The sequence below is a fragment of the Trichosurus vulpecula genome, chromosome 4 (genome assembly GCF_011100635.1).
Source record: "Trichosurus vulpecula isolate mTriVul1 chromosome 4, mTriVul1.pri, whole genome shotgun sequence".
Lineage (NCBI taxonomy): Eukaryota > Metazoa > Chordata > Mammalia > Diprotodontia > Phalangeridae > Trichosurus > Trichosurus vulpecula.
Window position 1 is genome coordinate 167,006,453 of NC_050576.1, and position 1,153,433 is coordinate 168,159,885.

Genomic DNA, 1,153,433 nt, shown 5'->3' on the forward strand with positions numbered 1-1,153,433 from the left:
ATTAAACCATCATTTTTAACTTGGGTGAGAGCAATTTCAGTTGAAGGTTCAGGTGGGAAGCCAGACTAGAGCTATGAAGTGAAAGGCAGAGTACAGACAGCTTTGTCAAGGGGTTTGGCTGAGGAAGGGAGAAAAGATATCGCAGACTTTTTAAGGTTTTACAATTCACACTGAAGGATCAGTGATGTTAAAGTGGTATCCTTTTCAATAGTATTTGTTTTTTAGAGGAGGGAAAAAAACCTTCCTTCAAAGCCAATAGATTTCCAATGGCTGGCTCTGCTAATATTTCATAACTACAACTTTTCCAGTAAACACCTCTCCCCAAGCTATTCCGAGTAAAACCCATCCTATTTTCATTTTTTTTAAATTGGGGGAGGAGCGTCTTTTCATGGCCCTACCCACAAGAAAAACAGCCAGCCCCAGTTCTTTAACGCAGCATCAGTTCTAAATGTGATTGTACTAGCTTTTAAGAAGTTGCAATCATTTCGTTTGTGTGGGTTCACAGACATGCCCTTGTTTTAAATGAAAAGGGTACTGTGGAACTGAAGAGGGAAAACCCCAAGAACTAGATTAAATTTGACCAAATTTAGCAATCTTTTCCGTTAAGGACATCGGTAGTCTAAAAACCGCAGGGTGGATTTAGGATTCTAATAGGAGAAACCCATCCAAGGGGCATCCGAGAGAAAACTGTGAGGGACAGGGAAAGAAAAGAGGGAAATAGAGCACCCATTCCAGGCCGGGGTTGGGGCCGAGAGCCTAACGGGTGGGGAGGGAGGGGGGGGTCGGTCCGCGGGGGAGCACGGACAGGGCGACTTCCTTCAGCACCTCCCCACAATTTTCTCTCAGACCCGAGGGAGATTTCTTTCCTTCTCTCTCCCAAGGCCAATTAGCTGTCTTCCTCCCATAGTTGGCCCTGCCTCCCCCGCCCACGCTTTCCCTAGAGTACCGAGAATCAGAAAAATTAATACCGCCTCCAAGCTCCGAGCCCGAGGTCTGACGCAGCGAAGAGCAGTACGGTGGAGGAAAAGGACGGCGAACGCTCTCGCGAGATCTTCTGTAGCCAACGGGAAGAAGCTGGTGGGGGAGGGGGGAAAAGTGGAACGAATACTGGGGCTGACAGGGGGGAGGGGGTGTGGGTGAGTGGCTCTGCCTTGGTTTGGGATTGGCCCGAAGTCGAGGAAGAGACCTAGAGTGGAGAGTGACGACAGCAGAGGGGAATGACGGATATGAGTAAGTAGGGTGGAGAGGGCGGGGCGAGGTGGCCAGAGGGGCGTTGCGCAGGCGCAGACCCGGAGCCGCGCCGGGGGATCGTTGTTACCTCAGCTAAACGTTCAGCTGGCGCGGACAAGTCCCGACCCCGCGCCCTATCCCCCTCCCCTTCCTCCCCAGCCCTGCTCGGGGCCCGCCCCCTCCCCCGCCTCCTCCTCTCCGCTCTTTCCCCTCCCCCCGCTCTCCGTCGTCGAAGATAAACAATAGTTGGCTGCCGGCGAGCGCGCAACCTGGACCTCGCGCGGCCGGGCTCGGCGGGCGGGCTGTGTGAGGTCTGGAGGGTCCTGGCCATCCGGCCATGGCGGGACTCTACACGCTCGGGGTGAGCGTCTTCTCCGACCAAGGCGGGAGGAAGTACATGGAGGACGTGACCCAGATCGTGGTGGAGCCAGAGCCGCCGGCAGAGGACGAGCTCTCGCTGGGGTCGTCGCCCCCGCTCCCCGGGGACGAGACGGGCCCCGGGGGCGAGGGCCCCTCGGCGGCGCCCCGGGAAGGAACTCGCGAGCCTGCGGGCGGCGCCAGGGCCTCGTCGCCGGCCTCGGGCCGCGGCTACCCGCGGCGCCGCCGCCGCTCCTCAGTGGCCTTCTTCGCAGTGTGCGACGGTCACGGCGGGCGAGAGGCCGCACAGTTCGCCCGGGAGCACCTGTGGGGCTTCATCAAGAAGCAGAAAGGATTCGGCTCGGCAGAGCCGGCCGAAGTGTGCGCCGCCATCCGTAAGGGCTTCCTTGCCTGTCACCTGGCCATGTGGAAGAAACTGGGTGAGTGACCGTGACCGTGGCCGCCACCTCCACTCCCCCATCCCGCGCGGGTTGCCTTCCCGCCTTCCCCGCTGCAGCCTGATTCCTCTCGCTTGCACCCCCCACCCATTCTCAGAGGGTCCCGAGCACCGCGCCTTCCCCGCCCCCCCGAGCATCCCCCGCTTCCCCCAGCGGCAACAGACCGTTTAAAACCGGGCGCCAAGTTCTGGTCGAAAGATGAAACGACCGGATCATCCCGCCTTCTCTTCCCGCCTCCCCGAGTCCCTGATGCGGACATGTTTCAATTGAATGTGTCCCCATCCCTCCCTTTGCTTGCTGCTCTCAGCAGGGCTGGGTGCGCCGCGGTCTTCGCCCCTCGTCCACACTCGGTGTGCGTTCTGTAAAACAGTTCTTGACATTCGGGAATGGGGGTGGATATGCAGGGTAGGATTCAGAATTGTAGAATGGGGTGCTCGCACATCACAGACTTGGAACCTCAGAGGCCATCTAGACCCAGTACGTCTACGAAAAAGAATTCTCCCCGCGGCTTGCCCGACGAGCGGCCCAGCAGGTCTTTTCTCGAAGACCTCCAGAGGCAGCACTCTCGGTTTTTGAATAGTAGCTCCAAGTGTTAGGAAGCTTTTCCGTTCCTGGAATCTAAATTTGCCTGTTTGCAGCTTAGAGTCTTTTTATTTAGCTCCTAGTTCTTCCCCTTGGGACCCAGGCAAAACAAAGTCTGACTCCATTGATTTGACATTACTTCAGCCCTCTGTAAGACAGCTATTATAACACTCTCTAATCCCCTTCCAGGTTAAACATCCCTAATTCTTAAAGAACTAAGAGAATGTGAGGAAATTCTGTCATAAAGGACTACAGAATGTTTTGAATACCATTACCAGTTGCTGCCTAGTGTTCCTTTAGGAATTCTTAGTTTTAAGAATTACAGTCCAGATAAATTGAGTAATAACAATATAACTGAAATAGATCCGATTAGGTCTTTTAAGAAAATGCTTGCAAAAATTTTGGTTTTGGAATATAAGCGACAGCAGCTGGCAAAAGGAGCATATAATTGAGGTTACTTTGGTGAGTAATTTTTAGCGCCTGTTCCATAATGCAAGAAAGGCCAGGAGGCTTAGTGAATAGAAATTTGGACTTGGTTTGGAAGACCTACGTTCAGATCCTGCCTCTTGATACCAGCTGTAAGACAATAGACTCACCCAATGAACCTTTGGCATCTCTCTAATAGGCCGTGACCTAGGATGGGGGTGGAGAGGAGGGAGGGAGTTTCCACATAGTGGAAAGCTTCTGCAAAACAAACTCAAACTGTAAGGTCAGGGGAACTTAACTGCTTAATAATTTCTGCACATATGTCTTAAATCAGTGTAAGATTAAAAAAAATCCCTATTAGGTTTGTGCTTTTCAGAGCTTTTTAATGTTTCTGTAGTAGCATACTTAATTAGCCAAATATGAGATATTTTTAAAAACGCTGGTATAGCAAGTTGTGCCTGTGAACGAGACTCCTCCCAAAGTCAGTCTTCTAACTGCCTGGCTTTCTGCCCAGAGTTGTTTGATTGAGGTATATACCAGCCAGTCAGCTGTTGAAAGAGCTATTTCCTCACCAATCCCAGAGGCTCCATTATACATGTGTTTTGTTTTTGAGTATGAAGAAAGGAGCTGAAAGCCGTACAGTAGATTCTAGAAGTATGACACAAGAGTTGTGTCTTTTGTACGCAGTTATAACAAAGTGCAGGGGGCTGAGACATAAGGCATTATTTAGTATTAATGTATACACTTAAAACACTTTGTTATAAGTGGAATTATGGCAAATTTAGTATTTATTTATTTACTTACTTTTTTTTTTTGGAGGGGGGAAGGCAGGGCAATTAGGGTTAAACGACTTGTCCAAGGTCACACAGCTAGTAACCGTCAAGTGCCTGAGGCTGGATTTGAACTCAGGTCCTCCTGACTCTAGGGCCAGTGCTCTACTCACTGCACCACCTACCTGCCCCCAAATTAGTATTTAAATAAAAACATATCCCCCCAGCAATCTTCTAGTTATTGACTCAACCAATTTGCTTAGAAACATGATTTCTATTATTTTTATAAATTGTGGAGTAGGCCTTTCTTTTTAAATTTGTGTTTCTAGAAGAGAGATTTTCTTCCTTACAGTTTTTAAGTTATTCATAAATGCTTCTAGGCTCTTTTGGGATGAATAAGGCAAAGTATTGTTTTGTACCACAAACTACAGGCTTCTATCCCCAACCTTGGTTAAAGTAAGCCTCATTCACCTAAATGGTTGTGTTCTTTAAATTTCTTTTAGAGCAAAGTACACAAGAAAGTATCAAAGACTTGACACTAAAAGAGGTGTATTTAACACATAATACTAGAAGACTCCTACTTAGTTTCTTGAGAGAGAACATTTAATAAATAAAATGGTTTCCAGCAATCATATAAATTCCAGATACAGTAGAATCCTTCACAGCATAAGGTTGTGAGAATAGTTTAGTAAAATAGCACATGTGATTTGGATGGAGGGTACATGCAATCTTATTCTTTATTAGGTTTCTTTTTGTTAGAAGAGAGGACTGGTGTATGTTTTCTGAGTTAGTGTCAGTGTTGCCTAGTGTTTTTGGCTAGAGTTTTGTTGCCATTTAAATTTTATCATTTACATAATTGTAGCCTTTTTAATTTTTTGCTTCTACTTTGATCTTTCATATTATGTCAGTATATCCTTGGGTTTGCTTTTGCTCTGCAAGGTCCAGTGATACTTTTGTTATATTTATATCTTAAAGTTTGTTTAGCCACTGGGCATACAGTTTGTTCCCAATTTTAAAATTACAAAATAGTGTTGCTACAGATAAGTTTTATCGACACCTTTCTTGATGTATAAACCCATTGTATCACATGTTCCTTAAGAGATTTGTCTAGTTGTACTTCTGAGAACTTAACTTCATGGTTTAGTGTGACTAATGGCAAAATTTTTCTCCCAGGCTCCCCTATCATTCCTCCTGTGGGTGAAAGGAGAAATTAAGTTTATCCAAAAGAAAGGGAAAATGACTTTGTTTACAGGTTGAGGGAACGGGATATTATGGAATTTACAATGGATGTATTATGACTAAATACCAACATATCTTTTTCTTTCTATTGCTTATTAATAAGCCTTTTCCTTTTAATCCCCTCCCTTCTTGTCCATATGTTAGAAATCTGTTATTGCTTAATTAATTTCGGCTTCTACTTATATGAGCAGCATTTCATAATTCTTTGCTTTCTTGGAAAGCATGTTTTATCTGCAATTGATATAATTTTGAAAGATCCAGGGATGGCTAGATCATGCAGTGAATAGAGGACCAGCCCTGAATTCTGGAGGAACTGACTTCAAATGGAGCCTCAGACACATAGTACCTCTGTGACCATGGACAAGTCACTTAACTCCAATTGCCTCTCTTTGAGGCCCTCCCATCCCCCCAAGAAAGAAAAGATGCACTGCTTTTTTTTTCCCTGTCCAGTATACTTTCAAAGAAGATGGAGTGGGGAATCTAGGAGAATAATATCCAACTTCTGTCGTTTATATGACTTTTATTTCAGATAGGCTTTGTGTTATATAACTATATCATGATAAACCTTTAGAGGAAAATGAATATTATATTATTTAGTTTAGAGAAGTTTTATTAATAATTAATGCTGTAGTATCTATTGGTGGACCTAATTTAGGAGCATGATAAAAGTGATAAGGAGAGGAAATCTTTTTTGACCTCAGACTCAGAGCTGGAAAGAACCTTAGTCTTAATCTAATTCAGTCCTTCTCCTTCTCGTCAATTCATTTTATAGTGGAGGGAACTGAGACTCAGAGAAGTTAAAATGATTTGTTGAAGGTCACAAAGCTAGTTAGTGACAGAGCACGTACTCAAGTTAACAGGTTGTGTACTGTTAAGACTTAGGCTTTAGTGTGAAAGAGAAGTTGGCAAACACTGGTGTGGTTTATATATCTGCTGCCTAATCTGTAATTTTTCCCTTGATTTATACTCTCCTTTGATGATGTTTTAAGTTTGTGAGAATGTATCTATACATTAATTTTATGTGATTATATTTTTAAAATTGTAAATAAGTTGGATCAAGTGAACAAGCTCCTTCTAATGTCTTTTTGTAAAAGGCAAAGCATGTTAGAATCCTTAACTTTAAATCTTTTAAAGTCTTTTAAGTTTATTTGTTTTATAAGTGTCTCTGTAATTTAGTTGAACATCTGTAGCTCCTGGTGATTAGATAAATAAATTCTGGGCAAGAGAAAGGAGGAGACAAATGGAAAGACAAATATGAAAGGTAGACTTGTCTCTGTTGGGCAGTGTATGTAAAAATGTAGGGTTTATCAGTATTTCTCAGGGTTTTTATTACCTTGTTAGATTTAACATTCTAGGGAACCTTCTTAGGTATCTTGTGTCTTTTTTCAGAATGTTTGGAGGAATATGATTTTTAAAGACAACTGTCATGTTTTTTCTTTCTACATATTCTCTAATCACCTAATAAACTCCATCAAAGTTGTTGGTTGAAATTCTTTTTACTTACATTATTAATGGGTCCAACTTTATGCAGTCAAGACATTGTGAACATTTAGGTTCCTTTAATTCCCTGTGGAATTTTAAAATAGTCAAGCCTTTGTATTTGGGATTGTAGTGTGGCATCCTATGGCATCATTTCTTCACTTCTCTGATTTTTCCTTTGTATTTAAGTTTGTGGCTCATCTTATAGGTGGTAGATGTTTAATAAATCAGCTTTCTCTAGAGTTAACATTGAATAGGAAACAATAAATGATCTGTTCAGCTGTCAGAAGTAGTTTAACATACAGTTTAAAATACACTAGCCTCTAAATATAAAAATATAATCTAAAACCAAAAGAATTATGCACAAGTAGTAGAAATAAAATTGAGTAGTTTTATTTTGAGATAGGATTGAGGATTGAACTAATAAACATTTTTGATAAATACTTAACGAATATGATCAGTATTAACATGTGTCATTTGAATACATTTGACATTTCCTTAAATTTCTTTGCTTTGTGGAAGTTATATCTGTTGTGATTAAATTTTAACATGGTGGTAGTACTGTATCTGCTAATATTTTTGGTTAAGTTTGTTTTGAAATATACAAGAATAAAACCTACATTTTTATTTCTCATTACAGCAGAATGGCCTAAGACTATGACCGGCCTCCCCAGCACATCGGGCACAACTGCAAGCGTAGTTATCATCCGAGGCACAAAGATGTATGTAGCTCATGTGGGAGACTCGGGAGTGGTCCTCGGAGTTCAGGATGACCCAAAGGATGATTTTGTCAGAGCTGTGGAAGTGACACAGGACCACAAACCTGAACTTCCTAAAGAAAGAGAAAGGATTGAAGGACTTGGTGGGAGGTAGTGTATTGTTAAGTTTTTTTTTTCTTTTTCTGTCTTACCTTATAGTAAGGAAACAATTTCTATTGCCTTAGTTATATTAAGGATGTGTGTGCATATCAAAATCCTTAGCACATTTTTCTTTTACTAAAGTTAGAGGCGTACTATAGATATTATAAAATATTTGGGAATCTACCTGCCAAAACAAACCCAGAAACTATATGAACAAAATTACAAAACACTTCACACAAATAAAGTCAGATCTAAATAATTGGAAAAACATCAGTTGCTCGTGGGTGGGCTGAGCTAATATAATAAAAATGACAATTCAACCTAAATTAATTTGCTTATTCAGTGCTATACCAATCAAACTACCAAAAAAATTATTTTATAGAGCTAGAAAAAATAATATCAAAATTCATCTGCAATGACAAAAGGCCCAAAATATCAAGGGAGTTAATGAAAAAGATATGCTAGGGAAGGTGGCCTAGCCACACCAGATCTTAAATTGTATTATAAAGCAGCAATCATAAAGTTAGAGGCATTCCTCACTTTCTTCCCCACATTGTGGTGCAGTGGAAATAGTGCCAGGCCCAGAGTCAGGAAGACCTCCATTCAAATCTGACTTCAGACACACTAGCTGTGTAATCCTGGGCATTTAATCACTTAACCTTTGTTTTACTTCAGTTTCCTCATTTGTAAAATGAGGAAACTTCCCAGGGTTGTTGTAAGAATCAAATGAGGTAACAATTGTAAACACTTAGCACAGTTCTGGGCACCCAGTAAGTGCTATATAAATGTTAGCTATAACAATATCATTATCATATCAGAGGAATTCTCTGGTTGTCTGTGATTCCCTCATGCCACATGACCACCATCTTTTCCTGTCATCCCTTGAGATATCTTTTATTCTTGTTCTTTGTGGTTCCTACTTATATATTGCATCCTAGTTACACCTACCATATGCTTCTCCATTGCCCTCTGTGTGGTATTTATACTTAGTTTTTCATAGGTCATGGTTTTCTGTATCTTGCTGCCACTTGGAAAAAGTTAGTGTTGGAAAAATGGGCTTTTACTTTCATGGGAAGTTTAGGCTCTGAAATCTCCTGAAAACAATCCAGGCTGCTCTGCTTTTCAACTTTTAGCCCAGCTTGTTGGCTACCTTTATTTCCTGTTTCAGATATACTACTGGAAAAGCTCTTTAGGGTATCCAGATGCATGATGAAATCTGGGCTTTTGACTTTTCTTGTTCACTTAACCCTGTCCCGTGTAGAGGGACAGGCCAAACTCCTTTGAGTGATTATGGTGCTCTGTTCCAGGAGCCTTTAAAGTGTCTTGGCTCAAGATACAATCAGCACAATGTTATCTACAGACCTCAGCATCTGACAGAGCTCATCATCCACAGGGAGGCCTTCTTCAAATTGGACTCTGCTATTTCTCTTCCATCACAGTGGCAAATAACCTTCAGTGAAAGAAAAATACCTCCCTGTTTTATGTCTTTTACTTGATGTTTATTATCAGGAGATCACTGAATGTTATTTCTGTTACATTTTCTAAGGAATCCTGAATGATGTTGATATATGAAGGGAAACGTTTTGTTAAAAAAGAACACATAAGGTGGCATTTGTTCTAACGTACACACGTACACATATATATGTACGTACGTGTGTGTGTGTGTAAGTGTATAACCAACAACAATATATGCATAGTGGTTATGTTCTCAACACCTTTCAGTCAATTGCAAAATGGGGAAATTTGGTTCCTTGTTGAATGGAAAGCCTGCCTTGCTCCTTACTAATAGCTTAATTGAGTGTGCCCTTGATTTGTGTATTGATGGATCACTCATAAAGATATAGTTGGAAAAATAGCTAGATAAGTCTGTAGTTTTTGATGTTCACTTGGACTTTTTTTTTTTTTGGTATTAACAAGGTCCAAGAATTTTTTTAAACTTTTGCTGTCTTCATCATCTTTGGAGACCTTGCGTATTTTTTTTCCTCAGTGGTCTTATATTTGTTTTGCCTCTGGCATGGATTTTTTTCTGTATATACACTTAGTCTATTCCACCTTGTTTTTCCATCTGTATTTTCTTTTAAGTGTCATTTTTTCTGTGATATTAGAGTCCAAACATGGTGGTTCCATTATTTTTGGACATTTTTTTTTTCATTTTTTTCTTGTGTTGTCTTCATTTTTAGCCTTTCATCACGTCTCTCTGGTTTAAGATTATAATGCTTATATTTGTCCATTTTCCTTTTTTATTTGCCCTAGAAATTGAATATTTCTTTTCCTTTCTACCATTGGCATTTCAGTAGACTAGCAAATAATAATACCAGCCTGAAAGTCTTTCAGTTAAGAATCATTACTCCCACTCCCTCAAGTCATTGTTAAAGGCCGCATGATAGTCTTTGTGATTGGGGTTCCAGAATTACAGCAGGGTTCAGTTGAAGTTGGAGGGGAGGGTTGAGCTAAAACTAACCTTCAGATACTTTTTCTCTTGCTTGCTGAAGCCAGATTATGTTGTTATTGCTTTCTTTTCTTCTGTCCCTGCCAACTGCATTTCTAAAAGTAGATATTTTTGAGACTTGAAACAAATTAATTTTATTACGATAGTTTCATAGTTTAAACTAAGGGTTTTTAACTTTTCTATGTCACATATCCCTTTGGCATTTTGGTAAAGCCCAAGGATACCTCAAAATAATACTGTTTTAAAATGCATAAAGGATTATAAAGGAAATCAGTTATATATCATCATATATATGTTGACTGTATTTGATATCAATATATTTTTAAAAAAGTTTACAGAGCCCAGTTTTCTAAGCTGAAATGTAAGATCAGCTAGAAGCAGGGAGTATAAGTAATAACATGAGAATATATTTAAATATATTTCATTGAGATTGTTTTAAATCTTTGTTTCAAAAATTTTGATATTTTAAAAAATAATGCTGTAAAGCCTTTTGGTTATTTTATATTCCTTGTGAGGATCTCATGTTGGTATTCTCCTATGTCTTTTTTGCAGCCCAAAAGATCCAAGTTTTTGATGCAATTAAATATATTGGTAGGTTACCTGAGTTTCATACTTTTATACTTTCTTGATGGATAGCTTCTTCCTTCCCCCTTTTCTTTTTGAGTTTGGATGGACAAAGTTCCTGATGATAAGTCTTAAGAATTGTCATCTAGTTGTAGAGAAATGTTTTTGAAAGGACTTACTAATAGGATCTCAGGTCCTCCTGACTCCAGGTCTGGTGCTCTACTCACTGCACCACCTAGCTTCCCAGGAATGTACTTCTAATTGCTTTGCTCACATAACTTGATAAATATTTCAGGGGCTATTTCCAAGCTGACAGACTCAAATGTCTTTTGGATTCTAGGAGGGAGATAATATTTTAGCAATGATTGTTTGGTTGTATTTAGAACCAAGAGTGGCTGTTGATTTAGCTAATGTGGGAGTGGTGAATTAATTTAGTATCTTTATCTTTGGAGTATACCTAACTTGTTTTGGAGAGTGTATGCACAAAACTCAAGTATGTATAAGAGTCTTGTCTCTACCACTACTATATTTCTTGCATTTGTTCTCTATTAATCCCTCAGGCCTTCCTCCATACCTAAAACATACTTCTGTTTCTTCTCTGCCTTTCAGAATTCTTTTTTTTTTTTTTCTTCAAGACTCAGCTCTGGTGCCTTTTCTTTCTTATAGCTTTTCTTGATCTCCTGCTTCACCAATCTGAAAGTGATCTCTTCCTTTTCAAATTGTTCTAGAGCACTTTGCTTGAACGTTCTCCTTTGGTCCCATAATTGCATGCCTTGTGTAATTTGTTGTGTGTTTGTCTTATCCTTCTGTCCCTGTAGAATGTAAGCTTCTTAAGTGCTAGAACTGAGATTTATAACTCAAATATTTGTTAAATTTAGTCAAATTACTGGTAGATCCAAAGTCTAATTTGCTGATAAGGAAACTGACATGGAAGTAACAATGGCAGAGAGATGACTCTGCCTTTGAGATCATGACATCTTTAAAGCATTCTGTGCTCCAACCTTATAAGCAGAGTCATTTGTTAAAATTGAGTATTAGACAAGTTAATGCAATACCTATAGATCTCAATCTTGTATTTCTGTTCTATAAGAATGCTTACAAAACCTTCCAAATCTCAGAAAACCCATAGACTCCCTGGTCTCTGCCCTTCTTTACTCCTAGATTTATAGCAGACCACCTTTATAGATAGATTAAAGCCATTCAGCATGCCATCTTTATTCTTATTTTACTCTCTCTTTTTCCTTCCATAGGATCATATAATTGGACTGCTTACAGATTTAGACCTAGTACAGACTTTTAGGGATAATTTAGTCCCACTCTCATTTTAAACATGAGAAAATTGAGCCCCAAAGAAATGAAGTAACAAGGACACAGAGGCAATGTGTAGCAAAGCCAGATTTTTTTTTTATCCAGTTCTTAAACTAAACCAGTGTTATTTCCTCCCTCTTCAAAAAAAAAAGACATTTTTCTTGTCAGGATTAACTCTTGAACCTTTTTGTCTAACTTTTATGGAACTTTGATTCATTGCTTGTCTCCATGTTCTTTGCCTTCAAAAAATTCATAGTAATCATTAAAACTGTTTGATACTAGTTAGAAAATAGAGAGGTTGATCATTGGAATAGGTCAGGTACACAACATACAGAAGGAAATGCTGTACCATATGTTTTGATAAATCTAAAGATACCCCGATTGCTGTGGTTGGTAAGGATTTACTATTTAACAAAAACTTTGGGGAAAACTAGAAAGCAGTTTGGCAAAAATCAGGTAAATACCAATATCTCACACTGTATATCAAGATAAACTCCAAATGGAGGAACAAAGATAAAGCATGTTGCCTCTTTCCTAGTAGAGGGTTAATGGATTCAAGATGCTGAACGAGTTGTACATTTATGGATATAACCAATGTGGGAAATTTTTTTTTGCTTGGCTACCCATATTTGTTACATAATTTTTCTCCCCCACCCCCATGGGTTGAGGGAAGCTAGGAGGAGGGTGTAGTGTTGGGGTTGCTCCCTCTCCCCACAAAATAAAAGGAAAGAACAGACAGTCATTGATACTTTAAAAAAAATGAATAGAAGAGAAAAGGCAGACCAGAAAGAAACAGATAGGACAACCTTGAAAATTACATGTTGAAATTATTTTATACTTATAAAAGCAAGCTGTACATAATAGATTTGCAATTTCCTGTCAACAGATCTCTTTTTCTAAGTTCAGAATAAAATTAAAAATAGGTATTTTTCATATTGGAAAAAGATTTAATCTGTTGTTCTATATTGTCCTGTGTCTCCTCTTCCTTCCATTCTTTTAGAATGAATTGTCCACATCTGTTGCTGCATTCTTTACTTCTCTCTCCCAGTAACTCATTGAAATCTGGATTCTACTCTTAACTTTGTACTGCAGTTGTAGAACTATACTCTTGAAGGATGCATCTTATAATTGTCACATTTAGTTGCCATTTTTAGTCCTCAGTCTCTTTGAACTGCTTCAGTTTTCATAATGTGCTACTCCTTCCTTTTTGAAATACTGTTTACTTGGCCTTCATGATACTAACATTCACCTGGTTATGCCTCTGTTTCTTAGATTTTATTCCTTTCCTTTCTAAATCTGGACAATGGTTAAGTTCAGTCTTTGGTCACTGGATTCTCATGCACTCAGTCCCTTGCCTTCATTTAACACCTTTATGTTTTTCACCTCCGTGTGTGTGTGTGTGTGTGTGTGTGTGTGTACACACATATATACGTATACATATATGTGTATGTCTATAGATTATTTTCAGTGCTGATTTGTCCATGAAGAAAGTACAGTTTTCCATTTCTAATTGCCTGCTAGACATCTAAGTGAAAAAAATGTCCCATTATTACTTCAAACTCAATATAATTAAAATGGAAATCCCTCTATCCTAGAAATAACTTTTTTTTGCTAATGGAACCATACATCTTCTTATCACATAGGATCAAAATATTGGAGTTATAAACTTTGACATCTCTTCCTCGTATGTATTCCTGATATCTCATTATGTCCCTTTCTCTTTTCCTGTTGTCAGGTTCTTCATTCAGGTTCTTTTCACCTTATTCTTGGACTACTTATATAACTTTCTGTATTCAGCTCTTGTGCCTCTTTAATTCATTCACACATCATCACCAGGTTAATCTTAAAGTAATGTTTGATTATATTACTGTCATGTTTGCATGGAGTTAGTAGCTCCTGGCTGTATGCATAATGGAGTCTAAATGTCTTAGTCTTGGCCTACTACTCCTTAATTTTTATATTGTTTAATTGTTCTTGTAGCCTTCTTTAGAATATGGATTAGATCCTTTTTCTGTCCCCTATGATGTCTCGATTTTTACTTGGAATGGGTACTCAAATATTTATTTTGGTGAAGGCATTTTCAGTCTTAAGTTTATATTAACTGTCCTAGTAAAACTAGTGAAAGAGGAAAAAAAAGTTAAACTAGCTTATTTATATTACTTTAGTCACCTTTGCTTTACTATTTTGTTTATTTAGTGTGATCAACAAATCTGGGGTTAACCGTGTTGTTTGGAAACGACCTCGACTTACTCACAATGGTCCTGTTCGGAGGAGTACAGTTATTGACCAGATCCCCTTCCTGGCAGTTGCAAGAGCACTTGGTAAGCAGGACTCATAAATTGGGTGGGATCTTATAAGCTTCACTACCAGTTAGTAGACTGTGAAGGAGGGTCACCTTCAACTGGAAAGTTTTGGAAAGAATAACTTGTCATTTTGAACTCTTTATTAAAAATGCATTGTTAAATGAAGAGGAAGACCACTGTGTTGACCTTGTACTGCGTATAATCTCATCAGAATTGTTATTGTCTCTGAGAACTTTGCCATCCCAGTCTTTTAGATCATAAAATTGTTGATGTATTTTATTTTAGTAGACATTGTCTCATTGGCAGGTATTTGGCCTCATATAGCCTTTAAAGCTACTTAGGAATGCCTTCCCTATTTTATCCTCTCATTTAATTAAGAGATTTCCTCTGATAGGTTCCTTCCTACAAAGGTCTTTTTGTCTTTAGCCAGCGATGAATTGCCTTAAATAGAAGAAAGAGGCAATTTTTTAATCATCTTAATGAATGCAAATTTGTTTCTGTGTTGGTAGTAAAGAGGCATGCCTAATACTTGACTGGTTAAGGAGAGGGGTGGTGTAGCTCTGCTAAATATATTTTCTTCCTCTTTTTAAAGAAAATACTTCTTATAAGTCTTGCCCTGACTTTTTTCTTTTTGAGTGATTTTTCCTCCTCCCCTCCTCCAGATTAAATCTTTTTTTTTTTTTTTTGACAAAAAACAATTAAGCAAAAGCTGATTAAAGCATCTGGCAACATATACATAATTCTGCTTTGGTAGTGTTCCCCATGGTTCTGTCATGGGGGATAGTTGTGTGTGTTGGGGAGGAGTCGTATGGATGAACATTGTTTATTTGTTAAATACATTTTCTCATTGGAAATACTTACATTAAAATAAGTTACTTCTTGAAACTTGCCAGTTTTGGTCACTTTTGGTGAAACCTTTTGAGATTTTGAGTATTGTTAGTCCTCTCTCTGGCTTTTAGAACATGATATCTAGACTTTTATATAGGAAGGTTATTTGTCAAAAGCAAAACTTGCTTTCTGGGGAGGTTGCAGTTTTTTTCAGAGTAGAAGTAAAAGTACAGATCACTATGTTCTTCTGGTTTTATTTCTGGGCAGGGTTCCTTTGAAAGATGATGAGATCTGATCTGTGGACTAGATCTGTTGGTTTCTGGTGCTGTGAGGTGCTATTTTGTTTCTGTTATGGGAGATAGACATGTAATTGATTTGTTTCCTGGCAGAGTAACAACTGCTGCAAGGACCTCTCTTTAGCATGTAGTTCTCTATCCATGGTTCTAGCAAACCCAAACATTTACTAGACTGCATCACAGAGTGGTAATTAAAACATAACCAGTCTCTTTCATGCTTTTTTGAATAGACGTAAAGTATATACAGTCTTCTTCCAGAGATCTTAAATGTTTGCAAGGGATTAATTATATAAGCCTCGGTAGCCCTGTTTTAAAAATTGATAAACTGAAGCAGTAGTAAGCTTAAAATGCTCATTGACATACAGTGAATCAGTGACCTTGGGGAGGATAAAGCCTAGTGTCCAATAAGTAGTTTTTATTCTCCTCTTCTCTGAATTATTTTTGTTCTTAACACTGTACGGATAAAGAGCTTTACAATTGGTGGATTTTTATACTTTTAACTTCTCTTCCTTTGTGTCTCTTGGTTTTAAAAAATGTTTAAAAGGCTCAGTTAAATTTTAGTCCAATTTCTCTCACTAAGTTATTGAGAATTTTTGGCTCCTGCTGCCTGTGCACAGAAAGGGATTCTTGGAAACTCCCATCTGTTCAGCACCTATCATGGCCCTGATATCTCCTTCTTGTATTAAGATTATTTCTAAGGCTTGCTAAGTCCAGGAAGGAGAAAATGAGAATACCAGTCACTTGGCAGTACCAGTATTCTTAGCTGGTTCCACTGTTCGAAAATCTAAGATCTTGTATTCACAATACCATTTCTTTTTGGAGGGGGGAAGACAAGGCAATTGGGGTTAAGTGACTTGCCCAAGGTCACACAGCTAGTAAGTGTGTCAAGTGTATGAGGCCGGATTTGAACTCAGGTCCTCCTGACTCCAGAGCCGGTGCTGTACTCACTGTGCCACCTAGCTGACCCTCACAATACCTTTTTCTTCAAATGACCTATAACAATTAAATTTGTGTGGGACTGGTGGAATATGGTTTTTGGAAGGGTTATATACTTGGAAACACTCTTTAACCATAGGATATGCTTCTTTCTTTTGTGGAGACTGGGTTTTACTTTATATATCTGGGCTAACCAAAGCCCTGCTCTGTGCAAGTACAGGTGAAGGAGAGAGCAAGGACTGTCTTTTCTCTTTGTATCCCTTACGCCTTAGCACATTGTAAGTTCTTAAAAAATACTTTTTCATTCATTCCTTTATGGAGAAGCCTTATGAGTAATAGACTTTCCAATATGACTGAATGGATTGTTGCCTGTTTTTCTGTTTAAAACTAACCTATATGATTTTCTCTGGCACAGTGTCAGTTCTGGCATGCTTGTTTATAGAATAAAGATTGTTAAAGCAATTACTTGTAGAAATAAATGGCTTGGGTGTGACTTTTTAGGGATATGAAGATATACTGGTGTCCATATGCTAACTGAACAGAGCTGTTGAGCTGGTTTTACAGATGGTGTGTGAAGGTGGGGTAGGAAGGGAAAGGAGGAACCATTTCATCCTGTGATCTCAAAGATATGAAGCCTGCTCTGTTCATTCATTGTAGATGAGAAATAGGTCCAGGGAGGCCTGTTTCATTGTCAGATCAATACACATGCACAGATATATAGACTGAATTCTAGATCATTCTATTGCATAAAATATTTTTTTTTGAACAGCTAGTCATTAAATCCATAGAATTTTCATGAAAGCTTACTGCTTTATTTTTTATTTTTATATTTTTTCCTAATTACATGTAATAACAATTTTTTGCATTTTTAATTCCATATTTTATTATTTGCAAAAATAGCATTGGTTTATGAAGCAGACTCAGTGTTTCTCAAGCTTTAAAATTTTTTTTTTAAAATAAGTTTTTATTTACGCATTTTTTACATTTTACATAATTTTCCCCAGTCTTTTCCTCACAATGATCCATCCTGTATGACATACAATATATTTTTTTAATTTAAATTTATTTATTTAACATATTTAGTTTTCAGCATTGATTTCCACAAGATTTTGAGTTACAAATTTTCTCTCCATTTCTACCCTCCCCCACTCCAAGATGGCATATATTCTGATTGCCCCATTCTCCAGTCTTCTGTCACCCCACTCTCCTCCCAGTCCCCTTTCCCCTTACTTTCTTGTGGGGCAGGATAGATTTCTATGCCCCACTGCCTGTATATCTTATTTCTTAGTTGCATGCAAAAACAGCTTTTTTTTTTGAGCATCTGCTTTTAAAATTTTGAGTTCCAAATTATCTCCCCTCTTCCCTCCCCACCCACCCTCCCTAAGAAGGCAAGCAATTCAGCATAGGGCACGTATGTGTCATTATGTAAAACACTTCCACAGTACTCATGTTGTCCCTCTTGACCCTGTCCCTTTTCAAAAGTGTATGCTTTTGATTACCTCCTCCCCCCCACCTACCCTCCCTTTTATCATCCCCTTTTTTATCCCCTTCCCCCTACTTTCCTGTGGGGTAAGATACCCACTTGAGTGTGTATGTTATTCCTTCCTCAAGTCAAATCTGATGAGAGCAAGATTCACTCATTCCCCCTCACCTGCCCCCTCTGCCCCCAGAACTGCTTTTTCTTGCCACTTTTATGTGAGATAATTTACCTCATTCTATCTTTCCCTTTCTCCCTCTTTCAATATATTGTCCTCTTTCACCCCTTAATTTTGTTTTATTTTTTTAGATACCATCCCTTCATATTCAACTTACCCTGTGCCCTTTGTCTATATATACGTATATTCCCTTCAACTACCCTAATACTGAGAAAGGTCTCATGAATTACACACATCATCTTTCCATGTAGGAATGTAAACAAAACAGTTCAACTTTAGTAAGTCCCCTGTGATTTCTCTTTCTTGTTTACCTTTTCATACTTCTCTTGATTCTTGTATTTGAAAGTCAGATTTTCTATTCAGCTGTGGTCTTTTCATTGAGAAAGCTTGAAAGTCCTCTATTGAAAGTCTATATTTTGCCTTGGAATATTATACTCAGTTTTGCTGGGTAGGGGATTCTTGGCTTTATCCCCAGCTCCTTTGACCTCTGGATTATCATATTCCAAGACCTTTAATTCCTCAACTTAGAAGCTGCTAGATCTTGTGTTATCCTGATTGTTCCACAATACTCAAATTGTTTCTTTCTGGCTGCTTGCAATACTTTCTTCTTGATCTGGGAACTCTGGAATTTGGAGACAATATTCCTAGGAGTTTTCTTTTTGGGATCTTTTTCAAGAGGTGATTGGTGGATTCTTTCAATTTCTATTTTACCCTCTGGTTCTAGAATATCAGGGCAGTTTTCCTTGAAAATTTCCTGAAAGATGATGTCCAGGCTCTTTTTTGATCATGGCTTTCAGGTAGTCCAATAATTTTTAAATTATCTCTCCTGGATCTATTCTCCAGGTCAATGGTTTTTCCAATGAGATATTTCACATTGTCTTCCATTTTTTTATTCCTTTGGTTCTGTTTTATAATCTCTTGATTTCTCATAAAGTCACTAGCTTCCACTTGCTCCATTCTAATTTTTAAGGTGCTATTTTCTTCAGTGGTCTTTTGGAGCTCCTTTTACATTTGGCTAATTCTGCCTTTCAAAGCATTCTTCTCCCCATTGGCCTTTTGGAGCTCTTTTGCCATTTGAATTAGTCTATTTTTTAAGGTGTTGTTTTCTTCAGTATTTTTTTGGGTCTCCTTTAGCAAGTCATCAACTTGTTTTTCATGATTTTCTCGCATCCTTCTCATTTCTCTTCCCAATTTTTCCTCTAATTCTCTTACTTGCTTTTCCAAATCCTTTTTGAGCTCTTCCATGGCCTGAGGCTAATTCGTATTTTTCTCGGAGGCTTTTGATATAGGTTCTTTGCCTTTATTGACTTTTTCTGGCTGTATGTTTTGATCTTCTCTGTCACCAAAAAAAGATTCTTGAGCCTGAGTCCGAGTCCTTTTTCATTGCCTGGCCATGTTCCCAGCCAACTACTTGACCTTAGAGCTTTTTGTCAGGGTATGACTGCTTGTGGAGTAGAGAGTGCTTTGTCCCAAGCTTTAGGGGCTGCACTGCTGTTTTCAGAACTACTACACAGCAAGCTCTGCCACAGCAGCTCTCCTCCTCCCCCAAGAACTGCCAACCAGGATTGCAACCTAGTTCCAAGCAGGGCAAAGATGCCTTTGCTCCAGCAAAGCTCTCCTTACACTCCCACTCTGATCCACTGCTTGATTCCTCCCACTGTGTGAACCAGGGACTCAGGAAGCAGCTGACTCTAGAGCTGAGGAAGTAGCCGCAGGAGCTTTCTGCTGCTGCTGCCACCACCACCACACCACCTCTGCCACCCCCAGCGCTGCAGCCTGACCGCTTTCACTGCTCTGTGGCCTTTGGCGTTTGTGGGTTGAAAAATCTGGTAACTGTCACAGCTCAATGATGGCCCTCAGGCCTGCTCTGGCCGACTCCTGGTCTGGTCTGTCCTGGTGCGGCCCACGCTGGGCTGCGCTCTGCTCCCAGCACAGTGCGATAGTCTCTCCCTAGCAACCATCCAGGCTCTCCTGGGCTGGAGATCTTCTTCCCTCTGCTATTTCGTGGGTTCCGTAGCTCTAGAATTTGTTCAGAGCCATTTTTTACAGGTGTTTGGAGGGATTTGGGGGAGAGCGTAAACGAGTCCCTGCTTTCCAGCTGCCATCTTGGTTCCGTCATGTGGCTACTTCCAAGATAGACTTTTCAGGATAATTTCAAATCTCAAGTCTGTTGACTGTACTAATCCATTTAGCTTTGTGTCTTATGCACATTTGTTAAGAATGCTTTCTATGTGTTTATCCTTATCCTTAGCATTTTCAGAAATGCTAGCTAGGACCAAAGGCTTGTGGGTCTCTAATAGAACATTTTAATACAGCTCATTCCTTCAACCAACTCATTATTTAGGTGACTGTTGAATACTACAAGGTCAGGGTAGTCTTTTGTGTCCTATGGAGGACACAGAGGTGAAGTCTTTGTTCTCAAGAAGCTTATTGACACTAAAAAGTACCATCAATTTTCTGCTTCTTTTTTCATATATGTATAGTGGTACAGGTATAAGACACAAAGATATGCAAATGTTTGATTACTTTAGGAGACCAGTGTAGGTACATTTGTTGCCAAATAAATACAATTGAAAAAACCAGGCCCTAGGGGTCTTACTTTCTTCTCTATCTGTATTCTCTACAGTCAAATGGAATTACTTGCTGTTCTCTAAGGTCAAATCTTTCCTTTTTCTGCTTGTGTCTCTTTCCTTGTCCTGGTCTCTTCTCCCATTTCAACCTAGACAAATTTCAAAGCTTAGCTCAGTTGCCAAATCTTCCATGAAGTCTTCAGTATGAAGACAGTCAGAATTTTATCTTTTCTTCTGCATACCTATTAGACATTATAAAACTTACATTGCCTAGTTCATTTCCTCCCTCATAGATTACTAAGCCTTTAAGAGGTAGGAAACAGTCTCGTTTTTTATTTGTCCTCCGTAACAGTAAGCAAAATCCCTTATGGGTACACAAAAATCACCAAGTACACAATAAATATTGATTAAATGGTTAGTAACCTATTTTGTGTAGTTTTGAAGCAGTCAGAATTTCAGTTCTCTTGAGAATCAAATCCAAATTACTGAGTGACCTAGTCACATGAATTCTACTGAAAATTGGTTTTGTATCTCATCTCTTGTTTTTATGCTTAGTTCAGGAGAGGCAGTGGTAGTATATAGTGGCTCTAATTGTAGTTGACTTTCAAGGTAACTTATTGTTTTATCTTATATGAAGATCTCTTCCTCAATTTTTCTTGACATGGAAAAGATGCCAGTGGAGCTCTTGGGTTGTCCACATGTTATCCCAATTTTCACTCATACCTTACTGACATATGTTAACCTGAAAGTTTGGTTAAAGGAGGCAAACAGAGATAGGTGATAGAAAAATTCATATTATCTATTTATTTCCTTAAGCATAGCAGACATGAATGCATGGAGTCAGACAAAAGTCTGCCTGAACAAAGAAGTGAGAAAGCTTATATACATTTTTAGAACAGTCACAATTCAGCGTGTCTGTATTACTTCACTTTTGTGATCCCCATGTATGTTTAACTATAATTCAAGACAAGGATTTTTCTTAATGGAATAGGTTGTAAATACAGTAAGTCAGGATAGTTGACAAAGTGTCAATTGGAATTACAACCTAGGATCTCTGTGTTTAATTTACCATTAACATTCCATAACATAGTATATGCCCATAAAATATTAAAATAAGAAAAAGTCACATAATTCAAGATAGTGTCAGGAGTCAAGGTTTTCACCCTTAACAGCCATGGACAGAGGCTTAAATCAGCTCCATCTTGGCTTGTTGACAGAAGAAGGGGCATTTTCTGGGTAAACTCAGAGAACAAAGAAGCTGTTAGGTCCAGACTCTTCCTCTGTTTGATTAGTTCAGGCTCTGGGTCTTATTGAAATTACAAAAAATGATATAAAATGGTATAAAATGACCCTGTCATATTTTTTTCCAGTTCTTTGAAGTTCATTATTTGTTATTTGTTGCTTAACCCACCTGTGTTCCACACCCACCATTTGCCTCTCCACTGACCTCTTGGGTGTTATACTAATTTATTGACCAAAAAGTGGTAATGATATTTATTTATATAGCCACTTTTAGTTTCCTGCTTAAAAAAAAAAGTTTGACACCAATTTTAGTTTCATCTAATGTATCATGTTACCTTTTTTTTTTTTTTGGCTTTTGAAAAATTTCAGGTGTCCGTTGCCAAGTTTCTGCTTCTTAGCCATTTTCTACCCTTTTCATTTTGGGGGAATTTAGCAGATTATAATTTTGTAGGAATAGATCAATAATACTACCATGGATTTTGACTGATAAAATTATAGCAGAGCTGCCCTCTTGTGGTTTCCAAATGAAAGTTCAGTTAAATTTTCAGTATTATGTTTTTGGGTCATAGGGTCAAAGATTTATAGTTGAAAAGAATCTCAGAGTCCATGCCTCTTCATTTTGTTTTATTTTTGCAATTTCCTCTGTGATAGATGACTTTTTATTTTGAACCTGAAAAAGCAGATTTTACATGAAACTACATATCTCCTGTACAGTTTGCTTTTCTTAAATAATAAATTCAGTATGTAATTTTCTAAATTCTTTTTGTCTGTGATTCTTTCTGGCTTTCCTTCTGTTCCTTTCTGTGTATTTAAAAAATGCCTCAGTGACCCTCCTTTTCTGTGTGTGATGGTGATGGGGGAAGGAATCTATCCTATCCCTAGCCCTTCTTCCTTCTTTTTCTCGACTAACATTCCCCCCCCCCCCCACCTTGGAAAACAAAAAGAAAAACAAAATACTTTAGCAAGTATGTATAGTTAAGCAAAAAACATGGGTTATATTCAAAAGTTTGTCTTATTCTGCACCTTGAGTTTATCACCTCTATCTGTAGTTGGTAGCACCTGGAGTCTTATCAGCTCCCTTGTTTTACAAGTGAGAAAACTAAATCCCAGAATGGTTAAGTGATTTGCCAAGGGCACCCCAAGAAATAATTGATTGAGGCTGGATGTGAATGTAGATCCTGACTCCAAGGCCAGTGATCTTTGCACTTGACCACAGTGCTCCCTTCATAGAGTAAAATCCAGGAATCATAGAATCTTAGAAATAGAAGAGACCCAAGGACCATCTTGTTTAAATCCCTTATTTTACTGATGTGATCACTCAAGCTAAAGATGATATATGATTTGGTGTCAAGGTCACATATTGAGTACAGTGAGCATGATTGATTTACTGGTGGCCAATTATGTCTGGAGAAAGGAAAATGTTCTGGTATTTTATTTGAGAAGAAGCAAGCATTTTCAAATTCAAAGCCAATGAGTTTGGTTTCTAATTTCTGGAAACTTTCTAGAATGTATTATTAGAGGTAAGATTTGTGAGACCTTAGGTGTCAGTCATTTTAGTGACCACTATACTTCATCATGTGTTCAGGTCTCCTTTGTCGATTCCCATCCCCATCTCTTCCTCCCCCTCCTCCCCAGCCAGTATTGGTTAGGGCTCCTTAGGCCATATCTTCTTTTGATAGGGTTACTGGACTGGTAGATGCTGAAAGTGTTTTAGACTTAGACTTGTATTTCAGTAAGGCATTTCTCATGATTATATCTTTGTGGATTAGATGGAGAGCTATGGGCTGGATAACATTTTAGATAGTTTGAACTCTGAACTGGTTGAACTATTGGATCCAAAAAGTGTGACTTAGGTCAGCACGAAGGTAGCTGCCTAGTGGAGTAAATCAAACCTCTAGTGCTTAGCCCTGTTCTGTTCAACATTATTGGATGAAGGCATAGATGTAATGCTTACAGAATTTGCATGAGTCTCAAAGAAACTCAGTAGACTACAGAATAGGGAACCACAAAAATATCAGGCCAGAGTGAACAAGAAGTTGAAATTTATAAGGGTAGATACTATTTTGGCTTAAAAGAAATGGTTTCCCAAGTACAAGGTGGAAGGAGGCAAAGGTTAGTCAGCAATTTTTTCTGAAAAAAGATTTAGACTCAGTAATGGGTGCTTATAACAAACATTTAGGTTAAAATGAATAGCATGAATGATTGTACATGTATAACCTATATGAAATTACCCTCTTAGGGAAAGAGGAGATGAGGGAGGGAGGAAGAAAATTTGGAACTCAAAAGTTTAAAAAAAGGTTAAAAATTATTTTTACATGTAATTGGGAAAATAAAATATTTTTTAAAAATGGAGCTTAAAAGCATTACATAATAGGGGAGATTCTTGTTGAAAACCCTTTCACAATATAAATAAGTGTAAACAAAAGACCTCATCCGGATTCCTGAATCTTCACAGTGACGCTGTGAGATAGACATTATCCCTGCTTTGTAGATGAGGACACTGAGGCACTGAGAAAGTAAGTGGATTGCCCAACAGCAACATAGCATAGCAAAAATTTTAATCAGCAAAACCACCTTGAAACCTCACAATAAGCTCTGCAAATTCTAAGCTTTCCCTCACCTTTCCTTAGTACTTGATGTTCTCTACATTAGATCATCAGATTGTGAACTACAATTTATTTAATGAGAAACTCTGTATTTTTCTTTGAGCATTGATCTGTGTTAGTTGGGGTGGAAAGATGGCTTTAAGTTGTCTTACTTTTTTTTTTTTTGGAAGGGGGAAGGCAGGGCAATTGGGGTTAAGTGACTTGCCCAAAGGTCATGCAGCAAGTAAGTGTGTCAAGTGTCTGAGTCTGGATTTGAACTCAGGTCCCCCTGACTCCAAGGCCAGTGCTCTATTCACTGTGCCACCTAGCAGTCCCAAGTTGTCTTACTTCTTACTTTGCATAAATGATTTTTGCTTTTCTATGAATTCCAGGTATTAGTATATTTCTTCCTAACAATCCTAAAATAAATTACTACCTGATTATTTGTTGACAGTGCTTTCTTAGTGGTAAAAATTTGAACATAAAAAGGATTGTGCTAACTTTTAAGCAAATTAACCTGTTTAGTATTTTAAAAATTTCTACAGTGTTTTGTCATTTGTTTATAGAAAGCTAAATTTATCAAAATCATGGTACTTTGTATATGAATGTATACGGTATTATGTTTGATTGGCAGACCTATTTGGAGAATCCTCATCCAAACTTCCTGTACCAATGTTAAAGGCATCTTTTGTATGTGTTATTATGGTGATTAATTCTTTGAACATTTACTGCTTATGACTTTGGCTGCTCTTAAAATCTCCCAAGGGAGTTTTCATTAGAGCTCAGTGGCATTTGGCAGCACTTTGCTTTGAATTATTGTAATAAAACATTCTTAACTTTGTTATGATGTTTTGTAGTCATTTGAATCCAATAATATATATATTCAGGGGGTACTAAAAGTCTTAGTGCTGCTTTCAGTTTTAATAACTTCAGAAATGTAAATAATACAAACTGTCAAAGAACATAATTTGAAAGTTTATTGAAATTTCTTTTATACTTATTTAGTTTTGTGGATTTTGTTTAATAAAATTTTAGTTTTAACAAGATGAGGCATCCTGGCATTACCTACTGTGTGGGACAGTTGCTGGATGACACTTTCTCAGTAGAGGCATACTCCTGCTTGTCCACTTCCTCTCTTCAGTTACCTATCTACCTCCAGTAGACATTTTTTTATAGGGTCATCTCACAGCTATCAATGTATGAATCAAACCCTAGTTCTTTGGATGGTTTTAAGACTAGGATTACAGATGCAGTGAGCATCACTGAGCATCAGCTGGTGAGAGTTTTTATAAAGTCTGAAAATCGGCTACAGCAATGAATATAGCACAAGATGATTGTTAAATTTAATAAGAAAATCAAAATATAAGAAATATAACCTTGAAATGTAGCATTTATAGTTCTGAAATGATTAAAACCTCAAACTGCACTAATGCTTTTGGGACGTTCTGCATATATAAATAAAAACTGATAAAGGATTTAAAATTTTTGTTTTAATTTAGGTTGATTTCACTTTATGTACAATAGGTTTATGCTATTATTGGTGAATGTTTTAAAAATCAGTAACGTGGAATATTCAAAAAAAATCTAGGATCTCTTTGATTTGGGGATTAGAGAAGTGGTATGTTGAAAGGAGTGTTGTAGAAATGGAATTTAATATAGGTCCACAGGCTGGATTAGAGGAAAGAGAAACTAGAGTCTTGAAGACCATATAGAAAGCAGTAAGATTATATAGCTAGAAAAGGCCTGAGAGATCATCTAATCCAGCCCCTTCATTTTCCAGAAGAGGAAACTGAGGCCCGAAAAGAGACATATTAAGTGGCAGATTTTTTTCCCCTCCATTGTGCCACATTCTGGGAAAGGATGTTGATACTAAGAATGAAGGAGCAAATTTGAGACATTTTAAAGAAAGAATTTTTAAGACTTTGATGATAAAATACACATTTAGGTGGTGAAAGAGGAGGCATCAAAGATGACTGGGTTTTTGAGACTTTTGTATCATAAACAAGTTAGAAATTTGGAGAAGTTTAGAATGGAAGAAGGAGGTAGATTTTAATTTTAGACATTTTTAGTTTGAGTTGATGAGGGGAAGGAAATAAGTGAAATTAGCTTTTGAATTGTTGGAAATGAGAGATTGCAGCTTGAATATGGAGTGTTGGAACGAGAGATGTAGCTGGGAGAATTGGCATTAAAGAGGTTATAACGGAGGTCTTGAGAAGATTTCTCTGTGTGATTAGAGGAGGGGAGTGCAAGAAAGTTGGAAGAGAAGTAAAGGGAAGAAAAACCAAGAATTTGAGCTTTGGGGGCTTTTTCAGAGAGGTTTGAAAGAAGAGCCATCAGAAAGATAGGAAGAGATAGTAAGGAAAGGGAGTGGTTAGCTGTGTCAGCAGTTTGAGAGGTTGATGAAGAATGAGAAAAAGGTTAGAAATGAAATTTGGGTTTGAATATGGCTTGAAGGACTGACCTTGGAGAAGAGGGGAAAGGGAAAGGTGCTAGGCATTGTTCTAAGTATTTAACAAATATGATTTCATTTGATATCCGGATGATTGAGAGAGGGATGAAAGTGTATGGTACTAGACTGAAACAGGAGCAGATATTGACCTCTTGCTCAAGAAGTTTGTTAGGGAATATAGAAAAATGGACATTAGTTAAATCAGTCCATGAGATACAGGGGACAAGTAAGTCCTTCTGGAACCAGTTTGAATTTGAGGTAGAATGTTGTCAGGGACTTTCAACTTCTAAAAGTTAGTTTTTTGTTTTGTTTTGTTTTGTTTTTTGCAGTGAACTGGCTCTGTAAAATTTTAAGCATAGGTATTGCTGTCCTTTAGTGTAGAAGACTTTCTGTTGCCTCCTTTAAGGGAATCATATTGAAACCCTAAGCAAAGGGCAAGGGTGTGGGAGGTGGGGGTGGGGTGGGGGTGGGACTGATAAACAAAGGTAGGCAAAGACGTTATTATTAACCCAAAGAGGAAAGGACTAGAGATCTAAGTGGAAAATTAATTAGAAAATGAAGAAGCAAAACATTCATAATTGATTTTTATGTGTTTCAGATTTGCTTATGTAGTTTTAGAAACTGCAAGAAATGCGGAGAACTTTAGAGAAGGAAAACATTTTGAATATGCATCCATGATTGATTAACATTTTTAAACACTGAAAATTAACATAATCAAAACTCAGTTTATTAATTTCCTTGAAAACCTCCTCCTGCTCTTTCATGTTCTTACTAGCAGTATTATATGTCAAGTTCAAAAGATAAATGTGTATCTTTTACTCTGCCCTCTCCCCTGCCTCTCATATTCCATTATTACCAAGTTATGTGAAATATCATAGAGGGAGAATATTCCCTTCTCTATTCCTGCGCTCTCCCCCTAATATAGGATCTCTCTACCATCTGATTGAACTGTTCATAGAATCCTCCACACAAGTTTTTCTAGATTTCTATTCCTTTAAAAACCAGCTTTCTTTTAGCACTTAGTTCTCCAGATCTGGTCATATCAGTATCATGTCAGCCTTTGAGGGTCTTCTCCTCCCCCTCTTCTGTCTCTTTTTCTCCCTTCTCCCTCTATCTCCCCTCTCCATTCTCTCTCCTGGGTCATACTCCCTTAATATCATGTCTTTTTTTTTTTATTTTTCCCCAGAACAGAACCTACCACAAACTAAAGCAAGGTCCTCAAGTGTAGCCCTTTGACTGAATCCTAACTTTGGACCTAGAGGGCCACATGTGGCCTCAAGGCTGCAGGTTCCTCACCCCTGGTTTAAAGCATGCAGGTGCTTAGCCAGTGTTTGAAGTGAGCAGCAGCAGTAGCTTAAAATTCATACGGAAAATAAGTTGTGTGGTATTAAGTTCTTAGTTTTTTTATTAAAGGTAAAAAATATTATCCTGTATTCAAGGATGTGTACCAAACCTGAACCTAAATGTAATTTGACAGTTCTTGTTTCCTTAGACCTTGAGTTTAGACTTGTGGGTCACAATTCTTCCATAAATTAAATTCTTACTGGGTGTGGCAGTGTTGAATCCAATTAATAGTCAAAATGTGGTTTTTGCAGGTTTTTTAGCATCAATTATATATTCTGTAATTGCTTTCTTAACATTTATCTTAACTACATTCCATGCTCATTTGATCTTGACATCAGTCATGATCTTTGTTGTGCTGGTATAAAAGGGGGAAATGCAATTATGTAAGCAAGCTTGGGTTATAATTAGCATTTAGCGGCAGCTTGTGTTCTTTTCTGTTGGGAAGGTGAATTGGCTCTCTGGCTAATAAGGCTGGCTCCGCAGTGGGTTTTACTGCAGGGCAGGAGGGTAATTTATTTGAAGTATTCTTTGGGCTCTAAGCACATTTTAATTGGTCAGTATCACTTATGGGAGTTAATGGAGAAGTTCAAACTCAGGAAGGGGAAGAGACAAAGTTTTTATTATTTAGCAAAAGGTCAGAACTATTGAAAGAAAAAACTACTCATACTTATTGAAACCTCATGTCTAGAAACCACTTATTTTAAAGTTCATTTTGGTCTTTTGATTCCCAAAGCATTGCTGAACAAAAGAAGTAGAAATTAACTTTGTTTTTCTTTCTTTGGGCCTAAAAGAGTATTTTTATCTTGTAATACGTGGTCTTACATTTCAGAGAATAGCATAATGATTCTTGTTTTCCTCGTCACTGTAATTTTCAGACTTGATAATAGCTGACTTAAAGTGTTTTAAGGTTTTATGAAGTGCTTAATAAACGTTTTTCCAATTTGACACTCAGCAACTGTATGAAATACCTGTCACTGTTGTGGCACTGAGGCTCAGAGAAATTATGGTCATACAGCTAGTGGGGGGGGGCGCGATTTGACTCCCTTCTACATCATTCTAAGATTCTAAACCTGAAGGCTGCGTTGTTCAAATTTTGGATGGTCCCATGAAACTGGAAAGACTTTGATCACAGGTCCTGGGTCAGACTGTATACATATCTTTTTTTTGAGAACTAACCTTTGCTAAATTTGGAGAGATCGGTTACTAGGTTAGTAGCCTTGTGCTGAATTTTAGGGGAAAGGCAACTAGGAATGGCCCATTTATTCAGACATAATTCTGATCAGACTTGATGAGGAGAGTATATATACTGACAGACTCATGGATTCTTAAAATACATCTAAGAGTTGTTTTGATTTGCATTTCTCTAATCAGCAGCGATCCAGAGCATTTTTCCATATGCCTGTAGATAGCTTTAATTTCTTCCTCTGAAAACTGCCTGTTCATATCCTTTGACCATTTCTCAATTGGGGAATGGCTTGTATTCCTATATATTTGGCTTAGCTCCAAAATACATGGAGTCTCAAAAGTCTTCGTGTTTAAAAAAATTTTGAAACTGTACTAAGACTTTTGGGACACTTTGTATAGAGATATCATCAAAGAAATGTCTCTAAATTCTTTTGTTACCCAGAAAAATAAAATTTGTCTAGATCTTGAGACTTAAACTCAATTTAAGTGGGTAAGTGCTTTCCTTACTTGGCTTTGGATATGGATCCTTATGGTAGATTTGCTTTTCTCTTTGCAGTTTTTAGATTATTCTACTTGACAAGAGAAATTGGAAAGAAAGTAGAGATTAGTTTGGCTTTCATTTTTTTGGAGGCTGTTAACGTTACACCATCTTCCTCTAAGTACCCAGCTGTTTTTTGTCCTTGGGTGAAGCAAGGCCCTTTTGTTGGCTTTGGTAATTTTCATAAGCTTCAGCTTATTCTTAGGCTTAGACTTAAAGAATCATGCTGTTGTTTTCCTGGTTTAATGTCCCTCCCTTTTTGTAGTATGCTTCTTTTTGAAGTCTTAATTTCAGCATTAAACTCTTAGTTTTATCACACTGATTTAGGTATTTTCCTCTTTTTTTCTGAAATAGGATTATTCATATCTTGTATAGACAGATATATTGTGTAGCCAGTAGATGAGGTATTTAGGGTCTCCCATGCCTTTAGAGCTACATTTCCCCTTAAAGTCTTTGGAATGCAAAATTATTTCTTTCCTCTGAACTTTTTGAAATCTACTTTCCTAAAATCCATGACACATGCATGTCCAGAATTCTCTTCCTTTGCTATTGTAAACTCCAAGATATCACTCTCTCTTAAACTTTTTGTCACTTTCACGTCACTAACCATTCTTTATTGTTCCTCAGAAGTCTAGAGTAGCATTGCTTCCTTTTGGTATATGAAGTGAAATTGTCAGGCAGGATGGGAATTATAAATTGATTTGCTTTTAAAATATGGAATAAATCTGTATCCAAATAATTGCAGTCTGTGCCCCCTGTCCACTCCCATTTCCCTCCCATCACTACCATATCTTGTTTCTGTGCTAGTTTTGTGGTCTGTATTAGGGAAGCTATTAACAATGTTTTCCTTCTGTAATTTGCTCTTTCACATTCATCACTTTTGTTTTTCTTTTCACCTATGTGAAGCATCCTTCTTTACTTAGGTTTGTAGATTTTTATAGTGGTAAGTACAGAACCATTTCCCTCTCTATTTCTCTTAGGTTTTTTTTGAATAAGAGATCCTTCTGTTGCAATATTCTAGTAATTAGTTTTATTCTCATCAGTTCTCAGTGATACTAACAAAAGCATATTCTTAATCTTGTATTGAAAATTTAAAGGTAACTTTGCTTAGTTCTTTGTGCCATGCTATCTTGATCATAAAATTTTGTTTCTTATATACTACTTTGCTTGCAGTTGAGAATTATTAATTGCTTTAGCATTAGAAGTTACCAATGAAAATGACCACCTTCTATAACAATACTTCTTTGTTTTCCTCTCAACCAGGTGACTTGTGGAGTTATGATTTTTACACTGGAGAATTTGTGGTGTCCCCAGAACCAGACACAAGTGTACATACTCTTGATCCCCGGAAACACAAGTATATAATCTTGGGCAGTGATGGACTATGGAACATGATCCCTCCTCAAGATGCCATCGCAATGTGTCAGGACCAGGAAGAGAAAAAGTACTTGATGGTGAGGAGAGAGACTTCGATAATTTGATGTTGCTGTCCTCATTTTAGTCTTTAACACTTTTGTCAGAGGCCTTGCATAGAAATTAACTATGCCTTCTAATTTAGATTGTGCAATAGCAATCCATACAGAGAGATTCCACATGTATTAAGTCTTTATAATGTCCATTGACAGAACCCATTATATAAAAAACAGATATTCCCACCCAAATTCACCCATCTTCCAGACTTACTTTTTCTCTCTCCCAGGTTTGTAACTTTAGCATAATCTTCATCCCTTATCTCCTCCTCATCCTGCATGCTATCTCCCCCTCATCTTGCATGCTCCTTCAGTTGCCAAATCTTGCCTTTTTTTTTTTTAAACTTCAAAGCATCTCATGTCCAACTCTCTTTCTTTGTTTATTCAGCTTCTGCCTGAGTTCCGGGATTTAACACGTAACTCTTAGATTTTTTCAGTAGCTTACTAATAGCTATTCCTGTCTCAAGTCTCTCCCCTATCCAGTCCATCCTATGCAGGTCTGACCATGTCAAAGCAAAACAAAAACTAATTTATCTTTTTTTAAAGCCATTCCCAACTTGTTCCCAACCTGTTTTTCCAGCCTCATTTGGCATTATACAATCCCTTCTTGTTTAGCACAGGTGCTGGCACATAGTAGGCACTTAATAAGTGCTTTTTCCCTCTCTCTTTCCCACCTCACACTTTGTGATCCAGCAAAAGTAGCTCTGTTCTTTACACACATTACTCCTCCCATTTGTATGTCTTTTTATTGGCCATTCCTCTTACTTGGAATGTTCTCTTTCCTTACCTCTGCCTCATGGAGTCCCTCTGCTCCTTCAAGAAGTTTAAGTACTACCTTCTATATGAAACTTTTCTTGATCCCCACAACTGCTAGTACTCCCCAAATTATGTTAGTAGTATGTTTCCCTTATTAACATGTAAGTTCTTTGAGGGCAGGGGTTGTTTTATTTTTTGTATTTGTATCTTCCTCATCTGGCGTACTGCCTGGCACACAGTAGGTGCTTAATAGGTGTGGATTTGTAAGGGAGATTGGTCTGTGTGAAATACTGACTTTGGAGAATAGCTAGTATTTCAGATTGGCTGGAATACTGAGTCAGAAGGGGAAGTAATGAGATAAGACTTTTAGTGCCAGAAATTGGAGGGCCTTGAATTCCATACTGAAGAATTTACATGTTTCCCCAAATCATTGGAGGCTGTTGAGCATAGGGATAACAGTGAGAAGTGTGCCCCGGAACTTATGTGAAGGGCAAATTGAAGACAGGGAGGGAAAAGAAGCAAGGAGACTCTGGAAGGAGGTGATTGAAGTAGGCTGGGGGTAAGGTCCTAAAAGATTAGTGGCCATTTTGGTGGAGGCGGGGTGCATGGGAGAGAGTGTGGCTCTAGAACTGACTTTGATATATAGAGTGAAACATTCCCCGCCCCGCCCCCCCCCCCCTTGCGTTTTAAGAGCCACCATGATTTTTGGAGGTAACTTAAAAACCAAAGTCCTAGGGTTCTTTAGGGTAGGAATTGTATGTTTTTTAGGAGGGAGCTTTTATGATTAAGTGCATTCTTAGTAAAAGTCTCTTTAAAAAAATAATAAAAGATTGTCAAATCATTCAATCTTTCCGAATCTCAATTCTTTCACCTTTAAAGTACGGATAATAATATCCCAGGTCTTACAAAACTCAAAGGTATTTTATATAAAGTGCTTTGCAAACTTTTAAAGCTCTGAATAAATTCTGGTTATCTGTTTTGGTGTATTTTTTTATGGTACTCAGTCATTTTAATTAAAACAGCAGTTAATTGGAATTCTGGATAAATGAGGTATTCTGACTAATTTTAATTGGTTAGCTAGAGTTTAAAAACTTAAAAATATTCTTAAAACTCTTTTTCATGTCTTGGTAAATATTTAGAATATAAACTGATATCTAGTATCTATCCATATTCTACTTATTTTATGTTACCTAATTAACACTGATACTTCTGTTTTTACTCTCTCTCTGTTCATTCAGAGGTTTATCTGAAAGCATAAACATATGTGAGCTATAGGAATGTATTATTGCTGTCTTAGAATTCTGTGAAATTTGTTGATGCTAATGAGTTAGTTCTTGTTTCAATGCCTTTCTATTTTCAGTATTAGAAGTATCAAATAGGAGGGCTTGCCAATTAGTCTTGTGGTGGCTTTTATTTGGTCTGATACTGAGGAACTTCAAATAAATTGAGGAAGCAGAAGTAACTAAGTGAAAGTAAAAAGTATTGGGCCAATCCTTTTAATTTAGACAAATATTTTTATGGAAGTAATACTTATAATTGTCACTTTAGCATATTGTGTACCCACTATAGTAATGGAATGTTGAATACTTTTGTCATAGGGTAATTAGGAGAAAAATAAAGGCAACTCACTATTCTGTGTTTCTCATAACAATAGGAATTATTACAGGATATTGAATAGGATCTTGAAGACAGCAGTACATAGAATAAAACTTGGATTAATGAGAATCCATCTAATTGACTTTAGTTGCCTGGGATTTTCTTCTTGTGAACTAAATTTTTTGACAAAAGTGAATGATAAGAAATAGATTACAGATTTGCCATTCAGACTTTATTCTAAAACAGACCCTAGGCTGGTCAGTAAAAGCTATCAACAGCTTAACAGCTTTTTACAGAGATCTTTTCTCGTAGTCTCTTAAAAAAAAGAGGATTGTGCTTTTAAAAAAAGCCACTAAAAGGTTGTATTCCATGTTCTAAGAAGGTAATATAATTGTTACTAAGTATTTGGTATGGCAGATTAGCTTGTTGTTAAACTTAGGATAAAGTCCTTCTGTGTTGTATGTCCACATCATGCATGGTAGATTGTTCCTCCTCAGAATAATCACTGTGTAGCATGCGTTATATCTGATTTTTATGACCTGGAGAATAACTTTACTCTTTTTTTATGATCTGTAGGTTTTCTTTTATGATAGTTGATCATGACTTAGAACTGATTTGATTTCGTATTCTTTTTAGAGAACAGAGAAACTCCCCTTTCCAAGTTACAGCATCATTCTTATAGAACAATATAGGCATATTAGTGTAGTTTTAAGGCATGTATTGTGGTGAGAAATGGGGACTGTGCTTGAGTTTGAGATAATAAAAATTTAAGGATTATTGGGATGAATATTTACTCAGTTCATGCTTGTTTTCTTGTCATTTGAATCATTGCTATATATTTGAATCAGTATAGTCATATTACAAGGGATTGATTTGGGATGAGCAGTGTACTCGGTTTATATTTATTTTTGTCTCATTTGACTCTGCTATATATGTTCTAATCACAGTAAAAAAATTCTAGGTAATTAAGTGGCCCTGGTAAATAAAGATTTATTGTACAGCACACAGAAGGATAAAATTTCAAGAGTTGGAAGATAATTCTGAATTAATTTAGTCCCAATCTGTAATTGATAATTCAAATTGAATCTTTTTCATGAAGGAGAAGAAAAGGAAGATTACTTAAAGGATAGTTGAGATCTGAAAATTAATGTTACACCTTCATATCATCCCCAGTCTCTGTACTTCTGTATTGAAAAATATGTCTTCCCTGAAGAGAATTGTGTTGTCAATTATTGGCACAGCATCTCCCAATTCCTAGAGGAACCATTAGTGAATGTATTAAGATACAATATTTTGAATTGCTTCCATGGAGCTTTTAGGTTTGAAGATTAATCAAATGTACTTGTGTAATACCTTGCCAGCCACTTTTGAAGTTCATTATATTATGAAAACCTGTCTGAAATAGGTCCTCATCATTTGAGGTAATCTGAGAATTTTAAAAAAATCTGGGTATTTCACTCATGTATAATGTTCATTCATACTACAAAATCTAATTCTCCAAACCTGCTCCTTTTAGAATATGCTTTTCTTAATTTGTAATTTGACTCTCCCTAATTAAAACAGTGAAGTAGAGGTAAAATTTCTTGCAAATCAAATAGATAAAAATAGATGAAAAATAATTATGATGTGACCTTGTTTTCTAAAGAAGAGTAAGCTAAAACAGATTTTTAAAAATTTTGGTGTATATGGGTAATTTTTATTTCTGGCATTATGAACACTGAATTCTAAGTTGTAAACAGGCAAAATAGTGACTAAATCTAAACTTTTTTTTAAAACAATAATTAGGTGAAGTATTTTCTTGCTTACGTTAGCAAATATGATCATTGAGATTTATAAAGCAGATAATTTTGGGAAAGGATTTCCTAAAAGATTATTTGAAGTATGTTTGTATGCTCCCACTGTACATTTAGAGAGTGATTGTTTTTTGAAATACAGTTTATATTTTTTTCAGGAACACATTTATTGCATTTCATAGAATTTATCTTCTGTGATTCTTTTTGAAACTATTATGTTGTAATTTATAGAACTTTTTGTGAGGACTTGATTTTTTCTGCTAAATTCCTCTCAGAAGCAAATTTTGGGAGCAAATAGGTGGCACAGTGGAGTACTGGCCCTGATGTCAGGAGGACCTGAGGTCAAATCTGGCATCAGATACTTACTAGCTGTGTGACCCTGGGCAAGTCGCTTTAACCCTCCCCCCCACCAAAAGCAAAAATCTTGGCTTTTAACATTAATATATATATTTTTTAATACAGGGGGAACATGGACAATCTTGTGCCAAAATGCTTGTTAATAGAGCACTAGGTCGCTGGCGACAGCGCATGCTCCGTGCAGATAACACTAGTGCCATAGTCATCTGCATCTCACCCGGAGTGGACAATCAAGGCAACTTCACACGTGAAGATGAACTTTATTTAAATCTGGCAGACAGTCCCTCATACAATAGTCAGGAAGCTTATACGATGTCTCCTTCTACCTGTTCCACACCACCAGTCAAGGTAAAATTTTTCTATTTTCTGTTTTTATTGTTATAACTCAATATTATATTAAGTTCCAATTCCAACAGAATTTCTGTAACTTGGAATTTTTTCCATTGTTTGTAGTTTTTAGGAAATTAAAGATTTTGGTGGATATTTTGATGGTCTGAGAAACTGCATGACATGGTGGCTGGTGAGCTAGCCTTGAAGTCAGGAAGACCCAGGTTTAAATTCCACCTCTTTACACATACTGACTCTGCCCCTGGGCAAGTCACTTAATCTCCCAGTGCTTAATGCCAGAGGTGTCAAACAGGAGGCCCTCTGATGATCTAGATTAAAATGTAATTGAGAAATATCTAGCCAAATAAATGAAAATGTTGTACAAGCTAGACAATGTTAATCTGTGGTTTTCTAAGTCAGTACATGGCCTTCAGGGATTGGTTTCTTTTTGAGTTTGACAACACCGCTTTAGACAGGTCTCTGAGACTATTATTTGCAGAGAAGGTGCTGACCTGCATTGAGAAACAAAGTGTCCTCACCTGAGAGTTCCCTTTAACCACTGACATCTTAAGTCCAGTATCCAGCCTATCTCTTTGGTGGTTTATCAACCTCCTGTTAAGTTTAATTCACTACCTTTAAATATTTGAGCGCCATGTGTGTACTGGGCATTTAGTTTAATACTGGGCACAAGTTTAGCTTTGTAATCTTGTTAATGCCCTCTTATAAGTTATTATATGATTGCTCCCTTCAGCAAAAGACATTATAGGATCATTCTTTCCCAACTATATAGCCTGCCAAAGTAATTAAAGCAACTGAAAGTCACATCACTAAAATATGACTTATGAAAGAGCCCTCATGAAAGAGTCAGAAAACTAGGGTTTATAATGATATTTAATATAGATATGGGATATAGCACAGTATTTGTCAGTGTCAAATTGTGGACAATTCTTGGGACTTGATTAATACTACTATATCCTGCTTCTTCACATGCTCAGTAATTTCATCTTCCATTTAATAGGTATTTTTTTATTTTCAGATATAATTTGTAAGCTTCTTATCACTGTTCACATTTTTTAAGGGCCTTTGTTGTCAAAGTTTTCTGAAACTTTGTCAAACCCTTTTTGAGGGTTCTTTATCTGATCCACTTATTAATACATGATTGTTTTCAGTAATTTCCAGTTTTAGGGTATTCGGATGCATCTAGAGCTTTACTACTTATTTTTTTAATACAAAGTGAATTCAGGAGGTATGGTAGGAAAGCTGTAGTGACAAGAATATTTAATTTTAATACAGATTGCAAATGTATCCCATTGTCTGTATTCTAATGCAGTGTAAGAAAATGATGAAATAGGCCATCTGAAAGTATTTTCCCTAAAAGCTAATTTGAGATGCAGCAGAACTTTAGATAGTTTTTGATCCCTGGCTTATAAATATCACAACCCATATACAGGTGTGCAAAAAGATCAATTGGCCCTGCCAACAAATAAAAATACAAAGAAGTAATCAGAACAATGCCAACGACTAATTTCTGATAAGCATATAAAGGACAAAATTTTGCTCCCGTGAAAAATTTGTTTTCTTTTCTTTTTCTTGTCTATGAAACTTGAAGTCAAGTTTTCTAAGCCTGATTCTCAAAAATGCTTCTTGTTGTTTCGTGTTTATGACAAGCTTCAATAATTCTTCATTTGTTTGGCTAACAGCCCCCATTAAAAGTATTATTTTAGTTTATTATGAATAACTCTTGAGACTTAAAATATTTGGACAGGACATGTGACCTTAAAGCGTTATATAACACTTCAACATCATGAAGTAGGCTTTACTGACAATATCTCATCAGATTATAACCATTCAAATTTAAGACTTGTCTGTATTATAGCTTAATAAATAGAAATATTGGATGTCAGTAAAGCCTAATTTGTGATGTTAAAGTGTTACATAAATGTAAGTTGCTATGAAAGCTGGGGAACTTTCCTTTCCCTCTCTCCCCTTTCTATCTTAGTTGGTTCCTTTTGTTCAGGCAAAAATTTAGTAATTATGATCTAGGAATGAGGGGAATTTATTGTGTGACATGGTTTACAGGGGCAGGATAGGGACAAAAAGATATGTCTTGATTCCTACAATATTGGGACCTTTTGAAAATTGATAATATTGCTACCATAGAACCCTTCTCTGTAACAAAAGTTAATCCTCCCTTGTAATGAAGGAAGACTGTAACCTTTCTTTGTAACAGAGGAAAACAGCTGAGCCAAACCTACTGACATGGCAACCTCATTTGACAGTACATACAGCGTTCTGTACCCATTGTTCCCAAACACTCTGCACAGTTTCGTTATTTGTCCTGTGGGACAGATATTGGTCATTCAAGCATGACTTTTTGGTGAAGCTGTTTTAGTCCAAATAGTTTATAGAGTATTCAGTTCACACTCAAATTACAAAATACTTCTTCTATTGATAGGATGTTACTTAAATTTTTTTTGAAGTTTAAAAATGTGCAACTTAGGCACCTTATGTTTTATGTGTTTTATGAATCTAGAAAAAGGGGGTAAGGTAATTCAAATAACATAATGTGGAGTGGATCTATAAAAGCAGTTGACTGTGCTAACAGTTGCAATGTATTCCCACAGAACGCCAATAAAAAGAAAAGGAAAAGGAAAAATGCAAGGAGGAAATGGGGGAAGAGAAGCCTTCGCACCCGTAGTATCAGAATAATAGTCTGTGAATTTACAAAGAAATGGCACAACAGAAATTATAATAAATTGTGTTAACTCTGAACTTGTCCCATTGTCTCTCTCTTTTGTAAAGGATTCCATCAATTTTTATCCATACTAGTTTAGGTATTGTTCCTTTGAGGCTTATTGTCCCTATTCTTGGATTTCATCATGGGTATCCATGAGTAGTGTGTGTAGCTGCTGCATTTAGTTGGCTAGTTATCTTGTTGTAGCAGATGTTATTCTCACTATTCCCACAAAATCTTGTTGTTTTTTTTTTTAATTAAGTTGCTCTGCTAAATCCTTTAAAAATTGAATGAAAATTTACCTGAGCTATCCCAGTTAGAATTTACTTTTACAGGGTAAATGTGAGCTTAGAGTACCCAATTCAGTATAGGAAAAAGGACATACTCCATATATAGTTCCTGTTATTGTAAAGGAAAGCAGGTCTTCATTGCCCTGTCATCCTTATCTAAAACATAGCTATAGCTACCTTGAGGTGTGAGAAGTATTCATAATCATCTGCTCATTATCACAAACAAATTAAAGATATTATGCTTTTGAAATGAGGCATTTGGGTGTAAAATAAGTGAACCAGTGACCCAGAGAGGAAAGTTATTATGTTAAAGCTGTATTTTCTGGATAGAACACCAAAATTAGGACTGTGTACTTTCGTGCTCAGTCCTTTTACTTGACTACATAGAATCCTGAGCCAGTGGCTTTATTTTCTAAAGCACTTTGATGTCTATAATGTGAAACTGAATTTATTTTAGAAACAAAATTTTCTACTGTTAAGTTTTCTAGCCTTTTCCCTCTAGCCTCAAAAAAGACCTGCTCTGATTTAGGCTAGGAGAGAGGGAGTATAGTTATTTCTAGGTTAGGTTCTGTTGAGTCCACTTTGCTGTAGACCTGTATCACAGATTAGAAATGATCATGGGTAGAACTGACTCTTCAAATCTACTCTTCACTTTCAGAGGTGTTTAACTTGCTTTTTTTTGGATATTTCTCATGACACATTAGATTAAATATAAGAGACTTGACTATTTTCCTTCCTGCTAAGTTTCCAGAAATTTGTTGAGTTCATCTAAGTTTTCTAATACATGCCCAGAGTCTAACTTTCTGATACCCCATCATTTCTATACCTTCTTTGTATAATTTAGAGGGTAAAAGGTAGATAGTTACAGGAACTTATTTAGTGAACTTCAGTTGCTTAAAGTTCACTAAATATTCAAAAGCCAAAAAAAAAACCAAAAAATCAACTCCCCCCCAATCACTTAACCATAATTTTTTTTCCTTAAAGTAGATCTTACCAGATCTTTTAAGTTCTCTTCAATTCTAAAATCTTCCTTCTCTTCTTCTAAATAGTAACTTAAAATTGCCAACCTTCTTGAATGCTAATCTTTTGCTGTAACAGAGAATTTGATACCTATAATATTGGCAAGCAAATCTATTTTGACTATCAGAAAATTATTCAGTTGTTGACTTTAACCTCCCCTAAGACTTTTCATGATCCCTAGTAAGGGTCTTTTGAAGATACTTTAAAAAATAGGTTTTTATTGCTTTTTGTTTCTTACATCATCTTATGTACCCCAAGTATCCCTTCCCTTCTCCCTCCCAGAGAGCCAGCCCATATGACAAATATTATTTTTTAGAGAGGGAAAAAAAATCAGCCGAGCTAATTGGTACATTGAAAAAGTCCAAAAATGTACAATGCATAATACCTGTGTAGCTTCCCCCTGCAAGAAGGAGGGATCTGGGTTGTGAGTATTTTCTCATTTTCTCTCTTTGAGTCCCGATTGTTCTTCATAATTTTGTTACATTTACTTTTGATTTTTTGGCATGTAGTTCTTTCCTTTTGCATTGTTGTAGCTATTTTGTGTATGTTAGTTTTTTTTAGCTTTGCTTTACTTCACTATGCATCATTTCATAAAGATCATTTCCATGATCTTCTGTATTCATTACACACATAATTTCTTACCACACATTAGTATTCCATTACATTCATGTACCATAATTTGTTTAGCCAATCCCCAACTGAAAAACATCTTTGTTTCCAATTTTTTGCTATCTCAAAAAGTGCCACTATAAATATTTTGATGTATATGGGGATATTCTTATTGATGGTTTCCTTGGGGTCCGGTAATGGAGTCTCTGATTCAAAGGATGTGGACATTTTAGTCACTTTATTTACATAATTCCAAACTGATTTCCAACGTGGTTTACCATTTCACTGCTTCACCAACAATGTGTCAGTGTGCGTATCTTGAGATTTTAAAATTAGAATGGATTCATTGTGGAAGCTTATCAGCCTCTGTTTTTGGCATGAATAAGAGTAAAAAGTTAAGCAATTTAATGCTCTTTATTTTCTTGATTTTTCAGAAACAGTGACTGAGACTCAGGTTAACAGAATAGTTTGCTTGCATGTAGGATTTCTATTTAGTCTGTTTGAAGTCTTGTTCTTTAAAAGTCTTTACTTCATTTTTATAGGATAACAGAAAATAGCTGTGACCATCTGACATGTGCTTTAGATAGATTGTTAATTGTGCTTTCCCTTCCAAGAAATATTATTAGACTATCTTCATCAGTGAAACTGTATAAACTCCCAGAGTTGGAGGACAACTATACTACAATAAGACTATCTTAAACTTGTCTGAAGAAATGTGTACCTTCAGGATCTCCAAAGAGAGTCTAGGAGGACTTAAATCACCAGCCATAGCATCTGTTTGACAAGTTAAACTTGGTTTGTTGTGAAAGTGTTTTAAATAGTTTTGTGTATCCTTATTTTCCTTATTGTAATAGATACAGGACTTTCACAAACCAGGAATTCATTAAACTGCAGCATGAATAATTTCTGATATGGTTCTTCTTTTTCAGTTTTTGGAAGAGGATGCATGGCCACGACTGAGCTCTAAGGACCATATCCCTGCCCTTGTCCGCAGCAATGCCTTCTCTGAGAAATATTTAGAGTTGCCAACTGAGAGAGCTCGGGGTAGTGTCCAGTCTGTAGCAGTATCTTCAAAGGACCCAGAGGCATTAGAGGAAAACTACTCAAAAGGCCTGACTTTGAGGATACATGACTCTTTGAACAACAGCAACAGCCTGACAATTGGCCTTTCCTCTTCTAATTCAGCAAACCCCAGCATGGACCAAAAAAACTTAAAGAAATCAACTCCTGGACAACTGAAAGCCCAAGAAGTTGAGAGGACCCCTCCAGCTAACTTTAAAAGGACATTGGAAGAATCTAACTCTGGACCGGCTATGAAAAAGCCCAGACGAAGTGGCCTAAACCGGAACAGTGGTTCTTCATCAGAGGGTCTATCCTCAACGCCTCAACGTAAAAACTCAGTGAAGCTTGCTATGCGCCGCAGTCTTAGGGGCCAGAAGAAACTTGGAAATCCTTTGTTACACCAGCACCGGAAAACTGTTTGTGTTTGTTGAAGGGTTTGCTGCCCATCTTAAAATCAGAGAAAGATTTTTTTTTTACATTGGTACAGAAGTCAAACATTCAAAAAAAAAAAAAGTAGAAAGCCTTTTGTTTCTTGGTATTCAAACAGCTTTATATCTCAGCCTTGTACTCACTTGTATTATAATTGTGAATTTTGTAGATGTTAGGGTATAAGTTGCTGTAAAATGTGTGTAAATTTGTATCCTTCATACAAACTTAGTCCTTGAATAAAGTAATTGTGACAACAGGGCTAAATGTCTTTAAAAAATGAAAATAAAAATAATTAGATTTTAGAAATCTGTTTAATCTTTTTAAAAAGCTTATTAATGAACTGAATTTGTATAAATTACTTGTGATGAGTTTCACGGCTTTTTAACTAAATTATTCAGCAGACTGGAAAAGTGATGTATTTTCATAGTGACTTAAGTTCTACTCAATCAATCTCTTAGAGAATTCCTCTTTAAAATTTATTTTTTGATTTTAGATTTCATAAGTGAAAACTGAAACTTAGTGGAAGCAGTTGAGCCATGCAATAGCTTGATGTTAGGTTGTTCATCCTAATTAAAATACTATGCAGTATCTCTTCTCATTGTTTAATTTTTCTGACACGAGTTATCAAATCATCAAAAGGTCTGTGTGTGGGGATGAAATTACCTTCTCCATTACCCCAAATTTTCAATGCCATGATTATCAGGTCTGAAATAGTTATTCTTATTTCCTTATACCTTAAAAAGGATATGACATTTTTAAGTCTTTTTCCAAATAAATGATGCTGCTGCTAACTTTCAAGATATTCATTGGCTATATGGACACTGAATGTTCATCTAATAAACCAGTGTACTGTTTCTGGTGCTGTTGTTAATTTTCTTTTAAAAGAATATATTATTTTTGTACTATTGATTATAACTTGGGACACTAATTCAGAATGCACATATCTTAAATCCATCTCATCCCCAAAATACTAATAAAGATAATTTATGAGTTTTTAATATTCCTTAATTCCAAAAAAGTTACTTAAGATATAACTTCTCTTTGATTAATTTTTAAATTATGCTTCATTAATTTATTTTTGAAGTAGCATTTGTTACTTAGGACCTATTTTCCACTTATAGGCTTGGTAGAACATCTTTTCATTGCAGGGAGAAAAATAAAGACTACCATCCCCTAAATGCAATGTTATAAGGTCTCCCATCTGTCCATCTTTGATACCTATATTTCTCTACAGGGAGTAGATTTTGATACAGTTGTTGAGTCATTTTGTGTCCTACACTTCATGATCCCTCTTGAGGTTTGGTTGGCAAAGATACTAAAGTGGTCTGCCATTTCCTTCTCCAGCTCGTTTTTATAGATGAGGAAAATGAGGCTAAGGGACTTGACAAGGGTCACACCGCTAGTAAGAGGCCGAGGCTGGATTTGAACTCAGGAAGAGTATTCCTGTCTTCAGGCCCAAGACTCTATCCACTGCTACACCCTTTTAATATATTAGATCTTTTAATATCTTTCGAATCTGTTTTAGTAGGATCATATTTATTCTCAGGTTCACAAAACTGGAAGAGGGACTTAGAAGTTGAGCCTGACTTTCTCATGTTTAGGGATAAGGAAATAGGCTTTGAGAGGTAGGAGTAATAAATGTACCTTTCTCAAGAAGCTCTGGTAGTGTTTAGCCATGATCTATTGCTTTAAAAGGTAGCTGGATGCAATTTCATACAATTTGAACCAGAGCCATCTTATTTTTGGAGCTGCTTTTTCAGTCAAAGAACAATAAAGTGCTAAAATTAGATCTCGCTATGTGTTACCATGGCTACAGTCACACCCAGCCTCTTAAGGGAGAAGGATTTATGCAATAGCAGCCAATTCTTCCTCTGAAAGATAACTAAGGTAATTAGTATGTCTTGCAGAATACAGAATGTATTGATTATGTGTGGGTTACCATATTAAAGTTACGGCAACAAGAAACAGTTAAGGCGTTAGCTTGTATAATTTTTATCATCTTAGTAAGATTCATGTCCATAGTGATCACTTAATTTTTTTTTTCTATTAGACGTTCTAAGCTAATCAAAGTTAATAGTTTGGAGCCTCTGACAGAATGGTTTAGCTCCCTCTTAGAATCTGAGCAACTCTCAAGATCCTTTATAAAATTAAGTTGTTCACGTGCTTTAGTTTGGCATTCATTTTCTACTATCTTAAATAGAACTTTATTTTTTGGAGGTAGCGAAGCTTTAGAACAAATTTTTTTTTCATTAATAACTGAACCAGACCAATAATAGCCTTGCTGGAAAATGTAATAGCATTAACTTGAATAATGATCAACTTAGTCTTTAATTTTTTTGGGGGGGGGAGGAAAGTGGGGGCATATAAACATAAATTTATACCCTCACTACCAGTTTCACCAGGTGGCACAATGGATAGAATGGTGTTAGGAGGACTCCTTGAGTTCAAATCTGGCCTCAGACACTTATTACCTATGTGACCCTGGGCAAGTCACTCAACCCTGTTTGCCTCAGTTTCCTCATCTGTAAAGTGAACTGCAGAAGAAAATGGCAAAGTACTCTTATCATCTTTGCAAGAAAACCCCAAAAGGGCTCATAAAGAGTTGGACAAGACTGGCAACTGGCAACAACAACAAATCAGTTTCTCAGGATAACTTGTTTTTACAATTGTCAAAAGAAAAAAAATGTTGATACCAATACTGTACTCCATGTTTAGGCACCAATCTGCCAGAAACAGTTTAATTTATCCAAGTACAAGCTATTTCTAGCTTGCAAAGAATTGTCCAAATTAGCCCCAAGATGGTTTCAGGTAATATTTATGGGAATCTTGAACAAGGAAAAGACAACCTTAAAATATGGTCTGCATTAATATTCCTACTTGGACCACTCCCCACACTCTTTGGACTTAAATGTGGGGACACCTCCTTCCTGTTGACTTTAGCCTTTTTACCGGGAGACTGTCCTTAGATAAGTTAATGACCAAATTGCTTCTGGGGTGGAGATCAATATGACGTAAGCAAGCCAAGATTTGATTTTTAGTTAAAAGATTTGGCACCTTAATCCATTTTCCTAAAAACCTTTTTGCCCAAGACATCACCCACCTTGGGGGTTTTTCCAAAGATTTTTTGAAAAGGATAATGTTTTTAATAGTTTTACTAAAAGTGCCTGTTTTCACGGAGGCACATGTATTGGTGATTTCTATAGTTTGTCAAGTTTGTCTAAGATCTAGTTATGTTTATTTGGCAGAAGTAAAAAAAAATGGTGTCAAACTAATACTCAACAGTTGCTAAAAAGCTTCATTATTCTTTTTATTCAAAAAAATTTTTGGAGTCTACAAAATGTAGGTAGATTGCATTATCTCCAGTTTATATATTAAGTTTTGACAGATGGCCCAAGGTCCCACGAATAAGCATCAGAGGAGCCAAAATTTGAATCCAAGTCTTCTCAAGTCTAGTGCTAGTTAGACTATACCACTTGGGTCCAGATAGGATGATTTTCTAAGCAGGAAACATTGTCACCAATACATCAATTAATATTTATGAAGCACTTACCTACTGCTTATGCCAGGCACTGAGCTAAGTAATGTATTTAGTTATGCTTAATTTTATCTTACCTTGGGATTGCTAAATCTGTTGGGTGTGGGGGAGGTGGAAGGAGTGGGAATGGGAGGGGTGGGTGTTTCCTAACTGGAAAGTGGATCAATGTATGTTTTAGGAACATATATAGCTGTTCATAGCTGGAACTTTAAAATACTTCTGAATAGTCCTGGTGGAAAGAAGATAAATTAGAAAAAGAAATTCAAAGGTGTGTTTTTTTTTTCCCTTGGGATTTTACAGTATCCTATCAGGATTTGATTGTGCCTAACAATTGTTCTTGCTCAGTTAAACAAAATTTAAATAAGGCATTGTACTGGAGGCTGTGGATATAAACGTGAAGGAAGAGTACTTACTCTCTAGGAGTTCACATTCTACTGGAATGTACTTTCAGTTGAGTTGAATTTTTACTTGTGGATGGTTCCATATTCAGTTCTAGAGCATAGATAGGATTTTGTAGGCTTTTTTTGTGTGTCACGGACCCCTTAGACAATCTAGTAAGGAACATATTTAAATATATAAAATGAAATACACAATTACAAAGGAAACCAATTATATTGAAATAACAGTACTAAAATGTTAACAAAAAAATTCAAGGATACTTGTGGCTGAGTGGCCTTTTTAAAAGTTATGAAAGAGGAGGTAACTCATCTACAGCATTTGATCTCATATCTTAAACTAAACATGTCCCAAACTGAATCTTCCCTGCCCTCCCCCGTCAAACTCTTCTCCCTAACTCTCCTATAGCTGTTGAAGGTACTGCTATCCTCCCAGTCACCCAGGCTTGAAACCTAGGTATGATTTTCAACTCCTTCCTTGAATTCTGACTATTCTACCTTTGTTAGCATCTCTGGAATATGCCCCCTTCTCTCTGGCACTGCCACCACTCAGGTGCAGACCTGTATCAGCTCAGGACTAGACTACTGCACGAGTGACTACTCATTAGTTTCCCTGACACTAATCCACTACTTTCTCCAAAGAATTAAAATTAAATATCCAGAGATAGGTGATTGAAAGACAAATGGAGGGGTGAGCAAGCAGGTTGCAACATTTAACAAAGAACTCTCCTTTTTTGGGTATCTCCAATTTATCCTGCCTACAGCTTGTTTATACAGTTATTTGCAAGTTGTCTCCTCTAATCTATGAGTTACTTTTCAAAAAGGGTCTGTCTTTAGTCTTTCTTTATATGTCCAGCACTTAGCATAGTGTCTGGCACACAATAGCTGCTTGATAAATGCTAGTGACTAAGGTAGATTAACAAATTAAAAGCTGTGCTTTTAAGTTTGGGGATAATTATTCACATTATGACTGATCATCATCTTTGTTAATATTACCATGACTTCCCAAATCCTTAGTACCCTAATTAGAATAGGAATTTCCTACTCATTGGTCTCCTGGGATGAACTATATGAGCAGTAGTCAAATCTCAAATCAGCTCTGGACATATGGTCACATGACTCTGGGAAGTTATACAATCTTTATATGCCCCTATTTTCTCATTTTTAAAATGAGTATAATACTTGCCTTATTTACCACCCCTATCCCCCACCCCTCACTGTTGAGGAATGTAGTACTTGGTCAACAAAGTAATCTTTAACTTTCTCTTATGCTATGCTGGTTTTAAGGAGTTCCTTAAACTTTTGAAATTGCATGTAATCCATTCCACTGACATGAATTCAAGTTTGGCTTCCAAGGCCCATTATTTTCCCTTTTTATCCTCAGATTTTATTACCAACCAGATTGATTTAGTTTCAGCAAACACCTCTTGTGTGAAAGGTCCCTTCAAAAGCCAAAAAAGATAGCTTTTCTCTTTCTAAACAAAGTTTTTTCATTCCTCTTAATTTGGTGGATTCATCAAGGGTACTGTTTTGGCTGGAGAGAGAATAGCTGAGAAGGCAATGAGATTGGGGACACTGGGTAGTTACTTAACTTCTCCAGGCCTCCTTTTATTTTTATATGACATTGACGGGTTGGACTTGACCTCCAAGATCCTTTCTAGCTCTAAATGTATGAGCTGAAGAATAATTTCTACCTATCCTAAAAATTCACCAGTGCTGAATGAGGGTAAGGAAATGTTTACTTCACTATGAGGGTAAGACTTCATGGACAGGTAGGATTAGGTAGGGTTTGGAGAAGAAAAGGAGGGAAACAATAGAAACATAGAGTTGGTTAGTTTAGGAGACTGGCCTTATAGGAGATAAGGGTGTTGGAGAAAATATTAAGAGGCTAGGGACCTTGTGAATAGGCAGAATGGTATAATGAAAAAGGTTGCTGAATTTGGAGTGAGAGGATCTAGGTTCAAATCCTGGCTCTACTATTTACTATCTGTGTTACTCCGGGTAAGTCACTTCTTTTGACTCAACATGATATCTGGCATATACTAGGTGCTTAATGTTTATTGAATGACTGCTCTAGGTCTCAAATTCCTTAGAATTTTAGAAAGTTCCTTAGAAAGGCGGACTAGATGATTTCTAAGTTTTCTTCCAGTTTGAAATATGTGATCCTATGAATAACTAGATGTTCATTAATAGGATGCAAATGATCTTGTAGAAAGATTCATACGATCATGCAGAAGGAATGAGCAGGGAAGAGGCACCCTCCCCTTTAGCTACGACTCTCTAGTTATATGGGGTGAGGCATCAGGACTCTTGACATCTGGATACTGCTACCACCCTGGTGCTGGCCCTCATTACCTTAGTCTGGAGTACTGCAATAGCCTTTTGCTATTGATGCTTATATCAATTGAGAGTTCATGAAGCAGAAGTCTAGAGCTAGAGGGACAGGGACGTTTCAGACCCTAGTCCAGGAGGGTTTAATGTAAAGTCTGTTAACTTGTTTTAAAACAAAATTTGATGACTACTTCAATATAATTGGTTTCCTTTGCAATTCTACATATTATAATTTTATGCCTTTAAAAACTTTGTGACTCAGGGTCCAAAGTCTTCACCAGACTGCCAAAACAATCTATGACACAAAAAAGGTTAAGAATCCTTAATCTTGCCCCCACCCCCATTCCCATGTTGTAGAAGAGGAACAGCAGTTCTTTTCTGTGATGACACATGGTATTTCATAAGAGCTGTAATCACCTGATGTCGTGATTGTCTAGTGCTTTTAGAGCCAGGGGTAAGTGATGAAATAACCAGTCCAAACCCACCAAAACAAAAACAAAAACACACAGCCAAGAACTGACTGGCCTTGAAATTTACGGGACATAAAGAATTGCCTGAATGTATCTTCAAGGATTCCCAAAAGAGTTTTTATCTGTTACTTCTCTAGGTTTGTTTCTGTTCCCACAGGAAAAGCAATCTGAGTCACTATTAAACATAATGATGGGGTGTGGGGGTAACTGCAAGAACAAAGAACTATGGCCATGAAATCACATGTTCCACTGAAAATGAATTTCCCAGCTGGAAGAGCTCATATGCTAGAACTAATTCCTTTTTTGAACCAGCATCTCAAAACTGGGCTGGGACACTGCAAAGACTTGTAAACTGATGATATTTACTGAGCACCCAGGGTCTCAAAAGACAGAAAACATGTCCCATGAGTAGTTTCCATTGTAAGATGTAGACAACAATTTTTCTTTTATGGGCTGCCAGGAGTTTTGGTGGGTTGGGTTGCTTTTAATTTCAGGATTCGTGAAGCAACCAGAAAAAAGATATTTTAGAACTTCTAGCCTCTACAAACATTGATGATCTACATCTTTCCCATACCCTAGGACACAAAGAATGCCTGAAAGGGGTTAATAACTAAGTGGATGGGAGGAGAGATAACTATACCCCTCCTCTTAAAAAGCTAATCTACAATTCCCAGTGTTAGTTAATAGGATCTGAGATTAAGAGCTGGAAGGGACCTTATCCCTCTCCCCTTAGAGGCAATTGTAGACCTCCTCTTCTTTTCACTCAAATTTCCCACACCGGTGTTATACAGAAAACTGAAGTCTTCATCTGAAAACCCCTGGTTATCTTCCCCCAACTGCTACCTCCTTTATTTCAGTGTCTGATGGGGTCCTTTTTTGTCACCCACACCAACATGCCTTCATCTCATTTCCTCCTATTCTTTCCAGCCAATTGTCACCTTGGAACATCCCAGTGTCTCTCAAAACTTTAGTTTCACCCTATCTATTGTACTCTAAGCTTGGAATACAGGCCCTCTTTAACCTTCTCTCCTTAGACTCCCTATCTTTCTTCTCCTAAAGCTCTACCTCCCATATACAGCTTGAGTGGTTAGTAACCTCCCCACCTATTATCTTATATTTACTTTGTCTTTATGGGGCACCTAGGTGTTGCAGTGGATAGAGTGACCCATCTGAAGTCATCTTGTTGTTCAGTCCTGTCTGACCCTGTGACCCCGTCTGGGGTTTTGTTGGCAAAGATACTGGAGTGCTATGCCATTTCCTTCTCCAGCTCCTTTTACAGATGAAGAAACTGAGGCAAACAGGGTTTAGTGACTTGTCAAGGATCACAAAGCTAAAAAGTGTCTGAGGCCAGATTTGAACTCAGGAAGATAAGTCTTGACTCCACTGTGCCACCTACCTGCCCTGAAGTTGGAGAAGGAATGGCAAACCACTCCAGTATCTTTGCCAACAAAACCCCAAATGGGGACATGACTGAACAACAGCAACAACAACAAAGTAATGACTCATCTGAGTACATGTTGTCTCTCCCTCTGCCCAAACAGACTGCGAGCTCTTTTAAGGGCAAGGGACTGGCCCATCTTTGGCTTGGTACCCCTCCTCCCTCTCTCCCCCTCAGAACACACTGGCACAGAGTAAGTGCTTCCTAAATGTTGACTTGATTCATCTAATGCCTTCAAGTATGCCCAAGTCTTCTTTATCTTTAAAAAATCTTCCCTAGATCCCAACAAACCCTGAAGTATTCTTTCCTAGCTCTTTCTCAAAAAAAAAAATCTGACTATACTTAGTATTCACTTGCTTTCCTCTGGATCAGTCTCAACTCATGGCAATCTGGCTCCAGACTTCATCATTCAACTGAAACTCTGTGATTTTGAATGAACTCTTAATTGTCAAATTTAATGACTCTGTTCAGTCCTTATCCTTCTCGATCCATTTGAAGCATTTGACTATTTGCAGTCCCTTCCTTCTGGATACTCCCTCTTTGGGTTCTTGCTATCTAAGTTCTTCTCAATCTGCAAATCATCTTAACAGGTCCTCTAATTACGAAAATTATCTGTATCATGACCTCTCAGTAAGAGTCTGGCCTGGGCCCTCCTCTTTCTTTACATCCTCTCATTGACGACTTCATCAATTTCCATCTCTCCACAGATGACTCCCAGATTTATACAGTGTCCCAAAGTCTTAGGGCAGTGGTAGGTTATTAAAGGTTAACAACTTTAAAACTTTGATGGTTTAGCTTCACTAGGATTCTTGGGGATACCCTGTATATTTTTTCCACAGTTCCAGTCCTCCATCACTAACTGCCTATCATTTCACACTGGATGTCCCTTAGACATTTCAAAATCAACATGTCCAAAATAGAACTAATTATCTCCCCCCTAAAACTTTATTCATTTTTTACACTCCCTTTTTCTGTCTAGGGATCATCATCCTTTCAGTCTGGAAGGTTAGTAAGTTCTACTTCTTAACTCTCCCTAAACTCTTATATCTAGTTAGTTTCCAAATCTTGTCATTTCTACCCCTATTACATCCCACGCATATGAATGCTCATTAGTCATTCAGCTTACTTTAGGCCCTCTTCACCTCTTCTCCCTGTTTTAATCCATATTCAATGTTACTAAAGTGATTTCCTTATGTGCAGGTCTGCCCCTGTCACTCCTCTACTTATACTCCAGTGGCTTCTATTCTTATGACAATAAACTATATTCTGTTTGGCTTTTAAAACCCTTCATAACTTGGATCCTGCCTACATTTCTAGCCTCATTATATGCTACTTCTCTTTCCTTACTCTATGGTCTAATCAAACTAACCTTCGGTCATTAGACAAAGGTAAACAAGCCTGTGAAACAAAGATGTAAATCTATTAAGTTGTGAGGTTAAAGTCAGGAACCTCTTGTTTTTGTTTAAAGAAAACAGAATTTCAGTGTAGTCAGTTATCTTAGTGAGTAGGAACTTATGAGCTATCTTGTGTCACCTTAATGGGAAAATCCCATTTTACTTTTTTTTGTTATTTATTTTGGGATTAGAACACGTGTAGAAATGCATGCAACTGCTTATGAGTCACCTTCAAGATGTTTCCATTGTTTAAAGGGATTCTGAAAGCAATAGTTGGTGTTTATGTCCGTTTGAACATCCTTAGTAATTGAACCAGTTTTATTATAGATAATATTTCACAAATATGTTCTCTGTATACAATTTGGGATTACAGTCACACATCCCAAGTCTTTTGTTGTTTATTACTAAGCATTTTAAAGCAAAATCATTTGTATAATGTTGAACTTAGGAATGAAAAAATCTACTTAGCTTGAGTACTTAACATCTACTTAACATGAGTTATCTCAAGTTGTGGTTTTTCTGTGATGAATCTTTTACTGTCATCAACGTGAGATTATAATCAATATTTATTATCTAGGATATGTGATCCTTGAGATCTGAACCCACCTGAAGCTCTAATTATTGGAACTTGCTACTTAAGACTTTATGGGACTGTCAAGTGATATTATTCTGAGAAGTGATATTATTCTGAGCCTAACTCCAGGTATGATCATCAAGAAATGCTACTGAGCCATTGATCCATGATGCCAGCGGGGTGATCTCCAGTCATCCTGATCTACATTTTGTCACTGCACCCAGATGGCTGCAGAGGAAAAAATGAGACTAGTGACTTTGCACAGTCCTCCCTCACTTAAATCCAATTCACTTGCATGTCATGGCATTACCTCCTTGCTGTCAAGAATGAAGGACCAACAACACCATCTCCAATTTTGTTCTATATGGATTATAGTCATTCACATCACACTTCTACCCTGATCGGTAGTTGGTTGTTTTTTTAAAACTTTCTTCAAGAGTCAGTTTGATCAAATATCTTCTTCTATGAAGCTTGTCCTCATTTCCAGCGCAGGCTTTCCCTCAACCACCTTATATTTATTTAGTATTTACTTGTACGTGTGTGTATTGTCTTCCTCCATTAGAATGGAAGCTATTTCAGAGTAGAGACTGTTTCGTTTTTATCTTAGTATCCTCAGCCAGTCAATCATTTATTAAGCACTTAAGGCACTGTACTAAGCACTAAGGATACAAAGAAAAGCAGAACAGTTCCTGCTTTCAAGCTCAATCTAATGGTGGAGGCAACATGAAAACAATTCCATACAAACAAGATATAAAAAAAATTGGAAACAATCATTAAAGGGAAGGCACTAGAATTAAGCTTATCTCAGTACTTGGAACACAGCAGGTTTTTAACAATGTCTGATGATTAAATGATTGGTGAGAATATCTCCTTGAGGCAGTGTAGTGGGCTGAAATTTGGAGCTGGAGGATTGAGTCGGAATTCTGGATGCTACTTAAGTCCTGTGTGATACTGGGCAAGTCGATTCCCCTTTCTGGGCCTCCCCGTTCTCTATAAAATGGAAGGGGGGAGGCTGAAACACATGATCTCTAAGGTGCCTTCTATCTGTACATGTGATGAATTAGGTAGGGTTCACTGAGGAAGGTAGGTTTTCATCCGGTTTTTGAAGCAGAGAATTTGACATTAGACATTTTAAGAACTAGGGAAACTCCTACATAGTCACAACTTCCATTGACTGACCCACATCTACAGTGCAATTATTGTCTCTGTATCTGATAGTCCTCATCTTGGTTTCAGTGCCTTTGTACAGATTTTACCTCAAGTTTGGAATGCAGCCCTCCTCACCCTCTTCTCTTAGATTATATATGCTCAAGGCTTCCTCTCCTCAAATTCCCTCTCCCATGTCAAGTCTTGGTGGCTAGGACCATCTCCACCAAGTGCCTAATATTTATTTTGTCTCTGTGGTTCCAAGAAACTGTAACTCGAACATCCATCACATTCTGGTAAAACCATCTGGCAGAGGGGCTGAACCAGCTGAGGATAACTGACAGGCCTCAAACCTCTCCTTGAGTTAGGGGGAATGTCTACTCCAAGCATGTGAAGACTTCTTACATCTGAAATAGGTGGAAGAGAACAATTTATTCCCATGGCCATGAAGGCAGCTGAAGCAGGTGCTGTGGAGTGCTTGGAGCTTAGTCAGACATCAAAGATGTCAAGGTAATCAACTGCATCCTGGACCATCACTAGACTTTTGTCCTGCCACTGGACTTCGATGACTCTGAAAGAGAGTGAGGCTGATGACTTTGTGCAACTCTGCCTCACTTAAATCTAATTCACCGAAAGTCAAGACATCACTCTGGAATACTATTGTTCCTCTTTGAAAAATGACCAGTAATTCTGTCTCTATCTTAATACGATTCCTCCCACTGCCCCAATAGAAGAATACGAGCTCTCTAAGGGCAAGGAACCAGTCCAGTTTTGTTTTTGTACCTCCACAGTCTAACGCAAAGCCTGGCATATAGATGCACGGTCTGCAGTCAGGAAGCCTTTAGTTCAAATCCAGCCTCAACACTTATTAAGGGTATCCCTGGGCAAAATCACCAGAGTTCGGGCAGCTTCAGTTTCCTTAACTTTAAAATGGGATAATAATAGCACCTAACTCCCAGGTTAGAATAAAATGAGATAATGTTTGTAAAACACTTTGCAAACCTTAAAGTGCGGTATAAATGCTACTTAATAACAGGCACTTAAAATAAACGCTTACTGAATGAATGAATGCTTGGTTCTGCGGCTTCTCAGGTGTTTCACAGTCACTGTCTCAGGCTACACAAGGGTTACTTTGTAACAGTACTTGCAAAACAACCAAAAAAGGCCTCATTATTAAAGAAGGAGGGGGAGTGGGAGCAGATTTAGACTCCCATCCCCCCCACCCCAAACTGGGGTGATGGAACCTGAGGCTCTGACGGGGCCCCGCTGCCTAGCCCATGTGCTGGTCCCGCTCCCACCTCCTGGAGCTCTCGAGGCTCCGCTTGTCCCCAGGAGGTCCTCAGCGCGCCGTACGAAAGCTCAGCTCATTCCCGCCAGCACCTCTGTAATCTCTCCTCACCGAGGCTGGCACCCAGGAGCCGGAAGGTAAACAAGGCAAAAGGAGGCGGGGCATAAGGGCGGATTTGGCGCTGATGAATGGTCACTGTCCATGATTGGCAGCTGCCACGTCCACGTGCTCTGAGTTTCGAATCAGCTGTCGCGATAATTCGAAGTAAACACACACACAGACACACACACACCCGTCCTCCTGACAGACTCAGGTAGGGAGAAGGGACGCCAAAGGGACCTTACCGCAGGTGGGTTTCTTTCCAAGGCTACTTAGCCAGGGTCTTCAGGGAAAACGAGCTTATTCACTGTTGCCTTGTCCTGGTTGTCTTCACTACCGAATCTGAGCCGAACTTACCCCCTGTGGTGTTTTCCTCCGAGCCGCTTCCGATTGGCTAAGACTTTGCTCATTGCCGATTGGCTGTGCCGGCCCCCGGGGGCGGTGCCCGCTTGTGGCCGAAACGCCCCTGGGATTGGCCAGTAGGCGAGTTCCGCCGTGGCGTAGGTAGGAGGCGCAGCCTGTCACTCATCGAAGGGGGACTCTAAACAGTGAGCAAGGCTGCTGGAGAGCCCGGTAACCGGCGGGGCAGCCGGTGAGGGGGCAGCGGGATCTGAAGGGCTGCGGAGACTGAAGGGCTGGTGGCGGGTGGGCTTCCGGGGCGGGACGCGGGGCGCGGGGCGGGGAGGGTGGCCGGGCGCGGGCTTTGCTGTGGGTGTCAGGTTAGTGGTGGGAGGTTATGCCCGGGGGCAGGGAGGGGTAGCCGTGGCCGCGGGCGCTATGGTCTAGTCGGGAGAGGGCCCCCGGAACTAGCGAGTCGGAGGCCGAGGACCCGCCCCACCCCAAGGTAGCATTGGGGTACCCCCAAGCTGGTGCCCGGGAGGGAGGACTCCGGGGCCCGAAGGGACCACAGCCCTTCTAGGAAAGTGGAGGCCCCCACCCCCCTCCTCCCGCCTGTAATCGCTGACAGGGGTGGAGTGCGGTGGAGTGAGAAAGGGGTTGCTTTTGTTGCAGGAGGAAGGGGTGTTTCACCCCCTCATCCTCCCCCGCGAATGACCCCACTTTATTGTTCTCTCCAAGCTTAGGTGACAGATTCCCTCCCCCATTGCTCCGAACGCAGTCTTGGGGGCTCCCTCTTTCAGCTCCAGATTTAGGGTTCTTGTAAAGAGACCTCCTACTAGGTGTTGTGCTGTCCTCCCTCTGGGCAGCTTTCTTCACCGCCGGCCCTCCTCCCCTCCCCCATCCCCTTCATTCCCTCCCTTCAGCCCGGTGTTCTCATGCTCTCCTGATTCATTTGAGGCATTCCCAAGTTTCCATTTGGTTCCGAAGTTAAGAAATGGCCTGGAGGGGTCAGAGTTTAGAGTTGTCACCTGGAAGCATGGGGAGAGAGGTTCTTCTCTATGTCTTCTCCCTTCTGCCTGGCTCAGATGGGACCGCTGGGAGAAAAGAAGTTTGCTTGAATGAAATTGTATTTACTTGTCTTAGGATTCATTCTTTGCTTTGTGAGGAGTTGATCAGAGGACTTCCCTGATTAACTTAGTGGAGAAAAGATTGTATTTGAATCTGTATCTTCCTTTGAAGAGGGAACCCTCTGAAAGGCTCCAGCCTGATGGTATTATTGTGAATGTTTGTACTTCTGAAGGGAAACTAATTTGGGTTTGCAAGAGAGCTAACTCCTTCCCTTCTTATCGGATCTCCAGCCTTATGATTTTACTTTCAAAGCTTGGATTCCCCTCCAAAGGGAATGAACTTGGTTTTATTATAGAAGCAGTCCCCTTTTCCATGAACCTCTACGATCCCAATAACTCGTTTTATCAGTGGAAGGCAAAGTTGAGGTTTCTTTCCCCTTCCTTCTACCTTATCATGCCTCAGTCTCTTGCTGTTTCTACAGCCCTAGGGCCACATGATAGATCCTCAGTCCTACGAATTTTTCCTACTCCACCAGAATTGTAGGGTTCAGAGACTTCTACCCTCCAGTCCAGGGGTGGGGAACCTGCTGGTTGAGGCCACATTTGGCTTTCTAGGTCCTTAGAAGTGACCTTTTGACTGAGTCCAAATTTTACAGAACAAATCCTTTTATTAAGGAGATTTAATCAAAGGTCTGAACTGGAGGACCCAGAAGTCCACCTGTGGTCTTGAGGCTCCAGGTCCCCCCCCTTGAGAGAGAAGTCACATGGTTCCTTTCTCTGAGGCTTGAGCTTAAGGCTGAAAAGTTCCTACATGGGTGGGGCCAGAAACTCTTAAAGTCTAAGAATTTTGAATTTGTATTGTATTATAACCATCACACACAAACGTGTGTGGTGGTTACAATACAGGCCTAGCACAGAGGGTGGCTCAGTTCCAAAATAACACCAACCATATCATCTCCAAATGCTGAGTATGCCTCATTAGATAACTGAGAGTATTCCCTACTAGTATGCCTCCCACTTCTGAATATGTCCACATTGTCCACAAGATGATAAATTCCTAAATAAATGCTCAATATTCTTTTTAAAAAAATTTTTTTGGAGGCAATTGGGGGTTAAGTGACTTGTCCAGAGTCACATCACTAATAAGTGTCTGAAGTCAGAGTTGAACTCGAGTCCTCCTGACTCCAGGGCCAGAGCTCTATTCACTGCACCACCTAGCTGCCCCAGACACCCTTTAATACCCGAATTCTTAACTTTTTTTTTGTGTCAGAGACCCCTTTGTCAGTTTTTTGAAGTTTAGGAACCCCTTCTCAAAATAATGTTTTTAAATGCATTAAATAAAATGCTTAGAATTACAAAGGAAACCAGTTACATTAAAATACAGTTATTAAACTATCATTAATGATATCTAACATTGGTAAGCACCTTAAGGTTTATAAAGTGCTGTATATTTTTTATCCTCACAGCAACCCTGTTTGTTGGCAGGTGCTGTTATTCCCATTTTACAGATGAAGAAAATAAGGCTGAGAGGTTAAGTGATTTGCCCAGGGTCACACAGCTAACATGAACTAGTTCTAGGACCTTACATCAACTTTTCCTGCTTTAGTTTCATAAAATTGATCCAGTCCAACCCTTTGCATGTAGATTAACGATATGGTTGTTGGGAACTAACAGTTGCCATTCCTTGGCAGCGCAATACGTACTAAATCATTTAACCTGTGGGAAAACTGTTCATAGTTCACTTGTTATGGACAAAAACAGCACCACATCCAATTTATAATACAGACCTCCAATATAAAACAAAACAAAACACTTAGGATAAGTTTCAAACAATTGGTAATAAATTCGTCTTGATTTGAAAATAGTGTAGAAAATTTTTGAACTTGGGTTCATAGAGATGATTTGGATTGTTGCATTGTTGCATATTTCACTATAGACCTCGCTACATTCCATTTTTTCCCCTTTCTTCTGGGAATGAATAAATAAATTTGAAGTTGACTTATTGTTTTTGAAATGAAGGCTTACATGAAACACAAGGAAGGGAATGTTGGATAGTGGAAAGAGTGCTGAATGACTTAGTCTTGGGCTGGATTCTAACTGTTGACACTGGCTAAGTGATCATTGACAAGTCATTTAATTTTTCTTTTCCTCCTTTTATTCATATGTAAATTGGTGATAATAATACCTAGCTATCTATATTATAAGGTTTTTTTTTTAGGAAAGCACTTTATAAACCCCAAAGCTGTATCTGAATGTAGCTATTATAATTATAATGAAATAAAAATTAGATACTTTTTTCTCCTAGTCTCCTTCTATACAATAATCACTAAAGAAATATCACAAATAGGCAAGCAGTCCTGAAAAGTATCACGAATCAAGTGAGTAAGCATAAATTTTCTCACATAATGATTCTGTTTTTTTTTCCCCCTCTATTCTGGAAATAGGTATTGTGAAAGCAGCTATGGCTACAGAATCTCCACGAAGGCCAAGCCGATGTACTGGGGGAGTTGTGGTTCGTCCTCAGGCTGTAACGTAAGGAAATTTCAGAATAAGCCCATTGGCTAATGAAAACTTAAACTCATTTATATCTCTAGCCATGATCAGTATGAAAGTGGTTTCCATTGCTTAGTTTTGGAAGGTCTTTTTTATTTTGGCCTTATCAGATAAGTAGATCACTTGAAAGAGAGATATGGAGGACTATTTATTCTACTTCAGTCATAGATTGGGTTCACTACAAATTTATGTTCTCTTCTCTCATCTGGAGCACTACAATAAGGCAGTCCTTTTATTCTTCCCTAATCAACTCTTTATCCTATTTGGAACTTTCTCTTCTTCAAGCCTCTCACATCACTTCCTTCCCCACCATTTTAGTTGGGGACCTCACCTCATACTTTACTGAGAAAACTGAGGCCATTTACTGAGAGCTCCTCTTTACTTTCTTGACTGATATATCTTCCTTCAAGGCTCTGATGAAGTTACGAGGCTCATCCCTCTGCATATATCCTTGAACTCACTATAATCCACGCTTTTTCTAATCATCAGTATCTCGCTATCTTTTGACTCTTTCCCTGTTGCCTATTAATATGCCTGTGTCTCCCCTGTCCTTAAAAACCCTAACTTTTACTTTGCTTGCTGGCTAGATATCATCTTATATCTCTTTACCCCTTCTCCCTCAAGCTCTTTAAGAAAGCCATCTTTATTAGGTCCCTTTTCTTTCCTCTCACTAACTTCCAAGCATTCTGCAATCTGCTTTCCAACCTCATCATTTAAGTGAAAGTGCTCTCTTCAAAGTTACCAGTGATCTCTTATTTGCCAAATTTAATGGCTTTTTTTTTTCTGCAGCATTTGACACTATTGACTACTTTCTTCTATTGAATATTCTCTCTCTGGGTTTTCATGACACTGTTCTCTTTTGTTTCCCTTCCTTTTGGGTCGACTAATACTTCTCATTCTCTTTTGCTGGATCTTTATCTCTGTCATGTCTATATCCTCCAAGTCTCTGTCCAGGGTTCCTATTTTCTTTTTTTTTCTATACTTGGTGATCTCTTGATCTCACATGGGTTCAATTATCATCTTTTGGCAAATGATTCCTAGATTTACATATCCATCCCTATTCTTTTCTAAGCTCTAGTCTTGTACTACCAACTGCTTGTTGGACATTTTGAACTTTATCCTATAGGCTTCTCAAACTCAAAATGTCTGAAAGAAAATCATTATCTTTCACCCAAACCTTTCCCTCATTTCAACTTTCCTATACTCTTTTTTAAGAAGAAATTTATCATTAATTTTGAACATTCATTTAAAAACAATTGAGTTTGAAATTCTTTCCTTCCCTCCCTCCTACCTGTTGAGAAGGCAAGAAATGTGATATCCATTATACATGTGAAATCATGTAAAACATATTTCTATATTAGCCATGTTGCAAAAAAAAATTGAGAAAAATAAAGAAAGTGCAAAAAAAATTATGCTTCACTTTGCATTCAGACTCCATCATTTCTTTCTTTGGAGGTAGATAGCATTTTTCATCATAAGTCCTTCAAAATTGTCTTGGATCGTTGTATTGATCAGAGTAGCTAAGTCTTTCACAGTTGATCATCCTTACAATGTTGCTGTTACTGTGTACAATGTTCTTCTGATTCTGTTCATTTCACTTTGCATCAGTTCATATAAGTCTTCCCAGATTTTTCTGAAACTGTCCTGCTCATCATGTCTTATATCAGGGCTGTCCAAAATGTGGCCTGCAGTGTGATTTATGCTGCCTGCCTACAAGCATAGAAATTTACATAAATGTTTTAGTAAATGAAGCCAAGCTACTGCAGAGCTGTCACTAAAATGGCAAATTAAAATATGTTGTCTATTTTTTCAATAAAAACCTAAGGTTGGACAGTCCTGTCTTATATCATAACAGTATTCCATCATGATCATATACCACTTTCCTGTTACTCTTAAGAACAGCACCATCCTTTTAGTTATCCAGGCTCAAAACCTTTGTGTCATCTTTCATTCCTCACTCTTATGCTTATCTAGTCATTTGCCTGATCTTGTCATTTCTACCTTTGAAATATTTCTTGAATATATCCCCTTCTTTCCATTCAAACAAATACCACCCTAGTACCTGGACTGTTGCAATAGCTTTTTTATTGGTCTTTCTGTTCTTCTTATTCGAATCTACCTTCTGCACAACTGCAAAGTGAATTTTTAAAAGCGTAGGTCTGACCACATCATTTTCCTACTCAATGAATTCCAATGGTTACCGATTATCTTAGGGATCCAGTGTAAAATCCTTGTGTAGCATTTGAAAACTTCATGTCCTGGGCCCTTCCTACTTTTTAAGCTTCCTGTACATTACTTCCTTCCTTACTCTCTATGACTCTGCTATACTTGCATACTTGGCTATTTCTCGCTCATAGCCTGTCTCCTTGAGAAAGCCATCTTGGGGCCATGATCTAGATATCTGAATGTCCTCTAAATATAAACTTCCCATCCTTCCAGCTTTTCCTGTACTTCAGTCATCCCAAATCTCTTCTTTGTCCTCAAGGTTACCTCCGAATCCATCATACCCCAGTATTTTCCCAGATTGTTTGTTACATTGTCTCAGACTTCACTTTTTTCTTTATCCAATCTTAACTCAGTTTAACTTACCAGTTGAACTATATATGCTGTCCTCTACCCCTGAATGCCCCTGCCTATCATTTCTCATGCCTTGCCAATTCTTAATCATCATGTTTAGGTGTAGCCTAGTCTTCTGTTCTTGGATCTTTTCTCTCCATATTCTCTTTATTGAGGATCCCATCATGCTTCCCAAGGGGTTCAAATATCATTCATGCCATTAACTATTAGTTCTCTATATTCAGCTTTAGTCTTTCTCCAAAGGCCCAGTTTTTCATCACTAACTGGCTATTGGACATTTCCACCTGGATGGCCTGTAGGCCTCTTAAGCTCATGGCCAAAATAGATCTCATTACTTCCCTGCATCCCACCTATATCCTCCTTTCTTTTTATGTTCCCTGCCTCTGTTAAGAAAACTGCATATCATCTTTCACAATCTGGGTAATCTCCTTGACTCTTGCCTCTCACTACCCATATATCATTAGTCATCAAATCATTCTGATTCTTCCTCCACAATATATCTCACCCTCACAATGTATCTATACCCTTCTATCCACTCACATGGCCATCACTTTAGTTTAGATCTTCCTTAACTCTTCTCTAGATTATTGAAACTCTACCCTAACTGGTCTCTGTGCCTCCAGTCTCCCCTGTCCAATCTGTCTTCCAAATAGCTGCCAAATTGGTAATCTTATAACTTTTATCCCAGGTCTAACTGAAGAAACTTTGGTGACTCTCAGTTGCTTCTAGGAAAAAATACCATCTTTGCATTTTATTATTTCCAGCCTTTATAGTCTAGCTCTAATCTATCGTTCCTGGCCTATTACCCTTCCTTAGGCTACAGCCCGACCAAATTCTCCTATTTATTCTTCCCATATGTGACGTTCTGTGTCTTGTCTCCTTTCCTTTTCATAGACTGAAGTGTATTTCCTCCTCCCATTCACCTCATGGAATCCCTGCTTCTTTAAAGGCTCAGCCTTTAAAGTACTATCTTCTCCACAAGTTCTGTCCTGATTCTTCCTTTCCCTCCATCCCTCCCCCAGGTGTCATTGCTCTGTCCCCAAAAATTACTTCGTATTATATTGTATACATTTGTGTTTATTTGTCTGTATTCAAACTATTTTTCCCCAATTAATGTAAACTTGAGGGCAGGACCATTTTTTTTGTATTCCCAGTGCTCCATACTGTGCTTGGCACACAGTGGGCATTTAGTAAATGCTTATGGAATGAATTAACTACTGACACTGCTTTAAAACATGGGTAGCTTTTATTCTCTCCATACCTCATTAGATCCATTGAATCTCTGCTACCTACTGTGGCTTTGGACAAGTTTCCCTCTCTAGGCCTCAGTTTCTTCCTCTGTAAAAGGATTGAAGTTGGACTATACCTGTTCACTCTCTTTCAGCTCTAAAAAAATGTGTAAGACCACTATCTTATAAACTTACCCAAAATCATTCATCATTTAAAATAAAAACATTATCTTATTTAGAAAACATAGAGTCCCCTTTTTTCTTATTCAAGAAAATGTCAACCTCTGTTGATTTTTACCATAGCTGAGTCTTTCTATTCTTACTACTTCAGTCTATGCTTTCCAGTCTATGCATGCCTTCTTCCTTCATGCTTGTGATAGATATTAATGAAATACTGTTTTGCTACTTAATGTTGGTAAATTATTTGGATAATTTTAGTTCTTATAATTTCTATTCATTGTTGAACAAAGAGAAGCAAGTAAGTTTAAGGAAATCAGTTGATGTGTATCATATTACTGGCAAAAAATAAAGCATCTTGCTTTATGTACAACTAATAATAGCTTTGGTCATATTCTTTGATTATTTTTGCCCATAGCCAGCACTTGTTGGTCTTTGGGTGATTTTTTAAGATTTAAGATTACTCATCTTTTTGTAACAAATTTGTGTTGTCTGTGCGTTCTCTGACTGCTTATAGTCATGTCCTTCTCATTTTAAGTGTCATTGCCAAGTTCCTTGTGTTACTTTGTGACTCTGATTAGACAAATCTTTTTCACCTTTTAACCTTGCCACATTAATGACTGTCGTTTTACATCTTACACTCTGCACCTGCAACAAAATACTGTTTCAAATTTGGAGACAGAATACTTAGTTGTGGAGTCATCAGCATCATTTGTCTTAGGCCTAACTAGGGCATTGTTTTGCCTTGACTCAGAGGTAAACTCATTGCTTAAGGAAATCATTAGAGCTACCCTCAATACTGAGTTCCTTTTCCATCGTCCTTTTAAACAGGATCTGTAGGTATGAGAAAAATGACCCTATCAGGAGGAGGCTATAAATATGCCAGGAAAGAATTCTGAATATATGCTTATATTGTTTTTTCCTTTGTTCCTAATTTTATTACTAATAAAAACATTTTTTAAAGTTCTAGGCTCAGTTACATTCAAGCTTTTTAGATTATCAGAGAGGCTTTTGATACTAGAAAAATGAGACTGCCCCAACTGAGTAAGTTGAAGAAAACTGTGTTGGAAGTTAGACTATTCTTATGTTGGCTCACTCAGAGGGGAGGTTCGCTGAGAACTTATAAATTGATCTTTTCCTGTTATTTATACTGTTCCCTATTATCTTAAGCTTCCATGGTAATTTTTCTCCATTTTATTGTTTTTTCCTCCCCAGGGAACAGTCTTATATGGAGAGCGTTGTGACTTTCCTTCAGGATGTTGTGCCACAGGTAAGTGACTCTCTGTGGCTCTGGAAATGTTTTTATTTTGCCTCATGTAGATGGGAAACATTTTGCTTCAGTTACTTTAGCTCCTGTTCCAATAGGCTTTTGCTCTTTTCCCCACCTGAGTTTCAGTTGAAAGACTGTAGTTATGACTGTGCAGAGTTTGGCCTGTCTTGAGAGGGCAGTTTTGTTCTTTGGCTTTGGTGTGGAAAGCCCAGTGGAGTAATATAAGGGCTCAGTGCCTCCTGGGACAACTCTGCTTTAGGGGTTAGTTGGGCTGGGGGAACAAGAGTCCCTGGCATTGGATCTTTTTTCCCATTTCCACTCCCATAGTTTTTTCCTTCCCTTCCTCTATGTTCTGTGTTTGTAGAATGTGATGGGTAGCTTGTTGATAATTTGGTGAACTGGAAATCAGACTTAAATACAAAGCTGCATCTATTTTCTTGTTGAATAGTGTTTTAAAGCTATACATGCAAAAGCCTAATTACCTCAACTGTTTTTTTTTCTTCTAATTAGGTAGGTTTCTTTATACACTTGTTCTTTCCCAGTAGAAGTAATGGAGGTTGGAATGCTTTTGAGTATTCTTTGCAAAATATGAGTCCTCATCAGTAGTAAAATGGTTAGGATTTCCTGGATACATGAGGTCTGTTTCCACTTTGTTTTTACACTTCCTGTAATCTGTTCTACCTGACAGTCCCTTGGAGAGCTAGTACTAAAAAAGAAAGAGAATAAAAGCAATCAAATCACTAATGCTAGCTAACATTTATATGGTTTTTACTGTGTACCAGGCACTATGCTGAACACTTTATAATTGTTATCTTATTTGAGCCTCATCATAACCCTGAGAGGTAGGTGTTATTATTAACCCCAATTTTACAGATGGGAAAATGAGGCAAACACTGGTTAAGTGACTTGCCCAGGGTCACATAGCTAGTAAGCGTCTGAGAACAGATTTAAACTCCAGGCCTGACTCTCTATCCACTGTGCAATTTGATCCTAGAATAATCTAGACTATATACTAGAATTATCTGTGTAGTGGAACTACTGAATTTAGGGAGGAGGCTTCATGAGAGTGCCTTTTCCCCCCTCTGCTCATGCTATCATGAACCTTGTTGAAAAAGACCTTTGGTGCCACACCAACTTTGAGGGACTTTTAAATAGTCTTAAAACATGGTTTATGATTGCTTTAAATAAACCACAGTCATCATACAAGGGAAAGTACCAGTGGATGATAACAAGAAGAGTAAAAAGTGAAAAAAGAACTTATGTATCAGGAAATGTATCTCATTCCTTTTTCATTGTCAGTAACCTTAAGTATTTGTAGGTAACAGACACTATGTGAAAAGTAGTTCTATGTTAGAATATAAAAAGCTAACAGTCTAGTAAAATAACTGGAGAATATTAGCAAGCTGTAAGTGAATACTTGCAAAATATCATAGAATAAACTGCATACTGGCTGTGTGAGTAAGGGTAAGTCACTTAACCTCCCTCCACGACAAGTTATATATGAATTGTTGATTTGAATTAGAAGAGGGATTTTCTGAAATGAGAGGGCCCCACACTGATGAATTCATGGTTTGGACAAAAAACAAGCATATAATTACATAATGCCTTAATCAAGCTCCAATAAGTGCCATATAATTATAGATTGCTAAAACGGTATCAGGGAAATTTCTCTACCCTGATGAAATGACAAGGAGAATAAAAATTACTCTTTACTTTATCTTATTGTCTTCCTCTTCTCCCTTATTAGACTCTGTGTAAGTTGAGGGCAGGAACTGAAAGAGACTGGAGATAGGAAGAAGTATTAGGAGGTTATAAAAATAGTCTAGGCATGATGTGATATGGGCTTGAACTATGATGTTTGTAGTAGGAATGGAAAGTGGGAGTCATACCATAGGAGAGAGATTGTAGAGGTAGAATCAGTGGGAATTTATTGTCCATAGTGTGAGGTGAGGCAGACAGAAGAGATAAAGTTGAATACAAGGTTTTGGTCCTGAGTGATGGTGATAATAACAGAAAAGGGGATGCTGAGAGAGGAGAGGTAGATTCTGGTGGAAAGATAAATTTTTTTTGAAGGAGAAATGAGACACAAATTGGGACAAAGGTATATAACAAAGGAAAATTAGTTTGACATTAGAAGCAGAAATTACCAAATTGTATATTTGGGATAACAAGGAGATTCATTTGGTTAGAGCAGAGGAATTATGTGGGTAATCTTAACTAATAAGGGAGGTGGAGAAGAGGACAAACAATTTCTAGAGAAACTTGAATCAAGTAGAGTTTAGAGTTGATGTGCTAGGTGTCCTCAGTAAGAATCTTGACCAGTAAGAAGTGATAGGCTTTGCAATATGTCCAGAAAAGAAGTGGATGAAAAATATATATATATTATCTAGATTTTGGTATGTAGTTTGATGACCAACTCATTAAATGTTATGCTATCAATTCATATATCTTGGGTAGGCCCTGGAGGTGTATGTAAAATGAGAGGGCACTGGATTGTATTTTTGGGAAATTTGGGAAATTGTGCAGTGCTTTTGTTATTCCTATTTGTCTTTTTCCACAAAGAAAACCTACCTTTTAAATACAAATCTTCTCAAGGTCATGTAAATGTGGCTACAAATCATGAACTATCATGATCTGAGAAACTCAGAATTTGAGGTAATCCAAATGGCAGTGGAGCAATTTTTGGTGGGTGTAATTAGGTTGTAACATACGATATACTGTTACCTTAGTTGGAAATATAAAGGTAAAAGAGACTAAATTCTTTTCAGGTCAATAAACATTAAGTTCCTACTATGTGCTAGTTACTGTGTTATAGGCTGTAGCTACAAAGTGAAAAAAAAGGAACAGTTTCTGCCCTCAAAGAGCCTATGTTCTATTGGGAGAAAACCACAAGGACACAGATAAATAGACACAATTTATACAGAGTGAAGGCAAAATAATTTCTTGGAGTTTCAGGGGCAGAACACTAACAACTGGGGATGTTGAAAAATGTCTCAGATAAGCCCTACAAGAAAGGAAGGGAAAGGGGGATGGGAGAGGAGTGGGGTGACAGAAGGGAGGGCTGACTGGGGAAAAGGGCAACCAGAATATATGCCATCTTGGAGTAGGGGAGAGGGTAGAAATGGGGAGCAAATTTGTAATTCAAACTCTTGTGAAAATCAATGCTGAAAACTAAATATATTAAATAAATAAATTTAAAAGAAAAAAAAAAGTCTCAGGAGGTAGCATTTGAACTGATGAGCTGAGCTTTTAAGGTAACTATTCCTAGAAGCAAAAGAAAGCAAATATTGTCTTATAGCATTTTATTACTTTTTAAAAGCATTTTCAAAAATTGTTTTTCACATTCTTTTTTAAAAAAATTTGATTTCTAAATTCTCTCCCTCCCTTCTTCCCCTGCTCATTGAGAAGGCAAGTAATATCATATATTATACATATGAAATCATGTAAAACATATTTCCACATTAGCCATGTTACAAAAAAAAGAAAAACGTCAAGAAAAATAAAGTGAAAAAATTATGCTTGCATTTACACTCAATTCATCAGTTTTCTCTCTGGAGGTGGATAGCATTTTTCATCATGGATCCTTTGCAATTGTCTTGGGTCATTGTCTTGATTGGAGTAGCTAAGTCTTTCACAGTTGGTCATCCTTAGAATATTGCTGTGACTGTGTACAATGTTCTGATGGTTCTGCTCACTTTACTTTGCATCAGTCCATATAAGTCTTCTCAGTTTTTTTTGGAACCATCCTGCTCATCGTTTCTTATAGCATAATGGTATTCCATCACAATCATATACTACAACTTGTTCAGTCATTCTCCAAATGATGGGCATCCTCTGAGTTTTCAGTTCTTTACCACCACAGAAAGAGCTGTTAAAAATATTTCTATACATACATGTCCTTTTCCTTTTCCTTTGATCTCTTTGGGATACAGACCAAGTAGTGGTATTGCTGAGTGAAAGGGTATATACAGTTTTATATCCCTTTGGGCAAAGTACCAGATTATCCAGGATGGTTGGATCAGTTTTCAACTCCAACAACAATGCATTAGTATCCTGTTTTTCCGCATTTGTCTCCAGCATTTGTCATTTTCCTTTTTCATCATGTTAGCCAATCTGACAGGTGTGAGATAATATCTCAGAGTTGTTTTAACTTGTATTTCTCTAATTAATAGTGCATTTATTTTAGAGCATTTTTTAATATAAGTATAGATGACTTTGATTTTTTTTCTACTGAAAACTGCCTGTTGCTTTCCTTTGACCATTATGGATCTCATTTTAAGCACAGAGGCAGGAGATGAAATGTTATATAAGAGGATCAAACAGCAAGTAGGCCGGTGTGTCTGGAATGTAGAATGAGTGAGTCAGATAGGACATGTCTGACCAGAAAAGGAGGGGAGCCAGCTATAGTTACAATGAGGGAAAACATATGGATAGCCTGAATGTTACACTGGTATCACAAAATCTGAAAGAACTGGAGGAAGCCACAGAGCACATTGTAAAGAACACTTATGGACAGACATAGAGAAAGAATTGCTGGGAACAAGGAGATACAGATGAGTTGCATACCACAAAGATTATTGATCATTGAAAGTATTCTAGGCTATAGTGAGCCATTGTTGAAAATAGTAATATGAGGAAAATTACTGTAGCTTTTGTATGTAAATGCATTAGAATGGGGATGGAGGACTGTGGAGGTAAGCTAGGATTCTATTGGGGTGGTGATATGGAGGTAGAAATGAAAGTACAGATTCAGTATATATAGAATCAGTAGGGAGAAATGATTTCAAGTTAGCAAATTCAAGCAACTGGTTCATGTGATTTAAGGACCCTGAGGTGAAGAGGAGTCTTATCTGACAGTAGCTGATGAATTCACTTTTGGCATCTTAAATTCTTAATAATCACCAAATAAAATGGGTATTTGCTTATGCATAGTAGAGCACAAAAAGAGTTTGTACAGGAAACTTCAGTTCTCTCAAGCATAACTTGCTTTTCTTTTAAAGAATATATAAAAAGACCCACCTATAGCTTTCAAAGCTGTCCTGCTTGTCTGTCCTTTTAGGCCCTCTGTTTTTTTCTTTCTCCACTTAAAAACAAGGTGCCTCAATGACTTTCTTTTCTTGTTTTTCCCTTTCCTATTCCCTTACTTCCCTCCTCATTGGAAATAAAAATAAAGGAAAACAAAGTCATTGTAACAAATATGCGTAGTAAAGCAAAACAGATTCCCAGATTAGCCATGTCTGAAAATGTATCTTACTCTGAGTCTTGAGCCCATCCCTTCTCTGTCAAGCTTCCTCATCAGTGTTAGTGGCATATTTCAATTAAAGCTTGTCACCTGTAGGGAGGGTAAGGGATCAAGCCTAGAATTGAACATTTGGGAGTGATACCCCTAAAATCCCTAGTTGAAACCATGAAAGTGAATGAGCTTCAGAGGGAATAATTTTGGGAGTTACAAGCTCTGCCTTGGAGTACACCTATAGTTAAAGAGCATAAAGTACCCAGTAAGTGAGAAAAACTGTTAGATTTGTATCTTGTGTTCAGGAGATAAAGATTTAGGTTGTGGAGGTATGCTTTGGAAAACCACAGTGAGAATGATTGTTTTTTACATTTGTCATATAATTTTTAGAAGTTTAAAGAAAATATTTAATCCATAATCCTGAACAGTACCGTACAGTCAGTCATTTGGTAATGCTTAGTCCTCACGTTTCAGTTTTTGTGCTCTTTGAACTATTAGTTTTGTGGATCCTACAGACCTACCAGAACTTGAGTTCCTAGGTTGTTACTTTGGTAAACCCTAAGGATAAAGGGATACGTTTTGGTGTGTGAACAGATGCACTTCCATGACCTGTCACAATTCACTATAGGTAGGCTTTATTCCACCCCCCCCCAAAAAAAAAATTTCCAAAGAGATATATTAAATGTACTAGAGCAAATTCTGATGGAGAAATCCAGAAAAGTCATAGTCATTTGTCTGGACCAGGTTGTCATATGGGGGTCAGATGGAGAGGTCACTAGGGATGGGGGTCAGGCCAGGAGCACAGTGCTCATGGAGCACTTCAGTGCCCATAGAGAGGCTGTGAAGTAGGGCACAAAGAGGTCTCAGACCATATTGGGGCACTTTTAGACCCATACCAAGGTAATACAAAGGTGCTAGTTGGAAGCTTTGGTACCCATTGTCCAGTTCTGAGTCATAATTCCAAGACAGCCTGGGAAGAGGACCAGCACTCTTGGGTAGGAAGACCCTACCTGGTGTACCAAGGAAAGAAGAAGTTGAGAAGCAAGCATTAGTGGTAACATTTATACACTAAGAGGAGAGTCTCAGGTCCAGTTTTTAGCCCTGCCTGAAGAGGATTAACCAGGGTAGGAATCCTAGTCTAAAGCGGAGCCTATAATTTTATGACTCTGAACAAACAGAGCTTTCTAGCTGATTAATAGGAGCAGTGTCCATTAGCATTCTTTTGTTGTTCAGACCTAAACCTAGGTCAGGAACTTGTAGGGTTTAGACCAGTGGGGGAGCAATCTAACTTTGCTTTGGATCAGGGCACTTTAGGAGCACTAAATGTTTGTAGGTCCCCAAGATCCTGGAATAACACAACACTTAATTCTCCAAGAAAGCAAGACTAGTTCAGATCTTCCTTTCAGAAGTAGAACAAAGCCTAGCCCTAATATCAAGGTTGAAGTAAAAAAGTAGGCTGAAAGAATGAGCTAGCAAAAAAAAAATTCCCACCATGAAGAGCTGTTTTTAAGAAAACATTATTTTAAACTTAAATATTAAAATTAAATAGTAAATAAAAGAAAAAAAAGCATTGCCATGTGTACAGCAGAATGTAAGAGGATTCAAAATATATAGCAGTAGATTTCCATTTCAAGAAAGCCTATGTAATAACTACACGTTGTATTCAGAACTTTCCACTTTTCTTTGCTTCCTTGTGAGTTTTCTTTTGTTCTTTGCTGTCGACTTTTTACTTTGTTTTTTTTCCCCTTTCCGCCCCCCCCCCCCCGCCCCCAAGAAGGCTACAATTAAGTGTATGTGTGTGTGTGTGTGTGTGTGATATATACACACACATACACATACACACATAGATGTCCATTATTACCACTGTTATTCAATATTGTAGTAGAAATGTTAGCTTTAGCAATAAAAGAAGAAAAAGAAATTAAAGGAATTAGAAGAGGCAAAGAAGAAAGAAAGCCATGACTCTTTGTAGATGATATGATGTCTACTTAGAGAATCCTAAAGAATCAAGTAAAAAATAACTTGAAATAATAAACAGATTTAGCAAAGTTGCAGTATATAAAATAAACCCACATAACTCATTGGCGTTTCTATATATTACTAACAAAGCCTAACAACAAGAGAGAAATTGCATTTAAAGTTACTGTAGACATTATGAAATATTTGGCAGTCTACCTGCCAAGACAAACCTAGGAACTATATGAACCCAATTACAAAACATTTTTTCACACACAGTTATATCTAAATAATTGGAAAAATATTAATTGCTCATGGGTAGGCTAATACAATAAAAATGACAATTCTGCCTAAATTAAATTACTTAATCAGTGCCATGCCAATCAAACTATCAAAAGATTTTTTTATAGAGCTAGAAAAAACAATAACAATTCATTTGGAAGAACAAAAGGTCCAAAATATCAAGGGAATTAATGAAAAGAAATGCAAAGGAAGGTAAGCTAGCTATACTAGACTTTAAATTGTATTATAAAGCAACAGTCATCAAAACTACTTGGTACTGGCTAAGAGATAAAGTGGTGGATCAGTGGAATAGCTTAGGTATGTAAGACACAGTAGTCACTGACTGTAGTAATCTACTATTTGATAAATCCAAAGACTCCAGCTTCTAGGGTAAGAACTCACTATTTAACAAAAATTTCATGGAAAATTAGAAAATAGTATTGCAGACACTAGGCATAGACCAACATCTTACACTGTATACAAAAATAAAGTCAAAACGGGTGCATGATTTAGATATAAAGGCTGATACTATAAGCAACTAGGAGAGCAAGGAATAGTTTGCCTGTCAGGTCTATGGAGAGGGGAAGAATTTATGGCCAAACAAGAGATAGAGAATATTATGAAATGCAAAATGGATGATTTCAATTACATTAAATTGAAAAGTTTTTGCACAAATAAAGCCAATGCAGCCAAGATTAGAAGGGAAGCTGAAACCTGGGAAACAATTTTAACAGCCAGTGTCTCTGATAAAGGCCTCATTTCTAAAATATATAGAGAACTGAGTTGAATTTACAAGAATACAAATCATTCTCCAATTGATAAATGGTCAAAGGATATGAACAGTTTTCAGATGAAGAAATTAAAGCTATCTCTAGTCACATGAAGAACTATTATGGTGTCAGAGAAGTGCAAGACACAAATATAGAAGAAAATTACTACAAAATATCCACGAAGTCTCAAAGACAAACAGAGCTTGAGCACAAACTCAGCTATTTCTGGAAGAGATGAAATGAGTCTAAAAAAAGTTTCAAAAAGTTATAAACGAAATGAGGGCATTTTAGTAAAAAATTGGAAAAGAATTGAGAGCTATGGAAGAAAGAATCAGAGAGGGAATTAATATCTTTTTTCTAACAACAGAGGTACAAAACCTCACTCAAGCAACAAACTCCCAGAACATTAGAATAGAGCAAAGAGAAACAAATTAGACAACAAGAAATATTAAAACAAAGTCAAATTTCTAAGGAAAAAAAAGTAAGCTATCTCCTAGAAAAAAATAAAAACAAAAACCGTATTAATGTGGAAAACAGAATAAAGAGAAAGTTTTAAGAATCTTTGGAATACCTTAAAGACATGATGGTAGGATTTCAGGTGACCAAAACCAAGCCTTGACATCACATTTCAAGAAATTTTAAAAGAACACTCCCCAGATCTCTTAGAATCTTAAGGCAAAGTAGAAAAAGAATTCATTGGTCACCTCTCTTGAAAGAAACCCTAAAATAAACTTACAGTCAGACATCATAGCCAAAAAAACCCACAAAAAACAAAAAAACAGAGTTTCCAGGCCAAATGAAAGGATAACTGCAAGTAACCATGAAGAAAGAATTTAAGTACCCATACCCCACTGTCAGGATCACACATGATTTAGCAGCCACCACTATCAAGAAACAGAAAGTTTCGATGTGGTATCCTTGGCTTATAACCAAGAGCAACTTCTCCAGCATAACTGGGTATAATGCTACAGGGAAAAAATATAGATCATTAATGAAATAGAGGACTTTGAAGTATTTCTGATGACAAGACCAGAACTGTGTAGAAACTTGAAAGTTCAAATAAAGGAATTAAGAGAGACATAAAAAGGTAAAAAAGAAAGAACAAATAAAAGATTGAAGGACAAAATACTTGCTTTCAAATATAGGGAGATGATATATGTGTTCGCTTTGAACCTTGTCATCATCAGAATACATAGAGGGAGTCAAGGAAATAAGGCTTGAGAGTGGTTGGTTCTGTTAGATCTTGATAATCTTTTTTAAAATTTTAAATTTATTTATTTTTAGTTTATAGCATTCAGTTCCAGAAGCTTTTGTGTTTGAGATTTTCTCCTCCTCATTCTCCTTCCCCCTCTCCCTAAGACAACATGCAATCTGATATAGGCTCTACATACATAATCACATTAAACATATTTTCATTTTAGTCATGTTGCAAAGAAGAATTATAACCAATGGAATGAACCACGAGAAAGAAGAAACAAAACAAAAAAGAGAGAGCAAATAGTTTTCTTTAATCTGCATTCAGACGCCATACTCTGGATATGGATAGCATTTTCCATCATGAGTCTTTTGGAGTTGTCTTAGAACCTTGCATTGCTGAGAAGAGCCATAGATCTTCATAATCTTAAGAGAAGAATGTCAAGAGGAGAGGGATACATGGGGAAAAGGGAGAAGGAGAAGAGAAAGGAGAGTAAGGGAGAATTATCTTACATGATCAGAGTTTGCAAGTAGACATCTATGCTAATGAGGAGAGGTAGGAAAGAACAGCTGACACTTCAACCTCACTCTTATCTGAATTGGTCAAAGGAGGGAAAACTATGTGAGCACACAAACATACACACAGAGATGGGTACTGAAATACATTTCACTCAATAGAGAAATAGAAGGGGAAGGGGGAAAATAGGGTGATGGGGACTTAGAGAGGGTAGATTAAGGGAGGGATTAATTCTAGGCAAAACAAGCTAAGGATGTCTAAAAATATTTATAATTCTTTTGAATGTGACAAAGAATGGGAATCTGAAAGAGTTGCCCATAAATTGGGGAATGGTTGAAGAAGTTATGGTATATAAGGCCAAAGTAATATTGTAGTTATAAGAAATGATGGAGATAATTTCAGAGAAACCTGAGAAGACTTTTGTGAACTGAGGCAGAGTAAACAGAACTAGGACAATTTATGCAATAACAACAAATATGATAAAGACAACTTTGAAATAGTTAGGAACTCATCAGCGCAATAACCAATCACAATCCCAGAGGACTAATGATAAAATATGTTAACCATCTTTTAATAGAGAGGTGAAGGACTCATGTGTGCAGAATGAGACATATTTTTTCCCCTACACAACCAATATGGAAATTTATTTTGCTTGCTGTATGTATTTATGACAGATTTTGTTTTTCTTTGGTTCTCAGTTGGGGATGGTTGGAATGGGAGAGTGAGAAGGATTTTTGATGGTTAAAAAATTAAATAATTCAAAAAGATTACATTATATGCATATTTAATTTCTGTGGTGATTTTTGTCCGAGTTGTTCCTAGATAATGGAAATTTCTTTTATGCAGTCCAATAACTTGTATCTTGATCAAGGCCACCCAAAATTAGATCAGACCTCAAGATAATTTTCTGTAGAGAGAAAACTGCTCCAAATTCCTGTATTGTTTTTCAAACAGCTATTTTTATAGAGCTGGTTACCTAAATCTAGGGGTGATGAAGTTAGAGAGGGAAACAGCTAGTTTTTTTTTAGTACTTGCTGTACAGTAAGCTCCCTAAAGTTTGAATGTAAGAGGACTGTTGCAAGGAATGTAATATTAGTTATAAAATTTCTTATTGGGATTTTTGGTTATTAAAAGTTGTAGAATGTGATTTTAATATAAATATTTTTATTTTTCATCTAGGCTTACAGTGGTACACCTCTCACAGAAGAAAAGGAGAAAATAGTATGGGTCAGATTTGAAAATGCAGATTTAAATGGTATGGTTTTATTCTTAAGCATGCTGTTGAAATATTTGTTCAAGGTTGAGCTGATTCCATGAGAACTCTTGCATTTGCTCTAGACTGTCTTCTTTTAAGCTGGTCAGTTTTAAACCACGATATGAAACCTTAGACCACAAATTACTTACAGAGCTGTTGGAGTCAAATTTTGGTGAAAAATTTATAATTCCAAAATAGTCTTCAGTGATAAAAATTTGATCTTTTTTCTTTAGATTTTAAAAATTTGATACACTGAAACAACAAAAAATGTCTCTCTTCCAAATATGTAAAAAATGAGGACCTGCATTCTATATGAAGCTCTTCATGTGAGGATTGGCAGTATTCATTGCCCACAGTGGCCGCATTGGGCAGTGGAATGAATACTGGGCTTGGACTAAACAGAGACTGCTTCACTTCATATTGCCTGAGACTCTAGTTATTTGACCATAGGCACATCACTTAATATTTGTGAGCATCATTCTCATCTGTAAAATGGGAACAATACTCTCAGGGCTTCTGTGAGGATTAGATGAAATAATGTAGGTAAAGGACTTTGCCAACCTTAAAGTCTGATATAAACACATTCCATGCTTGTGATGGTAGTTGAGTAGTTGCTTCAGTTGTAACTGACAGCTGTAGTTGATTGTCTCAATGATAATAGCTCTTATTTAGTTAGTTTTTACCATTTGATAAACAGAGGCATCCTTAAAACAATCCCATGAGTGGTTAGCGAAGTATTTATTGTTAATCCTATTTTGTAGATAATAAATATTCAGAGAAGCTAATTAGAGGTAGAACTGAGGTTTGATCCCAGATGTGAGTCTCAGTCCATGGTTTCATCGCAGCCTATTGGCCCTGTAGCCCGTAATAATTGTGTTTCTTAGCCTCTTATTAGGTAGGTATAGGAAAGACTTCCTCTGTCTTTGAATAGAATAAAGATTCCTCTAGGTATTGGAAGTAGTTAAGATCCTTGGATGGTAAATAGCTTCTGTCTTCTGAGTTTTTTCCTGCCAAATTTTCCTTGTATAATTGATAGTTTGTTTTGAAAATGTTTATATCTTCCCTTTGTGAAAGGCAGGCTGGCAAAATGAAAATAAAGGACTACACTTAGAGAGACCTGGATTTGAATCCTAGCTGTGACACATTTTTTGTTTTACCTTAGGCAGAACACATAACGTGCCTGATCTGCAATTTCCACTTCTTAAAATGGGGGTAACAGTACCGGCCCTCAGTGCCTCGCAGTTGTGGGGGAAGTACTTTTTAAACCTTAAGGTATTATGTAAATGTAAAATTGATGCTGCATTTTTTTCAATATGCTCCATTGGTAGTATCTTTAACCTCTTAATGGTTATTAGTAAGTTCAGCTCTTCCCTTCTGGATTTCCCCCATTATTTACTCTTCTTCATGTATCTTCTTTTATCCCTCTCTATTTATGATTGTTTTTTGATCCTGTGGATTCCAGTGTAAGTGACTGAAATGTTGTTATTGCAATTAGGGTGGGACTTTTTTGCTGTTTTCTCTTTTAGTGTGCTAAAGTAATCAAGTGCCTTTGATTAAGCCTTGCTAGGTGCTAAGCCCCAGGTCCACACCCTTTTGCTGATTAGGTATGAAGCCTTCTGGCCCTACAAAGGGTATAAAACTCAAGAGGTTAGCATTTTGTTTGGGGCTTCTCACTCACTAGAAGAGTGTTGATATGGAGACTCTGGGTAGCCGCTGGAGCCCTTGGCTTTGAAGAAAACCCAGATGTTGGTGCTTCTCTTTTTGCTAACTATGTATGTGATGTCTTGATTAAACAAAGCCTATCTGTTGAATTGTGTTATTTGGTCTGTTGATATTTTCTGTTTGTAATTTCTATTTGTGTTTGCTCTGAAGTTCAAGGTTCTGGCTTTTCCTCCTGAACTAAGTGAATGATATATGTGTGTTTGATTAAAGTGAGATTGTTAACCCCTTAAAGTTGCTTTCCTTAGAAAAGCAGATCAAAGAACCTGTGCTGGCAGCTCTTGTTGCTGGTCTTGTTGGGTCTTACACCCCTACAGTAGCTGCTAGCCACATTGTTGTTACAAATATGGGGTAGGAAAGCCCTTTGTACAGTGGTTTTTTAAGGTCCTCTCACTTTTCCTGCCAAATTTCCACTATATTAGCTAGGTAAATTTGTAGTTTCTCCCCCCAAGGTTCCTTTCAGTTTTATTGTAATAAGCCACCATAAACCATTATAATAACTGTCAATAAAAGCAGGTAATCAAATAAATATGCAAAACAAGGAGTAAGTTCTTATCTAAAGCCCTTAGCAGTTAGGAAGGTCAAGCCAAATGAATAAAAAGTTAAAAAAAAGGACTTTTTTCCTGTGTCCCCTTCCAAATTCATTTAAAGTTTTGCTGCCTCTGCTTTCCTTTTGAGTACACTTGTTAGAGTATATATACTTCTGCTTCTGTTGATTTTGCTTTGTATAATTTCATTTAGGTCTTTCTATATTCATATTTGTGGTACCATAATATTCCACTTCATTAACATGCCATCTTTTATTCATCCATTCTCCAGTTGCACATAGGGTTTTTTTTCAGATATTTGCTGTCACATATAGAATACCTATTAATATTTCTGTACAGATAGGTCTCTTTTCCTTTTTGTGATATTTTTCAGATAATATCTGAACATTTGAAGTGAAAAAGTTATGGTTGATTTCTCTTATTATATATTGTTCTAACTTTTTTCACCAATCTACAATCCCAGTGACATTGCTTTAGAGTTCCTATCTGCCCATTGCCCCAACCTATTGAATTTTATCATTGTTTATATAGATTCCTTTTTGAAATACAATCCTACTTCCATAGAAGGACATTAGTTTTCTAAGTGTGGGATGAGAACTGCTGGTAGACCTTGAGGGTCTTCTGGGTAAGCTACAAGCTGAGTTTATTTTATAAGTATATATTTTGGTAGTGGCAATACTAATGATGTAACCACTTACACTACTTGGGAGTCACAGGCCTTGCCTTGACCACAGGAGAGAAGCATTCCCTTTTGCTGAATCACATGGTTCAGATCCTGGCTCTGATAGGAACACCTGGAGCCTCTTAGTTATAGTCTCGATCTGAGATCATAGGTCTAAGAGGAAAATGAGTTCACTGTTGCTGAAGCATGAGGTTGAGACCTCTAGTCCTTGCTTTCAAATTCAGAATCACAGCTCCATGTTCATCAGGGTAATGGTATGGCTGCAAGTGTCCTAATCCCAGCCTTGGTCAGCAATTTATGGATCTAGTGGGATGAACCTCTAGTTTCTCAACCAAGCCCTTGGTTTCAAGTCTGGAATCATAGCAACATGCTTATTAGGATATTGGTGCAGCTCCCTGGCTGACCTCTACTTGGAACACTGGTTCATGAGCTGAGGCTAGAGGGAGTAAGGGTCCCTACCACTAGAGCCTGTGATTCAATGTAGGCTGGATAGGAGGTAGCAGTGAAGCTTCCTGTCCATCTCTGGCTGTGGAGATAAAATTGTCACAGCAGTTAGTCATAGTGCTTGTGTGGTCAGTGGCTCATGGACTGAAGGAAGGTATCAATGGCACCTGTTTGACCTGTTGCTCAGATGAGCAGTTCGTTTGGATTCAGGTATGAAGGAGTGACTCCATGAGTCACTGCAGGAGTCTTTATTAGTGGCCCGTTGACACTCACTGGCACTAGCAGTTGGTAGGTAGACAGCAGTGGTTCCAGAGGCAGTTGGAGCAGCAACAGTGAAAGCTAGTTGGAGATAAAGGAGAGGAAGAAGGCCAGAGCCCCACAGAGTTCTGTTAAGGGGTTTAAGTTATTACTGAGGGAGAGGAAGGGAGATCTCTAGACATCAGCTGAGCGGGAGACAATTAAGCAGTCCAAGAACTGTCAGGGATTGCTCTGCTCTGCTTCCTGGAAGTTTCAATGTGATTCATATAGGGTTTTTTGGTGGTGTTCCTCCCTTTGACTTTTTGGATGAGAGTGGGGCATTCCTCCTCACCGCCAAGCAAGGAGGGATGCCTTTCTCCTTGACCTGAGGTGACAGTGGGGTGTTTCCCCCTCAGTATCTGAGCCACTCTAGGTTTTATCTCCAGATGCAGGGTGCTGGATATCCACCCACTGTCCTAGCTTCCTAGCCACCTTGGCAGTGCTGGCTTTATGCCTGGGATGGTAGCATATCGGAGTACACTGTCAGGGGAGGCCAAGGCAGCTAATAATTTTCCACAGAAAATTAAAGTTGTGTCACAAGCCAAAGTTTTGTTAGGTCAAAATAATGAGAAAACATTTAAAAGAGACATTAGAAAATTACTTTGTTTAAGGAGCATCAAAGGACCATATAGAAACATTTTCTCTATAGTATGCCACCCGTATTTGTTTTAAAAGTATGGGTTTTAATTTTCTAATTTTTCAATTGGAAATAATATTTTAAAAGTACCAAAATTAGTATTTTGAAAAATACAGTGATGACAAAAGATCCTTTCTTCCTTCCCCCATTTATGACTTAGGCTAGTTCATCACTAAGCCTGATGGTCCTCAAGAGTTTGCTTGATTGACTTTAGCCCTACTGCTGCTCAAAATTCCCAGATTCAAGTGATCCGTGGGACTCAACCTCCCCAGTAGAAGGGATTACAAGCATGTGCATGACAAAAGTTTTTCTAGGTTTTTGGAGTCTTATCCCTGTCTCTCCCTCTCTGTTTCCCCTCATGGCAGAAATATGGTCTACAAAACCTTCTCTTTATGAAAAAGGTTTGTGGATCGAAAAGTTTCAAGGATTCTTCCTTAAGGCTATTGTAGCATTGTGCTTAAATTGTATAAAAAATGGCAATGACTCATGCTATTTTTAAATGGAAAAGGAAGCTCTTTATTTGCACATTTAGTTATATTTCAGCCTTCATAATTACTTTTTATGCAGTTTTGTTAGACAGGAATAAGCCTGAAAAAATCATGAGTTCTAGTTTGGGAAGCTTCTTTGGCTTGCATTATCTTTGATGCTCATGTTTGTTTGGCAAAAAGATGTTCATTGTGGTTGATAAAAGTTATTATCAGTGGTATCATTATAAGTCAGTAAACTCTGATGTTATGAATTCTACTAGGATCAAAATTATTTCCTTGACTACATTTCATTTGTTTTTGGAGGATGGCTGATGCTAGACTTCTTTGGTCACAAAATCTGAGGATCTCAGAATCTCCGAGAGACTATTTCATTCAAACTTCTCTTGAATAAGAATCCTGCTTACAAAGTACCTGACAAGCAGTCACCTTTGCTTGAAGGTCTCTTAATAGGGGCGGGGAGAAGGGAAAGAGGATGGGGACACTAACTATATTCAAAGCAGCCCCTTCCACCTTTGAGAAGCTCCAATTATCAGGAAGTTTCTTCTTGTACTAGTCTTAATCTGCTTCCTTGTAACTTTCCTAAATCACTTCCAGGTCTGCCCTCTTGAGCAAAGCAGAATAAATCTGTTATCTCTTCCCCAGTACAGCCCATCAAGTACTTAAAGACAACTATCATTTCCCCACTAAGTTTTCTCTTCTCCAGGTTATTGTAAGCTCTAAATTAAACAAACTCCAACAGCTAAAGCTGATCTTCAGCTGATCCTCATGTGGTATGATCTTGTGGTCCTTCAGTCTCCTGGTAGCCTTTCTTTGGGTGCTCTTCTCTTTATTAACACACTTCCTAAAACATAAATCCCAGAACTGAATGCAGTGCTCTAGATTTGACATGACCAGAGCATTGTATAATTAGTATAATTATAGTAGTATATAATATACTTATATATAGTATATGTATATATATATTATAATTATAATTAGACCATCCTTAAACAATTACATGAAAAAATTCCACTCATCCTATTTTGGAGATTTCTCCTAGTCACCTTAGCGTGATACTTTTTTATGATGATTGTAAAGCAGAAGGTTTTTCTTCCATTCAAAGAAACTTTGAAAACTATTCTTAGTATTTCTTTAACTATTCCTTGGAAGTTTAGAGGATAATAGTTCTTTCTTCTTGTCCTTTGCTTCCTAAATTGTCTCCCTTGTAGTTGTTATCCATTCCCCCAGTAATTTCAATGTTCTGTGATTATCAAAAAATCCTACTCATCCTTTCAGGCTCAATTCAGATCCCAACTCTTTCTTGACCACCACATCCCACAGTGATTTTTCTCTGTCCTTTGAATTCTAGTAGCATTTGTTCTTTTGGCATTTATTTAATCTTACGTTATTATTTTTTTCATTTCACTTAACATTTAACAAATATTTATCATGTTCTTACTATGTGATAGATACTTTGGGAGGATGAATGAAATATGGTTTTTGCTCTCAAGGAACTTACGTTCTAATAGGGGATATAAGTCATATTTACTTAGTGAGAGTAATGCAATGTAGAATGTGATAAGTGCAGTAAGGAAGGTAGAGAAGTGCTGCTGAATTTTGGAGGAAGGAGAGGTCCCTTTCAGTGAGGGAATCTTGAATGAAATGTATGTGTTTTCTCTTCCCAACTAGGTTGATATCTCTCCTTTTAGACAGGGAGCATGTTACCTGCTTCTGGTATTATTTACTGCATATTTTGTCTAGTAGGTGATGAAAAAACATTGATTCCTATAAACTCATGCACTCTCCTTGTAGATTATATATCCAGTTTTCTAGGAGCATATCAAAATTCATATACATGTACTGATTTTAAATACACATTTTTATATACACATATTTTAATTCCTTTTATTGCCACTATCTGCTAAAAAATTCCATAAACCCCATATATTGTGGAAATTATAAACTGAAAAAATTTTCACGTTTTTGTTAGATTCTTAAACATACTTATTTTGATCAGAGGGGTCTTTTTCTTTTTGGGTTACTGTTACTTGCACTTGGTCGTGCTCCCTGTTTTTGCGCTTTGTTTGCTTTTCAAGGTCGCATGTAAGCTGGCATCTGTCAATATATGAAAATTTTATATTTCTCATTATACTATCTCTGCTTTAGAAGATAATCAAATTTAAAATTTTGGCTTCCTGCTACTGTTTGTTTTCAGAATTTTTATCTTCCAGTTATGTTCTTAATTGAGTTTTCTTTCCTTTAATTTTCCTCCTCAATATTTTAATTCCAATATAGATACAACAAGGAATATGGAATTTCATGAAATACATGGCACTGGAAATGAACCGCCTTTGCTTGTAATGATTGGGTACAGTGATGGAATGCAGATCTGGAGCATACCTGTGAGTATATGAAATTTGTTTCGTCTTAAAACGTTCTAGGAAGTTGATTTCTATAGCATATCTAAACCTGTCCGTACTGTTTTGAAGATTCATCCTGTTTGGAGTGTGCATGTTAGTATGCTGGGTCCACTGATTGGATTGGATATAAAGGAAGCTGGTGGAGTTTGTTTAATTTAGAACTTAATAATAAAGATTTTATGTTAATATTGTACCATCATAGATTTGTTTAAGATAAGTAGTATCAGGGATAGGTAACATGATATTTTTCTGTCTGTGTATATATACATTTATGTATATGTTAATGAAGGTAATATAGTTGCTTCATTTAGTTTGAAAAAGTCATTTTCCTGAATCTCAGTTTTGAGGTAACCTCTGTCAGCTTTATTATTTCATAGTTGTAGAGCACCCATGATATGGTTTATGCTGAAAAGTAGGACTTTATGTGTTACTGCCTTTCTGGCATTTCTTTTGTTTTATTGAGTTATAACTGGGCCCCACTGGGCTTTAGGGAAGGTTAGTCATTTATGAGTATAGCTGACAAGGGTGGGGAACCTGTGGCCTCGAGGCCACATGTGGTCCTCTAGGCCCTCAAGTGCAGCCTTCTGACTGAATCCAAACTTCACAGAAATAAAAGGATTTGTTCTGTGAAGTTTGGATCCAGTCAAAGGGCCGCATTTGAGAACCTAGGGGGCCACATGTGGCCTCGAGGCCACAGGTTCCCTACACCTGGATAGCATAGAGATTTGCTGTGTGGGCAGGAAATAAGTTGAGGAGAAGGTTACTTCTGTACTGCCAGTGAAGACAGGAGACATGGCAAGAAATGATCTCATCTTAGGTTCCATGTAGTGCTAAGAGCAGTGTAAATTTAAATTCTGATTACCTAAGCCAAAATTTCATAAAGAGCACCTAAACTTTTTACTAATTGCCAAATAATCATAAAGCAGAGAGGAACTGTCTGTTTTGGATGCCCTTTTTAAGTCAAGATATGTGTGGGCAGTATGTGTAGATATAATTGCCATTTAGATTTTTTTAGGGTGGGACTTTGGCAGGCCTTTTGAGAATTTTGCACTATATCACCCTAGAAGCTGATGCAAGTTAATTAGGAAATTCCTTACCACAGAATTTGACCTCAAGAACATACTGTATATTGATTTGATTTCCTTCTATTTTCCTTCTGTAATTTTTGTTTCAGAGCATAGGACTGGCTCATGAGCAGTCTAGATTTTCCTTTATGCTTTTAAAAAACTTTTTATTCAGAGTTTTTAACTTGAATTTATGGATGACAAAACAATACTTTACTATGTGCAAAGCATTATACTAAGGACTAGATACAAATAGAAAAAGAAAGACAGTCCCTTCTCAGTGAGCTCACATTCTAATGGGGGAAAATATAAGAAGTTTCAGCTGTATGTTAGATGGAAAGGACCCATAACTCTTAGGGTGCTGGAGCCAGGCAAATGGTAATACATTTTCTTTAATGTTGTTTTCACTGACAAAATCATATCTGTTTTCTGATAGCAAACCATTTAACATTAGTAAGAACTTTGGTGGTCAGACTTTTCTTTTCTAGGTCTTCAATAACTGTGGTTCCTGAGGAGGAGGGAGGTTTAGCACCTTCAGAAGTAGTTACCATGTTGCATTTCCATAGGTGTTGCTTTCCTGGATGACAGCTGCAAATAGACTGGTATGGAAGAGGGACTGGTGATCTGGGGGGTGCTGTTATTCTAGGGCTCACTAGCCCATCAGTGTTAATTAGTTGGTATTGCTGGAGATAAGGATGGTGGACCCTTTGTTCAGGAGGATTGCTTCCCTCAGAGACAACTGTATAGGGCTGGTGATATGGTGGACTCTTGGGTTCAGGATCTTAGCTCTGTTAGGTATGAGTAGAAGATGAATGTGACAAATAGCCTGATTAACTCTTGTTTTCATTTCATATGGACATATTCTAGACAATTAGTGTGGGTGAAGTTGGAGTTTCTTTAGATTTCCAAAATGGTCTTGTTTTATATAGCTGAAAGAATCTTGATTTTTGTATTGCTGACTTAGACATTTTCTATATTTTTGCATATACCTTTCATGTTGTTGCTGTTTGGATGTTTGGTCAGTCAACACACACGTGTTTATTTTGTGCCAGGTACTGTGACAAAGGTTATGGAGTACAAAGGCAAAAACATATTCATTATAGCCCAAAATTCATGCTTTGGGACTCAGGGGTGGGGAACCTGCAGCCTCGAGGCCACATATGACCCTCTTGGTAGGGGCTGCATGTGAGGACCTAGAGGGCCACATGTAGCCTCGAGGCCGCAGGTTCCCCACTCCCGCTTTAGGTGGTGTTCAGGGCACATAATGGAAAGAACACTGAATTGGAGGTTAGGAGACCTTAGTCCTTGTCTTGACTCAGACACTTATTTGCTTGCTTGAATATAATGATCTAATCTTTGTGGTTCAGTTTTCTCCTGTGTAAAATTGGAATAATGTCTATGTCAGCTGCTTTACTTCCTAGAAGGGTTTGTTGATCCTGTGATACAGGTGATGACTTTGAAAAAATGTAGAGAGCTCTATAAATCCATGGTGGAATCCTTATTATTGGTCATTACCTGGTGAAGTTGTATAAATTGATAGAAATGAGAAAAGTCGACTCTTCTACCATGAGGAAGCAGTGGCTTGTGGTTCTGATCAGACCCAGTACCAAGTTTCTTGAACACTGGATCTCTTTGTTGTTCTTTGAGTACACATACTACTCTTTTGTGCCTTGTGAGGGTTGGGTCTCAAAGGCCAGCTGGGAGCTTTTATTTTCCCAGAGGGCCATGTGACTTATTTGACTGGGGTGTTGGCTGGATTGAGCACATTCCACCTGCCCTCCTCAGCTTGTCTTGGCTGCCTTCTTGTTTCTGGTTGTAATTATAGTTGTTGTTTGTAGTTCATTAAAATTCATTTTGGGTAGACCCTAATTATTTTCAGGGATATATCTTTTTCTAGATTCCTAGATTTAGTTTTGAGGGACTGAGGCAGGAACTTTTTCATGAATTTTCTTTACTTTTAATTTCTGTCATAACCTTATGTTATTGACAGTACTGTTGTGAGATTTAATGAGGTAGTCTACAAGTGCGAAACACTGTAGTATGGTAGATAAAAAGGTCACTTTGGAATTAGGAAGTAAACAAGTATTTAATAAGTGTTTACTTTGTGCCAGATACTGTGCCAAGTGCTGGGGATATCAAGGAAGACCTGGGCTCCTGTAACAGCAAGGCAATAAACACAATGTAGATGATAATTATCAAAATGCCTATCTGTGTCTGTATTCTGTATCGCAAAGTATACGAAACTCTCCACATAGAAGGTAGAAGAAATAAACCATTTATTCAGACACCAGAGAACCATATCCCACAAGCCATTTATCCAATCTGTCAAGGCAGTAAATCATTCAATATACAATATCACAACATGGAGCCTCACCATTCCAAAACCTCTCTGACCCCTCTGTTGTGGACTTCCCCCAAACAAACTCACAGCACAGCTAAGTCAGCCTGTTCAGCTCTAACAATCACAAGGGCAGCCATTAGCAGCCATAACATCTTTCTCTCTCTCTCAGCATTTCCTGTGACATAACTTCCTTTTCCCGTCAGGAAGCTCTTCCCACCACATATGTCTTAGGCTTCCTGTGACGTAAGCAGGTCACATGGCCTATTAACGGGTGGGAAAGATCTTCAAATCCAAATCGCTACCACACCTCCTTTATTAAAACCCCGTGACACATCCTGGTTGTGGGACCCTGGGTAAGACACTTAAGTTCTCGGTGCCACAGGAGACTTTCTAAAACTAGAAATTGCAGGAAAAGTATACATCTGCAAGTTCTTTACCAGGAGCTTCCACACTAATGAAATTATAAGTGTGACTTTAAAAAGGAGGTGTATGAGAAATAAGACTAAATAAGACTCATAGGGGGGCCACATTTGGTTAAATGCAGAGTCTGTCCAGCATGTTATGTCCCTAATTAAGGAATGTTACAGTGAGGAAGAGCACGATTTACTGTCATCATCCTTAAAAATTGTGGTATCCTCTCCTCCTCACCCCCTAATATTTCTTAATTTCTCAGTTATGGTTCTCTTATTCCTGAATTTATCTAGAACCCTTCTTGAATCTGCTTTCAGCGTGAAGCTTCTGCAGGTTGAAAAAGATACATTACATATAATATCTCTATAATAGATATATGCATGTGAATGTTTTTGCTTGCTTAGTCCTTTGTAAACCCTGAACTAGGTAGGTCCAACAGGTACTGGGGGTTTTAGAAAGGAAAATCCAAGAACTGTGTAGGATGAGAACAGAAGCAGATCTATTCTGTGGGGTTTTGCTTTTTGTTCTGCGCAGCAGAAACAGATGTAATGAATGTAAGGAAAGTAAGATGTCAGCCATACGGAAATTCTCTCCATAGGCAGTTCCTTTGATGTGTAGTATGAGATGTGATACTACAAATTATGATATTGGCATTTTAAATTTAGGATAAACCTGATCCTTCTAGGTTTTCTGTATTCTAACAGCAATTATTCCTGCTTGGCAAGTTATTTATGGACTCTCCCTCTCTGGAGGTTTTGTTTAAAAATTTTTTTTACATATACATCCAGGTAACAACAAAATCTCATTGCCTCTTGAATTTGGAGGTCAGTTTGCAAAAAACAAAAACAAAAACAAAACTCTTTTCTTTATATATTTTATTTGCAACTATTCATCTTCCCAAAGGAGACTTAGATATTGATAGCATTTGAGAGCTTTCCTGAATGTACAATAGGAATATTCAGGAAAGACTGTTAATTGGGAAATCTGTATAAATGGAATCTTTTGAGAGGAACTGAAAACCTTGTATTTTCTTGTGGTTTTTGTGGTTAATTTTTCACTTTCTTGCAGTAAATTTGTTCTTTTGGGTTTAGGAATTAGGAACCATGAGTTAAAATTGTACAAATGCAGATTTTGGCTCATAATGAGGAAAAACCTCCTAAAAACTAAACCTGTCCAAAAGTGAGCTTCTTGGGGAGAGAGGGAATTCCCTATCATTGGACCAATTAATCAACAAGCATTTTAAGTGTTTACTACATACCAGCCACTGTACTTGTGGTGGGGATAAAAAGATAAAAATAAAACTATCCCATGTGGAATATAGATGACTTCTTTGATACAGAGTACTTCTCAGTTAACATTCTCAGGACCCTGAGGAAGTTTATATGTGGCTATTCTTATTCCCATTTTACAGGGAGGAAACTGAGGGACCATAACATTAAATCACTTGTTTAAGTCACCCTGCATGACCTTTCCCCACTGACCTGCAGCTGCCAAATGTTGCAGAGGATTCCTGACTAAGTATGTTTTGTACTGAACCATAATTTATGAACCAGTGATGTCTGAGGCTCCTTCTGACTTAGGTTTTAGGATAGTTCCAGAGTTAATTACCTAGTTTCAAGATTGTTCTGGCCTTTTACTACTTTTTTTTTAATGGTTGATTTCTTTGTGTGGCCATTTATGCTTTTCATTAGCACTTCTGTCTACAGGTGAAGAAAGATGAAGTACACGATACCTGTCTTTGGAAGCAGCCTGAGGAGAGGCATATTTAGGAAGAGGTTAAAGTTCTTGATTAAAATGAGGTTTCAGAGTTTGCTATTCATCAGTCTTTGTGTGCAATCTTTTATCCTTACTATTTAAGTATTCTAGTGTTGTCATTTTTTGCTTGTTTTACAATTTTATTAGCTTGCTTTTCAGGGCTGATTATCATGTGGATATATACAGAGAAAGGAATAGCACCCTAGAAGCAGTCATTGATGGGTCTTCTTATCCTTGTATTTATAGAGGACCTGTGCTTTCAGAAGCGTCATGAACATCTTCCACCAGCTCGGATCAATGTGTATCTAAGATGTCTTAGCAAGTTGCCTGAGGCCCAGAGAAATGTTACTGTACTTATTTTTCTTCTTGTTTCTTTTTTTTAAAATTTCTTTAAAAAAATTTTTATTGGTGTCTTTTTTGCCCCAGGATCTTTACTCCTCTCTGACCCAGAAAGCCACCCGATATAACAAATAATATTTTAAATACCACACTTTTTAGTCATTTCCTGATTGATGGCTATTTATTTTGTTTCTAGTTCTTTGGTGTTACAAAAAGTGATGCAATAAATAGTTTGTCCCCATGGACTTTCTTCTTCTTATTGTTTCTTTGGGGTATAAGCCAGGTAATAGAATCCCTAGACCAAAGGTTGTGGATATATTAGTCACTTTATTTGCATGACTCCAGAAAAAAATCAAGAAAATAAGGAGAGAGATGGGCAGTAGATGCTGTGACCCTTTGAGGCCTCTTCATTACCTATGTCTACATCTCACCTATACTTCCAGGAAATTTTATCAAGGTTGGCACACATTTCCCACTTGTGATCTTGCAGAGTCTCTGGCATGTTCTCCCTTGTGACAGTTAAGGTAGTCCCTGCAGAGACAAGAGCACTTCTTGCCCCACCAGTTAGTAACCACAGTGTCATAACTAGACTGTCACTGTACATCTGTGCTAGGAACTCAATGGAGTCTCAGTAAGTGTCTGATGCGTCCCACCTCCATCATTCCATATCAATTCAGGATTCTTGTACCTGTTCACAAGATCATACAGGTCTGGCATGATCTTGGCACCTATAAAATTCTGGATTGTGAAGTTGTTTTTCTGGTCAAGCATAGAATGAAATCACTCTGAACAATTTATAGAACAATTTAAGTACAATTTATAGCAATTATTCTTCTCTCAGAGGAGCATTCTCAGGTTATCAGCTAGGTCCGTATGACGCTCTACATCCTGAGAATTCCAGCAGAGGCCACAGCAGAAGCTGGGTTGTAGAGGTTACCACCCCGGAACTGCAGTACTCTTCTGCTCCTTGTCCAGGTTTCTTAATTTTTTTTTTTTATCAGATAGGGAGCTTTTCCCTAAGTCATTTATATTTTTTGATTTCTCACATACAGGGTTATTGTAGTCAGTTGATTGATTCTGATTCTCTTTTGTCCAGTTTGTTGTATTGATCTACCTCTTTATCTATTTTTTAACCAGTAATAGATAGTTTTAATAACTGCTGCTCTGTGATATAGGTTGAGGTCTGTAAATGTTATTTCCCCCTTTACCCTGATCTCTTTCCTCTTTTCATTATTTTCTTTGATATTCTCTCTCTCCCCCTCCCTCTACATATGTATACATATATTATATATACACACACAAATGAATGTGGTTATCATTTTATTAAATTATGTTAAGTATCCCTTTTGATAATCTGCATTATCAAATAGTATTTGCAATATCAAATGATACTATGAAATAGAATTAGGACTATAAATTAATTTTTGTAGTAGACATTTCATATTTTCCCCTTCTCACACTCAGTTTTCTAGCCGAACTGAGCTGTTACCTGTTTTTAATTTCAGCATTTCATCTTTCATCTCTGGGCTTTTCTCATAGGCTATTATCTGTTCATAGAATACTCTTCTTCTTTACCTCTCCTCTTAGAATCCTTGTCTTTTCCCCTTAAGGCTCATCTTATGAGATATCTTCTCTATGGACCTTTTCCTGATCACCCAATTGTTAGTGTTCTCTCCCTTCTCACATTAACTTGTATACATTTATATGTGTAAATGCTGTATCTTCCCCACAAGAATGTAAACTCATTGAGGGCTAGGGCTGTTTAATTTTTGTCTCTATCCCAGCATCTAGCAGAATGTCTTGTACTTAGTAGATACTTTATAAATATTTGTTAAGTTGAGCTATGAGGTGAATAAAGTCTGTAGGAACAGAAAGGAGGAAGGGGACAAATAAGATGTCAGATAGGAAGAATCAAGGAGCCGTGGTGACTAATTACATGTATGGAAAGAAAGAGAAAATTGATTTAAAAAAAAATTGTTGCACTTTTTCGAGCCTTGGTCCCTGAGAGTGCTGAATTCATTAGTAGGTGCTGAGTAACCAGTACTGTTGGGAAGAAGTTTGCTTGTAGCCCTGTTGAGTTTAAGGGACAGCTTAAAGTACCATTATCAGTTGGGTGACTTATCAGTGTAATCCTTCAGAGACAATCATGTATTTTATTTGGTTAGCCACATACCATCACTGGAGAAATCTTGGTATTAAGAAAGTTGAGTTTTTATTTCAGGGAAAAGTTTGGAGTCATTAAAAATATTTTACCGATTTCCAAATACAATCCTGCTTGTTTTTTTATGCTCTTCTGTTTATTGTGCATCCTTATTGCCTGTCTGAGGCATATATACTAATGGAAAGGCTCTGTGTGCTTTCCATGAGTATTTAAGGATTAAACTTGATAGTTTTTGGCATTGTCGTGATATTCAAAAGGCACAATCTGGAGAAATCAAGTAAAATATTTGATACCTGAGTATTTGATATTGTGCATAATAGTTATTTATTGTATAAAGTTTCACATATTGTATGGAAGTTTCACATTTTTAGAGCTATTCCTTAAGATTTAAGGGGCGTAAGACAGAGGAGTTTAATTCTGGGAATTTAATAAAAATATTATTTTAATCACAGATTTAATTATATTTATCATTAATATTGATTAAAATAAAATATCTTTTGCTTTCCCAATTTATTGAATAAAGATAAATGTGTGAAAGGTTATTGTCTTGATGCTTTGTTGACTGTAGTATAGAGAATTGACACTAGGTGTCAGTAGCTCATCGAGTTAAACAATTGCACAGAGCAATAGAAATATACGTAAAAGGTTTTGAGTTTGTTTTATAAGACAAGGCTATATTTAAGGGAAATATTATTTTTTCTATGACTGGAAAATATTCTACTTAAGGTATTTTCCAAATATTCTACATAAAATTTGTATTTAGTCTTTGTAGTATACCTGTTATCTTAAGCAGCAGGTTTTCTAGGAATCTGCTTAATCATTTGATTGGATTAATATTCAGGGAAAACTGGACTTCTGGGAAAGTTTCTTCCTAAAGAAGCTGGGAGATGGTACCTTATTTTGTATGCAGCATTTCCTATTATAAAGAGTACTAGTGTATTCTTAAAGCAGTATATGGCAGCAATTTTGAATGGGGAATTTTGGTATCAGGAAGAACACCAAAAAGCAACAATAATGAAGCAAATGGGAAGTGCATTCTTGCAGAGGAAAAGACTTGATCCCAGTATAATAGGTACCTGGGGTTTTCTTTGGCATTATATCTTTGCATATCTATCTGTCTGTCTATCTGTCTGCTTATCTATGTATCTGAAAGCAGACTCATTGATTTGCCTTGTGTAGATCCCTAGTAACTAAGTCACTTTTCATCCTGCCTAGTTAAGAATGAGGTTATATCTTAGGAAATGGGGTCTAATGCTCTTAGGTTTAGAGCTGGAAGTATCCTTAGAGATCATTTAGTCAAACCCCCTCATTTTACAGATGAGGAAACTCAGACTTAGAGAAAAGAAGGAATTTTTCCATAGTCATTTGAAAAAATAAGTAGCATTGCCAGTTTTCAAACTTGTCTTCCAATTCCAAATCTACCACGCATTCAGTTGTACTATTCTGCCTCCCCAAATCTCGTTTGAAATTTTTTTCCACTTATATGAGTTATTCTGTTTTAAAATTGAGAAAATATTCTAGACACAAGATGACATACAAGACAACGGAGGATAGTTTTAAAGCCTTAGGTTTGCATTTGTCTTATGCTAAATTGAGGAGAGAAAAGAGGAGAATTTACTATGAGGCAAGTGATCTGCCTCATACTCCAATTCAGATTTGCAGCTGTGTACAAGGACCAGATGTTGAAGTTGAATTCCAATGTTATTCAGATAGTTCTTATTTAACGCTTTCAGAATTGTGGCCTGAAGTCCACATTAGTTACTAGACAGAGATTTTTGCTCACCCACATCTTTCTCACCTCACCCTTAACTTGGCTTTCTACCTTTTGTCCCCTGTTCAGGACAGTTTTAGTTTTGAGGTTCTGGGTCAATAAAGTACATAGGTGAAGAACAGTGATAAATAAAAGAAATCAAGACATTGAGAGAGTCAGTAAAAACATTTAAACTTCCAAATGGCCTGAAACTGCTATCTCTTTGACCACATAAGGTACGGGACAGGCATGGACTACATGGACAAGCTTGGATTCATACTGCATTCCTCACTCTCTCTTCATCCCTACATTTCCAATTTGTGATCAACACCTGTTGATTTTATCTCTGTAACACCTCTAATATATGCCATCTTAGTTCCTCTGACGCTGCTACCAGCCTGGTTCAGGCCTTTATAACCTCATGCCTGTTGGCATCCTGTGGCATCCTGGCAATGAGTCTTTCCAAATCTAGCCACTCCAGTCCTTGGACAGTAGACTTGTATGTAGTCTGTTTCTGCCTCTTATTTGAAGCCTTTACGTCTTGGTCTAGGACCTTTCAGAGCTTGTCCTTTGCTGTTGCTAAAACTCAGGTGTTCCTTTCTCGTAAATTATGCTCATTTTAAGACTCTCAGAATTAATTTTGGATATAGAAAGGAAGGAATCATTTTAAAGAGTTTCTGATTTTCCTAACATTCCTAACACTAATCACAGTGTTATTTCCCCACTGTTTTCCTTAAGGTTTCCTCATAGTAAAGATAAAGAGGCTATGTTTCTATATTTATACTGTAGAGGCAGTATATTTCACTTTTGCTAAAAAGATGATGTGTGTGCATTCTTGCAACCCCTTCAGTAACTGGATTTGCTTCCTTGTCAGTCAAATTCAGTTAGTCAAGGTTACTTTGAGTACCTTGAGGGCCATTCTTACTGTTCATTCCATTAGATTGTGAGCTCTTTGACAGTGGGGGCTGTCTTTTACCTTTCTTTGTATCTCTAGTACTTAGCACAGTGCACAGGCCCTTGTAGGCACTTCAGAAATGCTTATTGACTGACTTTCTCAATGGAAGAAGAATTATATACTCTTTGAACTAAGGACCTTTTGTAGTATCTTTTGTGTCTGTCTTTATTATTTAAGTCTTAACCTGGCCTGACCCTTTAATGAATTGTAATCGATTCTCTCTCTCTTTTTTTAAAGTTGTAATCATTTTAAATATGCTTGCTATATCACCCCAAAAGTCATAGATTAGAACAATCATAAAGAGGAAGTCCAAATGCAGGAGGTAACTGTTTCCTCCCTTGACATTCCTCAATGTAGGAATTATATGCAAACATTCCTAAACAGAACTTTTAATAGATGCTTATCCCTGTTTTTGTTGTTTAGTCATTTTTCAGTTATGACTAACTCTTAGTGACCACTTTTGGCATTATGTTGGTAAAGATATTGGAGTGGTTTGCCATTTCCTTCTCCAGCTCATTTGACAGATGAGGAAATTGAGACAAACAGGGTTAAGTGATTTGCCCAGGGTCACACAGATAATAAATGTCTGATCCCAGGTTTGAACTCATGAAGAGGAGTCTTCCTTACTCCAGACCTGGCACTCTATCCACTGTGACTCCTAGCTGCCATCCCTAAACATTTATAGAGTACATACTGATTTTATAGCTAATCGACAAGATACATTCAGGTTCCTCCCCTCAAAAACCCTAAAATTCTTGCATTTGTTCTACTGATGTCCAGACATCTTCCCATCTTTTCTGCATTTCTTTGCTTTTTACAATTCTCCTGCTAGTGTGTTTTTAACTATTTGATATTTTTAATAGCTTTTGAAAATAAGTTACAGTAACTATTTTAATAAATTAATCAAGATGAAAGAATGGGAATAAGTTTTTGGGAAAAAACAAACTTTGACTCCAAATTTAATGGGGAGAAAGAAGCCAGACCATTTTGGGCTGATGATGTGAGGATAGCTCAAGATTTGATGGATACTCTACCAAGTTGACACTGAAGTTTCTATTTAGATATGGTAATATGGAGATCACTTCTTTTTCAACTTTACCTGAAACAAGAACCAGAACGTAAGATCCATATTCTCTCTCTCTCTCTCCCCCTCCTCCCTCCCTCCTTCCTATGACACTTCAATTGCCTCCTAAAAAGACAAAGTTGTATGTCCTCATCTCTTCTCCCTAACCAAGACCAATCAAAATAAGAAGAAGTTGTGCTTTAAAGTGCCTTCTGGTTCTAAATCTTATGATCCTTCTATGGTAGGATTTGGCTGTAGGTCATAGGATCATAGAACTAGAGTTAGAAGGGATTTCAAAGGTCATCTAGACCAGTCCCTTTATTTTAGAAAGAAGAAACTGAAGCCCGGTGATTTGCCCATGGTCACATTCATCATAAGCATAAGAAGTAGGATTTGAACGTAGGTCCTCCAACTCCAGTGCCATGCTGTTTTTACTATGCAGTATTAGACTTTGGGTGATTTTACTTTGTTTTTCTTTGTTATAAGGGAGAGCAAATTCAGTGAGTGTGTGTGTGTGTGTGTGTGTGTGTGTGTGTGTGTCTGTCTGTCTGTCTGTCTGTCTGTCTTGGTTGTAGAATGACCATGATGGAAAAACAGGAAGAAAAGTCACGCATAACCAAGTACTGATGTAAAAGTCACTCCTCAGTCTCACTGTGGTGAAATATCTGTCGCAAGACTGAGCCTCAGAGACTCCTGGAGGATTAAAACTTCATAGGACTATTATGAAAATAAAATTATAAACCATACTTTAAAGGGGAACAAGTCAAAGCTGTTTTATCTGTGTTATGGTACTTTCTCTCTATTCAGTTGGACACCTATTCAGCACTTATTCAGCTAAAGGCAGTCCAGTTTTTGTGTCTGAGTGATTATGAAGTGTTTATGACAGCTGCTAAGCTAACACTCTCCGTAATGGCGTTACATTGACTTCTAAACACCTTTCCAGTCTGCCTCTAGGAGTGTGTGTCTCTGTAGTCTGAGTGGTTTTACATTAACATCTTCTCCAAGTCAGATCTTTGACTACAGACGTGTTACTTGTAAATGGAAGATACCATTAGATTGGCTTCAAAGGACTGGAATGCTGTTTGCTCTGGTGGGGGCTGAAGTCAGGACTGGGTTTTTGAAGTATAATGTCTAAATCTGTGTTGCATAACAAAAGGAACGTGTCATTTCTAACTGCTTTTCTTTGATCTTCCTCCTGAAAATCAGGGAGAAGGGGAAAGGTTAAAGTAGCTTTAAAATACTCCTCTGTAAGTGGTCAGAAATCTGGAAGTATGAAAATATGATTACAAGTTCCATTCAGTAATTGCGTTCTGTGGTTTTCATATTGTTCTTGAAACTCACTTCCCCTTTGCCTCAGGTCTTGCATTTATTTTTGTTTAGTGTCAAGACGAAAAAATTGTCTGGCCTGGTATCTCCTTTATGTGGTTAGCAAGTATCTGTTCTATAAGTTGTTAGTCTTTTTAAAAATGCATTTTAGGTGGTTTTTGTGGGCTTAATTTTTTTCCCCTTGCCTGGCATATGGGGTAGTCTGGAGAAATATTGATACTAAACAAATAATTTCTATGTGGGATAGAAAAAAAAAACTTCTTGTCCCTTGTGGATATTCCCCACACCCCCACTCCCCACCCTACCATAACTCTTATTTTAATTTTGAAATTACGTTGTCCTAAAGGTCCCTATTCACTAATTCATTTATCCAGAAAATATTTATTGGGCATCTACTCTGTGCTAAGTGGGATGGTGAATACAAAGATGAATGACAGATTTCCCACTTTGGGCAAACTACTTTCTGTGGACCTCAGTTTTTTTTAAAGGAAGAAGTGTTCTAAGATGATCTCTAGCTCCAGATCTTACGATTCTATATAAACAAAAGCTATGGGAGTTTTGATGGAGACGTTACATCATTTTGGGGAAATCCTGGAAGGCTTCGTGAAGCAAGTGATGTTTGATTGGACCCTCAAAAATTGGATAGGTTTTTGATAGGCAGAGATAGCAGGGAGAACATATACTAGGTGAAAGGACGGAGTAGTTATAAAGCAAAGACATAGGAGAATGTATTTAGGCATTATTGTATAATTCTGCTTGGCTAGAACAGTACTCTTCAAAGTTTTTTGAGTAGTCTTACACGTTTGTGTTAATTTCTTATACCCTGGATATCAGAATTTTTTTCAGAGGTATTTGATGCAGTATTTTTGAGTATACATTCTAAAATGTGTGCGTTTACTTATTTATAAATTCTATGCAAGTACTGCTGCAGTAATTATATACTCCATAAAACATATACAAAATAGAAATTACAAAGGGTGCAGATAAAGATGAAATATTTTATCCTAGAATCAGTAAAATCAATAGGGAGCCCCTGGAGTTTATTGAGTAGGGATATGATTAGATCTGTGCTTACGGAAAATCTCTTGGACATCTCTGTAGAGTATTAGAGTAGGGAAAAAACAGACAGGGAGACCAAAGAGGAAGAGCTGTGACAACAGTCAAAGGAGATGAGGGCTTGAACGAGGATGGTGGCCTTGTGAATGGAATTTTTTTAAAGGGCATTAAATTTATAGTAGTTTCAATACTGCCTTGTTTAACTTTGTCCCTTCTAAACTCCCTTCAATTCCCCTTGTGTGTTTTTTGTGTGTTGACGTTCTCGTCTTCTTTTATTTGTAGCACTATTACTAGGCTCCCCACTTTTTAAACTTCCCTTGTCATTATTAAGCATAGTTAAGGGAAACAAATCCACACATTCATCATGTCTATAAATATATGTTGCATTCTATAGCCCTAGTTTATCATATAGGGAAATAGGATTCATGCATTAATAATAGTTCTTCTTATGTCTTTCACAATTTTTGAAGTCCTATAAATTATTCTATTCACTTTGCATCAGTTTGTAATTCCTATGGTGTAATGATGTTCCATTACATTAATATATCTTGTTTTTTTAAGCATTCCCCAATTGATGAGGGTACCTGCTCTTTATTTACAGTTCTTTACTGTTTGCAGAAATCAAAATGCTGCCATAAATATTTTTGTATATATGGATCTTTTGGCATATAAGGATAGTAGTAGTATCCATGAGTCAGAGTATGAACAGTTTTAGTGATTTTTTTTCAGGTGTTGTTCCAAATTGCTTACTCAGACAGTTGGATCAAGTTACAGAGCCACCAGTGTACCTGACTTCCTATTGCCCCTTCAATAAATTGTCATATTTGCCAATCTGAATAGATGTGAGTTGGAACCTCAGAGTTATTTTAAGTTGTATTTCTCTTTTATTGGTGATTTTTCATATGGCTATTGATTGCCTTTCCTCTTTTGAGAATGTTTTGTTCATATTCTTTGACTATTTGTCAATTGAGAAATGGCTTTTGTTCTTACATAGTTATGTTAATTCCTTACATATCCTGGATAGTAGAACTTTCTCTGTAAAGATTTTTTTTAAGTTATCTGCTTTCTAATTCTAAGTGCATTGACTTTGTATAAAACCTTTTATGTAATCAAAATTTATTTTATCTCCTAATCTGTTCTGTCCCTTGTTTGTATATATAGTTGCAAAAGGTTACTCATTTCTTGTTAACAATTCTTTTCTGAACTTAAAAACTAAAAAAAATTACATTTCCATAAATATAGCAGAACACAAAAAGAGGATATGACATATATGACATGGTATATTTGTTTTTTTTAGGAGCTATATTTTATTTCTTTTTTGAGAATTTTTATTTTTAGTTTACAACACTAAGTTCTACATAATTTTGAGTTCCAGGTTTTCTCTCCCCCGCACCTCCCTCCCTAAGATGGCATAGAATCCTATATGTGTGTGTGTGCGTGTATATATGTGTGTGTGTGTGTGTGTGTGTATAAAATTCATGGAATTCTAGGTATAACACACTAGTCAAGTGGTGAAAAACAATTATGACCAATGGAATGAATCATGAGAAAGAGGAAACAGAACCAAAAAAACCCCGCAAAAACAAAAACAAAAGAGAAAAAAAAAGGGAAAAAAAAAGGCAAGCATGAAGTGTGCCTCAGTCTACATTCAGACTCCATAGGCTTTCTCTGGATGTAGATAGCATTCTCATTCGTGAGTCCTTTGGAGTTGTCTTTGCACCTTGTGTTGCTGAGAAGAGCAAAATCTATCAGGGTTAGTCGTCACAGAATCCATGTATCTGTGGTTGTGTATAATGTTCTCCTGGCTTTGCTCCGCTCACTCAGCATTATATTGTGTAGGTTTTTCAAGGTTGTTGTGAAGTCCATATCAATTCTATTTCTTATAGCACAATAGTATTCCAATACCTTCAAATACCACAACTTGTTCAGCCATTCCCCAATTGATGGGCATCCCCTTGATTTCCAATTCTTTGCTACTACAAAAAGAGCCGCTATGAATATTTTTGTACACATGGGTCCTTTTCCCACTTACGTGATCTCTTTGGTATACAACCCTAGAAGTGGTATTTCTGGGTCAAAGGGTATGAACATTTTTTAGCCCTTTGGGCATAGTTCCAAATTCCTCCCCAGAATGATTGGATCAGTTCACAACTCCACCAGCAGTGTAACAGTGTTCCAATTTTCCCACATCCTCTCCAGCATTTATCATTTTCCTGTTTTGTCATTTTAACCAATCTGACAGGAGAGATGTGGTAGACATGGTATATTTCTATGACACAGTATATCGCTTTCATATCACTTGCCTTTCAAAAACAGTATTTTATCTAATGCCCACTGCTCCCACTTCTTTCATGTTTCTATACTATACTCTAATTATGGAAAATCTCAAATACCATTCCCTTTTTCTTTCTTTCAACATTAGCGAATTACTTTTACCCTCCCTCTCTTTCCCCTCTTTAAAACCCTCAGAACACAAACAATCCACTCCCACGATTTCTGTTTTTATTATTTAACTCCCTCAATATCCTTTGAAGACATCAAACTTCCGAAGGGACATTTTTTCTTTTTCCTGTCAAATTGTCAAAATGTTTCCTATTAAAAAAACCTTTATTTCACCTATTAACTATCATGTTAGTACTACCTCATCATATAGTAAGTCTGCATCCTAGTAGTTTGAGTCTTGGGCTGTATTGAATATTAATATATTCTCTATGTAGAGGCAGTTAGGCGGCACAGTGGATAGAACTCTGAACCTAGAGTTAGGAAGACCTTGGTTCAAGCATGGCCTCTGACACTTACTACATGTGTGACCCTGGGCAAGTCACTTAACCTCTATTTGTCACAGTTTCCTCAACTATAAAATAGGGATAATAAGGGCAACTACTTTGTAGGGTTGTTGTGAGGATCAAATGAGATAGTTTGTAAAGTGCATAACACAGTGCTTGGCACATAAGTGATATATAAATGCTTATTTCCTTCCTCTTCCTTCCTCTCATATTTGATTGATTCTGCTTCTTGAATACTTAATCTTTTCTATTGTTCAATTTTTATATTTTTTAATCAATACCAAATAATTGAAAAAATTTTTATTCTGAACTTAAACACCAAAAAATAGAATTTCAGTACCTAGAGAACATGAAGAAAAGATTATACAAAACCATGAATCTTTATTTCATGCTGCTTCCTTTAAATATATATGTATACGTACATATATATAAACACGCACATATATAAAATAAATTCTAATGTTTACTTTCAAAACTATCCTGATTGTGCTTCCTTCTTAACTTCATTATATTCTATTCCTTATATTTTTAAAAAAATGCTGTAATGGCCTTCCTTTTTGGGTTTTACTATTGTTAAGATCCCTTCTGTGAGATAAGGAAAAAACTGTTATACCAAAACTGTTGTTTTCAAATCAAGCAGTACAAATCCATATGGTGGTCACATCCAAAAGTATAAATATATGTCTCTATACCTTGTGTCTATCTTTTGTCAGTAGGTGGGTAATGCTTCATGTTTCATCATTGGTCCTCTGGAGACATGCTTGACATGTTCTTAAGTCTTTCAAAGTAATTTTACGTTGTCTTTGTCCTTGTGTAAATTGTTCTGGTTCTGCTTACTTCATACTACCCAGGATTTTCATTTCTTATAGTGTAATAGTGTTCCATTACATCCATATGCCACATTTTGTTCAGCTGCTCCCTTGTTGTCTAAGGTGTTAGCATTAGATTCTAGTTTTCTGCTTTTCTTTCCCTCCTCCTCACAATGCCTTTAGTCTTCCCTTAAGGATTAGTAAGTTTGTTTTGCCTGCAGATGTTCCCTTCCCTGGATTATCCTATTTTTTAATCCCTCTCAATCTCTGTTTAATTCCCAATTGAGTTTGATTTAGTTCTGTATCAATGTAGCTGTGTTCCATACTCCTTTGGCCATTTCAGACAAGAGTGAGGGTCATAAGAAGTTTCTGTTCCCTTCACCCCTTCTTCCATGTTTGTATATTCTTCTCATCCCTCCTGATTATGAGAAATTAGAAGTTAAAACTTCTTCCTTCTTTTTATTCCCTTAGAGTTTGCTTAAAACCTTCAGAATAGAACCATTCTGACCTTAGCTCCCCCTTTTTTTTATTTGACTCCCTTAGCATCCTTTGATAACATTAAGGTTCTGAAGGGTTACTTGTGTTCTTCACCCACTCTTGGAATGTTAGCACTATATCATCCTTCAGCCCCTCCTTGTTATTAAAGTCAATTTGCCTTTCTTGGTTTCTCTAGACACTTATGCTTGTATTCAAAATTCCTTCTCAGTTCAGGAGGTCTTTTCATCAGAAATGCTTTAGGGTAAATTATTTTTGGTTGTAAGCTAATTTCTTTTTCCTTTTAGAATATTGACTTCCCAGATTTCTTATAGGATTATGGGATTCTGATTGTAGTTTCTTGGTGCTTGAACTGCTTCTTTCTTGATGCTTGCAGTATTTTTTTTTTCTTTGATGTGGGGGCTCTGGATTTTGACTTTAGAGTCTTGCTGGAGTATAGGTATGTGGAGCTGGGTGGTCTGCCTTCCATTCAGGCAGCCACCTTGGCCAGAAACCTCTTTAACATAAAAAGTATTTCTATAAATGTATTTAGACTGGGTATTAGATGAAACTTCAAAGTTATTTTGATTTGTATTGCATTTATTATTAGTGATTAAGAGCATTCCTCTATATAGTTAATAAAGGCATTTCTTTTGAGAAATCTTTGTTCCTATCATTTGACTCACCTAAAAGAACTCGTTTGACTATATACTGCATCACTAAGTAACTCATCCTATAAGATAACTTCAGTCTTGGTACTCATACCTCATCAGTACCCTCTGCCCCAAGGTGGAGTGAAGAGCTCCTCCCCAAACCTCCATTTAAGAAGGGTACCCAGGCCAGCCATCTCTCTCTCTCTCTTTTTAAATTCAATTCAATTTTATTTTATTTTTCCTGCACATTTTCTCCCTGTCCTCCTCTCTGACATTGACAAGGCAAGAAAAACAAAACACATTATGAATATGAAAAACATTACAAATATGTATGGACATGCAAAGCAAATTTCCATGTTAGCCATGTTTCTCTACTTCTCTCCACCCAACCCTCCTCCCCTCCCCAAAAAGAAAAGTAATGAAAGAAAAAAAGTATGCTTAAGTCTGCATTTTGATTCTATTAGTTTTCTGTTGGAAGGTGCATAGCCTCATGAGCCCTTTGGAATTGTGATGGGTCATTGTGTTGATCATAGTTACTAAGTATCTTAAAAAGTTGATTATCTTTATGATATTGCTATTATTGAATATACTATTCTCTTGATTCTGCTCACTTCACTTTGCATCAGTTCATACAAATCTTCTCAAGTGTTCCATAGCATTCGTATGCTATAACTTGTTCATCCATTCCCTAATTCATGGGCATCCCTTCAGTTTCCAATTCTTTGCCACCACAAAAAAGAGCTACTGTAAATATTTTTGTATATATGAGTCTTTTTCCTCTTTCTTTGATGTCTTTGGTGCATAGCCAAAGTAATGGTATTGCTGAGTCAAAGGGTATGCATAGCTCAATAGCTTTTTGTGCATAGCTCCAAATTGCTTTCCAGAAAAGTTGGACTAGTTCTTAACTCCACCGATAGTATATTAGTATAGTTATTTTCCCACAGTTCCCCAGCATTTGTCATTTTCCTTTGTCGTCTTAGCCTGTTTGATGGTGCCTCAAAATTGCTTTAATTTGTATTTAATTATTAGTGATTTAGAGCATTTTTTTCATATGGCTATTGATAACTTAGATCAGGGTTCTGAAACTTTTTCCACTAATGATCCCTTCAGTGCTATTTAAACTGTGGATCACGGCCTCATAGGGCTCTCCACCCACAGTTTAAGAAACACTGATTAGATTTCTTCCTTTGAAAACTACCTGTTCCTATCTTTTGACCATTTATCAATTGGGGAATAGCTTTTGTTATTCTAAGTTTTATTCAGTTCCCTATATATTTTAGAAATGAGACCTATATCAGAGAAATTTGCTATAAAGATTTTTTCCCAGTTTTGAGGTACCATCAGATAGGTGTTATTTATCATTTTTAAGGAAATCTCTGTTTATTCCTGTGCTTTCAAGTTTGTTTTTTTAAATTGAATGTGGTATTTTGTTGAGAGGTTTTTCTGGATTTATTGAAATAATTTGATTTTTGTTGTTTTTATTATTAACTACTATGGGCAATTATGCTTATAGTTTTCCTAATATTGAAACAGCTTTGTATTCCTGGTATAAATCCAGCCTGGTGAGTGTATGATCTTTGTGATATATAGCTGTAATATTGCTAGTATTTTATTCAAAATGTTTGCATCAATACTCGTTAGGGAAATTGGTCTGCAATTTTCTGCAGCTATGTCTCTTTCACTGGTATGGCGGGCATATAAGTGTGCATTCCATTTTGTCTTATTGTACATTTCATCAATTAGCAAGCGTGTATGAAGTGCCTACTATATGCCAGGCATAGAGGTAGCTGCTACAGGTGTAAATAGAAAAGTACAATAGTTCCCGATGTCAAGGAGTTTATATTCTTCTGGGGCGGATATAGCACATATGAGGGAATGGAGTCCAGGGAATAAAGCCTTCATTTAGGGTGTCCCAGGGATTTTTAAAAAAATGTCTTTTGACTATGCTATATTTTAATTTAGCAAACACTTCCAGATTATCTCTACCCTGTGAGAGCTTTCTTGAAATGAAGTAAAATTAAGAATACAGTGACTTCATCTGAAAGTGCATGCAACATTTCACACCTATAGCCCCCTCCAACCTCTCTATTTTATAAAATTAAAAAAATTTCCCTTCCATCCTATCATATTAAAAAAAAAGAAAATAAAATCATTCTACATAACATATGTATAGTTAAGTAAAACAGATTTCCTCATTGGCTGTTTAAAAAAGTCTAATTCTGTACTCTAAATCCATCACCTGTCAGCAAGTAGCATGTTAGCCTCTGGAATCATGGAGGATTGTTTCATTGATTGTTCTCACAGTTTTCAGTGTTGGTTGTCTTCGGAGTGTTGTTAATGAATAAATTATTCTCCTGGTTTTGCTCATTTTGTTCTTATTGAAGCCTTCAAAACAGTGTGTGCGCTTCATTCCATTTAACGGCACTCCTACTCCTATACTCATACCCAAAAAGGTTAAAAAATATAGGAATAAGCCCTATATGTGCAAAAATATTTTTAGCATCTCTTTTTGTGGTGGCAAAAGTGGGAAACTAACAAACTGCAAACTAAAGGGCCCATGAAATGAGTAATGGTAGAACAAATTGTGGTATATGAAAATGATGGCATACTATGATGCGGTCAGAAAAGAGGAAATAGATGACTTCAAAGAAATATGGAAAGATTTGTATGGACTGATACAGAGTAAAGTGAGCAGAACCTGAAGAAAATTTTTTTACAATAACATCAGTTTTATAAAAGCAATTACAGGGATTGTGAGTGGATCCATGTGACTGTAGATTATCTTACCCTTTCCAGTATTAATGACAGCATTGATTTGATCATTGTTCCCTGAACAAAAGGTGGAAAACTTAAAGGTGAACCAGAAATTGTATAGCTGGCACCAGGGCAGAAGGAAAGTTTCCTGTACTGGATGGGCTCTGGAAGGGATAAAGCATGGTCTGTTCTCTAGGGTCAGGTAGGTATAGAGATCTGAAGTAAAAATGTACTCTCATTATGGTCTGGGAAACTCCTAGGAGTCTCCAAATTGAATGAATTAGCTAGGGATGCGAAGGAGGAAATGTCACAGTAGACTTTGACAATATGCAGTGTGTATGCATGTGCATGTGTATGTTTCTTTAGCTTTTTTCTTTTTTTTTTTTGTTAAATTTATTACTGTCTTTTGGCTCTGCATCACTTGTGTTTTCAGTATATAGAAATGCCTATATCTTTTTTTTTTTTTTGGAGGCAACTGGGTTTAAATGACTTGCCCAACTTCACATGACAAGTAAGTGTCTGAGGCAGTATTTGAACTCTGGTCCTCCTGACTCTAAGGCTGGTTCTATGTGTCTTTGCATGAGATAATTTTTTCTGTTTCTGTCTCCATCCCAAGATAAAAGCCTGGTAGGTTAAGCCTACTTTATTTCATCTACCTTTGTTGTCAATTCAGAGATGACTTAGGTAGGTGTCCTTATTGCTGTGTGAGGATTTCAGGTGTAATCCTAGTGAAGGACAAAGCATCACCCTCCTTCCTTTTGTCTTTGGTGTTCCATAGCTCCTGGACTGGGCTTTTGAGTCCCATTTATGAATCACATCTGCTGCTCTTGAAATGAGGGAGCCTTTAGACAGAGTGGCTGACATCACCTGCCATGAGCCAGGGCCACTAATAAAGGATGTTAAAAGTGGTTATATATTTAGTTTGAGTCAGCATTGCTTTCCCAGAGGTGACTATGATTTATGCCTTTCATTCAATCTGTATAGTGGATTTAAACACCACCATACCAAGCTCTTGGAAATCTATTGCAGACCACAGCTCTCCTTTGGTCAGCGTCAGTACTAGTAGGAGGGGTGTGGAGATATTTTCTTGGGTTAACTCTGCAGCCTGGTGGTATGTAATTTTAATTTGTCATTGGTACATTAATCTGTGAGCACTAATCAAAAACATTAATGTGGAAGTTTGAAAAAAGTTCTTTTGGTATCATAAGGTTCTATTGGGGGGAAAAAAGACTAACAGAGACAAAATAGGAAGAGCAAAGTTACTTAGAACCATTGTGTGCCTTTTATTCCCTTTCCCCTTTTGCAAAAATATCCTTTACTTCTTTAAACCTCGATCTCTTTAATATTTTGCACACTGTGATATTATAATATCTTTATGCTGAAGTTTACGATGTGAATTTATATAGCCTTCTTTCCACCCCCCACCTTTTTTCTTGTTTTGGTATGTAATTTGCATATTTCCACCATGCGAAAGCCATTTTCTATGGTTGGAAAAGACTTTTTTCCTACAGTGTGAACAAATCGTTCTTTGTTCTTCTTATTGTGCCTTCAAACTGGTACATCCGGTTTATGCTCCAAACAACAAAAGTCTGTCAACAGAAATTAAAACAACAGCATGAACAAAGGCAGAGAATCATGTGAGCCTCTTAGGGAGGTTTCCTCCCCCTTTCCTCCTTTCTTTCAAGTACATTGAGGCTCCAGCAGGGAACTTGGAATGTGGTTTAGGATTTTTGTTCCTCATGATGTTACATTGGTGCTGTTGGTTAGGAGTGATCTTCAAGCTCTTGGTGGGGCTTTGTATATAACCCATGAAATCCTAACAGCTTGGATTTTCTGTTATTTGAACAAGTGCTTATGAAGTAATTAGAAGTTTATTTTTGATTTGGAAAGGCTTTTTGCATCTGGCTAGTTATCCAATTGATTTCTGGACTTGAGAAGGACATTTCTACAATTTGCTAATGATCAGAAAGGACACATTTCTCAACTGGATCCTACCAAAAATGGTGACAGCAATAGAATCTTCCTGGACATTCAGAATGTCTGCAGCTTTCCTTCTGGCTCTCCTATAGCTGAGCTAAGCACTGCTTTTGTTTTAAGATGTCTTTCTAATGCAAAATATTAATATGCATATACAAAGACACTCAGTTTTAGAGCAAGAGACTGTAGCCAAAGCTCATCTAGTCCAAGTCTTCCAATGAAAGAGAGAACCTCTGGGAGGACAAGTGATTTGCCCAGTTTCAGGTTGTCTTATGGAAAAGTTAGGCTTTGAATGGGTGTATGGTGCCTCCAAATCCCATACTTTTTCTGTTATACTTTATTCTTTTTAAGCTGTCTGCGTTATCTCCTCTCCTGAAAGCTAAGACAGGAATTGAGAATTTGGAACTCACCTAGGATGCCTCAGATTTCAGTTTCTAATTTTGGTAGGTTGAGGACCTTTAGGTTCATATCCTGTAACATCCATAAATTATGATGGGTTCATTTATTCTTCTTAAGTAAGAGAGAAACTGATAGACAGACAGACTATCTATAGATTGAATAAGAAAAGACTTCCAAAGGTTTAACTAAAGTGTTCATGAAGGTAGGAGGGAGCGTTTTATGATCTTTCTGTTTTTCTCTTGTTTCTTCTTCTAAGTATGAAGAGAGAGGCCAAGGAAAGGAGGGACTACATGGCATGGCAGATTTGTTTGATAGCTGTTACATTGAAAAGATGTTAAATTCAGATTTCAAAATGTTTTTTCTGCATCAAAGAACACTCTTGTATGTATTAGATACAATGAACATAAGCCTTTATCATATCATGGGCATGCCAAGACAAATTTGTGCTTTTCTCTATTCAATATAATTGAGAGCAGCAGCTGAGTTTAAAAAGTTTTGGCCCCTTTTGGATTGTATTCTTAGCGTTAGGGCCTTATTTCCTTTGAAATTGAAGCTCAACTTCTGCCACACTTGAAGAGTAATGAATTTGTGAAATATTAGAATATTGTATGAATTATACCTTTCATTCTTTCTTTTAACTTTCCTGTTTCTCCTCAATTAAAATGTTAAGTGGTTATTCACTCAGGTGAAAGACAAGCAACTTTAACTACTACAAATTCATAGACTTAGAATGTACCTTATATTTGAATGAGACTTCATAGTCCAATCCTGTAACTTAAAACTTTTTCTTTCTTACTATGAACTTTAACAATCATAAGAATACACATTTTGAAATGCGAAGAAGATAAAAAAGAAGACTGCAGACTTCTGTATATACAATTTGATTTTTAAAAGTTTATTTTAAATTTAATGAGGCAGTAACACATTTCCCTGTTTGTATACCACTCTTACATTGTTTTAAAAGTCTTTTAAATATATTTCTATTACTAAAATTTATTTTCATATCTTCTAAATATCTCCATGTCCCTCTCCCTCCTAGAGAGCCATCCCTTATAAGAAAGTGTTTTTTTAAAACAAAAAGAAAAAATGGAAGAAAAAAAATTTGCAAAAATGACAGTTTTTAAAAGAAATCTGACATTTTATGAAAGCTTCCATTCCCTTGGCCCTCCCTTCCTCCCACTTGTGTAAAAGAATAGGGAGAAGTTTCTCCTTGTAGGGCTAAGCTTTAGGGCTAAGCCAAACCTTAGACTTGTAATATTGCAACATTCTTTATCTTTTTTTTTAAATAAAATTTCCTTGATATGTTTTGATTTTACATTGCCTAAATTGCTTCCTTTTTCTATTTCCATTTAACTTCCAGAAAGTCATCCTATACAACAAAAAATATTTAAAAAAAAGGAAGAAGACAAATCAAAACCTATCATTACAGTGAAAAATCTGATAATATATTCAGTCTTCCACATCTGTGTGCCTCCTTCCTGTGCACAGTAATATTGCATTACATTCATGTACCACAGTGTGTTTAGACATTCCCCAGTCAAAGGGTATCTACTGTTTCTAGTTTTTTCACATCACAAAAACTGCACTATTTATGTTTTGGTTTTCTTTGTGACTTCCTTGGGGCGTTGCCCAAGCTATTCCATGCCTAGCATTAGACTCTCTAAGTCAAAGTGTATGGGCATTTTAATCACTTCATTTGCATAAATCAGAATTATTATGTCAAGATCTTTAATATGCAGGTTGTGTATCCATTTATTGTGGAATATAGTATAAAATGTCACTAAGCCTAATTTCTGCCAGACTGTTTTCCAATTTAAATATCTATTTTAATCTTCATAACAACCCCATTATTATCTTCATTTTACATATTAAGAAACTGAGGCAGAGAGGTTAAGTGATTTTCCCAGTGCCACACAGTAAATTTCTCAAAGAAAATCAGAACTGGGGTCTTCCTGACTTGAGTCCAACACTCTTCATTTTTGTAGCAATAGAGAGTTCTTTCCTGAGTAATTTGTGTTTTTACGTTTATATGGATTATTAAGTGCCATTATTTCTGATTCTCCCTTGTCAAGGCTCTTCCATTTATCTACTTTTCTATTTTTTTTAACCAATAGTAAATTTTTTTGATTATTGTTGCTTTATAATATAGCTTAATGTCTGAAAGTGCTATTCCACTTTCATTCCTACTTTTTAAAAAAACTTGCTTTCCTTGATATTCTAGATCTTCTGTTTGTTCAAATGAAGTTTGTCATTGTTTTATTTAACTCTCTCATTTTACAAATGAAGGAACTGAGGTCCAGATAGGGGAAATGACTAGCACAACATCACACAGCCAGCTAGTGGCTCGGTCAGGACCTGAACTTGTGTCACATAACTCCTTGTAGTTTCAGTGAATATTGCAAAATATTATTTTATAGTTTTTCTTTCATTTCTTTTTAAATGGAAACTTGTTCTTTAGGGGAAAGATGTTCTATGTCTTGGCATAACAAATAATTTCTTTTTAAAAATCAAATGTCCTATCTTTTTATTCAGTGCACTATTATTAAAATTTGATGACTCTGTTTGGCAGAGAAAGTAGTAAATGAATTAATATTGTACCTCTTACAGAATATGTATTTAAATTCAAATGGCAAATGCAATTCAGTTTTTGAGGAACATCTATGATTCCTGAGCTCTGGGTAGTTGGATTAGATAGCCTTTAAGCTGCTTCTGCTAGGATTCAAAAATTTTATTCTGTTAATAGGTTAAGGAAATGGTCTAATATAGACATAATTTTATCTGAATGCAATTCCAGGTTTATAAAGGAGAAATAGAACAGTTTTATGTTTAATTTTTCTGGAATACCTAAGTTCTTGTCCTGCCTCTCACGTATAATAGCCATCTGACCAATGATAAGTTACTTGATCTCTCTGCTCTTGCTTTTATGTTCCAGAGGAGTTGCCAGTCTTCATTGATGGAGGGAATTTCCACAAAACCCATGAAATCACATACATATTTGTCACATTTAGCACATATACTGGGTTATAAAGGATTCTGTTTTGGAATAGTAATACTATACACTTCATTGTCACCATTCAGTATTATAAGGGAAAGTGTGTTGTAAATTATCCATCAAATTTAACATGATAGTACCGATGCCACCCTTCTTGTCTATGTCCCTTTCTGAACTTTCTTATGCTGTCTTATGAATTTTAAAAAATGTTTCATTGGCAGTGCCCCTCTTTTTTTGCATCATTATCACTGTCTATTAAATATTGATAGAAATATGTGCTATCTGTGGTATTCTAAGATGTTTAAATTTGCAGTATTCAAAGTATAATTATGTGAAATAAGATAATTGGTTCCAACATAGTGGAAATATGCAGTGTGAATTTGAATAAAGAAACCACTTCAGGTTACTTATTATTCATTCTAATTGGTATCTAGCTTTATAACTTTGCTTCTTATTGCTTTTATTTTTCAAGTAGCAGTGTTTTAAAAATTAATCTGCTCTTCCTACTAACTCCTTCCCCATTCCCAATGAACAAAACAAAAAACACCCCTCAAAATTTCTCAATAATTGATATATCTACATAGTCCAACAACAAAATTCTTATATTGTTCATGGCCTAGTACTTGTATTTTAAGTTCACCATTTTTTTTCAGGTGGTGAGTGGTGCTTGAAGTTATGATGTTTGTTGTTCTTTTTGGAGATCTCGATTTTCAGTCATTTTTTGATACCGATTGGTGTTTTCTTTAATTTTTCATCTTTCTCTTCTGATTTCTCTAGCTGTACCTCCTGAATTGGGGTTTGTTCCAGGGCAAGTCTCTGTCCCTTGCTACACTTTTAGATAGGGTGGTTGACTCTATTTGGTCTCATTCTAGGTCTTTTGGGTTCCTGTGCTGACCTTCATTTGGGGGAGTGGGAGGCCCCTCCTGGATCTTTGAGGTTCAGGGCATTGGGTCTTAATGGCTTTCTGTGACAGCTCAGTACAGACTGCTAGGCATCTCAGAATCCTTGGGTCTGGGTTATCCAAGTCTGACTTCTGTGGGTTGCTCAGGTTATGACCTCTCCCTGGTGCTTTCTCAGTTGGCCTTGCCCTCTTCACATAACCCTGTACTCTAAATCAGTTTTTTAGTAGCTTTGGTTGTGTTTTGGCCTCAGAACTTTCTCTGCTTCTTTTTGTTTTTTTTTTTTTTTTGTACAATTGCCAGCTAGGACTTGACATGGTTCCTTGCTGTGGCTCTGACAGGCCCCCAATCAATCTCACTGATTGCATATAACATCTGTCCCCTGCTGTGGCTTCCACACAGGCTGCCTGGTTGCTATACTGGTATTGTGTAGTACCAGTGCTGTGTCCTGCTGGGGTTCCAGAGCGTGTCTCCTTTGCTTATCCCTTGTCAGAGGGTGTATCGACTTCTAAACATCTTTGTGCAGTACTGTATCATGTAGAGGAAAGCCTTGGCATTTAATTTTGGTTTTTAAAAAAATCACTTTTCCTTCTGGTATATTTTTAGCACTTTATTGTAGCATTTTTGGAGAGCTGGCTTCTCTAGGACTTCTCACGTAGCCATCTTAACCAGAAGTCAGTAGACTGTGAATTGAAGTCTTTTTAATAAACTACATGATTTTGATAGTTAACCAGGCACTGCTTATATTCTACCTCTATAAGAATGAAAGATAATGAAGATTTCGAATTCCTTTTTATGTTGCAGAAAGAAGAGAGATTGAAGAACTGAAAACAAGTAGTCTACAAGGCAGTTCAGATTTATGGTTTAATATTCATAGATTTATAAGGTTTTCATTTCTAAATTATGCATTTCTGATATTGTAAACTGCTCATTTGGCAGACTGTTTCAAAAGACAGATTGCCAATGTCTTGCTTGTTGAATTTTTAGCCTCATTACATCTGTTTTAAGTTCTTGGTTATTTGAAAGTAGTTCTGTAATGCTTATCATTTTTCCTGGCTTGACATTACGTAACTCATCTAATACCAGGCAATTAAGAATATGTATTGAGTCACAGTACCATTTACAGTAGGTCTGAAAAGAATTTCTTAACTATTTCCAATTTAATTTGCTTAAGACTTCCATCACTTGCAAACTAACCATTGGCTTGATGTGTGAAAGGTAGTTATTTTCATACTTGTTACATTAGCATAGTTCCTTTAGCCAGAGACCTTCAAGATCACCTAGTCCCAACTCCACATTTCACAGATGACGATACTGAGGCTTAGATAGTTAAAGTGACCTGCCACAGGTTGAAAAGGCAGGCATTGGCATTATCAGTACTAGAACATAGCCCTACTTGTTCCCAGTACAGTGTGTTTTTCACCATACCAGGCTCTGCCTTTTATTTCTAAAACTAGAATTATATACTATTACTTCTCTAAACAATAAGTACAGATACTTACTTTGCAGATCACAACCTCTCCACATTTTAAATGTTTTAATCTTCCATTGGTAGGCCTTTTTTATTTTTTATTTTTCCTAGTGAGGCTTGCCATTTGCTGACAGAAACAAAGGTCCTTATCCCAAACTATCTTAGTAGTACTCACTCTGCTGGGCTCATATTTACATAGGTTGTTAATGTTTGAGAGCGACTTTACATATGCAATTTCACAACAATCCTGTGAGATAGGTACTTATGTAATCTTTATTTTATAGATGAAGACGTTAATTGATTTGGCAGAGACATATTGCTGATAAGTATGAGGCAGGATTGGAAACTAGGTCCTCCTGATTCTTACTCCTGAACTACCAGAGCTTCTGTTCTTCTTGCATAACATTCAGGAATTCATGATCACTTTTCTGCTAGGTATCAGAGTAAGATTTTACTGCAAAACCGTTTATTCATTTTTTCATTCATTTTAATTTTTTAAATTTACAATTTTAAAAAGATCTTTTGTTTTTGTTATCTTCATTTTCAGTTATATTCTTCCCTCATCTGCTATCCAGAGAACCTATTCCTTGTAACAAAGAATAAAAATGAATGAGAAAACAAAGCAGTCAGGTTAAACTAACCAATGTATTGGTTAATTCTGAGCGTATATTTGATGTTCCACACTCATAGGCCCCCACTTTAGCAAAGATCGGTTGGGGGTGCATTTTCTCACTCCTTTGGAGCCAACTGGGATGGTTTGAAAATTAAATGTATTTTTTTCAATTAACAAATAAATATCTTTAATTTTATTTCCCTCTTACCTCCCCCCACTTATCATTGAAAAAGAGAAAACAAAACCCTTGTAACAAATATACATGGTCAATTAAAACAAATTCCTTCATTGGACACATCTAAAACACACACACACAAACACACGCACACACACGCACTCATGTTTGGTAATTCTGTTGATCAGAATTCTTCTGTCTTTCAAAGTAAAATGTCTTTATGATGGTGTTACTGTAGAAATTGTTCTCATGGTTCTGTTCATTTCACTCTTTATCAGTTCATACGTGTCCTACCAGGTTTTTCAGAATTTGTTCCCTTTGTCATTTCTTACAGCATAATATCATTCCATCATATTCATACATCATAACTGTTTCAGCCATTAGCAATTGATGGATACCCTCTTAGTTTCCAGTTGTTTGCCACTACAAGAAAAGCTTCTATATTTTTGTATATATGGGGAACATATATTTTAAAGAGTGAAATTCTTCTTAAAGCCTGAACTTTTCAGTACCATATAACACTTCACCTCTTTCTCAGACTGAGCATCTTCTTAAATGATAGTTACTCTGAGTTGGAAGAAAGCTTAAAAATAAACATAATCTTTGGGGCAGGTGACATAAACTGGTTTGGCATTTTTTGAATGAAGGTAAAAGGAAAAGAGAACATTTAAAAGTAAAGTACAAGTTGTATACAGTAACAGCAGTAGTGCTTGAATAATTGTGAACAAGCGTGTTCCTGAGTACTAAAAACAGTCATATCAACTATGAAGGAAGATGCTGTCCACCTTCAGAGGAAGAACTGATAAATAGAAGTACACATAGTATAGTTTTACATATATTTATAAATGTGTGTTAAAAGGTGGTCTTCTCCAGTGTGAGGTGGGGAGGAAGGGAGACGGTTCAGAACTTAAAATGTAAGAAAAAAATTTAAAGTAGAAAAGAAAGAAGTTCATCATACAGAAACTGGCTAGACTATCTCAGCTCTTTTGTTTACATCAGATTTATGAACCCTATATTTGTTTTCCTGTTTATGGTCAGTGAGTGAGGTTTCTGAAGATTATACCTACTCTAGTTTTCAAAAATATTTATGGGAATTTGAGTTGTGGGCATATATGTATGGTTCCTGTAGTTTCAAAGTTGTGTGACCTTGGGAAAATCCTTCATCTTCCTGAGCCTTGGTTTCCCAATCTACAAAATGGGCAAGGTAATGCACTACTTCTTTCACAGGTTTGTTAGGGGTAAATACTGAACTTTGTAATTCTTAAAACATTAAATTGGAGTCATTTTTATATCCATTACTATGTGCGCAGTTTCTATAATGTACATTAGACAGAAAATGCTTCGGTATGTCATGATGTGGCAGAAGTTTTGATCTATGAAATGCATGATGTAGTTTTGTTTTTTGTTCTCTATCACATAGATCAGTGGGGAAGCCCAGGAACTCTTCTCTGTCCGACATGGTCCAGTTCGAGCTGCTCGGATCTTGCCAGCTCCACAGTTTGGTGAGTACTAGTTGTTAGAGAAGAAATAATTTAAAAGGTGCTTCTTCTTGTTTTTGCCTTTTGACTTATGACTAAGTCATAGCCAAATTCTTCTGCTTCATGGTCATTGGACTCCATTAACTGGCCTTGGTTTTGTTGCATAGTGTACTCCAACTGCCTCTGCTTCCTCTTAGTCTCCCACATCTTCTACTTTGTGTACTTCGCCCTGTACTTATGCAACTTTGTCATCTGAGTACACTCACTTCCTTTTTCTGCTTGTCAAATTCCAGCTCATCTTTTAACACCTTGTTCATGTCACATGTTCTCCATCAAACCTTTCTAGCCTAGTCTGGTTTTGTCCTTCTCAGAATGACTTATTTTTACAATTTCTTTCTGATAGTTTAGCTCTTAATTATTTCATGTTCATCTGTTTTCCTTTCCTTACAGCTGGATAGAAACTGTCTGGGGTCAAGGAGATCTTATATTGTTTTTGTTTTTTTAGATCTTGCATGGTATTGAATATAGTAGCTTGTTGATTAGTTCATTCTCCATCTTGGATATCTTTCAGTTTGTATATAAGCTGAGTTCCTTCTCTTAAGGTCGTAATTATAGAAAAATGAGGCTTACCTTGTGACATAAGTTAGTTGTGTTAGGAGTGGAACTCAGGGCTTGTGATCTGTTTTCTCTGCTCTGATCTAAAATTTGTGTATTTTAAGATTTATATCTGTATCAGTCTAGTTAGATTTATGTTGATTTTTGAAGATTAACTCTAGATTTAATTACCCTAATCTGTTGTTTGCATTTACAGACCTATAGAGCTTATAATCCTATAATGCTTAAGATAAATTATGATTACCGTTTTTCTCATTACTTTTTCATTATATTTCCTAGTATTTTAAATATTCTCTGGTGATATAGAAAACAATCTTATTAATCTGAATTGGATGGTTTGCAATATTTCTCTGGGAAATCTTACACATTTTTTATTCTTCTGTGTCTTTTCATATATGGTAAATACATTTAATAGATTCTAATAATGTCCCTTTCAGACCTTAATTCTTCTCTTAAATTTCAAGTATGATACTGTTCAAAACTACTAACATGTATTTGTGTTTTGTTAGTTAATAAGTTTTAAATTTAAGGGATTTTAGGTTACAGATTAAATCTGTTTTTAATGAAACATGAAGAGAAAGGCCACCCATGAAAATTATTGTAGAAGTTTGTTATGATTTTTCTTAGCTACTGAGCATTTAGTATTTGGAGAGCCTGTGACTGAAAGTGGGTTTTTTGTAAAATATGTTTACAAATTAGATTCTAGAACATCTCTCTCTGCAGTGTTTGAGGCATGGTATAGCCGTATTTCTCTTTAGAATGGTTTAAATACTTCATCTTAAAAACAGGAAGAGGGTCTTTATGAATTCTCCAAGGCAAGTTGCTCTTGGAGTTTTGGAATCTCTGGTGTAGGATTCAGACAGGCAGACTTGTCCCTCAGGCACATTCTGAAAATTGGTATGAAATTTAGAGTGGAGCTCTGCAAAGGTTGTTTTAATTACCTCAAGTTTAGTGCTCTTTATTTTGTTTGGCTTATATTTTGCACATGCAAACTAACTTTTCTTTGGAGAAAATCAAAGCAAAATGAGAGGATTACTGACAATTAAGTGTTTGACTTAGAGTAAATTGTATTTACAGGGTATTTTAGTATATACGTTGTGTCTTTTGGGAACATTGTACCTTTTTTCTTGATGTAAGTGTAGTCGTATTTTAAATATGTTGAGTACTGTATGAAATAAGGAAAAAAGATATAACTTCATAAGAAAGTCTGAATGTTGTTCAGGGGTATTGTATCGATCCCACCCTAATGGTTTTATTATACTACTTGTCACAAGCCTGAGTTTAAACTTGCATAGTCCAAAACTGTGGAAGATAGAATAATAAAATTGTGTTTAAATGATCACAGTTGAGATTAAGTTGATTGTTATGAAAAGCTTCCTCCTATAGGGGTATATAATAAGTATATATAAGTATAATAAGTATTTATAGTAGCAATTATAGACCTCTCTATCCTGGAAATCTTTTAGAATAAGAATAAAAATGATCATTCTTGTTTCCTTGGAGGCAAGTATTTGTCCAGTTGACAATTTTAGGTCCTATTTAAAATCTTTTATGATTCCATTGTTTAAAAATGCAATCATAAGGGATCACAGCAATATGTTTCTGTATATTAATGAGTTATTTCACCCTAATTGTTCCTCTTTTATGTCATTGCTCAGCAATTCCTATATATTGATGGGAGAAGTTGAATCTGCTCCCTGTTTAGCTGTCTGATCTTATCCTAAAGTTGTGAACTAAGAGGCAAGCTGCCTCCCCAAATATGGGAATTGTATTGTCTTCCCTCTCTGGAAATTCTGCCCTTTTCCTGTAAGGTATGTTGTAGCTGAGGCCTTGGCTAGAATGACTCTCCTGTATTTCATAGAAAGATGCTGTCCCTCGTGCCATCCAGAGGTATGACTTTTCCTGAGGGGGCGGCTCTGACACTAACATCATTTGAAACTGGTACCCTCAACACTGTTCTGATCTCTTGATTCAGCATCTTTTTTCCTTAGCTACTCCTTGTATTTCCAAAATTCATTAAAATACCTACTTCCACATTTAACTTAGAGTCCATCATGCTTCTATTCTTGAAGACTTAAACTTTATTTTTAGTACATTGTCCAATTGTTTCATAATAAAGAAATAAAAGCTTTAGGTGTTATGTAATTAAGCTTCTTATTCTTGTTGTCAGCTTGTGCATAAAATCAGGTTGAGGTGGTATATTTGAAGAACTGACTTGATGGTCTAAAAACATCAACATAACCAACTTAAAGCTTTTCTAAGCTTTGAAAACTTAGAATTCCATTTGGAGTCACTGGAACTTTGTTATTGGGGAGAGATGGAAAAAGACCAGAATTTTGTCCTCTGGCTTGCAATGTGCAGGTTTCTTGGAATTGCAGTTACAATCTCAAAATCTCTCTCTCTCTCTCTCTCTCTCTCTCTCGTGACTCAGATGCACTGTTTCAGATGAGTCTTACAAATCCAAGGTCTTTTTTGTTCTGGGTGGAAGGGCAGTTTTCAGATGGATGTGGTCTGTCAAGGATTCCTTGTGCCAGATTTCTGGCATCCAGCTGAAAACCTTGGGCAACAGCAAACTTGGCTCATCCTTCTATCATGTTAAGATATTATTCCTTGCATCAATGTTAAATTTACTTTAGGTTCTATCCAAGCAGGACATTCACACCATTACTTCTGAAAATGATCAAGATTTGTGAGAACCTTAAAAGCTTACTTTTTTGGGGGAGAAAAATGTCAAGTATTTTCTGAGGCTTTTAATACTGTAAACAGACCACCCATGAACCAACTCACAAATATCAATTGTTGCTGCTTTTTCTTATATAAAAGCCTGACATTTGTTTTCCCAGAAATAAGCACAAGTAGAACAACTTTAAAGTTGTTAGTCAATGTTAAACTTTTTCCCCTTTTGCTTATTTTTCAGTAACTTTTTAAACAAAATGACCTTTCCAGTTGTTGGGTTTTCAGCATTTTTCATAATGTACAAATAGCCCTCTCCTCCTTTGCAGATGACTTAAATGTGGTTTTATCAAGTCCTGAAAACAGCTGTCTGATTTACTCAACTATATTGTTGTAGAAATTCTGAGTAACCCCCCAGAAGGGTTTTCTGTAAAATTTAAGCAACTATGTATAAACAAGTGGATCCTTTAAAAAACCAACACTGCTCAAACCAAACACAAGCAATCCCCTAAAAGAACACCAGTTTAAATTTGCTTACAGTCATCTCTAGTACATTTGAAAATGGGGCTCTTCTATTTCCAGAAGCAAAAAAAAAATGATCACTGACATTTTGTCTTGCTGTTTGAGGGGGGGTTATGATTTTGTTATAGTACTAGCCCTTCTTTTCTTCCTCTGTCAGTTTTAATTATTTTGGGGGATGCTAAGCTATCAATTCCATCATACCCTCTCTTTAATATCAAGGCCCTATGTTTCCTTCCCTATGTTTTATACAAATTGCCATTTGGGAGTACTTTTTTTGCTTACCTTCAGTTCCCTTGAAGTTTTTGACAAGAAGTGCTACTGGGGAAGTATGCCTGCATCATTGCATCATTCCATTTTAGAGGTGGCTGCCAATCTTTTCAGTGTTGGGTAAAGTTGTTATGGGTAAAGTCCCAGAGTGAGAAATTGATCTGAAGGGAATCTCCCTAGCTTCAACATATTACTGTTACCCTGCATGAAGGTACTGCCTAATGAGAGCTGAAGTAGTTTTTTATTGAGAGTAAAATGTAATTCCATTCAATTCAAAACATTTTTAAAGTACCTACTGTGCATGGATAAAATAAAAACAGCCTGTGCTTTCAAGAAGCTTATTATGGGGGTAGAACAACAGTGTACACAGACACATACACGTACACATAAAAACATAATAAAAAGTAATTTCTCTTGGTTGGAGGTGGAGCTCAGACAATTGGAAGAGTGGGTCAGGAAAGAGCCTTGTTTTGAAGGAGGGAATTAAACTGTGCCTTGAATTTATTGACTAAATGATTTACCCAGTAGCTTTGAATGAGACATTGATGTCACTATTACCAAAATCCAGGAGCCTAGATTCTCAGTTCTACCCCTATGACCAAATGAGACAACACACCAGTAATTTATTTAACAATTCAATATGCTAGATTCCTTGGGATTTTTCACAATCTGTCATAAATTGTTTTAGTATCTTAGTTTTAGTGTTTTCACTACATGCTTTTTGATTGATTCAGTAGTCTTCAATAATCAGTTGATTCAATAATCTTCAATAGAGTCAATAGTCTTTTACAAGAAATAGTAATGTGAGAACACATGAATTGATGAGCATTGAAAACAAACATAACCAACATCAGGACTCCCAGGTAGAAAAGATTTTTGCCTTGGGTAGGTTGGCTAGCTGGGTATGTCTCAATTGCATGTATTTTCTCTAAGGTGCTTGATTTAGCCATTTCAAAAAAGGTAGTTAGTATGTCACATACTTGTTAAAAAACTAAATGCATTTAAAATTAAGCCCTTAAAAACATATTTGTGTTTCTTGCATGAGGTCGTGTTAGTTAAATCTTTGATTAAAAGTACATAAAAAGCATTACTCATCAGTATCAGGAATCAGATAAAAGCAATGTTGTAATATGAAGCGAGTAACTAGCACATGAGCTTTAATGGTTCAGCACCAAATAAAAGGACTTGTAATGGAGCTGCTGATTACCATCAGCATGGCTCAAATACTGTTGTAACTGTAAAATTCATTCTAAAGAGGAGATTTTTGTATGTGAGAGTTTTGCTGTTTGGACTTGCATAATTCTAGAAATAGATGCTCACCTGTGATGCAGATGTGAAAGGAAAGTTCAGATTTCACAAAGAAGTGCTTTCCAAGTTTGAAAATCAGGAATTTGGTAACTTTGTCTCTAAATATGGTGAGATACGTATTTGCCTCTCAGTATTGGTGACATGGTATATTATAGTACTGTTGACAGAGGGTTTTCATATACCCAGTGAATGCTTATTTATATTAAAATATTTTTTGTTTTTTCATTCCTTCTGTTTTTATAACACATTCATTTACACATATATCCCTTACTCAGTAAACCACTACTTGTAACAAAGATTAAACATACACACACACACACACACACACAGAGCAGTTCAGCAAAACCAGTCAACTCATTGATCATGTCTGACAGTATATGTACTATTACCATCCATAGTTTACCACCTTTGTTATGAAAGTAAGGAGGTTCATTTTCCATATCTTTCCTGGTCTTGTTTCTAGTTTTGTTTCATTCTTTCCTTTAGGATTGTTGTAGTCATTGTGTATGTACATTGTTTTCCCACTTCTGCTTATCTCATTCTTCATTGGTTCATATGATTCTTTCAGTTTTTCTTGGAATTCTTCATATTTGTAATTCCTGTGGATATCTTATTATATTCATATTTGTATAATAGAGGGGTATGTGCTTTGTCTTTGTTTGCTACCACAAATAATATTGCTGTGAATTTTTTGGTATGTATGGGACCATAATAACTTTGATCTCCTTGGGAGTAGGAGGCAATATAAGCTTAGTGGTGTGATCTACTTCATGTTCTCTGTATACAATTTCATCACTTGACTGAGTAATTTCTAGAGTTAGCAAATTTTTACCTACCCATTAATTTATAGCATCACTACTATTTTAAAAAATATCCATTTGATTTTCCATTTTGAAATGGGGAACACACAGCTTGTTCCTTAGTTTCCCCACTCCTGTACCCTCACCACAACCTCTCTGGCCAACTTTCTGTGTATTATCTCATTAGGTCCAAGTAAAAGGAAGAACGAGTTGGCAGCCTCTTGAATTTTTCTTTCTTCTTGTATCTAGCAGCTATCAGTAGGACTGGTACTAAGAGCACATTTTATGTACATGATGAGAATCCATTAATGGGTGAGGATCCAGGAACATGGGCCACAGAATATGATTTTGATATCACAGTTATCAGATATCACAGTTGGGTCATATCCACCTGACAGATCAGACAATACTCATTATTCTAGACCTTTAGACAGAATATACTCTGACTCAGGCCACTGTCCCTACTTTCATTATATGCACAGAAGTGTGATTACCCTAGAAGTGAATGCCCAGGACATCTAGCCAGGTTCAATATATTAATTGTCCAGCCCACCTCTATTTTGTTACAGTCATTGTACTCTAAGCAGAGATAAGATAAGGCTTAGGCTGACTTTGAAAATTATACCTCTCCAATAGCCTCAACCTTTATTGTAATAAATGCAGCTTGACTTACCACAAAATTTGTAGTTCTGTTCCATGGAGAGTGATGTTTTCTGGCACTAATAATATGTGCATTGTATAATATGTCATACTTTCAATGGTTATCTTCTTTGTTTTCCCTTTGTCTTGGCTCTGGCTTTGAGTATTAAGACCAATCCACATTTGCTTACCTCTGCACTGAGGTATGTTTACATGAGCTTCCCCCTCTATGTGCCTAAGATTTGGAGATTCAGGTTCATATTATTTCCCTGACACAATATGATCCTGTACACAATTAGTGGAATTAATTTCTGCTTTCGTTTTCAGACTCATCACTGTACTTTATCCCCTTCCCAGATCAATTTCTTGATGAAAGGATGAGGCCTTTTATTTCCATCTCCAGATGGGAGTTCAAGGATTTCTGTGAGTTTCCTAAGATCACAAAGATGGCCCTAGCAATCTAAGCCTCCTACCTACAAATTCAGGAGTCAGTAACTTCTTTTCCTCTTTTACATTTCTTGTTAGCATGTAGTTATCTGAAACTACAATGTCTGACTTGTGAAGATTTAAGGTGGTTTGAAGCCTAGTTCCCTGTTTGCATAAATTATATGGTCTCTTGTTCATAAGATCAGATCATGGACCTCAACAAAAGCTATTATTCCTCCTGTTATTCTGGGAAATAGGGGATCTAGGGCTTTTTCTTTCCTCTTGTGCTAGATGCAACAACCAAAGGAAAAGATAAAGATATCAAAGGATTCCTTCATTTCTTCTTGTCTCATGAATAGGGAAAGGTGTCTGAGATTGTCCCTTGTGAGCATCATTCAAGGGGCTGTTTAGGTGCTTTCTTTTCAGGGTATGGCAACATTATTCTTTTTCTCTTTCTTAATGCTTCTTGTCTTAAAAACAAAAAGTATAGAACTTCAGCTATTACAATTTGAGCTATCTGCTTGGCACAACTACTTAAGCAATTTTGCATATCATTCTTTAAGTGCTTCTGCTGGGACATTGCTTTGCACTTTAATGCCTGAATGTTCAATTATCTTTGGGAAGCTTATCGAATTTTCTCTGTCTTTTAACATTTATGGAGCAAGATTTATGAGGAGTAAATTTGTCTAGCTTCAGAGTTGTAAAAAGTTGAACTTTCAGTGCTAAATGTGAAAATTAAAGCCAGAAAAAGGAGGGGAGCTTCCAGTTATTGCAACATGAAGTGAAAATGTCTCAGGAAAAGCATTATGATTAAAGAGATCAGGAACAAAATGTATATGTGTGTGTGTGTGTGTGTGTGTGTGTGTGTGTGTGTAAGAGAGAGAGAGAGAGAGAGAGAGAGAGAGAGAGAGAGAGAGAGAGTCTCCTTGTCTGTATAAGGTGTGTGAATGCCTTAATTCCTGGGCAAAGCTATTCCTGATGGCTGATGACTTAGATGGCTTCACTTAGAAAATCCTAGGGAATCAGTAAGGATATTGTTGGCAACATTAGTTGAGACAATTAATAGTTTCATTTATCTTTGAATATATTTTTAGTTATTTTTACTAAATAGAGATTAGTGTGGTAGTTGCTTGATGACTCTTCATAACTAATTTCTAGTGCATTTAAATTCAGCAAATATCCATTTTCTTCCTTGCCTTTCAGACCATTGTGCCAGGTAAGGGTGGGAGGTAAAAATAGGAATAACACAGTACCCTCATGGTCTTGTGGAGAGAAATCGATCATACACAGAGAACTTTAAAAATTAATATTTCAAGTTTGTTAGTCAATGGAACTGTCAATTTCAGAAGGGGTGATGGTAGAAATGTTTTATCTTAATACTGCATTTATCACAAAATAGTACACTTCTGTATCCATATTTTTGGCATACACACACACATACACACACATCAACCAATCAATCTGTAAACATTTATTAAGTGCCTGCTACATATCAGATACTGTGCTAAGCACTGGGGATACAAAGAAAGGCAAAAGACATGCCCTGCCCTCAAGGAGCTTACAATCTAAAGGGGGAGACAACATGAAAATAAATATATACAAAGTAGGATAATAGGAAATAATTGGATAGGATAAATGGGAAGCAATTAAAAGAGGGAAGGCACTAAAATTAAGATGGTTTTGGGAAGGCTTTCAGTAAAAGATGGGATTTTGTTGTTGTTCGTCCTTTATCCTCAAAGAGGACCATGACATTAGGAAGATGATGCCATGACTTGCAAGTGAATTGGATTTAAGTGAGAGAGGGCTGTGCAAGGTCACCAGCCTCACTTTCTCTTGTGGAGCCATCTGGGTCCAGTGGCAAGATATACATCAGGACAAGTTGAGATGGACCTCAGATGGGGATTTTAGTTGGGACTTAAAGGAAGTTAGGGAGGTCAGTAGCTGGAGTAGAGGAGAAAGAGCATTCCAGGCCTGTGTAACAGCCAGATGTAATGCCAATCATGGCAGTGAATAATTTTAAGGGTCTGATTGCACAGTATAATGAAATCTCTATTCAGAACTAAACATTGTTCAATAAACTAAATCATAACATTCATAGCAACATCCTTAAGCAAGACATAACATTCAATATATGTGTGTGTGTGTGTGTGTGTGTGTGTGTGTGTGTATAAAATCTCATAACACTCAGTATGTCATATGACACATGGCATATATCATTGCATTCAGTAGCATTCCCCAAAATGCTTGTTTACGCAAGCAGGGGGTCCCAGGCCAGGGTCTTCCTTAGGACAGTACATCATCCTTAAGGGGTAGCAGAAAATACAAACTCCATCCACCCCTAGGTCACAGTAAGTTACAATCTCCTTGATCAATATAGAGGGTCCAAGTAAAGTTCTCTTTCATCTTGACTCTGGGCTGACTTCCAAACCCCATGGTTCCTTCCCTGCAGGTTGACTGCTCCCAGCTCTTGCCTGGGTTCACACACAGGCAGCTCTCTTCTCCAGCTCCTTTTCTCAGCTCATGGGGACTGCTTTACTTCAAGCTCCTTCCTGCTCCTGCCTGACAGCAGGCTCTAGGGGCTCCTGCCCACAGCATCTATTTCTAGGAAAACAAAGCTTAACAGGACTACAACAATATTAACATACATTACCGGAACCATCATTAACATAGATCAACACATTAACACATTAACAGGTTAACATATTAACACAGAGAAATCAACACAGATCAACAGACAGGGCTTATGTCTGAGAAATCAATACAGATTAACAGATAGGACTTCTGTCTGAGAAATTAACACAGATCAACAGAGGCAGTGCTGATATCACATATTCTTTCTGTTAGTCCTCCCCACAAGCAAGTTCCCCTAGCCTGCCCAGGCTTGCTTCTCTCTCTCAGCTCTGCTTCTCTTTCTTTCTACCTACACCTCTCCCTCCAAGCAATATACACTGTTTCCAATCAAAGACTCTTGATTCAATTAAAGACTCTTGATTCAATCAAAGGCAAAAACTCAGTCAAAAGCACTTGATTGGCTTAGTGTGGAGAAGAACTCCAAAAGCAAAAAAACAGCAAAAAATTCCACTTTACTTGCCATTACACCAGAGAATATTCCAAGAGCAGAGCAATGGAGTGTGTTGTTTGTAGGTTGGACAGGTAGCTAGTGTCATTGGATGGAAAAATACATGTTGGAGGGAAAGGTGTAAGAAGAATGGAAGGGTAGAGGGAGACTAGGTTATGAAGGGCTTTGAATGCCAAATAGAACATTTTGTATTTGGTCCTGGAGGCAATAGGGAGGTACTGGAGTTTGCTGAGTAGGGAGGTGACATGGTTGCACCGGCACTCTAGGAAAATCCTTTTAGTGTTTGATTGGAGGATGGTTTTCAGTGAGAAGAGTCAGGCTGATCCACCAGCAGGCCATCACAGGCATGTGGACCTGTAACAGAGTGGTGGCAGTGTCAGTGGAGCAAAGGGGGTATATTCAAGAGATGATACGAAGGTGAAATTGAAAGGTTTTGGCAGCAGATTGGATATGGGACAAGGGGTGAAGGATAGTTAGGAGTCCAGGATGACTAGGTTGGGAATCTGAGGGACTGGAAGGATAGTATTGTCCTCAATAGTAATAGGGAAGATAGGAGGCAAGGGATGGATTTTGGGGAAAAGATAATTAATTCTATTTTGCACATTATCGAGTTTAAGATGTCTACCGGATATCTAGTTAGAGGTGTCTGAAAGGCAGTTAGAGAAGTGAGATTGGAGATCAGCAGAGAGACTGGGACAGGATATGTAAATTTGAGAATCATCGGCATTGAGATGACAATTAAATCCATGGGAGCTGATGAGAGTGAAGCAGAAGAGAAGAGAAGAGGGCCTAGAACAGAACCCTGAGGGACATCTACAGTTAGAGGGCATGATCTGGAAGAGACTCCAGCAAAGGAGAGAGAGAAGGAGCAGTCAGATAGGTAGGAGGAGAACCGGGTGAAAGTAATGTCCCTAAAATCTAGATTGAAGAGAATATCAAGGAGAGAGTGATGAACAGTGTCACAGACTGCAGAGAGGTCAAGGATGATGAGGATAGAGAAAAGAGGCTTGGATTTCGCAACTAAGAGATCATTAGTAACCTTGGAGACAGTAGTTTCCATGGAATGGTAAGGTTGGAAGCTGGATTAAGAAAAGTTAACAAGAGAGTGAAAGGAGAGAAAGTGAAGGCAACTCTTGTAGATGACCTTTTTGAGGAGTATAGCTACAAAAGGCAGGAGAGATATAGGCCAACAGTGAGTATGTAAGGATCAAGTGAGGTTTTTTTCAGAATGGGGGAGAGAGACTTGGTCATATTTATAGGCAGAAGGGAATAAACTATTTGACACGATAAGATTGAAAATAAGTGATAGTGTGTGGATGACAGAGTGGGCAATCTTGGAGGAAACAGAATGGAATGGGATTGCTTGAACAAGTGGAAGGGTTAGCTTTAGTAAAGAGTAAGGCTACTTCATCATGTGACACAGGAGTGAAAGAAGAGATAGTAGCAGAAGGCATATGAGTGATAAGAGGGGAGAAGAGGGAGCATAAGTAAATGGCCTCAGTTTTTTCTGTAACATATGAGGAAAGGTTATCACTTGAGAGACCCGTGGGAAGGGGAGCCAGAGGAAGTTCGAGGAGGTAGGAAAAGTTGTGGTAGAATGGGATAGTGAGTTGATAAGGGCAGTATACTAGGATTGCCTAACAGTTGTGAGGGCCCAGTCACAATGGTTGTGTGGTTTTCTCCTTTTTTATTCAGTGCCACTGTGGGAACAATTGTAGGAGCAAATGAGGCAGTGGTGGAAGTGACCCAAGTCTGAGGCTTGGCCGAGTGTGTTTGATGATATAAGGAAGCTAGAGATTCAAGAGAGGAGAACAGAGTAGGATTGAACTGGTTCACTAAGGAGTCTGTAACAACAATGTTGCCTAGCAGCTGTTGTGGGGGTGAAAGGCCAAATACAAGAGCACAGAAGAGGGCTGCTAGCACAGTTTCTTTGATCTGCTTTTCTAAGGAAAGTAACTTTAAAGGGTTTACAGTCTTACTTTAATCAAACATACATACATCGTTCACTTAGTTCAGGGGGAAGAGCCAGCACCCTGGACTTCAGAGAGTATACAGAAATAGCAAGCAGGAATTATATAAACAGAGCAAACACACAGAGAAATCAATAGACAGGCCTCTAGCTGTCTGACCAGGACATTACCTACACAGTTACCGGAGAGAGGCACCAACATCTGGGTTTTCAAAGCCGGGGGGCTCCAACAGCTACCCAGAGTCTTGTCTGGCCAAATCACCAACACTCTTCCAATGAGTGTGAAATGCTAACCTCTGAGTATATATGCACACACTTCTTCAGGGTCAAAGGGCATCACAACCATGCCACTCAAATCCACATGACCTAGGCTTTCTTGTGACTTAAATGCTTGCTCAGGGTCAGAGGGCTACAACCTTGGGACTCAAACCCATGTGTAAGCTGGTCATCAAAGAGTTCCAATTCAATCAACGATTCCTTAGTGCTGAGAAGCACTCTAGAACAAAGACAACAAAAAGTTCACTTTGCTTGCCATTACATTTGAAAGGCAAGACTCATTAAAGGTACTTGATTACCTCAGTGCTGAGGAGCACTCCAAAACAAAAAACAAAAGGTCCCACTTTACCTGCCCCATTCAAACAAAGGCAAGACTCATTAAAGGCACTTGATGGCCATAGCATTCCAAAAGTGAAGAATAGCAAAAAAGTCCCACCCTAATTACCATAAAAGAATCCAGAAAGGGAAAAGAGGAAAGAGTGATTATTGCAGGGGAGATAGCCTAGGAAAGAATTGAGAGGTTCTGGGGTGGAAGAAAGAGTAGAATTTTGTAAGGGAAAGCAGAGGGAAAGGTGAAAAGACAATAGATTAGTCAGATAGAAGGATTTCAGAATTCTTGAACATAGAGGTAGTGCTGGAAAGATCAAGAGCATGACCATCTCAGGAGTAGTTCATGGCAAATGAATAGACTGAGAAATTGAATGGTAGGGTATTTAAAGGAGTGTCAGTATGTGGAAGTCCTCTAGTATGAGGGCAGAAGTTGAGGGGGAGAGAAAAACTGTGACCCAGATATCAAACTCATTAAATAAGGAAGAGGGATGACTTGGGGGTTTGTAGACAACATCTATCAGGATTTTGATTGGGTAGTAGATATGAATAGCATGAACCTCAAAAAAAGAGAAGTTACTGAATGATGGAGTCAGGCAGAGAACCTGGACCATAGCAGTGGGGTAGTGGGGTATTCCAGCTCCCCCCTGCCCCAACAGTGAGCAAAGGGGAATGAGTGAAGGTACAGTCAGTTCAGGAAAGGGTGGCCAGGGAGGTTCATGAAGGAGGCAGGTTTCAGTAAGACCTAGTGGATGGAAGGAGTGGGAGAGGAGTAGATTTACGATGAAGGGAAATTTGTTGCCTATCGGGCCAGGCATTCTGTAGAGCACAGTGGAAAGACTGGGTAGTGTTTCTTTGAAACTTTGAGGTGGGAGGATTGAGGGGGATGGGAATGAGGAATTGAGTGATCAAAGATGGGGAATTTATATTGTTGTACCAGAAGCGAGCGAGACACACCACAGAGTATAAGTTTTAAGTGGAGAATTTATTAGCCGGCGGCCATTGGGGTACGGCACCACAAATCAATGGCAAATGTGTTGGGGTGATGGCTTGGCTTATGGGGGTACAGAGTGGGGGAGGAAACAGGAACAAAGGTCCTAGATGATCAAGAGATTCAGTCAGGTTATCTTACTCGTGGGATAATCTCATTTATATTCCTTGGTGGAGTCACGGAGCCCCAGGGATATCTGCTAGAAAGGGTCTGCCAGGTTATACTTCAGTGGGATGGTCCTATCTACTGACATACCTTGGTGGAGTCATGGAGTCCCAGGGGGTTTGCTAAATGCCAAAGATATCTGAGTCCATTCTTTCTGGGGGTGCTTGTCAGTAGCTAGGGGTTTCTCAGGGGTTCCTAATTTTCCTTGTATTACAGTATCTACATATCTATTTATCTATGTATAGATATAGAGACATAGTTATAGATATGTGTATACTCATATCTCTCTATACACATACACATACATACATATATTTTCCAACTATCTATTTTTTTATTGTGCATCTTTGATGATGTCTGTTTCCTCAATGAGGCAATATTCAATGGCTGTTTAAGCCATTTACATTGTAAAATTTTTAGTTTGCACTCTATGAATTTATAAAGCTTAATAGTATACCTAGCCAACCACCTTGGTGGCATTAAGTGATTTCAAGTCTTTTTATGTGTAATTCCCCAGTATATAGGAAAACTCACCCTAGGATTTGACCTGATACTGTCATAGATAGATTTTCACAGGAGTTTAGTGCTTTATGTAGGTGTCTTGGGTATATGCTATAAGGAGCATCTGGTTGTGTGGGAAGATAAAGGCTGTGGCATATATGTATTAACAGATTTTGTTCTATAATTTCCATATGTCATATGTAGATTTTTAGCTGATATTGAAAAAAACATTTGAGTGATCTTTTTTGGATTACAGCTATTTTGTTAATTGTAGTATTAGTGTTCTAAACTGGTCAGATGCAGCTTTTGTCTTGACCACATCACATGACCACTTTATGCCAATTTGTCTAAAGTACTGACTATGGAGGGATGATTTGATTCTAATTTCAGCTGAATCTGACCTTTTAAAGGACAAAATTCAAGGTTTCCTTGTGGTTATTTAATATCACCCCTCCTAAAAATGAACTCTGGGGTTATGCTCTTACATAGTAGACAGATTGCATAGTAAATGATGTATGTACTTTCAAAAAATTTGAATGAATTTTCTAAGATGAGATTTCCTGTTGTTGAGATATGAGCAGCCAGAAGAGTTTTTATGTGGAGATGTGTTAAAAAAACTGGCCATGATCTCCGCTATTCATGGCAGGAAGGACATTTTGGGCTCATTCAGAAAATTCCTATTTGTTAGAGTTTTGGCTCACTACTTCTTAGATTCATTTTTGTATATGGAAAAATCAAAGGATAATTTCTATAGTAAGAAGGAAACTTGCTATAAGCCAACTTTGTTTGCAGTCAGTAGGCTGTGATATTCATACTTACTCGATGTTTCCATAGTTTTCTCTAGCTCAAATACCATGATTATTGGTATAGAGCTGAAAGGAATTGTAGAAATTATCTCGTACCAAACCCCCATCTTTTATAGGTGAGGAAACTCAGAACCAGAGTGATGAAGTGATTTGCTCAAGGCAAATAGCTGAGGAATCTAGGTCTTAAAATTTTAAAGCTACTACTTTTTCCACCATATACTTTTATGAGCTACTTGATAAGATGCTCTGACAGGAACTTTATTGTGTATTTTGTTATGTCCAGAATCTATATGACATTTGCATTTTTGGCAATTTTGCCACTATCACTATATATGCTTTAAGCAGTCCTTTAATACTTAAGGCAGTGCATATCACCTTGTGTAGAGAACACTGGGTCTGGAGTCAGGAACACTTGAGTTCAAATACAGCCATAAACACTTATAAGCCTTGTGATTCTGGATAAATCACTAATTTCTCTTTGACTCAGTTTCCTCAGCTGTAAAATGGGGATAATAACAGCACCTACCTTGCATGATTTTTGTGAGGTTCAAAGCACTTAGCATAGTTCCTGGTACATAGTAAGCACTACATAAATGCTTATTCCCTTTCCCTTTACCCAGCCTTTCTTCTAGCTTAAAGGGAAGAGTTTTTTCTCTTGTGCTATAAACTCATTAACCCATGTACTTACTAGAAAAAGCAGCATGGTTTAGTAAAAAGAGCACTGGACTAGGAATCAGGAAACCTGGGTTGGAACTACTGGGTCTGTGACTTTGCAAGTCAGATTTTTAAACTTCTGAGAATCAGTTTCCTTATTTGTGGAATGGGATACGATATTTGCACTTTATTTGGTGTCTCTTTTTCTCCTTCCTTTTAAAACAGACATATACAGGTCTTAACCCTGTTCAGCAAAAAACCCTTCAGTTGATTGTGCCACCTCTTTTGACTTATATCCACACTCTTTCCCTTCCCTTCTTCAAGTAAAGGCAGGATTACTGCCTCCATGAAGTGACTTTTCATTTTCCTTACAACTTTATCCTTTCTATAGACTTTACAACTTTACGCTTTCTATAGACCAACATATCTCACAGCATAGTTGCCAAATGGATACATGGCATACATGTCACCACAAACAAATTAGAAGAGCAAGAAAGAAATAACCTTTTAGATCTATGAATAAGGTAGTAGTTCCTGATGAAACAAGAGTTAGAGAGGATCACAGAAGATAAAATCAAGAATTTTGATTACTCAAGTTGGCAGTTAAATTTAGAAAGGAAGCCTATAACTTGGAAAAAACTTTACAACAAATTTCCCTGATATGAATCTCATTTCCAATGTGCTGATCTAAATTTATAAGAACCAGCCCTTAGTTGATAAATGGCTAAAGGATATGAACAGATAGTGCCTTAAGGGAAGAAATCCAAACTATCAATAGCCATATGAAAAAAATGTTCCAAATCACTAACAGAGAAATATAAATTAGAGGTTTCATATCATAACCATCAGATTGTCAAAGTTGACCCTGCCCCCCTAAAAAGACCAATATCTCACACTGTATACTAAAATAGACTCTAGATGGCTACGTGACTTAGATATAAAGTGTGACTTCATGAATGAATTAGAGAAGCAAGGTAGAAAATACTTTTAGATCTATGGAGAAGGTAAGAGTTCATGACCAAACAAGAGGTAGAAAGAATCATAGAAGATAAAATGGACAATTTTGATTACATGAAGTGTTTTTCCATTTTCAGAGTGTTGTGATGTATTCTTTTTAGGAAGTTTTATTGATTTTTTTAAAACAAGATCGCTGTACTTTCCTCTAGTATCTTTCCTCTGTCCCCTCCCAGAAAGCCATCTAGTATAAGCAGAAGAGGGAAGGGAAAAAGCATTAAGTACCTTGTATCTCCCAGTCACTGTTTAGTGATACGCAGATTTTTATCTCAATTGTTAAAAATGAAGAGGAGGAAAAATCAGTGTAACTCATCAATACATTGAGAAAGTCTGAAAAGATGTACGAAGTGTGAAGTATAACACTTGTGGGCCTTCCACCTCTGCAAAATGATAGAGTGAGAGTATCTTCTCTTAACTCTTCTTTTATATAATTAATTAACTTATTTTTAGTTTTCAATATTCACTTCTAGAAGATTTTGAGTTTCAAATTTTCTCCCTCTTCCTTTCCTCCCCTCTCCTCAAGACGGTGTATAATCTAATATAGGCTCTATGTATAAATTAATATTAAAGCTTTTTTCACATTAGTCATGATGTAAAGAAAAGTTAGAACTAATGGGAGGAACCACAAGAAAGAAGAAACAAAAGAAAAGAAAAAAGGAGAGAAATAGTACGCTTCCATCTGCATTCAGACTCCAAAGTTCTTTCTCTGGATGTAGATAGCATTTTCCATTTTGAATCTTTTGGAGTTGTCTTAGATCCTTGTACTGCTGAGAAGAGCTAAGTCTATCAAGGTCAGTCATCACACATTGTGGCTGTTACTAGGTACAATGTTCTCCTGGTTCTGCAGAGGTGAGAGTATCTTCTCTTAATTCTTCTTTTAATACATGCTTATTTTTAAAATTCACTTTTGATTTTTTTGTTTATATTCCTGTAGTCATTGTATATGTTGTATTTTTGGCTCTACTTAGTTCACTCAGCATCAGTCATGTAGATCTCTCTATGCTTGTCTGTATTTAGCACAGTCATCATTTCTTAATTGCACAGTAATATTCCTTTACATTTATATACCACAGTTTATCTTGCCATTCCAAGTTGTATGCTGTGAAGTGTTTTAACATCTGATTCTCTGGAAAAAAAATGTGTACCCAACACATTTTAAAGTTTTTTCTGCAGTATTAAAACTTTTTGCATCACAGTTCTTAAGTGTAGACAATCTACAAAAGGATAATCATTCCCTGATTTATAGTGTTTGATGATTTCCTAAGTGTAAACCCTCACACTGAAAATTCCAGGACACCCATAGCCATTTCCTATTTGACAGGTATCTGTTTTTTCCAGTTATTTGCTACTCCTAAAATGAATACTACGAATATTTTGATGTATGCTGACACTTTAAAAAAAAAAACCATTAATGTTGTCCTTGGGGTAAAAGCCTTGTAATGGAATATTTTGGTCTAAGGGTATGAACATTTCAGTCACTTTATTTGCATGATTCCACATTGTTTTCCAAAATGACTATACTGATTCATCACTCTACTAACAATGTACTAGTGTGCCTATCTTCCCACAACCCTCCAATGTTGACTATTCCCATCTTTTGTGAGATGAAACTCAAAGTTGTTTATGTTACACTTATTAGTGGTTTGGAACATTCTTTCATGTGTTTGTTAATAATTTGTAAGTTTTTTTGAGCACTATTTGTTCATATCACTTGACCACTTATCTGTTAGAGGATGGTTTTTCCCCTCCAAATCCAAATGTTTATATAGCTTGGATGCCAAACCCTTATCAGCAAAATTCTGATACAAATTTTTTCCCATTCAATTCCTTCCCTTCTTATCCTAGATAGGTTAATGTCTGTGTATTTTATATTTTATGATTGCCTTGTTTGGTTTAGAATACATCTCCTACCCATATCTGTGAGAGTTTTATGATCTGATTCTCTTTTAATTTTTATAATCTTTAATATTAAGTTCATATATTCACTTAGAACATATTATGAAATATGGTGTATGATATTCATGTAGGCCTAATTTTTGCCAAATTGCTTTGCAGTTTTCCCAGAATTTTTTTTTATCAAATCGAAAGTTCTTTCCCAAGTCATTTATGTTTTCTAATAAAATTAGATTATTAAGTTCCATTGTTTCTGATTCTCTCGACTCATCTGTTCTGTTGGTCTACCTCTGTGTTTTTTTAACCAAGAGTAAGCTCTTTGAAAATAAGGGATTAGTCTTCTCTTATGATGGTTTGATTGAATTTTTTTCCTTGCTTGGGTTCTTTGTGTCCAAAGACTATGGAGACAGCACAGATTGCTCTATATCTGGTGCATAATTCCTTTTTTTGGAGAGTTTTGATATATGAGGAATGGAGAAAATATGTAGTCCCCATCTTGTTGGTCATGTGACCCAGAGGTATCAGTTTTAAAATGTTAAATTAAAAAATTTTTTTCACAAGGAAATCAAATGCAGCAAGAATTTGAAGAGAAACAGGCGTACGTTTCTAAAATGTATAAGTTATTATTTCCAATTTATAAATATTAGAGCCATTCCTCAATTGACAAAAGGTCAAAGCTTAGGAAGAATAATTTTTCAGAGGCAGAAAAGAAATCCATGGTATCAATAGCCATATTTTGAAAAATGCTCTAAATCATTAATAATTAAATAATGCAAATTTAAGCAACTTTAAATTTCTATGTCACCTCCCACCTCACCAGTGTTAGAGGGGTTGCAGGAAGATAGACATATTAATGTATTTTTGGTGGAAGAGTGTATTGGTCTAGTGATTTTTGGGAAGCAATTTGGAAATAGGGCTCAAAGGTTACTAAACTGAGCAAACCTTTTGGCCCAGTAATAATATCACTACTAGGCCCACACCCCAAAGAGATCAAAGAACTAAGAAAAGGATCCATATATACAAAAATATTTATGGTAGCTTTTTTCTGGTGGTAAAGAACTTGAAACTAATCAGTTGGAGAATGGCTGAACAAATTATATGTAAAGGAAATAGAATATTATTGTGCCTTAAATAATATGCCTTAAGTGATGATGGTTTCAAAGAAAATCTGGGAACTGTTGCAGCATGAGGTGAGCAGAACCAGGATAACAATTTACATATTAATAACATTATGAAAACAAATCATATTGAAAGTTTTAAGAACTCTTATCAACTCTGTGGTCATTGAGAGGATTGATGATAAAGCATGCCAAACTTCCCTCCACAGGTGATGGACTCAGGATATAGATTGAGACATTATTTGTTTTGTACATGTCCGATGTTTGAATTTGTTTTATTTGACTATGCAATTTTGGTACATTTTTTTCCTCCCCAATTAGAGGAGGTAGGAGGGAGAGAAAATGGATTTCTGTTAATTAAATGATAAAATTAAGTTAAAAAAGCTTTACCCGTTGTTTTCTTTTTTGAAATAAATTTTTATCAATATCTTTCATTTTTAACATAACCTAAATTCCTCCTGAGTATCTCTTCCTTCTCTGAAAAAGCTTTTAAATATTGCAATTAATTCTTAAAAAAACAAAAAAAAGAAGAGAAAAATTTAGTGAAACTTGGTAAACACATTTAAAAAAAAAAACAAACCTTGCTCATCATATGCTGTGTTTCCCATCCATTCCTACTTTTTCAGAGTCTATGGAAGTTTCTTCTGTATTTCTTCTTTGGGATCAAATGAAAAAACTCATAATTTTTCAACATTCATTTTCAATTATTTTGGTGGTTGTTTCATTTACATTGTTGTAGTCATTGTGTATATTGTTTTCCTGGTTTACTTCACTTTGAATCAATATGTTTAAGTATTTCCATGCCTCTCTGTATTCATCATATTTGTTTTTTCTTTCTGTCTATAATATATACTATTCCATTACATTTATTTACAACAATGTGTTTAGGCATTCTGCAGTAGATGGACATCTACTTTGTTTCCAGTTCATTGCTACCATAAGAAAAGGAAAAAGGCCTACTATAAATATTTTTGTGTATGTGGAGGCTTTCTTTTTTTTTCCACTGGTCTGCCAGGGGTATATATCTAATAGTGAACTTTCTAGGTCAAAGTGTATTGGAATTTTAGCAACTTTTATTTGCATAATTCCAAATTGCTTTCCAGTATGGTTATGCACAACTCCACCAGCAATGCATTACTATGCCTGTATTTCCATAGTTCCTCCAACAGAGGCCATTCACAAGTCTAGTTATTTCTTCCTTCAAAATATGTCTTGGATTCAGTTCCTTTCCTGAATTGCAGTGCCAGTACCATTGTAGTAGGTCATGCAGGTCCTTATCATTTCATGCCTGTATTGAGTACTCTGTTGACCTCTTTACATTTTCTCCTTTCTGTTCAATTCAATTCAATTTAGTAAACATTTTTTAAGTGCTTATTTTGTGTCAGGCATGTCATAAGTGCTGAAGGATACATTTACAAGTAAAAGAAAGTCCCTGTCCTCAAGGAGCTTACAGTATAATAGGGAGAACTCAGCATACAAAAAGAAACTGAAAAGCATGGGGAGGCGATCTAGGGGGTATCTGACACAAGGGCATGAATGTTCTGTGGAGTCAGAACTAAGTAGAGAAAATGAAGTTGATGGAAAATTAGGGAAGCTGATGGACAATTATGGAAGTTGATGGACAATGAAGTTATCTCTAAAGTTCTATAAAGGAAGGTATAGGGAGGAGTTTATTGGTCTACCTTCTTGCCCTCCAGGCTGGAGAGGAGAAGCAACTGAAGGAGTGAAATATTCAGGATCAAAAACTGAGTGGTAATGAGATTTTAAGTGATGGGTTTATTTTGGAGGAGCCATGAAGATAATGCTGATGGAAAGTGGTTCATCTTATATATTGCTACCAGACTGATGTTTCATAAGCATTGCTTTCAATTTTGACTCTTCTTCTCAAACTCCATTGTCATTCTCTATTTCATATCACTTGCCTGATTAGTTTTTAGGGCCCTCTGTAATCTGGCTTCACCCTTTCTACTGAGTTTTACTTCTCTCTACTCTTTAATATAAATCCTTTACTTCATTCTGCTTGACTCTTTATCATCCTATGAACATTACCCATTTTTTTTCTTCCTCCATACCCTTATTCATACTATTTTCCTTACTTAGAAATGGTCTTTCTGCTTCCTAATTTCAAAATCTACCCAATCTTCAAAGCTCAGGTACAATTCCAGCTACTTCAACTGACATGCATCTCTTCTTTTGAATGCTTTCTTATTATATATATCATTTGAAGTTATAGTTAATATTTTGGATATTTCATAATTTATAATATAATTTTAATAAAGCTTATTCATGCTATATCAGGTCAAATAAATCTTAAGAACAGAAAAGTAACATAGTATCACAGATCTGTGCCTAGAAGGGAACTCATTGGTTGGCTAGTCCACCCTTTTCTCCCACTTTACAGAATAGGAAGCTGAGGCCCAGGCAGTTAAGTGAATATCTGATCATTTACACAGGCAGCAAGTAGTAGAGCTGATATATCAGCACATTTTTTCCCCTCCAAATCCAATGCTTTTTTCTATTATATTTGTCCTTCTTCCATAATTTCCCTTCGTGTACTGGGAAATTTTGAAGTTAAAAGGTTTAAAATTCCATGCATTAAAATTAAGAGGCCTCTAAAATATGTAGTTGTTAAAAAGAGTATAATATACTACATAATAATGCTATAATAAAAGGAATATGATCATGACAAATATCTAGCAATTATATAATATCTTTAAGGTCTGTCAATACTACAAATATTATCTCATTTTATTCCCACGATAACCCTGAAAGTTAAGTGCTAAGTTTCAGGACAAGACTATAAATAAGTGCTAATTCTTTGATTTTTTGAACCTGACATTCCTGTGTGCTTTTAGTGGAAGCAACTAGTGAGTACCGAATTATGTCAGTTAAACAAACATGAATACCCATGGCCAAAGAAAAAAATGAACTGTAATTTTTTTTAGAAAGCAAGATTTATAAGGTGATCTCAAAAAGTATTTATTATTAACTATATTTTAGGAAAAATAAGTCTTTTATGGATTTTGTGAACTCAAAGTTCTGGGTCATCCTTATGTCTTTGTTTTACTTGCAAAATATGCCATACTTCATAAAGGAGTTTGTAAACTACAGAAAATGCTCTGAAAATTTTTACCATATGTCCTGTTTCTGTTCCTATGTAATTAGATTCTGGAATAAGGTAAAAACAACCTTTGGTTAGTATTTCAAACTAACATAACTTGTACCTCAAAATTGTGTTTACTGTACCTGGACAGGGATCTCCATCTGAATTGCTCTGGGGAATTGTTCTTTAACCTCCCTTCTTAGGTCAAGCAAGCCATTTCAAGAGTGCATTGGAGATAAAACTCATTAGTTCAACCAGGGGATTGTGCTTCAAATGTCTAACATCCAATGAAGTTTCAGGGCAAGACTATAAATAAGTGCTAGTTTTTTGATTTTTCAAAACTGACATTCCTATGTGCTTTCATCTGATTAGATTTTTTTGGCAATTTTTATGTGATACTCATGCACTTTGGTACATGAGTGCGTGTACCAAAGGAGAAGGAGGGGGTCTAAGTGAGGAAGGAAAATGACATAAATTATGCTATGTGGAAGTGGAGGTGCCAGAGACGGAGTTTAGGTGTTGCTACAGATAAACTGCTTCCCAGTTTCACTTTGTCTTGAGTGATAGCTATATTACTTGGTCTTCTGTCTCAAGTTTCTCCCCTCTTCAGTCTGTCTTCCACTCCATAGCTGTCAGTGACTTTCCTTAAGCTGGAGATAGCCTATGTCATTACTGTGCCCAGTAAACTCCAGTGGTTCTCTCTGGGATAAAGTTTAAAGGGGTCTGGCATTGAAAGCCCTTCACACCCTGGATCTAACTTAACTTTTTCAGTCTTAATATACATTCTTCCCTTTACATGCTCTTCTGTCCAATCAAAGAAGCTTTCATGCTGTTCTACACGTGTCATTCTATCTCCTGTCTGTGCCTTTCCCCCAAACTTGGCATGAACTTCCTTCTCATTTCTGTTTCTTAGAAGCCCTAAGAGGAAAGACCTTATCAGGAAGGCCTCAAGTACCACTTTATGCATGAAATCTTTCTTGATTATCCATTCTCCCTTTTCCTACAGCCTGCCCCCCCCCCCCCTCCAAATTACCTTGGGTCTACTGTTTTGTGCTCATTTTGTATAAATTTATATGTGTACATTTTGCTTCCCTCCATACAATATGAGCTCCTTGGGGACAGTGACTGTATAATTTCCATTTTTGTAGCTTAAGCAACCAGCACAGTGCCTGGCACTTAGAACTTCATAAATGCTTGTTGATTGATTTTTAGGAATGTGTACTTGTGTATAATGGAAGGAGGAACATTTGCAAAGGAAAATCAAGATTGATCTCATGTAGGGATTTAAAAGCATTCTTCAATTTTTAGAGGAATAGGAATAGTCAGAGACACAGTCAAAATTCTTCTGGCTTTTATCATTACTTGATACCTTTTGGTTTTTTTCCTTTACATTTTTTTTGTGGGGGGAAGGCAGGGCAATTGGGGTTAAGTGACTTGCTCAAGGTCACATAGCTAGTAAACATGTCAAGTGTCTGAGGCCAGATTTTGAACTCAGATTCTCCTGACTCCAGGGCAAGTGCTGTACTTACTGCACCACCTAGCCGCCCCACTTGATACCTTTGTGATTATATTGTGTGACAATTCTGTTTTCCAGTTACAATACTTCTGTACAGATTCTGACCTGGAGAAAAATTCTGTTCTTTTACAGTCCTTTAACACTCTGTTGTATTGCTGCAATAAAATACATATCTAGCAGAAGTATCATTTAAATATCAATCAAATGGAAATGAATATCACAAGAAAAGATTGCTAAAAACACATTTTTAAGTGAAATAAAATTGTCGTTGGAACTCCTTCCTTCATCTTCATATCCCATTGTATCTGTGTGCAGTGTAGGGTAATAAACCTTAGCTAATCTGCTCAACTGTTTGTTTCGTCTTGTGGTTTGAAAAGCTCAAAAATTTTTGTTGAAGAACAACAGTACTGAAGATGTTTCATATTAATTCCTTTTAGATATTTGAAAAGTAAATTCTCCTTTCCGTTTTGGAGGTCAAGTTCCAGTGTTGGAGAGTCTAAAATAAACTAATTTTCTTATTTTACAGATGAGGAGTCTGGGACTCTTTTCCCTCATTTGTAAAAAAAAATGGAGTTGTTGAATTAGGTGTCCTCTAAGATCTCTGTCCAATGAAGCTCTGTCATTTCTAGAATATGGATAGTTGATCTTGCAAATAATGGGCCTGAAGTACATTTAAAATTATATGTGATGAAGAGATTCCTAATAGTTTTCTTATCCTTTCCAAAGATGAGAAACAGAAGATGAAGTCTATGAGATATCACATCTACTATGTGTGTGTATGTATGTATACATGCATCTATTAGAAAGGAATCACACACTGTCTGAATTAGTTACATTGCATAGTTACACATAGCACCTTGGGCAAGAGAACATGTTTAAAATTTAGAGTGCCACTCCCTAAAGCAGGATTTCAAATATTAGAATTATAAGGCAAGATTGTTTATTTGAGACCGATGACAGCATTTGTGGTGGCCCAATTTAGAAGCTATAAGATAGTGGAATCTATTTTTCTATTTCTTTTCTGAGTAGCTTTGGTCTTTTATTTCCTCAACTGTCTTGATTCCACAGAAAATTTATTAATCATTATGTGCAAGGGACTCAAGGGACTGTGCTGTTAAACCTGTCTGAAGGTTTAACAAGTGGTTAGAGGTATATGAATGGGTAAAGCTGATTTCTGAGGCAGATTCCATTTGTTTCAGGGCAATGTGAAAGTTCATTTAAGCAAGTGCAAGTTGGTGGGGCTGGGGTGGTATTTAACATTTTCTCCTCTGCACGTGGTTTTGAATTTTTTTAAAAAAACCATTTAGCTAAGTGAAATGCTAGGAGGTGGCATCTTATTGGTAGGCAGGTCCATTTTCATTACTTTAATTGTGTGATTTATCAGGATTTTCAGCTTTTTGTAAATGTTATAGTGTTATAGGACAGAATTAAAAGGATTTAGAATAAAAGGAGTTTAAGAAAAGGACTTTGTGACAGGATTGCTATACTTTTTACATTTGGTGGATTTAGCTAGCAGTTTTTCATTTTCATCATCATACTTCATTCAGTTAAACACTGTGTAGAGCAGGTGTGTGTAACGTCATTCTATCCCATATGTGAATAAACACACCATTTTATATATAAAAAAATTAATCCTCCACAACTTGGAGGATTACATTTTCCGTGGAATTACACATGGGGTAGTGACTCCATTAGGCATTGTGGAGAGCACATGTTGCTGTTTGTACTGCATGAAAAATCAGGTTAATAGCTACCATGTTCATGAGATTTTCAAAGACCCTATAGTAATGATTTTTCTAATGTATTAATATTCAAATTGTCAGAAAATTAACTTATTTCATGCAGATCAAGGTTTTCATGCATTGTCTTCCAATTTCTGAGTTAATCATAAAATAGTATGAGGCGTGCCATGAATACATTTTTCTTATATCTTATATGGGTAGTTTGTTATTTTATGAAGGTTTTATTATTCACATGTATTTGTGTCATATCCCTGCTCATTAATCTTCCTGCTTTTATGAGTTTTCACATTTATTTTCCATTGCGTTTAAGTATGGTCTTTACTTTGAAAAATATAAAACTTTTAACTACATTGATCTGTGGACTGATATGCCATTACTCTATGTTTGTTCACTAAGGTGAATGTAGTTTTCCTACTTAGAGAGAAAAGTTCACTGGGCCAATATACCCTAACGAATGAGGTTCATATTATAAAAAAATCTAACCCCTAACTTAGCAATTATTACTTTTACAGACCAGAGATGTTTCATTTATCAAAATTTCTGATCAGTGTATATAGTATAGGTGGAAACCATAGAGATCTGGTAAAACCCAGAAGGAGAGGAATAAGGAAAATGCACTTATTACTTTAAAGTTATACATAAACTTCTTGTTGAATATAAAGTTATTGATGTGAACCATTTTAATATTACAGTTACCCAAATATGTAGGAGTGAAGTTAGACTTGTATGGATAAAGTTTAGTCACAATTAATATGTAACTTAAATATGTTATTAGATCTGTTAATTATTAATAGTTGGGTTAAAACTGATATTGTTAATTATAGGATCTGATAAATTTGTTTTGAAAAGGGTACCAGTATACAATCCATTGTAAATTAAGTTTTGAAGATGCTTTCCTAGGCAAAAATAGCATTGGTTTATGAAGCAGACTCAGTGTTTCTCAAGCTTTAAAATTTTTTTTTAAAAATAAGTTTTTATTTAGGCATTTTTTACATTTTACATAATTTCCCCAGTTTTTTCCTCACAATGATTCATCCTGTATGACATACAATATTTTTTTTAAATTTAAATTTATTTATTTAACATATTTAGTTTTCAGCATTGATTTTCACAAGAGTTTGAACTACAAATTTTCTCCCCATTTCTACCCTCCCCCCCACTCCAAGATGGCATATATTCTGGTTGCCCTGTTCCCCAGTCAGCCCTCCCCTCTATTATCCCACTTCCCTCCCATCCCCTTTTCCCTTCCTTTCTTGTAGGGCAAGATAAATTTCTATGCCCCATTGCCTGTGTATCTTATTTTCTAGTTGCATGCAAAAACTTTTTTTTTTGTTTTTGAACATCTGTTTTTAAACCTTTGAGTTCCAAATTCTCTCCCCTCTTCTCTTCTCACCCACCCTCCCTAAGAAGTCAAGCAATTCAACATAGGCCACATGTGTTACATTATGTATAACCCTTCCACAAAACTCATGTTGTGAAAGACTAACTATATTTTGCTCCTTCCCAACCCATCCCCCTTTATTGAATTTTCTCCCTTGACCCTGTCCCTTTTCGAAAGTGTTTGTTTTGTATTACCTCCACCCCCATCTGCCCTCCCCTCCATCATCCCCCCCCCCTTTTTATCTTCCTCCCTTTTCTTTCCTGTGGGGTAAGATACCCAATTGGGTATGTATGGTATTCCCTCCTCAGGCCAAATCTGGTGAGAGCAAGGTTCACTCATTCCCCCCTCACCTGCCCTCTCCCCTCCTCCCACAGAACTGCTTCCTCTTGCCACCTTTATGTGAGATAATCCACCCCATTCTATCTCTCCCTGTCTCCCTCTCTCAGTATGTTCCTCTCTCATCCCTTAATTTGATTTTATTTCTTTTAGATATCTTCCTTTCATCTTCAACTCACCGTGTCTGCTCTCTCTCTCTCTTTCATATATATATATATGCATATTCCCTTCAGCTACCCTAATACTGAGGTCTCATGAATCATATATGTCATCTTTCCATGTAGGAATGTAAACAAAACAGTTCAACTTTAGTAAGTCCCTTGCAATTTCTGTTTCTTGATTACCTTTTCATGCTTCTCTTGATTCTTGTGTTTGAAAGTCAAATTTTCTATTCAGTTCTGGTCTTTTCACTGAGAAAGCTTGAAAGTCCTCTATTTTATTGAAAGTCTATATTTTGACTTGGAGCATGATACTCAGTTTTGCTGGGTAGGTGATTCTAGGTTTTAATCCTAGCTCCATTGACCTCCAGAATATTGTATTCCAAGCCCTTTGATCTCTTAATGTAGAAGCTGCCAGATCTTGGGTTATTCTGATTGTGTTTCCACAATGCTCAAATTGTTTCTTTCTGGCTGCTTGTAGTATTTTCCCCTTCATCTGGGAGCTCTGGAATTTGGCAACGATATTCCTAGGAGATTTCTTTTTGGGATCTATTTGAAGAGGCAATCTATGGATTCTTTCAATTTCTATTTTGCCCTGTGGCTCTAGAGTATCAGGGCAGTTCTCCTTGATAATTTCTTGAAAGATGATATCTAGGCTCTTTTTTTGATCATGGCTTTCAGGTAGTCCAATAATTTTTAAATTATCTCTCCTGGATCCATTTTCCAGGTCAGTGGTTTTTCCAGTGAGATATTTCACATTGTCTTCCATGTTTTCATTCCTTTGGTTTTGTTTTATAATATCTTGATTTCTCATAAAGTCACTAGCTTCCACTTGCTCCAATCTAATTTTTAAAGTAGTATTTTCTTCAGTGGTCTTTAGGACCTCTTTTTCCATTTGGCTAATTCTGCCTTTCAAGGCATTCTTCTCATTGGCTTTTTGCAGCTCTTTTGCCATTTGAGTTAGTCTATTTTTTAAGGTGTCATTTTCTTCAGTGTATTTTTCAGTATTTTTTTGGGTCTCCTTTAGCAAGTCATTGACTTGTTTTTCATGGTTTTCTTGCATCCTTCTCATTTCTCTTCCCAATTTTTCCTCTACTTCTCTAACTTGCTTTTCCAAATCCTTTTTGAGATCTTCCATGGCCTGGGACCAGTTCATGTTTTTCTTGGAGATTTCTGTTGTAGGCTCTTTTAACTTTGTTAAACTTTGTTAACTTCTTCTGTCTATATATTTTGGTCTTCTTTGTCACCAAAGAAAGAATGCAAAGTCTGGGACTGAATCTGGGCGCGTTTTTGCTTCCTGGCCATATTCCCAACCAACTAACTTGACCCTTGAGTTTTTCAGTGGGGTATGACTGCTTGTAGACTAAAGAGTTCTATGTTCCACGTTTGGGGGGGGAGGTGCCAGCTCTGCCACACCAGCACTACTCCTTCCCCAAGAACCCCCAGCCCGGACTGGGCTTAGATCTTCAGCAGGCTGTGCACTCCTGCTCTGATCTGCCACTTAATTCCTCCCACCAGGTGGGCCTGGGGCCAGAAGCAGCAGCAGCTGTAGCTGCCCCACCTCCGCTGCCCCCGGGGCTGGAAGTCGAACCACGAACTCCTTCCACTCCTGCAGCTTTTCCCACTAACCTTCTCTGTAGTCTTTGGTGTTTGTGGGTTGAGAAGTGTGGTAACTGCCGCAGCTCACTGATTCAGGGCGCTAGGGCCCGCTCCGCCCGCCTCCTGGTCTGGTTGGTCCACGCCGCTCAGGCTGGGCACTGCTCCACTCCGTTCCCATCTCCCAGCTCTCAGCTCCGTGTGGGATAGACCTCACTCAGTGACCATCCTGGGCTGGAGCTCTGCTTCCCTCTGCTGTTTTGTGGGTTCTGCAGTTCTAGAATTGGTTCATAGCCATTTTTTATAGGTTTTTGGAGGGGCTCAGCAGGGAGCTCACCTGGTCCCTGCTTTCCAGCCGCCATCTTGGCTCCGCCCCCCCCCCATACAATATTTTTAAATACAAAAATTGAAAAAGAGAAAGAAGAGGAAAAGTCAGCAACAGTGCTGACTACATCAAAAAAGCATGACTATATAGTACCACACTATTACTTACTACTATTACCTCTGCAGAGGCATAGGTTGGAGGGGTGTCTTTCCATATCTCTTCTTTTTAACCATGTTTTTCTTTGTAATTTTGCAATATTCAGTTTTAATTTTTTTTCCAACTGCATTGCTGCATCAAGAAGTATTAATTTAATGATTTTTGTCAACAATAGAACTCTTCATGCAAGGAGATCCAATGGCTCTACTCATTTTGAAAAACTATGTGGCCTTCATCATATCATACAGTATAGTAAGGTATACAGAGTGGTGCTCATTGGATGCAAATTTTTTCTTCCTCAATTCCCACCTTTTTTATTATCTCTTCCTTTGGAAGTTGGAAGCTGTGTTACCTCATAAGGAGCCAGCATGGCATAAGGGAAAGAGCCCTGGCTCCCTGAGTCGGAGGATCTGATTTCAAATCCTTCTGGGATAGATAGCCATCTAGCTCTCATTCTGTGTTACTTTGTTTCTGTCAAATATAGCATTGCAGCCTGAATGTCAGACTTCTCAGTGGGTCTTCCAGACAAAACCCTTGTTCTTACCCTGAGGATGGTGCTAGAGAAGAACTTTCTAGTACTTGAGTACATTCAGTAGAATTGACTACGTGGCTCAGGTTAAGACCAGGCTGCTTTTTTTTTTTTTTTTTTTTTTTTTTTTTTTTTTACCTTTTCTCCTTTCTCTTTTTAAAAAGCTCAGGGCCTAACAGTATAAATGAGTCATTTCACTGTGTAGTTAATTAAAAAGCAACTTGGATTAGAACTCAAGAGGCCCTAGGTGAAAGTCACAATTCTTTCTATAACTCCCCACTCTATAACTTTTAAGCTTGTTGTTTATCCTATTTTCCTGTCTATTAAATGGGGGAAGTCATCTGTCCTACTGGGGATACAGGGATTTTGTTTTAGGATGAGAAGATAAAATGTCCTAGTCCATTTCAGCCGCTTTCTATAGGATTCCTCAGAAGGGGCATTGATTCTCAACATTACTTTTATTTAGCCTTTATTTGGCTTATTTTAACTCACACAAAGGAAGGAATAAGACTTGACTTAAGACATCTGGGGAAATAAGGAGAGAAGAAGGAACTGGGAAACGTATGGATCATACTCACTAGAAAGACAAGCGTACAATCGAGACCCTGGAGGAGATATGGTACACACATGTGTGACTCAGTCAGATGAAAGATGCTTGGACCTTGAGTCAGCTGATCTTCAGATTTTATTAAGTAAACCAAAAGGGTTAGTGATCCTATGAGAAGCCACTTGCTGACTCAGGTGATGCCAGGCTCTCTTCACTCTTCCTACTTTGGTACTGGCATACCTAGGCACTTTCTCTACTTGTTTGTGCCTTAATCAGCCTCCCTCATGTGGATGAAAGCCACATATTTAAAGTATTATTTCTGCCAACAAATATACAAAGTACAATTTGTATAAAAATTATGCCTTCCCTTTGTTGATTATTTACACATTGTCCAGTATCTAACTTGTTTTTACGTACTTGCCTCTCCTATTAGAGTGTGAATTCCTTCATAGAAGGGACTGCCTTTTTCCTTTGTATCCTCAGTGCTTAGTGCAGTGCCTGGGACATAACACTTTCTTAATAAATATTTATTGGTTTATTGATTTTCTGATTGTTTGATGGATGAGAGAGCAATAATTCTTGTTATGGTCATTATGGTGATGATAAAGGTGGGTATCATTTTCTTTTCATGAAAAAGAATATTTCAGAGCCTCCTTCATTTAAGGTCTTTTATTTCTTGGTGAGAAATAAAATTCTAATGAAGAGTGCAATGTGTAGTATATTGTGCAGGTATTTGAATTTTATGTCTAACCACCTATTGGAACAGCTCATGTTTTATTCTCTTAAGAAATTTTTGTTGTTTATGCTACCTAGTGATTAGCTACTTATCTGGGAAGGCCAGATGAGGGGATGCCATTTACTTTCTTTGGAAAAGATTTGATCTTTCTAGATTTTACTCCAAAAGCATAAATTCATAATTAATATGTCTTACCATCATATGCAGTTGTAAACCTTTAGAGATGATTTTTTTAAAAAAGAAAATAAACAAGAATACTTCTAACTTCAGCCTTTTTTATGCTTTCTAACAGATTCACAGAAGTGTGACAATTTTGCTGAGAAGAGGCCTCTGCTTGGTGTTTGTAAGAGCATTGGATCTTCTGGGTAAGGAAAGATCTTTCTAAAAAATGTTTTTTCAATCACTCTTAAGAGTGATTCATTGCTAAAACTGCAGAAAAACATTGATTTCATAAACTCTTTTTTTTCAAAACCATAAGATTATATTGTGACATAACTATAGAATTTTTCATTCATGGAAGCATAAAACAAATGCATTTAATGCAATATCTTGTTTGTACATCACTTCAGTTTCCACTACTGTTGCTGCTTCCGGCCCCTCCGAGAGAGACATCACTTAGAATAAATACTTAAAAAAAGAGGAAAAAAATTACATAAAATCAATAAATATATCAAAACTTCTGATATTGCATGCAACCCATGGACTCTCCACTTCTTCTGATGAGTCAGGGAGAAGTATTTTTTCACGTCTCTTCCTGTTTAATTCTTTCTTTCCCTGATCAATGGCACCTAATTTCTAATTTTTTGCCACCACAAAAATCCTCTGTAATTTAAAGTAAATGAGGCCTTTTCCCTCCTTTTACTGAGCAAGTGTACAGTGGCTTTATGGCTCTGAATTTTTATATTGTATTGGCAGCAGTGTTAATTAAATCACAGCTCTGTAGAATAGGAATGGTAATATTGACTCTCAATACAGGCTAAATATGATGTAGATTCATAACATTGTATAACAGTTAAACAATTCCAGCTATTTTCATTTCTTCCCTGCCATGTTTCTTTAAATTGGGAAGAGCATTTACTGAAATTGGTGATATTATATATAAAATCATCTGGGGCTTGGAAGGGGAGGGAGAAGAGCAGAGAATGGATGAACCAGTGGTGTAACATGTTAGCCTAGCCATTGCAGTTCTTCCAGACAGTATTTGCAATTGCTTCTTGTTTCAAGGGGCTTACTAGGCCATAGTGATTTCCTAGGCCACTAGACTATTGTTCCTAAGTACCCAGAATTACTGGGTAGTTGTCAGTAAATATTTGTTGTGGGTGTTTGGTACTGTGGCTAAGATTTTAAAAAGTAATTATTTATTGCTATCTTTTGTTTTTACACACCTGAATTTCCTCTGTGTCCCTATTCTTCTTCATGGACCAGTCTTTATAATAAAGAATTTTTTTTTTAAAAAGGAAAAATGTTAAAGAGGAAGAAGAGAAAAAAAAAATCAACAAAACCAATAAATTGACCAAATATGACATTATATGCAATGTTTCACAACAGTGTATAGCCTCCCACCTCCCCAAAGTTTGGGGAGAGGTGTCTCTTCATATGTCTTCTTTAGGATCAAGCTTGTTCTTTGTAATTTTGAAGCATTCATTTTCACTTGTATTCTGGTAATGGTTCTTTCCATTTACATTGTTGTAGTCATGGTCTATATAGTTTTCTTAGCTCACATTAATTGTTTGTATCTTTTCATGTAAATCTTTCTATGCTTTTTTTGTCTTAACCATATTATTTCTTACAGAACAGTAATATCTCATTACATTCATGTGCCACAATTTGTTTATGCATTCACAAATTTATAGGCATCTACTTTATTACTAGTTCTTTTCCACTACAAAAAGATTTGTTATAAATGTTTTGATGTATGTGGAGCCTTTCTCTTTGTCCGTAATCTGAGGGTCCTGGGTATATGTGGAACCTCTGGGTCAAAGGCTATGACATTTTAGATACTTTATTTGTGTAATTTCAAATTGCTTATTTTGGAATACTAATTCATAGCTCCACCAACAGTGGATTAGTTTGCTTGTTTTTTTACAACCCCTCCAACATTGACCATTCCCATGCTTTTATGATCTTTGCCCATTTTCTAGGTAGGGGGCGAAACCTCTGGGTGATTTTGATTTGCAAATTTCTCTTATTATTACGGTTGTTAATAGTTTATGCTTCTTTTTGAGAACTGCTTCATTTGTTTATTTATTGTGAATGTAATATTTCTCAGTAAATATCACCAATTAATTTAACAACTAAGAGCAAAAAATACAAATAAGGCCTTAAACAGAAACCTTCTTAAACATTTCTTAAAAAGACACCTACATTTTAACAGTGACATTTTTTGTCTCTTTTAGATCTCTGTTTTGCCTCCTTTAACAATTTTTAAAGTCTTTTTTTTGGTAGTGTTTCTTCATCAGTATGCTTGTTGTTCATCTAATCTCACTTTTTTACTTTAAATTCTATTGTATAAATTATAAACTTACATAATCTCAGAGTAGCAAGCAACTTCAGAGGACATCTGAGCCAACTTTCACCTGGACAGGATAATGTCATGATATATGACAAGTAGTCATCCAACTTTTCCTTAAAGATTTCAAGTGAGGAGTATTCTGCTCTTTCCTGAGAAAGGCCACTTTTGGAGCACTTTAATAATTAGAATAATTTGCTTTTATCTAAACTGTTTGCCTCTTTCTATCCTCATGTCCACTGCTCCCAGTTTTGCTCTCCAGCATCAAGAAGAATAAGTCCAATTTTCCTTCCTTATGATAGTCCTTCAGATACTTGATGACTGCTGTCGTTTCCTTGTAGGTCTTCTTTTCTTCAGACCACACTCCCCCAGTTCCTTCACTGACTTATCATACAGCATGACCATACACACCTTCTGGTGACTTCCTGTATATATACAGGGGCTTGGAAGGGGAGTGAGACTACAGACACTCTCCAGTTTATCATTTGCTTCTTCATTTGTCACACCAAAACTGAAAATGCTATGCAAAATATGTTAATGACCAGGGCACAGTATGGAGAAATTATGACTTCCCCTATTCCTATATCCTAAATTTCCATTAATGCATACTGTAATTGCTTTAGCACTCTTCTTGATTCCTATTGAACCTAGAATTATCTAAAATCCCTGTAAGTGCTATGACTCCATACCTTTTCATGTTTTCATTTATGAAGTTCTTTTTTGAGCCTTTACCTATTTCTTTGAATTCACATTTTCTTTTTCTTTTATATTTTAGTAATCTCTCATTTCATTAATTTAGCAAAATTTATTCAGCTACTTCCTAATTGTTGTATATGTTGGTAGGTCTCAGAGTTTTTTTTTTTTGCCATTTCATAGGAAATAACTTTGAATGTTTTTGAATAGGTACATTCATTTTCCTTTTCATGGCATATTTTGACCTTAGTCTGTGACGTCTTAAAAAAGTGAGAGACCAAGTTTCTGGGTAAATTAAAATCAATTTTATTGACTACATCTAGAAAGCAGGCAACAAAAACAGGCTCATTGTTCCCTTAGTAGCCAAAGGAATAACACCTGTTGAACCTTTGATATTTATTGTCTTTTGAAAGAAGGGTGCAATTCTGGTCAATAAGTAATAAGAGAGAATGAATATTATAATGGGAGGTGGACTATATTTAATTGATGGTCTTTGGGGTACATGACTTGGATCACCCAAGTTTTGATAAAAGAGCCTTTTAAATTTCAATATTATCTGTCTGACAAAAGGGAGGATCCAAATTTTCTCAGACCTATCTGAGTGAACACAATGAGTAGGAATGCACCCATTAGCCTAAACTTAGAATTTCCTTTACTGTCTTTGATTAGATCTCAGCCATCCTGGCTGGCTCTGTCTTTTAGAAAGATTTCCCACATAAATTGATATCTGGATGAAAAAGCAGAAAAGGGGAAAAACCATGTTCCTAATAAAATAATTAGCTATTAATACCAAAGAGAAATAATTTCTCATGAGTCCTCATAGTATGATTCAAGTGAAGACTTTTTAAATGTATAGGAATATACCTGAACATATTGAAAGGAAAAGGATTTTGAGTCAGAGCATTTGGTAGATGCTGATACATCTGGCAGATGCTGCACATCTGTCGGGAAAATGGGAAGTAGGTGCCATGGAGTCTCCTTCCTCCCTGCCCTCAATATTCCCACCCTAGGTATACTGTCTTTTGTGCCCTGATCCCATTGGGCAACCTGGAAGGAAGTACCATGCAAAGTGGTCTTCATTCCAACCTTCCCATCAGTGATCCTTTTTCCTCTTCTGACTGACTGCTGAACTCATATACCTGCTTCTGTGGGGATAATCCCCAAGGAAAATCTCAGCATTCTCAATTCACTCTTACACTCCATGCCCTATTATTCCTTCCCAACAGTGGTGAGCTAGAGCCATCTAGTTTCCTCCCCTTATACTTTTACAACATTTATTTCTGCTTTGTTCTAGGGATTGGGGCCACCCATTTTTTTCTTGGGATTTCTAACACTCTCTCCTTTGTCCTCTCTTCTGGTGCTTTTTGCCTTTATCATGTTTACACTAAACCCAGAAGGTGCAGTTAAGTGAGATAAAACCATGTTTACTATTATTATTGGTACCTTTCTATACCTCATAGAAAATACTTAATTCTGGAAACTTAATCCTTAATTCCAGCAGATGGATTTCTTTATTTTTATTGTCATACTCAGAGTTGGCTTTTGTATTTTTTTCACCTTCAACTTAAATGCTTAATGATTTTTCTCCTTAGTAAAGGTAAAAATTAAACCTTGACCTTTATTTCCAAGTCATTGTTCATTGTATATTCTTACTTTAATGTACTGCTATTTTCTTTTTTTACCTTTTATAAAAAAAATGGTCATGGCTGACCAGAAGTAAGTATGTTTGTTTTGACTTCTTGCTGTGTTATCTGCTTACAATTTTCTAAACTGTTTATAGTGTGTGATGTGTTTGTCAGAGTGTTTATAATCTCATGAACATTTTGAGATAGGACTATGTGTTCTGTTTGTTGCAATTGTTGCATTACAGTTCTTGGTTAACTGGTATAATTCTATAATCCTAGCAATTGATTCTTGTAGAAAGCTTTCTTAAGTTTTTGTTGCAAGAATTTGTATTACATTTCTTGGGCATACGCAAAGGCAGCAAATTACAGAAGGAAAGGTCTCATAGATAGGAAAATAGTAGTAGCTGAACTTTTTGTGGTAGCAAAAAACTGGAAACAAGTAGGTGCCCATAAACTGGGGAATAACTGGACACCTTACTGTAATGGATTATTATTTTGCCATTAGAAATGACGAATGTGAAGAATTCTGAGAAAAAGACTTATATGAACCCTTGCTGAGTAAAGAAAGAAGAATCCAAACATCCACAATGACTATGATATTGTACATGAAAACAACATTAATGGGCATATAAAATCACCTTGGATACATTTACTAGTCTTGTTTCCAAAAGACATATATAATGTAAAGGTGTACAACCCTGACTAGATGTAGTTGCTGTGTTGATTGGCTTTGCTTCTTGTTTTCATTTTTTTAATAAGAAGGTTTTATGTGAAATAGGATATATTGGGAAGAGATTACGTGGTTAAAATGTATCATTTAACATTTTTTTAAAAGAAAGAACAAAATGAATGCTTAAGTATTTATTTCTAAAGAAGGTTGACCACAATAAAACAGCAATTATGTGCTTTAGTGTTTATATTTTGAAGTTTAAATTTTAATTTAAACAAAAACAAAATTTGCAATAAGTAAGTAGAAAATTATGAGGTTTATGCCATATTGTTTTAATGGGATTTACGTAGGTACTTTCAAAGACATGTGAAAATTATTTGTTTTGGTAATCCTTCTGCTAAGGTAGGTAATAACTCTTCTATACCTACTCTTCCTATGTTTGTCCAAAATTTTTCCATTAATAATCAATATAGTGGTAGATTTCCTCTTGCTCCTTTAGTATGTCAGGAGTACCAATATACTAGTCAAGATGTCCATATCAATTTTAACAGTGCTTCTTGCTATGAGTTGTATCCCAGTCAGACATATCCTTGATAATGACCTAGGTGTCACCCTGAATTCCTCACTGTCTCTCACCCCTCACATTCAGTCTGTTGCTAGATTGGATATGGGTGTTTTTTTCACCTTTCCAACATCTCTTGAATATGCCCCTTTTTCTGCTCTGACGCTGCCACCACTCTGGTGAAGGCCCTCATACCTCCTGCCTGGACTTTTGCAATAGCTTGCTAGTGAGTTTGCGTACATTCAGTCTTTCCCCACTCTAATCCATCCTCCATTCAGCCACTAAAGTGATTTTCCTAAAGTACAGAAGCTATCATTTTGCAGATTGAGTAAACTGAGATTGATAGATGTTAAGTGAGTTGCTCAGGTTCACATAGCAAGTGTGAGATAGGACTTGAACCTTGGTCTTCTTGACTCCAAGTCCAGGGCTATTATATCTGATACATTTAACTACACAATATCTAACAAAAGTCTCTTGACTCCAAATCCGATGTTCTTCCTACTATAACATATCCTTTATACAGTCCATCATAGCTGATATTTTGTGATATATATGTTTATACATATATTTCTCACATTATGATATGTGATTTTATACGTATATGAGGAAACTCAATGTAGAGGAGAACCAATTTGTTTTCGATAATATTCACACACATATAAGTCTTAGAAGGGGCAAGAACAATCTATTGATTAGAAATCTGTGAATCCTAATAATAATATGTTGTCATTATTGAAAACTAGGAACCAAAAATGTGTGTCTTATATGAGGTGGGTTTTTTTTAGGGAATGGGTATAGAGGACCAGAAGTTATTAAGCAGGAATTTTTGATAGGAAGTGACAAATAATTATCTAAAAAACTGATTATATGAACAAGATAACTTTATAAGTAGAGACTTATTAAGAGAATTTTTATGGAAGTTCCTAGCATCATAGACTTAGAGTTGGAAGAGCTTTAGAAGCCAATTAACCCAATGCCTTTATTGTAGAGATGAGGAAACTAAGGCCAGATTAGATTAGATGACTTACTCAAGATCACAAGGTACTAAGTAGCAAAATAAAGATGTGAACCCAGGACCTTTTATTCCAAAATGACTTCTATTTCTACTTTACTACACTGCTTTTTTTGCCTCTTATAAATGCTGAAAATAGTTTTGTTGTGATCTTGCCAATACAACCTCTTAATTTATTTGGAACTTTGTCAGGGTGGAGAGAACCTTCCTGATGAGTTATTTCTTTGTTTGAATATTGTATCTAGCAAGTCAAAAGGGAATTTCCTTTATAAGATAGCAGTAATATACAATAGATAGGGATATGAAAAAAATAGGAGCTGCTAATTTTGGAATTATTATTTCATAAAACATATACACAGTGTCCCAAAAGTTTTAGGACAGTTTAAAGCTTCTTAAAATTGCCCTAACACTCTTGGGACACCTTCTATATTGCAACTGACCTTGAACATGTCAGTATGGATAAAGCACCCAGAGAGGCTGGGAGAAGTAGAAAGGGATTGAGATGAAAGGTGGATAGGAAGATTATGAGGAAAGAGAGTTAGGCCTCAACCCATCAATGCCAAAACTAATTGCAAGAGAAAGAAAAGGGCCTCCCTCCTGCCAACCATTTCTTTTTGAAAATAATTTTTCTTGTTAACTTTTGTTTTTCTGTTACTTTCATTTCACAGTAGATTCCTTTCCCTGACAGGGTAGCTTCCTTTATAACAAAGAAAAAAAGAGAATAAAATAATTGAGCAAAAGTAAGAAGCACATTGAAAAAGCCTAGTATTATATTCATTGTTCCACATCCAAAGAAGAGAAAAGATGTCTTCTTTTATTGATGTGTAAAGTAACATAAACTGAGAGGCATTTGAAGAGGTAAACATGCAATTAAAAAGCTGATGAGATGAAAGGACTCAAGTTTATGAGGAATACAGAGTTAGCCAAGATGAGGAGCTATGGATGGAGTAGCTAGAGAGGTTGGGTGGAGCAGAAAGATTTATGGGGAATGGAGTGAGTCAGGTCTCCACCCTAAACTCCTTTCAGAGAATTAGCCTATCTTTGTATGCTTCAATACAAAGATTCTTATTTGTCACGGGTGGCAGGTAGGTGGCATGTAGGTGGCACAATAGAGAGGGCCTTGGGCCTTAAGTCAGGAAGACCTAAATTCAAATCAGGCCTCAGATACTTACTAGGTATATGACCTTGGGAAAGCCACTTAACCTCTATCTGCCTCAATTTCCTCAACTGTAATACAGAGATATTAATGGTATCTACCTCCAAAGATTGAGGATCAAGTGGGATAATATTGGTGAAGTGCTTAGCACAGTTCCTGGCACATAATAGGTTCTTTAAAAATGTTTTATTCTTTTTCTCTCTTCCTCCTCAGTATGTATTTCACTGTGTAATATATTTCAAATATTGGGTCTTTAGTATATATATTTTTACCCATTTCAAACGATGTGCTTTACTTTTGAAGTTGAGATTCTACACTGGCATAATATATGCTCTCATTTTTTTTCTCCCTTAGAATAGTATACTTTCCTCTAAATAAGCAATGAAATGGCTATGTTTCAGTCTGTAAAAGTGCCCTGTCATTCTTGTGGTGAAGGATTAATGCACTTTCCACTAGAATAACTGGGTCATTCCATACTTGGAATGATATACATAGTGTTGATTACTCCACATATACCTATGGGAATGCTTGAATGCCTTCTAGTAGAGCTGGATTCTTCCAGAAGCCTATTTACAGACTGCAAGTAGCCCCCAACAAACTACTTTTAGGCAAAGTCCAAGAAAAGAATTTTCCTTGTTTTTATTTTTATTTTTTGGTAACTTTGTTAGTTTTCATTTTTAATATAATTTAAAAATGGAGTCGTGTCATATCCCCTGAGGCCAGTCTTTCCAGTCTCCAGACTTTCAGTCACTCCTTTCAAAAGACATGTGAGATATGCATAAGCATATATGCAAAAATATACGCTCATGTTAAAAAATAATCTCCAGAAGAAATGTCATATATCAGCAGAACCCCATGAAATAAATGTTCCTAGAAGTTCTCATTGAGAGGATAGACCATAATAATGGTTCCAAAAAAGCCGTTAAGGTCTTGGAAAATTGTTACCGTTTACTGTGCTAGCAATCCAGGGATTAGACAAATACATTGTATATTCCACCCTTGCAGATTTCTGCTGCTGTTAAAAACCTGACAAAGCAACTTACAGAGATAAAAATAGAAATATCATTTAAATACATTAAATTTTTGTTTTTTTCTCAATCTCCCATTTCCTTTCTAATCAGTTGCTAAGTCTTGCTGATTCTTCTTCCCCAACATCTCTTAAATTTGCCCCTTTCTCTCTTTCCTCTTCTATTTATCCCACTTACCATCTTGTCTTCACTATTGCTATAGTCTCCCAGTTGGTTTAATGAGTTCTAGTTTCTTTCCCATCGATACTCCTCACAGCTTACTTTGGTGGACATGTAGCAGGTATTTAACTGCCGTGTGTCGATTTAGCATCTATCAGGTGTCTCTTTTGTGCCAGGCGCTGTGTTAGTTGCTGGGAATTCAAAGACAAAAACAGAGTTGTCATTGTTGTCGTCAAGGTACTCATGCTCCATTCGGTAGGGGGAGTGCAGAGAATGACGTACTGCATCAGTGCCATAGGACCGCCTTCCTGGAATCCATAGTTATCTTGTTATCTGTATTCCGAGTCAGCTACTCTCTTCCCAAATCTCCAGATTATAGATGTTTTCAGATTGGATCTTTGAGACTATTGACCCAAGAACCCAACAGCATTCTTTAGTAGTCAAGGACTCTTTGAAAAGAATGTTACTTCAGTTAAACTGACAATATACCCAGCGACTAAAACACTGTAAGTGAAAAGAACAACCACCGCAAAATAGTTTAAAGTGAATATTGCAGAGTTATAAAGAACAAGCTCATCCCACAGAAGAGCTAGCTGCTAGGAGAATATATCTCTCAAATCTTTTGTAGACGTCCATGGGGTAAGGGTTTGTCATATAGTCTCTGGATGTGGAACATTGTATATGTTATGATTTTTTTGATGTACTGCCAGGTTTTATTGAGTTTTTAAAATCCTTGTTTTCTTCTCTTAAAAAATTCCTCATTATATAGGATTGCTGGGGAGTGGAGTGGAGATGATTTGCATGATGATATAGGGGGAAATGAGATGATTTAAAACCGAAAGTCTCAAAAAGGTTTATTTTAAAAAGAAATTACAAGAATAGTTTCTAGTAAAAGGGTGGAATATAGTCTTCGCTACTTGTATATAAAGATGATAGAATGGTAGACTTAGAAGGGAGCTTAGAAATCATGGAGTAAAGACCTCCACTGTACAGAGGAGTAAACTGAGGTTTGTAAAATCTGAGTGACTTGCCTTGGTCTTATAGTGAGTGAATATGTCTAGGCATAGGTTTGTCATGACATCATTGGCCAGTAATCAGAAGGATTGATTCTCTTTGTGTATGGGTCAAATTAGATGGCTGCTGAGTTTCCTTCTAATTCTCAGATTTTTGTGATTCTATGATTCTGGATTACTCTTGACCTCATGTTGGTTGCCAACCAACATGAGGTCAAGAGTAATCCAGAATCACAGATCCTTGGCTTTCTTTTTATTCCAGAAAATGACACCTTTGTTTGCACAAGTTTTACCAAAGGATCAGCTTAATGCTGTCTCAAGTAGAGCTGCTTCATGTGGAAACCAGTTACCAATATCACTTTCTGCAGTGAACTGTCCCTGAGGCTTTTGTTCTGATACCAAGCATGTCCAATTCTGACTGGGCTTCATCCTGCTGATCTTGTGAGGTCTGATAGAATCATGATCTCAACTGGTATTATTGCTTTAGGCACTGGAATAGATTTATGCCATTCTTCCAGACCCCTCTGATCAAAGTCCTGGGCTTTAACAGCTGTTGTCTGGCCTTTCTTCAGGCGCTGAGTTGCTCTCCTGCCAATCTTTCTGGTGTTCCCTAGGCCTTTTGTGGGTGTTCTGGCTTCTTTCCTGGCTCTCTACCACAACCCTTTGGCTCTCCAGCTTCCTAGAAAATGGGCTTGGCATCTACTATGCTGTCTTTAGTAATGAGGATGGTGCCATTGGTTCCTGCAGCTGGGGAATTGCTTTTTTGGCATAAGCATTTATGTGAAAAAGGAGCCAAACTCTAGAGAGCATCGTATCAGGTTGGATTCTTGGATCTCTTATAGGTTGGTTTTGTTTTGGAGCCACCAGATTCTTGGATTATGTTGAATATCATCCCTGTTTATCTCATTGTGGATGTAGTCACATCTTAAGGAAATAAGATGACATTGTGTTGTGATGGAATTCTTTTTCAGGAAGCCCATATCAGGAAACTTAATTTTCTAATGCCTTAATTCTCTTTCTGGCCTAGACCACTTTTCCTTCCTGAGATATGGCATAGGAATATATACTAGGTCTTCTGAAATGTTGGAATATCTCCTCTAGTCACAGGGATCTATCATGTGAATTTTAATTGTGCAACATTCAGTCTGATTCCAGTTTCACTTATTAGCTTCAATCCAGTTTTAAACTTTTTTTGTGTGGGTGTAAGGCAAGAAGCCAGTACATTTTACACTTGACTCAGTTTAAAAAACAGATACACAACACACTTCAGTATGTTATTTATGTACTGAAGTTTGAGTTTGAGGGCTAAGGGGCAGTGGGTTATGTAAACCAATACACATAGTATCATGAAAAATGGTCACCATAGCTGTGCAAGTCTGCTTCCTGTCCATCCGTCCCCCTCCCCAACAATATCTGAGCTCACATGAATTCTTAAGTGGTGTGTGAGGTCTTATTTACAAACAATGTTCTACATTCCCCTGTGATTCCAGAGCTTTGTATTTCCAACGGCCAATAAAATGGTTATATATGAGCTATCTTTTCAAAGCTGCAGCATAGTGAAGTGGAAAGAGTTTATTAGGATTTGGGAAGGCCAGTGACCAAGTCTGTATGCTCACATGTATAGGCTCTGTGACTGTTGGCAACTCACTTAGCATTTTAGTGCCCTCGGTAACTAACTCTCATTATAAGGTTCAGATCAATATCAGCATTATGATAATAACCCCTTTATTTTGTGTCTTTGTATCCTCCTTACCTGACGTCCTTCTGAGCCTATAGTATGAGGTTAATATATTTGCTTATTGAATGAATCAACTACTGGAAGTTCTCTGTATTGATTTGGACCTAAAGAAAGAAGCAAAGAATCCAAGGATTATAAATTTGTGGGAAAATCAGTTAAAAGGAATTTGGTTGCGTTTTGAAAATGCTTTTCTTTTAAAATGAATTTGTAGTATTTAGTAATTTGTCTATAAGTTCTCACTCTGCTAAGCATTTTATGATAATGCTTAGTTTCTGAATGGAAGATGCAGAATATACAATGTAAAATTTACAGTTGGAATTTCATGTTGCTTCTTCCACTCCATGTTGCTGGTTAACTCCAGAAAATTGATTCCTAATACGTCTAGTTTTTAAAGTGACAAAGATCTTGTCTTGTTCTTGTCTTGTTGAATGCAGTAGATTTTCTGTTCTTGGAACTTAAGAACCGATTTAAGTGCATCATTCCCTCACTGTCAGTCATGTGAGTTTGAAGTTGGTTCTGGAGGGGTGGATCTTTGGAACTGTAGGAAAGACTTTTATTGTCAAGTGAGATTATTGTTAATAAAGTTTAATTGTCAAGTACATTCTCAGTTGATGGCAGAATGGCTTGAAGTGATTGTCAAGGATTGTCAATGTTTTTCCTCTTACTGAAAAAGAGAGAGAGAAGGAGTTATTCCCCTATTTAACTCTACTCACCGCTTTCCCCATGCAGTTGGAATTATACAGGATTTCAATTCCAGATCCCAGCATCACTAATGCTTAATTGTGGATATTTGAAGTTTATTAATTTCTGGACTAGTCTATTAATATTCTGGATAGTCTGGGATTTAGTATATTGGGTCAGGAGTGAGGGAATTTGTTGTGTTTTAGAGGCAGAATTGTGTAGTAAATAGAGTTCTGTCCTTGGAGTCAGAAGATCTGAGTTAGAATCCTACCCCAGACACTTATGGACTGTGTGACTCTGGTACCTTTATGAGTTCCAGTTTACTCATCTGTAAAAAGAAATTGTAATAGTAATTCTCAGGTTGGCTGAACAAAATGAGATAACGTATATGTAAAGTCCTTTGCAAACCTCAAAATCATATATAAATATCAGTTATTTTAGCACTTTGAATTGGTAATTTGGAGACTAATTCTTTTTTTGTGTCTGAGATTTCCTTTTCTATATGTAGGACACAGTATCTTGCCCCAAATTTTAGTTTTTGAAGTTGTTTCGTTCTACAGCATTTATTATGGTGCCATGTACAGAATAGGCATTGAAGTATTAATTGCTTGAACAAACCCATTCTTGCTCCAGGACAGTGCCTGGCATACAGAAAACATTTATTAAATGCATATTGATTGATTGTGAAAGAAAGATTGCTACGAATTTGCTACAGTTAATAGTTACCTGGCATAGGGGGAATATAGCACCCTTTAATCTTGGCTTTCTGTTGAAGATTTGCAGACAATTAGCTAAAAAAGAAGTTTAGATTTTGAGAAGTGTTAAAATTATCATATCAGGTCCTTATTTATATTTTTAAAGCTACTCATTTTTTTAAATAGCTTGTTTTACCTTAATAGTCCTTTAATCAAGGTATAATATAGTTAAGTCTTACTGTCTTCCATGATGTTGATCCCAAAAGCTTGGGGCAGTGCATCCGACATCCTAATTTCCCTTAATAATCCTGTATGAAAGAAGTGAAAATAGAACCATCATTCACGGATGTAATCATTTTTCTCTGCAGATTTTAATTGACTAGTCATTATTTGACATATATCTTTATGTGTGTTTGTATGTATGTATTTATGTGTGTGTGTATAATATGTAAAACTAACTGAGTCTAGAGAGGAGCATGCTTGGAGATTATGGGACATCATGTTCTTTATTTGGTGTAGTAATAACACAGCAAGAGCATTTACTTAGCACAGGTGCAGTTACAGAAGGTAGCTATACCTTAGAGGCAGATTCAGGAGGATATTTCCATTTTTGAATTCCCTTATTGAAAACTGGAGTACCTGGGCTTGATTTCTGCAACAGGAGGTACTTAGGTGAAGGAAGAAGCTCAGCTATATTTGTATACAAGGTATAGATCTGGTAACCTTGTTTTTACAGTGACACACATAGAGGGTAACAGCTCAGTCAGTTGTTTGGACTTGGCTTTTTTTTGCAGCCCTATTCCAGTGTCAGCAGTTGAAAGCAAGGAAGGCCCTGTGAGACATTGGCAGAACTTCTCTTGACAGTGGTGATGTGAGACCAGCCAATCTTATTGGTTCTAGAGAAGTCAAATTAAGTGTGAAACACACCATTGAGGTAAAGTATTTATTGCACACAGTGCTGAGCAACTTGTTTGTCACCTCTGTCCATGGAAGGAAGCATGTATATGACCCATTCTTTTCAGATCACAGCAAGAATTAGCCTTTGATGAGATCTGTCTGACAAGGTGTGTGAGAAAGGATCAAGTTCAGCCTTGATCTTTCTTTTTAGAAGAGCATATTATTGAGAAAAAGAGGTATTTCTTGACAGAAGGAGCATGAGATTAGGAATTGAACTGCCTGGTTTCTTACCCTACTACCACTGTTTACAAGCCATGTGATTCAGAAGCAAGTCTCTTAACCTTGCTGAGTTACTTCTTTCCTTATCTAAACATAACAATACCTCACCCTTGGGTGAATCACTTTTTTTTTTTTAATTGGACAGCATTGAAGAATCGTATGGCATATAAAAGAAGGGAGGGAAGGAAGGAAATAGAGACAAATATGTGTTGTACCCCAAATAAGTCAAAGGCTGAAAATGAAGGGAAAATAACTCCTGTAGTCTCTCAAGAAGAAGAGCCTATAGGAAAATGGGCAAGAAGGTAAAGGGTGAAAGAAAAGGGGATGCTTGTTTCAGCGGCAGAAGAAGGTGCCACTGATAAATCTTCCTATAGGAGAAGAAAGTTATTTTTAAAAGGGAGATGGGGACCTTGCAGTAGTTACCATTTTCAGTGATTTGGTGTTTAAAGAGAGACACATCCTGGTTTAGGAGAATGGGAATCAGCTCCTGGGGCAGTTGATAGAAGAGTGGGAGATCATGGATCCAAAGAAGAGATGTCAAGGGAGATGGGGCAAAAATGACTAAGGGAAAGGCAAAGGTCGATAATGAACCGCACAGTCAGTGACATAGGAAGAGTCCTGTCATAGGGCAATAACCACTGTCACATGCAGGAATTGATATTCTGTTGTGAGGCACAACAAACAAAGACATCAGGGATTGATATCTGCAAGACAATACTGACACTCTTTGGAGGGAGTATTTAAATTGGGCTCTCTAACCCAAAAGTTTTTTACTTTTTTTTTTATTTTTTGGATTTGAAAATTGTTTTTTAGATTTTTTATTTTTAGTTTATAATACTCGGTTCCACTAGTTTTTGAATTCCAAATTTTCTTCCCTTCCATCCCCTCCTCCCTCCCCCCCAAGATGGCAGGGAATCCAATATAGGTTCTACATATACCTTCGCAGTAAACTTATTTATACAGTAGTCAAGTTGTAAAGAAGAATTATGTGTGTATGATTGTTCTGATACTGTTGTAACCGTTGTATATGTTTTATGTTGTACTTATACTATTATATATACTATACATACATATATATGTTGTACTTATACTGTTGTAACTTATAGTGTTGTAACCATTGTATATGTTATATTCTTGGCTCTTATTCACTCTGCCTTAGTTCATGTAGATCTTTCCATGCTTCTCTATATTCATCACATTCATCATTTCTTAAAGCACAGCAATTTTCTGTTACTTGATTGTGCCACTATTTGGCCATTCCCCAATTTATAGGCATCTGATTTGTTCCTATGATCTTTTAATCACCAAATCTAATAGCCTTTTGTCAATTCACATCCTTTGTTTATAATTCTTTGCTATCCCAAAGAGTGCTGATATAAATATTTTGGTGTATATAGGGACTTCTTACCAATGTTCTCCTGGGGGTATAAACCATGAAGAATTTAGAGAATAAAAAGAAACTAAGTAAGTTTAAGAGACACATATTAAAGCTAGAATTGATGGAAAAGAAAGAACAGAATAAGAAGAAGAAACTTCAGAAAAAGATTCAGAAAATTTCAAAAAGTAAGGAATAGGACAAGTTGAAGTGAGGAGAGGAAGGAAATTTCTTGACTACATAACTGAGAGGGAAAAAAAGAGAAGAAAAATTGTAGACCTCCTAGGTAAAAGTAAGCAAGAAAACTAATGAGCAAAACTCTCAAACAAGGGAAAGGGAAAGGCATACCAAACAGTAGGAGGGTGCCTTGAGGGTATGTGGAAGAGATCTATTGGATATAAGATTGCCTTGAAGTTAATTATTAAACTAAAATAACTGAAGAGACATGGTATTGTGTGTTTATAGAAGGAGAGGGAAAAAAATATCCAAACTTGGGAAATCCCACAATATTGGATGTGAATTGAGGAAAATATAAACCTAACTCTCAGAACTTCAAATATGAAGGGACTGAACAATCCAAGAAACATCTGGGTGGCATAGTGGAGAAAGTGCTGAGCCTGGAGTCAGGAAGAGCTGAGTTCAAATTCAGCCTTAGATATTTATGAGCTCTATGACCTTGAGCAAATTACTTAATTCCTGATTGTCCCAGTTTCCTATGTTGTAAAATGGGGATAATAATAGCTATTATTGTGAGGATCAAATGAGACAATGTGGATAAAGCCCATACCACAGTGGGTGGCACTTACTGCTTAATAATGCTTATTTTCTACCTTCCCAAGCAGATTTTAAAAATTACAGATTGGATGAGAAAACAAAATGACTTAATCTGTTGCTTACAAGGAACACATTTAAAAAACAAAGACATACACAGAATAAAAATGTGGGGCTAGAAAAGATTTACTATTCTTCAAATGAATCCAAAAAAACCAGAAGAAGCAATTAACATTATCAGACAAAAAACATTCAAAGCATAAAAAGGGATACTGAGAGGAGCTATAGATGATGAACCAATATCAATATTAAACCTGTATGTTTCAAATGCCTTAGTTTCTAAATTCATAAGGAAGATATCTATAGTTATTTTAAATGGAATTTATTTTTTCTGTTTGTTAGATTTTGATGATAATTCATAGAAATATTGATGATATATGTGGATTTTTTGGTGTATCCTGCACTTTTTCTGAAGTGATATTTTCAATTAACAGTTTTGTTGACTCTAGGCTTCTCTACATAAACTATTATATTATTTTCAGAAAGCAATAATTTTGTTTCCTCTTTGCCTATGCTTATTTTCCTTTTCTTCTCATACTATAGCTAGCATTTGTATCTTTATGTACATAAGTAGTGGTGACAGTGGGCATCCTTGCTTTACCCTTGTTCTGTTTGGAAAAGCCTCTAGGTAATCTCCATTATAGATAATGCTCACTGTTTGTTTTAAATATATAGTATTTACCACATTATATTTGATACTATGTTTTGTAGTGTTTTTTAATAGGAATTGTTGGTATACCTTGTCAGAGGCTCTTGTTGCATCTATAGATATAATCATGGTTTTTGTTATTCTTGAAAGTAATATAATCCATACTTTGCTTATGATTTCCTTTTTTAAAAGGAATATTTTTAGTTACTTGGATCAGTGGAAATATGTTTACATCATGGCAGCATTTTACCTCACACTCTCTTCATGGCAAAAACCATAAATATGCTAGTGGTAGTCATGTGTGGTCCTATACAATAGTACAAGTGTGGTGATAAGAAGTTGTTGGTTTAAAAATTTTTTTTAAAGTTTAATATTTTATTTTTTCCTGATTAAATATTGAAACAATTTTTAGCATTTGTTTTTAAAATTTTTAATAATAATTAAAATTTTAATAATCCCTCCCTCTCTCCTCTCATTAAGAAGGCAAGAAATTTGACATAGATTATATATGTGCAGTCATTCAAAACATTTACATACTTGTCATGTGATAAGAGGTTGTAAAGGCTTCATATTGCTGTAAGTTTAGTTTGCAGTTCTTTCCATCACCTGTTTGCCTTTCTTCTGACCATTTCTCCTCAATCCTGCACCCAAGAAAAAGAAAAAAAATTAATGACTCTAGGAATAGAGATAAAGAGGAAGAAATAGAGGGAGGAGAGAAGGTTGGAGTTGTCAGTGATATCTTAATTTAATTTTTAGGGATACTATATTATTTTCAGTACTCTGTAAAGAAATTGAATGCTTTTTACAGCAAAATATAGATTACTTTTCATCAAGTAATCATAAATAAACATGTTCGCTGTACTTTTGTTTAAAGTGCAGTTTTTCATACCTTCATCTTGGGAATTTCCTGAGCATTAGGCTCCATCAGGTTCTTTCTTTAACTGCTTAGTCTGACAGTGATGCTTAAGTAGTTTGGCATGGATTTATCCATTTTTAGAAAGAAAACTTACATGGGTTTGAGTTTTCTTGTAGGTTTGCCTCTTTTTTTTGATCATATTCTTAAAATGATAAATTGTAGATTCGGTTTAAAAAAATAGAGGATGAATTTTTTTTGAAAAGGAGAAAAGTCCTTCTCCACTTAAAAAGGGATAGAATGAAGAAGGGTGTTGTTCTCCATTAGTATTTAAGTTTCTTGAAGATAAGGACTGTTTTGTTTTCCTTTGTTTTTCTAGAGCTTAGTACAATTCCCAGCACATAGAAAGAAGGATAGAGACTGCAGTTTCCTTGATATAAGAAACTCTTGGGTGAAGGTCATTGAGGGTCAGCACCTTCTCTTCAACTTATAACCTTTAAAAAATAACATTTTATTTTCCCTCAATTACATGCAAAGATAATTTTGAAAAATTTTGAGTTCCAAATTATCTTCCTGTCTCTCACCTCCCCCTTCCATGAGGTGGTAAGCAGTTTGATATGGATTATGCACATGCAATACAAAACATATTTCCATATAGTCATATTGTGAAAGAGGACACAGACCAAAAGAAAAAAAAATAAAGTGAAAAATAGTATGCATCGATCTACATTTAGAATTCATCAGTTCTTTCTCATGTGGATAGCATTTTTCATCATGAGCCCTTTGGAATTGTCATTTTTCATTGTATTGCTGAGAATAGCTAAGTCATTGACAGTTATTCACCATACAATATGGTTGTTACAGTGTAACAACTGTTTCTGCTCACTTCACTTTGCATCAGTTCATGTAAGTCTTTCTAGGTTTTTCTGAAATGAGCCTCCTTGTCATTTCTTATAGCACAATATCAATTTAGAGTGTTAAAGAATTGTGTTCAGCACTGAGAGGTTATTTGACTTTCCCAATGTCACATAACCAGAGGTAGAACTTGAACCCAGGTCTTCTGGTTTTGAGGCTGGCTTTATATCCACGATTCTAACCTGCCTCTTAAATGACCGGATTTGTGGGATCATGGGTGGAGAATTGGACGGGATCTTACAGAGCCTGTCTAGTGTAATAGCTTCATCTTAGAAATGAGGAAACAGAAGCCCAGAGAGAGGAAGTACCTTGCCTAGTTATACAGTAGTATGATGGCTGAAGGGTAGACTTTGAACCAGGTCCTCTTGTGCTTATGAATGCTTGTTCATTGATTTTGGAGTAAAACCATTCCACTCCATTTTACTACTTTGTTTTGTGTTGTTTTGCCTAAGAAGACAGTGACAGTCTGGTAGAACAATTCTACTTTCTCTTTCTAGTTGAAATCATACAGAAACCATGCCTACTTCTTTTGTTCTTTTTGTTCCAGTATTACTTTGATTTTGTTTTGGTGATAGTTCTATGAATTGAAATAACAGAAGCTATTTTTTCTTTGCATTCTGCTCTCATTTTTGATGCTACAAAATGTTCACCTCAAGCCTGATAATATTATATCCATCTATAGGATGAAAGTCGTCAGCACAAAATTTGCATTTTCACTGAAATTACATGCGTTTCCCTAGTAGAATATAAGCTCTTCGAGTTCAGTGACTTTAATTTTTGTTTTTGTATCTCCACTACCTAGCACGGTGCGTGGGGGATTATAGGCACTTAATAAAAACCCATTGAGTTTAATCTAGTTTAGTGGTTAAAATAGGTTATATGTTTTTTGTAAGAAAATTTTTGACCTGATTTTTTTTGTCCTTTTTTTGATTTTGAGTACTTTTTTTTAATATCACTGTCACTTTCAAATACTTCTACTCTTTCCACTCTCACCCTCCTAGAACTATAACCTAGATACACAGTTCATCAAAATGAACCAACATGCTGACATCTGACGATGTATAATTCCTTCCATGTCTGTAGTCTGCCACCTTTCTGCTGAGTCCGGAAATCATGGTTGGTCATTGTATTATTCTGAATTCAGTATTCTTTCATTGTTTTTTTCCTTTATGTTATTATGATCAGCATGTAAACTCTTTCGTTGTCTCTGTTTGCTTTGCTTTATATCAGTTCATATAAATCTTCCTAATTTTTTCTGAATTCGTATGCTTTGTTTTGTATGGTTAAATAATATCATCACACATCATTATTCCACAGTTTGTTCAGCTACTCTCCAATTAGTGGACACTATCCTTCTAGTTTTTTGCTATTCCAAAAGATATTGCTCTATGCATTTTCATATGTGTTGACTGTTTCCTACTGGCTTTCACTTCATTGTATGCTTAATAGTTTGAGTCAAGGGGTATTTATGATTTGGTAACATTTCCTATATTATTCCAACTTTTCCTCACAGTTATTAGACCAATTTTCAGTTCTCCTAACAGTGACTTAGTGTTCCTAAACAGCCATCTAGCATTTTCCATCATTTATGTTTTGTCTACTCTGCCAGTATTATGTGTATTATGGGAAATGTGAATTGTTCTCCTGTTGCCTTAGATTGTTTCTTAGTGGTTCTATTCAGTGCTCTGATTTTCCATTTTCATATGAGGTAATATGCTTATTTGTAATGCTTTTGAACATTAAATTAGATGTGTTATTAAAGGACAGATTTTTTTCTTTTACATATTTATTTGTAAGTGGAAACAACTTTTCTCTGAAACATAGCTTTAAAGATGTCTTTTGCATTGAGAGCTTTCATCTGATCATGTTCAGTTTGGTGATTTTTGCATGTGTGGTGCTTAGGTGCAAAAAGGTTGGGCCTGTGTGTGCAGGGTTCAGTACTGAAATGTCTTATCCCCAACTTGTTACCAATAGGAAAGTTTTGACCACAAGTTTATTAAAATGGTACAAACTCTGCAGCTGTTTTCCTAATTGATAGGTTGTATGTTTCATGTAGAAACTCTTTGCGGGGGTGAGTTGTTCCAAAAGCTGCATGTCTTTTTGACCACATGATGCTGTCTGACTTTAATAGAAGTCATGTGGGGGGAGCAGTTACCCCAGTCTTTGAACACTCACCCTTGAGTATAGGTATCGAAAACTCTTCGATAAAAGGAAATCAAGAGACTGTTGGAACACTTACCATATGTTTTCTTGCTGAAACTTTTCTTCCGTCTAATAGTTTTGACAGCTATTCACTTTGTATCTGGGGAATATTTCTAAATAATTATCAGAGTAAGCTGGCTGGACACACTGCATTTGTGCCTAGACACAGTTTATAGTGACCTCCAGAGTTTCGGTGTAGAGGCTCAACTGGCTTTGCTTATAGGCTTGCCTGTGAGGCTCCCTTCTGTTGCTATTTAGGGCATATCATATGTTCACTGCATCAGGAAAATGGAGACGCTTTTTGCTATCTCTTGCTATACAAACTCCGAATGCCTACCACAAGCTGATCAGACTGAGAAAGCTTTAGATAATTTATATTGAAGTTTTACAGAATCATTCTATTAATCAGAAGAATGATATGTTGTGTTTTTGAAAAAAATCTTGACATTTTCCTATATTGGATGACAGTCAGCCACTACTATGGCTTCTAGTATTTCAACCTTGACACTCCACTTTATAGCATTATTTAGGTTTAATAAATTAGTTTGTGATTATGTCTCTCATGCATTCAGTTTAGTCCTTCACCCACTGAGGCTACTAAGTATCCATTGTTCCTGTTGATTATTTGGGTGCAGAATGAGTGGTGCATAGAAGCCTTTTTACTTCTCCCAATGGGGCTTCTGTGGACCATTCTTTCTATCTGCAAGGGAAATCTGTTTGTGACCCTCCTAAGTTTCTGGGCTACAGGTCAACCAAGACTCTTGGCCTCTTACTGTGCCAAATCTGGTAGATCATTGCAGGTGAATAGGAATCCTCTGCTCTCATAGGAAAGTGGTAATTTGTTTATATCCCCCGAAGAAGCTCATGTTACATTGGGCAGAGGAATAAAAATGATTAAGAAAAATGGTGGCAAATACCCAATAGAATAAATACATCTTTGGGTAATGTTCCCCTTTGAACTGGACTGATAGTTTTCCTCCTAATACACTACACTGGAGGACAGTTTCACTTCTCTTCAAATACTTTTACCAGAGCCATAGTTTAAGGTGACATCAGTTGTACAAAGTCTAGCTTTACTGACCCCTGCAGAAACCTCCTCTAACTATAGTTTGATGAAACTGGAGACGTTGTAAGTTTTCAAGTTGTTAAGTATTCTTCCTTCTACACTACAATTTAGGTTTCAAACCATTTACTCAAAACTAAAGATGCTTTTTCCCCCTTATAAAGTCAAGTTTTCCATCTAGAACTAAGTTCATAAAACAACTAAAAAGGCTTGCATGGTTTTTCTACATAATCATTTCAAAATAACAGTTTTTTTCAACCACCAAAAAGGATGCAGTCTTGACACATAAATGGAAAACAGATTGCGTTTCTTGGCTGCTGCCGCTTTGCTGGTTTCGATGTCGGTTCAGTCAACTTCAGGCTTAGATTACAAGATTTGCAAATTAAAGGAAAACCCAAAAGGGAAGAACATCTGCGTGAATTCTGTTTTTGTGGAATTCCACCAAGGCACGCTTGCTCTGCTTCTGATGGGAGAGGGTGTGGGGAACTACGTTGGACCATAAAGACTTGCAATGTTGAGTTTGTGAGCATCTTAAAAGACAGATTAAGTGTTGAAAGAGTGAATTTAGAAATCCATTACAGAAACCCCTTGTAAGTTTCCAAACTGTTTTTTTTTTTCCCTGCCAGTAATTCTTTAAAGAAAGCTTCATTGATTATATGGCTCGCTGTGTTACTTAGCCAGAATAAAGCCTTGCTAAATCTTGTTAATTATGTAACCCGACAGTTTATTTGGCCAAAGGGAGTAGAGGTGTGGGGGTGTGGATTGGCTTGTAGTCAGGTTGATTTCTATTTTGTCAAAGGATACATGGCTCTATGTGACACTGTACCCCGGATAATAGAAAATTTCCTTGAGACCTTAGGAATGTGTAATGGCCATGTGACTGACATGTTCAAAGGATCATTAAGCTACCCTCCTATTTGTTGGGAACTGCTTTGCTCACAGGTTGCTTGGTGTTGTTGAGAATTGTTTGATTTTAATGGTCTTCTTGCATAGGGCTTTAAAGAAACTTAGCAGTAAATGTGACGTTGTCTTAGGTCTGTGATCAATTCACTTACTCTTTCTGTCCATTATTGGTAAGCAAGGAAACCTTAGTAATTTTTATTTTTACAAATTTTGAGGTTATTACCGAGGAGGAAATAGATCCAGTGAAGTTCATTTACTTGTTTTAAGTTGCACAGGTAGCAAATAGAAGATTTGGGATTTGATCCACATCTTCTTACTCCAAATCCTTTTTTCTTTTCACTATACCATGCTGAGACTCAGTTTTTTAAAGGACATTACTTAACACATTATTTATAGGGAAAGAAATACTGGTAATTTGCATATCTTTATAGGTCAGTGTAATCCTCATAAATAATTGCATTGTGAATTTTATCAGAGAACTAGCATTGTCACTTGTCTTTTTAGACCTGCTCATTCCCTGCAAGTAATCATTACCTAGTGAAACCTTGACTTGGGGACTGTAGTAACTGTGATCCAAGTCTCTTGAAAGCACTGGAATTAGCAGATCCCTGGAGTGTTCTTGGAGATTGTTATCATAATCGAAATTAAACTCCCAAGCAGCTACAGATTATTGTTTTTATGAAGAACATGTCTTCCTGAAAAGTGTTTACAGTGGAGTTTTGGAAACTAGAAGGTGAAAACACATTGTTGTAAAGTTGGTAGATATTTTACAGATCATCTAGTCTTAATCTCTTCATTTTACAGAAAGGAAAACTGAGTCCTAGAGAGGTTAAATGAAATAAATGCCCAAAGTAACAAAAGTAGTAAGCAGAAGAGGTTACGAAAGAAGCTATGGAAAGAGCTGTCAGTTTAACATGCTGAAGAAAGCTTGATATTTAAAGGATTTTAAGATAATTTTTATAAAACAACTCTTTTGTTAAGGAAAGAAGCAAGTATTCATTAAGCACCTACTATGTGCCAGGCACTATGCTAAGTACTTTACAGTTATCTCCTCACAGCACCCCTGGGAGGTGGATTCTTTTATTGTAACCATTTTACAATTGAGGAACCTGAAGCATGACCAAAGCTAGCAAGTATCTGAGGCTGTATTTGAACTCAGGTCTTCCTGCCTCTAGCCCAGTATCTCTTACTATGCCATCTAGTTGAGTAATCACTCAGTAATTCATTTAAATTCATTTTATTAAATAAATTTAGACTTTTATAGGTGTCATAGGATTATAGATTTAGAGTCTTAAGGGACCTCAGAGGTCATTTAATTGAACCTTCTAATTTTAGAGGTGGAAACTGCGGCATAGTGAAGTTTATTAAATTGCTCATAGTTAACCAAGTATTGTCTGAGTGAAATTTGAAATGATGTCCTCTGACTCCAGAGCTTGAATGCTTTCCTTTATATTTAATTTGCTTGTCTCATTGACACCCTTTTTAATTGATATTCTGAGTCATTCTCGTGTGTAGGAGACTGAATAAATTTTTTAAAAATCCATTTAACCATTAAAAAGGCCAAACCAGAATCCTTACCAATGTGCAACATTTTTTTCCCCAGCCTATTCTTTCGAATGATGTAAGAGTTACGTATTTGTTGGTACTTAGTTGATGTAGTCTGAAGAATACAATGATATTGGTATAGTAAATCATGTTTTAAATTTTTTATTGATTCAGTTACTTCTCTGTTATGGATTCCAGGTACAACTGCATTAAAGCAATGCCTACAACTTGCACTATATTATCATAACATTAAGTTATATTATTTATATAAATAGGCTAAAACACTTTTTACGGTGTTACCTATTTTTAATACTTGGTTTTTCTGACTTCAGATGAAATCTGCTCGTGAACTCAGGTTTGAGCAAGCACTGAAACAGCAGCCACAATGGGCACTATTTTTTAGTCATCCGGCCTCAATTGTAACAATAGACAAGTGGCTGTTTACAAGGTTTTAGTTTTATACAGTAACCGGGGAAGTAAGACATATAATACTATATTTGTTTTTCCTCTTTTGTAGTGATTTCTTCTTCTGATGACTATGCCTATAAATGAAGAACTGGTAGAACTATCTTAGTATTGTAAATGGATTAAGACTGAATTTCTAGTAGAGAAGCCACACAATTCTTATCTTACTTCCTCTTTATTCCCTTTTGACCATTCTCTTTTGGGAATTTGGATGGTTCCGATTTATTGTGAATTCTGCAGTTTTGTCTGGTATTCAAATTATTGAGCATATTTAAATATCTTTCCATATGTCCACATGTCAACAGGCCTTGAAACCCAGTGCTGTTGCCCAGTTACTTCTTAGAAATGGTAGTGTTCTTTGCTATTGTGATCCTAGGGTGGAAGACAGATTTCCACTACAAGAAATTCAGTTTGACAAGCACATATTAAGAAACTTCTGTGTATAGATCATTGTGCTAATTGTTGGGGATGCAAAAATGAAAGACAGTCTTTACCCCTAAGGGACTTAAGTTCTTGTTTGGGTGGAAGAGTATAAATACACATCTGCCATGAGATATGATAGGAGGGTGGGAACATGTCTAGCTGACAAAATTAGGGAAGGCATCATGGAGGAGGTTGCACCTAGAAGCAAGACACAGAGTATAGCAGTCTATTTCTGGAAAGAATCCATTCTAGAAATGGGTAATTATTTGAATGCGTAGATTAATGTAAGACCCCTTTTTTTGCCCACTGTGTATCACCTCCCAAAAGCGATTGTTACAGGGTATATTGCAAGGACCTTCCCATGCATCCAATTATTAACCATTTTTCAGTATACAGAGTAGCATTAAACTTGATAAGATCTCTTTGTTCTTGTAGTTTGTAAAGAAACCAGAGAAAATTCTGTACTGGTAAGGAATATTGTTTTATGGCCTAGCTTTTAAGTCTTTCATAATTTCAGTATATAAGAACTTTCAGGTATTATTATTTATAGGAAGAAAACTGAGGAAGGCAAAATGATCTTTCTGGTTCTATAGGGACAGCAGTCACAGTTTCACAAGCTAAAGTTTAAACATGTCATTGCTACTTTTTGAACCAATTTTTCTTAAGTTTCTAAATATTTTGAAGCTACTTTGCTAAATATTTTAAATGTAATGTTCTCTAATTTTGTAGTTGAGAAAAATAATGATCATGACAAAGATTTATTTATTTATTTTCATTTTATTATAATTGCTTGTATATGGCATTTTTAATGTTTTGATAAGCATGGGTGTACATATGAAGCCAGAGTAGTTGTTTATCAGAGAAATGCCGTGTCTAATTAGGTCTTCAAGATTTTGTGTGAAAATTACCCCAAGTCTTATTTGACTTTCTTAGTCCACAAGAGCCCACATGATGCTGGTAAAACTGGAGAGAGACAACTATATGTTTTAGGGCTAAAATAAAGGTGATAAATGCACTTTCTGTTAAAAAGTTGTCTAATTTTGTATTACTTTCAGTTAGTCATTTTCTAATTTCTCTTTTGCTTTGCCTAGAAACTTTTGAGTTTTTGAACAGTTCAGCCTGTTTGCCACTTTCATCCATACTTTCAGAGAGAAAGAAATAAAGCCCAGGTTTATGTTGACTGGCGATCTAGATGAAAACAGCTGTGGTGCATACCTTCCTTGAGTGACTTGTCAAATGCAGTGGCAGCACAGGACAAATGGGGATGCAGCTCAACTGTTACAGGCAAAACTGCTGCCATTGGAGCCGTTTTAAATTATTAAATACTGTAAACGCCATAAAGTTAATTAGAAGAGGAACAAACTTTACAAAGATAAATGTGTTTTCAATATGGTTCTCAGGGAGGGTACAGTAGAAACCAGTGAATGGGAGAGGAAATTTATTTCTGGCAGTACTCTAGACATGGAACTGTGGCTGAACTTTTTACCCTAATTACGTCCCCGCTAATGCCCGCAGCGGTCTGGAATCAAAGTGGCGCTTCAGGCCCTGGAAATTCTCTGATGTGGCAAGCGTTTGTTGTGTGATGAGGGTTACTTAAGAAAAAGCAGAATATTGTGACAGGATTTTTCAAAATTTCTCAGTTACCACCCACCTCACTTGTTGCCTACAAAAATAGAGTAATTGTTTGCATCTGTGTGTTTTTTTTTTGTCTTCCTTAGAAATAACTGTTATAAATCAATGTGACATAGATCCAGTGAGCCTGCTGGGGTAGGGTTCCCACCCCCACCTCCCCACTGCTCTCCTATTTTGCATTTTAGTTATGATAAAGTATGATAAGGAAATTATTTTTTATTTCTTAAAGAAGCATTCTTTTTTTCTTTTTAAGACAATTAGATGTTTAACTATGCCTTTCACAAAATAGGGGGATGTAAACTTGTTTGCTTTTCAGCTGTAAAATTGCTTAAGCTGAGAAATAGGAATGGGAAATTCCAAGTCCCATTCCTAGCTGCCCAACTCAGGCTCAAAGGCAAAATTCTTTTTAGAATCCTGGGATTCAATTTCCTCCCATTTGTTAAGTGTCATAATCTTGGGTTGCTTGAATATGCACTTTAAAACCAAGAAGTTGTTTTTTTTTTTTTTAAGTCTTGAAACTAAGAACAACTCCACCCCTTTAGTCTTAGCCATTCTCCTCTTTCTGGTACATTTTTCCTAAAGTGGAACTTTTTCATTACTGAATCTCTCTTCTACCCAATCCTTTCTTTGGAATAAGTTGTTTAATAGGTATGGAACAGCTTTTCTCTAAGTTAGTATTTTCCTCCAGGGATAAAAGCCATTTCAGTCTTCAGTTTCATTTATTCGTTTGTTTGTTTTTACTTGTGTCTTTGTGAAAGAAAGTCATAGCTTCAGCTTTGTAGAAGAAATTTGACCTCTTTAATCAGATGTTACTGTCTTATGGGAGTAGGTTTATTACTGTGTGGTGAATGCCCTAAGATTTCTCTATAGCGGAATAGGTAGCTGGGATAATGTGGAAGAGATTTAAAACAAAGACTTACTGGAAAAATAAGTTTTCCCGACATCGCTGTGTTAAAGCTTTGGTTATAAATTGTGAGATTTTACCTCAGTTAAGCATGTAGTTCTTCTGTATGCTACACTAGTAATTTGTATCTTTCCAAAGTTAGCAGAAACTTTTTTTTTTTAAAAGCTAATCCTTAAGTGTGAACAAGGATTAATTCTTCCTAGTGATGGTTTTCAAAATTGTTTTTGAAAAAAGGTTATTTTTGTAATGTTCTGCAGAAATCAGTTTGAATATACTTTTTTCTTTTTCCTTCTATTTGTTGAAGCAATAGGTCAGTTTCAGTTTTGGTGGCTTGTTTCAAAATTGTAATTATTCACTCTGTACTCAACTTCCCCAACTTCTTGTTAGACCGTCATGTCATTCAAATATTTTAATCTTGGTATTTTCACTGGATGCTTCTCCTTCGTGATCATTTCTTCCTGCAATAAATGTGAAGTCACACCCATATTATCTACCAGTCAAGGTGAGAAAATCTTTACCTCTATCCTCATCTTTTCACTTTGGGTTTATGGATTGATTGCAGTAGAAAAGAATTTTTGATAGAATGAAAAAATTAGGTATTTGTATAAGAAAAGAAAAACTGTTAGTCCTTAAAACTAAGTTTCAAAGGTATATTGGAAATCATTTTAAGGTCTGCAAGTATAAACCAAAACAAAGCAAAACTAAATAAAACCAGAAATCTAAAGGTGAAAGGAAGTAAAATGATTTGACTTTAAAAATAGGATCTTGTAGCTAGGTGCTTGCAATTTCATTATAATTCACTATGATCTTATTTTTCTAAATGATCCCCTCAGTATTTAAGATAGCTCAGATTCTGATGCATTTAAATGTGCTTTTTGCAAAAATGCTATTAACATAAATTAATCTGATCAATCTTGGATCAAAATGAATGTAAATCTTCCTGACAGGCTTTTGGATAATAAAGGTGCCTTAGACTTTGATAATGTAAGGCAATAATTATGTAATGTGAGGAGAGCAAATTATAATTCATTTCAATTCAACAAGAATCTGTTACAGAGCCATCAGGGAGAGCCAAGATAGTGAAATAGTAGCCCCCAAATTCTGCCAAACATATCTAGAAAATGCACGTGACCAAATATTGATTGAGAAATTAAAAAAAATTACAGGTTTTTTTTTTGTTTGTTTTTGGCCCAGATTTGCATAGAGTGACAGATTATTCTAGGTACCCTAGGAATGGGGTCTGACCAGGACCTCTCCATGCAGAGAGAGGTTATATACCTGGGCAAGTAGAGGGCCCAGATTTGGCATAGAGGGACCTGAACTTGTACACAGTTCATTAACAGGTGCCACCTAGTAGGACCTACTACTACTGCTCAGTCTCAGATCATTCACAGATCCAGAGTAGACTGCAGAATACACCTTGTGAGTAGAGTTGACTTGGGTTGACATACCAAGGGGAAGAATGGTTGAGGTCCTTAGATTGTGTGAGTAGTAGGGACCAAGTTCAGAAGTAAGAAGCAGTTGGGTAACTCTGACTCGAGGAGTGAACTGGGGTCCCAGTTCCAGCCTCCAGCTGACCGAAGCCTGCAGTGGAATATAATCAGGGCAGGAATCCCAGACCAAAGGGGAGCTTTGTTTCTCTAAAGTTGTTGTTCCTCTTTCATTTTTGAAGATCAGTGACATCTCAGGGTGTTATCTTGACTTGCCTATGAATTAGATATAAGTGAGGTAGAGTTGCACAAAGTTTTTGGCCTCATTTTCTCTTCCTGAAGCATCCAAATTCAGTGGCAGACAAAATCAAGACACCTGGTGATGGTGCAGGATGGAGTGGATGACCTGGGCATCTTCGATGTCTGACCAAGCTCTAAGTGCACCACAGTGCCTGCTTTAGCTGCCTTCTTGGCCATTGGAACAAATTGTTTTCATCTACCCATTCTGCCAGGGTAAACCATCACATGCTTAGGGGGTCTTCATATCCTCCTAACTCAATGATGGATTTCAGGCCTCCCAGTTATCCTCAACCTGTTTTAACCTGCTGAGGTGGCTTTACTGGGATTTTGCTGCTGCTGCTAACAGTAAAGTAAGGAGGACCAAGAAAATAATATATAGTTATCTGTCCACATCATGACATTCCTCATCATGGTTTTGATACATTGTGGGTTGGCATAAGAAATTAAATGGAAAGTTATTGGGAGTGTTGCAGAAGCCACAGATGACTCATGAAGTCCAGCAGATGACACAGAGCCTATGACCAAATACTTAACACAAATTTTACAGTAAAGTACTGTAAACACTTATAAAAGAAAAAGAGAAAAAATTCAGACTTCTGGTATGAAAGGAGAGCTAAAAATTTTACATGAAGTGTTCATGTCACAAGGGTACTGCATCTCTAACCCCAATATGGAAAGGATAACTGTATACAATATATGCAATGACTACAACAATGCAAAGGAATGACCACACACAAAAAAATGAAAAGTGAATGTAAAAAAATTATAATGATTAACATGACTATAATGAAGAGATATGAGAGGACATGCCCAATCCACTCTTTCATGGAGAAGGGAGAGTTGTAGGTGTTACAAATTGCACATATTTTCAGACTTTTCCCAGTGTATTGGTCCATTATACTAACTGAAGAATGAGTAGACAGAAAAAGAATCCCATTATAAAAAGCTCTATGTAATGCTCTAATAACCTGGAGAAAAGGTGTCACCCTGAACTGGTAGAGGGGGTCTCTTCGTTTAGGCATTCTGAAACCAGTGAAATCATAGATCCAGGCTATATTCCTGTCTTTATCACTTTAAAATTTGATAGATAATAACCACTGAAAAGAAATATATTTTTATGTCCATTTTCCAAACATGGGATGATCTTCATTGGTAATAATTTCAGATGGTTACTTCCTGGTTTTCTGGCATATTAGAAGATGAATATAGTTAATTCCCAGAGCTGTTTGTTCTAGTATTCTCTCTCTTCTCAATGCAATGCACATGGTGTGATTGATGGTTTACTTCTTTAAGGATGTTTAATAATAATATTTGCATTGATTTCATATCTTTGTGCAAAGTTTTAATGTACATTGACAGATTGTAAAGTAGTGAGACCAGCTGTTGCCATTAAAGACTTAAGTGACTCCATACAACATGAGTTAAGCACTACAACTTTCCTCATAAAATAGCTTGCAGGCGTTGAGATCTTTCAGTGTGTTTGTCATCTTAACTGTGTTGACCTAGACTTCATTGCTTTTGGTCATATCAAGAGAGACCATATTTTTGTATTAAATGGTGGCATGTGGTTATCTGTCGATTTGCAAAGTGTTAGTCTTTTGTTTATGGTTTACCATAACCACTGTTTAGTTTTCTACATGTCATTTTATTTTGATGAGAAGTAGGAAAAGGGAGTCAGTATTTTTGCATATATTTAAACTGCCTATCCTACAAGCAGCCTAAGCATTATCTTTAATATTTAATCTCTGCTATTCAACAGTATTGCTTTTATAACCTCACTATTCAAAATCTATATATGTTTAAATTCATGATAACTTAAAATTTTGGATCTATAATATAATAAGAAATCTTCCACATCTTAGATAGTAAATAAAATCCTTGCTTCCCTTCCTCTTTTAATTTTTTAATTTAAGGACCAGAAATATAATGTCTGAGAATTGGAAAGTTTCGGTTTCATACTTGAGGTAAAGATTCTTCCGTTTGCCAATTGTTCACTTGATTGATCTGTCTTGTAGAATTACAGTGAACCATTGACAGGCTTCTCTGGCTTTGTAGAATTTCACTTATTCTCATGTTCTTTTATTTTATAATTCTGCTTAATTTTTCTTTATAGATTAGGCTCATTTTGTTTGTTTGTTTAGTTTTTAAATTATTTTTTATTCCATACTTTATTATTTAATATTTTTTAGTTTTCAGCATTGATTTCCACAAGATTTTTTTACAAATTTTCTCCCCATTTCTACCCTCCCCCAACTCCAAGATGGCATATATTCTGATTGCCCCATTCCCCAGTCAGCCCTACCTTCTGTCACCCCGCCCCTTCCCCTCATCCCTTTTTCCCCTTACTTTCTTGTAGGACAAGATAGATTTCTATGCCCCATTGCCTGTATATGCCCAGTTACATGCAAAACAACTTTTTTTTTGAGCATCTTCTTTTAAAACTTTGAATTCCAAATTCTCTCTCCCCTCTTCCCTCCCCACCCACCCTCCCTAAGAAGGCAAGCAATTCAACATAGGCCACATGTGTATCATTATGCAAAACACTCCCATAAATAGTCATGTTGTGAAAGACTAACTATATTTCCCTCCATCCTATCCTGTCCCCCTTTATTCAGTTTTCTCCCTTGGCCCTGTCCCTTTTCAAAAGTGTTTGCTTTTGATTACTTCTTCCCCCATCTTGCATCCCTTCTATTGTCCCCCCTTTCTTATCCCCTTCTCCCTACTTTCATGTGGGGTAAGATACCCAATTGAGTGTATGTTATTTCCTCCTCAGGTCAAATCCCATGAGAGCAAGATTCACTCATTTCCCTTCCCCTGACCCCTCTTCCCTTCCAATGAACTGCTTTTTCTTGCCACTTTTATGTGAGATAATTTACCCCATTCTATCTCTCCCTTTCTCCCTCTCTCAATATATTCCTCTCTCATCCCTTAATTTGATTTTATTTCTTTTAGATATCATCCCTTCATATTGAATTCACCCTGTGCCCTCTGTCTATATATATGTATATTCCCTTCAACTACCCTAATACTGAGAAAGGTCTCATGAGTTACACACATCATCTTTCCATGTAGGAATGTAAGCAAAACAGTTCCACTTTAGTAAGTCCCTTATGATTTCTCTTTCTTGTTTACCTTTTCATGCTTCTCTTGATTCTTGTGTTTGAAAGTCAGATTTTCTATTCAGCACTGGTCTTTTCACTGAGAAAGCTTGAAAATTTCCTGTTTTATTGAAAGTCCGTATTTTGCCTTGGAGCATGATACTTATGGTTGCCTTTCCCTTTTTCGTATTGGAGATAGTGGGATAGGTTGGGTATTTTGGTGGTTATCTTCCCAAGAATGAAAAAAGGAAAACCAAATTGCTATTTGATGATTTAAGGGTTTGGGGATTAGGTAAGAAGAGGATGATATGAAGTGCCCTGAAATAGGATTATTTTTACCATCTTAGAAACACATGATATGGGATCTGGAGGCAAAAGACGTGGGTTCAGTTTAATAAAATTCGATTCAGTAAACATTTATTAAGTGTCTACTCTGTGCCAGGCACATTATTGCTGGTGATACAAATAAGAAAAAGAAAGATAACTCCTGCCCTCAAGGAGTTTAGAGTCTAATGGAGGAAATTACAATCTAGTGGAGTAGTTTACAATCTAATGGCTTTATGCTTCAGTTCTTCTACTTAGCATCTTTGGGTAATCTCCTTCAAGGCACTTTCTGGAACTTGACTCCCTCAACTATTAAATGAGAGTGATGGAGTAGGTGGTCTCTAAGGCCACTTTCAGCTCTATGTGGTATCTACAGTACTGCATAAATGAAATAGCATAGGTACTCTGTGTTGTAAGATAGTCACTGAGACCTGTGTGTTTTCAGTCTAGTAAAGTATATTGCTAATGATTGTAATAAAAAGGTTTGAAGGTTAGTCATTCAATCAACAAGAATTTGATTTCACTCCCTTCAGTATCCACAAACGGTCTGTCCAGCCAATATTGGGGCAAAAATATCACCCACCCCAATTAATGATTTACTTTGTTAATTAATTTAAATTCAGAATAATGATAAATAAAATTTTGAAGATAGAATGCTATTGCACAGCTCCCTGGCCTTTTCTACCCTGAAATGATTTCTAAAAATTATTTTGTGTAATAAAAATATTTTTACATTACCTTCATCTAAATCAGACAGTATCCTTTTACCATGTATTCTTTACCAGATGACTTAGATAAAATTAACTATTTTTTGAGCATACAAGTGTATTTGTGGTTAAAATACAGAAGAAAATTAAAGTGTAAGGCTGTTTTAAATATTAAAAAACAAGAAGAATTTACTTGTCGGCCAGCATCTACTGTTGCTAAACTCTTAGCAGCCAAGATTTAAAAGTTAGAAATATGTAATGATAATCCTGCTGCTGCATTTGATGCGATTATAAATCAAGTAGCATCCACACAAGAATTGGTACTAGAAATCCAATGGCAAATATACGAGAGACAGGGGTAGAAGAACCATCTCTTACCTTCTCTAGCTGTATGACCTTTGGCCAGGTCACTTATTTTCTCAGTCACGGTTTCCTCATCTGAAAAATGGGAATAATGATACAGGATTCATAGGCTCAAGATTTAGAGTTCGAAGATAAGAATGAAAGATCATCTTGTTCTGAAAGATCATTTAGACTTTAAAAATTATGTTGTTCTGAACAAAATACATTTGTCAACCACTATGCGCTATATAAATATGGGTTGACTTAAATATTTTTTTTCCTTGGATTATCTGGAATTCTGCCAGGTATGTTTCTATTGAAGCATTGAACCAGTACATGCATACGTATATCCACCAACTTCATAAAGTAAGAGAATTTGTCTCTGTAATCTCTAAGGATACTTCCCAGCTCCAACAGTCTTACGATCTATGATTCCTCCTTTTTTTCTTTCCTACTTCAGATTCCTTTTCTTTTAGGATGTGAAAGAAAATAGTTTCTTATGGATTATTTAAAACCAATTGTCAAATGCATTTGCCTGCACAAAGATAAATGAGTCTTAATTCAATCCAAACAAACATTCATGATGACAGAAATCATAAGAAGCCAAAATTTTGGAGAGTGATGATTCAGAAAATACATCTTGATTAGATAGAATTCTGTAGGCAAAACATTGTATTCATTGACTTTCCTTTCATTTTCTCTGCTTTCTTTCTTAAAGTGTTTCTTTCATCTGCTCAGCACTGTGGACAACCTAGAAAAATATCCTTTCTTTTGTTTTAGTGTAATAACAATGGCTTATTCTACTTCCAGGTTTTTGCATGATTCTCTTAAATCAGTGAAAACCAGGATAGGTAATGCTGGTTTTATTAAAGATCAGCAGCAGATAGTTTCATTTGGAAAACGAAAATCACTTAAGAACAAACCATGAGTAAACAGTCAAAACTATTGTTTTAATACCTCAAAATGGTACTTTTGTGAGAGCAGCCAGTGATAAACACTACACTGAATTTTAAAAAATCATTTTAAAAATCAGCAAAAATCTGATTTCAGCTATCTTCCACCTACCTCAAATTGAGAATGAATGAAAATCAAAACAAAACCCATGTTACAAACATTTATAGACAAGCAAAACAAATTTCCGCAGTATGTCCAAAAAAAATGTCTCATTCTGTACTCTGAATCCTTTTCATCTTTATCTGAAGGTGGATAGCATGTACTCTGGAATTGTGAGTGATAATCACAATGATTAGAGTTCCTAACTCTTTCAGAGTTGTTTATTTTTTGGCAGGGCAGTTGGGGTTAAATGACTTGTCCAAGGTCACACAGCTAGTACATGTGTCAAGTGTCTGAGGCCAGATTTGAACTCAGGTCCTCCTGAGTCCAGGGCTGGTGCTCTACTCACTGCACTAGCTAGCTGCCCAAGAGTTGTTTATTTTTATCATATTATCATTTATAAATTGTTCTGGTTCTCTTCCCTTCACTCCACTTTGGTTCATACAGATCTTCCCAGGTTTTTCCTGAAACTATCTCTCTCTCTCTTTTTTCTTTTGGAGGGCAGTTGGGGTTAAGTGATTTGTCCAAGGTCACACAGCTAGTACATGTGTCAAGTGTCTGAGGCCAGATTTGAACTCAGGTCCTCCTGACTCCAGGGCTGGTGCTCTACTCACTGCTCTACCTAGCTGCCCCGAAACTATCTCTTTCAGCATTTCTTTAAGCACAATAAAATTCCATCATATTTATATGTCACACCTTGTTTAACCATCCCTCACTTGATGAACACTCTCTCAGATTCCTATTTTTGCCACCTCAAAAAAGAGCTATAAATATTTCTGCATATCCTTAGAGTTTTACCCTCATTATTATGCTCATAAATTTGCAAAGGGACTTTAGATCTCTTAATTGTAATCTAACAAAATATTGTATAAGCGCAACACTAATAATAACAATCATCATTCCTAAATTTTTTTCTATCTCTTTAACTGCCTGAAGCATTGACCTGAATATTGTGGGCATACAGAATAGAAATGAACAAAACCAAGTCTTTTGAAGTTTATTACCTTATTAGGGCGAGTTGTATACATATTAAAACACTGACCAACAGGAATATGGTATATGTATGTATATTGCAGTATATGATATATACTAAATGGATGTTAGTACTGTGAATAAGTTCTATAAGACATCGTAGATTTAGAATTTGAAAGGGAATCATCTAGTCATCTAGGTAAGGTAACTGAAGTTGAGAGAGAATGAAGTGTTTGGCCCAAGGTCATACAAGTGGTAAGTAGCAGAAATTAGTGCTCTTTTAGTACAATATGAGCAGTCATTATGGGTTAGTATAATCTATTATGAATTGGTGTAGTCTGAAAAGGCTTCGTGAAGAAAGACAAATAATCTTGCAGATAGGTAGATAGATCAATCGATCGATCGATCGATCGATAGATAGATAGAACATAGGTAGGCAGGATTCAGTTAGGGAGTAAAGCATTTAAGTGTGGGAGAACCCTATTTATTCACACAGGACAGTTTGTTTTGGGTTGAGTTAGATTGTGGATGACTTATTGAATCCAATAGTTTTTAGATTTTATCTGGCAGGCAGTAAGAGCCATTGAAGGTATTTTAGAATTTGAAGGTCAGAGTTCAAAGGAATCTCTCATTAAAAATTTCTTGTTACCTTTTACATTGCCTTGATTTCCAACCCTCCTACCTCATAAGTGCCATTATCTTTGACAGTCTGAGAGATGTGAGGTGGAAACTCAGTATTCTTTTAATATGTATACATATAAAATTATAAATTACCAATCCAAATAAAATTATTATACGTTGTTATTAATCCAAATAAAATTATTTGGATGCTTTATCATACAGTTTTTGATAGCTTGATTTTCTTTCCATTATTAATGTTTGTATCTTTCACCCACTTACCTATTGTGGAATGATTCTTCTTAAATATTTGTGTTACTCTCCTATGATCTTAGATATAACACCTGCATTGAACTTGTTTGTGCAAAACCTTTTCAGTTTTATATAATCCAAATTGTTGATTTTATCTTCCGTGATTATCCCAGTTTTTTTTTATTTAGTCAAGAATTCTTCCCCTATCTGTAGTAGTAAAAGGCATTTCCTCCATTTTCCCCTGTAATTTAATATGACCTTTTATATCAAGGTCAAGTATCCACTTGAATTTTATTCTGCCATATGGTGTAAAATGTCGATCAGAACATCATTTCTCTCAAACTGCATTTTATCAAATACTATATGTTATTATGTATAATTGCTTCTGGAAGTTAGGTATATAATCTGTTCTCTTGATTACATTTGTGATATTTAGATAGTACTAAATAATTTTAATGATTACTGTTTTGTATTACAGTTTGATGTCTGGTACTGCTAGACATTCTTTCTCACTTTTTTTGTTGTTTCCCTTGAGACTCTTAACCTTTTGTTCCATTAATTGAACAGTTATTATTTTCTCCAATTTTGTGCAGAAATCCTTTGGTTGTTCAATTGCTATGATATGGAAACCGTAAATTAATTTAGGTAAAATGTAATTTTTGTTTTATTAGCTAGACTCATTCAGTATAAATTAACTGGTCTCCAATTTATTTCAATCTATATCACTTACTATTTATTTATTACTGTTTATTTCTTCAAAGGATGCTTTGTAGGCATATTCATATAATTCATTTGTGTGTCTTGGCAAATGGACTCCCTGTATTTTGAATGGAATTTCTTTTTCTATTTTTTCCTACTGGGTTTTGTTGGTAGTATATCATAACACTGATTTTTATGGGTTTATTTTATATTCTGTGCTACTTTACTGAAGTTAGTGTTTCTATTTTTTGTTGAATCTCTGGAGTTCTGTAGATAGATTGTCATGTCATTTTCTTTTTATTAATTTATTTTTAATATTCATTTTTAACATTTATTTTGAGTTCCAAATTCTCCCCCTCCCTTCTTCTGTCTCCGCCCCATCTCATTGAGATGGCAAGCAATATGATCGTTTATACATGTGAAATTATGCAAAACATTTTCCCATGTTAGACTTCCCCGCCCCCCCCCCAAAAGAAAGTGAAAAGAGTATATTTAAATATGCACTCAGTTCATTTCTCTGGAGGTAGAGAGCATTTTTCATTATGGGTCCTTTGGAAATGTCTTGCATTTTCTTGATCAGAGGAATAGTCTTTCACTACTGATCATTGTTATAGTATTACTGTTACTGTGTATAATTTTCTTCTGATTTTGTTAACTTCATTTTATATTAATTTGTGTAAGTCTTCCCGGGTTTTTTTGAATCCATCATGCTTTTCATTTCTTATAGCACAGTAATATTCCATCACAGTTAAATCATATCTTGCTTAGCCATCCCTCAATTAATGGGCATCCCCTAGTAGTGGTATTGCTGGGTCAAAGTGTATACAGAATTTTATAACCCTTTGGGCATAGTTCCAGATTGTTCTTCAAATAGACTGTCATGTCATTTTCAACCAAAAATAAGTTTGCTTCTTTGCCTATGCTTATTTTTAAAATTTCCTTTTCTTGACTTATTACTATGGCTAGTTTTTCTTCTTTTTTTTTCAAATTTATTATTTGCTTTTAGCATTCTTTTAAAATTTTTTTTGAGTTCCAAATTCTCTCCTTTCCTCAAACCTTTCCTTACCCATTGAACCACGCAACCAACATATCATAATACATGCAAAATGTATTTCCATATTAGCCTCATTGCAAAAAAGGGAAGAAAAATAAAGTGAAAAAAATTATATTTCAACTGATACTCAGTTCATCTGTTCTCTCTCTGGTGGTGGATAGAATGTTTTTATCATGAGTCATTCAGAATTATTTTGGATCATTGTATTGATCAAAGTAACTAAATCCTTAACATTTGATAATTGTTATAGTATTGCTGTTACTTGGTACAATCATCTCTTGCTTCTGCTCACTTCATTCTGCGTCAATTCATATAGATCTTCCCAGGTTTTCCTGAAACCATCTTCTCTGTCATTTCTTATAGTACGGTGGTATTCCACCATAATTATATACCCCAACTTGTTCAGCCACTCCCCAATTGAGAGGCCTTCCCTCAATTTCTAATTCTTTGTGTGCCTAGTATTTCTTTTTTTGCAGGGGGGAAGGCAGGGCAATTGGGGTTAAGTGACTTGCCTAAGGTCACACAGCTAGTAAGTGTGTCAAGTGTCTGAGGCCGGATTTGAATTCAGGGCCGGTACTCTACTCACTGTGCCACCTAGGTGCCCCATGCCTAGTATTTCTAAACTATATCGAATAATTGTGATGACAATGGTCATCTTTGTTTTACCCCTGATCTTATTGGAGAGACCTCTAGCATTTTTCTATTACAAGTAATACTAGCACTTGTCTTCTGATAAATACTGTTTACTATACTAAGTAAAGTTCCCTCTAATCCTTTGCTTTTTAACCGAAAACTGTATTATATTTTGTAAGCCTTTTCTGTATCTCTTGATATTATGATTTTTATTTTTTTTATTGATATGGCCTTTTGTGTTTATAGTTTTTCTAATATTAAAATTCTAGTAAGTTCCTGGCATAAATCTAACCTGATCATAGTCTATAATCTTTTTTTAGATTTTTATAGATTTTAGACAGCTATGTGGCTCAGTGGATAGAGAGCTAAACCTAGAGTGAGGAAGACGTGAGTTCAAATATGAGCTCAGACACTTATTAGCTGAGTGACACCTGAACAAATCACCTAACCTCTGTTTGCCTCAGCTCCTCATTACAGATTGATTCATTACAATTTCATTTTCCCTCAGTACAATTCCACATTGTAAAATGTAGATATTAACAGCACTTATCTTGCAGAGTTCTTGTGACCATCAAATGAGTTAATATTTATAAAGCGCTTAGGATAATGCTTATATAAATGCTTGGCTTATTCCTTCCTTGCTTTTGAATATATTGCTGTAGTATTTTTGCTAATTTTTTATTAACATTTTTGCATCAAAATTCTTTGGAAATACTTTGGAAGAATATATGGTTTTCTTTCCCTTCTTTATCTCTCCTTGTTTTAAGTATCAGTAATATTTGTCTCATTTACAGATGCCTGTATAATAGCTTTAAGAATGCAAATAAAAAGTATTGAATGTATTCTCTGCATATGTTTGCTAAAAAGCAATGTTATCTTTCCATTGAAGCTCCATTCCAATACTAAAATTCTTGGATTTTGTTGCTAAGTAGATTTGGATTCAGTTTGCTCAGGGATGAAAAGTTTTCCCTCCTTAAGGTGAATTTTCTTCCTTCTTACACATTTTTACTACAAGACTAATTTTATCTTTCTTCTTCATTCCAATAAATTTCTTACATAGACTCAGCTGATAATAGTATAAGTTAATATTTTAATTATAATGAAGCACAGCACATTGATCATATTAGATCAAGCTGTGTAGAAATGGAACCATTGACAATGCTTTCTGTATGCACCTGATTATCTGAATTAAAAGCTGGCAGGGGATTTGTAAATGAGCTTGTGTTTATTTTAGGGCTAATTCCTTTTGATATTAGCAGATTTTTTTTTCTTGTATGTAGTGTGTATTCTTATTTTTATTTTTTGGGGGAAATGGTAAGATGAAATAATAAGAAATATTTGTTCTTCTGAGTAACTACAAGACCTGGTAATTCCCTGGAGTACTGACTGATTTTAATGTGTTGCCAAATGATTGCACTTTGACCCTGTTTTCCTTCTTCCACGTGGACTCCTTGCTATTCTTGCTCAGGAGGCATTTAAAAAAAACTGAACTACTTCCAGCTGGGTAGGTCAACAGATGATATATATTTTTAGAAAATCTTAGTGAGATTTTGGAACTGGAGCATTTTTTTTCTTAAAATTTATATTTATATGATTTATTTTTCCACCACCTTTTTCAATATGCCCTTTCCTTGTCCCTACTTAAAAACTCATCCGTCTAACAAAGAATTAAAAAAAGAACATTTTTGTAAAGTTAATCAAATTATCAACATTTTATAAAATGTTCTGAATCGATAGTTCCCTCCCTACGCATGGGAGTAAGGAAGCTACATTTTCTCATCTTATCTTCTGGGCTCAGGTTGGTCTTTACAATTATGTAGTGTTCAGCTTTGTTTTATTATTATTTCCCTTTACATTATTGTGGTCATTTAATATACTATTTTCCTGGTTCTCCTTAATATATTCTCCATTAGTTCATAGATGGATAGATATAGATCTATAGAAATTGATACATTTATAGATATAGCTAGATCAATTGATAGATCTACCCATGGATATACACAGAAGAAAAGAAGCTGAAGTATTTTAGGGTTGCCAGGAACCATGAAATATTAAGGTACAGGGCAGCATCTGCTTGGAATGGATTCACACACTCAAACTGTCTTCTGGTCAAGTGGCAAAGTTTATTGTAACTCCAATAAAGGGGGCAAGTTTCTTAGGGAACCTACAAACTAATGAGGATGAGGCTGATGATTTCATACAAAAAGGACAGTGAAAAGGATGTGGGTGGGATTAAGGAGTGGTAAGTAGTCTGGGGTGGGCCAGGTGCAGGTAAGCTAATTAAGTGATTTAGGTGGAATTAAGGAGTGGTGGACTGTAGTAGTCTGTGGTGGACCACATGCCTTGTATGAAGGTGCCAGTGATCTGGGATTTCATCTATCCTATCACTGTTTCCTCTCCACAAAGGATCAAATTTATTCACTTTGGGAAGGAGAAGAAAGCCTGTAGAATATTCAGTGGCCAGTAGCAGCAAAAAAGCCAGCTAATCCTGAATCTTTTTTGCATTTGTATCATGCTTTCCAAATCATCAAATTCTTTTTTCTTTTTAGAAGGGGACATAATGTGGGAATTACACTATTTCATGAATTTGGATTAAAACCTGTCTTTGGCTGTTAACAGTCCTCTTCTTCCTTAAGGTAGTTTGTGCCTTTTCAACCTTTGCATTCTTGTATAGCAATGGCACTTTAAGGAGGAAAACAGAAAAAGATTGTTGATTTGCCATGCTTTTTTGCTGGTGATGGCCACTAAATATCCTACAGGTTTTCTTCTTCTTCCCAAAGTGGATAAATTTAATCCTTTGTAAAGAGAGTATTAAAATTACCATTTTAAACCTAGAAAGACTTAAGTGAACTGATGCTGAGTGAAGTGAGCAGAACCAAGAGAACATTGTACACAGTAACAGCAACATTGTGCGATGATCATCTATCATAGACTTAGCTCTTCTCAGCAATACAATGATCCAAGACAATTCCAAAAGACTCCTGATGGAATATGCTGACCACATCTTGAGAAAAAACTATGGAGTCTTAAATGCAGATCGAAGCATACTTGTTTTTTCTTTCTTGCGGTTTTCCCCTTTTGTTCTGATTCTTCTTTCACAACATGGCTAATGTGGAAATATGTTTAACATGATTGTACATGTATGACCTTAAAAGAAAAACTTACCACTTACCATTTTAAGGAGTCACATGACAACTGATTTATGACTGGCACCGGTCATACTTGTTGTCCATACTTGCCTTCCTATAAGTTGGATCTGATAACTACTAATAGCTACTAGATTGAGAGGAAACTGTGATAGGGTAGGTAAAATCTCAGGAAGCCTCCTTTAGCAAGGTAAAAAAAGATAATAGCAAGAGAAACCACTTTTATGCAGTGAAGTATGTAAGGGATGAGCTTAATTAAGCGTTTCTAGATTGTTGTGTTTATTTTGTTGTTAGCCAATCAGCCAACATTGATTTAGATAGATACTTTTTTTTTTTTTTTTTAAAAATCACTTTATGCCTATGCTTGGTAGGGGCTTTTAGCATAAACCAGTGTTGCACTTTGGCAAACTTTTATCCTTATTTATTGAGACAATCATGTGGTTTAGAATTTTTTAGTAGAATTAATTATGTTGATACTTTCTAATGGTAAATGATCCTTGCATCCCTGTTATAAAATCTGTGTACATTATAATGTATGATTACTTGCATGAATTGCTCTTGTTTATTTGAAAGTATGTAATTTAAAATTTTTGAATTTATATTCATTGATGTTATTGGTCTATTGTTTTTATCTTTCCCCCATTTCAGTAGTAGGACTATAATAAAAGAGTACTGTCTTTCTTAATTTTTGAGAATAATATCCATTTTGTTTGTACTAATTCTTTTTCAAACATTTGATAGAACTCTCCTCTAATTCCACATGGATCCAAATTTTTTTATTTGGTTGTTCCTTTATGGCTATTTCTGTTTCTTTTTTCTGAAATTTGTAATAGTTAAGATCTGTATTTGGGATTGAGTGCCAGGAAATGGCAGAGTAGAGGAACCTCTTAGAACTCCTCCACAAAGACTTGGAGACTATATCAGATTTAATTCTGATCAGGAAACCAAGAAGTCACAGTGAGTCTCTCTTTCCCCTAGGGAGATAGACAGAGAGGTCTGCAGGTGCTAAGGATTGGAACTGGAAGGAGCATTCTGGGTCTGTGGTGGGGAGTAATCCAGCATCCTGGAACTGAGAGACAGCTGAGACAGGGCACCAAAAGAGATCCCAGGACATCCTTGAGCAAGAACTTTATATGAGGAACAAGTGCAAAGAACTAGTGGAACATGGAAGAAATTACCTTTCATTACCTATGGATGATATATGACCAAACAAAACATAAAGAGGTTTACAGGGAATAATATGGATTTTTTGATTATACAAAATCAATGTTTTTGCACAAATAAAACATGCAGCTAAAATTAGAAGAAACTTATATAAACATCCTTGCAGCAAATTTCTCTGATAAAGGTCTCTTTTTGGGGGGGGGGCAGGGCAGTTGGGGTTAAGTGACTTGCCCAAGGTCACACAGCTAGTACATGTGTCAAGATGTACTTGAGGTCAGATTTGAACTCAGGTTCTCCTGACTCCAGGGCTGGTGCTCTACTCACTGCGCCACCTAGCTGCCCCTAAAGGTCTCATTTTTAAGATATATAAAGAACCTTTAGTCAAATTTACAAGAGAAAAGACCCATTCCTCAATTAATAAATGGTCAAAGGATATGGATAGGCGGTTTTCAGTGGAATAAATTTAAGCTATCAGTAGCCAAGTGAAAAAATCACTAATTAGGGAAATTCAAATTAAAACAACTCTGAGGTACCACTTCATTCCGGATTGTGTAAGAGAATGCTGTGAAAAAAGCCAGAATTTTTTCATGTGTCTGCCTTCTTTTATTACTATACTTACAAAATATGTATAGGAGTGAATAAATCATTCATTAAATCTTTGTGTAAAAAGTTCCATTAAGTGACTTTTGGTTTTTTAGGAAATGTTGGGTTTGCTGTATTAGAAGACCATAGCTCTAGAACTAGAAAGGGACCCCAAAGGCCATATAGTTGAATCCTCTCATTTTATACATTAGTTAAACTAAGGTCCTAGGGAGGTAAGTGACTTCGCTAAAGTCATATAGGTAGTAATTCACACAGAGGCAGGATTTGAACCCAAGGCCTTTGATTCTGTTCGTTGGGCTATGCTCACTGTACCATATTGTCCCCACCATGTGTTCACTCATTACAACTTCTGTTGTCTTTCAAAGAAACAAATAATTATTTAGGTTCTGTGTAGTTATTTCTTATGCTAGGAGTTAGTGCTTGTGAGCTGCTAGATTCATGTGATTTGGAGTTAATTAGATGAATGGTTTATCATGTTAAAAATGTATGGATTATGAGTCGGACATGTAGGTTATGGTCCCAGCTGTGCCACTGATCTTTTTTTTTTTGACTTGGGGGCATCATGTTTCTTTTCTGTGCCTCAGTTTGCCCATCTATAAAATTGAAATTATGATACCGTACCTGTCCTTTCTTATCCCACAATAGTTTTTATTAGGTTATTTGAGTATTTTATCTGCTATTATGAAAACTTTTTGTGATCAAATCTTTAAAGCTTCTGAGAGTCAGTGTTATATTATGTGGGCAGTATTGTATTATGTGGGCAGTGCTAGATTTGGAGATGGAAGACTATTTGAAGTCCCACTAGCTCAGGTGACAGTGGTCAATTCACTGGTCTCCCTCAGGCTCAATTTATTTGTCTGTGAAACAAATATAATAAAACTTTCACTATCAATGATAGAGTTGTGGAACAAATGCTTTATAAGTTAAGATGTGGAACAAGTGCTTTACAAATCATAAAAAGCTATAAATTTTGAATTGTTGCTATTACTATCAATATTATTTATATTAATTATGTACTGTGAAGTTTTTTGTGGAGTGAAGTGATAAAGGATTTAAGTCCCAGGTAATGACAGTTTCTTGAATTAGGATGTGGACCCTTGCTTGACACATGCTTAGAAAAGTGGGCATGAAGAACATCTGGTTTCTGACATTGCCGCCTTCTTTTTTCCCTTGAACAATTTGCTTAGGTTCCTGTTCTTCCTTTCCCCATGTGTAAGGGAATATGCTTAATAACACTAACTCAAGTAGTGTGAGTTTTAATTAACTAGTGTTTGGTCAAGGCTTTGAAGGAAAAAAAATATTGTATGTTAATATTAATAAGGCTAATCACAAGCTTAGCTCTTAATATGTAATTTTCCATTTTTCTCTGAAGTTTACTTTTAATTACTTTATAAAGAATGAAGCCAACAGGCTTTTGTTCTCCTGGAGCTGAATACAAATAGAAATAATATAACACTATATCAAAAGTTTTCCTCTTATATTTAAAGGATTAGATTTAGTAACACATGTCTAAGTTGGGTACAGCTTTTTCCTATTTAAAAATAAATGTTTCCATGCTTCTTGCAATTTGTGGTAGGTTTAAAATGTCTTTGCTGTTTTGTGTTTTACTTATACGTGCACATTTTTGGAAAATGTCACTTTCTCAAATACTTTGTTCCGCTTTTCCTAATTTTGGTTGAATCTGTTAAATATCATGAATGAAAATAATAAAATTCTATGTAAAGAAAAATGGCATTGTGTTTAGGAACTCATAGTCATAAAAAACACATTTTACATTGCTTTAAGGTGATACGTGCTATACTTTATTTTCAAAAAACTTATGGAAACATTTCTCTGATTATGTTATAGGATGATTTTAATCAAGAACCTGTATAAGGATATGTAAGAACTAAAAGCTTATTATCAAAAATTATAAGTAGACCTTGAGAGTCTTTTATTTTCCGTTGTGTTGAAATTGACACAAGTTGGATTCAGAATTGTTTTTCAGAGCTCATTCAATTTGTGCCCTGTTTCTTATCAGTCATTCAACATAAAAGAATATGAGATTATTGTGTATTCACTCACAGAGTTCATTTCTTTTTGCAGAGGTTTTTTGTTCTAGTGTTGTTCTAGATTTTATGATCCTTGGTCAGCATCTATGTTCCTGTACATCATAGGTTCCCAAACTTATTTGGCCTACTGCCCCCTTTAAAAAAAATTACTTAGCACCCCTCTGGAAATCTACTTTCTTTAACATTTTTATGGTTTTTTTGAAATTTGAAATTTTCAAAAATATTAAATATATTTTTAAAAAATAGCACATGTTAAATTTAATAACTTATTGAATTTTTTTCCTGCATTGAAATTTTGATGATGAAATTTTGTGTCATGTATGCCTGGGACATTTATATCCCTTTATTAAGGGGATTTGTTCTGTATAGTTTGGATTCAGTCAACGTGGCCTTTGAGGCTGTAGGTTCCCCCATGCCTGCTCTAATCCATTGGTCTGCCCAGTTGCTCATGGGATATCTTGTGTAGACACCTTCAGATTTTGACAGACACCTGTTTCAATGATGGATTGTATGTTGTCCTTTTATTTTATTCTTGCCCTTAGATCTATTTCAGGTTTTTGCTTTTTGCTCTATATTGAATCATGAATTCTGATTAGCAAGACTGTTGTTGTTTGTTCTCATTGTATTTTTTTTTTTTACATTTTTTTCTTCTTTTGATTTAGAGCTTTTAAACCTTTCTGATAATGGTAGGTAAGAAGGGAGGAAACAAACATTTGTTAAGCTCCTACTGTGTGCCAGGCATTTTGCTAAACACTTTAAACATATTATCTTGTAATATGTTTATTATCTTCACAACAGTTTTCCGAGGTAGGTGCTGTTATCTTTGTTTTAGAGTGGGGTAAATTAAGACAGACAGTGGTTAAGTGACTTCCCCTGGGTCACAGAGGTAGTAAGTGTCTGAGGCTTGATTTGAACTCTATTCTTTCTGATTCCAGGCCCAGGAACCTTTTGAATGCCTACTATTTGAGGAGCACAGTTGTGGGCCTTGGAAAATACAAAGTTGACTAAAACATAGTTCTTCCTTTCAGGAAACTTACAGACTAGCAGAGAGGATTATAGAATCAGAGATTTTGAGCTAGAATGTAGTTTAGCGAATTAGCTGAACACTTGAATCATTGAATCAGAGATCGAGAGCTGGAAGGTAGCTCAGAGGCCATCTAGTCAAATCCTGTATAATGAGGTTAAATAACCAGCTCTTGCAGAGTCCTGAGTTGAATCCCTGTCTTTTAACTCCATATCTAAAGGTGTTTCCACGTGTCATTCATAAGACTGATTAAAAAGTCAATGTTGAGTCATTTTATTTTTGTCTGACTCTTTGTAACTCCATTTGGGATTTTCTTGGCAAAGATACTAGAGTGGTTTGCCATTATCTTTTCCAGTTCATTTTACAAATGAGGAGCTGAGGCCAAAAGGGTTAAGTGATTTGTCCAGGGTCACACAGCTAGGAAGTATCTGAGGCCAGATTTGAACTCTTTGAAGATGAGTCTTTTCTGATTCCAAGCCCAGTGTTCTATCTACTGTGCCACCTCACTGCCCATAGAGTAAAGGATAGAGTATGTATACACAAGAATGGTGCATGTAGCATGCAATAAGAGTTCATTGGATAACACATCATTTCCAAACTTAGTGACTTGAATAGTCAGATGAACAGTGGCTTTTGGTCCTCATTCTCCCAGCTAATATGCAATTGAAGAAATGTTCCCAACTCTCTGTAACTCAGCTATCATCTTGTGAAAAATATGCACTGTTACTTTTGATTTTGAAGAGCAGGAAAAAAGAATGCTGAAAGAACTCTAGAATATACATTTACTTATTAAATTCCCCAATTCCATGTGAATTTTAAATTCTCAGTTTTTGGTTAATACAGCAATATCCAAAATTGGGAGTATAGAATGGCAAAGACATCAACCTGTTGTGAAAGAACTGTATCACTTGGTGATCAATTGAATTCAAATAGAATCTTTTCAAGGAATTAAGACTGTGCTGTAGAAAATTATCTGGTGCTTCAAAATGTTATAATTATCTAAGGCAATCTGAGATCATTTTGAAGCGGTTCAATAGGAAGAATTTTTAAAAAATCATTATATAATAAAATATTCACAGCTGCCAAATATTAATAATGATTTCCAGTTTTTTTTATACTCTTCCATTTCTGATTAAACTTTTTAGTAACAATCTTTGAAAGTGGCATGTATTTATTTAAATATAGGCAGAACATGTCATGGTGCTGCCTTAATCATGGATACTTGGGTAGTGAGCTTTCAGATAGTCCTAGTTTTACTTGGTGATGGAGAGACATTTTTCCTCTCCTGTCCTCTGATTTCATTCATGTAGGGAACTCCCAGTGTAGTTGCTCCTTTCTTGAATGCAGATGGGCATCTACTTTGTAATTCATTGCCTTAGAGAATTGCCTGAAGACACTGGGTCTTGCCCATACTTGCAGCTGGTGTGTTTTGGAGTTAGGACTTGAACCTGCATTGTCTTAACTCAAAGGCTGGTCCAGTATACTTTGTTGCCTTTGGGTGGAGAGACATATGTAATGTATGAACTCATAGTCACTGACATATGAGAATGATGTTTAACAGCTACAGTGAATATTATTAATAATGGTTAGGAGTATGTAATCTATAAAAGACTGCAGCTAAATCATTTTACAATTTTCTACTAGGTTGTATCTTCTGAGTAATCCGTTATTAAATTTTGAACAAATACTTCAGGTCATAAAATTCAGGCTCTTTGTTATGATTATTCCTTCACATCCCAGTTGGTGTGTCCTAAACAATCCTGTTTACTGAACTTTCTTCAGCCCGTTCTGGTCCTGGAGTACCCATGTGTTGAATTGCTTGTTTCTTAGCAGCACCAGCTATATACTAGTGGGAAGTGAAAATGTTCACTCCTTCTGCTAGATTTTTCTTAAATTTGTAATTAGATCCTGAAATTCTGAGCTACCTATGCCTATGTAATTTATTTCTTCTCTATGAGTAGTATGCACTGATAATAAGTTCTTCCACTTGAAAAGGCTAAAAGCCAAGACCAAAGTGGAGGGAGTGTTGGTGCATGATTTTCTTTTTGCAGATGATTGTGTCCTCAGTGCAGTCTCTGAAGCTGAGATGAAGCAAAGTATGGATCAATTCTCTGCTGCTTGTGCTAATTTTGGCCTAACAATTAACACCAAGGACACACAGGTGCTCCATCAGCCACCACCACACCATCCCTATGTGGAACCATCAGTTACAGCAAATGAGTTTTGAATGCCGTGCATCAGTTCACTTACCTTGGTAGTGTACTTTCCAGAGATGTACACATTGATATTGAGGTTGACGCACTCATTGCTAGAGCTAGCTCATTGTTTGGGAGACTGAAGGAAAGTATGGGAGAGAAGAGGTATTAGACTGATTACGAAACTGAAGGTCTACAGAGCCACGAATGCCAACCTCATTGTTGTATGCCTGTGAAACTTGGACAGTCTGCTAGAGCCATGCCAGTGTATGGGATAAATTAAATTTTAAATAATAGGAGAGTCGTCTCAAGGTGAAACAAAGTGGATTTATTATAAATGGCGGGTGTCACGTCCCAGTACTGCACTAGAGAGTGAGGCGAGGTAGAAAGAAAATACCAGGGCAGTTATACCTAACGCAAAGACCCCCCACCCCCTTCTATCCCTCCTCACCATCAGTTGGGAGGAGGGCTTACAATCTAGGCGCGAAAAGAACTAGACAGAGAACTAGGAAAACTAGATGGGTTCAGTCCGTTTGTGTCTTCCTCAGGTGGCGTCCAAAAGTCTAGGGGGAGACATGAAGAGAAAAGAGAAGAAGAAGGGGCTCATCCTCTCATCCCTGTCAAATGCAAATCACAGCAACCCTTTCCTTAAGTTATCATGCTAATTCTGAGGAGGCTGCAGGAAGGGAGACTGATTGCAACTTGGCTCTTACATCTCGAACAGATCTCAATATCTTATCTGTAATCTTTTGGCCTTTACAAATTCTTCTTGGGAAGGGAAGAAATACACAGTCATTTATATTTCTTCCTTTCTGCCAAGTCTTCACACACCATCCCTCATCCGCCCCATTCACCAGGAAACTGAATCACTTCCATTTGAATTGTTTTAGAAAGATTCTGAAGATCACCTGGCAGGATGAGGTACCAGATACTGAGGTCCTTACTTGAACTACACTGCCAAGCATTCAAAGTCTGCTCCAGAGGGTGCAACGACAATGGCCTGGCCATGTTGTTCGAATGCAAAACATATGTTTGGCAAAAAGACTATTTTATGGAGAACTCACACAGGGCAAGCATTCACAAGGTGGTCAGAAGAAGCAATACAAGGACACTCTCAAGGTCTCTCTCAAGAACTTTGCAATTAGTTGTATAACGTGGTAGACATTGGCATAAGACCTCTTAGTATGGCGTGCCCACATCAGAGGAGGTGCTGTGCTCTATGAGCAAAGCAGAATTGAAACAGCTCAAAGGAAACACAGGATGTGCTATTCGGAATATCCACCCCAATTGTTCACATGGACTATTTGTGCTGGGCCTGTGGTAGAGCATTCCGAACTTGTATTGGCCTGATCAGCCACAGTTGGACACATTGAATCTTGACTCAAGCGTAGTGATGTCATTTTCGTCCTCTTTGAGAACAAAGGACTACAACCAACCAACCAACCAACCAATCCAGTTGGGTTACATTACATCTGTCACCAAGTCCCTCTGATTAAACACTGAGTAATAATAATGTTTTTCGCCACTTTTGCACCCTGGATGTAAAAATAAATACTCTCTGTGAAGGTCTTTGTATTTGGTTCATCCAGTATGATGCTAGTATTTGGGGCTATGTAAGGAACTTATTTTTTGGTAGCCTCACTTAATAGAAATTCTTTGGATTAACAAAGCTTGTGTCTTCTGCATCTGATAGGATGGTAGTGGCAGAATGCCTTGTACTAGGAATTACATTGTGTGTTGGGAAAACAACTGTATGTCCTCAGTCACTTTTATGCACTAGATATTATGTTGGTAGAAACCTGTATTGGGCTGTTTCCTATTCAGCATTTTTATCAATGACACTAATAACAAGCTTTTCTAATTTGTAGACGACATGAAGATGAAAGGGACCAGTAACATAGTGAATGATTGAATTGAGATCTCAACAGATCATGACTAAGGCTGAACAATGGAACCAATGCAACTAGATGATATTTAATTTTTTTATTCAGTCATGTCTGACACTTCATGACTCTATTTGTTTTTGTTTTTGTTTTTTTTTTTGCCCAAAATACTAGAGCAGTTTGCCATTTCCTTCTCTAGCTCATTTTACGTGTGAGAAATAGAGGCAAATAGAAGTTAAGTAACTTGCCCAGGGTAATACAGCTAGGAAGTATCTGAGGCTGGATTTGAACTCAGGAAGGTTAATCTTCCTGACTCCAGGCCTGGAGTTTTATCTACTACACCATGTAATGCTATTTAATAGGTGGTAAATATAAAGTTTTATGCTTAGGTTTTTAAAAAAATACATTTTTATTGATTTTTAAAAATACAATCAAAATTTATTGCATTATCTCCCTCCCAGAGAGGTATGCCATATAAAAAAATAATATTTTTTAGAGAAAAAAAGAAAAATAAGAAAAAACTGATGAACATATTTTTAAAAATCTGAAAATATGTGCAATGTAACATACGTGGGGACTTTATACCTCTGCCAAGGATTTGAAGTGAGGGTATCTTCTCATATGTCTTCTTTGGAGCCATGCTCCAGTCATTTTTTTTAAAAATTGTTTTGTGGTTCTTTCCCTTTACCTTATTGTATTCAATCTTTCCTTGTTTTCCTGGCTCATCTTATTTCACTCTGAATCATTTCTTGTAGAGCTTGGTTGGGCTGTGCCCATATAATAAAAATCACAATGCTACTAAAGTTAATTTATAGTTTTGATGGTATATCAATTAAAGTAACAAGAGGATTATTTTATAAAACTCAATAGAATAATACCAAAATTCAGTTGTAGATATAAAATTTCTAGAATGTTCAGGGAAATAATGAAAATAATAAGAATGAAGGGAGAACAATAGTTCCGGACCTCAAACTATATTTTAAAGTAGTAGTTGTCAATGACATTTGGTCTTAGTTAAAAAAAAAAGGAAAGGTAAGTCAATGCAATAACAACAACAATAAAAGTCATAGCTTGCATTTATACAGTACCTACTGTATGCCAGGCACTATGCTATGTGCTTTTCTATTTGATCTTTACAGCATCCCTGAGAGGTAGGTGCTATTATTACCACCCTTTTACATTTGAGGAGACTGAGGCAAACAGAGGTTAAATGACTTATCCAAGAGTCACCTAGATTGTGAGCGTCTGAAGTCAGATTTGAAATGAGGTCATCCTTACTTCAAGTCCAGTGCTTTATTCACAAAAGAATTCAGAAATGAAGTGTTTGATAACCTAGAAAAGGAAAGAGCCCCCTAATTGATCAGAATTTCTGGGAAAACTATGAAGTAGTCTGGCAGAAATTAGTCTTAGAGCAATACCTTATACCATATTTCTGAATACATTAATGGATACTTGACCATAATATTGAAGATCTTATTTAAAACAATTAGAGGAGAAACAGATCATGTGCTGTTTGCAATTACAGGCAGGATGTCTTATATTCTTTTATGTCATCATAGGGTTTTCTAGTTTCCGTCGTCCTCCTCTTCCTGGAGATCCTTCCTATATAACAAATAGTATTTTTCAAAGATGAGAAAGGAAGAAACCCCACACTTATTGAAAAAAGTACAAAAATATGTGCAGCTTGCAACAAATGTAGACTGCATGCCTCTACAAAGTTGTGGGCTGGAAGTATCCTCTCATTTCTTTCTTCCAAACGTGCTTGATCTTTATAATTTTGTTACATTCACTTTCAATTTTGGGGTGTGCGTGTGTGTGTGTGTGTGTGTGTGTGTGTGTGTGTGTGTGTCTTTCCATTTACGTTGTTGTAGGTACTGTGTATATTTGTGTTTGCTTATTTCACTCTATCAGTTCATGTAGATCTTTCCTTTCTTCTCTTTATGCATCATATACATAATTTCTTACATTACAGTAATATTCCATTACATTCATGCACCACAGTGTGCTTAGTCGTTCCTCAATTGATGGGCTTCTACTTTGTTCCTAATTTCCAAAAAGACAGTTTCTTCTCCCTAAGGAGCTTATAATCTACAAGACATCACACAAAAGGAAGCTGAAAAGTGGTGGAGAGGACATGATGAAGTACAAAGTGCAGTCTGGTGAGAAATGAAGAGATCTGTGGGAACCGTGACCCAGAGGGTTTATGTAACTTGCCTAATGTCCCTCTTTGAGGACAGAACCTGGAATGTAACTATGTCTTTTGACTCTCAAATGCAGTACTATTTCAATTCTCCCAGTATATCTCTCCTCCTGGTTGGGTCATGAAGAGGATCTGCTTCTGATTTCAGAAGGAGAACTCTAGGACTAATGGGGGGAAGTTACCCCCATAAGAAAGAGATTCCTAATTGTTATAGCTGTTTGGAGATGAATTAGATTAGAGATGGACATTTCCTTTAATTGGAGGTTTTCCTGCAGATATTTGATGAACACTTGATGAGCTTGTTAGAGATGTTAGTCTAGGGGACAAAGAGTTGGACTAAATGGTCTCATAGGTCCCATCTAACTCATATTCTAAGGCTATAAGTACATGCCATGGCTTGTCAAAATGAAGGGATTGCCCTAAGCAATAAATGGTATCTGGATGTATAATTCAAAGGAATCCAGACCCTGGACAAAGATTCAACATGATTGATCTGTCTAGAAATGAATCCAATGCTGGCCATGAATAGATGAACAGGGATAAGAGTTGGAACTAGTTGCAACTTTGAATTATAAATGTCTGATACTTTTGAATTTATCTCTCTACTCTCTTTATCTTTAATTTTTTTTAGTTGTGGTTTCGAGAGCTCCATTGAAGTTTTGTGTATAGTCTCTTGTCTTTGTGCCTTTGCATTGGCTATCTGCCAGGCCTGGAAAATTTTTCTTTCATTTCTGCCACATATAATTACTCTCTTCCTTCAATATGTATCTCAGGCATCACTTTCTACTTGAAGCTCCTCTAGTGTTCTTTCTCCCTAAATAATATTGTATTTATATTTATCTTTTTTATAATGAGCAGTAGCATGAAATAGTAGAGATTGTGGCCTCACAACCAGGAAGACATGTACTGTCTGGGTAAGTCTACTTTGAGTGCTCTAGGCCAGTGGTGTCAAATTCAAATAAAAATGGGCCCAGTTAACTGTCCCTAAACCATACATAAAAGTTCCTTCACACCACATATTGACTTGGAAAACTGCATATTAATATCATTTGTGTTCTTTTATATTTTCATTTATATGTCAGATATTTCCCACTTTCATTTTCATGTTGTTCCTGCTGCATTCTGTCATGTTGAGTGCCTCTATTTGATACCGCTGCCTCAGCAACTCTCTGAGTCTAAAACTCTTAATTTAGAAGAAGTGGGTTTTCATTGGTAGAGGGAATTTCCTTACCTGGGAATTCTCTGTACTAATTAAATAAAAAATCTGGACTCTATCCTTATCCTTTTTTGGGGGGAAAGGAAGAGAGTTCTTATTTAAAATACATTTTAGGATTATCTTATTTTTCATCATGTAAATGTTCTTCTCCTCTGTCACCCAGCCATTCCTCATAGCAAAGATTGGAGAAGGCAGGGCAATTGGGGTTAAGTGACTTGCCCAAGGTCACGCTGCTAGTAAGTGTCTAAGTGTTTAAGCGTGTCTAAGACCAGATTTGAACTCAGGTCCTCCTGACTCCAGGGCCGGTGTTCTACTCACTGCGCCACCTAGCGCCCCCCCCCCCCCCCCGAGATTTTTTTTTTAAAGAGAACACATCAACAAAACTGATGGGTACCTTGAAAAAATTTGAACATTGCTAAATTCAGTGTTCTTCACCCAGGACCCCCTGGGTGAAGTGTCCCTGTACTTATTTATGTACTTGTTACATCTCCCAGTTAGATTATAAGTTCCTTAAGAATAGATACTGTTTAATTCTTTGTAGTCTCAGTCTTTTGAGATCAGGGAATACTTTCTGCCTTTTTTTTTGTATTTGTAGTACTTGGCAGAATGCCTGGCACATAATATGCTTTTAATTGGCTTGCTAATTGATATAATCAATTACTTATTACTTGCTTATTATATGGAAGGCACTGTGCACTTTTTGTTATAAATTAAAAAGCAAAAATATTATCTAGTCCTAGCTTCCAACATATACACAGATAATTAAATTCAAGATTATTTGAAGAGGAAGAGAGTAGTGGCATCCTAGGATCCTAGGTAAGGAGAAGGAACAGACTTTAGAGACTCATCCAACTCCCTCATCCACAGATGAGGAACCTTAGGAAAAGTTCATTGCTTAGCCTCAGGTCCCACAGGTCATAAGTGGCAGCGCTGTCAAGTCTTGCAGTCACAACTGTCTCACAGACATTTGAGGAGGAAAAAGCAGTATGGTTTGTTGGTGTTCAGTCGTGCAGTTGTGTCTGATTCTTTGCCACCCTATGGATCATAGCATGCCAGGACCATCTGCTTTTATTTTCTTTTTAGAGTGGTACCAAGTAGTTTTGGTGATTATAGCTTTATGGTATAATTTGAAGTCTGGAAGGAATATTCACCTATCGTTCCAAGTTTTTTTCATTATTTCCCTTGAGATTCTAGATTGTTGTACCTCCCAATAATTTTTCTTTTTCTTCTGGATATATGAAGTGCTCCTTTGATTGTGATGTCACTAAATTTGTGATAGAATTGTCATTTTTATGACTTGAATGTGACCCAGTCATAAGTACTGAATATTCCTCAGTCATTTAAATCCTTCTTTAGTTTTTGTTTAGGATTGTTTTATAATTTGAAGTACCAGATCTTAAACTACATTATAAGGCAGTAATTGTCAAAAGTATGTGGTACTACTGGCTAAGAAACAGAATGGTAGATCAATGGAACAGAGTAGACATACAATTTATAGCAGCAAATAAATATGATAACCATGTATTTGATAAATGGTAAAGACTTAAGATTTGGGGATAAGAATTCATAATTTGGTAAAAAATTGTTGGGAAACTGGAAAGCAGTATGACAGAAACTGGGCATAGACCAATATCTTATACTATTTACCAAAATAAGTTCAGAATGGGTACATGAACTGGATGTGAAGAAAGATGTTACAAGAAAATTAGAAGAAAATAGAACATATTACTTAACACGCTTATGGATAGGTGAACAGATTATTAATAAACAATAGATAGAGGGCAAGATTAGGTGTAAAACGGATAATTTTGATTACATTAAATTTAAAAGTTTTTGAACAAATAAAACAAATGTCACCAAGATCAGAAGGAAAGCTGAAAATTGGGGAAAACATTTATAGGTAATTTTTTCAGGTAAAAGGCTTATATCTCAGATATATAAAGAACTTTGCCAAATCTATAAGACTAAGAATTATTCCTTAATTGAGAAATGGTCAAAGGATATAAACAGGCAGTTTTCCAATGAAGAAATCAAAATAATTTAATTATATGAAAAAATGCTCTTAATTATTGGAGAAATGCAAATTAAAACTATTTTAAGATATCATTTTAGACCTACCAGATTGTCTAAAATGATTGAAGGGGAAAGCGACAGATGTTGGAGAGGAAAAATTGGGACACTAATTCATTGTTGGTGGAATTGTGAACTGATCCAGCCATTTTGGAGAGCAATCTGGAATTATGCCCAAAGAGTTATTAGACTGCTTATAACCATTGACCCAGCAATTCCACTACTAGATCTATTTTCAAAGATGATTAGGGGAAAACAATGTTTATAGCAGCTCTCTTTGTGGTGGCAAAGAACTGGAAATTGCGGGGATGACCATCAACTGGGAAGTGACTGAGCAAATTGTGGTGTGAGATTGTGATGGAATACTACTGTGCAATAAGAAATGAAGATCTTGGTGATCTTAGAAAAACGTGGGTACACTTGCATGAAAGAATGAAGAGCAAAATGAGCAGAACCAAAAGAACATCATATATAGTAACAAATATTATTTTAAGAATGACATTGAATGAATAAGTCATTTTGACTATTTGACTATCATAAATATCTAATTTAACTATGAAGGAAAAAAGATGCTATCTGTATCCAGAGAAAGAACTGCTAAATAGAAGTCTGTATAGAATATATATTATATATGTTATGTATAGACTCCTATTTGTGTCTAATGGTAGCCATCTCTGGGTGGGGGGAGGGCAGAGGGATAACTTTATATATTTGAAAGGAATAGCAAGTTGTACATAATAGTTTTTCAGTTGTGTGTGCAACCACATTTATTATTATACAGTGTTATAGAAACTTTTGTTTTATTCCATAAATTAAAAATAAAATAAATGTGGAAAAAAAAGAAATCTGCACCATAAATGAGTTTATAGATCCTTCTCAGTATTGAAGTATTAGTGTTATTTGCAATTAGTAACCTTTATAATTTCTCCTTTGACAGTTTTGATTTTCTAAACTTCATGGGAGAATTATTATTTTAATTTGATAGTTGGTGAAGTTTTGAAAAATATCATGACATTGAAGGCTTTTAAAATGCTTATTTTTGGAGGGATATTTATCTTTTAAATTTGTAAAAATCTCATTTTTTTTTCTTAAGGTGTTTTAACACAGAATCTAACAAAATAAAATTTGTTTTTGCATTTCCTAATTGCTCAATTAAACTTTTTCATTTCAGTAATGAAAGCTTTTTTTTTTTTTGGTGGGAGGGGGAATTAGCTCTTTAAAGGGGCCAATCAGCTTTCTTGCTTAACTGCAAAATTATGTAGATTTGGCTGTTGTAATAGTTCAAAATGAAGACTTTTTCTCCCTAGTAAAGACTTAATGACATCCCTACCAGATTTCAGGGTGTAGCTCAGATGCAAAGCAAGTCACAGATTGTTCTGATAGGAATCATTGCATGTACTCATTCTACAATATACTATAAAGTAAGTTATATAGGTAAAGGAACGGTCAACACAAGAGATATTCATTCAGAACCAGGATAAATTTGATTTTATATTTGAAGTGAAAAATCCTGGATCACCTTACCATGTTTGTTAGTACCCACATATTGGTAAATTCCTGTAATTAATTTTAATTAATAAACCTTGCTGGCCAATTATAGACCCCCAAATAGTTTTTCCCTAGTAAAAAGACCATCGCTCCACCTAATCCCTGTCATGACTTGACAGATTTAGAACTGATCTAATGTTCCATCTTAAAGGGGGGAGGAATGTACCTGGTTCCCATTTTTTAAAAAAAATTGTCAGACTTAGTTTTAATGTGAATTGACAAGTTTATGTGTAAATGTCAAACCCAAACCTTTTGAAATGTTAACCCATTTAGTCCAAGTTACTCTCTCAAAAGTAGATTTAGATTTCATTGTATTAAAGTGTGTATTATTTCACTGACTCTTGGTCAGTACAAGGGGTGCAAGGGGCAACTTGTGGTAGTGCCTTCTATATCATGAACACTGTGATGGAAGAGGAAAAAAAACAAAGGTTCTGCAGATTTTGCAGTACATCTATGATAGGCCTTTCTGGTTTGGCAGCCTTTCATTTAAAGGAACATTACTCAAAGTTTTCCCATTGTCCTGCTTGGAAACAAATTGGTATTGTCTTGTTCAGGACTAGAGAGTGTGATAAGGCATCTAAAAAGCACAGAGGACCTGAGAACAAAGGGCCAATCTCAGACGTGCATGTGACTGCGTTCTGGCAGGGAGTATGTTGCCTCCACTCTGAATGTGTGACTTTGTGAAGTCTCTTATTTTAAAAGATTATCTTTCCTTATTAGGCCAGCAAATGAGAAATTTTTCCACATATAAAAATAGTTCTTGGTTCTGCCAAGCATTTTCTGTCAGCCTCTAAATTGCGCCCTCCCAGCAATTGTTTTGTCTACTTTTACCAAGTGCTTTCTGGCGGGGAGAGAATCTCAGTTGTGACATTGTATGGTTGCCAGTAGAATGATCAGAGTTTTAGTTTCCAGTATGTGGCATGATGAGCTGCTAATTGAAGGTGACAGTCTGTTGTTTCCCACCCCATTGGCTTGGTAAAATGTTAGCCTTCACTTGAACAGTTAACTCATTCCTTCTCAGCATGGGAACTTGAGGTATTGCCAAGATACCATTTTAATCTTGTAGTGATTTTGTAGGTTGAATTTGGGTTTGAGATTATAACACTTATTAAGTAATATGTGTGACATGATCCATCAGTAGTGTTAGGAAGGAGACAGATTACCTCTTGGGATGCTGCTTTTGAAGTATTCTTATAAACCCAAGTGTGAGTTCCACTCCTCGAAGGCTCCAAGATGACCTTTGTTTTAGTACCAGCCATCACAATACAGCCGGTGATTTCTAGCAGCATATTGGAACATTTGGAGGGAGTTTCTCCATGAAATAAGAGCTTGTGGCATGTGTTCTGTTTCTGGTAGTGGGGGCAGAGAGGCACATGAAGATGGCAGAGTTATAGGCATAGCTGGGAGAAAGGTATGTTGGTGTGCCAGTTTAGAATGGGTAGGCTCTAGGCCTTCTTTCACAGTCCATATCTATAACACACAGCTATTTGTAATGTGCCGATTTTTAGGGATTTCTCTTCACCCTGAAATGTGATAACATAGACATATAGTACGGATTTGTCTTCTTTTTTCTTTAGCTTATAGTTTTCACCCCTTAATATTTAATATTTAGTGACGTGTGAATAACCAATATTTTAATACACTTTGGAGAGGAATAAAGACTTTCCTGAGAATTACCATTCATTGATAAGTCTACTGGCTTCTAAAATTGCATCTTCCATTTTACCCTTCGAGGCCTTTTTTCTCTATCCTTGAGGACCAGAAAGTTTGGTATTTAATAAAAAGTTGGCATCGTTTTCCTTCAGGCAAACCAACAGAATTAATTTTCATGAATGACAGAGTAAATATGGGTGGGAAGAGCATGTGTATTTTTTTGTGTCACTCCTACAACCATTCTGAAGAAATGATCCCTTTGAAGTTGAATTTTGAAGAACAAAGCTTCTTGCAGAATTACCTGTGAATCTCTCACCCATCCTCTCTGACACATAGCTTAAGGGCTATAAACTGGTCAAATGACTCAATCAGATTGGTCTGCTATTGAGAAGCATGTTTTGGTTGGACCTAAGGGAGAGGAATCAGTGGGGATATAGCATTGGTTCAGGTACTGCATAAAGCTGATTCTTGGTTTTGGGGAAAATCTCACACCCTCCCTTTTAAAAAAAATTTTATTTTAGACTCAAGGGCCAGAACACAAATATAGAATAGAGAAAAGAAACAAAAGCATATCATAAACTTAAATATTGAAACTTAAATACAAATTAAGAAAGAAAAAAGTATGTCATGTGCATAGCAGAACATAAGAGAGGATTCAAAATATGTAACAATAAATTTTCATTTCAAGAAAGCCTTATGATAAATAATACACCTTGTATTGTCCATCTTTTCTTTGCTTCCTTGTGTTTTCTTTTGTTCTCTATTGTGTACTTTTTAAATTGTTCTTTTTTCCCCTCCCCACACCTCCCCAGAAGGCTACAATATAGTTTAGATATGTTTCTTGATGGCTATAGATATATACACACATATATAGACATATACTTTCCCAACCATACTCCTGATCTTTGTTTTTATGTTTGTGCATATTTCTTGTTTCCTATCCCTCCTGCCTCCTCTACTTTACTTCTACCTGCTACCTTACTCTCCTGTTACTTGCCTACCCCCTCCTCTACCAACCGCCTTGCCCCTCCTATTACCTGCCTTCCCTCCTCCCCTATCCTCCCATCCCCATTAATCTAAACACTCTTCTCTACCCCTCTTTTACCTATTCCCTTATTCTCCCCTCTAAAGATCCCTCCCTTGTCCTTTCCCCCCCTCTCTATGCCCCTACCATTTTATTTCTTGTAAATTTAGAAGACTTTTATATTTTTCTAAATATGTTTGTATTATTCCCTCTTAAACCCTTTTCTGATGAAAGTAGGTTGCCAGAACTACCACCCTTCCTCCCCATCTAATTCCTCTGTATCCTTTCTTCCTCTTGCACCTCATTTGTATAAAATGGTTACTCTTTTTAGCTGTTGCTAAATGGTTTTACTTTTTAAAATTCACATCATAGTCAGGTATACCCCCAGCTTGCCAGTTATTAATAAAAATCTTAGACATACATTTTACATTATTTAAAAGGTAAACAGTATTTTTTTTTGTGTCTCTTTACCAAGCTGTTGGCTTGTTTTTCATGATTTTCTTTCATCACTCTCATTTCTTTTCCCAAATTTCCTCTACTTCTCTTACTTGATTTTCAAAATCCTTATTGAGCTCTTCCATTTCCTGAGACCAATTCATATTTTTCTTGGAGGCTTTGGATGAAGGAGCTTTGACTTTGTTGCCTTCTTTTGATTGTGTGTTTTGATCTTCCTTGTCACCAAAGTAAGTTTCTATAGTCAGTTCCCTCCCCTGTACCCCCTGCCCCACCATTTTTTGATCATTTTCCCAGCCCATTACTTGACTTTTTGTTAACTCTTTGTTAAGGTAGGGCTCTGCTTCTAGTGTGGAAGGAGAACTGTCCCAAGCTTCATGGTTTTTATGTAGCTGTTTTCAGAGATAATTCTAGGGACCTGTAAGTTTTCATTTTCCAAGGTGGTATGATCTAAGGAGAGATTTTTACTCCTCTCCTGACTTGTGCTCTCTGGTCTGTGTGCAACAGCAAGAACTTTTTTTTTGCCCTGGAACTGTGAGGAGAGTCCCCTCTCCACTGTGGCTGCAAGCTCTGCTATGCTAGTGCTCCTCCTTGCCTTGGGACTGCCACCCAGGACTGGGACCCAGATCCAAGTATGGGCAAAGCAGAAGAGCCCTGCAGAGCAAAGAGACCCCTGTAATCTCCTTCTGATGAGTTGTTCTATCCCTTTACCATCTGTGGTCTGAAAGCTCCAGAAGTAGCCGCTGCTAATTCAATTACTCCAAAGGCCTGCCCCTAGTTTCATGGGACTAGGGCTGTGTTGGCATGGCCTGTGCTGAACTGAGCTTCTCTTTCAGGTCTGACAGACCTTTCCTGCTGACCTTCTAAGTTGTCTTTGGCATCTATGTGCTGCTAAGTCTGGAAATCACCGCTGCTGCCAGTGATTCAGTCGCCTGAGTCCCCCTCTTGGTTTGCTGGGCTTTGGGGCCTGGTCTGGTCTGGTACAGCCTGTGCTGGACTATACTCCTCTCTCACCCTGATGCAACAGACCTGTTGCATCTTTCCTGTTAACCTTCCAGCTTGTCTTGGGCTGGAAATTTGTTTCACTCTGTCTTTTTGTGGGTTCTGATGCTCTAGAATTTGTTTAGAGTCTTTTTTTCAAGGTATTTGGAGGAGTTTAGGGGAGACCTTGGGCAAGACCCAGCAGGTCTTTTTCAAGACACGAAAAATAGGTGCTTTGATTCCCAGGTCTGCCCTGGCCCTTGCTCCTTCTGTGTGTGTCACATGTGGGCTGCCCGGGTACAAATTGCTTGGGCTTAGGTGCTACAATTCCTGGGGGCCGGCCTGGTTCTGTGTCTTGCTGTGCTTGACTTGTTGAGCTGACCGTGCCTGTCACAGCAGTGGTTTGGAGAGGGCTACCTGAATTCTGTTGACTCTTGTTATGGTCTCTCACACTGGTGCAACAGACCTTTCCTGTCTGCCTTCCAGGTTGTCTTGGGCTGGAAATTTGTGGGTTCTACTGCCCTAGAATCAGTTTAGAGTCATTTTTAAGAGGTTTTTGGAAGAGTTTGGGGGAGAACTCAGGTGATTCCCTGCCTTTACTCTTGCCGTCTTGGCTCAGCTTTCCATATCTCTTTTTTAAGCCTCTTTTAACTCCTCAGGTGTTTTGAATTGAGAAACAAAGGGTGTATGTTTCCATAAAAGTTTTGTAGGGGCTCTGAATTCAAACACCTTTGACTGATGTCTGTCTATCATGTTGCTTGCAGTTCATTGAGAAATTGAGTGTTTGTCAGTTGGGAACTGCTGGTATATGATGGAAAACACCTGTTTCCCCTACCAGTATTTCCAATAGCAATTAATGTTGATACTTTACATGATAATATCCTTGGTAGGTTTAATGAGAGGGATGGTCTGCAAAGTCATTTCAGAAATCTATTTGAAACTTCTGTAAATTTTGTAATTTCTGTAATCTCAATTCTGTAAACTTATATGGTGCATATATAGGTGGATGGTATGAGGCAGCTTCTTGTCTAGATTGTGACCAGAAATAAATTCAGTTTTCAACTAGGGATTTTATTATTAATGTAGAACAAATGCTTCTCTAAGTCCGAACATCAGGAATAAACTCCATTCTCTACCTGCCTATCCTTTCAATTTTTTTTCCTGAAATTAATGCAGTTTTGGTTGGAGAATGTTTATGGTTTAGGATTTTTTTTAATGGCTTAATTTTGGGCATGGTAAAAGCTTCAGTGTTTCCAATGTATGCCTCCTTCCTCCCTCCACCTTTCTGTCCTCATTTTACAGTAATGAATTTTGCTTCCTTTTAGCACAAGTCCCCCATATTGTTGTGTGGATTTGCATTCCCTTCGTACTGGGGAGATGGTGAAGTCCATTCAGTTCAAGACTCCTATCTATGACCTCCACTGCAACAAACGGTAAGTATTTTTCCTGCATAACTTAACATATTTTTTAGGCCATGGATAGATCTAGTAATGTTCTTAGACTTTACATAGCATATACAAGTTTCATCATGAGGCCGGTTCAGAAATAATAAATTAATTAATTTAGGCAAATTCTTTCTGAATTCTGCCAGATGCATAACTTATATTTTTCCAGATTGTTAGAAATGGTCCAAGTTTGGCCAAAAATTTTCTTACATTCTTCACCTTAAAGGAAGAACAGGAACTAAATAGATTTTTCCCCCTTACAAACGACAAAAAAGATATCCCTCCTTGATAATGTTTAAATTTAATTGTTAATAATTTTGACCTCATTATTTTTACATGGGTAGAGATAGCACAAAATTAATCTCAACTTCTTTTTCAATAACTCCCCCCTCAGCCGCAGTATTTTAGACTTTAGCATTTGATGAAAGACAAACCCCAATCACATATAGCTTAAGATCTTCTGTTTTCCATGTTATAGTCACGTGAGAGTAATAACAACTTTGAAAATGGAAACAAGTCCTTTGGCAGCTAGGTGGCATAGTAGTTAAGTGCTGGGCCTGGACTTAGGAAGACCTGAGTTCAAATTTTCCCTCCGACAATTATTTGTTGTTTGACTCTGGGCAAGTCCTATGCCCCAGCTTCCTTAACCATAATATAAGGATAATAATAGCACCTACCTCCCAGGGTTGTTGTGAGGATCAAATGTGATAATATTTTTAAAAGGAATTAGCATGGTACTTGGCACATAGTAAGCTCTTAAAAAATATTCCCTCCCTCCCTTCCTTCTTCCCTTCACTTCTTCCTCCCACTTTTCAGGGACCAATACCTCGCAGAGTTCATTTTCTCTTTGTGTAAGTGTTTATCCTTCACTGGGGTTGATGGGCCCTGTGGGCATATCCTGAGGCCGTACCTCTCTTTAGTAACCAGCGTTCCTTCCAGGATATTGAACAATATCATGGTTCTTCTTATCCACAAATAATGAAGACAAACGCTTTTAAAGCTGAAGTTAAACTTAGATATTAGCATACATTTCTATACTCGGAGGGATTGTTAATAGCTTAAGGTGATACCCATAACCAGTGCACCAGACATTCCTAGTACTCCATTGATCAGAGTATTTTCTTCATCATATTTGATTTATCCGAGCTTCGTATCTCTTTTGAAAATTTTACCAGTTTAGATTTTATCCATTTACCCATTTTAACCAGGGAAAGCATCAGTAAGAATAAGAAAGAGAAACAATGCTTTCCATTTGGAAAGTACAAATTATGAGAGATAATGTGACAATAAATTCTAGAGAATAGCCTTCAAATAGAAATTGGGTTTAAGCCACTCATCAGATAGAGCCTAAAAATTTCTCAGTGCTCTAGGTAATTCTTCTGTCGTGGAGGAATTGTTAGTCTGCATGAATGAAATCGTACTTCCTAACACTGCTGCCTCCCCCCCCCCCCAAATGTTAATTAAAATTCCATAAAATTAAATTCTATTTCTGGAATAGAAAACTTTTAAAGGAGCATAACACTTTCTTGTAGTGCTAATGGTACCCCTTACTAATTGTTGAAAAAGGAACAGCCACCTCTTGGAAGTCTCTAGCTGTGGTTTTCTTTCCCCTAGATTGCTTCACATTCTAATATTTGCTAAAGCAAGTTAAATTCTCGAAGTGAATATTCTTTGTATTAAATAAGAACAATTACAGTGTTCATAAGATTTCATCTGTACCCTTCGCTATTTCCCTCAGATTGAAAAGTCTCAAATTCTATAGTAGAAAATGTTTTCTGCCTCCTTCCATAGTAAATGAGTCAGTATTGGCCTTTTCCTTAGTATCAATAATTTGTTTCCTTCTACATACTAATTACACACTGCTTGCTTTCAAACCATTTTGATGCCAGATTTTGTATACTTTTAGTTAGACTTTAAGTTGGAAAAAGTAAGCTTTTCAAGTGGAAGTTTTTATTCATTTATGGAACTGTTTACCAGTGATGGAAAATAATGTCATAGTTCCCCTTTTGGGCTGCCTTAACACTCAGGTATCTTTTCTTTCTGGTTAACTTTCTGGTTAAGTTACACACTGATTTACTACCCTTTATTACCATTGATTTTCCATTCAGGCAAAGGCTCAACACACTTTCTGCTAATTACATGCATATGCCTTATACACTTAATATAATTTCAAAATACTAGGAAAAATTAAATCACAGCTATAACATCTGGATTTTTGACTATTTAACTTTTTTGTGTATAATCTGCATTGTTTGCATAGTACCTAGTGCATAATGGATGCATATTGATAAATGTTTATTGATTGATACAATTTACAAATAGCATAAAGGAAATACTGTCTTTGAGTTTTGTATCTTCTGACCTTTTTAAACTATGAGACATTTCTCTCACCAGTTCAGTACGTTCTGTTAAAATTTTAAGCATTTCTAAGTGCATTATAAATGTAAACTAATTTTGGATAGAATATAAGAAATACTAAGACGATAAGACCAAATTCAAAGGTTTTTCCTTACTTTCTATTTGTCCCAGCTGTTTTCCTTTCTTGATGACTCATCTGAAAATTAAAAATATAGTCTAAGATCTTCATTTAAAGACAGGTTTGCTATTTTTCTTTCTGTTTTAGAAAATGAGAACATTGGTCATGATCAAAGTTTTTTAAAAGGTACAGATTATGGGGCAAAAACAAACCGAGAATATTATGTTAAAGGGATATGCATTATGCTGATTGTATTCACCTTATTTATTTCCACAAGTTATTAATGATCATATAACTCATAAGTGGCAGGTGGAGGCAGAGCTATGAGTGAGTTATGAAAGGTCATCAGCAAAAAAGAAAAATAAATGATATATTTGTGGCCAGACCTTTGAATATTTTGTTGATGCCACACTGTCATTTCATATTACATAAAAAGTTAAAAAAAGCCCCAAAACCTCTATTAGATTTTACTCACTTTGCTAGTTGAATCAATTCTCAAAAACTGAATGTTGGCAAAGACAAGATGGTGTTTTGCGTGAATAGAATCTAACTTGCAAGTACAGTGTCAGTTTTTTATCTCCATAGTTCATGTTTGCATTGTCCTTTCCAAGTGAACAACAAAGCAGAAGTTGCACTCCTTAACATCGAACTAATCTCACCTTAAAAATAGTAATTTTGGAAATATCTTTTTTGGCCTCTGAGTATCTTGGTTTTGGCTTCTCACCATTGTTCTTTTTAGTTTTACCTTCATTCTCTCAAAGACTTGAGTCCTTGTATTTATTGAGCTCACCATTCGGTGCTGTTGAAAGAAGGATCTGTCATTTTAACATGTTTTCGGCTGAACCAAACCTAAGCTCCATCTGTGCCTGCCTACTGATTTTCAGAGCATGATACCACTTAACACAGTTCATAACTAAAATTGTTGCGAGGATTTTTTTTCTTATATTAAAGACTCGAGTCCTAATATTCTTGAATGAAAAACAAACATTTCTAAAATTGTCTGTATCATATCACATTTTGTCAAACCACCTGAGAGTTCGGTCAAGTTTAGGTAATGAGGTGACTTTATGATTGTCATTACTTTATTTTCCTTAATATTGTTCTCTGAATCATATAAATTGTGGTGAATAGTCTGCCACTCTTTAGCTTCTTTGTGGGTATCATCATTAGGTGGCTAGACAAAATGCCCAACTATTTGTAGATATGTAGCCCTGGAGGAAAATGGTGCCCTAAGTTCCCTGAAATGCACAAAGAATTTTATAAGAAAATATTGAGATTAATGTAACTATTTAATGTAAAGAGTTGATTCATTTGTGCTGGTTAGCCACTGTCCTCTTGTTTTGTTTTGTTTTTCTGTTGTCCTTGCTCTTGGAAATCCAGCAATCGTTTTAATGACAGTTTTCATAAATCCATTTGATCTTTAATTCCCTGACTCTGAGCTGTCACAGGAAAAAACACTTTTAGAAAATGATGAACAATTGATTGTTAAACTTAGCCATTTGTAATGAAGATGGATTTCACAGAATTATCTTCACTGTAAATTTCATTTGGATAAATAGAATTGAGGGGAGGGCAAAATACGTTTCAGTAAATAGTTGCTATAATTTTTCTTCTGTGATAGATTTTTTTCCTTTAACCCACTCTTTTTTTTCCCCTTATGATCTAAGCTGCTTTCTTATGTATTTTTCATCTTTCTTTCAATAGGTTTTTTTGGCTATGAAAGGGACTATAGCTGTAGATTCAGCATTCTTTTGAATTATGTCATTAACAGTTGGATTGGTGACTGTTGATTTCTTGAGAATTTTTTCAGCATGCATGATATAACTGTGAAATTAATTTGTAGAATTGCACTATCATAATTATTTTCACTTATGGTTTTTTCATTCTTGTTTTCTTTTCCTATTTTAGAATTCTCGTCGTCGTCTTGCAAGAGAAAATTGCTGCCTTTGATAGCTGCACTTTCACAAAAAAGTTCTTTGTTACAAGTATGTACATATCTGTTTTAATTTACTGTCCGTAACATCTATTTGCATTTATGCTGCACACCTGCTATAGTCAAAATAATAGTTTACATCCAGTTAACTAACCTTTTGTATGTATTGTTAATCATGTTTGATAAGTCTCTACTCTCATTTTCCTATGAATCCCATTAGAAGTCCTTAGGTTTAATACAGAAACTTAGGAGACAAATATTTAGCTGTATTCTATATATTCTGTTGGGCAAGTTTCCTCTTTTGGTGCTCTAATTTCCCTCTGTGTAAAATGGAAACAGGAGTACCTAATTATTCATTAATTATGGCTTCATAATGCTTTTTTTGGTTTTAAAGCATTTCCAGTTAGTTAGCATTTGCTCAGTTAATATGGCATTCTTAAAAAGGAGATAGATTAAATGTACAATTCAGAAGCAAGGGAGTGGAGTCTTATAGACATGAAGCCCTTTGCATGAGGTGACTGACTGAGGTGGGGGTGCTTAAGGACCTGCCACTCAGTTCCTCTAAGAATGCCACTTATGAGGCCACATAATTTGTGGTAGAAAATGCAGTCTGTAAAAGGGGTTTGTTCTCTACAATAAATTACATAAATTTAAAAACAAAAATAATTTCCCACCCTATCCTACTTCTTGTTTTTTTTTTTTTGGCTTCTTGGCTTAAATTCTTATGGACCCTCCCATTGCTTCTGTTGCATTTAATATCAAATGGATCGTAGCTGGACTAAGTGAAGTTTTTGGCCTTTTTCTGATGTATGTACCTGCACGTGGGTGCTTTGCAATAGACACATTTGTGCATTTTTTTGTAATACTTTTTGGTGTGATGCCAGAATAGGTTTTCCCCTAAGTACTTGCATGCTTTGGTAGGGCAAAAATGAGGATGAATTCAGTCTTGAACTGTCATTCTGTTCCTTGCCCCATCATGTCACTAATAGAAGCAGAAGGACTGAAATGTAATTAAAATTTTTCTATTTTATGTCTTTTTTTTTTTTTTGGTTAATATGACAATAGACTTCCTTTAGAGTTTGGGAGAGTGAATGCTGTCAGGAATCCAAAGAAAATGGAGGCCTTTAGCCTGTTGTAATATAAGGTACTCAATAGAGTGCTGAATTTAGAGTCAAGAAGTGAGTTCAGATCCTGGTGACTCTTTCTAGATGTATGACCATGGGACATGTCACTTAACCTTTCCAGCTAATGGTTTTCTGTCTGTTGTGATATAGAAAGGAAAAAATTTAAAGCCTGTGGCAATCTTTGAAGTACAATTTCAGTATCAGCTATTTATTGTTTTTTGTCCCCTCCCAAATTTTTCCCCCCAGAGGTGGACCAGTACTGGGTGGATCAATAGCAGTGTTATCTTTAGGGAGGTCAGATATTAAGAGTATGGATAGTTAGGTGTGTCTTTTCACCACTTTATGAAAAACAGCTTGAGTGTCTGAGGCACACTTAAGGGTTAAAATGGAGTTGAATCAATTTCAGAAATGTTGATCAAGTATTTACTGTGGACAATATCATGAACTCTACCTAGGAATACAGCAGAGGATCTCTTTCATCCAGGATTGTATAATCTTGTTGAGTTCTTATACTTTCTTTGCTAGCACCATCTTTGCACAAGGACCAATGTATTCCATGAGTAGCTTTATATGCTTTATGACTTGATAAAATTGAGCTCTCTCTCTCAATATCTCAGGTTTTTGCCCCAGTGATGATATGTTAATATATTTTCATATTTATATGACCATGTATTAATTTTTCTGGAAACTGTTGGGTGAATTTCTTTTATTCCTCATTTTATCCCCCACATTAAGGCAGAAGAGCATATCAGGGCAGCATGAGATTGTTCTTCTTGCCCCACTTCCCTCCTTTGCCTTCTTATTAAGTTGCAGGGTAAAGGCCAATGGCTCAAAAAACAGGGAGATCCAACTACTAGGATTTTCTGTGCTTTTGCTCTGAGACCCTATCAGCACTCAGCTATCCATGGCTTCAGTAATCAAATGTGTGTCTCTTCTGAGAAAGAGACAGGTTACCTCATTCCTACTATGTCTCCACCATAAATTTGTACTTACATCCCACACTTCCTCGTAGTGGTATTTTTTTCTTTTCTCTGAGCTTTTCCAAAAACAAACAAATGTGGAGCTGCTACTTTTGAAAGATTTTATGGTATGGACTTTGAGAACAAAATTAAAATTTCTAAGTTACCATCATTCATTTTCTAATGTGAATAGCTATGGTTTTGGATTTTTGTGTATGTGTGTATGTGTGTGGTGTGGTAGGGGAAGGGGTGGCAGGCACATCCAGAAAATATCCAGGTTTTAGAAACCATGTGCCTGTGTACTGGTCAAGATGAGCTCTGGAGAAGTAATATTAAACTTACCAATAGGTGTCAGTTTCTCCCTTTGTTAGGAATATTCTACAGGAACATTCACCAGACAGAAGACACAGTGAATTACACGTTTGAAGGAAGGAATTGGTTTTAGAATTATTACATAATTTACTTTTGGACTTTTTTAGGGCTAGGTCATAGTCATGAGTAATAGTACCAGATTAAAATAGAATGAACTTAATTGTACATGTATGGTCTAAAGTGAAATAGCTTTAGATCTAATTTGAAAGAAAAGCCATGGAAATATGCAGTAAGACCTAATTTGTATTAAAACTTTGGAATAAGAATGAAACTATCACATTACTCTTTTTTGGTGAAGAAAAACACAAATTATGTATGCTGATGATTTAAAAATTTTGGAGAATCTAAGAACATGATGAGCATAAATTTGGGGGTCTTTTTATCTCTTTTATCCATCTGCACTTTTAGAGTGCTACAATTGGTATATTTAACACAATTTATGTATTTTGCTTTCTCATAAAACTCTTAAGGAATGAAGCCAAATTCTAGTTTAAAAAACCTGAGGTTATACCAAAATAATTTTTAAAAAGTTGTCAATATAATAAGGTAGTCAAATTGTTGATTTTGGATTTTTTCCCTAGTGTAAGCTTTTAGGAAGTTTCCTGTTTTGTAGTTAGATTTTTTCCTCCTCCCCATAAAATAGTTTTGTTCCCATTCTTCTGTGACAGTCTGAGGTCTGAGGAGCAGCAGATACAGTTTGTACTGTCACCAGGACTTTAATTACCTTTATCTTCCAAATTCTGAGAAGGAAAGATAGAAGAAAGGATGTATTTGAAAAAATTTGATAGAATGAAGCACCGAACAAAGCCTGCTTCTCAAAGAAAATAATGATAAATCATTTACACTGTCCAAGGATTCCAACCTCATTTCTCACATTTGTTAACTTTAAATACTTGTTGTGCTGGGGATCAGTGTGAAAGCCTTTAAGCTTTAAGTTATGAAGTGGCTATTTGTGTTTTTAAATGACTTTTTCATTGTAGTATTTTCTCTTGCTTTTTTTTTCTTCACCTCAAAATGGTTAACTGCACACTGGACCCTAGAAATTCTTTCTATTTACACAAGCCTTTGTTTATCTGGTAAATGTGTAATTGTGTTTTTGCAGCACAGGTCCAGCATATTTATTTTTTTTTTTGTTTAGCACAGCAATGTCATTCCAGGTATAGGCCTCACCTATGGTGGCAAGGCATATAGAATTATTGTAGACAAGTAGTCTCTGAATGTGAAGATAAAACTTTTTCTCTTATTATTTTTTTGTTTATCCATCAGTTCAAATGGACGGCAATTCTTCTTCAACACCTGTCAGCAGAGACAAGGCAGACTATCAGATTGTATAGTGTTCATAACTGTCTGTTTCCACTAGCATTCCAACCTTCTCCCTCCTAACAGCCTGGGTACTGTAACCAAGGGAGAGCTTGCATCATGGAAGAAGAGAGCTGGTCCAAAAACGGCTGAGACTTGGCTGTTTGGAACAGTTTTCTTCAAAAGTCTACCTTTCCAGAACTCCTTGAATTCATACTAAAAAAGGGTTTCATTGTAAGCAGTAGGTCTAGGTGGGAAGGTGAATCCTTACACATAGATCTCACTACCTTTCAGATTTGCTTTGGTGCCCTTGACCTCCAGTTAGTCAGGAAAAGAAGTGGCTGGATTTGTCTCCAGATTCTTTAGCCCGAGGAATGTTCATGTTCTGAAGCAGTTCAGTGTGCTTAGTTTGTTCTTTCCATAGACATAAGTGGCATAACTTTTTTTTTCTTCAAATTTAAGAGTACTGAGCATTTCCCCAAAATACTTAAGAGAATTGAGGTTCCCAGTTGTGAAGTTGGTGTGTTTTCTTCCATACAGTAACATATGTGTTTTTGTGGCAAGTAAGAACCAAGTTTGTTTTTGACCCTCTTCTCTCCAAAGTTACAAATTCCTCGTGTAAATCATTCCCAAAATGGCTGTAGGACAAAAGGAATCATGGGGACCATGGTGCCTTGTCTTGGATCAGGTCCCACAGAGATGAGCCTCCTTCTTTTTAGCCCCTCCCTAGGAAGTCTCATAGCAACATCGATTCTGTTCTGGCTGCCTCTTTTGGGCTGTCTAGCCTGAAGCTGCTGTCTTTCAGAGATGAATACATTTGTTTCAACCTTCTGGCAGTGGTGGATGTTCTGTCAGAAGAGGAAGAAAGCATTTTATGACAAGGACAACAACAAAAACATCAAAACAACAGCGAGAACAATAGTGCACTTTCATAGGAAGCTTTATATAGTAACCACTGGCAGAAATATTATCCATCTGGCCCCAAATAGACTCTCATTAAGATGAGGAGGAAGATGATTTCTCTTAAAAGTCACTTTAGAGTGACTCAAGGGCATCAAATTGTTTTAAAATAGTCAGTTTGTGTGTGCCAGTTTGGTTAGCAAATCTCTCTTGGGTTCTTTGGTTGTCTGATAAAAACTTCCCTAGTCAGGTCTCTTTTTCAAACTAGTACTTTTCGACATAGGGCCTTCTATTTCCAGAGAAATCAGAAACCACAAAGTTTGTGAAAATAAAATATCGGGTTGATTTGTTGGCAGTCTTCTTGAATGCCCTCCATCCCTCTTTTTAGCCCCCTTAAGACCCCGGTGCTGTGTATCCTTAAATGTTTCCGTCTTGCTTTCCTTTGCTTGTCTTGCTGCATTGGGTTTTTTTTTTTTTTAAGCCTTTGCTGTGTTCTGTCAGTGGTTCATGGTAGGAAGGAGAGATCTGGAGTTACCAGTCCCTCTAAGAATGAAGTAAGGGACTTTATAAGTGGCAAGTAGCTTATAAAAATCATTTGGACCAAGTGGCTTGAAGCCTATTGTTGGGACTTTTGCGTAATCTTTGCCCGATTAGGATTGTCACATACCTTCAGAATAGGGGTTTTACAGCAGTTTTCATTTGGTCAGATAGAATTAAAGTCCTTCTAGGCTCCCAAACTATCTGATTGAATAGAGAATGTAGATCCTTTTTTTCAACCTCAAATTTTTGTAGATGTGTTTTATTTTTTAAATCAACAAAATTTGCCGCATTATCCCTCCCCCTCTCCCTTCCAGAGAGCCATCCCATGTAACAATGCCCTTTTTTTTTTTTTTAAGAGAACAGAAGAAAAAAGAAGAAAAATGTTTTAGGACCAAGAAGACAATGAAATTTGTGTGTATGAATTTTTAATGCTGACACATTCACAAATGTAAATAGTGCTCTGGCACTACTAATTTCTTGAAATATTTGCAGAGCAGAGTTAAATCATCTATTTAAACTCAGAGTTCAAAAATACCATTAAAACATTATTAATAGTATTTTTTCCCTTTATAATCATGCTCTGTCAGTAATTATGAGGAACTCCTTTTTCAGCCATTGATTTAATGGATTTCATTATGCCGAAATTGAAGACAGCATGGTATGATGAAAAGAGCACTGGCTTAGGAGTCAGAAGAACTGGATTCTAATCCCAGCTCAGACAATTACTGCCTGTATTATCTTGGACAACTTCTTCCTGGAAATCAGTTTGCTCATCTTTAAAATGAGACCTCTGATTCTCTTTAGCTCTAAATCTATGATCTTAGGATCCTTTGTATATATCCTCTTTCCAGGTACCCTAGAATAATGATGGACAAGACTGAGCTTTCATCCTCTGTGGGTTTACAGAGAAGACACATCAAAAATAGTCAGTGAAAAGCAAAATAAAACCAATACTGCAAGGGTAGTGCCAATTCCCAGCAGTAGTTCAAGAGAGGGAGAGCTCACTTTTGGCTGAGGTCAGTAGCAAAGCCTTTTTCCAATATAGACAGAGAGAGTTGGGAGAGCATAGAGACGATGTGTGTGAGCATAAAGATGATTCATAAGAGCATACATCTGTATGACACCCTGTGGAATAGGGCAGGGTAATCACAAATTCAGTGTCTTTGTGAAATGATGATTTTACCCATTTGGCTAGCTATTTAAATGAATTATCAAGTGTAAGAGGTGAATTGGTACCAGACTTAGGGTGATCAGTATGAAGATAAAGCATCTAGACTTATTCTGGTAGACAGGAGGAAGCCTTTAAATGTTTTAGAGGAGGGAGTGATATGATCAGAGTAATTTAGGAATATTAATCTGATAACACGTTAGAGGTTGGATTGGAGGCAGAAGAGACTACAAGATATGAGGGGAGCCCAAAAAAGGTTTAATCAGATTAGTGGGGACATAAGGAGGAAATGCAACAGAAATATCTCTAAGGTCTTTTCTTGTCCCCAAAGTTCTGTTCTGAATTTTTGAAGTGGAATTAATAGGACAACCACCACTTTGCCAGGAGGGAGATTGGAGATATTAGCACGAGATTTTGTGCTGGAGTGATATGAAGAATAGTTGTCATCAGCAGACATAGGGAAATCTAAAAACCAACTTTGGGAGAAATTTGGTGAGTTTTATTTTGATTCTGTTGAGTTTGATGAACTGGTGGGTTGTACGGGAGTAGATGTCTTAGTAGATATTTGGAAATGGTAGGCCTCATGAATGAAGTCAAGACTAGAAATGCAGATTTTGGAGCCAGCTATATGTAGGTAATAATGGAAGTCTTAGCAGAGAGAGCAGCAGTGGGAAGTGACCGTGCATTAGTATGTCCACTCATGCTGGAGGCTTTGAGCAACCAGTTGATTTAGACAGTGAGAAGTCACACAATCAGTCCTGGTATCTTTGAGACTCATTTTGTTAATATGCAGGTACAGAGTTATCAAGTACAGAAAAAAATGGATGAGTTAGGTAGGATTATGGTTGTGTTAAGATTGCTTAATTGCAATATTTTGTGTACCTCAGTGTTTTCTCTTCTGTGATTGTGCATATGTTCTGCTGAGAAAGCACCTATTCCAGGAGGGATTTGCTGTCCTAATTGTTGCTCATGCATATTTAGTACTATTGCTTGTGATGAATTTGTGCTTCCCTGGTTCAGATGAAGGTACAAATGTGATTGGTGCCTTTTGAGGGGAGCTCCATCCTTTGAAAGGTCCCTTAATTGCTAGTCCCTTATAGCTAGCCCCAGCTATAGGAGTAGATAGGATCTTGTATTGGGGATCCTTGAAGAGTTTGGCTTTTGTTTCCTTCAATTAATTCAGTGTATTTCATTGAGTCTTACTAGGTGCTAAGCCCCAGGCCCAAACCCCTATTAGGCGCTAAACCTATGTGGGTGTGGATTGGTAACTAAGGTTGGGCCCAAGGTGGGGCTAACTAAGGGAGGCCTGATTAGATCTTTGCTCCTAAGTTTGCCCCAAACCCCTGATTACTAGGTGCTAAGCCTTTGTGGGTGTGAAGCTCCCATGGTCCTATGGGGAAGTGCTAACTCCAGAGCCAATCCTAGGAGCCTAAGTTCTGGTCGCTCAGATGACGTTTGATGTCTTCTGAAACTGTATAAAAAAAGGGAAGACAGAGTCATTTGCTCAGGGCTCTCACTCTTGGTGGTGTGCTGATGTAGTTAAGAGCCCTCCAGCTTGCCCGGTTGTCCGGACTTGGTTTTCTTAGTAACTACGAATTGTGTTTAGTCTGTTTGTGATTTGTTTGCTCTGAAGTTCAGGGTGCTGGCTTTTTCCCCTGAACTAAGTGAGTGATATTTGCATGCTGGATTAAAGTAAGCTTGTTAACCCCTTAACGTTGCTTTCCTTAGTAAAACAGATCAAAAGAACCTATGTTTGCAGCGTTCTTGTTGTTGGGCTTGTGTTGGTTTTTCACCCCCACAGCAGCTGCTAGCCAGATTGTTGAAACAGATCTCCAGAGGAGACGGAGCATAGAAAGTAGAGATAGATAAGAATAGAATCTGAGGTTGCAACTTCAGTTCAGGGATGGAAAGATGGAGCTGTTTTCCCTTGAATTTTTAGTGGCAATGAATCTCATTTATAGTGCCCTAATCAGTCTTGTCTCTTTGTCATGGCATTAAACATAAACTGTCTTAGATTTTTCTCTTTTGTCAAAAAACAGGTTTGCCTATGTGATATTATGTTGATGCTATTGATGATTCTCAGTGAACAACGACCTTTATAAAGAGATCTATCTTCTCTGAATTCTGTTGTGGTTTCAGTAGAATTATAATCAACAGCTCTGTAGCACTCATTCTCAAGGCCACAGAATAATGCTGATCCTATTTAATTTGGAAAATGTATTGTGTTTCTCTACCCTTCCTCAAACCTCACCCTCGACCTCTGCTCTTGGTGGGGGGAGGGGTGGTGTTTATGTTTAACCCACTATTTGGCCAAAATTCCAGGTTAATCCCAAGCATTCTTACCTAGTTGCAAGTTGCACACGCCCATGGTAGTATGTACCATAATAGCACTGGGTGACAGACAGATAATTGACCCTAGTATCTTGCAGGACATTGGCATGTTGATTGGATAACCAAAAGGGGAATATTGCCACACATTTCATACTTCTACAAACAGGTATTGGTGGTCTGCCAGTGAGGTTGTAACAAGACCCAATCTTTTTTGAGAAGCCCTTATAGAATGACAAAAAATAGCCTAATTACACAGCTTAATGGGAATCATTAGATCATCAGACTGTATAAAATAGTTTGAAAAGCTGCTGTTCAACACAATTCTAAGCTCCTGAGGTGTGTGTATGCAAATACAATGCTTGGACTGTAAGAGAAGTAGGGACAGCTCTGCTCATCAGTGTAGCTATCTTGGCATTTTGTGCCAGGTAAGGGAGGGAAAAAGCAGAGAGATCCGATAGGGACTTGGGAAAGGAAGACAGACAATATGATCCGAAAGGAGACACTTTTGTCAGTGATGACATAGAAAAGGTGGACAGGAGCAGCTTACTGATGTTGCCGTTTTACTGGGAACTGAAAACCCAAGCAAGATGATGGAAACAAAAGGCAAAGGCTGATAGCTGCCATTAGCTCAAATTTTCAGAACCTCTAGATACGTAGCCCCAAATGAGCACGTGCACAATTGTGGAGCCTCCTGGGTTATCCTGTGTACTTACCTTGAAGAAATGTGTGTTTCTTGTATGGCATTTCCTTTTCAAAATTTTGATTTTGATGAAACTGTTAAAGAAACTGTTAAATAGCACTTAGATTTAAATTATTCATCAATGATTCACATCCTTTTAATAGGATTCATTTTTCCATTTGATTTATACCAGGAAGATGTATGTATAGGCACACACATATACTTGTGTATGTTGATTGGTACATAGACATATATTATATGTGTATACTCATGCTGTAAATAATCACTTCATATTAATTACCTTTAAGTTACAGGTCTCATATATTTTAGCTCTTTTCTCTTATTGTTGGTAGTTTCGTTCCTGTCTGATGCTAAATCAGAAGGAAATCTTAATTATAAGGTTCGGTTTGGATAATTGAAGGTTTTGTTTGTCCACTTCCAAGGTAAGAAAGAATCCCTTTGCTTTTTGAGTGCAGGCAGAAGAATTTTGCAGCCTTAATGAGAAGATTTTGGTCTATTCACTGTCAGAAGTACACCCAGGTTATCTTATTGAGATTCCTATACCCATATACAGGAATGTGGCGGCTTTTAGGCATGTAAGTCAATTTATCAGTTCTCTTTAGATTTAGTCTAAGTCAATAGGCATTTAATAAGTGCCTACTATGTGAAAGGCACCATGCTTAGTCCAAAGTTATAATTAAAATGGACCAAGAACAGTTGAAAATGGAGTGATAGCCCTTTGGAATATATGCACACTTTCCTAAGCCAAGAAGGTGTCACTTTATCATCAACAATGCCAAAGTCTGTTAAAATTTGATGTTAGGATTTTGCTCATTATTTAATATTATAGTTTAATCTGTAGTTAATCCTGACGTGACAAGGATTTTGGTTTGCTATTATTTCCAAGATTTCGGGGAAGTTAGCCAAGATATACCAGGCTACAGTGTCTAAAATAATGACAGGAAAATAAGATACGTTTTACATAATGTGCAAGTCAGGGTAATAAGTTTTGGCTAGCTTTCTCTGTAGTACTACAACACTAAAAGATTGTAACATTTGTTTATGATAGATAATATTTTATGGAGTTTTGAGATGCCTCTTCCCTAGATCCACAGGTTAGATCAAAATTGAGCCTATCCCTTTACTTCTGCATTCCTCATTCAGAGACTCCAGTTAGCTTTCCTTAGATGACCAGACACAGGTATAGAACTATTTTCCTGCTGAGGCTCTTTGCCCACTCTACTTTGTTTCTTCCTCTTCACAATTTTCACCAGTTTGCTTTTTTGTTTTTTTTTTTTTTTTCCTCAGAAGTTTTGTTTTGTTTTTTGGTCTGGGCTATTGGTTCTACTAAAATTTTTTTTAATTTAAATTTAAATTTATTTATTTATTTAACATATTTAGTTTTCAGCATTGATTTTCATAACAGTTTGAATTACAAATTTTCTCCCCATTTCTACCCTCCCCCCCACTCCAAGATGGCATATATTCTGGTTGCCCTGTTCCCCAGTCAGCCCTCCCCTCTATCACCCCACTCCCCTCCCATCCCCTTTTCCCTTCCTTTCTTGTAGGGCAAGATAAATTTCTATGCCCCATTACCTGTGTATCTTATTTTCTAGTTGCATGCAAAAACTTTTTTTTTTGTTTTTTGAACATCTGTTTTTAAAACTTTGAGTTCCAAATTCTCTCCCCTCTTCCCTTCTCACCCACCCTCCCTAAGAAGTCAAGCGATTCAACATAGGTCACATGTGTATCATTATGTATAACCCTTCCACAATACTCATGTTGTAAAAGACTAACTACATTTTGCTCCTTCCCAACCCATCCCACTTTATTGAATTTTCTCCCTTGACCCTGTCCCCTTTCAAAAGTGTTTGTTTTTGATTACCTCCACCCCCATCTGCCCTCCCCTCCATCATCCCCCCCCTTTTTTTAATCTTCCTCCCTCTTCTTTCCTGTGGGGTAAGATACCCAATTGGGTATGTATGGTATTCCCTCCTCAAGCCAAATCTGATGAGAGCAAGGTTCACTCATTCCCCCCTCACCTGCCCTCTTCCCTCCTCCCACAGAACTGCTTCCTCTTGCCACCTTTATGCGAGATAATCCACCCCATTCTATCTCTCCCTATCTCCCTCTCTCAGCATGTTCCTCTCTCATCCCTTAATTTGATTTTATTTCTTTTAGATATCTTCCCTTCATCTTCAACTCACCCTGTGTCTGCTCTCTCTCTCTTTTATACACACACACACACACACACACACACACACAGATATATACATACATACACATTCACTTATATATATACATAAACATAGATGTGTGTGTGTGTGTGTGTGTGTGTGTGTGTGTGTATATGTATATATATATATATATATATATATTCCCTTCAGCTACCCTAATACTGAGGTCTCATGAATCATACATGTCATCTTTCCATGTAGGAATGTAAACAAAACAGTTCAACTTTAGTAAGTCCCTTGCAGTTTCTGTTTCTTGATTACCTTTTCATGCTTCTCTTGATTCTTGTGTTTGAAAGTCAAATTTTCTATTCAGTTCTGGTCTTTTCACTGAGAAAGCTTGAAAGTCCTCTATTTTATTGAAAATTCATATTTTGCCTTGGAACATGATACTCAGTTTTGCTGGGTAGGTGATTCTAGGTTTTAATCCTAGCTCCATTGACCTCCGGAATATCGTATTCCAAGCCCTTCGATCTCTTAATGTAGAAGCTGCCAGATCTTGGGTTATTCTGATTGGGTTTCCACAATACTCAAATTGTTTTTTTCTGGCTGCTTGCTGTATTTTCTCCTTGATCTGGGAGCTCTGGAATTTGGCGACAATATTCCTAGGAGATTTCTTTTGGGGATCTATTTGAGGAGGCAATCTATGGATTTTTTCAATTTCTATTTTGCCCTGTGGCTCTAGAATATCAGGGCAGTTCTCCTTGATAATTTCTTGAAAGATGATATCTAGGCTCTTTTTTTGATCATGGCTTTCAGGTAGTCCAACAATTTTTAAATGATCTCTCCTGGATCTATTTTCCAGGTCAGTGGTTTTTCCAGTGAGATATTTCACATTGTCTTCCATGTTTTCATTCCTTTGGTTTTGTTTTATAATATCTTGATTTCTCATAAAGTCACTAGCTTCCACTTGCTCCAATCTAATTTTTAAGGTAGTGTTTTCTTCAGTGGTCTTTTGGACCTCCTTTTCCATTTGGCTAATTCTGCCTTTCAAGGCATTCTTCTCCTCATTGGCTTTTTGGAGCTCTTTTGCCATTTGAGTTAGTCTGTTTTTTAAGGTGTTGTTTTCTTCAGTGTATTTTTCATTATTTTTTTGGGTCTCCTTTAGCAAGTCATTGACTTGTTTTTCATGGTTTTCTTGCATCCTTCTCATTTCTCTTCCCAATTTTTCCTCTACTTCTCTAACTTGCTTTTCCAGATCCTTTTTGAGCTCTTCCATGGCCTGGGACCAGTTCATGTTTTTCTTGGAGGTTTCTGTTGTAGGCTCTTTGACTTTTGTTAACTTCTTCTGTCTGTATGTTTTGGTCTTCTTTGTCACCAAAGAAAGAATGCAAAGTCTGAGACTGAATCTGGGCGCGTTTTTGCTTCCTGGCCATATTCCCAACCAACTAACTTGACCCTTGAGTTTTTCAGTGGGGTATGACTGCTTGTAGACTAAAGAGTTCTATGTCCCACGTTTGGGGGGAGGTGCCAGCTCTGCCACACCAGCACTACTCCTTCCCCAAGAACCCCCAACCCGGACTGGGCTTAGATCTTTAGCAGGCTGTGCACTCCTGCTCTGATCTGCCACTTAATTCCTCCCACCAGGTGGGCCTGGGGCCAGAAGCAACAACAGCTGTAGCTGCCCCACCTCCGGTGCCCCCGGAGCTGGAAGCCGAACCGCGAACTCCTTCCACTCCCGCAGCTTTTCCCGCTAACCTTCTCCGCTGTCTTTGGTGTTTGTGGGTTGAGAAGTCCGGTAACTGCTGCAGCTCACTGATTCAGGGCGCTAGGGCCCGCTCCGCCCGCCTCCTGGTCTGGTTGGTCCTTGCCGCTCATGCTGGGCTCTGCTCTGCTCCTCTCCCAGCTCCCAGCTCCGTGTGGGATAGACCTCACCCAGAGATTATCCAGGCTGTCCTGGGCTGGAGCCCTGCTTCCCTCTGCTGTTTTGTGGGTTCTGCAGTTCTAGAATTTGTTCAGAGCCATTTTTTATAGGTTTTTGGAGGGACTCAGCTGGGAGCTCATGCTTTCTTTTCTATAGGATTACAGATGCCCATTGTGAAGGTGGCCACATTGAAAACAAGGAACAAAAATAACATCTTAATATTTTGTTTACTATTTTCAGAATTTATGAGCTTGGCTGGTGATATTGTTTAGTCATTTGAAGTTTTTTATTTGCAGATCTGTAGCTCTTGTCACAAGAGATTTTTAGTCTTAGGGAATAATTTTTAAAATTTAATAGAAAGATCATTTTTATTTTAGTTAAATATAAAGAAGACAAAGTGTAAGATGACCATCGCATCTATTAATTTTTTTTTTGTTGGGGGGAAGGCAGGGGGGTTGGGGTTGAGTGACTTGCCCAAGGTCTCACAGCTAGTAAGTGTGTCAAGTGTCTGAGGCTGGATTTGAATTCAGGTCCTCCTGACTCATGGGCCAGTGCTCTACTCACAGTGCTACCTAGCTGCCCCACATCTATTAAATTTTTAAAAAACTCAAACCAAATATAAATCTAAAAAATGCATATGAAAGTAAAAAATCTGTCCATAATCAGATAGTCTTTTGAAATAATCGTATTGTTGAATTTTCTGGTATCTGATTACCCTTCATTCTTTAAATATATTTTCCAAGTTTTAGAAAAATGCATAAAGGCTTAAATTCCTTTTAAGAAATAAATTTTGAAAATTTAGAGAATAAATAGACTGTTCTATGAGATGCAATGAGCATGCACAGCCTTCTCAGAAGTAAAATTTATCCTTAAATAAACTTTTATATGACACTCTTTGTATGACACAAATGGGTTATTTGGTAGGTGGAGTATCCTTTTTGAAATATTCTCCCCAGAACCTACTCGGGATACATTGTACAGGGGGAAAACATTGATTCTGGGGTCAACAGACCTGAATTCAAATCCTGACTCTGGTTTTTATTACCAGAATTACCTTGGGCAAGTCAGTTGATTTTCCTGGGTCTCAATGTCCTCATCTGTAAAATGAAAATATTCTACTTTGGCTTCTGAGGTCCTTTCTAGGTCTCTAACTATGCCTCTATGGTCTATTTTTTATAAAGCATGCTTAGCAAACAGCTGCCTCCATAAATAACTAATTAAAAATACTACGTTCACCATTTACTGCAGATGTAAAATGCAAATTCTTTTTGGCATCCCCTTTTTAAAAAGTGATCTGGCCCATTTGCATAGACTGCCAGTGAGTGCCCCTAGAGGATATAGTAAGACCAAGTGCTACCAAGAGGCATTTAAATCAGTTTTTGTCAGATGTGCTCATGTTCTGTGTTTTACCTCTTGATAAGGGCCAACTTTCCAAAAGGCCTCCATCTGTAATTGGAATGTGTTCTAGTGGCTTGTTAAGTACTTGCATGATTGCCTATGCTTTTGGAAGGACTTTCACTTAGTGCTCTTCTCTTGGATGACCTCTGTATAGCTCCATTTAAACTTGGAAACTTTGGTCCTTCAGACAGCTAGCCCTACCTTCTCACTCTGCTAGTGTTCATTGTAAACACATTAGAATTATGCCCGAGATTGCAGAAGATCTGTTTTTTTCTTTGGTTGTTTTCAAAGTTTAGTAGAGGTAAAAGTTAATCTTTTGCAGGGTCACGCTTGTAAGGATTGGATAATGAAGTGAGCACAGGTCACATTGTCAGCCCTTTCTTTTGCTGAGTGGCTGCTGTTCTGCTGACTCCAGTGCTAAGTGGGGTTTTTTGGAGAGAAAGAAAACAATTTGCTTTTCATTCCAACATTGTACAGCCCTGAGGTGCACTGTGTTTCCAGTTAAGCAGCCCCAAAAGTGGAAATGGAAAATGGTAAATTGTACTTGGCTTTTCAGGGATTTTTTGCAGTAGAACAGAATTTATGAAACATTTTTGACATTTAAGACAGTTAAGGTCATTATTGGACTATATTGAATGTAGGAGATATATTAACTACTTAAATATAGGTGGTTCCTTCTAAGGTAATGATAGAATCCTCTGAAAACAATATTTATAATAAATGCCATCTCCTCACAAATTATGTATAAAGCTCATCCTGACCACTAGAAAGTACTGTATTTTATGTTAGAATAGAATGGGACATGGATTGATCATATGATTTCACTGGTTAAGTGAACCCTACGGTGAGGAAGCACCTTCTACCAATGTAGATTAGCATCTTTTTTGCCTAGAGAATTGAGATGTTAAATGACTTGCCCAGGGTCACACAACCAGTGTATATCTGAGGTGGGACTTGAACCCAGGTCTTCCTAACTTTGATGCAACTCTCTTTGTATTGTCATGCAGCCTCTCAAATTTTTCATGCTAGAAATAGAAATATATTTACGTCAACCCCAATTTTTGTAACTCAAAAAATTGTTGATGAAAGAATTTTGTATATCAAAAGCACACTGGATTCTAGCTGTCAAGAGACTAGAATTCTTGTCCTGACTAATGTACTAACTAGATCTGAGTTTCAGTTGTCTAGGCTTGTTTCCTCATTTAAAAAATGAGATTGTTGGATTAAATTAGATCCCTTTTATCTTTTTTTTCGTCTTAAAGTCCAGCTCCTCTGCCTCTACACATGATCCATCCCTATTGTTTCTGCTGCTCAATTGTCCCCACAATTCTCTCCTTCCCTCCCTCCCTCATTTCTTTCCATCCTCTCTTTCTTTCTTGCTTTCTCTTTTTTCCTTTCCTTCCTCTTTTCTTTATTCTTTAATTATCCTCTTTTTCTTTCCTTCGTTCCTCTTCTCTCCTTCTTCCTTGGGGCTAAAATTAAGGTTGCATGTAGAGGAGTGTGGCAAGTAGAAAGTTTGTCACTTCGTTGGAAACTTCTCCAGTGAAGAAAGGAATGGGGGATAGTGTCAAGGGATTTTTAGGTGTTGAGATATGGAGAAGAGAAATCTGGTTTATAATAGTCTTTTATTTTTTGGTAAAATAATGAGTTTAGTTTCCTTTTCCTAAACTGCAGATCTGACCGTGTCACTTCCCTAAATAATAAATTCCACCAGCTTCTAATTGGCATCAAATATAATTTCCTGCTGGACTGCTTATGCTTAGCCAAGAAGTTTTGGGAAGGAAATAGTGTGGGAGGCTTGAGAAGCAAAGAGAAGAGGTGTTCATTCAAGTAAGAAAATGTTTGTTTCTTGCTTGAGTGAGGCATACAAAATATATTGTGTGCATTTATAAGTAATTTAAATTACTTCACTGTTAATTAAAAATTAATCTATGTTATCCATAGTATGGATAGCATATAATAAAAGACTTTAGTTATTCCAAGAGAGATATTTTATGTTTGTTTTTATATGAGTATCATGTCTATTACTATAAACATTAATGCTAATTTTATCAGGAGGTCTATCTGGCAACCTTACTGATCTGTAACAAATGCCTAAACTTTGAAGTGAGTGAAGCAAATTCAGTGAGGAAAATTGCTATCACAAAGCTTAAACAGTTTACTTGGTAGGAGGATTGTAGAGCTGCTTTTAGGTCCATTACTATAAGAATAGCATGTGATAAGAAATTTAACATGGCACTTTGGAAAATATATTGACTTTTCAGTCAAAGAATTTGGGTTTTAATACCATTTCTGCCACTTACCACCAGTTTGACCTTGGTCAAATCACGTGACCTCTGTAGTTCTCAGTTTCTGCATTTCTATAGTTAGGGAATTGGGTTAGAGCAGGTGTGGGGAACCTATGACTCAAGGCCACATGTGGACCTCTAGGTCCTCAAGTGCAGCCCTTTGAATGAATCCAAACTTCACAGAACAAATCCCCTTAATGAAAAGATTTGTTCTGTAAAACTTGGACTCAGTCAAAAGGCAGAATCCGAGGACCTAGAGGTTTAAGGCCGCAGGTTCCCCACCCCTGAATACAGGGTCTCTAAGGTGATTCTATAGAAAACTATTATTGAAGGCAAATTAAAATTATAAAATACAGATAGAATTATTAAAATACCTGTATTCTGTGGTCTTCCTGGACCAAATAACCCTGTGCATCTCAGTAGTTTCTGCAGCTGGCATTTGGTTACAGTGCTGTACAGTTATTTAACATCTGTAATCTGATAACTGGAGTCAACTTAGAAAGGTTTAATTAGGGTTAGGAAAGTATGAAATAAAAAATTTTATGAAAATTTATTATTTTTATTTAAAATTTTTTTTTGGCATTGTTTCAATTTCCCCCTTTATTCCTCTTCCAGAGACCAATTTTACATAACTTTTTTTTTTTTAAAGAAAAAGAGGAAGAAGAGAAAAACTATCAAAATGAATCAATATGTGGAGGAAAGAACCATGAGAATATGTGCAGTTTTGCTCCTTGTAGACCCCCTACCTCTAGAATGAACTGACCAGAGGTCTCTTCTCATATCTCTTTTTTGGGACCAAGCTTGTTCTTTGTAATTTTCAACAAATATCTAATTTTTGTGTTCATCTTTTCATTTCCAGTGTTTTATTCATTGTGGACATTGTTTTCTTGGCTCTGCTTACTTCCCTTTTCATCATGTCATATAAGTCTCTTCATACTTCTGTTACCATCACATATGGTAGTTAAGAGATAATTGGTGACTCTGGAGAGAGCAGTTTGAGTTGAGTGAGGACAGTTGCCAGATCACAAAGGGGATTGGGGTGATTGAGAGGAAATTAATTTTAGGTAGTAAGTGTAGACAGCTTTTTCGTGGACTTTGCATGAGGAAGGGAGAAGAGCTAAAACACTATAGCTCTAAGGGAATGTAGGCTTGTTGTAAAAGTTTTTGAAGGTTGAAGGAAATTTGGGCATGTTTGAAAGCTGAAGATTAGAGAGAGAGAGGATGAGAGAAAATTATTGAGGATGCTGCTTAATTTGCTGGAGAACATAGAAGGGGATGGCTTCAAGTGTACATTTATAAGGGTTGGCCTTCACAAGGAGAAAGGCTGCCTCAGTGTCACAGACTATGGGAAAGAACAGAATGAGGGATGATGTTAATGGGTATTTTAAGGAAGAGAAAAGGGAAAGAAAGAATTCATGTTGAATGACCTCAGTTTTCTCATTTAATTAAGAGAAAATATCTTCAGTTGAGAAAGAGATGGGAGGGGGAGATGTGAATAGACAACTTGAGGAAGAAAGAGAAGGTAAGGATTAGGTAGCTGCAGGGGATCCCTCACTGTGGAGATTGCCTTCACCAGTGGAGATGAGCAATTCATGTGTACCTTGTTTTAGAGCGCTGCCCGAGTTGCTGAAATCTGGCATGACTTGTTTACTTGTGTGTCACATGCAGGATTTGAACCCAAGTTTTCCTGATTCTTAGGCCATTTCTCTAGTCCCTCTGCTCCACTACCTCTCATCTCTCTTGTACAACTGAGGAAGTTAAGGTACTTCACCTGAATTTTTTTCTCATGTTCTTTAAGCCTACAGGAAGAGGAACTCCCACAATTCTTTTGGTTTGCCCATAGAGTTATGATCTGGTGGGCTGATGGGAGGTGCAGGGGCTTGGTTTCAGATGAATAATTCACTTCTGGACCCCTGCAGATATTTCTTTGGCCCTGCTTTGTAAATGGCTAAAGTCAGTTATTCATTAGCAAGGTAAAAAAAACGCCTAAATAACATCACCTAAGTTAAACTGATTCAGATTTCTTGAGAGAGGACGATAGTTTAACTCATAGCCAAGAGACTTTGAAATAGAAGAACCCATTTATATTTACAAGCTAAAAGAGCACTGTATTTTTCTCCTTCTTAATAGCCTCCTGCTACCCCCATATCACACAAAGCTCAGGAAGGTGACAGCATTTTTAACATCTGTCTTAATTTTGGGCTGAATTTTATGTCCTTGACTTGATGTCCCTACATTCCGCCCCCCCCCCCCCCCATTTATTCCTTCCAACAGCTGTGGTTCTGTTATAAGGGAAAATTTAAATGTGTGTAGTTTGGATATTGGTATATTCCCTTTGTTCTCAAATGAATAATTGTATTTATTGTTACAAAAGTATTTTCACTTCATGAAAGGCCATACTTGATTAAAAAGAAAACTGTGATTTGACTGGCATGTATCTTCAGGATTTGCTTGTGCAAAAACACATAGGCTTCTGCTAGAAAACAAAACCTTTAAAGCTGGTTTCTGCCCTTCCAGCCTCACATTTGTATTATCTTGTGATAAATATGGGTTTCCTGTTCCTTTCATAATCAGGACTTCAGACTATATTCTGCGGGCTCATTAGATTTTTATTCCCAAATTCCAGCAACACTGTAACCAGTATTTCTTGAACATCAGTATCTCCTCATTTTATGTCCACAGAATTGTTAATAGCTGCTTTTTGTTCCTTTAAATCATAGATCAGTTTTTGCTACCAATGATAAAGATACTCGCTTCTTTGGAGGAAAAAAAAATAATGACCCCATTGCTGTGACCTCTTAGAGAATCCCTCTTGGCTAGTCTTCTACTAATGATGGGTTGAAAGTTTGCTTAATGATTGACTTATTTACTCTGTAGTCAACTAGTAAGGAAGATAGACATTGATTAGGCACTTCCTCTCAGGATCAATAAGAGATTGGAAAATCCTGCTCAGTAGGGTACTGTAAGATATATATTGTCTGCAATGCCTATTACAGCATTTCCATGCTTTTCCTTGGCTTTCTTTCTTTTGTCTTTATCTCTTTCCTTCCCTCTCTTCCCTTCTTTGCTTTCAGTTGCCATTTAAAAATGAGTCCTTGTCAATAATTAATTTCTCTTGATTATGTAGTGGTATGAAAAAAAACAGTAAAGAAATTCAATCTCCAAACTGAAGCACAAATATTTAGCTTTATCATCCTTGTGCACATTGGAGACAATTGTTTAAGGGACCAGCCTGTGCTCATGAGAAGCATCCTACACAATCAATAAATCAGCATTTACAGTACTGTTTTTATTCTTTGTGAATACTTTACATTGTCTTATGTGCTTCTCCATACTACTTCAGTCGTTTTATAGATGAGGACATCAAGGCTGAGAAGGAGGAGCATTGTCTAGACCAACAAGGGAAGTTAGTGGTAAAGCTGGGAGTTTTCAGTCTCTCTGATTGTAAACCCTTGTGCATTTGTTGACTGATCTAATGTTTCATTGTTGGTGGAACTGGGTAAGGGTATGTAGGTTTTTCCAGGACTCTTAGTTCTGTGCTGCCAAGAATATTGAATTAAATCTTGCTGATTGGAGGGAAACAAACCTAGATTTGGTGTTGCTATTAATAGTCAGGACAGGAAGCACAGGAGATGAAATTGAATGCTAAGTGTAAATGCACAGGCTAGATGAATGATTCTCCACCATCCCTCTACCAAGAAAGCTCTTTCTATGTTTCTGCCTCAGTTTCCTTTTTGCTTCTGTTCCATAGCCATTCTACAATAGATTCAGCACCCTCTTTTTTCTTCTTTTCTCCCACAGAATAATTTCTGAGAAACATATGGATTATAGAATTAGAATTGCATGATCTTCTTTCCACTAAATTTCCTGATTTCATTCTGACCTTGTTTTTCCCTAATTCTCTTCCTGTTCTGCATATTTGGGTCTTGAAGATCCCTATACTTCCCAGTATTTTTAAGTTACTGTTGCATCTCACTGTAGAAGGCATGGACAAAAAGATGTGTAGGTTACCCAATTTCTGCTAAAAAGTAATTTATACTTCCACCTAAATTTTATGTGATAATGCAAAAAAGCTGCAACATGTTCCTCTTCTCCAAATGAGTCAGAATCAGGAAGAAAGGTCAGGCAGAAGGAAAAACGAACATTCACACTCACTTAACTCTTAAAATGATGGCTTGTGTCAGTGGAATTTTATCTTCCACTTAAAAAATGTAAGCATTTGTTGATTGTTTGTCATTTAAAAATTTTTTTGTTTAGAGTTTTTGGGGGTCTCTTTTCCTGGCTCTAATACATAAAATTCCTACTAAATAGCAATTAAGAAATTTCTTAATGTTGCCATTTGAAATTTTTCAGGCTGCTATCCTTGTCCAGGGCCAAACATGAATCCCATTGCTCTTGGAAGCCGCTGGCTTGCATATGCAGAAAACAAGGTAAGACAATATATGCTTTGACAATTACCTTTCCTGCAAGAGCCAAGAAATATTTTCCATACTAGTCAAAGCACTATACAACTATGGTCTTTTCATCTTTGAGTGGTAATCATTCCAGCGCAGAGCCCTTTCTCCCTAATTCTGTGCTGCTTGTAATTTTGTAGGGTTTTGAATTAGATAAAGAATTTTAATTTTATATTTCTTAACAGAGAATTGGAATTGAGATTAGGTGATGAAATGTTAAAGTTTTGGTAATAAAAGGCCATCTAAAGTGCTTCTCTTCCAGTTACTCAAAAGCATAACAAAGATAACAATATTTAAATATACTTTTAACATTAATTACTTTTATAAGATTTGAGGGTGGCAGTTCACCCCATTGTCTCTATCATTAAATTGGGGAAACTGAAGCAGTTGTTTCAATCAGTACTTGAATCTTTCTCCAAAGTCAATACTTTAATCTCTTGTCAAAGCCATATCAAACAGGGGGTCAGGTCTTAATTATTTAGATATCTAAAGTCATAGTACTCCAACTAAACTACCTAGGGTTCTGGCTATTCCTAGGATGCTGTTTCTGAGAGTGGATCTCACATCTCTTGTCTCCCCGTCAAGGAGTTTGGCTGCTGGACAAAGTTTCTTTCTTATAGAAACTGTGTGTTTATTTTTCTTCTTCCCTGCTTGGCATCTTTCCATAAATAGTAAAAGAAAGTTCTTCTCCAAAAAATCATCATTTTCCATGGCATCTAGGAATTTGAATACTAATAAATTTAGCTTACAGCCAATTGTTCCATATCTCAAAGATGACCAGCAATCCAATTTCATTTTTGCTAAATTTGGAATGGTTACTATTAGTTAGTCCCAAGCAGAAGTAAAGAGCTTTTGACAAAATAAGGATGTGGTAAGGAAAATAATTATTTGGTGAACCCACAAAGCTAGTAAATCCTCAGCCTCTGAAAATGCATCACGTTTTTTAAAAAGCCCATGATTATGTAAGTTTTTTCCTAGATACGTTCAGTGATATGTCCAAAATTTCCTTTATGCCACATGGGCTTTTGGCATTTGACCCAGTGCCCTAGTTAGGCTGTTCTTGGCCATTTTCCAGTTAAATTTTCCTGACGATACTCCTTTCTGAATTATTTTTTTCTGACTTTGTTGACAAATGGTTTGCAATGCTGTATGGTGACATAATGATATCTTCTGATGTTCACATCTGTAATACATTTCTGTTGAGGGCTAGAGACATATAAATGGAAGGCTATACATTGTCTTTTGGCGATTATAAATGGATCCTTATATGTGCCATATTTTGCATATACATTTTGAGGTATTGTGGAAATAATTAAATTTTGTGAGTATGGGGAAAGGCTTGTGATCACATAGTTGAAATGTGGATCCGCTGTTGTAGACACAATCATTCCTCACTATACACCTTGGGTGATTTTGTGAGAGCTCAAGCTGGGGCAGACCACAGGCCCAGAATTTGTGTACACTGCTGACACTGCAGCATGATCAACTAAGAAAGAAGTTGCTACTCTAACACTGGTTCTGCTTTCCAGAAGCTATTTTCTTCCTGCTGAGATGAATGGTCCTGGAATTCTATGGGCCCACAATAGCCAGTCCTATTTCTTCTTATAATTGTTTCTGAGCAATTACTTTAGAATGCCATTTTTACTAGGGTTTCCAGGTTGAAGCAAATTGCCAGTCAATCAATCAGTGAGAAGTTATTAAGCAGTTGCTAAGGGTCAGCTCGCGTGTTCAGTGCTGGTGTAATTATCATTAGTTGATTTTACGTTTTCAAAGAAACTTTTATTGATATATTTTTTAAACTACCAAAATTTTCCCCTAGTATCCCTCCTAGAGAGCCTTCCCATATATCAAATAATATTTTTAGAGACAAAAAAGAGAATTGAAATAGAAAAAAATCAGCCAAACGGATCCAAACATTAAAAAGGCTGAAAATCCGTGCAACATACCAATCTTGTATTTCCTTTCTGCAATGGTAGTTGCCCTTAAACTAATGCCAGTAAAGTTAGTCTGAGAATTTCAACAATTTCCAAAGCAACTCCTTGATCTTGATTGACTTTTTGAATAACATGGAGATTGGCTTGCTTCAGTTGATGGCCTGTCATGTCACCCTATGTGTGCTTTTTATAAAATCATGGTAGGAAACTTCAACTTGGTTAGCTTGAAAGAAAAGGAACTTTGTCCTCTTTTTTTTTTAACCCAGAAGCTTTTTATTTTTGTTTTCTAAGTCCCTGAACCTGGGGGTGGGGTGGAAAGATGCTAACATTTCCAAAGCCATGTTTCTCTCTGGATAGCCAGCAGGAGGCAGCAAAGAGATACAGTTGCTCTCATATTTCTCACCTCACCAGCTCAGTGATTTCTTTTCAACTTCTGTGGTAATTTCTTATCAGTCCTTCTCTGGTTCTAGTCAGCAGCTGTTTCTATTGAAAAATTTCAGAATAGCACGTTGTTAAAGATTGGTGTAACTTGTTAATTTCTGTTCATTGATAAAAGGATGTTTATGCCAAATTCTGTATTTTATTCAAAATTGGCATTGCTTTTAAAAAAATTCCTTTTCATAGTAATTATCACATGGTAGACCATGTTTTTTGTTTGGTATCCATGATCAGGACTGACACCCTACAGGTTCACTGTTATTTAATGCTTTCATTGGCTCTTAGGATCATAAGTTTAGAGCTGGAAGAAAGCTTAGAGCTCCTGTCATCCACCCCCATCATTTACAGAATAAGAAACTGAGAAGGCAAGCAACTTGCCAGAGGTCACGGAAGGCTTCAGGTCCTCCTAGGTTGCAAGCCCAGGTCCTCTGATTCAAAGTCCTCCAGTATTTCCGTTGTGTCTCCTGGATAAATTTTCTTTTCAGGACAAAATAATGAAGGATTCATAATATAACCAAATACATGTAATAATAAGCTCAGTTCTTATGAGATGATTTTGGACAATGAAAATTTTCATATGTTAAATAGATTATCCAAGGGTTTTTTTTGTTATGCTTTTTACCCTATTGGGGAAGTTGGTTTGTTTTTGTTTTGTTTTTGTTTGCTTCTTTCTTCCTCCCTGTAAAATAGGAAGAATGGAATGAAACTGTGGCTTTTTTTTTTTTTTTATACTTCTCATGACAGTTTTCTGTGAAGGAAATCTGTGATTTATCTTCAGGAATTGACAGCAATTTTGAGTTATTTGCACCAAGAGAGCTCTATGACAATTTTAAACCACCTCCACTGTTTCAAAGCAAGAAGTACTTTGTACTGACTGAGAAAATCACTAAGAGAGTTGTATACATAGGGCATGAATAAGCAGAGGAAAGCATGTTGCAGGTATCTGTCTTTACTTCTTTATCTTTACTTCTGTTCCTTTCCTGTTCTCAGTCAGCACCAAAGCACAATTGGAAATGGGTATATGGCAAATTCTTTGCCAAAAAAAAAAAAAAACAACTAAGTTGGGGTAGTTAAAAGGAAAAGAAAACTAGCGTTATCCAAATTCCTAGAATGTCAAATATTTAATGTTACAAAGACATGGCTAAGGCCTTTGATTATATTTATTTAAATTTATTTGTGGTAAAGCTGCCAGACCCCAAATCCTACCATTTCAAAGTTTATGGATTCTTAGGGAGTAGGCATCTTGTAATTGAAAACCAGAGTTGAGAATGCAGCTGTCTGAGTGGCACCCAGGAGATGATTTTTAAAAAGCTGTGAAGTATCTCAGCAGGGCTTTTTTTGCTTTTTGTCTGAAAAAATGCCTCCCACAACTGCACACATACTAACACATGTATAGTAAGTAGGCCACATGTTAATAGATCGTGGAGTTGTAGATTTTAATAGTGCTAACTTTCTGGCTGTGTTCTTCTAGCTGATCCGGTGCCATCAGTCCCGTGGTGGAGCCTGTGGAGACAACATTCAGTCTTACACCGCCACAGTCATTAGTGCTGCCAAAGTGAGTATCTCTACCGCCCCTGGGAGAGGTGATCATGTTGGAGAGACGCTCGGGTTTCTCTGCTGGACTCTGTTGAAGCTGCTTTTTTTTTCTTCTCTTTCTCAAATGAAAGAAAAACTGAAGAAGTCAGGCAGAATTGTTTGGCCCCTCATAAGAATTGCTGATTAAATGATGTGTTACTTGATCCCTCTATGTTCTCAAGTGCACTTCGTTTTCTTCAGCGCCAATTGCATTATTTGTGTTTATCATCTTATTTTATAGTTCTTTCCAAGGTCCTCTGTTTATTTTAATTGATACAACTTTTGAAGGAAGCCTTATATTTCGAAAGGAGTGATGCTTTTTCATTTCTTTTGTCCATGGTTTCCACGAGTCTTCTAGCTGCAGGACAATATCCCTTTGCGTCTTTGAAAATTTCTGGGTTTTCTTTATGTGAAAGAAAGAACATCCTTTGGGAAAACTTTCGCCAAGCCACTAGAGTATCCAAAGGTTCTTTCATATCAAATAGCCTTTTTACCCTAGCATTTATCAAATGAGTTCTTTCTATTTGGGGGAAAAAAGCAAAGGAAGGAAAAAGAAAGTGAATTTGTATATCAGCTGGCCAAATTCATGCTCATTTCAATCTTTTCTTATAACTGCCATCCTTTTGATTTGTGAAGTATACAATCAAACCCTTCTAATAATAGAGACTGAAATGTGAATCTGCGTGACAGCACGTAATGGAAAGCACAAATATACAGAAGAAAACAGCAATTTAAAAGAGTCCACAGAAAAGAAATCAAAAGTAACGCAGTGTCACATAAAGCAAATTCCAACTTGAAATAAAAACACTTTTAAGACTGATCAGAAATACTTAACTGAGGCATTTTTGAGTTTGTCCTCTGGGTGATTGAGAAAAACACTTCCCATTTTTAGGTCACTGAAGTCCATTCTTAGCACTCTACAATCAAGACTTTCAAGCTTGTTTTCAAGATGAATCCTTCCAATCCTCCCCTCTCTGAACCCTTCCCCAGCCCCCATGTGAAAATAAGGCAGTTTGCTGATTCTGATGACACATCACATTCACAGGGTCACAGATTTAGAAGGAAACCTAAAGATCACCTAGTTGAGCCCACCTCTCTTTCCAATTCTGCAGCAAGGAAATTGGGCCCAGTGAGGCTGTGAATTTCATGAGATCCAGGTCCTCTGACTCCAGTCCCTGTGCTCTTTACACTATACCACCTTCATCACAAGCATTAGACTTTTCTTTTTCCAGCTGCCTTGCATATGTTTTTCAGGAATGCCCTTTATGATATGAGTCTGAATGCTGTCACCTGTAGCATGGAAGATAGTTTTTCCTCTTTTTCTTGACAGAAATATTTAGATTTTTTTTGTAAATGGAGAGTGGGATTGAATAGTTGACCAGCTCCTGTAAATCTGTTTTCTGTGGACATGCTTGAGTGAAGACAGACACAATATATTTCTGAAAAGAGCAAGCTGAAATGTGTGTGTGTATGTGCGTGTGCATGTGTGTGCATGTGTGTGTGCATGTGTGTACATGTGCGTGTGTTTGTGTGTGTGTGTGTGTGTGTGTGTGTGTGTGTGTGTGTAACTTTGCAAACTGTGAGGCAGCAGGAAGAAAGATGCTCCATGTAGGGTCTGAGATCTAACTCAGAGCCACACATTAACATTTCAGGTCCACTTTGGATATCCTTAGACCAGACTTGCCAGCAGTTGGATCACAATTAACCCCCTGACCTGGTTAGTCTCTGTACAGCAGCACTAGCATGGGAGAGGCTGGGAGCAATATAACCTTAGCTCATACCTTTTAAATAACTTTAAAAGTTTCTTGTGTTTGTTTGGCCAGTTGGTGCTCAAACTTATGGAGTTCTTTCTTGGCACATTATCCAGTCCAGTGTGAACTCCTTGGAAAATCCCCTACAGGAGAATATGATTTCATTTTAACTAAGTGGACCTAACCAGTTGTTTCCCTAAGATTAATTTGCCCTTATGCTATTGATATGTCACCATTATCTCTGGATTTGGGGACATAAAAGTTGCCCTTTAGTAATAAGACTTCTTTCCCTAGCATTATATCCTCTTAGATTATTAGAGGTGTTAAATATCCTCAAAGTCTATGCTTTAAAAAAAATTCTGTACTCTATTAATCAAGATCTCTTTTATGTTTTTCCTTTCAGAAGTAGACCTCTTTCTAGTTCCTGTCCTCTCATCAGATGTGGGAGGTCAACTGCTATGTTAGTTGCGCTTTCATTTTGCATCTTGGTTATGTTTTCTAGCTAAAAGACAGTGCAGACCTCTCTACTGTATCATCAGAAGGATAGGTATTTTTTCACAGCTCTTTTTACTTTGCTTCAGGTAGGTTTGATTTGATGGAATTTCTTTTATACAAAATCTAATAATAACTTACCTATTATAGCCAGTAGAGTGTAGGGGCTGTCTATTAAGGGCGAACTTATTTATTTTTATTTTTTTTTAAAGCCTTATTTTTTTTATTGTCAAACTTAGATAGGTAGGGATGAGTAAGGGACCATAGAGAACATTGCATAGAAGATCTCGATTTGAGAGAGAAGGAAAGGGAGGCCCCCACCCCCAAGTGGGAGTGACTTATCCAAGGTGGTAGACCTGGCAAGGGAGAGCCAACAAGGGATTAGATCCTTCTTTGGGGTTGGGAGTAAAGTGGAAGGGTCAGGTGAGTGCATGGTAGAAGATCAGAGGTATGTCTTTGCCTGACCTTGGGGTGGATCCTGGCTGAATGCTTCAGAGGACAGGAGGCAGATCTTTTGATTTGGGGTTGCTGGACTGTAGGTTTGGATGTCTTCTGGATCTGTCTGGTTGCCAAGGAAAGCAGAAGCTGACCCGTGGTCCAGCTGAATTCTTCGTCAGCTGCTGTCCTTGGTCCTGTCTCCCAGGGCCTAAACCACTGCACAAGGTCAGCCTGGGCTGGCCCTGCAGGAACATAATTCCAGATGGACACTTCAAATCTCTGGTAGGTGTCCAGCTTCTTATACTCAGATTCTTTAGTCACCTGGACATAATAGGAGCGCCTCTGGGTTGGGAAGTGCTTGCTGGGAAGTGCTTGGGAGAATGTAGGTATTTCCTGAGGGAAGCAGTGAGGACTGAAAACGATACACTGATTTAGAACAGAAAGAGAAGGCTTCCATCCCTGGCTCTTTCTGAGACTTCAAGCTTCTGGGCTCTTCCTTGGATTCCATTTTAGTTGTGGGACAAAAATGGTGAACAACGACTCAAATCTATACAGGCTTCAACGAGTTGTGAGTGCTAGGCTGCCCCTGCGGCTTCCAGATCTTCAGGGATCTTCAAGTGCTTTATCAGAGCTCAATTCTGAGCTCTCAGATGCTTGGTGTAGCCTTCAGCATGTAGGCTTTGGAGCAAATTATCAAAGTAGACTCTTTAAAATCTTTAGTATTCATTATTACCCTTGATATTTTTTCTTAGCATGGTCTGCACTCCTTCTGTTAAATGTTTAATGCTATATGTGAAAGCATAGGTACATTAGGAAATGCTTAGTTTCATGTTCCAATGGTGTAATTTATTCTTGATTTTATGGAAGTTCAAGGTGAAATTTGGATCTTTATTAATCTTATATTTGTCTTTCTATACCAGAGAAATGTCATCTTATATAATACATTGTCAATTGCTCTTAAGTAGGAAGCAGGGGGTAGTTGCTAAAGTCCTTAGAAACCTTTCTAGTAACCCAAGTTCAAGAACTCAGAATTATGTTTGATTCCTTTTTTTTTAAGCTTTGTCTTACACTTGGGATTGTTCATCTAGTCTCATCAATTCTTTCTTTCTAATGTTTCTAAAGACCATTTCTTCATTTTCGGTCTCATTGCCACTACTCTTTATCAGGCCTTTCTTCATTCTGAAACCATATGAGAAGTATGGAATAATGGGAAAAGGACTGAACATGGAGTTAGGAGACATTGGCTCTTCATTTTCTTCCTTCTCTCCTCTTAAACCTTGTCCCCATCAAATCATTTGCCAAATCCTATTGATTTTACTTTAGTATCTATCCTCCATTTTGTTGTTATACTCCTTGAGAAGGCTATATACAATAGGTGCCTCCCACTTCCTTTCCTTTCTCTCTGCTTAACTCTTTACACTCTGGCCTCTGAACTCATCATTCAAACTTCTCTCTTTAATGTCATCTCTTAAATGCCAAATCTGCAGGTCTTTTCTCAGTCTTCATCCATCTTGACCTCTCTGTAGCCTTTGACTGTGCCAGTTGGTCACTGTCTTCCCCTTGATATTCTCTTCCCTCTAGGCTTTCATGACATTACTCTCTACTGGATCTCTTTCTACCTATCTTACTGCTCCTTTTCAGTTCCTTTTGATGGATCTTCATCCTGATCACATCTGCTAACCCTTGATGTCAGACAGGACTCTGTCTGGGGACGTATTTCTTCTCCCTCTAAACTACTTCAGTTGTTAATCTTATTGCCTCCCATGGATTTAGTTATCATCCCTGTCCAGATGATTTTCAGATTTTCTTATCCAGCTCTCTACTTTCTGCTGAGCTCCAGTCTCATATTTCCACTTTTGAACATCTCAAACTGAATATCCTGTAGACACCTTAAACTCAACATGTTCAAAATTGATATCTTTCAATCAATATCTTTCCCAAAAAACCTTCCTATCTTCTTAAATTCCCTGTTGCTATTGAGGGTGTTAACATCCTTCTATTCAAAAAGGTTCATAACCTAGCTGTCATCCTCAACTTTTCACTCTCTCCTATCCCCCATTTTCAATATATAGCTCTGTCATTTGCCCTCTCTTTCCTATGACATGTCACACATGATGCTGTCATCATATCACACCTGGACTATTGCAAGAATCTACTGGTTTGTCTCCCTGTCTCGAGTCTCTCCCCCCTCTAGGCTTTCCTCTACTCAACTGTCAAAGTGATCTTCCTAAAGTGCGGGTCTGACCATGTTGGTCTCTTTCTCCTCTACCTCATTCTCCCATTTAGTAAATTTCAGTAGCTCCTTATCCCTTCCAGGATCAATTATAAAGTCCTCTGGCTTTTAAAGCCCTTCATAACTTTGCTCTCTGCTATTCACCTTTGTAGTGTTTTTATACATTAAATCTCTCGCTCCCCACCCCCACACCAGACTGTGTGATTCAGTGACATATACCTTCTCGCTGTTCCTTGGATGAGACGCTCCATTTCCTGACCCCAGATATTTTCACTGTCTTTCTCCATGTTTGGAATGTTCTTCCTCCTCAGTTCCTTCCACCTGGCTTTCCTTGCTTCCTTCAAGTCCTAACTAGAACCTCATCTTCTACATGAGGCCTTTTTCTATCCCCTTTGATTCTTGTACCTTCTCTGTGTTGATTATTTCCAATTTATTCTGTACACATGTTGTTTGTATGTTGCCTGTGAGCAACTTGATAGGAGAAACTTTTTTTTTTTGCCTCTCTCTAGAAGAGGGACCAAGAATTCCTCTGCCTTTATGCCTTGTGCCTTCTTTCTTTTGCTGGTGCAGTGAGTAACCTGAGGGAAGGTGATCAGGGGCAACTCTGCGCGTTTTCCATTTGTCATAAAGGACTTGCTACTGCACCAAAGCAACAATTGCCATCTGTGTCAACAAAACGCAACTTCTGCCTCCTGCTGCCAACCTTATATCCTAACTGGAATGTGGAGAACCTCAAGTGAAAAGAGGAGCAACTTACCCTTTGACCTCAGACTTTCCATCTCCTGCTGCACTTGCCCTTTGAGGGAAGAGGAAGAGGAAAATTGGTTGGGAATGGGACTTTTTTCTCCTGCTGTGCAGGTTTAACCTCCATCTACTGCTGTGCTCCTTTCCTTCCTAATCTCCATCCTTCAGAGGGAAGAGGAGTAGTAAAGCAGGGCTTCTCATCTGACCATCTGACCTTGTGCCTTCCATTTCATGCTGTACTTGCCTTCAGCCTGATCTATAACTCTCCATTGGGAAGAGTGGCACCTTCCACTCAGTGATGAACATTCTTATACCTGATCATGTTTTTCATGTCCTAGTGATTCTAAACCCCTGTTGATCATTCCCCAAACACTATTCCTCACCCCCACTACACTGTTCTTTATTTTCTTTGCTCCCTTCCCCACCAAAGTTTCAACAAGATACCTCCCATCCCTTCCACTGTGCTGTGTAGAATGCCTGTTCCATAGACAACACATTTCCCTTTATCTTAAATTTTTTCCTCTCCCACTCCTTTTATCTTTTTGTTATTACTGAAACCTTTCTCTCCCTTGATGACACAGCCTTCCTGGTCACCCTTTCCCGTACTGGCTATACTTTCACTCGTTCCCCTGGGCTAACTGGGGAGTTGGAATACTTCCTGCTCCCCATTGCTACTTTGGTGTTCTCTCCCTACCTCCATCACTCAGTAACCCCTCCTCCTCTGAAATTCATGCTATTCATCTTGGCTACCCAGTCAGAATCCTGATAGCTGTTGTCTATAAGTCCCCAGGTGGTTTCCTTTCCTACTTTAATGAGTTTGAGATCTAGCTCACAATTTTTCTTTCTCCTGCAACTCCTACTCTCTCTCTCTAGGAGACTTCAGTATACATATTGACTCTCCTTTAAGCACCCTAACCACTCAGTTCCTCAACCTACTAACTTCTCACGACCTACTTCTCCACTCCACCTCAGATACACACAAAGATGGTCATACTCTTGATCTTGCCATCATTCACAAATCTATGACCTTTGTTTAAGAATTCTAAAATCTTCTTATTTGAACAGATGTTTCTCACCTCTCCCTCTGCTTTCCCTTACAAAACCAGACTCCTCTTCCGTACCAGGACCTTTAATCCCTTGAGCTCTCAGTTCTCTCCTAGGTTGACTCTCCTGCACTAATCACTCTTTCCTCCTTTCCCCATCTTGACTCTTGACTCTGAACCAGTTGAATCCTACATTGTCCTACTTTCTTGACTCTGTAGCCCCCTTTCTATATCACTAATTATGTCCAGCCAAGGCTCTTCTTGCTCCAGTTCATCCTCCATTCAGTCAGAAATTTTCTTGAAGTACAGGTATGATCACATCACCCCCCTACTCAGTAAACTCTAGAGGATGGACCTCTTGTGGATGGCCTAACCTGACTATCACTGTGTCTGGGTGGCATAGGTATCCTTTGTTTCTCAACTGTCACTTCATATGGAACATTAAACAACAAAGGGCCTATGCCTGGAATTATTGTTCATGTATTCCTTGAGATGTCAGAGACTTAACTTCTTCTCTGACCCTTTGTTGGGAACCCTTACTCAGTTTTTTCCTCATCTGAATCATCCGAGTTAATAACTAGCACAGGCAGTCTGTCTGCAACTGATGAAATGTCTTAGATTCTGTTTGGTTGACTCCTTAAATCTTCCTTCATTGTATCTTAATAGTTCCCTAATATGCAGCATGAGATTGTGATGATTACTGACCACTCTTTATAGCTATTTTCTTTGTCTCATCTTTCAACTACTTTCCATGGGATGATTTTCCAATGGTCCTCTCTCCCTGAATACCAGCCTTATTTAGTTGAGCTTATACCTTGCTGACGATATGGACACTGATCACTGTATCTTCTCTTATCCAAAGTTGTAAGTCTCGAGGTCTCCATTTTTTGAGACCCCTAAAGCACATTTCACTGTGTTAATTTGGCCCTTGCTTCTAAATCAGAAGATTTGGAAGGTGGGAAACCTTTCATATCATTCTTGGTACATATACATACAGACACACATTATGTTGCTTTAATTGAACTTTCTGCTCAAACCCCAGTGTCCTCAGCATGCTCAGGAGGGGCCTCCTCAAATTTGTGAGGTATGCATTGAGACTTATTTATCTGTGACAAGGGCAAGTCTTCTTTAAGTAGTTTGCTTTCAAAATCTCTTCCTTGGCAGGGATGTCAGGAAAAGACTTCACCTGCCACCTCTTAACCCCTGACAGCAGTTTCTGATTCCTGGTTGGGTATTCCTGTGCATCTTGTGTCAGATGTTCTTTCACCACAATGGACTGTATATGATTTTCTTTCACCTTTCAGAGATACAAATTCTATCCACACAGGCTAATATTTCTTGTTGATACTTATGGACATAAATTATTTCCAGAACTGGGACTTTGTGCTGTGGCAGGCTTTCCTTCTTGATACACTTGACTATGGTGATTAGTCCTTGCTTGATCTGGGTTTTTGTACGTACCTCTACCTCTTGGGGTTAGATTTTTCCTCCTTCCCTTCTGCTCTCTAATCTTTGAAGTTGTAAGGACCTTGACAGCCCTCTCTGCAATCTCAGGACAGCATGCTAGGCAACTTTAGAACTCCCAGACCTGGGATGTGAATACAGGCATTCTGTACTGGTCATTGCTGCACATCACATTTATGGTCTCTGCCAGGGGTGGGCAACCTGCAGCCTAGAGGGCCATATGTGGCCTCCAGGCCCAGGTTCCCCACCCCTGGTCTATGCTAGGCATTTCTGACCCACCTGAAGCCTTCATAACAGGACTCTCTGTTCTTTCTGATTTTGCGCTCAAAGCATTGAAGGCTCTGGTGCTCTGCAAAGATACTGACTTGTTTTCCTGAGCTCAGGTATGGTTTTGCTGGCAGCCCATTTCTATTGCCTTTGGGCTTCTTGCTTTTTTTTTGTTTATTTCTAGAGTGTAAGAAGTTACACTAGTTGCTCATTGGATTTCTCAATCATTATAAGATCTGCCATTTTTGCTGCTATCTAGGTGTTGGAATTGTACCACCTGTCCCAGCTTACTAGCCATTGTGGACAGAAATCACTTCTTTTTATCCTTATGGGGATTTTAAAAATTATAAGCTTTGCTGCTTCTTGTTCTAAATCTGTATCTGAATCTTCAAAATAAATTGAAACTAACTTATACAAAAATAATTTTATGTTTTTTATCTTTTTAAAAATAAAACCCCTACCTAATTGGGCTGAAAATGTTAAAGGGGACAACGTAGATGGGGGTTCATTTAACCCGATCATGTTTTCCCTTTCTTCTTTATCAATAGGAAACAAATTGTGATTTGTTTGCATGAGTTTTGTTCCTCTCTTGTTTACATCTTCATTTTTTTCTTGTTTCCAAGATTTTAAATGGATGGAATTTTACTCTTTCCTTCTTCCCTGCCTTTCCTTTCGAGTACCTACTGAAAAATTCAATTCCACAAACCTCAGTTGGGGCTTCTTATCTGTGCTGTACCATATTAGACATTGGGCTTTCAAAGATAACTGATACAGACGTTACTTTTAGCAAGAATGAGAATGATTGGTGGCAGAACAGGGAATGGAATAAATATAAACATGATGTCTAACAAAAGTGTAAGACATCTGATGAGTGAAAGCTTGAGGGATTTGGAGATTCATGAAGAAAGGTCCTTTTGATTTGAGTCTTAAATGAAAGAAGGACTTTACCAGATGGAAACAGGGCTACTTAATTCTAGTTTTGGAGAATGCATTGAACAACTACATGGGTATAGGCAACGGCAGGTTGAGAATGGGGGGTAGTGGATGAAAATATTTCATTTTGGCTCAAATATAATAAATATGAACTGGATTATTATGAAATAAGATTGGGTGGTTAAATTAGAGGGCTTTGAATGTTAGTATCAGTTTATATTTTATCTAGAAGTTATTGGGGAAATCCCTTAACTATTTTGAGTAGAGCAGTGATAGTGGTGCAGTATGATGATTTGGGCTGTGGTTTATAGAATGAATTGAGTAGAGAGAAACTGGTACCTGAAGACCAGTTAAGAGGCTAATATAATAGTGAAGGCCAGAGGTGACGAACATCTGAATTAAGATGCTTCCGTTAGGATTTAAGAAATGATACCACATGTGAGAGAGATTGCAGAGCTACCAATTACAATCTGGGCAACTCATTGTATGTTAGAAGATGCACTTGTGTTACTGAGACCCAAATCAGTGCCGGGAACAACTGTTTGCATGTGGAGAGGTGCATTAGTGTTGCTGAAACCCAAACCAGGCTTGAGTGCCTGCTATTTGGCTAGTGTATAGAATATTAGGAAGGTGAGCAATGTATAATGAAGCTGGAAATGGGGCCACATGTGAAAAGCTTTAGAATCTGAACAGAGTCAATTGGGAGTCACTGGAGTTAACTGAGTAGGGCAATAACAAAATCAGTTCTGTCCCTTAGGAGAGTTACTTTGGCAGCTGTGTTAGGGATGAACTGGGTGGGGCGGGGGGCGGAAGTGTGAAGGAGATCAGTTAGGAGGTCTTCATGATACCCCAGGTGAGGGGTGATAGTGTCTTGTACTAAAGCTATCAGTAGAGAAAAGATGTACAAGTAAGAAAGGACAAAATTTAGTTATCAATTGTATGTGTGCAGTGACTGATAGAAGGGAGCAAAGATCACACTGAGATTATGAACCTGGGAGACTGAAAGGATATTGATGCTTTTTCCAAAACTAGAGAAGTTTTGGAAGAGGTGAGAGTTTGGGGCCAGGGTGGGGTGGGATATAGATATATGGAAATATATTTGGAACTCTTTGGGAAAAAGTTCCGGCTTAAGAAGTGTACACTGATTTGGGAGATTGTCAATTTAGGAGGTAGGTTTTTTCCCTCTTCATGTTCTAAATAATATATAAAATTACTTTCCTTTATAATTTTCAGATAATTTCTTGAATTTTTGTTATTAGTTGGCTCATATTAAAAGAAACAACAAAATTTGGCCTCTTAATTTTCCTACTCTGAATAAAAGATACATTTTTGCTTTTTCTTTGACCTGGGTAGTCTTTCCCATAAAACTTTGATCTAGGTCTTCTGCTCACTTTTTAACTGCCATAGTTGATTCTTCTTTTATTGTCTTTAACGCCAAGGTGATAAATTGGTTTGGCAAAAATGCATCTGTTTTCTCTTCTTACTTGATAACTTCCTTTTTTTTTACCTGATAACCTCTTAACGACAACTAACAGCTTATGTGAGACGAAGGCTATTAATACTAATGGATAGAAGGATAACTGATATAGCATGGGAAAAAGGTTAAGGATGATCAGGTGTAGCCAGAATGGACTTTGTTTTCTTTGAATGACTCAGCTCGCTTCGTTGAGCTTCCCTGGACGCTGGGGCTTGCTCTTCCGGGGCAGGACCAGAGCTTCCTGTGTGATGAGTCGTGCTGCTGGCTGAGGGGAGGTGTGTTAATGTGGTCTACGCTGGGGAAGGGGCCAAGTCAAGAACCAATCGGCCCTGGTCGTTCAGGCGGCGCTTGATGATGTCAAAAACTCTATAAGAGGGGAGAGGACAGCTTGAAGATTCTCCTTTCCTTTTCCGGTTGGAGCCAGAGACACCTACAGCCGAAGCTGAGCTGCCGGTAGCAGAGCTGACTAGAGTCTAGTGGGTAATCTTCTTACCGTAGAGGGGAAGCATGTATACGATTTTGCCTTATACCATCTCGCTTCTCTGTGGCCTTTTGATTACCCTTGTAAGGCGGACTTATTGGGCCTGGAAGCTTTTGATGAAAATATCAAAATGGGGACGCTGGTTTGTGGGCTTGTTATTGTGGAGTGTAAATACATGCTTTAGTTCTCCTGCCTTCTGCCTAGAGAATTCCTTATATCCTGCGGTTCCGGACCTTTTAGGCACATATGAGATTCTCTTTGAAATCATAAATTCTGCCTTCCTAATATATCAGGAAAGTTTTGACAAGTGTGCTTGTGACAGGAGGGTCTAAGGACCACGAGAGTGTTTCACTATTGTCATAATGGATTGAAATGCCTTCTTTGCCTTTCTTACTGTCCTTCTTTCTTATAGAGTTTATTCTAGGCTTTCACAGTCATGTCAAAGATGTTGGAGAGGTGTCTCTAATATTTCTATTTAAGTTCCTCAGTTTGTGAGCTGCCCTCAATTTAATTTAATTTATCCTGATCAAACTAGGTTTTTTTTTTTCTGTAAATGCTTGTGAAAACCACCTTCCTTGTTTTTATCTCATTGTCTCTCTTGTACAGACTTGAGAGAGAGGGTGAGGGTTTTTTTTCTGACTGCTAGGCCTTCCCATGTTTTCCATTCTGCTTTGAAAATGCACCGCTCATTAGCTTTACAAGCCAAGGAGAAGTAAATGCCATCAGTTTGCTCTCTGGGGGCCTGAGACATCCTGGCATAATATGTGGAAGCTGTTAAATATTTTGAGATTGTGTATTTCTTAAAAGTAGCACCCAGAGGTCCCTGAATACCCACATAATATTGGAAATATACCCACATGATACTGGAAATATACTTTGCTTGATTCTGAAACATAGCTACTAACTTTCTATAGAGTAAGCAAGAAGACTCCTTATGGAAGAAGGCAGCTTGAAATAGGAGAGGGAAGAGCCTTAGCCCTGGCATTTGAGGAGCCAACTTTGGATCCTGCTTGGTCAGTTCAGCATGTGGCTGCCCTCAGGCAAATCACTTCCCATTTCTCTATCTCAGTTTCTGTCACCATAGAAAAAGGAGTTTGGACTAGATAATCTTAAAGGTTTCTTGCAGGTCCAAATCCTATGACTAATGACAAGTAAGTTTCTCTCATAGCTACATCCTTTCCTAAATTATGTTTTTATATTGTCCTTTCTCAGTTGACGAGTTGAGGAAGAGTGCATCAGGCTTCTTGTTCTGCCTGGTAGGTCCTTGGAGACTATTCACTGAGGACAAGGGACTGGTCCCTTTTGACCTCGTAACTTTTTAATGATAGCAGCTTGTGAAAAGAAGGCTTATTGCCACTTATTGATAGAGCAATACTTTAAATCAACGATGGTATTTCTTTTCTTTGAAGCTACAAATGCCCCTCAAGTAATACAAACCTTGGGCTTGTGAGATGCCCTGCTCAGCCCTATTTCTCCTCCAAAGGAGGCCTGTCCATCATGCGTATTAACCTCTCTTAGCATCTGGCGCTTTGCATTGGTGCATGACTTTGCCTCTCGTGTGCTTCACTTGTTTAATTATATTCCCATTCGTTGGCATGAGAGCATGAAACAAGAAGCTCAGGGGCAAATGGGGAGGTTATACAACTAAAGACTTTAAAACCAAGAGGCATTCCTTTGATAAAGGAATGGCTCCTCCGTGTAAGTGGGAGCACCTCCATTAGCATTAATGGAGTAAGTACATCAGCCAAGGCATCTCAGAGGTTAATCACGCTTCCTGGCTGGCCTTTGCTGTCAATACTGTGTGGCGCCTAATTCTGTTGCTCCTTCAGAGGCTTTCCTGACAGCACACTAACAGACTCTGTGTAAGTCATTTCTTATGAATTATTGAAACAAACGTTTGGCTGCTAATTGATGAACACTAATGTGTTTTCTAATCACTGCAGTTTGAGTTTTTAGCACTAAACAAAACAGTTACAATTGATTTGTGGCTTTTCCTGGGTTTGTCTGCAGCAAACTCTGCCTTTGTATTTGAATTCAGCAGACAGCTTTGCTGGTCATTTTAGTTAAGTATTTATTAGGACGCAGTATTATGATTCTTTAGTTGTCCCCTTCCCCCCCTGTATAAATCTAAAAGGCAGTTGAAGAGTGACTATCTAGCTTCCTATCCATTCTTATAAGGTATGACTGATATTGGATCCATCCTAGGACAAGTGGCCTGCTTGCATATCCAACCAATTGTGAATCACAAGTAGTAATAAAAATGGAGTACCTTTATAAAAGAAACTTGTTTTGTTGGGTTGATGACAGAGATGAGTCCTAGCCTATATTCCAGTTCCTAAACACTTCTGAGGCTCTTCATAATAATTTATAAGTTTTTTACCCTTCTACATATTGTAGCTTGTTTATAAAGCATCCTGTATCCCTCTAATGAGTGTTCCATATGAACAAAAAGGATTCTAATTTAACGTCTAAGATATTGCGTACATCAAGCTTCAGTTGGTCATATGTTTGCTTTAAGTGGAAAAGGACCATTTCATAATCTTTGAAAATATTCCATGATATCTAACCATAATGGTATTTTTGAAACAAATTGAAGTGTTTTCTTCTTCCATGTAGGGTAGGACTTCAAGGCTAATTTTTTGTAATACTCCATTTACCAGTTATTAGCATTTTAGTGGGAGATGGCATTTTCATCATGCCAGATCTTCATGGTTAAGATACAATATTACAAAACACAGTAAATTTTAGCTATGTTGAAAAGAGCAGTCCCAACTGCTTGGCAGAATTACCAATGTAATTTGATCTGATTTAACTAAAGGACAGAATTATGAGTAGAATATTTCAACAAGAGAGTGGCATATCATGATGTCCATGTTTTTTTAAAAGAATTATGTGTGTATCTCTTTGTGTGTGTGTGTATACATAAATGTATACTAATATATTTATAACATTTTACATTCATGCTAAGATAACATTGTGTAGTGGAAGGTAGTATGATGTTATGACAGAGTTGAAAAATTGGTAGATTTGATGTCCCTGGATCTGCATTTTACTACTAATGTCAGTTCTCCCTGGGCCTCAGTTTACAGAATTATGGCTGAATACTAAGGTATCTTTAAGGTACCTTGCCAACTCTGAATCTTGTGTGTGTAAAATAATTTCCTGATTTTTAAAATTTCCTCTCCATCCCTCCCCCCACACCTCTATGTCAACTGAGCGAACATCTACCAACCTTTGCTTTCATACTCCTCCAATTTAGTACCATCTGAAAATCATGTTAAAAGGCACTGAATCAGCCTTAATGAGATTTCTTTTTTATTAAAGTCATGAAAAAAGTAGCTTGTGGGTTTTTAGAGGCTACTTCAGATCTGTGAGAAGAAATGGTTTAGAGTCTGAATGTAGTGGCCATTTGCATGGGAAATCCAAGTGTCATCCTTTTTACTTTTCATTGCTATAGACCCTGAAAACTGGACTAACAATGGTTGGGAAAGTGGTTACCCAGCTGACTGGTACGCTGCCTTCGGGTGTAACTGAGGAGGATGTTGCCATCCACAGCAATACTCGCCGAAGTCCTCTTGTCCCAGGAATTATCACAGTTATTGACACGGAGACGGTTGGAGAAGGGCAGGTAAGAAGAGGCTCTGTTGCATGTGGCAAAACAGAGATGAATTTTTTTTTTTTTCTGAATTTCTACTTCTTACAGGCATTGCCTTGTTTTTATCTTGCCTCATTGCAATGGGGAGTGTCTTTGTGTCTGCCAGGTCAGCAGCATCTGCATGTTTGCTCTGCTGCCTGCGTGGTGAAGCGTCATTGAGGATCCAGCTGAGCCAACATGTATACAGCCCTTAATGCTCATTTACATGACATTTTGACAACATCGAGTGTGAACTGTCAGTTGTGCTTTCCTCACACTTGCTCAGCATTGACACTGATTTATGCTGACCAGTGGTGGTGTTGCTCTGATTACAGTTATTAATGCAGAGTGTAGCAACAAACTCTGACTGGGATTTAGAATCTTGGTGAACTGTTCGATATGGTGTAATGAAGGAGTAATTAGGAGTCCATTGTAACTTGAGTGAGCTGGAATATTTGTGAAATAAATTTGAGTGGACAAGGGTGGTGCTTGGCATGTTGAAAACAGCTATAAATCCTGTTTCTCGTAATCCATTTGCTTTAGGAAGAAAAAGGAAACCTAAATGAATTTAGAAACCTTCTATCTCAACTTCACATTTAGAATTCTCTGTAAGAAAGATGAGTAAAAAGATTCAGTGATTCAAATATTATAACTTTAACTATTTTCTGTTGTTTGCTGTTTACTTATTTAAAAAAATTGGATAGCAAACTTCTGCAAAAAATAGTACTGGAAGCTGAGATTCCTTATTTAAATATAATGTAAATGTAGGAGCAGAAAAAGAGTTTTATTTTAGAAATGATAGCAGTATAAATACATTTTTTTTCAAATTGCACTAGTGTCAAGTTAGATGAGTTTAGGGATCTGAAATATTTTCTTCCCTTCCACAATTTATGAGGACATGTTTTATTTTCTTACCTGAAGACAAAAATGAACAATTACAACATTTTTAGGATTTCATGAAACCTTGCTTGTATTTGTCTTTTGTAATATTTAACTGGAAACTGGTTTTTTAGCACAGATTTGAAACGTGAGAAATAATTTAATTTCTATGGCAGAGATTTACAAATCACCAGGAGTAAACAGACCTTAATGTGGGATTTTTTTTTTGTTCTGTGTTAGAGAATAACATTGGCTTTGCCCATGTGATATGTCCATATGATGAATAATCCCAACCATTGTTAGAAAGTTAAAATGTTTATTTCCCTTCTGTTCTTAAAATATCTTAGCCTAAACACTGGAATCCAGGATAGTCATTATTTAAAAATAATATTGCCCCAGAAATAAATATATGGGTATAATTTTTGTGACCTCAATTTGCAATATGCTTTCTAAGCCATGGCAATTGAAAATCTTCAAGGCCTAAGTCTGATGTTATTTCAGTCTTCCTTTTGCAAGTAAGAGACTGAATAAATGTGAGCATAATAAATGAGATTTTTCAGTACAATGAAGAATTGATGCAATAATTTCAGTTGAATGTTTCTAAAGTAATTCTGCAGGTAAAGAAAAAATTCATTTTTTCTTCCTATCAGTTTGTGAATGTTTTTATTAAAATACAATATAAAATTAAGTCCTTGTGTGAGATAAGAGCTCAATATTGATGGAATTAAAATTGTTTTAGCTTTATGCCATGCATATGTTCATTTTCTTCTTCAGAAAATACCATTTCGAAAGTATCGGGGGCATTAAAGTATTAGCCCAAAATATCAAATGTTCCTTGAGAAAATATGCTTTTAGTATATTGTGGTAGACATCTTGGTGAAATATGGCATATGGCAGCTGCTTAGGAGTGAGATCCTGCATTAACAAACAGTGACACTTTGAGAAAGTTTGAACTATAGCGTAGTGAAAAGAGAAAGGCTTCAGAATTCTGAGCCAGTGGATCTGGCTGTCATATTTTATTTTCAAACAGAATAAAAATAATTTTCCTGAACCCCAAGTAACTTTGTGGTAAACCAAAATATGTTAACAAGGCTCATGTGCTTGTTTAAACTTCCTTTTAATGAAGTGTTAGCAAACTTTTCAGTTGGCCTTAATGGCTATTTATTTAGACCTGTTAATTAGCTGAAATGGATAGAAATAAACCTATACAGATGTTCCCCTTTTAAAATTTAGAATTAAATACATAAACTTTAAGTGGTTTGTGAGTTTTAAAGAAAAAATATTTGCTTTTGACCTTTGATTCTTGATTCTTAATTAATTCATCACTAGGCCACCCACATTTAGTTTCTAGTAATGACTCCTCAACACTAGGCAGTTTTGTGACTACAAATAAGTCTGTTAAACATCTAACATTTGTTGACAGAGAGATAGGTGGTCATTTAAAAGTAGAAAATTTGATCTTTAATGTTTTTGATGAAATAGGTGAAAAATGGCATATTAATTAAGTGCTCTCATATATTATCTGAAGTATAGAAAAATGTAGGAAGAAAATGGAAAAAGAGTTACTGTGTCAAAGCATAGGATTTTGGCCTTTTTGTGTTTTCAAATGTGATTGGATTTTTCCCTGTTCCTTATTAACTTTTTATTACATTAAAAAGGAATTCTCTGTGACTTGGTAGAGGAGGTAGAGTTTTGAGGAGAAAGGAGAGAAGGAAGAACTATAGACCTCTGCCATTTGAAAGGTTCATTTCCATTTAATCAGGAATTGATAGCAATTGAACCAAATAAAGATGCTTATCAAGAAGAAGGAATCATAGCAATGTTAGCTCTTCAAATGCCAAAAGCTGAATGATGTTCAACACCAACAAATTGTCCCATGTATAATTCTCATGTAGAAAAAGGTAGTACCTTTTCACCCGTGGTTAATGATAGATGTTCTAAAATATTGTGTTATTTTCATTCTATTGCCATACATTTTTTGAAAGTATTTGGGTAAAATTAGGCTTATTTCTACGTGTATTACAGAATAATTCTTTGTTTTTTTTTAAAGGAACAGGATTCCCTCAGAGCATAATTTTGTCTGCCTTTCTTTTATTGAAGGGAATCTGTTTTTTGTCAAGAAGACATTTTTGTCTCAGATAAATAGTTCAGTCTGAGCACAAGGCTGTTTTGAGTTTATGCTGGATTCTATTAAAAGGAGTGCAGTAGTTAATGTTGTAGATTTATCACTTTTAGCCCCTTTCTACTGATGTTTGACCTTAGCTATAATGTTTTTTTCTTCCTCATACATCTTGGGAACTGAAGCTGACAATGCATTGGTTTTTGCTGTTTAAATCCATCAAGCCTTTAATAAAGATATTTTCATGTTTACAGTAGAGCGGTATAAAATCTGATTCGTCATCTTTGTGATGCTAATCTGACTTGTTTGGTTTTATGATGACGTGATCCTTCTTTAGTAACTGCATTAAGGACAAAAACAATTTGATTGAATTTCTACACATTTTTATTCATGTTACTTTCATGTTTTATATAAAAGCATTTCCATACATGGGTAAGTTAAGTGGTGTAATTTGCCGTTAAGGATTGTTATAATTGCTCCCATAATTGCTTTTGACTACTGGTCAGCAGTTGTGATCTCTCTCAAAATGAAGAAAAATATATTTTGGGAGGATAAAAAATGTACGCTACCCCTTACCCGGAAAACAAATGCTGGTTTTGGTGATCCCCTAGGTGTTTTGTCAGGCTCTCTATTCAGATGACAGAGACTGGCTTATCCATCTTGTATCAATTATGGTGTTCTGTTGAACTTTAATACAGTCAAGTTGATAATGCTTGCTCATTGACTCAGTGCGCTCAGTTAAGTGGTGAGTAGAGACTGGTCTTTTGGAAAATTATATTTTGCTGTCTGGTGGTGCTGACGTCCTGGCAGTTTAGACAGGATGAGAAGTGATTCTGTGGACCCTCCCCAAAAGAGCTTGTTGTTGTTATATGGAATTACCTCTCTTTTAGTGGTCGTGAAACCTATTGAGAGGATATTGAAAAAACATCTCCTTCCTGTGTGACGACACACTGGCCTGCAGGAAACCCAAGCTCATCTGTATTTTCACCATCTGGCTTCATGGTTCATATTCATACTGACATGAAATATAGCATCAAGATTACTGTGTTAGAAAGAGAAGAAAGTAAAGGTCCAGCACAAGGGCTACCAGTTCACCAGCTTTCTGTATGTCTGTAGCAGTTTGCTCAGTAACATAACGGAAATCAACAGTATTGCATACTTGACCAACTCTGGCAGATGTAACATTTTTCTCCATGCATTGAACTACCATCAGAGTTTGGGAGGCCTAGTAGGAAAGTGGGTCCCTAAATTCTTATGTGGCTTCTGCCTCACTTGTTCGGTGATTTTGGCCAAGCCCTCCTCTTTCATTGTGCCTCAGTTCTGAGGCAGTCAGTAAGAAGTGGCTAACGATCCCTGTCTGTTTCTACAGCAGTGTAGAATTGTTGTGGTACAACTGTGGTGAACGGGTGACCATGTCCAGAGAGCAGTTTTATTTAGAGCTCACTTCTTCCTCCAGAATTTTGAAAAATACACCTAGCTGTGGGAGATGTAGAAAAGAAAATGTACAAAACAAGAGGGAAAAGGATGTTTGATTAGGAGGTCTGATAAGGCAAGATACATATAGTCAAAAATGCTTCAGTAAACATTGAATACCAGCACAGAGAGAGAAGAGAGAAGAGTTAAAGAAGAGAAGGGAGAATCAACTTGGGTATGTCAGCATGGCTGTCTGTAGTTAATTCCTGAATAAAGCCGGCTAAGAAGAGTAATAATGGCATTCTTATGGCCTTTATTCCTGTAAGTTAGGTCTTCTCTTGTATTTTTGTTTAAATTTTTAAAAATAGGCCATTTGAGGACAGTTGCATGACTTGTTCCTCACCACACACTAAACTTCTACTTGTTCCCAAGGTTAAGAGAAGGCGTCATTTTCATAATTTTCTGGTAACGTTTGTTTACTTTCTTCCATTGACCTCTGCCACTATAGTATCATAGCTTCTTAATCTGAACAGTAGATATGACCAGATCAAAGCTAGAAGTCCTTTAATTTTGTGCACTGTTGCACATCTCCATAGGGTCTTGACACTAAAGGCAAAGTTTTATGTTGTAGGAGGGTAGAATGTTGGTTCCATCTTCCTGTAATTTGAGTCTTTTATAATTAACCTTCAGCGAACTTCAATGCTTTTAAAACTTAATTCCTGTTAAAAAGATATTGTCAATCAACAAGTATTTTATTAAGCACTTACTATGTGTCAGGCATTGTGCAAAGCACTGGGGATAGAAGAAAGGCAAAAACATGATTCCTACCTCAAGGAGATCATATTCTGATGGGGGAGACAACCTATATAAACCACTATGTACGTACAGATGTATACAGAATAGAAAATAGTCTCAGAAGGAAGGCACTAACACAGTCATGGAGTCTGAAAGTGGAGTATAGAAAGAGATTGAGATCAGTGTCTTGACAAAGATGGCATTTAAGTTGATTCTTGAAGTCAGAGAAGCTAGCAGGCAGAGGTGAAGCTAGAGAAAATTCTAGGCATGGCAGACAGCAGATGAAAAGACAGAGATTCAGAAGAGGGCAATAGCAAGAGGGCAAGTATTGCTGGATTGCCAAGTACATTCAAGAAATTAAAAGTGTAAGAAGAGATAGAAATACAGGTTGTCAAGTGCTTTGAATGCCAAGTAGAGCATTTTATGTTTGATCTTGGAACAACTGAAGTTTCCTTAGCAGGGGGAGACATGACCTGCCCTGTACTTTGGGAAAATCACTTTGGCAGAAGATTGGGAGATTAATTGAAGTGAAGGGAGACTAGATACAGTGATACCAACCAGAAAGCTATTGCAGTGGCCTAGGTGTGAGGTGAAAAGGCCTGTATCAGAGTAGGTCAATAGAAAGAAGGGGCCATAAGAGCCATTCCCTAATTGATAAATGGTCAAAGGATACGAATATACACTGCTCAGAGGAAGAAATCCAAGTGTCAGTAGCTATCTAAAAATGTTTTAAATCACTAATAATTAGAGAAATGCAAATTAAAACAATTTTGAGATACCACCTCATACCCATCAGATTTGTTAAATTGACAAAGATGGAAAATGACAAATGGAGAAGGGGTTGTGGGAAAACAAGTACTTTATTGCACTGTTGGTGGAACGGTGGCCTGGTCTAGAAAACAATTTGAACTGTGCCCCAAAAGCTATTAAACTTTGTATACCCTCTGATCCAGTGATACTGTTACTTGGTCCATGTCCCAAGAAGATCAGAAAAAGAAGAAAAAGACTTACTTAGCACCTTTATGGTAGGCACTTAATAAATGCTTATTGAATAACTGATTTGTACAAAACTATATAGCACCTCTTTTTCTGGGGGCAAAGAATTGGAAACAGAGGGAATGGCCTTCCACTGGGACATGGCTAAACAAGTTATGGTATGTGAAGGTGATGAAATAATGTTGCGATATAAGAAATGCTATAGGAGATGGTTTCAAAAGACTTGGGAAAACTTAAATGAACTGATGCAGAGTGAAGGGAGGAGACCTAAGCAATTTTTACAATAACAACAATATTTTAAAGATATGAAAAACTTAGCAACTCTGATGTATTCATTATTAGCAACTCGGATGTATTCATAGAATAGATTGAAGAATCTTTTCTTTCTTTCTTTCTTCGTTCCTTCCTTTCTCTTTCTTTCTTTCTTTCTTTCTTTCTTTCTTTTTTCTCTTTCTTCCTTCCTTTCCTCCTTCCTTCCTTCCTTCCTTCCTTCCTTCCTTCCTTCCTTCCTTCCTTCTTTTCTTTTTTCTTTTTCTTGACATGAAAATTTGCTTTGCATGATCTTACACATTTGTAATGGGTTTTGTTTTTCCTTCTTTATCATTGGGTAGGAGTAGGCAACAAGGGAGAAAGAGTGAGACAATTCAGAACTGAAAATAAAATAAAATTAAATGAAAAAATGAAAAAAGAAGAAAGAGATGTATATGGGAGGTGGTGCGAAGTGACAAGACTTGGTACTAGATTGGTTATCAATAATGAGTTCAAGAAAAGAGTTGAGTGAATGTGACAGGAGACCTCAGAAGTTAATGTTGAAATCAAGCATGCTGAAGTGGTTTGCCATTTCCTTCTCCATCTCATTTTACAGATGAGGAAACTGAGGCAAACAGGGTTTAGTGACTTGTTCAGGGTCACACAAGTGTCTGAGGCTAGATTTGAACTCAGGTCCTCTTGACTCTAGGGTTGCCACTCTATCTACTGCGCCTCCTAGCTGCCCATTAGATTAAATTTAGCTGCACATAATTTGTTATCACATCACAGCATGTTAGAGCTACACTGGCTTTTAAGCAATGATTGTCTTCCTACATTTTGTAGATGAGAAAAATGAGACCCTGCAAAAGGAAACGGCTTTTCCAAGGTAATATATCTACTTAGTAATATAGCTGGGACTAGGACCTAGGTTTCCCGGATGCTAAGTTCTTTCTACTTCAGCATGAAAGGCATGCCTGCTTTTCAGCTTATATTTTTGAAGACATGATTTGGGCACTGTTTTTATTTTTAAAATTTTTATATATGCACACACACACATATATGCACATACATACATGCATGCATATATGTATATATGTTTATATATAGTGACATTACCATTTCCAAATATAGCTTTACTCCCTCCTTTCCCTAGAAAGCCCTGCCTTGTAATAATAATAATAACAATAACAACAACAACAATAATAATAATAATACAAAAGGCAGTTCAAAAAAACTAACACATCAACTGAGTCTGATTCAGTCTTCCTCACCCATAGTCATCATAATGAGAAAATGTACTTCCATCCTGTTTTTTAACTGCGTAGTAACAAGCCAAACCAAAACACATGTAGGATCTGTGATTTCAGCGGGTCTGTAGCTTAGTATAGAAGTCCTAGGCAGTTAGTTGCCTGATGCATATAGAAATTTGGCAACTTGCAAAATCCGAGTCGTTCTCTGTCTACCACAATACTATATACTAATAATTCAACTTTTGGAATTGGATTGTATATATGTTTGTGTGTGTATGTAAAGATGTGAGAGAAAGAGTTTGTCTTCAAATTCGGATTTTTGAAAACCTTTTTTGTTGTCACATACGTTAGTTTTAGATTCCCTCCTCATCTCTTCTATTTTTCAGAGTATAGAGCTATTTTTCATTGTTGCAGAAGTTGGGTTTCAGTGAAAGTTTCTCTGAAAAATCACTAGAGAATAAATATATTCCAAGCAATTATAAGTAGAAGGAGGAAGCTTATTTCCAGTTTTAGACTTACTAACTCCATTAAAGGAGAATGCCGTAATGATCCCTACTTTGGATTTTAAAAGACTTAAATTTTCTAGAATAACTGGTTCATAACCCAATTGTCTTTTGACTCTATTCTCTGTCTTTTGGAGGTGGACAAATGGAATCTTAAATAGTTAAAGGTTGAGTTTGTTATAGATGTTTTTTTCACATGATAGGCAGATACTAGATTTTCACTTGCCTTCATAAGAATCAAGCGATTACTTCTCTTGGCTTCATTTCTGAGAACTGTCTAATTCATTTTTATAGATATTCAATTTATTTGCTATTTATATTTGTAATAATAAATCATGCATATTCTTGTCAGAAAATATTTTTATTTAAAAATGTTTTATTAATACATTTTTAATATAGTATCTCTCCCTTCCCAGAAATCTCATATAACAAATATTATTTAAAAAAAAAACAGAAAAAAGGGGGAAATTAGCATAACTCATCACTACATTTTAAAATAGAATAAATTCTTCCTTTGCCTTTCTTGTTCTACCTCCATCTTCAATCCAGCTTATGATGGTAGGACACAAATCTTTAAGAAGCCTGTGGTTGGACAGAGGTTTGAAAAGTAGAAAGTAGGAAAAAGCATTGTATTGTAGTTCTTGACTACGACTTTTTCCAGTTGAGGTGTGAGAATGCATTTTCTTTGAAATGCATTTAGGAGCATCTCCAGACATTTGGTGAGAGGTTCTAGAATCCATATGTAATGCAGACAACAGAAAGAAAAGTATTTATCATACTGATACAATTGTGCCAAGTAACCTGAATGTTTAGCATTAGTGAGGCCCATGCCCTTCACCTTACTCGTGACTTATTTAAATACTTGAAAATTTCTTTTTTTTTTTTTTTTGAAGTGGCAATTAAACAGTTTCAAGTTGGCTCAGTGAGTTTTAAGACAGGCAAATTTATGTAGGCCCAAATGATTTTGTAACTGAGTACAAAAATGAGTAGCAAATTCTTAATGGAAGCATTCTATAGAATGAGAAAATGATCAGCTTAAAGGCATTCTTAATATGAGAGCTGTTGTTTTTTGTGTGTTGTGTTCTTCCTCTATACCAATTTTTAGTGGATTATATTCTAAAGTGATGATTTTTGCATTAATCTAAAAAGATTGAGTAGTGCTTGGCTTCTTGTGTAACGAAGGGTTTGCTGCGAATATTAAGTCCAGGTGGTATCATTGCTACTGTTTTCAAAGTTGCAGAAAGCTTTTGTCTTTTCAGGGTATACTCAGATGTTGGTAATATTTTCAGTCAATCCAGAATATGCTTTTCACTTGAAGTTTATGGTTGAAGTACCAGACTGTCCATATTTCTCTCAGTGAATAGAAATTTATGCCTCAAGTGGAGCAGATTCTCTTACTGCATTGTTTTTCTAATGGAATAAAATGGACTTAAGTCATAGTTCCTCCACTGCATAAAATTTCTGGATACCTTCAGCATCTTTAAAGAAACTAATTAAATCTTCATATGGTTAATTTCTTTTATAGGATATATTTCAGTATAACCACTTTACATTAAGCAAATGGCTTTGCTTCCATCGTATGTTCGTGTGGGCAAGTGTAATGGTGGTATACTTGAATGAAAATTATGTCTTTTTTCATATAGTTATCCCCCCATCTCGATTATAACTTTCTTGATGAAAAAGACTTTTACCCTTAGAGCACATAGTGTAGTGTTTTACATATACCAGTCATTTAATCAGTAAGCATTTATTAAGCACTTAGTCCGTGTTAGTATTCTCTATGTATGCAAAGATAAAATTGAAGCAGTCCTTCATACACAGATATATGATGGTAACTACTCTTGATTTGTAGCATCCTTACAAAATGGTACATGTTCTTGAAAAATTTTTCATCCAAACGAAGGTAATTGACAATGTTAGGGTAGGTGTGCACACAAAATATGAATTAATATTGTGCCATAAAGATGACTTCTTTCTATTTTAAAGGAATTAACCACTAAAACTGCCTTATTCTTTAATTCATAATGTAAATTTTGTGAGTTACTGTTCAAGGAATTATAATTAATAACTAACAGTTAATAATTAGCCTCCTTAAGTGCCTATCTGAATTGACATAAAATTGGCTGAATTTTTCAAATATTTTGTTTGTCCACTTTTTTAAAACCACCATATATAGGTTTGTTAATAAAAGTACTTATTCTATGAAAAGAAACAGAACTATTTGCTTTGAGGAATTGCAAAAGAAATATAGTACCATTTGAAAACTATTTAAATCTATTAGAAGCAGAGGGCAAAGTGAAAAGAAAGAACTCTTTGATTGCCTCCTCAAAATAAATTCAAATGGAAAATTCTCAGGAATGTCATAGTAAAAATACAAAGCTTCCAGGTAAAAGAAAAGATGCTGCAGAAAGAGAATAAGCATAGACAGAAAAAAAATCCCCCTTTACAGATGATATGTTGATTTACTTGGGCCACTTACAGCCTGTGGGCCACTTGTACCACACCAGAGGCTTTCCTCTACATACAAAGGATGTTTTCCTCTACATTTTTCCACTTGCTGCTGGGAATTTTTTGGCATGCCACAAGTGGCAGGTTGTGTAGGCCTGACTTAGAGGATCTAGAGATTCAATTTAAAATTTAATTGAAACAATACTAACTTTAGCAAAGTTGCAGGATATAAAATAAACCCAGGCTTTTTGCATATCATCAATGAAACCAAGCAGGAAAAGGTAGAAAGAAAAACTATTTAAAAATTCAACTGCATGTGTAAAATATTTGGGATTACACCGAAGAAGAGACAAAAAAGAATTATATGGATATGTTTATCAAACACATCTATCTTCTGCTGTTGCTCCTTCTGCTGCTTCTCCTATTTCTCCTACATCCAGATCTACGGAGTGAGTTGAGGACAGCTACATATCTTTTGTGAAGTTGGTTGCTATACCTGAATGATTTTATAGATATGTTTTCTATAATGCCACATATGCAGCGGTAGAATCTAAGAAGGAAGAATTAGCATTTATATTTGGGTTGCAGAAAGTAGACTTTTAAAAAAGCATGATGATATCTGCTATTTCCAGTGATGCAATTAAAAAGAAATTTACACTTATTGAACACAAGTGGCTAGTAATATTGAGGATTATTCAACACTCCCAGAGAAATCAAGAAGCAATGTAGCAGTTTCACTTGAAGGAAGACCTTTATAAGATGACAGTGAAGTGCCATTTTGGAATTAGTTTCCATTTTTGCATCTCAATTAGTTGAAATAATATTAGGTTTTTATTTTCTATCATATTCTCCCTGGAAACATAAAGGAGATGTTAATTTAAGCAACCTAACAGTGAGTGCCATTAGACTCTTTCTTGCTGGTAATTTTAATGGAACCCAAGGAATGCTCTCACATTATATTTTCACCAAAACAAATTGTATCATATGCATCCCTTGGAGAGCTAAGGTGAATGTGATGGTTATTGTTTAGAGAACTGCAGAGGATAAGCTGATTCTTGAAAGTGTATCCAAAGGTCAGATCATAAGCTTAATTCATTATTATAGTTTGATTATGTTCTCATTGAGAGCAGAAACTGTTTGCCTTTGTATCCCTTGAACTAAGCCCAGTACCTGCAATATAGTAGGCACTTAGTCAATACTTGTTGACTTTACTTGCACTTGATTGCAGTTCCCTTGAAGTTCTTACGCATTCATACATATAATAAACCTATTGTTTTGACAGAGCATCATATATGTATATGTGTGTTTAACTATGAATTCAAAACATTGATTTGACCTCCTTATATTGAAATGCCAATCAAGGTGTAATAATGGTTATAAAACCATTATAGTACTTGAGTGTTTATTGTACATCTTTTACTAAATGAAATAGCTGGTAATTAATGCCTAATTTTGTTTTCCATTGAATGTACTTTGTTGAAGAATAGTAGGAATTAACTGTTCAACCATATGTGTTTTGCACTGCTATGGACATTTTCAATAACATAGTCATAAGGGCAGTTGCTATATAAAAAGGGAAAGGAGATTGTTGATCATGAAGACACTTAAAGAAAACATTGTTTTTGAGATCGAACTCCTGACACACACAGAATTGGCCATGTTGTAGTAAAAGTTTTGGATGATTTTTTTAAACAGAAAAAGAAAAAAAGAAATAGACTTAAAGTTGGGATAGTTATTGCTCAGGGTTAGACGGTGCTAATATTGTTAAAATGACGGTACTACCCAAATTAAATTTAACTACTAAGTTCCGCCCCAATCAAAGTACTTAATCATTTATAGTATATAGAGCTTGATAAAAATAATAACATCCATGTCAAACAAGAAAAATTCAAGAATCTCAAGGAAAATAATGAATTTAAAAAGTTGGAAGGAAGAGTATCTAGCAATGCAAAATCTCAAATTTTATTACAAATTAATAATCCTCAAAAATGTTGTATACTGATTAAAAAATAGAAAAGTCAAGTAGTCAAAATGACTATATATGTATACAAGGCCAGAATCAATTCTATATATTAATATAGTGTGTTTGACAAACCAAAGATTCAAAGATCTGATGGGAAAACTGGAAAGCAATCTGATAACAATTCAGATTAACAGAGTATTTCATAAGTGGATATATGACTTAGATATAAAAATCACGTTATAAAGAAATTAGAAGAGCAGTTAAGGAGATATCTTTTTCAGCTGTGGAGAGAGGAAAAGTTCTTTTTTACATAGTATATTTTTCCCAATCACATGTAAAGAATTTTTAATATTCATTTATTCAATTTAATATTCATTTTTAAAACTTCTGACAAGTTCCATTGTTTTTCTCCCACCTCCCTCCCCTACTGCCTTCCTAAAGTGGTAAGCAATTCGATATGTTATATATGTGCAATCATGTAAAACATATTTTTATATTAGTCATGTTGTGAAAGAAACATACCAAAAGGGAAAAAAAAACATGAAGAAATAAAGAAAAGGAAAATAGTATGCTTCTATCCGAATTCAGACTCCATCAATTCTTTCTCTGGATATGGATAGCATTTTCCATCATGAGTCTTTTGGAATTGTCTTGGGTCATTATATAGCTGAGAAGAGCTAAGTCATTCACAGTTGATCATCTCACAATGTTGATGTTACTGTTTATAGTGTTCTCTTGGTTCTGTTCATTTTGCTTTGCATCAGTCCATGCAGATCTTTCCAGGTTTTTCTGAAACTATCTTGCTCATCATTTCTTATTGCACAGTAGTATTCTATTACATTCATATACCACAACTTGTTCAGGCATTCCCCAATTGATGGGTAGTATCCCCTCAATTTCCAATTTTTTTTTACCACCACAAAAAGAGCTACTTTAAGTATTTTTGTACATGTGGGTCCTTACCCCTTTTTTATGATCTCTTTTGGATATAGACTTGGTAGTGGTATTGCTAGATCAAAGGGTATTATGCACAGTTTGATTGCCCTTTTGGCATAGTTCCAAATTGCTCTCCAGAATGGTTGGATCAGTTCATAACTCCACCAACAGTGCATTAGTGTTCCAGTTTTCCCACACCTGAGAGAGGAAGAGTTCTTCATCAAAAATAGAATACTGAGTATCACAGGAGATAAAGCAGATTTTTTAAAAAAATTATTTAATATTTTAGTTTTCAACATAGATTTTTACAAGATTTTGAGTTACAAATTTTTTCCCCATTTCTACCCCCCCCCCTTTCCAAGATGGTATATATTCTGATTTCCCTTTTCCTCAGTCAGCCCTCCCTTCTGTCACTGCACTCCCCCACCCCATCCCCTTTCCCCTTACTTTCTTGTAGGGCAGGATAGATTTCTATGCCCCATTCCCTATATATCTTATTTCTCAGTTGCATGCAAAAATAACTTTTTCTTTTGAGCATCTGATTTTGAAACTTTGAGTTCCAAATTCTCTCCTATCTTCCCTTCCCACCCACCCTCCCTAAGAAGGCAAGCAATTCAATATAAGCCACACATGTACCTTTCTGTAAAACACTTCTACAATACTCATGTTGTGAAAGACTATTTCCCTTCATCCTATCCTGTCCCCCTTTATTCAGTTTTCTTCCTTGACCCTGTCCCTTTTCAAAAGTGTTTGCTTTTGATTACCTCCTCCCCCTGTGTGCCCTCCCTTCTATCATCCCTTCTTTTATATCCCCTTCCCCCTACTTTCCTATGGGGTAAGATACCCAATTGAGTGTGTATGTTATTCCCTCCTCAAGTCAAATCCGATGAGAGCGAGATTCACTCATTACCCCTCACCTGCCCCCTCTTCCCTTCTAACAGAACTGCTTTTTCTTTCACTTTTATGTGAGATAATTTACCCCATTTTATCTCTCCCTTTCTCCCTCTCTCAATATATTCCTCTCTCACCCCTTAAATTTATTTCATTTTTTTAGATATCATCCCTTCTTATTCAACTCATCCTGTACCCTCTGTCTATATTCCCTTCAACTCCCCTAAAACTGTGAAAGGTCTCATGAATTACTCACATCATCTCTGGTCTGCTGCTTGATTCCTCCTATCGTGTGAGCGAGGGACTCCGGAAGCAGCTGATGCTGGAGCTCTGGAAGCAGCCGCAGGAGCTTCCTGCTGCTGCTGTCACCACCGCACCACCTCCACCACCCCCAGAGCTGAATACGGACCACTTTCTAACCTGATCTAGCAGTTTTCCCATTAACCTGCTCTGTGGTCTTTGGCATTTGTGGATTGAGAAGTCTGGTAGCTGCCACAGCTCAATGATTCATGGCCCTGAGGCCTGCTCTGCCCGGCTCCCAGTCTGGTCTGTCCCAGGGTGCAGATGCTAGGCTGTGCTCTACTCCCAGCACTATGTGATAGACCCTTCCCAGCGACCATCCAGGCAGTCCTGGGCTGGAGACCTGCTTCCCTCTGCTATTTTGTTGCTTCCCCAGCTGTAGAATTTGTTCACAGCCATTTTTTCAGGTGTTTGGAGGAGGAGAGCTTAAGGAAGTCCCTGTTTTCCACCCACCATCTTGGCTCTGCCCCCCAAAGCAGAAAATTTTTGATGTAAAACTGAAAAAGTTTGCACGAACAAAACCAATACAACTAAGATTAGAAGAGAAACTGATAAATGGGGGAAAAAATCTTTGCATCAAGTATCTTTTATAAAAGTTTCATTTCTATATCAACTTTGAATTAGTTTTACATAGAACTGATTCACATATACAAGAATAGGTCCATTAAATAGTGAATAAATGGTGAAAATATGAAGTCAGTTCCCAAGAGACAAAAAGCAAACTATCAACAACCACATAAAAGTGATCCAAATCACTAATAATAAGAGAAATGTAATAGCAATTCTGAGGTTCTACTTTACACCCATCAGATTGGCAGATAACAAAAAAAAAAAGCAAAATAGCAAATGCTGGATGGGATGTAGGAGAATAAAAACAATAATGAAATTTTGATAAAGTTGAGAATTGAAAAATTGGAAAGCAATTTGGAAATACAACAGATGTTACTAGATTGTGCTAGCCCTTTAACCCAGAAACAACAATAACAATAACAGCATACTCAATAATAGACTCAATATACTCAATGTGATAATATAACAATATACTCAAAGTGATCAAAGAATGAAGGCAAGCATTCACATGTACCAAAATAGTAATAGCACCACTTTTTGTGACAGCAAATCATGTAATATAAATGTACTATCTTTTATCTTTTGTAATTTCCTCTGTCCCTTGTTAAGAATAAATCTCCCATGTGGAAATGTGTTTTGCAAATTTATACATGTTTGCAACAGAGGTTTTGTTTTTCTTTCATTCTCAATTAGGAGGAGTGATGTCAGAAAGAGAAGACAGATTTCTGCCAATAGAAAAAAAATTTGTTTAAAAAAAAAAGACTAAATTTCCTACCTATAGTAGTGAAGAGATCTCCTTCTCTCCTGATTTTTTTTAGTAATATGATTAGAAATGGCAAAACTCCTTAAAATCATCTAGTCCACTCTTGCCTTCCCCCTCCCCCTTTTACAGATGAGGAAACTGAACCCTGAGAGGTCAAATTCATTGATCAAGATCATAATGCTAAGACAGTGAGAAAACTTAGATTGCATACCTGACTCCTGCCTTCAAGGTGCTTTTCACTGTATCGTGCTGTCCCTACTTATAATGTGCTTGGGAAGCTCACTATAAATAATTACATTATTGGTAATCCTTTTGTAAAGAGATGAATCACTCCTTAACATACTCATTCTATACAAATCAGGATTCTTCATATACAGGGGACAGTCATAGATCATATGTTCGTGGAATCATAGGAAAATAGACAGATTCAGGACTTCCTAGAATAGTCAATAGAGATAAAAAATAAAAATATTATGAATGCCCCTAGTTATTCTGAATCAATTAGGGGTGGTTTCAATTGAAAAGGATAACTCCCACAGGACTTAATTTCTCAAAATACTATTAGCCATTAGAGCAGTGAGTTTAAGAGTGCAATAGAACATCTCCTAGAGGGTTGTGCATGAAACCATAGAGTAGTGGCACTATCAGTACTTGAGTCCTTATTAATGAGGAAGATGTACAAAGCTAGATGTATAAAAAGCAGTTTGGTAAGAGCTGGGTGGGAGGTGTCCAAAGTGAATAGAAGTGTCAAGTGACTGAACTATGTTTAGTGTAGAGAAAGAAGACTATTCTGTGTAGTAGATATCAATATTCTGAGCTCTACCATACTGTTTGTTCATTGGTGATGACTACAGAACTGAGGAAAAAACTTTTAACAATTCAGGAGCTTGTATGAAGGGCCTGTCAGGAATGATTCCAAGAAACAGATGGCTCCCTTCATTTGTTCTGTGAGCTGCAGCATGACTATGCCCATCTATTATGCTTGGAAGTTTGAAGCACTGAAGAAGATTTGAACCCCATTCTCTATGGGTTCAGATAATGCTTTACCAGTTGATTCACTTCTTATAGTGGTTAATATTTTAGTAGTGGAAAAGAAGATGAATATAGGAGAGCTATTTTTGGTTTTTCAGTGACTGCCTCTATCTATCCATGTCTGTCTGCAAATAGTTTATCTGCTCCAAAGATGACCAAAACAGAATTCATTACATTTTCCCTAAACCCTCCCATATTCATTTCCTTTTACTGTTGTGGGGCACTGCAATCCCCCCAGTCAACTAGACTCCTCGACTCCTCTGTCACACTCATCTCACACATCTAATTTGTTGCCGAGTCTTGTTTCTGTCTTCACAATGTCTTTACTATGTGACTCCTTTTGAATCACATAGCCTTCACCCTAAGGCAGGTACTCAAGACCTCACACCTAAGACTACTGCAGTAGTCATCTCGTTGTTCTCAAGGCTCTTTCTTCTCAATTTCTTTCTCCATTCAGCTGCTGAAATGATTTTCCTAAAACACAGATTTGACCAAGTCATCTCCCCCCTCTTCTTGTAGTCTGCAGTTGCTCCATATTACCTCTAGGATCTATTATATAATTTTATGCAGAGCATTTAAAACCATGCATAACCAAGCCCCTTCATACATTTTAAATTTTCTTATAAATGACAAACTGCCTTCTTGATGTTCTTGCGTATGATACTCTATGCCATTTCACTGGTGCCTAGACTGTTTTCCCTTTTTACTTCTGCTTCTTAGAATCTCTGGTTTCTTTTATGACTCAGCTGAATCATTTTCTTCTACATGAAGGGTTGACTGGTCTGATGTGCTTTAAAAATGCTCATCGATGTGGTTGATATAGTCCAGCTCCATTTTTTAAAAGTAAGGAAAATGCGGCTAATAGAAGGGATGTGACTTGCCCAAAGTGACAGTTCTCTTCCACTGCTGACAAGGAGAAATATGGATATAGGGAGTAGTTGATGATGGTCACCATGAGAGCTGATGAGTTCATTAGGGAATTAAAAAGGAGAGAAAAGACTTTCTAAGGACAGGATCTAGAAAGATATACACCATTAAGAAATGAATGTAAATCATCAAAGTTCCATGTTACACAAACCAAAGGAGGAGGTGTTTTCAGACATCATGTGCTACTGAGAAATAGATGATTTGGATTCAAAAAAGACTGATGAATCTACCACAGAGAACATCGTTAGTAACATTTGAGAGAGAAATTTCAATAAGTGGTAGGTAAGTGGGGGATGTCAGGATCATAAATGTACTGCCACAAGGACTTCAGCCATGGTGAACCACTCTTTCATTTTACAGTTGAGGACCTGAGACCTTAAATGACTAGCCTTAGGTCACACAGAAAGTAAATAATAAAGGTGAGATTTGTACTCAGTTTTTCTGACTCCAAAGCTGGTATGTTTCTTATCATTCCATGCTGTTTCTCCTCTAGGCAAGGCAGAACAACATGGATCGAGATTCTCTGTACTTTATAGTTTGCTCAACTTTAAAATGGTAATAACAGTAACATCTGTTTTATAGAACTGTTATAGAATAATGTGTATTAAATGCTTTGTGAGCCTTAATGCACTATGTAAATGTGAATTATCATCATCACCATTATTATTTTAGATTTAGAGCTGAAATGGATGTCAAAGAGGAAGATAAGGTTTTTTTTTCTTCCTAACATCATAAAAATATATTTAAAGCCAAAAGCTAGCATCCTATACAATGGCAATACAATAGACACTTTCCCAGTAAATACAAGACAAAAGCAAAATGCCCCATTCTCACTATTTGTCATAGTTTAGAAATGCTAGGCATAGTGGATAGAGCACTGACCCTGGTTTCAGGAGGTCAATTGAGTTCAACTCTGACCTCAGAGAGTTGACTCTTACTGGCTGTGTGCCTCTGAGCAAGTCACTTAACCCTGACTGCATCATCCTCCCCTCCCCCCAAAAAAGAAAAGAAATGCTAGAAAAGCATGAAACATAAAGATGAAATTTAAAGACATAAAGATAGTCAAAGAGGAGATAAGCTATCCTGGTTTGCTAATGACAAGATGGTTTACTTAAAACAATGCTGGGAAATCAACAGAAAAAATTATTGAGATAAAAGCTTCAACAAAATTGTGAGCTACAAAATAAATGTACAGAAAACAATCACCACCACCACAACAGCATTTCTATATCATAACAAGTACAGTCATCCTGATCTATATCTTGCCACAGGACTCAGATAGCACTGGAGGAGAGAATGAGGTTGGTGACTTCGCACATCTCTGCCTCACTTAAATCTAGTTCACTTGCAAGTCATGACATCGCCTTCCTGATATCATGGTTTTCTTTGAGAATGAGGGACAAACAACAACGATAAACAATAATAACAAATCCAAGAGATAATAATACAAAGGGATGTCTTATTCAAAATAGATACAACATGCATAAAGTATTTGGGAATCATTTTACCAAAGTACCCTCAATATTTATATATATTCAACTACAAAATGCTCCTTAAAGAAATAAATTTAATTTAAGTAGTTGAAGGAATATTTAGTGCATTTGGCTGCGCCATTTCAGTATAATAAACATCCCAATACTAGCAAAGGTAATTGACAGATTTAATGTAGGACCAAATTAAGTACCAATCAGATATATTACAGGACTCAGTAAAATAACAAATCATTTGGAGGTACAAGAGATCTGAAATATTAAGGGAAATAATGGAAAATATTAGGAATGAATTTTGAGACCTCAAAATATATTACAAAGCAGTAGTCATTAAAAATATTTGGCATCGGTTAAAACCCCCCATAAAATTAGGTCAGTGAAACAGTTTCCATGAGAGAGAATCTGAAATAATGGAACTTGATAATCCAATGGTTTTTTTTTTTAAATGAAAGCATGAATTACTCAGGAAAGAACTTCCTATTTGATAGGAAATTTTAAGAAAGCTGTTGTACAGGCCATCAGAAATTATATCAACATATTGCGTGATATTCTCACCAAATTCAAACATGTATGTGTGTATCCCAAATATTAAAGAATACTGAGTATTTTCTGAGCTTTTATGAACCAGAGGTGGAGAATGAGATATATTTTTGGATATGGCCAAAGTGTGGATTGCTTTTTTTTTTTTTTTTTTTGCTATCTTTGTTACAAAAGAAGACCTTTTGGGGGGGGCAGAGAGAGGGTATTTAGGAGAATTGGTAACGTGAGTACTCTTTTTTAAAATATTTTTTCAATTATATTTTTTAGTTGAATTTTTTTTATTTAATATTTTTAGTTTTCAGCATTGATTTTCACAAGAGTTTGAATTACAAATTTTCTCCCCATTTCTACCCCCCCCCCCCCACTCCAAGTTGGCATATATTCTGATTGCTCTGTTCCCCAGTCAGCCCTCCCTTCTGTCACCCCACTCCCCACATCCCCTTTTCCCTTACTTTCTTGTAGGGCAAGATAGATTTCTATGCCCCATTGCCTGTATATCTTATTTCCTACTAGCAGGCAAAAACTTTTTTTTTTGAACATCTGCTTTTAAAAGTTTGAGTTCCAAATTCTCTCCCCTCTTCCCTCCCCACCCACCCTCCCTAAGAAGGCAAGCAATTCAACATAGGTCACATTTGTATCATTATGTAAAACCCTTCCACAATACTCATGTTGTGAAAGAGTAACTATATTTGCTCTTTTCTATCCTATCCCCCGTTGTTCAATTTTCTTTCTTGACCCTGTCCCTTTTTCAAAAGTGTTTGCTTTTGATTACCTCCTCCTCCCATCTGCCCTCCCTTCTATTGTCCCCCCCTTTTTATCTCCTTCCTCCTTCTTTCCTGTGGGGTAAGATACCCAATTGAGTGTGTATGTTATTCCCTCCTCAAGTCAAATCTGATGACAGCAAGATTCACTCATTCCCCCTCACCTGCCCCCTCTTCCCTTCCTACAGAACTGCTTTTTCTTGCCACTTTTACGTGAGATAATTTACTCCATGCTATCTCTCCCTTTCTCCCTGTCTCAATATATTCCTCTCTCATCCCTTAATTTGATTTTTTCTTAGATATCATCCCTTCTTATTCAACTCACCCTGTGCCCTCTGTCTATATATATACATATGTGTATATATATATATGTGTATATGTATGTATATATATGTGTGTATGTGTGTGTGTGTATATTCCCTTCAGCTACCCTAATACTGGGGTCTCATGAATTATACACATCATCTTTCCATGTAGGAATGTAAACAAAACAGTTTAACTTTATTAAGTCCCTTGTGATTTCTCTTTCTTGTTTACCTTTTTGAACTCTTCTATATCCTGAGACCAGTTCATATTTTTCTTGGAGGTTTTTGATGTAGGATCTTTGCCCTTGTAGTATTCTTTGGAGTGTATGTTTTGATCTTCCTTCTCACCAAAGTAAATTTCTATAGTCTGAGTTTTTTTAGGTTGTTTGCTCATTTTCCTAGTCTGTTACTTGATTTTTTAACTCTTTGATAAGGTAGGGCTCTGCTTCCAGTGTGGAGGGAGAACTGTCCCAAGCTTTATGGGTTTTGTACAGCTGTTTTCAGAGATACTTCTAGGGACCTGTAAGTTTTCAGTTCTTCCAAGGTAGAATGACCTAAGGAGAGGTGTTACCCCTCTGCTGGCTTGTGCTCTGGTCTGTGAGTGACCACAAACATGCTTTTCTGCCCTGGAACTGTGAGGAGTATCCCCTCTCCACTGCTACTGCAAGCTCTGCTATGCTAGTGCCCTTCCTTATCTCAGGACTGCCACCCAGAACTGGGACCTAGATCCAAGTATGGACAAAACAACCGAGTCCTGCCTCAGTGCCAGCAAAGAGACCCCAGTAATCTCCTTCTGACCAAATGTTTAGATCCTCTTAACAGCTGTGGGCTGAGAGCTCTGGAAGCAGCTGCTGATGCTGCCAGTTCACTCAATCCCAAGGCCTGCTTCTGGTTTACTGGGGCCAGGGCTGTGCTAGTGCAGCCTGTGCTGGACTATGCTCCTCTCACCCAAGTCCAATAGACCTTTCCTCCTGACCTTTAAGTTGTCTTTGGCATTTGTGGGCTGAAAAGTCTGGAAACTATCATAGCTGCCAGTGATTCAGTCTCCTTAGGCCTTCTCTGGGTTGGCTGGGACCTGGACTGTGCTTCTCTCTCAGCCCAGGGTAACAGACCTTTCCTGTCGACCGTCCAGGTTGTCTTGGGCAGGAAATTTGCTTCACTCTGTCTTTTTGTGGGTTCTGCTGCCCTAGAATTTGTTTAGAGTCATTTTTAAAGGTATTTGGAGGGGATTGGGGGAGAACTTAGCTGAGTCCCTGCCTTTACTATGCCATCTTAGCTCTTACTCCCGCCCCCTTCCCCGGTCAAGTAATTCTTTCAGACATATTCTTAAATCGAAACAAAATATATTGCTTATGATTCATGCTTATTATATGATTTAATCATTTAAAGGATAAAAGAACTGCTTACATATCTTTTCTCAACTTAAAGAGTTTTCCTCTTATTCTTTGCTCATTATTTTGGGCACACTCCTTTCCTGACTTCTGCTATATCCGTTTTATGGCTAATGACAAAATCATTAGTGCCAATATTAGTTTTCTTGGAAACCGTGTATGTTATTAATGTAATTTGCTTAATTTCTTCTATTTGTGAGACCAGGAATCATAAGATAACTACTTAAAACACTGATTGGGGTCTTTCAAACAGTAGTGGAGTAGTTTCCTAGTACTGGATTCTGGTCTAAGCATGTAAGTATGGATACTTCAGCTGTTTTCTAAGTGGTGGTATTTTGTTAAAAACTTTAAAAAATCATCAAAGTTATAAATCCAAGAGAAAAGAAAGGAAAAAGAACACAATTAAGTGCTCTATTTATATAAACGAAACTAATTTTTTTTTCCCTTATGACTCAAAGACTGAAAACTCTACCCCTTTTCTGTAGTGATCAGGTTAAGCTGCACTGTGTGTGATGATGTTTTCCCATTTCTCCATTCTAAGAGTCCCTTAAACAGAGACCAAACGTTTTTATTATGTGCTAGGATGTGGCCCTCCACAAAATGAAATAATTCTTTCCCCTATATTGTTATCCAAGAAGTATTTCACTTGTCTTCTATGTTTTGTGTAGGTGCTTGTAAGTGAAGACTCTGATGGCAACGGCATCGTGGCCCATTTCCCTGCCCATGAAAAACCTGTTTGCTGTATGGCTTTTAACACAAGTGGTGAGTAGTTTTTCTGGCATTGCTTTGTTAATTTCTGAAGTTGAATTAGTTAGAGTGAATGTTCTTTAATGGACTCTTGTTTTACTACAGAACTCTGATTTAGACATAGTCAGTAAATTGTTCTCACCCAATCCAACTTTTCTTGCCACTGTTTTTACATATTGTTATCCATGGCTAGGGTAAACCAATAATTTATTATCATTAGTACATTAAATTTTTTCTAATTAGGAAGCATTTATTTTCTCTATGTACTCCACTTCTCCATTGAGAGGTGGAGTGAAACAAAGCAAAGTAAAACCCTTGTAAGAAATATGCATCAATATAACACTTATACAACAGTCAACAAAACCATGCCTAGAAATATTTGTCTCATTGTACATATCTATATTTGAAGATGGTAGCATTTTTTATTCACGACCCTCTGGCATCATGGTTGGATATTTCATCAATCAGCATTCTTCAGTCTTTCAAAGTTGTCTATTTTTACGATGTTTCTTATTCTAGTATAAATTGTTCTAGCTCTGTTCTTTTTACTTTGCATTAATTCATGCTTGTTTACCCAGCTTTCTCTGAAACTATGCCGTTCATCTTTTCTTATAGAACATTAGTATTCCTTCCACGTATAGCCCATATTTTGTTCAGCCATTCCTCCATTGAAAGTTACCCCCTTAGTTCTTTGCCACCACAGAAAAAGAGACTGTAAATATTTTTGTTTATATTGGTCTTCTCTCTTTTGAGGTGTAGTTCTAGTAGAATCAAAAGGGTATGCAGCATTTCGTAACTTCTTGGGAACTTATTTAGTAACTTTTAGCATTTAGTATTTATCAATTTATTCCTCAGAATTGTTGTATTTATTTACAGTTCCACCAACAGTGCATTAATTAGTGTGCCTGTTTTCCTACATCCCAGCCATCATTTGTCACTGCTTTGTTTGTTTATTGTTTAAAAAAAATCTTATGCCAATCATGGGTGCGTGGTAGAACTTCAGAATTGCTTCATTTTCATTTCTCTGATTAGTAGTGATTTAGAGCATTTTTTAAAATGTGACCTTATATAGCTTGTATTTCTTTCCTTGAGAACTGACTTTTTATATCCTCTGACCATTTATGAACTGGACAATACAACTCGTAGAGGAGCCAATTAAAATAAATTAATTCTTCTAACTCAGAATGTTTGAGAGGGGGATGTAAGTTTTTAAACCTTTTAATCTCCTGTCTTTCATTAATATTAATAGTATTGTATATTTATCTAGTTAATTGTGAACTGCTTTGCAATCAGATATAACAGGAAAATATTAATTTATTTTTAAAATAAGTTTTTATTGATATTTTCTGTTTCTGACACCATCATAATATGTACATCTCCCCCTCCAAGGCTTAATGACTAACAGTATTTTTTAAGAATGGAAAAAATGTCATTAGACCTGATTGAAACATCGAAAAAATTCTAAAACATGTGTAATGTGTAATGACTGTGAAACTTCCGTCTCCATGATGTTTTCTCATACCTTTTCATTTGAGTCCTACTTGATATTTATAATTTTCTTACATATGTTTTTGACTTTTTGGTGTGTTCTTTACATTTACATTGTTGTAGTTACTATGAATATTGTTTTTTCACTCTAGTAGCTTAACTCTGCATTAATTCATAAAGATCTTTCCATTCTTCTCTGTATTAATCACACGTCATTTCGTGCTGCACAGTAATATTCCATAACATTCATGTACCACAGCTTGTTAGCCATTTCCCAAATGATGGACATCTACTTAGTTTCCAGTTATTAGCTATTATAAAAAAAGTGCTGCTATAAATATTTTTGGAGTATATTGGGACTTTTATCTTATTGATGATTTCTTTGAGTACAAGCCCAGGATTGGTTCAAAGAATATGAGCATTTTAGTTACTGTATTTGCATAATTCGAAATTGCTTTCCATGATGCTTGTGCCTTTTTACAGCTTCCACCAACAATGCATGAGTTTACCTATCTTTCCACAACCCCGCCAACATTTTCTGTCACTATTTTTTGTTACTTTTGCCAATTTGCAAAGTGTGAGGTGAAATCTCAGGGTTGTTTTGACTTGTATTTTGCTTATTAGTGATTTGGAGCTGGTTGTGGCTGTGAATACTTTGCAATTCTTTTGAGAAGTATTTGATCATATCCTTTTACCATTTATCTATTGGTAAATGGCTATCAGTCATATATATTTTTAATTGTTTATATATTTTGGATACCAAACCCTCATCAAAGGAATTTGATACAAAGATTCTTTTTCCCATTTGACCACTTCCCTTCTTATTCTAGGTGCATTAATGTTGTTTGGTAGAAGCTTTTCAGTTTCAAGTATTCAAATTTATCTATTTTATCCTTAGTAATTTCCTCTGTCTCTTGTTTGGTTAAGAATACATTTCTTTCCCCTAGCAATAAGAGGTATATGATCTATTTTTCTTCTAATTTTTAAAAATAGTATAACATTTGATATTAAAGTCACGTATCCATTGTCCACGTATTCATGGATCTATAACATATCCATCCACTGTCCAGACTATTATTGTAATAGATTATTATTAAACAAATAAAATATTTTCTTCCATATGAGACTTAAAATTATTTCATGTTACCCATTTCATTTATGTATCTAAGGAATATGACATTTTCTATACATTTACTACTTGAATCTTCAGTTGTGATCAGATCCTTTAAAACTAATAAAAAACAAAATCCATATTTATCTCCCCATCTTTCTAGTTGAGCAGTGGTAGCAAAGCGTTATAATATTTTGATTAATAGAGTCTGCTCGACAGTAACATCTTCATTAGTCATTTTTAGAGAGAGAAATATGTTGGACTGACTGACTGATGATCACCAGAATGACCGATGAGTGAGTAGAACAGGCTTGGCTTAATTAATGATATCAAACATGAATTGAAATTTGATTCTGGGAAAGAAGTTACATTTCAAAGAAGTTAAATGGACCTTATGTCACAGCTCTGAGAGTGACCAATGAGGCTCTTTGAAATTTGAAAGTTTATTGTAGTCTGAATTACTGAGTATTTCTTTTATTCAAAGTTGTGTTTTCTCCTGCTCAGGACTCTAAGCATTATAATGAGAACATACTCTATAACTCTGGAAATAATATTACTATCCCTTCCATATCATGTACAATTTTTTTCTGTCAGAAAAGAAATCTTAAAATCATATTATCCTTCTTTCATCTCGTTCCCATCAGCCATCTGTTGATTACACTTTTGACTGAAACTTAGAATAAATAACACTTGAATCTGGCACGTGATTTTGTCCTCTTTTTTCCTAAACCTCTTTTCCTCATCAAAATACTCTATTGCTGTATTCCTCACTGCCACTGCAAGAAAGTCATCGTATGGGCATCATGTTTCTAGCTTTTGATTTACTAAATGAGGATGCTAATAGACAGGCCATTATTTGTCTGATATATGGCATACTAAAATCAATTTTACCCTTTTTTGGAGTTGTCTACTCTTTGGAGTAAGGCTTTCTAGGTCCCATGACTTTTTCTTTCTTTTTTTTCCCCAGAAGTAGAATTCATTTTAGGAAACTACATTTACACATAATGTATCTGAATTTTGTTCAGTCATTTTTATTATATAGATCCATTCCTGTTTATCAGCGTGTGTGTTTGAGCCAGATAATTCTTTGCATGGTAGTTTCAGTCCATCAGAAAACATTTATTAAGCACCTACTATGTGTCTGACATTGAGCTAGTCTCTGGAAATACCAGGAAAGGCCAAAATCTGTCCCTTCTGTCAAGGAAGTCACGGTGTATTGAGGGGAGACAAAGTGTATTTGTTTTGCAATGCTATAGACAGGACAAACTGGAAGTAATCAACAGAAGGAAGGAATTATGATTACCTGTGTTCAGGAAAGGCTTCATGAAGAATGTAGGATTTTAGTTGGGATTTGAAGGAAGTTAGGGAAGGTAGGAGATGGAGAAAAGCCTGGAAGCATTTTAAGCTTGGAAGAAAGACAGTAAAAATGTATGTATGTAGATAAAAGAGTACGTAGATAAAATCAACCAATCAGCATTTATTAAGTACCAGGCATTGTGCTAAGCTTGGGATACAGAAGGAGGCCAAAGACAGTCTTACAGTCTCTTCGGGAAGACAACATGTAAAGAAATATATACAAAGCAAGCTATATACAGGATAAATAGGAAACAGTTAACATAGTGAAGCATATTAGAAATAAAGGAGATTATAGAAGCCTTCCAGTAAAAGATGGGATTTTAGTTTGAACTTAAAGGTAGCTTGGGATTTTAGTTGCTAGAGCTGAGGAAGGAGAGTATTGCAGGCATAGGGAAGTCGCAGAGAAATTTTCCAGAGCTGAGAGATGCCTTGTTTTATTCATAGACTAGTCAGGAGATAAGTTTTACTAGATCAAAGCAAGATCAGGTAATTAGGTATAAGAAAACTGGAAAGGTAGGAGGGGTATTTGAGGGCCAAAAGAGCATTTTTCTATTTGCTTCTGGAGGCAGTAGTGAGCCCCTGGTCTTTCTTTATTGAGTGTGTGTGTGTGTGTGTGTGTGTGTGTGTGTGTGTGTGTGTGTGAGACATGATTACATCTGCAGTTTAGGAAAATCACTTTACTAGATGAATGGAAGGTGTTTTGGTGTGGGGAAAGACTTGAGGCAGGCAGACCCTGCCTGATGTAGTGTTTTGTTTGAGGAACAGCGAGGAGGCCAGTGTTACTGGTTTATGTGGGGTGGTGCAAGATGTAAGAAGACTGGAAAGGTAAAGAGGGTGGAAAGTTATGAAGGGCTTTCAGTGCCAAACAGGATTTTTATATTTGATCGTGGAGATGATAATAATAATAATTGCTAACATTTATATAGCACTTTCTATATGCTGGACCCTGTGATAAACATAGCTAGGCAGTCTCTGAGACTGCATTTGAACTCAGGTCTTCATGACTTGAGGCCAGGCACTCTATCTGCTGTGCCACCTAGCTAGATGATAGGCAGCCACTGGAGTTTATAGAGTTGGGTGGGTTGATGTGGTTTGACCTGTATTTTAAGAAGATCACTTTATCAGTTGGAAAGAGAATGAACTGAAGTTAAGAGAGGTTTGTGACAGGTAGATCAGCCATCAGTCTTTTCCAGTAGTCCTGGTGTGAAGTAATGAGGGCATATACAAAATTAGTAGCAGTGTCAAAAGTTAGAAAGGGGCATATGAGACAGATACTATGAAGAAAAAAGTTAGAGGCTCTTGTAACAGCTTTTATTTGGTCATTGAGAGAGAGTGAGGAATAGAGGATGACACTCTAGGTTGTGAGGCTGAGTGCATAGGAGACTAGTGGTACCCTCAAGAGTAATAGGAACATTAGGAAGAAAGGAAAGTTTGGGGCAGAAAGATAATGTTCAATTTTGAATATTTTGATCTTTAAATGTCTATGGGACATCTAATTTGAGAAGTCTAACAGACAGTTGGAGATTCAAGATTGAAGGTAGGTCAGATGTTAGAAGTGGATAAGTAAATTTGAGATGATAATTGAAACCATGGGAGCTGCTGAGATCACCAAGCAAAATAGTAATGAAGGTGGCCCAGGACAGGACCCTTATGGAAACCCTCTATTTGTGTGTGACCTGAATGCAGATCTTGCAAAGGAGACTGAGAAAGAGCAATCAGATAGATTTGAGGAGAACTAGAAGAGAATAATGTCATCAAACTCTAGTGAAGAGAGAATCAAGAAGGGAGCAATTGGTGGCATCAGAGGCTTCAGTGAGATCAGAGAATGATGAAGATTGCAAAAAGACCACTATATTTGACATTTAAGAGATGAATGGTAACTTTAGAGAGAACAGTTTTGGTTAAATAATGATCTCAGCAGCCATATTCTAAAGTTAAGAAGAGAGTGAGAAGAAAGGAAGTGAGACATACTAGTTATAGATTGGCTTCTCAAGGGATCTACAAAAGGCTAGCTGGTGGGGATGCTAGATCAAGTGAGGGTTTTCTGAGAATTGGGGAGATGTGTGCATCTTTGTAGGCACTAGACAAACACCCAGTAGACAGTAGTAGATTGCTGATAAGTGAGAGGGGGGATGATAATGCAGTCTACTGGAGAATATGTGAATTTAGAGGGATTTGCTTTGGTAAAGAGAAGGCCTACCATTTCATGTGACATAGAGATAAAGGTGATGATTCTTGAAGAAGGCATCTTGGAGATGTGAGATGAGGAGGAGGGGAGAACAGAAAGCTACCAGTGAGTGGTCTCCAGTTTTCAGTGAAATGAGTCAGTTTTCTGTGGAGAGGGTAGAGGGATTGGAACCTATGGGAAGGCGAAGGAAAGATAAACAGTATTGGTAAAGCTACTGTCAAAAGTAGGATATGTCAAAGAATTACCTTGTATTAGTACAGACACAGTTAATATGGTCACATTAATTTGTAGTAGATTCAATTAAAATGGTTTCATGATTTTCTGCTACTTTGGTCAGCAGCATCTGTGTAGGAGGGGAGCCTGTGGAGGATGAGTGATCAAGGGCTAAGGCTTGCAAGGCCTAAGATGGTTGATAGGATAAAAGATTTAAGAGAAAGGGACAATATAGAATTGAAGTACTTCACCAAGGAGAATAGGGAAGGGTTGTAGCTATGTCAGAGATGATAGCCTGAGAAAGAACTAAGGTATTGTGGGATTGGAGGTCACAGTGAAGATAAAGAACAGGGTTTGGATTTGTAAGGTGGAGGAACAGGTGGAGTGAGATAGTGATCAGATAAAGAAAAATTTCAGAGTTCATAAACATGAAAGTGGTGCATTGGTGAGTGATGGCAAGATAAAGGCTATGACCACTTCTGTGGTTGAGTTGCCTTGGAGGTGTTGATCATGGAAAATGAGTAAGTTGAGGAAGTGTGAAGTAAGGATGTTTGAGAGAATTTCAACAGGTATGTTGAAGTCCCGTAGGATGAGGAGCAAGTTGAGGAGGAGAGAAAAACTGTGAGCCAGGCACTAGACTCACTGAGAAAAGAAGGGAATTGTCCTGGAGGTTAGTAGACAAAAACTGACAGAATTTTGATTGGGTGGTAGGTATGGATTGAATGAGGTACTTGCTAATGGTTGTAGAAGGTGAACTCAGAAGTAGCGATGGTAATAATAGTGATACACTAATACACTGATATTAGTGTAGGAATCTTCACTTCTCACCTTTGGCTCCAAGAAGCTGTAGCATGCACAACAGCCACACCCCTGTAAACTGCCTGGGCAGGCAGGCTAAACCAGGTTGAGGGTAACTGACAGGTCACATACCTGTTGTGGAGTTAGGGGGTTGTCTATCACAAGCATGCAAAGACTTTCCCCAGCATAATGGATGGATGAGAACAGTTTGTTCCAGTGACCATGAAGGCAGCTGAAGCAGGCACCATGGAGTACTTAAGAGTTTAGTTAGACAAGGTCATCCATTGCATCCTGAGCTGTTGCCAGTCGTCTTGACTTTTGTTTTGCTACTAAACTTTGGATAACTGAGCAGGAAAGAGTGCATACTTGTGATGTCATTGGCCTCCTCAAAAAGGAAGGATGAACAACTAGAGCAAGGGTGAGGAACCTGCAGCCTCAAGGCCACATGTGGCCTTCTAGGTCCTTGGGTTCGGCCTTTTGACTGAGTCCAAGTTTTACAGAACAAATCCTTTTATTAAGGGAATTTGTTATGTGAAGTTCTGTGCTGGAAAGGGTGACCAGAAATATTATGATGTAGTCCCTGTACCGCTTCACACTATCCTGCCAGTATGTTGGAATTGAACATTTAAAAGTGAATCAAAGACTAGGATAGCAAAATAAATACCGACCTGCTAATAAAAGAGAACATCATCTAGGCTATTCTGCTAGTTCTCTCAGCTTGCCCAATCTTAAGCTCTTCTAGAAGGTGACTTCATCGGCAGCTACTGATCAAGACTTTCTTCTGAAAAATCAAGACCTCTACAATCGATTTTCAGGTTTCTTCCAAATCTAAAGCCTATGACTCAATGGCATGACTAAAAACCAAATATTTTTTAACATATAATCTGTTTTCCATTAATCAAATAGTAACATACAGTGTTCTAAGTGACTCATTATTAAATGCTGATTGGGAGATAATGAAAATGTAAGAGGAAGGGAAGTATTTCCATGAAATTTTATCCCAGTAGTAGTTTTTATTGATATTGTGCAATCTCATTATGTGAACTATGGTTAAATATACTTTTTAAAGCGTTTAAGCAGATACAGTTTACAAAAAGCTGATGTGATGACAATGAACGGGAGAAACATGACTGCTATGTGATGTAAACTGGCACAGGTTCAGTATGTAAACTGTGTCTAGAGTGACCTTGGCTAAGAAACTTGGGGAGGTTGCATACAGAAAGTACACGTTAAGGAATAGAGAGGTGTTATTTAATTGAGGATGTTTATGGAAAAGCCTGTAAGACCTTTATGCTAAATGGTAGACTGCCCAGAATTATATGCATAAGGTTTAAAAAGAGCAGGAATGGAAAAAGGTAGCTCAGTTAAGCATCAAGAAGAATGAGTAGCTTCAGAATTCTCCAGAATACATCTATGCTGGAGGCAACAGGAGACACACAAATATCCTTTTCTGCTCATGAATCAAAATAATAGCACTGCACTGCTATTCTTAGGAATAGAAAGATTATTAAATTTAACAAATGTACCTTTTCTGATCTTCTACAGAAAAATGAATGACAAGTCACAATCTGATTGCTAAATGCTTTGGATAAAGATATTGACTATAGTTAGGGGTACTGATTATATGTTTTTTGAAAAGACTTCTTCACTTAAAACAACATGATAACTGTATCAGTTCTTTCTCTGGAAGTGGATGGCATTTTTTATCACAAGTAATTTGGTATTGTCTTGGATACACTGTATTGCTGAGGATAGTTCATTCACAGTTGGTCACCATACAGTATTGCTGTTACTGTGTAAAATGTTCTCCTGGTTCTGCTCACTTCACTTTACATCAATTTATATGTATTCCCAGGTTTTTATGAAAGCATCCTGCTTGTCTTTTCTTAGAACACCATAGGAGTCCATCACAATCACATATGTCACTTTGTTCAGCCATTCCCCAATTGGTAGACATCTCTTCAATTTCCAGTTCTTTGCTGCCACAAAAATTGCTGCTGAGTATAAGAGCCTCTTGAAGTTCAGGTAGAAAGTGTAGACATTCCGGGTGACCTTAGGAAAATGACTTTTCTCTGTACCTTTTCCACATTTAGTGTACTGCAATTAGGAGCAGGTGCAGTTGAGACGTCCCCTCAGAATTAGGAAGAAATGAGTAGTAGTCCTACCCAGGATTTAGGATAGTATGCAGTCCTACCTATGATTTAGGATTATATGTAGTCCTACCCATGATTTAGGATTGTATGTCCCTTGGAAAGTCATTTACTTTTCAGTAACACAGACAACTTTCCAAGTTGATAAACAGTTGTCAGTTTGTGTTGGTAGAGGAAGTCTCCTCAACTGGAGATCAAGTATTGTGCCCAAACCTGTCTGCTGACCTCCAGACATGCATTTCAAACTGCCTATTGGACATCTCAGATTGGATGTCCTTTAAACATCTCAAACTAAACATGTCTGAAGTTGAACTCATTATCTTTCCCTCTAAACCTTCCCCTCCTCCTAACTCCCCAATTATTGTTGAGAACTCTACCATCATTTCTGTCCCCCAGGCTCTCAACTTAATTGTTATGCTCAACTCCTAACTCTCTCACTGCACCTCCCTGCCTGCCCCCATATCCAATCCATTGCCCTTCATAAAACTGCCATCTCCCTACTTTTCCAGTGTTCTTATACCTTCGCTTCTATATAGTCTGTGATTCAATGACATTGGCCTATTTCATATTCCTTGCAAAAGACATTCTGTCTCCCAATTTTTGTCATCTGTGTTCCCTGGCTTTCTTCAAGTCTTTTCTAAAATCTTATTTTCTACAAAAAGCTTTTCTTGGTCCCCCTTAATGCTAGCATCTTCCATATTTTGACTTTCTCCCACTTATCCCATATGTATGTTTGGTGCATATTTCTTTGCATGTTGTCTGTCCTTTAGAATGTGAGCTTCTTAAGGTCAGAGATTGTCTTTTGCTTTTCTTTTCCCCAGCTCTTAGCACAATACCATGCACATAGTAGGTGCTTAGTAAATATTTATTGACTGACTCTCCACTGAACCATTTTTCTGTTATGTATTCTTTATTCTTTACTATTTTTTGAAACTTTCCCTTTTGACAAAGAGTGTTTTCCTCCCTACCATTCTTACCCCATGTCACTTCTTCTCTCTCAAAACACAAATTTATAAAAAAATTCCTTAGTATGTATGTGGTTAGAAATGAAATAATTTGGTTGACTTTATTAAAATAGACCAAGTTTTTCTTAATTGTTTTGGAGGTATAGTAGCATTAACCAAGCAAAGAGTTGTGAAGATAACATTCACAATTTTTCTCTTAGATACTGATTATCTTAAAAATATAAGCCCTGGGTTAACGATCTCCTTCCTCTGACTTTTCCCCACATAGTATTTTGAAATTGCTTTCTTCTGGATTGCTTAGACTCCGAATGGTCTAACTCATTTAGCTCCCTAGTTATCCTGTATGTTTGGTCAAGGTATTTTCATAGGTTATATAGTGAGGCCACTAACAACAATAATACCTATTATAATACTTTTAACAAGTTTTGGGAAGTTCATAAAAAGCTCAATGGCCACTTTACTAGGTTTCAACTTAAGTCTACTGTGTGATTTTTAAAAATCCCATCTGTGTCAAATAATAGTAACTCAAGTTGGTTTTTGTATATCATTTTTGCACTGCTGCTTACTGAGAAATTCTTTATTTTTTGAGAGTGATTTTGGATGTGATAATTATGTTCCAAAAATGTCATTAGCTCTATGATAGAAGTTTTGAGGAGCACAAAGCAGCATGCCTCTTAACAATGAGCTGCAGACCAGAGCAATCTCCTGGGCAGTGTTAAAGAATACTGTAAAATTTACGTGACGGAATAATGGTACAAAATGAGTTGAAGACAAAATGCTGGTTGGTGGACTGGCTGGCATGCATTCTGTGGTGTATGGGCTCTATTCATAGAGGAGAAATTAAAGGACACAGTTAAACAGAGTTGTGAAACATCTAGTCCCACAGCTGTATTTAGTTTGTTTTTCAGTTACTCATTCCCTTTCTTGTTTATTAGCTGTGACTCTGACTTCAGAATTAAAACAAATATTTTAACGGGAGCAATTATGATTTTGGCAAGGAGGGGGAGGGGCTCAGGGCTCAGATCTGGGCAGGATAATATGGGTGGTGCTAGGTAGTCTGCAGTCATGGTGGGTGAGCCTTTTCAGAAAATAATGCCCATAAGTCATGTAGCTGATAAGCTGTGTAAAGTGTGCCCTTCTGATAATATGAGCAAAATGTAGAAGAATTTTAATTGATTAGTCTATAATGGGGGCATTCCTCTGTGGTATGTATTTTAAAGTCAGTATTTGACGGTTAAGTTCTGATAGCAAAGTAAAAATACCTTATCAACCTTAGTATTTAGTCTGCACAACTGTATATTACGTGCACATGGTGGTGACACTTTACCTTTGCAGTAGGCAAAGTTCAGAGTAATAGCAAACCAATTTCCTGCTACATTAACAAGTGAACTGTACTACTGAGGTTTTTAGCTAGAAAATCTTAGAGGGGAAGATATATTTTTTTCAGCTGTAGGGGAAACGAGAAGGTTTTATAGAGGTAATTTTCTGAGTTATGTCTTGATTTAAGAAACCAATCCAGAGACATGGAACTGCAGAAGGAAATAAGAAAAGAAGAAATAAAAATAAAAATTAAGCACCTATTATGTGCCAGGCACTGTGCCAAGTGCTTAACAAATATATCTCTTTTGATCCTCACAACAGCCCTGCAAGGTGGGTGCTATTATCATCCCAGTTGTAGAGTTGAACAAATGGAGGCAAATGTCATTTGCCTAAGGTCACACAACTAAGTGTCTGAGGCTAGATTTGAACTCAGTTCTCCCTAGTTCTAAGCCCAGTGCTTTTTCTCTTGCATCAGTTCACTGCCAATTCATTTCAGACATGGGGATGAGATCAAGGTGGTAAATGGCATGTTACATTCAGAGATCAGCTAGTAGTACAGTTTGGCTGGAGTGAAGGTTTCATGAAAGGGTTTTAAGTATACCATAATTCTGGAAATGAAATTGAAGCCAGATTGTAGAGACCTGTAAATACCAGAGTTAGGAATTTGTATTTTTTCCTCAAGTCAGCTAGTTGAGAGCCACTGAAGTTTCTTGAGCAGAGTCTTGACATGGTCAGATAGACTTGTTTGTTTGAAATACTATTTTGTAACTTTTTGATGTGTTGAAGAGGAGAGAGACTACTAGTAGGGATGTCAGTTAAGAGATATTGTAACATTTTAGGAACAATTTTGAATTAGGGTGGCAAACATGTAAGTACATAGGAAAGTAGGAATGCAAATCATATTGCTTTAGTAGAATCCATAGAACTTTACTACTGATTGTGTTGGTGGTTTAGAGGAGAATGAGTTGAAGAACGGCTCAATGTTATAGGCTTGGATGATTTTAGATAGGAAATGGCTAACAGCTTTCATAGAATCTATCATAGATCTGGTTGTATTTTTCATAATTTAATGTAGAAATTATTGAATTTTTTCCCTATAAACTGCATGTTGAAATGCTTTTGCATTTGATAAAGTTGTTGTACTTCATACTTTGGTGTAAAGTAAACTCCTAAAATGATTTCTAGCTGAAGTTTATTTTGTATGCTGTTCTGTGTGTTATGCTTGCTCCTAAATATGTGATTTAAAGGAGGAATTTTCTTCCATTGAAAGTGAAATTCCTGAATTCAAATGGGAATCTGATGAATGACGGGAGATCTCTATATAGGCAAAGGGCACCAGTGGTGTGGGGAGGGGAGGGGGGAGATCCATTCCCAACACTTTCTGTACTTAAAGTTGTTAATAGAATCTTTTGCTTTTTTTTTTGAACATCACTATATTTTACCCCATATCCCTCCTTTAAAGAAGTTAGTATGCATTTTACAGAAATTATTCTCAAAAATTGAAAAACAAAGCACCCTACCAGATTCCTCTTATAGAACAAATATAGGTCCAGTACCTAAACCAGGTTTGGATAAGGGGCAGAAGGCGAACAGCTCAATATCATTAATGAATATCAGTTCAGAAATTTTGAATAAAGTCTTGTCAAACAGTCTGTAGTTACCTATTTATCGAAGCATTCATTCAGTATGACGAGGTTGAATTTATGCTAAGGCTGCGAAGACATTAGAAAAGCAATCAACATAATTTATCATATTTAAAACAAAATATTCCAAACCACATTATTTCAATAGATATGAAAAACACGTTTGACAAGTATAACACTCATATCAGCATGAAGGGATCTTTTTGTATCATAAAAAGTATCTATCTAAAACCAAAAGGAAACATCATGTTCCAAGAAGATACATGAAATTTTTTGAGTAACTACAGGAGTAAAACAAAAATTCTTGTAATTATTTGATACAGTTCTGGAAATGCTGGCAATAGCAACAAAGTGAGAAAGAAATAAAAGGCATAAATATTGTTAAATGGGAGTTAAAGGTTTTCCTATTTATTGATGATACAGTCATTTATAATGGAAATACCTAAGGAATCAGCAAAGACACTAATTGAAACCAATAACTTCTTTTTAAATTATTTATTTAATATTTTTAGTTTTCAGCATTGACTTCCACAAGATTTTGAATTATAAATTTTCTCCCCATTTCTACCCTCCCCCCACTCCAAGATACCAAATGTTCTGATTTCCCCATTCCCCAGTCAGCCCTCCCTTCTGTCACCCTACTCCCTCCGTACTCCCCCTGTCCCCTTTTCCCTTACTTTCTTGTAGGGCAAGATAGATTTCTCTGCCCCATTGCCTGATTTTCCAGTTGCATGCAAAAACTTATTTTTATTTTGAACACATGCTTTTAAAAGTTTGAGTTACAAATTCTCTCCCCTCTTCGCTCCCCACCCACCCTCCCTAAGAAGGCAAGCAATTCAACGTAGGTCACATGTGTATCATTATGTAAAACCCTTCCACAATACTCATGTTGTGAAAGACTAACTATATTTTGATCCTTCCTATCCAGTCCTCCTTTATTCAGTTTTCTACCCTGACCCTGTCCCTTTTTGAAAGTGTTTGCTTTTGATTACCTCCTCCCCCTCTCGTCCCTCCCTTCTGTCATCCCCCCCTTTTTTATCCCCTTCCTCCTTTCCTGTGGGGTAAGATACCCAATAGAGTGTGTATGTTATTCTCTCCTCAATTCATATCTGATGACAGCAAGATTCACTCATTCCCCCTCACCTGCCCCCTCTTCCCTTCCAACAGAACTGCTTTTTCTTGCCACTTTTATATGAGATAATTTACCCCATTCTATCTCTCCCTTTCTCCCTCTCTCAATATATTCCTCTCTCATCCCTTAATTTGATTTTATTTTTTTAAATATCATCCCTTCTTATTCAACTCACCATGTGCTCTCTGTCTACACACACACACACATACAGACACGCACACACACAAATATACACATATATTCCCTTTAGCTTCTCTAATACTGAGAAAGGTCTCATGAATTATGTTGAATTACATAATCTTTCCATGTAGGAATGTAAACAAAACAATTCCACTTTAGTAAGTCCCTTATGATTTTTCTTTCTAGTTTACCTTTTCATGCTTCTCTTGATTCTTGTGTTTGAAAGTCAGATTTTCTGTTCAGCTCTTGTCTTTTCACTGAGAAAGCTTGAAAGTCCTCTATTTTATTGAAAATCCATGTTTTGCCTTGGAGCATTATACTCAGTTTTGCTGGGTAAGTGGTTCTTGGTTTTAATCCTAGCTCCACTGACCTCTGGAATATCATATTCCAAGCCCTTTTATCCCTTATTGTAGAAGCTGCTAGATCTTGTGTTATCCTGATTGTGTTTCCACAGTACTCAAATTGTTTCTTTCTGGCTGCTTGCAATATTTTCTCCTTGATCTGGGAGCTCTGGAATTTGGCAACAATGTTCTAGGAGTTTTCTTTTTGGGATCTTTTTCAGGAGGCAGTTGGTGGATTCTTTCAATTTCTATTTTACCCTCTGGCTCTAGAATATCAGGGCAGTTCTCCTTGATAATTTCTGGAAAGATGATGTCTAGGCTCTTTTTTTGATCATGGCTTTCAGGTAGTCCAATAATTTTTAAATTATCTCTCCTGGATCTATTTTCCAGGTAAGTGGTTTTTCCAGTGAGATATTTCACATTGTCTTCCACCTTTTCATTCCTTTGGTTCTGTTTTATAATCTCTTGATTTCTCATAAAGTCACTAGCTTCCATTTGCTCCAATCTAATTTTTAAGGTAGTATTTTCTTCAGTGGTCTTTTGGACCTCCTTTTCCATTTGGCCCAGATCCAGGCAGGGCAAAGCAGGTTTTGCACTCCCTCTCTAACCCGCTGCTTAATTCCTCCCACCAGGTGGGCCTGGGGCCTGAAGCACCTGCATCTGTAGCTCTGGAAGCAGCCTCAGACCTGCATCACTTCTGCTGCCTCCAGGGCAGTGGTGGACTGTGAACTCCTTCCACTCTGTCCCAGCAGCTTTTCCCACTAACTTTCTCTGTTGTCTTTGGCATTTGTGGGTTGAGAAGTCTGGTAACTGCCACAGCTCACTGATTCAGGGCGCTACACCTGTTCCACCCGGCTCCCGGTCTGGTTGGTCCTGGCATGGCCCATGCTGGGCTCTGCTCCGCTCCTAGCTCTGTGCTATAGACCCTTCCCAGTGACCATCCAGTCTGTCCTGGGCAGGAGCTTTGTTTCCTGTTGCTATTTCGTGGGTTCTGCAGCTCTAGAATTTGTTCAGAGCCATTTTTTATAGGTGTTTGGAGGGACCTAGGGGGAGCTTAAGCAAGTCCCTGCTTTCCAGCTGCCATATTGGCTCAGCCCCCCCCAAAACCAATAACTTTTGCAAAGATTTGAACTTCAAAATAAACTCTTAAAAATCTACATTTCTAAATAACAATAACAGTAATAATACAGGTACAATAATAGAAATATATCATTCTAAATAATTGCAAAATGCATCAAGCATCTGGGGATCAATCTTCCAAAGCACACGAAACACTTGTATAGATTCAGTTGCAAAGTTCTTCTTGAAATAAGGAACAGTTTATCTATTGGAGGTTTTTTCAGTGCTTGTAGCTGGAGTGCTGGATTTATTACATTGCTACATCAATGTAATGAAAATGACAATACTACCAAAGTTCATTATATACTTTTAAGCTACATCAAAGGAATTCTTTATGGAATTTGGTAAAATGATGATAAAATTAATCTGGAAAAACAAAAGATCTTAGAATATAAAGAGGAAAATTATGAAAAGAGATGCAAATGAACACTTTCTGACCTCAAACTATAAAAAAGCAGAAATTATCAAAACTCTCTTGTATTGGTTAATAAATATAAAGATTAGTGGAATAGATTAGACAAGGGAGAATCAGAAACAATAGTACTCAATAATCCTGTGTTTGATAAATTGGAAAACAAATTATTTTGGAAAAAATTCTCCATTTGATTAAAATTTCTGGGAAATCTGGAAGAAAATGTATTTAGATCAACATCTTGTACCACATTCAACAATACATTCTACTTTGATACATGATCATAATATTAAAGATCATATTATAAAAAAATTAGAAGCAGTGAAGATCATATGATTCTCAGAGTTATAAATAGGGGATAGATTTTTAATCAAGTAAGGGATCATAGCAATTACAAAAAGATAATGTTATCAGATTCTAAATGGATACCTGATATTAATATTAAAGTGCATACTACAACATATCCTATCACAGGTATGGGTAGAGAAATGGATACTTAACTAAACAAGGGATAGAAGCAATTACAAAACATAAAATATATAACTTTGATTACATGAAACTGAAAAGTTTTGGCATGGACAAAATTAATGCACCTAGTATGAGAAGGGAAACTGTTAAGTGACAGAAAGTCTTTGTATGAAATTTCTACGATAAGAGTTTGGTATCTAAGATATAAAAACAATACTTACACCTATATATATAATGTATATATGTGGTTATACATGCATGCATATGTACTTATAAGTATGTACACATATATATTATATATGTGCATGTATGTGTGTGTCTTTGTAATCTAAAGCCAATCCTCACTAGATAATTGATCACAGGGTATAAGCATTCAGTCCTTCAAAGAAAAATCGCAACTGGTTCTATTTTGATCTGGGGACAGGCTAGAACAAACTATAAAATGTGTCACAAGGAGGGAACAGGCAGTAATGAGTTTCTTTTTGCTTCAGTTTTAGGTGATCTTTTACCTATAATGACTTAGGTTAGATTTCATTTATATGAAATATATATATATCTGTATATCTATATCTATCTATCTATCTATATATATATATATAGATAGATAGATAGATAGATAGTACCATCTCTCTTATTCTAGTAATGTTACTGTTAATGTTACAGTAATGTTACTAGTAATGTTAGTCTTGTTACATGACTATCTGTGAAGCTATAAAGATAACTGATGAGAGCATATTGTCTTTATGGAGTTGACCTGTTCCTTAGCCAGAAACAGTTATGCAAATTCAAACCTGCACTAGATGCTCAGGAGAAACACTGTGGTTTTAGTTAGATCAGTAGGTCTTTCTGTCAGGATTTAAATGCTAAATAGGCTTTCCCATCTGGAAGAGTGAGCATTCTTTGGCAGAAATACCTGTTGGAGTTTCCTGAGTATGTTACCCCTGATTTTGTAGATATGTCTTTGAGATTATGTACTTAACTATTGTGTTTCAGTATCTTCCCAATATGCCAGAAAGAGGATGTATTTTAAGACTTAGTTCAGGCAGAGGCTACATAACTATTTATCAGGAGTGTTTTTAAGGGAATAGATGATTTAGGTTTACAGACCATTGCAGTCTCGTCCAGTTCTACTATTGTATTAATTCATACAAGCTCAGTGTTCCTTGTGCAAAGTCTGCTGTCGAAGTTACTGTGGTGACTGCTGATGATACATCATATGCATGTCTTGCAATGGTCAACAACTGCCGATGAGGATAGGAGTAAGGATAGTGGTCTCTACACAAATGATTCTTGAATCATATATTACTTCATGTTAATGAGATACAACAGTATTTTTTATGATAGCAACAGGAAAGAATATACAGACTGTGAAATAGAAACATTATAAATGAGAGAGGACCTATTAGTTCATCTGATAAAGGAACAGTAAAGATAGAGAATTTAGAAGGTGATTTGTCAACTTTGGTTGATGATCTAGGATCAGGATTCATTTTCTTATTTTGCATTGTGAAAGTGGATTAATTTATTTGTTCTGAATGGCTCTAGAATGCATTTTGGGAACTTAGCAAAGGTTTAACAGGGATATTATTGTTACTCATTTTGGTTCAGACAGTATTTCACAGCTCTCATTTCATTGAAGGAATTTGTCAAACTAGAAACAGAGGGACCTCCCAAATGAGGGCTTTGCTTGATTAGTGTCTCATGAGGTGAGAAGGCTATAAATGTCTATTGTCTTGGGATCTTCTCACTTGTCTAGGAAATTCTTTAATGGACCAGGGGCAGGATGTGCTGTTACTTGAATAAAAAGTTCATAGTTGATATTCATATAGATCATTACCAAGTACTTAATTTTGGGGGGGGGTATACTTTTCTTTACACTTGCCTTCAGTGATAGGCCTATTCCGGTTGACTTCTAAAGCTGTAATTATTATGATTTGCATTTTGACTTACATTTTGAGGTTTCAATGTATTTTAATCTAGTAACCCTCTTGATGAAGAGGTATATGCTACTATCTTCATTTTGCACATGTTATAGTTGTTATGAGAGGACAGTTGAACCATTTGTTTTCTGATAGTCATATGGTGAATTAGTCATTGGAGGGTCAGAACTGAACCCCAGATGATTTGTGGTTAGTATGAGCAACACCCCTTTGCTATATTGTGAGTATGAGGCACTATCTCTCTGATTATGTTTAATGCAAGCTGATCCTAGAGATGTTGAAGAGTTTTGAGTATAATAGATTTAAATTGGCTGTGATATTAATGTGAGTATAGAAATGTGATTGTGTGGGAATCAAATCCAGTTGCCCTCAGGAATAGGAGGTGGAATTCTACCATTGAATCAAAAATACTTGAAGTTTCTTGAAGTAAAGGTACATTTTGTATGTGTGACTGAGAGAGACTAAGTTGAGCATGTTATTAGTTATACAGCCTTTGACGTTAAAGAAGATGAGTGTTGGTTTTTATCAGCCAGGAAATGGGAAACAGAAGTTGAAAACTTTCAACTTGATGAAACAGGCTAATGTTTCTGAAAAAATGTTTTCTAGTTTTAATTTGGTAAATAATTGATCTGCTTTCCAGAGGCGTTACTTCTGCCACCTGAGCAACTGAGAACTGTGAAGTGTAACACATCTACATTTTAAATAATTACCCCTCCTTGGCATGGAAACAGCTTTTCCATCCATTAATAACAGGAAAATGAATGTTAGGCCTGCAGTAAAACAGATTAAACTGTGTACCCCTTTGGATGCTTGACTGCATTTTTAACAGAGCTGAAATTCCTTTGGTTATTTAAATGCTGTATATTGAAATGTGATGGTGGTCTTGGGTTAATAGTTAAAGAGGTTTAAATTGGAATTTTTGCACAGAAATATTTCCCCTTGATCACAGCAAGTGGGCAGAATAGTACTGAGTCTTGATTACTAGATTGTTGGAAGTGTCTATAATGCTTCACAGGTGAACTAGATGGACACCTGGCCTTTTTCTTGTCTTCTCTGTGAACCTCTGACTTGTCACTGCCAGGCACATACATTCATGGTCTATTGTTGGTAATGTAGTCTCAAGGATTGGCTGCCAGGTGTTTTTGTTTTTGTTTTCTAAGTTGAGGGTGGTTTTATTGCAGTTTTGCTCTAGTTTACTCCACAGTCTTGTAAAGTGGTTCTTTTAACTCTTGGCATATTAAATGGATCACTCCCTGGAGTTTTAATTATCCGTTGTTCAATCTCTCCCTCTTATTATACTTTGACTTTGTCTTTCAAGGAGCACCTATTAAAATTAATGCTAACATGATGATATGAAGTATATTTTCAGGGTCTTATTTAATTTTCGTGCCTGAGTCCAAGAACTAGAAATAAAATTCCCAGAAAATTTGCCATCAAGTTGAAGTATATGACCGGCTCTTTGCAAGGCAAGTCAACAAACTATTAAGTGCCTACCATGTGCCTGGCACAGTGGTAACCTGTCAGGATAAAAAGAAAGGCAAAAATACAGACTCTGCTCTCAAGGAGCTTACAGTCTAATGGGGGAGACAACATGCAAACAACAAGGTACAAACAAGATACATACAGCGGAAATAGTCAACAGAGGGAGTGAATGGCATTAAGGGGAGATGGGAAAGAGTTCTTTTAGATTGTGGGATTTTAGTTAGGGAAGCTCAGAGAGAGTTGGGAAGGGAGAGACTTCCAGGTATGGGAGATAGGCAGTTAAATGAAACAGAGTCTGGAGATTGAGTGTTGTGTGAGAGTAACATTCAGGAGACCAATGTCACAAGATTGCAAAGTACACTGAAAGGATCGTTGGAAGAAGATAGAAGAAGTAGGAAGCTTATGGACCTCTTTAAAAGTGACAGGACTTGTCATTCTGTTGGATGTGGAGTATAGAAGAGAGTGAGGAATAAGGCAGGAAAACAAAATTGGCAAGATTTGGCAACAGATTAAGTAGGGACATGAGAGACATTGAGAATTTGTGGATGACACTAATTTTGAGCCTGGGTGCCTGGGAGGATGGTGGTACTGAAATCCCACCTTTCACTGCAAACTTTTTCCAACCCTTCTTAAATTCTAGTGCCTTCCCTCAATTAATTCCCACCCCCTTTTATCTTATATATATATATATAGCTTGTTTGGGCATTTTTGGATTTTTGGTTTGTTTGTTTTCTCCCTTTAGATTCTGATCTCCTTGGGGACAAGGACTGTCTTTTGCCATTCTTTGTATCCTTTGGGCTTTCCACTATTCTGTTCTCTAGCTTGTTTATCCACCAGACTCCCTGACCATGCCTCACTCCCCTTTCCTTGTTTATCACCTGAATCTTGTCCGCTAATATTCTCCCTACCCCCAAATCTTGCCCTCTTCCTAATTTCCCTGTTCCTTATTACCATTGAGTCAATCAGTTAGTCAATAAGCATGTATTAAATGGGGAGTGAAGTGAAATCAGGAAGTTAATCAAGATAGAGAACAGAATAGTGTCTCTATCTCTCTTTCTCGTGTGTGTGTGTGTGTGTGTGTGTGAGAGAGAGCGAGAGAGAGAGAGAGAGAGAGAGAGAGAGGGAAAGAGAATGAATGAATATACGGGAGAAGGGGGCAGTAAACAGTGCCAAATGCTCCAGTGAAGTCAGAGGATGGAGACTGTGAAAATTGACAACTAAGAGATCATGGGTAACTTTGGAGAAAGCAGTTTCACTTGCGTGATGAAGTCAGAAGCCAAATTGGAAAGGGTTGAGAAATGACTTGAGTGAAGGCAGTATGAATTACCAGCAATGGTCAGAGTCACTATGTGACCTTGAAGAAGTGATATCACCCTATTTTCTCTAGGCCTAGGATAGAACTTTGGGAGACTTGCAAAATTTGTGGGTGTGACCAAGCTGAAGATCCAACAGAGATAGAGAAGAAACCATCAGATAGTTACAAGGAGAGCTAGGAGAGAAGAGACACAAAAACCTAGAGAGAAGAGAGTATCTAGGAGAAAAAGGTTATTGTGAGTGCTGCTGGGAGTTGAGAAGCATGAGGATAGTGGGAGGGCAATTAGATTTGGTAATTATAACATCTTTGAAATAAAGTGCAGGTGTGGGTGTGGAGTTGCTTTTTTCTGGTGTATGCTTGTATTTTTTTTAAGATTTCATTCTGATTTTTTTTTAGCCTGATTAGTTTATTTTTGTTTTCATTTCCCCCCAATTATTTATTTATTTATTCATTTTTAGTTTTTAGCATTTAGAACTCAAAATCTTATATAAGTGAATTCGGGACTCAAAATCTTTCATTCTGATTCTTTAAAGGAGCTGGTGCATTTTGAAGCCATGACTGCAAGTGTTGCCACGATATGAAGAGTCACATAATGTAATGATTCAGCTCTGAATTATTGAATGCTCAACATAGTGACTATTGTAACATTGCTTGGTCACTTGCTTGGTTCTATCTTTGCCATTTGGCAGACAGACATGTTGGAGATTGGGCAGAAAAAAAGAGGAAATGAATGCCTTTTCCTGTGGAGATTTGTCTCCTTGATTAGGTAATAGACATTTTATTAGATTTTTATAAGTAGAATTTCCTCATTAGTTGTAAATTTAGATTATATTATAATGAGATACCTGCAGAAGTCCAGAAGCTTTTGAGAAGTGTTCACAAAAGCCAATAATATGGTTAGCTTTTTATTTAATTGGTGAATATACATCCTTTCCAGTGAAACTTTAGGTTTATAATTAACATTTCTACAATTACAGTTTTACAAATAAATGAAATAGTGCATATTGGCTTCAAAAGATATAATAAAAAGAACAAAAATATAGAACAACAATTGTTATTTGCCCTTTTGATTGAATATCATCTTAACAAGGTGTTTATGAAATTTTCATTTTTAAAAAAAATTAGAAGGAACCTCAAAGTCCATTTAGTTCAACCAAAAGTTGAAAAAAAAAGTGAATAATGTTCATCCAGCCTTTATGTGAATGTCACTTCTGTAAATCATGGTAATATTAAAATTGTCCAGCTGGTGGCAAGTGATAAATTGTTCCCATTTATTTTTTCCTTGCTAAGATTATTGTGTTGTTTTAGGGGTTTGGGAAAGGATGCATCCTTTTGATATGTTACAAAATCATCATCGTTTCAAGAAAGTAGCATCAAGAAAAGCACAACATGATAATTTGTTCATTATTCTCAGATATTGACTAGTTCCCAATGTTAGCATGTATCCAATATATCAGAAGTTATACATTAAAAAACCTGCCTATTTCTCAGAGACATTCATAAAGAATAGCTAACAGAAATTATTTTAAAATTATTTTCAAGAATCACCAGATCATTTATTCTAGTAGACTGAGAATTATTCACAATACTGGTGGATGTTTTTTGAAGAAAGGACTAGAGTCATGGTATGGGACAAGAGCACTGAAAGTCAGACTCAGAATTTTGGAAATTTATTCACCCTTTCTTACTCTCAGCTCTCTCATGTGCATGTAAAATTAGGGGTTTAGATTAGATTCTCTCTAAGCTTCATCCACTTCTGTCCTGAGATATGATTTAAATTTTGTATGTTGTGCCTTGCACATGCAGTATATAAAAATCTGCTTTACATATCACACATATTTAATACATGCTTGTCGAAGGTTTTGATGTTTTATTCTATCTCAGCTAATCAGTCACTAAATAACTAAACCCTCTTTTATAATAATTTTGCATCTAACCATTTATTTGCCATCATCACTGGCAAGACTCTAGTCCAAATCTTTATCATTAATGTTACCCGGACACTAGTTTGATCCTCCTACATTATCTCCTGATTAACTTTCTCTGTACTCTAATTCCTACTTTACATTTATGTCCTCTTAAATGACTTAAAACATGCTGTCATCATAGCTATCTTGCTAAAATATGTAATGATTTCATCATTACTTATAACATTTCCAGATCCTTAAATTTGCATTTACAGTTCCGTAGTTTTTAAAACAATATGAAGCCAATACTTTTAAACATTTCATCTCCTATAACTTCCCATTATGACTCTTCTGCTTCAAGTAGATGTTCAGTTTACTATCTTCTGAATAGGCCTTGACCATTACTGCTTCTATGTTTTTTGCCTATACTGTTTTTCTTTCTGGATTGTCCTCCTCATCCTTTCTACTTACCTAATGCCTATATATCCTTCAAGGCCCACCTAAAATCCTACCTTCACCATGATATCTAAGTCAACCATATTTTTTCCTTTTTTTACTGTCTATCATGGGAGGAACCTTATAGAGCATCTGGTCATTCCCCTACCTGTAGCTTGAATCCCCTCTGCAACTTGCTAATACTACTGATCATCTAGCATCTTCTTGAATATCTTCAGTAACAGGGATTTAGTTAGCTCCTCCTAGTTTATCTTAGAACTCTAAATTGTTAGGAATTTCTTCCTGATGTTGCTTTCAATATTTTGTCTCCCTCTGTTGTGTTCTTTTATTTTTAGTTTTGTCTCCTAGATCTAAGTAGAATAATTCTAAACTCTCCATCTTTTCAAATGATAGATGAAACAACCATGTCTCTACTCTCTTCTTTTGTGTGCATTAATCATCCTGAAGCCTTCCACTGATTCTTCTATGCCATTTGTCTGAATTTCCTGGTCTGTGTCCTAGTTTATATACCAATTTGTTCATGTACTTTCTAATACCATTAGTCTAACCAAATTGTATATAAATTTTGTCCCCTCTTTATGTCTCTGTCCCTTATAGTCTCAATGATGTTATAAACTCCCTGAAAATAGAGACCATGCCTTGTATTTTTTGTTTGCATCGTACTCCACAATGTCTTGCACAAAGTAGATACTCAATGAATTTTTGTTTATAGTAGAAGAATACAGGGTTAAAAGGCCTGTTGTGTGATCTTATGTGAGACATTTAATCTCTCTTGTCTAAACTGATATAAAGGGATTCCTTTTAACTAATGAGATGTTAGGTTTCTTCTAACTTTTAATATATGAATCTATAATGGATTGATTATGAAATTTCTCCATCTTAAAGTTTCACTGCTTTCCTATTTTTTTCTCTGCTCACAAGATTATTGATTTAGAGCGAGAAAGACCCATAGGTGCTATGTAGGCCAAGCCTTTTATTTCACAAATGAGGAAACTGAGGCCCAAGGAGGTTAAATGACTAGCTCAAAGTCATGCAGATGGCTGGTGTTGTTTAAACTTGGGTCCTCTGATTACAAATCTATTGTTTTTTTTCCACCATACCATACTTTCCAAATTTTATGTTATTTCTACCTGTCTGTACTTTCCTGTGGTTTATTAGAAAGTCACCCTTCCCTAAGTAGTGTTTATGAGACTAAGCCTCACTAGAGTCGACAAGTATCTTTTGTTGCTATTACCCCATGTCATGTTTTATTATTAACTACAGTTACTTATAGTTGACTTTAAGCCTCCTATCTAAGAACAAATAATGAAGGAGGTGGGCATAGATGTGGCCCACATACCATGGGTTTAGTCAGTTTTCAGATGAGATAGAAGAACAGATAAATTTTATCCTTTGTCCCTTTAGCCATATTTATTCTGCTTTCAGGGTGTTTGTCAGGGTTTGACCTTGATTAAGATTAAATGGCCCCTGTCCATTAGGGAGTTATCAAAATATCCCATAAGGTTTTGCTGCATGAAGCCCAAGTGATGATATTAACTGATGGTAGTCCTTTGTCCTATGTCTGTTTTTAAATATTCAAATTTGTTTTGACAGCTATATTAATTTTTTGTCACAGAACTCTGTGATGACTTTATTGTCTCAGGGATTTAAGTCTTTTCTCAAAGTCCTAGTTTCATTTCTGTGATTTGTCTATAAACAAAAAAAGGTATTCTTTTAATAGATCATTTAAAAATTATCCTTTATGTAATTATATTGTTGGAAATATTTGGCTAGACTGTATTTTTATAAATGTGTATATGTATGTATATATTCATGTATATACATACATACTTTATCTGAGTCATTTTGGAGGAAGCGTGGTAGGAGAACAGACTTGTAATACATTCAGAATCTTATTTTTGAAAGGAAATTTTCTGTTGCCACCTTAAACCAGAGATTACATGACTTGCATCTCACTTCTGTGTGTGTAATGAACAAATGCACAATTAGGTAGGTGTTATAAATAGGATGTGGTGGAAAGGCTTAACCTACTCAAGTTCCCTAAATTTTATAGCAAATGCCCAACAGAGATTTGCTACTCTTTAATTTTGACTTTGGGGCTAACCAGCTGACGCCTGGTTGTAAAGACTTATGTTCCTACAAGGTTGAAAAAGCCTTTGTATTTCATCTCCACTTCCCTTGTATTTTGGAGAACACTGTGTACCATGAGAAATTTTAGTCCCACCCTTTTGTTCTATTCTAATCTATCAAACTGAGGCAGAAAGAGAGAGAGAGAGGGAGGGAGGGGGGAGGGAGGAAAGGGGGGGGGAAGAGAGAGAGAGAGAGAGAGAGAGAGAGAGAGAGAGAGAGAGAGAGAGAGAGAGAGAGGAAGCTCCTAGATAAACATACAGCAGTGCCTAAACTCCTAATCACTCAAGGTTTCCGCTTCCAGGCCCTATAATTAGAAGTCCTTCTTTTCCTTGTATTCCCAGTTGACGCAAATGCTTTTTGTGGCTTGGCACCTCATTTGGGGCGTGGGTTTAGTTTATGGCCAGGCCAGAGTCTGGTTTAGTCTTCTGATACTGCAGAAATAGCTCTCAAGCCGCAGTTTACATCCGTACTACTTTTTCCTTTTATGTATATGTTCTGTGTATTTTTTAAGTCCTTTTCCTGAAAGAAGCTTATTGTTTCCCCCAGCAGAGTGCGTGAAAAAGAGGAAGTTATAAATTAAAAGAAAGCATATGTATTCTCAGGCCTACATGAAGCTTAAACCATTTCTTTTTGGAACTATTCTGGGAAAGGTTTAACTAACCTCCTCTGTGGATAAGCACTATCCATAATTAAGCCTTGATATACCTTTCATTTAATGGAAATGCAAATCAAAACTTGAAATCAGATTCATGGAAGATAATAGCTATGTTATCCCGCAAGTTCTTGCCGGACTATGCATTTGTAAGAATTTGAATTGGTTTATTAATGCCAGATTGAAAAACAAGCAGGAGAAACCTGAAGTTATTTTCATCTGTGCTTATACACATGTAAAACATACAACAAGGGAATATTATTTTAGGCTTGATAAGGGACTAGTGAGAATCTTCTCAGTTGATTGCTGTGAGGGAGACTGATACAGCTTGAAAAGAGTCCCAGTCAAGGTCATCTGTAGCTGATGAATTTTTGCAAAGGAATTAGACATGATTCACGTTTAGTTGATTCTCTTGTTGGTAATATATTTGCATTGTAGTCCTTTAAAACTACAGAAAATACTTTTGCGGAGAGACAATAAGAAACTCAATAGTTGAGTTGTAGCCATTAAAACCTGTTAGCTAGAAGTAGAAGAAGAAGTTGAAACATCGCTTTCAAAAAGTGAAGAGGCTGATATGGCAAACTTCACACACATGAAGGACAGTAAAGACAGGGAAGGGTGTTCTTTAGCATGGAATTCTATTGGAGCACATTTGGAGCATTTAGATAAGCATGGGCTTTTAGATAAAAAATGCAAAGAGAGGCATGCAGGGAAAGTTTTCTTTCCCTAAAATACAATCTCCTGGGCCCAGGCTGGAGTGATAGAGTTCATCTAATGAGATGCCTTGGCTTCAGAACAGTGACACAAAGCAGGATCCTGGATTAGCCATGCAAACAGCCAGATCAGATAGAGCTCATCTTTCTATTTTAATGCCAACTCCTGTCTTCCCGCAAATGCTGTATAATCTTTCACCCCTTTTCTTTTCAACAAGGAAGTTATTTTAAAAATTAAAGGGTGAGCAAAGGAGGAAAACATGATCAATGTGGAACAGAAAAGCATGTGGATCAGATTAAAGTCCCAGATATGTGGGCCCATATCAATGCATATTTTAACAAGGCAGATACTGTGTACATCTGACCTAATAACTGCACACCTCAGAGTCATGGTGTTTTAAAATGGTTAATTTGGAGTTCTGGCTTGCAGGTTTTCAAATCCAAGTGACTATTATGGTTTGAAAACTGCACAGTGGAGATGCCTTTAAACCATATTTCCCTGTGATGCTGTGTGGTTGGGTCTGAGGTACAAAACATGAATCAAGGGTTTCAGACAGTACAGAAGTACCTGGGCTTTCTGTGTTCACACTGGGGCCTTGAAACTTTGAGCATTCACCTTCAAGAGTGAGGTCTGTAAATCTCATTTTCATTGATTTTGCTTATGCTTTCACCTGCTCTCCAGGATGTCCATTTTAGGATCTCTTTTCTATCTCTTTAACCAATTATCTAGTTTTTACACCTACTCCACTTACTGTGGTATGAAGGCTGCCTTTACTTTGGATGTTGCTAGAATTGACATTTCACTAAGGGCGGCTAATGCTGCTAACTTTGTTATCATTGATTTGTTACCTGTTGACCAACTAAGACAAGGCAAAGAATAGTTTGCCTTTTGTAGTAGAAAGAGAGATGGATTGGGAGTCTGAATTCAGCTCAGATGATGCTACTCTAGATTTAGAACTGGAATGGACCCTAGAAGTCACTTGTGTCCTGGCCCTAATCCTTATTACCTGTGTGACTGTTTGTAAGTCACTTAACCTCTCTGGATCTCAGTTTTCTCATCAGTAAAATAAGTGGGTTTTGCTAATTGAAGTACTAGGTTGAATTCCCTTCCAGTTTTAAATCCTGTGATCCTTAGTATGATTTTTGAAGAGGAATATAGACCCATTAAGAAGGGAAAGGAGAATTTACAATTGAACAGGAAATGAAGGAAATTACCAAAAGCTATTTTCCCCTATTTTAGCCTAGCCAAACTGATAACACAGAGAAGTGAATGAATACTACAAAAATATAAAATACATAGATCAACAAAAGGAGATTCATTTTCATATGAATAATTTGACTTTTTTAAGTCTTTAAAATCAGGTTAATAGTTTATTGTGTTGTTGGATTTCCTCCTCCCACCCTGCCCTTCTTTTCCCCCAAGAATTATACAGAGCAAGGATTCTCACCAAGTAGCAACCTCACAGGCTAATGGCTTTTTTGTTGTTGTTTTAATAATGTTTTATTTTTTCCCCTGTTACTTATCAATAAATTTTTTAGCATTTTTATAAGATTTACAAAATTTTTCTCCCTCCCTCTTTTCCCTCCTCTCTTGTGAAAGTGGTAGGCAGTTTCATATAGTTTATACATGTGCTATCATGTAAAGAATATTTCTATATTAGTCACATTTGGGAAAGAGGAAACAGATTTAAAAAACACGAGGAAGAATAAAGTAAGTGAAAAAATATGCTCCAGTCTACATTCAGAGTCCTTCAGTTCTTTTTCTGGATATGGATAGCATTTTCCTTTGTGAGTTCTTTGTACTTGTCATGGATCATTGTGTTGCTGAGAAGAGCTCAGTCATTCATGATTGATTGTCACACAATGTTGCTGATACTCTGTTCAATGTTTTCCTGGTTCTTCTCATTTCACTTTGCATCTGTCTGTACAAGTCTTTTCAGGATTTTCTGAAATCTGCCTGTTCATCATTTCTTATTGCACAATAGCATTCCATTACATTCATATGCCACAGCTTGTTCAGCCATTCCTCAATTGATGGGCATTTCCTCAGTTTCCAATATTTTGCCACCATGAAAAGGGCTGTTATGGGTATTTTTGCACATGTAGGTCCTTTTCTCTTTTTTATGATCTCTTTGGGATACAGCCCTAGTAGTGGTATTACTATATCAAAAGGTATGCCCAGTTTCATTGCCCTTTGGGCACAATTCAAATTATTCTCCAGAATGGTTGGCTCAGTTTACAACTCCACCAACCACACATCGGTGTCCCAATTTTCCCACATCCTCGCCAACATTTATCATTTTCCTTTTTTGTCATATTAGCCAATCTGATAGGTGTGAGATGATATCTCAGAGTTGTTTTAATTTACATTTCTCTAATCAAAGGTGATTAAGAGCACTTCTTCATATGCTTATAGATAGCTTTGATTTCTTCATCTGAAAACTGACTGTTCATATCCTTTGACCATTTCTCAATTGGGGAATGGCTTGTATTCCTATAAATTTGACTCAGTTCTCTATTTATTTGAAAAATAAGGCCTTTGTCAGAGACACTTGCTGTAAAGATTGTTTCCCATCTTTCTGCTTCCCTTCTAATCTTGGTTGTATTGGTTTTGTTTGTACAAAAGGTTTTTAATTTAATATAATCAAAATTATCTATTTTACATTTTGTTTGGTCATGAATTCTTCCCCTTCCTGTAGATCTGACAAGTATACTATTCCTTGCTCTTCTAATTTGCTTATGGTATTGCCCTTTATTTCCAAATCATGCACCCATTTTGACCTTATCTTGGTGTATGGTGTGAGATGTTGGTCTATACCTACTTTGTGTCTTATTGTTTTCCAGTTTTCCCAATTGTTTTTGTCAGATAGTGAGTTCTTATCCCAAAAGCTGGGGTCTTTGGGTTTATCAAACACTAGGTTACTAAGGTCGTTGACTACTGTGTCTTGTGTAACTGATGTATTCCACTGATCCACCACTCTATTTCTTAGCCAGTACCAAATAGTTTTGATGATTACTGCTTCATAATATAGTTTGAGATCTGGTATTGCTAAGCCACCTTCCTTTGTATTTTTCTTCCATTAATTCCCTTGATATTTTTGACCTTTTTATCTTCTGGATGAATTTTGTTATTGTTTTTTCTAGCTCTATAAAATTTTTTTTGTTTGATTGATATGGCACTGAAAAGTAATTTAATTTAGGTAGAATTGTTATTTTTTATTTTATTAGCTCGGCCTACTCATGAGCAATTGATATTTTTCCAGTTGTTTAGATCTGAATTTGTGTCAAAAGTGTTTTATAATTGTGTTCTTATAGTTCCTGGGTTTGTCTTGGCAGGTATCATGTATAGTTCATAGTTACTTTAAATGGACTTTCTCTTTCTGTCTCTTTTGGCTGGGCTTTATTGGTCATATAAAGAAATGCTGATGATTTACGTGTGCTTATTTTATATCCTGCGATTTTGTTAACGTTGTTAATTATTTTAAGTAATTTTTAAGTTAAGTAATTTTTTGGTTGTAGCTCTAGGGTTCTTTAAGTATACCATCATAGCATCGGAAAATGATTCCTCATTGCCTGTTCTGATTCCTTCAATTTCTTTTTCTTATCATTGCTATAGCTAACATTTCTAGTTCTATATTGAATAATGGTGATGATAATGGACATCCTTGCTTCATCCCTGATCTTATTGGGAAGCCATTACAGATAAAGCTTGCCTGATGGTTTTAGATAATTACTGCTTCTTATTTTAAGGAATGCTCCCATTATTCCTATGCCCTCTAGTGCTTCTAATAGGATTGGGTGCTGTATTTTGTCAGGAGATTTTTCAACATCTATTGAGACAATTACATGATTTCTGTTGGTTTTGTTATTGATATGGTCAGTTATATTGATAGTTTTCCTCATGTTGAACCAACTTGCATTCCTGGCATAAATCCCACCTCGTCATAGTATATAATCCTTGTGATATAGTGCTGTATTTTGTTCAGAATTTTTGCATTGATATTCATTAGGGAGATTGGTCTGTAATTTTTTTTTCTCTATTTTAGCTCCTCCTGATTTAGGTATTAGCACCATATTTGTGTCATAAAAGGAGTTTGGTAGGACTGGAAAGGCTTTTTCATGTTAAATTTGGTAGTTTCCCACATCTAAGAAGTAATCTATATTAAAGTCTTGTGCTTTTTATATATTTTGTAAACAGGATTGGTTACCAACCAGTTGAAACCCTAGATAAATGATAAGAGAGTATAGCACCTAGCTGCCCTCAGTGGGTTCAGATCATTAGGCACAGGGAAAATCCATTCCAGGGTAGATGTGATTATTGAGTTTAGTTATCAGTATTGTTATCAAAAAGCAAAATGGGGTGTTTCAAAACCTAATGGATTGCCACTCACTAGAGTTCTTCAAGTAAGGTATCTTGACCCTTGTCAGGGAGGTTGGAGAGGTTGTTTTTAGGCTTTCATTTTCTTTACTTTCTTTTTTTAAAAGGTCAGCTGTGTCTCTGGTCTGAATGATTTGGATTAAGTGGCTGTCAAGGTATTCTGTTCTGAGATTCCATGATTCAATGCACTTTTCACTTCCCTCATCCCTACTTCCCACCCCCATCCAACTGAAGTTCTTAAGTCATTTAAAAGAAACCCCCAAGCTCTGACTTCGAAAATTGCAGCAATGTCCATGCCTTCTAATGTACCTTTTAACAACTGCTCAAATAGCCTGGTTTCCCCTTCAAGCTTATTTAAACATCCTAGTGTTCTAGAAGTGAGGTAATTTATAACATTACTTTGATAAGCAAGGTAATACTGATTTGCTGTAAATAAGAATGACTGTCAAGTCAAGAATGACTGTATTTTCTACAATCTTCTCAAGTTCAGCCGTAAAGGCAGACTTTATAGAAGCAAAGTGCTCCCTTCTTGTATAAACAGTTGGAGAACTGACCTGAAGAGACCTTCTCATAAATGCCCTGAAACCTGATTATAGGTTGATATAGAAAAGGGGAGGGATGGGGAGAGAAGCAAAAATTTTTTCTAGCATTTCTACATATTTTTGAGCTCTATGCCCCATTTTGGCTTCATACACTATAAGCTACCTTCTTTTAAGTTCACACTCTGAATTGGCTAATCTCTGGGGTTACACATGATTTATGATAGCAGGTCTTGCCTTCATTAAAAGCAGGCCTTCTGAGTTCCAGTAAGAAGATGTTACTGAGATAATTTTAGATAAGTTGATTGTCTTAGTTCTATCATCCAGCCATAACCACTTTCTGTACTGTGCATTCATGGGACCTGACTATATCCCTATGGAATTGGGAATGAGTTTAAGATGGTATTTCAGAAAGCAAAATAACACCTTTACCAGCACTGGTCTATGCTATAAGGATTTTTGCCCACATCATTTTACTGCACCTAAAATTCTTTTGCCACTTGAAATAAATATAATAACCCTTTTGCCAATCCATTTTCATCCTTTTGATTTCCTTCCAGTTCTTTTTACCTTTATTCATTACTACTATTTTCATGTTCCTCTCCTGTCACTTCAGAAGAAATACTTTCCCTCAGACAGCTTTTTAAGGTTCATATCCCTCTAGGGAAGATATTTCTTCTCCACAAGGTTGTATTGCTGATCTTTGTTAAGTATTTGCCATAGTTTCTGCCAGTTATTATTGATGGACGTAGCATGTAGACTTTGAGCTCCCATAAGGAATGTCATATAGTTTTCAGTGTATGTCCTGGAAAATTTCTAACCCTGACAAGAGTAAATTCTTCATAATGAAAGATTATTTGTTAAAAAAGGAAATATCTCTATGGACAAGACCTTATGTTTTCCCCTGTGACTTTTGTCTTCCAGGTATGCTTCTTGTCACAACAGACACCCTTGGTCACGATTTTCATGTCTTCCAAATCCTGACCCATCCGTGGTCTTCATCACAAAGTGCTGTCCATCATTTATACACCCTTCATAGGGGAGAGACTGAAGCCAAAGTAAGTCATGTCTTTGTTCTTAATGTGGTCTTCCTGGTTTGCCTCCATGCTGTCAATCATATCATAGTGGAATTAAATGTGGATTTCAGTAAGGAAATGCCGTCTTTTGTGATGGAACTGTAAGATGTTTTTTGGAGAAAAGTTTTGTTCCTATATTACATTCCTACCAGAGGGCTCCAAAGCTATGGTTTTACTAAACCTTTTTCCTTCAAGTTTCTTCACTTAGAAGAGTATCAGAGCCTTATCTAAAACCCAGTCCTTTTTGTTTCATACTAGTATCTAAGACAAAATGTGGCTAAGAAAAAAAAGAAAAAACTATACCTGAGAATATGTTACCCCCTTTTGGAGAACATTCTCAAATGTAAAAGGGAACTCTAACATTATGAAATTATTAAAGACATTTAGAATTACCATGAAGAAAGATTGTCTTTATATTATTAGTAGTAAAGTTAGAAGTCTTCCCCTTCACTAAGTACAGCTCTCTGATCCCAACATTATAGTGAACCCTAACTCAAGCTTTCTGAATTGCCAATAAAGTGTGTTACATGGGAATCTTTATGGAATTCTCCTCATATTTTCCCCCCTGCTTTTCCTTTCCTACTATCATAGTTCAGAAAGATCTATTGATACAATAGCTACAGATGTGTACTGTGGCTTGGAGGTTTTCCCTCAGTTCTTTTTTTTTTGATTCTGTCAGATGAATTGGGAAATCTGTTTTCGCATTTACCATGTTTCCCAAACTATCACCATTGAGCATTTTATCCAAACCAGCTTCCCTGGGGAGAGTGAGAAACTGGATAGTGGAATTCCAACCACTACAAACATTACTTTTTATTTAATTTCTCCTAATGCTCTATCAAGTGAATTAATAACTATATTCATAGTTTATATCCACTAGAATTAAGCTCAGTAAATATTCATGGGCTCATGTACATGGCTTTTCCTTTGTCTCACCAGCTCATCTTTTTTCCTCTCATGTAGGAAGTAGATAAATAGCAATTGTATCAAAACATGTCATTAAAACTTATAAAGGTAGAGATCATATCCTAAATTTCTTTTGCACTTGTAACATAGCTGGTCAAAAATCAAGTTGCAGTACTGTTTCCGTGCCTTCTGTTTTGAACTCAAGTTCAATATGTCACTTGGACAGTGATTGCTACTATTTTTAGTGGAGCCAAAACATATAATGTTATTAAGACTTCCCTCTCTAATTGCAGAGGAGTTCATAATTCACTACAGGTTTTTATAGAGGACTTTCCTTTGCTTCAGTGTGTCCAGAGATGGGTGACAGGGTCATAAAGGACTTTGACTCCATTTCATATGAGTCTCAGTTGAAGTTCTTGAGGATTTTTAGCCTGTAGATGAAAGGAATTTTGGCAAATGTGACAGCTTTCAACAAGGATGAGAATGACAGACCTAGACTTGCCCTTTTCGGCTTCCTTGGACAGAACCAGGCGCACTGGTCAAAGTTTCAAGGAGGCAAATTTAGGCTTGATTTTAGGAAAACCTTATCAATTAGAACTGTTGACAAGTATATTGGGCTACCTTGGAAAGAGTGGTTTACCTCTCCATGGAGGTTTTTAAGCAAAGGCTGAAATCTGCTAAGGAGGATTCCTCTTATCATCAGTTGTATTCAATGGCCACTGCCTTTCCTTCCATGTCTGACAATATGTGATGCCATGCATCAGTGAAACATTTCCTAATGACTACTTATTTTTTTTTATGGACATTGAAGGGTTGGAAATTATATTAATTTCCAAGTAGGTGAATGGACACTTAGTTACTAAGAGGTAGTTCTTTTGTAATAAGGAACATGTTTTAAATTAAGTTTGAAATGATAGGAACTAGAATTGTGATTTTGTTGATATGGACAATTCTAGCTAGCACCATCTTTCTGAGAACCTTAGAACATTGCCCAAAGCACCGAGAGATTAGGTGACTTCCTTGAATCACAAACCATCCTATGTCAGAGGCAGGGCTTGAAACAGGAGCCTTTCTGACTCAGCAGCGATGGCAATGCCATCATTGCCTCTCTCTATATAAAATGAGGTAGAAAAAAATTACACTTTCAGCAGTAATATTTTGGAATGGAATGAAAGGAATAATTAAGGTAAGTGCAAGATGCTTGACTTGACTTATTTACAAAACTTAAAAGAATGAGTAAATCCTCCTACTATTTGGTAGTCTTTGATGAGCTCTCTTTTTTCTGAATTCTTGTAGCTTGTTTGTCCTTCATTTTTTTTATTAGATTTTTTATTTTTAGTTTACAACACTCAGTTCCACAAGTTTTTAAGTTCCAAATTTTCTTCCCCCTCCCCCCCCAGACGGTATGGAATCCGATATATGTTCTACATATACCTTTGCAGTAAACTTACTTACACAGTAGTCAAGTTGTAAAGAAGAATTATGACCAATGGAGTGAATCATGAGAGAGAAGAAACAAAACCAAAAAAGAAGAGAAAAAAAGAGAGCAAATAGTTTGCTTCAATCTGTATTCAGACTCCATAGTTCTTTCTCTGGATATAGTTAGTTCTTTCCATCATGAGTCCTTTGGAGTTGTCTTTGAACCTTTTATTGCTGAGAAGAGCCAAGTCTATCAAAGTTAGTCATCACAGAAGCAATGTGGCTGTGGTTGTATACAATGTTATCCTGGTTCTGCTCCCCTCACTTAGCATCAGATCATGTAGGTCTTTCCAGGTTATTATGAAATCTGTGTGTTCCTCATTTCTTATAGCACAGTACTTTCCATTACATTCATATACCACAACTTACTTAGCCATTCCCCAATTGATGGTCATCCCCTTGATTTCCAATTCTTTGCTACCACAAAAAGAGCTGCTATAAATATTTTTGTACATATGGGTCCCTTTCCCACTTGTGTGATCTCTTTGGGAAACAGCCCTAGAAGTGGTATTGCTGGGTCAAAGGGTATGCACATTTTTATAGCCCTTTGGGCATAGTTCCAAATTGCTCTCCAGAATGGCCGAATCCATTCACAACTCCACCAACAATGTAACAGTGTTCCAATTTTCCCACATCCTCTCCAGCATTTATCATTTTCCTGTTTTGTCATGTTAGCCAATCTGATAGGAGAGATATGGTACCTAAGAGTTGTTTTGATTTGCATTTCTCTAATCAATAGTGATTTAGAGCATTTTTTCATATGCCTATAGATAGCTTTAATTTCTTCCTCTGAAAATTGCCTGTTCATATCCTTTGACCATTTCTCAATTGGGGAGTTTGTCCTTCATTTTCAAAGAGAACCAATAACATGACAGGTGATGTCTTGACTGGAGTGTGAATTAGATTTAAGTGAGGCAGAGTTGCATAAAATCTTCAGCCTTACTCTTCCTGAGTCATCTGAAGTCCAATGGCAGGACAAAAGTCAAGATGATTGGCAGTGGCCCAGGTTGCAGTGGATGACGCTGGCATCTTCGATGTGTGACCAAGCTCTGAGTGCTCCACAGCTCCTGCTTCAGCCACCTTCAAGATCTTTGGAACAAATTGTTCTCATCTGCCCATTCTGCCAAGAGACATCTTCACATGCTTGGGGTAGATATCACCTAACTCACTGACATGTTTGAGGCCTTTTAGTTTCTCTCACTTGGGTTAGCTCCTCTGCTGAGATGGTTTGCCAGACTGTGGCCGCTGCACATCCTATAGCTTCTTGGAGCCATAGATGAGAGTTGTGTGAATGAGGTGGATGAACAGCCCTGAAAAGGATTCAGCAAGCCCTCACACCAGTGGTGCTAGTCCCTCTGAACATGCCAATTCCTATAGCATACATTATCTGTACCACACATTACACATTCTTTTACACTGTTATTTGTCTTTCTGTATGTATACCTTATCTCTCTAACTTGTTTGTAATGCTTTTGAATCCTGGCTAGTTGTTTGGATCCCCTGTTCCTATGCTTTACATATCTTCCGTGTATCAGCGAGTGTAAAATGGGAATACCAACTATATTCCCATTTTATAGCTCAAAAAACTAAGGGTTTGATCAGCTATGTAATTTGGCCACTGAGTTAAGACTTTGTTACAGTCTCCTAACCACAAAACCTCAAAATGCAAGCACCCGGACTTGGCCATCATGAAAATTAATTTTTCACAACTTTCCTCCTGAAAATCCTTTTAGACTCAGATAGGAAATTAACAAGTGATATGTATCATATATTTAGAAATACTTGCAGCACATGATCTACTTGCTTTCTTATTTCTTTACAATCAAGTTATTCTAGATTTAGCTGAAACTTTTGAGGGTGCTTTAATCAGGCTGCAAAAATCAAATATGTGGATCTAATTATGTTGAATTAAGTTGTTTTGTGGTCTGTGACTTGGGATATCATCTGCATCTGACAACAATTTCCCTTATAAAGCACATATGTAGTAAAAAAAATATTCCTTGTTTTCAGCAGTTAAGTCATATGTGGTAGAAACCTTATGGGTACTCTTAACATTATTGTAGTATTATTCAACTTCAATAAAGTGTCTCATTGAAAGCAAGGTTCTCTTTGAACATAAGATGCCTAGCAGAATTACTCTTGAAAGAAATATAAATCAGATAAATGTCTAACAGTTAAACAGTATTTCTCTGAAAGTATCAGAACAGTCCAGCCAAATGAAACACAATTAGTACCTTTAATTGCCAGAAGAGAAAAGAAAGAAGTCCTGCTGGTTTGTAGGGTTGCTAAATTGAAACCATTTGATAGTCACATGATTTCTTTCAGCTTTAAGGAAGTACCCTGTAGTATGTTCACAGCTTTGTGGTGAGAAGTATACATGTATATTTTAAAAAGCATGTTTTCAAGTCTCTCTCTCAAGTCACTCTTGAGTTCTGGAAACTGAATTCATTCAAGCCCAGTTTTGCTGGATTGGTGATGTGAAGGGAATGAATGACCTTAGGATACTAGAGTCACTAATGGAGGGAAGAAGGGAAAGGAGGAGAGAGAGATGGAGAGGGAGAGGAGAGGAGAGAAGAGAAACATGCATTCTGAAGGTAGGGAACATGTTATCTTTTGTCTTTGCGTAGTTAGTCTCTAGCACAGGACATTGGTCCAACAAGAAAATAGAGGTCTTAGGACAGGATGCATTTATTTGAAAGATCAGGATCTAATGAGGTTGTTCAGTTTAAGAGAGCCATCATTGTGTATGAGAGTTTTAAGAAATGGAGCAGCAAACTGATAGGCCCCACTAGCACCAGCGAGAGGTAGCTAAATGGCAAAGTGAATAGAGTGCTGGAGGTGGAGTTAGGAAAACATGAGTTCAAATCTGGTGTCAGACACCTAAACTACGTTTGCCTCAGTTTGCTAATGAGAATAATAATAGCACCTGTCTCCCAAGGTAGTTTGGAGGATTAAATTAAGTATTTGTAAAGTGCACAGTACAGTGCCTGGTACATAGTAAGCCCTTAATAAATGCTGATTTCCCTCCTTCCTTACATTGAGCAGCAGTTGCATTCTTTAAACAGAGTTCTAAAATGTGACTTGCCACAATATGTTAGAGGTTGATTATCTTTAGTGAAAAGATTTACTGCCAGATTTCTCTAGATATTGAATGAATGAATGAATGAAGCATTTAAAGCACTTGTTATGTCCAAAGTACTGTGCTAAGGGATGGGAATGCAAAGAGAAAAATAAGGTAGTCTCTGCTGTCAAAGACCTCACATTTTAATGGGAGAGATAACATGTGGAAAGTTTCAGCTGCAAGTTAGAAGGAAGAGTCCCATGGAGAAATTTTAAATGCCTTTTTCAATGTCATTTCCATAGTTAGAATCATATTTTTCTCTTACCTTCCTTCTCACTTTTGATATATGTAAGTTATGCATACATATAGCACATGCAAGGGCAATACAAACAACAAAGTAAATGGTGGAGTTTTTATTTTTGTTCTTGGATACCTAATTTCATGTGCAACATCTTCAATTTGACTCCAGTGGCTCAGTGACAGCTCACCTTTATATATGATTTTAGGGTTTAGGCACCATGGACAGAGTATTAATCTTGACATCATGCAACCTGAGTTCAGTTCTCTTCTCTGCCACCTACTCTCAGTGTGACCTTGGTAAAATTGCTGAACTTTTCTAGTCCTCATATGTAAATGGGGGATTGTATTTGATAATGTCTTAAGATCCTCTCCAGCTCTATATTTTTCTAGAACACTTTTAAAAAAACAATAACTCAATGAAAAACCTTGGTATTTGTGATACATACATGCATATATACAGAGTATGCCAAAAGTCTTAATGCAGATTTAAACTATTAAGTCTTAAATCTGCATTGAGACTTTTGAGATCTCCTGTATAAGTTGGTTTAACTTATAGGTCAGATTCACATAAGAATTGTAGAATTCACATTTCTAATAGCTAAGAATATGATATTTCATACATAGATTGTTTTGCTTTATAAACTATAAGAATACGTGTGTTTTTTTTTGTGTGTGTGTACATACAGAGAGAGAAGAAAGGGAGAGAAGAGGAGACGGGAACAGGAGGGAAGTGAAGGAGAGAAATAGAGACCTGACAGAGAGGAAAAAAAAGAACAGTTAGGGACAGAGAGATTGAGTGAGAAATACCGAGAGAATTCCACTTGTTGATTCATTGACAATGCTGGTTTAATTGAGCTTGAATTTTTAAATATAAATATCATTTTCTTAACTTTTTCTTCCCCTTCCTTATTTATGTAAACTAGCCACTGCTGTGGTTCCTATTAATTATTGACCAACCAGGTGAACTTGCTTGAGGTGGCCCACACACTGAAATGTTTCCTTACCTTTATCTTTATGCCACTCCAGATCTGGAGATTTGGAGATCTGCATTAAAGGGCATGTGTAAATTGTGTTATGTCTAAAAAGCCTGAATATACTTAGTGAACTTTCATTGAATGTCATTATTCTCTGAACTGGTCTATCTGATATTTTAAATTTTGGAACAAATAATAATCATAATTCATCACAGAAAATATAAAAGGAAAAAACCCAACATACATTTTTAAGACGTGAACTTCCTAAGTGACATGAAACATCTCGTGCACTTCTCTTGTGTAGTGCTTCAAGTGAGAGGGTATATTGTCTATTCCCCAAAATTTTTGAAACTTAGATAACATAATACAATTTCTGTTATTGTTTTTTCTAGCTCTGTAAAATAATTTTTGGTAGTTTAGTTGGTATGGCACTGAATAAGTAAATTAATTTAGGTAGAAGTGTCATTTTTATTATATTTATTATATTTTTATTATATTAGTTCAGCCTACCCATGAGCGACTGATATTTTCCCAATTATTTAGATCTGACTTTGTGTGAAAAGTGTTTTGTAATTGTGTTCATATAGTTCTTGGGTTTGTTTTGCCAGATGGATTCCCAAATATTTTATAATGTCTACAGTAACTTTAAATGAAATTTCCCTTTCTATCTCTTGCTGTTGGGCTTTGTTAGTTATATGTAGAAATGTTGATGATTTGTGTGGGTTTAACATAGTACAATTCCTATTAACTTTTGCAGCCAACAGGAGCCTTCAACGAACTATTTATTAAAAATAACTCTTAGTAGAAGCAAATCCTAACAAAAACATGGTAGATTTTCGACAAATTCAAATCACCAAATATTTATTATTTATTGTGTGCTAAGCCATTGTGCTTGGTCCTAGCATACAAAGAAAATAAGGAAACAGTCCCTAATCTTAAGGAGTTTACAGGACTGGGGGGAATAGAACATCTACATAACTCCATAAGTCCATAGGCTAGACAGGATAATTTCTAGAGGAGAAGAGATGGTTAATAACCAATGAACTCAGGAAAGGCTTCTTGTAAGAGGTGGTCCCTGAGATTTGCTTTGAATGAAGCTGAGGATTCTTTGAAGCAGAGGTATGGAGGAAGTGCCTTCCAGACATAGGGAACATGTACTATTGCAAAGGTACATGGGCAGAAATGTCATGTGCAGGGAAAAGATGGCTGGCAAGTTTGCCTGGAATGTGGTGTGTGAAAAGGATGATACATATGAATTAGACTGGAAAGGTAAAGCCAGAGTGAATTGTAGAGGTCTTTAAATGCTAGACTCAGGAATTTCCTTCTTTTCCTTGTAGTATTGGGAAGTCATTGAATATTTTTTAATAGGAGGGTGACACAATAAATCATTCAGTATGCATTTATTAATCACTATATGCCAGGCAACTCTGCTTAGTATTGGGGATACAAATACAAAAAGAACTAGTCTTCCTCTCAGGTAGCTTATATTTTAATGAGGGAAGATGGCACTTATAGTGGAGTGGTGACCAGAAAAGGGAATCATGGACTTGGTGAATTGATATATAGGATATTCAATTGGCAACCACTTTCTAGAAACATTAACAGTGTTGGTTTGATTATTGTTCCAAGAACAAGAACAAGAGATGGAAAGGTGGGAGAGAATGACAACATGATGGCCTGTGACTTAGATGGGATGAGAAGTGGAAACATGGTCTGAGCCCTAAAGTTAAGTGCACTAGTTTGCTTCATTCAATCATAAATCAATAAGGCTGGCTACTTAGAGTGAAAATTCCCTGGATTAGCTTCTCCAAGAACTAGGGCGGCATAGATTCTTGGTGTTCATAATACAGAGATTCAGGTCTAGGTTGATATAGGTGGTGAGAAGCAGCACAATATCACTAGTCAGTTGTACTTCATGGAAACACAACCTGGAGGTGGGAAGTGAGCTCCCTGTCCCTGTTTGAGAAGAGTTTTTTTTTTTGTTGTTGTTATTTAGACATCCTCAAAGGGTTCTTCTGAAACTGCTTGATCATATTCTTTGACTATTTTTCAATTGAAGAGTGAATTTTATTTTTGTAAATTTGCCTCAGTTCCCTTTATACTTGAGAAATGAGGCTTTTATTACAGAAATTTGCTGTGAATTTTCCTATTTCACCATTTTCTTTGTAATTTTGGCTGCATTATTTTTATTGCTTAAACCTTTTAAAATTTCATTTAATCAAAACTATTTACCATACTTCTCATGATTCTCCCTGTCTCTTGTTTGTTCATAACCCCTTTCCTCATCTATATATCTGACAGGTTCATTTTTCCATGCTTCCCTAATTTGCTCAAGATATCATGCTTTATGTCTAAATCTTTCATCCATTTTGACCTTATCTTGGTTCTGCAGTATGAGGTTTGGCCTATGCCTAACTTTGTTCTTAATATTTAAGTTTTGTAATTAATGTCATGAAACTTATTTCCCAATTCCTCCTTCTCTTATTGCTTCTCCCTCCTCCTTGGCCCTTTTTTGATCGTGACTTTGAGGTAATCAATCTAATACTTCTTAAACTATCTCTCCTCAATCTGTTTTCCAGGTCAGTTGTTTTTCTGGTGAAATATTTCACATTTTTTTTCAGTCTTTTTATTTTGTTTTATTGTTTCTTGATGTCTCATGAAATCATTAGCTTTCATTTGATCAATTCTAATTTTTTTTTAATTTAAATTTATTTATTTGACATATTTAGTTTTCAGCATTGATTTTCACAATAGTTTGAATTACAAATTTTCTCCCCATTTCTACCCTCCCCCCCCACTCCAAGATGGTGTATATTCTGGTTGCCCTGTTCCCCAGTCAGCCCTCCCCTCTATCACCCCCCTCCCCTCTCATCTCCTTTTCCCTTCCTTTCTTGTAGGGCAAGATAAATTTCTATGCCCCATTGCCTGTGTATCTTATTTTTTAATTGCATGCAAAAACTTTTTTTTGTTTGTTTTTGAACATCTGATTTTAAAACTTTGAGTTCCAAATTCTCTCCCCTCTTCCCTTCCCACCCACCCTCCCTAAGAAGTGGAGCAATTCAACCTAGGCCACATGTGTATTATTATGTATAACCCTTCCATAATACTCATGTTGTGAAAGACTAGCTACATTTTGCTCCTTCCCAACCCATCCTGCTTTATTGAATTTTCTCCCTTGACCCTGTCCCCTTTCCAAAGTGTTTGTTTTTGATTACCTTCACCCCCATCTGCCCTCCCCTCCATCATCCCCCCCCCTTTTATTTTTTTTCTTCCTCCCTCTTCTTTCCTGTGGGGTAAGATACACAACTGAGTATGTATGGTATTCCCTCCTCAGGCCAAATCCGATGACCTCAAGGTTCACTCATTCCCCCCTCACCTGCCCTCTCCCCTCCTCCCACAGAACTGCTTCCTCTTGCCACCTTTATGTGAGATAATCCACCCCATTCTATCTCTCCCTATCTCCCTCTCTCAGTATGATGCTCTCTCATCCCTTAATTTGATTTTATTTCTTTTAGATATCTTCCCTTCATCTTCAACTCACCCTGTGTCACACATATATATATACACATAGATATATACATACATACACATTCACTTATATATATATACATAAACATATATATATATATATATATATATATATGCATATTCCCTTCAGCTACCCTAATACTGAGGTCTCATGAATCATCCATGTCCTCTTTCCATGTAGGAATGTAAACAAAACAGTTCAACTTTAGTAAGTCCCTTGCAATTTCTGTTTCTTGATTACCTTTTCATGCTTCTCTTGATTCTTATGTTTGAAAGTCAAATTTTCTATTCAGTTCTGGTCTTTTCACTGAGAAAGCTTGAAAGTCCTCTGTTTTATTGAAAATCCATATTTTGCCTTGGAGCATGATACTCAGTTTTGCTGGGTAGGTGATTCGAGGTTTTAATCCTAGCTCCATTGACCTCCGGAATATCGCATTCCAAGCCCTTCGATCTCTTAATGTAGAAGCTTCCAGATCCTGGGTTATTCTGATTGGGTTTCCACAATACTCAAATTGTTTCTTTCTGGCTGCTTGCAGTATTTTCTCCTTGATCTGGGAGTTCTGGAATTTGGCGACAATATTCCTAGGAGATTTCTTTTTGGGATCTATTTGAGGAGGCGATCGATGGATTCTTTCAATTTCTATTTTGCCCCGTGGCTCTAGAATATCAGGGCAGTTCTCCTTCATAATTTCTTGAAAGATGATATCTAGGCTCTTTTTTTGATCATGGCTTTCAGGTAGTCCAATTATTTTTAAATTATCTCTCCTGGATCTATTTTCCAGGTCAGTGGTTTTTCCAAGGAGATATTTCACATTGTCTTCCATTTTTTCATTCCTTTGGTTCTGTTTTATAATATCCTGATTTCTCATAAAGTCACTAGCTTCCACTTGCTCCAATCTAATTTTTAAAGTAGTATTTTCTTCAGTGGTCTTTTGGACCTCCTTTTCCATTTGGCTAATTCTGCCTTTCAAGGCATTCTTCTCCTCATTGGCTTTTTGGAGCTCTTTTGCCATTTGAGTTAATCTGTTTTTTAAGGTGTTGTTTTCTTCAGTGTATTTTTCAGTATTTTTTGGGGTCTCCTTTAGCAAGCCATTGACTTGTTTTTCATGGTTTTCTCGCATCCTTCTCATTTCTCTTCCCAATTTTTCCTCTACTTCTCTAACTTGCTTTTCCAAATCCTTTTTGAGCTCTTCCATGGCCTGGGACCAGTTCATGTTTTTCTTGGAGGTTTCTGTTGTAGGCTCTTTGACTTTATTAATTTCTTCTGTCTGTATGTTTTGGTCTTCTTTGTCAGCAAAGAAAGAATGCAGAGTCTGAGACTGAATCTCGGCGCGTTTTCGCTGCCTGGCCATAATCCCAGCCAACTAACTTGACCTTTGAGTTTTTCAGTGGGGTATGACTGCTTGTAGACTACAGAGTTCTATGTTCCACGTTCGGGGGGGAGGTGCCAGCTCTGCCGCACCAGCACTGCTCCTTCCCCAAGGACCCCCAACCCGAACTGGGCTCAGATCTTCGGCAGGCTGTGCACCCCTGCTCTGATCCGCCACTTAATTCCTCCCACCAGGTGGGCCTGGAGCCAGAAGCAGCAGCAGCCCTAGCTGCCCCACCTCCGCTGCCCCCGGGGCTGGAAGCCGAACCGCGAACTCCTTCCACTCCCGCAGCTTTTCCCACTAACCTTCTCAGCAGTCTTTGGTGTTTGTGGGTTGAGAAGTCTCGTAACTGCCGCAGCTCACTGAATCAGGGCGCTAGGGCCCCCTCCGCCCGGCTTCTGGTCTGGATGGTCCAAGTCGCTCAGGCTGGGCTCTGCTCCACTCCGTTCCCAGCTCCCAGCTCCCAGCTCCGTGCGGGATAGACCTCACCCAGAGACCATCCAGGCTGTCCTGGGCTGGAGCCCTGCTTCCCTCTGCTGTTCTGTGGGTTCTGCCGTTCTAGAATTGGTTCAGAGCCATTTTTTATAGGTTTTTGGAGGGGCTCGGCAGGGAGCTCAGGCTGGTCCCTGCTTTCCAGCCGCCATCTTGGCTCCACCCCTCGATCAATTCTAATTTTTAAGGAGTTCTTTTCTTTTTTGAGACTTTGCTCCTCTTTTATGAAGCTTGTTACTTCTCTTCTCATAATTTTCTCATGTTACTCTAATTTCTTACCCCAATTTATTCTCTACAACTCTTATTTGATTTTTAAAATCATAATTTCCTCTTTTGAAAAATTTTCTTTTTTCAGCTCTTCTAGAAATTCTTGTTGGACTTGTGTGTAATTTGCATATTTTTCTTTGAGGCTTTGTTTATAGATATTTGCAAATCACGGTCTTCTTCTGAGTTTGTGTCTTGAGCTTTCCTGTCATCCTGGTAGCTTTTTATGGTCAAGTTTTTCTTTTTCATTTTTTTTCTTGTTTGCTCATTTCCCCAGGTTATTTCTATTTCTTGATTTTGTTCTTTATATTTCAGCTAGAGTATTCTCACCTCTGAAGTTGGCTGGGGGATGGTAACCTGAGTTTCTGTGGCTAGATCTGGGGACAAGTAGGTTTTCTGTGTTTCCAATGTGGTGTGATTGGGATAGAGTTCCATTCATTATCCTACTGCCTGCACTCTGCTCCTTACCCAGGTAGGGCCTCTGTTCCCTTGCCCACCATTGACTATAAGTACTCCTCTACTCCTTGGAACTGAAAACTGGAACTGGATGATGGGCAAAAGAACTCCCAAATGGTCTCTCATCTTGTGTTCAGTGCTAACACCAGGGTCCCATGTAATATCTCTCTGACCAAATGTTTGGTCCCCTTATTTTACTTAGGCTCCAGGTATTCCTGGTGTTATTGCTGCTACTACTGTTGCTACTGTCCCTCCAGGCCCCATAACTGGTGCCATTTCTGCCACATGGACCAACTCCTACCCAATTGTCTGTAGACCTCCCTTTCTATCCTCTTAAGTTTTCCTGGGGCAGAAAAATGAATCCCTGTGACTTTTTCTGGTTATCCTCCTTCAAATTTGATTGGAAGCACTTAAAAAAATTATTTAAAGGATTGGGTTCGGAAAGCTAAACAGAAATGCTTAATTCACTCTACCATCTTGGATCCACATCACACTACTGCAGTTGTCGAATGCTGAACAAAATGCAAGACCTGTTTTCACAGATGTTTATCAGTGATATTCATTATAGGAGTTGTGTTATCCACCCTCATTCTTCAGATTTTTGCCCAGTCTCTGTATCCTTTAGTAAACTAGCATTTATTAAGCACCTACTATTTGCCAGGCACTATGCTAAGCGCTGAGGAGGTGAAGAAAAGCAACAAAATAGTCTATGTTCTCAAGAATCTCACTTCTCCCAGAATTTCTTCCCATTTCCAGGCCTCAGCAGCTTGCCCATTGTTCAGTGTTTCTGCTGTGCTCTGGATAATGTTTATGCATGGTAATCAGTTTGGGTTTCTCGTATAGCACAGATATTTACTTTACATATATACATATTTATTTTACAATATTTTAAGGAACTTTTATTTTTATTTCCTTTTAAAATAATTTTATGTAGGATAGTATAGCAGGCAAAAAGTAGTTCAGCTCCCTTTTCTCCCAAACAGTAGGTTTAACATCTTCAAACAATTAGTGTGACATAAATGTTTTACTAGACACTGGGGAAACAAAGATTTTAGTACAGCTTGTGATTCATTTGGTTTCAGGGTGATGCACAGAATGTGGTATGTACTATTGGGCTTGTGAATTAGAGGTTGAATTTTGCTCACTAGTTTTGGTGAAGCTACTTATACCTTTGATATGCTGAGATATACTTCCAGGCTAATTAGTTATAATGGAATGACCACTTGGACTCAGAGTCAAAGACTTGGGTGCCAGGCTGGCTCCTGCCACTGATTTACTCTGTAACCATGTGCAAGATACTTCCTCTCCTTGGGTCTCAGTTTCCTCATCTGTAAAATGAGAGGATGATCTTCAAGTCTGCCTTTAGTTTCAAAATTTTCTGCTTCTCCTCTAAGTTAAGCCCCTCTGAGAAAACTCATTTTTGTAATTATAGAGTAGTAATTGGTACTTGAGGCAGCTAGGTGGCACAGTAGATAGAGTGCCAGATTGGAGTCAAGAAGACTGATCTTCCTAAGTTCAAATCTGGAGTCAGACACTTAGTAGCTGTGTGACCTGGGCAAGTCCTGTTTGTTTCAGTTTCTCATCTGTAAAATGAGCTTGAGAAAGAAATGGTAAACCACTGCAGTATTTTTGCTCAGAAAACCCCAAATGGGGTCATGCAGAATGAGACACTACTGAGCAGCAACAAACTAATACTTATGGATATCTTTTGTTTTTACATTAACTACGTTTTCTAATCTGTCTCTTCCTTCTTCCCCTCCCAGAGAGCTATCCATTATGAAAAAGAGGAAAAATAATCAAATCAGAGAAAGTGACTAACATATCCAAAAATTCTGATGTAAAAAAGTTTACATTCATACTCCCCTACCTTTTTTAAAGAAGGGGAAGGGGAGGGAGAATGCTTCTTTTATTTCTTTTTGAGGTCCAAGCTTGGTCATTATAATTCTAGTTTTATTTGTTTTGGTGGTATTCTTTCCATTTACTTTGTTCTAGTCATTATGTTCTTTATTTTCTTGGATTTGCTTACTTCACTTTGCATTAATTCATATCAATCTTCTCTTGTTTCTCCATATTCATCATATTCATTCCTATACGATAATAGTCTGTAACATTCAAGTACCACATTCTGTTAAGCCATTCTCCAACTGGTGATTCTAACCTTGGCTGCTTAAAAAAGTGATACTGTAAATATTTCATTATATATGTATATAATCTTTTTTTCCCACTGACCTTGTATAGCAGTAGAATCTCTTGAGTCCATAGTTTAGATCAGGGCTGTCCAAAATGCGGCCCGCGGGTCGCATGTTGTCCCTTAGTGCGATTTATGTGGCTAGCCTACAAGCATGGAAATTTACATAAATGATTTAGTAAACGAAGCCCAGCTACTGCAGAGCTCTCACTAAAATAGCAAATCAAAATATATTGTCTATTGTTTAAATAAAAAACTAAGGTTGGGCAGCCCTGGTTGAGATATCTTAATAACTTGTGTCATATAATTCCAAATTATTTCCTGAATGGTTCAACCAATTCACAGTTCCACTAACAGTAAATTCATGTACCTGTCTTCTTGCATATTTGTTATATCCATCTTTTCCAAACTTTCTGAGTGGGAGATGGAACATCAGAATTGCTTTGATTAGCATTTCTCTTATTGTTAGTGATTTATGGTATCCTTTCATGGTTGTCAGTAGCTTACAATTCTTCTTTTGAGAACTTTTATTTATTGAAAAATGTGTTGTAGTCATACTGATTTCTGTTAGTAGTCTACGTGTTTTAGATACACTCATATCAGAGATATTTGATGTGAATATTTTTCCTTTTCAAATAGTTCCATTCTTATCCTAACTGTATTAATTTTGTTAATTGAGCAAATAATTCCCTCTTATATTAATAATCAATTATTGAATAAGGACCCTTTTCTTCTTCCTTATTCAGGAACTAGCCCATGTAGGTTATTCAGGCAGTCTTTGAAGTACAGGGTTTATAATGTGAGGGAAAACTCAGATCTGTTCAAAAGATAAAGAAATTTTAGTTTAAGTGAACTAAAGGATTCTGGCCCATTGTATTTTACTTGGACAGGTCTGGGAAAAAGTGGATTCTCCCTTTTGTCTGTTACCCTAGATGGGGTGATATGGGTATAGATAAGTCTCTGACCAAGAATGAATGATCAGAGACATACCTCAGAACCTCATTAGAATAAGCGTACCTCTCATTATAATATTCATTCTTTCATTACTTTTTAATCAATCAGTGTTGATTGCCACCCTCAGGAACACCCCCTTTTCCAAGGATATATAAGTGTTGAGTAGGTTCCATGAGGGGTTTTTTGCATTCAGGAGTTCCACTGATCCTTTTTATTAATTATTGCTAGCATGGTTAATAAAATAATTAATTACCCAGAAATTATATCTCTCACACTTTTTATACATCCCAAATACAAAAGCCTTTTTTGATTTCATATAATCAAAATTGTCAATTTTTTGTAATTGCCTATTTTTTTTTCTTAAGAATTTCCCTTATAATCCCGTAGTTGTGAAAGCTACATTATCTGCTTCTTTTCTAATTGTTTTATGCTATGATCTTTGATATGTAGGTAAAGTATCCATTTTGAGTTATGTAATATTGGTCTAAATCTAAATTCTGCCAAGTTGATTTCAGTTTTCCCGAGGATTCTTGGCAAATAGTGAGTTCTTTCCTAGGCAAACTTTTTTTTTTTTTTAGTTTTTTTTGAACACTGGATCCTTGTATTCAGGTGTTTCTGATTCTTTTTTCTCTTTTCTGTTCTGTTTATTTGTTTGTCAGTTTTTCAATCAGTAGCAAATAGTTTTGATTTTTACTCTTTTATAATGTAGTTTTAAAAAATTATCTCTCTTGGTGTGCTAGATTTTTTGTTCCTCCAAATAAATTTCTTACATTAAAATTTCTAGTTAAAAATAGAACAGTCCACCAAGTCTACAGTATTTTTACACAGCTACAACAGACTTGGGGAGCAGGGATAAATTGAAAGGGAAGTCCCATGCAAAATACCTTTAAAGTATATGAAGTATTTGGGAGTCAAACTATCAAGAAACATTCAGTATTTGTATAGATATGATTATAAAAAGCTCCTTGAATAAATACAGAATAGAGGATCAGAGCGAATATGGTAGAGCAAAGTCTGGGGGCTTGCCTGCCTAAAATCCTTTTCCTAAATTCTACTCCAGACAAATTTAAAATAACTCTTCAAAATGAGTTGAACAGGGTGAACAAAACAAAAGGACAGAGTGAAACAATTATCTAGCCCAAGACAACTTAGAAGTTGTTAGGAAAGATCTGTCTCACTTAGGTGAGAGTGTAGTTGAGCATAGGCCGCACCCTGTTGGCAACAGCAGGCCTCGAGGGTGACTGAATTGGCAGCAGTGGCAGCTTCTGGATCTCTCAGCTCTCACCCCATAGATGGTAAGGGGATTGAACAGAAGGAGATTATAAGGAGCCCTTTGATGGCATGGGGTGTAGAACTCTGTTGCATTGCCCATATGTGTTTCCAGTCACAGACTCAGTGTGAGCAGGAGGAAGAGGAGGAGGACTACCTAGGGCATGCAATATCAGGTGTACAGGGGCCTTGCTTATAGTTTCAGGGTGGAGAAGAGTTCTTGTGCTTGCTTACAGACCAGAGCACAGGCCAGGAGAGTAGCAAACACACTTCTCTTTATATCATACCCCCTTTGAAGAAATCAAAACTTACAGACCTCCAGAACTAGCTCTGAAAACACTAGCACAAAAAATTTGAAGCTTGGAACAGTGCCCCCTCCACACCAGGAGCAGAGCCCAGTTTTAACATAAAGTTGAAAGTCAAGAAGTAGGCTGGAAAATGAGCAAAAACAGCGAAAACAAATAATCAGACCATAGAAAGTTATTATGGTGACAGGGAAAATCAAAACACAAACTCAGAAGGTGACAGAATCAACACTGCTACATCCAAAGTGTCAAAGAAAAATGTGAATTGGTCTCAGACCCCAAAAGAATTATGTTACTACTGAACTTAATTTACAAATTTAGTTATATACTACTAATCAAAATACTAGAAGTATACTACAAAAGGAATAAGATATCTAAGGAATTAATGATAGAGAGGTCCTAAATTATTTACCTTAGTGTTTGGTAATAGTTAATACGCTACCCTTTAGGCAGTTACTCATATCCCAGAAGCAGTTCATACACTAGTGTCATTGTGTGAAAAGAGTGCGAAGATAATTACCTTCTGGGGGTAGCAGAGGTGGTCAAGTTGGCTTAAATCCAGAATAAGCTTTCATAGACCAAAAGATGGCCATTTGATTGCCTAGTTCAGTAAATTTGGCAAGGTCAGTGTCATATGTTCTTGTATTCATAGATATGATTAATGATTTACCTTTTATTTGATAACCAGACTCTAAGTATTGAAGATTAAATTGGGAATTTTTCCTTGAACACTGAGGAACAACAAATTGATTAGAATGAGATAATAACTGAACTATCTCCTCAGTCTTAATTCTTTTGCCTACCAAATTTTGATGAGGCCAGTAGATTCAGTAACCTCTTTGGAGATGTATCCTTTTTCTCCTATTCTATACTTTTTGAATTGTTTTTCCCCCCAACTTGGTTATTTGTAATTAAATGGCAGGTTCAGTGTACTAATGTTTATGAAACCTTCTTCTCTTTATATTGGACTACAAGAAAGTTGATTGAAAACAAAAGTATAGGGGTTTCCTGGGAAGAGTGAGGAGAAAGGGAAACTTCTGGGTCTTCTCTGACTCTCAGAAGCTTCAAGATTTGGAGGAAGCTCTAGGGAGCATCAAGCTGACCTTCAAACAGAATATTGGCTTATTTAAAATGGTTTTTAGTCCAGTCAACTTTAGAGTTCAGGCAAGCTACGGGATGTTCCAAGACCAACAGTTCTGTTTGCTCCATGATGAAAGTTAAGCTGTTGCTTGCTTATATTTTCTCTTTGATCTCCAAATATAAACACAAGGGAGGGGGAAAAGGCCTGAAAACAGTATTATCTCATTGTAAAACAAATAAGCTTGATGATAACACAGGTGGACTGATGGCCAGTACTGGCCTTATCTTTTAGGCTGCCAGAATTTTACTTGTCCTTACTGACAAAATTTTGTTATAATTGACCTTACTTCACATTGTTAATGCTCCATGCTCTCTACTCCATGCTCTACTCATAAGCCAGGAAGAGATCTATACTTTTGCAAAAGATGTAACTTTCTGTGCTGGTAACTCTTAGATGTATAAAATTGGGGTTTTTGCCATAAACATATAATTATCTATCAACATAAAAATGCCCACTTTCTGAACCCAAAGAGTAGTAGCAATCTTTCTGTTTGTCCTGGATAATTCTACTGAACAGTGATAATTTCTGGAATTAAAAAAATAATCAAACCCCCATTCTCTGCACCATGCCAGTGTGTTCTGCAATCAGCTACAATTTTTAAAAATTATTTTATTTTCAGTTTTGAATTTCTCTTCCTCTCACCTCCCTTTACTCCCCAATTAAGAAAGCAAGAAAAATAAAACCACTATAAATATGTATAGTGAGGCAAACCAATTCCTTCATTAGCCATGTCCAAACAAAAAGTTTCCTTGATCTGAATTCTAAGTCTATCTCTCTGTATCTGGAGATAGATAATATGTTTCACCATGAACTTTCTGGAATTGTCAGTGGTCATAAAGTTTTGTCCTTAGAATATCTTGTTATTGTATAAATTGTTCCCCTGGTTCTTCTCACTTTACTTTGTATCACTTCATATAAGTATTCCCATGTTTTTCTTAAACCATCCTCTTCATCATTTCTTACAGCACAGTAATATTCCACAGTATTAATATACTGTAAGTTGTTCAGCCATTCCCCAATTGACGGAAATACCCTCAGGTTCCAATTCTTTGTTACCTTTAAAAGAACTGCTATAAATATTTTTTTACATAGGAGTACGTTTCCTCTTTCTTTGATTTTTTTGGGGGTATAGACCTAATAAAAGTCAACGAATCAAAGGGTATGTATATATAGTACCCCTTTAGCTTTGGGACCATTATTCCAGATTTCCATCTAGAATGGCTTGACAAGTTCACATTTCTACTAATAGTGCATTAATATACATGTTTTAATTGTCTTAATTTGCATTTCTTTAATTATTGGTGATTTCAAACATTTTTTCATAAGACTATTGATAGTTTTAATTTCATCCTCTGAAAATTGCATTTTCCTGTCCTTTTACCATTTATCAATTGAGGAATGACTCTTATTCTTATAAATGTCACTCAAGTCCCTATTTATTTTAGAAATGAGACCTATATCATAGAAACTTGTGGCAAAGACTTTCCCCCCAATTTCCTGGGTCTCTTCTGATTTGAGCTGCATTGATTTTATTTGAACAAAACCTTTTTAATTTCATGTAATAAAAATTGCCCATTTTACTTCCTGTGAACCTCTCTTGCTTGATCATGAACTCTTGCTCTATCCATAGATCTGTCAGCTAATTTCATCCATGATCCTAAATCATGAGCTACTTTGATTTTGGCTGGTTAATCAATCACTGCAGAAGCATCCAGTGCCCAAGTTTACACTAGAGGTGGATGGAATTGTGCAGACCTTCTGAAATAGGTTAAATAAATAGACCTTTGACTTATAGAAACCTTTGCCTTCACATTGGGGTACAGTAGAAAAAGTCCTGGATTTGTAATCAGAGGACTTAGGGTAAAATCCTGCCTCTTCTTCCAAGTATGGCCTTGGTTATGTGTCATATCATCTATTAACTTCTTCCTTTGTAAGATGAGAAGACTAGACCAGATTACCTCTAAGGATTCGTCCAGCTCTAAATTTATGATCCTATGTTCTTCCACCCCAAAATGCAAAAAAAAATCAACTTAGATCATTTAGTAACCATTTGTTAAGTACCTGCTATATATTACAATCTCACATATTTTGTCTTCACTTTTAGCAAAGAAAAACATTTAAGCAAAAATCCCTTAAAAGGACTCCATCTGAAAAAATATATAAAATTCGTTTCATTTGTTTCTATACTGTGAAACTGACGTTTTTCTTGTGATTTGTTCTTTGAATCATTCATATTTTTTCATTTTCTTCAGCAACTGAAGAGTTTGGCTTCTTTTTACTGCCTTTTTTATATGCACTATTGTAGTCATTATTCTGTTGGTTCTGCTTGTTTTACCTTACATCAGTTTATAGAAATCTTCTCATTGTTCTCTGAATTCATCATATTTCTGATTTCCTGCTTCACAATACTATTGCATCAAATGTCTCTACCCTTGAACCATTCTCTGATGTTCACTCATTTTTATTCCAGCTACTTACTACCACAAAAATTTCTTCTCAGAATATTTCAGTAAATATGGTATCTTTGTTTCTGTTTTTGATCTCCTTGGGCTACATTCCTTGTGATATAATTTTTGAGTCATAGGATCCTAGCTTCAGAATCCATGTGAACCTTTTAGGTCATTTGACCTGGTTCCTCTTCCAAAGAGGAAGTGGAAGCGTGTATTAAATGACTTTCTAAGGGTCACCTGAGTAGTTAGTGAGGGTATTGAGCAATATGCAAAAATTTGAACTGAGGTCTTCTATCTCCAAATCCATTATTCTTTCTACTATACCATGGGTCAGAGGGTATGAAACATTTTAAATTACTTTTATTGCATAATGCCAAGTTGTTATGCAGAATGTTTGGATTACCAACAGTTATCTATGTCTGTTTTCTCATGGATGGCTGAGTGGCACAATGGATAGAGTGCCAGGCCTGAGGTCAGGATGACTCATCTTCCTGAGCTTAAATCCAGCCTCAGACACTTGCTAGCTGTGTGACCCTGGGCAAGTTACTTAACCCTGTTTACCTCAGTTTTCTCATCTGTAAAATGAGCTGGAGAAAGAAATAGCAAATCACTCCAGTATCTTTGCCAAGAATATCCCAAATGGAATCAAAAAGAGGTGGACATAACTAAAGCACTTAACAACAACATCTTCTCATGCCTTCTTTTCCATTAACTGTTTTCCTTTTTTGTTCTCTTTGCCAAATTTCAGGGTATCGAGTGAAACCTCCAATTTCTTTTAAATTTGCCTTGAAAATTAATGAGTTGGATCATGTTTTCATGTAGTAATTTATCTGATACATTTTAGCATTGTTGCCCAAAATCTTACTCGTGAGGGAAGAACGATGGCTTTACATCTCTGTTTTTAATCTCAGAAAACAGATGAACATGGCAGGAAATGTTGGTTTAGATCATCTGTAAGGGATGTTTTAAATTCTTTGAGATTTCTCGGATAAGCATTGTTTTATAAGTGCTACGAATAATGAAGTTCAGTATTAATTTCTACAGACTGTTTCCTGAATTAGTCACCACAGTAGGAAGTGTGCTTAGCTTTTTAGAAACATCATCACGTAATATTTATTAAGTACCCTTTCCTTAGCCAACATTCCCTTGCATTCCTTGTTCGTTAGCTTCTCTCAATTTAGAGCATTCCATAAACAGAGGCTTAAAATCTTTTCAGATCGTATTGAATCTACAGTAAGGTTTCCAAGTTAGTCTCAACCAAGATAAAGTGAGTCTGCCTTGGTTTTCTGGGGAAAATTTCTCCAACTTGGAAGTTTCTTACTATTCCTCCATCCCAATCTGCCTCTTGTTTTCTGTTCCTGCCCACTTTGTCTCATTTCTCTCTTTATTAGTACCCGGGAAAGCAAAAGTTAATTTATAAGACTTGCTCAGTTTATGGATTAAAGGAAAACAAGTGATGGATGGACTGAACACAAGATAATAAAAATTCATAAAAGAAAAGTAAGCAGAGCCAAGAAAACTATATTCCTAGTAACTACAACAGTGTAAATGGGAAAAATCAACTACATACCAAAAATATAATCAAAATTATAAAGATTGAGCAGGTCTTGAATGAAGAGATATGAAAAGATGCTTCCCCCTGCACACACCCACTATCCTTTCATGAAAGTGGGAGGTCCACAGGTGTTATGTATTGCATATATTCTTATTCATTGTGGTAGTCAGTTGTGGTGATTTCATTTTATTCTCTAAAAGATACTATTTCTCATTTGGGATGACTCTATGAGAGGGGAAGAGGGAAAGGGAGCTATTCCCTATGGATAGCTGTGGTGATATAAGAAAATATCAATAAAGACTTAACTTTGGATCATTTTTTACATCAGTCCAAGGGAGTGGATACCTTCCTTTAGAGGAATGCATCTTCCTTTAAGTCTTTCAGTATATCATCTATCTGATCTATCTATCTGTCTATCCATATACACACATATGTGTGTGCATGTGTGTATGTGCAACCCTCAAGTTAGCCATCTCTCATCCTGTGCTTTTGCTTTGTGACCAGTCTCCTCCCTTTTTAAGTCATCGTAATGCCTTGCATATCAATTTATGCATAAATATTGTCTTTAGTGAAAGGCCCCATTTATTAAAATGAAAATTTGTAATTTTTTGGAGATGGTGATATTCCATAATTCAAATTCCGGTAGTACCAACTGTAATTTGTGTGTGTTTTTTTTAACTGATGAAAAAGCATGTAACTTGGATTGTTTCTTTCCTGTTATTGTGAAGTAGAATTTGAATGGCATAGAATTCTAAGCGTTAGATTTGGAATATATTTTTGGTTATTTGATGTACATTGGGCTCTTATGTGGCTAATAGGAAGACTACTGGAATCATAAAGTAGTTAGTAGAATGTTAACTTTAAGCAACAGAAGAGGTAGTGAGAGAAGATTGGAGTAGTCAGTTATTTCTAGTTGCCAAAGAAAACAAGGTATCTCCATGAACACTTATGTAATAAGGTGTACCAAATGGACCAAACACAATATTCTGGGACAAATTTGGGGTTTATGAGTAAAATGATGAATTTTGTTTTGTGCACTCAGGCCAATTGAGACATCATTTGTGTTTCAGAAACAGCATGGAAAAGCACTAGGGTGATTGCAGAACCATTTTGTCCATTATTAGAGTCAAACTAGATGGGAGGGATGTGACATTAAGTCTATGAATTCCAGGCATTCCTCTTAGATTTTCAGGGATCATGTCCATGAAACTTTACCCTCTGATTCTTTTCCATGTACAAAAGCTGTGCTGAGCTTTTCATGACTACTGGAAAAAATTGGATAATGTGATAAAATTTCTGACTTTGTCAATTTCATGCTACTCAGCTGATGTTCTTATTGTAGAAATGGATTGTCCTGAAGCAGCTCTTGAGCCTTCAAGTAGGCTAATTCTCTTTTAGAAATGTTGTCATAGGAGAAACAACAAAGGAGATAAAAAGAAAAGGGTCAAACCAAGTATGAAAGTTTGGGAAGGGGAACAGGAAAACCTTTTGGTGAGATGAAGTATTTGGATAAGAATTCAAAATGAACTTTGTGAAACTTATTGGTGTACTCATGAAGGTCTTTAAATTTTCTATTGCATGTAATCACAACCAATTATTTAATTATCCTTGATTTTTATTTATATTTATTTCATTGTATTTATTTAATTATTATTATAGTTAATCATTTTGGTGAAGTTTGGCTTCCTTTCCTTGTGAAGTAGAACAGAAATCTTTGATGAATTCATCAGATCTTTGTTTTTTTTTAAAATGTATTAGAAAAAAACACATAGTCGTCCAGACCTGTATGCTGAGGCCCTGTAAAAGCAGTGAAATGTGAGTGAAATGTATTAACTAGGTATTATGATCTGTTGATCTTTTCATTTTGAATCCCAGCTTCATTTCTTGTTAGGTGGGTGATCTTGTGAGCAAGTCATAGAACTTATCTGAATTTCCGTATCTGTAAAATTAAAGGGGTGAACTAGATGACTTCTAAGGTCCCTTTTGCTTCTCCAATTATTATCCCATGCCACTGCAAACCTGCCTTCAGAGTGAAAGAATAATGTGGCAGGCAACTTCAGGGTCTTCAATTTTCATTTCTCAAAGAAGATAGGGAGAAATTCAGCCTCTTGGAAATATGATCCTTAAGATGTATTACATAAGGTATGTTATCAACCACTGGATCACTTGGTCATCAATCAACATTTATTAAGCACAGCCTAATTGTAGGAGATACAAAGACAAAAATGCCCTAAAGAAGTTCGTCTTCATAGTTGGAGACAATATGTATCCAAAGAAGTAAGTACAAAGTCAATTCAATGTCATTTGGCGGGGGGGAAGACGCTAAAACTTGGGGTGAATGTCAAAAAGTCCTCATAAAGGAGGTGGCCTTTGAACTCAGCTTTGAAGGATGGTAAATACTATCAGAAGTGGCAGTGAGAAGTGAGTACATTGCTGGCATGGAATACAGGCTATCTATGGAATAGTGTCTTCTGTGAAGCATAGCACAAAAGCCAGTTTAGGTAGACAGAAGATTGTGTGAAATGGAGGAGCATTTAAGGGTGGGAAGGTAAGTTGGAGTGGGTTTTAAAGGACTTAGAAAGTCAAACAGAAGAGTTTATATTTGATCCTGGAGGCAATAGGAAATCATTAGAATTTTTTTTTGGGGGGGGGGAGGCAAATGGCATATTCAAACCTGGGCTTTAGGAATATCACTTTAGAAGTGATGTAAAGGATGGATTTGAGCAAGAGAGAATTCAGCTAATGGGCAATGGTAAGGGTTTCATCATTGTGGATACTTCCTCCCCTGATGCACATTGTCTCCAGGATGAAATATAGCTTCCTCTGTTTACCTTTTAAAGCTGTACCCAACTTTTTCCCCAACATGTATTTCTAACCTCATTGGGCATTACTCCCTTTTTTCACACTCTGTGCTAGCACAACTGGCCTTTAGTCTGCCCTTATACATGACACTTCATTTCCTGTCTTTCTGCCTTTGCATTGACCATCCCACATGTCTGGAATGTACTCCCTACTTAACTCTACCTAATAGAAGCCTTCTCTTCCATTATAATGCTCTTCAGATACCTTTTCTGTATGAATCCTGACCTGATCCACCTAGCTACTAGTGTCCTCCCTCCCAAACTACCCTTGTTTTTTCCACCGTATATATATTTGTAGTGTATTCATATTTTGTTTAGGTTCTATACATGTTCACACATGTACTTGTTGTCTGCCTCATTAGAATGTATACTTTTTGTGAATAGGAATTGTTTCTTTATGTTTTTTCTCTAGGGCCTGATACATAGTAGATACTTAATACATACTTGCTGGTTGATTTTTTTCAAAACATTTTGTTTGAATTGTTCTTTCACATTTCAGTATTTCCATGTGTTCATAGTATACCTATCTCCAGGGTCCTTGTCAGGAGGGATGATGCCTGCTTCTCTTCTCTCCTCTGCAACCCCCCTCTCCCCATCTAAAGAACAGCAGTAAATGTCCGCATTAAGCAAGTATAACAATTAATGGAGCATCTCATAGTTTATTTATCATTCAAGCAGTTAAGCATCATAACTTCTAAGCATCATAACCTCCTAATAGCAGGTTCACATATAATAACACTCTCTTAATGGGAAACAGTGACTGATTTGGGATATGGATTTTGTTGACATTTCATTTTTTTCTAGTATCCTTCTGACCATTCCTGTTTTCACTTCTTTAAAGAAGGCTGGATGGAGGAGAATTTAAAATGAACATTTGATTGTTCCTGGTACTCATATTACCTTGAAATCACTCATTTTACCCACTGGCAGATGAAAAATTAGCTATTATATGCATAGACATAGAATATTCCTTCAGGTTGTGTGAGCAACTGCTTATTTTTCCTTTTACAAAATTCAGGAGAAGTCTCCATAAAACACAATAGAAACGAAGGAGCTGTTGTTTTGAAGTAGTACAAGTAATTCCGTAATGGGCCTAAAGACATACAGTTTCAGCAGACAATCTGGACACTATTATTTTTACTTTCATAGGCAAAGAAATAATTACCAGAAGGTTTGCTGCTGACCCACTGCTATAAGTCACTTGAAGGTATGTTGCTGGTAGTAGCAGTGGTCATCTGCATAAATCCAGGACATCACCAATTCCTTTGAAGTCTTACTTCACCATTTCTCTTACATCTGTCCCTTCTTTTGCATTTATTTTTACTGTCATTAAACAAACCTAAATCTTTATCCCTTCATGCTTCAACATTTGATTTTTTTGAGGGCATTCTTAAAGTTTTTGCTTTGAATTTTTCTAGAATTTCACCATGCATCTGTACTCACCATATGGTTCCTATTCTCTAGGGACTTGTATTCTAAGGCAGACTAACACATACATTGTGTATATACTACACATTGAAACAACACATAGAAATGCATTGTAAACCCATACCTGACCTTGCAAATATTTTTAAAAAAACAATAAAAGGAAAATAAAAGTAATGTGGCAGAGGACTGCACTGACTTTTTGAGGCTTTGGACGCTATCTTGATAGAAGCACAATTTTTTCTCTGCCCTATAAGACTGAAACTTTAGTATTCAGTTTATCCTAGAATGTTCAGGATTAATTAGATTGCACTGCCTAAGCTCACTTGAGACTGATTGCTACTATAAAGCTAATGTAGCAATTCATAATGATGATATTTATGTCCACTACGTAGGGTTCTCTTTTTCTTTGTACCTGGGAAACCAAATTAGTTAACAGAAGCTTACTTGTTGAGTTTGGATGTGCAGCTAAAGGACTTGTATGATCTTAAATAATATTTCCTCTAGGTTGTGGTATAGTCTAATGAAGTATTTGTATTTTCTACAGAATAACATCCATATCAGTTGGATATGAATGGCTCTGTGTCTTGTTCATTGCCTGGTAAGCAATGTCAAATTGACTTGTCCCTGGTTACACTCCAGTAGGCACAATAGTATCTTTTATTCTCCGTGTATTGTATGACCATGAAGATGTGTTCTGCTATAGAAGATTATCTGTGAAAGCCTTCCAATTTCCATATTCTTTTTTCATCAGGCATATATCAACTTCCTCTCTCATAAAGATGAAAAGTGAACATTTTGGTCATTAGTTGCCTGGGTCTTCTTAGTTGCCAGTTTTTTTTTTTTTACATGCAATCCATGATTATTTCCAGTAATTTGTTACCTTTCAGTCTTTGATACACACATCATATTTACATCCCAAATCTGTGACATATAATACATAATTATTAATATTTTTTGCCTTTATTTCCAAATATATCCTTTTTACATTCTGATCCTAGAGAATTGTTCTTTGTTACAAAGAATGAAAAAGATGTGACAAAAAAAGCTAATATGTCAAATGAATCTTATAATATCTGCAGTGTACATCTATACTTCTTTTCCTTTGTAAAGAAGGGAGAGAGATATATATTTTCTTCTCTCCTTTAAGGTCAGGCTTGATTAATATAATTTTATATCATTTAGATTCTTTTTGTTGTTGCTGTCTTGTTGTTTTTTCGTTATAATTTACTTTCCTTTTCATCAGTTTACATGAGCCTTTCCAAGCTTCCTTAATATGTTAACAATGTAATTGAATACTATTTTGCTCTAAGAAATGGTTAAAGGTATGAGTGCAGAGAAATTTGGGAAGACTTGTATGAACTGATGCAGAGAGAACATAAGCAGAACTAGGAGATAGTTTATGCAATAACAACATAATAAAGATAAATAAATTTGAAAAGATTAAGAATTGTGTTCAATGCAATGACTAACTGCAATTCCAGGAGTCTTATGATGAAAAAAAATGCATTGGACATGTCCAATGCAGGATTTGTTTAATTTTTCTTTGTTTTTGAATTTGAAAAGAAAGAAGGAGGTAGAAAAGAGAGAAAATAGTGTTTTGTTTATTGAAAAAAATTAATTTAAAAAGAATTTATAACTTCCTTCAAAGCTCAGCTCAAATACAGTCTCATACTAGTGCCTCCCCTTGCCAAATTTACCTTATATTTACTTTGCATATAATCTCTATGTATATTTTGTTTTCCTTAAATGAATATAATTTTCTTGAATGCATGGGTTGAATATATAGGATAGCTTGGGGGTGTAGTGAATAGAGGATGAGACTTTGAATTAGGAAGACCTTAGTTCAAATCTTTTTGTTCAAATTTGTTCAAAAGTTCAAATCAAAGATCGTAGAAACTTACCAGATCTGTGATCCTAAACAAGTCATTTAACCTCTCTGAGCCTCAGTTTCCTCCAATATAAAATGAGGATAATATTAACACCTACCTCCAGGGTTCTCTGGGGATCAAATGAGATAACATTTAAAGTACTTTGTAAACTTTAAAGTGCTTTATAATTGCTAGCCATTATTATTATTTTAGTCTTTATATAATCACTCTTTAATATGGTGCCTGGTATAGTGACTCAAAAATGATGGATGAACAACAATTTCTACTTTTAAACTTAATGTAATCAAAATTATCAATTTTATATTTTTTTAATGTTCTCTATTTCTTGTTTCATAATGAATTCTTAGTGGCTCAAAAATGAAGGACGAACCACAATTTCTGCTTTTAAACTTAATGTAATCAAAATTATCCATTTTATATTTTTGTAATGTTCTCTATTTCTTGTTTCATAATAAATTCTTCCCTTACACATATATCTGACAGGTAAACTATTGCAGGCTCCCCTCATTTATTTATTGTGTCACCCTTTATGTCTAACTCAAGTACCCATTTTGACCTTATCTTGGTATATAGTGTGAATTATTGGTCTATACCTAGTTTCTGCCAAACTGCTTTCCAATTTTCCCAGAAGTTTTTGTCAGATAGTGAGTTCTTTTCCCAAAAATATACCCAATATATTCCCCAGAACCACTATTCTATTTCTTAGCCAGTATCAGGTTTTGATTGTTTTGATGATTTTCACTTTGTAATACAGAGATCTAATAAGAAAGACCACATCCTTCACATTTTTTTTTCCTTAATTAACTTCATATTCTTGACTTTTTGTTGAATTTTGTTATTACTTTTTTTAACTTTATAAAATAATTTTTTGGTAATTTGACTGGTATGGCACTGAATAAATATATTAATTTAGGTAGAATTGTCATTTTTATTACATTGGTTCAGCCTACCCATGAGCAATTGATATTTTTCCAATTCTTTAGATCTGATTTTATGTGTGTGAAGATTTTTTTTTGTAATTGTAATTAGTTCCTGGGTTTGTCATGGCAGGTAGGCCCCCAAATATCGTATATTATCTACAGTTACTTTAAATGGAATTTCCCTATTGCTTCTGGACTTTGTTGGTAATATATAGAAATGCTGATGATTTATGTGGGTTTATTTTACATCCTATGACTTGGCTAATGTTGCTAATTATTTCAACTGGTTTTTGAGTTGATTCTCTGGGATTCTTCAAGTACATTATCATATTCTTTGCAAAGAGCAATAGTTTTGTTTCCTCATTGCCTGTTTTTTAATTCCTTCGATTTCTTTTTCTTCTCTTATTGCTATAGCCAATGTTTCTAGTACAATATTGAATGATAGTGGTAGTATTGGGCATCTTTAACTCACCCATAATCTTACTGGGATTATTTTTTAAAATCAATTTTATTATTCTTTTCAACAAATCATCTTTTAGTTTTATGTATAATGCCTTTGCTTTTTCTTTTTTTCCCTTTTAATTTTAATTTTACTATCTATTCTTTAGTACTTATTTTAGATTTATTTGTTTTCTAATTTTAAAAATGCATATTTGTTTATTAATTCTCTTTTTAAAAATTTTATTAATGTGTATATGTAAGGATGTGATTTTTCCCCTGAGGACTGCTTAGCTTATGTCTCAAAAATTTTGTCATATTGTTTCATCATACCATTTCTTTTACATAGTTATTTTTTCTATGACTTCTTCTTTGATGTAATGATTAGAATTTCATTATTGTCTACATTTGGGTATGTATCTTTTCTTGGTGCTCCCTTAATCAATGACTATTGTTATTATGTTATGACTTATAAAGAATATATTTCAATATTTCTACTTTTTTTAAACTTATGTTTCCAATAAATTTGTGCCCTGGTACATTGCCAAGATTGATAAATGTTCCCTTTGGTTCTGAGAAACAAATGCACACACACATATACCATGCACACACGCTTTTGCAATTCCATATAGAAGACTCAATAAGCCTTTTAATGAGTTTCTTTAGCAATTTGTTCAGTTCCATATATTCCCTTTTGTTTATCTTTCTGGTAAACTTATCCAAAATTTAGGAGATACTGAACTCTCCTGTTACTATTTTGTTACTGTCTGTATCTTCTTGTAGCTCAGATAATGTTTCCTTTATGAATTTGTATGCTAAAGCATTTAGAATGTATCAGTTTATTACTGATATTGGCTTGTGTTCTATGATTCATTTCAGCATAATGTAGTTTTCTTGTTTATCTCTTTTATTTTTTGAATTTTGTTTTTGCTTTTTCAGATTAGCATGGTTGCAACTCTGGTTTCAAGTATGATTGTCCCCTCATTTCTGCTTAAACACAGCACTACATTCTTTCAGTTATTTTACCTTAATCTTTTTTTTGAAGTGGCCCTATTCCTACTGACTCTCTTGCCCTCAATCTAGATCCTCTTCTCTCATTTGTTACTCCTTTCCATTTGGGACTTTACTTATTAGTAAAGTATTTTTCCTGTCCTGCTTTTATTTGGTTATATAACTGGCCTCCCCACACATACCTTTTCCCTCTTAGTTAAGTAGATTTCCCTTTCCTCTCTTCCCCTACAACTAATTTCTTCATTAGTTTTTTTAAATTTCAATTTTTGTGTCCTTTTCAAAAAACGATTTTTCTCTCTCTCTGTTATCTATCTTTTCTTTCTCTTTACTCTGGATCCTCATTCTCTGATTTATAAAAACCCCTATAATTATCTGGCCTCTCTCTGTTCTCTCTTCCTCATGCAGTCAAAAATTCCAAGGTATACATTTTAGTCTGTCTACTCTTGGCAGTTTCTGTCTCTGTCTTGTGGAGCTTGCCCTGTGGATTCCCCTTTTCCACTGTGCCTTCCTCCCAGCATAATGCCAATTATTGTAGATGATAGAGACAACACTGCTATATGGTAGGGTCCTTTCTTGACCATATCCCTGATCGTACAGCCCAGTAATGATTTATACCTTCACCTTTTTAGCTTTTTTCCTCATTTGTCTCAAAATATCCAGTTGCCCTTAAGAGTGCTAATTCTGGTACTGCAGCCCCTGGGCTACATTCTGAGCTCCATTGCTCTTCAGAACACATTATTCCATTCCCTTCTGTTTTTTCTGGTGGTTACAGAGTAGTTTTGTGGTATTTGAATTTCCTTTCCTTCATATTTTCAGACTATCTCCTCATCTCTTGTAGAACTTGTTTCTGATTTGAATTGTTAAATTTAATCAAAATCTGTCTTGGAGTTTGCATCGCAGGCTTAGTATTTTTTTTCTCAAGGTAATCTGTGTCCTTCAATTGGCATTTCATTTTCTGGGTTCATAAGTTCTACGCACTTGTCTGCTATTACTTTATTATAGAGTTCATGTTTTTTTGTCCTTTCATGTTCTTTGTTAGACCTATGACTTTTTATTTATCTTCAAGATCAAAATGTTTTTCTTGTATAGTGATTGTATTTTCTTTTAATGTTATTTTTTCCCTTATCTTCTTCTAGATTGTCCTTCACTTCTTTATATTCGCATGACCAATTTATTGTTCTCTTTTGTTTCTTCAATGAGACTTGCCATCCCAGATTCCATTTTAGTTATTCTGGCCATTATTTTTGCTGTGCAGGCCATAAATTCTGCCCTCATGATTATCGTTTCTCTTTTGAACCACTCGGGAATAGCATGTTGTCATTTCATGCTTTCCTCACATTGCACAGGGTTCTCTGTCTCATTAAGCATTGGATTATTCTCCTTTGTTTTCCAGTATTATCTAGATGCCTAAACCAGGGGTGGGGAACCAGCAGTTTTAAGGCCACATGTGGCCTGGAGGTCACAGACTTCTTATCCCTGGCTAAACTCATTTACTAAACTCATTTACCAAGCCCTTCGATCTCTTAATGTAGAAGCTGCCAGATCCTGGGTTATTCTGATTGGGTTTCCACAATACTCAAATTGTTTCTTTCTGGCTGCTTGCAGTATTTTCTCCTTGATCTGGGAGTTCTGGAATTTGGCGACAATATTCCTAGGAGATTTCTTTTTGGGATCTATTTGAGGAGGCAATCGATGGATTCTTTCAATTTCCATTTTGCCCTGTGGCTCTAGAATATCAGGGCAGTTCTCCTTGATAATTTCTCGAAAGATGGCATCTAGGCTCTTTTTTTGATCATGGCTTTCAGGTAGTCCAATAATTTTTAAATGATCTCTCCTGGATCTATTTTCCAGGTCAGTGGTTTTTCCAAGGAGATATTTCACATTGTCTTCCATGTTTTCATTCCTTTGGTTTTGTTTTATAATATCCTGATTTCTCATAAAGTCACTAGCTTCCACTTGCTCCAATCTAATTTTTAAAGTAGTGTTTTCTTCAGTGGTCTTTTGGACCTCCTTTTCCATTTGGCTAATTCTGCCTTTCAAGGCATTCTTCTCCTCATTGGCTTTTTGGAGCTCTTTTGCCATTTGAGTTAGTCTGTTTATTAAGGTGTTGTTTTCTTCAGTGTATTTTTCAGTATTTTTTTTGGGTCTCCTTTAGCAAGTCATTGATTTGTTTTTCATGGTTTTCTCGCATCCTTCTCATTTCTCTTCCCAATTTTTCAATTTTTGAGTTCTTCTATGGCCTGGGGCCAGTTCATGTTTTTCTTGGAGGCTTTTGTTGTAGGCTCTATGACTTTGTTGTCTTCTTTAGGCTGTATGTTTTGGTCTTCTTTGTCACCAAAGAAAGAATCCAAAGTCTGAGACTGAATCTGGGTGTGCTTTCGCTGCCTGGCCATATTCCCAACCAACTAACTTGACCCTTGAGTTTTTCAGTGGGGTATGACTGCTTGTAGACTAAGGAGTTCTATGTTCCACGTTTGGGGTTGAGGTGCCAACTCTGTCTCACCCGCACTACTCCTTCCCCAAGAACCCCCAGCCCGGGCAGGGCATAGATCTTCAGCAGGCTGTGCACTCCTGCTCTGATCCGCAACTTAATTCCTCCCACCAGGTCGGCCTGGGGCCAGAAGCAGCAGCAACTGTAGCTGCCCCACCTCTGCTGCCCCCGGGGCTGGAAGCCGAACAGCGAACTCCTTCCACTCCCGCAGCTTTTCCCACTAACCTTCTCCACAGTCTTTGGTGTTTGTGGGTCGAGGGGTCTGGTAACTGCCGCAGCTCACATATTCAGGGCGCTAGGGGCCCCATCCGCCCGACTCCAAGTTTGGTTGTTCCATGCTGCTCAGGCTGGGCTCTGCTCCACTCCGTTCCCAGCTCCCAGCTCTGTGTGGAATAGACCTCACCCAAAGACCATCCAGGCTGTCCTGGTCTGCAGCCCTGCTTCCCTCTCCTGTTCTGTGGGTTCTGCTGTTCTAGAATTGGTTCAGAGCCATTTTTTATAGGTTTTTGGAGGGACTCGGTACAGAGTTCATTCTAGTCCCTGCTTACCTGCCGCCATCTTGGCTCCGCCCCCCTATGGTCTAAATTATTCTATCATTTGTTATTTGGAAATTTATTATGTCCATAGTCATACTTTCATTATTTTTAAATGTCTTATCAGTTATTGTTTAAAAAAAAGACCCATATCCAAGAGAATACAGTGATTATTAAAACAGTCCTTGAGCAACAGCTTCATAATTTTTTGATTAAAGAAAATTATACTTTACTCTCTCATATTGAAGAAGTAATATGCTCCAAATAATTTTAGCTTTGGCTTTTCTTTTATTATTAAGTGTAATTTATTAAACATTCTTGTTAAGATGATGGAATGTTAAGTGATATATGAAGCAAATTTAAGGTATATACTCTTGCCACTTAGGAGTTAATCTTAGTAAAGCACTTTAATACTTTTACCTGAATGCTGGACTGGAGATACATGGAATTCAATTGTAGTTGTCTTCAGAATATCCAGATACTACTCTAAAAACTCCGGATGCTCCATCTTTTAGGTCCTAAGAAAGACATTCTTCAGAAAATGAATATCGCTGTAATATTGACAAATGTGAACATTTCCATTTATAAAAATAAGAAAAGTAAGACATATATGAAACCATGGATCATTACTCCATATAGCTTGGCTTTATTTTTAAAAAATATATATTTAAAAACATTTTCAAATTTATATTTTAATTTCAACACATTGGCACCACCACTTCTCTGCTTATTTGTCTACTCATTGGATCTTCCTCTCCTCTCTTCTATTTTTAATAATATTTTATTGATATACTTTTCTTTTATCCTTGTTTCATTTTCTTCACTCTCTCCAACTCTTCCTCTCAAAATAAAAGTCTTCCTTTGTAACAAATTAGTATAGTCAAGCAAAACCAATTTCCATATCTTCCATGTCTGAAATTGTATGTGTTCCTCTGCATTTCCATTATATTGCTTCATAGCTAAAAGGCAGGAGGTGTGCTTCATTATCAATATTCTGGAGGGATTGGGAGGACAAATGCATATTTAATGGTCATTGCATTGACTAGAATACCTAAATCTTTCAAAGTTATTTTCCTTTCTTCACACTATCATTTTATACAAATTCTCCCAGATTTCCTTGCATTCATCATATTCCTCATTTCTTACTGCACAATAATATTGCATTGCATTCATATATTATCACCCAATCACTTGCTTTTATTTTTTCCACAACAAGTATGCTTCTATAACTATTTTTGCAAATATGTGATAATTTCTAATGCCCTTGATCTCATTGGTGGTACAATCTATCCAGTGGTGTCACTGGGTCAAAGAATATATTCACATTTAGTGATTTTTTCCAGAGCAATTGTACTTCCTTCTGGCTCCACTAATGCTGCATGAGCTTGTCTTCCCATTCCCTCCAACATTTACCATTTTCATTGAATAGTTAGGGAAAAGACCAAATTCTTTAAAAAATAATATTCTATTGGCATATTTTGCTTAGTTTCTTCCTGGCTCAATTAGTTACTAAAACATTCTTTTCTCAGTTGAAAAGAATAATAATATTCTTTGTATCAATTGAATAAGAATAATACCACCAACAACAGTAAGCAACAACAACAGTAATAACGGCCTCTATCATGGTGCAGCATTTGGTATGAAGAACACTGAAGTTGTATTTATAGTCACTCCTGCCTTGGGGGCTGCTATGGATAAAAACAAAGTCAAGTCTTCACTCTGTTGCTCATTGCCTATGTGACTTTAAACAAGCCACTTCATCTCTCTGATCTTCAGTTTTATTATCTTTAAAATGATGATAATAATAACCTTTCTTTGTAGCTCATAGGATTGTCTTGAGTTATTGTATATGAAAAATGTTTTTCAATTGTTCTGTCCCAGAAGTCATTAGAAGCCCAACTGAGGCTGTAGTGGAGATGGTGGCAATTGCTTGTGTCCAGATTCTGAAAGGTGCCCTTCCCTTTCTTTCCTCCTCCTTCTTCCCCAATAGCTGGATCTGATGTGTGTTCCAACCCTTAGAGTCTCTGTACAAGGGCCTCTCTAACTTCAAAGAGACCCTAGGTAAAAAGAAAAAGGAGAACAAGAGAGATTTAGTACCCACAGGAGTCATGACTATAGGCCCAGCCTTGTATCCTCATTCTCTTTCTAAAGGTAAAAAAAAAAAGTGCTTCTGAAGTGTAAGGAAGAGAGAACCACTCTGACATCCCTGAGGGTTCTGTTGGTCATGTACCTCATCCAGAAGTTTCTGCCCCGGGTTCCAGTGTTTTCTTGCTACTAAAGGGCAAAAAGAGAACTATGTAGAAATGGTAGAGTTTCATAGCTGAATCACAAGACAAGTAAATTGGAACCACCTCTTAATGAGGGAAGAGAGGGGACAATCAGTGCCCTTGAGAAGGATGTATGTGTGCAGCAGTTTAATTTGGATAAGTCTCCTTGGTAAGGACTTCACTGTGAGACCATTGGTTATGGGAAAGGGAAGTAATGGATTTGGGAATGGGCATGCGCTTCCATGCTAGATGGTGAGCTCCAAAAAACAATTGCCTGAATTATAATGTTTTGCACAACCAGACTGAAGGGGGAAAATTCAGCCGAGGGAACGAATAGTCCCAGTTACAGATTTTCTGAGAAAAAAAAAGAGGCAATATCTGGAGCACAACCAGAAGTTCAATAAGCAAAATTTAGCTTTTGTTAAAAGAACAACAAGTTGGAAAATGAGACATTGATTCCTACTAGTGTGGATATCAATAAAATATATATTAATATCAAGTGCCTTCTTATATCTCTTCTCCAAGGTCAAATTTGTTAATTAAAATTTCTCACCATTCTGTTTAGATTGTGGTGTTGTTCCATTTACATTTTTGTAGTATTGTTATTTTTTTCCTGGTTCTGATTCACCCAACATCAGTTTAAATGTGTGTGTGTGTGTGATTGTATTAATCATTCCCTATTATGCAGTGATATTCTATTATAGTTCTGTACCACAGTTTGTTTAGCCTAGAGAGGAATTGGAATTTCTTTCCAGTTCTTTTCTACTTCCAAAAAATGTTTCTATAAATAATTTGATACATGCGTATGTACTAGGTGTTGGAGGGAATAGAGACTTGGACTTGGAGTCAGGAAAACTGGAGTTCAAGTACAGTCTTTGACCTGCAATAGTTGTGTGACTTTGGGTAAGTCACTTAACCTTTGCCTTCCTCATCTGTAAAATGGGAATAAGAATAGAACCTACATTGCAAGGTTGTTGTGAGGATCTATATTAGGAAGGCAGAATTTATGATTTCAAAGAGATTCTCATATGTGTCTAAAAGGTCCGGAACCACAGGATATAAGGAATTCTCTAGGCAGAAGGCAGGAGAACTAAAGCATGTATTTACACTCCACAGTAACAAGCCCACAAACCAGCGTCCCCATTTTGATATTTTCATCAAAAGCTTCCAGGCCCAATAAGTCCACCTCACAAGGGTAACCAGGAGGCCACAGAGAAGCGAGATGGTATAAGGCAAAATTGTATACATGCTTCCCCTCTATGGTAAGAAGATTACCCACTGGCCTCCAGTCAGCTCTGCTACTGGCAGCTCAGCTTCGGCTGTAGGCGTCTCTGGCTCCAACCGGAAAAGGAAGAGAGGATCTTCAAGCTGTCCTCTCCCCTCTTATAGAGTTTTTGACATCATCAAGCGCTGCCTGAATGACCAGGGCCAATTTGTTCTTGACTTGGCCCCTCCCCCTAGCGTATATTTCTTTTTCTTTTACTTTTATTATTTATTTAATATTCTTAGTTTTCAGCATTGATTTTCACAAGAGTTCGAATTACAAATTTTCTCCCCATTTCTACCCTCCCCAACTCCAAGATGGCATATATTCTGATTGCCCCATTCTTCAGTTAGCCCACCCTTCTGTCACCCCACCCCCCCATCCCTTTTTCCCTTGCTTTCTTGTAGAGCAAGATAGATTTCTATGCCCCTTTGCCTGTATATCTTATTTCCTAGTTGCATGCAGAAACTTTTTTTTTTGAACATCTGCTTTTAAAACTTCCAAATTCTCTCCCCTCTTCCCTCCCCACCCACCCTCCGTAAGAAGGCAAGCAATTCAACACAGGCCACATATGTATCATTATGCAAAACCCTTCCACAATACTCATATTGTGAAAGACCACCTATATTTTGCTCCTTCCTATCCTATTCCCCCTTTATTCAATTTTCTCCCTTGACCCTGTCCCTTTTTTGAATGTGTTTGCTTTTGATTACCTCCTCCCCCTATCTGCCCTCCCTTCTATCATCCCCCCTTTTTTATCTCCTTCTTCCTTCTTTCCTGTGGGGTAAGATACCCAATTGAGTGTGTATGTTATTCCCTCTGATGAGAGCAAGATTCACTCATTCTCCCTCACTTGCCTCCTCTTCCCTTCCTACAGAACTGCTTTTTCTTGCCATTTTTATGTGAGATAATTTACCCCGTGCTGTCTCTCCCTTTCTCCCTCTCTCAATATATTCCCCTCTCATCCCTTAATTTGATTTTATTATTTTAGATATCATCCCTTCATATTCAACTCACTCTGTGCCCCCTGTGTGTGTATGTGTATATATATGTGTGTGTATATCTATCTATCTATCTATCTATCTATCTATATATATATATATATATATATATATATATATATATATATATATATATTTTCCCTTCAGCTACCCTAATACTGAGATTTCATGAATTCTACACATCATCAGTCACTAGCTTCCACTTGCTCCAATCTAATTTTTAAGGTAGTATTTTCTTCAGTGGTCTTTTGCACCTCCTTTTCCATTTGGCTAATTCTGCCTTTCAAGGCATTCTTCTCCTCATTGGCTTTTTGGTGCTATTTTGCCATTTGAGTTAGTCTATTTTTTAAGGTGTTGTTTTCTTCAGTATTTTTTTGGGTCCCCTTTAGCAAGTCATTGACTTGTTTTTCGTGAGTTTCTTTCATCACTCTCATTTCTCTTCCCAATTTTTCCTCTATTTCTCTAACTTGCTTTTCCAAATCTTTTTGAGCTCTTCCATGGCCTGAAACCAATTCATGTTTTTCTTGGAGGCTTTTGATGTAGGCTCTTTGACTTTGTTGACTTCATCTGGCTGTATGTTTTGGTCTTCTTTGTCACCAAAGAAAAATTCCAAAGTCTGAGTCTGAATGTGAGTCCGTTTTCACTACCTGGCCATGTTCCCAACCAGCTACTTGACCCTTGAGTTTTTCGTTGGTGTATGACTGCTTGTAGAGTACAGAGTACTTTGTCCCAAGCTTGAGGGGCTGTGCTGTTGTTTTCAGAGCTATTTCTGCACAGCCAGCTCTGCCACACCAGCACTCCTTCTCCCCCAAGAACCACCAACCTGGACCAGACACAGATCTAAGCAGGTTCTGCACTCCAGCTAGCATCAGCCACTTAATTCCTCCCACCAGGTGGGCCTGTGGCAGGAAACAACTGCAGCTGTAGTTCTGTAGCTGCACCTCCTCCACTGCCCCCAGGGTGGTGGCCAAACCCTGAACTCCTTTCACTCTGTCCCCTGCAGTTTTTCCCACTAACCTTCTCTATTGTCTTTGGTGTTTGTGGGTTGAGAAGTCTGGTAACTGCCGCAGCTCACTGATTCAGGGCGCTAGGGCCTGTCCCGCCTGGTTCCTAGTCAGGTTGTCCCAGGTGCAGCCCAAGCTGGTCTCTGTTCCCCTCTGCTACCAGCTTCATGTGATAGACCCTACCCAGCAACCATCCAGGCTGTCCTGGGCTGGATCCCTGCTTCCCTCTGCTATTTCGTGGATTCTGCGGTTCTAGAATTTTTTCAGAGCCATTTTTTATCGGTATTTGAAAGGTCCTGGGGGAGAGCTCTAGGCAAGTCCCTGCTTTCCCGCCGCCATCTTGCCTCTGCCCCCCAAAACTTTTCAATTTCATGTAATCATAATTATATATTTTATTTTATGTAGATACCTCTAGCCCCTGGGATAAGAATGTGTTTTCTGCCTAAAGCTGTGAAAGGCAAAGGATTTTGCTTCTTGTCTAATGTTTTAAAAATTGTTTGCTCTTTAATATTCAAGTTGTGCATCAATTTTGGATTCATTATGCTGTAAGATGTTGGTGTAAGCTTAATTTTTGATACACTGCTTTTCAATTATCCTACCAGGAGATTCTTTCTTAAGTAACTTTTTGTTTGTGTGTGTTTATAGAACATTTGGTTTCAGAGTTCCATTACTTCTGATTCTCTCTTGTCTAGACTTTTCAATTTTTCACTAATACCAAATGTTTTTGATGATTGCAGCTTTGTAATGTTGTCTGTGGTCTGGAAGTGCTATTCCCTTTTAATTCCTACCTTTAAAAATATTTCCTTTCATATTTTAGATCTTTGATTCCTCTAAATGATTTTTGTTATTATGTTATAATGTTTTCTAAAATAACCTTCTGGTAGTTTACTTGGTATGTAACATTTAAACTGTAAATTAATTTTGTTAATATTGTCATTTTTATTATATAGGCACGTGCCCTGCATATTCTTATAGCTATTCAAGTTCTTTATTTCTTTACAGCATTTTGTGATTGAATCTTTAGAAATATTGAGTATGCTTTGTTAAATTGACCACCAAGTATTTTATGCATTTTATAGTTATTTTGAATGGGATTATTTCTGTTATCATCTCTTAGATTTATTAATATTCTGAAGTGCTACAGTTTTGTGGATTTATTTTGTAGCCCACAAGATTGCTGAAGCTATTGATTTTCTCAATTAGTTTTTTATTTGAGATTCTCTGGGATTTTCTGAGTAGCTTATGTTAACAAATAAGTATAGTTTGCCATCTGTTTGTCTATCTTTAATTTCTTTCCCTTGCCTTGCTGCTATTGCTAGCATTTCTTGAACTGTATAAGATAATCATAGGAAGGGTGGACATCTTTGTTTTACTCCTGAATTTATTGGAAAACCTTTGAATATTTCCCTATAATAAGTGATGGTTGCTTTTAATTTAAGATATGTATGGTTTATGACATTTTAAAAAAAATTCCTCTATGCCTGTACTTTGTAGAGTCTTTCACAGTTGGGATGTGCTTCATTCTTTCTGAAGTGGGAAGCAGAGTGGAAAGGGTTTAGCTGGAATGCCTGAGCTTGAATGCCCTTACTTCTCAATCACAGGAAGTAATAGTCTCATTGTAACAAATCTTCACAGGTCAGGCCACAACACAAGAATTATGTTCAATTTGGTGGAACCAAATTTTAAGTTTGACCTGGAGAGACCAGAGTGTATCTTGAAGAGGAATGATTGAAACAGTTACAGATGTAAACAAATGTCAGTCACAACTTGTTTGGCCTCCAGTTGTCTCATCTGTAAATTAGTGAAGTTGACAAGATATCTTCTTCTATGATGTCTTCTAGCACTCAAGTTTAATCCTAATGAAAATTTGGTATTTGGATCTAATCAGAAAGGGAGATATCCTATTCCATTCCTTTCTTTTGGAAATGGGTCTAGGGGAGAGGGTCTGCTGATGGTGATCTCATTATTTTCAGTCATTGTTATCATTTGGGAGTGGTGTTTGAAACATCTAGAAATTGTGGTAGGCCAGCAAATGTGTCTTCTTTTTTTTTTTTTAAATGAGCTAAATAAATTTTTTTCTTCATTAGAATACTTTGAAAAGTGTGATGCTGCTCGTATTTGGTTACTTTTATTTTAATTTTTTGTTTTCTGCTTTCCACTTTTGGTCTCTCTTGTGATCACAAAAGAGAAGTAACTATTAGATACTTCATCATTATCATCCATTTCCTTCTCCTCTTCATCTTGATTTGTAAGACTGCTTTTTGTCCTATTCTGTTCTACTTGGCCCCATGATAAGCTCTCTGTATTCTTTCTTGACAGCTAGTCTCATTTGTTGGCAGCAAACTGTCTGCTCATTTATTAGTACTGATGGGCTTTCTAGGTGTTGGAGCAGAATCCTGTCTGTTGGCAGTTTTCTAAGTAAACAGAGTGAGATGGGGGTCTGCCGGATACCAATTATGTTAACACTGTGTTTCTAGGTGCCCTGCTACAGACCAGCAAAGAGCTTGCCTCAGGCTTTCTGCTTCAGCAGAGAGATTCTAAAAATCAAAAAAGGAAACTTCTTGTCATCAGTGGACCCTGATGTACAGTAAAGCTCTGCTTTACTGTAACTGTTCTAGAAAAATGATTGTGTAGGTAGCATGGATCTGTTCGTAGTACGAATAGAGCCTAAATTACTTTTAATGGCACTGACTGGTTTCGTAATAGAGAGTCGTGCTTTAAATTTGATTCTGACATGTGGAAAATGTATCCGGTTGTGTGGTATGAAATGTTCTATAATCTTCCTTTCTTATTTCTGCTTTTCAGAGTTTTTTACCCCCCCAGGGCCCCATCCTCTCCTCCCTGCCCTTTCTCTTGCTATCCTGCCCCTCTCAGGGTTTCTTTGTACTGAGGCTCTCTAATTCATTCTGAACAGCCTGTAAAGAAGAAACTCTTTGTAGGCAAACTGGAGGGTTTAAGTGCTTGGGGAATGACTTTATATCAGTAATACCAGCTACTCTGAAAGTGCTAAACCTGTTAGCTTTGAGGAGATTGTTTAACTATGTCGTTAGCAAGTCATTTTGATATGTCACTATAATTGAAAAGGGGCAGGTGTGTCATTTGGTTTGGGGGTTTATCCATGTACCAGTGATGAGACATTTGTCTAGAGACAGTCTGAGAGGGAAGTATCTTGTCACAAGTCACAAGACTTAAATCCTTTTTATCTCCTAGGCTTCAAGCACTATGGGAAACTCCTACTTTGATGACTGCTAGCTGCTTTTGTTGATAGTGCATTTCTGGAATATTTGTCAAGATTTCCATCAGTGCTTAGGCCTCTTTGAGGATCTGGTGTATTGTAACCAAGAGTTCTTTGAAAGCTTGAGTAGTTTTATTTAGCTTATGTTGTTTAATGTCATAATAAATCCTAATCCTCTTATAAATTTGTGTGCAGTGTTAGAGCCCATTCATATACATGCATCTTTAATTCTGCTTTTATCTCTTAAAGAGTTTGTTTTTTTGTCTTTTTTTCTCATTGGTACAGTTTTAATACATTTTTCCCAGAAGCTATCATTTTTACCTAATCTTGTTTCCTTTTATTCTGTCTGACTGTATGGTTTCAAAGTATATTCTTTTTAGAAAATGTTCCATAAGACCCCAGATCTTATTTTCCATCAAGGTGTTATGTAGGTATGCAGGAAAAATTCACTCTTTTTAAAACACCATTTCTGGTTTTGAGGAGAAAAAAAGTTTGATTTTTAAATGGAACTATTATTGTTCAGTTGTCAACTTTAGGCTGTTATCAAAACAAAAGCAGAAAGTACTTAATATTTCTTCTCTAATTATTAACTTTACAACTCCTATTTAAATTCAAGGCTACCAGGTAGTTGCTATTAAACTTTTGGCCAGCTTTCCCTGCCCAGCTGTTCAGTTTCCCTTCTCTGAGAACCTTCAACTGAAATGCCTTAAATAATTGGTAGATTATATTAAGCACTCACTTAATTTGATTAAATTATTTCCCATATTCAGGTCATGAAAAATAAATAATTTACGCAGTGGGAAAAAAACCTTCAGATCTGTAATAATTTTTAAAATTTGAAGTAAACTTTTTAACCTTTCACCTTCTTTACTTGTTTATATTTACAGTAATGAAAACTAGAAGTAACGAAGTTGCCTTTTCTTATGCTAAATAAAGTACCCTTTGATTTTTGGCTAATCTTTGCTTATAAAAGATAAATTCTATTAATGAAAATATACCTGGAACTTACAACTAGATTTATTATCTAGTAAGGGGGATCTAGTTAGGACTTCTTTTATGAATTTTAGCTTTCTCTAGCAGAGGATATCCCAAATATTACATGGAATCAGGAAACATAGAAAGTGGTATTGTTAGATCCTTGGTCATCATGCCTATGAAGATCTTTTGCATAGTTAATTTCAAATTCATTATACTAGCTATATCAAATTTTGTCACTAAACTGACTTTTTTTTTCCTAAGAGATTTGTGTTTCATCTGAGGCAACCTATGCAATGATATTATCCGCGTCTTCCTCTTCTCTTGTCTTTTCCTAGGTGCAGGACATCTGTTTCAGCCATGACTGTCGCTGGGTTGTTGTCAGCACACTTCGTGGGACCTCTCATGTTTTTCCCATCAACCCTTATGGTGGCCAGCCCTGTGTGCGTACACACATGTCACCCCGGGTTGTGAACCGCATGAGCCGCTTCCAGAAGAGTGCTGGCCTGGAAGAGATTGAGCAGGAACTCACATCTAAGCAAGGAGGTCGCTGTAGCCCTGTTCCAGGCCTGTCAAGCAGCCCATCTGGCTCGCCTCTTCATGGTAAACATATTTCCCCTTATCCTTATGTTCCCTCTTCCTGCCACCAATTTTGACCTTACCATGGTAAAAAACCAAGCTAATTCTTCTGTGTTTTAAATTCAAATACTGCATATTTGTGAGATGAAGCAAAAAAATATAATTTAACCTTTTAATCAATTAACCTTTAAGTGACAAGATCTTCTGCACATTTTTTAAGCTCTTAAATATGTTGTTAAAACAGGAAAATTTTAGGAGTCATTATTTTAGATGAGAAGATTTTAGGAAATTCAAAATTGAGTCTCATAGCTTCAGAGATTGTAACTAAATTTCTCTGCAGTTTTTACCATCTCCTTGTCTTGTTGCTCTTCGTTGAGGACCACTGTTGTGGTAGCACATCTGGTCTACAAATATTCATTGTTGGTGAGGAAGAGATATTTATCACATGTGAGGTTGATGTCACTTGAATAGCATTAGCACTCATTAAAAATATGTACAAACTACTGTATAGTGCACTGTAAAACTAGAGTACTTTATTTCATCTTTTGTGAAGCCAAAAAACATACTTTTCAAAAAATATATGAAAACAAAAGCAATTTTAGTGGCCTATATGTATTTTGACATATAGTATTATAGTTAGGAAAGAGACTTTGACTCTTGGTTAAGGATAGGTGTAAAATAAAGTATGTTGAAAAATTTTCTAGAATGGTCTTATGTAGCTTTGTTTTATTTTACAGGAGTAGGAATGTGAGGAGACAGGTAGCAGCATTCTTGTGGGTGGTTGTGGGAGTTTGAGAGCTCCTTGCCTCTCATATTTTTTTGTAACTTATTTTTCTCACCTTTTCTTCCTTTCCACAATAGTGTTAAGCTCTGCACCAAGTATGTGTTTGGTAAATACTGGCTAATCTACTTTTATGCCTTCAGTTTGAGCTCTTCTTGGACCATATAAATTTATGTTGAAAAAATGCAGTTTTGATGTGTATCATTTAAAAAGCACTATTGTACAATAGAAAGAGCTCAGGATTTACATTTAGAGGACTTTTGCCATTGACTCCCTGAGTAATCCTGGACAAGTCATTTAAGATTTATGGACATTGGATGGCAACTTAACTAGGAGCGATAGAGTCACCTTTCCACTGTCTGGTTCAGACTTTGAAAAATGGGGAATACCTCTAGAGGCCATATTTGCATAAACAAAAATTCTTCATTATTGCTTCTTGGATTTTCCCCCTTCTAAAATGAACTAAAACCAAATAAACACAATGGGACCAAATAGTTATAACAGGAAGGTAATTTACAGATCTTGTTAAAGTTAAATGACTTGTCCAAGATTACTCAGGGAGTCAATGGCAAGTCCTTTAAATGCGAATCCTGAGCTCTTTTTTTTTTTGGAGGGGGGAAGGCAAGGCAGTTGGGGTTAAGTGACTTGCCTAAGGTCACACAGCTAGTAAGTATTAGTGTCTGAGGCTGGTTTTGAACTCAGGTCCTCCTGACTCCAGGGCCAGTGCTCTAGTCATTGCTTCACCTAGCTTCTCCATCTGAACTCTTTCTACTGTACAATACCGCTTTTAAAATATAATGTTAACCTATCAGAGTCAGGCATTTTCCCACTCAGATTTTATTTTATTTTATTTTGTGGGGTGGTCTTGGAAAATACAAATGGTAAGTACTTCAAACTTAGGGACTTACGAACATTGGATGACGACTTAACTAGGAACAGTATAGAGTCACCTTTCCACTATCCAGTTCAGGCTTTGAAAAATGGGGAATAGCTCTAGAGGCCATATTAGCGTGAACAAAAATTCTTCATTATTGCTTTTGGACCATCTGTCTCAGAATCATATGTATTGCCATGGAAGCACTAGTACTTGGTACACTCCAAGAGTGAATAGTTCTTTAGAGAGGCTGTATCTACTATGGGAGAACCAATGAAGCTTCTGTTCTGATCTAAAAGGATTGCTCAGGTATGTGAATTAGGTGGTGGAAATGAGGAGGTATAAGAGGACTGGAAAGGTAGGAGAGGGTTAGGTTATGAAGGGTTTTGGATGCCAAACAGAACATTTTATAGTTGTTCCTAGAGGCAATAGGAAGCCACTGAGATTTATTAAGTGTGTGTGTGTGTGTGTATATATGTGTGTGTGTATGTATGTATGTGTGTGTGTATGTGACATGATCTGACCTGTGTTTTAGGAAAATCACTTTAGTGGCTGAATGGAGGATGGATTAGAGTGGGGAGAGATTTGAGGCAGGTAGACTCACCAGCAGGCTATAGCAGTAGTCCAGAAGTGAAGTGATGAAAGCCTGCACTAGATTATTGACAGTGTCAGAGAAGAGAAGGGAGTGTATTTGAGAGACGTTACAAAGGTGAAGTCAATAGACGTTGGCAACAGATTGGATATGGAGACTGAAGAGTTGAAGATGACACATAAATTTTGAGCGTGGTAGACTGGGAGGATTGTGTTGACCTCAAAAGTAATAGGGAAATTAGAAGAGGAAGAGGATTTGGGGAAAAGAGAATGAGTTTTGATTTGGATGTGTTGAATTTGAACTGTCTACTGAAATCTAGTTTGAGATGTCCAAAGGACAGGTGGAAATACAAAATTAAAGTTCAGAAGAAAGGTTAGGGACTCAAGAGAAGAGTGCAGTGTAGAGTTGAAATGGTTCACTAAGGGACCAAGTTGAGGAAAGAGTGGTGATGATGTGGTGAGACAACTGAGGAATTTGACGCATTGAAAGTCATTATTTGGTTGAAAAACAAGGTTTGATAAGGAGAGTTGGAGGGAGAGGTGGAAAACCAATAGATCATGGTCAGATAAAGAGATTTCAGAATTCTTGAACTTGGAGATGGTAATTTGTAGGTGATATCAAGATCAAAGGCCCATCTTTGTGTGCCTTTGAGGTAGGATGAAGGAGTAACTCATGGAAAGTGAGTAGGTTGAAAAACCTAGTCATTAGGGTGCTTGAAGGAGAGTCAGTATGTATCTTGAAGTCCCTTAGTAGGAGGGCAGGAATTGGGAAGAAGAGAAAAATTGTGAGCCTCCAGCCAGACTCATTGAGGAAGGAAGAGGAGGGCCCTGGGATTTTGTAGACAACAGCTATAAGGATTTTGATTGGGCAGTAGAGAAGAAAGAGAGCTTGAACTTCAAAGGAGAGGAGGTTACCAAGTGACAGAGGTAGGCAATAGAAGTGTCACTAAGGAAGAACATTCCAGTTCCCCTGCCTTGACCAGTGAATGAGCTGAGGAAAATGAGTGAAAGTGTAGCTAGCTAGTCCAGGAAAAAGTGTCTAGTGAGGCCGTGTCATCAGCATGCAGCCAGGTTTGAATGATAGCTGGAGCTGAAAAGATTTAGGACAAAGAAAAATTTGTTGCCTATGGAACGGGTAAGAGGGCGTAGTGGAAGAAGTTAGTGGCATTTAGTTATAACTTTGGGGTTGGAGGTTTCAGGGAGATGGAAATAAAGAATTGGGTGTTGGGTGATAGGGAATGAAGTTGATATGATGACCTACAGGGGTTCAGTACCATTGAGAACTATAGGGTATGACCAATTGAGTAGAGGACTCCATTCCTTTTCCCAGAGATGGCTAGAGTTTGGGTGGGAAATAAGCACGGTGTGAAATGGAAGTCATGTAGTTAGATAGGAGGCCCCAATTCACTGATCCTCTTCCTTCCAAAGGCTGGAGATTAGGAGCAAGAGAGTGCAGCAAAAGATGATAGAAGTCCTCTTCAGCTGGGCCATCTCCAGTTGTCCTGATTTGTATCCAGCCACTGCACCTGGATAGCTCTGGAGGAAAAAGTGAGGCTGGTGACTTTGCACAGCCCTCCCTCACTTAAATCCAATTCACTTGCAAGTCATGAAATCATCTTCCTGATGTCATGGTCCTCTTCAAGAGTAAAGGACAAACCATAAGTTCCACTTCATTGCCAACTTTCCTCTTCCCTCAAGGAACAGGTACAGCAAGAGAAAAAAGTCCTGAGGTCAGTGGGAAAGCTGTTCCTTTTTGACCTGAGGTTCTCCAAGCAGGCTGGCCCAGGAGGTGGAAGTTGCCTTGTGCTGATGATTGGAATTGCTCCTCTGGCCTCTAGCAGCCTTCCCTTAGGGGATATGCCCAGTAGAAGATGGGTGAGAGGCTTGGGATTAGAGGAAGGTGTGCTTAGCATAGTGCCCTGGCACCGAATAGGTGCTTAATAAATACTTATTTCCTTTCTTTTCTTTATCAAATTTTGGTAATATGTGGGCTCTGGATCAGAGCTACAGAGCCTGAACTGTTAAGCAACCTTTAAAAAGTTTTTATTTGAACAAAATCCAATGGGAATAAGAGGAGCCATAGGATCCATTTGTGTTTTCCTTCTGCTTGCAAATGACTTTATTTTTGAAACAGCAGTTTAAAATATTTTTTCATATGGCTTTGTGGTGTTTACTGAGATGCTTGACGACTCTTGCTGCAATTTTTTTTTTCCTTTTTAAGTGTAGAATAATTTTGTTCAACCAAAATTTTACTGAGACTTTTAATCACGGAGATTTAGTATGCATGTGAGGTACCTAGATCAACAGGGAAAACCACGGAAGTTATAGCCCTGAGAAGGATTTGCTTCTTATATGCTTGTGAAGGATTCTGTAGAAGGCCACAACAGCCCCTTTGGTCAGTACTAATACATAAGTAGATTTTCTTTTTCATTCCTGTTCCAGTTTGTTTTCTGTAAGTGGAAGCCTTGCTCAGAAAATGGGGCTTGGGATTACTTTGCCAACATAGTGCACCAATGGAGATTACAGTCAAGATTTGAATCCTAGCCCTCATCCTTTCTAGTTTTGTGCCTCTCTTCCCTCACTTTTTCTGTGTTTCAGCTCTCAAAGTCTGAGTCACTGAGTTCCTGAATTCTGTAATCAATGGGTATCTGGTGCAGCTGGGATGTCAGTCTTTCATTCACCTTCCAAAGGAATCCCAGCCAGCATGAATAGGAAAGTCAGTAGACAGGTAGGAACAGGGAAAGACAACTGAAGGGATTTCTGTACAAGATTCTGACTTTCAGAGATACTGTTTTGGGGGCTGCCTTGTCATTTCACTGCGTGGAGAAGGCATACAATATTGTCATGTTCCAGCATAGCAGTCCAAACACTGTAATTTGGAAGAGGGCCCTTTTTAAAATCAAAAAGAATCCAGGGAAGCTTTGTCTGTTCACGTTTGCTCAAACTTCTTCATTACTTCAAAAGTCAGCTCCATTACCCCTCGTGTTTCTTCCTTTCTGTTCTTTTTTAAGGCACAAACATTACAGTGCTGGTCATTTTTCTTTAGTGTCATGTCAAAACAAAATTGGCGTGCCCGTAAGTTCATTCTAGAAACAATGTATTTACAGTTGATACTTCCATGGCATCAGCTTGTTTACTCACACAATGTAAACCTTTGATCAGGGTGGGATTCATTTTGAAAATGAATCACTCTTTGGCCTCCCTGTTGTTTGTCTGTGCTCCTTTTAGTGAAGTGAGGTAAAGGAAATCGCTATCCTTTACACCCTCCAAAATCAGTACAGATTGAATTCTGATTATTTTCTCTGTGAATATCTTCATGATGATTTAGGACTGCCCAGGTATCTTTCTGGTGAAATGAGGCAACTTAATATTCTTTATTTTTTCCCCTCAGAATTAATTTGGAAAATTCGGTTTACTTGGAAATATTGTGTTTCTTATACGTGTGTTAATACTCACCACAATAAAATGAAGGTTACGTTTATCTATTTTATATTTCCTGCATTTCTGTTTATTCAAAAACAATTTTAGTTATTAAATTGGTTCAACTTTACCCTGTACTAAAGCCTTCCTTGCAGCTGTCCTATTTCTTTTCCAAATTAGGCTCTGGATCCCCCTAGTTTTTAGTGTAATCTCCCTCCTAAAATAATCATGTTTCTCTCTCTCTCTCTCTCTCTCCCTCCCTCTCTCTCTCTCTCTCTCTCTCTTTCTCTCTTTCTCTCTCTCCCTCCCTCCCTCCCTCTCTCTCTCTCTCTCTCTCTCTCTGCTTACATGTTGTATTCCCCTCACAATAGATTACTAGCTCCATGTATGCAAGAACTCTTTCCATTGGGGGTTTTGTATCCACAGTGCCTAGTCGGTATTTAGGAAATGCTTGTTAGATTGGACTGGATTAGATTGGTTTCTATTTCAGGTTTAATAAAAATTCATCCTGAAGCCCCTGCCTCCCTTCTCTTGCTTCTTCCTCCCACCACTCCCAATCTCATCAAGTTTTGTTGGGGGGGAGGGGGATTTTACAACAAATTGTGAGAGAAGTATTATATTTCTTGTCTTACCTGGGGAGCAATGTCATTGACCCCCAGGGAGGAGCTATGCTTCAGAATCTCTCTGAAGACATTTAGATTTTATGTCTCACTTAATGTAGCAATGAGACCCGAAGATTCTGAGACCAAGGCTTTGCAGAAATGGTCTCATCTGTTACAAAAGTACTTTAGACTTTGAGCCCTCCATGTTTGGAACATCATTTTTTCTTCTAGTATATGTGTTGGGTTACTTTCACCCCTCAGGACCTGTGTTTAGCCTATATATTGCATTACATGGTCACAGATACTGTTCTTCCATAGTTATGAGATAGACCACATAACAAATATAAATAAAAAGCAATCACACATTTCAACCTGACATAGTCTCTACTTAGAACAGTCAGTAATAATCTGATGCTTCTCAAATTCTTCCTTCCACATCAATTTTAATCATGGATTGAAGTTTTGTTAATATTTTTTTTTACCAAATAATCATATTCTGAGTTAGCTCTGCTTTAATTTGTTTAACCTCAGATGACATATAACATATAAATTTAAAATGGAGAAAATTCTATCCTTTCAGGCTCTCTCAGTTTCTGGGTTTTATTAGTTCAAAGATGAACCTAAAGTTCTAGATATATTTTAGTCACATGCATACACCCCCTTTTCTTTTGGAAGACTCTTCCAGTTTTTCTAGTGGTTTTATCTTTATACAGATACTTTTTCTTTCCTATGTTCTTATAACATTATGACAGTCCCAAGTTTACTAAAAACCACCCAGATCATGCAAGCTTTACATATTTTCACGTCACTTTCCAGTTTCCCAGTGCTTCACTCCTCCTTACCAGATGAGTTCTTATGGGAAAGTTGGGTTGAAAGGAGTTACATCATCACAACTTTCTGAATAACAGATGGGTTTCCTTTAAGTAACACTTATTTATGAAACCACCCATTTAGAGAAATAGGAACAAAAATAGTTTCAAAGAAAATTAGGTGCAGGACATCTTTAAGAGCAACAGAAAAATTCTTTTCTAAGTTTTACTGCAAAAGACAGACTATAAAAATGAATCAGAAACAGAATATTTGGGCCTTTTTTTCATTTTAGTGTTGTTCAGGGGACATGCCGCAGAATTATTATTTTTTGTACATTCACCAATATTTGTTTTTAATTCTAGAGGATGCAGTTATCAATTAACACTGACCTGCATCTGCTCTTTGTTATGGCTTTTAAGTGCCCATCAGATAGTTCCCTCTTCTTTTATGTCTTTATATCCTCTGAGATTTCAGCATCGAAAATGCTTTCTTATCCAGCTCTTGAAGCTTTTTCCTTCTTTTTTTCTTGTTTGTATTTTATTATTAATGTGAGCCTCCTCTAGAGGGCGGTATTTTCTCAGCTTTCTTGTGTCTTCACTATTCTTGTCCTCAGTGTGGCAATGGCTAATTCTAGGGCACACTCAGATCATCTAGCTTTTCAGGTTCCCTTCAGTCAGGATTTCTTGACCTGTGTTCTGTTATGTCACTGGACAGATTTATATTTTGGAGAAAAAGACACACCCAACACTTTAATGCAATTAGCCTTGAGATTTTGTGTATAAAAGAAGCATTACTAGGGAATGTTTTGCTCATTATGCAAGAATAAATTACTTAGTAGGAGCACTTTAGAAAGCTGCCTTTGCATGTCCGATCCCTTCCATGGGAAACTCTGTGAACAGAGCTTTCAGATTTGAGTTTTTGCACCAGAAATTTATTTCTTGAAATCTCCGATTCTCAAGTTGTACCCTTAAAACTCAGCATGGGGGAAAAAAAACAAACTCATCATGAGTCAGTGACTTCTCATCTGGGTTCCCGAATTGAATGCAGTTAAGATTGTGCTAAATGATTCAGTTATAGGTAACTTTCTGGTTGGTCACTTGAATGGCAAGTGGTGTAGTTATTTTCTGGAAGGCTTCTTAGCTTGTTGGTTTATACGTGTGTGTGTGTGTATGTGTGTGTATATCTTGAGGCTAATGGTTACATTTTATCTGGGACCAAAAACTAGTTTAAACAGGAAAGTGAATGTACAGTGTGTGTGTGTGTGTGTGTGTGTGTGTGTGTGTGTGTGTGTGTGTGTATCTTGAAGCTAATGGTTACATTTTATCTGGGACCAAAAACTAGTTTAAACAGGAAAGTGAATGTACATTTTGTGTGTGTGTGTGTGTGTATAAAGTCAACACTTATTTATTAAGTGCCTACCATGTGCTGGGCATATTGTTAGGTCCTGAGAATATTCACAGTAACTACTAACCAGCACTTTAAGGTTTTCTATGGCTATATGCATATTAATTCAGTTCAGCTGATACTGATTAAGTAATTATAGCATGAAAGCCCTGAACTACATACTTGTTGGGGAGCTAAAAAGTTTGAATGAGACTTGGACCCTTTGCTCTTGAAACTTGTGGTCTGATTGGATGATGTGACACCTACACATGTAACTCTATGATACACAATAATGCATGATAAATATATTAAGAAGAGTTATGTGCAAAGTGGAAAGGGTGAAAACTCATCATTGACTGAAGAGGTTAGAATCAGGGAAGTTATTTCCAACCTGGTAATGTGATTAGTTACCAAGGAGAAATAAGACTAGGCCTAAAGGAAATCAGAGAGTTGGAATAATATTTAGTCATCTCTTTCTAGTTTTTTTGTTAGTGTTTGTTAGATTTTAATTGGAGTTTGTTCAACCCCCTATTCTCTTGTTTCTCCTGTGTTTGTGTTCTTTTGATCTAGTGTCAGAATGAACACTAGGATGACATGATATAGTTGGTAAAGCTGTTGGACTTAATGGATTTGAATTGCTGTTTGGCTTTAAGAAGGTTCTTTATATAGCTTCTAGTTATCAGCTAGAAATGGGAATGACAACCTAATGTGGAACAGAAAAATCAATTGAAGGAGTATAGTGAAGACATTGCAGTGAGATGGCAATTATGGATTTTTGGAGGCCAGATTTCCAAATAGAGAAGTCTATGCAAGATTCAGTGGAAGTTCTAAATGCCAGAATAGTAAATGGGTGAGTTTCATGAACCTTTTTTCAGTGTTTAATGTGTATGTAACACAGGTGACTATTTATCCTGTCTCTTCCTTTTTGCTTGCTGTATCCTTTCCAGACCTATTCTGTTTTCTACCCTACAGGCACAGTATGTATGATTGCTACCTGCTTCTCTACCCAGTTTCTTTCTGAGATTGAGCCCCCTACCCTGTTACAAAAGTTAGCTTATTTTTTAGTCTTGGGATAATATAATGGTCCTCAAGTCCATTTGTTTCTCCTCTGAATTTTTATGGGGTTTATATCAGATGAAAAGTTAGTGGTACAATAAAATAGTTCAGAGCCCCAATGTAGAAAAATTCATTTTAGACAAAGATTTGACTCTCTGTAGACATATATAACTTGTATATAGTTTTTTTGTACTTATTTGTTTGTCTGTTAGATTTCGAGCTCCTTGAAGGCAGGGACTTTCTTTTGCCTCTTTTTGTATCTTTTTCATGTAGCACAGTATTGGGTACGTAATAGGCACTTAATAAATGCTTATCAACTGACTGGCCTAATTTAAGTAAATTTTCTAACAGATCTTCAAGTGTGGAGTTGGAGTTTTTCAGTCTCTGTGTAAAGGGTGCCCCCTCCAACATATTAATTGTGTCCAAGGGTGAAACTGTATTGTAGAGGGAAGCTAATTCCAAGAGACCAGAGCTGAATAGAATGAAGTGTTTGAGCTGATCGGGAGCACATCAGGACAAAGCCATGTGGGTTTCAGCCATATTCAAACAGAAGGCCTGCAATAGACCTGACTCAACTAGGTGAAATGATAAAGGAATGGCTACACAGAATGAATTTGGAGCTATGGAACAAACAGGTTATTAGCAAGACAGGCAGGCTGAGGCTTCAGGGGTCTAAAAGGGACTGCATTGGCCAAAGCATTTTTAGAGCTTACCAGAGAAGCTGAGATATGGATAAATGTTCAATAATGCACTAGAAAAAAATCCTCTTTCCTTCAAATGAGCAAATATTGAAACTCAAGTTATGTCTTTGACCTCTTCTATGCATTTCATCATTTTTTTCCCTAAAACTTAAAATGCTACATGTAAACATCACTTATTTTTATTGTTGGATGCTTCATTTCCTTACTAAATTAAAATGAAATAAAGAAATAAAGCTTCTTAAAGGCCAAAAATGTATAATTTTTTATCTTTTTCATATGTCTCTACCCCCTTGTACAGTGCCTTGTACATAGTAGGTGCTTAATGTTTATTGAGTTGAATTTAAAAATTTCAGTAGTAGGAGGAAGTGTTTGAAGTGATGGGGGAAGTGGCACATTGAACTGGAGTAGAGATGAGAAGAGGAAAGGGATTTAAGGTTCATTGCAAGAATGTTAACACTGCATGATGAGGTGTGAGAATAATGCCAAGGAGCCTTTAAAAAAGTAAAATGGTAGAATTAAAAGAGTCCATTGTTACTGACTAGGCTACAGAATTTGGGGAATAGGGTCTGTGTCTTTAAAATGTGATTACTTCCTTAATTAGGGCACAGTAATGTAATGTGACAGCTATAATTTTGGAGTGGGTGAATGGGTGTAGGTGTCTGTTTGATCCTGATGAACGAGCTTTGGTTTCTGCCTGTGACTAAGTTGACAAAAGTGTGTTATATAGTAGCTGAAGAAGGAGAAGCAGGGGAGCAGAGTATTTTTTCTTGGGTTTAGATTGTGCAGGAGCTCCTTATTTAGGTGTCCTAATATTCTTTCTTCTGGCATTCTTTATCTCATCCATTTCCAGCACTTATGAACGTGTTGCCATAACAGGAGCAGGCAGCTTTCTGTTTTTATGAGAGTAACTTGTTCAGCTGAGTGCTGTGCTTTGACTCTTTATTCATTCTCACTATATGTTGATTTTCTATGATTGATTCTATAATGAACTGGTGAGCTTTTGCTTTCTTGTTTCTAATATTAGAAGACTCCACTCAAATTGAGTATATTTCCTGTGGGGCTATTTTTCCATGGGTGAAAAAAATACAAGAATATTTTGAGTAAAGATACTGAAATGTTAACCTGGAAATAAAACAAAGGGCAACTAAAAGATTTTATCTTGCTTGTTCTGCAGAATGCTTGTTTTTGCTCTCTCCTCTCACCCCTACCCCCACCCCTTTCCCCTAGCGTTTTGTGGGGCTGTTAAAATCAGTGGCTCTTTCCCATCTGAAGGAAATGCATCTTTGACACTTCTCATGACCTGAGTCATGGTGCTGACACAGAGCCAGAAAATATCCTTAACAGTTCTGGGTAGAAGCAGGAATTCTGGGGGTGGGAAGAAGAAATAATACTTTGCCATTTCAGTTTATAGTTATAGGTTTGAGGTACAAGTCACTTCAAAGATATTATTATTGTTGTTCTGAGATTTACCCCTTTCTTTTTGTGTCATCATTTTTGGGGGTATGCAGTGTTTAAAATGGAGTAAAAATATGAAATTGGTAAACTGAGAACATTCTGAACTTTCCAAGTCTTTGGAAATGTACTTTGAGTGTCCTACGTTAGAATAGAACAGTTGTATGATTTCCATGCTATTTGGGGCATGTAACACCCTCCAACATGTACACATTGCCTTATATTGCTATAAACTTAGATAATCAAAATTGATATAGCCAAGGGTTCCTCCTTAACTCTCTTGGATGAATCAAAGTCACGTTTCTTCTTTTGATTTTTCTTTGCTTTAGTGAGGTATTAACTACTTTTCTTTGTTCTTCTTAACTTCATCTTACCTGGTACTTTTTTTGTTTTTGTCAGCAGTGTAGTGGGGGTTCAAGGATAGAGATCAGTGAAGAGCAGTCATTTATAGTGTGGGTGGAGAGTTTCCCTTGTTTTAATGTCTAATGTTTCATTCTAGATAAAGGGTTTGGATTTTGGGAACTTTTTAAGTATGGATTGAAAACCTTTGGTTCTTCTCTTTCTGGATGTTGTATTTGTACTTTATTTAGAGAAACTAAAAATTTTGTGGGTGCTTGTAGATACAGTGGTAGAAAGACTCAGAGGCAAGTGCTTCTTTTCTTTTTTGTGTGTCTTTGCCTTTAGCAGCATTCTGGTAAGTCCTACTGTCCCCTTCCCAGAATGATGTTTTTAAATGAATAAAATAAATATGTAGGATTTCAAAGGAAGCCAGTTATATTGAAAGAAGATTAATATTTTTTCCATTCAAGTTTATGTATCCCCTGAAATCTTTCAATGGACACCTGGGGGGCCTATGGACCTTTAGACCAAGAATCCTTGGTCATACATGGGAAAGGGTGCCTTTCTGTTCCTGTAATTTTTAACTGACCGGCATCTTGGATTTTTTTCCCTTCTTGTTTTAATGCTAATTTTTCAAAAAAATCCACATTTGACAAACAGAAATTTGCATCTTTGAAATGAATAATAAACTACTGAGCACACACAAATGCACGCATACATATATAGCACCCAGATGTACAGCCTTTCGTCCCAGGATCCTTGAGTACTATAAAAACAATTTACTAGACTTGAAACTCCCCTCTATAGGATAGAGATCTTGTTAACCCTATTTAGAGATGGGGGAACTAAAGTATAGTGAGATTAAGCATCCTATTCAGAGACAGGCCACATAAGTACTTAGAGAGGAAAGTCAGCCTTCTCTTCTAACTAGTAGACTTCAGTGCCTGTCCTCACACATATTCCGTCCTGAAACTCTTCAGATAAATCTTTCATATTTCATTAAGGCTCCTCATGGTAACTTTCAGCGTTCTCAGTTTTTCCTTTTACTTTCCCTTGTCTATTTTCCTTTACTTTGGAAACTTTGCCAACTGGTCTTTCTCACCTTTTTTCCTGGCCTCTTTGCTGGTTGTTATTACTTCCTGTATCTTGAGTTCCTCAGCTTGGCCTCAGTCAATCTATCTCCTAGAATTTTGGAGCTCTGTGAATTACATCCCACTCTGTCCTTATCTGCAATAGACAGTAAATGCCTTTGTTACAGCAATCAGAATTTTTACATAATAAGGTTTGTGAAATTTCTGACAGCCTTTTCTGTGTGTGGTGTGTGTGTGTGTGTGTGTGTGTGTGTTTGCGCGCGCGCAAAACCTTAAAAACATTAAGCTTCATTTCAGGATCAGATTGTGGATTTATTTTCTAAATGTCTCTCATAAGTGATCTTTCTGAGCCTCCTCCTATCCTCTGCAATATGGCCACTCAACTTTTCCTGGAAACATCTTCAGTGCCAGGTGGTACCTGTTGTTTATTTGGATAAGGTGCTTTAAAAACAATACAAAGTGAAGCTTCTCTGTTGAAATATTGCACACTTCAACATGTGGTTGCTACCCCCAGTCCTTCCAACTTCTCAAATACTGAAAAATAAAGGGATGATAGCAAGTAGTAATGGGACTAAACTTCCTGTATCTTCAATCTCCCCCTCTTTAAACATTGTACTTGGCAGCAGGGAGCAAGTTGTGTGCTGTGTTTTTGGTGTTTTCATGATTTTTATTGAATTGTCTGTTCCACTCTCTCAGACTACTTCTGTGAGCCAGTCTTGCTTCCGCCAAGTTCAGTATGTGGGTCAGAAGGCACTGTTTCTCACTAGGGCGCTGCTGTTTCCTCTTCCGACTCAAGTAGATTACAGATTATACTGGAGCATGTCTGAGAAAAGGTCAAAAAGGAGGGTGAAAGTCCTGGATCTGCAGCTGGGAAGCTTTTCATTCTCATCTAGTGAACTTAAAAAAAAATCAAATGGAAAAAGAAAAACACACCCAAAAAAACATTAACTAACAATAACCCACACGCAAGCAATTCACGTTTGCCTATTATCCTTTATTGTGTATTTTGAAGGGATTTTATTTGGCTTTCATTAAATGATTATCTAGTGTTTGGTTGAAAAAGCTTTAATGTGAAATTTGACAGCCAGCAATAACTAAGCACACTTTAACTTCCCTGAGCCCGAATTGCCTGTGATAGTCTCAAAACAAGTTACCATTGTGCTTGTATTAAGACAGAGTCAAGAAGCCTGGGACTTTTCTACCACAGAGTTAACTCAGTTAAAATATTTGGTTCATATAGGATTTTTAGCTCTGTCAGCTCTATGACAGGATATTAGAAGCAGGCTGATTGCTTTGGCCTTCTGGGGAAGAGAAAAAAACTCAAGCGTGCACACATATATACGTTAATAAATTTTTGTTGTCTGAAAGACATATACAGCACAACAAAGGTATATGTCTGCTAATGTGATAGATAAATATGTTATTTAGGGATAGAGTGTCTGTTCATGGTGGTACTTAGAAAATACAGTCATCCTCAGTGGCATAGAGCAAAAAGGTACTGCAGGTGTTTTGAAGAAGTCAAAATGTTAAACTAAGGATATAATGAGATGGGGAGGCCTATGCCTCAGCTGAAAAGTGAGGATTGTTCTATGGTGTAAGCATGTGTAGAGATGGAGCGAAATGAGCTTATCACATCACAAAAAAAGACATTGAATTTTATATAGGCTTTCAAGGCATAAGTTCTCAACCACCTTGGTATTTATTTGTAGGATAAAATTTTTAAAAATGAGATGGTATCACAAGATGGTATCACAACATCAAAATGCTTTCCGTAGGATAGTTGTTATAAAAAACTTCTTTTGTACTTCTTTTATTTTCTTTTAAATGAATTTTCTCCCTTTTTATTCTTCCTTTCACCCCAACAACCAATGCTTTCTATTTTTAAAATCATCAAAGCACCTCTAATATTCCCATTATTTTTTGTTCTTGCTACCAAATAATTGCTTTCTCCTTCATTAAGCTCACTATGCCTTATTTGTTAAAAAAAATAATTATTACATACCTTGTTTTTATATCATCTTTATTTCTTAATATATAATTTTCTCTCCTTTACAACCAAGAGCCATCTCTCATGAGAATAAAAAAAGAGGAAAAAAATGTTTCAGGAAAATTAATCGACATCAATCAAGTCCCCGCTATATACAATATTCCATATCCATAGTACTCACCCTCTGTAAAAAATGAAGGGTGGTACATTTCAATATCCTCTACACTTGATCCACTAGTGTCTTCTGCCTCCAAGCAATATCCTTAAAAATGTACCTACACAAATATACCTATCTATCGTGAAGTTCTTAGACCCCATTTGGTAAAGCATTTCTCTAGCTACATAAAAGCCCCAAAATAAGGACAAATCTGGTCCACTTGTACCATTAAAAAACAATGGTAACAGCTCACAACTTTTGTAAGCAATGATAGAAAATGAAGATTTTAAATTTGATTTTAAAAACCGTTACTTAAATGGTCTACTGGTTTGTTTTCTTTAATTCTTCTTGTTTATCAATCCTGCTTGATAGAATGCTATATTTGGAAAACTCTCTGCCCAACCATGACAAAACTATGGATCTTTTCCTGTATTTTGGTATTAATCAATCTGAGAAGCAAGTGATTTAGTGGAAAAACCTTCAGCTTCAAGTCAGTAATATTGGGTTCAAGTCTTTATGCTGCTCTGTACTAGACATGTGAATCTGAGGAAGTCACTTACCATCTCCAAGTCTCTGTTTCTTCTTCTGTAAAATCTGTTTAATGATGTCTTCAGTATTTTATCTTATATGTCTTTCATCAGGAAAGGATTTTTAAAATCATAAGTCACTATAGGAAGTATTGTTTATTAACAATATCATTTTAAAAAAACCAATATCATTTTAGCTTCATTGCTGTATGTAGAAAAAAATGTTGATTTTTTTTAAAAGGCAGAGCAATCCTCTGTCTTAAATCTTTATAAAACATTTTTTTCTTTATTTGGTTTGGAGTAAAAAAATAGAAAGAGACTTTGTACGTTAAACTTGGTCTGGAATGGTGAACAAGTCCCAGGACCTAGCTTTAGAAGCAGCTGGCAGCAGGCCATGTTCACATGTTCTCGGATCATTGCATTCAGAAGCTAAGAATACCAACCAAGCTTCTGCAAAAAGGGTAAAGATAAAACAAGAAAGGAGGTTAGCTTTGCAGCAGAATTACCTGGGAGTTGATGCTGATGTCTTTTCCACAAATGTCCAACTTTGTCAAAGCCCAGTAAATCTTGGGAAGTTTATTTTCCTTGTAGCATCTGTGTTTTATAATGGGGCCTTTAATTTGTTTTTACTTTGTCTGCAGGGATTTCTTTTGTCCGGAGCTTTCAGCCTCCTTTTTTTTCCTCTGTGCAAGTGAGTCTGTTAATGATGGCCAGTTTGGGAATATACCTCTGCAAAACTGACATGACAGGCTGTTCCCTGAGTGCAGCAACAAAGCCCATTGTTATTTTCTCTCTTCACTTTTATCCTCAACTTAATCCATTTTTCCTCTGTGTATTTGTGGTGTAGCATGTCTGGAAAATCATGGCTTGGAATAATGCCTACATGATATGGTGGCAATTGCAAATAGCATATTTTAGCTCTGGCCAGCTCATGTTCAAGAGGAAGGATGAGTGACCTAGTCATAGGTTCTCTAAATTCCTTCTATCGGGCAGCTCTTCCATATCCCAGAGGGCAGGCCTTTGCCTACTCACTAGCCCCTACATGGAGGAGCAGATGCAATCCACAGCTTTACCATTTTCCAGGTCACTTCCGTGAGAAGGCAGTTAGGGAAAATCAGAACAAGAGGCCTGGAGGAGTGAGAATCAGGAAGAGAACAGACATCCCATATGAAACTGGCATTCCTGTGCTTTCCCAGAATTCCAAGGTGCCCTGCAAACATTGTCCTCTTTGTGCTAACTGCTCTAAAAGAGAAAGCATTAAAAATAATTGCCCATACTAAAAAAGAGCTTTCCTCACAACAACCCTGTGAAGTAGGTAGTGAAATCTTATTACTCCTCCTTTACAGATGAGACTACAGTAAAAACAGGTTAAATAATTTGCCCCTAGACACACAGCCTCTATCAGTGCTAGGAATCCAATCCTGAATCCAAGTCCATCGCTCCAACTTACCACTACACTATGGTGTATTTTTTCATTATCTAATACTAACTAGCTGTCTCACTGTTGGCATGTCGAATAACGTCTTATTATGACTCATTTCCTTCTTCTGTAAGGCCTCAATCTCTATTCTATGATCTGATTTTATGAATCTGAGTCTCACTTTCTTCTTTTGAGGTTACCGATACTTAGACTGCTTTCTATATACTACAGGGTTATTGTGAATAAAATCTCAGTGTCACTTATTATTTCTGTTTTCATATGGAAACATTGAAGCACATTGGCATAGAGCACCCAGAGTTACACAGCAGTCAGTGACAAACGGTGACCCCTGGTTCTCTTCTTGGTTTATTGCTTTCTATTGAAAACTTTTTAAAAAGTCATTCATATATTGATATCCCCTGTAAGCAATCTGAAAGATCATTATTACTGAACTATTTTAACAATTAGAAAAATGTTTTATTCCTGATTCTGGGATCCTCTCCCCTCCATTTCCCTCCCCTGCCATCTCAGTCTCTATCTCCATTTCCTCCACTGTTAAATATATATAATAACAGAACCTACTTCTCAGGTTTGTTTTGAAGATCACATGATATAATATTAGTAGAGCATTTAGCACAGTGCCTGGTATATATTAGGTACTACATAAATGCTTATCCTCTCCTTTTCCCTTCTTCCCTTTCCAGAAGAAATTCTTTCTTTCACCTCTTGGCAAACAGTATTATTACTAGTGGTTGGTTTTTTTCCTAATTCATTCATTCTTTAATTACTGACTACTCATTTTAGAGGACTGGTGAACCTCTAAAAGTTCAGAATTACAACAGATTTGTATAAGGACTTGAAAGCCAATAAGCTTAGATAGTTTATCTGTATAGATTTGAGCTTAAAAAATGGGACTAGGAGTCTTCAAAGAACTCACTTTCTCATGAAGTTTTTGGGACTTCCTGTATCTCGTGCCAGAAATACTATGGGAACAGCCTTTCTTGTGACATTTTGTCACTTATAGGTCTTGTCCCAGCTGGAGCTTGAAAGTGCAGAGGCGTTGGAAATTTATATTCATTCTGATGTTTTGAAATGTCTGTGTTCAGAATGTTCATTTTCATTTCATTTGGCTATAATATTGGCATCTTACTCTTTGCTCTTTAGGAGTTAAAAAGCATCAAGAAGAAAGGTGGGTAAGAAGGGTTAATGCAGGTGATGCCTTAGTTTTGCCTAGTCATTTTCTTCAAGTTTCTCAGAAAGCTTCTCATTATTTATCTTGTGTATTCCAGGCATGTAGAATGAGAAGGGATATTTTGACCCTTTAATGAAAAAAAAATGCAGAGACTTGATAAGGTCAAAGCATTCAGTCTGTATATGCATTCAGTCTGTGCATTTGCCTTTTTGATCATTGAATGCTACTACCTCTTCAAGAAGAGCCCTCCAATGTTACTTACTAAATAAGGCTGAGACTTGGGCCTTGACAAAAGTAACCCCAGGACTATCTTTACAGGTTCCAATGAAAAGAGGATTCTGTTGACTATGATTTTGTTGTTGTTGACCCAGCTGTTCTGGGTGCCAGAGAAGAGGAGAGGAATGGAATGGAATGAGAAAACACTCCTTCTAGCCACCTAGTACTGGAGGAGGCCTGGTGACTTAATCTTAACTTGTTATAGTCTCTATCAGAACAAATTTTGATGATTATAAAAGGCAGTCTTTTGCATGGTGCCCAGCTCCTGTGTACAGGAGCAAATACATCTATCTGCAACTTTGCTCAGAAGAGCTATCAGTGAAAGTTAGGCCCAAGGGTCTGTGAGAGTGAGAACCAAGAAAAAAAGCATCATCCTTTTATTTTTATGTGCTTGATTTGCAGCCTGAATTTGAATGTCCTTCGCTTCCCCAAACCTCCAGAAAATAATTTTAAAGATTTTTTTCTTTGACTATTGTAGAAATTTACATTTAAAATTTATTTTAAAAAATATCATCTCTTATTTTAAAAACATCTTTATCCATATTTTTTGCTTTTACTTTGCCGGAATTTGAGAAAATAACCCTCCCTCCAACCCCTCCCAGAAAGCCATGCCTTATCAAAAAGAATAGACTAGATCAGTAATTTCCTTGAAGGGAACAGCCCTGTGAGGAAATTCCTCTACCATTGAATATTGACATTTTCCCTGCCACTGTGTTAGCTTCCTAGTACATTGAGAGGTTGTGACATGCCCAGTCATTCAGCCAGTATGCCTAAGAATTAGGATTTGAATCCAGGTCTTCCTGGTTCTGAGAATAGCTTTTTTAATTCACTACTCCCGTGCTACTTTTCATAATGAAGAATAAAAAAAAGAGAGGGGTGAAAAGCAGTTTAGTAAAACTAACCAATATATCAACCAATTGTATCCATATATACAGTCCTTTGTTTCCATAGTCCCTCCCACCCTCATTTCTGCAAAGAAAGGATTGAGATACCCTCTCACATCTCTTCTTTGACTCTAAGCTTGGTCGTTATAACTTCACAGCATTCAGTTTTGACCTTTTGAACATGTGTGTTTTAACTTTTAGCACCACATTTTTACCTGGGACCCAAGATATTGATTGTTCATTTTTACCTCCTACTTTACAGGGAAGCTAGAGGCCTTGGAACATTAGCTTTATCTCTGCATAGCACCGTCCCTGTATCTGCCTAGATTCACCATCCGTACTCTGGTCCCCATCACTTCTCCCCCACTTTCTGTGTCTCACAATTTTCTCTTTCCTCTATACTATCTTGAGTTTCTTCCACTCCATGAGTTCTTTTTATCCACAGGTTCCTTCTATTTCTGCTTTAACACATGCTCAAGTCTTGCTAAAGTCCTTGAATATTTATTTTGCTGCCTCTCTTTTTTATCTCCTGTTCTCTTCACATCCTTGAAAGTGGAATCTGGTTTTTTCCTCTGTCACTTTTCTGAGACTATTCACTTGAGAGCTACCAGTATGGAATAGTGAACAAAGTGCTTTACAAACCATATGAATGTGAGTGTTTTATTATTACTTGTTAAATTTGCTAAGCTCAATTGCTTTGTTTTTAGCCTTTTGCCAAGGAGACTCAACTATAATAAAGACTAATGATAATAATGAAAGCCGATGTTTATATATCGTGCTGCTATGTTTTATGAAGCATTTAACATATCTAATTTGACCCTGTGATATGGTATTTCAGGTCACATCCCCATTTTACAGATAGGGAAATATTGACTCTTTGGGGTTGAATTAATTTACCCATGATCACACAGCCACCAAATATTGGAGATGGGATTAAAACATAGTATGCTGTCTTCATATCCTTCTTTATGAAACTTTTCTTTTTCTTTATGTGCCATTATACTTTCTTGATCTTCTTACTACTTCATTGACTGCGCTTTTGCCTCATCTTGCTGGTTCCCCTTCCTACCTCTTAATTGTGGTCTTTCTCCAAGGCCTATTTCAACTCCCAGCTTTTCTTTCTCTGTGTCCACTTAGCAAATTTATATACTCTGGCTTCAACAGGAATCCCTTTCCTTATGACTCTCAAATCTGTATTTCTAGCCCTTACCTGCTAACCTGGGTGGCAGTCTTAGATTTCTAACTGGCTACAAGATAGTGCCATTTAGTAACTAGTAATTAATATGTTTAAAATATGCCATTCATAAGCATCGCTTCAGCATTTTTTTTGGTAGTGTTAACACTATTCTTCCAATCTCTTAGTCTATAAAGCTTGGAGTCCTCTTTAACTCTTCCCTTTCCTTCTTACTCTGTAGTCAGTTTGTCCCCAAGCCCTATTGTTCTTTCTTTAAAATGATTCTTACCTTCCTTGGTGTACGTTCGATGTTCAATAAATATTTGTTGACCAGTTGGGAAATGATTACAATATAGCTGAGATTTTCTGAGCTAATCATATGCCCAATGCTACAGTCCAGTCATAGAACCAAATAGATAAAAATCAACAGTTAATTATGGCAAATCTGCAATAGTGACATTTATGTCTACTTGCCCACCATGATATTAAATTATTTTTAATGATTTAATTTGTTTTAAATGATTTGGTTTGTGTATTTTTGTTGTTGTTCTGTCATTTCAGTCATGTCCAACTATTTGTGACCCTATTTGGGGTTTTTTTTGGCAAAGGTACTGGAGTGGTTTGCCATTTCCTACTCCAGATCCTTTTACCAATATTGAAACTGAGACAGGGTTAAGTGAGTTGCCCAGGTCACAAAGTAAGGAAGTATTTGAGCTCCCATTTGAACTCATGTCTTTCCGACTCTAGTGCTGGCATTCTATTCAATGCATCACCTAGGTGCTCTGCTTGGTCTGTGTAGTCATTCATTCATTTATTTGTGAGTCATTCAGGGTTAAGTGACTTGCCCAGGGTTACACAGCTCTAAGTGTCAAGTGTATGAGATGGGATTTGAACTCAGGTCCTCCTGACTCCAGGACCAGTGCTTATCCACTGCACAACCTAGCTGCCCTCACCACCCCATTTTTCCGGTTTGTGTATTATCATTTGTCCTGTATATATTGTGAATGCTGCCCTTAATTATCCCCTTGACATGTGTAGACAACTGCCATTAACTTTAATAGGAATTCTGAAAGAGAAATGAGGGGGAAATGAACCTTTATTTTCTGTGCCTGAGATTCTTGTTCTTCTGCTTGTTTTGCTAAGGTGGCATTTATTGAAGTTTCAGTTAAAATCTCCTATGGGTATTGTAAAAAACATCCACTTGCTGTTCTGGGGATGTGGAGCATTTGGTTAAATCATTACCTAAATTCTGGAGGCTACCTTCATACTTTGATGGTAAAACGAAAGAAGAAAGTTCATTGTCCCTTTACATTTCTGACACTTCTGTAGCTAACTTTATACGTACTTATTGCCTGAGTCATTCTTTGAGATAAATGCTGTATTATCTTGAGCGTGGAAAGGTCTGTCTCCACTTTTTCTGGAAATAAGATGTTGCTGAAGAACGTTCCTTTGTATTTCTATTCTGTCCTTCTCACCTTGCATCCTACCAACTCACAGCTAGCCAAACCATTTAAAATAAGATTTTTTGTTAGAAGTCAGTCACGATTTGGAACAATTAAAACTATGGTTTTCATAATGTTTCTCTTTATGATAAAAGAACTGTAGGATAATAAATCTATGTCTTAGTAATTTAGAACATGAGACATTCTTTAGTTGTCATCTGTAATGGTAGCATGAATTCTTTGAGTTAATTTACTTCGGCTATACTGATATTGCTCCGTTACTGCAGAGTAGAATATTGACGACAAAGATCTGAAAGCTTCAGATTAGAATTGCCTCAACTCTAGAGAGCTCAATTTTTAACCTGAAGCCACTTCTGATTGTTCCTTAATCTATCAGAGGTAGGTAAAATAAATTTCATTTTCATTACAATAAGTGAATTTGTCAGATAAGATTTCCTAAACTCCTTTGCAGGAAAGAATAGCCGTAGAGCAATTTTGGCTGGAGGTTACCTGCCTGCATCTAAGCACTAACTTCATTCAAGTGAATGAGTTCTGTGTGGTTATAGCAATGTCTGTCTTGTTTTAAAAAATATTGATACCTAATCCAAAATATGAGCAAGTTAGCTCTTATTAGCTTTCCTAACATGTGCCTTTTTTATATTTTTCATTTTGTTTTGTTTTTCTCGTTCTCCTTTTATGTAAAAATCTTATTGTATGTCACTTGTCTCCTGGATCAGTTGTGATAGACAATAGATTGTTACCACTCAGGTCTGTCTTGAATTGGGGAAATGGTAAGCAAAAGCAAAATCTCCAACTAACTTTTGCAATCTTGAGATATTTTGGGGGGGCAGGGCATTAGTTTTTCTGAATGTGTAATGTCATGTGCAGGGGTTAAAAGATGGAAAGAAAGAGAGGAAAAAGCCAGTAAGCTGCCAGTTCTGTTGAATTAAATGACCCTGAGGAGAGGGCAAAGAAAGCATTGAGTGTCTTTAGAAAGATGAGAAATTCATTAAAGTTATTTTTCCCTTCTATCTTCAACCCACTTAAAGTGTCATTATGGCTTTTCAGTCTCCTTCCTGTGAGCGAAACTCTTTCATACTGTTATTCTTCCTTAGAAAAAGGTGGTTGCTCTGGGGGTGTAGTGGGTTTGAAATCTAAAGCACCCTCTTCAGTCCAGCCTGTATGGATTTGACCTGGGGTTTGTGTAATGTCTATTTAGAATGCCCCAGTTGTTTAGGAACCTAATTCCCAATATGGCCTCCCTTTGACTGGAGACAAAGCCGACATTTCACAGCATTATGGAAGCAGAGAAAAACAAGTTAATGATCTAAACCTTCTAATTCACCATGGCTTGTCTCTTTAAAGCCCCTTGATTCTATTATAAGCTGGCTGGCTCCTGCATTGTTTCCTTTCTTTCTTTCTCTGCTTTCTTTACATTTCTTTTCCTCTTGTCTGCGTAATTTGTAGTCTATTGCTTTTGTGGTTGAAGGCTGAAAAGTGGTAGCTACACTGTGATACAGAAAGCAATCAAAACTGGGAATATGGTTAAATGGAAACTTACTCCCAAGAATATTATAAAACTTGTAGCTATTTCCCTTTGGTAGCCATCTCGTAACTTAACTGTTCTTTAAGAGTGAGTGAACTTGGCTTCCAGTTTCAATAAGCCAATATCACAATTTCACCTGGAACCTGATGGCAGTTGGGTTGGAACTCTAGACCAGGGTGGGGAACCTGTGGCCTTGAGGCCACATGGGGCCCCCTAGGTCCTTAACTGTGACCCTTTGACTGAATCAAACTTCAGACAACAAATCCCCTTAATAAAAGGATTTGTTGTGTGAAGTTTGGGTTTAGTCAAAGGGCCACACTTGGGGACCTAGAGGGCCACATGTAGCCTTGGATTTGTTCTGGGAAGTTTGGATTCAGTCAGAGGCCCACACTTGAGGACCTAGAGGGCCACATGTGGCCTCAAGGCTGCAGGTTCCCCACCCCTGCTCTAGACAATCAACTTTTTTAATCAGTAGCAGAATTGAGAGATGCCTAGTGCCAGGCTCACCAGTAAGGAAATGTTAGGACCATCTTACCAGTTGATGTTTGAACTCCTGTCTTTCTGACTCTAGGTCTTCCACCCAGCGATATGGTGACCCAGGAGCCAAAAAATTTCATATAAAATTTTTTTTTTAGTTCCCCCCACCCCAACTCCAGACATTTCAAGTTCAATAACCCCCTGCCCCCGTCTTCATATCTGCCAGTAAATGAAACATAATTTTATGAACAAATGAAGTTATACATGGTACAGTTATATTCCTTAGCTAGTACAATGATTTTAGATCTTTAAAACTGACATGTCACACTTCAAGGTTTGCCAAGTACTGTACATATATTATCTTATGTAATATTTAGTTATAGATGAGGAAACTGAGACCCAGAAGAGTTAAGTGACTTGCCCATGGTCACATAATTGCCACATTATTAAATGCCAGAACTGAAATTTAAATCCTTACTTTTCTTTTTTTTTTTTAACTATACTGTACTGCAGCTCTATAATCATTTAATCTGTGTTTTTAGGGACATGATTTTTCCTTTGTGTTCTGCTTTAGCTGTAATCTGAGAAATTTTGATATTTTGTCCCATTATTATCTCTTTCGCATAATCACTGATAGTGTAATTTATTCTTTGGTCTGCTTGCTGTTCAGGAATCCTTAAGTAGTCTCCACTTAGATATGTTTTTTGTTTGTGCTCCCTGAATTAATTATTTTTATTTTATTATGATTTATAAAGAATATAATGAGTATTTTGGGATTTTTACATTTATTTGAAATTTCTTTGTGTCCTAACATGGTCAATTTAAAAATGCAGAGAAAAAATTGGTGGTAAGAAATATCTATATTCTTCAGAGGTTTCCTTTAGAAGTCACCATAAGTCTTTAACTCTAAATTCCTCAACAATCTCATTAATTCTGTGTTATTTATCTTTCTGTTAGATTTGTCCATCTTTGAGAGAGAAATATTAAAGTCTCCTGTTATTGTTGTGTTGCTATTTATATCATTTAGCAATTTAGTTAGTTTTTCCTTTATGAATTTAGATGCTATGGCATTTGGAATATGTTAATTTAATATCAATATTAGTTTTTGTTTGTGGTTCCTTTTAGCATAATGTAATTTCCTTGTTTCTCTTGGTATATTGTATGAATTTTTGTGTTTGCTTTGTCTGATAGCATAAATCCAACTTGTTCTTTTTTGGACTTATGTGCATAGTAAATGTTTGAGCCTCTCTTTTTTATTCTGTGTATATCTTTGCTTTTTATATGTCTCATAAGCAACATATTATGCGTTTTTTATTTTGTATTCAATCTATTACTTTTTAAAATTTTAATTTGTTTAATCCATCCACATTTAAAGTTATGAGAGTTTGCAGGGTCATTTCAGAAAATATTACTTGAATTTCAACCCAATTTAAAAAAATTGCATTCTTACCTTGGCTTCAGAATTTCTGGACATTTTATATCTCTGCCCATATCCTGAAAATGTATTAGTGGCCTACCAGAGTGTTTAGTCTGCATCTTATCCAAAGTGATGATGATGCAGTTATTCCTTGGAGCTGGAAAAACACTATAACAGGAAGCAGAAGATCTCATCGTCTACCAGTCCTTGGTCTATTAATTAGTAGCCTTGTAACTTTAAAGAAGTCACTTTATTTCTTTAGACCTTATCTTTCCATTTCTATAATGACAGGATTAGAATAGATAAGGCCTGTTCTTGCTCTTATTCTTTGAGTCTAACACATTATTTGGGGCTCAAATTTGAGCTAAAATACTTCTTGCTTCTGATCAGCAGATTTAGAGTCAGTATCTTCGGAGATGGAAGAACATCCTTTGCTAATGTTGTCATTTCTTTGTCTCATTGAAGGAAAACTAAACAGTCAAGACTCGTACAACAATTTCACCAACAACAACCCTGGCAACCCTAGGCTTTCCCCACTCCCTAGTTTGATGGTAGTGGGACCTCTTGCACAAATCAAGCAGCCAATGACATTGGGGACCATCACCAAACGTACAGGGTAAGCAAACCACTCACACTTGATGCTTTTTATCATGCTGTTTTTCAGTAGCTAAGGCATAAGAACAAGAAATGCTTTTCATTAATGTGTGGTTTTGATTTTTCTTCTTTTTTTCTAGCAGCATGAAACTTAATGGCAGCTGATTAAGTACAAATTTTAAAACACAATTTCTTTCTCCTCCCTCCTTCCTCCCTTGCTTCTTCCCTCTCTCCCTCCCTTCCTTCCTTCCTTCTTTCCTTGCTTCCTTCCTTCCTTCCTTACTTCACTGCCTCCTCCGACCTTGCAAAAACAGTAACAATGAAAATTCACTTTGGCTAATAAAATTGGATCTGTTAGCCTAGACTTTAGTATTTTTAAATAGCCTTTGCCTCAATTTGCATATTCTTGCCATAACAGTAGAACATTCTCTATGCATATTCTTTAACCAGTTTTGACCAGTACCAGCACTAGAGAGAGAAATCTTTGTGTTAACTCTGCCTTTAATGTTCTTCATATGAACTGGGGCAGTGTGATATTGTAGACAATAGAGACACTTCTCTGAGAGTTTTGTTCACTGTAAAATACAGTCTTTGGCCTAGCTCAAGGGTTCTCAGTGTTGGGTCAGTGAACTTCTTTTTAAATATATTGACAACTGTATTTCTTTATAGTTATCTTCCTTTATAATCCTAGGTATTAATAAAAAGTTGGTTGGTTGTTGTCCTGCATTCTCAAAGATGACCAAAATGACATCACTATGCCAGAGTCAAGTTTCATTGCTTCTAATTGTGGCTGATCAGGCCAATACGAGCTTGGAATGCTGTACCACAGGTTGGACACAAATAGTCCATGTGAACATTTGCAGTGGATACTCTAAATTTGCACATCTTGTGTTTCCTTTGAACTGTTTCAATTCTACTTTGCTCATAGAGCATAGCACCTTCTCTGATGTGGGCATGCCATACTGAGCAGTCCTATGCCAGTGTCTCCCATGTCACACAATCAATTCCAAAGTTCTTAAGGGAGACCTTGAGAGTGTCCTTGTATTGCTTCTTCTGACCACCATGTGAATGCTTGCCCTGTGTGAGTTCTCTATAAAACAGCCATTTTGAACAGTGTGGCCAGCCCATCGGAGTTGCACTGTCTGAAGCAGACTTTGAATGCTTGGCAGTTTAGTTCAAGAAAGGACCTCAGTTTCTGGTACCTTATCCTGCCAGGTGATCTTCAGAATCTTCCTAAGACAATTCAAATGTAAATGATTGTTTCCTGGCAAGGTACTGGTAGACTGTCCATACAACAATGGCATACAACAGGCATACAACAATGAGGTCAGCACCATGGCTCTGTAGACTTTCAGTTAGGTAGTCAGTCTAATACCCTTTCTTTGGCAGCACCCTAGGTGTCTGAGAAGCCTTTTAAAGATCGCACTGCTTATCTCCTGGTGTGAGGAAAGGGCTGGAAAAGGTGCCCTAAAAATTGTCTGCTTACCCAACCCTGGCCTGATTACCACTGTAGGCAAAAACGTCTGCAAAGATGATTCCACTCACCATCAGCACATGGAATGTGTGCACGTTTATAGACAACACAAAATCCAGACCTGAAAGACAAACAGCTCTTGTTGCAAGAGAGCTCAGCAGGTATCACATCCATTAATAAAAAGTAATTCTTAATGAAATAAAAATTACATCTTTATTTGAATATAATTGATTTTCTTTATAATCCTGTCATCTTATTTTATATATTTAAAGACATTATTCTGGGAAGGGGTCTATAGGCTTCCCCATACTGACAGAGAGGTTCAGGACATGAAAAAGGTTAGTTATCCCTGGCACAGATGATATCTTAGGTCTCTTCCAGTTCTAATTTTCTATGAATCTGTAAATCCTAGTAAATAGGATCTACTCAAGTTTCTTGACCTGCCAAGTTACTTTGGATAATTTATTTGAAATCTCTTTGCTCTAGTTTTGGTGCTGTAGCACCACTATATGATATAGTAGAGAAAGCAGTGGACTAAGTAGGGCTAGGAACCTCAGTTATCTTATTCCTGCTCTGTTACTAATTGTCCATATATTATCAGTCACATACCGTCACAATCCCTCTAGCCCTTGGTTTCTTTATCTGTAAAATGAGAGGGCTAAGTAATCTCCGGTCTCCCTTCTAATTCAGCTATTTTATGATTTATGATTATAGTGCCACAGAGCCATCTCTGGGAGGCAGTGTGGCATAATGGCTAGAGAGCTGGTTTCAGAGTTAGGAAGACATGGATTCCAGTCTTGCCTCTGGCACTTACTGGCCATTACTTAACTAACTCAAGAAAAGCCACTTAATCCATCAGAGACTGCACATTGCAGTTTCTAAGACCTGCCTTTACAAAAATAATTTCCTCATTGGTTATGAGTCAGAAAGCATTTATTAAGCACTTATTATGTGCCAGGCATAGTACTTAGCCCTGGCAAAACAAATACCAACAAGCAAGTCTCTGTCTTCAAAGTGCACAAATTATTTTTTTAAAGTAAGTTTTAAATCTTGTCTTTTGTTTTTTACAGTGTGATAGCTTTCCTCAGTATTTGTCCTCTTGTTCTCCTATAAAGTCATCTTATATAACAGAATTTTTTTTCAGACAAAAAAATAAAAATACAAATAAGAGGTAAAAATCAGTACAAGGGAATTATACATTTAAATGTCTAAAAACATGTGCAGTGTACAGCACTTATGAAGATCTCCCACATCTGCAATGGGATGGATTAGGAGCATCGTTGTGTATCTCTTCTTTCAAGTCATGCTTCTTCTTTATAATTTTGCAGCATCCACTTTTGATTGTGTGTGTGTGTTCTTTACATTTGCATTGTTGTAGTCATTGTGTATATTGTTTTCTTGGCTGTGCTTACTACATTCTGCATCAGTTCATGTATATCTTTCCATGCTTCTCTGTATTCATCACATCCATCATTTTTCATAGCACAGTAACATCCCTTTGCATTCATGTACTGTACTTTATTTAGCCATTCCTAAATCAATGGGTACTTTGTTTCTAATTCTTAGCTGTTAAGAAAAGTGCTGATATAGATATAGATATATAATATGTGTGTATGTATATATGTATAAGTATATATGTATAAATATATATGGAGACTCTTTTTTTTGGAGGGGGGAAGGCAGGGCAATTGGGGTTAAGTGACTTGCCCAAGGTCACACACCTAATAAGTGTGTCAAATGTCTGAGGCCAAATTTGCACTCAGGGTTTCCTGACTCCAGGGCCAGTGCTCTACTCACTGTACCATCTAGCTGCCCTAGGAGACTCTTATCAATGGCTCCCTTGGGGTATAAACCCAGGAATGGAGTCTGTGGGTCAAAGGGTATAAACATTTTAGTCACTTTTTTTTTTAATAATTTCAATTTGCTTTCCAAAGTGGTTGTACCAATTTACAGGCCACCTTACAATGTACCAATGTGCCTTGCATTTTAATAGGGTAATACGTGAATATGTATGGGAATGTAGTCAAAGAAAGAGTGTTTAGGAGAAAGAACTGAGAGTTGTGAATGGAGTAAATAGAGTAATAAGGAGATTGATTAAGATACCCTTGTTAAGAAGAGTGGTTTAGATTTGGTTATTATTCTCAGACTTAGAGGTTGAAAATGGGGCATGGAGCATGGCATAGAATTCTCTAGGAAATGTTGTGTTGGGCCTGAGGAATGGGAAAGAGATGGTGAAGTCCTTTACAATCAAATCTTGGGGTCCAAGGGAGCATTTCTTTGGTTTCATATCGAGGTGGAAACTGGAGAGCAGGTGGCATTGTATGATTTTGGCTGGGATATGCCAGTGCAGTCTTAATCTGATCCAGAAAAAAATTCTAGAGCTTTATAATTTACAGTATATTTTCACATGATTCAACAATTCTGTAAATGTGTATTGAGCCCCTGATATATGTAAGACAAAACTTTCCCTGCCTTCAAGAAGCTTACATATTTCTGGAGAGATTAAAACATCAATACAGAAAAGGTAAATACAAGGTCGATTTCATGGAGAGAGCCCCATATGAGCTGAGACTTGAAGAAAGACAAGCATTGTTTTGTGACTATGATTTGTAGAGAAAGCGACAAAGAGAGATGACATATTCCAGGCATGGGATGACTTGGTAAAAAAAAGATAGCAGGAGATGGAATGTTGAGTTTCAGGCAACAACTATTTCTCCTTTTTTAGTGTATGAAAAGTGGTTAAATAGGGCTACATTTTGTATGCTATTTTCTATAGATTATCTCACTTATTCTCATAGTGCTCCTGTGAGCCTGGGTGTATAGGCATCGCCAAATAGTGTCAGAATGTGTCATGGTATAGCGGAGACAGTTTTAAACTCAGAGTTAAAAGGTTTGAGTTCAGATTCTGTTTCTGCACTTACTAGCCGTATCATGGTGATGAATTTTGAATTTTAGATTCTTGCTTTGTAAAATGTTAACAGTAGTTCTTACACTACCTGACAGGGCTCATGTAGAAAGTGTAAAGTGCTGTTAATAATGAACATGATATAATGGAGGGAGTGTTGGACTTGGAGTCACAAGACCTGGGTTCAGATCCCACTTCAGACACTTAATAGTTCTATGCTACTTCAGATAGCTTCCTCATATCTAAACTGTAGATAATATTTATGCTCCCTATCTCATAGTGGGTTGTTGTGAGCAAAACTCTGTATAAATGGGAATTAGAATTATCCACGTTTCAGAGGAAAAGAAACTGAGGGTATCAGAAGGAAATTGATTTACCAAGAGTCTGACTTGACTAAGGGTGGAAAAAATACTTTCTTCATGTTCCATCTCCAGTTTCTATTGTGCTAGCCAGGAAGGAGAGATGCATATTAACCAGCCTTTTAGTCAGTATGCTTTAATAGTTTTATGATCAGATGGTAGCATATTTCACATGACCTTCCCGTACTCTGAAGCACAGATCCTGGTAGTTTCTGCCTTTGCTTTAAGCTCCATATCTCAGTCAGAGAAAGACAGAAATTTCAACCTAGCCTACTTCTCTTGGATCAAGTAGAGTCTAAGTACAAGAGGTGGTTGACCTGCCATCCCCAAATCTACGTAGCAATCATAAGTAGAAATAAAATGAAATTTGTCACATGTTTCAGAGAAAAATCTAGTCAACAGAACTTCAGTGAGATGTATTATCAATAAATCATTTGGACTTTACATTTCTTAATTCATTTTACATTTGTGATTTTGTAGAGAGGAGAAATACAGTTTTCAGTATGAATAGCCATTTGAACCCTTCCTCAGTTTCTTTCTCATTTATAATAAGAATAGTTACCTCATACATTTAAGGTTTGTAAAACGAGAAGAATTTTATCTATCTACTTATAGGAAGGTTGGGTCCTTCCCTATAAGACATTCAATCGCTGGATTATGGACCTGGAGGAGAAAAATGGAGCAGAATCCAGAATTGTAAAAATAAACAAAAGCCACAAATACCTTTACATATTTAGTGATCAAAGAACACAGAAATGTATCCATTTTACCAAGTTGCAGTGCCAGTGCACCATCTCACCATACATAGATTCATAGATTTAGCTAGGAAAGGAGTATCAATTTACAAGTGAGGAAATCGAGACTTAGAAATGCTGACTTTTTCTCAGTGATCTGAGAGACTTCCAAGAATAACTTGCGCAAAATCACATCTTTAGTTAGTGGCAGAGCTTATATTCAGAACCAGGACACTGATGCCAAAGCCATCATCCTTTCCACTGCCCTTTTGCTAAAGGATGGCACCTTAGACCCCCTTACTTCTCAGCCTCAACCCAAGTTCCCTTCCACCTGACTTCTCTCTTGCCTTTCCCATGCTCATCCAGTCTGCTGTAAATTCATGCTTTTTAATTCAGCTGGACCCTCATTCCTGCTTGCAGAACAGAATGGTTGTTCTTGGGAGTCAGACAGTCCCATGGTCCCATCACTTGTGTGACCTGGGCAAGCCATTTCACTCCCCCAAGCGTTAGTTTCTTGGTTGGTTGTTCATTAATCTTCCTTAGAAACTTCACGAATGCTGGAGACCTTTCTCTCTTGGTTACCAGTGTGCCACTTCAGCTGTTTGATCTTGCTTATAGCAAGCAGCGCATATATGTAAATTGAATTGTACTGAATTGAATTGCTAGGGGGACTAGCCCATCTCTTTTTCTAGTAATACATGTCCTTAGTAACATTAAATATCTAATATGTGAGCTGTCCTGCTCTCACAAGTTTCTCTCTAGAATATATGAAAAGGAGGGTAGGATACTGATGAGAACCTTGGGTCCTCACCTGCCCATGTCATTTAAATATGATGGTAAACCCTGGGCATCTTTTTTCCTTTATCTGAGGTAATAACATGTTGAGCCTTATGAGACCCTGGTGAAATTCATTGACCAAAATATGCTATGTTGCTGCTTCATGATTCCTTAAATATTAACTGTAATAGTTTATTAATGAAATGCAAGCCACATATTTAGAATGCTTAATGTGGTTTAAACAGTTACTTTGGAGCAGGCCATTTCTAATCTCTGCTGCTGCTAAAAACTTCTTTTAGTCAGGACAAATTATGACTATGTAGCTAGCCCTGATTTGGGCCAAAATCATTTATTTAAATATTAGATTATTTAATATGTATGTAACATGACTATAACATCACATTAATTAATTTAAATTAATTTGCATATTGTATTTTTATTGATTTCCCTTGTTTTTATATCATTTCCATTTTCCAACATATACATCCCTTATCTTGTTCCCAGACAGCAGCCTCTTAAAAAACAAAGTTCAGCTAGTCAGTCAACAAGCCATTTTAAAGTGCTTACTATTGGATAATAATGCTATGAGCCAGGCTCTTTCCTAAATTATAGGGATAGTAGAAAGGCAGAGAAAAGGTTCTTGCCCTCAAGGAGCTCACATTCTAATGGAGGAGATCAAATGAAAACAACCATATACATACATGACATATACAGTGTAAATGGCAGATAAGCCCAGAGGGAAAGCAGTAGCAGTTGGGGTTAATTAGCCAACATATTTGAAAAAGACATACTAGATTTCTGTTCTTCACCTGAAGCCCTCCTTCTCTGAAGTCTTATAAGTCTTCTCATGTTTGCATTAATTTGACTTTTTCTTTTACAGGAAGGGTTCTTAACCTTTCTGTGTATGTTATAGATCCCTTCAGCCGTCTGGTGCCACCTATGGACCTATTTTCAGAATAATTTTATATTATTTTATGCGCTTTTAAATACATAAAATAAAAGAATAGAATTATAACAAAACTAATAAATGTTAATTTTTTTCACATACAAGTTCATAGAGATCCTGAAATCTATCCCCAGACCAGATCCCAACTTAAAGGAGCCATGTTTAGAGGTGAATTTGGTGAATTTGGAAAACAAAAACACTCATTTTCCTGTGAATTACCATTTGATGATTTTTTGAAAGGCAAAGTTTAAAAAAAAAAACACTTAAGTGAATTTTCTACCCATAGCTCCACAGCTAAGGATTAGAGCAGTGTGGGTTACTCTACCTTCTATTATTTGTCCCTTATTCTCATTCTTTCTCTCTCTCTCTCTCTCTTTCCCTGCCTCCCTCCCTCTCCTCTCGCTTTCCCTCCACCCTCTGTCTTTTCTCTTCTTTCTCCCTCTCACTTCACCTCACACACGCATTTCAGAATAAGAACTCTTTGATGATGATAATACCTTAGTGCCCCTTCCAGGACTATCAAACTTAATTCATTTAAGGTACTATCAATATTGTTCATTAGAAACAAAATTTCAGTGTTTTGGGACTAAGAAAGAACCTAGTTGATTATAAGTAGTTATTACATCCTTTCTTTTATTGCCATTTTACTGAAGCAGCTCTCTACAGTTTTCTGTACTTAGTTTGTAGAATTCTACATAACCATTCATCACCAGAGAGAGTGTTTTGTTTTCACGATTCTTTTTATTTTTGGAGAACTTCTTGTACAATATAATAGGCCCCATTTCATGCTCTGGAATCTTGGCAATAATTGGTTCCTCATACTCTCCCAAAACTCCGTTTTTAGAGAAGTTGTGGGTTCTGCTGGGTTTCTCTACCTTTGAAGACGAATTCTATATCTCTCAGTTTTCCTCTTTTGACCAACTTTTTTTTTCCCCAGTAGTATGTATAGATTTGGACCAAACCCACAGTCAACTTAAGTTTCAGAGTTTTTTATGGCATTATGGTCTTGAAAGCCTCAAACTGATTGTTCTAGATATTAAAGACAAATCACTTATATTTAAATCACTGTCTTGTGATGTGAAACAGGAACATTTGATTCTGCCCTTTCTACCTCATGGTTAGGTCTTTTCAGGTTGATCAAAATGCTTTGTGTATTAATATTCCTTGGCAAAATAGGTATATATCAAGTATGTTTGTAAAAATTGAGGGACCAATCAAAATTTCAGATTATAATCTTATTCTGCTTATTCTTTCCTAACATCTTGATTTCTAAAACCTTTATCTCTATTTTACTTTTAAAATTCCCATTATGGTCAGGTCTACAAGGCCGCTGTCAATTTGCTCTTATAACTTTTGCTTAGCTGACATATTTGTTATGAAATGTGATGTCCATACCAGAGTCATTTGGTGATGTAGTTGGATGATAGGCTCAAATTGTATTCTGGGAGTCTGTGAATGAATATAGAAGACTTTCTCCACTGTCGCCCTTTTGTCTGTGAATTCTCATTTGCTGTATTTAAGTGTGTTTCCATGCAAGTTTCCTTTGTAGTTGATTCTTGTATATTAAGCAAGGAGAACTTAACCCAGCACTTCTAGCAAAAGAATCCACAGATAACCCACCTGTAGACTTATGAAATTCATGAATAGGGCTTCTGGTCAGCTGACAATTCCACCCTAGGGAAATACAGACCATTGAACTCATGACAGATTTGGTTAACTTGAAGAGCTATAATACCAAAGCTGTGATTTCCAAGAATTGCCTGGAATCCTAGAAGCTGGGCACATCTAAAACGGCCAAAATGAGACAAAAGCCTTAACATAAACCTCCAAGGGGCAAAGCATGTGCTTAACATATTTAACATCTGCCCTCTCATTTCTGGAAATGCATATCCCTAAAAGGAGTTGCAGTATATAACATTTAGATGGGACAAGCACCATCTGTCTCACTCTAAATTGTACAAGAGGCTAGTAGTTCTATGAATGGCAAAAGACAGATGTATTTACACCTTCTTGGTCAGTACCTCCAAGTAGTGCTCTAAGGAAACAGGGCTGGCTTTGGTAGCAGCTGCACCTAGACTGTATACGGTGAAGGCAGGAGGAGGTGTTCAACATCACCTGGCTCTAACAGTCACTGTACACTGGTCCCCTGACTGATTCTGCTTTCTCTGGGGCTGGCCATTTGGAGAAACCTAGATCTGCTCTTCTGTGAGTCACTAATGTGAATGCTTCCCCTAATCGATAAATACTAAGAATAGGATTAAGAAGTACCTGATCTCCATTTTAATCTTTTTTTTTCATTTTCCTATGAAATAAATCTGCAGTTGAGAATTGTTAAGTAGAAATTCACAGATGCTTGCCCTAAATATATGTATAAAACGACTGATAAGGAAGCAGTGGATTAATTACTTTGGTAGTTTTTTAGAAGGAAGAGAATTTTTATGGTATTACCTTCATCAAAATTCCCAGTTTTCTCTCAGAGAATCTAAATACCCTGGAATCTGAGTCCCCCCACTCCAATCATCAGAGAGCTCTAGGCTTTAGAAGGTGATCAGTAACAGCCTCATAGGAATTGAAATATGCAAAAATTGGGAGTTAGGAGACATTTCTGTAACTCTGCACGTATTATAGTAGATAGAGAGATATTATAGTAGATAGATAACTTCAGTCAGGAAGACCTGAGTTTGAGTCTTACCACTGCCACTTACTGGCTTTGGACCCTGGACAATTTTGCCTCCAAATACTCTTGGCAGTTCTAAAATACTCAGTTGCAGAACTTGCATGTATAGAAGGAGTTCCTTAATCTGGGGGTTCACTGTATCAGTGAAATCACAGGTCAAGACCTTATTCCTATCACTTTCCTTACTGGTTTTTAATTGTTAGAAGCAAACATGAAAGGTTTTCCTTTTTTCTTCAATCATGAATTGTGTTTTGTTTGAATACAACAAATAGTACTTTATTTGCTTTACAGAGAAAGTCAAATCTCATCCTTGGCTTGGAGGATGTAAAGGGGGAGCCCATTAAGAGCCCTGGTCTTTTCTCTTCCACCTCTCCACAGGTCTTTAATTCCATTTCTCTTTGCTACATTCTTGGGCTATTTAAGTCACACTTCTCACTTATCTATCGGTCCCATTGAAAATGATGGAAATAATGAAATCTAGACAAATGCTGAGGAAGATTTCTTGTTCTAAAAAAGCAAGGATAACTGATGTCATTTGGAGGTGGAACTTAGATCTGCCTTTGCTTACCTGGAAGTTGTGTCTTGGCCTGAGGCCAAACTCTTTAGAATCAGTGTAATGATAGTTAGTGGTTAGATTTCTGAAGTGATCTGCCTTGCATAATAGAAGAAGAAAATCGCATCTTCCCCCCACTTCCTCATCCCCTTGCCACCAACTCAAGAAACTCTTACGGGTTTTGATAGCTGAATTTCGAATGTTTTAAGTCAATGTCAAATCATAGTCAATATATTTATTTTATTAGAATGACTGCATATCAGCATGCTTGAATGTATAGCATACACTAGGGTTTGACTTTGTAACTTTGTACTAAACTAGTGTAATATACATTAAACCTCATCATAATATATTGCAGCCTGTTGCCATCTTTGGGACCTTCTTGGATGAAGTCCACTATATTCTGTACTACATGTCAGCAGGTATAACTTTCTATCACAGAAGTTAGGTATAATCTTTTTATGTTATTCTAGTCTGCTTTAAGTGACATCTCTGGTATATTACTCAATACCAATTATAACACAGTACTGTATGAGATTTTAAAACTTCTGGTACTGTTCTAGCTGCTGCCAGAAGCACCTGTGTTTTTGTTCCTGTCTAGATTTGAGACATGCAGTGATGTTCTTCAGTTAGTGGCATTCCCCTAGAGAATTCTGGGTTCTTATACTAGGAGTCAGTGAAACTTAGTTTTAGCCCAATCTTAATCCCTCATCAAGGTCTTGCTTTTTACTCTGTATAAGACATTTTATCTTATTAGACCTCTTTTTAATACCAGCAAGTGCTTTTTTTGTATTTTTTTAAAAATTGGTTTGTGTTTTATTTTTACCCCGTTTAATAGAATTTTATTTTTTCCCAATTACATTCAAAGATAGTTTTCAGCATTCACTTTTACAAGATTTTGAGTTCCAGATTTTTTTTCTCCTTCCCTTCCCTCTCCCTTCCCCAAGACAGCACGCAATCTGATATAGGCTATACCTGTACCATCCTATTAAACATATTTCCACATTAGTCATGTTGTGAAAGAAGAATCAGAGCAAAAGGGGAAAATCATGAGAAAGAAAAAATAACAACAACAAAAAGAGAAAATAGTCTGCTTCAATCTGCATTCAGACTCCATAGTTCTTTCTCTGGGTGTGGACAGCATTTTCCATCATGAATCCCTTAGAATTGTCTAGGTCATTGCATTGCTGAGAAGATCTAAGTCTATCAAAGTTGGTCATCACACAATGTTGCTGTTACTGTGTACAGTGTTCTCCTAGTTCTGTTCACTTCAGTCAGCATCAGTTCATCTAAGTCCTTCCAGGTTTTTCTGAAATCAGCTTGCTCATCATTTCTTATAGAACAATAGCATTCCATTTCATTCATATATCACAACCTGTTCAGCCATTCCCCAATCGATGGACATCCCTGCAATTTCCAATTTTTTGCCACCACACAAAGAGCTGCTATAAATATTTTTGTACATGTGAGTCCTTTTCCCTTTTTTATGATCTCTTTGGGATTTAGATCTAGTAGTGGTATTGCTTCATCAAAGGCTATGCATAGTTTTATAGCTCTTTGGGTATAGTTCCAAATCAGCAAGTGCTTTTTGAAGGAGCTTCCAACACCTCTGATTTCTAGGTGGGGTGTATGGGCAAAGGTTAGTATTAACTGGACAGAAGGAAAGGTATGTAAACTGAGGATGAGTGGAAAGACTTTTGAAATAGTCATGGAAAGAGTTAGGACCTTACAATTTGTCTGCTTTCATATATTATCAGTGAATTTCAGAATCTGTGTTGCCTTTAAATTAGAACAAGATAGATATGCTCAAGTTGGGAGGAAATCACTGACAAAGGAATCATAGGAAAGGAAATTAAAGGTAAATGTTTTCTTCTTTGGAAGCAGTATTTTTTCCTTAATTTTGTCAATGAGCCTTTACATTTGTCACCAATACTGCCATAAAACTGCTTCTTGGGCACCTCATCACAAGTGGTCTCTTGGCAATGTAGTGAGCCACAGGGCTTTTAGTAGAAAAAGAACAAATCTGCCTTTCGCTCCTGAAAAGTTTTATAAGTGAGACATTTCTTTGTTTGAAATTCAGCCCATCTCTACTTGCTTGCTTTTTCTTTTTTTTTTCTTTTCTTTTTCCTCCCTTCCTCTCTCATTTCTTCCTCCCTTCCTTCCTTCTCTCTCTCTCTCTCTCTCTCTCTCTCTCTCTCTCTCTCTCTCATAAAGAGAAGGGAGTGCAGATAAAAATCTGTGGTGGTGATTTTTGCTTAGAGTTTGACATTTAAATTTTTCCATCTTATGGACTTTGGTTCTAAAGAAAATCCTCCACATGTTGAATGTATTCTGAGATCAGAAAACTTATTAGTCTCTTCTAACCACCATTTGTCCTACAATCCAAGAGAGTGAGCGCTGACAATGCCACAAGCCTCCTAAACAGGGGACAACAAAATCAAATTAGCAGTAAATCAGAATTAAAGCTTGGGAAAGACATGAAGAATCATTCGCTTGTATATGTGTGGAAAATGAGTCTGTTGCAGTTGCTATTCATCAGAGATTGGCACGCAGAATCCATCATAGGCATTATGGTTCTGGAATTCATCCGTAAAGAAACATGAGCAACTTCAGTTCTTTATTATTTTGAACAAAATAGCCTAGAGCTTTTCTCTAGAGACTCAACTCCCCATAATATTTACACATGGTCATTTGCTGTTCCATCAAGTGGCTAGGCCTGATTTCTAAGACACAACATTATCAACTGGATTAATGATGGGAATATTTTAAGTATTCTATATTTCTCACCAAAATTTGAGTCTTAGCCTGCACATTAGACAATTTTCTTTCAGCAAAAATAACTGTTATTCTTCTTATAATCACTTGGCAATGGACATGGTGCCATAGAGCACCGATCTCTTTTCCAGCATTCAGAATTTTTTTGCCTATAGTGTTTGTTTTATTCTTTCATAGTATGCCCATGTGGTGCTATTGCTATTATGCATATTCATAAATGCAGCCCATACTTAAAAAGCATCAGGATTTGGTGCAGAAGACTGTTTCTTGCTATTAGCCAGGATAGCTGAAAAGTTTGCAAAGCAGTCTTCAAGCCATTTTTTCAGGTCCTATAAATGGCCCTAAAACAAAGGGCTAAGTCTTAAATTTTGGATCTCTTGATCTCATTCTGCACAGTATGCCCCTTTCCTTCTAATCTTAGAATCCAGTTAGATCAGATATATACTTTTTAAAGTGTTTAATCCTTATTGGGTAGGACTCTTAAACCTCTGACCATTTAAGAACAAATTCCTATTTGATGCTGACATGCTAGTCCTCAAGATCCAGGAATACTTTGGTTTGAGTTGCCTGTACTATATCCTATTGACCTACCCTAAATCTAAAATGCAGCTGGTTTGCTATTAGAAAAACTAAACAAGACAGCTGGATCTTGGGCTTGTCCTTTGTGACTTTAGATTTTCATTCTTTTGCCCCTGATGAAAGAAGATGAAGCAGCCACATTTCAAAAGAACAGCTGACAGTCCCTACAAAAAGTCAGTTAAATAAGTCAGTTACCACAGCTCTTTGGAGTTCAACAGGTCTCCTTTTACATGCATATGGCAGTGGTCCAGATTAATGGGGAGGGAGGAAAAGGGAAGACATATCACGCTCAATGAACGTGTGCCCTCTAAGTCTCCCCCTTTTTAGGACCATGTGATCCCTTAGGTCTTTTATCACTCTGGGCTGATATTAAAGAGATGAAGAGCTCTAGGCCTCTGTGAGTTTCATTTCTTACATTTTATATAAACATGGCCATCCTTGGTAGATCTCTGGTACTGTATCAGTCCTCTGCTTATTCCAGTTTATTATCCACTACTATATCAGGATATCCACATTATGCTTTTGGAGTATTATAGGAAAGAGAAAACAGAGGAACTGCAACGTTGATAACATATTGCTACCTAACAAGAAACCAAGAATGCATGCATGCGTGTGTATGTGTGTGTGTGTGTGTATACAGTTCAAGTATTTATTTTGTGAATGTACTGCATGCATATTTTCCATAGAAAAGAGACTTATTGGATTTTAAGGAATTTTGGTACTAACTTTATGTATGACTGTTACCTGTTCTTTTAAAATATCTTGGCTTCATCTTCTTTCATTGGTGCCAAAAGATCAAAACTCTGAAGTCACAAAGGATAAGTCAAAGATCCAGCTGTCTCCATCTCATTGTAAATGAGCTTTAATTTGGTATTAGTTGGAGGTGTTTGAGTTGGGGGTAGGGCAGTGAGATGGATATTGTGGATATGGTGAGCTATAACCAAAAATGGTCTTTGCCAGCCTAGGCAACGCAAGCCAGAGAGGCTCCTGGATTTAAAAAAAATGGCACATTTGCATTGCTTTGATCAGCGAACCCAACAAGAGATGACCACCCTAGTGATTAGGAAGTAATGCAATTAAGTAAGCAAGACTAGCGAGGAGAGCAAGAAATTAAGACTTTGTTTTGGAATTAGTGGTGGAATAGGGGAGAAATGGCTTAGGCACTGGTTTTCATGATAGCTATGCCTACTGTACACTTGAACTGTTTAGTTCAGGACAGATATTTAGGTAATTATGTCCTGTTTTATTTTCACACTCTCGCTTGCATTATATGTTTCATCTATCAGTCTGTGGACTCCTTTAGACCAGGGACCCCATAATGTTAACTGACCTTTGTATTTTTTTATTGTTTACACAATAGTTAAAATAGTTTACAAGGCATTCTTACTGAATGACTGCACTAATGTATTATGAAGTAACATCTTTCATTGGGAATTGTCTTCTGATTATCTAAATATTAACTGTTATATGCTTGTATCAAGAAAATCTCTGGATTTTCTGTTTTTAATTGCTTGTAGCTACTGTTTTTTTCCCCTTAGTCTCTAATTTGCTTTTTATGCTTTATTATCTCTGCCCTTTTTTTGGTGTTCTCTGTGCCAAAATCTGATCTACTTGTCATCAGGATTGTTACTCCATGTTGTGGTAATATTTTGCTGTATTTTCACTTTCTGTCTATTTGTTCACAAAGCACCAGGAGACCAACAGTAACTAACAGAAATATTGAAAAATAAATTAGTTAGAAGTTTAGTGAGACTTATCACTTATGTTTTATATTTGCCCCCACCTCTCATACTTTTCTAATGCCAGCAAGGTTATTGATCTTTGGAGTTTTGATGTAATTGAAATTCTTACTTTTTATGTGTAAGAACTGCATAGTATTTTGCTGTGATTAGGATATTTTGTAATAGAAATGCAAGTTAGATTTAATGCTGGCATTTGATTTTGCATCCTAAGTTGTATTTAAAACAATTGACTGTGGTTTTATTTTGCTGCTTTCCAAGTTAGTCCATAGAGGATTAGTGGTAGGAAGTGAATCTCTTGCAACACTATTAAGCTGCATGCTAATTTCCTGGAATGCAATCAAAAAACAGGGACAGAAAATCATACTAAAAGCTTGTTACTGTACCTTATATTTGTCCCTTCTGCCCAGCAATGTACTTTTTTATCTGTTATCAACATGAGGCATTTTATGGAAAGTTTTGTGATTTCCTGGCAGTCTAAGATTGCCACTAGGAAATAACAGCAACAAGATACAGGTCATTTACTATTGTGGCAAATCTGATATTCAGCTATCTTATTCAGTTTTAAACATTTCATGACGCATATCCACACATCTGTTGCTATTGACACTGCTACTGTTTTCTCCATCTGATTATTGTATTTGACTTGAATATTGTTTGAAGGGCCCTTAGCTATGAATTTCACTTGACTTTATCTTGGGAATCCTACATGGGTGCTAGAGAAAAGGGAGAAAAATAGAAAATTCTTAGACTTCTTGACTGCATGAAACCCATGGATATTGTTGGAATATTGGCTGGGGCTTTGCAAACAATGAACTTATTTGGATATTTTTATACTTAATTCTTAACAGCATGATGTACACTGTACTTGTTAATGTTAATGAGTTCTCATCTAATTTTTTGTGCATTTTTCCCCCCTTTTACATGAAGGCCTTATCTGTTTGGAGCGGGGTGTTTTTCCATAAAAGCTCCATGGTGAGTCCCAGTTCTATCCCCGCATGCCTAATTCATTTGCTGTACTCACAGAAAGTAACCCTGTTTTGTAGTTTTGTTTTCATCTGCATGGGCTGATTCACAGCTGGAGGCACTGAAAACTTTGTAGTTTTTAGGTGGGGTGATGACTGTTGACATTCAAACTTTTGAAAAACAACTTTTCTGGGTCCTATTTATGTCATAGAACAAATAAAAACTTTATACTCTTGTTTTAAAAAGAAAAAATCATAGTAGAACCCCCTTATTATTCTCAGGAATAATAAGGGGAAAACTTTTATCACCGTGGTGAAAGTTGTCTTATACATCATAATGAATGCAGAGAAGAGATGCTGGATTTGTTGTGTAACTAAATGTGTGGTATGGTGCAATGCAATAGAGAGGTTTTGCCAAATTTTCCTTAGTTCAGCCCAGAAAACTATTTCTATTCAAATGTATTTTAGGTATAAGTAAAAGAGAATTAAAATGAAGGCTCCAAGGGGAAAACAGCAAAGAAAATATTGAAAAATTAAAAATAATACATGTTTATAATACTTCAAAAAAGTACATATGCTTTTGTGTGATGATCTGAAATAAAAATTATGAGAATTTATGTTTGCTATTATTGCATAAAGGAAAAATGAGGTCATTTTTAAAAGTCCATACAGTTTTTCATTACATTATTAATTTTTTTTAAACAATTGGAGTCACATGAGAGCTATGTACTAATGAAGTGGACTCTAGGATAGTAGTATTAAAAAAAATTAGTCATTTGCTGTTGCAGATGTATGGGGGAGATTTACATGTATAGTTTGCTTAACTGCTAATAGGAATTTTCCCATCACCCTGTTATTATGGGACCAGAATTTACTCCTAAAAGTGTCTCCTTAGGAAAGGAACAGTTTAAGTGTTTTTCTGAGGTAGCTTGTAATTGGATAAGAACACATTTAAGAGTTTAGATGGTGCAGATCTTTGAACCAATGTCAAAGTAGGCTTGGAATATATAGGAATGAAAATAGAATTTTCCTTCTCAGCTAAGTAGTGCAAGTAGGATATGTTGAACAAAAGCAATTTTAATCACTTCCCAAGGCATAGGGATACTTGTGAAATCACAGCTCTTGGGCTAAGATGGACTAAGGATAACAAGAATGGTATGAGTGGAATAAAATCCCTTGAATCACTTAAATTGTTATATTAATATTTTTAACTGACATCATTCAGTTTCTCTAGAACATAATAAACATATGCCTGCCCAGTGCAACTTGTAATGAGACTGGGCCCTAAAAAACCAAACTGAACCAAACCAAACAAAAAACACCCTCAATCTGCACAGGAATGAACTTCCTCACAAGCTTTTAGAAAAGAACTTGAAATTTAAATTCATCTTAGAATGAATATCTTCTACTAAGTACAAAGGGAAGAACAAATTAACATAGTTATATGGATGGAGAAGCAAATGTTGTGTGAAATAAGAAAGAACCGTTCGACCCAAAACTTGTGGGCTCTTCGTACTTAAACAAAGGCACTTGTCAACCAGAAATGATTTTGGGTTGAAACAAGATTAAAAGAGCCAGATTAAAGAAAGGGATATATGAAATATAGGAGTCTTTTAAATCATTGCCTGTCTTTCAGAAGACTGCTTTGTGGTTTGTTTGATGCCATCGTTAGCACACGAGAAACTCGTTTTTACTCACTTATGCAGACTTGGAGAGAACAAAAAAAGCCCTTTTTAAAAAGTTTCTTTGCCTTGCAGTGCATGTTTTTTCCATTAAGCTTTTAATGAAACCTCAAATTATGGCAGCCAAATGAATATAGATTTGACAGCTTCTTACATGTTGTTTATAAGAGTTTCTTTGTTTTAATAGTTTTTTTTTTTTTGCTATTTTCTCTATTATTGATCACTCAGCTTGGAGAGTATGTTTTTATTTACTAATCTGAAATGAAAATTACACTAAACAAATGAATGCAAGGTACTTATATAAGAAAAGTATTCTATGTAATGTGACTGAAGGGCAGGTTTTTGAGATTCTCACAAACCAAAATTTAAACCTCATATGCTACTTTCTAAGGAGTTACGGAGCAGAGAACATGAAGTTGTCTAAGGAAGTTTTGGCTTTTGGTAAATCACACTTTTCATGTCCTTCTTTCTGGCACTATTCAAATGAGCCAGTTTTAGCATAGTTCCTTTTTCTGATGGTAGATACAGGGGAAAAAAACCAAACTGCTTTCTGGTAAGAACACTATTAAGTCCTCTTTGATTCATCAGTGCTGCTTTCAGAACAGCGTATCTTTAACTAAGCTTAGCTGACCACTTTGCATGAGTTTAATGTGACCATATGTAGAAGTGTAAAAAGGTAAATAGGGAAAAAAAATTGTTTTTTTTTTAAATATAGATTTAAAAAAATGACTACGGTTATTTTTAATGATTACTTAAAATATGTTGTTTAAAGAGTGCCTACAGTGAGACCAGTGCTGTTTAAATGATTACTGTGAGTTAATTTTTAAAGCCCTAAGAAATATGTAAAATTTATTTTATGAAAATGTTTTTGTATTCATATGTTCACTCTTATACACATGCAGATACATTTACCCATTTGATGAGACACTTGAACCAAAATGACTATATTAAATTCAGCTCATTTGAAGGGCATGATATCCATTTAAACAATATGTTCATAGTGGTTAGATATACTGCTTAGCAGCACATAAGAAATTATATCCAATTTTGTTAATTTATTCTAAAACAGCTTCGAAATAGTATTTCCTATATTAATAATGTTTTTGCAAAATGTTAAAATACCAGGAAGAATAAACATTTTATTTTAGTTTTGTGTCTCTTGATTTGGTTAGTTCTATTTTATTAAATGGTATGGGTTTTTTAAAATATTTGTTTCCTTATTTTATATGCTTTGTTTTTTATTGGTGACAACAAAAATTTTAAAGTAAAAACAATGCTGTAGGATGTCTTAAGCCCTCTTTCTAGAAGAGAGAAACATTTCCCTTCTTGGATAGTGGAATTAATGAACTTAGTTTGAGTATATATATATTTTTTACTTTAGTCATACTTAACAAATAAAACTTTAGTTTTCAAGAATAATCTCTATGTCTGGTTGGAGGAATTATGCTCTTATTATCCTATTGTTTTATTAACAAATATTTTCAGTTTTCCTGCTTAGGTCATATTCAGTAAAGCCAGGTAGGAAGGAACAGAACAGTGAGAGAACCCACAAATTAATGTTAAAACTTTTTAGATGAGGAAAAATGGAAGGAAAATGGGCTTGGCTATTTAACTAGGAGATATTATACCACTGGGGGCATTTTAATCAGTATTTTTCCTTGGTTTTCAAAAGAAATATTAAATATATTGACTCATTTATTTTGGTGTTTTTAGAAAGGGGCAGAAACAGTGTCTCCATCTTCTCTTTTGGTTCTGTCCTTGTTTGTGTTCATCTCGGCAGGGCACAAGGGCTCCCGTTTGCTTCTTGTGTCATGCATAAACTTATTGGGCACATTTCATCCAATGGTACACATTCTTCCAGAGAAGAGGAAATATTTCTCCTATAATGTTAAAGCTGTTCTTGTTACAGACTTGAAAATTTCCCCCAAATATTTGCAGTTGAGTGTGGAGAGAGAGAGAGGAAAAAAAAAAACCAGGAGAAACTTAGTATCTGAGTTTGCCTGATCACCTTCAAACAGTATGAACCAATATGGAAAAAAACCACGGCTTCAGTAATTTCTGTAAATGACCCGTCCCGTAATGCTAACATCTCCACAACTCCTTTTTCAATACGAATAATTCGCATAGCTGTATGGTCAGATAGATATTCAGAAAAATCCGAAGTCTTTTACTTCAAACCTTGTTTTCCTCTTTTCTTTTCTTTCTTGAGAATGGTGTTCTGCCACCATTGATTTAATAAATTGGTGATCTAGATTCATGACTTTGCTTGAAGTGGTAAAAGTTGTTTTTGTGCACATGTTGCTTTGGGTTTGGTTAAAAAATTAAGCTAAACCCGCCTTTTAATTTTTGCACATGAGGTAATTTATGAGGTACTGACAGGTTAAGGGGCAGCAAAGAGCAGTAGTTTATAGTAAAAACAAGTCCGTCACCACCTATGTTCATCATGATGTTTTGATCTCATTTATAAATTCAAAAAAGATGGGATATATCCAGTAATCAGTAGAATTAGTTTCTAATAACCTTTCCCCAAATCCCGTTCAGACACAAATGATATTTTCCTCGTGTTTAATTTATCCATTATTTTAACAGAGCAGGGGACAGGAGATTTGCACAAAAAACAAAGCCTCCAGATCCAGATACCTCTAGTTTAGAAATTATTTTCTAATGGAAAGTGTTTTTTATCGGAATTTGTCAGATTCTCCTTACAGGAAGAATGAGACATGGAAAATTAAGAAAAGTGTTAGAATTGAAATAATTTTCCAAAGGAGTGGTTGAAAGGACTATAGAATTTTCTGAAATAAGCCATGCTAAGTGGTTTAACTGCCGGTCATTGTTTTACAGGGTTTCATCTTTCTGTGTATGAAAGATTATTTGAAATAGAAACATTTGGCACTGTGGAAACAAACACTTGCCCATGCTAATAATGCCCATGTCAGATCTTGGTTTAAAAATCCTTTGGCCTCCTGAACCATGCAGCTTCAACTTGAGAGTTTTCTGGACTTTGTCATTTCCAGACTGCCTTTAAGCTGACTCAGAAAAGGAGGAATTATGTCAACCTTTCTTTTTCTTTCTTTTGGATGTTGTGGTTTAGGAAAGATTTTGACAATAATAAAAGAAATCTCTCCTTTACACACTGTGGCTCTTTTCCTGGTTCCCACTTTCCTGGGATATTTCTGGGACGATCCTGTTTTGTTGAAGTAAATTCCCCATGTAGTCATGATGATGGGAAGACCTTAATTAAATCAGCCCTTTCTACAAGTATTCCACACACCCATTCCCCAGCTGTGTCATGGGGCAGGCAGCAAGCAATTTTCAGGGTAGCCAACACTTTTGATCATCTATTGAACACTGATTGTGGGATCTGTCAATATAAAGAAATACCGAAATAAATACTAAGAGCTATTGATGTACCTTTAAGTTTCCCCTTTAATCTCTGCAGGAGCCAGTGAGCATCTGTAAGTGATAATTGTATTGATGGGGGTGGGGGGTGGGTAGGGATTGTTGGATGTGAGAGAACTAGTAATGTGCAAGACTTTGGAAACATTGTAGAGTTCAGTTCTTGGCATCACTTGATTAAGCTGGCTGCGAGACACTCTAGTAAACTCATAGAATTTTTTTTTTAACATCTTGGGAGTAGAATGATACTCTTTTAATACTCCCCTCCTCCATTTCTGCTCTTGATTTTAATGGTTCTCTGTAGAAAAGTGGCCTCTTTTCCCCCCAAATCTATACTTCAGGTTAGTTTATTATACAGATTTTTGATAAGCCATGTTTTTCTGAAGAAGCAGGTGCGTTCTTGTTTATCTGTGCTGCTTTAGCTACTTGGCATGTGACCTGCAACCATGGTGAGAAAATGAATAGTCAAGTTGTTAACTAGCCGCCACATGATGCTTAAACCATCCTCTCTCAACTCCCTCCCCCACCCTCCACCCCTCTATGTGATTCTTGGAACCCCTTTTTGTGAAGCAGTTCAGTTTGATTGTTGTCCAGAGACTGAGGTGTTTCTAATACAGGAAGCTGCCCTCCTCCAAGTTCACCCAGAACAAATATGCATTTGCAAATACTTAGCTGAAAATGACTGAGTTCTCACTATCTTTTCTCCCATAATGATAAATAATATTTAGGCTTCTTTCCCCATCTCACAAAAAATGGAAATTTAAGAACTCTTGTTGCTCTTTATGCAGACATAAGTTTAACAGCTTTATTTTAGTTCACTCTGCATTAATAATAATAACAATAACTCACATTTCCATAATACTCTAAAGCTCTCTAAGTACAACTACCTTGTTTAATAGTTACTTTGTTTAGTTGTTTTAGTTGTGTCTGACTCTTGGTGACCCCATTTGGGGTTTTCTTGGCAAAGATTACTGAACTGGTTTGCCATTTCCTTCTCTAGCTCTTTTTACAGATGAGGAAACTTAGGCATGCAGGCTTAAGTGACTTGCCCAGGGCCACACAGCTAGTGCCTGAGGCTGGATTTGAACTCAGATCTTCTTGACTGTAGGCCTGGTGCTCTATCCACTGTGCCTTGTAGCTGCCCTGTGAAATAGTTATAGACATTGTTATTATCTATATTTATTCATGGGAAAATGAAAGCTAGGATAAATATAGCACTTTGCTCAGGGTTACCTAAGAAGTGCTGAAGCCAGGATTTGACCCCTTTATCACAAATGTTTAGAGTGAAAAAGTGATGATCAAAACTAATGGAACAGATAGGTTCTAGTCAGGTTAGTATGTGGAGTTGGTACCAAAGATCTACCTCTCTGGAATATGTGGTTTGCTGCTGCTGTTGACATTGCCTACTGCAGTAAAGCATTGGAACAGGACTTTCTGAAGACACAATGTAGAATTTAGAAAATTTAAGGTGATAGCTGAAATGTAAAGGATTTGAACAAAAATAGGGTGAGGATCCTTACTCAAGTGACTGATATATTTCTAAAGAGTGTTTGTCCCTTTCCTGTAGGGAGGAAAGGTTAGGTAGAAAGTTCCCCCTCACTTGAGTTCTCCTTTACAGATCCATGGAAGGAAGTATCCAGGTTCCAAAGTAGCTGATAACATGCATGTTGTACCTCTCTCTCCCCCCACCTCATAGGATGTGAAATCCTTAATAGTAAATCCTTCATATAATAGAACTTTAAATCCTTAATGGTTTTATTTTAATATCTGTACCTCTTCCCCACTCGCCTATCCCTCTTAGCTGTGTGTGTGTGTGTGTGTGTGTGTGTGTGATTTAATTTGAATTTAATTTGTTTGGTTTGAATTAAATGAAGAATTTTCTATCACTCTCCTTCTTTGTCGTATGAAGTCACAAAATCCCGGAGTGTGAACTCAGAATACCTGTGTGCTAGCATCATGAATCTCCTTGATAACATTCCCAATAAGTAATCCTCCAATCCATGGGAAAACCTCTAGTGATGTAGAACTCATTAATATTAATAATGACTCAGCTTGAGATGTTGCTTTAAGGTTTAGAAAGCCCTCTTCTGTTATCCTTGAGAGGGATATTGTATAATATGGTTATCCCTGTCTTACAGTTGAGAAGATAAGAGTGACTTGGCTTGCATTTCTAAACAAATGTCTGTAAATTGGGATTCAGCACTAATCCCACTAGATCATACTCCCTCCCTGATAAAATTTACCCCTTTCCATATGTAAGAATCTTGCCAGTGTGCTGTAGTAGAAATTGTACTATATAGAGAGTCACAGGTTGTAGGGTTCCAATCTCAGTCTTACCTACTACGTTGTTACCTTGGGCAAATATCTCAGCATTGCTTTCATTATCCACAAAACGAGGGTTTTGATGAATGTGGTCTCCAAGCCCTTCTTTTAGCTTTAAATCTATGTGCCATTTCTTTCTAGTCCCACCACATATTCTCCTACTGGTAATCTATCTGTCTTAGCTTAGGTGTATCAGAGACTAAAACTGGCTTTCCAAGCAGAGACTTCGTTTTAGTTTTAGAGTGACTTGAGCCAATTTGAGACAACTAGCAATTGGGAAATGGAAAGAATTGTCTCTCCCTGATGGAGCTCAGTGAACACTCAAGAACATGTTTCTCATATAGGTTTGGATTCAAAAAGGGAAGTGTCCAGCAAGGTGTGAAAGCTAGCCTCGTGCTTAACATCCAAATGTTTTCTCCCATTTTATCTATACAAGATTGTCATTGTCCTCAGAACAAGACTTTAAAAAATCTATTAGTACTTCCTAGGGTAGAAGTGAGTTTGAAATGGGGGTGGGATAACAGAAGCATTTGATTTATCTAAGTGGAGAATATGGTAGCAAAAGAAGCCTGACACCATGGTGTAGTGGACTTGAGACCTATATTCTAGTTTCACCTCGGATAATTTACCACCTGAGAAACCTTGGGCAAAACCTCTTTATCTGACCTCTATTTCCTTACTTATAAAAGGAGTGTTGGATTAGATGATATCTGAGAGCTCTCCCAGCTCAGATACTTTGTAATGCTTAATCTATGAACATTAGAGCATTTCAGGTAGAGAGAGTGGAGAACCGAGAAGTGGGAATTACTTCAAAGATGGTCAGATTCATAGGAAATGGATAAAATGCCATAAGCTATACAAAAAGGAAAGAAGTAAGGAAGTGAGGAGGAAGGGAGGGGTGTGTGTGTGTGTGTGTGAGAGAGAGAGAGAGAGAGAGAGAGGAGAAAGATAAGTTCTATTAGTATTTCTATTTTACAGATAAGGGAACTGAGACTGAAAGAGGTTAAATGACTTGACCAAAGGTTCTACATGAATCCCATCTGTGGCAGGATTTGCAATCAGGTCTTCCTGACTCAGAATCCAGTCACCTATACCACTTGCATCCAAATAAGATAATGATATAGGTGTAAAGCCATAGATGAATATAATCAGAATTAGTGCTAAAGAATGTAAAAGATGTGTAAGAGTTTTAGGAAAGAGAAGAGAATCTGCTGCTAGGACAGCTAGCCAGGTAAAAAGGTGAGCCCTTATTTGGGAAAATTTTGGATAATGGAAAAGAAACCAATGTACTTTCTTGGGTTAGTTAGAATAAAGTATAGCATTGTTCAGCATTTATTCATATAGGAAACAGAGATTCTGTTTGGGTGCCTTAGTCAGCCAGAGGCCTTCAGCTTTTACTTCAGTCTTAAACCACTCTGTTCTCTGACCAGCAACAGACACATCATTTTCAAGGAACAAGGAGGGAAAAATAAATACCAAATGGGAAGACCAGCAAATGTAATTGCATATCATTAGATCTACTACATGCACATTGTCTGTGGCATTTTGAATGAGAGCATTTTTGGGGTTTCATTCTGTGCAATCTGGTTATTTTGGTACTCAGTATTATGGGTGTATGTGTTGTCTTCATTCTCTTCTATCTCCCACATATTGCCAACCCCACATCCTGTATTTCCAGCTTGAAAACTGAAATTGAATGATGAATGATTTTGTTTTTATTGTGAGAGGTTTGTGCTGGCTCCACTTTTCCATCTTAAAATCCACAGGGAAGGTGGCATTGAACTGAAAAGAACTGACTTGGATTTCTCCCAGCATATATCACAAAGTCAGTTTTCTTTTACCTTTGATATTAACTTGATAACTCACTGGAGTTTTAACATAATTTCTGCCTTAGTATATGTTGAACACAGTTTCCCCATTAACAGATAGAATCCCTTATGGCAAGTGCATGGCCATAGGCAGGGGAAGTAGTAAGGGGCAAAATCAGAAAAGACTTCTAAAATTTTTTAATGGGGTCTTATTTCACCATATTCATTTTTTGTTGTTTTCTTGTGTGTGTGTTTTTTTTTAAAGCAAAGTTAAACCACCCCCCCAGATTTCACCCAGCAAATCAATGGGAGGAGAATTCTGTGTGGCTGCCATCTTTGGAATGTCCAGATCCTGGTTTGCTAATAATCCTGGTCTAAAACGAGAAAAAGGTTTGTATCTTTATTGAAATTGCATATTTGGCCCTTTTGAGAATTTTTTCTTTTGCTAAATTGCCTTCTAGTTATTTCAGTAAATTTGGAATACCCTCATAATTGGCATATATCACCTCAGTTCTTTATGCCCTGCTTTTACAGGATTAAGAAGGAAAGGATGATGTCTCTCTATATGTATAAAATGAGGGCCCACAGGGACTTTTTTCCAAATTGGCGTTTCTGAGAGCTATGCAGATGGGGAAAGTATTGGTAGGGGCACCAGTGATAGTTTATATCTGTACTGCAACAAATAAGCTGATTACTCAGTAGGGATCTAGATTTCGTGTAGATCCTGCCCCACCTCCCCCAATGCATGCATATCCAAAAATTTGCATCTTAGAAACTGATCCAGAAATAGGACTTTTTAAACATAAGTCTTTATATGACTGACTCCAATTGTATATCAGGCACTTCTCTCCCACACTTCTGGCTTCTTTTTCATTATTTAGAAACATAATCAATTTATCAAAAAGCTTTTATTAGGTACCTATTATATGCCTGACTCTTAGCTGGGCATCAGGGTCAGAAAGACAAAGAATGAATCAATTCCTACTCTCAAGGTGCTTATATTCTTTTTATTCTTAAACATGGCAAGGATAGCATCCCCTGAAACTATCTTACTTTGTGTTTCCCCTATATGACTAAATTTCTAGAAAGATCAAGTCACTGACTTGACATCTTCCTTATCACTCAGTTCTCACTGCCTTCAGACTTCACTACTGTATTTCTCCAGGTTGACCAACAACCTCTTTAATTTCCTAGCCCAACGTCCTTTTATCAGTTCTCATCCTCCTTGACCTTTCTGCAGCATCTTCTGTTAACTCTCTATTCTGGATATTCTTTCCTTCTTTTGCTGTCTTGAAATTCTACATTTCGTCATCCTTCCTGTTGAAGTCTCATAGGATCATATAGAGCCAAAAGAGAACTTGGCTGACTATTGAATCCAGGCCCCACATTTTATAGGTGATAAAACTGAGGGCTATACTGGTTAATCGCCTGCTTACACAAGGGCACATAAATAGTGCCAGAGGTAGGATTTAAACCCAGTTCCTCTGACTTCTCTCCCAATGCTCTTTGCACTATACAGCTGTTCTGTGTTTGTGTCTTTCATTATTTTTTTCTTCAATGTTCTTTGATGCTTTGCTCTTTTCCCTCATATGTTACACTTCTTTGATGAATTCATTGAACTATGTTTTCCGTTGTTTTTATTTTCATTTTTTAAAATGACATCTTTCAATATGTGTTTGTCCTTCATTTTCGAAGAGGACCATGACATCAGGGAAATGATGACATGACTTGTAGTTGACTTAGATTCGAGTGAGGGAGGTTCTATGCTAGGCCAGCCTCACCTCCTCCATCTGGATCCAGTGACCCAGTATTCATCAGGATGACTGGAGATGACCCAGGATACAATGGGAGACCCTGGCCCTTTTGGGCTAAGTCATTTTCATGTTTCAATATATAAAGAACACAAAAGAGGATATCACATGAAACTATGAAATTAGACTTATTTTTACTAATGTATATTAAATTTGACTCAATAGTAACAAAACATTCCCTGTCTCTTTCCTCCTTTGAACTTCCTTCTCTTCTATATATATTTTTTAAAATGTATTAGTTAACATGCATTTATTAAATGCTTGCTATGTGTCCACCACTCTGCTCAGCACTGGGAACACATAGAAAGGCAAAAACACCATCCCTGCCTTTAGGGAGCTCACATTCTTATTTAGTCAGTCAACAAGCATTTATTAAGCCCCTACTATGTGCCAGGCATTATGCTAAGCACTGAGAATAGAAACACAAAAGACAGTCTGAAGCCCTGAAAGAACTAGTTGTGGAGGCATTGTCCGTGATCTCTGAAAGATAGCAAATGACCTCTGACCTAGAAAGGACCACAGAGGACCAAACTGTACTTGAATCTTCATATCTACAACACTATAATGTGATCATTCAGCATTGGCTAGAAGATCTGCAGCAGAGAGAAACTAAACATCCATCTTCTAAGCATGTGTATCCCTCCTGTCTCATTTACCAGCTCTCACTGGTAAGTTTCTCTTGATATTAGATAACAAGTCAACATGTATCATGTGCCTACTATGTACCTGTGCTAAATGTCAGGGATACAAAGAAAAGAAGGAAGGAAGGAGAGAGCAGTCACATGCAAACAACTATATACAAACAAGATTTATAGGAGATAAATTGGTGATAATAGCAGAGGAAATATCTAGCATTAAGGGGAAACTAAAAAGGATTTTTGTAGAAGGTAGGATTTTAGCTGTGACTTAAACCAGGGAAGCCAAGAGATGGAAATGAGCAGGGAGAGAATATATGGGGAATAGCCAATGAAAATGACTGGAGTCAGGAGAGTCCTTATTTTGGGGGAAGACCTTCAAGGAGGCCACTGTCAATGGATCACAGAAAGAAAAGTCTAAGATGACTGGAGATGTAGAACAGTGACAGTTTATGAAGGGGTTACAATGATAAACAGATGATTTCACATTTGACCCTGGAGGCAGTAGGAGTCACTGGATTTTTTAAAATGGAGATGTGATGTATGCTTTAGGAAGAACATTTTGAGTGGAAGATGACCTGGTGAAGAGAGAGACTTAATTAAGGAAGAATAAACAATCAGAGGGCTTTTGCAGTAGTAAGGTGTGGGTGAAACAACATACAAAAAAATTAATTATACATTTAAAATATCTGCAATATCAGTGGAAAGTTATTTGGGGGAAAGGTGCTAGCTATGAAGGGGACCAGAAAAAAAAATAGACCTCTAGAAGAATGATCCATTGATCTCCTCTGTGCAAATGATAATCAGTCATCTTCTTCCCTGAACTTCAGTCCCACTCTCACTTTCCTGCTATGTATTCCCATCTGGGTATCTGCTAGCAACTTGAACTTACATATCCAAAACAGAGCTCACTGTCTTCCTCTTTTACTGGACTTTCTTCCAGCTTCTCCACTTCCTTTGATATTATCCCTATCTCCCAGCCATGTAGTTTTGACACTTTGTATCACCTTACATTCAGTGAGTCACCATGCTTTATTGATCATACCTCTATAATACTTCTCTAACACAGCCCCTCTTCTCCATTCATACTGCTTCACTTCAGGAACTTTGACCTAGACTGTAATTGGATATGAACTGGTCTTCTTGCCTTCATTTTACCCTCATTCCAATCCATATTTCATTCTAAAAACATTTATTAATTATTTTATGCTAAGTGATATGGGTAAAAAAACAAAAATGAAGTATTCTACTAAGGGAGACGACATTTTCACATATAATATGCAAAGAACAAATACTTGGTAGTTCAGGGAGGGAGGACGCTAACAGTTAGAAGGATCAAAAAAAGCTTCATGTAGAATCTGGTACTTAAGTTGGTAGAAGGAAGTATGGGATTCTTCAGGCCAAAGATGAAGAGTAAGTACATTCCAGTAAGGGGGACAACCAGCGAAAAGCACTGAGGCAATAGGAAATGAAGTGCAGTGTATCAGGAAGAGAATGATGACCTGATTAGCCTGATTATTGAGAGGTCATGTGAGGTTGGAAGGGTATGTTGGGGCCAGATTGTGAAGGACTTTAAATACTAGCAAAGAATTTTATATTTGAACTTGGAGGTATTGGGAAGTTACTGGGGTTTATTGAACTGGGGAGCCAAGGGAAGGGAAATTAGCTAAGTGCCTATTCAGATCTATATGTTAGATCTATGTGTTAGGAAAATCACTTTGGCAACTGTGTAGATTATGGATTGGGTTGATCAGAGACTTCAACTAGGAAAAACCAATAAAAGAAGCTCTTGTAGTAGTCCAAGTGAGAAGTCCTGAGGGCCTAAAATAGAGCAGTGCACATGTGACTTAAGAGAACAATACGGATGTAAGAAGTGTGATGAAGCAAGGAGGCCAGTGTCGATGGATCCCGGAATATGGGGTGGGGGGGGGGTGTTACATATAGAAGGGTTGGCCTTTTTAAGGTTAAGATCTAGCTCATTGTCAGAGACTGAGAGACTAGGGAATGATAAAAAACAGTTGACTTGAAGGGAAGGGAAGAAGAGGTAGCTCATGGTGAATGGCTTTAATTTCTTAGTAAAGTAAGCAGCAAGAGGGTAGGATGGAAAAGACTGTGTGAGAAGTTTGAGCAGAGAAGTTTTGAAACATCCTTTGAGGAGAGTGGGGTAGAGACTCAGTAAGGGAGAAGTACCAAGTTTGTTGTGCTGAGGAGCTATTGAGGTTAGATAATAAAAATTCATAGTGGATTCAGTCAAGTTTGTGGCATGACTTCTTCTAGCCCTATTCAGAGCAAGTAAATAGGAATGGAGGAGTCAAATGGTGGAAGTAGTCTAGCATTGGAGTCTGAAGAGGCATGAATGGCAATTGGATAAAAAGGCAAGAGATTTGGGAGTAGATGGCAGTGTAGAATTGAACTAATAAACTATAAAATAAGTGAAGATTTGGAAGTTAGGGAAGTAAATTTGGATTATGGGTGATGGTTAGATCAAGTATTAATGGGTAGAGAGATTGGAAGTCATGACAAGAAAGACAAATTTAAGAGAGATAAGGGATAGGAAGAGATTGGAATACTAGGAGATTTTGATCAGATGGAGCAATATCAGATTTTTTTGATTGTTGAAGCAAAGCAGTTGTGGGTGATGGTGAGGCCTTGGGTATGACCATCTTTTTTTGAACTTGAGGTATAATATAGCAATAAATCATGAGATCTGAAGAAATTAAAGAAAATTGGATATTAGAATGTTTGTGAAATCATGCAACATATATGTTGAAATTTCTAATGTAAGGACAGATTTTGAGGAGTAGTAGAAGACAATTTACCAGGTACTGAACTCTCAGAGACATGTGGGAGAATATCTTTTATTGGGATAATAGCCATCATGATTTGGATGGGATAATAAATTTTCACAGAATATATGTCAGAGGAGTAGAGGTTGCTGAATGATGGCAAAAGGAGAGTTTGGAAATGGCAGTGAGGAACGAGAAGCATTCTGATTCTCTCTCTATGAACTTTATGATGTTGGGGTATGACAAAGGGTATACAGTGCTAGAGAAGATGGCCAGGGATGCTGTGAATCTGCCTCCAACTCTGGCACAAAGTTGCCGGAGCAATTGAAACAATATTCAGGGTCTCCCTATATATTGTATATGGAACCTCTATTTTGTGTCTGTAGTAAAGTGTGAACTTCTTAGTACGGCTTTCCACAATCTGGCTCCAACCTACTTTTCCACTCATATTTCACATTAGCATGTTCATGCTCTGCAGTCAATAAGTAAGCATTTGTTAAGTGCCTTTTATGTGGCAGGTACTATGGTACGAGGATACAGAAAGAAGCAAAAGATAGCTCCTGCCCTCAAGAGGCTTACAATCTAATAGGGAAGACAACGTACAGAGAGTTACATACAAAACAAGCTATATACAGGATAAATAGGAAAAGTAGAGGGCAAGCACTAGAATTCAGAGGGGTTGGGAAAGGCTTCTTATAAAAAATGGAATTTTAGTTGGGACTTAAAGGAAGCTCAGGAGTCACTAGGCAGAAATGAGGAAGTAGAACATTCCAAGCATGGGGGACAGCCAGAGAGAGTACCTGAAGCCTTCGATGGAGTGTCTTATTCATGGTACTGTCACTGTATCAAAGAGTATGTGGTAGGGAGCAGAGTGTAAGAAGACTGGAAAAGTAGGGGCTAGGTTATGAAAGGCTTTGAATAGCAAATAGAATTTTTGATCTGATCCTGGAGATTATATGGAGCCTGTTGGACCTGTGCTTTAGGAAATTCACTTTAGTGGCTGAAAGGATGGATTAGAGTGAGGAGAGACTTGAGGCAGGCAGACCCACCAGCAGGCTATTGCGGTAATCCAGAAGTGAAGTGATGAGAGCCTGTACTAGAGTATTGGCAGTGTCAGAGAAGAGAAAGGGATGTATTCTTAGATATGTTGCAAAGATAAAATTGACAGGCCTTGGCAACTGTTTGAATATGGAGGGATAGTGAGGAGTTGAGAAAACACCTAGTTTGTGAGCCTTAGGGACTGGGAGGATTGTGTTGTCCTCAATAGTAATAGGGAAGGAGGTACAGGGAGCAGGGAAGGTAAAGGAGGAAGAGGGTCATGAGGAAAGATAATGAATTCTGTTTTGGACCTGTTTAGTTTAAGATGTTTACTGGCCATCCACTTTGAGATGTCTGAAAGGCAGTTGGAGTGGTAAGATTGGAGGTCAGCATAGAGGCTGGACAAGGATAGGTAGATTTGAGAATCATCAACATAGGGATGGTAATTAAATCCATGGGAGCTGATGAGATCACTAAGTGAAGAAGTACAGAGGGACAAAAGAAGAGGGCCCAGGAAGGAGCCTTGAGGGACAGCTATTATTAGAGGACATGGTCTGAAAGAGGATGCAGCAAAGGAGACAGAAAAGGGGTGGCCAGATAGGTAGGAAGAGAACCAGGATAGAGTGTTGTCCCAAAATCCTAGGTACAAGAAAATATTGAGGAGGGGAGAGTGATCAACAATGTCAGAGGCTACGTAGAGGTCAAGGAGAATGAGGTTAGAGAAAAGAGCAGGGTGGGGAACCTATAGCCCTGAGGCCATATGTGGCCTTCTAGGTCCTTGAGTACAGCCCTTTGACTGAGGATTGCACATATGGCCTTGAAGCCCCAGGTTCCCCACCCCTGGAAAAGACTTTTAGATTTGGCAACTAAGAGATCATTAGTAACTTTGGACAGAGCAGTTTTGGTAGAATAATAAGGCTGGAAATGACATATATTAGACTATTCACTATTCTGCCTAGACTTTTCCTGCACCCTCTTGTCTTTGCATTTATACATGCTTTCCCCTATTCTTTTTGTTTAATATTTTATTTTTTCCCAATTACATGTAAAAAACAATTTTTAACATTCATTTTAAAAAAAATGTTGAGTTCCAAATTCTCTTCCTCTTCTAATACCCCCTTGTTAAGAAGGAAAGCAATTTAATATAGGTTATATTTATGGAGTCATGCAAAACACATTTCCATAATTGTTGTGTTGTGAAAGAAAACACAGACAAAAAAAATAAGAAAAATTTAAAAAAATTATTAAAAAGTATGCTTAAATCTGCATTCAGACTCCACTAGTTCTTTCTCTGGAGATGGTAGCACTTTTTTTAATCACAGGTCCTTTGGAATTGTCTTGGATCATTCTGTTGCTGAGAATAGCAAAGTCGTTTCATCATACAAAATTGCTGTTATTATGTACAATGTTCTCTTGGTTCTACTCACTTCTTTTTTGCATCAGTTCATATAAATCCAGCTTTTTCTGAACGCATCCTCCTCATCGTTTCTTTTTTTCCCTTTTCTTTTAATATCTAATTATGTATTTATTTTTAAAAACATTTTCCCCAGTTACATGTAAAACAATTTTAACATTTATTTTAAAAACTTTGGGTTCCAAATTCTCTCCCTCCCTCGCCCCATTCATTGAGAAATCAAGCAGTTTGATATAGGTTATACATGTGTAGTCATGTAAACATTGCCATAATAGACATGTGAAAGAAAACATAGACCTAAAAACTCAAGAAAAATAAAGTGAAAAAAAAAGTATGGTTCAGTCTGCATTCAAATACCACCAGCTCTTTCTCTGGGGATGGATAGCACTTTCCATCCTGAGTCCTTCTGAGTTGCCTTGGATTGTTGTATTGCTGAGACTAGCTAAGTCATTCACAGCTGATCATCTTACAGTAACGCTGTTACTTTGTACACAGTACATTTCACTTTGCATCAGCTCATGCAAGTCTTTCCAGGTTTTTCTGAGAGCATCCTGCTCATCTTTTTTTTTTTTTAATAGAGCAGTAGTATTCCATCATAATCCCATACCATAACTTGTTTAGCCATTCCTCAGTTCATGGGCATCCCCTCAATTTCTGATTCTTTGACCCCAGAAATGAGCTGTCATAAATATTTTTGTACATATTCCCTCTTTTTTTAAAATCTCTTTTGGGATACAGGCTAAATCAAAGGGTATGCATGGTTTTATAGTCCTTTGAGCATAGTTCCAAATTGTGCTATAGAATGGTTGAATCAGTTCACAGTTCCACCAACAATGCATTAATGTCCTTTTGAAGTTCTTCAAGAATTTTTTGGGGGGGTGGGAGAGTCTGAGACCAATTTACATTTTTCCTTGAGATTTTGGATGTAGCAGTTTTGACTTTGTTGTCTTCTTCTGAGTTTTCATTTTGATCTTCCCTGACACCATAGTAACTTGATTTTTTGTTGTTGTTTGCTCATTTTCCAGCTTATTCCTTGGCTTTTAACTTTGTATTAAAGTTGGGCTCTGCTTCTAGGGTGTAGCGGGTACTGTCCCAAGCTTCAGGTTTTTTGTGCAGCTGTTTTCAGAGCTAGTTCGGAGGGGCGGCAGGGGAGGGATGTGCAAGTTTTCAGTTCTTCCAAGGTGGTATGAACTAAGGAGTGGTGTGTTTACTGTTCTCCTGGCATGTGCTTTGATCTGTGAGTGACTACAAGCACTCTTTTCTACCCCAGAACTATGACCAGGGTCTCTCCTTCCTTGCTGCCATAAGCTCTGGAGTGCTAGTGCTCCTCCTCACCCTGGGACTTTGATCTGGACTGTGACCCAGATCCATGTAAGGGCCATGTAACAGAGTCCTGCCCCCAGTGCTAGCAAAGGGGCTCCTGACCAGTTGTCTGACCTTTGCTCTTCCCACCGCCCCCCAGTGTGTGAGCTGAGAACTCCAGAAGATGCCAGTTCATTGGCCCTCAAGGCCTGCTACTGGGTTGCCAGGGCATTACCTTTGCTGAACTGCACTCTACTCTCATCCCAGTGTGACAGACCTTTCCTGCTGACTGATTCCTTCTTCCTTCCTTCCTTCCTTCCTTCCTTCCTTCCTTCCTTCCTTTCTTTCTTTCTTGCCCACTTTTTAAGTTGTCTTGGGCTGGAAAATTACTTCACCTCATCCTTTTGTGTGTTCTGCTGCTCTAGAATTCATTTTGAGATATTATCTAAAGTTGTTTGAAAGGGAATTTAGGAGAGTACAAGCAAGTCACTGCCTTTTTTCAGCCATCTTTCTTCCTCCTTTCCTTCCTCCTATTCTTGAAGTGCACTCTGTATCTGTTAAGATCTTTCTATTAGTTCTAGGTCCTGCTCAGGTGGTGTCTCCTCCATACAGTGTTTTGAGATTTCTCCAGCCGTTTTTCAGCCCACCAGCCTCAGGTATTACCAGGATAGTTTGTCTGAATATATCTTTTGGCGTAGCTATCTTCAAGATTATTTACTATTTATTTTTGTGCAGGTCATATGCTCTGCATTGAATTGTAGGCCTGTTTTTTTCATCTTTTTATTCTGTCTTCTACATAGTACCTTACTTGGAATAGGTACTTCGTAAGTGCTTGTTCAGTTTTATTCAGCAAGTTTTCTTAAAACATCTGCAGAGTAAAACAGTTTTATTTGTAAACACAATTTGTTTTACATTCCTTTTTTCCCCTCTTGTCTTTGTTTCATTAGTATTAAAGTAGGTCACAAACAGGTTTGTTTTGAAACACCTCTCTGGTCAGGCTTACCCTTGGCACATCTCTTCATTCCCCCTAAGCTTAAAACTGGCCATCAGACCTCCACCCTTTCTCTTGTTATCTCTGTTCACTGACTCTTTCCTGGGAAACATGATATTGAGCACAGCAGGTTCCCTGCACAAATGGAAGAGAATACAGTCAAGTCGGCAAGCCTTCCATTTCCTTATCCCATCTTTAATTTTTGTTCCCTCCTTAGCTTCAGTGATGGTATCTGAGGGACCTTTTGTTACAAGTTAAAACATTCTGTGAAGCTCATTTTTCAGTGTTTCTCCCTGCTGTTCTAATTACCCTTTTAACTTGCCTTTCCTTTATATCCTACTGACTAGTTATCAGCCATTTTCTCCAAATTGGCACTGTAATTGATTCGTCTGGCTTAGAGATAGGGTGACCCGCCCAGCATTCATAGGAGATTTTATATTTGCTGCTAGGTTTACTGTAAAACCTGAGATGCAGGACTGGACCTGTTGTGGTTGTGGGGACATGTGTACTCACCTGAAAGCCATTTGTTTAGCAACATATTTAGCTGTTGATCTCCCTGAGTTTGGCTGACCTACTTTTAAGGTTGGGGCAAATGATGCCATTAAGGGTAGTGACGTTTGAGGGATTAGCAGAGGGTGATGTGTAGTTTCTTCATTTCTAGGGACTTGAGATTTTTTTAGTGTGGGTGAAGAATATTCATAGGCTAGGTACAGGTGAGCACAAATTCTGCATAGTTCAGTCTGAAAAACTTCTTCCATGAAAACTTAGTTTACTTCAGTTCTGATTCATCATGTTTAATCCTTCCTGACAGTGTTTAATTTTTATAATGCAGTCAGAATTTCATCACAACAAAATCTGAGGAACTGTGCATTATTTTGTTGTAGCAGAGTTTGAGTGTATTACATATTGCTTGGAAATAAATGGGCAATTAGCTGGGCTTTTGAAATGTTGATTATATGGAGATATTTATTATAATTTTCCTCTTTTACTGGATATTTGACTTAAATGGAAAAGTCTGTAGGAGTAGGTCAAGTGATTGCTTTCTTTGCCTTGACTATTCAGGGGTGATGTGAAGTACCCTTGGAACATTCTGAACAGGTAGAACACTTAAAGAAATGATTGTCATCTACCTTGGCACGGTGGATTTGTCCTCTCCCCTTTTGTGTTCTTTTCCTTAATCCAGATTATACTTTTCTCTCTGCATAGATCAGTCCAAACAGTTTGTGGTTGAGTCCTTGTATATCATCAGCTGTTATGGGACTCTGGTGGAGCATGTGATGGAACCTCGGCCACTCAGCACTGCCCCCAAGATCAGTGATGACACTCCCCTGGAAATGGTGACATCTCCCCGGGCCAGCTGGACTCTAGTGAGGTAGTACCTCCTGCCTTTCTCCATAATACCTTAGCATTCCTCTTCCCTGGAGGTTTTGTTCCCTTCCACGTATAAAAGCTTATTGCTGCCCTTTTCTCCAGTCTCATGCTCACTGAAAGTACCCAGTGGCACAGAGCCAGCCTTTAAGTGAGCTGCAAACCAGTAGAAGAGGACTGGAAGCTCTCCTTTAAAGGCATTCCCAAAGAATGTGAATTAGCAATAGTCATAGCCATTGTAGTACTATTTTGTAAAGAATCAGTGTCCCATTCTAAAGTGTGTCCCAGTGGGGATCAGGATAGCTTCTCATAAAGAAAGAGGGAAAATATCTTAGAAATGGCTCAGAGCTGAGCTAAGGGAAATTGCATGGAGAGAAAGAAACAAAATTGGGTATGAAAACTATGCCTAAGCTTTTGACATTTTAAAAAATCATTCTGTTGATCTTGGTAGGCTGAGACATTCTTTACTGCTACTCATTTCTGGATTGGACTGATCAATACTGGATTTATCAAGCTATTTAGGGGCAGGCAATTCCAATTAAGATTATTCCACCATCCCCAAAATGATTGTGTCATCTTGAAACTGCATGTGCTAATTGGATTGAGAAACAAGTCGCAAGTTTACACAACTGTTTCTCACCATGGTTTTTATTTTTCATTGAGTTGATTTTCTTTTTAAATGTAAAGAATTCCCAACAAGTTACTGACTTGGGTGTTAAAGTTTAAAAAGAAGTTTCCTCAAACAAAAAACATACTCCTGCATGCCTATCCCCACATGGCAAAGAATGAGTTCCAACTCTCTATTGGAATAGAATGAAATCAGATGTTGTAGGAATGGCTTCCTCCATTGTATAGCTGCCCTCTATTCTTTAAATCCCATGATCCTCTTCTTGTAGTTTATGCTAATGTTCAGCTAATGTTGGCTTGATGTAGAGAGTGTGTGTGTGTGTGTAACCCTCTCCTTTTTTGTTCCTTTTTAGACCTAGGGCTGTGTGTTCCAGCACACTGAAGAAATTCTGTTTCTTGATTCTTAACCTTTTGTGAACTTCCACCAGCTATTGTACTCAATGAAAACTGCAGTGATTTACCTCATCCTTGTTAAGCTCAAAGATTAATATTCTTATATTATTCTCCTAGAACCCCTCAGTGGAATGAGCTGCAGCCACCCTTTAATGCCAACCACCCTCTGCTCCTTGCTGCAGATGCTGTGCAACACTCTCAGTTCCTGCTCGCTGGCTGTAAGTAGCTTGAGTGGTTTGCACTCTTTTTATTGTTTTCACATCAAATGTTAGAATGCTGGCTCTCTAAAGAAGACATGCCTATTAGCACTGACCCACAGGCCCAGGGTATAGAGGAGCTCAGGGTACTGGCAAGTTAGATACTGTATAAAAATATAAACTGCAACCCAATGCACTTTCTGGTAAGTGTGTGCAAGGCAAGGCTGGGGAATATATTGTGGGGTTTAATAAAATGCTATGGGAAGATGGGGAAAAAAATCTCTGCCTGGACATCTTTGAAGAATTTTGGCACTTTTTTCCCCACAGCATTAACCCATAGAGCTTGAAGAATAAAGGGTGATAGAGTTTACCAAAAGTTAATAGCCTAATCCATGTTTAAATGTCATATTTGTTGATTCTGAAAGCTTTTAATAGGTACTGTAATATAGTTAAATAGATATGGCATGATAGGTACTACAATGTAGTTACTAATGTAGTTGAAACTGTGAAAGAAACCTGACCTCTCCTACTAGACATTTTAGTCAAAATAGCTCTTTTGGGATACTAAGATTCATATCAAACTGAGCTGTAGTTTAAAAAAAGAAATGGTAGAAATTTATTTTGAGAATGTTATATAGACATTTTTCACAAGAGGCATGAAAAGACAATTTAATTTTTTAAAATTTTGTTTGTGGTCATAAAATTTAAAATATCTTATAATTACAATTCAGTTTTATACAATGGACTAGACCCCTAATTTCACTAGATAGCTTAGCACACTGCATATTTTTAGGAAATATCTTGAAATTAATGTTGACATTTTTTTTGGTGAGGTTTTACTGTATTTGGCCCTTTATCCTGCCTGCCCGTAATGTAAACCATGATTTAAAATGTTTCCATAACCAATCTTTTTTAGGGTTAAAATGTGTTATGTGTTAAATAGCAAAAGCACATTGGGAACTACAAATAATTTGCAGTTTTTGAAGTCACTTCAAGAAATTTTGCAATGTACTGATCAACCAGTAACCTAACAAGTTGGCTACAGAACCCATCACAACATCAAGTACATAGATGCTCATACCAATTTGTGATGCAGTCAAAGTAGTTATTTTCTCCAGATATGCAGATTGCAACTCATCCATGGCTGTCCATTCCGATTTCGTCCGATCAAGTTCCCCATTCAAATTAGCTACCTTCAGTTATAAGAGTCTACTATGCTAGACTAAAGTCCTATTGCCGACATGATGAAGGGTGTCCCTAGTTTTATTGACTACTTCTTATGGCTAGGCCCATGGATATTTAAATTTCTTCTGCTTTTCTTGAAATAATACCTTTTGGAAAATGGGGTTCACATGACTATTTTTTTCAATTGAATAATGATCAGAACTCGTTTTGTTGGTTCTGTAGTTTCCTCTTTGTTTCCTGTCTCAGAAATATTGATCCTTAAAAAAACCTCAAGAAAAATGATAAAACCATAATCTTGTCTTTTCCTCAGACTTCCAGCTGTACTATTCATTCAGCATTTACTAAGTATCTTTAATTAAGCTTAATTTATTAAGGTAGGTAGACACTAAATATGCTGGGGTTTTTATGCTCAGTTTGACACTTTTTTTTCAAGAATTATATCTGGAAGTTTAAAGGGACAAACTGGAGTTTAATAAGCCTCCTCTGATACCTTTGAAATTTATGTTACTTTCACAGATTTACAGGTGAAGTGACTAAGGTGAAGGGAAATAAATTCCTCCTGTAAGATTGTCTTAATAATCCATGGTAAAACTGTGATTTAAATTCAGAATAATTCGAAAGAATCATGAATGGCACTTGTATGAAGACCCCACAGTTATAAAACATAATTACTTTCAATTTTAAAAAAATCATCCACATATGAAAAGATAAAACTTAGGGAAAAGCAGTCTGTTTACTTGACATTGCTGAAAATGCTAATATGTGACTGAAACAAATAAATATGCACAATATGGTTATCTGTCAGAGCAATAATAGCCTGACATACAATTCCTGAAAGTAGTCCAGGCATCAGGGGAAGGGCCTTTACCTGTCCATCTGCCACACCCTCTCTGAAACTCAGTGTTTAAGAGGTCATGGGTCAGCATCTCTTACTATCAAATTCCCTTCTAGAGACTATACTGAGGCCTTATTAAAACACAAGTGTCCTCTTGTTCCTGGCGCTTGGAAACTTTTCACTCGTGCTTAACCACAGCATTCTTCCTCTTGATGTTTTCCATTGTTATTTTTCTTCTAGTAGTTCCAAAGACAGATCTTCAAATATTCTCAGTTTTAGATATTTAAAGATGGGTCAGAAGGGTCCCCCTCTGTCTCCCATTAATTCAGTTACTGCAAATGCTTTTTAGAATCTTCCTTTGGTTTTACTTAGGTCTATGAATCAGATGAAGTAGATGGTATACAGATTTCAGAGATGACAATTATGGCAGGAAAATAAAATGGAAGGAAATGGAAAAGTAAATAGAGAGATGATGCAAGGATAGAATAGGAGAATAAGATTTACATCTAGGTATGCCATGATCTGGCTATCATAATATTATGTTGGCTGATAGAATTTGGGATATGTGGCTGAAAAAAAACAAACAAACACACAAACCCTGAACAAGAAAAAAAATGCAAGACTTAACCCTAAGTCTCCTGGGTTCCAAGCCTTGCTCTCTGTCTGTTACTCCACACTGTCTCCTACAACACTGCCAATAATTAGCGCTTCCAAGTTTCACTTATTTTTAACCATCGTCTTTTTTCTTACCAATTATAATTTAATTAAATGACCTACATTGAAGATTCCACTAAGAACACCACTTGCACAGAGGTCACTATAGCAGTGTAGAGTGTTTTGGGAATATGTTGACTTTCTCATAAAGTAGAGACTTTGAGCCCCATGTCAGGCAATTCTTGGTGAAAAGTTTTGCTTTGGTATAGAACACAAGTATCTGTGATATAAAACTGTGATAGAGGGTGCTCGGCAGAACTTTAGGTCTCTGTAGGATCTATGGACTTAGAGTGGTATTCTTCATGCCGCAGGAGTATGGCCTTGGCAAGGTCTTAGAAGCATTGCCTCACTTTACTTTCTAGGTGGGGTCAGGGAATCAAGTGACTCTGGGATTTATGGAGAGAAAAAACTGGAAGAATCATCTCCTGATGAAATCAGTGCCCACAGAATCAACTATCTGAAGTGCCATACCCTCTCTCCTGAGGGTATGCCTCTCCTTCATTGTTCCTGTTTAATGACAAAACAGATAAAGTTATCTCCTTAAATTTGAAGACAGTTTTTTTTTCTGAATTTTCACAGAAAGAAGAATGCTATCCTCTGCTGAATCTGCTTATTACTAGAGGAACCAGCATTTCCCATATATGCATCTTTGGAAATTATTGTTTAAAACTTGTTACCCAAATTATTACTTTTTAAAAAATGACCAAGTCATTATAGAAATGACTATAGACCATTATGGAAAATTTGTTTTTTTCCAATGTAAAAGAACAGAATTCTTGGTGTAACTGTTATCTTGCTTCACTAAAGGGTTCACAAACAGGTTATCTCCTTCATGTTTCCAGGGCAAAAATTTGCCAGGAAATTTTTTTCTAATGTATTTAGATCTGTTACTAATGATGTGTCCAAGTCCTTTCTATCAGGAAAGGAAGGAAGAACAGACAAATGTCCATACATTATTCAGATACCCCGATGCCTGTAGGAGACAGAGTAGTTAGAGGGCAAAATAAGGAAAATAAGGCATTGGACTTTCCTTCCTTTTTGAACAAAACAATAAGCTAGACTTCAGTAATGATTCAACTTCTGGTTATGAATGTGTTCAGCTTAAAAAGTGAGGACTGTGTCTTGTTTTGTAGGTTTTTTTTTTAAACGGGATTTAATGTGCTGTGTTTAGTGGATTCGATTTATATTATCAATTCCCTTCTTTTTATACTCACTGCCACCAACCTACTCTAGGACTTTGTTACTTCTTGCCTGGACTATTGCAACAATTCCTGATGGTCTTTTTGTCTCCTCTCCCTCTTCCAGTCCATTCTTTACACTGCTACCAATTAGTTTTCCTAATTACATTACTCCATTCCTCTGCAGTCTCCTACCACCTATCGAAGAAATTCCCAACTCATAGAATCACAAAATCTAAGAGATGTGAGGGACTTCCAAAGCCCTCTAATACAACCCATATTTAATAACGAGGAATTTTTTTTTCTACAGTGTCTCCAAAAAAATAGGTCTATAGCCTTTGTTTGAGGACTTCTAGAAAGAGTAAATCCATGAAAACCTGAAGGTTTCTACTGTCAGTTAATTCGTGGAAGTTCTTCCTTATGCCAAATCTAAATCTTTCTCTCTGTAACTCCCACTACTTGCTTCTACTTCAACTGATTTGGGCCTAGTAGGAAAACAAAGTTAATCTCTCTTTATATGATTGCTCTTAAGATACTTGGAGATAACTCTAATGCAACACTATTCTCCCAACCCCGTCCCAAACTAAGCTTTCATTTCTCCAGGCTAAACAGCCCTACCCATTCCTGCTGATCTTGGTATATCATATTCTCCATTTCTTTCACTATCCTGATCACCCCCTCCAGCATACACTCCAGATGTGGTATGATTTGGGCAGAAAATAGTGGGGCTCCCTTTATATGGATATGCATAGCAGCCTAGAATAGCAAATTGACTGCCATTTATACTGATTAGTCATTAAGACCACAGATTTTTTTCACACATTTATTCACATTAATTCAAAGAGCACAGGAACTTTTGGGTAGTCAAGTCCATTCCTCCTGTCTCCTTGAAAGTCCCCGCCCCCCATCATACTGTTGAAGTTATTTTTTTGGAACCCAAGTATAGAACTTTTCATTTATTCCACTTAAGTTTCCTTGTATTCATTTTGTACCCAGTATTATAGCCTGTCAAAATTATCCAATCAATTAACTGTCTCTTTGTCATCTGCCAAGTTGGCAAATATGCCTTCTATGTCTTTATGCCTTTTATGTCTTTATTAATAAAAGCATTGGTTAGTTTAAGTTCAAAAAGAGATCCTTGGGTACTCCACTAGATGCCTACTTCCAAGTTAATATTCCAGTTCAATTAATATTAATATTTATGACTGATCTTTCAAGCAATTCCAAGTCCATATACCATGAGAGATTTTCTTAGAAGCTTTGCTACAATCTAAGTATACAATATCCATAGCATTCCCTTAATTTATGAATCCACCTTGGGAAGAAAAAAATGCCCATTTTCTGAATATTCTATGTTGTGGGCAAAGCATCTACTTTAGTGTTCTGTGAATGTATCCCACAGATTCCAGCCTCTGTGCCACAATTTTTTATTCCCTTATCCTGAAATGCCACTTTCCTTATTCTTTCCATCTACTTCACTTCTACCCAGTTCAAATACCAGTTCTTTACTGAAGCCTTCCCTGCTTCCCCTCAGCTGTAAATGGTCTTTCCCTTCCAACAAATCATATATGATTTTGTGGGAAAGGCAACATTGTGCATGGATGGAGGTGGGGGATGGGAGAGGGGGAGGAAGGCCTGAACTTGGACTTAGAAGAAATCAGAGTTTCAGTATTGCTTCTGACCCTTACACGTTGTGTGACACCATAACCCCTTTGAACCCAGCTTGTAAAACGGGGATAAGAATGCCAACACCACCTACTTCAAAGGGTGAATGTCGGGAGGATTCTTTGTAAATCTGAAAGCGCCCTTAGACATGTGAATTATTATGCCTTTTTCTACCTCTGCTAAACATGTGTGACCTTGGGCAAATCATTTCATGTCTCTGTTCCTTAGTACTCAGACTAGACAGTGAGTTAGATAAATAATCTGTAAGTTTCCCTTTTCCTTTGTTTTCATCATATCTCCAACACTTCACAAAATGTTTGATACATAGTAGATACTTTAATGATTTTTGATTGATTTCTTCCACCTCTACCATTTTAAAATTCTGTTATTTGTTGTGTTCTTTTGTGTTGGTATTGATATTTTATTATAGTTTATTTTATTATTTATTATTATTTTATTCATTATAGTTCTAACATAAATTTTAAGTATCTTGAAGACAGGTTACCTTATGATCCATATATTCATCTTTATATCTCTCTCAGCACCTACCACAACCCTAATAATAATATTTGCTTTTTGGGTTGAGCTTGTGGATCTGTAATTTCATTGGTCTTGAGAACTTCTAATGAGGAAACTCCCTCTACCAATGCAGGTTGGTACTTTGAGTCTTAGAGTGTTACTCAGAGCACTTTGCAGTTGGGTGATTTGCCCATGGTCCCAAACGAGTGTGTATCAGAGGTGGACCTTGAAGCTGCATCTTCCTACCTTCGAGACTAGCTCTTTATCTTCTGTGTCATAGCTGCCTCAAGATAGAGTAATAAATGTTAGTTAAGTGAATATTGAATAATTAATTGAAGAAACAAATGGGTAGTATCTACTTTTATTGAAATTTTTAAATGAAATTTAAATATCCATCCCTCCCTCTCTCCCATCCAGGGAGCCTTATAAAGGAAATGAAAAGAGGAAAAGAAAAACAGGTCAGCAAAATGAACTAATTCATCAAAAATATCTAACATTTTATGAAGTGTTCCATGCCCATAGTTCCCCATCTCTACTTTCAAAGAAAGAAATTGACAAAAAAGCCAGTAGGGCTTTATTTCTGCTATTTGAAGATAGACATTGTGCCATTGTAGATAAAAGGGTAGGGCTGTTTTTCATGAAGTCTTTCAATAATCAATCCTGAATCATCTCTTTTGCAGGAAAGGCCTAAAAAATGGAGGGGAGGGGGAACTGACTTTATCTTTCTCAACCTTGGGGTAATTCTATAAATACAGTTTACCAGAAAGAAGAAGTTAATGCTAGCAAATCCTGAAAGCCTTTTGGTGCATAGCTTGAACTCACCTCTTAAATGAACATTGGTGAAACATATTCATGGGGTTCTGGATACTGTTTTTGAAAAAAATGTTCTTGTCTTTTCTTTTAGAACCACAAACCTTCAGAAATACTAAGTGCTTTCAGTGCATATTATTCAGAAACAGTTATTTCCAAATTCCACAGACTTGCATCTGGCCAGGACCTGGATAACCATTTTTTATGGATTCTGAGTGACACAGCTTCAGGTGTTTTTGATGAAATGAATGAACACTACCATTTTTAACGCTGCTTATTTGATACATGTGCCAGTGATTGGCTCTGAGATATTCTCTAGCCTTTCCTCCTTGCTAATCCGTAAAGAAGGTTGAAGGTAATCATGTAAATGTTGCCCAGGAAACCAAAGAAAGTCTTCTTGGTAATTAGACTGCTTTCAAGTGTACTAGTTAGAACTGAGCATCAGTTGGGGTTTAATAATAACAATATTTCAAATTTTACCTAAATTTTATAGAATATGTACCTTTAAAAAATACTTTCATTTTATCCTGACAGTGCTGTGAGAAACATGGGACAGGTATTACTTTCCCCATTTTGTAAGTGAGAAAACTGACGGACAGAAATTTAAGTACTTTATTTCATCTAGATGATTGTGGATGCAAGGTACAAACCAGTTATGTCAACCAATTTCTATCTCCACTATGGTTAATTTTTAAATATAATTTTTATTGATGTGTATGTCACCATAGTATCACATATATCCTTCTCCCCTCACCAACCTCAAGAGCTGTCCCATATGACAAAGTATTTTAATTTTGGGGGGAGGAAAAAAAAGTCAGTAAAACTGATGAGCACGTTGAGAAAGTCCAAAACCACGTGCAGTGTAACACCTGTGAATCTCCCACCTCCACAAAAGGGTAGGTAGGGGTGTCTTCTCATGTCTCTTCATTCGAGTCCTATTTGATCTTTACAATTTTGTTACATTTACATTTGATTCTTTTGGTGTGTCATTACATAGTTTATTGTTAATATTTTAATTGGTTATTTGGATTGTGCTACTAGACCAGACCAATTAAAAATTCATTCAAATTATAAAACTAGTAATAATGATACTTTGGATTTCAAGAACACATTCATTTCAGAGTTTAGAATTCCTTCACCACATAGTTGTGAATAGAATGATGGAACCCCAGAAGCAAAATAGCTAGTCAAGTCTCACAAGTAACTGGAAGAACTGGAATGAGAACCCAAGAAGTCTGACTTCAACTGTGGACACTAGCTAGTAGTGCTTGTGAGTATACCTGAGAAAAAATGTCTATCACAGAGGGAAAGGGATCTGCATCTTCCTCTTTGCCCAGAATAGCCACAACATGGCTATTTTTGATTATTTGACAAGTGGTCCTCCTGTTGTAGGTTTGGATTTGTAGATCTTGCTATATATACTGGGCTTCCTGCTAGGGCCAGTGCATGTATACTCTTGGCAAAAAGATAAATTTCATCTTCATCACAAGGTCAATGATTGTGTCCTGGACAAGCAGTTACATTTAGAGAAGGACTGTGGGACCGACCACATTTTTCAGTAGTTCCTGAATTTAGGAGGAAGATGTCTACTTTCAGTGTTACCATCAATTTAACCTAACATCCTGGATTGCATCGCTGTTATGGCATATACCAAGTATGACAGAGGAACTCGTCAATATTTCCCTACATTGTCGCCAGTAAATATTTGTCCAGGAGTGAGGAGGGTGGGGAGGAAGGAGATGTGGATCTCTTGTGGAGGAAGCTTGGCATGCAGAATTTGTTTGAAGAGTATTTATAGTTTATTGTTGGCCATAGATTGTGCTATACTGCTTTGACATCTGGGTGTGTGCTAATTTCCAGTAACTACTTCAGCTTGTACATTTGAGTTTTACTGAAGATTCTCATAACTTTGCCCTGTCTGATCCTCTTGTGGATTTCTTGGGGGAATTTGGAACCCCGTGGATAGAGTCCTTCATCACGAAATAAGAAAGCTTCATCTTTTGCTTCTTCCTCTTCCATATGTTCTTTTGTGTGATCTTGACCACCTTATTGAGTCTTTCTCACCTTTAGCTTCTTCTTTTTTTTTTGGCTAATTTAATGGTTCCTGCTGCCTTAGGAAGTATTTTGAGGAATAGTAGCAGCAGCACGATCCTCCAAGCTTTACAAGGGTTGGATTTAGAACTCTACCTTGTCCGTATTTTAAACCCCATTGTGTTACGTTCTGTACTCCTTAATCATGACCAACTCCTTTAATGCAATAAAATATAGAGAAATGTTATACAAAGAATTTTTATTTTGATAGAGATAAATTTATTTGCTTTTTCCATGGATGACACCGTCATCCCCAATGGCAATGGGAAATGCTTTTGGTAGGCCTTAATAGCTAGTGGATTCTTGAACAAAATTATCTCTTGTGTTATTTTCCAAGGAATGTTAGCAGTTTTTGGAGGACAGCCTTAAAATCAGCCTTTTGCACTACCAAATCAAATGCATTTTTTTTTTAAGACCAAGGCTTTTATTTATTTGTTTCTTGCATTTAAAATATTCTTCGATGACATCTTTGGCCTGAGATTCCTTGCCATTGTCCTTAACAACAATGCAACTGCAGCCAACCACTTTATGGGGCTTTCCCTCTCTGTCAGTTTTACAGAGGCCTGCCTATTCACCCAGCTTCTTGTTGTCATCAACCTTGATCGAGTTGATCTGGTGCTCAGCACACAGGGCATCAACCAACTTTACATACATAAGTTCATCACAGTTGGAAGCAAGAACACAAAGATGGGCTTGGTGTTTGTCCAAGGCTTTGGCAGCTTCATGAACTCCAAGAGCTAGGCCATCGTGGATGAGTGTGGTCTTCAGCACTTCTTGTAGAGCGGTATTAACATCCATTACAGCTCCAGCAGCAATGCCTTCCTCAGCCATGGCAGCGGTTCACGAGTGAAGCTAAATCTTGAAAACACCGGGGAGCCTCTGCCTCCCACTGGACTCAGCAGCAACAGGGAAAGAGCAGACCAGATGCTTTTTAAAAATATAACCTACAAACAGTAAGCATTATGGAACTTTTTTGTCCTTTTCCATTTAATTTGTGGTCTGTCATTAGAGGCAGCGAAATTAATTTTCACTATAGGTATTCAGTTAAATGGTGTATGAACGCTTGTTTGTTATATAGTAAAGAGGATCCTTCAGTATGGGTTTGTCCAGCTCAGGGGTGGGGAACCTGTGGCCTCGAGGCCACATGTGGCCCTCTAGGGCCTCAAGTGTCCTCAGCCCTTTGACTGAATCCAAACTTCACAGAATAAATCCCTTTAATAAAAAGATTTGTTCTGTAAAACTTGACTCAGTCAGAAGGCTGCACTCAATCTAGACTCTAGATGGCCAGTGAGGTACCTTCCAACTCTCAGCTTCTGTTGTTTTGAGATATAGTATTTGAATAGCATTATCTCATTTGATCCTTACATGAGCCTTGTGAGTTAAGTATTGTAACTGTAGTTAATGCCTCTTTCCAGGGGAGGTAACTGAGACTCAAGAAATCTTGGCATTTAGTATTAGAAGGAAGTGAAGAGGAAATAGATTCCAACCATAAGTAGGAATCCTTTGTCACCCATAAGTTGAAATTGGACAACTTGAAGACTTCTAGTAACTGAGCATTCATACTGAGGTAGCCCATTCCATTGCTGGACAGCTCAGATTGTGAGATTATGTTGAAGTAAATCCATCTCTCTACTGCTTCCATTTTTTGATCCTAGCTCTACACTACAGGAACAATTATCCAAGTCTAATCTCCCTTGTGCATTCCAACCTTTCAAGTCTTTGAAGGAAAAACAACCCCAAAGATTATGTTTTCTTTGTTTTCTCCTCTCTAAGCTAAGCATCTCCCCAGGTTCTCCTTTAATTAAGCTTCATGTGGCAGTCTTGAGTCTCTTCTGCATCCTATTGTGGATTTCTTGGGGGAATTTGGAATTGGTTGCCCCGCTCTGGACTTAAGTTTCGGCTTGTCAATGCCCTTCATAAAACATTGCTTTCAAACCTTTACATAGTCCTCCAAATATGGTTTGACCATGAGAAAAGTAGACTTTCTAAATTCTGAACACTATAATTCTGTTATTTCAGACCTTAATCGGACTAGCTTTTGCCAGCTGCCATATCACACTGTTGACTCTCTGAGCTTTCAGTCTCCTGAAGGTCTTTTACATAAAAATTACTTTCTCAGCGTGTCTTTCCTATGCTATACTTAGGTTCAAAACTACTGTACAACAGTGAGCTTTTACATGTACTCCCTATTAAAAGTTCTATTAGTATATTTGGTCTTGTCTAGCAAGAGCACTTTATAGCCTATTCCTGTCTTTCAAAATAACAACTGTTCCTTCCACTTGGTGTCATTCACTAATTTGATAAGCCTGCTGTGCTTTCATTTGAATCTTCCTTCCATATGTGACACCATGAACACAGTACTAGAGATCAATTTAGTAACTACATTCTTTATTAGAAAACAGACTGTAAGATATATCTTTGGAGGAAATAATTTTCGTCTGTCCATATTTCCTCATATTGTGTGGGCAAACATGACCTCAGAGGAATTGCTGCGGACAAGAAGACACAGTGTAACTCCATCATAAGAATCAGTGGTGACATCTACATTATAAGGTTTCTTTTTACAATAAAAAAGGGCATATGATGGATGGAAGGAATGAAGGAAATAAACATTTATTAAGTACCTACTGCGTGCTAGGCACTGTGTTAAACACTTTACAAATATTGTTTCATTTGATCTTACAACAACCTTAGGAGGTGGGTGCTGTTATGATCCCCATTTTACTGCTGAGGAGACTGAGGCAGACAGATATTAAGTAACTTGACCTGGGTCAAACAACTAGTAAGTATCTGAAGCTGGTTTTTCATTCAGGTCTTCTTAACTCCAGGCCCAGCACTCTCTTTAGAGCCAGCTAGGTACAAGGTGCCATAAAAATCAAAGGAACTTATACTTGGCTCTAACTTCAAGAAATAATCAAGTTCAGTGCCCTCACTGTACAGAAAAAAAATAAAACAAAATTTGTGGCCCAGAAAATGTCACACAATAAGTGATAAATAATCACAGGGCCACTGAATCCATGGTATAGGCAAGGCATCTTATATTATTTATAAATAGAGCAGTAGATCATAGTCCCCTGTGAATCAAGGAGATAGCCATTTAGATGGAGTACTCAAGATTATTTCACCTGCACAAAATTAACGGAGGTGTGACACAATTTAGGTATTCTTTAAACACTTTTCGAGTTGAAATTTGTTTATTCTTCTCTGCGTATTGAGGTCTTTTGTATCCTTCAAAGCCCAGGGCAAGTCCTATCTCTTTCATGAAGCCTGTCCACCCTGACAATTATCCTGAGCTCTCCCTTAGTTGGTATAGCATATGTATTCATTTATTTAGTTAGTTGAGTGTTTGATTTCATTGGTATAGGGAACTTCCAATGAGGAAATCCCATGTGCAAATGCTCTTCAATTTAGAAACTTCGAAAGTGGCCTGGCAGTCTATTTTTCAAATAGCCCCAGTTATTTTTATGAGTATGTGTCTTACTTTGCAAACTATTCTCATACCCAGTTCAGGCAAAATTAGAGCCAAAAGGGATCTGCAAGATCGTCCAGCCCAGTTCATTTGTTTTACAGATGAGGAAATAGACCCAAAGAGGTTATGTGATTCTCCCAACGGTCACACAATAAGCTAATGAAAAGCTGGGATAGGAACTCACTTTTTCTGATTTTAAAACTATACCTTGATAACTATAATGTAGTTCTGAACAAAGATCGTGTTTTTTCCTTCTCTGGATTCTCCCCATGATGCTTGTTAACATGCTGAAGGAGAAATAGTATGGTCATAGAATCTTAAACTTGGGAACCTCGAGGTTCTGAGAAATGACCCTCTAATCTGGAGCCACAGACCTTTGTTCTCATTTCTGCCCTGTCACCACCTGTGTGACCCTGAGCAAGTTAATTAATTTCTCTGGGCCTCAGTTTTCTCCTACTTAAAATAAGAATGTTGGACCAAATCACCTTTACTATTCCTTTGTGCTCCAAACCAAAGATCTGATACCTGAAAAAATCATCTCATTTTACTTTTAAAATGGTTGACAGTCTTCATGAAATCCTTTTTGTGCAGAGCAAGGTGCTCAGCCTTAGGCAGAGAACAGCAACTTTAAAACTTTTCACTCCCTGCTCTTCATTGTGTCTTTGACATTTTCTTTAGGTATTTAATAGTTGTCTAAAATAACCCTGTGTGTCAAACTACCTTCCTCTGCAGCCACAAAGAGAGAAGACCAATAAAAGGGAAGAACACAACATGTTGTTTCTATCACTTGTCCATTGTGTTCCTGCTTTGGGGATACTGGTGTCCTGTGATTTTTATCAGTTTTTTACAATGTCATTTCTTTTGTCTATAAACTTTTAGTCAAATGGAGAGAAGTCATTCTTTCTCATTTTTATTAGCAGCTTTAGCTTCCATCTGACTTGTCAAGATGATAGCAGACTAGATGATACTGATTCTAATGTAGATTTTCCATTAGGTTTTTTTGGAGGGGGTGCTCGGGAGTGTGGAAGTAATTTTTTTCCTGATTTTTATTGACATCTTTTGTTTTTATATCAACTACATTTCCCAGTGTATTTCTCCCCCTTGCCTTCCCAGAGAGTCGTTCCATATTAACAAAGAAAAAAAGGAAAAAAAAAAACCCAGTCCAATAAAACTAACGAACACATCATGAAGTCCAACGTCATATGGAGTATTCCACACCCATAGTCCACTACCTCTGTAAAAAAGAGAGGGAATTACATCCTTATGTTAATTGGAGAAATAGTTTGCAATTCTTCTGAGAGCTCTTTTTTTCATGTCTTATTCATTTGGTTGGCTTTTAGCCTTATGTATTTGTGTTAGTTCTCTTTGTATCTTGGATATCAGTATCTAAGTCAGAGCTTTTTGATGCAAAGATTTTTTCCCTCAATCCATTTCTTCCCTTCTTGTCCTAGCTGCATGAAGTTTTCTCCCAAGAATTTGGTAAACAGAGTCACAAATATTTTAGTGTGTTGTGTCTTCATTGTCATTCTCTCTGCCATAATTATTAATTGGTTTAAGGAACTTCTGTTTAAGGAACGCTCTCTACCAATATAGACTGGCAACTACTTTGCAGTTCAGTTTTAGAAGGTTCCTTGGGGTTATGATTCGTGGTCTTCATTGATATGAGCAACTTGATCATTAGTGTTCTCTCCCGTGTGATAGCTAGATTTTTAAAAAATTTTGTCTCTGTATCTCCAGCATCTGGCACAATGTCTTAAAGGTAGGTGCTTACCACATACTTGTGTGATAAGATAAGACAGCTTCAGATTAGGCAGTTTGCAGATTATTCCTCCATTAACGTTTCTCAAACTTACAATTTATTATTCAATTACTCTTTAGTGGCTGTTAGCGGATCAAAGTATTTGAACACCCTCAAGTGCAAAATTATTTTGCTCCCTTAGCCTTACGAAAGTCATCCAACCTCTCAGTACTCTAGGCTCTCCCCTCTAAAATGAGGTGGGGAGGGTTGACTAAATAATTTCCAAGGTCCCTTCCACTTAATATTTATCATCATAAGGTATAGAACTGGAAGGAGCCTTGGAGGCCCTCTAGATTTTTGAAGATGGAATTAGAGTATATGTGCATGATTGAACACTTTGTAATTCTTCTCCTTATCCCCACCTCCTCCCCGAAAAGAGTACTTGTTCTGGCTTTCCCTGCTGATTCTGTTTATTCTTGCCCCTTCCTAATTGAGTTTAATGTTTATGTAAAAATTGTGATGTCCCAGAGGGAGCATATTACCTTCCAGGGAAGAGTGGACATTTGTAGAGATAGGAAAGGGTAAGGAGAGAGGGGAGAAGGTAGGAGATGAGGACACCTGTTTGCATTTTTCCCTAGGAAATAAGGGCTGAAATGGAATGATCTGGCTCTGCTTACTTACCTGCAGTAATGTAATGGGTTGACAAAGCAGTGACTTGTGGTTCAGTGTGCTATCACTTCCATCAGTAAGGTTAATTGCCAGCAAATGGTTAGATGGGAGTTTAGGGTGAATGCTGCAGCTGTCTGCCATGTTCGTGGTAAGAGGAATTCTGGCGCCATTTCAGGGTCACTATTTGTATCTGTCTATCAGAGTTAGAATACAGCCGCTTCTCTCTGTTTCAGTCTTCTGTATAGCATTTCTGTCAATTGTTTGGCTCCATTAAGTGTGCAGGGGAAATAAAAGCCTGAATGACCAAGCCACCAGGGGCTAAGGAGAGACCCTTTCTTTGTCCACACTCAGAACACTGCATTAGGTCTCATTATCCATTTATAATAAGTGACCTTTGCCCTCCAGGTCATTGAAAAATACTCAGTGTGCTTTTCTGACACACAGGGCACCTCTCTCAGCAGATTGATGAAACAATGGGACGTCTGGTAGTCTGGGGGAATGGTATACTTTGCAGGTTTTTCATAAATACAGAGTCCCGTGCCAAATCCTTGCTGTAATTTTTTTATTCTTTGCGCTTTGCTGCCTAGACCAAAAAGAACTTGTCTAATGGGAAATGATTGCAGTTCCACCATTGTTTTTTCATTTACACTTTTGAATCTTATTTAATAATGACTTGCTCTCTAATCTCTTTGGCTATTTTCCTGGTTAAGAAATAAATGTCAAGGGAAAGTTTTGGGGGTCAGAGAACATGGAGGGAGAGAGACATTGTCTGAGGAAATATTCCCAAACAAATTTCCATGTTATTGTCTCAAATGTAAAAAGCAGATTTGTATGTGTGCTTCTCTGCAAATCATGACCCCAGAAGCCTAACAATGAGATTCTTAAGGAAAGCAGTGGTTCTAGGCCTAGTTTCTTTCTCAAGTCCAAGGTTCTTTTACAACACACACACAGGATCAACACACAGGAAACTCAGTATGCCTGATGATTTTGCCCCGGCTTCTACAGGATGAGGAGAAATGTGACAGTAGAAAGGAGGAGGAGATGACAGAGCTGAGACGTGTACAGGAAGAGGATGAGGCCAGTGTGCTCATTAATGGTAAATAAATTTTGTCATCTTTAAGTGTATCACTTGGAGGAATGTTTCCTATGGGATCTCAAACTAGTGCTGCCAATGTATGTGACTTCAGTCAGGTCAATACCTTGGGAGAGCACAATGATAACTGTCTTCAGGCATTTGTAGGGCTTTCTGTAGGAAAGAGACTAAATTTGTTTTGTTTACAATTTCTTTAGGGGACTAAGACATGTGGCCATGGCTTGGAAGTTATTTAATGAGGAGATAGATTTTAACCCTAAACAATGAAAAGGTTCCCAACAATGAGTGCTTTCACAAAGTAGAATAGACAGTTAAGTAATGAGTTCTCTGTTTCTGGAGGGCTTCAAGTAGGAGGCTAGGTGGCCCCCTTGTCCATGATGATGTTGAGGTGATTAAGCTTGTCCATAGGGCTTGGTTTAGCTCAGTGGTGTCAAACTCTAGAAGTGGGAGTCACTAAACCACTTATAAAGATTGCTTGGGGCCTCATACTGACTCAAAAATCACATATTAACATCATATATGTTCTATTGTATTTTTTATTTATTTTGTTAAATATTTCCCAATTACATTTTAATCTGGTTCAAGCAGGACTTGGGAGTATCCATATGTAGCCTGGGCCATGTTTTTGACACCTTTGGTTTAGATGATTTCTTCAGCCTCTTCTGACTTTGAGAGTATGTGATTCTATGGCTTAAACTCTGTGAGCATTTTGAAAATAAGGGGGAAAGAGAGAAGAGCTTACGTGGATAGATTCCTCTTCCTTCCTAAACTCTAGGTATTTTACATTTGGTATCACATTTATCATTACTAGATCCCTGTGAGTTCGTGAGTTGTTATGTTGGTATTCCCACTGCAGAGATGGGAAAATAGAAGTTTGGGAATTAAGGAAGCATAAGATCTTGCACTGAACTGTCATCAGATTTTAGGGATTCTCAACTCCAGTTAAACCATCTTCTAGTTACATGACGCTACTTGCTGGGGTATACTGTGATATAGTTCCTGTTTCTACAAGAGGCACTACTGAATCCCAGTTCATATTTTTCCTTCTCTTGACCAGTTAGGGAAAGCTTTGCTGTTGTCAGAAGTCACTCTATGATAAGAATTAATGTATTAACTGGGATATGGCACTGTTTGACAAATTGCTTACTAAATACATCAAAATTGATTGGACATTCTGTATTTGAATTGACAAATGACTGCATTAGGGGAAGGAGGGAAATCCATTAATTATAGCTGCCCTCAACCATAGGAAATGTAATCATATAAATATGGATTTTGTTAAAACAAAAATCTCTACTTTATTGTAGTGTTGCTGGTAAGTATACACGCACCTCTTTACCATTAAGCTTTTAATAGGCAAGCTTTGGAGGTTGCTGTAAGCCAGTATTCTCTAACATTTTGGTTGTGTTAAAAAGACTGTCCTAGACTTCCTGGATAGGGTGATATTTTATTTAAAACAAACAAACAATGTTAGAAAAGATAAAAACAACAAAGAAAAAACTTAAGGAAAGCCCTTGGGTTTGGCTCTTCTGTTCAATTCTGCCACATTCTTCCTTGATGCATCAGTACCCTTCCCCAAGGCCATCAGGGATATTGCACCTATCCTAGAGGAAGGCTAGATAACAGAACCTTATTTGGAACACAAAATCTGGATGCGAATATGGGAATTCTAGCATGTGCCCTTCTATTAATTATCAGTGTTAACCTGAACAAGTTATTTACCTTGCTTGAGCCTCACTTTCCTCATCCTTTAAATGAGTGGATTGGACTACCTAATTCCCAAAGCCTTTCTTTTTTAAAAAAAAATTAAATTTTATTTATTTTGGGATTTACATTCTCTCCTTTCCACATTCTCCTTCTCCCTATTTCCCCACTGAGAAAGCATGGAAAAGAAAACCTGTTACAAACTTGTATAATAAGGCAAAACAAATTCCTGCATTTGCCATGTTTAAAAAAAAGTGCCTCAATTTGTACTCTGAGTCTATCACCTTTCATTTTGGAGGTGAGTAGCATGTTTTAACTTGAATCTTATATAATTGTGATTTGGTCATTATGTTCATTCATGTTTCTAAGTTTTTAAAAGTTGTTAGTCCTTACCATATTGTTATCATATAAATTGTTCTCCTGGTTCTTCTCACTTTGCATGACTTCATAAAATCTTCCTGGGTTTCTCTGAAACCACCCCCTTCATCTTTTACAGTACAGTAGTATTCATTTATATTCGTATACCATAACTTGCTCAACCATTCTTCAGCTGATGGTACCTCCTCAGTTTCTAGTTGTTTGCTACCACAAAAAGAACTATTGTAAATATTTTTGCATACCTAAGTCTTTTTCCTCTTTCTTTGATTTCTTTGGAGTATAGACCTAGTAGCAGTATTTCTTGGTCAAGTGGTATGCAGTTTAATAGCTTTTTGGGCATGGTGCCAAATTGTTTTCCAGAATAGTGGAACTAATTCAAGTCTACCAACAGTACATTAATGTACCTATTTTCCCACAGCCCCTTCAATATTTGTCATTTTCCTTTTTTGTCATTTTCACTAATCTGATGATTATGAAGTGGTATCTCTGAGTTGTTTTAATTTTCATTTCTCTAATTAGTGATTTCAAGCATTTTTTCAATTGCCTACTGATAGCTTGGATTTCTTCCTCTATAGACTACTTATTCATATCCTTTGACTATTTATCAATTGAAGAATAGATCTTATTCTTATAAAACTGGGTCAGTTACATATGTGTGTGCATGTGTGTGTATGTTAAAAATGATACCTTTATCAGAGAAACTTGCTGCACAAATTTTCCCAATTTCCTCTTTATTTCTAATTTTAACTTAGTTTTGCTTCTATACAAACTTTTTAACCTTCTGTAATAAAAATGGGCCATTTTGCTTCCTGTGAACCCCTCTCTTCCTCCATCCATAGATCTGATAGGTATTTTCTTCCATGCTCCCTTAATGTGTTTGTGGTATTGTCCTTTATGTGTAAATTGGGTACCCATTTGGAACTTGTCTTGGTATTTACTCTGAGATGTTTGTTTATACCTAGTTTGTGCTTTCCAGTTTTCCCGGCAGTTTTTGTCAAATAGTAGGTTCTTCCACGATAGCTAGGACCTTTGGGTTTATCAAACACTGGGTTAGTGTGCTCATTTGTTTTTGTATATTATGTACCTTATGCATTGCACTGATCCAACCTTCTATTTCTTTCCTATCACCAAATTGTTTTGCTGACTCTAACTTTGTAATATTGTTTGATATCTGGAACTTGTATGCTCCTTTCTTTCCCACTTTTTTTAAAAAAATAATTTTCTTGATTTTCTTATCCTTTTTTTTCTCTAGAAGAATTCTTCCATTTTTTTCTAGTTTGGTAGCTTAATTGGTATAGTACTGAATAAGTAAATTAATTTAGGTCGTATTGCCATTTTTATTATATGGCTTGATTTACCTATGAGCAATTAATGTTTCCCCAGTTATTTAGATCTGTCTTTATTTGTGTAGTGTTTTCGGTTGTGTACATATAGTTCCTGTGTGTTTTAGCAGGTAGACTTCCAAGTATTTTATACTATCCATTGTTATTGTTTTATTTATTTTCCAATTACCTGTAAAGATAATTTTTAACACTCATTTTTAAAAAATTTTGAGTTGTAGTTATTTTAGTTTCTCTCTTCCTGCCTTATTTTATATTACATGTTGCAACTTTGCTAAAGTTTTTAATTCTTTCAATTTTTTAGATTACTCTAGACTTTGATTTTCCATAGGCATCTCAGACTCAACATATCCAAACATATCCATTATCTTGCCCTTTGACTCATACCTTTCCTGAACTTCTTTGCTAGCACCAATCTTCTAGTAACCCAGTTTTGCAATCTCAGAATCATACTCAGCATCTTCTTTTGTTATTGTTGTTGTTCATTTGTGTCAAATCGTGTCTGATTCTGTGTGACCCCATGTGGGCTTTTCTTGGCATATACTGGAGTGGTTTGCCATTTCCTTCTCTGGCTTGTTTTACAGATGAGGGAACTGAGTCAGACAGGGTTAAGTGACTCTTCCAGGATCACACAGCTCCTAAATGTCAACATCCTCCCTTATCTCTAAAGTAAGTTCTGTTTTGGACACATTAAATCTGAGTTGCCTGTGAGACATCCAGTTGGATATTTCCAAAAGGCAGTTGGAATTGCAAGACTATCTCTGGAGAAAGACTAGGGCTGAATGAATGCATAGATCAGGAAGTTATCTGGGTAGAAATGAAAACTGAACCCATGGAAGCTGATGAGATCAATCAAAAGACCACTGAAGAAGAAGAAAAGAGCTCCTAGGACAGATCCTTTGGGTGTATGTGTCATGGATGTATAATTCATCTTTCCTCTCAAATTGTTGCCCCTTTCAAACATCCCTTTCACTGTCAAGGGCACAATCATCTTATTCACCCAAGCCCACAACCTCAATGTTGTCTTTTACTCCTTACTATCACTCAGTGCACATATATAAGGAAGATGTGTGCCATGATTTCTTTCTCTGTGTCTTGCAAAACTGTCTTTCACTGTCAAATGGCATGTTGCGCTTGAAATTGTGGTTAGGTTCCCTTGTGGAAGGGAGTCTATTAAAATAGACTAAGAAATGGAATCCCATCTCTAGGTCTTTTTTTCTAGTTTTGTGCCATAAGTTACTTTTTCCTTCTAAAAGTTTTCCCTTTACTGTCTTCTATGTTCTATGTTGTCAGCTCCTTGAGGGCCAGGACTGTCTTTCACCTTTTTCTAAAAAAAAAAAATGCTTAGGACATAGTAGGTTCCTATGTTTAAAGTTAAGATCATTATTAGGAATCCTGATGCCTTGTTTGAATGCCTTATAAGTATTAAGGTATCTGAAGTCATGCTGAGGGTTTCTTTTACTCAGTCAAGGAATTGTTTTTCTGTTTTTAGGTGTTTTGTTGTACTCCACGTTTTGTTCCAGGTACTTATATTTCATTGATGTGTATGTATACCCAACTTTTAAAAGCAATCGTAAACTAATTATAATACAGTGTTTATATTTGTAGAATGTAAGCTTCCTTAGCAGAATGTAGGCTCTTTGATTTCAGGGATTGTGATTTGTTGTTCTTTCTCCACCATAGTTGTTGAATTGGATTATATTAGATATTCCTTTAATATTAGTTGAATCTAAAGTTTAAGTTCAAATGACTTTACACATGTGTTGTTTGTTTGTCCTGTTTACCTCCACATTTTAAAACTTCTGGGTTGTAATTTTCTTTTGGTGGTGAGAAAGGATTGCCAGTGTGATATTTTTCTCCCTTATTTTCAGGCTGATTTTTTCAGTCTGTTTTTTACTTTGTATCTATGATGAAGATACAGGTGTTTACACAGTATATGGGATGAGTAGAAACAGATTATATTAACTCAGAGTGACATGGGATACAAAGGCCGATGGAGCCTCTAAATGGACAGAATTGGTAATATGTTTATCTGTTATCAACATTGATAGAGTAATTTGGGGATGAATTGATGAGAAACATATTCTAAATGGAAAATGTAATTTGAAAAACCCAACTTCTGGAGCAGGTAGGTGATGATGCCAGAATTTCTCTCCTTTGGTGTTTCTTTTTTTCTACTCCCATCTGAGATGCTTCATGACTGTGGTAATGCCTAGTGGCAGAGCTATAGATACTTGTTGATATACACGGATAAGAGTGATGAGTAAAGATTGAGGCTGAAATATATATCCTCAGCTTAAGTAGGTATCTCAACAGCCACACAAATAGGCCAGCTTTTGAAACTAAAATTTCAAATTGTGCCTTGTGATTACTTGTGATATTAATGGAAGTCACACAGATTAATATGTCACTTTCAGAATTTCTAAGTCTTTTGTTCTCCATTAGCATCCTCCTTGTGAATACTACAATCCCCATTGCCACTTCCCATATACCCTCTACATCAGCTCACTGTGGAAATGCATTTTCATGTCCACCAGCCCTTTTCTGTTTTTGATAAATGGACTCTGGAGAAAAAGAGTCTTCCTCTAGGAGGAAGGTGCTTACATCATGCTTATTGTTTACTACTGGAGACACCATGGATCAACTGGGGCCAATCTCCCCCAAGGGAATGCAGACAGACTTCATGGTTCGTATATACATTGGCTCCTTGGCTTCCATGGATTTTCTTGAATCTTTATAATAGCAATTTAACATAGTATTCAATACAAAATGACACAGGGAAAAAGCAGCAATGCCTAATTGACAGTTCTTTACATTGGCACCTGCTCATCCCTTCGGTGAGTGTGAAGAAATAGCTTTACTTTGATCTGGGGAGAAAAATTTATGCAGGGGGCATATTGATTAAAGTTCTTGTAGCAATATCTTTGATGACATGGCTATCACGCTTTGTTATAAAGAGTGCTAGACTCAGTCAGAAAACCTGGAACCAAGTTTCATTCGGCCCTCTCAGCTATGAGCTGTGTGACCTTTGGCAAGTGATTGAACCTCTGTGACCTTCACAGGATCATGAAAGCCACAAGGGAACTTTGGGATCATCTAGACTGGGGATCCTTAAACTTTTGCAAATCATGGACCCTTTGTCAGCCAATACACATTTATTAGGAACCTACTGTGTCCTAAGCACTGGGAATATATATTTTTAAAAAAAGGTAAAAGACAGTCCTGGCCCTCAAGGAGCTCACATTCTAATATACAACACATAAAAGGAATCTGAAAAGTTATGTAAGGTATGGAGGCATGATGAAGTCCAGAGGAATGCAACAGTGTGGGAAATGGAAGAGATTACTCACCTAGGCAGCCTCCTTCGGTGGAGGATATGGGAAGAGTTCTCTACTCCAGATCCTCCACCCTCTCCAGTTAAGAGGGAGAGAGGTACCCCAGTGGTTGGGGATACTGATGAGGTATGAGATAGCCTAGTGCAGGTTGTATACTCCTTCTTAAAATAATGTTACAGTTAGAGGTCAGTGAAAATAAAAATATAATTTTTTCGCACTTCAGAAACCTCATAAAATCTATCCATTGCCCCCCGAGGTTAAGAATATTTGATTTAGACCAATCTGTCCAACAAGCAACCTAGGGTTCAGAGTGTCTAAGTGGCCTGACCTTGTCAATTCCAGTGGCTTTCTTTTTCTCTCTGCAGATATCCCAAGTCTGCATATATCCAGATAAAGTCTCTCTCTTGACTTCTAGTCACACATTTCCAAATGCCTTTTGGACTTTTACAGCTGGGTATCCCATACATAGACATCTGAAACTCAATATATCCAGAATAGAACTCATTCTTTTCCCTCCAGCCCTATTATTCATCTCAGCTTTCCTATTTTTGTTGAGGTCCCCTCCTCATCCCCTAGGCTCCCAACTTCAACATTGTCCTCCATTTCTCCCTCTGCCTCACTTTGTATGTTCAGTTAGTCGATAAATCTTATCACTTCTTCCTCCAGTCTGTCACCTTCTTTCTACTCCACAGTTACCATCCTATATCAGAGCCTCATTACCTCTTAATTGTTCTCCCTCTTCTCCTTAAGTCTCTTCCCATTCTAATCCTTCTTCTGCACAGTTGCTAAAGTGATTTCCTAAAGTGCATTTCTAACCATGTCACTCCTATCCAATAAACTCTAATGGCTCCCTATCGCTTCTAGAATCAAATATAATTAATCTCCTTTTTGGCTATTAAAGGCTTTTTCATCTAGCCCCATCCCCCTACCTCTCCAGCCTTATTATACATTGTTTCTGCTCCACTACTCTATGGTCCAGGTAGTCTGTCCTTCTTAGTTTTCCTCACATATGACACTTTCCCTATCTTTGTGCCTTTGCAGTAGCTTTCCTCCAATTACTAGAATACACTTCCTCCTCACTGCTGCTTTCTGTTAAAATTCTGCTTAAGCACCATCTTCTACTTGATGCTTTTCCTGATCCACACTGGCCCCCTAGAAGCTAGCCCTCTTCCATACAAAATTACCTTGTATGTTTTTGGTATGTATTTTATATACACTTACATACATGTTATATGCCCCTTAAAATGTGCCTTCCTTAAGGACAGAAACTTACATTTGTGTTTTTGTATCCCCAGAACCTAACATAGTGCCCGGCACACCCATAGGCACTTAATAAATTCTTGTTGACTGATTTTGTGGATATAGTAACTCACCATCCAAAAAAGTATGATGTTCTTCATTAGATGACATAGTATTGTATTCCTGTGGTAACATTTTCTCAGTCCTTCCACTGATCTCTTTTTAAATCCAAGTTCTTCTGATAACAAAATGGGATGGTGCCTGATTTGGGCACAAATTAAGGGAAATGTACTTTGCTCTCAAACTGTCAGGCTACATAGCCCAAAGGCAATGAATTGTCTGTGTTGTGGTAGCAGTTCTCTTCGTGGTAACATTGAGTCATTAAAACCAAAATATATCACTGCCTTATCTGGCATCTAGATGACTGTAATGAATTAAAAATTATGTTCCATAATTTTGCAAATGTTTCATTTATTCTAGGGACCAAATTCTACTTTGTGGAGTCTAAATGAGCTCAGAAAAGTGTCTCTTCCCCAGCACTAGACCATTCATCGAACTCTACTGCCTTGCTTGTCCTCTGTAGGCAGGAGAAATATCAGAGCTGCTGATGCTATATTGGAACCCTAGAGTGATTGTGGGATCATATTCTGCACCATCCTCTCCTTGACTCTCTTTCCCTTTTTCCCTTTTCTTCACTTCTCCAGCATGTCACCCTTTCTTTCCTCTTCTTCCTCACTTCTCTGCAGTGTGCTGTTCCTTTATTCTTCTGCTCCTTTTTTCTTTTCTCCTAGACTTCTGTGCTTTTACCATGAGTTTTATGTAGAAGTGATATTTCTAAGCTATGTGGATCAGTGCAGCTGCTTAATATTTTAAAACATGTATAATTATTTTTATAATTCTCTAAATAAATTCCTGTTCTCTACGATGAAGACCCTGCTTCCTACAAGGATGAGTGAAAGTTTACAGATAATTGTCTCTGTTCTGTGACAGTTTTACTCCATGCACAATCTCTGGGAATAAATGAAGTACAGAGGCAGCTGAATTAATTTTTTCCAGACATTAAGGTACCATTTTATATATGGAGAGCCACTTTTTTTTTTGGTTGCCAAGCCTGTAGTTCAGGGCTTCAAAATATCATACTTCCAAACTATGCCATCATCAAAGGACCAAAGTGTGATGATGGTGAAAGTAGGACCAAGAATGGTCATGGAGACTCACTGGAGGGCATCATAGACAACAGTGTCCAAAGGCTGGCAGGTAAATAAGTGTCATTTTAGGCCCCTAGGTTTTAATGAAAAGAACAAGTGATTAATCACTGCTCTTCATATTTCCCTACCAATTAGGAGTAAATGCCTGTCTAAATGAGTGTTTTTTGGTCATAAATCATCTTACATATTAGGATAGAAAAGACTACCCACATACAAAACTTTAATATCTGTATGAGTTTTCACTGAAGATTGTTTACAGCTCATTGAGCCCTTAGCAGCTAGAAGATGCTAAAAGTTAGGGGGTTCGCATTCTTGAATTGAAACTCCACTAGCTGATAGTGTGCTGCCTTTGGTGTTCGACAGGATAGCTTCCTAGCCTTTCCTTTTCATGAAGGAAAGATCCTAACCCAGATGGATATCAGTCTTTATTACTCATGTTCTTTACTACCAGCACTGCTAATCTAGTGATTGGTGGTGAGGCAAGGAATTATCTCTTCTTTCTGTTTCCAGACCTTTGGGATCTTTGCATGTTATAATTAATTGAAGGGGCAAAAGAGATTGAAGAATAAGGGAAGGAGAGTCTGTCACCCCAGGGCTAACTGTAAATTTATTGTACCTGTTTACTAAGAGATAAGTAAAGGTTTGCTCTCATTGCTTTGGCTGGACTGTAAATTTCCTAGATCCCAGAGGCTCATTCCTACACAGTGCTAGGGAGCCAGGTGGTACAGTAGATAGAGTGCTGAAACTGTTCAAGAAAATCTGAGTTGAGGGGCAGCTAGGTGGTGCAGTGAGTGGCCCTGGAGTCAGGAGGACCTGAGTTCAAATCCAGCCTCAGACACTTGACACACTTACTAGCTGTGTGACCTTGGGTAAGTCACCTAACCCCAATTGCCCTGCCTTCCCCCCTGCAAAAAAAAAAAATCTGAGTTAAATCTGAATTCAAATACTTAATAGCTGTGTGACCCTGGGTAACCTCTATCTCAATTTCACAAACTCAAAAATGAGAATAATTATAGCACATACTTTCCAGGGTTGTTGTGAGGATCAAATGAGGTGATAGTTGTAAAAAGCACTTAGTACAGTGCCTGGTACACAGTAGGCACTTAATAAATGCTTATTCCCTTCTTTTCCTTTACTGATGACGATCAACTTTCTTCATGACAAAACATAACTTTAATTTTATTCATGACCTGAATTCCCAACATAATTCTTAAATCTTCTAAGCCACACTGTCTGCTCTAACAAATCCAACAAGTGAACATGTTAGTATTCACTCAAGGCTTTTTGTTCACTACTTCATGTATTAAGTTGTCTTTTGTCTAAGAAATGTACCAGCAGGACTCTAATAGGGGCTAAAATAGATTTCCATAAGAGGAAGTCTGGCATGAACCTCTTTAAAACTAGTTCTCAAGTAAATAGTTGCTTTCAGCTTTACTATTTTATCCAGTAGACTAATTAGCTGGCTACTCAGAGCTTTCAGGGTCCACAGGGATCCCGGGGTTTATCTGAATCCTATGCGTTGCCCCATTCTCTAAAGCCAAAGTCTGAGAACCTTCATGGCAATGTTGTTCTTCCCCCTCACTGGAGGAGTAAGGAAAACCCACTAAGAACCTATAGATCAGAACTGGGGGAAACACAGACCTTCTGAAACATTGACAATAGCCAGGACTAGGAGGAAAATAGTGGGGAAGTGCAGCTAGGAATACTCCATTTCCGTGTTCCCCATAGGAGGCATCTCTTTTTTCTAGAAAACAAGGAGGATTCCTTGGTCATCTTGGTGGTTCAGTGGTAGTAAGGAGAGGAGGGTAATGTAAGGAGTCACCAAGGTCTTAATACCTGGGGTTTCCAGGTATGCCTTAATCTACCTTGTCCATGCCTTTAATTGGTCTTTCCATGACCTAAAAGAATAGCTTTCCAGATTTCCTCAGTGAATGAATTGACACTCAGAGGCCCTAACACAATAGCTGTTATTTCCATGTACTTAATCCCCCTTTCTGTTCAAATAAATTAATTTTATTTGCAGAGGTGAGAGACTAAGGATGTGGAATATTGCATGTAACCTCAAAATTTTTCAGTATATTGAAAAAATATGTTAGCTTTGCTGATCTTTTCCTTCTCATTTTTATTCTTTATAAATAATGGACAGGGAGGGGAGAGTATACACACTTAAGGCTCTTTAAGCAGTGTAACTAGATGAGGGGTGAAGGAAGGTAGAAAATAAGAAGTGGTTCTGGAAGGGAGAGCTGATATAAAAATAAAAGATGACAATAAAAACTTGTGAAATGCATCTTCTTCACCTCTTTGAGCTTTAGTTGGTCATCTGTAAACCAGGCATAACTATACCTGTAATACTTACCTTTTAAAGGGTTATTGTAAGACTCAAGATACTTGTAAGATGCTTTGTAAATGTTAAAGTGATATTTTCATATCATTTCTTCTAATTATTTTGAAGAAATACATAAAATAAATGCATGTAGTATTTAGCAGCCCAAGTGCAGTATTTCTTTAGGTCCCAACAGTTACTGCAGTTGGAGGATTAAAAATTCTAAGACTTCATAAAATGAAGGTTAGTGTCAGTACTTGACTTCTAGCAGGTGGTAGGTCCTCTGAACAAAAGGCCTGCACTGAATTGTGGCTTTGGCTGCTTTGTGAATTGCAATATTTCTCTAAATTCTGCCTATGTGTCAGACATCTCTTTGTTTGACCTCTTTATTTCTGATCCATTTTGGAAATCTCCTGATACTACAATGAAAGAAAAAACAGCATATTCAAACACTTAATATCCCTGAGTGTCAGTCTCAGTGTCTGTAAAATGGGACTAACAAATGTTGTACTAACTTACAATGTTGTTGTAAGAAGAAAAACTGTCAACTGAGGAAAAAAAGTCTTTGTATCAGATATCTTTTATAGAAGTCATATATCTTAAGATATATAGGGAATTAACACAAACATTCAAGACTAAGAGCCATTCTTCAATAGTCAAGGATGATTGCAATGAAAATGCTTTATAAACTATTAAACCCTATATATTATGTAGTATTATAATTGTATTTCAGGGAGTTATAATTTCATCAGTGTGAGCTCCTTTTCCACTAATTCAGATTGCCGCTTTGCTAAAACATAAACTCCTCTCTTTAGCTTTTAAAGCATAACACAACTTGGCCCCAACCTATCTTTCCAATTTCATTCTTCCTCCTGCATTTTTTGATCCAGACAAATTGGCCTCCTCTCTGTTCCTTACACAAGACATACCATCTCCAATCTGTACTTCTTTGCATTGGCCATCCTTCATCCTGAAATGCACTTCCTCCTTCCTTCTGCCTCTTAGAGCCCTGTCTTCGTTTCAGGAAAGGTTGAATTTTCTGTATGAAAATTTTCCTCATCTGCTCATCCCCTCATCTGTTAGTGTCCCCACCTTCCCCAACTAAATTTAACTACTTTGTATATATTTGTTTTTACTTTATATTTATGCTGTGCATATACTTACTATCTCCCACATTAGAATATAAGCTCATTTTGAATAGAGATCGTTCTTTTTTTTTGTACATGTGCTGAGCACTTAATAAGTACTTGTTGATTGATCCCAACTCTTCTTAATTTAGTCAGTTGTCTTTGAGAGTTGCTGTGGCCTAAATATTCATCATCTTGCAGTCACCTGGGGTATTAACTTCTGCAGACTTAGCTAAGCTGGTCCTTGGACCACAGATGTTCAGTCTGTCACCAGACCTTTACAGATGTGTAGAACTTAGCAGAGTTTTTACTCCACTGGTATTGATTAGGAGAACCTAGAGCTACCTGTGTACCTTGATGAGGCTTGGGAAGACTCTGGAGGAGGATCATTAATCTAGAGCTGAAAGGAACCTCCAAATCATCTGACCCAACTTGTTCATTGTATAAATGACTAAGCCACAGGTAGTAAGGGACTGACCCAAGGGCCATACCTTAGGCTCTCTGATGTCAGAACCAGCTCTATATAAAAAATCAGAAACTATTATAACCATTATGCTAGGTTGTTATGATAACTTCTGCTTTTGATATATAATACAATAGATTTGTTCCAGCTAATAGTTTTACCTTCAGAAACATGAAGTCCTCCACAGGTATTGGATTAGCTCCTTACACATAAATAAATTCCACCTAGTAGAAATTGTAAGTGCTTTTTGGAAAGGTCTCTCACAACCCACATAAGTCCTAGTTAATGTACTGGATCAGTAATTTTCTGTATGAGTCCATTATTAACCAAAATGACTTCACATTCTTCAGCAAAATATATGCTTGATTTTTTTTAAGGGAAGAAACTTCTTTACCCAATATAATCTGGCTGATTGCATGCATAAAGCCAACAAGGTTTGTTCTCCCCAACTTATGAGTCACAAGTGACTTCAGGTCACCTTGTGAGCCATATCCAATCTCAGTGCTCTTAGCTGCTCCAAAAGCTAAATGCCACCCACTCTCCCTTAGAGGGCAATTGGTGTAACCCAAAGATGATTCTGCCTGGGATTCAATGTATTTGCCATGACAATACTATAGACTTCTTCCAGTCGTTGGAGATTAGATTGGGGGAGGGGGTTGGAGGTGCATCCAGACTTGTCAGTCACTGACCGAAAGCTATTATCTTGCAGGCATTGAGGAGACGTCCCTTTTCTAATTATATATTGTCTGTGACTGTTCTTCTGGGAATGAGGAATAAGAGCAAAGTGAAACTAGATATGTGCAATGATTGACTGTTAGAAAACTTTAATAATTAATTAGAGACCATCTATTGTACCCCAGGGTCAGGGTGCAAGGAAGACCATTGATCAGTCAAATATAGAACTGTAGGCAGGTTGCTCACCCTTTCTGTTCACTAACACCCTAAATGTTGTTGGGCAGTGATAGGCATGGATCCACAGACTCACCTAGCAGTGTTAGTAAGGTAACACCCCTGGAATTTCACTATTTCTGAAACCCAGACATTTATAAATGACAAATTCCATCCAGACTTCAGTAGGAAAGTGCAGCCCCATTCACCTAATATGCAGCGTTAGGTTTTGTTTTTGTGTTTTTTTAATGTAAGGGAACTCTCCAGACTTATTCAAATTGTAAGGTATATTGTTATTATTATTAATCTTTTCCCTCCCCACCTCCTCCTTTTTCTCTTTTAAAGGTAAGCTTTTGTCTGCCTTCTCTAGTGAGAGACTAAATTCCAAAGCAGGATTTCTTAGATCCAAAGTGCATTCTGATCAGAAACAGAGTTTGGTTAGATCCCTTTCTTATATGGCTGGTATATAAATTCTGTTTTTAATAAATACCAAAAATATATTGAAGTTTGGCTTCAGCTGAGGGTTTATCACTGTTGGCCTTTGGGTGAACTTTGAGCCCAAGCTGTTTCATTCAAGGCAGCATGATGTCATCCAGCTCACAAATTTCTCTTTTGCTGGAAAAAGGAATGTTGTTCCCCTAAATAACCTAGAGGACTGAGTAATGCTGCACTAGCGTTGTTTGTTTGAGACTTTCCCCTAAGAACTTTAGCTCTTATTAGAGAGATCTCTGCTGTGTCCTTATCCCACAGAGCTTTTACTGTATTCCTCTACTTAAGAAAAGCCCATTTTTCAGTGAGGATTGAACCCTCTCCCCAAATCATGGGCCATTCAAATATTCCTATTTGTTGCCTACTACCAAAAAAACTGAATCCTGTTCTATTCAAAAAATGGAAAACATTTGAGTTTTTTTTTAAAGTAGGTATTAGTTTGTTTGATGGCCTCATCTCTTATAGCTCATGTCAGTCTTGTTGCCTTAATTTTTCAGAAGCAAATTATTTTGCTAATGTTGGCCTTTAAATTTTTTTTCCTGGAGAAGCAGCAGTGACTAGGTTGGGATGGGCTTTTTTATGTAGTCGTGGGAGAATAGTAGGGACTAGATCGGGATGAGGTGCAGAACAGCCCCTGAACATCTGCCATAGTCAAGCAGTGAGTTAACAGAGTTCAAGTGTCAGGGGAGTCTGCAGTCCATCAGCTGTGCCCTCAATGGTGTCCACTGTTGGAAGAAACAGAATTTATGACAGAGAGTTCAAGAGATATGGGGAAGGAAAAGGCAAGAACAAACCATGTCCAAAGAGATTTTCCCAATTGCTGTTTTTAGAATAAAGAAGCATTTCTAGATGTGGGTTAGCAAGCACTGGATTCTTTTGTGTAAGAGGTATATATCAAGCCTATATATGTTATTGGCCTCTTAGCTGTTATTTTCATTTACATGTCCTATCAGCTCTTCATTTTATTTGAAAAGCTGGTTTATTTGGAAGTGAGTTACAATATCCTGTGTCGTTTCATCACTGGCACATAGTAGGCACTTGATAAGTGCTTGCCTAATAAATTATTTTTAGAGCAACACCTAAATCTCTTGTCTAGTAAGGATGTTGCAACCCTGATTAGTAGGGAGTTTAATTGATTCTGAGTATTGGGAACACCTCCCAGTCCTGAATGGAATTTCTAAATACTACGTAAATGACATGTCGTCTATAGAAAGAGAGGTCATAGAATCACAGATTAAGGATCATTAACTTAGAGGTAAAAGGGACCTTAGAACTCATCAAGTCACATGCTTTCATACCTGAGGCCCTGGGAGATTAAGAGAGCTTCGCCAAGGTCAGCAGCTACTCTCACACCTTTTGGCCAATGAGTATGTCCCAGTCAAAGCATATTTGCCACTATTTTATAGTATGTTAGGCATCCCCTTCAGTACATCTTCCAGTACTATTTCTCTTAAAGGAGTCCTAGAAGGAATAACACCATTGTAGTTAATTTCTGAGATGTGAGGCCATGCCCTCATTCCTTCAGGAGAAAAATATCCATGACACCGAGAGGTTTAAATTTCCCCATGTCTGGTAGTAAATCAGTGGAGCCATGATTCAAATCCATATGTCCAGACATCTCAACATTAATCCATATATTCTCTGTTATGTTAAAGAAGATGAGTACTCCAGGGGTGCCTTATGGTTACTCATGAAATAATTTGCCAAATTAGCAGGTTGTTAACACTGTATTATCACTTCCACCAGCATCTGAAGTTATGTAGTTAGGTATTCCTTACTCTTAAATGCAACACCGTATAGTCTTCCATGCCATGAAAAAGAAAATCTATATTCAGTGATTAATGGGCAATATGCAGAAGGATTTTAAAAATAGAAAATCCAGTAGAAAGCATAATGGGCAATTTTACCTATAATTTTAACAAATCATATAGTGAGTTGACTTTATTACAAAGTATTAGAAATTCATTTATATTGGATCCAGGTAAATCCCTGGTTGGCATTATCAAAGTGCCAATCTGATTGTAGTCAAACCTCCATTGCTCTAATATAAGGCAGAAATGATTTGGAATCAAGAGCAAGGCTGTAATAATTTACTAACATGTGGAGGTCAGCTCCGAAGTTCATTTATTGTTTCGTTTCCAGTGTTTAAAAAAAAAAACAACAAAAACATAATGTTCATTTGGTCATTTTTAGCTCTTGCTTGCATGGTCTGCTTTCACAAGAATGCTGAGATTCAGAAAACAAAATCTGGCTCCAGATTGCTTCATAATGAACTGCCCACCCTGACTTTTTTCATTGATCTATACTTATCTAATGCCTGTGTGTTGGAACAACACTTTTGAAGCTCTAGGCCTCTGAATTAGAGTAGTAGCATATGGTTTTTGGTTAGATGGAAAAGGAATGTTTGGAAATCATTGGGTTTACTAGAATAGTGTGAGCACATGTCAGGGCTTATTATCTGAGAAACCTTGGACATTTTTCTGTGCTCAGATTACTCTTCCTACTTCTAATTCTAATATTCTTTTTTTTTTTTTTTGCAGGGGGGAAGGCAGGCCAATTGGGGTTAAGTGACTTGCCCAAGGTCACGTAAGTGTGTCAAGTGTCTGAGGCCGGATTTGAGCTCAGGTCATCCTGACTCCAGGGCCAATGCTCTACTCACTGAGCCACCTAGCTGCCCCTAATTCTAATATCCTTAATCCATAAGAAGGTAGAAATGTGACCAGTTTTCCAATTTTATTGAAAACAAAAATACCAGTCACAGCAAATTGTATTTAAAGTACTTTTATCTGATGCCATCAAAACGCTTCTATATGTATCTGTAAATACAGCCAAAGTGTCTTCTTCATTGTAGGGATATTAAGAATTACTAGACACTTGTTCCTTGATGTTTTGGCTCTGTTTACTTTTCAGTGGGAAAAAGATAAAGTATGACCTTACTTTTGGTTGGAGGCCCAGAATTTGATGTGGTGACATTGTTCTCATATTATTTTTGGTATGCATGGAAGCAAAATGACTATTCCCTGGTTTTTATTGGATTGACCAGCACTTGAAGGCTGATGAAAATAAGGCATAGAGAGCAAGCCTATTTCAGTAGATTAGAAATAATTCTATAGTTGTTTCCTTACCAGCAGTCTATGCTCTTTTTCCTTGTCCATTTGCACATTCCTAAGCTAGTTGTCCTTCACAGTGGAAAGTGATAACCAGTATAGCGATGGACGCTGATGCACTCAGAAAGTGGTGCCTCTTTCAGGTCTCTGCCCTTAACACTGTATCGGTATGAGTTAAGGTTCAAATAACCCTCAGGAAGACTGATAATGGTATTCTGACTCCTCCTCAGGTGAAACATGCTGTTCCTGACTAGTTTGAGTCATGTCTAGAGAATCAGGCCTTGGCTTACTTGGTAACTCGATTCTGCCTAGGCCTGTATTCTCTACTCCATCACACTGAAAAGTTTAGGATCACTTGAAAGGATGTCACAGGCCTTCAAGTCCTGTCTTCTCACTAGATAGATGAGGAAACTGACAGCCAATATGTGTTGGAGGCAAAATCTGAACCCAAGTCTTCATGACTCTACATCTGGTACCCTATTCACTATAGCATAGTATCTCTCAAAACAAAACCACCTAGCAAGTCTGAGGACTTGGAGTGTCTCTCTAGGTTTCAATTCACTTGTTGAAAGTTGTGGCTATTGGAGTTCCTTGTAGTCCTGGCAATTTAGCCTTGGAGCATGGTGATTGCCATGTTAGTCAACATCTTCGCCTTTGTATAGCTTACACTCTTTAAAAATAAATTTTTGATTTTCACATAACCCATATTTTCTACTATATCCCTCTCCTATCCCATCACAGAGAAACACCGCCCCCCCATAATAAAAAATTAAGGAGAAAGAAAAAAATTCAGCAAAATAAAGCAAATTCATTGAAAGAAACTATTGTTGTAAGCAGTCATCTACACCGTTGGTCCCATATCTATGCAAAGATGTGGTGAAAGATGTCTTCTCTAATTCTTTCTTTGGGGCCAACCAGGTAGTCACTATAAAGTCTTTCTGTGCTTCTCTGTATAGAGCATATAGGGAAAGCTAGGTGGCATAGTAGCTAGAGCACTGGTCAGGAAGATGTGAGTTTAAATCTGGTCTCAAACACTAGCTTTGTGAACTTGGCCAAGTCACTTAATCTCTGCCTCCGTTTCTTCAACTATAAAATGGGGATTGTTGAAGAAAATATTTGTAAAGTGCTTAGCACTAAATAAATAGATAAGCTATTATTAAGTTCCTACTTATTTATTTCCTTCCTTAGTTCTTCTCTTCCTCTTTTCTTCCTCCTTCCTTCCCTCTCTTCTTATTTCCTTCCCTCCCATATATGCTAAGGGGTTCAGTAGAAAGAATGCTGTATTTGAACTCAGGAAGATCTAAGTTCGAATCTTGCCTTAGACACTAATTCTTTGGCCCTGTGAGCCTAGGCAAGCTTCAGTTTCCTCTTATGTAGGAGCTTATGAGGATAATAATAACCCTTGTTCTTGAGGTTTAGGGGTGCTGGGACCCCAAAATAGTGACACATAGTTCCTGCCTGAATGACTTTGTCCCAAGTCTTCTTTTAGCCAAAGAAAAACAAGGTTTATTAAAACACCGTCCACAGTGGGTGTGATTCTAAAAATTTGCCGTATTGGCCATACTCTTAAGAAATCTAGACTTTTAAGGAGTTTGAGCATTTGTATCGCTAGTGCAAGTGGACCGCATTGAATCTGAGCACTTTCAGGGAAACAAGATGGATTTTATTTACAGAAGACTGTGGAAGGGATCTAGGAGTGGTCAAGTAGTTGGGGTGATTGGAGGAAGGGTCTAGGAAGAATCATGATGGGAGTGACCAGTAGGATGGAGGGACTGGAGGTTGAATGCCTGGACAAAAAAAATGGGGTTTAGATAGGATCAAGGGTGGGAAGTAGCTAGAGGGAATCTGGAGGTACCTGGGCTAGGTTAAGGGGAACAGAGAATTGGGCATAGTGATAGTAAAGGGCCATTTGAGAGTATTATATAGCCTCAGGCTTATACTAGCTCAAGTGGGGAAATTCAAGGAGAGTCCAAGGGGGTTTCTGGAGCCTGTACCCTGTCACTGTCTTGGCATTATTCTAAGGATCAAATTGGATAAAATACATGTAAAAGTGCTTGTAAACATTAAAGCACTATATAAATTCTAATTATTATTTGTACTCATCATTTCTTATACCATAGTAATATTCCATTATATTCATATATCACAGTTGTTTAGCATTTCTCAATCAATAGGTATCTCTTTGATCCTAGAGGGTCAAATCAGGAGCAATGGGTAGAAGTTGCAAAGAAGCAAATTTAAGCTTGATGTCAGTTAGAATTGACCAAAACTAGAATGGCCTGCCTTAAGAGGCACTGATTTCCTCCCTCTTGCAGGTCTCAGAGGATGAATGTTTGATGAGAATGTTATACTGGGAATAGCCTTTATATATTGATTGGAACAAATAGTGTCTGAGGTCCCCCTCTAATTCCCAAATTCTATGATTCTATTACATGACTTTGAGATAGGGACATTTTCTTCATTTTCTTTGCTCAGTTCAGGAGATCAGCTAGCAATTCATTATCTTTCCACAACCCCTCCAACATTGACTGTTTCCATGTTTTGTCATCTTTGCCAATTCACTGGGTGTGAAATGAAATCTCAGGGTTATTTTAATTCACTTTTCTAGTATTCTTTCAGATGTAGGCACTTAAATACTTATTGACTTGCTGACTTCTTTGGAGTCCTGTTTGTTTATTTTCTTTGACTGCTTATCTCAGGGTACGGAACTTGCAGCCCTCAAGGGCACATGTGGCCTTCTAATGGTCCTTGGGTGCAGCCTTTTGACTGAGTCCAAGTTGTACAGAACAAATCCTTTTACTAAGGGGATTTGTTCTGTGAAGTTTAGATTCAATCAAAGGGCCACTTTAGGACCTAGATGGCCATATGTGGCCTCTTGAAGCCACAGGGTTCCCCATCCCTGCCCGACATATCTAATTGGGAAGGTCTTTTGGTCTTATTTAAAGATATTTTTTCCAGTCTGCTGCTACCCATTATACTATTTGCATTAGTTTTGTTCATAGAAAAGCTATTTAATCTTATGTATTCAAAATTATATGTTTCTTCTCTTACAAATGCCTCTATCTTCCAGTTAATTAAGAATTTATCCTCTGTCCTTGTATCTGCTCCTCTTCTAGTTTTTTTTAATAGTATGTTCTATAATATTTAGGCCACATATTCTTTTTGAATTTGCAATGAAATGTCATATAAAATGTTGTCCAGCAGATTGCTTTCCAATTATTCTACAGTTTTTGTGAAATATGCCATTCTTCCCTCACAGAGTTGCTGTGAGGATCAAATCAGGTAACATATATATAGGGTGCACCATGTAAATATTGGTTTTTGTCATATTTTCCTAGGTAATTTATGTTTTAGATTTATTAAACACTGAATTCTTGAGTTCATTTGGAATTCTTCTTTGTTTATGGCATTCAGTTGAACTTCTTTCCTCTTTTTTAACCATTACCAAATTGTTTTAATGATTACAGCTTTATAATATAACTTGTAGCATTAAGTGGTATTCCCTCCTTATTTCAACCTTTTTATTATTTCCTTTGATAAGTTAAATCTTTTGTTTGCTAGATTATTTGTTCCACCAGATGCACTTGTTATTTCGTATATCTCTGTAAATTACCCCTTTGATAGTTTGATTGGTATAGCATAAATCTGTATGTTAACTTCAATAATACTGTCATTTTTATTATATCAGTATAGCTCAGCCAGGAGTGTGGAATGTGCTTCAATTAAGTTTTTTTAAAATTTCTTTTAAAAGAGTTGTATAATTGTTTCAATGCAGCTATAAAGTGAACATTTTACATTGTTTACATTTATTTTGAATGGGACTTCCCTTTCTAATGATTGACTCCAGGATTTTTTTATCACTTAAATCTTACATTTTGATAATTAGTTTCCCCAATATTGGGTAGCCTGAATTGTTTAGAGGTTAGTTTTCATTTTTTTTTTCAGAAAAAAATCATTCTGAGCCTAAATACCAAAAAAACCATTTTCATATATGCAGTATGGTATATGAAAACTTGAATCTCTATTCCATAATGAAATTTTTTAAAAAGTATGTAATAAGGCTAAGATGGCAGAGTGAGGAAGGAACCCTTTCAAGCTCTCCCAAATTCCCTTCCAAACAACTTGAAAACTGCCTCAGAATTGATGTAGGAAGCCAGGAAGCACCTTATCAGCATGCAGGAAAGAAAGTCAGTTGTTAAATATTTACTAGAATAACCCTGTCACTAATAATTATCTGCAGAAGAATTAAACATAGGAAGAGAAGTAAATGAATGCATCCTTTGAAACCAAAATTAATGAACTGCATTGTCCAGAAAGAAAGGCACTAAAACAACATTATCTTGATCACTTATTAAAGGCCGATCCTCCAGAGATCACTTGAGCCCTTGCCTGCCATTCACTTTGTTATATTATTCCCAGAAACGTTTAAGAGTTAAAAATACTGTTGATCTTTTCCAAGCTCCCTGTCATGGCAACAGATGCTGGAAATCAAAATTTCTACTTCCCTAAAGATAATCAAACTTGGATACCTACTTTGTACTAACAGTAGAAATATCCTAGCCCTAGAGCCAAGTCAACTTGCTCAAAACAACATGTACTACACCATAACCCATAATACACCTGAGCAAAGAGGGAAACCCAGGGTGAAACAAGTTGCATAGAACAATTTTTATTGTTGAATAAAATTATGAAATAAAATTTAAAAAAATGCATATAATAAATTCCATATGTTATTTTTAAAGCTGTCTTGCTGAACTTCTGTTCCCATCTACTTATTGAAAAAAAAGTTTCAATGGCCCCCTCTTTTTGGCATCACTATTTCTAATTCCTCCTCTCCCCTCAAATCTCCCTCACTATTAAAAAACAAGAGGAGGAAAATCCTTTGTAACAAATAAGCATAGTGAAGCAAATTAAATCTACAAAGGGTCCGTGTCAAAAAATGCATGTGTCCTTTTGCACCTTGAGAATGTCTGCTCTCTGTCAGGAAGTGAGTAACGTGTTCCCTCTTAGGTTCTCTGAAGATATGGTTGACCAGTGCACTGACCATAGTTTTTAAGTCTTTTAAGTTGTTTTTCTTTATAATGTTGTAGCCCTTGAATAAGTTCATACTACCCAGGATTCTCTGAAATCATCTTATTGTTTCTTATTGAGATAATAATGCATTATAGTCATATATTATGGTTTTTACAGATGTTCTTTAATTGATGGGAACTCCCTTAGATCTTTGTTAGTTCTTTGTTTATTTGGTTTTTTTCTTTTCTCCTTTCAATTTTCCCTTCAGGATCAGGAAGTTTTTTTGACTTGCAACTATTCCCTCCAATTCCTTCCCAGTATTATCTTTCTTAACATCTCCTTCCCCTTACCTGCATGTTTTTCTATTGCATCTAATATATTTCTTCACCAAAATGTATGTGCATGCTTACTCATCCTTCATCTATTTCAGATAAGAGTGAGCTTTCTCTCATTCCTGGCACTCACTCTTTTCTCCAAGTTTGTATATTCTTCTTTTCACATACCCTAATTATGAGAAATAGCGAATCCCAACACTTTCTTCCTCCTTTCTATATCATTGTATTCCTCCTTTTGCCCTTTCTTTTCTCTCATAAAACCCTAACAACAGACCTAGTCCAGCCCCATGGCGTCTGTGTTTTTTGTTTTTTAATTTAACTCTCTCTTCACCCTTTGAAGACATTAAAATTCTCATGGGATACTTGTTTCTTTCCTCCATTAGAAAATTAGTTCTACATTAGTATATGGCTTCTTCCAAATGTTCAAATAGATTTACCTTTCTAGGGGCAGCTAGGTGGTGCAGTGAGTAGAGCACCAGCCCTGAAGTCAGGAGGACCTGAGCTCAAATGCAGCCTCAGACACTTGACACAATTACTAGCTGTAGGAACTTGGGCAAGTCACTTAACGCCAATTGTCCTGCCTTCCCCCCTCCAAAAAAAAAGGAAAAAAAAATACCCTTCTAAATTTCTCTGGAATTTTGTGTTTGTATTTCAAAGTTCCTACTCATCTTTTCATCCCTAATGCTTGAAAACTCTCTTTTATTAAAAATTCACTTTTTTCCCCTTACAGGATTATACTACGATTTTTAGAGGAAATTATTCATGGTTTTAAGCCTATATCTTTTAACTTTTTGTACATTGTATTCTCAGATCTCTTTACATTTATAGGAGAAGTTGATAGGTCTTGTGTGATCCTGACTGTGGTTCCTTGCTACTTGAACTGCTTCTTTCTAGAAAGTTAATATGGAAGCTCTGGATTTGACTATGGCATTCTATGGCTTTTTCTTTGTGGTATGCTTTCAGGAGTAGATCAGTTCTTTCTATCTTAACTTTGCCCTCTTGTTTTCATAGATATGGAAAGTTTTCATTTATGATACCTTAAATATATCATCCAGACTAAAAAAACACAGTTTTTATTGATACATTTTATTTTTTTTATATTATAGTTTTCCTCAGTGTATTCTTCCTCTCTGCGTCTCAGAGTTATCCCATTTAACAAATAGCCTTTTTTAAAGACAAAAAGTAAAAGAAGAGGAAAAAAAATAATCAGTACAGGAACATGATAAAGGGAAATATGTGCTGTACTCTAATCATATGAAAGGCTCACAATGAAAGGAAAATAGCCCCTTCTTCAGGAAGAGATAAACCTATAGGAGAATGTGTGAGGAGGCAAAGAGAAGAATTAAAAAGAGGAATAAAAGGTGAGTATTGTTTCAGTGGTCAGGGTTTTTATCAAGAAAAGGAAGTATTTCTTCAGCAGAAGGTGCATGGGATTAGCACAGTGGATAGAGTGCTAGGCTTGGAGTCAGGAAGACATGAGTTCAAATCCAACCTCAGACACTTAATAGCTATGTAACCTTAGGCAAGTCACTTAACCTCTGCTACTGTTTCCTTCACTGTAAATGTGTTTAAAAGTAGCATTTACCTTGCAGGATGTGCAGATTTATGGTATAAGGTACTAATAATCAAAGCTCCAAAAAAAGGGAAAAGCTTAACAGAATTTATGGGGGTAGAGGTGTTGCTTGAGGGAGATGGGCAAGAAAACAGGTGGCAATAGGGGTTGTCTCGGAATATGTTAAGCTAAAATTACTGAGGAGACATAGTATTGTATTTACTGAGGAGGATGAGGTGAGAAATCTCAATTTGGGGGGAAAAAACAATATTAGAGAAAAATGGAGGAAAATATAAACCTACCTCTCCTTACTTTAAATGTGAATAAAAATACATTATCTCTCCTTGACCTACTTTTCACATCATTTGTTTTTGATATCTGATATCTTACACTTTCTTCCCTTTTCAGCTTTAAAGTTTTTTTTTCCCTACTCTTTCATGGAATCCTTGATTTGTTTTGTGTATTCTAACTTTCATGAAGTCTGTTTTACTGCTTAAAGTTTGCTGCTTTCTCTAGTAAACTATTCCATTTTTTTCTCCTGAGCTTTTATTTCCTTCTTTCTTTTTTTAAAATAATCTTGCTTTATTATTATTATTATTTCTTTTACATGTCAGACACATAGTAGTACATGTGGAAAATCCATAATTTGTTTTGAGTCACTTCTTATAATTTTGGCGAGTTAATTTCTTCTTCAGGAGGATCTCTAGGTCTATAATGATTTTTTAAAATACTGGTTGTTGTTTTCTTCGGTTTATTCTCTTTCCAGCTTTACTTCTTTTTTTTTTAATTTTAATTTTTTTTACTTGCCTCCCTGTTTTTTTCTTTTTATTTTTTTATTTAATTTTAAAAATATTTTTAGTTTTCAGCATTGATTTTCATAAGAGTTTGAATTACAAATTTGTGGCTGATAGTGAACTCCCTTCACTCCGCCTCAGCAGCTTTTCCCACTAACCTCTGTTGTCTTTGGTGTTTGTGGATTGAGAAGTCTGGTAACTGCCACAGCTCACTGATTCAGGGCGCTAGGGCCTGTTCCACCCGGCTCCCTGTCTGGTTGGTCCACGCACTGCTCACACTGGGCTCTGATCCGCTCTGCTCTGCTCTCAGTTCTGTGCGATAGACCTTACCCCGCGACCATCTGGGCTGTCCTGGGCTGGAGCCCTGCTTCCCTCTGCTATTTCGTGGGTTCTGCAGTTCTAGAATTTGTTCAGGACCTGGGTGGGGAGCTCATGTATGTCCCTGCTTTCTAGCTGCCACCTTGGCTCCTGTTGGACCAGCTTTACTTCTTTAATTGTGGCTTTATGCTTAGTCCAGATTTTGTCTCCTGCTATGCTTTTAGGGGGAATGTTCAGCACTGCTTTGTTTTGTCCTCTTGTGGCCTCCACTAAGGGATCTTTGAAGATCAGCATGCTAGATCTTCAGGGCTTTCTCCTGCATCTTGTACAAAGTGTTAGGTGCCTCAGAGATCCTGGAAATCTGTTCCTGTCTGAGTATTTCCTGTCACTTGGATCCCTGGGACTCCCAATATCACCACCCTGGGACTTTCTGTCCTGCCTTGGGCTTTCTTAGAGGTCTTCTGACTTTGATGTCTCTGGACACAAAGCATTGTACTCTATGGATACTTCTGACCCATTGATGGTTTCACTGTGAAGCTGGGTTTTTTGTTTTTGCCTTCTCTATTGCTGGCTTTGCTATTAGTCTTCTTTCCTATTGCCCGTAGATTTTTGGTTGACTTTTTGTGTAGTCATGGGGTAGATGAAGTCATTTACTATAGTTTCTCATTGAATTTCTTGATCATTATTTGAAATGGTCTGGGGGACCCTGAATTTCAGATTTTTGCTGAAGTAGGTACATGGAATCTGGATATTCTACCTCCATTCTGTCTTGACTAGAAGTCCAGGTTCATTTCCCCTTGTAAACCAGGATAAACATTTTTTCAGAGGGCCAGTAAACCATACATAAGGATCCGTGTGGGCTGCATTTTGTCTTAGAAAACCACAGATAAGCATTATCTATGTTCTGTTCTATTTTTATTTTGTTTAATATTTCCCAATTATATTTTAATTTGATTCAGGTGTGTTGCGAAAGGCATGTTTGATACTTCTGCTTTAGAAGACTTGTTTTGTGAACATTTAGTGGGACTGGGTTATATGAGGTTTTTTTTTCCCACTTCACTGCACTCTAATTCTTCCCACTCTAGATGAATTGAATATCTTGCCTTTTTGCTTCTATCCCATATCCCTTTTTCCCCTCTTCCCCCCTTCCCATTTCTTCTGGCAGAACAAACACTAAGTGTTTGTTGTGTGACCTACAGAAGAATATCTGTTACTGACACAAGTAGATTCCTACCTGACAGGAAGGGAGATTCTGCTGATTGGGTGTCCCTGAAGAGCACCGGAAGAGGACAAAATAAAATGAATATACCCCTCCAGAAAGTCAGGAAATAATTAGTCCCCAAATCCAGTTTTGCACTTCATTTGTTGTATCTACAGAATGATTGAGGAGGTTGATTTCAGGCTTCTCCACATCTGGCATTGATTTCAAAAGCCCAGCCTAAATGAGGAGGCCAGTGTCATATTAACTGGGCTCTTGGTAAGGAGAGGTGGTTCGAGCCACTCTGCTCTAAAAGCCTGGGAAATACATCACTCTGAGTCTTGTGTTCTGCTATTATCCAAGAATAGGTTTTGTAATTGACCTTCCTAGAGCTCTTCTGTTGCATAGGATGTGCCAAAGATCTTGAGCAAGGTGTTCGAAACTCCTATTAGTGACAGTGGCATTGTTCTGTGATAGATAAATTGGTCTTAGGAAACAGATTGTGGAGAGATGGGCAAAATTGTGATGATGCAAAAAGGAAACATTTTATCTTTAAAAACATATATAAAAATTAAGGAAATGTACCTGTGTCTATTTTTTCATCATCTTAATTTCCCAATTTACTTCTTTTCTACCAAGAATCATACCTTAATATAGCAAAGAATAATGAAAAGAGGGAAAAGTGCAATTAAGTAAAACTAACCAGCACTCTAAGAATCATATTTTATGAAATATTACACATCCATAGTGTTCAGACTCTGCAAAGAAGGGAGAAATGTATATTTCCATCTTTTTTTCAGCAAAACTATGTTGTACTAATTATATAGTTTTTATTTTTAATTTTGTTGTTCTTTCCATTTACTTTCTTTTTTATGTTGGATTCCATTATTTATTATTTAATATTTTTTAGTTTTCAGCATTAATTTCCACAAGATGTCGAGTTACAGATTTTCTCCCCATTTCTACCCTCCCCCCCCACTCCAAGATGGCATATATTCTCATTGCCCTGTTCTCCAGTCAGCCCTCCCTTCTGTCACTCCCTCCTCCTCCCCCCATCCCTTTTCCCCTTACTTTGTTGTAGGGCAAGATAGATTTCTATGCCCCATTACCTGTGTATCTTATTTCCCAGTTGCATATAAAAATAACTTTTTTTTTGAGCATCTGCTTTTAAAATTTGAATTCCAAATTCTCTCCCCTCTTCCCTCCCCACTGACTCTCCCTAAGAAGGCAAGCAATTCAACAAAGGCAACATGTGTATCATTATGTAAAACCCTTCCACAATACTCATGTTGTAAAAGACTAACTATATTTCCCTCCATCCTATCCTGTCCCCCTTTATTCAATTTTCTCCCTTGGTCCTGTCCCTTTTCAAAAGTGTTTGCTTTTGATTACTTCTTCCCCCTGTCTGCCATCCCTTCTATCGTACACCCTTCCTTATCCCCTTCACCCTACTTTCATGTGGGGTAAGATACCCAATTGAGCGTGTATGTTATTCCCTCCTCAAGTCAAATCCAATGACAGCAGGATTCAGTCATTCACCCTCACCTGCCCCCTCTTCCCTTCCTACAGCACTGCTTTTTCTTGCCACTTTTATGTGAGATAATTTACCCCATTCTGTCTTTCCCTTTCTCCCTCTCTCAATATATTCCTCTCTCATCCCTTAATTTGATTTTTTTAGCTATCCTCCCTTCACATTGAACTCACTCTGTGCCCTCTGTCTATATCTATCTATCTATCTATCTATATATGTATATATATGTATATGTATGTATGTATATATGTATATGTGTGTGTGTGTGTATATGTGTGTGTGTGTGTGTGTGTGTGTGTGTGTGTGTGTGTGTGTATTCCCTTCAGCTACCCTAATACTGAGGTCTCATGAATTACACACATCATCTTTCCATGTAGGAATGTAAACAAAACAGTTCAACTTTAGTAAGTCCCTTTTGATTTTTCTTTCCTGTTTACCTTTTCATGCTTCTCTTGATTCTTGTGTTTGAAAGTCAAATTTTCTATTCAGCTCTGGTCTTTTCACTGAGAAAGCTTGAAAGTCCTCTGTTTTATTGAAAGTCTATATTTTGCCTTGGAGCATTATACTCAGTTTTGCTGGGTAGGTGATTCTTGGTTTTAATCCTAACTCCTTTGACCTCTGAAATATCATATTCCATGCCCTTTGATCCCTTAATGTGGAAGCTGCTAGATCTCGTGTTATCCTGATTGTGTTTCCACAATACTCAAATTGTTTCTTTCTGGCTACTTGCAGTATTTTCTCCTTGACCTGGGGATTCTGGAATTTGGCAACAACATCCCTAGGAGTTTTCTTTTTGGGATCTTTTTCAAGAGGCAATCAGTGGATTCTTTCAATTTCTATTTTACTCTCTGGCTGTAGAATATCAGGGCAATTTTCCTTGATAATTTCTTGAAAGATGATGTCTAGGCTCTTTTTTTGATCATGGCTTTCAGGTAGTCCAGTAATTTTTAAGTTATCTCTCCTGGATCTATTTTTCAGGTCAGTGGTTTTCCCAATGAGATATTTCACATTGTCTTCCATTTTTTCATTTCTTTGGTTCTGTTTTATAATATCTTGATTTCTCATAAAGTCACTAGCTTCCACTTGCTCCAATCTAATTTTTAAGGTAGTATTTTCTTCAGTGGTCTTTTGGACCTTCTTTTCCGTTTGGCTAATTCTGCCTTTCAAAGCATTCTTCCCTCATTGGCTTTTTGGAGTTCTTTTGCCACTTGGGTTAGTCTATTTTTTAAGGTGTTATTCAGTATTTTTTGGGTCTCCTTTAGCAAGTCATTGACTTGTTTTTCATGATTTTCTTTCATCACTCTCATTTCTCTTCCCAACTTTTCCTCTACTTCTCTTACTTGCTTTTCCAAATCTTTTTGAGCTCTTCCATGGCCTGAGACCAATTCATATTTTTTTGGAGGCTTTTGATGTAGGCTCTTTGGCTTTGTTGACTTCTTCTGGCCGTATGTTTTGGTCTTCTTTGTCACCAAAAACAAGATTCCAAAGTCTGAGTCTGAATCTGAGTCTGTTTTTGCTGCCTGGCCATGTTTCCATCCAATTACTTGACCCTTGAGCTGTTTGTCAGCATATGACTGCTTGTAGAGTAGAGAGTATTTTGTCCCAAGCTTTAGGGGCTGTGCTGCTGTTTTCAGAGCTACCTTTACTCAGCAAACTCTGTCACACCAGCGTTCCTCCTCCCCCAAGAACTGCCAACCCAAACGGTGACCCAGATCCAAGCAGGCTCTACATTCCCACTCTGATCTGCCGCTTCATTCCTCCCATAGGGTGAGCCTGGGGCTGGAAGCAACCACAGTTGGAGCTCTGGAAGCAGCCCCAGAGCCGTACCACTTCTGCACCCTCAGGGCTAGGGCTTACCACGTACTCCTTTCACTCCATTCTAGCAGTTCTACCCACTAACCTTCTATGTTGTTTTTGGCGTTTGTGGGTTGAGAAGTCTGGTAACTGCCACAGTTCAATGATTCAGGGCCCTACTGCCTGTTCTGCTCAGCTCCCTGTCTGGTTGGTCCTGGCGCAGCCCACACTGGGCTGTGCTTCGCTCCGCTCACAGTTCCATGCAACAGACCCTTCCCAGTGACCATCCAGGCTGTCCTGGGCTGGAGCCCTGCTTCCCTCTGCTATTTCATGGGTTCTGCCGCTTTAGAATTTGTTCAGAGCCATTTCTTACAGGTGTTTGGAGGGACCTGGTGGAGAGCTTAAGCAAGTCCCTGCTTTCCAGCTGCCATCTTGGCTCCGCCCCTCCATTTACTTTCTGTTGTAGACATTGTATACATTATTTTCCTGGTTCTGCTTATTTCAGTTTGTATCATATTCAGTTCATATTTGTCTTCTCAGGCTTCTTTGTAAATTCTTTATTTTCCTTTTTTTGTGGTCTAGTAATATTCCATCACATTCATAATTTGTTTAGTCATTTCCCAATTCATGAGGACAAACCTATTTTTTTTTTTTTTTACGATTAAGTGTTTCAAGCTAGAGGCAGCATGATAATCTGAATAATTGTAATGACTTTACACAAGTTCTACTAAAGTTTCAAGGCTTCCTTTGTCTTGGGACCTTATGTTTTTACATCCTTTCTCTTGAAGAATATCACTTTAGTCAGAACTTTGGTGACTCAAAGCCAAGTTCCCCATTTTTAGTCTAAATGACTTGTGCTTTTTTTCTTATGCAGTAGTTCCTCCTGGAAGTCCTGGACCCATTACACGCCATGAATCCTATGACAGTTTAGCCTCAGACCACAGCGGACAAGAGGATGAAGAATGGCTTTCCCAGGTGGGAACCCAGGGAAGGAGGTATAAGTGTTGGGGAGTTAATGGAAGGGAAAATGGAAACCCATTATCCTCTTTGGTTTGTTTTGAGGATTCACGTTATATCAAGGACAGGAGGAATCATTAAATCTATTTAAGATTTTCATATGTTAACAAAATGTCTCTCAAATTTAAGGTATCTCACTGTTATTTAGCAGCTTGCATTAGTTTCCACACAATGGAGGATAAAATATGCATATCTTCTAAGCAATCCAGCATTTATACCCCCTGACCTTGGATTTCAGATGGGCTCTTTAAAATGCCCTTTCATTAGGGTTAAAATAAATGAGAAAGAGTTGACCTTAAAAGAAAACAGTGAAGCTATTATTCAATGTCTTTGGGATTTATTCTGTTAGGCAAAATTTCCTACAGATTGGGCTGTACTTTCATTATGTAAGTAAGTGCAACATCTTCTTCTTCAAAATGCCTAATCTTGCAAAGCTCTCTTGCCTTTCCCATGCTCGTATTAATGCAGTTTCCAGTGGCCAATGAACCTAATCTATCACAACCTCATTTGACTCCTCTTTTCCTGCCAGGTGAAGTTGTCTTCATTGCTTGAAGCTTTGAAGTCAAATGTTCTTGGGTGGGTTTTCAAAGTTATGTGATTACAAATGACTGTTACAACAAATGCCATTGTTTTGTCTGCCTGGGATCTGACATCATCAGGGAGATTAGTAGTTGAGCTCAGATTACCAATCTGGCAGATTTCTCATCAGGCAGGTGCACCCCTCCTCCCAGCCTCTTACACCCCACCCCCATACATAGTGGCTAGGCACAGTGGGTAAAGTGAATGATGTATCAGCGAGCTTGGCCTGGAGAAGGTGGGAAACTTGGGAAGAGTTGCCTAGGTAGTGACTGTGGCCCAGGGATTAAAGGCTAGGATAAGTGGTTTATCCTCTGGAATCTAGTGGTAGTTCCACTTTCACCCAGCACCACATTGGGTTAAAGCCACAATGTCTAGGTGGCTTTTAAATTGAAAATTTTATACCCACTTACAGAATACTGTGAAAAAATGCTGCCCTTCACTTCAACTTTTCAATTAGAACAGGGGGTAATGTGTGCTGTCAGTGTGAAGTCTGTACAATATGTTTGTCCTGCACACAACAGGAGAATGAATAGGAACATCTGGCCATTGCCTCTGTGAAATTGCACAGGCATCTGTTTACCTCTTGGCTCTGTGACACTGACAGTTTCCAGCTTCAGATGCACAGAATGCTGTATCTGTGCCCTAATTTACCTCATTGCCTCTAAGCCACTAGAATCTGAAATGTCCATAGCCAGCCTTAGTTTCACCTTAAGATCAATAGGTATATAGATGTTCCCCTTCACACTTTTTTCCCTTGAGGGCTCACAATCCTAGAGCTACCTTCTCCTTTGCAATTACTTTTTGCCAAAAATTGAATCACCTTAAGCACAGAAATATGACCTCAGTAAAGGAAACAAAGGCAAAATTTTGGCACATCTATTTTTATCAAGTGTAGAAAGTAAAAGTCACATTTGATGTGCTCAGAGGTAGATTTAGCAATTACAGGACATTAAGAAATGTTGCCTCTTCATCTCTGGTTTCCATATAGCTCACTTGGGGTCTAGGCACTCTGTTTGTGAAATCCGGGAACACCATCTATCAGGGCTGCCCAACCTTCGGTTTTTGTTGAAACAATAGAAAATGTATTTTGATTTGCCATTTTAGTGAGAACTCTGGGGTGGCTCAGCTTCATTTACTAAGCATTTATGTAAATTTCCATGCTTGTAGGCTGGCCGCATAAATCACACTGCAGGGCCGCATTTTGGACAGCCCTGCCATGTATCTATTTTTTGGATTTTGTTCTTTAAAAATAATTTTCAATTTTTCGTATGCTTTGAATTTTTTTTAAAGCACTCAATACGATAACAACTATTTTGATTTTGCAGTGCTGAGAAGGGAGGCAGTTTTGGTCCTCCAATTTCATTTTCATATTAAATTGTGTGTAAACTCATTTTACTGATGCAGATCAGCAATGTTTCTGCAACTCAGAGTTTTTGAGAATTGGATGTACCAAGTAGTTGAGTGACCTGTCCAAGGTCAAACAGCTAGTATTTGGCAGAAGCAGGACCAGATTCCAAGCGTGGCTCTCCATCCATTCTGCCTTGCTGCCTCTTAACAGTTGTTAAGGGTGTGTTTTTCTTTCTTCATTTTAAGTATATAATTCATGAAACACATTGGCATTTCCTGTCTCTATAGCAAGAATAGTGACAGAATAATGATACATGTTATGGATGAAAACTTTTTTATCTCTTCACTATGTTTCAGAAACTTTGAGTTATTAAAGAAAAATCCAGTTTTTCATAAAAACAGCTAACTTCTCATTTAAAAAGTAGTTCTTGGAGGTGGGGGAAGTGGGGCATGATAGCAATAGAATAAGCTTAGTAACATTTGTTGATGGGAAGATACTGGTTTCAGGTGTTCAGAATTATTTCAGACCTTTTCTTTTCCTTGGATAGTTCAAGAACAGCATCAAGTTTGTCATGAGCTTGGTCCTCAGGGAAGGAATTACTTTTAATCTGTGGATTGATAGGTGTAGGATTCATTGTATGTCTGCATAGTGGTAAGTACTGTATGGAATGTGGGAAAGATATAGCCCTTAGGGAGAACAAAAGGTAGGCTGCAACTTTTCCTTTTTGGCATTTTTTGTGGGTGGGGTTTATTATTTGTATGTCTGTTTGTTTATGTGAAAGCCAGAGGAGGGTTGTGGTATGGCTGCCTCTTCAAACTGTAATCAGGATCACCATTCAGTGGCAGGAGCCTCCTTGCGCTCCTATTTGATTAAGATGGGCTTCCTGGAGGAAATGGGCTTGGAGCAAAGGGTGGGGAGTGGTTTGATGAAAGGCAAACAGAGGTACATGCCTGGATATATTTTAATTATGCTAGACCTGTTCTGTTCCAGGTTGAAATTGTGACACACACTGGACCCCATAGACGTCTGTGGATGGGTCCCCAGTTCCAATTCAAAACCATTCACCCTTCCGGCCAAACCACAGTTATATCATCAAGTTCCTCTGTGCTGCAGTCTCATGGCCCAAGTGACACTCCCCAGCCCCTTTTGGATTTTGATACTGATGACCTGGATCTGAATAGCCTCAGGTAAGAAGAACTTGGGGAGTATCATGAAGACCAAGGTAAATATTGTGGACTCAGTTCCTAAATATAATATAGACATACACACACACACACACACACACACACACACACACACACACACATACACACATATATCATATATATCATATACACACACACGCACACACACATATACATACACACATACACACATATATCATATATATCATACACACACACACATATCTGTATGTATATATATATATATATATATACACACATACATACATACATATACACATACATATTTATTTAGCCAGGGCAATTGGGGTTAAGTGACTTGCTCAAGGGCACTCAGCTAGGAAGGGTGGCAAGTGTCTGAGGCTGGATTTGAACTCAGGTCCTCCTTACTCCAGGGCCAGTGCTCCACTCACTGCGCCACCTAGCTGCCCCTTTATGTTTCCTTTGGAATAAGAATGTAAAACTTTAAAGGTTATTTTGGCTTACCTGATTTTGTGCACACTGGATTTGGAGTCAGAAGACCTTGGTTCAAATACTAGCTCTTTCACAATGACCTGTAAGGTTTTGAACAAGATCATTTGGCCAGACCTTCTCATTTTATAGAAGAGGGGCCTGAAGCCTGAGAAGAACATCCTTATTGAAGGCTCCTCAGGTAGTAAGTAATAGAATTGGGATTTGGACCAAGGCTCTCTGATTCCAAATTCAACAATATTTCCCCAGCACCTCTGTTTACATGTTATATTCATAACATATTGGGTAGCTATAAAGGACTCTATTATATGTCATCTAGTGTTATTTTCATGTAAACATTACCATATTGAAAGACCAAATCTGTCTTTTCCACAGTCATTCCTGAATCAAGGCAACCTTCTTATTAATCACAATTGTTTCTTTACTGATAGTTTTCATCTTTCTACCAATGCTATTCCCTCTGAGCCATATTCTCCTAATTACCAAATATAGTGAGTGGCCTGTCCTTAGTTTTCATTCTACTTAGCCTTTCTGTAAATTTTGACACTATTGAGCATCCCTTCCTCTTTCTCCTCCTTTGACTTCTGTAACATAACTGTCTTGGTTTTCCTTCTGCCTCCCCAACTGTTGCTTCTCAATCACTCTTGATTTTTCTTAATCTTCCTGCCTCTAGAATCAATATAGTAAAATTTGTGAGATGCAGCCAAAGAAGTACATAAGAGAAAATTTATATCGCTAAACACTTAAATCAGTATGAAAGAGATCAATGAAATGGGCATGCAGTTTAAAAAAAATAGCAAACAAATTAAGAATCCCCTATTAAACACCAAAATGGAAATAATGAAAATCAAAGGAGAGATTAATAAAATTCAAAGTTTAAAAAAACCCAAACATTGAACTAATTAAACTAGGAGCTGGTTTGATAAACCAGTAAAATAGATAAACCATTGGTTAATTGATATTAAAAAAAGGAACAAGAAAACCAAATTACCAGTCTCAAAAATGAAAAGGATAAATGCATCACCAATGAAAATAAAATTAAAGCAATTGTTGGGAGTTATTTTGCCTAGTTATATGCCAATAAAACTGACAGTCTAAATGAAGTGGATGAATATTTTTAAAAATATAAATTGCCCAGATTAAAGAAGAGGAAATGGAATACTTAAATAGCCCTGTCTTAGAAAAAGAAATTAAGCGAGTCGTAAATGAACTCCCTAACAAAAAAATCCTCAGGACCAGATGGATTTAACAGTGAATTCTATCTTAACATTTAAAGAAGGGCATTTCGGTGGTGCAGTGAATAGAGCACTGGCCCTGGAGTCAGGAGGGCCTGAGTTCAAATCCAGCCTCAGACACTTTACACATTTCCTAGCTGTGTGACCTTGGGCAAGTCACTTAACCCCAATTCCCCTGCCTTCCCCCCTCCAAAAAAAAATTTAAAGAATAATTAATTCCAATAGTATTCAAAGAACTAGGTAAAGGAGTCCTACCAAATTCCTTCTATGATGCAAATGGTTTCGTTACCTAAACCAGAGAGAGCAAAAGAAGAGAACAAAAACTACAGATAATTTCCCTCATAAATATTGAAACAAAATTCTTAGCAGTAGCAAGCAGATTACAGCAATATATCACAAAGATCATACACTATGACTAGGTAGGATTTATACCAGGACTGCAAAGCTGGTTCAGTATTAGGAAAGCTATAAGCATAATTGATCAAATCAATAACAAGAACAAAAAAATATTATCTCAGTAGATGGAGAAAAACCTTTTGACAAAATACAACACCAATTCCTATTAAAAACACTACAAAGAATAGGAATCAAGCTTTTCTTTAAATAATAAAACCAAAAGCAAGTATTAACTGTAATGGGCATAAACTAGAAGCCTTCTCAGTAAGACTGGGGTGAAACAAGGACATCCATTATCACCACTGTTATTAATATATTGTATTAGAAATGGTAGCTATAGTATTAAGATAGGAAAAAGTAATTGAAAGAATTAGAATAGGCAAGGAGGAAACATCTTTTTGCACACAATATGATAGTATACTTAGAAAACCCTAGAGAAGTCACTAAAAAAAGGTGATACAATTAAGAACTTTAGCAAAGTTATAGGATATAAAATAAACCCACATAAAACATCAGCAATTCTATATATTACCAACAAAACCTTGCAGGAAGAGATAGTAAGAGAAATTCTATTTGAATTAACTGCAGACAATATAAAATGCTTCAGAGTCCACTTTCCAAGGTACCACCTAACACCTGTCAGATTGGGTAACATGACAGAAAAAGCAAAGGGCAAATGTTGGAGGTGATATGGAAAAGTTGGGGCACTAATGCACTGTATATGAGCACAATTACAAAATACTTCTCACACAAATAAAGACAAATCTAAGCTATTGGAGAAATATTAATTCCTCATCAGTAGGCCAGGCCAATGTAATAAAAATGAGAATTCTATCTAAATTAATTCTCTTATTCAGTGCCATATCAATCAAACTACCAAAGAATTATTTTATAGAGGTAGAAAAAATAATAACAAAATTAATCTGGAAGAAAAATGGTCAAGAATATCAAGGAAATCAATGAAAAATTTGTGAGGAGAGGCAGACTAGCAGTTCCAGATTTCAAACTGTGTTGCAAAGTGATAATCATCAGAAGTATCTGGTACTCACTATGAAATAGAATGGTTGATCAGTGGAATAGATGACGTACACATACACAGTAGGAAATGAACATTGTAATTTAGTTTTTAATAAACCCAAAAACCCAAGCTTTGGGGAAAACAACTCTCTATTTGACAAAAATTGCTGGGAAAACTGGAAAGTGATTTGGTAAAAACAAAGCATAGTCTAGTATTTTATAAGGTCAAAATGGGTACGTAATTTAGACATAAAGGGTGGTATCATATTAGCCATGTTACCAAAAAAAGCAAGAAAAATAAAGTGAGAAAATTATACTTTAATTCATACTAGGGGTTCATCAGTACTCTCTGAAGGTTGCATCCTTTGGAATTATCTTGAATCATTGTATTGATTAGAGTTGCTAAGCCTTTTACAGTTGATCATCATTACAGTGTTTTTGTTACTATGTACAGTAATCTCCTGGCTCTGTTCACTTCACTCTGCATCAATTCATTTTGTCTTTCCAGATTTTTTTAAAACCATTCCCCTTGTCATTTCTTATGTTATATTCTTATGTAATGGTATTCTATCACAATCATATACCACAACTTTTTCAGCAATTACCTAACTGATGAGCATCCTTTCAATTTCCAATTCTTTTCCACCACGAGAGGAGCTGCTATAAACATGTATGTGTGTGTATTCATATGTGCATATGTGTGTATACACATATACATATATACACATAAATATCTATCTATATCCTTTTCTTTCTCTTTGATCTCTTGAGACCAAGCAATGGTACTGCTGAATCAAAGATTATGGAGTTTTAAAGCCCTTTGGGCATAGTTCCAAATTATTCTGAAGAATGGTTGGACCAGTTCACAACTCTACCAGCAGTACGTTAGTGTCCCAATTTTTCCATATCCTCTCCAACACTTGTCCTTTTCTTTTTCTGTCATGTTAGCCAATCTGATAGATGTGAGGTAATGCTTCAGAGTTGTTTTAATTTTCATTTCTCTAATCAATAGTGATTTAGACTATTTTTTCATATGACTATTGATAGCTTTGATTCCTTCTTCTGAAAATGCCTGTTCATATCCTTTGACCATTTATCAATTGGGGAATGGCTCTTATTTTTATAAATTTGGTTCAGTTTTATCCTGCCTTATCCCATTTCTTTGCATTTCCACAAAAGCCATCCACATTGTCTGGAATGAACTTATTTCATATTTCCACCTGTTAGAATTCTTCTCTTCCTTTAGCTCATTAAAACTTCTTTTATCAACACTTTCTCCCCACCCCAAAGCAGTGATCCTTCATTTCTCAAACTTCTCATGCTCTTGACTGCTCCTGTACTCTGAAACAAATTCTGGTTTGTATCATGTTTATTTGTATATATGTCTCATCAACCCTGATAGAATATAAGCTCTTTGAGATCTAGGGCTGTGGCCTTTTATCTTTACCTGATTGCCAAAATGCCTGGCATAAAGTTGGTACATTAGAATTTTTCAAAAATTACTCACCCAGTTCCTCCTATTATTGCTACCAGCAAGTAATTTTAAAAAATTTAAATATTTTCAATTTCAAAATCTCCCTCCCTGTAACCCTCTCCCACTCTTTAAAAGGCAAGAAATACACTATTCATTACACATGTGAAATCATGCAAAACATTTCTACATTAGCCATGTTCTGAAAAAAAGAGAAAAAGAGAAAAAATTATGCTACAGTCTGTACTCTGAAACTATTTAGAGGTTTAGAGGTGGACCACATTTTTCATCTTGAGTCCTTTGGAATTGTAGTGGGTCATTGAATTGACCAAAGTTACCACAGTTGATTATCTTTACACTATTGTTACTGTGGAAATTGTCCTTCTGGTTCTTCTCTCTTCACTTTTCATCAGTTCATATAATTCTTTCCAAGTTTTTCAGAAATAATCCTCTTCATTGTTTTTTACAGCACAGTAGTATTCCATCATATTCATATACCATAATTTGTTTAGTCATTCCCCAATTGATGGACATTCCCTCAGTTTTCAATTCTTTGCCATTACAGAAAGAGTTGCTATAAATATTTTTGTATGTATGGGTCTTTTTCCTTTTTCTTTGCTCTTTTCCCCAGGTCACTTTTAAAGTTCCCTTGCTTTAGGGACACTATACCAAGAACTGTTGAGTAAGTATTGAGGCATCTGTCTCTTCTATTCTGAAGCTTTCATTCTATTAACAATACCTTTCAAGCTCTGATTATTCAAATGTTTTCAGATCCTTACAATTGCAGGGCCCCAAAATGCTGTGCTCCTTTGTACTTTTCTCTTTCTCTCTCTCTCTCTCTCTCTCTCTCTCTCTCTCTCTCTCTCTCTCTCTCTCTCTCTGAGTCTTGGCATGGAGTAACATAGACTCTTTTAGTGAGTGGTTTTTTTTTTAAATTTAATTCATGTTTAATTGCTATCGTATCCTATTGTAGGCTTATTTTCACTGAAATTCATGATTCCCTATCATCCCTTGGGATCTCTCTTGCCCCCAGTGAATATTTGTGTTTCTGATCATATTTCTCTAAATGTAGATTGTAAGATCTTTTCCAAAACGATTTTGTTTTATGATGTCCTTCTTGGATTTCTAATTGCTTGAAGCCTGATTATATCCTGTTTTCTGACCTTGTTGGTGTTGGCATCACCTTCCAATTAAATATCATCTGAAATTTGTATCTGAATATTGTTTACTCTTTCAAGTCACTGAAATAATACATTAAAGATAAAATATTTTGGAAGAAAAAGCAAAGGAGAAACTCCCTATTAAATTTTGTCTGTCTTTGTTTCCTATGGATTTTCTGACCTGTTTGTTGTGACAATAGATATTTAGTAATTTTTCCTATCATCTTTTTCTGAAGTTGGGTGCATCCTTAGATTTTATGATTTCAGTCTTCCTTAGCAAATTAACTTGCTATCCCACAGCTTAGTATATTAGTCTCTTTTGACCAGTAAACTAAAAGGTCATTCCAATGCTAAACAAAATTCCTGAATGCCCCTTTTTATGAATATATCTTTACCAATGAAAATACTGGGGAAAATTCTCATCTTGATTTGAAACTAAGAAATGGATTCAGTTAATCTTTTTCCTTGTGTTCCTTCTGCCAAATAATCCATCATATGATAAAAGTTTTTACCTGCCACATTGCCATCAGCAATAATATCTCTTTAGAACAAAGCAGAGCCACTAGTAAAAAGCCACTGTTTCTTATGAAAGAATGACTCATGCCAAATAGAGAAGTGTTCTTTACCATTTCCCTGCCTTTAAAAAATGAACCAAACATCTATGGATTGTTTCATTTTTTCTTGCTCTATCTTTGATCTTTCTTTTTCATACCCCTTCATACTGCCATCTTGAAGTATAAGAATGGCTCTCCTTTCTCTCTTTCCTTTGTAGGATACAAGCAAGCCAACAGTTCCAGAACAGAATTAGTGCCAAGAGTTTTTAGTGGTTTGGAATACTGTAAAATTTGCTTGTGGTGAGATAGCTGAGCTCTTTCCTTCCAAGTAGGGGAAACCCGCTCCTTTTAGTCATTGATCTTTCCAGCAATATTCCACTTCCACCCATGTTACTCCATCTAGCACTTATTCAAGCACTGCACGTTGTAAAGTTCAGTCAATCTGTGGGTTGGGTCAGAGCTTTTGCTCCAGGCTTTAGAAATTCTTTCTGGCCCTTCACAGCATCTCTTAAATAAATAAAATAAAATGGTATGTGGGTTGGTTACTGTAAGGCCCTGTTTAATTGATCTATATACACTTTGGGAAACTTTATACTATACATTCATCAAATATAGCAATTATATTTGATTATGGTGTTTTTGTTCATTTCTTAGAAAAAGAAAATTGTGCTTCTGTCACTTCTGAAGAACAACCCTTCCCCCTTCTTCCACCCTCAACTCATATAGTTCCTTCCCATGAAACATTACGAAACAAATTTCAGTCAATTCTTTGAGAATTTATTGAGTATCTATTATGGGCAAGGCACCAAGTGCAGCAATATCATTTCAATATAGCCTCTCTCCCGTCTAAGTTACTATATCATCTCATTAAAAAAGTAGACTAAATCAAGCCAAAAATAATTTTCCCTTTGGTCTAGACATGTGCTTTCATCATTATAATGAACACCCCACTGATCCAGATCATCAATTCATATCTAACCTGGTATCTTATAGCCACTTGTTGCCTTTGTATATTGATTACCTTTGTCATTAATGAAGTTGTCTCGTGGCCCTCATGAAGTTCTTTGATTTGGACTTCTCTAATAGATTTATCATTTAATCCTAGGTGTGCATAGAGTATGGAACTGGGTTCCCAGTGTATGCCCAGATCACGTTTTATGTCCCCACACATATGTCCCCATTATTGTATCATAGATCCACGTGTTTGTGTCTTATTCCCATTACTAGATTTTATGCCATGGTATTTTCGCTCCTTGAAGGTAGGAATTGTTTTGTTCTTCTTTTTATCTGGTACTTACCAGGCACTTAAATGTTTGTTGAATGAATAAGATTAGGCATCACATTGGACTAACACATTTGATCTTCCCTGTTGACTAGAAGAGTGCTCTACACATAATAGCCATGTAATGTTTGTTGAATGAATGAGTGGAGGTATGTGTATAAGGCATTCCTTATAGAAAGAAGAGTATCCAAAAAATGCAGAAAAGTATGGCCATTTTCATGAGAATAGGAGTCTAGTTTGTGTGTTTGTCTGTGTATACAGTAGATCAGAGGTATAGTGAGTAAAGAGCTGGCCTCATCAGAATGATGTGGGTTCAAGCCTCACTCCTGAAACATAAAAGTTGCATAACAATTACTGATTTACATTAGCAGAGCAAGTTTCCACACAAGGGGTTTATAAATAAAATTGTTGTTCTGAACCAAGAAAAAATGCAGTACATATAGGAAATTAGTCAGAGATGAAGCTGTTATTATGATCATATGGAGACCGGAATACCATGCCTTCTGAATTAACTTTTGACTCTGACCATTGGTGCATTATGGAAAGTTCATTTTATTTTAGCCTGCATCTTCTTTTCTGGCAATATAACCTGTAGTTAGTTTAAAAAATTATTTAAAAGACTATTTGAATGTTAGTTGTCCCTCCTCTCTGACACAGTGCTGAATATTTAATAGGATCATTCCTTTTCCTTTTGCCCTAATCTTATTTGATTGTGGTTGGACAACATTACCTCACCTTTGGAGACTGCATTAATTCAGTTTTATTTAACACACATTTAAGTGCCTGCTATGTTCAGTGCTCTGTATTAGACCCTGGGGATACAAAGACAAAACCAGCCAATAATCCCTGCCCTCTGAGGAGCTTATAGTCTACTGGGATTTGCATTTTATAAACCTCAATATGGCATGACCTTTGACTTCCCATCTATTTGAATCACTACCCTCCTTTTTTTACTGTGAATTGTGAGCTCCTACAGAACAGCTATACCTGTGGTTTTTCTTCTAACCACTATTCTCAGCCTCTAGTATAAAGCTATGTTTCATATAGGTACTCACCTACTGCTCGTAGTCTGATACCCTGACTGCCAGGATCTTTATTGAAATGAGGAAAGACCAGAACCCTAATTGAGCAGTGATCCACAATGGATTCAGGATTATTGAACTGACGACAGGGCAGCTGGGAAATAAATGTATAAATGGTTAACACCTGGAGAAGGGAGACAGTTGAGCAGCTAGGAAAACTTCTAAGCTAACAGTAGGCTAAATATGTGGAAACTTGATTTGTCATGGATAGTTCCTGATACAGTAGTAGTTGAATATTCTGTGTCTTTCAACATACATGCTTTAACAGTCCAGAAACACTAGTTTCTTTAAATTATCTCCCTATAAAACAATATCAAATAGTTCACCATTGCCTGTAGTCCAGACACCTTAACAACATTCAAGGCTTTCACTGTACCCCACTATTATTCTTTGACCATACTTTCCTCCTCTCTCTTCTCTTCACCGTCTATACAAAACTCACTCGATCTTCAAAGTCAAGCTCTAGTACTATATTTTCCATGAATCCTTCCCTCACTGCCCCAGATCACTTTGATCTCTCACATCTCTGAATTTCTTTATCACTAAAGTCATTATCTAATGCTTCAGTGTAAGTGACCATGGTTTCTTGAAGATTGTGTCTCTGGAGCTCAAGCTTTGACACTTTCCTACCAAGCTGCAAAATATAGGCATGATGATGAGCTCTCTAACTATTGTCCTTGTATCAGCTTAGCTAATCTTATGCCTAGAAGAGACATAAATAGAAGGTTGGCTGCCAGGGCATAGCCAAGATGGTATAGTCGCAGGAAGAAGTAGTGAACTCCACACCCAAACTCCTCCAAACAGATCTAGAAGAAGCTCTAGGCTGAATGCTGATAGGGAAATCTAAGAAGTAACACTCATTTTTTCCAGCCCAGGTCAGCACAGGAAGACAGAGATGTATATGGATTCTAGGTAGGTGCTCTAGTCAGGAACACACCACCTGAAGCATCCCTGTTAATAGAAAGGCTGTGCAAGCAAGAAAGACAGGGCCCTATATCTGCCCTTCTTCTGTGGAGTAGGTATGATAGGGTTTTTCAGAAGAATAATAGTTGGCACTGAGACCCCAGGTTAGATGTTAGGTGCCAGCCTGTAGCTTTGTTACTCACTACCCTGTCTCATGTCACAGATCCAAGGCAGATGAAGAGACCTGTGCCTAGAGGTGTCTATGTAGGGTGAAAGGCAGGAGTGAGCCATAGTTTGTATACTGCAAATGGAGCTGCTTCAGAAGCAAGCAGCAGTAGCAGTATGGCTCAGATACCAGGTGCAGAGCAGAAACTTAACTCCAACTTCTAGCCTAGTTTGAAGCAAGTAGAGGAATAAGCTGAAGGAATAAGCAAGAATCCCAGAACAAAGGGAACCCTGCGTTTCTATCACTTTGAACCAGCAGAGCTTTCCAGCTAGCTGATAGGAGCTGAATCTAGTATCCCAGGTCACAAACATGCACAGTTTAGACTAGGGATGCAGGGATCAGACTTACCCTGGATCATACAATACCCCAAGAAAGCTGCAACAGGACTGGCCCAGAACTTCTCTCTAGAAATGTGCATATATCTGGCCCTAACATAAATCAAAGTCAGAAAGTGAGTTGGAAGCATGAGCAATCAAAGAAAGAATCTCACTATAACAGGTTATTATGGCAACAGGAACGCTCTGGACACACATGCAGAAGAGAATGACTCTAATGCATCTACAAGAAAAGCCTAAAAGAAGAACATACCTTGGACATAAATTCAGCTAGAATTGCTGGAAGAGATGAAGCTAGAATTTAAAAGAAACAGTTAAAATCTTTTTTTAATAAATGAGGGCACTAGAGGAGAAAATAAAATAAGAAATGAGAGCTTTGGAAGAAAGAACTGGAAGGAGACAACAGCTTAGCCCAAAAGGTACAAAATCTTGCCCAAGCAAAAAACTCCCTGAAAATTAGAATGTGCCAAAGAAAAGCCCACAACTCTGTGAAACAACAAGAAATATTCAAACAAGCTGTAACAAAATAGATGAAAGTATAAGGTGTCTCATAGCAAAAACAACATATCTAGAGGATTCTGGGAAGATGGTGGAGTAGGTCAGAAAACTCCAAGTTCTCAAGATTTTCCCCCACAGAAGAGGTAAAATAGTGTCTTAGGATGAACATAAAGCAGTAAAAATAAATAAGAGTAGGGGCAGAACAGGGGTCCTTCTGGGACAATTGGAGAAGATCTGAAGGAAACTCCCAGGAGGAGGTTTGGTCCCTGTGAAGAGTAAACACCTCCAGGCTAGGTTCACTTAAACAAGTGGCAAGCCTTGGGGTTAGCTCGGTTGGGGAGGCTGCCTCCACCCTAGCCACAGGAACTTTTACCCCCAGGACAGTGAGGGACGTTGAGCATCTGAGCTGGGACAATTGAGGGAACCTCTGCTGATAAGGAACACCAGACCCAGCTGGGCTGCAAAAACACAGCTGGGACAAGAAGGAACCATCACATGCCTGGTGAGTGCAGAAGCAGTAGGGCAGAGACACTGCTGTCTGTGGGTACTCAGAGGAGGCTGGAGGTCTTGGTTTCTGTTCCAAGCCAGAAGGGAGAACTGAAGGAGAATCTTAGGCTAGAGGCACCATTCCTCATACCCCAGGACTAGAGATGATTAGAAAAACTGAGCTACTACAAATTAAAAAAAAAATGTACAGGCAAAGGAGAAAGAATATGCCCCTAGAGAGTTACTATGGGAATAGAGAAGACTTGGGTTCATCTTCAGAGGAGGATACTGAAGTAAACTCTCTTCTTCCCCAAAGAGTATGTCAAATGCTCATCTGCCCAAAAAGAATTCATACAAGAAATTAAAAAAGACTTTAAAAATCAAATGAGAGAGATTGAGGAAAAACTAAAAAAAAAAAAAGAATAATCCAAGAAAAACAAGAAGAGTATGAAAAGAAAGTCAGCCAATTAGAATAGCAGATAATCTTAAGGAAGAAAATGATTCATTGAAAATCAAAATTGAACAAGGGGAAGCCAGCAAAGTTATAAGAGATCAAGAAATAATAAAACAAAACATAAAGAATGAAAAAATAGAAGAGAATGTGAAACATCTCATAAGAAAACCAACTGATCTAGAGAACAGATCAAGAAGAGAAAACAAGAATAATCGGACTACCTGAAGGCTATGATCAAAAAAAAATCCTGATACAATAATACAAGAAATGATTAAAGAAAATTGTCCTGAAGCATTAGTATAAGAGGGGAAAGAAGAAATAGAAAAAAAAATCCTCTGATCACCACCTGAAAGAGATCTTATGAGGAAAACCTACAGGAATAGTTTAGTCAAATTCCAAAACTCTAGCTCAAGAATAAAATATTATGAGTAACAAGAAAATAATAATTTAAATATGGCAGTGCCACAATTAGAATCACACAAGATCTAGCAGTGGTGACACTAAAAGACCACAGGTCTTGGAACACTATATCTCTAAGAGCAAAAGAACTGGGGTTCTGGCCAAAAATATCATACCCAGGGAAGCTAAGCATAATCCTGAATGAAGGGGGCAACTAGGTGACTCAGTGAATAGAGCACCGGTCCTGCAGTCAGGAGGAGCTGAGTTCAAATCTGTGTGACCTTGGGCAAGTCACTCAACCTCAATTGCCTCTTCTGCCCTCCTCCTTCCAAAAGAGAAAACAAAAGATCCCAAGAGAAAAAAAAAATCCTAAATGAAAAAAAATGGATATTTAATGAATTGTCAGACTTTCAGGACTTTGTTTAAAAAAAAACCTGAACTTAATAGAAGATTTGACATAGAAGAGCCAAGAGAAATATAAGGTACATACCAAAGATTAATTACAATGACTCAGTAAAGACAGACTGTTTACCTTTTATGTATGTAAAATGTATGTCTAAAATTATTATTAATAATTGGGTAGTTCATAAGAAAGATTGGGGTAGACCTGAGTATGATATGACTTTAAAAAAGTAAAACCATTTAGGAACAGTTAAAAAGAGTAGTTATTGTATACAAATGAGGGCTGTTAGTTCTGGAAACCTACTTTCATTGGGAATGGTTCCAAGAGGGAACAATACATATATATCTGGAAGAGTATAAAAGTCTTCCAAGGAGGGGGCGGAGCCAAGATGGCGGCTGGTAAGCACGGACTAGAGTGAGCTCCATACCCCAGTCCCTCCAAAAACCTATAAAAATGGCTCTGAACCAATTCTAGAACGGCAGAACCCACAGAACAGCAGAGGGAAGCAGGGCTCCAGCCCAGGACAGCCGGGATGGTCTCTGGGTGAGGTCTATACCACACGGAGCTGGGAGCTGGGAACAGAGTGGAGCAGAGCCCAGCCTGAGCGGCGTGGACGATCCAGACCAGAAGCCGGGCGGAGGGGGCCCTAGCGCCCTGAATATGTGAGCTGTGGCAGTTACCAGACCCTTCGACCCACAAACACCAAAGACTGCGGAGAAGGTTAGTGGGAAAAGCTGCGGGAGTGGAAGGAGTTCTCGGTTCCGCTTCTAGCCCCGGGGGCAGCGGAGGTGGGGCAGCTACAGCTGTTGTTGCTTCCAGCTCCAGGCCCACCTGGTGGGAGGAATTAAGTGGCGGATCAGAGCAGGAGTGCAACAGCCTGCTGAAGATCTAAGTCCAGTCTGGACTGGGGGTCCTTGGGGAAGGAGGAGTGCGGCTCTGACAGAGCTGGCACCTCTCCCCCAAACGTAGAACATAGAACTCGTTAGTCTACAAGCAGTCATACCCCACTGAAAAACTCAAGGGTCAAGTTAGTTGGTTGGGAATATGGCCAGGCAGCGAAAACGCGCCCAGATTCAGTCTCAGACTTTGCATTCTTTCTTTGGTGACAAAGAAGACCAAAACATACAGCCTAAAGAAGACAACAAAGTCATAGAGCCTACAACCAAAGCCTCCAAGAAAAACATGAACTGGCCACAGGCCATAGAAGAACTCAAAAAGGATTTGGAAAAGCAAGTTATAGAAGTAGAGGAAAAATTGGGAAGAGAAATGAGAAGGATGCGAGAAAACCATGAAAAACAAGTCAATGACTTGCTAAAGGAAACCCAAAAAAATACTGAAAAATACACTGAAGAAAACAACACCTTAAAAAACAGACTAACTCAAATGGCAAAAGAGCTCCAAAAAGCCAATGAGGAGAAGAATGCCTTGAAAGGCAGAATTAGCCAAATGGAAAAGGAGGTCCAAAAGACCACTGAAGAAAATACTATCTTAAAAATTAGATTGGAGCAAGTGGAAGCTAGTGACTTTATGAGAAATCAGGATATTATAAAACAGAACCAGAGGAATGAAAAAATGGAAGACAATGTGAAATATCTCCTTGGAAAAACTACTGACCTGGAAAATAGATCCAGGAGAGAGAATTTAAAAATTATTGGACTGCCTGAAAGCCATGATCAAAAAAAGAGCCTAGATGCCATCTTTCAGGAAATTATCAAGGAGAACTGCCCTGATATTCTAGAGCCACGGGGCAAAATAGAAATTGAAAGAATCCATCGATCGCCTCCTCAAATAGATCCCAAAAAGAAATCTCCTAGGAATATTGTTGCCAAATTCCAGAGCTCCCAGATCAAGGAGAAAATACAGCAAGCAGCCAGAAAGAAACAATTTGAGTATTGTGGAAACCCAATCAGAATAACCCAAGATCTGGCAGCTTCTACATTAAGAGATCGAAGGGCTTGGAATGCGATATTCCGGAGGTCAATGGAGCTAGGATTAAAACCTAGAATCACCTACCCAGCAAAACTGAGTATCATGTTCCAAGGCAAAATATGGAGTTTCAATAAAATAGAGGACTTTCAAGCTTTCTCAGTGAAAAGACCAGAACTGAATAGAAAATTTGACTTTCAAACACAAGAATCAAGAGAAGCATGAAAAGGTAATCAAGAAACGGAAATTGCAAGGGACTTACTAAAGTTGAACTGTTTTGTTTACATTCCTACATGGAAAGATGATGTGTATGATTCATGAGACCTCAGTATTAGGGTAGTTGAAGGGAATATGCATATATATATATATATATATATATGTATATATATATATATATATATGTTTATGTATATATATAAGTGAATGTGTATGTATGTATCTATCTATGTGTATATGTATGTATGTGTATGTATGTGTGTATATATATATATATATATATGTAAAAGAGAGAGAGCAGACACAGGGTGAGTTGAAGATGAAGGGAAGATATCTAAAAGAAATAAAATGAAATTAAGGGATGAGAGAGTAACATACTGAGAGAGGGAGATAGGGAGAGATAGAATGGCATGGATTATCTCCCATAAAGGTGGCAAGAGGAAGCAGTTCTATGGGAGGAGGGGAGAGGGCAGGTGAGGGGGGAATGAGTGAACCTTGCTCTCATCAGATTTGGCCTGAGGGGGAATACCATACATACTCAGTTGGGTATCTTACCCCACAGGAAAGAAGAGGGAGGAAGATAAAAAAAAATAAATAAAAGGCGGGGGGATGATGGAGGGGAGGGCAGATGGGGGTGGAGGTAATCAAAACAAACACTTTGGAAAGGGGACAGGGTCAAGGGAGAAAATTCAATAAAGCGGGATGGGTTGGGAAGGAGCAAAATGTAGTTAGCCTTTCACAACATGAGTATTGTGGAAGGATTATACATAATAATACATGTGTGGCCTAGGTTGAATTGCTCAACTTCTTAGGGAGGGTGGGTGGGAAGGGAAGAGGGAAGAGAATTTAGAACTCAAAGTTTTAAAATCAGATGTTCAAAAACAAAAAATGTTTTTGTATGCAACTAAAAAATAAGATACACAGGCAATGGGGCGTAGAAATTTATCTTGCCCTACAATAAAGGAAGGGAAAAGGGGATGAGAGGGGAGGGGTGTGATAGAGGGGAGGGCTGACTGGGGAACAGGGCAACCAGAATATATGCCATCTTGGAATGGGGGGGAGGGTAGAAATGGGGAGAAAATTTGTAATTCAAAATGTTGTGAAAATCAATGCTGAAAACCAAATATGTTAAATAAATAAATTACATTTAAAAAAAAAATAAAAGTCTTCCAAATTCAGAAAGAAATGAAATTCTAAGGGGATAGGGAGAGGGGAAAGCATAAATGAGGGATCTTTACAGGGGAGGGTGAGGGAATAGGTCAAAGGATGGGATAGAAGGGTGTTTAGATTTATGGGAATGGGAGGATAAGGGAGGGATCCTGTGGGGGAGGGGGGTAGGTTAATAATAGGAAGGCAAGGTAGTAGGTAGAAATAAAGTAGAGGAGTCAGGAGGGATAGAAAATAAGAGATATGCACAAATATAAAAACAAAGCAAGAGTAGAATTTGTTAAGGAAAGTATATGTTTATGTATGTGTATATATGTATCTATGTGTACATATGCATGTATATGTGTATGTATATATATATATATATATATATATATATATATGTAAATATATCTATGCTTAATTATAGCCTTCTGCGGGGGGAGGTAGGTGGAAAAATAACCAAGTAAAAAGTGCACAGCAAAAAACAAAGGAAAACTTACAAGGAAGCAAAGAAAAGATGGACAGCTCTCAACACAACATGTAGTATTTATTACATAGACTTTCCTGAAATTGAAATTGATTGCTATACATTTTGAATCCTCTCTTATGTTCTGCTGTACATATGACATGTTTTTTTTCTTTTCTTATTTTGTATTTAAGTTTTAATATTTAACTTTATATTTCTTTTTTTTTATTGTGTATTTGTTTCAGTATTTAAGTAAAACGTTAAAAATTTTTTATGAAATTATGATAAGAAAATTTTTTTAAATATAACATGTCTAGAAAACAGATCAAGGAAAACAAAATTAAGGATCATTGGACTACCTGAAAACCATGACCAAAAAAAAGAGCCTGGACATTATATTTCAAGAAATCTTAAAGAAAAACTGCACCTGAAAGAAACACCAAAATAAAAACTCCTAGGAACATTATAGCTAAAATCAAAGTTTCCAGGTCAAAGAAAAAATATTGTATGCAGCCAGAAGGAAAGAGTTTAGTTACTAAGGAGCTGTAGTCAGGTTCACACACTATTTAACAGCCACTACTAGAAAAGAACAAAGAACTAGGAAGAATGTAAGAAGGAAAATGTAGGCTTACAAACAAGAATAGCTTGCCCAGCAAAACTGAGTATATTGTACTACAAGGGGGAAAAAATGAATCCTTAATGCAATAGAGGACTTCAAAACATTCCTGATGAAAAGGAAACTTCCAAGTAGAAACTTGGAAGTTCAAACACAAGAGTTAAAAGAAACATATAGTAGAAAAGAATGGACAAAATAAGGGACTAAAGAAAGAGAAACTACTTGTATTCTAATGTGAGGAAGTGATACATATATTCCTTCTGAACCCTGTCATCATCAGGAGTGATAGAAGGAATCTATTTCAACAGAAGGTAACCAATAACAAACAAGGATTAACTACTTACATACTCATATGGAGAGATAATAAGTATCCCCTCTGAACCCTGTCATGTTTAAGTGTCATAGAGAGTGTTTAATTAGGCAAAATGCCTGTAAATGTTTATTATATCTTGGTGATTTTAAAAGAAGAATAGAAAGAGAAGAAAAGGAGTAAACTAGGATTTTATTTTTTTTTATTCTGAATTGTGGGGTGGAAGGGGGGAAGGGATGCTTTTGCTGATTGAAAAAATAAAATTTAAAATAATAAAAGAAGGTTGGCCACTACAAGATGATTTGGGGGGGAAAGGGGACTAGGCTGCCATGACTTTGAAAACTATATAGTAAGGCATAAAAGATTTATGATTTACTGTTAGTGAAAAGTGTACCCCCATCGATGAAATCATGGATCTTTAGCATTAATATACACACTTATTTTGGCACTTAACCATATACTTGTTTATATTGATACTTTCCTGTGCCTGTATCTTGTCATCCCAATTTGACTATAAGCTTCTAGAGGGGAAGAACCAGCTTTTACTTCTTCCACACAGTGCCTTACTTAGTGAGGGTGCATAATAAGTGTATAATAAACATTTACTGCGTGAGAGAATTGGAATTTTATACCAGGTTTTGCTTCTAGTGGCCTGTTTAGCGATACATATTTTATATAGGGAATTTTGTTATAAATTTCCTTTTTTCTTTTTTTTAATTTAATATATTTAGTTTTCAGCATTGATTTTCTTTTTTTAAAAAATTTATTTATTAAACATATTTAGTTTTCAGCATTGATTTTCACAAGAGTTTGAATTACAAATTTTCTCCCCATTTCTACCCTCCCCCCCACTCCAAGATGGCATATATTCTGGTTGCCTTGTTCCCCAGTCAGCCCTCCCTTCTGTCACCCCACTCCCCTCCCATCCCCTTTTCCCTTCCTTTCTTGTAGGGCAAGATAAATTTCTACGCTCCATTGCCTGTGTATCTTATTTTCTAGTTGCATGCAAAAACTTTTTTTTTTGTTTTTGAACATCTGTTTTTAAAACTTTGAGTTCCAAATTCTCTCCCCTCTTCGCTAACCACCCTCCCTAAGAAGTCAAGCAATTCAACATAGGCCACATGTGTTACATTATGTATAACCCTTCCACAATACTCATGTTGTGAAAGACTAACTATTTTTTGCTCCTTCCCAACCCATCCCCCTTTATTGAATTTTCTCCCTTGACCCTGTCCCCTTTCAAAAGTGTTTGTTTTTGATTACCTCCACCCCCATCTTCCCTCCCCTCCATCATCCCCCCCTTTTTTTTATCTTCTTCCCTCTTCTTTCTTGTGGGGTAACATACCCAATTGAGTATGTATGGTATTCCCTCCTCAGGCCAAATATGATGACAGCAAGATTCACTCATTTCCCCCTCACCTGCCCTCTTCCCTCCTCCCACAGAACTGCTTCCTCTTGCCACCTTTATTCAAGATAATCCACCCCATTCTATCTCTCCCAATCTCCCTCTCTCATCCCTTAATTTGATTTTATTTCTTTTAGATATCTTCCCTTCATCTTCAACTCACCCTGTGTCCTCTCTCTCTCTCTCTCTCTCTCTCTCTCTCTCTCTCTCTCTATATATATATATATATATATATATATATATATATATATATATATACACACACACACACATACATATATACATACATGCACATTCACATATATATATGTATACACACACACATACATCAACATATATATGCATATTCCTTTCAGCTACTATGATATATACTATGATATATATATATATACACACATACATACACATACATACACATACACATAGATAGATACATACATACACATTCACTTATATATATACATAAACATATATATATATATATATATATATATATATATATATATATATATATATATATATATATATATACACATATATATATATATATGCATATTCCCTTCAACTACCCTAATACTGAGGTCTCATGAATCATACACATCATCTTTCCATGTAGGAATGTAAACAAAACAGTTCAACTTTAGTAAGTCCCTTGCAATTTCCGTTTCTTGATTACCTTTTCATGCTTCTCTTGATTCTTGTGTTTGAAAGTCAAATTTTCTATTCAGTTCTGGTCTTTTCACTGAGAAAGCTTGAAAGTCCTCTATTTTATTGAAACTCCATATTTTGCCTTGGAACATGATACTCAGTTTTGCTGGGTAGGTGATTCTAGGTTTTAATCCTAGCTCCATTGACCTCCGGAATATCGCATTCCAAGCCCTTCGATCTCTTAATGTAGAAGCTGCCAGATCTTGGGTTATTCTGATTGGGTTTCCACAATACTCAAATTGTTTCTTTCTGGCTGCTTGCAGTATTTTCTCCTTGATCTGGGAGCTCTGGAATTTGGCAACAATATTCCTAGGAGATTTCTTTTTGGGATCTATTTGAGGAGGCGATTGGTGGATTCTTTCAATTTCTATTTTGCCCTGTGGCTTTACAATATCAGGGCAGTTCTCTTTGATAATTTCTTGAAAGATGATATCTAGACTCTTTTTTTGATCATGGCTTTCAGGTAGTCCGATAATTTTTAAATTATCTCTCCTGGATCTATTTTCCAGGTCAATGGTTTTTCCAATGAGATATTTCACATTGTCTTCCATTTTTTCATTCCTTTGGTTCTGTTTCATAATATCTTGATTTCTCATAAAGTCACTAGCTTCCACTTGCTCCAATCTAATTTTTAAGATAGTATTTTCTTCAGTGGTCTTTTGGACCTTCTTTTCCATTTGGCTAATTCTGCCTTTCAAGGCATTCTTCTCCTCATTGGCTTTTTGGAGCTCTTTTGCCATTTGAGTTAGTCTATTTTTTAAGGTGTTGTTTTCTTCAGTGTATTTTTCAGTATTTTTTGGGGTCTCCTTTAGCAAGTCATTGACTTGTTTTTCATGGTTTTCTCGCATCCTTCTCATTTCTCTTCCCAATTTTTCCTCTACTTCTCTAACTTGCTTTTCCAAATCCTTTTTGAGCTCTTCCATGGCCTGGGACCAGTTCATGTTTTTCTCGGAGGTTTCTGTTGTAGGCTCTTTGACTTTGTTAACTTCTTCTGTCTGTATATTTTGGTCTTCTTTGTCACCAAAGAAAGAATGCAAAGTCTGAGACTGAATCTGGGTGCGTTTTCGCTGCCTGGCCATATTCCCAACCAACTAACTTGACCCTTGAGTTTTTCAGTGGGGTATGACTGCTTGTAGACTAAAGAGTTCTATGTTCCCCGTTTGGGGAGTAGGTGCCAGCTCTGTCACACCAGCACTACTCCTTCCCCAAGAACCCCTAACCCCTGGACTGGGCTTAGATCTTCAGCAGGCTGTGCACTCCTGCTCTGCTCTGCCACTTAATTCCTCCCACCAGGTGGGCCTGGAGCTGGAAGCAACAACAGCTGTAGCTGCCCCACCTCCGGTGCCCCCAGAGCTGGAAGCCGAACCGCGAACTCCTTCCACTCCCGCAGCTTTTCCCACTAACCTTCTCCACTGTCTTTGGTGTTTGTGGGTTGAGAAGTCTGGTAACTGCCGCAGCTCACTGATTCAGGGCACTAGGGCCCGCTCCGCCTGGCTCCTGGTCTGGTTGGTCCGAGCCGCTCATGCTGGGCTCTGCTCTGCTCCGCTCCCAGCTCCCAGCTCCGTGTGGGATAGACCTCACCCAGATACCATCCAGGCTGTCCTGGGCTGGAGCCCTGCTTCCCTCTCCTGTTTTGTGGGTTCTGCAGTTCTAGAATTGGTTCAGAGCCATTTTTTATAGGTTTTTGGAGGGACTTGGCAGGGAGCTCATGCTAGTCCCTGTTTTCCAGCCGCCATCTTGGCTCCGCCCCCGGAAGTCCTCAGCATTGATTTTCACAAGAGTTTGAATTACAAATTTTCTCCCCATTTCTACCCTCCCCCCCACTCCAAGATGGCATATATTCTGGTTGCCCTGTTCCCCAGTCAGCCCTCCCTTCTGTCACCCCACTCCCCTCCCATCCCCTTTTCCCTTTCTTTCTTGTAGGGCAAGGTAAATTTCTACGCCCCATTGCCTGTGTATCTTATTTTCTAGTTGCATGCAAAAACTTTTTTTTTTGTTTTTGAACATCTGTTTTTAAAACTTTGAGTTCCAAATTCTCTCCCCTCTTCCCTTCCCACCCTCCCTCCCTAAGAAGTCAATCAATTCAACATAGGCCACATGCATATCATTATGTGTAACCCTTCCACAATACTCATGTTGTGAAAGACTCACTATATTTTGCTCCTTCCTAACCTATCCCCCTTTATTGAATTTTCTCCCTTGACCCTGTCCACTTTCGAAAGTGTTTGTTTTTGATTACCTCCACCCCCATCTGCCCTCCGTTCTATCATCCCCCCCTTTTTTTTATCTTCTTCTTCCTCCTTTTTTCCTGTGGGTTAAGTTACCCAATTGAGTGTGTACGGTATTCCATCCTCAGGTCAAATCTGATGAGAGCAAGATTCACTCATTCCCCCTCACCTGACTTCTCTTCCCTTCTACAGAACTGCTTTTTCTTGCCACTTTTATTCGAGATAATTTACCCCATTCTATCTCTCCCTATCTCCCTCTCTCAATATATTCCTCTCTCATCCCTTAATTTTATTTTATTTCTTTTAGATATCTTCCCTTCATCTTCAACTCACCCTGTGCCCACTCTCTCTATATATATACACATATATATACATACATACACACTCACATATACCTATATATATATACATAAACATATATATACATAAACATATATATAAACATGTACAGAAACATATATACACACACACACACACACACACACGTATGCATATTCCCTTCAGCTACCCTAATACTGAGGTCTCATGAATCATACACATCATCTTTCCATGTAGGGATGTAAACAAAACAGTTCAACTTTAGTAAGTACCTTGCAATTTCTTTTTCTTGTTCTTTTTCTTGATTACCTTTTCATGCTTCTCTTGATTCTTGTGTTTGAAAGTCAGATTTTCTATTCAGCTCTGGTCTTTTCACTGTGAAAGCTTGAAAGTCCTCTATTTTATTGAAAGTCAATATTTTGCCTTGGAACATGATACTCAGTTTTGCTGGGTAGGTGATTCTAGGTTTTAATCCTAGCTCCACTGACCTCTGGAATATCGTATTCCAAGCCCTTCGATCTCTTAATGTAGAAGCTGCTAGATCTTGTGTTATTCTGATTGTGTTTCCACAATACACAAATTGTTTCTTTCTGGCTGTTTGCAGTATTTTCTCCATAAATTTCCTTATAATATGAAATTGCATTATTTTATTTCTCCATTTCCTCCAAGTTCTCCCTTACATATTCTACTCTACCAAGGCTATAGCTTAAAAAAAATCTATTGACACACAGGGAGACAAGCAAAAGAGAGATGTATGCTGTGCTTCAGCCCTGTACAAAAATCAGGAAGAATGCTGCTCCCTTGCTTGGCTGATTTCAGAATAAATAGTTCTTTAATGGATTGGGCTGTCCCAGCATTCTTGATTTAGGATCTGTTGCAGCAGGCGGCAGTTCTGACACCAGTAACATATGTGAAGTAAATTAAATTAAATTGCATTGCAGGATCCAGCCAGTCCGCTCTGACCCAGTCAGCATGCCAGGGTCATCTCGTCCAGTCTCTGATCGAAGGGGAGTTTCTACAGTGATCGATGCTGCCTCAGGTAGAAAACCATTCCCTATATTTGAGTTGATGCCTCATTAGTTCTGTCCAGTTTTAGTTGTTTTCTGATATGGTTTGATAATGTTTACTTTTCCCTTTTTTGTATTTTTAAGCAATACTCTATCCTTCTTGTGTTGCTAAACATTGCCATACATTTAAACATTCTTAAAGTTGGTGAGTGGTACAGTGGAGTTGGCACTTGATTAAATATAATGAACACAATATTGAAGGCTATAATGTTGATGACTTATTTTGCCTTTGATCACTTGAATGAGGATCAGCAGTCTTGACATATAACATAAATAAGATATATGGGTTCAATTTACTCAACCTGTTGAGTATCAAAGTGCCTGATCTGTGGAACCAGAGAGCCCAAATGCTCTAGCTTAAATGCCTTTATTATTGAAAGCATAAAGTTTAGAAATTCATTATCTTAACCATATTCTCTCTATGAGAGTTATTAACTCCCTACAATATACATCATTAGTGCTTGGGAGCAAGGCTTTAGGCCTTTGTAGGTGACATCAATTATCTTTCTTTTAGGTGGAACTTTTCAGGCATCGCTGCTGAAAAAAATGGAATTGTATGTTGATTTCAGTAATAGATTTCTACTCTCTCCAAATTGAGAGACAGTGTTTGTACAAAAAACAGAGACCTCAGTACTTTATATTCTAATGCAGATGTGAAGCATCTGAACATTTCCCACAGCAGGATTTTGTCAAATAAAATCTCTCACAAGTAGAATTATTAAACATACAGCATTAGTCAAACAGTTGAGTCAGAGGGGTTTTAATCTGTAGTGATTTTAGAATCCCTAGCAACTACTGATTGGATTGAAGCTTAAATTGTAAACAGAAATGATAACAGAACCAGGTTTCTGAAGATCAATTTTAAAAGAGTGATGGATGTTGGGCTCCTGTTTCAAACTATTTCTATCCTTAAGTTTCTGAAATTTGAGGGCTGCCAGTTTTCCTAGGTTTGTTTAGGTTACTTAAACAGTCAGGTCTCATAATTGCCTTATTTAAGTACCCATAACTGGAGCTTTCTCCTCACTTCCTTTATAAATCTTTATTTTGAAGGGCTTCAAACTTGTCTCCTTAGTTTGAACTTGGCAACCAGGACTGCCTCCTGGGAACAAGACAATTTATATACATCTGCCTTTCCACTGTGGAGTAGGTGTGATATGATTTTGTTTTTTAAAGATAATTTCTTAGGTCATTTCTTGGTGTGAGTATACTAATGGAAGGCTGCTAGTCCAAGGTTCTCCTTTACTACTATGCATCTTAGAAATTATGTATTTTAATCTAAAATATTTATTTTGTCCCATGCCTACAGGTTTAATTTGTTGGCATTTTTTTACATTTTAAAACAACCAGGTTATTAGTATTTTTAGAGGAAAGTAGCTACTGTGAATGAACAAGAACATGTCCCTGATGTATTTACCATGTGTATTCATAATGAAGGTAGCTACATGTTGAGGAGATACTTCTTCCTCATTTACCATTGTAGCACCAACTCCATTTTAGCTCCTAATCAATTTTAGGCAGTGTGCAAAGACTGTAACGAACAATTATTGTAAGCACCTTCTGGCTTAACTTTAAGAGAAAGTTTAGTTTTAGATTGATTTTTTTCCTGCCTCCTACCACTGTTGTGAAGATCAAATGAGATATTTGTAAAGAGCTTAACACAGTCTTTGGCACATAGGTACTTAATAAACGCATATTTTCTTCCTTTCTTCCTTCCTACTCTTCCACCAAATTGTGGTCACAAGCATGTTTAGGATATTTCTTTAGATTGCCAATCCTCAACCTGAATGGGCCAGCCCTGATGTTCACTAGGGAAAGATCACTTCAGTAGTTGGGCTTTTCCAACTTTTCCAAATCCCTTCAGTTAAACAGGCAGTCACAGCAGTAGGACTGACTTATTTACTTATTTCAAGACAGTAAGGCACATGTGTATTGAAGCAACCTTGGAAAAGGATTAGCCAGAAATGAGGGCCTGGACTTTGAACAAAAAGCCACTCCCTATGTCACCCTAGAGAAGGTCTTCTTGATGCTGTGTGGCTGTGGAGCAAATCACATTACACCTGGTTTTTAAGTGGATGATTTTGTTTTATTGTTGCCTTTTTAGGCAAAGCTTCATCTATTTGATCTAAGGAGAGCACCATGGCTATAACTAGCTTGATTTTCTCCTGATGTTTGTAAGATAGGATAGTTTAGTTTCTTTATGAAAACAAGTTTATTGGAAAATACCTTTTTAGGTTTTTCCTTTAAAAGGAGGCAATAAATTTTTATCACCGCTCCTGAACTAGGAAGTCCTTCGCTGGGTCTGACCCGTGTGTGCATTGGAGGCTGCTGTGCTTTATGAAGATTCTTATCTCACTGTTTGATGGCTGATTGCTTAGAGGTTGGGCTGCTGTGGCGCCTCCTCTTATCAGGCAATATCACTTTGTCTTACCTTCAGACAATTTATGAGACCACGTTTATCATCTTTTTAATTGTTCTTGTGGCACATTTTATAGCTCTCCACCATTGTGGTGACAGCTCTTTCTGTGTGTGTCCAACCTGGTGGTGGTATAAACCTATTTAATATGATTACTTTTCAGTCATAGGGACTAAAACCTAGTGTCAAGTAGCTCTAAAGTTTTTGTTCCAGGAATTCACAAAATAATTCTTACTTTAGTCGTTGTACTAATAAGTCCTTAACTCTGAGGGTTTTTTGGGGAAAGATTTAGGAAAACTCTAATGTTATGTTTTTCCTGAAAGAAAAAAGAGACATACAATGTGGTGATTTTCACTAAAAAATTCCTGAAAATTAAGTTCACAATTTACTGTCTCTCTTGAGTTATGGTTCATTCTTTTCCAAATACATTCTTTTAGAAACTTAAAAAAAAAATCAACTCTAGTAATCCTGGCAAAGGATAAATTCTGTAACTTGAGTCCTAGCCTTATACCTCTGTAGGTTATCGAAACCTCTCTATGTGTTTTGTGGGATGTATATAATTTAGATCCAACAAGAAAGCAATATTTGATCATTGTTGAAATTTAAAGATTGAGTTATATGCAGAGAATCACAGAATTGCAGAGTTAGAAAGGACCATATATGCCAACTAAGACCAATCTGTATGTTCACAACAGTCTCTTCTATAACATCCCCATAAAATGGACTTCTAACTTCCTCTTGAGAATTTCCAGTGATGGAGAATATAAAGGTTTTTTCCTTATATACAAATTATCTCTGCTTCCCTGCTACTATTAAAACCCATCGATTTTAATGGATACGATTAGTTCTCTTTCCTATAAGTAGAACCAGCCATGAATGCTGAAAAAATAGTGACGTGTCAGTTTTTAGTACTAGAACAAACAAGGTAAGTCTAATGTCTCTTCCACTTGAAATTGTTTCAGATATTTGAAGACTACTATCATGGTTCCCCCTAAGTCTTCTCTGGGCTAAAGATACCTGGTTTCTGTAATTGATCCTCATATGCCACAATCTTGAATCTCCTTGATTCCTTGGTAGCTCTCCTAGATAGTCTCCATTTTGTCAATGGCCATCATAAATTCTGGTACTTAGAACTGAATGCAATGCTCCAAATGAGGTCTAACTATTCTGTAGCAGCTATTTGATCTTCTTCCTAAATGTGTTGAAAACTACTGTCTGAAAAGGTTTGGGTTTTTGATAATTGTAAAATTCCTTCTTCCTCCCTATGCTCCAAAGTAGAATCATTTTGAGTTTTATTATCTCATAAGAGTCCATTTAATATGTCCAGATATAGGTTACCAAAAAGAGTTTGGGCTTGAGAGAATTTGTAAATGTCCCCATATTTCACTATTTACTCTCTTTGGTCATGGGGAATATTAATAAAAGAAGCAGTTTATGCCTCTACCTTGACTAAATACCATGACTGTCTTCTGTCTATCCCAAATGCAAAGTCACTTGAAAATTTATTCTCATGGTTTATACTTGATAGCCTGCCATTCAAAATGCATTCCTTTTAAAGAGCAGACTGCTGTGTGGTTAACAGATGTACTCAGAGGCTTCTTTCAATTCTGTTTCCCACCTTACTGACTGAGCATACTACCTCTCAGAGCTGGTAGACCAACACTGCTAGTGTACTTGAAGCCCCTGCTTTTGTATAACCAATGATGAGTCTGAAAAAAATCTAGTTGACATCTACCTGAGGATACTTCTCTTGGTTTGGGCCTTCACTATCAATATGTCTTCCAGGACAGCATTGAAAACCAAAGTTGGAAGGGACATTTAGTACAGCTTCTGACACCACATAGTAATCTCCTCTCTCACATCCTTAGCAAATGGCTATCCACCCTTTACTTGGACATTTCCAGACCTTCCAATGATGCCACAACCATTTTACTTAAAGCAAGGGACCTTGTAACTGACTGGTATACCAAAGCAACATTCTTGAGTCTTTGGGAAAAATACCCACAAAAAGAAAGATATCATGTAGATAAAACAAACTGTTGATGATGGTATAAGATGGAAGTGGAAACGAATACAGCTGTGTCAGACAAATAAAATATGTCTCTAACTGTCAGACAGATTCTGGCATGATTATAGTGCAAACCTCAGGTATGGAAATGATTTTCTGATACTTGCTAGAAGGAGAAGTTTTGGGACCTCTTTTATGTGTTAAATTTGACCCCAAAGAAAAGTAGTGATTTCTGAATGAACAAAAATTAATTTTTCTTTTTTTTAAAAAAAATTATGGGCTTAATAAACATTGACAAATAGGAATGTTTTCATTCACAAGGAAGGATTATATATGAAATCATAAATCCCTATTCCATATAATTTATTTTTTAAGTGTATGTTAAATTGAATACTATGGTGCTAATGCTGTCCCTGCTTGTGTTCCACCCCAACTTCCTTTTGCTCTAGTCTCTATTTTTTTGATGTTTCAATGACACTGTTTTCTTTCTTTTCTTCTTTGGTATTATAAACACTACCCATCCTCTTGCTCTTTTCACAATTACCTTCTCCCCACTATAAAAAGCCCTGCTTTGTAATAAATTAGTATGGTCAAGTAAGTTAAATTCAGACATTTTCCATGTCTGAGAATGTGTCTTATTTTGAAGTTGTTTTCCTTTGCCTTATTGTAATCATTTTATTTGTTCATAGAACTCTTTCCAATTTTCTCAGATTCCATCCCTTTTGTTATTCCTTACTGCAAAATATTATTCCATTACATTGATATACCATAATTTCTTCAGCTATTCCACAATTCAAGGAAACCTAATTTATTTCTAGTCCTTTTCTAGTCTAAAAGTGCTGATAGGAATATTTCTGTACTCATGATTCCTGTCTTTTCTCTCTTTCATCTCTTTGGATATATGTACTTTACAGTGTCACTAGATAGATATACATGACTTTATGGTGTAGTAGTTCCAAATTACTTTCCATAATAGTTGGTTGGTTTAGTTCACACCTCCGCCAATAACGTATTGCCTAGGCACCAAGTTTGAATGAGTTAAGATTTTCAACTCAAGCATTAAGCTGTAGTTTTCATGTTGTTGTTTGTCCTTCATTCTTGAAGAGGACCATGACATCAGGGAGGTGATGCCATGACATGCAAGTAAATTGTATTTAAGTGAGGGAGGGCAGTGCAAGTTACCAGTCTCACTTTCTCCTCTAGAGCCATCTGGGGCCAGTGGCAAGATATAGATCAGGACAACCAGAGATGGCCCTGAATGCAGTGGGAGACTTTGGCTAAGGTCTTTAACAGGTCTCAGTTTGACTGAGGGTACACCTCATTCAGTGATTAAGGCTAGGTAAGAAATAAGGTAGAGAATGGCCTCTTTTACCTAGTCAAAAAAAAAATCTATCTGGGAGGGGAAGACCCTCAGGGTTTCTGGCCAAAATAGAAACATTCACTCTGAGCCAATCAGGGCCCAAACAGTGATCAAGTGGGGCTTGGCCTGGGACCTGTTGTTGGCCAGTCAGTGAAAGCCAGTGTGATTTGTGTTTAAGGCACAATCCTTAAGAAACAAAAACAACTAGCCTATAAACCCTAAGATATTTTGCTAGATTTCAGTCATCAAAATTTACATTCCCTTGGCAGAGCACCTGCAGGTCCAAATTATAACCAGTTTTCTTATTAGTATGTACATGGCAGAGTAAAAAAGATCTTTTCCAATATTTTTCTCCATATAACTTTAAAATTATGCCCCAAATTGAATTCTGGAGTGGCAAAGCCGACAAAATGTCAAAGTGAGACAGTCTTCCAGCCTAAGACAACATAGGAGGTCAGAAGGAGATCTGTGATAGAAAGAGAAGGCTGACCCAGAACCCATAAGGATGAAATACCAGTAGTGGGACTCTAGTGAGGAAACAGAAACAGCAGCTGCTTCAGGAGCACTGAAGCCAAAGATGCTAGGGAGATTTGGCAGCTGGTCAGAAAGAGATTGTAGGGTACCCCTAGTTAGTACTGGATGCAGAATCAGATGCTGTTTGGCAACTTCATTACCTATACGCACTTCTGGGTCATAGTTTAAGGCAAAGAGGAGCACTTTTGGTCAAGAGGGAGTTAAAACCCTGAGGGACAGTATCTCTTTGTCTCCTAAGGGATCAGGGATCCGGAAGAACAGTATTGTTTCCTGCCTCAAGGGAATAGGAGCTGTAAGGAACAGTATTGATTTCAATACCAAGGAATCAGGCAGGGGTCCTTGTTGGGTAAGGACAAATATGCAGGCAGACCAGGAGAGCAGTGACCACACCTCTCCCTCGATCACACCACCTTGGAAGCACCAAAAACCTCCAGTGCCCCAAGGACCAGCTCTGAAAAGAGCAGTACAGAAAAAGTCTGAAATTTGAGACAGTGCCTCACCCTCCTGCCCCCCATGCTGGTAATAGAGCCCAATATTAACATAAAATTCCAAATCAAGAAATAGAATGGGAAAATGAGCAAATAACAAACAAACAAAAAAAAGAACCTGACCATAAAAAGTTACTATGGTGATAGGGAAGATAAAGACACAAATTCAGAAGACAATGAAGTCAAAATAGCTATATGCAAAGCGTTAAAGAAAAATGTGAATTGGACACAAGCTCAACAAGATTTCCTGGAAGAGCTCAAAAAGGATTTTCAAAATCAAATAAGAGTTGTAGAGGAAAAATTAGGTAAAGAAATGAAGGCAAAAGAAGAAAATCATAAAAAGACAACTAATAGCTTAAAAGAGACAAAAATACTGAAGAAAATGACACCTTTAAAAAGAGATTTGGCAAAATGGAGAAAGAGGTACAAAAGCTCACTGAAAAAAATAATTCCTTAAAAATTAGAATTGGACAAGCAGAAGCTAATGACTATGAGACAGTAAGAAACAATAAAACAAAGTCAGATGAATGAAAAATAGAATAAAATGTGAATTATCTCCTTAGAAAAATAGATTGAGGAGAAATAATCTAAGAGGTATTGAATTACTTGAAAGCCATGATCAAAGAAAAAGCCTAGATATAATATTCCAAGAAATTGTTGAAGAAAACTGCCCTGCTATCCTTGAACTAGAAGGTTAAAAATGATGAATTCACCACCAATGAAGATGAAATTTAAGCAATTACTAGTAGTTATTTTGTCCAGTTATATGTCAGTAAAACTGACAATCTAAGTGAAATGGGTAAATATAAAAATACAAACTTCCCAGATTAATGGGGATGGGGGGCTGGCGGAGGGTGGGGGGGGGGGAATGGACAGAATACTTAAATGACCCTATCTTAGAAAAAGAAATTAAACAAGCCATCAATAAGCTGCCTTTAAAAAAAAATCCCCAAGACAAGTGACATTGGATGGATTGACAAGTGAATTCTTCCAAACACTTAAGGAACAATTAATTCCAATGCATATAAACTATTTGAAAAAGTAAGTAGAGAGGAAGTCTTACCAAATTCTTCCTATGACACAAATATGGTATTGATGCCTAAACTAGAGAAAATGAAAACAGAGAATGAAAAATATAGACCAATTTCCTTAATGAATATCAATGCAAAAAAATTTAATTAAAATGCTAGCAAGAAGATTATAGCAACATATCACAAAGATCCTACACTCTGATCAGGTAGGATTTATACTAGGAATGCTGAATTGGTTCAATATTAGGAAAATGTATCAATATAATTGACCATATCAATAATAAAAACAAAAAACCCCCATATGATTCTGTCACTAGATGCAAAAAAAAAAGCATTTGACAAAATTCAACACTCATTCCTATTAAAAACACTAGAAACCATTGGCATCAATTGAATCTTTCTTAAAATGATCAGTAGCATCTATCTAAAACCATGAGCAAGTGTTTCTGTAACAAGAATAAACTTGAAACCTTCCCAATAAGATTAGGGGTGAAGCAAAAATATCCACTATCACCATTATTATTCAGTATTGTGCTAGAAATGATAGTTAATGATTCAACCATTCTGGAGAGCAATTTGGAACTATGCCCAAAGGGCTATAAAAATGTGCATACCTTTTGACTCAGTAATACCACTTCTAGGGCTATATCCCAAAGAGATCATACAAATGGGAAAAGGACCCAAAAATATTTATAGCAGCTCTTTTTGTGGTGGCAAAGAATTGGAAATCAAGGGGATTCCCATCAATTGGGCAATGGCTGAACAAGTTGCGGTATATGAATGTAATGGAATACTGTTGTGCTATAAGAAATGAAGAGCAGATAGACTTCATAATAACCTGACGCTGAGTGAGGGGAGCAGAACCAGGAGAACATTGTACGCAATTACAGACACATTATATCTGTAATGACTAACTGATAATCTTGGCTCTTCTCAACAATGCAAGGTTCTAAGATAACTCCAAAAGACTCATGATGGAGAAAGCTATCCACATCCAGAAAAAAGAATAATGGAGTCTGAATGTAGATTGAAGCAAACTATTTGGTGTCTCTCTCTTTTTTGTTTTGTTTTGTTTTGTTCTTTCTCTTGGTTCATTCCATTGGTTATAATTCTTCTTTACAACTTCACTATTGTGAAAATATGTTTAATGTGAAGGTATATGTCGAACCTATATCAGATTACATGCTGTCTTGGGTGGGGAGGAGAGGGAGAAGGAGAAAATTTGGAACTCAAAAACTTGTGGAACTGAATGTTGTGTACTACAAATAAAAGTAAAAGGGAAAAAAAGCCCACAAAAACTAAAAAAAAAAACAAACTATAGTTAAGAAAAAGCAATTGAAGGAATAAAAATAAGCAATGGGAAAACAAAACTATCAATCTTTGCAGTTGATATGATGATATATTTAGAGAACCCTTGAGAATCAAATAAAAACCTTATGAAACAATAAACGATTTCAGCATAGTTGCAAGTTTTAAAATAAATCCACGTAAATCATCAACATTTCTATATATTACCAACAAAGTTCAGTAGCAAAAGATAGAAAGAAAAATTCCACTTAAAATAATGAAAGACAGTATAAAATACTTGGGGGTCTTCCTGCCATGACAAACCCAAGAGCTATTTGAACACAATTACAAAATGTTTTCACAGAAATAAAGGCAGATCTAAACAATTGGAGAAGTATTAAGTTCATGGATAGGCTAAGCCTATATGATGAAAATTAAAATTCTACCTAAATTAATTAATTTATGTAATGCCATACCAATCAGACTACCAAAGAATTATTTTATAGACCTAGAAAAAGTAGTTACAGAATTCATCTGAAGAAGAAAAGGTCAAGAATGTCAAGGGGATCAGTGGAAAAAAAAGTAAAGGAAGGCAGGTTAGCAATTTCAGATTTCAGACTATATTGCAAAACAATAATCATTAAAACAGGTAGGTACTGGCTAAAAAACGTAGTGGTGAATCAATGGAATAGTTAGGTACACCTTACACAATAGGAAGTGACAATAGTGACCCAGTATTTTATAAATGCAAAGATCTAATCTTTTTTTGGGGAGGGGGTGCGTTAAATCTCAATATTTGATAAAAATTGCTGAGAAAACTAGAAAAGTAGTTTGGCAGAAACTAGGCATAGACCAACATCTCGACTGTATACTCAGATAAGGTCAAAATGGATAGATGACTTAGCCATAAAGGGTGGATCAGGGAAGAGTTCATGACCAAACAAGATATAGAGAGTATCACAGGATAATTTTAATGACATGAAATTAAAAAGTTTTTGCACAAATAAAATTAATGAAGCCAAAATTAGGAGGAAAATAGAAACTGAGAGAAAATGTTTTATAGCAAGTTTCTTTGAGAAAAGGCCTTATTTCTCAAGTATATGGGGGAACTGAGCCAAATTTGTAAAAATAAGAGCCATTCCCCAGATGATAAATGGTCAATGGACATGAACAGGAAGTTTCAGAAGAAAAATCAACGCTATCTGTAGTCCCGAGAAAAAAATGATTTAAATCACTACTGATTAGAGAAATGCAAATTAAAACAACTCTTGAGATAACACCTCACACCTATCAGATTGACCAACATAATAAAAAAGGAAAATGTTAATGCTGGAGGTATTGTGGAAAAATTGGGACACTAATGCACTGTTGGAGTTGTAAAAAATCCAACCATTCTGGAGAACAATTTGGAATTAAGCCCAAAAGGCTATAAAATTGTATGTGCCTTTTGACCCAACAATACCACTATTATTTCTGTATCCCAAAGAGATCAAAGAAAAGGGAAAAGGACCTATTTGAACAAAAATATTTATAGCAGCTTTTTTTGTGGTGGCAAAGAATTGGAGATTGAGGAGATGCTCATCAATTGAGGAATGGCTGGACAAATTGTGGTATATGATTATGATGGAATTCTATTGTGCTATAAGATATAACAAGCATGATGGTTTCAGAAAAACCTGGGAAGACGTATATGAATTGATGCAAAGTGAAATGAGCATACCATTGTCCACCGTCACAGCAATACTATAAGGATGATCAATTGTGAAAGACTTAGCTACTCTGATCAAGATAATGAATGACCCAAGACAATTCCAAAGGACTCATGATAAAAAATACTATTTATCTCTAGAGAGACAATTGATGAACTCTGAATACAGATTAAAGCATAGTTTTTTGAACTGTATTTTTATTGTTTTATTTTATTTGTGTTTTCTTTTGCAACATGGCTAGTATGGAAATATTTTTTTGCATGACTTCATGTGTGTAATCAATATCAAATTGCCTGCTTTCTCAAGGAGGGAAGGCAAGAATTTGGAACCCAAAATTTTAAAAAGTGATTGCTAATTTTTTTTACATGTGATCAAGAAATATTTAGTGACATAAAATACTTTTTCAAAAAATATTGTTTAGAGGGAGTGGGGGGGGGGGGCATATGTAGTGGAGGCCATTCCAGAGATCAGGAACATGAGAAACAGGCCTGCTTTTGCCCATAATGAAAGTGATCTGTTTCCTGAAATTTATGCAGAGTAAGCAACATGGCTTTACTTCTTTGTCACCTGAACAGCATCTGTTGACAGACTCCCTTGACTCTATTCAAAGTCACTGTGCTTGCCTCTGGACTAAACTCAACCTTCTCTATTTTCCTTGGGCCTCTCTCTTTCTCTCCCCTCCCCTCCTTTTCCTTCCAGAGGGATGTTAATTTTTAGACTGCTGGAAGAAGATCAAAGGCAAGACAACAGAAAGCCAAATTTTACCCTAGCACAGTTACAAGAGAAAATCATTATTACTTTTTTTGAGGGAACGGGGGTGTCGGGGAGGCAGAGAATGTTTCCCAATTGGGAAACCTTTGTTCTAATTGCACATTATTTCTTTGGTCCCTGTCTCAACTGAAAACATATCTATGATTTCTACATTGCAAGAGTGAAGTTTTCACTTTGTGTCCTCTTCTGCTTCCAGCTTTTTCTGAGCATCTCTGGGAAAATAGTGAGAGCTCTCCAAGTGGCACTCTTGAGCCTGAGAGCTACCCAGCAATGACAGGTGAGAGTCCAGGACTAGCATCTTTCTCTTTCTGGACTCTAGTTTATAGACCTCCAGTCAAGGCAGATCTGTTTATATAGCTTGAGTCAGGGGGAGACCAGAGGAGGCAGTTATTAGAGTTTGTTTTAGTCTGAGCCGGGAAATCCATTTGTCTTAGTGACTTGTGTGTCAAATTGTTAGCACCATAATGTTTTAAATTGTGTCCCAGAGCCCCAGTGGCCTGTAGCTATAGGTGCAATCTGTAAGCTGAGAAATAAATAGCTTCTCTCCATTGAATGTGCAGTCTTTGTGTATTTCCCCTGAGCATGACAAAAGTGAGCCCCACCACTTCACCCAGGGAGAGAGTCAGTCTTGTTATTCCCCTGGATATTGTTGAGAGCTGTCTGACCAGATTCAGCGCAGAACTGGTTCTCTCTATTCAGGGACTTTGGCAATGGTCTTGTAGTGGGAAGAACAGGCATCACGTATCATAGCCCAGAGACTTGGGTTCCAATCCCAATTTTGCCACTAACTTATTGTGTGATCTGAGCAAGTTCTTCATACCTTTGGGCTTCCATCTCCTGATCAGTAAAATGGAAGGTTAGTCTAGATCAGTATTAAATTCTGTCATACCACAATGTATAACATATAATAGCCACTTAATAAATAGTTGTTGATTCATTGATTGTTTTGTTCTTTACTTTAAATGTTCCCTTTCATTTGTCTTTGCAAGGCTGTGTAGGATTGCCCAGTCCTACATGATCCTGGGTTCTTGAAGGCTAAGCTAGCAGAACTCAAATTATCTCAGGATTTACCAATACAGAAAGGCTTTGAGCATTTGTCATTTCTATCATTTTTTCATTCAAAAAGTATTTTCTAAGCACCTGCTATGTGTAGAGTACTGTGTTTGTTATATGCTGGGGTTACAAAGACAAAAATGAGACAGTACCTATGCCAGGAGCTAAAAGTCTGTTGTGTTACACTGACCAGCCTAGCTAAGTTCATCAAGACTTCTGGCCAGAAGGCTAGCCATCAAGGCACCAGGCTCTCTACTAAGGCATGGGAAGTTTGAGATCTGAATCAATGTATGGATTGTCCATGCCGAGATAACTACAGACCTTTGAAATGTTAAAGTCAAATTTCTTCATTCTGTCATGTTCAGATTTAGCGTAGGTCAAAGTTTTTATCATCTTAAAATCTGATAAAATCTATACATCAGGCAGATGAACCCCTGTTGGGGGACTACCATGATATTAGGAGATCTTTTCCAAGTAGTTCATGGAGGGAATCTTTGGACCTCCCTGGAAAGAAAAGACACATTTCATGTCCATGTCACAAATGGTTAAGTAATATTAGCAAAAGCCAAACCCAGTGTCCCTTGTACAATGGTATGTTCTTAATAAATATTCATTTGGTAATTCAACGAGCATTTAGTAAACACTTCCTATGCATCAGGTTATTTGTTGGACTGGAGATACCAGAGGGGGAAAAACAGTAATCCCTGCCCTCAAGGAGCTTACGTTCTATTGGGAGAAATAGCATGTGCTTAGATAAGAAATTATGTACAAAATACATATGAAATGATTTCTTGGGGCAGGACATTGTCAATGGGGGATTATCAGTATAGGCTTCCAGAGGAAGTGGTACTTGAATTGAGCTTTGAAGGAAGCAAAGAATTCTCTGAAGTTGAAGGAAGTAGAGGCTTCCACACATTGGGAGCCACCTCTGCAAAGGCAAGGGCACTGAAGATGGAATTTTGTGTACAGCAAACAATAATCAGGTTAGTTTGGTCTGAGTGGCAAGTGGATAGGGGAATGTCATAAGAAATAAGCCTAGAAAGGGAGGCTGGAGCCAGATTATAAAGAGAGGGTTTTAAATGCCAAGTGGAAGAGTTTATGCCTAGGGGTAAGAGAGAGTCACAGGGCAAGCAGGTGACATGGTCAGATCTGTGCTTTAGGAATATTATTTTGGCGTTTGTGGAGGATGAATTGGAGAGGGAAAGGACTATAAAGTTAAGTCTCAGGTTCACATTAGCTGAGAGCAGAAACTGGGACACCTGGCTCCTGGCTCTTCGTATTTCTTAAAATACATTATTATAGTGACACCTCAGAAAGCCCAAACCTCTTTCTACCCCATGCGATCAAATATTCATTCTGAAACTGTCTACTAAAAAGATCTGCGTGGGAGTAGCTGAGATAGATCAGCTATTCAGGTAGTAAAGATGTGTGAATGCGGCTGACATATGAAGTCTCCTGCTTGGCAAATTCCCAGCCTGTCTTTATTGCTGTAGGCAACAACTGACAGGTCTGAACGGTCATTGGTTTCCTGTTTCTGGCGTTGATAGGACACAAGAACTCTTGGCGTCACAGATACTTAAAAGCTGTCTCAGCTTGAGTGGAGCCCGGCAGTGCTGCAGGGTCCTTGTTGTGCAGAGATGTAATCAATATGGTCTGGAGCCCTTGACCTAAGTCTGTAATTACCTGGGCAGTATAAAGGTAGTTTGTTGTTACAGAGAGTGCTCACATTCAGGATTTCTGGTGCTAAGCTGTGAACGTGGCTAGGGGAGGCTTTGGCCCTCCATCTCTTTTTCAAAGTAATCCAGAAAGTATCATAATAGTCATATAAAAGGCAGTGCTTATTGGACTACAACAATGTATCGTTAGAGGTTGTGGTGCTAGGGTTTTAGTCTCAGCTGTGAGGTGAGAATAATACCTGAGCTTGAAAAAGAAACTTTTTATGCCCTGTAGTTTCTGGTAGTAATTTTTTTATTCCAAAACAGGACCTCATCCACATGTAAAATTTGTTTCGCTTTTCCGTTTTTTGGACTCAGTACCTGGACTTGAAGCGAGTCTATAAAACTCTAATATGTTTGACTTTGTGACTTTCCTGGAGCTGACACTCTTAGATTTTCCCATTCTTCTAGGGTGAACCTAAGATTGTGTGATGAACTGAAAAAGGAATTTGGTAAACAGATCTTTTTTATTCCACTGGGGGAAAGATCAACGGGAGATATTTCTCTCTGTTTTCTTGCATATTTATTTAAACAACAACAGCATGCCCTGAGTTACAAGTTGTGGCAGTGTGGTTTAAGTACATTGATGGCGTAATGTCCAGGTTGCCTTACCTTCTGGCTCTGGAGTTTAAGAAAACCATAAATGTCCTGAAGCTCTTAGTGGAACTCTACTATTCCATCATTGCTTGGAAGTGGAAAATCTTTGTGCTGTTGTGGGTAATGGCATTGCCATTGAGCTACCTGGTGAAGGAATACAAAATGGTACAGGGAGGAAAGAGTGTGAATAACTAACTTACTAACTATATAAATAATATCTGAAGTAATAATATATAGAATAAACAAAATCTGCTTCCAAAAGCATTGTAAAATGACTCCTGTATTCAGAAATGACAATGCTCTTTCTATCCATGTCTTTAGATAAACCTGAGAAACCTAGGTGATGGTTTACAATCCTTCCTGGGCTTCAGATTTGTGAGTGCTGCTTCTCCTTGCAGTAATGTTAATCTACAGTGGCAATTTAAATATTTGTTACTCTGGAAAAGTTAGCTTCCCCCAAACACTTTCCAATGCCATTTTTTTTTCATGTAGCATGACCCTTAAAGCACAACTGTTAGCATCAGTGGCTTGTGATTCCTTTATGTGTGGAATAGAAAGCATGAATGAAGAGATTGCTGCTTTTAACCAAAATTCTATTTTGCTTTTCTGGAGCTAGCCTGGGACATAGCTTGTTTCCTATTGAATAATTTTGTGAAATAGAAAGAACATAGCACTTTGATTCCCAGAAACCCAATCATCTATGATCCATTGTCAAGGGTTGGCTGGTCGGGCTTTTGCCATTTTAGGTAGTTTGCCCATTGTATCAGGCCCCAAGGAAAATGCCAGCTTGGGACATGCCATGGTTGTTTATTTGTTTTAATAATGAAGTTGTCTTTTGCATGAGACCAAGCTGTTGGAATAGTTTGAGACTGGAATGAATTTTCTTACTTTAAGCCAAAAATTCTCATTGGGGGACTGCCAAGAAGTTGGTAATGTCAGTCCAGCTTAGTGGCCTCTCTTTCTTACACACTGGGTAGCCTTGTGGGACATGGTAGGGCTGGTTTCTATTGTATTGAATGTCAGGCTAAACCTTAAAGGTAGCACATTTGCCTTTGCTGGACTAAGCAAATCAGAAAGACCACAGCTATTTTGTAAAGGCTCAGTGTTAAAATTGTAGAGTTCAAATTGTAGAGATTTCTGAGGGCTGTACTTAGGACTGGAATTGGGCTTCTCTGGTTAGTAATCTTTTCACAAGACTAGATTATAAGGTTTTGAAATAAGAATGGTTTGCTAGTTGGGAGAGGAAGAGGCCCTGCCTCTTTTATCTTCTGTTTCCCTTGGGCTAAGGAGGACAATAAGCTTTCCCATCCAGCCCTCTGGCAGGGCTTCAAGCCATCCCACACAGCCAAGGGCCATGTCTGAAAGAGACTCCCTACCCTGGCCTCTGCAGCTATAGGAATGGCTTACACCTAGCCTCAAAGGACCTACCCAAAGGACTCCTGGTTTCAGTCCCCTGAACAGCCAGATTCCCCAGCAGAACAAAGCCAAATCCATTCTCTCAACTTGGCAGCTGACTGCTACCTTGGGGCAAGAAGAGGACTGTATGAACCTAAAGGGAACATGACTAGGTGAAACGTGAATAGGTGAATAGTGAAAAGAGCTAAGAAAAAGGCTCATATAGACTCTTGTGGAGGCCCGTGTTTTCCCGTTACAGGAATTGTGACCTCACCTGGCCATGTGGAACACAGCCTGGGGGAATTAAGGGAAGAAGGGATTGAGGGAACACAGATTGAAATAGATGCAACCAACTATCCCGCCATGAAACTCACACCACGCAAATATTATGAAGCGATCCTCTTGTTGAACTTCTTAACTCCCCCAAGGGTATCTCCTCTTCAGCCTTAGATAAAAAGAGGCAGGATTGAGCATCTGTCCTGGTCTCAGCAGCTGTGACCGACATGACAAGCAGAAGGAAACATCCCAGGTCAAGATGAAATGGACCATATGTCTCCCAGTACCCAGAGAAACCGGAGCCATATCCTGGTGGCTGTTGGTGGTTCAGCATCAGAGAACACATAGGGTTTGTTCCCATTCTAGCTGATCATTCCCTTTTCACACTTTGAGGCAGTATTGACTTTTTAATGTGCTTTCAGTGTACACATTTGCTTTTTAATTCAGGGAATAAGTTGAAGAAAAACAACACAGAGCTTTCTAAGAAAGAACCCAACATGATAGCTACATTGGGCTGTGATCAGCAGCCCCATTTGGGAAAGCCCAATCCGCTATGGATCTTACAAGGAGTTATAAGATCTCCTTCTTGGGAGCTGATCCAGTTACATTGGGAGTCCACCAGATGGGAATCTTAATATACCATGGTCCATCCATTCGGATTAGATTGGCTCCAGGAGCCAAGCCTGATTGAACTGGATCCCATGGGAAATGGAGATGAACTAAAGGTATTTACAGTATTCTTATGAGATCTAAACGATGGTGCGAAGTGTGAGGAGGGAACAAGAGAGAAAACCCTTCCTCTGCTTCCATTTTGATATGTCCTTCTCTGTTGTATGACCCAAATGGAAAAATAGAATAAGGCCCAATTTGACAGGGTTTTCTTAAAAGTAAGTAAAGCTGAACCATCTAAAACTGCTTGTTCCCTGGCCACATTGCAGCAAAATTTCTGAATGTATCTCCTCCTACCCTCATCTTCCAAGTAGGCTGATTTCAAATTAGCATCTACCAAATTTAGCTTTTTAATAACTCAGAGCCCAGTCAAAATAGGGGAAATTGAGTTTTACTGCAACAAATTGCCACAAAAGGTGATCAGAATTTAGGCCTGGCTGGCTCTGTATCCACCAGATGAGTGGTTAGAAAACTGCAGTGTGGAGTTTATGCAACCTAGGGTTAGAGGGACTTTGGAACTCTTCTGCCCTGTTAGTTCCCAAAAGGTTCTTCTTTGACTTTGTCTTATTTTTTTTCTGTATTGATCATTCTTGCAGGTGAATAGAGCAGTTAAGCTCTCCGAGCCTCAGTTTCTTAATCTTAAGAAACTTCTTAAATTTTTTAAATTTAGGGGTCTAAAATTTTTTTTCTTACTTGTAATGTAAGGTGGGCATAATAAATATTGTAATACCCACTTCACATGGCTGTTGTGAGGATAGCACTTTGTAAACTCAAAAGTGCTATACAAATGTATTAATATTTTTATTGTAAATATGTATTGATATTTTTATGGTCCTTTCTTTAGCTTACTTCAGCTTTTTAGTCTTCATTCAGCACAGGCAGAATCTTGTGCCTGGGATGTCTTCCCTGCTTTAGCTGGCCAAACTCTCTCTTTTTATTTTACAAAATTTTATTATTTTAATAATAATTTTCATGTAATAACAGTAACTTTGATTTGTTATTTTTAGAGACTAGTTCATACTATCTCACACAGACTAGAGTAGTGCAGTAGACTACTGCAGTAGTCCAGTCTCATTCTGATTTGCTTTGGAGAATGACTTGCTCTGTTTTCAGCGTGGGCCAGTTCACCTGGGCCAGTTCCTTAGGCAACCTACTGCCTCTTCCACCCACCCCACCCCCAGTTCTCCAAGGGACTTACCATATTAATGCATAACTTTGACACATGATCAGTTTATAAGATCTGCAAGCCTCAGCCTTCACAGTAGCAAGGATTGCAGATGTGTGACACCATGCCCAGCTCTCTTTTAAATTTTTTTCAAGAAACTTTCTCTATTTGGAAGAGAGAGCTAACCATCTGGGCCTCTCCCCATCTAAACATTCAGTTCCTGGTATTTCCCTTTCCCCTTCACCATACATATTAACCATTTTTATTAACTAAGGTTGCTGACCCCTAAATGGCCTTCACATGGGTGACCAGAAGCAGTCTAGCTGTCTGAACTTGATAACCATTCTCATTATTTACTGTCTCTATCACATAATACCACAAAAGGTAGAAAATGCTTGTTTCCCGACCTTCTATTTAAAGGGACATTGACAAACATGCTTATGGTCAAAGGCTGTTGAATTCACGGCTCACCTGGGCATCATTGCAGCTCTGCTGCTGTTGCAAACTCTGAAAGTCCTTACCTCTTAAGCATCACACATTTATTTTCAGCTGGGAAAGCCACTATCAATTCAGATAATGGTTTCTACATCTGAAAAAGGCTTTGCTGTAACGGATGGTGATTGCCCAAGGTCACACATATTTTCCATCTACTTGTGGGAAAAATGTAAACAGTAGGAGATTGGTACATCAGTGGTTGAAACCCACACTTTAAGTACAGTTTTTGTGATTTGTGTGCAGAGTGATTGTATTTCCTTTAGACATTTTAGTAATTGCTTTTTCAAAGCGTGAATTAAAGCTTAAAACTAAGCTGGAAACATGCTGATTCTAATTGGACTTGACACCTTGATCTTCTATCATGGAGCAGCATATGAGTTGGGATTCCCAATGGGCCCTTGTACAATACAATATTTATTACTGTAAAGATCTAAGACCTCTCAGCCACTGTGCAACTTACAAGAGATCCCCAAATCCCATCCTTTTGACTCCTGTTTTCACATGTTAAGGAGATTATGCTTTGTTTTGTACAATATATTCAAAAGTTGATTTTTCAGATTTCAGAGTAATTATTTCCAGGATATTTACTTGATTTTTTTCAATTAATGTTCTGGCCCCAAAGAGGCTATTTCTGATGGTTAGAATGGAAGAATAAGAGAAGTCCTAGGCTCAGATAATGGTTCTTCCTCTGCTACAGTCCAACAACAGTCAGTATAATTTTGGACAAATAGCTAACCTTTTATGTGCCTCAGGTTTTTCACAGATGTTATGAAGTCATTAGTAAACGTGTTCTCTAAGTGTTTTTGAAAGTAGCAAAATAGAATTGAGATTGATTTCTTTTTTTGATTCTACCATAGAATCATAGCTTTAGAGCTAAAAGTGGCCTTAGAGTTCATCTAGTCCAGTCCCTTCAGATGAGGAAACTGAGACTCAGAGAGAACTTTTGCTTCAAATAAAAGGACCATTTTGGAGCCCATGTTAGCATAAAACCTTACTTTGTTCAAAAGGGGTATCCTCTATATCATAAACTTTTTAAAAAAATCAAAAACTTTATTAGAGACAAATGTGATCAGAAAAAGGGATAGAACAAATATATATATGTACGTGTATATGCATGTATGTGTGTGTGTATATATATGTGCATGTACGTATGTGTGTGCATCTATCTATATATATGAGACAACAAATGGGCAACATTATATTAAGGTCAGATTGAGATATTGGGGGTGGGGGTGGGGGAAGTAACAAAAGAAGAATGTCCCCGGCATGTAATGTAGATCCTCTGTGGATAATTTTAGGGGAAACATGAATAAGAATTATACAGTATAAGTAAATCATGGTTTTTCAATCTTCATGGAGGCAAATATAGTTAAAATTATAGAACCATATTATGGAATTATAGAACCATAGATGAGAAAGTTGAACCCCAATATTTAGAACATAACTTTTTCTTTATCCAGCTCTGCCAGTAATTCCCCATCCATGCCACAGTTTTCTTCCCAGGAAAATGGGAATGCTAACATTTTTAGACAAGTTTTTTTGGATGAGGGTATTTAGCTTGAGAAAAGACTATAGAAACTGAACCATGAATCTTATGTCTTCAACATTGTCCAGGGTTTTTTAGTGTTTTTGTAAAAGACTTCCTCTTAGGAGAGGAAACATGCCTGGGGAGCGCTCCATAGACCTGATTGACTGAACACTGAAAAAAGCAGTGAGAGTGGCAAGAAGGATTGCCTTCATCCTCAGTGCATCTGATAACTACCAGACGACAAGGCACGAGACTCTAGAATGTTCTCTCTGTTGAAGCTGTTTCTCCAGAGATTTTAAGAAAGGAGGACTTTGATTCTCAGTTCAGAATGGATGAACTCCTGATAGAATAGATGATTTTTCAAATTTCTTTGAAGTATAAGAAACTCACAGTCCTGAGTGCAGTGCGCATATTGACCCTAAAAGAATGGCGAACACTTTGGGGAGTCCTGAAATTGAGAACTACAGGTTTGGGTTTTCAGAGATAGCAGTACTTGACTGAAAGTCAGGAAGTCTTGGTTCTAGTCTTGGCTTTTCTACTTAAGTGACTATGCATGGACAGGGCCCTTCTCCTGTGGCCTCCTCTCTCTGTTAAAGGAGGAAATTGGACCAGTTGATCTCTAAAGCCACTTCTGGCTCTGATTCCATAGTTCTAGGACTTGGTGTCATTAAGGTGGAATCATAGTAAATGGAGGTGACCTTGCCATTCCATCCTTATAAGGGAATGTGTGGAACACTATAGCTGATAAAAATTGCTCTAAATTCAGTGGTCTTTAAAAAGTACTCCAAAGTGCCTCGAATGGCCTGAGTAGCCTTTTAAAGAGATTTTAATCTGAGGACTAAGAAAAGAAAATGTTTCCCAACTAAATCTTACTTCATTTTTGATACAGAAAAGTGACCTTCTTTGTGATGATTATATGTTGTTTAGCTTCGTTTCTTTTTTTTTTTTTGGCTTACTTTCTTCTCCAAAAAGGGCAGATCTTCCTCTTTCCTCTGCCATATTTGTTTTTCATTTTCTTATAACCACTATTTTCTTCAGACTAAAAAAAAGAGAGTGGAGCCATTTGCTTTGGCAAAGAAACAGATAGCACCAATGATGACTGGAGTGTCTCGAAGCTTGCTGCTTTTACTTGTTTTCTGTCAGTCTCTCTGCTGTATCTGACGCTTTCATTCTCTCTAGTCATCTTGTTTTGGTAAGCTTGTATAGATACAGTAAAGGAATGGCCCTCCCTGTGCTGTTGGGAGTTGTAGATGTGTCAGCATTTCCATAATAGCCCCTTTTTGCACTAGGGGGTGGAGGGCGGTAAACTTGGCTGTAAAAATGTGTTCTTGGCAGAAGTTGGGCAGAAAGGACTCAGCCTGGGTGAGACGATTTCTTAGGTCTTAGGAATGGCAGAGCTTCCCTACAGGAGGCCCTCATCTCCCCAAGTACTATGGTTAGTGGTTTTAGCTCTTACTGACCCTTTTTCAACCTAAGTTTTATAGCCTATTAGTGCAATGTGGGGACTTTTTGGGGTTTTTGTTGTTGTTTTCCTGATTCTTTAGGTGGGGTTAAAAAGCATTCTGAAAATTTAAGCTGGTTCATTTAGAAAGGTTTTCATTTATTTCACTTGGGCAGTTGGGTCTTCACAAAAATTCCAAAAGCTTGGGTGGGCTTGGTGTTCACCCATTGCTACTTCACCAAGATGTAATGGATTTGGAGTACCATTCCAGGCTGTCTGGAGGCAAACAATTTAAGCAAGAGTGCCCATTTATTATTTTAAAGAAACCCAGAAAAGTGTTAACATCAATGAGAACCAAACACAGGGTGAAAGTCCTCTGACTTTCTGCGCAGAGCCTCACTTTTAGGGACGGTTAGAAGTCTCTTGAGTATTAGTACTCCTTTGTGGGAGAAAACCTAGGGTGCTGAGATCTATACTTTTATTGGAAGCACGACACCGGGAATAAAAAGTAGATCTTTCAACTCAGAGAGGTTAGGGACTGCAGCTCTAGTAGCCCTCCCCACCCCTGGATCAAGGGCTTAGTATCCTTGCCAAGTGCAGTGGGTCTGTCGTTGCTGACCACACTAGAAGGAAGTGGTGTATCACAGGCAGCCACCCCAGCAAACTATGTGAACTCTTTGGGGGCAGAATGAGTAGTGCCCTGCCATAGAAACCAAGCTGTGGCAACAACCTAGGAGAAGACAGAAGTCAGGGAAAGTTGTGAAGTTTTCATTATAAAAGACCACATAATACATACTTGAGGTAGCCTTCCAGGGCCCCCTCCCTTGTCTTGGCTGGCTGTGGCTTTTAAGAGAGCTGTATCTGCACCTCCACCACTTTCATCTCTTTATTTTTATGAGAACAAAAAGTAAATTGGGTGCTATTTAAATACTCCCCACTTATGTTTATTGAAAACAGCACTGCCGTAGGCAGAGCACTTCAGAAGGCTGCCTTGTGCCAGCCCCAATTTCAACCCAGGTGGTTTTTCCCCTGGCTCCTGCCCTTTCATCCCCCTGACTTTGCTACCTCAGACTCTTGCCTCCTTCTAGCCAAATGATCAAATGAGAGCATATAGGAGTAGGCCCGTTTCACTTGTGAGGTTTTCAGTAAAAGTTGTTAGTGTAATGGAGCTAAGGAACTGCATCTGAAAAAAGCCACAGCCATGCTGACAGGATTGGAAAATCTAGCAGATGACAGCTCACTCCATGCCACCCCCTTCCCTCTACCCTTTCCTGGTTCCCAGAGAGCAGAGAACCAGAGGATGACTAAATAGGAGAAGAAAAGCTTCAGCATTGCTGTGCATTTGGGCAAGAGAGTAGGGGGTATGTTGGGCAAGATTCTGTGAGAGTCTCAGCAACTTGACTGAAGCTCTTTGTTGTCCCATACTGCCATTGTGAAAGAGTATTCTAAAATAAAATTTAAAAAAGCACCAGTGTTCATGGAATATACTTCAAGGTAGTTTTTTAAGGTCCCTGTCCTCCCCCATAATGCTTCACTAATATTATTGAGTAATTGTTCAACCTCATAAATGAATAACTTGTGTTGGTCCTGTGGGGGGGGGGTATACAAAAAGAGCAAACAGCAGCTTTTGAGACTCTACTTTAGTGTCATGTAGCATATTAGAGAGGCTACAAATAGCTGCTTGGGAGACCTCTAATCCTGCCTTATCATCAGCACTTTATAAACCTTCTCTACCCCTTCGAGGCTTGTAAGCAAAACTATCCCCATATCCCACAGAAAGGGAGGAAACTGACAAGTTAAGTGACTTGCCCAAGGCCAGGAAGCAAAATGGGAGCTGAGCTGGGATTAGAAGTCAGAAGTTTCTGACTCCCAGCCAGGTGCTTAGCAACTCCCTGGGTCAGCCCTATCCAGATGGCTGCTGAAAAAGTCAATGAGAGAGACCCCTTTGGAGCCCAGGACTTGTATTTGAGCCTAGCTCCTTCATTTCCTAAAAATAACTTCACTTTAGTTTTAGAATTCTTTATTCTTGTGAACTTGGACACGGAAGTGCATTTTTGCCATCAAAAACCTATGAAAAATTCACCATCATGTAAGTGAACAACTTCCCTCTGATTTGTGTCTAAAGCACAGGAAAAGCATCTGAGATGTATTATGTATTTTATAACAGAATATGTGTGTGTATATTTAAATTTTTTATATGTCTTGCTTGCTTTCTCTTTACTTTCAGACAGTATTTGAGGGCACCAATTTCAGGAAAACACCAATTAAAAACAGGGCTTAAAATTTCATGCACAATAAACTAAACTAAATTGCAACAAATTTTTCATTGGATATGAGTTTCACCCCCAATCCTAACCATCTTAATGGATTTGGCTTACGAGAAACAGGAAAGGTAAACCATTGAAGGCACTGTTGACTACAGGACCTTCTTACACTGCAAATGTGATTTGTTACATCATAGGAATCCTTAAGCTTCAAATATATTTAATCTAGCCAGGACGGGTACAAGTGTATGTCCCTACCTAGTTTTTAGGGTTTTCTTTGTTCATTAACTGTTGCATAGCAAGGTTCCTAGGTCAGTCTCATCTCTACTAAAACTTGGTGAATCAGCCTCACTAGAGAGGGAATTGTACTCTCTGTCAAGTGTTAATTTTTCAGGTTTATTAAATTATTTCAGATAACCAGCTATTCTCCAATAATATGCTTTGATGGATCTGTTATCTCAGTAACATAGACCAACCTGTCACAAGTGGATAATGGAACTCATCAATTCCTTTTCATCCTGTATGATTTTTCTCTGTTCTTCCATCGCCTTCCATAAAAGATTTACTTGTCAGGTTGAAGATTGTGATGTAATGTCAGTCAGTGGGCAGTTGGCTGCTCAGCATAGCCCCAGTATCAGCAGGATGGGAAGTGGCAAAAGCAGACCCAATGTAGTTCTTTGCTTACTGTAATCTAAAACTGATTGGCCCCTCCACATTGCTACCCATTCAACACCCAGTGGTCATCATAAAATTCCTCTCCAGGGAGGGCTTGGAGGACTACTTAAGGTGACTGGCTTACTTTCTGACAAAAAAGAGAGGTGAAAGTGCCTACCCAGCTCCCATAGAAAAAAAGGGAGACATTCTCTCTGATGCCTCCAGTGGAGTAAAAATTGGAAATTCCTGTGTCTCTGATGGGACTCTCAAAGGGGGAGAAGTCTTATCTGATGGGCCACTGATCTGATGGGTACTAAGTAGATGTTGATACAGGGCATTTTCCCCTGACCTGTGAGGAAGATTAGTGACTATGAAGGAAGCATGTATCATGATCTTTCCTATAGCCTTGATGTTTCCGGTGTTGCTTCTGCTCATGATGACTGTTTCACATTGAACTACCCATTTTGAACTTCAAAGATTTGGCATTATCTGCCACATACACATGATCATTAAGATCAGAGATTTGGTCTTTCCATGGGGAAGTGGGGGAAGCCCAGGGTTTCTGTTCTTCATTCTCTCATTCAATCACTCTTTTAAGAAGCTGTTACTTTGTTTTGTTTTAATTTTTAAGTTTTTAAATGATTTTACTTTGAAATAAGTTTTTATAGATATTTCTTTTGTGTATTACATCACCATTGTTTTCCCCAGTAATCCCCCTCCTCCCAGAGAGCCATCCCCTATGACAAATAGTATTTTTAAAAAATTTGAAAATACGTACATTGTGCAATACTTGTAAACCTTCTACCTCTACAAAGGGATGAAAATGAGGGGGTGTGTTTGCTATGTTTCTGTTTTAGTTTTTCTTTTCCTCCTTTGTTGTTGCTTAGTCACTTTTTAAGTCATGTCCAACTCATTATGACCCCATTTGGGGTTTTCTTGGTAAAGATACTAGAGTGGTTTGCCATTTCCTTCTCCAGCTCAATTTACAGATGAGGAAACTGAGGCAAACAGGGTTAAGTGACTTGCCCAAGGTCACACAGCTAATATATGTCTGAGGCCAGATTTGAACTCAGGAAGATGAGTCTTCCCAACTGTAGGCACAGTATCTCCTACCTGTCCCTTTTTTCCTTTGGTCCTGCCTATATCAGGCTTCTTGAATCTCTGAAGTTAAAGTTGACCAATAAGTGCTCTAAAGTCATTTAAGTGTTCGAAGGTCTTTTAGAAGACCTTAAGGACCTTACCACCAAAGGGTGGACTGGGGTAGGAGCAATATCCTGATCTCTCCTTTCTCTGCTCTTCTACAAGTTAAGTTATTTTTTTCCTTGAAAAAGTATTGAAACCATCCTTAATTCCCCTTGGCTTGGGGAATTAAAAGCTAGTGATATCACTTTTATGATCACCTCATTCCAGATAGCCATGAAAAGCTCCAGATGCTCCCTGATGGTTGGCTGGCAGACCAGAAGGAGCAACTCAAGAGGCAGGGGAGCTTTACTCAGCTAAGTTAACTCAATGTGTTCAATGCTTTTGCTTAATAATAAGTACCTCGTTTCATTCCAATATTGAATATAAACTACCAAGAGACTGGCCTGTGTCATGCTTAGCCAAGAACAGAGGCCTTGCTCTTGTTCTGTTAATATTTCATGGATGGCCAGGTGATACTCAGCTGTTCATCCCTTGTCCCTCATTCTTGATACATAGCTGACCTATCTCCTCTTCCAATCATACACATACTTGATAAGGTAGCATTATTTGGAGAAAATTACTATTAAAAAGATGGGTGGGTTTTTGTTTTTGCTGTTATTGTTTGCTTGTTTGGGGGTTTTTTGGGGTTGGTTTTGGTTTTTATAGGATCTCTACATAGGTAACATTTTTTAATGTATGTCTGGCAAAAGAAAATGAGTTAAAAATGAATAAAAAATATTCTTTAAGCATTTTCTATGTGCAAGGCCCTATGCTATGTGTTGGAGATGCAAGTAGAAAAGTGGAGCCAGTCCCTGCTCTTAGGTAGCTCACATCCTAATGGAAGAGATAACATAGATGGAAGGTTTTAGCTGTAAGTCATATGGAAAAGTCCCATGGGTCCTTAAGGACCATTTCTGATGTTAAGCCATTTGATAATGCCAAGGACTTTGATGGTGAGAATTTGCTTTCCCTGGTCTTCAGTAACTGTGATTCCTGAGGAGGTAGGGACTGCAGCACCCACCAAAGCAGTTGCCATTTCGCATCTCTGCACAGGTTGCTCCCTGGACAGATGGTTACTAGACCTGGGCTGGAGGCAGCATTAGTAGTCTGGGGAGAAGGGGTTGACAGTGCTGCTACTTCTGGAATTTTAAGCATACTGCTTATTAGTGGCAGTTTGTCAGCAGTTTGTGTTGGTGGTGGCAAGGCAGGCAGTACTTTCTCCGCAGGGTTTGCATTCCCTACGTGATTGGTGTTAGCCTCTGTGGAATCTGTCCTGGAAGCAGGAATGATGGTCTCAGTATCACCACTGTTCCCAAAGTATTTGGATTTGAGTTACTGGGCTGTCTTCAGGGGGTGATAGGAGGCCATGTTTGAGGTTGTGGATTTAATTTGACTTTTCTGGCCCATGCCACCTCCTGTGTCTCCCTCCAGGCTCTGCACTGCATCAGCTCTGCATACAATCTCTCTTATGTTTGTTTCTTCTCTCCGCTGTCCACTCACACTGTCACTACCCTAGTTCAGTCAGGATAATGGTAGTGTGACTGTAAATGATGGTTACCTCCACTCCCTAGCCATGCCCACTATGCCTTTTAAAAACTTTCTAGTGATGAGAGTCACTCACCGGAACGTTTAACAATCTTGGTGCCTGGGCCAGGTATCAAGAATTGGGCCTAGTGTTGGCATCACGAATCATACCTGTCTCAAGCATCCAGATCCACTCCCAGATCAGCTTTCTAACTCATGATGTGAAATAATAGAATAACAACAATAAGCATACCATGTATATAGCGCTTTACAGATCTTTTCTCATTTCATCTTCATAACAGTTGAGAGGGAGAGAGCAAGTGCTATTATCATCTCTGTGTTACCAGTGAGGAAACAGGCAGAACCTGTCCAGGTTCATAGGTCTTTCTGACCCCAGATCCAGGATTCCATCCACGGTATCACCTGACTTCCTCGTTAAACAGTAATTAAGACAAATTCAGTGGATCAGGGAATTAGTTAAGAGGAGACTAGCTACTTGGGCTGTGAAAGGAGTCTAATTTTTGTGCCCTAGTTAAAGTGCTACACATCACTCAGGGATATTGCATTGAGGCACATGACCCTTAGGCAGGAATTCACAGTCTGGGGTCTGCAAATTTTTTTCATGAAAAAATATTTCAATAACCATATTTTAATATGGTTTCCTTGGTAATGCTATGTATTTTATTTTATGCCTTTAAAAATCTTATCCTGAGAAGGGTTCCATAGGCTTGACCATAGGCTGCAAAAGGGGTCCATAGCTCAAAAAAAAGATTAAGAAGTCTTACCTCTAGGATATCGGCTGGTCCTATTTTGCTGATGAGTGTGCATCTCCTATTTTGGTCATGACTATTAATTGTGAATGTTGCTGCCAGTGGAGAACTTTAAAGTTCCGTATTCTGCCTTTAGACAGGCCTCTTTGAATGTCCCTGAAGGGTTACTAGGGGATTAGGGGTTACACCTGTGGGCCGTAAATAAAGAGTGATAGCAAATAACCTTATTAATATATTCCTTTTTCTGGGGGAAAATTCCAAAATGCTTTATAAATGTTATCTCACATGTACTCCAAATACCAAGAGGAAAGTAGAAGCCAGAATATAGCTTTTAAAGAGGGAAAAACTGTGTCTTGAAAAAAATTGATGAGTCTATAATAGGGCTAGCCCTGAAGCCCAGATTCTCTTATCTTTATTTTTTCACTGGTTTAAGCAGAAAAGAAGTCTGATAAAACCTAACAGAGAGAACTGAACCTATTTTAAAGGAGAGGAACATTCCTTAATATGCTGACTCCTCTCTGGCATGCACATGCACATGTACGCACACGCACACACTAAGAATGTACATTATTTTTCTCATTGGATCCAGTGTGTCTTGTCTTGCAGGGATGTTGCAAAATGTTTGGGTTTTTAAATTTTTAAAAATTGGCCTCCAAATAGATGGAGTTTATACTCAGTCTGTCATTTACTCAGCACATACCTCTCTCTTTCTATTTTTTTTAAATGGTTGCATGGTTGGTTGGGAGTCTCCCGATACAACACTTCATGCTAAGCAAGGTTGACGGTTTAGTGATGTGGAAGCCATTATCTCACCTTTGTGCCTTCATAGCTGAGGCCTCTTGCCTTTTCCTATTTCATAATAAATAACATTAGCTTAAAGAACTTTTTAACACCTATTGGAAGCATTAAATAACCAGGATTTCTTCAGACCTTTTATGCAAGACATTTTAAAAATGAAAGCAATCACATTTGTATTCCCTTAATTTTTTTGAGGTTTATTATTTGCTCCAGCCTGGCTAGATAAAAACACTCATTCATTCCCAATAATGTTTTTGAGATGGGAAAATGTGTTTGCTGGAAACCATTCCATACTAGAGAGTGAAGGCTCCAGTGCCTTTTTCACCCCAGGGAGGCTTCTGAAGAACCTTCCTCATCTCATACTTTGTCTTTCCATGGTTCTAAAGCTAGACAGCAAGCCCCTGAGTTAAATTTTTCTGTCCAGACACCAGCTTTTAAATAGAGGTGAGACTTAACTTAAAAATATGCTTTCTGCCTTTGGCTGGAATAACTGATGAAGATGGAGGAGCTTCTTCAGATGTGGTACCACAAGGGAGATGTCTGGGTACAGGCATTTTCACACATCTGCTAAGGCACAAGGCCCAGGGCAGGCATTAGTGCTCAGGAATGTGATGTGGATTTGGGATGAACTCTACTGGATTTTGGCGGGTTAGGACAAATATTATCATGCTCCCATATGTTTTTTCAGGATCCTGAAAAGAAAGTATACACATTTCCTTCAAATAACATGCTGAAAAATCTCTCTCTCTCTCTCTCTCTCTCTTTCTCTCTCTCTCTCCCCCCCTCTCTCCCCCCTCCCCCTCCCTCCCCCCCCCCCACTTACTCACAAGCATACATTTATACACACACACACACACACACACACGCACACACACACACACACACACACATCTTCTTAGCAGGACACTTTAATTCAGGATAGGCTGCTTTTCCAAATGGGAGGTAGCTGCTAGATGTGCAACTATAGCTTTTCTTTTTCAGATTCACATGTAGTAAAATCTGGCTGGACAGGTGGGGATTGTGAGAGTCCACAAGACTTGAGCATGCCCCTGCCTTAAGCTATCCTTTCTCAGGCTTTGCCATTTTTATAACTTTTTGCCATAAAAAGGATCATCTGTTGAGCTCAAATCAAGATTTCAGGGAACCTCCCATATACTGCCTTCCACCCTGCCCCACTCCCTTTGTTAGTGCCTCTCTCTGTTTGGACATACTTGTGATAGGTGGTTTATGGATTTGATGTTTGTGTCTCTGATAATTAGGTTTTGGGGAAAACACCCTTATCATGCTTAAATTTTATGTCTTCTCCAAGTTAGGAAGGTACCCAAAGGAAGCCTTTTTTCCCTTTGGTTGTCAACTTCAGGCTTAAATGAGAACTATTAATTAAATGAGCACTATGCTGTTTCTCTCATCCCCATAAAGGGCTCCAAACAGGGATGGGACCTGATCTAGGCTCAAAATGACTGGACTCTATAACAAGGTGAAACCTATACAAGTGAAGAGGAAAGGGAAATGACAGCCAGGAATTTACCTCATGTTAAAAACCTGAAGTACCCTGCTATAACCTGGGTTTGTCCACCAAGATATTAATTGCTGTGAGGGACCAGTGGGGGAAGGCACTAAGTGGAGTGAAAGGCAGGTCAATAATAGGTAGATGTTTGGGCATTCAGTTGCCATTAGTAATAAGGACCTCATAGTATTATAGTGGAAGTTACAGTGGTTACTAGAGGATAATATTGTTTGTTTTTGAGAGTTAGAGATAGTAGCAAGATTTTGAATGTGAGGATAGGTAAATAGGAAAGCGACTGGACATAAATGATGAAGTGTAAACAAAGAACAGATAAAGGGGGAAAGATAGTAAATTCAGCCTGGAACATTTTGAGTTTAAGATGGCGGTGGGAGATCCAGTTGGAGAGAAGGGTGGTGTCTCCCACTGCTATTACCCACATTATTTGGCATTTCCATACCAAAACCATTACTAAGGAATAACATATACATACAAACTGTGGAAACTGGCTACCATTATCACTTGCTTAAAAATCAATGCTATTTTATTTTTTGTTTTTGTGAAACACCCCAAAAAAGAACATTTCCATATGTACCGAACACAAAAAGTATTCTGTATAATGCTGTGGATCTCCATTTCAAACTTGCTTTTAATATGTGCGTGTACATGTACATCCATATACATCTATATCTGTCTGTCTATCTATCTTACACATTCTTTCAGAAATACCCTCCTTCTGATACATACTTCACATACTTTCAGAAGTATCTTGCTTGTTTCAGTTTCCTTCTGAACTTCCTTCTGTTTTATTATGTGCATTTTTAAAACTGTTTCAGTAGCCCTCTGTTTTGGGGGGAGTGGATTATTGTTGCTAACCACCTTCTCCCTTAAAACACACCTTCCCTATGTGTAAAAATCCATGTAGTGGCTATGTCAAAAAAATGTGTGTCTCTTTTGTCAGGAGGTGGCTAACATTGTAGGTCCTTTAGAAGTGGGAGCTATCCAGTTGTAGGATTTTTCTGGAGTGCAGGGCCAGGATCCTGGTAGCCTAGGATCCTTAGCATCCTTTACTGAATTCTTTTCTTTTTCTGAACACTTTTATGTTCTTCAGGGATTTCTTAAGGTTCTATCTTTGTTCCCCTTCTTTTTCATCCTAAACTCTTCTTTGGAAATCTCATTCACATGGTTTCATAGGATTAGTCATTACATTATCAGAGTTTAAATCTTTTCAAAGCTGCTTTTCTTTACATTACTCCTATCCTTGGTCCTTGTTTGAACTGTCCTGGTTTTGCTGTCTTCACTCTGTATCAGTTCATACTACCAGGATTCTCAGAAATTTTGCTGTTTCCTAGAATGGAAATTCTATTACATTTATAAGCCACATTTTTTTCATCCATTCCCCAATGCCTGAGGCAACTTAAAAGTACAACCTTAGAGTCTCATTCTTTTTTCCTCTCCCCTCCCTTTCAGAATCAAAACCTTTATTTTGCTGGCAACTGTTTCCTCCCCTATATTATCCTCCCTTAAACTCTTCCCCGCCCCATCCTTTCTTGTTAGGTTTGATCTCTACACCAAACTCTGTGTGTGTCCAACCTTACTTTGTACATTTCAGATAAGAGTGAGGTTCATCTGATACTCACTCCCCCCACCCTTCTTCCATATTCTTCTCATTTACCTTAATTGTGAATAATAAAAGAGTTCCACTCTCTTTTCCTTCTTTCTGTATTAGTTCATTCCTTTTATTCTCCTTTCCCCTCCTTAGTCCCTCAGAAGAGTATCTCTACCACCCCCGCCCCCCCTCCCCCACCCAGTAACTCAGGGTTTGGGGGTTTTGGTTTTTTACTTTTTTAAACTTTTTTTTTGGAGGGGGGAAGGCAGGGTAATTGGGGTTGGTGGCTTGCCCAAGGTCACACAGCTAGTAAATGTATCAAGTGTCTGATTTGAACTCAAGTCCTCCTGATTCCAGGGCTGGTGTTCTACTCACTGCACCACCTAGGTGCCCCAGGGTTTTGTTTTTTTATTTTCATTTTAACTCCCTTACTAATCTTTGAAAACAAGGTTCTGAAGGGTCACTTGTTCTTTTTCACCGTATTAGAATGTTGCCACTAGCTTATCATAGCTCGTTCCAATTACTCAAATTAATTTGTTCGTCTAGGTTTCTCTGGACTCTTGTGCTTATATTTCACGTTTCCTACTCTGCACCAGTCTCTTCATCAGAAATAATTTTTTTCAGTAAAGGTTCATTTTTTTAGGTTTGGTTATAATCCTATATGTTTTCCTCTTTGAAATATTATATTCCAAGAGCTTTCACTGATATGCTGTGTGTATGTGATGATGACAGTAATAATATCTGACATTTAGATAGCACTCGTTATGTGCCAGGTGCTGTGCTGAGCGCTTTACAGTTACATCTCATGTGATCCCCACTGCAGCCCAGGGAGGCAGGTGCTGTTATTATCCCCATTTTATAGATGAGGACACTGAGGGAGAATGAGTTCAAGTGACTTGCCCAGGGTCACACAGCTAGTAAAGGTATGAGACAGGATTTGAACTTAGGCCTTTCTGACTCCAGGCCTGCTAGTCTATCCACTGTACCATTTAGCTGTTTATATGCTGTGCTACTTTAGCCAGGTGATGTGATTGATAGAACCCTGGCCCTGGAGTCAGGGAGACTCCTCTTCCTGAGTTCAAATCCAGTCCCAGACACTTACTAGCTGTGTGGTGTTGGAGAAGTCACTTAGCCCAGTTTACCTCAGTTTCTTGTCTGTAAAATGAGCTGGAGAAGGAAATGTCAAACCATTCCAGGATCTTTACCAAGAGTTGGACGAGACTGAAAAAACTGAACAACGCTTCTCTTCCCTTGATCATCTTATCAGCTCCCATGGATTTAATTACCATCTCTATGCTGATAATTCTCAGATTTACTTACTAGTGCTAATCTTTCTGCTGACCTCTAGTCTTATATCTCTAACTACCTTTTAGACATTTTGAAATGGCTGTCCAGTAGACATCTTAAACTCAAAATGCCCAAAACTGAACTCATTATCTATCCCCCTAAATCCTCCCCCTGCCTTACCTTCCCTGTTGATGTTGAGGGGAACACCATCCTCCCAGTCTCCCAGGCCCCTGACTTAGGAGTCCACCTGGATTCCACACTATCTCTCCCCTCCCCTCATATCCAAGCTGATGCCAAGGCCTGTTGGTTTCACCTTCATAACGTCTCTCTAATACACCCCCTTCTCTCCTCTGTCACTGCCACTCCTCTGGTACAGGTTCTTGGCACCCCATACCCGGACTGTGGACCCCTTGTGGGTCAGCCTGCCTCAAGTTTCTCCCCATTCCAATCCATCCTCCATTCAGCCACCAAAATGACTTTCCTAAATTTCCCCCATATTCAGTAAACTTCAGCGGCTCTCTCTTTTGTGTTGATTCAAAGCCCTTCATGATCTACTCTCCCACCTCCCTTCCTGACTTCTTAAATCCTAATTCCCTGCCACATACTCTTGAATCCAGTGACACTAGCCTCATTGCTATTCTATGAACAAGACTCTTACACTCCTAAGGTCAGGCCCTCTCTGATGTCTTAGGACAGAATTTCAGGGACCTGATTCTGGGCTGTCATGAGCTACGCATTATAGCAACAAGCATTTTGCTCCTTTCCTAGGGCTTTCTCAAGAGAGTCTTCCACACCCAAAGCTTGTGGAACTGAGTGTTGTAAACTAAAAATAAAAAATAAATTTATTAATTAAAAAAAAAAGAAAACCCCAAATGAGGTCATGAAGAATTGGACGTGACTGAAATGACTGAACAACAAAAGTTATCTATTTACATAAAACCAAAGAAGAAAAATTCTTTAAACAACAATGTTCTTTAAAACTAAAAGAATCTATAAGTTCTTTGTAATAAAAAAAAAAGAAAAGAAAATGAAGCCTTTCCGTGGTGTTTTTTTCTGCCCCCCACCCCCACCCCTATTACAACACAAGCTCCTTGACAGCATGGACTGTCTGACTTTTCTATTTGTGTCCTCAGTGCTCAGCATGATGCTAGGCACAAAGAGAGCTCTTAATGCTTTTTCATTCATTCTTTGCAAAGATGGGGGACTATGTATATGTGACATACTGTATATAATCCAACTTGATTGGTGTCTGGGTTAGTTTTGCTGAACTGCTTTTTTTCTTCTTTGTTATAAAGGATAGCTTTCCTGGTGGGGAAGGGGGAGAGGATTCATTGGAAAAGGAAGGTGATGTAAAAACAAAAAGTAATTTTTAAAAATTAATAAAAGAATCTATTGGTTTATGACAAAAAAAGAGTCTTCCACTCTTACATTCTTTGCCTCATTTTGATTCCTCGCCATCCTACCTCTCCTGTTTCTTGTATGCAGTCTTCTTGTTGAGAAACTACAGCAATTATCTTCATCATCCCTTATTCCCCATTCACTAAGCTCCAGTGGCTCCCTGTTTCCTCCAGGACCAAATACAAATCCTCTTTTTGGCTTTCAAAGTCCTTCATAATCTTGCCCCTTCCTACCTTTCTCGTTTTCTTACACTTTACTCCTATCCACTTACTCAGCGATCTTCCACTTACTCCAAGATCCTGTGACACTGGCCCCCCTTGCTGTTCCTCAGAGAAAACATCCTATTTCTGCACACAAGTTTTCTGTCCCCCATTCTTTTTTCTGTCCCATCCCCTATGCCTGGTATTCTCTCCATCCTCGTCTCTGTCTACTGGGTTTCTTCACATCTCAGCTAGAATCCCTCCTCCAAGAAGCCGTTCCCAGTCTCCCATAATGCTTTTGCTTTCCCTCTTAGACTACTTCCAAATTACCCTGTATGTACCTTGTACAGATAATTTTTTTTGCATGATGTCTCCATCATTGGAATGTGAGCTGCTTGAGAGCTGGAACTGTTTTTGCCTGTTTTTTTTTTTTTTTTGTATTGCCAGTATTTAGCACAGTGCCTTGTACTTAATAAGTGCATAATACAACTCTTGACTTGATTTGACTTGACTTGCTCCCTCTGCACAAGACCCTTGCAGGCCTTACTTGTTCCTGGACAGCCTCTTATCTTACTGAGAGTAGCATTACCCTTTCCTGTTGTCTACAGACTTCTGGCCGAGTCCTCATGTAGGTCACTTTGGGGTGGAATAAGTCACCTTATTTTTCATTGCATTTCTTGCTTATTATTTGGCCCGGTACTTTTAAGTTTTTGCTGCAGTATGTATGTGGGAGTCAGGTAGTCTATTTCCCATTCATGCAATCATCTTGGTTGGAAGTTGAATGAATGATATTTTAGGATTGTCATGGAAAGAAAGATCTGGGGAATATGCCCTCAGTTGGCCAAGGGAGAAGCCCTGATTCCTTCTCACAGTTAGTTCTTTTACAATTTGCTTATCTACTTTGTCTATTATCAGTGGTAAACTTTTCATTCCATTCTGTTTTTTTTCCCAGGACTAGTGCCTAGCACAAGATCTTACACATAGGTTTTTTCCTTTGGTTCTGATTCTTCTTTACAACATGACTAATATGGAAATATGTTTCATATGATTGTAAATGTATAGCCTATATCAGATTGCATGCTATCTTGGGGAGGAGGGGGAAATTTAGAGCTCAAAATCTTATAAAAGTGAATGTTGAAAACTAAAAATTATTTTTTTTAAAAAAAAGGTCTTACCCATAGATGACATTAAATAAATGTTTGTTGGACAAATGAATGTTTCTGAGTGACCTCAGTTGTTACATGCCCTGAGAATCCAAGCCAAGTTGAATATCGCACTGGTCAAAACATAATTGGGAAAGTAAATTTGTTGCTGCTTCTATTCTAATTCTATATTGCAATTCCTAAGCCAAATAAAAATTTATTTCATAATACTTCTGCCATCTCATTCTTCCATTTGTGTATATAATTCAAAATTAATTGTTTTTAAAACCTTGATCATCTGTGAGTTAATGTTGTTTCATACTTTTGAAACACTTACCCTACATAGATCATATGTAAGAACCAGGCCCTCCTAACAAAAGGCTGACACAATTATTCCTTCTTTTTTAAATTCAATTAAAACATTCATTTCTAGATACTTTCCCATCTCCTTTTGCCCTACCCATTGAAAAAGCAAGAAAAATCAAACTCATTACAAATATGTATCTTAAGCAAAACAAATTTCCATATTAGCCATGTTCAAAAAAGTGCTTCCATGTGTACTCTGTCCTCTGGAATTATAATTGGTCGTTGTATTGATTCCACATTTTTTTAACAGCTCCTAATTCTTTCAGAATTGTTTGTCTTTACAATATTTTTGTTATTGTATAAATTGTTTTAGTTCTGCTCATTTCACTCTGCATTGGTTCATATAAGTCTTCCCAGGTTTCTCTAAAACCATTCCTTTTAATCTTTTCTTACACTACAACAGTATTTCATCCCATTCATATATCATAACTTGTTCAGCCATTCCCAATTGATGGGAACCCTTTAAATTTCCAACCCCATGGAAATGGAGCCACCATGAAAAGAGCTGCTATAAAAATTGTTGTACACATGAGTACTTTGCCTTTTCTTTGATCTCTTTGGAGTATAGACCTAGTAACAGTGTCACTGGGTCAAAGGGTAGGCACAGTTTAATAGCTTTTTGGGCAAAGTTCCAAATTGCTTTCCAGAATGGCTGCACCAGTACACAACTCTACCCACAGTGCATTAATATACCTGTTTTCCCACAATCCGTTCAGTATTCTAACATAGTTAGTCTTCGTTTTAAGTGAACTATTTTGTATCTGTACTTTTTAATTTTATACACACACGTACATACACATACACACACACACACACACACACACACACACATATGATTCTTTCCTCTAAAGCTTAAAAGTAGGTAGATAATCCTGTACTAATAGACCAATAGTTAGAGTAGTTAGACACAAGTCCTCAAAGATCTAGTGTCCCTATTACCCATCCAGGGAATTTATCTCCTTACATGGAGTAACCAGTGTTGGGAAAGACAAGTTAGTCTTTCTGGCATAAAAGGAGCTGAGTGATGGATCTTTCATGAATTTCTATTCTACTCTAAAAGGAAGTAAATGGAAACCGCTGACTCCAGGCTTTGTTGCCATATGTGTCCATTGTGTCTCCCCACTGGAATATAAATGGAGGCCCTGGAAAAAGGCATTTGTGTGAAGAGATTATCTCTCACCTTTTTCGTCTTGCAGGGATTTCAGGGAAAGGGAGCAATGAATGGCAGTTCTTAGAAGCATTTAGATAAAGCAGGAAGTTTCAGGTCTTTATTCCATGTGTCAAGTTGGTAGAGGGAAGGCAGTCTGGGTTCTGATATTACTGGAGAATGGAAGATGAACCAGTGCCAGTGAGAACTGACTGAATGTGGAGTGAACTGGAAGGATTTTGATCCACTGTAGGGGCAACATCTTACCTTGTTTCTTGGATCTCCTTCTCTGGTTTGTTGGGATGGCTGTGAAGTGTTCATGAATGGTTTTCTGGGTCAGGGCTTATGGTTTCATTGCTAGTGGTACCCCGATTCCCCATTGTATACTGATGAGGAACAAGCAATAATTGGAGCTTTGAATCAGATTCTTTCTTGTTTTGTTTTGTTTTTTGTGTTTTTTTGGGCAGGGTAATTGGGGTTAAGTGACTTGCCCAAGGTCACACAGCTAGTACATGTGTCAGGTGTCTGAGTTCTGATTTGAACTCAGGTCCTTCTGACTCCAGGGCTGGTGCTCTACTCACTGCACCACCTAGCTGCCCCAATCAGATTCTTTCTAACATAGTATAGGTAAAGAAGAATTTGCCTCCAGTTCCCAAAACTCAAAGAGAGTGAGTAATTTGAGTCATCAGGAGGTGGAGTATGAGGTGGGAAGAACACTGGGCAACCTGGTAAACTCCTTAAAGGCAGAGATGTCACAGGACAGAGAATATATCTCATATTTGGTAGCTTTCAATTTATGGATCCAAGGAAGTTTTGGGGATTCATCTTATACAAGTCAAAAGTGACTCTTGCTATTCTGGATTTTATTTCATTTTTACTTTTTTTTGGAGGGGTGCTAAGTAACATATTTATTAGTCACATTGTGAAAGAAGAATCAGAACAAAAGGGAAAAACCGTGAGAAAGATAAAAGAAAGAAACAAAAAGTGAAAATAGTGTGCTTTGATCTGCGTTCAGGCTCCATAGTTCTTTCTCTGGATGTGGATAGCATTTTCCATCATGAGTCTTTCGGAATTGCCTTGGATCATTGTATTGCTGAGAGAAGCTAAGTCTGTCATAGTTGATCATCATACAGTGTTGCTGTTACTATGTACAATGTTCTCCTGGTTCTGCTCACTTCACTCAGCATCAGTTCATGTAAGTCTTTCCGGGTTTTTCTGAAATCAGATTGCTCATCATTTCTTATAGAACAATAGTATTCCATTACCATGACTTGTTCAGCGATCCTCCAAATGATAGGTATTCCCTCAATTTCCAATTCTTTGCCACCACAAAAAGAACTGCTATAAATATTTTTGTACATGTGGGTCCTTTTCCCCTTTTTATGATCTTTTTGGGGTACAGATCTAATAGTGGTATTGCTGGTCAAAGGTATGCATAGTTTTATAGGCCTTTGGACACAGTTCCAAATTCCTCTCCAGAATAGTTGGATCAGTTCACAATTCTATCAACAATGCATTAGTGGCCCCATTTTCCCACATCTTTTCCAACATTTATCATTTTCCTTTTCTGTCATATTAGCCAATCTGATAGGTATGAGGTGGTACTTCAGAGTTGTTTTAATTTATATTTCTCTCATCAATAATGATTTAGAGCATTTTTATATGACTATAGATTGTAAGTTTAATTTCTCCATCTGAAAACTGCCTGTTCGTATCCTTTGACCATTTGTCAATTGGGGAATGACTTGTATTCTTTTTTGACTCCATTCTCTATATATTTGAGAAATGAGGCCTTTATCAGAAACACTGGCTGTAAAAATTCTTTCCGAACTTTCTGCTTTCCTTCTGATCTTGCTTGCATGGGTTTTGTTTGTACAAAACATTTTTAATTTAATGTAATCAAAATTATCCATTTTGTATATTTTATAATGTTCTCTATCTTTTGTTTGGTCATAAGTTCTTCCCTTCTCCATAGAAAGAATTCTTCTATATCAACCATTGCGCTATCTTCTTCCAGCACTAAAGAAACTAGCCCAGTAGTAATTAATGTATGTGTATGTGTATGTGCATACATATATACACACAAAATTGTTAAATACATAGTAGTTTGGGAAAGAAGGACACTGGTTGCTGAGGGGCAAGGAGGACAGGGATCCAAAAAAGTTTCATGCCAAGGTACCTGAGCTGTGTTTTAAAGTAAAAGAGGGACTCTTAAAGGGAGAGAGGTAAGGATAGAGTACATTTCAAGAATGAGTGTGCAGGGCAGCAGGCTGGGAGATGAATTGTCCTGTATGAGGAGGAGAGAATTGGATCACATAATGGGGGAGGAGGAATAATACCCAATGAGACTGGAAATTTAGTGTGGGACTTCAAAATCTGTACAGAGAAATTTATATTATAACCTAGTAGCAATAGGAAACCAGTGGAATCGATCAAATAGGGGCATCTTTTGTTCATATTTGTAAATTACTATTGGAAGCAGTGTGTAGGATGGACTGGTGGTGAGAGGCTTGAGACAAACCAATTAGAAAGTTATTGCAATAAGCTAGGCAAGAGGTAGGGGAGTGCTGATATATGTTTAACAATTGGTTTAACCAAAAATAGTTGGGCATGCACACTTTAAAGTTTTCTGCTTTATTAACATTTTCTCCATCACTGTCTACAAAACATATCAATCCATGATTTCTGGCATTTGCCAGTTTGCCTGGCATAAATAAATGCTCACACTGAAAATTTAACTATTAGCTCTTATGATCTAGTTCAAATTGGTTCCTGCACACCCCTGAGTAATGAACCTGAATTAAGGTGGTAGCTGTATAAGTGGAAATAAGATGTTAGAGATGTTAAGATAGAAATGTCAAGATTTAGCAACTGATTGGCTATGTGGGGTGAGAAAGAGTGAGAAATTAAGGATAAGGGCAGCTAAGTGGTGCAGTGAGTAGAGCACCCACCCTGGAGTCAGGAGGACCTGAGTTCAAATCTGGCCTCAGACACTTCACACACTTGCTAGCTGTGTGGCCTTGAGTAAGTCACTTAACCCCAATTGTCCTGCCTTCCCCCCTCCAAAAAAAAAAAGGAAGTTAAGGATAATGTATGGGATTTTAGAAAGATGCTGATGCCTTAGGGAAGTTTGGAAGGGAGTGAGGTTCAACTTCATTTTGTACATGTTGAGTTTAAGATGTCTCTGGCACAAATTTATTTTGAGATATTAAATAGGCAATTGGTCATATGAGATTGAAATGTGGGAGAAATAAAGGGACTGAATACAAAAACACATGTTCATCTATGAGTTTCTGGATGGAGATCATAGTTAAGCTATAGAAGCTGATGATGAAGTATGGAGAGAGTATAGAGAGAGAAGAGAAGAGAAAAGAAAAAAGAGGAGAAGAGGAGAGGAGAGAGGAGAGGAGAGGAGAAGGGCAGAAGGCCTAAAACAAAACAAACTAGCAAAGGAGACAGAGAAGGAGAGGTCAAACAGGTAGAAGGAGAGCCAAGAGAAAGTAGTATCTATCTTTTCACTGAAAAACGATGACCCCCAATAGAGCTGGGGTTTGGACCCAGTTCCTTTAACTCTAGAAACTTCTGCTAGGAGCCTTTCCCAGTTCCCCTCTATTCCTGTGTGTTCCTGCTAAAATCACCTCCAGTTTATCCTTTACATATTTGGTATGTACATAGATGTTTACATGTTGTTTCCCCTATTAAACAGTTTGCTGCTGGAAGGCAAGAACTTAATAAATACTTGCTGACTTGAATTGTATTTAACCCTCTTTGACCTATACTCAATACACACCGATTTATTAAGCCCCTGTTGTGTGTTAGGCATTGTTCTCACATACTTCACTACCTCATACACCTATACCAAATCTTCTCTGCCAAATGCTTCATAATTTATAGTCTGGCCTTTTGATTTACCTCCTTTTACTGTGTGTAATGTGTTAGATCTTTATTATGGCTCGGATAAGAATTGGTAATCTGAAAAGACACAAGGATCAGTCTTTATTGGCATAAAAACTGATTCTCTCCAACATATTGCCCTCAATACCAGTACATTCAACTCCTACCTATGCCTTGCTTTGTAGAGTCAAAGTACAATTTCTCTTAACCTACCATCTCCCTTAGCCGTAATAGAGGGACTTCTGCAAGGGTGTCATAGCCCTAGATTAGCACTTGTATTTACATATTCTGCCAATAGTCACCTTTGATTTTTCTAAGCAAGCATCAAATCACTCCTGAGGTTCTTTTATCTTGTGTCACATATTTTCCGTGAGATCAAATGTTATTAAAAACCCACAGACTTATATGAACTTTTTTTGCCCAAATACTATTTACTCCATTATTTCCATATTTTGTTTATTTACCTTTGATCACTTCCTGTTGTGTTAGTTAACTTGGAAATCGTATCCACATATCCACAATGAAACTGGACTTGAGTTTTTCCTTAGTAACAACATCTGAGAAACATGGGGAGGCAGTGTGATCTAGGAGATGGAAAGCTTTAGGCTGAAAGACAGGAAGTTGTCCTTGGTCCATTTCCTGGTTCCTCCTTTGGGAACTATAAGCACTTACTGTATCTGTGCCTCAGTTTCTATATCAACAAAATAAGGATTGCTGTATACCATCATATAGGATCTTTTAAAAGCAAGGGGCATAAATTACAACAGATAGTTTTTCATTTGTGTGGAGGTGGCAGCCTACCTAGAAGTGGAAATCTGTCAGATGAGGGCTCTCTTTCCAAGAGGAAGTGTATTTTACTTCCCAGACGAGATGAGACCATCTACTCTAGAGCTTGACCTCACAGCTGCTAACAGCTATTAAATTAATTAGACAAAGGCGCTACAAAGTGTTTCTCATTGGTGTTACTATTGTTGTTGTTCTTAGTTTTTTAAAGAAAAGACTTAAAAAATAAAGCCAAAGGATACTTGGTAAACTGAATGGCTTATGTAGCACAAGAATGTCTCTCTGTTTAAAAATAATGGGAGATTTGCAGTCCTTCGAAAAATTGATCATAGTCCACTTTCCATATACTACTGCACATTTCTGAGCTGCCTGCCAAATGATCCCAGGTGTGGGATTGCAGCAGGTAATTTCCTGAGCTGTATTTGTACAGATGATTTTTTGTGTTAGAAGATGATATCTGCTCACCTGGCCTCTTAGTGACAGAGAAATCCTTTGTTTATTCATTTAGTAGGCAGATTAACCCTAATGAATATTGGCTTCCTGGAAATAGATACAGGTGACAATAGCAAAGTGAGGACTGGAGAGAAGCAAGACAAATTCCCTTTTCTTTCTTCACCTCTAAATAAAGGTAGCTTTCATAGAAGAGTGTCTTAAATCCAAAAAAAAAAAAAAAACCCAAAATATTTCAGCTACAAATCTGGATTTTAAATGAGCATCCTTTTGCATTTCAGATAGAAGAGTATCATGTGTTTGATAACCCTTCCCAAAAAAAGCCTTAACTTTATCCATTTTATTTTCATAATGCAAATGTTTTCTCTTTCTCAAAAAGAGTTAAATGAGAAGATCTGACTGAACACTTTATGTTGGTTTGGGTTAGATAGGCAGAGCCAGCCGGCTGAACAAGAAAATATGTTCCCCAAGAGTCCCTCCCACTATGCTCAGCAATAATTTTGTGAGTTAGCAATTAACCACATAAACCCTCAGCTTAAATGTCTGTGCTGTGGGTTGATCATGCATCAGCTGTCCTCTGTAGCAGATTAAAAGAAAATGTGCATTTCACTACATTCCTCTTTTCCTCTACCTCTACCCCCAATGCCTATCTTCCGTTCATGCTGTCTCAGTGAAACATTTATTTGCTTTCTTAGGCATTAAGGATGAGAAATTCATCTGGTCATTACTTTTACTTGGGAAATTATTAGAGAAGTCATTTTGTTACAAGTTTAAAAATATGCCTGAATGAGAGAGATACCTGGAGGGACTTTCTGGGATAGCTGTGATTAATAGTGGGAGAAATTAAAAATCTGGGGCCAGTCTTGTTTTAGAGGTTTGCAAAATTTCTTCTGAACAGCATTAATTGGAAAAAGAACTGTTTGAAGTTATTGCTCTTAGTTCCCTCTATAAACCAGACTTTAGATGTCAGTACCAGGAATGTTTTTGCTGCAATGAAGGAAGGAGCACTTTCTCACATTTTTCTGTGAATGGTCTGGAGATACATTATTCCCAAGGCATGAATGTGTAGACACAGATGTGAAAATCTCTTAACTTCCAGCCCAACTTTTCCAGATCTTATCACCATAATTTATTCTGTATTCTCCAAAGACCCCAAAAATGTCTTCTTTTGCATAACTTTATGCATTGGGAGGAAAAGTTGAAGCTTGCTCCCAGCACATGCTAAGTGCTGAAGATAGGCTTTTGTTGGTTTTTGCACGCTGCCTTTTGTAGTTGCCTGTAAAAGCTAGAATTTCAAGGGGGAAGTGAAAAAACAGAGTTTACCTTTCCATGAAGAGGTCAAATTTATGATGTCTCCTTGTTATATGATTGAGAGTGTTCCGGGGCGTGATGGGGGATTTTGAACATTGTGAGATATATATGAATTGGAGACAGTAATAAATTCTGAATGAATTTGTTTGGTTTTTATTTAGATTATTTTATCCTTCTTAAAACTAATATTTATATAACCTCTGACCAAGCAGAGAGGTCCAAAATCTCTCCAAGGGTGAGATGGTTTCCCTAGTTGGTTTGGGTAGCTTAACTCCTTCCTATTGCAAAGCCCAGCCCATGCTGGTTTGCCCTGCCCAACTTAGCCCAGCTCACCAGTGGACTGGGAGGTTACTCATCACGTTGACATGCTAACCATTTGGCAGAGCTATTCTGAATATCCTTAATATCATCATCTTAATAGGCACACACTTTGGCTTACTAAAATATAGAAAGAATTTCTTTAGTAGAGACTATCAGTAATATTTAATGACTTTCAAAGATGTTGGAAAAACTGAAAATGACATAGATGTGGAATATTGTCTTTGAAGGTAGTCCTGCCAGCCTGTATTCAGTGGATTTTCCCCCCTTTCCATTTAGAGAAAACTGTAAGGACAACAGTCATTATACGATTTTGTATTTTAAGTATTTTCATAATCCAACATAAATTGGCCCACCCAGGGATTATGTCTGTCTTATAAAGATGTGTTTATATAGTCACTGGGTGAAAGATTGCAGAAGTTGAACCACTAGTTTTGAAAGTTGAGCCAGACCAGGAAAAATCAGGATACAATTTGGCACTTATGGAGACGAAATGATTTCCTTTTTAGCTGCTGATTTCTACTGGGAAATGTATCCTTGGACTGAAAATTGCATCCGGAAAAATGTTTATGTAGTGTTTTTTCAAATGACTGATTATTCTTCTAACCTTTAACACATACTGTGTCTAATTTTGTTCCTTTTAACTCCTTCATGACTAGAGAATTTTTCTCCTTGCAGAAAAAAAAGAGTAATAAAATAGTTTTTTGCTGCTTTGTCTACAGGAACATTGTGTTTTCGTACTAGGGGGGCACAGATTCCTTCCTGATTTATCCTCATATGCCCCCTCTTACAGACATTTTTTAATGCATCTGTTTCATGGTGTTGGAGACAAATATTTGGGGGATCATTTAATTGTGATCAATTAGATGTGTTTCTTTCTCCCAAGAACAGGAGATTCCTAGCATTTTTAGAAATTATATATGGGCCACAGAGTCTTTTAAAGGGCCTATATTTTTGCCCCAATTTCTCTTTTGTGCATTCAGTGGCAATTCTGGTCACAGTCTGCTGAAAAGCAAATATTAGCTCCCACCAGAGGAAGGTAGCAAAAAGAAAGCAAGCCCCATCATCTCTGCTGGGAAAATGGGTGACTTGAAAGTATGCGTTTGAGTAGCTGTGAAAGCATGGCTCTTCAGTCCAATGTCAGAAATCTCTCCTTAAGGATGAATTGGAAGCTGTCCTTTTGCCAGATGACCCAAGCAACCCTTATTTTACATACTTCTTTGGAAAGATAGTTGGGGATTGACCCTGGACCCATGTAACTATACAGAAGATGCCCAAGAACGGAACACCATGACTCACTCCAATGGAGCCCAGTAAATACAATTAGGAAATTTGAATGCAATTACTGCAAGTTTGGAGTTTACTTTGGAGAACACATTAATTTTTGTGATTTCTTCTTACTATAAATCTGACAACTAAATTTGGTTTTCTTTTGGAAGCCTTCCACCAGCTACAGTTCCTGAGTCAAGGATGAGAGTGTAAAAAAAGGAGGCAGCAGAGTGGAGGCAGCCCCTGAACAAAGTTACATTTTGACTGAAATTGGATTTTATCTTCAGGCTTGATGCAGAGAAGGTTTATATCTGAGTGTCCAAGTTCATATTTGATTTGATTGACATACAAACTTATTTAAAGGGAAAGACAGAGAAATGGCCAATGCATCTAAAGACAGAGAGTGTGCTGTAGCTGTTGCTAAACACTGGGATAATAATAGGTTTGGGAAGTTCTCTGAATGTTGAGACAAAGGGGTTTTTTTAACCAATTGATGGATTGGAATTTGGCAAGTGACACACAAAACTTCATCTATCTTATATTCTAAATAGTTTGACAGCTGTGTAGAATCCCCAGTCCATGCAATAGTTGGGAGAGAGCAGAGGGAGAAAGGGAGGGAGGGTGGAAGGTGGGGGAAGAGAAGGAGAAAGAGAAAGAGAGAAATTTTATGAAATCCAGCGGAGCCTGTGACGGAAACTGTTGACCCTTCTTTGTGTTGATTTTGCACTGTCTCGTCAAACATCTGGAAATCAGCATGTTTGCAGTCATCTCACAACATGATTTTGCATTTACATCATTGTGTTAGCTGGTAAAAGTTTTCTTACTTTCAGGAAAAAAGAAAAATCAGCAACTCTTATGCTGTCACAAGGTCAAGTGGTGATTGGTGATGCTGCCTCTTCTAAACACATGTTTAGCCCAGAAAAGCTCAAGCCTTTCCCAAAAATTTGGTAACCATTAGAGGACTTCCTAAGTCAGTTCCGGATGTCAGACCCAAGGTGGAAGGGGGACGGGGCCACATTGAGTTCTCTGCAGCTTTCCACCGAAGGGATTTAATCTGGCAGCTGATTGAGCCAAGGAGCGACTCACGCAAGGGCAGAGCTAGACAGGAAACACTTCTGAAAGCAATGTTTTGATAGAGGATCATGAGATCAGGCGAGGAGCTGTGAACTTTACATGTAGCCAAGGCCAGATAGCACTGAGGTAGCCACCTGAGGGCTTACAATAAGAAAGGAAATTAAAGGATCATTTAAGTGGAGAGGGACCAGACAACTTAAATGCAAGTTTCTTTCTTTTTTTTTTTTAATTTTTTCCAAAAGAGAACACTAAAACAAATCACATTCTTTGAAGCAAAGGGGTATAATGGATGTGCTGATTTTTTTTTTTGATAAAACATTCCACCCTCATTACTCAGCCTTATATTTTAAACCTTATTGCATAAAATGTTGAAGCTAAATTCATCATTTCCAGCTACTTTTTTTATAGTGCTCAAAAGAGCTGTCTTGAGCAGAGGTTGTACTTTTGGAAGACGGACATTTTATAATGATAAGTTTTGACAACACATATTGGTCTCCATGTGTCTCCCAGGCCTGCTGGTGGGTGGCTGGGTGTCAGGGAGGGACAGGAAGTGTGTCTGGTAGGAAGTTTCAGATTCGTTTTTCATTCTCCAGGGTTCTAGACTACCTTTTAGTGTTGTAAAAAACAGAGTCAAGGGGCTCTGCTGCTCGTGTTCATGTACTTACCTTCAACATGCCAGCCATTGGAGAAGACGAGGTATCAATTCCCAGATTTAGAATCTGGCTTTGGCACTTTTAAAAGTAACCTAACAGCTCCTTTGCTAGTCCCAGGGACCCATATGTATTCTTCCTAAGCTGCCTTGTTAGGCACTACAATTTTATTTATTTGTTCAATTCAATCACATGCAGTGATGGGAGAAGTAACCAATATAAATTTATTTTGGTTACTAAGGGGAAATTGTCTTCCCAAGTTTTCAACGGCTTGAATTTACCTGCCCTTTTTTTTTTTTAAAATAAAGATTTAAAAAATGCATATCCTTAAAAGATATGTTGCGGATCATAGGATCATAGATTTGAAGGAGACCTCAGAGGTCATCTTGTCTAACCCCTTCTTTTACAGGTGATGAAACTGAGTCCCAGAGGTTAAGTGACTTGCCCATGATAACTCAGTAAGTGGCACAAGCCAGGATTCAAACCCAGGTCATAGAAAGCAGGTCTTTCTACTGTACCATGCTGTTTTTTCCTGACTCAGGACTATCATTCATATGCATTTTTATGCAGTGTTGATAGAGTGCCTCTGTGACTCATACTCCTGGCCAGAGTAAAGGTACAGCACATTATTGATTCCTTCTATTGCTCCTATCCAGCTGCTAGACCCTCATCTATTTGGAAGACTCCAGAGGTTCCTCCCTCCATCATAGCTATTATCATTAATTCCATATTTTGTGTTCACATTTTCTACATTATATACTTTTAGATTAAAACAAGTTAGTACTAATATATCTAATATTGACTAGACAAGTAGTATTCATTCTCCAGCCAATTTTAACTTAATTCAATTTAAATTTTATTCCCTGGAATTCTTCAAAAACCCTAAAAGTTGCTCAGTTGTTATCATCGATTACCTATCCATGATTTCCTTCCCTTTTATCTAGCTACTATTTTTGTTCCCTTATGCAGTCTGACAATAAGAGACAGAGACAGAGGAGCTGTCTTTAACAGCCTCACCCTGAGGAAGAAGTCATTTTGAGTGGAGAAGTAGTTCAGGTCTTTATCAACTTATTCCTGGCCAACTGTAATAGCCTTTGAAATGGTAGCCCTCAGTTACTTCTTAGCCTTCTCCACTCCAGTTATCTTTGCTAAAAAGAACCTTGATGCCTTCTTATGGGCTCTAGGACAGAGCACAAACTCCTTGGCTTGTCACTGAAGATCCTCCATGCTCAAACCTTTACTTATCTATATTAACTCCCTCACTCCCCAGTCAAGCCAAGTCCATCTACTTACTGGCTTTAGGAACCATGCCTTGGGATTTGAGACTTCTGAGCTTTGTGAATAAATCAAGGAAATTCAGATTTTGTTCACTGATAACCTTATTAAACTACATTTTTCTTTTGTGGTTGTGTAGCTTTTGTCCTGCAGCTGGTTGTAAATGTTTGGCTCCTGGGGAGTAGACTGATATAGTAGAAAGTGGGCTGCACTGTCCCTAAATACATCCCCTTGAACCAAGTCACTTACATTGCCTGAGTTCCTTTTGCTTGGGTCAGTAAATGCTTGTAGGACCTCCTCCCTATCATGGCTATTGTGAGGATCAAATGAGTTAATAGTCAGCAAAGTGCTTTGTAAACCTTAAAAAAAAAAACCCTATCTGAATGGGAAATGAGTGGACTTGGCCCTAGATAGCCAATCTCGTGGTCAATGACCTGGGTTCAAGTTTCCCTCATTTTCCTCCCACACCAAATGAGAGCTAAAAAATTAGGAAACTGATTGTTTCATATAAGCTCTTCCATCAAGGAGCAAGTTGTATTTTGACAAATGTGAACTCCAAGGAATAATAATATATGCTTTTGGCATGATGAAACAGCAGGAGGAGACTACTCTTGGCTCCCAAATGGGGCAAATTGCTGTTACTGTAACATAATGCCCTGTGCTTGTGGCCGAGTGCCACCTCGCACTTCTTCCTAGAGTCTGTACCACGCGCAGGCTGTCATGGGCAGACAGATGTGGGAAGGTTTTAGGTTTGGCTTTGGAAAAGTTTGCCTTGCTTTTGAAAACCATGGGGGCAGGATTGCTTAGCATGTTCACTCCCAAGCCAGGTCATGGTCTGGTTTTGCAGCTTGCAGTGATCTCACTTCAGCCCTGGGCTCCAAGAGACTTGGAAGCAACCTACATAGGCTGGACCTGTCTTCTTCAGAAGAGCAGTATTTCTGTATTTTGCAAGGTCGTGATTCCTTGGGAAAAGGACTGGTTTGGAGTCAGAGAATCTGGATTCAGATTCTGGCTCAGCTCCTTAGTGCCTCCTTGACCAACTTGGGCAGTTCTTCTCCCTTCCCTTGGCCTTTGTGTTCTCATCTGTAAAATGAACCGGTTGAATTACATTACCTCTAAGGTCCCTTCAGCTATAAATCTGTGATCTGATTTTAATACATCTTTATAGCCCTTTACAAGTTCACTTGCATAACCTTGATTGAGCCTTACAAATATTCTTATCCCCGTTTTATGGATTAGGATGACTTCCCTCAGTCTCAAACAGTTGAAGCCCTGGTCCTGGGACCATTCTGTGTATCCCTGGATATGCTCTCTACTCTATCATTGCTCTGTAAAATGGTGCTCTTTTCCTCATTTGGCCTATAACATAGTACCTATGAGCTTATTAAAGAAGAAGTATAGAGGAAGCATAGGTCAGGGGTCATGAGACCTGGGTTCTAGTCCAAAATTTGCCATTAACTCTCTGTGGGACTTTGGGCAAATCACGTAATTTCTCTGGGCGCCAAATGATCTCTTAGAACTCTTCCAATTCCCAGAATTCTATAAATCAATGATTCTATGACTGTAATTGCTTATAAACAAAAGAACAGCTAGATGTATGGCAGGAGGAAGCATTTCATCTCAGGTCAGTTTTATTGCTTGACTTATTACTGAAATCAGAGGTGAGAAGTGGGGCTCCTGATTTTAGAATTCACAGACTTCATTTGTATTACCTCTTTCCTCCATTCTCCTTGATTGTCTTAGGGGTTGGTTTTAGGTAGCATGCTTCTTAAGCAGGATGTGGGAATTACAGCTCCAGGCTCAGCCTCAAAATCCTGATTGATCTATACCGATTACTTCTAAAAAAGAGAATGAGATGTGAGACCCCCATCATAAAGTGTGAGCGGTTTTTTTTTGTGGTTTCCAAAGAATTTCTAAGAATGGGAGCCCTGTTGGTCATGGAAGCTTGTGCTGGTTCCCTGTCTTATTCTCTTTACATAAAAGCCTTTCAGCAAGGCCTCCACACAGCCAGGTCTCTCTCAGACTTTAGTGGTCTGCACTAGCTGTTTTTCTTTCCCTGAGAGTTGCTGATTAGTGACTTGCGGTGTGGAAGCTGATTTATCACAGCCCAGAGTTGCCCCTTAGGGGCTGAGCAGAAACACTCATGAAGGAGCCCTGATTAAAAAGAGTGGTAATGAAGACAAATGTTTCAGAGGGAGTAGAGAGCAAACCAGGCCTTGGTATTCCCTGCCTCTCTGTTGAGCTTTTGGAGAGAAGGTAACAGTGGCCAAAGGAAATATCCTTCTCTGCCCCCCCACCCCCTTTGTTGTTTATTTCTCATGGCACTGGAAACATTTTTCTTGTCCTCTTGGGTGTTCTAACTCTCACTTGTTAACTGCTTTTCAGGCAGGACTGCAATTAGCCCCTGGCAGATACCTCACCATGTTGCCCTTATATCCATTTTGTCCCAAAGAAGTTCCAAGGAAGTTTTAACACTTTGACCTGTAGCCATTTTCAAATTCTTCAGACTTGACAGTTTTGCCTAATTTCTCAGGTCATTAAAACCTGCATCTGTTTTTCTAATGATCTACACCAGATTTGATATTGAGGTTTATAATTGCCCATTTCATACCTAAACAGCCTAGAATTTGTTCAAAGACAAATTCATGTTTGTTTACAGGATTGTATAGTTTACAGGATGTTTACAAGATTGTTCTAAATCATACCTATGTAAAAAAAATCCATATCTGATCCAGGCCCTAAACTAATATTGGAAAATTAAAATCTACTATTAGGTCATGTAACTGCAGTCAGCTTTCCAAAATGCCTGCAAAAAGAGTGATTTTGGAAGATTAGTGCTATATTCTGCCTACTCCCTACTTAACTTGGGTCTGTGTAATGATCAATTCTAACATCTGTGGCCTCTTTCTTTTCTGTTCTTTGGGGAGTTAAAATTCTCCTCTGATTTCCATGCTTATTTCCTCCGAGGAGATTTCCTTACTGAGGGAATGTAAGAAATATCAAGTTTTTGTGTCAGGCTTGCACAGAAATCAAAGTATATCTCCTAGTCATTGAGAGGGAGAAAATTACTTGAGAGCTTTGAAGGGGGACTAGTCAGAGTCCTAAATGCTGATTGAGTGCCTACACTCTATAGAGCATTATTGTATTAGATGCTCAGGGAGAAAGATGGGATATAGAAGAAGACGCAAGAAGGGAAATGCCCAAGGCAACAAAGTCAGGATTTGAACCTAGCTCTCCCGACTCTACTTTTTTCCCCTTATATTACACATATTGCCTTACTGCCCTGCAATATCACTGTAAATACTTACTGAAATGAATCAAATTATAAAAAGTGTATATACTATGCAAGGGGAAGGCACAAGTACTAAAGAGACAGAATCACTGAGGTTAAATCAAAGCAGATCTCCTTGAGGGAGGTGGGTTTTGAGACCGAGCAAGGAGATGGTAGACATTGACTAGCTGAGAAGAAAGAAAGAGTTCTGAGTGGAAGGCCTGGTATTCCTAAATCAAGAATGAGCAAGCAGTTTAGCTTGGCTAGAGTGAATAGTTTGAATAAGGGGATGGATGAGGTTCACAAGTTTGGTCTGGTGATGGTTGGAATTAAGAAAATGATACTACCCTGGCCTGATTTAGGACAGTTTTGCTAAAAAGATTTATTGTTGGGAGGTGGGGGTGGGCGGGAGTGTGGGGTGGTTTCTGATCCAATCAGAAAATTTCTCATCTCATGGAGAAAGAGGAACTTAAGAGAGCTATATTAGATTCAGAGATCTCATAAACTACCCGGGGCTAGGGAAGAATTCAAGCCTAGGCTACTCAGATGGCCAAGGCTGATAAACAGGAAAAGAGATGGGATCAGTCCTGTGAGAGGAACACATAAAAGTTGTCGTTGTGGCTCATCTGGAACTTTGACCCCTCCTGCCTTAAGGGAAAAAAAAAAGTTGTGAGTTTAGTGTTTCCCAAGAGAGCATATTTGAAGTCACCTTGTTCTGGTGAAGATCCAAGGTTAAAGATCAACATTAAAGGTTGAGGAGCGCAGATAAAGACAAAGGTTTGATAAGGCATTTAACACTTTAAGTTGTCTAGGCTGAAGATGAGTCTTACTTGAAAAGGTTAAAGCCCTTTCCTTATTGGGAAGTCAAGGTCAGAGGCTTGGACTAAATGGTGTCAAGTACAAGGTCTGTAGGAAAGGACAAAAGCTGCTGCAGCTCATCTGGCAGGAGATGAAGGATTTAGGATGCTAGACTGAATGCCAGAGTTTAGAGGATGACTTCAGGGGTATACAGCAGGGCAGTAGAATTCTATACAAAGTCAAGCCACTTGGATTGATTTTGCTGTTAACAGTTCAGTTGCAAGGAGGAGGGGGAAAAATCTGTCTTCTAGTAATCTTTAAGAACAGACCAAATTCTGCTCTCAGCTGCTGCTAAGTTGTTCCAGGTCCCAAATGCTGGCGCCCTACTCTTTATTTTTCCTGGCAAAAAAATGGGCATATTAAGATTTCACGGGTATCTTAATACTTCTTTGATGATCTGGGAACATATCAGAAAAACCAGATAAAAAGAGGAAAAGGAAATAACTTATTTCCTTAGCCTCTTGTAGAAAATGCATGGAACTCTGCCTTCTGTGACGTACATTGGCCCACATAACCAAATTACCTGGAGTCCTTGTGAGCTTTGCTTATTGTTACTGTGGTTGTTTCTTGTTTTGTAGACTGATAAATTGCTAGTCAGAGACATGTTTGGCACATGGTTTGATCACATGAGTATTGAGGACTGGATGAAGGCATTAGAGGGCACTAGTTAGGTAGGAAGCAAGTAATGAACATACTAAAAAGGAAATGAGAGAGAAAAGGGGGAATGCTATAAACTGAACTGGAAAAATGTTTCACAAACTGGCTATAGCTATAGCAGCCTAGGAAGTGGAGCCTAGAGAAAGCACATTTCAAGACAGACATGCAGGGGTGTGTGTGTGTGTGTGTGTGGGGGGGGTGTGTGTGTGTGTGTGTGTACACACATACATAGAGGAGATATATGTGTGTGTATATATATCTATATATGATCTACATTAGCAAAGAGAATGTGCATGCCAGTGAAATCACATAGAGAGCTAAGTACTAAAAAAGTTCAGCAGGTGTTAGACCCTTCTTCTGCAATCAGAAAATGACTTGCCTGAAGTAGCCCATGAACAACTAAGGACTGCAAAATTCCTACCCACAAAAAGGTTTTCTGAATGTAGTTATTACCCTGGCTGGTAAATCTGAAATTCTTCTTTGCTTTTATACCAAAATATTTGTCCAGTGGGTTTTTAAACATAAAAGGAAAAGCATTTCTTGAAGTTTCAATGTTTTAAGGCCTGGGTCAGATGGTGCCTCTTCATGAGGCCTTCTCTAACTACCCTTCTCTAACTCACCTAATAATGATCTTTCTTTGAACTTTCTTAACACATGCATTGTATTTCACTTTCACACTTGTATCAACTATACTTTGTATCATATCAATGCATTTGCATATCTTATCCTGTGTTGAGACTAGTAAACCTTGTGAGGGAAAGGAACATTCCCTCATCTTTGGGTCTCTTACCCTCGTAGGTAGCAGGTGCCTATTATGTACAAGGGTCTGGGAATACAAATACAAAGAGAAAAATGACCTCTTACCTCAAGGAGCTTACATTCCACCAGGGGCATACTGTATAGCTATAAACTATTAAGTGTATTTGTAATCACTTGAAGAGGAGGGCAAGAACACCACTGAAGGGACTGAAGAAAGGCTTTCTTTAGGAGAAACTTGAGATTCTAAGAGGTGGTGGTGGTGAGGAGGCAGAGCATTCCAGGCAGGGGATCAGTGCAAAGGACAGTGGCTGGAGGTGGGCTGTCTTTCATGAGAGGAACAGCAAACGGGCCAGTTTGACTAGAAGGCAGAATATGTGAGGAAGGAAGAGATGTGCTCTTGGTTGAAGTAAGTTGAATATATTTTCACGTTATGCTAAAACTTTCCCAGAAAATAGTTGTAGGCAAACCTGTAAAGTTCCCAGGAGCCCAAAGTAACCAAACACTAACCCAGGGCAGAATGACCTTGATGCTTGATATCTATCTTCTCCTTGATACTCTCCTTCTGGGTTTTCATGACCACTCCTTCTTAGTCTTCCTTTGCTACATCTTCATCCAAGTCACATCCACTAATCCTGGGCATCTCCCAAAGCTCTGTCCTCAGCCGTGCCTCTGATTTTCTCCCTCTATACTATTTCCCTTTGGTGATCTCACCAGCTCCCATAGATTCAATTTAGATAATGATTATATCTGTTTGTAGAGCTCTAACCTCTTTCCTGATCTTCCAACTGCCTATTGGATATCTCAAACTGCATGTCATATAGAGATAGATAGATATAACTATAGATGTATATCTAGGTAGATATATCAGTATCTCTATCTATAGTTCTTAAACTTTAACATTTCCAAAAGAAAACTCATTATCCCTCCCTCAAACCTTTGCCCTCTTCCCAACTTCCCTGTTGAGGGCACCAGTGTCCTCTTAGTCATTCGAGCTTGCAACCTAAGTGTCTATTATCCTCTATTCCTTTCTCTCTCTCTCAATCTTCACAGCCATTTAGTTGCCAGTAGTGTCAATTCAACCTTCACAAAATTTCTTGTGTATACACCTTTTTCTCCTCTGAAGCTGTTATTAGATTGTGAGCTCCTCAAAGGCAGAGGCACTGTACCTGAAGTCAGGAAGACTTAAATTCAAATCAGGCCCCAGTCACTTACTGATCATGTGACCTTGGGCAAGTCACTCAACATTTTTCTGCCTCAGCTTTCTCATCCATAAAATGGGAATAATAATAACAGCTACCTCCTAGGGTTGTTGTGAGGACCAAATGAGATAAAGTTTTGCAAAGTGCTTTGCAAAAATGCTATATAAATATTAGCTATTTATTTGTAGCCCCTGCACTTAGCACAATGCCTACACACAATTAGCACTTAACAATTGTTTCTTGACATGACTTGAAATCAGGACCATCTTGATATATAGAGAGCTGATAATTCCTGAGCAGCAGGTACTAGGTACTAAGTACAAGTACTACCTTTGTGCTCTTCAGAATTTGGGAACATACTTTGTGGACGTCATTGAGCTAGTTTAAAGCTGACTTTTACTACAAGAGTCAGATTACATCACTGTCAAATGCCCACTAATTATCAGGGAATTCATAGCTGCATTAGGTAAATGTCACTTCACTACAGTAGCCTGGAATAAGACTTCTTTCTCCTCAGAATTAACACCATCGGCATATCTAATTGTGAGCTCGTGCAAACAAGCTACCAAACTTGATTTAGGCAGGGACATATTTGTATTTTTAAAGGCAGTAGCTAAAAAAGATGTTTTACTTCCTGAACCATCACAAATCTGGAACCAAAATGCACATTGGTGATTATGGCAAGCAAAGTATTTTAAGTCTTGCCTTATTCAGTTTGCAACAGTTGCCTCTGATGCCACAAAATAGGCTGGTGCTACTATGTATCTGTGAGTAGTAATTAAAGTTAATCAGTTTCAGAAAATTAAACATCTCCAGTATAGGACACTGTACTGAGTGAAGCTGTCCGTGATTGTTATTGAAACAAACAGTCCCATTGGTTGATTGGGGCACATCAAAGTTGGTGATATGCTCCGGATATTTTTCTCTCTGGCACCTGGAAGAGCAGAACTGCTTTTGGAGGATGGGGTCATAATCTGCATGCAAACCAAATACAAATAATCCCGAGTTACCTTTCAGTAGAGTACCCCAGGGTGAGAGTTCTAGCATCTTCCTTGCCCTATGCTATTGGCATGTCTCTCTTTTTAAGTTGATGAAAAATCTGTGTCTGTTTTGAAACTAGAGGAAAAAAGAAAAACAAAACCTTTCCATTTTGTAATGTAAAAATTCCTACTTCGATTCAAAAGAAGGTCAAGAAATTCATAGTTTACAAGACCAGCTCCATCTTTCCCTCATGCTACCAGGCTTTGGCATGGTGACAGATATAGCTGGCAAGATCACTTACTGTTTGGAGGTCTTTAATTGATGAAAAATTGTAAATGCAAGCATAAGTAATAGTACTTCAGGAACCAGAGTGACCTGTATTCTGTTGAAGTAAGTACACCCTAGGGCATGCTTCCAAGGATTGGGCATACAAAGGCAAAAGTGAACTTTGCCTGCCCACAAAGAGCTTATATTTGAGCAGGAGACGATAATATGTACATATGTAAGCATTTACAAAATATATAGAAAAGGAAGGAATAAGAGGTAGTTATGGAAGAGGAGGACACTAAGAGGCAACTGGAGGGATTAGGAAAGGCTTAATCATGTTTTGAAGGAAAAAAGGGATTTTAAGAGATGAGGAGGAGGGAGTGCAGTCTAGGCATGGGGCACAGCTTGTGTTAAGGTAGAGAGATGGTGTGTCATTTATGAGTAGCAGCAAGGAGGCAAGCATGGCTGAACTAGAGATTTTGCAGAGAGTAATAGTGTATAAGAAAACTGGAAAGGAAGGAATAAGTCCTGGTTTTAAAGAGCTTTAAATGCCTAATAGAGGAGTTTGTAGTTGATCCCAGAGGTAACAGGGAGCCACTTAAGAGTTTACTGAGGGGGCTGGGGTCGCTGATGTAGACAGAACCTGCGCTTTAGGAAAATCTCTTTAGTGGCTCCAGGGATGATGGATTGAAGTGGGGAGAGCCCTGAGACCAACCAAATAGGAGGTATTGTAATGGTCTGGGAGAGAGTAGAAGAGTGGTAGCTGTGTAAGAGAAGGGAATGTATATGAGAGATGTTGTAAAGATAGAAACAAGAAGATTTTGGCAACTGATTGGATATGTGTGGTGAGGGATGACTCTGAGGCTGAGAACCTGAGTGACTAGAATGGTTGTGATGTCTCCAGCCACAATAGGAAAATTCAGAAGATAAGTGAGTTTCAGGAAAAAGATTATGTGTTTTGGATTGGACAAATGGAGTTTGAGGTTTCTATGAGACATGCAGTTCAAAATATGCAGTAGGCAGTCACTGTTGTGTTTCACAACTTCACTTAGAGCTCCAGGGGAAAGTTAGGTCTCGTTATCTAACTATGAGAATCATGTGCTTGTAGATGAAAACTGAACCACAGGAGCTGATGAGGTCACTGAGTGTGAATATAAAATGAAAAGCCCTGAAGATTGGGCCTGGGCACACTTGAAGTTAATGGGTGTGACATGGATGATGAGTCAAAGAGACTAAGGAAGAATCTCACAGGTAGGAGGAAAACCAAAAGCATATATGAAGAGAGCAGTCAACAGTGGCAGATAGTCAAGGAGGATGAGGACTGAGAGGAGTCATTACATTTGGCAATTAAGAGATGGCAGTTTCAGTTGAATGAGAATGAAATGTAAAGTCATATTCCAGAAGATTGAAAAGACAGGGGAAAGGAAGTGGAGGCACCAAGTGTAGATGAATTTTCCAGGGAGTTTGACCAAGCAAGCAAAGTTTAAAATTTCTTGTGCTTTCTTTGTTTCTGAAACTACCAAATGTTATATAACTAGCATTAAAAAATTGAAATATTGCAGGCAGCATCTGCACCAGTTGACCTTGGAAAGGCTTGTCTTTCTAGAACTGTTTACTTTTAATAGCTCATTTTATATTTAGTCATTGTTACCCTGCATTTCCATGTGACATAGGTCTTACAGTTAGTAATTGAAATTGTTATAATTCAAGGAATCATTTAGATGATTGGCTGATAAACATCTTTTCTATACCTGAGAACTGATGGTGGTTTGAAATGAGATTTTCTGATGTATGTAAATGTAGCTTCTCACCCTTCTGCAACCCTAAATGATTTCCAGATTTGCCACTAGTCAAATACTATTGAGGTGGCTGTGTCCCATTTAAAAACAGGTAGGAACATTTTTTTTGTCACCGTGATTTTTGTTGTGTTCCAAACTCAACTCAGTCCTCACGATGTTATGAGAATTGGTCATTCCTCTCAAAGTCTTTGCACCAGTATCAAACAGGCTCTGAGCTTCTTCACCCTATTTCGGGAGCTGGAACGCCCACTGAGGTGAGTCAGTTAGACCATGCCCTGCAAAGGATTCCTTCAAGAGATTCCTTCTCAGAAAAAGAATCAAAACCAGTTTACTAGAAGTTAGATGCAAAGGATACCTTGAGAATTATGGGCACTGACACTGGCTTATATCCGCATGGATTGCTAATGTTTGGAGAATTTTTTTTCCAGGAGAAGTAACTCATTAAACAAGATTGCTTGTATCATCTCTGTGAGCTTTTGTGTAAGTTTGAAATGCAGAACTTGGCTGCATATGTCTTCCAAACAGTCAGTGAAGAGCTCCTCATTTATTGTTGTAAATTAATAAACAGGCAGACAGTCCCTGCATAAAAGTTTTATACTGGTACTTTTCCTTGAGAAATGACCATATGTAATTGGACCCATTATAGTAGTGTACATTTATCATAAATACAAATGTAATATGTAGCATTTTGATACGGCATGGTTTAAAAATACATTATGTTAAATTTGGTGAGTGTCCTGACAAATGCTGAGTGAGCAGAAGGCATTTCACCCCTGCTTTCTAATCTGAACAGTCACTTCAAAAGCCTATTACAGATTTGCTACAAACATGAAATTTGAAGAGAGACACAGTAAATAGGAAGCTGACCTTGGAGACAGGAAAAACTGGATTTAGCTCCTGCCTCTGGAAGAATGTCCCACATATAAAAAATTTCTGTAGCAATACTTTTTGTGATAGCAAGGAACTAAAAGGAAAGCGGGTGCCCATCAGTTGGAAAATGGCTGAAAAATTGTGATATATGAATTAAATGTAATGTTACTGTGCTATAAGAAATATTAAAAATTAATAGAAACATGAAAATATTTGTATGAATTGATGAAGTAAAGTAAGCAGAACAAATGAATGAATGAAACACATTAAGTGCTTCCTGTGTACAAGGCCCTAGCACAAGGAAATACAAATGGAAAAGTAAAACAGTTCCTGCTTTGCACTATAATCACAACATAAAGAGAGGAAAACTAGGGATCTAAAGTCTATGGATTGTCCTAAACAATTTTCATTTCAGAGAACTGACAGGGAAGCTTTTGGCTCCTGCCTCTTTTGGCAGAACAGAGGTGAACTTTATGGCCAATGTATTAAGTTGTTTTGCTTGATGTTACTTATTTGTTAAAACAGAGGATTCAAGGTAGGGGACAGGAAAAGGAAGTCACTGTGAATTGGCAGTAGTAATTAGAAGATAAATAAGAAAAGAACATCAATTTTTTTTTCTTGCTTCTAGAACTTACTAGCTGTATGACCCTGGGCAAGTCACTTAATCTCTGTTTCCATTAGGACACTCTAGAATACATACTTTTGATTTTCATTAATGGAGAGAATTCCTGTATTGGGAGTTTTTCAATGCAACAAAGTATCACCACGATACTATTGAGCAACTATGCTCATTTATCTTAACCTGCCAGTAAATTAAAGTGATGGTAAGAGTTCTTATGAGAAAGGAAAACCATCTCCTCCTGTCCCACATTCCCCTCATCTCTGAAATTAACCCTGATGTTATCCCTATGTGTTGTCCACTTTGGTGAAGAATAATCAAAGACTCGATAAGAATGGTGCATGTGTTGAACCTGCCAAAGGATTGCCACAGATGGCAGTAGTGGATGTTTTTGTTTTGTTTTTTAAATCTTACTTTGAGTGAGAGAGAAGTGTAAGATTCTAGGACTCTGTAAATCTTAGAGCTCCTCTATTTTAAAACATGCTGTATATCCTTGAGGTTGTTGCTTTCCCCTAAAATCGGTATATTGTACAGTACAGTACTTTGTGAGGGTAAATGCTTAGTCTTAGTCTTGGGCATTAGCATTAGGTGGTGAAGACGTAGTAGAATGTATCTTGTCTTTATATCTCCAACCCCATCACAGCACCTCAAATTGGTAGGCACTCAGTAAATGACTACATGCTTATTGAATCCAGCTGAATTGTTGAATTCAGATGCTCAAGTACCAAGGCCTATTTAGAGTAAACATGGTGACCCTCATCTGTAACAAAGAGGATCCTTTGTCATGTGGGGTATCCTGAAGCTTGGCACACCTTTATAGGTGGGAAGTAGAAGAATAAGTCAGAGTTCTCTCCGATGACTAATGAATTTCTTTTACTAACTAGATTTATCTTGGAAAAACATGAATGAAAGCAACATTTCCATTCTTTTGCAGTGGTTGGTTTCTGAGTGTTTTTCTCTTCAAATTCCTTTTGTTTTAGTTGGTTCCTCTCCCGTGTTTCTTCTATATATGTGCCCTCTTTGAGCCTCCCTTACCTCTTTTCCCCCAGTTGTTTGGTGACCAGCAATTTAATCAACCAACTTGATATTGGTGTTAACAGTAGGCTACCAATATGGCTATGATATTTGCATGATTTATCTCATTTCTCTTACAAATAACTTAGCTCTGACATTATACTTAGACCCAAAGGCTTGCTTGCATTGTTCTCGTTAGCAAAAAACATTGCTGGGATGTAGTTAGTAATTGGAGTCAGCTGCACTGAAGACTGCCTAGCCAGACTGTTATTTTAGCCTACACTAGTAGGATTTTTTAATACCAGTTTGACCTTACTTTGAAACATTCTCAAAATACCATACTTTAATATCAATTCATACACTTATATTAAAGACAAGGCATAGTCCCTAGAGAAGAGAATAGTTTAATGAAACACTTCACCCAAATACAGTAACAAAGGTAGATTTTCCCTCCAGTCCATTTGTGGATACCATCAGAAAAAAAAAACCAAAACCTTAAGAAATGAATGAAGGTAAAGTTTCTTCCTAACAGGGCATGTCACCTGCACGTGCTCAGGCTATCATGTAAGTAGTCACAGACTAAAGAAACACATTACCTGTGAATTACTTACACTGCTGAGTACAAAATGCCATTTCCCTGGTGCTTTTGCTGTTGAGCTAGAGAGTCCCAGACAAGAATATACTCATAGGAGCCTCGAATTAGGGACTTTTGGACATGTCCCTTTCTTCACTGGGTAAAGGAGAAGCAGCTGCTAAATCTTTGGAGGTGGGGAGGAAGGGAATTTTGGATATGTTCTCTCTCTCTCTCTCTCTCTCTCTCTCTCTCTCTGTCTCTCAACTTCAAATGCCCCTGGTAAATTCATAGTCAGGGAATAGAATATCAGAGGTAAGATGCTCTTCATGAATGAGGGTGTAAGAACAGATAACCACTAATGTTCATTCCACCTCTAAATCTATGATCCTTTGACTTTAAGTACATTGAAAATGTTACAGTTGCTTCAACAAGTTGGTGTTGTGTGTTGTCCTCTGGAACAACTGCCAGGAAACTCCATCATAGAAACCAAGTTGGCTGTGGTCAAATCCAAGCTATGATTTTATCCCATCTACACCATGCCCTAGGTAACATGGTATAACCAGTGACTGAACAGCAGATCTGTTTTTATATGATAATATCACCAGCCTTCTATTCTAATGCAGGGAGAATGTTCATGTATATGTTCAGTAATTCATTGCTCTCCAAAATAATCTACGACATATAGCCCCAAACAGACCTTTTCTAAACAGCCCAATGAGTGTGATGTTTTAGGGTTAACTTGTACAGGCTATCTTTATTACCTCTATTGGGCCCTTGGCCCATTATTCTTTATAAAATAACATAATCTGTCAAAGATTGAAATTTCATTATTGTTGTCCCTCAACAGCTTAAAATCTAGTAATTTAATAACAGTCATTTTTCTATTTGTTCTCAAGCCTAGAATTTGAGTTTGTTTTAATTAACCCTTTGCATTTTTGAGCCCTGTTTCCCTTACAAGTCAACTAGTGAAATTATTTTAAGAGTTGCTGAGGAAGCTAAAGGTTAAAGGTATTTTCTTCTTGGTAAGTGGATTTATGTGAAAGGTATACTTCACATAAGGATTAACTGAAATCCTCAAACTCACACGTCTCCCCATCCTGGGCAAGTTGTTCCCTTGCTGCTCCACGAAAGAAGGCAACTTCAGCTGGGCTCTGGGAAGAAAGTTGTTCTAAATCAGTTTGGCGCAGGTTTATGAAGCTTAAAAATACAAAAAGCAAAAAATATGAATGTCCCAGTTTTTACTTTGTGATTTCTTATCAGAAAGGTTCATTTAGACTGTAACAACTCCTAGAACAAGATAACAACTTCAGGCCAGCTGTCAAATGTTTACCATTATCCAAACTCTCCCTGGGGGGAGATGCAACTTTGGCTCGCCTCCCCGGCAGTAATTTAATTTTTCCTTCATTCTGACTCGGAAATGGCAGCATTTTTCAAAGCTTCCTCCCACTGATGGCTGAAATTTTCCTTGTGAAATGATTTCCACCAGTCTTGAATCTTTCTTGTTTCTGCCGTCTTCACCTTTACTGATGGTTCTGCAACTCATCACCAGCTATGCAAACTGACAGTTCACATCCTGGGGCAGCGGCAGGGTCTGGCCTGCAGAAAGGAGCAGCCTGACCAAATTTACGCTCACAAGATCTCTTAATTCACAAAAGCATTTGCTCTAGTTCCTGTTCTCTGCTGCAGGGGCTGAGGGTGGGGGGGGGGGGAGGGTGTTTCAGGGAACGAAACGGGGGGGGACAATTGGGAGACGGTACTGAGGAGGAGAGAGGCTCTCTTCACACTCTACTGAGTACACAGACTTCAGAGATGAAAAACAGACGGAGAGAGACATTTCCAAGCATCTTGCTGATCTGTGTAAGAGTTCATTGAACTGTACAGCATAGCACCAGATTCTTGTGTCATTTAGTGTTAATTTTTTATCATTCTTTTTTAAAATAAAATGTTCGGCAAAAGTATATTCCCATCCCTCTCCCCTTTACTTTGATGGACAAAAAAATATAAAAAGTAAACCCATGTAAGTAAACCCAAAATGGCCAGTACCAATCTCTTGCCTGTCTGGAGAGTTCTGTTTAACATGAAACCCTTCCTAATGAGAGTGGACAGAAGACATTTGATATTGGATTTGAACTGCATGTACATGACACATTTCATTTTTCCCCCTCACAAATTTCAGACCCAGCCATTTGCTTGAAGAAACTGCCAAATACCTTCCCTGGCTGGGTTGTGAGATACTTTTGGAACTTAAGATTTCTCTTGATCCCATTTTTTGATAAGGAGATCTTTTCCTCCCCGGACCCTCTCCCCAACTCTCAGCCATTGAATTGGCTCCCTGGCCCTCATTCATGCCATCCTGGCTCATTATTTAGCAGAGTTGCTGCCCAGTAACAAAAGGTAACTCTTGTGCACTTGAGAAGTTGATTCTGAACACATCCTATTTGAAAGACTGCTGTATTCCCAGATGGCTTTACCAACCAAGGCAGTTAAGTGGCTCAGTGGATAGACTGGAGTCAGGAAGAACTGAATTCAAATGTAGCCTCAGGCACTTAGTAGCTGTGTGACCTTGGGCAAGTCATTTCACCCCAGTTTCCTCAACTGTAAGATGGAGATAATAACAACACCCACCTCCCAGGGTCAAATAAGGATCAAATGAGATAATATTTGTAAAACATTTAATGTAAAACATTAGTGTCTGGCACATAGTAGACACTATATAAATGCTTATTCCCTTTCCTCTTTCACCCCATTACCACCAAAATGCCTATTATGACTCAAGGAGATAGTAAGAGAATTTTCCTTACAATTTCTGCGGCTCTTCTGTTGGCTTTGAAATGTAGGCACTGAAATTGAATATTTTAATCATAAGGAAATCATTATGTAGGGAATCTTTCTAACTCAAGGCTTGTGGAGTGAGGAGTCCTTAGTTTAAGGCTTACTACTACCACTGACTCAGTTGACAAGTCCTAGGTAAGACCCTAGATTTAGGGTCAGAAGGAACTTAGATACTTGAGGAAATTGAGTCCAAGTGAATTATCCTAGACCACACATATTTAAGTTACCATCTAGTTTCCCTTCAACTTCTCTCTGTAAAATGCAGCTAATGTAATCTTCTAAACTATCACACATAAAATGTGAGAACATAATTCATACCTGGTAAAAAAAAAAACCTCAATTTGGATCCCACTAATTCACAATTCACGATTAAAAAAAAACCCTTCACATAACCCATAAAAAACAGGCATATTGAATAAATTCATAGGGAGAGGGAATTTTTTCTCTACGGAAGAAAACATTTCAAGAATTTTTGAATATGAGAAAGTAGCAGGCATATGCATTCAAATAATGTTTTGAGTTCATGAAGCTTTTGTCTTGTAGAATCTTAAAATTTTAGTGCTAGATAGCATCAGGACCATGTAGTCCAGCATCCTTATTTATAGATATAGAAAGTGAGATCAGGGCAGCTAGGTGGCAAGTACCAGGACTGGAGTTATAAGACTGTTCTTCTTGAGTTCAAATCTGACCTCAGACACTTACTAGCGGTGTGACCCTGGGCAAGTCACTTAACCCTGCTTGCCTCCATTTCCTCATTTATAAAATGAGCTGGAGAAGGAAATGGCAAACCATTCCAGTATCTTTGCCAAGGAAACCCCCAAAAGGGGTCACAAAGAGTTGAACATGCCTGAAACAACTGGACAGCAAAAAATGAGGCTTAGAGGGGGAAATGAAATTTCACATAGCTATTTAGTGACAGAGCTAAGACTAAAATGAAGCCTACCAAAACCTAGTCTTTCTCTCTTTTTACTACACATATTAAAGTGGACCTAATAGGACTGCCTACTTGGTTAACTGTATTTTTAAAAAGTTAACAAAATTATATATCTTCAAATACGTATCTGTTTTGAAAATTACCATTTCATTAATTCAAACTGACATTCTGTCTAATTTGTCTCTATTGCCTTCACCCACAAAATGTATGAAGCATCTGCTACATCCAAGGCTCTGATAATAAAAAAGAGATATGTAATCCCAGGCACTTCCCTCAAAGATTGTTCACTGTAGTTGCATTGGCAGCATGGATGGATAAACTGACCACATAAAGCAAGTTTGGCAAAACAATAGAGCCAATCAAGTGGCATGAACAATAAGCAGGACAGTTCAAAGGAGCATTATGAATTGGAGCAGTCAGGGATGGGAGTAGGACTTCATCTGGGCCTAAAAGAAGAGGCAGAAAGGAAGAAGGAAAGTGTTTCAGGGAGTTTTAGAGCAACAGGTATAAAAACATGAGAGCTTTTCATTTAGACTAGAATAAGACCTGGAGGTGGAAAGGACCTTAGAGATCATCTGTTTTAATTTCCTCATTTTACAGATTAGGAAACTGAGTCTGAGAGCGAAAAGGCCCAATGGATAGTAAAGAGTAGAACTGAGTTTGAACTTATCTGACTCCAAATGCAGTACTTTCCCACTATCCTAGGACTTAGCAAAAGCCTAATGGAGTTGCATTTTTTTGTTGTTGTTGTCTAGGAGTTTTTTTTTTTAATTTATTTTTATTTTTAGTTTACAACAGACGGCTCTACATAATTTTGAGTTCCAGATTTTCTCCCCTCCCTCCCCAAGATGGCATGGAATCTCATATAACTACCACGAATGACTTCGCATTGAATTAATTTATACACTAGTCAAGTTGCGGAGAAGAATTACAACCAATGGAATGAATAATGAGAAAGAAGAAACAGAACCAAAAAAAAAAAACAACCCAAAAATAAAAACAAAAGAGAAGCGAAAAAGGCGAGCATGAAGTGTGCCTCAATCTGCATTCAAACTTCATAGTTCTTTCTCTGGATGTAGATAGCATTCTCCATCGTGAGTCCTTTGGAGTTGTGCCTGCACCTTGTGTTACTGAGAAGAGCGAAGTCTGTCAGGGTTGGTCCTCACGGAATCCATACATCTGTGGTTGTGTACAGTGTTCTCCTGGCTCTGCTCCGCTCACTCAGCATTATGTCGTGTAGGTTTTTCCAGGTTGTTATGAAGTCCATATCATCCCCATTTCTTATGGCACAATAATATTCCATGACCTTCATATACCGCAGCTTGTTCAGCCACTCCCCAACTGATGGGCATCACTTTGATTTCCAATTCTTGGCTACCACAAAAAGAGCCGCTACAAATATCCTTGTACATATGGGTCCTTTTCCTGCTTGTGTGATTTCTTTGGGATACAACCCTAGAAGTGGTATTGCTGGGTCAAAGGGTATGAACATTTTTATAGCCCTTTGGGCATAGTTCCAAACTGCTCTCCAAAATGGCTGGACCAGCTCACAACATGGAGTTGCATTTTGATACAAAACCCTCCTAATATATGTGTTTTAGAGGTCCTCCAGGCTCTGAAATGTTGAATTTTACTTTGACAGTTGTGGTAAAGGCTATGGCTGTTGGCTTTTTTCTGTGTTGGTGTTATTGGTTTTGTTCTGTTCTATTGTACCATACCATAGAATACAACTTCCTAGAGAATTGGAAACGTGTATACATACCTGTGTGTCCTGAACACAGTGTGGCATAGCATTGAGGTATGAACTATCTCATACAAAGCAAAGAAAGGGAAAAAAATTCACTGATGGACCCTCATTGTCATACCGCCAGAAAAAGAAAGTTAAGAGTCTTAGAAGATTTAGTTACAGAGTACTACAGAGTAGTTATCAGCCCTAATCCTGCTAGATAGTAGTGGTGCACTTTGACTAGTTAAACTATTTCTCTATGCAGCTGTTGATAATAACAATAGCACTTCTCATTTTGATGATGTTTAAAAGTTTATAAAGCACTTTCCTCAGAACAACCCTAGGAGACAGATAATGCTAGTATTCTTATGCCCATTTTGAAGATGAGGGGAGTTTGAACAATCTCTCAAGGTCACCCAGCTAGGGAGTAGTGGAAAGTCACCTATTGTCCATAAATGTCAAGGTATCGGGTCACCTGACTTCAAGTCCAACAAGGTTTCCTCTGCTCTAGGATTTTAATCACCTCTGCCTGGGCCCTCAATGAAGCCTCTGTCTTGAAGGAGTTAACATACCTTCACATAAACCTGCCTCTGGCACCAAGATCAGGTCCATTATTATTATCATATACAGCTGTAAAAACCTGGATGCTTAGCATAAATTGCATTCAGACACTTAGACTTCAAGATTACTTGAGAAGAATTGTATTACTTGTTCGGTCATATATTTTGATCTTTATTGCTAGTAGTTCATTCTCCTGAGGGTTAAGGATTAGCCTTGCTTTTAATGTAAAATGTTTATCTGTAGCGGTAAAAGTTTAAAATGAAAATAGATTTTTAATGGCAACTTTAGTTCTTAGCATTAATTTTATATGCATCTTTCATCCTGAACTTTTAGACAGTCTCAAGAAGCAAAGGAGAGATTTGCTTCTAGGGGCAAGAGAGGGTCAAATGTATCAAATCTTTGGATTCCAGAAAATACAGGATTTCTGGAAGAGCAAAGCAGTGCACATGTGTCGGGAATGTACATTTTCATAAAACCCCACTTTGTGCAGACGTCAAGAAGGTCACCAAGTTTTGGGCATTGTCCAGAGCATTTATCTTCTTAATAAATTAGCCAAATATTAAAATAATCTTATCAGTCTACATTTGGGGGGGCTGTGGGGGGAGCAGGATGAAAGCAGTCCAGGAAAAATCATAAAAGAATCTATGGTAGCTCAGAAAGGTTAAACTCAACCGTTGTTTTCTTTGAAGTCACTGGCCACGAGGTTAATTGCCAAAACTGCTTGTGGAAAAGGTGGTAACAATTTAACAAGACTGTACAACTGCAGAGACCTAGATGAATATCAGGTGTTTGCAGATGTTTTTGCCTAACAGGAAAGGGGGGGGGCGGGTAGAGGAGACTGGGCAGGGAGGTGGAACAGAATGAAAAACAGGGTGCAGAACAGTTAGAATAAAAGCCCAGCTAAACAGCCAATAATTCTTTGTTTGCTTAGCCAATCATCCTGTAATTGGCTGGGAGGTTAATAGGAGTCTATTGATTGGTCAGGAGGATTGCTTACTGCTGCTATTTTTTTTTACAGTATGCTACTAGACAGAAGACTGCAATTACTGGAGTTCTTATTCCTACTCTTTAGGCCAGTTGCAGCTCTGATTTATGAAACTCAATAAGATTGCCTCTGGTCAAATATGTTATGTGACAAGTATTGCCTTCTGAAAGAGTGTGCTGGAGCCAGCTCAAACCAGCTCTGGAGAGCCAATTGTTAAATTTTCAATATGAGCATTTACATTCCTACAATGGGCAGTCCCTACAAATTTATTGTTTGTTGATCATCTAGACTTACGAAAGTGATGGAGAAAATGTTAATAATGTAGATTAAACTTAAAAGTGTATCCTGGGTACATTTTTTTTTCCTGTAGAGCCGGTTGTTAATCATTAACCAGTATATCCCTACTGAGTTTCTGCTGCTCCTGGGTCACTGTGCTATTTTCTCATCATTTGTTGTGGTTATCCAAATCAGTAAGCTTATTTATGACTTGCTGAAGTAGGACTACATTAAAAATAATAACAGCCACCACCCACATGGACAGAAAAGTGGAAACAACCAAATAAGGCTGTGTGGCAGAGCCTTGCTAGTTCCAGAAACAGATTTCCAGGCATCAGTGTTTGCAGGAGATCAAGAAACAACCAAAACAATGAAGTCCTTAGATCTCTACTTCCCGTCAGTTCTCTCTTGTGCTGGAGGCTTGCCTTAAAATAATCTTGCTTAATTCTTACCAGTGATGACTCTAAGAAACAGGTTGAGATTATTATATCCCTACTTAAGATTCCGGGAGCCTGAGCTGTCCAGGGTCACACCTAAGTCCTAGTGTCTTCCCCCTGAGATTATCTCCAAGTTTTTACTTATTAATTTATTCTTTACTTAGCCAGTACATTTTCACAAATTACCCAGATCTATCCTGTACACATTTCGTTTGTACATAGTTCTTTGTTTGTTGTCTCCCCTGTTAGACTATGAGTGCATTGAGACTAGGAACCATTTTTTGCCTTTCTTTTTATCCCCCAACTCTAAGCACAGTGCCTGGCTCACAGTAAAATGCTTAAGAAATGCTTGTTGACCTGGTACAGTAAGTCATTGGTTCTACCTCGATAAGAATGGTTTTCATTCAGCTAGACCATGCCTCTCATCATATTTGTAATGACAACTTGGAGCAGATTATTTCCATCTTGACCTGTCCTGACCTGAGTACTACTAATACAGTACCTACCTAATAATTTCCTTCCCAAGTTGCTAAACTTGACCATAGGTTTTCCTCAACTCAGGACCTTTGTGCTGTTTTTCCATCGCAGGTCAAGCCTTTCTTTGTAACAGAGAGCTCCCCATGAGCCCAGTTGCTAGGGAGTAAATCTCTGTCAGTGACAAGGCCCATGTGCCACAGTCTTCAATGTATCCACAGACAGAAACCTGTGCATTCCTGCCTAATGCCACAGATAGGCTATTTGGTTGCTGAATCTTTCCAAGACTTTTCCTTTAAAATGTTGAGAGTTTTCCTCTATCTGTCTACTAATTTTGAAAGCTGTATTTGTGGCTTAGAAACCAGATCTGCTTGCCTGTTTTTCCCTTGGAGGCTGGTGAAGGCCCCCACAGTGGGACTGGTACTTCCTTTTACAGCGTTAGGAAGCAGTGATGCTGCTTCTGTTCAGCCAGTATTAAGAATCGTGATGACTTTTGTAAAAGTTTTACAGTCACTTATGTAGTTGGCATTTGAGCCTTGATTTAGGCCAGGAATCATCTGACCCATCTTTCAATTATGGTAATTATGACCAGAGTTGTGAAACAGAATTGTTCGGCAGCCTGCCCACCTCAGCCAGATTGAGAGGCTTTCACTCTAATGTTTCATAGTGTTAGAGTAGAAAGGAAACTTTGAGATTATGTAATCACAAAAATGTTAAGAGTTGGAAAGGATCTTAAAATTTATCCAATCCGAACTGAATGGACTTTCCATTTTATAGATGAGGAAACTAAGACCCTGGGAGATAAAGTAATTTCCTTAAGGTCACACAGCTTATAAGCGATCAGAGCCTTCCTCCTCTAAATCCAGTGCTCCTTCCACCATAGCCTCATGGCCATCCTCTATGCCAGATTCTACAAATAAGGGAATTGAGGCCCAAAATGGTTAAATGGTAAATTTACCTGAGTTGTGGCAGGTCTAGGAGAACATGGGTCTCCTGACTGCAGATGGAGTATGCTTGCCACTAACTATCCTGCTTTGTTTGAACCCTGGGCAACTATATCTCTCTTCCTCTTAAGTATCTAACTTTTTTGGCCATCTTTTCATTTTTACTTAGAATAATGAAAATGAAGGAGGTGAATTGATGTTCTCTGAATGTAAGATGTATGTGCCAAGTATGAAGCTCTCCACACCATCCTCCTCCACTTTGCAGAGTAGCAGCTCCCACTTACTTAGTAATAAGTTTGGAGCTGACAAGGGAAGGCAGGGTGGTGCTTCTAAACAGAACACTACTTCCTTCTCCAGTCTGATTTCCCCCATCCTGCCGCCACAATGTCAAAGCGGGGGAAAAAAAGAAAGAAAAAAATTCTAACCCAACAACAAAGAGAGAAGCTCTCTCTGGAATGCACTTCTCTCTGCCCGTGTGATATTACAAAGCAATTTATAGTGGTGAGTCAACCGGCAGGATTTTTTTCCCCTCTCTTTACCTTTTCCTTTCATTTCATTATCTACCTAGAGTGTCAGAACCAGCTTTTCGAATGAGGTCATTTAGCAGCTTCATGACATCAGAACTTTTCTCTTTGTGGGGGTTTTCACTTAATTAGGAAAGAATCTCTTTTTTTTTCAGAAAAGACTCATTATTCCCCTTTTTGTGGCAGAAGAAGTAGTGTCAGCAATTAATGTGCCCCCAAATTAGCACCATTTGTCTCAGATCTCCATTTGTGTGATGTAGTTCTCCCCTGTTGACAAAAAATTAGGAGGAAAGAGAGGAAGAAGAAAAGGAGGGAAGAGAACTAGCTGTTACTTAGGAAGATGGGTCATTTACTCTGCTGATAACTAACTCTCAGGTATGGCACCTTTCATCCCCATGGCTATTCCCTTCACAGATCCTGCCTCCTCCTGCTTTCAAGAGCCAGAATTTTCTTTACAGGACAACAGTGTGAAAAAGACCTTCTTACCTAGCAGAGATGGGAGGGTCTGGGAAGCTGAGCAAATACAGAATTTGGAGGTCTTAACTCTTTATGAAAATGTAGGGGCTGACCCAGAACTGACCCATTTACCTTTTTAGGCTCTGCAAGACATTTTGGCAGATTTCTGTGGCTCTAAAAGCTCCAGTGCAAAAATTTTAACAGCACACGATTTCACATTCATTTAGAACTGAAGCATGACTTTTAGTCACTTATCAGAATGATTATTAATATGTTTTTAATATAAAAAAGGAATAAAACCCATCATAAGCCATGGTCCTGGCATGTAATCTCTTTTGGTTTAAAAAATGTTTACTATTGAAGTGTTCTTTTGATCAGATTCAACTGCTTTCTCTTTTTTTGGCTTACAGAAGAAAGGCAAGAAGCTGTTTTGGAAATCTTTCTTTCCACAATTTTCCTTGAATATAAGTAACTAATAAACACTACAAAGAATTTTTAACAAGACATAATTCAGGAATCATGAGAGACTCCTGGTTCATGAGTGGGGTGGTATAAACTCAAGCCACCAGTTTTATAGTATTTTGAAAAAACAACAGTAAGAAGCATGCATCTGATACAAATGTTTCTCTGTGCCAGAGCATTTACAACTTGGGATTTAGGGAAATTTGGCAGAGGACAAGAAAATAATAAATACTGAATTTGATAAGAATTTTGCTTAAAGTTATCACAGACCAATAGTAGTCAGCTGCCTAAGATGAAATATTGGTAGGAAGATTTGGTTTGGGGCAATAAATCTGTCTTGAGGCCTTGGTGACATCATAGTGCATTAATGCTTTATACTCTTGATTCATTACTGAATCAACAGAATGGAGCACTCTCTGCTTTGAGCCTGGTCATTCACCTTCATACCTGGTTTTCTATTTCATCGTTTTCAAATTTGTTCCTATGATGGTTAGCTATCACAGTGAGCTTTGGCAAAAGTTGCTGCCAGGAGTAAAATACATTTCATGATGGTCTTCATTTAGATTTGCCACCCAAGGCTACATTTTGACATCTGTCTAAGGGTAAACCCTCCAATGTTTGTCAATAGGCAAGAGGAAAATATTGGCTTTCAGATAACAGGCATTTGGCGAACTGGCGACAGGCATGCAAGCGAGAATGTTCGAATGACTTCAGCTCTTTCTGCCTTCATTATGTCAGGCTAGCAGATCACATACGGCATTATGGAAATCAGTAAATGAAAACCATATTGATCAGCATTGAGAACAAATGTAAAAAAGATGGTCTGAAGGAGAAGAAGAATGCTTTACTGGTCAACCTGATAGGCCCTTGTTAAGGCCTTTTAATCATTTATTAATGTAACCCTCCTCCTTCCCTTTCCACTCAGATTACCTCAGCCATCGAGCATCCTGCTCCATTTATCTTTTAATGTTTCCTTTATTTAATTTATTTTTAAGCTCTAAGTTATACTCTTTATTTCTGAATTGAGTTTTTCTTTCCATGGGACTGTTTTAAGTGACTATATTTGAGGTGGATTTTTCGAACAAGTTTGCTGGGCCTTCAGGACTGAAAAGCAATGACAGAGATTAACCTGTCAGCAGATAATATGCTTTGTGAGCAACACAACCAGAATCTGAGAAAGAGAACAGGAGAGAGAGAGAGATGTGTGTTCTTCCGGGGCTCTTTGGCACTTCTGCAATTCAGAGATGTGTCTGAATTTCCATCATAAAGCTGTGTTTACAGTGTTTGAAATTCAGGCTCCAACAAAGTATGTCTCAGCAACCTTTTGCTACTCCCCCACTCCCCCCCCCCCCTTCCTTGTACTTCAGCAGAAAGCTGGGATTTTTCTTTTTATTTTGGTCTTTAAAAAAAAAAAAGAATGTAAAACTATTCAGTCTGCCAAAAAGAGAAGGAAAAAAAGAAGCGAGTGGTTTTTGGAGGGCTCTTTGTTTTTCTAAGTGCTTCTACACCTGAAATGTAACTTGGGTTTTGTCCGATACTGCTGTGACTTGGTATTCATTCAAAACTGGATTAGTGCCCTGGGCTCTCAGGCTCTGTTTTGTGAGTATATGTCCTGGTACACCTTTTGCAGAGAAATTTCAAAGGAGTTTTTATCATATAGACCGTGCCCCTTTGGGGTTGATGAATAACCTGTAGATTGGAGTCTTAAAATACTGATTGACATATGCAACTATAATTCATCCTACCTTGGCATGGGACAAGAATTTCTCCTTAGAAGAGTAACAACTAATGGGGTTAAAGAATCTGGAATTAGATTTAAGTTACTGCTCTGAAACAGCTGCATAGGAGCCATCACAGTTTATTCTAACAAACGATGGGCTTTTTCACAAATTAATCAATAGGGGTGAAGTAATTAATACTTTAAGAAAGTAATTATTTCCAGGGGAATCTTTCCTTTTTGAAAAATAATTTTAATTTTTTAATGCATACAAAAACTCAACATTCAGCAATGCATCTTCCAAATTCCTGTCAATTTAACATTAAAGTCTGAAATTATGTTGTCTTTGTGCTTACTCTTTTGTAGAAAATATGGAAGCATTTTTTCTTTAAATGAGGGAGATTCAGCATGAGTTCTGCTAGCAGCTTAACTGAATGAATCCTTAACTGGGGACTTCTTGTTTATGGCCAGTTTAAGATGATTATTTTAAACTCTGTTGTGAATCCAGCCTTTTTAGGCTTCTCCTGGGGAAAAGATTTCTGATCAAACTGGGCATCCCAGGGTGCAAAGTATGCAGCTCCAATTTGTCTTAAATATTATTCCAGATTTTTATTTTATTTTGCTTCTCTTCTAGGGCTCCAAAGATATATCCAATGATAGATCTATAAAACCTACATATAAAATGGATTCTGCCTTTTCTTCTTGCACACTCACTCACTTCCAAGCTTTTCCTCTTTGACTCACATTACGATCCCACTTTCCTTTCTCTGTTCTAAACATGAAACAGTATATAAATTACAGCAGGAGGGAGTGCTCTCCGTGGCCGACTTACTCCTCTTGTTTGTTAGAGAAGAGTAGAACATTAAACAGTGAGTGGACTATGCAGACAGACCCAAGCTCACTCCTCTCTTCCTCTTCTCGCTCTCCCTCCCCTTCATTGCTCCCTCCCTCTTTTCCTCTCCTCCTCTTTCCCTCTTCCTCTCTCCCTCTCTCTCCCTGTTCCCAGTGGGAGTGTTGTTTATAGAGCATTATAATTTATAACTGAAGAGAGTGGATTTAATTTCAGTGGAGAGGCTCGCCAGCAGGGCGCCAGCCTGCAATCATATGAATCAGCAAGCTGCAAACTCTATTGAATGGAAAGTATTATCGCTGGCCACAAACGGACACTGTTTCTCCTAAACAACTCCCTTGGTGCAGGAAGACCTTGTCTTCATTCATCTATTTTACATATCTACTTCTGTTTTAATTTTGCTGTTTCCTAAAAGTGTTTTCTCTTTAGACGGCATCTTTTCTCTAACTACCTTATTTCCTGATCCAACATTGGAAACTGATTATTGCATGAATGGAGCTGATTGGGTATTTCTTCCATCTCCCTGCTCTTTTTCTGTGTTGGGCTATGTTAAGCTTTACTATTCCTTTCTTTTTGCCTAAATGTCCTGCATGAGTATTTTTATGGGAACCTAAGTTAAACATGCCCGCCGAGACTGTGATGAGCCATTAGCATTAATATTGTAAAATGCTAGTCAGTTTCAATCACAGAAAGTTTTATTTAATCATCAAGGTTTTGTTTATATTTATCCATTTCTCTTGCATTAATGAAAAATTTTTTTTCTTCCCTTTGGAGATGATGCTTCCTTATTCCTTAACTGCCATATCAAATCCCTTGTAAAATTATTACTTGTAGTTACATGTCAGCTTTCTCTTCCTTTTCTTTTGTGTATTTTTAGGGAGGGTAGGGAAATGTGTATGTGGTTTTTGTTGTTGTTTTGCTTAAATACAACCCCAACCACTTGAATACAATGCTGTGGAATCTGGAGGGCCTCTGCAAAATGCCATTAGGTCTGTGGATCTGCTACATATTGTTTTTATTTACTACATTTATGCCGTGATTAGAATTCACTGGAAATTTTTAAAGTGAAGCTTTAACTGAGCATAGCAGCATCAAGTCAAAGGTTGGTCTATGTGTATTCGTGCCTTTTAGCAGTAAAGGTTTTAGCAGTAAAGCCCAAATATCAAGCAGGAATATCATGCAGGTTGGCTCTTCAAATAGCACTTCGAGAATATTCTGCGTGAAGCAGTAACCAAACTCCAGTTAAAAGAGTTCTGTTTAGACTTCTGTGGAAAAGTCAGGCCAGACCTCCTACATTTGTTTAAATTAAAGACTTTTTAAACCTTCCCCAAAACCCCAGCAGAAACTCGAACACAAAACAAAAACATCCCCCTACCCAGGAAATTTAATCTAAAGTTCACACCTCTTATTATCTAAGTTATTTCTTCTGCTTGTAAATATAAGGGGAAATTCTTAACACATTTTCTGTTTTCTGGCTCCAGCATCACATCAATCTATCAACATATATGGCTCCAGTCTTCTTCTTTCAGGCATATCTTTAGAGAATGATATTTTGCACTGCCATAGATAGGAATGGATTCTAGCTTTTGATTACCCTAAAGAAATTACATGGGAAGAAACACAAAATCAATATGTTAACTTCTCATTTTCAAGATACAATTTTAAGGTAGCCCGGTGTTAGTGAAAACACTCTAGGAATTACCCAGAGACAAGGCTCGTTTAGATTAGCCTTGAATTCTTCCTTGAGCTTTGCTCCCAATCCAGAAGTGCAGTTTGGCTGGACTAATATTTTAATCCAAGAAACCATGTATGGGAGCTGGGGGGGGGGAAGAGTGTGATTTAATTTGCAGGTGAATTTCTAAAAACATGTTTCTGAGTCATTTCATTCCAAGGACTTAAAAAAAAAATCAATCCGTGTGTCTGATGGCCTTACATTGAGGTTCTTGTTGAACCTCGAACAGTTAAGATTACAGAACTGTGGGCAGCTATGTAATGCATATCTTTGTGCTGAGCTATTTTGCATTTTCAGCCCCCTCAGGGGAAAACAGTAGTAAAGCATGATCCTCTGCGATGGGGCTTAGAATGCCTTACAGTAGTCCAGCAGCTCTTGGCTTCACCCTGGCCTTCCGAACAAACGCCAGGCATACCCAGGGAAGGTCTGAGCTGTGCTGGAGTCTGCCGTAGGCTGTTAGCCCTCCCCCCACCCCCAAACCCTGCTCTTTAAATGTGGTCCCTCACTACCTGTAACATATATTTGTCCAGGATAAATCTTATTTTCTGGCACTTCGTTTTTTAAATTAAATTAATTTTTTTTCTTACTCCAATGAGGCATAATGGAAATCTTCTCACCTGAGGGAAAACAAAACAAAACACCACTGACAAGCATTCTCAAACACCAGATCTAAATTCACAGATCTCAGTTACAACTGGCTGGAGATTATTCATATCAAATGGATTTCTTTTAGTAAGTACCTGCATCTTTCTATAGCCAAGTTAAATGGATACATTTTGAGGATTTTCTACTTTTGATCCAGAGAAAACATTTCTGAAATACCTTCCCCCTTCCTTGGTTTAAAAACAAAACAATTAGAATTGCAAGATGAATTAGCTACAATTGTTAGTTTTCTATGATATGTCCCTTGACTCAGATTTAAATTAGGCACAAGGAAGGAATTACAGTAGTATAGAGGAGTGGACATCTTATAGTTTCAAGGAAAGAAAAAGAAAGTTAAGATGATCTAGCATTTTAACATTATTTGATTACTCAGTGGAAGAGGCAGAATAAATGAATAGTCTTCTTTTTGGGAACTGAATATTTATCTCTATATCCCTTTTCTCCCCACATTCTTCAGATGTGCTGGAAAGTTTGCCGTTTGCCTTACTGACTTGCTGCCTAAGCCCTTTCCAGTATTACTTCTCTGACTGTGGTAGGAAGGCATCTGCATTTTCCCCTCTTTTAGCTGTGTTCCACAGTGCTTTGGGCAGGGTTAACAAAGCAAACCGGTCTAACTAAGATATATGAAGTAGCCATATCACAAAAGTTTCATTTTTCTACCGAAGATAAAAACAACACCATGATCGTCTTGTTATGTTGGGAGTTGTTGTTATATGTGCGCTTTTAATTGTGTAACATTTCTGTTTCAAAAATAAGGGGAAAAAACAAAGTGGGGTCCTGTCCTTCTCACTGATGAAAATGGATATCATTGTAGTAGTTGGAGCCAAATCTGTAACCTTGGTACTGGGGGCTGGTGTTTTGGGGAAGGGGAGGAGTTGTGTTGCCTCCCAGGCTGGTGACTGCTTTCCTCACCTACTGAAGCTTTGATGTGTTCCTGCAGCTGATCTTGATGCAGGGAGGTCAGAAAGAAGCAGCTGGCTGGCAGCTGAAAGATTAAAATATTTCTAACCCACAAAAGTAACCAAATACCTATATTTCTTCATTTAACATAATTAATACCTTGATTTTCCATTGACTTTGATAAAATGGCCCCTTTCCCTACCTTCACCCCTCCTCTCTCTGATGACTTTGTTAATAATTGTAGTTAACCTGCTCTACAGATGATAGAGAATAACGTATTGTTAAAAAGCTAACATTCAAAGTTCCGATTAGGTCATAGCCTAGCAGGAAGCTTCTAACAGCAATTTTATCTTCAGTATACTCCAAGTGTGTATTATACAGTATATATCAAGGTGTGTTCTGGTTGGGCTGCCAAGCAAATCCAGATTGTGTCACCAATGTATGATTAGAAGAAATACATGAAAAGAAAAGCATGAAACATTTCTTATTGATTATCAGCTTCAGAGTAATTCCATTTTCAGTTTGAAAAATTCATGGGGATAAAAGCCGGAGAAGGGTTTTTGGTCCCAATATACAAATATGTTACACATATTTTGTTAAGGTCTGTATGTTGACTTGAATTTAAAGTAACTGCAGTACAGGTTGCAGCATCATCTTTCTAGTGGCTGCAGCCCTGAGCAGGGAGGGAGGGGCCCTGTCATCTTGCCTGGCTGTGAATTGTGCATCACCAGTGGGGCTGGCCACCAGGGGATGGACCTTGTTGGTCACCAAAACTCGCAAAGCCGTCTGGGAAATACAGGGAGATTGCAGTCAACCCTGGCAGAGAGAGGGCCATACCAGTGAAATCACAGTTTGGTTGAAGTCTTAGAGAAGTCCTTATTTCGTTAACACAAGAGCACAGTGTTTTTCAGTTTGTCTTTTCAAGGGGAATAGTGGCATGAAATTTGCCTGCAGGTTAAAACAGTATTTGATTGATCAGGTAATCATATCAGTGACTGTTCTTTCCCTCATTTTGCACCTGAGTGTGCACATCTCTGGGCAGGAATGACAGATGATGTCTTTATTTAAAACAATCACATAATGACTAAGCGAGCCATCTGGAAAGGTGATGTCAGCTGAGGGCATGAGGCTGGTGGTGGCGGCGGCTGGAGGGTGTGTGTGTGTGTGTGTGTGTGTGTGTGTGTGTGTGTGTATGTCTGTGTGTTGTTTTGCTGTTTTTATTCCAGAGTCACGGTGCTGAATCATTGTCTAAGTGGCTGAATGCCACACAGTTCCCTTAGCTGGACTCTGATATTTAACCAGTAGCTTATTCTGGTGAAGCGACAGTGCCACGCTCTCTGATCTTTGCAAACAAAGTTGGCGAGCAGAGATGAGTGGTCCTGGTTTGCCATGATGAGCAGAATCTGATTATATTGCACCAGTACAAGAGGGGGATGTGTTTTAGGCCCTGGCTAAATCAGATTCCTTCCACTAAGAAATCCTGATTTTATGTTTAACAGCCAGATAAATAAATGTAGAGTTGATTTACTTCTCCACAGTGGTGGGGGTGTCAATAGGTGAAAAACTAGAGCCTGGATTGGTTTGTATGTAGATGGTCCAGGGAGAATTGTTTTTGTATCAACCATGACAAGGAAATCAGGAATTTTACCTGGTTCATAGATCTTGTGCATGTGAGCATATTTCTCTTATAAAAATAAAATTTAAGATACATGATTTTTGAAGAAATGTCCTGATAGACAGGCCATAAGCAAAATGGGCTTTCATCTGCCATTTCAGCAAGGGCATGTGCTGCTCACACACAAGAGAGAATCAGGTCATCTGAGGGCTGATTCTCTGTGGGAATAGAAGGTAAGTGGAGGGTCATTTTACAGGGAGGCAGGGTTTACTGAGGTAATAGCAGCAACGCATGCTCCAGCTGGGTTTCTTTTTATTATCAGCAAGTAGATGTCCCATACAGACCTCTCCCCTGGCTCCTAAGAAGAGGTTTTCTCCTGTGGTACAGATAGGGAGGGTTCAGAAATAGGAGCCCTATTTTATTTGGGGATGCTCCATCAGGCCTTCTCACGAGCATTTTTCCAGGCTGAAGTGAGAATACGTGATCCCAGTTACAAACTTTGTTGCTATGGTTGACTGGCCAGTTTTTGGACTCAGCATTTATTGTACCCAGAATTTCTCCTAACATTTTGTAGTTCTGTTTGTTGCCTTTTTCTCATTTTGAGATGGTTTCTATGTTAATGCGGGCTCCTTGGGGAGCCATGCCTGGGACCGGATGAGCCGCACCTGGTGGGATCTGGGAAGAAGTTAGTGTTACTTGCTCTTTTGATGTTATCCACCATATCTCTTTGACTTGGGGAATTCAGAACATTACCATCAAATTAGAATTATTCTTTGATATGCCTATTATAACTTCAGTACTGTAAATGACATTTTAAAAAAATACTTGTGTGTCTAGTTCAGATTTTTTTAGTTAATCCTCTAAGTTTACTATTACTAATTTTTTGGAAGAGTATTTAGTGAACATTAGTGTGCTCAGCCTACAGATTTAAAACCAGATTTTGCCAAATAGATTTGAAATAATGCAAGGGCCTCTGTGTGATGTAGTGGAGTCAAAAGACCTGGGTTTAAATCCTCCCTGCTACTTACCACTTACATAACCTTGGACAAATCAGTTAACCTCTCCAGGCTTCGGTTTCCTTAACTGTAAATGAGAGTATTTGACTAAATGACCTCAAAGGTCTCTTATAAATCTAAATCTGGGATCCCATGATATATTGTTACTGTCCTCTTCAAATAGGAAAATATACCCACAACAATTTTTACAATAACTTCATTAAAGACTTTTTTTGTACTCTGAACTTTGGGGCTCAACTTCTCACATATGAAAATATGGGTTGGTTTTATTAAACGCAAAATGACATGTGTCAAATATTCCAGGTTTAAAGATGAGTCTCTGGTGGGTAACATTCCTTTGTACTTAAGGACACTCTCTGGAATGTAAATAGTCAGTCAGTCAGTAAATATTCAGTAAGTACCTACTATATGCCCGGAGCTATGCTAAGTGCTTGGGGCTACAAAGAAAAGCAGCCTCTGCTTTGCAGGAGCTCCCAGTCTAATTGTGGGGGACATTGTGCAAACATCTCTGTACACACAAGCTATATGCAGGATAAACTGGAGATAATCAAAACTAGCAAGCTCTCATTTATTAAGAATCCACAGAAACCTAAAATTCAAATAACCAGAGGGTAGTCTGCATGTTATGCATCAAAGATTGCTTTGTTCAGTGTTGTTATGTGGTATTAGGTACATTTCGTTTTGTTATAATTCTTTTAAGATTTGTAATCCAGATACAGGATTAAATCATAGGATGTGAGAGATAGAAAGTATCTCAGAGATCATCTTGCAAATCTCTCATTTAACAGAAGAGAAGACAGGCCCAAAAAGATCAAAACACAACTAGGACTAGAACTCAGGTCTCCTGACTCACTCTCTAAGGGCCTCTCACTACATGGTGATTCTGTTAATCATAGAATTAGCATAATGAGAACATTTTGTCTCCTGGTCATTCCAGTGCTCTCCATCATTGCTTTCTTGGTTCAGGTACTGTTATGGGGAGTTAAAATGAAACTTACTAAAAGTGCAGCAGTTGGAAGAAAGCAATCCTCAGCTTTGGAGAATCTAGAGCTGTGCTTTCCATCAAGTTCAATAGCTAGGATAGAGAAGAATGATATTGTTGCCAAAGGCAAATTGGACTTTGAAAAGAAGCAGCAATGCTGAGTAGGCCAGACAAGCACTGGCAGGGTCCATGGATTGGCACTCTCTACTCCCTAGGGCCCCAGTCAGTCTCTGTCTTCTTATCCTGTCCCATACTCTGCTCATTTACCAATGTTTTTTTGAAGGAAATCATGCTAGGGCCAGGATATTTTAGTTAGGAAATCCTCCAACCAAGCCCCGGGAACAAAATCACCAGTACCATTGAATCCTCACTTGAGAATTACTGTACCTACCACTTTTGGGACCTCCAAAAGTTAGCTTGGCCACAAGTAAGTCTGTCCTAACATGCTAATTCCTAGTATTCTGTTTCTCTAGAATAGTGCCCCCAACAAGGTTTTACATGAAGATGCTTCATAGGGGGGTGGGTGGGAGTGGAAGTTGCTGGAGCCAACTCAAACCAGCTCAGAAGAACTGACTATTGAATTTTTCGTGTGATCATTTATACCTCACTACAAATCAGGGGTTGATTTGTTGTTTTGTGGATTGTTGAGACTTAAGAAAGTGATGGAGAAAAGCAACAACACAGATGAAACCTAAAAGGGTATGTTCTATGTACCTTGGGGAAGGAGGGAGGCAGGGAGCTGGTTGTTAACCAACATTCCATTGTCTATGACCAATTCTTGGTGATGATGATGATGATGATGGCCAAACTAGCTTGTAGCTTCTCCTGGGGCAAAGGAAGCCACTTCTCAAGGTAAGTTTGAGTCAGTGTTGCAGAAAGCTCATTGGCCTTTTAAATCAGAGCACTGGGTTCAAATCCAGATTCTGTGAGTTACTATCTATTTGACCATAGGCAGTCATCTTCTCTCTCTCTCTAAAGCATGAGGGTTGCACCAGATGATCTTGTGACCCCTTCCAGCTGTCACTGCCTGGTCAGTTACCCTCCTCCCTTTTCCCTCTCTATTCCCAGGCACCTATACTTTACTCCTTCAAGAATTCTTTAGGAAGAATATAAAATAATCCCCTAAAGTAACTTTGCTCCAGATCAGCTTTTAAATGACTTCGTGGATGGTCTTGCCATCATAAGCCATTTGTGTTTCTGCAACTGAAAGCAGAACCTTCCTTCCCAGACCTCCAGGAGTTTGTTACTTAATTGGGGAGATGAAGTGAAAATATATGTAAAGTTTGAATAAAAGTACATGGCACCGCATGCTTAATTTTGCCCAATGAGAGGTAAAGATAATAAGTTTTATGAGTTCAGGAGAAAGGAGAAACCATTGTATTCAAACATAATCATAGAATTTTAAAGCTGGAAAGGATTAGCTTTATCCACCTCTCTTCTCTCATTAATTATGAAAATTAGTCCCAGCTAGATGAAGTGACTTGTCCAGGGTTGCATATCCTCATAATCAATCCATCAACAAATATTTACCGAGTACCTACTCTCTGTCAGGCTAGATGCGAGGGATACAAATACATTGAATGAAGCACTGCAAAAGGTTAGCAGAATGCGGCCCCCTGACTCCTTGTCCAGTACACTGTCTACTGCACCACCCTATCCCTCTACCCTAAGGAACAGGCTAAGCAATACATTCCCTTTGAATGTTGGAAGAGTAAGTTTTAAGAGAACTATACCCCTATTTTTTTTTCTAAGCCATTCCTAAACAATCTTATGTCCCATTGTCCTTTTCAGCATGCCCTTTCTTGAAGTCTTACTGTTTTCCTTTCCTAGATCTAAATCTCTATTCCTCTCCCGATCTCTCACAACTTTTGACATGCTCATTTGGACAGGAGAGTCTGCCTTGGCTGCTGAAACCTGCTTCCATTGCCTCCTTGCTCTGACTGCCCTCATTTTGGGGTCTTAGGCCCATGTCTTCCTGGAGTAGGCTTTGTGACTATCTCCTTTGACTCTCCCTTAATATAACTTGTGTTATAAGAAGTAGCATGGTGTAATGGATTGAGCAATGGCCCTCTAATTCTGAAAGACCTGGGTTCAAGTCCTCCTCTGATCCATAATGGTGCTGTGACCTTGAGCAAGTCACTATAACTTGCATGGAAGGTGCTGACCTATTTCTCCATGCTTGGAAGGTCCCTATATCAATGAAAGAACAGGTCCAGTTCCCTTTTCCCACCCAGTTTTCATTGTATTTGTTTGTGTATATGTCCTACCACTTCCTTCCCCTGTTGAGCTCTTTGAGGACTTTACATTTTTCAGATGTCTGTTGAGACATTAATTTGTATGCTATGGCAACCTCTGCCTCCCCAACATAAAAGTAAACTGGGATCACATCATTTAGATTTTTAGATTCTCTCCTCTCTCAGCTTAGGAGACATATTCTTTTCCACTTTGGAAACGTTAGGCATGGGCATGCTTTAGTTGCCCCCCCCCCCCACCCTTCTATCTGTCTCTGACTATCTGTCTGTCCTCCATTTCTCTAACTCTGGGCTCTTCTCCATCCCTCCACAGTTTCTCCTCTGTAGCTCCTGCTACCTGGAAGAACCTCTTGGTATCTCTCCTGCCATCACTTCTGCACCTATTTACAGCTGCCATCTGGAGCCGTCTTTTTTCCCTGGGCCTCTTTTGTTTCTCCCTTCTCCTACTGCTGTTATTTGGCATTTCATTAACAACCTGTAAAGTGTTTTGACCTCAGTTTGTGTGGGAAAACAATGTAATATCAAATAAAGATTGTATTATTTCAAACAGTGACTCAAATTCATTAACAAGCAGAACCAGGCATAATTTCCTTGCCTCGTCCCAAAGCTATCTGTAACTTCCCCTAGCTATAAGGCATTCCACAGTGTCTTCCTTCAGTAATTTAATTAGTCCATGAGTTTGGGGTCCAATGATTGATCAGAAAATAAATGTGTGATCTGCTTGAAAGATCAAGAAAGTCAATTGATAACTGATATAGCAAAGGTTAGTAAATGTGGGAACACAGAGGGTAGGTGCTGCCCTGTGCTGTAGGATCTGAGTCACTGATCAAGGTCAGCTTTGGTTCATTAACTTCTCCCGAGGGCTCATGTTCATTATAAATAGAGTTGCTCATAGCTCATATTATAATTACAACATGGTGGTATCCTCGGGTGAGTGGTGTTTGTTTCAGCAGTGCACTGGAGTAATCCAGGTGGAGTGCTAAAAACTGAAATCTGTGAGAGCATTTGAATTCTTTGAATGAGAAAAAGAACCCATGTCAGAACCTTTGCTTTAATGGCTTAAAGATTAGTAAGTGCCTGTAACCAGGGTAGGTACATTATGAAGCTCATTTCAGGCTCCCTGGGCTTAGCTGTCTCTGAGTGGGAGCATTGGGCAAATGTCTTTCCACCTACAAAACGATCAGGTTGGCTCTGCCTAAGCACCCACTGATTGTCCAAAAACTACTTTCCTTTCTGAGGGACAGTAGACAGATAAGACAGCTTAAAGGTGAGAGTTGGAAAGAGCAGATGTTTGGGTAATTCCAGTCAACCAGCAAACAAAATCTTGGATATATTTTACGCAGTCTTTATTGTGGGTTTCCACCCGCAGATTCTAAAACAGATGTTTTCTCAGCAACTTCAGCACCCACTTACTTCATTTGGATTTCTAGACCAGATCTCTCACCAGGACCCTACATTGATACTAAGCTTGTCTTTAAGGATACTTTGTATAAATTGTCCTAAAATTATTTTTACCTAAAGCAAAATGGTGAATCGCTTTGAGCATAGCAGTTACAAGAAATCTAGAACAAAAGACTGTCATCTTCCGCGTATAGCTGTGTAGTTTTATTAAATATTTAAAGAAATCTTATGTGTCTAATCCTTTGAGTGGATGTGTAATTACTTGGCTTAGGTTTTTGCACATGGATAACCTAACTGTACTGTGAGACAGCATTCTTATGTTTCATTTAAAGAATCATGGGTGTGCTTTGGAGATTATCAACACCAACTTCATAAAGGAATATAAAGCCATATCAACCAATATGATTTTTTCATTTGTTATACGGATGTTACAACCCATCTGACTAGGAGATAGTAGAGCTGGTGATAGGAATAATTAGAGATTTGTTTTCAAAATAAAAGAAATCTGTTCTGATTGGGTCATTTTCACCTAGGTCAGTTAAAACAAATTTTGCCACTTTTAATTTCTCTGAATTAGCCCAGATATCCTAAAGCTTAAAGAATCAATATTATTTAATTAATAAAGTAACTGTGTTGTTTAGTTGTTTTTCAGTTGTGTCTGACTCTTTGTATCTCTATTTGGGGTTTTTTTGGGAAAGATTCTGGAGTAGTTTGTCATTTTCTTCTCCAGCTCATTTTACAGATGAGAAAACTGAAGCAAACCAGGTTCAGTGATTGGCCTAGGGGCACACAGTTAGTAAGTATCTGAGGCCAGATTTGAACTCAGAAAGAGTTCCTGATTCCAGGCCCAGCACTTTATTATCCACTGTGCCATGGGCATGAATAGCACTGAATTGGTTATTCAACATATGTATGTATACCTAAAGAGGACTACAGTTCTGTCCTTTTGATCCATGCTGGGATGCCATTTTATTGGCAAAACCACCTTATAATGAGGTTGTTTTGGTACTAAGTAATCAATGGGTGGAGTTAAAAAAAATAAACTAGCCTTATTCTAAAATCTTCTGCATGAATCTGTAGTGTTCTAGAGAGGTTTGTTTTGCTCAGCTTACTAGGTATGTCTCTGGGCTGGTAGCTAGTCAGTTCTTCAGGACAACATATGTGTGTGTGTGTGTGTGTGTATATATATATATATATATACACACACACACACACACATATACATAATATGTGGCAACACACTTCTAGCTTTTACCCTCATTACCACTTAGTGAGAAAATTAAATCAGCAGGGTCCTAAACCAAAGCACTAGTAAAGATATGTCATTTGAGAACTTTTAAAGCAATTGTATGAAGGATCCCTCACTGCTTTTGATTTTGCTTCACAAGGAAATTGTGTGTCTGTTCTACACCCTTTGTTTTATAAATATAAAAGATTAGCCATTTTACTTTTTTTTCAGCTTTGATTTCCTGCATTTGAACCATCTCTCTGTAGGCACAAACACATCCACTTATTGATCAAAGGTTTCAATCTTCCATCAGATTGAAGCCTTTACTTCACAAGGTATTGATTGAAATGTGTCCTATCTTTGACTATCAGTGTTAGTTTCTCACTTTAGGCTTTTCAAAGAGGCTAACATATGACATTTATTTATTTATTTGTTTGTTTTGGGCTGCCTGGTCCTTTCCCATTCTCAGTTTGGGATCCCATAGTCTACTGGTTCTCCAATTTTTGGGGTTTGGTGAAATCCACCTTCCCAAGACTCTATCTTATTTCATATAAATCTGGATGGGTGATATTTTTTCGAAATCTGTATTACAAAGTCTTTTATCCTTTTATTAGTTTAGTACTTAAGCCTCAGACATAAGAAAGAAGCCTATCAGTGAAAATCAATTGAAATGCAGTTAGATAAAGATCTGATGTACTGGGCAGGAGGTTTTGCTGGAGCAGAGTATAATCAATTAGGCCTCTCCAGCTGCATACAGAGTTTTTACCCATCCAATCACTTTTCACACATTCCCTCCACTAGTTTGGCTAGAGGGTGTTTTTTTTTAATGTGAATTATGATGAATGAGACCCTTGTTTTAAATATATAGATGGGTCATTACCCTACTGAAACGTTGGTGTTTTGTGATTAGGGGCTTACTGCTGCTGACATCAATAAAGTCCGAGTTCATCTGCCTCAAACTAGGGTAGAGGAAATAAAGTCGTCCTTGTCTAGTCCACCTAACAATGTCATCATTGTGACTTTTTTTGGTTTCTCAAAAGTAATTGACATAACTCCCCCCGCTTTGTATTTGTTAATTATTGTCAAAGAAATGGAATATAATGGACCAAACCAACCAAATGGGGGGAATTAAAAATAAAAACCCAAGTGGTGAGTTCTTAGGCAGAGGAGCCAGAATGATTTGGACCAACAGCTCATATGCAGCCCTGGTACCAACACTTACTAGTGGACTGTCTCCATTTTGGAACTGAAGGCTATGGAAATCCAGAGTGTAGGTCATGTGGCTAACTTGAAAATTTCAGAGTTCATAAAAGGATGCTTTTGAAGAGCTCCCTTAGGCAGGCCTTCTGGGTCATTCAGAATGAATCACTTCTTTGGTTCCTGTGCAGAGAAGTGGACTGGACAGGTGGGGTGGGTGGCAGGTGGGGGTGAGGGTAGAAGAGTAATTGCAAAGTATTGTTTGGATGTGTTATATGATTATAATATGTCATCAAGTAAAGAGAGTCAGTGGGGCAAGGGGAGAGGCTTTTTGGGGCTCTTGATTCAAAGGAGATGTAGCTCCTCAAAAAAATCTTGCTTCCATAAACAGCTGTTGAATTGTAATCAAGTGTTTGTCTGAATTGTAGTTGTCTTTGTCTCTAAAACACACGGCTGGCCCAGCTTCTTTTCTAATCAGAAGTTAACCCCTGCTGCACTCATTTGACACCAAAAGCTCAGTGAGCAGAGAGCAGATAGAGCTGTTGTGATGGACAGGAAAATTATATTGTCTTCTGGAATGACAGTTTCTCTAGGGCTCAGTGAAAGACTTAAAAGCAGGCACACTGAACTGTGAATAGAAGGAGTGCTTTGACGATTTGTGGGGCCACTCAGGAAGCCACATTAGGGAACAGACCCCTTGGTGAGCTGAAGAGCTGACCTCCAAAGCAGGTCAACCTTTGGGGTCCAATGATGAAAGACAGTCTCTGTGTCTGGGTGCCTAGCCTAGAGGGTAGGGGAAGGGGAAGTTTCAGCACTGGAAGAGTTAATAAACACCATGAGCTGTGCTGATCTTGTAGCTTTAGTGAGCCTTAATCTGTAAGCTTGATTACCTCCTAACCCTCAGTCGCCTGCCTCCTTCCCTCCCTCCTGGAGCAGCAGGGCTTTACAGCAGCATTAGTGGCATTTTGCCCAGCTTTGGCTTTAGGTAAATCATTCAGTAAGAAAGAAAAGCAGAAGGATGGGATCTATCTACTGCTGTGAGGTCATTAACACAGGAGAACAACCCCCAAATCCCAAAGGGGGAGAGGAGGTGGGTGAGCTCTCTGTGAAATTACAGGTTAAATTCCACTGTGTTTTGAAGTGGTCCATTCAGTCCCTGTTTGGGTGGGAGCATCTAAAATGACTGACAGGTCTCTCCATCAGCAGAGGATCCTTTTTTTATGGCAGGAAGATTCCCCTTGTATTCCCTGGCATGCTCAGTATAAATATATCTGCAAACTGTGGATTTATGGAATGTTGGTTTTTTTCTCACAGGCAGAGAGGAGGCAATTGCTTTGCAGCTCTGCGTGCTGTGAAGGAAATCCCTGTAGTGGTGATGTTCCTAGAAGTTTGAGGTCCCATTGGATGTTAATTTTGTTATGCCAAATATTCATTAATCTGTTAGCATAGTCCCAGGTTACTTAGGTTGGTAGAATATAAGCTGCTTGAGGGCAGGGACTCTTTGAGTAACCTTGATTCTTGGTATTTAGTACAATAGGCACCTAATAAATGCTTATTTGGGTTGGATTCTGTTGTAAAGGACTGCGTAAATGCTCAGTTGGATGCTTTTGCCTTTTCCTTTTAATCTCAGGAGATTTTCAATATTCAGATTCAATTCAAATATTTCAATACTTTCCTTTACCTTGGAGAAACACAGGAAATGAAATATAATTACACTAAAAAAATCCTGTAAAATTAATTCCCCTCACTTACAAAAAAATATTGCACATGTATATAAAAAACTGAAGTTTCTACCTAGGTTGCCATAGATAAAGAACTGGGAACCACAGGGCAGAAGTATTTTCAAGTTGAATTTTGCCCCAATTTTGAGAGAAAATGTGAAAGAAGATGCTGTTGAGAAGTGCTGTTTCCCTCCTCCTCTGATGTAAGGTCACTTGGAATGCAGGCCAACACCACCAGTGGATGGATACAATGAAGAGGGCTTGCAGAACAAAGAAGTTGAGGCCCATCTTGAGGGGGAGGATATTACCTTGCAAGAAAAAATGTGCTACCATTGTGCAAGGTCTTGTATGGTGTATGCCTGTGTATCTGTGTGTGCTTGTGTGCTCAGCAGGGCAGGCCTCAGAGAGAGAGGCAAGGCCACATGATTTGGGGAGGATGGAAGGTTTATTCTTGTCAACCTCTCGCCTGAAGAGATGAGATGAGATGCCCTTGGAAGACCGTGAACAACATCTGTACTGCTGACATAGCTGAGGAGGAGTCAAGAAGAGTTGGGAATTAGATCCAGCTCAAGGCTTTTCTGGCAATGCCCAGATGTTTGCCACGCCACAGGTACAGTGGGAGATGGTCAGAGGAGAGGCTTTCAGCAAAGAATAAATCAGACAGTAGTAGGAAGCCATGATAAGATCTTCTCTGATATCCAGGCCAGGATGAAAGCTTGTGGGATTTTAAGTGATATTTTCTCTGAACCTTTGTATATCTGGCTATTTCTACCCTAATAAACAGAGAGGTGACCTTTTCTTTGCAAGTATATTCCTGATCATCTCTATAGTAACTGGTGAAGAAATGATGTTGCAAATTCAGAAAGCATTACAAGGCCTGAAGCTCCTGCATTTGGTTTTTTTGTCTCAGCATCCGCATAGTTCAATAGGGCAATCAGGCAGGTGTTTTTTGGAGTTCTCCAGTGAAGACTGTCATCATTGTTGAATAAACAGAAACAACAGGTGCTAAGTTATCTCTGTGCCTTCACCAGGCAGTAATGGAAAGTCCATTGTTGCCTTGGACTAACCTTTCCTGGCCTGAAGGGAAGTATCCTCCATCTGTAAAGGAAAGAAAGAGAATTTTCAGAAGTTGAGAGAGAAATTCACAAAGTAGAAGAAAGGAAAGAAGGAGGAATAAGAAGCATGAAGCAGTTGGGAAAAGGGGGCTGGTTTACCTGATTGCCTTCTCATGGCTTTTTTATTAGTGAGCCTGGAAGGTGATGGGCACAGAGCATGCGACTGACCTTGACCCAAGCACTCCCTCATTCCTAGCACTTACAATGAACACCTTTGATTCTGGAGCTAATTCCCCAATTATTTCTGGATGAGAGAAGAATGCCAAGTACTTCTATAGTACTTCTGCCGTTCTTTCTCTGGAGTTCACATCACAGGAGCATAGCATCGTAGATTTAAGAGCTAGGAGGGACCCTAGCACCATTGAGTCCAGTCCCCTCAGTTATAGATGAGAAACTGAGGCACAGAAAAGTTAAGTGAGTTGCCCAAAGTCACTTAGCTAAAAATCAGTAGAGCTGTGATTTGAACTCAGGTCCTCTTAAATCCAAGTCCATCATTCTTTCTACTGCACCATGCTGCCAGATCAAAAAATATCTTAATTTCTCTTGTGCACACCAGTGCTGACCCCATCTGGCCAACCTGAAGAAAGACATTTAAACGTCCCCCGTTTCTTTCTGGCCCCTTGGGAGGCAAACCGTGTCCCACATTGTAAGGAGTTCCATGCTTGAGAACAAATAGATGCCAGCTCACAGGTAATGATACTAGTAACAACCACAACAGCCTCCTCACTTACTATGTGCCAGGTGCCGAGTGCTCTGCAACCATAATCTCATTTGGTCCTCACAGGAACCCTGGGAGATAGGTGTTTGATTTTACAGATGGAGACATTGAGGCGACTAGAGCTTATACACCCTGCCCAGGGTTACACAACTAGTAAGCGTCTGAGGATGGATTTGAATTCAGATCTTCCTAACTCCAGGCGCCCCCCACCCACCCCCGCTTTGTGCCCTTTGGTGCCATCTAGCAGCATAGGTAGCTAGAAGAAAAGCACAATGTTCATCTTATTTAGCCTCTCGAGTGATTTTATATAATGTACCCTGAAGCTCTATTGTTAATGCTACAACTGCTGTTGTTTTTGTTGTTCTTCTGACTAGTTTTTGGCAGTGAGTATCTAGACTTTTTTTTCTAGGTGTCTCTTTTAAGTGGAGAATGATCAGACTATCCTAAAGCAAGTTAGAGATCAGCAGAAGCTTGGATCGTCTTATTCATCTAATAATTCATTTAACCACCAAAAAGAAAGGCTGGGTGTTTATCTCATATGTGAGCCCAGAGATGCCACTTACTCTAAGTTTTATATAAGCACCCCAGGCCCTGTGGACTCTTGTCATCCTGGTGTTGATAAGGTCTGTGTGTGTTCAGTTTCATACTGGGTGATCACTATGATGGGGATCTCTTCCTTGATACTGAGCTGAGCATTAGAGAAGTATCCTCTGTTCAGTAACTGTCTTTGAAGGTTTGCTTTCCCCTTTCCCCCCTGTAATGTTTATAATACCACAGTAATTTCTCAAGAAAATTTACATTAATTTAAAGGTAGAGCCAATTGTGTTCTCAGATTCAGAGGATTTAGAGTTGGAAGAAAGATCGTCTAATCCAAATCCATTGTTTTATACGTGAAGAAATAGGTTTGAAGGGGCTATAGGACTTGCTGTTGTATGACACACAGGCAGTAGGTAGTAAAATGAGAAATAGAACCTAGATACTTTGACATCAAATCCAGTAGTATTTTCCCTCTACAACATTATCCTCTCTTATTATGAAGGCTGACATCCTATACCTTGCTATCACGTTTTGTCATATTTTTCCTGACTAAGAAATAGAACTAAGAAAACTCTGGAAATTATTTATCCTTCCTTCATATTACACTAAAGCTGGAGTCCAGAGCCATTCTTTAGATTAGACTGTAGCTATGCCAAGTATAGTGTATTTCTCTCTGGTGGTGAGAGTAAAGAAAAAACAATCATGCTTGTACCAATCAGCATCTCAAACTAAGTACATACAAAGGAACTTTAGATATTAGTATATTCTTTGGATTTATATACCACCCCAACCAGAACATTTGATAATGCACACAAAAGTGCCGATTGAGACCAGTTTGTTGAATTTTTATCTATGATATTGATTGGAGACTTGTATTCCTTGTTGGGAATTTGAAGGAGAGAGCAGTAATTTACTGAATGATTATGAAAACCCCTGGTAAAAGTTAGGATTTTTATTGGGGTTGAAGTAAAAGGTTATGGTAGGTGTAGAGAAACCCCTGTGTAAGACAGGGATGAGAACAATCTTTCTTTTCTTTGTTTGGCTTTTGGTTGAAATAGTTACCCATATTCTAATATGTTCTCCTCTATGACCATGCTATGACCTCTCAAAACAAAAGTTAGAGATCGGAAGTAACTGGCTGACAATTATAGTGGTTGATATACTCCAGTTTAAATAGAAATGTCCTCAGTTAAAATATGGTTCATTCATCGGTCAAACTGTCCTTATTTCCTTTAATTGAATTAAGATGGACAAATGAGAGATGTGTGCAAGACAGAAAAAAAATTCTTTCACAAATCACTGTTATCCTCCCTCTGAGTGTAAGACGAATCAATTTAAGGCATGTCAAAGCATCTTTTACACATGTACAACTCTGAAGCAGAAAGCATTTTTAAAAGGGGAGATTTTAATTAGAAATTGGGAAAGTAAATTTTACAGTTACACAGTCTTGCCCCTTTTGAAAGCCTTAAAAAAAACTTTTATCATTTTTATTGTCATCATTTTTATAACTTTGGTGTTGCTTTAAGAAAGAAAACCTTTATTTACATCCCATTTTACTAGCATTGGGATAAATGTTAACAATTTGCTGCTCTCCGGTGTTACTTCTAGAGTGGCTCACCTAATTTACTTAGTAGATTACAACATAAAGGTATTGTCTTGGAGAGGTCATGTGTATTCTTTCCACTGATGACAACAAAGTCATACTTCCAAAATCCTGAAAACTTCCTTTCTCTCCCTCTATCTAGTAATCTAGGCAATAAAAGTCTCTATATATTTGAGAGGAGGTGGAGATGACGGATAGTAGAGAGCCAAATCATATCAAATTTCTAGCGTACAAATTCATTTTATAAAGGATGATTTTCAAAATGTTTCATCCAAGTTTACTTTGCCAAGATTCTTTCTTTTCCCATACAATATACTTGCATGTGTTTATGCTAGTGTATACAGGCAAATCACCCATAATTCTTTTAAAAAATGTATACTTAACTCAGATTATTTCTTTGAATTATAGGACTTCTCACACTTAAATTTCAGTCTGATTTTAGGCATTTTTTTCCTACTTTACTCCTTGTATTTGTATGTAGGCTTCTGTTACTTTGCAGGAGAAAAATATTTAGAAACTGAAATTACAAAGAAAATGACTATAGGTATATGACCCCTCCCAGTCCTCGATTCTTGAAAATCACCCTCCGTGACATTTTGTTTTGTTGGGTTCAAAGTGTGAAACTGGCATCAAAAAACGTAAATTGATTTTTGTAGATACAACTCATTAAAATAGAGTCTATTGCAAAGTTTGAATGGATCAGGAACACTAGGACCAAGGTCTTCCTAAGAGATCATAAATAGTTCCCCAGAAATATGGACTAGAAGATTTTGAAGTTTCCCATTTCCATTTAACTTTATGTTTCTGGCCATGTGTTGCAGTCAAAAATTCCTGTAAGATGAGGCGTGTCCATGAAGCTATTTTCGACAGTTTACCTTGAGCTGAAGGTCAAGGCCAATAAAAAAGGGAATGAATTATTATTGCGTCATGCTGTTTCATTCTTGACTCATCTACCCATGTAGTTTGCTCTTTATTTATGCCTACTTTTTTTAACCTCAGAATCATTTCTCAATATACTCTCTTCCCCCCTTCCACACTGAGTCCCTTGTAACAAAGAAAAATTTGATAATCCAACTGATGAAATGACCATATATGACAATATAACATAAGATAGCATTCCACAATCCTAGTTTCCCCACCTCTACAACAAACAGAGAAGAAGCATGGCAGGTTTTCTCCTTTTCTCTTGAGACCCAGATTGATTGAAGTTAATTTGAGTTTGGTCTCATTGTAAGTTGTTTTCATTTACATCACAGCATCTACCTCTTTTTGAGAGACAGAAATAAGAGACTTCAGAAATGAGGACACCAAATTAAGGGGACCAAGGTCCCCTTACCTTTATAACCTAGCCAGCCTTCTATTGTTTTTAGTTGTCCTCAAACATATTCCCCCAAAACAAAAAAAAAAATCTCTCCCTACCCTCAAAAAAGCCTTTATACTCTTCCTGACACAAACAAATGAAAGAAGGGAAAGAATGGAATAAAGAAAAGGAAGGAGAAAGAAGGAAGAAAGAAACTAAGAACAAAAAAAGGGGAAAATAAGTTTGGAGAACATTGGCCAACGGGTTTAGAGTTATTTATTGATGGCTTTGCCCACTGGCAGTGTAAAGTGTGTGTCAGTTGTCATTAGCAGTAACAATTTCAGCACGAAGTGTTCCCTTTTTATTTACTCCGGTGGCAACGTGCTTCTGCACACAGCCACTGCTTGTGGGTCAGGAGGTCACTATTGGAGGTTAAGAGTGGATGGGGTCATCTGCTATTAACCTAAGATTAGCAGCTAAGTTTTTAAAAGAGTTTTTTCTTCCTCTGAGTATGACATGCCAAATTAATCTTCCTAGATTTTTTTAAAGGATCCGTATTTTGTATATTGAAAATAATTTTAAACCCTCCTATGTACCAAATTTTTCTCAACCTTTGGTTTTTCACTATGAACTGAAAAATATAAAAGGTAGTTGGAAAAAAAAGCAAAGTTTTCCCTCCAGAAATTTTAGGATTTTCTAGGAAGACTACCTCAGAACTAATTTTTTTAATCTTTTTTTTTTTTTTTAATTCAAGGCCCTCATTTCTGGCTTCTCTTCCTCTAGTGCGTGCATACACACACACACACACACACACACACACACACACACCCCTGATTTTTATAACTTGGTGCTGTTACTCAGTCTTGTACATTTACAACTTAATCTTCTCGTTGCCCTAGTTCTTAAGCACCAAAGTATTGTAACCCTATGGATGCATATCAGTTTTAATCCGAAGAAAATCTTTTTCCTTTCCATTCTGTGGGATGAATTATACATAAGCCATTCCTAACCCAGAACTGTATTTTTTGTGTTACTGTTTTTTTTAAAGGTACTTATTAGTTTAGTATCCTGGTTTCTGCAACCCCTTTTTGTTTTAAAACTTATATCCCACTCTCCATTCCACCCTCAAATAAAGTCATTACTTGCTATGCTGTGGTTTCATCAGCCATCTTTTAAATGCATCCCCAAAGCTATCAAGATGCAGGGGGACTGCTTCCAATTAGTGCTCCTTTTGGAAGAGTTTCCCCATGAGATGCATGGTCAGTTCTCAATATGTATTCTTCATCAAGTGTAGAAGGTGAAGGAGAGAGGGTAGATTTAGGAACTCAGTTGCTTGGATATATCTAGTTCTTAGATCTATTTCTACTCTTTTACCTCACTTATTTCCTGGAAAAAGATTTAATTTGTGTCTTTCTTCATTGTCAGTTTTACTTCCACAACAGTAACAACCCTAATTTGCAACAAGAATTTATGGAGTTCCCACTGTATAAATGGAGAAGAACTGAAGTTTCCTGGGTACAGAGGGAGGACACTTGGTTCTTAGCATAGACATTGGAAGATACACTATATTAGGGAGTTAGAGTCGGGGAAACAGTAAGGCCCAAAGGAAGTGACTTACCTAAAGTCACTCATAGGTGGTGAGTGACAGATACTTATAATGGGAGTTCAGTAAATGACGAAGAGAGAAAAGAAAGACATGGGAAGGTTTCGTATCTACTCAGGACCCTGACAAAATATCCATGCCACCATTTAAAAGTAGCCTATATTTGATAAGGTCAACTTAAATAGATTGGTAAATTCACAAGCAACAAAGAAAGAAGCAAATAGCAAATACTGAATGATGGCTTTCTTACCAAACCACCTTGCTGAATTATATGTTAGCAAAATTAGCACTTTTGAAGAATGAGTTCAACCAGCTTGGAGATTGTTTTTTTAAAAATAATTTTGGCTAGAAAAACAAATAGGATACTTCAGAGAAAAAGAATCAACCTCTCACCAAAACCAAGTTCCATGGTTGTCTGAAACTCTAAAAATAGTTTTCTTTCACTTTCAGTACTTTCTTTGCAAGTAGAATCTCACATTTCTCAGTGTTTTGGGGGTTTTGTTTTTGTTTTTGTTTTAGAAAATAATATTATATATCCCTCCTGTCCTGGTAACTTAACAAGAGATTTACTCTTTTAGCTAAAGATGATTCAGGAGAATATTGTAGAGGGAGCATTTTTGCGTATTGCTAACAGCCCTGGAAATTCCCACTTGTTGCAAATTTACCCTTCTTGAAGTTCTGGTTGGTAAAACGATTGTTTGGGTCTTTTTTTCCTGCACACCTTCTATTCAGGGAATCTGGGCTGTACTGCATTCTAAATCCCCAAATCAAGCCCATTAGACTTCCTGATTTTTCTTGCCCTTTTGACTAATCTTAGAGTGTATAGAGGTCCCATGCTGCCTGGTCCTTGAGCATGTAATTGTAGAAAAATGTAGTGTTCTCTTGTTTACCCAGGAGGCTTCTTCTCCAGGGCACATCTATACTCTTAGCTCGTGATAGCCTCTTTTTTCCTCTCTGTGGCAGATAAAGAAACCTGCTTTTGTAGTTTAACTGAGATTTTTTTTCTTTCCATTTAAAGCCAATTCAAGTGTAGAAAGGGTTGTATAACAACCCACTGGGTTTTCAGAATTGTTTGGGTACAAGTGTCTGTGAAGCAGTGATAAGGCTAGAGTGTAGGAATGGTTATTTATTGCTGGAAATAGCAGTACTTGGTGGTAGTGAGTGAGTGGAAGGCAGAAACAGTACCATTGCCAAACCTGTACTTTATTCAGCTCTTTTGTTAATGTATTTGAATAAAGTTTTTATTCTGTGTACTATGTGTGCACCCACTGATGTTTAGTTACTTAGACAAGCGCAATGTGAATATTTGGTTCAGTTTAACAAATATTTATTAAACACCTACTGTGTATAAGGCCCTGGGGCTTCAAAGACAATAAGAAAATAATACCTAAACTCAAGGAACTTATTTTCTACCAGGAGGAGGAAGTGGGGAAAATATAGCATATCCACAGATAAAGTTATAGGAAATAATTTGGGGAGGGAAAATGCAGTAACAACTGGGGGGGGGCGGTTAGAAAAGGCTTTGTGTAGGAGGTGGCACTTGAACTATCTTTTGAAGGATGGATAGATAGAACATTAAGTGTTCTACATGCCAGACAGTTTCCTAAGTGCTAAGGATTCAGATGTGAACAAACAAGACAATCTTAACCTTCAATAGGTTTACATTCTAATGGGAGAAAACAACATATAAAGGGGAGCTAGATACTGGGGGATGGGGGAGAAGGGCAAGGGACCTGGTAAGGAGATGAAGTCCATCAAACAAATTAAGCCAGGAGTAAACTGAGGCCAGCTAGGGCCCTTACTGAAATGGTTGTCCAAGTGACAGTCACCAATCAAGAGGGGGGCTCTCTTTGTGTAGATTTCTTAGGGTGCCAAGGTTGCTGGGTAAGAGAGTGAAGTTGAGCCAGGAGCTAAGTATTCTAATAGACAAGGGGTGAAGAGAGATTATGTTCATCAAAAATGCATCTGGGGAGTGTGCTATGAGCTCATAACAATTATGAGGGAATTCCTTTTCATCCAGATCCTATGTAAGCAGTGGATGGCTTGGTCTTACCACCTCCAGCGTGACAAGCATATCTTATAAGAGGGAAAAAAAAAGATTACATTGTGAATTCACAGGTTTTTCATTAGTTAATCAGAGCTACAGAGACTTCAAAGAGTCCATCGGTTAATTCACTCAGCACTTGTGGAAATTCCTGGCACACTATTATGAAGTGGGTTGAAAATTTGAGTTGCCTTTAAAGTGATCCCAGACATCAGAAGCATATGTGGATTTTTAAAAGACATACTGACTATGTACTGCTTAAACACAATGGCTAAATCTCATGTGTTGACTTTCAAAGAATGAGGATGCCTGTGTCAGGGGGAAAAATTTTTTTTTTTCTGCTTGCAACCTCCCTGTTCCCTCATTCGTCAACTACTCTTCTTCTGGTCTCCTGGACGGGTATATGTTGTAATTGCAGTTGTGTGTGGTAGTCTCAGGCCACCACAGACAGACTGCCTTCAGGGTAGAGGGAGAGGGGGCTTTTTTGGCAAGCCCCTGTGCTCCTTTCACCTCTGCAAACAGACCACCTAAATCATGATCAGTTGCAGTTGCCGTATGATCCCTTTCTAAATGATTACATATCTGAAAACCTTCTGTCTGGGTATCCTGGGCATCACTTTAGCATTGATGGTAAATTTATCTTTAATTAAATTTCTGCATTTAAATAAAATAAGGCTCTTCAGCATACCAACCAGAATACCGACGCCATCTGTACTTAGGACTGGAGTTGATCCGTAAAATGAGTCTGAGCATTGGGGAGATTTACCATTCACCTTCATACTTTAATTCCATTGCAGGTGGAACAGGAGTTGTTTAGGGAGACAGTGTCCTTGATGAATTCTTTACGTTAGCTCTCTCCTTTCCCCCCTATTCCGAACTTGTATTCTACTCCTATCCCCAGAATACTGACCCCGTTCCTTGAGTCTATTTCTGAACTTTCTTGCTTCACTGTGGCTAAAGATATCCAGGAAAGAAACATGGGTGTAACCTAATGAATGGATTTCTAGGATTGAGTACTTTTGGCCTTTGTTAGACTAGGTCCATACTCAACGCTTGTTATTTTTTTTTTCTTGGAGCTAATTGCTTCTAGAAGATAGCATTTAGAGACTACATTTGAGGTGTCAGATAAAATCCTGGACTAGAGTCAGAAAGCCCTGTGTGCACAGCCCACATCTAGTACTAGCTTTCTGAAAAAAGATGTATGGAAATAAAGTGAAGAATTTATGGGGGAAAAATTAATCTCCTTGAGCCTTACTTCCCTGACAAAGGATGATAATATCTGTAATAACTATTTCACAGAGTTGTTGTGAGACTCAGATGTCAATTAAGCATTCTGCAAACATTAGAGCACTAAATAAATGTTAGTTATTATTGTGTGTGTGTGTGTGTATCTATGTGTGTATATATATATTTAACTCAGAAACACATGTGTATACATGTACTCATGTATACATATATATGTGAGCTGGAAATGTGTTTCTTTAAGAAACATAAAGCCCCACCAAAAAAACTCGGAAGTAGGAAACAGTAAAAGTTACCATCCTTGGATCTTTTTGAACGGAATAAGCAGAAAACTTTTGAGCATATGAAACGTCAAAAAGAAAAGGCTGTTCCTTTGTTGTTATTGTTGCTCAATTCTTCCCAAATTGACCCTAGCTGAAATCATGGCAGTCTCTGTGACTGAAGAGGAAAATACTCCCCAGTCCTGTGAATCTCCAAATTTGTTTTTTCAACTGATACTTCCAGCCCTGGATTCTGTGACATTCGCCCAAAGGGAAACACCGGTCCTTGGGATTACACTGTGCATCCATTGTCTGAACTGTCACAGCCCTAGTGCGTAAAGCTGTTTGCATAGCGTGCTAACTCTATCAGGGTCAGTTCCAGTCTGTGGCCGCTAAAAATGAAAACCATGCTCCAACCGGGACAAGAGCAGGGTCACCAGCTGGCAAAGGATATGGCAATCATTTATATAAATATGCTTTCTCAAGCCCGCAAAAACAAAAAACCCCAACCCAACAGCTGGGAAGGGTTGGAAGTAGCCCCAAGGCTGGTTAGTCCCCTTCCAGATGGGAAGGTTAGACTGGGGCTAGCCAGACTGCTCCACATAGACTTCCGATTCGCATTAGAAATGAAAAGAGGGGAGGAAAGGGAAAAGGAAGACAAGCTACAAGCATGACTGCTCTGTTTTTCACCTAACTTAATCAAATAAGAGAAGAGTTTCCGAGACGGAAGGCTTGCATTTATTGGTATTCACGCTCGGTTTTTTTCTGTTTACCGTGGTGTCTGATACAGTCCTTGACTACTTAAATGGGAAGCCTATCTGCTGCAAAGTAAGAGTTTATGTGTAATGTCATGGCTATTTGTAGACAGATTGAAGAACCAATCTTAGATTTCTGTCCTGTTTACATCTTCCAAACACTTATGTAGGACAGTCAGTGCAAGAGAAGAGGATAATTATGATGTTGGCTTGGTCCCAGAATTTTATCCAAAGGATAAGGTTCACTTTTTGTAATTTGATTTACCTGTATAATATGTAGTTATTGCACATCTAATATATGCAATGGAATCAAGAATACCATTTTCCTAGGTTCACTTTAAGGTTGCATACCATGGGGAAAAGTCTTGTTTTTATAACCTCGATGCTTTATGAGCCAAAGGTGGGAGTGTAGCTGTCCTTCAAACTCTTCCAGAGTGACATATTTTAGGTATAATGGTGAAATGAAAGATGCTACCCTTGATGGTAGAAAATTTATTCTCTATTACATGAACATAGGCAGCATCTTTGGCTTAATGGACAAATTTGCAAAAGCCAAATGGAATGACACCCATCATTTCTCCACACACACCCCCAATCCACCCTCTCCCAAGCAGGTTATTATTCACAAAGGAGAAGCTCCAAAAATGAATACACCTTTTAGTGGGAAGAATGAGCTCATGATTGAATAATCAGTAAAGGAGGGGAAATGAGGGTTTTGCCAAAGCATAGCCACTTTCCTACAGATTGCTGCAGTCTGACACAGAGGTTAAATCACTCTTCCCTACCTCCCCCTTGTAAATGTGGGCATTTACCTAATGAGCTACTAGAAGCAAGCACATCAGCTTTACTCATTATGTTAGGGACATTTTGCAGAGAAAGCATAAAAAATTTGCCAGATCACAAATTATTACTAACCTTCACTCCTCCTAACCTCCCTCGATCCCACGGCTGGCTACGCAGTGGACAGCTGAGCAATTTAAGTAATGTTCTTTATTACTTATCCTCAACAAACCTTGCATGGGTTTGACCAAGTAGACTGGTACTTTGTTTTCTTTAACTCAGTTGGTTTACACTGTGCTAATGAGACCAAGGTTGTGGGTTTAATCCCTGGGTAGACCAATTCACTCCAAAAGGAGAGGTCAGACAGAGTGGCATGAAAGATTTGAGGAGGCAGGAGTTGGGGGAAGTAGAGAATCATAGAAGGGCTTCATGGAGGAGATGGATGGCATGTGATCTGAAAGGGGAGGGAAAGACTTCAACATAAAAGATGTGGAAAAGGCTGTTTCAAATATGGAGGGGATCATATTCGTAAAATCCACAGGGGCAGGAAGGGACAAGATGAGATTGTGAGATAGCTAGTGGTCCAGTTCATTTGGAACATAAAATAGATGAAAGAGAACAGTGTGAAATAAGTCCAGAAATGTAAGTGGGACTCAGATTGTGGAGGGCTTTAAATGCTAGGCTTGGGTATTTTATCCTACAATAGGGAGCTACTGAGAGTTCTAAGTAGAGGAGAGATACGGTTGGACTTATGCATTAAGAAGATTACTTTGGCATCAATGTGAAGAGTGGATTGGAAAGAAGAGAGCCCAGAGCAAGGAAGCTCAGTTAGGAAGCTATTAAAGTCATCTAAGCAAGAAATAATGATGACCTGAAGTAGAGTTTGGGCAGTGCAAGAAGAAAGGAGGGGACAGATTTAAGAGCTGTTGCCGAGGCAGAATGTATAAGAGTTGGCAGTGAATCATAGAAGCATAGATTTAGAGCTTTGAGGGACCTCTGAGGCAATCTAGTCCACACCTTTTTACATATGAAGAAACTGAGGCTCAGAGTTGTCAAGTGACAGGTGAGAGGTCATACAAGTAGTTAATAGCAGAGTCCGGATTTGAACCCATGATTGCCAACTCTAAATCTATTGCCCTTTCCACTGTACTACACTGCCTTTTTAAGACTTTATGTAGAAAGTGGACAAAGAAGAGTCCAAGATAACTTGGAGATTTTGAATCCAAGTAATTGAGTGGTGTTATCAGTAGAAATAGAGAAATTAAGAAAGCAGGTTTAGGGGAGTAATTGAATTCTTGTTTCGATATGGTGAGTTTGAACATTCACCAGGGATGTACAGCATGAAATTGGAAATGTGAAACGAATTTAGGGGAATGGTTGGGGCTGAAGATAGAGATTCAGGAGTCATAAAAATACTTATTCTACTACCGATGATGGTAGATACCTGCCTAGTGCTTTATGGTTTGCAGTATGTTCGATATCCATCATCTCATTTGATGCTCAAGATAGTCCTGTGAGATAAATGATATCATGAGCCCCATTTCACGAATTTTAAAAATGGGGCTCAGAGAACTTAAGTGCCTTTTGCAGGGTTACACAGCTAGTGAATGACTGAGGCAGGATTTAAACCCAGATATTCCTACACCCCAAATCCAGCCCTTGGTGCCATTAAAATTATGGGAGTATATAATATCACCAAGGGAAAACATATATAGAGAGAAGAATGCCTAGGAGAAACCCTTGGGACACATCCATAGTAGATACCCTGATTTACTAGAAAACCACTAATTAACTTCCCATTTCTTTTTGTTTCATATAAACCTCACTTTATAGTGTCTAAACTAGTGTTCAAACATGAAGACTTTATCAGAAAATTTGATGACTTCTGAAAAATCCTCATGGAACATGTTTGAAATGTTAATTATACCCAAATACATTCCTTGGCATTTGCAAAGAAGCATCAGATAGAGGGAAAAAACAGGTTGTGAGTTGTCCATCCAGTTTTTGACACTTGGAATCAGAAAGCACCCCCTGCCTTAGTTTTTGGTTGATGACCTGTTTGAATTTGAAATGTGCCATGTAGCAGCCAGGCTTGGCGGTGCACTACTATAATCCCTCCTGCCATGGATGCTGAGATTTTAGTATCTCTTGAGCTCGGGAGGTCTAATTTGCAGTGGGCTAAGCCAATCAGGCATCATCACTAAGTCTGGAACAAATATGATCAGCCATGTTGTGTACAGAAAGTCCGGGTTAGAAACAGAGCAAACCAGAGCTTCCATGCCAATTCAATCGTGGGATTGGGCTAGTGAGTAGCTGCAGCCCTTCCAACCTGTTCAAGACAGAGAAACCAAGTCTTAAAAGAGAGAAAAGGAGAGAGAGAAGGAACAAAGGAAGGAAGGTGGAGGAAGGGAGGGAAGGAAGGGAGAAAGGAGGAAGGAAAGAAGGAAGACAGGAAGAAAGGAAAGGAGGGAGAGACAGAGAGGAGAGTAGGAGGGGGAAGGCAAATGTTTCTAGAGCCTACCCCTTTAATCTATCCTCTATGAGCTCTAGAGATTTCCAGCATATTTTATAAATACCCTCAGTATTCCACAGACTGGAACTGAAATGAATGGTTTTGCTACTATGGGATTCTTTCTTGATCATGGAATGTCCAGATGTATTATACCCTTCCTGTGTTCACAGAAGCTAAAGAGGATGGATTCTTTTCCCTTATGTTCACTGTTTCCTAACCTTTTTTGAGGGCTGCACATCTGGGAATTTGCCAAGACCCATTAAGAGGTGGTATAACTTTGTCCTTGCTTGCATTTCTTTGCCAGTCATTTCACATTTTAACTAACTGCCCATTCACCCTCCTAACCGTATCTTATGGGGTGGGGAAGATGGAAAACCACCCATCTGCTCTCAAGTCTTGCCTTTGCCATTTACCAAGCCTTTCTCAATACCCTTTAATATTAGTGCCTTCACTATTGATTATCTCCAATTTGAGCTGTATATTTCTTGTTTGTAACATAGTTGCTTTGTGTGTTCTCTTCCCCATTAGACTGTAAGCTCCTTGACAGTAAGGGCTGTCTTTTGCCTTTCTTTGTAGCCCCCTGCACAGTGCCAGGCACATAGTAAATGCTTAATAAAGAATGCTGACTGACTGACTCCCAAAAGCCATCTCCTTGTCAGCAATTGGCCAGGGCTTGGGGCGGGGGTGGGGTGGCGCATCTAAGGAAACCAGTTTATGGTAATATGCGAGTGATATTTTTGTAGTAAACCAGAGGGCCCCAAAAAACTAGTTGGGAAAACAGGACCTTGCTCCATATGGCCAGTGCATTCATTGCACCAGAACACCTAATAACCAAACTCCCCTCCTTTTAGCCCATTGTCAGCACCCATCAAAGCTAAACACATTGTCAACTTCAGAATAATAGAAAGTAATTTTTTTTTTTAAAAAAGAACCAGTCACAATACAGGGTTAACTCCATCCTGTAGGTGTCTTTGCTCCACTGGGGCCATCTAGTCTGGTTTCTTTTTTCATCTAATGAACATGCTTCCCAGTGTGCCTTACCAGAAGTGTTTGGACTGTGGTAACAGGTATGCTGGGAAAGAAGGCAGAGGAAAAAACATTCCACACAGACAGATATTAATTTGGGGCCATAAGTCTCCAGTGCAACTGATGACCAATTGTTCCATTGCCTTTTGAGGCAGAAGTGACAGCTTAATTTTAGTAGGGACCCTGTGATCTGTGTAACCATATTCATGTCGGCAGCATTGGTTTTCCCGTGTTAGATCCTATCATCTTTCCCCTTGAAAAAGGCTAGTAGGGTGAGGTCATTTCAGACTACCTGAAAACATCTTTCTTGGCTTCTACCTCACTGCAAGGCCTTGGGGTCATGACTTCTTGACCTTAGAGGTTAAGGGATCTGATGCTTTTTGATCTCTCCTGATTCCTCAGTATGTGCCCACTTCCTCTGCAACATTAGAGTCTTGTTATATAAGGAAATTGGAAACATCAACAGGTCTGACTGAGGGCAGCAAGTTTTTGGTGAGATAAGCTTTAGCATGTATTCCAAAATAATGAAACCCTAATTCCAAGGTGCTTTTAAAATGGAAACATGCTTAGGAGACATAGAACAAAGCTAGAGCATCCTGCTTGGGTTAGGATAGCCCCTAAGGGGGATAGTTTGTGTCTGGGGAGGTGCCCGCAGGCATTTCATTCTTCAGCCAGAAAATGACCTCATTTCTAAGCGTTTTCTTTAAAAACGACTCCAGGTGAAACATCTAATTTTTTATTATCTATCTGTAAATACAATGCCCACCTCCAAGCTTTGAGGCAGATTGCTCCAGAAAGCAGGATGGTTGGAAGCTAGTAGGAAGTTGATTCATGAAATCACCTATTTCTCTTGGTCTCCCAGTTCTGCTGCTGCCTGTGTCAAGGAACTTTCCCATACTCTGAAATGTTCCTGGCAGATCCTCAAATCTGGGTCTCCATCTATCTCTAAATTACCTAGTATTTATTTCATATATACTTCATGTATACTTTGTTTTTTAAATACAGCCTGTCCCAAAAGTCTTGGTGCAGTTGTCAACACAAAAACTTTTGTGGCATTCTGTATAGTTGCATGCATTAGCTCCCCTCATAGAACATAAGCTTGTCAAGGAAGGGACTATTTTCATTTTTGTCTTTGTATCGCCATGCCAAGGCAGCTAGGTGGCAGAGTGGCTAGAGCAGTGGGCCTGAATCAGGAAGACTCTTCTTCCTGGATTCAACTCTGGCCTCAGACACTTACTAGCTGTGTGACTCTGGACAAGTCACTTAACCCTGTCTGCCTCAGTTTCCTTATCTGTAAAATGAGCTGGAGAAGGAAACAGCAAACCCCTCCCAGTATCCTTGCCAAGAAAACCCCAGATGGGGTCAGGAAGAGTCGGACATGACTCAACAACAACACCAACAATCACCATACCAAGCATGGGACCTGGCACAAAGTAAGTGCTTAATAAATATCGATTGTTGTTAGCCAGGGCCCAGACTGTCATCTTGTAAGGAGCAAAGCAATTCTCACCTCCCAGTTCAGTTGATGCTAAACAAAATCATAATAGGCTCATCCTGCTGAGGTCTCTCTCCCTGTGGGCTGCTTCTGAACTTTTTGTGCCTCTGCTACTACCTCCGTTTTATCTCTCCATCACCTACCCCAAGGCCTAGGAATGATTAGGGTGTCTTTACAGATCTCTACGTGGAGAAATTTTCCTGAGGTTAGTGACTACCATCATCATCATAACTAGCATTTTACGTGGCATAGCACTGTGCTAAGCCCTTTGCAATCATCAGGTCATTTGATCCCCACAACCACTTGGGAACGTGGGTGTTGTTATTATCCCCAATTTAGGGCAGCAGCAGAACTGGGAGACCAAGAGAAACAGGTGATTTCATGAATCAGCTTCCTACTAGCTCCCAACCATCCTGCTTTCTGCAGCAATCTGCCTCAAAGCTTGGAGGTGGGCATTGTATTAACAGATAGACAATAAACAATGAGGGATTAGGAAGCAGGGCCAGCAGGAGTCAAGTTACTTAACCAGGGTCACACAGCTATTAATCTTCTGCAGCGAGATTTGAACTCCCGGATTCCTGGCATTCTATCCACTATGCCATCTAGCTGCCTAAAAGTCCTTGATTGTTCCTCCAAAGTATGTGTTTGATGTGAAACACTGCCCCTGCCTCGCTAGGCCTTGTCCCAGGAATTCAGTAGTCTCCGCTGCCAAAAGGACATGAAAGGGAGCACAAAGAATTTCAGAACTAAGTTTGGAGAACCAACTTGCCACCTTTTACTTTCTTTTTTTTTTTCTTGTTTTTTGGAGGGAGGAAGGCAGAGCAATTGGGGTTAAGTGACTTGCCCAAGGTCACACAACTAATAAGTGTGTCAAGTGTCTGAGGCTGGATTTGAACTCAGGTCCTCCTGACTCCAGGGCCGGTGCTCTACACACTGTACCACCTAGCTGCACCATGGCCTTCTTTTTCTGACAAGATAGCTGTTTAACTCCCTTTCTTTCTAAAGGAATGTTTTCTCACATCCACTAGGCATCAAGAAAGGACAAATAGTTTTTAAAAAGTAGTATAATACATTTTCCAATTGCTTTTGTCTCATCAGAAACTAGAGGTGCTGCTTTTAAAAACCATAAACCAGTAATATGCTTAACTCAAATATGTAATCAGTTAAAAGCCACTATATTTTGTCCCAGAATCTCAGAGCTTGATGTTCACTAGTGTCCACTAGTACCAAAGACAGAAAGGAGCCAAGGAACAAAATTTATCCTTCCAACTCATACATTTCAGCCACATGCCAGACTTACAAGGTCGTCGAAAGTGTGTGTGTCTGTGTGTCTGTGTCTGTGTGTCTGTGTATTCTAAACTCCTTAGGGTTTCTTAGGCTTGCCAGCTGAGACAATGTGAAAGCTATCCACTGCCACCGAAGAGAACAGCCAGCCACCATGGCTTTGAGCAGGGAACATGAGCTGTGAGAGAGATGTTTGAATAACTTAAAATCCGCAGTTAGATTCCAATATAGTCATTTTCCAGGGCATGCTGTCTCCTTTACAGAGAGGAAAGGGAATAGTTTTGACTTGGACCATAACAAATGTGGTGCTGGAGAAGGTGAGAGACTTGGAACATGGGCGCATTAGCCCAACTTGTAGCCAAGGGAGCTGTGTGGTTGGTGGTAAGTGAGAAGGGTATGTCATGTTCTCTAATCTGGGATCTTCCACGATTTTTTTTCTAAAGAAGCCATGTTCTTATAAGAAAGACTTTTCTTCCCCTTCCTTGTGCGGTAGTCCAAAATAAAGCCATTCACTTATTCAACAAAGCATTTATTGAGCACCTCTCATATGCCAGGAATTCTGGTAGGCACTGGGGATACGGAGGTAGAAGTATATGTATAGCCCCTGCCCTAAGGGAACTTATCTACTGGAGGGAGAAACCTGAATACACAGATCAGTGAATACCAATCTATTCATTCGAAGAAGTCCATGACATCAGGAAAGAGATGTCATGATCTGCAACTGGAATTACTCTGTATTTATTTTGAATAGATTGGTTTCAGTCATGCCTGAGTCTTTTCCTGACCCCATTTGAGGTTTCCTTGGTAAAGATACTGAAGGGGTTTGCCATTTCCTTCCCCAGTTCACTAGACACATCACAATCCACCCTTTACTTAGCAGATAAAACCTAGCAATTTGTTTGAGACTCAGAAAAGTCTTGCTTAGGCTTATACAAGCTAGTAAGTATAAGGGGTAAGATTTGAATTCACACCTTGCTAACTCTGAGCCCATCATTCCATCCAGTGCACTGATGGGCCTTTTTGAACTGCCTCTGCCTGTAGACCAGATATCTGTCCCATGGCCAAAGTTTGCATGCCCTGCCTTGGCCTGTTCTTATCACAGGTGAGTGAGGGCCTTTGTGAATGTGTAGATGACTGAATTCACATTCCTAGGAAAAGGACTCAAAGTACCTGTGCAATTTGCAGTGGATATTTCTGTAGTCAAAGGACAGCATTTGCTAGAAATGCTAATGAGTACTGGGATAATGGCTGAAAGATCAATGTGTGTTGGGGTGACGGAAGCAGGGGTCCTGAGCAATGCACATGCAAAATAAGTAGTCCCTGGATAATGAAGAATGTTTTACTTTTATATTTTTATATATTATGATGTTTTATTTTTATAACTTTTTATAAATCTATATGTTTTATTTTTATTCAATTTACTAATTGTATCGTGAGAATTAAATCTCCCAGTTAAATCTACCTAATCTTCTGGCACTCTCAGGTCTCTAGTCTCACTATTGCAAGATGATGGGAATGTGTACTTGGCTCAGTCATCTTTTAACTTCAGCCTTGGAGTTGGCCATGGAAGTGTATTAGAAGTGTAATTCATGTCTCACTTCTAAAAGGAATCAGTGTAAGAGGCACCAATGTCCGTCTGTAGTTGAGCCCTAATTAGACAATCCTTGACCTCCTCAGGTGAGCCTGAGCTAAAATAATTATTGCATTTTCTCAAAACTCAGCACTTCAAAAAGACTAAACACAAAATATTAGAGTTGCTACACTGATAGCTAGCACTGTGAATAAACCACCAAACAATATACTTTTAACAGCTTTCTGATAAGATCATGAGCCTGAAGGATGACCCTAAATTGGATTGTAGAAACTGTCATTTCCTTTTTGCAATTTTATAAATCCTAATAACCAAAGACAAACAAGATCATTTGATCAAATGAAAATATTTGCTTAAATAGCCCAAACTACTTAAGAAATGTACACGCAATGCACCATTCACAAAAATATCAGTTATCTTTTTCGGGGAGAAGGGAAGGGGAGAACATGTATGTTATTTTAGTTAAAATAATACCCGAAAGAACATACTTCAGTATATTTCAAAACTACTACAAAGCATGAGAAAAATATAATCACTTTTTAAAAAATCTCACTTTATTTATACTGTTAGGTAGGTTGAGAACAGAAGGAAAATAAAAGGCTATTTTTCAGTCCCCAATATGTTAGGCTGGTGTGCCAGTTATTAGAGGAACCTCATTTTAAAGAGGACATGTGAAAAAAAAAGGCTAAACTGAGTTATTTTACAAAGCCCTTGCAGATTGGGAGATGGTGATTTCACATAGTGAAACCATCCCTCCCATGGAAATTAGATGAATATTGCTTTTTTCTGCAGCATCTTAATGGGGTCAGTCAGCATACAGGCTGGTCCATAGTTTTGCAGGCTGATTCAGACAATTTTTTAAAATGGTCTTCGTGGAATAGCAGGCAGTCCCCAAGTGCATTTTCATTTCATCCCCATTTGGCTGATAAAGAATGGTCTCCTTTGCCTATGCTTTTCAGAATTTATTTTGTGGAAACAAATCACCTTGTCCTGTGCCAGGACCCATTTTACATCTGGAATTGAGTCACGGATCTTCTGCCCAAAGTGTTTGCCAGTTCAGGAATCTGCCTGTCACCTTTAATGCTCAAGCAGTTTGACTGAAGAGCTTTCTTAGGAGTAGATAGTATTGAAAGGGAGAGAAAATGTTCTTTACCTTCAGATAAACAGTCTCTCATCAGTTCCTTCTCCCTCCCCCTCCACTGCCTACAGGAAGAAGGGCATCCAACTCATTCTTAAAGTTCTCCCAGGAATCAGTTTCACAAATCTCTTTCTTCAGAATCTTATTTCTACTCATTGCTAAAGAAATCCAACCTTAAATACCCAGAACTCTTAGTGATAGAGTTAAATTTGCTTGTGGGCTAATTAGGACCAAGTGAACTGAGTTATTTTTTCACTTAAGTAATGAATTCAATAAGTATTTATTAAGTACTTTTGTGTAGCAGGCACTGTGTTAGGCACTGAGGATCCAAAGACAAGAATGATGTAGTCCTGTACAATCTTTCAAAGACATTCTGCTGGAAAAAGTACAACAAGCAACATAACTAAAAGCTGGGAGAAACTACAATTAAAAAAAAGTAAAGAAGGTAAAGGATGGATGGGAGGAAGAAAAACTGAAGTGCAGTTTATATTCTTGAAGACAAATAATATCCCAGTAAAGTCTGATGCATCGGTGACTGGATGCAGTATACATTGGTACCCAGCCAAGATAGAGAGCACTCAGAGATGAAGGGCAGTATTAGAAGCACAACCTTCTTGATAAGTCAGACTTCAGGGGCTGAAATAGTGTAATCTCTCCTCCTCCCACACCCCCAATAAGTTCCCAGTGACACACCCTTCTCCATGGGAATTGATTAAGGGCCAATACAAATATCACTGGGTCATAGTCCCAAGCTTCTGATTTCTACCATTTTGAAAAATGCTCTTATTAATTGGTCTGATTCCAAGTCCACATACCTTGTTTAATGAAGATATTGCTTTAGGAGATTCCTAAGAGCTCCAGGGTACCAGCCCTGGTTGCTGCTGAGTAATGGCTACCAAAGAAGGTGAAAAGAGACCAAAGAGCACTCATGTGGTCTTGAGGCATGATGACTCTGGAGAAAACTGGCATTCATAAGACATTTCATAAGGATCTCGCTGGTGATGATCCAGCTTAGTTCTTCCTTGTTGGAGAATATCAACAGAGTAGCCTTCTGTCTCTTAACATAGTGAATGTCAAGCTGCTTCAGAGCCAAGGTGTAACTATAATCCAATTCATTTCAATTAGCCAACTGTATATTAAGCTTCTGCTATGTGCCAGGCCCTGTGCTAGGTAATGTAGACACAAAGACAAAAACTAATAATCTCTGCCCACAAGGAGCTTGCTGGAATAACTAGCCATTGGTGTTTGTAGTTATTAAATTCAAAACGATAGAATTTTTTCCTGAGTTTAAAAAGGATTTTCAAAACCAGTTAGTATCTGGTTTTGGATTCTAGCACCCCTAGATTAAGTACAAAATCACCATTCTCTGCAAATTTATATTTAGACTTGTAAAGGGGAGGGCCGTTGTGTACGTGTGTGAGTGGATCTGTCGGTCTATCTGTATGTACGTGCACGAACTTGGAGTCCTGGACCAGGAGTAAGGAAGACCTGAGTTCAAATCATACTTTATTAGCTGCGTGACTCTGTGCAAGTCACTTGATCTTTCTTTCTCAGCCTCAGTGCCCTCATCTGTAAAATGGCACCAACAATGACAGCTACCTCACCAAAAAAAAAAATGAGCTGATTCATGTGAACCACCTTGCAAACCTTGAAGTGTCATGTATAAACACCAGCTTTTGTTGTTGTTCTTATGAGAGACAAGAAGACACACCCTAAGAAAACATACTTTACAGGGAACAAGGTAGTTCCTAATTGTATGGGAGAGTTTTTGATTCTAATGATCCGGAATGTTTCCCTAAATCTTGTACTGCTCTCCACCATTATACTCAGAAAATTTCCTTTTTTATTTTTCTGTCTTCTGGAAGAAGTTCTGAACCAAAAGGAAGCTTTTAGCTGAAAGGTTCAAAGGAGTTTCACCGTTTCCTGCCGTGTAAAATCATGAGCATAATCACCATACAGATGTGTTGTTGAATTGTTGGGAAGGATAATGATTGAAAAGCATTTAGCAAATCCATTTGAAGCTTCCAGTTGCATATTTTGCCCCATCTGTGCATGCCAGGGTTTCATCTCTGGAAACTTTTTTTTCCAGGCTAAGTGTGATTTTGAATTCCCAGCTGGAATTTTAAGCTTTGTCACTAGGACCAAAGGGTCAGTCAGTATCATTCTGCAGAGAAGTCTTTTAGAGACCTCATATCCTGTGCTTTGTATCACCGAATTGACCCTCACATGCCTTGGCACTAGATGGGTGGCAGCCAGTTCTGCCATTGGCACAGAACTAATTGACATCCACTCCATCCAAGTCCTGTAGATAGAGGAGATAGAAAGAATGGACACAGGGATCATCCAGAGTAGGGCATAAGGCAGGATGGGTGCTTGGCCCGCTGTCTCCCAGCTGTGATTTTGGCACCATGTCGCTCAGGCTGTTCTTCAGGGCTGAGCCTGGCTGCCTGTGATTTACTAACTGTTTTACAAACATTTCCTCACTCTGTGAGGTTTGATATATTCCCCCAGCCTCCAGAGCCTACCAGAGTCACTCAGCTCCTGAGTCAAACCTGCCTTTGTTTACAGTTTTTTCGGAAATTTTCACAGAGGGGTTGGGGAATGGGTGAGTATCTTTCTCCCCCTTCCAATGTTTTATTTTTAAGTCAATACTTCCCTCAAGTTTATTTGTGCTCAACCAGATTCTTGTACAAGGTATCACTCTATATCCAAATGGGAATTGTTGCATTTCTAAAAATAGGCCCAAGGTCATGTGAACTAGTTGAGAGAAAGCTAAAGATACCAAGTTTTATTAGACCTTTACATCTAGTTCCTTTTTTTTTCCATAATATTCCATGTTCAAATTTGTCTGAAAGGCTTTTCCCACATCCATATTTGTGACCAAGCCTTATGTGAAAAGCTGAAACATCAAATGGAATCTTTGAAAAACAAAAATACTCATGTTAAAAATAACAGAATCTCTTGTTGCCTGTCTTTGAAATCTCCCTCGGAATTAGGAACTCTAAGCCGCAGCTTAGAGTTCCAACGTTGGATATTTTCAGCCAAAGACTACCTATGGAAAAACACGGTACCCTTTTAGATTTTTTTTGGATCTGATGATTACTTCGTTTGCTTTGCCATCACTTTGACCAAAGATGAACTAAAGCAAAGGAGTATTATTAAACTTCTGAAATAATTGGAACCAAATTGAAAGTGTCACTGGATGAAGTAATGTAGTCTAGCCCCAACCAGAAATCAAAAGTTAAATTCAGATCCATACTGACAAGGTGTAAAGCACAAAGAAGACGCTTAAACATTCTTATAGATCGATGGCTTAATTGATTGCCCACTCCCCAGTGTTCCTTAACCATTTTTCTTTTCCTTTTCTTCCCTCCTCTTCACTCCACCTTCCGCCCCCTTGTAGAAACAGAGTTTCTTGACAAACAGTTGCTTTTACCTTGGAAGAAATCTCTCAGGGAAAAAGGAATGAAAGTCTACACAGAAAAATCATCCTATCTTTTTTCCACCTGCCAAAGGAAGGTTGTCTCAGAGTGTGAAGCTGGAGTTCCCATTTTTCCTGCCTTTTGGAGTAAGAACAGACAGAATCCCTCACAAGCTGGATGTAGCCAGACACCAATTTCCTGATAAAAAATGTTGTGTTTTGGGACAGAAAGGTTATTTCATTTCAGCGAATCCAGCTGGACTTCCTCTTGGGCCTCCCACATTGTCAGCATCCCTAATGTTTACTTGTTGACCAACAGAAGACCACCAGAATGAGGTTGTTTCCATTTGTACACACATTTCCTTCTGCCAGAAAGAGAACTGATCCAACAAGATGATGGAAGGGAAGTGGCAAACTAGTGGGGGAGGGGAACAGGGAAAAGGGGGAGGAGGTTAGAGACATAGGGGAGCGCAGTGATCCCACATGACATTCAGGAACCACTGCAGACTCCTAGGGCTCAAGATATTCTCCTTCACCATAATGTCATTGACCTTGACATGCTCAGAACAAATTGGTCTTTGTGATTATTACCACATGCTGGTAGTGCCTTCTAACCCCAGCACTGGTCTAGACTAAAGGGGGCACAAAGGAAGGGCTGCTCATAAGATAACATGCTGCTTTTATGTTTGTCCTCCAGACCCTACCCCAGCACATATTCTCTTACTCTAATATTTAGTCCAAAATGGGCTATTACCTCAGCCTGAGGTGTCCTGGGCTTTGTAGGAGACAGAAAGGGCCTGGTTCTTCCATGCCCTCATGTGTTGAGCTAGCTTTGTGTGAGGCTGTGAGCCAGAGCATAACGAGTTTAGTGGGCAGTCATGACCCCCAGGATAGCCTTTGTGGCCATTCCATTTAGAAGGCACTGTTTATTGCCTTTCTTCTCTTGAACCACACACAGAGTTAGTCATCAACCCTCGGTAACATCTCATCTATTAACTGCAGGACAATGATTTGTATATGGTACCAGCTAAAGGCTCAACAGGCCAGTGTCACAGCAGGGAAGAGCAATTAGCAAATTCATGAATTATGTTTCTGTTTTTGCTTCTGTTGTACAAGTTAATCATTCGTAAAGACTTTCTGCCTTGATTACAGATGTCAGAACTTGGTCATTTGTTCTTAGGTCTCTGCTGTAAAATGCAGAAAAAGTGGAAAATTCAAAATTACTTGGAAATTCACACATTCTTCTTTTCTCTTTTGAAGTTGTACTTCAAACATGCAAATGGTTAGCCTTGTCAATGAACCCCCATTTATTATGAATTTACCTAGTTTACTTCCAGTCTTTTTGCTTGAGTTACAGATCCCTTGGTTTTGACAATATTGCACACCTTGACACATCCAACAAACCATAGACTAGACCAGAGTCCAAGAAGAAAATATAAAAAATCTGCCAGAGGTCTCTTAGGAGCACCAGATGAGAGATTTCATTGTTAGTAGTTGCGCTTATTGTTCTGAACCAAAAGGGTATAGGTGAAATGGAATTAATAAAACTGGTGGTGGTGGTGATGGCACCAGTGCTGTGGGGACTACCTCTGGGAGAGTAAATAGTATAATGAGCGGCAAAGAAGCAAAGTTTGCTACAATGTAAGAGTGACTTTTCCTGTAGATAAACAGGTTTGACTTGGATTATACCAAGGCTTTAAAACTGGACTATTTTTTTTTAATCCTCTTTGTGTGGAAATGTCCTCCATTGATGTAAAACAAGAAATCTCTAATTTAAAGTCTCCGAGATTTGCCTGTGGCACCTAAGATCATGTTATAGAGTGGAGGCAAGGTAGTCCAATGGCTAGAACCCTGGATTCAGAGGCAGAGAACCTTTGTTCACAGTGCAGCTTTGCTGCTTCCCACCCGTGTGACCTGGAGCAAATCATTTAACCTCCTTGGGACTTGGCCTTTTTGTTGTTGAATTTGACACTTCCTGACCCCATTTGAGATTTTCTTGGCAAGAATACTAGAGTGTGTTTGCCATTTCCTTCTCCTGCTCATTTTACAGAGGAGGAAACTGAGGCAAACAGGGTTAAGTGGCTTGCCCAGGGTTACATAGCTAGTGACTGTCTGAGGCTAGATTTGAACTCAGGAAGATGAGTCTTCCTAACTCTAGGTCCATCACTGTTTCTACTGTACTACCTAACTTCCCCCCATTACCTTCCAGACACATTTTATATAGAATCAAAGAATTTTAGCTTCAAAATGCACAGGAGCTAAGGGAACAGTGCAAAAGGAACAAAAACTGTAGCAACTTCTTCAAAAGCCTGTAAGATCCACTCATTGCATCTTTTGTAGGTTTGTGGCACAGAAAGGCTCCCAGTGTGCCTGTGATAGCAAGAATACTCCTTGAATTTATATCTTCTGCCTGCCTGAAATATAAATCCAAAATTCACCATTAAGTAATTAAACCAGTGACCTCCTTCAGTGCACAGAGGAAATAGCAAGAATGTCAGAGGGCTGGTATTTAGTTTTAGACTTCTTTAAGAAAGTTTATACCAAAACTCATGCTCATGGAAATAGTTTTTCTTTTAAAATTCTAGGAAAACCTTTTTTTCCCCCTGTGAAATTGAGATTTTAAAATTCTCTGCAATAGTCTCAGTGTTTTTTGACATCTATGTTATGGTTTGGAAATGAATTTAATCCACCATCTGAAACAGACATAGTAATGTCCCCCTGTACTCTGTGTACTCCCCTGAAGTGGTTGGGAACCCATAAATGGCGGGACCTCTCGGGGTGTTTTAGAGGACAAGAATCCAGAAGATCCTTTGTGGACTTTGCCTTGCAGGCCTAGAATTTAAACCTACGCTAAAATAAGGAAAAGGCATGGGGAAGGGACAAAGGAAGAAAATGAATAACAAAGAAGAGCAAACTTTTATTGTTGGATTTTTTTTCAGTCTTTCTATGTTTTTTTTTTCCTGAGATTTTTAATTTTATTAGCGTGTATGAAGAAGAATGCTGCGTAAGAAGTGATGTTTAGCCCAATGGTGTTCGTTCTAAACCAAACTCTTCCAGAGATGTGTTGTGCTCAAATGGGGACTTGTATTATTATCAGCAGCAGGGGGTCTGCTGAACAGTAATGGTAAAAGGAGAAGATGGGGGAAATTAGGAATAGCCCTGATTAGGGTAGTAACTATTAAAAGAGCTTATAAAGTTCTCTTCAAAAACCGAAACCAGCCTACGAAGGCAACCTTAAGGTCCTAACCTTAATGAGATAGTGACACTTAAGATCTCAGAGAAGGTTTTAGGGTTTTATTTGACGAGGCTATCAGAGTAGCCTTAAAGTCTGCAGAAGAGATTTTGTGTGAATCCCAGGTAGAAATACCACACATACAGAGGTCTCTTGCCTCTTCCAGGCTTGATATGTCAGTATCATTCAGTATTTCAGAAAAATTTCTGAAAAAGAATAGATGTTTGTAATAGATGATTGTTGAGAATAACTTAGAACAAAATTACAATAGTGTGCCTTCAGGATTGAAAGTTTCACCTAAATTTGGATTGCTTTCCTACCTCCTCCCAAGCCACTGGAGTAAAAACTGCAGATAATATTTGATTACCGCTTCAATAATTTATTCAGTTTTTCTTCACATATTGTCTTTTTAAAAAGAATGTTATTTATGTCTTTTGTTTTGATATTCACCTTCATTTCTAAATATATTGCTCTGCCTCTCACACCCAGAAAGTTATCCCTTATTACAATTCATAAAAAGAAAGAGAGAGGGGAAAAAAAAACCAGTTCACCAAAGCCAAACTCCATATCAAAGAATTCTGATAGCATGTGAAGCATTCCACACCCATAGTCCCCAGTCTCTGCAAGGAAAAGAAGAAAGTACCTTTCTTTATCTCTTCTTCATTTTGAAACTTGGTCAGCACCATTATATAATGCTCAGTTCTGTTGTGATTTTGTTCTTTCGATTCATGTTGTAGTTATTGCATATGTGATTTCCCTGGTTCTCCTGCTTTCACTTAGCATCATATATGTTTTTCCATGCTTCTCTATATTCTTCACATCCATCATTTATTAAAGCACAATAATGTTCAATTATAATCATGTCCCGAAACTTGTGTGGCTACTTCCCAAACCATGCGCATCTACTTTGTTTCCAACCTTTTATCACAGAAAGTGGTGCTATAAATGTTGCTGTGTATTTGGGGCCTAGCTTTGATTTCTTTTGGACATATGCCAAGTATTTGGATCTCTGGTTCATAGGGGACGGACACACAACCTAGATATGTTAATATTCTTGCCACAAAAAAAAATGTAGACGAGTACCAGATCATATACCTTTCACAGGTTTGGCTTGAGGGAGAGTTCACAACCAAACAAGGAAGAGAGGCAGTCACAAAAGATAAAATAGATAATTTCATTTATGTGAAATTGAAATGCTTTTTCATGAACAAAAATCAACACAACTTGTAAATGACCTGGAAAAAGATTGGGAGGTGGGAGAACTTTGTGTAAGAGCTCTCTCATAGGGCCTGAAATCTAAGACATATAGTGAGCTACCACAAATATATAAGAATAAAAGTCATTTACCAGTAGATAAGTAATCAAAGAATACAAATAAGCAGTTATAAAAAGAAAAATCGAAAACTATTAACTGTATGAAAGTTTGTTCCAAATCACTAATAAAACAAGAAATACAAATCAAGATAATTCCCTCCTACATGCATTGTTTTTAGAGTTATCAATTAGTATTAGTGGTATGCTGGAGCCCACTCCTACCAGTTCCCTAGAGCCAATTGTTAAGTTTTCAGTGTGAGCATTTACACCTCAGAAATCAGCAAACACTACACATCAGGGCTTGATTTATTGTTTTGTTGATTGGCTAGGCTTGAGAAAGTAATGGAGAAAATGTTAATGATGCAGATGAAACTTAAAAGTGTGTCTTGTGTACATTTTTTTTTCCCAGAGAGCTGGCTGTTAAACATTTACCAGCCCACCCCTGGGTAAAACCAGGCTGAAAATCAATTTGAAATTATGCTGAGGGTTTTTTTTTCCCCTTTATTTAAAGATGGACCCTAAAATATTCTCCTAAGTAATTGAAAGGATTGCACAAGGCCCTAGCAGAGAGAAAGTAGGTTTGTCACATCAGCCTATGATTCACATTAAACTGAGAGCTGGGGTTGGGTAGCATTATTAACAAATAGATGAGGAGAACAAGCAGGGAGGAGGATGTTAGCTGGCACTCATGTGGTACTTTAAGGTTTGCAAATTTTCAGAGATTCCCTCTTTCTGACAAAAATTCTGTGGGAGGTAGGCACTGGGCAAATATGATCTTAATTTTACTGATGAGAAAATTGAGGCCTAGAGTGAAGTGCCTTGGGTATAGTCATACTGTGAAAACCACAGAAACTTTTAAAAATATTTCTGAATGATCTGAACATCTCTCATGATTTTCTTTGCTCATTTCATTTCACACCCTCAGCCCAACTTGAATATCACTGAGCAAACTTGTCTTAGAGGCCTGCTGAAAGGACACATGAAAATGTGAAGACCCAAGTTATCTTATACATACATGTAGTTGCCTCCCCCTTTCACAAACCTATTAGATATTTGCCCATACCAGAAAGGGGCAGTTAAGTGGCACAGTGAATAGAGTGCTGGGTTTGGAATCAAGAAGACTCATATTCCTGAGTTCAAATCCAGCCTCAGACACTTGACCCTGGTCAAGTCACTTAATTCTGTTTGCCTCAGTTTCCTCATCTGTAAAATGATCTGGAGAAGCAAATGGCAAACCACTACAGTATCTTTGCCAAGAAAACCCCAATTGGGGATCATGGAGTGTCAGACATCACTAAACAACAACAAACATGTCAGAAAACCAGTTTAGAAGGCCTCTTGGCATTTTCCCCAAGACATGTTCTTTCCCAGCTCCGCATTCCGTGCTGCCCCCAGCCCCCAGGAACATCTTGGCCATCTTTTCCTGTTTAGAACACAGTCTCTCCTAAAACGGAGGCCGTCATCATTTCGCCAGCACACTCAGTAAACTTGTGGTGGAAGTATAGGATAGAAGTGCTGTCGAGCGGTTTTGTTGCTAAGGGGAAAAAGTGCTAAAAAAAGGCTGCATGTCTTGTACAGCTCAGATCCTTTGGGTATTTAATGTACAATTTCTGCAAAGGACACTCAGAATTACACCTCTGGTTCAAAATTGCTTAAACATTGCAACATATGGTCTCATGTTCCATTCACTAAGAAACAACCGGCTGTTACCAGCCTGCCAAATTCAGGTAAACATCCGCAGTAGGGAAGAGGAAAGCTTGAGCGATTGAATAAAAATTATGTCACCCTTTCCCATGAAAGCTCAGGGTTGGGAATAGGAAGTGAGGAGGTAGCAAGGTGACCAGTGGATAGAGCACTGGACTTGGAATCAGTAAAACCTAAATTCAAATCCTGCCATATACACATCTGTGTGACCCTGAGCAAGTCACTTAATCTCTCTGTCTGCCCCCATTTTCCCCATCTGTGAAATGGGGATAACAATACCTCATAACATTGTTGTGAAGATAAAACGAGATAAAATTTATAATACATTTTCAGACCTTAAAACATCATTTAAATATAATAAATATATTAATGTTGGCTACAGTGAATTTTCAAAACTCTCACTCTGATAAAGCAGGAGAGGCTCGACAGTGTGGCAGACTGGAAATCTGGAAGACATGGGTTCAAGTTCTACCTCAGATATTTATGAAGTCATATTCAGTTGGCGGGTTGATTAGTTTTGCGAAACTGTTATTCTTCTTCCTTACAAGGAATGGTTTGTTGAGAGGCAAATGGGCAGAATTCTATTAAGGAATCGATACTGATATAAAAAAAAAGATTATATCAGTTTAATTTTTTTAAGACAATAATGAAAAAGGAATTGCAGGCATCTTCTTGGTGTCTTCTCTGGGTGAGACTCCTGCAAGCCTTTGCTTATTATACTCTCAGTTACAGTCATCATTTTAATCAAACACAATTATCTGCATAATTAATTTCTTTGACTACTCTACTATGTCCTCCTTTTACAGAGGCCAAAATGTCAAAGATCAAGTAGATTGGGGGACGTAAGAAAATTCTCATTGTGATAGGGAAAAGGGGGGGGGCAGGATGAAATGTTTGGAATTTCAGTGCATTGCCCTCTATTTATCTGAAATGTCAAGGGCAGTGTAAAATGTATTTTTAAAATGTGTTTCTGTATGGTTTGTGCCCATTCTTGGTGGGGCTCTGGCTCCACAGAGGCCATTGTTCTGGGAGGGCGTTTGAGGGGGTTTCTTTGTCCAAAGTGACAAAAAGAAGACTTGGAGGACTGGGACGCCTTTGTTCCTGTGCGGTGCTGTAAAATTTGGTTTGAAATGAGGACCTCGGGGAAGGCCCTTCAATAGAGAGCTTTCATTTCCTGCCAGCATTTTAATCACTCTGGGGTTTAAAGTGGATGGCCAGCATAATGGGCCTATGTTTAATAGAACAGCTCGTATCTTGAAGGCCCCGTTAACTGAATTTAGGGATCTGTCATCCGCCCAACATTCGTCTTTTCTATTTCCTGTCCATTTATGAAGATCACCCGCCCTTCCAGGCAGCTTCCCCAGATGGCTTTGTGGGGGCATCACCACCTCTTAAACAGGCTGAGTAGAAATGGGGACATGGCAGACCAAGGTCCGACCTGCAGCCCAGATAGCCAAGGCCTGGAGATTGTATTCATTAGACATGAAAGTTGCCACGTTTGGGATTGGGGTTCTATCAGTTGTGGAAGGATGGAATCAGGTTTCACAGAAATACGAAGTGGTAGGAGAGAGAAAACTGATTTCCTTGCCTGCGATTTCACACCTTGTCAGGATTACTGACTCGTACTGACCATATGCTTACTAATATAATTGAGATTCAGCTTTTAAGGCAAGGAGGAATATCATTCCCATTGTACAGAGCAGTAGACTAAGGCCCAGTAAAGGGAAGTAACCCAATTTGCTACCACTAAATAAGAAGGAAATCAGTGGTTCCCATTACAGAGATGTTACAACTCTTTGGGCTTGCCTCAGACACTATTAAAAAAGTAAGCTTTTACGGTTCACTGAATTATACACAGGGAGCCTAAAGAAGATCAGATCTGATAAGGCAGGGCTAAGCACCAAGATGGGAACTCAGGAGCCTACAAGCGTGGACAACTGCCTTGAACAAGATCACTTCAGTAGAACCCTTAAATACCCTGAGCCCTTCTCTTGGTCCTTCCACTGGTGTATTACATGACCTAGTACCAAGCACTAATATATGTATCTGTGTAAGTATGTATGTATGTATTTAGAGAGAGTAATAGTGAGCTTATTTTCAGGACCAGCTAATAAACGTGTTCATGAATTGCTTTGTAAAAACCAAAAATGCCCTTCTAGTGGGGTGATAAACACATGAATAGACAGAAAAACTAGTGCTCCCAGCTAACTGGTGCACCCTTTGTCCCATCTCCTGGCTGGGAGTGCCAAGAGGGATGTGACTAACCCATTATTCCCAGACATTTCCAACTTTGTAGGTAGATGAAGGTTATCTGAGCAAAGAGAAATGTGAGCCCTATTCACACTCAAACTCTGGTCAAGGCATTTTTTTCCCCTGGAAGGGAACAAAGAAACTGAGATTATTCCCTCCCTCCCTTCTCTCAGACTGAGCCTGACCCCCCACCCCCAGAGGTGAGGGAGCTGAGCCAGAGCACTAGCTGCCCACTGCCTTCCCTAAGCTAACCTCCCATCCCAAGACAGAGAGAAGAGGAGTTACTGTGGGAGGCAAAGCAGGAAGAGCTTGTGGGGGTGAGGTTGGGGGGGAGGGGTGCGGTGTATTCTGAAGCACATTTCACTCATTCAAAAGAAATGGAAAGAAATTAAAGGCCTCTGAAAAAGTGCTGAAATGCCATTCTCCCTTACTCCCCCCACTTCAAGTCCTGACTTTTCCATATACTTGATAACACAGTTGACCAACTAGTGACTATGTTCCCTTCATAAGTTCACAAAACAGACCCAAACCATATTTTCCAGTTTCCTTTCTGTTTGTCTTTTATGGTTGAAAAATGGATTGGAGAAGGATTTGGACTTGTCAGCTTTCCCTGCTCATATATCTCAGTGGGGCTCAAAGCAGGAGCCTAAAAAGCAGGAGGAAGCTGTCTAATATCTCTTGGGTCCTTGTGCCGCCATCTTCCTCTGTATGTCTTGCTACAGTTTGTTCCTCTACCCAATGGGAGATCTTTTGAGTTGGATTTCTCCTTGGATAAGCAGCTGTTCCAAGACTGATTTAATATGAGTGTTGCTACTTGTGAAAGGTACTGGCTGAACAGAACTCCATCCTGAGCAGCTGAGGTGACTGCAAAAAGAGGTGGGATCCCCTGGGCTTGATCTTGCAGATGTGCATCTGTCTAAGTAGAAAATCAACAACATTAAAGTCAGGACCTTTTTCCTTCACCCAAGCACTTCTCCATGTGAAAACTCCATTAGCATCTCAACCAGGGAATCATTATTGTGCCTCTGCCAGTCCACCCGAGGACATGGGACTGCGTGACCCATGCGTCTGCTCTGTAGCTTAGCTGTAGGGCCAAACCAAGTGATACGGTCAAGGCTGGGCAGATTCTTCGGGCAGGGACTTGGAAGGAAAGTTGTTCACCAGAGCTACAGCTTGGGAAGAAGTGAACGTCGTCAACATCTTTCTGTAGCCCTTTTCATTCACTTCTGAAACTTGCTGTGTGGGTGTATCCACAATGTGGGAAAACTCTCTTCATTGAAAAATCTGAATATTTTGTAAGGCTGTGAAGAATTGCAAATAATCTTTTCTGTGAGACTATGACAAGGAACAAAGGAGCTATTCTCAGAAGAGACTAACTTGCCGTTGTTTTCTGCCATTTGTAGAACCCCAGAGAAATATTCCAAACTTGACAGATTCGTATCCTCATCTTCTGTTCCTTCGTGAACAAAATCCTGTCACCTACAAAAGAACTTGCTTCCCTTTTATGAGTACTTGTGAAAGGAATGGTTCTTCCCAAAGAAAGGTGTCTTCCCAAAACCCAAATCTAGATTAGGATTGAACAAAACATCTGGAAACCTAAACTCTCTGCCTCAGTTTCTCACTGAAAAATGAAAAACATTAGCAAGAAAGAGAGAAGAAATAAAAACGTTTTTTCCTCTCAGTGGGGTTAGTCAGAGTTCTTTCATTTTCCACAGAAGCAACAACTTGCTTTGCAATTATTATTGGCATTGTTGGAGGCACTAATTTCCAGTCCCCATTTTACAGCATCTTCTTGAATCCCCTTTGGAAATAATGTGACAATCAGTGTAGACTTGTTGTCGTTGGTTGACAGATGCTACACACGCACACACACACCCTGCATACAGACCACTTTCTCCCATAGGTTCTCCTGATCAAATTCACATAGACTCCATGTGTCAACCAAGACCTGGCTCACCTCTCCCCACATCCATGAATCTTTTTCCCTGACTCTTTCAGCCTCTCTCTGTCTCCCACTCCTTTGAATCCAATTGCACTTAACCGTGTGTGCCATGCTATTTAGTACTTAATTAATGTCTTGTCTCCTTGGATATTTTTTTCTGCTTGTGGACATGGGAATTTTAGACTCGGAAAGGGCCTTAAAAGTCTCTTTCTTTTTTCATCTAGTATTTATTAAGTGAATTCTATGTGCAAAGCACGTTTGACTTATTCTATTCATTTTTCAAATGAGGAAACTGAGATCCAGATAGTTTTGAGAAGGGATTATAAAGTCATAGATTTAGGGATAAAAAAGAACTTACTATTCAGTATGTCTACTCCTCTCATTTTAGAGATGAAGAAAAGATGGACCTTGGCCCATAAAAACTGAGTGATTAGACCAAGATAAAACAGTAGACAAATAGCTGAGCCAGGACCTGAATCCAGGTGCCTTGATCCCAAATTGAGGCTCTTAACTGACTCTTCCGTGGTCACACAGGTGGTTTAGTGTAATGTTTCTTAAACTGTGAGTTGCGACCTCATATGGAATGTTGCATCAGGCAACCTCAATGCAGCCTTGGTTAAGAACACAAAGCATGCTTTGTGTACTGTGCGTGGCCTCAGCCCTCACAACCACTGCAAAAAAGCAAAAAGGGGTCCAGAGTGAGTGGAAGAACCAGGACTTAAAGCTAGGAATCCCAAACTCCTATTCAGTACCTTTTCTATGACACTCATGTCTGTTAGCCAGTTAATAAACATTTGTTAAACACCTACTATGTGCTAGGTAGTCTGCTAAGCTCTGGGGATACAAGGAAAAGTAGAAGACAATCCCTGCCCTCAAGGAGCTTACAGTCTAATGACAGAAGAAGCTGAAAAGCTGAAGGGGAAATGGGAAAAAGGGTTCTTCCATGTGGTGGGAGGGCATGATTAAGTCCTTCATCTAGGTTAAGGAACAATGAGATGGCTGCCTTGGGGCCCCTCTTTAAATATGGAATCTAGGAGAAGCTTTCTGATATCTGCCCTCTCCAATCAGAAAGAGGCAGGGGCACAAGGGGCAGAACATACTGAGGTGTGGGTATCACAGTTCTAAAGCAAGTGATCAAGTCTAGGTGAGCAGCCAGGTAGGAAACGATGAGGCTGCTGCCCTGTGTCCTTAAGCAAAAGATCTGGGAGGAGCTCTTTGATGTCTAGCCACTCCAGTCTGGGGGAAGGAAGGGCCTGAGGGGCAAGGAGTACTGAGGAAGTGTGCACTTCGTTAGCTTTCATGTTAGCTAACATATTCATTTAATAAGCATTTATTAAGCACTTGTTATGTGCCAGGTTCCTGCCCTTAAGGAGCTTACATTCTATTGGAGAGAATGCGTATATAAAAATTCAAATTATGTATATATATATATGTAATATGTGTGTATGTATGTATACGTATGTATATATGTATGTATGTATGTATACACACACAAATTTTAAGGTGAGCACTGGGGGGAAAAGGGGAGATCACAATAGGCTTTCATAGGAGGTAGCACTTAAGATGAGGTTTTAAGGAAGAAATAGCATGTAAAATAAAATGGAGCAAAGGAGAAAGAGTTTTCCAGTCATAGGTAACAGCCTGGAGTCTGGAGGACCTGAGTTTAAATTCAGCCTCATTCACTTACTAGCTGGGTGACCCTGGCCAAGTCACTTAACTCTTTTGCCTCTGTTTCCTCAGTTATAAAATGAGAAGGATGTGGCAAGCTACTCCAGGATCTTTACCAAGAAAACCCAAATGGGGTCACAAAGACTTGGACGGGACTGAGAAACAGCTCGACAGCAAAAGTAGTGGTCCAGGCCCAAAGTGATAAAGATCTGAATTAGTGAGTGTGATAAGGCAACTGATCCAGAAAGGTATAGCAGTTGGTTGAATGTGAGGAGTAGATAGACTCTCAGCACGCACTCTAGTCATTATCCCCATTTCACAAATGAGAAAACTGAGATTTGATGGGAATGTAATGCCTCGTGGGATCTCCAAGCAGATTTTTGGTAGGGACAGCTTATTTATAGTCCTTGATTTTTCACCAAGTGGTTCAGTTTCACTGTGAATTTCTGTGTTAGATTGAGGCAGGGTAGGGGAATTGTGATGAGACGCTGGGCCTTCTACTTGGGCTGTCTGTCAGTGTCCAGCTATCCAGAGCGGTAATAGTGGAGGGGCTGCAGTCAGCAGTGTGGACAAGAGGGATGCAGCGAAAAGCAAGGCGGGGGTGGGAGAGAGGTCAAGAGGTCGAGAGGCATGATGCGACTATCCTGCTGCAAGTATAAAAGTAAAGGAGGAATTCTGAGCTGCAGTTTCACCATCCCCCTTCTAGTAGATAAGAAGAGACAGTGGCCCCAGGTGGCTTCTTGGCTTGGCAGAAAGGGTTAAGGAATCCAGCCTGGTCGCACAAGACCCCTTGAACTGCCCATTTCAGAGCCTAATCATGCTAATACCCTGAGGGATATTTGAGTGGTAGATTTAGAGGGAGAGAGGAAGTCAGAGGATCTGTGTTTGAATCCCAGCTCTCTGCATATTATCTTTGTGACAAAGGAGAACTAATTTTTCCTTTCTAAGCCTCTACTTGCTTCTCTGCGAAATGAAGGTATTGGAATAGACAGTTTCGGAGATTCCTTCTTGCTCTAAGTCTATGATCCTGAGTTAATCAAGAAAACAAGCCAGTAGACTTCCTAGAAAAAGGGTGGTGAAGACTGGAAACCAGCCATTGAGGGGTGTGTGTGTGTGTGTGTGTGTGTGTTAACAATTTCAAGTTGTTTTCTTCTGGAAATGTGCTGTATGTGCTTATGCTAACAGGCACAAAGAGAGAGAGAGCCAGCAGCGTTTCGATGGCACCATCAATAAAACCTAAATAACTCATCAGAATCTCTTCTGCTAGCTTGAGTAGATAAGCAGGAGCCATCACTAACCAGGATTCACTTTGTATGTCTCCTGCTTTGGTTCTTCTTAATCTATTCCGAGGCCTGATTTGATTTTCCCTTTATTTCAACTGCAGAGAACTAGCTTGCCTGAATAGCATTCGTGTGTGTGTATGTGTGTGTGTGTGTGTGAATGTGTATGTGTGTATTTAACCTCATTGGGAGCCAACAACCTTTTTGGAAGCCCATAGAGATGGGGAAAACATTTGGGCAGTCACTGGTATCATCGTGATGGCAAAGGGAATTTGGGAAATGTGAGAAAATGGCTTGGCACGCAGACTTTGAGTTCTGAAACCCGAGAGTGCACATTAGGCATACAGTACTTTGGCTTAGGGGAAAGCTCAGTGCAACAAGAAATTTCTTCACCTGGGACAAAGTCAGTCAGATGGTATGTTAGGAGTGAGGGGCTGGACAGCAATGCCGAAGACAAGCTAGGGAGGTGGTTCTAGTTGTATAGAAGATAATCCAACCAGAAGAGGTGGTCATCATTTCGCCAGGAGAGGGGTAGCCTGGGAGTGTCTGCAAAAGTAAGCCAACCCCTTCCCCCAAGATGTTTGTGCCTTTTGACAGTGTCATTTTCTTTATGTTATTTATGGCCCTGAGTACAAGTATTACTAACCTCATTCTACAGATGACGAAACTAAGGCTCAGCAAGGTAAAATATGTTTGTTGTTGTTAAGGTGATCATTGCTGTCTGACTCTTCGTGACTCCGTGGACCATACTGTCCATGGGGTTTTCTTGGCCTAGATATTGTAGTAGTTTGCCATTTCCTTCTCCAGGGCATTAAGGCATACAGAGATTAAGTGACTTGCCAAGGGTCATATAGCTAGTAAGTGTCTGAGGCTGGATTTGAACTCAGGTCTTCCTGACTCTAAGCCTAGTGCTCCATCCATTGTCCCATCTAACTGCCTCTTCCCAAGGGTTACACCATTTCCTTCTTCAGTGGATTAAGACATACAGAGGTTATGTGACTTGCCCAGGGTCATATAACTAGTAAGTGTTAGAGGCAGAATTTAAACCCAGGTCTTCCTGACTCTAAATCCAATCCATTAAACGACACTGACTTTCAAATATCATTCAACTTGATTGAGCTCCATTAGATGTGGCTTTTTGACATGTGATACTTTCTGAAAGGTGATTTTCTTCAAATAATAAATCAATCTTGCTTTTGGAGTATAGTAGGTTAACTTGGCCTTTTATATTTAATATGTGTATATACACACACACACACACACACACACACACACACACACACACGTATGTGTCTATGTATAGGGGTCATTTGCCCCAATATTAGATCTGTGATACTAAAGTACATTGTTGAATATTTTATTAAGCATCTGCATACCTTATACTAACTTCCCTGACATACCAAGTTCTCCTCTCTCTAGAGAAGCAACATCAGTTTGGATTAGACAGCCGAGCGTGAATTTTCCCTTCATATTTCCTGTGAACAAACTCTATCCCAGCAGGCAGACGTTCTGCCCCAGTGCATCATGGGGAAGTCCAGGATGTGAGCAGGGAGTGAGATGAATTCAAGTGTATTTAAGGTAGTATTACCAAGTGTTCAATTACAGCAAAAAATCCTGCACTTTAGTATTGACAGCACTATTGGGTCAAATTTTGCTAAACACAGAGGTGTCAGAAATCAGAGGTAAAACTTACCTTCCAGATGAAATGTTTGAAGCCCAAAAGTAACAATTCAAGAAGAGCTTTTAATTAAACCAACCCTCTAAACCAATCAGTGAATGGCAGTGCCCTGCACATAGTAGAGATTCAAATTCTGTTTGTTGATTTTACTTGGTTTAAAGGATCATCTTGAAGGCTGATCATTGAGAGTATCATGCACTGAAGGTTGATAAATTCAGATACTTATTTTGCCAACAGGGAACATGGGGCAACTTCTTACATATTTTTCTTATTCATATTTCAGGTTCTTGCTATCCCTTTCTTGAAAAACATAAATGCAAAAGAGTTCTGCATTAACTATATGTTTTTTAGAATCGCTTGAATACTTCCTTTTCAAAAAATGTTTTTGTTTTTTGTCTTTTTTGGCTGTTGGTTACAAAGCATCTTGTCTTGAACCTTTGCTGACTCTGCTTCCAGGGTAATATGCCTGCTTCCCTTGTACTTTCCCATCATTTTCAAGATAGATCTGGTTTCAAGGTACAACCTTATTTGGAAGGACAAAAGTTGCATTAATTATATTTCTCAATATATATTTTCTTGGGTGAAAATAAGCACTAGGATTTCCATGTAGATGTGTAGAGAAAAAGAGATAGAAAACATTTCTTTAAAAAAACAATTATACGGTTTATGGCATTCCCTCAAAGTGTAACTAGAATGTGGAATTCACCCTAAAATTTAATAAAATATGAATTATCTTCATTTTGATGAAGGTGAAAAGGTTATAGGAGGGTACCAAATTTATCAGAGTAATAATTCATTATTTTTGTCCGAGTCCCTTTTTTTCCTTTTAATGACTTATAGTCTCAGCTACAGGATTGCTGGGCCAACGGGTATCAGTTTTGTAACTCTGATTGTACATATTTCCAGATTGCTTTCTGGCAATGATTGTCCTCTTCCAGTCACTTTTCAATTCTGGTTGCTCTTATTTTTATACTGTCAAAGTCAGTGTGTAGGTTGTCTTAATTTTTTTGTCCTCGCTTTGCATCACATCTTGTCTTTCCTGTTGGAGTCTGTTCCTCATATTTGTTATTTGTATCACACAATATTACATTACATTGATATGCCATAATTTATTCATTCATTCCCCAATCACCAGACAGTATCCTGTTTTCAGTTTTTCACTATTACAAATAAAGCAGCTAGGAATAGTTTTCCTTTTTTTTTTTCTATTTACTAGTGTCCTTGAGTAGAGTCTCAGCAGTGAAATTTCCAGGCTTAAGGATATCATGAATTTTGTAACTAACTTATTGTACATATGGCCAGGTTGTTCTCTAGGAAGCTAGCACTAATTTATGGTCTCATCAACAATATAATAGAGGGCCTATTTCCCCATATTCCTGCCAACATAGAACTTTGTCATATTGAGCTGTTTTTGCTAATCTTTGGTGTAAAGTGGCCCCTTAAAGTAACTTTAATTTGCATTGCCCTGGTTATTCACATGTTTGAACAATTTTTCAATTGCTTTTCAAAGGTTTGTGTTTCTTTCATTTAAAATTAGTCTTTGACTTTTTTTATTTCACTTGTAATGTGTCAGCCGCATATATTTTTAATGTCAGCTTTTTATCAGATATATTGAGTACAAATTTTGTTAATCTTTTTATTTTGCTTTTGAACACAGTGCTTTTTGTTCTATAGGTTTTATTTCATCACAAATAATTTCTTCCATTTTTATGGATAAAAATTTTTATTTTCTCTGTAATCAAAGAAATCAATTTTGTTTTTTCCCGTTATTAAATAATGTTTAAAAATATTTAGAACATTGATTCTTTTGGAGTTCATTGTGGTATCAAATATAATATGGGGATATAAATTTATTTTTTGCATGCTGCTTTCCAATTTTCCATTGATAAAATTTTTTTATTCAGAATTAATTTCGTATCACAGTGCTTGCTCACAGCTTATTTCCTGTCATCTTCAAATATTTACAGATATTCTTTTAAAGGAGACAAAACTTAGGACAGTCAATTCTTAGACAAGTTATTTGTTTTCTTTGGGCCTCAGTTTCCTTGTCTGTGAAATGAGAAGTTTGAGCTTTGAGGTAGTACCTTCCTGTTTACAATCGTGTGATCCAGGAATTCCTAGGAAGGAAGAAACATACATTACATGGCTACTCATTTTCATGGTTAAGGAGGTAGACCTCTGAACTAATTGTTTGAGATCTTGAATTACTGATTAACTTTTTTCTACTTACCTGGCATTGTGATCATTAGTTCTACACCTCTGTCCTTAGGGGATTACAAAGAGCTATCCATTTACCTGCTTCAGTCAAGGCCATAGTTTGAAACTGGTCAGGTAGAGTAGAAAGAGCATCAATCTTGGATTAAGGCCCTGTTACCCTGAACAGGGTATCTGAGCCTTAGTCTTCCCATGTGGAAAATGCAGACAATACCTGACCTACATATCATCTAGGTTTTTTGTTTTTGTTTTGCTTGTTGAGATTCAATTAAGATAAAGTACGAGTAACCTTTGTTTCAGAAGTATGAAGTGCTGCGCCAAAAATAACATGCTTCTGTTGTTAAGCCTTGTCCACCAGACTGGGTCCTTTAGGTGTACGTGAACCTCCCAGCCCCACGAGTGTCTCAGCCTTTTTTCAAAAATGGTAGGCTTTCCTACCAGTGCACCCACCTCCACCTTCCTTTTTAGAAAGAAAGTACTAAGAGTTTATAACCGCACATGTCGCTCAGAATTCGTTGTTGTTGGCATGCAGTGTTGTGGATGACTAGGCAGCTCCCTTATAATAAATAAACAAATAAATAAAAGAAAATAACCTCCAAGAGAAGAAATTTCCTTTTCCCCTGTGGTGGATATTTGAAGCAACTAAAGACATGGGTAGATAGATAGAGGGCAGATTCCCAGGACCCAGACCTCATTTTGGCATTTGGCATTTTTGTCCCAAAGGTATATTTTACAGACCTGATAGCAGGATGGAGATTTCCTATTTGGTGATTTGCTTCTGAGTTATTTTTCATAGTGATGCTGTGTCACATTCCTGCCCTAGACTCCAAAATCCCCCTCTTCTCCACCCCCTACGCCTCATGGTAGCCTATACGTTGTCCATGTCAAAGCAGCATCCAAGTCTTCTGGAGCAGTAGGCTGGCGGCCAGGCTTCTCCCTTCCAGAGAGGCATGCATGCTTTCGAATTAGCACTTCTATTATTTGCCACTGGTAATTTGGACAGGCTCATTACTGTCTGGATTGCTGGGGTTATCTGATCCTGGAGAAGTCTCTCTCCTTTTAAAATGTCCTGATCTCACTACTCCCCAGTCTCATTAGGTAGTGTCACAATCTTGATCCCCGACAGCAGAGAGAGCCAAGATGGATAAGGGAAGGAATGTAATATATGGGCCCTGGGGAGGAGGATATGTTGCCCCCTCTCCTGATTAGCTTAGCTTACACAGAACTTGTTTTCTCCTTTCCTCTAGCACTCTGCTTCAAGCCCTCTCCCTGCCATCCTGAGCTCCTCCTCCCAGGTGATCAGGAACCGTAAAAATAAGAACGATAATGCTTCTTGCCTTAGCTGAGTGACCAAAGGCTGAACCCTCCTCACAGGTGTCTGAGCTTTGATTTCTCCTTGCCTGTCAAAATGGAAAATAACCACTGGCCCAGACTGAGGACGGCCTGTTGGAGCCACAGAGAGACCCTGAGCCCAGTGTGTTCTTTTGGTTTGAGTTAAATTCATTGGGAAACATTATGCTAGTTGGCCTGGATATCTGTCACCAAGGCCCTCAAATAAAGAAACTAATAGGCAGGTGGGATTATGTCCACTCCTTTCACCCTCTGTCTTTTCTCTTCTGCTGCCAGAAGACTGCCCATCTGAGCTAGGAAAAACCAAGAAGGCAGATACTCTGGGAGTCAGAGATGGGTCTGTCTATACTACCCAGAAGAAAACTGAAAGCTTTAGTCAGTGGTTTCCATGCACTAATGTTTGTTCTCCTGTAGACCACGCATCCAGATGATGGATCAGTTTTTTCCTTTTTATCCTGATACTTCACATTATCGAGTAACAGCCACGACTGATTCATTGCCACATAAGTTCTCTGGGCCTTAGTTTGCTATGGGAAGAACTAGAATTTATCACTCCATGGGGTCACAGGACATTTGGAAGAGGGAGCTATTAAATGATGTGCATGGCATGTTCCCTATGGCAAAGTTGATGAAAAGGCTTCAAAGTAACCCATTTGGGCCAACATATTTGGCATGTTTTCAACAATAGCAGTGTCACTTAGGCCAGAGGACTCTCATGTCTTGTGTGCAGCGTTGGCATAGCATTTCTCCTGTCTGGGAATCTCTGTTCTTGGTTTCCTGTCATCCTTACCCCTTTCCCTACCACACAGTAATTAGCTGAGTTGCTAAGCAACCTTAGGTAGTTTTCCTTACCTCTCTTGGCCTCAGTTTGTTCATCTCTTAAAAAAAAAAAGGAAGGGGAAAGGGGGCAGGGGGAGTTGGCCTGCCTAAGTCTCTGAGGTTTCTCCCATCTCTAACATTTAGTAGATTGTTTTTCCCTTCTTCTTTCTCATAACAAAAGGAGGCTCCTCAGAATTACTCCCCTATGTATGACCATTAGCTATTCCCATGCTGTGATCACATCTCTCACCCCCGTCCATGTTTTTGCACAAGTGGTCTCCATGTTTAGAATATACTTTTTTCTCATCTCTGCTGTACAGAAACCTTAGCTTCCTTCAGAGCACAGATCAGGTACTACCTCAGCATGGGGCCTTTAGCCCCTTCTTCCCACCCACCACTATTAGTGTTTTCTTCCATCTAAAATAAATTTTTATCACTTTGTACTTACCTATCTGTGTGTATGTTGTATTCCCCACCCCCCTGCCCCCCGCCATGTAGACTGCATGGAGGCAGAAAGTATTTTGGTTTTGTCGTTGTAGCACTGTACCTTGCACATTGTAGGTGCTTCATAAATATTTGCTGTTTAGTTTTAGGATCTTCAATCTAGAGCTAGAAGGGATCTCAGAGGCTATCTGATTCAAACCCCCTTCTTTTACTGCTGAGGAAACTGAGACCCAGAGACCTTTAAGTGTCTTGCCACATTGGCCTAATGGCTATTCCAGAAATCAGGCCTTCCATCTCCAGTCTCCATGGTTTTTAACAGGTTTGTCCCCATACCTGAATTTGCACCCCCTCAGCACAGCCACCTCTTAGAATCTTTAGCTTCCTTCCATACCCATGTTGGGAGCCATCTTTCTCTTTCCTAATTCCCCCTTCCCAGCTGGTAGTCCTCTCTGCCTTCTGAAATTGCCACGTATTAGCTTATCTGTGCACATCCCAGTAGAATGTCAGCTCCTTGAAGGCATTGACTGTTTTCATTTTTTTGTCTTTGTAGCCCTAGTTTCTAGCACTATACCTTGCATATAGCAGACACTCTCCTCCTGTTCTCAGCCAAACTAAAAAGAAAAAGCTGTCTACACTTGGTGCCTTCACTTCCTTTCCTCAAATTCTTTTAATCTGGCTTGTGACCTTACCACCCAACCGAAGCTGCTCTTTCCAAAGTCACCAGCAATCTCTTGATTTCCAGATCTAATAACTTCTTCCTTTATTGTGGCTCTGCCCTCTCTGCAGTTTTTGATGTCATTGACCAAGTTCTCTTCTTGAGTTCAATTCTCCTTTTGAATACTTACTTCCTCCTCTGTGGCTTTTCTTGGGATTGTTTTTCCCCTGGTCCTTCTTCCTCCTACAGTACCTATTGCCCATTCTCTTTTGCTGATTCCTCATTCATCTCACTCTGGACCACATGGCTCTATCCTGGGCCTTCTTCTCTACTGTTTCTACACCAGGGGTTCTTAACCATTTTTGTGTCATAGGCCCCTCTGTGGAAGCATATGTACCTTCTTCTCAGAATTAGGTTATTAAAAGCATAAGATAAAATACAGAGGATTACAGAGAAAATTGAAACTGTTATCAAAATATTTTAAAAAAAGAAGAAGTTCAGGCACCCCAGGTTGGGAACTCCCACTCTACACTCTCACATGGTGATCTCATCAATTAACTTCTTTAGATTCAATGACCATCTCTTTGCAGATGACTCCCAGGTCTGTATATCCAGCCCAGATGTTTCTCCTCAGCGCCAGTCCTGCCTGTTGGACTTTCAAACTGGATCTCTCCAAAGCATCTCAAACACAGTGTGTCCTAAGCAGAAACCATCTCTTCCCCCAAATCCACCTCTTTCCAAACCTCCCTCTTATTCTTCTAGGCGCTACTTTCCTTCCTTTCAACTGTATTTGAAGCTTTGGTGTCATCCTCAGCTCCTCACTCATCTCACATACTCACTCCATTACCAAATTTCATCACTGCTGTCTCCATAACATCCCTCACATGTATACTCTCCTCTCTACTCACATAGCTCCCATGCTAATTCGGGCGCTCATCACCTCACCCTGTGTCTATTTGCAGTAGCCTTCCATCTGTTCTCCACGCCTCAAGCCTCTCCCCACTCCATTCCATTCTGCACACAGCTGCTAAAGGACAGGTCTGATCGTGTTACACCCTCCCTTCCCCCATTCCCAACCCCTCCATACTCAGTGGCTTCCTGTAGCCACTCCTCTGTTTGGCATTTAAAGCTCTTCACAACCTGGACCCTTCCCGTATTTCCAATCTCCTTCCACGTTGCTCATGTCCACACACTCATGGTCTGGCCATATTGTGCCTTTCCCCACGAAAGCCACTCCATGCTAGTACATTTGCTATCCCCTATACCTGGAATGAATGCTCTCTGTCTATATCTTAGCCTCTTGGAACCCCCATTTTCTCCAGGATGAATCTCAAGTACTACCTTGCATGTGAAGCTCTTCCTGCTCCCTCTGAGCTGCTAGTGCCCCTAGGTCCCGTAACCACCTAGTATTCATTTGGTGTCTATGTTAGGCATTTTTTTGTAAGTATACATGTTGTCTCCCTCTTTGGAACATAAGCTACTTGAGGTCAGGGACTGTATCATTTTTATCTTTGCATTCACAGCACTTAGCAAAGTGCTTTATATATAGTAAATGCTTAATAAATGCTTGTTGACCTGCCTGTTGTTAATTTGAATTAAAATCAAGTTTCCCTGTTGGAAAAGAGGAAGATCCTACAGCAGAATATTTTTTAAGGGGCAGCTGAATGGCTCAGTTGGTAGAGTGCCAGCTCTAGAGTTAGGGAAAAAAGGTGTTCAAATCCAGCTACAGACACTTAGTGGCTGTGTGACCCTGGACAAGTCACTTCCCTTCTGTCCCAATTTCTCCATCTGCAAATGGAGATGATAGCAGCACCTCCCTTTGGGCTGTTGTGAGGATCACATGAAATATTTGTAAAGACCTTAGCACAGTGCCTGGCGCATAGTAGGTGCTACAGAAATATTAACCATTATTGTTACTAAACACATGACATCTGAAAAAAGAACTTTACCCAGAAATCCTGAGCCTTGGAGGATGCCCAGAGGGGCCCCCAGAGAGGAACTCTCCTCCAGCTCCTTCTTGGGCACATTTCCTACAGAAGTCTGAGCATCCAAAACCACAATGTGAAGGTTGTGCCAGAGTTTTGGAGCAGACCCCAGCCTAGAGGTCTTTTTTGTCCTTTCAGTCGCCTGTTGGCTTGGTCTCCTTGTGCCCGCATTAGCAGTGCTGCAAGCTCAAGGAGTTTATGAAATTTTGATGTAGAAATTAGATTGTTACTTATCTTGTACCTTCTTGCTCATAGTATTGACAGTACCACGGAACTGCTAGAGGCAGATAGCATCTCAGTGATCACTCTGCCCTCTCAGCTCTCCACTGCTGACAACATCAGAAGTGTTTTAACAGGGTTTTAATGGGCAGGCTCTGTAGCTCCTTGGAGGGTTGCAAAGAGCTACCGTGAGAACCCCTCTCTTCTGCTCTGATCTGACATGCCCTCTTTTCCTCATCCAGCTGCTCTTGGGCAAGATGGCCACCTTACTGGTGACCATTACTTCACCTTTGGCCTGGGCAGTTCTGGAGATGAAATTCAGAGATAAGCTTGTCCAAGGGTGGGGAACCTGTGACCTTTTAGGTCCTTGGGTGCGGCTTTTTGATTGAGTCCAAGTTTCACAGAACAAATTCTTTCATTAAGGGAATTTGTGTTGTGAAGTTTGGATTCAGTCAAAGGGCTGCACTTGGGGATGTAGAGGGCCACATGTGGCCTTGAGGCCTCAGGTTCCCCACTCCTGAGCTTGTCTAACGTAGGCAAGAATGTGCCCCATTCGTTGGAGCTTGAGGGGGAGGGAGACAACTGGGAGTAGGATGTTCCCTTTGCTTTTTATCAGAAATGACACGTCACTGGGCTTTGTGTTTCCGTTAAAAAAAGTAAAGTCTGAGAAGTTAGATATTCTGTTGGTGATCTCTGAACCCAGGGAGCAGAGATGGAACGCAATGCAAATGGTTTCATACTCATAAGAGTTTGTACATATACCTTGCCCTCTGACTTGTCTGCTGCCTTTTCTAGCAGTGATGAAGAGTGAAATGAGAATTGAGTAAAAGGTAGAAAGGAAAAGCCAGCCTATATATGTGGATAATACTTAACTGTATCTCCACATCCTGAGATTTTTTTCTGCTCACATCCAATTTCTTTAGAAAGTCAAAACACCAGTGAATTAGGGCATCTCCATCTGCTTTGGTCCTATGATTTCTATTTAAAATGCAGTGAAGCCACTGGCTTCAGTGGTGTTTTTATTAATTCCCAGCCAGCTGTTCAAAAGCCCAAATCCCTAAAATGAAGGCCAGAGGAGGGATTCTTTCCTGGAATACTTTCTATTTAAAAAAAAAAAAGAGGATTCTTGGAGGAAGGAGTGAATCTCTTGTTGATTTCACTGATGTCCAAACCCTGGGGGTAACTAGTAGTGGGAGGAGAAGACAACAAATTATGGCACTAAGAATGTTGGTGATGCCTAGATAGAAAAATTCAGTGTTATCTCCTCTTCCGTCGCTCAAAAACCACTGAAATGGGAGCATTCTTCTGTGGATTCCTGAAAGAACACTGAAGAGTTCTTCCAGTTTTACAAAAGAGACATCCTTTTCACAACTCTACCTCCTTGGAACCTGTCTGCATCTCTATCAAGCTTCACAGCTTTCTTCTCATAGCTCTGGTTGCCTCAGAAAAATCTCCTATGAGACACTTAAAGTCATTTCACAACTTTCTGTTCGCCAACCCAATCGACCATGCTGCGTTGTTATCTGCCCTTCAGAGATTGCAGATCCTTAACTTCTTGTCACCAGCAGAAGCATGACTTTAGCTGTTATAGGGATAAAGCTGATAGTCGGGTTGGGAGAGGAAGAGCCAGGTTACCTTTGGGAATTGTTAACTTTCTAAATTTGATCCTCTTTGCTTTCTTAAGTTTTGAGTCCCTTTCCCTTTGCTGTTCTCAGTATTGCTATTACTATCCAGAAAACTTTTTTTCTGGATAAACTTGATATTTGTGGCCCTTTGATAGGCATTGATTGAAAACACACGCACACACACACACGCACACACACACACACACACACACACACACACACACACACACCCCAAACTATAGACTTGGCATTTACTTTTGAGGAGCTTACAGTCAAAGGCCAACAAATAATTACCATGGGCACCTGTACAAGCCATGGGTCCACACTGTGCTGGGTATATATTGGCTGTTTGCCAACCTAGAACATTGAACAGAATCATAGATGGACAACGGGTGTATGTCCCTCTCACACAGGCTGATGACTTGTTAGACCTGTGGGACAATATTACAGGCATCAGTGAGGTGGAATTTAGTGGAAAATCACTGGAGTAATTCAAGGTTTAAACTAGTCAGACAGAAGTGAAGCTATCGCTTGTTCTGGGGCAGGGTTGGGATGGGGGGCTGGTAAAGAATGATTTTATTTTCTTGTGCTCACAAATGCCCAGACACAATGAGGATTGTTTTGTTGTTTTGTTTTCCTTTGGGAATTAGGGATGAATGATTTAATTAAGAACCTTTGGAACCTTAAGTCATCCGTTTACCTGGATCCATGTGGTCATGATCCAGACATGAAACGGACCTGTTCCCTCTACCTGTCCTCTCTTCTTTACAAATTAGGGCATCAGGGAAAAGAAAGGGGAAGCCCAGTTTTGGATGCAGTCTTCTCTTGGAAACTACATAGCTGACACTGTCATAGTAAGGATCTGAACCGAAAGGGCCAAAAGCAAAAAAAAAAAAAAATGTGTACTCTTGTTGAAAGGCTGTGCTGTAGGGTAGGACACAGTGAGAGAGTCTAGAGATCGGGGTTTGAGCCCCGTCTTGGCCTCTTTGCCCTCACTGGGCCTCACTTTTTCCTTCTGTACAATGAGGAGATTGGATGAGTGAGCTCCTTTCCCTCCCTGTTACATTCTGTAGTTCTGCGATAATATAAACTGCTTTTTGCCTTTTACAATTGCTCTTCAGCAATTAATGACCTTCTACTCAAGGTCATTAAAAGTATTCTGTGGGTCTCCCTAGAAACCCTATCTATTCACTGGCTCAGATCTGACCCGTGCCTGGTCTGGTAGGGTTACAAGATTGGTACTTCCTGTTTCACTGCTGATTGGTGATCTGAGTCTCGATCTTGTGATTCACTCGCCTTATCATTGGTGATTTACAATGGCTTTGATCTTTGGTCATTGAATGTTGGAATTGGTCTAGAAGGACCTGATTACACCAGGCTGATTCTTATGCATGTGGTGGTTACCTTTGCCTTTTGCTTTGAAGTCCTGGTCTGCTTGGGCCATTGCCTTGGGCAAAAAGTGATTTGCTGCTCCATTATTCTTGTGATTTCCTCTTCTTTCATGTTGGCCCCTCTCTTTAGACTTGGGCCTTTCATTTTTTGTAGTAGACCAAAGGCTGCCCTTTGGGGTTTCCCTTCCTTCTGAGCAGTATTTCTCCACTGGCCGCTTCCCAGATCCAGACTTGGATACTGCTACTTCTAGCAATTTAACTTTTCTCCCAGATTGCTTAACCATCAGAGGTTGCCTTTGCAAAGCTTTCCCTGTCCTCATTTGCCACTCATTCTAACTGATCATTATGATGTGGGCTTCAGTTAAGAATTCGTTTCACTTTTGATCACAGTTCATAATTAGAAACTTTTAAAAATACAATAATAATAACTTATTTACCTAAGATACTTATCGACGAGAAAACCTTAACTCGGAGGCACTAAGTGACTCATCCATGGCTGAGCAAGTTCAATGTCATTGCTAGGATTCAATCCGAGGTCTTCTGACTCCACATTCTTTACTCTTTGCAGTCTACCATGTGGCCTCATAAAAGAAATGTAGCATTTAATTGTTTTGAGTCTCAGTTTCCCCTTCTTTAACATGGAGCTAATAACATCTATGGCACCTTCCTCCCAGGTTGTTTTGAGGATCCAGTAGATCCAGTAGGGCACTTTGCAAACTTTAGAGCTCTAACGGACCATTGCAGCTATTATTATTTTTACTTGCAGTGTTTTGCATGCCATCTGCAACACTTTAAAAGAGAGAACCAGAAGATTTCTTAAAAATATGGAATTTAAATATATAGAAATTCTTTCAATATAAAGCTTAAAATTACTGCTAAACAATAATTTATCTCCCCTCCTCTTTAGTAAGACACTAGACTTAAGGAAAGATTTAAATACCCCATCCCCTCCTACCTGACATTTAGAATATATGGGAGAAAAAGAATGGCTAGATTTATTTAGAAATCAACAAAATCATGGAGACTTGACACTGAGAACTTCATCCCAGATGAGGGCTAATATCTGAAGAATACATGAAGCACCTAATGAGCTTTGGGCAGGATTGAAAGGGGCAGGTGAAGGGGAGAGCTATCTGTCATTCCTGAGGCATCTCAAGCCTTTAAGAATTCTCTTCTTTGCTTACTGAGGTGAGAAGCAGAGACTGTTCCTGTGTTTGATTGTCAGTAGTTTGGCTTCCTGTATTTTATTGTAAGCTTTAATTCAATAAAAATTTATTTAGTGCCTACTATGTACAAAGAGACATAAAATGTTGCATTAGTGGATTGAGAGCTGACTTTTAGTTCAGTAAGACCTAAATTTTGCTTCTGACACAACCTTGTGGTGTGATTCTATGCACTTGATTTAACTGAGAAGTGTCCCCTGGCAACTCCTTAAGATATATTTCAGAAAAGGTGTCCGTCTGCGTTGGGAGTGCGCAACCCGATCCTTTTTTCCCCTTTCCTCCAAAGTCAACAAGGCACTGTGGATACAAACACAAAAAAAGAAAAACAGACTTAGCCCTCCAGGAGCTTACATTCTCCTGCAAGATACGGTATGTATGCAGATAGGTATACCATCAAGTGATTTAAGGAAGCAGAGGAGGCACTAACTGGGAGATCAGAGAAGTCTTCAAGGAGGAGGTAGCACCTGACCTGAGCCTTAGACCAAGACAAGAGTCCTGAGAGGAAGAGATGGGAAGGAAACACCTTCCAGGAGAGGGCCAAGTTCCTACCTTGAGGAAAGGTACCACATCTAAACTGTATTTTCTAAACTTAAGTTTTTTTGTTTCCAGTGAAATCAATAGCCCTCATCTGCAAAATGGAAACAATACTTTACCTGAATGTTTGTGAAGAAAGCATAAACCATAACAGGCTATAGAAATATGAATTCTCATTTTTGTTGTTATTTATGATGTAGATGCTGCCTCCTCCTTCAGGAAGCCTTTCCTGATTCCCTTAGTTTTAGGTGTTCTCTTTCTCCTAAAATTATACAGTCAGTTCTGCTATAATGGGATGTATGTATTCCAAAAAATCAACACACTGAACACAATCTAACAACAAAGAACACAGGACTTCCTGGGGGGAAAAGGTTTGGTCATAGTGCTCGAAAAACTTCATCAGTGAAATATAAGAAAAGAGGGAGACCTGACAAAACCGCACCACAGTTTTACACATGTTAAAATGGTCTTTAAAGACACATAAAAGCTACAATGAATAGTAGTAGAATTTGCTACCTCGTGCTTCGGCTTGGCTGTGCCCTGGTTGGCAAAGTCAGTGGCTAAGTTGAGAGGACAGTTTCTGCAGTGGCCTGCAGCTCTGGGACTCAGTCAACTTGGGATGTTGAATAATTTTTTTTTTTTCTGTTAGTTGGTTGTTTCTTTAACATAAAAAGTTCAAAAATGTGAAAGAATAGCAAAACACAGCCTTGTTGTATAACCAATACATGGTGAACTGAGGTAGCTGGTAGATATGTGTACATGTGTACTTTGTGTATTCCTGTGGAGCTTGGTTCAGTTGGGTGCAGTTTTCTGTATTCTTGTTGTTTCTTACGGTTGAAGTCGCACCTAAGCAAATGCAAAATTCACATTATGCTCAAATTATCCCCTAATATATTAATCAGTTTGGAATAAATTAATATTTTCAAAACAAGTATTATAGCAGCACTGATGGGATTATATTTGTTACTCATTTTGATGTTAACTTGACCACTACCCCAGTAGAATATATGCTCCCTGGATAAGGGACCCTTTTTCGTTTTGTCCTTACATTCCCAGCACCTAGGAGAATGCTTTGGAACATAGTAGGTGGTTAACAAATGCTTGTTGAACAAGTGAGTAACAATAGTGGTGAAAGCTCACCAGTAATTTCTTTTTTCTATTCCACAGTATGCACCACCCCCCTACCTTCTTCAGCTCCATATCCACGCAGATGCATATTCCTCTATTTCCAACATGAAATAGTGAACTTCTTGGACATATTGAACCCAACCTTCATCTGCTTCTGGTTGCATGGATACAGGCAGAAACATTAGGCTCTTTCTGAAGGTTGAAATTGAAGCATTTGTTAATAATGAACTAAAGAAAGCGGTAGGGCTGATGTCCATAGTCATCACATGCTGCAGGCTTTAGAAAGCATCTCATCACTACTTCTGTAGAAACCCATCCAGACTAGAGCTGGGATTTACACCAGAGATTTGTCAGCCATTACAGAGGGCAGAAAATGACCCTCCTGGTGATTGGAAACCTGCATGCATCGCTTTCATTGGTTTTGATCACTGCCCACCATTGTTTCTAGGTGGTAAGGTTTGGTGATATATTAAATGAAGCATTTGTGGTGCTGCCGTTAATACTCATCCATCCACTATCTTAGCACAGGAGTAGATTCTTTTGGGGATGTGTCCTTTACTCTTTATACACTTGTTGGTATCAGAAGTTTATCCATTTGCCCAGACATCATGAATTTGTCCCCACAAATCCCCCAAGTTCCTACAAAGAGAGATGGCATGAATTCTCAGTTTGTAAGGATTCCGCCAGTGTATTTTATTAACTCTGTTGCTGTTGGTTGATTCATGCAATCACAAGGTTTTTCTTCCCACCCCTACCCCCCTTGCAAATGGTCAGCAAATGATTTAGGGGGTGGGGAGGGAAATGAATGGAATTCATCAGTTTCGTCATCATCTTAATTTTTCGAGTTTTAAGTTGTTCTGTAAATATGTCTTTATGGATGTAGTTTTACTAGCTTAAAACATGTAATTGAAACCAGTTGCTTAAATCTCTTTGGATCAAGAAGCAGTAATAAGCACAGGGAGTATCTTATCCCTGGCAATCCAGAAATGCTTAGTGTCTGCTCTGCTTGATGCATGTGTAATCAGTTTACTTTCAGCTTCTTTCTTCATCTGAAACCTTCGGTCTCTTGGTGTGTGATCTAATACACCAGTGACGGGGATGTTTATTCCTGTTCCTGGGTCTGTAAACTAGTACCACCAAATGAAAGGGGAAAAGTTAATTATTAGTGAATGTTAAAAGGATCTATTATCATTGCATCTCGTTTTTGTGTGGAAAATGTGGCTGTTTTTCAGCTGCAGAGAATGATTGAACTTTCTGGAAACCAAAGTCCCCTTCTTTTTGGGTCAGGCTCCATGGTTTTTCTGTTCCTTCTAACTGAAGGGAGGGGTGTGTGCAGCTAAAGAGCAAGCTCAGCAAGCACATTGCTTTCCAGAAAGTGCCAAGTGACCCAAGATGTGTGTCACCTGGGATCAGATGTTTCACCTTTTTGGTGGCATTTACAGAACTTGGAGAGAATTAAGAAAATGCAGATACTATGATAGTGTTCCTTAGCACCTAGCACAGAGCCTGTCAGGTAGGTGGCACAGTAGAGCACCAAGACTAGAGTTAGGAAGACCTGAGTTCAAATTTGACCTGAGACACTTACTAGCTGAGTGACTGTGGATAAGTCACTTAACTTCATTTGCCTCGGTTTCCCCATCTGTAAAATGAGCTGGAGAAGGAAGTGGCAAACCAGTCTAGTATCTTTGCCAAGAAAACTCCATATGTGGTCACGAAGAGTTGGATGTGACTGAAACTATACAACAACAAAGCCAGCCTAAGAAGTTTCCTAATGTTTGTAAACATCAGCTCACAGAGGCTTATGATAGATGGTGGTATTTGGCTGGACCACTGTGTGTGAAGGTTAGGATGGACGGAGCCTTCTTGTCTGGGGTACTACCTCTAGTATGGTCTGAAATGTTTTTAATCTAAATAAATTTTATCATGAATAATTTCTTCCATTTTTTAAATGGATAACATGCAGTACAGAGACATCTCATTTATCTAGAGCCCTCAGGAAAGAAGCCGTTGGATCTAAGTGCATTTTCTAGGTACCTGAAGCTTACCTTGGGCAAGCACCAAAACTTTTTTAAAATCTTAATTGTTCTAGATGACAGTCCTTCTAAAGCAGATTACACTTTGCTTCTTTTCTGAAATACAATTTTCTTAACACTACCACCATTCTAGTGCCAGCTCTCATTAACTTGTCTCCCTGCTGCCACTCCCCCCTCCTTTAAATCCAGCCCTCATGCAACTGCCAGATTGGCCTCTCTAGGCCTCAGTTTCCTGGTGTGAAAAAGAGGAGGGGGTTAAATGAGATGATTCCTAAGATCCCTTGCAGCTCTAAATTCCATGTGTCTCTGAGCTTCTTACCACAGCAATCAGATTAAGCTTCTTATGCACACATCTGATCATTTACTCTTCTGCTCAGAACCTTTCAATAGCTCCCGGTTGCCTAAAAGATCCAATCCGTACTCCTTAGCCCGGCATTCCAGCCTCTCCACTGCCTAATGTATCTCTGTCCCTTCACAGCTTTATTTCATACTCTTCACCTCTCTATATGTATTGTATTTCAGCCAGAATGGCCTGATTTCTATCTTTCATGAGAAGCCTGCGCTTCTACACAAAATAAGTTAGGATGCTATGTAGACTAAGAGTAAATGCTTCTGAACATTTGCAGCCTAAGGAGCTTTTCCATGAGAGAAATGTGGTTGTTGAGAGAACATTCATGTTTACTCTCTGGTTCTTGTCAGAGTTCTAGATAGTTGAGATTATCACATAAGTGAGATGCTAGTGCTTTTTTTAAAGCCTGCCAGGGACTTGGTAATTTTGTTGTTTAGAACGTGGTTTAGCAGATAGGGTGTTGAGCTTGGAATCTGGAGTACACAAATTCATATCTCACCTCAGAAACCAGTGCTTTGTGACCCTAGGCAGTTCACTTAATTATCTGTCCTTTGGTTTTCTCATCTTCAAAATGGAAGTGGTGGTAAACTCAATGGCCTCCATTATCCCTTCTAGCTCTAAATATATGACTTCACTAGCCAAGTGAATCAGTTGGTTTTGCACTGTTCAGTGATTTAAGATTTTATTCCTACCCACTATCTTAAAAATGCATTACATGTAGAACTCAGATGGCTTAGGAAATATACATTCTTGCTACTGGGAAAAAATTTAAAGTATTTATTGAATTGAGAAATTAATGTCTTCTTCGTGCTAGATTTAAGAGCACCATCTTTATATGTAGAGGATTACAGTTATGGAGTGTACATCATACTTGGGTACCATTAGCAGTGAGTTGGCCTGGGAATTCCATGCAGTGATTCTCTTGAAGAAACTGGGAGTTGCCCCTTCATTAGTAATAACTCAAATTTATATAGCATTTTAAAGCTTGAAAAGTGTTTTCCTCACACTACCCCTTTGAGTCCACCTATCAGTAGAGTACGCCTATTAGTAGTGTTATTGTCCCCCTTTTATAGGTGGAGAAACTAGTTTGGAGAGGTTAATGACTTGCCCATACAGCTAAATTATGAATGTCCCAGATGGCATTTGAATTCTCTTTTCTACTCTAAATCTAGCTTTCTATCCTGTATACCACATAACCTTTTGAAAGGAGACAAAAGCTTTAGCTGGAGAAGGAAATGGCAAACCACCCCAGCATTTTTGCCAAAGAAAAAACATGGACAGCATTGGTGTGCTGTGGTCCACAGGGTCACAAAGAGCTGGACACAACTGAACAACAACAAGAAGGCTTTGGAAAATCCTTGGCATATAAATAAGCAGTTGTTTGGGGAATTAGCCAGTATCTGGGGCAAGGGACCAGTTTTGTCTATTAATTAAGCCTCTGAAGATGGATCTTTTCAGGTCTTTCTTACCTGAACTATTGGGGGCCCCTCCAGAGGTAATGCTGAAGCAGGGGCCAAATGCTTCAATGAATTGTAATGGGTATCTGTGGGAATCCTCATGAGCACCTGAGACTCAATTCCAGTGTAAGGACTGGGCTTCTGTAGTATCAACAGTGAAACTTACCCAAACCTTGGCTGTAAGTGTCCTGAGCCCAGAGTCATAGTGGACATCACTGGACAAGACAGTGGTGTTGTGTCCTGATTTGATAGATGTGAATGGGTTTGGTTGCTGCCTTAATCTGGTGTCATCTCTGCCTAGTGAATTTTATGACTTTAGGAAAAGCACTAAACTTCTCTGGGCCTCAGTTTCTTTATCTCTAAAATGTGGAGGTCAAATACATCAAGCATCTCTAATATCTCTTTTCAGCCCTAAAAAGTCCATGATTTTATTACTCCAAAAGACAGCATCAGTCACCAAGCATTCTTTGAGTGCCTACTATGTGCCAGGCACTCTTCTAGGCACTAGGGATGCAAATACAAAGAATGTAAAACCCTCATTACAATTTAATAGGAGAGACAAATACATACATACATACATACATACATACATACATACATACATATGCATATGGAATAAACATAAAAAGAATAAATACTTAAATACAAGCTAGGTTTCTTTTGCAGGGAGGTTCCTAGCAGTTGGGGAAGAAAATCTTCAGGTAGAAGATGCTACTTGAGCTGCATCTTGAAGGAAAAGGAGGATTTTGTGAGGTGAAAGGGAGGAGGTAGTGTACTCCAGGCATAGTAGATGGCCAGAGCAAAGACACAAAGTTGAAAGATGGAATTATTATTGTAAGAGACAGAGAAGGCTGATTTGACTAGTTCCCAGGTTGTGGGAGGAGGAGTATTATCCTGTGAAGATGCAAAGATAGGTTGGAATCAAGCTGTGAAGAACTTTTAAAGCTAAACAGAGGAGTTTATGTTTATATCCAAAAGGAAATTGAGAGCCCCTGAAGTTTATTGAGTGAGAGGGGTGACATGATCATATCTCTAAGGAAATTCATTTTGGCAGCAGTATGGAGGATGGAATGGAGTGGGAATACACTGGAGACAGGGAATCCAGAGGCAAGAATCCTGCTTATCTTAAGTAAGGGTCACTCCTAGGACCTTTGATAGCACAATGCCACTGAATTCCCAACCTACCACCAACCTTATTCCATGGATTCCAATAGAACTTGGTACTTTGAGATAATGGTGTTCTCTTCCTATACCCCTTGCCTCTGGTTTCATGTCCAAATTATTGATATAGAATGATGCCTTTCAATTATGACATTTATAAATGGAGTCTAATTATCTTAGAGAATTTCTTAGGGGCATTGAGAGGATAATTTACCATTGTTACACAGCTGGTCAGAAGCAGAAATTGAACTCAGATCTTCCTGAGTCCCAGACCAGACCTTCATCTCCTGTAGGTTGCTGCCTCTCACAGGTAACACATTGAAGTATGAGAAATACACAGAGAAAGTTAAATGTAGGGTCAGCAATCCTAGTGGATTATTGATATATTGAGATCTTGGTGTGTGTGGCCAAGGCCAGTGTTCAGACCTCCCCTAGATATGGAGTGTGGACATAATACCTATCTTTGGGGCCAGCCCCCTAGCATGTAACTACTCACCTGGCCCGTTAATCATACCTACTTCTTCCCTACCCCCCAGACTAGAGATTAGGAGCATCCCTAGTTATTTTGCTGTGAAATTCCTTTACAACTTAATCTTCTTAAGAAATTGCCAGGGAAACTCCTAAGTAGACACATTGTAATCTTTAACCAAAGAAGTTGTTTGAACAGGAAACCATGATTTAAAGTATATTTTAAAGGGATTTAGAAGGAATAAAGAAATGTGTCCAATGGGCACAGTATTTTCTCAAGTCATTGAATACTATAAAAAGGAATGAAAGCCCACTACAGCCTTTTAGGTTATAGTCCAATTTTCTCTGTCTGGAGGCAGCATGATAGAGTAGAAAGAAAACTCAGTGGTTTGGGGTCAGAAGATTTAAGTTAAAATCCTGGCTTGCCATTTGCCACCTTTGTGGCCTTGGCACCTCTTTGGTCCTTGGTTTTCTCATCTGCACAGTGAAGGTATTAGATGATTTCTAAGGGCTCTTTCAGCTCTAAAACCTCTAATCCTGTGATCTCTCTGCTGGTCAGACCTAGTCTAAATCAGGGATCCAGAAGATGCTTCATATTAATAGGTTGGAAATGCTGTTTTAGTTTTCTCTCTTAGATCTGATGAGATGTTTTCCTGTGTCATTATTATTCTCACTAATAATATCTTCGTACAGGCACAGAATGACAGATCCAGAAGAGGTCTTAGAGGGCCTGTGCTGATCCTTCAAACAATTCCATGATGCAGTTACTATCATTATTCCCATTTTACAGAGAAGAAAACTGAGGCTGAGAATGGTTAAATGATTTGCCCTGGTGGCACAGCTAGTAAATAATTGAGACAGAATTCAAACTCAGATCTTGACTCCACATCTAGCTCTGTTTCCACTGTACCACATAGTCAGGCCATGGCCAGAGCAGAGCTATAACTAGGATGGTGCCAGTAGGCTTTGTTCCAAGGTTCTGATATCTGGAGAAGACTTTTTTCTTGAGGTAGAATGGACCTGGTTTGGGAAGGGGGGAGAGGGGTATCAGTATTTAACATTTTTCCACTGGGCTTCCCCCTTACACCTCTAATCCCACCTTAAGTGAAAGAATTTTTAGTTACTGATCTAGCTAAATGCCAGATGCTATGCTAAGTTGATTTTGTTTCTTTTCCCATTAGCTTTCATCCTGAAAGTTCAGGATGAATGTTCTTTTTCTTGAGGGGAAGAAATCAAAAGGGTGGGAAATTCTGGATAAATCCCATTTTAGTCTTAATCTTCTTCTTCTTCCTGTGCTGCTTACTTGGCACTCTTTGTCTTTGTGATATCAGAATAATATAAATGTTATTGGGGTTTTTTGTTTTCCTTTGTTTTATTTTTTCACTGAGAAGTCTTTTCAGTGACCATTGTGGCCAGTCTAATCTAGTAATACAGCATAATGCAAGATACAAAATGATGTTTCCTCTATCAGTTGGGAATTTCATGGAATCTGTTCTCATTTGACAGTCTTTCCAGATGGATCTATGCGCTTGCCTTCCCAGGGCCAGCTTTTCTCCCTGAGGATTTGTTTTTTACCCTTGACACCCTAAAAAGTAATTCCCCTCCTCTGATCTCCATCCGGGCCATCTTCCTTCTTGCGGAACAAGCAGAGACTGATTTAGGTGACCATGTAGTCAACTTAGTTGCCACTTAGCAAGAAGGTTACTGTTTCCGTATTTTGGTGTTATCTGGAAAGGCTGTTAAAAGGATGAGGGTAAGGACATTCTTTGTGAATGGGCCTGAAGGTTCAGATATATGGGTTCAGTTTCTCAGGCTTTGGCATCTCCTTATCCCCAGAGGCACGGGAGGAGGAGTTGAGGATCTGACCCTGAACTTTTACAGGTTTCACTGTAAAAACTGAGAGGTTTTGGGCATTCTGTAACTAATGGGTTTTGCAGAAGTGATTTTCCCATTCTAAGCGGACCTCAGCAATATTCTTATTTCAGCATTCAGCTCGGTCCCCCACCCCCAGATGAATATTAACATCCATTCATTTCAATTCAATAAACCTTTTTAAGCTTCTGCTATTCATTTGTCTGTGCTCAGTGCCAGGAGTATGAAAACAAAATTGAAATGGCACCTGCCTTCAAGGAGCTTCCATTTAACTTTCAGCTAGTTAAATATTTTTAGAACCCTTCCTTTGGCATTGCAGTGTTCATCTGGCTGGAAGCTGACAGAGAGAGCAGTTTGTTGTCTTGGAAAGGACCCTGACTTGGAACTCAGGAGACCTGGGTGGTAGGCCTGGCTCTGGCACTAATTCACTAGGTGGACTTGGGCAAATCATTCAGCCTTGTCTGAGCCTTACTCTATTCTTATGTCTTAGTTTCATCTCTAGTAAAATCAGTTAGCAAACATGTATGAAGCCCCTTCTTTGTGCTAGGCACCAGAGATATAAAAACAAAAATGAATAGCCGCTTTCTCTCAGGGAGCTTGTAATCTGCCTGGGGAAGCAACATATGCATGTATAAGCATGTCCAAAACATATACAGAGTAAATCCAATAGAATGGAAGGAGAAGGCAATAACAACTGAAGTTGGGGGCAGGGACGGGGAGCAGTTAGGAAAGACCCCATGTAGAAGGTGGTGTGTGAGCTGATCTTTGGAGGAAGCGAGGGCTTCTCCAGGGTAGAGGTGCCTTCTAGGCCTGTACAGAAGTACAGAGGCTGGAGATGGAATGTTATATGTGAGGAACAGCAAGATGGCCAGTTTGGCCAGAGTATAGAATGGAGGAAGGGGAGGAGTAATGGGTAATAAGCTTGAAAAGGTAGACTGGAAATCTGTTGTGAAGGTCTTTCAAATGCCAGATAGAAGAGTGCATCATGAAGGCTGTCCCTAGTTTGCAGATGTTACTTTTTACTGTCCTCATCATTGGTGACTAGGAGAAAACCTCCATTGTTCAGTCCATTTCCCCTGTCCCAGATATCTGTAAGCCAGATTTAAAAGATGAAGAATTATAGAATCATAGATCTTGAGCTAAAAGGCTGGTCATAGCCTGGTCTAGCCTCCTCACTTTCCAAATGAAAATGAGGCCCAGGGTCGTTAAGCGACCTGTCTAACAGCACACAGGTAGCATTCTTCTGAGGTTGAATTTGAACTTAGGTCCACTGACTTTAGAGCCAGTACTCTTTTAATTGTACATACCTCACTTTCTTTGACATTTCCCTTCGGGCTCTAATATGAAGTTCCTCACTTATTCTCTTCTTTCTCCTCCTTCCCCCTTGTCTTCTCTCTTAGATCCTGGGTTCTTTATGCTCTTTGTGTATTTGGAGTTTGGGCATAAAGGCAGCTATTCCTTGTCACTTTCTGTGTGGTTTTCTAGAATCTCTGGGTTCCCCTGGTCGCCCCCTTCCGACTAGGCCTGAAGTCTAGAGTGCTCTGATTGCCATATTTCCTTGTGGATTCAATTCCAAACATTTGTATAGGACTGTATCCTCAGCCCTCAAGCAAAGAAAAATGTCTAGAAAAGTGCCTCACCTTCCCCATTGTTAATTGTAAAGCAAATAGCCATCTTGGAGGAAAAGACTTTACTCTCCCTTTAGTGAACTCCTACCTCCCACTCCAACCTCTCCATGCAGGAGGTAAGCTCAGGCAGGTACCACTTGTACCTGTGGCTCCACTTCTTCTCTGCTCCATCTCCCAACGTCCAGCAACTTCTGTCTATGCTGGTAGGAGCCTTGTTTGGGCTTCCTAAGGGTCTTCATTGTCTCTATTTGCACACCCAGATCTTTACTCACTGACTGTGAGAGCTGCAGGCTTCTTCTGGTCAGGATTTCCTTCTGGAAGGGCTCTCCAAGCCAGCCCAGCCAAGGCTCTAATTGGTTGTCTGCGGGAAGTCATCGGTGAATCACTCCAGGCAGATGAGCTAGGTTATTCTTAAACTGTGGTCCCCCAATTAAAAGGAAGGAGAAGATTGAGAACTCAGGGCTTCAGCAGACCAGCAAACCACTTGGTTCACTTACGTAGCACACAAGACTGTTTTGACGTGTGGTGCTACAATTATTATATTACATTAAATATTATTAACAAGGGTTTAATTTCATTCCAAACATCTTGTGTCAAAGAGGCACCACTCTGCATAAGTGCAGTGAAATATGAGATTCTTGAGTCTTTAGTAGATGCCGAGCTGGAGACCCCAGTTATTCCTACCCCCTTTCCCAACAGCCGCAGCCATGAAACTTTCATGACCCTTTCACCTTTAAACTTTGTTTGAACTTGGAAAGAAGACTTGTGAATTGGAAAAGGGGGGTGGTATGGGGTGTGTGGGGAGGAGATGTGGAGGCTGGGGGGAAAAGGACTGATTATATGTTACCGTCACAGTAATACTAGGAAGATAATCCCCCTCTTGTGTATGGGTTTCTGCTACTGCAAGCTAGAGGGTAATAAGCTCACATGACAGACCCAGAGGCTAATGCTGGCCTGTGCTTTTTTGGTACATATTTAAACAAAGGCTGATTATCCAAACAAGAATTGGGACTGCTGCAACCGGACCAGTTAAATTATAGTTAGTAAAACTTGGCGCCTTATGAGCCTGGAATGTTACAATTACAGCTGGATCCTCATTTGTCAGGCAGCCTCACTAAACAAGAAAACCAGAGATTTTTATCTCCTCTTTCTCCCACTACCACCCCGGGACTCAGCTTAACTCCTTGGATGCAAAGATGAAAGTGCCAAATACCACAGCAGGGACTCAGGGAAGCCTCTACCTTGCTAGAGCCTTCCAGAGATGAGTTTCCTCAGTTGATTTGATAGAGTGCCTTTGAGAGAAGTGGATAGAGGAGATGGGCTTGATCTGTGATCCCTGGCTTTCCCTTCATGGGCTGGGTGACCAGTGTTCTGGACCAGACACTGAGTTCTTTTTTGAATGTTGTCCCTGAACAGAAATGGAAGACATTCACATCTTCCTGCTTCCTCTCTGGGTCTGAAATCCTGTTTAATGGAGAAAGAAAATTCTTTCTCCTAGACAAGCTTTATGATATAGATTCTCTATCCTGTGATAGTTGTTTTCCATAAATACCCTTACTTTTGACACCAAATGGTCTCTGTGACTGCTGGAATGTAGTCCTACTTCCCTAGATTCTTAAATTTAAAGGATACTTTTTTCCATTTTAAAAATTTTATTGACTTTTAAATTTTTTTAGCAAAAAAAAGTACTGCTACTTTTTCTTCTTATAAAATTACCTTCTTTGTGAGTGGGTTAGGAGTTATCTGGTGATGGACTTGTTGAATTCTGGAGGACCATTCCAGACCAAGAATTAAATGGATGGTGAAAATGATGATTGAATGGTGATGACAATATTTATAATTGATGAGTTTCTTCATTCAGATGGCCTTGGCACTGTGATAAACACACTGTAGGCTCAGGTTCATTAGCTTCTGTGATCACTGTTTAACCTCTGAGCTCAACCCCAAATGTAGGATTCACAAGGACTCTATAAGTGAGACTATTTCCCTAGAGTTTCTAGCATACAGACTTATGGCCTAAAATAAGTGCCTGTCCTTTGGTCGTGAATTTTACAGGGGTATAGAGCAGACTTAGAAGATAAGGTCCCTTGTGGATGGTATTGCCTCTTTCAAGAAACTCGTTAAATACAATTGGCCTACCTCCCTCCATCTCTCATTTTCCACAGATCATCTTCACTCTATCCCTACCCAGTGCTGGCCCTGCCAATGGTTTGTTTTCCTTCCTGTCCTCCCTCTTGATATGCTCTGTTATTGCAATCCAGGTTTGTGGCTACTGAGAGGGGTGATTGGCAGGGTCAGTCAGACATTAAGCTCTAAAATGCATCTTCCAGAGGTGGAGGGTGGAGATTAGATTGGAGGCCTGCTTCCTCTCTCAACTTTCAAGCCGGCTTTGACTATTGCTTCATAGCTAAAGGTAGAAAAAAGCTGAAAAGAGCCTGACAAAGAGTCCAGTCTAGCAAATAAGACATCTCGATATCTGCATACCTGCCAGACTTGTTTTCATTACTACCTAACATTTCTATCAAAAGGAGTGATTTTAAATTTTAATTTCTCTACTGATTTTATATATGTTCAGTTAAGGGGTGCTGGGGTTTGGAGTTGAGATTCTGGTAAGCACTTCAATGAGAGGATCAAGTTTTGGAAGCTCAAACCAAGCTAGAAAGTATCAAAATGATGCTAACATCTGTCTCATGAGATATGGTAAAGAAACTTTTTTTTAAACTATAAGTACTATATAAGGATGAGTATTATGCATGGTGGGAGTTGAGTTGTAGTCAGAAGGTTTTTGCATTTCCTTGCCAAGCTAGGAAAGGAGGGATCAGAGTCTAGGACAGCGACCTGTGAGGCCCTGGTGGGAACATGAGGAAGCATGCCCAGAATGGTCAGGTACTAAAGTGGAAGGATAGCTTGGTCTTTGGAGGATCCTGTGTCGCCTTAGTTCCTTACAAAAGAGGACACAAACCTTAGTTCCCTCCAAGCCTCTAGCATGCAACACTGAATACTTTGAGAAGAACAGTGGAAACTTAGTTTTAAAAAAAAAAAAAACAAAAAAAAAAACTTTGTGCAAATAAGTTAGCTGTTAACTCACCCATCCTTGTAGGTGGCAGTATGGAGCACAAGGAAGCATTCTGAATCGGCTATCAGAAGATCTGGGTTCAGATTCCAGCTCTGTCCTGGAGATGTGACCTTGGGAAAGTCACTTGCCATTCCTGGGCCTCAGTTTTCTTCTCTATAAAATGAAGGGATTGGACTAGATTACCTGGAAGGTTCTTTCCAGTTCTATTTTCTATGATGCGTATGAGTTAAAGAGAATGCTTTGCAGTTAGTAGTTAAGCACTCCCTTCTCTCTATTAATACTCCATAGTGGGAATGTAAGCTCTTTGAGGGCAGGGGGATATTTCATTTTTTAATTTTATATTCCACCTACCACAGTGCCCCACAAATAGCAGCTTCTTAATAAAAGTTTATTGAATTGCATTGAATTAATCAGCTGCATTTAAGTAGTGATTCTGTGATGAATATGAGGAGAAAAAACTTCATTTACTCTGACAAGTGATCTCATTTAAATGTGTTAATGTTTCCAGAGTAGCCCAGGATAACATGTAGATGTTAAGTTCAAGATAGTACTAAAAGTATTAAAATTGGTTTTTTTAATTGGAAGGAAATTATGGGTTTTTTCCTATTTAAAATTAAGAAGTTTGAGATTTTTAATCAAGATAATCTTGCAACTTCTTAAGGTGCAACTTATTTTGAAAGCAAAATGATCTCCACTTGGACAAAGAAAGTCCTAAGGAAAAATTGTGAGTTAATGTTTACTCTTCTAGTACTATTTTAATCAAATGACTTTACAACTTGACCTTTTGAATGTGAATATTTTTTTTAAAAAGAGCACTAAGGTATGTGGGACCAGAATTATTTCTTGGTGAAAGATTAGGACCTTAGGAGTCTTTTATTAGAATCTTGAATATTTTATCAGCAATGGAAATGTTCTGGTAGAGGTATTCAGCAGCAAACCCAGGACAGTTTCATTCTTCTGCTGAGCAGATATTTGGGGGTGGTGATGAGAGAGTATCAGATTTGAGGGGAAGGTAATAGGATCTTGTGTCAATTCAGCACTAAAAATCTTTCATTTGAGAAATATAGGTGGGTGAGAATCAAGCCAAAAGGCACTGCTGAGCTTCAACTTGCTGTTACTAACAGCTCCCCTGTTATCCCAGTAAAGACAGAGGGAAAGAAATAGGAATCACACCTGTGATTTCATTGATACAAGGATCTCCTGGATGAGGAAACTCTCTCTACCCATGCAAGTTGGCACCTTCTCTGTAACTTACAGTCTTAGGGACTTGCCTGGAGCACTTAGAGGTTAAGTGATTTACTGAGGGTCACAGAGCAAATAGGTGTCAGAAACAGGACTTGAAAACAGGACTTCTTGGCTCTGAGGTGAGGCTCTGTTCCCCTGTGTTATAGTGCCAGAAATAGAGAGAGTTAAGGCAGCACTATGTTTTATTATGGGCAGCTAGGTGGTACAGTGAATTGAGTGCCAGACCTGGAGTCAGGAAGACCTGAGTTCAAATGTAGCCTCAGACATGTTATCTGACACTGGGCAAATCAAGCCTGTCTCAGTTTCCTCATCTGTAAAATGAGCTGGTGAAAAACCACTCCAGTATGTTTGCCAAGGAAACCCCAAAAAGGGGTCATGAAGAGTTGGATGTGACTGAAAAAATGACTGAACAACTGAAATATTTTATTAACTTGTTCATGGGCCAACAGCTTTATTTTGGACCTCCATGGATATGACCCACACTCCCCACTCCCAGCTCCCACCCCCATAAAAGGAGGCCTCAACATAAACAAAATAGTCACTGTACTATTTTTTTTGTTATGACAAAGAAATTGAAAGAATGACCAGGAAATGGCATCACATGAATATGATGGAATCAGCTGTTGCATTGTACGAGACTGTGAATATGTGGAATTTAGAGCAACTCTGTATGAGCTGATGCAGAATGAAATAGGGAGAATCAAGAGAACCATATACACGATAATTATAGGATAGCAACTGAAAGGAACACTAAGAGGAAGCAGAGCTCTATGTAATTGTAGTGACCAATCTTGGTATCCAAGAACAGATGATGAAATGTCCTTCTCTGTAGTGAGGTTGGATCTCTGAATGTGAAATATTGTATACACTGGTGTGGTCACTGTGTTGCTTTGTTTTGTTTAACTGTTTTTCTTTGACACAAGAAGAGTTAAATGTTCGAGAGCGATAGTATATTTGGAAGTGATTGATGGGAAAACAATACAATGATATAACTTTTTTAAGAGGGGGCATTGACAATACACATCTGCATTTTCATGAAAACATGAAAAAAAATGAGATACATTGTCAAAATATAGCTGTAGCAACAACTCCTAAAATACCTCTGAATGAGACCCCAAATGGAAAGCATTAGACATAACATTTACATGTAAATGTACTGCCTTCTTAGAAATGCCCTTTTTAAGGGAGGGAAAAGAATATAGGGGAAAATCTGGTTGATGTTAAAACAAAAAAAAAGCAACAAAGATCTATTTTAAAAAAAGAATAAAGTCAGAGGACCAATTTTCTTTAAAGTGACCTTTTCATCCAATAGAAAAACATTCAGGCCAATTTAAAAAAAAATTCAAAATCTGTTCAATTTTACATTTGTTTTCCAATCACACCAAATGTTTGTATCCTGGGATAGTTTTTTCCCTTAGGAGAATGTCATGGGTCCAACTCCAGAAACCACCCGGTCCTGTGCCATGAGTCTGGCCAGTGATGGGAGAAGTAGGCTGCTCTATCATTAGCTATGAAGCTCTCTTCAGTTATACTCCCAGAATATAGACTCCCTGAGGAATAAGGCACCCTGTGTTGCCACCTCAGTCTCATCCTTGATTCCTCACTGCCACCCAATATATCAAGTCATATGCCAAATCTTGCTGTTTATGTCTCCATGTCTCTTGCATATGTGCCTTCCTCACCATTCAGTCATCACCCCTGTTCAGGGCCTTCTGACTTTTCACCTAGATTATTTCTTCCTTTTTTATCTCCCTACCTCAAAATTCTCCACATTCCAATTTACCCTCCATACAACTTATTTTCCTAAATCACAGGTCTGACCATGTCACCTCCCTACTCAGTGGACTCTAGTGGCTCCCTGTTACCTCTAGGATCAAATAAAAACACCTCCATTTGTCATTTAAAACTCTTTACAACCTGACTCATTCCTACTTCAATCTAGTCATACTAGGCAACCCAATATTTCGTACATATAACATTCTTCCTACTTTTTCACTAACAATCCCCTATGCTTCTCTCCTCACTTCCGATAGAATCCCTAGTTTCCTTTAAGGCTCAGCTAGATTGCTACCTTTTACTCAACATCTTCCCTCACCCCTCCTTTCCCCCCATCTCAAACTTCCTTGGCTATATTTTGTACATATTACATATATTCTTGTATATTGCTTCCTCCATTAGAACATAAGCTCAGACATTGCATTTTAGAGTATTGATCAGTTTTTCTCATTTTTTTCTCTCTTCCTCTTTTTCTTTTTAAAAAAATCTTTGTTATGTGGATCATGTGCTGGGCAAGTAGGAGGAATACAAGGAGAAATTTAGGTGATGGATAAGCAAAATCAATAAAAAATTGTTTTAAAAAAATAAGCTTTTTGAGGACAGAAACTTTCACTTTTGACTTCGCATCTTCAACACATAATGTGTAGCATATAGTAAGCATTTAATAAATGAGTGATTGATCTGTGACAAGGAATGAAATTTACTCCGATGAGATACAAGTGCCTAATAAGCTGACCTATCCCACATTCCTTTTTTCTTTTGTTCTATTAATGTGACCAGTTCTAGAACTTGAAATGTGGTTACATACTAACATGTTTCTCCCAAAAGATTTTCACTGTTGTCCTAAATACCCTCTTATCTGTAGACACCCACCCCTCTTTCTTTGTTTAACCCTTAAACCACAACTGAATTTATCTAGTGATTTTATTTACAAAAGAAGAGTAAAGTTTATACCATTTACAATAAGGAACACAAAATTTCAAAATACTCATAAATTATCTCACCCATAGAACTGGCCACTGTTAGACCTGCTAATGCAAACTAATTTTCTCCTGAATATACTTGAGGATTGTAGTTGAAGCTTATCCACCATGACGAATTCAATAGCCCAGCAAACCATATTCATTTAGTTTAGTGTAATGGAAAGAATCCTGGACTTGTAGTCAAAAGCCCTAGACATAAACCCTAGTTCTGCTACTTTCCTCCCTGTGTGAATTTGCACAACTTATTTAGCAATTTCTGGACCTCAGTTTCTTTACCTGTACAGTTGGTGGGGAAAGGAGATTGGTTGGACTAGATCTCTAAGGTCTGTTGCGTCTTTTAATACTATAAAGGAAAAGAGTGTCCCAAACCCAGAGTCACTTCCTCCCAGAAGGCTTCCAAACAAACCCTTGCCTCTACTCTTCTTCCAGTTTTACTCACCTAATTCATTAGTGGAGTTATAATAGATGACATACCCCCAGGTAGTTGATATGTGATACGAGGGCCTGCACTTCCATACTCACCTGTGATCACTTGAATAATTACACTGCCTCAGACCTCTTCCACAAAGGAGGAATCTTTGTCTTGTGAATGGGTTATCATAGATAGCCATTCATCCAACATTTCATTGTAAAGTTTATGACAGCCCAATCTTACACTCAGACTTCTTTTCCCACTCCAGACTGAATGTTGTAGGATGGTATTGAATATCTTTCTAATTCCATTGGATGTGAAAGAAAGCACCTCACTGCAAAGGGCCATTGAGATTTGAGGAGTAAAACTAGACCCAGATTCAGACGCTCCTGAATTCTAGATCTGATTAAATCACATATGATGACACTCACCAAACCACTGACTTGAAATTTTTATATTTATTTTCCCATTGGCCACAGGTGAAGTTTTGTCCTACAAGAATGTGAAGGAATGCATGAAAAAGCATTTATTCGGTACTTACTTTGTGCCAAGCATTGCTCTTAACCCTAGGAATAAAAACACAGAAGTGAGACAGTTCCTGCCCTCCAGAGGTTTATATTCCATTTGAGAGGAGTGGTAGTCAGGAAAGGCGTTTCGGTCTGGGGAGTTACAGAAATGATAAGTTGATGGTTGATATGCCGTCGCCAGGTGCAAAGATACTATTGATTCTGTTATTGTGCACAAAGCAAGATGTGAAAGGAGGAATCAGGCAATTCTAATGGCAAGGTGGCCAGGGTGGAAGGCTGGATGGAATGAGGAACTGGATAGATAATATTAGCCTAGTTGAGTTTGCACTTACCAATCAAAACAGCTCAACTCCAGGGGCAGGAGTTCTAAAGCTGAATAGATTAATATGCCTAGGACATGATTTCTGAACTGTTCCAAGTTGAGAGAAGCAGGGCAAGATGTCCTGGGTTGATGGCTGGATGGGGAGCCCTATCAGAGAGATCAGTGAATAGTAGATGTTTGCTAGACTTTAAAAGGAACAATTCCATTCTGTTCTGCAGGGACAAGAACTGTTTGCATTTTTCCGTTCACCATAATTAGCCTGCTAGTCTCCAGAGTCTCCTAAGATACATCGCCAAGATTTCCCTTTGCAGAATAGGGAAACTCCATTAAGTCATTGCTGGCCCTGGACAAAATTGTGGAGTGGGCTAACTGTTACCATGCTTTCCTACTCCTTTCAGTCACTCTTCTTTTGCTTCATGTTTCCCTTACCCAGGGCCTTAAAACAAAAACAAACAAGAATCTCATAACAAATACTTAAAACATAAAGCAATAATCTGTCACACTATTATACTTTCTAAGGTGGTGAAATTTGCTGTCTATTAATCACCACTAAATCGATAGTTGAAAACAGCCTAAAGATGTTTTCCCTCCCAAAAGTAAGCCTCTTTGGGTCTTAGTTTCCTCATTTGTAAACTGACACACCTTAAACTTTTTATGTATATAAGTTTACCACCTGTCTCCCAGCTAGAAATAAACATATTTGGGAGAAGACTGCTAGAGGTTTTGGGGAGAAAGTAATCATCTCTAACTGTCTTTAAATCACAATGCTATATGAATTTTAAGTTGCTAACATACTGTATGCTTGTAGGATAAAAATATTGATGTTGATGTGAAAAAATGTATTTCAGTATTACTAATAGCCCTAACAAAGTCCAGAAATATCATCATGCAAGAGCAATTTAGATAAAGTTAGGACAGTTTTTTTTTTAATTTTATTGTTAAAACTTATGCTACCCACAATGCCCATGTTCCTCACCAGTCTCATTTGACCCATACTGTTTAAAGATAGTTTGAGGTATTTTAAGAGGACAGTGTACAGATCCTGCATTAATAGTGTCAGGTCTCAATGTTAATACTTCCAGATGCCATGTAATAAACAGAGATTTTTGGCTGTGTTTAGTTTTGTTTGATTTTTAGTGGATATCTTATCACTATAAAACTGCTTATTTGGAGTACATAAAAATCACTTCAAACAATCTGGCATCAATTGAATTTGATTTCTGGTTTCAAATTGTGTATCCCAAAATCTGGGTTACTGAAGGTCTCATGACATTCACAATCTTTAGGTGATGTATTCTAAGTCACCGCCTTGGGAGGAGATGAGGTTCCCGGCTTTGTTGGTTTAACTTCTGGTGCTTCTTTTTCATTGTTGTCACCAAAACAAAGTATAAATTAGGCACTTTTGACTGCCTGGCACAGATGCCATCAGGGCTGTAGGGATATCTCTGTAGAGTTCAAAGCCTAGTCTTTATAAGATCATAGATTATTAGAGACAGAAATAATTCCATTTATACAGAAGCTGTATAAATCCCAAAAGAGAAAGTAGCCAACATCACGTATCTCTTTAGTGGCAGAGTTGAGATTGGAATCTAGGTTTCCTGATTACAAATTCAATACTCCTTCTACCCCACCCTGCTATCTTCAGTCTTTTGATTCATATGAGGAAAAAGTTACCTATTTGTTTGTAATCTAGATCGTGCTTTCATTTCAGTATAAATATCAACCATTCCACCACAGACTCTTATTTTAAAATGAACCTGACTGTCTTAGACTTTGTTTTGTAGACTGACCTAATTGACAGGTAATCAGAAAGCTAGATTTGTGCCTGAAGTTAGCTATTCATTCCATGGCCCATTTTGTTTAATTTGTTTTCTCATATGGTTTCTGGTGGGAAAAAATGCATTGCTTTGGTACTGAAATTAACTTGATTGAAATGCCTTAGACTTTGTCATTTTCCAGTGGCTCAAGAGGTTATTTCCCAAGTGTTTAATTTTTTAAGTACAGTATATTTTAATTTAACTGCTGCTTTCTGACATTCATCATTCCATGAAAAGTGAGCACAGCTGAATATGTGGAACTGGTTTGTCTTTGTGCTCCAGTCTTCAGTCACAACAGCATTAGTTAGTTTCTAAAATAATATGCAAATTTGATAAAGATGAGGTTTGTAGTCAGTGGTGTACTGGTAAATGTTTAGCAGTTGGCCTTCTTGGAAAAAATGACACATTTTCAGTTTAATTTTGATTACTAATATTTCCTCCAGCACTTTCTCAAGCTAGACAATCAACAAAACTATAAATCAAGCCCGATTTGTTGCATTTGCTATTTTTGAAGTGTAAATGCTCACACTTGGGCAGCTAGGTGGCAGAGTGGATAGTTCTGGGCCTGGAGTGAGGAAGACTCATCTTCCTGAGTTCAAATTTGGCCTCAGACACTTTCTGTGTGACTTGGGAAAGTCGTTTAACCCTGCTTGCCTCAGTTTCCTCACCTTTAAAATGAGCTAAAGAAGGAAATAGCAAGCCACTCCAGTATCTTTGCCAAGAAAACCCTAAATGGGGTCATGGAGAGTTAGACACAACTGAAATGACCAAACAACAACAACAAATGCTCACACTGAAAATTTAACAGTTGGCTCTACCAAGCTAGTTCAAGCTGATTCCAAAATATCCCTGGATCTACCATTTATAGATTCGCTAAATATAATTTTCAGATTTTCTCTTCCACACTGCCTTATAATCTTTCTGTCTTGTTGAAGGAAACACTAATAAAACCTGCAGGAACTGTTCAATCAAAATTAGTAAGTGGAGAAGTCACTTTTCAGGCAGATATTGTTTGAAATTCTTGTCTTTAAGTCAGAAATATCAGCCATGAGTAAAAAGAATGGTGTTGGACTTCTGAGTTTTGCTCAACATGTTATGATTTACTCTTAGGAGATAAAGAGGTGTCCATGAAATAGAATGTCCTTTGTCCTTTCTATCATCTTTGACTCCCACAAAACTCTGTAGGATAATTACTGGTGACCACAGTACTACCTACCAATGAATGCAAAGCTGACCATGTGCCAGTTGCTTTGTTGCATGACCACAGCTGTTCTTGACTAGAGCAGATGTTTCTCCTTTGGGGCCTAACCAGTAAAACTTTATTGAGCAGTTCAACATCAAGAACTCCAGGCTCTGTACCTGAGGAGTGGTGCATTATCTTAGATATGTTGAACAATAAGGCTGGTTTTCTCATAGTCTCCACTATGAGGTACCTTGTTTGCATCCTATGGATTTCACGTTTCAGACCTCAGAATCTGGAAACAGAAGTACACTTTAATCAGAGTTCATAATTCACCCACTTTGATTTTCCCAAAGAAAATGGCATTGGAAGAGTAACCATGCTTTGTTCCCAATTACAATGTGCTATTCACACATTTCAGAATAGAAAAGAATGTCACTATGTAATGCACATTTTTCCACCAGGTGATGGTTAGCAAGGGGAAAAACTGCTAACCCTTCCAAAGTTTAGTTAGGATGTGGAATTTTTCTGAACCTCTTTGGTCCAGAAATGTTAAGGTGGGATTTTCTTCTGAGTGTGAGTTGAAAACTCTTCCCCCAGAGAGGCTACAGAGGTCATTCTCCCAATCCCATAACCTTGTCCTCAATCAAAAATATATTAAATTTGAGGATAATTGAGAGGCAGTATAGAATGGCAAAAAGAATGTTGTGGACTTGGCATCAGGAAAGCCAGGCTTTAATTCCTGCTTCCCATATTTGCTAGCTATGGAACCATAGGCATTTAATCTCTACAAGCCTCAGTTTCCTTACTTGCAAAATAGTAATGATATACCTATAGTATATACCAAATAGGATTGTCATGAGGCTTCAATGAGATGTTACATAAGGTACTTCACAAACATTAAAATGTCATATAAATTCAGCTATGGTGATGATAATGATAATAATGGTGGTGATAATGATGCTATATTATATCCTACTCAGCTCTGTAATCATATATTATTTGGGTTCTATATAGAATATTTGGGTTAATCTTAATTATACCAATATGGATCTAACTCCTATCATAGAACAGCATGGATACTGCTACAGAATCTCAGGTCTAGTTACCCAGTGTCTACTCTACTTACATACCAGACAGGAACCATAAATCATGTAGCAAAGTATTTAATTGAGACAAATTTGCAAAGTGAGTAACAGGGAAAAGCCAAGGATTGGAAATATTTCTCTCACCCATTACAAGAGAATACAGTCTCCTATGGATTTGTACACTGGTAGGAAAGGGTTTAGACCAGTGGCATCTGGCTTGTGTAGCAAGTAGAAAACTTCTTGTCTTGGCATCATGTCTCCATATCTTTTTCTACTCCTGGCAGTTGATATGAGAGTTTGCAGAAGCCTGCAGTGTAGACATTTGCTTTAGCTTGCTCCATGGAGTCATCAGGATTTTGCTTGGGTTTAGTCACCGTAACAGTCCCTTTTGTCCTCTCGCTCACTCATGCCAGCCGCAGCCCCTAGCTCATTACTTTCTCTTATACTGACACACCTGTGTTCTGTTCTGTCTGTCTTCTGAACTCCTCTGGCTCTCAGACTCTCGTCTCAGTGAGAGTCCATGCCTAAGAACACAACCACCCTGCTGCCAGATGGAGTCTGATGGGAATTCAAGGTCAGTGAATTCCTCTGAATGAGGTCTCTGGACCTGCGAATCAAAGGAAATTAAGCTCAGAGAACTTCTCCCCTCAGCTGTCCCTACTCTAGATATTATTGTTGTTATGTCTGCTTCCTTTCAGCTAGATTACAGTCATTTTCCCTTTGTCTCTGCTTCCCAGTCCATCAAGAGGACAAATAGAAATCTACAGGTTCAGACTCCCCTAGAGAAGGGAGGGCCTATCAAGGTAACAGGTTTTATAAAGATAGTGGTGAATCATGGGATTTAGGTCTGAGAAAGACCTTAGCTGTGACCTAGTACAGCACTTTCATTTTTACAGATAAAGAACTGAAGCTTAGAAAGACTAAGAAACTTGCCCAAAGTCACCCAGATACCACATAGCAAACTTAGATCTGACTCCTAACCAGTGGTATTTCTACAACACATTTAATATGGGAACCTAATGACTGGTCAGTGGCTTAAATATCAGAGTGCTCTTTCTAATAGGATGGCATCATGGACATTTATCCAGATTTATCCACCTTTCTATGTGATAGACCCTGATTGCTTCATCTTTGGAGACTCCAAACTTATATTCATTTAATCATCTCCTGATCCATAATGGTCTGCACAACCCATTTTTAAAGGGTTGTCTTGGAAGAATACACGGCTTATCACTGATACTCCATTTTGGTATTATCTGGATTACCTTCCTCAACAGAAGAGACTGAAATGAGATCACTAAAGTGATAACTACAAAGAATATCCTTTTTTTTTTCAAGTTGATTTGACCTAAGCCATGCTTTTAGCTTAGGGCTCCACATGTCAGTGCCCCAGAATTGAGTCCTTCATAAATTAGGATGAGAAAAATTAGCCTGAATCCCCTACAGGCTCAGCTGCTAGTACAAAAGGTCAGGAAGTACACCCAATAACTACATATCACTAAAATTTTAAAGGGGAAAATTTCGGCAGCAAAAAGGCATGCTCTGAGTCTCCATGTAGGACCATCTTCCAAAGATACAACTTTATGAAAAGTTTAAGAACACCAGCACAGGAAGTTTGCCTAGTTATTTAAAGAATATTGTCTTAATTTCAGAGTTCTCTAAGTGTACCCCATAAAAAGTTATTTTGAAGAAGTGGTTGCAAAACATTGGAATTTCTACTGCTAGTAGTATGTCACTAGCCTGCCTCTAGTCCTAGGAAGTAAATGCATTTAATGCGTGATATTCTTAGGGCAATCATCCCCCCCCCCAAAAAAAAAACTCTTTATTTTGCCCAGAACCAGAGAGTCTGTGTCTTTTGGATCCTATCATGGAGTGTGGTAGTGTGAAGATAAGATAAAGGCTTTTGAAAAATAGATTTCATGTGGAAAACATGGCGATCTGTCCATTTACCCAGAGATGCCAAGCTGCTGCATTCTATCCCAGATGTGAGCTAAGCAGAGTTGCCCAGAGATTGCCCCTCCAAATGATAGTCACAGGTGTAAGACTCAAAGAAAGCTTATAAAATCACTACTCAGATTTGTATTAGAAAATTCCAGGATACCAGAGTATTTTCCTTGAGTGTGGGCAAGGCTTCAGTGAAGTCTGCACCCACGAGTAGATGGAAAATTTTTGCTTCCTTACTTTGCTTCCTTACTGTCTTACTAAGTTCAAATAATGTATGACCCCAGTTTTCCCAGTCCATTTGTCTTTCCTATCACATGTATGGTGTGAAAACCTATTAAACTGTGAGGTTAGTGGGTAAAGTTGGGGAGACATAACTGAGAGAGAAATCCTGTTTTAAAATACAAGCCCTGATTGTTCTGAAGACAGAAAGGATGTGTAAAGGAAGTAAGTTCACTTACTGTGTGTGAATTCTGATACCCCATAAGAAACTTGCTGTGGGACATTTTCTAAATGCATAGTGGGGGCAGAGTTGAAGAAGTGGCTGCTCTTCATGAAAAATTTCATCAAAAACTCTAGTTCTAACTGAAGACAGTTCTGCACTGTGTCAAACTGTAATGTCCAGCAGGACATGAAAGTATTAGGGAGGTGCCAGAGACATCACAGGAAACAATTTAATTAATGGCTGGAGTAAGAAAAATAATTATCTCTAAGAAGAAACCGAAATTCAAAGAACAGTGCCTCCCAGTTTGTAAGACTAAAGAGTATAAGGATATCTCGCCAAACATCATGAATTAGCTCCATGTGATACGCATTAGGTGAAACAGCAATACAAGGGGCAGCTAGTTCTATTGTAGGAAGCTATGTTCCTGGGTGGCCAAAATTTGAACTAATAAAGCCTAAAATAGATCATCTCAAAGACTGGAGGTTGTAAAATCTTTATAAGGGCGATAGGGAAGCAACATGGTGTTCTGAAAAGAGCACTAGAATTGGAGTCAGTAAATCTGGGTCCAAATCCCCACTCTGCTATTTGCTATCTTTGTGACTCTGGGTCGGTTTCCTCATCTATAAACTGAGGAGACTGAGCTAGATGACCTAAGGTCCCTAAATCCAATGATTCTACCAACTCTCCCTTCCCCAGCCCCCGCCCATCATAGGCAGTTTCTCACCTCTACTATGGGGCAAGGGCACCAGGGGAGATAAACCCATGTAAATACCCCATGTATGCTGCCCCAAGTTCCTCTACTGGGGGTCCATTAGGACTCTGCCAGATGCACTTGCAGCCTCTTTATAGCCTCACAACTTTGTCCTTTTCCCCATACCTCCTCCTTAGCCCCTGAAAAGGGAAGATATCAACTTAATTAAGTTCTCCTCACACAGAAATTTGTGCAAGGCAGGGGGAAAGGGAGAATAGTAAAAAGCGTTAACCAGGCACCACCCTGTAATTACCAGTATGGTGTCATGGAGAGGACCATTCAGAATGGAATGACTTAGCTTCAAGACTGTGTTTGATAACTAATTACATAAATTACCCTGCATGAAACACTTAACCCTTTCTTCATTTGTAAAAAGCACTAAAATGTAACACTTGTACTACCTATCTCAGAGTTGTTTGATGCTTTATAAACTATAAAATATTTTTTAAATGTAAGCTATTATTCTCTGCTGTATACTGATTGACCTGAGAATTAAAGGCTCCCAAGGTTGTTCCCCACAATGAGGGTACAAGGGGCCAGTCTTGCATAGGATTTCTGTCATAGGAAATTCTGTTAGGATGTAGGGATGAGTTACAACATATTAAAGACACTATTGCAAAATGACATTGGTTGTGATAACACGTGTGGAGTATGCCTATCTTTTTTTTTCCAATGCTACACCACCAGTGTTTCCCTGATACTGCTATAGAAGTAAATATGGAAGACATTCTTTGGCTAAACAGAAATTTTCTGTAAGAGGGAACTACTTCTGTGTCTGGTCCTTTGTGATGCTATATGCCAGTGGGAGCAATAAACAAGTGAAATCAGTGGACCACCTTGTGACCCAGTAAATGGCCTATGGGCTCTAAGGTTTCCTTACTGTTTATGAATCATATATTAACACTGCTTCCCCCCCGCCCCCGCACTACTTTTCCATAACAGTGAAAAGCATTTAAAAGATACAGCTCAGGTGCCACCTCCTAGAAGAGTTGGGTGAGCTAGGTGGCACAGTAGATAGATGATTAGGCCTAGAGTCAGGAGTTTATCTAACCATAGATGCTTACTAGCTGTGAGACCCTGGGCAAGTCACTTAACCTCTGTTTGCCTCATTTTCCTCAGCTGTAAAATTGGGGCAATAATAGCACCTACCTGCCAGGGTTGTTGTGAGGATCAAATAGGCTTTGTACAGTGCCTCACACATAGCAAGTGCAATATAAATGTCAGCTATTGTTATTCTGAGTCCTTTCTTGATCCCATCAATATTTATAGTGTTCCCTCCCTGTAGAAAACTACTTTATATAACTTTGTTTATAGTTACCTGTGTGAGTCAATAGGGTATCATGGAAGAAGCATTGATTCTAGAGTCAGAGAACCTGGATGCACAATCCTACCTCTGACCTGTGTGCCTAACTTATATTGACCTCTGTTTCTTCATCGGTAGGAATGAAGATGTTAGCCTCAGGTACCTTCCGGCTTTATGATCCTGTATTGCATCTCCCCAGTTGAATATAAGCTTTTTAAAGGAGAGAACTATTTCTTTTTTTGTCTTTGTATGCCCTGGCACAGTGCCTGGCATATAGTAGAAGCTTGTTGGATGAATTGAACTTGACTACCTATAACGCTGGTTTCCAAAGTGGGGACCAAAGCCCAATCTCAAGAAATATGTGATCAAACAGCTGGAGAGTGGGAAGATGAGTCGAGATTGTGGGCTTGTTTCCAACATAGACTTGCTTCTCCCTTCATCCATTCTACCTCTGTTCTACCTCACTATTCCCATTCTTACCACTGACCTTCCATGACTGCACTCAGCTTGGCTTCTCAGAATGGTTGTAATCTGAAACCCACACACTCACGGCAACTATGAAGGCAAAATTCCCCAGGCCTCCTCTCTCTGTATCTCAGGTCACCCATTGGCTGCCTCCAGCCAACGGACAGACTCTCCACTCTGGGGCTCTGTGCTAAAGAAAGAGAAGCACAGAATGAGCAGGCATGGATGAGGTATGATGTGCAGCAAAACCTACCGTTCTTCTGAACTTAACTGTTCCTGTTTAGTATGCCACCATCCTTCCAAGCCTCCCAGATTCCTAGCCTCTTTGTTGTCTTTTACTCATCACTCAACTGAAATGATTCTCTTTGAAGTCATTAAGACATAGACAGAGACTGGAGAACTTCTAGACCAGGGAACTCCCTTTCCTAATGTAGGTTATGGACTTCTCTACAACTGAAAGTCAGAGTGTCTCCTAGAGCACTGAAAAGATTGAGTTATCCAGGATCGCACAGCCAGTATGTTTCAGAAACAGGACTTGAACCCAGGTTCATTAACCCCTATGCCATGCTGCCCTTCACAGTTACCAATGAGCTCTGAATTGATTCATCTGATGGGCATTTCTCAATCCCCATCCATGTTGACCTCTACAGCATTTAACACTGTTCACTACTTCTTTTTCTGAACACTTACTTTCCTCTCTCTGGGTTGCGAAAAACCATGTAAATGTATTGCCTACATACAAAAACTCTTTTATCTGCACTTTAGAAACTGGAAAACAGAAATTGCTAACCTGTTTAAAAATCTTCCAAATGAAGAATTAGTGGGCTTTGGAGTCAGCTTGTTACAAATGTAAAAAATTCAGCGCTTTCACATTTCACAGGAAGAACTGATTGACATCAGGGAAGATAGAAATTTATTAGCTGAATTACAACAGTAATTTGTTTTATAATTTGTGGATGGGATTGAAAAAATATTATCATGATTTAGTAAGCATAGCCATAGTTCAATGTAATTCACTACTTATTTAGAAAGGCTGTATTGATAAAATACCTCCCAAAGAAAGATCTATCCAAATGGAAGAAGTACATCATTGGCAATGCTTACTAAATCATGATAATAATTTTTTTTTTCGATCCCAGGTAGACCTCTATCACAATGTTAAATCGAGATCCTCAAAATTCTTGAAACATATTCAATAATCATGATGTCTCTAAAAGTAGCATTAATAATAGTAAATGGGTTCTCTGCATTTAATAAATAAAATATTCTCAAAAATATTATTTCATCTTTATCTTATTTTTTTCTAAGTTTTATAATGAGGCTGAATCTGTGATTTCATTGATACAGAAAACTCCCTAGTTTAGCAAATGTAGTCTGGCATCTTCCCCAAAACTCAAAATCTTAGAGAGATGCCTAGAGCACTGAGAAGCTAAGTGATTTGCCCAGGGTCACATGCTATATAATTTATAAATAGAAAAAATGCTAAGAGTATATGTCAGATAAGTTTTATTGATAGGGTTACAATATCAAAAAAGTTTGGAGAGCATCAGATTGCTTCTCTTTTGTCACTGGCCCAGGTCAGGAAGAATCAGTGTTATATGCCATTTGCAGAGGTAAAAGGCAGGAATAGGAGTGGTTCCTTAGCCCATAGTTGCTATGCTGACTAACTTGGCATTCCAAGGACTGGCTCAATCTGTTGGATTGATATAGTCCAACCCCACTGCTAGCACAAGGCCTAATGCTAATGGATTTGCTAAACAAGACCTGAATTCTGGTGTGTCTAAGACTCTGCTCTCTGGGACCTTTGGCATGATGGCTAATATATCTACAATTGAGAAAAGTAGCAAGAGCCTCAGGTTTCCTGAGGTCATCCAGCCCTACTTTAAAAAAAAAAAAAAAGCTTTACTGCCAAGTTCTCAGTCCCATTGGGTTGTCAGACAAAGCCGCCCACTCCATCTTTGTTTATAGAACTCATTTTCAGAAACAAGTGTTTTATAGTGAGGTGAAGGTTGTAAAGAAACTGTTTATAATGAAGACCCTGAGCCTGGAAGCCTTATATCAGGCATGATCTGAAGGAGCCTTATAAGGGTGGCATTTTAAGAGAAAGGAGAGAAGAATAAGAGGGGGAGAAGAAACTAATAAAAATAGCTGAGATCACTCAACAGTTATCACGAAACAGATACTGCAGGTTTATAACAGCAAGTCTTAAAAGTATACGTGGTCTTAAAAGGCAATTAAAACGTATGCTCCAAAACTATAAAACATTTTCTTTTCATCTGCAACGTCGAGGGCAGATTACAACACATTATTAACGTTTTGTTTAGAGTTCAGTTTCTGATGGCTTCCAAATGCAGTCTGGGTAGATTAACCAGAAGGAGGCCAGTTCCCTTTTTAAGAGCGCTTGTAAAGGAAAGCAATGTGGTAAGATTGTTATGAAAAGCGAGTGTATTTAGGAAATAGCACTTAGCAGGGTCTCTCTGAATGGCTGCCAGGTCAGGAAACTGAAGTGCAAGGCTTGGCCCGAGTTCAGCCCCTCCAGTCCCAGCTCCTTGACCACACAGTACGTCAGGAACATGTCACAAGTCAGCCTGAGGACTGGAGCCCCGCCCACCGGCCAGCTTGGCACAGCCGTTTTCACATAACCCAGGGCTCCAGAGGGCTGGAGGCAGGCATTCTGGGGCCACGGGAACATGCGAATTTTTTAAAATAGAAATGAAGGGCTTAAAAAAAAAAATAAAAAGCCTGGGAATCGAACATTTGTGGAGTCCATTTGCCTTGGTAGAACTTTAGAAAATAAAAGCCAAAAGAGACTTAAAACCCATACAGTCCCCCTAGTTTAGCATAGTGGACAAAGCTCTAGAAGACCCGAGGTCAGATCTCACCTCAGATGCTTACTAACTGTAACTTTGGACAAGTCACTGCCCCCTCCCCCCAGGCCTCATCGGTATAATGAGGGGCTTGTGTGGTAACCTCTAAAGGTTCCTTCCAGTTCTAAATCTATAACCCTGTGAACCCTCTTGTTTTAGAGAGGAAGAAGATGAGACCCAAAGAAGATTGTTTAAGGTCATAAAGAGAATTAGGGATGGAGCTGGGATTAGCATTTGATTCTTTTCCATCCCCATCCAATACTCTTTCTGTTTTTCCATGAGCTTCTTCCTACTACACCAGAGCACTGCCTTCCCCCTCTTAGGCAGCCCTGTTGTGGCCTTTATTGGGGTTATTCCCTGCAGTGTGGAAATTAGACAGAAATGAAGTCCCTGAATTTCTGATTCTAGAACAATTTAGATTTCTTTCTACATTGGAGCCTCTCTGGAGTTTGTCCTAAAAGAGAGAATGGTAGCATTAGGCTGGTGAGACTGGCTGTGTCAGACCCAGCGTCGAAGAAAGATTGGAAGAGTGGATGGGATGAGTCACCCAAACCTTTAGGCAGTACTGCCATAGAACCCCACCATCAGATTCCTTCAGAGAAGATAACTTTCTTGCATATATGGCTTGATCATTCAGAAGTAGGGGGGAAAAGGAGGAAAATCTTTTAGATGACACATGCAAAGCCCAGAACTTTGGACTTTTCTTGTGTAATAGACTTGGCATGGCACTCTTTAAAACTCCATTTAGGGGGTCTTGAGTATCCCCAGCCAGCATACCAACGACCCTGGAGAAAAATCTCAAGAGAGCCAGTCTCCCCTCTCTTAGGTATTGGAGAGTACTTACCCCATAAAAATTTAGTGTTTTTACTTAAAGACCGTCTGTGAAGGGAAACCGGAGAGATTTAACCCTATCGTATTGCTGCCCCATAACCCAGAACAGTGCCCTTTGAAGCCTCCCACAGTACTTCCACTCTGTACCAGACTGACTTCACTTTTTTTTATGGCATTTCAAGTTGCTTGAGGTCACATGACTAGTATGTATCTCTGCTTAATGTAAATCCATGTTAGTTTAGGAAATATGGGTTATTGTTAGTTTAGGAAAGTTCTTTCTTAGCCAGTGTCTCCATTTCTCTCTTTTTGAGGTCTTTATCTCCCTTTCCCTTGTGGCATGTCTTTTTGACATGTTTCATCAAGTAATCTCTAAGATTAGGATTTTTTTTTAACTATACTGCTTTAACTAGCAGGTAAGTACAGTATCTGGTTGCTGGAGAAGTCTTTCATGTTGTTGTTGTTTTTTTTTTAATCCAATCCCAAGCCAGAATAGGTCATTGAAAACATTTTTTATTTCTCCCATTTTACAGTTATGAACTCTGATATTTTCTGGTTCCATTGAAACCAACAGCAGTCACTCAAGTCCCAATATTCTGCTTTCCTTTTTTCCAGTACCCTCCTGTTCTGAAAGGGTCACTCTGGTTTCAGTCATCTAATAAGTTATAAAGGCATCATCACAAATTTCCAAACAACTCAGATTTGTCTTAGAAAGAAAACCTGATGTCTTACTGATATTTAAAACCTAGAGCCAAGAATGTTTGGGACACATACTCCTATTCGCATCTCCACCTCTATGTCTGATGATAGAAGAATCTGATTGTTTCCCTTCGTTGATACTCTTTACCATCAGAAATTTAATCTTAATTGGACAGACTGCAGAACTAAAGCTGAATAGTCAAGGCCTGCCTGCAGGTCCCCTAACAAATCAGAGGCAGAACCTTGGTCCGTGTTCCAGAGTTTCTCCTAACCTTCAGGGAGACCTCTAGACTCCACCTTCTTTAGTTTCTGCATTCATCTTTGGCCACCAAAGTTTAGCGCTCCTTTAATTTAGACCCTCTCCGCTTCATTTTTCATGGGCATGCTGAGCTTGGAAAACATCAGGTGAACCTTTGTCAAAATACTTGTGCTCAGGGGCTTGCGGAATATTCCCAGAATCCATGAGTCTTGCTGTCCTTCCCTGTCACAGGGGTGGATGCATCCTGGCCCTCATAGTGTGGATGTGAGTGCTGTAATCTGAGAGGAGCTGGGATTCTATGTCCCTCTGATATGTTTGGCCCAAGTGTTATAGCTGGATTGAGTGTGACAGTATTCACCAGAGAACTCCCCGTTCTTCCATGCCCTCTTTTATTTGAAGGTACCAATAAGTACACTGTGTACAGGACTTGGGAACTGAGAGTCACTGAAGTAGCTGCTAATGGGAAGGGTCCTTTTGTGGCCTTTCTCTGAGCAATTCAGAGCAGGAGCCTGCCTTCTAAATATTCAATAACCAGCACCTAATAAACATACAAATGGGGAGGCTGTGCCATGATAATAACAAAGTTGGAAGCTTGATTTTTGTCTCCCTGCCAAGCCTTTTGATATTGATTTGATCCTTCACTTGGGTGATGAGAAATGACCCACTTTGACCCTCTCTCCCAGAGTAGGATCTGGCCGCCTGAGGCCTTCCTTGTTCACAAACTTAGTTGCACTGCACTGGCTCTGGTTTGTCAATCAAACAAAACATATGTTAAGTCCCTACTATGTGCCAGGCACTTTACTAAGTGCTGGGTATACACAAATACAGGGTAGGGGAGGGAAAGATAGATAGTCTTTGCTCTTAAGGAGCTTATATTTTAATGGTTTCTCCTTGGTGCCATATGTCCTGTTCATACCATTCCCTCTTAGTGAGTATGTTCCACTTGCAGCTCTACTTATCCTGGGAGGAGCAGGCTGATATCCTATCTAGTTTTAGCTTAGCTTCCTTCTTGCCAGTGAGGTGCCAGGTTTATCTATAAAGCTGTACAAGTCAGAGTCATGGAGCTAGAACTAGGGGCACCTTGGAGATCATCTAATGCAATCCTCTCTTTTATAGTTGAGGAAACTGAGGTCTCAACTATAGGATTGGAGACCAGCTCTGCTCTTTACTATTTGTATGACAAGTCACTTGGACAAGTCACTTAACCCTTCTACACTAGAATTGGACTAAATCTCTCAAGTTCTTTCTAATTCTAAATCTAGAATCTGATGATCCGGGTTCAATCCTAGCTCTGGCACTTTGAAGCTGTGTGACTCTGCGCAGGTCTCCCCCCTCTGAAAAATGGAGATAGGTACTGCTCACATCACTGGGCTGCAAGAACAATCTTTTTGTAAACTGTAAAACTCTCTATAAATGTGAGATGTGATTTATTATTGTTGTAACATAACACACTGGGTGCTTTCCTCATGATATATACCTGAGAGTCCAAAAATAGGCTATTTTGCCATCTTTGGCAGTAGCCTGGACTTTTTGTTCAAGGCTGATGGCCACATCTTTTTGTCTTTGAAACTGTTGTGACCATGACAAGTCATTTAATGTCTCTCAGCCTCAGTTTCCTCATCTATACAATGAAGGGGTTCGAATAGATCGCATCTAAGGTCTTTTGCAGGATCTGTGAAGTAGGCAGTGTAAGTACTGTTATCCCTATTTTACAGATGAGGAAATGGAGAAGTTAAATGATTTAACGTGGATTGGGCATCTTCTGTATGATTCTTTTTTCTGATATCCCCCTAGTTGGGAAATTTGTAAACAGTATTATTCATGTGACACATAGCCTATGCCATTTTGTTTTGTTGACTACTTGTATACTATCCCTTCTTACCTATTAAATTCTAAACCCTTGGAATGAAGGAAGTGTATCCTACACATTTTTGTTTCTATCACAATGCCTGGTATGATGCCTGATATGTAATAGTTTCTCAGTAAATTTTTGAGTGAATGGGAGGGTGGATGGATGAAGAAATAGCCTAATGCCCAGGTAATACTTCACTTCCAGGCAATGATTCCCTAAATAAACAAATCATTGTAATTGCCTTGGGATCATCTGGTAGAGTGTCAGACTTAGGAGTATGAAGAGAAATGTAAATTGCACTGTCACTAGTTCTGAAATTTGGGAAGCTGAGTATAAGTCCTAATGTTTTCATAAGGAAAAACCACCCCATTCATCTCTAAATAGATACTTGTATGTCTAGTGTGACCTCAACATGTGGTTTTGTAGGTATAATGCCCTAAAATGGGGCTATACCATACTTCTCCATTTTAATTTACAAATCTGTTCTAGACTGACAGATGTTGAGCTCAAGATGCCTTGAGCTTCTGGGGATTCTCATTTCGTTTCTGATTAAAGGATGATTTTTTTTTTCTTAAACCGAAAGGAACTGTATAACCACAGCCATTCCCTCCTAAACTACTTGCTTTAATGCCAGTGTTCTGTAGGACATCTGTAGCTTCTGGGAAGAAGCACCAAACGCCGAAAATCTATGTCAACTTTTCATATTTCAAAAGAGACTGGGGAACAAATGTCTCACTATGAGGGGCAAACTGTGAAAAATTTGCCCTTAAAAAAATAAAGCATGTGGACTTTGTATATCGATTCAGTAAGATTTCTAAGAAATAATATGTAATGGTATGATTTGTGCACTCTCTCTCTTGAAATTGCCTTGTATTACTTTGTGTATATTTTGTATTTAATTATCGGCATACGTATTATATCTGACCAGTAGAATATAAGCTCCTTGAGGCCAGAGACTTCCATTTTTGTCTTTATGTCCCTACCACCTGGCACAGTACCTGGAACATATAGGAGATGTTTAACTGATGCTTGTTTAATTAAATTGAAGTAAAGCTGCGTGGTGGTAGTGGTGGTTGTTTTCAAACAGAACATAAAATGTCACCTAAATAATGATTGTCATTAACTTCAACAAAATATTGATAAAGGGCATTACTATGTATAAGGCACCATGTTCAGTTCTGGGGTTTTCACAGATAAAACAAGACATAACAGTGTAAAAATGTAGAATAGTTGTTCACCAAGATCTAAATAAATCTTTGAGGAATGTAAATAAGAGTTTCCACCAGTCAAGAATCTAATGAACATTTCAGTTATTTAAGTTCGTCATCTTAAGAAACTATATGAACAAAAGAATGGACAGATTCCTACAGATCCAGCCCACAGTATCATCTTCCTCTTGAAAGCACTGACGATATCTGAGAGCCCTGAAATTCAGCCAGCTTAATGACCCAGAGTTATGGTCAGTGTTCCCGTATGTTTTGTACTTTGTTCTCTCTTCTTAGACTCCAGCTCTGACTTTAATAGCACTCTGGCTGCCAGCTTCTATCCATAGGAATTGAGAAGTTTGGAGGATCTATTTAAATACTGGAGAAACTGAGGTTCTCTAATTCAATCATGGGCCTTTCTTAAGTTACTGACTGGCTACTGTAGGAACTGGCCTCTCAGGAAAGCAAGTCCATCAGCAAAAGAATGTTAAGTAAACCATTTTAGTTCTCCAGCCATGGGAGCAATCTCCCTTTTTCCTCCCATCTTTTATAGCCCCCTCACAGGAGGAGACCTGTATTCTCTTCTCAGGCACCATCCTTAGACTTGGCAGCTGTCCATTTGCTGACCTGGGACACACTGGATCCTGCTTGCTGTTAGTATTCTTTCTTTCTTCCTTTCCAGACTATCATGTATATATTTGTTTGCAGGTTGTAACTACAATCTCCCAGAGGGCAGGGTATGTTGCATTTTTTTTTTTGTCTCTCCAGTGCCTGACACATAGCATGTGCTTAGTAAATACTTGTTGCTCAATTGGATTGAATTCTCCATGAATCCCATGTGTATTCTCTCTCTTTGGCTAATCTTCTTTTGTGCTCTCAGAGGGCTTCTGAGGCTGTCTCCTTTAGGTTGTATGAGTTTGTATGAGGTGAATATCAGGGACCAGATGTTACTGTAGCTTTTTGTGTAACTTTGGACTGGTCTCCTTATAGAAGTCTCCTTGCCACCAGGGGCCTTTGGAATCAGCATGGGCTTTCCCCCCCAAGTAATTCACAGAACGCGCTAGAATGTATAGCAAGGCCTTGTCTTTTTGAACACTAGAAGTCTCTACAGTTTTTCAAGAAAAAGCCTGGGAGACTCCTAGACCATAGGAAACTGGAATTGAAAGGTCCAGCTAAAAATATAAATTTAAGGTCATCTGTTTTCACTGACACAAAGGTCTATGGAAAACAAGTGAGCTGGCCTCATGTTTTCTGAATTTTTACAGTGGGAATGTGTTATAAAACGCCCTGCCACTGTTGTTTCCCTTGGGATTTAGGGCGAGAGACAAGAAGGCTGACAACTCTCTTCCTGTTGTCAGAGCTTCAAGGAACTCTGTAATCTTCCCACCAGCTTTACTCTCTCCTGGAACTCACGGATAAAATTAGCTGCTGGCCCTACTTCAGTGGTGGAGTTTTTGAAAGCTCAGTCAAACAGCGGCAGCAAACTGCTTTCTCACAGTACCACTTTGGGATCTACTTTGTACAGAGTAGCCTGGTATGGTAAACTGATGGGCGCCTGACATGAGTGTCATAAATCATCAACATAAAGGATGCCCACAGGGACAGAGAAAAATCATCTTTGTGGGGATTGGCCCTGTTCGTGTTTCTGAATATTTCTCCTCTTGGATTTGTGTGACTGCTTTGTGACAGTTTTAAGCCAAATAAGCTCTATTTGGAAGGATTAAAGACCCCACTTAGCACTCCTTTTCCGACATGGATTCCAGTTGTCCACAGGAGGAAAAAAAGGTGGAAAGGGGGCAGGGAGGAATCATTTGGGGGTTGACAACTCTCCTAAACCAGAACTGAACACATTTATCCAGTTTGACACGTGTTGCCTCTGAGTCCCAGAAAGAGACTGAAATGCCTCAGTCAGATAATAGGAAGGGCCAAGGACTGAAACCAGACTAAGGGAGGCCAGCCCATTAGTGAATGGCCAGTGGGGGTGGGGGACAATGGGGATTATTGAAGGTTGAATCAGGAATGAACTGGGAGGGACTGTTACCCAGGAAAATCCCTCCCCTGCCCCCCAACCACCACCAATAGCCTTGAATCCCAGGGTACAGTTATGGAGATGGGGTTCTGCTTAGTCTCCGCTTCAGGATGCTGTGCCCTGACCCTTTATAAGTCAGCCTTGCTTGATTACTCTTTTTATTCAAGACTCAAAACAGCTTGTAAAGTTTTTTATCATTCCTTCCCAGATTGTGTGGGCCACACTGAAGCTTTAGCTTTTCTTTTGTCCACATCTGTTTTCCAACCTCATTACTCTTCTGTTATTACATTCGGGTTTTTTTTTTTTAAGGAAAGAAAGAGAGTTGTTTTTTTCTCTTCTGCAAAGGTTTTGTTTTCTCTTTTAAAGTCTCAAAATCCTAGATACTAAATCAAGTGATTTTACTCTGAAACAGGGAAATGGCTCTCTTCCTAGTGGAGAGATTTCATTATCGTTCACAGCTCCTTGCTTGGAGTAGTGATGCTCAGACCGAGACTCTCAGACCACATTTCAGTTTGTCATGGGCAGTCTGTGGCTTTTCAGCATCTCTCATTTTGGTGTTAGACTATTACCTCATACTAGACTCTCTTTGCAAAAAGACAGTATAGAGTAGTGGATAGGGTTCTAGGCTTGGAGTTGAGTGAGATCTGAATTCAAATCCTGGCTCTGAAATAATAGCTGTAAGACCCTGGGCAAGTAACTTAACACCTCTGATATTCGGTTTCTTCATCCATAAAATGATCCTAGTAACACCTAACTCACAGGGTGATAGTGGGGCTCAAGTGAGACTGTGCATACAAAATACTTTGTAAACCTTCTAGTAGGATATAAACATTGATTGTTTTTATATAGGGCATGCCATTGTCACATGGGTCTTTTGGTTAATGTTGATTGCAAATGCAGCTTTCAAATCATGTAAATTGTGAGTAGCACTAGGGTTTTTTTTTGTTGTTGTTGTTGTTGTTTAAAGGCTTGGCAAATAGAATCCAGGAGGGATAGCTTAAGGAATTGAGGTTATTTGTGCTGGCAAAGAGAAAGCTAAGAGGATGTTTAAGATCAGGCTTCCAGTATACTAGCATTTATGTTAGAAGCAGTTGTCCTTCTATGAAAAGAGCTAATGCACATCAGTTGCCCCAGCAAGAGCACCTTGACTCTGGGAGCGATGAGCCTGCAGTAATAACTCACCATTATATATTGCTTTACAGTTGGCAAAATTCATCCTTTGCACTAACCCCATGAGGGAGATTGTTCAAGTATGGTATTGCAGTCCTCTCCATTTTACAAATGAGGAAACAGTAATTAAGTGACTTGCCCAAAGTCATGTGGCTTATAAGTGGTACATCCAGCACTTGCATCCAGGCCTTCTGACTTCAAGAACATTCCTTTTTCCACTAGACTCTTGCATGTTACCAGGGGCCATTGTAAAGCCTCTTTCTCTTGGAATACACTAGACATTTGTCAAATTAGACTGTTTATGTGTGGCCTTCCTGAGGCAGGGCAATTAATTTTTGCCCCATAGAGGTTTTAGTCCTATGATTTGGTGATTTTTTTTTTCTTTTAAGGATCAGTATTCTTATGAGAAAAAAAAGATGAAGGTAATTTTCCTTGGATGATATTTGAGACCAAAATCCTGCTTCTGCAGGCCTGGTTTCTACTGTGCCTCCTTGGCCACAATTCATGTTGACTTTAAGTAAGGATTGCCAATTCATGCCCAAACTTTGTGGTTAGTGAAAACAAGCTCATTTAATATAGGAATAAACTTCAAACTCCTGCCGTAGGAACCTATCAAGATTTCCTTCCATCAAGTAAAAACTGCCAAGTGTATTTGATACTGTGCTGGGTATATTGGAGCTTATTATAGACATCACTTAAGATGATGTCCCATACATTCGGGGCTCTCCTGTTCTTGCAGACTAAAAGTATAGCCTCTCTTTAAGGACAAAACTCAGCCCCCAAAAAAGAGATACAAAAATGTGCTGCCTCCTTTTCTTTGCAGAGGTGAGAGCTGTGAATGTACAACACTGTAGCTTATGTCAGACATTTTCATAAGTCGGTTAGTTTTGCTGAGCTTTTTTTTTTAATTTGTTTTAAGTGACAGTTCTGTCATTAGGGGAGAGGGATCAACCAGGAAATGTATTGATGTAGGAAAAAATAGATAACAAAAACAATTTATTTTTAAAAATAAAGTCAAGCTTTCTCCTACTATGACTATGAGATATGCTTCCATAATTGATCCAAGTAAAACTCAACTTTGCCATCAATTGTCAGTGCTCTCTTCTCTCTGAAATTACTTTGTATTTACTTGTCTGTTTATGTATTATGTCCCCTTAGTAGAATATAAGATCTTTGAGGACAGAGACCTTTTCATTTGTCTTTGTTATCCACAGTGTATATAGTACCTAGCACATAGTTGGTGCTTAATAAACCCTTGTTGAATGAAATTGAATTTAATTAGCAAAAAACCCTTTATCTTTAAGATGTTACTTATGATGTTATTATCAGTATTTATCTTTCATAGGAGTCACTGTCTGATATGTTTTTCCATTGGTTATTGACTTGTGTTTAATAAGTACCATAAAAGACCTTACATAACATGGACCAGAAAAGGAGGTAAATTAGGTAACAAGAGTGAAGGAAAACAGATTGATGGCTAGTGGGTAGCACTGGTTCCTGTGAGCTATTAAAATAACTAGGAGGTCCTCACGAGCACTGGGTAGATGCTCTGTGGAGAATTTATGAGAAGACATGCACAGGAGTTGCATAGGATGAGAAAGCATGGTGGGGTTATGATGGATGCTGATGGACCAGGGAGTATCTGTGTGAATGAGATCATGCATCCATCCAAGGCATTACTCTTGTACAAAAACCAGTTGAAATTATAGAAACGTATGGTGCCATGGTGTTCACTAAGCCTGTGTCTTGTTCTCGGCCAGATCTCCTATGTTATTCACTAGATTAACAGGGTAATGGTGTGGTTGTTGTTTAAAGAGCAAGTCCTTATCATTCAAATCAATTTGTTAAATGCCTACTGTGGGCAAAGCACTGTGCTAGGTGCTGGGAATATAAGGATAGTAACAAAAAAGTCCAGACTTAAAGGACCTTATCTTCTAGTGGACAAACACAAAATATAGATAAGTAAATGCAAGGTATATATAAATATTTAGGTCACGTGTTTGTTGAGGACGAGAGAGAGAGAGAGAGAGAGAGAGAGAGAGAGAGAGAGGGAGAGAGAGAGAGAGAGAGAGAGAGATCACTAAGCGGGGTAGGTAAAGGCAGGGGGCCAGGAAAGTAACCTTCTTAGCAATGAAGAATTTTGGTGTGGATTGTAGGTTCATTGTTGCCCTCAGGCATTAAGATAATTTGCCACAATTTCAGTGCTAGGAATGGGACTCAACATTGAGAGAATTTGAATGGCTAAAATACATTCTTCCCCTTCCCCGAACCCCAAAGATTTAAAAGTAAGCTCAGCTACATCAGGCAGACTCAGCCTCCAACACTGGGAGTTATCCTCTCCTTATTTGTGGAAGATTTGAAAGTTGACATAGGGCTTTTATTTCAGTTTTTGTTTGTTTCCCTAAATAAGTTGTATTGATGGTTTTCAGTGTTATATCACGGTCATTTCTGGATATCTCTACACACACCTCTACACACTCATGCATGGATGCATACACACACGCATATGCATACACACAAACACACACATGCATACACACATACACACACACATATACACACACCACCCTGAAATAAAACAAGGGAAACATGTCACAAAGGAAAACAGCTCATCTAAAAACAACCAATAAATATAGGACTGGGTCTGACAACATATGAAAACCGTGCCCACGTAGTCACCCACCTCTCTGCTTCAGGAAGGTATATTTCATTATCCCTTTTCCAAGACTATTATTGGTTTTTCAATTACTCAGAATTTGGCTCCTTTCTAGTATTCTTTTCACTTTTATTGTTTTAGTCATTGTGTATATTGTTCTTCTGTTTCTGGATACAGAACTTTTAATAAGACGCTGGAGTTTGTCATGGCCTCCTTTCAGGGTAACTCAGGCTGCCTATTTCCTCATGGTAAAAGGTTTGAGACAGGGAATAGTTTCCAAAGGAAAGTGTGGGAAGCACCTGGGGCTTGAATGATTTAACACTGAACTAAGATGATGGGACCCTGGAGAAGCTATCTGTGGGCCTGAGAGGTGAAACCAGAAGCCCAGGAAAAGTTTTTCCCTGTCTAGGATTCTCAGGAGTGTCCAGGAAGGCCTTGCATGCAGATGCAATTTTCCAAGGCTGGCACACCGAGTGGGTGATCCGTATAAAAGATCTAATTGCTGCAACAAATATGACTCAACAGCCCATTTGCTCCTTCTGTTCTTGTGTGGAGTTCATTTCATGCCGTGTTAGAAATTTGCTGTAATCTAAGCCTATTTAGTCTGTTTTCTTCCACTTTGTAAACATGCTTTTTCCATAGTTGCAAATGTCTCCACCATTATTTGTTTCAATTTGTAAATTGCACAAAGGCTTTAATAAACAGTGTCCTCACGCACACAGTCCTCTGTAGTCAGAGATCAACCAAAGAAAGCCTGGAGACAAATATGAAAGGAACCTTCCATGACATTTTGCTTATTTCAGCAGATAGGCCCAGGGTTCCAATGGTAAGGAATGCTTCAGAGTCCCATTCCATGAGGAAAGGGGGGTAAAAGAAGCATCTGTGATTAATAACATACAATATATAACTGGGACATCCAAGACTGATTACAAGAGTGCATTCAGGAGGAGAGTTGATTGAAATGTCAGAAATGCCCAGGCCTCCTGCTAGGTGCTACCATATTTCCAGAGAGTATCCCTTTTAGTAAATGGTGATGGCATCATGGGGACTCCAGGCCTTGACAGGTTGGTTATCCTGGACTATATCTCTTTCTTTTATACTCCATTTACTTTTAATTAACTGAAACCTGGCTTTCCTTTGTGAACTCCATACCTTTGGACATCCTCTCCTGGTTGACTGCTCCTTTTTTCTCCCCTTATCTCACAGGAATTAGGGTCTCCAGTGTTGCACAAACTTAGCTGTTTCCCATGCCAGAACATCTAGGAGAGGGAGCTGTCCACAGCTGAAACTAATTCAGAAGAAAAGATGGGGTATTGGGTTAGCCCCAGATGGACACTGGTATAGTGACCCAGTGGAGCAAGTCAAATAGTAAACTTATTGGCTTGTATGAGTAAACTTTTTTTAGATATCAAGTTACTTAAACTCTCACCTAATGTTAGTCCATGTCTTCCTGTTTTGGTCTTTGCACCCACTTCTCTCTCAATAGTGATCTGTACCTCATCTTATTTTTAAATTTAATTTTATTCCTTTCAATCAGTGAAAGTCTGCCTTCTCTCCCTATCTCTCCACCTTCCAGCCACCACCACCACTAAGAAAGTAAGAAAAAACAAAGTAACAAATATGGATGTTAAAGCAAAACAAATTCCCACATTAACCTTGTCCAAATAAAATATGTCTCAGTCTGCATTATGAGTCTATTGCCTCTCTGTCAGGAGATAGGTAGTATGTTCATTGTGAGTCCCCTGAAACTGTTTGTTGGCCATTGTGTTGACCGGAGTTCCTGAGTCTTTCAAAGTTGTTTGTCTTTACGATATTGTTTTAATTATATTAAGTGCTCTCCTGGTCTTGTTTACTTCATTCTGCATCAGTTCATGTAAATCTTCCCAGATTTCTCTAAAACTATCCCTATTATCATTTCTTACACCACAGTAGTATTCCAGGAATTCATATATCATAACCATTTTCCAATTGATGGGCACACCCTCAGTTTCTAATTCTTTGATCCCTAAGAAAGAACTGTTATGAATAATTTCATATGTTTTAATCTTAACCCTTGCATCTGGTCTTTGTTTGTTGGCTACCTCTTGGTTGCTGCTTTGAAAATAGACCCTGGTGCCTTTAAGGGCCTCCCTTTTGTTTCTGGCCTCTTATTAAATGAGACATTACCACAACAAACTAAACAGGCCAGCTGGCTGGTATCATGGAGGCCTATGTCATGGGGAATTCTCCTCACTGACTGTGTTCCAGCTTCATCCCTTGACTGAAGCCTAGGAAAGAAAATATGGCTGTGTATGAAGTACTTACACTACTCCTTGCTCACTCTTGCCATTTCTAGACCTGTGCTTTGCCACCATCTCTCAACAGCCTGTCCTTTGAAATTTGTACCATCTAACTATGCCATCCTCTACTGAGCCTTGCCATTGTTGTCTGTTGACCTCTAGGACATGCTTACCTTTATCAAGGACTTTGATCCCTGGCTGATAGTCTTTCTATTGATGTGTTCCATCATCATGAAAATTACAATATCCATTAACAAGTTGTCCTGACATTTGCTTAAATGTCTCAACTCCTTTTCACTGGGGTGTTCACACCTTAAATTTCACCATTACTAAAAACTTTTTTTAACCTCCAAGATCTTCAACTTTCGAATTTTAGTGCCCTGCCTTTCCACCCCTTCCAGTTCTTTACTCCTCCTAAATTTGCTCTTCTACCCTCATTTTGACCTATGGTCCCCTAATTACTCTTTACCAACACCCCCTCCCCCCAATCCCTGAGTCTACTGGCTCTATTCCAGCCTCCTTTCCATCTCTAAACAGTCTTTACCCATTGTAGGCCATATCAACAGTGCCCTCTCTCTTCCACCCTTAAATCTTTTGTTCCCTTGATCTTCACTTGTTTCCACCCAGCTGACCTACAGTCCTGCCTAACTTTCTCCAACTACCTTCTTCACCCTTTTTCCTGAACAAATGAACCCTAAAAGGTAAGTCATAGAACCATGCTGACTGGGTCTACCATCATTTTCTTCCCCAAACCTAGCCCTTCTTCTGGATCCTTTATTTCTATGGCAGGCACTGCCATCCTCCCAGTCACGCAGAATTAAAAGCTCAGAGTCATCTTTGACCCTTCCTTCTCTTTCATCCTCTACATCCAAGCAGTCACCCTTTTTTCTCCTGTCCATGCCTGAAATATAGGCGAAAGCTCAGAGGCATCCTTGATTCTTCCCCACTTGTTCAATCTCTTCCTGTTTTTAAGACTCAGCTTGGGTGCCTTCTCTCTGCCCCTGCTGAAAGTGATTTCTCCTCCCTGGAATTTCCCTTAAGATTTTGCATAGATCCCTTTGTTCTGATCACATTCTACCTTTTATCATTGTTATTTTTGTGTTTATCTCCCACCCCATCTCTGACCCCTTGCTCTTAAACCATTAGTTCTTATAGGGGTAGCATGTTTGTCTTGTTTTGTTTTAGTGTCCCTCCTGCCATGCAGAGTCTTCTACATATTAGATACTAGATAAATTTTTGAGAAATTGATTTGAATTAGTTAATGTGGTGAAATTGGGGAAAGCCTCTTCCTAGACCAAAATTAGAACAGGATCTGGCTGATCTGAAATATGAACCCAGAAGAAAGAGGAAGGGGAAATAAGCTTCTCTTTACCTTACTCTTCAACATATTCAGCAACCAAGCCCCATAAGTTTACGTGGGCATGTTCAAAGCAGATTCAACCCACATTCTTTCCCCTACTCAACGAACTATGTGTTTCTCCTGAAATATCTCATACTATGCCCTACATTTGGAGCCCTAAGAGAGATTTTGTATTATGGATATCCTACCTACCAGTGTCTCAGACCATAGAAACATTGTCCTAAGAGTTCAACTCTGTGGGGATTTAGTATCACTAATAATATTAGGAGTAGTGGCAATTTGTGAGTTTTCTGGTGGAATGATCTCTCATGCCTAGTCATAAATAGTCATAACACATGCTCTCACTCCTTAACCTTTGTCTTGACTGATTAGTTGTTCTATCCATCTGTCGGTCAGTCAGCCTTTCTCCACCATAACTATACTGACCACCACTCTCCATTACAGTGCCATCTTGGCTACAGCAGGACTCTCAAAATCCAGGAAGCCTCCTCTCCCTACCCTTCCTCTTTCTGATCCCCCTCCCCTCCCTTCTTCTTCACTTACCTCACTGCAGCTATCTAATCAATTTTCTTTATTCCCATGGGTCCCATGAGACAGATGAGGAAGTCAATACTCATTGGGTGACATACTTCAACAAACCAGATCTTGAAGCTTGGGAATTGTGAAAAGGAATGAATACACTGGTTGGCTATGACCTGGTTCCAGAAACTGAAATCATCGGTGCTATTTTGAGGGTGTGCAGACGACTAGATGATTTTGTTAGTGCAGTTCAAATGCTAAAGGTTGTAAAGGACAAAGCAGGAGCACGTAAGGAAATCTACTCTTATGTTATCAAGGAACTTAGACCAACTCTAGATGAACTGGGAATCTGTGCTCCAGGGGAATTGGACCTGGACAAAGCATAAACTCCTGTGGATGGTCTTCCTGAGAATTTATTGGCAGTACTAGTTGATTGTACACATTTACCGGGAGATGCTAATGATAAAACATTATTTGAATATGTTTTTCTTTATTGAGTCCTGGTCTGTATAATATTTGCCTAGACCTTAATAAAAGAGAAAGTTTGAACTTTAAAAAGTAGCTATAGCATGTTAGAACTGGAAGGGATCTCATCAATCATCTAAACTAACTCCCATATCTTAGAGTTAATCATGTTGAGGCCTAGAGAGAGCCTAAGATGGCAAAGCTGGGAAACACACATTCCCACATACATGCTACATGTCGATATTGTCTTCTCAGTCCCCCAGAAAAACCTGTATAACCTGATCCCTCTATGATGTTGATGATAATAATAATCGTGCACATTTATATAGCACTTTTAGGTTTGCAAAGTGCTTTACATGCATTATCTTATTTTATTCCCACAACAACCCTAGGAAGTAGATCATCATCCCCATTTTACCAGTGAGAGAGGTTATATGACTTATTTGGGTCATATAGCTATTAAGTGTCTGAGATAGAATATAAACCCAGGTCTTCCTGTCTCCAAATCTAGTTTTCTATCCTTAATACTCCACTTTCTGTCTTGCCTCTGCACCCCTCTTCCCCTCACAACCACTCTGCATCCACCCTCTATGTGATTGTAGCATAGTATATCCCCGTAGCTTCCCCCTTTTTTAGATGAACATTCTTTTTCATATTCAGTTCTTAGGTGGAATGATGATAACTCTGTTCTCTAGAGAAGCCAGGCCATGGTATTTGAGCATCTCAGGCAACGTTTAAGAATTGTACTCTCTTTGTATTAGTCTACTAGAAGGAGGAGGGAGAGGGAATAAGCATTTATGTAAGTGCCTAGGCATTATTCTAAGCACTATACAAATGTTATCTCATTGATCCTCACAACAACCCTGTGAAAGTGCTGTTATCCCCATTTTACAGATGGGGAACCTGAGACAAACTGAGGTTAAGTGACTTGCCCAGGGTCACACAGCTATTAGGTGTCAGGGGCTGGATTTGAACTCAGGTCTTCCTGACTTGAAGCCCCATACTTATTGACTGGGCCATTTAGCTGCCTTGGGCTTTCATTGTGACATGTATGTGACTGATCAACTAAATACCTCCAAGTAGGTACTGATCAACTGAAGAATGACTAAAAAGCTATGTGAATATAAAAGAATAGTTTTGTGTTCTAAGAAATTATGAATATGAGGAATTTAGAGAAACATGAGAAGATATATATGATCTGATGCAAAGTGAAATAAATAGAACCAAAAAAACCCCAACCCCACTCTCCTTTAACTGTAACATTAAAAAGGAGGGGAAAAAATCCCTAAGAGAAATTTGTATTCTGAGTAATTGAAAAGCCAGTGAAGTTCCTAGAGAATGAAAAAGGAAACCTCACTCCTTCCAGCAGAAAGACCAGGAACTACCAGGATAGAATGTTTCATATGTTTTCAGATGGGGTCACTGTATCAGATGTTTTCTCTTAATTGTTTTTCTTTACCACAAGGGGAGAGTTCAGTCTGGGGGTAGAGGTAGGGAGGGGAGAGCTCCTTCCCAGAAATGAGTGTGATATAAAGACAAAATGCAAACAAAAAGGATATATACATATACACATACATACATCTGTGGCAAGAATTTTCTGCCCCTTAATATATGTATATTTCTATAAAAATCAATATGAATTTTTTGTTACTTCATTGCAACCAAACTCCCCTTCTTATTGCATTCTAGGTAGTTTACCCTAGAATCAGCCGTGTTATTGAACATTAGATCAGGGAAAATTAAGAGCTGAGCAGCCATAGGCAGCATTTCCTATTTCTGCTTCTTAGGGCAAAAGGAACATCAGCCAGTTCAGTCAGCAAACATTTTTTTAAGTGTCTACTATGACCAGCTGGCTCCTTATGGTTTGTTTTGTCCAAATTATGGTAAACTGAATCTGTCCAGGCGTCTCTTCAAGTGGGCCCATTGGGTTGTTTTTGAAATGGAATATTTCTGGGATTTTTTTGGCAAGGCACCAAGGATGTCCTGGGTGAACAGCCATCAGCCAGCTATGAAGGCAGCTGGCCTTTGTGGCAACTGTGGCAACTGTGCAAGTCCCACTTGGCTCCCAATAGATTGATTTCCAGTTAGTTTGCGAATGGGGGACATTAACAAAGCCCTTTCCACATCATGGGCCAAGGGAACATTTAATAAAACCCATAGGAAAATGAAAAGTGAAAGGAAAAAAGAGGCAGTAGTAAATCATGCCCAGTGAATACTGTGTTTGGAGCCAAGCCAGTCTGGGGTGTAAGTTGCAGGTAGTGAATGTCATATGTTGTCTAAATAGGACAGAAAGGAGTATCTAAGCCAGGGTTTAGAGTAGGTGAACATACTCTCCCTAGGACAACTGAAAAGCCATGGGAAAGTCACTTATGATTGCCACTTGATGTTGCAACAATCATTTCCCTTTTCAGATATTTTGGTTCTACACAAAGATTCACCAGTTGGGTTCCAGTCCCAGTTAGTACCCTAAAATCCTGAATCCAATGAGAAATGCAACATTTCTAAGAAGTCAGGTATAGGAGAACCCTTTTGTTGAGATAAAGAGATTGGACTAGAAGATCTCTGACCTCTCTTCCATCTCTAAATACTATGATCCTACAATCCTTCTGGGCTGTCCTTGATTACATATGCTTTTAGTCTATGAAAGCTGAAACACATTTGCAAGATTACACTAATTTTGCATGAGAATGTAAAAATTGCCTTTCTTGCAATTCCATCTCTAAGAGAGGGACCAAGGAACTGTGGGGAAAGAAGATAGTTCCACTACCACTGCTGTAATTTAGGCTCTCATTACCACTAGCCTCTCCTAACACATCTTCTTGCTTCCACTCCTCACCTGTACCCTACCCTACCCCACCCCCTCTCATCCTTCACCCTGTTGTTAGATCTTCTTTATCTTCTTTAATCTGCCACCTTTTTGGTGGCTTCCTATTATCTTTCAGGTCAAGTTCAGTGAAGCCTGGCCTCCACGATCTGTTGCCACTATGTCATACTAATCCTTTCCCCAAATTCTATGCCCCAACCAGACTAGATTACTTCAAGGGGTAGTCTCCCACCCCCACCTTGTTCTAGAGTCCTAAGGTTAGGAAGAAATTTCTATTTACCAGACTTGCCACACCATATGTGATTTTGTCAGGTTTAACCATATCTCATCTTCCTCTCATCTCCTTCCACCTTCATCTTCCCAGAGAGAAGAGTTCAAAAGTGTTTTAGTTTGGGCAGCCCCAACCCCTGCACTCCAAGCCTCCATAATTCATTTACTTGATCTTTTCTGGTTTTTGTTCAGTTCCCCAATCTTCCTTGGGATGTAGTGGCCAGTATGAACCATAGGAAGTAATCTGGGTGCCGACGTATCACAGTTTTGTAGGAGGTGGAAGAAGGAATCTTTGCTCTTTTGTTTTCATTCTGCTTCCTCAATGCCGTATTTGAGGGGAGGAGGCCTTCTCAGCTCTGATTCTTACTCCCTTTGAGGAACTTTAACTGATAGTTGACGTTCCACCACTTGGCAGGATGGTTTGAATTCTAGAATCCTAGCTCCAAAGTGTGAAGGAGAGCTCTCAGTTCATTTAGTCCAACCCTTTCATTTTTCTTTTCTTTTTTTAGTCAGAAACTGAGGCATTTTGGAGATAGTCACAAAAAGGAGAAAGTTGAACAGACCTTTCTCTACTGCTGCCACTCCCTTCCCCATGCTCCTCATTTCCTCTTTGGGCTCTGGTCTACTCTGGGGACCCAGGGCTGTAGCCCACATCCATCGTGGTGGTTGTGTCATCAGGGCCTTGGGGTAGGCAACTCACATCGAGCCTGGACAGAGGCAGAACAGGGTTGGGGCCCTAGGACTGGGAGGGTGCTATAGTGGGATGAGGAGAACTGTCAGCTAAGGAAGTTAAGTGATGTGGCACAGGTAGGGTTGGGGTGGGATTTGGGTGCAAGTCCTTAAACATGAGAGCAAGTGCTCTTTTCACTGTACTTAATTCTTTTTGCCTATATGTGCCCTCACAGGAACCTCCCTGTCGACTTTTCTGTCCACTCATACAGCTTAGTGAGGTCTCCTTGAAGTTTATACAGATTGAGTTGGTATTTCTGTAGCCAGAAGATCTTGATGTCATCTGCAAATTCAACAATTTCATCTTGCATTCCTTGATCATTTAAGGAGATTCAAAAGGAGACATGCATGAGTTCTGGTATCCAGGAAACACCTATTTATACCTTTCTATTAAGAGCTGTTGTTTGTTCATTTCAGTCATGTCCGATTCTTCATGATTCCTATTTATTAAGCACCCACTGTACGCACCACACTGTGCTGCCTACTAAAGAAGATAGGAGGTTTATTTAGTTAAGACATGGTTCCTCTTCTCACAAAGCTTTCCAAGTGACATACTCCCATCTTCAAGGAGGATACAAAATGTACTCTTAGAAGTATATACAAAATATATACAAAGGAAAGATAAGGTAATTTCAGGGGAGAGTGGTGCCAGAAGCTGGGGAGATCAGGAAAGGCCTCATATAAAAGACAGTGCTTGAGTTCAGCTTTTCCAAGAGGAGTTGGGGGGCATTCACTCCAGAAATGGAATGCACAGCCTGTGCAGAGCAGGGGGTGGAGGAAGGATAGGGACGAAGGGAAATAGGACAAACATTTATTAAGGACTTACTATGTGTCAGACACTGTGCTAAGTGCTTTACAAATATTATTTCATTTGATCCTCAACAATGACCCTGGGAGGTAGGTGCCACTATTCTCATTTTACATTTAAGGAAACTAAGGCAGACAGAAATTGTGACTTGTCCAAGGTCACATAGCTAGTAAGCATCTGAGGTCAGATTTGAATTCAGATCTGATTCCAGGCCCAGCACTCTTATCACTGTGCCTGCCTTAAAAGACTTAACAACTGGAGAGTCAGAGACAATAAACATTTATTAAGCACCTACTCTATGCCAGATACTATGGTAAGTGCTGGAGATGGCACGACAACCCTTGCATTCAAGGAACTCACAGTTTAAGGGGAGAAACACAAAGAAAGAAGCTGAAAAAGAGAAGGTTACCCAGCATGGAAGCATGAAGTCCTACAGCTAGAGAGAGAGAAGGTCTGAAAAGGTGAGATTTTCAGAGTTGATTTCATCTTGCAGAATGATGAGTTTCTTGAGATCATGAAGTCCAGGAAAGCAACCCAGTGGGAAATGATGGAGATGGCATGTCACATTTGAAAAACAGCCAAAAGGCCGCTTTGGCTAGATCACAGAAAGCACGAAGGGCAACAGTAGACAGTAAGGCAAGAAGGGTAGATTGGACCCAAGTGGAGGTGAGCTTTAAATGCCTGAGACCACATTTGAATTCAGGTCTTCCTGACCTGAGGCCCAGCACTCTATCCTCTTATCCACTTAACTACCCTTCTTGTAAGTGGGGATCATACTGGCAATCCCCCATTTCCCATTTCATTCATACACCACAAAATGGATAGTTTCACTGTCAGGTGCTAAATTTTTTTCTCAAGGTCATATGCTGGGAAGTTCTAGCATTAAAACTGTCTGGAAAATCTAGTCTTTGGAGATAGACCTTGCTAACTCCCTCTGCTGCCCCAAGTCTAGCAGTGTTCCAGGAGAGGGACAAACAGAAGGCGGGGAAAGAACAGTGCCATGACTTCACATTGAAGCTTTAGGGAAAGGGGCTTCCTTTCAACAGAATGTGGCAAAGGATAGAGACACGAGAGGCTATTTGTGTTTCAGAAAATGCTTCCAGAGGCCCTAGCAGAAGCTATTTTGGAAGAAGCTCCGTGACAAGTCATGGTGTGGTCAAGAACCTATCCACTTGTCCACATTAATGACATTTTGGAAGGCAATGTGTTTATGCTCTGGCGTGGCTCTCATAAAGTGTAGTGCTGGTTGTCCAGTCCAACTTTGTGTGGGCTACAGAACATGTTTAGAATCATCGGCTAACCCACGGTGCCTCCACGGCGAGGAGGCCCTGGAAGCTCTGGTTGTCTAACAGAGTAGAGCAGGTAACCACAAGCCAGAGATTTGGCTTGTTCCTGGCAGTCTGGTTGATTGCGGTGGTGCCGGCTTTGCATTTCCTTTTTCTCTTTCTCCCTCTCCCTTATCCTTTCCCTCTCTTTCTCTATCCTTAATTTGGCTTGAATTGCTATTGGCACTATGACTTTTCCTCAGCTAAACATTCATCTTCTGAGCTGTGATAGCCCTGTCTCCACCCATCCTCAGTGGAACCCAAGTAGCTGGTCTTGTGGTGAATTTCTGGACTTGCTTCTGGAACTTGCAGTGTAATATGTGATGGATCTAAATAAGGGGATGAAGGAGGTCTGTCATAAGCTGAGGGAGATGGATTCTTCCCCTTCCTTTGCAGATATGGATTTCTCCATCCCAGTGAGGTGACAGGCACCAGTGAGCCCTGCATGACTAGCCCTAGCATGGAAATGCTTTCTAATTCTTCAGTACTCCAGTGGAGTTGTAATCTCACCACTGTGGCCTTTCCAGTGATGCAGATTCTAACCTATGCTACTAAATGTGTAATAACTGGCTCTAGTTAACATTATCACCATTTTCTCCATCACTTTTTTAAGTCTAGGTAATCAACAAAATAATAAATCAATCCCTGATTTGTAGTATTTGCCAGTTTCCTAGGGGAAAATGCTCACAGTGAAAATTTTAACACTTGGCTTCCCTGAGCTGGTTCTAGCTTCCCCCATTCATCCCTTTTCATACTCATCCATTCTTGCTGGTCTTGTGTAGGTTTCACCCATGTTCTTCCATAAATCTGACTCAGGAAATCCACCCAACATTAGAGTGGTCCCCTGTTGGCATTGTGTGGGCACTAATGGAGTGCACAGGCCATATATTGATTGTCCTTCATCCTCTCCATGTGACTAGTTCATCTCTCTTTTTTTTTTGGTCATGTGTTTTCTGGTAATGTGGATTGTCTTGGGAAGGGGAGTGAGTGGTCTACACATGTCTTTGGAAATGGTGATTTCCAAATTTTCTTTGGTAATGACATGCCTAGTGTGGCATGGCACCTTTCAACTGAAATCCATTCATTTCAGTAGCCATGCTTACTGACGAGGAACTGTATGATATTCCAAATGCGTATATTCTGATGACTGAAAGTGAAAGTTACTAGGTGGGGAAAGCCACCTGAATGAGAAGCACTGCCTGCCCTTCTTCAAAATGCTACTCATGTTTTGACATGAAGGACAAAGGTAGGTAGTTCCTATCTGTGAGATTTATAGGAAGGTCTTTTTGAGCTTTAAATCTATGATTCTGTAATCCTGTGGTTGAAATTTAAACAAAGATGGCAGGGTGGGAGTGGGGAGCCGAATGATAGGAACTTTGGATCTGGATTCAGGTATTTGAATCTGGGTTCTTCCACTTGTGTATGTGCAAGTGGACACAATCATTTGATTTCTCAGGGCCTCAGTCTCCTCATCTGTAAAATGGGGGCATTGGACCAGATGAGCCTTAGGTCTCCTGTCTCAACCTTTGAGCTATGATTTCATGATTTTTCCTTTCTCTGGAGTTGTATTCTTCCCATCAACTCATTGATTCCTTAGCCTACATCCTTCTTTTAACTTGTCTCTGAATTGGGATGGTTGGTTAACTTGTTCCTTCTCCCTTCCCCCAACCCATCTTTACTTTGGAAAAACAAGTAAAAATAAAAAAAAATCTTGGGATAGGACAGTTGAGTTTTCTGGATACTATTAACAACCAAAGGAACTTCTTTTCTCCTTTCCCTTTGTCTTTCCCTCCTCTGCTTAGGGAACATTGTTTACCAGCTGATTCCTTTTTCCACTTAAAGCCTATTGCTCACCATTGGGATTGCTCCTGAGGCCAGGACCCCTCCCCAACATTAGTAGAACATCCTTGATGATAAGTGATGAGTAGACTGGGGGGATGTCAGCCTCTGAAATCCCCGACTGTTCATATGGTGTACACACACACACCCAGTACAACCTAAGAATGTAGCTCTTTTAACCAACATAGACAGCCTTAGTAGCTGATGGGAGACAAAAAATGGGCCTTCTCTATCCCAAAGGGCTGCCTAGTCAGGTCAGAGCTGGTAGACCTGAGCTGTCCCCTCTAAACTTAAAAGGGTCCTTTTAGGAGTTAAACTGAAACAGCCCTCTGCTGCAGTGCCGTTTTTCTTTCCTACTAATTCCAGCAGGTGTCAGGTACAATTTTCTTGGCTCTTAAGCTGACTGTTTGGCTGTTTGGTTAGGGTTACCCAAAAGAAAAAGTTGGCTCAGTGCAAATGTTTACTTATCTAGTTAAGCAGAATTAAGACCTGAATTCTAAACATCTCCTAGACTAGGCGCTATAATTGAGATGCATGGGCTTTGTGTAAATAGTGTAGCTCTAATTGACTTTGATTAAGTGCAAATTAGGATCACACGCATAGGTGGTGTGATTTACATTCCAGAGCCTTGTCTGGGCACAGTAGGGAGGGGAAAGAAGGGGTTTCATTCGGGGGCTTGGGGTGGCTGATAAGGCATGTTTACCTAGGACAGTCAGATGTAAGGGCTAGAGGTCTGGACAGCATCAGCATTTTTTTTAAACTAAAGCTTCCTTACTTGTCACCCCAGGGTCTAATATCCCTCTTCCCATTTCTAGTCAAAACTTTGGGGGCATTGACTGTCAGTTCCCCAAGTCCCAGTTTTCATGGATTGGATAGGTTGTTTTCATGCAGTATGCATGGTACAGTGGAAAGAATGCTTGCTGTTTCTGGCATCAGAGAATATAGGAGTTTTTAAAAGACTGACTCTGCCACTAATTAGGGCAGCTAGGTAGTGAAATAGATAGAGCATCGGGCCTGTAAGGAAGATTCATCATCCTGAGTTCAAATCTAGCATCAGAAACTCACTAGTCGTGTGACCTTGGGCAAGTCACTTAACCCTTTTGCCTCAGTTTCCTCATCTGTAAAATTACCTGGAGAAGGAAATGGCAAACCACACCAATATCGTTGCCCAGAAAACCCCAAATGGGGTCACAGAGAGTCAAACACCACTGAAAAACGACCGAACTGAACTGCCACTAATATCTATGTGACCTGGGAAAGTCACTTAATTCACTGGGATTCTTATCTGTAAACTGAGATGTTCAGACTCAACGATCTGTAAGGACCCTTCCAGCTGTAAAGCTACAATCTTGTGGTTTCTCTTCCTCCCTAACCTCTCTGCCACTACCTAAAGTAAGCTTTGGATTTGGGCTGATGGAACTCAGGCTTAACCACCATCAGGCCTTGGTTCCTGAAGAACATCATGACACCTCTGTATACTCATTGACCAAAAAACATTTCAGAAAGGAAATGACTGGTGGGAAGCTTTCTCCAACGGGTTCCCAGTGTGTGGGAGGGTGGGGAATCAACAGACATGCTCCCAACTAGCTTCAATTCCACACACATCTTCCTTTGGGATTGCTTTACAACTCTGAAATATACAAATGGTTGGACTCAAAAACTGACCCTCCCTGGACTGGGATGGAAGGGGGCGTGGGACACACTAAGTGTCCCATCTTGATGGTATGAGGCAGAGGTATTTGGAACATGTTGTTAGCTCTGGCTTTTGCTTCCTATGCTGAGCATTCCCAGAGTGTATGATTGGTGGGGGCAGGGAGGGTGTCACAGGGCAGATTATTTGGGGCTTTGTGAAAGGGGCTGTTCTCAGGGAGGAAATGTTTTTCCAGAGCATCATAGGAGGTAAAAGGGATCTCAGAGGCTATCTGGTTCAATGCACTCATTTTATAGATGAAGAAACTGAGACCTAGAGAGGAAAAATGATGTTCCCTTCATCCCACAGATCATAAGTGACAGAGCCAGCATTGGGACCTAGGCTCATAGACTGGCTCCAGCCCTCTTTCCTTTATACCAGGCAGGGGGCTTAGTGGATCACCAGAGAAGCTGGGGTTATTTTCATGGTCTGGGTAAGTGGAGGTGGGGGAGGGGGTATAGGGCAGAACAGGTGGACAGAAGAATCATCTCTTTGACCTGAAAGGGGAGGGGAGTGCTTTCCAAGTTTTCCCACATTAACTGTTATTCCCACTGTGCTGCCCTCAGTGTAGAGAGCTAGATGGGAAGAGAACAGGACTATGGAGGGATTTTCACACTTCTGAGAGAGCTAAAGACCTGCCATAGCCTTTAGGGAGGCTGCTAGGATGGTTAATACTTATTTCACACCCTTGTGAAGGATGTCTCCTATTGCAGCAAAGGGACCCCATCTGCCTATCGCCTTCACACAGGGAGTGGGCTGTAAATATACGTGGCCTCTAAACTGAACCCTGTCCCCATTCCCAACATACCCCCTCACCTGGTGTAAGAAGATGGCATATTTAGGCAAGTTACACTGCAAAAAGCTTGGATGGGGAGAAGAAGGTGGCTAGATTCCCCAGACCCCAAAGCAACATGTGTATGGCAGTAAGTTCTTAGGGGAAAAGTTGTCTGTCTCACTACATGAATACAAAGCAGACTTGTTCCACTCAGACACTGAGAGCCAGATGTTACCCTAAGAAGCTCCCTGTAGTCCTGCCTTTTACCAGGACCCCCACACACAAGAGTTGCTAAAGAGGCACAAGAGCCTAACAGTCAGAAGATGGGGGTTCTAGTACCTGTCTCATCACTGGCCAGCTCTAAGTTTCTCGTAGTTAAAAGAAAATCATTGCACCCCGGGTAGAGCTGGAAGGGAACTTAGAAGTTATCTAGTCCTACTCCCTTATTTCACAGATGAAGGATCTGAGGTCCTGAAAATTAAAGTGACTTGAACTTGGCAGAATCAGAATTAGAACTCGGTCTAGTGACTTAGACTGTGTTCTGCAATTCCACTTTGCCTCACTGAACCTGTTTGCTAGGTGATTCCTAGGCTTCCTTCCAGTGCTAGAATACTAAGTTGGGGGGGTGGGAGGTGGCAGGGATGGTCCTTTGTTATCAGTGGTGATTGTTGGGCCCCTGACTCACTGCTTTCCCTGCTCTGAAGTGGCTGTTTGGTGCTGAAGGGGCCCTGTTGATCTTTGTCAGTGGCACTTGTTGACCTGTGCTCTCCTTCCCGTGATGCCTCTTGAGGACGAGCCACCCCCCTGATGGTCCAGGCAGCAGACCCCAGGGTTATCTGGCCTAGGGACATAGCTCTCTCCCAACCACATCTCTGCAATACAGATTGTCCCTGGCTCAGAGAATTAACCTCTATGGAGGTTCAGACTCCCAGACAAAAATATACACTGGCCAGTTCTGCAATGTTTCCTCATAAGTTAGAATTTAGCTCTTTAAAGAGCACGTGACATTTAACTAACATCCATCTACTCATGTGTGAGAGAAGGTGCCCTAGGGCTGAGGGTACAATCCTCAAGGAGCTTTATTTAATGGGGGAATGAAGTAAACAAATAAATACGCTCTATGTTATACAGGCAGCTTAAAACATAGCCCAGTGCATATGGTGCTGGACCTGGACCCAACCTCAGGCATTTGTTGGCTCTTGTGACCCTGGGCAAGTCATTTAATCAATATCTGCCTCAGTTTCCTCATCTGTAAAATGGGGGTAATAATAGCACCTTCCTCCAAGATTTGTTTTCGGACAAAATTAGATAATATTTATAAAGTGCTTTGCAAACCTTAAAACACCACATAAGTGCTAACTGTCATCATTAGGGTAAAAGAATAATCCAAGGTATTCCAGTAAAATTTGAATAGAGAGAGATGAGTAGGAAGAGCACAGCATGCAACAGTAGAAAGAGCATTGGGTTGGCTCCATAGTCAGGAGATCTCCGTTCTCACTTCGCCCTCTCTGGACCTCAGTTCCTTCATCTGTAAAATGAGGAGATTGGATTAAATAACATCTAATTACTCTTCCTTTTCCAAATCTCTAATCCTGTGAACAGTAGAGAAATCTCTCTCACAGGATTGCTAAACGAGCTACTTTACTTCTCTTTGTCTGCCTAGATAGATGGGAAACCATGGATCCGAGGCATTCACAAGAAGTGATCCATGGTAGCATCAGGAAATTTTACCAGGAGACCCAAGGTCTCTCTCAGCATTAACGATATCCGATTAGAAATGCAGAAAAGCTCAGAATGCAATCAGACCACTTTCCAGCCCCTCACCCCATACCTATCAAGCTGTGCTGTGTCTTAGGGGGAAGCGCTAAAGTGCTGTGTTCACATGAACCCAGGGACTAGCCGTCTCTAGTATTATCCTGGAAGCTCTTAGCTTCTAGGCTGCTCTACAAGGGTTGGCGGGAGGGATTCATCTTGAAGAGCTGACGAGATGACTTCAAAATATGTACCAAGGAAATGTGTTTACTATCACTGATGTTGGCTTCCTGACATCACCTCATCAGTGCTTGCCAAGTCAGGAGAGGGACAACCCTCAGCGCAAGCCCCAAACCACAGTCACTTCTTTCCCTTCCCCCTGCCCTTCCTCGTGGCTTGTGTCAAACCCTTTTGTCAAACCCTGAGCATCGCTTGATCCCACTAGTCCTGTTTTTGAACTTTGCCCTTGAATTTAAGTTACCTTTCCAGATACTAGCTGTTTTGCAGTGGGGACTTTTGGCCCTGGTGAGTCGCCCCAAACAAGCAAGGCTGACCCATTGAGTTCTCTATTTTGAAATAGATATCTTCAGAGGAGCCCACTTAGGCCCTTGCTCACAGTCTCTTAGCTCCTTCTCTCTTCCTTGCTTATAATTTCCCATTGTGAGTGGTAAACATTTTTCCTCTCCGTGTGCATGACTGCAACCTGAGAATACTCGGTTCTCAGTTGGCAGATAAAATATGCGGCTTTAATGGGTGCTCAGCCAGGGAGCGAAGGGGTTAAAAGTTTTAGCAGGCGGACTGGCCAGCAGGAGTTGGTGGTATGGAGTAAGAGGGACGCCAGGCTGTCTCCAAACTTTTTGGCCCTCCCCGAGTGCAGAGATGAAGGAAGAGCCTCTATAAATCACTGGAGATTAGAGACCCTGTTCTTGCCGACTCGGCAGGGCTGCGCTGCTCAATGTCAAAGCCGCACGTATTACTTTAACAGCGCTCCTTTTCTTTATTAAATCCACTTTGAAATAAAAAAAAATGATGATCTTTCCAGTAAGGGGGAGAAGGCCTAAAAGGATTTAGAAAGTATCTGTTATGTTACATTACCGGGACTAATCACCATTCAGGGAGTAGGTAACATTTTTTGCACCATCTCAGGCCATAAAATGAATAGATGTATAAAGGTCGGTTCTTTAAAATCGATTTGTTGGACTGTTGACTCTTTTGCCCCTGGCCTCGCTGTTAGATTTCCCCCAAGGGGTAGCCTTGGGTGAAGAAGCAGAGAGTGACCAAAAGAAGTTCTCAGAAAGGAGGCAAGAGAGAGCAAGAATCTGGTTTTAGACTTTAAAATCAAACTTAGGGAGCTCTGAATATGCTCCATCTTGGTCCAAAGCCTGTGCTTCTCTCCTCTATCTGACCACGATGAAGACATTTTTAGCTTTTGCACCTATAGCCAATGCCCTTCGTGACTCAGAGCTTCTCTGAGGAGTGGACAGCTTCCTCAAATCAAGTACCTAATGTTGAAATGCTGCTCTAATCATTAGCAAACCTTTAGGAAAACAAATGAGGAAGAGGCCTGAAGGCTGCAAAAATGGAAAAAAACAAACAAAAAAAAAAACCCTGATTTTGTAACTGAACTCTCAATCAACTAATGATACTATTAATTTCAATTGAAGTAGGAGGCTTAGCCTGATGGAATGTAGAATGTAAACTCCCTGTGAGCAGGACTGGTTTGTGTCTTTGTACCTTTGTGCCCAGTTCAGTGCTTGGCACATATAAGGCATTTTTTTTAATTTACAATTTTTTATAGTTAACAGTCATTTATTTTCTCTCCCTCCCACCTTGCCCTCCACTGGAGGAAGAAAAACAAACAAAAGCAAAACCTTTGAATAAAGATACACAAACAAGCAAAACTGATTCCCACTTTGGCCATGTCCAAAAATGTGTGCTTCCTTCTGCATATTTAGTCCAGCACCTCATTGTAAGAAAGTGATTCTTCCATCATTGGTCCTTTAGAATCATAGCTGGTCATTGCATTTATCCAAGTTCTTAAATCTTTCGAAATTGTTTTACCATGTTGTTGCTATGTATCAATTGTTCATATGCTGGTTGAATGGAATAGAAACAAATTTTTGAATGGAATGAATGGGAACTCCCCCCACAAATAGTGTAATCAGGGGGGGTGTGTGTGTGTGTGTTCTCACAGAGGGTTCTGGAACCTCTAAGTCATTTACTCCGTATTAGTTTTCTTAATAATCAAGTGGCCTTGACTACCACAGAAATCATTTCAAGGAGGTAGGATTACCTCATAAACAGTCCCCATGAAAATCTTTGAAATCCTAGAGAAGAAACGTGGTTGGGAGAGCTTTTCACTAGGACCTACCTTCAAGCTGGGCACTGGGGAACCCAAAGAATGTGGAGCACACATTTTGCTTTCTGCTCTCAAATACAAAGTGAGTGTAAGATTAATTAAAGTGAATAGTGATCAACTTATCAGATTAATTTGGAACTTTTCCCTGAGAGGGGAAAGATAGGTATTTAAATGGAGCTGGTTGATTGTGCATAGGAGGTGGTTTTGGTGGAGGTTCCTTCAGACAGGCCAGGTGCCCTCCCTGAGCGTATTCCTAGCTCTGTAGCATGGTGCGTTTTCCATCTGCTGCTTTAAAGTTTGGAAGGAGTTCACACCTTTAAAATGTGGTTCATATTTGCCGGGAAAAATGACTATTGTTTTGCAGAGCATCTCATCCAAAAGTTGACAAGTCACAGGTTTTTTGGCTCTCTGTTTTTTCTCTGACAAACAGCTTGAAGGTATCACCTTTGCAGGCTCCTGACACGATGAATTGCGACTATTCATTTATGGCCGTGTGTGCTCAGGGGTGCTCTTTCATGTGTTTAGGACGCTTGCCCAGTTTCAGAGAAGCAGTGCTTAAAATAGCTGGAAATAGATGTGGAGTTTGGGTTGGGTTGAAATGGGATTGATAGCGTGTGTGAGCACATGCGCACACAGCCCAGAGAGGAGATTCAGAGATAGAGCAGTTCATACAGGGGTCCTGTTGCAGGCAGAAAATAAAAGCTATCATGAAAGGAAGAGACAAGAGAGGAGAGCAAAGGAGAACAGAGGAGAGGAGAGAAGAGGAAAGGAAAGAGAAGAGGAGAGGGAGTATTGCTATAAGACCATAACTAGTGGTCCTGAAGCAGTCACTCAGAGCAGCATTGTGTGTTTTATTAGGAGAGAACAACTCTATAAAAGGAACAAGAGATTCAATCATAATAGAGTGGGGCGACAGGAGGCAGCTGCCAGCATGGCTTCGAAAACGCTTTCCTATCCAAAAAGAGTTGCCACATTTAATGTGCTGCAGCTGGTGGGATCATTTGAGGAAAAGCTGAACCTGGCATTTCCCCCACAGAATGGAATTCTAGGGTGCCCCCATTTTCTTTGGGTGAAGTTCCCTTCTCCTCCTTCCTTCAACTTCCACTACAAGCAAACTTTCCAAAAAGCTTTTGAGTTGAAAAGAAAGTGGTCAGTTTTCTAATGGAGTCCTTGGTTCTTAGAAAAGCATTTTGCATAGCGCCTGGTGCCACCGTATGACATTATACAGTGCCAGGCACTGTGCTAAGTTACAAATGTGATCTCACTTGATCCTCATAACAAACCTGGGAGGTAGATGCTCTTATCATCTCTATTTTATATTTGAGGAAACTGAGGCAGACACAGATTAAGTGACTTGCCCAAGCTAGTAAGGGTCTGAGGTCAAATTTGAACTCAGGTCTTCCTGATTCCAGGTCTATCCCTCTACCCACTTCTCTGCCTTTCAGTGTTGAAGAGGCCATTCTGAAAGGGCACACATGCTGCCTCACTCCCTGCAGTTCATTCCATTTGTCAGAATTTTCTACTGTAGCCTTGCAAACAGCCACATAGCTAATGGGAAGGGAGATTGGTGTTAGATATAGCACCATAAGCTGAGAGCTGGACATCCTTAGAGGTTATCTAGTCCAAACCCTCCCCTTTTTGCAGATGAGGATGCTGAGGCCCAGAGAGATGAAGCATTTGGCCCAACATCACACAAGTAACAGACCTAGTATTTGAATCCTGGTTCAAATCCAGCTCTTCTTTCATTGTACCATGCTGTTGAGCAAGTGATAGAGAACAATGATTTCATTTTTAGTGGCAGACCTACCTCTTGTTCTTCATCAGATTATACAATCAGAGTTGACTACTCAACTTTTGAAAATATCCCACCAACTGCTAGATAGAACTATAACAATTTTTACACAAGGGGTAAGCGAGAGTAGAAGGTAGAAAGGAAGTGGACTCACCTGAGTTGTGGCCACCAGGTGAGGAAAAGTAATCTGAAATGAGGTTACCACTGCAGCATGGCGCCAGGAAGGGAAAGAAATTCCCCCAGAAATGACAATAAAACTCCTGAGGACAGGTTGGTGAAGGAAGGAAACATATCCCATAACAATGCTGTCACTACCCTCTAAATTTTCTGCCCTAGGATAAAGTCCTTCAATATCCCCAACCTGATTACAACTTTGCTGCTGGACTAGAGTTCCAAATGCCAGCTCAGATACTTACTACCTGTGTGATGATGAGCAAATCATTCAACCTTAGTTAAATGATCTGTAGGGAGAGAATGCTTAAACTACGAACTTTACAAGGTTTTTGGAAGGGAAGGGCCTTTTGTCACATAACTCAATTCAGCAGCTATTTACTTATGGCCTACTATGTGAAACCAGGAGTCACTTCTATGGATAATATTTGCTATGTGTATACCTGAACATTCATAGCTACTTCCCTGGTGTCACTAGAATAGACAGAGGCTATGGGCTGAGATACACTTCATTATAATGGAAAGAATGATAGATTTGAAGTAAGGAGATCTGAACTCAGATTTCACTTGTGCAGCTACTATGCCTGATGTATGACTTCAGGTAGATACGTCAGCTCTATGAGTTTCATTTTATCTTTAAAATGAAGAAGTTAACAAAGGATCTATTAAAGACCCTTTCCTTAAGCTCTTGGCTACTTTTAGAAAACTAGGAGCTAGCTTGCTTTAGGGGCAGCTAGGTGGCACAGTAGATATAGTGGCAGGCCTGGGATCAGGAAAACGTATCTTCCTGAGTTCAAATCTGGCCTGAGACACTTACTATCTGTGTGACCCTGGGCAAGTCACTTAACCCTCTTTGCCTCAGTTCCTCATCTGTAAAAGGAGGGGGAGAAGGAAATGGCAAGCCACTTTGGCATCTTGGCTAAGAAAATCTCAAATAGGGTCACAAAGAGTCAGACACAACTGAAATGACTGAACAACAAGCTTGCTTTAGACTGCTGACCTTGGAATCAGAGAACCTGGGTTCAAGTTCCATCCTATGGCCAAATGGCTAGTGAGTCAAGACTGTCCCCAGGCCTTCTAATGTCTGGTCCAGTGTTGCTTCCACTACACTTATACTGCCTTTACTTCATGAGGACTCAACATACTACATCATGTTGCTGGTCAGGTGACAGAAAGAACAACATGAATTAGGAATCAGAGGTCTTGGATTCATATCTCTGCTACCATATAATCTTACCACTTTACCTCTCTGAGCCTGGGTTTCCTCATTGTAAAGTGAAGAGATTGTATTAAACGACCTTCAAGGTCTTTTTAGCGCTAAAGTTATGATCTTTGAGCCAGGGGCATAAGCTAGGCCCTCTCGTGGTCAGGATATTTGAGATCTTCTCAGGGTGACAAACCAGTCTCAGGGTGAATAGGTTGTCATGTCTCTGGTCAAAGTAATTGAGTCACAGACTACAAAGTTTAATCTCTGCTCTTGCCAGCCACCAAAATAAGTTGCTATTAAAGAAAAAAAATGTACAGAAAGAATTCCAACCACCATAATCAGTACCCATGACAAAGTTATTAGGTTTTCTGAAAAGGAATCTGAAATACATCGTCTCGTGGTTCATATTCCTGGATCTAGTAGCAATAGAAATTGGACTGCCACACTACCATGTTTACAGGACTGGCACAAAGCTTCTCAAGCTGAGGGATTTGGGGCTCGAGGTTGACAGTACAGCAGAAATCACCAACACCAAGTGCCTTCCATGTCCTGATTTTTCCAGAGGAGGAGCAGAGTCTTGTTAGCTGCAGTGTGGGTGCTTGGAATTCCTTTTATTATTAAAAAATTCCACCCGGGTAGCATTGAGTGCAGGAACTCAAAGCCGAGGTAAGCAGTAGAGAGCTCCTGTCTGCTATGATTTCTGTGCATCACCTCAAGTGTTGCTGGCAAATCGGCTTTGAAAGACCTTGTGAGTTAACGTTGCTGTATCCCAGGCTAGTGTCTGGTTGGGAGAGATGGCTGCTCCGGTTAAACATTCTTCCGCTCCATTTCTCCTGTCCCTCCAGTTTGTCAGTTTTTTCAGGGCAGCTGAGTGACTAGAACACAACAATCACACTCCTTCCTGCCAGATTCTCCCTGAATCTTCCTGAGTCCCGAGGGTCAGCCCACATTGCTTTTGCATTGCTCTTCCGGGATGGGAGGCACTGGGATCAGACTCAGAACTGTAACTGGTAATTCCAGAAATTGAGACAAGCAGCACCCAGTAGGCCCTAGAGCAAGTCTTTTCAAATCAATTTTTTTATCATCATTATCATCATCATCATCAATAAGCATTTATTAAACACTTACTGTATTCTAGGCACTGTGATAATGCTAGGGATATAAAGAAAGGCAGTAACACAGTCCCTTCCCTCAAGGAGCTCACATTCTAATGGAGGAGACATTATGTCAACAACCATGTACATACAAGATATATGTATATAGCATGTAACATATAGAACATGTTATCAACATATACATGCAAGATATGTGTATATATGTAGGAGGTAGTATCAGAAGGAAGGCATAAGCATTTGGAAGACAGGGAGGGATGAACAGGAAAGGTAGAAGAAGGCAGAATTTGAGCTGAGAAGGAAACCAGGAAGAAAGGTGAGGAGAGAAAGCACAAGGAATAATGAGGGAAAAGGCACAAAGTGGGGAGATGGATGGAGAAGGAGGCCAGTATCACTGGATCAGAGAGTACATAGAGGGGAGTGAATTGTAAGAACATTGGAAAGATAGGAAGGGATAAGTTGTATAGGGCTTTAAAAGCCAAAGAGAAGATTTTATCATTGGTATTGGAGGGAATAGGGAGCCATTGGAGTTTATTGAATAGGGCAGTGACAGTCACATAGTCAGACCTGCATTCAGGGAGGTCGTTATGACAGCTGAGTGAAGAGTCGGTTTGAATGTGTGTAGAGATGAGTTTGGGAGACTAATTAGAAGGCCTGGAATAGTCTAGCCATGAGGTAATGAGGGCCTCCACTAAGATGGCTTTGTGAGTAAAGGGAATGGGATATATGGGAGAGATGTGGTAAAGGTAGAAATGACAAGTGTCAGAGGCTATGGAATAGTTGAGAAGGGTGAGGACTGGGGATTTGGGGCAATTAGAAGATCGTTGGTCACTCTGAGGAGAGCAGTTTCAGGGAAATGGGAGATCAGAAGCCACACCACAGAAGAGGAGTGTAAGAGAAGTAAAAGCACCACCCAGTTTTCTCAAGGAGCTTAAACACCAAAGGAAGCAGAAATATAGGACAATAGCTATCAGTGATGATTTGATCAAGTAAGAGTTTTTTCATTCAGTTGGGGTGGGGGGAAAAACCTCATGGAGAGAGCTCAGACTTGGAGACATAATGCCCCAAAGATGAAAAAACCCTAAGAACATTTCTCTCATTGCCACAACTGGGCATGTGGCTTTCCTGAAATGTTGCACCACATAGTAGATTCTGACTTTAAATTATTATTCCTCCAATTTAGGTTCTAAATTGTGTTGTTTCTGCATGCTGAGCATACAAGAGCTGTAAGCATATTCTAAATTTTGGCACCCTAGAGTAGAGCCCTGCTTGCCCTACCCTCCTTACATCTCTGATAGAACTGGACTCTTCCTGCCATCGTCAGAGAACGTGGCTCATGATTCACGTGTGGTCCTCACTTGTGTGAAGTTTATAGTAAAAATATATGGCCCCCACCTTCCTGATACATTCAGTGTAACAGGCTAGGCAAGCATCTGGTCACCACAGCACTTCAGGTAAGAAATGCTGTACACACTGACCTGCCCAAAGTATTTGATGCCATTGCTGTAGCCAAAAGGAATGTTGTGTCACTGTTACAAGGAAGCAGGGTGAAAATCCCACACGCCCACCAGCTGCTTTTGAAAGACAAAGCTTTGATTAGGGCATAGGCTTGCTCCTCTTCCGCACTCATTTATCCATAAACCTTGAAAAAGCAATACAGTTCTCCTCCCCACACCCACATAAACTGATGAAGATCTGAACTGTGAACTCATTTTAAGTGGGTCACAACATCTGTGATGATCCTCTGGATTACTAGCCTGCTACAATGAATTTACAGTTCATTCCTCCCCTTCCTTCCATGTATCTAGCCATCAGCTCAATTGTTTTGTGAAATGATGAAGCATTGTGGTAAAATAGCAAGAGTATTAATCTGGGAGCTAGTAATTGGAAAAGTCACCTCCTCTTTCAGCGCTTCAGTTTCCTTCTCTTTAAATCGAAGAGGTTGAGTTAGGTGATCTGATCTCTACAATACCCTTCCAGTTCCAACAAGGGAAGCAGGAGGAGGAGAAAAGGTGTTTATGACTGGGACTCCCACCAAAGGTTAGCCTGGCCTCTGTCAGGGGAGATATGTGATCTGAACTAAGTTTCTAGGGCTTCTGGCCCTCCCAAATAGTTTGAAACGTCATGAGCCCTTCCAGGAAGGGCTCCCCTAAGAACCTGATCTCTCAAATGAAGCATCTCAGAGCCTTGCTGACTATCCCCCTGGTTTTCCCGAGTCAGAAAAGGGTAGAGGAAGCACTGAAGTATCCTTGAGAAGTTTTTAAAGAGAGGTCGCATTGTCTGCTGTTTAGGATCGTTAGAATGTAATTCTAATATAATGATATAATCTAAAGCTTAGGTCGGTGTAGTGGGGAAAGCCCTGGACTTGCAGTCAGAAGGCCTCAGATGAAGTCTATCTCTGCCACTATTTATTTGTTTTTCTGGGACTCAGTTTACTAATCTGTAAAACGGGATAATAACCGCACTGCCTTTCTAAAACACCGCGCTTCCTCAGCTGCAAAAACTAAACAGTCCCAGTCCTCGAGGCAAGGAAACAATTTGCACATTAACACGTGAATACAAAATAAATCCAAAGTAAATGCCGCGTAATTCGGATGAGAAGAAAGCACTAACAACTAGGGGGGTCAAGAAAGGCCTCCTCTAGGAAGGGGCCCCTGAGCAGAGCCTTCAAGGGAGGTAGGGTTTCCACGATGAGAAGAGCGAGCGCCATCCAAATCAGTCATCACTGACCCTATCTAAGAAGCACTTTCTGTATTTGATCTCCACGGTGGCTCAGCTAGCTTAGAAATGCTGTCTCTCTTTTACAGATAAGGAAACCGAGGCTCAGAGTGCTCAGTGATTTATCTGTGGGCATATGATGAAGATGCAACATAACTAAAACTTGTCTCCTGGGCTCCTGATTTCTAATCCATCGCCTTGCCCGCTATACCACAGTTACTTTCCATATAATCATTTAAGCAAAAACACCCCTTTGTATTGCATCGTATCTGTCATTAGAGGACTCTGAGAATCCTTCTGGACATCATTATCCTCAAGCAGACCCTGGCTTTTAGGATTTCTTTCCTAAAATGAAGTCCGTCCTCTTCACTTTACGAATGAAGAAAGTCCAGAAAGAAGGGGCCTGCCCAAGCTGGTTAGTGCCAGATTGAATAGTATCATTTAAAGCCCTCTGCTCTGAGGAAGTGATGTTTCCAGTGGCTCATTTGAAGAGGGATGATAATATGCATCTGGGAAGGGGCACATGAAGGATTCATGACCTCAGGGTGGAGTTCTTCAAAGAGTCAAGGCTGATGATTTGATAGAGGTATCTCTGGTGGGCTGTGCTCAGAGGAAATCCACATCTGATTGGACTCCATGGATAAAGGTGATGGGATGGCCACTATCATAACGTCTTTGACTCTATACAATATGTTCCACCTTGTGAGGTTTAATGTTAGTTCTGAGGTAGCCCCATATGGAATTGTTCCAGATGCTCAGGGTTGTCTCAGAGGGATCCTCCCTTAGGATTCATTCCACTCATTGGAAAATATAAACAAAACTTGGGAGGGAAAAAGCCAACAATCTAAAAACTTATAATAATGGTTAGGGAGAATTAGAGTATAGGTTTGTTGTTGTTGTTTAAGAGTCTGTAGGTAGGGACAGAGTACACATGGTAGGATGGAATTTCCAGCTTGGTGGATTATTAATCTACCTCCCAGTCCTTGGTGGGACATGCAACACATGTGTATGTCCGAGTGTATATATGTGTGTGCACAGTACATGTGGAAACTCTCAGCATTCAAGAGAAGTTAGCATAAACCCTGCTCAGATTACTTCCAAGATTTGACCAGATGTTTAAGCAAATTAACAAATGATTAAAGCCACAGCCGGCAGGGACCAGGACCCCTCTGGACAGAAGCAGCAAGACTGCAGAGTAAGCTGGGCCCAGCTGTCTTGGCTGGAAAGAAGGTCATTGCAACAGTGGGGGCCTGGGATTGATGGGAAAACATTGTTTGATAAAATGGGGAACCGCCTAGCCAAGCCTTGGGGCAGAAAGAATGTGGATTTCATTCTGACCAGGAGAACATCCATATAATCCCTGGTTTCCCTACAGTATCCTTCTCTAGACCAATTTAGTGTCAAGATGGCCCAGCTTTTCTCTATGGTTGCATACAATTTTATTTTTTTAATAAAGGGATTTCATTTTCCCTCAGAGAACCATCTTAATGAAAGAGGCATCAGTCTGATGTCATGAAAAGTACTGGGAGTCAGGATTTTCTGTCTTTCAATAACTTGTGTGACCTTGGGCAAGTCTCGTCACTTCTCTGCACCTCAGTTTCCCTATTTGTAAAAGGATGAGGTTGAGCTAAATCACCTCCTGAGTCTCTTCCTGGACCAGCTTTTTCTGTGTTACGTCAATGATTCTTGGTTTGGTTTTTATAGGCGCAGCAGTCCTGTCCCCTCCATTAGTGAACAGCCCTGCAATGTCCAGGAAGGGCTTTTGTGAATAAACCTTCCCAACACACTCAACAGGGTCGACAGGACTGATGAATTAGCCTCTCATTTCAGTCCTAGGCCATGCCCCCAGGCCACCTTCATCCAGGATCTCCAGCAATGATGTAAATGCCTCTTCCTTCTTGACCTCAAAAAAAGGTAAAAATAAAAATGCCATCTGGCTTTTCATGTAATATGTCATAGAATCTTGAGCTAAAAGTCATCCCATCAAACCCCCTCAGATTTTATATGTGATAAAATTGAGGCACAATGAAGTCATGTGACTTGTTTCTAAGGTCACACAAGGTGGTTAGTTAGTAGCAGGGCCTAGATTCAAACTTGGCCCCTCTGATTCAGATCCAGTGGTCTTTCTACTACAAAGGTAACTAATTAATCCTGTGGTAAGTTCTCAGTCCTTTCTATTGTATGGAAGGGAACCAGGGTGGGTTTTAGGATGTCCTTACAAGGATTTGATTTAGCAAGCATTTATTAAGTACCTATTCTGTACCAGACGGCGGGATATGTACTGAGCTTATACAGACAAAAAAGAAATTGTTTCTGCCCCCAGGAAGCTTACATTATTCAGAGGCATGGGGAAGAATATAAATTACATACAAATACACTTAGAGGTGGAGTGGTTGGGAAAGGCATTATATAGTAAATGACATTTTTGTTGAGTCTTGAAGGAAGCTAGGAATACCCAGAAGCAGAGGTGAAGACAGGGAATATCCATTGGATTCCCGGACACAGGCACAGAAATGAGAGGTGGAATATCATTTACAGGAAATTGCACGTAGGCCAGTTTCCCTAGGATGTCAAGTGATATGAAATCAAATTGGAAAGAATAGTTGGAGCCAGATTATGAAAGACTTTAAATGCCAGCTCATGCAGCTCCCTGATTTGATGGATAGGTGGTAAGGTCAGACTCGGGGTAGTAGAGTAGTTTGCCGAGGGCCACATAGTGAATAAGTAAGGTGAGCAAAAAGTGATCAAAAGTGGGGCCTGGCCCCAGGCCTCCCGAGTCCTCACTCTGTTCTTTCTCTGGTTCTTCAAGCTGGTAAATCCCTGGGTAGAACAATATTCCCACAAATATGTAAAAATCTCTGATTGCCTCAGCTGGGGGCTTCCCAGCTGTTCCAGCTGTGGTGTAGTAGTTAGGGCCTAAGGTATTGTCTTAGATGGCGCGTAGGCAGCATAGTACAGAGTACTGCCCTTATATTCAAGGAGACCTCAGTCCGAATCATGCCTCCGGATACTTACTAGCTATGGGACCCTGGGCAAGTCCTTTAACTATCACTGTCACCCTCGGTTTCCTCATCTATAAAGTAGGAGTAATAATAGCCCTTATCTTCCAGAATTGTTTCAAGGCTCAAATGAGATAATGCCTCTCAGGTTTTATTGTTATTATCAGTCATTATTATTATCATGATGATAATGGTGATGGTGTGACTTGCCTGCATCACACTGGGATGCTTTTCCTATCAGAGATCTGAATTCAAGCTTTGTACTCTATCCACTATACCACACCACGTCTAAAAAGTAGAGGTGTTAACCTGACTTCAGGGCAAAAAAGGGAAACTGACAGTAGATGGGGCCATCCTTCATCTCTCCTGCCCCTTTTTCTCTGGCTCTTCCAGGCCCAGTCGGTCAGTGGCTTTGAGACCCTATGAGGTGACACTCCCTTTCATCCCTGTCTTTATTTCTCTCCCACCCTCTAGTCTAGCCACCTCTTTGTGTCCAATGCCCATTGAGACTGGTCAGAAATATCCCTCCCAGCCAAATAGAAATTTCAGGGCTCTCTAATGTGGGCTACCTTGGAGCTGAAAGTGGTCACAGATCTTAATTAAAAACACATGTGGTTACAACTCAGCTTCTGACTGAACTCAGAGACGGCTATGAGATCAAATAATGATGACACCCAGTATTTATACAGCACCTTTCTACAGTACTCCCTCTCTATAATGATCTCATGATTAATACTTCCACCAGTCCCTAGAGGAGATAGCCAGTGTCCAAGTCTCTGCTGAAGGAAAGTGCCCAGAGAAGGCAGCACAGAAAGTCAGTGACCAAGTCAGGTTTCAAAGCCATTCAACTTCTGCCCCTAAAAGGCTGCATCCCCAAAGGGCTGTGAGTATTGCTCTCTGCCTCTTGAATTATTCTGCATTACTTTGTCTATACTTTGTATTTACTTATCTCCCTAGTAGAATGTAGGCTCCTTAAGATCAGGAACTATTTCATTTTGTCCCCAATGCCTAGCAGAGCAAGCCGTAACTAGGGCAGGGCAATCAGGGCTTTGCCCATGTATGCTAGATTTAAAGAGTGCTGACATTACTTGCAATCTTTTAGTAGCATAGAATCAACAGAGCTTAGCACCTAGTTATCAGGAATCATTAGTTGAAATAGGAAGCTATGTGATAGCAGCCTGGGGTGTGCTCTGGCCCCTCCTCCCCCGCCCCACCCCCACCCCTCCTTCCCATACCTATACAATGGCCTCCCAGAGCTGCATTATGACAGCCTCCCCCAGTGTCTACTTCTCCAGCCTTCAGCTAAGGATATACTTCATTCTGTTTGCCTCAGGCATGATGAATTCTTACAGGATTGCCCTATAGTGCAGGGAGCTTTGGACCTAGTAGGTACTTAATAAATGTACATTGAATAAATAAACAAAAAATATTAAAGTGGGGTTGTGTCCTTGTCATGCCACCCCCTCCTCTCTCCCCATCCTTCCTGTCTCGGGAGAATTGTACTTCATGGAATTCCTTGCTTTCCCAAGCTCCAGCCTGTCCATTTATCTGTGTTCAGGTGTGTTTTATGATTTAAAATTTATGTGTGTATATGTGTATGAAAATATATGTAGTTGCTCACAGATACATATATAGAAGATGAAAGAGAAAAAGTAGACAACTTATAATTACAGATATTTTTGGTTCATCTGGCATCCAGATGATCTCCCTTGATTCTGACAGTTTTGACAAATCAGTTTATTAAAATTGTAAATGTAACCCAGAGCTGTTTAGTAGTTGACTGAGCCCAAGAGTTTTTCTTCTTACGTTCTATTTAGCCATTTCATTATTAGAGGTAAATATGGCCTGTTCTTTGGGGACAGAACAGCTGGACTTCTGCGAGAAAGCAAAGCCACAGATTAACTTGGCACATGTATTCCCAGTTGGTTTTCCTCACTGAGACCCTTAGGGTATTTTAATAGAATTTTGACCTTGATCAGGCACAGAAAAATGTCCAAGTACTCAGGTCAAGTATTCAGCTTCAAGGCTACCAGAATCTGTTCCCATTGGGAGGGATTAGGGGGAAAGAGTACAGAGTCTCGGGTGGGAGCACAATTCCCTTAGAAGGGAGGGGGTGATAGAAGGGATGTAGCAATTCACAGGAGATCACATCATAGTGGTGGACACATAGCATTCTAGAACTGGCAAGTACTTTGGAGACGGCCTGTTTAGCCGCGTTACCGATGAACAAACCCTACCTCAGAAAAGGGAAGGGACATCGAGTTAGTGGCAGAGCCAGGACTAGACCCCTTTTCTCCTTCTCCTGGGGCCATGCTCTCTCTGCTTAACTGTCTACACAATGGAAGATATCTAGAGAGGAGACTGATCACCCGAGCACACAGATGGCAGCTGTTGTTGTTCAGCTGTGTCCCACTCTTCATTCTTGCCGTCTCCTTCTCCAGGTCATTTTTTTTACAGATAAGGAAACTGAGGCAAACAGGCTTAAGTGACTTGCCCAGTGGCACATAGCTAGCTAGTGTCTAAGGCCAGATTTGAACTCAGGTCTTGCTGACTTCAGACCTATCACCTTATCTACTGCACCACCCAGCTGCCAGTTATTACTAAAGGGCAAAAAACCATCAGCAAGGCAGATGTTAACTTGAGGTCCTTAAGTCACATTTACTTTGGTCAAGAGTTTCACTTTTAGCAAATTCACTCTTTAGTAAAACTTTGACAGGGAGAAATATAAGAGGTGGTGATGAGAAGGCAGGACAGGGTGATTCTGGAGTCTCATGGCAAGTTGGGAAGTGGCCCTTTGCCCTGATCATTGTACCATGGAGGGGACATGCACAAATCACAACTGGATCTTTATGCAACAGACATAGCCTTGTGAGGTTGTATGTAAGGCCTCATTTTGGTAAATCTTATACCTTTTTGTATTAACTTCCATTAGAATTTCAAAGTACTTTCAACTTCATTTCTGATCAGTTTCTATTAAGCAGAACTTTATAAGGTCCCCTCTCATCCCCTCTTCCAGCCTGCTTCTCTGTTGCCTGGCCAGTGATCTGTAAAGGAACACTTAAATGCACGAAGTGGGTTGCTATTTACAGGAACCCTTTGGGGAAGCAGAGGATCTTTTCGTGGTTCTAAGAATTACTTCTCCCAGCGCCCCACCCCCCCTTATATTTGCTCTGAAAATTCAAGCTTTCACATATGAAGTTTCCGTGTCTATCAAACATATTTGAATTAAAAAAAAAAAAAACACTGGCCTGGTCATGTGGCCAGGGTAGAGAACAATTAGCTAGAATTTTGCGCTGCTTTATTAAGAATTTATGGAAGGATATGAATTAGAATTACATAGGGCTGTGATCTGAACCAGTCTACGTCAGAAGTATGAGAAGCTGAAATGGAGCCGGCACCTTGGGCTCTGCTTTGCCAGCCACCTTGGTGGGATTCTAGAGCTTTCCTTAAGGAAGTGGAGGGTAGAAATAGGAGATGGCTTCTCCATCTTGTTTTCTGCCCCCTCCTTCCACTAGCGATTGTCTTAAAGACAGAGGAAGATCTTATAAAGGACCTGGTCATGATCCACCTACAATAAACCCAACTTGTATCTCCTAGGAACACCTTCTTGGTCTCAAGGCTGTTGTTGTGCTAGAGTAAATGCCATCCCCTGAGGCTTATGGTTCTACAAAAGTTATACTGTGCCTTTGGCTCTCTTGCCTTCCCCTCATATGGCATTGGGTCTGCCTCTTTGCTTCCTTAAGGCCCCTCATTTCCAGGCTGCTGCAGCATATGATAGCCTTGTGTTTGTCTTAGGAGGGCCTGTCCAACACTCTGGAGTAGATAAGAAGTAAAGCCAAGCTGGAGCCCCATATTTTGGTGGGGTGTAATCCACCTGATTGCTTCTCCTTAAAAGGAAGACGAAACCAAGGGAAAAGTGAACAAAAGCTCTGCTTTTCTGCCTCTGGCAGTGAGGAAGAGAATTGGTCTGGGACTAGTTCCATGATGCCTGACATGTCTCTTTACATCTCGGGACTTCAGTTTCTTCCTGTAAAATGAGGGGGTTGGACTAGTTGAACTGTTATTCCGTGTATGTGCATTTATCCTTTGAAATAATGGCACCCCGGCTTTCCCTGGAAAATCTAAAGAGTTCATTAGTGCCCTCGGTTGCATAGATCTTAATTCTCCGAGGCCCAATGGGAAACAATCCAACATATGATATTGTTAAAAAGCCAAGTCTATTCCTTGAGCAGACTGGTTTGGAAGTCAGGTGACATTTGAAATCAGGCTCCAATACTTACTATGTGATTTGAGGCAAGTAATTTAATCTCTTTGAAGCCTTAGTTTTCTCATCTGTAAAATGGGCCAATAAATTGCAGTCGCACAGATTGTTGGGAAATAAGTACTCTATAAATCATAAACTTCCAGTCTCAAATCTTCATCTGCCCACTAGACATTTCAAACTGAATGTGCCAAAGATAACTTAAACTCAGCATGTCTAAAACTGAATTCATTATCCTCTCCCCCTCTTCCTAACCTCCCCATTATTGTTAAAGGTACCGCCATCCTCCCAGAGCCATGTGTTATCCTGGACTCCTTACTCTCTCCCTCCCTAAGACAGTAAGCAATCTGATATAGGTTATACATATGTAATCATGTAAAACTTATTTCCACAGTAGTCATTTTGCAGAAGAAAACTCAAACCAAAAAAAAATGAGAGGAGGAAAGAAAGTGAGAAATAATATGCTTTGGTTTGTATTCAGATACCATCAGTTCTTTCTTTGGAAGCAGATAGCATTTTTTTCATCATGAGTCTTTTGGGATTTTCTTCGATCATTGTATTGCTGGGACTAGCTAAATCATTCACAGTTATTTCTCATACTACACTGTTGTTACTTTGTTCAATGTTCTCCTGGTCCTGCTAATTTCACTCTGCATCAGTTCATGTAAGTTTTGCAGGTTTTTCTGAAATTATTGTGCTCTTCATTTCTTATAGCACAATTATATTCCATTGAAACATATACCACAACTTGTTCAGCCATTTCCCAATTGATGAACATCCCTCAATAACTGGCATTTCTGCAATACTTAGAGTTTGAAAAGTTCTGCATATCCACTATTTCATTTGCACTTCTCAGCAGTTCTGTGGAGTAACTACTACAGGTATTATTACCCCTCCCCTCCCCATTGAACGTATGAAGCTCAGAGAGGTTTAGTGATTTATTTGGGGTCACATAGCTAGGAGGTATCAAATGCAGGATTTGAATTCAAGTCTTTTAGACTACAGGTCCAGCACTTGGGTCATTATACTATGCTACCTTTCTTATTATTTACATTATTGTTGCTATCATCCTTCTTGGTTTTTAATATGTCAGTCTTCTTAACCTCTGATTTATGGTGTCATAACTGATTGCCCCTTTGGTAGCTGTGAAGTCTCATTGTCAGAACACCTTAAAGAGACTTGGGAATGATTCATTGGACACAAGATGTGCAATTTGAGACCACTTCATACATATAGACCCTTCAGCGTATTAACCACAGAACTGTAAATGACTAAAGGTAAATTTTGCTCTTTTCCCTTAGTGTTCCACTTAGCAGTTTGAGACTGAGTTGAGAGTGAGGAACACTTGCCTTGGCAGCTATGAAGCATGCCTATGAAGGCATGTTCAGTGGACCTTATATTGGAATCAGGATACAAACTTCTGGTTTGGGTTCTGACACTGCTTGGTATGTGACTTTACCTGGTTTTTCATCCACCAAGTCTCATTATATCCTATTGTAAAAGGAAACTGAGAATCTCTCCCTTCACTCCTCAGTTTGTCTATGTAAGAATAACTCTACAATCTCTCTCAGGAAGATGGTAAACCCCTTAACATTTCCAAGCCCAAGTTTCCTTATCTATAAAATTGTGGGGTTGGATTCAATGGTCTCTAGGTTCTCTTCCACCTCTAAATCTATGATCCTGTCATCTATACTAAATCAATAAATCTAAAGAAAAAAATAAAAGTAATGAGCAAGAGTGAGGACGGAACCTAGGTAAAGGCAGGATTGAAAGAAAAATGAGCTTCCTCTGTCAGAGCCTCTGGAGTTTCCAGGCCTGAATGACATCCTAGGTGCTTGCTGCTCCTACAGATGGGTCCAATGATCTTGGTCTCTTTTCTCTCAGAGGAGATTTCAGCCCTGTCACCAGAAGGGCTAGTCCTCTTTAAATACCACAGACAAGGTCTAAACCAGGATGAGGGTAAACTGACAGGCCTCAAACCCATTGGTGAATTAGGGGGATGTCTGCCCCAAGCATATGAAGACTTCCCCCCGTGGAATGGACAGATGAAAACAGTTAGTTCCAACAGCCATGAAGGCAGCTGAAGCAGGTGCTGTGGAGCGTGTAGAGCTTGGTCAGAAATGCAAGATGCCAAGGTCATCCACTGCATCCCAGGCCATCTCTAGTTTGCTTGACTTTGGTCTTGTCCACTGGACTTTGATGACTCTGGAAGAGAAATTTACGCTGATGGCTTTGTGCAGCTCTGCCTCACTTAAATCCGATTCATACGAGAGTCAAGACATCACCCCATGATGTCATTGGTCCTCTTCGAAAACGAAGGACAAACCACAACAGCAGCCCCAGCAGCAGTATGCAGCCAGTGTGGCTAACAGAGCACTGGATTGTGACAGGAGACCTACACTCAAATTGCATCTCTGCTGCCTATGTGACTTTGGGCAACTCACCTCCCTTCTCTGGGCTTCGCTTTTCCTTCCCAGGAAAATAAAGGGGTGGGATTGAAGGTCCATCAGGCTTTAAGACCTTCAAGGGTAATTTCTACAAGGGCCAACCTCATGGCCCAGTGCTGTAAGTCATGCTTGAAAGGTCATGCTGTGAAAGGTAGTGAGCAGAGCGCTGAACTTGAGACCCAAGGGCATGAGTTTTGATCCCAGCTCTAGTCTATTCCTTGCATGCCTTAGGACAAGTCCTGTTTCCCTTCCCTGGGCATTCAGGTCCCTTATCCAGAGGATGAGAAACTTGAAATGGATAATTCTTTCTCTCTCCAGATCCTATGAAGATCAAATCGAATCAAATATGATAATAGATGTAAAACACTTTGCAAACCTTCAAGTGCCATGTAAATGTTAGTTGTTACGTTAAGAAATACAAGGAAAATTACTATGATGAAGGGAGCCCCCTCCCTGACTGACAGCTCCTTCCCACTAACCTCGTACTGTACTTGTTCTTCCCAGCGTGACTAAAGAGTGCACCAGGCATTACCACCTGGATGAATAGTTCTGCTGGCTCTGCAAAGACAAAGATTTTATTATTTTTTCGAAGGATTGATTTGAATTTATTTGTGAAGCATTATAAAAGGCCTTATGGGCAACCCAAACTCAGGGGCAGGAAGCCTGGCTGATGGGCATTTTCAGAGCTGACATCTCAGAAATTTCATCTGTCCAAAAAAGAAAAAAGCCCTTTCCTATCACAGACTGGGGGAAAAATTTAAACAAGCCACCATGTTTGGGGACCCAATCCCTTAGTGAAAAGAAACATATGTGTTACCCTGAGCAATTAGTGCCTTTGGATTTATGGAGTCTGAGTCCTAATCTAGGTTCAGCTGGATCTTTGCTCCCCTTTCAGGATGATGATTTGGACTGACAGCCTCACCACCTGTTGTTAATTGGACTGTGGTGCTTTCTCCTCCTGCCGTCATTTCCCATTATAGCTGTCTATACCATCTCATCTTGGGGGGTGGGGAATTAGTTCCCATCAGCACTTGACTGGTCCTCTCTTCACTTTCCTATGAACAGTGTTCCTCCATAGTACCTAGTGCAATACTAGGAACAAGTAGGCATTGGTGTCTGCTTAATGACTGATTGAATGAATGAGTGACTAAGTGAATGGATTCTATTTGGGACAAAACTACCAAGAATATCAGTAGGCACAGAGGGTGGGGGGAAATCCCATTAAAACTAGGAGACACAACCACAACTGGCAGGCATCATAGTGTGATGGGATGGGCCCTGAATTTTGGAGTCAGAAGACCTGAACTCAACAAATCCTAGCTCTAACACTTAATGTGATCCTAGCTAGGCAGGGCACTTTACTGATCTCTGCCTCTGCCTCCTTATCTTTAAAATGCTGAGAATAACACAGCAGTTAGTTGTTATAAGGAAAGTGCTTTAGAAGTCTCCAAACACCATGCGAATCTGAATTACTATTAGCACTAGAAGCTGGGCTGATGACAACTGCCCTACCCAGAAGGGAAGAAGTACCCTGTTCTACAAGAGAGGTCATGGCAGCCATGGACCAAACAGCAGTTCCTGAGTCAGTGGTGCCTCCTGAGTCATAAGATCATCAGTCTAGAGCTGGAAAGGGCCTCAGCAGCCATCTAGTCCAACCTGCTCCCCTCACACAGGAAGAAGCTCGGTATTGTGGCCAGGGTCACACAGAGAGTCTGTGGAAGAGCCGAGGCCGTCTGACTCCAAATCATTCCACTGCATTATGCTGCCCCCCTCTCTGCGGCACTCCCCGGTGTGGAGAGTCTGAGGAGTCCCAGTCGTACCCCAGGGGCCATGTCCCTGATTGGAGACTTGGAGATACAGTCAATTCTTAATTAAGCATTTGTGGCATCTCTGGTTGTTTTTGAAATACATCATAGGGCATTGTTTCCTTTTCCCACCAAATTTCCCTCTTTATTGTATTTTACCATGAATAATGTGAAGAGGCAGCAGGTCCTAGCACAGAGATCCATCAGTCCATTTGGTCCAAGACACAGACACTGAGTGTGTTTGCATTTCCCAAACACATTTACTTAACATACAGTGGAGACCCAAACCCTGGTGGAGGGGAAAGAGCTGCAGACTGGGAATCAAAAGACCCGAGCTCTGCTTTGCCACTTACCAGTTTTATGGCCTTGGCCAAATCCCTTCACATGTCTAGACCTCTGTTTCCTCATCTGTAAAATGAAATATTTGCTGTACTTATTTTTGAGAGATACTGTAAAGACATATGCAGATAGATAGACTTTTGAAATAATGTTTATTACTGCTGAGTGTTTATTAATAACATGGAGAAGCATTGGGGTACATATAGAGTTGGCCTCAAGGCAGGAGGACCTGGGATATGCCACAATACTCCACAAATGTGATGCTATTATTATTTTAACCATTGCGATATTTCTGTCATCACTTTACATTGGTAAACTTGCAAGTTCAGCACTTAAGAGGCTATTTATTTACTCCCAGTATTTTGCCTGCAATTAGGGTACACCACCACTAAGTGAACAGTGGTCCCTTGGTTATAGCCACATGATGAAAACATCTCAGTTTTCACCAAAGATATGGTTTCCTGAGTGAAAGGATCAGTTTTCCTCTATTTAAAAAAAAATTTAAAGCAAAAGCTAAACATGGTCAGTAGTTTTTTGGGCCAAATCTGTGTTTTCTTAGAATAGGGAACTTTTCTTTCCAATGAAGATCACCTCATCTGCAACTTGTAACCTTAAAAATGTTGCCCGAAGAGTTGAGACTTTGTGATTAGCTCAAGGTCATACAGCCATTATGTATCAGAGGTGAGACTTGAACCCAGAGCTTCCTGCCTTTGAGGCCAGCTCTCTATTCATCGCGCTCTCTATTCAGTGTTATTTACAAACATCAATACTAAACACGATTTTAAGTGCATATCTATATTGCAAACATAAAAAAAGAAAATAGATAACCACTGGATTTTTTACCCGCTAATAATTGTTATAAACCATTGCTTACTCTAATCCTGGTTTTTATCCCCAAGTTCTGGTAGAATAGAGAAGTCTCTAACTCATTCTTAATCCTTATCTTGGTATCAGACTCCTCTCAGAATGGATCTAGGACTTGAGGCCAATTTTTCATTAAAAGCATCAAGGCCGATTGCCCCAGCTGCTACAGCCAGAGAAGGAGGGAGCAAACTGCCCACATATAGATGTCTTCCATCACAGTCACCAGAGGTCTATCTGGGTGGTGTAAAGGCTAATTTAAGGAACGGCCTTGCCATTCTTTTTTAGTTTCTCTATTCTCTTCGTCTACAAGCTTTCGAAGCAGACTGAGGGATTGTTGATCACGCAGTGTGACTGCAGAAGCAGTATCAAACAGCCCGCACACTCCATGACAAGTGTTTCCCCAGTGGGAGATTTTCCTTGCCAGTTTCCACTTTACTGTGGGGAAGAGTGGGGGGGAAGTTTAGGGGAAGAGTTTAGGGGAAAAAGGGGGGCTTAATACCCTACCACATTTCACACTTCTACTTCCTATATTTTTCTACGAATTAAAATGTCTTTGCAGTGCTCCCCTTACTAATTATACATTTGTTGTTAAGTCGTGTCCAGCACTCTGTGATCCCAGTTGGATTTTTCTTGGCAAAGGTAGTGGAGTGATTCACCATTTCCTCCTCCACCTCATTTTACTGATGAGGAACTGAGGCAAACAGGGTTAAGTGACTTGCCCAGGGTCACACAGCTGGTAAGGTCTGAGGCTAGATTTGAACTCATGAAAATGAGTCTTTCTGGTTCCAAACCTCCAAGCCTAGTGTTCTATCCACTATGCCACCTAACTGCCCATTTCGTATGTGTGTGTATGTGTGTGTGTGTGTGTATATGTGTGGGGAGGTGTATGCCACCTAATTACTCATTATATATACATATATAATTTATTATAATATTATAAGTTTTAATGTTTAAGCACTATATGTAAGACATGGTATTAAGTGTTGGGAATACAAAGACAAAAATAAAAGTCTCCGCCCTCAAGGAATGTAAATTCTACTGGGAGATACATGACAGAATAGGTAAGGGAAGTATCGTGATACTGTAGAAAGAGTGTTAGATTTGCCATTAGAGGGCTTAGGTTCAAAATCCCAGTTCCATTACTTGTTACCTCTGGGTATGTCACTTCAACCCTCTGGGCCTGTTCCTTCATCTGCAAAATAAGAAAGTTAAACTAGGTGACTTCTAGGATTCTCTTTAGTTCTAAATTTACAAGTCAATATAATGTCACTTAAGGAAGGAAAAAGCAACTAGCAGGTTTCTCTTAGAGAGTGACTGTTGAGATGAACCTTTGAAGGAAGCTCTTCTGAGAGTCTAAGAGGCAGAGGTTAAGAGGAAGTGCATTCTAGGCTTGGGAAACAATCTGTACATAGGAAGAAAGCAGGAAATAGAACATCAAGTCTTAGGGAAAGTTCAGTTTGTCTGGCACATAGAGTACATAAAGGGAGCAATATGAAATGTCTGGAAAAATAGGTGGGGGTCATTTTTTAAAAGAGAACTTTAAATACCAAGTGGAGGAATTTATTTATATTTTATCCTAGAAGCAATAAGGAAACACTGAAAATTTTTGAACAGGAAAATGCTTTATAGTCAGACCTGTCTCTTAGGAATTTTAATTTGTCAACTATGTGGAACACAGACTAAAGAAAAGAATTATTTGAATCAGGGAGACCACTTCGTAGGCTATTGCAACATCAGTCAGGGAAGTAGCCCGGTGAGCAGAAGTATACAAAGGAAGGGAGGGAGGGAGAAAAGGAAGCAAGGAAGGAAAGAAATGGGAGGACAGAGGCTGATATAGACTATGGACTGTGTAATGAGAGGTAGCAGGAGGGAGGAATTTTTGCTTTAGCAGCCAGTGACTAAATCAGAGAGTTAATGAGAGCAGGAACTGAGTTTGTCTGCCATGGTACCTTCCCTTTGTTGATTTTCTCTAATTTATCTTGTACGTAGCTAGTTTGTGCACAATTGTTTTATGTTGTTTTCCACATGAGGTCCTTGAGAGCAGATACTGTCTTTTGCCTTTCTTTGTATCTACAGCACTTAAGTGCCTGGCACCTAGTAGGCACTTAATAGATTCATATTCAAGGACTGACAGATTAGGACTGCTACTCTTCTGGGTCCTGGGTTGACAAAGCAGCATCAGGTCATTAGTTCTCATCAATGGCTATTCCAAATTCAAAAGGACTACAGTTGTAGCCATTGGGCAGATGTGAGTGGGAGTCCTGTTTGGATTCTGAAATAACAAATAGGTGATATTCTGGTCCTTCAGACCACTCTGAACTCATAATGTGTATAGCCCAATAGCTTCATACCAAGAGGGCAGGAGGTAAGGAATGCCTAGAAGATACCTTGCACTCGGAGAAATTTCTCAACTCCCAGTGTCTGAGATAGCCAACCTCTCTCGTGCCCTCAGTGCCCTGAAGCTTTGGATCTGCTTAGGGTCTTAGATGGATGTTGATCTCCTGCAGTGTTTCTGGTTCCCAAGATTTGAGACTTCAAGTAGATTGTGACCCCCCATTTAGAACAGGCGTTCTACTATCTTACCAACCAGAACATACAAGATCAGATCAGATCTCAAAGGGCTAATAGCCTTTTTAAGGATAAATCATTTTAAAACAACATTTCAACCAAAAACAGCAGGGTCACTAAACAGAAAGGCAAAGTGATTTCCCCTGCTGTGAAAATAGAGAGCACAGAAATGGAGAATAATCCTGCTTGTATGTGCCAATCAAAAAGGTCAGGAGCCTGTGCTCTTTCCTGTTATGACAGATAGGGCCTAGATCAGCTGGCTAATGTGGTCTATAAGGCAGTGCTTACAGGTCTTTGGCCTCTCTTATGTGCACTTGTGTGAAGTGTCCTGGCCCAAGGGAGGCTGAGCGTGGGAGCCTGCCTCATTCTCACGGACCTAAGTAGCACTGGTGGCACCAAGAAGTATTTCCTCACATGGGTAACTAACTGACGTATCCTGAAAAGCTCTATAAACTCCATCAGGAAGACTCATGTTTAGCTCTTTCTCCAAAGAAAGATAACTGCCCCCTTCTAGTTTGGGAACTATTCCCCAAAGACCTGGGGCTCGTTATTTAACCATTATACATATCCCTAAAGAACCTAATAATATACAGCAAGTTCTTTTTAATATATTAATGTGACTATAAACGAAACTTAGTACTTTGGGACCTTGGGTTCAAGTCATGTAACCTGTCTGGTCTTGGTTCTTTCCTGTGTAAAATCAAAATAAGACCTACCCACCTGCCTCATCTAGCATCTGCTGAGATAAATGAGTTAGTATTCATCAGCTCAGAGGAAGAAAAACACTCTACAAACAAAGTGAAGGTATTGCAAACGTGGTCCTTGAATTTATAACAGGCTCTTTGATGTAGGATGAATCAGATTTTCCCTTAAGAATAATATAATGGGGGTTCCATTCCTGATGCCCAATACCCAACTTTTTATAGAAATTATCACAAGCACCACATTTACACTAATTAACTATACATTACACACCTGTGTACTCTACAGTATGAAGCTTTCAAAACTGTATGCAATTGAATTAAATAGGGTCATACAGTAACTAAACATGTAAAACTGAATTTAATTTTATTTATATAAGAGAGGGACAATATCTGAGACTGGGAACCAGGGAGACCCTGACTAGAGGAGTTGCGTAGGGCTGGTGGAGACTGCCTGAGGCCTATAATCAAAGGGAGTGGGTCTTATGTACCAAAATCTATCAGAAAACATTAACTGAGGAAAATAGCTTGTGTGCTACCTTCTCTAAGTGGCAAGTACTTGGGGGTAATTGACAGAATGCTATAAGGACAGCTTGTTAGATTGTTTATTGCTGTTTGGTAAATAGCCCTACTCAAGCCTTCAGTTACTTTGTATGATTTCATTTTACAGCCCATCATTGTAGTGTCAGGGTCCTGCAACCCCTGACTGCCAGGCTCCTGCAACCTCTCAGTCACACCCTCCTTTAGGAACAACCAGCCCAGCAACAGCAGCATAATGGGCCAGCCTATAAACACCAGCAAAGAAGTCCCATTTCTAGCTTTTATATGCTGACTATAGGCAGCCCCACGTGGGAGAGAATCTAGTTCTTGCCTTAGGGCTGCTGGCAAGAGCTACTGCCTTCCTGTCCCCACGGTTCAACTGCCCAGCATTGCTTATTGTGGTAATATATGGAAGTAACCAACAACACCCCCTCCTATGCCAGAATATATGTGTGTGTGTTTATCTATGTACATGCTTATGTAATACACACATATACACGCATACACTCCGCACCAATAATGAGAAACTTCAGGGCAGAAAGATGAAAATTACCTGTCCATTAAAGACCTCTATGAGTTTTGTTGAGTATCTTTATATGAAATGGATATTTGGGTCAGAAGAAAGATATGTGGGTAGATTTCTGGGTACATGTACATGTACGTTGAGAAACATGACTTTTAGATCTATATACATTTCCTAATTTCTCTTAAGGTAGAAATAAGGTAAAAGTTATGCATTCCACTAACACAGTGAAGCACCTTAAAAATATTGGGGGAGCAGTAAATAGTGAGTTCATCATGTCACTGAGTACACCTCCCACTCTCTCCAGAGGCAGCTGGCCTTGTGAGATGCTTCCCATTTTAAAATAAGGAAACAACAATTATATTTTAAGTTGCATTGGTTGAGAACCAAAAGAAAAAAAAATGATTTGGCACAAATTTCTATCCTGGGCCTTTAGAACAGGTTGGTCTGTAACACTGTACACGGTCTGTTTTCTATCAGTGGTTCCTAGCCTGCTTATTAAACAGATTTATACAATGAAAGAATCTAATAACAGAAACATTCACCTCCTTTATTACTTGGCATTATTTATGGTTCATGCATTTTTTTCAGCTACTTTCTTATGCACTGGAATCTGCCAACATTGTACTTATACAGTTTATGTACCAAAGTACAAGTCGTTTGGGGGATTAAAAAAAAAAAGATTTGCCCTTCTTTCTATCTATTTCACCAGCTGGGATCCCCTCCCCCAGCAGGGGAAGAATCTTCCCCATCCTGAAATGTTTTCAACCTAGCAGCCTTTCTGCCCAGCTAGGGGTCTCTTTTAGATTCCTTAATTCTTGACCCAAATGAGAGGTGGGTTTTCTGTTGTTGTTGAAGAGATACTCTTTTCATCCTTGGATTCGGGAGGGTTATAAATCTTCAATTCAGTCTGTTTAAATAAACTTGGCCCTGGGGGGAACTATATGTGATCCTTAAAGATCTGTAAACATCTTCTTGGGGTTCCCCAGACCCAAAAGATGCCTTAGAGAATTGATTTCCTTCCTTTTCTCATTCCACTGGAAGAAGCTGCTGAATTATGGAAGCAATGGTGTGGATTTTACAGGGAAGCCAGTTTGGGAAGTTTTGAGTGGCATAGATTTAAAATTCTGCAATGCTGGATCTCAAGTTACCTTTTTTGTAGGACAGAATGGAGTTTGGAAATGGAATAAGGAAAGAGCATAACCAAGAGCATGAAATGACCACAGTTATTCAGCGTGGTCAAGGTGTGACTGGCTTTCCCCTCTCTTACTTACCCTAACCTCTACTTTGACCAGCTGCCAATTTTCCACTATTACACATTGCTCAGGCACCCTCTGAAGGAGAATTCTTTTCCCCTACATCTCTCCCAGGACACAGATATGTCGCTGCCTCCTCATCTTGACGTCACTGAGCAAAGCCCAGTCGAGTCACTTGCTACCCATTTGACTTTGGACAAATCTCTTAACCTCTCTTGGCCTCAGTTTCATGCCCTATGAAATGAGGCAGGTCTAGTCAATCTATGGTACTATGCCAGTCGAGGTACCCCCCAAGTGATTTGTATCCAGAAGCAACTATTTGGGGTAAAGGTGCAGGGAGAAGAATGGGGTCTAGCAACTCCTGTGAGCAATAGACCCAAGGGGCCTCCATCGATAAATAACCATAAATGGTAATTTGTAAGAGGAAGCTATGAATGCAGGGAATGAGGGGTTAGTTGTTGAAGGATGCATAAAATTAAAGGAATTTTTTTTTTTTACTTAAAACACTTTTTTTTCCTTATAAAAACTATAGCATTCGGGCTACACCCTCATGCACATGTTTCCTTAATAAGGATTTCTGAAGCCATGTCCGGGCCATGTGGCAGGGATTAGTCGTCTTCCATATTATTAATTATTATAAATATGAGCATGGAGGGTTTTATGAAATTTTGCATGAATGGCTGAATTGGGAGTTCTGGTTTCTAATTGCCAGCTGGGTCCACCATGGCTTGCACAGTGAATGGATATGCTTTCCTCACTTCAAAGGAAACCCCTTTCCTCTCCTCTATCCATACATATACAGACCAGCCCTTCCTTCCTTGCATGCCCATGAACACATGGGCCTCCATCTTCAAGGCTCAAGAGCCTCCCACCTTAGCTGTAGTGTTGTCATGTAAATTATCCAGAAGGAAAGAAGCCAATTAAATTCCAATCCCTCTTTCTAATCCTGTGTGTCCCTACTATATTGAGGAAGAGAATATATTTCCCCAAAATCAGTGTTTCCTGTTCTGAGTCAGTCTCTCAGTTGACTGGGAGACAGCTGGGAGCTAGGTTAGGCCTAGTCTTGCCTCTGCCAGCTGTCTAAGTGGACAACTTATTTCACCTTCTGACTGCTTTACCTTCTCCACTGCAAGAGAAGTGGGGTGGCCTCAATCCCCTCTGTGGTCCCTTCAACTCTAGCACTCTGGGTTTTTTTTTTACTGAATTGAACTGGATTATGAACCAAATAGTGGAATGGATATCATTAATTTGCTACCTCAGAGCCATTACCTGGAGCAGCATAAACTGTTAACAGGGCAAACAGTAGGAAACTTGCCCTCAAATTACCTTTTTAAGTCAAAATACCAAACCATAGACTCAAGATTTAGGGATAGAGTTCACCTAGGGGTGACTGCAAAGGAGAGGAAGAAGATGGTCAGGCAGCTCCCAGTTTTCACTGTATTTATCCCTTCCACATCATGACTTTCCCCATTGCAGTTTCAATATGTCGCGGGTCAGCAGAAGAAATTAAATGGGAATTCTTTGGGAGTTTTGCAGAAGCCGTAGATGACACTCAAAGGCCAGTAGACGACACAGAAATATACTTAACCCAAATTTTACAGTAAGGTACTCTAAACACCCCATAAAAGAAAAAGAAAAAAAATTCAGACTTCTTCTCTGGTACAAAGGGAAAGCCAAAAAATTTTACACAGATTTTCCAGAACCCAGGGGTGCAGTGCCCCTAACCCCCAAGATGTGGAAGGAATAACCATAATTCTTTATAACTAGGTACTAAGCTCCATTGTTCTACACAGCCAGGCAAGTGCTTTCTAAATTCAGTGTCCTAGAGCAAAGTCCTAGTTACCCATCCCTAGTTTCAGCTCTGTGTTATGTCCCCTAAATATGCCTGCATCTTATTTTTTTAAAAGCTTGAGTCACAAGATCAAGCCAAAGTAGAAGACTTCTAGAACTGAACCATTTCAAAGCAGAACAGAAGATATATATTGAACAGCAACATCAAAATAGTCTCTGAAGTTTGCTTGAATCACATGGATACGTGGTTTGGTTTCTATCTCTGCTGAACAGAGCACCGAGCACCTGTGGTTTTGAGGGTCTATGTAGTAACCAAACCTTGGTGTTGGTATTTCAGATGCATTGGGCAGGCATTGGGAATTTGAATTCTTCTCTAGCAAGGACTTGCTCTTCAAATTTAACTAAGTTATGACACTGTAATGTTTTCCCCCCTTGGAAAAATGGAGTTAATCTCACTCTCTATTTCTCTCTCCTCCCCCCGCCCCTTTTCTCTCAGCTGTTGCAAAGATTCACATAATTGATATTTGTAAAACAATTTAAGGTTGAGAAATGCAGGCTTTAATTTTCATGAGCAGCTTATCCTCTTTGTAGCTCATTCCTGCCTCCCCTCTTCATTGACCTGCTAGGAAGGATATCAACTACAAAGCAGGATTGGCCACAGGGTTTAGCTAGGCCTAGAAGCTGCCCAAGTGTCTGCATATATGTGACAAGGTGCCTGTGGGTAGATGATTGTGTATATGCACATATGACTTGGATCAGTCTACTTTCCAGAGCAAACAAGTGTTTGGGGATTATCCATTAGTCTGAACTGACCATGCCTTGCGAGAGTCATTAATTTTTATTATTCAAAATAATTTAAACTTAACTCTCAGAAAGCACCTCCAAGTCATGGTATGTTAATGTCAGAGCTTGGCATCGTTAAAGATCCAAAGGGTAGGGCTATAGAAGCAGCTTCAAGGCCTTCAAAGTAGCTGGCAGTGATTCAGCTAATGTTTTTTGCCTCTGAAGGTTATAAATTTTGAGCACTCCTTCCAGCATACCCTTTGCTTTCATCTAACCTGCTGCCTTGGATTTCCCTCCTAGAACTCAGGGTTGACTTCATCTCTTCTTCCTTTCTCATGTTTCCCAGTTCCCTAGAATGGTTTTGACCTTGCCCACATCTTTTTGGCTTTTCCATTTCCATATCTGTTCTTCAGTTTCTCTTCCTGCAACTAAACGCCAGACAGCTGAAGTGACTTAGGTATAAGTTTGTGTGTGTGTGTGTGTGTGTGTGTGTATACAAATGTATACACACACACAGAGTAGTAGCAGTTGTGAGAGAAGGGCCTCACAACTTGGGCAGTAGTATAGGATTAAAATATAATGTACCGTTGGAATGTAAACAAAGGACTTTGAGATGTTTTACTCCTTCAGGAATACCTGAGTGCTGAGTCATTAAGGAGAACCTAGGGGAATTCGTGGCACTGATTGTGAAAGTCTCAATCCACTGGTCTGAGGATATGGCAGTCATCCTTGATCTACAAATGAGCCGAGAGCTTTAGGCATCAGTAATGGGTAGGGAGCTTTAGAACAGGAAGAGAGGAAGATTGCTGTTGGTTGATCAGAGGCAGAGCCGATTGAGGCAAGGGAAAGGAGTTGAGGACTGGCTTCCTTATAAACAGTGCCTGACAGTCCAACCCTGTGGCTAGACTTTAGTTGAATTTGGATCAGAAACCTGTATTCTGTAAATTTCTAAGTTTCTGTGCTTTTATGGGGATTTGGGGGGTTTTGTTTTGTTTTCTCTTAGTTTCTTAAAATTTGAAAAACTCCAGTCTCCTCTCAGCTTCCAGGGGATTTTCCGTACCTTAATGAAGGAACAGATCATGCCCCCAAGGGACTGGAGAAGAAGGGTGGTAGAAACTGGACCAGAGGGCAGGAAAAGGGTAAGATCTGCTGTGGACATTGACCCCTTCCTTCCCTCTGCAGTTCCTGTAGGGGCAGAGTACAGTTGATGAAGTGCTAGTCTTGGAGCCAGGAAAGCCTGGGATCAGATCCTGCCCCTAACACTTATAAGCTGTGTAACCACTGGCAAATCAAACTCTCTGAGCTTCAGTTTCTCCATTTTTAAAATGAGTACCTGCAGTATCTGCATAAGTGGAGAGTTTGTCTACGTTGATAAAATCTTGCATCCAGGCATCAAAGTATAAATATACTTGCTATTTGGGAAAAGCTACTATAGGCCTCCTGGCTTTCTCCTAAAAAGATTTGTAGAGGGACTTGTAGAGAGACTTTAAGACCCATTATGTGTAGGGCCTAATGGGAGGTTGGGAGAGAAGTATCCTCTTAAAGAAGTATATTTTAGAGCCAAATGAAGGATAAGCAGAATGCTTCACGTCTTTTTTTTTTTTTTTAGCTTCAGGTCTTAACCTTCTCAGGAATTATTCTTCTGTATTTTTTAGGATCTCAATCTAAGTAATCATAGTAATGAATCATAGTAATGATATCTGAAGAATGCCAGTCCAGGGCAATTCTCATTATGTTTCTCCCCTCCCCTTCCCTTCTGCCTCACTTGTATACAAGTTAAATCTGTCTAAAGTGTACTGTATGTACAGCTTTGAAGCAAAACAAAAAAATCACAAAAGGTATATGTGTAAGTGAGGAGGGACAGTGGGTCTCTATTTCAATTAATGAGAGAATGAAAAACATTTATTAGCTTATTTGTTATGCTAAGTACTCGAGATTCAAATACAAAAGTGAGATGGTCCTACCTCTCAAGGACTTTACATTCTAATAGGGAGAGTATAGCATCTATAAAGAACAGTTGGTATTTTAGTATGATAATCACAGGTATGGTGAGTGGAACTATAGGGAAGTAGATTGACACATTCTTTCCATTAGGAATGGCAGTATTGATTTGATTTTGATTCCAGAACTGAAAAGGGGAAGGGGTATGCGGTGGCAGGGTAGATGTGGAAAAGATAACTAGGGTGTAGATTGCAGTGTGAGTTGTACCAGGCCTAGATATGAGAAGCCCTCGATAATCAGTGCAACATAGGTCTGAATGTGAGTTCCAGAACTTAAAGGATTAAATCTTCCAGGGCCTGGTCTTTGGGTTTGAAGAATTCAGCACTGGTAGGTGCAGGGTATGATGGTGGTGGTGGGGACTGAGGAGAGGATATAGGCTTCTGTGGAGAACCTCCTCTAAGGAGGATGTTCCTACCCTCTTCCCTCACTGTTGCTGCCCAGACCCAGTGTAATCCAGCTTACCTGCTTTATACACATCTGTTGAGGAGGGCCAGTGCTCTTAGGATTTTTTAGGCATTGGATGTAAGAGTGTCTGATTTTGCTTGAGAGAACTAGATACTTAGTGGGCACTGTGAAAACATATATATATATATATATATATATATATATATATATATATAATAGGAGAAATTCTTAATTCAATCATGAACATACAAGTCCAGCATAAATTGAGACTTTACAAGCTCATGGAAGAAATTCCTAGCTCAGGATAAACATACAAATCTATGAAAAATAGATCTTAAACAGTTAAGACATGCAATCAAAAGTATGCTGGTAAATGTTTAACAACCAGCTTTCTGTGGGAAAAAAATGTATCTGACACACTTTTAAGTTTACTCTGAATTATTAACATTTTTTCCATCTCAAGTCTAGACAATCAACAAAACAATAAATCAAGCTCTGATCTGTAACATTTGCGGCTTACAGAGGTGTAAATGCTCACTCTGAAAATTTAGCAATCAGCTCTCCCAGTGGGTATTAGCTAGTTCCAGCACACCCTTGTATAGTTATTCCTTTAAAAAGGATGGCAATGGAGTAACAGTTGATATCTATCCAAGACTCAGTGAGATCTTCCTTGATTCAAGGCCTTGAGGACTTCCTAACTCTTGGGCTAGGGGAGAGAGACAGATAGATAGAGACAGAGGGACAGAGAGAGAATATACTATGATCCCCTGCTCAAGAACAAAAAGGAAAGACTGTCTGAGAATAGAAGCAAGCCTTTATTCCATTTCTTATTTGGAAGGAAAAGACAGGAAGTTTAGAGCAAAACCAAAAGACTGTTACTTTTCTGGTTGAAGAGAAGGGAAGAAAGTAAGGTCAATACACCTTGGAAAATGTGTCTTGAAGTCTCATTCACATTGTCAGTCAAGTTAGGTCACATGCTCCTATTCATATCCCTTCATGATAGATACCAGGCTGCTTCTCAGCTTCTCCTCTAAGAGTGGAAGAATATCTCTTACCTTCTATACTCTGAGCTCTGCCAGTTCTGAAAGTCTCTTCTAAGGGTAGATCCAGTTGTGAATCAAGGATACCCTGCCACACGAATGGACAGAAAGCTGCCTCCTGAATCTGATTCACATGACTAATTGGTGAGCACAGTTTTGAATCAAAGAACCTTCCCATAATAGAAAGCTATGCCCTCAGTCTGGCCCACTGGGGACCATTACTGTAATAGCTGGAGCCAGGTGTTAGGGGAGGCTGATTAGTCATTCTTTTGTCCCACTTCACATGTTGAAACCACTAAAAGGCATCAACTAAAAGGTGTTAATAAGCCACTAACCTATTAGGTACAGGTCTTACAAAACAGCCTATCCCACCTATACTGTAGCTCTGAGAGAACTTATCCATGGAAATACTCTTCAGATCATTAGCTTCTTGAGGTCAAGGAATAAGTCTTCTCCTTCCTGTGGAAGTTCTCATGGTATCAGGTACAGAGTTCAGTACCCTGTAAATACTAAGTATTTCCTGGTGATGAAGAAAGGTGGTATCCAGTGACCCAGATGAAAAATAGATAATGCCATTTCACCCAAAGGTCAGAAGCCTGATTTGAGTGCTACCCTGGGCGGCTGTGCCTGGGGTTGTTGGCACAACTCAGGCAGACACTGACCTTGGCAACATCTCTGGGGTCATGTGTATTTCAGGATGGATTCTTCTTGAACAATCTCTTCACTGTGGCCAGCGGGCACAAACAGGCTTTTCTTTAGCATCAGACATGCGTGTCTTCTTGCTCCAACTCTTTTCTTCTTGAACAAACATAAGTATTGTAGCCAATGGAAGGAAAATCCCACTCACCATTTGGGTCTGAGTGGCCTCTGTACCCAAACAATAGTCTAGTGTACGCATGACCCTCAAAGATCTTATTTCTAGGTCCTGCTTTATTTTGCGAATCTCCTTTGAAGACCCTCAGGCTGGGAAGCAATGGATATTATTGAGTGACTTCCTTATCAATGACTTTGTGTTTGCCTTGGAAATTTTGGTTTTTCTTTGACGCCATTGCTGGAAAGTGAATGTTGGCACTGATACTAGAGGGATGTGTTAGTTGTGTTGGAAATCACACTATGGGAAATGGGCTTTCCAGTGCCCCATTTCCTTTTCCCAAGAGGTTTCTTCTTCATTGCCTAGAATCATGGCCGAGGGTTTTTTTTTCCCCTCCATCCCTTCAAATAACCTTTAGTAGAAGCAGAGTTGAAGCTCCCAAGTACTCTAGATCAGTGAAGGAGAAGAAGAAAATGATCCTTAACCTACAGTTCCACTGAGCATTGGAGGAAACATCTGGAACATTAGTTTTCAACCACATTCAGTCACGGTAGTTGGAGCCTGGGGAATATCCCCGTCGCCTCTTTGCCCAGAGTGGGTAAGAGAAGAAAAGATTTGCTGACATCAGGCATTTTACTACCAGTGTAACCTTAGAGGGGAGGCCTGGATGGCTAAGGCCTTGTGTGGGCCAGACAGTTTGGGGGATTTATTTCCAAGCCTGGGAGGCAGAGCTTCCAGTTCAGGTCAAAGAGGCCAGCCTTCTCCCTAAGGGAGAACTTGCTGAAGAGACTCCCATTCCCATTGGAGACTTTCACCAGGGCTGCAGAGACCTACTGTGATAGGCAGTTAACAATTAACCAAGAAGCAGTCTTTGGCTGCAGTCCTTATGGTTTGGGTTCCAAAGCTCAGGATAAAAATACACAACAGGAAAGAAAAGCTACCAATTAAATGGAAGAGCCCCAGCAAAAGATGTTACAATACCACATAGTCAGTGACCACACGCAGGGCTCACTCTCTCATCAGGCAGCCGTGCTTTCTATAATGGGGATTTTGGATTGATTCTGGGAGTTTGTGGAGAGAAGGCAGCTGGCAGCATAAAGGGTCTCTTTTCCTTACAGAGAAAAACCTGGTTGTCTTTAGCCTAGCATTCTATCTTGTTTAAAAGTCAAAGAGCCAATAGATCAGTAGCCAGGAGTCCTGTGTCCTGGTCCCTGGATTTGTCATCCAATTAACCATGTAATCTTGGATTGATGAAATTTCAAATCATTTCACTTCTCAGGACCTTAGCTATTTTGGCTATTAAATGAGGCTCTTAGACCAAATGATCTCTATGGTGTACTCTAGCTAAAGAATTCTCTGCTTTGCTTCTAAATCAAAGTACCTTACACATCTTGGTGTCCTCCACCGACAATATGACAAACAAGAAGGTGGTAGAAGACACAGCAGTAAAGAACCTTCAGGAGAGTCTAAGGATCTTTATTGATTACATTTGAAATTTAATGAACTTTTAGATAGCTTCCCCAGATCTATTTCCCTTTTCTTGCCTACTAAAGAAACATCTTTCCTGCCTTACCTGTCTTGCCCACTCAGTGCTGAGGTGGCTCACTTTGTGCCTTGATGGTCATTACTTTCCCAAAATGGCTGATCACCCCATCTGCTTTCACAGAAGAAGAAACCAAGGCAGAGAGAAGTTAAATTATCCACATAGAGTAAGTACAGATGCCAGGAACAGGACCACAGAATCCTAACTAACAGTCCTGAGTCCTTACCATCTGACCACATTCCCTCTCTAAGAACATGTGGGAGGCCTGGGTTGTGGCATCTTCCAGGCACAGAGCCTGCAACAGCCATCCTAATGGGTGCATGTATAATTCCTGCCTTCTGCCTGCCATTGACCACTCCCTAGGACAACTTCGGTACTGCACTGACTTGGGTCTTGCCAAGTCAAGTCCAAGAGTGACGCTCAAGCATGAGCTCTCAGCCATCTGTAGAGAGTATTGCCTGAATGATTAAAAAAATCTGGGCTTTATCTGCAGCAGGGAATTGGTAATCAAAACAGGCCTTATCTCTCCCCTTCCTATTTCTGTTGTGTGGTCTTTCAAGTGAAAAATATTGCATAATTACCTAAAAACAGCTGTCCTGGTATTTAATGATTTCAGTTTGCTTTCCTGAGTAGCTAGGCCAACAATATGCATATGAGGAGTGGTTGACTCTTTAAATATCGTAATTGTCCAAGCTTTCCTCATAAGAAATTTTGATTCCAGTCCCCAGGCAGAATTCAGGATTTGGATGCCAGTATATTAGTGATGTAGCACATGTCTGAATTTAGAACTCCCCTCCCATTTGAGGAGGAACATCTTGCTTAGAAACACCTTCTAATCTTTCTTCCAACATTCCACTGATCTAATGGACAACCCAGTATAAACTTGCAATTCTGAGACCTCTCCAGCACAGCTAACAAGAAACCGTGGTACAGTCTGGAGTATGAATCTCTGAGATTTCTCCCAGATTTCATCTATTTGGAGATATTTAATAGATATTAAACATTGTTTTGTGTGTAGAGCTCTGTGCTAGGTGCTGGGGGAAGTACAAAATGCAGATGAGATGTGAGGTTCCTGCTCTCTTGTGGCTTACATTTTAGTAGGGAATAAGACAGCAAGGACTATCTTTTGCTTTCTTTGTGTTTCCCAGCACATTCCCTTCTCTGGTGCAGGTTACAAGTGTTCTGTTTTTATCCAGCTTTTTGTAAGTCCTATCTAGAGTATCCTTTCATTGTGCTAGAAGCCTGCTAGAAAGTTCTTTTCAAAGTGCATGGTTACCAATCCATCCTTTGGGTTGTCCATTCCACATCCTTTACTTTTGTTACCTGGTTGTCCCATCTCTTTTTTGTTTATTTGTTTTACACCATTATTGGTAACATTCTGCCTCCTACTTAGACCCACCATGTGGCTTTCCGTTGCCAGTTTGGTCACCTGCAAGTTCGAGTCTTCTGAGATTAAGGTGTTCTGTGATTCATATCCAGAAGGATATTGTTCTTAAAGATCAGCTTCTGCAGCTGTCAGCAGCTTGGCATCATTGAAGGTGTTGTGCAGTCAGTCTGTCAACTACAATCCAACTTGATCTCCCTCTATTCAGATGCGGGCCCAGCTCATTATCTGCAGTGCCTGTACACAGAGCATAGTAGTACTAATGGAATAACTCAGTGGATATCCAACTTCATGCCATAAAATGGGCAACACACATTTTTCATCCACTTTGTTTTTCAGAGCAGGGGACTTAGATAAATTTCTTTTAAATAACTGAATGTTATTGAGGAGGCCCTGAAATTCAGCATAGGGTCATCTGTGAATAGAAGAATTTGGTGGGAATTTGATGATTTCCCATTAATGGGAAATCCATTTCATATTTAGGCTCTATACAAGTTACCTTAGTAGCATGGACAGGCTCTTTAGGTGAGCATATTTCTCCCTGTTTTATTACTCAACTTAATACTCAATGGATCGTTGAAAAAGTTATCTCTGTGATGTCACATATATCATTGAATTTTTTTATGATTTTTTTTTAAGAACAAGGCAATTTATTAATGAATCTGGTCTAGTTTGTCTTAATGTTTCTTGTTGGCAGCTGCCACCTGTCCGGCAATTCTGTCCAGGTCTCTCTGTCCCTGAGGTGTCAGCTTCCGGCCCCCATCCTGGTCCTTTTCCACCATCTTGAGGCCTTCCAGGGCTTGCAGGACCCTCCGGGCCACGCTCTTGGAGCCCCTGCTGAAGTGACTGGGCATGACCCCGTTGCGCTGCCGCCCCCCCGTAGATCTTGGTCATGGATCCTACGCCGGCCCCGCCTCGGAGGTAAAGATGCCGGGCCGTGGAGGCAGCCCGGGTGTAGAACCAGTTCTCGTCGTAGGGCGCCAGCTCCTTATGTTTGGCCAACTTGACCGTGTCCACCCATTCGGGGACTTTCAGCTTCCCTGACTTTTCCAGAAAGGCGGCCAGGGCCCGGACAAACTCCTGCTGGTTCACGTCCTTCACCGTGACTCCGGGCATCGTGTGGGCTCCGCGCAGCCAGCCAGGGGAAAGGCTTTTTTTTATGATTTTAATGTGGATGTGAGAAGCACCTTATTTCAGGAGAGCCTTTAAAAGCCATATTTTATTCTACTAAGTCAGGTTTTTTTTTTCCTTCTGAAATCAACAACCATAATCATAGTGGAATTTTATCTTTTCTATACCTCTCAGCCAGTTATGCAACTGTGAAAATGCGGTCTGCTGTGGAAAGATATTCACAATAGCCTGTTTGTTCCTTTCTCATATATTCACCAACAATACCCTCAATTTATACAGAGATCATTCTCATAGAGATGGAAAAGTAGGCGTTATGGGCAATAGTTTAAAATGTCTTCTTGGTAACCTTTTCCTTTTCTGGAAAAATACCATTTATGGACTTTGCCATTCTTTTGGAATCTTCTCCCTTATTAGAACATCTTGAAAATTGATCCCCAAAGGATTTTAAATTGTATCTCCATTAATGAATTTTTTTATTTGTATATATTTGGTTTTGCAGGCTTAATCTCCTTAAGTGTCATCGACACTTCTCTACCTAGTACAAAAGGTACTTTGTGACAAAGTGGATAGAACAATGAACTAGAGTCAGGAAAACCTAAATTCTAATTTTGCTTCAGTCACTTGAGAAAATAATTCAGCCTCTCGCTGCCACAGTTTCCTAATCTTAAAATAGGGTTAATAATAGCAATTTACCCTGTGGAGTTATTATAAGGATCATATAAGATAACATGTAAAATGCTTTGCAGAAATAATAGCTATTATTATTACTAATGTAGGAGTCATTTCAGAATAGATAACTATGATATACATTGGCACATTAGAAAGGTACAAAATAAAATGCATTCTAGGGCGCAAGGGAAAAGATCACCCTCATTGTGGCATCAAGGAAGGCTTCATGGAAAAGATATAATTTCAAGCGCTCAGTCCCATCCATATTTCTCCACTGTTGCAGTATCTTATCAGGGAGAGTATTGATCACGTCACCCATGTCTACCCATCTTGTGTAACTTCTCTCCATATCCTCCAGTAGAAACAGGAGGCACATTCAACATGCTGAGGGCCTTATTCTCATTCTCTTGATGTTGTGTGGCTACAAGTGGTTTTATTGAGATGCCCTGTACCCTGTGTTAAACACTGCTACTTAGGTTTATTCAGTTGCCAAATTAAACTCGCATTATATTTTGCCTTTCCTCTTCATGTATCTCATAAATTTATGAAATATTTATATATTTCATGGGTATTTCTATATTTGATAGATCTGTGCATTTAGCTATTGCAACTTTAAATAGACTTTAGACCCTTCTGACATTTTCCTTGAGGAAGGAAAAGGCATTATATGTTTAAACTCCTAACACCTCATTGCTTACCTGACAAAATTTTATCTTCCTTTCGTGTCAAACACAGTTACAATCAGGCATTGGGAAACACTCGATGACATGATCAGAGATATTTGATGGAAAAGTCTTTTTGATCCCTTCTAATCCTAATTTCATTAATTTTGTTCATGTAAAAACTTTTCAGCTTCATGTAATTAAAATTATCTATTTTATCTTTTGTAATTGCTTCTAGCCTTCGTTTGATTAAGAATTCAATCCATAGCCACCTGATCTGTTTCTCTTTGTACTTTTTCTTGTTATTTTGAGTTTGTTGTGGAATATGGTGTAAGGTATTGGTCTAGACCTAATTTCTGCCAGACTACTCTCCAGTTTTCCCAGAAATTCTTGTCCAATATGTGGTTTTTCTTTGGTAATCATATTTTTCATGTTTATTGAACACAGTTATTGAGTTCAATTGTTTCTGATTTTTCCTTATCTAATTTGTTCCATTGCTCTCCTTTTCCCTTCTTTACCGGTACCAGAACCTACCTTAACTACCACCAAATAGTTTTGATGATTACTGCCTTATAGTTTGAGGCCTATGGGTCCTAATCCTTCATTCCTACTTTTGTTTTTCATGATTTCCCTTAATAGTCTAGAGAACGTTTTATTCCTCCAAATTAATTTTGTTATTATTCTATTCAAACTCTATAAAGTAGCACTTTGATAGTTTAATTGGCACATAGCACCTGTAATTTGTAAATTAATTTTAGTAGTATCATCACATTTATTGTATTGGAACTCCTTCCTGCCCTCTAGGTGCTTACAATCTAAGGCAGACTTCCCTGACAGAGGCTAAAGAGGAACGGTGTACTGACAAGCAGAACAGAAATGTTAAATAAAGATATGAAAAGAGAGGAGGAATGGAAGCCATGGCCAGCCAGGGTGAGGTAAGGGGAAGTGGTCAGCAGGAGGCAAATTGGATTTAGAGTTATAACAAGAGTTATAGGTTAGATCCTGAAGGCCCTTCCAGATCTGTGAGTCAGTGTCTAATTCAACTAAAGTTTTGGTCTGTAGGATTGTTTACCTCTAGTTGGAATGCAAGATGGAGAAAACTTTTCCCACCTTTTAAGAAAATAACTTCCATTCGGTATATCTGATCAAGGCATCTCCTAAGCTAACCATTATTTTCCTAACTCCCTCTCACAATGTTCACCAAGGTTGAGAGGATCCCAGTGGTAGGTAGGGGAGCCATAAAGCCTTCATGGTCCTGAGGTCATACTTCCTTGTTGCTATTGGTTTCATTAGAAAGGTCTTGAGATAAATGATCCAGTAGGGATCATGCAGAATGCTGTGTTTAGATTGGGCCCCCTCTGTCTGGGTGTAAGACCTAAATCTGTTGCCAGATAGGATAAGAAGTCCCAAGAGGCAGACTTCCCTGTCTAGATTTGGTTTTGTTGCCCTGGGCCTTCCTGGCCCCTTAGTATACCTTGTCTGCTTACCAATTCAGTCCTTTCACTATAAGTCAACTTATTGGCTTTGTGCATAAGTGCCTTCAAGAAATGCAGTTTATTCATCCTTCTTATTAGATAAGTAGATAAGCTTATTGTATCCATTTTAGAGCTGGGAAAACAGAGGTTATGGGAAGAGGCCAGCTTCCACACCATCCTCCCTCTAGGGAAGAGCTCATTCTGCTCACCCGGCCTGAAATGCCCTTCCACCTTTTCTCTCCCTATCCATAGCCTGCCTATCCTTCTAGGCCTAGCTCAGATCCTGTATCCTCCATGAGCTCATTCCCATGTCTATGATCATCCCATGTCTGCATTTCTCCAGCTCTTGTCTTAGCACAATCATTTGTTGAATTTTTATTCAGCCGTTTCACGTGTACATGTCTTGTCTCCCCCACTAGATTACAAAGCTCTTTGAAGTCAAGACCTACATCTTACAGTTCTCTAGTATCTTCTCCAACACTTCATTCAACACTGTGTTGAAGCAGCATTTGGTCACTGATGACAATCTAGGATCCAATGAGACAAAGCTTAAGCTTCCATCTAAGTCGGGTTCTTTAGCCCAGTTCAGTCCCTTTCCATTTCTGATCCTGTTGGGCTGATGTCTGCTACTAGGACACTACTTCCAACCACTGTATTTGAACAGAGCAGTTTGTTGTGCAAAGCAAAGTGGGCCCTTCCCCTTCACCAGGAGTGTGCAGGACCAGGATTGCATTAGACAAGAAAACGGCTTACAGATACCTTAAGGCCAGTGAGCTGGAGTCTGATCTCCAGAGATAGAAACAAGCTAGTAAGATCAGGTAGATACCAAAAGTCTGATCAGCTCCCAGGAAATCAGCCAAGGCAGAAAGGATTAAGCAGACACCATAGGTCCAAGCAGGCAGGGTCTGGAATCCAGGAAGTTAGAGATAATAGTGCTCTTGAACAGACAAAACTACAGTGAGTTTTAATCTTAGGGCAGAGGTTCTTTCCTACTTCCTATTGGGTATCGGAGGCCCTGGGCCTGCAAGTGGTGAATGTAGCCAGAAGAAGGTCAGGTGCTGCAGTGAAATCCAGTCCTGATTAAGGTAGTGACATAAATAGTGGGGTTACATCATGCTCCCAAATTGGAACTGTCTTTGGGACCTGTCTTGGGTGCTAGTGATATGCTGCATTATCTAATGTAAACTCCTGGGTAGCAATTGAACAGCTATCTCTCCTCTCACCCACTCCCTCCCTCCTCTCCCCTTCCTTTTCCCTTTCCTTTCCTCTTCTCCCCATCTCCCTTCTCTTTCTCTCCTTTTCCTTCCTTTCCTCTTTTTCCCTTCTCCTCCTCCTCTCTCACTCTCACTCTTTTTCCTTTCCATTATTATAGTCAAAAACAGCTTTTCTAAAGGCAACCCTATCTGTCTTAGGTTACTTTTTAAGAATAGACATAGCCTATCTCCCCACTGACTATACCATGGATTATTCAGATAGCTACATGTGTGCTATGGTACACATGAAAAAGACTGAGGGGCTTATTGGTAAGCAACTATTAAACTGTGCCACAGACTTACTTACTCAGTGTCTTAGCCTGCAGTAAGGCTGCAAGGGTGTCTGGGGTTGCTGAGGAGGGAGGAGTTCTGCTCTAAGGATGTGATTTTTCCTAGCCAAAGACGGACACCTGCATCTTTCTGCTGGTGTTAGCAGTTTCATCTGCCATTATTGGAGTCCAGCTGGCGTGCCTTTGAAGTTAGTCCCATAATGTTAAATGTTAACTGTAATTTTTCTTGGCCCAAGCCAGACAGTGCATTTTTTCCTATTGGTATGATAATAGTCAGTTGTATTGGCTGCCCACCTTGGCACTGCTTTCTGTCTTGTGATGTAGCGGAAGTTCAAATTCAGTCTAATTGCACAAATGTTTATTGAGCACCTACTGTGTGCTACTCTGGCAATACAAAGACAGAAACAAAACAGTCCCTTTCCTCAAGGAGTTCTTCTATTGGGGAGAAACAAATTTTACACAAATGAAAATGTACAAATATTTTAGGTATAGTTATACCAGACACACACACATACAGACACACACACATACAGTAGATATACATGTACTGATATGTATATATAGATGTACCAGATATATATATCACTAACAACTGGGGGAGGAGAGGATCAGGAAAGGCACTCCTTAGGAGATGGCACCCAGAAAGTTCTTTGACAGAAGCAAGGCAGTCTTTGAGGTGAGGGTGAGGAGAAAGAGCATTCCAGGCAAAGGTAAGAGAGGAAGAAGATGGCAAGTTATATATGAAGAACATCAAGTCAGCAAGTTTTGCTAGAATGTAGAGTGCATGAGTGGTAGCAATCAGGCCTCAAATGCCATCTAATCCAATCCCCTCAGTTTGTAGATAAGGAACCAGATGCATAGAAAGCCCAAGTGACCTGCCCCAGGTCACACAGACAGTAAAGATCAGAGCCATGATTTGAACTCAAATCTTCCTAAGTCCAACACTATCCACTGTACTTTCTTACTGGCTTTTGTCTTAGACCAACCAAAAAAGGAGGGTTACTCACAAGTTCCCAAATGACTTGATATACTAAAAATATTTTTTGCTACTTAAGGCACTAGACTGGAAGTCAAGAAACCTGGGTTCTGGTCCCCATTATACCATACTATGTGACCTTAGGAAAGCTTTTCCTCTCCTGGGTATCAGTTTCTTCTTCTGAAAAAGGAAGGGGGGTGGTATACTAGATAATCTATAAAGTCCCTTCCAATTCAAACGTTCTATGATTCTAGGAAGATAAATAATTACTTCTGCTTTTTTCCCTAGAATCCTGGCCCCCGCCCCTTACTAATACTATTGCTCTGACATAACAATCTGCTAGTTCACCATGTTCTGAGTAATATAAGGAGAACACAAGGGCACTCTGACCATTTGAACTTGAAATCCTAGGAGAGCTTTTTATTCTAATAAAATGGCAAAATATTGGTTATATGACACCTCCTACATCAAACTCTATCATATTAAGGAAACCTTAGAACCTGGGTCTGCAGTCTGGCCTGATACTTTACAATTCAGCTGGGATTAGTATGAGGAATAATTATATCTTTTTATTTATTCCACTGTCAGAATGTTGACACTAGGTTTTCATATTGTCTCTGTCACTAAGGATCATAATTAAATAATATGTCAAATATATCGATCATAGGCTTATAAATTTGCTCGATATGCTGTATAGGCCTTTTGTTGTTAGAGCATATCACGAGATTAAAACCCAAAGTTTGCCAGGCCATCCAGGTTTGTTTAAAAGATCTTTTTTCCCTAATAAACCACAAATTTTTGATGACTTGTCATTTTGATATTGAATAAAGTCATTTCTTTTTTCCTCTTGCACTGCGCTATTGCATCTCAGTCAGAATGGACATCCATAATTCCATTAGAGTGCACAGAAATATATGTGTGTGTTTATATATTTATATATTTGGTGGTTTATCTTGACTTCCTTTCCCCCCACAAGTTCCTTCTGACGTTCAGGCCTGAAATAGTCTGGTTTTTTAATATTTTTATTTTAAGAAATTTTCCCAAGTGAAAGGTACATCTTTAAAATAGTCCTAGCCTTTAGTTCCCAAACACACTTATAGCCAATTCAAATCATCAGCATATTTTTATTAAGCACCTACAATTACTGTGTAGCAAGCACTGTGAAGAATATCATGAAATATAAGCTAATTAGTTAATCTGTCTTCCAATACACTATTTAATATAGCACTGAATAAAGGATGCAAGTTGTCACTGGATGAGTGATCAACTGATAGCTCTGCTAGTAATTGATTGAGTTTTCTTCAATAAAGTTGCAGAAACAAGGAAGAAAGAAAGGAAGGAAGGAAGGAGGAAAGGAAGGAGGGAGGAAGAGAAGAGAAGAGAGGAGACGAGACAAGACGAGGAGACTGGCTGGTTATAGGACCTGGTCTCTAGTTGGGAAGGGAAGATTAACACATGAAAAGATAATTCACAAAGCTAGGCAGTGTATGCATAAATGCCAGATAAGTAGCATTGACTAAAAGGCATATAGGAGGACAAGAAGGAGATCACTCCCAGCAAGGGACTGGAACAACTTCAAAAAAAAGGAAATTGGGTTTTATTTGGTATGTTTTTCCTTGGTTTTGCAGAGATCGTTGTGAAGTTTACCCAAAAAATAGCATTTTCTCAATACCTCAAGCAGCTATGACATTGTCGGTGTGGGCACTACCTCCACCAGTACAAATTGTAACCCCTGTAATTTAGTACATGGTCTTCCAGAATTGGTGTGGCCAAAAAAATTCATCTGTCCACAGCCATCCTGATTTTAAGTCTCTCAGAGCCCAGCTAGGCCAGTCCTTGGAAAATGGTAGGTACCATGCCCAGATGCAAAGCTCATCACTGAGGCTACATTCAAATGCTTTCTGCCTTGGGAGGACCTTCCAGATTATGAATAATTGTTTTAGTTGGCTTAGGTGGTATTGTTGTTTAAGAAAAGGTGAGATTCAGGCTGGGTCTTGAAGGCCAAGCAAGATCTGGACAGGCAGAAAGGAGGGGAGGGGACATCCTGGGCAGGGGTTGTAGTGTGGTTTAAAGACAAGGACCTGGCCTAAGTCATCTCCATAAGAATAGTTGACATTTATCTATATAACAGTTTACAAAGTACTTTTTAAAATCAGTCATAGAAAGCATTTTTTGTGCCTGGACAAGCTTTACAAATTACCATCAGGTCAAATAGCATGAAAAATGCCCTCACACTTTTTAAAACAAATTCATTTGGAACTGGGAGATGAGGAGACGGAAACCCAGGACATTAGCGCCTGTGGATAAAGACTCTGGGACATAAGGAGGCTGCTGGGAGATGGAGATTGGCCTTCACCTAGGGTTGTGGAAGTGCACATCCACTAGTAACTTCCTATTTAAAATACTTATTCTTGCTAACTATGTGCTGCATACTCATCCTTTTCTAGCTTTTGAAGAAGTCCAAGTATTACCTGTTTGCCCTAAATGTCTTTGCCGAGGGCAAAGCTTCCTTAGCTTGGGCCCTTAGTTACATGCTTTTCTATACATCATTTCATTTGATTCTCTGTAAGATAGCTAGTACAAGTATTATCCCCGTTCTTTAAATGAGGAAATGGCAGCACTGAGTACCTTGTCATAAATGACTTGGCAGAGCCAGGTGTGAACCTGGTCTTTTGATTTTTAAGTTCAGGGTCCTTTCTGTGACCCCACAGATGTGTGGACCAGGATGGTAGTAGAGGAAAGGAAAGGAGAGCAAGACATGAAAGACATAATATAGGAAGGACCAACAGGTTCCGGTGACCTATCTGAGAGGGACATGCAACACATCTGCATATATGGGACGCACGCTCACATCACAAGCAATTCCCAGCTAGCTGTCTGTAACTGACTTAATGATATGAAGGCTGTACATTTTTTTCTCTAGAGACTGAATTCTTTTCATTTCTGGAGGAGAAATCCAGAGTGTTTTCAAATTGATGGGACTAAGAAGAATCAGGAGTCCTTGGGTACTTTCAAGTTTCAGTAACTGGGCCTGTTGGTGTGATAGAAACAATCTTTAATGGCTTTCAGAATTAAATTAATTGATTAAAATTCAGTCTAACTACATGACACCACTGTACCCAGCATACTCCTATTTCAGATCTTATGACAAATGAAAACTGACTGCCATAGAAGGTAAACTATGCCCTCTGGCTAACTGAATTGAAGTTCCTATCAGCTGTGAGGAGAGAATTCTGCTGGCCTCTAAATGCCTTTTATAGATAGCTTCCCTCTTACCTACAGCTTAAGGGGCTGAGGTTTAAAAACAGCACAAGGAATGGAGATCAGAGCTTTCAGAAGGCTAGGAGGACTTTGTCCCAGAGCTCTGACATTTGGGCTTTGGGGTATGTGTGGAGTGAGGGAGGTGAGGAGAGACACTTCCTCCTCAGGAAGAGCCTTCCCAACCACTCTCTCCACAGCTTATTTTAGGGCTTTGCTCGACTGCCCTTGGCCACCCTTCTGGTTGCTACATTCACCCCAGTATAGTGCCCCTTTTGTGGAGCACCTTCCTCTCTTAACCCTCACTAGAGTAAGGATTGAACCAACTGTTCTTCCAGGCTGACTGTCCCAGCTACCCCTCAGCCTGGATGTCTTAGGCCTGTTTCTCTTATTCCTTTAAGTCTCCATTTCTCCTTTCAAGTTCCCTTCTAATGCCTCATCTTGGTGTGGAGGCAGCCATAGAATCTAGAGCTGGAAGGGACCTTAGAGGTGTGTAGTCCAACTTGCGCCTGTGCAAGAATTCCCCTTTACAAAACCTGGAAAGACTTACACAAACTGATGCAAAGTGAAGGGAGCAGAACCAGAAAAACATTGTACACAGTAATAGAAATACCACACGATGATCAACTGGGAATGACTTAGGTATTCTCAGCAATACCATGTCCAAGACAATATCAAAGGACTCATGATGAAAAATGCTATCCACACCCAGAGAAAGAACTGATGGAGTCTGAATACAGACCAAAGCATACTATTTTTCACTTTCTTCTTTTTTTTTTTTTGGTTCAAGTTTTCTTCTACAAAATGACTGATATGGAAATATGTTTTACATGATTGCACATGTATAACTTTTATCAGATTGCTTGCCATCTCAGGAAGGGGGCAGCTTAGGCAAGGGAAGATAGAATTTGAAATTCAGAACTTTTTTTTAAATGTCAAAAAATGTTTTTATGTAATTTGACAGAAAAAAATAAAATATTTAAAAAAAAGAATTTCCCTCTACAACATACCCTACAAGGGAACATGCTACTTATGTAGAACATAGAACTCATTCTACCTGGCATAATTCTAGTTTTTCCTCCACTTAAATCATAATAGTAGCTAACATTTATATAGCATTTTAAGGTTTGCAAAGTGCTTTACAGATGTTATCTCATTTGATCCTCACAACAACCTTATGAGGGTGGTGCCATATAATTGACCAAGGTTAGATTGCTTGTTCATCTGTGATTTCATCACTGTGGAGAACTCCTGGTGTGGAACACACCCATTGAATTCCCAACTGATCTGTAACTGCCTGGTTTTTGTCTTTGTATCCTGAATGCCTAGCACAATGCCTGGAATGTAGGAGGTGCTTTATTAATGTTTATTGGTTGCTTGATTGTACTCTTAGAGAGTGCTTGTTGGGGGGGGGGGGTGGCAGTGAGAGATTGTAACTTGCCCAGGGTCCCACAGCTAGTATGTGTCAGAGGCAGGACAGGCTTCCCAGTCTCTGCTCTTCTGTCTTTATCTCAGAATGCTACTCTTTTTGGTTAGCACTACAATGAAAAAGTTAATATACTGAAGACATGGCAAAGGTCTGTAAGAACAGAGTGTCTTGGGGCATTGGCCAATAGTCTCCAAGTGTTTGCCACATTTGGCCTGTTGAACAAGTTTCCATCCTTCATTTCTTCCTGAGTCTCCTAAAAAGTATTCTTAAATCCTTGAATCATAATAGTGGTAGCTAACAAAGTTACCAACTCATTTCATCTTCACAAGGATCTTGTGAGGTAAGTCCCATTTTACATAGGAGGAACCCGAGGTGTACAGGTTAAGAGGCTTACCCAGAATCACACAGCTACTCAATGTCTAAGACAGAATTCAAACTCTGATCTTCCTGACTCCAGTCCAGTGCCATCCACTGCTTCATCTAGTTGCCTCAATTTCCCTTTCTGCAACTTGTTCCCATTACTCCTGGTTCTGCCATCTGGGGTCATGGAAAATAAATCTGGTCTTTCTTTTCATAGCCAGCCTTTCAAGGGCTTAAAGACAGCCATCCCACCTATGTTGCCGCTAGCCATGTGATGTATAGCCTGTCCTTTTATCCTCTCTAAGCCTCATTTTCTGTATCTGTAAATAAGGCAACATAGTATAATTGAAAGAGGACTTGAGTTCAAATCCTGACTCTTCCTTCCACTTACTAACTGTTTGGTCTTAGGCAAGTCACCTTCTCATTTCAACTCCCCACCCTTTCCCCACCAGCTGTTCATTCCTAGGTGAAAATATTCCTAGCTAAAGTTCTAAGGAAGACTTCCCTTCCTGCTCTGTTTTGATTTAGATACCAGGTTAGGCTACGGCCTCATACTTCCTACAAGCCAGTCCCTCAGGCCTCCCATCAGACACCCAGGTCTGCATGTGGAAGAGGTTGCAACTCAGTTCTGATGATCTTCTCTGGATTGAGACGTGGTGTCTGGGTCTCAGCCCAGATCTCCTGCTTCTTGCCTCTCCCTTTTCCCTCTTTCTTCCTTCTTTGACTTGCTCTCTCTCCCACTCCTTTCCCACCCACCCCCAATTTTAAACAAGTGAGTTGTGTTTTTTTTTTTTAATTAAGTTTTTCCAGCTCCCTTCATTTTTGTCCTTGACACAATGAACGTCCAATGACTTGAAGCTGAAAATAAAATTTGGCAGGCAAGAAGCTTATGGTAGGGTCTCATTAGTGTGGGTATTTTTATGTCTGTCCAGATCTGAAAGCTATTAAAAAAGAGTGCAAGCAAGAGAAAGACTCAGGAGAAAAGGAGGGTTTGTAATGGAATGAATAGACAGATTGCCACTGGTTTAGCCTAGGGTAAGGAATTAACATCTTTTCTGAGAGCAAAGAGCCTTGCTACTTTGCAGGGAGGACCGTAGCTATTTTGATACCCTTGAGAGTGCCAGAAAAAAATTGATTGAGCCATTAAGTAATTTGTCCAAAAAAATAAAAGTCAGGCGGCTGAGTGTCACGTGAGGAAACTTATTCTCCCACAGCAGCCTGTGAGGCGTTTGATACCCAACTGTCCTTCTGCACAGAGGAGAGCATTAGGAAGCCATGGAGATGCTTTTTCCACAGCCAGAACCTTCTATTTAGGGAAGGAAGAACCTATTTATTGCTCATCCAGATGATCTTATATGGAACATCGTATTGATCAAAAGAACACATTGGAGCGCTCAGTTGGGGAGGATGAGCCAGTGGACAAAACACTGAGGGGAATCCAGAAGACTGAGATTCCCCTACAGCTCTGCTCCTACCTTCACCCAGGAGAAATTGCTTTACTTGTCCGAGATTTATTCTCTGTATCTGCAAAGTGAAAACAACAGTGATCATGACGATGACAACAATGCCTCCTCCTCCTCCCAGGATAAAATGAGATAATAGATGCCAAAACACTTTAGAAAGGAAGATTAAAAAAAATTCAAAGTCGTAAGAATCTTAGGTTTAGGGTTAGAAAAAGAATGTTATAAGAAACTCGAGCAGGAAGTTGATGCTGAACACTTAGGGAAGGAAATCAGTATATGGGCTTCTGGGCTTCCCTCTTCCATATGGCAAATCCATCAAGGGGTGTGTCTCAGTTTCCCATTAGGTCCCACCCCCCTAATTCCAGACCTATGGGACCTTATTCATCAATGTCTGTCTATACTGTGGCCCAGGGAAACAGCCCATGGTCTGTCATACTCTAGGGCTTGGAAAATTTTCCCTGGAATTCAGTTCTCAATTATCCAGGGACTGGTTATCTTGTGGGTGGGTTATCCAGGCCCTTTGTTTGTCCCTCCCCCTCAGGAAGCTATTTCCGCACTCATTAGCACATTCCTCCCAGAGGATGAGCTGGAGGAAGCAAACCTTAAAGAGGCTGGCCAGTTTCCCTTCTTGTTAGCAGTTCATTCTGGTCAAGGGTGGGAGAGAAGTTTGAAATTAATTGACTCAAACCAGGTGTTTGGCTCACATCTGTCTATGTTCACCCTGGGCCTCAACTAGACCTAGGGATCATTGCATCTCATAACTATAAGGGATCTCAGAGAGTACCTTCATTTATTTGATGGTTGGGGAAACTGAAGACCAAAGCAACAAACTGACTTGCCCATGACCCATAGCTAGTTATTGGCCAAGTTGAAAGTAGAAACCATGTCTTACTACTACTAGGAAGTTCTATGATGTAGACAGAGTGAGTGCTGGACTTGGAGTACTGTGTTCAATTTCACCTCTTTGAGACTCAGTTTCTTCATCTATAAAGTGGTCTCTTAGTTCTGTTTCTATCTGATTGCTTCTTTGAAGTCTCCCTACTAAATCTTCATTTATGTCCCTCCCAGAGTGTATGTCCCTGAGAGTCTGGCCTGGGTCTTCTCTTTTTCTCTCTGTACTTTTTTACTTGATGATCTCATCTGCTTCCTTGGGTTCAGTAATCAACTCTATGTAAATGATTCTGAGATTAATTTATCTAGCCGTGGTCTCTCTCAAGCTCCATTCCGGCACCACCAACTAGCCATTGGACACTTTGAAGTGGATGTCCCATTATCATCTCCAACTTGATGTGTCCAACACAGAATTTGTTACCTTTTCCCCAAAACTCTTCCCTCCCTGCACTTGCCTCTTGCTGTTTTGTAGTCATCCTTGTAGTTTTGTAGTGATCCTTGTAGTCATCCAGATTCACAGTTTCAATGTCATTATGTATGTCTCTGCCTTTGTATTTGTTTTTGCCTCTCTGTCTCTGCCCCTGTCTATCTCTCTCTAGGTTTCTGTGTGTGTGTGTCTCTTTCCCCCAATCTCTATATCCTCTGCCCCATCAGTAGTTACATCTTGTAATTTCTTTCTCTGCAACATCTCCCAAATATACCCCCTTCTCTCCACTCACAAAGCTACCACTTTGTTTGAGGCCCTCATCACCTCTTGCCCCCTGCCATCTAATTAGTCTTCTTGCTTCAAGTCTGTCCCTATGCCAATCCGTTCTTCACATAGCCTGCCAAAGTGATTTCTTTAAGCGTAGTTCTGACCATATTCATCTCCCCGCCCTTGCCTTCCCACAGTAAACTCCACTGGCTCCCTATTACCCTCAGAATCAACTATAAAGTCCTCTGTTGGGCATTTAAAGCTCTTCACAACCTGGTCCCTTCCTTATTTTCCAATCTTTTAACGTTCTACTCCTCTTCACACACTTTGCTATTCAACCATACTGGCTTCTTGCTATTCCTCAAATATGACATTCTGTCTCTAACCTCTGTGTCTTTGCCTTGGCTGTTCCCCATACTTCCCCATGCTCTCCCTTCCAACTTCCAACTCCAACTAGATAGAGCCCCTGGCTTCTTTCAAGACCCAACTCAAGTGCCTTCTCCTCCAGAAGTCCTTTCTGAGACCCCACAGCCACTATTGCCTTACCCTTTAAAGCAATTTCTCTGGTGTATTTATCCCATATCCTATATATTTATCTTGTTTGAAATGTTTATATATGTACTGCCTCCCCCATTAGAATGTGAACTTGAAAGTAAGGACCATTTTTTGCTTTTCCTCTGGATCCCCAGTGCTTAGCACAGTGTGTGGCACACAGTATACACACTTAAGAAATGATTGTTGTTCGATTACTTAGGAAGCCCAATAAGATGATGTATTAAGACATTTTATGAACCTTAAAGTGCTGGATAAACATCAGCTAGCATTATTCTACTGTTCTGGGCTATGGTGGGTGCTGGGGTACCTCAGCTAATCTGTCATTGGCAAACCTCCAAGAGAGTGAATCCTCAGTGTAGGAGAGAGAGCTCCCTAACCAGGAGCCCTCCTTTCTCATTTGTGCAATCAGGGGCCAGACCAGAGTGATGGAACTTTGGAGCTGGGAAGGAGGACCTTAGAAGTCCTGAAGTCTAACCACATCGTCTTACCCCTTTGGAAACCTAGGCCCAGAGAAGTTGTCACTTGCCCAGAATCACATAATTAATTAGGGCCAGAGCCAGGATTGGGACTCAGGTCTCCCGACCCTCTAGGCTTTTTGCTTCCACTACGCCATGCTGCCTCCTTAGATGATCTCTGAACTCCGTTCCAGCTCTAAGAGTCTGACACTCTTGAAACTTGGCAAGCTTTGCAACGAAGTTTGAGTTACTTAAGGAGAAATGCAGTGAGTTTAGAGAATCTGTGGAAAATTATTTTTCAAGGAGAATATTTGGCAAAATCAATGAAAACAAACCTTTAAAAGAAACCCAGGGAAGCCCACACCGATCAAAGGAATTGACTACTCGCTTGTTACCAGCACCTTTGCCCAAGGTGTGGGAAATGATCCCTTGAGATGCCAAATACAGCCAGTAAATTCATATTCTTGAGACACGGATGTAACTGTGCCATTGCTTTTCTCAAAAACATTCAGAGATTACCTGTAGTATAAAATACAAAGTCACCTCCACCCTAGAGAATCACTGGCTTCTCTTTAAATGAAGTTCAAGTAACATCTCTCCTGCCCCTTGCTTCTCTTGGCAAATCGTTAGTATCTTCTTCTTCTTGAAGTTGTTTTGTACATAGGAAGGAAGGAAATGAGCATGTATTAAGTGCCTACTGTGTGCCAGGTACTGTGCTAAGTGCTTCACAAATGTTATTTCATTTGATCCTCACAACCACCCTGGGAGATAGCTACTATTACTGTCCCCATTTTGCAGTTCAGGAAACTGAGGTGGGCAGAGGAAGTGACTTGCTGAGGGTCATAATAAGTATCTAAGGTCTTCATGGCTCCAGACCCAGCACTCCTACCACTGCACCACCTAGCCACTTCTATCTTGTCTGTGTACATGTTGTATCTCTCAGAGTGTAGGCTCCTTGAAGGCTAAGACTGTTTAGCTTTTTGGTCTTTGAAACCTCATCACCTAACACAGTGCCTTTGTACATAATATAATAGGATAAGGATTTTGATTTCATTGGTATACAGTATTCTCTCTACCAGTGCAAGTTGGCATAGTCTTTGCAACTTAAGGCTTAAAGAGTTGTCTTGGGTACCAAGAGATTAAGTGGCTTTCCCAGGCTCACATAGTTGGCCCTTTATAAATGTTCGTCGAATTCTGTTGAATTCTTCATAACCTGTAGATATCTACCTCTATGGGTCCTGGCCAGATGCTGTTTCCCAAACAAGATGGGGAGATTGGGGAAAAAATCTTTGTCTCCATTTCTTTTCATCTGCCTTAGTTTTCCTCTGAGCATCCCAGCCTCTGACTGGCTGCTAAAGCCCTCTTCCTTCCTTTCCAGCTTGGCTACATAGGCATCAGGTACAGCTAACATTCCCTGGCAGCTCATCTCATCCCCTACCTAGGAATGACCTTGCTCATGAAGTCAGGATGAGAGGTGTCCCAGGTCTAAATGCAAAGGGTGGTCCCCGAGCTCAGCCTTGCCCCAGGGAGAGGGGCAATCCCTGAAGTGTCTAGAAAAGCAAGGAAGATAAGTGCTTTCCCCAGGGGCCTGTTGCTTATCAGGGAAGGGGCCTGCCTTGACCTGTCACTGGTGGCCCTTCAAAAGCAGCTGTCCAGCCACCCCTGCTAATTCCCCATCAAAGGCAGACAGTCTCACACAGAATCCCACCCCATAGGGACCGTGTCAAATTGGACAAATTTGAACAGCAGGCAGCAAAGAGACTACCCTGCAGGGCATTGATATATGGCCCAAAAGAAGGGCTGGAGAGACAAGGCACCCTTTTCAAAGTAAAGGCTGACTTCACAAAGCTGCTAAAATGACCAGCAAAGGACTGGCTCCATTAAAACAATGGATATTTTCAGGAATACAGGGTCCCTTTTCCTCTGCCTGTCAGAAGTGCCAGGGCACATACCTAGCAGAATTCAGGGCCAACTTTAGGAGGGAACATGGAAAATCAGCCTGGGCTTGTGGTCAACAGCCCTGTTCCTCACACTTTCTCATCCACCCCCAGATTTTTATCCAGGTGAAATTAGACTAAAATAAGTACCACAGGAAGTCTTGGAGGGGGAAGAGGTAAAAAATAAAATCCATAAAGTTTCATTAAGTACTTGGCTCTGTGGGGGCTACCAGAAATCCTAGGAGGGAGGTTTGCTGTCATTATAAAGCATGGAGTCTACTGGAGACCATGAAACATGCATGTGGGGAAATGTTCAATGACAATATTTTTTCAAGGATCAATGGTTTCACCCATGAGGCAGAGGGAGAGACTCTCCATTGACTCATATAGATTTCCATGCCTTCATTTGCTGGCTGCTGACCCTCTGACAAGCTTTTTTGCACCTGCCCAGGCTGCCCTTTGGGGAGCAGATGCACGAGTGGTCCCTGACCAGCGCTACAGCTTGCCCAGGCTCACATGGTTGGCCCTTCGTAAATGGTCGTTGAATTCTGTTAGAATTCTTTTACTTCTGACCTGTAGCTCTCTCCCTCTGTGGGCCCTGGCCAGATGCTGTTTCCCAAACAAGTTGGGGAGATGGGAGGAAAAATCTGTTCATTTCAACTTGGTTAGAATTGACCTTTCACTACCTGGCCCATGGTCACCAGTAAGATTTAGCAATCGGTGATCATGAGAGAGGTCACATGAGTGCCAGGGAGACCCGGGATCCATTCTCATGCTGAAGCTGTGGCCCAGAAAGTTGAATGATTCGCTGCAGGTCACACAAGTAGTGGCGGGGCTAGGATTCAAAGCTGGGTACTCTACCTTAAACCCTTTGTACCTTAAGCAGCTAAGCAAAGAAATTCATCTGTAGGCTATCAACACTCTAACAAGCTTTTTTGCACCTTCCCAGGCTGCCCTTTGGGGAGCAGACATGTGAGTGGTCCCTGACCAGCCCTGGCAGCTTAGCACTTGCAGTTTGATTTGCTTCCTGTGGGAATTCCCACGCTGGGAGTTCCTCCAAGGGAAATCACAAATCCTTCATACTAATGAGATTTAAATCACAGTTCCAGACCATGGCAGAAGAGCCATCAAGAGCAGTGTGATTAAGTCATAAGAGGGCAGCTGGGAAGGTGTGAGTTTGCCATGGAGCAGTGGTAACAGGGCATTTGGACTGGCTGTAGCTGTATATGAGCTTCGGGTCTTCTCTGTCCCCTGGCTGCTTCCCAGAACATGAGATCTAATGTGCTGGTCTCAGTTTTCAGCACTATAGGGACATCCCTGGTCTGTAGAATAGTGATAGGCATGCTTTCCATTCACGTATGATTTTAACTGATTAGTTCTACCGTCTCTGTTAAATGGGGTTATCCCTTGAAAACATGGCCTGGGGCTTCATGACTTTTAGGATACCCTGGGTTTATTGTCTACGGGATGTCCTTTGATGATAATAAAAATAAAGTGTCATTAGTCCAGTAAAAAATGTATTAAGCGTCTACTAAGTGCAAGTTACTGGGCCAAGTGCCAGGATACAAACATCAAAGTGACATTTTCTGCCCTCAGGGAGCTTGTCGGCTTTGTTGTAGCCACAGCCTACAAGGCAGGTGTTTGCTATGTGGAGGAGCGTAGGCTTGTGGGAGAGTGGGAAGCACACTGGTGTGGGAGACCGAGGGCCTGAGGTGCCGTCCTGGCTCTTCTGCTTATCACCTGTGTGATCTTGGAGAAGTTGCTTTCCCTCTGTTCCTCAGGCTCAGTTTCCTCATCTGGAAAATGAGGAAGGGGTTGGACCTCCGAGATCCTTTCCAGCTATAAGTGATCCTATAATTCAGCCCGTCCCCTACTGTGTTCTAGGCCTCGGTTGGCATGTGAGAGTTTATTCCTGGAGCCATAGACTCTTTAACAACAAAGATAGGCCTTCCCACTCCTGCTTCTGACCCCAGACCATTATCCACTCAAGATGCCTCCCTACACCATCATCTCCTTGCCTGTTCAAAGGTGATGTGGATCTATCTTGATGCTCCTGAATGAAAAGGGCCAGACCTTGAAGAAGGATGTAGTGACCCTGTACATATGGTGCAGGGGGACCTCAAGGCCAGATGTCTCTATGGGCTGCTCACCAAGTTCACAAGTAGAAACTTCGCCTTATACCAGAGCAATACCATCCTGAGATACCTGAAGGGGGGCATGGGCTATGTAGAAAGGTCACTCAAGAAGCTGCTCTCTCAGATGTGGTGAATGATGGGGTAGAGGACCTTTGGATCAAATACCTTTACCTCATCTAATAGAACTATAAGGAGGGTAAAGAGCAGTATGTAAAAGACCTCCCCAGCCAACTAAAGCCTTTCGAGACCCAGAACCAGGGAGGCAAGGCCTTTATCACTGGGGATTAGATCTCTTTTGTGGATTACAACCTGCTAGACCTACTGTTGATTCACCAGATGCTGGCCTCTAGTTGCCTGGATACCTTCCTCTTACTGTCTGCCCACGTGACTCTGCTCTCTTTCTTCCCTAAGCTCCAGGCCTTCCTGGGCTTACCCCCGGAAACTGATCACCCCATCGATGGTAATGGTAAACAATGAAGACTTGGACCTACGTGTACAAAAATATTTATAGCAGCTTTTATTGTGGTGGCAAAGAATTGGAAATTAAAGAGATGACCATCAATTGGGGAATGGTTGAACAAGCTGTAGCATATGATTATGATGGGATACTATTGTAATATAAGAAATGACAGGCAGGATGCTCTCAGAAAAACCTGGAAAGGATTCCATGAACTGATGCAAAGTGAAGTAAGCAGAACCAGGAGAACATTGTAGGCGATGTCATTGTGTGCAATAACAACAGTATTGTATGATGATCAACATGAATGACTTAGTTATTCTCAACCATTCCCCAATGGATTACATCCCTTCAATTTCCAATTCTTTTATTGATTGATTGGCGATCTAGTTTTATGTGTATCATATCATCCATGTGATCATATCCAGCTCCTAAGTTCACCCTAGCACTGAGGTACTGTTTGGTTCACATGGTTTCTGTCCCCTCTACAGTAGGAACATATAGACAACCCCAGATGGTAGGGTCTACAGGTCATACATTTAGAGCTGGAAGGAACTTTGGAGGCCAGTAAGTCCAACCTTCCATTATTTTACAGATGAGGACACTGAGGCTCAGAGGGAAGTTCGGTTAAATAACTTTCCCAGCTGGGGTCTGAAGCAGATTTGAACTCAGGTCTTCCTAACTGTAAGTCCAGGACTCTAGGATCCATCCAATGGATCATACCATGTCTCTTGAACTGATATTCCTCGGAACAGTTAAGGAAGTGAATACCGTTGGCAGATGGGATTTTCCAGAGACGATGTTTCCCCTGAAGAGGGCCCACTTTTCAGGGCTTATGGCCACCTAGTGCTCTAATTCCGTCCTCCCCTCACCTCTGAGAGGTTTGCCCCCCCCCCAGGTTCTTCCTTTCCTTGGGTGAGAGCCCAGTTTTGGAAGGACAGAATACAGAGGGGTCTAAGATCATGGTAGTCCCTAGGATTTTTCCTTCTGCAGCTGGATAAGACTATAGGCTTCCTCAGTGCTAATAGAAGCTTCCAGAAAACAGAAAAGGGTATGATTGAATACCCAGAGGCTGGCACCTCTCCTAAGGCTGAGTTCCTTACACAGTAGGTAGTAGAAGCCCTCTGTGGAGGAAGCACCAAGGATTTCTGGATGCCAAGGAAGCAATCACTGGTTGGAGGAGAGCTCAGTTCTGAGCTTGGGATCTGTTTGGTATTAGGCTAGTATTTGTTTTTCATTTACAAAAACAGTGTGGTCCAAGCAGTACTTCAGTGCCAGGATGAATGCAGGGGCTGCAGAGCATTATTAAGAGCCTCCAGTGACTGGTGTGAAAGAAGTGGAAGAATTTAGGAAAACAGAAGAGCAGGCTAGGGATGGCTGTTTGGTGAGGTGGGGGCCAGGGAGAGGGGAGAAGCAAAGAATGATATCCAGAAGTAACTGCTTGGAGTACAGAGTTCCCCACGGGGCCATTAGGTCACTCCTTACTCCAGCCATTGGCCGCTGCCCAGCACAAAAGGAGGCCTGGGCCCTCAGAGCGTCCCTCCATTGGCCAAGCAGTCTCTGCCCTTTTATTTAGAAAAGAAGGCATCTGGGACAACAGGACATCTTTGGGAGGTGACAGACCAGGGTAGAGAAGGAGGAGTCATGAGGGCAAAGAGGGAAAAAACAGGAACCATGTAACCAAACCAGGATCGAATCATTTAAGACAGTGTCTTTGCTACATACTCTGCACTCCTCAGCACTTAGCTCCTACTAACACTCCCTCAGCCCTCTGGTTCACAAGGGATGGCCACCTGAGAGCCTATGAAGGAGAGAGAATGATTCATTCTCGTTTTATTGATGGAGAAATGGAGGCACAGTGCATGGCTAGCCCAAGGCTACACACTCATGGTAGCAGCATGGTTAAGAATCATGGCAGGCTGCTTCTCCATTGGGCCCTATCCCTCGAGCAGTGGGGTGACTGGGACAGTGGGGTCAAATATTCCTTGGTACTATGATAATCCTCCCTGCTGCAGCTAAAGCGTAACAACAGTAATGACACTTGTTTATTCTTTATTTGGCGGGTATGGGACAGGGGGTATTTCATCAGTATAGGGAAGGCTCATTGTGGAAGCGCCTGCTGAAGCAGATTGGCACTCATCTGCCACTTGATAGTCTTAGAGAGTTCTGAGAAGTTAAGTGACACTCATGGTCATATAGTCAATATGTCTCAGAGGCATACTTGAACCCAGATCTTCCTGACTCTTAAGTCCAGCCCTCTGTCTGCTCCAGCATGCTACATTTATCTGGTAATTTAAAATTTGCAAGGCACATTCTACAGAACTTCCCAAGAGTCCTGTGAGATTCAGCACTGTTGTTCTCCTATTTTACAGAAAAGGAAACTGAGACTCAACAAGGGTGAAATGACTTGCCCATGGTCACATGGCTTTTAAGTGCCAGAGTCAAAATTTGAACCCAGGGCTTCCTGGCTCCAGGTCCAGTAGGCCGACTCATCCCCATGGAATTTGAGTGGCCCTGAGCCAGAGCTCAGGATGCGGCATATACCCAGAGCAGGCTCCCGGATCCAACACGTTCAATCTCTCACCCTCTGAGCAGCCAGGAGGACTAGGCGCTTCCTACACACCTTCCTTATGTCATCTCCTCATTGGGAAGTTTGGAGTCTGAGTCTCGGGGAAGTTGGTTTTGTTTGTCTGGCTGCTGGTTAGCTAAGCAGGTGAGGCCAAAGTCACAGGTTCAACCCCACTGTGGCCCAGTTAGCTTCCTTTACCTTCAAGCCACGGGCCCCATCTCTGACTAGCCTCACAAGGGAGGGTTTATTGGAAAGAAATGCATGGTGGTTCTCCCAGCAGGGGTGTAAATCTTGCTGAGTGAGTTCATGTGGGAACAGAGGTATCACAGAACGTACCAGTGCTATTGGCCTGTGTTGCCAGCACCTTTGTCCTCCCTGGACTGGCTGGCCCTCAGAGCTATAGCGACACAACCTTTGGAATTAGGGGAGATTTGTGGTGACTTATCTGCATTGGAAAATGGAGTGGTAGAGCTGGGCCTCTACTTGGAAAAGATGAATCTTCCCCTGTGAGAGTGGAAACCATTTTAACTTTTTTATCTCTTCTGAGAGACCAGAGCTGTCAAAGAATATCCCGACTTCTTACTGGGTGAGAAGTACTAGATTTATTCTGTGCCCTGTGAAAAGTGATCTCATCCAGTCCTCTCATTTTACAGATGAGGAAACTGAGGCCAAGAGAGGTAATGTCCCCAGGAAACAGCAGGGCTGAGATTTTAACATCAGAGGCAACATTCTTTTGACTTCCCTTCTCTGGATTATAGGATCTAATGTTGAAAGGAAGCCTAAAGATTATCTAGTCCAACCTTCCCATTTTCCAGAGGAAAAAACGGACACATAGAGAAGTAACCTACAAGTAAGCTACAATTTGAACCCAAGGCCTCAGAACACATACCCATGGTCTTCCCATTATACGATGTTACCAAAATCATAGGCATTTCTTCCTCCCCTTCTCCTTGTAGAATCCCCTTCTTCTCTGCCATCATCTTCATACTGTTGCCCTTCACCAGCCTCCACTGATTGGCCGCCACCTCTGCCTGCCTTCTAAACCCAGCCCAGGTATCATCTTCTCCATTACTCTTCATCTTGTAGCAATCACTCCCTCTTCCAATCTCTCATAACTTGGGTTGGCCCCCTTCTTTGGACTTGTTGGCCACTTTGTACCGTAGCTATTTATGTACGTCATCATTTCATTACTAGGTTTTCTCTTTGAAGACAAGGATATGTCTTATTTCATCTTTCTCACCCCAACATCTAGCACAGAGCCTGACATGTAGTAGATATCGGATAAATGTTTGTTGATTTGAATTGAATGAAGAAGAATAACAGAAAGAGGGAGGTTAGGAGGGAAACTAGATTTGGAATCAGAGTGCCTGGGTTTGGAACCTAGTTCTTCTACTTAACCAAGCATGTGACCTGAGTAAGTCTCTCTGGTTTCTTCATCTATAAAATGAGGAGATTGGATTAAATGAGCTCTGAACTCCCTCCTTAGCCCTAAGTCTATGATCTTATAAATTGCTGGAGATCATCTTTACCCTTAAGCTTACCGTCTAGTTGAAGGAGTCAATGAGGAGAGATCCCCACCAACTGATGGCTTCATAGTTTTTTCCTGGTATGGACCAGCACGGCATGAAGTGTGTAGTGAATCTTCAGTAGGTACCGGTTGACTTTATTGTGCCGTGTATCTGGATCCTCAGCTGACAAATGAAACACATGGGAGCACCTAGCAACCAGCAGCTCTGGTTGGCCATGCGAGGAACTATAAGGGAAGAAGAACTACTTTATTGGTTATTAATTGTTTGAATTCTAGATGGTTTTTGTTGTTGTTGTTTGCTTGTCTCTACCCCAACCCCCTTTTTGTTTTTGTTTTTGTTTATAATCAAACCAGCCCTCTCCATATGTCGCTGTGGGTTTGGCCATTTGATCCAACAAGTCCATTTCTCCTCATTTGGGGCTAATCTGCCCCATATGTCACTTTGGTGTGGTGTGTGGGTCCCGACCTCCAGTGAGAAGGGTGGGGTAGCCACGGGCTAGGGGTGCAGGCCCAGCCCCCAGGATCTCAGGCCCAGGCCTTAGGAGCTTTGTACGTAGGCTGTTCTCTGAGAATGAGCCAGGGTGTTGGGAGGGGCAGCTAGACAGCTTGGTCTTTCAGGTCCAGAAGCTGTCATTATAACACTGCAGGACTTTGGAGTGAGGATTCATGTGAGTAAAATAATTCCAATAAGCATAATGTGGTGATGCCCAGGGTGCAGAGGGATACCCCCATCACACATTGAGATTTGTCCTTCCATCCTCCTTTCCAAGAAGAGCGTGTTAGGAAATGCCAGTTTTAACCAAAGAACCCTGCACAACTGGTTAACTGATGGTTGCATGGATAGAGAGGCAAGTTGGGACTTTCATGATGAGGGGCACACTAAGCTCAAAGCCCCTAGCCCCAGCTCCTCCTCCAGCTCACTTGGCAGGATGGGGTTCTTCCTTGACACACTCGTTACAGAGTTTACAGTTACCAGTTGAAAGGTAGGAAATGATTAAGTTGCATATCCAAGCTGCCTAGGCCCTCAGGGACCCGTTCTGGTTCTGAAGCTGATGGTTCTCTCCTCTCATTCCCCTCTTCTCCTGACTCTTTCTGTTCTCCCAGATCTCTTTCAAGGGCTCCTCATTAAGTTGTTATGTTCATCACTCCCCCCGGAAGCAGCTTCCAGCTTGTCTCTCTACCACATCAGATCTTGGTTGGTAGCCTGTTCAGAAAGGGAGCCCAAAAGCAAAGGAAATGAAATCCCTGTGTGAGGAACTAGTGTGGTTACTGGGCAGAGAACAGCAGGCTGAGATCCAGGCTGGCTTGACAGGCCGCGCCAGCTAAGGCTGCCTGTGGTTGTTGGCCTTGGAAAAGGCCAGAAGGCTTTGAGTCCCCCACTACTTGTACCCAGGCCTCAGCTATAATCTTCTGAGGGTCCCGGCCTACACGATGTAATAGCCACTGCACTCTGTGGCCTTGAACTGAGCCGGAGACAAGTCAGGGGCACCAAAAAGGGCAATTTCTGCCACATCACCAGTAGCAGCTGCCCTCCTTCTGTTCTGTACTGTCTTCTACCTTCTCCACAAACCTCCGCCCCTCAGCCTCCCTGCCCCACTGAGCACAGCCCCAACTCCCAAACCTCCGACTTTCTTTCTCCACCAGCTCAAACTCCCACATTCATTCCCTGCAGTGGTTAGAGCCCTGCCTTTTCAGCGCCATTTCCTCCTACTGACTCTGTGTGTGGCGTGGCTTCAATCAAATCGCTTAGCCTTGCTGGGCCTTGTTTCCCTGGTTTTGGAAGATGGAGCAAGTGATCTCCTGACTTTCGTAGAAGTCCTGCGCCTTTGAGGTTAATCCCATGAAGGATTCCTATTTCATTCCTCAGCTTTAGCGGGGAACAGTCCCTCGCAAACAGGATTCTGCAAGGAGAGTCATTGGCCCACTTTGGAAGGATAGGCTTTTCTAGCCCGGGGGCCTCCATTACTTTGCCATCTCTGGAATCCCTGAATGGATTCAGTCTATCTCGATTATAGCTGGGCTTACAAGGACGTAGAATAATTGCCTACATATATGACCTAAGACTGTAAGCAGAGAACCCAGCCCCAAGCATCAGTCCCACTCTGTCATCCCACCATTCTAGAGCTTCATTCCTTTGGTTCTTCAAGGCTTTCCCCTCTCTCTTCTGGAGTCTTCTTTAAGATTGACAGAGCCTTGGAAGGAATCTCACCTTCAGCTTCTTTATCAGCTAGCACCTTAATTCTCCAAATGATACTGACATTAGCAGGAAGTGGTAGGAAGCCATGGAGAACAAGAAAATATATAGGATGTGCTCCTGAGCTATCCCTTAGAGAATTGTGCATTGTGGGGGTTGTATTTCATTTCATTATGGCCATGGCCTGGGGACCCTGGAAGATAGATATGCGTCCCTAATGGGAGGTGAAAAAATAACAAAGACTGACTTCAGAATTTTTGTTAAAACCAGACCTGACCTCTGAACAGACCTCTGGGACCAAAATGAAACTAAATTCTCTCTCTCCCTAGCAGAACCACTGTGGACTCCAGTGTATTCTCCACACTGGCCTCAGATTCCTCCTCCTCTCTTTGTCTCCAGAGATAAGAATGAGCTGAGATGTTCCTCACAAAGCAGACCTCACTCAGGCCACCACAGCTTCCTCTCCTTACAGAAGAGCCGTCAGAGCAGATTGCCTATCCCTATGACACATGCCTCCTAGTTCTCAGGGTAGGTGGATCCTGTGTGGAAGGGAGACTGAACTAGCTTTCAGGACATGGGGATCAGGATCTGTAGGCCTGGCTCACATTTCTCAACCATGCTGAACAAATATCATGACTGGGATTCTTTATCTGCCCAGATGGCTCAGAGCAACTTCAAAAAGAGACCAAAAATTTACTTTTGCCTGCCATCCTTCTCCTCCCCCATCCATTCCATTAGTACTGCATCATTTTCGGCATATTTGTTTTCTTTCATTGAGCTAATATATTTACAGCTCCTCATAGTGAACCTTGTTTGGGCCACAGCTTGCATCTATTTGAAGTACAGCTGTGAGTACCACCTACATTGTGGACAGGGAGATCTACCAATAGGCATTGAGAGAGTTGACCCTTTCAAGTTGACCAGTGTATGAGTGAGGAAACTGTGTCTCATGCCATTCAGAGACTTTGTGTGTGACATTAGACAAGCCACTTAAGTTTTTTTCCCTCCCTCTCCTCCCTTACATGGGACTGCAGATGTTTATCCCTTAGGTTGTAGTCAACTTTCATTCATTCAATCAACAAACATTTATTTAGTGCAGTCGGGTGCAAGGTACTGTATTGGTTACTGGTATGGAGAGAGAGGGACATCCAAGATAAGTAAGGCATAGTCTCTGATCTCACAGAGCTCATAATTAAATAAGGTTTGCCAAATGATCTCTCGCCAGTTATTATAATGGAGAAACTTGTGGACTAAATGGCCACTGAGGTCCCTTCCAACTCTGAAATTCTATGATTCTGTGAAGTATCTAATAACTAGAGCTTAGGAGTCAGACTAAAGCAAGAATATTTGTAAGGAATGTTGCAACAAGAAGAAAGCATTTGGGTTCAAGCCCTGCCTCTGACAAATACTGGCTGTTATTCTCGCACCCCAAGCAACTCTCTAAGACCATAACTATAGAGCAGTAGCTAATCTGAATTTATAGAGGGAGGGAATTCCTTACACAAGTGAACTCACAGATCCGTACAAAAAGTAAAAAATTACTAATCTAATGGGAAAAAATAATAAATAGGATTCATCTATGAGTCTGCATCAGACAGTGTGGAATAAGGTGTTTCTGACCTCTAAGAGGCAGTGTCATCATAATGAATAGAGAGTCGGTTATAGAATCAGGAAGACCTGAGTTCAAATCTTGTCTCTGACACATGCAAGTTTTGTGACCATAAGCAAGCAACATTCTGCATCCAGAGTCCTTGACCTCTCTTTTAAGAAAAGCAAATGCATTCCATCTCTGCTGTGGGACCAAGACTGGTCATAGAAATTCATCTAAGTTCAACTGTGTTTGAATAGTGCTTTCTTTTACATTATTGTAATCATCGTTGTATGTGTTCTCTTGATTCTATTTTGTTCCCTTCTCTGTCGGTGCAAGGGGGCAGCTAGGTGGCACAGTAGAAAGAGCACTGGGCTTGGAATCAGGAAGACTCATCCTCATGAGTTCAAATCTGGCCTCAGACATTTACTAGTGGTATGACCCTGGGCAAGTCACTTTACCCTGGTTGCCTCAATTTCCTCATCTGTAAAATGAGCTGGAGAAGGAAATGGCAAACCAGAGTTGGTCACAACTGAAGTGACCTAACAACAACAAAAGTATCTGTGCAAACAAGTCTTCCCATATTTTTCCTAAATTTTTGTTGTTTTCATTCTTCCATGTTCATGAAATACCATAATTCACAGCTATATAGCATTACCAGGAGAATATTGGAGTAAAAGGAAAAGCTTCTGCAGCATTGAGCAGCAGTTTAGGACCACTGAGGGCTGTATGATCCTGTCTCAGCACCTTCTCCTGTTTAACTCTGAGCCCATCTAGAATGCCCGTGTGAAACAAATGAGTACATATAGATGGTCCAACTCAATAGACTGCCCCTCCAGGTGCATGTCTTGCTCCCATTATGTCCAAAATCTGAGCCTGCCCTGATTAGTCCCTCCCCTCCTACATCCTAGAGGCATTCTTTGAGCACTAAAAATGCCCCCCCCACCCTCTGCTTCCCCTGCTTCCTTGGAGGAAAGGTATAATTAATTAGATGCATGAAAAATCATCACCACATCTTCTATCTCAACACCCTTTACCTGGGGAGGTAGATAGTAAAATGCATGTAGTGAAACAAATTAATTCAGAAATCTTAGTGTTTTATTTGTACCCTGAGCAAGTGAATTGGCCAAGCTGGACCAGCTTATCTGTAACCCTAAAATTAATATTTTGAAGGGGAGTGATACTCTATTATTGCTAGGCCTCCCCTCAGAAGTTTTTCTTTCCTTCCCCAGAGATACCTGAGGAGAGATTCTTGTTCAATCTTGAAGAAGAAATAGGGATTCCTCCCCCTTGCCTTTTGGTGTTTTGTTGCTTATTGTCAGTGTCATTTTCCAGAAAAATCTGAAAGAGATCTGGAAATCAACTATAAGGCTGATATTGTAGCTAAAAAAGCAAATTCAATCTTAGATTATTATATTAAGAGAAGTGTAATGTCCAGGACTTTGGACTCTGCCCTGGGTGCCACATTTTAAGAAGGATGTTGATAAGTTGAAGAATATCTAGAGCAACAGAGGTTCTTAAATTGGGGCACACAGACTTCCCTGAGGGGTCTATGGATAGATTTCAGGGGGTCTTTGAATTTAGATGGGAAAAAATATTATATCTTCATTTTCACTAATCTGTAACTTAATTCTAACTTTTCCTCCAGCTACTTAAAAATATTATTCTGAGGGGTCTGTGACACAAAAAAGGGCTAAGAACCTCTAGCATAAAGGATGGTGGGTAGAGAACCTCAAGATCATACCATGCTAGGATCAACCAAAAGTGTGTAACTTGAGGAAGAAAAAACTTTGGAGGGGAGGAGTTTGGACATGAAAATTATCTTTAAGTATTCCAACGTCTGTCTCACGGAAGAAAGATTAGATTTGTTCATCTTGGGACAATGGATAAACGTTAGGAGAGGCAGATCTCAGGGAATACCTCTGAACAGTTAGAGCTATCCACGATTGGAACAGGTTGCCTCCACAATAGCTTCCTGCCCATTTGTTAAGGTGAAGTGGAGAGGGAATTCTAGTACAGGTAAGGGTTGGATTCAGTGGCCTACAAGGGTGTGTGTGTGTGTGTGTGTGTGTGTGAGAGAGAGAGAGAGAGAGAGAGAGAGAGAGAGAGAGAGATTCTATGTGAAAGTAAGAATTCATATTGATTTCTATGCTTTTTCAATCAGTCCTCAATCAGCCCATTAGCAAACATTTATTCACCTCCCACTACGCTCTACCCAGGTTCTCTGACTCCAAAACCAGTTCTCTGTCCACTCCCCTAGGCTAAAACCATTCTTCCAGCTGAAGATCTCCTTTGTCCCTTAAGGCTCTTTGACTAGTTGGTCTTTGTCCTCAGTGGTGTCCATATATCTTCTGGCCTGGTTATTCCTAATGGGTATTCCTTCGTAGAGGAGAAAGCTGAGACTCAGAGAGGAAGGGCCATGCCCATAGTGACACAAATAGTAAGTGGCAGGTCGGGATTTAAACCCAGGTTCTCTGCTTCCAAGTCCAGCACATTCACTACTGTACCACACTGCCTAGGCCTCTGGAGGAATTGGCTGAGAGCAGGAAAAGGACCATGAATTGATGCTCCAACATTGAGAACAAAAGGGGGAGAACCTATTTCGTGCTTTCCATTTTCTTTAAAAACAAATAAACAAACTATAAACTCGACCATGACCAGAGCCAGATCATGTCAAGCTCTAAAATGAAACATTGGTTGGGCCCTGTTGGAGTCAGTCGTGGGTTGGATAGTCTGGAGGAGAGTGTCATTTTTGCCTACCTCCCCAATTCTGCGTCCCATCCTGACTTTGTAGCTCCTCTCCCTGGCCTGCTTTAATGGCCCACCCCATCAAATGTCTTCTGTTTGTTCTCCAGGCCTCCGCAGTGGAGTTCTTTGAGCTCCAGGCCTTTTTTCTTCTTCTTTTTTTTTTTTTTTTTGGGTCTTTAACATTCTTGCTCAGACTTTCTGCTATTAGACTTCCCCTGGGTTAAACCTTCCAGAGGCCTTGCCCAGCCTTGTTGCCCTGGATGTGGACCTCGCTGAACTCCCAGCTCCCTAGTTTGCAAAGCAAACTGCAGCCTTGTACTATTTACCTTGGCAAGTTGGGGGCCAGATTGATGATCTGTAAAGTGGATTCGTTATTTGCCTGTTTGCTTTGGCAAGGCTTGAAAGCCTTTGCTGATTGCAGCCCCAGATGCCATTGCATACGTTACCCCTGCCTACAACCTTGGCTTTGAACATTTTAATTCCAACTACAAATACTATTAAGCTTTTTGCACCTCAGCCTGGCCTTCAGCTTTTGGATATTGAATATCAATAAGCAGACAGGCCTGATTTCCTCCATGTTTCTCTCTTATTATCTTTGTCAGCCTCTACCAGCATCTCCCTCTAAGGCAAGGTAGGCCGCCAGCATAGAGCCTCAGGCTTCCCTACAACAGTTGGGTACTGTGCTCTCCAGAAACTCACCTTCAAACCTGGCATGGGCCTGGATTGGCTTTCTATCGTTGGTAACCTCATGATTAGGCTTTGGACTTAGAAACCTAGAGCAATCCCAGATGTTTGGAGTCAAGGAATCTTGGAGACCATCTATCCTAGTTCCCACTTCATTGTACAGAAGAGGAAAGAGAAGCCCAGAGGGTTATAGTAACTGCCCTAGGGCCACTTTGCACATTAGTGGCAAAGCTGGGATGGACTAGTGGAAGGATTATTGAGCCCAAACTTATGTTAAATAACTCACAGACTTTCAGACCTATTTCCTTTCTCTTTCCTTCATTTTCTTTTGTAAATAAAACTGCCTCTAGCTCACCTTTGGTAGGGTGAGTAGATTGAGACAGGGAGTCTTGACTCCATTTTGCCCATAGTATCACTGAGGCACAGAGAGGGAGAGGGATTTGGCAGCAGAAACAGTGCCAAGCCTTGTGACCCCAAGGTTGATTTGCTACTACCTAGTTCACATCTCAAGAGAACAGAGGATAGTAACTGAGCTCTGGTGGCATCACTAAGTGAAGGCAGTAGGACTCATTGCCAGAGAGAGCATTCCATGTTTGGCTGGATGAGCTGTCAAGGGTGTGCCACACTCAGCTTTCCGAGGTAATTGCAAGGTCTTCCTGCAGTAAACAAACCATTAGCAGGGGTCCCACGTGAGGCAACCACAGAAGGCAGCACAGTTTCCTGGACGTGGGGCTGAGCTGTGCCAGGTGCCCCTGGCCCTGGGTCTGCCCCTTGGAGCATCAAAGTGCTTACACTCATCCTTCTGCCAACATCCTGACATGCCTTCCCTGCGGCCCTTTCATTTGCCAGACTCCGTGTGAAGTGGGATTAAGAGAGGAGCCTGTGTTGTATATTACCTTCTAGAGACGGGAGGCTGTTTCTAGCATACCTCTGCTGACTGGCAGAGGTTTGTGGATATGCAGCCTTTCAGGGGTCATCTTGGACTCTCTGCTGCCTCTGCTTGGCAACTTAGACTTATCTCCCTTGGGTTAGAAATGGTCAGAGGAAACTGCAGTCTTCCTTACAAATGCCTCCCAATATATCATAGTGCTTCCAGTTAGAGATAGCATAGACATGTCCGGCTAAGTATTCCTTCTGCATACTCAGATATGATAAAATGTTTTTACTTGTGGAACTAAAGTATCTACCCTGAACTATATACTTATATCTTTGCTTTCCCTACCCCACCTCCTCCCTGCCCCTCAACCCCAGCTCTTAACAAAGCCAGAACCAGGATGGGACAATTGGGGACTAGGATACCAAATTTAGAGGGCAAGGGCATTGATAGCATTTGCAGTCCAACAACAGAGCATAACCTCTAGTTAGTAAGAAGAAAGCTCCTCCCTTCCCCGACTCTGCTTCACCCATCCTGAAGCTTCATCCTGGTTCCCAGCACTCTGTCATCCCCCACTCACAAAAGGCACCTTTTGTGTTGATTGTCCTGGGTTCAGAATACCTAGTTACAGCTCTCGCTCCTGGCACTAGGCCTCACACCTTACTAGGTACCTACTGGTGCTCAATAAAATGCATACTTGTTGAATGACTGGATGAGCCTTTATCCTTACAGAGAGGCCCCAACTTTGAAAGCAGAGTCTTTCCTTGTAGCTGTTCTCAGGGCTTTGCGTGGGGGGCACTTTTGACTTTGAAATATTTCAGTCAAAGAAGTTAATTCACTTTAAGTGAGTTTACTTTTGGAAGAGAAAAGATTACTGCAGTATTTTTGGCCCTGGCCCTTGAATTCTTCTAACCCTTTACTATAATAAGCAAATTGAGCAGATTAAGGACATATTCTGCTGCCAAACAGCTTTCTGAACTGTGCGCAACTACCCAGGGTGACATTTTTTTCTGTGTAAAAGGTTGTGTGGGTTCTGTGAGTTTCTCTGCTTTTTTTAGCTCTTCCTGTTTTATTGTGTTTGAAGTATCTTTGTGGTGACCTGTTGGGCTTGGATTCTTCCATATGGAAGTATTTCTTTAACTTTTTAATCATTTCTTTGGGGGGAGTGGAAAGGCTGGGGTGGTGGTGGGGGAGAGTTTCAATCCGATTTGCAGATGTGGCTCTGGTTTTGGTTGGAAGTGGAAGTCTGCAGTTGTAAGGGCTTATGGAGCCGTGAGTCAGACCAGAACCAGCCTGGAAAGAGAAGGGCCAATCCCAAGTGTACCAGCCAACCAGTCACTAGCGTACATGGCAGCAAACGAGAGCTTTGTATGATCCACTGTTTCATTCCTCCCCCGAGTTAGTTAATGCCTTTTCCATTTCTAAGACAGAAGATGTTTTCCCTGGCGACAATGAGCAAATGATTTTTTCAGTGTCCCATGGAAAATCCTTAGAGGTCCTTCTATGGGAAGGCTGTCCTGAGCCTTTAAAAAAAATACTAGACCCTCATTCCTCTCTCCTTCACAGCCGTCTCATCCTCTCCACACCCCATTTTTCAGTAAGCCTAAGTCAACATCTGATTCCCTGGGTTAAAAAAAAAAAGTGTTGCAAAAACCCCTCTGATTCTTCCATTTCCCTGTGTTCTTTCGAACTCGATTACTCAATCAGACTGTTCAGGAGGCAACGTGTGATCTTCTGAGGACTGTTTGTCCTGTGGGGCCAGCAATTGTCGAGATTGCCCCAAAGCTCCTGACCCAAACACACACTTAGTTGGCTGGAAATGGCCATCAGCTGTGAGCTAGCCTTATCGCCTCACCTCCCACTCAATTCTTCCTCTCCTACTCCTTCCCTCCCCCCCACTCTATCCCCACCATCACATCCAAAGCCTATTAATTCTGAAAAACCATTGCAGATGAGAGTCTCAGACTCAGTGAGTTAGAACCACATAGCAACAGCTTAGATTAGGCTCACAGAACAAGAAGTCTCACCTCAGTGCTTTTAAGCCTAGTAGAAAGTGTCTAGTCGAAAACTAGAGCTCATAGATTCTAGTCTCAGTTGCTTTGATATCTGAACTTGAGTAAATTAGTTAACCTCTCTGTCTACCCTCCCAGACCGCATGAAATAAGGCTTATTCCCACTTATAGAACTACACACACACACACACACACACACACACACACACACGCACGCACGCACACACACACACACCTATGTGGGGCAAATGTCATTAGGGGGACAGAGGTCAGTCTGGGGGTGCAGACTCATTGGAATAGGGCAGCCTGTCCCTCATTGAGAGGAAAGGCAGGCCCTGAGAAAATGACACCATGCAGGTGGGACCCTAGGGGTTGTAGCTGGGGAGTGTTGTTTGGCCACTGCTGGTGGAGTAGAAGGTAAGGTATGGAGAAAGTACTTGCTATGGGGAGAAAGCACACCTCCCTTGTTGGCGTACTGAAACCAAGCTCAGTTTGTCTGTGGTAGTTTTGGCTCTGCTCATGTAACAGACTTAGATATGCCCTTTGACAGGTGTGATACTATGCAAAGACACTGGGCTAGAAGGCAGAGCATGGGAGTTCTAATTCTGACTACACTATTTCATTTGCATATATAGACATACTTACACATACCTATGTATGTATGCATAAAATATATATATACATGCATGTGTGTATATATCTATAGATGATGAGAAAGTATGAGTGTGACCTTGAACAGGTCACTTAACTTTCAGTTCCTCCTATGCAAAACAAGGGGGTTGGATTTAATGATCTCTACGCTAAGTTCTTTTCAACTTTAAATCAATGATTCTGTTGACACTGAATAACTTACGTCTAGAGTTGTTTAAGCACTTCAGTTATGAAAAATCCATGAAACCTTGTTTTCAGTTAGAGAAGCTTGCCCTCAAACTCATCCTTGGTAGAAGATTGGTTAACAAAGAGATGTATAAAGTATCTGTTTAGTGACCACATTCTTTTTTTGGTACAAGACTGTAATTGCTTAGCTCATGAGATGACATTGCATAAACCCTGACTTTTTAAAATTCTGCTATCCACATTGAGAGGGACCAATGTTCATTAAGATCCATAAGAGGGAGGGTTGGGAGAACTAAATACACAGTTGATGGAGCCATTCTGGGGTTGGGTAACTAGGGCTTTGTTGTAGAGTACCAGTGGCCAAGGGCACCCTTACAGTAATCCTACAACACCTGTGGCCATGTGGTGCAGTGAACAGCCTCTTGCACCTTAACCCAATCCCAGACTTCCAATCCAATCCAATCCAACCCATCTCCATAGCTTCTCTCTCCCAGGATCTACCTCCTAGAGGCAGCCAAGTGGCACAGTGGATAGAGTGCCAGAGTCAGGAAGACCTGAATTCAAATCCAACCTCAGACACTTATTAGCTATCTGACCCTGGACAAGTTACTTAACTTCTGTTTGCCTCAATTTCCTCAACTGTCAAATGAGGATAATACCTCTCGGGGTTGTTGTGAGGATTAAATGAAGTAATATTTGTAAAGCACTGAGCACAGTGCCTGGCACTTAGTAGGCACTGATTCCTTTCCACCAACTGTGATGTACCTATTCTTGTGCCCAATGGGAAATTCATTTGAGCAGAGAAGGGCCTTTCCTGGTAAGAAGTATAAACATCTTACTTGTTTGAGATCCTGGTACGTAGGCTTCCCATTAGTTTCATTTGAATTCTATTAGTCCTCTCTCCATGTTTGATTAGGGAATTAGAGTGCTAGTTGGGTTCATATTGTAACAGTGCTGAACAGTGAGCATGGCTGGTATGTGTTTTCTAAACTCTTCTATACCCTCCAACTGAATTTGCCTCGGTAAGAAGAATTCCTGTGATTCTCCCTAGTGCAGGTGCTTTCATGGGATCATAGATTTAGAACTGAAAGGGAACTTTGAGTCTATCTAGTCAAATGCCCTCATTCTACTAAAGAGAGAAGGTTTACTTAGCCAAGGTCACACCGCTGATAGGTAGTAGAGCCAGAATTCGAACCCAAACCCTGACTCCAAATCTAACGTTTTTCCCATGACACCATCCTTGTCAAAATATGTCCTTTTTAATGATCATTTTTCTGTTTCTCAGAGGACATTTCATTTAAAGCTAGAAAGATGCTATCATCATAGATCTAGAACTGCAAGGGATCTCAGAGATCATTTTACAGATGAGGAAACTGAGACCTAAGGCAGTTAAGAGATGTGCCTCAGGCCACACAGGTAGTAAGTGGCAGATATGTTGTTTGAACTCAGGTCTTATGATTCCCAAGATCAGCAAGAAAGTTCAGTACTCTTTCCACACTGCCTCCCTGAAAGGATCTCATAGGTCATCTAGTCTAACCCTGTCAGGAAGCTGAGGGCCAAAGAGATTAAGAGGTTTTCGCAAGGCGATACAAGTTGTAAATAGCAAAGCTGGGACTTGAACCCAGGTCCTTCTCATTCTGAGTCCAGTCCTCTAAGACATATTGCCTTTTTCCATGCCCTTCATGAAGGTGCCCTGCAAGAACTGGATCAAAAAGAGAAATCTATTACTCCAAACCCACTACCAGGAAGCCAGCTACAATTAGCCAGAACCTCTATTTCTCCCACCCCTACACACATCCCAGTCAAGGTTGCCACAATGGTCATCTCCCTGCCTCCTATTGGGACCTAGTTTCCAAAATCAGGTCCTTAGAAGTGGGTATCATCTGGCCTATCCAGAGCTTACATTGAGCCACCAAGAGGTTAATTGCCCTTCCCTGAGATATACAGAATGTTTAAGTTAGGAGCCCATAATGGGACACAGAAGTGTTTGTATTCAAGGATGTTTTATGGATAACAAGACTTGAATGGGATGAAAATGGTTTCAGCATTGTTTGGATCCAGCCCAAGATTGAGCAGCCCAGTGTGATGTCTGAAAGTTATTTGGGTTGGGTATTCTCTTTTGTTTTCATCGAGGAATTTAAATCTGTAGGTATGTAGCCGGGCCACAGCACACCACCAGGAACTGACAGCACCATGGTGTGAAAGATACAAATGGGCAACAAGGGGTATTTTGTCATGATGGGAGCCTTAGGTTTTGGGTGTTGTTCCAACTAAAAGCCAAGCCTTGGAGTTGTGTGGCAAATCTTGGTTCTTTTGCTGCTTTTCAAGTGTTTGGGGCAGGGGTGGGGTGGGGTTCAACAGTGACCATCCATGTCTCCAAAGGACCTAGGGTGAAACATGTTATCCACCTCCTGATAGAAAGGTATCAACACAAATTGCAGAAAGAGACGGCATTTTTGGATATGGCCACTGTGTGGATTCATTTTCCTTGATCATGCTTATTTGTTATAAGGGCTTCTTTTTTTTTCTTTCAGTTTTTAATTGGAGAAGGGGGTTATGGGAAGAGGAAAGTCAGCAATAGTGATGTCAAAAGAAAGAGGGCCATCATAACATTTTTTAAATGTATAGAGAGGAAGAGAAGGAAGCCCAAACAAGCAGGACAGCTTTGAAAGTAACATGTAGAATTTGTGTACTTTTTTAAATAATATTTTATTTTTTCTCAATTACATGTAAAAACAATTTTTAACATTAAAAAAATTAATTCCAAATTCTCACCTTTCCTCCCTCCCCTCCCTGAGAGAGTAAGCAATTTGATATAGCTTATACATGTGCAGTCATACAAAACATATTTCCATTTCAGTTATGTTGTGGAAGAAAACTCAAACCTAAAAAAGGAAGAAAGGAAGTGAAAAACAGTATGCTTTGGTGTGCATTCAGACTCCATCTGTTCTTTCTGTGGAGGCAGATAGCATTTTTCATTATGAGTCCTTTGGGATTGTCTTGGATCATTGTTTTGCTTAGAATAGCTAAGTCATTCATAGTTGTTCATCGTGCAATATTGCTGTTACTGTGTACAATGTTCTTCTGGTTCTGCTCACTTCACTTTGCATCAGTTCATGTAAATCTTTCCAGGTTTTTCTGAAATCATCCTGCTTATCATTTCTATAGCATAATAGTATTCCATTACAATCAAATACCAAAATTTGTCCAGCCATTCCCCAATTGATGAACTTAAAAAAATAAAGAACAAACAGTATGAAATGAAGATTCATAATTTCATATAGAATCTTCTTTTTTCTTCTCTGATATATGTATGGGAATTTTCTCTTTTTTGTATTTCAAATAAGAATAAAAATGTTAAGCCCCAAAAAGTAGACTAGAGCCACATTTTGAACATAATTATGTTTGTGCTGTTGTTACAGCACAGCCTGGTTACAAAAAAAAGGACTAAGAATTAGCCAGCTGCAGAGATTCCCCACCCCACCATCTTCAGTGAGCATCTAGCCAGTCCTTACACAGAGGTAGAGTAGGCAGCAGTTGCCTACAGGTAAGGTCCAAGTAGGTGATAAAGGGGAAAGGGTGTTGGTTCATTTCTTAGAAGGTTTTACTGGGACCAGCAGAGGGCAGCTGCAGGCCCTTGACCTCCTGATTGCTGTACCATTGATGGTGTCCATGAGTATGAGTCCTCTTCTCTGTCACTGATCTAGAACTGGAATGGAAATAGAAAGGATTTCTATTTCTGTGTCCTGGGTCCCACATAGGTAAAATGACTTGTCCAAGGTTACAGATACTGAATTTGGAGTCAGAGGACTTCTTTTCAAGTTCAGTTCTAACACTACCTGTATGACTACTAGCACATCTCTTACCCCTCTAGGTCTCAGGATCTACAATGAGAGAATTGGACTGGGTGGGTGACCCCTAAGCTTTCTTCTAGTTCTAAACCTGATCTAATGCCCCTAACACAGGTAGTGAATGGCAGAGGCAGGCACCAAACACAGGGCCTCTGACTCCAGGTTCAGCATTCTTTCCAATGCTCCAGTCTGCTCCCATAGTGTGGGGAGCAAGAAGCTACAAGTGTTCGTTCAGTGATGAGAGCCAGAATGGAGGCAGAGGAGTGACAGGTCAACGTAGTGAAATGGGAAACAGGAAGGATAGTAAGTCCAAGAGATCAAGCCAGTAGAGAGCAATGACAAGGGTCTTTTGTCCATAGCCAGGACTTCTCCTAAATGGATGCCTTTTTTGACAGGAACAGAAATTGCCCCTCCCTTTAGGTTCATTAAAGTCCCATAATGTCTGGAATCAGGGCCTCATGAGAAAAGGAAGGGGCACCAATAAATTTTATTTGGGGAGCCCCAGTCCAGGCTTACAATGGACTACTGTGGTACAAGTATATCTTGGACCCAGAAAAACAGTAAGTGGCATCAATGGAGGCTGATACTAACCTTCAGCCTTCAGGGCTTTTCCCCTTTAGCCAAAGGCTTTGATCCCTCTTAAAATGTAAGACTCCCTCAAAAAAAGAGAACACATTAAATTATCAGTTAGCCAGCCTCCCTATGAATGAAAAATCCCAAAAGAGAAAAAAAAAAGTAGGTCCCTGGGTAAGAGAGGCGAGAGACACCAATGTGACAAAGCGCTTAATGAGATACTAACAATAAATTATATAATTCACACCTTGGAGTAGGGTACAGATACAGAACTGATACTACAGGATATAGGTGTGAACAGATAAAGTAAGTTAGGGAGGGAGAGAGGATTAATAATTAGAGGGATCAAAGTAGAATAATGTCCAATAAGCCCCAAAAAGTAGACTAGAGCCAGATTCTGAACATCGTTAAAGGCCAGATTCGTGAATAGGGGTATAGTGTGATATGAAGGGATACCTGTACTTTAGGAAAATCCTTTTGACAGCTGGATGGAGGATGAATTAGAGAGGAGAAATGTTGGGGGCAGGGTGATCAATTGGAGACTATTTCAATAATCCAGGCAAGAGGTGATGAGGGCCTGGATTGAGTACAAAGCTGTGGAGGTGGAGAGAGGCTGGGAGAGAAGGAGACAGATGTTGTGGAGGTGGAGATGGCCTCATCAGCATCTCAAGTGGACCTGGGTCTGGGGCCGTGTACTAACCAAACATCACTGCCTATGCTGAACACAACTGAATGACCAATTATCCTTCTGCCTTAGAATCTATAGGGTGTCTTAGTGGAAAGAGAGCTGAACTGGGTATTGGCAGACTTAGGCTTGAGTCTTGACCCTGTTGCTTACTTGCCCTGTGAACCTGAGTGAATTTTTTATCCTCTCAGCCTCAGGGTTGATGGGATGAATGCAAGTTGTAAATTGTAAACCGTCATATAAAAATGAACCATCATTATTACACATTCTGTGAATATCAGTTGCTATTACTATTATTATTTTATTGCCTTTCCATTTTAGTCAGTCAGCCAATAATGTTTATTGAATGCACCAGCTATAGTCATGCCAGTGTATGAGTCATTTAGATCCACTATCAGAGCAGGGAACTTGGGAGGGGCTGGTTAGGAGATCATCCAATTCAATTCTGCCTCCAACTGAAGTAATCCACTACAGAAGATCATCAGGAAAGGAAATTGGACTTTCTTCCCTATTCTGGAGTTTTATAACCCAAGTTATCAGGCATTTCTTCCTTAGAACTAACCTCAGTCTCTTGGCTTCCATTCCTTCTTAGTAAGGAATAGTGAGATTCTTATCCGCTTTGGGCTGATGAGACTTTGGGGACATCAGAGATTTCCTTATCTCTTTTGGGAAGTCTGCAGAGACTTCATGGCCCAGTGCAAGAACACATCACACTGGGGGAAAGTGATGGGTGCAACAACATTTGATTGCCTGGTGCGTCATCCTATCTTGGGCAGTTTGATGTTGGGTGAATCTCCACCAAACTGGATGTGTTCCATCTCCATCACAGAAGAACTCCTTGTACCTTTCTCTTTCTTCCCGTAGTCATGAAGATGAATGAGGTCACCCTAGAATTTATAAGAGCAATAGTATATGAAAGATTGACATATAGAAGAGAGACCCAATTTGTTCTGATTGACTCCAAAAAGCAAAGGAAGAAAACTTCCCTACCAATTAAGGCTATGCAAATAGGGAATAATCTGCTTTGGGATGTAGTGAGTTCCCCCTTTCTAGAAGTCTTTGAGAAAAAGCTTTATGACCACTTTCTTGTTAGGTGTGATAAAGAAGAGATTCTTCTCCTTGTTGGACTATATAGCCATTGAATTCCCTTCTGAGAACCTGGGATTCTGTGGTCAAGCTATAGAGGGAGGATTGAGGACCAAGCAGTGAAGTGGCTCACCCAATGGAAGAGTGATTAACCATGTTAATGAAGGGAGGAGTAGCACAGATCATCATCATCATAATAACAATTTTATCTCTGAAAGAGCAATTTATTTCACTTTGGAAGAAGAGAAGTACTGCCTAAGATCAGGACGTTTCAGACAGAAACACCACTGCAGACCTAATGGTAAGGGAAGTGTAACTCTTCTTGTCTTAATGGCCATATGGTCAGTGGTTATATCCAGAGAAGCTGGGTGATCTGAAAAACAAACTGTAATCCAGCCATCAGAGGAACAGAGCTGTGGGCCAGTGTGGTTCAAGTTCAAAGCAGCAGGTAGTGAGGAAGATAAGCGAAACCAGATGATGAAACTCTGGGGTTTAGAGCCAGCCAGAAAGGGATTTTAGTGAATCATCTGGTCCAGCTCTATCATTTTATATCAGAGAATGCTGAGGCCCAGAGAAGGCGAGTCCAGATTTGAACCCAGGTTCTTTTTTCCACCACTTTTGCCACAGCTGCCTCAAGAGCAGGGAAAGCAGAAGAGTGAACCAAGACTAGGGAGTACAGTCTGTAAAGTAGATGGTCTATTTTGATCCTAGCATTTCTTGCAATGCCATCTCCAATGCCAGGTGTCATGCTAGGCATGCACACACCACTCTCCATTGATCTACATGGCCTACATCTTACAGCTGGCATAGTATTTTTGTGGGAGCTGACCAACAGTCCAGTTGTTGCTGAAGCCATCCCTTACCTGAAGATCCTTGTACCACAAAGAGTAGGGCTTTCTCCCATGTAAAATATGTAACTGCATAACAAACACCATATTGTTACTGATATGGGTTAGGCATCTTGAAAGGCAAAACATTTACATATACATTGAAGAATAATGCTAATTGCAGGTAACACTCAGGCTTTTTTCCAAGCCAGTAAATACAGCCAGTATTCAGATTAATATGGTAATATTTTAAAATGATTCTCGTTGTGATAGGAGAAGGGCATATGTTGTCTTCTAGGTGCCCAGACCTTCGTTTCAGCTTTGAGTCCATCATTCTTCCTCTATACCTGAATTTGATTGTCTTGCACTTCCCAATAGATTTCCTTTCCAAGTTAATCCTCCAGGAACTTGTGATTATCCTCAGTGTTCTAAGTCAAAAGCAGCTTAATTTCCCTCCAAAACCAATGCCAGCTGGGAATCATGCCTGAGAAGAGGCACACATCTGTGTCAGGCTTCTTCTTCGTGCTCAGAATAATTCCACCTCACATCTAGTCAGTCAGCAATCTTTTATTAAGTACCTACTATGTGCCAGGCATTGTGCTATGTGAAAGGAGACTGTCCTCTTCCCTTCCCCTCTCCTCCCACCCATGGTACCCAGAAACCTCCAGGACTGTCAAGAAAAGCCATGCGGAATCCCACTGGAGAAGGAGCTTCCCTGCCCTACAGTACCTTTTTTCACCCTTGAGGAAGGGAAGGGGTCACTTGCCCTGATCCTATAAGAGAGACTGGTGTGCCTCTTTTCCTGAATTGCCAGATACAAACTCAAGCCCTGCAGAAGGAGGTGTCTCAGGATTTGGAGAGGCTGAGGGTGAGCCAAGTTAAATGCTGCCTGCCTGAGGCTGTGCTGGGCTGGCCACAATCACCCTTCCTCTCAATCATCTCACCTTGTGATGCTGCTCTGCCTTACACAGCCACCAGCTGTCTGATGAAGACTAGAAGTGACAAGGCCAAAACCTCCGGAATCTATTCAGGGGGGAACTTCAGACAGGAGTGGCTTTTTTCCTTCCTGCCTTTAACTCATCTGGGTCTCTCCCTACCCCCACTCCATATATCACACAGGGCTCAGCTGTTCCTGGCTTGGTCCATGACTTGGTAGAGTGTAAGTCTGGTGATCATTTACAAGATGGGCTTTTAAAACTTTAAAAAAAAATTTTAAATTAATCAAATCCAAAAGCCCCTCAGTCCACAAGCTGTTAGGTCTAACCTACTGGCACAATGTAAAGATGGGCCACTAGAAATGTAAGGAATTAGGACTACTTCTTCCCAGCAATGCCCACAGTTCTTCCCCTCCATAGGGTCCTGGTGTTCAGGTACAGAGAAGCATTCCAGCACTGTGGGGCTTAAAAGTCTCCAGGCCTTGCTGCTTCCCAACACTAGGATCCCAGCAAAGCTGGAAAAGCTGGATGGTCCCAGTTTCCCCCTTAACTCTTCTCTGTGCCTGCTTGAGAATTTCTATTATTGTTATAATTTGTAATAACGATAGCAGCTAATGTCTCATCCAGCCCTTTACGGCATTTTCCTTGAAACAGTCCCAGTGAGATAAGATGATAATAATTCACACTCACCACGACCCTGTGAGCAAATGGTCCAGGTAGTCTTATTCCCCCTTTTATGGATGAGGAAGCTGGGGCCCAGCCAACCTGAAGGGCACACGGCTGACGTGCTTCAGACTTGGGTCCCTATGCTTTTCCTCTATAACAGGCTGCCTCTTGATAAGGACTATTATCTCCATCCTACAGATAAGAAGACTATGTCTCAAAAAGGTTTAGATTTAGTCATAGGTTTAGAGCTGGAAGAACATTCAGTCTGACCCCCTTAGTTTACAGATGATGAGCCTGACGCACAGAGAGACTAAGCAATTTGCCTAGTAAGTGATGAACCTGGTTCTGGGCACTGTTTCTGTTAATATAGTCTCAGATCTCATTAGCTTTGGGGGCAGCTAAATAGTCACACTGTTGATTCCTGTAGGGGCTTACAGGCCTCTAAAGCCTCCTGGCCTTTTGTATTTCTTGCTCTCTAGCCAAGACTTCCCTGTTGTGTATTTATGGGAGGACATAGACAAGCCTTGATAGGCAGGCATGGATGGACTTCCATGTGCACTGTTGGAGAGAACATCAGAATTGGTGAGATCAGCCCTTTCATAAATCCTCCATGGTTGGTCTACCCAGCATGCCAGAAACCTTCCTCTGCATCTAGGCCTTTTAAACATCCCATAGGTACCAGGGCGGCATGTGTACTCTGGTGCCTCAGTGTGACATGCAAGCAGGCCTGGACTCTCCAACACCTATGCCAGGGAGTAGAATTAAGCACCACCCACCCAGGTGCCAAACGCTGCGCTCAGTAAGTGCTGAAGATAGACAAAAATGAAACAATCTTTGTTCTTAAGGAGCTTATATTCTCCTGGGAAGAAGGAATGACTTCTTTTGCCATGGCAACAATGAACTTACAGAAGTTTGATCTGCATTAAGCCTGATACCCTCATAACCTCCCTGACCCCTTGCAAGTTTTTCCATTTCAGGGCCAAGAGAGAGACAACCCAACTGTGACATCTCTTCAGCAACCTCAGACTGATCGCACTTGCCAATTAGATGTCCTTATCCTAGGCTCAGTGCTTATTAGACAGTAGCTTGGATCTGAGTATATAAATGATCTCAGAGTTGGGGAAGACCAAATAAATACTGGGTTTCAGACAGTGACTGGAATTCATGTTCCACCTTAGAAAAAAAAAAAAGCATTGGCCCCTGTTTTGAGGCCAGGTCTCTCTTCTGGTTGGTGGGATGTTTCATCTGGAGGAGGTGAGGTAATTCACCAAGAACATTTTTATTCCTCTGGTGGAGGGAAAATATGCTTGTCTTTCGCTGTTGGATCCCCATAGTGTGAGTGAAAAGCAGAGGAAAGGTTTTTTTTAAAACCTCTGAGTGCTATGTGGGGAATCAAGGAACTGGGCTCTAGGCCCAGCTCTGCCATTAACTGGCTGGGTGGTCTCAGGCAAACCTTGTCTGTACCTCAGTCTCCTCATCTGTCAAATGTGGTGGGGTTCTGAAGACCCTTTCACAGTTTGGGGAGAGGAATCAGTGTGTCCCCTTCTCTCTCTGATGTGATAGAGTATCACAAGAACTTGAGTGTTTGCCTCAGAGACAGCTTTCCCCAGCACCCGGAATTCTCAGCAGCAGTACTGAGCTGAAATAGATACTTGAGACGGCAGTCTAGGCTTTAGGTAGAAGCTTGGGCCAGCCAGCTCCTTTCTCTGCAGAGCCTCAAGACTTGCAGCCCTCACTGCCTGCCCTTCTAGGGAGACAGTCTAATTGCCTGATCCATTTCATGGACTCATGGAACTGGGAGGGACCTTGAGAGGTCATCTCATCTAAAGAAGGCAACTTATTAAGACTGAATATTAAAGGATTATAGAAGAGGCACCATATTTAGACAAAGCAGACATTCCTGATTTGTTGCCTCAGAGGGATCTTGTAATGGATTCTTTATATGTTTAGGACTGGCCAAGGTCCATGACTGGGAAAAAAGAGCTGGCGATTTCATGAATTGTGCTTTTGTTTACACTCAAATAATTCCTGAGATAATTATTTAAATGAGGCTTTTATGGTGTTACAATGCAGAAGTGCAGTAACAGCTCGCCAAGCAGAAATAGATCACCTTAAATAAGGCTTTCTGCCCTCTTTGGAGGTGTTAAGTGTGGGAAGTCTTTGAAGTGATCGGACTTGATTGGAGGTGTTAAGTGCATAAGTTTTCTTTTGGGAAGTACAGGATTTGTGAAATTAAAACACAATCACTATGATCCAAACACTTTCATTTATGTTGTCAAGGTTTTACTTAAACAGTTCAATTTAGGAATTACCTTAAGGTAAACAGAAATATGGTTGGTCTTCGGTTTTTATGTAATTAGACCACAGGATGCAAAGCCCATCTGAGGAAGACTCCCTTTTCCCAGGGAAGGGAGGGGATTTTGCTCTTTGAAGACCTTACAAAACATGATAAACAGGTACTATCTCCTGGCATGGTGGACCAAATGACCTCCAGAGATTCTTCCCTTCCCGAATTTTAATTATATGAATGAGAAAGTATGGTACGATGGAAAAAAACACTTGACTAGAAGACTTAGTTCAAATCTTGCTCTTCCAATTCTTTGCTATGTGACCACAAGCACTTCATCTCACTAGTCTTCCCTACATTCTCCTCTGCCCTCTCCCATCCATTGATCAGTGACATCCAAGGCCCATTCCAAATTTAACAACTCTGAATTGAAATGTCAGAGATGCTACAGACCAGGTTTGACAGTCTTCTACAACAGTGGTTTCAAACTCAAATAGAAATGGGAGGATCATCGGTCCACATACCGATTTAGAAAACCACATATTGATGTTTATTTTGTTCAGTATTCCCCAACTACATTTTAATCGGGCTCTGGCTGCAGCAGGAGTGCCCCAGGCCTCCTGGGTTTGACACCTCTGCTCTAGAATAGTCAAGTTGAAATGGACCATTGAAATTGCATTACTCATTCATTCATGACACAAACATTTCTCCAGCTCTTACTATGTACGGGGTCTATTTTTTTATATGTAGTTGATCCAATGTATTTGGTGTAACAAGGGGTAGTATTATGAGAGACGGCATGGTATTAAGTGGAAAAACCTGGAGTTGGGATACTTGAGTTATTCCAGCTCTGAGCCTTAACCATGTGATCTGGAACAATGCAAGCCATTTTTTTTTACCTCTTGGAAACCTCAGTTTCCTCATTTTAAAATGGTGGTAATGCTACTTGTATTACTCACCTCACAGGGGTATTGTGAAGAAAGTTGTTTCTAAAGTGAGCTATAGGATGATAATATCATGTCAGTCCCTGGAGGGTGTGGACTGGGAGATGAAGTGGCATAGGGAACACTTTGGGCTGGCTCTGCTTCTGTCCTTAGAAATGAGTTGTAAGCATTCTTCCTCTATCCTGTAGGAGTCTCACTTTAGGCCCTGCTCAAATATCACAACCCCCATCTCTCTCTCTATATGTAGCAGAGTGATGTAATGGCAAGCCTCCTGGGCTCTAGTCCTTCCTGTACCACTAGCTTGCCTCAGTTTCCTCATATTAAAATAAGGATAATAAACTGCCTCCCTTGAAGGGTTATTGGCAAGATCAAAAGAAATCTCATGTACGTGAAAAGACTTTGAAAAGTAGAAAGCTTTATATAGACGTGAAGGATTCTTAGGAGAGTTGAAGGTCCCAGAAATGGGTGCTGAGCAGGAAGTGGTGAACTCCACTGTGGAAGCAGGGAGACTCTAACCATTATCATCTCTTCCAGACAGCTGATCTCTCTAAAGTGCACTCTATAAAGGTCTGGAGGTAGTGGTGGTGTTTGCTATTGATGGTGGTGTTATCTCTTGCTGGTGGTTTAGTGCTAAGTTAGACAGGTAAAGGGAGAACTACCTTCTCTTGAGTCACAGAACCATCAAATGTTAGTTGTGGAAGGAACTTTAGAGAGCATTTAATCCAACCCCATCATGACACACATAAGGAAGCTGAAGCTCAGGGAGGGCAAGGGACTTGCACATGGTCACAATCTCAGTTTTTCAGTGAATTTGTAAACTCATTAAGGTAAGATCTTTATATCTGGCCAACCTAAATGTCCTGTATTTACAGTTTGGGTGATAAAATACTCCAGTGATTTTCAATACTAAGGCGATTCTGAAAAATCCAGTGAAGTACCATCAGAACTGAATTCCTTAGCTCGACCTGCCCCTCCTAACTCACAAGTTAGAAGATAAATCCACTTTGCTATCAAAATAACAAGAGTGCCCTGGGACTCCCCCTACCTAGAGACTTCTCGGCTGTCAGATTTCTGCTTCCTTAGGGTAAATCTCTGTTCTCCCTGTAATCTGTTGTGTACCTTACACCTACCCATTCCAGCTCTGTCATTTACTATCTCTCCCATAACTGCCGAGTGCGGCAGGGGATTAGGTAACAGCTAAGGTCCCTCCAGCTCTAAATTTGTGCTCCTATGAACAGATGGATTTTTTTTAGTATAATTCTCTTTATAAATACATTTCATGGGGGCAGCTAGGTGGCGCAGTGAGTAGAGCACTGGCCCTGGAGTCAGGAGGACCTGAGTTCAAATCCAGTCTCAGACGCTTGACACATGTACTAGCTGTGTGACCTTGGGCAAGTCACTTAACCCCAATTGCCCTGCCCAAACCCCCCCCCCAAATAAATAAATACATTTCATTTTGTCACAACAGATGCCTCCCAAGAAACACCCAAACAGACCCCTTTGCAAAGCATATTTTCCAAGAATGCTGGTAATTATTAACCAAAAGGGGGTTTTTATGTTCTTTAATTGTGGCAAGATGATACAAGCATGCATCCTTTTATCGTACTTCATTTTATTGTGAGTCATACATATTGCAGGATTCGTTTTTGTTTTGTTTTTTTACAAATTAAAGATTTTTGGCAGCCCTGTGTTGAGCAAGTCTATTGGAGCCATTTTTCCAACAGCACGTGCTCACATCATGGCTCTGTGTCACCTTTTGGCAATTCTTGCAATATTTCAAACTTTTTCATTGTCTTTATTATATCTGTTATGGTGGTCTGTGATCGGTGATCTCTGATGTTAGAGTTATAATTGTTTGGTAGTGCCATGAACTGCACCCACATAAGACGGTGAACTTAATAAATGTGTGTGTGCTGGCTGCTCCACAGACTGGCTGTTCCCTCATCTCTCTCCCTTTCCTTGAGCCTCCCTATTCCCTGAGATACAACAAAATTAAAATTAGGCCTAATAATAACCCTACAATGGCCTCTAAGTATTCAAGTGAAAGGAAGGGTCAACCAGTGGAGCAAACTTTATTGTTGTCTTATTTTAAGAAATTGCCACAGCTTACCCCACCTTTAGCAACTACCACCCTAATCAGTCAGCAGCCACCATCAGCACTGGAGCAAGACCCTCTACCAGCAAAAAGATTTCACCTGGCTGAAGGCTCAGATGATGGTTAACATTTTTGAGCAATAAAGTATTTTTAATTAAGGTATGTACATTTTTAGACATACCATTGCACACTTAATATATTATAGTGTAGACATAACTTTTATATGCACTGGAAAACAAATAAGTTCTTGCGACTCACTTTATTGTGGTGGCCTGGAACAGAACCTGCAATATCTTTGCGGTTCGCCTGTGCAAAATTGACTATTGTGGCTGATCACGGTTTCGTTGCCTCTTCTGTTAACTTCATGAAGATTCCCATAGTCAGGGTCGATATTATTCTTTTTGTCTCTTTTCTCACTCTGCGTAGATCTAGAACTGGAAATATTCCTAGAAGTCATCTAATCCAAGATCCTCACTCTACAGATGAATGAACTGAGGCCTGGAGATACTAGCCTTTGTGCAAGTCTTCTCCTTTGTCTCTGAATTCTTCATCTTTATAGCACAGTGATATTGTGTGACCAATTCGTTCAACTATGTCCCAGTCTTTTGGTCTGTATTTTGTTTCCAGTCCTTTGTCGTCACAAGTAATGCTGCTATGAGCATTTTTGTACATATAGGTCTTTTCTTCTTGACAGTAACCTCTCTGGGATCAAGCCTGAGGAGTGAGATCGCTAGGTCAAAGGGTATAAAGAGTTTAATGTCCAAAGAAACATTTTTGCACGTGCATTCCTCTTTCTTTCCCCTCTGCCCCCCAAGCCTGTTCTTTATCTAAGTTTAACAGAAATAGACTATATCCGTCAAGATTTTATTTTGATACTGGGAAGTGATAGGAATTGGCCAAACTGCGCTCCCTGAACTTATCAGCTAAGGAAACATTGCCATCCTGATTGCCATCCTGGTCGCTGTGGTACGTAGCAAAACTGGGGGTGGAGGCTGTGTCCTGACACGGGGCTCCACCCCCACTTTCTGGTCATGGCCCAGACAGAGTCTTAACAGAAAACCTCAGCACAGCTCAAAATGAGACCAGCTGAGCTTGGGTGAAATTGTAACCAGATTGATGCTATGATTTGGGCATTTTTCACACTTGCTAATGAATCTCATACAGGGGCTTTTATAACTCACAAGCCTAGTCCTCTCCACAGGCAAGCCCAAATTCATTCATCGACACAATTTTTTTTCTGGAACATTTATTTCTTTCATGAGAGACATTCAGTTTTTTTGCCACTGAGAAGTCATCTCACTTAATACATAGGTATGGTTTCTTCCCTCAGACATCCTGTTTCATAGTAGGGAAATGAAGCTGTGATCCATTTCACTACAAATAAAATGTTACAAGGTATTGACAAGAAAGGTAAAAAACAAACTAAAACACACACACACACACACACACACACACAACACTGGACAAAATGCATTGGTTTTTGACAGATGTCTACCCCAGTGGCTTACCCAACCCACTTAAGAAAAAGATTTCAAAAATAAAAGTACAGACACAAAATACTGTCTATCTCATGCCTCCAGAGAAAAAAGGAAATGGTGGTGGTGGGTGCAGTAGAGATGTGACAGGACATTGCTATAGAAGCTTACCGGTCTACTCTGAATGAAACGTCTTTTTCTTCTGTGCAGTGAATTCTAACCAAAGCTAAATAACATTAAGACAATCCTTGCATCGAAGTTGGGAAATGCTCTAAAAGTTAACTCCCCTGCACTCAGGTCCAATACGTATTAACTCCTTCCTCTATGAGCCTTGTTTTCTAATACGAATTTGTGGGATTCAAACCTCTCCTGGCATCATAGGCTGTCACAGTAGCCCCTCCATCTCTTTCATGAAGACTCTATACACATCATCCTTAGTTTGTACTGAAACAGGAGCATAGGGGCTGGATTTAGGAACTGCTTTGGCAAGGGGTATAGTAGGGGTATGGTAGAATTCTCTTCTGACCATTGGGGAGCAGCAATAGCCATCGAACCCTCAGCGCAGTGGGCACAAATCTGGTTGCTTTGTGGCTTGGTACTAATGGTTGCTGTGGCTTTCTTCTCAAGAGTGGCTGCATTGGTATCATCCACTTTGGATCTCTGGATCAGATTGGGTGGGGCACTGAAAAGCCCTGGATTTGGCAAGGGGGCTGGCGGAAAAAGCCCAGATGGAATAGGTCCATGTGAAGGCACCAAAGGTAGGCACACCATACCAGGACAAGGCGGAGGGATGCCTGGAGGTGTTGGGGGAGGTAGCCTCGGTGGTGGTCCTCGTGGAGGAGGACCAGGAGGAAGACCAGGAGGCCTGCCTGGTAGAGAACTAGGAGGTAAAAGCTGAGGTAAAGGCCCTCTAATTCCAGGTGGTCTTAAGAATGGAGGAGCTTCTGGAGGTGGACCAGGATGAAGGCCAGTGGGTGGCCCAGGTGGTCATAATGGTGGAACAGGTGGTGGTCCAAGAGGGGGTGGTTCTGGCATGGGAGGTGCCTGCATTTGAGCAGGAGGAATGGAGGTGGTTGCTGTTGTTGAGAAGCAGGCTATGATGATGTCTCATCAGGAACAGAGTCTTCTTTGTTGCTGTGTTGTATCCTCTGACTCAGTCATCAGAATCCTCATCATCATCATCCTCTGAAAATTCCCCCACTTCTTGCCTCTCTTCAGGAATTTCCTGACCTGTCATTCTGAGCAATATAGCTGGAAGAGGTGTTAATTCCTTCATGTTTTTCTTTTTCTTTTGTGATTTTCCAGGAACATCAGCAAATCATACACTGCCACTGCGACCTGACTTTTTGTCCTCTCTCCTTGTTCTCTCTCTCTCTTCATTATCATGATGCGTGAACTTCTCCCCTTCACTGTCAGCATCTGACCTGTCAATGTCACTGTCATCACTGCTGTCATCATGCTTATCTTGATCCATGCCTTCAGGATAACTTTTATCTTTCCTGGTACTGGAAGCATCATCATCATGACCTCCATGAGCAAGTTCTGGACTATATAAAATGTCCTCCTCTCAAAGGCAAGGGGCAAGTTCTAGGGCAAAGCTCACTTTACGGTGGTACATCTGCAGAACTTGGGGAGGAGGTGGCTCCAAGGGTGGGCCAGGAGGCCTTCTGCCAAGAGGCAAAGGAGGAACACCATGTCCAAAAAGAGCAAGTATAGAAATTGCGCTGATGGGAGGTCCATAGGCAGAGGTTTTCTTTGAGAATAGAGGGTGGCTGTGCACCAGGCAATGGGATGTCTTGGATCAAGATGTTAGAAGGAGCATGAGGCATATCTGGCAATGGGAGGCTTTCCACTTCAACATGCTGAGCATTATTTACAGCATCAAAGTACTGGCTGAGGGGGCCTTTTGCTCATATTCCATCTCTAACTTTTGAAGTTCTTTGTAGATATCTGGATTTTCCTTTTCATAGAGTTGGAGAATGCACTCAAAAGTTTCACAAAGTTTTTTTTCCCTTATATTTTAGCACCTTTACATTTTGCTGTGAATGCTGTACTGGACTGAACTTCATCTTGTCCACTTTCTCCATGTCCCAGATAATCTGTTTGGGATCCTTCATCTTCACTACTGCTGCTCGTGCCATCCTTTGTTGTTTCTTACTCTTTTTTAATTCTCTCTTCCGGGCTTCTATTTGAGCCTGGTCAGTGGGGTTCATGAACTTCCCATTCTTGGTGGTTGATGTAGATCTCTGCTCCATTTTCACAGGTTCTGTGGTTTAGTCAGTTAAGGTGGGGAGAACTTTTTCATTCAAAGCAATACACCAAAATTGTTATCAATAGAAGTCTAGGTGATTCTCACACTTTTTCAACAAACTGTGTAACATCACCTTTCGGCTGCCCAAGGGAGCCATCGAGGGCCATAGGGCCACGCAGCTTGCCCGCCCTCCTGGGGAGGCGGGTAGGGAGGCCTTTGCCTTCCCCTCAAGTGGGGCCTAAGGCACTGGCCTTTTGAAGCTGAACGCTGAACACTGCTCCTCCTTTCTCATGTCACTTCTGTTTTCTCATCCACACAGTTCTTACTGAAAGAGTCTTGGGGGCTGAAGGCTGGGGCAAAAAGCAGAGCTAAACACAAACCCCTGGGTTCTTTATTACCATGGCAGCCTCTGGAATTAGCCCTGGCAGTTTTTATTTTGAAGAAAAGCATCCCCACCTCTTCTGTTGCACCCCCTTCTCGTCAGCCTGCCTCCTATTCAACCAAGCAGGACTCTTGGTTGAAGTCACTGGGTGGAGCCTAGGAGCAGGAGGTGTGAACTTCTCTCATTTGTTTTAATGGAGTGTTAACTTCAGCCCCGGAACTGTTAACACTTAACACAGAGCCTCTGAACTCTGCAGAGAGGTGGAGGGTTGACAGCTGGGGGCTGTTTGAGGTTTGGACTCATTAAAAAGGTGGAGGGGAGTGGGAGAGAGAGAAAAAAAAGCAAAAGGCAACAGACCCACAGTCCAGTTAGACATCAGTTTAATGAAGTCGAGTTACTAACACTGGATGTATTCCTGAAGCATGGGTGCTCTTGTCCACTTTCCCCCAGAGCCAGGATTTGAATCCCATTTGGCTGCTTACTTTACTCAAATGACTTAGGACAACCCTAACCCTAAACTCTCTGGGCCTCAGATGAGGTGATTGGCCTGGATGACCTCTGAGGTTCTTTCCAGCTGTGATCCAATGATCCATGACTTCCTTTCATCCCTAGGCCTGAGTCATTGACCAGTTGAGTGACTATTTCTGGACTATTTAGACGTAGAAGGCGGTCAGAATGTGGTTTCCAGGTACAAGTTTGGCTTGAGATTGAAGTCAACTCTGTGCCCTACCATGTGTAATAGATTGGAGTGATAGACTGAGTCACTGTCGCAGGAAAACCACCTGCAAAGTCATCAAGGGTCATGAGCAATGAGGAACCTGAGCACCGATCATAGGATCATAGCTCTAGAGCCGAAAGGAACTTTAGAGAACATGGAATCCAAACCTCTCATTTTACAGATGAGGAAACTGAGGCACAATGAGGTTAAATGATTTGTCCAGGGTCACATAGCTAGTTAGGTGTCTCAGGTAGAATTTGAACCCAGCTCTTTCTGGACAAAGTATTTTGTCCACTACAACATTCGGTCACTGTTAAATCCTCAACTATAAGAACTCTCTAAAAGGATGTGAACTTGAGAGCAAGCTCTTTAAGAGTAGGAAGGAAATCAGTAAATAGAGTATGGCCCTGGAGTCAGGAGGATCTCAGTTCAAATCTAGCTTCAAACACTTGACACTTACTAGCTGTGTGACCCTGGGCAAATCACTTAACCCCAATTGCCTCACCCCCCCCCTCCAAAAAAAAAAAGGAGCAGGAGGGAATCCTGGAGCTTTTCTGACTTGTTAGAAAAAATCCTTAAGCTACTTTTTTAACCTCTTCTTTGCTGGGAGAACTTTAGTATCATCTATGTGGAGAAGAGATCTCTAAGCCTAATGAGGAGAGTCAGTATCTTCTAGATAAACATATAGGTCATCATCTCAGCATTGACTGAGGTGGAGAATAAGTAAAGTTTCTGCCATGAATTAGGGCAGAGGTTCCCAAAGTTATTTGGTCTATTGCCAAATTTCGAAAAGGAAATTACTCAGTGCTCCCTGGAAATCTGCTTTATGTTGTGTTTTATTAAAAATTTGTGTCGTTTCAAAAAATATATATAAAATATTTTTAAATGATGCATCCTAAATGTAATAATTTATTGTAAATTTGTGGGGTTTCTCCTGCATTGAAATTTTGATGATGCAGTATTGCATAATGTAACCATATAGTATTGTAAACAAGTCATTACACACACATATTCCTGCCAATGCATGCTGGACTTCCCTATGTTGTATGGATTGCCCTATGCAGTCGACCACCAACACTTGCTTATTAAGACTTGTCAGCGGACTTGATCACTGATTGGTTATAACTTGCATTTTGTGTGTTTATTTGGAAAATAACATAATCACTACAACTTTAACTCTGTTACACAATAGATGAAACACGTATAAACGGTTTTTCAGAATTTTCTTTTCTTCTTTCCCTATGCTTCCACCACCACCTTATTTTTATTCAATACCCACTAGTTGTACATGAGTCTACTATTGCTTGCATGGATTGTACCAGGGCCCCCCAGGGGTGGTATCACCCACTTTGGGAACCTCTGAATTAGGAGCAGAGGAGGGATTAGGACTCTCCCCATCTCCTCATCCTCTGAATCGGGCTGTTGCTCAGATACTATAAGCTCCCTGCATCCAAGCTTGACCTTAGGATTTGGGATCCTCGACCTCCGTTTGGAAAGGAGGAAGGACAGGGAAGCCATTGATCCTCCCCTATCCTCCGTGATAACAATGTGATATGGACTCATGCAGAAGGTGTAGACTGTGTGAACTTGACCACAAGCCAGCTAGTTCCCTGGAACATTAGGTGATACTTGAGTCCAAAGAAGAAGGGAAGCTCAGAAAGCTTCAGTGACTGTTGTCTCTAGGACAAAATGTAAACTTCTCCCTTTGACATTTAAAACCCTTCACAGTCTGGCTCCAACCTCTCTTTCCAGATATATTTCACATGACTTCTCATCATGTATTCATCATTCCAACCCATCTAACCTACTTGCTGTTCCCTGTCTCTGATATCCCATCTCATGCCTCATCGCCTTTATACAAACATCCCCTATGCCTGGAACACTGTCCCTTCTTGCCTCTTCCTCTTGGAACTCCTGACTCCTTTTGCCCTAATAATACCTTCTTGCCTCTTCCTCTTGGAACTCCTGACTCCTTTTGCCCTAATACCTTTTAAGGGGCAGCTAGGTGGCGCAGTGAGTAGAGTACCAGCCCTGGAGTCAGGAGGACCTGAGTTCAAATCCGGCCTCAGACACTTGACACTTGTACTAGCTGTGTGACCTTGGGCAAGTCACTTAATGCCAATTGCCCTGCCAAAAAGCAAAAATAATAATAATAATAATACCTTTTAAGACTTAGCTCAAGGCCACCTCCCACATAAGGCCTTCCCCCCACCACAACTTGCTAGTGCTACCATTATCCCTCCCCAATGTTTCTTTTTATTTGCCTCATACATATTTTGTATTTGTTTTTCTGTGCACATGTTGTTTTCCACCCTCTTCCAATAGAATATAAGCTCCTTGATGGCATGCTCACTTTTAATGATGGCATTCCCAGCATCTGGCATCTAGTTTGTGCTTAATAGATGCTTGTGGGATTGATTGTTATGTGGCAGAGCCACAGGCTGGGAAGAGTCCCACGTTCTAATCTTGATCTGCCCAACCCCATCCTCCTTATCGTGGTATGGATTGCAGTTTTGTAGTATGGCTTAGTTTTCATTTGTGGTTTGTGACCATTTTCCTGTATCTCCTCCGTTGGAAAGCAGTCCAGTTTCCTGGATTCAGCATCCAAACCTGATATTAGATTTCCAACTTTCAGGGAAGCTGGATAAGGAGACAAGATGAGAACCCAGCCCTGAGTGCAAAGGATTACTCAGGACCTGATTGGGGCTCGTCCATGGCCCTCAGCAATATCAGAATGGAGAGGGGGCAGCTGTCTCCAACTCTTCAGTGTGGCATGCCTCCCTCCCCCAGCTGCTAAGGCCGGGGTGAAGGTGAAGTCATGGTTGGCGGTCCCCACACAGCAGCCAAACAAGTCTGACCACAAGCCTGTCTTGTCCAAAGGCCCGGTGTCAGGCCGTGGCATCCAGAGCTGGCCAGATCAGAGCTCCTTTGGGTCAGACCACAGGGGAAACAGGGACCCCTCTCACTGAGGAAGCAGAGATGCCACAAGGAGAGCAAAAGGTCAAAAATGATCCAAAAGGAGAGGCACTGGTTGTTTGCATATATGGTATATTGAGTTTCACATCTGAAATTCAGCCGTGATCAATCTGATGGTTTTAGAGACTTCTCCTCCAACTAATGAAAACAGAGTTCTCCTAGGCCCCAGGTTTCAGACTTCAGAATTTTTTTTGGCTTGAGAACTTTAGGTTTTATTTATTTGAGATCTATTTTTAAATAAGGATACAGGATTGTTTTGTTTTTTCCCAAAATACTGAAGCATCCCTCTATAACACCAGATATTGGCCAAGCCAGCTGATACCTTTTAGGCAACCTAACAGGAAAGACAAAGTGTTGATCTGGGAGACAGGGAAGACGTGTTCCAAGCCTGCTTCAAATACTGGGTATGTGACCTCAGGCAAGTCATTTAACCTCTCTGAAGCCTCAGTTTCCTTATCTGTAAAATGGGGACAATAATATATACAGTACCTGGCTTGATGGGTAGTAGTGAGGCTTAAATGAGACAATCAGCATAAAGTGCTTTCATTTATTCATTCAGAAAATATTATTAAACACCTGCTATTTGCCAGGTACTATGCTAGGCTCTACGGATTCAAAGATAATAGCAAAGCAGTCCTTTGCCTCAAGAAGCTGACATTTTGGGGGGCTGGGGGTGGGGGAGGTGGGCAGAGTACAACATCTACACAAATAAATATAAAATATATACAAACCAAATATAGAGTGATTTGAGACCAGGACACCAGAAGCTGGAGAGGATCAGGAAGGGCCGTGTTGTAGGAGATGATGAAGAGAGCTGAGGATGCAGAGATGAGGAGAGGATGCATTCTTTTGTTGTTGTTTTTTGCAAACTTTCATATGCTCTATAGACACCTGTTTTTGTTGTTATCTCATCAGCATCTTTTTTGATGAGGTCTAGATGCAAACGGCCCAAGGACAAGTAGCTCTCCTATTATTATTCCTTTAAATTCCACGTTCTATGTACTTTTGCACAAGCAGACAAAATGACCACTTTTTGTAGCTGAATGAAAGTATCAGGATATAAGCTTATCTTTTCTTGGCTCACTAAAAGCATCCTCCTGTATTCCTACACAGCTCCTATAACAGACCAGCGAACAGGGATGATTTTGCACCTCATCCCATTCCCATATGCTTTTGATCTCTTTGACCAGGTTGCTATACTTGGAAAGATTTTTATTCCATGCAGCTTGGCAATTATAAGTATTGGGATGGAGACACATATTTAAAGTATTTGTAGGCATTCATGTTATGTCCTGGTGATTGTGGACACAAGTTTGTTCTGTTACAATGGTTTGGTTCCAGAACAGCTAATTGAATGAGCAATATCTCCAGGATATTTTGAGGTTTTTACTTGAAGTAACTTAAGACCAGAACACCAAATAGGGGCAGCTAGGTGGCCCCATAGTGTACAGAGCACTGGGCTCCAAGTCAGGAAAACCTGAATTCAAATCTAGCTCTGTGACCCTGGGCAAGTCTGTTTGCCTCAGTTTCCTCATCTGTAAAATAAACTGGAGAAGGAAAAAGGCAAACCACTATAGTGTCAAAGGCCAAGAAAACGCCAAATGGGGTCACAAAAAGTTGAATGTGACTGAAACAACTGAACAGCTTAAATTAGGGGGATTGCTTCTCAGTCTGTGGAAGATGGCATCCTCTTGATTCTAGCCACTATATTTTGCTAGATTTGATGGGTGCTAAATTTTTATAGCCTGAAGTAATGTGTTACTGTCTCCATTTCTTTGCATAATCTACATTGATCCCTAAGTCCAGGCTCCTTAAAGATAACCCATATGTAGTTTCTGGTAGCTGTAACCTAGTCCTAAAATGTCATCATAAACCCCTTCTTTCCCATAAACAGATCTTCATGACTCAGCCATTTGTTCAGCATTCCTGTGTTGCTATATTGGTGGCAGAGTTCATGTGGAGGTTGCCCATGGATGGCCTGGGGGCCAGCCTCTTGATTCTATCCTTCTGTCTTAGTTGTTCCATAGACTCTATTTGGAAGCAAACCACTTTCAGTTACACTTGGCAAATATGTGACCATGAACCTATTATCAGTCTTTCCTCTGTCTCAGTGAAGCAATACCTGCTTATTCCAAAAATATTTCAGTAGGTTATTGATATGTCTGTCATCTTCTTTAAGAATGTCTGTCAATCCCCTTCCCCTTTTTTGTCATGGAACTGTTCATTTTTCTATAATTGTGTTAGAGTGATGAGCCCTATGTTTTGTTAATATCGTATGGAGCTTTGTTAAGGTCCTTTCCAAACATTTTGCAGTCCATTTTACAATTCTGAAAGTGTACCTTGATGTCACATAGGTACTAATTGCCTTAAATGTATTCTTATAATTCAACTTTGATTTCAGGGTGCCAAATAAGTCTCTTAGCATATTCAGCCAAAACCTTCCCTGTATCTTTATGTTCAATGTGTCTTACCTGGCAGAGACCAATGTATTTTTAGGCATCTCTATCTTCCTTTGGTTCCATGTGATCTCTAGACTCAAGCTAAAAGCTTTCAGTCTCTTTCTTTCCAAGGTATATATTAAGAATTATTATTGTCACTTTTGAGTTATTGTTGGTATTTATCTTATTATCATCCCTAGGGCTTTCCTCATTTCTAGTTGTTGAGTTTCAGTGGCCATCGTGGTATACTGGGCCTCTCTGCCATACTTAAGTTGGCATTCTTTGCCCATCATCAGTGGGAAAGATGTCAGAGCACCCAGAAGGGATTGTTTTCATTCCCTAGTATCTGGAAAGTGATGCTTCTGGTCCTGCTTTAGTGTGTAGAAAAGCCAAAATCACATCTACGCCAGGCTTACTGATAGAGGGGAAAAGGGTCTCTAGGCCTCTAGTGTTGTAAATTCCAGCGCCAGACCAATTTGGACAGACTCATTCATGGAGGCACCTCAGCATCTGGTTTAGCGGTAGGGACCCTTTGAAGTCTCCTATACTGAGACCTTCAGCATCCAGGCCTTGAATTCACAGGCAGAATGATAGCTTGGTGATGTCATGATGATGTAGTGAGAAGAACTGACACCGTCCACTATCTCAGGATGGGCCCCTAGGGATCCTCACCCCAGTTATTAGCCAAGATGATTGGGGGAAGAAAAGAAATCGATGGATCTCAGAAGCTGCTTTCCAAGGTGCGTGCTTTGTGAAATCTCTCCAGGGTGCCTCCCTGCCGATTTATGAAATCTGTGCAGAGGTGGAACTTCTGCTGCTGTTTTTCATGCACAAGTCAGCACACATTCCAGATATGAATTAAGAAGAAATATGTCATATGTACACAGGGGAGAATCAACATCGCATGCAGCCAAGTGTGGCCATGAGGGGAAAAGTCAAGCCTAGGTTAGGTAGCAGGAGGCTCTGTCCACCCCTTGACTGAATCAAAACCAATCCCTGAAATGTGCTGGGGAGGAAAATCCTTTGGGTCACAAAGGGGAGTTGCTAGAAAAATGCAGAAGATTCAAAAGACTTCCTAAGGGCCCCACCCCCTGTGGCAGCTGTTATTCCCTCCCCCAGACTGGAGGGTCGGGGAAAGGGAGGGTACAGGATGAGCCTTCTCCAGGGCCTATTCCCACTGGGCCTCCCAGGCTTCCTGTCAGCCTCCTCAAGGAAAAGGGAGTAGGGAGGCCCCCACAATCAGCCCCAGAAAACGTTAGCTATAGAAATTCAGAAATAAATACCAAGTAGCTTGATTGGGGAACCTCAACCCCAGCCTACAGTACCCTTGAGGATATCCCTCTTACTCAGACTCAGGAGCCATGTCTTCTGACCCCAGGGTTTCCCAGGCACTTCCTTCACTATTAGGGCTCACTAATTTAGAGGAATGATGGGTAGCCCTAGTATGACCCTCTGTCTTTAATTTAGAAAAAAAAAATATAATCTTACTTCTCTCCCATGCAGCCCCCTTTCTGATGCCTTAACTGATGGGGGCTTACTATTGGAATGTTCGAGTTTTTCAGGAAGTACTATTTGGAGGCCATGTGGCATACAGGGTGATCCCTTGGCTCTTTAAGGAGCTCTTAATACCCACTAGTATTGTTAATTACATGGGAGTCACCTGTGCCAGTTAGGAAACTCCAAAATGAATTATTCATTGTTCCTAATGTTGCATACAAGTAAACCAAGATCCAGAGTAATTCCACAACTTGCCCCCAAGGTCACAAAGCAAGGTCAAGTTAGAACCCAGGTCATCTGTTTTGCAATCCAGTGTTTCAGTCCATAAACACTATAATCTGGATGTATCATGTTAAAGCCATAAAGGCTGCTTTGCAGCCTTTGCCATGCATCCTTGCTGGCTGAGCTCTCATCGGGCTGCATTCCTTGGCTTGGGATTGTCCAACATGTTCACCACATGTATCCATTCAGTCAAAGACCTATGCTGGCCCATTGGTGCTCCCTGCCCTGCTTCATGTGCTCATATGATTCCATGATCCCCACCCTCAGCCCACAACAGTTCAGGCACTAACTCTATCAGACCCCATTTGTCTGGCCACCCCCAACTCCAGTCCAGCTCCAGCAAGTGGTCAGATAGATACAGGGGCAAATAGGACAAATGTGCCAACACAAGACTGGCAAATACCCAGGGTGTGACTGAGGGAGTAACCACCCTAAGCACTGCCCGGAGGGATTGGGAAAGAAGTGGGGCAAGCCTTATCGCCAGCCTTTTCCCCCTCACACCTAACTATTTTCTATTTAGTGGGAAACCCAGAACTTAGTGTCAATTTGCGTGCTCATATCCTGACATACAGTTGGCCAACAACACTTTTCCTATGACAAAAGTAAATCAGTTACCTCCCCTTCCCCAACCAAAGCCCTGCACTGGTGTGTCTCTGTGGTCCCAAAAGTCAGCCTTAAGGTTTGAGGAAGTCCAGTTTGGATGGGAGGTAGGGAGGTTTTTTGTATGCAGAGGTTCTGATTTGAATGCAGAGCCCTCTGCCAGGGCCAGAATAATTAGTGTTGGCCTAAACAGCTTTGTTATTGGCATTAGCTCCAGGAACATTCCTGGACCTTCAAAAGATGTTCTCATATCAAGTACTGCTCTTGGGCCCTGGCCTCCTTAGCTGTGAGAGAGATGAGCAGATCCCAAATCCTTCCCCAGAGCCTGAGAAAGGCAGAGAGGTAGCTGTTAGATTAAAGAACCTCTTCTCCATCCCCCCCACCCCACCCCCCACAGGCACGCACGCACGCACCCTTGTCCCCACTGATAATAACATATAGAAGACAGAGAATCCTTCCCCCAGCATGGTGGCCAGTTCACCAGAGGTCATAATTGTAATGCAAAGATGAAACTTAATAACCTGGCCTATTCCTCCTGGGGGACCCAGAAAACCCAACTCGAGATGTTGAGCAATGGCCCATCTTGAAGATTTAGAGGCACATCCTGGCTTCCACTCAGATTCCCTGGTCATCCCCAGTTCCCAGGGTGACACTGGCTTTGTGCCCCTTCTGACTTCACATCATCCCGTTGTCTCTCCTCATTTAGGCAACACTCCTTATCCGGTGTCTCTGGCCTCACATACCTATCTCTGGTCTTCACAAAGAGGGTATTCTCTTAGAAAATTAAGCTTAGCCTTCTCGGTCAGCTACATGGATGCATTTCTTCAGTGCCAAGCACTTAGATGCAGAGCACTATGCTAGGCACAAATATAAGTATGATACAGTGCTGCCCTCACCAAGATGAGGAAATAAGACGTAGACATAAAAGCGTAACTCACACTGCACATCTATATATGTTGTGTCCAATCGATTCTATAGAAGTGCTAGAGGAATTGAGTAGAATTAGTGTTCCCCATAGACTCGAGGGGTTAAAAAGTCTCCACGGAAGAAGTAAGATTCGACCTGGGTTTTGGAGATCAGGAAGAAGCTGGGATAGGCAGAAAGGTAGAGGAAAGCAAGAAGGAGAAGGGGGGCTTCCAAGTAGCTTTATTTTATAGATAGTCCTTGGGCAAGAGGGAAATGTCTTCCCCAAACCTACCCCATGTCCCTTAGAAGCACTCAAGGCCAGGAGATAAAGATGGAGTTTTTCTGTCCTAGTCAAACAATAGCTGTCACTGCTGGAAATGTATTACCACAGAAGTGTATGACTGTGGGTACAGAAGGAGAGGGAAGGCTTGATATAAATGCATACAACTTTCCAATAAATACATTTCTGGGGCTAAGTTTTACTAGATATTTTCCCCGTCACAACCCTGTGAAGTGGGTAATGTATGTATATTATTCCCATTTTATGGATGTGGAAGCCTAGGCTCAGAGAAAGCAGCTTGTCCAATGGACTGTTTAGCATCCCAGCAAGAAGTAGAAGCTGGGTCTCCTGACTCCAAAATCACCAGTTTGTACTATGTCAAAGCTGCCTTTCCAAGGACCCCAAGTTTACTTTAACCTCACTCCCTTCCCAGGCTTTTCTGGATTCTTATCTGCATCATTTTCATTGCCAAGCTTATATTTGCTCTGCCCACCTTGCTGCCACTGAGGGACATTTATCAGCTCTGAAGTCCTGAGACTCTTCCTCTGCTCAGTGGCTCTCTCCCTACTGGTGCTGGTATTGGAATGGGTAGAACAGACTACATCCTCACCCTTTGCCAAAGCATATAGGCAGTCATCTTTCAGCAGGACATCAAAACATACTGACTTTAATCATTTCTGTGATTTCTCTTAAGAGCCAAGTTAGTTGGATATTCTCTTCTCACTCCCTACCACCCCTCACCCAAAGCAGGGCTGACAGTGAAGGAGAAGAGCTCATCAATAGAATCATAGGTTTACAGCTAGAAGGAACTTCAAAGGTCATTAAGTCCAACAGTCCTATTTCGCAGATGAGAAAAATGAGGCATAGAGTGGTTAAGTGATCTACCCAGGATCACGTGGCTGCTAAGTGACTGAGGCAGGATTTTAACTCAGGTCCTTCTGACTCCATATCCAGTACTATAACCACCCTAACCATGCTGTCTCTTTCATTCTTTCCCTTGTCCCCCACCCCCACATTCCAGGTTATTGTTTAGTCGTTTTTCAGTTATGTCTGACTGTGACCCCTTTTGAGGTTTTCTTGGTAAAGATACTGAAGTAGTTTGCCATTTCCTTCCCCAGCTCATTTTACAGATGAGGAAACTGAGGCAAACAGGGTTAAGTGACTTGCTTAGGGTCACATAGCTAGGAAGTGAAGCCAGATTTGAAATCAGGAAGGTGACTCTTCCTGACTTCAGGCCCAGCACTCATTCTTCCTATACTGTTAGACTTAGTGGTCTAGGGGCTAGAGAAGAGATAAAAGTGACAAATCTTCTGGAAATGGGCTGGAGAAGACACACATGATTTCTCCAAATGGTAGCGCTCTAATGTAGATTGTTGCAATTTAAGGGCAGCTTCAGTGAGACACCGACACCACAAAGCCATTCCTAAAAGAGTCATCGTGGCATAATGAAAAGAACGCAAGATTGTATCCCAGCTTCCTCATTCAGGCTAGAATGGTGGCTGGCATCTCCTAAAAGTAAACTGAATAGAGGTGATCATAGTCAAGTGCTGTCTTGGACACAAAACAATCCGTTTCACACATTCAAAATGGAGGACAGACACCAGTTCACGTGAAAAGGATCTGGGGGCAGGAGTGGGAGGGGTCGATGGACCATGATCATAATATGAACCAGAGGAGGTCGTACAGTCTTAGATTGCATTAAAAAAGAACATAATTAATTTCCAGAACAAGAGAGGTTATAGGTCTTTTGTGTTCTGCCCTGATCACATCCAGAGTATTGTATGCAGTTCCTTCTGAGGAAGGAATCTTTTTTTAAATAATATTTCTTCCCAACTAAATGTAAAGACAACTTTTTAACATCCATTTTTTAAAATTTTGAGTTCTAAATGTTTTCCTTCCCTCGGTGTAAACAATTTGATATAGATTATATATGTGCAATCATGCAAAACATTTCCATATCAGTCACATTGTGGAAGAAGACACAGACTATAAGAAAAAAAAAAAACAACAAAAAATAGTATGCTTTGATCTGCATTCAGACTCCATCAGTTCTTTCCCTGGAGGCGGATAGCATTTTCCATCATGGGTCCTTTGGGATTGTCTTGGATCATTGCACTGCTGAGAAGAGCTAAGTCATTCACAGTTCTTCATTGTACAATGTTGCTGTTATTGTGTACAATGTCCTCCTGGTTCTGCTCACTTCACTTTGCATCAGTTCGTGTAAATCTTTCCAGGTTTTTCGGAAATCATCCTGCTCGTCATTTCTTATAGCACAATAGTATTCCATCACAATTATGTACCACAACTTGTACAGCTATTCCCCAGTTGATAGGCAGCCCCTCAATTTCCAATTCTTTGCCACCACAAAAAGAACTGCTATAAATATTTTTGTACAAATAAGTCCTTCCCTGCCCCACACACTTTTTTTTAATATGAGGAAAGAATCTAAGCCATGATCGTTATTATTATCTTAGGTGGCAAAGTGGTTAGAGCAACTGGACCTTGAGTGAGGAAGACCTGGGTTTAAATCCATCCTCAGACACTTCCTGGCTGTGTGATCCTAGCCAAGTATAGTACATGCTTCGTAGAGTTATTGTGGAGCTCATATGAGATAACATGTAAAGCGTAAACCTTAAGGTGCTGCATAAATGTCTGCTATTATTATTATCGTTATCAGGAGCAGCATCCCTGTTGTTTTTAGTGGCCAGGCAGCCCGTGCAAGGACCAAGATAGAAGTCACAATGCAGGGCCTCTATAGCTTCCCACCTCCACAGGACCTGAGAACTGCATATTCTCAGTCATTTACTCAGACACACCTCCAAGATTCTAGAAAGCATATCCACCTCAACTAAATTTGTAGGAAATATCTGTTGTCTGGAATGTTAGAAGTGGAGGAGTGAGCATCTAATCCAGCACCTTCAGAGAAGGAAGCGTCTTGCCTATCATGAGAGTGGAAAGATCATGGGACCAGAAATCAGAACACTTGAGTTGAAGTGCTGGCTCAGCTACTTATTATTTCTGTATTTACTTACTCTTATTTCTATACTGCTAAAAGACTCTTGATGCTCATTGCCTCACAACAGTCCTGTGAGGTAGGTAATGCAAGTATTATTATCCCATTTTATAGATAAGGAAACTGAGGCTGAAATACTTGCCCAGGGTCACGCAACTATTAATGTCAGAGCTAGGATCCAAACGTAGGCCCCCATTGTGCTTTAGAGCAAGGAAAGAGTAGGCCAACTGTCCCAGGTTCATGACTCTTTCCTGGTTGTCTTGCCCCTTTAATGTCAACAGAATCCTCTAGTCTTGAACACCTCCCTTGAACTCTGGACTCCATCTCACCTCCTGGCTTTCCCGACTCTCTGCAAGACTCCATTTCTTGTGCCGTACTGACCATGCTGATGCCCTCCCTGCTGTATCATTTACAGACATTCGCTGATGACCTACTATGTGTCAGGTGCTGTACCTGCCCTGCTACTTGCCAGCCCTATCACAGACTCCTGGAGCCACCAGACTCCCGACATTCGTTTCAGGCCCATTCTTTGTCTATCTACCTAGCTTTCTGCTCCCACTTTGGCATCTGACCCTAACGGATAGAGATGTCTCTTTGCCGGAGCCCACTCCCAACTTTCCTGCTCTCGGCTCCTTATCATCAGCAGTGACTTCCTGCTGCCTCCTCTTCCTCTTTTCCCTCATGTGAGTCCTGGTTTTTATGGCTCTGAGCCTCAGTTTTCACATCTGTGAAATGGCAATAATAGTACTCCCACCACCTGCTTTGAGAGCTAGTTTGAAGGAAGCATTTTCTAAACCTTAAAGTACCATAGAGAGTGGGACTAGGATCATGTCTGATTTGCGGGTTTTATAGTTAACGAGGGTCTTTATGATAGTAGAAAGTATTCTAATTTATGGTGTAATGGCAAGAGCACTGGCCTTGATGTCAGGAAGACCTGGATTCAAATCCAAATCCCCCCCCCCCCCCGCTACTTACTGCCTGTATGACTTTGGACAAGTCACTTAACCTCTCTGGGCCTCAGTTGCCGTTTTGTAAAAGGAGGGGTTTGGACTTGAGGAGCTCTAAGTTCCCTTCAAGCTCTAAATCTGTGATCCCATGGTCTCATGAATCTCTCTGAGTTCCAGTGCTCTCATCCATAAAATAATAATAATAACCATAATACCAATACTATGCACTGGGCCTGGAGCCAGGAGGATCTGAGTTCAAATCCAACCTCAGACACTTACTGATGTGTGACCTTGGACAACTCATTTCACCTTTGCTTGCTTCAGTTTCCTCATCTGTCAAAATAGAGGTATAATAGAACACGCTTCAGAGGGTTGTGACAATATTTGATGGAGTGCTTAGCACAATGTCGAGTGCTGTGTAAATGCTCATCCCCTTCCCTTTCCCCCTACCTAGCTCACAGGTTTTATTGTGAAGCTCAAATGAGATCTTGTCTATAAAGTGCTCTCCAAATTTGAAAGTGCCATACTTTATAAATTTACAAATAGCACTTCTTTGTATTCCTGGGAACCCTGAATCTCCAGTGAGATCTCTGGCTGGCGTACTCTGTCATGTTTTAGTAGCAAATCCTATACGTAGGAGCTGCAGTGTGTTCTAGCAGTCATGCCGATACTCCTCGGCCTTTTGCCCATGTAGAACAAACTGCACGTTGCCTGGGGTGAACTGACTGTCTGGCTCCCAGGGCCTCAGCCACCATGAGCTCATCATCAGAGGAGTGCGTGGGGAAGGGGGGACTTCCTGTTTTCCATTAGGATTGCTTCTCTCCCTGGAAAACAAGAGCGCATGGGTGTCATAAGGAAAATTTTCAGGCCAAAGAGACAAAGCAACTGCTAATGGCCTTTTTGAATCTGGAGTGATACTGTGGAAGGGCATTAACCAATCCCTACCCTCCTCCCCCTTCCCTACATGGGGTCTTATTGGTTATTATTATTATTATTAACTTAAACATACTAACATGAACACTTCCACATGAAAAGAAAAAGAGGACTATATCTGAAGCTGTAAACTTATTAGGAAGTTTGTTTTTTTAAAAATCTCTATTAAATTGGGCATAGTAGTAACAAAACTGTTCCCACTGTATCCCCTTCTGAATTTTCCTCTGTTCTCTTTGGCGCATTTTTAAATGTTTCATTGCCTCTCTTTTTTTTTTTCCTTTTTGCATCTCTATTACTACCCAACAACTCCCCTCTTTCCTCCCATTGAGCCCTTTCTTACAACAAATAAGTATAGTCAAGCAAAATAAATCAACTATATGACAAGTCTGAAAATATACATCTCATTCTGTACCTCTAAAACAATCACCTCTTGCCAAGAGCTGGGAAACTTCATCCTTCTGGCGGCATGACTGGTCATTACACCAATCGAGTTTATTTGAAGTTGTTTTTCTTTATATTATTGACTTGTCATATACATTGTTTTCCTGTCTCTGCTTACTTCACTCTGCATCTGTACATACAAGTCTTCCCAGGTTTCCCTGAATCCATCCTTTCTTAGAATGTAATCATATTCTGTTGCGCTCATTTCCCCTAATTTATTCAGCCACTTCCCAGTTAATGGGTATCCACTTTGTTCCAGCTCTTTGCTGTGACAAAAAAGAGCTTCTATAAACATTTTTGTACATATGGGTCTTTTCCCCTTGTCTTTGACCTCTGTGGTCAAATACATATAGTCAAAAATATATAGTTAGTACTGTTATCACTAGATCAAAGGGAATATACTGTTTAGTGACTTTGGGAATGTAGTCCCAAATTACTTTCCGGAATGGTCAGACCAATTGACACCAACAGGGCATCAGTGTGCCTGTCCTCCCACAAACTCTCCAACAGTTGCCATTTTCTTCTTTGTCATCTTTGCTAATTTTTCAGATATGGGGTAGAAACTTGGAGGTATTTTAATTTTCATTTATTTATTTGGAGTATTTTTATGGGGTTAATAGCTTAAGTTTCATCCTTTGAAAATTGTCTTTTCATATACTTAGACTATTTAGCTATTGAGGAATCGCGTTAGTGAATCAACAAACATTTCTGTTTATATATATCATACCATATTCTGATATATTTGTGTAAATTTCTTATGTATCTTTGATATAAGATCTTTATCAGAGGAATTTACTCCAGGGATTTTTTTCCACAGTTAATTTTCTCTTTGACTTTAACTACATCTCACTTTTAAAGAAGCTTTCTACTTTTATTTAATAGATTTCTGTTATATATTACACTTTATCTTTTATGTTAATCTCTATTCCTTTTTGGTCAAGAACTCTTCACCAATATGTAGTTATTAAAAAGTGTCTCCTTCTCCCCTAATTTGTTTGTGATAGGACTGTTTATATTTAGGTCATATATGATTTGAAACTTATTGTGGTATATGGTGTGAGGTATTAGTCTAAATCTAATTTCTGCTGGACAGAATTCTCACTTTCTCATTCTCAAAGCATGTCCACATGACATTAACTTAGGGAATTCTTATGACAGCCCCATGAGATGAGCAGAACCAGCATTATTATCCTCATGTTACAAATGAGGAACCTAAGAGCCACAGAATTTACAAATGACAGGGCAAGGCCTTCTGACCCAAGCCCTTCTGGCCTCTCATCAGTGTTTCTTGTACCTTATCACACTGACTTTCTAGAAGGGAAGAATCTCCCAAAAGGAACCACATTTAACACACATCTCCCTTCTCTTCCCTCACCCACCACGTGTCCTTAGGAGCTATAGAGAAATGGGCTGTATTATCTCCATTTCACAGATGGAGAAAGAGAAAGATGAAGTTACTCATCCAAAGTTACACAAGTAAATGGCAAGACCAAGAATTGAACCTATGTCCTTGAACCTTTGGAGCCTTGGAATTTGACTCTAGGGAAGGTAGTTACATGTCTGCCCTGTGTTTTCTATCTGTCCCACAGTACCCAAAGAGGCAGCCGATGGCATGCTGAGTTAGCGTGACCCATGTCACCTGAAGAAAGAGTACCCAATATGCAGTTGCCACCCAAGTGTACACTGGTCCTTTTGGACAAGAAGGGAGATGGAAGGGAGGGGAGCTCCTTCATATCATTCCATACTCCAGCCACCAGCAAGACAGGCTGATTCTCAAGCCACTGGCTTCAAGGAAAGGCCTTGGGTGTTCATCTCAGAGGGGCCTCCCCTCATGCGCTCCATTTACAGTTTCTGCCTGTTCCTTCAGTGCCAGGAATCTGCCCCAATGTTAGACAACAGATAAATCAAAGGGGTGCCTTTGCTGATGAAATTCAGGAGCCTACAGTGACCCTTGCTGCTGGTATAAATCCTGGCAGGCCAAATAACCAAGGGCCTTTGTCCCAGCCACCAAAGTTCAGGATTATCTAGCCCTCTTTGCTGATGTATGGAGCCGCTGGCTGCCCAGAGTGTTTACTAACGGTTATCACCTCAGTACTTTGGCCGTTATCAGAGGCAGGGCCGCCTGCCGGGAGCTCTGGCTCGCACCCTCTCTATTACCACCTGTCATTGGCAGAGGGTGTGTATTGAAGCTACACAGCCCCCTGTGCTGAGGGGAGATAGTTTCTGAAGGCTGATCAAAGGGGAAAAGCGAGGCGCTGATACAGAGGACGTGTCTCGTGTACTTTTAACTTTGGGAAACATTGGCATTTGCTGCTTTTTTTTTTTAACCTTCCTTGGGCTGGCAGGAACCAGACCCAGTCAATGCAATGGATTTGGTTACCTAATGGCTGGGGACATGGTATGTGCTTAAAGCAACAGAGCGTGACCATAATCTCATTCCAAGGGGGAATGGTTTGAAATAAGCCTTCACAGAAGACTTGCTGTATAATAAAGTCGAAATAATTTTAATTTGTACTTTGAAGTGTTCTTGGATGCAAAAATCTAATCTTTGCATTCAGCAGAACACCACGTACTCTCTGGAACAGGGGAGCAGCTTCACATTAAGTGGTGATGCTATCACCCATCTCCATCTCTGCTGTCTCCAGCAGGGTGTCAACAGTTGTATGTATAGGTGTATGAAGCTGCCAGGAGCTGACCCCCTGACCACACATTCCTGAGAGGGTTGGAGGCAGCCAGGAGACATGGAAAGCACATTGGCCTAGGAGTCAGAAGGCCTGGGTCCTACTCCCAGCTCTTGCTAACTCCCTTTGTGACACTGGGCAAGTTATAGCCCCCACTTTGGGCCTCAGTTTTCCTGTCTGCTAAATGAAGAAGTAGTATTAGATGATGCCAAAGGTCCTTTCCCCCTCCAGTGTTCTCTGGATCTGTGACCACCGTCTTGTGATGTCTAACACATGATATAATGGATGGATGGCCAGTCTTGACATCAGGAAAACCTGAGTTTAAGTCCTGTATCTGGCACATGCTAACTATGTGACCCCAGGCAAATCACTGCATGTGTCTCAGCCTCAGTTTCCTTGTCTGTAAGATAATAGTGGCACCTAACTCCAGGGGTATTGTGGAGGAAAGTGCTATATCAATGTGTCCTAAGTTTTTTCATTAATTTTCATATCATAATTGCTGCTGATAGAGCCAGAGTCCTTTGGGTAGAAGGCTGGAGGGAAGGTGGAGAAGAGTATCCCCTGTGTGTGTCTGTATTCAGTGCAAGATTTCCCTCTCTGTGCTGCAGGTACCTTTGATCGGAGTGTGACCCTACTGGAAGTATGTGGGAGTTGGCCTGAAGGCTTTGGCCTCCGTCACATGTCCTCCATGGAGCACACAGAAGAGGGCCTCCGGGAACGGCTGGCTGATGCCATGGCTGAATCTCCAAGCCGTGATGTCGTGGGATCTGGAACAGGTATAAACTGAAGGCTGGCTGGAGGGCCTGCTTTTGGCAGTGATGCACACCTGATCGGCTTGTGGTTTTTTAGATTCCTTCCTCATCCTACCTCCCACTCCAACCCCCAACCCCTGGTTAAAATGCTGCTTGCTGTCCTGTTTTTTGGAAGCCATGAACATGGAGCCCTCCAAGATGGGCCTGCTCCTTGGGAGGCTGCCCCTCCTGCCTGGAACAACCCAAATGAAAATACAGTCAGGAAGGCGGTCACGTTGGCAGCTTCAAAGAGGGACAGGATCCCTGAGTCAAGGTGAAGGCTTTGGGAATCCAGGTTTCTCCAGTAGCGCCCAAGGCCCTGACTGCAAGAGACAGAGGCTGAGCAGGGACCTGAGACCCAGCCATAGCTCAGCTGTATCACTAGTGACCACAGGGCTGGGCAGGATAGCCCGGAAGGGGATTAAGACGCCTTTGGCAGTCTCTGCTTAAGGGTGCTGCTTCTCTTTGTTTTCTCACCTCCATAAAAGTTGCTGGGATTGATGGCCACCGTGACCTAAGCTCGACTCAAGGAATGGATGGGTTTGAATTCTGACTTGGCTGCTTTCTCTCTGTGTGACCCTGATCAAGTCATTTAACATTTCTAGGCCTCAGTTTCCTCTGCTTCTTCCCCTGTAAACTGAGGGCATCAGACTAGGTGACCTTTAAGGTTCCTTCCAGCTCTAACATTCTGTGATAATCCTCTAATAATACACACACACACATCCATGTTCCCATGCACACCCAGAGGAGTGGAAGATGTGGCTATTTCCATAAAGTAACCATAGGTTGCTACTTACTCTGATATATATTCCTTCGTCTCCCTAGCTGCCCATCCAATGGGGGTGGTTTGCAGCCCTCAGATCTCGTTCTGAAGGGTCTCTGCTTCTTGGGGCTAGACCAGTAACACAGTAACAAGGCCCCTCTTGGTTTTCCTAGGTGATGTCAGGAGGGTTGTGCTCTGGCTAAAAGCCCAACATGATGGCTGTCAGTGTGCCTTGATACTGGCTGCTTTGTCCTGGAAGTTGCATGGAAGGTTTGGTGGCAGAAAAGCAGTTTCAAACTTTGGGGAAGAAAGAGGGGTGAAATTCACAATGAGAAAAATCAAAAGACATTGGGGACATTTTTGAAAGGTACTGGGGAAGCCTGTCACCTCTCCCTTTGTGGAGGCAACCAGGTTGTTGGCGTCTTTGGGTTTACCTGTCAAACCTCCTGTCATTGTTGCTTTCTGTATATATAAGATCCTTATGAGAGCCTTCACAATTTGCAAGGCACTTTGACTATCCAGCTGTCCTGGAAGGTGAATTTTTATTTCCCTTTAACAAGCGAGGAAGCTGAGGAACTGAGGTTCAGAAGTCACACAGTTAATAAGTGATGGAGCTAGGACTAGAACCTGAGTCCCTTAAATTCGAATCCAGTACTCTTCCATCATTCCATGCTTTCCACTGGTTCATGAATAATGCATGGTCCCAACTCTCCTTCTTCCACCTACCCCCTCCACCCCCACTTCCTTCCCAGGACCTCTGGAAGAACAATTTTTCTCTGGACTTGACCATATTACTTTATGGAATCTGGGCTAATGTAGGCTGTCTCCCTTCCCATACCTGGTAACCTTTCCAGAAGCTAGGATCTTTCACCCAGCTTCTATGGGCCTTTCGCACAGACTGAAGACTAGTTTTGGCCCTTTGTCAATCAGTCATTCCATTCAAAAATTTTATGGTCTTTTTTCGTGTGTGCCAGGTACTATACTAGGAGCTGAGGATACAAAGACAAAAATAAATCCTGCCCTTAAGGTGTTTACAATCTATTGTGGAGACAACATGTATATATGTCAGGATAGGGATAGGTACTGGACCTGTGATGTTATTGGTAGAGGGAACTGCCAAGTAAGGAAACTCCCTCTACCAAGGCAGGTATCACTTTCAGACAGTCTTAGAGAGTAGCCTAGAACATCGAGAGGTTAAATGACTTGTGCCTGGGGTCACGCGGCCATATGTGTCAGAACTTGAACCCAGGTCTTCCTGGCCTCAAGGCCTGCTTTCTCTCCACTATGCCATACTGCCTTCCAATGAATACCTACAAAATATATGCCAAATGTACTTCTACAAGATACAGACAAAATGAAGAAGGTCATTTGGGGAGAGAGAGGGGAAGGGATGATCCAAAAAGATTCTGTGTTGAAGGTATCACTTGAGCACAGTGACTGTTCATTCCACAGGATTCTTTCCCTGCCCTCCCAAGTCCAGAAGGAATGTAGGAGAGATTCCTAATGTTTTTGTGTCATGGACAATTGGCAATCCTGTGAAACGTATGGACCTTTTCTCAGAATAATGCTTTTAAATGCATAAAATAAAATGCGTAAGATCCCAGGGATTACCAAAGGGACAGCAACAACAAAATCATATTGCAGTGCAGTCATCAAAATATTTTGTAAAGCAAGTTCACGGAGCTCAGGTTGAGAACTCCTGGGCTAGAACAGCCACTAGCATAATCCTTCATATGGTCTGTTCTTCTGCTCTCCCTACCACCCACCGCAGCAGCCTCTCAGAGCAACTTACCCTGATGCCAGTGGGTTCAGTTGTGTGTGGTGGAGGGATTGGGGAGCACCAGGGAGTCATGGTGAGTTTTTTGAGGAAGCCTGGCAGTGTTCCATCCACCTGACAGCTATGAGGTATAGTCAAATCATCATAGCCTTAATATGGTCCACAAAACAGAAAAAAGGAGAAATCAAGATTCTGCTGTGCCCCTGATCAAAGAGATGAGACCACTCTTTGATTTATAGGAGAGCAAAATGACAGTTTGTCTCCCTCCATCTTCCCCTCATTATGACTCAGTTTGGATGGCACTGACCATGTTTGCTATCTGTCTTTTTAATAGAAAAATAAAGTGACCCAAGGTATACAGGATGGTGAGTTAGGTAGAATGCTATAGCATCAATTTGTTTTCTTCCTGCCCGTTAACAATCGTTAACCGTCTCTCTGCATTTGCACAGACTCCAGACCGACTATTAGCTCAGCAGCTTTGCCTTCATCCTGAAGTAAGAGCCCAATGCTGCCCCTCCCTGGGTGCAGTGCCTTCCTAAGGAAGTGCCCCATTATATACCCTCACACACTGAAGACAGCAAAGCATCCAGGACCATTTAGGCAAGTAAAGAAAAATCTTGGTGTCCCATCCTGGCAAACAGAGCAAGCTTTCTTTGCCTCTGATAGCAGCCACTTCCCTACCCCCAAGCTCAGGACAACCTCTTGAGATGGCCTGAAGGACAAATGGTCAAGGCAGCATTCTCAAGTGGTTGATTGGCTCTGACATGCACTTAATGGCCAGAGATAAATAGATTCCTTTAATGCCTTACCAGTTAGGACATCGTTGGCACGGAAATTTGTATAGTAATCAGGATTGATATGCTATTTATAATGGTATCAATGAAGGATGTAGTCACTACCCTAAACTCCATTTGCTTTTGTCCTTGTAGCCCTTAATCTACAGATATCCCCATTACAATGTTGCTCATTATTATGTGGATTCATATCTAGCTGACATTTATAGAACTCATCTAGCGTGGGTTCTTCAAAGCTTGGTCGAGACCTGCATTCAGGAATGGATAGCCCATAAGGTGCGTGTTAATCTTATCCACTAGTCATAGCCTTTCAGTGGCTAGCACAGTGCATAATAACAAATACTTGATGAAAAATGAATGAATGATAGTGCTTCTTTGCACTTTGAAGCGTGACTTTCCATAGTGTCAGTGGCTCTACTAGTGTAATATCAGTCATCGTATCACAGGTTTGATTTTTAAGTGCATATTTAAAGAGGCTGGTTGATTCCTCCTAGGCACTCTACATATATTATGAATACTGTCATAGCAGTGTGGTACACCTGGCTTCCCAACCGGCTAGTTGGGTCTTGGAGAATTTAGCTTACTTTACATTGAACACTGCTTTTTTCTGTTAAAAATAGAAAGTATTTATTAAAGTAATAAAAAATTAATTACTCTAAATCTAAATAGTTAGATTTCAAGAAAAGATTATATTATGGAAGTAGGCTTAAAGAAACACAAATACCTAGGCACACATTAGTACCTTCTCTCTCTATCTAGACTTCAGCTCTTTTGTTTAACTGCTTAACTAACTTCTAACAACTTCTTTATTATGACAACTTTTTTTCTTTTTTCTCTCATGCATAATATCAAAAAGCCTAATTCTTAAAGTGTCCATGTTGCTTTTTGCTTTGCAGCCTTCCAGTCCTGCTAGCTTCCTCACCTGACTGCTAGTTGGTGTTCAGCTCTTACTAAGTAACTAGTCTCTCTGAAGTTGAGAGAGTTCTACTCTATTACACAGGCTTTGATTCTTCTAGTGGCTTTTTTTTTTACATTAAAACATGGGGGTGGGGATAGGGGGTGGGAGTCTACATTTCCTCACCACCCTTTTTGTAAAACTACAGGGCTTCCTCATTTGGAGCTTCCTCTTCATATGTATCACTCCTTTGCACAGAATGGTAATAAGGGTACTCCTGACCTGTGTTGTATATTTTGCAAGCTGGCTATGCCAGTTTTACAAACTGTTTTCGTTTCTTGAAAAGGCTCTGCCTTTACTTCTTGTGAGTGATTTAATCAGTCTTTAAGTATAGACACGCAGTAGTTTCAGTCAACCAGCACTTGTTAAATGCCCCCAAAATGCAAGGCACTCAGCTAGATGCTGTTTCTTCACACAAGCCTTAGCTTTAAGCTAAAAACAACAAAAAAAAAAACCCAAAAACCTGAGGGAATAAATACCATAGGTGAGATTTCCCCCACAAAAAGGATCCCAATCTATCTTAGCTTGTCTTTCAGAGAACCTGAAAATGTTATCTGCTCTGTCATGTTTTCAATTCTGAACAGCCCAATATTATTAATTGGGACCCCTCCCCCAGTTCAGAGTCCAAGATAGTCTGATCTAGGCTGGGCTGAAGTTAAAGTCCTCGGAAGGAAGGGTTTGCTTATTAAATGAACAGTTGAGCCAGGATTCCAGGTGGCTTATTTAAACTCTGAGCTATTTTCAAGTACATCAGGACCAGCCATTTGCATGTAAAGCAATCATCGTAGTCATCACAGATTATTTTGATCTATTCATTAAGTAGATCCAGAAAGGGCCTCTACTTGGCCATACTTTGTTAGCAGCTAGTTAGAATAACCTTGAAAGAGATAAAACTGTATGCCAATTGAAACCGACTATAATTCAGACTTTTCTCCAGGGCAGGGATGCCTGCTCTTACAGGTCTCTTTGTGAAAACTGATGCTTCTTCAGCTGTGTTCCCTGATTCGTGATACTCCTAGAATACCTTCTTTCTTGAGGCCCTCAGACCTTCTGGCAAACACTGCCAGTTTTGAGCTGGTGACAGCAGGTTGGCTGAGCTCCTGACCTCTTCCCAGCTTCGCCATTGATGGGCCTATTCTGAGTCCTGGGGTTTTTTTTTGTTTGTTTGTTTGTTTTTCCCATATGGCAACACCCAAGATGCATACTTAACTATTACATATGATCCACAAACTGGCCTTAGTCAGGAAGCCCGTTAAGCCCCAGAACTCCTCTTCTTCCTCAACTGCTGCTATTTGGGACATCCCTGAATCTGTGGGGCTAAAGTTCCCACTGTTTCATGAGACCCTGGCCTCAGGATCTACTTGCCTCTCTCTCTCAGAACCCATCCAGCATGGGCCATGAGGGACCAGTTGGTGGTGTTCCTAAAACAAAGGACAACCAGCCTGCTGGTTCTTGTCTGCTTTTCTCTGATAAGGTGCAACCAGTTTGGAAGGGCTTTTACTTCCCTACATGCTGCCCATAGTCTTTGGGAAGAATAAATGTGTTCCTTGCCTTTGAAGGAATTTGTTAAGTCCTCAAGAAACAAAGGAAAATGTGTGACCCTGGTCGTCATTTAATCTCTATGGAACAGTTTCTTCACCTGTAAAATCAGGGAGTTGGATTGCATGGTTTCTGAATTTCCTTACCTCCTAAGCTGTGAGATTCTGATTCTGTCCCAGCAGGATCACATGTCATTTACCCCCAAAATCCTGCATATAGCATTCAGCAGTATAGGTTGGTTCTCAGTACATGTTTGCGAGTGAATGAATAAATGAATGATGAAATCAAGACCACCAGATGGCACAGAGAAGGTAAAAGGAGCAAGGAAATAAAATATCACAGGAAAGATTATTATTGACCTTAAAGAGCAAACTTAGAAATCCCTGGTCCAGATTTTGCACTATTCCTAAATGTTTTTATTTTTCCCCCTGGGGAGCCCCAAACTGGATAGGAGAACAACTTTTCAAACATTAGAAAAACCTATGGATTTGTGATTAGAGTGCTGGAGTTTTCGTGTGCTTTGATGAGTCTCTCATCGCTAACTGGGGACGAGCTGAATAAGGACATTGTGTACGCAGTGACTCAGCCATGTAGAGAAGAGCCACACATGTCATGGTGCCCTCATTGATGAAACAGTGTTCCAGTTAATAGTGGGCTAGACTCCTTAGAGATGTTCCCAGCATGAAAGGATGAATTCTTGAGGGACTTTCCAGCCCAAGGCAAGGGGTGGGGGGAGGCCACAATCATGTGGAGGGAATTGCTCGTGACCTCGTCCAGCCCTAGAAATTTTGGGATTTTTAAAATTTTAATTAATTAATTTTTAGTAGAAATTTTTAGAAAAATAATTGGCTACCAAAGGAAAGTGTCTTTTTTCTGTTCCCTCTTTTCTCAAAGGTTTGCCATTTAGAACCATCTACCAGCCTCGATGTTTCTAGAACTGAAGGTGGTGGAAAGAGTGCTAGATCTGTAGTCAGAGAACCTCAGTTCAAATCCCATTTGTGCCACTTTCTACCTGGCTGACCTTGGACAACTCATGTGATTTTCCTGGGCCTCCGTTTCTTCATGTGTAAAATGGGCTTGGGCTAGATTGCTTCTGGGATCCCTTTCAAGTCTAAGCCTTTGAGCCTAAGTTTCCATTAACCTAAGCTCACAACTAGTTCAAATTTACCGTCTTTCTCTTGGGTCTCAGTTTTTACATTCTAGAATCCTCAGAGCAGAATTTTGAGGCAAACAGACCTCTCTGGAGTTGTAGAGAAGGATTTCTACACACATCCTAAGCAGAATGTTTTCTTTTTTAATTTTATGAACTTACGTGCTCTCAGGGCCCATATTGCAAGACTAAAGTAGATCAGTATTCCTAAGATGTCTTTAATGTAACGTTTCGTGGGCCTTTCTGGGCACCCACACCCAGGGATCGCCCGAAGCCCATGGTTAGTTTTGGGATTTTTTTCTCCTACTCTCACCTCCTTCCCTGCCCCCCTCACCCCCAGGGCCTGTTGGGGCCCCAGCCGTGGGGACATTTTGAGGTCTTGCTAGTGGAAAAATACTGCTCGCCTCCCACTAGCTCTTCCAGGCCTCGCGTGTCTTGCTGGGCTCTCACCAACCTCCCTCAAACTTTTCCCCACATGTATTTTATTTAGCGTAGCTTGATAGCTTTCAAATTCCACCCCTCCATGCTTAATTGAATTTGGGGAGAATACCCATCTATTTGTTCCATTTGTTCAGGATGCCTTTTTCCACTCTGTGCCCCGTGAGCTCATCCTCCTGTAATACTCCCATCATCTCCAGTCAGCCTAAGCACATGCTGTCTCCTCCCTGATTTGTGTGGAGTGGATCTAGCCAGTCTCTGTGGTGCACTTCCTCGCATGCGCATGACAACATACTTGACCTAGGCCGGCCGCCGTTAGAGAATGGACAGGGACCCCTTGAAAGGTTTGGAGCCTCTTTGGCTTCATATTTTATTCATCTCCAAGTCACTGAGAGCCAAACGAGGATACGTTTAATGCATCATAGTAAGTCTCGACCGGCATTCCCCAGTTTCCCAAGCAAGCCAACCAGCCATACTGTAGGGGTGCTGCCAGGCGGGTTTTAAGTCCATGACTTATTTCCTGGGAATCTTGGCCATTGGCCTGCCCTGACCACACACTGCCAAATGAGGCATTTGTCTTTCTGCTGCCAGAGACCAAAAACGAGGTACAGAGTGGGCCAAGGAGGACCAATTGCCAGCTCCCCTTCCTCCTGTCCTATCCAGGATGGATAGGGACAGTTTGAGAGGAAAAAATAAAAAAATGGGTATAAAACCTCAGGGTAAGTTGGGGTCTGGGTTCTTCTCTTCTCTTGGGGGATTTGAGTGTTGTGTCCCTGCCCTGCCCCTCGAGCCACTTGGAGTCCCCAGCAGCCCAACCAAAGCAGATAAACTGTCTGAAAAGGTGTTGTTTTGGCCCCACATTGTTTTACTATCTCAAAGATCTTTTTTTTTTTCATTTTCTTTAAAGAAATATTTTATTTTTAATACAGACACAGCCCTTGACGTAGCAGTAAAAAACATCACCCCCGAGAGACACATGGCTGTGAAATGTTTTGGTATGTAACTGCCCGCCTTCGACCCAGGTCTGACAGATGCACAAAATCAAAGGTTCTCGTTGGTATCAAGGGACTGCCCCATGGCTGGGTTGGCCCCCTGGCTGCTTGTGCTTCAGGAGCCAAGCGGGAGGGGGCTGGAGCTGGGGTGGAATAGGGAGGAGGGTGAAGGGCAGGCAGCTGGCACACATTCCTTTCTCACCATCCACACGGGCACGATGTGGCATCGAGGAGCTGGACATAAATTGGTGGGGGTGCTGGGGGGGAAGAGTTTCTTTGAGAACCACTCCCCCCCCCTTTTAAGATGGAAGTCAAATTTAGGATTCTGTTGTGCAGAGCAGGGAGGTCACTAGGCTCTAATGCACTTACCATTGACTGCCCCTCTTGTAGTGCGTCTATTAGTGAGTAATTGGATTTGTACCTATTCATTTGCAGTCCCTGCAGGAGCTCTGAGCTGGCCCCCAGCATAATTGGTGCTGTCTCTATTTTTACATCATTAGATTAGCCCCGACTCCTGGCCACTTGTTGTCTGCGCTTGTCTGTCCATTTATACAACCTAATGTAACACAAAATTCATTACTGATCACATTACTTTCAACTCTGAAGCTAGCCTTGTGATAAACATTTGCTTAACCCCTTCCCGCCCGTGGGATAGGCCAGGAGGACAAATGCACTTCCACTCAGCAGGCAAATCGATATCTTAATACACCAAAGTGGAATTGCATTTCTAGATTTGTTATTCCTCCTGGAGGAGCAAATGGAAAGGCTGGTCTGCACCCGGCGGGATTGAATAATGAATGGGGCCCCGGCACCAGCGGCACGTCTGGGCCCCGAGCAGAGAAGCCAGCGAGGCATCAGCTGTCCCAGGGGCACTTCTGGAAGTCGTAGGGGCTTGTCATTTCCTCCTCCACCCTTTTCTGTGGGTTTACAATCTTGGACTAGAATCCTAATGGCCAGGAATGGTAAGGCTAGGCCTGGCCCCTCTACGGTCTCCCTCCCCAGCCTCCTTTTCTGTTGCTCTGCACAGGCCTAGGGAAGCCTCTCACTGTTTCTGTAAGTCATTCTGGGGCCCCTGAAATGGCCTCTAAGCTGTGAGGGTGGTGTCTCACAGCCATTGTTTGCTGTGCTTGGATGTGCCCTTTAAGGGAAAGCCCATGGAAAGGGACCTGTGGTTGAGGCAAACCTATTTGCTGCCTTTATTAGTTTTTACCAAGGCCTTGTCCAAACCCAGTGAAGTCTTGAAAGTTTGTTTACTGTATTATTTATTAGTTAGGTTCATTAACAATGTACCCCACCCCCCTTACCTCCAAGACACATGGGCCAAAATCCAGATGCCATGAGGATATTAAATTAAATCCAAACCTGTTCATAAAATTTACCTTTAAAAGATATCCAAAAACCATTACTTCTCAGAACTTGGTCACTCATATCCCTATGTTTTTCTGAATGAACCATGTCTATTTAAAGGCAAATGGCCTAGTAAAAAGGGTGCTGGACCTAAAATCAGGGAGAAGTGAGTTGAGGTCCCATCTCTGACACTTGCTAGCTGTGTGATCCTGAAGAGAGTCACATTTACCTCCGAACTTCAGGTTCCTCATCTGTAAACTGGATATAATAACAGCTCTGGCACCTACCTGCACTCTGGTACAGAGTGGAATAGTGGGTAGAAAAGTGGCCTCAAAACCAGAAAGACCCAGGTTTGAGTCCAGCTTCTGTCAAAGACTGGTGGTGTGAACCTGAACAAGTCATTCCACCTCTTAATGCTCTGGGTAACTCCCTGAAATTCTAAGTTGCAGAGAAGGGGCTGACTCGCATTGGTGGAAAGAGTTTCCTTACCTGGAAGTTTCCCATACTGGCAAATCTTTACCTGTCTAGAAGGGCTGCTGTGATTTGATAATGTATGTAAAGCACTTTTTAAACTTTACAGTGCTACATCAATGTCGATGATGGTGATGATGTCATATGGAACCTGTGAGTTCAGCACACAGAATGAGGTGATCAGGCAGACAGCCTGCAGACCTCAAACAGGTGCCTTTGGCTGCAGCTCTGAGCTGTACATATGTTAGAGAAAGAGGGCAGGGTTGGAAGGGGCAGCAACTCTGTCATTAACTCTGTTGCCTTTTGCAAAAGCACACAGTCACCCACCACTCCACCCGTTCCCTTCCTGTCTCTGAGGAACAGCCGCACCAGCTCCAAGTCATTAGCCTGAAGGGCTGTTTATGTCAAGAGGAAAAATACCCCAAGTTATTGAGAAACCCTCATAAAGCCTGCAATGCGTTCATTAGGAGAAATAGACAAGGAGACAGGGAGGAAGTCGAAAGGAACCTATTACATTTGAGCCATAAATCGCTAAGTAATACAACTGTAGGCAGAAGGCACTGGGTTGGATAAGCATCCGTGACCAGGGCACATTCTGGGAAGGAGGGAGGGAGAGATTAGGAAGATGGTCTTCTAAGTCAACAGGAGGTAAGAGGAATACAGTCATTCAAACTCACCCAGGGCGATAGCTCACCCTGCCCATTTGAGAGAAGCGGGTGCTAGAGCTCCCTGAAAGCAGAAAAACTCACAAATGCTTTGCTGAGTTTTGTGTTCATTCTTGGGCAGGAATGAGGAGAAATGAGGCCTTGTCTCCAAGGTGAGCCATGGGGATTCAGAAGAGATCAGAGATTCTGAGAAGTAATAGGGGAAGAATCTCAGAGCCCCAGAGGTGATCGGCCCCATTTCCCTGTGTTCCTCATATTTTCTCCATTGCTCTTTTATGTGATTTCCCCAAAGAACTGAGCCAAGATTGGTTGATGCTTCTCTAGCTTTGGTTGTAGGAGAGGTGACCTCTCCTGAGTGTTCAGTTAGGAATCAGTTGACCTGCATCTGAAAACCCGATCTTCACCATACAAAAGTCACCCCCCCATGCCACCCCCTTCCCATCTCTACCACTTTTATAAGCTGTGTGACATTTAGCGAGTCAGCAGACCTCCCTGAGCCTCCATCCCTTCATCCGTAAAATGAGGCATCTGAATTAGAGGACCTATAAAGTGCCTTCCAGCCCTCAGTCCCTCACCACGACATACACACAATTTTAGGGAATTGTTGAGTGATCATGAAACCAGAATGAGCCAAAGTAGCCCCAGAGAAGGATTACACACACACACACACACACACACACACACACACACACACACACACACACACACGCAGCAATTATGGGATATGCCAGGAAGCAAGCTCCACCTGTGGGTGACCAGGGCACTGTAGATCTCTTCTGCTTTGGCACCATTACCTGCAAGCCAAGCAAAAGCCTGGTAGGGGAAGGAAGGACCCCCACCCTTTGCCCCATAACCCCAGAAGGCATAAACTTCACAACTAGCTAAGATTGTTGTTCTGCCATAACCCGTCGGTGTCCCTAGGTAAGTCTGCGGATCCAAGGATTGATCTATGGCTCGGGACCACTAGACTATCACCTCTGTGGCAGTAGGGCAGAACAGAGCTGGGTGTGAGGGTGGGGAAGGAAGCTGGACTGTCTATCCAGTGGTACATTTTAATTCCTTAGCCTTAGTGGAAAGGGGAAAAAAAGGAAAAAGCCACATCTTACTGAATTCTTGGCTTGCGTTATTGAGAATTTAATTATGTTGGGGCATTTGAATGAGAACCAGATGAGGTTCAGGCAGGCCAGGCAAGTGTTCAAGACGTGCGGCGTCTTTCTTTAAGATCCAAGGGCCCACTGCCCCCTGCCTCATGCCCCATCAAGGCTGCAGTGTGGCCGAGATGAACCAAAATGGACTCTCCTGAATCTGGTCACTGGGGCTACAGGAAGAGTGGGAGATTCAGACATGGTGGCCAATCATCAGGCCTGAAGAGAGGGTCCCATTCCCCCTCCTCCCACTTCGGCTGCTCCCCTCCACTAGAGTCTCCATATCTTCCCAGGACCTGGGCCTTGTTCCCGGCCTTTCCTCTCTCACCACCCACCCCACCCCCCGCCCCCGCCTCCATCCCACTAAGCATGCACACTCGGCATCTCAGCAGATGTGCAGAAATCTCTGTGCATTTAGGGTTTCTCCCAGCTAGACATTTTTTCTCCACAAGGTATGCCTGCTATGTTGCTAGGACCCTGGGTTTCCCAAAAAGAGAATTTCCTCAAGTCTCTGGCTGTGCTTTTGTGCAAATACGCTGCAGGAGAGGAGGCAGAAAGGTGGAAGGTGCATTTCAGCTGTCTAGAAATATATTCAGGCCCATGCCTCTTGGGAGGGTGTGGGAAGCCTCAGTACCTCAGGGAAACTAAACTGTATGGGACTAGTGGGGCTGAGCAGGGGAAGACCAGGAGTAACAAAGGTTTGGTTTTTTTATAACCATAAAATCACAATAATAATAATAAGATTTTATATTTATTTACATAGTACTTCAAGTCCTCCCACATGCTTTCCCCATTAACAATAATTAACGCTGATATAGCACTTTCAAGTCATAAAATACTTTCGAATACTTTGTGATTTTATCTCACAACAGCCCTTGGAGGCAAAGAAATGTTAAGTTGTTTGCCCAGGGTCACAAGTGTGTGTGACAAGATTTGAACTCTGGTTTCCTGACTTCCGGTGTAGCACTCTATCTTCACTACAACTCTGTGAGTAGGACAAGGCAAGTATTATCCTTAGTTGACAGACGAAGGAACTGAGTCATAGACAGGCAAGGCAACTTGCCCCATGTCCCCTAGAACGTCAGTCAGCAAGTCTCCTGATTCCCAGCCAGCCTGCTCATCTCCGTCTCTGACACCTATAGAGCCTAGCTTAGAACTTCTACTGAACCTCAAAGCTGACCTGTAAACATTACTGTAACTCAACCCAGGAAGGACCACAGAAACTCAACAGGACAGCCTCCTGTCCTGCCTGGACTGGACTGGCCTTTTGTTTGTAAGAAATATATTAAAAGATGGGTCAACTTAGGTGTTAACCAGAGCCATTAGTTCAATCAGATGCCCATCAGTATTCTGGGATTTCACCAGTATGGAGCGTGAGGGTTCCCTCCACCAAGGCAGGCTGTAGTGTCCTTCATTCCTTAGTAGACAGTTTTCATGAGTTGCTGTAGCCAGAAAGTGTGATTGCTTTCAGAACCCCCTGAGCGAGAAGTCCTTTTGGATTTCTTTTGTCCGCTTCCCTGGTAAGAGACAAAAAGGCCATAGTCAGGCCCAGGCTTCCTAGTTCAGTGGAACCCACCAGGGCTTGTGCTCTGCTAGTATGTCCTTCATCAACCAGAGGCATCTCCATGCCTCAGAGAAGGATCTTAGTGGAGGGAAGTAGCTTCACTATCTCTAAACATAACCCTGGAAGGACTCTGAGCAGATCAACCTTACATATCTCCAACTATTATCCAACTTTATTTCTTCTGCTGCTCTTCTCTGCCTCTCCATACCCCAGTATCCCTTCTCCTGACCCATCACCTCAGTCCCTCCTCCCACTTCTCTCTTTCCTCCAATCTCTGCCATCAGACCCCTACCTTGCCCTCTCCCCATCCCTCACCCCTCTCTGTCATCTTACAGGATACTGCCTCCTCTCAGATCAAGAAAATTAAATACAGAGGTTTGTGAATGTAGAGCAAGAAGGGTCTTTATCCATCTGACCCGTTCACTTTGCAGATGAAGAAAATAAGGCCCAGATACAGAAATTTTGGGGTTTTTTGGTGCCTAAGGAGCTACTTCTGATCACTAATCAACAAGAATTTATTAAGCACTCACTGTGTTCCATTCACTATGATAAGAAAAAGCAAAAACAGTCCTTGCCGTTAAGAAGCTTACGTTCTAATGGAGGAGACAACATGTACATAAAGAGATATATACAATGTATGCTAGAGCAGGTGGAAGGTGGTCTTATAGGCAGGGGAGGCACTACCAGGTAGGGAGACTGGAAGGGGACTCCTGCACAATATATTTGAACCAAGTCTTGAAGGAAGGGATTCTAAACAATAAGGGGAAGTAGGAAAGGCATTCCAGGCAAGAGGCATAGCCAGTCCAAAGGCCCAGAGATGAAAGATAAAGTGCTGTTTGTGACGAAGAGCAAGTAGGGGAGTCGGAGCGGGCATTAATGTGTAAGAAGACTGGGAAGCTAAGAATGGGCCAGGTTGTGAAGACCTTCAAATGCTAAATAGATGAGTTAATATTTGAGCCTAGAGGTACTAAGGAGCCACTAGAGTTTATTGAGGAGGAAAATGACATGTTCAGATATGTGTTTGAGGAAAATTATTTTGGCAGCTTGTGTGAAGGACGGATTAGAATGGAAAGAGACGAGATGATGATGTACCAGGTTGGTGACCATGAACCTGGGAGACCAAGAAGACAGTAGAGATACAACAGTAATAGAAGAAGTTCAGAAATGGGGTGGGGGGGCAGGGAAAAATGAGTTCTGTTTTGGACATAATGAATTTGAGCTGCTTATAGGACTTCCAGTCCAAAATGTCCAGTAGGCAGTGGGTAATGTGAGACTTGAGCTCAGGAGAGAGACTGGGGCTGGATGTATAGATCTAGAGTTCATCTGCTTAGAGATAGGCAGAGATATGGAAATGAACAAGACCACCAGGCATGGTGAGAAGAAAGAAAAGGGCCTGGGATAAAGCAGGTCTAGCTGTTCTTGAAGGGGTTGCCAAATTATTTTCTCCTTTTGAGTTCTGAGTGTGTTCTCCCCTCTCTCTCTCTCTCTCTCTCTCTCTCTCTCTCTCTCTCTCTCTCTCTCTCTCACACACACACACACACACACACACACACACACACACACACGGTTTAGGATACCTGTTCCTCTCCCATTCTGTAGGAAGAGCTGAGGATCAGCAGAATCCATACAGTAAGATGCCTTACAGAGAGTTTCTGTGGCTACACCTCCACTGTTGCCTGTCTTTTTCCAGGAGGAGCAGTGAAAGCTCAGAAGAGCCTCAGGCAGGTCAGAAGGAAGTCAAGGGCTCTTCCACCCTCCTGTAACCATCAGGTTTCAGTGCAGCATCTCCAGCAGCAGTGTGGCAGACACTGCTATATGACTAACCTGAGTTTGGTGGGCTGACATCCCCACTGATCAGAGCTTTTAGTCGCCCAGGAGGCAGCTAAGAAACTAAGAGTTTGTGTTGCTTTGTGTTCTTGGCCCTGAGCCTGGTTCATTGTGGCTCTTGGTTCCCCTGTGTTAGAAATTGGAGGTCAGGCCTGAGGGCTGAGGTGTGAATGAGGGAAACCAGGTTGGGGGCAGGGACTGCGTTTCAGGCACACCTTCAGCACTTCGGAACCCCAAAAGACTGGCTCTGGCCCAGAGAGCAAATGTCTGATTACAAGTAGAGGGGCCGCGGATGGGCTGCCGCCTTTCCTGGGAGAAGGGAGTAGTTATGGCTGAGGTCACTGTCGAGCAATGTGAATCTGTCATTGAAACTATCTGACCATTTTCCTGGTGTCCTCCAGGTGCTCAGCCTCAGGTACTAGGCTACAGAGATAACTAGGCCAAAATGCCTGTCCTTTCTCCCTTGTCTGCCCGTAGGAAGCAAAAGACCAGAACCGGGAACTATCTGTTATCAGCACATGGTGATAGATGCTTTACTCCCCCACCCCCAACCCCCCCACATCAAATTCATGCTGCCTCCTCTGCCAGCTGTTTTACCAACTAGAGTCCTAAGAATGCTGCCTGTGTGAATGGAAAACCCCTCCATAGGAGAAAAGTTCATCCCAGACCCAGGCAGAGGTGGGGAACCTGCAGTCTCGAGACCATATATAGCCCTGTAGGTCCTCAAGTGTGGCCCTTTGACTGAATCCAGACTTCACAGAACAAATGATTCAGTCAAAGGGCTATACTTGAGGACCTATAGGGCCCTCTGTGGCCTGGAGGCTGCAGGGTCCCCACCCCTGCCTCAGAGCTTTTCTCCTTGGCCAGGATCTCAGTTAGTGGAATCACAGATTGGGGACAGGCAGTATCTGGCCAGGGGGGTAGGAGGAGCTAATGGCAAAGTGAAGAGAGCAGCTTCCTGACTGCTCCCTCTGGACAAGCCTGAGATCAGGTCTGGTGGAAGTGCCCTGTGGCCAGTGCTAGCCACTATTTGGCCAATGTGGTGGATTTCTGTGGGCTCTCAGCCCAGAAGAGGTGACCGAGGGCCAATGAGAGAGACAGAGAGGTGCGGGGACACACAGAGCCCTTTGGGGACCCCCACTGCAGAGCTGCCCAGGGCTCCAGAGGGTGGGCTCACAGTAGGGCAGAGTTGAGAGAAGGGACCCTTCCTGAGGCCTGGCATTCCTACCTACATGCAGAGGAGAACCCTGGCCCTCTCCGGTTGATCTCCTTCAGCTGTCTGTCTTTTTAACCTCTGGCTCAGGGTTTCTGAGAGAAAACAGGAGCAAATGTCTTTCACCAAGCTAAACCTTCTCAAGAAGTTGCGGGGTTTTGGCTTCCTCCTTGATCCTGGCAAACTCCTCATTCTGTCTTCCACCTCAGATTCAGGACTTAAAACTGCCCTGTCTCCCTGAGAAACTCCTTCTCTCCCACTCCCACATAGCTGCCTACATCCTTCTCCACTCTGATAATATTAGCCCTGGAATCAAATCCAGGGCTGCCAAGGCACTGAAGACTGTCCTGGAGTTCTAGGGTTCATTTAAGGAATGGGCTCTAATGCAAACAGGGAGCAAGAATGAATGAGCCCCTTTCTCTGGTCACCCTCTAAGGGAGTTTGGCCTGACCCCATATCCAAAGGAGTCACAGGTCCAAAAAGACCATGAAGTATGGTTTCAGAGGCACTCAGATGGGAACAGCCTTCCCCACATAGCTCTTCAGGTATGGAACACCTCCCAAATCCCAAAGACCTTTACTACTACCAGTGTAGGGCCAATTGAAGCTGAAACTCTAAGCTTTCCTGGCCCATTGTTCCACTCCCCAGGTCTAGTCTGGTACCATTAGCACCACTGAGCCTGGAATGGTGGGGGTTGGGGAGTAGGGGCAGCAGGGTGCTGAAGCCAGCAATCAATGAGTCAGGACAGGGCGAGAAATTTATTTTACAGCTTCTAGGAGGGCATTTGCAAAGAGAAATAGAAGAAATTAAAAGCTATAAACAAATACCTGCCACCCTCATTCCGTAGGCCATTTCTTGATTAAAAGGAGAAAAACCATAGTACACCTGGGACACTCAGGACCTGGTGAGGCCAACCTGGCATGGGCCCTAGGCTGCGGGGACACCTGCTGGTGAGGGCAAATGGAGAGAGAAAAGCCCATTGAGGTGATTTCTTCTCTCCCCCTACCCCAGCCCCTACCCCTCTTACCTGGGCACCACTGCTGCCTTTCTGGGACCCCGGGGAAGATTCCAAGACACAGGAAGGGATAGGAAGCTTAGTGTACCATCTCCCATGGATTTCACGGTGAACCTGAGATATGGGGTAAGAAAGGGCCCCCTGGGCTCTGGCATGTCTCCTTCTTCCCCCCGTTCTTCCCCATCCTTTCCACATGTTGGAATGGGTAGGTTCTCAGTTTGCTTTCCAGGGAGTTGGGGGTAGGGGTGGCCCCAGCCCATTCACTCTCCTAATCCCTTTAATGGGCCGCACTGTGGAGACTATAAAGCAGCCTGACTGGAGCCTCAGCAGCAGTGAAGGGCAGGAGGCCATGAGTCCTGCAGCTGCTGCTCCTGCCCCTGCCCTCTCCCTCCCCCACTGGGCCAGCCTGAGCCTCTATAGTCCTGGGGGATGAACCCTGGAAGCCCCCATCTACAGGCAGCTCCATGTTCTCCGCTCCTTCCCATTCCTCTCTGCCTTCTACCAAATGGAACTGACAGCTCTGGAGGTTCTGAGTTAGGCCTAAGGAGGTTCATGAGAGATAGCTGGGCCTCATCCCCTTCCCCCACCTGAGTCCCTGGCTGGCCAGACCTGTACTTATCCATCCACCCACAGAGAGGCCCAGGGGTTTCTGACTGAATCTAGGTAATGACTTTCTAATCCCATGCTGGGGTGCTTTAAATGTGCTTTCAACTGAGCAGTACAGGGCTGAAGGAAATTTTGGCCTTTCTCTTAAAAGTTATGGATCTCAGGGCTAGTCCACACTGCCTCAGCCTGACCCTGGTAGATGCCGTTGTTCTAATACCATAACTTCTGCAGACTCAGACACCCTAGGCCAGTACACTTTTAAGATTCTGGGCTGTGTGGAGTCACTGACAGTTTATGAAAAAAGGCATGTATAAGTTCTTTGTGTCAGCACACTTAGCCTTCTGAATGGCTCACTCCTCTGGCCAGCTCAGGACCTAGTGTCATGTACCCTGGAGGCTTAGAGATGGCAGATGAGCCTTCCCAGATCCCTCCTGGCATCTCCAGACAGCTGCCTAGCTGGAAGGGAGGAACAGAGGACTCTGTGTGGCCCAGAGTTTGTGAGCAGGTGAATCTGGAACAAGAGAAGGAAGAACCACTAAGGCAAGCCAGATGGGAGCTGGTTGTTGGGTGTCAGGGGAGAGGACAGGAGGTGGGGGAAGCTTGGACACATCATGTTGTGGGTCCTGGGCAGTGGAGCCCTACTATGTTTTCCCTGGATACTGAGTGGATGTGCCCCTGGAGAGATGTTCACAACTGAGCCTGGATCTTTTAAGATGGAATGGCCCTGTTAGGGGCCCCTTGGGCCTTTGCCTTCCTTGCAGACATTTTTCAGGCATACAGATTTTGGTCCTAGAGAAAGAGGAGAGAAGTAGCTTGACCCTGAATGAGAGCCCTTCTTCAGGTGTTCCTTTTCCATCCCTGCCACCCTTCTCCTCAAGCACCTGCCCCTACCAGGCAGAACCCTCCAGTCTAGGCAGACATTTCCTCAGGTTTGACATCCTCACAGGCCGGCCCTCACTCCACATACCACTTCGGAAGGACTTTGGATTCCTACTCAGATACGTGTAAAGGGAGGGTGCCATTGAGAGACAGGGACACGGGAAAGGGTTGGAGCACTGCCTGCCCTGATGCCCCCATACCTGAGCCCAGTAAGGTGAAGCAGAGACACCCAGCAGAAACAACGGTTCAGGCCTCCCGAGGCAGCTGTAGTCTGCTACCTCTGGAAGAGCCTGTGTGTAACACTTATATGGGGCTCCTACTTCCTTGAAGACTCATGTTCCTTCCCCCAGACCCTCTCTCTTCCTCTCCTCCTGTAAGTCTGTGAGTAAAACTTGGACCGTTTCTGAATTCTTCCCAGTTCCTTCTCCCCACGAACTCTAACTCTAACTCCTAGACCTGTTCTCTATTCTCCCAGACCCTGAGGAGTTGCCTTTTCCCCATCCCTGACTGTCTCTCTTGGGTACCTTTGCATCATCATTCTACATCCCAACATTCCTCAGTGCTGGGGGCCTGGGGCAGTCAGGGACTGAGGATATAAGTCTTATTTTCTGCCATAAATCTTTGAGAGAGCCAGACCTCAAACGCTAGAAGGGACATATTCACTCCTATAAGTGGTGGGCTAGGCAGAGGTCAACATAATGTTACCCCCATAATTGCCCAATATCTTTCAACACTTCATCTTCTGACCTATACCTGGCACCTAGGGACAGCCATCTTTCCTGCCTACACTCTGACTGTGTACATGCCAGTCTAAGACTGACTTCGTAGGGAGTCAGGACCTCTTGATCCAATGCTGAACCTTGTGTGAGACTGGTTACATGACCCTGAGCTAGTGATATCACCTCTTTATCCCTCCCATTTTGCAGATGTGGAGAATGGCATGCCCTATCCCCCCAACCTCCATGGGAACAAAATGTGTCTGGCTCCTTGGAATAGAATTACCTTGTTTCTGAGCCCAGGTTACTTTTCTGGGAGTGGTTGTTACTCCTGATCAGTTGGTGAGGGGTTAGGGGGTGGGATGTCAGAGAAAGCTGATCTCCAGCAATCCCGGTGGATGGACAGACCCCATGTAGATCCCTAGAGATGGGCAGGGGTAAGAAATTCAGTGTACAGTGTGCTATGGATTACAAGATGAGACCCTCATAAGTCTTGGGAGGGAAAAGGAAGGAGGGAAAAGGAGGCTCAGCCTGTGCTATGTCCCTCATCACACACACCTGAAATTTCCCAAGCGAATAGGCTGATCCCACCTTACCCACTTTCACCCAAGATCAAGCATTGCATGTGTTTGGGAGTAAGCTGTGATACCCCACTCCCCTCCCCCAACTTTGCACTTGCTGAATGTGTGGTTCCCAGCCCCTTCCACCGTCTCCTTCATCATACTGCTTCCATCTTGAAAGCCTTCCCAGTTGGTCATCCCCACTACTCCTCTCCCAGGAGTTCCTCACAGATCCCTACATGCATGGCAATGTCCTCATGGATGGAAATTCTCCATAGGGCTGCAGAGTTTGCAAGTTTGACTTCCTTCTCCTGACACCCTCTAAAACCTGCTTGTAAAACAAAACAAACAAACAAAAAAACACCAACCTAAACCTATATGCCTCTTTAGCTATACCCATATCTTCAAAATAGATGCCTCAATGCTTTTCTTTTAAAAGGAAAAAAAAAAGGAAAAAAAAAATCCCATCAGCCCAGCGCTCGTGAACAACCCTACAATAACAAAGCATTGTGCGTTCGTGATGGAGGAAGGTAAGGCAACATTTTTCCTTTTCTAGTTTACTTAACCAGGGCTGGGTGGGGCAGGGGAAGGAGAAGCCAAGGACTGAACACCCTGAAGCTGGCTTCCCTCAGACATATACTTCCTCTGTTACCCCAGGGCCTTCTAGGAGAATTCCCAGGAGCTTGACCAGAGAGTAGCTAGTTCTCTGGATCCCCCATGATTGGCCTAGCAAGGGGAATGGAACCCGATATCACAAATTCACCCCCATCATCTCTACTCTTTCAGGGCTGATGGGCTGGACATCCTGCTGATGTTCCCTTCCGTTTCCCAACCCCTCCTCCCCTCAGTGGTTTGGAATAGGCTCATGGCCTCATGTAGAGTGTTCTCTGGTTGGTGCTGTGGGATGGAGTTGGCCAGTCATCAGCCAAGGGGACAGAACTCCAAGTCTTTGGGCTGCCTGAATGAATCCTGCTTCCCTCCACCTTCTTCTTTGTAGTTTGTTGACTAGAATGGCTTAGAGATCCCATCCATAGTAGATGATAGAGCATCCAGGGGACAGCACATTTGCCCTGTAGAATTCCCCCGGGCTGGAGTGACTGGTCATGTGGCAGGGTCAGGAAGGGCAGCCTGAGACATACCAGTCCCTCTGGTGCTTGTTCACCAAGCATGGGGATAGCAGCTGTCCAGAGAGTGCTTGTCAGAGGCCCAGCCTTGTCCATCTGCTTGTAGACTCAACACTGGGGTGGGGGTGGGGGTGGGGGAGCAGAGGGAAGGGGAGATGTGCTGTCTAGGCCTGGGCCCTCTGGTTGTCTGTTTCTGAAGCTCCTTGTCCTGGGCATGCTGGCATTCTTCTTCTCTTAACCCCCTAAACCTTCCTCTACCTGATCCTTGCTGATGTTTGGAAGATGATAAAGTTCCTTCTTCTAGGTACTGACCCTAGGAAGCATGGAGGGGTGGGGGTGGGGAGGGAAGGTGAGAGTCTTTCAGCATCTTCCCTGCCCCTCCTGCCAAGAGCTCTTCAGCTCATCTCCTTGCTTTGCCAGCCAATCTTTGTCCCCATCCCCCAACCCGCCGTCTTGGTATAAAGAGAGAGAAAAGACCTGGAGAGGTTTCAGAGTGCTGGGAGGGGTGGCATGGAGAGGGTATGTGCCCCTCTCCCCTGCTCATATCTCCCTGAAGCTCTTGGCTGTTTGCCTTTCCTGATTTGCATCTGAATTTCCTTCTTTTCTTCTCTCTGTTGCCCACAGCCTGTGCCATATTGGTTGGGATAGGGATGAGTGGCAGTGTGGGGGTACAGGGGAGATGGATAGTCAAGGGGAAGTAGGGGCTCAGACCAACTGATTGCCTTGTTTCCTGCCCCCTCCCTGCCCCTCACCTTGGAAGACTAAGCAGGCCACTGCCATCCAGAGAGTAGCACCTGGAGTGGATTTAGCTTTCATCCCTGGGACCTGAAACTGCCAGATCCAGCTTTAGACTCACTGGCCTTCCACAGACATGCCCACTTACCTAACTGCATTCATTCTGCTGCACAAGTCACTGAGGCTCTCGCATCCTGGCACCCACCTAATAATTAGCACCCCTTTTCATCCATCTCCTTATACTGCCCTTGTGCTCCAAATGCTGTATGACCAGTCCTAGAGTCATGCCAGTCCTATTCCCAGGATCCTTGCAGACTCCTCATTTCCAGGCACAGTTTCTCAAACAGTGATACAGGGACCCTTGGGGGTCCCCAAGATACTTTCAGGGGATCCTCAAAGTCAAAACTTTCATAATAAAATAAAAAGTGGTCTTAAGACCAAAAAGTTTGAGAACTACTCATTCCAGGGAAGGAAATGTAGACTTCTTGACTCCTTGGATGCTGGTTACAGATAGCACTGGCCTGAAGTGGTTCTCTGGGGTTGTGGCCCTACTGCTGTCTGGCTTGGTGCCTGTGCAGACTTGGTTTTATCAATGGTGTCCAGCCAGGGAGTCAGGGCCCCTAACCAAAGGCAGCTGTGCATGAGAAGGAACCAAAGGCCCCAAACCAGACAGGATAAGTACAGCATCGTGGGCTCAGCCACTCCTGGCTGATTGAAATTACTGCCTTGACTTCCTGAGCTCATGGCACCAGGGAGGAAAGGAGGCTGCCTTGCAGTGGGGTTGCTTGCTGACGGTATGCTGCGGGTCAGCTTCTCGCGAGTGTGTTCCTACTCCAGGCTGGCATGATGGTGCACAGTGGGTAGCTACAACTAAGTGGGGAAAGAACCTTGTTAAAGAGTCCAGGGAAGGGGACCAGGATCTGAGAGGGAACCTCCATACCCTACTGGGTATGTCTGAGTGCCCTACATCTCAGCCTCTGTATTCTGTCAGCCTTTATATTCTGGAACCTCTAAGCAGCCTGGAGAGGAGAACAGAGGAACCTTAGCAGCTCTGTGGTTATCTATTCACCTGTATGTAACTTACCCCCCATCTCCCTCCTACCTAACCGTATTCTGCCTACAGTGGTAACAAGAGGTTTGCCAGGAGGTTCCAAAGATGAATTTGGCTAATGGTTGACAGAAGGTGAGGTGTGTGTGTGTGTGTGTGTGTGTGTGTGTGTGTGTGAGAGAGAGAGAGAGAGAGAGAGAGACAGACAGACAGAGAGACAGACAGACAGACAGACAAAGGCAACCTCATAGCAGGGCCAATAGGCAAAGTGCCATAGACTGAGGTTGGCATGGCAACAGACCTATGGACTTTGAACCTTGTACTAAGAGTGTATGTATGTGCGTTGGGAGGGTGGGAAAGGAAGGAGGGAGCCATGATTGATTCCTCCCTCCTTCAGACACTGTGGTCTCATTACTATACACAGGGCACAAGCTGAGCTGACAACTCTTTCTCTCTGCTGGAGGGACCCTTCATGCATTCCTCCATATTTCTGCAGCCTGCAAGGATGTATCTATATATACACATGCATGGATCTAACTGTGTTGTACATTGGCAGGGTTAAAAATACATTTGGCCTACTGGTGGTGCCCCACAATGAAGTCAGACCTCTATCTGGGACCCTAAGCTCCAGATCAGCTTCTGGTCCCATCCAGAGGCATAGGGGTGGGACGACCAGCTGAGGAGACAGCAGTGAGATGCCTGGATGATCCCTTAGGTGTCAGCGTGGACAGCTAAACATCTGTAATGGCTGAGCCATCCCAGCAAATCCCTGCCCTTCAGGGAGCACCTCTCACTCCCAACCCCCAGGCTGTAGCCTTGACCTGGGATGTCTTCTCTTTCTTTTGCAGAACTCCAGCGAGAGGGAAGCATCGAGACTCTGAGTAACAGCTCAGGCTCCACAAGCGGCAGCATCCCCCGAAACTTCGATGGCTACCGATCTCCTCTCCCTACTAACGAAAGCCAGCCCCTCAGTCTCTTCCCCTCCGGCTTCCCTTAGCCTCCTCTGACAATAACAACTCTATTTCCAGCCAGCCTGCCCCCTGAGGAAGCTTCTTACCCCTGGGGAGGGGAGGACCTGGGCTTGGTTACACTCTCCAGCATCTGCTCTCCTTCCACTGACCATCCTACCCAAGCACACTGATGAAGACCCCAGCCTGTTTCCCGTCCGTCTGCTGTGACAAGAAGAGACAGCCAGTAAAAGCACCGAATGGCTCTGCGGCTACTCTCCCTCCCTCTTCAGTGTGGCCAGCAGGAGACTCTCCAGAAGTTCAGTTCTACCCTCAGTGTTGCACCTGTTCTTATGCACTGGATCTGGTTTTGTATTTTCTAGCCAGCGAAGGGGATAGCCCACTCATGGGCCAGCAGCAGAGCCCAGAGCTCCAGCGGCTGGGGGTGGAGAGAAGATGGATTGAGTTGGGCCTAGAATCTGGCTCCTCTAAGCTGGGTGGCCACCATCCCTCTTCCCTCTGATATAACAAAGCATTGCTTCGCTGTTTCCCTTCACCCATTTCCCTCCCGTTGCCACATGAACTGAGGCCAGGAGTATTATGGAAAATGGAGGGAGAAAGTTGTCTCTCTTTTCCAACCCTACTGCCCCTTTGGCTCATGGGAAGAGTTGGTATTTCTTACAGTTACCTGTTTTATCCTAATCCTGTATTAAGATTCAACTCCTCTATTTGGTGAAGGAAGCCATGGTTATTGAAACTCTGTAAAGAAGTGCACGTCTTGTCCAATAAATCAAACTGAAATCAGGTTTTGTGTCCCTGAGCTGGTGATGGGGGCAAGGGGGCTCCTCCCCAGAGGCTGGACTGAGCCCTGGGGCACAGGCCCAGCTGTCCCTATCACACATATCCCTGTGGCCAGCCTTGGTTCTCTGGAAACATGAAGGGGGCGGGGGTTGGGTAGGAATAGGAGGTGGGAAGAAGGGTTGACTTTTGACTCTGGCATATGGGATCTGGTCCTGCTTTGCACACTCTTCACCTCCTTTCTCTTCTCTTTCCAGGAGAGGATGAGGCCTACATAAGCTTTAGACTCCTTACCTCTCATTAAGGCAGACTTTGACATGCTGAGCCAAGCTAGTGAAAGAAAGTAGGCCAGGGCCTAATGCTTATCTATGTGATTGGAGTTAGACTTTTTGGGGGAGGGGGAGAAGGGCTGGTTAATTCTCAGGATAATGGATCCCAAGGAGAGAGAGAAAGAGAGGGAAGGACTGGGGAAGAAATAGTCCTTGGTCTCTGATAATCCTAGGAGGCATTTTAGGGAGTATTCTCCTGGTGTCCCCTCTACACTCTCTCTCTCCCTCTCTCCCCTTCTCTCTCTCCCCACCACCTCCCTCTTCTCCCCTTCCCCACCCCACATTCTGGACCTGGTGATTCTCCAGATTATACCAGGTTATCTTAGACCCATAGGGGCTGGGAGAAGGGATCCCTGTTTCTAACAGGCTTGAGAAGGAAGGTAGAAAATCAAATTTAACCAACCTGGAGGGTCCTGCTCCCCAAAGGAAAGGAAAATAACACACATACACCCCAATCAGCTTTGGATGTTTGAATCAAATCCAACGAAAAGTGATTTCAGAAAAAGTTTTAATGGGATGAAATAATAAAGTACATAAAGAACCCTGTCTGTCCTTTGACCCTCACACACAGTGTATGTAAAATCCAATCCAAGCTAGTGAGGGCCCATTTCTTCATTCAGTACACTTAGAAAGCACCTACTGTACGCAGACCCCTGTGCTTAAGACTAGAGAAGATACATAGTTTAAATAAGACACAATCCTTGCTCCTTGTGGAGCTTACAATCTTGGAATAAGACACAAACAGATACAGACGTAATGTTTAATAACAGTTCAAAACCACTAGAGATATAGAAAACAGAACTCCATGAAGTTCCTGAAGGAAGGTTGTTACCAATCAAAGAGATCAGGGAAGGCTTCAGGGAAGAGGTGGCATTTGAGTTGAGTTTTAACAGAAGGGTGGAAATCCAATAGATGGAAAGGCATTGCCACCATAGGGAACAGTATAAGAGAGAAACAACATGGTGGTGGGAAGGCACAGGGCAATGGGGCCACAGGGATGGAGAAGGGAAGGCAGAGATCAGAGTAGTCTGGTTTCACTGAAATATAGCATACTCTACAATACGTGATTGAAGATAAAGCTGGAAATGCAGGATGATGGCAGGTTGTGAAAGGCTTTGAAGGGGTTACTCTGTGATTCTGCCGGTAATAGAGTTTGGGAGGTTTTTTGGTGGTTGTTTTTTTTTGGTGGGGGAGGGGGAAGGCAGGTCAATTGGGGCTAAGTGACTTGCCCAAGGTCACACAGCTAGTGTGTCAAGTGTCTGAGGCCGGATTTGAACTCAGATTGGTGCCCTACTCACTGCTCCACCTAGCTGCCCCCAGGTGATGGAGTTTGAACTTTCCTTGGTAGGCAATAGGGAGCCACTTGGTTTTTTGAGTGGAGGAGTAACATGTCTGGATCTACGCATGAAAAAAGACTAGTCTGAAGTCCAAAGAGCCAATGGAAAGGGGGGTGGGTGGGAGAGAGTGAACGTGGGGAAATAAATAAGAAGACTTTTGCAATAATCAGTAATGGGGATGGGAAGGGCTGGTCCTGTACTAAGGGAGTATAAGTCGAGATAAGAGGCAGTGTATGGGAGATGTTATGAAGAGAGATCATAGGCCCCTAGACCTAGAGCTGGAATGGACCTCCTTTTACAGTTGAGGAAACTGAGGCCTACCCTTAGAAATGAAGTACCTTACCAAAGGAAAGGAAGAATCAAAAATACCACCATGTTTCTGGCATGGGACACTGGGTGAAGAATGGCGCTTCAGAAAGAATGAAGGCAGAAGAAGGGGGAGAAAAAGAAGGACGATGAATTTGATTTCTAAAGTCAAATTTCAAATTCAAAATTGGGAAAGACAGCAGGATGCATGAATAGAACTAGACTTGTTAGCAACTGTGCAATGATGGATTGGGTGCTGGAAGAGACCGTACGGGGCATCTAGTCCGATGACATTTATTTTTCAAGTCCATATTTATTAAAAGCCTACTATGTACTAGGTGCCTGGCAGAAATAGCTGACATTTATATAGCACCTTGAAGTCCACAAAAATCCCTGACATGCATGATTCCATATGATCTTCACTGATCCTGTGAGGCCTACTTTACATATGCCAAAATTACAGATAAGACCTTACTCCTGCTGCTAATGAAGTTTAGGCGTAGGATTTGAACCTAGGTATTTTATTGTTTGGTTGGTTTTTTGTTTTTTGGTTTTTTTTGGAGGGGAGAAGGCAGGGCAATTGGGGTTAAGTGACTTGCCTAAGGTCACACAGCTAGTAAGTATGTCAAGGAACCTAGGTATTTTATAATCCCAAGTTCAATGTTCACCATGTCACTATACTGCCTCTGTCTCCTATCCCTATTAAAGTATAGGATTCTTGAAAGTAGAGTCTAGGACACAGCTGAATTTTATTTCTCTCCCAGTACCTAGCACAGCACCCTATATATAGGAGGAGCCTAATAAATGCTTATTTGTAGTTCAGAGATGGAAAGAACCTTGGAGATCATCTAGTCCACCCCATCCCCATTTTACAGTTGAGAAAACTGAGACCCAGACAAGTTGAATGACTTGCCCAAGGTAACACAGCAATAAGCTGCCTCTGTGAGCCAAGATTTGAATCTAGATCCTCTGACTCCAAATATAACATCACTCCTGAAATTGATGTATTTGGGAGGCCTCCCCAGTCAATCCAAGTGGTTAATAAATGCTAGTTGACTGTCCCTACAGCTCTACTGAAACTGCTCTCTTAAAGGTCACCAATAATCTTTGAAACCTTGGATCATCCCAGGTGATCCAAGATGGCGCTAGCAGTGAGCAATAGGACCAAATCTTGATCAGTCACCCTCTGAATTTTACAAAACAGGAAGAAATGAGGCTCACAAAGGTTAAGTAACTTGCCCAAGGCCAGGCAGCTAGATGGTGTCAGGGTAGGGATTTAAATCAAGCATTTATTAAGTACTTACTGTATGCCCAACATCATTCAGGATAGAAACCATACCAACATTTAAGGATAGAAAGACAAAATAAAGGAGTCCCTACCCTTCCTGAATTCTATCAGCACTTTGACTTCCAATCCAGTGAGTCTAGATAGAAAGAAGATCAGGGCTAGAGAGGCAGGTTCAGAAGTAGTCTGCATAGACTTGGTGGTTGTGATGAGAGCAAACAAAGGGAAAGCGTATGGGGCAAAGCAAAGAGGACCCAGGATAGGCAGAGAAGGAATGATTAGAGGCAAAGTGGTTTGGTGTATAATGGAAAGAGTATGGGAGGGATGGGGAGTAGGACTTGAAATTAAGAAATCTGCATTTGACTCCTGAACCAGACACTTGGTGTAGAGCAAAGCTGGCTAAATCTGGAGTCCAGGTTACCTGGGTTCAAATCCTACTTCTGATCCTCACTAGCTCTATGGCAAGCCACTTAACTTTGTTGTGCCTCAGTTTCCTCATCTGTAAAATGAAAATAATACACTCAGTGGCTGAAAGTGTTGTACAGAAAGTGCTTTGCAAACCTTAACATGCTAAATAAAGTTATTAACAAGAGGACTAGAGATTTAGAGCTAGAAGGGACCTTAGAGACATCTAGTCCAATCCCCTCATTTTTCAGATGAGGAAACTGAGGCTCAGAGAGAAGAACCAGGAGAGGGTGGTGCCTCAAGCCAAGGAAAGAGAGAATATTCAATGGGACAGAATTTCAACAGTTTCGAAAACTGCAGAGAGGGGAGGGTTGATGACTGAATAAAAAAGGCAATTGGATTTGGGGATTCAGGGGTTATTGGTGACCTTTAAGACCACAGTTTCAGCAGAGTTGTAGGGACAGTCAGCTAGCATTTGTTAAGCCCCTACTACATGCCAGTCACTTGCTAAGCTCTAGGGATACAAGGAAACAGTCCCTGCTCTCTAGGAGCCCCCAGTCTAATGGGAAAGTCTACACGTAAACTATGAACAAAGGATATATACAGGGTAAATTGAAAGAAGGCACTGTGATGAGGGAGGACTGACATGAGATGATAGGAACTCAAACTCGAGTGATGACAATATCAGAGGAGAGAAGTCATATAGAAGAGATGCTACAGGATTGCATGCCATCTTGGGGAGAGGGAGAAAATTTAAAACTTAAGGAAGTGAATGTTGAAAACTAAAAATAAATTAACTTATTAAAAAAGAAATGCTATAGAAGAAATGATAGCTATTGGATGGCATGGAAGCGGAGGCATTGGGCATAGACAGCTTTTTCAAGAATTTTGACTGTGAAAGGGAAGACGTGGGATAGTATTAGGATTCAGCAGAAGGGCCAAGGGATGGGAAAGGACAAATACAGTAGCAAGATCCTAAAGAAGTCAGGAAGAAAAAGGGTCACAGGTTCAGGTAGAGCTCTGCCGTAGTAAGGAATAGGGATTCCTCTTTTGTGATCAGATACAGGGAGGACGGAGTGGAGGATTATACTGAAAATTTTTGAAGGATGGAGGGCAATCGAAAGCTCATATCAATCTAATCGTCAACCAATAGGCATAACCAGTCTGATTGTGAACAGAGTGATGTGAAACAATACCAGGAAATTGCTTTGGAACTAAAAGATGTAAGAATCCAGATAAATTTAATGACTAGTCTTGATTCCAGGGGGTTATGATGAAATGGACCTCCTTTTTCTTGTTCCTGAGCTGGTGGACTAGAGGTGTAAAGATGCTACAAATGCATGGTGAGTGGTGGTTTGATTAGCTTGGCTTTTTCTTTGTTACCGGGGAGAGTTCTTTTGGGGAGAGAGTCACATTGGAAACTGATGAGTTTTTTTAGACATGTGAAACATTTTTTTAAAGAAGAAAGGTAGATTGGTACCCATCTATGAAGGTTCTTGAATGCTACATTCTGCTTGTAAGGGGGGAGAACCATTGAACTGGACAGAGAAGGAATGATTAGAAAGGAAGGAAAATCAGAAAACAATTCTGTCCTAGAACTGGAGAGGAATGAGTACTAAGAAGGGAGTGGGCAACAACCAAATGCCTCTTTCCCCTTCACCTCCATACCAGAAAGGAGTTGTACCTAATATCTCAGAACTAGAGCTGTCTTGCAGTCTCTCCCAATCCCTGATTTTACAGAAGAGGAAACTGAGTCTCAGAGAGGTTAAGTGACTTACCAGAAGTCATATAGATAAGTGTTATCCATACGTGGCAGAGCTGGGATTTGGACCCAGGTCTTCCAGGCTCCAAGTCCAGCACTCAAGATGCTATACCAGGTAAAGGAGAGCAAAAATGGGAAATTTTAAGATAATGCCATTTTCAAACACAGAGACTGGGGTGGGGGTGGGGGGAAGATTGGTGACATAGAGGAGTAGGCTTGGGGAGTGAAAGGGAGAGAAGATGCCAAGTTCGGTTTGACATTTGTTCAATTCAAGCAGGCAGTAAGATATCCAGGCCAAATAGTCATCAGAAGCTCAGAAAAGAGGTCAGGGTAAGCATAGGCTTGAGTGGCATCTGCATGGAAGTGATCATTGCTGCTCCCCTCCCTTCCTGCGTTTGACGGAGGAGTCCTGGACCCAGGCCTTCTCAAGGTTCCAATCTCTCCTTCTTGATCTTTGAAGGCCTTTGGACAGTCCATGTGGCCCAAGAAGGTAGTTCCTCTGCAGGAGGGAGAAATAGCTAGAAAACGTTGTACCCTGATTATCCCACAAGGAACCACTCCTAGCTCTGTACAACTCAGGTGGTCTAGGGACTGGACTCCCCAAAGCATGATGGGCCCTTTTCGTGGGAGAGGTAGATATAATATAGTATAGATTCATGGTATAGTAGATAGCTGCCTTTGGAACTGGGAAGGCTGGGTTCAAGTCCTCACCTCTGCTACATACTGACTTGTGACCCTGGGCAGTCACTTAACCTCTTAGTTTAACCTTAACCTCTCTAAGCCTGATCTGGGAATTCCCTGTATTAATGAAATAATAGGCTACAGCGATGGAGCTACAGATGGACCTATCCTGTGAGAGGTAGCAAGGAGAAGTGGGAGCTCAGCCCATTGGCCAGATCTCATCCATCATCCTTGTATATCCTAATACATCAGCATTATTATTAGCTTACATATATATGGGGTCAAAGATTTAAAAGCACTTGGCATAAACGGTTTGGCTCGGGCTTGTGGATCCAGAACTGGAAGGGAAATCAGAGGTCATCCAGTCTACGCCCCTCATTTTATAGATAAGGAAACAGATCCCAGAATCTTTAGGGACTTGTCCAAGGTCACACAGGTAGCAAGAAGCAGAGTCAAGATTCAAACTCAGCTCCCATGGTTCCAAGTTCAACACAATTTCTATTGTACCTCCAATGAGGTTCCTATTCCTGGAAAATCCTGGGAGGTGGTTCATTAGCCTCAGTATTATAATCCCCATTTTATAGCAAGGAAATGGAAGCTGAAAAGATGAATGGTTTGCTCACAATGATAGTCACATGGTTTATAAGTAGCAAAGTCTGTATTCATTCTTGGTCATAGGATAGAATGTAGCGTCCTTGGAGGCAGAGACCGTCTAATTTTTGTCTCATATCCCCAGCACTTAACACATGCTTATTGATAAGATCATAGATCTGGACTGGGTAGGGACCTAAGAGACTCTCTAGCCCAGCTCCCTTCATTTTACAAATTAAGAAACTGAGGGAAGTTAGGTGAGTTGTTGAAGACCAAATGGTTGGTAAGATTTGAACTCAGTCTTCTTTGCTGCAGGTTCACTGCTCATTTTGCTGTACCAGATTACCTCTTTAATGCAATCTGCCTCCACACATGATATATTTAGTGCCAACCATGTGCGAAGGCATACAAAGTCCCTGCCTTCATAGAGCTTACAGTCTAATAGATACAACATAGCCTCCTGGGTCTAGGTGCCACCAGCTTAGAGTAGATGGCTCCTCTTCCTTCAAACCTGGCCTCCCATAGACACTTACCCTCCCTGGCTCCTTCCCGAGTGCAGAATGGGCATGCTATACAGACTCAGAGCTCTCTGTTCTCCCTCCAGCATTCAGGCATTCAGGCAGAGTCTCCAGTGCATAGACCCGATGCCCCCAGGCCTGACAGTCATTTTCTCTCAAAGCCAGGACAGCTTGGACTTCCTCTAGGTGCAGAAAAGCCTGAGTCAGAGGCCAGACCTGCAGGACTGGGAGAAAATGGGGACAACCTTATTATTTATCTGTCCAATGGCCTTCAATCAGTGTAGAGGGAAGGATGTTTAGGGACCCTGCCCACCAGAGATAAGCTGGCCCTAGGCTGCTGCCATTATAGCAATTGGGGTTATCAGAGAGAGGTCTCCAGCCCTAGATTGTAACTAATCTGGGGAAATATAAGTGGCCATTCCCCAGCTTATAATCATCAGAAGGTAACAGCTAAGCAGTGGGGGGAGGGGGGGTGCGATAGCACACCTTTAGCTTTACGGCAATGCCCTCCATATTTTCAATGCCTTTCTGAAGAACTTTGGAATCAATCATGAGACATGGGAGACACTGGCACAGGACACCCAGCATGGCATACCCCCATCAAAGAAGGTGCTGTGCTCTATGAGCAAAGCAGAACTGCAGTAGCTCAAAAGAAATGTGAGGTGTGCGAATTTAGAGACGTCTCCACTCCAAATGTTCATACGGACTACTTGTACCTAACCTGTGGTAGAGTCTTCTGAGCTCAGATTGGTCTGATCAGTCACAGTCAGACACACTGTAACTTGACCCTGTTATAGTGAAGTCATTTTGGTCTTCTTTGAACATGAAAGACAACAGCCACCAACCAGCCCTCCATAGAGCATGTCCTGTGAATCTAGGACAGTCCATGGCAGAGTAGTCTGGAACTTAGGACAAAAGGGACACACTTATTGTTGTATTCTGTGACCTTAGGAAAATCATCTAACTTCTTTGGGCCTCAATATCACTGCTTGCCAAAAGAAAAGATTACTGCTTGTTCCCTGGTGCTCAGAGGGGGAGACAGAATCAGGGTGGGATGGGAGATTGATTTGTGTATGTGCTAAATCCTAGGGAGGGGCATTAGACACAGATGATGGGAGGGAGTCTTAACGGGACTAATCCTCCAAGACCTTTTCTTGAGGGGAAGCTAAACAGAAACATATCCAGACTCCCAGAGCCCACTTCCTGTGGAGTCCGACTGAGGTCAAGCCCCCAAGATGACCAATGGTGGCCATTCAAGGGTGTGATTTTCAGATAAGCCCCAAACCAGTATAGCAAAGGTATCTAGGATTTTTGTGTGCCTTACTCTTCTTAGCATGGTGACATTGTCCTCCTCTGACCCATGGCTCTTCGATCAGAGGGTGCTTGAATTCCTGGAAGAACCAAACTAGGAAGAAAACAAACAGATTCGGAAATGGCACCTCTCAGCAGGAGGATGATAAAGGTTCTGAGAATGGACTGGAAACTAAACTTGTTCCTAGGGAAAGTGACCCTGGACTGCCTCTCTCTAAATACTGCCCCTGTGGGTGGAGGAGGGGATGAAGGGAGGGAATTTCTGAATTATCTGAAAAGAAAAATAGATAATATTTTAAAAATTAATAACATAAAAATAATAAAAAATAAAATTTTAAAAATAAATAAATACCCCCCCAATCAATGATCACACTCCTAAATGTTAGCCCCAGGGATCCAGGGACCTGAATCCCTCAAACCTATCCTTGGCACGCCATCTTATACCCTCATCCTTCCAACACTCCCAAGGCTTCCTGGTGCTCCCAGATACAAAAGATACCTGTCCTGGGGTATCTATCTCCCAACTAGTCTCTAAGTCTCATTTAAACTTTACATCTCCCCAAACACCTGCACACAATAGGTGCTTAATAAATGTCAGTTGTTCTATGTTTTATTTATGTCCTCCACGTCTTTGGTGTGTGTGTGGTTGGTTGAGGAAGGGCAAATAATCCCTATTTCCATTCATGAGAAACACGTACATACACCAGATCTCAGCAGAGCTAGGGGGAAGAGACTTCCCCAAAAGGCAATGGGTAAGGAAGCAGTAGTTCCCCGACCACGTAAACACTGGCCAGTGGTCTGTCTTCTGGGGCTTGAGAAAGGCTCCATCTCTGTAGCAAATACTAAGGGCAAGTCTGGAAATGGAGCATGGCAGGTTAAGAGAGGCAAATACACACCTTTGTATGATGCAGCTGAAAGCACAATGACAACCAGGGACGGTGCTAAGCCTGAGATCCCACCCCATGCCGAGGGCTGCTTCTCTGTGCTCTATTGGGACCAGAAGTACCAGATATTTCCCCTCCAGCTAACAAGGTAAAGGAGCCAAGCCTTCCCTCTTCCTTTCAGTCTTGAGACTATGGAGAAAGGGTGAAGGTGGAAAGGGCATAGTTTTCTTTGGAGTTTCTTTAGGGCATTATCCCCCAACTGTGTACAAATCAAAAGGGAAAATGGGCAGAAATGTGCTACATGTACTTTGTCACCTGCCTTTAGTGACAGACTTTTACATATAGATTTGAAAAAGCCTTAATGTCAGTGTGTGCCAGCTCCATCCACTAACAGAGGCTTCCAGCCCATCTCTGCCTTTCTGGTGTAGGGGGAAGTTTGCTGAATCTGGACTGAATAATCCCCTCTTTGACACTTCTTAGCTGTGGGATTATGGACAAGACCTTTTATCTCTGTGAGACTCTATGTCCTCCTCATTAAAATAACAAGGTCTATAGTACAAGAAGCAGCATGGCAGTAGTAATAGATTGAGATCAGAACCTAGAGTCAGCAAAACCTATGTTCAGATCTGTCCTCCTACACACGCTGACTGTGTGACATTGGACAAATCACTTTAACTCTCAGTGCACCCAGGCAACACTGTGCAATTGGAAGGGGGGCATCGTGCAAAGAGCACCTGCCTCTAATACTCACTATTTGTGTGACCTTGGGCAAGTTACTTAACATTCCTGGGGCCTCAGTTTCTTTAACTATAAAATGTGGGAGTTGGACTAAATAGACTTGGAGGTCCCTTCCCCGGATTAGCAGAATTGCAGAGCAGCCTCATGGGGAGAAGGAATTCTCTCTACCAGTGAAATCACAGGTTCCAACAATGACAGCAACAAAATACCTCTATTACCTATCTGTATCAGGAGGGCCGAGTTTATAATCTCAAAGAAGATCATAAACATGTCTGAAAGGTTCGGAATCGCCGGATAGAAGAAACTCTCAAAGTAGAAGGCAGAAGAATCAAAACATTTATTTAGGCTCCACAGTAACCAACCCATGAACCAGAAGCCCCATTTTGATATGTTGGTCATAATCTTCCAGGCCCAATAAGTACGCCTTGAAAGAGTAACCAGGAGGCTACAGAGAAACATGATTGCGTAAAGCAAAATCATGTTTCCCCCTTGATGGTAATAAGATTACCCACTGGACTGAAGTCTTTGTTCAGCTTCCTCCCGTAGATCAGCTCTGCTACTGGCAGCTCCTGCCTCAGCTGTGTCTGTGTCTGTAACTGAAACTGACGTAACTCACGATGTAACTGCCGCTGTAACTGACGAGGTAACTGTCCTAACTGTCGCTGGCTCCAACCGGAAAAGGAAAGAGGAGAGAGAATCTTCAAGCTGTCCTCTCCCCTCTTATAGGGTTTCTGACATCATCAAGCTCCGCCCTAATGACCAGGGCCGATTGGTTCCTGAGTTGGCTCCTCCCCCTAGGGTAGACCAGGTTCTGGAGCTAACACCTCCCCTCAGCCAGCCCCATGACTCCTCACGCAGGAAGCTGTCTGCTTCCCGGCATGCTCCCCGGAAGAGCAAGCCACAGTGTCCAGAGGCTCAATGAGGTAAGCTGAGTCATTCAAAGAAAACAAAAGCCATTATGGCTACATTCCACCCCTTGTTATAGGATACATAATCTAATCAGCCATGTATCCTAGAACATACATTGTGATTCAATTACAAAGGAAACTAAAATATATCATTCATTATAAAGCAAAACATATCATTTGGTGACATTCCTAAACATTGGTTTAACGATTCAAATGCGATCCACCCCTAGGTCCCAGCAAGATAATCTCTTCAATCAATCATCCCCAAAATAATTATTAATAATTCAAATGTCCACCCCTAAATCCTTGTATCCATTACATAGGATCAATAATATCATAACAATAAAACAACACAGCAAGGATAACACAAAATAAGTAAACAGAACACTATCATCATTTCCACCCCCCTTGAACGATTGGGGCTCAAAATCTTGGGGTGAGGGGTGAAGGTCTCATTTTCCATAGCTTCTTCATGCTGAAATTGGATGTAGAGATGGCCCTGCCCCCAAAAAGTCCCATTCCAGAGGTCATTTCTTTAACGAGCTGGCAGGAATTCCAAGAATGCTACATGCTTAGGCAGTCACCGGAAAGTGCAGGGTGCTTAAGCCTGAAGGAAACAAAACTAGCAACAAGGTTAGCCAAAACAAAGGACAAAAAGAATAGACAAGTATGGACTATAATTCTCCAAATAAAATCAGTTAATCACACAAGGTCACCTTCAGTCTGAGTGGCTTGTGGGCTTGCAGGAGCAGTTCTTATTTCCCTATTTCTCGTGTTATCAAGTCCTCTATACATTCTGTATAATTCATTGGTTGGAATTCCATCTATCATTTCAAAACCTACCCCTGCTCTCAATAAAGTAGTAAACATTTCTTTCCTTGTTACTCTCCTTTGGCGCCAAGTTTGCTGGTTATACACTCTTCTCTCTCGAGGAGATCTATCCCTTCCCCAGTCACCTAAGTCATATAACTGTAAAATCTTATTTATCACTGTTGTAAGACGGCTCCCTACTTCTCCAAGCAATAAATTCAAAATTAGTTGTTTATAAGCAGGGGGAGCTGTCCTAATTATTAAATTCCTATGAGACAGTCCCATTGGATCATTGTAATATTTGTCTGCAGTTCCTATCATAATGGCAGTCTTCATTACCTCCTCCTTTAGTCTCATGATACAATCTCTAAGTGAATACCAGGGTCTGTGCTCAGTGGGCCACATAGAATCAGTATCATATCTCTTATTGCATCCCACAGCGGCTAATGCCAACAGAGTAGTCTTGCTATCACCATCTCCTTGCTGATGATGTTCCCTAAAAGCTTGTTGAACTAGAGGATCATGGCTGATACCTATGAATCTCATGCAGTCTGTCCCATCTACTGATATTCCACCGGCCCCTTGATCACTGAGTCTTACCATCCAAGATATCAATGGTTCTCCTATTCTTTGGCTGAATCTACTCAAAATATCTGTGACCTCTTGCGGTGAGAAATCTTCCTGAATTTCCCTTGTAACTGAATCTTCACCTCGGGTTTCTGTCTTCCTCCTTTGTATGGGTCGAGCCCTTGTCTGATCATTTAACCATCTCCTATTCTCTGTGTGAGGCACATCCTGAACCCCAGTAGTGTTTTGTGCCTCAGCCGGCTCTTTCTGGGCTGGGTTGAAATGCACTCTGGGCTTTTTTGGTCTCCTGTTGCTCTTAGCCACATTAATAGAAAAGTTCTCATTTGAGTCAGTTTGGTCTCCTGCTATCTGAGACTCCTCTTCTTCCTGTGGGGTAGGAGTGCCCCCATGTCTTTCACTTAATCTCAATCTTTCGTATACTAGCCGGTAGGCTGATAACACTATCCAGCTTTGCCTAGATAGTGATGCCCCTGACTGAATCCCAACTTCTCGTAAACACTTTTCTAAATCCCTAGGATCTCCTCTCCGTAGCCTTGGTTCCCAGTTTTCACAGGGTCCAGCTTTTTTAGCCAATTCTTTTGCTAGGGAGGAATAAAATGGATCCTCCCATCCTGGGATATTTATCTCTTCCTCTGGAATTGTTCTGCTTCTAAATAGAGATCTTATACCTAGCGATCCTGTTCGTGACGCCAAATGTATCAGGAGGGCCGAGTTTATAATCTCAAAGAAGATCATAAACATGTCTGAAAGGTTCGGAATCGCCGGATAGAAGAAACTCTCAAAGTAGAAGGCAGAAGAATCAAAACATTTATTTAGGCTCCACAGTAACCAACCCATGAACCAGAAGCCCCATTTTGATATGTTGGTCATAATCTTCCAGGCCCAATAAGTACGCCTTGAAAGAGTAACCAGGAGGCTACAGAGAAACATGATTGCGTAAAGCAAAATCATGTTTCCCCCTTGATGGTAATAAGATTACCCACTGGACTGAAGTCTTTGTTCAGCTTCCTCCCGTAGATCAGCTCTGCTACTGGCAGCTCCTGCCTCAGCTGTGTCTGTGTCTGTAACTGAAACTGACGTAACTCACGATGTAACTGCCGCTGTAACTGACGAGGTAACTGTCCTAACTGTCGCTGGCTCCAACCGGAAAAGGAAAGAGGAGAGAGAATCTTCAAGCTGTCCTCTCCCCTCTTATAGGGTTTCTGACATCATCAAGCTCCGCCCTAATGACCAGGGCCGATTGGTTCCTGAGTTGGCTCCTCCCCCTAGGGTAGACCAGGTTCTGGAGCTAACACCTCCCCTCAGCCAGCCCCATGACTCCTCACGCAGGAAGCTGTCTGCTTCCCGGCATGCTCCCCGGAAGAGCAAGCCACAGTGTCCAGAGGCTCAATGAGGTAAGCTGAGTCATTCAAAGAAAACAAAAGCCATTATGGCTACACTATCCCCACAGGGCTATTGTGAGGTTCAAAGAATATAAGGTATGTAATGTGCCTTGCATGATTTAAATGGTCATAAAAATGTCAGTGTGGTGTAGTGGATAGTGTTGGCCCCGAACCCAGGAAAACCTGGGTCCAAGTCCACCTCACCTCTGCCACATATTGGCTATGTGACCTTTAACCTCTCACTGCTCCAGGCCACTCTTAAGGTTTTAAATTGGAGTGAAAGAGCCTATCTTCCCTCATGGAGGGAGTTTCTTCATTTGGGAGTTTCCTACTGGCAATGAAATCATGTGTTCTGTCACTACCCTATTATTATTTGACAGCGTTCATGAGCTGCTGAGAAAAAAAAAACAGCAATACATTACCCAGCATCCCAAGTGGTTGATGGCCCCTGAGCTCAGCTAGTTTGATAGATTCTCAAACATCAGTCATGGATTTAGAGCTGGAAGCAAATTTAGGTGTAATTGATGTCCAACCCTCTCATTTTCCAAATGAGAAAACTAAGGCCCAGGGAGAGGTCTCAGTCTAGTCTTCATCTCTCTCTGTCTCTCCCTCTCTCTCCCTCCCTCCTTCTCTCCCTTTGTCTCTCTGTCTCTTTTCCTGTCTTCTCATTTGTTTCTCCTTCCCTTTCCCTCTCTCTTTTGTCTCTCTTCCTCCCTTTTCCTCTCTTTCTCTTGTCTCTCCTCATCTCTCTCTTCCTCTCTTTCTTTTTTTCTCTTGTCTCTCTCCTCTCTCTCTGTCTGTCTCTCTCTGTCTCTGTCTGTCTCTGTCTCTGTCTTTCTCTCTCTCCCTCCCTCCCTCTCTCTCTTCTCATCTCCTCTCCTGTCTCTTCTCTCCCATCTCTCTTTCTCCTCTCCTTTCTCTCCCATCTCTCTCTCACTCTTTCTCTCCCTCCCTCCCTTTGTCTCTCTTATCTCTGTCTTCCTGTCTTTCTCATGTCTCCTATCTCTTTTTGTCTTTCTTTTCCTCTCTTTCTCTTTCTTCTGTTTTCTATCTCTCTCTGTCTCTCTGTGTGTCTCTGTCTGTCTGTCTCTCTCCTCTCCGATCTCTTCTTTCTCATCTCTCTCTCACACTTTCTCCCCCTTCCTCCCTTTATTTTTCTCTTTCTCTTGTCTCTGATCTCCCTTTGTCTCTTTTCCTCTCTCTCTCTTCTCTTTTCTATCTTTGTCTCTGTGTCTCTGTCTGTCTGTCTGTCTCTCTCTCTCTCAGTCTCTGTGTCTCTGTCTGTCTGTCTCTCTCTCACACACACACACACACACACATACACACACACGCATACAACGTGAAGGAGAAGTAGCTTTTGCACCCAAGGTTTTCTGACCCTAAATCAGTACACTTTCCCCTTCCAGTACCAGCAGGAATCAAAGTCTTTCCATTTTGGTAGGACTTTCCAGAGCTTGGCATTGGTTCTGCCTTGGAGAGGCTCACTTCCATACCATCCCAAGGTTGAAGAAGGATTTTAGTGGAGTTTCTCCCCTCCTTCAACATATTTGGTTATATCTCCTCGTCAAAGACAGATTTTGAAAGAATGGGTACCTAATGCTTTGCTCTCTTCCTCTCCATCCCTCTACTTCCTACAGAAACTTAGTAAAGGAAATCTGGGCTCAAATTCCATCTCTGATGCACCTATGCGATTTAGGACAAGTCCTTTAGCCTCCCTGGGCCCGAGATTCCTCAGCTTAAAAAAAGGAGTTGGACTAGAATAACCTCTGAAGTTCCTTCTAACTTTAGTTCTAAAATCCTCTATGCCGGCTTCCTTCCCACCCAACCTCTCTGAGCCTCAGTTTCTCTACCCATAAAATAGGAGCAGTATCACTCTCACTACCTCCATCAAATTGCCGATTGCGGGATCAAATGAGAACGGGCTTCTTAATCGGGATGCCCTAAGAAACGTGGCCCACCCGGAAACAGTTTGGTTAGGTTCAGCTAGCTCCGGATGCCTATATCCAACTCTCCCCAGAGTAAGTGACTGACTCAGTCTCTTCAAAAGTGAAGTGGGCCAGTGACGAGGACACCCAGAGAGTCCCCTCCCCAAAGGCCCTTCCCAAGGTAGGGGTGTGTGTGTGTGTGTGCGCGCGCGCGCGCGTGGGCGCGTATGGGAAGGGGAGTTGACTTGTTTCTTTTTGGAGCTTTGTGGGAAAGAGGAAGGGGCAGAATTTCGGGGACCCGGGGCCTCATCAGGAACACGTTGAATTTGCTAAGCCGGGACACCTCCAGCAGCTGGCCTGCTTTGCACCTCCTCTTCCTTCAGGCCCACAGAAGACTTCCCTTTCCTCACGCCCCACGGCTTTGAGGTGTCTCTCCTGGCCGGGGGTGGGGGGTGGGGTGGAGGGAACCTTACTGGACAAAGAAGGGGAAAGGTTGTCTCTTTTTCTGGACCCCCAATTTTTTTGCGGGTCGCGTCCGGGGTGGTCTCCGTCCACCTTCCACCTCCCTTCACCAGGTTTTCGTTGGAAGGTCGCCCCTTCGGGTAACTTGGCGCAGGGAAGAAAGGCAGGAGCATAGGCACAGCCCCGGCCTGCAGCAGGTGTGTGGGCGCAGGACCTCCTGAGCTCAGACTGCTCTCCCCAGCCACAGGGCGAGCAGACACTTGGGAGAAGAACCCGAATGCTGATGAAAACGGACGAAGGAATCGTGAGGTATAAAGGAAAGAACGAAGTGAGGCGAGAAAAAAATTTTTTTTACCCCTCATTTCAAAAAGGTTTTCAAAAACGAAGCAAATATTCTTATGGGAGAATTGGGGTTGCGGGTGGAGCGACCAGCTTTCCTGCCCTTCCCATGATGGTTCTGGGGCTCCTTCTCTGGTCCCTTATTCGAGGCAGCCCTTTATTGCCCGTCTCTCATCTCTTAACCTTCTCTGCTCCCTGGTTCTCTCATTCTCGTCCTCTTATTCTCCATCTCTCTCCCCCACACTCCGCATCTTATTCTCCCCTCCTTGTATTTTCGTCTCTTATTCGTCTCTGCCTCTTTCTTCTCAGTAGTCACCTAATCCCCAACCTACTCCCGGTAGTAGAATCAGAGCCATAGAGATGAACGGGAACTCAAAAGTCATCTTGTCCAAGACTTTGGAGAACACCAAGTCCTGGAGAGGTAAAATATCTTAGCCAAGATGACGCAGGTTTCCACCTAACCGAATTTGAACTGAATTTGAGCTGGGTTCTTTGATTCCTAAGAAAGCGCGCTTTCCTCGCTGCACCGCGTCTATCCTTCCCTAATATCTCTGGGATTCTCATTTTCTCTTCCCCATTCTCACTCCGACGGTTCTCCCTTACTGTCGCTCATTCCTCTCGTTGTCCCTTTCGGTGTGTGGGTCTCTAGCGTTATCTCCCAATCTCTGCCCACATTCCTGTCTCTGTCTATGTCTTTCTGCAGCCCTTCACTCCTCTCCTCCTCCTTCCCCTTCTCTCCTCCCCCTTTCCTGTCTAACTTCTCTAAGTGTCCCGGTTTACTCAGCTTCCTCCAGGTATGGGGAGGGAAAGCCTACAGGTGGTAAGAAGAAACTGCGACCGCCCTGCGTCCACCACCCTGCCCCCTGGATCCCAAAACTGCACACAAACACAGGCAAGCTCCTGGAGCCGCTTCCCAGGAAAGAATGTCCTCAGCACCGTGGGCTCCGACAGAAGAAACGGTTCTGTCCGCCTTGTTGTCTTTTTCTCCCTCTTTCTTTTTATTTACTTTTTCTGCCTCCTCTGCCTTCTCCTTCATCTCTCACGCTTCCTTCACCCTTTTTCAATAACCTTCGGGCGCTTCTCCCAGCCCTGTCGAAGACAACCGCCTGGTAACTCAGTGGCCCTGGACCGTACTCGGGGCACAAGAGGCCTTGTGCCCACACACCTGCTGCAGGAGAGACCTGTGACTGTGCCCCCGCCTTTGGTCCTTGGGTCAAATTACCCGAAGGGGTGACCCTCCAACGAATCTCAGGTGAATGTGGAAGGTGGAGGGACACCACATAGGACGGTTGCAGACGGGACATGGTGGGTGAAGCTGAGGTACACGGCCCTGATCCTGGGGGCGGCAGTCTATGGAAACTGGGACTCAGGGTACCCAGAGGCACACTCTCAAGCTGTGTCCACGAGGGCTGAGGAAAGAACAGAGCTCTGAACTACCCGGGAGGATTCCAACAAACCCGTTATCATACTCTTTTTCTGAATACTCCGTCCTCATAGACTCAGCCTCCGGTCCCTGAAGGCGGGGTGGGAACCGTTGTACCTTGGGTCTTGACTCCGATGTGAGGAAGTTTTCCACATTGAGAACGAAAAGCTCTTCAGACCCAAAGAATGGATGGAAATATACCTCCCTTCCATCTTTGCAGGGGTAGAGAGCTAAGGAGGTAGATCTGGGCATAAACTCGTACTTGGTTGATGTGTCAGTTTTATTGCACTGCTCCCTGCCCCGCCCCCCCTCCAATTCTTTATTATAAACGATAGCTCTCTCTGCAGAAGAGGCGGAGGGATATAATGGGAAATAAAGGCAGTGTAAAAACAAAAGATTTCAATGAAACTTAAAAAATAATTCAAACCTGCACGTATGGGGGGGAGGGGCGGAGAGAAGGAGAGGAAAGGTCGTTGGGAGAATTCTCCGGATAGGAAAGTGTCAGAGAATCCTACAAATGGAAAAAGAACTGGAGATCTGAGTCGTGGATGATCCCGATTTCCGTCTTCGCTTCGCTATGGGCAGTGAAGACTCGGATCTGAGCTGGAAAATTGGGGCTGAGGCAGAGACAGAGCAAGAGGCGGCTGAGGTCCTCAACCTTCACGCACCCATTGACACTAGTGATTACAAGAAGGGTAAGATGAGGAAGGGGAGAGAAGGAGGTTTTCTGTTACACTCACGTCCCCAGTACACACACACACACACACACACACACACACACACACACACACACCCTTAATTCTAGTGCCTTGTCTCTGTTGATTATCTCCACTTTATCCGGCCCCGTAGCTTATTTGTACACAGTTGTTTGCATATTATCTCCCCTATTAGATTGTAAGCTCCTTAAAATCCGGGTGGTTTGTTTTGTTGTTTTTGCCCTTCTTTGTATCTCCAGCTTTTAATACTGTACCTAGCACATAGTAGGCGCCTAATAAATGCTTGTTGACTGACTGACGTTCAAGCACGCATTCCACCACGCCACACTACACCACACCTGCGCTCACTATGCCTGGAGTCTGGAAATAGCCACAGGGGAAAATTTGCCCCAGAAAGTTGAAGAATAGCAGGACCCACGTAATCCCAGAGGACTTCTTGGAGGAGGCAGAGAGTTACTAGCTCGGGAGAAAAAGTCAGCCTCATTATAAAAGTCAGAAGCAAAAAATCGATTTAAAGCAAAACACCACCACCGTACAAAGGGGTTGTGAAGGCGGCGGTGGGAATGGTGAAGGACTAAGACAATTTCTGTCTCTGGTTCCTCATTTCTGCCTCAGGATCATAGATTCAGAACTGGAAGGCACCTCAAAAGCGGTTTAGTTCAACCCCCTTATTTTGCAAATACTGCAATCTAGAGAGATTACGGTCCCACAGGTAGCGAGCAGCAGACTTCTTGGGGTCCCTCAGAGCTGTACATTGCGATTCCGCTGTCACTCCCCGTTTCTCACTGAGGTAATTAAGGTACTGGGGGTGATAAGGTAGTGCTATTCTGAGAGTGGGGCTTTTAAAGCCATCGCGGACGATTTGCCTAAGTGGTCGGGACAAGACCCAGCAGCTGTAGTGCCCAGGGTCGCCGAGTGTCCCTCTTCCCCCCTGCCGGGGACAGAGACACAGAGACAGCAGGAGAGACAGAGACAGACACCCATAGCGCTGGGCCCCGGGCTCTGTCTGCCTGAGGCTGGCGCCTCAGGCAGCTTGGCTTGTGGCTAAAAATAGCATGAGGAACGCAGAGGGGCTAGGAGAGATAGATAGCTGGAAAGTCGGATAACCGGGGTGGGGGGTGGGGGCCAACACAGGAGCTGCGGGGGGAATCCAGGAGCAAATATCTACGACCACACTGAGGGATTCAACCCGGCAGAGCGCGGAGGCCCTGGGGTATACATTTGTCCTTGGGTCCCTAACCGCCTACGCTCCTCCAGTCCCTCGAGGGGTAGATAGATGCCGCGTTGGGTTCTGGGTAGAGAAAAGAAAGGCTCCGCAATAGGACTTCCCAGCTCTCCGCCGGATTTCGTTGTTCTGGGAAGAAAAAAAACAAAACCCGCCAAACCAGAAAGGCCAAGAGAGCGGATTATCCGCAAACTGCGAATTCTCTCACGATTAGGAGCCGGGGATGGGAAGGAAGAGTTCTGGCCCACCGGGAAGAAGGGCCCTAAAAGTCGAGAAATAAGAAAAGGCAGTGGGGGTAGGGGGTGAGATCTTGAGAAAGGGAAGAGGGACAAACGCGTTCCCTCTCCTTAAAACAAGAACCTAGCCTCAGGCTATAACTCGCCCTCTTGCACGACCAGTCTCTCTCCACCAAAGGGACAAGAACTTGGCTCTTGCTCCCTCGTCTTCTCCCCCCGCCCCGGGGCTATCAGAGCGTTCCTCTGGGTCGCCTCCCTCCCTCCCAGGAAGCTGATGGGCGAGAAACTTGGGTGTCTCCATCAATCTGTAGCCTCCAGTTCTCTGGCAAGGGGGCATAGAACCAGGAGAGCCGGGAAGGGACCCAGTGACCCGTCGGGTGGTGTTCGGGGAGAAGAATGGTAGAGGTAATTCATTTATGGAGGGAGCTCTGACTCCCCCCCCCCACCCCGCTCCGCCTCCCAATCCCACCTAGGCTTGGCGCCTGAGTTGGTGTGTGAGTCCCTAGGAGGGGGCCGAAGGGAGGGGTCCCTACAGTAGGGGCGGGCTCGGCGCGCGTCCCCCCGCCCTTCTGCGGGTGCAGGCCAAATGCGAAGTGACAGGGGCCGGAGCTTTGTTGTGGAGTAGCAGCCGCCTGGCGCCAGCCACCCCCGCCCCTACCCCCCCTTCGGGCCCCCCAGCCCCATGCAGGAAGAGCTGCCCACCCCCGTCCCAGGCCTCTTAAAGGGACAGGCACTCGCTGCCCCCCGGGACCCACCCGAGTCTGCAGTTCTTTCTCTCCTCCTCGCCTCTCCCCACTCCCAGTTCTCAGCCCTTGTTGCACTCGAGCAGAAATAGTGCCCGGGCTCCAGGGAAACCAGAGGTGGAGAAAGAGATGCGAGGAGCCCAAGGCTGACCAGGGCTGTCTACTGCTTCGCGTCGTTCTCCGGGGCTGGTTTTCGATGCCCTGTCGGATCTCCCTATAGAGCGTTCTCTCAGAGCATTGGCTGGATCAACTGTACCCTAGAAAGTGCCCTGAGAGATGCAAGCAGGACTTTGAGGTGGGAGGTTGACTGCCACTGAGAAAGGAGAGAAGCACAAGTGTCGTGCTGGGCTGGGGCCGGGGGGTGCCTATTTGGGGGAGGAAAATAATTCAAAGAAGAGCTGGGAATAATTCTGAAAAGGGGGTGCAGGGGGTGAGGGAGCTGACACAACAACCACTGGACAGAGACTGCCGCGAGGAAAAACACAAAACACATGTGTTTAAAAAAAGTTCCCAAGTGTGAACACACAGAATTTGGGGTCCAGGAGCTGGACTGCAGAGGATGCAGGCACTTAGGCGGTAGCCACTGATCCTGGTGTCCTAAAAGATCCCTGAAGGAGAGACCACATCCTGCCCAGGCCGCAGGCAGTTGTGCCTGCCCTGTTCCTAGATTTCTGCATCTTTCACGTAGGGTCAGAGATAGAAGTGGCACAAGGCGTAGTCAGGGCTTTACAGAACCTGGCACAGGCGATTATTACACGGGATGCCGGCTGGGCGGGCAGGAGCGCCCACGCGGGAGATAACAAAGGCAGAACCGAAGGAGGAACGCGAAGTCAAAGAACCTGGCCTAGGGTCGAATCCAGCCCCCACGGCTTCAGGCCGCATGTCAGCGCAGCTATTGAAAGGGTGCCTGTAATCCCAGAGGCTGGAGGGCTCCCAGGACTGACTGTGAGGGGTGCGTGTGAGGGAGTACAATGCTCAGTCTTAGTCTGTCCAGGAGAGCTCGTGCAACAATCCTTGGGCACCTTACCAGACCTATATATGGTCTATGTGCAGCTGCATATATGTACTTGGCCTGAGCCTGGGTATATAACATACATATGTGGTGTACAGAGTTTGTTTTTTTTTAAATCATCCCTTCGAAGAGTCTAGTGGACTCGGAACGGACAGAACTATCTGCCTGACAGGTTGTTATTACTAGGTACTTTGATACTAGGTACAATTATAGACTTTAGAATTTTAAAATATTTATATCTGTGTTATACTATGTATTTTGTGTTAGTATATGGCTGTGGGACAATAAACAATATGGAATTTTTAAAAAATGGAATGGAGACAACACTCTATTCCAAATTCTATCCCCCAAAGTGTAGATACATCCTACAAAGAATGGGGACTCGATTGTACCAGGTGTATTCGTTCTCTACTCCATCTTTGTGTGTGTGTAACCAGGTGCCCGACAAGTGGAGGATAGCTCTGGACAGTTATGGGTGGGCACAACCTATTGCCCATGACCTACAGACAACGACACGGAGACATCAACATGCAAACGCACGCACACTCTGGTTTGTCTTTAACACAGACCTACCTGCGGCTGCCCGGGCTGTGAGTAAAGCACAAATACACACACGCACACAGACACACATATATATATCTTACTATCCTTTTGGCCCACGTCAAATCCAAACACTACAGTACAAGATAGAGGAATAAACAATGCATGGAAAGTCCCCTCCCCATCACCACCATACTATGGTGCCCATATTTAGGCGGCGCACAGGCTGCGGCGGATAGATCTTGCCCGGGGTTTAGAAGGTACGCTAAACTAGCAAACTAAAACCCATCTTAATGTGTGGCTACTGCGTTCAGCCACAGCCTGCCGGAGGAGACTGCATGGCCAGAGTAGAGTCCAGTTCTTGGCTCTACCCAGAGAGTTGAGAGGGTCTGGGAAGCCCCCGAGGTTTCCTGGGAAATTTCCGTCTGAGGTTGAGATATTAAGGGAATGGGTAGAATAGAGGTCTGCTTACCACCTGTGCATGCCCTCTTTGCCGCCGCCGTCACCCCCAAGAACATCCTCTCGTTTTCCCGATCTGAAGCTGGGGACCCCTCTCTTTTTCCCCAGGGACCCCAATACTTTCTCCCACCCATCCTCTTTCTCTAGCCCGGAGAAATTATGGGAGGCTAGGCTCCCTGACTGGGCTTAGCTTGGCTCGCACACTGGCACCACTCACCTGGTTTGGATGGAATCTTGTAGGCTCAGCTCGAGGACCTCCGTCCCCTGTGGTGCCTGCAGCCCTTCGGCGCCCAACGCTCTCGGCCTTGGAGAGGTGTTTGCTGATGCTCCGGCCCGCCTGGGTCCCAGGCTTGGGAAAGTACAGGCGGATCTCGGACAGCGAAGCCGCGCGGGCCAGTACATCTGTCTCCGCTGTTCTCGTCTGGTTCTGAACTGTCCCTAAGCTACTGTCCGGCTTTCCACGCCCTCGGGAACCCGAGTGGAAACCGAGGGGACAGACCTCTGCCCGAGGACATCGGTGATAGTCCTCCTCCTCCCCCCGCAAAAAAAAGTAAGAGAAAAGGTGAAGGGTGACAGACTTTGAATGAGATGACAGTTCCCCCACACCCAGATAGGGTGCAGAGAGGAGGGACACCCCTTTCCTCTCCAGGACCCCAAGATCTCCCTGACCTCTGTGAATGCTTTGAATTTGAGCCTGGGAGAGGAAAGGTTTCCATTTAGGAAGGCCCCGGGGCCCTGGCAACCCATGTCCCCTGTCCCCTGCCTCTTGGCCCTCGACTCCCCCCACCCCACCCCCTGAGTCCCTCCCTCTCCTTGGGCTTCAGCTCGCGGAGCCGGGCTGGGCTGCGCTGCGCTGCCCTGCCAAGGCGGCTGTGCGGAGAGGAGCCGGGGGTGGGGGCCAGGGCAGGGGGTGGGGTCTCAGGGCCCCGCCGGCCCGTCATTGGTTAACATTTTATTCTGTTGACATGTTTTCTTACTGCCGAGGCTTCCGACACCTTCTCCCCTGCCCCCCCCTTTCCCGGCCAGAGCTTGGCCAGAGCTGTCAAAACCCCGCCCCCGGAGACCCACAATTGGTCCAAAAAGCGTAAAATCAGCAATCAAGGGGGGCCTGGCTCGTTAGCGAAGGGGGATCAGAGAAGGGAAGGACATGTGAGATAGTCACAGTTTTCCAGAGATCACGACAAGATCTAACCACTCGCGCGTGGTCCCCGGCGCCGCGCCGGAGCCGGCCAGCCCCAGCCCGGAGCCCGGAGCCCCCAGTTCGGCTCTCCACCCACCCCCCAGCCCCGAACCGGGCCCCGACCGCGGGAACAGGGAGGAGCGGCGGCGGGAGGGTGGGCCCGAGCCCGGAGAGGAGCCGGCAGCCGGAGGAGGAGGAGGAAGAAGAGGAGGAGGGCGCAGCTTAGCACAGCGCAGCGGGAAGCCCCCGGCTCGGCGGCTCCGCCCGTCCCGGCGCTATCCCGGGGTCCCGGGCACAAAGGACTGACCGCCGCCCCCACCCCTCGTCTCCTCGTTGAGCTACCGGGGTCGCGCCCCCTCCCCTCCCCCGACACCCCCCAACCCCTTTCGGATGCACCGATGAGAGATACGGCGTTTGCGGGGACCGTCATGGCATACCACCCCTTCCACGCTCCGCGCCCCGCTGACTTCCCCATGTCCGCCTTCCTGGCCGCAGCTCAGCCCTCCTTCTTCCCGGCGCTGGCGCTGCCGCCCGCGGCGCTCGCCAAGCCCCTGCCGGACCCGGGCCTGGCCGGAGCCGCGGCGGCAGCAGCCGCCGCCGCAGCCGCGGCCGAGGCGGGGCTGCACGTCTCGGCGCTGGGCCACCACCCCCAGGCGGCTCATCTTCGCTCTCTAAAGAGCCTGGAGCCGGAGGACGAGGTGGAGGACGACCCCAAGGTGACACTGGAGGCCAAAGAGTTATGGGACCAGTTCCACAAACTGGGCACCGAGATGGTCATTACCAAGTCCGGGAGGTAGGGGCCGGGCCCCGGGCCGGGAGGGGGCTCTCAGCGGGCCGCGGCCGCGCACGGCCCCGGGCATCTGGGTCAGCCCCCACTTGCCTCCCTTCCCTCCTCGGCGGCTCTCCTCACGCCTCACCAGCCTCTCATTCCCTACTCCGGGGCAGAGCCGAGGATGCTGTGGGGACACGGAAGCCGAGCCGCCCCGGCAGTCTCTCGCTGCCTCCCCAGCGTTCCCACCCCCGGACTGGCCCGGGTCCGAGCCCAGCCGAGCCGAGCCCCGACTCCCTTGGGCTCCCGCTTCTGTCCTCCGGACCCCTTAGCCCGGATGGCCTCCGCCTGTCCCTCTCCGGTCCCTGGCCTCCTCCGGGAGTCCCTCGGGGGCCGTTTGGGCATTTTATTCGTTTGCTCCGATGACGAGTTGACAATTTGTCCACTAAAAATAAGGAAACAAAGCGCTGGGGTTTTGGTGGGGTTTTTCCCCCCTTCGTTTAAGCGAAGAAGGGAATTTTTTTTTCTTGATCGGAGAAAAACCCAAACGAATAAAATAAAGAGAAAATAACCTCCCCCCAAAAAGGAAGGAAGCAACAACCGTAACAAAAACCACCAAATACTCTCCCCCTCCAGTCTCGACACGCTCGGAGGCCACTTCCAAGTGGGTTCCCGTCTTCCCCTAGCGCGCTGAGTGAACCTAGAACTCATCCTTCCAGCAGTAGGGCTGGGGTGCGCCCGGGGATTCGGTGCTCATTGCCTTTGGTTTCTTCCTCCTGGTCCTACTCGCCCCTTTCTCTCTTCAGAGAACTCTCAGAACTCTGGGCTATTCGTTGTTCCCGGGAGATCTGGGCACTTCTCTGAACTCACTGCTTCCCCTTGGGCCAAGGGACTAGGATGGGGATCCCTGGTCAGGTTATCCTCGTAGACTTAGAGGCGAGAGTGGGAGGTCACGGCCTAGTCCCCCACCCTAAGACCCTGGGGTTAAGAGAGGGAGTACTTCGGCCAAAGGGCCGCTGGGCAAAGGCGCCTCTGGGGCCTGACTGTCCAGGAGAGAGCCCCCTGAACTCGTTATCAGAGCCTTCTGGCCAGCTCCAATCAGCTCCTCAAGCTGGAGCCTTCCTCTTCCTTTCCCAGTTCCCTCTCCGGGTCCGGCAGCCATCACCCCTGGGCTCCCCCAACTTTTCTCAGACTTTCACCTCAGGACTTGAGGCAGACCCAGGACGCTTTTCCCGGGCACCGGGATTCTCGAGTTCCTACAATTATCCAGCGAGTTCATACCTAAAAAGAAAATCCCAAACCCGGTTTCTACCAGGAGTAAAGGGGGGTTTAGGTAGGAGTAAAGGGCTCAGGTTCCAAACCTACCCGCCTCCTCCCCAATTGCCCAAGTCATCGTCTTTCTTTTGCCAGTGTAAACTCCCCAAACGGGACTCTTCTGGATTTTACCTGGATAATTTGGGCCAAAGCGGGTATTGTCCTGGAATTAATTGACTGGATAGTTGGGGGAGAAGCTGGTATGTTTTTAAAGGAAGGATTAATCACTACATTCCTGGGATCTTCGTAGACCTAGTGTGAGACAACGAGTTTGGCCTTAATCGCTTTCGTGGCCTGTGAAGAGAAGAGAGAGGAAGGGGTCTTCGATGCTGGGGGGCTGGGGCAGAAGTGGGGGCAGGCCTGGTGGGGGATCCTGGGACCCGGTCCAAGGGGACCAAGCCGACGTCCCAGTCCTAGTGTCTCCCCCTCCCCCTCCCAGGCGGATGTTCCCTCCGTTCAAGGTGCGGGTCAGCGGGCTGGACAAGAAGGCCAAGTACATCCTGCTCATGGACATCGTGGCCGCGGACGACTGTCGTTACAAGTTCCACAATTCCCGCTGGATGGTGGCGGGCAAGGCTGATCCGGAGATGCCCAAACGCATGTACATCCACCCAGATAGCCCAGCCACTGGGGAGCAGTGGATGGCCAAGCCAGTGGCCTTCCATAAACTCAAGCTTACCAACAACATCTCGGACAAGCACGGATTCGTGAGTACCCTCTTCCAGACTGCCTGCCCGGGACTACGTGTGTGTGTTGCGGGGTGGGGAGGGAGGGCAAGAATGAGGAGGGCAACGAGGAGCCAGGGCACAGGCTTCCTAGTCCCGTCCCCCTCCCAAGCCCAGACTAGACCAGCCCAATTTTGTGGCCAAAAATCTGGGGCTTTACAACTTTACTTATGACGGCTGCTAGACCCCGGGAAATCTAGTGGATCCCGTTTGGGACAGCATGTTGCCCACCTCCAGTTGCAAAGAGATCCCCTTCTTTCCATCTGAGGCCTGTGTTTTGCCTGGAGATGTTCTTTTCCTGGGCAAGAAACCCATATTGGGCTGGATCCTGACAGGGCCCGAAGCAACCCCACCACTCCAGGCTCTCTCAGTCTATATTAGGGCCTCGGTTTCCCCAAGTCCCGTTGCGGGAGGGGCCAGGTTATTGCCGGAGGGGGCCTGGGGACTGTGTGATCTATTAGCTCTCCAAACCGGAGATTCTTTCCGGGCCCTGAGGAGAGGCTGGGGCTTAGGACAGTGATCTCGAGGTCCCAGCATTTTAGCTCTGGCTACTGGGATTTCTAAGAGGGTCAGTCAGAAGTGAAGCAGAAGGGCTAGGGAATAGAATCGGGTGGAAATGGAGGGCTCAGCTGCTGTACCCCAACCTGGTAGCTCCTTCCCCTTCTGACTAAGAAAAGAATGATCCTTTCCACAGCCTCAAACTTCCCACTGGACTCTCTCAGGGGTCCCCAGGTTAATGGCTCCAGTGGGTGGTGAGAAAAGACTGGGCCCTCGCCTCTCATCTGCCCAAAATGGAGATGTCCTCAAGGTCAGGGTCAGGCAAAACATGGGACAAATGTATTCTGTTGAGAGTTTTCCCCTGTTTCTCTACCTTCTTGCCCCACCCCCTCCTGCATCCAACCCAATACCCAGAACTAGAAATCAATTTCAAGAAGGGGTAGGAACTGGGGAGGAAGTCTGAGACTGGAGGCTTTAATTTCTCCCTCATAAAGTTGGGTACTTTTAGGACCCAAACTCCTTCATTTCTATAAACCTGTTTGGGAAGAAATAAAATCAACTCTTTAGGATGCTGTACCCCTACACCCCAACTTTCTGGCCCTAGGAGCTTATCTTTTTCTCTCTCAGACCAGTCTTCCCCCAACTCTGGCCCCTGTATCATATCCCCACTGCTCCCAATCCCTCTTGAGAAGGCCTCTTTCGTAGGGATTTATTCCATAAACCAGATGCCCCCACCTTCCCTTGGATGACTCTAGGGAAAGCCTGTGAGCTTCCTCCCCCAGTTGGAGTTCTGCGCTAAATTGGGTCCTATATCCCTAGGTGCATCCCAGACTACCAAGGAGAAAGGGGGGAGGAAAGGGTTTTGTTCCTTGGGGAGTTTCTTTAACTAAGTACTCTTTCTCCTCTCTTCCATCTAAATTCAAATCAAATGCCCCACATCTTCGAAAAGAAGGGAAATTCACTCACACCTGAAGAGATGAGTGCAAAAGAGTGACTGTCCATTCTGCCCCATCCTGCTGGGCAGAAGGGGGATCTGATCATTGGGGTAATTTGTTTACAAAACAGCCGGAGTAGAAAAGGTCTTCTGGGTATCTCCGTAGAGATGATCTTACAGAACCTGAGCTTGGCTGGTCGCTATGTTCTTCATTTTTCTGTCCTTTCTAAATGACTAACAACCACAATACTCTCCCTCCTCTTCTCTGCCCCCGGCTTCCCTGGCTTTCTTCAATTCTCAGCTAAAGCCTTACCGTTTGCAAAAAGCCTCTCTCAATTTCCCTTAATCTTAGGGACTTCCCACTGAACTTACTCCCGATTGTTTGTACACAGTTGTTACCTGTTGTTTCCCGCATTAGTTGTGAGAGATCCTTGAGAACAAGGACTGTTTTTTTTTTAAACCTTTCTTTGTATCCCCAATGCTTAGCACAGTGCCTGGCACATAGTTGGCGTCTAATAAATGCTCATCTAATAACTGGCTAATAATAATAATAATTAATAATAGTGATAGACCGAGAACAGAGCCCCCGGCTCAAAGAGGATTGCAGTGAAGAAGTATCGAATTAACTGTAGACTTGGGTAGGGAAAGAGAAGGTCCGACTGGATACTGGAGAGAATGTGTGGTTGGCGGGAAGCCTGCCTAGTTCGAGTAGGTAGGCAGGTAAGGGCTGCGCTTCTAACCTGCCTTTCTCCTCACCCCTACACCCACAGACCATCCTGAACTCCATGCACAAGTATCAACCTCGTTTCCACATAGTGAGAGCCAACGACATTCTGAAGCTGCCCTACAGTACCTTTCGCACTTACGTGTTCCCGGAGACCGATTTCATCGCTGTCACGGCCTACCAGAACGACAAGGTGGGACCTTCAGGAGGGCGGGAGGCCCGGAGGGCTGCACTCGCCCTTCGTTTGCCTTCCCGACGCTGGTATCGCCCCCGCGCCCCACCCCCGCCCCCGTCCCCATCCCAGCCTTCCTCGGTGGAGAGCAGGGAGAAACAGTTGGGCCCTCCCAGGTGGAGTTGTTTGCCTAGTTATTAACAAAGGATTTAGGTATCTTTTTGAAATCGCCCCCACCTATTTTTGCTTCAGGGCCATGTTTAAACTTACCTGCTAGGAGCAGGTGAGGGTGGGGGCCCCGTGGAAAAGCTACCTGGAGGCTTTCTGATTCCCCGTTCCTAAGCCCCTTAAAATTTCGGGGAACCCTTGATGTTTTGGAGGTGGCAGGTGATGTAAGCGGATAAAAGCAATTTTTTCACCGGGGAGAGGGTGTGTTAGGATATCTGAGGCCTGCGGTCTAGGTAAAGCAAAGGAATTAGGAGATTCAGACTGCTTTTATTAAGTTTTTTTTAAGAACCTTTCTATTGAGTAGTTTTCTGTGGGACGCCCCTTCACCCCAATAAAAGTGGGGAGAGGCAGCTGCCTGCTGAAAGCGAGAGCACAAGGATGTGCGTGTTTGGTAGAAAAGATTTGCTTCCAGAACAAAGTTTATGGTATAGTGGAGTTAAGTTACTAAGGAAGACCCAGCACCTCCCAACCTCACCGCAAGCCAGGACTTCATCGTCAGGATCCCATAACGTCTACCTTTCTGGGGGCGCCGGAAGAATTTTCTATTGTCCTCTTTCACCACCACCACCACCACCACCACCATCATCACCCAACTGGGTGATCTTGTCCTGATAGGTCAAAACCTCAGGTCCTATCCTCTCCTCATCCTTAGGGCCCTGGAATTAGGCAGCTTTTTCACCACGCTCTGTATACAAAATCCTCAGTAAAAGGAGGCAAGAACGTCAGACTTTGGGGGGCAAGAACTTTGGGGGAGCGAGAAGGGTCACTACTCCAAGTGTAGTCCCTAAAATGAGGAAGGTCAGGGGCAAGATAGGGGAGAAGTAAGGAGACTACAGTTGCATACGGAAGGGCAGAATAGTAACTCTTCCGAGTCCCCAACACGCCGTGACCACTCCACTTGTCCGTCTTCTCCCCACGCTAGATCACACAGCTGAAAATAGACAACAATCCCTTTGCAAAAGGTTTCCGAGACACAGGAAATGGCCGGCGGGAGAAAAGGTGAGAAAATGGGGTAAGGGAATGAAATAACTTTGGGAATCACCACTTTCCTACAATCTTTTTGGTTGGGAGACTACTTCAAGGGGGGTAGCCCTTCACCTGTTCCCGAATCCTTCCTCAGGAGTATGGGTTCTTTGCGGGGACCAGTGCTTTGCATTTTAGGGGCCCTGCCCATGGGGTCAGGGCAAGCATTGTTGCCAGGAACCCAAGAAAGGGTTCTCCTATCCTTCCCCTCCAGTTTCCACCTCTAATGCCTCCTACTCGCCCTCCTCTTCCCAGGAAGCAATTGACCCTCCCGTCCCTTCGGATGTACGAAGAGCAATGTAAGCCCGAGAGGGATGGGGCCGAATCAGATGCCTCCTCCTGCGATCCACCTCCAGCCCGAGAGCCGCCTTCCTCCCCAGGCACGGACCCCAGCCCCCTGCGTCTGCATCGCACTCGAGGTGAGGGACTGCATGTCGAGAATTGCAGGTCTAAATGGGGAGAGGGAGGTACAGAGGGCTGAAAAGGGAGAACCAAAGAGGAGACCCGAGATGAGTGAAAGGAGTAGGAACATGATTATTATGCTAGCATTATGTTGCTCTTGATCACAGAACTTTTAGAATATGAATAAAAGCAGTATTTGTGTGAGGGGCGTCGGATGTGGGAAAGATTGCAGAGAAGAGGAAGGATCACTTTTACTTGTTTGTTAGAAGTCTGGGGTGTGGAGAACTAAGGCGACCTGAGACCTGGGAAAAGACCCCCCCCCACACACACACACACCCGGTTTCCGTTCCCAATCACAGGCGCACTCCACTCAGTCCCAGAAACTTCAGAAGAAGACGCTTTTCCCACATCCATGCTTTGAGCTTTAATGACCCTCAATTCCCTACCCTTTCCCTTCCTCGCTTCCTCTCTGCAGTGGACGAGAAGCTGTGCGCTGCGGACAGCGACCCAGAGCCGGAGAGACTTGGAGATGAGAGGCCTGGGGGCACAATAGGGCGCAGCCCGGGCTTGGAGCCGACCAGTCCCCCGCGCCTGGTCGAGTCCGAGCGCGTCCGGGAAAGGCGCAGTCCCGACCGGGGCAAGGAGCCAGGGGAAGGCGGCGGCTGCCTAGACGGACCCTTCAGCCTGAGGGGTTTGGAGAAGGACAAGGCGGAGGGCAGGAGGAAGGACGAAGCCCGGAAGGAGGGCAGCGAGGTCAAGGAGGCCGGGTTGGCGCCCCTCGTGGTACAAACGGACAGCGCGTCGCCTCTCAGCGCAGGCCACCTGCAGGGCCTGGCGCTGTCCGGCCACCTGCACGGTCAGCAATTCTTCGGGCCCCTAGGTGCCGGACAGCCGCTCTTTCTGCACCCAGGACAGTTTGCTATGGGCCCCGGGGCCTTCTCGGCCATGGGCATGGGCCACCTGCTGGCCTCGGTGACTGGTGGAGGTAGCGGTGGGGGCGGCGGGGCCGGAGCGGCCACAGCAGGGCTGGACGGAGGAGCTGGTCTGGGATCCGCGGCTGGTGCGGCGGGAGCTGCGGCCCCCTTTCCTTTCCACCTCTCACAGCACATGCTGGCATCTCAGGTAAGCGAGAGGCCACCCTGGGGCCAGAGCTGGGCTGGGATTGGGGTAGTGGGAGGCGGGGAGCGGGGGCTGAAATAGAGGAAACAAGCAGTGAACCTTGGCCTTTGCAAAGAGCCTTAAGGGTCAGCCAGCCAACCGCCTTGCAGTGTGGGAGGCTAGAACTTCAAAGCCTGCTGCAGGCAATGTAGAGAATATTCTAGGGGCAGAGACCAGAGCCTCTTCAGCCTCCAGTGCAAACAGGCCTGCCTGCCCTGGCCCACTAACTCGATTGCCAGTCCCTAGATCGGGTGGCCTGTCTAGTTAAGACTAGTTCTCCACCGTGAACGGGAGGGACGCTAGGGACATTACCTAAAACCAAACACAGGAGTTTGTCTGTTGCAATTGGCTCCAGAGTGCCTGGGATTAACACTTAGCTGTTCGCCTCAGGGTAGAGGCAGGCCACCCTGCTCCCACACAGTGGGGCATAGACCAGGTTTCTATTCTACAGTAGGCAAAGCGGAGAAGAAGCTAGCTGAGTGTTTCTTTTCTGAATAGCAGAGACCAAAAGATGTTCCTTCTCCATGCCCATTCTCGCCCCCATCCCAGCTACTTATTTTCTCAGCTACTGATGTGTTCTGCTTTGTCCCTCCAGTCTCAGTGCAGAAAGAAAAGGGAGAAAGGGAAATTTCTTTTCTTCAATTCTGACCCTCCCCCACCTTCCCCCACCCCACACACCCTTAGGGTTAAGGCAAGGGCAGCCAGCACAGTTTCCTTTTGGGTTTGTGTAAATTTTTGTATTACAGTATCTGGGATTTCATTTGAGTAGGAAGCTCTCAGTGAGGGTTTCCATAACCATTACAGATCAGCAATTTCTTTGCAATTTATAATCTTAGACTGGGCCACTGAGAAGTTAAAAGACTTATCCAGGGTCTAACGTCTAGTATCTGTCAGAGGCATGATTTAAACCCAGGAATCCTGACCTTGAAACTAGCTTTCTATCCAGTATGTTGTGCTGGCCTGTTAATATTTTGAATTTAAATTCTGACCCCCTCAAGCTAAAATTTCTGAAAGCCTTCCCCATTTTTGCCTCATATTTAAGAAAAGTTAGGAACAGATTTAAAGGTGGGGGGAGGGGAGTTGTGCAGTTCTCATTTCTGGTCAGGTGGGGCTAGCCAGTTCCGAAGCATTTCCAAATCTCCTTCATTCATTACTGCCACCTTCTGGGCCAGCAGAGACTGGGGCAGATTTGGCCCAACATTTTGTCTGTCCCCCTTTTCCACATCTTGGGGAGTTCAGATCTGCACTAAAGAAAGCACCCAGATGCAATTCTGAACCAAATTAAAAAAAAAACCCAAGGGGCCAAGAAATAAAGCTCTGTATATTAGTGGGATTATGCCCAGTTTAGTGCTTAGAAATCTTCAAAGGGAGAGATCCTCAGAAAAACCTAGAAGGGTATTTCAGGGGCATTAGGTTGGAGGGGGAGATCCCTTTTCAAGAGTCTACTACAGGTCTTGGACTATATAGTTGTTATTAATATGTACTTTGACAGACAAAATGGCTTAGTGGCTTGATGGCATCATGAAGATCTAGGTTCAAGTCCTGTCTCTTATACAGGCAGACTGTGTGACCTTGGGCAACTAATTTCTCTGTGTCAACATGAAACTCATCAAAACTTTTAAGTTGCCAAAGAAGTATCCACATGCATTGGCAAAGAGAATTTCCTCATGGAGAGTTAGTTCCCTATACCAATAAAATCATAGGTCCAATAAAAAAGTAATATATAAAGCTTTAACAAAGTGTTTGGGCAACACAAAACTGATAATTAGTTGAGGGAGATTTATTATTCCCATTATAAAGATGAGGAAACAGAGGCTCAGAGATTTCCCAGGTCATACAGTTGGTGAATGTCTTAGTTGGATTTAAACCCAGGTCTTTTCACTCTGTCAGTTCTTTCCTTGATGGTATAACCTGTAAGTCCTCAACCACGAAGTATGGTTGGTGCTGACCTCAGGATACTTACTAAGAATAACTTGCCTTAGTTTCATAGATACCAGGTGGGGGAGGGACATTGGGGATTGGTCTCTAGAACCTAGTTAATGGACAGGTGAAAGTCTTGCTTCTAGGCAAATTAGGTACTCAATAAATCCCCCCCCCTTTTTTTGTTTTGTTTTGAGATCTTGAATCATCACTTTCATTCCAATTCATAGCCTTGGCCTTTAGGAATAGCCAAAGTTGCATACGCTTGAGGAATCTGATGGTTCCTCTCCACTTTTCTTTTTCGTTCCTCACTAACCAGCTTTGCAAAGAAGTCCAAGGAATTCAGTTTTCCCTTTTATGTCCTGGCCAGCCCTGGAGGCAGTCCACCCACCAATGGAAGGGAGGGAAAGATAACCCAAAAGTCTTAGCTACTAGGATTGAGAACAGACGATGCAAAGTCTTAGGAGTCTATGTCCTTGCAACTGTTGAGGCTTTTTAGCCCTTTAGTACTCACTGAATAGGAAGTGAGTAATTAACTGTTGGATAATCAGGAGTTAGTTGGTATTCCATTTACCTTCTGTGTCATTCACCTGGTATGAATTTTCATAAAGCTTAGGCAAATGGACAAGTGATTATTAGATTTTATAAATCCCCCTTACCCACTCTTCTGAATGTACAGATTCTTTCGCCCCTTCTAGGATTTTTTTTGGGGGGTGGGGAGAGAGTGAGGGTAGGAAAGGGAGGAAGAGAAAATACACATATATCTTGTATATATGGCTGAATATACAGCTTGACCCAACAGGAAGAACCCAGGATTTGGAGTCAGGAGCTGGGTTCTTATCCACTTACTATTTCTGTGACCTTGGGCAAGTACTTTAATTTCTCTGGGCCTCAGTCTCCTTCTCTGTAAAATGGGAAGTTGGATTAGATCGGATGTTCTTTAATCTCTTTTCTCCTCTTCTTCTTCTTCTTCTTCTTCTTCTTCTTCTTCTTCTTCTTCTCCTTCTTCTTCTTCTCTTCTTTCTTCTCTTCTTCTCCTTCTTCTTCTTCTTCTCTTCTTCTTCTTTCTCCTTCTTCTTCTTCTCCTTCTTCTTCTTCTCTTTCTTCTTCTCTTCTTCTTCTTCTTCTTCTTCTCTTCTTCTCTTCTTCTTCTCTTCTCTTCTTCTTCTCCTTCTTCTCTCTCTTCTTTCTTCTTCTTCTTCTTCTCTTCTTATTCTTCTCTCTCTCTCTCTCCCTCTCTCTCTCTCTCTCTCTCTCTCTCTCTCTCTCTCTCCCCCCTCTCCTCTTGGAGAAGTCTTTGGGTCCCTTCTCACAATCATTTTTTAAAGGCATCAAATAAAATTCATAGGCAAACGAAGGGAAATAATTATATTAAAATAGTCAGTAAACAGGCAGATCACGTAAGATCCAGTAATTTCGAAGTAATGACGAACACAAATAGTGTTTTGAGATAGGCGCAACAACTTTAATGTGATGCGAAACTATCTGTGATTTATAGTGGGGACAATTACACAGGTGTTACTAATGCTATGGTGGTTTGTTTCCTACATTCAGAGTTGAAGGAAATGCTAAATTTCCGTTAGGGGTTGGTGAAAATAAGGGCTTAATTTTTTTCCCCACCCAAGATCAAGGACTCCTGTTCGTTAAGAACACTTGGACTGGATGATCCCTAAGATCTCTTACAGCTCTAACGTCTTATTGTTCTAGCCTTCCCGCAAGCTGTATCTCTCACCTGGAATTCTTTGTCCTCCCATCTTGACCTATCAAAAGTCCACCCATCTTCCAAGGCACAGATTAAATTCCATCTTCTCCTGGAAGATTTACTTAATCAACCCAGCTAGAAGTGGTTTCCTCCCTCCCTCTGAAATCCTATTGGCCTCCCAGTCACGTATACTCACGTGGCACGTACCAAATGCCACTTTGTACATGTGGCTTCTACTCATCTAGACTGAAAATTCCCGAAAGGCACCGCCTATCTCTTCCTTCTTGAGTTCCATATGTCACCTTGTGCATAGTATGATGATTTCATGTTGGTTGAAAGAATTGATGTTGAATGAATGATTGACCTATTTCTTTGTTGATTTCAGGGGATCCCGATGCCCACATTTGGTGGGCTCTTTCCATATCCCTACACTTACATGGCAGCTGCCGCAGCCGCTGCCTCAGCCTTGCCAGCCACCAGTGCTGCCGCCGCTGCTGCCGCCGCTGCGGGCTCCCTGTCCCGGAGCCCTTTCCTGGGCAGTGCCCGGCCTCGCCTTCGTTTCAGCCCTTACCAGATTCCTGTGACCATCCCTCCCAGCACCAACCTCCTCACCACGAGTCTGGCTCCTGAGGGCTCCAAGGCGGCTGGCAGCAGCCGGGAGCCTAGCCCCTTGCCGGAGCTGGCATTACCTAAAGTGGGAGGCTCACACCGGGGAGCCCTGTCCCCCAAAGGCGCAGCCAAAGAGGCCGCCAGCGAACTACAGAATATCCAGAGACTGGTGAGCGGGTTGGAGAGCCAGAGGGACCTGTCCCCAGGACGAGAGTCGCCGAAGTGAAGGATCAGTGTGGGCTAGGCCAGCCCCCCTACCCACCCCACCCCAGTCTGCCTCCCATGCCCCAGCCCCACCCCCGCCCCCACTGACCCCTGTGGCTCCAGGATTTTGTACAGCACGGTATGGGTATTTATTTAAATAAAGGAGCGATGGGGCAGCACCAGCCAGAGATGGAAAAACCAGCCAGTCAAGTCTGGGCCATGGGCACTAGAGAGACGAGCTTGGGCATTTCAGCTCAATCCCCAACCTGCAGCGAACATGGATGGAGTGGACTTGGAGCCCGCCTGGGTTCAATCCAGTAGTGTTCCTGAGTCAATGTGGAGTCAATCCAGAGTCGATGTAGAGTCTCATCTTCACATCAGCCTTTGGGTGCTGGTTTGGGATTGAATAACAGGGAGTGCCCCTTCTAGGGGAGTGTTGGGAAGGGGGGAGGAAGGAAGACCCTATGTCTCCGGGCTCCTGGAAGGCTAGAGGGGGTCACGGGAGGGTACCCAACATCCAAAGTCCCAGGTCGGGGAGGAGTAAGAGAATACGGAGGATAGGATGATATGGGACGGAGCTGGGGATGGAGGGTGAAGGCAGAGACTTCCGGGAAGGAAGGAGGATGGAGCTGAGTTGGGGACATAGCTGCCCCTTTCTCCTCCCACCAACCTACTCCCAGCAAAGGGCGGGATACCCCACCCTTGGGAATCCGGGGAGGACGCTACCACCTCCACCCCTGACTCCCTCCTGGGGAGGGGGGGAGAGAAGATATTTATGAAATAAATGATAATTTGTGTAAATAAGCTTTAAGGTTCCCAGAATATGCAAATTGGTATTAATTTATTCAAAGGTGTACATTACCGTGTACATAATATTTAGAGTTTAACTCGTGGCATTTAATTTCGTTGGTTTTTTGTTTGTTTTGTTTTGTTTTCCGGGTCCCCCCCCTTTACACGAGCATATCTATATTGTAAATGGTGGGGGAAGGGAGAGCTATTTAGCGCTTTGTGGCTGCCGGGGACTCGAGCTCCTGGAGGGAAGAGCCCTTCGGAGCCCCCTACCCCCTCGCGGCTGGCCAAGGGCCCCCCCTCCAAGCGCAGCCCTGACCCCGACCCCCTCCCGGGCCGGGGACCACCTCAGGTTTTTTTTTTTTTTCACTCCGAAACGAGAACGAAACAAACCGAAAAGGAAAGAAAAGATTAATAATAATAATAATAAATAAATAAAGAAATGAAGTGAGCTCTGAGCCGGGCCAGTGCGCTCTGTGGGCTGGGGTGATGGGAGGGGGACCGGACGAGACCTGACCGCATGGAGTTAGCCAGAGAGTCTGGGGAGAGGGAGGGGACTAGATTCTCCAGCTTGGGTCGGAGTGGGATGGGGGAGCCTCTGGGGAGTCGGGTGGGGGTGGAGGGTGCCCGGCCGGCACTAGGGCCTCCCTCGTCCCCGGCAGCTGTTCCCTGGGCCGCTTTCCATTTATCATGTCGCCAATTAGCCAGGGCTTGGGGGAGGGGGTCAGGCGGGCTCGTTAGAGGGATAATGAGGGAACGGGACCCTGGAGACGTCGCCCTCCCTCCCCCGCCGGGTCCCTCCTCAGGCGGCGCCGGCTCCGGCTCAGCCCGCGGTCTGGGGACTGAGAGCCGGAGCCTCACCCCACCCCCAGCCCAGCCTACTGGAGCTGGGGAAAGCAGCCATCCCTCCACCCCCGCCCCCTTCCCTACTCAGAGTCCATCGGTCCAGGTCGGGCCCTGGGCTCCCTCTGTCGGTCAGCACGAGCCGATGCCCACTCCAGGACTTTCTCAGGTTGCCAAGGCTCGAACGCCCCCGAGCGAAGTTATGCAGCACAGCTGGATCCAGCCCAGAGTGAGCTCAGCCAGCTGTGCAGCGGTTGTGGCCAAAGGTTCAGCCGGCCCCTCCACGCTCCCACACCTTTTCCCTTCAAAGCCAGGTCTTTGTGGTTCAGCCAAAAGTTTCAAAGAAAGATCCAACCCTGAGGGACTTTTTTCTTTCCTCCTTTCTTTTTTTTGGCTGGGCAGAGTAGGGTGAAGGGTGGTCCCTGGACCCTGCTCGCCTGTTTACAGGAGAAGAGTATGGTCTCTGCCCCAATCCCTTCCCTTCTTCCCTTCCTCCCTTCCCCACCGCTGGACACGGGCGGGGCGGGGGGGTGGGGCATGTCAAAAGGGGAGAAGAAAGGCAGAAGTAGGTGGAGGAAGACCTAGGGAGAGCGGAATTTACTTGAAGACCTACTGGAATTACTCGAAAGGAAGAGACTTCTAGAAAGAACTCCATTTATTTCTGTGCCTTGAGGGCAGAGAAAGATTCTTGTTTCCATTCTTGTTTCTCCATTCTTAAAAATCTCGAAGAGGAGTCGAAACCTCGAAGCAAGATATGCCTCGAAAGGACATTTACGGAGGTCTCATCCAGGAAGTTCTTCTTTGTGTTTATCTAACATTTTAAATTAAGCAGCTCATGGTTATTTCTCTCTCATTGGCTCCATCCCCCCATATACACACAAACACGCAGACACCATCAGAGTTCATGTGGAAGTAATCTCCTTCTTCTGCCCTTGTCTTTAAATCCCTAAATCCAAATATGTCCTGCTCCTCTCATCCTAATATGATTTAGAACATTGGAGATAGGTGGAACTCTGGGATTATTCCAGGACTGAGTCAAACCTATGACACCTGGAAACATTGGTGATAGCATCCTCACTCAACAGCACCTCCTTATCTTTTTTTCTCACTTTCCTTCCTCCAGTTTTCTTCTATTCATCCTTTTCCTTTCCCCCTTTCTTCTGACTCTTCTCTGTCTATATCTTAAGTTTGCCAATAGTGTCCACGATGTTTGGTGGATGGGAGGATAGGGGGAAACCACTCAGGGAGCAAGAGTGCCCTAGGGGGCAGAGAGAGTAGAATTACAACAATCGGGTTTATAGTGTTCAGCTCCTGCCTCCAGGCTTCATCCCTTGCATGGCACTCCAGCTTCTGTCCAGAAATATTTTGAGGTGTCATCTCACCGAATGTCTGGTACTAGTGACTCTGATTTCACTGATGGATGCTTTCTCGGGGGTAGGGCCTGAAGAATCCAAGTTCTACAGTTCCTAGAAGGCTTATCTGTAGGCTCATAGACTTTGAGTTCGAAGTCCCTTAGATATCATCTAGTCCTCCCTCCCGCCCCCACTTTATAGATTTGAAAAACAAGGTTCAGAGAAGGGAAGTGAGTTACCCAACATTACACAGGGGCAATGTCAGAATTTGAACTCTGGTCCTCAGGCCCCCAGTCCGGTGTTCTTTTGCAAAGGGACCTATCCCCTACGCCTTTTTCTATCCCCAACCTCCATTCTTCTTCTGACTCAAATACCTTGGGGGTGGGGGAAGGTTTGAGGAGGAGTTAGGCATCATTCATTGCTTAGTATAAATGGAGCGGGAGGTGGTGGGGGTCTGGGTGTAATTTTGAAACATTAAACCTTAATGAGGAAGCTAGATTTCCAGCTAGGGATTGGCTTGGAACAATTTTGGACAGGCAGACGACAAGGTGAACAGAAGACAACAGCTTAGAGGAAAGAGAATCCAGAAAGCAGGTGAGGGCAGGGAAAGTGGGAAGCTGCCAAAGACCAACGTTGACTTCCCTGCAATCTGCCCACCTGGCACCTGCAGGTTTGGGACACTAGTAGCTTGAAACACTTTTTCAAAATGTGCTGCAAGGGACCCTGAAACACCCCATGGTTGTTGTTGTTAATGAACCTTAGGTAGTTTGTTAATAGGTGTGAAAGTAATACTTCAGAGGATTTTACTATAAAGATTCTGCCAAAGTTTTGTTTAAACTGAAGGGTTCTACCACTGTGGAAAAGTTTTGAGAAACATTGGCTTAGATCAAAAAGGGTCCCTCCCCCCACCCCAAACACCAACAGAGGGGGCCTCTGGGTAAAGATGGGAAGGTCCAAGGTCATGTGTATCCTGGGAGGGCTGCACCTGGGCTGAAGGTCACCAGAACTGAGACCTGAACTTTCCCCCCTCCCAAATCTAATTGTCTTGCCCCCTCCCCTTCTCCAGGAGCTGTTGGGTTGGCACTCAGCCCTGGCATGGCTGCAGAAGTTAAGGCTGTCTGGGAAGGGGCTAAGCAGACATACTGACGCCTCCTTCCCCCCCAGACAAAGGGCAATGAGCACTCCCCTCAGTGTCCAATTAGACCACCCCCCACCAGAGCTCTGCCCCTTGCCCCCCTGCCTCCCTGCCCCTCTGCCCCCATTGTCCTGCTCTTCTGCCAATTAGTCAGCCTCCTTTAGAAATATAAATGGAAGCACTGCAAAGAATCCTGGAGCTACAGCTCTGGAAGGACCTCGGAGCTGGTCCAACCACCTCATTTTAAACGAGGATATACACTCCCTCTCTCATAATATACCTCTTCCCAAAGTCCTTCTTAATCATTTAGGATCTGGGCACTTCATGCCCTGAAAGTAGGGAAGTGGCGGTGGGTTAGGGATAGGAATGGGGTGAAACAGAGATAGTCACACGGATGTGCCTGTGATATGGCATGTGCCGATCTTTGCTTTAGGACTGTGTGATCGTGATTGTTAATAAGGGACCGTGTGTGTGTGTGTGTGAGAGAGAGAGAGAGAGAGAGAGAGAGAGAGAGAGAGAGAGAGAGAAAGAGAGAGGGAGAGAGAGAGAGAGAGAGGGAGAGAGAGAGAGAGAGAGAGAGAGAGAGAGAGAGAGAGAGAGAGAGAGAGAGAGAGAGACACTAAAATGGCTTCAGTGACAATGGGACTCTTTAAGATACCTTTGATCCAATGGACAGAGCCCTTGAGCTTGATGAAGGCCTGGGCGCTGGCATTTGTAGATCTCCATTTCTCCCTTTGTGCGGGAGGAGTCAGGGGATTTTTCTGAGTCTCCCCCTACTGTGCCTCACCTCCCTACCTTACCCGTCCTCCTCTTCCCTGAACTCCAACCCGAGGGGAAAACTCCACCCGGGAGGGACAAGTGGTTCCTATCAAACCAATCAACCAGTAAGCATTTATTATTATATGCTTTCTCTTTGCTAGCTGCCGTAGATATCAAGACAAAAGTAAGATAGCGCTTCCCACAAAGAATTTTCGCCCTCCAAACTGTCGCACAGATAAGTAAATGCAGGATGAACAGAAAATAAATAGTGATGGTGACAACTGGGGAAAGAGAAGAGGTCTGAAAGATGGCACACTTGAACTGAGCCCAGAAGGCAATTGACATAGGTATAGAGCTGGCCATGAAAGGGGGCCAGACTGTGCAAAGCGGGGTGAGGGCGAGACGGAATGTCCCAACTCAAAGTAAGCGTGAGGAAGAAACGTGCATCCACTGCCATAAAAGGCTGAATTTGAGAGTTCACAGGGGTGCACACGCACACATCTATCAAATCAATCAGCAACCATTTGCCAATTGCTTGCTTTGGCACTATGTATGCATACACGCACAACTTCACAATCTTTTGCGCACATAACACTTCGCTTACACATTTTTTACTTCCTGAGAAGATGGAGCAGAGGCGGGAAGGTAAGGGAAATTTGGGGGCTCGAGCTTTGAGTCCTCCACCCCAGCCCCCAGGTCTACGTCCTTTCGTGCTTTAAGACATCTGAAGGCATTAAGCACAAAGTCCTACCCCCAAACAAAACTGGGCACAGATGTTTGGGGGAACAAATGTGACTTGGGCACCGCCCAGAATGCCAGGGGATATTTGCGGAGGGTAGAGCCTTTGAAGTCTGAAAATTCCCTTAGGTCAAAGGAGAAGGGGTGGTGGGATGTCGGAAAGGTCTCATCTCAATGGAATGTACTATCCCCCTCCATCTGACCCCATCCCTACCCCGGAACAGCGGCACTTTAGACTGCAGTGTGGCTTTTTAAGAAAGACCGAGGGGACGTAATTCCAAACTGGGCACCTGTACGGAATGGGGCGGGGTGGAGAGAGGGGGAGTGGGAACGTCTGAGTGTGTGTGTGTGTGTGTGTGTGTGTGTGTGTGTGTGTGCGCGCGCGTGTGTGTGCGCGCGCGCGGGGCGGGGGCGGGCGTTGGGTAGGGAGAGTGACACACCCACCCCATCAAAGTATGTATTTGCCTAAAGGACTATTCTTTCTTTAGAACCTTCCAGGCCCTTTGGGATTTGCGCTTTGATAGGAAATTTCCCCTCTCCCGCAGCCTCCCACAGTGGCACATTGATCTCAGGGCACCCCTGCGCACCCTCCCACTCTTCTTCCAGTCCTGTGACTAAAGCCCCGGCCCCTGTAGCTCACCGGACCTCGTTCTCTCCCAGGGCCACCCTCCCTTAGCGGTTGTGCAGCTTTGGGCCAAACAGCACGCAGGGTTCTGAAAGTGGGATGCAGCCGGGGCGATCAGGGACAATCCTGCATTTGGCCACTAGATGGTGCTCCAGGGCAGAGGCCGGAGCCGCTGACCATCAGTGCGCCTAAGGCTGGAGCGCGCGCTTGCTGTGGGCTGTGTCCGCCACGCGGGGACAAGTAGGCTGACTTGGGATTCCCTGAACCCCGAGGGAACGGACACCGGGACAGGCAAGCGGCACCACAGCGGCAAGGGGACCCAAAAGTCTGGAGGCTCAGTGAAGAGGTCGGAGGGAGAACCTAGAAAGGTCCGAAACTCCGCTGAATCTTGCGTGGATCTCAGGAAGACTGTACCCGTGACCTTGGCCTTCCTCCTCCAACCTGGGCTGCTTCAACTCCTGGAACCCGGCGGAGTCCCTGGCCGGAGAACTCAGGGTCGCCCGGCAAAGGAGGGCTGGGATGGTCAAGCACCAGCTGCTCTGGGCTGAGCTTGAAAATCCCATCGCTAGATGGGGCTGGCGGAGCCCAGATCCCCGAGCTGAGCCCCGCTCCCAGCCCACCCGGGTGATCTTAGGCAGCCTTGCTGCCCTCTCTGTGTCTGGGGCACGCAGACTCCCAGGCACCAGGGTGCTGATCTTCCCCGCCCCTACAGTGGGGGAATTCAGCCAGAGGGAGGTGTGGGGATGGACTTCAACTAAGAAACACCCACCCCCAGCTTGTCTAAAGCCTTGAACTTGCTGACTTTAGTTATCTAGCTCGATGTAGTGGAAGAATCACTGGATTTGGAGTTTTGGGGCCTAGTTCAAATGCCATTGCTTACTAACCGAATGACCATGTATGTAAGTTATTTAGCCTCCTTGGGTCTTAATGTCATCCTCGGTAGGAAGAGGGGGTTAGAGTGGGCCCTAAATTTATGTTTCTACCAGATCAGGATTTTAAATTTTTGGGCAAGCCCTGAGTCAGCCACTGAACTTCTGGACCTCACCTTGCCTATCTGTAAAATGGGAGTGTCCCCGTCTATTTCAGGCGGGTTAGGAATAGAAATAAGGCAACTCAGAATTATGGTCATTAGCCTCTTCCAGGGATAAAGAGATGACTTGGAAGGCTTCTCACATTTAGAGACAATTAGAGTCATTGTATTGTACTGAATAGGGCACTGGCTTGGAATCTGGAAGACCTAGGTTCAAATCCAGACAACCTTCCTAACCCTTGACAACTCACTTAACCTCTCTATGTCTGATCAAGTTCCTCATCTGCAAAATGAGGTCCCATGGCCTCTGAGGTCCTTTTCCCTTCTAAATTCTATGAAATAACTTGGCAAAAAGGTGGAGTCGAACAAAGAGCTTCTGCCTTCTTCCTCAGAGTTAAAATATCCCTCTGGCTTCCTCTCTTGGTGAACACTATGCTTTGGGGTAAGGGGACTGTAGGAATGATGATGGGGGACAGACAAGGGAGTGGTTGGCTCTCTCTCTGGGACGTTCAGTCTAAACCCTGTCTGTAAAGCTACATCTGAAGATGTCCTCAAATATCTTTACTTCAATGGGCCTTTTCTAGACTCTCCTTCCTCAGTTCAAATCCAGCCTCAGACTCCTAATAACTGTGTGACCCTGGGCAAGTCACTTAACCCTGTTTGTCTCAGTTTCCTCATATGTAAAATGAGCTGGAGAAGGAAATGGCAAACCAGTATTTTTGCTAAGAAAACTCCAAATGGGGTCACAAAGAGTCAGACATGACTGAGATGACCTAACAACAACAAAAACTCAAAATTGTTTTCATTTAACTCAGCAGACACCTCTTGCATGTAGGAGACTGCACCAAGTACACCATGAGAGATACTGAGAAAATAGAAGGTGCAAGCATTACCTTACAGCAATACATTTCTTATCTGTCAGCTATGTGCCCCTCCCTGCTCTATTTAGCTATGTAGTACATTTGTCAATTCCAGAGGGGAGGTTGGGCAGAGTGCCCTCTCCTGCAACTACAGATGTAGTCTAGCTAGTGGAGTGGGAGGACAATCTTGAAGATAAATTTCACTGCCTAAGAGTGAGGAAAGGTCTCCTCAAAGGTGGATGGAGCCAGGAACAAAGGGCCCTGCAGAAATGGCATGGGTAGAGGCTGGGGCCCAGGGAGAGAGAGTGACAGTGTAGTGGTGGTGTTTTTTTTGGGGGGGGAGGGACTCAGATTAAATCACTGACATGAGGCAGAAGAGGTGAACTGAGGAATGCAACCTGGGATCTGCTTCTTTAGGAGCCAATATATTCTGTAAGCATACTTTCGGGCAAGGACTATCTTGGTTTTGCCTTGTTATTCCCCAGCACCCAATACAGAGTCTTCCATATAATAGGCACTTAATAAATATTTGTGGATTGCATTTTTTTGTTTTCAAGACAGAGTCTCTCTCACCAGGCTGAAAGTACAGCAGCCACTCTGCAATACTTCCAATATTGAGTAGCACAGCATGTTTAATATGCTACATTTTTCTGATCTGGGCTGGTTTATCTCTTCTTAGGTAACTTAGTCTCCAATGCTCCATCCCAGGGGCTCACCATATTGGTACTGGACAGTGCAGACACCTGATGAGCTTTGGTTCTACTGTAACTCAGAACTCCCAAACTCAAGCAATCCATCAAGATATGGGGTGTACACCTGGCACATAATAAGCACTTAAATAGTTGTTTCCTTCCTTCCTTCCCTTCCTCCTTTCTTCCCCTCCCTCCCTCCCTTCCTTCCTTTCTTCCTTCCTTCCTGTGCCTGGCTTTAATTTTTTAAAATATGCATTTAAATTTTTATTTTGTCTTTAAATCACTTACATTCTCCTCTGTATCCCCTGTGACCTGCCCAACTTGTAATAGGTAGTAAGATTAAGAGCTGGAAAGAACCTTAAAGTCTATGTAATATAATCATCTCATTTTACAGATGATGAAGCTGAGGCCCAGAGGCCCAAAGAGGTTAAATGACTCACCCAAGGTCACATAGCTACTAAGTGGCAGAGTCTGTATTTGAACCTAGGTCCTCTGATTCCAAGGCCATGATACTTTCCATAAAATCACCAGTATTTCTTGTGCTTAGTTTTTATATATATGTTCTGAACCTCCCTCTTTTTGTTGTTTGTTTTTTGGCAGGGCAATTGGGGGTTAAGTGACTTGCCCAAAGTCACACAGTTAGTACACATGTCCAGTGTCTGAGGCTGGATTTGAACTCAGGTCCTCCTGACTCCAGGGCCGTTGCTCTACTCACTGTGCCACCTAGCTGCCCCTGAACCGCCCTCTTATAAATAATCCTTTCCTATGACTATTGGTGTTTTTGAGGTAAAGATGTAGGTACTAGAGTAAGAAACAGCTGATGGTATGGTAGAACCAGAGATTGAAATGGGTTTGAGTTTAGAATCGGTCACACCTTTGAGCAGATTGATAGGGCATGAGCTCAGGGTCCACATCAAGTCCTGTGGTGAGAACAGTAGGGCATTCTGTGTGCTGCCCAGACACAACCTTGAAGAACTAGGAGAAAGGGGAGTAGGGAAGGAAGATTGATTCATTAAAGGGAGAGGGGAAGATTTTGGAAATGCTGAGGAATTCATTTAAGTCCTGCTCCGTGGAGGCAGCTAGGTGGTTCAGTGGGTAGAGCACTGGGTCAGAGTCAAGAAGACCTGAGTTCAAATCTGACCTCAGACACTCACTAGCTGTGTGACTCTGGGCAAGTCACTTAACTTCTGTTTGCCCTAATACACTGGAGAAGGAAATGGCAAGCCACTCCAGTATCTTTGCCGAGAAAACCCCAAATGGGGTCAGACACAACTGAACAACAGCAAATAAATCCTATTCTGGTGCCCCAGCATGCCATGGAGCTAAGTCTGGGTTCTAAGCCTAAACCAAGGGAGCACAATCTCCATCTAATTCCTAACAAGCTAGGAAGACAATGAGAGTAAGCCTGAGAATGGAGCTATTCCTGGGCTTTGACAGACCAATTTTGGCTCTATTTTGCACACATACATCCACCCATACCTCCCTGAAGCCCCCTCCCCCTACCATTCCAGGACCCTTTTACACTTTGTCCTCCTAAATTAAAATGTTAGTTCCTTGAGGGCAGGTACTACTTTTATATGTATGCTTAGGATTTAGCACAGTGCCAGGCACAGAGAAAGCATATAATAAATACTCCATCGTATATCATTGTCAATCTATATAAATATAGATATTTTTATATCTCTTTTTCTTTCTTTTTAGAGTCAGCTAGTTGGTGCAGGAAATAATGCTGGACCTAGAGTCAAGAAGACCTCAGTTCAAATCTGTCTCGTTACCCTGGGCAAATCACATCATTTTTGCTTGCCTTAGTTTCCTCATCTGCAAAATGGAGATAATGGTAGCACCCTCCAGGGTTGTTGTAAGGATAAAATAAGATGTTGTGAAGATAAAATAATGTTATTCATAAATTTTAAAACATGATATAAATGCCAGCTATTTTATTTCTCTTTTTCTTCTTCCATCCTTCCATCTTTCCTTCTTTCCCTTCCTTTCCTCCCTCCTTTCTTCCTTTCTCTTTCTTTCTACCTTCTTTCTTTTCTTCCTTTCTCTCTCCCTCCTTTCTTTTCTTCCTTCCTCTTTCTTTTTTCTTTCTACCTTCCTTCTTTCCTTTTGCTTTCTTTCCGTCTTCCTTCTTTTCTTCCTTTCTTCCTTCTTCCTTTCCTCTGTTCCTCCCTCCCTTTCTTTCTTCATTTCTCTTTCTTTTCTTTTTCTCCCTTGCTTCCTTCCTTACTCTTTCTTTTTTCTTTCTTTCCTTCCCTCCCTTTCTTTAATTCTTCCCGCCCCCCCCTGCCGCCCCCCGCCAAATCAACACCACCCCTTCAAAGCTAACCTATCCAATCAATACATTGGCTCCCAGTGATGAATTTTTAGGGACTTAATAACTCACTAACAGTGCCTGGGGGGTAGCTATAATCTTGGGGTGGAAAGACTACTCACACACATTTTCTCAGTTAATGTTCTCACCTTCCTCAAATGATGTATCCTGCACTAATAGAATATAAGTTCCTTGATTTCAATTTATTTTTGATTTTGGTTTTGTATGTTTAATATCCAGTGTATTCTCAGAGAGGCAGCATAGTGGTTTGAGAGAGGAAGACCTTGGGATCAAAAAGACCCAGGTTCAGATCCACTTCTGCCTTACTACCCTGTGTGACCTTGGGCAACTCACTTAACTTTTCAGTGTCCCCAGGCAACTGTCTAAGACTACCTGGGAGTTCCCTAAACCACTGAAATCACAGATTCAATAAAAACAAAAAAGTCCCTAGGGGAGTGGTTGAGTGAGTTGTGGTGTGTGGTTGTGATGGAGTGCTATTGTGCCGTGGGAGGTGATGAGCAGGATGCTTTCAGAGGGAGCTGGAAAGACGTGCATGAACTGATGGGGGGGGGCGGTGAACAGAACCAGGAAAACATTGCACACAGTAATGGCAATGCTGCATGATGGCTTAGCTATTCTTAGCAAAGCAAAGATTCAAGAGAGTTCCAAAGGACTTGTCCACCTCTAGAAAAAGCACTGATGGGATCTGAATACAGAACCATACTATTTCTTTACTTTATTTTTTCATGTTTTTTTGGGCGGGGAGGGGGCTATGTTTTCTTTCATAACATGACTAATATGGAGATATGGTTTTTCATGACCACACATATATAACCCATATCAAATCTCTTGCCATCTCAGGGAGGGGGGAGGGGTGGAAAGGAGGGAGAGAATTTGGAACTCAAAATTAAAAAAAAAAGAATGCTTAGGGTTGTTTTTGCATGTAGTTGGAAACATATACGTGTGTGTGTGTGTGTGTGTGTGTGTGTGTACACTCCCTCTACAAGCCTGCAAATCCTCTGCCACATATAGTTTTATTAGAATTGCCTAAGGCACTGAGGGATTAAATAACTTGCCCGGAGTGACCCTGCCAGTATGTGTCAGAGGTGGCACTTTTGTATCCCGGCCTTCCTGACACCTGGGTCAGCTCTCTATCCTCCACACCACATTATCTCTCAAATGAGAGCTTTAACATACACTTTTAAAAAACTGTAGTAAGAGAAGTTCATGGTTTCATATTCAATCTTTTTTTTATATTGGAACATTTATGTTGGTTGGCGATTGCTTTGTTATTGTTTATTCATTTCAGTTGAGTCTGATTCTTTCTGACCCCATTTGGGTTTGTTTTTTGGTTTGGTTTTTTTTTTTTTTTTGGCTAAGATACTGAAGTGATTTGCCATTTCTTTCCCCAGCTCATTCTACAGGTGAGGAAATTGAAAGCAAACAAGGTTAAGTGACTTGCCTAGGGTCACACAGCTAGTGTTTGAGGTCAGATTTGAACTCAGGTCTTTTGGACTCCAGGCCCAGTACTCTATCCATTGCACCACCTAGCTGCCCTAGGTTCATAACAAAAATGAAAAAGTTTAGGAGAGACTAACTTGGAAGTAACATTCTCCCAAACATATTATCCTAATTACGATACAGGAGATGATCTGCTTACAGAAATGACCAGCCTGCCTTGGCAAATGTCCTTTTCTAGTTGAGATCAAGGCACTTTATATATAACTTACTTCAAACCCAATCCTCTTCTCCATCTCCTGAAGGCAAGACAATCATATCCATATTTTGCAGACAGTAGAACTGAGCCTCTAGCTAGGGATGGGGAACCTGCAGCCCTGAGGCCACAGATGTGGCTGCACTTGAGGACCTAGAGGGTCACATGTGGCCTCAAGGCTGCAGGTTGCCTGACTCCTGCAGATGTTCCCAGGATCATTCAATGAGTTTGCATTATATCTAAGAGTAATGCAAGAGAGGGGTGGATCCTGACTGCCAGCCCCAGGACTTGGACCTTATTAGCTATTTATTGTTATCATTGGGTTTGGGGCTTGAGGTTATGGTCCTGGAAGAAGTCCCAATTGGGAAATCACATTCCAGGTCCTGAAATACCCTTAGGAAAACAGCCGGTCCCAGCTGCTTCTTCTTCCTCTTCTGTGCTGAGCGTGGCTCCCTATAGCCACTGTTCTCCACTCCAGAGCCAACTGCATTTCCAGGGGTTTGGGGTTGGAGTGGGAATTGGCTATGCAGTTGGGAACTAAAGAGTGCCAGGGGCTTTGATTCCAAGCACAGGAACAATCTATGCGATTGTGACAGAGACTCTTCCTCCAAAGAGGTAAAAGGGTACCAATATAGGGCAATCAGGGCACCCTGTATTTAGAGGAGGGGTACTCCCCCATCTCAGGGCACTAACACAAAGCCTTGCCCAAGGCCTTGCATTGGCTTCATGTTTAGGGAAAAGAGCTCAGGACTGTAAATCAGGAGACCTGGGTCTAATCCCAGCTCTGCTAAATACACTGTGTGACCTTGGGTAGGTTATCCACACCCTCACCCCCACCCCCACTCCCACCAAGTCTCAGTTTTCTCATTTATCAAATGAGAATGTTGGACTAAAGAACCCATAAATCCCACCCACCTCTAACTTTTGACTCTGGATTGAGAAGTCCAGTAATAGAGAATGCTGTTAGTACTGGACACAGGGTCCAAGGCTCTGTCTCTTCTGTTCTTTTTTTCTCTGGAAAATGGGGCAGGTTAGATTACAGATATCTGGGTGATACCTCATCACTCCCCAGGTGAGTACTACAGCTTGGCACACATTAGTGGGCAGAGTGCCTGAAGTCCCCAAAGGACCTACACGTCAGAGAATGTGGGCCATGTTAGTGACACATCAAAGATAGCCAGAAATCCCAAGTCCTGATTTTGGCTTGCAGCTGGCAAGGCCTTTTTTTCTCTGGAGCAAGAAGAATGAAACATTATACCCGGGACTGACCATACAGGGACAGAGAGGATGTGTACCTTGGTGTTTGATGTCAAAGTGGGCAGGGTGCCAACCCCCGCTCTCATGAGCAGTATGCGTTCTCTGACATCCTATCGGGTTGTTGTTTTTCAGGGGGTTCTCCCTCATCAGCTGAGAGAGGGCAGAAGAGGTGGCCTGGTCTCCTATACCCTGTGGCCCATTCCACAGCCCCTTGGGAAGGTCAGATAGCTGAGTGTTTGCATGTCGTTTTTATAATGGAATTCATTACTGCCAAGCATAGGGGCCTCATAAGGAGCCAGCCTTGGCGCCATGAGCCCACCCTGTCACAGGGATCCCCCTCCATGCACGAATGCCCTCAATGCATCTGTGATAGGTGGTTATCCAGCTTTTGCTTGAAGGCTTCTAACGACAGCAGGCTCAGTACCTCATGAAGGAGACCCTTCTGTTATTAGAGGGTACCGATTGGCAGTAAGTTACACACAGCTGAACTGTGGTACTCATTGGTTCTAATTCTGTTCTCTAAGGCTACACCTGAGATAAGAGAGCAAAGGGGTGGGGAGAATGCTATCAGTAAAGGGGGAGAGAAACACCGAAAGAGGTGGGAGACTGGAGGCCAAATGACATATTGGAAGCAATGCAGAACGCCTGGGCTAGAATCTCTACTCTGCTACTTTTTGTTGCTGTCCGGTCATGTCTGACTCTGCGACCCCATTTGGGGTCTTCTTGGCTAAAAAAAAAAAACCCACAAAAACTTTGTCATTTTCTTCTCCAGCTCCTTTTACAGATGAGAAGACTGAGGCAAACAGGGTTAAGTGACTTTCCCAGAGTCACACAGCTAATAAGAGTCTAGAGCCAGATTTGGGCTCAGGAAGATGAGCCTTCCCAACTCCAGGGCTGGCACGCTATCCGCCTTGACACCTAGCTGCCCCTCGATGTGTGACATCGAGCGAAAGTAAAATGAAAAAGTGGGAACAGGTGATTTCAAAGTTTCCTTCCAGCTCCAAATTTAGCTCAGAGGCAGGTTGTGATACAGAGAATAGAGCACTGGAACTGTAGATAAAGATCTGAGTTCAAATCCAGCCTGAGATACTTAGCTGTGTGACTCTGGGTAAGTCACTTTGTTTGCCTCGGTTTCTTCAATTATAAAATTAGTATTATAATAGCACTTACCTTGAAGGGTTGTTGTGAAGACCAAATGAATAATATTTATAAAAAGCACTTCTCTTCCTCAAATCCTATCACCAACAAACAAAGTCACCAATTTCACAATTGGGAGCTTCTTTCTCCTGTCATCCCTACCCTCTCTATCTGTGGTCACAAGAGCATCAAAGTGCTTGAGAGGCTGAAAGGTGAGTGGAGGCAGAGTCCAGTTAAGGCCTTCACTCTTATTCATTACCTTCAAAAGAACTGGAAACAAAGTAGATACCCATCCATTGGGAAACAGTTAAATTGTTACAAAAAGGTTAAATAATGATGGTACATGAATGGGATAAAATGTTACTATTCTGTGAGAGATACTGATACAAGGAAGACAGAGAAGCATGGAAAGACTGACCTGACCTGATGTAAAACAAAGTATGCAGAACCAGGCAAATAATATAAACAATGTCTTCGACAATATAATAGGAAAGAACAACCACAAAACAATCCCAATTGAATCTTGTGAAATTATAAAGAAGCATGGCTCCTGAGAAGGGACATAAGAAGACATTTTCCTCCCAGATACTTTGCAAAGGTGGGAGGGGCCATAGGTGTACAACGTTAAATAACACCAGGTTTTAAAAAATTATTGATTGGTTTTACTGATTTTTTTTATTCCTTCCTTTTTTTCTTAAAAAATAAAAGAGCTTGTTCTAAGGATGGCTTTCTGGGAGGAAGGAGGGAGGAGAAATACAGGGGGAAATCTAGGCAATGTAAAAACAAACGGTGTCAATAAAAATTGATTTTTGTAAATATCTCCTTGTCAGATGTCAACCTGAATCCCCATCGTCTCGTCAAGTGTTCTTTTTTTCTGTTTGTTTAGTCATTTTTCAGTTGTATCTGATTCTTCATGCCCCCTTTTGGGGATTTTCTTGGTGGAGATTCTTAAGTGGTTTGCCATTTCCTTCTCTGGTTCATTTTACAGATGAGGAAACTGAGGCAAACAGGGTTAAGTGACTTGCCCAGGGTCACTCAGCTAGTAAGTGTCTGAGGCCAGATTTGAACTCAAGATGGGCCTTCCTAACTCTAGGCACGGTGATCTATCTACATATCCAGCATTCCTGTAATCCCTTCCCTGTTCAGCTTCCTACAAAAGACACTGCAAACCAATGCTTGTTGTCATGCCTACCAGCACCTGGGCAAAGGGGTCTTATGAGGAACAGGCCCGCAGGGTTGGCACTCTTACCCAGGGCAAAAAGCTCCCTGTTCTCAGCTCGTTAATCCATAGGCTTTTAGCTCTACAGCCTTTCTTCCCAAGAGGGGTCAGCGGAGAGAGGCCAGAGCCTGTATCAATGTAAAGGGGCCAGTAGAGGGAGGTCTGAGAAAAGAGACTACAGCCAGCTTCACACTTCCCTAGCAGCCTCCTCTGAAGCCCTGGATACCTAGCCTAACATTAGGATGCTCAGTCTGGGTGGACCTCCTAAGAACTCAGTCCTAGGAAGCCAGGGCACAGGGGCAGAATGTAGGGGCTTGGACCCCTGCTGATCTTGTCCTTTGGAAAAACAAACAAGTCAGGCTTCTCTCCTTCCCCACAACTTAACCCTCCCTCATGGGTTTGGAGCTTGCCCTATTTCAGAGTTGTGATTAGCCCAGGGCTAATGGGATTTTTCCCTGGGGCATTGACTTAGGTAGAGGTCCAGGACAACCAACCCCAGAGGGATCCTCTGGAGGAACCCAAGGAGAAGGTACAAACTGCCATCAGGCCTCCTTCCACTCTACCAGGGTCATAACTCTTTCCCTAGGGCTTATCTTTCCCCCAAACCTCCTGGAGGCAAGGCCACTTTTTTTGTGTGTGTGTACAGTTATCTGTAGGATTGTCCCCTGGGTCACACTCAAATAGAAGTGGGGGCCACTACATCATGCACAAGAATCCCCATGGGCCACATTTTGACTTAGTTTTAAAATGTAATACTATCCATGCTTTACTGCATTTTTGTTTATTTTATTAAATATTTTCCAATTACATTTTAATCTGATTGGGCTGCACTGGAGTGTTGCAGGTCACATGCAGCCCAGGCTGTGTGTTTCACAACATTGCTCCAGGTCACCACCCCCTCAAATGAATTTACCCTGGTTAGTTACAGCTGGTTCTGATTCTGCCCCATTAGGAATTAGATTAGATCTAGGACCATAGACTTAGAGCTGGAAGGGACAGGGGAGAACATCCCATTCAGAGAAGGAAATTGAAGATCAGAGAGGCTTGGTATTTGAACCCAAAGCTTCATGAATCCAACTCCAATGCTGCACCCACTGTTGTTCAGTCGTATCTGACTCTTCGTGATCCCATGGACCGACTGTCCATGGGGTTTCCTTCTCCAGTTTTATGCCAGCTGGGGTTAAGTGCCTTGCCCAGGGTCACACAGCTAGTAAGTGTCTGAGGTCATATATGAACTCTGGTCATTCGGACTCCAGGACCAGTACATCACCTAGCTGTCCACTCTACCCACTATTCCACATTGTTTCTGATGCTGTTGTTGTTTGTCCTTCGTTCTCAAAGAGGACCAGACCAATGTCATCAAGAGGGTGGTGTCTTGACTTGTACATGGACTGGATTTAAGTGAGGCAGAACTGAGCAGAATCATCCAGCCCCCACTCTGCAGCTGGGGGGGGGGGCAGCAGGAAGGGCACTAGATTTGTCACACACAGATAGGTAGGTGTGAATCCTGGCTCTGGTGTTTGAACTTGGACAATCTGAACCTTTACCACTTTTTGAAAAGTATGTTTATTGTAGGCATCTGTGTCTGGTAATTGCTTGTAATCCTGGGGAAAAGATCTCTGTGGCATTTTTATACAGCATAAATAATTATTATTAATAAAATTATATTGTTTTGCCCTCTCAAGTTAATGACCTGTACGTGAGGGTTTCACATTGGAGCAATACCCTAAAAGTCACCATATCTATTTAAACTCTTGAGGCTGTGAGACTTCATTTCTCATCAGTGGGAGGCATCAACCCAGGCAGCCTTAAGGGACCAGCTGTTCCTCCTAATTGTAGTGACTTTCAGATGCATTGAAATGGGAAACCGATTTAGATGTTTGAAAATGTCCACTCTCCCCTGAAATATGCTCCTCTGTCCTCTTCCTCTCTTGTCTTTGTTAAAAACTGGATGGTAATGAAGAACTCATAGAAATGTGGAAAGAATGTGGAAAATAAAATGCACAAGTAATGACATTTTAATTAACTTCTGACTTTATCATGCAAAAAAATAAAGGCCCTCTCCTGGCCTCAGTTTCTACATCTACCAAATGAAGTATTTGGACTACATTATCCTGAAAGTCCTTCTCAGATCTAAATTCTGTGGATGAAATAAAGCAATTTTGGAGTCTGGTGGCACATTAAAGGAGGATAAGCTTGGTAGGGTCTTGAAATGGAGAGCTTTGGCCAACATGATAGCACCGGGGGCCTAAAAACACAGGCATTAGGAGATGCAGAGAGAGACACAAAAAGGGAGGTTGGAGGGATCACAGCAACATAGAATGTAGATTTAGAACTGAGAGGATCCCAGAAGCCAAACCTCTCATTTGGCACATGGGGAAACTGAGGCCCAGAGAGGTAGAATTGGAACTTAGGTCCGCTTGTTCCAAGTTCACTACACTTTCCACCGTACCTATTGAAGTTTACTTTTAAGTTTTCCCCTGGGCCGTAGGTCCAACTAAGTAGCACAGTGGATAGAACACTGGACCTGGAGTCAGGAAGACCTGAATTCAAATATGACTTCAGGTATTTATTTGCTGTGTGGCCCCTCTGTGTACCTCAGTTTTCTCATCTGTTAAACAACAGCACTTACCTCCCAGGGTTGCTGTGAGGACCAAATAAGATAATATCTGTTAAGTGCTTAGCATAGTGTGCCTGGCACACAGTGGGCGTTTAATAAATGTTTCCTTTCCCTCCTTCCTTTGATCTGCTGGGGGCAGTAGAAATCACCACAAAGGACTCTTTCATTGCTATAGTGATACCGATTATTGATGCCTGCTCTGGACTCTACAATTCTCAAACAGAGATCTCAATTAAGAAGACTCTGACCCAGGTAGATGCTCCCTCCTGCTTATCCCCTCTCCCCCATAGAATGATGCCCAGAGACACAAAGGAAGGGGGAGGGACCACTGGTAGCACTGCTCTGGGGTATACCTGTTCACTTAGCCCAGGATCTGTTCATACCTAGAATGAAGCTATATGCAATCTGGCTTTGCAACAAAAGAAGGGATGACTAGGGCCCCAGCCTGGGCCACCTCATCTTCTGGTGTCTGCATCTCAGCGAGGATGAAGGAGCTGGTCTCTTGCCAGCTCCTGCCCTGAGTCATGAGAAGGCTGGGGTGGGGTGGGGGAAACCAAAGGCTGGTTGTGATTTTGAATGGCCCCCAGTGAGTGAGTGCCTTTACTTTGATCATCCCTTGCCTCAGCCCATCTGTAAACAGATGTTGATGGAGACAAACAGCCCATAAAGGCAGGAGTGATGGGGGAAGTCTCAAAGGCACATGTCCCCTTCACTAACCCCACCCCCCTCCAAAGCTGCTATGCTTGAGAGTAGAGGAGTGGAAGGACAGTTGTAGGGAAGGCTGGTGAGCAGATATAGATTCCCCTAGGGGGCAATGGCAAGGCGGGGTGGGGGCAGGCGATGTCTATGTTTGGGAAGCTGGGAGGAGGGGTAGGACAGGCTGGTTTGGTTAAGTCTTCTCTCCCGAGGGAGAGGGAGCTGCAAAGGTAAATCTCTTTAGGGTGGCAGAGTATTCAAAGGCTCAGGCCTCATTCTCACTCTTCCAGAGTCATCAAAGTCCAATGGAAAGACAAAAGTCAAGATGACTGGCAATGGCCCAGGATGCAACAGATGACCTTGGTGTCTTTGATGCCTGACCAAGCTCTAAGTGCTCCACAGCAGCTGCCCTCGTGGCCATTGGAACAAATTATTTTCATCTGCCCATTCTGCTGGGGGAAGTCTTCACATGCTTGGGGCAGACATCCCCTAACTCATTGACAGGTTCAAGGTCTGTCAGTTACCCTCAGCCTGGTTTGGCCTGTCTGCTGAGACTAGGGGTGTGGCTGCTGATTGTGGTAGACCTTCTTGGAGCCACAGATGAGAGCTGAGTGCCAGGTGGACACTAAAGGTGGATGAGCAGCCCTGAAAAGGGCCAGTCCTCCTTTAACCCCACCACCCCATACACCCCCAAGTTTTTATTGCTGCTGTTGTCTGACTCTTCGTGACCCCATTTGGGTTTTTGTTGATTGAGATAATGGAATGGGTTGCCATTTCCTTCTCCAGCTGATTTTACAGATGAGTGAACTGAGGCACACAGGGTTAAGTGACTTGCGGAAAGTTACACAGCTAATAAGTGTCTGAAGCCAGATTTTAACTCAGGTCCTTCTGACTCCAGGCCCAGTCCTCTCTCCATTGAACCACTTACCTACCTTGAAGACAGCTAGAGGAACAGGTAAGGAGGAAAAACATTTCAAGAATGGAGACAGCTTCTACACACCTTAGAAAGGCAGGCAAAGACAATGAACTTGCTCCAGGTCAGACAAGCCCTCCATACATTCCCATCCAACCACTTATTTACATAAGACCCCAATAGGAGTCTGGGAACTGTAACTGACTGATTACCGTAAGTAAGAGTAGAGGCCCTCACTAAAAAAAACTGGCTCTAAACCGGGAAGAATGGTTCAACAAAAGAAGCTAGACCTCTCCTACATGCCCAGAGGTGACAGGCTTGCTCCAGTCCTTGGCTAAGAGGTTTCTAGCCCTTGCTGGAAGAGTGTAGCCAACCCATACTGGTTTTCTTCATATTCCTTTGCTCACATTCTTTATACTCCTTGAAATGATCTTTTCCTTTTCTCTGTCATCCAAAAATTACCTGTCTTGATGGCTCTATTGTAATGTTAATGGAATAATAAGATCTTCCCTGCCCATTAATAGGCCTCACATGGAGCCCATTGTGGGAGGAGCTTGCTTAGGGGAGGCTTGCCTGTAGGAAGGTTTTCACACCTTTTGGTACTAACCTAATTAGGCACTGAGTCAAGAGGGTTAGGAGGCCTTTTGGCTCTGAGCCTGTTAGCCAGAACTGTATATATACTCTGAGTTGGTATTTTGCTCTGGGGGTTGGCTTATGAGAATAAGCTTTTGATTCCCTGGTCAAGACTCTGAGTAGCCATATGTTCAGAGTCCCCCAACTGCTCGATGTAAAGGCTCTCTTCATCCAGTGATGTATTTAAAGTGTATAGCAATATTGCTTTGAATCCGGCAGTCAGAGCCTTCCCTGTTGGCCTTTATGCTAATTTCTCTGCTAGTATTTTCTCTGTTTGTATTTTCTCTGACGTTCAGAGGGCTGACTTTTCCCTCGAACTAGTGAATGTAATTAAAGAAGATTGTTGACCCCTTTAAAGTTGCTTTCCTTTAAAAGCAGATTAAAGAACTGTGCCAGCAGGCCATCCTGGGTATGTCAGGGTGCTTGCTGTAACACCTACTCAAAAGCCACCACTTCTGTAAGCTTTCTTTTATTCTTCCAGCAAGAATTAAAGAGGCTTTCTGGGTGTAGTGGAAAGTCCCCAGAATTGGGGGTCAAGTCACCTGGGCTAAGCCACTACTTCACAAATTAGCTTGTTCAAGTGACCTTGAAGGAGCCACTTGACCTTTTTTGCTCCAGTTATCTCATCCTTAAAATCAGGGGGGTTGGAACTGGAGATTGCTTTTGACTCTTTGATTCCTCTGAACCCCCAAGGGTACTTTGCCTCTCTAATGGCACATTCTACTTGGCATCATCATTATCCTTCTATATGTCTTCTCTCCCATAGGAAGCTAAAAGTCCTTTGAGGGAGATGAAGAAAGAAAAAAACACTATGCTGTAGACTGTACTAAGACACCATCAGTTCTTTTTCTGGAGGTGGATAGCATTTTTCATCATAAATCCTTTGGGATTATCTTGGATCATTGTATTGCTGAGAATAGCTAAGTCATCCACAGTGGTTCATTGTACAATGTTGCTGTTACTATGTACAACGTTCCCCCGGTTCTGCTCACTTCACTCTGCATCAGTTCATGTAAGTCTTTCCAGGTTTTTCTGAAAGCATCCTGCTCATCATTTCTTTAAAAAAATTTTTTAAACAGTATTTTTTTTTTCCAATTACATGTAAAATAAAGTTTTCAACATTCGCTTTTACAGGATTTTGATTCCAAACTTTTTTCTCCCTCCTCCTCCCTCCACTCCCCCCTCCCCAAGATGGTAAGCAATCTGATATAGGATGTACATGTAAAATCATGTTAAACATATTTCTCCATTAGTCATATTGTGAAAGAAGAATCACAACAAAAGGGGAAAACCAAGAAAAAGAAAAAAAACAAAACAACAGAAGGGTGAAAATAGTATGCTTTGATCTGCATTCAGACATGACAGTTTTTTCTCTGGGTGTGCATAGTATTTTCTTTTGTATTTTTTTTGCAGGGGGGAAGGCAGGGCAATTGGGGATAAGTGACTTGCCCAAAGTCACACAACTATTAAGTGTATCATGAGTCTGAGGTCAGATTTGAACTCAGGTCCTCCTGACTTCAGGGCTGTTGCTCTACTCACTGCACCACCTAGCTGCCCTGTGCATAGTGTTTTCCATCATGAGTCTTGTGGAATTGTCTTAGATCATTGTATCATTGGCTGAGAAGAGCCAAGTCTACCCAATTTGATCATCACACAGTGTTGCTGTTACTGTGTACAATGTTCTCCTGATTCTGCTCACTTCACTCTGCATCATCTCATCTTTCCAGGATTTTCTGAGAGCATCCTGCTCATCATTTCTTATAGTACAATATTATTCCATCACAATCGCATACCACAACTTGTTCAGCCATTTCCCAATTGATGGAAATCTTCTCAATTTCCAGTTTCTTTACCACCACAAAAAGAGCTGTCACAAGTATTTTTGTACTAATAGTTCCTTCCCCCTACCTTTTTAAAAACAATCTCTTTAGGATACACATCTAGTAGTGGTATTGCTGGATCAAAGGGTATGCACAGTATTATAGCCTTTTGGGCATAGTTCAAAATTGCTCTCCAGAATGGTTAGATCAGTTCACAACTCCACCAACAGTGCATTAGTGTCCCTATTTTTCCCACATCCCCTCCAACGTTTGTCATTTTCCTTTTCTGTCATATTAGCCAATCTGATAACAGTGTGGTGCTACCTCAGAATTGTTTTAATTCACATTTCTCTAATCAATAGCAATTTAGAGCATTTTTTTTCATATGACTATAGATAGCTTTGATTTCATTGTCTGAAAACTGCCTGTTCATATCCTTTGACCATTTATCATTTAGGGGGGGATTTGTATTCTTATAAATTTGAATTAATTCTCTATATATTTGAGAAATAAGGCCTTCATCAAAGACATCTGCTATAAAAATTGTTTCCCATCTTTCTGCTTTCCTTCTAATTTTGGTTGCATTGGTTTTGGCTCTAAGTTCCACTTGCTTGCTGCCTTCATTCCTTCTTGCACTTTTTTCCCTTTTTCATTCCTGCCTTTCTTTGTCTTTCTTCCAATGTTTTACTAATGCCTTTCATATGTCAGTGATTTCCTGATTTACCCTCCTAACTGAACTTTCTCCTGTAACAAAAAAAGCAATTAAACAAAACCGACAGACAAATAAGCTTCACAGGACAATGTAGTATATGCTCTGAACCTGTAGTTCCCCACATCTCTACAGAGAAAGGATAGGGGTGTTTTATCTTGTGTACTGTGGGAATAAGACAGGTCATTGCAATGAATCTGAAATGAACTCTTCTCCCAGTGCATGGCTATCTTTAACAAACCTATATCTGGGATGTCTATAGTGTTTTCTGTTTTCAGAATTTCCCCCCATCAACATATTATCCTTAACATTTTCCTGGGAGAAAAGCCCCACTCTTGAACCCACCCCCCTTTTATTACCCTATGACCTTCCTAGAAATTATTAAGTTTGAGTCCATCCCAAAGAGGAAATCTTGTTCTGGGTCTATACTCTTTACTCCTAATCATTCGCTAAAATCTATATCTATAGTTCTATTCCCTGAAGCCCCAAAATATGAGTTCCTGTTTTTTAAATTTTAGAAGTTCACATAAGGACTTAAACATTCATATGTTATATACATATAAGCTTACATATGTCACATATATGTTTAAACAACCATCAATAAACACAAATTTTTAAATGCGCAAACAGGAACAACAAAATTACAGGTGAAATCATAAACATTATTTACCATTTGATTTTTAAAACATATATTAATTTGTAACAAAATGGCACCCGAATCACCCTATTTGCTTTTATTGTCACTTCGGAATATTTCACCTCACTCATCTGCATGTTTTTATGGATTTTGTTGCTATTATTATAATTTTATAGTTACCAATAATAATACCTAACATTTACATAGCACTTCTCTGGCTTGCAAAGCATTTACATGTATTATCTCATTTGACCCTCACAATAATCCTTTGATGTAATTTCTATCACTATTTCTGTTTTAAAGATGAGAAAATGGAATCTGAGAGAGGTCAAATGACTTACCCAGAGTCACAAATCTAATAAGTGTCTGAGGCTAGATTTGCACTAATTTCTGCCTGACTCCCAGTTGAACCAGTGCTCTATCTACACAAAACGTTGCCTCCCAGGAGTGGTCATTGTATGTAACGTGTTCTTAATTTTGACTTTCTTCAATTGGAATCCCTTCATACAAATCTTCCCATATTTCTTTGTATTTGTCATACTGTCAAGGATTTCTCTTGGGATTTCCGTGGTGTGGAAATTCTCTACAATAAAGTAGTTCCTTAGCGGGTATCTTCAAGAACTGCCAGAGACTTCAAGAGTATCAATGATTTCCTTAGGGTCAGAAAGTTAGTAAGAGTGAAAGGCAGACTTCAAATTCAGATGTTCCTGATACTAGGTCCTGCACCTGACGCCCTATGGCACTATGGCTTTTTGGGTAGTTCTTTCTTTTTTGGGGGTGGGGCTGGACCCATGATTTCACTGGTGTAGGAAAATTCCAGTGAAGAAATTTGTAGGGGGGCAACTAGGTGGTGCAGTGAGTAGAGCACCCGCCCATGAGTCAGGAGGACCTGAGTTCAAATCTGGCCTCAGACACTTGACACACTTACTAGTTGTGTGACCTTGAGCAAGTTGCTTAACCCCAGTTGCCCTGCCTTCCCTCTCCAAAAAACCAAACAAAAAGAGAAATTTGTAGGGAATTAGCTGTCTGGGACACTGAGAGTTTAAGTAATTTGAACAGGGTTACAGCCTATATCAGAAGTAGGATTGGACCCAGTTCTTTCTGCCTTTGGGCCAGCTCTCAATTTTACTGTACTTTGTATTTTTTTTAATTATTTTATGTTTAAAATTAACAAGGATTTCTCCATTTTACTTCCCTCCTGGGGGTGGAATGGGGAAACAAAACAAAGCCTCCTAACAAATATGCAATCAAACAAATAAATTCCTGCTTTGCTCATGTCCAAAAATATATTTTTCATTCTTTATTTTAAGTCCATTGACGTCCCCGTGAGGAGGTGGCTAGCAGGCTTCATCATCAGTCCTTTGAAGTAGTGGGTGGTTGCTGCATCAGTCAGAGGTGTCTAGTCCTCCAAAGGTGCTTGACTTCACACTTCTTACAGCATAATACTGTTTGTTTCATTCATATACCCCAGTCTGCTCAGCCATTCCCTAGTGGATGGATACGTGAATTGTTTCCATCATTTTGTCATTTGAACAAGGTTGCTACGAAGAGTTTTGCACAGATTGTTTTTTCTCTCTCCTATCAATGAGCTCCTTAGGATATCTATCATCCCATAGTGGAGTCACTGGGTCAAAGGGCACAGATAGTTCTGTAGCTCTAATGGTAAAATTCCATCTTGCTTTCCAAAAAGATTGGCACGGCTTCTGGATGCCCTGGCTCCAGCCTCCACCGTACTCCCTTTCCCTTCTCTCTCTGCCAACACATTCTTGAGTCGCCGAACACAATTTTTTCAGGGTTATATTCACAACATAAAAGAGAAAATTCAGAAATAGTAATGATGGAAATGGCATATGTTGTATTTCTACAAATCAGTCAGTAAATCCTCCCACTAGTCTTTGAGAGGCAGTGTGGCGTCGCGGAAGAAACAGTGGACAGTATGGGGTGTGCTACTCAAGAGTTAGGTCAGCTTCATTTCTTGTCACTGTATACCCCATATAGTGTCTGAAACATAATAAGATTAGGGATAAGGAATGGACCTGTACTTTCATTGGTATAGGGAACTCCCTGGAGAAGAAACTTCTTCTACTATTATAGGGTGGTGCCTCTTCCACAACTTATGGTCTTAAAGAATTGCCCAGAGCATTGAGAAATTAAGTGACTTACCTAGGATCACTCAGCCATTGTGTTTTAGACTCAAACCCAGGTCTTCCTCAGGGGAAGGGAAGCGTTCATCGTCCTCCAGCCAACCTGTTGATGAACCTTTCTGACCTCAGCTAGACTGGTCCTTGGACAATAGTCTATCTTTGTGTCTGTATCAAAGCTAGGATTACCAAGGACCCATGCCAGGAAGGAATAATTTGGATAATTGGATAAGATTCACTGTGTGTATAGGGCAGTTAAGTGGCACAGTGGTTAGAATGCCAGGCTTGGAATCTTTGTAAATTCAAATCTGGCCTCAGACACTAGCTGTGTGACACTGGGCAAGTCACTTAACCCTGTTTGCCTCAGTTTCCTCATCTGTAAAATAAGCTGGAGAAGGAAATTGCAAACCACTCTAAAATGGGGTCACAAAGAGTCACACAAAACTGAAAAAGACTGAACAACAAAATTCACTATACTCTATAATATATATGCTAAAATATATACTATGTAGTATACATAATTAATGTATAATAATAATAATAATAATATACATAATTAACATATAATAATGATAATACAAAAGTATTATTTCCTCCCTCACTGATCCCTCTCCCACTCCAGGCTTAATCGCTTTCTCAGGATATGTAACAACACCTATGGTTACTGTAGCAACAATTTGGCTAGCAGCTGTTGTGGGGTCTAAGAGCCAACAAGACTAGCAATGAGAGCTGCCAGCACAGGTTCTTTTGATCTGCTTTACTAAGGAAAGTAACTTTAAGGGGTTAACAATCTCAGTTTAATTAAACATATATATCTCATTCACTTAGTTGGGGGGCGGGGGGGAAGGTCAGCTCCCTGAACTTCAAGGTAAATACAAACGGAAATTACAAACATCAACAGACAGACCTTGTCTGATTTAAATTTCAATTCACAGTTGCCAGAGTTTAACAAAGTCCCAACATCTGGGTTTACAAGCCAGGGGGCTCTTAACAGCAGCTGCCCAGAGTCTCTTCAAATCACAAGCCACTCTTCCAGTGAGTGAGAGCCCCAAAAGTCAAACACCAAGCTAGGATCTTATATACCCTATCAGGGCCCTGGGGCCCTTGATTACCTCAGTGCTGAGAAGCACTCAAAGAACAGTGAAAAACTCCTATTTAGGGTGTGGGAAAGTTAATCCCTAGTACCACCATACAAGGCAATGACTCCTGATTGTCTTAGTGCTGAGAAACATTCCAAGACAAGATCCCATTTTACCTGCCCCATTCAAACAAAGGCCAGAATAGTTAAAGGCACTTAAGAGAAGAACAGCAAAAGTCCCACTTTAATTACTGATACAGTTAACCGAGATTCATAAGCTTCATCTTTCTTCTTTCTAACTCCAGTGAGAATGTAGAATATCCTTCCTGGTATCCTCTACCCTGAGTTGGTCTCACCCAAATTCTGGCTCCTTATCAGGCTTTTAAAACCTAGGCCCAACTTCAGCCAGCTGAGTCAAGCTACTGCTTAGTTGAGCCTTGGTACCTTACCCTGCTTGTTCTGCCTGAACACCACCTGTTTCCTTCACCTCTATCCCTAATCCCCTCACCTTCATCCAAAGGAATATCATATCACAGTTTAACACAGTTTCCCATCACCCACAAAGGGAATAATTTATCCAGAGCCTCAATTCTTCACACTTACTATTTTATAGCTGGGAAAGTGAAGCCAGGAGGAATTCAATGACCTACCCAAGGTCACAGAACAGAGCAAGTCCCAAAGAGCCCGCAGGGTATACAAGGCAAGTCTCTTTACTCATGGCCCAGGCCTCTGGCATAGGCCAGACCCCAGCAAAATCATTAAAGGATTGAGGTTTGTCCACAGAGGAATGGGAGTGGGATAGAGAGAGTCCCATGACCCTATGGATTAGGCTTGCAGTCTGGCCCTTGGAAGGTACATTTAACTAGAATTATGTAAAGAGGGATGAAAGGTGAGAGAGAGAGAGAGAGAAAGAGAGAGAGACAGAGAGACAGAGAGACAGAGAGACAGAAAGACAGAGATAGAGACAGAGACAGAAAGACAGACAGAGAGAGACAGAGACACAAAGAGAGAGAGATACACACAGGGAGACAGAGAGAAAGCAAAAGAGACGGACAGAGACAAAGTGAAACAGAGAGACAGATCAGAGAGATGGAAAGAGAGGTAAAGAATTTTAAAAACACATTCTATGTGCCAGGCACTGGGATTGAAATAAAAACATATTAGGAGTTTATATTTTAAAGATAATATTAAGTTTTAATTTCTAATATGGTAAATATCAACAAATACATATAATTCACTTACACAAAAACTCTCTGGGGGGGGCCTCAATAATTTTTAAGGGGATAAAGGGGCCCTGAAGCCAAAAAGTTTCAGAACCTCTGTCTGAGAAGTGCCTGGGGCACTGAGACACCAAGTAACTAGCTCAGCCAGTTTGCTTCATACCAGACTTGTAACAGGGGCAGCCTCTATCCTCTGTGAGGCTGGTAGTCAGAAGTTCTGGATTCGAATTCTGACTCCATCCCTTACCTTCAACTAGCCCCTAACTTCCTGGGCCTCATTTCCTCTTCTGTCAAATGAAGATAATAATATCAAATCCCAACTCTAATATATACTGATTGTGCAACCCTCGGCAAGTCACTTAACCTCTCAGTGTTCTAGGCCAAGGCTTCTTACAGTTTTTCTACTCGTGACCCCTTTTCACCTGGGAAATTTTTACACAACACTGGGTATATAGGTATATAAAGTAGGTATGCAAATCAAGCATTTAATGATAATACATCATACAGAAATTTATTTTAAGGTAATTCTTTGGTATACAAATTATTTTACCATTTATTAAAGATGAAAGCAAATTTGCATACTAATGAGATGGATGTGTTTGTTTATTTTTACATAAAGAGTTAAATCTTGGCAGAATATTTGGCACTGCAGGACACAGAGCATTTCAATGTTTTTCATAGTTGTTTGATATTTTGATTTTATAATCATCAATGCTGAGAATGCCGCTTTGCATAAACAGGTGTTACAAAATGACAGAAGTATGTTTAGGGCCATTTCAGAAATTGTTGGAAATTCTGTCTTGATCCCAAGCCAAAATTCAATTAACGATTTTGTATGTACAACAAAAATACCGCAATTCATAACATATAATAGTGTTGAATCTGAGCCAAGGTGTTTCTGGTGGTGTTCATTGGCACTGTGTGGCATGATGGCATGCTCAGTGCAAAGTGTGCATGTTGTGTGTTCAGAACCAAGGCTGCAGTGAAGTTACAAGATGCAAACAGGCAAGCGCTGCCAGAAACACCTTGGATTCGTTACACGTTTGATTTTGAATTAATTTTTGATTGTTGCACATTCAGAAACCTTTTGCCATTGCAAATTTTGGGGACTCCCACATTCAGTTATGGGACCCACAGTTTAAAAAGCACTGCTCTAGGCAATTCTTTAAGACAATGAGTTGCAGAGATGATGCTAACTTGAAGTGGTAGAGGGAATTTCCTCACCTGGATCTGAAATCACAGCCCCAGGTTCAGTCTCTAAAGTGTAATATGAATGTGAGCTGGTGTTGTTCTTATGTTCTGTGTGAATGAAGGCACACAGGGCTGAGGCTTAGACTATAGGACTGGGAGGCAGGTATTGGTCATAGGACAAGAAAACTTTATTTTTAAAGGACACACTCTGAAGCCTTGAAGTCCTGGCAAGGGGGTAGGGGAGGATGAAGGAAGGAAGGAAGGAATGGAGGGAAGGAGGGAGGAAAGAAAGAAAGAAAGGAAAGGGAGGGAGGAAGAAATGGAGGGAGGGAGGAAAGGAAGAAAGAAAGGGAAGGAAAGGAAGAAAGAAAGGAAAGGAAGGAATGGAGGGAGGGAGGAAAGGAGAAAGGAAAGGAAAGAAAAGGAAAGGAAAGGAAAGGAAAGGAAAGGAAAGGAAAGGAAAGGAAAGGAAAGGAAAGGAAAGGAAAGGAAAGGAAAGGAAAGGAAAGGAAAGGAAAGGGAAAAGGAAAGGAAAGGAAAGGAAAGGAAAGGAAAGGAAAGGAAGAATAGGACAGAAGGAAGGAAGGAAGGAAGGAAGGAAGGAAGGAAGGAAGGAAGGAAGGAAGGAAGGAAGGAGGAGGAGGAGACTGACTTGAAATCTTGTTGAAGCAGGGCCAGATAGGGATGAGATCCTGCTGCTAGGCTCCCCTACTTTCTTTTCCCTCTGAGAATCTTAGTTAACCAGAGGGAAATAGGAAGGGAGGCTATGGGGAATAACTATGGTCACTGACTTGGAGAGCTAGTAAACAATTCAATTCAAATTAACAAACATTTATTAAATTTGAGGCGCTTTGCTACACAATGGAGATACGAAGACAAAAGTAAAAACAGTGCAGCCCTGGATAAACTTAAATTCTACTGGGAGGTAGGGAGGGCAACGGGATAGACACACAAGTAAATGCAAAGTCTATACAGAATTATACAGAAACTTCAAGGAAAGAGAGTGCTGATAAATGGGCAAACCAGGAAAGACCACACAGAGGAGGTGGCCCTTCAGTTATGCTTTGAAGACTTTCTGGCCACTTGGGTTGTGGCTGAGGCTTTTTTGAGCCAAGGGCTGCTCCTCCCCCATCATGGGGGTAGGATCAGGGTCAAGGGAGAGGGGACAGGAGTCAAAGCTAAACCTTGGCCTCAGCTCCCTTGCCTCTGGCCTGCCATCTCATAGTCCCAAATATTTATTTTCACATGGGCTGCTCAGCCAAGAGGTTGGGGCAGGGGAAAGGGAGAGGAGATGCTTTATGCTTTCAATCTATTTCCAATTTGCTATGATTCTTGGGTCAGTGACACTAACACTTTTTCATAATAGGTTCTAGCAATAACCAGATTGGACTGGGGCTTCCCTTGTTAAAACAAAACAAAACAAAACAAACCAACAACCCTGGATGGCTGGGGGTGGGGAGGGAGATACACCGATGGGATCTGTCAGCCATGCATAGGGCTAGTTACAGCCCATGCCAAGAGTTAGGATGAAACACCTAAGCAGGAAGTGTAGTCTACACAACTCCCCAGTCTGTCCTGCTTGCTCTGGGATACTGCCAGTCTGCCTTGGGAGGTGACTGTGAAAAGCATATTCTATTCCTTTCCTCTAACGTCTTTAATGAACACTGGTAAGATCCTTTTAAATATCCCCATGGAATCGGGAGATAGAGTTGCCTCACGGGCCTTGAACACCAGCATGAACTTTGCTGTGTGATCTTGGATCAGTGAGTTAACCTTTCTGGGTTCCTTCTGAAAAACAGATAGAGACGGAGTTTGGGACTACTCCCAAAAGGAACCCAAATAACCCACCAGTTTGTCTCAAATCCATCCCATCCCACCATCAAGAAGAAACAATTCACAAGTTCCTAAATATGTTGTTTGCCTGTGTAGGGATGGGAGGGGGTAAGAGGGATAAAAACTTATAATGATTGTTCTGGAATTTAGAGCTTCCCTTCCTCCTCCCTTGTGGCCCAGGTATGTATTCATATAGGTGTGGGTGGAGAGGGGAAAGTCTCCAAAGATTTGTCCTCAGCTTTTTTCTCTTTTTTCCTCTAAACTCTTTTCCTTGACAAGCTTAAACTTTTGGCCTCAGCTACCATCTCCATGTAATCTTTATCTCTATTTTTAGTTCTAACCTCAACTTCTTTCCTGAACTCTGGGCCCAAATTTCCATGATGGCTTCACCTGAATGTCTCACGAAGATCACAGACCTGGAGCTGGAACAGATCTCCAAGGTCATCCAGTTCAACCTCTCCTTTTATAGATGAAGAAACACACAGTTTCACACAGGTACTGAGCAGCAGAAGCAGGATTTGAATTCAGAACCCCTGGTCCATTGTATCACATTGGCTCCTAACTCAACATGCCCAAACTGAGCTCACCTTTCCCCCTAAACCTGGTCTTTCAGACTTCATTGTTTCTGTCTTTACCCAGTCTCTCAAGTTAATAACTGTTGTGGTCATCTTTGACTTTTCCTTTTCCCTAGACATTTCGGGAGCAGGATCTGCTAATAACATCTCTATACCATCTATTGAATACATCACCCATGGTTCCATTCCCTTTGCCACAACTCATCGATGCTAATGAGTCCAAGACCTCCTTAACTCTCATATGGGCTTTTGCAGCATGGAGTAATGTAATGGATAGAACGGACTTGTTCTAACCCTTAAGCCTCTGTCCTGGACCCTCTTCACTTTTACTGCCAGACTACCTAATTTGGTGATCTTATCAGCTGTCATGGTTTCAATTATCATCTCTATGCATATGATTCTGAAATTGGATTTATCCAATCCAAACCTCTCTCTTGACCTCCAGTCTAGCATCATCAACTGCCTCTTGAATTTTATGTCCCATAGTCATAAACTCAACATTTCCAAAACAAAGCTTATTATCTTTCCCCCTAAACCCAAACTTTTTCTCTTCCAAACTTTCCTATTACTGTTGAGGGCACCACCATATTTGACAATTTGGATATCATTCTTGACTTTCCACTCACAATCCTATCACATATCCAATTTGTTGCCAAGTTTTATCATTTCTACCTTTTCAAAATGGATCAGGCTCTCATTGAGCCTCACCTGGATCATGGTAACAGCCTCCTGGTTGATTCCCTCTGCTTCAAGTCTCTCCCTGCTCCAGTCCATCCTTCACTCAGCTGCCAAAATGATCTTTCTAAAGCACAGGTCTGGCCATGTCACCACCAACCCCACCTCCCCACTCAACAAACTCCCATGACTCCTTTGGATCAAGTATAAAATACTCTGTTTGGTTTATAAAGTGTTTTACAATCTGACCCTTCTCCCTTTCCAGTCTCCTTATACTTTATCCCCTTCTTTACAATCTAGAGACACTGGCCTACTGATTGTTCCTAGAATATGACACTCTATCTCCTGACTGAGTCTTTTTGCTGGCTGCCCCCCATGCCTGGAACACTCTCCTTCCTTCCCTCAACCTCCTAGCCTCCCTAGCCTTCTAGAAGACTCCACTCAAATCCCTTCTGCAAGAGGTCTTTCCCAATCTCCTTCTCTGCCAATAGCTTCCTTCTGAATTTACCATCTACTTTTACTATATATGCCTTGTATGTCCATATTTATTTGCATATAGTCTCACCTACTAAAAATGGGAGCTTCCTGAAGGCAAGAAATTTGCTTTTCTTTTCTTTGTACACTTAGCACCTAGAACAGTGCTTGGAGAAGAGTAAGCGCTTAATAAATGCTTTTTGGGTCACTTATTGAGTAGCAATCAGTTATCTGTAAGCCCAGTGAAGGATCAGTCATTTCTAGGAAGAGTTTTACATATAGTGAACTCCATCCAGAGCTGTGCTGGAGGTAGCTCAGATAAGCTAAGAAGACTGTTAAATTTTCATGGAGCATTTACACCTTGAAAATTAAAATAATTTTTTTTTTAAATTTAAAAACCAGGTCTTGGTGTATTACTGCGTTCATTGTCTGGACTTAACAAAGTGAAGGAGAAAATGTTAATAATTCAGATTAAACTTAAAAGTATGGTCATATTTTCTTTCTGGAAAATCAGTTATTAAACATTTACTGGCACAGTGATTCCATCCATTGTATCTTGATTCTGGCACAGCACCTTTATTTTTAGATACAGTTTACATTTTTCTAGTTCTCAAAAAATTTTTAAAATTAATTTCAAAAAATTTTTGAGTTCCTAATTTTCTCCCTCCTTTCCTCCTCTCTTTCCTCCTTGAGAAGACAAGAAATTTAATATAGATTATACATGTGTAATCATGCAAAACATTTCCATATTGGTCATGTTGCAAAAGAAAACAGAGACCCACCCCTCCCCCCAAAAAACAAAACCCCAACAATAACAGGATAAAGAAAGTTTAAAAAAATGCTTCAATCTGCATTCAGACTCTATGAATTCTTCCACTAGAAGTGGATTTCTCATCATAAGTCCTTTGGAATTGTCTTGGATCACTTTTTGCTGAGAGTAGCTAAGTAATTCATAGCTGATCATTGTATAATATTGTTGTTACTATGTACAATGGTTCTGGTTCTGTTCATTTCACTTTGCATCAGTTCATGTAAGTCTTCCCAGTTTTTTCTAAAAGCATCTTGCTTGTCATTTCTTATAACACAACAATATTCCATCACAATCATATACCACAACTTGTTCAGCCATTCCCCAATTGATGGGCATCCTGTCAATTTCCAATCCTTTGCCACAACAAAGAGAGTTACTATAGATATGTTTGTACATATAGTTCCTTTTCTTTTGATCTCTTTGAGATGTAGAACTAGTAGTGGTATTGCTGAGTCAAAGGGTATGAACAGTTTTATAGCCCTCTGGGCATAGTTTGAAATTGCTCTCCAGAATGGTTGTATCAGTTCGCAACTCTACCAACAGTACATTAGTGTCCCTATTTTTCCACATCCCCTCCAACATTTGTAATCTTCCTTTTCTGTCATATTAGTCAGTCTGACAGGTGTGAGAGGATACCTCAGAGTTGTTTTAATTCACATTTCTCTAATCAATAGTGATTTAGAACATTTTTTTCATATGATTATAGATAGCTTTGATTTCTTTTTCTGAAAACTGTTCATATCTTTTGACCATTTATCAATTGGGGAATGACTACTGTTTTTATAACTTTGACTCAGTTCTTTATATATTTGAGAAATGGGGCCTTTATTAGAAAAATTTGTGTAAAAAATTTCTTCCCATTTTCCTGCTTTACTTCTATCTTGGTTGCATTGGTTTTGTTTGTGAATTTTTAAAAATTTAACGTAATCAAAATTATCCCTTTTACATACCATAACGCTTTCTATTTCTTGCTTGGTCATTAATTTTTCACTTATCCATAGATCTGACAGGTAAAATTTGCTATGCTCCTCTAATTTGCTTTCCCTTAATTTGATATCACCCTTTCCCCCTAATTTGATATCATATTTTATGTCTAAATCATGAACCCATCTTGACCTCACATTGGTATATGTGTGAGATGTTGGTCTATGCCTAATTTCTGCCAAACTGCCTTCCAGTTTCCCCAGTAATTTTTGTCAGATAGTGAGTTCTTGTTCCAATAGGATGGATCTTTGGGTTTGTCAAACACTAGATTACTATAGTAATTTACTACTATGTATTCTATTCCAATGATCCACCACTCTATTTCTTATCCAGTACCAGATTGCTTTGGTGATTATTGCTTTGTAATACAGTTTGAGATCTGGTACTGCTAGGTCACCTTCTTTCACATTTTCTCCATTGATTCCCTTGACATTCTTGACCTTTTGTTCTTCCAGGTGAATTTTGTAATTATTTTTTCTAACTCTATAAAATAATTTTTGGTAATTTGATTTGAATGGCACTGAATAAGGAAATTAATTTAGGTAAAATTGTCATTTTTATTGTATTGGCTTGGCCTACCCATGAGCAATTAATATTTCTCCAGTTGTTTAGATCTCACTTCATTTGTATGAAAAGTGTTTTGTAATTGTGTTCATATAGTTCCTGGGCTTATTTCGGCAGGTTGATTTTCAAGTATTTTATATTGTTTGCAGTTATTTCGAATGGAATTTTTCATTCTTTAATTCTTTCATTCTTCCTGCTGGACTTTGTTGGTAAATATAAAGAAATTCTGATGATTTGTGTGGGTTTATTTTATGTCTTGCAACTTTACTGGACATAATTATTTCTACTAGTTTTTTAGTGGATTCTCTAGGATTCTCTAAGTATACTATCATATTATGTGCAAAGAATGATAGTTTTGTTTCCTCATAGCCTCTTCTAGTCCCTTCAATTTCTTTTTCTTCTTTTATTGCTATAGATAGCATTTCTAGTATGCTTTACTCCTGATCACATTATCCCTATTATAGATAATGCTTTTATAGCTAATCCCCAACATAGACAATGGTTTTAGATAGATACTATTTATCATTTTAAGAAACGTTCCATTCATTCTGATGATTTTTGGTGTCTTTAATAGGAATGAGTTTGTATTGTGTCAAAGGCTTTTTCTGTATTTATTGAGTTAATCATCTGGATTTTTTTGTTTTTGTTATTGATATGGTCCGTTATGTTGATAATTTTCCTAATATTGAACCTGCTCTGCATTCCTGGTATAATCTCACCTGGTCATAGTGTATGATTTTTGTGACATATTTCTGTAATCTCCTTGCTAGTATTTTATTTAAAATTTTTGCATAGATATTAATTAGGGAAATTGGGTATAGTTTTCTTTCTCTGTTTTTGTTCTTCTTAATTTAGGTATCAAAACCATATTTGTATTATAAAAGGAATTTGATAAGACTCCTTTGCCTGTTTTTTCAAATAGTTTATATATAATTATTCTTTAAATGGTTGATTTAATTCATTTGCAAATCCATCTAGTCCTGAAGACTTTTTCTTAATGAGCTCATTGATGGCTTGTTTAATTTCTTTTTATAAGGTCAGATTATTTATATCTTCTTCTTTTAATCTGGGCAGTTTATATCTAGAGAGAATTGAATGGTAATAGAAAGGAATATACCTTTTCTTTAGTGATATATGGTACCTTTGCGAAAATGGACTATATATAATATATATATATATTAGAGCATAAAAACTTTAATGCAAAAAAGCAAAAATATTAAATACATCCTTTTGAAATAATAATGCAACTAATTCCAATATTAAATATGTTATTTGGAATAATAGGCAAAGGAGTTGTACCAAACTTTTTTATGAAACAAATATGATGCTGCTACCCAAATCAGGAAGAGCAAAAACAGAGAAAGAAAATTATAAACCAATTCCATTAATGAATATGGATACAAAAATCCTAAATAAAATGATAATTAAAATTGACCAACAATATATCACCAAGATTACATTGTGACTGTTGGATTTATTTCAGGAATATAGGGATGGTTTAATAGAAGGAAAACTATTAATGTAATTCATTATATCAATAACAAAAGTAGTAACATCATATGATTATATCACTAGATCCAGAAAAAGCTTTTGACAAAATACAACACTCATTTCTATTAAAAACACTTGAAAGCATAGGTATAAATGGATTTTTCCTTAAAATGATAAGAAGCATCTACCTAAAACTATCAGCAAGCATTATTTGTAATGGGAATAAAATAGAAGCCTTTCCAATAAGATCAGGAGTGAAACCAGGATGTCCATTATCACCAATATCATTCAATATTGTATTAGAAATGCTAGCAATAGCAACAAGAGAAGAAAAAGAAATCAAAAGAATAAGCATGGGCTAGTTGAAATAATAATTTTAGCAAAATAGCAGTATATAAAATAAACACATAAATAATCAGCACTTCTATATATTGCCAACAAAACCCTGCAAGAAGAGATAGTAAGAGATATCCCATTTAAAATAACTATAGACAGTACAAAATACCTGGAATACACCACCCAAGACAAACCTGGGAACTATATGAACATAATTATAAAACACTTTTTATATAAATAAAGTCAGATTTAAATAGTTGGAGAAATAATGTTCATGGGTAGGCAGAGTCAATATAATATATATTGATATAGATATAGATAATAAAAATGATCATTCTACCTAAACTAATCTACTTATTCAATGACATCCCAATTAAATTACCAAAAAATTATTTTATTGAGCTAGAAAAAAAATAATAACAAAATTTGTTTGGAAGGACAAAAGATCAAGAACATCAAAGGAATTAATGAAAAATGTAAAGGAATGAGGTTTAGCATACCATATTATAAGGCAATAAAACTATTTAGTACTGGCTAAGAAACAGAAAGGAAGATCAGTGGAACAGAGTAGACATACAATACACAGTAGTAAATGATTATAGCAACCTTGTGTTTGACAAATGTAAGGATTTAAGCTTTTGGGATAAGAATTCATTATTTGGTTAAAAAAATTGGTTTTAAAAACTAGAAAGCAGAGTCTGGCAGAAATTGGACATAGACCAATATCTTACACCATTGACCAAGATAAGGTCAAAATGGATATATGACCTAGATATAAAGGGAGATATTATAAGAAAATTAGGAGAACATAGAACATATTACCTATCAGACTTATGGATAGGAGAAGAATTTATGAATAAACAAGAGATAGAGAACACTGTGAGGTGTAAAATGGATGATTTTTATTACATTAAATTAAAAAGTTTTTGTACAAACAAAACAAATGTAGAAGGAAAGCAGAAAATTGGGGGGGGGGAATTTATAGACAGTTTCTCAGATAAAGGTCTTGTATCTCAAGTATGTAGAGAACTTTGTCAGATTTATAAGCGTATGAGTCATTCCCCAATTGACAAATGATCAAAGGATATAAATAAGCAGTTTTTTGATGAAGAAATTAAAGCTATATATAGTCTTATGAAAAAAACTATAAATCATTATTGATTAGAGAAATGAAAATTAAATCAACTTTGAGATGTCATCTTATGCCTATCAGATTGGCTAAAATGACAGAAAGGGAGAATGACAAATGGAGAGGATGTGGAAAAGTTGGGACGCTAACACTATTGATGGAACTGTGAACTGATCTAACCATTTTGGAGAGCAATATGGAATTACGTCCAAAGACTTATAAAACTGTGTATACCCTTTGACCCAGCAATACCACTATTAGGTCTGTTTCCCAAGGTGAGCAGGGAAAAAGGAAAAGAACTGCTATGTTCTAAAATATTCATAGCAGCTCTCTCTGTGGTGGCAAAGAACTGGAAATTAAGGGGATGTCCATCAATAGGAGAATGGCTAAACAAGCTTTGGCATACGATTGTGATGGAATACTACTATGCTACAAGAAACGATGAGCATGTTGATTTTAGAAAAATATGATAAAGACTTGCATGAAAAAATGAAGAGTGAAATGAGCAGAACCAAGAGAACGTTTTATACAATAACAGCAATATTGTTTGAAGGGCAACCACGAATGGTTAAGTTATTTTGAGTATTATAAATACTCAAATTGACTACAAAGGACCTATGAAGGGAGATGCTATACACTTTCAGAGAAAGAACTAACAAATAGAAGTATGCATGGTATAGTTTTACATACACACACACATCTGTGACTAAAGGTGGTCTTCTCTAGTGTCAGGTGGGCAGGAGGGAGAAAAAATAAAAGTGCACAGCAGAGAACAAAAGAAAACTCAAAAGGAAGCACAGAAAAGCAGGGTAGCTTTGAAAATGAAGTAGTATTTATTATATACTTTTTCAAAAAACTAAACAGTATGAAATGGAGATTCACGGTTTCATGTTGAATCTTCTTTTTGTATTGTGCCATGTACATGGAAATACTTCCCCCCCTACTCCTTTTTGTATCTAAGTTCAAAATGAATAAGAAATGCAAAATTAAAAAAAAGGATCTGGTTAGTCTTGGCACTTATACCATTAGCACCTTCCTTCCACTCTCATTGGAGGACGGAGGCATGAGCTCCTCAATCTTCATTTAAGGAGTGGAGGCAGGACAGGCTTCTTTAAGACCTCTCCTCTTGCCTCACTTAAATCCAATTCACTTGAAAGTCAAGACATCACCCTCCTCATGTCATTGGTCCTCTTCAAGAATGAAGGATAAACAACAACATTTTCATCAGGCTGAACATATTTTGGACTTTTTGGAATCTCAACTTTTCCAGGTGCTCTCATTTTGTATTTCTTTCATTTCTCCACCATATTCCCCCACCCTTGGGCACCCTCCTTCTACCTTTTCATATATGCTTTCTGTAGACTAGAGAACTGCCACATATGTGGACCTTCTTTGTTGGCTTACCCTGTGATTAGGAGCTGCCTTGATCCATTGGCTTCATGACCAGAATTGTCTGCGTTCTGAAAACTGCCTGACTGAGTACTGCTAAGACTTTTTCTGCATTCAGGTCTCGGGGTGAAGGACTCCTTTACTCATAGCATGTGACACCATTCAGTAAGGGGAGAGAGCCTGAGGGCCACTTCTGTCCTCCCTCCCCTACCTTAAGAAATGAGATTGTGGTTTTGTCCATTTCCTTCATCCTTTTCCCTTCTAGGTGCAGGGACTCATATCAATGTGGCTCCAGACCTGGAGCTAGAGCCACAGGGATGTGAGAGTCTAGTAATAGAAGCCAGGTGCCACAGCCAAATTGACAGTGAAACCTAGGGAGCATGGGTCTGAGTACACTGGCCCAGTGGGGTTTTGGACTTATGCTTGGTGGGACTAATGTGATAACTGAGCCAAACCATGAGCCAAATCCCACCCTCTTCCTAGAGAATTGGGTGGTGTAGAGGGGATAATACTTCTCCCCGCTCCTTCCACTCAAGGAAATGTTTGTATGTTTGTTCTTGCTATATCTTTAAAGATATATCATATATATATATATGTATAGTTATAGTTATACAGTTACATAATATACACAAAGTTTTATAGGTGTGTGTATATATATGTCTTTGTAAAAGCTAATCTGGTGTTAAGAGACTAAGTAGAACTTGGGTGCTAGTCTCTTGGCCCCTAAAAATGGAGGGAAGACAATTGGTATAGGTTTGAAGAGAGACTCTCTAACCCCCTAAAGATTTTGGGGTGGGAAAGCATAAAATTTAACATATCTGACCCTGAAAGAGTAGGGCCATGTCAATCATGTTACATGTCAACATGATAAAAGTGATAATACCATACTACCTAAATTAATTTACTTATTCAATATCACACCAATCAAACTAACAAAGGATTCTTTTTATAAAGTTAGGAAAAATAAAACAAAATTCATCTGGAAGAACAAAGGGTCAAGACTCTCAAGAGAAATAATTAAAAAAATAAGTGGGAAGGAAGGGGACCTAGAAGTATTACCTCTATCCTTCAAAGCAGTAATCTCAAAAATGATTTGGCAGTGATTAAAAAAATAAAGTTCAATCAGTGTAACAGATTAAGAATAAAACATAAAGAAACAAATGAACATGGTAGTATAATATTCAATAAATTCCCAAACTTTAACTACTGTGATTAGTATTCACTATTCACCAAAACTGCTGGGAATAAATGGAAAGCAGTCTGACAGAAATTGGGCATAGACCAATATCTCACACTATGTAACAAGAGAAACTTCAAATTGAACAATGATAGATATAAAAAGTGACATCATAATAACTTGGAGACAGGAAAGAAAATACCTTTCACAACTATGGAGATGGGGAGAGTTCATGGCCAAGCAAGGAACAGAAAAGATCACAAAAGATAGAATGGACAATTTTGTTTACATAAAGCTAAAAGGTTTTAGTACAAGTGAAACTAATGTAGGGAAAATGAGAAGAGAAGTAGTTAATTGGGAAGAAATATCTGATATTTCACTGAAACATCTCATATCCAACATACATGAGGAAGCGATTAAAAAAAAAAAACCAAGAGAGCCACAGGGCAAAATAGAAATTGAAAGAATCCATCGATCGCCTCCTCAAATAGATCCCAAAAAGAAATCTCCTAGGAATATTGTCGCCAAATTCCAGAGCTCCCAGATCAAGGAGAAAATACTGCAAGCAGCCAGAAAGAAACAATTTGAGTATTGTGGAAACCCAATCAGAATAGCCCAAGATCTGGCAGCTTCTACATTAAGAGATCCAAGGGCTTGGATGCGATATTCTGGAGGTCAATGGAGCTAGGATTAAAACCTAGAATCACCTATCCAGCAAAACTGAGTATCATGTTCCAAGGCAAAATATGGATTTTCAATAAAATAGAGGACTTTCAAGCTTTCTCAGTGAAAAGACCAGAACTGAATGGAAAATTTGACTTTCAAACACAAGAATCAAGAGAAGCATGAAAAGGTAATCAAGAAACAGAAATTGCAAGGGACTTACTAAAGTTGAACTGTTTTGTTTACATTCCTACATGGAAAGATGATGTGTATGATTCATGAGACCTCAGTATTAGGGTAGATGAAGGGAATATGCATATATATTTATGTTTATGTATATATAGAAGTGAATGTGTATGTATGTATATATCTATGTGTATATGTATGTATGTGTATGTATGTATATATATATATGTGTGTGTGTGTATATATATATATATATATAAGAGAGAGAGCAGACACAGGGTGAGTTGAAGATGAAGGGAAGATATCTAAAAGAAATAAGGTCAAATTGAGGGATGAGAGAAGAACATACTGAGAGAGGGAGATAGGGAGAGATAGAATGGGGTGGATTATCTCGCATAAAGGTGGCAAGAGGAAGAAGTTCTGTGGGAGGAGGGGAGAGGGCAGGTGAGGGGGGAATGAGTGAACCTTGCTCTCATCATATTTGGCCTGAGGAGGGAATACCATACATACTCAGTTGGGTATCTTACCCCACAGGAAAGAAGAGGGAGGAAGATAAAAAAAATAAAAGATGGGGGGATGATGGAGGGGAGGGCAGATGGGGGTGGAGGTAATCAAAAAAACACTTTGGAAAGGGGACAGGGTCAAGGGAGAAAATTCAATAAAGTGGGATGGGTTGGGAAGGAGCAAAATGTAGTTAGTCTTTCACAACATGAGTATTGTGGAAGGGTCATACATAATGATACACGTGTGGCCTATGTTGAATTGCTTGACTTCTTAGGGAGGGTGGGTGGGAAGGGAAGAGGGAAGAGAATTTGGAACTCAAAGTTTTAAAAACAGATGTTCAAAAACAACAAAAAAAAAGTTTTTGCATGCAACTAAAAAATAAGATACACAGGTAATGGGGCGTAGAAATTTATCTTGCCCTACAAGAAAGGAAGGGAAAAGGGGATGAGAGGGGAGGGGGGTGATAGAGGGGAGGGCTGACTGGGGAACAGGGCAACCAGAATATATGCCATCTTGGAGTGGGGGGGAGGGTAGAAATGGGAAGAAAATTTGTAATTCAAACTGTTGTGAAAATCAATGCTGAAAACCAAATATGTTAAATAAATAAATTTAAATTAAAAAAAAAAAACCAAGAGCAATCCCCCCACACCTAGCTTGTCAAAAGATAATGAACAGGAAGTTTTCAATAGCCATATAGAAAGTTGCAAATCACTAATAATTAGATAAATATAAATGAAAGCAATTCTGAGGTTCCATCTTGAGCTCATCAGATTGGCAAAGATGACCAAAGAAGGAAAATGATAAATACTAGAAAAGCTACAGGAGAATAGGCACACTGATGCAATGTTGGTGGAGCTGTAAATTGGCCCAGCCATTCTGGAGAGCAATTTGACACTATGTAAAAAAAAAATCACTAAGCTGTGCATAGCTGTTGACTCAGCTATACCACCAACCTGCCAAAACGAGACATCAAAAAGATCAAAGAAAGAGGAAAAAGACCCATATGGGCAAAAATATTTACAGGAGGTCTTTTTGCTAAAGTCAAGACCTTGAAATGAAGGGGATTTAGTTTCCCCATTGTTTGGGGAATAGATGAATGAATTAAGGCATATGAATATAATGTAATATTTGTGCTATAAGAAATTATAAAGGGGACAGTTTTGAGAAACCTGGAAAGACTTGCATGAACTGATGCTTCTCCCATTCTCATCTATTTCAGAACCTGTGACTGCTTTTAGCTTCAAATAGTCCACCTGGCATGGGATGAGTAGGATAAGCAAGGAGGAGTACTGCCATGGTTAGTCTTGCCATTCCTTTCCTCTCCAACCTTGCTTGCAGTCCCTTCATTCTGTGGCTTCAGTTCTCCATACTTTCTGTTGGTACCAGTTTCTATTGTTGCTTGTGGCATGGTCAGGGAGAGGCAGACAGTGATAAGGGAGCTACCAATATTTAAAGAAGTTTGATCTGGTGATGTTAGTGAGTGGCATGAACTAACTGGGGGGCAGGGGGAGAGAAGAGGATGGAGCAAAGAAACCAGTTAGAAAGTTATTGCAATACTTTCATTCCTACCCAGGCTGTACACTTGACTTCCTCTCCTATGTCTTGGCTCTTCAACCTGATGTCTCAGTCTAGCCATGGAATTCACACATTGGAAGTCCCCTCTGCCCTTTCAGCCTCTCCCTCTGATGGGATGGGAGTTTCTTCCCAAGAACTCCACTCACAGAAAAAGTCCAAGCCAACCAAGTCTCATTCCTCTCTAGGCTGCATATTGTACTTCCTCTACCTTTTACTAAGTACCACTGCCTTCCCTCTGCCCATCTTCAGCTTCCTTTTAATGTATCGTCTTTCTCCATTAGAATGTAAGCTCCTTGAGGGCAAGAACCATCTTTCTACTTGTATTTGTATACCCAGAGCTTAGTACAGTGCTTGGCACATAGTAAGTGGTTAATAAGTGATTGTTGACTGACTATCCAGGGAAAAGGCAAATGAGGTATCCTTATCATCCCATTCTAGTTGTGGCACTGATTTGCTGAATGGGGTTCTGACAGCATGGCATAGTGAGAAGAGTAATCACTAATGTTGAAGTCACCTGGATTCAAATCCTGCCTTTAATGTTTACAGCATATATGGTCATGGGAAAGTCACTTAACTTCCTTTACTCTATGAAATTATGGTGTTCCACTAGATGGGTTCCCTTTCAATTTTAGATCCTGATTCTATGTAAATCTCTGGGACTCTACGGGTTTGGTTTTCTCGTCTGTGAAATGGTAGTGTATGCTTCAGGAGCTAGAGTATTTGTGAGTGGCATGAATTTCTAGAAGGAGGGGATGAGCCTGGAGATTCTAGAACTCCTTCCCAAAAGCTCATAGTTTTGATGGTGGCTTCCAGGCACAGTTCTCTCCTCCTTTAGAAATGCCCACAGGTCACAGGGAGGGAAGCACTGCTCTCAGTGATGCTGACTGGACAACTCCTATTGACGGGGGACTTATCCTAAAGAAAATGACAACCAGTTATTTTCTCTCTCTGCTTTGGAGAAAGCAACAGACAATAGGCTCAAACTATAGCTGTAAAGGTTGTCATCAGTCTTTGTGTTTTGGCAACAAAGGGGATGTGACTGAGGGAGGAAGCTTGGAGATTCTCTATCTTTTAGGAACTCTTCTCTTGATCTGAACTAGATGAGGAGACAGGGAAATGGACAAGAGTGGCCATGAAGAGTCCTATGAAGGATTCACAGATTGCAGAGGACAATCCCAGGTGCCAATTGTTCCAGTAAGCTCGGGGCGAGGGGTATAGGAAGGAAGCCAGCACTTAATAACTGAGCCCATGCTTATGAATGAATATAAGACTAATGAGCTTCCCTCATCCCATGCCACCTCCACATGGAGAAACAGCCTGTTTCCCTGTTTATTGACCGTATGGAGATCATTAATGCCTCCTGACACCAGGGGTCACTCCCCAGGTCAATCCCTGAGCCATTCCTGCAAACTAAGGGGAAATGAACTTCCCAGTGACATATGGCTCAGACCCTTGAGCTTCAGAACCTGGGCAAAACAGGACTCTGCCCCACCCCCCACTCCTGGGAATCGATTCCTACCTAACGCCCAAATGGCAGGACCCCCAAGAACCTGATGCATTTGTGAAGATGTGGGGAGGAGATGATGTAGTTTTGGTATAGATGAATAAAGGAGGAGGGGTTTGTATTTTTGCATCCTGACCAAGAGGATCTCAGTTGATAGACTGATATTAATCCCCTGGAGACTGGCTGGGGTAATGTCTGGTAGGTGCCGCTGCAGTTTACCAGGAGCCAAAGCCGCCCTTCTTACAGGTGGCGGAGGGAGGCAGAAGCAGGATCTGAGGTGGCCATGAGGCTCTTCTCTCTGCTCCCTCCCTCTTTCCCTTTCCTGTTCCTTTCTCTTCTCTTCCAAATGCCCTGAGGGAATCTCTTTTTAAAAATCCCAACAATATTCCCTCCCTCGTTCAGGTTGAATTCAAGATGGCAACCAGGGGAGGGTTTGGGGAACAATGAGAGCTGCCGATTGGTGCAGTATCATACCCTCCAAGCTAATAGACAGCCACATAAGCCACTCAAAGGACCAGTCTGGGATGGCACCACCAAGTCAACTTATTCCACTGTTAATGGACAGATTATGCTGCCATCAGAACTTTAGGCTGGCAGAGGGCTTCTGCCAGTTTAGTGTGGCAGAGAGCTCCTGCCAGGCCCTAGACTCAAGTACCTAAGAATGCCCATGTTGGCAGAATCAGGAAGTAATCCAGCAGTCTGGGCTGATGTGTCAGACCTCTAACCAGGCCCTGGCTTCCTGGGGCAATGGCTCCTCAGTAATGAATGGAGCTGGGAATAAATCCCACACGCCTGGGGAAGAAGGGGAGAAAACAACCAGGAGGAAATCAATAGGATTATAAGGTTAATACCAGAGCAGCCCCGAGTGACAGTTACCAAATAAATGATCTCAGGAGGACATGGCCAAGGTTAAATGAAACCCAATAAATAAAAGGGAGCATTCAAAGGAGAAAATGCAGAATGTACATGGATGGAAGGTGGGGCGGGGCCAGCGGGGGGCCAACCTTCACGTCTCTGCCCTGGATCCTGGGGGCTGCCTTCCCCTTCTCCTTTGTGTAGGGGGTGGGGAATTCTCCTTCTAGAGTCATTTATCTTTGAGGCTTATGGCCACAGGCCCTGTCCTGCTTCTGGCATGGAGGCTCAAATGCTCTGCGGGCCTCCCATTCTTTGTCTAGATAAAACATCCAAGGGAATCTTGTTTGGACCAGGAAATGGAGAAAACCAAGGGGAGGGTTGATCTCTTATTCTGGATGGCTGTGGACCTGCTGAATTCCAGTTTGTCTCTATTTCTATTGATGATGGGATGAGAGGGCCAGTTGGCTCCCAAACCAAAGGGATTGAGGCTAGATAAGGGGAGGCACTACCCAAGTATCAGAAAGCTTGAGTGGAGCTCTGCAGCAGAGCCAAAGCTAGGAATTATTGCTCCTGGGCCAGATTCAGTTGCCCAGGGATGACACTGAGGATAGAGAACTCTGGATGTGTAGACATACTTGGAGAGGAGTGACCTGTTCCCTGTGTAGTCTTGGCTGTACTCCTGTGACATAATTTACAGATTCCTATACCCCATTGGGAGGTGGCAGGTGAAGGGCTGTGAAGCTGTCAAGGAAGGCTGGCCTCAGTAGACCAGCACCTTCACTTGAATATCCCAAAGCTGACAGCCAAGAGAGGGACAATCTATGGAGGATATCAGTTCAAGTAGGTTTTTAATAAATGCTTGTGGATTAATTGATTGATTGACAGACTGGCCTGGAGAGAAAGCAAGCCCCCTAGGATGTTGATGCTCTGGAACAAAAGGCTAGTTGCCTCCCACTAGTGGTGGCTCAACTGTGGAACTGATGGTTAAAGACCCTCAGGAGCAGTATTTCCTCTAAAGAATTTTAAGAAACTTAAAGCAGCTATCTGACTGGAGGCAAGGAGTAGATTCAGTGACTTCTCAAGGCATCAAAGGGGTGATGTGGGATAGCGGACAAGAGCACAAGATTTAGAATCAATAAGACCTAGGTTGGAAACCCATCTCAGAGTCTAGCTGTCTGTTCTTGGGAAATGTCATCTCAATTCTCTCATCCTCAGTTTTCCCATCTGCAAAATGGGGATAATAACACCCCCAGCGCTGACTTTATAGGGTTGTTTTTATGATCAAATGTGATAATGCATATGAAGTGCCAATATTCAATAAAATGTATTAAATACCTACTATGTGCCAGGCACTGTGCTGAGCTCTAGGGATACACACACACACACACACACATTCATTTATGTGTGTGTGTGTGTGTATACATATATATATGCATATATACATATATTAAAGATAGGGGTTTCTTTAAGTTTTTCAAGCCTTAAAGTGCAATATGCACTATCATGTTTCATTTTCTTTAATTATCACATTTCATTTTTCTCTTCATTTCCTTAGTTGTAATCTAAAGGTTTCATTTCCCTTGCCCAAGCCTGCAGCATAAAAATAATCCCCAAGTGAAAAACAATAGGCTTTCCCCCCCATTAGGCTAACTCTAATCCTAATCCTCCCAATTTCTCACCACCATCTCTATCTCAAAACCTGGAAAGCCCACTTCTGTCTGTTCTTTCATCGGGAATCTGCTTGGGTAGAATCACTTTTGCCTTTGAGAGGCTTTGGAGAGGGGTAAAGAATAATAAGTTCAGTTTTAGAATTAAAATGTCCATAGAATCTTCCTGAGTTCAAATCTGGCCTCAGACACTTACTATCTGTGTGACCCTGGGCAAGTCACTTAACCCAATTGCCTAAAAAAAAATGTCTATGGAACATCCAGTTCAAGACATCCAACAAGCAATTGGAGATGTGAGACCGAAGATCAGCAATGAGGTTAGGGTTGGATAAGTACAGCTGAGAATCATCAGCATAAAGATGATAATTGAATCCATTGGTGCTGATGAGATGCCCAAGTGAAATAGCATAGAGGGAGAAGAAAGAGAACCGAGGGAGCCTTGTGGGACACTCATGGTTAGTGGACATGACCTGGACAATGATTCAGCAAAAGGAGTCTGAGAAGGAACCAACAGAGAACCAGGAGAGTGTTCCAGGTGTTCCAAAAACCTAGAGTATCAAGGTGAGCAGCAGCATCCAAGGCTGCCAAGAGGTCAAGAAGGATGAGGTCTGAGAAAAGACCATTAGACTGGTAATTAGGAGAGTGTTGGTGCCTTCGGAGAGAGAAGTTGTGGTTGAATGACGAGGTCAGAAGGCAATCTACATAGAGAAATATCAGAGCTTTTGGCGTGAAGACTTTCTTAAACATCTTACCTGACTATTGGTGTCCCTCTCCCTACCTACCTTGTCATTGTTTTGCCTATAGATGTACGTGCTCTATCCCCTTATAGAATGTAAGCTCATTGAGGGCAGGAATTATTTCATTTTTGTATTTCATTTCCAGGGTCTAGCACATACTAGGTGCTTACTAAATGCTTATGGACTGATTAATAGATGAAATCACAAATCTTCCTACATTCCCACATCAACTAAAACCAGCTTATTCATGTGTTTGCCTTAGGTTCTTTACAGTGCTCATTCCAATACAACGAGGGAGGCTAGTAATTTGTTGTAGTTCGATTGTGTCTTATTCTTCATGGCCCTGTGGACCATAATGTCCATGGGATTTTCTTGGCAAAGATACTGGAGAGGTTTGTCATTTCCTTCCAGTGGATTAAGGCAAACAAAAGTTAAGTGACTTGCCCAGGGTCATAGAGCTTGTATGTCTTTGAGGATAAATTTGAACTCAGGTCTTCTTGGCTCCAGGTCCAGCTCTCTAACCCCTGAGTCATCTAGCTGCCTGACTAGTAACTCTGTTGTTGTACAAACAGTGTTGTAATGGGAAGTACTGACAAAAATCCCTTAGCCATATAACACTAAGCTTTTAACTGTCCTAGGAGTCAGCTGATATGGTCTGTAGCCACCAGAAAGGTGAGGTGCTGGGAAAAATACCATCCGTCCTTCCTTTCTTCCCTCCCTTCTTCCCTCCCTCCCTCACTTACTTTCCCTTCTTCCCTCCTTTTCTTCCCACCCCCTTTCTTCTTTCCCTCCCCTCTCTCTGCTCTCTCCCTTCTCTCCCTCTGTTCCCTCCTTCTCTTCTCTCCTATTCCTTCCTCTGACCATTCTTCTAGTCTTAGTTGGGAAGGACAGTCTCTGTTTTAATGAGTTGTTAATTTTGAATTATGGAATCACAAATTATCAGATCTGAAAGAGATAATCTATTCTAGTGGTCCCAACCTAGAATCTATATACCCCCATGGGCTACAAGGAGCTTGTGGTGGGGGGAGATACAGGGAATGTGTTTATTTTATTTTTTAAAAGTTATCTATAATCAGTGAAGTTACTTTTGATGTACCTTTGGAGGAGCATTATCCCATCCTTATTAAACATGCTCGCAAACACACAAGTTCTATTTATACATTAATCTTTATGTGCATTTGCATGTTAAATTCTAGAATTTCTTCCTTTGTTATTAAACAGGGAATAGGGAAGGGTTTACCGAAAGCCAAGGGTTACAGGGATCAAAAAAGGTTGGGAACTCCTGATCTAGTCCAATCAATGTCCATGTTACATATATGAGGGTGAGGCTAGTGAGGGGAAGTCCCTTACCCAGGATTATACAGCATGCTAACAGAGTTGAGATTAGAACTCAGATCTCTAGATTTCCAATCCAGTGCTTCTTTAGTTAACCAGCAAACATGCATTAAGTACCTATTAAATGTCAGGCAGTATGCTAAGCACCTAGGATACAAATACAAAATAGAAAGGGGCTAATATTCTATGGGGAGGGTTCCAGCACCATTCACAGAAAAGAAAATAAAGGAAGTGTTAAGTCATTTGGGAAGATCACAAATTGTAGGCAACAGTAAATATGTTTTGGAAGAAACACAGAGAATAAAAAGGACCTGGGTTTCAATCCCAGCTCTACCCCTTAGTACCTAGGTGGTCGTAGACAAAACTTTGAGTTGCTCAGGGCCTCAGTTTCTCTATCTGTAAAATAAGGAGGTTTTACTAGATAGCCTTGAAAGCTCTCTTTCAGATCTAAATCTCTGACTCTATGCGATCTTGTGAAGGAAGGAACACCTGAGCTTGGGCTTTAAGTGAGTTAGAGGTTTCCAGAGGCAGAGATAAGGTGGGAAGGGCAGTACAGTATAGTAGAGAGAGACCAAAATACCTGGGTTCAACCCTGGTTCTTCCCTTTCCTACCTACATGTGTGGTCTCAGGCAAATCTTAACCCTGCAAAGCCTTAGTAGCCTCATCTGTTTTTACAGATGATGAGGATGTTGGATTACATGACTTCTTCAGTACTTTCCAACTCTAAATCTGTAATCCTAACATCTATGATCTTTTTTTTGCAGGGGGTAGGCAGGGCAATTGGGGTTAAGTGACTTGCCCAAGGTCATGCAGCTAGTAAATGTGTCAAGTGTCTGAGGCCGAATTTGAACTCAGGTCCTCCTGACTCCAGGGCCAGTGTTCTACTCATTTCGCCACCTAGCTGCCCCCTAACACCTATTATTTTATGAAAGGATTCTAGACATGGAGAACACAGAGGCATAAAGACCAAAGATGGAATATTGTATGTATACAACAGAGAGTAGTCCATAGCTGTGTGACCTTGGGCAAGTCACTTAACCCCAATTGTCCTGCCTTCCCCCTTCCAAAACAAACAAACAAAAACCAGAGAGTAGTTCAGTTTGACTGTAGTGTGTATGTGGGGTAGTAATATGAATAGGTTGGAAAGATGCTGGAGCTGAGTTGTATGTAGGGCTTTAAATGTCAAAGAGATGAGTTGGTGCTGTTATCTGTGAGAAGACTGGGAGCCACTGAAGTTTCTTGATCAGAGAGGGACATGGACAGACATTTTCTTAAGGAATACCACTTGGGCAGCTGTGAGAAGGATAAACGGGTTAGGGGAGAGACTGGAGGCAGGGAGACACGTTCCAAGCTGCTGGAGATCATCCACAAAGTGGACTATTAGTAAAGGTACCTAATTAAATGTAGCTGATCCCTAGGTTTACAAGCAAGCTTATGCAAAGTGAACCCAAATCATTTCATTCTTGACCCAATTTCACAGGTGAGGAAACTGCCAGATTAGCAAAGCTAAGCCACTTGCCTAAACTCACCTGTCATGTAAGTGAGACTTAAAAGCCATTCCCCAACTCCACCATCCATATGGTGGTCTTTATGATATACAAGACTCCTAAGTGCCCAGCTTTTCTGAATTCTAGATCTTGAGTGCTTCAGATAAGCTCATTTGCCTGGCTCAGCTCTGGGAAAGCTGATGAGACCATCCACCACTCTGCCTCTCCAGGCCTTGAGATACTTCATTCCTCAAATCCATCTTTGGGGACCTCCTGGGTTAAGTGTGGATGCCTGAAGGGAAAAGCAGGAAGGGAAGTTAGGGGTTTGAGAAGTAAGTCAGAAGTGAGAGCACAGGGAGCTGAGACCGGAAGGGGAAGCACCTACAGGATCAGTAGATGCCCTTCCTTCCAAAACTCTTACATTAGCTTCCCAAGCATGGAAAAATCATATCCAGCAGTCCTAAACAAGGCCTCCTCCTTCACATGCCAGCCTCCCCTTGCTTTCACTGCCCCACCCCCTCCCTCCCAGTGAGCCCAGCAGGACATAAGCTAGGGAGTCTGGAGTGGATTGGGGGCAGCTGGGTAATCATGAGCCCCAGTGGGAGGTGGTACGTTTCTTGCCCTCACTACCCCCTCCCATGGGGACTCAAGGTGGATTTCAAAGCTCAGATCAGAGCACATATGTAGTACTCTCAAGACTGGTCAGGCAATTAGGAATTCTGGTTTTCAGAGTTCCAGAGTATGTTCATTCTTGAACATTAGACTTTGTTCTCTCTGTCTGTCTCTCTCCCTCCCTCCATTCTTTTTCTCCCTCACTCCTTTCTCCTCTTTCTGCATCTCTCATCAGTCTTTCTCATCATGTCTCTTTCTCCCTCTCTCATCTCCTCCCCATGACACATAAATACTTACATGAAGGCTAGCATACTCATCCATGTATACTCCATCCTCCCCTTCCCCAGTAATTTCCTAACTTGCTCATTTTGTGCTAAAGCAAAAATATTAAATTGAGACTTCCTTTCCTAATGCCACGACATGCTTGGAATAGCAGATGTATGTTTCATGCTTTTCTGTGCCCCTCAACTTCATGCTTCTGAACCTCATTCTTCTTTCATCTCCTCTCTATTATCTTTCCTCTCTTCCCACAATTTCCATTCATTTCTTGAATTATAGTCTCTATCTCCTTTGGGATTGTTATTGAGGCTGTAGGTTTATCTAGTTGACTGGTTAATTGGCTGATTAATGGTAAAAAAAAAATTAACTAGGAAGCCCTGCCTGGTATTTGAGGTCAGCTGATTGGTTGGTTGAGGATCTTTTGGGCATTCTACAGGGTGTCCCTAAAGTCTGGAAGCATAGGCAATGTGGAGTTATTGCATTGAGTTCATGTGAATCTTGCAAAGTGCGTCAACCTTTGAATCACAAGTGATGGAAATCATATTCAAGATGTTATTTGTTAATATTCCAATTAAAAAATGTTGTTGATTTCATTTCTTGAAAATATGCATTTTTGCCTATGTGTCCAGACTTTAGGAACACCCTGTAGGTTTCATGCCATAGCTTGGGACAAGGGCTACCTCTCCCCTTCTCCCCCTCTCATTTCACCTGTCACACACCACCACCCTAACCAACACTTAAGAAGAAAATAATGCCAGCTGGGTCTTTATCCTTTCTCTAAAGTAACAGTGTAATGAAGTAAATATGACATTGATTTGGAGTCAAGATTTCTGGATTTTAATCCCAGCTCTGCCACGAACTTGCTGTGTGATGTTGCACATCACTGCCCCTTTTCCTTTCTACAGTAAAAAGAAAAGCATTCATCGTACCCTGATGTCCTACTTTCCAAACTATTATTTCCTCCAGTTCCAGAGTGGGAATCCTCTAGCCTCCAGAAAAAAAAAAAAGCCACAACCCTACTCTCCCAGTAAGATCAATCACCCCTTTCATAACTTCTAGGCAGCTCTTCCTAGGGTCTGGCCTAAATCTGTCATCCTTTCATACCAAAAAAGCCTCATTTGTCTTATAATTTGTGGAATGGGAGAATGATCACTCACCTTCACACATGACACACCATCATAGGATTCTTTCTCTGAATGGTGAGAAAGAGAGAGAGACAGACAGACAGAGACTTAGAGAGACAGAGACAGAGACAGGGAGAGAGAAAGAGAAAGACAGAGAGAGAGAGAAAGACAGAGAGACAGAGACAGAGAGACAGACAGAGACAGAGAGAAAGATAAAGACAGAGAGAGAGAGAGAAAGACACAGATTTATCTGAAGATAACTCCAACAGAAAACTCAAGAAACACAAGCTAACACATTAGATGAAGAGAAAGTAGGTAGATAAAGCTGTATCCCAAACTATTGATGATTGTATCCCAAACTATATTGTATCCCAAACTATAGGAAGCTATTGATGATTTCTGTTGAATTCCATTGAAGTAAACCTTCCATATTATCCTATGGGCCAAGGTAAAATGTTAGAGAGAAAAGAGAGAGAGAGAGAATGAACTGGAAAAGCTGAGGCCTGGATGTGTGAGGCCCCAGTGCGTGTCACCAAGGGACACAACTGCCTTCCCATCTTGAACCAAGCATAGTAGCTCTGAGGCATATGGGATTATTCTCTGCCAGATTTGGGGTCCTCTAAAATGGTTGTTCTTCCTTTCCGCAACAATTAAGGGAAAGATGCTGCTTCTCACTTACCTCAACTGGCATCCCTGGGCTTCTTAGGAATGGAGACAGGAAGGAGGATGGGGCTGGGACACTGATGCTGTTCTGGAGAGGTGAGGAGTTTTATACTGCTGGCTCATCTCTTAGCTAACCACTTAGCCTCATTACAGTCAGGAAACTGATTCTGCTGTGATGTGGTGCTCAGGCCCCTTTTCCAAGAGAGGATTAGTAAGGGGTGACAAAGATACAACCTCAGTGGGCAACCAGAAAGAGAAAGAGAAAGACAAGGAAGGCTAACAGAGATATCCTTACAGACCTTCCCTGAGCATGACTCCGTGGCTGGAGTCTAATGGTGATGAAAGAGTAATTTTGAATCACGTGGATTGGTGGTGGTAGTGGTGGTGATGGTGAGTTTGAGATGACTTTAAACATAGCCAAAAGGGTCAGCAGACCCAAATTTATTCAGACTCCAGCAGAATTAAAGGCTCATGAAAAAATGAAGGCTAATAATAATAATACCTGACATTTCTAGAAAGCTTTAAGACTTAAAACACACTTTATAACTGCCGTCTCATTGGAGCATCATAACAAATCCTTAAGGGAGATGCTGTCATTTTTACCCCCATTTTACAGATGAGGAAACTGTAGTTCAGAACAATTTGATGACTTGCCCAAGGTCTCATAGCTAGTTAGTGTCAGAGACAAAATGTAGAGGTTAAAAAAAATCCAAAAAAATACTTATGCCTTGGTGGTCAGGGAGAGGTTTGAAGAGAGATCGGTGAGGGAAGGACAGAAAGAATTTCCCCAGAAAGAACACCCCTCCCATATAAAAGGTGGGAGTTGCAGGCTTCTTGGTCAGCTTCCCCTTGATGAATGCTTCTCTCTCTTCTCACTCCTGCCCCACCCCCAATAGCTGGTCGATGGATTATTGCTGATAATTGTTCATTCCCGGAAGTGGAGAAAGAGAACCAGGGTTTCACTTAAAGAGGCCCAGAAAGCGCTGGGTTATTCTGCACTAAGTATTAAACCAAGTTTTTTGCAGCAACAATCCAGATGTGTGTGGGGGTGGGGGGAGAATTGGGGTTGGGGGGTGGTGAGTGGCTTGGATAATCCAATGTCTGGTTCCTGTTTATTCTCCTGTCTTCTGAATGCTCCTTGCTCCATTTTATACATAGGAAGTCTGTAGTCCAGAGAGGTAATTGCTGGGGAGCAGAATTCAAATTCTTGGTCCCTCCCCTAGTCCAGGAACTCTGACTCCAGCTGGGATAGAATGTTCTGAGCTTTGATGCCTAGAACCCCAGATTGACCCAGTTTGGTTACTGAGAGTTCCCTTTTCTCCTAAGGTGGTTCCTGATTTTGTTTTGGAAGAGACAGGTGGAAACCTCTATCCAGGCCCCCAGCAATCTTGCTGATCTTCCAAACTGGATCTGTGTTAGCTGGGGATAGGGAGAGGGGCAATGTAATCCAGCTTTGGTGGGGAGGAGGAAAGAGCCTCAGAGAGTCCCACAGCAGGGCAGCAGCAAGCAGGGCTTCTAGAAGGTCTCTTTCAGGAGTTGGAAACAGTGAGGTCCCTCACCGAGGAGCATCCACACTAGCCTACTTCACTTATGGTCTCAGCTCCTTTCAGGCCAAGCGGGATCCAGCTGCCTAGAGAGGGGCTTTCCAGAGAAGAAAACTGAAAAGAGAATTGTCACCAAACAGCAACTGGCTTGGGAAATCCAACTTTCTGGTGGTATTCCACAGACTTAGGCTAACAGGAAGAAAGGGGGAAAGAGAGAAAGAGGAGGAGGTGGGGGGTGGGGGGGAGAGAAAAAGAAAGAAAGAAGAAAAGAATACAGAAAGAAAGAGAAAGAATACCAAGTACCAAGGAGGGAGGAAAGGAAAGGAGTGAGGCAACATGTAAGAAGGAAGAGAAGGAGCTAGGAAGAAAGAAAGTAGATGTGGAGAGAAAAAGATAAGGAAATAGAGATATTGACAGTTCGGGGGAGAAAAAATAGATGTAAGGCAATGAAGGGAGTTTGAGCCGTCTGTGGCTGATTTATGGGGAGTGGAACACAGCACCGAGAAGTGGGGAAAGAGAAGGAGCGTTCTGGTGAGAAGCTATATAGACCTGTCCGAGTGGGAATGTGGCTCTCGGAAAACCTTGGCATTAGCGGGGTCAGTCTTGAGTAGGCTCCCCAACCCTGGCGGGTGAGCGAGAGGGTCCCAATGGCCGCAACCGCAGCAGAAGCGGAGGCACCGGAGGCTTCGCAGTAGCCCGAGCGGCCCCTCCAGCCTCGAGGCTGCCCTACCCCAGCTCTGGCTGCGCCTAACCTCACTCCCCGTTCTCCAGCGGCTGCGGAAGTCTCCCTACTCGGCTTTGGGAATCGGGGCCGATCCTGACCTCAGCCAGACCCTCCCTTGGTCTCCTTTCTGCCTCCAGACTGACTGTTCTCCTATGAAGATTCTCCCAGGGCCCCAAAGCAAACCTGAGACAAGAGCCACTTGGCCTTCTCACTTTGTTCTTTCGGCCGTCGGTTGGTCGGTGGGTTGGCTAGGACAGGAGGAGGTGAGCCTCGGGTCCCGGCGCTGGTCTCGGAGGCCTTCTCCTCTCCTCCCCGGCCCACCCAGCCACTGCCGATACAAGCGGAGTTGCGGTGGAAGGAACAGGAGCCTCGATGTCTGCTCCTCTGCTGGGCCTGATCGGGACCCAGTGGGGTGGACCGGAGGCGGAGGTGTAGGGGTGGAGGTGGGATGGGGTAGGCTGGAAGAGGAGAGGGGCTCAGAGAGGGCGGAGTAAGCTCTTTGCTCCTTGCGGTGACCCCGGAACCGGGAGCCCTTAACTCCGAGAAGGCCAACTGTCCCAATCATTCGCACCGTGGCCCAAAGCGGAGAAGGAACCTCCTCACACGGCTTGAAGCTCCAGCCGGGCTCTAGGAGACAGTGAAGGAATGGGATATAGGCCTCCCCACTCAGCCTGGTCCTCTGTCTTCCTTCTCATTAGTCACCTCTTAACTCAGCTTCTTTCCACCTAGCCTCCGGTCCAGCCTCCTCTCCCAGTAACCAGACTCTTTCCTCAGCTTCCCAGCCAGTCTCTTCAGGGCTTTAGCCTCCCTTTCACTCAGGCCTTCCAGCTGTTGTCAACTCTACTGCCTGGAGCCTTCACCCGATGCAGACCCCGACCAAGTGTGAACAGTTCCAAGAGCCCTACAGATGCATCTGGCAAGCTGGGGGTCTACCTAACTCTTCCTTCCTTCCTTCCTTCTGTTCTTTCTTTCTTTCCTTCCTTCTTTTTCTTTCCTTCCTTCCTTCCTTCTTTCTTTCTTTCTTTCTTTCTTTCTTTCTTTCTTTCTTCTTTCTTTCCTTTCTTTCTTTTTCTCTCTCCCTTCCTTCCTTTCTTTCCTTCCTTCCTCCCTTCCTTCCTTCTTTCTTTTTCCCTTTCTTTTTCTTTTCTTTCTTCCTTTCCTCCTCTCTTTCCTATTTTCTTTCTCTGTCCAATTCTTTTTTTCTCTCATTGTTCTTTTTTTCTTCTGTTTTCATTATGTTTTTTCCCCTTACCCTTCTAGCTTTCTTCCTCTTTTCTCTGTCCTTTTTTTTTTTGAAATCCAATAAAACATTTAGTCCACAGGCAATTTAGTCTATCTACACAACTCCAAACTAACTGGAGAGAAAGGAGAAGTCCTTGGATCTGGACTGAAATCAGCAACTGGCATAATCCCTTTCAAAACTCAGGTAGAAAGGAGGCACAGGTCTAAGGGTGGTGACCCAAGTAAAGAGCAACCCAACTTCTGAGTCTTCCTCAGACAGGGGCTTGTTAGAAGGAGAGGTGAGAGGGAAGCTGCCTCCTCTCTTGACCCCAACCATTCCAAAGAATCAGGGAGCTCTTGTCCTTAGCACCTTCTCTTCCTGCCTTCAGTTCCTCTAATGCTGGTCCCTGTGCCAGATGTGATGTGACCATGAAGGACCCTACGTAAACACACATTATTAACACAATGAAGTCAGAATTAGGGCTTTGTAGGCAGAAATGATTCCCTTCCACGAAGTTCGGGCCTTCAAGGGGGAATCACTGAGGTGCCAAGCATAGCTGGGTCTTTGGTCTTATTTAAAGGATTCAGATAATTGCTCTGCCAGAATGGGCCCATGGAAAGGGTAGGAGTCAGACCACCTTTTATTTAGGGATTGCAGAGCCTCAGGTGCCTCGTGGATTCAGGGTACTTGCCTGAAATCTAAGTAGGAAGCCTAGGCTGGGCTACTCTTTCTGATGATGCTGTCTGTGGCTATGTACCCAGGACAGATGTGTGTGAAAGAGAGAAAGAGAGAGAGAGACAGAGAGAGAGAGAGAGAGAGAGAGAGAGACTCTCCAGGGTCAGCATAAATACATGTGTGAACCAGGGTGTAAATAAACAGGTATGGCTTCAGATGTGTGTATAAGGTTGCGTATGTCAATGAGTGCAAGTATAAATATGTGTGGTTATTGGGGTGTGGGTGTGGTTTGTGTTGTGTTCTTTAGTAAATGTGTGCATCTGTGAGTATGTCTCCATGCCAGTTCCTTGGCTTCTGTAGGTGAGTATCCCTGTGTTTAGATGTCTGTGGGTTTGAGGAGGTAAGAAGGCCTCTTTGCCTTGTGGCTGCCCAAGTTCAGGCTTGGCTAAGCCCCTATACGATTCTCGTGAGTCTTTCTGTCTGACAGTCAGTGTGTCCTGGCCGGCTTCTCCCTTCCCGCCTTTCTAATCTAAACCATGCGGATTCCTCAGTCCCTTCCTAGCCCAGAGGGGCCGAATGCCGGCCCAGCCCCAAGTGCTAGAGCGAGAGGCTGCTGGCCTCACTCAGCTTAGGGTATCGGGGTGTCGGTAGAGTAGATAGGAGTGGGGTGAAGGGGGAACTTGTCCCCCACCCCCACCCCAGCGGGATGGCGGGAGCAGTCCTGATTGACAGTAGCAACGTCAGCGCCTGAGGGGGGGGCCGGGCCTGGCCTCCGCCGAGCCGGGGGTGGGAGGGAGTGAAGGAGGGAGGGAGGGAGTGAAGGAAGGAGGGAGGGAGAGAGGGAGGGGAGGCCCAGCCCCAAACCTCAGCTTGCAAAGGAGATCAAGGGCCGGGCTCCAGAACTGGGATGTGTCGGGCCCTGAGGGTGAGGCGGGTTGCTGGACACTGACCCAGTCGGCTCTGAGCCCCCAACCTCTGTAGCTTCCATCCCCAGAAACCAAGAGTCTTCTCCTTCCCGGACCCTGGACCCCTAGGTCCCCCGGGCCGCAGGAGCCTCCGGATGCGGCAGCCCGGCTAGCCCGAGCCCAGCCAGGGTAAGTGTCTGCGGCTCAAGGGATGGGGAGCACTTGGGAGAGCGGATGACTGGGGACCAAAGAGGAAAGGGTCCCGGCTCCTCCGAAGCAGTGCCAGCTTTGCGTGAGGGGGGAGGAAACGCAGACTGAGAATGGAATTAAATCAAGGAACTGGGAACAGAAACCCCGGTCGATGACAGTAGACGGGGAAGGCATACAGGAAAAAAAAATGTGAATAACGGAACAGCTTAGCAAAAGAGCTAGGGCAGAACCACAGTCAGTCCATGGAGGGAGAATAACGGATATGAAACATGCCTCTGAGGCTTCAGGAAAACGAAAAGACTAGCTTTCAAATAGTGAGCAAAAGTAACAGTGTTAATTCTCCTCCAAATAGAGAGGAGGAACGAATTATACAACATGGGACCAACAAGAATCAAAACGGTTAAAAAGACAAGACCGTAGGAGCGGGATTAGCCACCATTGTCCAAGCCATGATGGCGATTTAAACGAGACTCCCCAGTCCCAGGAATTTTTCACCCTCACCTGGGTTCGCAGACCGTCCAGAACTCTGGAGAGTCCGTGAAGTTCTAAATATTGGTACAGTTTTGAGAGTGATTGGAAATCTGCAACTGACAAGGCGACAGTAGCCTAAATAAGCCAAGTCACTCCCCGACTGCTCTTCATAACTACTTTAATAACATTATAAATTATCCTAAAGTAACTAGAACTATCGAGGCAACGTGACTGATAGCAGCCCAGGTACTAAGAGCAGCAGTAACATGACTCATGACTGAAGAAATAACTAGAACGTGGATTGTGGAGACATTGACAAAGACCAGCGAAGCAGTAGCTACAGAGCTGAAAATGGAGAAGTACCAGAAATTATCGACCTGGTGCTAGAATAATGATGATGAGAGGAGAAAGATACATTAAGAACCCGGGAAGTATGTTTTAGATATCAAATTGCCTGAGATAACCTGAATACCATAGCCCTAGTCCTGACGAGCAAAACATTTTTTTTTTTTAAAAATCCTATTCCGAATAACGGTACTCAGTTGAAAAGGATTAAACCCAAGAGACAAATAGCACCTTAGGATTTTTTTAAGGGAAACAGTAAAATGTTAAATGAATCCACCGACTGAAATCGGGAAAGACAGTCACAGAGCTAACGGGTAGGAAAAAAGGTGAATAATGCTATAGATCTGGGATTGTGTGAACGGCAGTAATTAGACCAACGAGAGAAATTTGCTAATTGCAGTAACCCGAACAATTGTGGGTCTTCTACATGGCAGGAGCAGCGAAGATCTTTCTTTAACGTGGTCCAGGACCCAAAAATTGACAATAACTGTATTAAAAATATTCTTAAGGAAAGTGCGGCTTAAGGAGAATTTTAATTCAACATATTAGGAAGAAGAGCAAATTTCTCAATAATCGATTTAAAGAAGAGGCAATGGTTATGATGCCACAAATATAGTTTTTTTTTTTTAAGAAAGAAGGAAAAAGAGAAAAAAGAAAACAGGAAAGGGAAGAAGGGGGGAAAGAAAGGAAAAGAGAGAGAAGTAATAGAGAGAAGGAAAAGAGAAATAAGAAGGGAGTCCGAAGAGAGGACTCGGGACCTGATTACGGGAATACATTAAAAACCGCAGAAATTGAAGGAATTGTTTCGGATTTGCCCACCCTAAACCAGCGCACTCGCAGCTGGATGGCTGCCGCAAGCTTACCCGGGGCTGGGAGATCGTCGTCTAAGTTACCGTATTGCAAAGGTGAGGGAACTGACGGAAATGGAGATTGGGATGCTGCGGAGGGAGGGTCATCTGCGAGTATGCTGGAACAGCCGCAGTTTTGACAGCAAGACCAGAAAAGGAGAACTGCCTTAAAGCCTGGAGAAGCCGAACACAAACCGGGAAGAAGGGAATCCTAGCCTTCAAGGAGCGGACAAAGGCTCGCGGACGGCAGTAACCCAAAGTTCGCCAGTGGCCACTCTGAGCGCAGTAACGGCACTAAGGGCCGGCTAGGATGGAGGTGTGGTGACTTGGGTCACATCAGGACTGGAACAGCGATATTAACTGAAGGACAGCTGGGATCGCCAGCCACGGGCTACAGAAGGCTCTTCTGGCCGTGGTCCTTGGTAATCCGCACCCTCCACTTCCCACCCCCTCAACGCCTGAGACGGTGAGGATTTGAAGACTTAGCGGTCCCAGTCAGCCAGAGTACCTGGTTGAACCTAGCAGCCACACTACCCCTTAGGCAGGGGCCGCTTCCCAGGTGAAATGGACCCACTACCTGCTTTCCCCTCCTCTCACCTCCAAGCCTCCTTGCCATAGACTTGGAAGCCAGGCCTCTCTGGGCTCAGACCTGAGCTGCCCTGGGCTACTTGGTCTCCAGGAGGGCTTCTGGAGCGGGAAGGGCAGCGCTGAGGGCCGAGACTGCTGCTTACCTGGGGGACATGGGGAGAAAAGCGAGAAGGGGCTGCCCCTAGGGGCACAGGACCCAATCCCAGAGATCGGTGCCTAAAGATCCAGAGGAAGGCCTGAGCCTGGCCGGCGCCCTGGGCTCTGAATGGGGGGAGGACTGCACTGTGCACAGCTCGAGCGGGAGCGGCCCTGGAGGGGTTCCTCGAGAGTCAGGGGGCAGCCTGGCTTTGTACATCTCTGGGGGTGTCTGGAGCTGGCTGTTACTGTGTTTTGGAGGAAGGGGTGTTTGGATTTTCACCCCTGCATATTCTTAGGGAAAATGTAGCAAGCCGGTGATTGTACCGATCGCGCCTCTGCGGAACGCAGCCTTTGGCCCCTTCCTGGAGTTCTTTCAGTGCCCCGGCGGAGGTCTCCCAGCTCCCAGAGGTAGGGTTAGGCTTACCAGGACCCGCTGGGGCTCTGGGCCCTCCCTCCCCGATTTCTGCCAGCCTCAGGACTCCGAGGCACCGAGGGGGAAGCTCTTGGGTAAGGGCACCAGGGCCTTACTCTCTGGCTTGTCCCTATAGCAGCGGCCTGCTGCAGAGAGGCCGGGTTAGCAGAGTAGGAAGGGCTCTGGCCAGCCCAGGTTACTGGATGGAGAAGGGGAAATGACTCGCTCTTACATTTTTCAAAATTTAATTGTTATTTTTAATTTCAAGATTAAGACAAGCCAGAGGGCAGGGATATCGTGGAGACCTCCGAAAGTCTGGGACACTCCTCTGTGTGTTTCAGCATCTCCGTCATCATTTCTCTATGGCCTGCGTCTGAGTGTCTGTCTGTGGGTCTGTCGGTCTGTCAGCCCTTATCTTTATGGGCTTTTCCCAGCCCCAGGCCTCGGCCGGCTTTTATCTCTTCGGTTGCACTTGGCTTGTTTATACTCAGAAGGCCTAGGGGGTGCCGGGCTGGGGGCGGGGAGCCGCCCCAGGCAGAGAGGACCGGAGAAGAGCCCCGGTGTGGAGAGGAGATGCTAGAGGTGGGGGGAGGGCAGGGTAGAAAGCAAAAGATGAGAATGGAGGGAAGAAACAGAGGACCACAGAGAAGAAACAGAGGGGCCGAAGATTAGAGAACAGGAGAAAAGAGGGAAGAGCTAAGCCAAGAATGGACTAAAAACAAATAGGGAGGAAATAGAGCTTAGTCCAGGGCTGATGGAGAGATTTCTAGGTTTCTTCAATCCCCTGGTATTGGAGGGGTGAGGGTGGGTGATGAGAGCAGAGATACTCACCTGTGGGGAAGTTGGGATGGACCTAAGACCTCTAGGTAAATTAGCTCATGAGTGTCAGGATGGCAGAAGCACTGGTGCTTTAAGAGCAGAAAAGTGGGTTTCTGAGACCTATGACCCTGGGTTACCCCTCTTCCGGGATACTTCCTCCAGTCCCTAGTTATTACACTGAGGTGGAATACTCCCATCCCTTAGCTAAAAACATAGGGTGCCCTCAGTTTTGGGGTGCTATGTGTGTCCTATGTAAAGGTGTCTGTGCAGAGGAAATGTGTGCACAGAGATTCTGAATGTTTAGACACAGAAGATTGGCTCGGATTAAACTAAAATTAAAATACATGATTTTGAATTAAGTGGGGGCAGCATGGAAAGAGGTGTCTCTAAAATATCAGGTTCTTCTCAGCTCTTTCAATTATTGAGAGAAACCTCCATCTCTACAGTCCAAGCAAAAAACAAGAGAGACTTTTAACAAGGTCATTCAGGTCAAACCACTGGGTACTGTTTAGTTGGGCCCAAGGATATGAAATGCTTTTATCTGGGCCTGGGTTGTGGGGGTCCAGTCTAGTCCTATCTGCTACCACTATCTGTCAATGGCTGGTTGGGGTGTTTTACTGGAAAATGAAATATAGGTTTCCCATTTCTGTCTGTTTGCAAAGTGAACCCTTCAATTTCTGAAGTCATTACTCCCCAACCTTGAGGACCTGTCTCTGGCTAGAGTTGCTTGTCTGTGCCATATTCCCTCTCGGTGCAGGTCACAGTACACTCAGGATTTGGAGTCAGAGAAATCAGGGCTGCTGGTGGGAGTGCCTCAGCCTGGGGCAGGATCACAGTTGACAAGGGGCAGAAGAGGATGGAGCTGGGTACCAGAGATGGGACTAGGACTGGAGTTGGACACAGAAACTGGGAAAGACAAAGGCATATGGGGAGCTAAGAGCTAACCAAAGCTAGGGACAGAGCTGGGGATGTAGACACCCAGATGCTGAACAGAGATCATGCACACATATCCAGGGTGAGGTGGGACAGGAGAGGAGGGGCTCTGGATATAGTATTGCCACATGAGCTAGAGGGCAGCTCCCTGCAGGTGCTAGGAGGTTCCTATACCACCAGGGCCAGGCCATCAGGTTCTGTCACAGGACCCCCACTGTGACTCTAAAGTCACATTCTGCTCTGTGTCTGTATATATCCTACAGGAGATGCTTCAGGACAAGGGCCTTTCTGAGAGTGAAGAGGGCTTCCGAGCCCCAGCCCCTGCACATGGCGAGCAGGCCTCAGCTCCAGAGCCAGCTTTGGGTGGACAGGGCCTTACTGGTACTCCCCTCAGCAGCCCCCAGGGCCAAGATGCTGAGCAGGTAGGAACTGAGGGCTTAACTGGGATGGGCTGCTTGGGATTGATGGGATGAAAATGGGGCCAGGGTCCACCAGAGGCCCAGAGGCCTCTGTTTGTCTATCTGGGAGAGTACCTGGGACAGGGAGGTCCTGGTGTTTGTGTCTTTGTAGATAGGACCTTCTCATAACTCTATCAATCAGAGGACAATCATGCCCTTACACACGCACGCAAACACCCAGGGCTGATCTGAGTTGGGTGCCGATCTCCCCCCAAATCCGGGCTCCAAACAGAGCGGAGCCCTTCTCTCCCGAGATGCCCATAAAAGTGAAGAATTTACTGTCCCAGACCCAGATGGCCGGGCTTTTAAATGTTTCTTCCCCCCACCCCCAAAGTGTCCCTGGGCCCCTTGCCTGGCGGGGCACTAGCTCTATCGGCTGGGTCTGGTTTGCTTTGTAACTTGCTTTTATGGGCAGCCCAGGGCCGGGGGCTGTTTGCAATTCTTCCCCCCGGGGCTTTGGTGGGGGTGGGGGCAAGGAGTGGCCGTTAGTAGTGCCCACTCCCTTTCCCTTTTTGGTGGTATATAATTCGTTCTCTCAAGCGGAATCCGTGCTTAGACACAATGATTTAGGTGCCTGGATAATTCAGCCAAAAAAAAAAAAAAAGCTTTAAACTCTGGCCAAATTGTGTCAGATAGGGTCCTGCCTTATTGACCGAGATTCCCAGATCTTTGGGACTTTTTAGACTTCTCGGGTATCCAGGCCCAGAGACTAGAGACCAGGGATGGGACGGAAGTCTGTGCCTTCTTGATTTTCCACCCTCTCCACTTCCCGCATCCCGGCCACTGCCCACTTGGGTCTCAACACCAACTAGTCGGCAAAATGGGGGGAGGGCCTCAGGTCGAGGAAGCGGCCTCTCAGCGAGGAACACCAGCCACAGGTTGAGGCTCCCTGGAGGAGAGGAGGCTTGGAGGAGAGGAAAATGCAAGCCTTTTGGGGAGAAGAGGAAGAGAGTTGGAGGAGAAAAGCAAACTGTTCCCGGTTTTCAGGCTGACTAGCCCGTTAGAAGAATCGCCCTTGGCCTGAATTTCGAATCCCACAGATATTCGAATTTCGAATTTCGTAGACGGTCTAATTTCAAATCCTGTAAACATTAGAATTTCGGATCCTCCAGACATTCAAATTTCTAATTTCCAATTGTGTTGAATTTCGATCGAACGCTGTACAAGTGTTCCAGGAGGTTCAGGGACAAAGGAGCGCATCAACCCAACGAGCATTTTGTGTTCGCTTTCCCATTCTTCTAATTTCCTGGGTAACCCGACGCGTTGGTAGATACGGAAAGAAAAAAATCCAGATTTTTAGGGCAGATAAATTTAACGATTTAATTTCGCCAGGGTGCGAAATATCTTTGGCAAACGCCGCGTTAAAAAGGGTAGAAGCTCGGAGGAAACCCCTGACTCCGGCTTTTCCTTTCCCAAGAGCCGGAGTCACCTGTCCCATGCGTTCGAATAAAGCGACGGTCGGGACCGCTCTTCCTTTTTGTTTCCAGTCCTTCAAGGAGCTCAGACACTCTTGGGGGGTTCTAAAATGGCTTTAAATGTGTTTATTTTGTGCATATAAGTACATACTATGCATATGCATACAAAAACGAAGAGGGAGAAATATTAAATTTCTAAAATGACTCGTCCATTTATTATTTTTTAATCTGAAATCGGGGGAATAAATCAGAGGAATCGATTCCTGAGGACCAGGTTACCTGCTCCGAAATTTTGCAGTATGCAATCGGTTTAGCCCCAGTTCCGAGTCTTCGTTGGTGTGGAGCCAGACCGAACAGTAAGCCGTGAGCAGAGTTGGGCTTTGAGAGGGGCGATCAGAATTACTGAGCGTCCCATAGAGTGGGACAAGAAGCCCGCAGGATGTCGGGGTATCCTCCTCTTTCCCAGTTCCAGTTTTCAGGGGGAAAGTCGCGTGTATCCTCACCCCAGGAAAAAAGGGGCGAGTCACCACCATCCGTTCCTCCCACTCTCCCCAAACACTACTTTGGTGACCTGGGTCTCGCCCCACCCCCCACCTCCCACCCCCATCTACCTTTGTTGGATTCTTGAGTTTCAAATCCCCCTTCCAGCTGGGTGTAGGGTGCCTCTTGCCTTTAAGCCTCTCAGACCCCATTCCCTATCCAGAAGGCCAGACTGAAAATAGGAATTTTGATTAGCTCAGAAAAGTGGAGGCCTCCTCTCCCCTCTGGAATCACCGGCTTTCCTAGGGGAGGGAGCCCAGAGCAGGGGCTCCGCGTGATTGCTTGTCCTCTCCCGGCTTCCCCCAGACAATCGAGAATATCAAGGTGACTCTGCACGAGAAGGAACTCTGGAAGAAATTTCACGAAGCGGGGACCGAGATGATAATTACCAAAGCCGGCAGGTCAGTTTTTGTGGGAGTATTCTTTGGAGATCTTGAGGGTGAGGTTGGGAGAGTTAGTCTTACATAGGGAGGGGTCAGATCTGTGAGACCGATGTTCCCTCATCCCCTGAGCCCTGGGATAGTTTGGCCCTGGGCTGAGCGCCCAAAATGGAACTATATGCTCAAATCTTAACCACCCTATCCCTCAACCTCCCGCTCCGCACCCCCCCCCCCAACCCCACTCTCGACGCCCGCCAAGGATTAAGCTGTAGCAGCTTAGGACCCTATAGACGCCAACTGTCTAGATGCAGGCCTCAGCCCCAGGTCTTCTAGAAAAACTTCGTTCCTTCCCGCGGACTGGAAATCCGCTAGGTACGGTGGGAGACAGACAGAACTATGCAAACGGCATGCAAATATCTCCCAGGACTCTTGGGCCTGCAGTTCTGGAGTTCTTTAGTCTCTGGAGAGGGTAGACCTTTCAACCTCGAGATCTCCCTCCAGCTGCTGCAGACTCAGCATGGGGAGGAAGAGAAGGGGACTTTGATTTTCTTCTGCCGCACCCCACCCCAGCCCCAGCTCCTAGAGGCTTCAGGTTCTCTAGATTTAAATGAGATGCTTCCAGGCAGAAGGAAGGGAACCTGGGATACCCCTGAGATGGTCCCGTGTAGGCGGGACGGGAGGGGAGAGATCTTGGGACTTTTCTCCGCTCTCATCTGTAAGGTTTTTGTCCAGTAGGCAGGTGCTGGGGAAGGGGGACGGACAGTCAACCAGCGGGCAGGTTAAGCAGAGTGCCATTCTTCTCTTAGTGAAGTAACCCCCCCTCCCGACCTACTTATGAGAGGCTTGGGGGGCTACCCTAGGGTGTTCCTTTCTTTTCCCTCCCCCTTGGGGCAAAGGCGCCGATGGGGTGTGGGTGTGTGGTAGGGGATAGGGGGTGGGGGCCAAGCAGATCTCGGGGCGGCTGCCAGAAGGGTGATTTATAAAGTGGAAACATCTTTAAAATGCGATGGTGTCTGTGGGAAGAGAACAGAGATGAGGGGGGAGAGATGGAGGGTGAGACAGTCAGGGAGATAGGGGAAGAGACACTCAGACTACGTGTGCAGGACCAAAATGAAGGGGTGAGGGGAGCAATAGATCCGATGTGCAGTCAATCTGAAAACACTGGTTCAGACCTCCCATATTCCCCCCTTCTCAATAGCAGAGTTTGTTAGAAACTATCTCTTTGCCTGGTAATTCCAACTCCCCCATTTTAAACGGAGGCATGGGTAGTAGTAATACCAGCAGTAACATTGGTTACTATAGCAAAACCTAGTCTTTCCCCCTTTTGTAATGATGTTTTCCCTAGTTGTGCAAAGAAATTTCAGAAATAACTCAGGAAAACAGTTCCAAATCTTCACATCTCAAATGACATTATGTATGTGTAAACCACTTTGTAAGTGTACTTTATCAATATGAGTTACAATCATCATCATCGTTTATTATTATTTAGTGCTGAGACGAGAGTGTGTTCCCTTCAAGGGGAGTCGGAAAATTACTTGCTCCTAACCCATCTCCTTATTATCAGCCTCAATTTTCCTCTTTATTTTAGCCCAGGAGATAATGATGGGCAGAAGTGGCTGTCCTCCTCTGACTCCCCTCTTCCCAAACCCCAATACACACTCTTTCCATATTGAGGCAACCCTTCTCAAATGCTTAATCTGGGGAAATCTAGTGTTTCAGTCGTAGAGGGGCTTTGCAGAAACACAACTGGTGGCCTTTCTGGGGTGGGGAAAAAGTTTTAATCGTTGTGCCATGGCTTTGCAGAGCCTCTCTCCATGTTTCAATCTGTCCCATTTCAGGGATAGGGCTTTAGGGATAGTGAATGGAGAGAGGAACAAGAAGTCCAAGTCCAGGATTGCCCATTTTTAGGGGAGTAGCTAAAGATGACATTTTCATGGGGAGATTGCTTGGGATTGCTTGAATGATGGAACATTCTCAGCATGCCTGCACCTCTGGATGGCAGTTAAAGCTCCAGACACCTTAACTTCAAGGAAGAAAGATCCTTGTGGCTCTCACAGGTGTTTGCTCTGTCTGCCAGTAGCCCCAGGGCTCAGAGAGGGGAGATCTTCCAGCTTTAGGCAGATGTTGGTGAGTGAGCCTGGCAGAAGTTCAGGGATGAGCAGCTGAGAATAATAACAATAGTAAATAGTGGTTGTGATGATAAAAATTTTCCTTCTTGCTGATGGGTCAGAGAAGGGGGTGGTGGTGGGGGAAGCCCTTCCTTTTCCAACAGAAAGTTATCTATGCCGTAAATCTTCTCATTAAAAAAAGTCATTTAACTGGCCTCATTCCTCTTCATTGTGCTCCCCCTTAGCTCCTGTTTCCCAGAGAAGACACTCACCTCCCTCATTCTAGCTCCTCCTCACTTACTCCCTCTTCTCATCCCCCCACCTGCAGCCCTCTCAAGATAGTAACTCACACTTATATAGAGCTTTGCAAATGCTCTCTGAATGAGATTTTTTTTTAAAAAGTTTCATTCTTGACTTTTTTGTACACCAATCATTTTCTCTTAAGTCCCACCCCCTAACCTTTTCTCCTAACAAAGGAAAAACATTTAAGAAAGGCCAACACAACAACCTACTCTGACACCATATACCAAACTCCATAACCTTAGTCCCCACCTCTCTACTGAGAGGTAAACAAGATTCCTTGTTGATCATCCAGACCCTAGGTTGTTCATTACAATTCATCTTAGACAGCTTTTTTATGGTCATCAGTGTTTACACTATTATAGTCATTACATATATATCATTCTCTTGGTTCTGCTGTTTTCACTCTGCATCAGTTCAATCAAGTCTTCCCATGTTTCTCTGAATTCTTCAGATTTGTGTTTCTTACTAGTGCAGTAATATTCCATTACATTCATATTGAATAATTTGTTCAGCTATTCCTTAGCTACTAGGTGCCTATTTTGTTTCCAGTTTTGTTTTTGTTTTATTATTGAGGGTGCATTTTAAATCTTTGCAAATCCTTACTAAAAAAAAACCCTATCAAAACTATAACCTTTTATAATAAACCTTTCCTACTTTCCAGCAAGAAATATCAGGAGTCCCAGAATCTGTTTGCAAAATCTTTTTGCACCATCTTTCCTGTCTGGGATAAGCACCTAGGCAGGATAAGTAGAGTAGGAGAGTTGACACAAATATATTTTAAAGGATTTTTTAAAAGCTTGACTTTTTAAAAAGGGTTTTTTTTTCACCCAAATCGTTTGAAGGTGCCGGCCCAGTTCAGTAGATTGGGCAGGAGACTTTGCCTCCTTTGCCTGTGCATGCACTTGGCACTGAAGCATTGTGAAATAAAGGTCATAATTATAGTAGCTCCTACTTTCCTGAGGCAGGAGTTTTTAAACTGGGATCTCTTGATTTGTTTTTTTGTTTGTTTTAATATGTTGATAGCTTTCTTAATCTTATGTATTTTCTTTTATGCTTGTAAAAACGTGATTCTGAGAAATCCATAGCCTTCACCAGACTTCCAAGAGGGTCCATAACCTCATTCCCAAAGATTAAGAACCTCTGTTCTAGGGTCTTAGAGCTGATAAAGTGATTTCCTCATAGCATTCATTAGAAATGGGTCGTGCAAGTCTTATTCTTTCCATTTCATGGATGAATAAGTGGAGATCCAGTGGAGATGAAATGACCTTCTCTTGGTCACACAGCCAGGAAGTAGGGCTGGGGCTCAAGTTTAGGTCTCCTAATAGTCTCTTCTCTAGAAGGGGGAGAATGAAAGAAGTTTCTGTCTTCCTTGGAGGAGGAAAAGGTTGCAGTGGAGACAGATTTGCCGACAAGGTGAGCTTGAATATCTTCCTAGCCCGAATCCTTTTTAGTCCCCATTTCCTGCTACTTGTGGCGGGAGAGTAGAGGGGGCCCTTTCCTATTTCATTCCTTTGAAGGTTTCATGAGTCTATTTTTCTCACTGTGGCTATTTGGACAATAATCTCGCTGATAAAAAGCTGCAGTCACAGCATGAGCGGTCCATGACCAGGTCTGAAAGTGGGAAGGAACCATCCTAGGCAGGTGTAGAAGGGATAAACAAATGATCTCAGGAAGACAAAACAAACCAAGGCCAGCCAGAGCCTCTACCTCCTTACTTGCTCTTGGGAGAAGCAGATGACTCTGATCTGGGGAGAAAGGGAGCCTCCCCCCGACCCAATTTCCGCTCGGCCCCTCTCTCCCTGATACTACCCAGTCTCTTCACCGTGCCTCCTCGTATCCTCCTTCCCCCTCTCTCTATCCGCCCCCTTCCTTCCCTCCCTCACCTCCTCCAGAGAAGCAGTGTGTGTGAGAAACAGCATTTTCTCCCAAACTCAGATAAAAGTGAGCTTCACAAAAATTTAAATATAAACGTCCCCAAATGAAAATTTCCTAACTGCCTGACCTCCCTGTCCTGGGGTCCTGGCTCTGCCACCAGATAAATCTTCGTTCTCTCATCCCCATAGCCTGAGTTCAATGTTGCTTGCGTTAGTGACAGTGAATTTGTGGCTGAAAAATGAACTACCGATGAGAACTCGCGTTGAACCTGCATTGTTTGTTATTCCGAGGCCTGGCTCTGACTCAGACTAATCCCCCACTTCAAAGCTTCCTGCCCTTTCTCTGTATACACAGCGTCAGAGCCCAGTGGCGTGGGTGATAAGAGAAATCAGGGCTTGGACAAACTGGGAAAGTGGGACCCGGAGAGACAGCGCTTTGATCTCCGGTAAAGTATTTTCTGAAAGCCCGAGTCTATCTGAAGGAAATACCATTACAACCAAAAGGTGGGGGAGCTAAGAGAACCAGCTGACTCTCTCCCTCTATCCGCCATCCCCCGCCCCACAGCATCTATTCCACACTCTCCTTCTCTCGCCCCGCCAACGAACATGGGGAGGGGGACATATTTCCTTAAAACGACTTAAAGGAATCAGGGAGCATTTTTCTCCGGGAAAAAAAATGGACCTGAATTAAATGATCTCTGCAATTGTTCTTAGACACAATAGTTCTATTCTACTGTAGTTGTTGCCGTTCTGTCCGCTCCCCTTCTCCTATTATTCCACATTTCTATCCTCAGCCCTGAGGTCTTCACTCCTGTCATCCCTAGCCCTTCGAATCTCACCTCACAGAGCCGGCCAGTCAGAGGAACTACCCTTGAAAACAGATTCCTATGAAGACCAACGGAGAAAGGAAAGGCATGATTTCATTTTGGACCCCAGCCTCGCTCCCATGAATTCAAGTCACTTACCAGCTGTATAACCTTGGCTAAGTCGCTTCACCTTTTTTTGCCTCAGTTTCCTCATCCGTAAAATGGGGCGACAATAATAACTGTAGTGGTTACCTCATAGTGTTTTGAGGCTGAAATGAGGTCATGTTTGTAAAATGCTTCAAAAACTTTAAAATGCTATAGAAATGTAATTTTACCTATACATAAGCTCACCTACTCCAAATCCCCACCAGTGTGGTTTCTTTCAGGTTCTGGCACCCTGGCCAGTGGTTGTTTTCACAGCTGAGTTATTTCTGAAAGAAAATGTTTAAAATGAAAGTTTGGTGGTTATTGGGGTCTCCCTGGGCACTTACACAGGGATATTAGCTGGTAGAATGAGGAGAAAGGAGAATCTAGGAGGTTCTGGGAGATGATTCTGATTCTAGGAGCTGAGTATCAAGGAAATGGATTTGCCAATAATAGCCTTTTATGCAAGGTCAATGAAAAATGTCTTAGAGCAGGGGTTTTTGTCCTGAGGTCCATGGACCTCATAGATTTGGAGTGTGGGTGGAGGAAATTATACCTTTATTTTAACTAACCTGAAATTTCACATTTCCTTCAGTTGAGTTAAAAAAAAATTATTCTGAGAAGGGATCTATAGTCTTCACCAGACTTCCAAAGGGGTCCCTAGCGTCAAAAGGTTAAGAATCCCCATCTTAGAGAATTTCTTTTCTCTTCTTTCTTTCTCTCTGGCTTTTCCTTCCTCCCTTTGTTTCTTAGTTCGTTGGTTCCTTCCTTCCTCTGTCTCTGTCTGTCTCTCTTTCTCTGTCTCTTTCAATCTTTCCCTCTCCAGGTAAGAGTTATATCAGATGATCTCTGAAGTTCCTTAGCACTCTAGGGTTCTATGCTTTTCTAAATCCTCTGGGATGGCCATATTGTCATCATTCTTCCCAATTCTGGCCTAAGCGGTACCAACAGAATCCTACCCCTCTTGCCCTCTGGCAGCCTCAGCATATAAAGTGGCCTTTTCTATTTGCAACTGTGAAATGTATTGCCCAAATGCCCACCAGACCTCTTCTCTCCCTCAGCCCCTGCCATGGAGGCCTCAAGGAAGCTTATTTTAACAGGTCATTCTAAAACCATTTGTGAACATGAAATAGATAAAGGCCCCTGTGCTCGTCAGCACTACTCACTCATCTTAGAGCTTGTTTGGTGATCAGAGGGGAGAGCCCAGCTTTCATCTCCTCCCTGGGCCTGGATTCGCTTGTTTATGCTCCTGACTGGGCAGTTTCAGTGACGGTGCAGAGGGAAGCACTCCATCTGCCCAGATGGAAGGGGGCTTGGGAAAGAGGAGGAGCTTTTTCTTGAGGCTGGGTCCATTGGAAAGAAAATCCCACCGTTTTCTTCCTGTTAGAACATCTGCTGAATGATTTAACCTCCTTCTTCCTTTTCCTCACCCTGAGACAGTGAGCTTCCTGTTCATTTGCTCTTGGGCTGGGGAATTTGGGTGCATCTCATAAGGCATAAGTAATAGTAGCATTTTTGGGGAAGTACCTTCACACATGATCTTTGGTCATCACGGTAGCCTGTCAAACAGGTAGCATGAATATCATTATCCCCATCTGACGGTTTGGAAAATGGAGACTCAAAGTAGGAAAGTTCTTGCTTAAGATTGATGGAAGAATAGAGCAGAACACAGGCTTTCTCATTCCCAGCTCTTTCTACCACCTTTAAATGCCTTCCTCTGCATAGTCAGACTGCCCAGAAAACATACCAGTCAGTGACTAGCTCTCTCTGACTTAAAGGCCAGAAAGGAATTGTAGACTCTCGCTCCTAGTTGTTCTTTAGGTGTTTTTTCAGTTGTGCCCAACTCTTCGGGACCCCCTTTTGAGGGTTTTCTCGGCAAAGATACTGGAGTGGTTTGCCATTTCCTTCTCCAACTCATTTTACAGATGAGGAAACTGAGGCAAACAGGGTAGCTTCCCCAAAATTTGTGGCCTTAACTTTGGGGGATTGGGAAGTCCCTGGAATAGACCGAACCTCACTTTTCTTGCCTTCTTGTTCCAACTAAGGTATCCTCTACTGAGGCCTTTTCCACACTGTGCTCCACCAAGTAACCATTTGTTGCTTGTGGGACAAAGCAATTAGTTTAATTAGCTACAGGGAATGAAGAGAAAGAAAAAGGAATCCAAAGCCAAGGTATTAGGATTAAATGGAAATAAGGTCCTTTGCACTCTGGTAATTGGCTCTCCCCCATTGGAAGGAGGCTAGTAGATTATTCTAGATTATGGACTTTTTTTTTCTGGTTTGTTTTTTTTTAAAGCTGAAAGAGACCATGGAGATCATCTAGCCTAAACTCTTAATTTTATAGATGTGGAAACTGAGGCTCAGAAAAAGAAGTGATTTGTCCAAAATTAAGTAGTGTCGGTAGATCAGCCAGTATAACTACTACCTGGAGAGAGAAAGACTGAGACAAACAGAGCAAGAGAGAGAGGGACAGAGATAGAGAGGAAGGAAGGAGGAAGAATGGAAGGAAGAAGGAAGGGAAGGAGGAAGAATGGAAGGAAGAAGGAAAGGAAGGAAGGAAGAAAGGAAGAAAGAAGGGAGGGAAGGAAGGAAGAAGGGAAGGAAGGAAGGAATAAGGAAGGGCAGGGAGGAAGAAGGAAGGAAGATAAAAAAGGAAGGGAAAGAAGGAAGGAAGGGAAAGAAGGAAGGAAGGAGGGAGGGAAGGAAGGAAAGAAGGAAGGAGGAAAGGAAGGAAGGAGGGAAGGAAGGAGGGAGGGAGGGAAGGAAGGAAGGAAGAAGGGAAGGAAGGAAGAAGGGAAGGAAGGAAAGAAGAAGGGAAGGAAGGAAGAAGGGAGGGAGGGAAGGAAGGAAGGAAGGAGGGAGGGAGGGAAAGAAGGAAGGAAAAGCTAGTGAGAAAGACCGAAGAAAAAAGAAAAAAAATTACCTAAGACAGAGGTTCCTAAGCTTTTTATATTAGGGACCCCTTTGGAAGTCTGGTGAGACCTACAGATTCCTTCTGTAGTGAAGTGATTTGTCTAAGATCAAGTAAGAGTTGGGATTCCGACTGAGGTCTTATAATCCCAAGTTCAGGAAACCTTAATAGAATAAATACATTTTTCATGTCTAGGAAGTTCCCTCTGATTACAGTCCCTATCCAAAATAAAAGTTGATCCTAGCAAGAAGACTTAGAGGCAGCCAGCTGAGGAATTATACCCTTTTCCTTTTATTTTTTTTGAAGGGGGAAGGCAAGGCACTTGGGGTTGAGTGACTTGCCTAAGGTCACATAGCTAGTGTATCAAGCATCTGAGGCCAGATTTGAACTCAGGTCCTCCTGACTCCAAGGCCTGTGCTCTACTCACTGCACCACCTAGCTGCCCCGGGTCATACCCTTTTCAACAGCACCATTTCCCATCTCAGTCAAAGCAAGAGTAGGAGGGTACCTGGGAGAGGGTTTGTCTGACTTAGCTACCAAACACAGATTAACACAGTGTGTGTAGGTATCTAAGGCAGTTCCTCCCCACAGAGACTCCATCACTGGCATCTATCTGTTTATTAGGGGTCACATTCATTCCCTAACCAGAAGAAAAAAAACTGGCAAAGGATGGAGGGGAGGATCATGACCCTGACTGTGATGCTTGGGAAGGACACTTTCTCCCTTCTTTCTCCCTTCCCCTTCTGCCTTTGCCTCCCCACCACATAGATGTGGGATGAGATTCTACTAGGAGAAAAAGAAATCTGTTTCTACTATGGAAGCGTAGTGCACTATCTAGCTCTACCTCTTCCCTCCCCACCCCCACACTAAATGAATATGGCCTTTTAGATCCCTCATCAGCCTCCCTTACTCCTTCTCCCAGCTATTCCAGAAGATAACCCTGGCAAGGCTCCCCCAGAAAGCCCTGGACAATGCTGGTGTAGGAAGAGGGGAATCGAAGTAGATGGGGATAGACCATGGAGCGCCTTCATTCCTGGAGCCCCAGAGTCCAGCAACACCTCTCAAGGGCTGTTATCAGTCAAGAATTTCATGTGTATACGTTATCGTCCTGTGGCTCCATGTATTTATTGAAGGGGCCCTAGTCACAGGACACTCTGAAGGCAGACACATCCAGCCCTGGTACACTGGCCAGGCTGGAGCCCCAGCTCTTTAAATGCCTTTTAAAAAGCACTTAGTGAAGTCAGCCAGGATGCTTTAGCAGCTGAGATGAGGTGTAGCAAGAACAGAGGGAAGGAGGGATCTGGACAGATGCAGGCCTTTTCCAGAGAGTACCTTTGGGTTGGATCATTTCCTTCTTCGTTGTTCGACAAACCCATTCCACAGGCCTCCTTATGCTGAATCTTTCCAGGTCATTCCTAAGTCCCCCTTAGCAAAGGATGCTAGAGAATGTAGGAAGCCTTGCCATTTTTTTCCTTCTTCCCCTCTTTTCTCCTTTCTCTGTCCCAGAAGTAGAGCAGGTCCTGGGTTGATTGAGGAGGGTCCTGTGTTTGTACAGGTGCCTGTTGGGGAATTGGCAAACTAAAGAGGGAAGAGGTGACTTCCCTCCCTCAATCCAGCTCAGGGTCTGAATGCATGGCGGCTCAGAGCAATCCTCCCCCTTCCCTCCGCCCCCCCCCCCCCCCCCCCCCCCCCCCCCCCGCTGCCGCCCAGACTAATTACACGGGAAACATCTGGAATGTATGCAGGGCATTGGCAAAAGGGGCTGAGGCCTGAGCACAGCTTAAAATGCCCCCATTTTGTGTGTCGCTCCCCAAGTGGATACAAAATGGTAGCCCCAAAGGTGTCAAGATCCCTTTCTTTTCCCTTCAGGGAATGGGTTTGTCTGCCCCTCTCCATTCAGTCACTGATCCCTTCCATTCCTCACTCTAGCTTCAGCTTTACATACCCCCACCCCTTTTTCCTAGACCACCAGAGGAGGAGTTCAGAGCAGAAGCAACTCCAGGTTCCCAGATGTGCCTCTGAGGACACCAGAAGGCAGGGGTGTGTCTGAACTTGAAGCAAGAGTGGACATTCAGGATGCCTCACATACTTCCTCTCACTCTGGACATGGGGATGAGGAAGCTGAGAGTTTACACATATTAAAATGCATTTGATTGACATCTGAGGCATTTGCAAAGTTCCTAGGCTTGCAATTGGAACTTCGTCTATCTTTCTTCTCTCTCCACATCCATTGAAGCTCACTTACCCTGTCTGTCTATACTGGCAACAGCACTGGCTATAGGTCCAGTATGATTATTTCCCCCCTGTCCAGTTTTCCCTCTAGCTCTTCCATGTGGTCTCCCCAAAGGCCCTAGTAGCAGACCCAATACCCCCCATGTTTGGTCCATCCTTGCTTTCCATCCACACCTCAGCCCTCTGTGTTGTTTTTGGAAGTCCAGGCAGCTGGACGTACCAAAGTCAACAGCCTTGGTTACTCCAGGAAACAGGTGGCTCTTTTTGTCCATTGATAGCACCGTGTGTGGGAGGAGGTGCAGTGGGGGGGAAGGTGAGTTTCTCTTGTCTGTAAAACTGGGTCTTGGCTGACCATGGCCCTGGGTAGAACATCAAAGACGTGAAACAGCAGACAGAGTTAAAGACAAGATGCTTTTAATGAGTCAAAGAAGGAAATGGGTCCTCTAGAGCTCAGATAACTGCTCAGGGTGTCAGTTGCCTGATAACAATGTCCTGATCCCTCAGATCCACAGAGCTCTGTTGACATTAGCTTCCATGCATGATTCCAGCTCCCCATTCACTCCAGGAGCTTGGAGTAGAGATGGAGGAGTGGGGGAAGAGGTGACCAGAACTATTCAATCCCCCCCCCCCCCACTACTGATGCTTTGTACATCCTTTGTGGCAAGTTTAAAGTCTTGGGAAGACCTATGACACCCTCCTTCAAATGCTGGTCTCCTTGTCTGTCCATATATCCATGCTAAAGGAAGGTATAACCATTTTCATGTTGGTCTGAACAAAATATAAGTGAGAATATTAATCTACTCTAAATCTATACATACACATATAAACATACATCTATCTATCATCTATTGTCCATCTATTATCTCTCTATCATCTATCCTATCCTATCCATCTATCCATCTATCTATCCATCCATCTATCTATCTATCATCTATCTATCTATGCATCCATCTATCTATCTATCTATCTATCTATCTATCTATCTATCTATCTACCTATCTATCCATGGCAGCCTGATGTAGTGGCTAGAGAGCTGGTCTCGGAATCCAGAAGACCAGCCTCATCACATACTGCCTGTGTGGCCGAGGGCAAATTAGTCAACCTCTCCATGCTTGGGCAACTCATTAAGACTATAAGGTGTTGAGAACATCCTGACCTGCATTGATGGAGGGGGTTTTCTCACCCAGGAATTCCCTATCTCAACAAAATCACAAGTCCGGTCTTTATCCTTCCATGTGTTTATGTGTGTAATTTCATAAGAAGCAGCATGGCATAAGGGATCAAAACGCAACCAGGTGGTGAAGTGGATAGAGAGATGGACCTAGAATCTAGAAGACCCAAATTCAAATCCTGCATCTGACACATACTAGCTATGCTACCACTGGCAAGTCACAGAACCTCTTCTTGTCTCTGGCAACTCTCTAAGACTGTAGCTTATAACTCAATCACTGATTTGGAGGAATTGCTATGGGCTCAGACCCCTGTGTGTGTTTCACATATTCTGAAACTAAATAGAAATTTTAAAATGATTACCCACTGGTGTGTTAACTTAGCTGTTGTTTCTTTTTCTTTTGATTTTTTTTTTGGTGGCAATCAGGGTTAAGTGACTTGCCCGGGGTGACACAGCTAGTTAGCTGCTGTTTCTTACGTTCCTGTAGATAATTGAGAGTTGTCTGTAGGCACAAAGATTGGTGTGATCTGAGAGGCCTCACAGTGACCCTGAGGGCATAGATGAGCCCTAAACCTTTCCCTGGGACTAGCAGAGGACTTCAAGGTCCCCTGCCCCACTCCACCCCTCCTGAAGTCCTCTAGTATTCAGATAAACCTGAGATCCATAAATCTGGCATCTGACATTCCTTCCCTCCTGGCCCTGACTCTGTGCTTCATTTGGTGGTTCCCAGCCATTGGAAGCTGTGTCTCTGGGAGGTGGGCATGCAAGTGATCTTGGGGGATTGTGTAAGCATGTATCTATCTATCTATCTATCTATCTATCTATCTATCTATCTATCTATCTATCTTTCTCAAAGACCTCTCAGTCCTTTTCTCTTTCTTTCTTTCTATCTGTCTATCTTTCTCAAAGACCTCCCAGTCCTTTTCTCTTTCTTTCTTTCTATCTATCCCTATCTATCTATCTTTCTCAAAGACCTCCCAGTCCTTTTCTCCCCTTCATTCTTCCTAAAGCCCTGCATTCATCATCATCATCATCATCATCATCCTCTTCCTCCTCCTTCTCTGTTCCCCGCTCTCTACCTGCCTCCTCACATGTCTCCCTTTGGCTTTCTCCTAGGAGAATGTTCCCCAGCTACAAGGTGAAGGTCACAGGCATGAACCCCAAGACCAAGTACATTTTGCTGATTGACATCGTCCCAGCAGACGACCACCGATATAAATTCTGTGATAACAAATGGTAAGGCCAGGGACCCTTCCTGTATTACCCAATCCTAAGCCCAGCTGTGTTATCTTCTCCCTGAACTGATAGGGACTCTAGAGAGTTCCTGGATATTCTGTCTGAATTATTCAGAGTCCTGTGTTCCTTCTTCCCTTTTCCTGACTCTTGGCCTCTGTACTCCTAGTCTGCCCTGGTCCACCACAGATGGGGAGAGAGAGTAGAGTAAGTTCATTTCTTTCCTTTTGCCTACTCTGGGAAAAGATGTAGGGTCAGAATAGGGGTGTGAATGATATTTGGGCTAGCAGTCGGTTTCAAGTCCCACAATCATACAGGATCCATGGCTAAGCGAAGGGAATTTGGAGGGTGGTAGAGGCTTGGGAGGGAAAGGAAAGCCAGGGATAGGACAAGAGATGCTGATACCAGTTATCTAAGACTGTAGAGAAGGATGGAGATGGCTTTCATTGGGAAATCTCATCATTTACAACTGACACATACTGGTTTTTGTCCACTCAATCTTTATTTCCTCATGTCACTTTTTATTTCCCAAAACAAAGTAAAATCCACCTGGGTGGGAAAGAGCCCTGCTTTTAGACCTGCTCCTTTGCTCTGACTCAGTTTTCCCACCTATAAGTCTAGGGATGTAGATGTTTGTACTATGATAGATTCTGAGCTGAAAAGGATCTTCAAGGTCATGGAGATAGAAGGTCATAAATCTAGAGCTGTCAGCATCAGAGGTCAGAGGTCATTTAGTCCAATTCTGCATTTTATAACTAGAGAAATCGGGCAGCAGAGAGGTTGTGGCTTTCCCAATGTCAGATAGGTAGTAAATTGTAAGCCTGGGGTTCAGATTCAAGTTCCATGTCTCCAAATTCGGTGCTCTTTGCAACACCTTCACATTCAGAGGGAGCTAAGGCTCAGAGCAAGGCAGGGACTTGTCAAAAGAAAGAGTCACAGCCGAAGTGAACCCAGGTCCTCTGACTTCAGTTCTATGGCTTAGTCTTTGAAGCGACATCAGAGGCAATTTAGTCCAACCTCTCCATTTTACGGGGAAACTAGGTGGTGCCATAGTGCACAGAGCACTGGGTCTGGAGTCAGGAAAACTCATCCTCATGAGTTCAAATTTGGTCTCAGACACTTAATAGCTATGTGACCCTAGGCAAGTCGCTTAACCCTGTTTGCCTCAGTTTCCTCATCTATAAAATGAATTGGAAAACAACTCCAGTATCTTTACCAAGAAAACCCTAAATGAGGTCATGAAGAGTCTGATATGATTGAACAACTCCATTTTACAGATGAGAAAAACTGAGACCAATTGTGGAATATTTTTACATTGCTACCAGCCCACTCAGCCAAGATGAGTGAGGATTTCTGGCCAAGTGGATAGCAAAGAATTTTGACCGCACTACTGAGACTCTTGGGTAGAGCTTGCTGGGAAGGAGGGCTGAATCTGTAGTGGCTTCTCATCAGGAAGTATGACTGAACACTTCCTATGTCCCTCAGGGCTCAGGGCAAGGTTAGCAGCCTCTTTTCTCCAGGTCATACCTCATTTATTCCATTCGTTTTTCTTGACTGGTCCCATAGCAAATGTTGATTTCATCTAGCTCTACAGCCTGAGTCTGAGGGAATTCCCAATAAGGCTTGCCAAGGAAATAAATTGAATTTTTGAAGTGTGTGTATGCCTGAATATGCCTGTCTGTGCATGCATGCATGTCAGGTTGAATCAACAAGTCAAGTCAATGAGCATGTATTAAACACCTACTATGTGCCAGGCATTGTGCTAAGCACTGGGGATACAAAGAAAGGTAAAAACATGGTCCCTATCCTCAAGAAGCCACAGTCTAGTGGAGGACACAGCATGCAAACAGCTATGGACAAACATGCACTGTGCATGTGTGTGTGTATAAGAATGGGTGGGCGGGTGAGGGCAAGAGAGTGGAGGACTCTCTGTATGGGAGAAGATAGTGGTGGAGGCAGGAGGGTATTTCTCTTTCTATTCTCGATAGGGAAAGAAGACCCTAGATATCATCTACCACGTTTCCCCTATATAAGCTTGGGAAAGTTACTTAACCTCTCTGAACCTCAGTTTCCTCTGCTGTAAAAGAGTGGGACTGGATGAGCTGATTTTCAAATCCTCTTCCAGCACTGTCATCTTATAACCAGCTGATTCTGAGCTAATTCTTGGAGCTGGACTTAGGTTCAAGCGCCAAGCACTGACCGGCTTGGAGGACAAGTCTCTGGAAACTCCTTGGATCTCCTGCAAGCTTGTAATCTGAATTATCACTAGCTTTGGGTATCAGTAATGATCGTGTGTGTCAGTGCAGGAAACCAATCCCATAGGCCTCCTCTTCTCCCCTACTTGGAGAAAAACACGTAGCAAGGTAATAGAAGGGCAAAAACCCTGAACATCATCTCTGATATGACCCCTGAACATCACCTCCTCTGATATGACCCTTGAATATTGCCTCCTCTGATACAAGCTTCTGAGAATTAGTTCATAAACCTGTTTCATTAGACTGTGAGTTCTTCGAGGGCAGAGAATGTCTTTTGCCTTTTTTTGTAGCCCCAGCACTTAGCCTGGTGCCTGGCACATAGTGGGAGCTTAATAAACACTTATTGACTGACTGGTTTTGTTCAAAGTGGGTTAGGAGCAGGGTCCCCTCTGGGGTTCCCTGGTACTCAACAGTTAACTCGGGGCAGGGGATCCCTAATGTGGGGACTGCTGTGTTGGCAGGATGGTGGCAGGAAAGGCAGAGCCTGCGATGCCAGGAAGACTGTACGTGCATCCAGACTCTCCAGCTACGGGGGCACACTGGATGCGGCAGCTGGTTTCCTTCCAGAAGCTGAAACTGACCAACAACCACCTGGACCCTTTTGGGCATGTAAGAGACAGGGTCTCACCTCTGACTGGTGGCAAGCTAACTCTCTGGGCACTGGGAGGTAGGGGTGGGAGATCACTGGGCTGGGCATCAGCATGCCATTCTCCAGACTTTTATTCTCCAAGTTTCATTATTAAGGAAGATGGTACCTCTTTTTTTTTTTTTGCATTCATTTTCTTGATAGGCACTATATCCACCCAACAAACAAGCTTGAGGATTTAATGGAGTACCATCCACGATTTGTCAGAGAAATAAAATGACATTTTGGAGAGAGAGAGAGAGAGAGAGAGAGAGAGAGAGAGAGAGAGAGAGAGCTTGAGATTTTTTTTCAATTTATTTTTAGTTTTCAACATTCACTTCCACAAGATTTTGAGTTCCAAATTTTCTCCCCATCTCTCCCCTCCCCCCACCCCAAGATGGCATGCATTCTGATTACCCCTTCTCCCAATCTGCCCTCCCTTCTATCATTGCCCCCCCCCATCCCCTTCCCTTCTATTTTCCTGTAGGGTAAGATAGACTTCTATACACCATTGCCTGTATATCTTATTTGCCAGTTGTATGTAAAAACAATTTTTAACATTCATTTTTAAAACTTTGAGCTCCATGTGAGAGAGAGTCCACTTTACTGTGAGAACCCCAGAAGTCACTGAACCATTCAGTGCCTCAGTTTCCCCATTTGCAAAATGGGGGAGAATATTGCCTTTATCCATTTCATAGGGCTTTAGAAAGCAAGGAAGCATTGTTCAAATGCAGTGTTTAATTGTCCTGATGTATAACCTCCTTTTGTAAATTTTATTTGAATCCGTCTCTTTTGTTTTTCTATTGACTTCATTTCCAAAAATATCCCTCCCCACCTCTCCTATCTAGTAAGCCACTCCCTATAACAAAGACTAGAAAGGAAAAAAAAAAGAAGCAGTTTAGCAAAACCAACCAATGCATTATAGTATATGCAACATTCCACATCCACAGAGCCTCCCACCACCCCTCCCGTAGTCAACAAAGAAAGGAGGGAGATGTATTTTCTCAATTCTTCCCTTGGGGGAGTTTGGTCACTACAATTATAATTTTTTCTTACTGTCCTTTCTCTTTATGTAGTTGTAGTCATGATATCTATTGTTTTCTACCTTACGATTACTTCACTTTGTATCGGTTCATAGAAGTCTTCCTATGCATCTCTGTATTCTGCATAGTTATTTTTATGGTGCAGGGATGTTCCATCACACTCAGGTACCATAGTTCCTTTCGCCATTCCCCAGTAAATGAGCATTTGCTTTACTTCTAGCACAAAAAGGGTCGCTATGAGTATTTTGGCATATGTAAGAACTTTCTGCCTTTGGTCTCCTTTTGGAGTATACGTGGCTTATGCTTCATATGGATTCTTTGAGACAGATTTCATCATGAAAAGAGTTCTTGTGCTTTCTTTTCTCCCCCTCCAGCCAGGGAATTCAAACTAGCTAAGTCAGTTAGGCATTGCCAAATATAACTGGGCAAGTCATTTTGTATTATTAGTGGGAAAAATCAGCTAATAGATGCCCAAGCCAGGGGGAGTGATTTTTGGATTATCCACCATTTGGGATTTTCTGCACTACTGCTCTCCTATCTTTGTGATGCATAATCATGCATAGACTGTAGTCTGGAAATGGATAATGGTGCATGGGAGGAGGGAAGGGGAGGGGATCTCATGCCTCCAGTTGAGTGCCTGGTATTTCCAGGGACCTGGGTTCTGTGGGGTGGAGCTCTTTGGCCCCAGAGATGCTGCCTCTGGGCCCCCTTGAATCCAGGGACCCGCCCCTCACAGGTTGCATAAGCTCATTATTTTCCAATCTGGCTCTGGCAGGCCCATTAAAAAAAGGAGCATTTTATTTGGAAAATCTTAATTCATGTGTATTGCAGATGTAGGCCTGGGGAGTACTCGGTTATCTGCCATGGCACGGAGGGCCCCTGGTCTGTCCTGGCAGTTTTGTGGATATTGAGGATAGAAGATCTAATTGTATCTGTTGTGCACACATTACACAGACAGAAATGAACCTAGTGTGGTGGTGGTGCTGCTGCTGCTGCTTCGGGTGTGTGTGTGTGTGTGAGTGAGAGAGAGAGAGAGAGACAGAGACAGAGAGACAGAGAGGGAGAGAGGGAGAGAGACAGAGACAGAGAGAAAAGGGGGAGGCAATGCAGGTGTGCCTCGCTTTACACAACAGATGTGTTCCTGGAACGTTGTGTATAAGCCAAATTGTTATACATCTCAAATTTCCCCACAAGAGACGTCGGAGAGGCTTTATCTTAATTTCAAATGAATCTTCAGTTGACTGGCTCTTCCAAGTACTGTATTTCTCTGTGTGGGCTGCCGGCGTGCCCTCCCTGGGGGAGGTAACATTCTGTAAACATCCAGCAGGACTTGAGAAACCAGGATTTAAAGGAATGGGAGAGATCGTCTTCTGCAGTGGAATAATCAAATCCTGTATGCAGCCTTTTTTGTGAATTTATCTCTCGGGCTTTGCTAGAGTGGGGCCCCGTGTGTTCAAGGGCATGTCTGACAAATGGGATCCAACTTGATCTTACAGACATTTACCTAGCCCCTACTGGAAGCTAGGTTCTCTCTCCCTCTCTCTCTCTCCCTCTCTCTCTCTTTCTCTGTCTCTCTCTCTCTCTCTCTCTCTATCCCTCCCTCCCTCCCCCTCCCTCCCTTCCTCCCTCCCTCGAGCTCTCTCTCTCTCTCTCTCCCTCTGTCTCTCTCTCTCTCTTTCTCTCCCTCTCTCTCTCTCCCTCTGTCTCTCTCTCCCTCTGACTCTCTCTCTCTCTTTCTCTCTCTCTCTCTCTCTCTCTCTCTCTCTCTCTCTCTCTCTCTCTGTCTCTCTTTCTCTCCCTTCTCTCTCTCTGTCTCTCTCTCTCTATCTCTTTCTCTCTGTCTCTCTCTCTCTCCCTCTCTGTCTCTCTCTCTCTCTTTCTCTCTCTCTCCCTCTGTCTCTCTCTCTCTCTTCCTCTCTCTCTTTCTCTCTCTCTCCCTCTGTCTCTCTCTCCCTCTGTCTCTCTCTCCCTCTGTCTCTCTCTCTCTCTCTCTATCCCTCCCTCCCTCCCTCCCTTCCTCCCTCCCTCGCTCTCTCTCTCTTTACAAAGATAAATAAAAGCATGGTTCCTGTTCTTCTTGAAGGTGGCCTTTCCTGATCCCTCAGATCAAGTGCCTCCTAATGAAGGACAGAGACTAGCCCTGTGATTTCGTTGGTGTAGGGAGCTGGCAGCAAGGAACTCCATCTCCCTTCTCTGAAGTGTGGTGCTTTGAACTCTGAGAGGTTAAGCTCACAGCCAGAGGTGGCACATGAACCCAAGTTTTTCCAACTCTGAGGCCGCATCATTTCCCTAACCACTATTTCATGTTGTGTCTATTTTGTATGAGAAATGGCAAGACATCATGGCTAGAGATCTGGGCATCGGGTGTCAGGAAGGCCTGAGTTCAAATCCTGTCTCTCACCACGTAGTGGCTGTGACCCCAGGCAGGGCAGGTCATTGAACCTCATAGTGTCTCAGACAAATCTCTAAGACCAGAAAGTGCACATGTGCACCGGTACAGAGTTTCCTCATCTTGAGTTCCCTATACCAACCAAATGAAAGGGTCATGCCCAGCCATTTGTTCTGTATATATTTTTATATGAACTTGCTTATCTAATATAAGCTTCTTGAGGGCAGGGTCTTTGTATCCCTAGAACCTAGGATATAGTACCTGGCATATAGTAAGTGCTTTAAAAACTGTGTTGATTTCGAGTCAAGTGGAAAGACAGAAAATTATCTTCTAAGTATACTCAAATTTATAAGCTTAATCACACCTTGACGCCATCTTTTCCCTTTGCTTCCATGATCTTGGTTGCTTGGTCTGAATGACAACTTTCTCTCATTCTCCTCCAATGGTCTATCTCCCTCCTCCTGCCCCTGAAGTGGGGGTGTCCCCATAGGTTCTGTCCTTGGCTGTCTTTTGTTCTCTCTCCAAACTGACTCTCTCCATTGGAGACTTGGTACACTCCCATCCTTCAGTTATCACCTCTGGATGACCACGTCTCCAACCCCAATCTTTCTTCTTGAGTTTTGACCCATGTATCCAGCTGCCTACCAAACATCTCCACCCAGATGTCGTCAATTAAGCATAACACATCTCAGAATGAATTCATCCTCTTCTCCTTTTAATAACTTCCTTTTAACTATTAATAGTACCAGCATTCTTCCTGCTACTGAGTCAAAAATTTCTGGATCATCTCTGACTCTTCCCTTCTCCCCACCCTCCCAAAATTATTGTGGCACGTGAAGTGCTAGGTCTTGTTGATTCTCTTGGATCACCCTTCTCTCTACTCCCACTGCTACCACCCTAGGACCTTGACCATTGGCTTAGGCTCTTGTTATAACCTTCTGTATTTCTTTTTCCCAATCCATCCTTCATGTAAGATGTAGATAGGGACCAGACCTGTGATTTCAGTGGAATAGGGAAGGTATTGGTAATTTCCTCTACCAATACAGGGTGACATCTTCTCTGCAGCTGAGATCTGTACTCCTTTGTACAGCTGCCCAAATAATCTTCTCAAGGCATAGATGTGACCACATCACTCCTCTGCTCAAAACCCTTCAGTAGGCCCTCTGTTGTCTATAGGATAAAATGTATGATCCTTAGCCTGCCATTTAAGGACACCTAGTCTGGTTCCAACCTACCTTACCAACATTAGTTCACACAGTTGCTTTACTTAGCTTACATTTGAGTCAAACTGGGCTCCTAGCTGTATTCCCCATCTTATCCTTCCTTCTTTGTCCGCTTCAGGACATAGGAGCAGGCCATTCCCCTAGCCTGGAACATTTTCCTCCTTGAAATTCTCTTTTCTTCATGGGCCACCTCTGTCAATTGAGGGAGGAGGGCTAGGTATTCTGTAAGGTTCCTTGCAGCTCCAAGGCCTGTGATCCTCCATGAAAGCCCACACATGATCCATTTCTTTTTGTGAATGCATTTTGCCCTCCTAGCACATTGTCTCAGTTTTTTTTTTAACCTTTATCCCCTTCTGCTTTCTTTTGTTTCATTTTTAAATTATATTACTCAGTGGAATGTGAACTCCTTGAAGGCAGAAGGTTGGATCGTTTGTCATTCTACAGAATAGACAACATTAATAAATGCTCTTTGACTATGAATTTAATCGTTAGCGGGTGTAAGAGTCATAATAGGCATAAGCTGTTGATTTACCTGAAGACTTCCCTGATTAGGAGTTCTTATTCAGGAGTTTGTAATTTTTCTGTGTCATGGATCCTTTTGGCAGACTGGATCAACCTATAGACCCCTCCTGAAAATAATGTTCTTAAGTAATCAGAGAAAATGCTAAATTTCGGTTAGTGGTTAGTGAAAATAAAGTTTTCCTCCAAGGTGAAATCCTTCCATGGACCCTTTGTTGGGGAGGGTCTGTAAATCCCGGGTTAAGAATCCTTAATCTCATCAGATTTGAACTTTCAGCCAAATTCTGTTGCCCTTTGGTTTCCATGGCATTTTTTATCCAAAAGGCCCGGGGCTTCTAATGTTTTAAAGAGGAATTGACCTAGTTGGAGGCCATTACTTCTCTGGGTCCCTTTATTCCTTCTCCTGAGCCTTTTCCCCTCCAGTTTCCTGCACCCTAGCCTGAACAACTACAAAAGGCTGTGCTTATGAACCAATGCCACTTCATAGTTGTTTAGTGGAAAAGGATGGGAGGATTAGATTAATTGGGTTTGGCCCCAGTGGGCAGAACCAGGAAGAAACACTGAGTAGAAGTTGCAGAGAGGGAGATTTAGGCACAATGTTAAGAAAATCTTCCTAACCTTTAGAGATATCCTAAAGTGGAATCCTAGCCTCTTGAGACCTGTTGGATTTCCCCTTACTGGAAATCTGCAAGCAGAGACTAACTTTTTAGGTATGCTATGATATCATGATTCCTTTCATGTTGAGTTGGACTAGATGGCCATTGAGGTCCCTTCCAACTCTTAAATTCTGTGCTTCTGAGAGAAGAGTTTGGATTCCAAGGACCCGGGTTCAAATACTGTCTCTGCCATTTGCCATATGTGTGACCTCGGGCAACTCAATTAACCTTTCTTGGGTCTCATTTCCCCATCTGTAAAAGAAAAAAGCTGGACCAGCCGGTCTCTGCGATCCGATCTCTACTTTGGGTGCTTCTCTCTCTCAGGGTCTGTCTCTCATACTCATGTATACACGCACAGGCGCCTCAGTAATCCACAAACCCCCAGAGGGGAGGGTACCATTTGGGCAAGAGCTGAAAAGGCAGGATGGGAGGAGTCTGATCCTGCCAAAACTGAAAAGGGAACAAAACTCTAATAAGGTTTAAAAATGGACCTGGAGGCTCCAGAGAGGGATTTGTCTGCAGCAGCTTTTAATCATGTTTCCCAGTAAAACCGTCAACTCGGCTGGAATTTTTTTTTTCTTCCTTTCTTCCTTTCTTCCTTTCTTTCTTTCTTTCTTTCTTTCTTTCTTTCTTTCTTTCTTTCTTTCTTTCTTTCTTTCTTTCTTTCTTTCTTTCTTTCTTTCTTCCTTTTGCAGGGAGGGATGTTGGGGGGAGAACTTCCTCACTTTTTCTACCCCCCCCTTGGAATAAGGAGTAATGGAACAGTCCAAATTGGGGCATTTGGACTCTGGGGAGGGCCTGGGAATTGGGGTGGGTGGAAAATAGCACTTCTGATAGAGGGGAGGGAGGTTGGTCTTCACTCCAGAAATACAGGTTTTTACCCCTGCCCCCCGCGGCGCCCCCTTGCCTTCCTGTCTATTGGACCTTTCAGCCCCCAGTCTCTCCTCCTGGACGCGTTTATGGTAGTTTTGCAAATAACCCCTTACTTGGGGCCAGTAAGGAAGTTCTCTGGGCCATCCTTTGGGAATATCATTCATAATAATAACCATAATGATAGCTAGCATTTATAGAGCACTTTCAGGTTCATGGACATTTTACATGGGTTTTCTTGTTCGATGCTCACAACAACCTTGTGAGGCAGGTGCCATGATTATCCCCATTTTCCCAGTGAGGAAAGAGGCTGGAAAAGGTTATGAAACTAACTCGAGGTAAGTCACACAGCCAGTGTCTGAGGCCGGATTCAAATTCAGGTCTTCAGTTTAACTCCAAAGCTCCAAGTCTGGCACTCTGGCCATTATAGCACTTCGCTGCCACTGGCAGTTCAAACCATTCATTAAGCAAGCATTTATTAAGTTCCTCCTGGGTGTTAGGGACAACGCTTGGCCTGGAGGATACAAAGACAGAAGCAAAAATTACTACATTCATTCATTCATTCAATAAACATTTATTAAGCACTTACTATGTGCCAGGTACTGTGCTAATCAATGGGGATACAAAAAGAGGGGGAAAAGACAGTCCCTGCCCTCAAGGAGCTTACCATCTAAATGACTGGGAGAGAGAGGGAGGCTGACAACTTCGAGCAACTCTGCCTTCCTTAAACCAATTTATTCATGAATCAAGACATCACCCATGATGTCATTGGTCTTTGAAAATGAAGAACAATCAACAACAGTCCTAAATAACTAAGTCCATACTGACTGGGAGGGAAGGCAGTTCTAGGTAGGTTAATACAGAAGGACAGATAGAACCAAAGGGGGCACTGCTGAGTTGTTAGGGAGAGGGTTCTTCTCATCAGATATCACTGCTTTAGGTTCTGGCTTCTTCTGTGAGTCTGGCATCTCTTTGGTGATGGAATTTGTTATGCCATTGGGACATACCAGGTTTCTTCTCCTCCTGGTACATTGGAAAGTCTAACTGATTTTAGAGTCAGCTCTGTTATTTAGTTTCACTCTAAAATTCAATAATAATTACATATTCCCAGAGTGTTTTAGGACTTGTAAAGAGCTTTTCTCACAGCTGCACGAGGTAGGTAGAGCAAGAGTGCCTTCCCCATTAAGTGAGCCAGGAGAGCCTCCTTCTGGAGCTAGCTATCCAGTAATGGATCTGCAGAACTCCCCAAGCACTGAGCACCTCTCCCCACCTCCCCACCTCCCCACCTCCCCACATCCACAGCCCAAGCTGACATGTCTGGAAAGTGCTAGAAAAACAAGTTAACCTAAAGAATCTAGAGATGGAAGTGATGTTAGAGGCTATCTGGTCAGACTCTTCATTTTCCAGATGGAGAAACTGAGGCCTAAGATCACCTGAGTAGTAAACATCAGAGGCAGGATTTGAACCCAAGACATCTGACTCCAGGGTTAATGCTCTTTGAACTGTCTCCATGCTTTAGAGCTGGAAAAAAAATATCTTGGGCTACTTCATCCAATCACTTACATTTTATGGAAGGAAAATGAGACTCAAGCAATTTATTTGCCTATGATCTTGCAGCCAAGGGCAGCTAGGTGGCACCATAGTGCACAGAGTGCTGGACCTGGAGTCAGGAAGACTCATCTTTTCAGAGTTCAAATCTAGCCTCAGACACTTACTAGCTGTGTGACCCTGGATGAGTCACTTAACTCTATTTACCTCAGTTTCCTCATCTGTAAAAGGAGCCGGAGAAGGAAATGGCAAGCAGCTCCAGTGTCTTTAACCCCAAAAGGGGTCACAAAGAGTCAGACACAACTGAAAAATAGCATGCAACCATAGTAAGCGGCAGTGCCAAGACTTGAACCCAGGTCTTCTTGACCCCACATTGGCTCTTCCCCTAGCCTATTGCATAGTCCTACTCTGACGGCTGTATTTTGGGTAGGAGGGACAGTTTCCCCTAGTGGAAAGTAACATAAATGGAATTTCAAAATTGTGTGCTAGGGAAACTTAGGTAGGCAATGTCTGGATGGATATACCGTTTGTATGGGTCTGGTGTGTTTGTACAGGTGGCCCCAGAAATGTACAAACAATTGCTTTCTGTAGCAGAGAGACAGAAGTAGGGCTAAAGTGTCCTACAGTCATGAGAGTTCCTGTTGGCTGAGGCCTAGGACAATGGGGGTGAATTAGCCCACAAATGAGATCAGGGAACTGGAGAGAGATGAAGGTGGGGAGGTCAGCTTTTCACAATGCTTTATGGAGGAAGGACATTAGTTCTTTGAGGGTGGGGTAGAGTAGGGTGGCCCAGGAAGCCCGAATTGAATCTACTCAGCCCAGGGAAGCCATAATAAAGACCCATGCTGGGTTTTGAAACTTAAGTGTTGCTGATCTTGGGTCTCAACATCTTTACCTTCAAACCTTTTCTGTTAATGGGATAGAAAGGAACAGGAACCTGAGAGACATAGCCTAGAGCTGTTTCCCTATTAATTCGTTCGGCAGATGATCATTAAGTACCTTCTGGGTACAAGGGTCCAGGATCTCTCTCTCTCTGAAGAGTCCCCATAGAGTTCTAGCCCAAGCTTTTCATTTTTTAGTGAGCATTTCTTTAATTCTAGAACAGTATAGAGAGAGTTGGGCAGTGGGATCTAGACAGCCAGAGATCCTCTAGCACAGAGGTTCCCAAACTTATTTGGCCTACCATCCCCTTTTCAAAAAGGAAAATTACTAAGTGCCAAACTCCCCCACAGGAAATCTATTTTCTTTAACCTTTTAACAGATTTTTTTTTTTGAAATTTGCATCATTTCAAATATATATAAAATTCAATAAATTATTGTAAATTTGTGGGGTTTTTCCTGCATTGAAATTTTGATAACACAATATTGTGTCATGTAACTACATAGTATCATATTGTAAACAAGTCATTACACACACATATTTCTGCCAGTACATGCTGTACTTTCCAACAATGCACAACACACTCACCTGCCAACACTTGCTTTTTAAGACCTGTCAGCTGACTTGACCACTATTATGTGTGTTTATTTGGAAAATAATGTAATCACTACAACTTGAACTCTGTCATACAACAGATGAAACATGTATGAATGGTTTTTCAAAATTGTCTTATTTTCTCTTCTTTCCTGTCCCCTCTCTCCTGTAAAAGCCCTCTCTTGCAAAAAAAAAAAAAAGTTATAGTCAAGCAAAACAAATTCACACGTTGGTTGAGTCTAAACATAATAGTAACAACTAATATTTGTGTAGAGCTTTAAGGTTTGCAAAGTGCTTATATACATGTTATCTCATTTGATCCCCACAACAACCCCAGGCGGTAGGAGGTATTATTATCCCCATTTTACAGATGTGGAAACTGAGGCTAAGAAAGGCTAAATGACTTGCTTAGGGTCACATGGCAAATGCCTGAGGTAAGATTTGAATTCAAGTCTTCCTGACTCCAAATCCAGCATTCTATCTGCTTTGCCACTTAGCTGACATACATGAACACGTATGTTCCATTCTGCACCATCTCTTTGGAGTTACAATGGGTCGCTGTGTCAATCAAAATTCTTTAGTCTTTCGAAGTTGTTCTACTTTACAATATTGCAGTCATTGCATAAATTGTTCTCCTGGTTTTGCTAATTTCCCTTCATGTAATTCTTCTGAGGTTTCTCTGAATCTATTTCTTCCACCATTTCTTAAGGCAAAATAATATTCCATCACATTCATATGCCATAATTGTTCAGCTAGTCCCCATATGGATGGAAATTGCCTTAGTTTTCATTTCTTTGCTACAACAAAAGGTACTATTATAAATGATTTTGTACAAATATCTTCTTTCCTTCTGTCTTTGACCTCTTTGAAGGACATGCTTAGTAGTTACATCACTGGGTTAAGGGCATGCACAGTTTAATGATTTTGAAGGTACAGATTACGAAAAATTTCTTTCCAGGATGGTTGGAACATCACAGTGTGTCTGTCCTCCCATAATCACTGCAGTATTTGTCATTTTCCTTTTTTTTTTTTTGTCCATCTTTGCTAATCTGATGCCTGTGAGCTGGAACCTCAGTTGTTTTCATTTGAATTGATTTTATTAGTGATTTTGTGCACACACACAACCCTTTCAGCTTTCTTTTGTGCATTGTCTTCCCCAAGAGATTATGAACTTCTTGGGGGCAAGGACTACTTTTCTTTTCTTTTTTTCTACTTGTATCCCCAGGGCTTAGCACAATGCCTAGCACATAGTAGACCTTTAGTGGGTTTCTTGACTATGACTGACTATTTGGAGCACTTTTCATATGATTAATATCACAGCTTGCATTTCTTCTTTTGAGAACTGCCTGCTCATATCCTTTGACATTTATATATTGGGGAATGCTCTTGTTATATATTTGTATCAATTACCTATCTATCTTGTATATTAGAACTTTGTCAGAGAAATTTGCCGTGAAGAGTTTTCCCAATTAACTCTTTCCCTTCTAATTCTCACTACATTGGTTTTGTTTGAGGAAAAATATATATTTCGACGATGTAATTGATGCTCTCATTTTGTTGGGAAGCCCTCTGTCCTGCTTCCTATGAGAGGACTGGGGAGGTGGAGAGGGGCTCTCTCTTGAGACTGGGACTCACCCCCTGTGTCTCTTCTGGAGCTGTTCTGACTTGGCTAGTCTGGTAGGTTTTCTCTGGTGTATGCCTGTCTTTCCGTAGCCTCCCCAATATTTGTCTCTTTTTTTTTTTTTTTTGCCATCTTTGCTAATCTGATGCATGTGAGCTGGAACTTCAGTGGTTTTCATTTGAATTTATTTTATTATTAGTGATTTGGTACCTTCCTGTCCTCCACATCCTTTTCAGCTTTCTATTGTGTATTATCTTCCCTAATTAGATTGCCTTGGGGCAGGGACTTTTTCTTTTTTCTTATTTGTATCTTTGGTCCCCCATCAACTGTGGTTGCTTGGTATCCTGGGTGGGCGTAGCTCTGGCCTTTGTATATTGGGTTGATTGGTCTTCGGGCAAACTTCTAGTGGAAGAATCTTCTTCTTAATTGGGTGAGAGAGGTCCCATGACTGCTGTTGGGATGACTTATCCACAGTTTCCTGTGCTCTCCACATCAGGGGTTGCTCTGAGGGTTCAGGTACTTCAGTTTACCTATGTCCTGGACATCTGTGTGACTGATTGCAAGCTAAATGCAGGTCCGGGCTTGGCCTGAAAGATCATCCTGTAATTTGCTGGTCTGGCTTTTTACTTCTCAAAATAGGTGGGTGGGCTTCATTGATGCCTTGTGTTTTTATATCAGTCATTTCCAGATAGGCTCAGATCCTCACTCAAAGATACAAAGAAAACCAGTTAAGCAATATAATCCACATTGATCACCTTTGGCAGTGTATGCAATGTTCTCCACCCATAGCCTCCCTCTGCCCCCACCTCCAACTCTCTACTGAAAGGGGTGGAGGACATTTCCTCAACTCTTCTCTAGATCCCATGTTGGTCATTGCAATGATTCAGGATTGGTTTTTCATTTAAATGATTATAATTATTGCATATATTGGGGTTTTTAGAATTTATTTTTCCATTAAAAAAGAATATGAAAAATAAGTGAAAAAAAAGAATTTATTTTCCCCTTCCTGAAATATTGAAGCTTTAAGCCTTAACAGTAATAGGTGTAACATCACCAAATAAATAATAATCTACATTCCCTATCTCACTTTACCATTTATTTAGCATTTTCCTTACAATAACCCTGTGAGGTCTGTCGCATAAGTATCACCGTACCCATTTTAGAGATGAGGAAACTAGTCACTAGAGTGAGGAAGGATAGGAAGCTTGCATGTGGAAAACCCTTCTGGGCTGCGATTTGAGATGGAGAAAAATCACTGTTCTTCTCCAGGCTTCTGTTTCTTTTCACTTTCAATACAGTCTCTGTGGAGGATTTTCTGTACGGCAGCTGGGAGAGAGAAATGGCAATCCTTGCGATGGGAAAAGTTAGTGTCCTTATTCTAAGCCAAGAGGGAATGGTTCATTCAGTCCTGACCAAGGATGGAACAAATTTCTCAGCCCCCACCAGCTTTTTCAGGGCTTTTCATTTACCTGGTATTAGCAGCGATCCTCCCAGGTGGAAATGATCTTTCCTTTCTCCAACTTCACAGAGCAAGTGCTTTGTACCTTTCTTCTTAAAAGAAAAAAAGATTTATTGGTGCCTTTGCTTGTTACATCCCAGTTATTTCCAGATATTGTCCTCTCCATAGGGAGCCTTCCCTGGTAATAAAGAAAATAACTTCTGACAGCGTATATAAAATTCCACACTCACCTCTTCAATGAAAACTGCTTATAAACTTCTCTTTTGTTTCCAGGCCATTCTTTGTTGTTGTTCGGTCATTTCAGTTGAGTGCAACTCTTTGTGACCCCATTTAGGGTTTTCTTGGCAAAGACCCTGGAGTGGTTTGCCATTTCCTTCTCTAGCCCATTTTACAGAAGAGAAACTGAGGCAAAGAGGGTTAAATGATTTGCCCAGGGTCTGTGTGACTGAGGCTGGATTTGAACTCAGGAAGATGAGGCTTCCTGACTCCAGGCCCAGCACTGTATCTACTGAGCCACCTGGGGGCTCCTCCAGTCCATCCCATCCCACCCCATGCCATGCCATGCCATGCCATGCCATCCCAACCCATTTCATCCCATCCCATCCCATCCCATCCCATTCCATCCCATCCCATTCTATTCTATTTTAAACATGGGGTCTGTAAAACACTAGTCTATTCTATTATAATTCTATTTTAATTCTTCATAATTATTGGATGGTTACTGCATAGTACTTCACATTTGTGTGTTGCTATAACTCCTCTGTGGGATTATAATTCCAATGAGATGATGATCATGGCCCATTTTAAAATTATTTTTTCCACAGTGCTTTGCATTTGAATGCATTAATAATTCAAATGAAATATCCAAAAAACTGATACCAAACACAAGAACCTAAAAAATTTAACACTATCGGATAGAATTCTTTCTGAAGTAGATGACACTCTTCCCTGTCATTTTAATTAGAGTAAATTTGTTCAGAAGAACATAACTTTGGTCCTGCTTTAGGATTCCAAATCATCATTACTTTGATAACTTAGGCATTTGGGTGATTCCTGGGCTAGCCTAGGGTGCTGGCTGAGAATCTCCCAACTACAGAGACTGATCATATCCCTCCTTTCCCCTGCCTCCCAACCAATTTCCCAGAATAGGCTTCCATGACAATGTTCCTGTCCTTAGGCTGATTTTTTTCTTTCTTTTATCTTTGTCTCTTTCCGTCTTCCTTCCTTTTCTTTTCCCCTTTGTCCCCTTTTGTCTTTCTTATGTCCTTCTAGTACACACTTAATGTTTATTGACTGTCTCTGTGTTTCTATCTCTTTCTCTGTGCCTATGCCTGTCTTTTAGAACTTTAGCCCAGTGAATCTAAGGCTTGTTTTTTCACCATTTAATGTGACTGACTTTCCTCCAAACCTGTCCCTCCCCTCTCCCCAATTTCCTATTTGGAGAATGGGTCTTAGTTTAAAATTCTTTGTTGAAAATTTCTACTTCACAATCGCCTAGGTCTGGTCTGGTCCCTTCCCCCCAGGCATTCGGGGTTGTCCTCCTTCATTAGGTTGGACAGCTACCCTATATTCAGAATCAACATTATGAATATTCGTTATTGTATAATGATAGCTTGCATTAGGACAGACTGCTAGTTAACCAGGGAGTACAGGAGTGTATGAGGGCTGCAACGCTAAGCATTAGACACCTGGGAAACAATAAAGATTATCCATATGGATGCAAAAGAGGGACATGTGTAATCATTGAAAATGTCTAAACAGAGTCATTACTTAAGTACACTAAGGAGGCCCTGACTAGCTGGAGGTTGGGAGCTAGGGTTATTCAAGGAAACATTCCAGGAGAAGGTGGCCTTGAGGCAGAGGTGGGACTAGCAGGGTTGGCTGGACTATGGGCTCCAGAGTGTGCCCTATGTTCACTCGGGAAGTGCTGTCCTTGTGGCACCTACCAGCCCTCAGCCTTTCCTCATACCCTCTAGTGGCTCTTAAGGCATAGCAGCTAAACCACTGCCCCAGGCCATCTCTCTGTACAACAAGAGCATGGTCACCTGGGCATGCTTTTCAAGGGGCCGTCCTCCCCTCCAACCTCCAACAGGGACAAAGATTAGCCTGCCCCCGCCCCTAGGTTTACTCTACCCATGGTACCCCTGCTACCTCTTCCCACAGAGACTGTGCTCCTCATTGCTAGGGCTCCTTTCTGCTTGTTTTTGTCCAGACCTGAGACATCATAGGTGCTGGGAACTCCCAGTGAGGAAACACCTCAACCAATGCAAACCAGCAACTGGTCTATAGTCTTAGAGAGTTGCTTACAGCATTGAAAGGTTAAATGATTCATCCAGGGCCACACAGTCTGTATCATGCTGTCTGTGAGAGAGACTTGAACCTGGTATTTCTTTTTCTTTCACTTGGGAGGTCTGGTTCTCTGCCCACTCTGCCGTGCTGCCTCTCTCCTTTCTTTTATTCCCTTGTTTCTTTATTAAAGTCCCCTCTGATGTCTCATGGCGTTGTAGAGAACCTCAGAGTCAGAAGGGACTTAGGCGGCCATCTCCTCCCACCTGTAGCTGAGAAGGAGTCCTTTGACAAAATAACTGACAATGTGGGCCTTTAATGAGGGATACTCACTACTTCCTAAGCCAGCCTATCTGTTCTTGAGGTAGCTCTAATTGCTGAGGTTTTCCTCAACCTCAGGAATAAATCTGCTTCCCTGACTTACAGCCATTGTTGCTAGTTCTGCCCTCCATAGCCCAGCAGGCCTAGTGTGATCCCTCTTTGTCAAGACATCTCTTTAAACACTGACTCAAGTTTCCCAGGAAAGGTTCTTGTCTCTTGCTATGGCTGGTCATGATGGAGGGTTCTTCTTTTTTCCTTGCTGCCAGCCAGGTTCTCAGGGGTTAAACTCTTCAAAAGGCCTTAGCATTTAGCCTGTCCCCCATGGACTTGTCCTCCCATCTGGAGGGGGTCAGGAGCCGGAGAAAAAAGATCTAGAAAAGGGCACCCAGTTAAAGGAAAAGGAACTTAAAAAGGGAAGCGATTCTGGCAGGCCTATCCCAGCCTACCTCAGCCATGACCAGCAGCTAAATGGTTACAGACGTGCTGATAAAATGCCCCAAATTCCTGGTCTAGCCTCCGGTGGGAAGGGTGTCTGGCAAATGTCAACAATAAAAAATGCATTTTAATGGCACATAATGCAGCCGCTACCGTAGGGAGGGCCGGGTGAGGCTAGGTGAAGCAGATTTGGGGAGTGGTAACTACTGAGGGACACTCCTGGGGGCTTGGACACTCTCTATGTGGAGCCTTGCTGAGCTGGGACTTAAGGGAATCAACTTCTCCTCCCCCAAGTCCCAGGGGAGCTGAAGCAGGAGCTGGGAACAAGAGGCTGGGCCTGGGGCATCTTTCTTGTTCCACTGAGTTGAGATACTGGAGAAGCAACTGATGTGACCGGGTCGGTAAGTGACCCTGGAGTCTGGGCTCATCCGTCTCCTTCTACCTTAAGCTGAGTTAATTCTGCCCTTTGCCCTAAGCTGGCAGCTATTACTTCCTGGGGATGGAGTTATTTTCAAGAAAACCCTAAGGGTCTAGATGGAGCAAGACTTTTTGGCTTAGAAAGTTCTCTTTCCTTTCCAGAAAGAGTGAGTGGCACTTAGGGTTATAGGTTCAGAGCTGGAAGGGACTTGTAGGGAACTTGTGACCTCAAGGCCACATGTGGCCCTCTAGGTCCTCAGGTGAGGCCCTCTGGATCTACAGGGCCACATCTGGTCTCGAGTCTGCAGGTTTCTCACCCTTGAATCCAACCCTTTCACTTTACAAATGAGGAAACTGAGGCCCAGAGAGAGTCATAGGAGCCCAGATATAGAGTTGAATGGACCTTAGAGGCCCACTCCCCTCATTTTATAAATGAGGAAACTGAAGCCAATAGGTTCATAGGAGCATGGCTCCAGAACTGGAAGGGATGTTATCTAATCCAACCAAAAACTGATCTTGGGAATGAGAAAATAAAAGAAGAGGGGAAGACAGAAGAGTCAGGAAAGGAGAACAAGAATGAAGGGAAGGGGGAGGAATAGTTTTACTGCCAGATTCTATGGAGCAGATCATGTAGTGGGGAAAGACTGAGAGAGGAGAGAAAGGTGGAGGTCTAATGCTCAGCTTTGGCTTGAGTATTTCCTCTCCGCTCCCCAAGGCAGGTCACCAAGAGCAGAAGCTGGCTGTGGCCTCTCCTAGAAGAATCGAGTTCTGGCCACCCAGCCTGAATGGGCCCCCTCAGGAAGTGTGGCCACAGACTAACCATAAAGGGGAGCTAGCAATGGCACTGGCACATTTTAAACTCCACCGAGGATTTTCTTTGCACCTCCAGCTCTTAACAGAGTACTTTACTCCTAATAAGTGATGAATGAGTATTTGTTGACTGACTGGCTGCAAAGCAAAATATGCACACTTATTATTAGAGAGTTGCTTAGAGCATTGAGAGGTTAAATGATTCATCCAGGGCCACACAGTCTGTCTCACACTGTCTGTGAGAGAGACTTGAACCTGGCATTTTTTTTTTTCACTTGGGAGGGCTGGTTCTCCACCTACTCTGCAATGCTGCCTGTCTCCTTTCTTTTATTCCCTTGTTTCTTTATTAAAGTCTTCCTCTGATCCAAAGGTGTTGGTGTTGTAGAGGACCTCAGCATTTAAAGTTCTCCACAGTGACTCCCCCCTACCTCTCCAGTCTCCTTCCTCATTGCTCCTCTGCTCATGATCCAGCCGAACAGGACTCTGAACTCAGCAGTCCCTCTCCCACCTCAATGGCCTTGTCCAGGCCATCCCCCATGTACTCTCTCCCCTCATCTTCACTCATCTTTCTTCAAGGCTGAACTCAGGGACCACCTCATCCATGAGGCCTTAGGATCAATTTATAGCTGAGGAAACTGAGGCACTAAATTCATATTCATAATTATCTTCTAACATAATCATATTCCATTATGTTTACAAATAACACTTTTTTTCAGCCATTTCTCAAATATTGGGCTTTCCCCACTTTTTTCTAGTTTTTTTCCACAACAAAAAGTGATGGAATAAATTTGGGGGGTATATTAATTACCTTTCTCTGTCTTTGACCTCTTTGGGATAAATGACTAAAAAATTTCTTGGATCAAAGGGTATACTCAGATTGACATTTTTGGGTACAATTCTAGATTGTTTTCCATGATGGCAGAACCACTCTGCTGTTACACCAACCATGCATTAGTGTGCCTGCCTTCCAAAGCCCCTTCAACAATTGTCATTTTCATCTTTGCCAACTTGGCAGGAGTCAGGTGGAACCTCAGACCTGTTTTAATGTGCATTTCTTGACTGTTAGTGATTTAGAGCATGTAGCCATTCCTCTTTATTCTTAATTTTCCTGTTTCTACTTTTCTTCCTCCTCAAACATCTCTAGATCCCTTAGTCTTACCTCTCTCTTTTGTTTCCTTCACAAGCTACCACGACTTACATTTATCAGTGTACATGTTGTATTCCTCCTGGAGAAAATAAGTTCCTTAAGGACAAGGACTTCTCTGTTGGTCTTTTCTTTATTTCTTTTCTATCTACCTTCCTCAACCCCCACTGGAAAAAGAAAACCCTTATTATAAATGTTCATTGTCAAACAAGACAAATTCTCACATTGGCCTTGTCCAAAGATACATTTTTCAATCTGCATCTTGAGCCCATCATCTCTCTATTCGGAGGTGGGTAGTATGCTTCATCTTCAGTCCTCTGGAATTGTGGGTGGTCATTGAATTGATGAGAGTTCTTAAGTCCTTCAAAGTTGTTTGTCTTTATAATGTCATGATTATTGCATAAATTGTTCTGGTTCTGTTTACCTCATTCTGCATCAGTTGGTTGTCTTCACGTCCCCAGCACCACTGAATTGAGTTGAATTGCATTAGGTCTAGAAGAGCAACCCTCCCCTCCCTGCAATTAGGGAGATGAGAAGTGGCCTGTGAAAGTAGACCCCCAGCTACAAAATGCTCACGGCATCTTCCTTCTTTTTTCAGATTATTCTCAACTCCATGCACAAGTACCAGCCTCGTCTGCACATCGTGAAGGCCGATGAGAACAATGCCTTTGGCTCCAAGAACACGGCTTTCTGCACGCATGTGTTCCCAGAGACCTCCTTCATTTCAGTGACTTCCTACCAGAACCACAAGGTATAGCGAGTGTTCTCTCTGCTTGCTTTCATTACCGCCCCTCATCCTGCCTGCCCCTGACCTGGGAGAGAGGCCAGAAGACCAAACACATCACCCATCCTGTTAATAGGGAACAGCCTGAGCTATGCCATTGGCATGGAACAGAAGAAAACCAACCTCTTAGCACAACACAGCCCAAAACAGGCAGGAAGCATAGCAGAGGACACTGAGTTCTCATTGAAGCCTCTTGGGTGTACCTGGCTCTGTTGCTGGCTCCCTACGTGACCTTGGACAAGTCTCTTCACTTCTTCGGGTTTCATTTTCCCCACTCAAGATCAGCCCTAAGGTCCTATCCAGCCCAAGTCTATATTCCATAAGACTCCCATGCATGGTGAGAAGAGCTGCCTGGGCAGGGATCCACAGCCATGGGACCTCATAAACTCTAAGATGTTACTCAGACCAGCAAGCAAAGCTAATGATGACCTGGAAAAGAGTCAGAAATCTCATGACCTCCATATACATACTTAGGGAGAGAGATGAGGGACATGCTGATAAACATCAGGGCATGGATTGGGGGTGGGGGCCTTCAATTTTTTCTTTACCTCCTCTCTTTTCTTGAAGTATGACTGGTCATCCCATGAATTGTTCTGATTCTGTCCGTTTCACTTTGAGTGAAGTGATTCTGGTCTAGCTCTGGCTCCAGCTCACTGGGGAGGAGGTAGATTACAGGAAAAGGTGCCCAAGAACTGGGGCATTTGCCCACTTGAAAGATGACTGGAGAGGGAGAGCCTTGCCCCCAGGGGCTGGCAGCTCCACCCCTTCCAATTAGTCAGAATGTGCAAGCTGAGCTCACTCTGTGCCCATCCCTCTTATGATTTTTCCCACCTTTCCCATACCTCCTGCTCTTATTCTAGATGCCATGGGGCTGGAGGTAGATGCCAACTCTGGTGTCCTGGCCCCGTTGGTTCCCCGATAGGTCTGTAGAACTAACCTAGTTCCTTTTGCTTTGAACTGTGGGGCTTGGAATAACTCCCATATGACAGTGGAGCTGGGGCCAGATAGGCTTGGGGCAGCAGAATACTCTACAAAAGAGCAGTTTGGATGATTTAGGGATTTGGGAGAAGCTGTAATTGGGTTGTGGCAAGGAGAAAGGGGGATGTCATCACTTCTCTCTGGTTATTTTGAAATGGCCGATCCCTGAGCAATCTCACTAGATTGAAATCCTTCAGACTTGTTCATTTGGAACTCTCCTTTGGAACCAGATTACTCTTCTCCATCCCAGACCTCCTAGAGCATTGGATTTGCTGATTGAAGCTGAGTACTTTGATCCAGTGAGGGCAGCTAGGTTTGGCAGGCCTGGAGTTAGGAAGACCTGAGTTCAAATCTGACCATAGACACTTACTAGCTGTGTGATCCTGGGCAAGTCACTTAACCCTGTTTGCCTCAGTTTTCTCATCTATAAAATGAGCTGGAGAAGGAAATGGCAAACTACTCCAATATCCAGTATCCAAGAAAACCCCAAATGGAGTCAGGAAGAGTGGGACATGACTGAAAAATGATTGAACAAAAACTTTGATCTAGCATCCTCTCTCCCCATGACATCATAAAAAAGGGTACACCGATCTTGCCCAGGGTAGAATCTTTGCTTGTTCTTCTCTCCCCCAGTCTTTTTCCTGTTACCTTTGGGGTTTCTTGTACTCATCGTGGCTAGCTTTACTTCTTTATAAGGGCAGGTAGGATGAATTTCTACTTTCATTCAAGCACTCCATCAGGACATCCCTGGCTCTTTTCCAGAGTTGTGCCCTTTTCCTTCATCAAAATGGTAATGTGGAGCCAGGTTATTTGTGGGACAGAGGGTGCTAGATTGGCACTAGGAATAGCAGTAAATGGACAAGTAGGCCATTGCTGAATATTTCCTGAGAGATCCCCATAAAAGGGGGCCAAATGGAGAAATATAGAGTTAGTTAGGGGATACTGAGGGGACACTGAAAGTTAGCTAGGGCCTCTCAAGGCTGGGCCAAAGAAAAGGATGGTGTCCTATGCAACTCCTGCCCTAAAATCCATATTCATCCAAGTACAGGACATTTTATGAGATGGCTATGAGATGAGACAAGAGAAGAGAATAGAAGTCCAGAGAGAAGCACTGACAAACAGGACAGCTTTGAAAGTTACAGGTTGACTGGACAGGGTACATCACTCTAGTATTCATCTCTTTGGACTAAAGGAATAAAAGTTCAGATAAGAGATACATTTTTAAAAAGGAGAGGAGGCAGGTGCCTTGACTCTGACCCTAAGGGAATATACTATGTCAGTGACTCTTCTGTTTCCTTCTTGGACAGATCACTCAACTGAAAATTGAGAATAACCCATTTGCCAAAGGATTCCGGGGCAGTGATGACAGTGACCTGCGTGTGGCTCGCTTACAGAGGTATGAGAGAAAGGAGGCCCCATCTTCATGGTCCATAGCCAACACTCAAGCTTTTCCATGGCCCTCATGGATGATTGGGGTGGAGGATAATTTTTCAGGGAAGGGCCCAGGAGTCCAGAGTCTCAGCTTGGCCACTTATGAGTTGTATGACCCAAGGCACATGACTTAACCTCTATGAGACTCAGTTTCCTTGACTGTGAAATAACACCTGCCCTGTCTCAGAATTGTAAGGGTGAAACGAAACAGTGTGAACATGCTTTGGGAACAAGGACACCCTCCACAAATGGGAGCGAGTTTTTATTTATCTTTTTCTTCCTTCTCCCTTCCCTCTCTAGCAAAGAATATCCGGTGATTTCCAAAAGCATCATGAGACAGAGACTCGTCTCCACTCAGCTTTCTGCTAAGCCTGATGTAAGCCCACTGCATGGCGCCCATCAGGCGCTCCAGCACTATCAGTATGAGAATGGGGCACACATGCAGTTTGCTGCTGCTGAAGGGCAAGACCTATCCCTTAACACCTTCCCAGGGCAGAGAGACTCGGGGCTGTTCTATCATTGCCTGAAGAGACGAGGTAAGTGACTACCTCTCAGAACCAAAAATCCTAGGAGGGTTGGAGGAAAAGAAGGAAGGAAGGAAGAGAAAGGAAGGAAGGGAGGCAGGGAGGAAGGAGGGAAGGAAGGAAGGAAGGAAAGGAGAGAGGGAGGGAGGGGCAAAAGAAGGAAGGAAAGGAAGGAGGGAGGGAGGGGGAAAGAAGGAAGGAAGGAAGGAATGAAGGAAGGAAGGGAGGGAGGGAGGAAAGGAGGGAAGGGGGGAGGGAAGAAGGGAGAGAGGGAGGGAGGAAGGAAGGAAGGAAGGAACGAAGAAGAAAGAAAGAAAAAGAAAGAAAGAAAGAAAGAAAGAGGGAGGGAGGGAAGGAAGGAGGAAAGAGCACATGGATAGAGGATGTAAGCTCCTTGTGGGTAGCAATTATTTCGTTCTTTATCTACATCCCCAGTGACTGGCATATCCTTTATATCTTTATTCTACATCCCCAGTGGCTGGCATATCCTTTATATCTTTATTCTACATCCCCAGTGGCTGGCCTATAGTAGTATCTTAATATATGCTTATTGACCGATTGATTAGAGGAGGGGTTTTTAACCTTTTCAGTGTCATGGACCCCTCTGGCCAGCTGTTGAAACCTATGGGCCCCTCCTCAGAATCATGTTTGTAAATGCATAAAAGAAAAATTACAAAGGAAACCAAATATGTTGAGACAACATCATCACAAGTTGTCCAAGTATTTTTTTAAACAAACAAGTTTACAGACCCCCAAGTTAAGAGAGCTTATATTAGCTAGAGCTTTCTCTGCACAGGGCTATTCCACTTACTACCTCTTCATCACTTGAGAATGGGGTAGGGAGCGGGTAGAGAGAAGAACCTGCCTGAAGGGACCTGTGGCCCTAGCTGGGTCTCCTTATTCTCAGCTGCTGTTTGATTCTTTTCATTTTGCCTCTGGAGCCTCACCCAATGTCACTACCTCCTTGGTTGCTCTGACTGCCTGTCTTCGGGACTTAAGTCAATTTTGCCCTATGCTGGAGGCTCTTGGCAAAGGTTTGATATGGGAGCAGACCGGAACATTTGATTAGAATGAGGTCCTTGGAAAATCCCAGTCAGAGGCTGAATAATAATCCTCATAATTACTAATATTTATAGAGCTGGGCAAGTCACTTAACCCTGTTTGCCTCAGTTTCCTCATCTGTAAAATGAGCTGGGGAAGGAAATGGCAAACCCCACTCCAGTATCTTTTTCAAGTAAACCCCAGATGGGATCACGAAGAGTCAGACACAACTGAACAACAACAAAATAGAGCCCTTTAAGGTTTGCAAAACACTTTACATCTGGGATCTCATTTGATCCTTATTCTATAGCTCTGAGAAGTAGGTTCTATTATCATCCCCATTAAGCCTGAGAGAGGTTAAGCCACTTGTGTGGGGTCTCGTGCTGCTAAATGTTTAAGGTTGGATTCGAACTCAAACCTTTCCAACTCCTGGCCCAGTGATCTAGCTACCGTGTGCCTGCTTGGTGCAATGAGAGAGCACTAGCTCTTGTATCAGAGGACCTGGATTCAAATTCTGACTCTGATACTTACTAGCTTTGTGACCTTGAGCCAGTCCCTCCCTGGGCCTCAGTTCCTTTATCTTCAAAGTGAGGAGGTTGGACTGATTAGCCCCAGAAGGCCCTTCCTGCCTGAGATCCATGAACCCATGCTTCCAGTGATAATCCTACCCTTGTTACTGCAGATCATCCAGATTTGTACCCTTTAGCCAATTTGCTCATGAATGGACCTGTAAGGGATGTCATGGTGTTTAAAAGGACCCAGGGTGGGTGTCTGGGAATAGAAAGGACAAAAGTCCTTGTTCTAGAAGCTCTTTTATACATTCTGAACCTTCCACTTACATGAAGGAGAAGAGACCTTGTTTCTGTGGTCCTCAAGGCAAGGTGGTATGGTACAAAGAGCACTGAATTGGGACTTGGCTAAAATTCCCACTCTGCCACTTAATCGATCAGCAAACATCTATGATGTCCTAGGTACAGTGTTTGGTGCTGGGAATGCCTGTGTGATCTTTGGGAAGTCCCATGCAAAAATAAAGAAGTCAGAGAGGAACTCTTGAGGTCCTTCCAACTCAAGATAGATGATCATATCATCTATGATTTGGTTACAGCCTCAGGGCATATCCTTAATACTTGCTAGACCTCAGTTATTCTGTCTATAGAATGGGGATGGTGATATTGCCTCTTCCTAATAATCTCACAAGCCAACGAGGTCCTCTCTGTGAAGATGCTATGGTGTCCCAAGGGGAAAGCAGGACAGACATCTAGTACCATCGTAGCAGAACTCTGAGGCTCTACTAGGGATGGCTGCCTTTGAGAATCCTTTCCATGAGCCTTCATCATAACTCACTTGCTGATCATCACATGGGGAGCCAGATAGCTTTCTGTAATACCAAGGATGGCGTGTGTGTGTGTGTGTGTGTGTGTGTGTGTGTGTGTGTATGTGTGTGTGTGTGTGTTGGATAATTAATCTGGGGAGACCAAGGGCAGAGTAATGAGAGATAGAAACACCTGGAAAATGACCACAGCACACTGCTTGTGAAGGCTGAGAACTGTAGATGTAGAGGGAGTGTGGTACACTTGGGAGTCAGAGAATACAGGTTGAATCCCATAATGCCATCTCTGGCTATCCCTGCTTGGGTGAACTGGGCTTCAGTTTCCTCATTTGTAAAAGGAGGGGATTGGACTATGAAACAAGCAGCTATGACAGTGTAGGAGATGGAATGCTGGACTCGGAATCAGGTGGATCTGAGTTCAAATCCTGACTTGGGTACTCATTGAGCAAGTCTTTTTTTTTTAAAGGCAATCTGGGTTAAGTGACTTGCCCAGGGTCACACAGCTATATGTGTCTAAGGCCACGTTTGAACTCAGATCCTCCTGACTCTAGGGCCAGTCAGTACCTATCTGCCTCTCCCTGAGCATGTCTCAACTTCTCTGAGACTCAAACAAAATGAAGGGGTTGGACTTGATGACCTCTAGGGTTCCTTCCAGTTAAATCTGTCAAGCCATGACCAGATGATTTCTGTGGTTCCTTCCAGCTCTAGATTTCCACCTATCATGCTAGGTAGGTAGCAAGGAAAGCAAGGGCATTTTAAAGTACTTTTTCCTTCCTCCCCCTTCCATTCTTCTAGCCCACTGGGGCCTCATGCCTTATCCTGAACACATCTACAGCCTTCAACAAGACAGTGGTTAAAATAGAGAGAGGTCTGTTAATAGGGAAGGGAAGAAGGCATGATAAACCATCTGAAAAGGGATTCTTGAATTTGTCAAGAGGAACCATTACAAAAGCACCCTGACCCAGGTTGTTTGGATGGAGGAAAAGTCCTTTCTGGGGTCGTGGGTTTGGACTGGGAAGTGTGAGTCCACATGCTTGAAGGAGGACCTAGGGAATCCAGCATGGACTGTGTTTATCATCTCAATGTAGCATAAATAGAGCCGAGCTGTTGGCTCAAAATACAGCTCCTGTCTTTAACTATCCAGTCCACAAGTCCTCATTACCACAGTGGACCTGGCATCAGAACTCTTGAGTTCAAGTCCCTGTTCACTCCTCTCCTAGTTGAGTGATTATCACCTGGAAAATGGAGAAGGGAGGAAACTATGCAGGCGTTCTCTTTTTCCCAGGGTTGTAAATATTTGCTATATGAACATGAGTTATCTTTCAATATCCTCCCCCAAATTAGAGTTGGATCCATCCTGAAAGTACAGCACAGTTGGAAAAAGATTGAATTTGGAGTTAGGAGATCTGGGCTGGAGTCCTGGTTTTGCCACCGACTAGCTCTGGGTGACCTTGGACAAGTCACAAGCTTTCTGGCTCTCAGCTAGATGATCATTAAGCACCACCCCTTTTCCTTCTCGGCTCCACCCACTGCCCAGCTCTAGCCCGCTATGAAATCTGAGCACGAATTGTCCCTCTGACTGTCCACTGTGCTTCCTGCTAGAGCCGCAGGTACGTACAAAATGACAAGCGCAGGTGTAGTTCTAGCATCCTGGACATGGGCTTCCCAGGGGACTGTAGTTGATCTGAGGGGGATGGTTCTTGCCTAAAAGTATGTTTTTCTTCCTGCAGACAGCACGAGGCACCTGGACCTACCCTGCAAACGCTCCTACCTGGAAGCCTCATCCTCTGTGGGGGATGATCACTATTTCCGCTCACCGCCGCCTTACGACCAGCAGATGCTGAGTCCCTCCTACTGCAGCGAGGTGACTCCTCGGGAAGCCTGCATGTACTCAAGTTCTGGGGCTGAGATCGCCGGCGTGTCAGCAGTGGACGACCTTCCCCCACCCCCGCTGAGCTGTAACATGTGGACATCGGTGGCGCCGTACACCGGCTACAGCGTGCAGACAATGGAGACTGTGCCCTACCAGCCCTTCCCTGCTCACTTTACTGCCACCACTATGATGCCCCGGCTCCCCTCCGTGTCCACGCAGAGCTCCCAGCCTCCAGGGAACACCCACTTCAGCATCTATAACCAGCTCTCGCAGGCTCAGGCCCGAGAGCGAGGGCCGTCCACCTCATTTCCGAGAGAACGTGGGCTGCCCCCGGTGTGTGAGAGGAAACCCCCATCCCCGCACCTGAACGCTGCCAACGAATTCCTCTACTCCCAAAGCTTCTCCTTGTCCCGGGAGTCTTCCTTACAATATCATTCAGGAATGGGGACTGTGGAGAACTGGACTGACGGATGACTCTGAGGTCTCATGACCAGACAGACAGTGTTACTGATCCAGGACCTTGTTAATCCAGTGTTAATCCCGGGGGAGCAGCCTGCGCTATAGAGAAACCTACACAGTCGTGTATTTCCAAGGGGGGGAAGGGTGCGTTTGGAGAACACCTACTTTCTGACCTACAACTAATGCTACATCATGAAGAAAGAACAATGACCCAAGAAGTATCTTTAGTCCATCCAGATCTGGCAGACCTCTGGTGGTGCCCAAAGGGTGGGAGTTGGGGTGGGAGGGTTGGTCGAGCTAGGGTGTCTTTGGGAGGTCTCTACAGTGTGATCCTGGAGCTGAGTAGGGAGACCTCATCCAGAGGAAAATGTGCATGACATTTCAGGGGCAGATCACCATGGCTGGGGGAGATTGTTGGCACAGTCTGGAATCTGACTCCAGTCTAGTTTGGGGAAAGGGCCATCCACAATTTTGGCCTTTGGCTCCTTATGAGCGCCTTGGAGATCCAGGAAAGGAAAACCCACAGGGAAGTCAAACAGGGTCAGGGAGATGACAAGTATCTTAACATAGTATTTCGATTTAGAGGTGAGCCAGTAGGGAAAATGCTATCAAGAGCATCTTCTACTGCTAGTTTTTGGCATTGCATCCCCAGCCCCCTCCCCCTCCCCCTCCCCCCATGCATGTGGGAGAACCTCATCTCTCAGACTCCATCTTCATCCAAGAATTAGCACTCAAGAAATATCAACTTCACCTGGATGTGCCAGCAGGCGGCTATCGTGGAGCCAAAGTCAGGCATCGCTTGGAGAGAGTTCTGTCTCCTGGAGAATCCCCGCCTTGGAGGGAAGAAGCCCAACAGAAATAAAAATGGGAGTTGAGAAAACATTCACTTCTTCCAGAGAATCCAGCCCATGAGCTCAGCCAGAGGCATGAGAAGGATTCTTGAACCACGCTAAGCCCAGGCCAGTGATACGGATGTTTTCAACCAATTCACCAGTATGGGACATCACCAGACTACATGTGCGGCTGGTGTGGACTCTGTAATCCAATTTGGGAAATCACTACACTCTTTGCATGCTGAATAGCTATTTATATATTATATAAATATATATCACCAAGGCAGGCCACATGTCCATTGCAGCTTTGCTTTTACAATCAAAATAATTAAAAAAAATGAATATTGCGAGGATTTTTGGAAAGACATCTATTTAAGATTTTTTAATTACACATTTTGATGTAAAAACTAAGAACTGGTTAGATAAAACCTATATATACTACAGATAAATCTTTATTAGAAGCCACGTTAGATACAGGTGGTGGGAACATTAAGTGTTTTATTACATAGCATGGACGTTTTATTTTACATATCAGAACATAAAGCCATTTTTTTCAACTACAAACTGTGTGGGTGCATTTCAATAATGACTTTCCCTCTCTTGGCTCACATATGGTTTCTGCTGCCCTTTGACCCCACCCCCTTTCCCATGCTACGTTTGCTCAGAAGCACACTTGAACTTCTATCTATTTACCCAGCCTGTCGACACCTCCAATGATACATCAAATGGCATTTCCAAGCAAACAAAAACTCACCCTGAGATCCATCCTGTTGGGCTCCAGATGGGGAGGTCACTGATGGACTTGGCGCTGAAACAGGCCGGGGCCTTCAGATGGGGCAGAAGTCAGGCTCCTGGAAGGGGCTCCTTCAGTCCATAGCACCTCTTCTTTCCTTAATGCTGCCTTCACAGAGTCAAAGCAGGGGAGCGGGAGTAGGAGGGGGCTGACTAGAAAAGCAGGAGAGCCTCTTAGAGGGCACCTTCGTTTCTGAGGGGCTGCGTTTCATATGTCAGGGTAACCAAAAGTTAACACCTCCAGGAGACCTGGAGGACTGTAACAAATGAGGGCGAGGAGGAAGGGAATAGGAGTGGTGGCCATGGCCTTTTCAGCCGTGAGGATGAAGTTCTTTTTTCTGTGAGAAGCTGTTGAACTAAACAGGATCTGGCATTTATACCAGGAAGCCTCTGGGGTCGGAACAAGGGATCAGGAGAAAAGGAAGAGATTCAGAGCCAATGAGAAGGAACCCAGAATTCCCTTTCCACTTTGACCCTGAGATCTGTACCCCCTTCCCAATAGTTGTGGGCTCCTGTGGGATAGACATCCCAATGAGTCCTAAGGACTACCAAGCCTTGCCATTAGCCATAAGGCTGCCACTGAATTCTCTCTCCTTTTGTTATTTGAATTTCCAGTGCTTAATAATTATCATTCATTCATTCATTCATTCAGCAGGCTACCCTCAGGCTGTGGGTCTGACTTCCAGGGCCTGCCCACTGCGCAGTGTCCCTACCTGACTGGCCATCCTTCAGCAGACAATAGGCACCCTCGAAGCTTGCAGGGGAACAGGGAGTGGGTCTGGTGCTCTCTGGGAATTCTTGGTGAGGTTAGCGCAGCTGCTCGATGGACAGATGGCACAGGAAAGAGGGTTTGGGGCCAGAGGCTACAGCTGCCTTAAGCACGGAGAGATGTGTGATCTCACCCTAAAGACAGTAAGTCATAGCCTGGCAAAGGCCCTGCCCACTGGCCTGCTCTCCCCTGCCAGATCGCTGGAGATAGGACACAAAATGAGGAGAGGAAAAGGAAGACAGGAACTCAGAGTCTAGGCCACAGCCTCCAACCATTCTGGGCACTGCCCAGTGATGAGAGGAGTGGCCCCAGCATGGGAAAGGACGTTTTTCCCTGTCTTCTCTCATTGTTTTTCCTCTTTCTTCACAATGGGACCAGTCTTCAATGTATTAACCTTGCAAAGAGCCAAGGGCGAGTGGCCTCTCCCAGGAGCCCAGCAACTTGACTAAAACGGGCATTTAGATCTGGGCAAAAGGCAAGCATTCTGTCTCCATTCTTTCACCCATCTTCCCCCATAACTTTGGTGACCATCGAATTTGGGGAATAGTTCTGATTTCAAGAAAAGCAAATGAAGTTTAATGAAACCTTGTCATCCTTCGGCTCCATTTTCGGTGTGAAAAAATAGAACCCTTGCACCAAATACTCTCTGCTTATCTACCTAACCAGGCCAAGACCTCTTCCTTGTGAGGATTCCTCAAGATTATACAGAAATCCAAGGAATGGGGTGGGGGGCAGAAATGGGGGGAAGCAGAGAAAGAGGGAAGGACTCTTCTATAACCCAAGACAACCCTGTGGAAGAAGAGGGTGCATATTTTTTTTCTGGGGGCTTATAGAAACAGAATGACAGTGAAGAAAAAAGTCTCTGAACCTGGAGTGAGAAGGGCCACATTCAAATCAAGACTAAGCCAATTAATTCATCTGTAATGTGGGGGGCAAATCACTTAACCATTTTCTTCAGCCTCAGTTTCCTCACTTGTAAAATGAGGAGTTGGACTTGATGATCCTGGAGGTCCCTTCCAGCTCTGGATCTATGATCCTGTATTTCTACCTGGGGACATGGGGGATAGGGAGGGATGGGGGTAAGTTTTATTTTGAACTGTTCCCAGTATTTCCAGATGGAATGGGTAGCTTAAAAACTCTCAGCAGACCTGTAAAGGAAGCTCACTGGACCTATCTGAGGGCAAATAACTGTTTCCCTGAGGTCCTGGGACCTTATCTTCAGGCAAGTTAGCCCAGCCTAGTCCAGGGTCCTGGTTTCTCACATGACTAGGCTTCCCAGAGAGCTGCACAGTTCTCCAGTGGGATTTACCAAGCTTCCTTTTCCTCTGAAGCCAAAGTTTCAATAAAAAAGGGGCTCATGGGGAATCCTGGAACAAAGGGCGCTATTCAAAGCCGCAAATAAGTCCATCCATCACTGGGCCAGAAACCTGCCACATGCAACTGTCTGTTTCTTATGTGCCCAGCTTGAAGAGGGTTAGGGAGAAAGGAACCCAGATTAAAATCTAATCCCATAGGTCCTGGACAAGCAAGCAGCGGGTGACCCATAGTGCTATCTCTCCTTCCTGCCCACGGGGCAACTTGGCCAGGGCTGAGCCCACATCTCAGGGGACTGGTCAGTGAGGCACCTTGAACATCAGAAGGGGCCTCCAGAAAAAAAAAGGTGGGGGGGGAGGTGGGGAGAGAAGCCAGGTCAGACTGACAAATTGTTAAAAGAAAAAAACGACAATTTACCCCCCAGCCTAGACTGGGCCTCAGGGTGGGTCAAGAGGCCCTGTTCGTCTCTTCTAATGGGGCCCACTGGAGGAGGAGCAGGCCCAGCCTTGTGGTGTCTTATCTTACAACATAAAATTAAAACCCACTTAAAAGGCCGGAGGGCATGTTAACATTCACCTAGTCATCTAATTGAAGCAGTTTCTAGCTTGAAGGATTTCGCTTGAAAGCTGGCAAAAGCCAAACCCCTGCTCCGAATTTGGAGGGTGGAGGTGGGGTAGGGTTTAGATGAGCAATATAGGCTGGTAGTATAGGACTCAGTTTCTATTTATTGTCTTAGCTCAGGGAACCCACGGGAGCTCCATCACAGGCTAGGGAGGTTTGGGGGTATGTGTGTGTTTTTAACATTTACAAATTCATTAGCAGCTATGTCAGCAGAGGCCAGCACCCCAACCAGGGGCCCCTAGTAATCAGTCAAACATGGGGAGCCTCCCCCGAGTCAAACCTGGCAAGCCGTCAGGCATGATTATTTTATTTTCCACCCCCATCTCTAAAAAAAAAAATGAAAATATATTACAGGTCTCCAAAGGCATAAGGAATCAATCAGAAGACATCCTGCAAAGGTGATGAACTCACACTAGCAATCACAGCTAATGTGAACCAGTCAGCAGGGAACAGCTACAGGAGACTGGAAGCCAAGGTGACAGCTATTAAGGACAAAATGGGAATGGGGCTGGCCAATCAATTCTATTTCCACAGGGGACCAAAGGGAGTGTAGCGGCTGTCTCAGCTGATTAGGCAGCTCTCCTAAAGGCCTCTGGGAGAGAGACCTGTCACAGATCAGAAACAGGCAGTGGTGCCCTCCTCATGGGGCCCAGAGTGCACAGAGGGCTGCCTCTGGTTTACATGGCTAAGGTATCTTTTTCAGAGACACAGAGAGGAGAGGGGGAGAGAGAGAGAGAAAGAGAGAGAGAGAGAGAGAGAGAGAGAAAATCACCATCAGTTTGAAGATTAGATAGTTTTCCTTTTCAGCCATTTATCATTATGAAAGAAAGTAGACAGGGTAGGGGCAAAACAATCTCCAGTGGGATTTCTGGGAAGTCTCACACTGAAGGGCCAGGTTTCCATCTTACAGCCCAAACTGAGCATCAGCTCATTACCACTGGCCTGCTTTACTCTGCATATCTCCCTGGTCTAGGCTCCTTCCCTAATGTCAAACAAGGTCAGGCAGCCCCCAGTGCCCTGAACTTTTTTTAAGGGAGACAACACATTTCTTAAATAAAACTCAAGCTATAAGATGACACTACTTGTGAACATTTAAACAAACATAGGCAGAAGCTGGGAGGAGAAGAGAAATGAGGCAAGATTAAGCAAAATAGACAAACACTAAGCCAGGAGCAGGGCAACCAATTGTTCTACCAAGAAGCATTTATTAAGCTCTTACTGTGCTAAGCCAGTCAATCAGTCAAAGCATTTATTAAGCTCTTGCTGTATTTCAGGCAGGATGCATCTGGTGGTTCAGTGGATAGAGTGCTGGGCCTGGAGTCAGGAAGACCTCAATTCAAATACAACCTCAGATACTTACTAGCTGTGTAACCCTGGGCAAGTCACTTAACCTCTGTTTGCCTTAATCTACTGGAGAAGAAAATGGCAAACTTCTCTAGTATCTTTGCCAGGAAAACTCCATGGCCAGTATTGGTGAGCTATGGTTCACAGGTCGTGAAGAGTCAGACATGACTGAATGATTGAATAGCAATGTGTGAGGCTGGGGGTAAAAAGGCAAAAGTGAGATTGTCCCTGCCTTCAAGGAGCTCATAGTCTAATGGAGGTGACAACATATACATAAATAGTCACAAATGAGATCTTGAGGACACATATATAGTCTAGGGCTGGTGGAGAACCTGTAGCCTCGAGGCCACGTGTGGCCTTCTAGGTCCTCAACTGCAGTCCTGATGTGATGAATCTGATTCCATCACAGGGCTGTACGTGAGGACCTAGAGGGTCACATGTGGCCTTGAGGCCACAGGTTCCCCACCCCTGGCTAGGATTTTAACCCTGGGCCATATTTATGTACTGGGAGAAAGACTGTGAAGGGCCATAGGTTTCTGTGTAGCCACAATCATGGTTCACATCCCTCCTGTTCTAAAATGCTTTCTTCATAACAATTCTTTGTGGTATTATTATTTATTTGTGGTGATATTCTCATTTTTTCTCCATGAGGAAACTGAGGCCCACAACTTTAGAGTCACCCAGGCAGCAAGTGCTAGAGCTCAGGCTCACCCCAAGTCTTCTTCCTCCAAGACTCCTGGAAGGGCAAGCCAAGTAGGACTTTTGCTCTTTTTCTTTTGGAGTGCTTCTCAGCACTAAGGCAATCAAGTACTTTTGATTGAGACTTGCCTTTGTTTGAATCAAGAGTCATTGACTGGAAACAGTATATATACTCTGAGGTGAGGTTTTGCTTTGGGGGCTCATTCATTGGAAGAGCGTTGGTGTGCTGTAGCCAGATGAGGGTCTGGGTAGCCGTTAAGGAGCTCCCCCAGCTTTGAAAACCCAGATATTGGTGCTTCTCTCTCTGGTGACTGTGTATGTATTGCTATGGTCAGACAGTTAGAAGCTCTGTCTGTGGATTTGTGTTATTTTCTCTGTTTATAATTTCTGCTCGTAATTTCTGTTTGCATTCTCTCTCAAGTCCAGGGTGCTGACTCTTCCCTCTGAACTAAGTGAAGGATATATATATATATATACATATATTTAAGTAAAGTAAGATTGTTAGCCTTTTAAAGTTGTTTTCCTTTAGAAAAGCAGATCAAAGAACCTGTGCTAGCAACCCTCCTGTGTGCTAGTGTTATTGGTCTTACACTCCCACAGCAGCTGCTAATAACATTGTTGTTACAACTCCCTGTGCCATGATGCATGTTTCCATTGATTGATCTTGCAGTCAGAATCACAGGTACCCACCAGCAATTGTGATAATCTTGGAAACATAATTTTTAAATGGAGAGAATGATAACAATAAAAAAAAACCTGAAAGCCATGCAAATATAATGACCACACTTGGCCTCAGAAAAGAAAAAATTCAGTCATTGTAGTTTCCTGTCTTTGCAGAGGTGGGGGACTACCCAAACAGTGTCAGGCTCATTTGATGTGTTGGTTTGTTTTGTTGAAGTGCCTTTTGTTTTTTCTTTCTCTTTTTAATTTTGTGTTAAAAAGGATAGCTCTCTGGGTAGAGGGAGAAGGGCTATCTCTGGAAAAGAATGTGATGCAAAATAAGAGCAAGACAGTTAAAAAAATTTTAAAGTAGAATTTGTTTTATTGCACTCTGTGGTTTGAGCTGTCTTTGCTCTGGTATGCAGCGAGATGGGGAGAGGCAGTAGGGCACAGTGTAGAGGAGAGTATACTGGATTTAGAGTCAGGGGATTTGAGTTCAAAACTGGGGTCTGCTACTTACCTATGTGACTTTGGACAAGTCAATTAACTTCTCTGGGCCTTGTTTTCTCCTTCTGTAAAATGAAGGGGTTGGACCAGATGGTCTCTGAGGTCCCTTCCAGCTTGAAATCTATCAATCATTAGACACAGGATCAGTGAGAGAAGAAGGAGACCTTAATGACGTGGAAGAGGGAAATATGAAGAGGATAGGATGAGAGAGACATATTCAGATAGTTGCTATACGGAGTTGAGAGACAGTTGGGAAGGGAGAAGAGTCAGGGACAGCACAGTGAGAGAAACAGAAGTCCAAGTGCAAGAAATCACTTTGAAGCCCGATGATGTGGTTGAAAACTTAGCAACACATAAAAGTTAGGCTCTTAATCTACATAGGGCAAGGTAAGTTATTTAAGCAGGGAAAGACCTCCTTCATTAAGTTCTTTGTGACTCTGCTTAAACACATCAGCAGCATCAAACTAATTCCCCACCAGACTGCTGCAGTAGCTGGGGCTAATAACTAAGTGATTTGGGGGAGAAATTGTGCCTCATTTTCCTTAACTCCTGGCCATGAACTGTGCTACCAAACAGCTGTTCAGAAGCTGGTGGTGGATTCAGGAGTATGGGGCTCTGGAGAATAAACATCTTTCTCTCCTCACTCCATTCCAAAGGATGGAACGATCATCTGTCAATAAAAAACCAAACTCATTTTCTGCTTTCAGCATCAAGATCTTGTCCCCTGAGACTGAAGCCCACCATTGATTTAAATAAATAATAAATATAAACATAAAAAGACCTCCTTCATTGTTGGCTTTTGCCAGCCTTCTTCCAATGAGATATTTCACATTGTCTTCCATTTTTTCATTCCTTTGGTTCTGTTTTATAATATCTTGATTTCTCATAAAGTCACTAGCTTCCACTTGCTCCAATCTCATTTTTAAGGTAGTATTTTCTTCAGTGGTCTTTTGGACCTCCTTTTCCATTTGGCTAATTCTGCCTTTCAAGGCATTCTTCTCCTCATTGGCTTTTTGGAGCTCTTTTGCCATTTGAGTTAGTCTATTTTTTAAGGTGCTGTTTTCTTCAGTGTATTTTTCAGTATTTTTCTGGGTCTCCTTTAGCAAGTCATTGACTTGTTTTTCATGGTTTTCTCTCATCCTTCTCATTTCTCTTCCCAATTTTTCCTCTACTTCTCTAACTTGCTTTTCCAAATCCTTTTTGAGCTCTTCCATGGCCTGGGACCAGTTCATTTTTTTCTTGGAGGTTTCTGTTGTAGGCTCTTTGACTTTGTTAACTTCTTCTGTCTGTATGTTTTGGTCTTCTTTGTCACCAAAGAAAGAATGCAAAGTCTGAGACTGAATCTGGGTGCGTTTTCACTGCCTGGCCATATTCCCAACCAACTAACTTGACCCTTGAGTTTTTCAGTGGGGTATGACTGCTTGTAGACTAAAGAGTTCTATGTTCCCCGTTTGGGGGGGAGGTGCCAGCTCTGTCACACCAGCACTCCTCCTTCCCCAAGAACGCCCAACCCAGACTGGGCTTAGATCTTCAGCAGGCTGTTCACTCCTGCTCTGATCCGCCACTTAATTTCTCCCACCAGGTGGGCCTGGGGCCAGAAGCAACAGCAGCTGTAGCTGCCCCACCTCCGCTGCCCCCAGGGCTGGAAGCTGAACCTCGAACTCCTTCCACTCCCGCAGCTTTTCCCACTAACCTTTTCTGCTGCCTTTGGTGTCTACAGTTTGAGAAGTCTGGTAACTGCTGCAGCTCACTGATTCAAGGTGCTAGGGCCCCCTCCGCCTGGCTCCTGGTCTGGTTGGTCCACGCTGCTCAGGCTGGGCTCTGCTCTACTCCGTTCCCAGCTCCCAGCTCCGTGTGGGATAGACCTCACTCAGAGACCATCCAGGCTGTCCTGGGCTGGAGCCCTCTGCTGTTTTGTGGGTTCTGGAGTTCTAGAATTGGTTCAGAGCCATTTTTTATAGGTTTTTGGAGGGACTCGGCAGGGAGCTCATGCTGGTCCCTGCTTTCCAGCCGCCATCTTGGCTCCGCCCTCCCTTTTGCCAGCCTTCTAAGAAGGGCAGTGAGGTGGCGCAGAGGATAGAGTACTGGGCCTGGAGTCAGGAAGACCTGAGTTCAAATCTGGCCTTAGACACTTACTAGCTGTGTGACCCTAGGCAAGTCACTTAACCCTGTTTGCCTCAGTTTCCTCATCTGTAAAATGAACTGGAGAAGGAAATGGCAAACTATTCTAGTATCTTTGCCAAGTAAATCCCAAAAAGCAGGTAGGTGGTATAGTGGGGAGGACAGCAGCCCTGGAGTCAGGAGGACCTGAGTTCAAATCTGGTCTTGGACACTTACTAGTTTTGTGACCCTGAGCAAGTCACTTAACCCCAATAGCCTCAAAAAACCAATAAACCCAAATAGAGTCACGAAGTGTCAGACATGAATGAAATAGCACAATAGCAACAAACCCACCTGAAGAAGGTTCCTAAAGTTTGTAAACATCAACTCACAGAGACCTGGTTCACAGGCTTATGATAGAGGGTGGTATTTGGCTGGATCACTATGTGTGAAGGTTAGGATGGATGGAGTCTTCTCTGGGGTATTATCTCTAGTATGGTCTGAAATGTTTTTAATCTAAATAAATTACTCTCCTAAAATGAAAAGAAAAGCTGACAAAGGCTTCTTTGGAGCACCACTTCAATGTACAGATAGAACTCAGTGGAAGAGAACCTAGAAGTCCTTAGTCAATGGTCTTGGTGCTAGAAGAAGACCTGACTTAAGGGCAAGATCAGCAAAGGTGTCAATTAAAAATGGCGTAAGAAGGCGACAGGCATACATGGAGATGGCTGGGGTAAAGCAGGCAATGGGAACAATGGAATAGAGAAGAGCTACGTTTTCCTTCTTTTTCACAAGCTCTCCATCTGCTTATCTGAGGGACCGATTAGGGCCTTGATTGGGAATATCCCAGTAACACTGTGACACAATAATAATACATAATACTGGTAAGAGACACTGGAATTACCTGACCAAGGACCTGCTATAGGCCTCAATCTAGAAGGGAGGATCTGAGACAAAGTGTCCAATTTGTGGGTGACCCTAACCTACTAGATTGGCTTCACATCCATTCCCTCATTCAAAGGTGAAGAAAGCAAGTTAGTCATCGGGACTGCTGAGAATCTATTTAAAAAAAAAAAACCAAAACAGAAATATGAACCTCCATTAAGCTTCTTCTTCTGATATGTCGTTGAAACATGGAGGTAACACTGGTTTCTTGAAAGCTTTGTCAGGGAAAGGCAAACTGGCAGATCCTATCAACTTGGATAGGTTCTGAATGTGGCCCTGGGATCATAACATGTGTTTTCCTTCTTTTTTGGTAAAGAGGTGGGGAACCACAGTTAGGGAATGTTGAATACACTGTCAGAGAGTCACTTCCTAAGTTGGTTTTGTTTCACTGTCTTTCTTTTTGCTTTATTATAAGAGAGGGCTCATTTGGTCATAGCAGAACAGGGGAAGGTATAGCTAAAAAAACTGTGATGTTAAAAATGAAAGGTAAGAATCAAACTTACTTTTTAAAAATGTCATATTTCTACTGTGCCAGGAAGAGCCTAGTTAAGTTCTAAGAGATGCATCACCAATGAATTCTTTTGGCCACTGCCCCTCATGAAGACTGTCTAAGGTGTGGAAGGGCTATGGTCTACATTAGTGGAAGGGGTACCTAAAAGCAAATATCTACAAAATCATAGATCCTTCGAAGTAATAAAATTAAATTAGAAACAGACAATTTTACAGAAAAACTAATCAAATGACCATTGAATTCCAGCTATTAACATCCTTTCAAGTCCTTTTCCCATTCATATTAATGTACACAATACATTTTTACAAAGCCGTAATCAGCTGGGTATACTATCTTGGGCTCTGCTCTTTTTCCACTGAATGTTATTTTATGTATACATTGTCGCACATCAATACAGCCCACAAACTTGTCATTACACCTACTGGTTTAGAGACCACACATTTGGCTCTTGCAAGCTTAAGGTTCTTCCTTCAGAGATAGGCAGTACTATGTGATCCCAACCAGGTGCCTGCAGCAAATGTGGAAGCAGCATGTTCATGTACACATATGCATGCGTGTGTACATACATTCCTATTCATGTAAAGGGACAGGAATATATCATTAGTTCCAAGTTAAATCATAGGTTTTAGAGCTGGAATGAAGGGAAAGAGAGAGAGAGAGAGAGAGAGAGAGAGAGAGAGAGAGAGAGAGAGAGAGGGAGGGAGGGAGAGAGAGAGAAAGGAAGGAAGGAAGGAAGGAAGAAAGAAAGAAAGAAAGAAAGAAAGAAAGAAAGAAAGAAAGAAAAGAAAAAAGAAAGGAAGAAATAAAGAAAGAGGAAGGAAGGAAGAAAGAGAGGAAGGAAGGAAGGAAAGAAAGAAGGAATGAAAGAAAGGAAGAAATAAAGAGAAAGAGAAAAAAGAAGGAAGGAAGGAAGGAAAGAAAGGAAGAAAGAAAGAAGGAAGGATGAAGGGGGGAGAGGGGAAGGAAAGCAGAAAGGAGGAAGGAAAAGAGGAAGGAAGAAAGGGAGGGGTGGAGGGAAAGAGAGAGGGAGAGAGAGAAAGAGGGACAGAAGGGAGAGAGAGAGAGAGAGAAAGGAAGGAGTGAAGGAAGTAAGGTGGAAAGGAGGTAAGAGGAGGGAAGAAAAAGCTATCTTGTTTGTTATTCCTTTTGGTCTTCTGCTCTTTATTTTTTGTGTGTATGGTGGTGGTGAGGAGCCTTATCTTAGTCCCCCTTTCTTCTTACCTTCTCCCCAAACTGAAAAAGAAAAATATGATCCTTGTAACAAATGTGAATAGTCAAACAAAGCAAATTTCCACGTTGGCTATATCCAAAAATGTATCCGCACCTTGAGGAGGATCATCACCTCTTTGGCAGATGAGTAGCATGATTCATTATCAGGAGTCATTTTTATTAATCACAGTTCTTAAATCTTTCAAAGTGGTTTTTCTTTATAACACTGATGTTATTTTTAAAATGGTTCTCTTGGTTCTGCTCACTTCACTCTGCATCAGTTTATACAATTCTTCCCACATTGCTCTGAAACCTTTTTTCTTTTGTTTTATTGTTATTGTTAATATTTCTAGAACCGTATCAAATAATAATGAAGAAAGGGAGTATCCTTGTTTTACTCTTGTGTTTATTAGGAAAACTTCTAGTGCTTTCACGTTGTATATGATGCTTACTTTTGGTTTTAGGTAGACGCTTTTTATCATATTAAAAAAAGATCCCTATGCAAGGACAACTCCAAAAGACTCATGATGGAAAATGCCATCTACATCCAGAGAAAGAATTATGGAGTCTGAATGCAAATCGAAGCATACTATTTTCTCTCTTTTTTTGTTTTGTTTCTTCTTTCTTGTGGTTCCTCCCATTAGTTCTAATTCTTCTACACAACATGACTAATGTGAAAATATGTTTAATAAGAATGTACATGTAGAGCCTATATCAGATTGCATGCCGTCTTGGGGAGGGGGGAGGGGAAGGCAGAAAAAATTTAAAACTTATGGAAGTGAATGTTGAAAACCAAAAAAATAATTAATTAATAAAAAAGATCCCCTATGTCTATTCTTTGTATGTTTTGCATTAATATGTTTTTGGTGATGCCATATTACTTCAAGTCATAGGATACCACAGTTTCTGAAGAATGAAAGTTTTGGGTTACCCAAAGGGCAATAGAGAGCACGAGTAAGTTGCAACATATTGCTAACAAAGAATTGCAAGAGCGCAGTGCTGCAAAGATCATCATCTGGGAGATGCATGATTGTCCACATAGCAAGAGGAAGGGATAGCTGGTAGGCAGTCTGAGTGTTTTGTTGGTAGCCGTATAATGCCAAGACTAGATGAAGGCTCTCAGTATGGTGGGTAGAATTTCTGTGAAGGATTGAAGAGATGTCACAGACAAAAAATGCACAAGATGAGAGGGAGTCCCAACCAATACCACTGGAGAGAGTATGTACAGCAGTTATGTGACATCTTCAAGTAAGGACAGAACAACTGAAAATTATTCATCTATTGTTCCAACAGTAAATAAACTATTAAGCTGGAGGACATCCAGAAAATTAATAATCTTGTAGGGTTTTAGATTTGGAAGGGATCATCACAGAGGTCATGGATCCCTCGTTTTACATTTTTCCTTTTTTAGGGAAGAGAAACGACCTGTCTAAAGTCACATGGTTCGATAGTGGCAGAACCAAGATTAGAACCCAGGTTTTCTGTCTCCCAGTACTGGGCTCTTTTCCATCACACCATATCTGATAAGCTTTTAGATTTTGGTCTCAAGGTTTACAAAGTGTTGGGGACATTTTAAGGAATAGAGAGTATTTCCTAGTATGTGGCATTCACAAGATGACAGTTCAGCTTAGAAGGTGGTTCCTATTTTATATTTGGGCACAGAGAAATTTTTGTTTTTTAAAATTTATTCCTGAGTTCCTCAGGGACAACTTCTCTCCTCTCAGCCCCACTCATATGCTTCAAAAACACACCAGATTGAAGGCAAGTTACAGCCATGGTCTCAGGCAGGGAAAACTGTCAGACTTTCAGGTTATGAAATGCAGTCACTCCACTGATGGTACCTAGTCTTTAAGAGGTGCCAGGCTGCTAGCCTTTGGGATTTGCTTCTTTGTTCTTTTATAATCTTTCCAAATACAGTAAGCTCCTAAGATTCAAAGATGATCCTTTCAATGGGCCCATAATATCTCTGATGCAGACAGGGTAATGTCTTTTTTGGTTCCTTTTCTCACTGGATACTACAGGTAGCTGTTGTGATTCGTCATTAGTTGGATGCTGGGGCTGAAAATGCTGGTTTGGGAATTTCCCTTAATCAGATGGATCTACTTCTCCCTGCTAAATAGATCCACAAGCATCCCGGTATATCAGGACCCTTTTCCTCCTAAGCTACTGACTCTATGGGGGTTAGTTAGTTTATTCTCAACTTTGTTTATCATCTTTTAAAAGGGTTTTTATATGGGTCTCTAATGTTTATGTAGTGGCTTCTGTGCTGGCAAATGGCAAGAGGTCACATGTTTAAGAAACATCAAATGTCATTTGACATTTGCTCTAGCCTCAAAGCAAGAAATGGCTCCTCTTCTTCTTGCCAAGGCCAACCCTCCTACTTATCTCCTTAATTCCATTTCTTCCCATTTCCTCCAAGAATTTGCCTCTTTAATTATCCAACTTTTCTCTCTAATAATGGGTCTCTCCTCTCTAAAGGCCCTTTCCTTACAGATCCTGGTCTCCCTCCTGCTTAAATGACTTGTCCTTGACCCATCTTCCCATTAAAGTAGTATTCATTATCTCCCTTCCTTTTCACAGTTAAATTCCTTAAAAAAAAGAAAAGAAAAAAAAACCACTCCCCCAAAACAAAAACCAAAACAAACAATCATCTGAATTCACTGCTTCCACTTTACATTTGAGTTTTGGCTTCCAATGGCTCCTCCTCTCCGGAAACAGCTCTATCCAAGGTTATTGACTATTTCTTAATTGCTAAATTGGGGGGCTTTTTCTCAGTCCTCCTTCTGGTTCAATTCTCACCCTCCTGAGTTTTCACGACACTGCTCTTTCCCAGTTCTTTCCTCTCCATCTTCTGATACGGCTCACCATTCATGTCCCACCCCATAACTGGCCCGGACTTGCTTATTTTTGCCCCTTTCTTGGTGATTCTTTTTCATTTACGTTGCTGCAGTCATTTTGTATGTTATTCTTTTGGTTCTTCTTATTTCACTTTTTATTTATAGATCTTCCCATATTTCTCTGAGTTCCTCATATTCATTAATTCTTACTATACAATAACATACCACGGGGTTTTTTTTTAAAACTATTCTCCAAATAATTATTGCCTACTCCTTTTCTCATCTGTAAAATGAGCTGGAGAAGGAAATGGCAAACCGCTCCAGTGTCTTTGCCAAGAAAACCCCAAATGGCGTCACGAAGAGTTGGGCATGACTGAAATGACTGAACAACAACAACTCCTTTTCCACATCTTTTACCAGAAAGAGTGCTACTATAAATATTTTATTATATGTAACCCAGGAATGTCCGGGCATGCCCAGTTCACCTAACATGGAGGCTCCCTCAAGGGGCCTTTGGAGCAGGTCCAGATTGACTAACATGGAGGCCTCTTTGTCCCTTACCATGTGGCGGGGGTGGGAGGAGGGGTGGGAGGGGAGGGAGTAGCCTCCTTTGATTGGTTGCCTGTGTCTTTAAAACCAACAAGACTGAGCTGGTTGTTCCCTGTTCAAGCTGTGTCCTTTTCTCTCATGCTTACTTGCTGTGTCCAGAGGATGAAGATCACAGTTCACCCAAAGCATGGCCTATAGGGACTGAACCACTGAGAGGGGAAGGGCTTTCCTTTCTCTACTCCCTCTCTTTTAACTCAGCTCTGAGAAATGGTGCTGGAGTTGGTTGTTTCTGTTCTGTCCTCCCTCTGTTTCAGGTGCTGGAGGTGATCCTTGTGGGACTCTGGAATTGGAGTCATGGTGACCTTAGATCCAGGATTGAGTGTGAGATAGCACAACCAGGCAGCCTGGAATGGAAGCCCTGAGAAACCAGGGTGCCTGGGACTTGAATCAAAGTGGGGTTTTGGACTTAGAAGTAGGACTGTGCTCTATAGGAACTAAACTAAGCTATGAACTTAATTCCTTTCCCCTCTCCTGAGACTGAGGTGGGGAGGAGGGAGGATTACACTTCTTACATTTTGGGGGGGGCAATGAGTTCGCATATTTGTGATTATAGCTTTTGCAGTAAATATTTCTGTGTAAAAGCTAACGTGACAGTGGTTAGTAGAACTAGATCACCTCCTACAATTTAGGGAACCTCATTAATTCTATCATTCAATTAAGAAGCATCCATTTATTTTCTCTCCCTCACATTTTCCTTGTCCCCCCATTGGAAAAAAAAAGAAAACCCCCTTTGTAGCAAGTATGTATAATAAAACAAGATAAAATTATGCAAAAAGGGTAGAAACTGTGCAATGCCTCACTATAAGCTTCAAAAATATATCATATTTGGCAAGACATGAGCTGGTAGTTGGAATTTTACTTCAGAAGCTCATTATCTTTCAAGGACTGATAGATAACAGATCCCCATAGTTTTGATGATTGCTGCTTTATAATATTGTTTTAGATCTGGTATGGCTAGGCCACCTTCTTTTGCATTTTTTTTATTAATTCCTTTGATATTCTTGACCTTTTGTTCTTCCAGATGAATTTTGTTATTATTTTTTCTAGTTCTATAAAATAATTTTTGGAAGTTTGATTGGTATGGCACTGAATAATTAATTTAATTTAGGTAGAATTGTCATTTTTATTATATTAGCTCAGCCTACCCATGTGCAATTTAAATTTTTCCAATTGTTTAGACCTGACTTTATTTGTGTGAAAAATGTTTTGTCATTGTGTTCATGTAGTTCCTGGGTTTATCTTGGCAAGTAGATTCCCAAATATTTTATATGCTCTGTAGTTATTTTAGCTGGAATTGCTCTTTCTATCTCTTGCTGCTGAGCTTTATTGATGATTTATGTGGGTTTGTTTTGTATCCTGCAATTTTGGTAAAGTTGTTAATTATTTCAAGAAATTTTTTAGTTGATTTCTCTAGGATTCTCTAAGTGTACCATCATATCATCTGCAAAGAGTGATAGTTTTGTCTCCTCATTGCTTATTCTAATTCCTTCAATTTCTTTTTCTTTTCTTATTGCTAGATTTTTTAGTGCAATATTGAATAATAGTGGTGACAATGGGCATCCTTATTTCACCTCTGATCTTATTGAGAAGGCTTCTAGCTTGTCCCCTTTACAGATGATGCTTGCTGATAGTTTTAGATAGATATTACATATCATCTAAAGGAAAGCTCCATTTATTTCTGTGCTCTCTACTGTGTTTCATAGGAATGGGTGCTGTATTTTGTCAAAAGCTTTCTTTGCATCTATTGAGATAATCATACGATTTCTATTCGTTTTGTTATTGATGTGGTCAATTATGCTAATAGTTTTCCTAATATTGAACCAGCTCTGCATTCCTGATAAATCCCACCTCATCATAGTGTATTATTCTCATGATAAATTGATGTAATATTTTATTTAAAAATTTTGCATCAATACTCATTAGGGAAATTGATGTAGTTTTCTTTCTCTGCTTTGGCTCTTCTTGGTTTAGGTATCAGCACCATTTTTGTGTCATAAAAGGAATTTGGTAGGACTCCTTCACCTATTTTTCTAAATAGTTTATGTAATATTGGAATTAATTGCTCTTTAAATATTTGGTAGAATTGACTTGTAAATCCATCTGGTCTTGGAGCTTTTTTCTTAGGGAGTTCATCAATGGCTTGTTCAATTTCTTTTTCTAAAATGAGGTTATTTAAGAATTTTATTTCCTTTTCTGTTAATTTGGGCAATTTATATTTTTGTAAATATTCATCCATTTCACTTAGATTGTCAGATTTATTGCCGTACAGTTGGGCAAAATAGCTCCTAATCATTACGTTAATTTCCTCTTCATTGGTGGAGAATTCACTGTTTTCATTTTTGATACTTGTAATTTGGTTTTCTTCTTTTTTAAAAAAATCAAATTAACTAAAGGTTAATCTATTTTATTGTTTTTTTAATAAAGCCACTCTTAGTTTTATTTATTAGTTCAATAGTTTTCTTACTTTCAATTTTATTAATCTTTCCTTTGAGTTTCAGAATTTCTAACTTGGTGTTTAACTGGGGATTTTTAATGTGTTTTTAGAAGGGGGGAAGGCAGGAAAATTGGGGTTAAGTGACTTGCCCAAGGTCATACAGCTAATAAGTGTGTCAAGTGTCTGAGGATGGACTTGAACTCAGGTCCTCCTGACTCCAGGGCTGGTGCTCTACTCACTGCACCACCTAGGTGCCCCTATAATGTGTTTTTAAATTGCATGCCCAATTCATTGATCTGCTCTTTCTCTATTTTATTCACATAAGTGTTTAGAGATATAAAATTTCCTCTAAGTACTGCTTTGGCTGCATTTCATACATTTTGATATGTTACTTCATTATTATCATTTTCTTTGATGAAATTATTGGTTGTTTCTATGACTTGTTGTTTGATCTACTCATTCTTTAGGATTAGATTGTTTAGTTTCCAACTAATTTTTAATCTATCTTCCCATGGCCCTTTATTACATGTAATTTTTACTGCATCATGATCTGAAAAGGATGCATTTAATCTTTCTGCATAGGATTGTGAGGTTTTGAGCCCTAATAAATAGTCAATTTTTGTGAAGTTTCCATGTACCACTAAGAAAAAAGGCATATTCCTCTCTATCACCATTCAATTTTGTCCAGAGGTCTATCATATCTAACTTCTAAAATTCTACTCATCTCCTTTAACTTCTTTCTTGTTCATTTTGTGGTTATATTTATCTAGTTCTGAGAGAGAAAGGTTGAGGTCCCCCCACTAGTATAGTTTTGCTATATTTCTTCCTGTAACTCTCTTAATGTCTCCTCTAAGAATTTGGATGCTATACCATTTGGTGCATATATGTTTAGTATTGATATTACTTCATTGTCTATGGTACCTTTTAGCAATATGTAGTTTCCTTATCTCTAGATCTATTTTTGCTTCTGCTTTGTCTGAGATCAGGATTGCTACCCTTGCTTTTTGTTTTTTACTTCAGCTGAAGCATACTATATTCTGCTCCAGCCTTTTACCTTTACTCTTTGTGTGACTCTCTGCTTCAAATGTGTTTCTTGTAAAAGAACATATTGTAGGATTCTGATTTTAAATCTACTTTGTTTCTGCTTCCATTTTATGGGAGAGTTCATCCCATTCACATTCTTAGTTATGATTACTAACTGTGTATTTCCCTCCATCCTTTTTTCCCCTTGTTTATAATTTTCTCTCTCTCCATTCACACTGTTCCTCCTCACCAGTATTTTGCTTTTGACCACCACCTCTCTCAATCTGCCCTCCCTTCTATCAGTTCCTCCCACCTCTTTTCTTTTCCCCTTCACCTCCTACTTCCCTATAGGGTAAGATAAATTTCTTTACCCAACTAACTAATTGTGTATACTATTCCCTCTTTGAGCCAAATTTGATGAGCTTAAAGTTCAAACAATGCTCACCCCCTTCCTTCTTTCCCTCTTCGGTAACAGGTCTTTCATGCCTCTTCATGTGATATAATTTGCCCCATTCTGCCTCCCCATTTCCTCTTCTCCCAGTACAATCCCTTTTTTCCACTCCTTAATTAATTTATTTTATCATCACATCAATGTCAACCTATACTCCCACCCTCTGTCTAAGTATGCTCCTTCTAACTTCCCTAATAGAGATACAGTTCTTAAGAGTTACAAGTACCATCTTCCCAGGTAGGGACATAAACAGTTTAACCTTATTGAATACCAGGTTGTTTTTTTTTCTTTCCTGTTTACTTTTTTGTGATTCTCTTGAGTGTTGTATTTGAAGATCAAATTTTCTGTTCAGCTCTGGTCTTTTTATCAGGAAGTTTTAAAGTCCCCTATTACATTGAATATCCATCTTTCATCCTGAAAGATTATGCTCAGTTTTGTTGGGTAGTTGATTCTTGGTTGTAATCCAAGCTTCTTTGCCTTCTGTAATACCATATTCTGAGCCTTCCAGTCCTTTGATGTAGAAGCTGCTTGTGTAATCCTGACTGTGGCTCCTTGATATTTGAATTGTTTCTTTATGGCTGCCTGCAGCATTTTCTCCTTGACCTGATAGCTCCAAATTTTGGCTACAATAATGCCTGGAGTTTTCATTTTGGGATCTCTTTCAGGAGGTGATTGGTAGATCCTTTCAATGACTATTTTACTGTCTGGATCTAGGATATCAGGGCCGTTTTCCTCGATAATTTCTTGAAAGATGCTGTCCAGGCTCTTTTTTTGATAATGGCTTTCAGGTAGCCCAATAATTCTTAAATAATCTCTCCTGGATCTATTTTCCAGGTCAGTTGTTTTTCCAAAGAGCTATTTTACATTTTCTTCTATTTTTTCCATTCTTTTGATTTTTCCTTGACTGATTCTTGATATCTCATAGAGTCATCAGCTTCTCCTTGCCCAATTCTAATTTTTAAGGAATTATTTTCTTCAGTTAGTTTTTGTAACTCCATTTTCATTTGGCCAATTCTACTTTTAAAGGAGTTGTTTTCTTCAGTGGGTTTTTTTTTCAATTTGTGCTTCCTTTTCCAAGCTGTTGACTCTTTTTTCATAAATTCTTTTGTATAACTCTCACTTCTTTTCACAATTTTTCTTCTACCTCTCTTACTTGGTTTTAAAAATCCTTTTCGAGCTCTTCCAAGAAGACTTTTTGGACTTGAGACCAATTCACATTCCCCTTTGAGGCTTCACATGTAGGCATTTTGACATTGTTGTCCTCTTCTGAGTTTGTATTTTGATCTTCTCTGTTGCCATAGTGGTTATTTTTGCTCATTTTTAAAAGTTAAGCCCTGCTCCTGGGGTACAGAGGGCACTGTCCCAAGATTCTTACACTGGGGGCCAAGGATCTGGTCACTGGCTTTCTGTGCCGGGGTCTCTGGGGCTGGCAGCTTGCCCACTGCACTAGGGTGGCCTGGCCTAGTTGTGTCTGTTATGCCCTGGGTTCTGGGCCTGCTGAGCCTGGACCACAAGGCCTTGGTTGCTGATTTGTGCTGTGGCTAAGAGCCTCACGTTGACTTGCCTGGACACTACCTGCACTGGGCTACACTCCCCTTTTACTCAAGTGAGACAGACCTTTCCTGAAGTCTTTCTAAGTTATCTTGGGCTGGAAAATTGTTTCATTCTGTCTTTCTGTGAATTCCATTGCTCCAGAATTCTTTTACCAGCTTGGTTTAATGTTGTTTCCAAGGCTAAACTAGAGAGAGCTCAGGCAACTCTCTGTCTCTTCTCCGCCATCTTGGCTCTGCCCCTACATCTCAAGTTTTTCATTGGTGAAATGAAGTATTTGGATCAGCCATTCTTAACCTCAAGTCCATGGACTTAGTTTAAAAACTTTTTTTGGTGGATAATTGTATTTCAATAAAACTCATTTAATTTGTAATCCTATGTATTTTACTTTATGCATTTTAAAACAGCCTGCAGCTTCATCAGACATGGTGTATGGGTATATACTACCCAGAATTCTGGAGTTTCTGTTTGGAAATAAAATCCAACTCCATTGGAAGTACTCTCTACCCCAAGGTCTTGCCTTCTGATTGCCTCCTTCTTTCCAGAACCTCCATTTTAAAGAGGATACCCAGGCAAAAATGTCTTCGTCCCTCTCCAGGCTGTACTGTTGTCTCATGCCCACAGGACTTATCTATCATGCCATGGAAACCTCTTTACCTTGGAAGCTCATTTCAGCCCTGGTCTATTCACATGGATGTATTCTCCATCCCTGAGACCTCACCTTCTGATAGGCTGGCTCTTCTTGGGACCCTCAATTTAAGGAGGAAGCCCAGGACAAAGATGTCTCCATCCCTCTTCAGGATCCACAGTTGTTTCATCTCTACAAGACTTTATCTACCTTTCTCATTCTTTCCTCCCTCTCCTTTTAGCTCCCTTTATGTGGTGACTTGTCCTAGTAGAATGAGCTCCTTGAGGACAGGATTGTTTTTATTTGTTTCTATTTGTATTCCTACTGCTTAGTACAGAGCCTGGCACACAGTAGAAAGCTTAATAAAAAGCTTGTCGACTGACTGACTGTTTCCTTTGAGGTTGGAGAGTCTTCTGACCAGACTTTTCCATGCGCTAGTGCTGAGACCGTGGAGAATAACAAAGGTGAAGCCATGCTGTGTCCTCAAAGCATTTCCTGAGACCAGGAAAAGAACAGAGCATGTGCGCACAGTCCTGTACAACCAAGGCGGAAATGTGAACAGAAATCTCTTTCTGGAGCTGTTCAGGGAGACAGGCAAATAGGGTAGAATGGAGGCAGCCAGATGAGACAGGGAAGGTGGACAGGATTGGGATGAAACTAGCAGCTGCTCTAGGTGAGAGTTAGAGAAATCCCTTTCCACTGCCTCTTTTCCCCTCCGCTTACTCAGAGCACTTTGATGAGGAAGTTTCCATTCATTTTAAAGTCTGTTCAATCTCTTTTAGTTCCTCTCAGTTGGCTAGGAAGAGATGAGGGGAAGGGAAGAATGAATCCACACTAGAATATTATTACAGCCTGCTATGTGAAGCACTCTATTTAATGTCTATTTGTGTTTCCTGTATCCTCTGATTGTCTTTAATGGAGGCCAGTTCATACTGGTACAAGGGACAAAGGCCTATGGGCACAAATCCTCAGCATATTGTCAGGCATTATAGATGCACAACTGGAATGTGACCAGTCGATAGAGGACTGCCGTGGGAATAAAAAGAGGAGCCAAATTCAGGAAAATCTCAGTTCAACTAATGCTGTAACACCTTTTTATGTATGTACTGTGAAAGAAAAGCCTGGAGGTCACAGTGTAACTTTTTCTTCCTCTTCCTCTATGGTTTCAGCCTGAGAAAAAGTCTGGGTAACTTCCCGACATAAGGGTGATGGACTTAGGGGGCAGATTGAGGCATATCATTGTTGGACATGGCAAATGCTTGAATTTGTTTTGCTTGATTGTGTATATTTGTTACAAGTGTTTTGGTTTTCTCTTTTAATAGAGGAGGAGGGAGAAAAAACAGATTTTTGTTCATGGAAAAAACCAAACTTAATTTTGGGGGGGGAAGTAGAGTTAAGTGACTTGCTCAGGGTCACACAGCTGGTATGTGACTGAGCTCGGATTTAAACTCAGGTCCTCTTGACTTCAGGGTTGATGATCTATCCATTGCACCACCTAGCTGCCCCCAAACTTAATTAAAAAAAAAGTCTGGTTAGGAGTGTCCCCACGTATGAAGGATGTTAAAAACCCCAGAACTCTGATTAAAGTGCACCTGAATGCATTTCCTACTTAGCCTCTGTGATCCCTGGGAGGTCCTCCTTGAAAGAACTGGATCTAGGCTACAAGGATGTACATAATAATTTGAGGGGGAGGGAGGCAATCAAGAAAGACTTCCAGTAGGAGATAATACAGATTGACCCTTGAAGGAAGCAAGGGATTCTGTTAGGCAGAAGTGAGGAAAAAAGACCCTCCAGGCACGGGGAAAGACAAGGACAGGAGACTGAATGTGAGAACAGCACAAAACAAAGGAATGATCTACAATAAGCCTAGAAAGAGCTGCTGGAGCCAGATTGTCCAGGACTTTAAATGCCAAGCTGAAGACCTTGTATTTTTTTTCTCTAGAGGCAAAAGGGAGCCATGGATAGTTCTTGAACAGGAGGGTGAGATGGTCAGACTTGGCTTAAGGAAGATTATTTGATAGGTATGTGGAAATAGTTTGGAAATAGTAGAGACTAGAAGCTGGGAGTCCAATTAGGAGGCTGCTGCAATAGTTGAAAGCAAGAGACGATGAGGGTCTGGATTTGGGTGGTGTCCGGGAGAGTGGAGAGAAGGGGAGAGATATCACAGACGATCGGACTGGATTCAAGGGTTGAGTAAATGGTTCCTTACTTGCTAAAATGGCCCATTCTCTTTGGAGAAGCTTACCAAGTCATAGTGACTGTCTGTTGGTAGCCCTTTTGACACCACCAGTGACATTCCTCCTGATTCACAATTCTCTGAAGAATCAAATATTGATGACTAGGCTTCTCCTCCTCTCATGCTGTCCCTCTGGAAAAGTTTCCTTCTCTTGTCTCATTGCTAAGCCTTCCTCATTAGACTCGAAAGGCCAAATATGCATAGTCAGGCAATATTTCAGGAAAGCCAAATTGGAGACTCGGTTGAAGGTAGAGAAATTCTTGGGACTTCCAGTCCTCTGGGTTTCAAAGCTATCCCCAGCCCCCTTCCACCCCATATTCTAGGGGTCTGCCGCTCTTCTTGGGATTCCAAAGGAAAACCTGGACTCTGAGAAATTAATGCAGACAAATAGGGCAAGGATAATTCCATACCCTAGACCCTACCAGAAAAAAAAGTGCCATTCATTCCATGGGGTTTTACTATTTCAGGACATCCCAAAGTAGCTCTGGGAAGACAGCAGCTTGTGCTTCTGACCTGAAGGTGCCCATGGACAGTCCGTTGAAGGGAGAGGCTTACGGTATGGTACATGGGGGAGATCAAATACTGGCTCAGCTACTCCCTGTTTGATTCTGGGCAGACAGATTTCCTCATCTGTAAAATGAGCGGATTGGACTAGATGACCTTCGGGGTCTCTTCTAGCTCTAAATCTATGGTCCTGAGGCAAGAGGTGGGAGGGAAGAATATAGTACAAATATAGTACAAATTTCCTACATTAATTTCTGCTTTTTTATGAAGAAGAAAGGCTAAAAATGCTGCCAAAACATTGCTTTTTAGGGGAGAAAGGGTTTGGGGAGTGGGGGGGGGGATTGACCAGCGCTGCCAACTCTGAAAGGCGAATGATTTAGAATCGTCACCTGCCTTATCATCCTACTCCTCAGCCTGAATCCTCCGCTTTTGATGAGGTCAATTTCCGGCATACACGGAAAAGCCTGTGGCTGCGGTCTGGAGCAATCCCGCCACAGAGCGCCTCTTATGTTGTTGATCCTTTAATTTCCTCCAGCCGACTCCTGCAGGGGACTAAGTTCTCAGTTTTATACTACTCTTTTGGACTAATCATTTACGACGACTGGGCAAACACACACCCAGTCAGGCCAGCTCGCAGACGTTCACTCTCTTTCTACCCAGCTACTGCTCTGGGTGTAAAGGTTGCTAATTGGGATGTACTCTTCTAGCCAAAAGGCAACACAGGCTCAAAGACTACGTTCACTGGATCCTTTATAAACTCAGGCAGGCAACTTTTGAGTCAAATCCAGAAGGTGAGGCTGCCATCTATGGAAAGCCTCTGTAATGACATTTTTCACGCCTTTAATAAACCACCTAGATATTAGGAGCCACTAAAGCCAAAGTTAATGAAAGTCAAGACTCCAGCTCTCTCTCTCTCTCTCTCTCTCTCTCTCTCTCTCTCTCTCTCTCTCTCTCGCTCTCGCTCTTGCTCTCGCTCTCGCTCTCTCTTGCTCTGTCTCTCTCTCAATGTTTCTGTCTCTGTCTTTCACTGTCTGTGTCTCTCTGTCTCTCTTTCTCTGGCTCTCCTCTCTCAATGTTTCTGTCTCTGTCTCTTTCTCTCTGTCTCTGTCCCTCTGACTGTCTCTGTCTCTGTCTTTGTCTGTCTGTCTCTCGTCTTTTATACCACTAAGCTAAAGCATTGATTCCAATTAACACTCATTCCAAGAATTGCCAGCTTTTCCAAAGACACAGAAACATACACAGTTCATTCTGCTGTTTTTTTTAAACCTTCTTTATAGACATAAAGCTTGCTGAAGGGTAAACAGATTATTGAAATAAAAAAGGAAGAAGAAATCAATATGAGAAGACCATGACATGATATGCAAGGACTTAGAATTCCTCTGCAGAATCCAATGCCTTGTAATGGAAAAAAAAGGCAAGATTTGGAGGTAGAGCCTGGGTTTGAACTCCAGTTCTACCTTCCACTAGTTATGTGTCCTTGCAGAAGGTGCTTTCCTAATCAGACCTTCACCAAAGAGCAAAACCAAGGGTTCAGCATAGAGCAGGGATTCTTAACCTTTTTTGGTGGGTCATGGACCCCTCTGGCAGTCTAGCAAAGCCTACAGACTCCTTCTCGGAATCATATTTTTAAATACATAAAGTAAAATATAGAGGATTACAAAGAAAACCAATTGTATTGAAATGCAGTAATGAATATAGATGTATATATGTATACAAATGTATAATTAGAATCAAATTCCAGGGCCCCTAAGCTAGATGTTCTCTAAGGTCCCTCCCAGTTCCAAAGTCATCAGCTCGAAGCACATATCAGTTGAAAACCAAAGGTAGGACCAAATACTGATTTTTAAACTATGTACAGGCCAACATGTACTAAGGGCACAATCTCATTTAAAGGTTAATGAGCTTTCGCTGTTTATAAGCTCCTTATTTTACACCCAGTGAAGCAACAGTTCATAGTCTCCAAGAAAATGGTTTCTTTTTTTTTTTTTTCAGATTCCTTACCAATAATGAGAAGACAAACCCTTAATTTATGTTCCAAATTGCTACAGTCTGAGTACTTTGGAGCCGTTAGGATCTGAGCAAACAAGGAGTTAGAAAGTGGCAACATTTACCCAGCCTTAACTACCCAGGGTGGAATGAAGTGACTGCTGTACTCCCTCCCAGCGAATATTCAAACGCTCCAGGGGCAGGAAATAGCTGGGAGGCAGCTTCCTCGCTTTCGCTGGAGCTGGTGAAAAGGCATCTTTCTACCCTGCAGCTATGTTTGCAAACAAATCCTCCCACTTCAGCTCTCCACCCAATTTGGGGCTTGTTTACGCTATTGCGTAGGCTTTCCAATGACTCACTGCTCCTTTTCGGAGCAGCAGGGTCCGGAGCTGCCATGTCTGCTTTCTCTGGACCCTCTCCTCTTTTAAATGCTGTTGGCAAAAGCTAGGGGTCCTAATGAGCTTGCTCATCTAATTGGCACAAAGGCTGCTACTTAGGAGATTGGTAAGCCGACCCAGGCTACTTTGGTAACCCTCAAATGCCAAGTGGCATTGTCCAAGGAGAGAGACTCTTGATTTGGAGCTGGGAGATGTACAGGGGACCACCACGAACAGTAGTTCATCAGCAGCAGAAGGCTGGTTTTCGACCCTTGATGACTTCTTTGGAACATCTGACTCAGATCTGATTCCCAAGGGAAAATCCCTGATCACGATGGAAGCAGGGCTGAAGCACAAGATCCCAATTATTTGAATGGCATTTGTTTTCATAGCTCTCTTTTTTAAAAAATGTGTCCAGGTCGATGGCATTTTAATGCCTTATTAAACGGTGGGTTTACAGCAGTCTGTCTGTTCAGTTTCTGGGCCCATGTCTGTACTTTGTGCTGCGGGATTTTCTCTTTCCTGTTGGCCAAAAATATTTTCCAAATTCCCTATAAAAGTTTGGGAGATTTCCTAAGACAAATAGAGTCAGACCAGCTCAAAAATGACCTTGATGCAGCTGAGACCGAATGGAGACACATGCTTTCTCATATTTACAGAAAGGACCTTACTCCTAAAAGGGCCCAAATTGGACTCCAAATATGCTCATGCAGAAAAACACAATTCTCTGGGAGATGATCTTCCAGAATCCTGTCTCTGACACATCTCTTCCTCCAGCTCACAAGGCCCTCAATGACTTTGAAGAGTGCTTCTCTGAAACTTCCTAGCCTTGGGGAGGACGAGAGGTTTGAGGAACCGTAAGCAGCAATGCACAGCTGAGGGAAGCAGCCAGACCTACAAAAGAAATATCCTCTTTAAAGCCATGGAACTGGCCAAGATAAAAATAGCATTTTTCCCCCTCTCCCTCCTTCCTCAGTGAAAGTACTATAAGAACTTGACAATTAGGGTGAACCCCCCATTGAGGGCTTCCTCCTGATTACATTAAGTTGCTTTCACAGGAACACAAATTGCCAAGTCTTAATGTATAGAAAACGAAAATCACCTCAACTCCAGATGTAGAAGGTAGAGAAGGTGCTAACGTGTTAGAATCAAAGGCCTATGGAGAGTCTCCAAAATCCCAACTCCAGTTTAAACAATGCCAGTGGGAACTTTGAATACATTGCACATACATCCTCCAACGCTAATCACTTAAACCTTAGGAAGCTACCTAAGGATTTCTATTAGCTAGGGCCTAAAGCATTTCCTTCTTTGGAATGATTAAAAAAATAATAAACGCATTCACCATTTAAGACCGACAACCCACGATTCTGGGAGTAAATGTATTGAGGACTGAATATTCAGCACATTTGCTCTTTCAGCCTACTCTATATCTGTTGGCATTATAGATGTCCAGGCAAAGGAATCTGGATAAGGCCAGCAGTGACGAAGAATAGCTATCAAATTCATTCATTCATTCAAGGTCGTTTTTATACTTATCTTAAGAATTGTCAGCTGCTTGGAGGCCCTTAATTTGTCCCCTGAGCTTTGCTCTGGATGATAACATGGAGGGGTGGAATGGAGACTACTATCCCCACACTTGATAGCCCTCTGTCAGGTTTTACTTATGGTGGCTGGATCCCATTCCCTCATCCAGCTTCTCTCCCATGGTCTCAATGTCATGGGACCCCTCTTTTCAGGCCTGCCTCTCTTGTCCCTTGAATCCTCCCCTGAGGGATGGCTAGGACTCTGGGGGATAGGCTGCTCCCTCTCCCCATGCGATTGTATCTTTGGTCAGATTTTCTTTTGTGCCAAAATTGTGGTGCCCCTCTCTCTGTTGCCCTCTATGTCCCTTCCTTGCCTGCCAACAATTGTTTTTGCTCTGAGTGAAAGAATTCTAATAGTTCTGTTTGTTTCCACTAAAATGTTCCTGCTTTATTAAAGACATGAATGCTCAAGAATAAATGTGATTTGCATTTCCGTATATATGTTTGAATTTTCAAATATTTATATATTTCATAGTCTTATATTCCATAGCAGGTTCAATCGATACTGAGGAAATGAGAAATATGAAGGACAGCCTAATATGCCCTTCCTGGATAAGCAGGCAAAGGATGTTAAACTAAGAAATAGAATCCTTCACAATAGATGCTTTGTAGGATTCTGATTCATCAGACCATAAGGTCATAATTTAGAGTTGGAAGGGATCTCAGAGGCCATTTAGTCTAATCTCTTCATTTCATAGATGAAGAATCTGGGCCTGAGGTTAAGTGACTTGCCATAAACTCAATAATTGTTATTCTCTGCTGCTGACGGTACAACGTATGTGCTTATTGCAAATTAGGACTTTACCTGTGAATTCAATTAAATTCAAATTAAAAAGCCATTATTAAGAGACTGAGCCAAAATGGTGGAGTACAGGCAGCAACCCAGCTGAATTCTCCCAACATTACCCTCCAAACAGCTTTAAAATAACACCTCAAATAAAGTTTTGGAGCAGAGAGCCAACAAAAGGTCAGAATGAGACATTTTTTCCAGCCTAGGACAGCTTAGGAGGTCAGTGGGAGAAGTCTGTGACACTGTGGTGGGGGTTGACACAGCAGCAGTACCAGTGGTGGGCCTTGGAGGTGGCCACTACAGTAGTAATGGCAGCAGCAGCAGCTTCAGAAATTCTTAGCCCAGAGATCATAAGGGGGTTGTACAATTGGTCAGAAAGAGATTACGGGGGACCCTTTGCTGGCACTGGATGTGGCTAGCACTGATTGGCAACTTTATCGCGTACACAAAGGAGAACTTGTGGTCAGTCACAAGTGAGCAGGGGCCCTGAACAGAGTTCCAAGGCCAAGAGGAATATCAGCATTTGTGGTTATAGAATAGCAGAGGCCTTTCCTGGATAAAGACCAGAGCACAGATCAGGAGAGCAGTGACCACCCCCTTCCTGGATCACAGTACTATGAACTACTAAAAACTTTCAGACCCCCAGTACTAGCTCTGAAAACAGTAGCATAAAAAAGCCTGAAGCTTGGGGCAGTGCCTCCCCACCCCCAGGTGAGGAGAACCCAACTTTAGCATGAAGTTCAAATTGAAGAAATAGACCAGAAAAATGATCAAACAACAAGAAAGAACTTGATCATTAAAAGCTACCACAATGGCAGGGAAGAATAAGACACAAACTTAGAAGACAATAATATGAAAGCAGCTATAAGCAAAGCCTCAAAGAAAAATGCTAATTGAAGCCAAGCCTAACAAGAATTTCTAGACTGGTTAAAGAAAGAGATAAGAGTGGTGGAGGAAAATTGGGAAAAGAAATGAGAATGATGCAAGAAAGTTATGAAAAAGGAATTAACAACTTGGTAAATGAGGCACAGAAAATAATGAAGTAAATAACACCTTAAAAAACAGAATTGGCCTAATGGTAAAAGAGACACAAAAATTCACCAAAGAAAAGAACTCCTTAAAGAGCAGAATTGACCAAATGGAAAACAAGGTACAAAAGCTCATTGAAGAAAAAATTCCATAAAAATTAGAATTGGGCAAGTGGAAGCCAATGACTCCATGAGACATCAAGAAACAATAAAACAAAGTTAAAAGAATAGAAAAAAAAGAAAATGTGAAATATCTCATCAGTAAAACAACTGACCTGGAAAACAGATCATGGAGGGATAGTTTCGGGGGTATTGTAATACCTGAAAGTCATGGACAAAAAAAAAAAGAGTCTAGCTATCATATTTCAAGAAATTATCAAGGAAAACTGTCCTGATATCTTAGATCCAGAGGGTAAAATAGAAATTGAAAGAATCTACTAAACATTTCCTGAAAGAGATCTCAAAATGCAAACTTCCAGGAATATTATAGCCCAATTCCAAAGCTCCCAGGTCAAGGAGAAAATATTGCAAAGAGCCACAAAGAAAGAATGGAGTGAAAGTCAGGATCAAACAAGATTTAGCAGCTTCCATGTTAAAGGAAAGGAGGACTTGGAATATGATATTACAGTAGGCAAAGGAACTAGGATTACCAACAAAGAATCAACTACCCAGTGAAACTGAGTATAATCCTTCAGGGGGAAAATGGATATTTAATGAAACAGGGGACTTTCAAGCACTCCTGATGAAAAGACCAGAGCTGAATAGAAAATCTGACATTCAAACACAAGACCCAAGAGAAGCATAACAAGGTAAACATGAAAGCATAATCATAAGGCATTCAATAAAGTTGAACTGTTTGTCGTTGTTGTTTGTCCTTTGTTCTCGAAGAGGACCATGACTTGCATGACATGCAAGTGAATTAGATTTAAGTGAGGGAGGACTGTGCAAAGTCACCAGCCTCACTTTCTCCTCTGAAGCCATCTGGTTCCAGTGGCCAGATACAGATCAGGACAACTGGAGATGGCCCAGGATGCAGTGGGGGAATTTGGTCTTTTCAAGCTAAGGTCTTTAACCTTATATGCTTAAACTACTTACAATCTACATGGGAACATGTAACTCCTAAGAACTTTATCATTATTAGGACAGTTAGAAGGACTCTGTGTAGACAGTGGGCATGAGTATGAGTTGATCATATTGGAATGATCTCAAAAAAAATGAATGGATGAGAAAGGAATGAATTGGGAGAAGACAGAAGGAAGAGATAGAATGGGGAACTTTTTCTCGCATAAAAGAGGTACACAAGGAAGAACTTTTATGGTTGAGGGGAAAATTGAGGTGGTATGCAATGCTTGAACCTTACTTTCATCAGAATTGGTTCAAAGAGGGAAGAATATATATATGTATGTACATATATGTGTATATATATATATATATATATATACACAAACACACACATTTATATGTATATGTATATATATGTATACACACACTCATTAGGGTATAGAAATCTGTACTACCCAATAGGGAAACAAGAAGGGAAGAGGATAAAAGATATGGGTGGGAGAATGATAAAAAGGAGGGTGGCTTAAGGGAGGCAGTGGTCAGAAGCAAAACAGACTTTTGAGGAGACATAGGATAAAAAGAGAGAGAAGGATAAATAAAAGAAAATAGGATGGAGGGAAACAGACAGTAATCATAACTGTGAATTTAAATGGATAAGCTTGCCCACAAAACAGAAGCAGATAGCAGAATATAACAATATGTTATTTATAAGAAACACACTTGAAACAGATACACACAGGGATAAAATAAAGGGCTGGAGCAGAATCTATCATTTTTCCACTGAAGTAAAAAAAAGAAAAACCAGGGGTAGCAATCATGATCTCAGACAAAGCAAAAGAAAAAATAGACCTAATTAAAAGAGATAATCAGGGAAACTACATTTTGCTAAAAGGTACCATAGAAAATGAAATAATATCAAAAAAATTTTACAGCAAGTTTCTCTGATAAAGGCCTTATTTCTCAGCTGAGTTAAATTAATGAAAATAATAGCCTTTCCCCAATTGGTGAATGGTCAAAGGTCATGAACAGGCAGGTTTCAGAAGAAAAAAACTTGAAGCTATCTATAGTCACATGGGCAGCTAGGTGGTACAGTGGACTGGGACTGGGACTGGAGTCAGGAAGACCTGAGTTCAAATGTGATCTCACACCCTTACAAGCTGTATGACCCTGGGCAAGTCACTTAACCTTTATTTGCCTCAGTTTCTCATATGTAAAATGGGGACACACTGGAGAAGGAAATTGCAAACCACTTCAGTATCTTTGCTAAGAAAACCCCATGGACAAGTCCATGGGATCATGAAGTGTCAGATGTGACTGAATGACTGAACAACAACATAGTCATTTGAAAAAATGCTCCAAATCAGTATTGATTAGAGAAATGAAAATTAAAACAACTCTGAGGTACCACCTCACACCTCTCAGAAATGAAAACTACTAGAGGGGATGATGGACTGTTGGTGGAGTTGTGGACAGGTCTGGCCATTCTGGAGAACAATTTGGAACGATTTATACCCAAAGGGCTATCGAACTGTGCATACCCTTTGATCCAGCAATACCACTACTGGGTCTGTACTCAAAAGATATCAAAGGAAAAGGAAAAGGACGTACTGTATATGCACAAAAATATTTATAGTAGATTTTTTTTGTGGTGGCAAAGAACTGGGAATTAAGGGGATGCTCATCAATTGGGGGATGGCTTAACAAGTTAAAGCACGTGATTGTGATGAAGTACTATTGTGCTATAAGAAATGATGAGGGCCATAGTTTCAAAAAAAACATGGCAAGACCTGTATGAACTGATGCAAAATGAAGTGAGAAGAACCAGAATACCATTGTGCATAGGAACAGCAATGTTGTAAAGATGAACATTTGTGAAAGATTTGGCTACTGTCTCCAATACAATGATCCAAGACAATTCCAAAGACTCATGATGAAAAAATGTGGTCTTCTGCCAGAAAGAGAACTGATGAACTCTGAATACAAACTGAAGTATAATTTTCTCACTTTCTTTTTTTTTTTGCAATATAGCACATATGAGAGAATATTTATATAGGGAAATATATTTTGGCATGATTTCACATGTATAATTAATATCATATTGCTTACTGCCTCAGTAGGTAGAGAGGGAGGGAGAGAATTTAGAACTCAAAATTTAAAAAGAAAAAATGTTAAAAAGAAATAAAGGATAAATCTTTTAAAAATAAAATATTTGCATAAAAAGCCTTGTAGTTTTCCCTAGGTCCTGCCAAGTTAGAAAAAATTGGAGTAAGGGCCCTCTGTCGTCCAGCTATGTTAGGAAAGGTTTGCCACCAGGTTGGCTACAGGATTATGAATTTTGGGCACCGCAATTTTTGAAGACCTAAAAAAGGGAGGCACTATGTGGCAGAGGGTGGTGGAAAGAAAAAGTTAGGTTGGGGAAAATGTTTAAAACTAGTTACTTTCTTAATGTGGAATGGAATCTGCAATGGTTAAAAGGGTCTTTACAGATATTAGCTGTTGTTAGGTATCCTGTTGGTTTTTCTTTTTGATCTGGACTTGTGATTTCATCAATGTAGAGAGGTGAGGAAATTCCCTTCCATGGCAGATCTATAACTTCTGTGATTTATAGTCATCAAGAGTTCCCTTAGGCACAGAGAGGTCAAGTGATTTGCCCAGGGCCACACAGCCCCCAGTAGTTGGAGCCAGGCATAATTGGAGCCCAGCCCTTCCTGATTCAGAATTCTGCTCTCCGTTGCCTTTGGGAAGCTACTTCCCTGTCTCTTGTACTTTAAAACCAAAGGACTTAAAATCTTAGGTTTATGCAATCTGGAAGCATTTGGGAGATAGTCTGGTAAGACCCTTAGTGACAAAAAGAAGCTATTCCTGCTACCTTTTGTTGACAGAAATTTTGTTATCAGATGTAGAAATAAAGCAGAAGAAAATTCCTTCCCCTCTAAGCATTCCCCCTTTTAGTATCACTGTCTCTGTTACCCCTCTGGTCCCGGTTTTTCCATATGTTAAGATTATTTCTGTCTCCAGAATCTCCCATTGGGAGTTTCTTTGTCAACTTACTAGTTTATTTTTAGTTTCTTTACCCATTCATTGGCCAAGAAGGCTGCGGTGGGAGAGCTGGGATGAATAGAAACCTCCAAATAAGTCTTTGTTGTTGGTTTATCTCCCTAGTAGACCACAGTCTCCAGGAAACTAGTGACCATGAATTATCATCATTTAATAGCATCACTTCTGAACCAGACAAACTGTTCAGTGTTATGGAACCATCTCTGTCCTGCACTCTATGGTCCAGCCAAACTGACCTTCTTGCTATTCCTCACACACGATGCTCCATCTTCCATCACTGCCTTTGCACTGGGTGCCCTCCATGCCTGCAGTGTTCTCCCTCCTCACCTTCCCTTTGTTTCCTTCAGGATTCAGCTCAAGTAACCCTTTCTACTTGAAGTCTTTTCTCATCCTCCAACCTTCTAGCATCCTCACTCCCCAAATAAACTTGTACACCCTTTTAAAAATATATTCAATGTGGCCTAGGGATCAGAAGAACTGGGTTCAAGTCTTGCCTTTGCACCTACTGGCTGCGTGACCCTGGGTAAATCACTCAGTCTTTTAGTTGCCCGAGAAAATCCAAGACTATATGTGGCAGCAAAAATGCTGCATTGATACCCTATGAGATAGGTGGTACAAGTCTTATTATCCTCACTTTAGACCTAAGGCTGAGACTCAGAGAGATTGCCGGAGTCACACAGCTAGTATTAGAATTTGTATTTGAACCCAGATATCTCTTAAATCCAGGTTTAGCTCGCTTCATTCTACCATTGTTATTGGCTTCAATTCCCTAATGAGGATGAAGAATTTGTAACGGTCTATTAAACCCTGATGTATCAGCCAAGAGCCTATGATACTTGCTGTGTTCCCAGATCTGTCCTGTCAACAGGCCCTCTCACCCCAGCAGAGGGGATGACTTTTTATTTGTTGGCAAGGATCTGCCAAACAAGTGCTCCCATTGGCTTCTCCTTGGCCCCTTGACTCTCCCCGTTTTGTAACCCAGGGTTACAGAATCTCAGAGTTAAAGGGACCTTGGGACCCATCTACTCAAACCTCTACCTAAAGAGGTATTCTGTCTACAGCATACTAGACCAGTGGGCCACCCAGTATCTGCTTGGATCTCCGGTGAGGAGGGACCCTGGACTTTTCAAGGCAGTCCATTCTATTTTTAGATAGCTTTAATTGCCAAGAAGTTTTTCCTTATATTGAGCTTAAATCGACTTCTTTGCAAGTCCTGCCTATTGCTTCTAGTTTAATTCAGTTCAATCTAACAAGCATTTATTAAGCATCAGCTATGTGAAAAGTGCTAGGTTCTCAGAGTACAAAATTCCAGGCCTCAAGGAACTTACCATCTACTGGGAATATTTTGGTCACTTTTTTTTTTCAGTGGTGATCCCATTTGGGGTTTTCTTGGCAAAGATACTGGAGTGGTTTGCTGTTTCCTTCCCCAGCTTATTTTATAGAAATGAGGAAACTGAGGCAAATGAGGTTGAATGACTTGCCCAGAGTCACACAGCTAGTAAGTGTCTGAGTCTGGATTTGATTCCCAGCCCCATGTTCTATTCACTGTGCCACCTAGCTGAATATATATGTATATACACATACGTGTGTGTGCGCATATGTACACATGTACAAGAGTAGATTGTAAACAGTAATGCAAAATAATTTCAAGAGTTCAAAATCCTCTGGATTTTTCCAGCTTATCAAAGTCTTTCCTAAAATGCGATGCACAGAACTGAACACAATGATCCAGATGTGGTCTGACCAGGGCGGAGGACAGTGGGACTATGACTCCCTTCATTCTTGACTCTCTACCTCTCTTAATGTAGCCTAGAACTGCATTAGAATTTTTGGTGGCCATGCCAAAATGTACAATCCTACTGAGGTTTCAATCTACTAAACCCCCCAGAGATTTTTCTAAACATAAATATTTTCTAAACTGTTGGCTTGCCTTGCCTGGCCCATATTATTCCTCTGAGGTTGATTTTTTTTTCTTGGACTCAAGTATAGGATATAACACTTATCTTGATTATATTTCATCTTATTGGATTCAGCCCATAATTCTGGTCTGTAAAGACGTAATACAACCATAACTAAGCCCTGCTCTTAGCCGACCTCCTAGCTCCCACATCCTAGTTAGGCTTTCCAAGGGCTACAACCTGGCTAGACCCTATTTGTAGTTGACTTGAGGAGGGGTGGGAGGTACTCATCTCATCAATAGTCTTCTGGATCCACTTAGGACACAACCCTCCAACCTCTTTAATGAGCTTCCAGAGTATTCACATGATCCCCTGCCTCCTTCAGACACCCTCAGGGCCACAACACTGGTAGCCTTGCCAATGCCCTTAGGACACAGAAACCTGGCTGGAACACCCCACCTCCTGTTTATGCCTAATGTAAGGTGGGTTTCTAGACACCTTCGAAGACATAGCAACATGGTGGGTCAGGTAGTCGAGGAAGAGCTGTGCTGAAACCTAGAAGATCCACCTTGAATCTTCTAATCACTTTCATCAGTGGACCTCATTGTTACTCAGCCTGGACAAATGTTCTCAATGGTTAGCATATTCCCACTTCCTCCCTCAGTGATCTTGAAGCCCTGACTTCAACAATCATGATCAGCAGCTACACACAGGGATGGTCATAACTTTGACCTTGCCATCATCCACAATTGTTCCTCCTTGCTCAAGAATTCCAAATTTCCTTTTTCTGTTCAGTCATGTTTTTCCTTATGCCTTACTCTGATTAAAATCTATTTTCCATTCTCACCATGACCATGTCCCCCCTCCCATCGTGGGGGTGGGGGGGAAGGAAAAGCAAAACCCTTGGCAGCTAGGTGGCTCAGGGGATAGAGCACAAGGCTTGGGGTCAGGGAGACCTGAGTTCAAATCCAGCTCCAGATACTTCCTAACTGTTTTACCCTGGGCAAATCATTAAATATCTATCTGCCTCAACTGTAAAATGGAGATAAAAACAGCACCTACCTCACAGGGTTGTTGTGAGGATCAAATGAGAAGATATTTGTAAAGCACTTAGCATGTTGCCTGGCATATAATAGGTGCTTAATAAATGCTTATTCCCTTCCTTTTCTTAATAAATGTGCATAGTCAAACAAAACCACATTGGCAATATCTAAACAACACGTCTCATTCTGCAACTTGAATCCATCACCTTTCTGTCAGGAGGTGGCTAACATGCTTCATCATAGAGCATCGTCATGTGGAGTAATGGTTGGTTATTGCATTGATCTTAAGACTCTTAAGACTCTCAAAGTTGTTTGTTTTTACAGTGCTGTTGTTATTGTATAAACTGTTCTCCTGGTCCTGTTCTGAAACTGTCCCTTTTATCATTTCTTATGGCACAACAGTATTCCATTCCATTCACGTACTTATAAATTTGTCGTTCCCCAGTTTTCCAGCCATTTCCCAATTGATGAGTACTCCCTTAGTTTATAGTTCTTGGCCACTACAAAAAGAGCTGCTATAAATATTTTTGTATATCTGGATCCTTTTCCTCTTTCTTTGGTCTCTTTGGGGATGTACACCCATGTTTCTAAGGTGGGAACCAAAATGCTTTTGGTGCCAGGGCAGTCCCAGCCCATGTAGGTGATGAACACACCGTTCCAGTCAAGAGATAAGCACCCTACTACAATTTTTCTAGCAGCATCTCAATCTATCTGGTAGATGCTCTCCTGATGGGATCATATGATCTCTGCAAAACATACACACACAAAACTTCCTCCCCAACCCAAAGAGGCAGACCTTTGGTATAGTCTGGACAGAGGTCTTGGTCAGAAGTCTATTTTATTGAATGAAGTTCCTTGTGAGTTAACAGAGGTCCCCCCCAAAGTGTCTGAAACCAGAAACGTCCCTATTTTTGAGCACACATGGCTTAAAAAACAGCTAAGAGGCTGGATGCCAAACTTCAGGCCTGAGTGAATTTTTATGGCTGGAGTTGTAAACTTATGAAATTAGGGGTTTAAAATGGAAATGCTGACACAATCTTAGCACTTAGCCTGCCGGCCTGCTCAGTGCTGGTGAGGGCAGCTCCTTAGGGCCTCTGTGCTGCACTGGGCCATCTCCTCGCCCAGTTTTCTTCCCTTCATGGCCTCTTCTCCCTCCCTGTCTAGAGGTTCTCTTCAAGCTTCCCTCCGCCCAGCTGGCAGATGGAGACCAGACACACGGCTGTCTGGGGCTTACCAGCCGCAGCGGGCCCGGATTGGCTGCAGAGCATAGTCTGGGAGACAGGAGGCACTTCCTAGCATTAGAACTCCTAGGACTATGTCCCTGTGCCCCAGCCAGGTCCTGCTGGCTGTCCGAGCCCTTCCAAGTGGCACTGTGCTCTTGCTGCCTTGCCTAAGCATCTCTGCTGGCTGCCAGGTGGCTCTGAGGCCAACCACCAGCACCTCCTATGATCCCCACCCCTTTTTCAAGCAGAATTGCACATTTCTGAAGTCATCAGGGGCTCCTGATGGAATTTATAAAGGCCTTGAGATCAGATTCATTTTGCACCACCATGATAGAAAAACCCCATCATAAGATGGCAGCCAATTTCATTCCTCATTGGCCAGCTAGGTGTTCTCTGAAGGCCTGTTCCATCTTCCTCTCTGTCCAGTATGACAAAGTTTGGGGAAAGGGAATGAGAGTTTGTAAATCTGGAGAGGGAATCTAGGACTTGTGTAGGTATGTATGTGTATATGTGGGGGTGGGGCAGGGAGTAGGGGGGAAATTGAATGGAAGGAAAGGCACAAGGAGAAAAGGAGAGAATTGGTGACTTTCACAGTGCTGGAGATATGGCTATTGGATCAGAGATTTAAAGATGAAAGGGACCTTAAAGGCCATTTAGTATGACCCCCTTATTTTTACAGATGGGCAAAATGGATATGGAGTTGAGGGGTAGCATTCTGACATGGCAGACTCAAAAGGTCCAGATGCCTAAACCTAAAAAGGCTGGGCCTTCTTTGTGCCTACAGCATGTAAGAAGCATATTGAAGTGGGAGAAAGCGATTGTCAAATGTATATATATTCAAAAAAGAAATTCAATTGAGTTTGCTAGCCTTATTATCTCTCTCTTCTCTGGGTCTTTTCCCCATGTATAGTTTTATTGAGTCTTTGTTTTCACCCAAACTTGGATTCAATTTAATTTAGAAATAGCTAAATGAATGACAGAAAAGCAAATGAATAGATTAAAAAACACATTCTCAGAAATTCAAAACAAAATGTGCCTAGATTGCATGTGCTCTCTTTTAGCCTAGAGATTTTTTTTCTGTTGGATTTCCTGAAGTTACTTTGTCATTTTTGGATTTTCTCCTTCATTTTTATGACTGGGAAGTCATGCCTCTGGAATGTGCCAAGCACTGCTCCATCCTTCAGCTACCCTCCATATATCCTGGATTTTCTTTGGTCTAATTCTCCTTATACCTATGCTTTATCCCACTCTATAGCCTCAATCGAACAATTAAATTAATTAACAAGTATTTGTTAAGTACCTACGATATTTCAGGAACTGTGTTAGGCACTGGGATACAAAGACAGAAAATGAAATAGAACTTAGATTCAGGGGAGGAATTTTACATGGACACAAATAAGCCTAGCATAATTAAATAGAACTGAGAGAAAGTACTAACTATTGGGAAAATCAAGGTAGTACCTGAGTTGAGCCTTAAAGAAACAGAAATACATCCTCTCCGTTGAGAGGAAGGGATGAGAAAGGGAGTCTGTCATCCACCAGGTTATTTAAATGCATAGAGAATGGAATCCTAGCCAAGTAGAGAGATTGATCTTCAAAGTGACAGAACATCACAGAATCTTAGAGAAGGAAAGGACTATAGAAATAATTTTAGTTACAAATCATAGATTTGGAATAAATTAGTCCAGTTCTAGATCCCAAAGAATAGAAATACAGCCACACACCATCTTAAAACTAACTCTTCAGGGCTCATTGATAAATCTATGAATCATCTATATTAAGCACAGAGAGGATCCAAAGAATAATGTGCCACTCAGCATTGGTGGTCGCTCAATTCTCGGCTATCTTTTCTGATCCCTAAAGTGGGACACATGGTAGGTCCAGGAAATCCTAGCCCTCTCCAGAATATATGCTAGGTCTGAACTGTTCTGATCATTTCCTTTGTTTTGGTATATATATTAGCAACACATGTACCTATGTACCTATCATTCTAACTATTTCTACGTTCTTGTGTGAGAGGGGCAACATGTAGCCAGACTGCATCATACAGCTGGGAGGGATGGCCTTATGGGCCATCCAATCCAATCCTTTGATCCCATATGTGAAGAAACTGAGGCCCAATTGAGTTAAGTAACTTGTCCAAAGTACACAGTAGTAGATCTGAGACTTGAAACTGGGTATTTTGTTTTTGAATCAAAAAAGGGTTAAAATATCTTTGGTATACTTTTGCTTAAGTAAGCAGGCTTAAGAAATTTCTTAATTAAATTTCTCTAGAAAATAGAAATTTCTATAATATTTTGGAAGAATTCTACCAAAAGGCTAAAATAAAAGAAGTTTTGGTAGTTAAAGAGATAAGCCTCAGCTACAATACAATTATATATAATTATGCATTCATTCCCCTTGTGTTCCAGATAATAAAGTTTTACCAGACAACAATACTCATATATGAGCTCAGTAGTCTTCTCTATGGGGAAGGGAGGGCAATGGATTTACTTTTTACCTTTATATCTCATTTTGAGATCAATTCTAAATGGTGGAAAGTAGGGAGTGGGCAGTTTGCCATAGTGAATATAGTACTGGTTTTGATGTTAGGAAAACCTGGGTTCATATCCTGCTTTTTATACTACCTATGTGACCTTAGCCATGCTACTTAACCTTTGTATACATCAAACAACACCATAGGACTTATCAGCCTGGTGTAGCAGAAAGTGTGCTGGATTTGGAGTGGAAAGGCCTGGGTTCAGATTTCAACTCTGTCCCTTACTACTTATGTGACCCTGGGCAGGCTTCTTAATCTCTCTGGTCCTCAGTTTTCTTCCCTGCAGAATTAGGCGGTTGGTGTAGATGACTTGTAAAGTTCCTTCTGGCCCTAAATCTGTGATCCTCTGCTCTATTAAGTCAAAGACTAGATTGCCATCTGCTCCGTGCCACCCCCACTCAATCAACAAGCATCCAGTTCTTACTATGTGCCAGGTACTTGTGCTGAGTATGGAGGTTACAAAGAGAAAACATGTCCCCTGCCCTGAAGGAACTTACCTTCTCATGGGGGAAACAACATATGCAAAGGTATGTGTAGGAATAGCCGGGGCATAGGCACAGAATGGGAGATGAGCATCATGTGTGAGAGATAGTAAGTAGGGCAGTATGGTTAGACCACAGTATGTGAAGGGCAGTAATACGAAGACTGGAAAGACAGGAATATAGAAGTTTGCAAAGATCTGTAAATGCAAAATAGAGTTTACATTTGGCCCTAGAGCTAATCAGAAGTCAATGGAGTTCGTTGGGATGAAGGAGAGGATGACTATCCTTTGGCAGTGCTACAGAGGATGGATTGGAGTGGATAGAGGCTTTGAGGCAGAAAATCTAATTAGGAGGCTGTCGTGACAGTCCAGGCAAGAGGTCTACATTAAGATGGTGGTTGTGTGAATAAAGAGAAGAAGGTGTTTGAGACTGATGTTGTGGAGAAAAAAAATGACAAGATTTTGCAATTAATTGAATATGTGGAGTGAGAGTGAGTAATCACGGATAATACAGGTTCTGAACCTGGGTGACTGGAAGGATGTCAGTATCCTTAATGATAATAGGGAAAATCTGAAGAGGAGTGGGTTTTGGGGAAAAGATAATGAGTTCTGTTTTAACATGTAGATTTTGAGATGCCTGTGGTGACCCTTTCCTTTTGGAAATGTCCAATAGCTAGTTGGTGATTTAGTACTAGAACTCAAGAATAAGACTAGGGCTGGATAAATAGATTTGGGAATCATCTGCACAGAGGTGACAACTGATCCCATGCAAACTGGTGAGCTCACCAAGTGAGAGAATATAGAGGGAAGAGAAAGGAGGGCCCAGGAAGGAACCTTGGGGTATACTTTCAGTTAGTGGGTACAACATGGATGAAAATCCATCAAAGAAAACTAAAAAGGTGTGGCTAGACAGGTAGGAGGAGAAGAAAGAGTAGAGTCACAGAAACCTAGAGAAGAGAGAGTATCCATCCAGGAGAAGGCAGTCAAATGCTACAGAGAAGTCAAGAAGGAGGAGGACTGAGAAAAAGCTATAGGTCAAACTTAAGAAATAATTGGTCATTTAGAAATTGTAGGATCTATTGTCTTTTTAGGGATCAAGGAGAGTAGGGCAAGTTTGTAGGTAGTAGGAAGGAACCAGATGGCAGGGGGAGATTGGAGGTTGGGGCAGGGATATGACAGATGGGGCAATTTGCTGGAGAAGAAGCGATGGGATGGGATCACTTAAGCATATAGAAAAGTTAGCCTTGGCAAGGAGAAAGGCCCCATCTTCATCAGATACTGGCATAAAGGAGTAGATAGTGGTAAATGATATCAGGGGGATGTGCGATGAGGAAAAGGGAACAAGGGGGAGCTCGAGGGGATTCATGTAACAGGGGGCCAAGGTTCTAGTGCCCCAATTCAGGTAGCATTCCTTAAAGCAGCCATGAGAACGGCATCGGTGGCCACTGTGCTGTCTTCTGCTTAGAAGGCCTAGCCGATAGACCATACTGCTGCCGTTGCAGTGGACTACTTATGAATAATCATCTGTGGGCTCTAGTAGAAGTATCTTTCATGACATCCCTGTAATGATGTTGTTGGAGGGGGGAAAGAGGAGTTATAAATCACCCCTCAAATCCCCTAAAGGTTGAGCGGTAAGTAGTGACTATTCATCTTCAGAACTCACTGGATTTACAAGTTTATCCTTAAATAGGTTCATGACTGAGAATGAGCCTCATTAATCTTAATCATATCAATCTGCGTCCTCCAGTAAAGTCTGGGCCAGCCATGAGTGCTATCAGAGACAGCCAGGACACACTTCAGACAAGAATGTACTCACTTCACACACACACACACACACACACACACACACACACACACACACACACACACTTTGGCTAGATAACAGCGGGAGATTTAGGAGAGATTCACTGGAGACACAAGTCGTCCCAATTACGACAATAACTCGAGAGAAGATCCCGGAGCCAAACACACAGCTAATAAAACCACAGAGGTGCAGGGTCAGGCCAGAGTTAACCGCAGAGTAGTCCAGAATATTACTAGCTCTGTTTTCAAAAAATCAACAAAAAAAACCCAAACAGAAACCTCATGTGTTCAGAGCAGCCAATTTTTGGTCCCCATGGATAAGACAAACTTCTCCAAAGAGAAAGGGACTGGCTTCACCAGGAGAACACAACTTTGAGGCCTCCATGTAGGTTTGTAGACAGCAGTAAACAGTGGAGGAGTATCCAGAAACTCCATCGGTATGGCCCTAGTGGTTGTTTTTGTTCATTTGTTTTAACTTAGGATAGGAGTCCAAAGGATCCAACTTGACTGGTGGAGTGAAGAAAAATAAATTGCCACACAATGGCAATTAGTTAAATCAGTGTTTTCCAACCTTTTCCACACTCTTACATACTTGTAACTTGCCAAGATATTCTAGAGAAACATGGGATCATTTTACTTGGACACGGAAGGAACCCTAGAGATCAGAGAGAAGTTCTTGATCTTTGTGTCATAGACTATTTTGTCAGACTAGTGAAGCCTATGGATGCCTTCTCAGAATATTATTTTTTCTAATAATTTTTTTAAGTGCATAAAATAAAATATATAGGATTAAAAAGGAAACTGATTGTATTAAAATATATTTAACAAAATATTTAAAAATTCATAGCTCCCCGCCCCCAAAATCTATCCAGAGACTATCTTGGGGGTTTGTGGGCCCCAGGTTAAGATCCCCTAAACTAGAGTTATGTCACACTCCTGCTCAAAAACCTGCAGTGGCTCCCAGTTACTTCAGGATAAAATACAAATTCCTCACCCTGGCATTTAACTTTCCCCACAGTCTGGTTCCAGCCTACCTTTCTAAGCTTATTTTACATTGCTCTCCCTCGGACATGCTACATCCCAGCCAAACTGGACAATTTGTTATTCCTTAAACTCAGCATTGCATTTCCCATTTCTGTGTCTTCACATGTCATCAACCGTACCTAGAATATACTCTCTCATCTTTATCTCTTAAAATCCTTATCTTCATTCAAGGCTCATTCAACCTTACTGCGAAGCCTCCCCTGATTTTCCCAGTTGTTAATGCTCTCTCCTTTCTCAAATTACCTTGTATTTCTTTATTTGTGTATGTGCTCTCTTCCTGACCCAGTAGAGTATAAGATCTTTGAGGGCAGGGACCCTTCCTTGCTTCCTTCCTTCCTCCCTCCCTTCCTCTCTCTGTCTTTCTCATTCCTTCCTTCTTCTTTCCCTCTTTCTTTCTTTGCTTAGCACTTACCATATTTTCTTTCACATAGTAGTCACTATGTTTGTTGAACTGAAATTAATCCTCTACTCTAATCTACTTATTTTACAGGTGAAGAAAGAGACCCAGAGAAGAGAAGAGACTTGCCCAAGGCTGCAAGGGCAGATGAACCGGGATGTGAACTCAGGTACTCTGTCTCTAGGATCTACATCTTCCTACCCCATCGTGACCCCATTTGGGGTTTTCTCGGTAAAGATACTATACTGCAGTGACTTGCCATTTCCTTCTCCACCTCACTTTACAGATGAGGAAACAGGCCAGCAGAGTTAAGTGACTTGTGCAGAGTCACACAGCTAGTAAGTATCTGAGGCTGGATTTGAACTCAAGAAGATGAGTCTTCCTGACTCCAGGCCAGGCGCTCTATCCACTGTGCCACCTGGCTGCCACCTCCCCACCCCCCCATATTTACTGGCCAAAAATCTGCAAAGTAATATGGGAAGGCAAGATAAGGATTGAGGAAAAAGTTATTAGATTAGTCAAATAAGAGATTATTAGTGATTTAGGGATTATAGGATCCATTGAATGATTTTGTTTTTTATTGTAGGGATGGGAGGACTTGGGCAATTTGTAGGCCATAGAGAAGGAACTAGTAATTTGATAGGAGAAGATTGGAGATCTTGGTCCCAGACTACAAAAGACAAACTAAGGATGACCTTGTGACATATCAAATATCCAAATGCTTGAGATGGAAAACAGCTGAACTATTCAGTCTTTGGTAAGTTTCTAACTTGTACGTACCTCTATCCAGACAAATTTCCTCTCTTCTCAATTCCCACCTGTAGCTTCTGCCCATACCATATACAGTACCAGTAGAAGTGATCTGGTAGCAAGTAGGAATGGACTAATGAATAAATTGGTGATATATCTTTATCCAGGGAGCTGGGTGAGGCGGGGCACAGGGTGACATGGTTTGGAAATGTCTGGGAAGTGGCTTGTTGGCCTGGTTCTGGGTAAGAAAAAGAAAAGGCTCGTTTATCAGAGCTCAGGGTCTTAGGAGGGTGCACTTTCAAGGCAGATGGAAGGGCCCAGTGATCCTAAGGGCACAATTATAGAGTGCATAGTAAGACCCAGGGTTCTTTATAGTGAATTAGAGGGTCGACTGGCAATGGATGGCAGATCAGTCAACACAACCAGCCACCAATTATTAAGCACCTACTATGTGCCAGGCACCATGCTAGGTGCCAACAAGCTCTCTCTACTTTTCCATCTGGAGCTCTGCTTGGTTTGGACTCCATAGATACCCTTTGGTTCCCTCTCCCCTTTCCCCTTCTACTTTCTAGCTTCCTTTTGTGCGTTGCCTTCCCCCATTGGCATGCTAGGTGGCATGGTAGATAGAGAAGTGGGCTTGGAATCAGAAAGATCCATCTTTCTGAGTTCAAATCCAGCCTCAGACACTTATTAGGTGTGTGACCCTGGGCAAGTCACTTCACCCTGTTTTCCTCAGTTCCTCATCTGTAAAAATGAACTGGAGAAGGAAATGGCAAACCACTCCAGTAGCTTTTGCCAAGAAAACCCCAAAATGGGGTAACGAAGAGTCGGACATGACTGAAATGACTGCACAATGACAACAACTTCCGCATTTGCTTGCAAGCCCCTTGAGGGGGCTTGTCTTTCTTTTTCTTATTGTTATCCCCAGTGCTAAGAATAGTACCAGGCACACAGTAGGTATTCAACAAATGTTTATTGAATTGAAGTGTGCAAAGGATGAAACAATCCCTATATATAAGGAACTTATATACTAATGGGGGAGACAACAAAGACAATAAAAATATTTACAGCATGAAGTTAATAAATGCAAATGTACACAAAGTAGTTAAACACAAGGTAGTTTGGGAGGTGGGACATTAGGAGTGGTGGGGATCTGGACATGTCCAAGCTCTATCTAAAAGGAGGAACAGGACTCCATGAGGGAGTGCTTGTGAGACAGTCACTGCAGGTGCTGAACTGGAAATTCTCTGTTCTTTCAGGGACTCAGGCCCCAGGTGATCTCACACAGGAACATGTCTGGATCTCCCACAAAACATCTATTTGGCCCCTGTGCTCCAAAGCCCAGTGTTTATGCTCCAGAGGGCCTCCGATATGGTCTGACACAGGGTACTCAGGAAATAAGGCATCTCTATTGGTCAGATTTCTATGGAGACATTTAACACTATGAGAATTGTGATTTCACATTTACTAGCTTCTTTCTTCTTTGAGGTTTACGGTATTTTCCTGCAGTTATTTTCACAATTTCTCACTAGGTAAACTGTCTCACACAGAGAATGTATGTTATCAATCTTTTAGGCCCCCAAGGACTAGGCAAAGGAGACTGGAAGTTCAGGCAAGAATTGGAATATGCTAGTCCTTAATTTCCCATTCAGGACTGAAGGCTCCTATTTTATTAGCTTTGGCAGTCAGATTCATTCCATGCTCCATGCCTGAAATCAACCCAGATGGAACCATGAGAGAATCTGGTGTATTTTAGAGCCCAGTGGGTAAGAAGAAAGAAAATCCTTATCAGGCACCTCCGTACACAGGGATTTGAAAAGAGGCTAGACCATAAAATAGAACTTAGCCAGAACACCACCAAATCCATAGGACCTATAAATCTGAGCTCTGGGAAGGAGGATAAATGGCTAGTACCCTAGGGAAAGTGATGGCTGAAGCTCACAGAGGTGACCCAGCTACTGTAATAATACCAGAGATGCTGATTTCAGTCTGAACTTAATTTTTTTTTTTAGGTTACTCCTCTTTGGTAAGAGCTGAAGGTGTTGGACACTGTGCTAAAGACAGATGATAGGGAGGATATAGCATCAGATACTACTATAGTCATTTAAAGGGGGAATCTCTGAAGACTTTCAGATTCTAGCCAGAGGATGAAAGATCAATAAACCAAGCAATGAATCAATAAATATTTATTAAGTGTTTACTATGCTCCAACACGGTGCTTGGCACTAGGAACATAATGCAAAAAATTAAACAATCCCTGCTCTCAGGGAGCTTATGTTCCATCGTGTAAGACAATATGTACATATATAAATATATACAAAAAAACACAAGGGAATTCAATACAAAGTCATTAAGGAGGGTACCAGCAGTTGTGGAGATCAGCAAAATCTTTGTGTAGAAAGAGGTTCTTGAAATGTATTTTGAAGGAAGGGAGAGATTGTATGAGGCAGAGATGGTGAGGAGGTGCATCTGAGGAATGGGAGAGGGCCAGCGAAAAGACACAGATACGGCAGATGAAATGTTACCTTTGAGGAACAAAGAGGCCAATTTGGCTGGACCACAGAATGTGAAAAGGGGTGTAATATACTGTATAAGGAAGTTGGGGAGGTTAGGTTGGGGCCAGGTTGTAAAGGGCTTTAAAAGCCAAACACAGGAGCTTATATTTGATACTAGAGGCACCAGGGTGCTACTGGAATTTATTCAGTAAGGGTGTGACATGAAAAGCTTTGTCTTTAAGGAAAGTCATTTTGGTAGCTAGGTGAAGGGTGGATTTTGAAGTAGGAAGAGACTTGAGTCAGTAGACCCATTGGAAGGCCAGTGCAGTAGTCTAGGCAAGAGGTGATAAGGCAGGCCTGAAATAAGGTGGTGGCTATGCAAAAAGAGAGCTGGGGCTAGACTTTAGAGATATTGTGGGTATAGAAATGGTTAAGATTTTGGCATGTGATTGGCTATGTGGGTTGAGTGAGGAGTCAAGAATAACACCAAGGTTATGAATCTCTGAGATCAGAAGGGTGATGGTACTTTTGAGAGAAATAAAGAAGTTTGGGGGTGGGTTTGCAGAGAAAGATAATGAGGTTTTGGGTTTTTTTTTGGCAGTTCTGAGTTTGCAGTTTTAAATTCTTTTTATGGACATACTTAGTTTGCATACATACATATGAGTAAATATAAAGGAAAGAAAGTAATATATAATTAGCCGTGTGAAACAGATAAAGGGTGAGGATCTGGAGTAGAAGATGGGAAGATTTTGTCTCTGCATACCAGTAGAACACAGGGTCCTTGAGGACAGGAACTCTTTCCATTTTTGTCTTCATATCCCATGAGCCTAGCAGTGCACACAGTAGGCACTTAATAAATGCATATAGCATTGACTTGCTTTGAATTGAACTGTATTTACAGTGTCCTCCCCTAAAATGAAATCTGCCAGAAATTCAACCACCTCAATTATTCCAAACTTGGGTGACACAGAAAAAACAGTCAAGGGCAATTTATTTCTAGACAGGACCTTGCCAGGAATCTCCCCGGTGCCCAAACTTCCTCCAGCTGAAGGCTCTGCCCCATTCCACAATCCAGAGAACATCGGATTCACTGCTGGAATTGGCAGCTGTTCCAAACCCCTCTACTGGACCCAGCCTTAAAATGTGCAGCAGCCACAATGCTTTCCTTGGACTGGCCTCCCAACTTTTATGAGTCTTTTGCTGTTTTTCTAGGTTAAACCCATTGGAAATTGGAGGCTCTTGAAAAGGAAGTCTATTTTGGTTACGAATGCAGAGCACACGGAACAAGCAAGTCAGGTAATCCCCAGGGCTTTGAACCAAGAACCAGCTCCCATAGAAGCATCTTGCTGGACTTTTATTTTAGGTGAAGGACTAGTTTAAGGAGCTGAATGGACAAGAGTCCAACCAACCCAACCTTTGGAGGGACAGAGATGATGACTGGCTCAGCCAAAGGTCCCCTTGAGAATCCTGGCTTTGTCCCTCTCTCCCACCCACACCCTTACCTGTGTCAAGGGGACAGGTGCTGCCAGAAAAAGGAGATGTGTTAGTTTAAGACCAGGATTAGGAGCCAATGAAAAGGCAGGACAGTTTGGCCCTCATGATGAAGTGGGATTTTGGATACTCTCTCTACTACATTAACCACACATTCCTTCAAGAGTACTTAGAGTCCTGGGTAGGATGTAAAACAGCAACACTGAACTGGGATCACAAAATTCCTGGAATCACAGCAAACATGCTGTTAAGGCAGAAGTCAAAGATGTGCGAATCAAAACCAATTCTTTATACAGATTAAGGGCTTGGGGACCATTCTTATGCATTCAAATGTTGCTTCCCCTTGGCCATCTCTCTGAGGGGGGCGAGATGACTTTCCTAAAATGCCTCCATTCATTCTTCTAGCTCCTTTGTGAGGTGAGAAAGGGGCTAGAGTTATTATCTTAATGTCACACATGAAGAAACTAAGGCTTCCATAACTGTTGTTCTTGTTACACTGAATGTTGGAGTGGGGGAGTCTATGGGCCTTCCACCTGAATTTGGGGGACTTTATAATAACATGATGTGGACTGAAGAGCATTGGGCTACAAGTCAGAAGACCTAAGTCTCATATTGACCAACTGTGTGACCTTGGGTAAGTCACACCACCACTCTGAGACTTCCTCATCTGTAAGCTAAGAATCACAATATTTGCACAGTCTACCCCATAGGGGTAAAAAGCACTCTCTGAATATTAGAGTGTTGAATAAATGAACTATTCAGAACATTAAAGCTAGAATAAACTTTAGGGATCTTCTCCAACTCTTTCATTTTAGAGATAGAGTGAAGTGTTTTATTCTTGTTCACAAGGTAATTAGTAACCATGCCAGGACTATACCCTAGTCCTTCTGAGGAGAACCTAGTGCGATGCCATCAACACTCAGTAAACCTAGCGACTTTCCAAGGTATCCCAGAGCCCACTTCTGCCCTAATTTGATTGAATTTGTGCCAACTCAGAGATTGGGTACCTAGTCTAACCTCAACTACCCTAATGATATTCCCATCATTCCTAACTCCCTTTCCATCATACCTCAAGGTTTCATCTTCTTCCTTTAACTATACTGTCACTCCCAACAACAAGGCTAAAATCTTTAAGAATCCACTGAAACTTCAACCTTGTTGATAGGAAGCAGCTTCAGTTCCAACTCTTCACCACACTAGCTAACCTCTTGGCTTCCACGACTTCTCTAGAAGGTCTTTCTTTCTTGTCAAAGGACAGTTCTAGCTAGAGACAAGGACAGCCTGGATACCCCAAAGCATTCCTGTCTCTGTCTAAATGTATAGGGAAATAAAGGAAAGGCCAATCCTCAGAAGCAATGTGGCAACTCTCAACACAGTCTTTGGAACACAGGCTTTTTTTGTTGTTGTTGTTCAGGAAAATCTGGTTCAGTTCACAATCCATCATGAGAATGGAGCAGGGTGTTATTAATTATCAGGGCAAATAGCCATTGGCAGAGAAGGAGGGGGTATGGAAGAAAGTGGCCTTAACTCCTAAAACTCTGCCTGATGTCTTGGCATAATGGAGATATGCCTAGCTTGCTCTATGGTGCTCATCATAAACTAGAGTACATTTTCTTCAGATAATCTAGGGAACATCGCCTGTGTTATATACATGCTGTTTCCCCCCAAGAGAATGTAAGCTCTCTAAGGACAGGGTATGCTTTGTTTCAGTCTCTTTATCCCTAACACCTGGCAGTATCTGGCATACATCAGGTGCTTAATAAATGCTTAAACAATGAATTGAACCTATGGCAGTCTGGCATAGTGAATGGCTGTATTCAGGAATGCTTGGATTCAGGAATACTTGAGTTTATGTTTTCTAGGTATTAGGTATTAGCTAGGTGTTAGGGATCTAGGTATTAGCTGTGTGACCATAGACAAGTTACTTTCCCCTTCATTTCCCTCTCTATAATTCTCTGTGACTCTAAGTTACAGAGAATTGCTATCTGCTTTGGAATTTCTATACTACCACTAGAAAACTCTAGTCCAGATTAAAAAAAACAACCCACATTTATTCAGAGGAGCAATAGCTCACATTTAAGTAAATTTATATTATCTGAAAAGCCAGAGAGGACCATGCTTTTAAAACTCAGGCCAAATTCATTCATTCATTCAATTAAATTTATTAAGTGCCTACTATTTTCTAAGCCAGGGCTGTCCAAAATACGGCCTGGCAGTGTGATTTTATGTGGCCTACCTGTGGGTTTTAATTTTCATGAGTGAAAACATAAAATAATAATTTGCATGGAATGCATATTAGATTTTTTAATTCCATCACTAATAAATAATCTTGTTGATGTTAATTTTCTTTGGTGTTTTTAAGCAGTATTATGGACGGAACATATCGTAAGGAATTTTCAATGGATCTGTGGGATGCATTCCGTCTGTATGATGCAGACTAGTCAGTATGCACCTACCTTCATACTGTTGTGTTGTCGCTTTGTTGTTTTGTGTTTGCTTTTGCACTTCGGGCCTTCGCCTGTTGTATTGATGACACGCGTTCACCCACTTTCTACTAGTGTTCTGTATTTTTTATTCTGGGTGCAGCCCTTGAATAATTATTTTATTTTAATGCGGCCCTAAGATAACCTAAGGTTGGACAGCCCTTTTCTAAGCATTGAATCTTTGGAAAAAGTCATTCTTTATATATCCTTAGATGTATGCTTAATGTGCTTAATATGGGTAATTTCTGGGCAACCATGAACCAGGGTCTTAAAAATCAAACTAAATAGTTTAAATCAGTGTAACATGGAAACTTTTCTCTCACTGGTTGAGCTCTGCATCATGTACCTGCTGGCTTCAAGTAATGGATGTAGAATTCAGGTTCTAAGGTCACATGAGGTCAAGGAAAGAAAAAATGGTAACGATACCTAGAAAACAGCAAAACGTGTGCCTGAGGAGAGAGCCCCTATGTATACACAGCTTATTTGTTCAGGCTTGTAGCAAGGAGTAAGAGTGAAACATGAAAACATAGCAGCCATAAATCGTGCTACAGGAGACAAAGAGAAACTCTGGAATATTAATTATGAAACAATAAATCAGCTCTGCTGAAAGGGCAGAATTTGCAGTATCCCCTTAGCCGGGCTTTCACCTCCCTATTTTTGACAGAATAACTCCTGTTCTTTTGAGAAAAGCACATGAAATAAATGTAAAACCCAAGAGGGAAATCATCCAATATCTACACCACCTGCCTAATAAAATCAGAATAAATTTGGCTTTGGAGTTAGTTGGATTTGCTTGTATTTTAAGTTAGGTTTGGAGTCAGGACAACGATCTAAAATCTACCTATTATTCTATTTGCTGCTTCAGAAACCTCTGCGCGAAGGCAAAGAAATACAGAGATCTAAGTCTTTTAAAGAATGGAAGATATCTGTCTTTATATACGTATATCTTTAAAGCAAATATATGTGTGTATATATACACACACAAACACAGACATGCACACACATATGTACATTCCCATTCTTTAGAGCAGGGCTGCCGACCTTAGCTTTTTCTTGAAACAATAGACAATATACTTTGATTTGCCATTTTAGTGAGAGCTCAGCTTCCTTTACTAAAGCATTTATGTAAATTTCTGTGCTTGTAGGCCGCATAAATCACACTGCAGGCTGTATTTTGGACAGCCCTACTTTAGAGACTTAGATGTTTCGGTTTTCAAAGCAGACCCGTGACAATATCTAGATTGGCTAAACAGAATACCATCTTGTTTGTTCTCGTGTTAACCCCATACCAGGTCTATTTTTTAATGGTACTGATGAGATCCTGATATGGCACAGCTTTCCCTCTATCTCCTGCCTCAGTTCCAACAGCTCCAGGGCCCAGTAAGGCAGGACTAAGCAGCCAGACTTTCCCACTGAGGAAACTAACACTCATTCTTTCTCTCTCTCTCTCTCTCTCTCTCTCTCTCTCTCTCTCTCTCTCTCTCTCTCTCTCTTCTCTCACTCTTCCCCCCACCTCCCTCTGCCCATGTCTCCCCCTCCGCCCCTCCTAGCAGCTGAGAGTTGGCCACTACAGAGCTAATGGCTACAGATATGAAGTAGTGACTATTCGAAAATAAACATTTCTGCTCTTTTAAAGCTCTTTTTACTCTAAATCCTGGAAAGCAGCAGGTCTCATGAAGAGCTACCTGCAAAACCCTTCCTTTGAAGAGGTACAGAAATGAGTCCAAAAAAAAACCAACCCGTTAAAGGATTTGCTAAAAACAAAGGTCCAGGAAGCCACGTAAAAATGATTTGTGGGGCTGCTTGACGCCTGACTTTTTTTTTAAACCCTTTCTATGCCCCATTTCAAAAAACGCATCTGCAGGCGACTTGACTGCTACTTAAGGCCAAATACTGCCCTCAGATGTATATCTGAGGCGTCTATTCAATCTGGAGTTTACCACAGCCAAGATCTGAACCATAAAAATAGGAGTTGGTAATGAAAACACAGAAAGAACTTTAACTACAGTCAGGGCCAGATCCCTATCCTGCCTTTCCTAGCACCTTTCACTTCTGCACTCCTGGCCAACCTGGAGATGGGGGAGCTGTCAAGGGCCTCCAATCCTCTATCAGCCAATGAAGCATGCATTCAAATGACCTGTTGCATTTCCCTGGAGTAATAATCTTTTAGAGCAGCTGCCTTGGTAAATTATGAAGGAAGGACTTTAAGGACCTGTTCCAAGGATGTTACTTGGACCTTTTCTCAGAGCATGGAAAATGTGGAGATGTACATGCAATCCAATTCAATCCAATCCAACAAGCATTTATTAAGTGCCTACTATGTGCCTGGCACTGTACTAGGTGCTAGGCACAAAGACAAAAATGAAACAGTCTCTGCCCTCAAGGAGTTTTCACCCTACCTCTCAGCCAAAGTTCCATGTCTGCTAAGTCTATCCTCAAGTGAAAAGCATGGGCAGTATTTGGGTGGTAAGATAGGACCTCTTTTGGGTAGCTATTGTTGTCTTGTTCTGCTAGTTATCTTGTCAGTGCTAGAAACAAACAACAGCAAATCTTAATTAGTTCGTTAAATATTTATTCCTTAGGCTTTTTGTATGTGTGCATCTTGCCATGAGACAATATGGGGGGTGAAAAGAAAAAAATAGAAAACAACTGAGAAGAAAGATATGACTTAGCTTCAGGTGCTTGACTTTTTTACCCACTGACTCAAAGCATCTCTATACAATAAATAATAATCACTAATATTTATATAGTTCTTTACAGTTTGCAAAGCACTTCTCATCCATTGTCTCATGTGAACCTCACAACAATCCTGTGAGGGAGGTACTATAATTCCTATAGAGAAGCTGAGGCTCAGACAGGCTAAATGACTGTCCATGGTCCACAGCTGGTAAGGGAGTGGCAAGGTGCTGGCTATGGATCAAGATCCATATGCTTTAAATTCTATGTTATGGTAGCATCACCTACCTCAATTCCCTATTTTATAGAAGATAACAATAAAAAAATCATGCTTGTAGAATTCTTTTCCATACGTTATTACAATGGCTCCTATAACAAATGTTTATTGACTGAATTGACCGACTGGATCCTCACAGGAATCCCATGAAGTGGGCAAAACAACTATTTTACAGAAGAAGAAGCTGAAGTTTAACGAGATGAAGTGATTTGTCCAAGTGCTATTAAGTGGCCAGGACACAACTTAGACCGATGTCTAATTACTTAGAGCTAATGGTTGGGTGTGGGGGGTTTGGGGTTTTGTTTTAATTTTTGTTTTCTCCTCATTGCACCTTTTGTTGCTTTCAAGAGGATATGAGCTCTCTAACCCAACCTCAGGCTAGAAAAAAGAAAACAAAACACCCCCCAAAAACAACAGGTTTACTTCTCATGGCTAGAGGTTGTCTTGAAAGATTAAAAAAAATAGCCCATTATGACTTCTTTCATTCTACACTGTATTTGATCAGATAGCAATAATTTATTGAAGACTCCATTTTCCCCAAAGATAACAAAGGGAGAAAAATGAGGGGGAAACCCCCATAGCTTATTTATTTATACTTTTCAAAGATATACTCAAAGGAATTGTTTGAGAATACCAAGACCAACAATTTTTTTGTTGGAGTTAACTCATTGTGTGGAGCCATTACAGTATCCTTTCCCACCAGCCCTTCCCATCTGGAATTTATTTTTTAGGATGCTCATTGCTTCTCACAGGTTCAATGCTACCCATTTCACACCATTTAACTATTGAGAGCACTTGAAATTCCCAACCACGGAAGCCAGAGTCAGTGTATTTCACAGTGATGCAGCTAATGTGTCAGACTTGTAAAATAGCTCTTAGTGGTAGACCTCCATTTAGAGAAAGACGGAAACTAGCTTTAAATACTTAAGGCTTTAATATCTAGTCCATTACACTGGAGCAAGGTCTTGTAAAGAGTCAATTATGGGATACTTCTGATTTGATCCACATGCAAGGGAAATCCGCTTCTTTGCCTTTAAATCCCTGTTGTAAGTGTCCTGTTTAAATAATTAGTGACACTTTTTCTTTGATCAAATTGATTCATATTGTTATTCTTCTATGCTCATTTAAAACTTAATCCATGTAGAAATCTAAGGCAGATTTTAATCTTTCACTGAGAGAGCTTTCTCAAAGTCCTTCTTCTATAGTTTTCCAGAAAACAGATTGGTTCAAAATATCATTACAAATTGATTGAAAGGAAAATGCCATTTTTACAAGGGAATCTGTGAGTCACAAACCAAAATGGTGCTGTTACCATTGGTATGTAGGGTGGTTTGTCTCCAAAAAGAATGCAGATGGATGTTGTGTGGTTGCAGTCTTAGAGACAGACTACTAATATCACTTAGATCTCTGGGAATAATAGAACACAGTTTTGGGGGTGAGGGAGTCTCTTTGAATGAATCAAAACCATTTGCACAGTGCTCCTTTTGATGACTGTAACCAACATTGGCCTTCAAAGGTGTGCTGGACCGTTTTCATGAATAAATAAGTCACTTTTTTTTTTGCCTGGAAGGGTGGACATGGGAGTGGATAGAGAATAAACTGCTGGGCACACCTGAAAGGAAGGCCTATCTTGGGGTGACTAGGTAGTACACAGTGCCAGTATAACTTGCCCCTGCAGAAGGCCAATCCTATATCTAATGATGTGGGGGTTGCTGGTTTTTGCTGAGGATTTCACTGCATCTGGACAATGGGGCACCCAAAAAAGGATCTAGCATATACCAGAAGCTTTAGCGGCTTGAGAGGGGTGATTTTCAGTGTGAATAGGCCTGAATCAAGTGGGGAAGCTGGTAATGGATGTAGAGTAGGAATTCTTAACCTGGGGTCCACAGATCCCCAAAGAGTCCATAGATAGACTTTTAAGGGGTCAACGAACTACAAAATTACATCTTCATTTTTGCTAACCTCTAATTGAAATGTAGCATTTTCTTCCAATATTTAAAAAACATGATACTGAGAGGAGGTCTATGGGCTTCATCTGACTGCCAAGGGGATCTGTGATGCACACAACAAAGGTTAAAAATTCCTGGTATAAAGGGTATTCTTGGCTTTTCTCTTTAGGGAAAGGGGATTGTTGGAGTGTGTAGCAGCCAAAGCTATCCCTTATGGCCTAAAAAAATTTCTTCTTTCTATGGCCTCGAACAAAGTATTATTCTGCACCCTAGCTAACCATTTCTAATTAATATTTAGTTTTCTCAACTGGTTCTGATAATCGCTTTAAGTAGTCAACAAAGGAATATAGACAATAGAACATGACTTCTAAATAGATTTTAAAAGTATGTCATTGCATGGCAAATTTAGAATATCTTTTTCTTGTTCCTTTTCCAAACCTTAAGAATTTGGATAGGACAAGCATCAAGGCTAAACATAGAGAACTGGATCATACATACATACATACATACACACACACATTAGAAGGGACCTAAAAGGTCATCTAGTTTAAATCCTTCATTTTGCAGATGAGGAAATTGAGGCTCAAGGAGGTTAAGTAACTTCTTACTTAAGTAACTTATTGGTCATACAGCCAATAAGCAACAAAGATAGGGTTAAGTAACATGGCAGCTTTTGAATAACTTGGACCTGGAGAAAAATGCATGATAAGGCATTAATGTTCAGCCTCCCTCCTACCCCCAACATCTGCCCACAAGCTTTTTCTTCCAAAATTTCAATAGAATGTTTTTATTCATCCTTTCAAATATTCCACATTGTTGAGTCAACTCACATCTAGCACATTATTTCAGCTGTTACAAAAGGGAAAAGGCATTGGCTTGGGACAGCTTACTATTGTGAAATCTTAAATCAACATCATACAATTTGGACTAAGAATTTTTCGTTTATTAGTGTCGTAGAGATAGACAACTATACTCATAAAATGACTTAAATTCCACAAGTGATGATTTTAAAAAACCATCCCAATCCATTAGGGACTAAGTAGGGAGCTTTTCAGCATCTATATTGAAGAGCTATGTTACTGAGGACCTCTACTGTTGAGAATAGGAACAGATGAAGATTTGATTATCTTCTTCCCCCTCTCCTAACCCCCCTTCCCCCACCTCTGCTGTCGGCAAGTCACATGTGTGCCCAAGTCTTAATGCAGGTAGTTATGCCACAAAAGCCCTGTCAATTATTCAAAGTCCATTCCATTCCAATCTCCCTCCCCCTTCCTCCTGCCCCACCCCCCCAACCCCCGCCTCCATGGCACTCCCTTTCCGATCCCAGCATCCTCAGGTTGTTCAAAGCTTCTTCCTTCCCTCCTGTTGCAAGGTGGGGGGCAACTTTGGAGCTCCACCCAAGCCTGCCTTCCCTCAAGGGCCTGGATTCAAAATTATTCCTCCCTCCTCCTATCCAATCAAAAGCCATGTTCCCCAATTTTCCTAAGTCTTACCATATATTAGGAACTTATCTGACTAAACTAATTCACACTAAGATGTGGATGAGTGAGAGGCTTAACTTTCCTTGGAGTTATTTGTCTTTTAGGAGGAGTTCCTTTACCCAGATGAATCAGAGGAATGTGTGGTGCAGGGCATTTTCAGCACTTCCTGGCTGATCTAGGCAGTACATCTTCCCTCCTCCATCCCATGACAACAGGGGCCTGAAATCTGCCACCCCTCTGCTGAAAAGTTGTTTACCCTTGATTTAGTGGATTTGAAAGGTCTTCAGGCCACCATCCAAATCTTGTTGAAATTTTTAAAGAGCATGGCTAAAGATAAAACTATGTAAGGATGAATTAGCACACTGTACATTCTGAGTTTATCTGCTGAGAATACCTACAATTACTTTTCTCTCATATCCCTCTCTCTGTCTTTGTAATTCCCAGCCTCTGTTTTAATTACACCCAATAGGGCTCTCAGCAGTGATGGTGGGCAACAGAATGACCATTAGTGAGAGGACTAGATTTTATCTATAACAAGCAGTACCCATTAGTCAAAAGACCAGACTTTATCTACAACAAGCAGGGGATAGGACCTGGTGATTCCTGTCTAGGGGCCATGGAAGTCCTTGGGCATTCATCAGTAAAGTTAAAGGTGAAGAGAATGGGGTTTCCATCCTAAGAAGGTTGAATGAAGCCAATAGGTTACCTAGAATCATAGGCTCTCAGAATTGGAGGAGACCAATAGAGGTCAAGTGATCCAGGCCCTCTCCAAAGCGCTGATTCCCTTTACAACATTGCTGACAAGGGAGTTGTCTTGCCTCTACTGGAAATGTTTCCATCGTCCATAGGCATGCTTATCAGATTTCAAGTTTTATGGGTAGGCCTTGGTACCCCTCTCTCAGGGCCCACCTTCCCCCGTTGTCCCCTGCCTTCTCCTGGGGGTCTGGCACAGCACCTCTAGGTGACAGACTTTCCATTCTGTTGCAAATGCATCCAGGATAGGCTCCCCTTTGTGCTGTTCCCCTCCTTACTCCCAAAATGGAATTCATTTGAGATTCAAGAATTCCTAATACATTAAAAAAGAATAATACCTTGGTAAGGCCATTTCCCAACCCATTTTTAATTCAATATTTAAAAGCAGAGTGTGAAGTCAAACTTGGGATCTAACCTTCAACTGAAGATGTTTTTACTCCAACTAGAAATGTAGTAAGGAGGAAGGGGGGAGGAGGTAGGCAGGGACTAGAGTGTACATTGCTAAGACTTTAGCATTAGGGAAAGCTTTGACAATAAGTGTAGAAATATTTATGTGGTGTAATAACAGTGTGAACAGCTGGGGGCTAAATGTAGTAAAGGTAAGAAAAAGTCTTTTCTCAGTGGGGAGGGAAGACCCTCTTTAAGGTGCAGCATTGGTTGGGAATCTCTCTCAGTCATGACACTGGAGGGGGTTGGGGGAAGCCTCTATGACAAAGGTTGGGCATGGTGCCTGTCTTCCTGCAAAAGAAGTTGGGTGTTAGAGGTTTTGGCACCACACATAAAGCCCATGAAGCATAATCTGCTTTGTGGAGGGAATTCCAGGGAATTAAGAAACAGTAAGCCACCTCCCATAGTCATACATGAAGGCACATGCCTGAAGGTAGGTATATAGAGAAGACAATTAGTTATCAGCATCACAGCTGAGGCTTACAGGAGGACAAGGATTCTATATGACCACGACAGCAGGCGCAAGGTGACGGAAAACTGACATCCATAGTACAGCAGGAAATTATCTCATTAGTCCCATCCAGTAATGTTTACTAAGTTTTCACACAGGCATCTTGTAGTTCTAGGTGAGAGAATTCATTAGCTCCTCTCCCCTTTTCCCAAATAGAAGATAAGCTCTTCCAGAGCAAGCACAGTTTGGATTTTGTCTCTATATTCCTCGCACCCAGCAGAGAGCCTGGCACATAGCTGGAATTTGATAAATGTTTGCTAAATCGAATTTGTTGAATTTAGGAGCATATAGTTGAGTGACATCAACATACTATTATTAAAATGTCACATAATGAACAGATTGTTTAACTCCATCTTTTTAAAATATTTAATTACTAGATTTTGTTGTTCATGATGTTTGGGAATATGAGATGTTTGAGCTAATGGTTTCAATTTGTGTGCTGTGATACCATTTTCACATTTCTACAGGAAAGAAGATTAGCAAACAGGGGATCTAAGGTCTATTGCTAGTTCTGTTACTGCCTAGTTGTGTGACCTCGGACAAGCATTAGAAAAATCAGAATGAAAACCCACCATGGAGTGGGTGTGTTGGGCGGGGAGGGGCAGGGACTATGACAAAGAATACCATACTAAGACTTTGGAATTAAGGAAAGATTTGACAATTAAGTATATTAGCATTTATATCATGTAATAACAGTATGAACAACTGAGGGCTAAATATGTCAAAGATAAGAAGGCACAAGAAGTGGACCTATGATTTTACTGTTATAGGATACTCTTGGGTGATGAAATTCCCTCTGCCAATGTGTCGGTGCCTTTTCTCCAACTTAGAGTCTTGGAGGATTGTCTAGACAGAGCACTGCCTAGAGCTTAAGTGATTTACCCAGGGCCACATAACTAGGATGTAGAAGAGGCAGATCTTGAACCCAGATCTTCCTGGCTTCAAGGCCAGGTCTCTACCAACTATGGCACACAGTCTTTATGCAGTGTTTGTTGGCCCATTTTCTCTTATGATACAAGAAATCTTAATTCAAGAATCCTTTTGGGCGGCGGGAGCTTTTCATTTTAAAATTTCTCCAAATGCTCAAATGAAAAGCATTGCTATTTCAGTTTGTAAATAAATACTAATTTGGAAATTAAAATTCTAGTACCTGCAGCAAGGTACAAATCACTTTCAGGAAGGTTAGTTATTACTTCCAATCTCCCAAGTCTGCTAAAGGGAAGGAAGAAGGAAAGAGAGGTAGTTCTGGTACCATCATAGCACCATACAAATCTTTTTTTTTTTTGTGGGGGGGGGAGGCAGGGCAATTGCTCAAGGTCACACAGCTAGTAAGCATGTCAAGTGTCTGAGACCGGATTTGAACTCAGGTCCTCCTGACTCCAAGGCTGGTGCTCTACTCACTGTGCCACCTAGCTGCCTTCACACAAATCTTAACATGTTACTGGGAATGCTTCATTTCTCTAAATCAGTGACTTTCTCCTAAATCTAACATTATGTTCTTGACTATTCTGCTCCTCCCTAGATTTTAAATATTGACAACTGTAGCAATTCTCATTTAACTCAAGAGGGCACATTTGCAGAAGGGTGCTGTTAACACGCTCAAGTAGAAAGATGTTTGGATTTATCGAGAAAACCTCTTCCAAATCTCAGATAATAAAAGGCCCTCCTAAATCCTAATTGCAACTTTCATCTTAGACCAATCCCCCTTCTCCCCCCTCCTCAGCTGATGTGCTACTAGAGATCAAGGGTTTAGTTTGATAAATGCAACTTACTGGGCTCTGGGGGCTCACCGGCTGACAGAGCATGGGATCCAACCTCCTAAAGGTGATTATCTGTCTAAAGAAGGAAGATGAGCATCAGACAATCTTGTTTGTTATTTCATTCACTTAATCAGGCAAAGCTTATTATGCCTGTTCATCTGGACTCAGAAAACAGGACCGTCAAAAATAAAACTAAAGGTTTCCTTGCGAATGATTGCACACCTGTTTCTTTAGGAGACTCTGTAAGCATGGACTGATAGATAATATTTGGGTTGCAATTTCTCTTATAGAAATATTTAAGATTTGTCCACAGACCCACACTCCCCAGGATAAATTCCGTGGGGCAGAGAAAATCAGAATGCATTGGCTCCAGAATCAACACATACAAACACACAGATACACAGATACACACACTTGCAGGTAAAATGCATTCCAGGTAGAAAAGCCATTGATAAGCTTTGAGGCTCTTTTAATTCTTTGTGAGGTGGAGCTGTATTTATAGCTGTAAAATGCTAGAGGTTAAGAGCTGGAAGGGTCACAGAGCTCATCTAATCCAAATCCCTCATGTTAGAATGGAAGGACTTTAAGAAATCTTTTTACTTGGTACGAAGAGACAAATACTCATTTAAATCTGAAAATCCAAAAAATATTACCATTCATCTTTATTTTCCAATTTCATCTGTAGTTTAACAGATATTCTACAACAATGAAATTGTGGGTTTTAGTGAACAGCAGGTCATTGGGGTCAAGGAGACCTGGGTTCAAGTCCAGGTTCTGACACATACTAAGCCATGTGACCATAGCTTAGTATATGTCAGTGCCTCCAGGGGGCTTTCTAAGATGATGAATGGCAGATCTGAGCCACTGGAGGAAGTGTCCACACTGGGAGTTCCCCACATTGATGAAATAACAAGTCCAGATCCCTCTTACCCCCAAAACTTATTGGTTAAAACCACTTTTTGGGAAAGTGTGTAAATATGCTAAACATCTGTAAAGATATTAGCATGAAAGCGAAATTAGGGAAGAAAACACCTGAGATCTAGCCCTAAGGAGCGGAAAACACTGTCAAAGACAGCCACAAGGGGTATCCAAGGAACTGTGTTAAAGGGGGAAACAAAGGAATCTTCTTTTTGAACCAGACAAAATTTCAGCAGAAAGAAATTTCCATTTAATAGTGAGGATACTCTAAAATTTGTGCTACATCCCAGAAATCTTCTGGTACTCTCATCACCCAGAGAGCAAACTTCTAGTTTCTGGATCTGGCTGGAGATGAGGCCTACAAATCAGGGCTATCTTGGCCGTGGAAGGAAAAGATTCTTGTACCTTAACCCTTTTTGAAACATAACTAAAGCCTTGCAGAGAGAGTTCCAAGCTCAAGTCAATACACAACACAACCCGCAGAATGACAATTGCCTTTTGCTTAACTAAAAACTTAGCTGGCAGAGCTGGAAAGCCATGTCAGTTTTCTCCCAACTTTCTCATAGCAGAATAAATCAGGGCATCTCAAGCCTGCCATGCTGCTTTTGATTTTCTGCCTATTACAATAAGTAGTTTGGATTTATCTTGTTGTATTCCTTTTTGTAAACAAAAATATTATTTATTTCATTAAATATTTTCCAATTACATTTTAAAAAATAATTTAACATTCATCTTTTAAAATTTTGAGCTCTCTGCTGGACTTCTTTAAAACTTCTTCCAATGGTCCTTTAATCACACCTAAATGAACCATTAGAAGGCAAAAGCTGTTTTCCTTGTCCTGGTGTTCTGCTCTCCTTAAACATTAACAAACTATTTGTTCTAATCCTTCCAGAGAAACCCTAATGAGGCTTCTCCAGTGGCTTCTGCCAGTTAGGAAGGAAAACGAAAAGATTTAGCTCTTCAGCCTGTCTCTAAATCTGCTAAATGAAAGATGATTTATGGTTCAGCTAAGAAAATGTGAACACTCCTGGGTCTGGTAAGTCTCAAGCTGAATTTAGCCACCCTAAATCAATGCAAAGGACTCTGTCTTCCCAACACTGAGAGTTGCTGGATAGAACTCCACAAAGAAATTAGCTTCTGTTATTGAGCCTTTCATAAATTAGAAAAGTTCATCCACCATGGCCAAGTTTGGCCTGCTTTATTGGAGGAGGAGCCCATGTTTCTTTCACAAATGCTCTGTGTGGAGGAAAACAGTAGTTGCTTCTGAACTGGGTAAGTGAATCAGCATACAATTCAGAGTAAAATTGCTACATGATGGATGTTTTCTTTAAATTTTTTTTTCTTTGGGTTTCATAAATTCCAGAATAGAGAAATAAAGGTTTACTGTATTCATTGGAATAGTCAAGGAGATCCAGTTTCAGATCAGATTCAATTTTAGAAGGCAAAACACTAAATATGCTTAGATTTTGACAGTGAACAGAATCTATCCCTCTTGATCTTAGGTAAGGGCAGCTAGTTGGTATATGCAAGTTTAGGGAATATCCTGGCTTTATGCATTCATTACTTTCCTCTCCCTCTTTGGTCCAAATTTAGCATGTATACTTGCACCCATGTCTGAAGACCCTTCTTTGTTTCAGGTCAACGATCAGTCAAGGAACATTCATTAAAGACTTACTTTAAGCCAGGCACTGTGTGGGCAACATAGCATAACAGAAAACATTCAGGTTTTTCAATCAGGAGATCTAGGTTCTAGTCCTGGTTCTATGAGACTTCTCTAATCCTTAGTTTTCTATGTGAAAAATGAAGAATCTGGACTAGAAGCGAGTATTCATAGCTTCTGTGCCATGGACATCCTTTGGCAGCATGGTAAAGCCTATGGACAAACCTTTCTCAGAATGTTTTTAAATATATAATCTTTTTAAAAAACATAGATTTCAAAAGAAACAAATTATATAGACACAGTTTTCATAATGTGTTTTAAAAGTAAGTTTATGGACTTGAACTAGGGTTGAAGAATTCCTTGATTATATTTATGATTGCTTCCATCTCTAAGATCCCCTCAACATTACATGCTTATTGATGTGCTATGAAATGTAACCAAAGGACAGAATTTTGGGAATTCTTTGGATTCCTGACAAAAGAATATTCCCTCTGGAAAAGAATGCCCAGATCACATTACCTGGCCTGGGCCTCTTAGCTGAGGATGGTTAACCAGGTTCCTTTGTGTGTTCCATATGGAAAGGTAACAACAACCCAGCTTTATATTGCATTGTTTACTTCACACTGACTGTTCTTTCCCCACAGAGGCTTTAGGAATCAGCTACAGCTAAAAACCTTGAAGCTGACTTACCAGTTGGAGTTTGAAAAAGAGAGGGAGAGGTCAGGGAGAACAAGAGGTCACAATGATCACTCATATTTATGTAGTATTTCAAAGTGTTTTATATCCATTAACTTGAGTCTTACAATCACTCTAGCAGGTACTACAGGTATTCTTGACCAAGGTCACATAGCTAGTAAGTGTTAGAAGTGGGATTTAAACCAGGGTCTCCCTCACTCCAGATCCAATCAATGCTTGTTTCTCTATCCCATGCTGCCTCTCCATCACACTGGGTGTGCTGGATAGCTATAGAAATGCTATTATAAAGAAATAGAGCCGCATGGGGAAGGCTTGCTCCAGCTGTGAGTGTATGCAACAGGTTAAAAAGAAAGCAGGTCAGTGGATGATAATAAAGAAAGGTATGAAAGATGGAGGAAAACAGAAAATCAAGAGGAGGCATCGTGGACATTGAATTGATTCCTCCAAAGAATGAAGCCGTGGAATAATCTGTGTGGAATAAATCACTTTAACTTCTCTGTGCCTCAGTTCCCTCATCTGCCAAGTGAAGAAGTTCAATTATATGGCCTCTATGGTCCCTTTGACAGCCAAATTTATGATAGTATGATCTTGTGAATATCACAAAGATGAGAGAAATGTTCCCAAATCTTAAAGTATGATTCGGTGGATATAATCTGGAAGTCTAGGACCTAGAGAGACCTGAATTAAAGTATGTATTTGTCATCAATCCAGGGAAGAAAGGATAGAAATCTTGGCAGAAATTGCAGAAGCATCTTGGATGTAATTGGTGCTCATAGAATCTATAAACACACACTGTAACTAAGGTGGAGTTATAGAACCTTTGCTCCAGGGTGGGAAATTTAAACAGCATCAATAGCACCTTCTAGAGGTATAGTTCCCTCTCCCAACCCCATGTCTTTTCATGCCTGGTCCCACCTTAGCAGCAGTCTCAACCTTGGCTATGCTCCCATCTCTGGCAGCAGCTAGGAAATTTAGAGGGGCCAGTACTATGCTGAGCTTCTGCTATGTCCTTCCCATATAACCCTTTCTCCTCAATGTCCCAGAAGAGCTGGTTGCCTCATTAGGGAATTCTTCCCCATGGTGGCCAGCTGCCCCATTCCTCCCTATCCCCAGTAGCCAGTCCTTCTAAAGTACAGGAACCTGGAAGTCATGCTTTCTTTCTTCAGCAGTGGTGCCCCAACTGAGCACCCCATTTCCAGTCATCTCCTCACTCCACCCTCCCTGCAGGGGTATATTGCTACTTATGTCTCTATAATCAAAGAATGGGTTTGCAAAAAGGAGAGGAAGAGCTCTTATCTACTTATAGTGACTGAAGGCAAATGGGAAATCTGAATGAGAAAGGAAATAGAAGAAGGAGCTTTAAAAGATGTTTTCTTTGCATTAAAGAAAACTTGAAGCTTTTGAGACACATCATTGACAAAGAGTTTATGTAATAGTGATGGGTGAAGTTGTGTTTGTCCTTCATTCTCAAAGAGGACCATGACATCAGGGAAATATGAAGTTGACCTTGATTTGAGTGAGGGAGGGCTGTGCAAGGTCACCAGCCTCACTTTCTCCTCCAGAGCCATCTGGGTGAAGTACATAGACAAGTAGAAGGCACTGAAGGGTTAAATACCTCACATGAGGGAATCATAGAATTTTATTGTTGGAAAGGACCTTATGGCCACCTAGTCCAATCCATATTTAAAAGGAATCCCACTATAACACACTCAACAAGGGGTCATCCAGCCTCAGCTTGAAAACCACAAATGAAGGGGAGCCCACAACCTCCCATCGCAGCCCATTCTACTTCGGGATAGCTCTGATTGTTGGGAAGTTTAAATTTGCCTTTTTGCAACTTTCAGCCATCGCTACTGTCCTCTGGGACCAAGTAGAACCAATTTAATCTCGCTTCCCCTTGACAGCCTGTTGCCCCTCCAACCTTCTCTTCTCCAGGCTAAATATACCCAATTCTAGCAAAAGATTTTCATTTCAAGGCACTTCAACATCATGGTTACCATCCTCTGGACACCTTCCAGTTTATTACCTCCACACTCAGTCCTAAAATACTCCAGAACGTTCTGACAAGGGCTGCAGAGTGTGGTGAGACTATCACATCCTTATTCATGGTAACTGTGTCCCTCTTAAAGCAATCCAAATCAATTCAACCTTTTTGGCTCCCATTTCACATCGCTGACTCATACTGAGCTTGCAGGCCACTCGAAGCCCAGATCTTTTTCTTTTTCTTCCAAACTGCTGTCTAGCCATCCTTCTCTCCTCCCCACCTGATTTCCTCAGGGATTCTGATAGTGACTCTTGACAACTGAGTAGATGGTCTTCTGTGGCTGTGGCTGAAAAAATGATGTACTTTAAACTCTTTAAACTTAGCTAGGTTGATGTTGGGACCCTGGACACACAGTCCATCACCAGGCCCATACTTTCTAGCTTGGTAGGATGTGCCAGAGTTTATGCTAAATAGTCTGGCTGAGCCTCCTTTACAGATTTATCTCCATCACATGTTAGTTCAAGTGGTCACTATTGAAGGCTGCAGATATGCTAAACAGAGCTCTTTTGCCAAACTCCCAGACCCTCCTGGCTCCGAACCAAAGATCTCAAGACTGGAAATTCAATCAGAGATGTGCTTTCTTATGAAATGAGATCTTCTTATTATTACTTTTTCACCACCTACGGTCCAAGAGAAACAAAAGGCCTGAAATGAAATGTCACATACTAAGCACATGGCAGGATACTAGGCAAACATTTTACATTGGGCCCAATATACAGTTCCTAATGACAGCATTCTCCTGGGAGCCTCTCAGGCAGGAGATTCATTTGGTATTTTTGCTAGGAGAAGGTAGCCTTCCTGCCCTCCTAAGCGGAATAACACGAAAGCAGGTGCAGACCTTTGGAGGTAGGCTTATTCCAGAGAGGATGGCTCTGGGGGAGAGACGTTTTGGTCTTTTCTCAATCCTTATAATTTCCCATGTTCCAGAGAGGTCAAACCACTTTTAAAAAAGGAAATTAAATGCAAAAAACCAGCACTAAAACAAAATCACTCAGGTTTCTCACCTTACCCCTCTAAAACCAGGGAATTCAGAGATCATATTTCCATATTTCCACTAAGCTGTGGGACCTGAGTATTTTAAACTCTGTCATTCTCTTGCCAGCGTCTCTATGGAACAAGATGTGATCCTTTAGACTATTTCATGTTCTACAGGGGGAGGATCATTATTTGAATTTTCTAATGTTTAAGAATAAAATGAGTTAGATAATGATGGAGCAGCCATTTATATTTTAACGACCTCTTTCATATTTCAGAGCTTTGTTGTGGGGCTTCCTTTTCTAATTATATTATATTTATAGGCACCCTGAGTTGTGTGCATGAATCTACATTTGTGATACACATCTGATGTGCAGAAAGAGGTCAAGATCCTGAATGTCTAACTCCAGGGGCAACCACTTTTCCTTAGGTTCCTATGGAGTGAACTCTCTTAGAATAGAGCTCGACAGAATACGTAGCTTCGGAAGTACGTGAATACATGAAGACATTTATAGCCTCAAAATTGCAACGAATACACCATAAGACAAAAGACAAGCTCCAAGCTTTCCATATTTAACTGTATCAGATCAATTCCTTCAAGCACACAGGCATTCTACCCCTGTTCATTTATAGGTTGTTTCTCAAATCGACAAGCATTTACTTAAGCATCTATTATATGCCAAGCACTACGGCACTCAGATACAACAACAAAAAGGAAAAAAAAAGTTTCTGCCCTCAGTGAGCTTATATTCTATTAGGGAGAAAGACCATGAAAACAGATTAAGTGACTACAAAATACATATGAAGTAGATACATAGTAATTTCAGCAGTGGAGAGAACACTGAAAAGGAAAACATTTATTAGTCCTTTGGGGCCTCTGACACTAACTAGCAGTATGACCATAGGGAAATTACTTAACCTCTCTGAATCTTAAGCAACTTTCTAAGACTTAGCTACAGGGAACAGGGATTTGAAGAACAAGAGTCGGGAGGATGTACCTAGAGATGAGCACAGTTTCCACTTGGACAAAATCTCAGATCCTTTATATACTGGGAGAATATTCCAAAAGCATGACACTAAAATACTAGCTTGATCTTTTCCAGAGAATAAGCCAACTCTTTCAATAAGGTAAGCAACTCCGACCCAGGGGCCTATGGGATGTAGTGGACTGCTTGCTAGTTTTGGAGACAGAGGAAGTAGGTTTGAATGCCAGCACTTGTGTGAGGCAAGTCACTGAACCTCTCTGGCCCTCAGGTTCTCCCCTGTAAAAGGTGACAGCTGAAATAGAGGATCTCTGTACATAGATAGATCTTCCAACTCTAAATCTGTGACCAAATTGACTAGTTTGCTTTTGTTCATTTAGTCATCGACAACACTAATCTGCAGATTATCACACATCCCCACTTCCATGTCATTGTTTATGCTCTTTGTGGAACTGAATGTCTTCCCTTCTTCCTTCCCCTCTCTATCTCATGTTCCTCCTCTTCCTCCTCCTCTTCTTCTTCATCTTCTTCTCTTCCTCCACCACTTCCTCCTCTTCATTGTTGTTCTTTTTTGTTGTTCAGTTGACAATAAGTCCTTTTCAAGTGCCCTATACACATCCAATGTTAGGTGTAAACAATGCATCATTGGATTTAAACTAAAAAAGATCCCAGAGGTCCTCCAGGTCTCTCCTCCTCTGCCCATCCACTGAAGCAAAATGGCATTCCTAAGAAATGTCCCAAGTCTCAAGTCAACAAGTAGCAGAGCCAGGACCTGAACCCAGGTTCTCTGATTCCAAATCTGGTACTCTTTCTACTCCATTATAATTAACATGATCAAATGTCTGGTGGAAGCCATGATCCCCTGAGACCTACTCTTAACAAACACACATCTCCTCCCCTCTCCTTCTTCAAATGCTATTCCTTTCATGTTGCTTTATTCTGTTCTGAACTTAACATCTGATGAACTGAGAGCTGAGGAACCAGAGTTCAAGTGCAGACTGTGGCACAAGATGTGACTTTAAGCAGATCACTTCTACTCACTGGTCTCACCACTGGTCCTAAACTTCTCCCTCTGTAAAATGATGGAGTCTGCGCAAATTGGCAATGATGCCAAAAGGCAGAGATAGCATTGGAGGGGCTGTGGGAAGGCAGATAGTGAATGCACTGTTGGTAGGGCTGTGAATTAGTCCAACTGGAAAATTATTTGGAACTATGCTATGAAAAAAAGTAACCAAAATGTCTCTATCCTTTGACTCAGAAATTCCACAGATATCCCAAAGAGGTCAAAGTCAAAGAGTTCCTACCATATTCACAGTAGCAATTTTTTGTTACAGCAAAGAACGGGAAGCAAAGTAAGTACCCATGAATTGAGGAGTGGCTAAACCAATTGTAGTATATGAATATAATGAAAAATTATTGTGCCAATAAGAAAGAATGAATATGAAGAATTCAGAGAAGCGTGGGACAGTTTATGTGAACTGATCAGAGGTAAAGAAAACAATATACACAATGACTTACAACAATGTAAGGACAAAGAACAAAAAGAATGAAACTAAACACTGTGTAGTCACAATGACTAAGCAGGGCCCTGCAGGGGAGTTGAAAAAAGGTACCTCTCTCTTCACTGCATAGGGTGGGGGACTACAGATGTGGAATGTTGCATATATTGCCAGACATGGTCAGTGCATTGGTTAGTTTGCTGAACTGCTTTTCTCTTCTTTTCTTTTTTTCTTCCTATTTTTTTTAACAACAGATGGCTTTGTTACAGTGGAAGATGTATTTAAAAATGAATGTGATATAAAAACAAAAAGTATGAATAAGGAAAGATTTTTTTAAAAGATACAATTTTTAAAATAAAATAAAATACTTTTTAATGAGGGGATCAGACTAGATGATCTCTAAGTTTCTTTCCTGTTTTAAGAGTCTTCCACAGTTTAATAATTCTTTTTTTAAATGCTTCAAAGGTATCTTCTAGCTAAGCTATTTGAGTTGCTTATGGTCCTTTAGCGTCCCCCACCCCTACCCCAACAGCAGCAAGAACTATTTTGGGCACATATTAGGCACCCAACAAATACCTGCTGGTTGACTGATCAAATGACTTCTAGCCACAAAAGTACATCAAGTGTTAGCACAATCAAGAAAGCAGGATAATTGATCCATGGAGTAGGAAGGCAGCAGCTACTGCCAATAATCTGATAAAGGCACCACTCTTTGCCCTTTTAAGGTTTCCTGAGGCCAGTTTATAAAGGAAGAACTACCCTAGACTTCCAGGTTAGTGTTTCTAAACTGGCTTTTGCAACCAACTATATTTTCAGGAGGAGAGCCAAGTAAAAATATTGTGGAGCAAAACAATGTATACTGGGGGTATCTGTCTTTGCGTTGCCCTGTACTAAATGTGTTTCTCGGTACTTTATTTCGGTGGACTTGACTGCAACCTACAGGAGATCCTGAGACTCAGACTACACCTACAGTTGAGGCGATGACCATTCTATGTCACAAAGACAGTACTGACTGCCCCCTTGTTGACTGACTGACTTCTTGTTGATGGTGGTGGTCACGCATTATGAGTGCGGTGTCTTGACTTGAGTACAACTTGACTGACTTGGTGTAAAAATAACATCTATTAAGGTCCCTCCACATAGGCTAGTCTAGTTTTTCTCCTAAAAGGCAATGAAACTATTCTTGAGATTTTAGTGGTCTAGAGGACAAAAACTTGGATGGTTCCCATAGCTACCTGGTTGTCTAAGTATAAAAGCCTAGCACGGGTTCCTCAAGTTTGACATATGCTCCTGAGCAGGTCCCTGACATGGCAAAAGAGGAGGTGGGGGCGGGGCTTCCCCCAACCAGATCAATTCTGTATCCTTGCTGAATACCCTTTCCATGTTATTGTTAAGTAAACCTTTTGCTAAGTGTTAGATAGTTGATAAATGTCTTGTCTCATTCCAATCCCTAGCCTGAACCATTGGACTTGGCCCAATCCCAGAATAACCCCAGAACAACATATTTTGAACCCTTCCTAATTCTTTGTATATTCCAGAAGTTGTAGAACACTGGCACCAAGATCTATAAGTTTGACTTTGAATTAGAAAAAAAGTTTAATATTTAGATATACAGTTAATCATATAACTCAACAATTTGACTAAACAATAAAAACCTTTTAACCAAGCTGAAAATTATTTCTTATCCAGGCTACTAATTTGTATCGTTTGTTTCAAATACCTTAAAAAAACAAAAGCCAAAACAAAAGACTCAAAGGACCTAACAAGGACTGTAAAAACCATCATTAAGGGTAGCTGTATCTTTAAGAAGAGATAGCCCAACTCTGGGAAAGAACACCTTTCCAGAGGCATATTCAAAGGATTGCTCCATGCTGTTTTGAGGGGCTCGTAATTTGAATAGCAGTAGGCACACCTGCCCAAATCCCAGTCTTCTCTGAATGTTTACTTGGTACCAGGACTCTTTAGTATTTTTCTTACTGAACTTCTATAGAAAGGGAATTGACAAAGAGTTATTTTGTTTGTACCTTTTCAAAGTTTTCCATCTGTCAACAGGCTGATACTTCTTTTTTCCTTTCTCTCTTTTGTTCCATGGTACGTACTGGAGGGCTTTAGTTCTAGTGACTCACCATTGATGCAACTTGTGAAAAGTTCAGACTCACTGGTAATTAAATGGAAACATCTCAGAAAACATTACAACTTTTGTGTCAATGGGTGTAACCCCAGAGATGGTCCCGGTGAATATTCCCTTTTATGTATTATGACTCCACCACATTAATAATACCAGATGGTGAGTCAATGTTAAGTGCGGCTTTAATGTGCAAGGCATTATCAAACTAAAATCATTGATCTTGAGCATAAAATGTTAACAGCGATTAAACAGCATCACCTGTGAATACGCAAGTACACAATGAGCAGACCTGCTCATTCGATGGTAAACTGGAAACTGTTTGACCTTATTCAAAGGGCATATTTCCCATTTTCTTTGAATTTCTTTTCAATGGAAACAATTATCACTAGAATCCATTATCTCTGGGAACATGGGAAAATAATGAAATGTTGGAAGAAAAAAAAAACTTCTTCAAGTTCTTCAGTGGATTCCCTCCTTCCCACTTCTCTTTAGAGAGCTTAAGAGGCTTGGTAAAGAACCTTGAGTTCCAACTAAATGAAGTTTCAAATTCCACAGATTAACATTGGGATAGACATGGTTGGTCTCCAAGACAAGAAGATGCATGCTAATTAACCCAAAGAACATTTCAATGGGAAAGTTCAAAGGCGAAGCTTACTTCAGTAGGCATCGAGTGCGGGTGACTAATTGTACTTGAGAGACATTAGGCACCTTTCTTTAATTTTTTTTTAAAAAATGTTCCATGTACTTTTGTAAGATCAAAAAGTAAACATTTATTCTTGGTGTTTCTGATGATACAAAGGCATACTCTCTCCTATTTTTTCACCACTTAGCATAGTGCCTGGCACATAATAGTTACATAATAAATGATAATTGACTGACTAACTACTCTCATCTCTCCTTTCCCCCCACCCCCTCATTCAGAATGCAGTTCATGACAAGGAAAGAGTGAGGCACGTCACAGTCTTGTGAGCCATTACTCTAAACATCTCTCTCGTTTCAGATTAAGCTTGTACACCTCCATCTGTGCTGGGCCTGCCACACCTATGTTGACATAAGTCTGCACAGGTGATTCACACACAGAGAAAGTTGAATCTGTATTCAAGCATGGAGGATGAACAACAAAAAAATACCACCCAGGAAAATACTATTATTGAGTCATATCATCAGTAGCTTTTAGGCAGAACTGTGCATTAATTGCCAGCCTAATGGTTCAGCTTGTCAGAAGATGCCAATTAGAAGAAAACCTCCGGACCACTTGTGAGCTGCTGCAGCTTGTGGCATAAGCATCAAAGCAGGCATGCACTGTCTCTGGCGAGTAGAGGGAAGGAGCAGTGACATGCTGCACACTCTAGGTCAGTGCTCTCCAGACAGCAGGACAAATTTCTGTTCTTCTGAGTCATAAAAAGAGAAGCCAGAGCCTCTGGCCAACTGCATAACTCACGAACATTAGTCATTTGATTTACTCTCAGACACTTCAAAAACACCAGGATTGTGCACATCTGGCAGCAGATGAGGGAAGAGATGGTTAATAGAGTCATATCTGTGTGGATCATCTGATAAACTTAATTGCTCAAGGCAAATAAGGTCGAGGGTGGAGGATTGGTCAGAGGATTCAGTTGTCTGGAGCCTCGATGTAAAGATCACCAGCATAAAAGGTTGTGTGCGTAGGAGATATGGTTATGATTTAGTTCATTCAGCTTGATATGATTATCAACATACTTTCATTCCCACAGAATTTCTTGTTTAGTATTTTTTTCTCGAATGTACTGATATGTCTCCATAGTGTCCGTTTTACTCATATTGCCTGGGTGATATAAACACTCAGTTTTCTACTGAAAGCTGAAGCAGATAGCCCTGGACAACATTATGCAGCTCCTGGGCACTGTAATTTTCAATCTTGATTTTCTTTGAATCCTTTGGATCCCACAGTCTTACTGAAATGATAATTTTTTTTTTGATCTCAGTTGCAGCTCATGAGGCAGACTACATTTCTATTTGCCAGCATAACAAACAATTCTGGACTTCGAGTAAGGAACACTTGGGTTTGAATCCTGTCCCTGACACTAGCTGTGTGAACATGGGCAAGACACTACCTCTCTGGGCCTCAGTTTCCTCATCTTTAAAATGGGGGTAATAAAACTAATGGAACCTATCTCACTAGGTTGTTGTGAGGCTCATTTGAGATAATGTCTTAAGCACTTTGCAAACCTTAAAGGGCTACATTTATATGCATATATATAATATATACAACTATATATATTACACATACACATATATAATATAACTACCATTATTATTGGAGTAATCAAACATTGAAATGATCAAACAGTATTTCATTGGTTTTGCTTTTGTCTATCTTGTCTTCTATTGTCCTCTCTCTTCCCAGACACCCTCCACCCAACCTCAGTCTGGTAAAGTCTCCCTGACTTCTATCCCTGTGCCCCAGAAAGGGCCCCTGCTGGCCATTCTCCAGGGTCTTAATCTCCTCTCAGCCACCTGCAGCACATGAGTCTCCTCCCCTCCCCCAAGACCCAGTCTATTAACCATCTCTTCCCTTTAGCCAGGGACCCCCTCCCAGAGCTCTAGAGGAAAACCTTGAGTAACCTCATTGTTTGCCTCCATGTGGAAGAAAATGTGGCTGCATTTCAGGTAATCAACTTGAAGCTGGTATATTAAGCGCTGAAGGCAAATGAAACATACTCATATGAGTGGGAACTTGATATATGCAGAAGGTCAAAGTTTCCCCCCTGCACAGTGGTGGTCACTTTAATTGGTCTGTAAGAAGGCTGCCCTGGTACACAATGGGGGTCTGTCCCAGGCTGGGGCACATTTACCTTACACATTAGGGTGAGCACCTTTGGACCCTAGGCATAGCTGGCCACTGATTGTTTTATGCTTTTGAGTCCCCACTGATCCCAGGGCACAGTGTGATCTGCTGCCCTTAAAAGAAAGGCAACATAGTCTGAGCAGAAAGAACACAGCCTAAGGAGGTAGGCACCCCAGCTTTCCTCCCACCTCTGCTATTGACTTGTTGGGTGACCTTAGCCCACTCAATCCTTGCCTGTGTCTTGTTTTCCTTGGGTTTCAAGCTCCTAAGGAAAATAAGTTATTGTTTTGAATTTGGGCCCACTAGCTAACTAAGACTTTGAGATACTAAGATAATAAGGTATGAGGCCTGATAGAAGGGACTGGCAGGACTAATGCATTTTGTAAATGGAAATGGTTACATCTGTGACTTTATCCAATAGTAACTGACAATTAGGTGATGCTGTAACATGTGCAAAGTGATGCTTTATATATAGTGACTCACCCGAACCCCTCAGCAACTCTATGAGTGGGTGCTAAAAGAGTTACCACTATTCTACTGATGAAGAAACTGAGTTTCAGAGGGGTCACACATCTGGCTGGTGTCAGAAGTGGGATTTGCATCCAGGTCTTCTCAGCTCTAAGTCTACTGTGCTTTCTGCTCTATCATGCTGCTAATAACAGGGCTATGTTAAATTTAGGATGTTGTATGATTTGTTAGCACATTAGAAGCAGTAAGAAAAGGCCAGTCTCATGAAAAACTGGAATTTAGTCAAGTGCTTAATCATATAAATAAGTGGTCATGATTTTATTGTAACCTACATTTCTACATTGCTTACAAAGGTTTGCAAAGCATTTTCCTCAGCCACCCTATGAGGTAGGCACGATTAGGATTGCTGTCTCCATTGAGGGTAAAAGATGAAATCTTTTACCAGCTGGCAAGGAAACAGAGGTGAGGTGATTTGTGTGGTCCATTATTGGTAAGTGTTGGTGACGGGGCATTGTCCTTCAAATATAAGCATTGAATGTCTACTACCCACACAGGGCATCACACCCTTACCTATGGGTACTCTGCCCAAAGAGAATGTAAATTTTAATCTCTGAAATCTTTCTTTTTAACCCTAAATCACTCTGGTTTTCACTGATTGGCCAACAATAGGTCCCAGGCCCAGCCCTACATTGTTTGGGCCCTGATTGGCTCAGAATGAATATAGGAAATAGTAATTGTTTCTGTTTTGGTCAGAAACGGTTTTCCCTTCCCAGATTGACTTTGTTTTGACTAGATAAAGAGACCATTCTCTGCCTCATTTCTTATTAAGACAATCACTGAATGGGCCTTGCCTCTGTCAAACTGAGACCTGTTAAAGACCTTAGCTTGAAAAGGCCATGGTACCCACCTGCAACCTTGGCCATCTCCAGTCATCCTGATCTATATCTGGTCACTGGACCCAAATGGTTCCAGAGGAGAAGGTGAGGCTGGTGATTTTGCACAGCCCTCCCTCATTTTAATCCAATTCATTTGCATGTCATGGCATCACTTCCCTGATGTCATGGGCCTCTTTGAGAAAAAGGGACAAACAACAACAAATGCTTAGCAATGGGAAAACAAAGACAGCCCTTTTCTGCAGTCTTGCTGGAAAGACAGATTACATACTCAAAAAGATCAAGAACAGTATGAGATGGCACACAAAATGTGCTGTAGGAGTTCAGAAGGAAATACTGTTGTGGGCTGGGTATAATCTAAAAAAGACTTCATGGAAGGAGTGAGACTTTGAGGAAAGACAAAGGGCAGAGAGGCATATGGCATCTTTAGGGGACAATGAGTAGTTAGGCCAGGCAGTTTGGGGTTTGCTTGGAAGAGTATAAAGATATAAAGTTGTAGTGACAGAATCACAGAACTAGAAAGGGCTTAGATATTATCTAGTCCAAACTCATTACTTCACAGATGAGGGTCAGACTAGAATATGAGGGACCATGGATGTCAAACTGAGGACTTTATTTTAATTCTCTTGCCAATGAAAGCCATTGGAGCTTATTTTTTTTTTTAACGGATGGGGGAGGAGCAATGGGGTGATAGACATAGAAGAATGTCTTAGGAAAATTAAGCAAGTAGCATTGTTCAGAATGGTTAGGAACAGGAGCAAGTTGGAATCCTGGTGACCACTTAAAGCTGACTCCTGAAACAGGATCAGTAGGTCAGACAATAAGTATTTGTTAAGCGACTATGTGGCAGGCACTGTGCTAAGCATTGAGAATACAGAGAAAGGCAAAAGACAGTCCCTGCTCTGAAGGGACTTACGATCTAATGAGAGAGATGACATGCAGACACACCTATGTACGAATAAGCTCTATACAGAATAAATTGTAAATAACCAACAGGGGGAAGGCACTAGCACTAAGGGGCAATCAGGAAAGGCTTCTTATAGAAGATGATATTTGAGCTGAGACTTGAAAGGAAGCCATTGTCTAGGAAGTGAAGATCAAGAGGGACAAGTTCCAAGTATTCGGGGGCAGTCAGCAAAAATGCTAGGAGTCTGGAGCAAGATAACCAATGCCAATGGATCCCAGAGTATGTTGGGATGAGAGGAATGTAAGAAGACTGAAGAGGTAGGAGGGGACCAGGTTGTGAAGGAATTTGGATGCCAGACAGAGGATTTTATATTTGATCCTGGAGGTGATAGGGAGCCATGGGATTTTATTGAATAAGGTGAGAGGGTCATATGGACCTGTGCTTTACATGAGGATCACTTTGGCAGCTGAGTGGAGGACAGATTGGAGTGGGGAGAGACCAAGTAGAGAGGCACTGCATAGTGCAGGCACAAGGTATGAGGAGGTATTGCTTTGGGCAAGAAGGAATAGGAAGTTGGGAATTGAAAGTGGTTTGGGTAGAAAACGCTGCATTTGAATAGTCTTTTGAGCCCAATCTTACTACTCCTTTTTTAATACTGTGGGTTCATTTTCAAAGATAGTAGATCAACCGACGAACACATGAAGGATCAGTGTAGAGAACTCCTAGCATGGCAATTCCTTCCATCCAAACAGATGCAACTCCTCTCTGACTTAGTAGATATATCCTAGAGTGTTGCCTGAGGAACATAAAGTTGAATGACTTTCCACAGATAATTTGTCAGAAGCAACACTCTATCTACTATGATAATGCTGCTTCTATAAGCTAAAGTTTAATTTAAAAATCTGGTCTCTACCTTAAAGCCAGTGTGTTAGTATTCCCTAGTTTTGTGAGGCAGTTGCAAATACATTGACTGAACAAAATAGGTTTTACATTTTGCTCAGAATAGAAGTTCTCAAAGTGTGGTCTTGGGATTCCAAGCGTCCTCAAGATCCTTTTGGGGGCCTGCAAGGTCAAAACTATTTTCATAATAATACTAAGAGGTTTTAATCTCTAATATGGAAAATATTAATAGTTATTACCCCCCATAAACAAAAGCTCTTTTGGCTGAGTCTTTCATAATTTATAAGAGTATAAAGGGGTTAATTTTTTAAAAAAGAATACAAAGAGGTCCTGAGACCAAAAAACTTGAGAACCAATGCTTCAGAAGATCAATAGCTAGAAGGGATCTTATATTATTATTTTATACATGAAGACACTGAGGTCCAGAAAAGTTAGGTTCATAAATGTTTGTAGAATTGAGTTGCTACTTGTATGACCTTGGGCAAGTCACTTAACTTCTCTGTAACTCAATGTCTTCATCTATAAAATGAGGGGCTTATACTGGGAGACCTCAAGATCCCTCCAGCTCTAAAACTATGAACTGATGAATTACATGGCATGCCTGAGGCTTCTGGGTAATAAGAATCAGCACAGGGTTCAAACCTAGCTCATCTGACTCCGCATCTAGCAAGTGCTCGTAATACTATGCCATGCTGCCGTTTTTAATGCTTACAATCACATTATCCAATCAGTATAATTCATGCCTTTCATGAAAAGATTTTATTATATTATAAAATTCTACAAGTGTTTTCCTCTATGTATGTTTTGGCTTTTGCATACCACCCACACATTTGTGGTAGGGCAGGGCACTGTGTAATAACTCAGGGAACTGTGTTCTTATTGTCCTGGATAGAACAGGACTTCTAATAGCAAAGTCCAGGTTTCCCATGCCACCCAAATAAATGCTCTAGGCTGGATCACCTATGGAAATTTTCCATAAATATTTCACAGAATCACAGAGACAGATCATTTGAGAGTTGGAAGGGGCCTTGGATATTAAGTATAAACCTCTTATTTTAGAGATAAGGACACTCAAGCCCAGAGAAATGAAGTGATTTGCCTAAAATTATCCAGTGATTTAGTGACATAATTGGGATTAAGCCCTATGTTTCTTGATTTGTAGTCTCTTTCTACCATACTGGATTTGTTGATCTGAGTTAAGTGAACACAGAGTTAGGAGGCCTCTTCTGTCCAGTTGGTCTAGTTAGCCCCAGGTAATCTGAGCAGAGGATAGACTAAAGACATTATTATACATGGGAATAATAGATTATTTAAAGCCTTTACTAGGGTGTGGCAGCAGAGTTTTGTTCCAGGCAACAAGATCTGAGGAAATTTCCTCCTCATTGTGGTTCAGAGCCATGCTGGCTTGTACCTCCCTCCTTGGGGGCTGGAGGGAAGGCAGATCTCAGGAGAGGGTGAGAGAAAGGGGTTGCAGGCCAGCAGAGGAGGAGAAAGGACTGTTGCCTCCTTTCTTTCATCTCTACGACCATAAATGGACAATATGTCCCAAGGCTTGCCTGCCTTTCCTCAGGGGCATAGGAGAGGTGTTATACCTATCCCCATGACTGATTTTGCCCTGGAATTATTATTCTCAATAATAATATTTCACATTTATACAGCTTCTTAAATTTGAGAAACTATGTTCTTCCCAACCATCCTGCAAAGCGGTACAATGATCACAACCTCCACTTTTAAGATGACTACTCTGCAGTTCAGAGAAGGAAAGGGACTTGATCATTGTCTCATAGCTAATGAACCAAGAAGGCAGAATGGTACCAAGGAGAAGAGGACTGAACTTGAAATGAGGAGAACTGAGTTCGAATTGACTGCCATTGATTACCTGTGTGACTTTCTACCAAACCACTGACTTTCTCTGGGCCTTAGTTCCTTATATGTCAGTAGTCTCTTTCTGAGCAGCTAGGTAGCGCCATAGTTCATAGAGTGCCAGACCTGGAATTAGGAAGACTCATCTTCCTGAGTTCAAATTTGGGCTCAGACACTTACTAGCTATATGATCCTAGGCAAGTCACTTAACCTCAGTTGCCTCAGTTTCCTCATCTGTAAAATGAGCTGTAGAAGGAAATGACAAACCACTCCAGTATATTTGCCAAGAAAATCCCAAATAGGGTCACAAAGAGTCAGACACAACGGCACAACAATAACAAAAGTTCCTTTCCAGCTTTATTCTGTGATCTGAGTTCCTGAATCCAAAGTTCAACACTTCATTCTACAACACTGCTATGGTACAGACCCTGGGACCAGACCCACGTCACTTTTTTGTTGTGTGAGTACCTCCAAATAGATATCACTTCAAATCAATTCCATTTAACAAGCATTAATTAAGTACTTACTAGGTGCCATATTGGCAGCACTTGGTACCTATGTCAGGTGCTGGACATACAGAGGCAATAATAGAATAGTCTCTATCCTCAAGAGGTTTACATTCTATTGGGGAGAAATAACATGTACCAAATAAGTCTTTTGGGGGGGGCGGTCTTTTTGGGTGATGTCTTTTGATTTGTGCATAAATTGGATTTAAGTGAGGCAGAGTTGTACCTAGTCATCGGCCTCACTCTCTCCTCCAGAGTCATCACAGTCCAGTAGGAGGACAGAGTCAAGACAACTGGTGATGGCTCAAGATGCCGTGGATGACCTTGGTGTCTTCAATGTCTAACCAAGCTCTAAGGGCTCCGCAGTGACTGCTTCAGCTGCCTTCATGGCCACTGGAACAGATTGTTCTCATCCGCCCATTTCACCAGGGGAAGTCTTCACATGCTTGGAGCAGACACCCTCCTAACTCACCAACGGCTTTGAGACCACTCAGTTACCCTCAACCTGGTTTAGCCGGTCTGCTGAAACAGATTACCAGGGTGTGGCCTTTGGGCATGCTACAGCTTCTTGGAGCCACAGGTGAGAGTTAGGTGGAACAAGCAGACACCAAAGGTGGAAAGCAGCCCTGAAAAGGGCTCAGCAGTTATCACACAAGAGGTACTAGTCTTCCCTGAACACACCCTATACCCTACATGTACCAAACAAGTACATATGAAATGTATACAAAATGAAGACCAGGTAGTGGTGAGGGAGGGGAGAAGGGAGTACTAACTACTGAGAGAATCAGGACAAGTCTCTTGTAGGTAATGTCACTACAGGTAGGAGTGTAGGAAGAGGCAGGCATGAGGAAGACGTGTTCCAGGAATAAGCTATGCAAAGACACTGAGGCTGGGGGATGGCATGTTGTCTCTGGGGAGTAGGAAGTAGGACAGGTTGGTTAGAATGTGGAGTGCATGGAATGAGGCTGGAAGGATACTCGGAGACAGATTTCAAGGGCTTTAGATACCAAGGTGAAGGATTTGGATTTTATCCTAGAGACAATGCCAAGCTATTGAACATTCCTGAGCAGAGGAGTGCCATGGTTACACCTGTGCTTTAGGAACATCAATTTAGCAGCCACTGGGGAGAATGACTTGGAGAGGGAAAAGACTGGAGTCAAGGATACCAATTAGGAGTTCACTACAACAGCCCAGGTAAGAAGGAGGAAGGGAACAAGCATTTATCAAATGCCTACTGTGTGCTGCACTGTGCTAAGTATGTTACAAATATTATGTAATTCGATGCTTAGACCAATGCTGGGAGGTAGGTGCTATTATCATTCCCACTTTGCAGCTGAGGTAACTGAAGCAGACAAAGGTTATGACTTGGCCAAGGTTATATAGCTGGCAAGTGTCTGAGGCTAGATTTGAACTCAAGTCTTTCATGGTCCAGGCCTAACGTTCTGTCCACTGTGCACACCATCCACAATGCTCTATCCACAAAGATGCAGATGTGGGCCTGAGTTTGGGTGATTGTGGTTGGGTGGAGAGAAGGGGATGGATGCAAGAGATATGGAGACAGAAATGACAAGACTTGGCAAGCGGTTAAAGGAGAGAATGAAGAAGATGCCTCTCAGGGTGCAGACCTAGAGGACGGATGGCTACGGCACACCCAGGACAGCTGTCCAGCAGGCAGTTGGGCAGACATGTGGGACTGGAGCCCAGGGAAGAGATGACAGCTGGATGTGTAGATCAGGGGTCATCTGCATGAAGATAATTGACCTCATGGAAGCAGACAAGAAAGTACAGAGAGGAAAGAGACCAGTCCATATGTGGGGAAGGTCTTGGATGATGCTACCACAAAGGAGATCGAAGGGGAGAAGAATCAGGAGAGAGCAACGTCATGAAAACCCAGGGAGGAGAGAGCGTCTAGGAGGAATCTGAATCAAATTTGGCAGCACGGTCAAGAGGAACGAGGGCTGAGAAAAGGTCACTGGATACCAGCTGGAAACAGTACTTTTTGTTGACTTAGATAAGGAAGGCTATTAACTAATCCCTTGATCTATCAACCTGTCCACCTTCTATATTGATGCAATAACAATTGAATGAGTATAAATAACATCTATAACGCTTGCTCAGAATAATTTATTTTTATAACTTTAAGGGTTTATAACACCCATATCAACACATTATCACTTCGTTTATCTTACAAGGTTGAGGAATGAGGTACTTCATGCAAGCATTTTTGGCATAATTGAAGCTTAACAGTTTTTGGTTTGCTTGTTTTAACTACTTTTGACAGGAAATTTTTCTAAAATGGCAGCAAACTTTGACACATAGACTGCTGAACACAATTTAAACTTTTTGTGATGACTCAATGAATACCAGTTGTATTACAGTACAATGATGCTCCTCTACGGAATCATAGGGCAGCTAGTTGGTGCTGTGGATAGAGCGCCAGGTGTGGAGTCCAAAAGGCCTGAGTTCAAATCCAGCCTCGGATACTTACTAAATTGTGTGACCCTGGACAAGCTACTTAACCTCTGTCTGCCTCAGTTTCCTCATCTGTAAAATAACAATAAAGATAGCACCTACCTCCCAGAGTTGTTGGGAAGATCACACGAGATAATGATTATGGAATGCTTAGCATAGTGCCTAGCACATAGTAAGTGCTATATAAAGTTAGTATTATTATAATTGTTTCCTAGTACACTAATGGCCCCAGATGGCGGCGTTTGTTTTTTTTTAAGTCCTCATGCCTTTTTTTGGTTGCTTCTCTATGTTCTTTATCATCAATTGTTACTTCTTGCTGCTGTTACACATGTCTCTAGCAACTGTCCTCACTCATCTCATATGTTGCCCACTTGAAATCCACACAACTAAGCTTCTTATCAGAGTAAATACCCAAATAAGGTTGGAGGGAAAGCTTGATTGGCTCTTTGATTAGTAAAGTACATGAATTTTGGTGCATGAATTCTATGAAATCTATCCTAGAAACACCGAGACTCATAGAATGTTGGAACTGGGAGCCCTTCGAGATCATTTCATCTTACTACCTCCCCCTACCTAACTTCAAGACGACAGACCTAGAGGTTCCCCGTGACTTGCTCAGAGGCACATGGCCTAGCATGTGTTGAGCACAGACTAGAAATCTAGCCGCTACCGAATCTAGTGCTTTTCCCCTGTGCCATACCACACCTTGGATATTCAGAGGCATTTAGGACTTACTTCCAGGCACTCAGGGATAATGCAACTAGGCCAGGCTACCAGAGAGGTGATCAATTATTATCACTGAATCTATTGTCACAGATTCCAGTGTATAGTTAAGGGGACTACCAGAGAAAAAAGTGAGCCTGACACTTCAGCAAATCATGCATTCTTTGGAATGAAGAATGCCTTCTCAGTTTTTAAAGTGCTGCTAGATTCTGTTAGCTATCTCTGGTTTGATGCTTTTTTGTTCTTTGCCACCGTATTTGTTAGAATGGAGCCTTTCTCGCAAGAAAGAGGGATCATATGTGTACTTTCATTTATAAGACACAACAGGCAAAACTGGTCTCTGGTAAAACCTCAAGACTGTAGTGGTGAGCAGTACTGGGGACTGTAGATTTCAACTGTGAAGCTCATTTTGATGCACACAAACAGAAACTCATCAGGCTGATTTAATTTCTTATCCATTTTTCACTGGTGTTTCATTAGGATAGAACTCTTTCTGCATGGATTTAGACAATACTTTTCAAAAAGAAAATTTATTTTTATTATTATGGATTTGATAAACATCAAGAAATAGGAACATGTCCCTAAACAAAGAAGAAAAAGAAAAGGAGGACTGCATATGCAACCTTGAAGCTCTACCACATACAGCTTTATTTTCTCATATTTCACATTGAAAATGATAGTTTTTGGTCCACTTCTGAACTTCCATCTGATGCCTTCTATGTATTTAAAAAATGGTTTATTAATGCTCTTTTCTTTCTTTCATCATTTCATTATCTATGGTGCCTTTAAACATTTTCCCTGATTATCTCTTTTAACCATGTCTACTTTTAATGCTGCCTTGCTTAAAATCATGATTGCTACCCTACTTCTTTAAATTTGCCTGAAGCATAGTAAATTCTACTCTAGCCCCTCATTTTAACTGTGTGAATCTTTATGTTTCAAGTATGTTTCTCGTAAACAACACATTGTTGGATTCTCCTTTCAAATCCATTTTGTTTCCTTTCTCCATTTTATGGGTGAGTTCATCCCATTTGAGTTCATAGTTATGATTATTAGTCAATAAGTCAATAAGCATCGAGTAAATGACTCCTATTAGCGAGATACTTTGCTAAGCACTGGAAATACAAAAAGAGGCAAAGATAGTCCCTGCCCTTAAGGAGCTCACAATTTAAGGAGTGAGAGAACAAGGAAACAAATACGTACAAACAAGCTATATATAAGATAAATAGGAAATAATTAACAGAGGGAAGGCACTAGAATTAAGAGGGGTTGGAAGAGGTTTTCTGAAGAAGGCAGGATTTTAGTTGGGACTTGAAGGAAGCCAGGGAAGCCAGTAGGCAGAGGTAAGGAGGGAGAGTGTTCCAGATATGGGGGACAGGCAGCAAAAATGCCCAGAACCAAGAGATAGAGTGTTTTGTTTGTGGAATAGCATGGAAGCCAGTATCACTGAATTGAAGAGTATATGTGGAGAGGGAGACATAAGAAGTCTGGAAAGAGGGGGTGGTGGCTAGGTTATGGAGGGCTTTGAATGTCAAACAGAGGTTTTGTATTTAGTCCTGGAGGTGATAGGGAGCCACTGGAGTTTATTGAGTGTGTGTGCGTGTGTGCGCGCATGCGTGCACGTATGTAAGGGCTGTGACGTGGTTGGGCCTGCACTTTAGGAAAATCACTTTGGTGGCTGAATGGAGAAAGGACTGGGATGGGACAGGCAGACCCATCAGCAATCTATTTTAATAGTCCAAGCATGAGGTGATGAGGGAAGAGGAGAGAAGGAGGCATACTTGAGAGATGTCACAAAGATGAAATTGACAGGCCTTGGCATCAGATTAGATATGGGGGGGTCAGTAAGAGTGAGGAATCAAGGATGACACCGAGGTTGTAACCCTGGGAGGCTGGGAGAATAGTAGTACCCTTGACATAATAGTGTACCTCCCTCTATACTTTTCCTCCCACCTTCCCTCCCCTGTCCACTCCTCCACCCATTTACAAAGAAGGAAATAAGGGGAGGCACTTGATCAGAACTGGTAATCTATAATTACAGTGGTTTTTTCTTCCTCCTCTGCTCATTCTTTTTTCACCATGTGCAGATCCCAATCGCTGGTTCTTACACTCTAGCCTTTTTAATCTAGCCAATCAACTGTCAAGGGCTGAAGTTTGTTTTTCTTATGACAATTCCATCCCCCTCTTCCCTCTTCCCTCTTCCTCTGATTCTACCCTCTTCCTTTTCCCTGGACCTGCCTATTTATCAGTTGAGTGTAATGTATTTCTAAAACTCTTCGTGCATGTCTAACTCTCCTTTATCCAGTTTAGACAAAAGTGAGGTCATGAGATACATGCTCTTTCCACTTCTTCCTCTATCTTTGTATATTCTTCTTGTGCATTTCATTTAAGTGAAATAGTAAGTCCCTCTCTTTCTTCCTCATTTTTCCCCACTGTTTTCCTTTCCTTATTATTCTTTTTTTTTTTCACTTAAAATCAACATAACTGAACAAAACTACACCCTGGTCCCATAGTTGTCTTATTTAACCCCATCCATGACCCTTGAAGATAGATGGTTGCTGAGAGAACGCTTGTCTTTTCTCTTTCTAATAGAATGTAAGCATTTCTTCATCGTGTTGCTCCTTCCAATTGCTTAGATGTATTTACCTTTCTAGGTTTCTCTTGATTCTGGTATTTTCAGTCCAAAGTTTCTACTGAGCTTTGGTCTTAATCAAAAGTCCTTGAAAATCTCCTATTTTATACTCAGTTTTCCCAGGTGAGTTATTCTTAGTAATCTTTATTTTTTGCCTTTTGGAATACTATTTTCCATTATTTCTTCTCCTTTACAGTAGTTGTAGCATAGCTTATGATGATTTTGACTGTAGTTCCTTAGTATTTGAAATCTCTCTAGTTGTCTGTAGTATCTTACCTTTAACTTGGAAACCCTAGATTTTAGTTATGACAATCTAGAGTGTTTCCAGTTTAAGATTTTTTTCAAAAGGTGATTGGTAGATTCTATTTTTTTTACATTCTCCTCTCACTCTCTAATAGATCTGGGCAGTTTTCAATTACGATTTCCTGAAATATGGTGTCCATTAGAGCACTGGCCCTGGGATCAGGAGGACCTGAGTTCAAATGCTGCCACTGACACTTACTAGTTGTGTGACCCCAGGCAAGTACTTAGCCCTGACTGCCTCCCTTTTATCTTCCCTCCCCCGCCCCCCAAAAAATATGGGGTCCAGATTTTTTGTTTGGTCCTAGTTTTCAGGGAGTCTAACAATTCTCAAATTATCTCTCTTCAACCTATTTTCTAGGTCAGTTGTTTTTGAAAGTAGAAATCTTACATTGTTTTCTATTGCTTTGATATTTTGACTTTGTCTGATATTTCTTATTATTTCATGGAGTCACTGAGTTCTCTTTGCTCCATTCCATTTCAAGGAGGTGATTACTTAGGTAAGGTTTTCCATCTTCTGTTCTAAGCTATTTATTATCCTTTTCATTTTTCCTACCAAGCTTTAACTTCATGTAAAATTTCATTTTTTAAATCTCTTGGGGCAGCTAGGTGGCACAGTGAGTAGAGCACTGGCCCTGGAGTCAGGAGGACCTGAGTTCAAATCCATCCTCAGTCACCTGACACATGTACTAGCTCTGTGACCTTGGGCAAGTCACTCAACCCCAATTGCCTAACTCTCTGCCTCAGTCCTTGCCTCGTCAACCTCCTAGTTGTCTTTGGCAGGTTCCTGCCTTGGTTGGTATCTGTTTCCTTCTCCTTGAATGATCTCCAATCATGAATTTGTTCCATTCTCTCCTGCAGCACTGACAGACCTCAGTTAGATATTGGAGATCACATTGGCCTCAGGCCTCAGGCACAGCCTCCCTCTCCGTCTCCCACAGATGTCCAAACAACTGAGTTGACCTTGTCTCCTGTGGCTCTCAGTGCTCAGAAGAGTGCATAGCCAGGCCCTGTCTCCCTGAACAGTGACCTGTGGAGACTGGCTCTATCCTTCTCTTCTGTTCTGACAGGTCAAGATTGGGTCCTGGCTTTAAGTCCCCATTTATTGGAGCTTGTGTTGGCTTGCAAGCCCTCTATTCAGAACATTGTCTGTCTTTAGGTCTATTTGTCAGCACTCATGCTGATTTCCCTGGCATAGCTTTTCTCCCTACCTCTGCTAGCATCCTACCATCCTAACCAGATCAGAGTTCATGCTGGCTTCCCTGGCACGACTCTTCTGCCCATCTCCACAGGGTTCTGGCCCATTTACTCAAACTCTGCTAGTTGCCTTAGTGCCTCCCTCCCCACCCCTTGGCCAGTCTCTGACAGCCTCTGGCTGTCTTGTTATGCACTTCTAGACTGGATGGAGATATTTATTTGTTTCCCTTCAGTGTTCTTTGTCATTGTTCTTTCTGGAATCCTTTTCAGATGCTTTCTGAAGCTTATGTGGGATAGCTGGACTTTTCCACAACCTTTCCCTTTGCCATCTTAACTGGCTAGAAAGGGTTTTTTTTTTTTATCAAGGTGTACCATGCCCTCATACTGCCCCAATCCCCTACTACAACACTCTAACTTTGGGGAATGGGTTAGGGTGCAGCCTCCTCAATGAAGACTCCCCTGATCCTACAAAGGGCACTTGGTATCTCTCTTTTGCTCTCATTGTGTTCTATTTGATATTTCAGTTATTGGTATATGTGTTTAACTCAATTCAGTAAATATTTTTAATAAGTACCTACTCTGTGCAATGTACTGTGCTTGCAAACACACACACACAAAAAAACCAAAACAATAAACCAGTTCCTGCCCTGAAGGAGTTTACATTTTACTAAAAGGATAAGATATGGATACACATAGAAAATACAAAGAGTCTGAGGTGGGGAGTGAGTGCATTCTAGACATGGGAACCTCCTGATCAAAGGGGTGGAAGGAAGACAATGGAATGATGGAAGGCTAGCAGGCCAGTTTAACTCAGTTGTAGAATATATGGAGAGGATTTACATGAAACAAGTAGTTGGGAGTCAGACTGTGGAGGGCTTTAAATGCCAGGCTGAGAATTTTGTACTTTACACTGAAGGCAACAAGGAATTTTGGACTTCTGAGTATGTGTATGGATGCAGAAGAGGTTGAGGGTGGGGAGGAATGAGGAAGAGTGATATCTGTGCTTTCGGAATATTACTTTGGTGGCTGGGTGGAGGATGCATTAGAGAAAGGAGAGACCCGAGGCTGGGAAATCAACTAGGAGGTTATTGTAATTGTCCAGGAAAGAGGTGGTGAGGGGTCTGTTTTGGATTCCTCTACCATACTGGAAGCTCCATTAGGATAGGGATTGTAGGTTGTTTATCTTTTTATCTCTCCCAGCACCTAGAACAGTGTTGTTCCCTCAGCAGCTTAATACATTTTTGTGGACTTGAAAAGGTTCAAATATGTTTAAAGAATGAAGGTAGTCATTTCTAAAATATATAGAAAACTGAGTCAAATCTATAAGAATACAAGTCATTCCCCCACTGAAAAATGGTCAAAGGATATGAACAGGCAGTTTTGGGATGAAAAAATGGAAGCTATCTATAGTCATATGCAAAAATGCTCTGGGGGGGCGGAGCCAAGATGGTAGCTGGAAAGCAGGGACTTGCTTAAGCTCTCCCCGAAAATTCCTCCAAATACCTGTAAAAAATGGCTCTGAACAAATTCTAGAGCTGCAGAACCCACAAAATAGCAGAGGGAAACAGATCTCCAACCCAGGAGAGCCTGGATGGTCCCTGGGAAGGGTCTATCGCACAGTGCTGGGAGCAGAGAGCAGCCCAGTGTGGGCCACACCAGGGCAGACCAGGCCAGGAGTCACCCAGCCAGAACAGGCCTTAAGAACATGAATCATTGAGCTATGGCAGTTACCAGACTTCTCAACCCACAAACTCCAAAGAGCAGGTTAGTGGGAAACTGCGGGATTGAGTTCAGAGTGGTCCAGCCACCAGTCCTGGGGGTGGAGGAGGTGATGTTGTGGTGGCAATGGCAGCAGCAGGAAGCTCCTGAGGCTGCCTCCAGAGCTCCAGCGTTAGCTGCTTCTTGAGTCCCTGGCTCACACGATGGGAGGAATTTAGCAGCAGATCAGAGCGGGAGTACAAGGAGTGCTTTGTGGGCACAAAGGCAGGTTCTCTTGCTGTGACCTGCTTGGATCTGGATTGCGGTTCTGGCTGGCAGTTCTTGGGGGAGGAGGAGTGCTGCTGTGACAGAGCCTGGGGTGACAGTGGAGTAGAAGGAGCTCTGAGAACAGCAGCGCTTGCATCGTAAAGCTTGGGACAAAGTACTCTCTACTCTACAAGCAGTCATATCCTGACAGAAAGCTCAAGGATCAAGTAGTTGGCTGGGAACATGAACAGGCAGTGAAAATGAACTCAGACTCAAACTCAAATTCTAGATTCCTTTTTGGGTGACAAAGGAGATCAAAACATACAGCCAGAAGAAGTCAACAAAGTCAAAGAGCCTACATCAAAAGCCTCCAAGAAAAATATGAATTGGTCTTAGGCCATGGAAGAGCTCAAAAAGGATTTGGAAAAGCAAGTAAGAGAAGTAGAGGAAAAATTGGGAAGAGAAATGAGAGTGATGTGACAAAACCATGAAAAACAAGTCAATGACTTGCTAAAAGAGACCCAAAAAAATACTGAAGAAAATAACACCTTAAAGAATAGACTAACTCAAATGTCAAAAGAGCTCCAAAATGTCAATGAGGAGAAGAATGCCTTGAAAGGCAGAATTAGCCAAATGGAAAAGGAGGTCCTAAAGACCACTGAAGAAAATACTACCTTAAAAATTGGATTGGAGCAAGTAGAAGCTAGTGACTTTATGAGAAATCAAGATATTATAAAACAGAACCAAAAGGAATGAAAAAATGGAAGACAATGTGAAATATCTCATTGGAAAACCACTGACCTGGAAAACAGATCCAGGAGAGATAATTTAAAAATTATTGGACTACCTGAAAGCCATGACCAAAAAAAGAGCCTAGACATCATCTTTCAAAAAATTATCAAGGAGAACTGCCCTGATATTCTAGAACCAGAGGGTAAAATAGAAATCGAAAGAATCCACTGATTGTCTCTTGAAAAAGATCCACCCCCCCCCCCAAAAAAAAACTCCTAGGAATATTGTCGCCAAATTCCAGAGTTTCCAGGTCAAGGAGAAAACACTGTAAGCAGCCAGAAAGAAACAATTTAAATATTGTGGAAACATAATCAGAATAATACAAGATATAGCCGCTTCTACATCAAGGGATCAAAGGGCTTGGAATATGATATTCTGGAGGTCAAAGGAGCTAGGATTAAAACCAAGAATCACCTACCCAGCAAAACTGAGTATAATGCTCCAAGGCAAAATATGGAATTTCAATAAAATAGAGGACTTTCAAGCTTTCTCAATGAAAAGACCAGAGAAGAATAGAAAACTTGACTTTCAAATAGAAGAATCAAGAGAAGCATGAAAAAGTAAACAAGAAAGAGAATTCATAAGGGACTTAATAAAGTTGAACTGTTTTGTTTACATTTTGACATGGAAAGATTATGTGTGTAATTCATGAGACCTCAGTATAGGGTAGCTGAAGGGAATATACATATATATATATAGACAGAGGGCACAGGGTGAATTGAATATGAAGGAATGATACCTTAAAAAAATGAAATAAATTTAAGGGTGAAAGAGGAATATATTGAGAGAGGGAGAAAGGGAGAGATAGAATGGGGTAAATTATCTCACATAAAAGCGGCAAGAAAAAGCAGTTCTGTTGGAAGGGAAGAGGGGGCAGGTGAGAGGGAATGAGTGAATCTTACTCTCATCAGATTCAACTTGAGGAGGGAATAACATACACACTCAATTGGGTATCTTACTCCACAGGAAAGTAAGGGGAAGGGGATAAAAAAAGGGGGGGGATGATCGAAGAGAGGGCAGATAAGGGGAGGAGGTAAGCAAAAGCAAACACTTTTGAAAAGGGACAGGGTCAAGGGAGAAAAGCGAATAAAGGGGGACAAGATAGGATGGAAGGAGATATAGTTAGCCTTTTACAACATGAGCACTGTGGAAGTGTTTTACATAATGATACTTGTGTGATCTATGTTGAATTCCTTGGGAGAGAATGCGGAACTCAAAGTTTTAAAAGTAGATGGTCAAAAAAAAAAGTTGTTTTTTGCATGCACCTGGGAAACAAGATATATAGGGAATGGGGCATAGAAATCTATCCTGCCCTACAAGAAAGTAAGGGGAAAGGGGATAGGGTGGGGGGAGCAGGGTGACAGGAGGGAGGGCTGACTGGGGAACGAGGCAATCAGAAAATATGCCATCTTGGAATGGGGGGAGGGTAGAAATGGGTAGAAAATTTGTAACTCAAAATCTTGTGGAAACCGATGTTGAAAACCAAAAGATTAAATAAAAATGATAAAAAAAATTTTTAAATGCTCTAGATCACTACTGATTAGAGAAATGCAAATTAAAACAACTCTGAGGTACCACATCACATCTATCAGATTGGCTAACATGACAAAACAGGAAAATGATAAATGTTGGAGAAGATGTGGGAAAATCGAAACACTAATGCGTTGTTGGTGGAGTTGTAAACTGACCCAACCATTCTGGAGAATAATCTGGAACTATGCCCAAAGGGTTATAAAACTGTGCATACCCTTTGATCCAGCAATACCACTACTAGGTCTGTATCTCAAAGAGAACATAACAAAAGGAAAAGGACCCATGTGTACAAAAATATTTGTAGCAGCTCTTTTTGTGGTGGACAAGAATTGGAAATTGAGGGGATGCCCATCAACTGGGGAATGGCTGAGCAAGCTGTGGCATAGGAATGTAATGGAATACTATTATTCCATAACAAATGGTGAGGAGGCAGATTTCAGAAAAATCCAGAAAGACTTGCATGAACTGATGCTGAGTGAAGTGAGCTGAAGTGAAGTGAAGGAGAACATTGTATGTAGTAACAGCAACACTGGGTGATGACTGACTTTGTTAGACTTAGCTCTTCTGAGCAATGCAATGATCTAAAACAATTCCAAAAGACTCATGATAGCAAATGCTGTCCACATCCAGAGAAAGAACTATAGAGTGTGAATGCAGATTGAAGCATACTATTTTCTCTCCTTTTTTCTTTATTATTTTTTGTGTTTTCTTTCTCATGATTTTTTCCCTTTTTCTTCTTTCACAACATGACTAATGTGGAAATATGTTTAATATGATTGTACATGTATAGCTTCTATCAGATTACATGCCATCTTTGGGAGGAGGGAGTTTAGGGAAAGGGAAAAAATTTAGAACTCAAAATCTTATAAAAGCGAATGTTGAAAACTAAAAATTAATTAATTAATTACTTAAGATTTTAAAAAATAAAGAATGAAGGCAGAATGTGACCAAAAATAAGGAGGAGTTTTTCAGGAAAAATTCAATTTTGTCCTGCAACGGAGTCAGAGGAAGACTTGTTCTAGGCACAAGACGTTTCTCATTCTAAGCTCAAGTCATTTCTTTTCCTTTAGCTACCAAAGTGATCATTAGTTCAGAATAAACCTATTAACATAAATAAGACAAAGCTATATAGCCTCGCCTCAATGTCCTTGTCAGTCATAAATAATCCAGAGGTTCTTTAGATGGAGATATATGACTTTTATAATAGAGTGCTCTCTATAAGTTGGGAAGAAAAGCAAAGCAAACAAATCAAAGGCCTACAAATGGGAAATACTGACATCTTGCCGGGTGTCTTCAAAGGGCCTGTAACCGGAAACACGCCTCAGCTCCCATAAATGTACAGAGTATTTGTTTTTCTCAAGCCTCAGAATAAAAGGCAGAGGGCCACCAAACCACACCACCAATCACTCCAACGTAAAGGGTTTGGATGATAATGAATCTGACTAACCCAATTCAGCACTGGCATTTCATTTGATATTGGGTGCCTTTATGACATTCTTGGTCTTAGAGATTTATTTGGGGGGAATTTTCTCCCTCCATAAGCACAAAATGTGGCTGCTTCTACATTGAACTAATTTGCTGTGGTTGAGCTGTTTTCCCAGATTTGGGAAGACACTTTGTTAGATTTCACAGTTTTTCAAGTACAAACAATTGGAGGCTCTAGATAGGATGAGCTAGTGTGATGCTGCCATCTACAGCCAAAAGCTGCCATTTCCTTTGATACAATTAGGAAGAAGTAGGCAACCCTCGGCCTAAGCGTCTAGCATGTATTCTTTGGTTGTCTTTGTTTCTAGAGTGGACTACAGCCCCCATCCTCACCCTCAATAATCGATGTCTGCCTGTTGAAGTCCCTCCTTTTTTTGCAAGGCTTAATTCAGGAGCCACCTCCTCTGCGAAGTCTTCCTTGATACTCCCCATGCCCAGATGAAAATGATCCTCCTGCACAAAATTAGCATCAGAGCACTTTGCCTGGATTTATCTCTCATGCTTCTTTGTCATGCTTTCTATGATACAGGTAATAATGATTTGGGCACATGTCTATTCCCTTCTTTAGGTGGCCGTGGACTGCATGTATAGCTGTCATCTAGAACCTAGGTTAACTAAGTTAGGAGAAACTCATCACCAGGTTGTCCAAAGAGTGATACATTTTCCAGCAATTGCAGCTCTCAGAGGCCATTTATCCAGCTCTAGAGGACTGGTGCCCACACCAATACATAAATCATGGATTCCAAAATGCTGAACAGTTAACAAATGCAGAGGCTTATTTTCGACAATTCGATTCAATAATCATTAAGCACCTACTAACTGCAAGGTGCAAGGCATAAAAAGACAAAAACTTAAAAACCAGTACCTGCCCTGAGGTAGCTTATATTCCCCTGGGACATATCGATAGATATGTAGAGATAGTGTGGAGTAGTGGATAGAGCTCTGGACTTGGAGTATGGAAGACCTGTATTGAAATCTTGCTTCAGACACTTACTAGCTGTGTGACTTTAGGCAAGTCATTTAACCACACTGTACCTCAGTTTCCTCATCTGTAAAATGAGAGGGTTGCATTCAGTGGTCTCTAAATCTGTGATCCCATAGGAAAATATGTCAGTTTGAGGTGTTAGAGTATACTATCAACTAGAGAAATTGGGAGAGGCTTTCTGTTGGATGTGGCACCTGAATTCAGAACTGGAGGAATCTAAGGATTCTAAGAAGCGAAAGTGAGGAGAGAATGAATATAAGTAGCATGGGCAGAGAGGTGGGAGAGGGAAGGCCAAGTGCCAGGAGCATAAAGTAAGATAGTTTGGCTGCAACGTAGAGGAAATGATGGGGAGAAGAAGGAAATAATTCTGGAAAGGCAATCTAGAGCCAGGTTGTGAAGAGGTTTAAATGAGAAGTTTATATTTTTTCATAACAGTAATAGGGAGCCACTTAAGATTCCTGAATTGCATGCCCAGATCTGTGCTTTAGGAAGATTATTCTGGCAACTACTGGAGAGAGAAGATCCTGGAGGCAAGCAGACCAATTAAGAATTTACTGAAATAGTCCAGGGGCAGCTAGGTAGTGCAGTGGATAGAGTGCTGGGCCTGAAGTCAGGAAGACTCATTTTCCTGAGCTCAAATCTGGCCTCAGACACTAGCTGTCTGAGTAGCTGTCCCTGGGCACATCACTTAACCCTATTTGCCTCAGTTTCCTTATCTGTAAAATGAGCTGGAGAAGGAAATGGCAAACTGCTCCAGTATCTTTGCTGAGAAAACCCCAAATGGGTTTTCTCATACCCAGTCGGGTATGACTGAAATGACTGAAGAACAACAGTGAAGCAATAGTCCAAGCAAGAGGTCCTGAATGAGGGTGGTAATCATGTGAGTGGTGGAAAGAAGGTGGGATATGAGAGATGTTGTGGAAGTAAAACTGAAAAGACTGGAAAACTGATTGGATATGAAAGGTGGGGGAGAATGAAGAGTTGAGAATGATGCCAAGGTTGCAAATGTGGGCAACTGGGAGAATAGCGGTACCCTTGACAGAAATAGGGAAGTTTGGAGGAGAAGAGGGTTTGGGACAGGGAGAGGGAAACAATGGTTTCCATTTTGGATGCCACAGTGAGTGGCTTGATTGCCAGTGACAGATCCTTGAATTCTCTTGACTCCTTCTGTCTCTACCAGTGGCCACATTTTAGCCACTGGGATAGCAGTAAGGCCAGAATCCTACAGAATCTGTTTTCTTTTATAGATTTGTTCTATTAGTCCCTGTGCTTCTGCCCTGGCACTGGGCAGAACCTGGATGGTGGCAAAGAACAAAGGTTTTCTCTAAGGTTATTCCATTCACTATAAGTGAATACTATAAAACATGATTTGTAAACACCAGAAAATTTCTAGTAATAACCAACTTTTGATCAAATAAAAAATGCACAGGTCCTTTTGATCTGCTTTACTAAGGAAAGTGACTTTAAGGGGTTAACAATCAGTTTAATCACACATACAGACATCATTCACTTAGTTCAGGGGGAAAGGATCAGCCAAAGGCAAATAAGGCATATACGAACAAAAATTAAAAACATCAACAGACAGAGCTTGTCTGATTCAAATCTCAATTCATAGTTACCAGAGAGGAACCAATGGATCTGGGTTAGCAAAGCCGGGGTGGGGGGCAGTTACAATGGCTTGCCCAGAGTCTCAACGCTCTTTCCATGAGTAAGCCCAAAGTCAAACACCAGTCTCAGATCTCATATACCTGTCTCCTGGCCCTGGGACACTTGATTACCTCAATGCTGAGAAGCACTCAAAGAACAGTGAAAAGTCTCCTTTTGCTGGCCATTACATTTGAAAGGCAAGACTCATCAAAGATACACTTAATAACCTCAGCATTCCAAAGGGAAAGACAACAAAAATCCTGCCCTGATTACTGTTACATTGTCTTAGTGCTGAGAAACACCCCAAGACAAAAAGATCCCATTTTACCTGCCCCATTCAAACAAAGGCCAGAAGGATTAAAGGCACTTAAGAGAAGAATGGCAAAAAGCACCGCCCTGATGACCACTACAACATTCTATAGTCAATTTACAGCTTGTGTGGGCCATGGTCTGGTGAGTGACAGACTGTGTACACCTACGAAGCATTTCTATGTGTGGCACTTCTGGATTTCCTCCCACTTGAAGTACCACTCAGCTAACCCACTTCTTAACCCTATTTGACAAGATGAAGAAAATAAGGCAAATAAGGGGTGACTTAGTGAAGGTTACAGTGGAAATTTGGGTGAGGGCTTTAGGGTCTTTTCTATCCAACCTCCCCTCTACTCCATAAGATATGCCTCATTTTCCCATCCTAATAACTTACTTTAAATTGTAAATGACTTTGGCTATTTTTCACCTCAATTACATGTAGACAAAAATTTTTATCATTCATTTTTTAAAATTTTCAGTTTCAAATTTTCTCCCTCCCTCTCTCCCCTACCGCCTCTTTGAGAAGGTAAGTAATTTGATATAGATTATACATGTGCAGCCATACAAAACATTTCCGCATTATTGGCTAACTTTTGAAGAAAAAAATTTGCAAAAATTTATTTTGTTATTTTGGTGGTGTACTTCCAACAGTAGACATTACTGTGAATTTAGTAAAAGTGGCAAACCATTTCATCTGCTAAAACAAAATACTCCTGATGCCTACCACCCCTCTGCCCCAAAAGCTAACCCCAAACCCTACACAACTCGATATTATCAAAAGTGATTTTGAAAAGCATTTACTAACTGTTTTATTAGATTGGCCAACTTGGGAAAGAGCTAGTTAACTTTTCCATAATAAATCTTTTGATATATTTCTAGTAAAAGGTAAATGCTGCCATCATTAATGGTTACTTGTCACCATGGACTATGCCTATATTTTCTCAAGGCCACAGATAATATTTCCCAGATTTAAGAGAAAAGATAAGACACACTGCAATATCACTTCAGCTATTATTCTCTGGACATGTTTTGAAACACCCACTAGAATCAATGGAAGTGGACTGAATTTTTTAATGCCCCTACATATTCAAAACAAATACTCACACTGAGTATATGAACTCTTCCCAACCTCTCATACATCACCGAAAGGTGAAATGTTCTTAATTAATCTACATTGTATAAATAAAGATTGCCTGGGAGGGATTGGTACATGGTGGACTTCCAAATTAACTGGGAATCTTTCTGCAACAGGCTATCAAGCAATTTAACTTGAATCCTCCATTCCTGTGGAGGATTTAAATGTTTACAACTAAACAAGATTTAAGAAACTACTTTAATGCACAGTGAAATCTAACAAACAGAAGCAAGCAGTTGGCATATGATCCAGACATTTTAATTTTATGTTTTGAAACACAGCTGACCAAAGTCCAAGTAGGAAAAGCTTCTTGGGAACTAAAAACTGATTTATTGGCCTTTCTTCCTCCTTCTTTTGCCAGTACCCACATTTGTAAGTATATATACAAAATGAAATAAACAAGCTGCATGTTATTTGCAGCCCAGATAAGGGGATGCTATTTAGGGTGGGCTATCTCTTATGTTACTGGGCCAAGTTCTGAGCTCACTAGTTTGTGTGAAACTCCCCCACAAAGCCAGTGGGGGTTATGGGACATAGCTGAGGGCAGAATCTCGCCCAGCCTGCATATATTTATAACTTGTAAAGAATTCCTTACATAGAATCATAGAATGTTAGAGCTGAATCCTGCCTTACTTAAAATTTTATCTGCTTTTATTTTATTGTTGAAAGAGGTTAGTGAAGACACTCTTACTGCCATGAAGTAAAACCAAATCTAGATAAAATACCTTAAAAGTATATTGATGTCACCCTAATGTAGCAATACAGAGATATTCACAAAAAGAGCACAGAAATAAATGTTGAGGATTATTTTGAATTGTAGCTAAGAAAGGTAGGTCTAGGGATAGCTCTCTTTGGAAAAAGTGGTTCTGTTATTTAGAATCATCAGATTATAAGCTTAATGAAAACAAATAATTTAGTTGAGTCCCCTTCTTTTACCAATGGAAAAAAAAAAGAGATCCTAAAAAGCTCAGTGACCTGTTCCAGGGCACAGAGCTAGTTAGTGAGTGGCACATCCCCACAAGGGCTCAAGGTCTAATCTAGGCTCCCAGTTTGGTATTTTTCTTCTCTTTCCCAAGAGTTCTGTCGCCTGGGAAAAGAAAACTACTATTAAGCTTTTTTTCCCCTTTACATTATATTCTGGTCTTCTGTGAAATTCAAAGTCTAGTTCCCTATCATGGTATGGAGGTGACATAGGATTCTTTTTGTTTTGGTAGGGCAATTGGCGTTAAGTGACTTGCCCAAGGTCACACAGCTAAGTACATGTGTCAAGTGTCTAAGGCTGCATTTGAACTCAGGTCCTCCTGACTCCAGGGCCAGTGCTCTACTCACTGCACCACCTAGCTGCCCCCATGACATAGGATTCTTGAAAGAGATGACAGTTGGAGGCAGGCTTTCACAAGGGCCAAGTTGGAAAGGTTTTGAGTTTAAGCCCAGAGATGGAGTCTGTGCCTTTTGTCCCCAGAATTAGGCTGGCTAAATTCATAGGGATTCATAATCAGAAGGTTATGACCACCAGAGGATGAATTTTTTGGGCCACAGTAACTCATGAAACTTGAGTTTCATGCTGAAGTTGTGGAAGGAATGCACATCCTGGAAGGATATTTGTACTGAACTTCATGCCCTGTACAAATATATGGTTAATAAATGTTTTGAATGATTTTTATAGTTATTGTTACACATTACTCTTTGAAATAGCCCTGTGCAGTGATTTTGCTACTTCTTCCCATGATGGGGAAGGTTAGGCAGGGAGATATTAAGAACAAATAATCCCACTCCTGAAGTGTGTTATACTGGAAGGATCGCGGGGTTAGGGTCAGAGGACATGGGTTCCCATCTTGGTTCTACTACTTACTATTGGTGGGACACTCAGGCAAGTCACTTGACTCTTCTGGGTCCCAGTTTCCTCATCTGGGAAATGAGTGAATTGGCCTAGATGGTGATCCCTTTCAGCTCTAATTCCCATGTTCTCCTCCTTCCCAAGTGATCTGAGGAAGCTTTTTTAAAAAGAGACAAACCCCCCCAAGCCTCAGAATTTATGTTCTTTATTGGAAGAAAGAGGAGTTTGGATGCCTTTGTACACTACATCACACTGTCTACTCCTTGGCTTCTTAGGTTGCTGCCAAGAACTTTGCTTTACAGCATCACGCGTGTTTAGCATGCAACATAATCTACAGCTTTTGGGGATACTAAAGACTAGCACTCACTACAAAGCTTATAAATACTTCATTCTTCTCCTTTGCTTGATCAAACTGTACCAGTCCAAATCAAAACTGCACATGCCTCCCAGACTTAGTACAGGTGGAAAGGGCTTCTCTGGCTTCCCTGATTCAATGCAGCCTGGTCTTTCTCTGCACATGGCAGAGTCATGTTCACTCTCTATTCTGTAACAATATCCCCAATTGAGCTAAAAAAAGGGCGGGAGGGCCACAGTTCCTCAACTTCACTGTGACCTTATTCCCTTAACCAAAGCACTGAAGTGACTCCAGTACCACTGGAGTCTGGGAGGGAGGCAAATATACCATATTGCATACAATAAGAGGACACAGAAGTAAGGCGCTCTTCCTGTCCTGTAAGAGCTTAGTTATTAAGTGAAAATGTTCTGTGAATAAGAAAAAAGGAACCTGATGATTCCTAAGACTCCCTCCTTGAGAAACTATACCAGCTGGTTCATGAAGCACCATTCCAGACAAGAAAACTGAACCGATATACATTTACTCAATCATTTATTCATTCAACAAATATTTATTAAGTGTGTAAGATATGCAAGATGTTTGCTAAAGTTTCACCCTGATGCCTCTAGTTTCTCAATCCATACTGGTGGCCTCGAGGCCACATTTTCCCCACCCCTGGTCTATACCAGTGGACCATTATCTCTAGTAGGTCCTACTAAAGTGGAAAAGCCTTGAGTATGAGCCTGGCAGTGGACTGTGCATCTACCTGTCCCTCCAAAACTATCTTAGCTAAGATAGGATAGGTTTATCACAGGACAATTAGCCACCAGGTGATGAATGAAGTCCCTCTGGATCATTTCCTAGTTGTGGCAGAATTCCAGAGAATAGCAAGGAGAGATAAGAAGGATTTCTCAAATGAGCAATGCAAAGAAATACAAGAAAACAACAGAACGGGAAAGAAAAGAGATCTTTTTAAAAAGATTAGACATATCAAGGGAAAGTTTCATGAAAAAAATGGGGATGATAAAAGACAAAAGTGGTATTAATTTAACAGAAGTAGAAGAGATAAGAGGAAGCAAGAATATATAAAAGAACTATACAAGAGAGATCTTAACATCACTAATAACCACAATTGTGTGGTTACTGATCTAGAGCCAGACATCCTGGAGAATAAAGTCAAGTGGGCCTTGGGAAGCATTGCCATCAATAAGACTACTGGAGGTGATAGAATTCTAGCTGAGCTATTTAAAACCTTAAAATATATTGTTAAAGTGCTGCACTCAATATATCAGCAACTTTGGTAAACACATCAGTGGCTGCTGGATTGGAAAAGATCCATTTACAGCACAATCCTAAAGAAGGACAATGCTAAGGAATGTTTAAATTATCGAACAATTGAGTTCATTTCACACACCAGCAAGGTTATGCTTAAGACTCTGCAAGCTAGGCTTCAGCAATATATGAACCAAGAATGAAGAGGCAGAGGAACTAGAGACCAAATTGCCAACATTTGCTAGATTATGGAGAAAGCATGGGAGTTCCAGAAAAAAAAATCTACTTCTGCTTCAACGACTACACTAAAGCGTTTGACTGTGTGGATCACAACAAAATGTGACAAGTCCTCAAAGAAATGAGAGTACCAGATCATCTTACTTGTTTACTGAGGAACCTGTATGTGAGCCAAGAAGCAAACATTAGAACTGAACATGGAACAACTGATTGGTTTAAGAATGGAAAAGGAGTATGATAAGGCTATACATTGTTATTTCATTTATTTAACTTACATGCAGAATACATCACATGGAATGCCAGGCTGGATGAATCAAAAGCTGGAATTAAGGTTGCTGGAAGAAATAACAACAATCTCAGATATGCAGAGACTGAAGAGGAATTAAGACAGCTCTTGATGGGGGTGAAAGAGGAGAGTGTAAAATCTGGCTTGAAGCCTAACATAAAAAAAAAGACCCAAGATATTGGCAACTGGTCTCATCACTTCCTGGCAAACAGAGGGAGAAGAAATGGAAGCAGTATCATACTTTATATTCTTCAGATCAAAGATCACTACAGATGGACTGTCATTAAATTAAAATTAAGACAGTTGCTCCTGGGAAGGAAAGCTATGGCAAATATGGACAAATTACTAAAAAGAAGAGACATCACCTTACCAACAAACGTCTGTATATTCAAAGCTATAGTTTTCTAGTAGCAACGTATGGCTGTGAGAATTGGACCACAAGGGAAAGCTGAGCACCATAGAATCAATGCTTTCATATTGGGGTGCTGGAGAAGACTTTTGAGAGTCCCTTGGACAGCAAGGAGGTCAAATCAGTCAACGCTTGAAGAAATTAATTCAGGCTATTCACTAAGTCAAATACTGAAGCTGAAGCTTATATACCATGGCTGCAAAATGAGAAGATAAGACTCAGGATAGGACCCTGATGTTGGGAAAGACTGAAGGTGAAAGGAAAAGGGCATGGCAGAGGATGAGGCAGATAGATAGTATCATGGAAACAACAAACATGAACCTGGACAGACTTTGAGAGATAGTGGAGGATAGAAGGGACCTATGTGCTATGGTCCTTGGGGTCACAAAGACTTGAACACGACTGAATGAATGAAAAACAACAAAAACCCATGAAGACTTTCTACCAACATTTCTTAAGAGGAACTATGCTTCCACATTTCACCCAGCTCATCTTGCCATCTTCTCTGCCTTCATTGCTGCCCCACTTCTCCCTACCCAGACCAGCACCTTGGCCACCACAGAATTCACATCCCCAGTCCCTGGGGAGAGCTTTGGAATTTCCATTCTGCAAATGAGCTGTCTTCCTTGGTGACTGAGTGAATACCAACTTGTTTGGCCCACTGCATCTGGCCAATCCCAGATCAGCCCAGAATGAGTTTCACATCCCATCTAGCTATCCACCCAAGCCATCCTGCCGCCTGCCCTGCCACTGTGCACAAAGCCCTGCTCCTTCTACTTTTTGTTCTGGGCATAGTAATCAAATAAATAGTACCATTAGTTTTAGAAAGGGTTGTTCAATTGACTGCCCTATGATCAACTTGCTATCCCTGTTAAATCCCAGACCAAAATCCCCTTCCCTGGCTACAACTGTCCCATATGTGTCATTTTCTCCTATTAAACCTTGGGGGCAGAGAGCATCTTATTTTTTGCATTTGTATTCTTAGAGCTCAGCACAGTGCCTAATAAATGTTTTTTTTCATTCACTCATTCATTTAATTATTCACAGATTAAATGAAGAATTCTTTAAAGTGTAGCATCAATGTGTGTAGCTAAGAAATTTGGTTCTTCATCCCCATCTCATAGAAGAGAGATGACTTTGTACTCACAAAAGTCTCTGTGCCTTGTGAGGACCAGACTTTGGAGGCCCAGCTAAGTAACCCACCCTGGAGGTTGTATCCTGGTGTATCCTAGAGCACAAGGGGTGGAGTGTAACCAGAATGGCCTTTGTTTTCTTTGAGTGACTCAGCTTACCTCATTGAGCCTCTGGACGCTGTGGCTTGCTCTTCCGGGGCAGGAAGTCCAGCGACCATGCCAGGAATCAGAACTTCCTGTGTGATGAGTCATGGGGCTGGCTGAGGGGAGGTGTTAGCTCCAGAGCCATGCCCTATTGGGTGTTAACCTGGTCTACGCTAGGGGGAGGGGCCAGCTCAAGAACCAATTGGCTCTGGTCATTCAGGTGGCGTTTGATGATGTCAAAAACTCTATAAGAGGGGAGAGGACAGCTTGAAGAGCCCTCTTTCCTTTTCTGGTTGGTGTGGGAGCAAGCAGGGAGCGTGACTCTGGGCCAGCCCTTGCTCTTGGGCCAAGCCCAGATGTTGGTAACTATGAATTGTATTGGGTCTGTCTGTTGATATTTGTAATTTGTTTGTATTTTGGTTTTGAGGTTCGGGATGCTGATTTGTTTTCCCCCGAACTAAATGAATGTTTTGAACCTCAGGGTGCTGGTTTTTTCCCCTGAAGTAAGTCAATGAATCTGTATTTGGTCTGTCCCTTGATCCTTGTCTGTATGCTCCCCTGAACTAACTGAATGCTGGCGTTTTCCCTTGAACTAAATGAATGTTGTTTGTATGCTAACTGAATGCTGGATTAAAGTAAGCTGGTCAGCCCCTTCACCGTGCTTTCCTTGTTTAAGCAGATAAAAAGAACCTGTGCTTTCCTGGTGTCCCGGCAGCCTCCTGGGTCCTGGCAGCCTCCTGGGTCCCAGCAGCCCCCTGGGTGCTGGCTGTGGGGGAGGGATCTTATGCCCCCACCGAAGGTGCTAGCTGGGTTGTTAAAACACCTGGGGAGAGGGTTTTGAAGATTCTACATGAAATGAAGGACTTTAAGGCAGCCCTAGATGAACCTTTGGCCACATGTATTCCCTCGATGTGTGCCTCACTACCATCATATTCTAAATTTTACCCACTCTTCCCACAGATGTTGTGCATATTAGTAGAAGACTGTACCCCAAGTTACTTGGGGGGGGTTTTTTTCAAGTACTATTTTTACTATACTTTTACTAAGAGCTTGGATCTAATGGCTGATGATTAATGGAAGCACATTGGTTAGGGCTGTTGAATTATCCTGTTAGATATGCATCCTAGAACCCATGGTAACAGCTGCTTTCTGGGGACTGAGGGTACAAGGTGGGGAAGTATTCCAGAGAGTGCATGATAAGAGAAAAAACATATTGTCCTCAATTTCTAGGAACTTAGTATGGTAAGAGTTACTATATAAAAATGTTCTGTTCTGTGATTAAAAAAAGAGAAAGATTTCAAAACTCCTGAGAGTCTTCTTTTGAGTCCTGTTCATGCTTTTATCTTTCTTAATTTGAGTACTGGGATATTTCAGGTAGGATATTTCTTTATTCTCCTGTCAATGTGACTCCTTTGCTAACATCTGAGAAACTGGGGATTCTCTCACGGTCAGATCTCAAAGATACAGCCATATGAACAAAATGACAACCTGGTTTTCTGCTGTCAAGAGATTTGCATGTCAATCAGTGAGAATCCATCTGGCATCTGTTTTTGGTGCTCATGTCACTTAGCATCAACATCAAATTAAATCCTTGATAGTAAAAATGGAATCTCTTTCCCATACTCACAAGCAGATGATCAGCTCTGATTTCATCCCCTGGCCTCTCACATTGGGAAGAATATGACCTTACAATAATCAGGGGCTAATGCTATGCATGAGGGTGGTGACAAGGGCACATGGAGGACCTCTTCTTAATGAAAGACAATGGAGATTTCATTTTCTGCAGGACCTTTGTTTTTCTAGGCAGGCTTTGCCCTTATGTTCTTTCAAGCCGTAAACGAATTTCTTGTTGCTGCTCGGAACGTGTGAGAACACCACTATCCCTGGAATTGTCATTAGGATTGTTCTATCATTAAGTAGCTTCTGTGTCTTTTGGCTCTTCATATGTTACCTTCCTCGTTTCCCTTCTCCTGTTCCCAAGATTGTTAGTGGAACCTTGCAGAACAATTGTATCAACAGAAAGACCTGAATTTTAGATGGCTAGAGAGAAAATTCTTGGTGTCAGGATACATCCTCATTGTTGCACAGATTTGGCATTGTATTTGGTGGGAAATTGTTCTGGCCCAGTGCCACTGAAACCCACACAGATTCAGGTTGACTTTTTATATTATTATTATTTTTATTTCAGATCCTTGATGGGAGAAAAATGTATGTCTGGGAGCAATCACACTCAGGCATATATCTTTCTCTGATGCAATTTTGAGAAGCCAAAGCGATAAAAAGAAGTTGTGACTTTTGACATTACCAAATAAATTCTGGGTACTGTTTGAATCAATCAGGTTGCTTCTTCTCCTGAAATAAATCCAGTATGTTTACACTCTAACCACATGCCAAAAGAATGCATTTGGATTGTCTCATGCATAGGCTCCCTTGTGTTCTTCTTTAAAAAAAAAAAAAAGATTCAGAAGACTGCAGAACAGCTAGCTGGTACTTTTTTGATTTTCAGTTTCTGGGTCGCTTCTTTGATTGCTTGGACTCTCTCTGGGGAAATGGACATTTTATCGTCTTTGCAGATGATTATTGGGTTTTGAGGACCTGAAAAGCAAGTCTGTACCCAGCTTAGATGCTGAATTCAATCCTGCAAGTGCAAAGGGTAGCAGGCTATCCCCAGGGCCAGACTTGGCTCCAGGAGAATGGTGATTGCTGGCCCTGGTCTCTTAGTCATTGGCTCAAAGTAAATTATGAACTAGTCAGTGTAGAAGATAGGACAGTAATGCCTCCCAGCCAGAAAGGTCTTTTGGTTAGAGGTTGAATAAAAAGTCTTGTTTTCCCATTTCCCTACTCTGACCTCCTATAGTATACATCTCCTGCACCACACACACACCTTGGCATTTATTTAATCATAACTCATCTTGTATTGTTCGCTAATTCTTTCATGTCTTGCCTCTCCACTAAGATTTTAAACTCGTCAGGGGCAAGTCTTAAGCTTCTATTTTATGTCTTCCCATTTATTTTCCCTAGTGCCTAATGCAATGCTAGACACACAGTAAGGACTCATCCAATATATTTGCTCTGGGCAAAGCCTTCAACTTTTCTTTGCCCCAGGAAGCTCAAGGATAAAACAGGGATGATAATACCAACATGCCTCATGGGAGGGAGGATCAATTAGTCAACATTTATATAGCACTTTGGAGATCCAAAGCATCATTATGGGGAGTAATTTAATAAGGTAATTAACTAACCATTTCTAAGTTCAGCCATTATAAGTCTGGACATGTTTTGCTTCTAAATCTATTACTCTTTCTTCCTTTTATTGGCTTAAGTATAATACCGAACACACAGATGACTCAATTTTAGGGAAAGAAAGAGATGCATTTTTAGTTTGGATAAGAATTATCTTATTTAGTGGCGTCAACGTTTTTTTTTCATAGTTCATAGAATGCTTTTTCATTTTAACTCAACACTCATTGTGAGCTGAGTAGACAGACTGAGTAAGGTAAACACCTGAGCTAATCTCTAGGTAGGAAGGCATTTGATCACTAGCTTTGTTCTGCATTTGAACTGGGACACACTTTGACAAGTCAGCTGGCCCCTCCCAGGGTGGAATAGTACCACCCATCCCTGTTGCCAGGACACATACACTTAGACCTTTCACTGTGTGTCCTATCAATAATTATATTTGTTTTCATCTTATGGACTAGCTCCTGATCTGGGAGCTCACATTCACCATATTCCTCACTCAAGTTCCCTTACCCATGAATCTTGCCATGAGCCTTAACTTACCATTTCTCTCTCCCTCATGGACAATAAAAATTCCGAAAGAGATATCAAAGTAAAAACTAGAAACCTGGAATAGCTAGGGACCAAAAGTAATGTTAGGTCTTAAGTATGAGTTAGACTAGATGGACACTGAGGTCCCTTCTAACTGTATTTCTGATACTTTTACAAGGCAAGATCAACCAGGGAAAAAGCACTGACCTGGGAATCAGAGGACCTGGCTTTAAATACTGCCTCTGCTACTTACTACCTGTGTGACTGTGGAAAGCCACTATATCTCTGGGCCTCAATGTCTTCATCTGAGAAGTGAGGGGGTTGGCCTTGATGACCTCTGGGGGTCCCTTTCAGCTCTAAATCTCTGATTTTATGGATATAAAATCCAGTTATTTGGCAAGACTTCTTACAACTGTTCTTCCATGTTTTTACTGCTACTACTGGCTAAGACAGAATACCTAGCAGAACTATGACTTTATATTCTGGGACAGTGTTCTACTTATTCTATCTCCTAGCCCTGTCTATTGAATCCCTACCATTTCCAAAAAAAAAAAATCCCAACTCAAATACTGCTTCCATTAGAAAGTCTCTGAATTCTCTAGCATAATTCCTTCATACGGTGCTTTGGTAGTACTTATACCTTTATCCTGTAGTACTTTGTATTCTAATTCTATGCATGTGTATGCCCCCACTAGACTGTAAGCTTCATGAGGGCAGGGGAAGGTGTTTTTACCTAAACTTTGTACCTCCCCCAGCCTAGCACAGTGCTCTGTACACAGTAGTTGACTGAATTAAATCTAATCTTTGCCAGAAAGATGTAAAGTGCTAAAACCAAGTTAAAAACAGCAAAGAAGAAAATGAATAGAATGATACTTTTAAAACAGTGATAGAAACGATCATTAGAACTAAAGGTTTCTTAGAGGAATAATCTAACATCGGCTTTGGTGTTTAACATTGGACATTCAACGGTACTACCTTGAAATGTGCATTTGATTCTTAAATATAAACCATGGTTTCTAAATAAGTTTGGGTCTCAGCACTGAGGTCAGGACACAAGCATGTATGGAACCAAGATCTAGATAAATATACAGTCATGTCAAGCACTTCCTACTCAGAATCCTTGAACCAAGATTTAGAACCCAGTTGTCTTAGAGGACAGTTTATGAAAGAAGTGTATTAGGGACAAGGGAGGTGGGGACAGAACTGGACGTCTCCAGGCAGACTTTTAAGAGAGTAGGTGATATTCATAGATCAGAGGATATTGCTGCTGGGAGGGACTTCAAAAATCATCTATTCCAATACCATCACTTGTCAGAGGAGGAAAATGAGGTCCAGAGAGGTAAAATTATTTCACATTGCTCAGTGGCAGAACTAGGAATAAAATTCTAGTCCTATGATTCCTAAGTCAGTACTTTCTATTATCCAGATAGTAGTGCAGTGGGTTTGGGTTTAGGAAGATCTGAGTTCAACTCTGGTCTCAGATACTTGCTAGCTATGCGACCCTCGACCCTCGGCAATCAATCAATAAACACCTATTATGTGTTGGGCATTGTGCTAAGTGCTGGAGATATTAAAAAAAAAAGAGGCAAAATCTTCCTTGTACAGCTTTATTTTTAAATAAATAACCAACCAGTCAATCAGTCCATTAATTAATTAATCCTGCCCTCAAGGAGTTTACGTTCAAATGAGGGAAGAACATGCAAACAAATATATGCAGAGCAAGATATAGGAAGTAATTACAGTCTGCCTCAGTGTTCTCAACTATAAACTGGGGATAATAATAGCACCTACTTCACAGGGTTGTTGCAAGGATCAAATGAGATATCTGTAAAGTTCTTAGCACAATGCTTGGCACATAGTAGGCACTTAATAATTTTTCCTTTTCTTCCTTCCTTCCTTTTTTCTTCTTTTCTCTACGTCCTTTCTTCATCTATTTGATATGGGAATAGCAATAATTTACATTTGTATCATGCTCTGTGGATGATTTTCTCATAATAACCCTGCAAGGCAAAGTAGTACATATTGCTATGATCCTCATTTTGCAGATGAAGGGACCAAGGAGTAGAGACATTAAATGGCTCATCACACTGTCAGTAAGGACCAGAACAGACACAAACCTAGGTCTCTTGATTCCAGCTCCAACCAACCTGTGCTGTTTCACTGAACAGGAGGAAGTCACTGAAGCTTTTGCATTTGTCTGATGGGGAAACAGGTTTAGATACCTTAGAAACTACCAGGTCTCACTGGGGTCAGGGTCAAGTATGAACCTAGAAAGGTGCTTGTCAAGGATGATAAAGAAAAGCTTGGCATATGCTATCAATTTGGGAACAAGTATATGTGTTTGCAATGACATCAAGCAGTTTGTTAGACCTCAGTACTAAGGTTCTAAGTGGTATACAAATAGGACAAAAAAAAAAACACCAGAAGGCAGCTTTAAAAATCCATTCAATCCTGAAAACCACCACTCTTAACTAGTTTATACATAAAACACACCACCTTGTGGAATAAATGATAAATGCTGTACTATGTTCTGCCACTTGTGAATGATGTCATCACTGTAATTACATGAACAAGAAATTTCTTAGATCCAGATGGTCACCATTCCTGCTCTCTGGTAGCCCCAGGATTCACAGATCAGTAGTTCTCCTGTTCAATTTGATTGTATCAAAACAGAGCCTTTTATCATTGCATCAGGCAGATGAAACCTCCGCTTCATCTTGCTACTCTCTGCCTGTCAGTGTATTTGTCTTAGGATTTCTTCTTTTAGTAAAATGACCAGTGGATTTATTTGGGTAATCAAAACAGGATCTGTTGCTACCTTCTGTTCTCCCTGCTCAGATTTCCTTATATTTACTTAGCTGTGTGTATGTTGTATATTCCCCTAGGAGAATGTATGCCCCTCGAGGGTAGCGATTGTTTCTGCTGTTGCCTTTGAATCCCCAGCCTCTCACACAGTGACTTCTACTTAAGAGATATTTAATAAATATTTGTTGAATTGAGGTTGGGGGCAGTGTTCTTTTTTCAGTTTTCTGGATGACTTTTGATTTTCCACCATAGTCATTTCCTGTTATGTTCTACCTCCCCAACGCCAAATCCCTCACTTTTAACAAAGAAAACCAGTTAAGCAAAAACGGCAACTACTTCTGATAGAGTATACAACATTTTGTATCCTCAGTCCTCTCCCCTTTTACAGAAAGGAAGGGAGAGAACACGTTTTTAACATCTTTTCTCCTGGACCCGAATCAGTCATTACAAATAATCAAAGTTCCAATGCCTTTAAGTGTTGTTTTCATTAAACAATTTTGTTGTATGTAAATTGTTTTCCTGGTTCTGCTCACTTCATGCCACATCAGTTCATGCTTCCCATGCCTTTCTGAGCTCCTCACTTCTGACGCTGCAATTGTATTTCATTACATTCATATTCCACATTTGGTTTAGCTGCTCCACTGTTCTTTTCTCTACCTATTACAAGTCTAGGAATCCATCAATCTAATTGTGCCAGAAAACATGCTCACGTGCTTAAAATGTGCACACTAGAAAAATGTCGAAAACATCGCCTTCCCTTTGGCACTGCAGAATTATAGAATGTTATAGCTAGAAAGAGCCAGAGACCATCCAGTCCAAGCCTCTCATTTTATGAAGGAGGCGACTCAGACTCAGAGAGATGCACCCAAAATTACACAGCACATTAGTTGTGGGCAGTGAGGTGGTGCAGGAAAACCTGAGTTCAAATCCAGCCTGAGACTCTTACTAGATGTGCAACCCAGGCAAGTCTCAACCTCAGTTTCCTCACCTATAAAATAGGGATTAAATGAGATAATAATTGTAAAGCACTTAGCACAATGCCTGACATGCAGTTACAAATGTTAATTATTATTATTATTTAGTTAAAGAGCTAAGGCTTCTAATTCAGATCTCCTGACTCTCAGTCCTGTACTCTTTCGACTACAACATGGTGCCTTACTTAGAACTGGAATGAGCCTGAATTTTGGAAATGCTTGCCAGGTGGTAAAAATCATAGCACTTAGCAACTGTGCAACTTATTCTAGGAGGTAACATTCCATGTGATTTTTATACCGCGTGTCTTAAAAGTGATGGCAAAGTTTCACGCTGATGAAAATGAAGTTATTTTGTTTGCTTGCAGACCACCCTGGTGCTGTGTGTTTTACACTTTGAGGCTTTTTGGTGCTATTAAAAAAAAACCCAAGATGGAAGCACACCTCCATTTCCTCTGATAGCTGCAAAAGCAATGTTTTTTTTTTACTTCGAGATGAGAAAACAATGTCAGGATTTAATCTGATGCACAAATGGACTTGGCCAGATGCCTTGCTAGGCCACATTACATCAGTTCGATGACAGCTATCTTGCAATTTCTAATTGAGGAAGCTTTAAGTAATTGTGTTGAAGCCATGTTCTGTGTATGTAACAATGAAGAAGCCCAGATCCAGGAGAGGAATCTTCCGCTGGAGCTGTAAATTGAATCCAAATTCCAGTTTGTAAAGCAGCCAGCTGCAACCCACAAGAACTTGTGATCTACCATATGAAGAGGAACAGATGATGTAGCTGCAAAGTTTTCTGTCGGGGGGGTGGGGGGAAGGAGTTGGAGGGGGCTGAAAACTGCTAGTTTAAATTCACACTGGGCAAACATTTTGCAAAGGCAAAGGAATTCCTGCTTTTGTACCCGCATGCTGAAATAAACAATAGCAAGAAACCCAAGTAAAATGCTTCCACCTCTTAAGAGCATGCAGTGAGTGCTTCTCAATCCAGATTCCCTCACCAAATTCTTTCAAATAGCCTTTAAAAAATGGAATCTGAATGCCATTTGTTACCATTTCCTCTGTTAAAAAAAATCTTATAAGACATTCAAAAAATATGTGTCATGTGTGGTTCAAAGCTCCAGGAAGCAAAGGGCTCTGAGTTCCCAGATGAGCCTTATAATAAAATATGGAAGCAAGCCCACTAGGTTGTTTTCAAAGAAAATGTGCACTTTTATGGGGAAAAAAAGTAGCATTTCATTAGAATGGGGTTCCCCTTCTTCCTATCTCCTCCCTCTTATCACTAGATACCTCTACTACTAAGCTCAGCTTGGAATATATTATTTACTGATTATTTCCCTTTTTATACTCCTTTTATAGTTTGGGGGCAGTTTAAAGTAAGAAGTAAGGAAATTGCTGCTATTTCTCTTTAGCTTTGGGAACATTCATGCTTTTGGGGGGGGGGTATCTCATGATTAACATTTGGTTCTACCTAGTGTCTCCTTCTATAATATCTTTTTCATGCATGAAGCCCTGTGGGTGGAAGAGGTGTACAGACAAAATAACTTGGAAATGAAAATGTGGCCAAAATCTTACTCATACAGCTTTATTTTTAAATGAATAACCAACCAGTCAATCAGTCCATTAACTAAGAAGTGTTTGTTAGGCACCTACAATATGCCACATACTCTACTAACGCTGGGGATGTAAAGAAAAGCAAAAGACAGTCCTTGCTTTTATGACATGCTCATAACTAGGGGATCCAGATTCTATTCTTGGAATGTTTTGTGACCTCGGGAAAGTTTCCCCATCAACACAAGAGGGGTCATAATTCTTGATTTCAAACTGTTTCCCAAGAAACCTGAAAAATTAGTTGTACAACACCTCACAACACCTTGAGCCTCACCACAATTTAAAAAAAATTAGGCAAATAAAAATCAAATAAATATAGGGATTGGAAAGGGTAGCAGTGTGGTGATTTTAAGCCTTATTCAGTCCATCTCCACACTGGACATTTTCTTCCTGACCATTACTTATATCCATAAATTTTTTCTTATTGGCAAGATGTGTCTGTCTGTGTATATGTGTGTGTGTGTGTGCGCGCACGCATGGACGTGTGCACACGTGTATGTTTTCCTTACGTGTAGAATTTTCCTATTGCAATATTGGGAATTCCTTGACATTGGAGAGCCCGTCACGTGATCTGTACAGATAAATTTCCTTCTGAGCACAGCTCAGGGGCTACTTCCTGCAGGAAGTCTTTGCTGATCCCTCTAGTAATTATGTCCACTCTCCTTCTTGAAATTATTCTGTATTTATTTGTTTTTGTACATATTGCATCCCCGAATTAGAAAATAGGTTCCTTCATGGTGGAGTTTTTTTTTTTGTCTTTATGTCCCAAGTCCCTAGCACTGTGCTTAATAAATGATTGTGGAATTGAAAAAAGAGGAGTTAAAGTTTGTGATGAAGATTGAAAACAGATTCTTTTGATCTTAAAATAAAATTCTGTAAGATTCAACTAAAGCACAGGCAAAAAGAGTGCGTAGAAGTATGGAGGAAAGGGTAAAGTGATATCTTAACTTTAGGTATAGAGAATAGTCTTATATTTTGGTTACTAATATTTGTAGGTGTAATTGATTTGGGAGTCCTGGGCTATACTAACTTGCTCAATTTCCTCAAACATTGTCTTTGTCTTTGGGGCAATAAGTATGTTTTTACAACTGCATTCCAGTTTTAAACAGGCTGATTATAAACCCTTGATGGATAATGTATCAACTGACCTACCCGAGGCAAACTACACTTGGATCCTAAGAGTTCAGAGTTAAAAGCAAACCCAGCCACATTATCCGTGTTAGAAGCACCTTATATAATGGCACTGTAGAGATGGGAAGATAACAAAGAACCTTATGAAAGCTGGGAGACTGATGAGCTGAATCTGACAGCAAACTCCAGACCCAAATTTGGAGTCTATACCTGGATAAGTGACAGATACCCCATCTGGGTATCTGACAAATTCCATCAATGCCCTATGTGTACCAGAGGCCAAATCGAGCAAGAAACACTCCCAATAGACAAGCATAGTCACCCCCCAGGAGTTAAAGAGATCATGGGAAACAGCTCTGTGGGGCAAGTCAAAAGAGAACAGTTAGTAGTCAGTAATACTTGAACTCTAGTAATAGGTATAAGGTGACCTGAAGGAAGGTAGCTGTTCTTAAAAGGATTTGACAGGATATCAGGACTCCTTTGTTTATCATTTAAACCCTTTCACAATCTCTTTCCAGCTTTATCCTATGTAATTTCCTTTCACAAACTCTATGATCCAGTTGAACTAGCCTTGCTATCCTCACACATAATGTTGAAGGGGTGGGGGATTCCTCAGGTGAGGCTGTTCTCAAAGTCCCCAATGCTACTACTCTATGTGAAACGTATCTTGTCCAGACTTGCTTTTCCCTCAAGGCAGGACAGGAAGCAGTTCCAATTACTAATGCTCAGCAACAGTGGCTCATGAAAGTCTTGGAGGAGGCAGACAGTCACCCAGAGATCAGATGGTCCACTCTACCCTGACCACCTCACTTCCTTCTGGATGGTGCCAACACGGACAAACTCCCTCATCTTCCTCATCTTCCCAGAATGCTCTCTCACAAGATCCATGTCACCAAACTGGTGAACTCTAGAGCAGTCTGTTGAATAGACTCTATTCTCCATTTCTGGAGTCTGGGATTATGATGGCTATGCTCTCTAGGAGAGAGCTGAGGAAATAAGTATTACACCCCCTAAGCTTAGATCAAATTCCAACTTCTACATAATGTCTGTCCTCATTTAGCATTTATATAGCTTGCAAAGCACTTTACAAATATTATCTCCCTTTAACCTCACAACAATTCCGGGACATAGGCAATTTTATTTTCATCATTTTACAGATGAGGAAACTGAGATAGAAAGAAATTTTAACAACCTGGCTAGCAGCTTCTGTGGGGGTATAAGATTCACCCACAGCCAGCACCCAGAAAGCTGCCAACAGCACAGGTTCTTTCAATCTGCTTAAGCAAGAGAAGCAAGGTGAAGGGGTTGACAGGCTTACTTTTAATTCAAATATCATTCAGTTAGTTCAGGGGAAAAAACCAGCACCCTGAACTTCAAAACAAAATGCAAACAAATTACAAACATCAACAGACTTTGTATGATTCAAATCCCAACACATAGTTACCAGAGTTCAACAAAGTTTCAACATCTGGGTTTACAAGCTGGAGGGCTCCTTAGCTACAGCTGCCCGGAGTCTCCTCATCAACACTATCTCCAGAGCCCCACACAAATGGCTCTGTCCTTCCTTCTTATAGGGCTTCAGACATCAAACATCATCTGAATCACCAGAGCTCAGGCTCTGGTGATTGGTTCTTGAGTTGGCCCCTCCCCTTAGGACCCTGGGAGGTTCACATCCACATGGATTATGTTAGCACCTAATGGGGTTTGGGCCTGGGGCTTAGCACCTAGTAAAGCTCACTGAGATAAACTGAGTCACTCAAAGAAAACAAAGGCCATTCTGGTTACATCAGGGTCACATAGCTATTAAGTATCTGAGGCTAGATTTGAACTCAGGTCTTCCTGACTTGCTGTCCAATGCTCTATCCACTGCACTTCCTAAGCTGCTAGCATCCACTCCCCCAAAAAATTATTTTGTATTTATTTTGCACATACACACATATACATATACATACATACATATATATATGTATATACATATATATATATGTAATCTATCAATGCAGTTAGGTGCACAGTAAATAGAATTCTGGGCCTGGAGTCAGGAAGACTCATCTTCTTGAGCTCGAATCTGGCCTTAGATACTAGCTTTGTAAACCTGGGCCAGTCATTTAACCCTGTCTGCCTCAGTTTCCTCATATGTAAAATGAGCTGGAGAAGGAAATGGCAAACCAGTATCTCTGCTAAAAAAAAAAAACAACCCCAAAATGGACATGATTGAAAAATGACTGGACAACAACAACACACACACATATATCCATATATGTGTGTATATATATCCACATATGTGTATATATCTATATAAATATATCTATATACACATATGTATATTCAGAGAGAGAAATGTTGCATTCCCCCCCATATAAGTTCCTTGAGGGCAAGGACTGTTTGTGTCATTTTTGTCTTTTTATCCCTTGTTAGCATCTCACACAGTGCCTGCTATACAGTAGATATTTAATAAATGCTTATTGACTGACTGATTGGACCTACCAGCCAGAAACCATGTACTTGGGAAACAACAGAATTCCAACAGGAAATGCTAATGTATCAGAAGAAGGTGATTGCTGAAGAAGTGCTGAAGGCAGAGAATGGGCCTTCCAGGGTAAGACAGTGGGCACTCACAGACCACACAGTTAAGATGGTAGAATTGGACTTTGGGGATGGTTGTAGAACAGGCCTGATTCAGGGTGGTCTGGAGCTCCTGGTTCAGAGCTGGAAGAGAATGAGGCACTTGCAGATCATCTGATGGCAGACAAAAGAAGGTTTACTTAGCCATGAAACAGAATAGATGCTTGGCAAGGATATAGCATTGACTCAGTTGAATGGCAGCTTCCTTGTTTCTGAGTTGGCTATGCCAGTAGAGGTGGAGCAGGAGTACCTCCTGCTTCTTCTTGAGCTGGCTTTTGTACTTAGGCCACCAGGAAGCTACATCAATACAGCAAGAGTCCCTCTGGGTCAATTAAGTCTCAAGGATGGTTTTGATGCCTTTTAAGGAAAAACTGAATAACTAGGTGGTACAGTGGATAGAGCATAGGGCTTGGAAGGAGGAAGACGCATCTTCCTGAGTTCAAATCTGGCCTCAGACACTCACTAGCTGTGTGACCCTGGGCAAGTCACTTAATCCTGTTTGCCTCAGTTTCCTATCTGTAAAATGAGCTGGAGAAGGACATTTTTGCCAAGAAAACCCCAGATGGGGGGTCATGGAGCTTCAGATATGATTGAACATAAAGAAGGGAAAAACTAGCTTGGCCTACATGAAAATATTGCTCCTACTGGAGAACCACACCTAAAATATGGAGAAACTTGTTATCAGTAAGATCCTGGCTATGGAAGTGTTTCTCCAGCAGTAGGGATGGATTTACTCCCATCAAGGTACACTCTGGTGTCAAATGACAAGTAGGATGTGCTTTTGAGATGTATGCCCCAGTTAGAGGTGTATCCTGTGGCAGCAGAGCATCATGCTTCAACCACCTGAGTAAACCCTGCTTTACAAGGTTGGAACCTGTCAGGGATAGCTTCTTTGTTAGCAATGGATTACTTTTCATATTCTATGCTTTCATTTGCAGGGGGAGGGTTGGCAGAAGGTAATAAAAGGAATTGCACTAAAACTCTTAATTTGTGAGTATAAATTATTACCATGGCTAATATATAAGTATAGAGTACTTCAAGACATTTAATTAAACATTATTTTATTAAACACCTACCATGTGCAAGGCATTGTGCTAGGTACGAGGGACACAAAAATGAAGAAATGCATTGTTCCTGTTAAGGAGCTTACAATTACAATTTATATAACCCAATACAAATAAGTGTTGTTCCCTGCAAAATAGTTATCTTGTGAGACCATATTCATTTCAGTCCTATGTCAAGTATTGTTAACATGTTTTAACTGCGAATCACACCAGAAAAATCAGTTTCATTACATTACAGTCACTGCTAATTTTCATATAACTTCCAGTTTGAGCACTCACCTAATACCTGAGATTTGTATTCATTTCCCCTTTTGTTTCATGTTATATGACTCACATACTCTCCATTCTAGTCAAACAGGCCTAGAAGCTATTTCCCATTCCATAGCAATCCACCTCTAACTTCCATTCGCTTGTGTATGTGGCCTCCCATGGCTGGAACGTACTCCTCACATTTGCTTCCTAGAATCCCTAACTTACCTCAAAACACAAGCTAGGTTGCACTTATACAAGGCCCTTTGTGATCATCCCAATTATCAGTGTAATGGGGGACATGCCTAAAGAAGATCCAGTCATTAGGGTCTATGTGGATTTGTCCTTCACGATGGGATATGCAGAGCATATGCAATCAATGTTCCACCAATCAATGTTTCCAATCCAAGTAGTCTAGATGAGTGTATTAATGGCCACGACTGCCTGAAGTGCTGGAACAGTGGTGAAGAATCTTCTAATTGGCTGAGGAGCCAGAACTGAGGGTTTGGACAAAAGGTTTGAGTGTATGATCTCTGACTATGATTTGTTGTGAGTCATCAGGTATCCTTTAGTACATGGTGATTATTTCTTTTGTGTTAATCTTTACTGATATTAGGTGAATGGGAATCAGGGGAAAGAACTAACCATGTTATGACATTGCAAGCTTTGAAAGATTGGAAAAACCATTAGAGGTTCCCTCTGCTACCAAAATCAGCAGCAGAGATCACTAGAGCTGGTAGCAGCAACAGCCAAGTCTGGTAAGGTCTCAGTGCAGCAGTCAAGTGCCCAGCTTGACCTAACCACACTGTGGATTTACACATCAGCCAAGACACCATATCCTGCAAGGAGCCAGCTCAGCTGCAGGGTACAACTTATCAATTGCTACTCTATTCCCTGAAGTGAATTTGGTGGGAATTCTGTAGAGAGAAAAGGACTCCTAGGCCAGAAGTTAAGAGGTGCCACTTGGCCCCACATGTTCCCTACACGTGTGCCTTACAATCTTTATTTGTACCTTAAGATTGAACTCACTCTCCCTAAGGACCAAGTGTGATGACGGGAGGGCGCATCCCTCCTGCCCACTTAGCTTAATATTTTGTAACTTGTCTTTGATATACCTTTCCAGTAAATACCCTCTTGTAAAAGCTAATTGATATCAACTGACTGATACTGGAGGGGAGCACATCCGATTGGGGTTTGTGAACTATTGTGTCAGAAGCTACAACCTCCCAGGGTTATGCCTAGAACCCTGAGTGGATAAGTGGCCATTGCTCTCTGGAAACTCAACCTGCCAGTTGGAGTGACCGTTGGGAGAGTGAGCCCAATGGGGGAAGTGCTACATTATCATTCTCTCCCTCTTGAAATTACATTGTACTACTTTGTACATATTTTGTATTTATTTCCTAGTGTATTCATCATATCCCTTTAGTAAGCTCCCCGAGGGCAGGGAGGGTGTCTTTGTCTTATCTGCATCCTCAACATCTAGCACAATGTCTTGGACAACAGTAGGTGATCAATAAATGTTTGTCAAATTGAAATTAGTTTGGATTCAAATGACTTTGAGGAGTTTCCAAAAAATCAAAGACAAAGACATCTTGATTGATGGTATTTAAAAGTGAGTATGATCCAAAGAATATCATAAAATTATAGATTTGGAGTTGAGGAGTTAGTTTGAAACATGTTCTGAGCAACGGCAAAAATTATTGGAATAAATGTATCATTTCCCAAAACTATTACTTTCCAGGCATCAATACCACGTGAATACAATTCAATCAAACAAATGCTTAATAAGTATCTGCTTGTTCCAGGCACTATGATAGGCACTAGGAATAAGAAGTTAAAAACAGTCTATACATACATGTCTAAATTGTTACATATCTTTAAAAATCTATTTCATTAATATATTATCACATAGTATACATATACATTATACATGTATGTATTATATATAATGCATGTATATATTCACATCTCATATATATATCATGAATGTCTATGTCATTACATCCATACATGCATACATACATACGTACAATGAATTGGAGGAAGAGAACAGGCTGGATTGTATATAGAAAATTGTGCAGCACCTTCAACAATCCCAAGAACTTCCCTGACACAAACGATAATATTTTTCTGGTGATTATGATATGGTTGATAATCATGAAAGCCATCAAAGAATCAAAACTGTTGGGCAATGGAGAAATGCATGGTGGGTGTAACTAGGCTCTAGCAAACTACCAACAATGACTTACATACGCAATAAATGGCATAAAAGTTATTCAAGAGACAGTCAATCAGAAAGGAAGTAGTTCAGCTATAGCATATGGACAATCTGGTTAAAAAAATCCAGAGGAAGGTCTCCAAAACATTGAGTAGAGCCTCTATGTAGGATTTATGGGAGAAAATGGACAAGAAACATACACGATAAGAATGCATGCATGGGCTACAATCTTCAATGTTCGAGGGAGTACTCATAGCAATGAGAGCACACTGTGAAAATAGCACTGGCTCTGGAGTTAAAAGAACCAGAGTTCAAATCCCTCCTCTGATAAGTATTATTTTTGGTGACCTTAGGTGAGTAACTTAACCTCCCAGGGCCTCAGTTTTATCATCTGTAAAATGAGGGGGTTGGACTAGATCGATGCTCTATATCTATGATCTTATGATTGGTGATTAAAATACCAAATGCTCTAGGATTTTTGACTAAGAGTAACCGCAAGATAACAGCTCCATTAAAGTATTAAAGCATATACATATACATTCTTTCTCCATTATATGTACATACATATACATATATGTATAAAATTATATTTATATATATACAGACACATATATATGATAAACATGAAGGTAAAGAAACAATAAATGAATCTAAAACCATATTTGCAGCACCTTTCCAGTTAGAGATATCCAGATCAAATGAATTTTCCACTTTGACTCCATCAACTCTGTTCATGAATTTCAGGAGCCAAGAACCGTCTGGCATCATCAACTTTGAGATGTGGTCATTTCTTTTGCTGGAATTTCAATTTTAACAGAAAATCACATAGTTGATAGGTATAGGTGAATTTCTTGTCATTTAGACTTAATGAATTCAGGTTGGCCCATATCAGAAACAGAGTAATTCTGGATAAAATATAAATGTGTTCTGCAAATAAAATGAAGTATGCCAACTTCATTGAGCAATAAAGGATGATTAATTTTGTGTGCCAAGTAAAGAATTGTACGAGGCCCTGAAGACTTGAGGGTCAGGGAAAATATGGAATGTTTTTCAACATGATCACTGAACAAGGAATGATTCCTGGAGTCTCTAAAACCTCTGTGATTTCCCAATGGACCATGCCCTCCAGTTCCTTACAGTCCCATTACCATACCTTCATCAGCCTTTGCAGAACTCCTTCAAATTAAAACTTCCTGGTAAAGGATTTTCTTTTCCTTTATTAAAACTCATGTCATTACTTTGGAACCCTCAGTCCTAGTTTATAAAACTTGAGTTTATTAACATCTAAAGAGGTCTCTTCACTACCCCTCCTCCCACCATTGCACCATCTTTTTCCTTTCTTATTAACCAATTGAGAAAGACAAAGAGTAAGTACTAACCAGGGATGGCTTGTATCTAGAGATGTCTCATTTGCAGCACTCCTTGCTGTTTCCAACTGGATTACAATCTAAGGAAATACCCGTTTCTCTATTCTTGGTAAAGTTTTGGTTCTCTGGAGTGGCTGCAGATGGGAAGCCTATTTAGTCTATCCCTGTAACAGACTATGATTACATTGGGACTTAGAAACTCTCCAGTAGACCAATTTTCTCCTTTCATCAGCCTTCCAAAGATATTATAGATGCATCAATTTTCCAAGGAGAAAGAAAGCAAAGCAGAAGGAAAAGTGCAGTGTCAGGCTCCTGTTCACTCCAATTTTTATTATGGCTTTTCTGAATTGGCCTTTTAGCTCTTGTAAATATGTATTAATATTCCATCTCAACATTATAATCAGTTTAGATCTGAAGATTAAATTGGATCTATGCCCTCCCTTGGAGCCACCCTAGCTAAATACATTTTCTGCCTAGTTCAGAGTTGGGGACAGGTGTCAGGAGGATGCAGCATATCACACAATTTCCGTACTCTGAATCGAACAGTTATTATAATGGGTACTTCCACCCCTTCGTCTCTTTCATCATTCTCATTCAGCTGGAATGCTTCTCTTCCAAGACTCATGATTACATTTGGCCAGAAAATGTGGAAGGCAAAAATGCTAAGCATTTAAGTGTGGAGCAGACGATACTATATGGAGATGCTAGATTCACAGTGATTCTGGCTCCTATCCATAAGAATTCAAAATGAAAGATGTGCCTAATGACGGCTTATTCAGAACTTCTGGGAAACCACTCTGGATTTTTTGTGTGTTGTTTTTTAATTCAACTCTATTATTTATCTCACAGCAGTAGTCCCAAAGCGATCCCCATAAGTGGACAGCTTTAATTTATGCACCATGGGGATTCACAAGACTGTTATGGATGGGTTTCAATGACTGCTTGCCCAGTTACAGGCAAAATACAGTAGTTTTGAATTAACTAAGTGAATAAAGGCACACATTTTATCGATATGTAGGGTTCCAGAATAGGCCACAGAGTGTAATGGAAAGATCTCTGAACTATCCCATCTCTAATGCATGCTAGTTGTGTGAGCACAGGCAGACCTCAGTTTCCCTCCTGAGTATACCTTTTATACAGAGCAGCTCCCCTATTGCCCCAGGGATCTCCCATGCATGGGAACAAGAGAGATTTACCCAATTCCTCTCAGTGTGTGTCTGCTACATTTGCCTGTCCTGACAGTTAAAATTTTGTCATCCCTGCAAATTACTTAGCCTCTCTAAGCCTCAGCTTCTTTAACTGTTAAATGGGGATAATAATTATATGTGTGATTAGGGTTATTGTGAGGTTCAGTGAAATAATGTATGTAAAGTACTTTTCAAAACTTGAAGCAGTGTATAGATATCAGTCGTTATTCTTTTGATTATATTTAGCTTATAATTGGGCAGCAGTTACATTATTGCTTCCTATATGCTATGGTCATATTCTAGCCCCTTCCTCCCTGGGATATTTTGGAGAGAATGCTCCTCTCCCCCAAACTATGATAATGCAGTAATAAATGTTGGCTTCTCTTACACGCCTGCCCTTACGAAAATCTAGGTTTGTCCAACTCCTAGACTTCCCTTCTACAGGAAATATGGATATAATCCAGACTCAGCTTTCTTTTCATTTGGATTTTCACTTGAATGTTCCCTGAATTTGTAATTCTTATTCTTTGGCACAAAGTATCTAGCTACAGAGAATGGCTGGGGTCCTATGAAGACAATGCATTGCAATGTATATTTTTTGCCAATAGAGGACCTAAATAGACTTCCCAGTGAGCAAGAGGGCAAAAGCACTAGAGAGTCTAGGAAGAGGACCCCACACAGGCTCTATCCACTAACTATAGTTGGAGAAGTAGCATGAACATAGCCCATATGTGGAGAATTTAGGTTAGAATCCAGATAAAGAGGATCTAAAGTTTGGCTACAGCATTGTAGAATAGGAAACCTACTAGGGCTGCCTTGATCTGCTTGGACAGGAGAAAAGGAATGGATGTCTGCTCCTATAATGCCAGCCACTGAGGCCTGAGCCCTTGGGGGTTAGCTCCATTTGTTCTAGGGCACCCATGGGGTCAGAACTGGGGCTCCAAATCAGTGATCCCAAGAACAACTACTCCCCAACAGAGAATGAGGAGACTGAATGTTCAGAAGTGGCAATGAGTCACTACAAATGTGCTCAGATTATCTGGCCAGTGACCAGACTCATGCATAATGCTCCCAGAGTGATAAGTCATTTTATCACCCAAGTAGCTCCTCTGTATTTGGTGGGATAAGGCAAGGTACTGCAATCAGAAGATAACATACAGATGATAGTGCATATGTAAGGTCTACCATACGTAACCCTATTATAAATAACCAATGGATGCTATGTAATATGAAATTGGGTGTGACCTATGATCTTGGTGTAGTTACATGTAACTCCTATGTGTGAGCCATGAATTTTATATCATATGTACCCAAAGAAAGCATATTGGTAACTGATACAATTTTTAGAGACTAAACATTTTTAACCAGGGAAGAATGTGGTGGAAATGCCAAGAGGAACTGTGTAAACCTCTATACCCTTCCACATAGAAGACTCCTGAAGTGCATGTGCAAGAAATGAGATGTTTCTATATCAAAAAGACCATAGGATATGCCCAAAGAAGATACACCTTGGAAGAAACAGCAGTAGACCTGGAGGCAGATCTGAAGGCATGTGCTGACTAATCCAGAGGCAGACTCCAGTACCTGACATAGATGGTGATGCCAATGGGGCAGGAAATTGGGGGGCACAGAAATGAAGAAAGGAGGAGGAAAAGAGGAGAAGGAAAGGAAGGAGGGAAAGGACAGAGAGACAGAGCGAGATGCAGAGAGACAGACCGACAGAGATAGAGAGAGAGCAGCAGCATGGCAAGGAAGCATGTTCACTGGAGAGTGATGTGACAGGGAGCTGGAATGGAGAAAGGGAGAGGGAGATGAATAAGGAGGGAGGGAAGAAGGCAGAGAGAGGGGGAAACAGAGGAGAAACACAGACTGCTCCAGCAGTCTTTCCCTCTCTTCCTCCCCCTAAATTTTACTCAGGCCTTCATATCAGGAGATATATTATGACATCAGGGTTATATTGGTAAATATGGCCCTAGTGACCCAGACTCTAACCAGACCCATGCCTTAGAAAATAGCGAAAAGAGTACAGTGTGATACAACGCCAAGAACACTGGATGTGGAGTCTGAGGACCTGAGTTCAAATCTCACCCGTCCTGCTACTTATGTGACCTTGGGCAAATTACTTAATCCCTCTGGGTCTTAGTTTCTTCATCTGTAAAATGAAGGGTTTGGCCTATCTGGGTTCTAAGTTCCTACCAGCTCTAAATCTATGATCCTATGACTTGGAGTCCAAAGATCTTAGTTTGATCCTGTTTTTACCGCTTCCTCTCTGCAATAAGCTGCTGACTATGAGCAAGTCACTTCTCCTTCACAGACTTCAGTGTTCAATTCTGTTAAATGAGAGATCTCTAAGGTTTCGAATTCTGGTTCTAACACTTAGAAATAACTTGGTCAAGTTATATCATGTCCACTTAATACTATTTACCCTTAGAGTTATGGTGAGGCAAATGCTTTGTCAACTCTACAATGCAATATAAATGTGAGTTACTATTGTTATGGCCTCTAAACGGTGGCACTCCAAGAATTGCCGCTAGGGAATCCAATGCCACTGAATTACATTACTTTGCTGCAGGCACCAGTTGAAGTGAGTGTTCCTTATGCTCCTAATTTTGGTCAAAGTCAATACTCAGCTTTAAGATGAGCTTACCCAGACAGTCAACCTGACTGGATTGTAGGGATTTCATGTGAACAAATTAATCAGGAACTAACTAATGAGTAAACTCTTAAGAATTAGGGGGGAATGGTGCTGGAGCTTTCTACCTCCAACAAACACCATATTCTAAACCCTTACACTACTGATGGTGGATTAATAATATCATCAACCTGATCTGGCAGGACCTACTTGGGGACTGTGACCCAGCAAGCGGCTGTCCCAACCCTAAGACAAATTCAACTACCTATAGAATAAAGAGACTACATGAACATTTCCAAGAAGTCATTCCCTCTGTATTGGTCTTATGACTGACTCAAAGGCATACAACATGAGTGGCAGTCCCTTTGGGACAAATAAACTACATTTCTAGTCCAGACCTGAGAATTCTGAGGTTCTACTTACAGGATAACTTATAAAGGGTACTTCTATATCCTACTACCTCTCCTATTATTGCTCTAATCTTTTTTATGAAAGAAGAAAGATGGGGGCTTAAGATTCTTCATATAACTTAAATAAAGTATAGTAGAAAGAGCTCTTGACTTGAATTCTAGTCTTGGCTCTTGTACTAACTAGCTGTGTGGCCTTAGGTAAATAGCTTAACCTCTCTGGGTCTCAGATGCCCCATTAAAATGAAGGGGCTGGATTAAATGAATTTTAAGGTCTCTGCCAACAAGAACACTAAACATCTGTGATTTTATTGGTATAGGTGAACCCTCTGTTACTCAGTAGAACTAAATGAGAGAATTCTACCTACAGATTGCAAGCATTCTAAGACTTAGGAGATAAATCCTAGAGAGTTGTTTGAGGTACATAGAGATTACATGACTTGCCTGGCATTATGGAACCAATAAATATTATGAGCAGGATTTGAACTCTAGTTTTTCTGACCCCTGGAACAACATTCTACTTGCTATATCATACTATCCTGAACTATTTACATCTATAAAAAAGTATTGATTGAAAAGGAAGATGGCTTGATTTGGAAGAATATGTTGATTTGATGATTTCTGTTGTTTGGGGAAAACTTCATTTTCAGCTTTCAAATAATTCCTTTTTAGAAATTACTCACTTTTGACAGAAAGATACTGAAAGGCCAGGCCACATTCAGTGAGTGATACTTTGGGTACCATTCTTAGTGGTGAATTACACGACCACAAATAGTTCCATGGATATAATCTTCTGGGACCGGGGGATACAAACCCCTCAGCTCAGTTATTTTTTTCATGCATAATGACAAAAGAGTCCTAAACACGTGTGCGTGAAAACACACACACACACACACACACACACACACACACACACACAGAGGTATCTCAGATTTAAACTTGGGATTGTGTCACATTTCATCAGTATCATATTTACACAGTCCTTGCCAAACACAAATAAAAGTTTTACTGTCAACTAACTTTGCATGTTCTGCTATTAATCCACATAAAATCTGTTGGGGTCAGCCCCAAGGTACAATAGGTGTTAAAATGTTGGGAAGAGTGTGTTTAAAATTGAGGTTAAATGTGTTTGCCAAGAGATGGCTTTTGTCTTGTGACAAGTGTTACAGCTTCCAACTTTAAATAAGACAGGCAGGGAAGGCTATAGCAGGGAATACCATGACTAGGCACACAGACCATGAGGGCAGCACATTTTCAATTTACACCTCCTTTTGCCCCCAAATCAGAGCTATGACATGGGAATTTGTGGGTGACCACAAAATGAAGGAGGCATGTAGGAACTACATTCAAATATGTTGCACAAAACTGAACTTTTTTAAAGCCACAAACTTCCTAGTACATTAGGAATAAAATATGTTTGTTTTTAGGGAGCTTTCCAAGGGCAAGTATGATTTACACTGTTCAGATTCCTACAGATATTCTTCATTTCTATAAAGCAGAAATCAATTTTCATGGCACATCTTAGACTTCTGAAGGTTGACCTTCTACTCTTATATGACAGAAATATCTGAAAAGCTCTAACATCTGAAGGGGAGGATGGAAAGGTAAGGGAGATAGAGAGAAAGAAGAAGAAACTGGATGACCTCACTGGGTAGCATGGCTTCTAGGAAGATGTTATATCTTGTTCCCATTTTTAGGTGCAATAAAGGCAGACTTTGGAGTTTCTCTTCTACAGGCAAAATCCTGACTATGCCTGTGCCATTCAGATGCATTTAATACCTGTTACAGTCTTTATGACTCTTCTTTCCATATGATGCTGTGCCCCATTTCAGAAATTATGGGAAAGACTTGAAATGTTTGGGATAGTTCTTTTTATCTCTGTCCTATTTGGGGAAGATGGAAGGGAGCTCCTTAGCTAAATCATTAGGTAGAAATGTGGATGGAACAAAAAAAAATTCTTGTCATGTAATCAGAAGGCTTACTGACTAGTTTAGAGGAAGCCTGGGATTACAGAAGGGTCAAATGACCTTAAGAGCACGCAGGAGGGATTGAATCCCAAACTAGAATGGAGTGGTCTGTGGTAGAAGCAGACATTCTCCTCAAGGCTAAACAGGCCTAGGAAACTGTAGTTAAAGATTAGGTCAGAAACCTTAGGTACTATTCAGTCAACAAGCATTCATTACACACATACTACCAGTGCACCATGACAGGCAGTGAGGCTTAGAGGATAGAGAAGCAACTTTAGAGACTGAAAGTCTGGGCTCAAGGCCTGCCTGGGTTACATACTGGCTGTGTGTGACTCAGTGAAATTTAACTTCCCAGTATCCCAGACAACTTTCCAGGCCTGTACGTTGCAGAACGGTTTCTGACCTGCATTGGAGAAGGAGATTTCCTCCCTGGGAGTCCTCTTCACCAGTGAAATCATAGGCCCAGTGATGGGGACAAAGGAGACAATCAGACAAAATGATCTAACTGAGCACACTTTCAGCCAGAGGGATCCAAGAAAGCTCCCTGAAGGAGGAGATGGTAGCTGGGCTCAGCACGGAAGAATTCTGAGAGCCTAGACACTACGGAACACAATTCTAGCCAAAGGGCATGAAGGAGAGTAATGTGAAATGAGGCTGAAATGGTAGGTCTGAACTAGATTACAAGGGGGTTTAAATATCAGGCAAAAGGGTTTGTGTTTTATTCTTGAGGTTCTGCTGATGGTTTCTGAGCAGGTATGTGATATGGTCTAAAACCTGCCCTTTTTTGGTGGTTGTGTGGAGAATGTACTGGAGAAGGGAAAGACTAGGGGTAGGGAACCAGTTAGGAGGCAGTAATGATAGTCCAAGTGAGAAGATGTCAATCAATCAGTAAGCATTTATCAAGCACCTACTATGCATCAGGGTCTGAACCAGGATGGTGGGTTTGTGAGTGGAAAGAAGAGAATGCATACAAGAAGTGCAGGAAGTAGAATTGACAGGACTTAGCAACTAACTGCATGTGGAAGGCAAGGGAGAGCAAAGAGTCAGAGCTGACTCAGTTTTTGAATCTGGATTGGTAGGAACTTGGTTTTACCTAAAGAAACAGGAGAGTTGGTGGGAAGGCCTGGTTTGAGTGAAGGAAGGAGGTGATGAGCTCAAAGGTGGATCTGCTGAGTTTGAATTGTGACCTAGGACACTGAGGCGGAGAGAACTAACAAGCAGCTGGAAATGTGGGGCTATAGTTCAGGGAAAAGATTAGAGTCAGATGTATAGGTCTGGGAGTCTTTTCTGTAGAGGTATAATTGAATCCATTGAAGCATATTAGATACAGAGAGAGAGAGAGAGAGAGAGAGAGAGAGTGAGAGAGAGAGAGAGAGCACAGAGAAAAAAGACAGAATAGAATACAGAACAGAGCCTTGGGAGAGGAGGAAGTTTGCTTTTATGTGTACTTTCTAAATCCTTTATCCTTGTATATATTTTTATGCATATAAATATATTCTTCTCCTGTGAACAAATCCCTCAAAACATATCTTGGGGTCTGGAGTGTGTGGCAGACAGGGATGATAAAATAAGGTAGGAGAGACCAGAATGGGCAAGATCAAGCCAGGGGCAGAAGAATCGGGAAAAGGTATTTAGGGATCTGGTATACCAGATCTCTGAAAGCATGGAACCAATCCGGGTAAGAGGCCAAAAAATCCTGGAAGCTCAGTGTCTTGAAGAGTGATTCAGTGATCAATGAAGATTGGATCAGTAAAAAGTAAAAACCTTAGGGCAAGGCCTTAAGATTGGTTCCAAGAGGTGCTGGGATCCTCAGAAAGCTGCCTAAGATCAGTAAGGCTTAATGGCCAAGGCATCAAGGGTGCTTTGAAACCAGCCAAAATGCAATTAAAAGTGGAGAGGATGATGTATTTCGGACAGTGATGAATGAATGCACTAGTAAAATGCAAGACAAACTAGAGACTGAGAGTAGTTAACCCAAGGCATTGTAATAATAGGACAGAACTGATAGGTTGCTTAATCAAAAAGATAACATAAAAGTCAAGAGCATGCTAGATCATTATGGCCAAATCAATCGTGTTTACTTATGATTGCTCTATTTTTACTCTTATGAATTAGGATAAGCTTTTAAAAATCTTTTTTGCAGCTGGTTTCAGTGATGTTTGAGTCCTACGGTAAAATTTTTGCAGAACAAAAACCTGAACTTTGTTTAGCTATATATTTTTACAAGGCATAAAGAACAACAGCAAACTAGTCCTTTTAATTACTGCATGTCCCTTAAGGAGAAATTTTGATTTTCTGGATGTTTCTTCTTGGGATTACTGGATCATGTTGGAGCTAAAAGCTCTGATTTAGTCTGATTGACCTCCCCTACACCTATGGGACTACCTTAACAGAAATAGATTTTCCACTGGTCTAGTAGGGCAACAGTCAGGAAAACCTGGCAAGTCCTCAGACTTGAGTTTTGCTGTCTCCAAACTAGCCAGACAATCCACGGGCAACTGACTCAATCCTTAACGCCTCAAGCAACTCTCTAAGACTAGGACAGTTCATTGCTAATCAGGGGTTGATCTGCATCGGTACCAGGAAGTTTCCACATGTGGAGTTCCTTGTAATGATAAAATCACAGGTCCCATCTAAAAAAGAAATAAACAAAAGAACGTCTAAAGCTCTCTTTCTGGTTAGAACTGCAGATAAATGCAAGTCTTGCCTTAAGTTGGAAGGGCCTGAAGAATAAGAGATTATTGTTATTGTCCAACTCTATGTGACCCCATAGATTTGTCCATGGGGTTTTCTTGGCAAAGATACTGGAATGGTATGCCATTTCCTTCTCCAGAGTGCCCCTATTTTACAGATGAGGAATAGAGGCAAATAGGGGTTAAGTGACTTGCCCAAGGTCACACAGCTAGTAAGTATCTGAGGCCAGATTTTAACTCAGGAATATGAGTCAGGAGGACCTGACTCGAGGCCTGGTGCTCTATCCACTGCACCACTTAGCTGGCCCCAAGAATAAGAGGTAGATCCTGGATAATAATAGTGTGCACTCGTTTTAAGGTTTGCAAAGCATTTTATGAATCTCATGGGGGCGGCTAGGTGGCACAGTGAGTAGAGCACCGGCCCTGATGTCAGGAGGACCTGAGTTCAAATCTGACCAGACACCTGACACACTTACTAGCTGTGTGACCTTGGGCAAGTCACTTAACCCCAATTGCCCTGCCCTCCCCCTGCAAAAAAAAAATATTATGAATATTATGCTCACAGCCACCCTGGCAGGTAGGTGCTAGTATTATCTCCATTTTATAGATGAGCGCACTGAGTGACGTGCCCAGGGTAACACAGCTAGTGAGTGTAGAAGGCCAGCTCAGGTCTTCCTGACTCCTGGGGCAGCTTACTATCCCATGCACCACCTAGCAGCCTTTACCGACTGAATCAGACCAAAAATGTCAAATCCCCACCCTCCCCCTTCTCTCCACTCATATAAGTTATAACCATCCTGCAAGACCCAGCTCCTCTCCTCCATGAAGCCTTTCCCAAATACTCTAGACCACATTGACCTCTTTCCTCTGTACAATTACAGCCAGGACCCCTCAAAATAGCACCTAATTATATTAACCTGTATTGCTTTGAAATTGTTTTATATATGTTAGTCTTTTGCCATACTAGATTTTCACCTGATTAAAGGCAAAAAGGTTCTATCACATTTCTTTTCTATTCTTCAAATAATATTTAAGAATCCTATTCTAGGACCATGCCTGTGATAGAACAGACACGAATTCTGGGTTTGGAGCTGGAGGGGAATTTCAAGACCATCTTTAGCCACCTCTTCACTTTACAAATGAGGCAGCCAAGGCCATGAAAGTTAAAGTGATTGACCTGATATCCTCCAAGTGGCAAACAGCAGTGCTAGGATTTGAATTAGTGTGCTTTGAGCCATTATCATATTCATTATACTGCATTGTATCTGGATGAAAAGTTTAAAATTCAGTTCATTATCTGCATCTTTTTAAGTATCTTAATGCCTTTTGTCACAAATGTATGAACCATTTAGAATAAATAAATCAAATTTTTTCACTTTTAGTTGGAGTTTGGCATTAGACAGCCTATGATCTGACATTTGAAAAAACTTAAATAGCCCCATGTTGAGCAGAAAAAGGCAAAATTCAGAAACTGTTTTGCCAAAGTTTTATAGAACATATAATCATTGAGAAAATGCAATCCCACCCAGACTTATTAATGCTTTGGTTGTTTATATTAAGCTGTGTTTTAGTGCTTCTGTTAAAAGAGCACCAATAATTGCCTCACATTGTGACATAAAGCATTTATAGGCAATGGTTCATAACAAAGTAGCTTCAAGCATGGAAAATACATGATATTGGACTTGTGTAACTGGCACTGGGTGAAAGACATCTCTCATCACTTTCTGAGATAGGTTCCCACTAAACAAACACTTGGACTATGAGAATGACTGGATGAACAGAGATTGCAAGCCTGGGCTACATTCATATTTACTGGATTAGTTTTGATCCACACCATTATTTCTTGTTGAAAAGTATTCCTTTTAAATATTTTCAAAGCCCTTTATACAGCATATTGCCACATTTTAACACACAGTATGAATACTCTGGATCATGCTACCCAAAAATTATTAAACACTGGTGATTTTTGAAATGACTGAATCTTTTATAATATTTATGTGTATCGTCTATTTTTATGTTAAAATAAGTTACTCTGTGAAAACTTTTTTGGGCATTTAACTTCAGGGGAATCTTTATATCCTCCTTAAATTTAAAAAAAATGGCATTTAAATTAAAGGAATCAGGGCACAATAAGGGAAGAAATAAGTTATATACTAACTCTAAAGTTGGGCAACTTGACTCTGCACCAAATTTTGTCACTGTTGTCTATGATGAAAACTTTCTAAAGTCAAATACCTGATAAATCATAGACCCATGAACACATTTGAACATAAACACATACCAGGTACACAAGCAAATGGAAATTGTAAGGGAGATTTATTAGTCAGTGGATGTTCCTAATTATTTGAAAACCTCGTCATGTCCAATGGCAGTAGCCATTGAGAGCAAGTTTTAGTCTCGAGAAAAAATAGTCAAATCATTGCAGATGTAAACATAACCAAAGATGTGAATTAAGCCTGAATTACCATGTGAAGCAACCGTTTGGTTGGTGTTGGGTGGATGGATTCTGGTACATACTTGTATCAATCCTTTACCTACGTCCCTAGCAAGAAGGCTTACAATGTAAAGAGATAAAATGCAGAAAGCATACTTGGGTGGAGGTAATAGAATGGAAGGGGCCAAGATTTATTACATTCAATTATTTTTGTTAAAACTTTCCTCTAGGGCACAGGCACATAATATATTGTACTTTCCATTACTTGGTGCAAACGTAAAACATATCTGAAAAACACATTTCATCCTCATAACATATTAAAATAACAAGTAAGATGTCATGACATCCACTTGATAGATGGACTGTCATTTACCAATGTCGTACTACATTAGTTAACAGCAAATTAATATCATCAGACCCAATTTTTCTTCACATCCAGAAAATAGTGGAATGGAAAAAGGGATCCATATGCATTCTTAGCATGGAATATTTGATTTGTTGCATTAATTTACCATGGCAAAATGTGTAACTGAAAATATACAATAACTTGCGAATATAACCCAGATAATTAAAAATAGCTAATTCAGCCACCACTTGAGATTTTTAAACAAGAGGCGATATAATCTCAAAACTCTGACCTTGAAGACCCAACTGTTTTTTCTCCACTCTGATATTGATTCTTTTTGACAAGCTCACTTGTATGTTATGAATTGGCTCATAAAAAGTTTCAGCGTATTGTATTGTGTTTGCTAAAACTGTTCATACTATAAATTAAAGCTAGTATCTTTTCATCAACACCAGCTGTTAAATAAACTCAAGTGACAAAGTAGATTCATGATTAGCTCATTGCACAGAGAGTAAGAATATAGTGGAATAAATTTTATTTCATCACATTTTTTAGGTCCTTATGCCTCTAAACTAAGCAAGCACGACTTCTTTATTATAATACAATCTTGATTTACATGATCTCAGAGGTCAATGTCATTTGCCCACTTAGGTACTCAATAGATGCAAATTCTTCATGTTCTATCTGGATGTCTGATTTTTTTTCTATTTTATCTTTTTTGATAATCCTCTGATGCTTCTTTGTGGAATGGAGGTCACCTTAAGTTCTCAGAAAGGTGCAAAATCTGGCAGGCCCCTTAATATTGGGAAAGGCTTTGAGTATGGGTCCAATAATGGACTGTATGTAGACCATGCAAGCACCTGCCTAAGTTTGGAGAGGCTTAACTATAGAGAAGTTAACTAGTGGAGAAATAAGCATCTTCTGGCTACAGAGTTCCATCAAGTTGGGGAGGTCTCTAAAGATTTACTTTTGCAATACCAGTTAAATCAATTAGAAGTCCCAGATAGGGACAGTCTTTTGTTCCCTTTTATAAGATGAAGAGTTCTGTATACTTGGGTCCAGAAAGATGAATTCCCTCTGTAGCCAATTCTCCAGTGGAAATCAGCAAAGAGAGGGCGAAATTCCTAAAAGGAATCTGGTGAACTGGATCTATGCTATCCCCTCTACCGCCCAACCACTATGACTAGCCTTTCAGGAGCAATTAAGACCTGCCTTTTGGGTAAAGCCCTACCTAAGTGATATCAAGTTTTAGCTACAGGCCTCCCACATCACATTGCCATACAGACCTGGGCAGATCAACTCATTAAGTTTGAGACGGAGAGTGGAACATCAGCTCCAGCAGCTGCCCAGCCAAATACAATTTCCTAAACAAATAGATGCTCTGGGGGTGATGGAAATAAGTACTGTGCCTGCTGCCATGTTTGGTGGGCAGAGAGTGCCCATGCCCTCTCTCTTAAGGGGTTTTGTGTGTTATTCTTAAAATATGGAGTCAAAAAAGATGATTGATTATCAGCCCATGGATCAGTAAAACTATATCAAGGTATCTGGGATTGGTGCGGTTAGTGACCTTATGCTTTGCCCAAATGCAGAACATCCCCTCATTTGGCCTCTCTAAACCACCCAAGTCTTGTATCAAGATCTGAGGGGCTCTTGGGATGAATTCTCCTAAGGGAGGGCTAAGGTTCCCCGAGGCCATATGCCCAAGTCATAGTGGCTTGGAGAGGGAGTGGGCCAGCAAATAGATAAGGGGATAGTAGCAGCCAGGTTACCACTATACCAGGGAACCTTCAACAAATCCATAGAAGATGGAGAGTAAGAATATAGTGGTATAAATTTTATTTCATCACATTTTTTAGTTTAGAGGCATAAGGACCTAAAAAATGTGATGAAATAAAATTTATACCACTATATTCTTACTCTCTCAGGTTCCATCATGAGCTTTGGGGGAAAGACCACCAAGGGAAGATACATCCCTATTCAGGTAAAGATAGATAAGAGAACCCCTGTCTGGGTCACAGTTTTGGTGGCTAGTCAGGGTAAATGTTTTTGGCAGAATGCATATTCTTGGGAATTGGTACCTATATGGGTAATTTATGGCAACTTTTATGCTGGTTATTGTGGGTACAATTAAATACAATTAAACTCTTGGAGTTGCCTGAAACATCCTATGCAGTTTATGCTTTAAAATGCTTTATAAATCTCTCTCTGTCTCTGTCTCTCTCTCTCTCTCTCTCTCTCTCACACACACACACACACACACATACACACATACACACACACAAATAGAAGGGGATAGGAGGATGGATTAGACAACACAATACATCAATATGCTATTTACATGAAACTCACTTGAAATATGCAGAGTTAAAATAAAGGGTTGGAGCAAAATCTGTCATTCCTCAGCTGAACTAAAAAAAAGCAGGAGTAGTAATCACGATTTTAGACAAGGCAATAGCAAAACTAGACTTGATTAAAGGAAAAGCTAATGAGTCAGAGGGGAAAATTGGCAGTAAAATTATAACCTTGGAGGACCTCAATAAAACTCTTTCTGAGTCAAATTTAATCAAAAAAATAAATAAGAAGAGATATGAATAAAATTAATTGAAATAACAACTTTGGTAAAGTTGTAGGATATAAAATAAATTCACATAAATCATAATTTCTTGTATTAGAAATAAAACCCAGCAAGAAGAGATAGAAAGAAAAATCCCATTAAAAAATAACCTCAGAACATACAAAATATTTGAGAGTTTACCTACCAAGATACATATAGGAGCTATATGAACACAACTATAAAACACAACTATAAAAATATGCTTAAATAATTGTAGAAACATGAATTGCTCAGGGGTAGGCCGTGTCTCAGGTCTCAGTGCTTTTCTTTGCCAGGAGTTGAGATTTCTAGTCCTAGCCCCAGTGCTATGCCTGTTCCACTAGACATATTCCCTCGGATAAACTGAATCATCAAGTCAACAATCTTCTACAAAGAGCAAAAGGGAAATCTAACTTAATAATCTCACCTTAATAGCTGTGTGACCTTGGGCAAATCACTTAATTTCTGTATGCCTCAGTTTCCTCATCTGTAAGATGAGAATAATAGTAACATCTACCTCCCAGGATAAAATGATATTTGTAAAACACTTTGAAAACCTTACTGACCAATATAGATAATAGCAATTAAGAGCAGAAATTGGGGACTGATTCTATCATCAATATAGACATGGGGAGTGTGATACTATATTATCGTGGACATGGCCCATCCTTAACTAAGGATGAGGGTGCTATTTCTCTTCAAAGACTTTCCTTGTGTCAATTGGAATATCCATTTTGATAGACCATAATTGTATAATCTTGTGTAGTTCTTGACCTGCATCCAACTGGCAAAAATATTATATTTTCCCTCCTCTCAGGGCAAATAGCAACTGCAACTGATACTTATTCAGGATACGACATTATAGTCCAGTTAAGTGTGACATTATAGTCCAGTTAAGTGTGACAAAGTGGCAGCCCTGATTAGAGCTGTCCTCTAGAACAAATCATTCTTCCTTATGGGCTCCCCTATGCCATTTTCCTCTTTTAATGGCACCCATTTCATTTCAAATCCCAAAGATGTTTTGAATCTTACATTTCTATTGCTTATGGATCCTGCAGAACTGCCTAGTATAGGATATGGGTAAAGGTTAAGATCTCACAGACTATGACACCTCCATCCATTCAGGTACATGAAGAGATTCTTGTGCCACACACCCATGGGAAGACTAACTAAAAATCAAACTCCATCTTCACCTCAGTCTTCTAGCAGATATGCAATTAATTAGTGGTGATTCTTGGAAATTCCATTTATTGAAGATATCTCCTTCCTTATGCTCAGATCCAGGAAGTGCTTGGTTGATATTTCTGAACTAAGACTGCCTAAAGGGAAGACATTAAAATGTGCCAATAGGTTGGTGTTCCCTGAACTGACCCTCATGCTATACTGTGGTTGTAGAGCTGAATAGATTGAAAAGATGGAGAAAAAGGAAGCCAGGTGATACTTAAAAGAGCAGAGCAGTGAAGCTCTGGAGTGTTGGGTTACCTAGGCAGCATACCTTGTATTTGTATTTCTCTGTGTTGTGTGTGTCCCTGGGAAAATTCTTGTTCCTAAAATTCTTCCTTCCTATTGTCACTGTCTTCTCCCTCCTCAATTTTCCTTTTACTGTACTTATTTATGTAAATGTCACATATGTCCTCCTAGTAAAATGTAAGCTCCTCGAGGGCAGGGACCATTTTTGTTTGTACTCAGAACTAAGCCAGTGCTTTATACATAGTAGGTGTCTAATAAATGTTTGTTGACTTCTAATGCACTGGCCTGTGCTTTAAGCTGCCTGAGGTCTTTAGGCACAGAATATACCAAAAGTCTGGGTGGTGTTGACTCTTTACCACTAGGTCAATTATAGCTGTATCCTGGACAACACTTTCTGAACCTTTCCCTATTATCTCAGGTAGGCCTGTGGCAGAAGTCTAAAGATTCTTGTAATCAGCAATTGTGGGACCATGACAGTAACACTAGTACCATATACTCTATCCTGATCATTTAATCATAGAGGGTCTGATGAAAATTATTCACTTAGAGGTGTAGAACTACAGTAAGGTAGTAACTCATGTTGTAGCATAGCAGGAGTGTCCCATACAGGTGAATACGGCAGCTCCACCAATATACCAGCTGTATAAGTATTGCTGCTGCTTAAATCTGCCTTTGTTTCCCTACCCGTGTTTTGTGGGGCAGCATACCCATGTGAAGATGGTGTTTTAGATACGACCATGAACATTTTCAAAAGACCTGGAAAAGTTGGCTTATATTGCATGCAGATTTCTTTTGAGAGTGGGGTGGTACTCTCTGGATTAGGTCACTCCTCTTGGGGAATGGCCTCATATAGAAGCCAGGTTAGTTTAAAGTGGGATTTCTGGACATTTGGAAGTGCCATCCCTATTGCAGATGGCATGCAGCTGACAACAGCACTTCTACAAGGAGGACATGCTTTGGTAACACATATGAAGGGATTCCATCCACTGTGAGCCATTTATCCACTAGGAAGGGGGATTACTGAAGGAAATACACTTTCCACATCACAACTCTACCCACGGTGGCTTTCTATATATCATGGGTCAGCATAAGAAATTAAATAGGAATTTTTTGGGAATTTTGCAGAAGCTGCAGATGACATTTGAAGGCTAGTAGGAGACACAGAAAAAGTTTGAAAACTCAGAAATGCATAAAATATATGCATAGTATTGTATAGCATTAACATACTTTATCTTTTAATATCATAATAATTTATACTTCTTCTCTGGTACGAAGGGAGGGCCAAAACATTTTAAATGGATTTTCCACATGGCAGGTATGCCATGCCGCTAACCCCCGAGATGTGGAAGGGATAACTGTACTTAAAAATAACTTGGATAAGAACTTAAAGTACTACTTACAAGGCATCCCGTACCTAGGTAATTGGCAGCTTTAAGGTCACAAAGAGTCAGACATGACTGAAACTACTGAATAACAACAACAATTCAGAGACCAATACACTTGAATGACCATCTAGTGTAACAACGGTATCAAAAGCTTCTCTCATAGAGATTATAGATACTGTTACTGAGTTTATAACAGCTAACAGAATCTCGAGAAACTGGCGGACTTTGATCCTGGAGATACTGCTGTCTGTGATTTGGCTGGATACTAAGCAGGCTGTATGGAGTCACAAGAGTGGCAGGAGAGCTCAGAACCCATAGAGCTAGGGGTCAGCTAACAAGTTCAGTACCCTAGCAGCAGTGCATAGTTTATCACAGTCTATACTCCCAGTTTGGCCCCCTCTAATCACCTAGCTGTCAGTCAGTGGGTTCTAGATTAGGACCATGGGGGAAATTGAAGGCAGGGGAACCCTAAGACTGAAGAGCTTAGGAGAGGCTAGCCAAAGAATGATCTCTTGGAATTTATTCACAGACCAGGTTTACTTGAATTAGTACTTCCAGTGTGGAGGACCCAGGCGAAGGAGACCAGGGGCAGGGAAAGAAGTATGGAGAGTATAGAAAAGGCATTCCCTCCCCCTACACGTTCCAGGAAGTGTCTGTCAGGGGCTAGGCAAATCAAACAGTTGCAAATGCTGACTGATTCTGAGACCTCAGAATGTACTATATGCCAGAAGAAGATATCTCTGATTTAGAGTTGTCACTACTGAAAGCAGAAATCCTGGGGAGCAGGAATGGTATTTTAAGAAACCAGTCTGCTGAACTGGTATAGGCTGGGTATTTTTAGGGATGGTCAACATAGCTTTAGTAGAGTTAGTGCTGGGGTACCATGTCTTAGGCAGCATAAGCCCTGCTTCTGATTGGAGAACAGGTTGGAGCATTTTCCCTGAACCTGTCTAATGGGCATCTATTTCTGCCTCTTCTAAGATCCCACTGTAGTGGCTGAATTCTTGAGTTAAGATAACTTAGGGAAAGAGCCTACTATATTATTCATTACAAGGACATCAACCTAGGAAACCTTGTTTACAGGAGCAAGGAGAGGCTCCTTAGGAATATAACTTTTAAATTCAAGGCTTTGGCGGGGTTCTCAGATTGAGGGGTCTCTTGATGACTATTTGTCTTTCCTGGCAGAACACTGAAGGTAAAAGACATTGGGAATAACTGAAATGGTGGTTAAGACAAGCAAGTCCTTTGAGAGGATGGGAAGAAACTACAAGGAGACCTGGGCTGCACATGGGAGCACTGTGACGGCTGAACAACTGACTAGGGGGAAGGTGACTGGCCAGCCACAGTCAGCTGGAGAGGTTCTGACAACTGTAATGCCCACCAGCAGATTCATTAGATGTAAAGGGTGTAAGAGAGTCTCTGCTTCCAGGCACTCAGAGATTAGGAGGTGAGTGCTTCCTCTATAATGGGGTATTTTCTGGGTATACTTCAGCCCCCTCCATCTTGGGAAGAGGATATGGAGCTGGCACTAATTATGTGTTCAATTCTAAGAAGGGTCTCCAAATACCATGTACTTACTGACCCAGATACCTAGAAAAACCTCACTACCTCCATCCAACATCCATACCCTAATGTTTGGAAGGACAAGTCATGGCAGTTGACATCACTATCTCCATACCTTTGCTGTACTTATCCTGGAGCATGGGGTCCTCAATTCACTAGTTCACTGACTAGCAAACTCTCTGATTCAGAATCTGTAGGCTGGGGCAAAAAGTCTCTTCCCCCTGCTACCTCTCCTCTTATGCTCAAGCCTATCCCTCTATTCTACAGTTTTTGCTATCATCTCATTCCATTGAGCCATCTGGAATTACTGCTTCCCTGTTAACAAACTCCCCTTCAGCTCCCATTTGTTCCCATATTCTAGTTCTCACAGAAACCTGGCTCCCTTTAGAAGACACTGCATCTCAGGACACTTTCTCCAGTATTGGGTATTCCTTCTCTCATGCCCAGTTATTCCTGGATCTTGTGTTTCCCTTAATGCAACGTAAGTGAATTAATTTGGAGAGCTCCCACGTCACATTCAACCCCTTAAGGTTTCTTCTAGCTCTAAATCTATGTATGATCCTATGTCATACTTGATTCACTGCGTAATATACTAAAACCCTTTTTTCCTCACTAGAAAAATACAAGGGACATGAAAGAGATCTAGTAAAGATGTTTTAGAGGAGGAAGCTCAAAAGAAAAAAATGATGGAGATTTTGAAGATAAAGTTATTTGGGGCACAAAAGGTCAATTTTAGGGTAAGGAAAGGTTATGTAAGTCAGAGTGGGTTGCTTGGGAAAAGATTTATCAAATATATGTTTATAATAAAAAAACTTTTGGTTATATTATTTATATCCACTTGAATATAGCTCTTTTACGCTTTAAAAAAATCTTCAGTTAGATTCAAAATCAAGGATTAGATACAAAATCCTTGGTCTGCATTTAAAGCTTCCTAAAATCTGGGTCCCACTTACCTTTATAACCCTATTTCACCTAAGTCACCATGATATGGTCTAGCCAAACCAGCCTATTATATTACTTAGCATTCCATCTCCTATCTTCATGTTTGAAATGCTCTCCTTTTACTTAAAATCCCTAGCTTCTTTTACGGTTCAATTAGGTGCCACCTCCTATAGGAAACTTTTCAAGATCCTCCTCTATTGTTAATACCCTCTCTTTGCCCAAATTATCTTGTATTTACATATCTGTATACATATAGTACAGTGTGTTTTCAGTAGAATGTAACAGACTTGAGAGCAGTCAGTAGGGTTTTTGCTTGTTTGTTTGTTTTTGGTATCCTTGGGGCCAGATGTGGTGCCTTGAATAAAGCAGATCAATAAATACTTGTTGAATGGAGGTAACAAGGTATAAGCTCCTCTCCTACTCCAGGACTGCCTATAAAAAGAGAAAGCACCCAGCTCCCAGAGCAGCAATTTTTTAAACTGGTCTTTATACTGTGACTAGAGAGCTGAGTGTGACAGGGGTGGGAGCAAGAGGGTTTGGTGAGACCTCCTTGTTGCTAAAGAATGAATCTTAAGGTGTGCAGGTACTTGAGCAGTTTTTCGGGTTATCTGCATTTGTGTTTCCCTCTGTTGTTCTGTGTCCCTGGGGAAATCTTGTACATTGGGCTGGGTTGTAAGCTGAGGTCTGAGGCATAGATTATACCCAAAGCCTAGATGATGATGACTCTGTCACATAAGGTCAATGACAGCCATGTCCTTTACATACTTTCTTGGCCCTTGTCTGTTCTCTAACATGTCCCTGTGTCAAAGGTTGCAGGACCCTTGTAGTTAATATTTGAGGTTCCCTCACATAACATGATGTGTCATGAAGTATTTTGTAATTATTCACTGCATTTATTAAAGAGTTTTAGATTCTACACCATTAATTTAAAAAATGGTTGAGGACATTGTGTGTTTCTCTCTTGTTTGCATTTTAAATATCCAGAAAACTAGATTACTGTACATTGCCTTTTGCTTATGAGGCCCTCAACTGATTTTTTCCCCTGTGGGTACCTCTTGATTAAAAATTATTTTCTCCCCTTCATATGATAGCTTCTTCAACATTATATTATCTCAGAATATATTAAATACATTCCTTTACATTTTTATTTTTTCTATGTGAAGTATTTATTTTATTAGTTTCTTGAAAAAATTTAAAAGTGAGTTTCACTGCATTGCTATACCACTGAAAGAGGGTGATGGTACCTAAGAAGAGGAAATCCTTTTAAGTCACTCTCGTTTCCTTCAGTTGGTGGAGAACCTGAGCAACTGCCCTACTTCACACCTTCTACATTGCTGGTCTTCATAGTTTCTTGAGATTTGGGAGTATCTAATAGGAGTTTAGAGGTCTGAGGTTTAATTCCAGCTTCTCCCATATAACAAATAGCATGGAGACCCACATGTGCACATACACATCTGGTGAGCCCTGGGGAGCTAGACTACTGTGGGCTTATGCCATACCAGTCAACCAATCAGCAGGCATTTCCTTACTGTGTGTGAGGCATTTTGCTGGGCACTGGGGCTATGAATACAAAGAATGAAATGATCTCTGTGACATTCTAAGGGGAGACATGTACATATATAAGTGTATACAGAGTAAATACAAATGGCAAAGTAGTTAACTACACAGTAGTTTAGGACAGAGAGTTGGGGAGGATCTGGAAAGGTTTCACATAGAAGGTGGTTCTTTAGCTATCTCTTGAAGGAAGAGAGGGATTCAGTGAGGTAGAGGTGAGGGGAGAGGACACTCCAAGAATGGGGGACAACCAGTAAAAAGACATGATGATGAGAAATGGGATTTCGTGTGTGAAGCAGAGAAAAGCCACTTTTGCTGGATCATGGGGTGCAGGAAGGTAAGTAATGTATAATAGGTATGGAAAGATAGGTTGAGGTCAGTTTGTGAAGAGCTTTAAAAAAACAGGCTGTATTTTATCCTAGAGGCAATAGGAGCTTGTTGAGTAGGGGAGTGATATGGTCAGACTTGTACATAAGGAAAATCACTTTGGCACCAGTATGGAGGATTACTGACATGGAGATGGACTCGTGGCAGGGGGACCAATTAGGAAGCAGTTATAATAACCACAACAGAGGTGATGCAGTTATAATAACCACAACAGAGGTGATGAGGGCCTGAACTAAGGTTGTGGCTATGTACAAGATGTGGTCATACGCAACAAAGGTCAAACTAGAAAAAGCAAAAGCTGGCAACCGATTGTATATGTGAGAGTAAAAGACAGAAATCAAGGACAATGCCGAGATCATAAACTTTGGAGATTAGAATTGACAGTGGGTACAATCAAAAGAACTATAAAACATCTGGAAGAGGGTTGGGGGAGAAGGAGAATGGGTTCTGTTTTGGACATGATGAATTTGAGATGTCTTTGGGATATCCAAACTGAAATGTTCAATAGACAATTGGTGATGATCTTAAGCTCAGAGGAGAGACTGGTGCTAAATATAAAGATTTGTGAATCATCTATAAAGGATACTTAGGAGAGCTGGTGAGGTCACTAAATGACAGAATATAGAGAGAAAAAAGATGGCCTAGGACTGCCTCTGTGTGACATGGATGCATGATATGGATGATGAACCAGTAAAGGAGAATAAGAAGAAACAACTGGATAGATAGGAGGAGAACCAGGAGAACGTACTGTCTCAAAGATCCAGAGTAGAAAGAATATTCAGGATTAGAGAGCTGTCAACAATTTCATAAGCAGCAGTTAGATTGAGAAGGAAGAAGACTGAGAAAAACCATTGGAGCTGGCAATTAAGAGATCATTGGAAATTTTGAAAAGAGATTTAGTCATGTGATTCAGTTGGAAGCGAGTTTGCAAAGGGTTGAGGAGTGAGGAAAGAATTTGAGGCATTGAATGTAGGAAGCTTTAAGAGTTTGGCTGAGAAAGAGAAGAGGAATATAGGATGATAGCTTGAGGGGATGGTGGGGCCCAGTGAAGATTTTTTAAGGAGACCAGATGTCTAATATCCTCCTAAAGCTTATCATTACAGCTCCCAAAATTCTTGGTAAGGACAAGCTCTAAGACCCAGGCTACAAAATCTCTGGTTCTACACACCTTGGAGATGGTTGCTTCTGCCATGCTCTAAAACCCACTGTCCCCTGCACTTCCAACTCAAGACTTACTCTGAAACAAGAATTTTCTTCATAGGTCCACACATAAAAATGTCTACCTTCACTCAGTCACGGACCACCTCTAGTTACTCACTGACAATGCACTGTCTCACCCTCCTTTAGTTTCTATACAATTGTGGCACACAGTAAGGGCTTCATAAATGCTTGTTGATTGTCTGATCACCTTAAATCACTCTCCTGGCTTCCCCGGCTACTCAAACCCAACACTAAGTCTCCATCTTCTGTACTTCCAAACTCCACTCTACTACTCAGTTTTATTCAATAATCACTTATTAAGGGACTACTATATGAAAGTCACCATTCTATACCAGGCAAATGTGAAAAAGTCCCTGACATTCTATTGGGGAGAGGAAAGGATACCATATGTATGTAGATAAGTAAATAAAAGGTAATTTGAGGAAGGAGGGAGTGGGGATGGGTGGGCAGGTAGGGGGAACAGGAAAATCCTTCTGTAGGAAGGTCGCCCTTGAACAGAACTTGAATGAAGATAAGGATTCTGGGAAGAAGAGATGGATGAGGAGGGAGAGCATTCCAGGGACGGGGGATAGTGCGTGGAAACTTCACATTTAGGGACTGCTTCTTAGCAGGCCTATTTTACCAATCACCAGCATGGCAGCAGGGGTAATTCACACACCTGACTAACTATGAGTCCTCACAACTGCCACCTCTTCAAAAGCTATCAAAATAGTGGCAACTGTGGTGCAGCTAGAAGGATCCTAGGTTTAGACCCAGAAGACCTGGGTTCAAAATCTGGTGTGGCTCTTTATCACCTGTGTGACCATAGTCAAGTTGCCTCATTTCTCTAGCCTTCAGTTTCATCATATGTAAATTGGGGATAATAATAGTTTACCTGACAGGATTGTCATGGGGGTCAAATAAGATGATGCATGTAAAGTGCTTTACAAACTTTAAAATTATGTATTCTTCTTTTTCTTCATAATTTCCTGTCATAGCTAAACTAGTTATTACATAGGGTTGCTGAGAAGGAAGCATTTTGTGAACTTTAAAGCATTATATAAAAATGTTTTTACTTTTACTCTGTGTGTGGTATAGTGGAAGGAGCATTGGACTTGGGATCAGGGGTCAGGGTTTGAATCTCAGTTCCAATACATTCGTGCTTTGTGACCAGGGGCAAGTCATTTAACCCTTCAACTGAGTTTTCTCGCCTATAAATAAGCTTTCAGTATCTACCTTATTGTGTTGTCCTGAAGGGAAAATGCTTTATCAACTTTAAAGCATATGTGAGTGGATGCTAATATCATCTATAATAATTATATTAATGATGATAATAGTAATGTATTCAAGAAACACCATTGTTAACGTGTGTTATATGCCCAATAGAACATAGGTATATTTTTTAAAAAACATTTCCGTAGCAGAATATAGAAGGATACACCATGTTGTATGTATAATAGTCAGCAGAATTCTGGGTTCAAATTCATTCTCTGGTCATGGATACTAAGCAGAGGCAATGCTATTTTCTCAGTTTCATCTGTGAAAGCATGTTACTGACTTCAGATGAGATCACTAGTCAATTACATCTGTAAAGAACTTAAAGTCATATCTTCAACAGGCAGGGATTATATCTATTTTAAGTACGCGACATCTGACCTAGTACATTCACTTGATCCCCTGTGTAAATTTTTGTTGTTGCTATTAATGATGATGAAAAACATAAGATTCTACATATATGTAGCAGGGAATATTAGCCTTTACGATGCTATTTCTCTACAGGGGACATCCATCACTGTTCACTTACATATATGTATAGAATTGGAAAATATTTCAACTTACCACAATTAGGAAAATATTACAATATGATTGATGTTAATTTAGTATCATTGCCATATGTAACATTTTATCAACATGATTTGTTTACGGATCTGTTTGCATTTTACCCTTCCCCCAGCATGTATCTGTAACTGTATCTATTGTATGGAATAACAAGGGCTTTTATCTTTGGAATTTGGTCCCCCCTCTCTTCCCAAGTGTTACTGTAAACACAATTGAAACTGCCTTTAAAGAAAAGCAGTCTGAGAGTGGTATCCCAGTCATTTCTCTGGTTGATTTATGATTTTACTTTCATCCTAAATCATAAAATGAGCCCCAATATAGACTAATAATAAAAAAATTGCCTACTAGTAAGCATGCAGATTGCATAGAATGTAGAGAACATGGGAAGAAAGGCTACAGTGTACTGATTCAATGGTCTTTATTACAGTGATTTTTACGGAGGTCAAAAGTGAAGGCCAATAGACTCTGATATAATGGAAAAGGAAGAGATAAAATGCCCCCAACCTGAAACACGAGAAATTAAAAATATAAAATATATTGCAGTTGGACCTTTTTGTTTCATGAATGTCTTTGTAAAGTGTCTTTGTTTAACTATAAAATGTCAATTCTGCTTTTTATAGAATTTACATTAAATTCTAGATAAAAAGCATTCTGCTAATTTTCGTTTTTACAATAAAAGATGCACAGCAATAAAAAAGATTGGATTACCGATTAAGAGGGCCCTTTAACACACAGGCTACACTGAGAGTTAGAATTTTTGTAAACACTGCTGAATGTCCCGCGTCCCAAGGAATTACCATCTTTAGAGGCTGACGAGAAGCAGACTAGATCCACAGGAGAATTGCCACAAGGACCAGGCAAAAGCCTGGGCCACTATTTTCACAAATCCTCCACAGGCAGCAGAAATGAAACTGGATGAAATTTGCCATTTGTGCTTCCCAGATTTGGAGGGATACAGAGAACGAAAGAGAGAGGTGGGGGATACGAGGGAGGAAAAGGGTAGGAGAGAACAAAGTGGCGAGAGAGTGAGACAAAGAAAGACACAGAGACAGAGAAAGAGATTAGAGAGGGACAGAAAGCAATGATGAAATTGCATGATAGAAAGAAAAAAAAATCCAAGGTCATTTTCTTTAAGACAAAATGTACTTGACAATTAAAATAATTCCTTCAGCAGTAAAATCTAAAAATACATTTTCCAGCACACCTCATCCACTTATCATCACTGTATAGGAAAATAAGTGGATTTGAGTTTGGCGATTGAGCCCCCGGCCTCAGCTATTCAATAAACAAGCTTGAAATTCCAAACTCTAATAAGGAAAGGGCCCTAAGTGAAATGATGTCAACCTTGGATATGAATCTCTTAGCGACATGATGAAAGCCCCACTTGTAGAGCTGCACTTCTGGTCGGCAGCTGCATTTTTGTTTTAATAAAAGGGGAAGGGGTGCCAGCCCTCACTCCAGTGCGATCCAAGGCATGGCTGTTACATATGCGGCAGAATTAATCGCTTTTCCAGAAAGCTGGAATGAGTTCTCCCACCACTGTCCCATCAGGCTCAGCTTCCATAAAATGAGTGTAATAAGATAATGTATTACATACTCCAGTAATTCCTACTTGCAGTATTTTGCTGAACAAAGCCATACATATTTATATCAATCAATAAAAACCTTCATTGGCTGCATACATTTCAGACATTGTATTTTAAAGCAATGTCTTTAAGGTGGAGATTATTAAGGTGGGAAGGCTATACTAAAGGAGGGAAGATCATTTCTTTAGTTCCTGTGGGGATCATCTAGCCTACTTCTTTAAGATCTTCTTGCCTAATAAGGAAAGGTAAATTTGTGCTTGAAATGTTGGGAATGTAGGAATATCAACAAGAAGGTGCTGATTGTAAAAGTGAGAACTACAAAAATGTCACTGAGCAGTAAAAAGCTCAAAGCGCTATGTCTGCACTGTGAACATACCAGGATCGAATGTTCACTCAATAAGCATTGATTAAGTGTCTTTTCTATGCAAGGCACTGAAGATACAAAGACAAAATAGTTCCTGCCTTCAAGAAGCACACATTGTGCTCTGCCTTAAAGGACCTATATCATCTCTGTGATCTAAGTAGGAAAATCAGTGGTCCATTTTAAGAACAGGGGTTCATAGGCATAATCACAAGACAGATAATGATCAAGGGGAACAAAGTCACACTCAAGGCCATAACTCCACCGGAGAAATATAAAAATAAACCTTAGCTCCCTCAAATCACAACCTAGATATCTATCCACCAACTCACATGGTCTTTCCAGGCTACATCTGAAATGATTCAGTTTGTGGATATGGGCTTTGTTCTGAATGGCTTAAGACATTCACCTATCTGAAGGCATATCTCTCTCTCTCTCTCTCTCTCTCTCCTTCCCTCCCCGCTCCATTCTCTCTCTCCTACCCTCCCCCCCTCCCTGCCTCCCTTTAAGGTCCTATTTAGCTCTGTTATACGTGTTCTTATTCTAATAAACTTCAGGAGAGGTTGAAGGCCTAAAGGGCCATAGCTACATTTCAAAGTTATACAAAATCTAGCAGACTCTGTGATTATGAAAAATAATCCATTGTACCGTATTTCCCTCCTTTCCAGAAGAGTAGTTAGGACTATTGTGGTCTAGTGAATTCTAGACAAGATCTAGAATAACCTCATTAATCAGAGGGGCTGTCTAATGAAAAGCTATGGAGCAGAAAGAGCCCTAGATTTCAAATGAGGAAACATGATTTTGAGATCCAGATCTGCCACTTAATAACCTTGTGACTTTCAGCAAGTCAATTAACTTAATTTCCTCATATAAAGGAAATATTGCCTATATTACCTGTCTCATAATTTAAAAGGATAAAATGAAGTAATGTATGTAAAGGGTTTTGTACATGATGAAGTGGAAAGTGGTTTTAGACTTTTTTTGTGTATAGGGCTGGGATGGGTCTTAACCTGTGATGATTAGTGTAGGAAACTAAAAAACTCACTCTAGCAAAGTAGATCACAACTGTTCTGAAACCTATCATGTTAGAGAGCTGCCTGGGGGCACTGAGAAGTTAAGTGACTGCTCCAGGGTCACACAGCTAAGACATATCAAAGGTAGGTCCTGAACCCATATTGTTCTGACTTAAAGGCCAACGCTCTATGGACTATATCATGCCATTGTTACCTAAGATGTTACTGTTAACATTGAAAAGTATTGTGTTGTAGTGGGAAAAGCACTGGCCTTGTAGGCAGAAGATGGGAGTTCAAGTCTACCTCAAATTGGCAAGTCACTTAACCTCTGTGGTGTTTATCTGTAAAATGGTGACAGTAATATGACTTCACTGAGTTTTTCTGAGGCAAATCCTTGGCAAGTCTTACAGTATTTTAGAAATATGGCCTATAATTATTACAATAAAAAGAGTAATGTGTAAGTCCTCTCCTCACTCCCACTTTACACCAGACCAAAGGAGATAATCATATTCATGGCAAGGAAAGGCCTTTTAAAATCCACTTGCAAGAGACAAGTTATCTCTCAGATAGTCATCAGTTCATCAAAAAGTTGATAAACAGAGCAAAAAGAAGGACAAGTCCTTTATATGAATCCCAAAGGATACAGAAGCCAGAAGCCATTGGAATGTACTTATCAGTGAGTAAGCTGAAAGCAAACTTTTCATGCAACAAGGACATTGGAGGAATTGGACAATGGAAAGTTTGGCTACAACAAAAGCTCCATCCACTTATCTGCATCTTTATTGCAGAAAGCCAACACTCATTTCTGTTTCTTTACTGTGTTGCTATATTCCCAATAATAAAACCAAGATAGTGCAGGTATGTCAAGAATTGCTAACTTAGAATGAAAATTAATTGGAAAGGAACAAAAGTTAAACCCATCTCTATATCTTGAAAATCTTTTTAGTTGGCATATAATAGCTACAATGTAGGAATGAAATTTGGAATAAGGCGGAAACTTTTAATTTACCTTAGTGATGTTTCATAGATGGATAAATCAAGTGTTATGCTAATATCCATGATATAGCGAAGAAAAAAAAAACCAGGTCTGCTTACAAGTTCATTGAGTAGATCCAATAGTTTTTCATTCATTCATTCAAAAAGCATTTATTAAGCACCTACTTTTATTAAGCACCTACTTTTATTAAGCACCTACTATGTACAAGGTACTGGGCTAAAAGCTAAGGATACAAAGACCAAAGGAGTCTGCATTCTACAGGAGGAAAAATACACAGGAAAAGTAAATACAAAATATAAACAAAGTAAATGAGTAAATTTTAGGTTGGGTTACGAAGATTACTAACAATGGGAGATCAAGAAAGGCCTCTTGAGGGAGAACGTAGCACTTGAGGAGAACCCTCAAGTGAGTGAGGGACTCTACCTCATGGAAGAGGGAGAAAGAACGGAGGCATTCCAGGCATGGGAAACAGCTTGTGCAAAAGCATGGAGGGGGGAGATGGAATGCTATGTCTAGGGAACATCAAGAAGGCCAGTTTGGTTGGAAGGTACAATTAGTGTGTGTGTATGGGTGGGGTGTGTGTGTGCATGTGTATGTGTGTATATATGTTTATATGCATATTTGTGTTCATGTGTATATGTGCATGAATATATGGATATGTATTGCATTGTACTTGTATGTACATGTGTGTATGTGTATTGTATGTGTGTGTTTATGTCTATATGTGTATATTTATGTATGTGTGTTGGGTAAGTGCGGTGTCTAATATGAAATAAGCCCAGAAGGGTAGGCTGGAGCCAGATTATGAACGGTTTTAAATGTGGAAAATCATGGACAAGGACTACACAAGATTAGAAATCATGGATGGGTTGCCATTGTGAATCCACCAAAGTATGGATGCATCACAATACTATAATGCATAGTGAAGCATTATCTTTGAATGTAGCAATACACCGTTGTTTGCATTTCCAAAGAATAAACTTCATACTAGGCTTGCTCAAAATTTAAAAATGTTTAACAATACCAAGTTGTCCTTTTTTCAATAACTCCAACACTTCCACCTTCGTTCCAACCTTTACCTACACTGAGAAAGAACATACAACACTATCATCCCCTATTATGATTTCTCTGATGATTTCCAAATGTTTCTTTGCTATGCAGCACGAGTATACAGTTTCTGATCCAGATGCTTAAAAGAGCAAGTCTAACAAAGAAACTTAATCCGAGCTGAACTTGGCACAGATTCCAAAAAAACCTATAGGACAATGTTTTGGAAGCAGCTCAAACAAAAGCTGAAACAGAAATATGCATCTACCACACTCTCCCTGGCTGTGAGCAGAAATGAAAGCCGCAGACGGTTTCCATAAGCATGAGTGAATGGGAGCTGATGTTTATAAGACAGAGTTTAAGTGTCAAAGCAGCATTTGAGATCTGTGCTTCCTTTTCAAGAGTATAAGCATCTGTTTAATTCACAAGGAGTAAAAGAAAGAAATATAGTATTTACTCCTCCAAAAACAAGTCAATAACAGAATAACTTCTGAGATAAAGTAAATTATTACTCACACCTCAAAAAATGTTTGTGCCTTAAGAGAATTTTTTTTCTTTCTTCTGTGTGATAAGACACGTTCATAGCATAGGAGCCTTGGAAAGTGGTGGTGATGAATGTTTTGAGCATCTTGGGCCATATCTTTCCAGAGAGCTACCTACTGGGAATAAGTTGAGCACCTGAGGTGATGTATTAGCTTTCTGAGTCTACTAAGGGACTATTCTAATGGGTGCATGCATATTTGTGTTCCTAAATATGTTTTCTAAAGCATTACCTTTTTTCTCCCTCCCAAGCATGCTCGAATAATAATGTACAAAATGGAACCACAGGGGCCTCAAAAATTAACATACTTTCCAACAGTGCCCAATATATGCAATAATTTGTCTCCTTGATCTTAGCCTGAATTGCTGGGTGTCCTCAAGAAAATCATTAAACCTATCTGTGCATAAGTATTCTCTCTTGGCAAAGGGAGTAAATGCATTACATGGATTAAAAAACAGCAGAGTCAAGTCAAAGATGTGAAGATTAGAGAAGATACAAAAATATTTGTTGGATTACCTTCAGTTATCTGGCAATTTCACTTATTTATACCTCTTCCAACTCTCATTTCTTTGGCCATACTTGATATATGAGACACCACTATATTAAATACTTTGTTCACATTAGAGAATTCTTGAAATATTTCAAAGGTGTATTCTTTACCAATATTTAGCAAAAAGCTATGGAGAAATGCAATCTTTTCTGAGAAAGATGCAAAATAGTATTCAATGAAAAATGAAGTAGTTTGGTATTCATACAAATATACAAAGGACCTGTAAGTTCACACTATCGGGGACTCTTTCCACCAATATGGATCATAACTCAGTAGAGACGTCCTAGGGAGTTGATTGAGGCAAAAATAGTTTAAGTGATTTGCCCAGGGTCACATGGCTAGCAAATGGCACAGGTAGGATTTGAACTCAGGTCTTACTGAATTTCTAATCCCAATCTATTAACTAAACCACACTGGCTTTAAAGTTTGCTATCTGATCATATTTTTAAAATTGTTTTTATGACTCAGGGTTGGCCACTGCAATTTACTAAAATTTTAAATTTGATTTTCAACTAGATTTTTTGAGCTATTTTATTCTCCACTAACATGATCTGTACAATATGGTAAATCCCAATTTACACTTATTTGAATTATTTAATACTCACTAACCATACTGATTGTGTGGCAAGTCACTTAACATCTCAATGCCTTAGATAACTCTTGAAGACTATAAACCTCATTAGTAGAGAGAATTTCCTCATCTGGGAATTCTCTATGTCAGCAAAACCCGATCCCTAGATTATTATTTGATAATCTATTATTGTTGATGTATTAGCCATCAAGTTTCCTTATCCTCTGGGAGTTTTTGATGAACCACAAAAATCTTTTATGGGTAATGTTAATTTTACTTATTAAGAAATCCAAATTATTGCTAGTACCTGTCATTTTTTCTTCTAGTAAGTGGATGACACAGACCCTGAACTTGGTTTTATTTATTTATTTATTTATAGCCTTTAAGACTATCGAACATTTAATCAGTGGTATCTAAATAGTTCAATGGCTATGATACTTAAATGTATTTAAAAATCAAATTGGATAATGTGTAATATTTTCTGCAAATCTCTATGTAAACATTAGCCATTATTATTAAATTAAACAACTCAATTTAATACTTATACAAGTTCCAATGCGGGAAACAAATAGGCCTCTGAGTTTTCTTCTGTTGAATGTTGTCTTGTTTTGAATTCACACCCACAATGGCCAAGCTATTTCCCATACTGTTCACAAAGAACAGTTTTGTTACTTTGTATTGAGGCCAGAGGCAGCTGTATCCTGCATCCATGACACAATCAACATAAAGTACTGGCCATTACAATGGCTGCTCATTAGGAGATAAAACAATTGCAATGTTTAATTCTTGGTTTCAGCAGCTGCTGTTTTTTTCAGGCTTTCAAAGCAACCTGTTCAGGGCTATCTTTTTTTCTTTTTTCTTTTCCTTTTCAGGACTATTTTCTGATGAGTCCTGCATGTTTTAATTCCGTAAGGCAAGGAAACATCAAACGATGGCAGGCCATACCATATGCACACTTGATTACTTAAATCCCACACAAATGACAAAATTTTGAAACTAATTAAAAAAAAAATAACATGCATCACACTTTATCTTGACTGGTAATTATTATAAGGCAGAGTATGGTAGCCTCACTGTTGCATGGAAAATGCTAAGTTGTGATGGGGAAAGCTTTATGGTAGTCCAAAGATAGATACTTCTTCATCATCAGACAACACAATTATGCATAGTCCCCTAGGACATTTATTCAATGTATAACACAAATAGTAAAATAAAAATTGTATAGACCCTGATGAGTTTGGGCTAAAACCTTTCTGTAGGCCTCAGTTTTGTCATCTATGGAATCTATAGGAATCTGGACTAAATGACTTTGAAGTTCCCTTTTAACTCTAAATTCATGAACTTGCAATCTCATTTGACTGGCTGTCCCAAAGAAATCCTATCCTTAAATGATTTAAAGAAGCTTAAAACATCTTGTCAGGACTCCATCTGATGGCTAATGTTACATGGCTTATGTTTCTATTGTAGAGTTTGCATATTTCTCTTTTTAGAATTTAAAAAATTTTTATTTTCAGTTCCAAATTCTCTCCCTCCCCCACCCACTGGGAAGGCAAGAAATATTATGCCTATTATACAGATGAAGTCATGCAAAATATATTTCCACATTAGCCATTTTGCAAGAAAAAAAAAGAGCAAGAAAAACAAACTGAAAAAAGTTTCAATCTGTACTCAGAGTTCATCAGTTCTCTCTCTGGAGGTGAATAGCATTTATCATGAGTCCTTTGGCATTATTCTGGATTATTGTATCTATCAGAGTAACTAAGTCCTGCACAGTTGATTATTGTTACAATACTGCTGTTACTGTGTACAATGTTCTAGTTTCACTCACTTCACTTTTTAAGTCTGCTCATTTTAAATCATTAATATTTCTATCAGGGATGTCAATATTTTAATTTCAGTATTTATTATTAGCAACTATCATTTAATTAATGAAAATTTATAAATATTTTCAATTTATTTAGATGTGGAAAAATTTGATAGATCATTCAAAAAACAAAGTAAATATAGCAACATCATAATTATCTGGTCTGGATAGGAAATGGAGATTTCTGGGTAACTAAATTTCTAAATAATTGAATGCTAGTATTTTTTAGATATTGAAATTTTTTCACTCAAACTTTTCTAAAAATAACAATATTCCTAAAAGCTAACATATCAAAGCTAAAGGAAGACAAGCACATTAATACACTGTTGGTAGAGGTATAAACTGATCCGATGACTCTAGAAAAGAATTTGGAATTATGCAAGAAAAATCCCTAAATTTTTCCAAACCTTGTGATCTAATAATCCCTTTATATACTGGGCATATATCAATGCTATGTAATCAAAATTTTCCATTTTATCTTTTATGATCATCACTATCCCTTTTTAAGTAAGTTTTTTAAAATTGATTTTTCTGGGATTTTTATTCACATCATCACAGTTATCTCAAGTATTCCTCTTCCTCCCAGACAGCCATTCTATATGACAAATAGTATTTTTAGAGAGGAAAAAATCAGCTCAGCTGATCAATACATTGAAAACATGTGCAATGTGTAACACCTGTGGACCTCCCACCTCCGCAAAGGAGTGGTTTGGTGGAGTGTCTTCTCATCTCTATCCTTTAGTGTAAAAAAAAAAAAAAACAAAAAACCTCTACCTCCAGCCAGTGTTGTGAAGGGTGCTTCCTTCTAATCTTCCATAATTTATGATATGAGCTTTTATATTTGGGTCATATATCCATTTGGAGCTTACTGGTCTATAACAGGGAGTTGGTTATTGAGGGTCCAGTTTCCAGAGCTCTCCCAGGGGGAGCTCTGCTTGTGGACCACCTATGTGTGAGGTTTGTTGCTAGAATTTCCTGATGAGGTGGAATGGAAGGGCATAGCTATCTACTTCAGGTATGCTGGGACTGTTTCCTGTCTGCTTACTGAAAAAAGAAAAGCCTTTTAGTTGGCTGAGCCAAGTTCTCTTCCTCTGCAGCAAGTAAGGCAAGCACTGCTTTAGGTCTCCTGTGGGTGGGAGGGAGGAGGGGCCTTTCTGTCCTTAGGTGAAGAAGCGTTAGAAGCTGAATGAACTTGTGAGCTCTAAAATGTCAGAAGAGCTAGGAGTTTGCTAGAAACAATACCTGCTAAGGTCTGAGGAGGGACCTGTTGCACTCTAGCCCACCAGTGGGCTGATCTGGGTAGCTGAGATGCTGTGTCCTGCAAAGAAAAAGAGTGACTCACCTAAACACCTATGCTGCAACGAGAAGTGAACTTGGTGGTGGGAGGAATGTTTCTAGCTACTATTTTAAGTTTGAGCCCACTTTTCCAAGGAACTAAAGTATTAAAGGAAGAATGTACTTGGGGTCAGGGAGACATTTTTGTATTTTGGTTTTTGCTATTTTTCCCTAATAAAAATAACCCTTTGCAAATCTAATTGACATAAACTGTTTAATTAATATTGAAGAGATATGAATTGGTATATGTTGGGGAGAACACACAAGAATGGGGGCTCAAGATGACAGTATTAGAATGATTCTCCAACCCCTCAGGAGTATCACTAGAATTCTGGTGTAGGTAGCTGGGCTCTGGCAACCTGACTTGCTAGTGTGTGTGTGGGGGAGGTTGGTGTTGGGAAAATATATCCACAGTAAGACTAGAGTGTTACATGGTGTTATATAGTGGTATGTGCTGGTCTCAACCCAATTTCTGCAAAACTGCTTTCTAGTTTTCCCAACAGTTTTTGTCAAACAGGGAGTCATAATTTACCCCGGTAATTAGCATCCTTGGGCTTACTGAATACTATGTTACTATGTTTGATTGTTTGTGCCATTTTTTTCTCCTGCACAATCCTCTACTGCTATGGTCCACTCATACATACTATATAATTCTTTACTTACGTTGAGTGATTTTCAGCTTTGATTGGCCCTCATCTCTAACTTTTTTGGAATCTGTGATATTCCATGTGGGGAATAAAAAAAGAAAGAGAGGGAAGGAAAGAGAAATCTAGGCTATAATCTTCGTCCTCAAGGGAGTGATGTCTCATTGGAGATGTAAGACCTGAACGCATTAAGGAATTAGAGAATATAAGGCAGTAGGTTTAAATTCCAAAAGATGTGGTACATTATGCTACAGGAAATGATGAACGTGAAGAATTCAGGAAGGTATAGAAAGAACCGTGACAATACAAATGGAAAGAACAAAAGGAAACTAAATGTTGTGTAATTAGAAGAGATAAAAGAATACATCTCCCTCTTTTCCTTATACAGGTGGGAGACTGGGCATGGGACACAGCTTATTCTGTTAAAATCAGTTGACATATTGGTTAGTTTTGCTAAATTATCTTATTTTCTCTTTCTTATTCATTCTTTGTCACGAAGAATTGTTGTACGGGTAGAGGAGGGGAAAGGGATGTATCTGGAAATGAAGGTAGTATAAAAACAAAATATACCAATACAATTTTTTTAAACAAGAAAACAAACTAAAACAAAACCAAAACAAGTGGTACAGATGGTAAGTATTGTCAGAGAAAGGAGAGATTAACATAGACCAGAATAGTTAGGAAGGCTATCTGGAGGAGGTACTATATCAGTTGGGCTTTGAAGGACGTGTATAAGCAGAGACGACAGACATAAAAGGAAGAATGTTGAATTTGATGATCATTAAAGTCCTTTTTATCTCTAGATTCCTACAATTTTAGGTACTGAAAGTTCATGGAGTCTCAGAATTAGAAGGGATTTTAGAAGTCACATATTAAAACTTATTGAGTGAGTATCCTCTACAGTATTCTTTGACCAATGGTTTACCCACCTTTGCTTATCCCCAGTGAGGGGGTAACTCACTAACTCCAAGGGCAATATATTCTCTTTTTGCATAGGTCTAACTGTTAGGAGGTTTTTCTTTTCTGCCCTCTGGCAAACTAGGAGGGATGGTAATAGGATATAATAGAGTAGGGGACCAATGATGTGATAAGTGAAATCACCTTAAAATGACTTCTTCTTTTCATTTTAGTAATGACATCCTCTTGGATTGGGTACAAGATGGGCCTGATTTATGCCAAATTCTGTTCCAGAGTAAATAATGTCATAAGAAGGTTCTGGTGTAGGTACTGTTGAAAATTTTCCCCTTTAGACACAAATATTTGGGTTAAAATTGAACAAGATAAACCATTTATATAAAGTAAATGCTTTATTTAGAAAATGCTTGCTAGTTTTGATGTAGCCTGTGTGAGAATCCAATCTTCTGATAAGCTAAAAACAACACCACAAATTCCGTTCCTTAAAACTACTGACCAGGACGTGATATCACAAATGTTTTTTAAAAATTTAAATGAAAGGAAAAATTGTGTAAAACACAATGAAACTCTTGGTAGAAGCCCAGAAAATTTAAGCTGACTGAAAGATTCTGAGTTTATCTTTTTAAAAACAATGTTTGTCTCTCCATGTACATCTACTGAAAACTTCTAAACCAGATTATAAAGCTAAATCCACTCAAACCCTTAATGGATGAGGATTTCAATGCTAGGACTGCAAAAACTTCATTTGTGGCCAAGTCTTATCAGCTCCAGTGGCAGACAGATTACAGAAGATGTGCTGTGGATCAGTGGGAAGCACAACCAGCTTAAACCAATTATACACTTATGGCCAAATTGCTGAACCACAGATGAAGGCCAAATACACAAATTTCATTATCTACTGTACTTGCATATAAAGAATGATACTGTAAATTTAACAAAAAAAAGTCTAATCATTAAAATCACTTCCAAGTGAAATCAACATTCAAAACTGGTATTTAAAAAACAATATGTTTGAGTATATATAACTGATGAAGTTCACTGAATGTTTCAAGAAAAAAGAATAACGTGAGGAAAAAATGGATTGCTTCTTAAATCTGTTTTCAGGTACTTTACCTTCTGCCTATTGCTAAATTTTAAAGAGGAAACTTATAGGTAAGTTTGGTTTAAATACTCTATTTCTAATTCTTGTATAATTTTGATTAGGAAAAAAGATAACAAAATGTACCTAGGAGGAAGACATACTTAATGTCCACTTTTTTTGATTTTAAATACTACCTTAGCCTTTGGCCTCTAAATAGGGTTATACAATATACTTAAAACATATTGAAAAGAAACAGGAAGGAGAGCATTGTACAATCTGGTACATTCAATTAGCAATTATTTCATGCATCCTTCAGTATAAAAAGTCTGCTATGAACTAAGGGGAAGAAAACATAATGAGCTACTTCTAAGACTGCTTTCTGGGCCATGTTTGCATAATAATGAGGTCCAATCTGCTAGAAAACAAATAAAGGACAAATTAATAAGGTTGTCATTTTTGTCTAATGATGCTTAATACAGTTTTAGCAATCTGCTCAAGACAAAGGGCAGTCTCTCAGACATAGCCAATTATGCATTCGCGTGGCAGATGAAATCTTTAATGATGAATCTGATTAGCATGCGACAACAAACATCCAGTCTGCAAAAATTACCATGTCACCTCCTGCAAGCATCTCTCTCATCTCTACTATTAAGGCTTTACTCAGATTGAGGTCAGACTGGTATTCTCAAAAGGCGCATTAAGATAAAAGTTTGCCAAATGTGGCAACCTCAAGAAAAACAACATCTTATTATGCAAAGTCCAGTTTCTTAACGGCAGATTGTCTAATAGGTTATGAAAATAAGAGCCTAATAAGTTTTTAAAGGGTATTTAAAGGATTTAACATTTTAGTGAAGATTTAAAAAATCAACCGTGCTTCATCTGTAAGCACCCAGAGTATTGTATGGTTATAGAAGAGGTCTATTAGAATCTTAGAATGTGATCCGAGCACAAGCTGTCATTAGGACATAAAATTCTCTGAATCTCTTTCAGGAGTAAAATAGTTACTATAAATATGAGTGTCATCCTAGGTAGGCAATCTCTATGACAGATAGATAGACTGTAAACTCCTGGAAGGCAAGGAGTCTTCTACATTTTTGTCTGCCCCACAGTACCTAGCATAGTGCCTTATACAAGACAGTATTCACGTGTGCAATGAATGAATGTTTTACTCATTCATTCATATACCAATGCATGGGATGTAAAAAAAATTACATCAGGATGGCATACACTATATTTTGAATCGAACTGTTGCTTTTCTTTAACAAAAAACCTAGTTATTATGAATTTAACAATCAACAAACAAACCTTTTGATATAGAAAGAATAAAAAAGAGGATTACATGAGAAACGTGAACTGTTGTATATAGTTTCTTCATGTATATTCTCATTTTAAAAGGTATTAAGAAAATTACTCTCTTTGTACACACTGCTGCATGCCTTTTTGTTTCTTCCCGTGCACTTAAAAAAATTAAACTGCTACTTCTGAGTTTGATTATAAAGTATGGAGAAAATCAGATTTAAGACTGAGTTACTTCTGAGTTTGATCATAAACTGTGGAGAAAAATCAGATCAGAAAACTGAGTTCCAAAATAAGATTTTGGAAATCTATCATACTCCACCCATCCATAACCCTAATTTTGTGGCTTAGGTGCCCCATAAAATCTGCTATTTGGACGCTATAGAACACTTTGAAGATATTAAGTTCTGATGTTGGAATTTTCACTTTAACTATAAAATTAAATTCAATACAATTTGGAAATGAGGTCCCTTTCATTGTTAAAAGATTCCTATGCAAACATTTTAAGATCTCAAGTCTCTTATAGAACTTCAACTTAAAAGATACTGCCATGATTTAAAAATTCTTTCATTTTCAATATCAAATTTGATAAGCAAAGTTGTAGATGATACAAGTATGGGAAGGATAATTACCATATCAGCCAGCAGGCATTAATTAAACACCTACCATGTGCCAAGTACTATGCCAAGGATGGGAAGATTCAAAGAGAAAACTGAAACAAACAATCCCTGTCCTCAAACAGCTTACATTCTAAGTTAGGGAAAGGGGAGTTAGTGGGCGGTGGCAGCAGAGACTATTTTATATACACACCATGATACATATGCATATACGCATGTATATAATTTACGAATAATATATACAAAATTAATTATAAAGTAAGGAGAGAGGTGGTACATCAAGAGAGGTTTTGTATAGAAGATGATGCTTGGGCCACCAAGGATTCCAGAGGTGGAGGTAAGGATAACATGCATTCCAGGCATCAGGGGTCAGCCATGCAAAAGGATAGTGGTAAAGGATGGAATTTTGTGCATGAAGAATAGCTAGTGAAGCAGTTTAACTGGAATTGAGAGTGCCTCAAGTGGAGTAACATGAAATCAGACTAGAAAAGGAGATGGAAACTAGATTATGCAAAGCTTCAAATGCCAGACTGAAGCCTTATAATTGATCCTGGAGTTAATGGGAAGTTAATGAAGATTTCTGATTAAGGTAATGACAAGATCAGATCTAGGTTTTAAGAATATCGATTTGTAGCTGTGTGGAAGAGAGAGAGGAAAGAGATAAGGCTGTTGCAGTATTCCAACTGAAAGGCTGTGGGAGCTGTGGGAATGGAGATGAGGGGGTGGATGTGAGATGTTGCATAAGTAACTGGTTAGTTATGGGGACTGAGAGAGAGAAAAGAGTCAAGGATGACTTTGGGGTAGTGAACCTTTGTGACTGCAAGTATGATGATACTCTTAATAGAAGCAGAAAGTGGAATAGGGTTAGGGGGAAATAGAATAATTTATGTTTGGGACATGATGAGTTAGAAATGCCCAGAGGATATTCAGGAAGACAGTGTGCTGGTTCTGATCACCAGAAGGGACAGGCAGAAGTTGCCAAAGGGCAAAGTTATGCTTGAGGTCAGGAAAAAGGTAATAATCAGAGCTGTCCCAAAATGAAAAGGCTGTCTTATGGGGGAGAGGGGTCTCCCACCTGTCCCAGTCTGTTTAGGGCTTTCTTATTCAGGTTTGCATTGGACTAGATGGCTTCTGAGAACCTTTGAACTCTGAGATTCTGTGAAACTTTCTTCAATTTATGTATTAATATTATATATAGATATATGTGTGTGTACACATATATATATAGTAACATGATATAATTCACCACAAGATCTGATTTTTCAAATTGATTATGCATACAAAAACAAAAGAGTAGGTTACATTGTCTAATACAATATAATGTTGATAAACCACTTCAACAATGTGATACTATCAACACGTGATCCTGTTACTGGAAATATTTAAAGCTCCCTAGGGACTTGAGGTGAAGAATTATATGATTTCCCCCAGTTTTAAAAAATTCTACGTAAGACACCACCTTCTTAATATCCTTACAAAGTCAATTCAACAAATATCTGTTATTATAAAAGTGGCATTTATCTTAAATATTGACCATTTGTTCTTAATTTTTTTCTGTACAGATTAAATTCTTATTCATTCATTCAAAAATAAAACTATTTACTGAATGCTTACTATGTGTTGTGCAAGCAATCCTATTCCTTCAAAGATGAATAAAAAATGGTCCTGCTTATAAGGAATTTGAAACGATGATGATGATGATAGTTGATATTTATATGATGCTTTAAGTTTCCAAAATACTCTGAATACATTATTTCGTCTGGTCTTCACGACAACCATGTGAGGTAGGTGCTACTATTAATCTCTTTCTACCAAGGAGGACACAAGTTCTTAACAAAAGAAGTTAAGTGCCCTGACCATGGACACACAACTGGTAAGAGTCAAAGGTGGAATCTGAACTGGTCTTTGTGACTGCAAGTCTAGAACTCTATGAACTACGCCAGGATGCCTCTCAACAGCTTCCTTCACGTTCCAGCTAAAATCCTACCTTTTAAGGGACATCTTTCTTGATCCCCCTTAATTCTAGTTCCCTTTCCTCTATCAGTTATGTCCAACTTATCTTGTTTATAGCTTGTTTGTCTAAAGTTGTTTGCATACTGTTTCCTTGAGAGAACTGTGAGCTCCTTGAAGGCAGGGGCTGTCTTTCGCCTTTCTTTCTATCATCAGCATTTAGAAGAGTGCCTGGCACATGGTAGGCACTTAAATGTTTATTGAATGACTGACTGAATATAATCTGGTACGTATTAAAAAAAAACTCAGGCAAATACTTATAAGTTTGAATGTGGTATGAGAGATACAATGCTATGAGAGTTTAGAACAAAGAAACAATACATCTAGCTGGAGGAATCAGGGAAGGCTCCATAGAGGAAGTGTCAGGTTTTACTAAAACTGTGAAAGGGCCTTATAACAGTGCTGAAAAATAAGTAGCAATACTAAGAAGTGTTATACAAATCTTAAATCTGAAAGGATAAGAGTGAAGCTGACTGAGAGGTGTCCTAAAGAGATGACTACAGATTGGTAAATGCTCTAAAAATGAATTTGCTGAAGAAAACAACAACAAAAAAACCAAGTTTGATGGAGTTTCTTAAACTAATTTTTGTTGCTATCTTTTGTTTTTACATCAGCTACACTTCCCAATGTAGTCCCCCCTATTCTTCCTCCTACAGAGCAATTGCTTATAACAAAAAATAAAAAAGGGGGAAAATCAGTTCAACAAAACTAATTAAATTATTGGAAAGTTTGATACCATAAACATTATTCAATACCCTGGTCTTTCACTTCTGCAAAGAAACACAAAAGGTGCTGGAAGGGTCATTTTAAAGAAACATTGAAGGCATTAGCTGCTAACAGTGCTTATAGCCAGTTTCCTATAGAGATGAACAGTTAGAAAAAATATATAATTACATGATCTTTTATAAACTCCTTCCCTATAATATAGTGGCAAGAGCACTAGTTTGGGAGCTAGAATACTCAGGTTTGAGTCTTGGCTCTGTATGATCTTGGGCAAGCTCCTTAATTTCTCTTCCCCAGTTTCCTCATCTGTAAAATGAGGGGGTTAGAATACATGCCTTAGTGATCCCGTTTATCTCTGAGATTCTGTGAAATCTCCTCAGATTTATATAGAGGGTAATACGGCCATGATGTGATTCAAGATGACATATGATAGCTCAAATTGACAATGAATATGAAAACAAAAGAGCAGGTTATATTGTTCAATACATGTATGTGGCCCACACACTATACGTTTTGATTTTCAGCGTGAAATTATTTCTCAGTCTATGACATGGTGCTATCAAGTGAATAACTCTTTCTTAATTGTGTTGTTAAAAAATAACAAGTAGAAGTTAATAAAAATAAATGAGGGGCAAAAAACCCTTTTCTGGAGGCATGAGAGGCTCTAAGAATGGAGAATGAATGAAAATAATCCTTTAAAAACCTTTTAGAGATAATATATTCATATTCTCTCTCCCCTTCCCTCTCTCTTCCTCCTCCTCTTTCTTCTTCTCTCTCTTCCTCTATTCCTCTTCTTCACTCCTTTCTCTCTCTCTCTCTCTCTCTCTCTCTCTCTCTCTCTCTCTCTCTCTCTCCCCTCCCTCCCTCCCTCTCCCTTTCCCCCTCCTCCAAAAATGGAAGGAGAAAAACATTCCTGTTTCCTGATGGAACACTAAGCTTGGATGTGCCCCAGGATTCTTAGCTCACTCATCATGCTTCTTCAAAGATACTGCTGTGGCAGTCACAAAGGATCCCAGGGTATGTTTCAGCTTCTTAAACAGAAGTGCTGCTCCAACCGAAAAGTATTTGTATGTTTGTGGTCAACACTTTTGTTCTCTGTACAAACCCACACAAACCAAAGATTCTCTTATTAGCTGCCAGGCTGGGTGTTACCTCCCACTTGACAGTACTCTCTGCTTTTTCTGAAAAATTCCCTCAGATCTCAAGACCAACTTGTTTTGATCTCTACCCCAGCCTTGATCTTCCCTCCTCTCTCACTTATTTCCTTCCATTCCCTTCTTTCCAATAATGTGATCCTTGTTGTGACATAAGTGATTCTTCATTCACCACTCTCTTCTTTTAAGTACAGGCTTCACATCAAGATATACATATGAAACTTCAGTATACTGGTTTGCAAAAAAGACAAAAATTTCCCAACACAGTGACCACATTTTTGTTAATGTTCTCATGACCTAATATTAAGGAATGAGAATAAGCAAGCAATTATTTTTAGTATGGACAGTGGCAAAAACCAGTTTTGAATAGAAGTGATAAAACAGATGCAACATCAGGAAAGAAACAGACCCATATTATGTGAAAATCCTAAAAATATCATTTAATGGGTGTGTTTGCAGTCAAAAGAAAAAAAGGGAGCGGTTAAGACCTGCAAGTGGGTGAAAAAAATGTAGATTGTTTACTCTACACCATAATAAAAACATAAAGTATGTAAATCTTAGAGCAGCTGATTATACAGGAATACATGATGCACCTGGGTTTAAAAAAATCAACACCTTCTGAACACATGTTTTTCTGTACTGTATCAATGGGACTGCTGACATTAGCTGAACAAACTAAGCCCAGGAAAAATAGAAACTGCAGAAAGAGTCTCTTTCATTTGCACGTACTAGATTTCTGGACATCTGCATCAATTAAAATAATCATTACTTTGAAAATAAACCAAACTCCATTATTTGCATTTTGGTACAGCCGTAACAAGACAGGACATAGGAATAGGATGGTGTTCCTAATGTGACCTTCTATTTCTTACTAATGTAGGTGAGAGTCATTTTCACTTACTATGTGTGGTGAGTAATCATCTCAATCCATAGTTCACAAAAAGTGTTGTTCAGTCAATTTTGCCTCTTCGCGACCCTGTGGACCATACTATCTGTGGGGTTTTCTTGGCAAAGATACTGGCATGGCTTACCATTTCCTTCTCTGGTGGATTAAGGGCAAATAGAGGTTGAGTGACTTGTCCAGGGTCACACAATTAGTGTCTGAGGCTGGATTTGAACTCAGATCTCCTTGACTCCAGGCCCAGAGCTCTCTCCACTGAGCCACCTAGCTGCCTCTTTCATAAAAAGTAGTTGTATTTATATCAGAGAAACAGTATGAAGGCAAGTGAATATTATATGTGGGGAGTTACAAAAGGGAAAGACATATCTGGAAGGTAATGCTCACTAATTTGCCCTTACTATAGAATTATGTTACAAGGTTGTGGCATAGAGACAACTTCTGATGTTTGAATTTTTTGTTTAATTCAATCACTGGAACCAAATCTAGTCATGACTGTACTTTCAAATTTAAAAATAAAATACAATTTAGGCAAAACTATTCAGTGTTTCTACACTGCTAATTCTACCTCCTTGAAAAGACAAAAAAAAATTCACTTCTTCCCACAATGAAGCCTTAATTGCAGAGCATAATTCACCATCCCACGAAGGAACAGGGCTTAACTACACCCTTCCTGCATGCAGTCAATTAACTGTATGCTTATAAATAGCATTCTACTGAATGGACATTGAAACTCACCTTATAAAATCCTCAGCAGCACAGCATTTCTTGTTGCTTAGGGACTATGACATTATTCCATGATGCAAAAACAGAAGCATTATATAACCTGTCCATATGCTCAGCGATGGTCAGAACTTAAAAATCTTAAGAGCAAACATGCTGAGGGTAGGAGCCTTAGCATTTACCTTTGTAATTAGCCACTAGCTTGGTCTGAAGGTGCATCGATGAAACATTAAATAAATCCCATAACAACTCATCAACTGAGTGAGAGCTAGTCATTTCCTGTAAGATAAAATTAACCAGAGCCCTTCAGGTAACACATTCCCCCTCTCCCCTAGCCCTGGGCCATCTTAGAACTCTTCTGGGACAAGTGGGGAGGAGGTGTTGGGCTCTACTCTTTTTGCTTTCCTCCTTGCCTGGGCTTCTTGACTGTCCACAGTGTTTGAATGAGATGGAAGTCAACAACCCTATTACTTTTATTAAAAAGGAAGATCATTGTGCCTTACCATCTGCCCTGTGTCTACATTCTGCAGTCTCCTGGCACTGTCCTTCTAACTACTTAAGTAACCTAAGGATCTCTGAGCCTTGCCATCCACCCTACCTCTATGTCCCCAAACTGTCCAGAAACTATTCTTTTATTTCCTGTCTCCATCAGCTAGAGTGTGTTGGTCACCTTGAGAGAAGGGACTGTCCAGCCTTTTCTCTTTTTATCTTAAGCACTTAGTAAGCACTTAGTAAATGCTTTTTCATTCATAATTCTCATCCCCATTACTTCAATAGACAACAGTCTGCTGTCACTGCTGTCATAACCAAGTGGTTTAAACAACTATTCTAAGCCTGATCCTCTTCGGTAGCCTGGTTTGAGGAAGTGGGCTGACAGCTGACACTGAGTTTGAAAAATTCGGGGTCATATCTTTTTTCCCAGTGTTCACTGATTCAGCCCCAGTGGTGTTCAAATAATTGAGTTAAAAACATAAAAAGAAATGGGACTGTCTGGATGCAATGTAGAACACTAATCTAACTGTAGTATGAAAGTCCCAAATCCAAATATGTGCATCTTTTCTCTACGATGCCAAGTCTCTAGGCAAGTAATGTTCATAAATGCCCTTTCAATTCCCTCTTTGAAAATAACTTTAAACGTTTCAGAACAGGTTTACGAAGGCGACAAAAATGTAAGTGCTAGCTGAGACTCGCTAATTCCTAACTATATATGTTGTACTGTGTATCAGATTATTGCTCACGATGGAAACTAGGCCTTTTGTGGCCTAGTTCATATTCATATTCCACAAAGCTGCATTATTTCACCTCTTTGATTATGAATCGTGTAGCTATGTATGTGCACCCCGACTTTCAAAGACAATCGATATGCAGCATAAACTTACCCTTGACTCAGCACTCTTTCTAAGGTCAGTTATTTCAGCCCCTATTAAAGGACACAGGAAAAGAGACTGGTTGATACAGTTTCTACACTGTAAGTAGCTGGTTAAGGAACATTCCTTCATATTCCAGATGGCATTTAAAGATAAACCTGTCTCCATTCCTATAAAAGGTTGAAAAAAAAAAACCTTTCAGAAATGCTGGGCTGCCTTTAAAATACCAGAATCAACATCTCAGTCTCACAACTTAAAACTCTAGTTGTAAAGCCATTAAAATATTAACACTGAGTAATGTGTTAATGGATAAAATGGAGATTTTAAAACAATTTTAATAAATAAATAATCAAAACTAAAAGAATAAATTATTTCATGTTTTAAAAAAAACCATCCTACACAAAATTGCAAACACTATTGTAAAAATTTTCCATTTTACGTAATTACCAAAACCCAACTCTTTATTCTAGGCTTATATCAATTAAAAGTGAAGAAATTTCATATAAAAAGTGGCTATAAGATAGACTAACTTCTTTTCTGCTATAGTTTTGATTTGCTTCCATAGACCACAATCCTTCAGCACCCCTCCATTCCCAGGAGGATGTTTTTCAAAGAAAAGGACTTCAAATATCACTAACCTTTCTTTTAGGGTTCTAAAATAGCAAAATGACTTGGTGTAATATCCTAACCCAAAACAAATCTATTGTCCAAAATTGGACAAACTGAAAACTAAGAAAGGGACAAACATGATCAGATGTGTTATCAGGTGTATAATCAAGGGAAACAGAGTCGTAAGCAAATTTTCCTCCTTGGAGGGTCAGTGCCAGGGAAAATTCCAAAATCATCTCCTTTCTATCACATGCAAATTAGCAATAATAAGTGTTATGACTTCAAATAAGAGGCAATGAATCATAGAAGATAGAAAGCTGGCCTGGAAGTCAGGAAGATCTGAGTTTGAGATCTGCCTCTGGAACATACTAGCTGTGTGCCCCTAAAACTCTCAGCAACTAAGGCAATTCTATCAGGCTCTGAATTGCAGAGCAGGCCCTGATCTACATTAGGGAAGGGAATTTCTCATTAGAGAAAAGCAGAAAGTTTCCTCCAAAGCAGATTACAAATAGGCCCCTTGAAGGCAAGAAAGCACTACCATGTCTTTTAATGATGAGAATGAACCAACTCTCTAATCCCAAGTTGGTGAAGACGACCACCTTTGTTTTGTGGTCACCTCTTGTGTGAAGTGAGCAGTTCTCAGATTGTCCAGTGGAGGAAGTAGAAGCAACTATGAGTGAATAACTTAGATGAATGATTTCCAAAGAAGAGTGTAATATGAAATACAAAAACAAAACAAAATGAAACAAAACAAAACCACAATATGAAAAAACTTCTAAGACAAAGAGAGAGAACAGGCGGCAGAGAGCAGGACTATGGAAAGACTGTCTGTGGAGGCCTGGGTTAGAGTTCTGGCTCAGCCATTTAGTTGCTGCGTGACCTTAGACAAATCAGTTAACCTCTCTGGTTCTCAGATCCCCCAGGATGGAGAGAGGGCAGCCTTGGAACCAGGAATGCCTTAGTTCAAGTCCTGACTCTGCTACATATTAGCTCATGACTGGCACAGGCAAGTCTTTTAAAATTTCAGAGTCCCAGGCAATCTGTGCAAGTTATAGAAAAGTTGCCAATCTGCACTGGTGGAGAGGATTTTTATACTGGGAGTTCCCCACACCAATGAAATCACAGGCCTGGATAAAATGTTTAGTGTCCAAGTTAGTCTTTCATAACTCTCTCCTTCCCTTACTTCCTAAAGGGTCAAACTATTTTTAAGTCCAAAGAATAGTTTTTGCTGTGTGTGATGAGAGAGAGCAAAATGTGGGAAGTGCGAGATAGGCAGCTCAGAAAAATTAACTGAATCTGCTGTCATTGCCATCAGTGGACTCCTATTTAAAGATCTAGTCACTTAGGGCCTCATTTCTTCACTATCTTCTATCATCGACCTGAAGAATTCTTTAACACTATATAATCAATTTTTCATAAACACAAAAAATTCATTTCTATCAGAATTTACAATTTAAAAAAATACCAAAATTGAACAAACTGAAAACTAAGAAAGAGACAAACATGATCTGATGCCCTAGCTATCAGGTATATAATTAAGGGAAACAGAGTTGTCAGCAAATTTTCCTCCTTGGAGGGTCAGTGCCAGGGAAAATTCCAAAATGACCATTCTAAACAGTGGATAGAGTCAGAAAATGTATGTTGTTTCAGTTGTGTCTGACTCTTCATGGCCTCATTTTGGGGTTTTCTTGGCACAGATACTGGTATGGTTTGCCATTTACTTCTCTAGCTCATTTTACAGATGAGGAAACTGAGGCAAATAGGGTTAAGTGTCTTGCCCAGGGTCACACAGCTAGTGTCTGAGGCAAGATTTGAACTCAGGAAGATGAGACTTCCTAAAGCCAGGTCAAGCACTCTATCCACCATGCCACCTATCTACCTATCAGCTTTATTCCTTTACTTTTCGGGTCTTGGATATGAAAATATGACCAAAAAAAGACTTTTTAGACCACTGACATAAAAAAGGTGATGAAAAACATATCTTACTTAAATAGGAAGGGTCAAAAATCATCTCAAGAGAGCCATGTGAACATTCAGTAATGTTACCTCCATTCTTTACCGTAGTCTGAAAAACTGTTAAGGTAGTTTTTAAGTGGCTAAGAGCAGCACTATCACTGATGACATAGAGCATAATTTCTTCTTCCTTCCTGCCATCTAATTCATTTGGGCACTGACAAATGGATTCTATGACACTGCCTTCAACATTTAGGAAGAGTCTCTGGATTTTTGTCAGTTCAGCATTCGTGGAAAAAGCTTTTTTTAAAATTCCTAAGAACAAAACAAATTTAAAGAGATTAAGAAAAAAAGGTATTACATTGTCTCGAAATTTACAAGAGCTGAGTAATATGATTTTCTTTCTTTTTTTACTTATAAAGCAACTTTTTACAGAACCACAGAATTTAAGTGCCCTGAGGGTCACGCTAGACTAACTTCTAGGTAAATAAGAATTCCCTCTAAGACATACCTGAGGAGGAGTCATTCAGCCTTTCCTTGAAGTCCTCGTGTGAATTAGAATTCATTACCTCCTGAGATGGCCCGGTCCACTTCCAGAGAGCCCTAATTCTTTGAAAGTTTCCTCTTATATCAAGCTTAAACCTGACCATTTGCCACTTCTCAGTGCCCTTAGTTCTACTCTCTGGGATCAAAGAGAACCAACCTAATCCTCCACTTGGGAGTACTTCAAAAAACCTGAGGACAGTAATCATGTCTCTTGTAAGTCTTTTAAGGACTAAACTCCCAAGTCCTTTCTACTAAGCCTCAAATGGCATAGGTTCCAGGACCTTCACCATACTTCTTGCCTGACTCTGGGGCGTGCTCCACCTAATCAATATCCTTCCTAAAATGTAACACAGTAAATACTACAGATGTGATCTGAAGAGGAGAAAGTACAGAGGACCTATCTATCATCTTTTTACTCCTGGAAGCTACGCCTCTTGGAGTGAGATCCAAGATTGCAGCAGCTTTCTTGGCTGCAATATCAAATGCTGACTTCTATATGAAGCTTCAAGTCTACAAAAATTCCCAGAACTTTTTCAGGCAAGTTGCTGTCATTCGGTATGTCAACCACTTATGCCTACTGAATTTGATCTTAATCGGTGCAGCCCCATGTTCTGGATTGTCAAGATCTCTTTATCTCTTGTTATCCAGCATGTTGGCTATTCCTCCCAGCTTTGTGTTATTTGCAAAATTGATAATCCTTTCATCTATGCCTTCATCCAAGTTTCTGATAAAATTGTAGGTCATCACTGTAACCATGTGCTATAGATGATGGAAGGAATGCCAATAAGTAACTCTCATGGGTTTTAGCTTATAGGTCTGACTATGTCACAGTCACCTTTCCTACCACCCCTGGCCTCCCCGTTCAGTGGCTCCCTAGAATTTCCAGGATCAAATATAGAATCCTCTGGTTGGCTTTTTAAAGCCAACCATAACCTGGCCCCTTAGGACCTTTCCAGTCCTCTTATACCTTATTCCCCTTCACATATTCTGCCATGCAGTGGCAATGGCTTCCTTGCTGTGCCTCAAACAAGACACTCCATCTCCTGATTGCATTTTGGGTGGCCCAGAATGTTCTCTCTTCTTGTCTCCATCTCCTGGCCTCCTTCAAGTCCCAGCTAAAATACCATCTTCTATATATAGGAAGCCCCTTCCACTCTCCCTTAATACTGGTGTCTTCCCTCTGGTGATTATCCTTAATTTATTCTGTACACTTTGTTAAGACATAATTGTTTGCATGTTGTCTCCACCATTAGAGTGAGAGCCTTGAGAGCAGGGCTGTCTGCTTTTTCTTTGTATCTCCAATCATCCAACCTCTCTGCATCCCAGTTTCTTCATATATAAAAATAGTACCTAACCTCATCCCAAGTGGTACATTTGGGGCCCTTAGATATTAAAATAATTAGAGGAAGGCTGCCTAGGGTATTAGGTAGATCTTTTATGAAGTACTTATGAGGAGAGATGGATGAGAATCACAGGGCTTAAGAAGATATGGAGGAGTTACAACTTGCACATACGGAATGTCTGCTTTAGGAAAGCTTCATCTCCTGGTTGGCCACAAGGCCAGTAGTTCCTGAAGTAGCCCTGTCAAGGCACAGAAGGGTTCTGAGCTGTGTTGGGGATGGTGTATCCAAACTGAAGAAATCACAACTTGCTAAAGTAACTTAGACCAACGGCAAAGCTAACTAGAAACAGCCCAACAGAAAGAGTCCCTGGTAATCAGTTTCTTCTCTGCATTTGGAATCTAACATTTATTCTTGTCTTATCTGCCTATGTAAGTGTAACATTCAAAGTGATTGACTCATTTCTTGGGGGTTATTAGTTTGCCTTACCCCTTGATGTAAACAAATTGAAACAGTCCTTCCTGAGACATCTCTCTGTGAAGGAGGTACAGACTTGTGTCATGTAATGAACGTGGCCCAAAGTTAAATTTATGATAATGAGATTCTATCACTACTGGTAACATCTACCTCCAAGTCTCTTAGACGAGGGACAGGTTGAACTGCCTGCCAGAGGTCTAGGAAAAAGTCAGTGGTACTAAGGGCTGTTAATAGACTTCATTATTTTGTATATTCAAAGCCAGTTCCTTTGACTTGAAATCCAGTTCTCTTTCCACTCTCCCATGAAAGGAATGTGGGAATTGTACACACTCTCCTCCCTGTGCCCTTGGAGAGGCAGTAGCATAACCTCTCAGCCTGAGAGATGGCAGCTGTAGAGAAGGGAACCATGTGGTTCAAGTGGTGGGATGGGATAATCCCATCCTTCCAGATAAAAGAGGGGGTGGGGAAGGGAAGGCATTTCCTGGGCAGCATGATTCTAGAATCCAGCCTCCTATATAAACGGCATTGCTGGGAGGTGCCAGTGTCTTAGAGAGAGAAGAGAAGCATATATGTCTGGCACTCCTATCACTCCCTCCCCCCACTCAGGAGTTGGATTAGGAGCAAAGAACTAACAGTACAATCTGGGAGAACAAAAGACTGAGACTCTGCCCTCACCCTTGTCATATTTTTGTTAATTTCCCTTCTGGGGAAGTCCAAGTCCTCATGGCGGCACTGTAAGGCCTGAGATTTCAAAGGGTCTGTAGAATGAGAAACACCACAGAATGTTAGAGGGTTGCCCCTCTAGGTACTCCAAGTTTCTTTTCCTTCTGAAGAGTCAAAACCACAGCGTGGTGCGATGGGTGTGGAGGATCAGAGGGCCCCAGGAAAGGTGGTATTGATTATCTAAATGTTACTTTGAGTCCTTTATGCATTTTCTGCATATTCTGTGGCATGGAAGAAAAAAGGGCTGTTCTGTACCTGAATATATGCATTGTTATCTTAAGTGTTGGTATGGGAACTGGAGACCCTTTTACATATGTCTGTGGAGATCTGTATATGAGCCAAATTTGGAGGCAACTTTGGGTGGGGGTAAAAGAAGTCAAAGAGAGAATGATTTTGGGGGGTAGGATCCCAAGATTGAACCAAATCCACCTAAGACCATAATTTAGGGCACCCAACCACATGTAATTTCAAATGTAGCCTCTCTTAACTTCCCCTTCCTCTCTTTCATTCCATTAGTGGAGGCACACAGTATGCAGAGAAACAAGATTGATCTGAACTACAATATTAAAGTATATTAAAACAAGTGATGAAGTCTGTATCATCCCCATTTCTTATGGCACAATAGTATTCCATTACTTTCATATACCACAGCTTGTTCAACCATTCCCCAATTGATGGGCATCCCTTTGATTTCCAATTCTTGGCTACCACAAAAAGAGCCGCTATAAATATTTTTGTACATATGGGCCCCTTTCCCTCTTGTGTGATTTCTTTGGGATACAACCCCAGAAGTGGTATTGCTGGGTCAAAGGGTATGAACATTCCTATGGCCCTTTGGGTGTAGATCCAAATTACTCTCCAAAATGGCTGGATCATCTCACAACTCCACCAGCAATGTAACAATGTTCCAATTTTCCCACATCCTCTCCAGCATTTATCATCCTCCTGCTTTGTTATTTTAGCCAATCTGACAGGAGAGATGTGGTATCTAAGAGTTGTTTTGATTTGCATTTCTCTAATCAGTAGTGATCCAGAGCATTTTTTTCATATGCCTATAGATAGCTTTAATTTCTTCCTCTGAAAACTGCCTGTTCATATCTTTTGACCATTTCTCAATTGGGGAATGGCTTGTATTCCTATATATTTGGCTCAGTTCCCTGTATATTTTAGAAATGAGGCCTTTATCAGAGATACTAGTTGTAAAGATTTTCTCCCAATTTTCTGCTTCCCTCCTAATTTTTGTTGCATTGGCTTTTTTTGTACAAAAACATTTCAATTTAACATAATCAAAATTATCCATTTTGCATTTTGTAATGCTCTCTGTCTCTTGTTGGGTCATGAATTCTTTTCTTTTCCATAAATCTGATAAGTATACTATTCCTTGCTCTCCCAAATTACTTATAGTATCAGCTGTTACACCTAAATCAAGAACCCATTTTGACTTTATTTTGGTATATGGTGTAAGATATTGGTCTATGCCTAGTTTCTGCCCTACCATTTTCCAATTTTCCCAATAGTTTTTTTGAAATGGTGAATTATTAGCCCAGAAGCTGGCCTCTTTGGGTTTATCAAAGAGTAGATTGCTATAGTTGTTGACTTCTCCATCTTGTATTCCTATCCTATTCCACTGATCCACACCTCTGTTTCTTAGCCAGTACCAGGTAGTTTTGATGACTGCTGCTCTATAGTACAGTTTAATAGCTGGTATGACTAGGCCACCTTCTCTAGTATTTCTTCTTCGTAACAACCTGGAAAAACCTACACAACATAATGATGAGTGAACGGAGCAGAGACAGGAGAACATTGTACACAACCACAGATATGTGGATATCGTGAGGACCAACCCTGATAGACTTCGCTCTTCTCAGCAACACAAGGTGCAAGGACAACTCCAAGGGACTCACGATGGAGAATGCTATCTACATCCAGAGAAAGAACTGTGAAGTTTGAATGCAGATTGAGGCACACTATATGCTTGCCTTTTTTTCTTCTCTTTTGTTTTTGCTTTTGGGTTTTTTTTTTTTGGTTCTGTTTCTTCTTTCTCATGATTCATTCCATGGGTCACAATTCTTCTCCACAACTTGACTAGTGTATAAATTAATTCAATGAGAAGTTATACATGGTAGTTATATGAGATTCCATGCCATCTTGGGGAGGGAAGGGGGAGGGAGGGGAGAAAATCTGGAACTCAAAATTATGTAGAACCGTGTTGTAAACTAAAAATAAAAAAAAAAAAACAAGTGATGCAGCAGAGTAGAAAGAGCCCTGGATTGGGGAGTCAAAAGACCTGGGTTTGGCTCCCAGTTTTGCAACTAAGTAGCTGTATAACCTAAGGTAACATATTTCACCTTACTGAACCAGTTTCTTCATCTGTAAAATGAGAAATGGGGCTGGATGAGAATTTCTAAGGTCCTTTCCAGTTCCAAAGCTCAAGGATTATGTTAACAGGAATGAATATGCCAAAATAGCATCTGAATAATGGTCACTATTATTTTAGTAGCTGTGTAATGGAAAGAAAATGAAGTCACTTGTCAGAAGAACTTGGTTCTGGTTCTAGCTTTGCCACAAATTAGTCATGTTATCTCAGGCAAACCACAGTACTCTGCACATAGTAGGAACTTAATAACGTTGAATTTGAATTGCATAACTTATTTATATTCTAGAAAAAGACCTCTTCTCTGTTCCAACTTCAATTCTCACTTTGATAAGTTATTTATATTTTAGCTTCAAAGCAAGCTTTTTTTTTGCTTTATTATAAAAACAATAAGCAGATTCCAAAAAATTTCCCCAACCTCCTTTAGACCTTGCTACTGCTTCCCCATTCTCGCCATGTCACACTCCTTGAAAGAAGTCTACTTTATTGCCTTCATTTCTTATTGTCCACCTACTGTGCTATATATATATTAGCTATATATAATATATATGTAATGTGCTATAACTTTACTTTCACCTATACCAATCTACTGAAATTGCTCTTCTCCATAGCCAAATCTTATTCTCATTTTCTCAGGCTTTTCCTCAGTTCTCCTCTTCTTCAACCTCTGTTATTCCACTCATATTCTTCCAGCCCTCCTCCGTTGGCCTCTGTGGTAGCGTCTTTCCATGGTTCTCCTCGTGTCCTTTAGTTGCTCTTCTTCTTCTAACTTAGGTTATATATAAGTCGACTAATCTCTAACTACTCTTCATTCACCAGTTGAAATGCCACTTTTTTTGTGAAGCCTTCCCTTCATACTAGTTATCTCTGTGCATGTTGTCTCTCCTTCATAGACTAAATCTTCTTTTTATGTTGCCAGTAATTTTTCCTAAGTGTGAATCCAACCATATCACTCCTTACTCAATAAACCTCACTGGCCTGAATCAAATGTCTCTAGGATAAAATATAAACTCCTCTGTTTGGCTTTTATAGCCTTTCACAACCTGGCCTCATTCCAGGCTCATTATACATTTCTCCTTTTCCTGCAATCTATGGCCCAGACAAACTGGCATTTGCTCATTTCTTCACACATGTTCCTCCCTCCTCACCTCTGCCTCACAGTATCTTCTGCTTCCTTCAGGATTCAGCTCAAGGACCACCTTCTACCTAAAGCCTTTCCTGAGGAATGAAAAAAGATTTAAGCACTTAACACCGTGCTAAGTGCTGGGGGATACCATGACCAGGGCAAAACTGTCCCTGCTCACAAGCAACGCACATTCGAATAGGGGAAGGCCTCACACAGTGGAGGTTTTGACTACAAGTAGAATAGAAAGGCCTTGGAGGTTCGATGGCAAAGCAGATGGCAATGCATGTACTTTAATGTCTCATTTCCATAAATAAAACCATATCTGTTTGGGATGTTGAGCCATCTGACAATGCCAAGTACTTTGGTGGAGAGAATGTTCTTTTCTTGTATTTGTGGAGGAGGCCCGAGCTGCAGCACCTGCAGATCCCCAGTCTCATCCCTCCTTCCCTAGCCACCTTTTATCTAATTACCTTGTATTTATTTTTATCTATTCCATATATACTTATATGTGTCCATTTCTCCTCTAACAAACTCCCTGAAAGCTGGAACAGTTTCATTTTTTGTCTCTGTTTGCCCAGTGCCTAGCACACAGTAGGTACTTAGCTGAGGTAAGGAAAGCAGGTCCTGAATGTGTTTTGGATACCAAAGAACAAGTGTTAATTAGGATAGCATGAAGCAAGCTTTTGCACAAATCCTACCTTCCACTTTGGGTAATAATTCTGCTCCACAAGCAATACAGCAAAGTCCTGACTTGCAAGGCTGGTTAGTTGTGTCCTTTCACAAGACAAGAGTGATATGATAACTTCAGAGGTGATGTGTAACATCTAAATTTACATATAAATATCTAAATATACATAATATTCATGAAAAAGATATTCTAACCAAAATTCATATTAAAGTTAAATTTAAGGGGTTCATCCTGCTGGAAGCAGCAGCAAATCTGAATCAATATTTAATGCAAGGATTCTTAACCTGGAGTCTGTGAACATTTAAAACATATTTTTGATAACTCTATTTCAATCTAAATGGTTTCTTTTATAATCCTATGTACTTTATTTTATGCATTTCAAAATATTATTCTGAGAAACACAGACTTCGTCAAACTGATAAAGAGGTCCATAACCCAAAGACAGTTACGAACCTCTGATTTTAGTGCCTTTAAAACTCTTATTTATTTAAAAATACTAATTGCACCTAGAAGGGGAAAGCAGCTATCTTAATTTATGTAAATTATAGGCCAATTGTACTCTATGAAGGAAGGTCTAAGATTTTAATTGCAATCAGCACGTGAGCTTTGAATGCTAAATGGCATGACAAAAAATAATCAGATGGATCTCTACATAAGAAATCCTTCTCATGACATTATGGTCACACTGAGTTGGCTGCAGAGCCATTAAGGTCTGGGTTCAAATTCTGCTTCTGACACATACTGGCTAGGTGACCCTGGGCAAATCACTTAGCCTCTCAGTGCTTTAGGAACCTTTCAAAGAATATAAATTGCAGAGAAGGTGCTGACCTACATTGGTATGTGGCATTCCCTCCTGTGGCCCCTATTTTTATTTAATTTTTTTTTTAAAAAGAAACACAGAGACAAAAATTAATAGGGACAGGAACTGAACTTCTGATGTCAAAGGTAAAGAGAACTCCCTCTATCAATGTAGGTGTAGCCAAAAGAGCAAAGGATGCGGCATCAGGAGGTCTGGTCTAAAGCCAAGCTCATCTGCCCATGAACGGTGATGGCCTTTGGCAAGTCACACTTTCTTCTCCGATCATCAGCTTCCTCATCCACAAAATGGGAATGTGTCCTTTCTACCTCACAGAGTTGTATTAAAGATTAAATGGAGTGTTTTATAACTATCAAGTGATACATAAAGATAAGGTATTATCAAATGATAATATATGTACGTAAAATGTATATAAAGTATATAAGATAATGTATGTATAATATATATAGTTATGTTTAAAAGTAATGATAGTAACTAACATATATATATATAAATAAAACTCTAAGCTTTACAGGGCAGTTAGGTGGTACAGTGTTCAGCCTAGAGTCAGAAAGACTCATATTCTTGAGTTCAAATCTGGCCTCAGACACTTACTAGCTGTGTGACCCTGGGCAAGTCACTTAACCTTGTCTGCCTCAGTCTCCTTGTCCGTAAAATGAGCTGGAGAAGAAATGGCAAACTACTTCAGTATCTTTGCCAAGAAAACCCCAAATGGGGTCAATGAAGGGTCAGACACAACTGAAGTTACTGAACTTTAATCTCTGCAACATTGTTTACAGGTACTATATCATCTGAGAAAGCAAAATGTCAGCTATTATAATTATTATAAACTGTTAGTGCCAAAACGGATGTTAGATTTCACCTGGCCCAATTTTCTCATTCTATAATTGATGAAATTGAGGCCCACTGTGGAGAAATGTCTTACCCAAGGCCACATAGCTAGTTAGTAGCAGAACCTAAATCATCTGAAT

General features: G+C 40.0%; 5 protein-coding genes, 1 long non-coding RNA gene and 3 pseudogenes across 15 annotated transcripts; 5 read left to right on the forward strand and 4 right to left on the reverse strand.

Moving 5' to 3' along the window:
• The first annotated feature begins 1,473 nt into the window (after window positions 1–1,473).
• PPM1D (protein phosphatase, Mg2+/Mn2+ dependent 1D) lies at window positions 1,474–42,949 on the forward strand. The gene is made up of 6 exons (XM_036757218.1): window positions 1,474–2,027; window positions 7,182–7,410; window positions 13,919–14,043; window positions 30,917–31,107; window positions 35,730–35,972; window positions 41,534–42,949. Exons 1-6 carry the CDS (start codon window positions 1,568–1,570, stop codon window positions 42,095–42,097), a joined length of 1,812 nt encoding a protein of 603 aa, XP_036613113.1. The 5' UTR covers window positions 1,474–1,567; the 3' UTR covers window positions 42,098–42,949.
• A 12,273-nt stretch (window positions 42,950–55,222) lies between these two features.
• BCAS3 (BCAS3 microtubule associated cell migration factor) lies at window positions 55,223–827,904 on the forward strand. 9 transcript variants are annotated; one of them, XM_036754174.1, is made up of 27 exons: window positions 55,271–55,357; window positions 58,616–58,703; window positions 63,923–63,977; window positions 75,109–75,184; window positions 82,274–82,380; window positions 114,042–114,123; window positions 146,560–146,632; window positions 210,763–210,870; window positions 215,267–215,343; window positions 236,801–236,877; window positions 240,745–240,828; window positions 255,629–255,799; window positions 278,995–279,088; window positions 312,394–312,527; window positions 356,893–357,157; window positions 383,198–383,348; window positions 399,775–399,819; window positions 409,283–409,407; window positions 420,201–420,366; window positions 421,500–421,600; window positions 468,556–468,656; window positions 471,616–471,812; window positions 494,465–494,562; window positions 802,647–802,814; window positions 811,175–811,240; window positions 823,685–823,775; window positions 827,001–827,135. In XM_036754174.1, exons 2-27 carry the CDS (start codon window positions 58,633–58,635, stop codon window positions 827,035–827,037), a joined length of 2,820 nt encoding a protein of 939 aa, XP_036610069.1. In that variant the 5' UTR covers window positions 55,271–55,357; window positions 58,616–58,632; the 3' UTR covers window positions 827,038–827,135. The 9 variants fall into 9 exon arrangements, with proteins under 9 accessions (XP_036610075.1, XP_036610069.1, XP_036610067.1 ...); XM_036754172.1 differs by lacking the exon at window positions 823,685–823,775 and having other exon boundaries at window positions 827,001–827,904; XM_036754178.1 differs by lacking the exon at window positions 811,175–811,240.
• On the reverse strand, window positions 431,015–431,407 carry LOC118845934 (annotated as a pseudogene).
• LOC118846029 (40S ribosomal protein S19-like) lies at window positions 731,779–732,261 on the reverse strand. The gene is given in 2 exon segments (XM_036754183.1): window positions 731,779–732,023; window positions 732,025–732,261. Coding segments are annotated over 2 exon segments (438 nt in total). The 3' UTR covers window positions 731,779–731,822.
• LOC118846028 lies at window positions 750,634–751,255 on the forward strand (annotated as a pseudogene).
• LOC118846027 lies at window positions 782,079–783,948 on the reverse strand (annotated as a pseudogene).
• A 2,882-nt stretch (window positions 827,905–830,786) lies between the features above and the next one.
• Window positions 830,787–851,543, reverse strand: LOC118849077. Its single transcript, XR_005010283.1, has 3 exons — window positions 851,030–851,543; window positions 835,127–835,335; window positions 830,787–833,820 (listed from the first exon to the last, which is right to left on the reverse strand). It is a non-coding gene; the product is annotated as an uncharacterized LOC118849077 (long non-coding RNA).
• Window positions 851,544–852,375: 832 nt separating this feature from the next.
• Window positions 852,376–865,621, forward strand: TBX2 (T-box transcription factor 2). Its single transcript, XM_036758222.1, has 7 exons — window positions 852,376–852,785; window positions 854,515–854,782; window positions 857,003–857,149; window positions 858,279–858,355; window positions 858,635–858,798; window positions 859,257–859,903; window positions 863,947–865,621. Exons 1-7 carry the CDS (start codon window positions 852,391–852,393, stop codon window positions 864,394–864,396), a joined length of 2,148 nt encoding a protein of 715 aa, XP_036614117.1. The 5' UTR covers window positions 852,376–852,390; the 3' UTR covers window positions 864,397–865,621.
• Window positions 865,622–929,226: 63,605 nt separating this feature from the next.
• Window positions 929,227–974,065, forward strand: TBX4 (T-box transcription factor 4). 2 transcript variants are annotated; one of them, XM_036757259.1, is made up of 9 exons: window positions 929,227–929,365; window positions 931,639–931,774; window positions 944,419–944,538; window positions 947,252–947,399; window positions 966,229–966,381; window positions 968,700–968,788; window positions 969,124–969,359; window positions 970,192–970,194; window positions 973,449–974,065. In XM_036757259.1, the coding sequence occupies exons 1-9, from the start codon at window positions 929,227–929,229 to the stop codon at window positions 974,063–974,065; spliced, it is 1,641 nt and encodes a 546-aa protein (XP_036613154.1). The 2 variants fall into 2 exon arrangements, with proteins under 2 accessions (XP_036613154.1, XP_036613153.1); XM_036757258.1 differs by lacking the exon at window positions 970,192–970,194.
• Window positions 974,066–1,153,433: the final 179,368 nt, after the last annotated feature.

What these genes read in the sequence shown, in the direction of transcription:
- TBX2 (XM_036758222.1), top strand. Translation starts at nt 852,391, where the DNA reads ATGAGAGATACGGCGTTTGCGGGGACCGTCATGGCATACCACCCCTTC. An exon ending in GTCATTACCAAGTCCGGGAG is followed by an intron (nt 852,786 to 854,514) that starts GTAGGGGCCGGG and finishes TCCCCCTCCCAG; the next exon opens with GCGGATGTTCCCTCCGTTCA. An exon ending in AGCACATGCTGGCATCTCAG is followed by an intron (nt 859,904 to 863,946) that starts GTAAGCGAGAGG and finishes TGTTGATTTCAG; the next exon opens with GGGATCCCGATGCCCACATT.
- BCAS3 (XM_036754172.1), top strand. Translation starts at nt 58,633, where the DNA reads ATGGCTACAGAATCTCCACGAAGGCCAAGCCGATGTACTGGGGGAGTT. An exon ending in GTTCGTCCTCAGGCTGTAAC is followed by an intron (nt 58,704 to 63,922) that starts GTAAGGAAATTT and finishes TTTCCTCCCCAG; the next exon opens with GGAACAGTCTTATATGGAGA. An exon ending in AAAAAAGTTCTTTGTTACAA is followed by an intron (nt 215,344 to 236,800) that starts GTATGTACATAT and finishes GAAATTTTTCAG; the next exon opens with GCTGCTATCCTTGTCCAGGG.
- TBX4 (XM_036757259.1), top strand. Translation starts at nt 929,227, where the DNA reads ATGCTTCAGGACAAGGGCCTTTCTGAGAGTGAAGAGGGCTTCCGAGCC. An exon ending in ACCTGGACCCTTTTGGGCAT is followed by an intron (nt 947,400 to 966,228) that starts GTAAGAGACAGG and finishes TTCTTTTTTCAG; the next exon opens with ATTATTCTCAACTCCATGCA. An exon ending in CGTGTGGCTCGCTTACAGAG is followed by an intron (nt 968,789 to 969,123) that starts GTATGAGAGAAA and finishes TTCCCTCTCTAG; the next exon opens with CAAAGAATATCCGGTGATTT.
- PPM1D (XM_036757218.1), top strand. Translation starts at nt 1,568, where the DNA reads ATGGCGGGACTCTACACGCTCGGGGTGAGCGTCTTCTCCGACCAAGGC. An exon ending in GGCAGTTGCAAGAGCACTTG is followed by an intron (nt 14,044 to 30,916) that starts GTAAGCAGGACT and finishes CCTCTCAACCAG; the next exon opens with GTGACTTGTGGAGTTATGAT. An exon ending in AAGAGAAAAAGTACTTGATG is followed by an intron (nt 31,108 to 35,729) that starts GTGAGGAGAGAG and finishes TTTTTAATACAG; the next exon opens with GGGGAACATGGACAATCTTG.